This window comes from Notolepis coatsorum (genome assembly GCF_963971535.1).
Source record: "Notolepis coatsorum genome assembly, chromosome: 20".
Taxonomy (NCBI): Eukaryota; Metazoa; Chordata; class Actinopteri; order Aulopiformes; family Paralepididae; genus Notolepis; species Notolepis coatsorum.
In genome coordinates, this window is record NC_140184.1 from 69,617,783 (window position 1) to 70,505,282 (window position 887,500).

Genomic DNA, 887,500 nt, shown 5'->3' on the forward strand with positions numbered 1-887,500 from the left:
AGAGAGAGAGAGAGAGAGAGAGAGAGAGAGAGAGAGAGAGAGCATAGAAGACAGACAGAAAGAGAGGAAATGAGAGAGGAAGGGAGGGAGAGACGGAGAGAAAGAAAGAGTGAGACAGGATAGAAGAGAGACAGACAGACAGACAGACAGACAGACAGACAGACAGACAGACAGACAGACAGACAGACAGACAGACAGACAGACAGACAGACAGACAGACAGACGAACAGACAGACAGACAGACAGACAGACAGATAGACAGATATACGAACAGACAGACAGACAGACAGACAGACAGACAGATAGATAGATATACGAACAGACAGACAGACAGACAGACAGACGAACAGACAGACAGAAAGAGAGGGAATGAGAGAGAGGAAGGGAGGCAGAGACGGAGAGAAAGAAAGAGTGAGACAGGATAGAAGAGAGACAGACAGACAGACAGACGGACAGACAGACGAACAGACAGACAGAAAGAGAGGGAATGAGAGAGAGGAAGGGAGGCAGAGACGGAGAGAAAGAGAGTGACACGGGGCTGTCATCTGGGCTTACTCTGTTTAGCTGTGATTGCAGTATTACAGCACATAAGCATCAATGCAATGCAATGGGTCACAGGTCACTCCAGAGCTGAGCGACCAGACCACATTTATGGGAGCTGACGGCATTGAAGGTGGAGACTTGTTTTTTCAAAATTGTGTTCATTGTCATGGCCAATAGTCAATGTATTTATACATGCATTATAAATACAACAATTAGGTTGCTCAACACGTGGGATGTCCATTGGCAAGGCGTACCTCTAGGTGCTGACACCTCAAAGGCTCGATCTCCTCTGCTGACCATTTTTGAATTTATATAAATGTTTACACTACAGTTCAAATACAATATCATCTATTGCTCCATCTTTTTTCAGTTGTTTTAGCCAGAGAGAGGTATCGGTCCCAATTGGAGGAGTTCAAAGAGGAGTTCCACGAAATGCTGACCAATGAGGAACTTCAAGGGGGAGCGTCAGCCATGATAAAGATCTTCAATCAGCTGAAGGGGAATCCCTCCAAGCTGCTGTCAGCTCTACACACCTTCGGCCGCTCTGGTATCAGCCATGCATCAAAACGTGCACACGCGCTCAGGCGAGTCGCTAACCGTGCTGGGCCAAGCATAGCGGCTCAACCCACCTCTGTTGCCCGTCGTAAAATGAAGCTCGGGGGTCGACGCCGGCTCGCTGCGGGGAGGCCGAAGAAAAGTGTGGTGAGCACAGACCATCGCTATAGTTTCCCAACAGGAGTAAAGTCTGGAATGCACCACAGCCTGTCACAAGCAGTAGAGATGTGTCGTAGCAATCCGAAGTGACATTGACCACCAATATAGCATGTACATAAAGACCCAGTGCCTCATCCGGAGCTAACAGTGTATTGCACTACCACAGGACCTAGCATGTCCTACCATGCTCTGTAAATAACTCATGTACATATACCGATATGCCCTACTCTGTTTACTTGTTTTATTGCACAATGTCGTTCTATTGACGGGACCTAAATAACTTATGTACATATACCGATATGCCCTACTCTGTTTACTTGTTTTATTGCACAATGTCGTTCTATTGGATTCTATTATATGTTATTACTATTGTATTATGCACATCGTTGCATAATCATTGTAAACTTGTATGCAAATAAACAACTTGTGACAAATAAAACTCTTGACTTGACTTGACCACCAGCCTCTCTCTCTTAAGGCATTAACTGGGTTAATTAATCTAAATGTTATATTGTAACTGTCTAGTTATTGATTGATTGATTGAAAACTTTATTAACAGATTGCAGAATGGGTACAGTAGTACAGCTCAATAAATACAATTGTTAAGGCCAGGGGATGCAGACCAGAGAAAGACTTTTGTCTTGTTTACATCAGGGTCCCCCATTTTCAATTCATCGTAACATATGACATACAGATAGACAGTACAGTTAGGCATTAACTGTGTTAATCTAAATGTTACATTGTAACTGTCTAAAGCATTAACAGGGTTAATCTAAATGTTACATTGTAACTGTCTAAAGCATTAACTGGGTTAATCTAAATGTTACATTGTAACTGTCTACAGCATTAACTGGGTTAATCTAAATGTTACATTGTACAGTAAGTGGGGGGTGTAAACAAGTTGAACGCTGGCTGTGTTGTGAAATGTGCATAACGTTATGAATAAACCGCGAAGTCACGCGAAATAACGTTATACGCGAAGCTATACAAACCAATTACATAATCCTATCCAACATATGTGTAAAGGCACACACAACATATTCCAGTTAACGGTATATTTTTTTAATGATTCGTTATGGCGTAATCAATACTTCCATGCATATAAATTGCGTTCGAGACCTCCATGTTCCGGGATTCGGAGAGGGGCCAATCAGAGAGGGGCTTCGCTCAACCAATCAGAGAGGGGTCTGCAGAAATGGCCTCAACCAATCAGAGAGGGGTCTGCAGAAATGTCCTCAACCAATCAGAGAGGGGTCTGCAGAAATGCGGCTACGAATTGTAGAGCCGCACACACGAATCCCCGCCGGGGAAAACAGTGGAATATTTGTCTCAAAATTCTGTCCGTAACTTTTAATTCTGTCCGTAACTTTTAGAATTCCGTACGTAAATATAAACAAATCAAGCGTCTTTTTATGATTTATGAAACACAAATTGATAGGTGTGTTTGTGTGGATCGTTTTTATGATTGTGGAATCTACTTCTGCGTTTGTTTATTTTTGATGGACCTCTAAGAAGAAGAAGCGTCACACACGAATCCCCACAGGGAAAACAGCTAAATATTTGTCTCAAAATTCCGTACGTAACTCCAAGTTGATCAAGTGTGTCCTTATAATTCCGTACGTAAATCTAAGCAGATCAAGCTGTTTTTAGAATTCCGTACGTAAATATAAACAAATCAAGAGTGTTTTTATGATTTATGAAACACAAATTGAGAGGTGTGTTTGTGTGGATCGTTTTTATGATTGTGTGGATAGTTTTTACGATTGTGGATTCTACTTTACGATTGTGGATTCTACTTTTGCGTTTGTTTATTTTTGATAGAAATTTACCCCCATAGAACCGCTTATCGTGTCGTTTCGTTTTGCGGTTAAATAAATATATAACCGAAAATTGGCACCGTTGGATCTCACATGAATCGATACTCAGTAGTACCGACGTGTTTCGGTAGGTACCTTTAAAAGTACCGAATTCGGTACCCATCCCTACTAAACACGTTGTAATTTTTTGCCTGATTATCTAATCATCCTGAAATCAACGCTAGATCATCATTATTATCCTTCCTCGTGCAAGAATGAAAAGAGCCCTGGACCGCAGGCCCCCCCCCCCCCCACCTCCTGCACCCAACGGCACACAGCCACACATACACACACACAGACAGCCGCGATCGCTGTAGAAATACATAGCAGATCAACGATCAAATTTATATATAGTGTTCTTACCTTGTATCTGATGTAATGCAAAAGAAATAATCCAATTATCTGATCGCCATTCCAAATACTGCTCGTGGAGGTCCGTACCACATTACCGACCGTTACATATGGGCGGGCGGGGTTACTGTTCCATGCCATCGTTGTATAGAGCTACCTCACCTGAGTATTTAAACCCCACCCGCACGGCTCGGATCGTCCCAGAAAAGAAACTACACCATTCCCAATGGAGTGCAATACCAGCTGGAAGGCGGCGGTATTTGCCCTTTTGCGAGCTCAGACCCATTCCCAACGATAACATCGGGCTGGATGGATGAAAATTAATGGATATCGCTAATAAAAGAACCCGACTATCATCGTGACTGGCGCTGAATGAGTTAAAGAGAAGCCTTGACACCGCTGTGGCTTGGTATAACCTCACATATTCAATCCCTACATTGCTATGGAATTCAGATGAATCAAATTGTATAAAAATAGAACATAGTTTATTAATCTGTTTCCATGGCCATAGAAAGAAAATGATCAGTTTATCATCAGAGACACACAAGCGTCTGACCAGAAAGTGACAGCGAGCTTTGGTCAGACTTACAATATATACATAATTGACATGACGTACATAAGATGCCAACTTAATAACAAATCTGACAAGAAAGGTTAACAAAAATGCCCTAGTGAGAAAATTAAACAAAAGATGGGTCTAGGGTTTTGTTGTGTCTTCACACAAGAACTGGAGAAAAAGCCACATGTCATATCTCCTAAACCTTGGCCGTTGTTATAAGAACACTGTCAGACTGTGGCCGAGTGTCTTTAGCTGTTATACTAGTTGACCCATATTAACTAGTCAAGGCTGTAAGAGAATATGTATTTTAACACAGAACTATGGACATGTCCAATAAGCTGTACAAATGATGTAACATAACAATTTACTATAGGGAGGTGTAGTGGTTACGTCATTTTCGTTTTTTCGTGTTCCACCCTCTGTTCCACTTAATGTATTTTCCCATTGCCCATTTCTAAATCGGCTCGTTTAAAACAAATAAAGCATGGACATTGGCATGGTGTACCTTTCTGTGTGTATTCATCCACAATCTATAGCTCAACATGAAAATATTCGCAATTAATCATAAAGGTAGCAAAATAACAACGTTTATGTTTTCGTTCACTGGGAAACTACACTGCCATTTTGGCGCTGCTGACTGACGTCACCACAGCGTAGACTCCTGGCTTTAGTCGCAGACCTAGGATCAGATTTCCCTTACATTCCATAAGCTTAACAATTCGTACAATGGGAAAATAACTGACCCTGAATCTGTGTCTAGTATCTCTCTGGTGATCATAACCATTAATCAGATGAAGCCAACCACCATTTCTAAAAGCAACAACCACGTTATCATTATTTGTATTCGCTGCATATTAAATCACTGTAAATACTAATGTAAATCATTGTTTCATTGTACATATTGTGCATAGTTTATAACGTTATTGTTTTTTACATAACGTTAGTAGCTAGCTAGCTTGCTAGCCATTCCCGAAACTCCTCTATATGCCCCGATTTAAAATGGTTCTCTCCTCTTTGTATACTTTTGTCCTCACAAACAAAGTATTCTGCCAGGGAACTTATGGACACGACAGTAGTAGTTATAAGGTTTTTGAGCTTGTAACGTTAACGTTAGTTAGCTATCGTGGTATCAGCTGGCCGTGACGTGTAACTAGCTAGCTTGCTAGCCGGCATGATGCGTGCAGTGCTTTGCCCCAGAGTGTAACCACAGGTCTGAGAAGAGGACCTGCACATTTTACTCGTTCCCGAAACTCCTCTACATGCCCCAATTTTAAATGGTTCACGACAGTAGACATTGCTAACGTCTAGTACCTTTAGCGAGGTAACGTTAACGTTAGCTAGCTAGCTAGCTTGGTATCAGCTGGCCATGACGTGGATTAGGCGACAGCACTGAACAACAGGCTGCCTACTGAACAACAGGCTGCCTACTGGTAAATGTAGTTCTTTTTTTACGACAAATTAAAAACCTTATAACTACCTTTATTTCAACCAAAAATGCTAAACAATAATGTTAGTGGTAGAAGGGAACTCATTTTGTGCAAAAATGGAAGCTTGTCAATTTCCATGCGGCAGAATTGTTACAATAGCCAATGATGAATCCCTATACAGGTGGAACAACCAGTGACGTCAGACTACACCTCCCTATTAGGCCGTGTTCACATCTGAAAGTCCATGGATAGTCTGGTGGACCAAATGTGAGAATGATACATTGTTTGATTTTGGTTTGCGTTCACACTGCCCTTTTTTGAGCTAACCGAATTTGTAGTTGAGTTTAGAGCGAGAGAGAGAGAGAGAGAGAGAGAGATACTGTCATTGCGCGCACGGCGCTAGTCTGACTACGGAGCACACACTGCAATGCACTGTAGGCTACTTTGCTTCCTAGATTAGGTACTATAGTTCGATTGCGTTCACACCAACAGCAAAACGCACCATGCTCCACTTTGAAACGGACCGAGTCCCAACTTTTCAAGAGGACCATGGTTCGGTTGTTTGGTCCTCACAATAGTTTGGTTTGTGTTCACACCTCTCCAAACGAAACTGACTATTGATTTATGGTTCACTTAAAACGGACCAAACAGGGTAGGTGTGAACACGCCCTTACAGTCACTTTCCTTGTCCTGGCCTTGGGAGTTGGGAGTTTTGTGTGAGATCCTTGGTCGTTATTTGCATTGGGTTGCATTCAAGGAGCCATTCTAGTGACATTACTGATCCCCGTGCTTTGGCAGAAGAGGCGGACCGCTTCTACCTAGCCACTCGACACTTAGCCCCGGAGGTGCTAGGCCCGACACGAGCGCACATGCCCAGAGGGGAAGGGGCGAGGATGGAGAGAGGCGCCACTGCCGCGGCCGACGGCAATAATGACACAGGCGTGTGTTATTACCACGTGCGTTTCGGCGCGAGAGCGACAAAGTGCCGCCCACCTTGCACTTTTGTCAGAGTGGGAAACGCCAACACCTGCGCCCAGTAGCGGCCGTGAGTGCAGGTACGTCAAACAGGCTACTGTTTATTAAGGACACACTATCCGGTCGAAAATTTCTCTGTGACACCGGAGCGCAGAGGAGCGTCCTACCTGCGACGGTGGAGGACACCACCGGCCAGTGGCGGCCGGTGGGTACTTCGCCACTAGGGGCGCTATACCAAACATTTTGCAAACATGTACAGTACAGTACCACGCAACAGACTCATGGCAAGACGTGAGCGATTCGACTCACGCTCACGGCAATGAATCGGCTCTTATGAACGAGTCGCTCAGCTGTTACTACAACAACACACAACCAGTCAAATAAAGTATAGTCTAGACTCTAATTCACAACTTGAAACACAATATATAAATAGAAAAGTTAGAAACAAAACTCGCCCGTCTCCAAACACAGGCAGATCTCTCCCTCTCTCCTTCTCTCTCTCACACACAGCGCGACGTGGAATCGATTCGTTACACAATCAGACCTATTATATACCAAGAATAACTTCAGTATGAGTACAGGGCTGTACACATATTTTGCATAAATGTTAAACGAGCCAAGGCTAGCTATTAAACTATCGATATGAATCGAAAATCTGGGACCCTGATGTAAACAAGACAAACGTCTTTCTCTGGTCTGCATCCCCTTAACAATTGTGTGTATTGAGCCGTACTGTATTGTACCCATTCTGCAATCTGTTAATAAAGTTCTCATTCATTCATTCATTCAAACATATATAGACGATATTGAACAAGCCATAATCCACGTATTTTCAATCCGAGAGAGCTGCAGTAGTTAAATCAATGAGCCATCGACACAGTCAGTGTGCTGTAACGTTATTATTGCATCCAAGATTGATACACGGCTGGCTAGGCAGTTGGTAGTCATAGTCTTGTGTTATAAAATAAATAAACAATCAGCAATGTCTCGCTTCATGAATGGCCAGCAGTAGCCTAACAGTACTGCTCCTAAAAAAACTATTTACAAACGTTAACGTTAACCACACAGAGAGCGAGAGAGAGAGAGAGAGAGAGAGAGAGAGAGAGAGAGAGAGAGAGAGAGAGAGAGAGAGAGAGACTCACTGTTTAGTTGACACGTCCAGGGCAGGAGAGCTTGATAAACGTGTATAATCCACTGATGATGTATTCCAGACCACTGTCCACTGTAGTCTGTCTCCAGACTGCATCAGCCATATAGCTTGTTAGCCAAGTGTTAGCTCGTTAGCACAACACAAGTACATTCCTTTGTCCATTTCCGCTCGAACAGACTGCAAACTACCTGGCGTTCTATCGCCATGCTCTAAGACAAACTCTAACCTTAACCAACTTTGAAAGAGTGCCTAAGCTTAACAGTCTAAAGAACTTGCAGTCACGGCACGCTCGTCTAAGACAAACAGCTGCCTGCATCATTCTCACAACAACAGAACTATCTCCACCGACCAACCTACCAACCTAGGAACCAACGTAGGAATAACCTAGAATTGGAACATTAGAAATTGGATTCGGCCAATCAGAGATCGTCTCTGTGAAATTCTGCTACGGAAAAAAATACTGGCGTCGGCCAATCAGAGAGCGTCTCCACGAAATGCGGCTACAGATATTCTTGACGCTACTGGCTAGACCGCTTCAAATCGCGCCCGGATTCCAACATAATAGTCATATTTCAACGCACAACGCGTTATGCACTGATTGGCTGTGACGGATACAGCGATCAAACTGTGACGCGCACTCAGAGCGCTATCGCGTTTAGCCCGGGCAGAGAAATACGAAAAAATAAAAAAAATAAAAAAAAATGTGATGTCACTTCCTGCTCTGGAAAACTAGTGTTTTTTAATTGCGATAATAACGTTATATTGTGCATTGGAAATACAAACATACTTAAAATGAGTAAATATTATTCATTTTAAACATGTTTATATTATTTATAGGGCTATAAAACTAAAAACTAAAAACTTATTTTTCTTGTTCTCTCATATAACCAGGGTAGTTCCTGAGGGGCGGCGGCGCCCGAGCGCCCCTAGTGGCGAGCCGCCACTGCCACCGGCGAGGATGGAGGTCCGCGACTGACGACCGCCAATGATAACCCTTTTTTTTTTGGATCCACTTTTTCTCCCATTTTCTATATTTTTCTCCCATCCCAATTTCGTATCATCCAATTTAACCCTCCCCTGTCACGAACGCTGTTTCTTGCCTCCCACAAGCCGGCTGCAATGTGGACTAAGTCATACATAGCACAAGTCCCCTCCGGTACTTGAGGTAACAGCAGTCGCATCTTTTCACCTGCACAGCTCGATCTCTCAGTGGCGAGGAGTAACGCGTGGGACCGTGGGAGGCTCATGCTGCCCCCGACACTTCCTGATTCTACTGCGCAGGCGCACCAACCGACCTGTAGGAGTCGCTGTCCACAACGCCCGATCCCCACCCATCAGTTTCCCACCCCCTAATACGGCCAATGTGTATTAGTACGGACGACCAGCTAAACTGAAAGCAAATGTGGAGCGCTGGGCTCCAACAGGCAAGCCCAGTGTCTCCAGATTTCATGGCGAGCGCCTTGCCCACTACGCCACGTAGCCGCCCTCGCCAATGATAACCCTATCCGCACCTACGGTACAAGGACCGTGGAAATGTGTTTTGGGGCCAGCGGTTCACGTGGGACTTCGTCACGGCCAACATTTCATTCCCACTACTCGGGGCAGATTTCCTTTGTGCACACGGGCTCCTCGTGGACGTTAGACACGGCCGCCTAGTAGACGCCCGGCCATATGCTTCATTGACATGCATACGCGATGAAGTGGTATACAGCGGGCTAGCCAGCTCGCTCGCAGAAGGTGACGTGTACCAACACCTACTATGGGAGTTTACCAGCTTAACACAGCCTACATTCTCTGCCGCGACGACCAAACACGGGGTCGAGCACCACATCGAGACTGAAGGAGCTCCTGTGTACGCTAGGGCCCGCCAGCTCAATCCTGACAGACTAGCAGTCGCTAGGTCAGAGTTTGCCAACATGGAGAGGTTGGGGATTATCCGACGCTCGGAGAGTCCTTGGGCCTCGCCGCTGCACATCGTCCCTAAGGCCGACGGCGGATGGAGGCCGTGCAGCGACTACAGACGCCTCAACGATGCTACTACACCAGACCGCTACCCAGTCCCCCACATCCAGGACTTCTCAGCGCACCTGGCGGGTAAGCTGGTCTTTTCAAAGGTGGACCTGGTACGTGGTTACCACCAGGTGCCAGTACTCCCCTCGGACATCCCTAAGACGGCGGTGGTCACACCCCTTGGACTATTCGAATTCCTGCGGATGCCGTTCGGGCTTAAGAACGCGGCACAGTCTTTTCAGAGGCTAATGGACTCGACACTCAGAGACATGCCGTTTATTTTTGTCTACCTGGACGACATCCTCGTGGCCAGCTCCTCGCCCGAGGAGCACCTGGCGCACCTCCGGTGCCTCTTTACGAGGCTTGGCCAACACGGCCTAATCATCAACCCGGCGAAGGTGGAGGCCGTTTCCGCTTTCCCCCGCCCCCCGACGGCCCGGGCACTCAGGGAATTCCTCGGGATGGTGACGTTTTATCACCGGTTCATCTCTCGGGCAGCCCACATCATGCGGCCGCTTTACGAGGCTCTGAAGGACAAGTCCCCCAACCAGCCTGTCGACTGGACGGTCGAGAGGACGACCGCCTTCACGGCCACCAAGACACGTGTATGCTTTCTACAACGCAGTTGCGTTTCCAGGTTGCTCTGATTGGCCGCTGACCCCACGTGACCCTACGCTATTACGCCTCCCTTATCTGACGCTCTACAGCTCTCCGTAACTTCCTCGCAGAACAGCTGATTCCGTATTTATAATATTGGAAACGCCGCGCTGTGATAACAACATTAACGAGCGCTGTGATAACAACATTAACGATAGGTTATGTATATAACCTAGTTATATGAGTACTGGCTGAGCGTCCCGCTCTTAAGCCTATCGAGATATACCTCATCTCATGTACCTATTGTACTCCATCACGGATAAAAACCTGTACACCCACACCTGCCGGGTCCCGCCTCTATGGAGGCGTAGCCTATAAGACAGTAGGCATGGTCTTCCTCGCCAAAATCTCGTTTCCAGTAAAAGACCCCTCAAGGGGACTCAGGGCCGCTTAAGAGCGGGACGCTCAGCCAGTACTCATATAACTAGGTTATATACATAACCTATCCTTATATATCGTACTTGGCTTATCGCGTCCCGCTCTTAAGCCTATCGAGATATGGGTTAGAGCGGACGCGAGGCCCGACCAATGTACCCCCTGAGGACCCGTAAGCCCACATCAAGGGGTTTGGGGAGTCCTGTCACCCCATCCTTCCTAACGAAGGGGGGGCGCAGTCAACTCCACCGGAGTGCGAGCAAGGAGGAACTAGAACCCCTTGAACACACAGCACAGGCGGAACCACGTGTGACTTAACACACTGTGGCCCATACCCACACACTCCTGCTACCCTACCAAAGGACGGGAAGCAGGAAAGGCCACAGACCCCAGAACCGCCTGGGAGACAGAACCCCCGGTCATGTCCATGAGGTAAAACCTTACAAAGGGGCCCGGGGAGGACCATGAAGCTGCAGCACAGATGTCCTCCACTGAAGCCCCACCCAGGAGAGCGGCAGAGGCAGCCACCCCACGAGTGGAGTGCGCCCTGACGCCCCCAGGGGGATCCTGCCCAGCCAACGTGTAGCAGAGGGCAATGCCCTCGCACAACCAATGGGACAGGCGCTGTTTCGACAGTGCCTTACCGGCACGAGAACCACTGTGACAGACAAAAAGCTGGTCGGTAACCCTGAAGTCCTGAGTACGGCTGAGGTAAATTCCCAAAGCACGGACCGGACATGACAGGTGAATGCCTGCATCTAACTCACTAGTGTGAGGAGGAGGACGAAACGCCTGAACCACAATATCCCGGGAGCGGAAGGAACTCCGGATATTCTTAGGCATGAAAGCAGGATTAGGTCGCAGAGTGGCACCGCAATCGGCCAGAAAATACAGGCACTCTGGACGTACCGAAAGAGCACAGAGCTCACTCCCGCGTTTAGCGGAGGTGACAGCCAGCAGGAACGCGGTCTTGAAGGACAGCTGTCCCAACGGCGCCTGCTCGAGCGGCTCAAACGGGGCCAAGGACAACCGACCGAGGACCAATTGAAGATCCCAAGTCGGAGCCAAAGAGCTTTGCACCGGCTTAACGTGTCAAGCGTCAAGCAGGAAACGCTTCACAAGAGGGTGGCTGAACAAGACAGTCCCCTCAAACCCCTCATGATAGGAGGATATAGCCGCATATACCCTCACCGTCGAAGCCGACAGTCTACCAAGGAGAGACTGGAGATAACTCAGGACAGCATCCAGGGGGCAGGAGACTGGGTCCCAGCCCCCCGCCTTACACCACTCTTGGAACATACGCCATCTGCCCGCGTAAAGCACGACAGTGGAGGGAGCATGTGCATTCCGGATGGTATCAACCACAGAAGGGTCCATCCTCTCCAGACTCACCCTCCCACCGGCCACACCAACAGGCGTTGGCCCAACATCGGGTACTGGAACAGTGACCCGTTGTGCTGTGAGAGGGCCGTCGCCGACCAAGGAATAACCCAAGGAGGAGCGACCAGAAGCTGGATCAAGACCGGGAACCACACTGCCGTGCCCCGGTCCGGCGCGACCAGGATCACCGTCCTGCGCTCCCTCCGTATCCGCTCCAACAGCTGACCCAACAGCTGTACAGGAGGAAAGACGTACAGAAGACCGGGCGGCCATGGAAAGGTCGAGAAGGCATCCACCCCCAAGGGGGGATGATCTGCTCGACTGACCGAGAACCACAAGGGGCACTTGTGAGAGTGTCGGCTCGCAAACAGATCTACCGAGGCCTCCCCGAACCGATCCCAGATCTGTCTGACTATGTCAGGGCGGAATTCCCACCCGTCACGACGAGGACCGCCTTGAGACATCATATCCGCGCCCATATTCTATGCACCAGGAATGTGGAGCGCCCTCAGACTGCGCAGCCTGCAAGATGCCCATAGCCAAAGTTCGACCGCCGCCCGGTGCAGGTGGATGGAACGAGTCCCACCCTGCCTGTTGATATACGCCGCTGCCGTCACACTGTCTGTCCTGACCAAAACGTGCTCGCCTACCACCAGGTGGTCGAACCGTTTGAGGACCAGGAGGACCGCCTTCAATTCCAACACATTGATGTGCGGGGCAGATGGGCCAGCATGAACCGCCGTCCAGCTGCCCCCCACTGCGTGGGTCCGACACGTCCCTCCCCAACCCGTGAGAGAGGCGTCGGTGAAGACCGCAACGTGTGAGCGCCTGCCGCCCATGGGGACCCCAATGGTGAGGATACCCAGCCTCCTCCAATGGGCGAGATCTCCCCATATCGACAAAGGAACCGTCAACCGTTTCCATTTGTCCCTCACCGGATCTATTCTCATAGAGAAAAACCACCTCTGTATCCTCCTCATGAAGAGGAGGCCAAGAGGAACCACCGTGTGAGCAGATGCCATCATACCGAGCAGACGCATCACTTGCAGCGCCGTGACCGTCCCTCCCAGACGGAAACCCCCGAGCGCGCGAATGATAGACACCCGGCGCTGCTCCGAGAGGGTTACAATCATGGGCCTCGACCTCAACGTCAAGCCCAAGTACTCCACCTGTTGACTGGGAAGAGGTGTACTCTTCTTCCAATTCACAGCAAAACCCAGCCTGGTGAGGAATTCCACCACCAGCCTGGTATGAGACCTGGCAACCTCCTCCGAACGACTGAGGAGTAGAATGTCGTCGAGATAGAATAGAACCCGTATCCCCCGACGACGTAGAGGCTCCAGTGCAGTCGCCACGCACTTGGTGAATGTGCAGGGAGCCAGAGAATAGCTGAACGGCATCCTCTGGTACTTGTACGCTACGCCCTGAAACAGGAACCGTAGGAACTTCCTGTGAGGAGGGAAAATCGGGATGTGAAAATACGCATCCTTCAGGTCTATGGAGGTGAACCAGTCTCCCCTTCTGACAGCAAGCAGAAGGAGTTTGGCGGTCAACATCCTGAACGGTCTTGCTACAATCATACGATTGAACGCGGACAGATCCAGTATAGGTCTGACCCCCCCTGTTTTCTTGGGTACCAGAAAATAACGGGAGTAGACGCCTGACATCGCGTCCTCTCTCGGAACCACGACGACGGCCTGCTTCGCCAACAGAGATTGGATCTCGTCGGCCAGGGCTGTCACTGCTTCTGACCCTGACAATAGGGTCGGCACCAAACCTGAGAACGGAGGGTGGGGTTGTGCAAACTGCAACACAAGCCCCTCCCTCAATGTTCTCTCTATCCACCCCTCCAAACGGCATTTTTGTCGCCATATGTGAAAATAATCCCACAGCACACCGCCGTCAACTGACGCTGGGCCGCAAGGAATAGTAGATAGTTGGCCCGGTCCATCCCGCTGTGCGATGCACCCAAGGGGGGACCCCGACAGAAAGGGCCGGTTTGATACGGGAGAAGCTGTCATAAAACTGGTTGACACACACCCCCCCCTTGAACACCCCTCTAGCACATGCTGAGGAGTCGTTCCGCAGCTAGACACGCAAGGCATGAGGACCCCATGGGCTCCTACACGCCGAAGCCCTGCAGTGATATTGCTACCACCCAAATCACGCTCGCCTCTGCTTCGCAGACCACTGCCGCTCTCACGGGAGTTGGAGGCATCAGCGCGATACCCTGCCTGGCGAAGGCGAGGCCGGGGTAACCCTTGCTGTGCGTTCAACAGAAGAGGCCTTGAGTCCCCCTGCTGACCACCGTAGCTAGTGGCAGCTGTAACACCAGGCTCATCCATCACACAATGTGTGGTGCAGGAGCCACGCGACAGCACAACATTCTCACGGACAGACCCAGGCTCAGCCATCAACTGGGTGTCAGCCCCTGTTCCCATGAGAAGTGAAGAATGGGGCCGCATGCGCTTCAAAGAAGGTTCGCGGCCCGCAGCCAAAGGAGAATGATCAGAGCCCCGCTTCCGTGGGTAACAGAGAGAGGATTGAACGGGGAGCAGGCTGCTCGCGGCAAAGTGACGACGGCTTGTTTTATCCAAACCGAATTCACCCAAAATGGCAGATCCCTCGGCCGCCAAGGCTGTCGGCCTTGTGGAACCCCGTTGACTCTCCGCCCAGGGCACCACTGGCGGGGGAAACATGGCCGGCTGTCGAGGATCTCGCCACAGTCGTTGACGAGACCGTGCTCCCACCTCTGGCTGCACAGCGTGAGGCGGTGTAGGACCCAGATCAACAACCGCCTGCGCCTCCACAGAATGACCAAAAAGCCTTTCCGTGGAAAAAGGAGTCGTGAGGAGAGAAAACCTATCCTCTTCCCCAAGAGGAGAGTGCTCCAACCAAACATGCCTAACAACAAACGTTGATAGCATCCTAATCCTCCCCGCAGTTATAGCTTGCGACTGAGTCAAGATCTCTATAACACCACAAACATGCAACATGTTTACAATGTCGGCTGGACCCATAGCCCTACTACCCGACGCCAATGTGGATAGGAAACCAACCAGCTGAGCCATAACACTGGCCGCCGCTACAAACCATCCTGCAGCAGTATACCACTCATTCGTCCATACTGCCACCCTCCGAGCCGATGCGCTCTCAAGCATCGGCCGGGTGGGACATCGTTCATCCCCGCCGGGGCACAGGAACAATGCTACCTGGCTACGTAGCCACGGTACACCCGGCCTGCACCCAGTTGTTAGCCCGTTTACCCGTAAAAAAGGTAAATAGGACTCAGCGAAACCCCCCACATTAGCAACCGACTGACCTTCATCAATGAAGCGGGCAAGAGGAGGGAAAAGCGGAATTGTCCCGCGGCGGGGATCATTAGAACAACGACCCATTTCAGCGTCAACATTAGCATTAGCAGTAGTAGCATTAGTAGCATTAGCGTTAGCAGCGTGCTCCAGGATTGCCAGGAAAACGTCCACTGCAGTGGAACGTTCACCAAGCCACCCCGGCCCTGGCGCCGAAACATACTCCACAGCATTACCAATACCAACATTGATGCCTGATGACACAGGGCCTACCTTTGTACAAGCCGGCTCAATAGCCAAACCTTGTACGCTGCCCCTTGGTCTGCTGCCGCCAGACGAGGAAACATCAACACAGGCCCGACGTGTCGCTGAAACATGCCTCGAAGATGCCAGGGGTAAGCAAACCTCCGGTAAGCTTTCAACATTACGTAATTTCTCTAATATTTTCATAACAACTAGTTACATAAGGTGCACTGCATCCGCTATGATGGAAACGAAAATAGAGGAAGAGTGTATTGGTGACCATGCCTACTGTCTTATAGGCTACGCCTCCATAGAGGCGGGACCCGGCAGGTGTGGGTGTACTGGTTTTTATTCGTGATGGAGTACAATAGGTACATGAGATGAGGTATATCTCGATAGGCTTAAGAGCGGGACGCGATAAGCCAAGTACGATATATAACAAGACTCTCGTTGTGTCTATTCTGCTAATGCTAACGTTAACGCTAACGTTACCTCTCATTGTGTCTATTCTACAAGCTTTAACGTTACCTAGGCTCTCGTGTCTATCTGCCAACGTTCTCGCGTCTATCTGCTAACGTTAGCATCACGTTGTGTCTATTCTACTAGCATTAATGTTACTAGTACAAACAATCAAACCAAAACATTGACATCTAACTTATCTTTAGATATTTACTCAACCTCTAATGTCTAACTATGAATGAACACAACACTCTAACTTAACATCTTTAGCTAATAAAGTACTCAACCTCTAATGTCTTTAACTATGACCAAACACAACACTCTAACTTACCATCTTTAGATAATAAAGTACTCAACCTCTACTTGTACAGCAATTTCTGAAGGAAAGAATATGATATTCTAAATGTCCACCATAAACAACACTCAGCTCTGCAGAACAGTCCCTGTGTCTCTTACTGAGGCTGCAGCTCCTGCTGGAATTCTGCTGGGAGAACATTCCTTTAACCCTTTCACTACCAAAGGGTTAACCCTTTCACTGCGACAATACAGGTTCTATTTCATTCTGGCCTCCGCTCAGCGTCAGTCTGCACTAACATCCCCAACAGAGCAGAGGAGAAATTTTTTGGACAGCAACCAGAGAGGTCGCCATTTCGCAGCAGCAACAAGTTCCCAGCCCTTTTGCAAACATTTGCTTGTTTCTATCGCAAAAAAACATTTTGAGAGAAATCAAACGTCTTACTATCAGACTGGATTTGTCAGTGGATGAAACCATTGTCGATTTAGAAGCGTTTATTGACGTGTTTTATGATAATATGTCGGCTAAAAAGGCCGCTGGACGGGAAAGAAAACGCAGCAGGAATCAGATGGGCTCTAGCGATACAGAGTATCCACTTCTTCTTGCAGAATTAAAAGTAATGCGTGAGTCTATGTCAACTATGCAAAAACAGCTGGAGAAGTTGGATCTTTTAAAAAAGCTAAGTGACGACGTGAAGGAGTTAAAGGAATCGGTGGAATTCAATAACTCCCTAATTGAAGTCCTACAGAAGGACAACGCTTCTCTCAGGGCTGACGTTATTAGACTACAGAAAGTCACAATCGAGCTCCAAGAAGACAACTATAAAACAGCGAATGATGTCCTGGATCTTCAGAACCGAAGCATGAGAGACAATATAATCATACATGGGCTTCCTGAACAAAGTGGTGAAGAAAGAGGAGGTAAGGGAGCTTACATAAAGTCGGAGCAGATCGTTCGGTCTTTCTTGGTGGACAGTCTCAAGATGATGAAGCCAGACGCAGACGCAATCCGCTTCTGCAGAGTGCACCGTCTTGGACAATCCAAGCCTGGGGTCCAGAAGTCTCGTCCCATAGTGGCGATGGTAACTGAGTCCAGAATGAAGCACGCCATCATGGAGAGAGGCAGAGAGTTGAAAGGCTCTACCTTCTCGATCACGGATCAATATCCATCGGAGATTATGAGGAGACGACGTTTACTACATCCAATCATGACGGACGCCAGAAACAGCAATAAAAAGACCCGTCTGTTCATCGATAAACTCTTCATTGATGGACAGATGTATCGCAACTCCGACATCACATATTGGCTGACGGGAGGTGATGAAAAAGCACAGGCTGGACACTAACGTGTTTCTGACTGCAGTAAACAATGACGCAGGCTTGTGACGGTACACACGCGACGATGGTTGCTATGGTAACTATCCTCATTGAAAGCAACATCCCGTTCCAAGTGATGTCTGATGACCATGTATGTGTGTCCTGGGTTGTTGTGGTGTTTCTTGAGTATTTTTTAACATATGTGTGGTATTTTATACGTCATGTCTATGGGCAATTTACCTAAGGGCTTAATCTTTGCCCACATTAATATATGTAGTCTTAGGAATAAGACACATGAGCTGGCTCTCTTCTTACAGGCTAATAGGATACATATTCTTGCTGTGTCAGAAACGCATTTGGATGACTCTATCTGTAACTCTAGTATGGCTATAGCTGGTTTTACTTTATATAGAAAGGACAGGAACCGATTTGGGGGAGGAGTGGGATTATATATATGTGATCTATTTCCGGTAAAACTACGAAATGACATTGACATCAGTGATATTGAGGCCATCTGGTTGCAGGTACAGCTGCCACACCTAAAACCCATATTGGTTGGTTGCTGTTATAGGCCCCCTAGCTCGGATAGCCGTTACTTCAATAGATTGTGTGATATGTTGGATAGGGTTACTGAAGAAGACTGTGAATTGTATTTATTGGGAGATATAAATGTTGATTGGCTCTCAGATAATTGTTATCTGAGTACCAAGCTTAAATCCATTACAAACACCTGTGGATTATTTCAAATTATGTCTCTACCTACAAGGATATCTGTTAATTGTCATGGAATCACCACTTCCAAATGTATAGACCATATCTATACTAATAATCCTGAAATGTGTTCCATACCTGTGTCTATCCCAGTTGGCTTCAGTGATCATAATATTATTGCTGTTTCCAGGAGAACCAAACTACCAAAGGGCAGGGCTAAAATTGTACTTACAAGATCCTATAAGAAATTTAGTGAGGAGGCTTTTCTTGATGATCTTGGTTCAGTTCAGTGGAAGGATGTGAGGTCTGTAGATGATGCTGAGGTAGCTCTAAATATATTTATGGATTATTTAATGACAATTGTGAACAAACATGCCCCTTTAAAAAAGTTCACTGTCAAAGCGAAATGTGCTCCTTGGATTGATAACTCTTTAAAGGACTTAATGTTGCAAAGAGATGAGGCCAAGAAGATTTCGTTTTTATCAGGTCTAATTGAAGATAGAAATCATTACTGTAAATTAAGAAACCAGGGCCCTCATTCATCAACGTGTTCTACGCACAGATCTGTGCTTACCCTGTGCGTACGATCATTTCTAAGCAAAGAGTGGGATTCATCAATTTCGATTTGAACTTGACTCCGTGCTTACATCTACGCACAGGTCAGACCAGGCGTACCTGGCGCCCAGTGGTAGAATATCGTTACTACGCATAAGCACTCCTCAGTCCTGCATTCGTTTCAAGGCGGAAATAAGCTTCCGTGCATTAGTGTTCAACTTCTGTATGACCCGTAATTCATTATAGTTCATTGTAAAATAGCGACAGTAGTGTAATTATAACGGGCTCACACGCGAACAAGAGGTTGGCCTGCTTGTTTGGCACGGGGGGGCAGACGCAAAACACCAACCTCCAAACGCGATTAGATATTGTTTCAAATAAAAAGCAAATTATTTTGTGTGTCATGTTTCCAAATAAGATTGGTCACGAAATGCTTTCTACTTCAATTTGTTGGTTAGAATAGATGACCTCCGTTGAAACTTCACTGAGACTAACAGTCTATTTGTGAGCTCCCGCACAGACATGATGATAATAATAATAATAACAATAATAATAATAGCTTCATTTTATATAGCGCCTTTCAAGAGACCCAAGGTCGCTTTACATAGATAGGGGGGGGGGGAATAACAAAGTAACAAACATAGTGGACAGACACACAACATATATATATGATGATGGAATTAATTCAAGATCCTCTCCACCCTCGGGTCTTTGCCACCGCGGCACGGTCCATCGTGATATTGGAGATGGATCGAGCAATAGACTGTTACTTACTGTAGCTGTCAAAGCTCCATCACAAATGCAGTTATGTGAATAGAAAGGGATTCCACTCAGTCAATGTTGCGATGCGCATTTGCCTGATACATGTTATTGCTGGATGCCGGGAGGAAGGCGATGCTGAATGTTTTCAATTCATTAAATAAAACGGATACTTTTTGCAAGGGTTTACTGACTGTCATACAAATAATCAACCAACTACATACTGTAACTTTTCAGTGCACGTTCTTATTTACATTGTGACAACAGCCTTGTGAGTTCCCGCAGTGACCCGCACACAGACATGATGGAATTCAAGTTCATGTTTGTATTGATCACATATAGGCAGGCTACACATGGCGCATCTGCTACATCATATATGGCAGTAAGATTCATTGTTCTTGTATTATATGCTCTCGTATTATTGTTTATGTATAGGCTACCCAATACTGACATCAAAATAGATTGTAGTATGCCTCTAGAAATCATATGCAGCAGGTAGAAAATTGACGGGAGATCCATCGCGATTTGGAATCAAATTGAGGAGAACTTTAATCCCTGGGTATTAATCAAACAACACGGGAAAAGGCAGTCATATTCCAGCGCGGTCTTTATTAGCCGACAACAAAATAGATGCCTCTAAAAATCATATAGCCAATCGAACACAACTAATAAAGGCATTCATATTACAGCACGGTTATAATGACACACAACCAACGCCAAACAGTGGTCAACGAACGGTCTTTATTAGTATTTTGAGCTGTCCAGGCAGAATTGCAGCAATGGTCTTAGGGAGCCGTTGATATCTGACATCACCGTTTACAAATCCGCCTTTTATTTATCCCATAATACGCGATAGTGTCTTCTTGGTTCGACAGCAGTGAATTCTCCGTGGAGTTTCTCAGAGTCCCGCTCGGGTCAGTCCATTATTTCACATCCCATGGGGGGTGTTTCCTCATTTTCATGACCATATATGGATAATCATGCACGAGCATTGACGGTAGAACAAAGTGGTATTCATCAACACGGAGGAGCATAGAGCCTGCGTACGCACCGTGTGATGAATCCCGACTTCCCTGTGCGTACACTAGTTCTACATTCCGTGCTTACGTGTGGAAATAGAAATGTTCTACGCACACTATTGATGAATGAGGGCCCTGGTTACTAAAATTAACAGATTAAGTAAGAGAACCTATTATAAGCAGAAAATCTCAGAAAGCAGTAGGGACAGTAAAAAACTCTGGAATGTACTGAATGAAATCATGGGTAAAAAATCTGCCCTGGCTTCGTTTGTGGAATCAGAAGGTGGTATTTATCTGACTAAGCCTCTTCACATTGCTGATTATTTTAATGACTATTTTGTAAACAAGGTGTCCAAGCTTAGGCAGGGAATGGATAATACTGTCAATAACAACTCTGATGTGTTGATAAAAGAACACATTATGAAGGATAAAAACTGTGTCTTTGAATTCCAACAGGTGGATATTGTGACTGTGGATAGGCTAAATCCACTGGTAATGACCACCTGGATAGCAAATTGTTGAGAATAGCTGTGTCTCATATCTCTGCACCAATCTGTCACATTTTTAATAGGTGTTTAATCAGTGGCATGTGTCCTTTGTTATGGAAGGAGGGAAAGATCATTCCACTTCCTAAAGATGCTAAATTACCTTTTGGAGGTCCCAACAGTAGGCCTATTAGCATTTTACCCGTTCTCAGTAAATTACTGGAAAAAATTGTGTCTGAGCAAGTCCAGGCCTACTTTTCAGCTAATGACATAACAACTGTACACCAACATGCATACAGGGCAGGTCATTCGACCAGTACTGCTTTGACACAAATGTCTGATAGTTGGCTTTCAGCTATCGATAGTTCAATGCTGGTGGGTGCTATTATGTTAGACTTCAGTGCCGCATTTGATGTGATTGATCACAATCTTTTAATACAAAAACTCATTTGCTATGGTTTTAATAACTCAGCAATTTTATTTTTTAGGAGTTATTTGTCCTCGAGGTCTCAGAGGGTCTATTTTAATGGTGCTTTGTCAGGCAGTAGAGGGTTAGAATGCGGTGTCCCACAGGGGAGTTGCCTGGGGCCCCTCTTATTTTCTATTTTTACTAATGATATGCCTTTTTCTATTCATCAGGCTAGTCTGACTTTATATGCTGATGATTCAACCCTTTATTATGCTGCAGCTACAAACTCTGAGCTCAATCAGGTTTTGGCTGGTGAATTGGACATTTTATATGACTGGATAAAAACAAATAAGCTGGTGCTTAACATATCAAAAACTGTTTGTATGCTTTTTGGGACCAATCAAAGATTGGCACGTAAACCTACATTGGTTCTACAAATTGCAGGTCAACCTATTGTTGAATGCCCACACTAGGTCTTAGGTCAGATCGATAACTTCATAACTCATTGGTCGGCTCATCTTGACATCAAACAGCGTCCTGCGAGGTGGTTGACATGCAGAACCAAATGAGTCTACAAAATGTTGTTGTTACCACTGACCGACAAGAGATAGCGAATGCACCGTTCCGACCCCCGTCAGTCATCGACCTTAGGTCGAGTGATTGAAGTTGCGGAATCTTTTATTTTATTTGCACTGGGACGGACTCTCTTTATTCAGATGAGGTCCATTTCCCTTATCCGTTACACGTATTATCACTATATGGCTTTACTTGATAATCCCATTATACAGCACACGTATTATCACTGTATGGCTTTACTTGATAATCCCATTATAGCTAGGGATAAAGCCACTTACACATATTATCACTGTATGGCTGTACTTGATAATCCCATGATACAGTACACGTATTATCACTATATGGCTTTACTTGATAATCCCATGATACAGTACACGTATTATCACTATATGGCTTTACTTGATAATCCCATTATACAGCACACGTATTATCACTGTATGGCTTTACTTGATAATCCCATTATAGCTAGGGATAAAGCCACTTACACATATTATCACTGTATGGCTGTACTTGATAATCCCATGATACAGTACACGTATTATCACTATATGGCTTTACTTGATATATATTTCTCTCTTTAGGCCTGAGCTAGGGATAAAGCCACTTATTCTATTTTGCCTTAATTCATAATCATATGTCTCCTTCTACCGCGTGGTTGACATATTTCTCTTTAGGCCTCCGTATGGATAAAGCCCCACTTCTAAAGTTTTTACATCATTCATACTCCGTCTGGCTTAAGCCTTACTCAGGAGGTTTTTTACATCATAAATCAGGCACATTATTATTATTATTATTATTATTATTATTATTATTACTGGTAAAGTTACAATGCAAAAATACATCTCCATGCTTACCCGTCTTTTTAATCAAAACGCAAAGGGTGAAGTTACAAATGCAGAACACATTTCAATGCTTACCCGGCCGTCCGGCCGTCTGAGAGTGAAGAAAGGATACAAAGGATATATTTATAGAGAGGTTTAATTAGAAAATGCAAGTTACAAGAAGAGACTGAAGTGGAAAATTTCCAATTCAGTTTAAAATAAGCAGAAAACAGAACATCTCATCTCTGCACGGCTTGTGCTTGTGTCTGGCAGCAGGATCTCCATCTCTCAAAAAAGTCTGGCTCTTGAATCGGCAACCGTCTCTTTTATTTGACATTGTACCGTATTTCTGATTGGTCTAAACACAGTGATGTCACAGGGTCGTCATTTCTGTTTAGCAAACCAACATACAATACATAATTCGTTATGGACTCCTCCTTCTTTGTACTATCGTTACTGCTAGTTACCTAGTGGTTTTTAAGTAACAGAAAGTCCCTTTTTCCTTCAAAACAGACAACGGCTTTGTCTGTGGTGACCACGTGACATAGTACCATGCACGAGGCCCTCCATAGTATCTCTTAAAGAATCCCTCCAGACAAACAGTTTTTACACATTATTCTTTTAGTATTATTCTCTACTGACAGTCAATTATAAGCATGCCATTTTGAAAACTTTTACTGTACACATTAAACATTTAATTGTTATATAGTTTCTTTTTTAAGATCTCCTCAATAGTTTCCGGACTCCGTCTTTCAACCCTCAACCCTTAATCCCCTTCCCGTCTGAAAGGGTTAACATCTTACAGCTCTCTCTCTCCTTTGCTGGGGCCCACATTCCGCAGGTTGCCTCCCTTTTGCCTGTGAAGAACTGTGGAGAACAGACCCCTCTTATGGAGATATTAAAGGCTCAGTTCCATTTTTTTATAAGTAGAGCCATCATAGAGCTATTTTTCCAGAGTTCAGTTTAAAGATTTATACTGGTCACATAGGAACGACTCAGGATGTCATTGTCCAAAAGTGTCGCTTGTTTTGTGACACTTCACACCCACTCTGCCATCCTGTGAGGTCATTGTCCATCGTCAATTGAATAATTGAAAAATGAAGCATATGATTACATGTGAAAAATAGGTATATAGGGCTGTATTGGAACGAATCAGGATGTCTATTTCAAAAGGTGTCACTTGTTTTGTGACACTTTACACCCACTCTGCCATCCTGTGAGGTCATTGTCCATCGTCAATTGAATAATTGAAAAATGAAGCATATGATTACATGTGAAAAATAGGTATATAGGGCTGTATTGGAACGAATCAGGATGTCTATTTCAAAAGGTGTCACTTGTTTTGTGACACTTTACACCCACTCTGTCATCATGTGAGGTCATTGTCCATCGTCAATTGAATAATTGAAAAATGAAGCATATGATTACATGTGAAAAATAGGTATATAGGGCTGTATTGGAACGAATCAGGATGTCTATTTCAAAAGGTGTCACTTGTTTTGTGACACTTTACACCCACTCTGTCATCCTGGGCGGTCATTTTCCATTGTCTTAATAGCGTCTGTACTGGGGGACGAGATGGCGATTGTGGGGTCACGTGGCTGTGACTCTCCACACCCCCTCTGCCATCTCGGTACCTTGTTACCCTGGTAGCCGGCGGGAAGACTTGCATCTGTTGTTCCCTGGCTGGACGGCTTGACAGGATAGGGGTCACGTTGTTGCTTGGTATCCGGCGGGAAGACTTGCATCTGTTGTTCCCGGCCGATGCACCCAGGCTGTTGTCGTCTTGGTCATCTTGGTCATCTTGGTCATCTTGGGGTCGCCCCCTCTGACCTCTTGGATCTCTCCCATAGTTTGAGGTAGGTTGATTTGTCACTTCTCGGGCGACCCCCACGGGTCCCCGAGAATTGTAGCAGCAGTCCTCTATTGACGTGTGGTTGGCCTGGTCTTGTGACCCTGTCCGTAGGCCTCGCAGGACATCACAGATACAGTCCACAGAGGACTCATTTCTTTTCTCTCTTTCAGGTCCATTCAGGGCTCTCGTCGCCCTGTAACCTGGGTCCAGGCCGATGTCTCTCTGTCCGGTCTGGGAGGTCTAGGAGGTCTGGGAGGTCTGGGAGGTCTGGGAGGTCTGGGAGGTCTGGGAGGTCTAGATGAGGACCTTGAGGATGCTCTGGAGCTTGACCTATCGTGTGACCCTGTCCGTAGGCCTCGCAGGACATCACAGATACAGTCCACAGAGGACTCATTTCTTTTCTCTCTTTCAGGTCCATTCAGGGCTCTCGTCGCCCTGTAACCTGGGTCCAGGCCGATGTCTCTCTGTCCGGTCTGGGAGGTCTAGGAGGTCCGGGAGGTCTGGGAGGTCTGGGAGGTCTAGATGAGGACCCTGAGGATGCTCTGGAGCTTGACCTATCCCGGTCTTCCTCCAGTTCCGATTTCTGACCTGAGTCAGTATATTCCTTCTTGCCATCCGCTGCGTCGTCCGCTGACTCCGGGGGACAGCCCCCCCCCCCCCCCCCCCCCCGTCTAAGAGTGTGGCACTGGTTCAGGTTTTGTCCCTTTACCAGCGCACATTGTTCACAGGCCTTTCGGACTGTTATCGCTCTTTGTTTGGCTTTAGGTATGAGAATGTTGTTAGTTCTCAGGTATACCAACATCCTCTTACTTCCGGCATGTCCAAGGTTATCATATACCTGTCTGTTCATGTGAGTAGCCTCGTCCTGTTAGCAATGGCTAGTTAGCCTGCTATTCGCTCCTATTCGCAATGGCTATTTCAGCCTGCTCGCAATGGCTATTTCAGCCTGCTATTCGCTCCTATTCGCAATGGCTATTTCAGCCTGCTATTCGCAATGGCTATTTCAGCCTGCTATTCACAAAGTAGAGTTTTTTCTACTTAAGTTCTGACTTTAAGTAAGCATTTAGTTACTTCAAGTCATGAGTAAACCTTTTTACCGTAATCACAAAAATATACTTTAAGGGTGATTCTTTCTTTGAGTAGAACCTTCTACGTTTTTGACTGTAAGAAAACATTATGTAACTTTTTAGTCATGAGTAAACCTTTTTACCGTAATCACAAAAATATACTTTAAGGGTGATTCTTTCTTTGAGTAGAACCTTCTACGTTTTTGACTGTAAGAAAACATTACGTAACTTTTTAGTCATGAGTAAACCTTTTTACCGTAATCACAAAAATATACTTTAAGGGTGATTCTTTCTTTGAGTAGAACCTTCTACGTTTTTGACTGTAAGAAAACATTACGTAACTTTTTAGTCATGAGTAAACCTTTTTACCGTAATCACAAAAATATACTTTAAGGGTGATTCTTTCTTTGAGTAGAACCTTCTACGTTTTTGACTGTAAGAAAACATTACGTAACTTTTTAGTCATGAGTAAACCTTTTTACCGTAATCACAAAAATATACTTTAAGGGTGATTCTTTCTTTGAGTAGAACCTTCTACGTTTTTGACTGTAAGAAAACATTACGTAACTTTTTAGTCATGAGTAAACCTTTTTACCGTAATCACAAAAATATACTTTAAGGGTGATTCTTTCTTTGAGTAGAACCTTCTACGTTTTTGACTGTAAGAAAACATTACGTAACTTTTTAGTCATGAGTAAACCTTTTTACCGTAATCACAAAAATATACTTACATTTACATTTACATTTAGTCATTTAGCTGACGCTTTTATCCAAAGCGACTTACAAGTTCTGTACGACAAGCCATCAGGAAGGGCACAACTCTATCAGCTGAGTAACAATGTTCATCAAAGTGTTGAGTGCTACAGTGTAGGTTAGTTTATTAGGACAAGTGCATGACAGTACGGTTAGTTAGGGTTAGATTTTTTTTTTTTTTTTTTTTTTTTTATTCAGATAATGGTTGAAGAAGTGCGTCTTTAGTCGACGGCGAAAGATTGGACGTGATTCGGCTGTCCTAACTGGGGTGGGTAGTTCATTCCACCATTGTGGGGCAAGGACTGAGAATAGGCGACTTCTCTTTGATGACCCTCCCGGAGCTTGGATAGGAGTAGGTCTGAGGCGGCCAGAAGATGCAGAGCGTAGGGGTCTTGAGGGTGTGTAGTTAGACACCATTGACCGGAGGTAGGCGGGAGCGGTTCCCTTTGCCGCACGGTATGCTAGGTCGAGGGCCTTGAAGCGGATTCGTGCAGCAATGGGGAGCCAGTGCAGGTCCCTAAGAAGTGGGGTGACATGGGCCGACTTCGGTAGGTTTGAGATCAGGCGGGCCGCTGCGTTCTGAATGAGTTGAAGAGGCTTAGTGGCAGTGGCCGGGAGGCCAGCGAGCAGTGCATTGCAGTAGTCGAGGCGGGAGATGACTGTTGATTGGACGAGGAGTTGGGTGGCTTCTTTTGTCAGGAAGGGGCGGATCCTTCTGACGTTGCTCAGGAGGAATCGGCAGGTTCTGGTCGTCGCTGCGATGTGAGCAGAGAAGTTCAACTGGTCGTCGAGGACAACACCAAGGTTCTTGGCGGTCGGGGACGCAGTCACAGCTGCATTCTCGACTGTGATTGAAAGGTCGGTTAGGGGGGAGGATTTGGCCGGCAGGTGGAGCAATTCTGTTTTGCTTAGGTTCAGTTTGAGGTGGTTGGACGTCATCCAGGCGGAGATGTCGGACAGACAGGCCGAGATCCGCTCAGAGACGTGGATATCTGAGGGAGGGAAGGAGAGGAAGAGTTGAGTATCGTCGGCATAACAATGGTAGGAGAAGCCATGAGACGTGATAATGTTACCCAGTGATTTAGTGTAGAGGGAGAAGAGAAGGGGTCCTAAAACCGAGCCCTGGGGGACACCCGTCCGCAGGGGGCGGGTGGCCGACAGGGTCCCTCTCCATGACACTTGGTAGGAGCGGTACCAAGGGTACTTTAAGGGTGATTCTTTCTTTGAGTAGAACCTTCTACGTTTTTGACTGTAAGAAAACATTACGTAACTTTTTAGTCATGAGTAAACCTTTTTACCGTAATCACAAAAATATACTTTAAGGGTGATTCTTTCTTTGAGTAGAACCTTCTACGTTTTTGACTGTAAGAAAACATTACGTAACTTTTTAGTCATGAGTAAACCTTTTTACCGTAATCACAAAAATATACTTTAAGGGTGATTCTTTCTTTGAGTAGAACCTTCTACGTTTTTGACTGTAAGAAAACATTACGTAACTTTTTAGTCATGAGTAAACCTTTTTACCGTAATCACAAAAATATACTTTAAGGGTGATTCTTTCTTTGAGTAGAACCTTCTACGTTTTTGACTGTAAGAAAACATTACGTAACTTTTTAGTCATGAGTAACCGCTACTTCAAGTCGTTACTTATCAACCCTCTCTTGTTCCTGATAGATTTTTTACCAATTTACTTTTGGCTGTCTGCTGCGCTCTGCAGACCATCTACGTCACCAGTGTTCCAGATCTCGAACATTAGGAAGAGTCTTGGTTGGAGAAGTTCTGCCGATAAGACCAATCTTGAGTAAGGTTGACTCAAATCTGTAACTAATTCTACTCCAGAGACACCTGACAGCAGTTATTTCAGTTAATATTCTTTCGGCTGTTGATACCTATTTAATTAGTATACAGCCCAACTCACTTGAACTCATGTTCTAAGCCCCGGAACCTCCAATCCGTTTTGACAGACCTATAAACCAGTGACTTGGCCGCCTAAGCACCACAGCGTCCTGTATGCTGAGGCTTCCAAGTCTCCACAAATCTGATAGGCCCGTCGGATACAGAGACCCTGATGCTCGCTCTGTCCCCCCGCGTCAAGGTGCTAAGCTTGATGAGAGTTTGCAGAGTCTCAATTTGTTACCCATAGGCGCTGGTGAGTGTACATCTCATGCAGCTGATATGGTTGGTAGGGTGCTAACCTACCAAATGGTTGCTGTCAGGAAATCCCTTCTGAATGAAATAGATTACAAATTCACTTTACTTTACTCTGGGTTTAGAGCAAGGACGGACATCTTTACATATTATACTTAAAATATATACAGAATGCATGTAGTATTCCATGTTATGTTTCTTCCTAAATGACAACAACACTATATATTATTCCTCTTGACAGATGAGCGGTATGTCAAGTGCAGTTTGCACTTGCTTGAGTGTCATGTGTCAGGGCCCCAGAAGGTAATTTCTCCCTTTGTTGCCCTCATCTCTGCTTCCGGGATTTGAATTCCTCCCTTATTGTCCTCACCTCTGCTTGCTGTTCTGGGGTTAGTGCGGCCCACTCGTCTGCAGGTAGGTATTGGTACTTCCTGCTCCCTGTTCTGTCCTTGGTTGTTTTCGGGGGGAACTCCTGGGAGGCCCCCCTTTTGTCAGATAGCATTTTAACTTGGTCATACAGCATACATTCGATACGTAACTGGTCCTGTGACCATGCTGCGCATCGGGCTGCCAGTGGGTTACCCCCTGGGACTCCTCTGAATAGCTTTTCAAGCAGTAAGCATGATCCTTGCATAGGTGTTCCATTCATGACTGATCCTGCTGCATCATTGAGAGACATGCTCCCGCCTCGCACCTGTGGGATTAGTTTCTCCACCATCTTATACCCTGGATCTTGACCGGGGGTCCTTACTTCTCTTTCCATCAGTTGGTCCATTGAGGCCCTTTCGGGGATCTCTAGTCCTTTGAGATGTCTCAACATGCGAGCTAGCGTCTCGTGTGCTTGTATCTCCTGAGCGAGCATCTGCTGCGCCAGCTTCTCATGAGCTAGCATCTGCTGCGCCAGTTTCTTCTGAGCTACCCGTGCCAACTTCTCCTGAGCTAGCATCTGCCGCGCCAGCCTCTCCTGAGCTACCCGTGCCAGCTTCTCCTGGGCTAGCTCCTCCTGAGCTAGTGTTGGTCGTGCCAGCTCCTCCTGAGCTAGCTTCTCTTGTGCTAGCTCCTCCTGAGCTAGCTTCTGGCGTGCCAGCTCCTCCCGAGCTAGCATCTCCTGGGCTAGCTCCTCCTGAGCTAGCGTTGGTCGTGCCAGCTCCTCCTGAGCTAGCTTCTCTTGTGCTAGCTCCTCCTGAGCTAGCTTCTGGCGTGCCAGCTCCTCCCGAGCTAGCATCTCCTGGGCTAGCTCCTCCTGAGCTAGCTTCTCTCGTGCTAGCTCCTCCTGAGCTAGCTTCTCTTGTGCTAGCTCCTCCTGAGCTAGCTTCTGGCGTGCCAGCTCCTCCCGAGCTAGCATCTCCTGGGCTAGCTCCTCCTGAGCTAGCGTTGGCTTGTTAGCCGATGGTGAGCTAGTTAGCTTGCAGTCCTGTGAACGGCCGTTTTGGCAGTCTCCCCTCCTTACAAACATTATCTTTGGGCTAGGGGAGCCATCCAGTTCGCCTTTCTGTGAACGGTCGTTTTGACTTCGCTTCACATACAATCTCCCCTCCTTACAAACAGTGTCTTTGGGCTAGGGAGCCATCGCCTTTCTGTGAACGGTCTTTTTGACTTCGCTTCACATCCAGTCTCCCCTCCTTACAAACAGTGTCTTTGGGCTAGGGAGCCCTCGCCTTTCTGTGAACGGTCGTTTTGACTTCGCTTCACATCCAGTCTCCCCTCCTTACAAACAGTGTCTTTGGGCTAGGGAGCCCTCGCCTTTCTGTGAACGGTCGTTTTGACTTCGCTTCACATCCAGTCTCCCCTCCTTACAAACAGTGTCTTTGGGCTAGGGAGCCATCGCCTTTCTGTGAACGGTCGTTTTGACTTCGCTTCACATCCAGTCTCCCCTCCTTACAAACAGTGTCTTTGGGCTAGGGAGCCCTCGCCTTTCTGTGAACGGTCGTTTTGACTTCGCTTCACATCCAGTCTCCCCTCCTTACAAACAGTGTCTTTGGGCTAGGGAGCCCTCGCCTTTCTGTGAACGGTCGTTTTGACTTCGCTTCACATCCAGTCTCCCCTCCTTACAAACAGTGTCTTTGGGCTAGGGAGCCCTCGCCTTTCTGTGAACGGTCGTTTTGACTTCGCTTCACATCCAGTCTCCCCTCCTTACAAACAGTGTCTTTGGGCTAGGGAGCCCTCGCCTTTCTGTGAACGGTCGTTTTGACTTCGCTTCACATCCAGTCTCCCCTCCTTACAAACAGTGTCTTTGGGCTAGGGAGCCCTCGCCTTTCTGTGAACGGTCGTTTTGACTTCGCTTCACATCCAGTCTCCCCTCCTTACAAACAGTGTCTTTGGGCTAGGGAGCCATCGCCTTTCTGTGAACGGTCGTTTTGACTTCGCTTCACATCCAGTCTCCCCTCCTTACAAACAGTGTCTTTGGGCTAGGGAGCCCTCGCCTTTCTGTGAACGGTCGTTTTGACTTCGCTTCACATCCAGTCTCCCCTCCTTACAAACAGTGTCTTTGGGCTAGGGAGCCCTCGCCTTTCTGTGAACGGTCGTTTTGACTTCGCTTCACATCCAGTCTCCCCTCCTTACAAACAGTGTCTTTGGGCTAGGGAGCCCTCGCCTTTCTGTGAACGGTCGTTTTGACTTCGCTTCACATCCAGTCTCCCCTCCTTACAAACAGTGTCTTTGGGCTAGGGAGCCCTCGCCTTTCTGTGAACGGTCGTTTTGACTTCGCTTCACATCCAGTCTCCCCTCCTTACAAACAGTGTCTTTGGGCTAGGGAGCCCTCGCCTTTCTGTGAACGGTCGTTTTGACTTCGCTTCACATCCAGTCTCCCCTCCTTACAAACAGTGTCTTTGGGCTAGGGAGCCCTCGCCTTTCTGTGAACGGTCGTTTTGACTTCGCTTCACATCCAGTCTCCCCTCCTTACAAACAGTGTCTTTGGGCTAGGGAGCCATCGCCTTTCTGTGAACGGTCGTTTTGACTTCGCTTCACATCCAGTCTCCCCTCCTTACAAACAGTGTCTTTGGGCTAGGGAGCCCTCGCCTTTCTGTGAACGGTCGTTTTGACTTCGCTTCACATCCAGTCTCCCCTCCTTACAAACAGTGTCTTTGGGCTAGGGAGCCCTCGCCTTTCTGTGAACGGTCGTTTTGACTTCGCTTCACATCCAGTCTCCCCTCCTTACAAACAGTGTCTTTGGGCTAGGGAGCCCTCGCCTTTCTGTGAACGGTCGTTTTGACTTCGCTTCACATCCAGTCTCCCCTCCTTACAAACAGTGTCTTTGGGCTAGGGAGCCCTCGCCTTTCTGTGAACGGTCGTTTTGACTTCGCTTCACATCCAGTCTCCCCTCCTTACAAACAGTGTCTTTGGGCTAGGGAGCCCTCGCCTTTCTGTGAACGGTCGTTTTGACTTCGCTTCACATCCAGTCTCCCCTCCTTACAAACAGTGTCTTTGGGCTAGGGAGCCCTCGCCTTTCTGTGAACGGTCGTTTTGACTTCGCTTCACATCCAGTCTCCCCTCCTTACAAACAGTGTCTTTGGGCTAGGGAGCCATCGCCTTTCTGTGAACGGTCGTTTTGACTTCGCTTCACATCCAGTCTCCCCTCCTTACAAACAGTGTCTTTGGGCTAGGGAGCCCTCGCCTTTCTGTGAACGGTCGTTTTGACTTCGCTTCACATCCAGTCTCCCCTCCTTACAAACAGTGTCTTTGGGCTAGGGAGCCCTCGCCTTTCTGTGAACGGTCGTTTTGACTTCGCTTCACATCCAGTCTCCCCTCCTTACAAACAGTGTCTTTGGGCTAGGGAGCCCTCGCCTTTCTGTGAACGGTCGTTTTGACTTCACTTCATATCCAGTCTCCCCTCCTTACAAACAGTGTCTTTGGGCTAGGGAGCCCTCGCCTTTCTGTGAACGGTCGTTTTGACTTCGCTTCACATCCAGTCTCCCCTCCTTACAAACAGTGTCTTTGGGCTAGGGAGCCCTCGCCTTTCTGTGAACGGTCGTTTTGACTTCGCTTCACATCCAGTCTCCCCTCCTTACAAACAGTGTCTTTGGGCTAGGGAGCCCTCGCCTTTCTGTGAACGGTCGTTTTGACTTCACTTCACATCCAGTCTCCCCTCCTTACAAACAGTGTCTTTGGGCTAGGGAGCCCTCGCCTTGGGTAGGGCCAGTTCGCTTCCTGTGGGCAAAGCACGAAATTATGTTGCACTTGTAACTCCCCCCAGAGCTCTATAAACATTATGTTACCCTTTAGTTGTGAGTAAACGTTGCTTTAATCACCAAGATAGAGCTTTCTATTCATTTGTGATATCCCCGAGTAGAGCCTTCCACTCGAGTCGCCAGTAGAGCTTTCTACTTTAATTTTAGCCAAATCTGTGATTTAATTTTACTCCAGAGGCTTTTGACAGTAGTCCTGTCTTCTTCGGCCGTTTAGCACCTATTTTGGTTAGTATAAATGCACATCGCCAGGGACGCCATGTTGAATGCCCACGCTAGGTCTTAGGTCAGATCGATAACTTCATAACTCATTGGTCGGCTCATCTTGACATCAAACAGCGTCCTGCGAGGTGGTTGACATGCAGAACCAAATGAGTCTACAAAATGTTGTTGTTACCACTGACCGACAAGAGATAGCGAATGCACCGTTCCGACCCCCGTCAGTCATCGACCTTAGGTCGAGTGATTGAAGTTGCGGAATCTTTTATTTTATTTGCACTGGGACGGACTCTCTTTATTCAGATGAGGTCCATTTCCCTTATCCGTTACACGTATTATCACTATATGGCTTTACTTGATAATCCCATTATACAGCACACGTATTATCACTGTATGGCTTTACTTGATAATCCCATTATAGCTAGGGATAAAGCCACTTACACATATTATCACTGTATGGCTGTACTTGATAATCCCATGATACAGTACACGTATTATCACTATATGGCTTTACTTGATAATCCCATGATACAGTACACGTATTATCACTGTATGGCTTTACTTGATAATCCCATTATAGCTAGGGATAAAGCCACTTACACATATTATCACTGTATGGCTGTACTTGATAATCCCATGATACAGTACACGTATTATCACTATATGGCTTTACTTGATATATATTTCTCTCTTTAGGCCTGAGCTAGGGATAAAGCCACTTATTCTATTTTGCCTTAATGCATAATCATATGTCTCCTTCTACCGCGTGGTTGACATATTTCTCTTTAGGCCTCCGTATGGATAAAGCCCCACTTCTAAAGTTTTTACATCATTCATACTCCGTCTGGCTTAAGCCTTACTCAGGAGGTTTTTTACATCATAAATCAGGCACATTATTATTATTATTATTATTATTATTATTATTATTACTGGTAAAGTTACAATGCAAAAATACATCTCCATGCTTACCCGTCTTTTTAATCAAACCGCAAAGGGTGAAGTTACAAATGCAGAACACATTTCAATGCTTACCCGGCCGTCCGGCCGTCTGAGAGTGAAGAAAGGATACAAAGGATATATTTATAGAGAGGTTTAATTAGAAAATGCAAGTTACAAGAAGAGACTGAAGTGGAAAATTTCCAATTCAGTTTAAAATAAGCAGAAAACAGAACATCTCATCTCTGCACGGCTTGTGCCCCGTGTCTGGCAGCAGGATCTCCATCTCTCAAAAAAGTCTGGCTCTTGAATCGGCAACCGTCTCTTTTATTTGACATTGTACCGTATTTCTGATTGGTCTAAACACAGTGATGTCACAGGGTCGTCATTTCTGTTTAGCAAACCAACATACAATACATAATTCGTTATGGACTCCTCCTTCTTTGTACTATCGTTACTGCTAGTTACCTAGTGGTTTTTAAGTAACAGAAAGTCCCTTTTTCCTTCAAAACAGACAACGGCTTTGTCTGTGGTGACCACGTGACATAGTACCATGCACGAGGCCCTCCATAGTATCTCTTAAAGAATCCCTCCAGACAAACAGTTTTTACACATTATTCTTTTAGTATTATTCTCTACTGACAGTCAATTATAAGCATGCCATTTTGAAAACTTTTACTGTACACATTAAACATTTAATTGTTATATAGTTTCTTTTTTAAGATCTCCTCAATAGTTTCCGGACTCCGTCTTTCAACCCTCAACCCTTAATCCCCTTCCCGTCTGAAAGGGTTAACATCTTACAGCTCTCTCTCTCCTTTGCTGGGGCCCACATTCCGCAGGTTGCCTCCCTTTTGCCTGTGAAGAACTGTGGAGAACAGACCCCTCTTATGGAGATATTAAAGGCTCAGTTCCATTTTTTTATAAGTAGAGCCATCATAGAGCTATTTTTCCAGAGTTCAGTTTAAAGATTTATACTGGTCACATAGGAACGACTCAGGATGTCATTGTCCAAAAGTGTCGCTTGTTTTGTGACACTTCACACCCACTCTGCCATCCTGTGAGGTCATTGTCCATCGTCAATTGAATAATTGAAAAATGAAGCATATGATTACATGTGAAAAATAGGTATATAGGGCTGTATTGGAACGAATCAGGATGTCTATTTCAAAAGGTGTCACTTGTTTTGTGACACTTTACACCCACTCTGCCATCCTGTGAGGTCATTGTCCATCGTCAATTGAATAATTGAAAAATGAAGCATATGATTACATGTAAAAAAATAGGTATATAGGGCTGTATTGGAACGAATCAGGATGTCTATTTCAAAAGGTGTCACTTGTTTTGTGACACTTTACACCCACTCTGTCATCCTGTGAGGTCATTGTCCATCGTCAATTGAATAATTGAAAAATGAAGCATATGATTACATGTGAAAAATAGGTATATAGGGCTGTATTGGAACGAATCAGGATGTCTATTTCAAAAGGTGTCACTTGTTTTGTGACACTTTACACCCACTCTGTCATCCTGGGCGGTCATTTTCCATTGTCTTAATAGCGTCTGTACTGGGGGACGAGATGGCGATTGTGGGGTCACGTGGCTGTGACTCTCCACACCTATACATCAGGTTGAAAAAACTAAGCTTCTAGGCCTTTGGCTTGATAGTACTTTATCATGGTCTGATCACATAAACAAAACTGTTTTTAAAATGGGTAGAGCTATTGCTACTGCCAGGAAATGTGCACCATTCCTTCCATTTGCACTGTTTAATCAGATTGTTTGTGCTTTGGTTTTGTGCCACTTGGATTACTGTTCTGTAGTGTGGGCTTCTGCTTCAAAGCAGTCGCTAAATAGGTTACAAGTGGTACAAAATAAGGCAGCAAGACTCGTTCTTGGTTGTTCATATAGGACTAGTGTTGTTCAAATGCATGAACGTCTTAGTTGGAGGAGTGTTGAGAAAAGACTTTCTGCCAACCTTTTAATTTGTTTTCATAAAGTGATCACAACCCACAGTCCTAAATATATCACGGATAAAATAATTTACGCCTCAAATGTGCACATGCATTTTACCAGAGGGGCAAGTAGAGGGCAGATTATTCTACCCCATACAAACACTAACAGTATGCAAAGAACAGTTTTATATAGGGCTATCAGGGCATGGAATTATCTTCCAAGTGACATACGTGACATAAGAGGTGTAGCAAGCTTCAAAAATAAATTAAAATCTTACATGTAGCCAATATTGACAATGCTGAGATATGCAATATGTTACCGTTGATGTACATATTTAGATATAATATGTTTGTGTGTTAATGTTGTTGTGGTTCCTCGGCTGGTACGTCTTGCTATGTTGTGTTTCCTTATTTGGTATGTCTTGCTATGTTTTAATTGTATTATGTTTTAATTGCAATGTATATGTTGTAATGTTTTTATGTTGTCTTGGACCCCAGGAAGACTAGTTGACGTCTCGGCGTCAGCTAATGGGGATCCTTTGCTAATAAACAAATAAATTAACTAACCTCACTTCGTGCCTAGCACTGAATAAAAAAATCCACAATGTATACCCGTACATACCGACATCCGTCTGGCCACACCCCTATCCGCTTACCTTCATAAGCAGGTGTGTGGTCACCTACTCGCCTCCTTCTTCACTTTCACCACAAGGAAGTGCCGTCGGTAGATACCCACACTTGACGAGGTTGTTTAGTTGAAGAAAGTTGGAAAAACAAAAGAACATTATATCTTTATTTTCTCTCTCACTATTTTCGAGAAAATACGGCGATATTGTCTTCGTCACTGGAGTGTCTGGAAGATGATGATCATTCTGACCTCCACCGGCTTTTTCGTATTAGGGGCTCGCGCCGCTGACATACTCCCCAACTGCAGTCCTCCTTGCTGCGGCTGGATGGGTATTTGTCCTCCGGTCATACAACTGGACTGTGGGAAGCACTGGCTGTTGTGAGAAATCGGTTGCTTCCGGGTGGGGTAAGTACTGTTTTGCTTACTGGTTGTCTGTTTATGCTATGGGGGTTAGCTGACAATTTTACGAACGCCGACCCCGGACTGGGGTCCTCTGCTCGGCTTCTTAAGCGGCGGACGGAGGATCTTGGTCTGACGCCCATGATGGTCAAACTAGTGGGCCGCGACCGAGACCTTGGTTAAAACCCGGGATTCTCTGGACGAGCGGATGCTTCTCTGTCCCGTGCAGGCCCCATCTTTCACATAAATGTGGAAGTACACCCTAACGAGGAAATGTGGGCATAGGATCTTCATTATCGGGAGTTCCATGCTCAAGTCGGCTGCAGCCCGGATGGGAATTTGTGCCGGCTCCGCTGTATGTCTGGTAAATCACTGTTGAAAACTGTGTTTGACATTTCTTTTTCTCTTCCCTCTTAGGATGGGGAGAGACTTGGACAGCGGCCTGTCTGAAGTGTGGCTTGTTATGTCGTTGTGTACAGTTCAGGTGATAGCTGCTTAGCTGGCGTGCTAGTTTGTGGCCTACTGTTGTTAGCCAGTCCGCTGTTAGCTGCGGCGCTAGCTCGTTGCGTTCACTAGGCTAGTAAACGTTCCTTTGTTGCTATCAGTCGGACGGCTGTTAGCTTAATGCTACACTGTTGAAACGTTACTGTGACTATAACATGCCTTAAACACTCTGACTACGACGTCATCTTTGACAGAGGATGTTAGTCGACCCTACACCCGGGTGCCAGTGCCAGCGAGGACTTCGTCAACATGGAGAACGGCGGCTGGGTGGCGTAGCGGACATACCCTTGTCGCCAACGCAGGAGATGCTGGGTTCAACTCGGTGTCCCGTTAACCAGTGTTGCTGTTCTCTCGGCCTGCGCTCAGGGTGAAGGTGGGAGTCCTGACGCGGTTTCATTGCTGGGTTAATTACTTCTATTCTATTCACATAATATGCTTACTTCATATATCTACTCTATTCACATATATGCTTACCACTTGTATCTATTGCTATGTCCGCCCACTACAATCACATGAGCTGTCTAACGCCTGTCCGGTCTCCCTGTCCCCCTGTGAGTTGCTGTCCTGGAGTGCTGACCGGAGTGTCGGACGATGAAGGCCGGGAGGATGCGACCCTCTCTGCGTGCCCTCCTGTCTCCGGAGGTCTCGTAGTTGTGACCGGAGTGCCGGACGTCCCGCGATGATGTCGGGGAGTTCGCGACCCTCTCTGCGCCGCCCCCTATCTCCCTGTCTCCGGCTGTCCCTGAGCAATGACCGGAGTGTTGAATGTCCCGTGATTAAGACGGGGAGGACGCGACCCTCTTTGCCTCAAATAGATTCGCTATCAGCTCTATCTTCAATCTTTCAAAATGTTCAGTTGCTATCGCTATCAGCTCTATCTTTAATTTTTCAAAATGTTCAGTTGCTATTGCATGCACTCATCTGTGTTTCACTACACACTTGAGTGCATGCTTACCAACTGTTAGTCTGCAACACTACTATCACCGACATCTAAGAACCTTGAATGGCCCTTCTAAGGTTTCTCTCCTCCACACTGCCTGTGGAGCATTTTTCCCTATTGTTAGGCTTTAGTGAGTTTTTCCTTACCTTCGCGTGGGGTATGTCTGGGAGTGCTTGCATTCTTTCATTTATTTGCATTTATTTTAAATTTGTTGGACCTTATGGTGTTCTTGTTCTGTTCTTGACTTATTGTTATGTTTTCTTCTTGACTTGTTTAAAGAAGACTTGTACGGCCCATGGGGACATTAACGTGTGTTGTCGGGCCTTATAAATAAATTTGATTTGATTTGATTTGATTTGTGTGTGTCTTTGTGATCTACAACTGGGTTAGATTTGGCCCACAGAAGCACATGTGTAAGTCTGGACCGGGGCTCTTAAAGGGGCCCTCTCTGTTCTGTGTTTTTCCTTAGTAAAACTCAGGTAGCAGGTTAGTACATGAGCTATGTGAGGCTGTTAGATGCTTCATGTAGCATGCTATGACTGTGTCATGCTCTACTTGTCTTTACATCGTATCATGGGTGAGGGGTCGTAAAGGGGTGAACTGGTAATCCTTTCCTCCCCTTTTCTGATTGGTCAGGGGTTACAACCCCCTGTCCTTCAAGGTTCCTGTCACGTTGCTGTTCGGCACGTTACAGGGTAAGGGGGGGGGGGAGTTTCCTGGTCCCACGCCCTGGAAGATTGGGCGTGTGCACCGCGGAAATTCCCCCGCCATAGAGTACGTCACTGAGCGCGTCTCTATTGGTAAGACTTCCGTGGGTTGTTCAGGTCCATGTTATGGATCTGTTTCAGGGAGTTGTCAGAGCTCCTCCTCACGAAGCTCCTCCTCAGGGAGAAGTGCCTTCTGTGAGTTCAGACTCTCCTTCCCAGTGAGGGAGCCTCCTCAGAGTTCAGAGCCTCCTCCTCAGATTGTCAAGGTGAGTAGAACTTCAAAAAAGGAGTTCTGCTCTATTGTGTGTGTATTCGATTCAATTCGATTATTGAGTGTGTATTGGTTCAGTGCCTCCTCCTCGGAGAGCCCTAACCCAAGTGTTACATAGTTCAATGTTGCAATATATTCTTTTCAATCTATACAGCTCGCGTGGGAAGTCTCTCTGGGGATTTCCGTCTCCTCCCTGTGGCGAGGGTGGCGGGATGTAAAAATGTAAAAAAAAAAAACTCAGCTGCGTCACGTGGGATTCATGTCAGTCTGTGTTTCTTTCTTTTTTAAATAAAAAGAGGAACGAACATGAAGCACGACGGCTCCGTGTCGTTCTCCCAGGCGACTTGGAGGAACAATGTCTGGTGTCTTGCTAGACTATCCATTGATGTGTTTGGGTCTCGACGGGTACATAGTGCTGGCTCGTGGTGTTTCTGTTAAGAATCACGCAGGGGGAGGACTTCCGGTACGAGAGGAAACGGGTAGCACGCGTGTGCTGGAGCTCCTGGTCAAATAAGTAAAAAAACTGATGAATAAAGACCCGAAAAGAAATAAAAAATGGAGATGCAATCAAGGAACAAGGAGGAAACAAGGAATGAGAAGAAGAGAGAAAATGAGGGATCTCTGAGAAGGGAGAATCTGAAGATACAAAATCCCCGTCGCGAGGGAGAGAGGGACCAGGTGGAAGGAGGAGGTGGGCCGGCCGCGCTCGACAGGGAAGTGCCAGGATGGGTGGTCTGCATGCAGGCCGAGATATTGGCATATATGAAAACAATGACGGACGCAATATTGGTGGATATGCAGACAATTACGGACACGATAAGGACCGATGTCGGGAGGCTGGGGGAGGAATTGAAGACGGAGCAGGAGGATATCGGGGGAGAAATGGATGCAGGACTCAAATCGGTCAATGAAAAGATGGTGGAACAGGGTGAGAGCGTGGCGGCGTTGGAAGGGAGAACGGCAGAGGCGGAGGAATGGGAAAGAAGATACACGAAGTACTGACAATTGCAATTCTACAACAAGAAAAAATGAAGGAAAAGCTGTCGGACATGGAAGGGAGACCGCGGAGAAATAATACCCGGTTATGGGGATTGGAGGACGGAGTGGAAAGGGAGTCTATGGCCCTGTATGTGGTGATGGAGATTCAGAGAGCCCACGGGGCGCCTGTGCCGAAGCAGCCCGCTGGCAGGCCCCCCGAGAGCGGTTACTATTAACTTTTTGAGATTCGAGGTGAAGGAAATGATAAGGAGACGTGAAGGAAGAGACGAGGTGAGACACGTGGAGGCGAACGAGAGGAGTACATAAAGAACGGATTAACCACCCCAGCTATAGACAATAATGCCCAATGGAACACATACACAAATGCGCACTATAATCACTGCAGATGGAAATAATTAGGAGGGTAAATATACAACACATAGAATAATTGGAGGAGTAAACATGCTACACACAGAGAATGGAGAACTATAATCACACAGAGGTTTACACACATTGGACTGGGATGAAGGAGAGTCAATGGAACATGGGACTCGAATCACGGGAGGACTGGAAGGTGGGGGTCTCGGAACAGGAGGAAAAGCAGACAGAGAACTTTGACCAGGAGTTCTAGCACAATAGACAACACGAATGTTGGACAATTATAGTGAGATGAAGGGGGGCCAAGACATCAGGCACCCCTCGCCACTAGGCAGAGCCCTCTCAACAAGAGAGCCAATACTCTGCACCTACCAGCAGGGGAGAGGGGGAGACTTATGGATCCCCCGTGCATCTTGGGAGCGATTTATGTAAAGTATATATGTTTTAAATGTGCACATGGACAAATATGAAGGACAAAAATTCAAAATGTTGGACATGAAGAGAGGCTTGGAGAGCCTCCTGCGGGGGGTATCTTCGTCTCTGGGGGGGGGGGGGGGCTTCTCCAGTAGGAGGGCTGATCCCCCTCCAAACCGCCAACCGGGGAAAGAGTGTGCTTATTGTATTGTTAGTTTTATTTGTGTGCGGTGATGTCGGTGACATGGGAGGTACAGTGGGTTTCCTGGGGTCCTCGGCCGTCGTGCCTGGGCGGTCAGGTGTCGCGGGGGGTCGGGGGGCCATTGAGGCGTGGTGCTTAGACCTTCTGCGGACCTGGGCTTGGGGCTCTAGTGGGCCAGGGGCCTGGCGGTCGGGCGGGGGTGGGTGGGGGCTCTGGGGGCTCGGCTCTGTGCATGGTGGACCAGGATATGGGGGTGTTCTATCTCTCGGGGAGGAGGGAGGGGTCTCTCACAGGGGGATCAGAGAGGCTGGGCTTTGCCCGGCGGGGCCCTGTGTGTTGGGGGGCCGATGGGCGTGGGGTGGGGCTCTCGGGGGCATGGGGAATAGCGGGCTTGGCTCGGTGGGGGGGAGTCCCCTATCCTTTCCTCTACTGGGCCTGGCCCAATTGATTCAAGGGACCCATGTCGATGGGGGCCCGGCTACGGGCGCAGCGGCCTAAGATATGGGGGGGCGCCAATGGGCTCAACTCAGGGGGGTGGGGGTCAGCGTTTAGGCGGTTTGACCCGGGAGAGTGGGATCCCGTGGGTTGTGGGTTGGTTGTGCGTGGGGTGGGGGGCTTGGTGGCATGGGAGGTAGCGGGCTTGGCTCGGTGGGGGGGAGTATTGCCCCTCGCCCCTCTACTGGGTCGGGCCCAATCAGATTCAAGATGCCCGTGTCGCTGAGTGCTGGACCCCGTGTGGGACGGACCTGGGATGCGGGGGAACCCGGTTTCTAGGGGGGGAGGGTGGGAGGTTCCTCTTGCGGGGGTCTGGGAAGATGAGCGCAGCCGAGTTCAAGGGGCCTACATCATTGTACTGTTGTGTTATTGATGTTATTGTATATGTTGTGTTGTATGTCTATAAGTGTTCAATCAAAATTTAAGTTTAAAAAAAAAAAAGAATCACGCAGGGGGCTAAGTACGCCTTGGTTGCTCGTTATTAAAACAGCGTTTTTATAGGGCAACTGGGATGGAGTGTTGTCTCTTCCGAGCGCCAGTTTACTAGGTTGTCTCGATGAATTCTCGATCATATCTGGGGGATGTTAACAAAATAGATCAGAACATAGGTAGAGGGGTCTCACGCCCTTGGGGTGGGCCACTGAGTGCGGTACAAATGGGACCGTCTGGGTGGCGCCCTCTTTTCATGTTTTAGATCGACACGCATACCTACCCCCTCTTCTGGAGTGGGCATGTCGGCGTGGTTAGGGCACGGGACTGGTTCTGGTCGCTCTGGTCCAGGTCAGTTAACCCGTTGTCCGCCGGGGACGCAGATCTGCTGTTCTGGTACCCTGAGGGACTTGTGCTTTTTTCGGGGGGGGAAATGCCGGGTCGGCCCGGGTGTCACAGGGTTAGGCGTTATGGAGACCCTTTGTTGGGTACACGTTGTACCTGACACTATTATAAGGGGCTGGTTCTCCTTTCTTTCGCTCCTCTCTCACGCATAGCGAAGAGGGGGCTGTTGGGGTGGTCTTCTGGACCTCCTCTGGTAACCCTGTGTGCTTCCCGAGCCGCCGGGCCCGGTCCGAAGTAATGTTTCGTTGAAACCGTAGGCCTGGGATAACCCTTTTTTGGAAACTGAAACACTTGTACTGCGATATAGCTGGTGTATACCTGCAGGTGTGTTTTGGAGTTTTTCTTGAGGGGTTATAGGAACAACCACCGTATGTGGTACCAAGAGGGTGGTTGATTCCCTGGTGTGTTGGAGCAGAGTCGACTCCCGGGTTACCCGGTTGAGTGTGCCCCTGCACGTTCATGACGTCTGCCAATCATGTCAGCCTTCTCTGCCTCGACCCCTCTGGGTGGGTTTTTTTTTTATGGAGGCTTTGTCATGGTGTGCAACAATGCCAGCATACGCCCCTTCCACCGGGGTGCTGTTTTCAGTTGACCCCTTTGGCGCCTGTCTCGTCCGCAGTGCTCCAGGCTCGGGTCTACAGCCTGCTGCCTGGTTTTTCCCCGGTGCGCTGCCTGCTTCCGTTGGTTAACCTTTGAGTGCTTTACGGCCATGCTGACTGCCTGTGTTGCAGGGTCAGTGTGCCAGGCGGCGTACTAATGGGGGGAAAGGGCCCGCTCTTGGAGGGGCCCTGTCCGAATACGCTGGCGATGTGGGGAGCGGTGTCACTAAGTGACCGCCTGGTGGGGTCTTGATGCCTGGCGTCATTGACCTCTCCGGGCCCCCTTTTTCCAGGGGATCCAGTCCCTTCAGTGGGTCTGGGTCTTCCTTCGCGCTCCGCTGCTACGGCCTTGCCATGGGGTTGAGTTTGCTCTTGACCCCGTGATTTTGGGGGCAGTAACGAGCGTTGTTCCTTCCGTTCGTTGCCTGGTGGCATGCGGGTTGTGCGTGTGCGTAGTTGTGGGGTCAAGCCACGGTCTGCTCACCCTGTGCGTTGAGTTGCTTGAGTTCCTCTTCGCACGGTCGGATCCGTCTCCCTCCCGTCCTCCAATAGGGAGGGTATCCCTCCATTAGGGAGGGTCGGGGGGCTCGGTCCTCCCCGGTCTGATGGTTGTGGGGGGCCTCAGCGGGGTACATTTGTCGAGCTTCTGGCTTCCGCTCAGCTCCTCTTGTGCAGACTGACGCTGAGCGGAGGCCAGAATGAAATAGAACGTAAGGTTATGTATATAACCAAGTTCTATGAATTCTGGTGACGCTCAGCGTCAGGACGGCGCTGCGGCCCTTGATCTCGCCTTGTGGTGAAAGTTTGGGAAGGAGGCAAGTAGGTGACCACACACCTGCTTATGAAGGTAAGCGGATAGGGATGTGGCCAGACGGATGTCGGTATGTACGGGTACATTGTGGAGTTTTTTTATTCAGTGCTAGGCACGAAGTGAGGTTAGTGCAGACTGACGCTGAGCGTCACCAGAATTCATAGAACTTGGTTATATACATAACCTTACGTTAACCCTTTCACTACCAAGTGGTTAACCCTTTCACTGTGACAATCCAGGTTAACCCTTTCACTGCCACACAACAAAGGTGTTAACCCTTTCATAACCACTAGACGGTTAACCCTTTGCTTTCACTAAACCGTCTGTAGTGTGGTAGTGAAAGGTTAACCTTCTGTAGTGTGGTAGTGATAGATAAGATAAGATATTCCTTTATTGCGTCTCATTCCCGAAGATTTTTCAAAGATATATTCTGGAAGACTTATCTTGGAACCACTGAGAGATAATCTATGACAAGTACACTCTGAGTCCTGAACGTGCTGGAGATATGTCTTAAGTGGCTGAAACGGTCGCAGAAATTATATGATCTGATATCTGCTTGGAGAATGGCATTCTGTCGTAAACTCCAAAGCGCGTTCCCGTTCAGCTCATTTGCATACAAACCACGCCCCCGACAGTCCTTATAAAGCAGTCAATGGGCAGTGTGCAAACCCTCGCTGAAATGTCAAAGCGCCGTTCTGACACGGTAGGAAGAGGCGCACCTGCCTCTAAGCAACGACGTAGGAATTTCACCAATGCTGAAATGGAGGTGGGGATCCCTTGTAAACAGTGGTGCAGTCGTGGTCACACGCGGTTACACGCCGTGTTACTAGATGATCACTGAGGCAGAAGTACGCGCGCACAAAGATGCGCTCTATCCATTCGTTGTGCGCGTGCGCGTGCGTGGCGTGTTACCAGTTCCCATATTACGACTGCACCACTGCTTGTAAACAAGACAAACGTATTCCTCTGGTCTGCATCCCCTTAACAATTGTGTGTATTGAGCTGTACTGTATTGTAAATTCTGCAATCTGTTAATAAAGTTTTCATTCATTAATTCAGGTACTGATATCGGGAGTGGATAATTATAAGGGGGTTCTTTTCAGCAGCGTCAGCTCCGGTTACAGGGGCACCCACAATAAACATCCCTGACACCCTTTGAGTATTACTGAGTGATGTGTTTAGTTATTGGTATACATTGTAAACTGCATCGAATAATGACAGAAGCAAGAAAGTCGAATTCAGGTCCAGATTTAATTCACCTATGAATAGGAATTAATTGCACGCATGTGAATAATCTATTCACATGCGTGCAATTAATTGCTGTCGGACTAAGACAGCACGCCTATTATCCGGGCCCATTAATGGGTCAGGATGCATGTCCTGGTCAGGTGGTTGTTGAGGTGGCTGGAGGGGTAGCGGGACACCACGCTTCTCCGCGATGTTGTGCAGGACGCAGCAGGCCATGATAATCGTACACACCTGGAAAGAATAAATAAGCCACAATAAATGACATGCAACATATGATTGTATTGGGCTGAGGTGGGCACTCATACATGTTTTAACACGGCACGGCCAAAACAATTTATCAGCTGTTGCCTTCATCCACACCTTATCCGGCTTGTACAGCAGCTTGCCACCTGCTGCGTCCAAACACATCCAGCGTCTCTTTATCGACCCAATTGTGCGCTCCACGGTGGACCGGGTGCGCGCATGGCGCTCGTTATACGCCGCCTCCTGCGCGGCGTGAGGGTTGGCGACTGGGGTCATCAGCCATGGGGCCAGTGCATATCCACGGTCTCCTAATAAAACAAGTCCTTAGAGGAATAGAAGCCTACTGGTGCAAGAACAATTCTATACGCACAGATACTCACCAATTAGCCATGCGTCTCCTGCGTCTCCTTGTTCGAGGAGCATACCCACTTCGCTGTTCTGGAGGATGTACGAGTCGTGCGCACCTCCTGGGAAACGGGCGACGACGTTCAACAGCTGGTTGTTGGCGTCGCAGATGACCTAATAATAAATAATAATTATGAATTCTATTTGAAGAGAGAAGCAAAATAAATGATCTATAGTAACACAGGAAAAAAGAAAAAACAGATGAGAAGAGGAAGCAAGGTACTGTCCAATTGGATGAAGTGGTAACAAGAGAGTAAACAAAAAATAGAAACATACATTGATAGAATGGTACTGCTTCCGATTAAGGTATGGGAACGGGTCTGGGGAGGGTGCCAAGATGCGCACGTGGGTGCAGTCAGGGGCGGACCTTCCTACAGGCGATATAGGCGGTCGCCTAGAGCGCCACCCAGAGGGGGGCGCCCAAAAAAAAAAAAAAAAAAATTTTTTTTTTTTTTTTTTTTTTTTTTTTTTGTGCAGTTTTGGCTCCCCCCTCTATATCTGCAACCATTATTTTTACATTAAAAAAATTCTAACATAAGGGAAAATGAGCCAAAAATCTAAAACGGTCGGTCGGTCTGAGCCTCAGCTTTAGGTGTTCACAGTCAGAACATGCTAGAGCGCTGTGCATTGATGGGTATCGGTCAAGTGGTTATAGAATTGAACGTTGAGGAAAGAAAGACTAACGTTAGAGAACTATGAAGAAAAAAGCAAAAAAAAAAAAAAAAACATTTTTTTGGGGGGCGCAGTGGTGAATCTCGCCTAGGGCGCCAAATGGGCTAGGTCCGCCCCTGGGTGCAGTCAATAGCGCCGATGATGTTTGGCAGCCCAGCGATGGCAGGGGCGTTTTTAGGGTTAGAAAACATTGGGGGCTTCATCCCGGGGGGGGGGATTATTATTATAAACACAGAAATACGCAATTTAGAAAATTCAAAGTTAACAGGACCAAATCACCAGTTTCTTATTTATTTATTTAACCTTTATTTTGCCAGATAAAACATTGATCTGGTCCAAGAGGCCAAAACAGGAGTACAAATATACATATATACACATATATATACATATATATATAATATATATACATATACTGTACATACATACACACATATACACCAATAACAAAATAAAAACAGTTAAGAATCATACACATAAGCAAATAAACAAACAAACAAACATTATGCACAGCCTACAAAAGAAATAAACAGTTCATCTCTAGTCTTTACAGTTTTCTTCAATTGCATAAATACTCAAATCAAAAGTATTACACAATTATCAAAACCTTACACTCAAGGAGCAAAACGTAGGCCCAGATTTGCACCCCTATAAGCACAAAGTCAGCCTCACACTTTTTGCAAAACAATACACAGTGATTTGCAAAACACTAAACACACTTCCATTACATTAGACACAGAATGTCAAATTACCACACATATGAGCCAATTGGTTAAACACAGCCATCAGATGCACAAACACACCATTGCTTAATTGTAGATACACCAATCAGGTTTAAGCACTATAAAAATGCAGCAGGTGAGTTCATATATATACAATACATTCACCAAACACTACACAAGACAACCAATGATGCAGACTGATGAAAATATACATTTTCTCCCATTTTCCCAAATCAGTCAAAATGGAGAATCACAACAAAAAATTATCTTGCCAGATCCATAGGCAAATAGATAATGTCTAGTATTTTCTGTACTCTATTTAAATTTTTTCAAAATTGTTTTTGTTTTACTGTAATTTTAACCTGTACTGGATACAGTATTTTATGTTTGTCTGATATTTGCTGAGCTTACAGTGTTGTGCACATAGTAGCATGAAAACTGGGACATGTTTTGTTGTGATTCTCCATGTTGAAATGTTGACTGATTTGGTTATATGGAGAGAACATTTATATTTTCATCAGTCTGCATCATTGATTTGGGTATATGGAGAGAACTCTACAGCATTGGTCTTGTGTAGTGTTTGGTGAATGTATTGTATATTTGCACATTCTCTGCGTACTTCACTTACAGTACTCTAATCACTGAGAAGTAGAATTGCTAAATGTGTTTTAGGTTAAGCACAGCAGTGTGTGTAACTGGTTCAAACAGAATTGAGTCATATGAAACACACGTTTCATATGGTAACAAAATGTAGTTTTTATAAATTAGTGTATGGTTTTGACAAGTGTTTAATTTAGCAAAGGATCTGAGGTGTTCTGATAATTGTGTGTGTGGTTGTGCTAATTGTGTGTTTTGAAACACCGGGCCCCGTTTTCAAAATCATGCTTAGCAATCGAAAAAAAACTATTGTGTGTTTCATTATAATTATGTTTCAGTCTTCTCATAAAAAAAAGATTCGATTTTTGGGTCTTTTCCTGCCTTTGGTCCGCTTTGCATTCACATCTCAAATGAACCGCAGCAGGGTTCACTTGCAAGAGTGAATGAGCTTTCACACCACCCCAAACCAACCGGACTATCCGAGGAAATGAACCAGGGTTCGATTAAAGCTTATTATAGTTTATCACAGTATCATGAGCATGTCTTTGTCAGTGGACACTGGACATGGGTATGGATGGCTCCAGGTGCTGCTGTGTTAAAGTGCACATCTTCAAGTCCACAAATCGGTGAATGAAAGAATGATATAGGATCAAATGAAAAACTACTTACTAAAAATGGATTAAAAGTACTAAAAACCAACAAAAAATACCAAACACTAACAAACATTCAGCACAGACAATGGGGATGCTGACATAAAAAAAAAAAGTAAAAAAAAAAAATGTAAACCATTTTTTATTTTTTAAGGTCCGGGGCTAGGAGAAAAAACATCCGGGGCTAAAGCCCCGGAAGCCCAGGGCTAACGACGCCTATTTGGAATGCCGTCTTCACTGGGATCTGCTCTTGCGCGGAAAAGGGGAATCTGATGTACTGCGTGGTCAACTCCACGATGCCAGCCAAGACCCGTGGGATGCAGCGGCTGATGGAGGTTTGGGATATGCCCACCCTGTCTCCTAGCTCCCTCTGGAATGTTCCAGTTGCTAGGAAGCCCAGGGTGGACAGTACACTCTCGGCGAAGAAGAGATCAGCGTGGTCCCTGTACTGGCGCTCCCTATTTATTGCGCGTTCGTAGCGAGCATAATTATGCTGGACGTTACCCATAATTGTGTGTGTAAGCCTTGGGTGCAGAGTTGACCATGCATTTTAAGCATGGCGTGATTAATCACTGTTAATTGGATGCCAGGGTTCAATGTACATGATTGCTGTTCAAGTGCACCTGCAAGGTCAGGTTTATTTGTCACACGCAACATCGTACCGGTAAGATGAGGAGTGGAATGTTTATCCACTGGCTCTTATGATGTATACAATAAGCAAATGTCCCAAACTATAAATAAGAACAACAATAAAATTATGACGGAATTATGTGGCTGATGTATTTATTTATTCCGAGTCATTTGCAGTGTGTGTAGCTATTATTTATTTTTCCGACATCAAATAACATAATTTCTTATCATACAAATAGTCATATAAATTTATTTTAATTATGATTAAGTAATTAATTCCAAGGAGGCCTGTAGTGTTGACGTGAAGGAATCACTATGAGAACACAAGTCTGTCAAGTTATGATAACATTTTAAATTAGTAAATCAATCATGAGGTTTGATCGTGGGCTGAGAGCATATTTAAGAGTGCTCCTCAGCACTCTTAGATCTGCTCTCAAATAAGATCTCAGGAAAATTTGAGGACTCCCACTCCCAGCCCTAATATGTCTTAAATAGGCCGAAATCTGGCTAAGATGAAATATTTTGTCGTAACTTCGTTCGAGAATGAGACCCATTGTTCATAGTTAAAGACAGTAGAGGTTGAGTACTTTATTATCTAAAGATGGTAAGTTAGAGTGTTGTGTTTGTTCATAGTTAAAGACAGTAGAGGTTGAGTACTTTATTATCTAAAGATGGTGAGTTAGAGTGTTGTGTTCATTCATAGTTAGACATTAGAGGTTGAGTAAATATCTAAAGATAAGTTAGATGTCAATGTTTTGGTTTGATTGTTTGTCCTAGTAACGTTAATGCTAGTAGAATATAGACACAACGTGAGGTAATCACCATCCATTTTAAACCGGTTATTACCTAATGCTAACGTTAGCAGATAGACGCGAGAACGTTAGCAGATAGACACGAGAGCCTAGGTAACGTTAAAGCTTGTAGAATAGACACAATGAGAGGTAACGTTAGCGTTGTAGAAAGCATACACGCCACCAAGACAGCCCTCGGTGATGCCGCCATGTTGGCTCACCCGTCGCCTGGGGCCCCGGTCGCCATTACCACCGACGCGTCAGACTACGCGGTTGGCGCGGTACATGAACAGTATGTTAACGGCACCTGGCAACCGCTGGCGTTTTTCAGCCGTCAAACTGACCTCCAGGGAGCGCAAGTACAGCACATTCGACAGAGAACTCCTAGGCCTCTGGTTGGCGGTGCGCCATTTCCGATTCATGCTGGAGGGCCGGGAGTTTACGGCCTTCGTCGACCACAAACCCCTCATGTTCTCCATGTCCAAAGTGGCTGAGCCGTGGTCCGCACGACAACAGCGCCAGCTCGCGTACATTTCAGAGTACACTACGGATATACGACATATCGCCGGGAAGGCCAACGTGGTAGCAGACTGCCTATCCAGGGTCATCATCGGAGCTGTACAACTGGGCCTCGACTACGTCAGCATGAGCTCGGAGCAGGCCTCCGACCACGACATCCAAGCCCTCAGGACGGCAGATACCAGTCTACGCCTTGAGGACGTTGTGATTGGCAGCTCAGGCGCGTCCCTGCTCTGTGACCTCTCCACCGGACACCCTCGGCCGCTGGTCCCTAAGGGCTGGCGTAGGCGTGCCTTTGAGGCGGTGGCAGTGCACGGCCTGTCTCACCCCGGTAGGAAGCCTACTCCGGCTTATACAAATCAGAAACGACCTTTGATCAAAACAAAATGGACACATATCTTAATCAAATTATTCTCCCTAAACTTTCAGAGGATGACGCTAAACAGTTAGAAACACCGATCACACTAGAGGAACTCAAGAAGGCCATATCCGAAATGAAAAATGGTAAGGCTCCTGGAAGAGACGGTATCCCATCAGAAATGTACCTTTCTTGTTGGGACATAATTGGACCCTTATTACTAAATATGATCTTATACTCAGTCAAGGAGGGGAGCTTCCATAAACACGACAATATTGCACTCATTTCAGTCCTTCTCAAAAAAGACAAAGACCCCACCGAGTGCGGTAGTTACAGACCCTTAAGCCTCCTCGGAACCGATGTCAAACTGTACTCTAAGGTATTAGCCATCAGATTACAAAAGCATATGACGTCTTTAGTTCATCCGGACCAAACTGGCTTCATAAGAGGTCGCCTGATCACTGATAACATAAGACGAATACTGCACGTACTAGATGCAGACAAAGAAGACACCATACCTAAGGCGATGCTGTCACTGGATGCTATGAAAGCCTTTGACAGGCTGGAATGGTCGTATCTATGGGCAGTATTAGAAAGGATGGGGTTAGGAAAAGGATTCATTGATATGATTAAAGTATTATACAAAGACCCATCGGCCATGATTACAACAGGTACATTCATCTCCAAAATCTTTCCGGTATCACGCTCAGCCAGACAGGGTTGCCCTCTTAGTCCCGGACTATTCGATCTATCATTAGAGCCTTTAGCACAATATATAAGACAATCCCAATCCATAGAACCAATCGTAATCAAGGGCACACAACATAAAATTAGTTTATATGCGGACGACGTAATATTGTTCATGCAAAGCCCCAACACCACATTGCCTCATCTACTCAAGTTGATTGAGAACTTTGGTGATTTATCGGGATTTAAAATAAATTGGCCGAAGTCGGCTTTCCTTCCACTTAACACCCATGCAAAAAAAGATACAACCCTCCCAGGTGAGATACCTATGGTAAAACATTTTAGATGCTTGGGTGTGGAAATATTTCCCACCATAAGACAAACGGTGAAGCACAATTACACAAAAATACAGAACAAAATCAAAGACGACCTGGACAGGTGGGCAAAACTTAAAAACTCAGTACAGGCAAGGGTATCAATAGTTAAGATGGATGTACTACCTAGAATCAACTTCATCAGTTCAATGCTACCGTTACCCCCTCCAGAGGGTTACTGGAAAAGATTACACTCCTCCACATATAAATTTATTTGGAATAACAAACCACCTCGCATAAAAAGATCCACCGCACAGAGAAATAAAGCAGACGGTGGCATGGCAGTTCCAGATTTTTTCCAATATTTTAAGGCATACACATTAAGACCATTGACAATATGGTTTGATCCCCAGGCATTGGTATCCTGGAGAAAATTGGAAGAAAACATAGTAGCCCCACATAGACTGAAGGACATAGCACACACTAAACTACCAATCAAGCACTGTGAGCGGAAATTTGGCCCCATAATTACCCATGCAATCCGGATATGGCGTGAAACACAAAAAAAATATCCTAACCCACAAAAATGGCATAATCACACTCCCTTATTCAATAACAATGCACTCTTAATTGAAAAACGTCCTATAAGATTCCCTATATGGGAAGAGCAAGGCATACACTCATTAGGGGATATTTTTAACAACCAGGGTTTTTGTAGTTATGGAGAAATATGCACAAAGTTTAACCTCACCGGGTCCACATGGCTTTTTTACATACAGTTACAGCTATGTTTGAAGTCTCACGGTGTTCCATTAGACATACCAGTTGAACACCACAGATACAACAAATTCTTCTATGAAAGAGAGACATCGAGAGGTTTTGTATCAGGTTTTTATTATCAATTACTAACGTCCTCGTATGAAACCCTCCAACTAGACTCTGTCTGGAGGAGGGATATACCAGACCTGGAAAGTGACTTTGATTGGCAAGGAGCATGGGCAAATGTCCGTCTTACATCAAGGAACCCGGACCATCAACAAATCAATCTTAACTATATTCACAGGACATACTTGACTCCTATAAGACTGAACAGAATGGGTCTTAAACAAGACTCAAAATGCTCCCAATGTACAAATGGAGACGAAGGGACATTTATGCACATGTATTGGGACTGCCCACCAGTTAAGGCATTCTGGAAAGATGTGACCCATCAATTATCAAAACTCGTATCTTGGAATATACCAGTACACCCCGCTGTATTACTATTGAATGATGTTTTTGAGTTTGCAGTAAATCCACAGCTAAAGAGATTGGTTTTATCGGGTATCACAGTAGCTAAAAAACTGATCGCATCACGCTGGTTTCAACCGGAAAAAATGTGCCGGAAGGTTTGGTTTCTTACATATCTCGATGTGATTTATCAAGAAATATCTACAGCAAGAATTCTGGGTCTCAACGAATCCAAAATGTCAATGTGGTTAGAAGTGGTGGAGAGAATAAAAGCTAGCTTATAAAGGTAGTGTCTGGTTAGGAGTGAGGGATAATGGAGGTACTATCCAAGGAGGGGTCCGGGAGGGGCCATGTGAATAAATAAACCACACCAAAGATAGAAACCATGCCTCTTGACCACATTATTGTCGCCCTATAGCCGGATTCTGTCAACACATCCCGCTGTTGAAACAACAAACAGCATGTTTCTTGGTTGCTAGCCGTCCCCGAAGTGGTGCGAAAACCAACCAAACGCTCATAAAGTTAGTCATCACCATAATCATCTGCAGGTTTACCCATTCCTCCAGTCAGTGAGAACACCAATGGCCGTACATCACGAGCTGTCCACAAGAGGGTGCTCTTTTCTAAAGCAGAATATATGTTTCATTTACTTGGCGTCCTAATAGGTTAATTTATGTAACTAGGAGATGCCCAAATGATTAATCAGTGTTGAAGAAGAGTAGGGGGGGGGGGGGTTACATAATACAAACCTTTGTTTGTCATTGTGTAACAATGAACAGAGGGGATCCTCAACATTTCCTATAGCCGAGGTCAAGAGACACCATCCATGACCTCCTTGACTGTGGGGCCCTTCTCCAAATCCTGTGCTCCAGTAAGCAGTAAGACAGGGCTGAGTCACATCGACTATATTTCAGGACACATACCCTGCTCCAAGGCAATCACCCATGAACTCTCCTGGGTAGGTAGTAGTTTATTTGGAAAGGGGCTAAAAAAGGGCCTCAAAACTCTGGTTGCCATGCTGATTGTTGCCGTTGGTGTCTGTTGGGTTGCCGTGGAACCCCTAAACAGGAAGCACAGTGGTGAAGCTGGGGGGGGTCACTTGTTGGACAAGCTGCAAAGTAAAAAAGCACACTTGTTGGCCAAGCTACAAAGTATATTAAAAACAACATAATATACATCTTTGAAAATGTATGGTTTTTTATTTCTATTTTAGATTACGGTTATGAGGTCTCCTGTAAGGTTAGAGTTAGGGTTAAGGTAAGGGATGATAGATGATAGAGGCTTCAAGGCTTATAATAGATAAGATGTGAAAATTATGACAAATTCCAGCTTCGCCAACAAGTGCGGAGCATGGATTAGAGGAAGAGGCGACGAAGAAACCTACGGTACACAAAGCTTACATACAGTAACACAGTGGATGGTGACGGAACACGAAACAGACACCTGACAGAGAGCATCCAGGGTGTGTGTAGGGTGGGGGTGTCATGGGCACAAGAGCCGAGGGATCGTTCTCTAGCCGGAGGGCTGGCTGCGGGAACATCTCAATAGCAGACTGGCATGAAGGCAGGAATGCATGCCTGGGATTCCAGTCTCAAGGCCAGCTGTTTGTTTGACTGGGCTGACGTGGTTCTGTGCCAACAGTCGTGGGGGCGGGAGTAACGGTCATTCCGATGCATTACTGAAAAGTATGCTACTACACCGCAGCGACGTGTTGTTTTAAGGGAGACCTGTACAAAAAAATGAACATACCCTTCTGTTTCACTGACCTTGCTGCCTAAAGCGGTCTACTACAGACTGAGGAGGAATGTATCACGTTTCATAATTTATAACAGCCAAAGAAATAGTACTGAAGATTTAAAAAAAGACAGTGGCTAGGTTTACTGACATATTTAGAAGAGGTTGTGTTGATAGCGGATCAGATAACCATACCAGATTGTAAAGGCATTCATTACTTCTGTGTGGTGCACAGCACAATATCCTATTGTCTGAAGCATAAATGTTACATTTGCAAACCAAAGTAAGAGTTCTTACCCTCAAGTCCATTAAATATGTCCAAGGGTAATCTTTGGACCACATTCCTCTCAACGATTTGGTTTAGTGCATGCTTTTAGATCGGCATGGTTGAATTTCTGAGATTGAACAGGACTTGTTTAAAATGATAATCATTTGAAAATTGTTCCGTTATTCTATCTCTGCTTCATAAATCATCACATTTTGAGTTAAAACCGTTTAAGATTAATTTTTATTAAGATTTAGATTTTTTCGCATACCAAATATGTATTGTAACTTGTAAGGCCTTTAAACAGTTACTTTCTAGGTAGAACTAGATTCAGGGACGCCAATTTTCCATAAGTCAAGTTAATGGCATATAGAAAATACACTAAACACTTTTTCAAACTTTTATGATTTTCCCAAAATTACATAGTGCAGCTTTAACAACCCAAGGCCACAATAACACCACATAAGTAAAAATTAGAATATATGCACAATATCAACGTATATCTGGGGAAACCCCATTCTTTGGGCATCCTATCCATGGCTTGTTGTATGGCAGGGTCCACACTCCCATTATGCCTGTTAGAAATAACTTGTGTTGAAAAGTATGTCCTGCATGGCTCCACAGCCAACCACTCAAAGCCTTAAAAAGGCAAGCGGGAGCTGCAGCCAGTGCATCATTCCTCAGGGTGGTTGAAAGACACTTCTCTGAATATAGGTGGTCCGACAGTGGGCGGCAATTTCCCCCTCCAGGACGTAGGCCTATAAAAAGGTGATCTTTAGTTACGTTGTGACATTAACAAGGAAAATACTACGCTTAATTATACGCTTTAAGTCTGAAAGCAAAACCACAATCTGCATCTCAGCAAAAGGCCAAACTATGGTTAAAAAAAAAAAAAAAAAAGGCAAAGGAGAAGAAAAAAAAACTCCTTGGCAAATTCTTAGATAATAGGCCTGCTTCCCCCCGTTCCCTTACGCACTTCCCGTAAACCAGGCTCCTAAAGCTGGTATTCAGGGCACTGAAGCAGTAGGTCAGACCAGCAGTTCTCAAAGTAGGTTCCAGGAAACCCCAGAGGTCCTTGAGGTTCCTGGGGGTCCTGAGCAAAATTATTAATTAACTAGAAGTTAGACGAAACGATAACATTTAAGAATCAAACAGTAGGCAGTTGTAGGACGTTCTGCAGGCTACTAAACCATATCCATCATTAAGAATCTCATCAGATGTGGGGGTCCGGGGCTCTCAAGTAGCACACCACGTACTGCGCTCCGTCCCGGACCCGACTCCCGGACCCGGCGACCTTTGCCGAATGTCTTCCCCCCGTCTGGCTCCCATTCTTCCTCTCTCTACCGGACTGCCCGGTAGTAAAAAAACAAAGAAAAAAACAATAAAAATCAACCGAAAACAAAAAAATATATATATGTGGGGGTACTTGGAAGAAAACCATGTGAAATGAGACTGTGGTCTAACGCACATCAATTTGGGGGTCAGTGACATGACATGGTTTGAGAACTACTGGGCTACAACAGTCACTCATTATAGGAGGGGTGAGATGCAACACACTATGTATGTTGGCATGATGGAGAGATTAATAACTCATGCACATAAAATAATGTAAGGTTAGGATATATGCAAATATGCAACGACTGCAAGGATCAGTTCCTCCTTTATTTAACATTTTTGTTTTGGTTTATTGTGCACATTGTTCCGTTAGACCAGTCCAAGCTGTAGAGACTGCAGATGTTTTGTTTGAGAATTTTAAGAAAGCTAATCAGTTCCTCCGACTACACTTCAATAGCAAACTTGCTTGTTGCACAATCATTTATTTTTTAATAAAGAAAAATAGTAGAATGCTGGAGGCTTAAAATGAAAAGACAGAATATATTTTGTTTTCAGGTGAATATCCCAACAATCCCAGCAGACAACAGTGTTAGGAGCACAAACTGAACAGAAGACATCATTGAAGCATTTCACCAGCACATGTCCCGACCAAAGAGAAGAGATAAAACATATACAAAAGAGAGCTGTCAGACGGCTTCAAGTTCCCATTTTCAAGACTCCAGACTTCCAAACATTCTTCAGAAAGGAAAAAGGAAAAATAACCAAAACAGACAATGTCACAAAGAGTGCATTTGAAACGGCTACAAAGCCATCATCAGCAGCACAATTGGAACTAACACTTAACAATATAAAGGAGCATCAATCATGTGAACAGAACATCTGAAATTCCTGTATGGAATGAGTCATGAGGCCCGTGGAGATGAGGCGATCGAATGTGGGGTGTGACGGGCAAAACCTAAAGAGGTTTTTCTATTTTTAAATCACATGAAGAAGGCAGCAGGGTCAATATGACTGTCCTTTGGTTTTACTTGGGGCAAGTTTTAAACTTTACAAACCCCATATGAAACTAATAAGATTTAATAATACATCATCTGCACAAGTACAACTACAGAATGTCATGTCACATGGGGAAGGTTGGGTTACAAAAAGAAAATCTATGGACCAAAAAAAAGAAAAAGAAAAAAATACCAATTTCAGTATCCAATAGAAAAGTCTCAACTTTGTTTTGAAATTTCTAAAACCTATGATGGAAGGTAGTGTTATGAATAAATCGCTGCTACCATCAGCACATAACAAAGTGAGTGATGGGATAAAATATGTTCTTCCAAACAAATAATATTTATATATATATATAATGCATGAGCTGCTATTCGAATGTTGGGGAAAAAATTTATTTCACACAAACTGTTCCAGTGGATGGAAACAGTGGAGTGAGAGAGACGACGCCTTGAAGCAGCCCTGTTGTGTACCTCGCTTTATTCAATGGCCAATTATGTGTGTAAGGAAGAGAATAGAGAGGAAGTTGATGAGACGGCACAGGGGGAGACGGAGGGGAGAGCAATAGGGGAGGGGGGGATGAAAAGATAGATCATTTGGAAAATAGTTCACTTTAAAAAAGATAAGATATTCCGAGCATACATGCCTAAAACTACAGAGCGGCACAGTAGGTAACGTTCTGTATAGCGTTAATGCCGATAGATTCTGACAGTGGCTGCAATGAAATGGCTCCTCACAGCTCCAACAGATAATAACGCTAATAACGAGATGAGAAAATGACAAAAAAATAAATAAATATGATCAAGCAAAGAACTTGTTTAATTTTATTCATTGTTGTGCTTTATCCTGGGCAATTTTCTTTCAAATACCAATTCAAATGCAATTATAATTGTGATGCGGGGGAGGAAAATGATCATGGTAATATCCAACAAATGATCAATGACAGTAAAGTAAACATCTTTTAACTCAAACAAAAAATCATCACAATCAGTGAATAATAATGCAAAACACAATTTCCTTTTTGTGCATATTTTTTTTTGGGGGGGGGGGAGGGGGGACTTCAGAGCCAAGCACAGATGTTAATTCCACTTCTCCACAACACAAGTCAGTCTCCCCTCATCTGGGAGATACTGCTTCTGAGCCGCAGAGGTCAGGTACATTCCTGCAACACTTTACAGACAATAGACTGACAGTTGTCACCTTTGATAGGGTTCAGACTACACAGAGTGGAGGTTTGGATTCAGGAGAACACGTTGAACCTAAGGCAGTCCCCTCTTACTGGCAGGTTGGGGGGTAAAGGGGGTAATACAGCTCAAGACTTGACAGAAAACAGGCCACCTTCACACAGGTGGAACCATTAAAACCAGTACAGAAAAAAGGACAAATGAAGAATGAAAAGGAGATGTATAAAGTAAACAAGGGAAGGGGTTTGTGATGGAATTTGTCCTCGTTACTTGCCATCTCTCTCCAGTGCAAGTAACTCACAGTCTTGAGAACTAGCACCACCCTCAGGAAGCCAAACGAGGTGTCCATCACCTAGATTCAGTATTTTTTTCTTTAATTTTTTTATCATCATTTCTTATTTTTTTTTTTACATTTTAGTCTTTAAATATCTGCAAAAATTTGCATTTGCATGTCCATTTCTTTTTATCGATCAGTTACATTTTATGTGCACAGAAGCTTATTATCACTTAAATTCTAAAGCGCATTTAAAAATTCTTTTTAGATAGTTGTTCTAACTCTAAACCCAGAAACCACACAAGGCTCTCAGAACAAGGAAGCCGTTACGTTTCAACACAATGTAGCACCTCTTCCCCGTGTTTTTTCCTCTTTTTTTTTGATGGCTCAATTATTATTACCTAGATTGAAAAGCATCAAGATGGTGAGGAAGTGGATACGGAGGAGGAGGAGGAGAAGGAGGTGGTGGTGGCGGAGACTGTGTAGTTTGCTGGTGCTATAGGCCTTTTCAACGCACTACACAAATTCCAACAGGCTTTTTAATAACATTTGCTGTTCAGAATGCATTAGGCCAACGACTCTCCTTACTCAAAAGGCAAAACACTGATGCCATTTTCAAAAAAACAAAAAAAAAAAACAAAAAAAGCCCAGCAGTCCAACTGCAGTCTTGGTGTGGTGGATAGTTCATTCTGGGTGAATCCACTGTTCCCCGTCTGAACTAAGCAGTGTCGCTCAGAGTCAGGTGAGCCTCAGTCTCAAGTCCCATCCTGTGAACCCCGTTCCCATCCCTCCCTCCCTCCCCCCCCCCCCAGGTCCATTGACAGTCTCTCCTTGCAGCAAAAAAAGAAAAAGAAAACAGCAGTGGTGCACAGAGAAGAGAAAGCAGTCACAGGGAATTCTTTTTTAGAACACAGCTTTTTTCCCCTCTTCTTGGGAAAAAAAATTATAAAAAGAAGAAAAAAAATTCACCAGAAAAGCCGTTTCTCTGGAAAGCCGGGACAATCTGAGGTGTGGGGGGGGGGGTCAAATCTTGCAAGAGAAGAAGTTGGGCAGTGTTCCTGTTCATTAGGTTGTATGCGTGTGTGTATGTATGCATGTGTGTGTATGTGTGTGTGTGTGTGTGTTTGTGAATGTATATCTGTGAGTATACTTTCTGAGTGCATATGGAGCGTGTATATGTTTGTCTGTCATGAATGTGAATATATTCATGTGTGCATGTGTATGTGTATAAGTAAGGTGTGTGTGTGTGCGTGCGTGTCTACAGCAGGTCGACGCGACGGTAGTACAGCAGGTAGGCGGTGCGCTCCGCAGTCTGCTTCACCACCTGGTACTGGTTGATAACCTTCACCGCCTGGTCGTCAATGCGCAGCCAGCCGTTCAGGCCGATGTGGAAGACATCCGTTGTGTAATGGCCGCCCGTAGCGCTGTTCCCATGGTGATAGACAACTGTGTGGGGCAGACAGAATGAAGGAATTACAGAAGGTGGGCATTACTAATAAAAAGGAGTCTGCAGCTTTTTTAAAGGACTCTCGAGTGTTTAGCCTCGCAAGGGTGAGCCAAATTACTGTGCAGTGTAACCTAGGCGATGGGAGATTGCATTGCCAGCACATTAATTACAACCTTTTCACATATCGAGTGTTCCTTTTTATGCATAAATCATGACCAAACAGAAAAGTAATACATTTAAACGAGGGGAGTAGCGGCTGAGAGAGAGAGAGAACAGATGGCTGGACTGAGCATTAGCAGACACCCACTCGTCTTACTCGAAGGGAGTGTAAATTATTTGATGGGACAGGCCTTGTTTAATATAGGCCCTGTGCGCTCCATCGGTGGGGTCAGACTGTGAAAAGGCTCCAGCGCGGGATCCAATGTGAGGGAACGCTGCGACAGAAAAGCCCCGCTTCTTGGATGCTTTAGCTATATAAATCATTCAACCGTTACACAAAGAATAGCATCGACTGTCAAAAGAAAAGTATTGCTTGGAAATCTATAGAACACTGTATTCCAGAAGAGCTTAGCGGAGGTTTTACTATGTCCTCAAAAATACCTGCTTTTAACCAAAACCAGCATTAAGGCAGGCTAAACTTTATTCAGATCCAATACAGCACCATTGTTTGGGTGGGAATAATCATAACATGGTGGATTAATATCCGTGACAGTGATAATATTGTAAACAAGGACTACCTAAGACTGCTGCCAGCAGATGTAATTATGACAGCTCAGGAAGACAATAAAACACATACCTGCAAAGAGCCTGTAGGTTCTTTGGCCTTTTACGACTTTGCTCCGCACCCCAGCAGATAAGAGCTCTGAAAATAAAAAATAAAAATTAGCTTAAACCACAAAGAGAGCCGAGGGATCATCCAAATGTCAATCACTCTTTTTTTTTTTATCTACTTTTTCTCCTCCTTTTTCTGTGATTTTTCTCCCATCCCAATTTACCTCTCGTGCCAATTCTCCCTCCCCTCCCCTGATCATTGCTCGCATGTGCCCCCACTGGCCGGTCGTAGGGAAGATAGAAGCCCATCACATGTCCCCTCCGATACATGTGGAGGCAGCCAGTCACATCTTTTCACCTGCCAGCGCGGACTGTCATTGGCGTGGAGTAACGTGTAGGAGGCTCACACTGCCCCCGCCATTTTCCTGTCTTTGCTGTGCCGGCACCCTGACCGACCTGTAGGAGTCGCTGTTTACAACGACCAGACTACCACCCATCGACTCTCCTCCCGATGACTCTGCCAAATAAGTCAGTATGACGGCCGGCCCAAGCCGGAGGCAACGCTGTCGCTGACAGCCGGATTCGATACCGGTGTCTCTTGCGTTGGTGACGAGCGCAATGTACGCTGCGCCACCCAGCCGCCCTAATGTCAATCACTCTCAAATGTTCCGTGTCGGGTACTTCATCCCATCAGAATAGACTATATAAACACACTACACGGAGAGAAACATGTAGGACACCTGCTCGTCAAAGATCTCATTCCAGAATCATGGGCATTACAAAATGAGTGCAGATCCCTGGAAAGACCTAACAATGAATGAACGAGTTTATTTTTGAACATGTAATTCTCCATATTCCTCCAAACAAATCACGATCTAGCTCCGTCAAACCAAACAATCATAGCACATATATACATTTTATTTAATAAAAAAAAAAGAAAAAAAAAAAACTATAAACAAAAGGTCAAGAGCAATGTGTTTGGTTGGCAGATATGTCCAACCAAACACATGTGTCCAATCTCCCCACTTGCTGTTACTTTCACATGCATTTTACTGGGTAGATGACGGAAACAAGACTTGCCGATATTGCCAGTCTTGACGGACCCAATATCGGTGGCTCTGCCAATGCCAAGTTGTAGAGCAAGGCAAGCTGGATATGTGTACAATGAGTTTGAGATAGGTCCATTAGACTTACGATGTACGAGTTAAAGGGGACGTGCATTGCTATTCCTTGCACTATTTGGGCAACTTTACACAATTCCTGTGAGTCTATTGAACACATCTGTACGTTTTTTTTATTTTTTACTATTCATTGTTTTATATTACTAATCAAGTACTCAACCATAATTTTGCACACAGTCTGCGACTGGCACAGAGAGAGATAGAGGGGGATACTAATTAATTTCGCCACGGGGGGGGGGGGCATAATCCCATGGGACAATGCATTGGTAACTTGTTTCAAATGACAATATATTCCTCTGTGATTATTATTGTACGGATCGGAATACGGGCATGCGCGTGGGAGCATGCACTGATATTACAGTGATATGCTAGTGCTCCCGACTGCGAGGGAGAGAGAGAGAGATAGAGGGAGAGAGAGAGAGAGAGAGAGAGAGGGACACACGGAGCATTTATTTTACACACAACCTGTGTAAATACTCTGTGTGAGAGAAGACGCGCGGTCCGGTCCCTCTCTCTCTCTCTCTCCCTCTCGCTCGCTTGTTCTCTGCCTCTGCCAAACCCCGTTTGAGGAAGTGTCGGGTTACACTATGCCTCTCTCTCCCCCTCTCTCTCTCGTTCTCTGCCTGTCAAACCCCGTTTGAGGAAGTGTCGGGTTACAGTATGCGCTACAACCACAGAGCCAATCAGATCACAATCAGCTCCACCAGATCCTTGTTACGTCACCTTGCGAGTAAAATCAGAATGACCTAATTCAATGGAGGAGGAAATTGTCTCAACTGAATTAGAGCAATCCGCCAATATGGTAATAATTAGACACAGACCCATTGATACTAACCCCATATTGCTATAAAACAATGCTAAACACTGGAAAAATCCATTTATAATGCACAGGACCTTTAAGGCTTTTGACCTTTGATAATAGCTCCACCATCTGGCCGATTGGTGTGAATTTGTAGTGATACATTGGCGCGCCTATATCTATTCATGGCACATTTCAGGTCTCCATCGTGTACCATCTCATGTGAAACAGCAGCCGGTTTGATCCGGTCCGTTAAGAACATCATCTCACTGAACCACATTCACAACGCCAGACACAGCAGCACCTCAAATAATGTGATAAAAACATCAGGGGGGTCAAGTCACACATACCTTTGCTGATTTCCAGATCAACAGGGTAATCGATGTTCTTGACTAGTTTCTGGCAGCCTCCAGTCTTCTCAAACACAAACCTCTTGAGGTGGAGCACTAGAACTGGAGGGAGCTCTTCCAGAGTCACTCTCCGGCTGATCTCAATCTGAGCGAGAGAGAAAGAAAATCAAAATCTACATCATATACATTCTTCGAATTCAAATCCAATTACACATTAGGGCCAAAGCCTCATTTACATACATCTACAAATGTAAGAATAGCAAATCTGGACAAACAAAGATGGGTTTGCCCTGAAGACAATACAGCTGTTCGAGCAGATGTTCCCTCCGCCAGCTGTCAATACAGTTACCAATGCAGTGCTCAGGACATGTCGGGTGAACTTGGCTGCAATGTCCACAAACCTGAGGAGGTAAACTATAAGACATAATTTCCCTGAAACTGTTGCATATGTCTTTGTGACTCAGTTATTTTCTCCAGAGATGTATACAGCATGATTACACAAGGCTGCTACTGTACTACTTTAAATAACTATTTCAAGCAGGGAAACTTTATTTCAGACTTGTGATACGTCTACTGGGATGGTACATCTCTACATGAACGTATGTATCCTACCACCTTGCCCACAAAACATCTAGCGTCATTCAGTGTATCATTAAGTTTGCGTGCGTCACGATTTGTTGACAAAACAAAAATATATACACTACAGCGATATTTCACTTTGGTAGAATGCTGAGGGCTACCTCAATATGACTCAACAGTCCCAGCTTTCCCAGGAACCTGTAGCGGCCATGGCTTGCAAATAGGAAAAACGCACAACGTACTAAGTAAGTGAATGACATTCCAGACACCTTGTGGGGTAGGCAATTTGAGAGAAATGAGCAACAGTTAGCTTACATGTCTAGCAGAACAGGGTATCTGCAGGTTTCAACAAGTTACATTTAAGACTTTAAGACCTTTTTAATACCACTTAAGAGCAAAATGTTATAATAATTGCACAACCACACTAGGAAAAAAACAACACAGTGACACTGAACTATCAGCTGCACTTATAACTTTCACCACATCATTCCGGTGAAAAATAAATAACATTTGATTGCGTTTACATTTTAACACATGTTCCTTAGTTCCCTTCCTACATCATATGATGGAGGCACACAAGGCTGGATGGGACAGAGCAAGGAGACGCTGTGCCACGCCTAGGAAGGGAGGCTGTCACTGACAACACAGCTCCCATGGTAACGTGGACTTAAATCACACAATTGAACACCAATATAACATAATACACATAACTGAATCTTAACTCATTCAGAGCCACGCCTCTTAGACCATATTAGGGCTTGCGTGCCAATAAGGAAGTAGGGATGTCCGATATTATCGGCCTACTGATATTATCGGCCGATATCGGCATTAAAATGTGATATCGGAAAATATCTGTATCGGTTTTCAAATTATTATTTTTTTTTACATTTTTATAACCTTTATTTACCCATGCAAGCAAGTGAGAACAAATTCTGATTTTATTTATTGTCAAAAGTATGCATAATGTTGTGTTAATTCCACAACAAGAGATATGTAATGTTAATTACCTGAAATTAACAAAAATGTTGGGGGGGGGACCCTGCATATATCGGTAACGGTTGATATCGGTATCGGAAATTAAGAGTTGGACAATATCGGTATAGGTAAAAAAGCCAATATCGAGCATCCCTATAAGGAAGTCAATGAGAGGATGGGGAAATTTGCGAACGCCTAAACTATATCTTAAATTATGGCTATGGGTCAACATGTACGAAACAGAGTTTTTTCATTGGTACATTTCCGTTTTATACTGCTTTGAATACGAGTATAGTTTTGGAGATTTCTAGTGATTCCAGAAAAATCCGCAAAAATAGCCATTTACTGGAATACACAAAACACGTTGTAATTTTTCTGCTGATTTATGAATAGTTTTCAAATAAACGCTAGATTATCGATAGTATACGTGTACTTATGCACGCTAGAGAAGCGGGCTGAAAAATCGATTATCCATGCCATGGATATGGCTAACGCTACGCACGCGCACACACACGCTGCGATGGCGGAGAAAAAAACATCCGATTAACCCAAGACTGGTAACATAGAGTCCTTACCTCACATCAGATGTTCTGCAAAAAGATTAATCCAATTCCTGATCGCCATTCCAAATATTGATCGCGTTTATTGATCCAACGTTATAGCACTAAAACTGCTTGCCCGAGAAGGGAACCCCGGGGAGCGGAGTTTTTTTCTGATGCAGTCCCACCCGATCCAATCCAATGATGTGCAATACCAGACGATAGGTGGCGGTATTTGCCCTTTGAGCCCAGACCCATTCCCAATGATAACGTCAGCGTCAGGCTGGATGGATGAAAAATGAATGGATATTGCTAATAAAAGAAATAACGGATTAAAACCCGAGTTTTCTCGGGTTTTGGCACTCAACGCATGGCGAGTTAACCCGACTAATCTTGTGGTTGGCACCTTTTTGTAAGGACGCCAAAACAGATTTATTAATCTTTTTATTTTATTTTTTCACAGTCGCCAACATTAGCTTTCCCAGGAACCTGTAGCGGCCATAGCTTGCAAATAGGCAAACGTGCAACGTGCTAAGTAAGTGAATGACATTCCAGACACCTTGAGTAGCCTGTACTAGAGGCTGATAATGAAATCACATATGAGCATGCAAGATGATAAATAATAATCATAATAATAATAAGGATGTCAATGCCTTCATTTAGGTTCCGACAATCAACTCTTTCATATTGTTCTTCCTTCTTTCGCTGCATTTAAAAGTATGATCTCCGATCACTGTGTGTCAACTTCTAACTGTCTTAGCGGTTGTTTTAGTGTTTATTCTATTGTGCCTATATGTATGAAACTGCTGATAAACTGTCTTGTTTTGTAAGCCCATCGTTGCTGTAAATGAGGGTAACCTCAGTGTCTTACGAGTTGAAATAAAGGTTTGAAATTAAATTAAATATCACTGGCATAGAAAAAGGAATGTAAGAAATGTGGCCATGAAGCCTAGCCCGACCTCCTGCTTGGTTTTCGTAGTGTACCCCTGGACCGACTCTCGTGCCACTAGGGTTTCCAGTGCCTCCTGGACAGTGCGGATCTTCTCAGACTGGATGTCCAGCTGCAGAGTGAAGAATGGCTGCAGGGTGGCCGATTCCTTCGAGTTCTGTTGGTACACCACCGATCTGACACGGACACAAACACACACCAGGTTAGATATACGGATGATGCCATGTTCAAACATAGCGGATCTTCAAGGCCGTCTTACAACACTTCATGATCCCCCAGGAGTGTTATTTCACTCCCAAGGAGGCTCATCTCATCAAAATTTCCATCTACTGCTACTTTGAAGAGGTATAATTATAACCTTTCAAGATTTCAGGCAGACAATAGCATTGCAAGAGCGAATCATCTTCAATTTGTTCTCCCCAACTAGACTTTTTAAATTCTCCCAAAATCTCACGACTTTGTGGGAAAAGTGCTGAAAGGCTAAATTGCCTAAAACCCTGGCCTCCACTGACAGTGAAAAGGTCATATTAAATCACTTCAATCATGGGCAAATAATTTCAAAGTTGTTAGTGATCCTTCCCCTCAAACCACTCACACCGACTAGTCACTGAAAACACTGAATATAGCCAAGCATGGTGGCTGAAACTTAAGCGCACTGAAATTTACACCACTTAACAAACTCATACCATTTCTCTCTGTAAGCTACAGATTCTGGGAAAATAACTCTGAAAGCGCCATACAACCCAGTCATGCCAGACCAGAACCTCGCGGAGCATGTAATTTAGGCGAGCTATAGACAGAGGTTCTTCACTTTCAAACTTGTTTTGTGATTCTTTATTTGTGAATGTGTGCCCCACGCCTTGGTCGTCAAGCCTGCCGACCACAGCCGGCCCACAACAGCTGTTATTCTGAAGAGTTGCGGTGTTGTTCCACAGGCTGGAGACGGCTGGTGGCGGGACTGTTTGTGATGGCACCCCGAGCAGAGGTCGGCCTCCAGAGGCAGAAGTAGGGCAGCAGGCCCAGGAGGCTCAGATAAAGACGGCACTGCGACTGGTCAAGCTCTCGTGTCATAACGGGCAGCGCAGCCACGGCCAATGAAAAGAAAGGCATGAACGCCACTGGCTGCTACTTTGTATTAAGAAAAACAAGCTCCAGGCCGAAGGAGAAATGCTCCGTGGCTCACCATGTTGCAGAATATCAAGTAAGGGGTCTCCAAGCCATGAGGATTTAACTATAGACTCATGAGGAGAAAGACACTATGGAGACTAAAACACTGTCTCCAAACTACTGCATGGAAGACAAATAGAAGCCAATTACAAAATGTGTCATTGTATTAGATCGCAGACATCTTGGTAGCAAACAGGTGATTGTAATAAAATAGTAGGTGACCATCATTAAATGACACTCATGGCCAATGAGCTGTGGCATTGTGCCATATTGTATGGTAAAACACATCATGACAATACACCTCTGCCTGGAGGTTCCGTGGGAAAGAAAGTTCAACTTAGGAGCGATATTCAGCCCCTTCCCCGGTAAGCTAGTATGACATGTTTGTATCAAATGACCCCTTGGGATCTAAAGTGTCATACGATATCACTGGCTCTGATCTAGCTTAAAAGCTGAGCCCAGAGCCAGCCTTCAAAAGTCAATAATGTCAATGTTAATATTGGACTATCCAGCAGGTCTCAGAGGGTTGAAAGTAGGTGGAGGTAACGATAGGCGTAGCCATCCGTCAGCTTACCTGGTGTGTCCACCGAATATGTCAGTGATAGGTGTGCGGACAAAGTCAGCTTGGCGGGTGATTGAGGTCTTGTTTCGGGGGCCGACTTGCTCCCACTCGTCCTCGCTGCCCTCCTCCTCCTTATTAGCAGCATCGTCGTCCACTCCCGGCGAGGCCTCTGGGCCGTTGGCTGTGGGAGACTCTGTGGGAGCGGCAAGAGAACAAAACGGCTTTAGAACAGCCGACATTGGTCATTCACTGAAACAAAATGGCAGAGGTGGGGCCGAGTCAATGTCCCAAGACAATACTGTTGAGTCCAACACTTGACAAAGGCCACAGGCCGAAAGGTTGTGTTATAGTAAATTAAACTTGGGAACACGGCAGACGGTGTGCTGACTTTTTTTCCACAACCAAGACAATACTGGCCATTCCAAAGTCAAGACAGGCAAGTCTCAAACATGTCGCATTTATGAAACTTTGGGGTTTGAGTCCTAAACAAGTCCTAATGCGTTCTTTACTCATTTAAAGCCATTTCAAAATGTTAAAATTCAACAGAGTAATAGTTAATAGTATATTCTATTTAGATAAATTCTGCACTGACACACAACTTCCTTCTCTGCTCACACGACGTGATTGGTATTCCGAGTCATAAGGCTCAAGTCTGAGTGAAGTCATGAGTCATCCATGTTAAGAGTCAAATTGCAAGTCTAGAGTCCACACCTTTGCAACATGGCCATGACGAGAAGAAAACAGCCTTGACATGATGTTTTGGGATGTTGGCGCAATTTGGTTTGGAAAGTCTCCAGGGCCAGTTCTCTCGATGAAACCATGCAACGTCTGATGACCTGTCTGTACAACCATTTATATCCAGCATGTCTCTGGAATCTCGCCCCGAAAGATGCGCATGTGGTTTGGTTGGGGAAGTGCAGATTTGCCCACCAGATGACTATACATTCAGTCCAAGAGGACAGAGAAAGCTGCACTTTGTGTGGCACCCTAGGAAAACCAGATGTGTTGTTGGCAGATACTTCGCCTTCATCACTATATATAGTGCAGTCTGTAAGTCTTAGGGCGTGTTCACACCAGCCTTGTTTAGTCCGGTTCAATCGAACCCTGGAGCATTTTACCCCGTGATGTGGGCTGGTGTGAGCACAGTAATCGAACTCAGGGCCGCACCAAACGACCACACCCTGGCCCACCTGTCTGAGGCAAGTCTGGGTCCGTCTTCAAGTCAACCCTGGAGAGGTTCGTTTGAGGTGTGAAAGCAAACCGAACCAAAGGCAGGAAAAGACCAGAGAAATTGCACATGTAATGAAGCAGTTTGAACAGTTTTTGGTGACATTTCCCCTATTTTTCATCATCGTGTTATTATTTTCATAGCTGGTATAGTACAAATTAGCCAAATAATGTTGTGATACAAAACAATACCTCACATGCATAATTCAGGTGACAGTAGCCTAGACAGTGGTTAATAATAATTTAATGGTAGTGAATAAATGGTGAATGTGTACGTTATTACTAAAGAACCCACATCATATTCTGGTCCCAAAAATAATGCCATTTGATTGCGTTTACATTTTAACAACACATGTTCCTTAGTTCCCTTCCTGCATCATATGACGGAGGCACACGAGGCTGGCTGGGACAGAGCAAGGAGACGCTGTGCCACGCCTAGGAAGGGAGGCTGTCACTGACAACACAGCTCCCATGGTAACGTGGACCTTTCTATTTTTAAACAATTCCACGCATAAATGCATTCAACTGATGCACTTTGGCAACTCGGTTTCCTTCTTACAGAATCAGTCCTAAAGAACACAATTCACCCCCAAAGAGTGATATTTAGCCATATTTAATCAATCCCTGGCGGAGTCAGTGGTCCCTGCCTGCTTCAAGATGTCTACCATCATCCCTGTACCGAAGAAACCCTCCCCAACATGTCCAAATGACTACAGACCGGTGGCACTCACCTCTGTGGTCATGAAATGTTTCGAGAGGCTGGTCAAGGACCACATTTGTGCCTCCCTCCCCAGTGATATGGACCCTATGCAATTTGCATACAGGACAAACAGGTCCACCGACGACGCGGTCTCCCAGGTACTGCACAGCACCCTCTCGCACCTTGACCGTCAGAAGGGGGGCTATGTGAGACTGTTGTTCATTGACTACAGCTCAGCGTTCAACACCATAGTCCCCACCAGACTGGTGGACAAGCTGATCGAGCTAGGTCTGAGCTCCGCCCTGAGCGCCTGGGTACTGGACTTTCTGAACGAAAGACCCCAGGCGGTCAGGGTGGGGGGTCAGACCTCCAACACCATCACCCTGAGCATCGGGTCCCCCCAGGGCTGTGTTCTGAGCCCCCTGCTGTACTCACTCTACACACACGATTGTGTGGCCAAGTTCAGCTCCAACTCCATAGTGAAGTTTGCAGACGACACGGTGGTGGTGGGGCTGATCTCGGACAACGACGAGAAGGCCTACCGGGAGGAGGTTGAGGTACTGGAACGCTGGTGCCAGGACAACAGCCTGCTCCTGAACATTGGTAAAACCAAGGAGCTGATCGTGGATTATAGGAGAGGACAGCAGGAGACGCACACACCACTGATGATTAACGGGGCTACCGTGGACAGGGTGAGCAGCTTTAAGTACCTGGGGGTTCACATCTCAGAGGACCTGACATGGTCAACACACATAGACACAGTAGTAAAGAAGGCGAAACAGCGCCTCTACCACCTGAGACAGTTAAGGAAGTTCAGAGTATCGGGGAAGATACTCCAGTCCTTCTACTCAGGAGCTGTAGAGAGCATCCTGACCGGAAACATCACTGCCTGGTATGGAAACAGCACGGCACAGGACAAGAAGGCCCTACAGAGAGTGGTGCGCTCAGCCGAGCGTACCACGGGTATTGCACTACCTCCCCTGCAGGTTCTATACAACAAGAGGTGCAAATCCAGAGCCTGCAGAATAATGAAAGACCCTCACCACCCCAATAACAGCCTGTTTCAGCTGCTGAGGTCAGGCAGACGCCTGCGAACCCCAGCTACTAGGACAGAGAGGCTTAGGCTTAGCTTCTTCCCCCAGGCCATCAGAGTCCTGAACAATGAACATTGAGTACCACAGAACACTGAACTATCCACACATAAGCACACATGAGCACACACACGACATGCACGCTGTGCACGCTCACACACTAGCAGCCACTTTAACACTTCAACATGAGCGGGCACACACTCATGCGCACACACTCACTGCCAAAAGGAAAAGCCACTTTAAATCAGTATTAGCAACAGTAACAGTGTATTGCACTACCAAAGCTACCTAGCATGTCCTATATGCTCTGTAAATAACTATGTACAGATACCGATTTTGATGTCACACCATGTTACCTGTTACCTGTTATTGCACAATTTCTTTTGTATTGGATTCTATTATATGTTGTACCCACTGTATTGCACATCGTTGCGGGCAAGACCACCCGCATTTCATTGTATACTCGTATGCCGTGACAAATAAAACTCTTGACTTGACTTGAAGAGGGATTTTAACCAATCAGCAATAACTAATCCCCATTGCTTTTAGAACCGAGCGCTTACTCTCTTCCTGAGGTGAGATGAGTTTCTTCAGAGCCAGCATCTCCTCGTGCAGACCATTGAGCGTAAAGCCCAGGTACTCCTCCGCGTCCTCCTGTCGACCCTGAGGGCATGACACAGTCAACAGCACTAATTACAAAACACTGCCAACAGCATCGACTCAGCATGAAAACAACAACAACACACACACACACTGGAATGAGCAGACAGGGAGGCATATATTTCACAGGCAGATAAGAGCAATCTAAACGGCATTAGGAACGGTCAAGAGACCTCGCACAGCCGTTTCATTTGATTCATTTCAATTGCCAATCACAACGGACTCAGCAGGTCTCATTAGTGGACACCAGGTGTGTGTTGACCAATCCCTCTGACTTCAGTTAAAGGAATATGAAACATGTGAGGTTTGGCACAAACAGGGACATTCTCTTCAATGACTCCATGTTCCTAAACACCAGATGAAAGAGTTTAATGATAGTTTAAAAAAATAAATAAAATAAAAAAATTGATGACATTACTAGTGTTTTCAGCGATAATGTAATAAGTCCATAAAAGGTGGGGTAGGCAATTTGAGAGAAATGAGCAACAGTGAGCTTACATGTCTAGCAGAACAGGGTATCTGCAGGTTTCAACAAGTTACATTTAAGACTTTTTAATACCACTTAACACATTGTGGTTGTTGGCCGCGATGCATTGTGTGCCAACAACGAGAAATCTCGTTATTTAATCGTTATTTCTTTTATTAGCGATATCCATAAATTTTTCATCCATCCAGCCTCACGTTATCATTGGGACTGTCTCTGAGCTCGAAAAGGGCAAATACCGCCCCCTATCGTCTCCCGGATGGTATTGCACCCATTGGAATGGACTCAATGGAAATGCATGAGAAAAAAATACATTTAACTTCTCAGGCATGTAACCTGAGACTATTGCATTCATTGAGGGGACTGGAAACAGCGTGGATTATGTGTTTCGAGGTTGGATCGTTGGATCAATAAACGCGATCGATATTTGGAATGGCGATCAGGAATTGGAATAATCTTTTTGCAGAACATCTGATCTGAGGTAAGGAATCTCTTTTACCAGTTTTTGGGTAATCAGATGTTTTTTTCACATATTTCACAACGTGTGTGTGTGGCTGTGTGTGCGTGTATGACGTTAGCGCTGACCAGGTCATGGATAATGGATTTTTCAGCCTGCTTCTCTAGCGTGCATAAGTACACATATACTATCGATAATGTAGCGTTTATTTGAAAACGATTCATAAATAGGCCGAAAAATGACGTGTTTTGTGTATTCCAGTAAATGGCTATTTTCGCGGATTTTTCTGGAATCACTAGAAATCTTCAAAACTATATTCGTATTCAAAACGGAAATGTACTGATGAAAAAACAATCCGTTTCGTACATGTTGACTGCAAGCAAGTCATTGATAAGCGACGGGCGTATTAGACACATAGCCATAATTTAAGATATAGTTTATGCGTTCACAAATGTGCTCGCTCTCTCATTGACTAGAGTGGTGGCACACAAAGTGTTAAGAGCAAAATGTTATGTTAACAATTGCACGACCATACAATTTTTTTTTCTATTTCTTTTTTTCAAAAAACAGTGACACTGAACTTGCACGTTCCATACAAGCTCTTGCCAGACGCACCAAGCTCCCGGTAGCCCAGTGAAAAACTACTTTAATACAAAAACACTTCATATATTAAATATCATTTAATCTCCTGACAGCCGGGCTGCCCCCCCAAAATTTGGATACATGTGCAAATTAAATGTAAGACTTTTTAATACCTTTTAACCTCTTAAGCCTGAGCGGTCTGGTCCGAGATTGATATCACGTCATAAATTCTACAGAATGTATGAATTAATGTTGCGTTTCCCCCCCCCAAAATGTAGCCAAGAGTAAAGACCCTAACCCTGTCAAAACAGCAGTCAACGTGTATATTTTCAGCACTACGTTTGTTTACCAATGATTTTAAGTGTTAGTGAAATATGAGATTTATAGAAATTGCATCGAGTCGGAAATATTTGTTTATTGACGCAAGGACTTGGCGCAACCTAACTTGAGGCCTTATCCAAGTGTTAAGTGTCTGTTGCTAGCAGCTTAACTTGTGTCAGCCGGTTCTGTGCTTTTCGAGCTAATGTAACGTCATTAGTTTCCAAAGGAGAGGAGAGAAAGACCGCGGCTCACATGCAGCTCAAACTACCTGTTGGAATAAATTAATTGATTGATGTTTAACTTGTCCCTGTGCGTGTCCAGTCATTTCGACTAGCAAACTGGGTTTTCAGAAAAAGGCCAGCTATGTGACGCTAATCTCTAGTTAGTATCGTGTATTGCATCAGTGTAATAAGTGTAAGCACAGCAGAGCCCCGCTTCAGACAGAGAGCACAGCGCACATGCACCTCGGTCGGGAGTGTGTAAGCACAGCAGAGCCCCGCTCCGCTTCAGACAGATAGAGCACAGCATATGTAAAGCTGTAAAAGGCCGATCAAGCTTAATAGCTGTACATGCCATTGTTGTTGTGATGTTTTCACACGCGGGGTAAGAGAGAGGTGGGCTATCGCGTCATCGGTTCAGGAGAAGACGCGTATCGCTTGTAAAGATGGTGACGCAGTGGGGGGCGTCTTCAGAATTGCGCACTCTGGGAGCTGGTATCAGAAAGTACCGTCTTCAGGCTGCCAGAATGCAGTGCCGTGTGGCAGAAAGGTGCAAACGATCAAATACTTTGTCTAAAACAACCAAAATCGTTTTAGTCTGGACATGGCATGGACATGAGTGTAGTCTTTTGAGAGAAGAGACCCAGGGCTTTTGAATAAAAAAATACAAATAAAAATCCCAGCTCATTTTTTCTCTTTATTTTCGGGATCATATCTCACCGGTGGAACAAACCTGAACACTATTGCATAAAATAGAACGGTTAGTTTCTCTACCTTTCTGTGAACATCTAGCAAAAAAACAGTGTTGATTAAAAATGGCGGAGCAAAACTGTACTTACAGTAGATTTCATTCATGTTTTTTTGCTGCCCTGTCAGGGGCGGCTGGTGGTACTAAATCCAGATTGAACTCTGCCATTGGAAAGGGGAGATTTGGCCCAATCCATAGATGTGTGAGTTGGCCATAATAAGGTAATTTATAGGGATGTCCGAAACCCTGCATATATCGGTATCGGTTGATATCGGTTGATATCGGTATCGGAAATTAAGAGTTGGACAATATCGGAATATCGGTATCGGTAAAAAAGCCAATATCGAGCATCCCTAGTAATTTATAACATATAACAGGACCTCTGTTGCCAAATTCTCATTGGTCTATCAATGTGCAGTGATGTGGAATGATATATAAAAAAAATTAACAGGAACATGTTCCACTTTAAATACATTTAAAAGCTAGCTTAAACAACTACAGATCCTGTAGTCTTTAGTATCCTTGTGTATTTAAAATGTTTTTTACATTTTTTCAACATTGTAATTGTTGTATTGTATGTATCCGTGTGTATGAGAGGGGGATATGCGCATTAGGGGTGGTGATACTGTATCGATACAGAGACCACATGTATCTATATCTAATTATTCATAAAAAAAGTTGAAAAAAAAATTGTATAAGGAAGTTGCATTGTTCATTTCAATACCTGTAATAATACAGTAGTCCACACATACACACACACATGTGCATTCAGTTAAGTTGGAATATGACTAATACAAACAGTTCAGTTTGTCAGGTACATGCAACACAGATTAGTGTTTACATCTGTCTGCTTGAGAAAATACCATGTTCTGCAATAAAAATGATTGAAGTGAGATGAACAGACTGAACTTTATTTTATTAGATAACATGTTGACAACGTTTTAGTTGAAAAAAGGTAATACATTTAATTTTATCCAAAAAAAAAAAAATATATATATATTATTTTTCGCAATACTCAGCGTATCGCAATATATTTAGTATCGCGATACTATGGTATCGTGAGGTCTCTGGCTATTTCCACCCCTAATGCGCATGTGTGTTTGCGCATAATATGTGTGGGGAGGAGGGGTGTGGGGGAGGAGGGGGGATTTTCTGTGTAGTTATTCTAGATAGGTTTAAGAGGGGGAGGGGTCGCTTATAAGCCCTTGGGTTTTATGACCTTTCCTGCACATTTTAACTGTTCTTTTACTTATTTTTATTCCAGAATGTATGTTTGCAAGTGCAAATAAACACATTTATAGGCCTGATATTCTATAATCATATTTTAAATTGCATGTGTCCGGATGGCAGAATTCAGTACTGTATCTACAAAACCTCCTGTTAATCATCTCTGCCTATTATTCATTTGCTTAGATTTTTTGTACACGTGATCTCAAGAAGGTGCTGAATGAGCTCAGTTGATTGGTTCATTACAATTTACTCAAGCCTAGTAACAGACACAATATTTCTGACACTGGAAATACATTCCCCAAGATCCATAGATGTCCCTAGATACCAAGAACATGCAAATGAACCTTGTTGAAGTGGAGCAATCTTCCATTTACTTGGGTATGTATTTTTAGGCAACATTTCTGAAAATATGGCTAGGGCTTAAGAGGTGAAGGCCTTGATTTGAGAATTGTGAATTGAATACCATGCAGAAATAGAGCTCTGCATCACTGGTCAAGCCTGGTGCTGTGTGCTATGCACAACAAAGGTTTTCTACAGGTCTGCTACAGACTCTTAGGGGCCTTTCTCACTCACTACTCGGGGCCGAATCAGCGCCGGGTCGCGCCCAAAGGGGGTGCGTCTGTCTGAGTGGGAACGCTCACCCCCGTCCCCCGCTGATTCGTCCCCGGGGGCGGTGAACCTGGGACGCTTGAAATAGGTGGTTTCGAGTGCGCGCCGGTGGGAGCGGGGGGCGTGGTGTACAAGCTTGTACCAAAACACGGGAGGCTTCTGTATCAACGTGCTGACACACACAGCGTCGTTACTGTCATGCTTCATGCTTGCTTGAATTTTGGGCAGATAAAAACACACAGCAACAACTGGACAATGTTCAAATGCATTTATTTCTATTAGACCAGTGGTGCCCAACCAGTCGGCCGTGGTCGAACAGGCTAAGCTAACTAGCGTTAGCCGTTAGCTTTGCGTTAGCCATTGCCGTCTATCTATACTACTATACTTGCTGTCTACTATATTTCTATTAGACCAGTGGTGCCCAACCAGTCGGCCGTGGTCGACCAGTAGATCAATTACATGCAATATAATTGCCACGAGCGATGGGATAATGTTAGCTGCTGAACAGGCTAAGCTAACTAGCGTTAGCCGTTAGCTTAGCGTTTGCCACAATGCTATACTATTATACTGGCATATTCCATTCATGTTAGCATGTAAGCTAACAAAATCAGCGCCTATGAGACTAAACTCCGCTTTTGGTGTTCAATTGTGTTGATGTTAGTTTTGTTTCATCAACAAATGAGAGGCATGTATCCGTTTTGTTTATTGCACGTTCTTTGCTGAAAAATAAATGCTACAGTGGCTATACTAGACTAGTACTAGGCTAAGCTAACTAGCGTTAGCCGTTAGCTTAGCATTAGCCCTGGGAAACGCTCAAAAGCTAACTCTACAACACCATCCATTCGTGAGAAGAGGGGGTGGGTTATATTGACAAGGCTTGACAACAGAGGTTCAAATATAACTTCATATTTATTGGTTATTTGTTTTATTTTATATCAGCATCCAGTCTCCACCGTGTCTTCCTGTTTACATTTTCGAGCGTGACATCATCGCCTACGGCAAGATTACAGGCTCAAAACGCAAACCGTAAACAAAACCCAGAGCGCACCAAGACTGAGTGTGTACACAAACTAGAACGGACTGGAACAGAACCGAATGGGTGAGTGAGAAAGGCCCCTTACGGCACGGGCACACTGCTAAGGAATAAACACGGACGGACGGATGGGCGGCTGCCTCTTCACTTCCGCTCCCATGTTAATGGATGCTACTGTGCACACTGGCCGCAAGCGGGAGCGCGCCTCGCGGACGGCTCCCGAGAGGCAAGCTATCTTTTCCGCTTCAATCGGATTCGAGGCGGCGCGGGAGGCGTGCGCCACGCGATTGATTGATTTGAAATTGTATTAACAGATTGCAGAATGGGTACAATACAGTACAGCTCTCTCTTTTTCTCTCTCTTTCTCTCTCTCCAGTCTCTTTCTCCCCCTCTCTTTCTTTCTCTCATTTTCTCTCTAGAGAGAGAGAGAGAGAGGGGGAGGGAGGGAGAGAGAGAGAGAGAGAGAGAGAGAGAGAGAGAGAGAGAGAGAGAGAGCTTGTGCTGCTGCTGGTTCTATCAGGGCTCCGCGCTGCAGCGCGCTAAGAAGTCTGACTCTGTGTGCCAGGCCAGGCGCTCGATCCCGCGAGGGAGCCGCGCGTGAACTTCGTGCGCGTTCAGTGTGCCCGTCCCGTTAGAGGATAGGACAGGCTGTTAACACTTTTAGTGCCACGCCAGGTTTTCTTTTTTACCCCCTTGATGCCACCATCCACTTCAATGTTAACGTTAATATCGCCTAATCTATGTTTTAAATTATGGCTATGTGTCTAATCTGCCCGTCGCTTATCAAAGACTATTTCCCAGTCAGTGCTGTCAAGGCAGATTGTTTTTTTATCGCGTCATTTCCGTTTCAGAGCATTTAGAAAAGCACCCGTTTTGAGATAAAAAAAACAGCCCATTCTGGACCATTCTATGAAAATAGTCTTTTACTGGAATATTCCACAACGTTGATATTCGTCTGCCTTTTTATGAATCGTTTTCAATTATACAACACATGTTCCTTAGTTCCCTTCCTGCATCATATGACGGAGGCACACAAGGCTGGCTGGGACAGAGCAAGGAGACGCTGTGCCACGCCTAGGAAGGGAGGCTGTCACTGACAACACAGCTCCCATGGTAACGTGGACTTAAATCACACAATAGGGAGGTGTAGTGGTTACGTCATTGTTGTTTCCAGCCGGTCCACCTTGCTTGAAATTGCAATCTATGTCCAATGGACACATTTCTAAATCGTCTCGTTTAAAACAAATAAAGCATGAACATTGGCATGTTGTACCTTTCTGTGTGTATTCATCCACAATCTATAGCTCAACATGAAAAAATCTGCAATTAATCATAAAATAATTACGTATAATTTTATTTCAACCAAAAATGCATAAGAGGTTAAGTCCTGATGTGGCATTACCTACCTTCTCAGAAAGACTGGACTTTATGAGAGTGAGGAGTCTGTAAATATAGGTTGGCTCAAAAGCTGCACCAGGTCGGATATCCTTCACCATCTTATCACCTGTAGCTGGGGACACAGCAAAACGTTGGATCAAATTAGTGACGGTAAGAGAATATTACATTAAAAGAGTAACTAAACACATAAGTAATTTTGCTGCCTAGGCTAGAGGTTGATATTTTCACCATGCCGCACCCCGTCTGTGATGTCAAGGTACTATCCTAGTCTGTCTAGGAAAACAAAAAAAAATGTATTCTGACATCACAGACTGGGGTGGGGCAGTATGTGCAGCAGGGTGAAAATATCAACCAATAGGGCAACAAAATGGCCATGGGCTTAGTTACTCAAATAAACATGGGTCTCCGTTAACTCATTGAGCGCCACGCTGTTTTTCCATCTGTACTGCCTGGCGCCAGCGTTATTGAAAATGTTCACAATGTTTGCGGACCCATCGTATATTCTATATTATAGCTATGGAGACACTAGTATGGCTCATTTGACAGGCACTATTTATAGTCCAACATTGACAAACCAGTTAATTTCTACATACTTTAGTTTGTGCGCTATTCCACGCTAAACATTGCCCTGTTTCAAAATAATCCAGTCTAGTTTTCTAGATAGTGAGATATGACGTGTTATATGCATATGCGCAAATCGTTCGGGTTGCTCGCCTGAAACCTATATTATTTCCAAATCAAAAGGTATATACCATGTATAGATGTTTCTTCAAAAAATCATCATGGGGGGGGGGGGGGGGGGGTCGTCGTTTCACGAAGCTGCGATCGTTACCAAAAGCATGCTTTAGGTTCGGTAAAATACGACGCTGTGATCAATACAAAAGCATGTTTTAGGTTCTGTAAAATAGACCTAAAATAGACCTTACCTTAGTCAGAAGGTACTCAAATGAATAATCCATGTAGTTCCATCGCGATCGCCATTACTCGTGTGCATTGGGTCTGGCTATAATACGGGAAACAATAGGTTTCAGGCAAGCAAATCTCAGACAGATGGCTGTGTGCTGATTCACTTTGAGGGGGAAGGGATTCCTGCAGCCGGAGGTAGAGGCACTGAAAGACACCTTAGAGACCCAGTACAAAAGGTAGGCGATACTGCCACCTGTCGGGATTCGGTCGGCATTGCAATTATAACGTAGGCAGCGGTGCCAGGGAGACACAGGCAGAAACAAATCGGAAAAAAAACAAGAAACTCGTTTTTGGCGCTCAACGGTTGGATTTGAAACACGGGAATTCTCATTTTTGGCGCAGAAAGAGTTAAAACATCTTACCTTGCTGCTTGGCTTTAGATGGCACAGGCATGTTGTTGAACTCATTCACCAGCCTCACACTGTAGGTAAACAGACAGGGTGATAATTAATTTAATTAATTGCATTTATATAGGGTGATGTCACTTAAGATACATTCTTACACTGTAGGTAAACAGAGATAGGGTGATGTCACTTAACACATTATCTGCCACGCAGTTTGCCCATCTTATACCCAGGGGTGCAGTCGTAATATCAGAACTGCCTGTACGCTGTTTAAATGACGCCACGTGCACGCACGCTCCCGCGCAATAACACATACATGTTCCCTCGCGTGCGCACAGAACAGATGATTATAATGCATAAATAGTAGGAAACATGTTTGTATAGGAAATTACTAGTTTTAGTTTAGTTTTTGTAAATATTGCCTTGAAATAGAGAAGCTGAAAAAGGTAGCAGGATGTAGCCTTCAATATATAAAGAAATTATATTGTCAACAGATATGGTTGAAAAACAAACAATATTGTAGTTACAATTTCTTTAATTGAATTAACTTAAACTAGAAAAGTAAATAAACTAAATTAACAATGTAACTTACAGTTTACAGTTTCCTTCTGAAGCACAACGAAATTACTCATACTTCCAGTCGGGACCATTTGGTTCCACAGCTCAAGCAAACCCCCACCAATTGGTACAGGGCTTGTATTTTGGTTTTGCACTTCTTTCTTTGTTATGCTATTGGTATCATATTGGTATGCAAAGACTAGGTGATAGATAAATGCCGGGTACTTGGCGCACGGCGTGACGAGTAGAGTGAAAGTTGTGAACGCATTTTTGTGTGCGCGCGTGCACATCCGTGCGCGTACTTCTGATCAGAAAACTGCTGGTTCGGCGTGGTACCGCGGCACCACTGCTTATACCACTCTCTGCCAGCGCTGTAAGCCTATGGAGTCGCTCACCTTCTTTGCAGGGCTATAACTTTTTAAATATTATAGCTATATCGACATTACTATGGCCCATTCAACATCGGGTATCTATCGTTCCGGATGTGGGAACGTTATATTTTTCCATTCATACATTGTCGTGTTAGTACCCTATGTATGTTTTTAGAGTGTAGAGCAGTAATTCCTAGAACGCAAGTTATAGGCCCCGAAGCATAATTATGATACATATATTCAAAAATTCAAATGTATATGATCGGAATACATTATGCTCCATCATGCGTGAAGGAAAGGGGGGGGGGGTCGTTTATGATTCCTTGATTGTCAGTAGGGCTGACCCCTATTAGTCGATTAGTTGACTAATCGGTCAAAAGGAGCCATAGTCGACTGGCCCACCTCTTATTTACAATACCTACAATATATCTCTGCTGGAGGACTTTCCCCGATGCACCGAGCGCCACTTCCGGTTTAGCGTGGAGTGTAACTCGCCCGAAATCCACCAGGCGGCGGTATTGAGGCGTTGCAATATCAGACAGGGTCCAGCTGCCTCCCGGAGGGAGGCTGGATGAATTATGAATGCCATGGCGTAAAAATGTAATAACGATCCCAAAAACGAGTTTACTCGTTGTTGGCGCACAACGATTGGCGGGCAATAACGAGTATACTCGTTGGCGCACAATGTGTTAAGATACATTCGCCGCCAGACCCGAGATATCCCGGGTTAACTCACCAGACCTGAGATTTCTCGGATTTTGGTAGTTTTCTTTTATTCAATATTTTTTATTCATTACAGGTTCACGGACCTCGGTGTCCCCATAGGAAATCATTCTGAGATCCCCAAAGTGCAATACCGGCCACATCCTGCTAGGTGGCAGTATCGCCCACCCTTTGAAACATTATTTCTCACCGTGTGTTACATCTAAACCCATCCGGGCGCAGAATTTAGACAGAGCCAAGTAAATCGCTTCATCCGACCACTTCGAAACACATCTAGCACACTCTATCCATAAGTTGTGCCAAATTATGTCCGGGACCAGATGGACATCAATACTGGAAATCGCGATCAGACAATTGGAATATTCTTTTTGAAATAACCCCGATCAAAGGTAAGGACTATCTGAGTCAATTCCACCTTGATCCTACAATGATTTCATATCGATCCAGCTGATCAGTGTGTGTGGTGTTCAAAACGAATGCCGTTACTGGCTATCAAAGCATTAAAAAAACGACCCCCGCCCCCTTTCATGCATTCATGATGAAACATAATACCCAAGGGGAGCTCCAGTAGCTCACCACGTACCGCGAGTGCTATTTCAGCGCCGTGGACAACCGTGCTCGTCACGGATCTGGGGCTGAGCGAGTTCGAATCCCGGACTGCAGCCGTGCCTTTCCCAGAGTGTCTTCCCCCCCATCTGAACCCTTTCAGCCTGCTTCTGTCGGTCGAACTTGACCAAGTATAAATGCGATAAACGTATAAAAGAGCCAGGGAAATGGCCAAAGTTTAAAAAAAAAGAAACATAATACCCATTATATAAATTTTTATTTGGAAATAGTAGTGTGACTGTCCAGGCAAGAAACGCCAACGCTTATAGCAGAATTCACATAGCGCCCTATAACTCAGCTTTTCAGGAATTAGCCCGGAGGATCACTATACAATATTCACCACGGGATAGCGCGCGAACGTATACATGAAGAAATTATCTCTTTTTTGCATGTTCGACGGAAGAAAGTGACTGTCAAATGACCACAGTATTGTCTCCATAGCTATAATATAGAATATAGATATAGCTCTCCAAACATAGTGACGCACAGTGAAAGTAGGCTATGGAAACCTGGCGCATTAGCTACAAGGATAAGGGTAATGGCTGGCGCCCAATGTGTTAAGATACATTCTTACACTGTAGGTAAACAAGGATGGGGTGACAACAAAATACATTTAAAACAGATAAGTCAAATAATGCATACCATCGATACACTCGACATCAACACACATTTACCCGATTATGCCCCTCAAATAAACTCATTACATCAAGACTCAAATAAATAATGAATTACCTATAATTATTCGAACATATAATATAACTGATAGGGCATACAGATGCTCAGCTCCACCTTTGTTTACACCGTTTATTTTTTTCCTATTTTTATATTCAGAGTTAATTATATTGCCTATATTTATGTCTTTCTACCATTACCTTGACCGTACCTGTAACCCCCCCCCCCTCCCCCTGCTGCTATGCTGCCCGAATTTCTCCATGGGGGGGGGGGGGGGGGGGGGGGGGGGGGGATCAATAAAGGAATATCTTATCTACGTAATTAAAATGCAGGCTCCATCTGAACGGAGCCCCCCCGCTCGTTACTTACAAGTTGTCCATCATGGGCGTGGACGTGCACGGCCTTTGCGTTTCACTGTGCAGAGGGATGGACTTCATCAGGTGGTACATCGGGGGACACGCAATCAGAGCCTGTAGAGTCTGAGTGCAGAGAGTCAAGGAACAGACGGGCCACAGAGGGGCAGCACCACAGACAAAGCATAAACACCACAGACGAAGCATCAGCACCACACAGACTAAAGGCCCCCACATAGTCGGGCGAGACATGCGCTGCATGTCCGCAGTCGTTTGAGCTTTCAGTCTAGCGTACCACCGCGTGCCAATTTCCTACATGTCTCGCACCAGTCTTTCACGGCGTCGTCCAACGATATCAAAATAAAGTCTAGGTTATCTCCGTTTCCAAGATTTCTAAATAGAACTGGCAGTTTTACACACTTCATTTAGAAAAGCCCTTCAAACATCTCAAGTTTCTTCAGATGATGAAATAACGATTAGCGATAGTAAAACAAAATTTAGCGTCAACTACCTGCCAATCCTACCCATTTAATCATGATCCTGCCCTACTCTCACTTGGCACGGAGCGAGTGTTCAGAGTAAAATGCAGATCGGTGTCACATTAAATGCAGGTCGAGCAGCCTTTTGTGTGACACCAAGTGAGCGGCGCAGACGTCCACTTCACACCGTTAGAAAATTGGAGCTTCGTGCTTTGAGTCCGCGGAGTCCGGTTTGCCCGACTATGGGAGGGCCTTAACACATCTTGCGCCAATGACGAGTTATCTCGTTATTGCCCGCCAATCGAATAGCGCCAACAACGAGTAAACTCATTTTTATGATCGTTATTTCCTTTATTCGCTATTGGCATTCATAATTCATCCAGGAAGGCTACGGGAGCCAGCTGGACCCTGTCTGATATTGCAACGCCTCAATACCGCCGCCTGGTGGATTTCGGGCAAGTTGTACTCCACTCTAAACCGGAAGTGGCGCTCTGTGCATCGGGGAAAAGCTCCGGCAGAGATATCTTGTTATGTTGATCAACATACACACTCGAGTGCATGGGATCGCTTTCGAGACGCAAGAATCAATATGCTTTTGGCATTTATTGCGTCATACAAACGGAAAATGGATCTACTGTAGCAGATCGACATCAAATAATTGGAATATTTTTCCTCCAGTCTCATCGGGCACAGGTAAGAGGAATCTAACGTTATTTCCAGCTCGATTGTCCATTTATTTCATTGCAATCTATCCGATCAACGTATGGCGTTGTACTAAAGAAAGCCATTAGTGACAATCAAGGAATCATAAACGACCCCCCCCCCCCTCTTTCCTTCACGCATGATGGAGCATAATGTATAGCGATCATATGCATTTGAATTTTTTTATATAGCGTGTATAGGAACGAAACGCCAATCGATTATGTGCAATACGCGGCGGGGCCTATAACGCGTGTTCTAGGAATTACTGCTATACACTCCAAAAACATACTTATATTCACGACGGTACTAACACGACAATGTATGAATGGAAAAATATAACGTTCCCACATCCTGAATGATAGATACCGATGTCGAATGGGCCATAGTAATGTCGATATAGCTATAATATTTAAAAAGTTATAGCCCTGCAAAGAAGGTGAGCGACTCCATAGGCTTACAGCGCTGGCAGAGAGAGGTATAAGATGGTCAAACTGCAGAATGTGTTAAGCATCAGCACCACAGACTATGCATCAGCACTAGGGGTGGGGGGGGAAATCGATACGTAGTAGTATCGTGATACTTTGCGTGGCGATACTGTATCGATACAGGGACGCCAAGTATCGATATTAAATTTATATAAAATTTAAAAATAAAGATTTTGTATAAGGAAGTTGCATTGTTCATTTCAATACCTGTAATAGTACAGTAGTCCACACACACGCACACATGTGCATTCAGTTAAGTTGGAATATGACTGTAATACAAACAGTTGTTTGTCAGGTACATGCAACACAGATTACAGTGTTTACATCTGTCTGCAATAAAAATTATTGAAGTGAGATAAACAGACTGAACTTTATTTTATTAGATAAAACATGTTGACAGTTTTACTTTGCAGTTGAAAAAAAGTTATAAATCGCAATATATAGCTATATTAATATCGCAATATATTTAGTATCGCAATACTATCGTATCGTGACTCAAGTATCGTGATAGTATCGTATCGTGAGGCCTCTGGTGATTCCCACCCCTAATCAGCACCAGACTAAACATCAGCACCACAGACTAAACATCAGCACCACAGACTAAACATCAGCACCACAGACTATGCATCAACACCACAAGCAGACGTCTCTATTTTAACACTCAATCAAATGTTTCTGAATGAAAGGATACAGCGTTGATATAGCACCAGTTCCCTTTGTTGATCAGTCCTCTCGGTTGCAAAGACACCGGTTTGTGTATCAACTTCACATTCTCAATAAGTTCTGGGAATTCAAACAAATAACACAATTGTCTTCACCAGGTATCCCACCCGTTTACACTCTCGATATAGATGATCAATTTAGCATCTTTCAAAGTTATAATTAGTTAATTGTGTGTGCGTTCACTACACAGAGTGGCCCAAGTCTATGAACATATGGTAGTGAATAAATGGTGAACGTGTACGTTATTCCCAGAGGACCCACATCATTCCGATCCAAAGAAAATAATGACATTCGATTGAGTTTACATTTTAACAACACATGTTCCTTAGATCCCTTCCTGCGTCTTGTGATGGAGGCACACGAGGCTGGCTGGGACAGAGCAAGGAGACGCTGTGCCACGCCTAGGAAGGGAGGCTGTCACTGACAACACAGCTCCCATGGTAACGTGGATTTAATTCACACAAACCAATATAACGCAATACGCATAACTGAATTAGGAAAAAAAACATTGAATCCACAGATATGTGTAGGGATGCTCCAATTTTCTTTTCTCAACAAATTGGCAAAACTGATTTATTAAGTATGATCTTTTTCAGAATTATTTTCAAAGTTTGTTTACCATTGGTGGATACCTTTTCTAACCAAGCTGTATGCAGTTGAAGAAAATGGCTTTACTTGGGATTGATACTTTATCTGCACTGAAGTTGTAGAATGTCTAGTACAAGATGCAATATAATGGAAAGCATCTTACCCATCAGAATAGGCCAATCAATCCCAGACTGATCCTTGATCTTAATTAGAGTGGATCATCCGTTCTTACTGTAACCATCCAATTGTAGCATCCCTTTAATTATAGCCAAATGGCTTTCTACATAAATCTGGTGAGAAGTAAAATGATCACTTAGCAGAGAGCATTTCTCAAGAGGGGAGGGGAGAGAGAATGTGCTATAAATACACACATCTGAATATAGGATTGTGTTGCATGTTGGAAATCAAAGTTAAGGCTCCATCTACACATAACTTATAATTCAGCATGTGTACAGCATGTGTTCTACCCCCTGGGTGGAACAAATGAACCCTTTGCTAAATGCAATACAGAAACAAATACATGACTGTGAGCTCTGAATATCTGGTACGGTGAAAGGCACAATGTATTTGTAGGGTCAAGTGCAGACATATTGCCATATTTGATCAACACTTTTTTTTTTATCTCATCTTTTGTACATGGTCCCCCTGATTTCAGGCTGCCAAAGGTGTTTGGACAGATACAAGATTAGCATTATATTCATTAAGATTGGCAGTCATTGTTTTAGCACGCAATCAAGAACACTGTGTGCAATGGCTTCTAGAAATCTGCAACCGATAAATATCACCCAACTCAATTCTTATTTTTAGTCTTATCTTTACAGTCTACTCGTGTACATTGGCTAAATGAGAATAAGTACACAGGGGTCTCGATTTATCAAACCAGCCTGAAATCATTACACTACCTAAAATAGACGTGAAAAACGTTATTATAATCATCTCTTCCCCCTGCATAATGATTCAACACTGGTTTGATAAGTCAGACATTTCACTTCATAAAACCTCAGAGTATTTTCATGCCAAGCTTGGTCACAGCCAACTCCTGGAGGAAGGATGATACAGTAAGTTAAATACTGAGTAAGACATCAAGTCTAGTGATGTTTATGGGCAACAGGCCCATAAACAGCCCATTTAAAAAAAAATATGTCTTCGTTTTTTTTTATATATATATTTTGAGGAAGGATGATACAGTAAGTTAAATACTGAGTAAGACATCAAGTCTAGTGATGTTTATGGGCAACAGGCCCATAAACAGCCCATTTAAAAAAATATATGTCTTCGTTTTTTTTATATATATATTTTGAGGACATACAAGAAAAATATGAATTATGAAATTGAATTGCCATTGCCCAGGCAAATTCACTCGGGTGACGGTACGCCATGTAATACAATTTGTACCGACTCTGAAGCATTTTATATGACCTAAACATACAATCCAATCCGGGCCAATTATTTGTCAAACACTTGCCACAAAGTTGGGAGCCTTGAACTGAAGATAACACATTTTACATTCCAATTAAAATGTCAGCCCCCAGTAAACAGACAAGACTCCATTGAGAAGTTGGACCATTCATGTTTGACAAATAAGTGGCCCAGATTTCATGTTTAAGTTAATATAAAATGCTTCAGAGTAGGGCTGGGCGATATAACGATAACGATAAATATCGCGATATATTTTAATAATCGATATCGAATATCGAAAAATCGTTTTAATTTTCTCTTTTCTTTTTTACCTGCAACAGGGCAGTTTTAAAACCAGAGACAGTGGACATACTTGTCTTTCTTGCCTGCAACTTAAAGTAATGGCTTTGCTTGTCCAAATGACAATACTGACCAAATTGAGATTTATTTTTCTCTTGTCCATTTATTTAGTTTTCTTTCTAATTTAAAATACAGTTTGAAACCGTCTGTACACAGTAGGCTATGTGTGCTAGCAGAGCTAGACTCCAGTCACGAGTCACGGTGCACATGTGCGGTGGTTTGTCCACCAAAAAAGCGCCAAAAGATCGAAAATAAACTAGCAGAGCCAGAACTGTTCAACTCCCCTGGAGCCACAGCCAGCAGAGAAGCCGGTTTGCGTCCATGCTTTCTACAACGGAGTTCGGCGATTTGCAAATCTGATTGGCCACTTGCCCATTTCCGCGTCGAACAGCCTGCAAAGCACCTGGCGTTCTATCGCCATGCTCTAAGACAAACTCTAACCTTAACCAACTTCGAAAGAGTGTCTAAGCTTAACCGCCGAAAGAATCTATCGCCATGCTCTAAGACAAACTCTAACCTTAACCAACTTCGAAAGAGTGTCTAAGCTTAACCGCCGAAAGAATCTATCGCCATGCTCTAAGACAGTGATTCCCAACCTGGGGTCCGCGGACCCCTGGGGGTCCGCCAGGGGGCGCAGGGGGTCCGCCAGACCACAGATGATTTGAGTTTTTTTTTTTAATTTTAATTTTTTTTTTTTTTTTTTTATCATCAGAAGCATGAATAGTCTCTCCACTACAATAAAAAATAAAGATAAATAAATAAACATCTAGACATGATTTTTGAACGTTAACAGTAGGCTACCGGGTAGCCGCTAAAACGCGAATCAGTTGACTGTATCACTTTCTGTAGCTAGCCGAGCACGCTAGTTAACTTTCTCGGCTCGTCTGCAGTCAGCCGCCAGAGGCGAAAATGTGTGACAAACGAAAAGGAGATGACGGCAGCTCATCTGCAAAAAAAGTTAGGACCTACAGCAATCGCGAAAATTACATCACCATGGGCTTCACTGAGGGACCAGACAAACAACCTGAGTGTGTGATTTGTGGAGAAAAGTTGGCAAACTCGAGCCTGAAGCCCAGCAAGCTGAAGAGACATCAGGCGTCTAAGCACCCAGAAACCGTTGGGAAGGATCCAGACTTTTTTCGGAGGAAAGAACAGTCTCTCAAGGCGAACAAGCCTGTTGATGTTAGAGTAGCGTGGAGCAGGGGTGGCAGTGATTTACAGAAGGCTACCGAAGCCTCCTTTGAGTGTTCGCTTTTAATTGCAAAAGCAAAGAAACCGCACAATATTGGCGAGCAGCTCATCAAACCAGCCTGCATCAAAATGGTTTAGAAACTGTGCGGCCCACAGGTGGCGGATAAACTAAAATCAGTACCACTCTCGAACAATGTAGTGAAAGACCGAATTGATAAGATGTCAAGTGATTGCGAGCAGCAGCTGTCAGAAAAGCTTAGAAAGGGTCCATTTGCCATACAACTTGATGAAACTACAACTGTCGCAGACGAGGCTGTGCTCATCGTTTATGTGCAATATATTGAAAATGAGGATCTGAACCAGGACATTCTCATGTCAGTCAACCTTACTACCACCACTCGAGGTGAGGATATTTTTACTGCAGTGGATTCTTACTTCATTCAACATAAATGCAAACCGTTCACCATTAGGGCCTGATTTGAGAGGATGAATACAGGATTTGAATATTGGCCAAAATTTTGAAATACATATGGTGCAAGATTAGATTTGTTGATTGAAGGCACAAGTCAAAGAAGCATAGTGGGTCTAATTATGATGCATATGCCTGTGTATAAGCAGTTTGTTATTAAAATGACAAAAAAAAGGTATTAAACCCAGCTAGGACAGATTCTCTCTGCTACTGATTGGAATTTCCTGTCTCATATTTAGTTTAATTTGTTGCATTGATTTGTTCCATAAATGCAAACCGTTCACCATTAGGGACTGATTTGAGAGGATGAATACAGGATTTGAATATTGGCCAAACATTTTGAAATGCATATGGTGCAAGATGAGATTTGTTGATTGAAGGCACAAGTTAAAGAAGCATAGTGGGTCTAATTGTGATGCATATGCCTGTGTATAAGCAGTTTGTTATTAAAATGACAAAAAAAAGGTATTAAACCCAGCTAGGACAGATTCTCTCTGCTACTGATTGGAATTTCCTGTCTCATATTTAGTTTAATTTGTTGCATTGATTTGTTCCATAAATGCAAACCGTTCACCATTAGGGCCTGATTTGAGAGGATGAATACAGCATTTGAATATTGGCCAAACATTTTGAAATGCATATGGTGCAAGATGAGATTTGTTGATTGAAGGCACAAGTCAAAGAAGCATAGTGGGTCTAATTGTGATGCATATGCCTGTGTATAAGCAGTTTGTTATTAAAATGAAAAGTATTTTATGGTATCTTATTAGGAGGGGGTCCGCGAATTTCATCAGAGATGTTTGGGGGTCCCTGGGGGGAAAAAGGTTGGGAACCACTGCTCTAAGACAAACTCTAACCTTAACCAACTTCGAAAGAGCGCCTAAGCTTAACCAGTGTAGACACTTGCGGTCCCAAGATTGGGCGTACATGTCACATGACCAGAAATGAATCGCCGAACTCTGTTGTAGAAAGCATACGTACTTTCGCTTTTAAACCAGCTGCAGCCTGAGAACTGGAGTGTGAGGGGATGTAACACTAAAGATGGCGGCAACGACAAAGAATTGCTGCAAAATAAACATACATCTGTTGTTTATAATATTTAAAAAAATAAATAAAAATTATAAACTTATAACAATTTCGATAATTATCGATAGAGAAATATGATAACATTATCATATCGTTATCGCAATATGATTTTTTGCCATATCGCCCAGCCCTACTTCAGAGTAAGTAAAATATAATGATAATTTGACCGGCTGTGATATGAAGCAAGCAAAGAGCAGCAGTACACACAGCTGGGAACCGGCAAGGCCTACCTCTGCTAGTGGTGAAAACAGCACCTGTTAAGTGTGTAATTAAGACTACATTCTACTGTAATTTCAATGCACTAGAGCACATAGAAGTGTGCTTTTCCAATATGTATGTTGCACTTCATATTATAGTGAAAGTTCTGTGCACTGCAGAGAAGTGCACAATCACATTCTATATTTGATTTGCTCTTGCCTAATAAAAGACGCAGATTTGGATGAATTTAGTCCCCTCAGACATATCAATCATGCAAATAATTGTTGATCCGCACGATCAATATTGAATGATATCCAAACATTCTGAATTCAATCAGGTAGTTAAACATTAGCCTAGCGGATTATTACTCAATGCAAACTCCTTAAACATCCCACTGGTGCATCTGAATATAAAACCATTATGCGTGTTGCCTTGGTAACACACTTATTACCCCAAGACATCTCACTCAGGTCGGTCAGCACAGACAACTGTCCAAAAACTAGAGACCAGAGAAGCAATACTCATTGTCAATGTCTTAAAACAATTAATTCATGTTGTTGTTGCATTCACAAAGTGTGAATTTAGTAGTAGCCTACCACTTACTAAAAATAACCCTTATTTATTTCAGGTGCTCTCAAGGTGTCTTCACCACCTTTCCCAATGCATCTATGGACTGCAGCAGCTCCAGATTTTACATTTGGATGACATCATAGATTAAAATAATAGTTCTCTGGTATCTGGCTATGGGGGAGGGTTGTCTATGTGAAATACCGCCTCAGTTGTCCGACAGGCGACAGCATAAGAACAACAAACACTGGGGAAAACATCAGGAGAACCTTTCCACTACTGACTTGCACCCCCATTTGCGCAATCATGTCTCGGTCGTCTCTAAGCCTAAAATCCTTCTTTAACTCATCTCTTCTTAATCCGCATCTCCCCCTTCATGACTGAAGAGGATTTAATAGGGGAAATCAAAGGATTATAGCTAGTGTTTTCTACAGGCGGCACATACGTATGATTGACTACTGACATTCAGGGGTTATTCTGCTTGAATTAGCAGCTGCATGTTATTGATGACTCCGATCCTTCTGTCCAACCCCTCCCGTAATCTCCTGACTGCGATTTGGTAAAACCTGGCCTTCAGGCCCTAATAGCATTTGAGCCCTCTACAAAAGCCGCCTTTGATCTAGCATGGCTGTGGGAATGTCCCCTTTGCTCACAAGGCTTGAAAGATATTCCCCCTGTCTACTCACACCAGTATAGAAATAGTGGTGAAGCACAGCAGGTCATACAAATGAGTCAGTGCTTTATGCAGCTATTCTGTGTTCACTACTGCCACCTAGTGCTCATTTATAAACCCCTGAAATAAATGCAACAGACGTGAAACATTCACTTGGCTGGGGGCCTTGTCGAGCAAAAGTAAGAATATAAATGTACAGTTGTTAAGGGTCATAATCAATAACTTCAAAATATGTAATTCGGTCACATGCCAATGTGCTCCTCTCACAGCGTTTGTCAAAACTGAACTCTACAAGTAGGTTGTACAGGGAACGAGGACATGTCTCAATGTTGCCACCAAGTGGACGATGGGTTCAATTTAACCACAATTCATTCATACGTTTGCCTGTGAAATTCTCAACACAGTGAAATGTACATAACACAAGAAACACGACAGGCACATACATGCATCTTTAAATACTACCTGCAAGTTTATGGGCCATGGGATCCTCTGATACATGGACAGGGCTCTCTTTGACCACCCAAGCCTTCTCAGGCTGCTCTGGCGTGTCTGGGGAGGGAGTCACAACCTCTACAACACTCTTTACCTCCACATAGGCCTGAGGGCCCCCAGGCAGAGGCTTGGAGTTGTGGAAGAGGCTAGCCCAGGACTTGGGGAGGTTGGCAGCGGGAGCAGCGGGCGGGACAGGTGAGTGTGCCTGCTCTGCCGCCGCCGGCTGGACCTCGGAGCCGAGGGAGACCTGGGCCTGCTCCCCTGTCTCAGTGTCTTTGTTATCGTGTCCGTCCGCACTTACGGTGGCGGCGGGCTCCGCTACCCTGTTCGCAGCCGCGCTGTCCACAGGCTCCTCCCCCTCCTGTTCAGTAGTAGCAGTAGCGGTGACGGCCGCAGAGCCGTCCGCCGCGAGTAAGGGGGGAGGAGGGGATTTGGGGCAGGGGCTATGCCCGCCGCTACCCAAGAGTTCGGGGCTCTGTAGAGCAAAAGGATCCGGCTGCTGGTCTGCAGTCCTGCCCCCCTCCGTCATCCCACTGCTTTGAGAGGAGGATGAAGAGGAGGAATTTGCATTGTTACCATCTGATAAAGAGGCGGCTCCACTGGTGAAGTCCAAGGATCCATCAGGGCTATCACAAGTCCTCTGATTGACAGCGGGCGCAGAGGTCAAAGTAGCCGTGGCCGCTGACGTGGAGACGGGACCGGGGGTAGAAAGTTCGGCCCCCAGCGACACCTTGCCGACCGCGTCCCCGGCGGCGAGGTGTGGGTCACCGAGTGCATGTCCGTTCACCAGTCCAGTCATAGACGGCCCGTCCCCGCTGCCGGCCGAGCCCTCCAGGTAGTTGTAGTATCCGGGAGGTCGCTTTTTCTTTTTCTTCCTCTCCCGCTGGCCCAGGCTGCCGGCCATCCCATCCATGTCCTGGCAGGCCTGCAGGCCATCCCCGTCGCCATCCCCGTCGCCATCCCCGTCGCCATCCCCGTCGCCATCCCCGTCGCCTTCCCCGTCGCCTTCCCCGTCACCTTCCCCGTCACCTTCCCCGTCACCTTCCCCGTCCCCGGCCAGGGCCTCCGAGTCGGGGCAGTCCAGGGAGTCGAAGTGGGCTCCGTCGGGGACGTCAGACGCAGGTGGTACAGTCTGCTGGGCCTTCTGGGAGGACTGGCAGCCCAGGATGAACTCCGGTGCCTGGGGGTTGAGGGTGCTGGACACCTTGAAGAGCGGGTCCTTCTGCCCCACGGGCTCTGCGTCCATCACCTCGCCTACACCGAACTCGATGCGCTGGTAGTCTTCACCTGCGGGATGACATCTCAAATCAAACTGGGGCTAAATGCTAGAGCTTGTGCAGTTACTTCACACTGGGTGTTCCGATGTAATCCTAAAGTTGTACTATGGGACCATTTGTGATGAGGCGACAAGCGTCACTCGACCTTTATTAGTGCCAACACCTTAACTTAAATAGTGTTGCAATTTCAGGTCCATTATGAACCTCTGATATACGGAAGAAGAATTTGGTATCGTTAGGAAAAGAAATGCATTCTTTTACTCAGGACTACTTACATTTCAGTCAGATGAACATAGGTCACTGGAGACAAAGCAGCTGCTCCTACAACCATCTTCACCTACGCTCAACTATGCCATGCTTTATCTGAGCTTACAGTGAACACTACAAATATTACAAACAAAATAATTCCAACTGTGGGGTAATTCCACATCAGGTGTACAGGGAACGTAGAGTCTCGTTACGACTTTGAAATATATAAATTAATATCTGAATGACATTTGATGGGTGAAGACTTGACAGACAAGGTCCGAGTTGGGACGCAGTCATTAGTAAGAACTAAAGCAAATGCCCACAATTAGCATAAAAGATAAATAGATTTGTAAACATTAAATATAACCCATAACATAATTTCACCTCTTTCAGGCAAAAATAAATCAATGCAATCTATATAACAAATCATGAAATTGGGGTAATCTATACATTTACTTTCAACAAGGCACACTAAAGGCCTCAGCCATGTAAAGCGTAGCGGCACGGCAACAAATAATTAAGCAAGTACTTTGTGTAATTTGGATAAAGTCTGATGCATGGCTGCTTAAACTTAACTATTACAATTATGTGAGGCACCCAGTGGACAAAAGAAAACATGTTAGTAAAAGAGAAAGTCTGATTATTATTTTTTTATAAAAAACAATCCAAGGTCTCTTCAATATGATACAGCAGAGCAGTCACCCATAGCCCCAAAACCACTGCATACACTGAGGTCAAGACATGGTTAAGAAGAAGGTATGAGCAGATAGCATGATTAGTTACTTATAGGGATTAGAGGTTCTCCTGTTAGTGTTTTATCAATGAAATTTCAATTTAACATCATCAATGCATTCGGAAACACAACCAGAATAATGAATTGTACAATAATGAATGACTAAAACAGGTGCATAGATTGTTAGCGGTCCTATGAATTCATCAGTGACCTTTTTTTATGTCGGGTATAAACAAATTTAAAAAAGAGGGGTGGCTCAGCCCATTCAGGAAAGTAAGAGTCGGACTGTACATACAAGAGAAGAGAAAAGTCAATTAAAGTTTAGAGAGCACTGCTGTGGTGCAAATGCATTTTATGCGAGAGGGTGAGAGATACTTAAAAACGGTATCAAAAGCATGCAAAGCCTTTACGGATTGAACAAACACAGGCAAGAGTGAGAATATAGGGGCAAGGTTTAGAAAGCCACCAGTTTTTAAAAACCTGGGTTTCAGTTACTCAGCAAAAATACAACAGCTATTCAGGCAAGGAGAGTCGGACCTCAAACTCACCGCAAACCTGCCGTCTCATAGACTCCATAATGTAAGGTACAGCAGGAGTGCAGTAACTTCCTAAATAACCAATACAAATCAAGGTAAGGATAAAGTGTTATGAGCAAAAGGGGAACCATCTCAGTGAGAGGTAGCTGATATTACATTATTCAAATCGGTGGCCTCACGACTGGTGCTTTGGAGATTAAGCGGCATGTTGAATAAATGGATGCTTACAAATAATGAAAAATAATATCAATCATAATCTATTAAGATTTAGGGGGGGGGAACAAAAACACGTGAAGAATCTCTGTCAGGCAGGGTCAGGTTTCAACTCAGGCCTCAAGTTCTGCTCTGGGGGGGAAAGAAAAGTCTAAGAACATCATAAGAGCATAGATTTATTCAGCGCCCGAGGGAAGGGCGGGCTGGTTTATTACTTTTCCAATAGTATCATGAGATAAGTATGAACATTATAGCACATATGTATTGGACTTACCAGAAGACTGACTGACGCAGGAGACTTTGTCATTGAAGGGGGGAAGCTAGGAGGAAGACAGAAAACCTTCAAGGTTAATGTCTGCTTTGAAATAGACCAAGTACAAGGAGTCAACTTTCATTATTGCCCAATCATGTTTGGCCATCCTTTGCCCAATTTTCTTGATCCTCCAATCACAACAGTCGCTTTCCTTGGACAAACCCAAGGTCGCTCAAAATAAGGTCAATTTTGGATGGTGCCAATGGGAGGTGTGCTGTTGGTTCCCAGTACAACAAGGCTTCCGAGGAGGGTTTTGGGTTTTTCTTCTGATCAGCCAAAATGTTATCTAATACAGCATCCACCTTTCCAACAAACTTTTTGACAATAATTTGTCCAGACTACTTGGGGAGAACCAGAGGTGTGGCTTTGTGAGATTAGATTACAGAGTACACCACCACGGCCACCAGAGATTACCGAGCCTGTAATGAGGCTGATTGGGCCGTTTTTGTTGACATTTCCTCTATATCTCCAAAGATGTGGTTTTTCATCATCATGTTATTATTTTCGTAGCTGGTATCATTCAAAACAGCCAAATAGTGGTGACTGGTGATATTAAAAATAATACCTTGCTTGCATAATTCAGGCGACAGTAGCCTAGACAGTGGCTCATAATAATTTAATGGTAGTGAATAAATGGTGAATGTGTACGTTATTCCCAAAGAACCCACATCATTCCGTCCCCAAAAAGAATGACATTTGATTGCGTTTACATTTTTACAACACATGTTCCTTAGTTCCCTTCCTGCATCATATGACGGAGGCACACAAGGCTGGCTGGGACAGAGCAAGGAGACGCTGTGCCACGCCTAGGAAGGGAGGCTGTCACTGACAACACAGCTCCCATGGTAACGTGGACTTAAATCACACAATTTATGAAAAAACTATATAATATACACAACTGAATTTTTTAAATGTTATCCGACACAGCATCCACCTTTCCAACAAATGTTTTAACAATAATTTCTCCAGACTTCTTGCGGAGAACCAGAGGTGTGGCTTTGTGAGATTAGATTACAGAGTATCAGTCTGTGTTTCTTATATACACAATACATTTGGGACAAGTACCTATTTTTTTCCCCAAACAGAGTTGAGAACTTTTTTTTTTTTTTAAGATTGTGGCTGAGTATAATTTCAGTTTGAGAAAATGTCGATTCAAATGAACGAAGACCGACAGAATGTGCTAAATGAGTACTGACAGAATGCAACAGCTATACACAACAAATGTATTTTGAAGCTCTAAAATGTGCACTGCATGTAAAACTACTCATTGTGCAAGTCCCACCTTACAAGAATCCTTATCCAACTATAAAGGATAAAGACTTGTTTAAAAACTAGTCTCCTTCCATCTAATGTATTATGTGATGCAGTTGTGATAACAGGTAAACATCATCTCAGCATCATCAAATGGCACTGTCCTAGTACTCAGCTGATACCATCTGAACTTCACTGCAAATCAAAAACTACATTTTAGGCTTTTGTTGGGCCAATACTGGCATACAATTACAAGGTACAAAGCGACTTAATAATGAGCTAATAATTATGAATATGGTAGGAATGAATAGGTGCCACTTACAGCCATATACACTCGGAGTCTCATTTGGACATGGCGGTTTCAGCTGTGAGGGGTCAAGGTTTATATGTCCTACATATTGCATACAAGCATTATTCTTGAATATAAATCACTTAACAAATTATTAACATTATCACTTGGTGAGCTACACTAGGTTATTATCAGTCAGTATTAGGGGTGGGAATCACCAGTTTCATCACGATACGATACGATATCGATTCTTTGGACAACGATACGATATTTGCCGATATCACAAAGTCTGCCACGATACGATACGATTCGATTCAGGTGCCTGCGATTGATATGAGGCGATATTATGTGCCCATTTAACACAATCAGTCACATTTAGATCAACTAAAAAAAGGCTACGGAAATATCAATTGATGATTTTATTTTTGAGCTCTTCCAGACATTTAAATGAAAAACAATCTATTGTTTTTAATACAAATAGACCTCCTGTTAACTTTTTATATATTGAGCTTTAAACTTTAAGTAAAATGTTTTGGAACTCATAACACGCAAGCTAAAACCCTTTCCTCTCCCAAACTTCCTACAATTGTTTTATGTTGCATGATGATGATCATGAATACATATATTATGTATTCATGTTTAAATATCAACATTATCTGTCCATCCTCAGTAACACACACACACACACACACACACACACACACACACACACACACACACACACACACACACACACACACACACACACACACACACACACACACACACACACACACACACACACACACACACACACACACACACACACACACACACACACACACACACACACACACACACACACACACACAGAATGCCCCTCACGCAACCCAGTCCCCCACAGAAAGGTAGACTGCCCAGTGCCCCCACCCTTGCTCTTTCCCAAGTCCCCTCTCCTCTCTCCTCTCCTCTCATGGTTAGCTGCAGTGCTTAGCATAGTTAGCTCACGCTAACGCAACGTTCATTTCGGTATTTAACGCGACATATTGGGCATAAAGGAATGGAGAGGATGGAAAGCATGTTAGATGCATTTAACCCCTTGTGGGGAAAAAACAACAGGCACTTATTTCGGGCAAAATAGGCGGACTCTGAAGCAATACTATCTAACGTCTACACACGGAGCTGCGCTGAGCTTGTTGTTCCGGCCGGGCGGAAATGCTCACGAGGGGATTTTCAAAATAAGAGTATCGCAATATGAATTGATCTTTTTACGTTGCATCGATCCTATTTGATTATTGATAATAGATCGATATATCGATCTGGATCGATGTATCGTCCCACCCCTAGTCAGTATGTATTGATATTTATATATTTATAGCATATATATATCCATATCTGTCTGAATACACCTGCATATAATTATTCTATATACCTACTTATTAGGGGTGTAACGGTACACAAAATCCACGGTTCGGTACGTACCTCGGTTTTGAAGTCACGGTTCGGTATTATTTTCGGTACAGTGGGGGGGGGGGATACAATTTTCTTTTGCTTTTTATTTATCTATTTATTTAACTGTATTAAACAATATAAAACGAATTGGCCATAATTCACTGAGCAAACTAATGCTTACTGCTGTAACCTACTAATAACACTTAAGTAAATCTGAAGATTATTATATAGCAGATGCCTTGGAGGATAAGTCGTGGACAACTGTAGCGTGTGCTTGTTTATACATAGCCCCTTTCATGACTGTGATGCTTGAATACAGGGGCAGGGCTTGCATCACAGTCACGAAAGGGGCTAGTTTATAGCTGGTGGCAGGGTTCGAAATTAACGGGGGCTCGGGGCAAAATGCCCTTGAAAATGGACAAAATGCCCCCGAATATCAGTTAAGGGGGGCAGAAAATGCCCCCGACAGTTTACTAATTATATATATAATTATATATATGATCTACAGTGCGAGCATTTCCCTTGTATTTGGCCCTAATAATATGTGTGTGTGCGCCACCCGGAAAAATCATTTACTCGAGACGAGTGACGATTACAAAACAGCTCCGCTGTTATAATAGTCCCACATTACACAAGGCGCATAAACGTCCAATCACAGTAGCGCCCGAAAACAAAGTCACGGTACCGGCTTAGGCAAGTTATACATTCAGAATCAGACAACGCAAAAAAATCAGCCAGCCATGAAGCCCATTCATTTTTATTTTGAGCAAAAGATAGACGAGGAGAAAGAGAGGAATCCGGCTGACATGGCTTTTGAAGTGATATTCGCACGTGTTTTTGCGGGTCCAGTCCCCACGGTATGTTGACAGAATTCGCAAAACACCTTATCGACTGAAGCATAAAAGTCATTAGGATACTGCTCTGCTCTGAATTTAGGGCTTAGTGGGGAATTTCTTCCGACGTTAACGTTAACGACGCACCGAAGCAGCTAGACCATTTCTCCGTGTTGTGTGTAACACGCAGCGGTCCCCGCCTCCTCCCTCCTTGCAACAAACGTTCCACCCAAAAACGGAATTTCTATTTCATAATGAATTAAATAATTGTATAAAGAATTTTCAATGTTCTGTCATCTAATAATATATTCCATTACCTTTCCTATCTGTATCAAAGTCAAAATGTTGGTATCATAACAACACTACAACATACAAAAGCAGCTTGACAACCGATATCCTTTGCGTTTGATTGATTGAAAACTTTATTAACAGATTGCAGAATGGGTACAATACAGTACAGCTCAATACACACAAGTTAAGGGGATGCAGACCAGAGAAAGACTTTCGTCTTGTTTACATCAGGGTCCCCCATTTTCAATTCATAGTGTGCACACGCACAGTATAATAATGCATGAGATAAATAGTTAATAAACTCTGTGTTACTTGAACAATTTTCACTGTGCTCCTAAATTTCTTTGTGTGCTCCTAAATTTTTATTTAGATTTTATTTATTAACATTTTATTTAGGAGCACATGTGCTCCTTGGGAAAAAGGTTAGCGTAGAGCCCTATATATGGAGACATTAACATTACATTATCAAACATAGGGACGAAGACTGTAAAAAAAAGTGTCAACAATGTTTTATAATCCTTATGTTAATTTTCATCATAAAAATTCAGTGCCCCCGAAATACAAAAAAAAGCCCCCGAAAAGCAATTAAGGGGGGCAAAAAAAGCCCTTGAAAAAAAATGTTAATTTCTAACCCTGGCTGGTGGTATGACTTGCTGGCTGAAATACGGACAAGAGGGAACTAGGTAGCGGGGCTCTATTACTTTTAACATGTGCTTAAACCCAGGGCGGCTACGTGGCGTAGTGGGCAAGGCGCTCGCCACGAAATGCTGGAGACGCTGGGCTCGTCAGTTCGAGCCCAGCGCTCCACATTTGCTTTCAGTTTAGCTGGTCGTCCGTACTAATACACATTGGCCGTATTAGGGGGTGGGAAACTGATGGGTGGGGATCGGGCGTTGTGGACAGCGACTCCTACAGGTCGGTTGGTGCGCCTGCGCAGTAGAATCAGGAAGTGTCGGGGGCAGCGTGAGCCTCCCACGCGTTACTCCTCGCCACTGAGAGATCGAGCTGCGCAGGTGAAAAGATGCGACTGCTGTTACCTCAAGTACCGGAGGGGACTTGTGCTATGTATGACTTAGTCCACATTGCAGCCGGCTTGTGGGAGGCAAGAAACAGCGTCCGTGACAGGGGAGGGTTGAATTGGATGATACGAAATTGGGATGGGAGAAAATATAGAAAATGGGAGAAAAAGTGGATAAAAAAAAAAACATGTGCTTAAACCCAGTGTTCTCGACAACAGAGTATGGTCGCAGATCTGCTGCTATAAAAACACATATGGCGTTTGTTATTGCTTTGGCCCGGTCTGGATTAATAGCGAGATGCTAACGGGGAGCTGGGTTTGCACTAGGGTCTGTTTCTTCCTTGTACCAGTGATAATTCACATTCGGGTGATGCCGTTTCAAATGCGTGATAACGTTTGCAATAAAGTTGAACAATGACATAGCTCTGGCTTGTCAGTTAGTATTGACTCGCTATCATACTAAGGCTAATATGCTCTTGTTCAGTGTAGCTGCGCGCTGCACGGAATGAACAAACAACATCCGGTTAGTTGTGCACGTTATATTAGGAACGGGGGGATTTAAGTTCTGCAAAAAAAGGTTCCGCACCGTTGCAATCGTTCTGTGCACAGCGCGTACTGTACCGGAGGACCACATTGACGCGGTACAGTACGTATCCGCCTACCGTTACACCCCTACTACTTATACACCTACATATAACCCATATAACTCTGTATATAGTATATACCATATATATATATATTTATTCTTAACATACTTATATCTATTCACATCTGTCTGTACATGCCTGCACATAATCATTTTGTAAATCTGTAGACAGTATCTATATCTGTTAGGGGTGGAACGGTTCACAAAATCCACGGTTCGGTTCGTATCGCGGTTTTGGGGTGGCGGTTTTCGGTTCAGTATACGTTGTTTTTTATTTATTTATTTGGTTTACAGCGGTTTGCCTAACCTCTTCAACCCGTGCGGTCCATCGGCGGACCGCAAATGACATCACGTCATAAATCAATCTCTCCAGCCTGTTTGACAAAAGTATAGTTTTATTTTACTTGTATTTTATTTTTTTTATTATTTTTTAAACACATATAAACAAACATGACAACACACGATAAGATACACAAGCATTAATACACAGTGTATATCCAACGAAATTACCATTTATACCAATGTCTTATACAGGATATACCCCTAATACCTGTTATCTAAAAACCTACACACATATGCTCCAGCTCAAACCCCCCCCTCCCGGAACCGTCTTTGGATAGTACCTCCATTATCCCTCGCTCCTAACCAGACACTACCATTATAAGCTAGCTTTTATTCTCTCCACCACTTCTAACCACATTGTCATTTTGGATTCATTGAGACCCAGAATTCTTGCTGTAGATATTTCTTGATAAATCACATCGAGATATGTAAGAAACCAAACTTTCCGGCACATTTTTTCCGGTTGAAACCAGCGTGATGCGATCAGCTTTTTAGCTACTGTGATACCCAGGGAGCGAAATAAACTTTTTGACTCACCGGCCAGTGGCGGGTAGATGGGAAGAATCTACCCGCCAAGCATATTTCTTACCTGCCAAATTTTTTTTATCAACATTTTGACTGCCGGGAAACGCTGTACAGCGTCATTCCCGGCCATGCTCAAGTTGCCGGAGGACGCTGTACAGCGTCCTTATATCAATATTTCAAAAATCTGCGATCGGATTCATATTTCCCCTCCGCTGGCCTGAGATCCACCAGGAGGACCCACTGAGCTCTCTGGCGGTTCAGGAGCGCCATCTGGTGGCCGATCGGCGCAATCGCCAAACAGGAAGTGCTATGGAGGTTGTGCTGGTCGGCCATATTACTTCCGGGCACTCTGTTTGGCTCCCGGGACTCGATCTCGACACAATACATAGCGATCAATTGCCAATAACTCGATAAACAACATGATTTGGACATATATACTATTATACAAGCTGGAAATGGACCCGATATTTCTACATACCATAATAGGTAAATGACTGTTCCACGCTCATCGCCCAACGGCGCGAGGAGGATACGGTAAGATTCAGCGTTATTTTTGATCGTATTCCATATAAACTGTTATTATGAACATATCACCCACACTAGATGAATGATATAACGCTGCCCACGGAATTATAAACGATCCCCCGCCCATCCGGTCATCATCAGATCATACGTAGATCATTCTAGAAGTACGTCCAATTGAAATTTTTTATATCGCCCCGATTGCCATCAAACTGTATTTCATCATCAATATAATGCATTTGGGGCTATATATCACGTTCTGGAGAAAGCTGCAGAAAGAGATGAAAACATACTTATACATTAGACCATACTTTACTATGAATATGTGAATGAAAAAGTTTAACGTTGCTACACAATACATATAGGACTTTGAATGGGCCCTAATAATGGCAATGTAGCAATAGAATTTAAAAAGTTATAGCCCTGCAAAGAAGGGGAATTTCTCCATAGACAAATAGCGCTGGCAATCCACAGTCATTTTCCGGATTAAAAAATATATATATATATTTTATATAATTTTTTTTTTTAATAAAATATATATTATATAATCATACTTGTAGTTGTATTATCTGCGAGACATCGCCACCACGCAATAAGTCAAAATGCTCGCTATCTGAAAACAGCTCCACTGTCTGTGTGTATACTTGAGTAGCCTCCAGCTCCAGCAAGGATTCTCCGGCGATGCAGCTAGACCCTATACTAATACTCTACATTCAGCATGCAAGGATTCGCCGGCGCTGCAGCTGGACCCTATTGGTATAATATTGCGGTTCTTTGGTCTAATCACATTCATCAAGCCCTCAGCTAGAATACGCATTGAATTAATGTTATAAGACATTGATATCAGGAGCTATCTGTAGCTACTGCTAGCCCGCTAGATAACGTTAAGACAATTTAGTTTACTGGGACATATAGATCTAACGTGAGCTAGCTAACAGCTAGCTAACGAGGGAACGGAGGTATTATGCACTCGAGTCGACTATTGCTGGAACATGTTGATATCAGCAGCTAGCCAGCTAGATACCGTTAGACAATGCCTCGTCATGTATTAAACTAAAAGTGAATAGTTGACTGGGTCATTGTTTAAACAGTAACGGTAGCTCATGGAGGTCCGATCTAGACTAGAGCAGACTGCTACCATTCTGAGAGCTTAACGTTAGCACTAGAGCTGCGGGCGAGCTGCTATCATTCTGAGAGCTTAACATTAGCACTAGATGCTGCGGGCGAGCTGCTATCATTCTGAGAGCTTAACATTAGCACTAGAGCTGCGGGCGAGCTGCTATCATTCTGAGAGCTTAACGTTAGCACTAGATGCTGCGGGCGAGCTGCTATCATTCTGAGAGCTTAACGTTAGCACTAGATGCTGCGGGCGAGCTGCTATCATTCTGAGAGCTTAACATTAGCACTAGATGCTGCGGGCGAGCTGCCATCATTCTGAGAGATTAACGTTAGCACTAGAGCTGCGGGCGAGCTGCTATCATTCTGAGAGCTTAACGTTAGCACTAGAGCTGCGGGCGAGCTGCTATCATTCTGAGAGCTTAACGTTAGCACTAGATGCTGCGGGCGAGCTGCTATCATTCTGAGAGCTTAACGTTAGCACTAGATGCTGCGGGCGAGCTGCTATCATTCTGAGAGCTTAACGTTAGCACTAGATGCTGCGGGCAAGCTGCTATCATTCTGAGAGCTTAACGTTAGCACTAGATGCTGCGGGCGAGCTGCTATCATTCTGAGAGCTTAACGTTAGCACTAGATGCTGCGGGCGAGCTGCTATCATTCTGAGAACTTAACATTAGCACTAGAGCTGCGGGCGAGCTGCTATCATTCTGAGAGCTTAACATTAGCACTAGATGCTGCGGGCGAGCTGCTATCATTCTGAGAGCTTAACGTTAGCACTAGATGCTGCGGGCGAGCTGCTATCATTCTGAGAGCTTAACGTTAGCACTAGATGCTGCGGGCGAGCTGCTATCATTCTGAGAGCTTAACGTTAGCACTAGATGCTGCGGGCGAGCTGCTATCATTCTGAGAGCTTAACGTTAGCACTAGAGCTGCGGGCGAGCTGCTATCATTCTGAGAGCTTAACGTTAGCAGTGGCACTAGAGCTGCGGGCCGCTCTGTGTTGATACGAGCAGAAGCCAATTGTATCCCGCTGCAGGGCTGGCCCGGCTGGGCGGATATGACTCGTTGCCAAGTTTTTTTTCAAAATAAGAATATCATACGAACCGAATGCTGCTAACTGCCGGAGCCATCGATATTATGACTCTAGCTGCGCTTGGGCAGGAAATGAGACCCGCACAGATTTTCAAAATAAGAGTATCGTTATGAACTACACGTCTACACGCCACACGGCGGGCAGGGCTCTCAGTGGCAAGCGCCAAAGGTAAAAACTGAGCGCCCCTGGCGGGCGGCAGGCTTTAATTTCGCCCCCTGGTGATACCCGATAAAACCAATCTCTTTAGCTGTGGATGTACTGCAAACTCAAAAACATCATTCAATAGTAATACAGAGGGGTGTACAGGTATATTCCAAGATACGAGTTTTGATAATTGTTGGGTCACATCTTTCCAGAATATCTTAACTGGTGGGCAGTCCCAGTACATGTGCATAAATGTCCCTTCATCCCCATTTGTACATTGGGAGCCTTGTTTAAGACCCATTCTGTTCAGTCTTATAGGAGTCAAGTATGTCCTGTGAAATAGTGATGCACGATATATCGGCCGCCGATATAATATCGGCCGATATGGCCGTTTTTTTACACATCGGTATCGGACCGATATCAAGATAGGGCCGATATAGGGCCGATATTATTAAAAAAAAAAAAAAAAAAAAAAAAAAAAAAAAAAAAAAATGTTTCTTCTTTTTACATGTTTTGGTCTTAAATAGTTTCAAAATATCAGTCATTTCTGAAAATAAGTTACAAAAGTAAAAAAATTATGCGTTTTGAAAAATAGCTTTTTATTTGATTATCATAAAAAAGTGTTTTCTATACAGAGATATCGACATCGGTAAATATCGGTATCGGCCAGAACAGCAATATTAATATCGGTTATCGGTATCGGCCACAATTTTCACATCGGTGCATCACTACCTGTGAATATAGTTAAGATTGATTTGTTGATGGTCCGGGTTCCTTGATGTAAGCCGGACATTTGCCCAGGCTTCTTGCCAATCAAAGTCACTTTCCAGGTCTGGTATATCCCTCCTCCAGACAGAGTCTAGTTGGAGGGTTTCATACGAGGACGTTAGTAATTGATGATAAAAATCTGAAACTAAACCTCTCGATGTCTCTCTTTCATAGAAGAATTTGTGGTATCTGTGGTGTTCAATTGGTATGTCTAATGGAACACCGTGAGACTTCAAACATAGCCGTAACTGTATGTAAAAAAGCCATGTGGACTTGGTGAGATTACATTTTTTGCATATTTCTCCATAACTACAAAAACCCTGTTTGTTAAAAACATCCCCTAATGAGTGTATGCCTTGCTCTTCCCATATAGGGAATCTTATAGGTCGTTTTTCAATTAAGAGTGCATTGTTATTGAATAAGGGAGTATGATTGTGCCATTTATGTGGGTTAGGATATTTTTTTTGTGTTTCACGCCATATCCGGATCGCATGAGTAATTATGGGGCCAAATTTCCGTTCACAATGCTTGATTGGTAGTTTAGTGTATGCTATGTCCTTCAGTCTATGTGGGGCTACTATGTTTTCTTCTAATTTTCTCCAGGATACTAATGCTTGGGGATCAAACCATGTTGTCAATGGTCTTAATGTGTATGCCTTAAAATAGTGGAAAAAATCTGGAAATGCCATGCCACCGTCTGCTTTATTTCTCTGTGCGGTGGATCTTTTTATACGTGGTGGTTTGTTATTCCAAATAAATTTGTATGTGGAGGAGTGTAATCTTTTCCAGTAACCCTCTGGAGGGGGTAACGGTAGCATTGAACTGAAGAAGTTGATTCTAGGTAGTACGTCCATCTTAACTATTGATATCCGTGCCTGTACTGAGTTTTTAAGTTTTGCCCACCTATCAAGGTCGTCTTTGATTTTGTTTTGGATTTTTGTGTAATTGTGCTTCACCGTTTGTCTTATGGTGGGGAATATTTCCACTCCCAAGCATCTAAAATGTTTTACCATAGGTATCTCTCCTGGGAGGGTTATATCTTTTTTTGCAGGGGTGTTAAGTGGAAGGAAAGCCGACTTCGGCCAATTTATCTTGAATCCCGATAAATCACCAAAGTTCTCAATCAACTTGAGCAGATGAGGCAGTGTGGTGTTGGGGTTTTGCATGAACAGTATTACGTCGTCCGCATATAAACTAATTTTATGTTGTGTGCCCTTGATTACGATTGGTTGTATGGATTGGGATTGTCATATATTGTGCTAAAGGTTCTAATGATAGATCGAATAGTCCGGGACTAAGAGGGCAACCCTGTCTAGCTGAGCGTGATACCGGAAATATTCCGGAGGTGATTGTACCTGTAGTAATCATGGCCGATGGGTCTTTGTATACTACTTTAATCATATCAATGAAACCTTTACCTAACCCCATCTTCTCTAATACTGCCCATAGATACGACCATTCCAGCCTGTAAAAAGCTTTCATTGCATCCAGGGACAGCATCGCCTTAGGTATGGTGTCGTCCTTGTCGGCATCTAGTACGTGCAGATTTCGTCTTATGTTATCAGTGATCAGGCGGCCTCTTATGAAGCCAGTTTGGTCCGGATGAACTAAAGACGTCATATGCTTTTGTAATCTGATGGCTAATACCTTAGAGTACAGTTTGATATCGGTTCGAGGAGGCTTAAGGGTCTGTAACTACCGCACTCGGTGGGGTCTTTGTCTTTTTTGGGAAGGACTGTTATGAGTGCAATATTGTCGTTTTTATGGAAGTTCCCCTCCTTGACAGAGTATAAGATCATATTTAGTAATAAGGGTCCAATTATGTCCCAACAAGAAAGGTACATTTCTGGTGGGATACCGTCTCTTCCAGGAGCCTTACCACTTTGCATTTCGGATATGGCCTTCTTGAGTTCCTCTAGTGTGATCGGTGTTTCTAACTGTTTAGCGTCATCCTCTAAAAGTTTAGGGAGAATAATTTGATTAAGATATGTGTCCATTTTGTTTTGATCGAAGGTCGTTTCTGATTTATATAAGTCGGAGTAGAATTCTTTGAATGTATCGTTTATTTTTTCAGGGTCTGTTTCAAGTACTTGTTGTGCTCTAATGGTAGTTATATCTGCAAATTTTGCATTAATTCTTAATCGCATGGCTAATCGCATGTGTTGTGAAGGATCAGATTAAACCGGATATATATATTTATTTATGGATATATATTGAATAGTATTTGTATATCGTTTGATATCCCTTGTATATTCCTTGTACATATACACGGAATATTCCTTTATTCTACTACAGCCCATAATAGTTCATTCTCTTATTGGACAAAAGGACCAGGCGCCAGGGACCAGCCCCTGGCGTTCAAGTTCAAAAGGTACTTACTAGCCCCGGCTCCGCGCAGGAATACGGCTACCGAAAGCAGAGTGGCACTATTTGTCCACCGTGCATATAAATATGGCGCAAGAAATGTAGAATTCCTCTTAGTCCTTTACCCTTCTAGTAACAGAACGTGAAGCCTCACCCCACGATACCGCGTGCGGTGTAGTATGGCCTGTTTGGCCTTAGAATAGCAGTGAGACCTCGTGCGAATTAATAGCTGAATTGCCAGAGTTTGGCACCGTATTTCTATTAAGTAATAATAGTCTATTATGTATGGTGCATCGTGCGTAGGCCTGCCACGATAACACATTTTGCTGGGCGATTAATTGCCCCCGAAAATATCGCGATAAGCGATATTATTGCGACCGGTTAGAGCATTTTTTTGAGAAATTTATTTCCCAAAACTTTTATTTTGAAGCCCACCGCTCCGTCTTTTCCGGTGTTTAAGACTTTTATTTTGAAGCCCACCGCCCGGACCGGAAGTATTGTTGTGATTATCCTAGCCGACAACTTGTCTCGTCCGGTTGTGTTTTTTAGTTTTAACGTTAGCTACTAACGTTAGATGCAGCTACTACAGGCAATCAACGATGAGGAGGAAGCGTCAAAGCAGTATTATAATAGAATAGCTGTGGTGCGTAGGCACTGCAGCACGACTCGAAAACGACCCGTTATAATAAATTAATTCATGTTTAACTTGTCCCCGTCTCCAGTCCTTTGACTAGCCCCACCCGTTCATTGTAAACAATGATGCATGTAATTGTATTAACGTTATTCTGTGTTATTCTAACGTTACACTACAAATAACGCTACTTGGTTAAAAGGAGCAACACTATTGAGAAATGTAGTTAAGCTATGTGGTGTTGCCCCACGGAGCTCCTGTGCTGTGCTCTGTAGTAAAGCCAGCGGCCCGCCTCCCAACACGGACAGTGACTGACAAGGGGCACTGGTTCCGCCTCATTAAAACAAACGCGCAAATAGCAATTAATCGCGCCCGTCAAAATCATTGCATTCATTTAAATTATCGCGGCAATTAATCGATTTATTGCTTATCGCGGCAGGCCTAATCGTGCGGTTAGAGTTCTAAAGTGAGCAGCACCCCCATCGCTTCCTCGTGTTATCTAGAGTCTTAACCAGGTTGGGCAGACCACACGTGGTGCTTTCATCCGAGGAGTTCTAGGCGAGGACCGAGTGGACCTGTACATTGGATTACCTACCCGACGACTGCTGAGCCCTATGCGGCATGGAATATATATTTGCTTTGGTACTTTGATTCGTGGAGCGGATAATCGCCAACACCGGTGAGTGTTGGATCTACCCCGAAAGGAGTCAAGGTGAGACGGCGCTCAGACCAGACTGAGGTCGCCTCGCTTCTTCTTCACTGTGGAGCTACAGCTACAGCTACAGCCTACAAGAGAGCCAAGGTGTATTCATCTGTGGATCAAGATTCTACTGCACTGTCTTCTGTACGTGAAGTCTCCCTAGACATCGTTGACCAGACGGGATACTGCCGACGGCTCTCCTACCCCCCCTACCGGCCTACAACCGGGAGGACCCCTACAGTATATCCAGCTATAATCATTAAGTGACCATAGATATAATTCCCTAAGAGCCAGGTTGTATACTTGCTTCCTGCGTAACCAGAGATTGGACATTCAGTGTTGATTTGCCTACGAGTACTCATTTGCCTTACAAGAGCATTCAAATCATAAACGTAATAGTGAATGTTATATGTACCTTTTGCTATATATTAAATATTTGATTATTACCTTTGTGTGGACCTGGTTTCATGGTGGGAAAGTGTTCATCATATTTAGATATTGTGTACTGTATGGCCAGTAGTTAAAGTACATAAAGCGGTAGTGGTTTAATGATACCATACTTATCAATACAGTCAGGGAATTGTACCCCTCAGTTACAGCATGGCTAATCGTTTTATTTTTCAAACGTATTCAAGTATAAACATCATAACCATGTCACAACAGCATTTATAATGTATATTATCATCAATACGTTAGTTTACCAATAGGTTAAAGTGTTATTAGATAGATTTTCATTTTAGAGTTATTTAGTTCGCTTTTATATCTCTTATTATTCGGGATAATAAACCACACAACTTAACGTTATTGACATATATTGAAGCACAGTTAGTTTCTCTTCCCTATTTTTAGCATGTAGCAACAATTAGATTTTAAATTTGTTTCAAAATGGTGCCACCCTGATCAACATAAAAAAGCTACTGTACATACAGTAGATTTCATTATCTGTTCTTATTAGGGATATTCGATATTGGCTTTTTTACCGATACCGATATTGTCCAACTCTTAATTTCCGATACCGATATCAACCGATACCGATATATGCAGGGATTCCCCCGCCAAAAAACAGAATAATTTCAGGTAATTAACATTACATATCTCTTGTTGTGGAATTAACACAACATTATGCATACTTTTGACAATAAATAAAATCAGAATTTGTTCTTACTTGCCTGGGTAAATAAAGGTTAAATAAATGTAAAAATAAACTGATACCGATAATTTTCGATATCACATTTTAATGTCAATATCGGTAGGCCGATAATATCGGACATCCCTAGTTCTTATGCACGCCTGGTGATTACTGCCTGGTGATTAGTTACTGCCTCTGCATCCCTATAACTAGGGATGCCCCGATCATGTTTTTTGCCACCAATACCGATCACCGATCGTCTTGAGCCATATCGATAGTTTTTGGTTTTATAAAAAAAATATATTATATATATATATATTATTTTTATTTTTTTATATAAAATATATATATTATATAATTATACTTGTAGTTGTATTATCTGCGAGACATCGCCACCACGCAACAAGTCAAAATGCTCGCTATCTCCACTGTCTGTGTGTATACTCTGCTTTGGTCAAATCACATTCAGCATGCCCTCACCCTACTCCCTCAGCTAGCACCTTTCGTGACTGCGATGCAAGCCGGGGCTCGAATATGCATCGAATCAATGTTATAAGACATTGATATCAGGAGCTATCTGTAGCTACTGCTAGCCGGCTAGATAACGTTAAGACAACGCCTCAGTGAACAATTTAGTTTACTGGGACATTTCGTTTTGAACAGTGAGCTAACGTGAGCTAACGTGAGCTAACGGAGGTATCGCGCACTACTAGACTATTGCTGGAGCATTTGTTGATATCAGGAGCTATCAGTAGCTAGCTGGCTAGATACCGTTAGACAATGCCTCATGTATTAAACTAAAAGTGAATAGTTGACTGGGTAATTTTGTTTAAACAGTAACAATAGCTAGGTAGCTAACGTTAGCTCACAGAGGTTGCATGCACTAGAGCAGGGCTATTCAACTAAATTGTTCAGGGGGCCACATTGTCAGAAACCCAAGGGGCCAGGGGCCGGACTGCCACGGCGCCTCCCCATGCTATGTCAATATGTACACTTGACACAACACGCAACCACATTTTCACAACTTTTATTTAACTACATTGCAAAAGTAGTATACTTTTCAAAAAAAGTGCTTCATTTATGTGGCACATCTGCAACATCTCCTGCAGAAAGTGCTTCATTTATGACTGTGCAACAACTGCAACATCTCCTCTTCAACATTTCAATATAAAAATAAAATAAAAAACAAACAAGTGCATGATGTGCATCTGAACATTCTAACATCAACACTTGAACAAAAAAACACATTTATAGTGCAGCTGAGCTTATGAAAAAGTGCTTCATGTCTGTGCAACAACAGCAAATCACAGCATCTTATTAGCACTTATTGTCCACTCTTAACTCTCAAACATCAGGGGGGTGGGGGGCAGACAGGCCTAGCCTACATACACACATCTAATGAGAGCGATTGCACTTCTTTGACTGGGCAATGGCAGAGAAAGAGGGTTCATAGGAAGTGAGGGCTACCTGCAAACAGTGATGCAAATGCTCATTTGTCAAGGAGGCATGTTGCTTGTTTTAATGGCATTCATGTGAGAGAAACTGGATTCACAGGTGTATGTTGAGCCAAACATTGTTAGCACAGATATTGCCAGCGTTTTTATTTTGGGGAATGTCTTGACATGAATACACTTTATCCAAAATGTTGTGGTGGATTCATTCTCAAGTGCCTGCTTCAGAGCAGATGATGCTTGCATGTCAATTATTTCAAGTTGCAGGAGACCTTCATCAATGTGAAGTGATGCAAGGAACTCTTGTCCTTTTGTGGAAATAGCAGCTACATTGGCAAATGGGTTGCTCACAAAATGCATCAATTCTCTGGACATGTCAAATTCATCAAATCGACTTGCAAAGTTTTCCCTCAATTTATCAATGAAATCTATCATTAATTGAGTGACTTTTGGCTCAATTGTGCGTGTTAACGTTGACATGAAAAGAAAAAAGTTATTAAAAAAAAAAAAAAAAAAAAAAAAAAATTATTTTTTTATTATCATGTAATCTTTGGCGGGCCGGTCAGAATCATCCCGCGGGCCGGATCTGGCCCGCGGGCCGCCAGTTGAATAGCCCTGCACTAGAGCAGACTATTGCCGGAGCTTGTTTACACGGGTGCGGGAGAGGCAGGAGGAGGAGCGGCAGTTTGCAGCTCCTGTGTGTCCGAGAGTCAGCGAGTGAGATATCCGCTAAGAATTGGATCATGTTTTTCGATCGGTCTTCACGATCGGCGAAAATAAAGCATTATCGGAATTCACCAATCTCATATTTATACTGAATATCGGCCGATGCCGATCGATCGGGGCATCCCTACCTATAACCGAACAATACACACATGCAGGGCTGTACACTGCAACGAGATGATGGCAAATTGCCCCTTAATTTGGCCCGTGCGAGTGGAAAATAATATTTGGGGGCAAGGTTGCGAGTAGTGATTTCAACCCTTCATTCGCATTTCACTCCTAAATTAATCCATACAAATTGGATAAAAAAAAATAGTAAAACATTAGCCTACAACCAGGGCTGTACAGTGAGACATAATGTTGCGGTTGTAATTTCATTAGACAGACCAGCGCGGACCTTTAATAACATGCAATTTAATTGACACGAGCAATGGGCTAACGTTAGCTGCTAACCAAGTTATCAATTAGGACTATGCTAAGCTAACTAGCTAGCGTTAGCTGCTAACCCTGGAAAATGCTCAAAGTGGACTCCACAACACTAGTTCCATTCGTGAGGAAAGGGGGTGGGTTATATTGACAACGCTTGACAACAGAAGTTTAAACAGAAGTTCATATTTATTGGTTATTCGTTTCTGTATATCATCCAGTTTCCATCTCAGTGTGTTAAACTCTTCCGGTTTACATTCGTGTGTGATGTCATCACCTACGGCAGCTTAGACGATCAAAACGCGAACCTAGAACAAAACCCGAGGGGGGGGGGGGGGGGTTCGCTCTCTCGTTCGTTCTCGCCCCCTCTCTACAATGATTCAATACAATGATTTAAAGTAGCCAAACGTTACAGTATAAATACTAACTGGATAGTTGATGATAAACATTTAATTTCATTATCTGAAATATTCTAAAATCATTAAGTCTGCTATAAGCCATTATCCCTTTGTGTGTGATTATTATTTTCTCACAGTAGTGTGTGTGTATATATAAATATATACATATATGTGTGTGTTTGGCTAAAGTGGATAGAAAACAGTACTGTGCAAAAAAAAAGGCACCCAAGAGTTTTTATATAAATGGTCTTAGATGTAAATAATTTTTTTTATTAGTGTGTCAGTAGACTACTCTTAGTACATTTTCATTATATTATTTTTTAAAGCATCTTCATGGTTTAATAATGCAAACATATGTTGCAGGGACTTATTATAATCATCATATTGGCGTGACTGTATGCATCAAAGGGTTAAATCAAGCATTTTTAAGTGCTTTAGAGGAAATGTAAAAATATCGCGATATATATCGTGTATCGTGATATGGCCAAAAAAGTATCGCGATATCATTTAGAGGCCATATCGCCCAGCCCTACTATAATGGTAAAATAGTTATTTAAAAATTTGCCCCTAAAAAAATTCTTTGCCCCTAAATTTCTCATTTAGGGGCAAGTGTGCCCCTAGTAAAAAAGCTTAGCGTACAGCCCTGACATGCCTCGAACCGTGGAGGTCATGCCTCGAACCGTGGAGGTCATACCGAACGGTGTACGGTTCGAATGCGTACCGTTCCAGCACAATTATAAATCAATCTTCATTACGACTTTAAAAACATAGCCATTAACATTACATAGGCCTACACACATCTTGCCATAGCGTTAGCAGTTTGTACAACACAACGCATGTTGAACTATGGTAGCCCGCCAGCTAATACAGTCAATGCAATGTTATCGTAGCTACTAGCTAGCAGATGAGAAAATGGGAGTCTGAGAGGCGGGGTGTTTAAAGACAATGATAGGCGTTTATTCAACATCCAAGAAGGCCAACATACAACTGTGTTTACTAACTCCAACTGGGACTATTGCCGCTTTTCCACTGCATGTTGATGTTATGAACTCCTCCTAACGTTACCGGAGCTGAAGGTCCGTGACACTAAAATGTCCCTGCGGACCCGCCAACCCATATAGTTCCAACCCACCACAGTTGCACTCAATATTTAAATAATGTTAGTCTAAATAAATGTAGACAGATAATGTACGTATTTTAAAAATAGAATGAACAGAGCAGTGTTGTTTTGAAACAGTACAGTGTGTGTGTGTGTTAGTTTGATGTATGCTGCAATTTATATTGATGGCCTTCTAATTTGTTTATTTTAAATAACAGTGACACTTTTCCCTTTGATAAGAAATCCAGCCATATTCCTTTCATTGTATTTCAAATACTGCACTTTAATTTCAAGCCGAAAACGAATCTTTCCATTAAGAACTGACAATCAGGGAATTTAAACATTGTTGACATTGTTTTTTTGTGTTTATAATTAACACTTTGATCGCCGGGGTTAAATTCATAATTTACCATCCCTCGCCAGCCCTATTTAACATGGAGAAGTTCCCCTTCTTTGCTGGGCTATAACTTTTTAAATTGTATTGCTAAATTGACATTACTATGGCCCATTCAACGTCCTATATCTATTGTTCAGGGTGTAGCAACGTTATACTTTTTCATTCACATATTCATACTAAAATACGGTCTAAAGTATAAGTATGTTTTTATCGTTTTCGGCAGCTTTCTCCAGAACTTGATTTATAGCCCTAAATGCATTATATTGATGATCAAATACAGTTTGGTAGGAATCTGTGCGAGAAAAAAAAAATGTCAACTGGACGTGCTTCTAGGAGTTACTACGTATGATCTGATGTTGACCGGATGGGCGGGGGGTCGTTTATAATTCCGTGGGCAACGTTATATCATTCATCTAGTGTGAGTGATATGATCATCAGAGCAGTTTATATGGAACATGTTAAAAAAAAAACGCTGAATCTTACCGTAGCTTCCTCATAGCGTTGGGCAATGAGCGTGGAGCAGAGATATTTCCAGGTTGTATAATAGTATATACGTCCAAATCATGTTGTTTATCGAGTTATTTGCAACCGATCGACATCCATTGTGTCAAGATGGAGTCCTGCTAATGATAGCGAGTGCCCGGACGAAATATGGGTGAGCACCACTTCATCCGCATCACTTCCTGTTTGGGCGAGCGGCCGATTGGCCACCAGATGGCGCTCTTGAACCGTTGGAGAATTGAGAGGGGCTCACCAGTACATATAATGTCTCCGGGGGAGAAATATGATTTCGATCACAGATTTTTGAAATATTGATATCAAAGACGCTGTCCAGCGTCTTCGGCAGAATAAGCATGCCGGGGAAAGACGCTGAACAGCGTCTCCGGCGATTAAAGTGTTAAAGAAAGGAAAGTCTAGTGCTGGCTGAGCATATTGTTTGTTTCTTTGCACTAAGTTAATACTTTGACAAATGTAGCCTATATTTTTCAGTCAGTTCGGTCTTTGTGTGCCAAACATTATTTAAGGCTGTAAACACTGTAAACTTTTTTTTTTTTTTTTTTATAAATGAGAAGCATGTTAAGATTTTTTAGTGTAAAACCATTTTTATATATATAAAAAAAAAAAAAAAAATACGTATATCGAACCGAACCGAAAACAGTGACCCCAAAACCGTGATACAAACCGAACCATCCATTTTGTGAACCGTTCCACCCCTAGTACATATCCCTACCTAGTACCTACTCTCACTAGTTATGCTGCTGGCCAGTATGACTACTACCATAGTGTCGTTATACCTGTATCACTGTACATAATCTAATCTTATTGACTATTAGTTTGGATCACAGAACTGAGACTGTGGCTATAAGCTCAGGCGGAATTCTCCTCCCCTACCGCTATCTTGACTGCAACACTATTTTGCAAGGACACCGTCGCTGCATCCTGGGCTTAGCACCACCCAGGATGATTATGATTGGTTTAAAGAAATATAAACAAGCAATTTTCCTCCATATACCAGTATGATAATAGATTCAGCAGTCAGACCTTAACACATTCTGTGCCATGCAGTATGCCCATCTTATACCACTCTCTGCCAGCGCTGTAAGCCTATGGAGTCGCTCACCTTCTTTGCAGGGCTATAACTTTTTAAATATTATAGCTATATCGACATTACTAGGGCCCATTCAACATCGGTTATCTATCATTCCGGATGTGGGAACGTTATATTCTTCCATTGCCATGTTAGTACCGTCGTGAATATAAGTATGCTTTTGGAGTGTATAGCAGTAATTCCTAGAACGCGCGTTATAGGCCCCGACGCGTATTACACATAATCGATTGCCGTTTCGTTCCTATACACGCTATATAATTTTTTTTTAATGCATATGATCGCTATACATTATGCTCCATCATGCGTGAAGGAAAGGGGGGGGGGGGGGTCGTTTATGATTCCTTGATTGTCACTAACTGCTTTCTTTAGTACGACGCCATACATTGATCGGATAGATTGCAATGAAATAAATGGACAATCGAGCTGGAAATAACGTTAGATTCCTCTTACCTGTGCCCGATGAGACTGGAGGAAAAATATTCCAATTATTTGATGTCGATCTGCTAGATCCATTTTCCATTTGTATGACGCAATAAACGCCGAAAGCATATTGATTCTTGCGTCTCAAAAGCGATCCCATGCACTCGAGTGGTGTATGTTGATCAACATAACACGATATCTCTGCCGGAGCTTTTTCCCCGATGCACAGAGCGCCACTTCCGGTTTAGAGTAGAGTGCAACTCGCCCAAAATCCACCAGGCGGCGATATTGAGGCGTTGCAATATCAGACAGGGTCCAGCTGGCTCCCGGAGCCTTCCTGGATGAATTATGAATGCCAATAGCGAATAAAGTTAATAACGATCATAAAAACTAGTTAACTCGTTGTTGGCGCTATTCGATAGGCGGGCAATAACGAGATAACTCGTCTTTGGCGCAAGATGTGTTAACATAGTGTGGAGAGAGGTATGGCAAGACTATTAACTATTAGGTTTATGTATTTATGGGTGGCAACAGAGTAATAGTTTAGGTTGTGGGTTGGGGGGAACAAGGGAAGGAGAGAAAGGTTCGTCACAGGAAATGTTTTCTTACCTCAACATAACACCGTGGAGTCACAAAAAACTGATTGATCTCATCAGGGCTGAACTCCCCGAAGATGTACTGTGGGAGCAAACAAGCAAAGTCGTAAGAACAACAGAAAATACATTTATTCAGAAAAGGGAAAATATGTAATGTGTGTTCACACCAGCCTGGTTTAGTCCGGTTGAATCGAGTGGTTCGTTTGAGGAGTGAATGCAAACCAAAAGCAGGACTCAAGAAAACGTGCATGTAATGAGGCTGATTTAGCAGTTTTTTGTTTTGTTTAGTTGACATTTCCTCTATATCTCCAAATGTGTGATTTTTCATCATCATGTTATTATTTTCGCAGCTGGTATCAGTCAAAACAGTAAAATAGTGGTGATTATATATATATATATAAAAATACCTTGCTTGCATAATTCAGGTGACAGTAGCCTAGACAGTGGAGTGGCTCATAATAAATTAATGGTAGTGAATAAATGGTGAATGTGTACGTTATTCCCAGAAGACCCACATCATTCTGGTCCCAAAAAGAATGCCATTTGATTGAGTTTACATTTTAACAACACATGTTCCTTAGATCCCTTCCTGCGTCTTGTGATGGAGGCACACAAGGCTGGCTGGGACAGAGCAAGGAGATGCTGTGCCACGCCTAGGAAGGGAGGCTGTCACTGACAACACAGCTCCCATGGTAACGTGGACTTAAATCACACAATTTATGAAAAACCAATATAATATACACAACTGAATTTGTATTTAAAAGAGATTATAATAAATGTAATCCACATTAGATGTTCCAACTGGGATTTTTTTGGAGCAATTTCTTTTGTATGTAGTGAAGCTGTTTAGGCCACGTGAGCGGATCGGCGCGGCCGAGAAATCCGCTCTTTAAAGCTTGGTCCGCTCCGCTAATCGCTCATGTTGACCCCACCCCCAAGTCGCTCTCCGCTCGCTCCCCGCTCACCTTGAATCGAGCGCTCCCCGCTCCCCTAGCCAGATCGCTCGGCAGTTTTTTTTTCTTTTTCTTTTTTTGAGCATGGTGTAAATTAGCTCAAACTACAACAGTCTACACCCCCTGGGCCCCTTAACAATTGTTTGTATCGAGCCGCATTGTAATTGTAGCCATTCTGCAATGTTAAATAACGTTGTTTATCCATTCACTAGCTCTATTAAGCGATGATAGGCTAGCCGAGCCACAATGCTATGGTCGCTGCCATTAACGTTAGCATGTAAGCTAACGTCAACAACAATGGCGTCGATACTTTTTCTAACAGGAGTGAGTGTGGGCGTCTCTACAGTGACAAAGCCTGAACAGGATATCACAGGTTCACCCTTCTCATTGGTTGAAAATGGCCTTCATGTTTGTACATCGCCATCTGTTGCTTTGGCATTGTACTGCATGTATATATTACATCAACAGTGTTAAACCACTGTGAGCGGCCTGGAGTGGATTGGAGCGGAGGAGAACTCTCGCTCCGGACGTTGCGCCGACTCATTTTAAAACCCACACCTCGCTCACGTCAAAACCGCCCGCTCCACGTGCCGCTCACATGGCCTGGTTGACATGTTATTATTTTTTTATCATAACTTTAGATTTTCGCAGCTGGTATTGTTCAAAATGGCCAAATAATGTTGTGATACTAAACAAATACCTCATATGAATAATTCAGGCGACAGCAGCCTGACAGTGGCTGACAGTTTACTGGCAGTAAATTGGAAAACATATAGTGGCCTATTTCATAACATTTATCCACGTATATAACCTTTATCAAAAAGGTTTTTCATTCAATTGTAGCGTGAAATGAATGAAATGGGGCCTTGTATGGGGGATATGCGTTGCCAGATTAGATTGAGAAATTGTCTTATCCTCTTCATACACCATGCTTAATTATTCCTGCACATCCTGGCAACCCAGAGTGAACAAAAGTAAAATGTTTGACTATTTTAAACAAACTTAGGTCAGGTGTGAATGCGCCGTAAAAGGGAGAAGAGATACTGTGGAAACAAACTAGCAAAGTTGTAAGAACAGAAAGACATTCATTCTAAAAAGAAGATGTAGAAGATGAAACCACCAAGCATACAGAGACATTTATTCTAAAAGGATATTTCTAAAATGTAATCCTTGAGATTATTATTTTTTAAATTAATCAATTATGCATTAAATAGGTGAAACTTAAAAGTAGTCTTTTACATAATGAAAACCCAATGACAACCAAAGAGTTCTCTCTGGTTAAAGAAAAAATCATACAGGCAGACAGACCATTATTCCAACTTTAAGTCTACAGCTTTCTTAGAATGCAACAGTGATTTGCATGAAAGTAACAGAGACCTTTGGAGAAGTGATGAGTCATGCATTATTAGCATGGCACAATGTCTCCCTGTGGTCCACACAAGACAGCTAAGTCAAACAGAGCCTTGTTGCATGTAGGCAGAATGGGGCATATTCTAAAGAAGGTGTGTCGACCACAAACAAGGAAGTAGGCTAAGCAGCAGCTTACTTCTTTTAAGTACATTATTGTAACGTCACTACTGGCGTCAAGTCTTTTGAATAACAAAGAAATAACCAAAAAGAGCCCCGCTTGATCAACTCGTGTCCCAGTGCTGTCCCGAATGTATCCTTCTTTAGTTTTATGTAGGCCAATGTCGACTTTTAAACATGTCACTGCACATGTTCTCCTAGTACTGCAGACTGAGAGGACATCTTTGGAATGCGACTTGGGTGACCCTAAAATCCCCACGGTTCAAGCAGGGATTACCTCCTGTCTGCAACACAAGGCCCCTCCACTGGGGAACTGCTGTGCTGAAAGTCGACAGCAGAGGCCAGTCAAGGAACAGCAACATCAAGTCACTTGAGGTGTTTGCACCACCAAACGGCACAGGGTGGCCAATAACAAAATTAAAAAAGTTACTATTTTTTCTAAAGATCGCGATTTATGCATAAATTTGATATATATGATATCTTGCACATGACTCTTTCACTAGCTAGCCATGCAGACATTAGCTAGAGTGATGTCTCAGTCGACTGTCACGATAGAAACCAAGCTTTTTAGAAGGCATTCTAAATATTCTCAATATCTGCATGACGAGTGAGTAGGTGAGTGAGTGACAAAAGATCCCAGCCAGATCATCATGACTGAGTGAGTGAGTTAGTGAGTAGGGCTGTCAAAATTGGCCAAAAATTACATTAGAAGAATATAAAAAAACGCATAGGTTCGAACCATTCGAATATTTATTGTTGCACATTATGTCCACAAGAGGGCAAACCAATACAATAGGAGACATAACTAGTAGGCTATATGTCATTTATTTAAACAAAATAAATATCAACATACCTACAGCATACAAAAAATAGAATAATGTATTATCTCAATCTCTCAGAAGGGTCCGTCTCTCTGAACAAGATCAAATTAATGAAAGTTCCCGGTATATGGAACGGACATTTATACAAAGCAGCGTGCCTCTGAAAAAGGCGTGACAAATATCAAACGATATATTTTCCTTGACATTAAATGTGAAATAGTAATCGAACCATTGGGGATCCGTATGATGCTTCTGTCAATTCATTATTCAATATCTGTTCAGTAAGCCTAAAATAGCCTATATTAGGGCTGCCGCGGTATTGATTTTTTCAATACGTTTTTTTCTTTTAAATGTAATGTTAAAATAATTGGTTCCTAAATAAACGTTTCGAATGCATTTATTTCTGTAGTAGTCTATTCTTTATAGCCTCTAGTCTAACGTTACATGTCTATCTTTATTCCAGTGTTGTCATTAACACTATCAGTGCCACTTGTTAACATGGTAAATAAAGCATGGTTGAATGCCACCACCCACTTCAATGATAGTGTTGTGAACGCATAATCTCTGTCTTAAATTATGGCTATGTGTCTAATCTGCCCGTCGTTTATCAATGACTTGTTTGCAGTCAACATTGTCGAGACGGATTTTTTTTCTCTTTTTTTTTAATCAGTTCATTTCCGTTTTATAGCATTTTGAAAAGCCCTAGTTTTTCAGGAAAATATATAGATTCCGTGATAAACGCCCTTTACTGGAATATTATGGCATACACAAAAAACGTTGACATTTTTCGGCCTATTTATGAATTGTTTTCAAATAAACGCTAGATTATCGATAGTATATGTGTACTTATGCACACTATAGAAGCGATCTGAAAAATATATTCTCTCATTTCCTGATAAGCGAGCACACACACACACACATGGGGCACACGCTGATATATAGGTCAAAATTAGGGGTGCACCGATATATCGGTCGGGTATCGGTATCGGCCGATAAGTGCCTTGTTGACTGCCATCGCCGATAAACTCAAATGTGCCGATGGCAGTAGCCAATAAATATCCATCAATTTGTGTCGCGTCAATCTGGTCCACACATTCAAACTTTGAAAAAAGTTTCAGTCAAGCGACCTGCACAACGCCGCCCCCACACACACACACGCTACTGCATCAAAGTTACTACTTATGATTAACAAAGGCATTCGTTTTGTGGCATTAACGTTATATAGTTACACGTTCAATAACATCAGCGTATTTATCGGACCATAGCAAGCATTACTCATTCATATCTCTCACTTCCTTCCTTTGCTCAGAGAGCCCGTACTGAGTTGTAGGTAGGGATGGGAATTGATAGGATTTTATCGATACGATTCCATTATCGATTCTGCTTATCGATTCGATTCTTTATCGATTCCCTTATCGATACCTGATCAATTTATAATTTAAATAAATAAATTGGAAATGCAACAGAACTACATTTAGTCATTTAGCTGACGCTTTTATCCAAAGCGACTTACAAGTTCTGTACGACAAGCCATCAGGAAGGGCACAACTCTATCAGCTGAGCAACAATGTTCATCAAAGTGTTGAGTGCTACAGTGTAGGTTAGTTTATTAGGACAAGTGCATGACAGTACGGTTAGTTAGGGTTAGATATATATTTTTTTATTCAGATAATGGTTGAAGAAGTGCATCTTTAGTCGACGGCGAAAGATTGGACGTGATTCGGCTGTCCTAACTGGGGTGGGTAGTTCATTCCACCATTGTGGGGCAAGGACTGAGAATAGGCGACTTCTCTTTGATGACCCTCCCGGAGCTCGGATAGGAGTAGGTCTGAGGCGGCCAGAAGATGCAGAGCGTCGGGGTCTAAGCTGGTTAGAATAACAACATGCAACTTGACATTTCTGATTGTCATTTATTGTTGAGCCCCCATGTCAGAAAAATACAAAAACTGTAAAAAATAAAACATTAACTATAGCCTACACTTAAATAAAATAATGTATTTGAGATTCTCTTAAAATGTATTTATTTTTTTATTCTTAAACGAATTTAATCTATTGAATAACAGGTTGTTATTCCTCTGACTTCTGTCTCTCACACACACACACACACACACACACACACACACACACACACACACACACACACACACACACACACACACACACACACACACACACACACACACACACACACACACACACACACACACACACACACACACACACACACACACACACACACACACACACACACACACACACACACACACACACACACACACACACACACACACACACACACACACACACACACACACACACACACACACACACACACACACACACACACACACACAGAGAGAGAGAGAGCTCCCTCCCCGGGCCCCTGTCCTTTAAAGTATTGGCTTGTGTTGCTACACGGACACATTTGTATGTTGCACCATGGTACTTCCTGTCTGACGGACTCAGAGTAGACTAGTAGAGACTTAGTAAACAAACAATCCGGCTCTTATTATATGTGAACTAAAGAGTACAAGGTTTACACAACAGTCCCCACCCGCTGTTTTATTGTATTTGTACCTGTACTATCCGCTGTCAGCTGTTTATCTCTCTTTGTGAGCTTGATTAAATAGCGTTAGCTCACGTTAGCTAGCGATAGCTCCGCGGCTAATTTTAGCTCACCCTAAACTAAATCAATGACTGTTCTAAAGCATTCAAGTAGTTTTCACTGCACATAGAAGTAGCCAAACAGCGGGAGCATTTCGGGAGCATATTACCAAAACCCAGGCAATTTCGAGCCCTTAAGGAATCAAATAGAGTCTGCCATGGCTACATGCTAACGTAACGTTATTGCGCAACTGTAGGCAGCGATAAGGGAATCGAAAGTCACAGGAGCCACACGGTTCCAGGCATCGGCCAATTAGGAACCGGTTTTCGATTCCCATCCCTAGTTGTAGGGCTGTCTTAAATACTTCAAAGCTTCGAAGCTTCGTTCGATGGCATGAGCTTCGAACATTCAAAATAATATATATTTTTGCCTCAAATCTTGCGCCTCAATTCCAATGAAACGAAAGTAAGTTCATATCGATACTCTTATTTTGAAAATCCTGTGCGGGTCTCATTGCCGCCCCAAGCGGAGCTCCAGTCATAATATCTGGGCTCCGGCAGCTAGCAACGTTCAGGTTCATATGATACTCTTATTTTGAAAAACCCTTAGCAACTCCGCAAGTCATATGATATCCGCCCACTCCGTGTCGTTTCTTGAAAACAGAGCAGCAGCGTTAAACACAGCAGCGTTAACACAGCAGTGCGCCTACAGACGCGAAATAAGTCTGTGATGTTTTTTTTCTTCTCACGAGTCCAATGCAGCTACATACTTTGCACCGTCGCCATTCCTTTATGCCCACATCGTCCGAAATTAACGTTTATGTACCAATCACTACAACGTTAACGTAAGCTAACAAGCTAATCCTGATGATCAGACGAGGCGCCCCCTGCTGGCACTCAAAAGTGTTAAAGTAATGGCTTTGCTTGTCCAAATGACAATACTGACCAAATTGAGATTTATTTTTCTCTTGTCCATTTCTTTTTTTGCTTTCTAATTTAGAATAGTTTAAAACCGTCTAACCAGTAGGCTGTGTACTAAAATGACATAAAATGTTGATTTATTCATTATGATCTGTTTGAAAATTAGAAATATAGGCCTCTCTCTTATACATGCCTCCTCCTAATACAAGCCTGGTATCCGCTACAGTTGAAACAAATACAAGCCGGGGTTACTATTAGAGGAATTACGGTATATATATTCTTTTTTACATTTTTTTTTTTTTTTTTTATGTCAACGTTCACACGCACAATATATGCTTACTTAGGATTTGACTTGATTCAACAACAAAGCAGTCGGGGCAATGGCAAGCTGAAAACGGTCGAAAATGTGGTTATTTGAAGTTTGGATATATTTTTATTTTTTTATTTTTATTTTTTACAACTGAAAATGTGGTTATTTGAAGTTTGGATTTTTTCTTTTTCTTTTTACAAATGAGGTAGGTAGATTACATTTTTAGAGACTAAAGTACAGAAAAAAGGTACCGTTGGGTACCGGTATCGATTCACAGGTACCGGTACCGTATCGGTTCAAATGTGAACGGTACCCATCCCTACTGACAAAGCACAATACCTGTTGGTTTTTAGTTCACTCATTGTTCAGGGAAACACAGTTAATGACATTGACGTAGGGGTGGACGGTATGGTCTAAAATTTATATCACGGTATAATTTGAAGCATAGACGGTAACGGTATATATCACGGTATCATCGTTTTTGATTAAAAAAAAATTATTTTATATAATTTTTTTTTTTTTTTAATAAAATATATTATATAATTAGACTTGTACTTGTATTATCTGCGAGACATCGCCACCACGCAACAAGCTCCACTGTCTGTGTGTACTCTAGTAGCCTCCAGCTACGGCCAGGATTCTCCGGAGCTGCACCTGGACCTATACTCGAGTAGCCTCGAGCAGAGCTACGGCCAGGATTTACCGGCGCTGCACCTGGACCCTATTTGTATAACGTTACTTAACTGTGCTCAGCAAGCCCTCAGCTCGAATACGCATCGAATCAGTGTTATAAGACATTGATATCAGGAGCTATCTGTAGCTACTGCTAGCCGGATATATAACGTTAATACAACGCCTCAGTGAATTATTTAGTTCAATGGGACATTTCGTTTTGAACGGTGAACTAACTTGCGCTAACGTGAGCTAACAGGTAGCATACACGTCTCTACTAGACTTTGTGGAGCGTTTGTTGATGTCAGGAGCTATCGGTAGCTGGCTGACTAGATACCGTTCGTTAGACAATGCCTCATCATGTATTAAACTAAAAGTGAATAGTTGACTGGGTCATTTTGTAACGGTAGCTAAGCTAACGCTAGCTCAGGGAGACGCCGCCGTCCTCCCATGTCCCGTCCCACTAGACTACTAGACCCGTGTTTACATGCGTGCGGTAGGGGCTGGCACGCCCACTGCGCGAAGCCTCCTAAATAACTTTTTCCAGTTCGCACATATCTATTATCTATGACTAATTCTATCTATTTTTAGGGGCAAATGCGAGTGAAATAGTCACGCTGTGGTTACATGACGTCATTGCTATTTTAGAGCTGCGCTACCGGTTACACGGTATAGTCAAAATCCATACCGTAGAGCAAATTAATACCGTTTATACCGTATACCGTTTATACCGTCCACCCCTACTACCTATCTTTGTGAAAGTGGCTTCTCAGCTCTGGTCCAGCTGAAGACAGAGCAGAGGAACAGATTGGACATTGAGCATGACCTCAGAGTTGCTTTGAGACTCTTGTCAGGACCAAACAACATCCCCAGTTATCCCATTAGTTCCCCCAAACTTACTGTCGGTCTGTTATGTTAAGCTAAGAAGTCTTCAGCTGGCTGGACCAGAGCTGAGAAGCCACTTTCACAAAGATAGGTAGTGCAACAAACAAAAAAAAAAAAAAAAAAAAAAAAAAAAAAAAAAAAAAAAAAATGTATTTTATTTTTTTAATGACTAATTGACGCAACAATTCCTCGTCGACGATTTTTTATAATCGACATCGTCGATTATGTCGACTAATCGTTGCAGCCCTAAAAGGAACTAAGAGATATGAAGAGACTAATGCTTGCTATGGTCGGGTAAATATTAGGGATGGGCGTTACTCGTAGCTATGAGAGAAAAAAAATCTAAATTATAAATCTTTATGAAATTTTTTTATTTATATCTTTTCACATGTATGTGTAAGATTATAACGGTTTGTTGGTTTCCTTAAACATATATACGTGAATGAACAAAAACAAGTAAAAAAATATATATATTTATTCACTTTTTTTTTTGTTAACACTTTGGTTGCCTAAGGTTAAATTCATGATATACCATAGATTGCCAGCGCTATTTGTCTATGGAGAAAGTCCCCTTCTTTGCAGGGCTATAACTTTTTAAATTCTATTGCTACATTGCCATTATTAGGGCCCATTCAAAGTCCTATATGTATTGTTCATTGTGTAGCAACGTTAAACTTTTTCATTCACATATTCATAGTAAAGTATGGTCTAATGTATAAGTATGTTTTCATCTCTTTCTGCAGCTTTCTCCAGAACGTGATATATAGCCCCAAATGCATTATGTTGATGATGAAATACAGTTTGATGGCAATCAGCGCGATATAAAAAATTCCAACTAGACGTACTTCTAGAAGTTACTACACATCATCTGATGTTGACCGGATGGGCGAGGGGTAGGGCTGCACGATTTTGGGAAATAATCTAATTGCGATTATTCTGACAGATATTGCGATTGCGATTTGCGATGCGATTATAACATATTTTAAAAAAAAATTACAAGAAGAATGTTGCTGCTTTCTGTAGTCGGGTCCCAACTGCAAAATTACTGTATTACCCTGTATTATACACTTTTACTATCATGTAGACTATTCTGCTTTGTGTTTACATGTGATGTATTGTATACAATTACATGCACATTTATTATGTTCTTGTGTGATGTATCGCACATTTTATTGCTGTGTGATGTATTGCAAATGTTATTGCTGTCATCTTGGCCAGGTCTACCTTGCAAAGGAGATCTTGTATCTCAATGGGACTTCCTGGTTAAATCCTTTTTCTATTTTTTATTTTTTTTAATTGCAGGCTTGGCGATTTGATAATTGCATCATTCCAAATCGCGATTTCGATTAAAAAACAATTAATCGTGCAGCCCTAGCGAGGGGGCGTTTATAATTCCGTGGGCAGCGTTATACCAATCATCTAATGTGGGTCAAATGTTGATAATAGCAGTTAGTATCTAAGACGGTAACGTTACACGCTGAAACTCACCCCAGTCTCCGCGCGCCGTTGGGCGATCATCGTCGAGTAGAAATTTTATCATTATGGGATATATTTTTACCCGGTCCATCTCCAGCTTGTATAATGGTATATACGTCCAAATCATGTTGTTTATCGAGTTATTGCCAATCGATCACCGTGTAGCGTGACGAGCCAGAGTCCCATGAACCATAGCGGTCATGACAACCTCTATTCAACATCCTGTTTGGCGATTGCGCCGATCGGCCACCAGATGGCGCTCCTGAACCGCCAGAGAGCTCAGTGGGTCCTGCTGGTGGATCTCAGGCCAGCGGAGGGACATTATGAATCCGATGGCAGATTTTTGAAATATTGATATAAGGACGCTGTACAGCGTCCCCCGGCAACTTTAGCATGGCCAGCAAAGACGTGAAAAGACGTGTCCCGGCACTCAAAGTGTTAAAGAATACTTTTGAGTAATACACGATCAATCGAGTATAGCATGCAATCAATCGATATGGATTTTTCTTTAAAATGCCCATCCCTACTATCAATCACACCACATGGTGCAGTCACTATCAATCACACCACACATGGTGCAGTTACTATTAGGGGTGGGGGGAAATATCGATACGTAGTAGTATCGCGATACTTTGCGTGGCGATACTGTATCGATACAGGGACGCCAAGTATCGATATTTAATTATTTATTAGAAGAAAAAAAAGAAGAAAAAATTGTATAAGGAAGTTGCATTGTTCATTTCAATACCTGTAATAGTACAGTAGTCCAAACGATAATTTTTTTTAGGCCCCATGTCGTCTGTGTTTCACTTTTACATTTAGACTAGACTCAAGGCTATATATAGGCTATAAAATAGACTACTACAGAAATAAATGCATTCAAACTTTTTTTGCGGTTACAGCGGTGGGTTGAATGGCTTCGCAAATTTGTGCAGTAAGGAAAAAATCAATACCGCGGCAGCCCTACTAACGTTAACGGAAAAATATATTTAATTAAACTGAAGCATTTCATATACAAATTAAAATGGCTATATAGGCTATTTAATTTAACTACGGTAATCAGAACTAAGCTTTTTCGGTGCATTTTGAGTTCATCCTGTTCTCTCTGACAGTAGTTTTCTTTCCTTCTGCCAGCTCTGAGAAAACGTGGTGACCAATGTTCGGCACAGACCGAATACAGGTAGGTTATTGTTTCCCAAAAATATGGTCTGCCCGGCAGTTGCTTGTCGAAGGACTGAAGCATAGCTCTGAATGACTGCTTTTCTACAGTCCGGAAGGGCACCATCTCCGCAACCAAATAAAACTGCAGGGCTCCAGACTAACTTTTTTCACCACCGTCCCAGAACCGTCCCGAAATACAGTTTTAACTGTCCCAAAGTGAATGTAAACCGTCCCAATTTTTTTTTTATATATATATAATATTATATCAACGTCAATTTGATCATATGGGGACATATTTTGTGCTTATAATGGCACAGAGGGGGAGACCAACTGTGTACCGTACCTTTTGATTATTGTAAGCACAAAGATAATAAGCAGCTATAACTAGAATGTGTCAATAATATACAGTTCCAATAATAATAATAAATCAAATTTATATAGCGCCTTTCATAGAACCCAAGGTCGCTTCACAATCAGGACAAAAAATAGGGCTAGGGAAATAGGGGGGGAAAAAGGGGATGAGGGAAGGTTAGGGATAATGGATAATGGACCTAATCTAATCTAAACTAACTGATGGGGAAAAGCCTTGGTCAAGAGGTGTGTTTTTAGAGCAGTTTTGAAGGTGTCCAGGGTTGGGGCGTTGCGGATAACAATACACTTCTTTTTTTTGTATCCACTTTTTCTCCCATTTTCTATATTTTCTCCCATCCCAATTTCGTATCATCCAATTCAACCCTCCCCTGTCACGAACGCTGTTTCTTGCCTCCCACAAGCCGGCTGCAATGTGGACTAAGTCATACATAGCACAAGTCCCCTCCGGTGCTTGAGGTAACAGCAGTCGCATCTTTTCACCTGCGCAGCTCGATCTCTCAGTGGCGAGGAGTAACGCGTGGGAGGCTCACGCTGCCCCCGACACTTCCTGATTCTACTGCGCAGGCGCACCAACCGACCTGTAGGAGTCGCTGTCCACAACGCCCGATTCCCACCCATCAGTTTCCCACCCCCTAATACGGCCAATGTGTATTAGTACGGACGACCAGCCAGGGTTAGAAATTAACATTTTTTTTCAGGGGCTTTTTTTGCCCCCCTTAATTGATTTTCGGGGTCTTTTTTTTGTATTTCGGGGGCACTGAATTTGTATGATAAACGGTAGGGGTGGGACGGTTCACAAAATGGACGGTTTGGTTCGTATCACGATTTTGGGGTCACGGTTTTCAGTTCGATATACGCTAATTTTTATTAAAAAAAATTTAACACTCAAATCTAAACATGCTTCTCATTTATTAAAAATTAAATAAAAGGTTTACAGTGTTTACAGCCTTAAATAATGTTTGGCACACAAAGACCGAACTGACTGAAAAATATAGGCTACATTTGTCAAAGTATTAACTTAGTGCAAACAAACAATATGCTCAGCCAGCACTAGACTTTCCTTTCTTTAATATAAACACAAAAACAATGTCAACCATGTTTAAATTCCCTGATTGTCAGTTCTTTTTTTTTATCCACTTTTTTCTCCCATTTTCTATATTTTTCTCCCATCCCAATTTCGTATCATCCAATTCAACCCTCCCCTGTCACGAACGCCGTTTCTTGCCTCCCACAAGCCGGCTGCAATGTGGACTAAGTCATACATAGCACAAGTCCCCTCCGGTACTTGAGGTAACAGCAGTCGCATCTTTTCACCTGCGCAGCTCGATCTCTCAGTGGCGAGGAGTAACGAGTGGGAGGCTCACGCTGCCCCCGACACTTCCTGATTCTACTGCGCAGGCGCACCAACCGACCTGTAGGAGTCGCTGTCCACAACGCCCGATCCCCATCCATCAGTTTCCCACCCCCTAATACGGCCAATGTGTATTAGTACGGACGACCAGCTAAACTGAAAGCAAATGTGGAGCGCTGGGCTCGAACAGGCAAGCCCAGCGTCTCCAGATTCCGTGGCGAGCGCCTTGCCCACTACACCACGTAGCCGCCCCTGATTGTCAGTTCTTAATGGAAAGATTCGTTTTCCGCTTGAAATTATTATGTTTCGGTCTACATTTATTTAGACTAACATTATTTAAATATTGAGTGCAACTGTGGTGGATTACGTAATTCGGTGAGTTGGAACTATCTATGGGTTGGCGCGGGTCCCGGTGGACATTTTAGCGTGTGGCACCTTCAGCTCCGGTAACGTTAGGAGGAGTTCATAACATCAACATGCAGTGGGACAGCGGTAATAGTCCCGGTTGGAGTTAGTAAAACACAGTTGTATGTTAGCCTTCTTGGATGTTGAATAAACGCCTATCATTGTCTTTAAACACCCCGCCTCTCAGACTCCCATTTCCTCCTCTGCTACAGTAGCTAGTAGTAGCTACGGTGACATTTCATTGACTGTACAGTATTAGCTTGCGGGCTGCGTCGGGCTACCATAGTTAAAACGTGCGTTGTTTTGTACAAACTGCTAACGCTATGGCAAGATGTGTGTATGCCTATGTAATGTGGCTATGTTTTTAAAGTCGTAATGAAGATTGATTTATATTGTGCGTGCCATTTTTACACAAACTGACTAGCACCTGGCTGCAGCTGGACCCTATTGGGCTGCAGTGCTGCTGCTGCTGCCTGCAGCCAGGGCAGAACACCGGCTCCGCCAAATGAATTTTTTTATTTGCGCGTCATCTGAACCGTACGATACACAGACGCTCCATTACCGGATAAATATATATATAGGGCATTTTGTCCATTTTCAAGGGCATTATGCCCCAAGCCCCCGTTAATTTCGAACCCTGCGACCAGCTAAACTGAAAGCAATGTGGAGCGCTGGGATCGAACAGGCGATCCCAGCGTCTCCGCATTCGTGGCGAGCGCCTTGCCCACTACGCCACGTAGCCGCACAACATTACACTTCTGTTATTTAAATGTGTCCTTACGTTAGAGTCAGGGGTTGTATTGTTGGATGCAGTTCCCTGTTGGTCAGTGTGTGTCTGTTCTCCATCTTCTTCTGCTGTGTTTATCCTCTTCAAATAGCGCAGCATATTTGCGGTGCTCTCTTCACTGAGAGGATGCCAGTATAGCGTTTATTTTTATAACATTCTGATATTTTCGCGGATCTTGTATAGTGGTCTCGTGCGACTGTCAACTATAATAAATATGGGCTGTTTTAAATTGTGTGAATAGTTGTTGTGAGTGCTCGCACTATGTTTCAATATAATAAGTTTTACCATTAATTCATTATAAACACAGACGTAAGGTGTCCACCGTGTCCACCGTGCTTTTTTAAGCTCCGGCCAAAATGCATGGTGACGAGTTGACCAATTTCGGAGGGGGATCCCAATGATATATCAATAAAAACGTACCGTCAGTTCATGTCCAAGGGATTATGTTCACGCACACAGCAAGTATCACCAGTTCCTGGCATTTTTTAACCTTTCTTTTTCGATGTCGAGATACATTTGGGGCTGTGGTTTGCTGATCAGAATGGTGGGTGGGAGCTTGATGCTGGATTAGCGTATCGCTGCGTTGGGACGGCGGAGATAGTCATTGGATTCGGCAAATCACGCAACGTTTAGGCTTAAGTGAACCCCACATGATAATGTTGCCATCTCTCTGTCAACTAAGTCGGCACGAGACACGCACCGTTTGACAGCAATATGTGCGCACACTGACAGTCGGCTAAAGAAATACTCTTCGTCCCGTTTGTGTCCCGGCAATGATTTCTGTTCATCCCAAATCAATATTTGGTCGTCCCCGGGACGACGGGACATCGTTCGTCTCGAGCCCTGGTTGTAAGTGCTCGCCACTTGTTGCTGTCCCGGTTCTATTTAGTCACTCTGGCAAATGCCTCGAAAACTCCTAACTGACGCAGTGCCGAGCCGGTACCACCCGAGGTAGATGCAGTGGATGCGGCGTCGGTAAACAAGGAGAGATAAGACGTGCGAGGAAACACACCCGCAGTTTTAATTATTTTACATTACTATTTTGTTACCCGCCAGGTGGCAGGCAGACCTCTCATTGTTACTCGCCAAACCTTAAATCTGCCCGACATTGGCGCTTGGTGGGTAGTTATTTTGTTCCCTGCTTGCTACACATTGACAGCTAAATAGAAAAGAGGGAAATTACTCCTTCGAGTTTCTAACTGACAAATTGGGCTCATTATGAAATATCAGGGTCAATAGTGTATATTTTAAAAGGGTTGTACTAAAACATAAGGGAAGTGTACGTTAGAACCCAAGTCTTATTCTTGTGTTTCTTGTTATCAAGCAACATCGATGGATAATAGTGGCGGCTGTCTAGCGCGATGGCGGAAAGGTGAAATTAACTCACTAGCCACACGGTTAATCCTCCCAGCGGATCCAACAGGGGGACGTGAAAAGGGAGGTGCAGAGAAAAGAAAGTGCAGCTCAAGCACATGTCACTCAAACGAGGCCCACACTGCTGAAATGGCACTACAACCCACAAACAGCAAGCTATAATCCAATGGACTGAGGGCGGCTAATACAATCACAACAGAAAGAATGTCCCTTTGCTCCTCTGCAGGCGTGCCACACGTACCACACTAAGCTTGCCTTGCTGTTCGTTTGGACTGAGTACCACAAATTAGCTATCTGTATTATTTCAACACACACTAGTGATGACACCACACACACCTCAGAATGGGGCTATATGGTGGGGCCTAGCATGATACAGTGACAGGCTGAGACCACAATGTAGGACTTCTTGATATGTTACCCATGCGTCGTAATGTGTCCATATCTGTGATGAGACTTGCGAGACTGAGAAGTGTAGTTTCCTTGCATCTCACCATTAAATATGGCTTTTCTGTCTGTGTGTGTGCATGTGTGTGTGGGGGGGGGGGGGGGGGGGGTCTGTTTCTGTATCAGTTACAATTGCAATAACACTACTTCTTGCAATACAATTTGTTAAACTAATGTACCAGTTTGAGGCACAACTGATTAATTATCTTTGTGTCTGGCCAAATCTAGTAAATCCTCGCCCTCCCCTACTTGTTTGGTATGAGGGGTCAACCTTTGTCGCCTCAGTGTAGTCCTTTGTAAATCCGGAAGCTGGAGCATGCACAGTAGAGGATGACATCTTTGAGATTCCCGCCGGACCCGCGGGAATCCCGAAAAGATGTCATCCTCTACTCTACTCTACCATAATAAAAAGACATATTTTCGGGATTCCCACGGGTCATCATCCTCTAATGCACAGTAGCTTAGTTCGTGCCAATTGGCTAAAAGGGGGCATGGCAATGAGTGTGGCCCATTACAAAAAGGTAACCGCTATTGCGTATTTGCCCATGCCCTACTTATATATAAAAAAAATATTTTAAACATAAAACTAAAAGTTTGGAAATTTGTGTTTGGTAGATTATTTCTCTGTTGTAAGTAGGGATGCACCGATATGAAAATTGGCCACCGATACCGATTGTTCAACTAACACAATCGGCCGATACCAATATTTGTGGCAAAAAATAAGTATTTGTAATTTTTATTTTTTATATATCTTTTTTTTATATATATATATATTTTTTTTTTACTGAAACTACTGTATATTTGTATGTGTATGTTTGTATTTGTAGGCCTCTTTACTTACTTAAAAAAAGGAAACATCAAGAAATATGTTTATGGTATTAATTATTAATTCCACCATGCCATGTAGCACTATCCCTCTCCCAGTATCGTCTGGCGGCCTGCAGATGGATACTATTCTCTCAACCAGCGCTCTCAACCAATGCAATAGAACCATTTTGATTGACAGTCGATTCTGCCAATTACGTCACACCGCTAGCACCCACCTCCTGCTGTTCTTACCACCAATCGGCAAGCGTTTATTCATTTTCTACTTCCGGGCATGCCGCCATTGATCTGCTTGCGAGAACCACAACAAGCTAATACGTTAGCTGCCCGCCGACCAGCGCTCCACAAGATGACTAAACGAGACACAATGATTTTACTGCAACAAATGTTATAATAAAACAAAGCCTTTCTATACATTTGTCTGGTTGAAAACTTTATTAACAGATTGCAGAATGGGTAGTTGGGTACGGAATGAGGAACGGAATGGAACTGAGCTATGAACGGAGTAATGCCTTGCTTACTTGCTATCTTCGGGTAAATAATATGCTGATGTTATTGAACGTGTAACACTAACTATATAACGTTAATGCCACAAAACGAATGTTTGTGTCATTTTAACAGCAGATACCTTCTTAAATGCCATCTTCCCGAGAGAGGGGTGTTGACGGGGAGCTGTGATGGGTTCGCTTGGTTGTGTTATTAATAGCATTGAACAGCTAACCGAAAGCTAGCGTTAACTAACGTTAAAGGTTTAGCCATAACGTTACCTTGGCTAAAGTTGGGGCTATTCATAATCCAGCAATAATGGCAGCAGACCTGCAAGCAAAGTACAGCAAGTTGGCAAAGGAGTATTCCAACGTAAATCACATTTTCACCAGTAACGTTAGTCTTCCATCTCTCGGTAGCTCATGCTAGCTAACCTAGCTCATGTTAACGTAGTCACTGAGCGACCACCTCGCGGCTCGCGTACACAATTAATGACATGTTGCGGACAGCCATATCGGTGACAATGTTTAGCTTTTAGTGCCAAATGATAAAGAGTCTGAAGCGGAGTCTCAAAAGAGAATGTTGAATATTTAGTAGTAACTTTGATGCAGTAGCTTGTGTGTGTGTGTGGGGGGGACTGGGGGCGGCGCCGTTGTGCAGGACGCGACTGAATTTATCGGCTACTTTTTAATTTCTAACCCTGATACCCAGAGTAACTGGGGTCCTGGATGATGCTCTGATACAATTGACTAAAATGGACACCCATGAGCTTTTCTGCTGTCGCCACGACCCTCTGGGTGGCCTTTTAAAGCCGTTTAAACAGAAAGATTTGTAGATACTAGGGCTGTCTTAAATACTTCGAAGCTTCGTTCGATGGCACAAGCTTCGAACATACAAAAAAATCGAAGTAAAAAGAAATAAAAAGAATAAATTTTTTTATTTTTACATTTTTTTTGCCTCAAATCTTGCGCCTCCATTCCAATGAAACGAAAGTAAGCGGCGCCTTCCCGCCCCCATTCCAATGAAACGAAAGTAAGCGGCACCTCGACTCCACCTCTCTACAACAAGCATGTGGAGATTATCTGTGTTGAAAACAACAAGGACATGTGCAGCAGACATGTCGACGACGAAGCAAAGCAATGCCGTTTGTTATTTAAGACTATGTCGGACAGATTTGTGTTCATTGTGCTGCTTTTTTAAAGTGTCCCGACCCATATAAAAATATGTCTTAATAAAACGTGCTTAATTAAGTCGAATTCTGCCTTTGTCTCTATCAACTACATATAAATATTTATATAATTGTTTGCTTGATAGACGAAGGTTGCAACATAATTATGTAATGTCATGTCGTTGGCTGTGAGAGCAGCCCCACTGCACCCAGGCAGCGCAGCCGAGTGAAACCTTGTTGGCTGCGTCACAGTCACGAAAGGGGCTACTTAATTAATTAATCCAATCCACTTTATTTATAGAGCACATTTTAAAAACAACAAAGTTTACCAAAGTGCTGTACAAGTCCCACAACATAAGATACATTTTTTTTTAAATAAAAAATTAAAATGTTTATTAATATGATTTTTTTTCTTCTCAAAGCTTCGAATTAAAATAGAAGCTCGGCCCCGAAGCTTCGATTGCCAAAAAAAGCTTCGAAGGTCAGCCCTAGTAGATACACACAGTACTGAATTATAATCAATTTGAATTATACATTCAAAATTTAATTATAGTGCGAGATATATGTTGCACGTGCTACAGCAACATCGGTCTGTGCGATGAATGGATTTACTTCAGTAGCACTGGTGCTAGGGCTGGGCGATATGACCAAAAACGTTATCGCGATAAAATTATAAAATTATTTTCATATAATTCGATATCGATAATTATCGTCGATATAATGTCTGTCAAGTTTAATTAACTTCTTATGCTGCTGCGAATGTCTCGAGTCGAGTTGATGTCGTCATCAGTCCGCGCACGTTAGCAGTTAGCCGACAAGCGGAATATCTCATGACAATGTAATAAATATGACACTAAAATACTCTCTTCCGCCACAATATATTGAAACGACGTCCACTGTATACCCCACACTACTATAAACGTGGCCTCAGAATTCACGCCACACACATACTCGGCACGTAAATATATAAAACATCGCCGTGCAAGCTAGTTATCCTAGCCAGCCTGTTGTTTCTAAGCGAATGTCTCGAGTCGAGTTGATGTCGTCATCAGTCCGCGCACGTTAGCAGTTAGCCGACAAGCGGAATATCTCATGACAATGTAATAAATATGACACTAAAATACTCTCTTCCGCCACAATATATTGAAACGACGTCCACTGTATACCCCACACTACTATAAACGTGGCCTCAGAATTCACGCCACACACATACTCGGCACGTAAATATATAAAACATCGCCGTGCAAGCTAATTAGCCTAGCAAGCCTTGTTGTTGAGTGAGTCCTACCTCTGGGTCTCCTTCCGGGTCTCCTTCGCTCTCGGCCATCTCCTTCACGGATTGGTTGTTAGTGCGTGCTCATATCCAAGCTTGGAAAATCGATATATCGAAACTTTGCGACCACGTTTCATGTTTATTTCGAGGAAATAATTTATCGCGATAGTTATCGTTATCGTTTTATCGCCCAGCCCTAACTGGTGCGATAGGCATTCGGTTCATATCGATCCTGTGCGGGTCTCATTTCCGCCCCAAGCGCAGCTCCAGTCATAATATCTATGGCTCCGGCAGCTAGCAACGTTCGGTTCATATGATACTCTTATTTTGAAAAACCCTGTAGCAACTCCGCGAGTCATATCCGCCCAGTCCGTGCTTCTGAAAGCAGAGCTACACAGCAGTGCGCCTACACGACCCGAAATAAGTCTGGGTGTTTTTTTTCTTCTCACAACGGGTCAAATGCATCTACATGCTTTGCACCGTCGCCATTCCTTTATGCCCACATCGCCCGAAATTAACGTTTATGTACCATTACAATCACTACAACGTTAGCGTAAGCTAACAAGCTAATCCTGATCAGAGGCAGAGGCGCAGAGCCATAGAGAACAGCAGACAGTGTGGACTGGGGAAAGGGAAATGGGGGGGCACTCTCCCCTTCCCCCTGTGTGTGCGTGCCAGCGTTTCCGTTAGCCGGTAATTACCGGTATTTGACCAGCAAAATCTGTTGAAGTCCGACATATTTAATCTCTCCGGTCATAATGTCCGGTGAAAATAATTCCCTCTAAGCACAATTAGATTATTTGAATTGTATTAAAATAGACTAAAATTAAATAGCCTATGCGATGAACGAAACAATCATTACATTTGTTTCATCGTTGCTTCACCAAGCAGCCGGTCTAATAATGACACCGCTGTGTCAGCGCGAGCTTGCTGCTCCTAGATTTGTGAGAAGCATGGAGCTGCAGCCCCACAGAATGCAGTACTCCAATCCAGCCATTGGCAATTCAGCTGTTGGGTGGGCGGCGCTGCTGAGCCCAGACCGGACCGGACCTAAAAACACCGCTGCTCTGTCGGTCTGCAGCTCCATGCTTCACGTAAATCTAACAGCCAGCTCGCGCTGACACAGCGGTGTCATTATTAGACCGGCTGCTTGGTGAAGCAACGATGAAACAAATGTAATGATTGTTTCGTTCATCGCATAGGCTATTTAATTTTAGTCTATTTTAATACAATTCAAATAATCAAATTGTGCTTAGAGGGAATTATTTTCACAGGACATTATGACCAGCACCAAGTCGTTGGGAGGTGGAGTCATCACGCAAACCCACGATAATGTTGCCGTCTCTCTCTGACAAATTTCTCAGTTCTTCGCTTGATATAATTAATACAAATGTCCAATATAACGGAATTCGTTAGCTCATAAAAATGTGATTATAACAGACTGCTGTTTAATGTCGGGCAGACTGCCCACCGACACCTCAAGTCGGCAGCAGCACGAAGTCTCGAGTGACTTATTTTATTTGGAATATATTAATGACTGTATACGCAAAAGTAGCCTAGTTTTAAGTTAAAATATTATAAATGCCTTGATGATGTCATTCTTTATATAGGCCTATCAATTGTTTTTAAGCTCAATAAACTCTGACCGGAATTTATCCCATTTGTCCGGTAGATTGCAATCTACCGGACACTCAGACCTGCAAAAAAAAATTCTAACGGAAACCCTGGTGCGTGCGTGAGTTTGGAAAGACGATGAAGTCACTAGTCAGGACTCAGGACAGGAGTATATTATAGTAAACTGAGGATTACTGAGGATGGACAGATAATGTTGATATTCAAATATAAAAAAGTTTCGAGAGGATTGGAAGTTTGAAGACAGACTACAATATGATGCGGGGGTGGTGAGTTGAAACAGTGTGTGTGTGTGTGTCCCGACCCCACTTCTATGTTTCAATAAATTATTTGCATTTAAAACTATTAACGCCGACTCATTCCTTCAGTCCACTCAAAATTATGCTAATATTCCTTATGTTGTTTATGATATTAATTGAAAATAGCATATGAGAGTATTATATAGTAATATAGTAATATGTTGCTTTGTAAAGCAGGGTTTCATGAACGACGTTATATACATTTTTTAACTGTGGGATTCGGATTGAATGTATTATAAGAATTATTATTTTTAACAATAAGACTGCTTCTATAGGGTCAGTGTATCCCTTTGCTGGCTTTGTTATACACAAGTCTGTTTTTGTACAGAAGTGTCAGCTAATTGACTAAATATAAATGTCACATCATGCCTGGTGTGCTAAGTGATTGTACTTAGGACTTTGTATCTGGCCCTCTCTGTGACCCTGCCAGTTGCAGAGTCAGAGGTCACCCCTCTGTAACCCTGCCAGTTGAAGGGTCTGAGGTCAGCATGGTAGGCATGGTTACGATAAGATTTACTAGTGCCAGCATGCGAACAGTGAAAGCTTTTTCAAGCTGTCAATCAGGGAACAAAAGTCCCTTACTCGCCTGTTGAGTGCTCTGCGGTTGGGGTTATCGGCAGTCTCATCCTACCACTGACCTGATGAGGAGCTGCATCCATGTGTTGCTCAAAGGCCCGGGGCAAATGGATTTGATGTAAGCTGCTCTCATTTTCTGACCAAGCACTTCTCTGCAATGTTTAAATCAAGAAAAGAATAGATTCCTAGAGATTGAGATTTTTTCAACTGGTTTGCACCTTCTATACAAGGCTACATTCAGACTGCAGACGAAAGTGGCCCAAAACTGATTTATTTGCTCATGTGACTGAGATCTGATTGTGCGACAGTGTGAAGAGCACAAATGACATGGAATCTGATCTTTTCAATACTGATTTTGGCCACTTTAACATGTGGACGTGGTCCTAATGTCCTCCGATCGCATATGACGTCATTTATCTCCTGCTGAGAGTGAGGATTATAAAATGAATGTTTTTAATCGACCGTGAATTAGTGTCAATGCTGTTTGTCATTTTAACAGAAGACACTTTCTTAAATTCCATTGTCCCGACAGAGCGGTGTGACGGGGAGCTTGGACGTGTTTCGGGGGGAGCGGGGATGTTACTTACACACTCGCGCAACTGACACTCACACATACGGGTAAATGAGGTGCCGTCCATGCTGAAGCAGAGCAGAGCTCATCATAGCGGAGAGAACGAAACGTTCGAAAAAAGCATGCATAGCGCGACGTGTGTAACATTAAGTTACACTGCTATCTCCTATCTTAACGTTAGCAAGCTAAGCATGCATAGCGCGACCCGTTTAGCGTTACGTAACTTGTGTTCTGCGGGGAAAGACCGGTCATCACTGCATACAACTTGGTTTAATCCAAATATCCATTCAGAAACTTTGTATTATGAAATAATTCTGGGATGTCTGACTATTTCCCTATGCCTTGTTTGGTGCGAGTTCAGCTGACACTGTTGACACGCCCACTATGCAAAGTGTGCGCTCTCACACACACACTGCTCCGGTCATGCATCCACTCAACTCATGGAAAATATATCATTAGGCTATTGTTCTAAAAGTATCTACTAAAAAAGTATTGAACCGTTTTTAACGGCTGGGTATTTGGGTGGGACATTCTGATTTAAGAACTTTCTAAAAAAAATAATAGAAAGTCCCAAAATAGTTAATTTATCTGACTGCTTGTATTAATTGATCAAAAAGTAGCCATGTGCAGTAATATAGTTATAAAAGAATAATAAAGCAATGTCGATTATGTTCTTAATAAAGAAAATAAATGCTTGCAAAATAATCAGAAAGAACCGATAAGAGTATAATAGGGATGCACCGAATGGGAAATTCTTGGCCGAAACCGATACCGAAAATAGGAAACAGTTGGCCGAAAACCGAATGCCGAAAGGCCGAAAATGATTAATATAAATATATATATATATATGGTTTTTTTTTAGCTACCTGAAAGACATGATTATGGCTAAACTTAACTTAAATAATATTAATAATCACTATTATGGGCCAATAAAACATGTATTCAGCACTTTTGAATGCATACATTAATTCCAGACTGTTAAGACTAAAAGACTACAACGATTGATGACGACTTCCTGTCCTCGCATTCCATTTCCGGTTAACGTTACATTTTCAACAGATTGCTGCTAATTAAACACTTCATTTAAACGGAGTAACGTTAACGTTATGTCGAGTTCATACGTGTAGTGTAGTATGAACTCGTCATAACGTTAACATTACTCAGTGTCGTGGGCGGCTAGGTGGTGTAGTGGGCAAGGCACTCGCCACCAGTGTGGAGACGCTAGGATTCGCGTGTTCGAATCCAGCTCTCCACATTGTTTTCAGTTTAGCTGGTCGTCCGCAGTAATACACATTGGCCGTATTACGGGGAGGGAAACTGAAGGGTGGGGATCGGGCGTTGTGAACAAGCGACTCCTACAAGTCGGTTGGTGCGCCTGCGCAGTAGAATCAGGAAGTGTCGGGGGCAGCGTGAGCCTCCCACGTGTTACTCCTCGACACAGAGATCGAGCTGCGCAAGTGAAAAGATGCGACTGCTGTTACCTCAAGTACCGGAGGGGACTTGTGCTATGTATGACTTAGTCCACATTGCAGCCGGCTTGTGGGAGGCAAGAAACAGCGTTCGTGACAGGGGAGGGTTGAATTGGATGATACGAAATTGGGATGGGAGAAAATATAGAAAAAATGGGAGAAAAAGTGGATCAAAAAAAAAACATTACTCAGTGTCCACTGTTGCTGCCACCGTTGCGTCGCAGATGGATGGTACACTGTTAGCTCCGTAGCTAATCCGCTCCTAGACTACTGATAGCAGTACCGTTAACGTCGGAGCTGATCAATACTACGGTTTTTTCTAATTTAGTTTAGAACCGGGTTTCGGGGGGCATCCCCACTCCCAAGAGGAGTTAGTTATCACAGGCTGTAGAATGCAGGAAGAGCTGCCAAGCTGCTCACGTTACATGTTGCGCATGCTACCGGTATCGGTATGTCTGTAGTCGCGTTTTGATGACGTCATCACAACAACACGTTATTTGACTTTCGGTCATATATTTTCGGTGCTAAAACCCTTTCGGCCGAAAGCCGAAAGAGCCTTTTTAACCATTTTCGGCCGATAATTTTCGGTAGCCGAATTTTCGGTGCATCCCTAATCGATAAAGTACCGAACCGTTAAGCAGTATCGAATCGATAAGAGTAATAGTATCGATAAAATCCTAACGATCCTAACCCATCCCTAATGAACACTGTTAATACACTGTTATCAATGAAAGAAGAAATGTTTGCAGCTGTGGTAATACTTGATTTGAAATCTTTATTTTGAACATGTAACTGAATACAAACAAAATAAATAACTAAACAAATCAAAACATAACTCAACAAAATAATAACTAAACAAAAGCAAAACATAACTCAATTTACATGTTCGAAAAGGAGTAGGAAGAAGTATACAATTATTTAATCCTACCCCTTTTCCACTACTCATGAGTGTACTAATTTAAAACATTAAAAAAAAAATATATATATATATATATATATATGCAAAACAAAAAAAACAAAAACTATATATGTAACACATGAAAGAAATAAAATAAAAATGTAAACACCCGTGAATATCAAGTCCCTTCCTCATCCCTGTACCTCGTGAACATCATTTCCTTATACTTCAGTTGGTTCATTATAAAAGATACAAACCTGAAAACAAAAGCACTTAAACGTTAAATAAAGGGACCACAGTAATGAGGCAGGAACATATTTCTTTGCACTATAATGGTAAAATTGTTATTTTAAAAAAAAGTGCCCGTGCCCCTAGTGAAAAAGCTTAGCGTACAGCCCTGCTTGAGTGGAACATGGAAAGCCAAACTTTCCCCCACTGTACCGAAAATCTGTACCGAACCGTGACTTCAAAACCGAGGTACGTACCAAACCATGGTTTTTGTGTACCGTTACACCCCTAGTCTTTGACCTTCATGGCCCTGTCAAGACACGTGAGGTCAATTTTGAACGCTCCGCCCCCTGGTTCACACAGGAACTGCGGAAAATGAAAAGAGCCGGCCGTGCCCTGGAACGTCGACTCAGACACTCTGGACTCACTGTCCACAAACTGGCTTTCCGTGACCATCAAAAGGCGTACTGCAAGTCCCTGAAAGATGCTCGGTCAAACTTCTACTCCAACCTCATCAATAAAAACACTGGCAACTCTAAGCAGCTTTTTTCCACTATAAATCACCTACTGAAGCCACAACCATCCTCATCCACTGAAGCTACAGAAGAGCGATGTAATAACTTTATAGATTTCTTCAGATCTAAAGTAAACAACATCCGCTCTCTGATGCCCAGGCTATTCCTCTCTGTTTCCCCCTGCCTCTAACCCGCCACCTGATAGCTTTCCATCTCTCCCATGTTTCACTGAGGTCCAGCAGAGCCACATTGAAAAAACCCTCAGAGGAATGAAACCATCCACCTGCAAACCTGGATCCCATTCCAACTGCCCTGCTCAAGTCAAACATCCCCAGCATCAGCCCAATCATCACCCAGGCTGTTAACCTCTCCCTTCAAACATGCCATATCCCCATAGATCTACTCTCAAAGTTGCCATCATCCGCCCCCTCCTAAAGAAGCCCACCCTGGACCCGGAGGTTCTTGCCAACTACAGGCCAATTTTGAACCTTGCCTTCCTATCCAAGGTTTTGGAAAAGGTAGTTGCCTCCCAGCTCCTGGACCACCTTAAAAATAACACCCTGCTCAAGAAATTCCAGTCAGGCTTTCGCTCATCCCACAGCACGGAAACAGCTCTGCTCAGGGTGACAAATGACCTGACCTTCTAATGACCGCTGACGCAGGATCACCATCACTCCTCATCCTCCTCGATCTGACAGCGGCGTTTGACACTGTGGACCACACCATCCTCCTGGAGCGCCTCCACAACACTGTTGGACTGTCGGACCATGCACTGCAGTTAGGGCGCACCTTCGAAGCTTTTTTTGGCAATCGAAGCTTCGGGCCGAGCTTAGACTTTAATTCAAAGCTTTTTCTTTTTTTTTATATATATCTTATGTTGTGGGACTTGTACAGCACTTTGGTAAACTTTGTTGTTTTTAAATGTGCTCTATAAATAAAGTGGATTGGATTAATTAATTAAGTAGCCCCTTTCGTGACTGGGACGCAGCCAACAAGGTTTCACTCGGCTGCGCTGCCTGGGTGCAGTGGGGCTGCTCTCACAGCCAATGACATGACATAATTATGTTGCAACCTTCGTCTATCAAGCAAACAATTATATAAATATTTATATGTAGTTTATAGAGACAAAGGCAGAATTCGACTTAATTAAGCGCGTTTTATTAAGACATATTTTTATATGGGTCGGGACACTTTAAAAAAGCAGCACAATGAACACAAATCTGTCCGACAGTCTTAAATAACAAACGACATTGCTTCGCTTCTTCGTCGACATGTCTGCTGCACATGTCCTTGTTGTTTTCAACACAGATAATCTCCACGTGCTTGTTGTAGAGAGGTGGAGTCGAGGCGCCGCTTACTTTCGTGTAATTGGAATGGAGGCGGGAAGGCGCTGCTTACTTTCGTTTCATTGGAATGGAGGCGCAAGATTTGAGGCAAAAGAAATTACAAAATTTAAAATTAAAAAAAATTTATATATATATATATATATTTTTTTTACTTCGATTTTTTTTATGTTCGAAGCTTGTGCCATCGAACGAAGCTTCAAAGCTTCGAAGTATTTAAGACAGCCCTAACTGCAGTGGTTCCAGTCCTACCTCTTAGGCAGGACTGAAAATGTCTCACTGGGAGGACACAAGTCCAGGCTGCTTGTGGTGTTCCGCAGGGGTCGGTTCTTGGTCCCATCCTATTCATCACCTACATGCTCCCCCTCGGTCATGTCATCGGCAGACATGGAATGTCCTTCCACTGTTATGCCGATGACTAGGGATGGGACCTAATTGGCCGATGCCTGGAACCGTGTGGCTCCCGTGACTTTCGATTCCCTTATCGCTGCCAGGTTTTTCCTACAGTTGCGCAATAACGTTAGCATGTAGCCATGGCAGACTATTTGATTCCTTAAGGGCTCGAAATTGCCTGGGTTTTGGTAATATGCTCCCGAAATGCTCCCGCTGTTTGGCTACTTCTATGTGCAGTGAAAACTACTTGAACGCTTTAGAACCTAGTCATTGATTTAGTTCAGGGTGAGCTAAAATTTGCCGCGGAGCTAACGCTAGCTAACGTGAGCTAACGCTATTTAATCAAGCTCACAAAGAGATAAACAGCTGACAGCGGATAGTACAGGTACAAATACAATAAAACAGCAGGTGGGGGCTGTTGTGTAAACCTTGTACTCTTTAGTTCACATATAATAAGAGACGGAGTGTTTGTTTACTAGTCTGTACACTGTAAGCCAGGAAGTACCGTGGTGGTGCAACATACAAATGTGTCCGTGTAGCAACACAAGACAATAACTTATAGGACAGGGGCCCGGGGAGGGAGCTCTGTGTGTGTGTGTGTGCGTGTGTGCGTGTGCGCGTGTGTGTGTGTGTGAGACAGAAGTCAGAGGAATAACGACCTGTTATTCAATAGATTAAATTAGTTTAAGAATAAAAAAATAAATACATTTTAAGAGAATCTCAAATACATTATTTTATTTAAGTGTAGGCTATAGTTAATGTTTTATTTTTTACAGTTTTTGTATTTTTCTGACATGGGGGCTCAACAATAAATGACAATCAGAAATGTCAAGTTGCATGTTGTTATTCTAACCAGCTTAGACCCCTACGCTCTGCATCTTCTGGCCGCCTCAGACCTACTCCTATCCAAGCTCCGGGAGGGTCATCAAAGAGAAGTCGCCTATTCTCAGTCCTTGACCACAATGGTGGAATGAACTACCCACCCCAGTTAGGACAGCCAAATCACGTCCAATCTTTCGCCGTCGACTAAAGACGCACTTCTTCAACCATTATCTGAATAATAAAAAAATATATCTAACCCTAACTAACCGTACTGTCATGCACTTGTCCTAATAAACTAACCTACACTGTAGCACACAACACTTTGATGAACATTGTTGCTCAGCTGATAGAGTTGTGCCCTTCCTGATGGCTTGTCGTACAGAACTTGTAAGTCGCTTTGGATAAAAGCGTCAGCTAAATGACTAAATGTAAATGTAAATGTAGTTCTGTTGCATTTCCAATTTATTTATGTAAATTATAAATTGATCAGGTATCGATAAAGAATCGAATCGATAAGCAGAATCGATAATGGAATCGTATCGATAAAATCCTATCAATTCCCATCCCTACCGATGACACACAACTCTACATAAAAACGGTCCCAAACCCCTCTGCAGCTGTCATGCCTCACCTCTTGGGGAGATAAAGGCATGGATGAACAGCAACTTCCTCCAACTAAACAGCAAAAAAACCGAGGCACTTCTAATTGGCACCCCCCACCAGGTTCAGTCTTCATCCATATCACATCTCACCTTTGACGGCCAGGTAATCCCCCTCTCCCCCTCAGTAACAAATCTGGGGGTTCGATTTGACCACCACCTGACCTTCAACATCCACATAACACACCTCTGCAAGACCTCATTCTAGGGGTGGACGGTATGGTCTAAAATTTATATCACGGTATAATTTGAAGCATAGACGGTAACGGTATATATCACGGTATCATCGTTTTTGATAAAAAAAAATTTTTTATTTTATATATATATTTTTTTTTTATAAAATATATATATTATATAATTAGACTTGTACTGGTATTATCTGCGAGACATCGCCACCACGCAACAAGCTCCACTGTCTGTGTGTACTCTAGTAGCCTCCAGCTACGGCCAGAATTCTCCGGAGCTGCACCTGGACCTATACTCGAGTAGCCTCGAGCAGAGCTACGGCCAGGATTCTCCGGCGCTGCACCTGGACCCTATTGTATTGGTATTATAACGTTAGCAAGCCCTCAGCTCGAATACGCATCGAATCAGTGTTATAAGACATTGATATCATGAGCTATCTGTAGCTACTGCATATATAACGTTAATACAACGCCTCAGTGAATTATTTAGTTCAATGGGACATTTCGTTTTGAACGGTGAACTAACTTGTGTTAACGTGAGCTAACAGGTAGCATACACGTCTCTAGTACTAGACTTTGTGGAGCGTTTGTTGATGTCAGGAGGTATCGGTAGCTGGCCGACTAGATACCGTTCGGTTAGACAATGCCCCATCATGTATTAAACTAAAAGTGAATAGTTGACTGGGTCATTTTGTAACGGTAGCTAAGCTAACGTTAGCTCAGGGAGACGCCGACAGCTCCCGTGTCCCGTCCCACTAGACTACTAGACCCGTGTTTACATGCGTGCGGTAGGGGCTGGCACGCCCACTGCGCGAAGCCTCATAAATAACTTTTTCCAGTTCGCACATATCTATTATCTATGACTAATTCTATCTATTTTTAGGGGCAAATGCCAGTGAAATAGTCGCGCTGTGGTTACATGACGTCATTGCTATTTTAGAGCTGCACTACCGGTTACACGGTATACTCAAAATCCATACCGTAGAGCAAATTCATACCGTTTATACCGTATACCGTTTATACCGTCCACCCCTACCTCATTCTATCACCTAAAAAATATATCAAAACTCCGTCCCACTCTAACCCTGTCAGATGCAGAGAAGCTTGTCCATGCCTTTATCTCCTCAAGACTGGACTACTGTAACGGACTCTTCATCGGGATTCCTGGCAAGAGCATCCAAAAGCTGCAATACATCCAGAACAGCGCTGCCAGGATCCTGATGAGTCCGTAAACACGATCACATAACCCCCATCCTCCACTCACTACACTGGCTCCCCGTCTCATCCGCGTCTCTACAATTCGTAGCCGCATTTCTGCAGACCCCTCTGATTGGTTGAGGCGCAGACCCCTCTCTGATTGGCCGAGCGCGCGCATGCGCATGAGCCGCGACAAGCTCCTCTAGCCAGGAGTCGAAACTCCGTTAAACTCCAGAGAGAGAGGCTGAAAACCCACAGTTGTTGCCCGACGGATGGGAGCCGAATCCCGGATCAGAGTTTTCTGATTAATAGCCCCAAAACATGGAGGTCGCGAACGCAATTTATACGCATGGAAGTATTGATTACGCCATAACGAATCATTAAAAAAATACCGTTAACTGGAATATGTTGTGTGTGCCTTTACACATATGTTGGATGGATTATGTAATTGGTTTGTCATTAAAAACCAATAATAATCACTCGCCGGCTTCGCTGACCAGAGCTCTCTCAGATTCAAAGTTTTAATTGCAGCCTGGAACATACATGTTTCGGAACCAATGTGTAACTAGACAGTTACAATATAACATTTATATTAATTAACCCAGTTAATGCCTTAAGAGAAAGAGTCTGGTGGTCAATTGCTACGGAAATGTTGTGTCTTACTAATAATAACAGATTCACGTATAATGTTATTTCGCGTGACTTCACGGTTTATTCATAACGTTATGCACATTTCACAACAGAGCCAGCTGTCAGAAACTGTACATTGTAACGTTGTTATTTCGCGGCCTGCCCATTTGATGTTCCCAAATCATATTCAGAAAGTATGACTTTCTAAAATAAAAAAAGTAATAAAAAAAGTCAACCAACGAACTCGATTCTTGTACCGGATCTCCTCTCTGGTAAACAAGAACACCCTGAAGACTCTGGCAGGAGCACTCATTCAGGGGTACTACGACTATGCTTGCACCTCATGGTACCAAAGCACCTCAAAGGCGCTAAAAACAAAATTACAACCATCTCAAAACAAACTGGTCAGACTACTGCTTGACCTTACTCCTAGAACCCACCTCACCCCTGCCCACTTTGCCAACCTAGGATGGCTTAGAGTAGACGACAGAGTACAACAACTTGCAATGGGCCTGGTCTACAAGATACACTACACGACCAAGGTACCCATGTACATGTCAAAATACTTCCCAAAGGTCAGTGAATACCACGATCACAACACCAGAGGGAGCTCCACAAATCATGTTAAACCCAGATTCGGCTCAAATAAGGGACTAAACACGTTTCGCAATTATGCCACATCAATGTGGAACGCCCTACCCAAAGCTGTAAAGGAATGTGGATCACTACCCACTTTCAAAACCTCTCTCAAGGGACACCTACGGGAGACTGCAATTCAACACTGGCCCCTGTAAATATCCTAACCCAACCCCCTCCAATGTACAGTAATTTACCTAGTATGGTTTTGTCAATAGTTCAATGTACAATTGTGTTTGTTTGTACAGTGTCTCCTCCCCCCCCCCCCTCAAGAAACTTCTATTGACCAAGGAATTAGTTATTATTAGTAAGACATAGGGGTGGACGGTATGGTCTAAAATTTATATCACGGTATAATTTGAAGCATAGACGGTAACGGTATATATCACGGTATCATCGTTTTTGATAAAAAAAAAATTTTTATTTTATATAATTTTTTTTTTTTTATAAAATATATATATTATATAATTAGACTTGTACTGGTATTATCTGCGAGACATCGCCACCACGCAACAAGCTCCACTGTCTGTGTGTACTCTAGTAGCCTCCAGCTACGGCCAGAATTCTCCGGAGCTGCACCTGGACCTATACTCGAGTAGCCTCGAGCAGAGCTACGGCCAGGATTCTCCGGCGCTGCACCTGGACCCTATTGTATTGGTATTATAACGTTAGCAAGCCCTCAGCTCGAATACGCATCGAATCAGTGTTATAAGACATTGATATCATGAGCTATCTGTAGCTACTGCATATATAACGTTAATACAACGCCTCAGTGAATTATTTAGTTCAATGGGACATTTCGTTTTGAACGGTGAACTAACTTGTGTTAACGTGAGCTAACAGGTAGCATACACGTCTCTAGTACTAGACTTTGTGGAGCGTTTGTTGATGTCAGGAGCTATCGGTAGCTGGCCGACTAGATACCGTTCGGTTAGACAATGCCCCATCATGTATTAAACTAAAAGTGAATAGTTGACTGGGTCATTTTGTAACGGTAGCTAAGCTAACGTTAGCTCAGGGAGACGCCGACAGCTCCCGTGTCCCGTCCCACTAGACTACTAGACCCGTGTTTACATGCGTGCGGTAGGGGCTGGCACGCCCACTGCGCGAAGCCTCCTAAATAACTTTTTCCAGTTCGCACATATCTATTATCTATGACTAATTCTATCTATTTTTAGGGGCAAATGCCAGTGAAATAGTCGCGCTGTGGTTACATGACGTCATTGCTATTTTAGAGCTGCACTACCGGTTACACGGTATACTCAAAATCCATACCGTAGAGCAAATTCATACCGTTTATACCGTATACCGTTTATACCGTCCACCCCTAGTAAGACACAACATTTCCGAAACAATTGACCACCAGACTCTCTCTTAAGGCATTAACTGGGTTAATTAATATAAATGTTATATTGTAACAGTCTAGTTACACATTGGTTCCGAAACATGCATGTTCCAGGCTGCAATTAAAACTTTGAATCTGAGAGAGCTCTGGTCAGCGAAGCCGGGGAGCGATTATTATTGGTTTTTAATGACAAACCAATTACATAATCCTATCCAACATATGTGTAAAGGCACACACAACATATTCCAGTTAACGGTATATTTTTTTAATGATTCGTTATGGCGTAATCAATACTTCCATGCGTATAAATTGCGTTCGCGACCTCCATGTTTTGGGGCTATTCATCAGAAAACTCGGATCCGGGATTCGGCTCCCATCCGTCGGGCAACAACTGTGTTTTCAGCCTCTCTCTCTGGAGCTTAACGGAGTTTCGACTCCTGGCTAGAGGAGCTTGTCGCGGCTCATGCGCATGCGCGCGCTCGGCCAATCAGAGAGGGGTCTGCAGAAATGGGCTCAACCAATCAGAGAGGGGTCTGCAGAAATGCGGCTACGAATTGTAGAGACGCGTCTCATCCCGGATCAATTACAAAATCCTGATGCTCACCCATAACTGCATAAACGGACATGCACCCCTCTACCTTCAGGAACTCATCAGTCCACAATCCTCCACCCGCACCCTCAGATCTGCAGGTAGCCTGCTCCTTCAGGTCCCCAATACCCGGCTCTGCACCATGGGTGACCGAGCCTTCTGCACGGCTGCACCTGTGGAACAGCCTCCCCATCCAGCTGAGGGCACCACAGAGCCTGCACTTTTTTAAGCAGGCCTAAAAACCTATCTGTTCAAAAAGGCCTTTGACTGTTAGCCAGGGTACAAAATAGCTACACGCCCACAGGCCTGTACACTGCGATGATATGATCGCAAATTGCCCCCTAATTTGGTCCGTGCGAGTTTAAAATAATATCTGGGGGCAAGCTTGCGAGTGGTGATTTCAACCCTTCATTCGCATTTCACTCCTAAATTAATCCATACAAATTGTAGTAAAACATTAGCCTACAACCAGGGGTGTACAGTGCAATATAATGTTGCGGTTGTAATTTCATTAGACAGACCAGCGCGGACCGTTAATAACATGCAATTTAATTGACACAAGCAATGAGCTAACGGTAGCTTCTAACCAAGGTCTCCATTAGGATTATGCTAAGCTAACTAGCGATCTCTGCTAACCCTGGAAAACGGTCAAAGCGGACTCCACAAGACTAGTTCCATTCGTGAGGAAAGGGGGTGAGTTATATTGACAACGCTTGACAACAGAAGTTTAAACATAACTTCATATGTATTGGTTATTCGTTTCTGTATATCATTCAATTCCCATCTCTGTGTGTCTCCATCTCTTCCTGTTTACATTCGAGTGTGACGTCATCACCTACGGCAGCTTAGACGATCAAAACCCGAAGGGGGGCTCGCTCTCTCTCTCTCTCTCTCTCTCTCTCTCTTTCTCTCTCTCTCTCTACATTCAATGATTTAAAGTAGCCAAATGTTACACACAGTATAAATACTAACTGGATAGTTGATGATATAAACATTTAATTTCATTATCTGAAATATTCTAAAATCATTAAGTCTGTGTGATTATTATTTCCTCACAGTAGTGTGTGTATATATATATATATATATGTGTGTGTGTATATATGTGTGTGTGTGTGTGTTTGGCTAAAGTGGATAGAAAACACAGTACTGTGTAAAAGGCACCCAAGAGTTTTTATATAAATTGTCTTAGATGTAAATAATTTTTTGTATTAGTGTGTCAGTAGACTACTCTTAGTACATTTTCATTAAATTATTTTTTAAAGCATCTTCATGGTTTAATAATGCAAACATATGTTGCAGGGACTTATTATAATCATCATATTGGCGTGACTGTATGCATCAAAGGGTTCAATCAAGCATTTTTAAGTGCTTTAGAGGAAATGTCAAAATATCGCGATATCATTTAGAGGCCATATCGCCCAGCCCTACTATAATGGTAAAATAGTTATTTAAAAATTTGCCCCTAAAAAATATTCTTTGCCCCTAAATTTCTCATTTAGGGGCAAGTGTGCCCCTAGTGAAAAAGCTTAGCGTACAGCCCTGGCCCAGCGCCATTGGCTTGTAGATTTATTGTTTGGCGACTAGAATTTAAGGTCTACCCGCCACCTGGCGGCTAACAAAATACACTGCATCTACCTCGGCCGGCAGGTGGGTCGGCTGTGCTCGGCGTCAATATGATGCGGCGGTGGTGAGTTGAAACTGTGTGTGTGCGTTAGGCTTGGGCGGTATCCTTATTTTCAAACCGGCAAACCTTTATGTTATAATACCCCAGTGCACGGTATTTGACGGTATGACTTTAATTTCCATCAGCGGGGGGGGGTTACGTGTTACCAAGTAAACAAATCATCGTCAGCTCTCAGAATGGCAGTCCTGCACCGGTAGAAGCCTGCACCGTTTTAGCGTTAGCATCTAGCCTATAGCCATGGCAGACTATTTGATTCCTTAAGGGCTAGAAATTGCCTGGGTTTTGGTCATATGCTCCCGAAATGCTCCCATTGTTTGGCTACTTCTATGTGCAGTGAAAACTACTCGAATGCTTTATAACCTAGTCATTGATTTAGTTCAGGGTAATCTAAGATTAGCCGCAGAGCTAACGCTACTTAACGTGAGCTAACGCTAGTTATTCAAGCTCAGTAGCTCACAGAGAGAGATAAACAGCTGACAGCGGATAGTACAGGACGGTACAAATACAATAAAAAGGCGGGTGGGGGCTGTTGTGTAAACCTTGTACTCTTTAGTTCACATATAATAAGAGACTGATTGCTCCACAACAACACTGCTCTCGTCACAACGCTTTACGGTATTTTCACAGCACTGTCGCAACATTACCGTAAAACGTGAACACCGTTGTGACCCACTCGCTCCACTAGAGCGGTCTCGCCCTCTGCTGGCGCGTGTGTGCACTACACTCAGTGTGTGCACTACACTCAAAACTCCGTTTCACTGTTATAGAAACTGAAGCGCATCTGTGATTTTGACGGTGACGGACGGTATTGAAAATCAATACCGTAGGTATTTCTAAATACCCTGGTATACCTTAATACCGTCATACCGCCCAAGCCTAGTGTGTGTGTGTCACGTGTAGGGATGGGTACCGAATTCGGTACTTTTGAGGTACCGAACCGAAACACGTCGGTACTACCGAGTATCGAATCAAGTGAACAACCAAAAATTAAAAAAAATATATATATATATTTTTTTTTTACCTTTTTCTTTTCATGTCAACGTTCACACGCACAATATATGCTTACCTAGGATTTGACTTGATTCAACAACAAAGCAGTCGGAGCAATGACAAGCCGAAAACTGTTGAAATAGTAGTTATTTGAAGTTTGGATTTTTTTTTTACGACTGAGGTAGGTAAATTAAATTTCTTGAGACTAAAGTACAGAAAAAAGGTACCGTTGGGTACCGGTATCGAATCACAGGTACCGGTACCGGTATCGGTTCAAATGTGAAAGGTACCCATCCCTAGTCACGTGTCCGTTCTAATGTTTACAAACAATGAACCTTTAAATGTAAATGAGATGCGCTCTGCTCACGAGGTCAAGTTTGTAACATGAGACGCACATGAGGTCTTACATCACCCGTTCTTTAGCCTAGAAGAAAACCCTGCAATCGCGTTTTTGATTGTGCTCTGATATTTTACTATTTCGCATTTGATTTGACCAAATATGTGGAGGCATATTCCCTGCAACAGGTTCAAAGATAACTTCACATTTATTGGCAATTCGTTTCCTTATATCGCTTCCTCCAGGGTTCCAACTTGTGTTGACAAAATGCAACCCTGCTCAGCTACGGAGAATCAGCGCTCTCTCTCTAGACTAGAAAGGTGCACTCAGTAGAGCACAGATGTCCACCAGGGCGGCAGCCACACATAATAATAATAATAATAATAATAATAATAATAATAATAATAATAATAATAATAATAATAATAATAATAATAATAATAATAATAATAATAATAATAATAATAATAGATTGGATTTGTAATGCACTTTTTGTTCACTGGGATCCCAAAGTGCTACACTACATGGTTAAAACAGTTTAAAAAAATAGAAATAAAATAGTTATTAGTAAAACAAATAAAATAAAATACAGAATAAAAAGATAAAAATAGAACATAGTTAATTAAAAACATAGTATAAACAGACAATTTAAAAACAAAAGCGCAATAAAATTAAAATAAAAAGCTAACAGTCAAAGGCCTTTTTGAACAGGTAGGTTTTCAGGCCTGCCTTCTCTCTCTATCTATCTATCTATCTACCTCTCTCTCTCTCTCTCTGTTCAATGATTTAAAGTGGCCAAACGTTACAATATAAATACTAATTGGATTTTTGGCTGGTAAAAAATCTGCCCGGCTGGTAGTTTTTAAAATCTACCAGCCAAATGGCTGGTAAGTCAAAAAGTTAAGTTTGTTCCCTTTAGCTTTTTATTTTCTTGTGCTGTTGTTTTTTTATTTCTGTTTACTATGTTTTTAATTAACTATGTTCTATTTTTATCTTATTTTTATTCTGTATTTTATTTGTTTTACTAATAACTATTTCATTTTTTTTAACTATGTTTTAACCCTGTAGTGTAGCACTTTGGGATCCCAGCGAACAAAAAGTGCATTACAAATTCAATCTATTATTATTATTATTGTACCAAATACAAGATATTTTCACTTGATAGAATTTCATTTTTTGCAGTGTACAAATATGCAGCTACCTGGGCCTCCAGAGCACTTCTAGTGTCAGCGGACACCAAAAACATCCTAGCAAATTCACACGCACATGACTCCATGAACATGAATAACCTATCTCGAACAATTATAAGGTCGTTTTAAGTTATTTCTCCGGCAGTGTGCGCTAATATGGAATCCAGCGGCACGTGCGTGCAGCACCGCTGTTGAATTTTTTTTCAGGGGAAACACTGGACACAATCACAAAACCTGCAGGGACAGTCACTTAAACACAGAGCCACTACAGACTACTTCTCAGCTGTTAGATGAGAGTAATAATCACTCAGTGGAGGAGAATGAAATGGTGGTCAAGTTCAACACTGCCTATAAGGTAGCGAAAAAGGCACTCCCACTCACAAAATGTAAATCCCAGATCACTGATTAACGTGTTGAATAAGCGTTGGCATATAATAATCCAATCTATGACAACGACATGGCCTGTGTCCAGTTTATAGAAGTGATATAAACGACATGGCCTGTGTCCAGTTTATGGAAGTGATATCAACGACATGGCCTGTGTCCAGTTTATAGAAGTGATATCAACGACATGGCCTGTGTCCAGTTTATAGAAGTGATATCAACGACATGGCCTGTGTCCAGTTTATAGAAGTGATATCAACGACATGGCCTGTGTCCAGTTTATAGAAGTGATATCAACGACATGGCCTGTGTCCAGTTTATAGAAGTGATATCAACGACATGGCCTGTGTCCAGTTTATAGAAGTGATATCAACGACATGGCCTGTGTCCAGTTTATGGAAGTGATATCAACGACATGGCCTGTGTCCAGTTTATGGAAGTGATATCAACGGCATGGCCTGTGTCCAGTTTATAGAAGTGATATCAACGACATGGTCTGTGTCCAGTTTATAGAAGTGATACCAAACGACCTCCGGGGAAGAAACTGGTAACAAAATAACCTCTGCCCCCAACTTATCATTTATCAGACGGCCGTCGTTTCCACCAAAGAATGTGAGATTGTCTATAATAATAATTCATTTTATTTATATAGCGCTTCTCAATGACCCGAAGTCGCTATGCACATGTCATTGATAATGGAAGATTGTCCAATATCCTAATCGGCCATATTGAGGTTGAACACACCCATACCGAAGGTAAGGTGTGTCTGTGTCTCGTTTCTGGTTCAATATAATATTGATTAAAAAAAGGGTGCACCCAAATCATGTGCATGTGTGACCAGCTGAGAAAGTGCTACCAATGGAAGTTAGCCCTGCAATACAAAATGTGCATCAGGATGCTAATGCAGGCTAATGAATGAATGGAATGGAATGCTAACTGGACAGACTGTGAAGACAAAGCTATGCCCTGTAACTAGGGATGCACGATAATTATCAGCAATTATGACGTCATCCCGATAAACCCGATGACGTTATTGATAGCTCCGATAATTAGTGCTGTCAGGCGATTAAAAAAATTAATCTAATTAATTACAGGATTTGTAATTAATTAATCTAATTAATCGCATTTTAATCGCATAACCATTTTATGCCTGATATTCTATATTCTATAATCATATTTCAAATTGCATGTGTCCAGATGGCAGAATTCAGTACTGTATCTACAAAACCTTCTGTTTAATCATCTTCCATCTATTAATTTGCTTAGATTTTTCAGGTCTGGTCAATTTGAGCATGGTGTTATTCACAGTCAAAGATAAAAAAAAATTATTGATATTCTCATTTGGTTCATTACAATTGACTCAAAATAAAATTTTCATTCAATCAATCACCGCGCAGATTGATTGATTGAATGAAAATGTTATTAACAGATTGCAGAATGGGTACAATACAGTACGGCTCAATACACACAATTGTTAAGGGGATGCAGACCAGAGAAAGACTTTTGTCTTGTTTACATCAGGGTCCCCCATTTTCAATTCATAATGAATTGTAAGTAAGGGTGCACCTTGCACCGTGCAATCCATTCTTTGTGGATCTAGCCCACAGTATTTCTGACACTGGGAATTCATAGATGTCCCTAGAATCAGATACCAAGAACATGCAAATGGACCATATTAAAAAAAAGTCTGTAAATGTGTATTCTACATTCTTATGGAATGAATGAGATACAAAAGAAATTATAAAAAAAAGAATTATACTTATTTTTTTTGTAATTAATTTTGAGTTAATTTTCATAACGCAATAATTTGCTGTGTAATTAATTAATCTAATTAACGCGATAAACTGACAGCCCTACCGATAATATGTATTTTTTGGTAAAAAAAAAATGCGGTGTTGGTGAATTGGGATGAAGGGCGTTTGTTTTTACTGTAGGCTCCTCCCGTTTTGCCAGTACAGTGGTACGTACGACTGATAGCGTGTGGTTTAGGAAGAGGGCAAAGATGGCGTCAGTAGTGTGAGAATAGTTTCAGAGGAAAAAAGTTTGCTTGCTATTTGTAACTAACAAATGCAATGCAGAAGTTCCACGAGGAGGGAAAAGGGCAACAACTTATAATACATCCAACCTAACAAGTCACCTGCAACATCACCACGATGGTGTGTTAAAAGCCGCAGCTTTAGCTGCTTGCGCGTCGTCGTAGGCTTTTAACACACCATCGTAGCGGTGGTGATGTTGCAGGTGACTTGTTAGGTTGGTCACTTTAGGTATGGTCACTTTATCAGTCAAAACTGTTTTCTTGGCTTTGTTTTGTTCATAGTAGTAACGCTCATGTCATGATAAATCTGGTTGGTCAAAACTACAGGAATATACATTTAAAAAAAAATTTTATAATACAATAAATATCGGGTATCGGTATCGGCCTTGAGGAGCAGAAAGTTATCGGTATCTGTATCAAAAAAATCAATATCGTGCACCCCTACCAATTAAGGGGGGACAGCACCCCCTAATAGGGGAAAAAATACTTAGATATCACTATGAAACTTTCCCAGTTTGTTATGTACATATAAACTAAGCAAAAATATATTACAAGTTTTCTGAATTTTATGTTTATATATGAAAATGAGGCACTTCCAATATTAAATATGCACATATTTGCATGTATCACCAAGACTTGCATCTAGTGTTGTCACGATACTGGAATTTCGACTTCGATACGATACCTTGAAAAGTATCGATACTTCGATACCATTTCGATACCAAAAAAAAAAAATATATATATATATATATATATATATATATATTTTTTTTAATAATAAACAAATTTAGCTTTTGTTGCTGGTTGATTCTCCTCAGCTTCGAGTCTGGTACTATAAGAGAAGATAAATATAACACTTTTAAAACCCTTTGTTTATCTTTAGATCACACATTTAAAAATAACTGTTCATCTCACTTCAATCATTTTTATTGCAAATGCAGAACATGGTATTTTCTCAAGCAGACAGATGTAAACACTGTAATCTGTGTTGCATGTACCTCACAAACTGAACAGTTAGTAACCGTTTCGATTTGTATTTAAAGATAACGAGAGCAAGCGAGCGAGCGAGCGAGCGAGCGAGCGAGCGAGCGAGAGAGAGAGAGAGAGAGAGGCTATGCTCGGAGCATTTTAGTAACGTTACATTTTCAACAAGATTGCTGCTATTTAAACACTTGATGGAAACGGGGTAACGTTAACCTTATGTCGACTGTAGTATTGTATGACCTCGACATAACGTTTAACGTTACTGCGTTTCCATGCAGTAATTATAACTGTGGCCAGCTAAGCTAAGGGAGCTAACTGCTAGCAGTAGCTAACGTTAGCTGGTAGCTGTAACGTTACAACGAATCAGCTGTTGATATTATGCGCCATCAGTAGACAACGTATCATGTATTAAACTAGAGTTAATGGTTTAATGCTTCAGTCACAGTGACGTTGAAAGAGCAGCTGTCACGAACCTCTTTCATTTCGTTATGGAGATCCGCGCTGGCACTGCTCTAACACCGCTTGCAAATAGCATTGGGGAAGCTTTAGCTTGTCCTTCGTTGTTTACTTCAAACCCGAAGTACCTCCAAACAGCACTTCTGCTGTTTTCTTTATCCACAAGCACAAGTTGCGGAGGCTCTGCATTTGCCATCATTTTCAGCTAAAAGCTCTTGTTTACAAATACAAACTGAAGACTGCTCTGTGAGGGGGAGGGCTGGACTCGGAGCAGGCGGAACAGCGCGTCAACAACTTGCTGTAGAACACTCGCCAGCTGGTACCGATACTGCAGAAAGTATCGGTATTTCGGGAAATGAGTATCGAAGCCCTTTTAAATATTCAGTATCGATATGTATCGATACTTCGATATTTTTGACAACACTACTTGCATCACCAAAATGGATAATGCCAGATTAAAAAACTTGGTTTCATTTTGTTGATACATTCAAAACGAAACTTTGTATAGAAAGACTTTGTGGCTATGTCCTCTTATCAGCCCATACATCAGGAAATACTGTCTACCGTCATAAAAAAAAACGTGTTTTGGTATCAAATGTACTATAAACCTGGCTATGAATGATATATTATATATCAACAAAACGTTCTATAGAAAGAAGCATAATATATGGATGGGAAGAAATGGTGGAAAGTTTGGTGTGTGTAGGTTCTAGGGAAATGGAGTTCCAACTATTTGTGTGTAAGTAAAATGCATAAAAACGAGTTTTTCAGAAAACGACCTCAAAGTTTTGTATTGTAAAATGCCATATTTTTTTTTTGAAACTGCTATTTACAAACACAACACCCAATCAAACCATTAGTAATAGACAACCTAAACACATGCCTGATAACTGAATAATAATAATATTAATGATGTTATTGAACTGAACAGAACTACACACAGGCTACAAACAGTGTACTACAGTGTAGTACCCCCTAATAGGCAAAAAATTATTGAATAGATATCACTATGAAACTTTCCCAGTTTGTTATGTACATATAAACTAAGAAAAAATATATTGCAAGTTTCCTGAATTTTATGTTTATATATGCAAATGAGGCACTTCCGCATTAAATATGTGCACATTTATGGATGCAATCAGGCAAAATGAAGTCAAATAAACAACTAAATGTGTGTTATTGACATTTTATTGTCACTAGTTTCATAGAAGACATGTAGGAAGCAAAATATAACAATCTCAATATCGCCGGAAAAAAGCAAAAAGGCGATTTTGGGGGTGCTGTCTCGCCTTAAACAAGCAAATACGAGCAGGGGTAGACCAATAAATTGTTTGGCCAATTGGAGTGTTCAAAAACAACTCCTAATACGTTGATGGTGTGCAGATCATAGCCTTGCACCCTCTGATGTTGGGGGGCAGGCACTGTTGCTTTCCATACAAAGTTGGGAGGTCAGCATCATGACCTCAGTGTGTTCCAATGTCCGGCTCGGAAATTCCGGGAGAGAAACCATAGATGTGTAAAATTCAGCACTGATAATTATGAGAATCCAGCTCCAATTATCTTCTGAAAGATTAAAGATGTTAAAATGACATGGTCCATAGTATAAGGCACCACTTTGACATTACTGCATCTCTGAAAACAGTGGAGATCATGCTCAAGTTTCCTACTAATTCAGACTATAGTATTATGTTCAACAACATTTTCCCTTGTATGAACTTGGAATTTCCAATTCCCTGGCATGTCTGGAACATACGGAGAAAAACTGACTTTCCCGAGGCTGGTTGTGACACATTGTTGAATCTACATTAATAACGTCATGTATGTATGCATGCATGTATGTATCGATTAAGTAGATCAGCCCATGCAAGTACAGATCTGAGTGATTCTCAACGTAGTCATTCATGCAGACTATAAGCACATTGGCATACAAACACTACAGGAACAAGAACATCAATAGTAGAAACGTTATATTATGTGAATATCTAGTAAACTTCTGACTTGGTATCCGTGAATACATAAACATCAGCAGGGGGCCCGTCCACATGATAGTCCGACTCCACACTTCCTTGAAATGCTGCTAACGCTACTACTACTGTACTGTTGATGTACTGACTGTTGATGCTAACGGCCGAGATCTAGCGGCGTAACGTCAACCGTTACCTGATACGAGAGGTCGAGAACGTGTCTCCTGGATGATTTAAAGATCAAAACCTTCCCTTCGCAGCGAAGGCCCACACTGTCGCATTTTAGCTAGCGATCCGACGTTAGCTAGTTAGCTGCCGACAGCAGCCACGCCACCTGCCCAACAACAGCTCGCGTCAAGTGCTAGGATACCTGGCTAACGTCAACGAATCAACGTTAATACATTTTAAAGGGGGGACTCGGCGGGATCTGGTTAACATATTTCACAAAACATCTTCCAATCTTTCCAATGGCCGGATTACAGCGTCACCTCGTTTAGCACTTCGGCACGGCTTGTGAACATGATGCCTGGATCAGGCCTGTCGCAGGTGGGCCGTGCAGCACACACACACACGCAGCACGTCTCTGTAGCTAGCCATCACTTAGGCATTGTACAAATAAATGACATCTGTGGGATCTGATATATCACAGTGGCGTTTACCTTAACTGCATGTGTTCACAATGTCAGCACAACGTAGCCGTAACGGCTGGAAATAGTACAGTTGGCTCATTTCAATGGAGGCTCGTCGGGCCTGTCGCCATGCTGCTGTGTGTTTCAATGGGGACAGGGGCTCTTTCACTCCGTAGCTAAACATTAGCAACCATTTTAGCAAACTTTTCAATGACACGACCGACTTTGTTTGAAATAAAGTACCAGACACTAGTGGAAAAACTGTAGCAACTGTTTCACGCGACTTTGAGTTCAATTGACTATGCAAACGAATAGTTGTGCGTGCACAAAAGCTACAAAGTAAAGAGCTTTCGCAAGCTACCGTTAGCTTGCTAGCTAGCTAGCTACCTGGTTACTGTGAGAAGCCATGCTCCTGGTGAGGTTTTCTCTCCTCTGCTGACAAGATGAAAACTCTCCTGGGAAGATGTTGTGAATTTGTAATAAGAATTACAAAATACGTTCTACTTCGATATCATTTTCATTTTCCCAACAATGTCCTGACGGTCGTATTTTTTTTATATCCATCTACTGCACCAGCATATCATGCTGCTTCCCTTGCCGTCGCCGCCATTTCTGTCTCGCAGACTCGGCTTGCTAGCGAGCGCGCGGTCGGTCGGTAGCAAATTTTGACACAATAACGACACACATTTCCGGTGCAGTTTTGCTCGCGGACTTCACAATAAAGGTTAAAATCCTTGAACTATGTCAAAACGCTCAATGTTGAAATCGATCAAATGTATTACAACATAAACAATATTATAACAGCATGTACCATAACATTTGTTGTAACTTCCATAATTGCAATGCACAATATTTGGGTCTTGCCTGTTGCCTTTGGCTCTGGATATTTGTCTCTATGCTAGTGTAAAGTATTCCTTTCTGAAGCCTAGTAAGTCTAATATCACATATAACAGCAATACAAAAACAAGGACAACAAAGTAGATTAAAATACATAAAGGCATAGATTCCAATGTTTACACAAACCAGAGGAGTACCTTGTATCGCTTTGTTTGACATCAGTAATGGCTGGCACCTATTATCCTGTTTTTTTACTCTAATAGTCGACACATACATTTAAACATCAAGTTCCTCAGCTGAGCTGGGAAGGTGGGGACATTTTTTGTCACAAACATATCTCTATCAGGATCTATCTCAAGCCCTGCCCTCTTTTCTTGATCCTCCAAATGTCCAAGGAAAGCAACAGGTGTGATTGGAGGATCAAGAAAAGAGGGCAGGGTTTGAGATTGATTTGAGATAGGTCAGTTATACTGTGCAATGCATATAAATCACCACTTCCCTGAGATTATAGACTCTTTGTTTGTAAATGGTGATGATGTTTGGCTCCAGAAATCTCCCGGTAAAGTCTGGTTGAAAACCATGCGACGTCCGACGGCCTGTCCGTGTGTTCGGTTCCCTTTGCCGTCAAGTGAAAGTCAAGGGAGTGTAATAATAGTCTAACCATGTATGCAAGGGAATTAAACACCAAATAGCCTAACCCAGCCTACTGCAGCAGAGGATGAGAAATGCGGAGACACCAATTATGGGTTTATTTCACGTTTTGTGTGGTTTCAACAGATTTCAACTAAAAAGATACATGTGCAGCTTGGATTCGGGAACATGAATATGGTTCCCAGTGATGTCATCTGGGACATTGAATCCTTTTGTCGTTGTGTTTTGAAAGGGTTAACCCTTTGTCGTGTGGCAGTGAAAGGGTTAACCTCTTCCACCGTGGAATATTTTCTGAAATTCCGCCTAAAGGTACATGCCCAAGTAAATGGAATATTGCTCCACTTCTACAAGATCAATTAGCATGTTCTTGGTATCTAGGGACATCTATCATGGACCTCAGGGAATGTGTCAGAAATATTGTGTCTATTACTAGGCTTGAGTAAATTGTGATGAAACAAAGGAGAATATAAATTATGATTTTTTTTTTGCATCTTTGCCAGTGAATAACACCATGTAAACATTGAGGTTCTTTTGATTACGCTCACTGAGCTCATTCACCACCTTCTTGAGATCAAGTGTACAAAAAATCTAAGCAAATGAATAAAGGGAAGATGATTAAACAGAAGGATTTGTAGATACAGTAATAAATTGATAGGGTTAAGGTCTTTACTCTTGGCTACATTTGAAAAAGAAATACAACATTACCTCTTAACATCCAAGGGCGATTTGCGACGCGCCACTTTTCTGACCTCTAGCGGCTCGGGTGTGCATTTCATTTAATACAATATATATATATATATAGAGAGAGAATTAAAGCCCTATTTGTTGCCTGTAGATTGCCATTTCAGGCGACAAAATCCGTTCAGCGGTTCTCGAGTTACATGCTGATATGTGAGGCGTGCGCCAAAGTACATGGCAGAGTCCGATTACCACCCCGACTCCCGGGGCTCTAGCTCCGTCAATCATTTGGCGATCTCCAAAAAAAACAGAGCCAGATATAGGGACCCTACAGCTTAACAGGTGTCTTTAAGGGGTGCGTTGCTCATGGGACGGGGTTGCACGCCGAGCAACTGGCTCTGTGAGCAGGAGCACGCGCACGCACGCACATGCACGGATGTGCACGCGCGTGCACACAGGAATGCGCTGCACTCGACTGATGCGCCTACTCGCTAAGTACCCACCTGGCTACTTAGCTTTTATCCACTTTTTCTTCTTATTTTTCAATTTTTTTCTCCCATCCCAATTTCGTATTGCCAATTCTCCCCTCCCCTGTCTTGAACGTTGCTAGACTATGCCCCCCACTGGTTGGTTGTAGTGAGGATAGAAGCCTTGCATCACGTGTCCCCTCCGGTACATGAGGAGGCAGCCTGTCGCATCTTTTCACCAGACAGCGCGGACTCTCAGTGGCGAGGAGTAACGCGTGGGAGGCTCACGCTGCCCCCGATACTTCCTGTCTCTGCTGTGCAGCCGTCACCCAACCGACCTGTAGGAGTCGCTGTCCACAACGTCCAATCCCCACCCATATACTTCCACCCGCTACCTCTGCCAATTGAGATAGTATGACGACTGGCCCAAGCCGCAGGCAATGACACCACCTGGCTACTTTGCATAACAATAGCGCAGGTCATCAGGTGTGTTCAAATACGTTCTCAGACACATTCACACAAAACTTGTGAATGAAATGTGTTACATTCCATTCCTAGAGGCAATTCGGCATTGTCTTTAGTCTGTGCGCACGCAAGGGAACATTTATGCATATGTGCGGGAGCACGCGTACATGTGGCGTCATTAAAATCATGTCATGCAGACCAGAAAAATACTTTCATCTTGTTTACATCAGGGTTGCCCATTTTCAATTCATCAAGACATTTATGACATACATGACATACAAATATACAGTACTGTTTCATCAAGACATTTATGACATACAAATATACAGTACTGTTTAAGAGAAAGTATATAGAAAAAATATATATGTCTATACTACTATGTTACTATGTTTATACTACTATGGCTATACTGCTATGTCTATACTACTATGTGTACTATGTTACTATGGCTATACTACTATGTCTATACTACTATGTACTATGTTACTATGTCTATGTCTATACTACTATGTACTATGTTACTATGTCTATACTACTATGTCTACTATGCACTCAAAGTGAAGCACTCAAATTCAGCACTGCTCAACGAACAATATAATTTAGCCTTACCTTAGTGTACCCCTCTTTCTGACTTGTTTTACACAATCTGCAAGTTGCTTTGGATAAAAGCGTCAGCTAAATTACTTTATGTAAATGTACAGCTTCATGAAATAATGTAAATGAAAAAATATCAATACCTTGTCACTGTGCTACCTTATCTGAGCTGTAATTAACACAACACTAGGATTTCAATGTCCCACCCAGATGACATCACTGGTGGCCATATTCAAACTAATTTACTTTCAATGACAAACTAAATTAATGTGTGCAAAACTGTTTAAAGTTTTTGGATGTGTGTGAGATTTAGGGATGGGAATTGATAGGATTTTATCGATACGATTCCATTATCGATTCTGCTTATCGATTCGATTCTTTATCGATTCCCTTATCGATACCTGATCAATTTATAATTTAAATAAATAAATTGGAAATGCAACAGAACTACATTTAGTCATTTAGCTGACGCTTTTATCCAAAGCGACTAACAAGTTCTGTACGACAAGTCATCAGGAAGGGCACAACTCTATCAGCTGAGCAACAATGTTCATCAAAGTGTTGAGTGCTACAGTGTAGGTTAGTTTATTAGGACAAGTGCATGACAGTACGGTTAGTTAGGGTTAGATATATTTTTTTTTATTCAGATAATGGTTGAAGAAGTGCGTCTTTAGTCGACGGCGAAAGATTGGACGTGATTCGGCTGTCCTAACTGGGGTGGGTAGTTCATTCCACCATTGTGGGGCAAGGACTGAGAATAGGCGACATTTCTGATTGTCATTTATTGTTGAGCCCCCATGTCAGAAAAATACAAAAACTGTAAAAAATAAAACATTAACTATAGCCTACACTTAAATAAAATAATGTATTTGAGATTATCTTAAAATTTATTTATTTTTTTATTCTTAAACTAATTTAATCTATTGAATAACAGGTCGTTATTCCTCTGACTTCTGTCTCTCACTCACACTCTCTCTCACACACACACACACACACACACACACACACACACACACACACACACACACACACACACACACACACACACACACACTCACACACACACACACACACACACACACACACACACACACACACACACACACACACACACACACACACACACACACACACACACACACACACACACACAGAGAGAGAGAGAGAGCTCCCTCCCCGGGCCCCCGTCCTATAAGGTATTGGCTTGTGTTGCTACACGGACACATTTGTATGTTGCACCACTGTACTTCCTGGCTTACAGACTTGTAAACAAACACTCCGCCTCTCATTATATGTGAACTAAAGAGTACAAGGTTTACACAACAGCCCCCACCTGCTGTTTTATTGTATTTGTACCTGTACTATCCGCTGTCAGCTGTTTATCTCTCTTTGTGAGCTTGATTAAATAGCGTTAGCTCACGTTAGCTAGCGTTAGCTCCGCAGCTAATTTTAGCTCACCCTGATCTAAATCAATGACTAGGTTCTAAAGCATTCAAGTAGTTTTCACTGCACATAGAAGTAGCCAAACAGCGTGAGCATTTCGGGAGCATATTACCAAAACCCAGGCAATTTCGAGCCCTTAAGGAATCAAATAGAGTCTGCCATGGCTACATGCTAACGCTAACATTATTGCGCAACTAGGAAAAACCTGGCAGCGATAAGGGAATCGAAAGTCACGGGAGCCACACGGTTCCAGGCATCGGCCAATTAGGAACCGGTTTTCGATTCCCATCCCTAGTGAGATTATGTGCAAAATAAATCCCCCATGTCTGCTTTTTTGCAGCACCACAAACATGGGAACTCTATAACTCCCCCCCCCCTCCCTCCCCCCTCCCCCCCTTCCCTCCCCCATCACTCTGAGTGCCCGTCTCCTAGCGCTGACTAAGGTGATGGATGCCTCGGGGTCTTGGCCAAGATTGCAGTGACTGCTCTACATGCACCACCGAGGCCTTGGATCAGTTACTTACCGTTGTCTGTCCGTGGTCCTGTCAACTGATGTGTCAACGCGATTTCATTGCTGGGTTAAGTACTTCTATTCTATTCACATAATATGCTTACTTCATATATCTACTCTATTCACATATATGCTTACCACTTGTATCTATTGCTATGTCCGCCCACTACAATCACACAAGCTGTCTAACGCCTGTCCCGTCTCCCTGTCCCCCTGTGAGTTGCTGTCCTGGAGTGCTGACCGGAGTGTCGGACGTCCCGTGATGAAGGCCGGGAGGATGCGACCCTCTCTGCGTGCCCTCCTGTCTCCGGAGGTCTCGTAGTGGTGACCGGAGTGCCGGACGTCCCGCGATGATGTCGGGGAGTTCGCGACCCTCTCTGCGCCGCCCCCTATCTCCCTGTCTCCGGCTGTCCCTGAGCAATGACCGGAGGAACAGTGTATTGCACTACTAAAGCTACCTAGCATGTCCTATATGCTCTGTAAATACTATGTACAGATTCCGAGATGTCACACCATGTTACCTGTTTATTGCACTGTTGTTTTTATTGGATTCTATTATATGTTGTACCACTGTATTTTTATTGGATTCTATTATATGTTGTACCACTGTATTGCACATCGTCGCGGGCAAGACCACCCGCATTTCATTGTATACCTGTATGCCGTGACAATTAAAACTCTTGACTTGACTTGACTTGACTTGACTTGGACCCTCTTTGCTCCGCCCCTGTGCCTCAAATAGATTTGCTATCAGCTCTATCTTCAATCTTTCAAAATGTTCAGTTGCTATCGCTATCAGCTCTATCTTTAATCTTTCAAAATGTTCAGTTGCTATTGCATGCACTCATCTGTGTTTCACTACACACTTGAGTGCATGCTTACCAACTGTTAGTCTGCAACACTACTATCACCGACATCTAAGAAGGGAGATCCCCCCTTGAATGGCCCTTCTAAGGTTTCTCTCCTCCACACTGCCTGTGGAGCATTTTTCCCTATTGTTAGGTTTTAGTGAGTTTTTCCTTACCTTCGCGTGGGGTATGTCTGGGAGTGCTTGCATTCTTTCATTTATTTGCATTTATTTAAAATTTGTTGGACCTTATGGTGTTCTTGTTCTGTTCTTGACTTATTGTTATGTTTTCTTCTTGACTTGTTTAAAGAAGACTTGTACGGCCCATGGGGACATTAACGTGTGTTGTCGGGCCTTATAAATAAATAAATTTGATTTGATTTGAATTGTCTTTTGGTTAAATTCAAAATGGGTACCATGTCAATATATGACTTTTACCATGACATAGTCTGATTGATTGAAAACTTTATTAACAGATTGCAGAATGGGTACAATACAGTACAGCTCAATACACACAATTGTTAAGGGGATGCAGACCAGAGAAAGACTTTCGTCTGGTTTACATCAGGACATATATGACATACAGATAGACAGTACTGCTACATCTATACATTTATGACATACCAGATTTGCAAATACAGTACTGTTTGTGATACAAAAAGAGTCCAGAAAAGGGAGTATATATTTGACGTAAAAACTGTACATTGGAGGAGGTTGGGTGGGGTGGGTACTGGGTAGGAGGGGAAACTAGTCCATGACTAGTACCTACCATACAATTATTTATACAATGGCCGGTGCCGTGGTCAAATTGAAACTACCATCACACTACCATGTTCCTTTTTGTAACGGGTAGGGCGGGCCGGGGCGAGGGGGACTGCCATTATTTGCCTTTACAGCGACACCCTCGACTCGAGATACATTTATTTTGGTAGGTATCTGCCCACCAACAGCCAAACCGGAAATAATATTGTAGTGAGCTTTGAATGGAGCGTGATGAGGCCCTGGGTGAAGTGTGGTGTGCTTTCTCGCGTTTACGTCCGGGTTGGAAGCGTTTTCTAATGTGTAGTATGATAAAGCGCAAATGTGGCTGATTGAGTGATGCACTGTCTGCTGTTTCGGTGAATTGCATTAGATCAAAACTATCCAAATTGTCCAATTCTTTTTTGTAAATCCTCATTTCCCCCCTCGATGATTTAGTGGGTCCAAATTACTATATAAAAGTACAACATCCGTGCTAGATTTCACACAAAAGTTGGGCCGAGTGGTTGCAAGCGACCACGCACTGCAACTAGTGGGCGTGGCACATGACGGGGGTGGGAGGAGGAGTCTCTCAGAGAGGAAGAGGTGGAGAACAGGTGGAAGGACAGGTTTTTCACGGAAGAAACAAAATCTTGTGCGGTCACAGTTTGGGTTACAATCGGCTAGACAAATTTACTTGAGAACAAAGTACTCCCCCAGGTAACTATTCCATTTCCAGATTTTTATGTCGGCAGCGTATGAATGAATGAATGAAAACTTTATTTAACAGATTGCAGAATGGGTACAATACAGTACGGCTCAATACATACAATTGTTAAGGGGATGCAGACCTGAGAAAGACGTTAGTCTTGTTTCCATCAGGGTCCCCCATTTTCAATTCATATAGACATTTATGACATACACAACATACATGACATTTATGGCATAGGGACATATAGGTATTTAGTACTGATACATTTGTGACATAAGCGGTATTCAAATATACAGTACTGTTACCCCTAGATCCTGACAGAGTATATACATATGATGGGGAGGGGACTGTACATTAGGAGGGGGTGGGTGGGTGGGAGGGAAATATACATACGGCGGGGAGGGAATATATACATGCGGTGGGGAGGAGACTGTCTATTAGGAGGTGGTGGGGGTTTTGGGCATTTACGGTGGCCAGTTTCGAATTGCAGTCTCCCGTAGGTGCTCTTTAAGAGCGGTTTTGAATGTGGGCAGGGATTCACATTCCTTTACCGCTTTGGGTAGGGCGTTCCACATTGTTGTGGCATAATTGCGAAACGTGTTTAGTCCCTTGTTTGAGCCGAATCTGGGTTTAACATGATTTGTTGAGCTTCCTCTGGTGTAGTGGTTGTGGTATTCACTGACCTTTGGGAAGTATTTTGACATGTACATGGGCACCCCGGTCGTATAGTGTATCTTGTAGACCAGGCCCATTGCAAGTTGCTGTACTCTGTCGTCTACTCTAAGCCATCCTAGGTTGGCAAAGTGGGCAGGGGTGAGGTGGGTTCTGGGGTTCAGGTCAAGTAGTAGTCTGACCAGTTTGTTTTGTGATGTTTGTAATTTTGTTTTAAGCGCCTTTGAGGTGCTTTGGTACCATGAGGTGCACGCATAGTCATAGTACCCTTGAATGAGTGCTCCTGCCAGAGTCTTCAGGGTATTCTTGTTTACCAGAGAGGAGATCCGGTACAAGAATCTAGTTCGTTGGTTGACTTTTTTTATTACATTGGATGCCAGTTTGTATGGGGCTAATTGCCCCCAACTCGGCACAACAACAGAGTCTGGGAACTCTGAGACAACAACAATACTGAGACACACTCACAACAATCTAAGAATACATTTGGAATGTTAAAGGTCTGTATGGTATTCATGTTCATTGGTCTTTCCTTAGTAACCATCTCACCATGCCAGAGAGGGGAAGACACAAGGAGAGGCATACGTATGAGAATCACAGAGGGAGGGACACCTCTTCGCTTGATGAAGGAGGTTACGAAGAGGACAGAGACTTGAGCAGGGGAGAGAGGAGGTCTGCCGATGACGGGAGAAGCAATCAAGAAGACCTCTCCAACATGAGGGACATGACAACCTCCTCTCACCAGGAGCCACCTGCTCACAGAGGCACCTACCATCAAGGGCCCTCAAGAACGTAAGAGAAATGTACTTTACAAACAGGGGCCCTTACTGTCATGCCGGCATTCACTAGGCTCTCTTTGGCAGATGTGCCATATGTTTCCAGTCATCACCATGAAGAGAATGAATGCAGGCACATTTTAAAATGTTTTTTATTTAACATTTATTTAATCAGGCAGGCCAATTAACTCATTGGACGCCAGAGGTCGCTGTGGGCGTATATGGCCGTGTGTGCCAGCGCTGTAATGAAATGGGGGTACAATGCATGCCAGTGTTTGTAGTGCTGAAACTATATAAAATATTATAGCTATGGATCTAATGATATAGTCGATTGTCATTGAGTTTCTTATGGTCAAGATGCAAAAAACAGATAATTCTTTCATCAATACATTCCCGTTGTATACCGTGAATATGAGTATAGTTTTAGAGTAATTCTGTGTAATCCTCGGAAACTCCGCCAAACAGCGTTTTACTGCATTTCACTATAAATCGTGCCATTCCTCGCCTGGATCAATAATCGATCTGAAATCAACGCTAGATTATCGGTATTATGTTTCATCATGGATGCATGAAAGGGGGGGGGGGGGGGAGCCGCCCCTCCGTGCTTTGATTGCAAACCAACGGAACACGCCACAGTACACAGTACACACACCACAGACACACGCTCTGATCGCGGGGAAAGAATTATCGGATCAACGCAAGATTGATAACATATAGCCCTTTCCTTGTCTATACTGCAAAAAGAATAATCCAATTATCTGATCGCCATTCCAAGTATTGATCGTGTTTCCAACGTAATCCAGCATTGAACATGAACAGGGGGGGGGGGTGACCCTCATCGATGCATCCGCTATAACCGCTTGCCCTGCCCGAGTATTTAGACCCTGCCCGCACACCGCAGCTCGGCCCAGACACCAAGCCACATCGTTTCAAATGGAGTGCAATAGTAGCCGCAAGGCATTAGACGGTGGTATTGGACCTTTGCGATCTCAGACCCATCCCCAGTGATAACACACAGCTGCCTGCATGTTTATGAATGGAAATAGCGAATAAAATAAATAACGATTCAATAACGTATATATACGTGGTTGGCGTTATTCGATTGGCGGACAAACACGTATATATGAGTGAACGGCGCAGAATGAGTTAAGAACAAATTCTTATTTACAACGATGGCCTGGCGAGAGGACTAAAAGGCCTCTCGAAGGGTAACAGGGAAGGGGATAAACAGAATTTATAGAAAAGAGACAGACTATACATACACCACAGAGGTAAGGGAAATAATTAAAACGCACATCAAACAAACAACAACTTACAAATTACAGTTAAAAGGCTGGGTGACAGTTGCAGTTGTGTGTAAACAACTCTGCGATAGAGTCCTTACAAGCAGTAAGGGCGATCAGTTTGTCCATTTTCAAAGTATTTTGCATCTCGTTCCAACTGCTGTGAGCAGGTATTTGGAAGAAGGATGACGAGGAGACACATGACACGATTATTTATATTTTTTAATGCATTACCACACTGATCTTGTTACTTTCTTCAGACATCTTCTTTTGATGTTCATAAAAGTGCATTGCATTACAACTGTATGAATTGTGCTATATAACTAAAGTTTGATTTGATAAATAATCATATGCACGCACAGGAAAAATAATTGCCTGGTACAGAAGTCCAAAATTGCCCCGGTTGGATGGCATAAATACCCCTTTATGTAGACGTCCTGACCAGTCATGGCAAAGACTAATGGCGTTCACAATTGCCACGTGACATCTGACGAGCATGTAAGAAACTGGTGTGATGGTGACAGGGAATCATGAATATATATTCCTTGTGGATTCTGATGTCATAGCCGTGTTTGGTCCGAGTATCATCTATAAAGGGACCTATATTTGTCATCTCGGGGTGCCAGTTGTGGATGTCTGTACATATTATTTGCTTCTGTTCAAGGCTATTTTTGCCACATGTGTAAGTACATTTTCGACTCCATTATTGATTCCCTTGGGGAAATTCGGGTACGATAAGAAGAAATCTATTGACCGTCGCGGATGTATCGTTGAAATCAGGTTACCTCGCCTGATTATTTAAACCACGCCCGCACGGCTTGGATCGTCCCAAAAAAAAAAGAAGCCGGAAGGCGTAGGGGGTGGTATTTGCCCTTTTGCGAGCTCAGACCCATTCCCAACGATAACATCAGGCTGGATGGATGAAAATGAATGGATATCGCTAATAAAAGAAATAACGATTAAAACCCGACTATACTCGTGATTGCCGCTGAACGGTCGGCGAGTTAACCCAACTATTATCGGGTCTGGCGTCCAATGAGTTAATGTTGAGCGATTTGCAGTGTCAAATTTCCCTCGGGATAATAAAAAGTATTTCTATTCTATTCTATTCCCTCGGAGGATCAGGAAAAGAGGACAGGGCTTGAGATAGGTCAATTGGCACACCTGGTGCTCCCTACTGGAGTCAATCTTCTGTTAGTTTTCAATGCGAAAGTTGGATCTTTGTTGCATGTAGCCTATCTGGTTTAGCCTATACAGCAAGACATCTGGTCCACCATGTTTCATCTGAGAACAACAATGCTCTTTGTCTTTGTAGGCACAGAGAGACGTCTTCAGTGTACACCTCTGAGGAGGAGTACCATGCGCCAGAACACAGACAAGCTCTCTTCAACCTCAGATACATCTTAACAGCCAGAGGCGAGTCGTTTTTACATTGCTATTCCATCCCTGACATAGATCAAGAGTAACAGTGGGGCACTTGCAACCAGAGTGGTGAGATGTTTCTCTTAAAAACTGGGGTAACCGTTATTCCTGACTCTGTTGAGGTTGTGTTTCCTTGTGGAAATAATCTTCTGCAGTGATTTGCCCCTCACACCAAGTATTTTTCATATAAAAGGCGTTAAGCTGATTTAAGAAGCATTTTGTCGATGTTTAACCTTAATTCTACCTCTCTGTTGTGAGGAGAACTTGTGATAATTGTGGAACGACAGTGGCTCAGGAGTTAGAGCGGTCATCTGGTAATGGGAAGGTTCCCGGTTGGATTGCGGCTCCTCCCGGACTTAACCCCGAAGTGCTCCCAATGAGCAGGTTGGCAGTGCACTTTGCATGGTCGGTGTGTGAATGTATGAGTGAATGGGTGAATGTGAGGCATAAGTTGTAAAGCACTTTGGATAAAATGCATATAAATGCAGTCCATTTATGCAGTCCATTTAATATACAAGATACTTTAATGCCACACAACTATGGTTGGTGGTAATCGTTTGCGGTACAGCATGTTATTTAAGAACATGGAACATCAAACGCCCCCCTCCCAATCCCCACAATACTCACATACGTATAACAAGTGTCAGTTCAATTCAGTTCATGTTCACTTCGGATGCTTGCCCGTCTGTGCAAGGGGGGGCGGGCCAGGGTGTTTAGTGTTCGGACTGCTGTGGGGAAAAAGCTGTTTGTGAAGCGTGTGTCTGGTTGAAATTGACCTCTAGCGACCAGAGGGCATGCGCTGGAATAAGTGGTGTGCTGGGTGGGAGGGATCGTTGACTATTTTACCAGAGCGGGTGACTGTGCGTGAGGTGTATATGGAGTCCAGAGAGGGGAGGGGGCAGCCAAATATTTTTTGATAATGGGACATTAAACTCACCAAAGTTTTCTGTGTCTCAAGAGCTCAGCTGCATCGCCACCCACAAGAAACGCCACCCAGAGGGGAGCAGACCTCTACTGAACTGTGGATGCTATTTCATCAACTATTTCTTAAACTGTCCTCAAGTTGGGCCTACTGCAGTTGAAAATAGTTGAGAGGAAAAAAAGCATATTTTTTCATTTCAACCTTTATTTAAAATCCTAAGTGTAGTGGCCAAAATCCTAACAGGTTTGTCTTATAACCTATTTGAATCTTCCACTTGTAGGTTGGGAAGCAGTGTCAGACTCGCAGTCGCAGAACAGAAACCACTGCACGTTTTTGTTGTTCCTTTTGCTCTTTTAATGGTCCAGCGAGAACAAAACATGAAAACAATATCGCACATAAAAGTAAAACAGGAGATCCTAATAATCTTAGTAACAAAACAAGAGATCCCAATAATCTCTAAACAAAAAGGTTGCGTCTGCGTTGCGTGTCAATGACAGTATTGCTGCTGCCTGCTGCTCTGCCGTCACACGCCGCACCTGTGGCTTATAGCGTTAGCCCCGCCCCATTCACCTGAGCCAAGCGCCCCACTCACTGCAACAGAGAAATGTATTAATACAGATTCACAATTAATCAAAACAAATAAGCTTGAATGCGGCTTTTACACCGGCCCCTAATTGTTCTCTAGGAATCAATTACTCAAACAAAATAAAGAGCCGTAAAACTATCAACAAATTAATTTAGAAAATATAGTATATACATTACATCCCTTGTTGATGTTGAAAGAAGAACTGTGTGAGGCCAACTTACAGGCCATGCGGCTGGGGCTAAACTGTGTGAGGCCAACTTACAGGCCATGCGGCTGGGGCTAAACTGTGTGAGGCCAACTTACAGGCCATGCGGCTGGGGCTAAACTGTGTGAGGCCAACTTACAGGCCATGCGGCTGGGGCTAAACTGTGTGAGGCCAACTTACAGGCCATGCGGCTGGGGCTAAACTGTGTGAGGCCAACTTACAGGCCATGCGGCTGGAGCTAAACTGTGTGAGGCCAACTTACAGGCCATGCGGCTGGGGCTAAACTGTGTGAGGCCAACTTACAGGCCATGCGGCTGGGGCTAAACTGTGTGAGGCCAACTTACAGGCCATGCGGCTGGGGCTAAACTGTGTGAGGCCAACTTACAGGCCATGCGGCTGGGGCTAAACTGTGTGAGGCCAACTTACAGGCCATGCGGCTGGGGCTAAACTGTGTGAGGCCAACTTACAGGCCATACGGCTGGGGCTAAACTGTGTGAGGCCAACTTACAGGCCATGCGGCTGGAGCTAAACTGTGTGAGGCCAACTTACAGGCCATACGGCTGGGGCTAAACTGTGTGAGGCCAACTTACAGGCCATGCGGCTGGGGCTAAACTGTGTGAGGCCAACTTACAGGCCATGCGGCTGGGGCTAAACTGTGTGAGTCTTCATTCTTAACCGTATCCTAGGGCCAGAGGTTACTAGCACATAGCCTTAAGGAGGGATCTTTATGATCGCTAGGTCAGTCAAATCAGAAAAAACTAAAAACTGTAATCCAAAGTGGCAAAGAGTGTATATCTCCATGTATCAGTCTATGGGTGTATATCTATGTATTAGTCTATGGGTGTACGTCTATGTATCAGTCTATGGGTGTACGTCTATATCAGTCTATGGGTGTATGTCTATGCTGTTCGTAACTATCAACAAATTAATTTAGAAAAATATAGTGTATACATTACATCCCTTTTTGGCTGTTGAAAGAAGACCTGTTATTCTTCAATCTCCAGGAATGCGGCATAGCTTAGCTATGGGCCTATCAATAATGGATGTTTTCGTCTGGAGCTTCACTGCACGGGTCAGACCTCCTGCATCAGGCTTGGTCTCCTGTACTCTGCCTAGTGGCCACGACCCCCGTGGAGCGGTTGGGTCAACTACCAGGACGACATCTCCAATGTTAAAGTTTTTTCCTTTTTTTCTCACTGTGCTCCATTTCGGTCTTCCTTGGAGTAGCAGAAGGTATTCTTGTGTCCTGGCATAGAGGTCAGATCTCTCGCAGAAGATGGTTTGTAGGCCTTCATCCAGTATAGGATAGTTTTTACTGTTCTTCTGCACTCTGAATGGAGCGGTTTCCAGCACTGCCATTTCCACTGGGAAGGATTGCTTTTGAACATAGGTGATGACTGACCTCTCTGCCTGTGAGAAGTCTTCCACTGTGAGGAGCTGTCCACCAAGTGTGGTCCTGAAAGCGCCTAGCTCAGTGCTCACCTTTTGGCTGCTCGAGTGGGTGTGGCTGTGACCTGGGGAAAGCTCTTTGCGCTTTTTGACAGTCAACATCAGAGCATTCTTCCTAGTGTGCTCGTTACCAATGTACTTGAGTACTGTTTGGCTATCCCCGGCCCCTATGTGACCACATAACTCTGCTCTCTTCATATCTGCTGGGGTCTTGTCCTCTGCCCTCTTCATGTCTGCTGGGGTCTTGACCTCTGCCCTCTTCATGTCTGCTGAGGTCTTCTCCTCTGCCCTCTTCATGCCTGCTGAGGTCTTGTCCTCTGCCCTCTTCATATCTGCTGGGGTCTTCTCCTCTGCCCTCTTCATATCTGCTGGGGTCTTCTCCTCTGCCCTCTTCATGCCTGCTGAGGTCTTGTCCTCTGCCCTCTTCATGCCTGCTGAGGTCTTGTCCTCTGCCCTCTTCATGCCTGCTGAGGTCTTCTCCTCCGATGCCAGGCTTCTGGATTTTTCCTCACAGGGACTCTGGACCGGTGTGGTGAGAACAGGCGCCTCCCTATTGGCTGCTGCGATGGCCTCAGAACCATGTGGCCAAGACACAGGAAGTCCCCGTCTGAAATGCACCTGTGGCTCCTCCCGTTGGGCAGAGGGGTGGGCTCCGTCCTTCTCTTGCGGCCCGGCTTTTGCGGGAGAAGTGAGGGGCGAGGCCTGTGGCAGAGGGCTGTCGGTGAAAGGACGGGGCCGCTGGTTGACCATCGAGGTGGAGGACGGGAACTGGGCAGGGGGGTCCCTCGGGAACCGGAACTTCCTAAACGAAGACTGAGGCGACAACATGGGCATGACAGGTCGAATATTGTGCACTAGTTGGGGCTGGTGCTGGTCATTAATGTCATCTGGCTGAGCATTGAGCCAACTGTGAGCATTACCATCGTTAACATTAAAAAAAGGCAAGTAATGTGCTCCTGCCTTGCTCCTAACAGCTGGAGCACCTATGTCATATGGATGAATTGAAACATCTGGCTTTGAATATACCAGCGCCCATTTCCACTGGGAAGGATTGGCTGTGCTGGCTGCTATTTTACCTTGTAATTCTAATGTTTCTCTTTTTTTTTCTAATGTTTCTCTCTTTTTTTTTAACATTTGTTCCTGTTCTTCAATTGCATGTTTTTCTTGGAACATCGAAGATTTAGCCAATAAATATCGTCTCTCTGCCTCCGTGTTGATGCGTAATCTTGAGGAAGAGGAGGAGTGGTGGGAGGAAGAGTTAGACCTCGTTGAGCGTGTGTCTGCCATCCTATTCGGATGCGCGCAGCTGCGCCTCATTATGTCATTAACGGGCAGGTCTGCCTTATCTGAACTCGCCATTTTAATTCAGAATAAACGAATAAATAAATCCACAAGGTCTTCGACGTGTTTAGAAACAGTGGCTGGTTATGTCATTATCATTGTCTTTCTCAATTGTTCGTTTGGTTACAGCCGCACGCCAGGCCGGCGTTTCCTTGTCTCGATGCGCGCAGCTGCGCCTCATCCATGTCATTAACGGGCGTCTGAACTCGCCATATTAATTCAGAATAAACAAACAAATAAATCCAAAAGGTCTTCAACAGTGGCTGGTTATTTGTTTCCTTGGCTGCTCTCTTTATCCATGATATGTCACCAGCACAAAATAAAATATTCACTGTCCATAAACATCGTTTATCAGAGGCGAAGTTTGTTTAGTGATAATCCATGCATTTATTCCAAACGAATAATTATTCATGTGGCGTTGGTTTTTGCAAACACATACCTCAATTATTTGTTTGCTTGCTTGTTTACAGCCGTCAGGCCGGCGTTTCCTCTGTTTGTAGCCGCGCGTCGGGCCGGCGCTTTCCGTTCCAATTTGGACCCGTTTGATCCTCCAATTCTTTTTTTGTTCCGGATCCCAATAATCCGTGCTCTTCAATCGCAGCTTGTCATTTGGCTTGGCTTCAGCCCGTTCCTTCGGATCCCAATAATCCGTGCTCTTCAATCGCAGCTTGTCATTTGGCTTGGCTTCAGCCCGTTCCTTCGGATCCCAATAATCCGTGCTCTTCAATCGCAGCTTGTCATTGACTTGATGTAGTGGCCAAAATCCTAACAGGTTTGTCTTATAACCTATTTGAATCTTCCACTTGTAGGTTGGGAAGCAGTGTCAGACTCGCAGTCGCAGAACAGAAACCACTGCACGTTTTTGTTGTTCCTTTTGCTCTTTTAATGGTCCAGCGAGAACAAAACATGAAAACAATATCGCACATAAAAGTAAAACAGGAGATCCTAATAATCTTAGTAACAAAACAAGAGATCCCAATAATCTCTAAACAAAAAGGTTGCGTCTGCGTTGCGTGTCAATGACAGTATTGCTGCTGCCTGCTGCTCTGCCGTCACACGCCGCACCTGTGGCTTATAGCGTTAGCCCCGCCCCATTCACCTGAGCCAAGCGCCCCACTCACTGCAACAGAGAAATGTATTAATACAGATTCACAATTAATCAAAACAAATAAGCTTGAATGCGGCTCTTACACTAAGCCTCTGAGGTTTCTCTCATTTACAGAAACGACGATTGTACAAAATGTAAACGGTACATAATACAAACAATATTCACAGAAATTTAAACACCAGAGTAAAAATAAAAAACTTTTCAAATAATTAAAAAAGATCAGCTAAAACAGTTATATTTCGTATGGCTTTACGCTCTGCTCTATTGGAATGTTCCCCTATATCAAATATGATTTTGAAAAGCTTTCAGCAACCATGCACCACATCCCTCCGGCCACGCCCACATCCGCCATGAATATAAGCGAGGGGCATGGCCGTACTCCTGCTCTTCCCTTCTTTCAACACAAGTCCGTGACGTGCACCTTCTTCAGCTGTTGAACTTAGTTAGTTAGTTAGTCATTTATGTTGCCGTCTTTTCTTTTTGCCTTTAAAGAAAAAGTTAAGACGACATCACCACGACCTCCTCTCTGGGCCGCGGAGGTTCCCTGATTCCACTTTGTGGTAAGAGGGTAGGCTTCGGCGGCACTCAGAGCTGGGTGCAGGCCAGAGCCGTTGAGCGCCCCTCTTCAGTGAGATGTTCTCTGACTCCAGGTGTCCCCTCTGGGGTTGACTTACGGCGCAGGCCCCCCCGGCGTTGCTTGCTCACGTCATTCGGTGAGCAGCTGTGACTGGTGGTTGGGTGGTTTTCACCAGCATGCGAACCACGGGGTTCAGGTCTCCCGGTCTCTGCGGGAAATGCTGAGGCCAGTTCAAGTCCTGTGCCAACCAGCTGGCCCCAGTGTTCACCGCCATATTTAATCAATCCCTGGCGGAGTCAGTGGTCCCTGCCTGCTTCAAGATGTCTACCATCATCCCTGTACCGAAGAAACCCTCCCCAACATGTCCAAATGACTACAGACCGGTGGCACTCACCTCTGTGGTCATGAAATGTTTCGAGAGGCTGGTCAAGGACCACATTTGTGCCTCCCTCCCCAGTGATATGGACCCTATGCAATTTGCATACAGGACAAACAGGTCCACCGACGACGCGGTCTCCCAGGTACTGCACAGCACCCTCTCGCACCTTGACCGTCAGAAGGGGGGCTATGTGAGACTGTTGTTCATTGACTACAGCTCAGCGTTCAACACCATAGTCCCCACCAGACTGGTGGACAAGCTGATCGAGCTAGGTCTGAGCTCCGCCCTGAGCGCCTGGGTACTGGACTTTCTGAGCGAAAGACCCCAGGCGGTCAGGGTGGGGGGTCAGACCTCCAACACCATCACCCTGAGCATCGGGTCCCCCCAGGGCTGTGTTCTGAGCCCCCTGCTGTACTCACTCTACACACACGATTGTGTGGCCAAGTTCAGCTCCAACTCCATAGTGAAGTTTGCAGACGACACGGTGGTGGTGGGGCTGATCTCGGACAACGACGAGAAGGCCTACCGGGAGGAGGTTGAGGTACTGGAACGCTGGTGCCAGGACAACAGCCTGCTCCTGAACATTGGTAAAACCAAGGAGCTGATCGTGGATTATAGGAGAGGACAGCAGGAGACGCACACACCACTGATGATTAACGGGGCTACCGTGGACAGGGTGAGCAGCTTTAAGTACCTGGGGGTCCACATCTCAGAGGACCTGACATGGTCAACACACATAGACACAGTAGTAAAGAAGGCGAAACAGCGCCTCTACCACCTGAGACAGTTAAGGAAGTTCAGAGTATCGGGGAAGATACTCCAGTCCTTCTACTCAGGAGCTGTAGAGAGCATCCTGACCGGAAACATCACTGCCTGGTATGGAAACAGCACGGCACAGGACAAGAAGGCCCTACAGAGAGTGGTGTGCTCAGCCGAGCGTACCACGGGTATTGCACTACCCCCCCCTGCAGGTTCTATACAACAAGAGGTGCAAATCCAGAGCCTGTAGGATAATGAAAGACCCTCACCACCCCAATAACAGCCTGTTTCAGCTGCTGAGGTCAGGCAGACGCCTGCAAACCCCAGCTACTAGGACAGAGCGGCTTAGGCTCAGCTTCTTCCCCCAGGCCATCAGAGCCATGAACAATGAACATTGAGTGCTCAGAACATTGAACTATCCACACACAAGCACACATGAACACACACACGACACGCACGCTGTGCACGCTCACACACGAGCAGCCACTTAACACTTTAACATGAGCGGGCACACACTCATGTCGCACACACGCACACTTATGGCCAAAGGAAAGGACACTTTAAATTAGAATAACAGGAACAGTGTATTGCACTACCAAAGCTAACTAGCATGTCCCATATGCTCTGTAAATAACTATGTACAGATACCGAGATGTCACTCCATGTTACCTGTTACCTGGTTACTGCACAATGTTGTTTTTTCATTTTTTTATTCTATTATATGTTGTACCACTGTATTGCACATCGTTGCGGGCAAGACCACCCGCATTTCATTGTATACCTGTATGCCGTGACAATTAAAACTCTTGACTTGACTTGACTTGACTCTTACCAGCACATCGCAGATGTTGCATGAAGTGACGCGGGTGTAATCATGGGGAGAGACGCTGCTGGACTTTTCTTCAGAGTTCGTGACAGTAGACCGGTCACACGGCACTCAGTAGTCGAACTGGGCCGTGTTCAGGTAAGGGCCGGCGACGGCACCTTGTACTAGTGTTTCACTGTGCTGGTACTGTCACTGCAGCAGCAGGTTTTTTCATCTCTCTCCCTCTGTTCTGCCCTCGAAAGTCGAAATACGATACGTTAAAATGAGAAAGGTCCCTCTAAAGGAGTGACGAGTTTTTAACATGCATGGGTTTGTTCACTGTGTATTATGAGGTAGCTCGCGTATGAAATTAGTCATGAGGGTCCGTTGTTTTTTCTGTTCAATAACGGCTCAAATTGACAGGTGGCGTTCTCTTGTGTGTGAGAAAGTTTGGGATTCATTAAGAACACGCCTTTTAAAACAGGCGTAGACTCTGAATTCGCAATTGACATTGCTATTTATGTTAGCTTGCATTGCCCCTCTCTTTTTCATTCAGTCTGTGTATTTTTTCACATGTTAATGTGAAATGGCATGACTCGACAAGTCTTTCGCTGGTGACACGGAGAACGTGGGGCTTCGGGAAACGTGCCTTTTGAACAGGTGTAATTTTCTGTGCTCACGGTTGCTGGCTGCTGTGTTTGTTCGTGATGTCTTTTCATTGTAAAACGCAACTCGCGGCTATTAAGCACCGCTTCGTGCTTCCAAAAAAGAGGCCTCATACATTTGTTTTTTACGCAAGGCTCCGGCTGTATATTAAAACTCTGTTATTTCTCCCCTCCTACCCCCCCCAATACATTTGTTGGACATCACCACGACCTCCTCTCTGGGCCGCGGAGGTTCCCTGACTCCACTTTAAAAAAAAACTTTAATATATATATATATATATATATATATATATTTTTTTTTGATCGGATCGGGAAAGATCGGTATCGGTAGATACTCAAAATCACATGATCGGGATCGGATCGGGAGCAAAAAAACGTGATCGGGACATCCCTAGTTGTGGGGCTTTTTTCTTGTTAGAAACTCACCGTCACCGTTCTCGGGTTTTTCACAAGCATACACGCTGTTCATAAGTCAGCGTTTGGTATCAGCGCTGGCCCAGGGTGCTTTTCAATGGTTGAATCCACCTTCGGGACAGGCGCGCCCTGGTTTGTCCAACAACATAAAAACGGTGTTTCTTATGCGGTCGGCCGGGAAGGAGGTTTTTATCTCTACCGAGCGCCAGCCTTAGTGTTGTCAAAAATATCGAAAAAATCGATACATATTGATTCTGAATATTTAAAACTGTTTCAATACTCATTTCCTGAAATATCGATATTTAATTATTAATAAAAAATATTTAAATCTTTATTTTATTTTGTATAAGGAAGTTGCATTGTACATTTCAATACCTGTAATAGCACAGTAGTCCACCAGTCATCGAAAATGGTATAGAATATCGATACTTTTCAAGGTATCGTATCGAAGTTCGAAATTCCAGTATTGTGACAACACTACAGTGCACTATAGGTTAGACTCAAAGACTCGCGTGCATCTCCGGGGGGAAATGCCGGGGTAGATCAAACATTGGCGGGGGGGTTTCACGCCCGTTAGAAAGAGGGTGGGCCACCGGGAGATGTGCGTTCGCGTGCTGACCGTCTTGGTGGTGCCCCTTGTGATGTTTTGATCGACACATGTACCTAACTCCCTCTCCTGGAGAGGGGCGGCGACGTGACAAGGGTGCGGGACTCGTCCTGGTTGCGCCGGACCAGATCAGTTTAACCCGTTGGTCGCCGGGTCGCAGATACACTCTGATTGCCCCGAAGGGTCCTGAGCTTTTCCGGGGGGAAGATGCCAGGGCGGGCCGAACGTCACGGGTTGATATCGTGAATGTTGTGTGTCATATAAATGCCACTACGAGTTGTATACTCTATTCTTTTCACCCCTCCCTCCCTGCTCGACCGGGGGATGGGAGGGGGCTGTCGAGGGGCTGCTCATTATCAGTCAGCTCCTCTATGCATCTGTGTAGTTCCGGTCCTCCAGGCCCAGGTCGGGCTTTGCCCTCGTTACCTGTTGGCCTGGGTTAACCCTTTTTTGAGCCTGTAACACCTGGAACTGCATTGTATAGCCTGTGTATACGCGCAGTTGTGTTTTAGGGTTTTTTAATGGGTTAGGGGAGCAACCTTTTTCTGTTGAGATGGTTGTCTCCCCGGTGTGCCGGTAGCGGAGTCAACTATCCGGTAGAGCCCGGGTTTGACCCTGGCTCCCCGCGAGTATGCCCCCGCATGTTTATGACATCTGCCAATTGTGTCAAACTCTTTCTCTGTAACCCCGACCCCACGGGATTAATAAATTAGCAGGGTCAGGGCTCGTGGTGAGGTCGGTTCACTGGCGGAGTCGGGGTTCGCGAGGTTCATGGCCCCACGAGATTGTGACATTGTGCACGGCATACCGAACACCCTTCCTGCCGGGATACTGTTCTTGCAGTCAGCCTCTTTTAGGCGTGCCTGTGTAGTTCGCAGTCCTCCGGGCGCAGGTCAAGTTCTGCTCTTGTTACCTGTCGGCCTGGATTATGGGATCAACCTCCTTGGAGTGTTGTCTCCCCGGTACGTCAGCTGACCCCACGAGATTGTGGGGGGAAGCCTCCTCGGTAGGGATGGGTACCGAATTTGGTACTGTTAAAGGTACTTACCGAAACACGTCGGTACTACAGAGTATCGATTCACGTGAGATACCGGAATTTTTTTTTTTAAATGTTTTTATTTTGCACTTTTTTTTATTTATTTTTTTTACCTTTTTTCTTTTCATGTCAACGTTCACACGCACAATATACTTATCAGGGCCGACGTTCCACTCTACTGGTTAAAGTTGCTTACTCGTAAGTAGTACATTCGTTGATAAAGAAAAATAAGGTCCACAGCCACTCCGGTGTAAAACAAAGATATCAAAATGGTTTATTTCTCTTCCACAGCGAAGTCTTTCTTTACAGAAGTGATGCTAAAGCTATTTTCCTAAATATTCACGTCACTACTACAAGGTAAGAAAACTGTATTTTCCCAGTCTCCAAAATCACCGCCGACTCGACACATGAAAATTCCTCCTCACCTGAAAGCCGTAAATCAAATTGCCGGCTCTTTCCACAGCAAAACGGTAGGCAAGGCACCCTGGTCTAGAAATGCAGGCTTCAATCTATGTTGTTTAGTCTATCTGTTCAGTACTGCTCAGCACTGTTTCAAGATGCACAATGAGCTCTTCAGAGAGAATTGTTGAATATATATAGATACTAGTGCTGTCAATCGATTAAAATATTTAACTCGATTAATCGCATGATTGTCCATAGTTAACTCGCGATTAATAAACATTTTTTTCTCTACCTTAAACGGATCTTCTTCAAGTTCCAAGTTTTAATACTCTTATCAACATGCGAGTACAAATGCTTGCTTTATGCAGCCATTTAACACAAAAGGATGACCCTCATGCATTGCAAATTTGCATCAAATTCAAAACGGAGTGATGCACAAAATAACTTAAAAGAAAATAATAATTTAAAACAATGAATAAAGTGTGCATGAAATAATAGGGGAAATAAAACGTTAGGAACTTGTTACATTCACCCACACAAGGGCTGAGTAATCACCCCCCCTCTCTCTCACACACACACTCTCTAGCTCTCTTTCTCTCTTGCCCCTTCCTCATCTCTCTCACCCCCCTCTCTCTCTCTCTCTATATCACACACACACACACACACACACACACACATACACACACACTTCAGAAACAAACATAGTATCAATGAGAGCATCAATAATACTATACAATACTATACAACAACCATCAAATGCACACAGCACACACATCCACACGCACACACTCACTTTAAACAAACAACACACTGCAGCACCCACTCTCCACACTTTAGATCACCTAAACACACTTTATATTTATTGATAAAGGATTTGCACTACAACTCGTACACCTTACTGTAAATTGTACCTAAATTGTACCTCATCTCATTTCTGCTTTGCACTATAAAGTATTGTATATTAGTACACTGCATTGTATATTGTATATTATATGGTAACTCAGTTACTTCTATTCTGCATCGAACATTGTACATATGTCTATACTGAACACTGTGACCTCTTTTTTTACTTCTAATTTACATGCTATACTATTTTATTTCAATACTTACCTTGTCTAGCACAGTCTCTGGAGCATAACAGTAAGAAGCATTTTGTATAAAAGTATTCTGTACTTCTGTATGACAACTATTAAAGAAACTTGAATACACCTGAGTGAAGTCTAGTAAAAAAAAAAGGTTTTTTTAGTTAACACTTTGAGTGCCACGCCGGGTTTTCCTTTTTACCCCCTTGATGCCACGGTCCACTTCAATGTTAACGTTAATATCGCCTAATCTATGTTTTAAATTATGTGTCTAATCTGCCCGTCGCTTATCAAAGAATACTTTTCCAGTCAGTGCTGTCAAGGCAGATTGGTTTTTTATCGCTTCATTTCCGTTTCAGAGCATTTTGAAAAGCACCCGTTTTGAGGTAAAAAATCTTCCATTCTGGGCCATTCTGTGATAAATCGTCTTTTACTGGAATATTCCAGAACGTTGATATTTGTCGGCCTATTTATGAATCGTTTTCAAATAAACGCTAGATGATCAATATTATACATACACGCACGCCCATTCGAGGCGCGCACGGATAATCGGCGTGTTCATATCCTCATGGATTTTTTTCAGTAAAACCGAAAGAGCCCATAACTATGTTATTTGATACTATCTTGTCTAGCACAGTCTCTGGAGCGTAACAGTAAGAAGCATTTTGTATGAAAGTATTCTGTACTTCTGTATGACAACTATTAAAGAAACTTGAACTTGAAACTTGAACTTCACAAAACAGCCTATATCTTCATCAAAATTTGTCTGATTATCCTAACACTGATAACATAGATTCCTTACCTGACATCAGATGGTATCCAACTGGTATATTCCAATTCCTGATCACCATTCGAAAAAATCGATAAGTGTATGGATCCAACGTGATGATTCCGCGGGGCTGAGAGGCTCCAGAATGAACTGTGGTAACCCCGGCTGGATCAGTGGACTGGAAAATGTGGAGTACCGGATTTTTTTCTGCATTCCATTTTCATTGAGTCCATTCCAAAATCCCTTATGTCATCTGGGAGACGATAGGGGGCGCTTTTTTCCACATATGATCGCCGGCGGCGCTCGGGTATACTCTGGTAGGCTCGCGTGATGCAATATGATTTCAGATCGCTAAAAAAAAAAAAAAAAATCAGAGAAATCTCGTGAGTGGCTTTCAACATAACTATCGGAAACCCAAGATATCTCGTGTGTGGCAGTGAAAGTGTTAATCGTGAGTTAAAAAAAAATAGTGGCGTTAAAAGAATCGGGCGATAACGCGTTAATACCGCGTTAACTTTGACAGCCTTAATAGATACACAAATGTTCTAGAATGTTTGGAATGTTTGATTATGACATCATACTGTGACATCACGAATGCTCTAGAACAGGGGTCTCAAACTCAATTTACCTGGGGGCCGCAGGAGGTAGAGTCTGTGTGAGGCTGGGCCGCATCAAATATTCCACAAGTATTCCAAAAAAAAAGTACAACTGATCCAATCTTCTCAATATTTAGCAATAACATTTCAGAACCTGAACGGTTCTTTAGAACATAGGCTTCTCAGTGGTGTCAGTGGACTCATCCACATGCAGCTATGGAAATGCACTGTGCATTTTTTTTTCTATCACAAAGCTGTTTAATCAAATCACCAGCCAGTATTTCAGTTATTCTGGTTGCTGTGCGATCTGAGGGGGATTTGCTTTTGTCTGCCTTCAAACATGGTCTCCATCACTTAAGTTCAGTCATACATTATTTTATTATGTATGCATCAGAGAGAGAGAATGGTTGCTTTTTCTCGTTGTGACATAGATTTAACAATAATTCTGCTTGCAGCTTGATATGATGATTTCAATTCCATTTATTTGTGTGGTTCTTAGCACTGAATTTTGAGGGAAGGTTGCATCAAAATAACTTTTGTTTCGTAGTGGCGCTTCAAATTGCCACTCTTCACAAGAGCTACCGTTTCTTGGCATATTAGTCACATTGGTTTGGTGCTGGACTCAGGATGAACGCATATTTTTCGGTCCATTCACCTTTGAATTGCAGTCGACTTTTCTTTTACTGGCCATCTTTGAAGATCCCATATTTTTCTGCTGCCTGCCTGCTGGTGAAACTAGCTACATTTATCTCACGGAGATAAAACTGGGAGCAAGGCTACTGTAGATGCGCTGTCAACTCTGACTCGGACTGAAAGAGACGACGCGCATTCCGTGAAGACCCACCCTACTCCCCTACTCTGCCTCTGATTCGCAGACTGTGGGTGGGGGGGGGGGGGAACTCTGACGGGACGCTGAATGTGATTGGACCAGACCCGTACACAGACACAGACGGACAGTGGCAGTGCAGCCGGACAGAGCACTGCTCGCAGTAAGAGGAGATTTAGCGAGGATGCATTTGCCTTCCACTTTACTTGGTATCACTCCGGAATCACGTTTCAACCAAGTCACTAACTTAACGTTGCTGTCATGAGCCTGCGCTATGGTAGCCTACAAGTGATAAAATAAATAAAACTTCCAACTCGCGCAACAAGTTGCTCGCGGGCCTCACTAACACTAAACTTTGATGTCAAAATATCATCCTGCGGGCCGCAATTGGCCCGCGGGCCGCGAGTTTGAGACCCCTGCTCTAGAATGTTTCATTATGACATCATACTGTGACATCACAAATGTTCTAGAATGTTCTATTATGACATAATACGGTTCAATGACTTATCTAAATCCAATCAATATTCCTAATGCCGTTTCAATGTAAGGTTATAAAAATAAACATATAAACGGGGGCGGCTAGGTGGCGCAGTGGGCAAGGCACTCGCCACCAACGCAGGAGATGCTGGGTTCGAGCCCAGCTCTCGGCGTTGCCACCAGCCTGGCTGGTCGTTCATACTAATACAATTGGCAGTATTAGGGGGTGGGAAGCTGGTGGGTGGGGATCGGACGTTGTGGACAGCGACTCCCACAGGTCAGTTGGTGCGCCTGCGCAGTAGAATCAGGAAGCGACGAGGGCGGCGTGTCCCTCCCACGCAGACCCTCGCCGCTGAGAGATCGCGTTGTGCAGGTGAAAAGATGCGACGGCTGCTTCCTCGAGTACCGGAGGGGACACGTGATGCAAGGCTTCGTCCACATTGCAGCCGGCTTGTGGGAGGCATGGCCTAACAGCGTTCGAGACAGGGGAGGGTAGAATTGGACAATACGAAATTGGGATGGGAGAAAATTAGAAAATGGGAGAAAAAGTAGATAAAAAAAATTAAATAAACATATAAACATTCATATAATACAATAACCTAAATATATAGCTTTGGCTCCTCTACAATACGCTTACCTAGGATTTGACTTGATTCAACAACAAAGCAGTCGGGGCAATGGCAAGCCGAAAACGATCGAAAGTGTAGTTATTTGAAGTTTGGATATTTTTTTCCATGACTGAGGTAGGTAGATTACATTTTTAGAGACTAAAGTACCGAAAAAGGGTACCGTTGGGTACCAGTATCGATTCACAGGTACCGGACGGTACCGGTACCGTATCGGTTCAAATGTGAACGGTACCCATCCCTACTCTTCTGAGAGCTTCGGAGCCTCCTCAGGGAGTGTCAGAACAGCTCCACCCCCATCCCCCCCACCCCTTGCTTCGGCGTTTACAGAGCCTACTCCTCCGGGAGTTTTTCAGGGCTTCTTGAGTAAACCTCAGGGGGGGGGGGGGGGAACCTCGTACTCCGAGTACCAACTCCGAGACGAGAAGCCCTTCTTTATAAGAAGACTGCTTCGGGTGTCGGCTCCCGCCTGCCTGGTGGTCTGAGCTACCCGAACGCGAGGGATGCATTTACAGAGCCTCCTCCTCCTGGAGTTTTTCAGAGCCTCCTCCTCAGGGGGTCTTCGCGGCGTGCCAGGCGGAGAAGGGCCTTCACCTGTCCGATACGCTGGCGATGTGGAGGGTGGTGTCACCAGTAAACACCTGGAGAGGTCTCGAGGCCGCGGCCTCGTTGACCTCGCCAGGCCCCTTTTCTGGGGGTCCTGGCCCCCGGACTCGGCAGTGAGTCCGCCTTGTGTGGCCTGGGGCTGGAACCTCCTCCGCGCCCCGCTGCTACGGCTTCACCCACGGGGTCGTTTTTTTAAAAAATCCCGACCCCTTGGAATACCTCACGGGGAGCATCGGAGTCTAACCACCCCGACCCCACGAGGTGTGGGAGCTGTGACGCAGGCTTTTTGTTTTCACACACGTTCCCTGGTAGCTTGCGGGACCGGGTAGTCGTGGGCCCTTCTGTCCCACGGTCTGCTCACCCTGTGCGTTTGTTGGGTGCTGTTCCTTCTTCGCACAGTCAGTGTCCTGTCCCCCTCCCGCCCCTCACTAGGGGGGGTGGGAGGGCCAGGACCCTCCCCGGTATTCTGATGGTTGTAGGGGACCTCAGTGGGTACATTTGTCGGGCTCTCCGCTCTGCTCCTCTCTTGTTCCAATAGAGCAGAGCATAAAGCCATACGAAATATAACAAAGGTTATCCTATAACCCTAGTTATGAGTATGGCGAGCGCTCTGCTCTGACTTATTGTTCAACTGTAGCCTATTGTGCATCGTGTTTTTTTTGTCTACTTTTTTCTCCTCCTTTTTTCTGTGATTTTTCTCCCCATCCCAATTTACCTCTTGTGCCAATTCTCCCTCCCCTGTCCTGATCGTTGCTCGCATATGCCCCCCACTGGCCGGTTGTAGGGAGGATAGAAGCCTTGCATCACATGTCCCCCCCGATACATGTGGAGGCAGCCTGTCACATCTTTTCACCTGCCAGCGCGGACTCTCATTTGGCGAGGAGTAACGTGTAGGAGGCTCACACTGCCCCCGCCATTTTTCCTGACTTTGCTGTGCAGGCGCCCCAACCGACCTGTAGGAGTCGCTGTTCACAACGACCAGACTACCACCCTTCAACTTCCCACCCGCTAACTCTGCCAATTGAATTAGTATGACGGCCGGCCCAAGCCGGAGGCAACGCAGACAGCCGGATTCGAACCTGGTGTCTCTTGTGTTGGTGACGAGCGCAATGTCCACTGCGCCACCCAGCCGCCCAGATAAAATCGGTTCCTGAAGTAATCGGGTGTTGTGGCTGATGTTTGACTGAGAGGCTGAGGTTCAGCAGCTTGTTTTCACCATGCTGCTCTTATTCACGTTTCCCTCAACGCTGAGCTGCTTTCCCGTTTTCTCAGAGAAAGTTGCCTCCACTCACAGAAACAACAGTTCAGTCTGTGTGATAGTGAGGCCTGTTGATTACAAAGCTATTTCTGGGAAGGGTCAGGAGAGCATCCTAGTGATCACTAATCAAGCCCTTTCCTATGGCATTCAGATTATTTGTTGTTTTTGAGAAATGAACACAGGGAACAAAATAAGCACCCGCCAAGCGCCAATGGCGTGTAGATTTAAGGTTTGGCGAGTAAAAATGAGAGGTCTGCCTGCCACCTGGCGTGTAGTTCATATCGACACTCTTATTTTGAAAATCCTGTGCGGGTCTCATTTCCGCCCCAAGCGCAGCTCCAGTCATAATATCTATGGCTCCAGCAGCTAGCAACGTTCGGTTCATATGATACTCTTATTTTGAAAAACCCTGTAGCAACTCCGCGAGTCATATCCGCCCAGTCCGTGCTTCTGAAAGCAGAGCAGCGCTACACAGCAGTGCGCCTACACGACCCGAAATAAGTCTGGTGTTTTTTTTCTTCTCACAACGGGTCAAATGCATCTACATGCTTTGCACCGTCGCCATTCCTTTATGCCCACATCGCCTGAAATTAACGTTTATGTACCATTACAATCACTACAACGTTAGCGTAAGCTAACAAGCTAATCCTGATCAGAGGCGCAGAGCCATAGAGAACAGCACACAGTGTGGACTGGGGAAAGGGAAATGGGGGGGGCACTCTCCCCTTCCCTGTGTGTGTGCGTGCATGCGTTTGGAAAGACGATGAAGTCACTAGTCAGGACTCAGGACAGGAGTATATTATAGTAAACTGAGGATTACTGAGGATGGACAGATAATGTTGATATTCAATTATGAAAAAGTTTCGAGAGGAGTGGAAGTTTGAAGACAGACTAGACTACAATATGATGCGGGGGTGGTGAATTGAAACAGTGTGTGTGTGTGTCCCGCAGGGCTCCAGACTAACTTTTTTCACCACCGTCCCAGAACCGTCCCGAAATACAATTTTAACCGTCCCAAAGTGAATGTAACCGTCCCAAAAATCAAATGTAGTTTCTTTACTTTGGTTTTGTCGTCTATAGTTGTTATTGCCATAAGAAACACCATTCAGAGAAGGGGAGAATAAATTGATTTAGTCAAAAGGCTCCCATGGTGGAAAGATTTCACAAGAATAATTATGATTAAAAATAAATATAAAAAAAAAAGTGTTTAACAAGGTGCTAGTATAGGGATATTTGGTCACGGTGCTGTTATAGTCAACCAATTGGAGCCATGTTGATTATTCTTTCCATAGGAAAATATATTTAAATGTATTTTATTTCATTTTAGTTTTTTTTGTTATTACAAATGTGTGTTTATGGTTGAAAATGTTAGAGATAAATAAAGATCAAATCAAATCTAACTGAATAAGTTATCCCTCTTCTAACAAGAAAGAAAAACGTAGTTTAGCTTTAAACTACATAATGTCATTGCGTCCAGAGATTCCACCTTTGATAACTAAGTGGAGTACAGTGGAGAAAGCCTAGGTAAGAGAGATTTCCCTCACCTGATAACACGTTTTTATTTTTTGGAGCGAGATTCATTTGGGGTGTGATGCTGCTGCTGCTGCTGCAGCGCGACTGGCTGCGGAGAGGTGGGTAGGACCTTGGTTAGGGCTGGGCGATATGGCCTAAATATGATATCACGATATTTTCTGACCTTTCGGCGATACACATCACAATGTTTTTCTTTTTTACCCCAAACGATTCATTATGAGGCTTACCAAGACAGTATTTGAGTTTGCAAGCTAACATTAAAGACAAAATAAAATACCCATGCATTTAGCATTTTTATATTATATATTAGATTATTGGATTATTAGATTATAATATATTGCATATATTTAGCAATGAGATATTATATGATTTAGATATGAAATATGATTAATTGAAAATGGGGGACCCTGATGTAAACAAGACAAAAGTCTTTCTCTGGTCTGCATCCCCTTAACAATTGTATGTATTGAGCTGTACTGTACCCATTCTGCAATATGTTAATAAAGTTTTAAATCAATCAATCAATCAATAGCATTTTAGCATTTTTATGAAACTACTGTATATTTGTATGTCTCTAAATGTTTTGATGAATTGAAAATGGAGGACCCTTATGTAAAAAAGCCGAAAGTCTTTTTCTGGTCTTCATCCTCCTGTACTGTATTGTACCCATTCTGCAATATGTTAATAAAGTTTTCATTCATTCTGACGGACAACAGAATAACTTTGATTGACAGTCGAGTCTGCCAATTACGTCACACCGCTTGCACCCGCCCTGCTGTTCTTAGCACCAATCGGCAAGCGCCATTAGTTTTTGACTTCCTGAATGTCCGGTGTGCTGACATCAACAAAGCTACTTACATTAGCTCCCCGCAACCGACTAGTAGGAGACCAGTGCACCACAGGACGACTAAATGAGCCATAATGATTTTACCTCAACGAATGTTATAATAAAAGCCTTTCCATACATCTGTCTGATTGAAAACTTTATTAACAGACCGCGGAATGGGCATATCTCAACACAGGCTGAGATATGAACGAGTAACGTGTGGACCAGATTGACGCGACACAATCCTATTGGGCAAAACATCACGATATCCACGATACGTTGAAAAAGTGTATTGTTAATGAACTGTACCCGATATTTATATAATAGTCATATCGCCCAGCCCTTGGTGTTGCAGCGCGACTGGCTGAGGAGTGGTGGGTAGGAGCTTGATGTTGGATTAGCGTATCGCTGCCTTGGGAGACGGAGATAGACATTGGATTCGGCTAATCATGCAACGTTTAGATTCATCATTTGACAGCAATATATGCGCGCACTGACAGTCGGCTAATTTACATTTCCTGTGAAAAAAAAGAAAAAATCCTCCCCGTCCCGGTTGCGTCCCAAAAAAGATTTCTGTTCGTCCCAAATCAATATTTGATCGTCCCCGGGACGACGGGACATCGTTAGTCTCGAGCCCTGGTGTCCCGACCCCACTTCTATGTTTCAATAAATTATTTGCATTTAAAACTATTAACGCTGACTCATTTCTCCAGTCCACTCAAAATTATGCTAATATGCTAATATATGTTGTTTATGATATTAATTGAAAATAGCTGAGAGTATTATATAGTAATAATAACACATGGCGATATACTAAAAAGCTATTTATAATTTTTGGCTGGTAAACAATCTGCCTGGCTGGTAGTTTTTTTAAATCTACCAGCCAAATGGCTGGTAAGTCAAAAAGTTTACTTTGTTCCCTGAATGAACACCAACCTGTAATACAGTTCAAAGGGGTTTGGAAGCATTTCTCACAAGACACTAACATATTCTTCCAGACATCAGAAATAAGAATAAGAACTGTTTGAATGGTTTTGTATGTTACCAACTGTCAACTTCTCACAGAATGTTTAGAATCTTTCTTCCAGCAAGACAGCAGGTAACCATGGTAACCACTCCATAAGCATTCCACGCAGGGCAAAGATACACAGCACACTCAATCAAACCTTCAACAAATTGACCTGATCTGCTTTTATTTTTCAAAGGGCATAAATCTGTAAAGACACATCAAATGCCAAAAAAAGCATGTACCATTGACTCAGAATGGTCTGTTTTATTGAAATCGTCACAGCAGTAGTTTGTTTATACTTCAGAAGTATGATATTTAAACATGGTCCCCAAAATGAATGGAAGCGAATGAGGAGCCTGACACCTGGGAGGAATGGGGGTGTTGCAGCCTTGGGGATGTTTTAAAAATATAATTTTATATATAATATAATAATTTGTGCTTCACCAAAAAATTGATCAGCAGCCGCCACTGGTTCGAACCCACGGTGGGAGGCCTCTCTGTGTGGAGTTGTTATCCCTGTGTCTGTGTTGGTTTCCTCTGGATCTGGCCTATGAGTTGTCAGATTCACTTCATCTTGCTTACATTTATCTTTCTAATGTTTATCCATCCATTTGCACAGTATTAACACTACATTCATATAATGTGTTGTCCTGTCTATAGACATTCATGCAGGGAGAAATGCGAGGCCCTCTGCGAGATTTAAACGCGAAATTGAAATGCTATTTGGCCCTAAACAGAGAGTACACACTGGCAGAATACCTGAGCACTGTGACTGAAGATCCTTGACTAGGTACAGACTCAGCGAGCACAGCCTAGCCATCGAGAAAGGCCGCCATAGGCAGACTGTGTGTGTTAGAAAGAGAGAGAGAGAGAGCTTGTGTGTTAGAGAGAGAGAGTGTGTCGTGTGTGTGTGTGTGTTAGAGAGAGAGCATGTATGAGAGAGATAAGCAAAGATGAGCCCCTAAAGGATATTCAACTTTTAATGGAAGAACAAAACAGAAGGAAAAGATAACTTAACAAAGGCAACATGAATATACATAGATCCAAAAGGACAAAGATCAACACTTAAATCCAAAGAGAAGAGGGTCTATACCAGAGAAAACAAAGTAGCAAGGAGCCAATGGCCGACATCAGCTAAATAGGCTAACTGCAAATAGAGTAGCCAGGTACTGACACCAGGCCACACACAGCTTTGGCCAACGCTACCCAAGCTACACAAACGACCAAGACAATTCACACACAGCACATGTCGTATCTCCAAATGTTGTGAAGTAACATATGTTTTGCCTGGAAGAAAACATCGTTATTAACAAAACATTCGGGAGGGGAAGGAAGGAAGAGTGGGGTAATGTCCAATGGACATCTTACCTGCACCAAGGAACGCAGGGCGAAAGGCCGCAACACAGGTCTCCACGTTGATGAAAGGCCTCTCGCTGGCGGGACACAAAGAAGCTATGGCCGGAGCCTTGTCATGGTGCAGGCCCGACTACATCTTCTGTCAAAGATGATGTCGTAGTCCGAGTGCCAGGGCCTGCTATTCTCACGGCTAATGTCAATGGTCGTAGCACAAGCTAACAGCTAACTCTAGGCTAACTGATAGCATCAAGCTAACGTTCCCAGCCGAGCGAAAACGAGCAGCTAACGTCGTAGCTAAACAGCTAACTGGCTAACAGTTAGCTCAACCCGGCTATCGCTATCCATTAGCTAACGCAGAAGCAAGCTATGCGGCTACCACTGAAAAACTGTACAACGTGAGAAAAGCAATACAGGCCAACACTTCAGACAGCCGCTGTGTTTTCCTCTTCTCATACGAAGAGAGAAGGGAAAAAGAAGGCAATACACGTCCCACTACAGAGTGGTGTTTACCATAGCGGTGCCGGCAACAAGTCCCTCGCGGACTATAGCCGACTTGAGCATGGAGATATTCTCATAATGAAACACCAAGCTCACCTCCCTCGCACCAGGTGCTGACACCAGGCCACACACCGTTAGCTACTAGTACTACAACAGCTAGTCGGCCCGTTTGGCTCCCAAGAGAGAGAGAGAGAGAGAGATATCCACGGCGGGAATAGAATAGAGTGCATTAAAAACTCACCAAATGTCCAAGAGGATGGAGACAACCGCGTGGAGTTGACGAAGTTCATCTGCCGAACAACGGTCCTCTTCATCTTGGCATAACAATGCTGCACGCGCTGTCTCTAGGTTAGCTAACGCTAGTTAGCCTTTAGCTAAGCTAGCTACTAGCCGACATCATCATGGCTATATCCCGACTGAACCACACGTTAGCACTCAATATTATAACGTAGCTAAAGCTAACTAGCTGTCCCTGTCTTTAGCCGGGATGGCTAGCCTGACTGAACTGAACTAACATGCAACAACTTTCATCTTCAGTCCATCTGCCGAACGATGTCCTCTTCATCTTGGCTGCACCTCCAATGCTGCACACGCGAAATAGTCAGACGCTACCTTTTTTTTTTTTTTTTTTTAACTTTGGCCATTTCCCTGGCTCTTTTATACGTTTATCGCATTTATACTTGGTCAAGTTCGACCGACAGAAGCAGGCTGAAAGGGTTCAGATGGGGGGGAAGACACTCTGGGAAAGGCACGGCTGCAGTCCGGGATTCGAACTCGCTCAGCCCCAGATCCGTGACGAGCACGGTTGTTTTTTTGTGCGAGGACCCCCTTCCCGCGAGGCCCTGTGCGACCGCACTGCTCGCACACCCCCTGAGGCGGCCCTGCATGCATGCATAACACACACCTTCATATCATCTTCTGTCCCGTCCATAGATATTACATTACACACACCTTCACGTTGTGTTTACATGGCAGCTGCGCATGCTGTAGCACATTCTGTTCACCATCATTTGAAATAAAGCCTCCTTTGGCCTCATGTAATGTAATATTGTAAAATATATATGTGGGCTTACAGAGATGAGATCACATTATACTTTTACACTACAACCTCTGCATTGCTTTATGGTTTTTCAGCTAAAGCTTCTGCTAATTTTGCTCATGTGGTGGTAATCTTGCTCTATTTCCACATTTTTTAAAATGCACACATCTTTTGAATTGAAATCAAATTGAATAATTGTATTTGTTTATTTAAACGGATCCCCATTAGCTGATGCCTAAGCGGCAGCTCATCTTCCTGGGGTCCAACAACATACACACACAAGATAACATGCACCGATAGAACAAAGAAAATGAACAAAGAAAATGAATAAAAACACATGTATCATAGAATAAAAATAAATATAAAACAGGAGATGAAAAAACAAGAGATCAAATCCAGTTAGAACCAAATAAAACTATTTATCAGGGTGTATATGTATTCAAGCTGTGCTGAAGACTAACATTTTATTGTGTGAGTGTAAATAGTGTTTAAGATTTCTTTTAAAACTAGCCTTTCCTTTGATGTTCCGAACCTCGCTGGGAAGACAATTCCAGGATACTATCGCCCTATAAAATTAGACTTAGGTAAAGTAATCAATCCACCTCCTGCCCCTCTGGTGGAATGTGTGTGAGTACTTGCGCTGTACACAATGCAATTATAAAGGAATTGAGCAGTTTGAGTAACTCTATGAAAATATGTAATTAAGTTACAGATAATCTTACCTTAACACTGAGCCATGAGAGACGTGCAGACCAGTCTAGCTGCCTTGTTTTGAGCTACTTGTAGCCTTCTGAGTAGACCATTGGATGCCGATGACCATACTACAGATCAGAGCAGTAGTCTACTCTAAATGACATAAAACCATAGAGCAAATAACTTGATGAAACCCATTTTGGCAACCACCTTGTTGATGTGATCGGACCAAGACCGTCAAGCCAGAGTCCTAAAAGCTTCACAGTCTTTACTTGTTGTATGGTTAGACCCTCAATCTGTAATTTCAATTTGGGATTGTGTGATAGTCTATAATTAAATTAGTTATCAGTGGCTCGCTTCTCTGCTGCAGGGAGCGTTAAGCTTGGTCAGGATCCTAGATGTAAAATGCCCTTTCATACCCGTCTAGACTATTATCCGCGAGGAAAAAACAGGGACATACTGGATGAAAGTGTTTGACCAGGTGAATGAAATCTTACACATGGACGAGTCAGATGACGCATGGTTTCATCCAGACTGTCCTTGGAAACATCCAGTATCGAATCCGGCTGTCAGCGTTGCCTCCAGCTTGGGCCGGCCGTCATACTGACTCAATTGGCAGAGCCAGCGGGAGGGGAGTCGATGGGTGGTAGTCTGCTCGTTGTAAACAGCGACTCCTACAGGTCGGTCAGGGCGCCTGCACAGCAAAGACAGGAAAATGGCGGGGGCAGTGTGAGCCTCCCACACGTTACACCTCGCCAATGAGAGTCCACGCTGGCAGGTGAAAATATGTGACATGGCTGCCTCCACATGTATCGGAGGGGACATGTGATGGGCTTCTATCCTCCCTACGACCGGCCAGTGGGGGACACATGCGAGCAACGATCAGGACAGGGGAGGGAGAATTGGCACGAGAGGTAAATTGGGATGGGAGAAAAATCACAGAAAAAGGAGGAGAAAAAGTAGATAAAAAAAAAACATTCACTCACATATTTACACACACATATGACGGCAGAGGCAACCATGCAAGGTGCCAACCTGCTCATCAGGAGCAGTTAGGGGTTAAGTGTCTTGCTCAAGGACACTTCGACACGCTGCTCGGGAGGAGCGGGAATCTAACCGGGAATCTCTGGATTACCAGACGACTGCTCTACCTCCTGAGCCACTGTTGCCCCCATTTAACTCCTACATACTACAGTATGATTACTACCATAGTGTCTTTATACCTGTATCACAATTTGACATGTACCCAGCCAATTAGCTCGTTTTAGAGCAGCATAGGCTATGTGAAAATGTCCACATTTCATAAACGGCAACATATCGGACAGACAAAAACACGGCCCTATAGTGAGAGATGCCTCTAGTGCAGTGGTTCTCAAACTTTTTACACCAAGTACCACCTGAGAACGTAGCTGGCTCTCCAAGTACCACCATATGACTATTCAGCTATGCACAGTTCACGCAGGAGGCAAATGTATTCCTAATACCATTATTTATTATTAACTTTTGTCAGACACAGCCACAATGTACAAAGGGGTAGCACTAGAACTAGCAAACTCTTCCACACAACTCATACAATGCAAGGGGCATTGAGAACATAATAACTAACATTCTCACATAGCAAGTGAGAAAATTAAGAACAACTGTATTTCAGTAAATGTACTTAACTCTCTCTCTCTCTCTCTCTCACACACAGCAAACAATTGTCCTTCATTCTCTCTCTCTCTCACACTCTCACACACACGCACGCACACACACACACACACGCACACACACACAGCATGTTGTTGTCCATTGACAACTCGCATAAGCAGGACCGGACTGGGGAAATAATTCAGGCTGGGAAAATAGTGTGAAATATAGCCACTTTCTAAGTGGGGGTCCCCCACCAGGAATTATTTTGTTACAAAGACTTAATTTCCTGCATTCTGGTGCAGCAATTTTTGAAAATGTACCCTTTAAATGCCAGTGTTTGTGGTGGGCATCACAAATTATTGTAAAAAAAAAAAAAAAAAAAAACATATTCAATACATTTTCGAATTGTAACCATTTAAATGCCAGTTTGTGTGATGGCATCACAAATTATTGTTAAAAAAACACACAAAGTTAAATATTTTCAATATATCAAATGCAAAGTACATTTTTCTGGGGGGGGATTATTACAGGCTAGGCATGTGTCAATGATTAGCAACAACACAGATTTGGATGGATTGTTTGTTTTTTGTAATGTCAGATTTAACAACTCTTTTCAGAAAAGTGATAGTATTTCATTTTGTATCTGACATTACAAAAAAAAATCTAAAAATAAAAATGGTTATGATCAGGGCTGAAGTTGAATAAAATATATTGCTAAGTTTAGAACATACTTGGTTAGAACCCAGAGCAGAAGTACTAACTGGCTTTAGTCATTGTAGCATCTGTTGTACAAGATGGTGAGTCTCTTTACCAGACAAGGAAAATGCTTCCTGCACAGCTGGCGGCAATTAAGAGCTTCTAGTTGTTTCTCTTCTAGTCTGTCTGATCAGGCATAGGGTCGTTTTACCTATTCACAGCCTTTTGCTCTTACTCATATATTCAGTTATATTATCGTATAGCTTACGCTCTGCTCGTAGTGGAACCTTGTCCCTTTCAATCTAATTCTGAATAAAATTTCTCCACATGTACACACCCATCCGCCTGGCCACACCCACATCCGCTCCTCTACATAAGTGGGGACGTGGCCATACTAACAGCTCCTTCCCTATTTTCACCACCGACAAGTGTCTGTATACACCACTTGAGTTTAGTGCCGAAATAGTTGTTGGAAAGGAGCTACGTGGACATTGTATCTTATTTTTCTCTCTCTCACCAATTTACGAGAAAAGCTAAGACATAATGTCTGCACCTTCGGAGGGTTCGAACGCTCACAACGTCACCCTTCACCAGCTTCTCCATTGCCGCGTCCGTGCGTCGTGGGGGCGTCTCTGACTCCGCGGTCGTGGCAGTCGGATACGCCCGGGCGGTGCCCGGTGGTGAGTTTGCCTCTCCGAGGGGCCATTGAGCCGCCGTCTCCCGTGAGATGGCCTGGTTCCGGCCCTGGTTCCCCCGCCAGTGGACAGTCGGCCGACCAGCCGACAGCTCCTCTGGTGGCTGGGGATTTGCAACGCAGACTCTTCGCCTCTGCTCGCTCCCGTCGTAGGGCGGCGAGCTGCAGGGGCGAACGGCAAGGCTTTGAGGTTGTTCTGGAGCCGGACGAGAGTGCTCTTGCCTTGTCTCTATTTCCGATGGAGACTGCGGATCACATGGAGGGGGCGAGAGCGCTCTTGTTCGATGCCCCAGTGGAGACGTTTCATTCTCCCCCTCGGGTGTGGCAGGGAGTGTTGCGTTTCCTTGGGGTCCCTTGTTCTCCGGTGTTGAGTTAGAACCTCCGACCCTGAGACAAGATGCCCAGCTATCTGCCGCGTCGGATGGTGGCGCCCGACATGGCAGCCTCCCGTACGTGAGGGACGCGAGTGACGTGGAGGGAGGTACGCAAGGGGAGTTGCTTGCCTTGTTCCCCGAGCTCATGGTGGCCGCCGCAGCCGCTAATGGCGTGGCGTTGCCGCAGCCTCTGCCTGCACCTGTTCCTGATGACATGATAGGTCATCTCTGGCAACGTCGAGAGATGGGCGTTGTCTGCCCATTCTTCCTGTCAATGGAGGCCTACGTGAAACAGGGACAGGTAATCTCCCGCATCACTGGCCTTACCCCCGCCTACGTGCCAGTTACACGGGTGGCGGGTTTGGTCCAGGGGCTAGAGGACGATAGAGGCTTGATAGCCCGATGGCATCCATACGTTGTCCCGAAATGGTGTGGGAGCCCTTGCGAAAGCCGGTTCCCCAAGGGAAATCGGCTAGGCAGATGGCTAATTGGAGTGACCAGGCATACATCGCCGTGACTCAGAGCCTAGCTGCGACTTCTAACATCGCGCAGCTAGCGCGCTACATGTCGGGGATGATGGTGGGCGGGTCGGTATTGGATGACCATCAGCAATATCTTCACGCCCAGGCGGCTGGAGCCATCCTGCACCTTACCCAGCTGCAGGCGATAGCCGCCGGGAAGGAGCGCGCCCTGGCCAGTCTATCCCAGCGCCACCTTTGGCTGGAGCAGGCGCGGGTGCCGGAACAGAAGAGGATTCCCCTGCTCACGGCCCCCCTCTCCGATGCTGGGCTGTTCGGGTCGGCCATGCAGCAGATGACGGCAGCCTGCAGAGAGATGGAGGAGGAGCGCTCTGTGCTCCAACCCCATTTCCCCCGACCGATGCCACCGGTGATGGCCGAAAAAAGCAACGCCGGCAGAGGACCGCAACCGTTGCCGCCGCCGCTGCTCGGCCTTTGTCGAAGAAGGCCAGGAGTGGAGGGAGTGCCTCGTCCGCCGCAGCCAGCCGCCCCACGCCCGGAGGTGACGGTAGGGATCTACGTGACTGACCAGGCTCCCCAGAACTGTTCCTCCGGGCCGGCTCCCCGTGGGGGCAAGCACAGCGCTGCACGCGGCAGGCGCCGCTAGTGACTCCCCTGTTTGCCCCTGTCCCCTTCCCCTCCCCAACATATAATTTTTTGTTACTAAATAAAAGGTCCCTCCTGGTGGGGGACTGTTTTTTGTTACAAACTGTGTTTATTCACTATTTATATATTGGGGATACGATGTGTAAACCCTCACCTACCTGTGGGGTTGTGTGTTTGCTTAACACTTTCAGTGCCCAGCAGGGGGCGCTCATTTAGTGCTTAAATGCCCAGCACCACTCCAATGTTAACGTTAATATCGCCTAATCTATGTTTTAAATTATGGCTGTGTTTAATCTGCCCGTCGCATTATCAATGGCCCATTTCCAGTCAACATTGTCGAAGCGGATTGTTTTTTTATCGGTTCATTTCCGTTTGATAGCATTTTTAAAAGCCCTTGTTTTCACGGAAAAAAGAAGAGATTCCATGATAATCGCCATGTACTGTAATATTCTAGAACGTTGTCATTTTTCGGCCTATTTATGAATCGTTTTCAAATAAACGCTAGATTATCGATAGTATATGTGTACGTGTGCACGCTGGCGCCGCGCGCTGAAAATTTATTCTCTGTTCCTGATCGCTCTTAGAGTCAAACAGCCATATCACATTATAGGGGAAACGCTTATATCTCCGTGAAAACGGGTCTGATTATCCTAAGACTGGTAAAATAGATTCCTTACCTGAGATCAGATGGTATCCAAATGGATTATTCCAATTCCTGATCGCCATTCCGAAAATCGATCCTTTTATTGATCCAATGCTATGTACTGTAAAACACAGTAACCACGCCGTGCTGAGGGTCCAGCATGAAGCTGATCGGCCCCGATTACATGCGTGAGAAGTAAAATGTGGAGTCCGGGTTTTTTTTTCTCATGCTTTTTCATTGAGTCTAATCCAAAAGGGTGAATTACCATCTGGGAGACGACATCTGAGCGCCTGGGGTGGCTGATTTACCAACGGTAGACTCGGTTGATGAAATATGAATTCAGATTGCTAATTTAAAAAAAAAAACGTTATGGGCATTCAACCCGCGGGGGGTAAACCCCAGAAAACTCGGTTTGGGCATTCAAAGTGTTAAGAGAGTAGGACTTCCGGTATGAGAGCAGACGGATAGCACACGTGCGGTGGAGCTCCTGGTCAAATGAGCGAAAAAACGGATAAATAAAGACCCGAAAAGAGATAAAAAATAAAGATGCACACGAGAAGTAAGGAGGAAACAACAAATGCGAAGGAGAGAGAAATGGAGGACTCACGAGAAGAGGAGAATTTGAAGGAACAGAGCCCCCGAAACGAGGGCGAGAAGAGACAGGTGGAGGAAGGGGGAGGATCGGCTGAGACCGACACGGGAATGCCAGGATGGGCCGTGATCATGCAGGCCGGAATATTGGCGACTATACAAATGAACACGGACACGATAAGGAACGATATTGGGAGGCTACGGGAGGAATTGAGGAAGGAACAGGAGGATTTCAGAGGTGAAATAAATACAGGACTCAAAGCAGTTGATGAGAAGATGGCGGAGCAGGGTAGGAGTGTAACCGCGCTGCAAATAAGAGTGGCGGAAGCAGAGGAATGGAACACAGAGATACACGAGGTATTAACGATAGCAATTCAACAACAAGAAAAGATGAAGACAAAGATGTCGGACATGGAGGGGAGATCACAGAGAAATAACATCAGGCTATGGGGATTGAAGGAAGGAGTCGAAGGGGAATCGATGGCCCTATATATGGAAACGCTTATCAAGAAGGAATTGAAAGAGACAGGACTGGATAAAATGGAGATACAGAGGGCTCACAGGGCGCTTGCTCTGAGACCACAAGCGGACAGACCCCCGAGAGCGGTGATTATTTACTTTCTGAGATTCGAGGTAAAGGAACTGGTACTCAGAACCGCGTGGAGCAAGAAAATAGAAATCGAGGGGAAGAGGCTGTCGTTTGACCACGACTACTCGACAGCGGTGGCAATAACACGCCGGTCATACGTGGGGCTTAAGAGAACTCTGAAGGAAAGCGGAATACAGTTCCAATCGCCCATGACCTTGCTACGGATTCACTGGAAGGAGGGGACGTGACATGCACGACGGCGCTGGAGGCGGCGAAGGAGATGAGACGGAGGGGGATGGAGGCAGCGGAGGAAGGAGACGGGAGGAACGAGATGGAGCAGATGCTGAGCCTGCAACGGAGATTGGAGAAGGCACGCGTGTGGACCAGGGTAGGCGACTGGGGCCCTGGAGCGGAGAAAGGAGGACCGGAGTGAACCGAGGCAGACCGAGGGCGGAGACAGACGAGGAGGCAAGAGACTGAGTCGGAGAGGAGAGGAGGCACGGGGAACCGAACGATGAGTACACACACAAAGAATAGAATAAGCAGCCCAGATAGAGACAATGTATAGGAACTGACGAAACATACATGAACACACATTACAAACGCTGAAGAGGTAAATAAGTAAGGAGATAATTAGACAAAGACACATGAAGCGAGGGCAAACCAACAGTGGCCAGTAGAGGGAGCCGTCGCTCCAGCAAAGGACTAGGAGGGATGCCACAGAAGGGACACACAAACACAATGAGAAATTACGGGGTCGAACAGGCATGTCCCGGCTATAGACAATGCATAATGCCTACTGAAACACATACATAAACACACATTGCGAGTATCACAGATGGAAGTAATTAAGAAGATAAATAATATATATATATATATATATATATATGGGCGCACACAGAGGATACCACACGTTAGACTGGGTGGAAGGAGGGGCAATGGACCGTGTGACTCACATTAAGAGAGACATAGGAGGTGGGGATCTTTGGACAGGAGGAAGGACATTTAGAGCACTTTGACCAGGAGCTCGTAAGCACTAAAAACAGCACGAATGCTGGACAATTATAGTGAGAAGATGGGGGCCAAGGCTTTAGGCCCCCACGCCACTAGGAGGAGCCCTCTCACTAAGAGAGCAGTTACTCTTCACCCACCAGCAGGGGACAGGGGGGGACACAGGGAACCCCCGAACACCTTGGGAGCACTTTATGTAGAGTTTATGTTTTTTTCTTTTCTTTTTTGTTAATTATGATGGGTATTCGGTAAAGAGAGCGGAGGCTACAACCGAAGGTAAAACTGTATGTGACATGGGGGGGACTGACAGACGAGCAAAGAAGAAAGATGACAAAGGTTAAAGGTATAAAAATTATGTCGTTGAACGTAAATGTGATGTTGAAATGTAGAAAGGGTGAGATGCAAGTGGTATTCTTGCAGGAGACACATCTTACAGCACAGGAACACGAGAAACTGAAAAGATTTGGATATGAGAATGCATATCGCTGCTGTCGGGACAAAACCTCAACTCCAAAAACCCAACTTTTCAGCAGATGAAAAAAACTAACACAGATTTGAGGGTGAATAGAGTTAGGAGGTTTAGACAGATGATCGGTTTAATGCTTTCCCATTGTTTAAACTTTGTAAAACCCACACACACATATGGAGGATGATCTACGGAGTTGATTTATATAATAAAAAAAAAATTCAAAAAATGGAGTTATGAGGTTTTGTCCCGACAGCAGCGATATTATAGTTCCTTTAAACGGACCCTGAGGAGAGGAGTAGCCATATTAATCAAGAACACGGTAAAATTTGAATTGGTCAAAGAAGTAAGGGACAGGGAAGGGAGGTTTGTTCTGGTAAAGGGGAAAATGGAGGGTCAGATGGTTACGTTAGTGAATGTATATGCCCCCCCGGAGAGTGAGAGATGTTTATAAGACCATTTATGACATGATGGCAATGGAATTGGAAGGGATATTGATATGTGCGGGGGATTTTAATGTGGTATTAAATCATGACTTGGACACTACGAGTACTAGGAAAGGGAGACCACAAATAAGTAGGTATATGAATATACAGATGACAGATATGGGAATTACAGACGTTTGGAGGTGGATGCACGCTTTGGACAGGGAATACACGCACTACTCACATCCACACGTGACATATGCGAGAATAGATTATTTTCTTATGACGACGGGGGACAGCTACAGGGTAAAGGAGAGCAGAATAGGGGTAGCGGACATATCGGACCACAGTGCGACATATCTGACAGTAGATCTGGAGGGAAGAGGGAGGAACACGATCTGAAGACTGAATGTGGGACTAATGAATAACAAGGTGGTGGTGAGTGAAATTAAGGAGGAGATATAAGAGGAAAATGACAACGGGGAGGTCGACCCGAACATTCTATGGGACACACTGAAGGTGGTGATAAGGGGAAAATTGATGGAGAAAGCAGCACTACTGAAGAGAGGCAGAACGGAGACATATCACAATCTGATAGGGAAGCTGAAGGATTTAGAGAGGAAGCACCAGATCTCAAAAGAACAGGAAACGCTTAGAGAAATCAAAGAAGTAAGGGCCAGGATAAATAGGGAATTACTGACGGAAATAGAAAAGAAAGCGAGGTTTATGAAACAGACATACTATGAGGGGGGACCAAAGGCGACTAGACTGTTAGCTAGGAGAATCAGGACCCAACAGAAGTTAAACACGATACACACAATAAGGGATACAAAGACTTAACGAAATATTGAGAGACCCAGCTGAAATAGAGAGGACATTTAGAGATAAGAGAGATAAGACACTATACACACAGTCAATGGCAGCGGGAGAAGAGGAAATAGACGCTTTTCTGGAGAAGCTGGAGTTACCATCGATGGGGAGAGAACAGAATGAAGAATTAAATAAAATAATTACAGAACGGGAACTGGAAGAGGCAATTAGTAGAGCGAAAAACAACAAATCTCCGGGGAGCGACGGATTCCCATCGGAATTTTACAAGACATTTAGAGTAGAATTAGCACCCATGTTAGGAGCGGCATTCAGGCACACGATGGAAGAGGGCAAAATGCCTCCCTCATGGAAGGAAGCCATAATCACCACGATACCAAAAGAAGGGAAGGATAGAGAATTATGTAGTCGTTTCAGACCTGTGTCCATACTCAACGTGGATTATAAAATGTATACATCAATAATATCAAAGAGATTCGAGACGTTTATGCCAGACATTATAGATGAAGATCAGACTGGATTCATTAAAGGGAGACAGACGCAGGACAACGTGAGAAGGACATTACACATAGTGGAGGAGATACAAAAGCAAGGTGGGAGTGCGGTACTGATTAGCCTAGATGCAGAAAAGGCATTCGACAGTGTTAGATGGGTATTTTTATATAAGGCGCTAGAGAAATTCGGACTGAACGAGAGGGCAATGAAGACGATCAAGGCACTATATCAGGACTCAGACTATTTTCCTTTTGTTTATTATTATAATTTGTTTGTTATATTTGTATTTTGTATTATTTAATTTAATTTAAGTGTATTATTGTCAGTAGCAATTGTTATTGTCTGTATTTTAACCTTTTCTCTTGTTGCATGTTATGTATGTAACCCTACCTGTTGATCCGTGGGGTGGGTGGGTTTGGGGGTGGGATGGGTGGGGTAGATTATACAAAAAAAGGGAAAAAGGGTGAATGAATAATTCAGATTTTGTAATTGTACAAACTTGCTTCACCAATAAAAACTTTTGTTAAAAAAAAAAAGGCACTATATCAGGAGCCGACAGCGAGAATTAAGGTGAATGGCAGCCTGACGGATAGAATCAGATTGGAGAGGGCTACCAGACAGGGATGTTGTCTCTCGCCGACGCTCTTCGACGTTTTCATAGAACCACTGGCACAACTGATCAGACAGACCAAGGACATCAAGGGGGTAGAGATAAAGGGGACGGAACACAAATTAGGCCTATTTGCGGACGACGTGATAGTGTACATGAGACAACCAGATAAGAGCTTCCCGGCACTGATGGATCTACTGAAGGAATATGGACACTACTCAGGATACAAACTGAACGTGACAAAGACAGACCTTAGCATGGAACTATACTCCAACGACAGAAATTAGGGAGGAGTACGGAATAAGGTGGGACATGGACAAGATTAAATACCTAGGGGTGAACATTACGAGAGGGGTGGGGAAGCTGTTTGAGGCGAATTATACACAGATCAATCAGAACATCAAGAGAGACTTAGAGAGATGGACAGTAATGCCCTTGGACTTCAACTCAAGGATAGAGGTTATTAAGATGAACATACTATCAAGGTTACTATACCTGTTTCAGTCACTACCGATACAGATACCACAGAACCAATTCAAGGAGTGGGACAGACTGATATCAAGGTTCATATGGGCAGGGAGAAGACCACGGGTCAGATATAAAACACTGCAACTACCAAAGGAAAAGGGAGGAATGGCAGTACCCAGCCTACAAGACTATTATTATGCAGCACAGCTGAGAGCGGTGACATGCTGGTGCAACGACAACTATGAGGCAAGATGGAAAGACATTGAAAAAGAAGGGGGGGGATACAAAGTTCAGGTTCTGGTAGGGGATAGGGAACTATTCAGGGAAAAAGAGGAACTGTTAGATCCAATCACCAAGTGCACCTTGATTATATGGAACAGATTAGTGAAAGCACACAAATTGGGGAAGCAGTCAGGGGTTCTGAGATGGGTAGCACATGACAAGAGGTTCGAACCAGGGAGGGTGGACCATGGATTCAGAAGGTGGGAAAGGGGCGGGGCAACAGCGATATGCAAATTGATAGAGAAAGGGGAAATGCAGACCCTACAAAAATTAAAGGAGAATTTTGGACTAGAAAACGGGGACCACTTCAGATATCTACAGATTAGAGATTACTATAACAAAGAAATAAGAGGGGACAAGGACGAAGAACAGAATGCAATAATCAGGATGATAGTAAGGGCGTACGAAGGAGGGAAAGGAAGGGTAATATCAGCACTGTACCGGGCTATAATGGCCAGCAAGGGACACACGACCGACTATATAAAGGAGAAATGGGAGAGAGAACTAGAGATGGGAATAACAGAGAAGGAATGGGATAACATATGCGAGGTGCAGCACTCAACAACAGGATCAAGGGTATGGAAGGAATTTGGATGGAAAAACATAATCAGGTTCTTTATAACCCCGGAGTTGAAGGGAAAGTATGCACCAACACAAAGGGCATGCTGGAGGATGTGTGGGAAGGAGGGGGCAAATCACACACATGTATTCTGGGGATGTCAGAAGCTGAAGGGGTATTGGGAGGAGATAGGGGAGGCAATAACCAGAATAATAGGATACGGGTTACCCCAAACGGGACTGGTGCTTTACTTAGGGGACCTGACGCACGAGGGTATACAAGGGGGGGACAAATATTTAATAAAGATAATGCTGATATCGGCCAGAAAAGCAATAACGAGACTGTGGTACAAGGAAGATCCACCAACAATAACACAATGGGTAGGAATAGTAGAGGAGATACAGGATATGGAGAGGATAACACACATGCTGAGGCTACAGGAGGAGAAATTTGAGGAAAGATGGGGAAAGTGGGAGGATTATAAGGGGAATGAGAACGACATTGTTAAAACTATATTTAACCTTGTACTGTGCTTCAATCTGCACTATAACCAGTATTCAAACAACAAGACAGAGAGGTTCGATTTTACAAGTTCTGCAGTACAGGGAGTGTCTCTGGTCAGAGCACACTAAAGACTGCTTCCTGTTTGCAGTGCTTTTATTAAGATGAGCTTACACAGAGACAAAGGAACATGTGTTACATTTCAACAGTTCATTAGAGCCGTCTGTCTGGGAGGCCCAACTTTCAGTGACCTTCCTGACCCTCCGTTAGCGAAATACATGTCTGTCACCAAGAAGAGGAACTCGAGGTTTCTAACACGGTTCATGCACTTAGGTCAGCATTTACCAAGAGACATATTAGTTACAGAGACATAATGATTTAGTAACACAAATACATATAGTAATCACAATGATTATACTTGTTCATCTGTCATTCATTTGCAGATAACGTATACATAGAGGATAAACATATCTTTGTTTATCTTTGACATTTCCCCCCTTTTATCAAAAATTAATTACAACACTGTACTTTTGTCCTTCAGTTACCTACATCTGCTCACGCTTTTCTGTAGGAACGTCATTTGTTTTTACAGTTCATTATCATCCTTAGCACATTCTTCATCATAGTCTGGGGGCGTGTCTTCATCTAATTGTTGCAGGGCTATGTAATTCCCGACCATCCCCGAGAACATCTTTCGCATCATGCTTCTTATCAGAGGGAAAATACATGCTGTGAACACACACATGATCAACATTATGGCTATCAGGAACATAAACACTTTCAGCAATAGTACCTGCCACCCCCCTTCCATCAACCAATTGAACCAGCCCTGTCCAGTAACATGATCTTTAGCCATTACTTTTTGTAATTCCCTTAGCCTGTCCATAGCATCAGTCATGTTCTTCGAATGAACATCATCGGTTATATACGTACAACAGGTAGTTCCTATCAGTACACATGTGCCCCCTGAGGAAGCAGTGATCAAGTCAAGAGCCATCCTGTTCTCCATAACCACTGTACGAATAGCGTCTATCTCGTGGTTCTGGAGTGTGTCTACTTTAAGGGAAGAGTTAATGTACAGCCCAAGCCTGTAGTCCATGGTTTCAAGCCGTAGTATGTTTTTCAACACTCCTATGTGTGGGAAGAGGGTCAGTACTGCTTTGTTACCATCTGACCAGTGTTTAAACTCGGCCGGTACATCAGAACCCCATACAGCGTCATGAGGTTTCAAAGGCTGCTCTGCACCTCTCTTGTGTCTATTTTTAGTGACAGGCCGTTCTCCTGGCTCCAGGAAGAACGTATGATCAGTCACAGATATAGGCGTGCAGGTGCCTGTCCAATACTTTGGCAGTAAGGGGTAAGCGTTGTCTCCACACAACCACCATCCTCCCTGCACCCAATAGGTTCCGTTTGATACCCCTGAGAGGTCCACTGGAGCACCGTCTCCGTGAACCACAATTTGATCACAATTGGTGGTATTCCCCATGGGTATTTCCCCAATTGCCTGATAATAGCATATTGGGTGATTTGCACCTTTTGTATCGAGGACTACACGCTGGGGTCTCAGTTTTTCAGAGGTTTTCTTCCAATTGATCCAAAAATTACGGGCGCATGTGCCCTTGGTAATACCTGGGCTGTATGGGTGAGTGTCATTAATGATCAGGCCTTTATGCTGATACCCTATCCCACCCATACTTGCATAACACATGGCTCGTGACTTGTCCATCATTTTTCCGTAGAGGGTCACCTGGGAACTAGAATAGGGAATGCGCGAGCACACATAACACTCATTTTTATCATAGCTTTTTGCCAAAGTGTTCACATAGAAATACCATTTATTCGTCATTCTAGGTGCTTTGTGCGTTCCTGTGTTGTAGTCCCAGGTTGGATCTTTGAGATATGTCCATCTCTTGTGCAGTGAGAGGAGGGTCTCACCACCAGTGAGTCTTGGAGTCCCGGCAGTATTGGCATCGTTAGGAACCAGTGGTAGATACGGTAGGCAGAATAACACGATGCCAGTGAGTACTATTGCACATGTAACTATCAGTATAACCACAGTTATTTTCATGTTCGTCCCCATTTTCTAATGTGTAATATTTGTTGTTTTCTTCACCAGGGTTTGAGACGATTAATTCCTAATGAACTAACCCCCTTTGTAGTGCTGGACTTCCAATTACACGTCGAGATTGGGCAGGATTTCAAGCTTTTTACAGTGTGATTGATGGATCCACGAGGGTCTTCCTTCCACCTTCACTGCAGTCGGTGTGGTTAGCAGCACCTGGAATGGGCCGTCCCAGCGTGGCGTAGCCCAGTTCGCCCTTCGGAACACCTTTACCAGCACCTGGTCTCCTGGTTTGAGAATGCTGACCTGTGGGAGAGATAAGGGCTCAGGCAGATCATTTGCTTCCTTAATTGTTTTATTCTTAAGCATAACAGCCATCCATTCTGCAAGAGTTGTCTCCTCTGCACTTTTAGTGAGATCTGCCGCAATAATAGGCATTGGAAAATGGCGGCCATACAGAATTTCAAATGGCGTTAACCCTTCTGCTGTGGGTGTCACTCGCATATACATTTTTACTAAATGTAAGCAATCTGGCCATGGCCTTCCTGTTTCCTCTACACATTTTCTCAGCCTTTGTTTCAGAGTGCCATTTGTGCGTTCTACCAGTCCAGCACTTTGAGGGTGATAAGCACAGTGGTTTTTTAATTCAATACCAAGCGTTCGTGAGCAGAGCGTGATGACCTCATTCACGAAGTGCGTTCCGTTGTCTGATCTTATTATGGCACTTATTCCGTGCGTCGGAAAAATATCTTTACACAGTATGTTTGCTACTGTAAGTGCTGTTAAATCTTTTGTTGGAAATATTTCTACCCATTTAGAAAATGCATCAATTATTACCAAACAGTATCTTAGTTTATTGTTTTGAGATAGTTCTATGAAGTCCATATGTATCACTTGAAATGGGTGTGTGGGTTTAGGGAAACTTCCTCTTTTTGGTCGGCAGCCACCCTGCGAGTTATTTTTACAACAGATCAAGCATGCTCTACAAAATTTTTTTGTATAGTTTTGGTAATTAGGAGCATAGAACACTTTCATCACTTGTGATACCATCCCACAGCTTGAGACATGGGTAACCCCATGACTCAATATAGCTGCCACCTTATACATAGCTTTAGGCAGAACCAGCTTGTCCTGTATAGTGAGAAGTCCCCTGGGGTTTCTCACAGCGCCTGCGCGCGTCCATGCCTGTTGCTCCAGTATGGGTGCAGCGTTTTGCATGTCTAGTAGGATTTCACAATCGATGGGCGTGTTTACAGACGTGTCACTTACGAAAGTGTCATGTGTCTTTGGGTTTTTTCCCACAGCTGCTAATTTCGCCATCTTGTCTGCAAAGTTGTTTCCGGTGGTAACCAATGATGTGTCTGTCTTGTGTGCGGCACATTTGCACAATGCAAGCGAATTTGGTAACGAGACCACATCTAAGAGTTGTTTTAGTAGTTCCCCATGAGTCACAGCTTTTCCTGTTGAGGTAATCATTCCTCTGCGTGCCCACAATTGTGCAAAGTGATGGACTGCAGAGAAAGCATACTGGCTGTCAGTATATAGGTTAATCTTTTCTCCCTCTGCCCATTTGCAGGCTGCAATTATGGCTGACAATTCAGCTGCTTGGGCAGATAGGTGTGATGATAATTTTTCTCCTATGAGCAGTGTATCTACTGTTGTTACTGCGAATCCTGTATGTGTTTTGCCATACTGATCTTTTGATGATGAGCCGTCAACAAAAATGTCTATGTAGCCTTGTTGAGGTGTGTCATGCATGTCTTGTCTCGGTTTGGTAGCTTGGTCTGTCTCATGAATGCAGCAGTGGGGTGTACCATTCTCTGCTGTTGGCAAAAGTGTTGCTGGATTCAACATGGTGCATCGTTTCAATGTTATGTGAGGTTGTGACAATAGCGTGGCTGTCAAGTATAAGTGTCTGGCTGCTGTGAGGAATGTTAATTTAGCTTGTAGTAGTAACGCATCCACAGCATGTGGTACGAATACTGTCAGTGGGCTATACAACACTAACTCAGCAGTTGTGGTGACAGCCATACTCGCCGCAACGGTGGCCTGTACACAGGGTGGTAATGCTCTAGCCACTGAATCTAGTCGGCTAGAATAATATCCTACTGGGCGTCTCCTGGACCCATGTGGCTGGGTGAGTACTGCGCACATGTGCCCATCATTATTGTGTACAAACAGTTCAAACGGCAGACTGTAATCTGGAAATGCCAGAATAGCATTTGATTGTAACAACTTTTTCATTGTTATGAATGCTTCGTCAGCCTCTGGTGTCCATGTTAATTTATCTGTCAAGGCCATCTCTGTAGTGTAGATTAGCGCCTGTAGGGGTGCTGTTGTTCTAGAGTATTCTGGAATCCAAATTCTGCAATAATTACACATTCCGAGGAAACTCATTAGATGTCTTTTATTAATGGGCTTGGGGGCCTCAGAGATTGCCAGCTTCCTGTTTTCGTGCAGCCGTTTACCTTGCTGTGAGATCTGGTGACCTAAGTACGTGACCTCTGGTTGCACAAATTGAAGTTTCGAAAGGGAAACTTTATTTCCTGTTTTTGCTAAATGCTGTAGAACCTCTAGTGTTGTCTCTCTGCACTGGTCAGCTGTGTTTGATCCTATGAGGATATCGTCCACATAAATCAATATTTGACTATGCTCTTTTGGAATGTACGTTGACATGCATTTCTGTATGTTTTCTGCAAATATTGAAGGGCTCTCACTGTACCCTTGTGGTAAGCGAGTGTAGGTGTATTTTACTCCTTCAAACGTGAATCCAAACCAATGCTGAGCGTCTCGGTGTAGAGGAATTGAGAAAAATGCATTACTCAAATCTATGACTGAGAAGACTTTTTTCTCTGGTTCTAAACTGTTCAGCAATGTGTGTGGGTTCGGTACGTTAGGTGCTCTTGGAATTACTGCGCTGTTGACTGTTCTCAAGTCTTGTATTAGCCTCCATTTGCCAGTGATTGCTTTTTCCACAGGGAATATGGGTGTATTACACTGCGCTTTGGGTGAGCGAATTATAATTCCTGCTTTTTCCATGTCTGCAATGACTGGTCTTATCCCATCCATTGCCTGTTTTTTCAATGGGTACTGGCGAGTCACAGGCCTGTAATCTGATCTGGGAGTAATAGTTACTGGCAACGCTGTGGTCATCAATCCTACATCTGAGGGCCCCTTTGACCATAAGGAGGGAGGAAGCGCTCTCAGTTCTGGGTGGTCCTCCAAACTTAATAATCAAAAGGCTGGCTGTCCTGTCATGTGGACGGTGGGGGTGGTTACTGTCGTCCAGCTTAGAGGTTTTCTCCTGAGGGTTTTATCACAGGAAGACTCCCACCCTCCTGTCTGTTCTGGATACCACTTTACTTGATTTCTCGCCCTGGCCACAAAGTCTCCTAATTGGTACCATTTTGTACCGGGCTCTTTTGTGAGCGAGATGTGTGGAGGGTGTGTAGCCAGATCGTTGACCATTTTTGGCCATGAGACATCAGCAACACTACTCACTCCGTCAGAGTAGACATATGCACACGTTATCTTTTGGGGTCCCAATTTATTAATCTTTTTATCAAAATCTGGGTCAGGACCTGTTGTCCTTTTGAATCTGATTGTTGCGTGTAATTCCCCTGGCTTTTGAATATCGGCTGGGCCTTTAAGAGCCTCCTGTGCTACAGCTATTAGCTGTTTAGTGATAGACATAGGTTCTCTAGTGACTAGATCTAGTGACCACCAGTACCTGGGGTTCCCCCTTCCCTGTACGAGGAACATTTCTGATCCCTCCTCGTGATCATCTCCTGTGTGATCCCATCTTACTACCGCTATACCCGTTTGGCCTGGTATAAGGGCTAGTCCGAGCAATGTCAGTGCGTCTCTTCCCAGGAGATTTACTGGACAGCACGGATCCACTATTAGTGGGATGGAAACTGATCGTTGAGAGATAGGGTCCAGTATGGTCACTGGTGCTGTGAGCTGCTGTGGAGTGACCAGGCCATTAGCCGACTTGACTAATATCCTTCTTCCTGTTTTTACTGCCTTTGGCGGGTTCTTCCTGACTAATGACGTGCAGGCTCCTGTGTCACACAGGAACTGCACTTTTTCTCCGTTTACCAATAAATTAATATATGGTTTGCGGTCTTTGCTTTTTAGGTCATATGACGCTAATATCAGGCCTACATCTATATAGTCAGTGTTTTGGTAGGGGTCATGATTAAGTGGGTCAGATTCCGAATCAGAGTCAGACTCAGAGTCTCTTCCTTTTTTAGGAGGGCAGTTTGGTTTGTGGTCTCGGCCTAGTCATTCTTTATTGTTCTCGTTATAGTCTCCATTTCCTTGGGTGGGGCAGTCGCGGGCGAAATGACCTTTGCCCCCACACGTGTAACATTTGTCATTTTTAATGTCACGTCCTGGGTATTGGCCTCTGCCTCTACCCCTACCTTGACCCCTGCCTTGACCCCTTCTATTCTGGCCTTGACCCCTTCCTCTCCCACCATAGTTACTAGGGCCCTGGTAGTAGATTTCCATACCTCCCTCATCGTCCTGGTAAAATACCTTGGCTATTTTTTGCTTTTTCTTTGCCTCTACCTCGGTGGCGTGTCGAGCATAATTTAGTGCTTCCGTCAGTGAGCCAGTTTTCCAATTTACCCAATTTTTCTTAAGCCACTCCCTAAGGTGGGCTAATAGACCCTCAATGAAGGCCATTTTCAGCTGTTGTTGGTAAGTACCGTTGACTTCATTCTCATGTGGAATGCCACTATATTGTCTGAACACAACTTGTATCCTGTCTAGGAAGTCACCTGCTAACTCGTCATGTTTCTGTTGTGTGCCGTGGATTCTACCATAGTCTGCTCTCATTCTGTACTCGGTTCGTATACGGTCATACACTGGGTTCAGTGCGGTTGTCAGTGGTACGTCCCTTAATGCCACCCCATTCACTTCGCCTGTATATTGGTCTTGTATTTTGTACCATTTACTTCCGAACACCGCCATCAAAACTCTGAGCATTTCTAGGCCCTCCAGTTTGTAAGACCTTCTCAGCCCCTCCAACTGGATGATGAGTTCATCAGGTCCTGCTCCGGGCTTTGGTAACCCCTTGACATGCTCTAGAATGTCGGAGTGTCCCCAGGGCCGGTGCACCTCTATGAATCTTTCACCATCGCCCTCGATTCCAAAATGGGGATTTGGAACTTGGAGCATTGGCAGGTTATGTATCACCTCAGTGTTGTACGGGGGAGGGCGTGCACTAATTGTATCTTCTATCAGCAGTGTGGGGTACAATCTATCTGAGTGTACTTTTAGTGCTGTCGTCTGTCTGGTAGCAATTCTGTTTGTGTTTACTTTAGCTGCTGCCTCTTGTTTTTTATTCTCCTTTTCTACTCTCTCAGCCTCAACTGTCTTGGCTATTCTGGCCTCTTCTACTGCTGCTACTACTGCTCGTCTGTGCACTTCAGCTGTTACCAGTCTGTGCACTTCGCCTGTCAACAAGGATGTGTGGACGGTGACCTCCTCCTCCTCCGCTTTTTGTGCCAGGCCGAGCAGCGCTGCGCTTGGTTTTCTCATCTTCTCTGTGTCTGTCCTTTTCTTTGCCTCGTCTAACCACCTCTGTGCAATAATCTTCTGCTCTGTAAACTTGATCTGTCCCTTTGTAGAGGTGGTGGTTATGATTTTCATATTCAGCTCATCCAATACTTTCTTGCAACTATCTGTAGTACAGTAGCCTGTAAACCCATGTTTTTTCTTCCATTTAGCTACGTGACGCATGTTTTCCGGATCCTTTTCAAACATGCATTTCTCATCTTCCGTGAGGGCTTTACTTTGTGATTTCCCCATGGTAATTATCTACTCATGTATATTTTCAGAGATACCTTTGTCAGTTTAGCAATCCCAGTAGAAATCTCATGAATGACTCCAGAGGTCGATTGGAAACTGTTAGAGACAATCTTCTACAGGGCTCCACTCGGATACCCCCGCGGTCTCGCCTCTGGGTGTTTAAGATTCACACAGTTATTCCAATCTTTTAATTCATGAGATTAATTACCTTCGCCAACTTCTAGTATCTCTTAGAATTATACCATATATTTCTCTGATCCATACGTGTACACAACAAATATTCACACACTCTACTCAAACATCACTATTTCCCAGAAATATTTCTTGTGATTTTAAGTGCCATTTTTCCTGGTAAAGGCTACCTGTGTTTCTAGAAGAATATTTATTTCAACATCCTATACACAACAATATTCATAAGCATTTACCTTTTACTTTAAGCGTTACTATTTCCCAGAAATATTTTTATGTAACCTTAAACAGTATAATCTTCAATGAGTATTTTGCTATAGATTTTGTGCTTACCCGTCGTGTTTTGTTGCTGGTTGTTTACTGGTGTTCTGGTCGGATCACGTCAATCTCTCACCCAGTAGAGAGGGGCAATGGCTATGCACCGGCCGGGCCACGAATTCAACGTCCCCGGACTTTTATGGAGCCGTCTAGGGCCCCAGCTGTCGACAGACTTCGGCGTTGTACCTTTCGCCTGGGTGGTTGATATCTTGCGATCCGGCTTTCGAAGGACCAAAATGTTAAAACTATATTTAACCTTGTACTGTGCTTCAATCTGCACTATAACCAGTATTCAAACAACAAGACAGAGAGGTTCGATTTTACAAGTTCTGCAGTACAGGGAGTGTCTCTGGTCAGAGCACACTAAAGACTGCTTCCTGTTTGCAGTGCTTTTATTAAGATGAGCTTACACAGAGACAAAGGAACATGTGTTACATTTCAACAGTTCATTAGAGCCGTCTGTCTGGGAGGCCCAACTTTCAGTGACCTTCCTGACCCTCCGTTAGCGAAATACATGTCTGTCACCAAGAAGAGGAACTCGAGGTTTCTAACACGGTTCATGCACTTAGGTCAGCATTTACCAAGAGACATATTAGTTACAGAGACATAATGATTTAGTAACACAAATACATATAGTAATCACAATGATTATACTTGTTCATCTGTCATTCATTTGCAGATAACGTATACATAGAGGATAAACATATCTTTGTTTATCTTTGACAATCACAGAGGAAGAAACAAATGCAACACAAGAAGGCGAAGGGTAAAGGAGGAAAGAGGTTCAAGGAGGGTCTCTGAGCCCATGTCGCACATTTTTGCTTTAGTTAGTATTTTCTATTTAATTATTTTTTTGGGTGTGACAATTGTTTTATGTTTTTTTACTTTATTATTTATGTCTGTTTAACAGGGTTGTACATTCCGTCTTTGTATTATATACATGGAAGACCAATGGATGTGAGATTATAATTCAAGGAGGAGGTTGTTTGTATGTTTGGGAGTCTATGTAAATAAAAATTTAGCTTAGGGGGGGGGGGGGGGGGGGGGAATAAAAAAAGAAAGAGAAAAAGGCAAAGAAAAATGAGGTTTAAAGGAAATAGAAGGATAAGGGAGGAAGGAGGTTCAAGGAGGGTCCCTGGACCCATGACGTGCATATCTACCTGAGTCGGAATAAAAAGAAAAATTTAGAGCAAGTATTATAATTTGATATGATGGTTTAAGGACGACATACACTAAGTATTAGTACCAAGTATCTGGGAAACCAACTGATGTGAGATTAATAACCAATGATGAATGAATGAATGACCTTTATTTATATAGCACCCTTCACAGCACGAATGCACAGGGTGCTTTACACTACAGCTTAATATAAAAACACAATAAAAACAAAATCAGAAATAAATGACAACAGACAAACAGCAGTTAAAAACAGTGAAACCAGATAGAAAAGTAGAATAAAAGAATTTGGATAAAATCATGAGTCACTAATTAAAACAACACTATAGAACAGTGAGGACAAGAAAAAGGCGCCTATGTGTGATCAAAAGCCTGCCTGAACAAATGTGTTTTTAGTTGTTTTTTAAAAGAGTTCTCAGAGGGGGCAGTTTGCAGGTCCAGGGGGAGAGCGTTCCAGAGCCTTGGTGCTGTCACCTCGAAGGCTCGATCACCCCTTGTTTTCAGCCTGGTCCTGGGGATCACTAGGAGGTGCTGATCGGCAGATCTGAGTGAGCGGGTGTTTGTGTAGGGATGGATGAGTTCCGTGATGTAGATAGGGGCCTGACCGTGAAGTGCTCTGAAAGTGAAAGTGAGGACTTTGAAGTGAATTCTATAGTGTACCGGGAGCCAGTGCAGGGATACCAAAATGGGAGTGATGTGACATGATTTTTTTGACCTTGTGAGTAGCCTGGCTGCAGCATTTTGGACCATTTGTAGTTTATCTGTGGATGATTTGGTGAGACAGGTGAAAAGTGAGTTGCAGTAGTCAAGCCTAGAGGAAATAAAAGCATGCACGGATAGTTCTAGTTCAGAGTGAGATATGATGGTGCGATATATATGTATGTAAAACAAAATGCAAGGTAAAACTGAGTTTAAAACTTTTCTATATATCCCTGTTCAAGGAAGATATACATACCATCATTGGATTTTGTACAGGCCAACGAATGTGCGATTACTATTCAAAGAATGACTTAGTCAATAATTGTATATATTCTTCTTTCTGCAAGAACGGTATTTTTGTATTTTTTTTCTTCTATTTTCCCTTTATGGTTTAGGCCTGTATAAGGGCCATGTACACTATGTCTGAGTAATCTGTACCTGAAAAGCTAAACAGTGGAAGATTGACAATCAAAGTTGTTACTATTTGTATGTTTGTGAATATAAATGCAAATAAAAATTGAGTTTAAAAAAAACAAAAGAGAGTAGGACAGTTTCTTGTAAATTGTTCTGGTCGCTATATATATGTGCTTAGCAAGGCCTGTGGCTAGCACTTGGTTGAAAGACTTGTCTTCCCTCATCATGAAGAAGACTGTGTTCTTCTTGCAATAGTAAGAGTGAACTTTACCTTTTTTTATCTGAGGGGGTTGTGTGTATTCTGTTACGTTTGGGAAACATGGCATCGAGTCCACAACCTGGTTAGAGTGTTGCCTACAGAAGTATTCATGTAGCTTGTACCAAGGTCTTGACCCTCTCTTTAAACGTCTGTTTTTCTTTACTTGGTGAAGTACATAAACACGGGTGACGTGTTCGCACATGAGCCTAAAGCCTTGTATGTAAAACCTGTTCGCAAACAAGTTTATCATCTGTGGCTGGCATGCAGTTGGTTGAGCTTATTATCCTAGTGGATATACGCTTTTCATGTAGCATGCTAGGTAAACTGGTATCATCGCTGCTTGTTTGTTTTCATCGTATCCGGGGTGTGGGGTCATGAGGGGGTGAACTGATAAACCCCTCCCCCCCTTTTTTCTGATTGGCCAGGGGGTTGGACCTCCTGTCCTTCGGTCTTCCTGTCACGCTGTTGGGTCAGCGCGTCACAGGGTAGGGGGGGGGGGGGGCGAGTTCCCTGGTCCCACGCCATATTTGGGCAGGTGGGTCACGGAATTCCCCCCGCCATAGAGTACGTCACTGGGCGCGTTTCTATTGGTCGTGAGACTTCTGTGAGTTCTTTTCAGGCTCCATGTTGTGGACCACTGTTATTGTCAAGATTGGGTTATGTGGTGCGTGAGAACTTTGTTTTCTGCTCTGCGCTCTGTTACACATGTATTGAGCTTTTGGTCACGTAGCTCAATGTTACATATATCTTTTCAATTATTACTCACATGGGAGGTCTCTCTGGGGGTTCCCTGTCTCCTCTCTTTTATACAGAGCAGGTTTTTAACAGGGGTGTTTTTCCCTCAGATGCGTCATATGGGACCCATATCTGTGTCTCTTGGCCAGCTTCCTGCCGCTCTCCCAGGCGGCTTGGAGGGAACGTTATCTGGGTTCTTGTTAGAATTACCATTGATGTGTTTTGGGTCTCGACGTGTACCAGGGCTCGAGACTAACGATGTCCCGTCGTCCCGGGGACGATCAAATATTGATTTGGGACGAACGGAAATCTTTGCTGGGACGCAAACGGGACGGAGAGGATTTTTTTTTCCACAGGAAATGTCAATTGGCCGACTGTCAGTGCGCGCATATATTGCTGTCAAATGGTGAATGTCTCGTGCTGACTAAATTGACAGAGTTCACTGAAGTCTAAACGTAGCGTGATTTGCCAAATCCAATGACTATCTCCGCCTCCCAATGCAGCGATAAGCTAATCCAGCATCAAGCTCCTACCCACCTCATCAGCCAGTCGCGTTGCAGCAGCGTCACACCCCAAATTAATCTTGCATCAAAAAAGAAAAACGTGTTAACAGGTGAGGGAAATCTCTCTTACCTAGGCTTTCTCCACTGGTATTTAACCCTGGTTGACACAGTGAATGACAGCTGGTAATTGACAGTCGCACGGCACGAGACCACTGTACAAGAACCGCGAAAAGATCAGAATGTTATAATAAAAAAAAAACTCACTATACTGTGGCATCCTCTCAGTGAAGAGATCACCGCAAACATGCTGCGCTATTTGAAGAGGATAAACACAGACCCAAAATGACCAACAGGGAACTGCATCCAGCAATACTACCCCTGAGTCTAAGGTAAGGACACATTTAAATCACAGAAGTGTAATGTTAGTCTATTGGAACTGTATACAGTTATCGACGCGTTCTAGTTATAGCTGCTTATTGCTAGCTAACGTTACTGACTAACGTATCAGACTGCCACTGATTAATCCATAGTTCACACTATTTTATTCTTATTTTTTATATTATATTGTTATTCCTATTTTAGTCCTATTGACCTAAATGTTTATTCTTGTTCAATGTGAGCGATACATAGTCTGCTCTGTAGTGCCGAATTTCCCTCGGGATTATTAAAGGATTTCTATTCGATTCTATACTAACACGTAATGTTACTACCATTGCGAGTTAATTGGCTTAATGTTACATTTATCGAAACGAACGCGGAGAAATAGACTACAGGCTATAGGCAAACTTCACTTCAGCTACACAATGAATCCATATTCAGTGAGGAGGGCCCGCTGGAATTTAGCAGCAGTTATCAATATCGACCAGGAGGACAGCGCGATCTAAGGGACATGTTTCATTACTAGTCAAGTGTCATTACTTTAGTTATCAAAGGTGGAATCTCTGGACGCAATGACATTATATAGTTTAAAGCTAAACTATGTTTTTCTTTCTTGTTAGAAGAGGGATAACTTATTCAGTTAGATTTGATTTGATCTTTATTTATCTCTAACATTTTCAACCATAAACACACACATTTGTAATAAATAAAAAAAAACTAAAACGAAATAAAATACAAATACATTTAAATATATTTTCTATGGAAGGAATAATCAACATGGCTCCAATTGGTTGACTATAACAGCACGTGACCAAATATCCCTATACTAGCACCTTGTTAAACACTTTTTTTTTTATATATATATATTTATTTTTAATCATAATTATTCTTGTGAAATCTTTCCACCTGGGAGCCTTTTGACTAAATCAATTTATTCTCCCCTTCTCTGAATGGTGTTTCTTATGGCAATAACAACTATAGACGACGACAACCAAAGTAAAGAAACAACATTTGATTCTTGGGACGGTTACATTCACTTTGGGACGGTTAAAATTGTATTTCGGGACGGTTCTGGGACGGTGGTGAAAAAAGTTAGTCTGGAGCCCTGACGTGTACATAGTGCTGGCCCTGGGTGCTTCTGTGTGGAACTACGCATGGGCTGGCGCGCCTTGGTTGCTCATCATGGAAACGGCATTTTTTTATGGAGCAACTAGGATGGAGTTTTATCTCTTCCGAGTGCCAGTGTACTAGGTTAGTCTCGACGAATTCTCGTTCATCTCTGGGGGGAGATGACGGAATAGATCAAAGCATTGGCGGAGGGGTCTCACGCCTTTGGGGTGGGCCACCGGGCGCAGTGCATTCATGTTCTGACCATCTTGGTGGCGCCCTCTGTGATGTTTTAGATCGACACGCATACCTACCCCCCTCTTAGGACTGGGGATGGTGGCATGATTAGGACACGGACTGGTTCTGGTCGCGCCGGACCAGGTCAGTTAACCCGTTGTCCGCCGGGGCGCAGATCTGCTATTCTGGTACCCTGAAGGACTTGTGCTTTTTCGGGGGGAAAAAGGCGGGTTGGCCCGGGCGTTGCAGGGTTTGATGTTATGGAGGTGTTTTGTGGTTATGTCACTGCATGTTATCCTTCACTGTTGCTTGGTCCATATTGTGTTGTACCTTGCGCTGTGCTAAGGAGCCTGGTCCTTCTCCATTCTTTTTCGCCCCTCTTCCCCTGCTTGGCGGGGCTGGGAGGGGGCTGTCGAGGTGGTTCTTTTGTACCCCTCAGGCATCCCTGTGTACGTCCCGGGCCCAGGTCTGGACTCGTTCTCGTCGACCTGTTGGCCTGGGTTAACCCCTTCTTGAGAACTGAAACACTTGTACTGCTGTATAGCCGGTGTATACCCGCAGTTGTGTTTCGGAGTTTTTTCTTGGGGGGGTTATGGGAACAACCGCCTCCTGTTAAACTAAACATAGGGAGGTGGTTGGTTCCCCGGTATGTTGATAGCGGACTCGACTCTCGGGTTAGGCCGGGCTTGACCCCGTCTGCCTGCGAGTGTGCCCCCGCACCTTTCATGACGTCTGCCAATCATGTCAGCCTTCTCTGCCTCGGCCTCTCTAGGGGGTCGGTTTTTTTGTGGAGGCTGCGACATGGTGCACAGCATACCGAACGCCCCTTCTGCCGGGGTGCTGTTCTCAGCAGACCCCTTAGGCGCCTGTCTAGTCCACAGTGCTCCGGGCACAAGTTGAGTTATGCTTTTGACCTGTTGCTGCCCTGGAGGGATCAACCTCTTTGGGGGTTGTCTCCCCGGTGCGCTGCCTGGTCCCACTGTTGTGGGGGTGTAGCCTCTTTGGAGTGCTTCAGGGCGGCGTGCTGTAGGGGGGAAGGGCCTGCTCTTGGATGGGCCCTGTCCGATACGCTGGCGATGTGGGGGGTGGTGTCACTAGTGACCGTCTGGTGGGGTCTCGATGCTGCGGCATCGTTGGCCTCACCAGGCCCCCTTTCTGGGGGGTCCTGACCCTCAGGCTGTTCCTGGGGCTGGGTCCTCCTTCGCGCTCCGCTGCTACGGCCTTGCCACAGGGTTGGGTTCTTGACCTTGACCCTGTGTTGTTAGGGATTGTAAAGTTTTTTTTCCCCTTCCCGTTCGTTCCCTGGTGGCATGTGGGATGCGCCCCTATGTAGTCGCGGGTTCTTCTGTGTGAAGGTAAGTCCCACGATCTGCTCACCCTGTGCGCTTGAGTTGCTAAACCCTCTTCGCACAGTCTGATCCGATTCCCTCCCGTCCCCCTCTAGGGGGGTCCGGGGGCTCGGGTTCTCCCCGGTTCTGATGGTTGTGGGGGGCCTCAGCGGGTACATTTGTCGAGCTTCCGCTCTGCTCAGCTCCTGTGTTCCACTACGAGCAGAGCGTAAGCTATACGATAATATAACATACGGTTATCCTATAACCATAGTTATGAGTATAGCGAGCGCTCTGCTCGGACTCACTGAGGACCCCGTGGTCTTCGCCTTCGGTGGTGAAAGACTTGGGAAGGAGCTGTTAGTATGGCCACGTCCCCACTTATGTAGAGGAGCGGGTGTGGCCAGGCGGATGGGTGTGTACATGTGGAGAAATTTTATTCAGAATTAGATTGAAAGGGATAAGGTTCCACTACGAGCAGAGCGCTCGCTATACTCGTATAACTATGGTTATAGGATAACCGTATGTTAATATATATTTTTTTTGTATCTACTTTTTCTCCCCATTTTCTATATTTCTCCCTTCCCCAATTTCGTATTGTCCAATTCTACCCTCCCCTGTCTCGAACGTTGTTAGGCCACGCCTCCCACAAGCCGGCTGCAATGTGGACGAAGCCTTGCATCACGTGTCCCCTCCGGTACTCGAGGAGGCAGCCGTTGCATCTTTTCACCTGCACAGCACGATCTCACGCTGCCCCCGTTGCTTCCTGATTCTACTGCGCAGGCGCACCAACCGACCTGTAGGAGTCGCTGTCCACAACGTCCGATCCCCACCCACCAGCTTCCGCCCCCTAATACTGCCAATTGTATTAGTATGAACGACCAGCCAAGCTGGTAGCAACGCCGAGAGCTGGGCTCGAACCCAGCATCTCCTGCGTTGGTGGCGAGCTCCTTGCCCACTGCGCCACCTAGCCGCCCGTATGTTAATATTGTTGACACTGTTTTATTTTTCTCGTATTTCCTTCACTATATATAAACACGCTAAACCTCTGATGCTATGTTCCACTGCAGGTCTCTGCCAGCTGATGGAGGTGTTTATGAATCTGCTGATAGTCATCTGTGCCGGCGTGCCGTACAGCAACACCGGGGGTTACCGTGACCTGGCCAGCCTGGGGGGACTCTACCATTATTACTACGGCGGAGCCAACGCCTTCTACGGGGCCGACGCGAAACGGGTGAAGGAGCTGGACCGGCTGTTTCATCAACTCAAACTGCCTCCGTACATCTTCACGATGGCCTGTGGCGGGGTTCTGATGTGTTACGCCTTGCTGATGCTCGCCTTGGGGGTGTTTAGAGTCCCTTACCGCTGCCCCCCTGCACTGCTGAGCGAGGCCATTTTGAACTTCCTGATCAGCTTGGGCTACATCCCCGCGCTGGCGTTCTATTTCATCAAGCTGCAGGAGACCTACGACCATGCCATCTGCAAAGAGAGAGAGGAGCTCTACAAGAGTAAAGGTCACCAGGGCTTCCAGTGCCAAGTCCACGGGGCTGACATCGCTGGGGGCCTCTTCGGGGTTCTCGGAGCCATTGTATTCGCCTTTGGTGGAGTGTTGGCCATCAGAGCCTTCAGGTCGGTACGTGAGCTGAAACAGCGGAGAGCGACAGAGGACAGTCGTCTTTAGGTGGTCTTTCTCTCCAGTCCAATGAATGGATTGAACGCTCGCACATCCTATGTAGGTGCTGGGTGGAAAATAAGATCCACACTAGACAATACTAAAACCATTTACTGTGAGAAGACGAGACAACATTTCAATCCAACATGGATCTCTGTCAGGTCATTACTGTTTACTTCCTCCTCCACTTTTTTAATACGCTACAATGTCACTTTTCTTTTTATCTTAAAAGTGTGTCACCTTTTTTTTATCTTAAATGTTTGTCACTTTTCTATCTTAACAAGAGTTTACAGTTTTATTACTTAAAATCCTTTTTTATTTTTCTAGGCTATATTAAACCTGCACTGTAACCTTTTCATGAACAAATATTCTTTATACGTATTTGGCTAAAGCTAACTCATGGAGACACTTATTACACTTACTGTCTTTTACTTATTATGTACTATGCTACTATGCCTATACTACCACCTACTATGCTATGTCTATACTACTATACACTCAAGTTCAACACTGTTTGATGAACAATGCCACTGACTGTCAGAGGTGTACTGCTCCTGCTGACTTGTTGTTCACAATCTGTAAGTCACTTTGGATAAAAGTGTCTGCTTTAAAATGTCAATGTAAACGCTCCCAACAGTGATGCATGAAACAGTGAACTTGCCCATCTGAGCTCCTCTGGTCAGTGCCACGAAATGTAAAACGGTGCCCAAAGTGAACTTTCTTGAAGAAATGTATTTCTTTATATTTTTTAGTCTTATTTGCCATGTTTGAACAAGGTGCATTTACCTCTCATGGCCACATGGTGCCAATCTTCCATAGAGCAGCTTTAAAGGAAAACTCCAACATTTCGGGAAATTAGCTTATTTAACATCTTCCCTGGAGTTAGACAAGAAGATACATACCTTTTTTGTCTCTGTGCGTGCATTTAGCTTAGGGAACAGTCGCTCCGTTAGCGTAGCTTAGCTTCATCACTGGAAGTGGGGGGGTTTTAGAGCCTGACGTTCCCTACAGTGACCTACAGTCACCAAATACACTCCAAATACAACTCCAAAACGTTTCTGTAAACATGTTGTGACTTGTGTATTTACCACGTGGAGAAATAAAAAATTATTGAATTTGACAATTACGTTTTCTAAGCAGATATACTCAGAACAATTTTTTGCCGAACGACTCCTCTCTGAGCGCAGTCAGTGATTTCTACGTGGAAGCTGTGTTTGTTTACATTCTCATTCATTCAAAGGATCCGAACCGATTGAAGTTTATGGATACCATGACTTAAAATCCTCTTACCTTGACGATTAAAAGCCTCCCCAATTTAGAAAACAGTAATCCAATGGCTGGTATTGATAATATACTACTAACTACTGCACGCTCGGAGCTAACCGGAGCCAACACTAAAGCTAATATAATGACTTCCTTTCTGGGGGGTTTCAAAATAAAAGAGCGACGTCTATAGCAGCGGAATACGTTTATTTTGTACATTATCTAACGTTAACACGAACCTAAACTAACGTTACAACTAACCTAAAGTTAGTTTAGGTTCGTGTTAACGTTAGATAATGTACAAAATAAACGTATTCCGCTGCTATAGACGTCGCTCTTTTATTTTGAAACCCCCCAGAAAGGAAGTCATTATATTAGCTTTAGACAATCTGCAAAGAAGAATGGGAGAAACTGCCCATAGGTGTGCCAAGCTTGTAGCATCATACTCAAGAAGACTTGAGGCTGTAATTGATGCCAAAGGTGCTTCAACAAAGTATTGAGTAAAGGGTGTGAATACTTATGTACTTATCCGTTTATTCTTTAATTTTTTTTATAAATGTGCTAAAAAGTCTAAAAAACCTTTTTCACTTTGTCATCATTATTGGGTATTGTGTGTAGAATTTTTTTGAGGGGAAAAAAATATTTAATCCATTTTGGAATACGGCTGTAACAACAAAATGTGGAAAAAGTGAAGGGGTATGAATACTTTCCGGGTGCACTGTACATTAAATGGGGGCTGTTTTTCGCTCTAAATGAAAGAGGGTGAGAGTAGTAGTAGTAGTTTTATTCAGTCATCACACACAATACAGTGTTTTATTCAGTCATCACACACAATACATTCCAGACTGTCAAGTCAACGGTCTTTGATTTAGGCAGTGACTGAAAAGGTACAGGCTGAAGCATAATGCTTAAATACATGCCTGTCCTTTATTCTGGTCAAATTAAGCCTCCAAAACAAAAACAAAAAAAGAACAATAAAAATTATTCACATTTGTCAAAAATAGCTAACGTTATACAAACTTTTAAATAAAATTTTTAAACCAAAAGCGAATTACTTATTGTTTAATTTATATCCGCATGGCTCAAACTTCAATAGTTTACCAGGTCTATGGTCCAGGCGGGCTCTTAGTTACAGAAATAACCAGCACTCACGGAACGGTCCTTTTATTGAGTAACACGCCGAAACGATGTACGTGTTTCAGCTATGAGCCTTCCTCAGCGTTATGTGTTTCAGCTATGAGCCTTCCTCAGCGTTGTGTTTCAGCTATGAGCCTTCTTCAGCATTGTGTGTTTCAGCTATGAGCCTTCCTCAGCGTTGTGTGTTTCAGCTATGAGCCTTCCTCAGCGTTGTGTTTCAGCTATGAGCCTTCTTCAGCATTGTGTGTTTCAGCTATGAGCCTTCCTCAGTGTTGTGTGTTTCAGCTATGAGCCTTCCTCAGTGTCACTCGCTGTTTACACCATCCGGTTTGCAACTGCAGTGAAATCATTTAAGGTTAAGGGTTTGGTACACGAAATACCAATATAATCAGTAGTTACTGTATATACTGTACAACACATCACAGCGTGCTGAGCTGCCAGAACCCTCCCTTACCTGCTCTTCTACATTAAACTGCCACACTGACGTCTTAACTTGCTTGTGGGGCACAGCAATAGTTTCTGTAGATTGTTACCTTGTATACACCTGCTGATCTATCTACTGATCTGCATGCATTTACTGATGTTGCACCAATAAATAATTTTTAATTATTTTATCATTACTCTCAATAGAGCCTAACGTACTGAGATGAGTAATACATTGTGTTTACGATAGAACATGAGTTTTTATACCCAAATAGACCTTGTTCTTTTTGGTCTAGATTTGTAGACCGAACACACACATACGCATATGACCTTTTTAATTTGACCACTGAGTAGTATAGATGTTTGGCAAGGGGATTGGGTTTCTTCATTGAGCACTTATCCTTATCACTAGGACACAAGTATCTTGTGTTTTATTATAAATTCACAAAGTGACAACATCAGGAGGATATTACAAAGTGACATCAGTAGGATATCACAATGGGAGAACACATTTCAAATGTCATCATGATTAGACAAGCTGTTGAGTATTTCATGTTTTTAGTTTTGTGAGAATCACGCCACCATAACCTTACAGCCCTCCTTGCTCTCGTAAGACAAACATTGTCAGGTTTGGTGCAAATCAGGCAGAGCTTTCACAAGTAACACAATACTTCCTAGTAGTAGACATAGTAGCGTAGTACATAATAGTAAAATGGTAAATGGTGCATTTATAAAGCGCTTTACAATTTTTGTTCCTCACATTTTACCCATTCACTCACACATTCACACACCGATGGTGGAGGCGAACATGGAAGGTGCCAACCTGCGCATCAGGAGCAGTTAGGGGTTACGTGTCTTGCTCAAGGACACACGCTGCCCGGGAGGAGTGGGAATCGAACCCGGGAACTTCCAGATTACCAGACGACTGCTCTACCTCCCGAGCCAGTAAGGTTAGTTTAGTTAGGAATTGTGATAAGGGTGAACACTCAGCCTGACCATGAGCACACACACATATAACATATTATAACTGTGACAGAGTGGGTATAACTGTGACAGAGTGGGTCTGTCACTGACGCCGGGGCAGCATGCACGCACACATAAACACAACATTTCACTCATCGTATTCAAACATAATATAACATAACATAACATTCATACATAATCAAACATGCATACATATCCATTAATCTAAGCATACATGCATTTATACATACATTCATATATCCATTCATACATATATTTATTTATTGTGTTGTGTATATGTATTTATTTATTGGGTTGTGTATATGTATTTGTTTATTGGGTTATGAGGGTATTTGTATTGGAGGTTGTTTTTATATAATATGTGTAGGAAACGGCAGTCCATTTGATGTGTAGCACCTGTTTAGTCTTGTGTTAATTAATTATGTGTGGCACCTGTGGAGGGGGAGGAGTGCAGGTGTCATGAGGGCTGCGTGCCCAAGGTTCTGGGTCCTTGCCCTGCATCAGTTGCAATGTAGGTGACTGAGGGAAGTGCCGTATGTGTCTGTTAGTCTGTTTGTCTCTGTGGTGGTGCTTCACCAGATAACGGTTGCAAAGTGGGTAACTAGGGAAGCGCCACCCAGTAAGTGTTTTGTCTATCAGATGCCGTTATTGTGGAACGCATCTGATAAGACTGCAGAGGTAGGGTATAGTTTAGTTATTTATTTAGATTAAGTCATTTGTTTATGTAATGTCACCTCTGCACTTGGAAGGCTGGGAAATAAAAACAACATCAAGACCATTTTTCCGACTACGCCATCGTTTGTGTGACTTTGGAGGGGAGAGGAGAAGGACCCCGTCACATACAGACATATTATAAATGTCTTTATTACAGGAAAAGTCATTTGTACATTTACAATTGACAACATCATTCATTTTCCATATTTTTTTCTTTTCTTCCCCTTTCATTTCCCCTTCCCCTCCCTCATACCCACCCCATCCCCCCCACACCGGAGTTGTTGAAAACACATCTGCAAAACATCCAAACATACAGCATAGATGCTACTGGGAAAGAAAAACAAAAAACAATAATAATATCAATCAGACCCATCTGTATTATGCACAAACATTTAGATAAAAAGAAGTAAAGAAGGAACTGAAAACACAGAAAGAAAACTCTAGCACGGCTGTGGCTGTGGAAGAAAGTCATCAATGAGCTTAATTCACTCTTTCCCCCACCCCTGTCTATAGTATTGTGGTAATTCTTGGGTAGTTTGACCTTATGCAGCTGCGTCTCCCGTTCCCCTCTCCCTCCCCCAGTTACCCACCCAGCCCCCGGGGGTCTCATTCACACCCATACATACCAGGACAGGGAAGGGGGAGGGGGGGGGGATTAGAAAATAGGAATAAAATAATAATAAAAAATAAGAAAGTGCAGTTAGAGGTGTAAAGCTCTATCCTTTCTAAGTCTCTTCATTGATAGTCAGGGTATCGATGTGTTGCAGAAATGGTTGCCAGGTCACATGGAATGTTTCAAGATACAGACATATTATGTCTAAATCTTGATATAACATTTGATCTTTCAAGACATCCACTCAGGCTGTAATTATATCCCTGAAACAAGTGTCGGGACTATTCTAGATTCACGCAGACTGCTGTGGCAGATCTTTTGTGTGAATGCGATGATTTGAAGTTTTTTATTCAAATCTTTTCAATTGTGCTGAGCACAATTGCCTGTAGAGGAAGAAAATGGTCAATCAGAGAAAATTGTACCTCCTCGTTGACAATAGATCTGCTGTAAGGAAAATATGAAGTCTAGCATATTGGATTTTATGCCATTTAATTATTTTATTGCTTTTTCCCCCACTCCTCCAAAGTCCAATCAAATGTCAGATAAACATTGTTGGTACTGTATTACACAGGAAGTTAGGGCTGTCCCCGACTAAGGATTTTGATAGTCGACTTTGATTGGCCGATAGTCTACTAATAGTCGACTACCCCCCTGAATGCAAATAAAAAAGAAGTATAATTATTTTGTTCCATTCCATTTGGGCTGTGGGGGGGGTGCTTAACTCATTCAGGGCCGAGGATATTCCTCATCCTGTTCTAGCTAGGCCACGCTGTTAAAGATAGGAGTGCGTCACATTGTTTGTAGAGCTATATCTATATTCTATATTATAGACCAGCCGCATTTCATTGTATACCTGTATGCCGTGACAATTAAAACTCTTGACTTGACTTGACTTGATAGCTATGTGTAGCAGCCTGAAAATATTGTCTATTATTCAGAACTGCTGACTTGTGTTTTATATCCCCTTTGTACACAAAGACATCATTGATATTCCCACGAGCAATGATATGAGTTTCTCTTCCTTCTATCGGCTGGAGTATGGACCATACACCGTATCTGTTACAAAGGATCAGATTAAACCGAATATATATATTTATTGATTGATATATATTGCATAATATTTGTATATCGTTTGATATCCCTTGTATATTCCTTGTACATATACATGGAATATCCCTTTAGCCTAGTACAGACCATAATATTTCATTCTCCTATTGGACAGCGGTCCACAGGCGCCAAGGCCATGCCTCCAAAGTCAGGTTCAAAGTCACCGCCGGGGACATGCCTGGACAAGAATGGTATTGCGCAAGGATATGAGACAGGAATAAAGCTGGTACTAGTTTATTCATCTAAGCGTATAAATACGGCGCAGGTGAATACAGAAGCACTTAGTCAGAAGTCTTAGTAACTAAAGTTGAAGCCTCACCCACGATACTACGTGCGGTGAAGTATGGCCTGTTTGGCCCCAAATAGAGCATTGAGACCGCGTGCGAATTAATAACTGAAGTGTCAGAGTTTGGCGCTATACCGTCGAGTGCGACATATTTTATTAAGTCAGTAATAGTCTATTTGTGTATAGTGTATCGTGCGGCTAAAGTTCTACAGTGACCAGCATCACCAACGTTTTCCTCGTATCAGCTAGAGTGCTTATCCAGGCTGGGCTGCTTTCATGGCGCTTTCACCCGAGGAGCCCTAGACGAGGACCGTGTGGACATGTACACTGGATTATCTACCCGACGACTGCATAGCCCTTTTCGGCTGGATTATATTTGCTTTTGGTCCTGTAATTAATGGAGCGGAGAATCGCCGACGCCCACAAGTGTGTGGGATTTACCCTGTGAGGAGCCACGTCGAGTCTGCCCCTCAGAAGCCTGAGGCAGGCTAGCTTTCTTCCCTGTGGAGCTACAGGCTACGGAGAACAGCTGTATTCGTCTGTGGATCAAGATCTTATTGCACCGTCTCCCGTACTCGGAGTCTCCTTATCATCGTTGACCCAGACTCTATTACCGACAGATCCTCTACCCTTGCTGGCTTACAACCGGGGGGACCCTTCCAGTATCTCCCGCTATATTACTAGTGTACCATAGATATAATTCCCTAAGATTCAGGTTGTATGATTACCTCCTGCGTAACCAGAGAATGGACATTCGTTATTGATTTGCCTACGCACATTCCTTTGCCTTATAAGCGCATTCAAAGTGAAGTAAAGAAAGTATATTATGTACCTTTTGCTGCAATAAATACTTAATTACAACTTTGTGTGGAACCGATTTCATTGTGGGGAAGTGTTCATCATTAAGATACATGTACTGTATGGCCAGTAGAATGTACATAAAGACGGTAGTGGTTTAATGATACCATACTTATCAATACAGTCAGGGAATTGTACCCCTCAGTTACAATTGGTCCTTCGAGCCGGAGGGTAATTAGCGTAATATTAATATAGTGGTATTAATATTGACATGGCCAATGATGAACACTCCACAAAACGGTTCTCCTAAAATAGATCGCCCGCAGCGTAGACGGCAGACACCTCAGTACTTAGAGGATTACGTTGCCAATATACTACCTAGCTTTCTACAGACGGTAAACGCGGAAAAAGTAGATAGTAAAATTATGTCCGACCCTATCGACCAGGCTACCCCGCCAATAGAGGCCCTAGTGGGTTCTAACGTAACTGACCAAGCTCACGGTGGAGACCAGGAGGGACCCGACATGACTTTACCCCCCGCCAAGACCGAAGAAGTAGTCCCCGGAGAGCTCCAGGATAAAGACAGCCCTCCAGGGATGGAACTCGACCCACTACAAGAAGAGGCGAGCACCCCGGAGATGGATCTCCTCGACTCGCCACAGGAGAACGGATCTCCAACGAGTACTACCAGGAGCGGATCACCTCAACCAGCGTCTTCCCCCAGCGAGGCGGACAAGATGCTGGCACAGGCCTTCCTCGCCATCCTGGCAGCCTCAGCAGAGCGCGATCGACTCCAAGCACAGACGCTTAGTGAGCGCGAACATTCTTCCATGGAAAGAGAACGCCTTCAAGCGCAGCAACGGAGCGACGAAGATCGTATACGTCTAGAGATTAGACGCCTTCAGACGGAAGAGAATATGGGAAGAGACCGGGCCGAAGCCCAGCGCGCCGCCGCCGAAGCCCAGCGCGCCGCTGCCGGTGCCCAAAGAGAAGCAGAGCGCGACCTCGCTCTCACCAAGCGCGAAGCCGAGCGCGACCGATTACAAGCGCAGATAATGGAGCAGCTGATTACCAGGGCAACACCCCCTCCCTCCGCACGGGGCTCCAGGGCCTCGTCAAGACAAGGGTCAAGGGCACCCTCCCCTACCCGATCAAGCGACCCTGAGCCCGACCACCAGAGAGAGCCTATACCCCCCTCCGAACCCCTTCCCCGACCGGTCCAAGTGAGACCCAGCTACAAGGAAGAAACGGTCTACACCGCGGAGAGGCTAAATAGACGACTACAGGATCTAGATGACCTGCCAGAGGAAGAAGAAGAGGGAGAGGAGGAGAGTCAAGCCCAACAGCAGCACAGTACTCCACAGGACCAGGAGGTCCAGTACAGCCCAGGCTTTACCCCCGCGGCTCTGCGCTACAGACCCCCAACTCAATTCACGGGTGAGCTTGACGCACGACCAGCCCAGAGGAACAGCACCTGGATACGCGGGCCATGGTATCCAGCAGGTACCAGCCCACCAAGAGGCGTAAGAGGAGACTCGCCTAGGAGGCCTCTCTTCCAACGCTCACCGATGTGCCAGCCATCCATGGCATCATACATTGGCACACCGACGTTCCCGGACTTCACACATGAGAACAGAGCACAGTACACAGAGCTACGAATGTGCTTAGAGACAATGATGTCCGATGTAGCTGATGAACCGTACAAATATGCTATCCTACTGAAGCACCTCAAGGTGCCTCGAGCGCACAATATAGCGCTGGCCTATGCCACCTCTACTACCCCATACACCGCGGCTCTAGCAGCACTCGACCAAAGATATGGACGCATATGGGACTACGTAATACAAGAGATAAGGCATATTGACCGCCTACCCCCAGCCACAGACAATCGCTCACTAGATGACCTGTCTATCAAGGTACAATCCCTGGTAGGGATGCTGGGGGCGCAAAGAGAAAAGGGTATGCACGAACTGTACGTGAACTCTAATGTCGAGAGGATTTTAGAGAAGCTTCCGCCCGCCCGACAAGAGCGCTTCAGGCGGCAAAGAGACCACCGTGATCCTAACGGTCCCGAGCCATCCCTCCTAGACCTAGCCGACTTCCTGGCGAGAGAAGTCAACAGCCTACGGTTGGATACGTTCATGCGGAGCACACCAAGCTCCAGAGAGGGACCTAGGAGAGCAAACGATGGCCGCAGATTGGTGACCGTCATGCACCAATCAGAATCAGTACCGAGCAGCAAGAACCACAGTACCCCCTCGATGAAAGAGAAGTCGTAGATGGTGTGCCCGTACTGCGAAAAGGAACACTGGCTGTCACAATGTGACACGTTCAAGAAGATGACCGCCGACGAGGTGAGTCAATGGATAAAGTCCAACCGACGCTGTTACCGATGTGCGCGCAGTCACATGTCAGCCGATTGCCGCTTAAAGAAGAGGTGTAGTCGGTGTGACGGAGCCCACTTAGACGTCCTACACGACAGTAACAGAAGAAAGCCTGCACCCTCAAGCAGCACAAAGGCAAGTGTTATGTACATTGACCCCGCCAGCAGCGGGGGCGCCCGGGTGCTCTTAAAGGTGGTCCGCGTAACATTGAGTTACCAAGACAAGGTCATGGACACTTACGCCGTCCTTGACGACGGGTCAGAGAAGACCCTTCTCCTCGCGTCCGCCGCGGCCCGGCTGGGGCTGCGGGGGAGCGAAAACCAGATGACGATTCGGACAATAAGAAGAGATCTAAAGACGATAAAGGGCGAGAATGTCTCCTTCACTATCGCAGCAAGCGGGCAGCCAGAGAGACGGTATAGGATTACTAACGCTTTCACCAGCCAAGAAATAGGCCTGTCGCAGTACACCTACCCCATCGCCAAGCTGATGGATAAATATGTGCACCTGCGTCAACTACCTATACCGCTCATAGACGGTGCCACCCCGACCCTGCTGATAGGCTCCGACCATGCAGACCTCATCGTCCCGATGGACCGGGTCCACACAGGGCCCAGAGGCTGTCCTGCAGCAGTCGAGACCCGCCTAGGATGGACACTACAAGGCCCCCTCGCTAGGTCTCTTAACCGAACAGCAGCCACTAGCTGCCTCCACTCCAGAGTGACAGAAGAAGACACCACCCTCCTACAGCATGTCGAGAGGCTATGGACACTAGAGACAATGCCCTTTAAGAACGAAAAGAAAGACATTCGTTCCAAGGAAGACATTTACGCTATAGCCCTCCTCGAGCAGGGGACAAAGAGAGTCAAAGTCAACGGAGTGATGAGATACGCAACTCCACTCCTGAGGCGAGAGGGTATGCCTACCTTCCACGCCCCAAAAGAAGCGACGGAGCGGTATCTATTGAACACAGAGCGGCGCCTAGCCAGAGACCCCGCTCAAGAGACTGTGTACCGCGCTGAGATTAACAAGCTAATCACAGCGGGACACATAAAGAAAATTGACATTAAAGAGGCCGATCAGACGACCGAATCATGGTACGTGCCGCACCACAAAGTCCACCACAACGGCAAGGATCGTATTGTGTTCAACTGCAGCTACCAGATCGGATCACAAAATCTGAATAAAGAGCTCTTGCCCGGCCCAACATTCGGCCCCTCTCTACTAGGCGTGTTACTACGTTTCCGCCAAGACAAGGTGGCCATCAGCGGCGACATCAAAGGGATGTTCCTGCAGGTGAGACTAGTGGAGGAGGACAAGCCCCTGCTGCGGTTCCTATGGAGAGAGAGGATCGGGGACGAGCAACCAGCCATCTATCAATGGGAAGTTCTCTCTTTCGGAACCACATGCAGCCCATGCTGTGCTACGTTTGCACTGCAAAAACACGTCGCAGAGGACCCAGCAGCTGATGAAGAGGTCCGACAAAGTGTAGGAAATAGTTTCTACGTGGACAACTGTCTGCAAAGCGTCTCGACGCCAGAAGAAGCCGAGGCCCTTCTACTCAAGCTCCGCGCCTCCCTGATCAAAGGCGGCTTTGATCTCAGGCAGTGGGCCAGCAGCGACCCGCAAGTATTGCGCAGCCTCTCCCCCGAGGACAAGGCCGCAAGCAGCGAGACCTGGATGGCGACCATCCCAGGAGAAGCCCAAGAAATGACATTAGGACTAGTCTGGCGCTTCAAAACAGACTCGCTCCATTATAAACACACACCCCTGACCAAGGAGCAGGGAAGGTCGACTGCACTACCGACCACAAGACGGAGTGTATACAGAACACTCGCCAGACAATATGACCCGTTGGGATGTATTCTACCTTACACCACCAGGGCAAAGATGATTGTAAGAGCGTTATGGGACAAGGACCAGGGCTGGGACGACCCCATACCCGAACACCTTGCATCCACCTGGAGAGAGTGGGAGACAGAACTCAGCTCACTCCCAGGTGTCAACATACGCCGCAGCTACTTCCCACCCACAGTGAGGCCGGAGACGTGCCAGATGGACCTGCACGTCTTCAGCGACGCCTCCGAAGTAGCCTACGGTTCGGTGGCCTACTTGCGTGCCCGAGAGGAGGGAGGAGAAATACATACTGCTTTCATCCTGGCTCGCTCAAGAATAGCCCCACGCAAGCAACAATCTATCCCGCGTCTAGAGCTCTGCGCAGCCCTAGCAGGAGCGCAACTCGCCACGTTAATCCAACGTGAACTCACCATCCCGGTGCAAAGAACAATCTTGTGGTCAGACTCCACGACAGTACTCACATGGATCCGGTCTGATTCGTGCAGATACAAGGTCTTCGTGGGAGTCAGAGTCACAGAGATTCAAGATTTAACAGAAGTAGCAAGCTGGAGGTATGTGGACACAAAACACAACCCAGCTGACGTCATCACCCGGGGAATGTCCCTGGATGACCTCACCCGTCACAACCTATACAGTGACGGGCCAGAGTTCCTCAAGCTCCCGGAAGAAGAGTGGCCTACACCCACCCCACGGGAAGCGAGTAAAGAGGAGGCCGAGAACAAGAAATCTATGTTCTGTGGATTGACCACACTCGTCTCCACAGACCCCGACATAGACGATTGCCTCACCCTAGAGAGTGCGCAGCTAAAGACATTCCTGTGGCACCACCCAGAGGTTCAGCTCACTACTGACATTACTGCAGCTGACTACGAAGAAGCAGAACTTCTTCTCCTACAACGAGCCCATAGAGACTCGTTTCCCGATGAGCTAGACTGTCTACAGGGAGCAAAGCCCGTCCCATCAGACAGCAGATTGCTCCACCTAGCCCCCAAGAGCCGTGGTCTCATCAGAGTGGGTGGTCGTCTGCGGAGAGCTCCAGACTTACCGGATGACGTCAAGTACCCGATAGTCTTAAACAGCCGACACAAGGTCACAGAGCTGATCATAAAGAAATACGACGAGGATGTGCATCACGCCGGGGCAGAGAGAGTCTTCACGGAGATCAGACGTCGTTATTGGATACTGCAAGGGAGAGAAGCAGTGCGGCGTTTCCAGCGGACCTGTCTAGACTGTCGTAAATGGCGAGCGCAGCCCAGTATACCCCGGATGGCTGACCTACCTCCCTGTCGCCTCCGACTCGGCGACAAGCCTTTTCACTCCACCAGTATGGACTGTTTCGGCCCGCTGTATGTAAAGAAAGGAAGAGGAACCGAGAAGCGGTGGGGTATTGTATTCAAATGCATGACCACCCGAGCGATGCATATAGAACTCCTTCCAACCATGAGCACAGACTCATTCCTTATGGCCTTCCGAAGATTCACATCGCGGAAAGGCAAACCGTCTATATTATTGTCTGATCACGGGACAAACTTCAAAGGCGGAGAAAGAGAGCTGAGAGAGAGCTTCCAAGCTATGGGCCCAGAACTTAAGACCCACCTCGCTCCATCCCAGATTGACTTCCAGTTTAATCCCCCGAATGCACCTCACTTCGGTGGAACTTGGGAACGTGAAGTACGTTCAATAAAGACAGCCCTGTACGCCGTGCTTGGGGCCCAGACCGTGGCGGAAGAAGTCCTAATGACAGTCCTCACGGAGATCGAGGGAGTATTGAACTCAAAGCCCCTCGGTTACGTCTCAAGTGATGTAGCAGATGTCGACCCAGTCACCCCCAACACACTCTTGATGGGGCGGCTGGACCCCGCGCTACCACAGACAATGTACAGGCCTGAAGAAGCGAACGGCCGAAGAATGTGGAGGTACAGTCAAGTATTGGCTGACAAGTTTTGGAACAGCTTCCTACTCCACTATCTACCGTCTCTACAGACCCGCCAGAAATGGGTGAAAGAGAGAGACAATTTGACAGAAGGAACAGTCGTCATGATTATCGACCAGTCACTACCCCGAGCTATGTGGCCGGCTGGCCGCGTAAGCAAAGTGATCACCGGTGCCGACGGAAAGGTCCGAGCAGCCGAAGTGCTCGTCCAAGGGCGGATCTACACCCGACCCGTGGCGAGGCTAATAGAGTTGCCAAGGCTCCCCGATACTATTGATGACGACCATGACCCCATGACTTTGTGAACTGCCCTACCCCTCACAACAGACATTGAGTAGTGGACAGTGCGGTTAATCTGTCTCTGCTTAGCTAATTAGGTGGGACTAATTAGGAGGCGGCTGTTACAAAGGATCAGATTAAACCGAATATATATATTTATTGATTGATATATATTGCATAATATTTGTATATCGTTTGATATCCCTTGTATATTCCTTGTACATATACACGGAATATCCCTTTAGCCTAGTACAGACCATAATATTTCATTCTCCTATTGGACAGCGGTCCACAGGCGCCAAGGCCATGCCTCCAAAGTCAGGTTCAAAGTCACCGCCGGGGACATGCCTGGACAAGAATGGTATTGCGCAAGGATATGAGACAGGAATAAAGCTGGTACTAGTTTATTCATCTAAGCGTATAAATACGGCGCAGGTGAATACAGAAGCACTTAGTCAGAAGTCTTAGTAACTAAAGTTGAAGCCTCACCCACGATACTACGTGCGGTGAAGTATGGCCTGTTTGGCCCCAAATAGAGCATTGAGACCGCGTGCGAATTAATAACTGAAGTGTCAGAGTTTGGCGCTATACCGTCGAGTGCGACATATTCTATTAAGTCAGTAATAGTCTATTTGTGTATAGTGTATCGTGCGGCTAAAGTTCTACAGTGACCAGCATCACCAACGTTTTCCTCGTATCAGCTAGAGTGCTTATCCAGGCTGGGCTGCTTTCATGGCGCTTTCACCCGAGGAGCCCTAGACGAGGACCGTGTGGACATGTACACTGGATTATCACCCGACGACTGCATAGCCCTTTTCGACTGGATTATATTTGCTTTTGGTCCTGTAATTAATGGAGCGGAGAATCGCCGACGCCCACAAGTGTGTGGGATTTACCCTGTGAGGAGCCACGTCGAGTCTGCCCCTCAGAAGCCTGAGGCAGGCTAGCTTTCTTCCCTGTGGAGCTACAGGCTACGGAGAACAGCTGTATTCGTCTGTGGATCAAGATCTTATTGCACCGTCTCCCGTACTCGGAGTCTCCTTATCATCGTTGACCCAGACTCTATTACCGACAGATCCTCTACCCTTGCTGGCTTACAACCGGGGGGACCCTTCCAGTATCTCCCGCTATATTACTAGTGTACCATAGATATAATTCCCTAAGATTCAGGTTGTATGATTACCTCCTGCGTAACCAGAGAATGGACATTCGTTATTGATTTGCCTACGCACATTCCTTTGTCTTATAAGCGCATTCAAAGTGAAGTAAAGAAAGTATATTATGTACCTTTTGCTGCAATAAATACTTAATTACAACTTTGTGTGGAACCGATTTCATTGTGGGGAAGTGTTCATCATTAAGATACCTATGTACTGTATGGCCAGTAGAATGTACATAAAGACGGTAGTGGTTTAATGATACCATACTTATCAATACAGTCAGGGAATTGTACCCCTCAGTTACAGTATCGCTGGACCATATTCAACATCCTTCCCTGTGTGACTAGTATTCGGGACCAGCAGGGGGCGGTGTCAGGCAGAGAGTGTCGGAGAGAGATGGGACGAGATATATGGAGGCGGAAGGCGGAAGGAGATTCTCTTCGGCAGTGAACTTGACCACGAACAGTCGCAACAGACGGGTGCTCTGGGAGAGCCCTGTTGCAGAAGTTATGTTGGAGGGCCCCATGGGATAGCGACGGGTGATAGGAAGTACTTGCTAGTTGACGTGATATCCTAGAAGTACCAGCGATAGTGTGTGAGCAAACAGTGCAGAGCCAAGCACTAACAGTATCGGGTTATAGTAGTTACTGTGTGCGGTATAAGTAGCGTGCGGCTAACAACATATCAAAGTCCTTAGTAGTCGGGTTATAGTAGTTACAGTGTGACGGTATAGAGTGCGAGCCCCGAGACGCGCGTGGACCTACAACCAGTCTGCTCCGGCTGCCTGCAATCAGTCTGCCCCGGTTACCTGCGACCAGATCTGCACCCGGCTGCCTGCAGCCTACGGGAGTTCGTCCCGTCCAGCAGGGGTCGTCATCGCCCAGCACATGCTCTCAGCCGGCGCTGCCTCTCTGCCCCAGTTCCGCCTGCTAGTATCCTCACCGAGAGCGTTCGACGTCATCTTGCTTTCCGGACAACAGTGGCGCGGCGAGGCGGGCATTTCGGATGAGTACAAATGGGCATTGATGCTCCCGAGCTATTATACAGTATACAGTGTGGTGCAGCCTGCGGGGGAAGTTAACGTTGCTACTACCGTTCAATAGGGGAACCCCAAACAATATATGCCGGCATTAAGATAGGACTTTTATTGGTATTTTGTGGGCCCACCCTTTTGCTTTCTTTTTATTTCCTTTGAGTGTGATACCGTGTTGATGTTTAATAATATTTTTCCCATCTAGTTAACACTTTCACTGTGGTGAAGTTACAGACCTGGTGTATTATAAATAAAGCCTAGAGAGGTATTACTCTTGCCGTATAATTAAAGCCTTGGGAGGTATTATACAGAGTGAAGACCCAGACGTGGGTGATGAGTCAAACGCATTGAAGTATATTAGCCCTGACAGTAACCCAGGTGTGGGTGTATAATATACATGTTCATGAGATATGGAGTTACAAGCAGCACTACAGTGGGACTTCAGTCCAATTGGTCACTTATATTGAGTCATTGTAGTGAACCAGAATAAGTAACATTAAAAAGTAGATGGGAGATTGGTGTGTATGTCTATCCATGAGCCGTTTGACCATCCTTTTGGTGTGGGTAACGTTAACCTAATTAACCCCTTCCTATTCCACCTTTCCCTTTTCATTGTAAGGTTTCTAGGGTCATTGAGGGAGGGTACTGCTTGCGGGGGGAACTCAGGGTATTTATTTACAATTCAGTCACTAGGTGTGGGAGGGTTTAAGGAGCAACTGGGGGAAGTGGGGAACGTGTTGGGGAGTACTGCTGTAGGGGAGGAAGACCAGAGTACCAGACCAGGTTGGTAAACCCCGGGCCCCATCCATTCACACTACCAGCCTCCAGTCTACGCCCCAGGCCCAAAGAAGAGACTGAGCTCTACTGTGTCCAGCTACCTCGTGACTACCAGCAACCGTTCCCACGAAGCAGGGATAATCCACCCTGCTACATATGGATACAATACTATGGTCATTTGACAGTAACTATCTTCTGTCCAAGATGCAAAAAAGAATAAATTTATTCATGAATGCGTTTGTGCGTTATGCCGTGGTGAATATAAGTATAATTTCGGAATGATCCGGGCTAATTCCTGGGAGGCCAGCTACAGGGCGCAACGTGAATTCTACTAAAAGCATTGTCGTTTCGTCCCTGGACACGCTACTATTTCCAAATCAAATGTATATAATAGGTATTATGTTTCATCATGAATGCATGAAAGGGGGGGGGGTCGTTTCTGATGCTTTGATTGCCAGTAAAGGCATTCGTTATTACCACAACACACGCCGATCAGCTGGATCAGTATGAAAACATTGTTGGATCAAGCTGAAATTGACGTCAGATAGTCCTTACCTGTGGTCAGGGGTATTCCAAAAAGAATATTCCAATTGTTTGATCGCCATCTGGTCCATCTGATGTCCATCTGGTCCACGACATAATCCAGCACAACACATGCATCGATTGTCCCGAAAACGATTCAATGCAATCGAGTGAAGCCCTAGGCTTCCCTGTACTAAAAAACTGCAACCGGAGCGGTTTAAACGTAACACCCGGTCTGGAACAGGGTTTACTGCACTCTCGATACTGCCTACTAGCAGGATCTGGCCAGTACTGCACCCTCGGGTCCCAGTATGCCTTTTAACCAATAGTATCCAACTGCAGAGCCGTAGCGCATTAATAAAATGAAACTAACGTATTGATGATAATATACATTATAACTACTGTTGTGATAGTTATGATGTTTATTCTTGAATACGTTTGAAAAATAAAATGATAAAAAAAATTAAACAGGAATTGAACAAGCTTTTTGGAACGTCTGTGTTTCAGAGACAAGGATTCAACCGCTGCACCACGCTCTACCACACAAAACACAGTTAAAAATGTTTCATCTTATAGGACACAAATAACAAAACAGTTGGTAAACAAATGTGATTTGACACGTTTTACTTATTCATTATTTAATTCAGCCACATTAATTCATAGTCTGTAGACGTTGTAGCGTGAATGAAGTCACCAGCTGTAAAATAACTGAATGTAACTCGAGCTATGTAGACATAGTGATATGGCATGATGTCAAATTGTGCGGTCTCGTTGTGTTGTCCTTGATGAATGAAGTTAACAGCCGCCTACATATGTAGTGTCTTATGTAGTCTTATGCATAATTGCACATAGTTCATGTATAATATTGTAAAATAGCTTAGACATAGCCTACTTGCATAGAATAGTCATGTATAATAATGTATAATATTGCTGGCTGTACAATACTGCTGTAGGCCTATAATACTGCTGTTCATATCCAGTATACACATATTTACATTAAACATAATATTCACCATTCCCATCATACCCACATCACATACTGTAGTGTATAGCATAGCAAAAGTATGCAATTGAAATATAACAGAACTTGCTGCATCATATTGTTAATTTTGTTGTCAAAATCTCCTATATTTATATTCATTTGTAGTTATTCAAGTGTTAGTTATGCTAACGTAATGTTTTTTGTATTTTATTTTTTTATTATTTTTTAAACAAACACATAAACAAACATGACAACACACGATAAGATATACAAGCATTAGTTGACAGTGCACATCCAATGAAATCACATTTTAGTTAATTGTCTTATATAGGATATACCCTTAATACCTGTTATCTAAAAACCTACACACATATGCTCCAGCTCGTACCCCCCCTCCCGGACCCCCCATTGGATAATCCATTCATTTTCCCTCGCTCCTAACCAGACATTACCATTATATGCTAGCTTTTATTTTCTCCACCACTTCTAACCACAATGTCATTTTGGATTCATTGAGACCCAAAATTCTTGCTGTAGATATTTCTTGATAGATCACATCGAGATATGTAATAATCCAGACCTTTCGGCACATTTTTTCCGGTTGGAACCATCGTGATGCTATCAGCTTTTTAGCCACTGTGATACCCGATAAAACCAATCTCTTTAGCTGTGGATGTACTGCACACTCAAAAACATCATTCAGCAGTAATACAGAGGGGTGTACAGGTATATTCCAAGTTAAGAGATTTGATAATTGCTGGGTCACCTCTTTCCAGAATATCTTAACTGGTGGGCAGTCCCAGTACATGTGCATAAATGTCCCCTCGTCCCCATTTGTACATAAGGAGCATTTGGAGTCTTGTATAAGACCCATTTTTTTCAGTCTTATATGAGTCAAGTATGTCCTGTGAATATAGTTAAGATTGATTTGTTGATGGTCCGGGTTCCTTGATGTGAGTCGAACATTTGCCCAGGCTTCTTGCCAATCAAAATCACTTTCCAGGTCTGGTATATCCCTCCTCCAGACGGAGTCTAGGTGGAGGGTTTCATATGAGGACGTTAGTAATTGATAAAAATCTGAAACAAAACCTCTTGATGTCTCTCTTTCATAGAAGAATTTGTGGTATCTGTGGTGTTCAATTGGTTTCTGTAATGGAACACCTTGAGTCTTCAAACATAACAATAACTATGTAAAAAAGATGTGTGGACTTGGTGAGATAAAAAATGTTCCGTATTTCTTCATAACTACAAAAACCCTGTTTGTTAAAAACATCCGCTTATGAGTGTATGCCTTGCTTTTCCCATATAGGGAATCTTATAGGTCGTTTTCCAATCAAGAGTGCATTGTTATTGAATAAGGGAGTATGATTGTGCCATTTATGTGGGTTAGGATATTTTTTTTGTGTTTCACGCCATATCCGGATCGCATGAGTAATTATGGGGCCAAATTTACGTTCGCAATGCTTAATTGATAGTTTAGTGTATGCTATGTCCTTCAGTCTATGTGGGGCTACTATGTTTTCTTCTAATTTTCTCCAGGATACTAATGCTTGGGGATCAAACCATGTTGTCAATGGTCTTAATGTGTACGCCTTAAAATAGTGGAAAAAATCTGGAAATGCCATGCCACCGTCTGCTTTATTTCTCTGTGCGGTGGATCTTTTTATACGTGGTGGTTTGTTATTCCAAATAAATTTGTATGCATCTAAAATGTTTTACCATAGGTATCTCTCCTGGGAGGGTTATATCTTTTTTTGCAGGGGCGTTAAGTGGAAGGAAAGCCGACTTCGGCCAATTTATCTTGAATCCCGATAAATCTCCAAAGTTCTCAATCAACTTGAGCAGATGAGGCAGTGTGGTGTTGGGGTTTTGCATGAACAGTATTACGTCGTCCGCATATAAACTAATTTTATGTTGTGTGCCCTTGATTACGATTGGTTCTATGGATTGGGATTGTCTTATATATTGTGCTAAAGGTTCTAATGATAGATCGAATAGTCCGGGACTAAGAGGGCAACCCTGTCTAGCTGAGCGTGATACCGGAAAGATTCCGGAGGTGATTATACCTGTTGTAATCATGGCCGATGGGTCTTTGTATACTACTTTAATCATATCAATGAAACCTTTACCTAACCCCATCTTCTCTAATACTGCCCATAGATACGACCATTCCAGCCTGTCAAAAGCTTTCATTGCATCCAGGGACAGCATCACCTTAGGTATGGTGTCGTCCTTGTCGGCATCTAGTACGTGCAGTAATCGTCTTATGTTATCAGTGATCAGGCGGCCTCTTATGAAGCCAGTTTGGTCCGGATGAACTAAAGACGTCATATGCTTTTGTAATCTGATGGCTAATGCCTTAGAGTACAGTTTGATATCGGTTCCGAGGAGGCTTAAGGGTCTGTAACTACCGCACTCGGTGGGGTCTTTGTCTTTTTTGAGAAGAACTGTTATGAGTGCAATATTGTCGTTCTTATGGAAGTTCCCCTCCTTGACTGAGTATAAGATCATATTTAGTAATAAGGGTCCAATTATGTCCCAACAGGAGAGGTACATTTCTGGTGGGATTGATTGATTGATTGATTGAAAAGTTTATTAACAGATTGCAGAATGGGTACAGTACAGTACAGCTCAATACATACAATTGTTAACACTTTGGTTGCCTAAGGTTAAATTAATGATATACCATAGATTGCCAGCGCTATTTGTCTATGGAGAAAGTCCCCTTCTTTGCAGGGCTATAACTTTTTTTTTTTTTTTTTTTTTTTTTTTTTTTTGGTCTTTTTCCCCCTCCATTTTCCTCCGATTTTCTCCCATCCCAATGTTTGTCGTATGCCAATTCCCAGTCCCTTCCTGGTCGCTGCGCTTTACCCCCCACAGTCAGATCATTTGGGAGAGTGGAGGCTACCACGTGCTTCCTCCGACACACGTCCAGCCAATCACCGCTTCTTTTCACCTGGCAGCGTGGATTCTCATTGAGAGGGCGTAGCGTGTGGGAGGACCACACTATCCCCCTCACGTCCAATCCGCGCTTAGCAGGCGTCCCGACCGAACTGTAGGAGTCGCTGTTTACAACGACCCGGACCCACCCCGCCAGCTTCTCCCACCCTCCAATTGTATCAGTGCAGACGGCCAGCCAAGCTGGTGACAACCCCGGAGCTGTGAGCTGGACTCGAACAGGCGAACCAAGCTCACAGCTCCGGGGCTGGTGACGAACGCAATCTCCGCTCGACCACCTAACCGCCCAGGGCTATAACTTTTTAAATTCTATTGCTACATTGCCATTATTAGGGCCCATTCAAAGTCCTATATGTATTGTTCATTGTGTAGCAACGTTAAACTTTTTCATTCACATATTCATAGTAAAGTATGGTCTAATGTATAAGTATGTTTTCATCTCTTTCTGCAGCTTTCTCCAGAACGTGATATATAGCCCCAAATGCATTATATTGATGATGAAATACAGTTTGATGGCAATCAGCGCGATATAAAAAATTCCAACTAGACGTACTTCTAGAAGTTACTACACGTCATCTGATGTTGACCGGATGGGCGAGGGGGCGTTTATAATTCCGTGGGCAGCGTTATACCAATCATCTAATGTGGGTCAAATGTTGATAATATCAGTTATTATCGAAGACGGTAACGTTACACGCTGAAACTCACCCCAGTCTCCGCGCGCTGTTGGGCGATCATCGTCGAGTAGAAATTTTATCATTATGGGATATATTTTTACCCGGTCCATCTCCAGCTTGTATAATGGTATATACGTCCAAATCATGTTGTTTATCGAGTTATTGGCAATCGATCACCGTGTAGCGTGACGAGCCAGAGTCCCATGAACCATAGCGAGCGCCCGGAAGTACTACGGTCGTCATGACAACCTCTATTCAACATCCTGTTTTGGCGATTGCGCCGATCGGCCACCAGATGGCGCTCCTGAACCGCCAGAGAGCTCAGTGGGTCCTGCTGGTGGATCTCAGGCCAGCGGAGGGACATTATGAATCCGATCGCAGATTTTTGAAATATTGATATAAGGACGCTGTACAGCGTCCCCCGGCAACTTTAGCATGGCCAGCAAAGTGGTCATTTACTGTACAACTAGGTTAGGACATTTGTAGGGGCCAGTTTCGAATTGCTGTCTCACGTAGGTGTTTTTTGAGTGTTTTTGAAAGTGGGTAGTGATTCACATTCCTTTACAGCTTTGGGTAGGGCGTTCCACATTGATGTGGCATAATTGCGAAACGTGTTTAGTCCCTTGTTTCTTACCGTCTCTTCCAGGAGCCTTACCACTTTGCATTTCGTATATGGCCTTCTTGAGTTCATCTAGTGTGATCGGTGTTTCTAACTGTTTAGCGTCATCCTCTGAAAGTTTAGGGAGAATAATTTGATTAAGATATGTGTCCATTTTGTTTTGATCGAAGGTCGTTTCTGATTTATATAAGTTGGAGTAGAATTCTTTGAATGTCACGTTTATTTTTTCAGGGTCTGTTTCAAGTACTTGTTGTGCTCTAATGGTAGTTATATCTGCAAATTTTGCATTAATTCTTAATCGCATGGCTAATAGGTGACTAGGTTTAGAACCTTGGGAGTACTGCTGTTGTCTTGTGCTACATATTTGTATTCGAATGCTAACGTAATGTTACAATTTTCGATGATGTTTATTCTTGAATACGTTTGAAAAATAAAATGATCGAAAATAATTAATCAGGAATTGAAGCAGCTTTTTGGGTTCGAATTATCACCTGAGAGCTATGGGGGCCCCCTGAATAATTTTTTTTTACAATTTTTTTCCTGAAATTGTGGCTGTTTTTGAAGTCATATTTAGAGGAATATCTCATTAGGATTAGTCTAATACTAAGTAATAATGACATCACACAACAGTCTAATCATTAGACTATTGTGTGATGTCATTATTCAGTCTCATTCTTAACCATCAATATTTGTTAATTTTCTTACTCACCTCTGATATATAATGCCATATTTACTTATTTGCATTTTGCATCTGATAAAATACAACAATTTAATTTGAAAAATGAGACCAAAATAATGTATGAACTTGAATTAACATTTATTTGTCTCTGCACTTATAAATCAAAAACTAACAAAATAATCGAATGGAAAATAAATAGTTGTATGGCACAACAGCAGCATTTATCAGGATACAGTCAGTAACATTATCATCTGATAATAAAATGAACATAAAATAAATACTTGTATAAATCAAAATAAATAATGTTTTTTTTTTATCTCTGTGGCAATGTGCTCTATGATCTGTGCACAAGAATGATCGGATCGGTGAGCTGGCCCGACTGTCGCACGTTCAACTCATTAAGTGTCATAAGGGGGTTCAATTTGGTATACGGCAACCTTTCTTTAGCGACAGTATATGCTGCCCTGAATGAACTGGCTGTCTCCTTGAGCAAAGCAGATGTGATTTCGCTCACTTCTTTTGGAAGCACTTCCTTCTGGTTTTGACTTTCTATTTCTATAGCTTGCTTATGAGCAACGCTATCACTGTGCAAGTATATTTTCTTCCTCAACTTCTTGCTCTGAGAGCTAGTCACAGTCCCATTCATCCACTGCTCTGCCAAATGGGCTCCAAATGATTTATTTAACAATGTCTTGGCGTTTTTACATGGAAGGCAGCCAATACATCCCTCCTTGGCAAATAACCAGCTATATTTATTTTTCCAAACGTTCCACTGACTCGGACCCCAGCATTGTGGTGGTTGAGTAACAGCGCAGTCCAGGTCTAGTGGTGGAGACTCTGGTCTGGCAGCAGTGGCAACCGGCGCGGTAACAATAACAGGTGCACTGCGCACAGGAGCAGCAGAGCTAACACTAGTACTAGCACTAGCAGTGTCAACTTCAGTGACAGTAGCGCTGCTAGCTGCTGCACTAACAGCGTCAGTCTTTGGCCTTTTTATAAAACCAAAGCTGTCCAGCTTGCGGCGGGTTGAGTCTTTTTTTTGGCGGCATGTGGCGTACTGTTTAGTGTTTATGTTTTCAGTTGCAGGACACGGACCGGCAGCGTGTATCCTTTCGGCAACTTGCTTTTCCTCCGCGTTGCTCTGATTGGCCAGCGATCTACGCTAGTTTTGCCCCTACGCCGGTATGAGCGCGCGCATGCGCATGAGCCTAGATAATGCCCTCACACGCCCACGCAGGTTTTTGTTTTTGCCCCCACACGCCCACACGCTCCCACACACGCAGGTTTTAATAATAATAATAATGCCAGAGCCCTCGCACACACGCAGGTTTTGCCCCCACGCCGGTAGATAATAATAATAATAATACTTAGAATAATAATACTTAGACAAACGCACGCAATTGGCACAAGTGTAAATTATGTTTTAACATCGATGCACTTAGCTCAACTCGTTCGTCAGCTCGCTGTGGAGCTATGGTCACAAGTTCAAATCACTCTTAGTAATTATTTTTTATTAATTTATCATCTCTCTATATTAACGTAACTAGCTATTCATATCAATCGAAATAACGTTCATCTCTCTATATTAACGTAACTAGCTATTCATATAAATTGAAATAACGTATTGTATTGTTTTCATCTCTCTATATTAACGTGATTCCATCAACACTGTGGCTGAATAATGAAGCCCAAAGTCGCGTCACGCGCAAGAGCATATTACCTATGTGTTGATGGAATCACGTTAATATAGAGAGATGAAAACAATACAATACGTTATTTCAATTGATATGAATAGCTAGTTACGTTAATATAGAGAGATGAACGTTATTTCGATTGATATGAATAGCTAGTTACGTTAATATAGAGAGATGATAAATTAATTAAACGTAAAAAAAATAAAAAAATTTAACTAAGAGTGATTTGAACTTGTGACCATAGGCTCCACAGCAAGCTGGCGAACAAGTTGAGCTAAGTGCATCGATGTTAAAACTGAGTGATGAATGCATAATTTACACTTGTGCCAATTGCGTGCGTTTGTCTAAGTATTATTATTCTAAGTATTATTATTATTATTATTATTATTATTATTATTATTATTATTATTATTATTATTATTATTATTATTATTATTATTATTATCTACCGGCGTGGGGGCAAAACCTGCATTATTATTATTATTAAAACCTGCGTGTGTGAGCGTGTGGGCGTGTTGGGGCAAAAACAAAATGCGCATGCGCGCGCTACCGGCGTAGGGGCGAAACTAGCGTAGATCGCTGGCCAATCAGAGCAACGCGGAAGGAAAAGCAAGTTGCCGAAAGGATACACGCGGACCGGCAGCCTTCCGTTTACAGCAGCTGCTTGCTGCTTCTTCTTCACTAGGTTGGAGTAGCGTTAAACTGATGGGTGACGCTCATGGGCGATGCATAGCGGCTTGGAGGTAAAATGCAGCCTATTCCACAACATTAATTACTTGGTTCTTTTAAAAACTGAAAAGAAAAATATGATCTATTATTACATGGCGTTTTCACATCCGCCGAAATGCTTGATTGTGATTGGTCAATAGCCCCTGACAGCGGTGAATAATTTTTCGATAACTGACCGCTGCCATGGGCAACGCGCAATAATCACCGGTGATTATTGCTTTTCGCAGCTGGAGCAATCAAGCCCACTGACACACACTGCATCAGTGCAATCAGACACACCTGCCGGCTGCCGGCAATAATAATAATCACTTTATTTGGGCTGATGGAGCCACAGATCAACTGCGTCTGCATTTGATCTCGTCTTGTCGATGGTGTAAAATGAATTAGGTATATTGTTAGTAAGTTAGCCATGTAATAAGCGGGATAATGTATAGCTATACTCGGTCATTGTCGCAAAATAATTGACCTTCACTGACGTTTAGAACACCTCGGTGAGGCGACTCGGTATTCTAAACTCTGTGTCGGTCAATTATTTTGCGACAATGACCTCGTAGCTATACATTATCCCTTACTTAACAATTTATTTAGGTAACATAAATAATACTAATTCGTACATTCAGAGACAAGGATTCAACTGCTGCACCACACTCTACCACACAAAACAGTCTATCTGTATGTCGTGTATGTCACATATGTTTTTTTTAACAATTTTTTTTTTATTTTCAATTTTTGACATGACATAAAACTAGACACACAAACATTAACAGTAAAAATCCACAATAAATCACAGGACTATGACAGTCCAGTATTTGAATCAATATAAATGTAGATTACAAGATACATAATAATTACAATACAATACATACGCTCTTGCTCGCTCTCCCCCCTCAGGACCCCCCTTGGACAGTCCAACCATTATTTTGTTTAAAACCAAGGATTACAAATTCATATGTATTATATATGTGATCCCGGACAATGGTAGCATATTAATCACATGGAATACGCTGTTCACAGGGACTACAGACCATGGCTGTAGCTAACTTTATTGCCATAACAACGAACACCAAAGCGGCCTGAGCTGTCACCTTAAGAAGTGCTCGCCCTCCCCCTAGAGGGCAGGAGTATGGTGAGGTAGTCAAACACCCACAGCCACATACATCACACTCCTCCCCACTTAATTGTATTGCTGTCCCCACTTCCAAACCCGGTACCTAATATAGTGATAAAGTGCCCCGGAATGACCCCTCATAATATAACACCAAAATACAATAGTGCAATAACCCCCATAGCCCAAATGAGTCTGTCAGAACGTCCCGCTCACAATGTGAGGCATTCAGGGGGCCTAGTTACCCTCACCGGGTACCTCCTACTAGTCTCTGTGGATGTTCTGGTTGGCTCTGAGTCAGTTGCCTCAGTGTGCGTGACTGAGGGACCGGTTAGGGAGGACTCTTGTCCGCCCGCTGGGGAAACGGTCACTGGATCTGGCATCAGGACTGTCGCAGTTTGAGCCAATGGGGCCGGTGGTATTGGCTCCCCTGAAGTGAGTAGCATCGGGTCACAGGCCCGCATCTGTTCTGTGTGGCGTTTCCAATGCCCCGAGCCGACCCCGACTGTGTAGGACACTGGCCCCTCCTGGGAGACCACCACCCCCGGCATCCACTTATCCTCCCCCCGTCTATAATCAAGGACCAGCACCGGGTCTCCCGATGCAAAGTCCTTGTCTCTGGCGAACTGGGCTCTGCGACCCTGCTGGACTGTCAGAGCCTGATCCACCACCGCCGCCACACTGGGTTTGAGGAGCTCAAGGCGGGAGCGGAGTCGGCAGCGAAGGAAAAGCACCGCAGGAGACTCATTAGTCAAGTCAAGTCAAGAGTTTTAATTGTCACGGCATACAAGTATACAATGAAATGCGGGTGGTCTTGCCCGCAACGATGTGCAATACAGTGGTACAACATATACTAGAATCCAATAAAAAAATAAAAAAAACATTGTGCAATAAACAGGTAACAGGTAACATGGTGTGACATCTCGGTATCTGTACATAGTTATTTACAGAGCATATAGGACATGCTAGGTAGCTTTGGTAGTGCAATACACTGTTCCTGTTATACTAATTTAAAGTGGGGAGCATTTCTGTAGCTGAGCAGAAACAAATCCAGTTTGAAGTTTCTTTAATAGTTGTCATACAGAAGTACAGAATACTTTTATACAAAATGCTTCTTTCTGTTACACTCCAGAGACTGTGCTAGACAAAAGATAAGTATAAAATAAAATAGTATAGCATGTAAAAATAGAAGTAAAAATAGAAGTCACGTACGTAGACAGTGTTCAGTATATACATATGTACAATGTTCGATGCAGAATAGAGTAACTGAGTTACCGTACAATATACAATATACTATGCAATATACTAATATACAATACTATATAGTGCAAAGCAGAAATGGGATGAGGTACAATTTACAGTAAGGTGTACTGAGGTATGGGTTGTAGTGCAAATCCTTTACCAATAAATATAAAGTGTGTCTAGGTGTTCTAAAGTGTGGAGAGTGGGTGCTGCAGTGTGTTGTTTGTTTAAAGTGAGTGTGTGCATATGGATGTGTGTGTTGTGTGTCTTGTGAGTGCATTTGATGGTTGTTGCATAGTGTTATTGTTTGTTGAGCAACCTGATGGCCTGGGGATAGAAGCTTCTTCTGAGTCTTTCTGTGCTTGCCATGAGACTCCGGTATCGCTTGCCTGACCGCAGCAGTTCAAAGAGGCAGTTGTTTGGGTGGCTGGAGTCCTTAATAATTCTCTTAGCCTTACCCCTGCACCGCTTGTTGTAAATGTCTTGGAGAGTGGGAAGCCCCCCTCCAATTGTGCGTTCGGCTGAACGTGCCACTCTCTGTAGTCTGCTTCGGTCTTGTGCGGTGCTATTCCCAAACCAGGAGGTGATATTGCCAGTCAGGATGCTCTCTATTGTAGATGAGTAGAAGTTCTTAAGGATCTTCTGACTGACTTGGAACTTCCTTAGGCGCCTGAGGAAGTAGAGGCGTTGTCGTGCCTTCTTCACAACACTGTCAATGTGTGTGGTCCATGTCAAGTCCTCGGATATGTGGGCTCCAAGGTACTTAAAACTGTTCACTCTCTCAACCGGTGCCCCGTCGATGCTGAGGGGGCTGTAGTCCCTGACCCCCGACCTCCTGAAGTCCACAATCATCTCTTTTGTTTTGTTGACGTTCAGGGACAGGCAGTTCTCCTGACACCACTGTGACAGATTCTCTACCTCTTCCAGGTAGGCCCTCTCGTCGTTGGCAGAGATCAGGCCCACCACTACTGTGTCATCAGCAAATTTGATGATTGTGTTGTTGTTCCGCTGTGCCACACAGTCATGTGTGTACAGGGAGTAGAGGAGGGGGCTCAGAACACAGCCCTGGGGGGCCCCTATGTTGAGCGTGATGGATGAGGAGGTGCAGTTGCCTGCTCTTACCACCTGGGGTCTGCCCATCAGGAAGTCCAAGACCCACTGGCAGAGGTCATAGTTCAAGCCCAGGTCCCTGAGCTTGGCTATGAGTTTGGAGGGGACTATGGTATTGAATGCTGAGCTGTAGTCGATGAACAGCATTCTCACATAGTTCCCCTGCCTCTTGTCCAGGTGTGATGCTGCTGTGTGCAGCACATGGGCTATGGCGTCCTCCGTGGACCTGTTAGGGCGGTATGCAAATTGCAGGGGGTCCAGGTTGATGGGGAGGGAGGAACAGATGTAGCCCTTCACTAGCTTCTCAAAGCACTTCATGGCTATGGAGGTGAGAGCTACATGGCGGTAGTCGTTGAGGCAAGCAGGCGTAGATTTTTTGGGTACTATTTATGAATCGTTTTCAAATAAACGCTAGATTATCGATAGTATATGTGTACACGCTATATAGGCGATCTGAAAAATCGATTCTCTGATTTCCTCAAAGCCATCGCTCCCACACACACACACACACACACACACACACGAGAGCTCAGCGAATACAACTCTGATTATCCCAAGACTTGTAAAATAGATTCCTTACCTCAGATCAGATGTTCTCCAAAAAGATCATTCCAATTCCTGATCGCCATTCCAAAAATCGATCGCTTTTATTGATCCAACGCTACATACTGTAAACACATATTCCACGCTGTTCTGATGATGAATGAGATGAGAATGTTCTGACAATGAATCCGATCGGCTCGGGGGACATGCCTGATAAGTAAAATGTGGATTCCGGATTTTTCTTTTCTCATCCATTTTCATTGAGTCCATTCCAAAAGGATGCATTACCATCTGGGAGACGATAGGGGGCGGTTTTTTCACATCTGAGCTCCTGATGGGGCTGGTTTACCAACGGGAGACTCCGTTGATGAAATCTGAATTCAGATCGCTAATAAAAAAATAACACGCTAATTGTCGTGGTGGGCATTCAGGGGGCGGGCTGATAACATGTTATCATGTCGTGGGCTCTCAAAGTGTTAAAGGGCCAACAAGGTGTATACGTTATTGACTCGTTTTTGCTTTTATTCCATTTTAATATCCTACTCAATGTCACGGAGCTGTATGTTGGCTGGAAAATGCCTTTGGGATTCGGAAAAGTGCATTACCGGCCAGATCCTGGTAGTGGCGCTGTCTCGAGAATGGAGTAATCCTTGTTTCAGACCTGGTGTAACTTTATTTTCATTCCGGGTAAATTTTTCTGTTAGCCTGAAGCTATGGCTTCAACCGATCGCCTGGAATACTTATTGTGACGCCGAATTCAGTATGCAGTAAAGGAATATAGCATCAGCCAATGGACATATCGATCTACCAGATGGCAATCAATAACTGAGAAATTATTTTTGGAATCCAACCGGTCACAGGTAAGAGCGATTTTACGTAAATTTCAGCCTGACCGGGCCTTGTTCTCATAGCCAACCACCCGATCAGCGCATGTTGTTGTAATAACGAATGCCGTTATTGGTAATCAATAATCGGAAACGACTTCCCCCGCCCCCCCCTTTCATGCATTCATGGTGGACCATGATACCGATCATATGCATTTTGATTTTTAACTGTAGCTTGTGTAGGATCGAAACACCAATCGATTTAACGTTATTAGCTTAGCGCCCTATAACTAGCTTTGCAGGAATTACCCTAGACCAATTCGGTATATAGTTCATATTCACGACGCTATAAAATGGGACCGTATTGATGCATTTTTTTCCTTTATGGCATATTGAAGGGAAGGTTTATACTGTCAATTGACAATGACAATGGACACAGCAATAATATAAAATATAGATTTAGCTCTACAAACAACCTCACGCACAGTGAAACGTTGTTATGAGAAGCTGGCCTCATAGAGTGAGATTAGACGGATCCCAATGGCCGGGAATGTGTTAACTCATTCAGCGCCAGCTATTAGATGGAGCCCGTCATAGCAAGGCCACGCTTTAAAAGATAGGAGTGCGTCATCTTGTTTGTAGAGCTATAACTATATTCTATATGGATACAATACTATGGCCCACCTATCTATCGTTCAATATGTGAAAAAGAATGAATTTTTCCATCCATACGTTCCCGTGTTATACCGTGGTGAATATAAGTATGGTTTTAGAGCGGTCTGGGGTAATTCCCGAAATGCTGAGTTATAGCCTTATACGTCAATTCTACTATAGAAGTTGCCGTTTCTTGCCTGTACACGCTACTATCCATTCATTGTGCTAAGCTAGGCTAACGTGCAGCCAGATAGCTTTCTACTGAACACACAGAGAGGAAACTGGTATCTACTTGTCTCTCTCTGGAGAAGATGGTAAGCTAATTTCCCCAAATGTTGGCGTGTTCCTTTAACACTTTGTATGCCACGCCGGGTTTTCCTTTTTACCCCCTTGATGCCACGGTCCACGGCCAATGTTAACGTTAATATCGCCTAATCTATGTTTTAAATTATGGCTATGTGTCTAATCTGCCCGTCGCTTATGAAAGAATCATTTTCCAGTCAATGTTGTCATGGAAGATTGGTTTTTTATCGCTTCACTTCCGTTTGATAGCATTTTGAAAAGCACCCGTTTTCAGGTGAAAAACAGCCCATTCTGTGATAATCGCCTTTTACTGGAATATTCCAGAACGTTGATATTTGTCGGCCTATTTATGAATTGTTTTCAAATAAACGCTAGATGATCGATAGTATATGTGCACGCACGCACGTTCGAGCCGCGCGCTGATAATAGCTGCTTTCATTTCCTCATGGCTTTTACAGTGAAAACAGATAGAGCACATATCACAAAAAAGCGTATATCTCTGTGAAAACGAGTCTGATTATCCTAACACTGATAACATAGATTCCTTACCTGACATCAGATGGTATCCAAATGGTATATTCCAATTCTGATCACCATTCGAAAAAATCGACAAGTGTATAGATCTAACGTGTATACAGTAGAACTCATGATCCGCGGGGCTCAGAGGCTCCAGAATGAACTCTGGTCACTCCGGCTGCATCAGTGGACTGGAAAATGTGGACTGGAATATTTTTTTCCCCCATCCATTTTCATTGAGTCCATTCCAAAAGGGTGATTTACCATCTGGGAGACGATAGGGGGCGCTTTTTTCACATCTGAGCGGTGGCGGTCCCTGGGTAGGCGAGGGTAGGCTTGCGTGATGCAATATGATTTAAGATCGCTAATAAAAAAATAAAAAATGAATCCCGAGAAAAGCCGTGAGTGGCTTTCAACGTCACAATCGTAAACCCGAGATTAGCCGTGAGTGGCATACAAAGTGTTAAGAGTCAGACACCACTTTACGGTTTACCTTTTTTGTGCTGAACAAAAACAATGTAAGGCCCCACCAAGTTGATGCTGCACGTTTCCACTGTTGACACTAATAGCGTAAGGTTATGTATATAACCAAGTTCTATGAATTATGGTGACGCTCAGCGTCAGTCTGCACGCACTTCACTTCGTGCACGAGCACTGAATAAAAAATTCCACAATGTATCAGGCATCAAGACCCCACCAGGCGGTCACTTAGTGACACCGCCCCCCACATCGCCAGCGTATTCGGACAAGGCCCCTCCAAGAGCGGGCCCTTTCCCCCCATTAGTACACCGCCTGGCACACTAACCCTGCAACACAGGCAGTCAGCATGGCCGTAAAGCATTCAAAAGGTTAACCAACGGAAGCAGACAGCGCACCGGGGAAACCAGGCAGCAGGCTGTAGACCCGAGCCTGGAGCACTGCGGACGAGACAGGCGCCAAAGGGGTCAACTGAAAACAGCCCCCCGGCGGAAGGGGCGTATGCTGGCATTGTTGCGCACCATGACAAAGCCTCCATCAAAAAAAAACCACCCAGAGGGGTCGAGGCAGAGAAGGCTGACACAATTGGCAGACGTCATGAACGTGCAGGGGCACACTCAACCGGGTAACCCGGGAGTTGACTCTGATCGAACACACCACCCTTGGTACCACATACGGTGGTTGTTCCTATAACCCCTCAAGAAAAAAGGGTTATCCCAGGCCTACGGTTTCAACGAAACATTACTTCGGACCGGGCCTGGTGGCTCAGGAAGCACACAGGTTTACCAGAGGAGGTCCAGAAGACCACCCCAACAGCCCCCTCTAAGCCATGCGTGAGAGAGGAGCGAAAGAAAGGAGAATCAGCCCCTTATGATAGTGCCAGGTACAACGTGTACCCAACAAAGGGTCTCCATAACGCCTAACCCTGTGACACCCGGGCCGACCCGGCATTTTTCCCCCCGAAAAAAGCACAAGTCCCTCAGGGTACCAGAACAGCAAATCTGCGTCCCCGGCGGACAACGGGTTAACTGACCTGGACCAGCGCGACCAGAACCAGTCCCGTGCCCTAACCACACCGACATGCCCACTCCAGAAGAGGGGGTAGGTATGAAAAGAGGGCGCCACCCAGACGGTCCCATTTGTACCGCGCTCAGTGGCCCACACCAAGGGCGTGAGACCCCTCTACCTATGTTCTGATCTATTCCGTTAACATCCCCCAGATATGAACGAGAATTCATCGAGACAACCTAGTAAACTGGCGCTCGGAAGAGACAAAACTCCATCTCAGTTGCCCTATAAAAACGCTGTTTTAATAACGAGCAACCAAGGCGTACTTAGCCCCCTGCGTGATTCTTAACAGAAACACCCCGAGCCAGCACTATGTACGCGTCGAGACCCAAACACATCAATGGATAGTCTAGCAAGACACCAGACATTGTTCCTCCAAGTCGCCTGGGAGAACGACACGCCGTCGTGCTTCATGTTCTTTCCTCTTTTTATTTAAAAAAGAAAGAAACGCAGACTGACATGAATCCCACATGACGCAAATAGAGCATGACACAGTCATAGCATGCTACATGAAGCATCTAACAGCCTCATGCGCTAACCTGCTACCTGAGTTTTACTAAGGAAAAACACAGAACAGAGAGGGCCCTTTTAAGAGCCCCGGTCCAGACTTACACATGTGCTTCTGTGGGCCAAACCTAACCCAGTTGTAGATCACAACGACACACACAACCCTTCATCACAACAAAAAATGGCAAAAGTACACTCTTACTACAGAGGAACGCCGTTTTTCATAACGAGAGAAGACAGAAGTCCTCGATTATGTATTGGCCACAGGCCTTGCTAAGCACACATGATAAGTGACCAAACAACCTTTTCTTTAGGAAAAAATTGTTTCTCAAGCAGAAAACACAACCCCAGCAATTAAGCTGAGGGTTACATCGTATCCCCACAAACACAGTGACACAATATATTGTAACCAAACATGTCTGAGAGGAGGGGGGGAAGCCCCAGGGAAACCGGGGGGTCACCCCTCCTATCTTACCCTTGATACGACCAAGGCGAACAGGCACCTCTGTTAATGTGTGAACATGCTGTTCATTGTCATCACAGGCTGAGAAAAAAGATTCATTCCTCAATCACATGTCACTAAGCATAGCTTTACAGGTTAATAACCCTCTTAGTTGTGAGTTCACCCACGGTACAACGTTACATGAACACACATGTTCTCATCACAACCAAACCAGTTAATTTTTACAACGCCGATTTACTACAGAGAGAAGCTATACCAGTGACAAGACAATTCACACACAACACGCGTCGTATCCTCAATGTATTGCAGCAACACATGTTTTGGAAACATCGTTATTACAAAACATTTAGAAGGGAAGAAAAGAAGAAGTGTTTAAAGTCCGGAGGACTCCTACCTTCACCCTGAACGCAGGCCGAGAGAACAGCAACACTGGTTAACGGGACACCGAGTTGAACCCAGCATCTCCTGCGCCGGTGACGAGGGTATGTCCGCAACGCCACCCAGCCGCCGTTCTCCATGTTGACGAAGTCCTCGCTGGCACTGGCACCCGGGTGTAGGGTCGACTAACATCCTCTGTCAAAGATGACGTCGTAGTCAGAGTGTTTAAGGCATGTTATAGTCACAGAACGTTTCAGCAGTGTAGCATTAAGCTAACAGCCGTCCGACTGATAGCAACAAGCTAACGTTTACTAGCCTGGTGAACACAACGAGCTAGCGCCGCAGCTAACAGCTGACTGGCTAACAACAGTAAGCCACAAACTAGCACGCCAGCTAAGCAGCTATCACCTGAACTGTACACAACGACATAACAAGCCACACTTCAGACAGGCCGCTGTCCAAGTCCCTCCCCATCCTAAGAGGGAAAAGAAAAAGAAATGTCAAACACAGTTTTCAACTGTGATTTACCAGACATACAGCGGAGCCAGCACAATTCCCATCTGGGCTGCAGCTGACTTTGAGCATGGAACTCCTGATAAAGAAGATCCTATGCCCACATTTCCTCGTTAGGGTGTACTTCCACATTTATGTGAAAGATGGGGCCTGCACGGGACAGAGAAGCATCCGCTCGTCCAGAGAATCCCGGGTTTTTCCCAGGTCTTGGTCGCGGCCCACTAGGTTGACCATCATGGGCGTCAGACCAAGATCCTCCGTCCGTTGCTTAAGAAGCCGAGCAGAGGACCCCAGTCCGGATTCGGCGTTCGTAAAATTGTCAGCTAACCCCCATAGCATAAACAGACAACCAGTGCTCGCAAGCAAAACAATACTCACCCCACCTGGAAGCAAACCGATTTCTCACAACAGCCGGTGCTTCCTACAGTCCAGCTGTATGACCGGAGGGCAACCCCATCCAGCCGCAGCAAGGAGGACTGCAGTCGGGGAGTACATCAGCGGCGCGAGCCCCTAATACGAAAAAGCCGGTGGAGGTCAGAATGCTCATCATCTTCCAGACACTCCAGTGACGAAGACAATATCGTCGTATTTTCTCGAAATAGTGAGAGAGAAAATAAAGATATGATGTCAACGTATCTTCCCGTTCTTTTGTTTTCCAACTTTCTTCAGCTAACAACCTCGTCAAGTGTGGGATCTACCGAAGGCACTTCCTTGTGGTGAAAGTGAAGAAGGAGGCGAGTAGGTGACCACACACCTGCTTATGAAGGTAAGCGGATAGGGGTGTGGCCAGACGGATGTTGGGATGTAAAGGTACATTGTGGAATTTTTTATTCAGTGCTCGTGCACGAAGTGAAGTGCGTGCAGACTGACGCTGAGCGGAGCCATAATGAAATAGAACATGCATCAGTGTCAATGTCACCATTACATGTCTCCTTTAATATACACATGTACAGTAATAAAACAACTGTTATCTAATGAAACAAGCTCAAAACATAAAATACAAATACCATGCAGTGGAGAGAACATTTTTATACCTTGTTGTCAAAAGAATAATATAGGTTTTAATAGAATAGAATAGAAATACTTTTATTATCCCGTGGGAAATTTGACACTGCAGGATAATAAATTATTAATAATTTATAATATTTATATAATTTATAATATATAATAATATAAATAAATAATTAAGCCATGTCTATCTCAATAGTTAATCTGTCTCATTACAATGGATAGCAGGACTGGATAAAATATGACATTTATGACATACACAACATACATGACATCATGACATTTATGACATAGGAACATACATGACATACATACAGGTATATAGTACTGTTACATTTGTCACATACATTTACACAAAAAGGAAACGTGCAGATCTCACACACATGCATGCTCTAGATACGGAACATGCATAGTGTAGACACACACACACACAAGCACACACACACACACACAACTCTGGAGTGACTGGGGAGAGTTGCTCATGCAGTTCTGTATCACTCTAGCTCCCGCTCTGCGTCTCTATGCATATATCTCGCTTCAGCATATATACACTGAATAATTTCAAAATGTACCTTTAAATGCCAGCATTCATCTGGCCACACCCCCATCCGCACGCCGCTGCATGCCTCTCAACTGCAGTTCCTTGCTGTGTTGGTTGGGGTGAAACCTTTCAGGGCACAGCTGAACTGTAGGACGCGCCGCTGTTGTGAGAAGCGGTGGGTTTCAGGTTGGGTGAGTACTGTTTGCTTGCGGCTCCACTTGTCTGTTAGTGCTATGGGGGCTAACTGACAATGTTTACGAACACCGGCCCCAGGCTAGGGTCCTTTGTTCGGCCTCTTAGGCGACAGAAGACCTTGGTCTGAAGCCCATTATAGTTTTAACTAGTGGGCCGCGACCATTAACACTGGTGATCCCTGTGTTTTCTGGACGAGTGGATATCTCTCTGTCACCGTGTAGCCCCTTCTTTCATAGCCAAATGAGAGTATTCCTTCACGAGGAGATATGGGCATAGATGTTCGATAGCGGAAGATCTATGTTCAAGTCAGCTACACAGGCCAGTTTGGGTATTGTGCTGGCTCCGTCGGGTGTTGGTAAAATCACCGTTGTAAAGCTGTGTTGACATCTTGTTTCTCTTTTCTCTTAAAAAGTGAGGAGGGTTTCAGAACGGCGGCCTGTCTGGGTGAGTGTTATATCATTGTGTACAAGTTCAGGTGATAGCTGCTTAGCTTACGTGCTAGTGGTGGCCTACTGTTAGCCAGTCAGCTGTTAGCTGCGGCGCTAGCTTGCTGTGATCACTAGGTGGCCTACTAGGTTAGGCTGGGGAACGTTAGCTTGCTGCTATCGGCCTAGGTCCAGCGCGGGGTGGCTCCGGCACCTCGCGCGCCGCCGCGGTTCCCGACTCCCCTCTCCCTCACGGGGAGAGGCGGGGGGGATTCGAAGCTACTCTCTGGTCGCGCGCGCCGTTCGCTCGGCGTCTCGCGGGCGGGGGCGGTAGCGTCCGACGGTTAGGGCGGCCGTTAGCTTAATGCTACTCTGTTGAACGTGCTTTGATTATAACATGTTTTACACTCTTTACTACGACGTCATCTTTGACAGGGGATGTTCGTCGACCCTGCCCTGAGCCAGGACGGCAAGGATTGCGTCAACAAAGGGGACCATAGCGACGGGTTGGAGCGGCGACGCTGGCCGGGCCGGCAACACAGGACGGCTGTGTTTACTACGTTGCCTTGAGACTGCACTTCGTTGATCTACGCTCCGGGTAGGATAGGTTTGGCCAGACCTTATACACGTCTTCTGGCTTTACCTTCTAAATGTTTTGTAAATAACGATGTTTTCCAAAAACGAGTGTTACTGCACTACATTTAGGATACGACGCGAGTTGGTGTGTGAATTGTCTTGTCACTAGGTATTTAGCTTCTCCGTGCAAATCGGGTTGTTGTTTCAGATGTGAAAATGATCTGGTTTGTTGTGTTGAGAAACATCATGTGTGTTTATATGTACTGTGTACTCACAACTAAGGGTTAACTAACCTATAAAGCTATGCTTAGTGACAAATGAGTAAAGAATATTCTTTTCTCAGCCTGTAATGACAATGAACAGTGTGTTCACATATTAACAGGTTTTCCTGTTTTGACTGGCCGTATTAAGGGTAAAGTAGGAGTTCCCTGGGGACTTCTTCATCCTCCTATCAGACATGTTGTTGCACTACATTGTGTCTTTGTGTGGTAGGGATGCGATGTAACCCTTAGCTTGATTGCTGAGGTTGTGCTAAGACTGCTGGAGAAACTTTATTTTCCTAAAAGAAAAGATTGTTTGGTCGCTTTCGTGTGTGCTTAGCAAGGCCTGTGGCCGATACTAATCGAGAATTATGTATTCTCTCATTATGAAAAACGGCGTTCCTCTGTAGAGTGTTTTTGCCATTTTTTGTAGGTGATGATGGGTTGTGTGTGTCATGTGACCTACAACTGGGTTGGACTGGCCACAGAAGCACATGTGTAAGTTTGGTACCGGGGCTCTTGAAGAGCCCTCTCTATTCTGTGTTTTTTTCCTTAGTAAAAATCAGATAGCAGGTTAGCTCATGCGCTGTGTGAAGCTGTCAGACGCTTCATAGAGCTGACTATGACTGTGTCATACTCTCTTTTTGTCATTACATCGTATCATGGGTGTGGGGTCGTAAAGGGGTGAACTGGTAACCTTTCCTCTCCCCCTTTTTTCTGTTGGTCAGGGGTACACCCCCTGTCCTTCGAGGTTCCTGTCACGTTGCGGTTCGGCACGTTACGGGGTGGGGGGGAGGGAGTTTCCTGGTCCCACGGCCTGGAATAGTGGGCGTGTGCACCGCAGAAATTCCCCCGCCATAGAGTACGTCACCGTGCGCGTCTCTGTTGGTAGGACTTCCGTGTGCTGTTCAGGTCCATGTGATGGATCTGTTTTCGGGGGGTGGTCAGGGCTCCTCCTCACCAAGCGCCTATTCGGGCCTTCTGTGAGTTCGGACTCCTCCTTCCATGTGAGGGAGCCTCCTTCAGAGTACATAGCCTCCTCCTCAGATTGTCAAGGTGAGTGGACCCTCTAGAAGGTGTCCTATTCTATTGTGTATGTATTCGATTCAATTCGATTATTGAGTATGTATGGGTTCAGTGCCTCTTCCCCGGAGAGCCCTAAAACCAATTTTTTACATGGCTCAAGGTGCAATATATTCTTTTCAATCTGTACAGCTCGTGTGGGAAGTCTCTCTGGGGATTCCCATTTCCTTCCTATGGGAGGGTGGTGGGATGTAAAAATGTGAATTTTTTTTACCCCCGGCTGTGTAGACTGGGATACATACTGTTGGTGCTTCCTTCTTTTCTATTAAAAAAGAGTTGGAGTTAGGAAGTGTCACACCCCTCTTGTCGTTCCCCTGGGCGCCTTGGGGATTCAATGACAGGTCTAAATAGCCTGTTCATTGACGTGGGTGTGTCCCGACGCACGTATAGTGCTAGCTCGCTGTAAACAGGCGACTGACTGGCAGGCCTTGGTTGCTTGAGGTTAAAACGGCGTTTTTATAAAGCAACTGGGATGGAGGTTTTTCCTCTTCCGACGACCACATCCCATGACCTGGGTTGGTTATCGACGGATTCTCGTTCATGTCTGGGGGATGATGACGGAATGGATCTGAACATATGTAGAGGGGTCTCACGCCCTGGGGGTGGGCCACCGGGCGCGGTACGCCTGAACGTCTGGGTGGCGCCTTCTTTTCATGTTAAGATCAACACGCATATCTGCCCTTTCTCCTGGAGTAGGCATGTCGGCGTGGTTAGGGCACGGGACTGGTTCTGGTCACGCTGGTCCGGATCAGTTGAACCCGTTGTCTGCCGGGGATGCAGATCTGCTGTTCTGGTACCCTGAGGGACTTGGGCTTTTTTCAGGGGGAAAAATGCCAGGTCGGTCCGGGTGTCACAGGGTTAAGCGCTATGGAGACCCTGGTTGGGTAAATTTTTTACTCAGCACTGTCGTAATGGCTTACGGCCATGCCAACCTGTACACGCTCGATCTCGTCGGATCTCGGCCGCTACACAGGTTGGTCCTGGTTAGTACTTGGTTGGGAGACCGCCTGGGAATACCTAGTACGGTGTGCTTGGGGCTGGTTCTCCATTCTTTTTCGCTCTTCTCTCACGCATGGCGAAGAGGGGCCTGTTGGGGTGGTCTTTGACCTCCTCTGGTGACCCTGTGCTTCCCGTATCGCCAGGCCCAGTCCGAAGTAATGTTTTGTCGACCCATAGGCCTGGGTTAACCCTTTTTGAAAACTGAAACACTTGTACTGCGGTATAGCCGGTGTATACTCGCAGGTGTGTTTTGGAGTTTTTTCTTGAGGGGTTATAGGAACAACCGCCGCATTGGGTAACACCAAGGTGGTTGATTCCCTGGTGTGTTGGAGCAGTGTCAACTCCCGGGTTCACCGGTTGAGGGTGCCCCTGCACGTTCATGACGTCTGCCAATCGTGTCAGCCTTCTCTGCCTCAACCCCTGTGGGTGGGGGTTTTTAAATGGAGGCTTGGTCATGCAACAACGCCAGCATACGCCCCTTCCGTGCCTGGTTTTTCCCCGGTGCGCTGCCTGCTTCCGTTGGTTAACCTTTTGTGTGTGCTTACGGCCATGCTGACTGCCTGTTCTGCAGGGTCAGTGTGCCATGCGGTGTACTATTGGGGGGACAGGGCCCGCTCGGCTGAGGGGCCTTTGTCCGAATACGCTGGCGATGTGGGGGGCGGGGTCACTAAGTGCCCACCTGGTGGGGTCTTGATGCTGGCATCATGGACTTCTCCGGGCCCCCGTTCCAGGGGGTCCAGTCCCTTTGGTGGGTCTGGGTCTTCCTTCGTGCTCCGCTGCTACGGCCTTGCCACAGGGTTGGGTTTGCCCTTGACCCCGTGATTCTGGGGGCAGTAACGAGGTTGTTTCCTCCGTTCGTTCCCGGGTGGCATGCGGGTTGTGCGTGTGTGTAGTCGTGGGGTCAAGCCACGGTCTGCTCACCCTGTGCGTTGAGTTGCTTGAGTGCCTCTTCGCACGGTCGGGTCCGTCGCCCTCCTGTGAAGCCACCAATAGGGGGGGTGCCCTCCATTAGGGTGGGTCGGGGGGGCTCGGCCCTCCCTGATCTGATGGCTGTGGGGGGCCTCAGCGGGGTGTATTTGTCGAGCTTCTAGCTCCCGCTCAGCTCCTATTATGCATAGAGACGCAGAGCGGGAGCTAGAGTGATACAGAACGTTAGGTTATGAATATAACCAAGTTCTGTTAACACTAGTGGACGCTCTGCGTCTAGACGCCGCTGCAGCCCTTGATTTTTCATTGTGGTGAAATTTGTTGGGAAGGAGATGAGTGTGTGGCACCACCCCTGCTTATATAGGTAAGCGGATGGGGGTGTGGCCAGATGAATGCTGGCATTTAAAGGTACATTTTGAAATTATTCAGTGTATATATGCTGAAGCGAGATATATGCATAGAGACGCAGAGCGTCCACTAGTGTTAACAGAACTTGGTTATATTCATAACCTAACGATAACACAGGCCATTTCTGCCCATTTGATGCATAATGAGCTTCTTATCAGTGTGTGCGTGGGCGGAGAAATGAGGTGTAAACTATCCTCCATTCAGCACACCGCTAATGTCCTGACCATGACATCATCAACACCACACATCTACACCAGCCTTTTAGCGCTTTGAGATTTGCCCCGCAACTGTAAAGCGCATTACAAATAAAATCTATTATTATTATTATTATTATTATTATTATTATTCCCAAATCACATCTATGTCATAGGTGTTATGTTTCATCATGAATGCATGAAGGGGGGGGGGTCGTATCTGATTATTTGATTGTCAGTAACGGCATTCGTATTGAACACTAAAAACGCTTATCAGCCCGATCGGTATAAAAGCATTGCAGGATCAAGCTCAAATTTACGTCAGATTACTGTTACACAGGCCAAGATACAAGGTTACAAAGGGTGCTCAATACGGCCGTCTAGCTGGATGTGGCCGGTATTGCACTTTGGCAATCGCAGACTCATTCCCTATGGTAACACCAAGGTCCCTGGATGAATAATGAATACAAATATCGAATAAAAGAAATAACGATGAAAACCCGACTATACTTGGGTCTGGCGCTGAACGGTTGGCGAGTTAACCTGACTTTCCTCGGGTCTGGCGCTGATTGAGTTAATGGTTGGCGCCCAATAACATATATAAATGTTGTTGGCAGTGAAAGAGTTAATGTCTGAAGGAGTCGACTGAAGGCTCCTTGTCCTCTGCTAAAGCATGCAATTGGTCCACTGATGGATACATCTTGATATTTGTCTACTCTAGTGTGTTCATTAGATGGGTGAAATCCTCTTTCAGTGCCTTCAGTGTTTTCTTAGGCAGTTAGCCTCGCTGGTATGCGCGCCATTAGCGTTAGCCACGCTTCTAGGCCTCTTTGCTTTTGGAAATAATGATAAAAAAATGAATAATAATAAACAATAATATTTTATTATTTAAAAAAAATTGCATTCGACTAAGAGGTTGGCAGTAGACTACGGCTCCTTTCGATCGATTAGTCGACTATTCGACTAATCGGGGTCAGCCCTAATTCACAGACACATACTGAAGCTGCCTTGAGCGGTCTCTTAGGTACTTCACAACACCCTCTCTCACCTAGACAGCCAGAAGGGGGGCTATGTGAGACTGTTGTTCATTGTCTATAGCTCAGCGTTCAACACCATAGTCCCCACCAGACTGGTGGACAAGCTGATGGAGCTGGGTCTGAGCTCCGCTCTGAGCACCTGGATCCTGGACTTTCTGAGTGAAAGGCCTCAGGCTGTCAGGGTGGGGGGTCAGACCTCCAACACCATCACCCTGAGCATCGGGTCCCCCCAGGGCTGTGTCCTGAGCCCCCTGCTGTATTGTTTTGTTTGTTTGTTTGTTTATTAACACAGTTAAACAGAAGTAAAAACAATACATAATAAGTTATAACGACTGTGAAGGAGAAGTTAGAAGCCTAGAGGCTTATCAAGAACGTCCCCCGTTTTATCAAATCAAACATACAAAAATATGCATATTATAAAATACCAGAATACATTAAAAGATTTGTGTTAATACAAACATACATACACACACACAGTACATACATGGATATACTGTGTACATAATAATATATAACAACCCACCCACCTGCCTATAAACCTACCCACCCACATAACCAAATGCATACCTACATGCGGACAACACAGTGGTGGTGGGGCTGATCTCTGACAACGACGAGAAGGCCTACCGGGAGGAGGTACTGGCATGCTGGTGTCAGGACAACAGCCTGCTCCTGAACATTGATAAAACCAAGGAGCTGATCGTGGATTTTAGGAGAACACAGCAGGGGACACACACACCACTGTGGATAAACGGGGCTACCGTGGACAGGGTGAGCAGCTTTAAGTACCTGGGGGTCCACATCTCAGAGGATCTGACATGGACAACACATATAGACTCAGTCGTAAAGCAGCGCCTCTACCACCTGAGACAGTTAAGGAAGTTCAGAGTATCGGGGAAGATACTCCAGTCCTTCTACTCCGGAGCTGTAGAGAGCATCTTGACTGGAAACATCACTGCCTGGTATGGAAACAGCAAGGCACAGGACAAGAAGGCCCTACAGAGAGTGGTGTGCTCAGCTGAGCATACTACGGGTATTGCACTACCACCCCTGCAGGACTTATATAACAAGAGGTGCAAATCCAGAGCCTGCAGAATAATGAAAGACCCTCACCACCCCAACAGCCTGTTCAAGCTGCTGCGGTCAGGCAAACGCCTGCGCACACCAGCAACTAGGACAGAGAGACTTCGGCTCAGCTTCTTCCCCCAGGCCATCAGAGGCTTGAGCACTGAACTCTCCACACACAAGCACACATGAGCACACACACAACACACATACTGTATACGCTCACACACTAACAGTCACTTTAGCACGAACACACACACACACACACATGCTGCACACACTCACCCCGGCCTCATCTACGCACTTGGTCCCCTGGGTCCAAACCTCTCCACCTCTGTCAGGAACCTCGGGGTTATCTTCAACAGCAATTTTAAATTCGACAAACAGGTCAGCGCCGTAGTCAAAAACTGTTTTTACCACCTCAGACTCCTGGCGAAGACAAAGGCATACCTCTCCCAAAGTAACCTAGAGACGGTGATACATGCCTTTGTCACCACTAGTCTCGACTATTGCAATGCCCTCTACACAGGCATCGACAAATCCCTGCTTCGCCGCCTACAACTGGTGCAGAACGCAGCCACGCGCCTCCTCACCAAAACAAAAAGACAGCCCAGTACTGGCCTCGCTCCACTGGCTGCCTGTTTGCTTTAGAATAGATTTTAAACTAGCCCTAAATGTTTTTAAATCACTAAATGGCACGGCTCCTCCCTATCGATCCGAGCTTTTGCACCGCCACACCCCCCACCGATCCCTTAGATCAGCTGACCAGCTGCTATTGGTGGTGCCTAGAACTATGCTCAAGACTAGGGGAGACAAGGGCGGCTACGTGGTGCAGTGGGCAAGGCGCTCACCACAAATACTGGAGACTGGGCTCGAACAGGTTCGCCTCCCTGTTCGAGCCCAGCGCTCCACATTGCTTTCAGTTTAGCTGGTCGTCCGCACTAATACACATTGGCAGTATTAGGGGGAGGGAAACTGATGGGTGGGGATCGGGCGTTGTGGACAGCGACTCCTACAGGTCGGTTGGTGCGCCTGCGCAGTAGAATCAGGAAGCGACGGGGACGGGGCCCCTCCAAAGCCCAGAACCCTGACGCTGAAAGATCGAGCCGCGCAGGTGGAAAGATGCGACTGCTGTTACCTCGAGTATCGGAGGGGACTCGTGCTATGTATGCCTTTGTCCACATTGCAACCGGCTTGTGGGAGGCATGAAACAGCGTTCAAAGACAGGGGAGGGTTGAATTGGATGATACGAAAATTGGGATGGGAGAAAAATTGAAAATGGGAGAAAAAGTGGATAAAAAAAAAAGACTAGGGGAGACAGAGCTTTCTCCACCGCAGCGCCTAGACTGAGGAACAGCCTCCCCCTCAACATACGGGCCGCCCAGACCTTGCAGGTTTTTAAATCACTTTTAAAAACCTACCTGTTCTCCCTGGCCTTCCCCCCCACTTAATCACCACTAGACCCCTGGCCCTCCTATCCTCTTTGCTTTACTGTGTCCTACCTGTTTTTATTACATTCATTGTTTTACTGTGTTTAAAATTTTATATCTTGCATCGTATTATTTCGTTTTTTTATCAACCTGCCTGTGAAGCACTTTGGTGCCAGCTGCCACTGCCTGGAAATGTGCTATATAAATACAATTGACTTGACTTGACACCAAACGGTCACTTTACTTTATAAAAAAAAATTAATAAAAATAAATAAAGAACAGGAGTGGTTCTTGTATAGCAATAGATGGATATCGCAAGATAGCATAAGGATATATAGTATAACTGTATATTGTATAGTATAGTATTGTATAGTAGGGTATATAAGACCCAGTGCCGCTTAACACTGTATTGCACTATCGCTATGTTATATTATGTTATGTTATATTGTGTTATGTAGTGCTGTACTGTATTCACTGCTGTCAAGTGAATCAAGTTTTTTTTCTTTTCGTACTATAAGTAAAAGTATATTCTATATTGTAATATACTAAATTATGTTATATCTAGTCAAATTAATGGAAGAACAAATGTAAATGTAAGGGGGTAGGGATCAATAAGCTTAGCTTCCCTCTACTCCTTTTTTGGACATGTCTGCTAACTAAATGCATTGCTCTTGACTTTTTGTTTATAATTCCTTTATTTTAATGTTTCTTTTAATGTTTTTTTTATTTAAGAAAAAAAATAATACATGTTCAAAAATAAACGTTTTCATTCATTCATTCATTCACTATCGCAGGACCTTAGCATGTCTTTTACCATGCATTTGAAACTTTATGTACATACCTGTTATGTCATTCTTATTACTTGTATTATTGCACAATTGCTGCGGGCATGACCACCCGCATTTCACTGTATGCCCTGTATGCTGTGACAAATAAAACTCTTGACTTGACTTGAGTAGCTGGTCTGGTCTAGAAACCTAGAAGCTCTCACTTGAAACTTGTGTATTGGTGTATTAAGTGACTACAGAGTTTAAGATCATTTACATTTCACATTTACATTTAGTCCTTTAGCTGACGCTTTTATCCAAAGCGACTTGCAAGTTCCATACAACAAGTCAGCAGGAAGGGCACAACTCTTTCAGCTGAGTAAGATCAGTAGTGTGCCAACTGCCAAGTAGTGTACTTACTCATATATGCAAATATTGTTCATGTTTCTTAATGTGTACACTCTTATTTATTTATGCAAATCAGTACATATTATTACATTAACATTGTCGATTATAAAGCCCAACGCACACGGCGGGCGATTTTTGCCAGGCGACCGACTTTTTAAGCGAGGCGACCAACAGAATGGTATCACTTCCATTGTTATGAATGAGACAACGCACACGGCAGGAGATTTTTGAGCGACAATCGTGCATCAACTTCTGTCGCCTCAATCCTATTTTATTAGGCGACGCCAGGCAATGAGCAAATAACATGACTTCTACTGGTGTATCATTTGTACACCATTAATTTATCAATACATTCATTGATCAATAACCTACGTATTATTACCATGGTACTTATGTTAATTATTATTAACAGGAACAATTTAAATAAATAACGTTAGTTGGAGAACTTAAGGTTTAGTGGCTGCTTGTCATTAACTAATAAATTGACAATGCGCCACGATGCACCTACTAGATGTTTTTATACTCGGGTAACAAAAGAAGTTGTGGATGTTGACAGAGTTTAATGTCCAGGCTGCAGCTGATGTAGTTTAAAAAAAAAAAAAATTATTGATCTTTTTCCCCCTCCATTTTCCTCCGATTTTCTCCCATCCCAATGTTAGTCGTTATGCCAATTCCCAATCCCCTTCCTGGTCGCTGCGCACTTACCCCCCACAGTCAGATCATCTGGGAGAGTGGAGGCTACCACGTGCTTCCTCCGACACACGTCCAGCCAATCAACCGCTTCTTTTCACCTGGCAGCGCGGATTCTCACTGAGAGGGCGTAGCGTGTGGAAGGATCACACTATCCCACTCAAGTCCTATCCGCGCTTAGCAGGCGCCCCGACCGAACTGTAGGAGTCGCTGTTTACAACGACCCGGACCCACCCCGCCAGCTTCTCCCACCCTCTAATACAGCCAATTGTATTAGTGTGAACGGCCAGCCAAGCTGGTGACAACCCCGGAGCTGTGAGCTGGATTCGAACAGGCGAATCTAGCCGCTCCGGGGTTTGGTGACGAACGCAATCTCCGTTACGCCACCTGACCGCCCCCAGCTGATGTAGTTTGTAAGGTTTATTGTCCAAAGAAAATTATAGTTGAGAACAGAACAGTTAGCGTCTTCTGTGAAAAAACATTCTCTCTCAGCAGGTGCATAACAATACTTGTCCAATCGGTGGTAATGAACGTATTGTAGCGATCAGTCATGCAGTAATGTCAGGAAGAATGAGGAGAGGTTGTATTCGTATATGGTGGTTTAATTCCAGCTCAATATGGGTTTTACAGGTTAATACTTCACTCATAATGCACAACTCAGCTACCTGCTAATACGCTCGCTTCACGACAACGTCCGGTCCGTCCTCCCATATCTCCCGGGGGGAAACAACACTCCCAGCTAAACAGAGCAACACATATAGCTTATTATACCTGAACGGTCGGGTCTGGTGTGGGGTGCTAAGCGATTGTCGTTGAGCGACAGACAATCGCATCGCCAGGCGACGTCGGTCGCCCGCCGTCTGCGGTCGGCTTAAGGAAGGGGGGCCCCATAGAAAATCGTGCACCCGGGCCCGTTGTTACTCAGCTCCGTCAGTGGGAAGAACCACCATCATAACATGTCTTGGAGAACCTAGAACTGGCAATATGCCCACTGGAAATCACTGACCTTATGACTGAAGACTCTGAGGTAAATGATACAACACATACCGGTATAGCTGAAAAACTTGCTCCACTTTGCATTTACATTTTCCTTTCAACTTTCAGGGACGCCTCGAGGAAAATGAAACTTGACGACGCAGGTTTTTCACAGTATAAATTTTTATTGCTACTTGGCTGAAGGTTAATTAAAAATACAGCTTTTCTGCTCAAAACTAGTCATAGCAGCATCTCAAATAAAAGAATGAACCTCTCATAAATTCAAAATCAAATAGATTTCTGGCTGACAAACAGCAAAAGTGCTCATGTCAGTTAGTCATATTCCTAAAATAATAAAAAGAAGAAATTATTTAAAACTAATTATCAAACATCAAACAATATTTCAGCAGTATTCTGCATGCTAAAATATAAACATAAAAATATTAGATATGCTCCATCTTGTACAAAGTAATCACATTTTTGTATGTACCGTATGTATTTTTTTATATTAATTTATATAGGGCATGCTTCAGACATTTAATACAGTATTAATTATCATCTTAAATAAAGGTTTTGTAATGGGCGACAGTTTACCATAGGATCCCTATCGTTTTCATATTCTGTGTAGTGGGAGTAGGGAGCTATAAATTTGCATGAAACAATGGAAGTACAAAAATAAACAGCAGCTTCTTGGCATTGAGATAAAATATTCAAGCATTTCTAGAAAATAATGTACAGAAAGAAACAGTGAGGGCGCCCTCGTGGCGCACCGCATAGTGCCTCGCACACCTACGCGGCCGCCTCAGGTTCGCCTCCCGCTCCCGGGGGATCATTTGTCACATGTCTTCCCCACTCTTCTACCGTTCACCCTCTCCTCTGTCGGTCATGACCAGAAAAAGCTGGAAAAACGCTTAAAAAAAACAGAAGAAAAAAAACAAAAACAGAAAGAAACAGTGAGATCAAACAATGGTTACTTTGGTCACATGTTCTACATGTTATGGGGCGTCCTCTTGGCCATTCACCGTAATCACTTTGACAGAATGATATTCATTCTGTTACACACAAAGAGCATGCATACTGTACACATGTTTTACCCCCCCACACACACAGACACGCACGCACACACACACACCATATACCACAACATACATGTATAGGCAGCATGTCCCCCTTTTCAGAAGAGAAAACCTTACAGTGAATAAATGAAATTGACTATTTGAAAAAACATCGACACCATATAGCCAATCAACATACACACACCCTCGCACACAGGATCACAGTGAACCCAATAGCACGTGAGAAATATACTTGACCCCCACGACTGAAGAATTAAAGGGAAAATTACCATCCGCTGCACTAGACATCACTTGGTACACTGTGCTCCCCCATCACTTTAGCTACACATACGGTAGGCATATGTAGGCATGTTGATTCTGCTATGGATGACCGGATTATTCATACATATTCCATTGTTAATGTTGTGGATGCTTGGTTCTGTACAACCGAAGAGAGGGGGGGGGGGGGGGGGCAGAGAGACTGAATGGACACTTGAATGCAAAGCGAAAGGGTAGGCTTGGCTAAGGATCTGTAGATGCAATGTTGTGATACACTGGAAGTAAAGCATGTTTGGCTGCACACAGCGCGGCGTGCTGGAAACACACTGGACACTGTAGTGCCGTGTCGAGCCCCCCCCCCCCCCCCCCGCCTTGGCAAACTAGGGCCCAGCTACAGTACGGAGCCTATCGATCGTTATGGATCACTGCGCCAAAAGGACTCGACAAAACTGTCAAAACACACAATGGCACACAAATTCACTTCACGTTTTTATCACACGCACATTCACACGGACAAAGAAAATCATCAGTTACTATTAATTTTCATAGGGAAATGGAATCCTTTTTAGTTTCCAAGTTACACGAAGTCTAACTTTGCATATTTTGTATGAGGGAATTCACAACATCTCCATACCCTAGTGTCTAATAACAGTAACTGTGTATAATAACCACTATGGTATGCCGCCCCCCCCCCCCCCCCCCCCCCCCCCGGGTTGCTGAAGTGAAATCCTTCTTTAATTTCCCCCTATTCAAAACATTGCAGTATGAACATGTACAGTTGTGTGCAAATATTCTAAAGGATTAGTGTCTGTCCCGACAGCAGAGCGACGTGGAGGGTACAGAGCCTGCCCACGTGGAGGGTACAGAGCCTGCCCACGTGGAGGGTACAGAGCCTGCCCACGTGGAGGGTACAGAGCCTGCCCACACACTAGTTCCTCTTAGCTAACGATTCCGTGCCAATCATTCAAGGTGCCGGAGTCAGCAGGTTCCTGCCGTATCAGTTCAGACGCAGAGAGGCGGGGTCTCTCATATCACCAGCTGCTTGTGTTCTCATAGTAAAAAATGTAAAATAAATAAACTATTCCTTAAAAGGTCATATCAGTACGACGATTGATGGCCTGGAATGAGAACCACGCAGACTCACACTAAATTCAGCCTCGTGGGAATAAGCGTGTCGTTTAGCGGTCGAGTCAAAACAGCCTCTCGCTATTGCAGACCGTAATGTGATGACTGTTTGAAACACGACCGTTCAATTACACAGAGCTGAACTTGGTTCGAGTGTACGTGGTTCTCATTCCAAACAATCAAATATCTGATATGACCTTTGTTAAATCAAATGGAAACCAATTTGTCTTATCAAACAAATCTATCGTGTAAGTATTCACTTTTTTTCCATTACATTCCTTTGAATTTGAGAAATATCTATCCCAAAACTGCCATGAAACGAGTCACTGCATTTTAGATGAACAGAAATGAATGACAATACCAGTGTTTAACATGTGCATCCTTGCATTATTCTGAATTTATATCTAACACCAGCAGCATAATTTTCCGTTCCCACTCAGGGGAGAGAAATCGACACAGTGGGGTTTGGGTAGCAGGAAAAACATGACTTCTCGTAAACTATTCTTCCACCTGAACATTTCACTAGAATATGTTGCTGACAACATTTGAGCAGACAGATAGGATATGCAATTGCTGGATTTTCATTCATATTTGATCTGCAACTCCTAGTTTGACAGGAGGTTAGCCAAAATGCCAATATCACTTACAGCACCTTTAACTGGTTCCCGGCCAACCACGGACATGTCCGTGTTTCGGATCCAACGGTAGAGGGCTGTGGCAAGGTTGTTTTGGCTTTTATTCCATTTTAATAACCTACTCAATGTCACTGAGCGGCACTGCAGATTTACCCCACTCTTGGAATTCTGAAAAGTGCATTACCGGCCAGATCCTCGTAGGGGCGCTGTCTCGATAATGCAGTGTTCCCTGTGGCAGAATGGTCCTTTCTTTTTTTTGACTTTGAATGGAGTTTACTGTTAGCTGGAATCTATACGTGTAGCCTGTAGCTTGGAATACCTTTTGCGACGCCGAATTCACTATGCAGTAAAGGAATATATCATCAGCCAATGGACATATCGATCTACCAGATGGCGATCGATAACTGGGAAATCCTTTTGGGGATCCAACCGGCCCACGGTAAGATCTTTTTCACGTAAATTACATGCTGATCAGGCCTTGTTATCATAGCCAACCAGGCGATCAGCGAATGTGGCTACTGAGGCTAACGCAGTTATTGGTAATCAATAATCAGAAACGATGTCCCCCGCCCCCCCCTTTCATGCATTCATGGTGGACCATGAATACAGACAATATGCATTTTGAGTTTTAGCTCTAGCTTCTGTAGTGCCGAAACGCTGTTCGATTTAATGTTATTACCGTACTTTTCGCACTATAAGCCGCACCTGACTATAAGCCGCAGCAGCTAAATTGAATGATGTGTACATATATAAGCCGCACTGGACTATAAGCCGCATGTGTTTTAATGTTTAATTTCCATATGTAAGGAGTGGAGCCTGTGGCTTAATTTGACTCAACATGGGAAACCTCACCCGGCCCGGACACGGAAAGGATTGATAGATTGATTGCTCTTTCTCGATTCTGTGAGTGGTGGTGCATGGCCGTTCTTATATTGAGCTTTAAGTTCCCACCTCTACAGAGAATGACTCCCATTGGGACACAATACTGTCGGACAAATAACATTAACTCATTTACAAGTTGTATTAAGTTTAGCAAATAAGGGAACAGATAAATAACATTTCAATGCAGTAAAAAAAGCAATATTTCGATTTTCGGGTTTTGTCCACATATAAGCCGCACCGTTATATAAGCCGCAGGGTCGAAAAATGGGGAAAAAAGCCGCAGCTTATAGTCCGAAAAGTACGGTAGCTTAGCGCCCTGTATCTCGCCTTCCAGGAAATATACTAGACCAAATCCCATATAACGCTTATATTCACGAGGCTATAAAATGAGAACGTATTGATGAAAAAATTATTTCTTTAAGCCATTTTGAAGGGACGGTTTATGGTCTCAATTGACAATGAGAATGGACAGATAGCAATACTATAAAGTATAGATTTAGCTCTACAAACAGCCTCACGCACAATGCAAGTCTGTTTTGAAATGCTGGCCTTATAGAGTGAGATTAGACGGCCCCCAATGGCCGGGAATGTGTTAAGAAAAAGTGACATCTCAGGTTATTGCATTTTCACAAAATAATGTGGTTATAGTCACATTCCAAGGCGTTAAAAGTTAGAGGTCCAATTTCTGAGCAGTGTATCTGACTTTGTGAGCTGGGAGTGATAAATATATTCTGCTACCGATATCTCAAACACTGAGGCAAAAAGGTTTTGTGGCTATCAGTTATACAGACCAAAACACAAACAAAATTTGCACATTGGCATTTGGTTGGTGTTCACTCTGTTACTCCTTTATATTAAGGCAGCGGTTCTCAAACTACGGGTAGGTGACAGTGGGGTCGCGCATTGGCAACTAAAAAAAAACTCAGATCAAGTTTTCCACCCGGCAGCTGTGTGTCTCACGACTCTCGCCCCTTCATCAATGGAGGCCGACACACGTATTCCAATACACATCTCACTACACCCTGCGCATTTATAATCGCGGGAGGGGGCTCTGGTCTTTTGTGTGTAACCCAGACTCGCAATTGATAGGTTTGTTGTCAGAAGTGGTGCTGGTTGGCCGCGATTAAATGGGCTCTGCCTCTGATCTCGAGGCAGAGTATTCGCCTTTGTTAACACTTTGGTTGCCTAAGGTTAAATTCATGATATACCATAGATTGCCAGCGCTATTTGTCTATGGAGAAAGTCCCCTTCTTTGCAGGGCTATAACTTTTTAAATTCTATTGCTACATTGCCATTATTAGGGCCCATTCAAAGTCCTATATGTATTGTTCATTGTGTAGCAACGTTAAACTTTTTCATTCACATATTCATAGTAAAGTATGGTCTAATGTATAAGTATGTTTTCATCTCTTTCTGCAGCTTTCTCCAGAACGTGATATATAGCCCCAAATGCATTATATTGATGATGAAATACAGTTTGATGGCAATCAGCGCGATATAAAAAATTCCAACTAGACGTACTTCTAGAAGTTACTACACGTCATCTGATGTTGACCGGATGGGCAAGGGGGCGTTTATAATTCCGTGGGCAGCGTTATACCAATCATCTAATGTGGGTCAAATGTTGATAATAGCAGTTAGTATCTAAGACGGTAACGTTACACGCTGAAACTCACCCCAGTCTCCGCGCGCCGTTGGGCGATCATCGTCGAGTAGAAATTTTATCATTATGGGATATATTTTTACCCGGTCCATCTCCAGCTTGTATAATGGTATATACGTCCAAATCATGTTGTTTATCGAGTTATTGCCAATCGATCACCGTGTAGCGTGACGAGCCAGAGTCCCATGAACCATAGTGAGCGCCCGGAAGTACTACGGTCGTCATGACAACCTCTATTCAACATCCTGTTTTGGCGATTGCGCCGATCGGCCACCAGATGGCGCTCCTGAACCGCCAGAGAGCTCAGTGGGTCCTGCTGGTGGATCTCAGGCCAGCGGAGGGACATTATGAATCCGATCGCAGATTTTTGAAATATTGATATAAGGACGCTGTACAGCGTCCCCCGGCAACTTTAGCATGGCCAGCAAAGACGTGAAAAGACGTGTCCCGGCACTCAAAGTGTTAACACTTTCAGAGCCAAGCTTAATTCCTTTTTACCCCCTTGAATGCCCAGCACCACTTCAATGTTAGCGTTAATATTGCCTAATCTATGTTTTAAATTATGGCTATGTGTCTAATCTGCCTGTCGCTTATCAAAGACTCATTTTCCAGTCAACATTGTCAAAGCGGATTGTTTTTTTATTGGTTCATTTCCGTTTTCTAGCATTTTGAAATGCCCTCGTTTTCACGGAAAAAAGAAGAGATTCTATGATAATCGCCCTTTACTGGAATATTCTAGAACGTTGTCATTTTTCGGCCTATTTATGAATCGTTTTCAAATAAACGCTAGATTATCAATAGTATATGTGTACGCATGCACTCTGGTGGCGCGCGCTGAAAATCGATTATCCTAGTTCCCGACCGCTCGCACAATCAAACAGCCTGGGGGAGATATGGGAAAAGCTTATATCTCTGTGAAAACGGGTCTGATTATCCTAATACTGGTAAAATAGATTCCTTACCTGAGATCAGATGGTATCCAAATGGGTTATTCCAATTCCTGATCGCCATTCGAAAAAATCGATTATTTTATTGATCTCACGCATATACTGTAAAAACACATAATCCCCGCTGCTCCGAGCGTCCAGCATGAAGTTGATCGACCCCGGTTACATGAGTGAGAAGTAAAATGTGGAGTCCGGGTTTTTTTTTTTTTATTCATTTTCATTGAGTCCAATCCAAAAGGGTGAATTACCATCTGGGAGACGATAGGGGGCGCTTTTTTCACATATGAGCGCCTGGGGTGGGTGATTTACCAACGGTAGACTCGCTTGATGCAATATGATTTCAGATCGCTAATAAAAAAAAAAAAGAGGAAAAAACGAATATTCTCGTTATGGGCATTCAACCCGCGGGGGGTAAATTATTAAGGTATAGCAGAAACAGTGGAGGCTTATGACTCAGATAAACCAGCACAAAATAGCACCAGAAATATTGGAGTGGATCTCGGTCGATTGGATGGATTCACAATGGATCCAGAATGGATTCACAAATTCAAAAAATCTATTTAAAAAAAATATTTTTTGCTTTGCTTTGTTGCGGAAAACAGCCAGTAATATGTTTGTTTAAATGATTGCATTTATGACTTATTGAAAAATAAGTCTTACTCAAGGTTTACATTGAGTAAATGTGATTTTCTTGTCTTTGAGACCTATTAAAGTGTCTAACACAGACAAATGGGAAAAGTGGCTCAAAACAGCGATCTAGAACCAAATCTATGCATCTATAAATTCTATTGAATCGAGAATCACTTTGAATCGAAAGCGTGACCCCTAGAATCGTAATCGAATCGTGTGGTTTTCAGAATCGTGTACCCCTAAGAAATATGTCAGTGATAGGAAACAAAGGTCAAACAAAGGTTTGAGATATTCATTCCTTTAAAAGAAAGAATAAAATTATACTGTCCCTTAACAAAAACATGGTGCCACAGGCATGTCCTGGCTTACACTGGAATTGCATCAGGCGAATTTCATAGATCATCATCACTGACTTTTCATTCTTTCTCTTGCCCTCGATCAGTGGCTAGCATTGATTTCACATTATATCCCTGGCAAATCTGGTCACATCTATTGCTTTATCCGCAACTCTAGAAATCATCTTGTATTGAACTCAACGCCTCTAAATCACTGATGCATGTGGTCTGAACTGAAGAGATCAACAGTAGGAGACGAACAGGAGGAGATGAGGAGAAGGCTATTCCCACACAACCATAGGCGTAGTTTTATATAGGGACGCTAAGGACATGTCCCTACCACGGAAACACGAATTGTCCCTACCAGAGAAATTGCAGAGTGAAAACTGTAGTTTTAGTATAATGATAGTATTATCATGGTCTTGCAAAACAGAGCCTTTTTATCTGTTTGCGAAAATGTAGGTTAACAGCTGCATCAAGAACATATCACCAAGCTATCCAATCAACAGCAGTCCACTCCAAGTTCAGGAGGTTCATTAAAGACACAGACGATCACAGTATTTACGCCCAAATTAGTGCAACATTTTTTTCCTACCACACCCAGTTAGTTTGTGTATTAATTGGATCTAATAATTAAGTGAACATCCTCATAACTCGTTCATTTACCAATGAGAAAAGCACACTGACCTGCCGAGATAGTGGTGTGTTTTGGGAGTTTTGAATTCACAAAAGAAATTGAGGTGCCATAATTATCCCAAATAATTATTTTGAGTTATTCACTAGCCGTAATACAAATATAATATTTTCAATAATAGCAGAGAAAGCACCCATCATCCATCAGTGGTTACCACGGCAATGTTGAGAGCATTAACTCAATCAGCGCCAGACCAGAGGATAGTCGGGTTAACTCGCCAACCGTTCAGCGCCATACCCGAGTATAGTCGGGTTTTCATCGTTTTTTCTTTTATTTGATATTTTTATTCATTTCTCTCACACAGACCTCTGGGTTACCATATGGAACCACTCTGAGATCGCTAGAGTGCAATACCGGCCCCGCATCTTGCAAGGTGGCAGTATCGCCCACCCTTTTTTTCACACCTGGTGTTACATTTAATTCACTCCGGGCACAGTTTTTTTGGTCAGGTGAGTCCAGCGGTTCACTCGATCACATTGAAACGCGTCCAATGCCCCGATGCATGTGTTGTGGTGGATTATGTTGGTGACACGATGGACACCAATACTGGAAATCGCGATCAGACAATTGGAATATTCTTTTTGGGGTACCTCCTAGTGAAGGTACGGACTATATGACATCAAACCTGCTTTGATCCAACCATGATTTCACATCGATCGCAACGACCATGTGTAACGTGTAGCGTATGCCGTTGGTGACAATCAAAGCATCAAAAAACGACCCCCCCCCCTTTCATGCATTCATGATGAAACATAATACCTATTATATACATTTGATTTGGAAATAGTAGCGTGTCCAGGCGAGCAACGCCAACGCTTTTAGTAAAATTCACGTATTGTTCCATAGCGCCGTTTTCTGTAATTAGCCAGGATCACTCTGAAACTATACTTATATTCACCACGGTATAATACGCGAATGTATACATGATTTTTTTTCTTTTTCACATATTGAACGATGGATAGTTGATGTCAAATGAGCCATAGTATTGTATCCATAGCTATAATATAGAATATAGATATAGCCCTGCAAACACCGCCACGCATCCCTATCTCTTAGAGCGGTGGCGCATAGGAACAAAGATGGGCTAGGCCCGTGGCGCTGATTGAGTTAAGGGAGACCTAGTAACTATTGACGATTATATGGGGTTTGAAATCAACCTCCATGTCACATCCAATAAAGATATTCACTAAAGTGAGATGAAGCTGACAACATAAACAAATTAATAAATTGTATTTTTCTGAGGTCTTTAAATTTGCAAACTGTAAAGGCAGTAAATTAACTAATTAAACTAAGTCAATGATGTTGTTTATTGGTAGTCTCCTTTCTCAGCACAATCCATGCTGTTCTTCATACTAGCTCCTAGTGTTGTAGTACTGACTCCAGATCGGTCCTGGTCTCCAGACCACATACTAGCTCCTAGTGTTGTAGTACTGACTCCAGATCGGTCCTGGTCTCCAGACCACATACTAGCTCCTAGTGTTGTAGTACTGACTCCAGATCGGTCCTGGTCTCCAGACCACATTTTGAAACATTTTGAAGGTCTATGTGTCGTCTCGGAATTTACTGCGTTTTTACTCATTCTTGACTCGATCTTGGACAAAGAGGACTCGGATTCTTTTTTTATTATTATTTTTAAAATTGTGATTGGGTGTAAAATCACCTTCAATCGCAACCAATAACTTGGCTTATACAAGGCACCATTACAGATATTGTGCAAAATATTTCTTGAGCTGCTTTGTAATTATTATTCTACTGGTCTCTTCAGTATTTGGTGATGGGTAGAAATTGTTAAAATTATTATCTACTGCAGGCCAACAGGCTTTACATTTAAAATTAAAAAAATATATATATAACCGCTAACCATAAAATCTGCAAGCACCATAGAAAATCCTCAAGCTAGTTTTGGTGTTGTAGTATGACAGGTGTATTATGTCCGTTTGTTCTCTGTCTGCTTGGTTGGCCTGCATGTATTTTTTGTCTGTTTTCTTATCGTTTCCTGTCTTTCTGTTTTTCTTCTTTCCCGGGCTGCGCCCCCGGGCTGATTATTGGTTGAGGGGCGCAATATAAATAAATGTATCATATAATACATGTATATAATATTTAATATAATATAACTACTATAAACTAATGCTTCTGTTTATTAACAGCTCACTCTCGCAAACAGCTCATCACATTACATACTGTATCATTTCGCCATCAGTGGTCAATTTGAGACTCATCTTAATTTAATTTTGTTTCATTCTGTCCACTGTATTGAGCCTTTTGTGACCCATTTGTATTTTTACAAAAAAGATCATAAATAATGCTTCCTTTTTGGGGGAATTTTACTAGAGAAATGGTGTCATGATGATGGCAGATCAACACAATTACAGCCATGACCTTGAATTGGACTCAAGTTGGTCTGGTTTTCACTTCAACACTACTGGCTCCGGATAGCGTGCCACAAACCAATGCGCGGTCAATGGGGTCAAGCTCCTGTCTGTCCAAGCTGACTGAGGCTCACTAAAGCTTTTATACAGACAGGAGCTTGACCCCATTGACTTTGCATTGATTTGTGGCTAACTATCCTGAGCTAGTATGGATTGTACTGAGAAAGGACAACATCATTGGTATGTAGCAAATAGGGCTAGGGTTCCAAAAATCTGAACTTTCCCTTTAATATAATCATCATTGGCTGCGTTCTCTTCAAGACGACATGATATGTTTAGGCTGAGAGCCACAACAATAATCCCAACTCATAGGACTCGATGTGCATGTTGATAAATATCTAATACATGATACTCAAATATATATTTCACTCTTTGAATAAATTCCTTCCGCTATATACCCTGAATTTACCAATCATTCCAGTCCAACAAGGAAAGGATGTAAATTCTGGGGTTAATGGTTTTAATAAAACCCTTAGGGTCACAGCTCTTCTTCTCTTCATCCCGAGGGCTCCTCATCAACATTACTACAAAAGTACTGTTGCTTTTAAGGCTATGAGGGATCTCTGAGGACGTCCAGGATACACAAACTGGAATGCTCAAATTAAATTGCAAACTAAATTGCAATTGCAACACAGGAATACTATATATATATATCTTATTACCTAGATTTCTGGCGGCCCTACATCCGCAGCAGCCATAGTGGACCTGCTCTCTCTTTTGGCACTAAGTTGGAGAGGTAAAGGGATGGGGGGCAGAATCATCTGGAGCTGTACATTAAGTATACCGATATCTCTGATAATCCGATGAATGTTGTACATTTTTTACACTGTACTCCATACTCTGCATTCAACTTGATTGTCAAATGCAGCTAAGAACACAACTTCCACATGTACACCCTTTCAGAAAGGATTGTATCGAGTCATGTGACTGTTCTTTGTAGGTAAAGTACTCTGTGTTACTGTATGGAGAAAAATAATACCCAAAAGGGATACAATTCCTTTCCTAAAGACTGTATATTTTACTGCAGTACTCAACAGTAGCCACATCAGAATGTCAATACGTGGGAGTTGGGTGGATTTCAATATGTTTAAACATACTGTATTGTATTCTATCAGCTACAACAAGAGCACTCAGGCCACTAAACCTGTCCTCTACCTGGTAAGAAGAAATGCTTTGTTTCTGTGTGTGAACTATGCCAACCAACAGCCGCACATCCACTACTCCCACGTCCCCCATAATCTGTAAAATATTGTTCATTCACAATATAACCTGTATACTCTACCTGTTTAACTGGTTTTGTGTTGCCCCACATTTAGCTTTCATAGGACCACGCCTACAAAACACCAGATCATCAGATAAGAGAAAAAAAAGGGAAAAAATTATAAAATTCTTATAGAACATAAAAATGATACACTGTGATACTGTGAAGTAGTTCTAAATCTGTAGGTGGGAGTCAAATTGACACAGTGTCACAGATGTGAAGCCTTGCTGCATGGATTGATCTGCGCCTGCCTTTGAGCTGCCCCTAGGGGCAGAGTGGCTAACTGTACATGAATTATTGCCTGACTGACTGACCGACTGACTGAGTTAGTGACATTGCAAGTTTGTGAGGTGCTTCGCATAAAAAAAAGGCTCAGAGATAAACTATGGCTTTTCATAGTTATCACTATTTTATGTCACACAAACCATAATTGAATGACTATAGACTATATAATATGTGATCTTGGTACCAGCAGAGTATACAGATATTTCATATCATACATACATATCCTGTCATTATCTTAATCTTAATCTCTCAAACATATACCTGTGCGTATCCACGTCTTGTAGCTCTTTCTTGTATCTCTCTCTGGTTGTTTTGTTCAAATGACGCAACATGATTTTCAAACATTCCTTGCCTTTAGTCGATTTTTCATTGATGAAGTGAGATGAAAGTTAGCCTTTTCCCTATGCAACTTGCAAACAGACCAGTTCACCATGCACCTGTCACAGATTGCAGTCTTTTTCGTTTTTTAAGTCTATGCCACATTAATTCTGTACAGTTGAGAAAATTACATATTATTTTTGATAGCAAGTCTAGAGCAAGACTTCCAAATGAACAGCAATCTTGATGCCAGTACCTGGAGCAGACTATTTCAATCTTGATGCCAGTACCTGGAGCAGACTATTTCAATCTTGATGCCAGTACCTGGAGCAGACTATTTCAATCTTGATGCCAGTACCTGGAGCAGACTATTTCAATCTTGATGCCAGTACCTGGAGCAGACTATTTCAATCTTGATGCCAGTACCTGGGGCAGACTATTGAGTACCTGGGGCAGACTATTGAGTACCTGGAGCAGACTATTGAGTACCTGGAGCAGACTATTGAGTACCTGGAGCAGACTATTGAGTACCTGGAGCAGACTATTCAGTACCTGGAGCAGACTATTGAGTACCTGGAGCAGACTATTATTCAGTACCTGGAGCAGACTATTCAGTACCTGGAGCAGACTATTGAGTACCTGGAGCAGACTATTGAGTACCTGGAGCAGACTATTGAGTACCTGGAGCAGACTATTATTCAGTACCTGGAGCAGACTATTATTCAGTACCTGGAGCAGACTATTATTCAGTACCTGGAGCAGACTATTTCAGTTATTTCTGCTATATGGTTTAGTTCTGAACTGTTAAAGACTATTTTGCAGATTGATTTCATCCAATATACAGAGGATTCTGGACAAGGCCGTACAGGACCATTCAATAATGCCACAAAAAAATTTCCAGTAATGAAAATGCAGTTATTTTGCCTGTGTGCATCGTAGCATTTATACCATCTGATTATTTGACCACAGGATAAGTCCTGTCACACCAGCCGCAGCTGGACAGTAGCGGGGGGGAATGAGGGAGAGAAGTAGCTATACCAGTAGTGGCCTCTTGGAGTCACTGTTACACAGTGATATCCTCCAGATTTAAATACCAATCACACTCACATTATACAAACACAGCCAGACTGGCAGGGAGCTCTGGGCTGAGTCATCTGCAGTAGGCACTTTTTCCACCTTCCAGTGTCAGGTCTTCTCTCCAGCACCCAAGAGGAGACTTTTGAGATGATGACCACACTCAACAGGAGCCTACGGTATACACCTCTCTAGACCGCTCGTGAGTGAGTAAAGGGAGACGTTGCTAGTTCTGCAGTGTTTTAGTACATGAGGTATTCCAGTTCAGACCTATCTTGGCCCCGTGCTGCGCACTCTTCCTTTTCACAACCTCGTGTCACGCGCCCCTCTCAGACACGCCAGGCACCTTCCGTCAGCTTCAGACGAGCAGCGTAGCATCTCACACTAATGGCACAATCGTTTGCTAGCTGGCGCAGTGTGCCATCAATAACAATCCATCAGTCCCATATGTCCATCTTGTCTTCATGAAAGAGCAGAGTGGCAACTTGAACTGGAATATCCCACAGGTAGGCCTCCTCTACTACTGTGGCCCTGTCACAGGGCTGCCATCGCACTGTGCTCTGACCCCCTCTAGAGGGCAGTATCATAGACCTCCTGCTGTAGGACGGGAGCGGGGGCAGAGGCTGTGACGGGGGTGTGGGCGAGGCCCTGCTGATGCAGAATAGGGGCGGGGGTGTGTGGTTGATCCCACACGGGGTCTCTGACGGTGGGGGGCGTGGATGGGAGTGGGGGGCCTGGGACTACGGGGCTCTGTCCCCTCAGCTGTTCCCTGACGTCCTGCTCCAGACTAGGGGGTACGATCAGCTGGTCCTCGGGGTCCTGCTGAGCCGGGGCAGTGAAGTAGCCTGACTTCTTCTTAGGGGCCTCCAGGGCCACCTCGATGATGTTGTGGCTGTCCTCGGGCACCACCACAGAGCCGTTGGACAGCTTCTTCCCAAACAGGCTGGAGGTGGACGGTGACTTCTTCAGGTCAGAAAACTCCCTTCCACAAACAGCCAGCAGGCAGCCATTTGTCGCGGACACCACAACGCTATTCTGCCTGCGCATCTTTCCGTTGGGGTAGTCAGAGCCCCGCTTGTCAAAGTCCACATCTTTGGAGCTCTTCTCCGGGGCCCCAGAGCGTAGCTGGAAAGCGCAGCAGTGGATGTCCACCTCCACCTCTAGCTTGCTGCCATTGGAGATCACGCCCTCTAGGGGAGCCTCGTCGTCGCTGTCCAGCCCATTGTCGGACTGGTTACTGGAGAAGGTGGCGCAGGAGGGCTGCCGCTGGAACAGGACCGGGTGAGGCGCCACCCCGGCTGCGCCCGGCACCGTGACCCCGCACGGCGGCGCCGCAGGGTGCAGGCTGCAGCGCCTCTCCGGGCGGGACACGCGGCCCGAGGAGGTGTGCTCGTCCGAAACGGTGGACCCCGCTTCGCTGCCCACCTCCGAGGCAGACGTCTCGCTGTTGAACTCGGAGGCAATGCCGCCGCTGGACGACGGGGTGGCCGGCTCCGCGGGGCCCGAGGCCACCGAGACGGGCACGGGGGTCGGAGGCGGGCCCCGCGGTTCAGTGGCGGAGTGCGGGGGCTCACAGGTACAGCTGTCCTCGCCGATGTGCAGGGACACCACCACGGCCCCGAGGTTGTCCCTGCAGCCGTAGCTCTGGGCCAGGGAGCACAGCTTCTTAGCGGCAGCACGCGGATCCCGGACAGCCTGCACAATGTCCACGGCCTCCTGGTAGGAGACCTTTTCGAACAGTGCTCGGTTCCCCAGGATCAGGAAGTGGTCCAGAGAACAGAGGGGCTCGGTGTGCACCCAGGGACTAGGCAGCACCCAGGGAGACAGATAAGAGCAGCCCAGCAGGCGAGAACAGCACGTCACTCCGCTCACCTTGTTATCCTGTGAAACGGAAACAACTCCTCTCTCACAATACTGAACAAGCACTTCTCAATAAAGATCCCCTCCGCTTTAACACTTTACACTAAAATGATGTATATTGAATAACAATTTGTTTGGTTTTTCCACCAGAAACTACTGGTATTGACTTAGCAGCATCCCTACACCTCTGCCCTCATGGGGGGAGGCAAGGATCTATGACCCCCCCCCCCTCTCTCTCAGGTCTCCCCCCAAGCCGGTTAACTTTCTAAACGGTTTACCAAAAATCTGTTTGGCCCAAACATTACACCCGTACACAACCTTGTTATGACTAAGATTTGTTGAAAAAACTATTGTTTTTGTGCATAGATCACTACATGTATCAACTTATTATATGAGTTTCACGTTAGCAGTCCTGGATGGCAGTGTGGCCAGCTGGATAATAGCCACCATGATAGTTCCCTCCAGTGGAAGAATGTGAAAAAGGCGCTCCGGTGACACGTTCTGCACAAATAACAATAGGTTATAACTATAACCATGTTCTGTTAATAGTGGTGACGCTCGGCGTCACTCATGCACTATCTCGCATATGTGCACGCGCACTGAATAAAATTCCACAATGTACCTTTATCACAGTATTCGTCTGACCACACCCCTCGTTAGCTTACCTTCATAAGCAGGTGTGTGGTCACCTGCTCTCCTCCTTCCCAAGCTTTCACCACAAGTGAGATCAAGGGCTGCAGCGGTGTCGGACGCCGAGCGTCACCACTATTAACAGAACATGGTTATAGAACCTATTGTTCTGTGACATAGTGGCTCCGCTCGGTGTCACTCATGCACAAGGGAGGCAGAGCGGGAGCCACCGGCCGACAAATACACCCCGCTGAAGGCCCCCCACAACCATCAGAACAGGGAGGGCCGAGCCCCCCCGACCCCACCTAATGGAGGGCACCCCCCCTATTGGAGGTTTCCCGGGAGGGCGACGGACCCGACCGTGCGAAGAGGCACTCAAGCAACTCAACGCACAGGGTGAGCAGACCGTGGCCTGACCCCACGACTACACACACGCACAACCCGCATGCCACCCGGGAACGAACGGAGGGAACAACCTCGTTACTGCCCCCAGAATCACGGGGTCAAGGGCAAACCCAACCCCGTGGCAAGGCCGTAGCAGCGGAGCGCGAAGGAAGGCCCAGACCCACCAAAGGGACTGGACCCCCTGGAACGGGGGCCCGGAGAGGTCCATGATGCCAGCATCAAGACCCCACCAGGTGGGCACTTAGTGACCCCGCCCCCCACATCGCCAGCGTATTCGGACAAAGGCCCCTCAGCCGAGCGGGCCCTGTCCCCCCAATAGTACACCGCCTGGCACACCGACCCTGCAGTACAGACAGTCAGCATGGCTGCAATAACAAGACTTACCACGGAAGCAGGCAGCGCACCGGGGAAAAAACCAGGCAACAGGCTGTTAACCCGAGCCTGGAGACTGCGGACGAGACAGGCGCCAGAGGGGACAGCTGAACACAGCCGCCCCGGCGGAAGGGGCGTATGCTGGCGTTGTTGCATGACCAAGCCTCCATTAAAAAAAAACCCACCCAGAGGGGTTGAGGCAGAGAAGGCTGACACGATCGGCAGACGTCATGAACGTGCAGGGGCACCCTCAACCGGGTAACCCGGGAGTTGACACTGCTCCAACACATCAGGGAATCAACCACCTTGGCGTTACCCAATGCGGTGGTTGTTCCTATAACCCCTCAGGAAAAAAACTCCAAAACGTACCTGCGGCCCACCGCAGTATCGTTTCAGTTTCCAACAGGGTTATCCCGGGCCTACGGGTCAACGAAAACATTACTCCGGACCGGGCCCGGCGATACGGGGAGCACAGGATCCCCCGAGGAGGTCAAAGACCACCCCAACAGGCCCCTCTACGCCACGCGTAAGAGAAGAGCAAAAGAAATGGAGAACCAGCCCCAACACCCCGTACTTGGTATTCCCAGGAGGTCACCCAACCAAGTACTAACCAAGACCAACCTGCGTGGCGGCCGAGATCTGACGAGATCGGGCGTGTGCAGGTTGGCACGGCCGTAAGCCATTACGACAGTGTAGAATACAATGTACCCAACAAGGGCTCCATAGCGCTTAACCCTGTGACACCCGGACCGACCTGGCATTTTCCCCCCCGAAAAAAGCCCAAGTCCCTCAGGGTACCAGAACAGCAGATCTGCATCCCCGGCGGACAACGGGTGCAACTGATCCGGACCAGCGTGTCCAGAACCAGTCCCGTGCCCTAATCACGCCGATCTGCCAACTCCAGGAGAAGGGGCAGACATGCGTGTTGATCTTAAACATGAAAAGAAGGCGCCACCCAGACGTTTGGTGCGAACCGCGCCCGGCGGCCCACCCCCAGGGCGTGAAACCCTTCTACGTATGTTCAGATTCATTCTGTCATCATCCCCCGATATGAACGAGAATCCGTCGACAACCACACAGGTCGTCGGAAGAGGAAAAACCCCCATCCCAGTTGCTTTATAAAAACGCTGTTTTAACCCCAAGCAACCAAGGCGCGCCAGTCAACAGAACGTCCAACAGAACATCCCGAACTAGCACTATGTGTGCGGCGGGTATATCCACATCAATAAATAGGCTATTTAGACCTTTCACTGAATCCCCAAGGCGCCCAGGGGAACGACAAGAGGGGTGAGATGCAACCAACTCCAACTCTTTATAATAATAAAGAAGAAGCATCAACAGTATAAACCCAACTGCACAGCTGGGAGTAAAAACTGCTTTACATTTTTACATCCAGTCACTCCTTTTGTCAAAGAGTATAGACCGAACTTCCCCGAAGCCTTCCCACACGAGTCGCGGTTATGAAAAAGACATGTCAACTGTGAGTCACGTGACCAACTGACTCAAGTTTACACATAAAATCGAGCGTAGCAGACCTGTAAGCCTTACGCTCTAACCCGACACTTTAACACCACAACCTTACGTAAAGATCTCAACTCATGGAAGCCGTCGCCATAGCAACGTATATGCTATGACGGGGGGAAACCCTGTACACGACTCCTGTTTGTAATATGAGTCGTGTCAAGATAACCCCTGTCTATATAATCGCTGTCTCTCCTCCTGGCCTTCTTGGACGGGCCAGCAGTGGCGGCGGAGGCAGTGGTAGGCACGGCGGAGGGAGCTCGACGTCGTGGAAGCCTTCTGACTCCACCGGCAAGGACGGGAGGCGGAAAATGGGGTTGGAGAACGGATCTCTCCTCTGCCATCTCTCTGCACGTTGAGGTCATCAGCTGTAGGGCCTTCCCGAATAATCCAGCATCGGAGAGGTTGGCCGTCAGAAGAGGGGCTCTCTTCTTCTCCGGCACTCGAGCCTGCTCCAGCCAAAGGTGGCGCTGGGTCAGGGTGGCCAGGGCACGCATCTTCCCCGAGGCTATGGCCTGCACCTGGGTAAGATGCAGGACAGCTCCTGCCGCCTGGGTGATCTGATCGCATTTTACCTCGGTCAGACCCGTGCCGCCCGCCATTATCCCCGATACAAATCTAGCCAGGTGGGCGATGTTAGAAGCCGCAGCCAGCGATTGTGTACCAGCGATAAATGACTGGTCACCCCAATATGCCAATCGCCTAGCCGATCTTCCATGGAGAACCGGCTTGCATAATGGTTCCCACACCACATCCGGACAGAGGCCATCGGCCTATCAAGCCGTGGCACGCCCTCTCTCATACCTTTGACCAACCCCGACACCCGCGTAACTGGTACGTAGGCGGGGGTAAGTCCCATGATGTGAGACACCGCCTGGCCCTGACGAACATAGGCCCCCATTGAGGGGAAAAATGGGTAGACAACGTCCACCCCTCTCACCGGGCGACGCTGCCAGAGATGACCTATGAGATCATCGGGGGCAGGAGCAGGCAATGGCTGCGGCAGCGGCACGCCGTTTGCAGCGGCAGCTACCGCCATGAGCTCGGGAAACAAAGCCCGCAGTTCCCCCTGCTGACTTTCCTCCACCGAACCCGCATCCCTCACATGCAGCAGGCTTCGACCAATTGAGGAGCCACAGTCTGATGTGGCTGATAGCAGGGCATCCTGCCGAAGAGGCCGAGGTGGTTCCCCGACATCCTCGAACAAGGCGCCCCAAGGAGACATTTCTCCCCCCTCCGGTGTTTCCTGGACAGGAGGGATACTCTCCTCCACAGGGCCTTCAAACAAGAATCCGTCTGACTCTTCCATGAAGTCCTCAGTTTCCATCGGACATCCAGAGCCCGACGCATCCTCGCTGGTCTCCAGCAATTCCCCAAACCCAGGCCGTTCGCGTCTGCATGCCACCATCTTGCGGCGTGAACGGGCAGACGCGAAAAAAGCTTGCGTCGCAAATCCTCCGGAACCAAAAAAACCGTCCGCTCAATAACGGAAGATTCCCTGGAACCAGAGGAACCAGAGTCGAGATCATGCCATCGCCGGGGCGACGGCACCGATGCCTCGGCTCCTCGGAGAGGCAAACTATCCATCGGCTGTCTCCTGGGCTGGGTCGGCAACCACGACGCACGACAGAGGCGGGAATGGAGAACCGCTGGTGAAGAGTGGGTCTACTCTCCGAAGTAGACATTATGACTTAGCTTTTTCCTTTGAATAGTTATGAGAGAAGAAAAAACTAAGCACAATATAAACACGTCTCAACTCTTTTCAACTAACAACACGTCAAGTGGGGTACTACCGAAGGCACTTCCTTGTGGTGAAAGCGAGAAGGAGGAGAGCAGGTGACCACACACCTGCTTATGAAGGTAAGCTAACGAGGGGTGTGGTCAGACGAATACTGGGATAAAGGTACATTGTGGAATTTTATTCAGTGCGCGTGCACATATGCGAGATAGTGCATGAGTGACGCCGAGCGGAGCCACTATGTCACAGAACAATCTGTATAGTCGAAAGTCATGCCTCCAAGAGGAGTTAGTCATAAATAACAATCTGTATAGTCAAAAGTCATCCAGCCTCCAAGAGGAGTTAACTGTTAAAAACATGTTTCTGAGTGGAGGAGACCTTTAAGACCATTAATACTAGATGAAAATATCTATTGAGGTTTAAATGTAGCCTGTGTGTTAACATACGAACAAGGAAACACATATGAACTGTGAGTTACATTACCTCCGTGATAATGGCTTTGCTGAGCTTAACTCTCTCCATCTCCTCTGTGCTGTTCTCCAAACTGAAGACCTTGGAGAGGGCAAGAGGCTGACCGTCCCGGCACAGCACTGCCTGGCAGCTGCCCACGTTGGCCACGGTCAGGCAGAAGTGGCCTCCGGGCTCGCAGGGCTCATGGTGGATGTAGCACAACAGACCAGAGGCACCCAGTTTCTGGCCAGCCATACCCAGTTTCCTGTACCATAAAAAGACACAACAATGTACATACCTGCACATAATCCTTTTGCATATCTGTAGATACTATATTTATATCTGTACATATCCCTTACCTACTCTTACTAGTTACACTGCTGGCCAGTATGACTCCTGCCATACTGTCTTTATACCTGTATGTATCCCTGTACATATTAATATTACAACTCTGTACATACATCTGATTAGCACTACACCCAGTAGTACTCATTTATATATTTCATACCCAGTTTAATCACCTGTACATTGTATATTACTATTACACTTCACTGTTACATTTGCACTCTGGTTGGATGCCAAATGTATTTTCGTTGTACTGTACTTGTGCTGTATAAGAACAATACATATAAATGCAGCCATTTACATTTGAATTGAATCTAAAAATCGAATCAATCTAATGGTGCCTATATACAATCCAAATGTCTGTTTGTAGACACAACAAAACAGTGGCAACGGTGCAATGATCAGTTTGTTCTTTGAAGGTGAAACACGGACTGTGTAAAGACTGCAGTAGTTTCTTAACACATTGGTCGCCAAGATCGCTTTTCAGCGTTATTGCCCGCCATGCGTTGACCGCCAAGATCGCTGTACAGCGTTTTTGAGATCAATATGAATGCCATGGCATTCATAATTCATCCACCCAACCCCCGATGCCCTAGCGGGACCCTAGATGGGACTGCAACGGCTCAATACCGCCGCCTGGTGGATGGTCGGGCGAGTTACACTCTCGCAAAAACCGGAAGTGTCATCGGTGCATCGAGGAAATTCCTCCGGCAGTCACATCTCACTACGGGACTCCTGACAGACACTATAGTACATATGGATCGCTTTCTAAACATAATAATCGATATGATTTCGGCGTTTATTGTGCCATACAAACCGGAAATGGACTTAGGTGATCGGCGTCGAATAATTGGGATCTTTCACCGCCAGTCTCATCGGCCCACGGTAAGGGGACAGTAACGTTATCTTCAGCCCGATTGTGCGTTTCCTTGTTTGTAATCAGTCTGATCAATATATCCACCCATAGTAAATAAAGCCGTTACTGATCAAGGAATTATAAACGACCCACCCCCCCCCCTTTCCTTCACGCATGATGAAGCATAATGTATACCGATCATATACATTTGAATTTTTTAATATAGCGTGTATGGGAAAGAAACGGCAATCGATAATCTATCATATGCGTTTGGGCCTATAACTAGGGTTTTTGGAATTACAGCAGAAAAGATTAAAAACATACTTATATTCTCGAAGGTATTAACACAACAATGTATGAATGAAAAAGTATAACGTTCCCACATCCTGAACGATAGATAATCGATGTTGAATGGGCCATAGTAATGTCAATATAGCAATACAATTTTAAAAGTTATAGCCCTGCAAAGAAGGTAAACATCTCCATAGGCTTTTAACGGTGGCAGAGAGGGGTATGAGATGGGCACAACCCCCGGCGGTCAATGTGTTAATAATGGAGTTGTCGAGCTGCCTTAATGACTGGATCCCCCTACCTGTGTGAGGTGAGGAAGGTGTTGGTCATGTAAACACTGTCCACGCTGGAGTGCTGAAGCTCCTCTGACAGCACATCTCCCATGGTGCACTGCAGCAGCCGGGGCACTTCCTCGTTGCGGTCTCCGTCAAAGATGCCGTAGGCCGCCTCCACGCTGTCCCCAAACCTGTCCACTGCCAGCACAGACACACACAACCTGTCCCCAGAAAAAGATACATGTTATACAAAATATACACATTAAAGACATAATCCCTCTCATACAGCGCTAAAAACTGTTCATACATCCTTTTTTCTTTTCTTTTTTTCTTACACTTTTATACGTTTATTATTATTGTTTGTTTTTCAATTTAACAGTTCAGGATTACAAAATAATATCTCTATACGGTAATCACCCCCCCCCCCCCTCCCCCTCCCCTTGGCATCTCATCTATAATAGACACATATTCACATATATACATACATATCTACATAAAAATACATTGTTAGCACGTACAGTATATGTACATACATACATATTTACATCTCCGCATACATATCCGTGTCGCACATACATACATATACTTACACCTACAGGTGTACACGTAATTATTCCTGCACAGATAAAAAAAAATTTGCTGCATACCTAATATTACGCGAGTTCATACATATTACATACTTGAACATATAAAGCCACAGCCCTCATATAGAGGCAGTGGGGGGGCGAGGGACACCAGACCCCGCTGTGTGGGCCGCTGTGGAGGCCATGACCCTGCGAGGGAAGCCAGGCACCCTGGGCTCTCATCAATGATGCAATAGATACAGGCAGCATTGTGCTTCACTGTCTCCCTTGTACTTTTAACAGTAGTATTCACAGCCTACCTGCAGGCCGGTCCTATCAGACATTGCCTTACTAGCAGACACATGGGGTGTCATTATGGGATGTACTAGGATTTGCCTGTTACTTGAAAGAGCACTTCTCCAGTACTGTACTTGTGCTGTATTATAATGACACCACATTTTTATCAAATCGAATAGAATCTAATCTAATCTACAACACTGCCATGCTAAACGTTTCCCCCCTACTAATACTATTGAAAGTAGCTGTAATACTATATGAAACGCGTTATTTCTAAACCTAGCCGCATTTCTGGCAGACGCTCTCTGATTGGCACTGACTGACGCTCTCTGATTGGCCACTGACCCGTTTGCCCAATCGCGTGACGAGCTGTGTCTTTGCCCATTTCCACGTCAAACAGCCTGCAAATTACCTGGCGTTCTATCGCCATGCTCTAAGACAAACTCTAACCTTAACCAACTTCGAAAGAATGCCTAAGCTTAACCGTCGAAAGAACTTGCCGTCACGCTCTAAGACAAACTCTAACCGTAACCAACTTCGAAAGAGTGCCTAAGCTTAACCAGTGTAGAAACAGGCGTCGGCCAATCAGAGAGCGTCTTGCCAGAAATGCGGCTAGGTTTAGAAAAAACGCATATGAAACGTGCACGCACAGTGCACACACAATCCAACATTTTAATTTACAGCTGAAAATGTGCCAAAAGGAAATTCCTACAATATTGTATATATTTTGGTTACTGGGCAAATGCCCCAGGGCCCCCACACAATCAGGGGCCCCAGGTGTATGTGTACATTAATTGCATCATCTCACAATTTTCAATTGGATTTATGTGCACATGCAAGCATGGTTTTGATCTAGTGGGGGGTCCATAGCATTTCCTTAACCCGGGTCTCCTAGTGGCATAATACAGACATGTCCAGTATATATATAAATCTACTGAACGTGCTCACACATACAAACTAAGGACATAGCCGATATCTCTTTCCCCCGTTCCCCCTGTCCTCTCGAGTCGCTCACTTGTTCCTCTGGCCGCTCATTTCAGAGTAGCCGTGGTTCCACAGGGTGGGGGCTCCCTGGGGGTCTGCCGCTGGCGTGGCTGACTTCTGGTCCACCTTCAGTGTGGTGATGTGGCTGAGAGAGGGTTCACAGTCATTATCCCAGAAGAAAAACACAGGGAGGTTCTTCTACCCCCAGGCCATCAGGATGCTCAATGACAATGACACTATGTAACAACCCATCATCTACACACACTGCACACACATCCACATGTACAGTACACGCTCACTTTAAACAAACACTCACCTTACCACTCACTTTATTCACTTTAGACACTCACACTTTATATTGATCTATTATTAAAGAGATTTGCACTACATTCATACCTCATTCGCACCCTATCCTAAATTTTGTACCTCTGCATTGTACCTCACTGTTACTAATTTTACTCTGTATTGTATATATGTATATTGATTTACTTACTTCTTACTTACTTCTTAATTACTTACTTACTTTTTTTTTTTTTTTTACTGTATGTAGCACACTCTCAGGCGCTCATACAGAAACAAGCATTTCATCATAAAGTATTCTGTATTTTGTTGTGACAAATAATAAACAAACTTGAACTTGTTCAGTCATTATCCCAGAAGAGAAACACAGGGAGGTAAACAGGGTTCAGTCATTATCCCAGAAGAGAAACACAGAGAGGTAAACAGGGTTCAGTCATTATCCCAGAAGACAGGGAGGTAAACAGGGTTCAGTCATTATCCCAGAAGACAGGGAGGTAAACAGGGTTCAGTCATTATCCCAGAAGACCGGGAGGTAAACAGGGTTCAGTCATTATCCCAGAAGACAGGGAGGTAAACAGGGTTCAGTCATTATCCCAGAAGACAGGGAGGTAAACAGGGTTCAGTAATTATCCCAGAAGACAGGGAGGTAAACAGGGTTCAGTCATTATCCAAGAACACAGGGAGGTAAACAGGGTTCAGTCATTATCCAGGGCAAAACAGAGTCCATTCTCTTCGGTTCAAATAACAAACTCAGCAAGACCGACGGCTTCTCAGTTACAGTGGGTGACAATATTGTCACAAGGAAAGATGAAATTACCTACCTGGGTTCCATCCTAGAGGCTAATATCTCCTGTGACAAAATGGTATCCAATGTAATAAAAAAAGTCAACCAACGAACTTGATTCTTGTACCGGATCTCCTCTCTGGTAAACAAGAATACCCTGAAGACTCTGGCAGGAGCACTCATTCAAGGGTACTGCGACTATGCTTGCACCTCATGGTACCAAAGCACCTCAAAGGCGCTAAAAACAAAATTACAAACATCTCAAAACAAACTGGTCAGACTACTGCTTGACCTTACTCCTAGAACCCACCTCACCCCTGCCCACTTTGACAACCTAGGATGGCTTAGAGTAGACGACAGAGTACAGCAACTTGCAATGGGCCTGGTCTACAAGATACACTACACGACCAAGGTACCCATGTACATGTCAAAATACTTCCCAAAGGTCAGTGAATACCACGATCACAACACCAGAGGGAGCTCCACAAATCATGTTAAACCCAGATTCGGCTCAAACAAGGGACTAAACACGTTTCGCAATTATGCCACATCAATGTGGAACGCCCTACCTAAAGCTGTAAAGGAATGTGAATCACTACCCACTTTCAAAACCACTCTCAAAGAACACCTACGGGAGACTGCAATTCTAAACTGGCCCCTGTAAATGTCCTAACCCAACCCCCTCCAATGTACAGTAAATGACCTAGTATGGTTGTCAATATTCCAATGTACAGTCTTGCTTGTACAGTTGTACAGTGTTCCCCCCCCCCCCCCAACCCCTCCTACCCAACCCCCCCCCCCACCCAACCCCACCCAACCTCCTCCAATGTACAGTTTTGACGTCAAATGTATATACTCCCTTTTCTGGACTCTTTTTGTATCACAAACAGTACTGTATTTGCAAATCTGGTATGTCATAAATGTATAGATGTAGCAGTACTGTCTATCTGTATGTCATGTATGTCATATATGTCCTGATGAATTGAAAATGGGGGACCCTGATGTAAATAAGACGAAAGTCTTTCTCTGGTCTGCATCCCCTTAACAATTGTGTGTATTGAGCTGTACTGTATTGTACCCATTCTGCAATCTGTTAATACAGTTTTCAATCAATCAATCAATCAATCATCCCAGAAGACAGGGAGGTAAACAGGGTTCAGTCATTATCCCAGAACACAGGGAGGTAAACAGGGTTCAGTCATTATCCCAGAAGACAGGGAGGTAAACAGGGTTCAGCCCTGCTGGTCTCTGACAAGAACAAGTTACAGGTTGAAAAAAACCTCAGCTCGGAACTAGGCAGAATCTGCACCTGGCTCGCTGATAACAAACTATCATTACACCTGGGTAAAACAGAGTCCATTATCTTCAGTTCAAATAACAAACTCAGCAAGACCGACGGCTTCTCAGTTACAGTGGGTGACAATATTGTCACAAGGAAAGATGAAATTACCTACCTGGGTTCCATCCTAGAGGCCAATCTTTCCTGTGACAAAATGTCATCCAATGTAATCAAAAAGGTTGACCAACAAACTAGATTCTTGTACCGGATCTCCTCACTGATAAACAAGAATACCCTGAAGACTCTGGCAGGAGCACTCATTCAAGGGTACTGCGACTATGCTTGCACCTCATGGTACCAAAGCACCTCAAAGGCGCTAAAAACAAGATTACAAACATCTCAAAACTAACTGGTCAGACTACTGCTTGACCTTACTCCTAGAACCCACCTCACCCCTGCCCACTTTGACAACCTAGGATGGCTTAGAGTAGACGACAGAGTACAGCAACTTGCAATGGGCCTGGTCTACAAGATACACTACACCACTAAGGTACCCATGTACATGTCAAAATACTTCCCAAAGGTCAGTGAATACCATGACCACAACACCAGAGGGAGCTCCACAAATCATGTTAAACCCAGATTTGGTTCAAACAAGGGACTAAACACGTTTTGCAATTATGCCACATCAATGTGGAACATCTTACCCACAGCTGTAAAGGAATGTGAATCACTACCTACTTTCAAAACCACTCTCAAAGAACACCTACGGGAGACTGCAATTCGAAACTGGCCCCTGTAAATGTCCAAACCCAATCCCCTCCAATGTACAGTTTCCCCCATTTGACAATAATATATCCATGTGAAAATCCAACCACTGGCAGCTTTAATATAGCCAGAGTTTTAGTACAAGAACTGTGGGTTGCGTATAGCAACTATTATGGCAATGCTTTATGAAAAATATACTGTTAAATACCACATATCCAATCCCACTAGCAAACCGAGACAAACAATTGGGTTATTTTACAGAAACAAATCCAGCTTCCCTATGATTTGCAGAAAGAGGATTGTTGAAGCAGTCTTTATGTTGGTTATGGTTTAAACTTTATAGTGATGTAATTTATAGACATGCCCTTCCACTCTTTTACCTTTAGACACAGTCTATTATTCTGCTCTTAGATTCATTATGATATCTGATATATCATAGTTACGGCACATAGTTATTGCATCCTGTATGATAAGGTGGGTTGGTCTTCTCTATCAGAGAGGCTAAATAAGCATTGCTATCTGTTTATGTGTTAAGGCCATTGATGGAAAGTTGCCACCATATATCATAATGATGCTAGATTATCAGATGGACCTTATCTGACCTGCTCAAATGATTGACTTATACTTAAGGTCCCACGAGTTCAGAATGATCTTCAACTCACATTCAAAATAAATCCACCACTATCCCCTACCTACCTCAGTATGTAACTGTTTTTAATTTAAAGGTCCCGTGTCTTATAAATGGCCTTTTCCAGTGTTTAGCATTGTTTCCTAGCAATGGGGGTTTATATCAATGGGGTCTGTGTCTCTAATTCTCATTTTGACTCATCAGTTTAGTCTCGAGTTCACGAGATCCTCCCTCACTCAACTAAGCCGTTCTGATTTGACTGTTTTGCTGACGTGAGTAAGGCACTGGTTGTAGTCACCGCCCACAATCAACAATTCGCTCAACAACAGAGCGAGTGGAATTACTTCCTGAAACAGGTTGACAGAGACAGCAGAGAACGAGCGAGCGAGAGAGAGGGAGAGAGAGAGAGAGAGAGAGGGAGAGAGAGAAGGAGAGATAGAGAGGGAGAGAGAGAGAGAGGGACACAAGCATTTACACACAACCTCCAGCCCGTGTAGTGGAGTGTGTGTGTGTAAATGTGTGCGCACGCTCCCACGCCCGCGCCCATATTCCGATCCGTGCAATAATATTCACAGGGGTATATATTGTCATTTGAAACAAGTTACCAATGCATTGTCCCGGGGGATTATGCCCCCCCACGGCAAAGTTAATTAGTATCCCCCTCCTCTATCTCTCTATATCTCTCTCGGTCTGCCAGTGCAGACTGTGGGTGACTGTCACTCAAAGCGCCCAGCCCAAAACAGCTTGAAATCTTGAAGTGGAAAAATGCTGCTTTAGAGTACTTGATTAGAAATAAGAAACAAGGGCGCCCAAGTGGTGAACCATGTAATGCGCTACATCGCGAAGCGGCTGACCCGGGTTCGATTCCCGGACCCGGCATAATTTGGCGAAAGTCTTCCCCTCGCTCTGTCTCCCGTTCTTCCTCTCTCTCTCTCTCTACCGGACTGCCCGGTAGTAAAAACAATAAAAAATCTACAAAAGAAAATAAATAAATAAAAAGAAATACAAAACAATGAATTTTTTGGAAAAGACCATAGACTCACAGGAATTGTGTAAAGTTGCCCAAATAGTGAAAGGAATAGCAATGCATGTCCCCTTTAAAACATGATCACAAACCTCCCTACCTCAGTGTGTAACTGTTTTTTATTTAATAACATGATCACTAACCTCCCTACCTCAGTGTGTAACTGTTTTTAATTTAAAACATGATCACAAACCTCCCTACCTCAGTGTGTAACTGTTTTTAATTTAAAACATGATCACAAACCTCCCTACCTCAGTGTGTAACTGTTTTTAATTTAAAACATGATCACAAACCTCCCTACCTCAGTGTGTAACTGTTTTTAATTTAAAACATGATCACAAACCTCCCTACCTCAGTGTGTAACTGTTTTTAATTTAAAACATGATCACAAACCTCCCTACCTCAGTGTGTAACTGTTTTTAATTTAAAACATGATCACTAACCTCCCTACCTCAGTGTGTAACTGTTTTTAATATAAAACATGATCACTAACCTCCCTACCTCAGTATGTAACTGTGTTTAATATAAAACATGATCACTAACCTCCCTACCTCAGTGTGTAACTGTTTTTAATATAAAACATGATCACAAACCTCCCTACCTCAGTGTGTAACTGTTTTTAATATAAAACATGATCACAAACCTCCCTACCTCAGTGTGTAACTGTTTTTAATTTAAAACATGATCACAAACCTCCCTACCTCAGTGTGTAACTGTTTTTAATTTAAAACATGATCACAAACCTCCCTACCTAGTATGTAACCGTTTGTAATTTGATATTTATTATTTATTGATATATATTTTTGAAAACCGATACCGATATTTTCCGATATCACTTTTTAATGCCAATATCGGCCGATAATATCGGTAGGCCAATAATATCGGACATCCCTAGTTTCAATCAATCAATCAATGCGACCCACAGTGTGAGAGAGTACTGACCTTCTCGCATCATTATTTTTTTTTGTTTTCTTTTGTTTTTTGATCCGCTTTTTCTCCTCCTATTTTTCGTGTATTTTCCTCCCATCCCAATTTTTGTCGTTATGCCAATTCCCCCCTCCCCTTCCTGGTCGTTGCGCGCATTTGCCGTCTACTTGCCGGTCTAGGGAGCCCTGAAGTCTATCACATGCTTCCTCCGATACATAGGAGACAGCCAGCAGCCTCTTTTCACCTGGCAGCGAGGACTCTCATTGGGTGAGTGTAACGCGTGGGAGGGCACACTACCTCACCCAGATCCCTTCCTCGCTGTGCAGGCGCCCTGACCGACCTGTAGGAGTCGCTGTTTACAATGACCAGATTACCACCCACCGGCTGCCCTCCCGCTGACTCTGCCAATTGTGTCAGTATGACGACCGGCCAAGCCGGAGGCACCGCTGACAGCTGGATTCAATACCAGTGTCTCTGCTGTGGTAGACAGACGCTTAGTCCGCTGCGCTACCCGGCCGCCCTTCTCACATCATTATTAACAGTGCCACCATCTAGCCAATTGAATCATGCTGTTGGGTGTTTGCCGGTTCTTTTAATTTGTCAGTCACCTGAGTCTCTCCAAAACACTTGGTTTGGTCTTGGGGGCGTCTCACCTGAAAAGGTTGAGAGTGTTGTGCTCCAGCATTAAGCTGCTGTTGCCCGTCAGGTCCAGCTCCTGTAGGGAGGCAGCGAAGGGGTCCGGCAGCTGGATGTCAGTCAGCTCGTTACAGCTCAGGTCTACCAGCTGCACAGACACACAGAGACACAGAGGCACAGAGGCACAGACACACAGAGACACAGAGACACAGAGACACAGACACACAGAGACACAGAGACACAGACACACAGAGACACAGAGGCACAGACACACAGACACACAGAGGCACAGACACACAGACACACAGAGACACAGAGGCACAGAGGCACAGAGGCACAGACACACAGAGACACAGAGACACAGAGGCACAGACACACAGAGACACAGAGACACAGAGGCACAGAGACACAGAGGCATAGAGACACAGAGGCATAGAGGCACAGAGACACAGACACACAGAGACACAGAGGCACAGACACACAGAGGCACAGAGACACAGAGACACAGACACACAGACACACAGACACACAGACACACAGAGACACAGAGGCACAGACACACAGAGGCACAGAGACACAGAGACACAGACACACAGACACACAGAGACACAGACACACAGACACACAGAGACACAGACACACAGACACACAGAGGCACAGAGACACAGACACACAGAGGCACAGAGACACAGACACACAGAGGCACAGACACACAGAGACACAGACACACAGACACACAGACACACAGAGACACAGAGACACAGAGACACAGAGACACAGACACACAGACACACAGACACACAGAGGCACAGACACACAGAGACACAGACACACAGACACACAGACACACAGAGACACAGACACACAGAGACACAGACACACAGAGGCACAGAGACACAGAGGCACAGAGACACAGACACACAGACACACAGACACACAGACACACAGAGGCACAGACACACAGACACACAGACACACAGAGACACAGAGGCACAGGTTGAAATGGGTCGGTTGGAGCGCATATACCACTGCACTTCCGCGTTACATTGAGCTCATGGGAGAGAGAGCGGGGGGATAAAATGAATGAATGTGGATGAGAGCCTCGACATTAAGTGGTTGTTGCTACGGCTGTGGGGGAGCTGGAGACATGATCCAATAGATTTTTATACGCCTGAGTCTCCTGAACATGGCGGGACCAATCCCAAGTCGATCAGCACTTTCTCGGCCGAGCTATAGTCGTTTTTTCGCACCTACTCCCGAACTACGCATGTACACATTGATAGACCTAGACTCCGTGGGCAATCTGCGCATGCGATTATGTCTCCAGCATGTCTCCAGCTCCCCCACAGCCGTAGCAACAACCACTTAATGTCGAGGCTCTCATCCACATTCATTCATTTTCTTCCCCTGCTCTCTCTCCCATGATTTCAGAATCCTAGAAGTGTTGCGGTGGTCTATACACACTAGTTAGGGGACACAAATCAGCAATTAGGTTTGCTACAAATGCCCCGGTTTCAACACATCACTGTGACTTATACACGTGTGTAAATTGCCCGTCATTACACTCAACGAGAAATTCATTGGTGTACACTCGTTACAAAACCCTCCTTGGTCTGACCCCTCCTTATTTGATACAGGCTGGAGGGCAGACTACAGGCCAACAACACCAGGGAGGTGTGGGCGGGTGTCTGGAGGATCACTGGGTTCAAACAGCAGGGCACCCCGGAGCGTGCAAACCAGTTGAACACGTTTTTTAACCGCTAATGCCTCTTTTCCATTGCATAGTACCTACTCGACTCTACTCTACTCGCTTTTGGTACCTGGTACTTAGTTCGTTTTCCACTGCAGGTAGTACTCCGTTTGTCTCCGTGTGAGCATAGCTATGTCCGTGAGGGCTTGGAGCAAGCCAGAGTAAACACAAGTGGAGATTTGGAGGAATAATTTTTTTTTAATTGTTTTTAAAAGGACTCCTTTTATTGTCAAAAAGATTAATGGTTTGCTGCTGTCAGAATGGAACGAAGCTTATAACATGAAAGGTGCCCGATGAAACGTCCACAAAGATTTAGCTAACATTAACACTTTCAGTGCCAACAACGAGATTTCTCGTTAGTTCATGCCAACCGTTGAGTGCCAGCCGACGAGAGATCTCGTTTTTAATCGTTATTTTTTCATACTGTGAATATATTTTTCAGTTAGTTAGAATCTAACTAACTGAAAAATATATTCACAGTATTCACAGTGTCATAAGGTGCATAAGGCTAGTATTAGTAGTAATAGTATTACCCATTCAATATGCACATGGCATATAATATTTTCTGTCATGTGCATATTGAATGGGTAATACTATTACTACTAATACTAGCCTTATGCACCTTATGACACTGTGAATATATTTTTCAGTTAGTTAGATAGTAAATTATATTGACATTTGTGTTGTTTTTACTACCTGTACCCCCCCCCCCCCCCTTCCCCCATGCTGCTATTATGCCTGAATTTCCCCAAGGGGATCAATAAAGGAATATCTTATCTTATCTTAGCCGAGAGTAGGACAAATTTGGGCTGGTAGCTCTCGGCTAGGTGGCAAATTAAAAAGTAGATCTTGGTTCAAAAAAGGTTGGGCACCCCTGATCTAGCCTCACGTTACCAATGGGGATCTGTCTGAACTCGAACAGGGAAAATACCGCCCCCTATCGTCTCTCCGGATGGTACTGCACCCCTTTGGATTGGATTGAATGAAACGCATGGAGAAAAAAAAGTCCTGCTTCCACATTTGACTTGTCAGACAAGTAACCGGAGACGATCCAAGTCATTGCCCACCACCAGAACAGCGGAGAATATGTGTTTCCAGTACCCAGCGTTGGATCAATAAACGCAATCGATATTTGGAATGGCGATCAGGAATTGGAATAATCTTTTTGGAGAATATCTGATCTGAGGTAAGGAATCTATTTTACCAGTCTTGGGATAATCAGAGCTATTTTCACCTATATATCAGCGTGTCCCATATGTGTGTATGTGTGTGTCTGTGTGTGTGTGCAATCAGGAAATAAGATAATCGATTTTTCAGCCCGCTTCTACAGCGTGCATAAGTACACATATACTATCGATAATCTAGCGTTTATTTGAAAACGATTCATAAATAGGCCGAAAAATTACAATGTGTTTTGTGTATTCCAGTGTATTCCAGTAAAGGGCGTTTATCACAGAATCTAATTTTTTTTCTGAAACTTTAAAAAAAACTAGCGTTTTTCAAAATGGTATAAAACGGAAATGAACGGATTAAAAAACTATCCGTTTCGACAATGTTGACTGCAAACAAGTCATTGATAAGCGACGGCCATATTAGACACATAATTTAAGATATAGTTTATGCATTCGCAAATATGAGAGCTCTGTCATTGAAGTGGGTGGTGGCATGCAACAGAGTTCCGGGGCACCGCATGGCTGGCACGGAAAGTGTTAAGCTGTTAAACTAAAATACGGTAGCTATCTTATATATTTAATCAGCAACGCATGAACAATCAGTTTGTTACAAATAACATCTACTTGTAATGTTCGGTAGCTAAGTAGCGTTATATGAAATGATTGTAACAAACTTTTGTTCGAAACGTATCGTCCAGATATTAGACCTTTTAGTCTTTTTCTGGTCTGCATTCTGCAATCTGTTAATAAAGTTTTCAATCAATCAATCAATAACAACATTAACCAGACTCTCTGTCTATTCTGCTAACGCTAACGTTACTAGTACAAACGATATAACAACATTAACCAGACCGCTATAAATCAGCGATCTTTGCACGCTATGTACACTGGCCGCAATGCTAACTATTATAATGGTAAATCCCAACAACATTAGCATGTAAGCTAACAAACACTGCAATCTTTTTGTGAGACTAAACTCTCCGCTCTTGGTGGTAAATTGTGTTGATGTTGGTTTTGTTTCATCAATAAATGAGGCAGAATACACAGTGAATGTATCCTTTTTTGTTTATTGCACTTTGTTCCTGCTGCAAACAAATAATGAATTCTATGCGAGGTAGTTTAAAGATGGCGGGTTTCTGTTTTTGTTCAGGGCGCTCCAACGTGTGACGCTTCTCTCTTCTGACAAATCAGTGGTCTGCAGTGTTTCACGTAACTTTTTTGGTACCACTTCTAGGGTGCTTGGAACCTTGAGAAAGCAGGTACTAAAAAAGTACCCAGTACCAGGTACCAAACGCTAATTTCGGCAATGGAAAACTGAAAAGGCAGAGTAGAGTAGAGTCGAGTCGAGTAGGTACTATGCAGTGGAAAAGCGGCATTTGACCAGAGTAGCCTCCCCCTCCCCCACCCATCAACACCAGCACCCCCTACCCAACCCCCCCCCCCCCCCCCCCACCTCCAATGTACAGCCCTCACCCAACCCACCCAACCCCACCCCACACATCCAACCTCCTCCAATGTACAGTTTCTACGCCAAATGTATATACACTCCTTTTCTGGACACTTTTGTATCACAAACAGTACTGTATTTGCAAATCTGATATGTCATAAATGTATAGATGTAGCAGTACTGTCTATCTGTATGTCATGTATGTCATATATGTTATGATGAATTGAAAATGGGGGACCCTGATGTAAACAAGACGAAAGTCTTTCTCTGGTCTGCATCCCCTTAACAATTGTATGTATTGAGCTGTACTGTACTGTACCCATTCTGCAATCTGTTAATAAACTTTTCAATCAATCAATCAATCACCCTCCCCACTCCCCAAGCACCCCTCCCCCCACACCCATCAGCACCGGCACCCCACCCCCAACAGCAGCAGCCTGGCCACCACAACCCACGAACACCAACCCCACCACCTCAGCCAACAGTACACTATCTATGGAGACATCAGCCCCAACCCTGACCATCACTAACAGCCAGGTCAGGAGGCAGCTCTCCAAGATTAGTGTGAATAAGGCCAGAGGACCGGACAACACCAATCCCAGGGTGCTCAAAGCATGTGTGGGGCAGCTGGCAGCACCGCTCCAACATCTCTTCAACCTCTCCCTGAGGCTAGAGAGGGTGCCCCAGCTCTGGAAAACCTCCTGCATTGTCCCGGTGGCCAAGAAGAGACGTCCCAGCACCCTCAACGACTATAGGCCAGTCGCTCTGACGTCACACGTCATGAAGACATGCGAGAGGCTGGTCCTGCAACATCTCAAGCCCCTGGTGCATGACTCCCTCGACCCCCTGCAGTTTGCATACCAAGCAAACATCTGGGTGGAGGACGCCATCATCTATATGCTCCACAAAGCTTACACACACCTGGAGAAGCCGCGCAGCTCAGTGAATAATAATAATAATAATGGAGTGGATTTATATAGCGCTCTTCTCTGACTGACTGTTGCTCTGACTCAGATCGCTTCACAGAGTCCATTATTCGTTCATACACAGTCATACCAGTGGTGGTAAGCTACAATTGCAGCCAGAGCTGCCCTGAGGCAGACTCACGGAAGCGTGGCGAATAATCAACGCCTACGGCCCCTCCGACCACCACCAACATTCATTCACATGCATACACATGAGTGAGGATTATGTTCTTCGACTTCTCCAGTGCCTTCAACACCACTTGTACTGTACTGTACCCTAGGCTTGGGCGGTATGACGGTATTACGGTATACCGGGGTATTTCGAAATACCGACGGTATTGAAAATCAATACCGTCTAAACTGAGTTTTGTTGTAGTGCACACACGCGCCAGCAGAGGGCGAGACTAGTCCTCACTAGTGGGGCGAGCCATCTGGTTGTCTACACACAGGAGGAGGAGGAGGGGAACCCCGCTTCAGTGAGTGAAATTAAATGAGACACGCTTACCGTTGCTGGTGCTGCGGGCTAACTGGCTATTCTGAGAGCTAACTGTAGTGTTGTGTATGATCACAACGGTGTTCACGCTTTACAGTAATGTTGCGACAGTGCTGTGAAAATACCATAAAGCGTTGTGGTAACGAGAGTGTGTTGTTGTTGTGTGTAGGATGCTGCGGGCGAACTGCTACCATTCTGAGAGCTTAACGTTAGCACTAGATGCTGCGGGCGAACTGCTACCATTCTGAGAGCTAACGTTAGCACTAGATGCTGCGGGCTAACTGCTACCATTCTGAGAGCTAACGTTAGCACTAGATGCTGCAGGCGAACTGCTACCATTCTGAGAGCTAACGTTAGCACTAGATGCTGCGGGCTAACTGCTACCATTCTGAGAGCTAACGTTAGCACTAGATGCTGCGGGCTAACTGCTACCATTCTGAGAGCTTAACGTTAGCACTAGATGCTGCGGGCTAACTGCTACCATTCTGAGAGCTTAACGTTAGCACTAGATGCTGCTGCGGGAGGACTGCTACCATTCTGAGAGCTTAACGTTAGCATTAGATGCTGCGGGAGGACTGCTACCATTCTGAGAGCTTAACGTTAGCACTAGATGCTGCAGGCGAACTGGTGATTTCATCTCCGTGATTTGTTTACTTGGTAACACGGGTTGACACCCCCCCCCCCCCCCCCGCTGATGATAATGAAAGTCATACCGTCATATACCGTATACCGGGGTATTAGCTAATCAAGGTATAACGGTATGAAAAAAGTCATACCGCCCAAGCCTACTGTACCCATTCTGCAATCTGTTAATAAAGTTTTCAATCAATCAAAACCATCCAGCCTTCACTGCTAGCGTGGAGCTGGAGCACGGCTTGGTGGCCTGGATCAAGGACTACCTCACTGACAGACCGCAGTACATCAGACTACAGGACAGTCAGTCTGACATACTGGTGAGCAACACCGGCGCCCCCCAAGGAACTGTGCCATCACCCTTCCTTTTCACCCTCTATACCTCAGACTTCTGTCACAACTCAAGTAGGTGCCACCTGCAGAAGTTCTCTGATGACTCCTCCATCGTAAGCTACATCACCGACGACGATGAGGAGGAGTATAGAGCCCTGGTGGAGAGCTTTGTGGGGTGGAGCGACAGCAACCACCTCCAACTAAACACCAGTAAAACCAAGAAGCTGGTGGTGGACTTCCAGAGGGGCAAGAAGAGCAAAAGACGTTGAAAATGGACAAACTGATCCCCCTCACTAGTCTTAACTCATTCAACGCCAGTCACGATGATAGTCGGGTTAACTCGCCGACCGTTCAGTGCCAGACCTGAGTATAGTCGGGTTTTAATCGTTATTTCTTTTATTAGCGATATCCATACATTTTCATCCATCCAGCCTGATGTTATCGTTGGGAATGGGTCTGAGCTCACAAAAGGGCAAATACCGCCACCTACGGGAATGGTGTCGTTTATTTTCTGGGACGATCCGAGCCGTGCGGATTATCTTTTTTGCATTACATCAGATACAAGGTAAGAACACTATATATAAATTTGATTGTTGATCGGATATTTATTTCTACCCCGATCGATGCTGTCTCTGTGTGTGTATGTGTGCCACATTGCATCAGGGGCGGGGCTAAGGGGTGGCTACTTGGGCTCAAGCCCTGAATGTTTTCTGAAAAGCCCCGAATCTATTAAAAAATCAAATAAAAATAAAAATATTCGAAATATGTTTTTATTTTTTTTGACAATTAATCATTGTTACATGAAAATATGTTTGCACCAGATTTAGCAGAAGCTAATTTCCATCTGTAGTCTATCCAGCTGCTAACTGTATTTGAGTGAGTTAAGTCTTGGTGTTATGGTAGACTCAGACCTAAGCTTTAAATCACAATCAACAAGTTGACAAAAACATAATTCTTCCACTTTAGAAACATAGCTAAAGTACGGCCATTTATAAATCAAAAGGACGCTGAAAACCAGATCCATGCCTTTATCTCAAGCCGACTCGACTACTGTAATGCACTCCTTACCGGCCTCCCGAAAAAATACGATGATAACTATTTTATTGCAATGCACTATTGCATTATTTTATTCTATTTTACTAACTATTTTATTGCACTGCACTATTTTACTTTGTATCTGTGATAATCAAACCGTAAACAAAGACGCATATTAACACTTTCAGCGCCAGATGGCGCTGTTTACTGTTACTGTTGAAAGGCCAGCGCCTTTTAACATGGGGATACGTGGCTGTGTTTGCAGGCCTAAAGCTATATTATATATTATAGCTATGGATCTAATAATATAGTCGATTGTCATTGAGTTTCTTCCGGTCAAGATGCAAAAAACAGATAATTTTTCCATCCATACATTTCCGTTTTATACCGTCGTGAATATGAGTGTAGTTTCAGGGTGGTCTGGTGTCATTTCCAAAATGAAAACATTGTTTCAAATGGAGTGCAATAGCGGCCGCAAGGTGTTAGGCGGCTGTATTGGACTTTTGAGATCTCAGACCCATCCCCAGTGATAACACAGGCTGCCGGCATGTCTTTATGAATGGAAATATCGAATAAAAGAAACAACGATGAAAACCCGACTATACTCTGGTTTTCGGGGGTCCTGGCGCTCAACGTTCGGCGAGTTAACCTTAGATCCTAATATGAAAAACGATGTGATTTAATGTTCTATGTCTTACCTTGACTTTGTCTATTTGACTGCTATCTATTTTATGCTTTATGTCTGCACTTTATGCATTGCTCTTGATCTGCCAATGTTGTGCTCATTTTATGCCTGTCTTTTTGTACTGCTGTGAAGCACTTTGAGCTGCAATTCTTGTATGAAAGGTGCTATACAAACAGTGTGTTATTATTATTATTATTATTATTATTATTATTATTATTATTATTATTATTATTATTATTATTATTATATTATTATTATTATTATTATTATTATTATTATTATTATTATTATTATTATTATTATTATTATTATTATTATTATTATTATTATTATTATTATTATTATAATAGATTATTATAGTTTGCTTCATTAATTAAAGGGTGTGAATTTAAGTGTTCTCTAGTGCCTTTTGTCCGCTTTAAGGTGGTGGTATAAGTTAAAGGTTGTGGTGTCGAAGCACCTATCTGGGCTAAGCCCCGGATCTCCTACAATCCTAAATCCGCCCCTGCATTGCATGCTTGCACGAGGAAGGATAATAATGATGATCTAGCATTGATTTCAGGATGTTTAGATAATCAGGCGAAAAATTACATCGTGTTTTGTGTATTCCACTAAAGGGCTATTATCGCGTCTTTTCCTGGGATTACTAGAAATCACCAAAACTATACTCGTATTCAAAAGGGTATAAAACGGTATAAAACGGAAATGTACAGACGAAAAAACAATCCGTTTCATACATGTTGACTGGAAGCAACTCACTGATAATCGACGGGTGTATTAGACCCATAGCTATAATTTAAGATATATTTTAAGCACTCGCAAATCTCGCAGTCTAAGCTCCATCTCGCGGATTAAGCTTCGGCGCTGAATGAGTTAAGGACTCTATCGTAGAGTTGTTTACACACATGCCTGCAACTGTCACCCAGCCTTTTAACTGTAATGTGTCTGTTCTGCTTCATGTATTAAGTTACATACCTTGTCATTTTATTTGGTTGTTTGTTTGATGTGCCTTTTCCCTTATCTCTGTAATGTATTTATCGCTTGTCTCTTTTCTATTTTAAAATAAAATAAAAATTAACATGGAGTCTGACCTTAATCTCTGGCAGGTTGAGGATCTCCGGGAAGACGTTGATGTGGTTGGAGTGTGCTATGAGGGTGTGCAGTCTCTTACAGTTGGACACTGTGGAGGGGATGGTCTTCAGCTTGTTGCCACTTAGGTTCAGTTCTTCCAGCAGCTCCAGTTTACTCAGTTTACTGCAGACACAGTGTATTATGTTAAGCATGAAGAAATCTCAACCCAACTAAACAAATACAATTCCAATCAATTGTGTTCTGTAAATCAGTATGAGCAGCAACAGGTGACAGTCTGTAAGCTGATTACATATTACCTAGGGGGAATACTTCATTAGAGATTACTGATGACTTCAAAACCATATCATACCAAACATAATGGTTTGAAACTCGACTTAAAGCCGAACTCGACGCTTAGCTCTATTTCCTACTTAGCAATGATGTTGTTCCTTTCTCAGCATAACCCATTCTGTTCCTCATACCTCCAGCTCCAGCTAGCGTAACACAAAACTAATGTTAAGTCATGGGGCCACAGTTCACTGAACTGAAAACAAAAATGTTAAACTAAATAAATACAAGAAATAATGAAAAAGACCTAAATATGAATATGAATTGCCCCGCCATGTGTGCCCAAAGTAACCAAAGTGTCAGCGTTTATACATTTATTTTATTTTAAACCCAGCGCCGTTCGCGGGTTTTACGAACCTGGCTCTGTTACCAGAGCCCGCAGCTATGATGACCGGGACCGGGTTGGTCCAGCTCGGTTTCTGCCAGGCGACGGTCGAGCTCTGCTCTTACTAAGGTACCTGTCAGCCTGGGTTAAAGGAGCAACCATCTTCAAGAGTGAATGTCTCCCCGGTATGCCAGTGGTCACACTACGTACCGGACGCAGCCGTACCTCCATTACCCCCCCCCCCCCCCCCCCCCTGCGTCAGAGACTCAGGGCTCATCCTGAACTTCCACCTTCCAATCAACGATTCGTTGTAATGTGGAAATCGGTGGTCGTGACGGAGCTGAGGTGGTGTCATACACAACGCCTGGGGATGCCGTGGCTTCGTTGTCCTCGCCAGGTCCCTTTGACGGGTTCTAGCTCGTGGACCTGATGGATGGCCCTGTTTCTCGTCCGGTCCATGGGGCTGGAACCTCCCCTGCATCCCGTCGCTAGGTAAGCGGCGGGATGCGTGGTGAGGTAGACGTGTTTTTTTTTCACGCCGTCTACTCTCTTAATGCGTTTTTTGGGTACTGCACCCTTTTTTCGCATAGTCGGGTTCTATCCCTCCGCTCCTCGTTAGGACGAGCATGAGGGCCAGGACCCTCCCCGGTTTTCTGGTGGTCGTAAAGGGGGCCTCAGCGGGTACATCTATCTTCGCCCATTGGTCCAATAGCGAGCAAGATGCGTAGCAAGATACGAAATATAACAAAGGTTATCCTATAACCCTAGTTATATGAGTAACTTGCAAGCGTCTTGCTTTGCGGCACTGAGGACCCCTGACTGTCTTTCGAATGAAACTCAGACTCGGAAGGGTGAGGCACGGCCACACCCCACAGTTATATGCGTGACCAGGAGTGGGCGTGGCCGGGTAGATATAAGGTGCATGGTAAATACTTTCATTGTATACAATAAGTATAAACGAGATAGTCCAATAGCGAGCAAGACGCTTGCAAGTTACTCATATAACTAGGGTTATAGGATAACCTTCGTTATGAAGTAGTAGGGCTGTAATTTATTCCCCAAATCAAGTTTGAACAAATCCACCAAAAAAGAGAATTTGTTCAAACTTAGTTCAAACTTTTATGTAATCAGCATCCTCTAGTACAGGGGTTCTCAAACCTTTTTATACCAGGACCCCATTTTATTTAGGATTTTTTTCCGGGACCCCACACTTAATGTATTGCGTTGAGAGAGAGAGAGAGAGAGAGAGAGAGAGAGAGAGAGAGAGAGAGAGAGAGAGAGAGAGAGAGAGAGAGAGAGAGAGAGAGAGAGAGAGAGAGAGAGAGAGAGAGAGAGAGAGAGAGAGAGAGAGAGAGAGAGAGAGAGAGAGAGAGAGAGAGAGAGAGAGGAGAGAGAGAGAGAGAGAGAGAGAGAGAGAGAGAGAGAGAGAGAGAGAGAGAGAGAGAGAGAGAGAGAGAGAGAGCTAGCTACTGGAACGGACTGGTGAAACTGGTTGAAGTTGTAAACGTCACGACTGGTAAGATGACATACATCCTTCATAATAATGGATATAGCTCCTGTAGTGAGTTTTGTTCCCGTATGATTTGATCAGTTTGGATGAACTCGTGCAGCTCTAGTGCTCAGAGAGGAGAGACAGAGAAGCAGACGTGCAGCAATAGCACACAATCGTTTTGGGGAGCAAGGTGCCTGAATATTAATATACATTTTTAATTCAGACACATCATCGCGGTTCGAACATTTAACATTTTACCGGGTTTGAACGATGATCAAAGTGACAGCCCTAGGAGGTAGCCATGGGCTGTCACTAAACTCCAACAAATAGTAATTGTGTCAGAGATGAAGGTCCATTGTTCCTCTCTAACTAACCTATGTAGTTAAAGGGGCACTTCACGGAAAAACAATGCTGCTTTTTTTGCACATAATCTCACACATATCACAAAAGCTCTAAATAAATTTGCACACGTTCATTTAGCTTGACAGTTTGTTCGTCTTCGTCTATAATGCTGCTGCCATGCATTGAAAGCAACCCTTTCAAAAATTAAATACATGTTCCTTCTCGACACAGAACCGAGCTGTGAGTAAATGAGACTGTGAAAACCATTCAAATATACTTCATGCAATGTTTTCAGAACTCTCTTGGGCTGACAGTAAAACAATTAATAAAAAAAATAAAAGACCTACCTGTATTGCAAAACTAGCTCCTAATGGACCTGTCTCAAACCCTGCCCTCTTTTCTTGATCCTCCAATCACAACTGTCGCTTACCTCGGACAAACTTGGTTTGTCCGAGGTAAGCGACAGTTGTGATTGGAGGATCAAGAAAAGGGGCAGGGTTTTGAGACAGGTCAATTGGCCGTTACTGACTAAAATGCATTGCAATATGTTCGCTCGCAGATGATTTTGGTGCCAAGATGAAGCCCTGAACTGATGATCGATATGGAAGGAGAATCTTTAATTGACACAGAACTACAGAAGGTTAACCTTTCACTACCACACTACAGAAGGTTAACCTTTCACTACCACATATTAAAGAGAGTGTACTACACCTGGCAGGGAAGGAGAGGAGCTGGTTGTAGGCTATGTGAAGGACCCGTAGGTTCTGATGGCCTACCAACAGCGCACCACAGTTCTCATTTAGCTTGTTTCCCGTTAGGTACAGTTCCTGGAGTGTGCTGAGGCTCTCCTCTGATTGGCTGCTGGGGGGAACAGTCTCCAGGGCATTGGCTGACACATTTAGGTACTTTAAGCTACGAGGGAGGACAGAGAGAGAGAAACATATTAAAACATGTTCAAATATTACAAAATCTAAAATCTCCAAAATGTGGAATGTCCTTCCTACCAACACTGCACATAATGCCCGGCAACATAACAGACTTAATGGAAGACGGAGACAATTAAAAGAGCCCCTCTTGGTACAACGTTTTGTTTATGTGTGGGTTGGATTTCAGTGGGTATAGGGAGAAGAGTTACTACTGTGGGCCAACAGTTCTGTATATCCATTTGTCGTGTATGTCATAAATGTCATGATGAATTGAAAATGGGGGACCCCGATGTAAACAAGACGAAAGTATTTTTCTGGTCTGCATCCTCTTAGCAGTTTGTTTTGTATTGAGCCGTACTGTATTGTACCCATTCTGCAATCTGTTAATAAAGTTTTCAATCAATCAACCAACACCTCAGGCTCTACCATCAGAACTCTGGCGAAATTCACAGTATGATAAGTTACTAAACTCCAACCAACACATCAGAGCAAAACAAACAAACAAGTAAACAAAATGCATGACCAAGCTGGGCTCTTTACATAGAGGTCACTGTTTGCTGACATTACAGATTCTACCTTTACAGTGGCTTAATGAGCTAAAACGATAGGTTATAACTATAACCAAGTTCTGTGAGTAATGGTGACGCTCGGCGTCACTCTCTGCACTGTACCTCGCTCGTGCACGCGCACTGAATAAAATAATTCCACAATGTACCTTTACATCCCAACATCCGTCTGGCCACACCCCTATCAGCTCACCTACATAAGCAGGGGTGGGGCCACATACTCGCCTCCTTCCCAAGCTTTCACCACAAGGTGAGATCAAGGGCCGCAGTGGCGTCGGACGGCGAGCGTCACCATTACTCACAGAACTTGGTTATAGTTATAACCTATGGTTCTGTTTCGTAATGGCTCTCGCTCGGCGTCACTCTCTGCACAAGGGAGGCCGAGCGAGAGCCATCGGCTGACAAATGTACCCCGCTGAGGCCCCCCACAACCATCAGATCAGGGAGGACCGAGTCCCCCCCGACCCCCCCTAATGGAGGGCACCCCCCCTATTGGAGGATCACGGGAGGGCGATGGATCCGACCGTGCGAAGAGGCACTCAAGCAACTCAACGCACAGGGTGAGCAGACCGTGGCCTGACCCCACGACTACACACACGCACAACCCACATGCCACCCGGGAATGAACGGAAGGAACAACCTCATTACTGCCCCCAGAATCACGGGGTCAAGAGCAAACCCAACCCCGTGGCAAGGCCGTAGCAGCGGAGCGCGAAGGAAGACCCAGACCCACTGAAGGGACTGGATCCCCTGGAAAACGGGGGCCCGGAGAGGTCAATGACGCCAGGCATCAAGACCCCACCAGGCGGTCACTTAGTGACACCGCCCCCCACATCGCCAGCGTATTCGGATAAGGCCCCTCCAAGAGCGGGCCCTTTCCCCCCAATAGCACACCGCCTGGCACACTGACCCTGCAGAACAGGCAGTCAGCATGGCCATGCGCACACAAAAAAGGTTAACCAACGGAAGCAGGCAGCGCACCGGGGAAAACCAGGCAACAGGCTGTAACCTGAGCCTGGAGCACTGCGGACGAGACAGGCGCCAAAGGAGTCAGCTGAGAACAGCCCCCCCGGCGGAAGGGGCGTATGCTGGCGTTGTTGCATGACCAAGCCTCCATTTTAAAAAAACCCACCCAGAGGGGTTGAGGCAGAGAAGGCTGACATGATTGGCAGACGTCATGAACGTGCAGGGGCACCCTCAACCGGGTAACCCGGGAGTTGACACTGCTCCAACACACCAGGGAATCAACCACCTTGTCGTTACCCAATGCGGTGGTTGTTCCTATAACCCCTCAAGAAAAAACTCCAAAACACACCTGCGGATACACACTGGCTATACCGCAGTACAAGTGTTTCAGTTTTCAAAAAAGGGTTATTCCAGGCCTACGGGTCGACGAACATTACTTCGGACCGGGCCCGGCGGCACAGGAAGCACAGGGTTACCAGAGGAGGTCCAAGACCACCCCAACAGGCCCCTCTTCGCCACGTGTGAAAGAGGAGCGAAAAGAATGGAGAACCAGCCCTAAGCACACCGCACTTGGTATTCCCAGGAGGTCTCCCTACCAAGTACTAACCAGGACCGAACCTGCGTAGCGGCCGAGATCTGACGAGATTGGGCGTGTACAGGTTGGCATGGCCGTAAGCCATTACGGTAGTGCAGAGTACAATATGTACCCAACAAGGGTCTCCATAGCGCCTAACCCTGTGACACCCGGACCGACCTGGCATTTTTCCCCCCGAAAAAAGCACAAGGTCCTCAGGGTACCAGAACAGCAGATCTGCATCCCTGGCGGACAATGGGTTAACTGACCTGGACCAGCGTGACGAGGCCAGTCCCGTGTCCTAACCACGCCGACCTGCCCACTCCAGGAGAGGGGGTAGGTATGCGTGTCGATCTAAAACATGAAAAGAGGGCGCCACCCAGACGGTCCTCAATTAGACCGTGCTCAGTGGCCCACCCCAAGGGCGTGAGACCCCTCTACCTATGTTCAGATCTATTCCGTTAACATCCCCCAGATATGAACGAGAATTCATCGAGACAACCTAGTAAACTGGCGCTCGGAAGAGACAAAACTCCATCCCAGTTGCCCTATAAAAACGCTGTTTTAACAAGCAACCAAGGCGCACTTAGCCCCTGTGTGACCCTGAACAGAAACACACCGAGCTAGCACTATGTATGCGTCGAGACCCAAACACATCAATGGATAGTCTATCAAGACACCAAACATTGTTCCTCCAAGTCGCCTGGGAGAACGACACGGAGCCGTCGTGCTTCATGTACCTTCCTCTTTTTATTAAAAAAAGAAAGAACACAGAATGACATGAATCCCTCGTGACGCAGGCTGAGGGTAATTTTTTTTTACATTTTTACATCCCACCACCCTCCCATAGGGAGGAGACGGAAATCCCCAGAGAGACTTCCCACGCGAGCTGTATAGATTGAAAAGAATATATTGCAACATTGAGCTATGTAATATTTGGAGGAGGCACTGAACCAATACACTCAATAATCGAATTGAATCGAATACACACACAATAGAGCAGAACTCCTTTTCGAAGTTCTACTCATCTTGACAATCTGAGGAGGAGGCTCTGAACACTGAGGAGGCTCCCTCACAGGGAAGGAGAGTCCTAACTCACAGACGGCCCGAGTAGGAGCTTCGTGAGGAGGAGCCCTGACCACTCCCTGAAACAGATCCATCATATGGACCTGAACAGCACACGGAAGTCTTACCAACAGAGACGCGCACAGTGACGTACTCTATGGCGGGGGAATTCCTGTGGTGCACACGCCCAATATTCCAGGGCGTGGGACCAGGAAACCCCCCCCCTCTTACCCTGTAACGTGCCGAACAGCAACGTGACAGGAACCTTGAAGGACAGGAGGTTTTAACCCCTGACCAATCAGAAAAGGGGAGGAAAGGATTACCAGTACACCCCTTTACGACCCCACACCCATGATACGATGTAATGACAAAAAAGAGTATGACACAGTCATAGTCAGCTACATGAAGCGTCCAACAGCTTCACACAGCTCATGTGCTAACCTGCTATCTGATTTTTACTAAGGAAAAAACACAGAATAGAGAGGGCCCCCTTAAGAGCCCCGGTACCAGACTTACACATGTGCTTCTGTGGCCAACCCAACCCAGTTGTAGATCACAAGATAGACACAACCCTTTACCACCACAAAAAATGGCAATACACTCTACAGAGGAACACCGTTTTTCCATAATGAGAGAATACACAATTCTCGATTAGTATCGGCCACAGGCCTTGCTAAGCACACACGAAAAGTGACCAAACAATCTTTTCTTTTAGGAAAATACAGTTCCTCAAGCAGTTTTAGCACAACCCCAGCAATCAAGCTAAGGGTTACATCGTATCCCACCACACAGTGACACAATATATTGTAACAACATGTCTGAGAGGAGGGTGAGGAAGTCCCCAGGGAACCGGGGGGAAAACACCCCTCCTATCTTACCCTTAATACGGCCAGTTGAACAGGTAAACCTGTTAATATGTGAACACACTGTTCATTGTCATTACAGGCTGAGAAAAGAATTCATTCTTCACTCATATGTCACTAAGCATAGCTTTATAGGTTAGTTTAACCCCCTTAGTTGTGAGTACACGGTACATGAACACACATGATGTTTCTCAACACAACAAACCAGATCATTTTCACATCTGTAACAAACAACCCGATTTGCATGGAGAAGCTAATACCAGTGACAAGACAATTCACACATAACTCGCGTCGTATCCTAAATGTAGTGCAGCAACACTCGTTTTGGAAAACATCGTTATTTACAAAACATTTAGAAGGGAAAGAAAGAAGAAGTGTTCAAGGTCCGGTCAGGACCTTTCCTACCGTGAGTGCAGATCAAGCGAACTGCAGTCTCTAACAAGGCACCAATAGTAAACACAGCATCTGTGTTGACGACACGGGCAGCATCGCTGCTCCATCCCGCCGCTACGGTTCTCCTTGTTGACGCAGTCCTCGCCGGCCGGCTCCGGGTAGGTTCGACTAACATCCTCTGTCAAAGATGACGTCGTAGTCAGAGTGTTTCAAGGCATGTTATAGTCATAGCAATGTTCCACAGTGTAGCATCAAGCTAACAGCCGCTCTCGGCCGATAGCAGCAAGCTAACGTTTCCTAGCCTAGTGACACAACGGGCTAGCGCCGCAGCTAACAGCTGACTGGCTAACAGGTAGGCCACAACTAGCACGCAAGCTAAGCAGCTATCACCTGAACTTGTACACAACGATATAACAAGCGACACCGCCGTTCTGAAACCCTCCTCACCTTTTAAGAGAGAAGAGAAACGAGATGTCAACACAGTTTACAACGGTGATTTTACCATACATCCGGCAGAGCCAGCACAAGTCCCATCTGGGCTGTAGCCAACTTGAACATGGATCTTCCGATAACGAACATCCATGCCCACATTTCCTCGTTTAGGGTATACTCTCATTTGCATATGAAAGATGGGGCCTATACGGTGACAGAGAAGTATCCACTCGTCCAGAGAATCCTGGGATCACCAGTTACTGGTCGTGGCCCACTAGTTGACTATAATAGGCTTCAAACCAAGATCCTCCGCCGTCGCCTAAAAAAGCTGAACAAAGGACCCTAATCGGGGGCCGGTTTTCGTAAACATTGTCAGCTAGCCCCCATAGCACTAACAGACAAGTGGTGCTCGCAAGCAAACATTACTCACCAAACCTGGAACCCACCGCTTCTCACAACAGCGGTGCGTCCTACAGTCCAGCTGTGTTGCTGGAGGGTCTTACCCCATCCAGCCGCAGCAAGGAGGATTGTAGTTGAGAGGCATGTCAGCGGCGTGAACTCCTAATACGAAAAAAAACGGTGGAGGTGTAGAATGATCATCATCTTCCAGACACTCCAGTAACGAAGACAATATCGCCGTATTTTCTCGAAAATAGTGAGAGAGAAAATAAAGATATGATGTCAACGTATCTCTTGTTTTCCAACTTTCTTCTACCTAACAACCTCGTCAAGTGGGGATCTACCGAAGGCACTTCCTTGTGGTGAAAGCGAAGAAGGAGGCGAGTATGTGGCCCCACCCCTGCTTATGTAGGTGAGCTGATAGGGGTGTGGCCAGACGGATGTTGGGATGTAAAGGTTATTGTGGAATTTTTTTATTCAGTGTGCGTGCACGAGCGAGGTACAGTGCAGAGAGTGACGCCGAGCGAGAGCCATTACGAAACAGAACTACATTTAAAAATCTGGAATTACAAAAAGAAAAGCTGTTGACAATCAAAAACGAGCAAAACCAAAAGCATAATGTCACTTAAAGCACGTCTGCATGAGTGCTCGGCAGCAGCAGGGGCAGGATGTAGGTGTTGAGATGTGAGAGGGATACTAATAACTAATTAACCAACTAACTAACAACAACATTTGTGTGCTTTCAACATGAGATAGAAGGAGAAAATACCTGAAAAAAGGGGTGACGATTTCAATGTATGAAGTATATATACATACATTATGCATACTGAACCTTATGTGTATACTGTATACTTAATTCATCAGAGCATATATTTAGCATTTTTTTATTATATATATTAGTCAGATTAGATATTAGATTATATATATATTGTAACTATATTTATTGTAAGGCAAATATAACTGAGGGGGCATACATACTCTCATCTTGCACCTTGACCTATTTACCTATACATGCTCATATACGCATGCTCAGAGTTAATTATATTGTTATATTGTTTACACTGCCTATTTTTATTTTTACTTCTCCACTGTACTATAATTGTATGACCTGTATCATGTCTTCTACTACCTGTACCTCCCCTCCCCATGCTGCTATAAGGCCTGCATTTCCCCCAATCAATAAAGGAATATCTTATCTTATCTTAAGTACAACTAAATAATTTAGGTAGTTAAAACATGTCACTCAAGACATATAGTAGATACATTAATCACATGCAAGCCATTTCATTTACTTCTATGAGCTTGAAGAATATAATAGAACAGTTTGTGTTATGGTTTGACACCGACCCCAAACGCAACGACACAAGAGAGTAGGATTCAGAGTTGCCAAAAACAGGGGCTTGTTTATTGAGACTAATTAAACAGCATAGAATAGGAAGAGTCTAAACAAGACAGGAATTCAAGCAAGGATGAAAATGTTCTGCTGCTCTGCAGCTTCTCCCGAGGTGGTAGTAGGGGGTAGCAGATGCTGACGTCAGAGCCGCTCTGCAGACTTCTCTCGGCAGAATCTCCGAGGTGATGCGGGACCGAGAGAGAGAGAGAGGGAGCGAGTCAACACAGGGTGCAGGTAGAACGAGCAGGAGAACAGGAGAGGTGACTTGTACCCAAAAACAAAAGTTATCCAAGTGAACTAATCTTCGTGTAAACACACACAGTGAGCAATGTTCCAAAACACAATCCCAAGTGAAAAATATCTTCGGTGCAAAAATAGACACTGAGAGCGAAGTCCAAAATACAATCCAATGTTATAATATCTTCGGTGTAATAAACACACAGTGGGAGATGTTAGGTCAAAATATGATCCCAGTGAAACAATCAAAAAGGCAACCGCTGGGTGAGTGACTGTCTGATAAAAAGGTGGTAATCTTCAGTGTTATAAAAACACACGAAAACGGAATTTGATCAAAGACAGTCATTAAAAACTCACCCAGGCGTTGTGCGTAAAGAGCGCTGGAACAGCAGCGGAGCGAGCGCGTCGCCACGGGAAAAAGGTGTCCAAGAGGAAGGCTTCTTGGATATCCTGGAGGTAAAGCACAGGGAACAACAGCAGCAGCAGGAACGGCGAATGCAAACAGAAAATATCAAAACGATCCAACAAAACTTGAGTGGGGAAACGGGGTATAAATAATACGGGATTGATTGATTGACAAGCAGTGACAGCTGGGGGATGTGATTGAAAAGCGTGTGGATGGGAGAGAACCAATCAACGACGTCTCTGGGAAGAAGCGTGTAAAAGGGGGAATGAAATGATTAACAGAAACAAATGGAAAACAGAGCGAGGTGGTTTAAAGGAACAGAGCGAGTAGGTGAGCAAGGAACAGAAACCTCACAGTTTGAAAGGACTTTGAAAGAAGTTGAGAGAAATTGTTTCTTTTCTCTTTTTTTCTCCATCTTATAATCGTGATTTATGTTACAACTAATATTCATACCACAATATAGGTCTCACGACAACTCATCTCAAATTATTATTATTATTATTATTATTATTTTTTCAGCTACATTGGGCACCTACTTTTTATATTAATTCATGAAGAAAAACATTATAATTATAATTTTCTTTAAGCCATTAATATTCAAAATAAAGGAATGTAGTAGAAGTAGTTTTTGGAAAACTGCATAAGAAACCCACTAGGCAGTCGACGGCACTCTGCTCCCTATTAAGAGACAATAAAGAACATTACGGCGCTTTCAAGGCCTAATGGGCTTTGGGTGATTTACCACACAGGAAATGAGAGTGCATATAAAACTCAGGTTACAGTCTGGAGTGATCCCTCACATATACAACCCAACACAGCCCAAGACCTGGGTGTCCAATTCAACCAGGGTAGCACTGGCCAGTGTCTGAATGCCAACAAAAAAATAGTCAACCCACGCAAACACCAAGGTCAGCTATAGAACATGCAATGCAATTGACCTATCTCAAACCCTGTGTGATTGGAGGATCAAGGAAAAGAGGGCGGGGCTTGAGATAGGTCCATTGGCGATCCCCTATCGAAAGTTATTTCAGAACTCCCAGACCGGTTGCCTAAAAAAATTTATGACCCTGTGGCCTTGACCTATGCACCAACTGACCTATCTGAAACCCACCCACTTTTCTTGATCCTCCAATCACAGCTGTCGCTTCCCTCGGACAAGCAACAGTTGTGATTGGAGGATCAAGAAGAGAGGGCGGGGTTTGAGAGAGGTCAATTAAGTGTTCTGAGAAAATAGCATCTGCTCTCTGTGATTTCAGTGATGCTTGATCCCCGTCAGTCTGCCTACCGTGCAGCAGGGTGGGTGGTGGAGGACCTTGTTACCCCCACGCACAGAGCACCACCAGGGCATTGTAACCCCTTGTGTGTGTGTGTGTGTGTGTGTGTGTGTGTGTGTGTGTGTGTGTGTGTGTGTGTGTGTGTGTGTGTGTGTGTGTGTGTGTGTGTGTGTGTGTGTGTGTGTGTGTGTGTGTGTGTGTGTGTGTGTGTGTGTGTGTGTGTGTGTGTGTGTGTGTGTGTGCGTGCGTGCGTGCGTGCGTGCGTGCGTGCGTGCGTGCGTGCGTGCGTGCGTGCGTGCGTGCGTGCGTGCGTGCGTGCGTGCGTGCGTGCGTGCGTGCGTGCGTGCGTGCGTGCGTGCGTGTGTGTGTGTGCGCGCACATCCACCATAACTCCTACAGTTCTGATCCGATTTGGATGAAACTTCACACATAGATTGACAGCAGGTCAAGGACCTTGAATATCTTTCATCGGTCAACGACGAGTATTTTTCCACCATTGTTGACCATGGGTTGACTAGGAGACTGTTATACGCTCTCTGGCACCAGTTTACAACATGGCAATGCCTGAGTGAACCTTGTATTGTAGTTGAAATGCATTAAAAACACACATGCATCAATACCGTGTTGTCAGAACAGTCTTGTGTTTGTTTGTAGGTTAAGTATTTAATATTTGTTATTGCCCATTTGGCCATCTAGTGATTTATGCACAAAACGTATTTTTCCAGCACATCTCTTTAGTCACAGAAAGGTTGTGCTAGCTAAGCATTGTGTTTATAAGTGAAGTATTTACAATGTTCGCTATTTGGCCAAACAATACGGCTGGTCTGGGCAGAGAAGGCACATCTCTTTCTCGCTACACTATTCTACACGCCCACCATCAGTCTTCAGGGAAGGAGGGAACTTGTGACGATTAAGAGACCAGTCACAGCGGTGGAACTGGAATTTAATGTTCAGGTGCACCATTATGGTTTATAAACAGAGACGTCCCAGTGGTTAAGTGGGTGAGTGTGTGCACTGCTGTCACACAGCGACTCCAAAGTTGAGGGACATGCAGGTGGAGGAGCGGAGGTCAATTATAGTCTTGCTCCATTCACGGCAGGAATTAAATATAGGCTCATAACACATTTTCAAAGAAGGTGTACATAGCAGATGTTTGACCGATCATGCTCACTGAGTGTTCATCAGCTTCAGCAGTGCATTCATCACCATCACCTGCTGGTATGCAAGCTGATGGATCTTGGGATTAATCATAGGCTCATTCTGTGGATTAATCTCCTGAATCGCAACCAGCAGGTCCAGGCGTCACAGAACGACATTGCCCAGCATATTGTTGGCCAATGTGCAATCAATAGGAAACAAACTGGATGACATCAGAGCACGGATTCAATTCCAGAGGGACATTCGGGACTGCAACGTCTTTTGTTTCACCGAGACTTGGTTGACTCCGGATGTCCCAAACCACGCAATAGAACCGGCAGATAACTTCTTCGTTCTCCGCAAAGACCGAACGGCAGAAGAATCACTAAAGACGAGAGGAGGCGGCGTAGCTTTCATGGTAAACAAGGAGTGGTGCGATCCATGCAACGCAAAGGAATTGTCAAACCACTGCTCCCCAGACCTGGAGTTTATCACCATCAAATGCCGACCTTTCTTTCTTATTTATTGGTAAGAATTTGCACTACAACCCATACCTCATTACACCTTACTGTAAATTGTACCTAAATTGTACCTCATCCCATTTCTGCTTTGTACGGTATAGTATATTGTATTGTAGCTACTTCTACTCTGCATTGTACATTGTATATATGTATATACTGAACACTTTTGACTACGTACTTGACTTATATTTTATACTTACTATACTTATTTTATACTTATCTATTTTTATCTAGCACAATCTCTGGAGCAAAACAGAAAGAAGCATTTTATATAAAAGTATTCTGTACTTCTGTATGACAACTAATAAAGAAACTTGAAACTTGAACTAGAGATTCAACACAGCTATTTCCTCCTCTAGGCTCATGAATACAGGGCTGTGTTTTGTCTCCCATTCTGTATTACGCTGTACACCAATGAGTGTTGAGCTTCAGTCTCCAATCACAGCTTTTTTTTAAGTATGCAGATGATACGGTTTTGGTAGACGTCCTGAAGCCTGACAACTCATCCATGGGTGGTTTTGACGAAGAGGTAAAAACGTCCTTGAGAGAAATGCAAACAAAACAAAGGAAAGGGTCCTAGATTTTAGACTTAGTAAAGAAGTCTCACTCACTAATGTCAACAATGAACCCATTGAAAGAGTTAAAAGAATATTAAATGGACTGCATTTATATATATATAAATGGACTGCAAGTATTAGGTGTATATCTCGTATAATACATTTATATAAATGGTGATTTAATTGGATGTGTACTGTTAATTAATGCTTGTATATCTAATTTTATGTTATTATGTTTATGTTTATGTGTATGTTTAAAAAATAATTAAAAAAAAATATATAAAAAATAAAATAAAAAATGGACTGCATTTATATAGCGTTTTTATCCAAAACACTTTACAACGTATGCCTCACATTCACACACCGACAGCGGAGGCAACTATGCAAGGTGTCTATCTGCTCATCAGGAGCAGTTAGCGGTTAAGCGTCTTGCTCAAGGACACTTCGACATACTGCGGGAGGAGCCAGAATCTAACCGGGAACCTTCTGATTACCAGACGACCACTCTACCTCCTGAGCCACTGTCGCCGCTAATTATCCAACTATTAATTTTATTTTGCAGACCTCTAGTGAACTGCAGACACTATCTCTAACTAACTAACTAACTTTCCTACAGTATAGTTGAAGACAGTAGAGAAGATACTCTTTGAGACTTTGAGATTTGGTTCCAAATGTAAAGTGCACTACAATTAAATGTATTATTTATTATTATTACTCACTTTAAGGCCTTGTAGAAGAGGCTCTCTGGTAGCTCGCCTAGCTTGTTGTGCTGGAGATCAGTGCTTCCAGTGGAACGTGGTCAAGTAGGTCAGGCACTCTCTGCAAACGATTGTTCCCTGCCAGCAGCTTCCTCAAACTCAGACTGCTCAGTAGTCTATCAGAGGGAGAGGGAGAGAGAGAAAGAGAGAGAGAGAGAGAGAGAGAGAGAGAGAGAGAGAGAGAGAGAGAGAGAGAGAGAGAGAGAGAGAGAGAGAGAGAGAGAGAGAGAGAGAGAGAGACAGAGAGAGAGAGAGAGAGAGAGAGAGAGAGAGAGAGAGACAGAGACAGAGAGAGAGAGAGAGAGAGAGAGAGAGAGAGAGAGACAGAGAGAGAGAGAGAGAGAGAGAGAGAGAGAGAGAGAGAGAGAGAAAGAGAGAGAGAGACAGAGAGAGAGGGAGAGAGAGAGAGATAGAGAGAGAGAGAGGGGGAGAGAGACAGAGAGAGAGGGAGAGAGAGAGAGAGAGAGAGAGAGAGAGAGAGGGGGAGAGAGGGAGAGAGGAGAGAGAGAGGGAGAGGAAGACGAAGAAAAAAAGAGATTCTCCCGTCAACATTCTTCAACGTTCTTCAATATTCCTTTTAGCTTGTCCGCCTAAATAAACAGACACAGTGGGGTTTCTTTTCTGATGAAAACATTTAAGTAACGAGTCATGTGTGTGTGGGTGTAATGGAGAGCAGAATGTTATCTCATTCAAATGTAAATGCTTGTGTTATGAGGGAGCAGTGAGTAATTGCTTTGAGCTAGGCACCGTGGCATTGGCCATGATTTGAAACAAAGCCCCTTTTAAAAACAGAGATCCCACTAAATATTGCAGTGAAGAAGACCCGTCATTATGCCGGCACTGTGCCACCCCCGGGCACTGTGCCACCCCCGCGTGCCAGGCACAGCTAGCATGCCAGCGTCACGGAGTCAGAGGTGTGACACAGCGTAACACAACAGCACCGCCGTCTTCTTGTCAACCAGGAAATGCTTGTGTGAAAATAATATTAGAAGTTAATGATTCTAGTGATCTACACACAATTATGATTTTCAGCGACTCTCTTAGTTACGACATTGTGTAAGCTAAGCAGGGTTGTACTTATAAGTTCAGTATTTCCAATGTTCGCTATTTGGTGAAGCAAGATGGCTGCTCTGGCCAGAAATCACATCACTCTCACTACACTATTCCACCGGATGGTGTCGTAATGAGCAATATTGAACATTAAATACTTAACCTGCAAACATACTGTTCTGACAGCACAGAGATTCGCTGGGGATTCTTTTTTCATGCACAGGTATATCAAGAACAATATGAGGTTCACTGTGGCATCAAACAGGTGCCAGAGAGCACCTGTCATCGGACATTTTGGTAATATTTATATCTGACTAGTGCCACTCTACCCATAGTTCCACAACAACATCTTTCTTTTTTATCCACTTTTTCTCCTTTTTTCTATTTTTCTCCCATCCCAATTTAGCCGTGCCAATTCTCCCCTCCCCTGTCTTGATCGTTGCTCGCATGTGCCCCCCACTGGCCGGTTGTAGGGAGGATAGAAGCCCATCACATGTCCCCTCCGATACATGTGGAGGCAGCCAGTCACATCTTTTCACCTGCCAGCGCGGACTCTCATTTGGCGAGGAGTAACGTGTAGGAGGCTCACACTGCCCCCGCCACTTTTTCCTGTCTTTGCTGTGCAGGCGCCCCAACCGACCTGTAGGAGTCGCTGTTCACAACGACCAGACTACCACCCATCGACTTCCCACCCGCTAACTCTGCCAATTGAGTCAGTATGACGGCCGGCCCAATCCGGAGGCAACGCTGACAGCCGGATTCGATACCGGTGTCTCTTGCGTTGGTGCCGAGCGCAATGTCCGCTGCGCCACCCAGCCGCCGGTTCCACAACAACATCTGTACACTGATGTCCAAGGGATCTCACACATTTACTGGGCAAGATCCAGCTATGTAGAATTTGATGCCGACTCTAATGAGAATCGATCACGGACCAACCCCAGCACAGATTTCTGTGTTAGCAGAAACACATTCCATTTCACTTCATCAGTTATAATTCCTACAAAATAATTAAAAAGTTGGCGGGACTGGCAGTTAGCAATTCAGGGGCTGAATATCTGCTATTCTACATGCTTTGCTAATTATGGACTAGCCAGACATACGAGAAGGCAGAGACGGTGGTCCAGGTTTGTACTAAAGAATGGTGCCACTCACCTGGCAGGGAGTTCTGACAGGAGGTTGTGTGCGACATCCAGGACCTCAATCTTTCTGCTGTCACACACCCAGTCTGGAAGGTACTCCAGCAGGTTCCTGTCACCACACACACACACACACACACACACACACACACACACACACACACACACACACACACACACAGTAGGCAGTCAGAATTATGGTGTAAATTGTACTGATTAGTGCTCATACTCAGGGTGTACACCAACGTATCCCTATAGTGTGCAGTATGCACTAGGATTGTTAAGTGACATAAACTATATAAGTGTAACGGATCCCCGTATATTGAGTGGCTTATAAACGTACTGATGGTATAATCACTGTTTTATTTATCCTTTTACATCGTATTACATTTCCTTTTAAAACAATAACATTCCCACCGTAAGAGATATGGCCTCATACGGGTCCATTAAAACTTGTTGCGTATTCCTTCTCTCGCAATGCACTGTCAAACTGTCAACAAAAGCCCGTGACAGCGACCGGAAAACACTGCCTCGCGACATGGATTTACATAAATTAAAGTCACACACACACAGGCTTCTACCAATTCTAATAACAAAAAAGTCCTGGATATTCATATTATATATAAATGTAAATATTCCTAAACACAAATATTACACAGGTAATTACTCAAAAAATAATAAACCATTCTTGGGGTTATTTACACTCCCACCAAATTATAATGTTTTTCTTTTTCTTTTCTTTTTACTAAAAGTAAACCTTCAAAACATATAATTCAATTCAAAACAATATCACATGTCATCAATGCATAGTGCTTAAACAGCTTCCAGCAATAAAACCAATTTCTGGACTGCCGTTGCGCTCTCCTTTGTGGTTCAGTCCCTTATCTCCAAGCAAGATCTTGACCCGTCTCACAAGTCCATCCTTGCCCTGAATGACTTCTGAGACGCTCCCAAGCCTCCATTGGCTTCGTGGCAAGGTGTCATCTTTGTCCATGACTACATCACAGACTTGCAGGTTCCTTTTAGTGTTATGCCAGCACTGTCTTGTCATGATGCTGTGGAGGTACTCCGTTTTCCATCTACTCCAAAATTGTTCTGTCAAGTATTGAACCTGACGCCATCTCTTTCGTCCATACAGATCCTCTCTTTCGAATTTGCCAGGTGGAGGCAAGGCTGCAGTGGATTTCATTGTGATCAGGTGGTTGGGAGTAAGTGGCTCTAAACTATTTGGGCTGTTTAGAGTATCGACCGTGAGTGGACGGCTGTTCACAATAGCCATGGTCTCATAAAAGAAGGTGCGCAATGACGCATCACTGAGCCTGCCAGGGGCGAGCAGCAGAGTGGCACTGAGGATGCTTCTCACAGTTCTTATTTGCCGTTCCCACACGCCTCCTGCATGGCTGGCATGAGGTGCATTCGTTACAAAGTCACACTGCTTTTCTGTGAGAAATGTGTTCAGTCTGTCTGTGTCCAACTCTTTCAAAGCAGCATTCAGTTCGTTTTTTTGCACCCATGAAATTTGTGCCTTGGTCGCATTTAATTTGTCGCACAGCACCTCTTAATGCAATGAAGCATCTCAGTCCATTAATGAAAGTGTCTGTGGACAAGTCTTCCAGCATCTCAATGTGAATGGCTCTAGAGCAGAAGCAGGTGAAGAGCAACCCATACCTTTTCTCTTGTTTTCTTCCTTGCTTTGTCAAAAAGGGGCCAAAACAGTCCATCCCACAGTATGTGAACGGTGCCGTGGGTTCTGTTCGTTCAACAGGCAAGTCACTAATCCGTTGGCCTTCAACAGGCCTTCTCAGCCTTCGACACGTCACACAGTGACGGATGTAGGTTGCGACAGCTCTGCTCAGTCCACAGATCCAATAGCCACTGGACCTAATTTCATTGATGGTGAAGCCTTTACCCTGATGTTTCACTCTTTCATGATGATGGGCGATGATCAGATTCGTCATGTGATATCTCTGAGGAATGACAGTTGGGTGTTTGAATGTGCTCTGGAAAGATGAACGGCTGAGCCTGCCTCCGACCTTAAGCACACCCTCTGTGTCCAGGAAAGGGTCTAGGTGGTGCAGCTTGCTGTGTCTTGGTAGCCGATGTCCTTTGCTTAGTAGCTTTATCTCATCTCCGTATGCTTGGCTTTGTATGTCCTTGATGATGAGTCTCTCTGAACTTTGTCTTTCATCAACTGTTGAGAGGTCACATGATTTGACTTTTCTTGCACGCCGCAGGAGACGCGCCACTGCCTTGATGGCCTGAGACCAGGATGAAAACTTGTTCAGTCGGTCTACAAGGCTGACATGTTCTGAGCTCTTTGTCTGAAAGGTCTGAGCCTTTTTGACTTCTGGGTCACCGACGGGTAGTTCTGACGGCACCTCGGTTGGCATTTCTATCTCCTTTTTCCATAGAAAGCTAGGGCCAGTGAACCAATCAGAAGAGAGCAGCTCCTCTACTGTTTTCCCCCTGGATGCATAGTCTGCTGGGTTTTCATCAGTAGGTACGTGAAACCACTGCTTGGGGTCTGAGTCATGACGGATTTTCTGCACCCTGTTTGCCACAAAGGTGTGAAAGCGGCGAGCTTCATTATTAATGTAGCCTAACACAACCTTTGAATCCGTCCAAAAGAACTCTTCTACATTACAGTATCCTAATTCTTCTTTGAGCATATTGCTCACAGTGACTGAGACAACTGCTGCGGTAAGTTCTAACCTGGGTATTGTTGTGACCTTCAGCGGCGAGACGCGCGCTTTCCCCATAAGAAGAGCACAGTGAATGTTTCCTCTTTCATTCTTCAGTCTCATGTAAGTGCATTGGCCATAGCCTGTGGTGCTGGCGTCTGAGAAATTATGTAGTTGTGTTTTGATCACCTTTCCAAAGCCAGCTGGCTGGTAGCAGCGAGCTACGTGTATCCTTTCCATCTTAGCAAGATCATCTTTCCATTTCTCCCACCGTGGCTTCAGTTGCTCTGGAATCGGGTCATCCCATCCTGTTCCTTGATGGCACATTTCCTGGAGAATCTTCTTTCCATTGAGGACGTAGGGAGCTACAAAGCCCAGCGGGTTGTATATGGAGGTGACAGATGACAGGATGCCACGCCGTGTCGCTGGCTGGTTCTTTGTTGTGACTTTAAAGGTGAAACAGTCACTCTCGACATTCCAGTTTATTCCCAATGCTCTTTCTAGGGCTGTGTCGTTGAATGTGAGATTCTTTGCCTTAATGTCTGTGGCGAGTTCTGTTGAGGGAATGCTCTGGAGAACAGCACAGTTGTTCGACACAAATTTGTGGAGGCGTAAACCTCTCTCTGCACACAGCTCACGTGCCTCTTTTGCCATTTGAATGGCCTTTTCAACAGACTCAACACTGGCAACACCGTCGTCTACATAAAAGTCTCTGGTAATGAACTGAGACCCTAATGGGTGTGTGTGACTGTGTTCTTTGGCGAGCTGCTTCAATCCGTAGTTTGCACACCCTGGTGAAGATACAGCTCCAAAAAGATGGACCTTCATCCTGTATTCTTGAGGTGGGGTGCTTAGGTTGCCGTTCTCCCACCAAAGGAAGCGTAGGTAGTCACGGTCCCTCTCTGAGACGTGAAACTCCTCTACGTCACCCCTGTCGATGATGTCCTTCATGTAGTTGGTGTAGTCCTTCTTGTAACTTTCATTTCCATCGAACTTCCTTTTCAGGTGACTGAGCCTCACAGCAGCAAGTTGCTTGTTATCTGGTAAGCATGGCCTCTCTCTGAAGGGGAGTGGCATCTCGTAATGTCCATGTTCGTTTATCTTTATGTTTTCCTTCAATTTGTCTAGAAAGATCAAATCCTCTTGAGAGACCATTTTGTCGTTTCCCTGAGTGTCTATGAAATCCGTTTCAAGGATTCTGATTGCATCCATTGGAGTCACTGCAGGCATCTCCTTCACGGTTACTCTGTGACAGTGACCGGTTGACAGTTGTGGAGAGTGTGGTGTTGAACAGCCAACGATACTCCACCCTAAGTCTGTGAGAATGGCAAAGGGTTCATCATCTGTTCCTGTTATGACCCGCCTGGGTACAAGACTTCTTGGACAATTGTAGCCTATCAGTAGCCCCACTTCACAACTGAGGAGAGGTGGTATTTGGTCTGCGATCGCTGTGAGGTGGTGCCATCTTTTGGCCGTTTCGTGTGTTGGTATGTGTTCTCTATTTACAGGTATGCAGTCTTTGGTGTAAGCAGGAGGCAGATTGATGTGCTCAATGGAGTTGAATCCTCTCACACGCAGGCCAGATGTCCACTCACTTTTAAAGACCATATTTTCACCCATCATGGTAGTGAGTTTCAGTTTGACTGGGCAAGTAGTCAGCTGTAGTTCTTTACATAGATCTTGCTCGATGAATGTTGTGTCGCTTTGTGTATCTAATAGAGCGTACACAAGTTTTTCTGTGGATGGATTCTCATCTTTAGACAACCACACCGGCACGATCATGGAGCTGTTTTCTGACTGACCTTGACTGGTGACGTTGAGGGACAGAGCAGGTGTTGGTTCCATTTCACTGCGTCGTGATGAATTCTCCCTTTTTGCTCTTTCATTGTAGCTGTCATTGTGAAGACAGGTGGGATGTCGTCCTTTGCATGAGTCACATGTGTGGCGATGCCGGCACTCCTTAGCGCTGTGACCAGGCTTAAGACATCCATAACACAGTCTTTTCTCTTTGACGTACGTCCTTCTGTGTTCCAGTTGCATTTTCATGAAGTCTGGACATTTGCAAAGCTGGTGACTGATATCCTGACATAGTATGCAAGGGGTCTTGATCCTTTCTTTTGTTGTTGTCTGTTGATTATTTTCCACCACTGTTTGTGTGTTGAAAGCGCTAGCTTTGTTTCCTTTGCTTACCCTTGTGTTCAGTCTGTCTTGATTGGATTCAGCTGAATGGAGAGCAAAGAAGGAGGTGATTGGATTGCAGGCAGTTTCAGCCTCCATAGACATGAACTTGGCGAAGTCTTCAAAGCTGGGAAAATCCTTTCCCTCCCTGAGACGCGCTGTCACCTGCCGGTTCCAACTTGAGGCCATCCACTCTGGCAGCTTCCGTATTAACTTTTGATTTTCCTCACAGTCGTTTAGGATATTTAAACCCTTTACATGGGGCATGGCCTGCACACAGGCGTTTAAGTAATCTGAGAAGGTCCTCAGCCCTTCCGCATCCTTATGCTGTATTTTTGGCCAGGTGGATAGCTTTTCTCTAAAGGCCCTTTGAATGATGAAAGGTTGGCCGTACCTCTGGTTGAGCTTGCTCCAAGCGTCACCATACGCTTCGCTGTCGCTGCAATAGAATGTCCCTTCTAGGCATTTGTTAGCTGCGCCACCTACATATCTCTTGAGGTAGTGCAGCTTGTCGGCAGGGGAAATGTTTTTACCATCTATGAGAGACATAAATGAAGACTTCCATTCAACAAAGTCAATTGGATTGCCATTAAACACGGTAGGCTCCGGCATTGGAAGTCTGTTAATAGCAATGCTGTCCTGGATAGCCTGTGCTAGGCAAATTACATCAACAGGAGGAGATGGAGGGGCAGCTATGCGAGGGTGCATTGTTGCAGGGGGGTTGGAGCTGAATGGCAGAGAGACATGGGCAGACCGAACATCAGACTCCTCTTTCACTTCTCTGTCGTAAACTTCAAATCTTGCTTGGGCAGCCTTTAAGTCTTTTTCAACTAATCTTTCCAATTCTGCCTTGTGTTCATCCAATTCCTTCCTGTGTTCTTCCTCTAAAGCTCTGATTTTTTCCTTTTGTCTCTTTTCCTCCAATAGCATCTTATATTCAGCCTCCTTTGCAGCTAACTCTGCCGCTGCTTCTGCTCGCTTGACTGTAACATTTGAGTGTGTGGAATAATGACTGCCAGACAGTTCTGAAGCAGAGGAACTAAAAATGGACCGGGCATAGTGAGGCTTACTTAGCTCACGCAAGCGCTGTCCTTCATGTTCTGCATCGTATTCTCCATTTACACCAGTCAGTCTCTCATTCAGTATTTTGACAATGTCACTCGTTACTGCTGCACAAGCATCAACTTTGCGCCTTAGCTCAGTGTCAGGCGTGCCGTGGACTCTCAGTTCATCATATAATTTCATGATGTCAAATTTCCTTTTTTCCAAATTGTCTGCAAGGTGTGCTAATTGATTATCTGTTTTGTCAGATTTTAGGTCTTGCCGTGTTTCACGTGCTTGGGCTTTCCACTGTTCATAAAGACTAAAAAGTCTCTTTTCCCGTTTGTTCTGTTCATCTTCACGGTAAACTAGCATTTTTTCCGTTGGGATTCGCACTCTTTCTGACAGCCTAACTAAATCTGCATCATTATCTTCCTCATAATCAGCAAGATTTGTTTTGTTTTGCAATGTTCCTTTTTTTTCTTGTCTGACAGCTTGTTCTGTGTCTGTTTCCTTGTCGCGCAAAATAGCACCAGATCCATCCATTGTTTTGACTTTTTCCGTTGCTCCCTTTATCACAACCGCTTCAACTCAACGCTGCTCATATCCCTTTTGTCCGTAAAAGTAGTCCTGTCCATCCATAAAAGTGTTCCTTTAGATCCGTAATGTACTTTTATTCATGGAGGTCGTCCTTTTCGTTGTAATCTCCGTTAAAGAGTAGACGGTTAGTTGTAATCTCGTTAGAGAGCAGACAGTTGATTGCCGGTTGGAGAGGTGAATCTCTTACTGTAACGGATCCCCGTATATTGAGTGGCTTATAAACGTACTGATGGTATAATCACTGTTTTATTTATCCTTTTACATCGTATTACATTTCCTTTTAAAACAATAACATTCCCACCGTAAGAGATATGGCCTCATACGGGTCCATTAAAACTTGTTGCGTATTCCTTCTCTCGCAATGCACTGTCAAACTGTCAACAAAAGCCCGTGACAGCGACCGGAAAACACTGCCTCGCGACATGGATTTACATAAATTAAAGTCACACACACACAGGCTTCTACCAATTCTAATAACAAAAAAGTCCTGGATATTCATATTATATATAAATGTAAATATTCCTAAACACAAATATTACACAGGTAATTACTCAAAAAATAATAAACCATTCTTGGGGTTATTTACAATAAGTATCTGTTCAACTCCACCCGCATCTGTATCTGCATTAACCAGAAGTGGCCATGGCCTTTAGCAGAAGGTGACCTGAAAACATAAAGAATGAATATTCTATAGATGTTTCAAGATCAAATAAATTCAGCACATACCAGCTATATTCATAAATAAAACATAGGAGTGAACAACACGTTTTGTATCATGGCTTCCTCAGATTCGCTCTTCCAAAGATTAATTAAACGAACGTGGATTTGAACACTCCTGGTGTGCTGCTGGATTACTTTGATCTTGAAACGTTGTATTGTTCCTGCTCTGGCTGCAGCCTGGTTGAGGAGCACTGCTGTGTCCTGTACGCGTGTAGCTTATTGCCAGCGGAAGAGTGCAAGAATGCTTCCGCATTCGTCACCGCACGCCAGTACGGTAATGCGCATTTCCTTTTCCTTCGCCCAGGTGCACCGGCGTGCTCGCGAGGTGCCCGCGAGGTGCTCGCGCCGCGCTCGCGCGCGCATGCGCATGAGATCCCCGCTTGGTTCGACACATATTGCCGCGGAGCTCCGTCGCGGCAGCATTATGTAGCAGTAATCCCCCCTTTTTTACTATCCAGAACTAGCTCAATTGGCAGCGCTGCATTGCTGTGGAGCTGCATTGCTGTGGATCTGGTTGCTGGCAAGTTCGATTCCCTTCAATCTTTTTTTTTTTTTTTTTTTTTACGTGCATTCGCATTCTTTCGCCGTTAAGTTTAGGCATAACTTTAAGCATTGTTTCGGAGTTGGTTAAGGTTAGGCATTGTTTCGGAGTTGCTTAAGGTTAGAAGGGTTAAGTTTAGGCGCTGTTAAGGAGCTGGTTAAGGTTAGAGTTTGTCTTAGAGAATGGCAACATTTTTTAATGTGCATTCTTTCGCCGGTTAAGTTTAGGCATTGTTTCGGAGTTGGTTAAGGTTAGGCATTGTTTCGGAGTTGCTTAAGGTTAGAAGGGTTAAGTTTAGGCGCTGTTAAGGAGCTGGTTAAGGTTAGAGTTTGTCTTAGAGAATGGCAATAGACAGCCTATTTCCGTGCTGCAGCACGAGGCAATAGACAGCCTATTTCTCTCTCGCTGCGTTAACGTTACAATGTGTTGTGTTCACTCATAGTTAAAGACAGCCGAGGTTGAGTAGTTTCTTCTGATATCACTTTCAAACTCCAAGTGATTCGTTGCAATGTACGCAGAAATGCTGCGTTGTGTTGCAATGTACTACATGCATTTGTCTGAGCGGGGCGAAAGGAAAGGCGCATTACCGTACTGGCGTGCGGTGACGAATGCGGAAGCATTCTTGCACTCTTCCGCTGGCAATAAGCTACACGCGTACAGGACACCCACTGATTCTCATTCTATAGATCTTATTTACAAAATATCTGGTTTGATCCTCAACTCTGGTGCTAATGGAGCATTTCAATAATAATTTCAGAAAATATATTTAAGAAGTCTTAAGAAGTCTTTCATCCCACATGCCATTCCTCTAATGAATTCTTAGATTAAAATGTTAACCATGGTGCTGGTTAGGTATCTGAAGCTCTGTCTGTGTTTTTGTTTTTGTTTTGTCTATATATTGGGCTGTTTTAGGCCAATGTCTTTTGTGCCTGTGTGGTGTTTTTACTGTGTTGTCTTGTTGATTGCAACTATGGTGAAGCCAAAGACACATTTCCACGAAAGTGGACAAATAAAAATATCTATCTATCTAATTACCATCAGTAATTAGACCTACAGTCATATATGTTTTAAAGCCTAACTCGTGAATATAGAACAACAGGCCTACATACATTCGGTAGATGATGTTATCAGAAGAAGATATGAAAGATTTATATTTTTATTTTTATTAGGGCTGGGACTTTATCGCATTAATTTAGATTAATTAACTACAGAAAGAATTAAGTAAAAAAAATGTATGCATTTAATCACATGATGATTTTTATTTATTGTGTAAGAATGTTACCTTTCAAAGGAGACCAGACTCATGCATGTGCTATATAAAGTATAATAAATCGCAAATAACTTTTTTTCTTAGTCTGGTTTGTTCATAAAAAAAATAAAAATAAGAGAAATTGAGATCAATCAAGAGTTTTTTTTTCAATTGTCAACTGTTCTGGAATGTACTTGAAAGTACTGTGTTTTACTTTTACCTCGAAAGTGTTTGAGTTTACAAAAGGTCCTTTGCGCTATATATATATATTATTCCTAAAATTGCTGCACTTTGTTAAAAATTGCATTGATCTGTTGGTCTGTGTTACTGTGTAGTAGCTAATACAGGATTTTGCTGCTTAAAAGTATGTATAATGTATATTCATTGATTCACTCGTATACCAAAATTCATTTGAAATGAAAGATTTAGCTTTTCGCATCAAATATTGATATGCGATTAAAATGTGATTAATTTCGATTAATTAACTATAAAGTCTCGAATTAATTCAATAAAAAATTGTAATCGAGTCCCACCACAAATTTTTACATTTCTTAATTATTTCAGGCATGTAGGGATCTGCGTATTTTGTGCTTGTTGTGTTTGAAAAGCATTCGGTCAGATATTTTGACCTTCACAGCAGCCCGACATCATTTGCTTATAGTTTTTAACCTACTTTATATATCCTATCAATACCGTCGGTTCAAAACTATAATCCAAATAATTTTATAAATCACCTTGACACACAGTAGATGCAGTAGCTCTCAGACACTGCATCTGATATTACATTCACTCTGCCTCGTTCGTCACCCTGCTCCTCTCTTACATGAAATGCCACGGGTAAATGCTAATGTGGCAATTCTAGATTCTCGCTGTACTCTTTCATTCCAGCGGCCCATTAACCCACTTCGACAGATATAGTGTCTGCTAAATCACTGCGTTGTGGTGTTCCGACAGCTGGCATATAAGTCTGAATGGTCAGTCCTGATTTATCCATTACACTGTGTGCTAGGACTCTGCATACATACATGAGGAAGAGGGGCGAGCTGCATTCATGGACATGGACTGGACAGGGAGAGAGGAGAGTAGCGCTATTCAATGTTATCTCATATTTCTTCTCTTGTGTCTGAGCGATTATATCATTAGGTCACGAGATTCTACAGATTGCCAGGATTAGCCGAGCAGAAAGACTTGCACAATAAAGGAGCTTTGAAGCACCAAGGTTCATGGCGATCTAGAATGTAATCTATCAAATCACCTACATAATCATGATGAATCAAGGATCGACCCCAAGAATCGCAATTGAATCGTGATATTTCCAACTAATCCCTTATAGAAAACCCAAAATAATAAAGAAATATAATAATGAAAAATCTTCATACAATCACAATACTCCAAATCTATGATATACGAGTTCAAATATACAATTGAAGTACTCCAATCACGGTGAATCAACAATGTGTAAAAGAAACCATGTTAATAAGAAAGGGAGACGTTACGTACTTGGCTGATATTTTTAGACCACGGCGGCTTAATTGAGAAATGTGTAACCAGACAAGAGGCCTCTCCTTCCGCCCCGGCACAGCACTCACCGTGAGAGGTCCATGTGTGTCAGCTGGTTGGGGACGGGGTAGATGTTGACTGTGGTCAGGCCTGTGGGCAGATAAAAGCACTGATCAGCAGCCAAGCAGCTGGGCCGCTCACAGCCCTGTGGATGGAGCTTATGTAACGGCAGAGAGAGAGAGAGAGAGAGAGAGAGAGAGAGAGAGAGAGAGAGAGAGAGAGAGAGAGAGAGAGAGAGAGAGAGAGAGAGAGATAGAGAGAGATAGAGGGAGAGAGAGAGATAGAGAGAGAGATAGAGAGAGAGATAGAGAGAGAGAGAGAGAGAGAGATAGAGAGAGAGAGAGAGATAGAGAGGGATATAGAGAGATAAAGAGAGAGAAACAGAGATAGGGATAAAGAGAGAGGGGGGAGAGAGATAGAGGGAGAGAGAGATAGAGAGGGATAGAGAGAGATAAAGAGAGAGAGAGGGATAGAGAGAGATAAAGAGAGAGAAACAGAGATGGACGCGGGCAAATACTGCGGCATGGTCATGCTGGACCTACAAAAGGCCTTCGACACTGTCAATCACACCATTCTGATTGACAAGCTAAAAGCAATTGGTTTTGATAGTTTATCAGTGAGCTGGATGCAATCCTACCTGGAGGGGAGAGAACAGATGGTGGAGGTAAACGGTACCCTATCCCCCCCCTCACAGTGAGCTGTGGTGTTCCACAAGAAAGCATACTAGGACCGCTACTGTTCCTAATTTATGCAAATGACATGTCGTCAGCTTGTGACTGCAACTTGTTCCTGTTTGCGGACGACTCAGCCCTGCTGGTCTCTGACAAGAACAAGTTACAGGTTGAAAAAACCCTCAGCTCGGAACTAGGCAAAATCTGCACCTGGCTCGCTGATAACAAACTATCATTACACATGGGCAAAACCAAGTCCATTCTCTTCGGTTCAAATAACAAACTCAGCAAGATCGACGGCTTCTCAGTTACAGTGGGTGACAATATTGTCACAAGGAAAGAAGAAATTACCTACCTGGGTTCCATCCTAGAGGCAAATCTTTCCTGTGACAAAATGGCATCCAATGTAATAAAAAAAGTCAACCAACGAACTCGATTCTTGTACCGGATCTCCTCACTGATAAACAAGAATACCCTGAAGACTCTGGCAGGAGCACTCATTCAAGGGTACTACGACTATGCTTGCACCTCATGGTACCAAAGCACCTCAAAGGTGCTAAAAACAAAATTACAAACATCTCAAAACTAACTGGTCAGACTACTGCTTGACCTTACTCCTAGAACCCACCTCACCCCTGCCCACTTTGACAACCTAGGATGGCTTAGAGTAGACGACAGAGTACAGCAACTTGCAATGGGCCTGGTCTACAAGATACACTACACGACCAAGGTACCCATGTACATGTCAAAATACTTCCCAAAGGTCAGTGAATACCACGATCACAACACCAGAGGGAGCTCCACATTAAACCCAGATTCGGCTCAAACAAGGGACTAAACACGTTTAGCAATTATGCCACATCAATGTGGAACGCCCTACCCAAAGCTGTAAAGGAATGTGAATCACTACCCACTTTCAAAAACACTCTCAAAGAACACCTACGGGAGACTGCAATTCGAAACTGGCCCCTGTAAATGTCCTAACCCAACCCCCTCCAATGTACAGTAAATGACCAAGTATGGTTTTGTCAATATTCCAATGTACAGTTTTGCTTGTACAGTTGTACAGTGTCCCCCACCCACCCACCCCTCCTACCCAACCCCCCCTCCTACCCAACCCCCCCCCCCCCCCCACCCACCCACCCAACCACCTCCAAAGTACAGTCCGCCCCCACCCCCCCAACCCCACCCCACATACCCAACCTCCTCCAATGTACAGTTTCTACGTCAAATGTATATACTCTCTTTTCTGGACTCTTTTTGTATCACAAACAGTACTGTATTTGCAAATCTGGTATGTCATAAAGAGAGGCCTGCAGATACAGTACATGCAGCAGTAAAACACTGGTCTACAAAGGGAAAAGGAAACAACTCCACAGAGTGAAACTGGAGTGACTCAGTGACTGATCTTAAAAGAATAAAAAAAATAAAACAACAACATCGAGTTACTGCCTTTTCCCGTAGTAGGGCAGAGGAGGCTGAGCTTCACTCACGGTTGCTGGTGGCGTGGAGCGTGCGCAGGGTGAAGCCGCTGAGCGTGAGCGCCCCCAGCTGGTTGCGTTGGCAGTGCAGCGTCTCCAGGTTGCAGGCGGAGCTCAGGTCCAGGGAGGCCAGGCGGTTGTCCCTCAGGTCCAGCTGGGTCAGCTGCTTGGCGGCCTCCAGGCTCTCGCTCTTCACCCAGCGCAGGCCGTTCAGACTGTACCAGCGGGAGACAAGACATTACGTTAAAAGGAACATGCCGACATTATGGGAAATACGCTTACCGGCTTCTCCAGAGTCGGACAAGAAGATAGATACAAGTTTCCTCTCTGTGCTGTTCAGTAGAAAGCTATCCAGCTGCAAGCTAGCCCGGCTTAGCACCAATGAATGGAAGCGGATATGGACCAGCTTAGCCTAGCTGTTGGCTAATGCTAGTGGTCCATATCCGCTTCAATTAATTGGTGCTAAGCTAGGCTAGCTTGCAGCCGGATAGCTTTCTACTGAACAGCACAGAGAGGAAATTGGTATCTACGTATCTTCTTTCCCATAATGTTAGTGGGACCTTAACTTTTTATCTTGTGTGTTAATGATATTGTGTGGCCCTTGGTATTTTGAAATTAATTACAGGTGGAGTACCAATAATGAGTATGTTACACGCATGTCAATATCCATAAATTATTTTGGCGGGGGGAATTGGCACAGGTAAACACCATATGCCGTTTATAGTAGCCAGGATACGCTAATTTCCTGAATATGATCAGTGGGACATGCTGATATTAACTACATGTGACATACTGACACATGTAAACACCTCATCCAGGTTTCTGTTGGGTTCTGTGGACATTACATTTCCATGGTAATATTTGTTGTATACTCTTGTGTAGGGCTGTCCCCGACTAAGGATTTGGATGGTCGACTATGATTGGCCAAAATGTGCTGTTAGTCGACTATTGGTCGACAAAAAATAAATAAAAATAAAGTATAATATTTTAAATATTTTCTTTTCTTTTAATTTTTTTTATCATTCCATTTGGGCTGTGGGGGGTGCTTAATGTCTGAAGGAGTCGACTGAAGGCTTCTTGTCCTCTGCAAAAGCATGCAATTGGTCCACTGATGGATACATCTTGATATTTGTCTAGTCTAGTGTGTTCATTAGATGGGTGAAATCCTCTTTCAGTGCCTCTGTGCCTGTTTTCGTAGGCAGTTCGCCTCTGGTATGCGTGCCATTAGCGTTAGCCACGCTTCTAGGCCTCTTTTCTTTTGGAAAGAATGACAAAAAAAATATATAATTTTTTTTTTTTTTTTTTATTATATTCGACTAAGAGGTTGGCCAGTCGACTACGGCTCAGACTAATCGACTAATAGGGGTCAGCCCTACTCTTGTGTAATGTGATACTGGTGGTCAGGAGATCACCAATAATCTTAACCAGGATATGTATCCAGGATTCTAACCCCATTAGTCAATGCAATAGGGTCTCAGTGGATTCTAAAACGTCAAGCTGTCCTGCCCTCATAACCCCCTCAGAGATGAGTTGAATGAGAGTCCCTCCCTCGATCTGGTTCCAGATCAGTGAGATTATCTTGTCCAGAGTATGGAGCCAGATGTATAAACAATGGTCCTCATTCTTGAACAGACATACGTGATAGTTACCAAGGAATTCCTTCGTAACTCGATTTACTTACTTGAATCTTGAATCTTGACTTACTTATTCAGCATTCTCGAACGGCTTGTGTAAATTTGTTGTAGGATTTATGTAGGAACTCGAAAAGGCAGTCGTAAGTCGGACAGACCGGATGTGCGCCCGTGTTTTCAACAGCTTTCTCTGGGACAAGTCATTGGGAATTGCCGATACTACAGACATCCGTGGAATTAAATAATTATAATGATAAAAAATACGACAATATTTGTATCATTAACAATTATGTTTTGCATTTATAGTCCGGACTCAATGAGGCATCGTGAGCATTACACACACACACTGCAAACTAAATTAATAAGAACTAAACTGTAACTGAGGGGTACAATTCCCTGACTGTATTGATAAGTATGGTATCATTAAACCACTACCGCTTTATGTACTTTAATTACTGGCCATACAGTACACGATATATGAATATGATGAACACTTCCCACAATGAAATCGGTTCCAGTCAAAGGTATTAATCAAGTATTTAATGGAGCAAAAGGTACATAGGATACTTTACATTATTCTTTGAATGCACTTGTAAGGCAAAGGAGTATGCGTAGGCAAATCAATAACGAATGTCCATTCTCTGGTTACGCAGGAGGTAATTATACAACCTGAATCTTAGGGAATTATATCTATGGTACACTAGTGATAGCGGGAGATACGGGAAAGGGTTCCCACTGGTTGTAAGCCAGCAAGGGGGTAGAAGATCTGTCGGTAGTAGGACGTCTGGTCAACGATGACTAGGGAGACTTCAGGTACAGAAGCCGGTGCAGTAGTCTCTTGATCCACAGAAGAATACAGCTTGGTTCTCTTGTAGACTGTAGCTCTACAGTGAAGAAAGCTAGGCGGCCTCAGGCTCTCTGAGCGCCGACTCGACTTGACTCCTCTCGGGGTAAATCCAACACGTGCAGGCGTCGGCGATTATCCGCTCCATAAATCATAGGACCAAAGCAAATATATTCCAGCCGCAAAGGCTATGTAGTCGTCGGGTAGATTAATCCAGTGTACATGTCCATACGGTTTTCGCCTAGGTCTCCTCGGGTGAAAGCGCCATGCGGTCGGCCCAGCCTGGATAAGCACTCTAGCTAATACGAGAAAGCGTTGGAGATGCTGGTCACTATAGAATTCTAACCGCACGATACACTATACACAAATAGACTATTAAAGACTCAATAGAAATATGTCGCACTCGACGGTATAGTGCCAAACTCTGACAATTCAGTTATTAATTCGCACGCGGTCTCGATGCTCTACTCTGAGGCCAAACAGGCCATACTTCACCGCACGTTGTATCGTGGGTGAGGCTTCAACTTATCGGTAACATGCTAAGTGCACGAAGGGTACGGAGGTAAGGGGCTAAGGGTCTTCTACATTCACCTGCGCCGTATTTATACGCACGGTGAACAAATAGTGCCACTCTCATTTCTGTCGCCGTATCCCTGGGCAGGGCCGGGCAAGTACAGACATGTCGTGTCGGTGACTTTGAACTTGGCTCTGGGGGCCGGTCCCTGGCGCCGGTGGACCGCTGTCCAATAGGAGAATGAAATATTATGGGCTGGACTAAAGGGATATTCCGTGTATATGTACAAGGAATATACAAGGGATATCAAACGATATACAAATACTATTCAATATATATCAATAAATAAATATATATATTCGGTTTAATCTGATCCTTCGTAACATAAACCGATCGCCACGGATATAGCTACTGTATAGTGGAATATACTGTATTAATATGCCATATACTGTCTTCTGCTCTATGATATTATTTATTGTTGGTTTGATTTATTCCTATTGCTAGAACTAAATAAATGTGTGGAGAAACGGCTTAGTGAGGCAGCCTCAGCACACACACACACACACACACACACACACACACACACACACACACACACACACACACACACACACACACACACACACACACACACACACACACACACACACACACACACACACACACACACACACACACACACACACACACACACACACACACACACACACACACACACACGTGCTAAATGAATAGTTTCAGCAAAGCAGGCTTCTATCATTCTAATGACTTGTTGACCGATGTCTACACAATACAAACACATCTTTTCACCCATGCAAAGCTAGAGAGAGTTTCTGGGCTTGAGTTTCAGAACAGTTTCTGGGCTTGTTCCTCACCGCAGGTCGATGCTCTTCAGGTGGCTCATTCTGGACACCAGGGTCGCCAGCTCCAGACTCTCCACCCTGTTCCCAGCCATGGCCAGCTTGTCCAGGGCACAGAGCCCCTCCAGCACGTCGGGGATGTGAGGGAAGCTGTTGAAGGAGAGCCCCAGGCTGTTGAGCTGAGACAAGCTTCCCAGCTCCTCTGGTAGGGAGCTCAAGTGGTTTCCATCCAGAGAGAGGGTCTGCAGGCTGGGGGGACGGAGACAGAAGAAATGGTTATGTTTCCATCCAGAGAGAGGGTCTGCAGACTGGGGGGACGGAGACAGAGGAAATGGTTATGTTTCCATCCAGAGAGAGGGTCTGCAGGCTGGGGGGACAGAGACAGAGGAAATGGTTATGTTTCCATCCAGAGAGAGGGTCTGCAGACTGGGGGGACGGAGACAGAAGAAATGGTTATGTTTCCATCCAGAGAGAGGGTCTGCAGACTGGGGGGACGGAGACAGAAGAAATGGTTATGTTTCCATCCAGAGAGAGGGTCTGCAGACTGGGGGGACGGAGACAGAGGAAATGGTTATGGTTCCATCCAGAGAGAGGGTCTGCAGACTGGGGGGACGGAGACAGATCCATCTACCGGTCTTCCTACCTGCCTATCAAGCTATTACTGTTCCACAACCACTCGTTCCACAGTTAAACCCACTGCTTGTGTACATTCAAAGTCACATCCATTCATTGTATATCAGGCTCTCGGCTATTAAGTGAGCCGAGAAAACTGGCCTGAATTAAATGCTTGATTTAATCTGGTTGCGTAACATTAAACAGCTGAACTTTACGCATTTCACTGACTCTATTAAAAGCCACAATTCCGATTATTTTGAGTATATCAATATACAATTTCTTTTACAACTTGCTGGATGGAAAATAACACGTTTGCAACTTTCAGATCCCATCATAACTTGAAATACAGGATAAAACAATATTTACCAACAGTACATGCGTAAAGAAGACATTTATACCTTCAAAATACATTTCATATAGTCACATATGCTACTGTCAATTATATATATAATAGCCCAGTAAATCCATTTGATAATGTCTTAAATTAAATAAATCTAAGCTTGTTTGTTTATATAGTCTGAATATATAAGAAAATACTAGATTTATCCAATAGACAAGTCTGTTTGTTTATATATTCTGAATATACATATATATATACTAGATTTATCCCCTAGACAAGCTTGTTTGTTTATATACTCTGAATATCTATTGATTGATTTTATTGATGGATTATAAACACACAACAAGGATCCAAAGGATAACATGAGAAAGAGTAAAACCCTTATTTCCGTCATGGTCCCAGGGCTGTTAGGCCACAACAAAAACACGACAATAACACAAAACACATACATTTAAAACATTAGAAGACTAACCTATCGCTAAAATTGTATAAAATTGTATACCCCACAATAACTAAAAACTGATTGGAAACCCATTCAAACTATAGGGGGCTATTCCTCTATTCTGTCCATGAGCCACTTCCTGACGCTTCTCTTGAAGCTGTGGAGGCTCAAGCTCTGCTTGATGGGGAGAGGCAGCTTGTTCCTATCCTGCGCTCCAGAGAAAGTAAGGGAGCACTGGCCCAGTTTGGATCGGAAAGAAGCAGGCTTCAGGTTTGCTATGCTTGCTCTAGTTCTGTGGTTGTGGGATTCGTTGACCGGGGTGAAGTAGTTCTGGAGGTATCTAGGGGACCTTTGGTTTATAATAGTCTGAGATGGGTAACTCTGGCCTCCACAGGAAGCCAGTTTAGCTCCTGAAAGTGACTCCTCCCTATGTGGGTGCGAGGGCCAAGACCCATTACCACCCTTACCAGCTATATATATATACTAGATGTATCCCTAGACAAGCTTGTTTGTTAATATAATCTGAATATATATAAATATACTAGATTTAGCCCCTAAACAAGCTTGTTTGTTTATATATTCTGAATATCTATCTATATATACTAGATATATCCCCTAGACAAGCTTGTTTGTTCCCAATCCCCCTTCCTGGTCGTTGCGCACTCTACCCCCTACCGTCGGTCTGGGAGGGCGGAGACTATCACATGCTTCCTCCGACACATGTGTAGCCAGCCCACCGCTTCTTTCCACCTGGCAGCGCGGACTCTCACTGGGGGAGTGTAACGTGTGGAAGGATCACACTACCTCCCCCAGATCCTTTCCTCGCTGTGCAGGCGCCCCGACTGAACTGTAGGAGTCGCTGTTTACAACGACCAGGACCCACCCCACCGGCTTTCCCACCCGCTGACACTGCCAATTGTGTCAGTATGGACGGCCGACCAAGCCGGAGGTACCACAGCTGGATTCGATCCCACTGTATCTGCGGTGGTAGACAGGCGCTTAGTCCGCTGCGCTACCCGGCCGCCCTTTTATGTGTAACCTTGACACTCGCAATGGATAGGTTTGTTGACAGAAGTGCGGAGAGAGAGAAGAAGCGCAGATTTTCCTTGCAGACAAAAACAACCCATTGGCAGAGAAATGTGCTGATAATGAATGGCTGGCAAAGCTGGCATATCTAGCCGAGATCTTTGACCGCCTCAATGCATTGAATCTGGGACTACAAGGTCCGGACACAGACCTGTTTGGACTTGCATATAAAATGGAGAGCTGGATTGTGGCACTCCAGGATAATCAGCAGAGATTTTGGGGTATTTACTCAGCTTGATGGCTTTTTGGAGGAACAGAATATTGCAAAAAATTATTTGATGCCCATCATCTGTAGCCGCATAGAAGGGCTCATTGAACAATTTCGGAGCTATTACACGGAGAGCACAGACCATTTGGACAACTGGATCCTAGATCCGTTCATTACGCATGACGCAACAGGCCTCCCACTGTTTGAGCAGGAGGCGCAAATTGATCTTTCGTGTGACGAGAAAGTCAAGTTCACTGGACAGGCCCTCGCAATTCAGTCCAGAACGAGTACCCAGTGTTGTGTAATGCTGCGCCGAGAAAGCTTGTCCCCTTTGCATCAATATACATATGTGAGGCCGGATTTTCAGCACTGACATTAAAAAATAGATACAGATCTCGCATCAGAGTAGAAGCGGATCTGCGCCACAACGCAGCCACGTATCATGGAACTGTTCAAATGTAAAAGCACACCTTCCCATTAACATTAGCATTACATTAGCATTTTGAAAAGCCCTAATTTTTCAGGAAAATATATAGATTCCGTGATAAAAGGCATTTACTGGAATATTCTAGCATACACAAAAACGTTGTCATTTTTCTGCCTATTTATGAATCGTTTTCAAATAAACGCTAGATTATCGATAGTATATGTGTACTATAGCTATAGAGGCGGGCTGAAAAATCGATTCTCTCATTTCCTGATCGTGCACACACAGACACACACACACACACACACGCATAGGGCAAACGCTTATATCTCTGTGAAAACAGCTCTGATTATCCTAAGACTGGTAAAATAAATTCCTTACATGAGATCAGATGTTATCCAAAAAGATTATTCCAATTCCTGATCGCCATTCCAAATATCGATCACGCTTATTGATTACAGTGTTGGGTCCTGTAAATACATAATCCACGCGTTTTCCGGGCCGGCGAGCACAATCGATCCTTCAGATACCTCGACGGAAAAGTAAAATGAGGAAACTGGCCACCGCCCCTGCATCAGTGTAAAGTAATGGGGTGCAGTTACACAGGGAGAGACGATAGGGGGCGGTATCTTCCCAATTGAGCTCAGAGAGACTCTGCAGCACTAACCCGAGGCTCGATTGATGAAATATGAATTAAAATCGCCAATAAAAAAAAAAAGACAAACAAACACTATATAGCGACGGGGGCACTCAACGGTCGGCATGAACTAACGACAAAACGCGTCCGTGGCACTCAATGTGTTAAGTCTCGTTTTTTTTATTCTTCAAAAGCAAAACGTGTATACAGAAACAATTCCGTTGCTTTTGTTGATAATATTCATTCATTTCATTGATAACATAGTGCTGTAATAAAATTGTCTAATAAATATGCATGATCAAGTTCAACGTGTGCTTTTATTTTGATATTCCTTATTTCCACGTTGAAATTATGCGATACATTACGTGTGGGGTTGCCAAAGAAATTCCTAAATAAAAAGGGGTCGTGGTTTTGAGAACCCCTGTACTAGATGTATCCCCTAGACAAGCTGTTTGTTTATATATATTCTGAATATATATATATAAATATACTAGATTTAGCTCCTAAACAAGCTGTTTGTTTATATATATATATATATTATAAATATACTAGAGATTTATCCCCTAGACAAGCTTGTTTGTTTATATATTCTGAATATATATAATATATACTGTATATATAAATATAGTAGATGTATCCCCTAGACAAGCTAGTTTGTTTATATATTCTACAGGTGCAGCTTGATAAATTAGAATATGGTGGAAAAGTTATTTTATTTCAGTAATTCAATTAAAAAAGCAAAACTCTCATGGATTATAGATTCATTACACACAAAGTGAAATATTTCAAGCCTTTATTTGTTTTAATTTTGATGATTATGTCTTACAGCTCATGAAAGCCCAAAAGTCTGTATCACCAATAACATTTTTAAAATAGATGTATTTTTCTTTTGTATATAGAAAAGTCGGCCTTCTGAAAAGTATGTTCATGTATGTTCACTCAGTACTTGGTTGGGGCTCCTTTTGCACAAATGACTGCATCAATACAGCTAAATATATAGACTTTTCCACAATATTCTAATTTATTGAGCTGCACCTGTATATATTTATAAATATAGTAGATGTATCCCCTTGACAAGCTTGTTTGTTTATATATTCTGAATATATATATTAGAGCTGGGCCGTTAACGGTGTTAACGTGCTGCGTTAACGCAAGACTAGTATTGCGCGATAATATAATTGACGCCGTTAATCTAATTCTCAAAGTTGTGTCTGGAAGTGTGATGTATTGTCCTTAAATACTTGCCGTAGTGCTGTGTTACCCGGAAGTGATTGCACGTATGTACATGAGCTGTAGTCTGAATAATAATAACTAAAGTCGTGGTCCGGTAATCATTGTTATACAGGTGAGGTTAAGAAGTCCTCAGGATATAACACAATTCGGCGATGAGGACGTCTGAATCTGCGCAATGCAAGAGAAGTCCATCGCCGACTCGTGACCTTTGTTTACCATGTTAGCTTAGCGAGTTAGCATGTTAGCTCACGTCGTGGCCCGGCAGCTTCGAAACATCTACAAGAAGAGGAAATCCACTTTACACACTAAAGGAAGGATCGACTGGACTATCGTGAGTGTTTACAACAGAAATGGCTTGGGTTATTGGAAATATTGGACCGTTTGATGACAATGTGGAGTTATGGAACTGTTACACTGAACGTTTTGACTACTTCATTATAGCTAATGGAATTGAAGAGGACAAAGTAGTTTCCACATTTCTGACTGTAATGGGGCCCGGGACATTACATTTGTTGAGAAACCTGCTTCTGCAGCAGTGTGTGTGAGTAGCCAGTCTGCGAGAGACGGTTCTCTTTATCAGGCCATATTGTGCAGAAGAGGAGAGCTAGTTTGTCACCAGCCAATGTGAACAAGCTGGTCTGCCTGAGTGACTGGTGGAAGAAGGAGAAATAGAGATTGGACTGATTGAGTCAAGCCATGTCATAGCCCCTTCCGTGACTGCGATGTGCAAGCCAGGGGCTGGCTTTTTAATATGCATATTACTGCACATCGCAGTCACGGAAGGGGCTAGCCATGTCACATAGTTCAAGTTCAAGTTTGAAATGCGTCTTTCTGTTCTGCTCCTGAGAGTGTGCTAGATACTGTACTGTTCTGTACTGGTAATATTATTTATTTGTGTTAACTTCTGAATAAAACAATTTATTAAACACAAGTACATCTTATTGAACATTATTTTGATATTTCATCATAGCAAAACAGCTTTTTCAAACAGCATTTTGGAAACGGGAGATGGGCTCATGGTGTAATGGGCCACCTGGCCTGAGAAACGTAAGAAGGAAAGAAAAAGTAAGAACTTACTTCTGGTCATTATTTGGGTAAAACACACATATTTTGAATCCCTTCGGCAGACTTTTTTTTTTTGAGCCATTTTAATCTAGATTAATCTAGATTAATTCCAGGATTGCAGGTAGATTAATCTAGATTAAAAAAAAATATCTATGCCCAGCTCTTATCTAATATATATATATTAGGGATGCTCGATATTGGCTTTTTTACCAATACCGATATACAGATATTGTCCAACTCTTAATTTCCGATACCGATATCAACCGATACCGATATATGCAGGGTTTCCTCCCCCAAAAAATGGAATAATTTCAGGTAATTACATATCTCTTGTTGTGGAATTAACACAACATTATGCATTACCCCCCCCCCCCCCCCTGCCCCCAAGTGACACTGGCTAAATGACATTGACTGCACTGCACTAGTCCGTACTGGATCTCTGCACACTTCACTTTATATATATATATATGTATTTTATTTATTGATTAATCCCCCACTGCACTGTTTTCGTTTCTTGTCTGTGTTGGTGTTTGTTTACTGTGAAAAAAGAAAAATGCATACACTGTATTGCTGCAACAATTACCAATGTGTTTTACACAAATGGCTCAATAAAGGAATCTGAATCTGAATCTGAATACATTTGACAATAAATAAAATCAGAATTTGTTCTTACTTGCTTGCCTGGGTAAATAAAGGTTATAGAAATATAAAAATATATAAAAAATAAATAAATAAATTTGAAAACCGATACCGATATTTTCCGATATCACATTTTAATGCCGATATCGGCAGATAATATCGGACATCCCTAATATATATATATATATATATATATACTACATTTATCCCCTAGACAAGCTCGTTTGTTTATGTATTCTGAATATCTATATACTAGATGTATCCCCTAGACAAGCTCGTTTGTTTATGTATTCTGAATATCTATATACTACATGTATCCCCTAGACAAGCTCGTTGTTTATGTATTCTGAATATCTATATACTAGATGTATCCCCTAGACAAGCTTGTTGTTTGTTCATTATTTTGGTAGCTTGTTTACTCACATCATGTCAAACGAATGTTGACACACAAGTACAACATGTTCATTACAACATTTACTATAGTGAATCAATCACTCTCAGCATTGCACTGCTACTATAAAATCATAAAAATACATTGAACTTAACAAAGATGGAATGATGTGTGTGCATGCCTGCATGTGTGTACTGTACGTGTCTCACACCTTAGCAGGTTGCCTATCTGCACTGGCACCATGTGGAGGCCATTACAGGAGAGGTTGAGCTCAGTCAGAGTGAGGATCTCACATAACGACTCAGGGAAGACACCCAAGCGGTTGTGAGACAGGTTCAAGCTCTTCAGCTGGGAGAACCTGGGGAGGGGGGAGAGAAAGAGAAAGAGAGAGAGAGAGAGAGAGAGAGAGAGAGAGAGAGAGAGAGAGAGAGAGAGAGAGAGAGAGAGAGAGAGAGGTGGTGACAGTGAGGGAAACCAACGATACAACACCGAAGTGTAATGACACACACATTTTCAGATTCAATACAAATAAAAATGTTGAGGTCATAAGTAAAATATTTTGGATTATTTAATGCGTTAAAATGTGTTCATACTACATAACTAATTATATATTATATATAGTGTGTGTGCATAGCCCCTCCCACTATATACAGATAGGATGCAGACAGATGTAAACATTTTAGAACTGGGGAAGAGAGCGAGAGGAGAATTATTGATGTAAGCAATAGCTCACGACAGGCCGTGGTATATCATATCACAGCTAGGGGGCGTAGTTATGCCCGACGTGAAGCAGACCGGCAATTGAACAGAAGGCTAATTCATGCAGATTCCTTGATATATGTATCAATATTTTAAAATATATAGATTTTCCCCGCTAGACAAACTATGTTCAAGATATGCAAACGTGGGGGTTAGGCCATAAAAACATTGTGATATTTATTTATTTTTGTACATCGACCATCTCTACTCTGGTTCTCATCCCAGATGTCTCTCACCCTCTCCTCCTCTCCTGATCAATATCCCCTGGGCCCTGAAGCCTACTAACATTTTCTCTCCTACTCCTCGTCACAGACGGCTGACTGTCAGGTCTATCTTAGTAAATTAGTACTCTGGTAAAAGTAAAAGTCATTCAAATTCTACTTAAGTAAAAGTATTTGCTATTGAATGTACTTAAGTATCTAAAGTAAAAGTATGCATTCTACATGACGTTTGTGTATTCCAGTGCATTCAAACCTTGATCCACTGACCTCTCTAGGTTATGTTAAAGTGGTACAGTATGTGGTCCAGTTATGGTGCTCTGATTAAAGGTTATGTTAAAGTGGTATGTGGTCCAGTTATGGTGCTCTGATTATGTGCTCTTCAAATGTAAACGTATATAATTTTCATACATTTTTGCCATGTTTTCTATGCCATGTTTTCTAACATCCTTTCCTTCAAAGTAACTAGTAACTGATAGGTTCAGATAAATGTAGTGGAGTAAAAAGTACAATATCTCCTTTGAAATGTAGTGGAGTAGAAGTATAAAGTTCCCTAAAATGAAAATACTTGCATAAAGTACAAGTAGCTCGAAATTGTACCTAAGTACAGTACAGTACTTGAGTAAAAATAAAATACTTTCCACCACTGAATATATAATATATATTAAATAATTTGTATCTGAATATACACTACTGTAGTGGGCACTTACATGGACACTTACATGGACTGGACATAATTCACCTACACTGTCACTTTAAGGACACAGGGGATTGTGGGTAGCTGGAGCGGCCATATTAACTCTTTGCTTGGTTTGTAAATGGATGCATGCTATGCTAATAAATGATGCACACTGATGTGTGGTCAAAGAAACTCAACTCTCTCTGATCGTGATTTCCCACTTCCTACATTGGTGAACCTGATGTTCTTGGATGCTTTCAAGAACGATTGAACAATGGAACCGGCAGTCGCACTGAAACTAATGGAAGCAGCAGTCGCGCTGAAATTGACAGAGTTCTGTGAAACGCAAGCTACTGCATGGTTTGTGCAGGCAGAAGCGCAGTTTGCAATAAGGAAAATAACGGAAAATGAAACCAAGTACTATCACGTTGTCGCTGTGCTGGGGACTAACACGGCAGCCAAAGTGGTGAGTCTACTCACAAACCCTCCGGCGCACGGCAAATATGGCACGCTGAAGGCACACTTGTTAAAGAGTTTTGAACTGTCTGAGGTGGAACAAGCTAACCAGCTGTTCTCATTGCAAGGTCTGGGCGACAGTAAACCGTCCGAACTTATGGATAGGATGCTGGCGTTGATGGGAGAGCATGAGCCCAAACATTTTCTCTTCAGACAGCTGTTTTTACGCCAGTTACCGGCTCAGGTAAGGGCTGCTTTGGCCAACACAACAATAAATGACTGTTGTATGTTAGCCGAGGAGGCGGTTTTTTTCACATGGAGCCAGGGCTAACCAATGCCGTCCCCCATGTATGGATACCATCTCAGGCAGTCGTTTCATGTGCGACACAGGGGCACAGAGAAGCGTGCTGCCTGCGTCAAGGGTGGACACCCTGGCCGACGGGCACGGCCCCCCTATGGAAGCTGCCAATGGCACTACAATCCGCACGTATGGCAGCAGGCTAGTGGAACTGTGTTTTGGTGACCGGCGGTTTAGCTGGGACTTCATCACTGCTGATGTGTCTGTGCCCCTACTGGGTGCAGATTTGCTGTGTGCCTATGGATTGTTGGTGGATGTCAGGAACAATCGCTTGATCGATGTCACCACCTTTTGTTCATTTGAATGTACTGTCGGGGCAGTGCCTCCTGTGGGTTTGTCTAATATGTTGTCTGTTACAGAGTTTCACCAGCTGCTAGCCGAGTTCCCTGTCCTTACCCAGCCCACCTTCTCGTCCTCCACCAGTAAGCACGGTGTGGAGCATCACATCGCTACGGCAGGTGCGCCAGTCTACTCCCGGGCTCAACGCCTCGATCCTGCCAAGCTGGCCGTTGCCAAGGCAGAGTTTTCCAACATGGAGAACCTGGGTATTAAAACAGCGGTGATTACTCCCTTTGGTTTCCTCGGGCACCACGTCACTAAAGATGGGGCAGTCCTCCTCCCATCTAAAGTTGACGCCATAGCAAATTTTCCACTGCCACCCACCATCAAGGCTCTGCAAGAGTTCCTTGGCATGGTACATTTTTACCATCGGTTTGTCCCCCGGGCTGCTCAGCTAATGCGACCTCTGTACGAGGCTCTAAGGGGTAAAATCGCCAAACATGTGGTGGACTGGACGGACGAGAGACGCAAGGCATTTGTCGATGCTAAAACCGCCCTGGCCAATGCAACCAGGCTGGCACACCCGCTTCCCAACGCCCCTGTTGCCATCACAACTGATGCTTCAGACTATGCTGTTGGAGCGGTATACGAACAGTGGGTGAGCGGGGCTTGGCAGCCACTTGCGTTTTTTAGCTGGCAGCTTCGACCTAATGAGTGCAAATATAGCACTTTTGATAGGGAGCTCCTCGCCCTCTATCTGGCCGTGCTGCATTTCCGTTCCCTGCTGGAGGCTCGTTCGTTCACGGCGTTTGTAGACCACAAGCAGCTGACATTTGCTATGGCCAAATTGACTGAGCCATGGTCTGCCCGTCAGCAGAGGCATCTGTCATATATCTCGGAGTTTACTACAGATATGCAGCACGTCGCAGGCAGGGACAATCTAGTGGTGGACTGTCTCTCTCTGGCCTTAGTCGGGGCCGTCCATGTGGGTTTGGACTATGCACGCATGGCCTCAGACCAGGTTTCCGACCGGGACATTCAGGCCTACAGGATGGCCATCACAGCACTTAGGCTGGAGGATGTGGCATTTAATGAGGCTAACGGCACACTCCTGTGCAACGTTTCCAAGGGACGGCCGCGACCGGTTGTGCCCAGCAGTTGGAGACGTCATGTTTTTGATATCATACATAGTCTCTCTCACCCCGGAAACAGGGCATCTCAAAAACAGGTGGCAGCCAAGTTCATTTGGCAGGGGCTGAAAAAGGATGTGAGTGGGTGGGTTAAGACCTGTGTGATGTGCCAGCGTGCTAAGGTGCACCGCCACATTAAAGCTCCTTTGGCCCAGTTCTCCGTGCCCGAAAGAAGGTTTGACCATGTGAATGTGGACCTCGTGGGTCCATTACCCCCATCACATGGTTTCACATACCTCCTCACGATGGTGGACAGAACCACTCGGTGGCCAGAGGCCGTTCCGCTGTCATCCACATTGTCCACTGATGTGGCTCGGGCGTTTATATATACGTGGGTGGCCCGGTTCGGTGCTCCGTCTGACCTTTTGTCGGACCGCGGACCTCAGTTCACCTCAGAGCTTTGGTCTGAGATTGCGAGAAACTTGGGGGTGAGACTGCGCCGCACTACCGCTTATCACCTGCAGGCTAACGGTTTGTGTGAGCGGTTTCACCGGTTCATGAAGGCCGCTCTCCGAGCTACCCTTAGCGATGGTAGTTGGGTCGACAGGCTCCCGTGGGTCATGTTGGGTCTCAGGACCGCCCCCAAGGAGGATCTCCAGTCATCATCAGCTGAGCTGGTCTATGGCCAACCGCATTTGCGCCAGTCCCCACATTTGCGCCAGTCCCCACCTCGCAGCATGGTTTGCCACGGACCTGCCCGGCCTCCAGGCCACGAAATATGTGTTCATACGGCACGATGCCCACCGCAGGTCCTTTCAACCCCCCTATGAAGGGCCGTTTTTGTGTCCAACAGCTGGGAAGTAAGATCTTTGTGGTGGACATTGGTGGTAAGCCAGAACATGTCTCGGTGGACCGGCTTTAGCCAGCTCACTTGGATGTGGATCACCCTGTTGCACCCGCACAGCCCCCACAGCGAGGGCGACCTCCCCGTGTTAAACCTCATCACCCTAAATCACTTCCCTCACCGCCCAATTACCACCATGCCCTTTGCCCTCCTCGCCACCACAAGGCCCCAGGGGGTCCCGCGGTATCTCATATGCCAGCTCCGGTTATTCGGAGCCGTTATGGTCGGGAGGTCCGTTTACCGACCCGTTTTTTTAGTTAGTACAGTGAATTCTGGGGGGACATATGTAGTGGGCACTTACATGGACTGGACATAATTCACCTACACTGTCACTTTAAGGACACGGGGGATTGTGGGTAGCTGGAGCGGCCATATTAACTCTTTGCTTGGTTTGTAAATGGATGCATGCTATGCTAATAAATGATGCACACTGATGTGTGGTCAAAGAAACTCAACTCTCTCTGATCGTGATTTCCCACTTCCTACATTGGTGAACCTGACGTTCTTGGATGCTTTCAAGAACGATTGAACAATGGAACCGGCAGTCGCACTGAAACTAATGGAAGCAGCAGTCGCGCTGAAATTGACAGAGTTCTGTGAAACGCAAGCTACTGCATGGTTTGTGCAGGCAGAAGCGCAGTTTGCAATAAGGAAAATAACGGAAAATGAAACCAAGTACTATCACGTTGTCGCTGTGCTTGGGACTAACACGGCAGCCAAAGTGGTGAGTCTACTCACAAACCCTCCGGCGCACGGCAAATATGGCACGTTGATGTTGATGGATGCACGCTATGCTAATAGATGATGCACATTGATGTGTGGTCAAAGAAACTCAACTCTCTCTGATCGTGATTTCCCACTTCCTACACTACAGTATATGAATAAAAGTAAACAGTATACACAAGGTGCGGTATACGCAAGGTACCCTAACTGGCACCACATACGTCCTACGTAATAGGTGTTGGCAGGAGTTGGTGGTTAAGAGTTCTGCAGCCGTTAGCTCTCCAGCTGCAGGCAGCAGTCAATGCCCATGGTTTGTGGAGCCTGATGGCAGTGTCGGGGGGGGGGGGGGGGGGGGTGAGATTTTTTTATGTGATATACATAATGCAGACACAGTATTTAGTCTGTTTGTACACATACATGAGGTAATACAAGGCGAGAGGAGTAGGATCAGAGGCATGGCTGGGTTCTCTCTCTCTCTCTGTGTATCTCCATACATTCAAACCATCCACCTCATTCTTCCACATGCAGCCGGCAATGGAGGAGGTGGCGGCTGCCTTGAGTCACAACATATGGTGGAGCTCAGACCACCCCCCGCCCCCATCCTGATTCTAAATATAAAGATGAGAGACGGAGTGACAGACATGGAGGGGGAGAGAGATACAGTAAGAAAAACACAGCAAAGGATAATATACTGAGAAAAGAGTCAGAGAGAGAGAGAGATGCAGCCAAGTGTAAATGTTCTCGCTCTCAGCTACACAGTAGAGTAGCTACTTATATAATGTATTTACATTTTTATTCTTGTTTATACAAACACATATATATGCACGCGTGCGTGCGCACACACACACACACACACACACACACACACACACACACACACACACACACACATACACACACACACGCACACCTGCACACACCCTCACACGTGCACACACACACCCTCACATGGACACCCACACACAAGTCTCAAAACATACAATATTACAGAAGCTAGTACATTATTAACACCTAATAACATTATCTCTACTGAAGGGCTTTCAGATAAGATGTGCCGACTCGCTCTGTGCAACAATGGCTTCTCACTCCGCTGGACACAGCATGCGTCTCTGTGACACCGTGCCCAACGTTCAACCTACAGGTAGTTCAACTTAAACTTCTGACAAGTCAATAGAAACCAGAGGCAGCCAGCCAGGCAGAGCAGGGAATGAATGAATGAATGAATGAATGAATGAATGAATGAATGAATGAATGAACGAATGAATGAATGAAAACTTTATTTAACAGATTGCAGAATGGGTACAATACAGTACGGCTCAATACACACAATTGTTAAGGGGATGCAGACCTGAGAAAGACGTTTGTCTTGTTTCCATCAGGGTCCCCCATTTTAAATTCATATAGACATTTATGGCATAGGGACATACATGACATCATGACATTTATGGCATAGGGACATACATGACATACAGGTATATAGTACTGTTACATTTGTGACATATACGATATGCAAATATACAGTACTGTTACCCATAGATCCTGACAGAGATTATATACATATGATGGGGAGGAGACTGTACATTAGGAGGGGGTGGGTGGGTGAGAGAAAAAATATACATATGGTGGGGAGAAAATATATACATACGGTGGGGAGGAGACTGTCTATTTGGTGGGGGGGGGGGGGGGGGGGGGTTTGGACCTTTACGGTGGCCAGTTTCGAATTGCAGCCTCCCGTAGGTGCTCTTTAAGAGCGGTTTTGAATGTGGGTAGGGATTCAAATCTTTTTACGGCTGTGGGTAGGGCGTTCCACATTGTTGTGGCATAATTGCGAAATGTGTTTAGTCCCTTGTTTGTGCCGAATCTGGGTTGCACATGATTTGTGGAACTCCCTCTGGTGTTGTGGGCGTGGTATTCACTGACCTTTGGGAAGTATTTCGATGTACATGGGTACCTGTGTGGTGTAGTGTATCTTGAAGACCAGGCCCATTGCAAGTTGCTGTACTCTGTCGTCTACTCTAAGCCATCCTAGGTAGTCAAAGTGGGCAGGGGTGAGGTGGGTTCTAGGAGTAAGGTCAAGCAGTAGTCTGACCAGTTTGTTTTGTGATGTTTGTAATCTTGTTTTTAGCGCCTTTGAGGTGCTTTGGTACCATGAGGTGCAAGCATAGTCGTAGTACCCTTGAATGAGTGCTCCTGCCAGAGTCTTCAGGGTATTCTTGTTTCCCCCGAAAATAGTAATCTAACGCGTTAATCTTTAAAAGCCAGTAATCTGATTGCAGTTACTTGTCCAAGTGGCTGTGCGTTACTATTTCGTTACTATCTCATCATAAATTCATAATGCAGGCGGAATGCAGTATTTTATTTAGTTTTCGACAGTCAAAAATACATTTTGAGCTGTTTTTCTTTTGGGAGTGACGTAGTGTGGCAGTGAAAGGGTTACACAAGAATGTGTCCCGCGGCGTGACTGGACACTCTGTCTGTGAGTGACTCTGCTTTGGTACAATCACATTCCCCATCCACAGTCTGCGAATCAGAGGCAGAGTAGGGCGGGTCTTCACAGCACGTCATGTGACATATGCGCCAATCGTGTGACAGCAGGGCTCCGTCGTCGGAGAATTCCACCCCAAAACGCTTGGCAAAATTAAAAGTGAGTTTCTGTTCAGACTTCCATCCCAAAACCAAAACGCTCGTCTAAACGTAGCCTCAGTCACTACTTCACGTTCATATGCGGAGGAAACAAAATACTGTCTACCGCTAAAAACAGCACATCCAATTGCATTGAAAGCATCTGGAATCACAACACTAGCCGACGCTTCGACTAGGTACAGGAGGACTCGGAGGCCAGCCAAACAGCAAAAGAGAGAGATTGTTTCTTTCCCTTTTGATTAATGTATATTTGATGGTGGCAGAGCAAAAGCTCTTATTTGCCAGATTTACAGTTAATTTACATGTTAAAGAGAGACTGATTGTATGTTTATAGAGAGACATTTATAAAAACAATTTAATAGTTACAGTTGATATAATTGAATAGTTCAGCCTGCATTTGCAAAAAAAAGTCGACGACAGTATACTAAACACGACGACCTAGCAAACAGATAAAAAACAAATAAAATAAAGACTAATGGGGAGAAACGTATATTCAGCACGGTAGAAGGGAGCTCATGTGAAACACGTCTACTCCATGATCGCTCAGCTCCGCATTAGATGTGAATGGATACACTGGTTTTGTAAAACCACTGGCTGGCTGCTCTAATGCTGTGAGCATCATAGACTGTTGCTTTACCATACTTGATGGTACAGAAGCTGAAGCACTAGTTTAACAATTTACGTTATGTGCAGAGAAACAAGTTAAAAACAATTTATGCACTTTCAATAAAGCGTTTAAAAAAAAACGGTTGGGGGAACGACGACGACTTCGTAACCTAGTTACTTTCAAAGTAACTAAGTTACTCTGATAATCAAGTAATCAGTAAAGTAACTTGGATTACTTTTTAAAGGAGTAATCAATAATCAGTAATCGGATTACTTTTACAAGTAATCTGTGGCATCACTGTTTACCAGAGAGGAGATCCGGTATAAGAATCGAGTTCGTTGGTTGACTTTTTTTTATTACATTGGATGCCATTTTGTCACAGGAAAGATTTGCATCTAGGATGGAACCCAGGTATGTAATTTCATCTTTCCTTGTGACAATATTGTCACCCACTGTAACTGAGAAGCCGTCGGTCTTGCTGAGTTTGTTATTTGATCCGAAGAGAATGGACTCTGTTTTACCCAGGTGTAATGATAGTTTGCTATCAGCGGGACAGCAGGTGGAGCAAGATAGCAATTTAAGACTGGACCTATCGCACACCCTGTGCTCTTTTCTTGATCATCCAATCACAAATTGACAAACAGTCATGATTGGAGGATCAAGAAGAGAGGGCGGGGTTTGAGATCGGTCAATTCCGTGAATATGTGCAAACATATTCACCGAATGGGCAAATAAGGAGTGTTTAAAACAATGCAACAAGCTTTACTGTAGCTCTTAAAAACTGAGAAAGATCATTTTTACATATATTTTTATATGTTTTTTTGTATTTTTATAATTATAAAAATAAAAAGACAACAGGAAAAATAAATAATTTATATATATATATATATTATTTATTTTTCCTGTTGTCTTGTCTTGTGACCACAAATGTTATTGTTATTGTCGGTCGATCTGTTAATTATTATTATTATTATTATTATTATTATTATTATTATATATTTTTTATTTGATTTACTCCTTCATTTATACATTTATTCTTTATATTCTTTATTATTGTATTCTGGTATGTCTTGTTATATGTTATGTGGAAAAAAAAGAAATAAAAAAGATAGTTTAGGCCTTTATTTCTGGTGCATAAACATTTAATTAGTTAGTTAGATGTTAGTTACTTGGTTAATTAGTTAGTACATCTTCATCAGAGTCTTCTAACTGGCTGTGCACAATGTTCCAATTCCACTAACACCAAAGACTTCACCCACCCTCGTACATGAAGAAAATGTAAGATTTCCTCTTTTATCAACTGCAATAGTACTACTCATGTGTGTGCAATTTCAATAATCTACACCTTATTCTATGCACACTGCCAGCCAGCCTTTATATTAAGTATTTATTGAATTCAGGGCAGAATCCAGAGGGAAAAAGCAATAGAATGGTCGTTATCCGGTCCGGGGGTCAAAAACACAAAACAGGCTCGCCAACAGAAAAAGGGATTGTTCACAATTCAGGGTAGTCGTCCAGTCCAGGGTCAGTACACAAGGGGGAATCTCAGCCAGTCCAGGGTCCAGTACACAAAGAACACCTACTCGCTTTTATCCTCACCTTTCACTACCTCTCACCGTCGCAACTCTGAATCTCAATCTCTCTCTCTATACCACACTCCAACTCCTTACTCCGCTCAACTCAACTCTCACTATCCTAGTGTATTTGTACTGTGGGTGTCTGGTGTGTGTGCGTGTGAGATGTGTGTCAACTAATTATGCGCAGGTGTATTCTATCAGTACTAATCAGCTAGTGTGTGTGTCGGGAGTGTGTGCATGTGAGATGTGTGTGACTAATGCTGTGCAGGTGTATTCTATCAGTACACAGCTACCTAATTGACTCTACTCCTTCTGTGACGGACATATCTCCCATCCTTCACATATCCAAAGGACAGGGGAGGAGATCTGTCACAATATTTACAAGTTGTATTAAGTTTTGTAAATAAGGAGACAGATAGAGAAGATTTCAAAGCACTCAAAACGGCCAATATCAAAATTTCGACCTATTTCTGAATTACGCAACATTTTTCCATTTTCTGAGGAATCGTGAGCTCCTTAACAAGGTGGGCTAGACGGTGCCGAGTCACAAATGACCACTAAAGATTTGAATTGGTGGAACAAGACAGCTATACGCACTAAAAACCTAGATGATGCCATCACACAGCACTACGTCAAAGCCAATAATTGCTCCCCAGCATCTTTGAATTCTGGGGTATAAAGTCTCCATATCCTCGAGGGGTGGTAAATGGTAAATGGCTGCTTTTTTATATAGTGCTTTTATCCAAAGCGCTTTACAATTTGTTACTCACATTTTACCCATTCACCCACACATTCACGGCAGAGACAACCATGCAAGGTGCCAACCTGCTCATCGGGAGCAATTAGGGCTTAAGTGTCTTGCTCAAGGACACATCGACACGCTGCCCGGGAGGAGCAGGAATCGAACAGGGAACCTCTGGAGTGCCAGACGACTGCTCTACCTCCCGAGCTACTGTCGCCCCTCTCGGTGGTGATGTCATCAAGAAACTACACACATTGGATCTATAAACTGTGCCCTTTGGTCTTAATGAAGAGCTCTCGTGATTTTATAGATGGACTTGTTTATGCGTAGGCCTTTATTATATTTTTGGCCTTTATGATTAGTATGTCCATTGTGAATTTATTTAATCCTTTCTTTATTATATTTTCTATAGATGTATTACATTGATCTTTTCTAAGGATGACTGATATCAATGTATTTATCTTTCCTGGGATAATGTTGTTTTTCTATTAGCGTACTTGTATAATATTTAAGCATTACATCACGCGCAGGAGTGGTTTGTGAACAATAAACCATGCCTAGGGGTGGTTGTTAGGCCCGAGGCGCAGCCGAGGGTCGTTAGACCCCCCTAGGCATGGTTTATTGTTCACAAATCACGACTGCAAGTGGTGTAAAGCTTTTATACAACTGCCAGATTCATCCAACCTTATTTCTATACAATAAACACACATTAATCGAAGATTTATTGAAAAAACCATCCGCCAGAAAAAGTAGTTCCCACAACTACAAAAAAGACAAGTTGAGGGGGGGGCGGAGCTGAGCGATCATGGAGTAGACGTGTTTCACATGAGCTCCCTTCTACCGTGCTGAATATACGTTTCTCCCCATTAGTCTTTATTTTATTTTTATTTGTTTTTTATCTGTTTGCTAGGTCGTCGTGTTTAGTATACTGTCGTCGACTTTTTTTTGACTTTCTGCGATGACGGGGGTGGAAACCAGAGCCATGAGCGCCCCATCCAGCAAACCACCACCACCGGGCCTGACCGCATCGTCGTCCGGTGTCGGGGAAATAAGCGAAGCTGTGCTCTTGGTCATGACCAAGCTACACGCAGACTCTGAGGCACGCGTCGCTGAAGCACAGAAGAAAGTGTTGGCGGATTTTTGTGTCAACTTCCGTCGTGAGATATCGGAAGAAATACGGCTGGCGGTGGTCCCGCTGACAGACAAGATGGAGTCGATTCACGCTGCCTCATCAGCTAATGCTAACGAACTAGCCATGCTAACGACGGAGGTATCATTACAGTGCGAGAAGATGGCGGGTCTCGAATCCGCCCTGCTTGCTAGGCAGGCTGAAGTCAACAAACTACAGGCGGCGGTGGAGGAGATGCAGTCCCGGGATAGACGCCACAACGTCAGGATTGTTGGAGTACCGGAGACCAGCGGTGAAGGCCGTCTCTCTGAGACCATGCCCGAACTGCTGCAGAAAATACTAGGGACGGACGTCCTCCCTTCGCCTCCTGTCTGTGGGTCGGCCTACAGAGCGGGCAGGTTTTCTCCCGGCGTGAACAAAGAGCCGAGGCCCATCATAGTCAAGCTGAACAGGCTTCAGCAGAGAGAACTCATCATGCGGTCGGCTCGTACCAGAAGGGGTAATCTGAGGCTTGGCGATCACAAAGTGGCCATTTTCGAGGACTTTACGCCGGAGGTTCAAGCACAGAGAGGCGAATACAAGGTGGTCCTGACTAAGCTATGGAAACTAGGCCTGAGGCCCACGTTATTCGCTCCCGCGAAATTATCTGTATTGGAGAAGGTCGATGGTCAGCGTTCATTTTGGTCGTTGGCTAAAGCGAAGGAATATCTCGCGGGGATACCCGAGACTGTTGCTTGATGTCTCTGTCGGGTGAGTGACTTGGCGGTGTGGGCCTATATTCATTGATTAGGCCGACTGTTCACAAATACTTGCTGTCATGCCCAGACATGCTAACTGCCCACTGCCCATCCAACTAGCGGGGCTTCCCAATGTCTTCTGTTACTTGCTAAAGCTGACCTCATGGTCGTACTTGTGTATCGCCTCTTTGGAAGCTAACGAGCTAGCTGAACAATGTACATAATAGGCTAACGTGCTATCCGGATTCATCACTAGCTTACGCGCTAGCCTCGGGCTAGCTAAGCGGGCTTCGTCTATCGTCTGCGCTGAGACATTCGAGACCCGTTAATGGTTACATATTTTGGTTGCTGTTGCTGTTCAAAGTGTCATTGGTTTGCACAATTCAAGAGTGATCGGGTCCTTAACTAACTTCTGGTATGCTTTTATTTTTATATCCAGGTTGTTTTGAGCTTTGGGATCCAATAGTAGAAGCCAAGGTCGGTTGAATATGCATATACAATATATGATAACAGGTTGGGTCGGGTATGGCTTGCACCTTATGGCTATATGGTTATATGGCTTGCACTTTAGCCATAACCCTCTTTTCCTTTTTTTTTCTTATTGTCGCTGTTTTTATGTCATCTGTATGCGCGATTTAAATGTGATCCGATTCTACCTTGGACTAACTGCTGATATGCCTTAATTTTGTTTTGAATTTTCCGTGATCCATTTGTGCTATAACGTTGCGACATTAATATGCAGACTCCAAGGTAGATGGTTACAGGGTTGATGTTGAGTAATTATATAATAATGGCTAATTTTTCCATTATAGCTGTCATGTTAAGGCCAAGGCTCACGTTGGCTCTCGACCGAATATACATAAAATATGTGATAACAGGCTGGCTTAGGTTTAGCTTTGCTTGCACTTTAGCCATAACCCTCTTTTTCCTTTCCTATTATTGTCGCTGTTTTAATGGCATTTGAATGAGCAATTTAACTGTGATTCGATCCTACCTTAGACTAACTGCTGATATGCTTTGATTTTGTTTTGAATTTTCCCTTATCCATTTATACTATAACGTTGCAACATTAATATGCAGACTACGAGGTAGATGGTCACAGGGTTGATGTTGAGTAATTATATAATAATGGCTAATTTTTCCATTATAGCTGTCATGTTAGGGCCAAGGTTCACGTTGGCTCTCGAACGAATATACATAAATATGTGATAACAGGCTGGGTCAGGTTTAACTTTGCTTGCACTTTAGCCATAACCCTCTTTTTCTTTTTCCTATTATTGTCGATTCTTACATAGGTTATGTCATTTCAGCCGTTGTGCCTGATCAGAGGGACTGCTTCAGGGGTGCACTTTAACCATAACCCCTTTTTTCCCTTTCTTATTATTGTCATTGTTAATTGACATTGTTCACACAATTTTGCACAATTAACCTGTGACCCGATCCTGCCTTAGACTATCGGCTGGGATGCTTTAATTTAATTTTGTTTTGAATTTTCCTGTACCCATTTGGGCTATAAAATTGCGACGTTGAAGCGCAGATTCGGAAATAGATGGTTGCAGGTTGATGTGGAGTTATTATTTAATAATGGCTATTTTTACCATTATGGTTGTCTTATGTTGGGGCCAGGGCTCAGGTGGTTTTCGACCGATATCTTTATTGAATTTTATTTTTATTATTATTTGTGTTTATTGGACTAGTGGGGGTTTACTCAGGGGTTTATCTAGAGGGGGGTTAGAGTGGGGAGCGTCTTTTTGGATCCATGTCTCTAGTGGGAAGTGATAGGAAGATGACCATCCTCAGTGGATGGGGCATAGGGTGGGGATTGGAGAGTGGGTATAGGGGGGCTTATAATAGGACGGGTGGGTTAGGGTTTAGAGAAGAAGGAGGGGGGGTTGTAGCTGGGGTGGTATTTTTATGTGTTTTATGTACTGTTGTCTTATATGTGTGTAATTGTTCCTCCTCTGAACTCCTGGGATTGACCGTCTGGGCCCACCTGGATCAGCGCCTCTGTACTCAGCCTGGCTGCACTGGTATGTTCTCTACGCATTTAGACGAGCTCGACCATGGCTAAATTGAATATTTTAATTTGGAACGCAGGAGGGCTTAACGCCCCACACAAGCGTGCCAGTGTCCTTTGGCTATTGAAGAGGAGAAATATTGACCTTGCTCTCCTTAGTGAGACGCATTTATTGGTAGGTGACGTGTCAAGACTGGCAAATCGGCAATATCACGTTATCTCCTCATCCTCAGCCGATGATAAGACGAAAGGAGTAGTCATAGTTACAAGACGTAACCTTGATATCAAAGTCTTGGATGTATGGTCGGACACGGAGGGAAGGATTACTATAGCAAAAGTTGAATTCTTGCATAGGAAGATGGCTATAATAGCATTGTATGCTCCTAACACATTTGATTCAGCGTTCTATAATACAATCACGAAGAATATGTTGGAACTTAATGGATACGCTCTCATTGTGGGTGGCGATTTTAATGCGTGCTGGGATGCGGAGATGGATAGGTCCGGGCCCTCTGAAACGAGCGACCAAAAACGGGCCTCTAAGGCCCTTAGGATGTGGGCCAAGGACACAGGGCTCACAGACCTTTGGCGCTTATCCAATCCCACCCTCAAAGATTACTCTCACCTGTCAGCCAGACACAAAAGCTTCTCTCGAATTGACTATGCATTCGCGTCCCCTAATATGTTTGATAGTTTCGATGTCTCATTGGTTCCCTTGGCTCTCTCAGACCACAAGGGGATTTTCCTTACGGCAACCTTTGGCAGGCTCTCCGCAAGAGCTCCCAGATGGCGTTTTAATTCGACCTTGCTAAAGAACGATGACTTCTGTTCTGAGTTCAGGAGTAAACTAGCTGAATTTTTGCAGATCAACGTTGGCACAGTAGAAGACCCTAGGGTCCTGTGGAACGCATTGAAAGGATTTGTCAGGGGTCATGTCACACTATTTGCCTCCAATTTGCGAAAATCCCGGTCAAAAAAGCTAGAAGGACTGGAATCATTATATGCGGACCTATACGCATCCTTGCAAACTAACTATAATGAACGACTAAACACACAACGTAAGATAGTCAAAAAAGAAATAAACTCCATACTTAAACAACAGTCTGAGTTCTTGATACATAGGACAAGACAAAATTACTATTTTCACGGCTCCAGACCTAGCCATCTATTGGCAATGAAAATACGCTCAAATGATCATTTCTCGGATATCCCCTCGATTAGGACGAGCCAGGGTGCAGTCACTACTGATTCGAAAAAGATCAATGACACTTTTAAAGAGTTTTACTCACAGTTATATAGCTCAGAGGGTAATCTTGATGACTCTAAATTTGAATCGTTCATTGGCGGGCTTGAGATACCCCACATTTCTGAGGAAGAGGCCAAGGAACTGGGGAGACCGATTACTCTCGTGGAATTGAGGGAGACGATTGTTGAAATGCAGAGGGGTAAGGCACCAGGCTGGGATGGTATTCCACCCGAAGTGTATTTAGCTTTCTGGGACCAACTGGGTCCATTGATGCTCGATATGATCAATTACGCTATCGAACAAGGGGAGTTCTCGAGAGATGTCAATATGGCGTTGATTTCTTTACTTCTCAAGAAGGACAAAGATCCCAATGATTGTGGTAGCTATAGACCCTTGAGTCTTCTCGGGGCCGATTTAAAAGTGTTTGCCAAGGTGCTGGCCCATCGCCTGCAGAGATTTATGTCTGTATTGGTACACTGCGATCAAACTGGTTTTATCCCGGGGCGTCTGGCTGCAGATAATCTTAGGAGGCTGTTGCATGTAATCGATAACAGTAAAGACAATACAACTCCATCCACAGTTCTGTCTTTGGATGCCATGAAGGCGTTTGACAGACTTGAGTGGTCATACCTGTGGAAGGTACTTGAGGTCATGGGTCTTGGGAAGAGTTTTATTCATATGATTAAAGTCCTGTATGCCTCGCCGTCTGCGATGATACTGACAGGCAAAAACTGTTCCACACTCTTTCCAGTCTCCAGATCTTCTAGACAGGGTTGCCCTCTGAGCCCAGGACTGTTCGCGCTTTCCCTCGAACCTTTGGCCCAATTTATTAGGCAATCGGAGGACATCGTCCCCATAATGGTCAATAATACTCCACACAAAATTGCTCTCTATGCGGATGACCTGCTGATTTTCATGGACGACCCATCCCGGTCGGCCACAAAATTATTGAGGATAATCGACGACTTTGGTAAATTGTCAGGCTTTAAGATTAACTGGAACAAATCAGCCTGCCTACCTCTTAATGAGCTGGCCAAGGCGGTACGACTACCAGCTGATATCCCCATAGTAGAACAATTTAAATACTTGGGCATAGAGATATTCCCCACGCTGAACCAAATTAGTAAGTACAACTTCACGGGTACTTATGATAAAATACGCCAGGATCTAGACAGGTGGTCGTCCCTTCCTAACTCCTTACAAGCCCGGGCTTCCATAATCAAAATGAACATCCTGCCTAGGATAAATTTTATTAGCTCAATGCTCCCCCTGCCCCCTCCAATAGACCACTGGCGCAAGGTACAATCGATGGTATCTAAGTTTATCTGGAATAACAAACGCCCGAGAATCAAAAGGGCTACTACTCAACGTAGAAAACAAGATGGGGGCCTCGCAATCCCTGATTTTAAACTTTATTTCTGGTCCTTTTCACTGAGACCTCTGATGTGCTGGCTGGACCCTGTAGAGGCTGTATCGTGGCGCTCCTTAGAAGCGGCGGCGGTATCTCCGCTAAGATTGCAGGATGTAGTGTACTCCACTGTCTCTATTTCGAAATGCCGGCTGAGGTATGGACCGATCATAACTCACGTGATCCAAACGTGGCGTAATGTACAGAGGTCGTGTGGGGTTAAATGCCCATGGCACCTGGACTCTCCAATTTTTAATAACCAGCAATTACTTGTTGGGCACAAGCCGGTTAATATTCCTCAATGGCAAAGGAGGGGAGTGCATACTCTGGAGGATATTTATGATAAGAACGGCCTCCGTGCGTTTCAGGACTTAAGAGAATTTTATGATCTACCCGGCGAGTCCTTCTTTCTTTACCTTCAACTAAGGTCAGCACTGAGGGCGCATGGCGTACCATGGGCTCAAGCTTTGCACCCACACCCCTTCCTCAGGCTCATAGTGGACAGGACGACATCCAGAGGGTTTGTCTCAGACTTTTATACGCTCTTAATTCAATCCACGTATAAAAATGTATCATTGGATACAATCTGGCGTGTGGATATCCCGGAGTTGGACCCCGAGTTTGACTGGGATGATGTTTGGGCAAATGTGGCATTATCTTCCCGCAACCCCAATCACCAGCAAATTAATTTTAATTATATTCATAGGACCTATCTTACACCTAGGAAGCTATTTGCTATGGGACTGATAACCGACTCTTGGTGCACTTTGTGCTCTCAAAAGACCACTGGCACTTATATGCATATGTATTGGGATTGCCCACCAGTGGCCCGCTTCTGGAGGTCAATAACGGACAAACTTTCAGATCTGTGTGGCTTAACTATCCCATTCACAGCTGTTACGCTACTCCTGAACGATATAACGACACTACCGCGTCCGTACAACTGAAAAGGGTTGTCCTAGCGGGCGTCACAGCAGCGAAGAAGCTAATAGCAATGAGATGGAAGGAGCCTGAGAAGCTTACAATGATTAACTGGTCCCTAACTCTATTGGATGTGATTTATCTTGAGATATCCACGGCTCGGGTGATTGGGGTAGGGCAGGCTGGCATTGACCTGTGGTTCACAGCAGCTGAGAAGGTAAAGACCGCCGTGTGCGGCTGAGCGGGGTTGGGGCGCTTGATCGGGGGGGTCCGGCGGTCTCTGGGGAGGGGGAGGAGGAAATGTCTTGTCTGTCTTGGTTTTTGTCTTGTCCTTCTTAACTTTGACTGGGGGGATTTTAGGGGGGGTAGGTATTTAGCTATTCTGCGCTATATGTCAATTCACATGCCATCTCCCCAAGGGACTAATATTGGCAGACTGATTGACCTGTTAACCAACTTGGAGGAAGAATTTCTTTCTTCTTACACTTTACCTTCTGCGAGTTTGGCAGTCTTGAACATGTGTAAGGGACCTAGGCTATCTACAATAAATCTGCGGCAACACTCTCATAAACAATCTTTTAAGTCACTCCACTTTGTAAAGGTGGGGAAAGGTTGGCATGTATGAAGACATTTTTGTTATTGAAATTGCCATCTGTATTTGATAGGTTGGACGCTGTTCTTTTTCTTTTGTCTTTATAATTTATTATTCTGTATTATTATTGTTTGTTATTCTCCTGTGAAGTTATGTTTTTTGTTACTGTGGTTATTGTGTTGTCCTGTTTTGTGTAATTAATAATAAAAAATTTGATAAAAAAATAAATAAAAAAGACAAGTTGCCTCCATGTGGAAGCAGCTTGAAGTGCATCCAACCAACTAACACATCCAACTGTGTATTATTGGAATGATTGATTGAAAATGTTATTACCAGATGCAGAATGGGTACAATACAGTACGGCTCAATACACACAATTGTTAAGGGAATGCAGATCTACTTTCCATAGAACTTCATTCTTAGATGCTTCTATATAAAGTAGGTAAAACAAATTAAAAAGTTTTCTTTGCCCTATAGGAAAAAAACGTTTTCTTCGCCCTATTCTTTTATTTATTTTTTTAAACCTACTGTAGAGGGCCTAAACTTAACCAGTTGGGTACAATGTGTGTGTGTGTGTGCGTGTGTGGGGGGGGGGGGGGGGGGGGGGGGGGGGGTGGCGGTGGGCTGAGACTAGAGCGAGCGCTGACAGTCGAACGAAAAAAAAAATTGAATTTTTTTTTGAAAATTAATCAATCAATCAATCCGCGATTTTTCTTTTTTTCCAGAATGATTCAAGACCCATCAATTACATCATCCAACATTGTTTAAACGACTAAGACATTCGCTGTGACAGAATCGCTTGATATTTAGTCGTTTAGTCGCTATCAACATATCCATTTGTAAAGATTATTGTCCACCTTCTTGTGATCCGGCGGAGTGATGTGATGTGGTGTGGTTCGGTTGTGGGCGGGTCCTGGGCCAGCAGCGTGGAATTGTTGCCAATAAAGACGTGTAAAATGACTGTTTCAGCCAATCAGAATCGAGAAATTTGCATGCCGTTGTATAATCTCCTCTATATGGCTGCTACCTTGTGGAATGGCTGCTCTAGCCACATTGATTATTGGTGGAATGTAGACATTGGCTAATTGAGTGCACTGCCCATTTCACTCAGCTGCAAGGTGATCTCTGGAAGCTGTAATGCGTCAACACTGCCTTTGTCCACTCGACTGATGGGAGACGTACTAATGCACCAGAAATAGAGGCTTAACCTGTCCATGTGCTCCACTGAGTCTTTCCCTGTTCTACAGTATGTCCTGCTCCTGAGAAGCACTGGACTGCCTATCTAAACTGATGCTCCTGAGAAGCACTGGCTGCCTGTCTAAACTGATGCTCCTGAGAGGCACTGGACTGCCTGTCTAAACTGATGCTCCTGAGAAGCACTGGACTGCCTATCTAAACCGATGCTCCTGAGAGGCACTGGACTGCCTATCTAAACCGATGCTCCTGAGAGGCACTGGACTGCCTGTCTAAACTGATGCTCCTGAGAGGCACTGGACTGCCTGTCTAAACTGATGCTCCTGAGAGGCACTGGACTGCCTGTCTAAACTGATGCTCCTGAGAGGCACTGGACTGCCTGTCTAAACTGATGCTCCTGAGAGGCACTGGACTGCCTGTCTAAACTGATGCTCCTGAGAGGCACTGAACTGCCTGTCTAAACTGATGCTCCTGAGAGGCACTGGACTGCCTATCTAAACTGATGCTCCTGAGAGGCACTGGACTGCCTGTCTAAACTGATGCTCCTGAGAGGCACTGGACTGCCTGTCTAAACTGATGCTCCTGCAAAGCACTGGACTGCCTTGTTAACAGAAATGGCTATGGGGCGACAATAATATGTACAAGAGGCATGGTTTCCATCTTTGGCCTTGCTCTGCTGGCAGCGGTTTATTCATTCACATTGACTCATAGCACAACAGCTCATGTGTTCTCCTCTCCGGGAGAGGCATGTGTGGGAAGAAGAAAAAGTAGGAGGGAACCAAGACTTATATACTCCCAACCTGGCGTAGACAGTAGAAGCTCCGCCTATAGCGCCCTCCAGTGGACACAGATATATATGCAGTCATGGGAGTAGTAGAGGACAGTTACAGTTAGTTACAACCATACATACACCCTCTAGATTCAACACTCCCACTTATGGTTGCTTAGTACACTGTATGAACTCTTCAAAACAATTTACAAAGAAAATAACACAGTCTTAGAACATCAAAAAGAGTATGGCAGTCAATATTTACACACCAAACATGACCTCTGCAAATCTCCTCAGTGTCATCCTTTCTTCCCTGATGACAGATCTGATGAAATGGTACTTTATATCCATATGCTTACACCTCTGTCGACACACAGGGTTTCTCGCAATGGCAATAGTACCCTGGTTGTCTTATATACTGTACATAGTTATCCATCCCTCCGAGCAGTTGTTCTAGATAAATACACTCCTGTATCGTCATGGCCAGGGCCATGTATTCGGCTTCACAAGTTGACAGTGCCACTGTGGGCTGCTTCTTTGTTTTCCATGAAACCAGTGAGCTGTTTGTGTTTAAACTAACACAGTATCCAGTAGTACTCCTTCTATCTGTGATGTCAGCAGCCCAGTCTGCATCACTGTAGGCTTTAAGCCCTAAGCCTCCGCTGCTCTTTCTGAAACAAAGTAGATTATCTACTGTACCTTTGAGATAACGAAAAACATGTTTTACCGTAATCCAGTGTTCCTCTGTGGGATCAGCAAAGTGCTGTGACAACTTACTCACTACAAAACATAAGATAAGATAAGATAAGATATTCCTTTATTAATCCCCTTGGGGAAATTCCAGGTCAGGGCGGGTACATGTTGTTAAGTAGATGAGGCTACCCACGGCTTCCCTGTACATTTTTACATCTGTCAGTTTCTGAGCATCCTCCTGATAATCAAGTTTCTGATCACATGGTGTTTCCCTTGTTCTACATTCCTGCATGTCAAAACGTTTCAGGATCTTTTCCACATATCTCTTCTGGGATACTGTTACACAATTTTCCGACTGCTCAAAGTCCATGCCTAGGAAATGCTTTAACCTGCCAAGGTCTTTCATTTTGAATCTGGTGGAGAGCATACCTTTCACCTGATCTAGGTTCCTAGAGTTGTCTGCTGCGATGATCAAATCATCCACCCAAATGACGATTATCACTTTTCCTGACTCTTTTGACTCCCTTGAGTAAACACAGGGGTCTACTGGATTCTGTAGGAAGTGATCCTCGATGAGGCATGTGTGAAGCATCTCGTTCCAATTTCGCCCAGACTGTTTGAGGCCGTAAATGGATTTTTCTAGCTTGCACACTAGCTTCCCCCCTTTCTTTTCGTAACCTTCAGGTTGTTCCATATATATCTCCCTATCTATGGGTGCGTGCAGATAGGCTGTCTTCACATCCATCTGATGTAAAATCAGATTGTCCTCAACTGCTTTCTGAACCACTACCGTTACACTGGTCAGGTTGGCTGTGGGGGAGAATGTTTCACCATAGTCTATCCCCTCCCTCTGACTGAAACCCTTAGCTACAAATCTCGCTTTGTACTTTTCGTGGCCTTCGATCCCTTCCTTGATTGAGTACACCCACTTCCCTCCCACTGTCTGTCTGCCCTCTGGCAATTTGGTGAGGGTAAAGGTGTGGTTGTCCTCTAAGGACCTCATCTCCTCGTCCATCGCTCTCTCCCACTTACTCGACTCTGGGGACACTATGGCTTCCTTAAAGGACTGAGGCACGCCACACACCGCTCGGTAGCAGTAATCAATACTGGCGAGTGTACTGTCATCCTCATCACTACCTCTCCGGGCATAATCTTTCAGATATCTTGGGGGTTTGTGTTCCCTTGAGGGATATCTCCCACTGCATGGGGCACTTGACGTCACCCTCGGGTGCTCCTCTTCATCGCCCTCTGGGGGTGTCTGGAGGTCTGCCTGCACGCCTGTGCTCAGTACACTAGGCTGTGGTGTCTCTGTCCCTCCATACCTTACCCCGGAGTCCAGCCATGGCTCCTCTGTCTGTGTCTCGATTTCGCACGTTGTCTTGGTGACAAATTTCACTAGTCTGTGCTTTTGCACCTTCCCTTTACCGGGATAGTAGACTAGGAGTGCGGGGCTCCCTCTGTTGTGTCCTACAAAGAGTCCTTTTTCACATCTGGACTCAAGCTTGCCTCTGTCCTGCTGGTAAGCATAGCACACTGATCCGAATTTGTGCATTCTGGCTAGATTACATCTTTTCCCTGTCATTGCTGTATATGGGGTGGTGCCCGTATGTTTATTAAAACACCTGTTTCTGGTGTAGGCGGCTTCTTGTACCGCATAATGCCACAGGCTCTTCGGTATGTTACTATCGTCTAGCTTACACCTGGCCATTTCAAAAAGAGTGCGCCATTCCCTCTCGGCTACCCCGTTCTGATGTGGGGAGTAGGGACATGATGTCTCGTGTCTGATCCTGTTTTTTCTCAACAGTGATTGGAACTCTCTGTTTGTAAACTCGGTCCCGTTGTCTGACCTCAAACATTTTACGTCCCCATAGGGGGCGACATCGGCAAGGAACTTCTCCATGGCTTGGAGTGCATCACTTTTTGCTTTAAGGAAATAGACGAACACTACGCCTGTACCCACATCTGTAAAGGACTGTACATAGTTAAAGCCACCTATGGACTTGTTCCTTACTGGACCGGCTAGGTCGGTGTTAACTAGCTCCAGTGGTCTCTTTACCTTCTCTGTGGGGTCCCTGTTCCTTGTTTGAGTAAACTTCCCCCTTATGCAAACTTCACATTCTTTGTCAGGTCTATGCTTTTCACCCTTAATGTACATACCGTCTGTCACTGCTTGTAGCTTTAGTAAATCCTTGTGATTACAATGACCCATAATTTCATGCCACGTCTGGATGTCATGACTAACAGTCACATTACATTTATCATTATTATTACACTCCGTTTGTAGGTAATACATTCTTCCATATACGTCAATGTTAAACCGTGTACCATCTTTTTCTAAAAAACATCTTTACCCTCACTGAAGAACACTTCGGCACCGTTAGCAGTAGCGGATTTGACAGAGAATAGTTCTTGTGGGAACGAAGGTATGTAGAGAGCGTTCTTTAACGTCACTGTACATCGGCGCCCCTCACTGTCTATGAGGCATACCTGTGCGTCTCCTCTCCCCTGCGCCAACCCGTAGGTGCGTTTCCCGTCCGCCAGCTCCATGCTGTGTCCCTCCGGCTCGAAGGATTTATCAAAGTTCTTGAAACTATTCCTGTCGTTGATGATGTGGGACGACGCACCTGTGTCCACGATCAGTCCCCTCCTCGGGAACTGCTGGTGCTGCGTTGGCCGGGCAACACCCGTAGTCCGCGCCCCGAAAACGAAGTCCTCTCGTCCTGCCGCTCTCCGGGCGTCATCTCGACTCGCCTCACGATCACCGTTGCCGTCATCTTGTCTGTAGTCGTCATTTCGTCCACAGCCGCCATCTTGACCATAGCCTCGATCTCGTCCATCGACGCCATCTTGTTTGTGGCCCCGACCTCGTCCGTCGCCGCCATCTTGTCCATAGGCGCCGCCTCGTCTCTGGCCGACATCTTGCCCATGTGCGTATCGGGCGCTCTGGTCTCGTTTCCTTCGGCACTCTTTGTCTGTGTGCCGCGATGATCTGCAGAAGTTGCACCAGACCGTCTTGTTGCAGTTATCCCTCCGATGCCCATTCTCTCCGCATCGCCAACACGTCAGCTCCGTCGTGGGCCTGGCCTTCTCCCTCGGTGTTGCTCGGGCTTTCAGTGCTATCCCCCCCGCTTCCGCGGCGTCTGGGTGGGTATCCTCTGAGGCCTCAAAGTTCCGCAGCTTGGCTTTGAACTGCCCCAATGTCATGTCCGTTGAACCGTGGGTAACCAGTAGCGTGAACGGCCTGTACAACTCCGGTAGTCCTCTCATCACCATTGCCATCATTAACCCCTCACTGGGTGCCTCTCCTGCACTCTTGAGCGCCGTCATGATCTGCTCAGCTCGGATGATGTATTCTGTCATCGTCTCTGTGTGCCCCTTCTTCAGGGCCGTTAACGCTACGTAGAGGGACACTACTCGGGGCCTTCCCCGTCCGATGTAATGCTCCCTCAACACTCCCAGGCTTTCTCTGCCTTTGTCCTTCGTGTCGCGGAATATTAGCCCCAAGCTTGTATCGTCGAGCAGCGGTGCCAACTCACAGTATGCGTCCGCATTAAGCTTGTCGTCTTGGGCTTGTTCCTCCGCCGTCAGTGGTCCCGCGGGGGCCGCCAAGATCACCGCCTTGAGTCCCGCGCCGTGCATGCAACATAGCATGCGCTCTTCCCAGAGCTCATATACCTCCGCTTTCCCATTAAATGAGGGCCATTTGCTTCTTCCCTTGGTCGCCATCCTCTTTCTTGGTGGTTGGTGGTAGGTGTAGCTTAAGCTTCGTTGGCCTAGTACGCTAGCCACGCGGTACTCCCGGTGCTACTCTGGTCTACACATCAGCTAAGCTAGCTACCCTTATTATTTCGCCCCTGCGAGATCTGGGCCCATAACCTGTTAACAGAAATGGCTATGGGGCGACAATAATATGTACAAGAGGCATGGTTTCCATCTTTGGCCTTGCTCTGCTGGCAGCGGTTTATTCATTCACATTGACTCATACCACAACAGCTCATGTGTTCTCCTCTCCGGGAGAGGCATGTGTGGGAAGAAGAAAAAGTAGGAGGGAACCAAGACTTATATACTCCCAACCTGGCGTAGACAGTAGAAGCTCCGCCTATAGCGCCCTCCAGTGGACACAGATATATATGCAGTCATGGGAGTAGTAGAGGACAGTTACAGTTAGCGAAAGCACTGGACTGCCTATCTAAACTGATGCTCCTGAGAGGCACTGGACTGCCTGTCTAAACTGATGCTCCTGAGAGGCACTGGCTGCCTGTCTAAACTGATGCTCCTGAGAAGCACTGGACTGCCTATCTAAACTGATGCTCCTGAGAGGCACTGGACTGCCTGTCTAAACTGATGCTCCTGAGAGGCACTGGCTGCCTGTCTAAACTGATGCTCCTGAGAGGCACTGGCTGCCTGTCTAAACTGATGCTCCTGAGAGGCACTGGACTGCCTATCTAAACTGATGCTCCTGAGAGGCACTGGCTGCCTGTCTAAACCGATGCTCCTGAGAAGCACTGGACTGCCTGTCTAAACTGATGCTCCTGAGAGGCACTGGACTGCCTGTCTAAACTGATGCTCCTGAGAGGCACTGGACTGCCTGTCTAAACTGATGCTCCTGAGAGGCACTGGACTGCCTGTCTAAACTGATGCTCCTGAGAGGCACTGGACTGCCTGTCTAAACTGATGCTCCTGAGAGGCACTGGCTGCCTGTCTAAACTGATGCTCCTGAGAAGCACTGGACTGCCTGTCTAAACTGATGCTCCTGAGAGGCACTGGACTGCCTGTCTAAACTGATGCTCCTGAGAGGCACTGGACTTCTACTTGTATACTCTATTTGTATTGCAGGCATGGTCACAGAACAGTATTCTCCTACTCTCTCCTAACCCAGATGATTCATTGGTGAAACCACCAGTCCGTCTCCAAGAATCTGGCAGAGATGAGATACATTCAGGATAGAATGTGTTATCTGAACTATCTGCACCATAAATACTATCTGTGTGATAAGCAGAAGATTTAGCACATCCCACACTGTGCTGACATCATTCAACATCCCCATAATCACACCACAGTGGAAATATGAGCTAGTCATATTCCTGGAAAGAACACATTGGTAATTAGGAGTGCAGATGAATGCTGTGAGGATCAGGCTCACTGTTGCACCAGCACAGGAAGGACAGGTCAGACTGAAGCCATTTGTCAAGTTGGAATAAATACGGAACAACATTTGCAAAGTGTTTGTGTTTCTTCAACCAATCAAAATCCAGGGCAGGGATCAAAGTGATCGCTAGAAACACAGGGGGCCATCGGGTGAAAGGATGGGGGGGGGGGGGTCCAATCGTGACTGACTGTGACTGTTAGCTCCAGAGCAGAGGTAGAAGGTGCTATTCCATAATGAAACTTTAGAGAGCTATGGTAGCTGATTCATTTGTTTTTAGAGAGCTATGGTAGCCGATTAATTGGTCTTTAGAGAGCTATGGTAGCAGATTAATTTGTCTTTTAGAGAGCTATGGTAGTTTATTCATTTGTCGTTTAGAGCTATGGTAGTTTATTCATTTGTCTTTTAGAGCTATGGTAGCAGATTAATTTGTCTTTTAGAGCTATGGTAGCAGATTAATTTGTCTTTAGAGAGCTATGGTAGCAGATTAATTTGTCTTTTATAGCTATGGTACAGATGCAGCCATTAGTGTTCCTAACCATTTTGCCGCGGTGGTCTCACGACATGGGAATTAATTTGGAAACCAGGTTGCTGTTCTGTTATATGCCACCAGGTGGTGCTGTTCTGTTATATGCCCGCCAGGAGGTGCAAAGTCTGTTAACTTCATTAGACGGACGCTACAACGTCCTATGTCTACAGACTATGAATTAATGTTGCTGAACTAAAGAATGAATAAGTAAAACGTGTCAATTCAGCAGTCAAAGTGTATATATTAAAACGTGACAAATCTAACTTCATTAGACGGCCGACGCACGGCTCTCTTGTCCATTCATTTCATCAGAAGAAAGCGATCACAACGCTGTTAGTGTAATGCTTTTTGGTAACAATAAGTTTGTTTAAACATGCAATGTTGCTGAATAAAATAATTAAACAGTTAAAACCTGTCAAGTCAGCAGTCAATGTGTATATTTTCAGCATTTTCACGCTTGTTTACCAACGATTTTGTTATAGTGTAGTATAAGATGAAAAGATTCGAGCTCTGTGTTAGGTGTGAGCCTGTGGCACAACAGCAATATTGCCGTCTCCCAAAAACTAAGGCTTGCCAAAAAGCTAGTTTGAATCAATTTTCTTTTTTTTTATATAATTTTTTTTAAACATGACATAAAATTAGACACACGAGCATTAACAGTAAATATCCAACGTAAATCACAGAACTATACATTCCATTTGAATCAATATAAATGTAGCTTACGAGATATATACCTAATACTTGCAATCCAATACAATACATACATATGCTCTTGCTCGCTCTTCCCCCCAGGACCCCCACTTGGATAATCCATCCATTTTCATTAGTTTCTAACCAGGAATTACAATTCATATTCTAGCCTTTATTCTCTCCACCACTTCTAACCAGATTGCAATGCTGGTTTCACTGACACCTAAAATTCTTGCTGTATATATCTCTAGATAAATCACATCGAGATAGGTAAGAACCCATACCTTCCGGCACATTTTATCCGGTTGAATCCATCGTGATGCTATCAGCTTTTTAGCTGCTGTGAGACCGGACAAAACTGGTCTCTTTAGCTGTATAGAGGCTGCAAACTGAGAAACATCATTCAACAGCAATACAGAGGGCTGTACAGGTATGTTCAGAAATAAAAATTCTGATAATTGCAGGGTCACTTCTTCCCAGAATATCTTAACAGGTGGGCAATCCCAATACATATGCAGTCATGGGAGTAGTAGAGGACAGTTACAGTTAGCGAAAGCACTGGACTGCCTGTCTAAACCGATGCTCCTGAGAAGCACTGGACTGCCTGTCTAAACTGATGCTCCTGAGAGGCACTGGACTGCCTGTCTAAACTGATGCTCCTGAGAGGCACTGGACTGCCTGTCTAAACTGATGCTCCTGAGAGGCACTGGACTGCCTGTCTAAACTGATGCTCCTGAGAAGCACTGGACTGCCTGTCTAAACTGATGCTCCTGAGAAGCACTGGACTGCCTGTCTAAACTGATGCTCCTGAGAGGCACTGGACTTCTACTTGTATACTCTATTTGTATTGCAGGCATGGTCACAGAACTAGGACAGAGCGGCTTAGGCTCAGCTTCTTCCCCCAGGCCATCAGAGCCATGAACAATGTACATTGAGTGCTCAGAACATTGAACTGTCCACACACAAGCACACATGAACACACACACGACACACACACTGTGCACGCTCACACACGAGCAGCCACTTAACACTTTAACATGAGCGGGCACACACTCATGTCGCACACACGCACACTTATGGCCAAAGGAAAGGACACTTTAAATTAGAATAACAGGAACAGTGTATTGCACTACCAAAGCTAACTAGCATGTCACACATGCGCTGTAAATAACTATGTACAGATACCGAGATGTCACTCCATGTTACCTGCTACCTGTTACTGCACAATGTTGTTTCTTCTTTTGATTCTATTATATGTACCACTGTATTGCACATCGTTGCGGGCAAGACCACCCGCATTTCATTGTATACCTGTATGCCGTGACAATTAAAACTCTTGACTTGACTTGACTTGACTTGAGAACAGTATTCTCCTACTCTCTCCTAACCCAGATGACTCATTGGTGAAACCACCAGTCCGTCTCCAAGAATCTGGCAGAGATGAGATACATTCAGGATAGAATGTGTTATCTGAACTATCTGCACCATAAATACTATCTGTGTGATAAGCAGAAGATTTAGCACATCCCACACTGTGCTGACATCATTCAACATCCCCATAATCACACCACAGTGGAAATATGAGCTAGTCATATTCCTGGAAAGAACACATTGGTAATTAGGAGTGCAGATGAATGCTGTGAGGATCAGGCTCACTGTTGCACCAGCACAGGAAGGACAGGTCAGACTGAAGCCATTTGTCAAGTTGGAATAAATACGGAACAACATTTGCAAAGTGTTTGTGTTTCTTCAACCAATCAAAATCCAGGGCAGGGATCAAAGTGATCGCTAGAAACACAGGGGGCCATCGGGTGAAAGGATGTGTGGGGGGGGGGGGGGGTCCAATCGTGACTGACTGTGACTGTTAGCTCCAGAGCAGAGGTAGAAGGTGCTATTCCATAATGAAACTTTAGAGAGCTATGGTAGCTGATTCATTTGTTTTTAGAGAGCTATGGTAGCCGATTAATTGGTCTTTAGAGAGCTATGGTAGCAGATTAATTTGTCTTTTAGAGAGCTATGGTAGTTTATTCATTTGTCGTTTAGAGCTATGGTAGTTTATTCATTTGTCTTTTAGAGCTATGGTAGCAGATTAATTTGTCTTTTAGAGCTATGGTAGCAGATTAATTTGTCTTTTAGAGCTATGGTAGCAGATTAATTTGTCTTTAGAGAGCTATGGTAGCAGATTCATTTGTCTTTTAGAGAGCTATGGTAGCAGATTCATTTGTCGTTTAGAGCTATGGTAGTTTATTCATTTGTCTTTTAGAGAGCTATGGTAGCAGATTAATTTGTCTTTTATAGCTATGGTACAGATGCAGCCATTAGTGTTCCTAACCATTTTGCCGCGGTGGTCTCACGACATGGGAATTAATTTGGAAACCAGGTTGCTGTTCTGTTATATGCCACCAGGTGGTGCTGTTCTGTTATATGCCCGCCAGGAGGTGCAAAGTCTGTTAACTTCATTAGACGGACGCTACAACGTCCTATGTCTACAGACTATGAATTAATGTTGCTGAACTAAAGAATGAATAAGTAAAACGTGTCAATTCAGCAGTCAAAGTGTATATATTAAAACGTGACAAATCTAACTTCATTAGACGGCCGACGCACGGCTCTCTTGTCCATTCATTTCATCAGAAGAAAGCGATCACAACGCTGTTAGTGTAATGCTTTTTGGTAACAATAAGTTTGTTTAAACATGCAATGTTGCTGAATAAAATAATTAAACAGTTAAAACCTGTCAAGTCAGCAGTCAATGTGTATATTTTCAGCATTTTCACGCTTGTTTACCAACGATTTTGTTATAGTGTAGTATAAGATGAAAAGATTCGAGCTCTGTGTTATGTGTGAGCCTGTGGCACAACAGCAATATTGCCGTCTCCCAAAAACTAAGGCTTGCCAAAAAGCTAGTTTGAATCAATTTTTTTTTTTTTATATAATTTTTTTAAACATGACATAAAATTAGACACACGAGCATTAACAGTAAATATCCAACGTAAATCACAGAACTATACATTCCATTTGAATCAATATAAATGTAGCTTACGAGATATATACCTAATACTTGCAATCCAATACAATACATACATATGCTCTTGCTCGCTCTTCCCCCCAGGACCCCCACTTGGATAATCCATCCATTTTCATTAGTTTCTAACCAGGAATTACAATTCATATTCTAGCCTTTATTCTCTCCACCACTTCTAACCAGATTGCAATGCTGGTTTCACTGACACCTAAAATTCTTGCTGTAGATATCTCTAGATAAATCACATCGATATAGGTAAGAACCCATACCTTCCGGCACATTTTATCCGGTTGAATCCATCGTGATGCTATCAGCTTTTTAGCTGCTGTGAGACCGGACAAAACTGGTCTCTTTAGCTGTATAGAGGCTGCAAACTGAGAAACATCATTCAACAGCAATACAGAGGGCTGTACAGGTATGTTCAGAAATAAAAATTCTGATAATTGCAGGGTCACTTCTTCCCAGAATATCTTAACAGGTGGGCAATCCCAATACATATGCATAAATGTACCCTCATCACAATTTGTACATAAGGAACATAGAGAATCTTGTCTAAGTCCCATTCTGTTCAATCTTATAGGAGTCAGGTATGTCCTATGAATATAATTAAGATTAATTTGTTGATGATCCGGGTTGCGTGACGCAATTCAAACGTTTGCCCAGACTTCTTGCCAATCAAAATCTACTTCCAAGTCTGGTATATCCCTCCTCCAGACTGAGTCTAGGGGAAGGATTACATACGAAGATGTTAGTAAGTGATGATAAGTCAGATACAAAGCCTCTCGATGTCTCTCTTTCATAGAAGAATTTGTGATATCTGTGGTGCTCAATTGGTATCTTTAATGGGACTCCATGAGCCTTCAAACATTCCAATAACTGTGCGTAGAAATAATATGTGGAACTGGTGAGGTTAAATTTTTTACGTATATCTTGATAGCTACAAAAACCCCGTTTGTTGAAAACATCTCCCAATGTATGTATGCCCTGCTTTTCCCATTTGGGGTATCTGATAGGTCGTTTTCCAATAAGGAGTGCATTGTTATTGAATAGGGGAGTATGGCTATGCCATTTATGTTGGTTAGAATATTTTTTCTGTGTTTCACGCCATATCCGAATCACATGTGTAATAAGAGGGCCAAATTTCAATTCGCATTGCTTAATTGATAATATGGTGTATACTATGTCCTGCAGTCTATGTGGTGCTACTATATTTTCTTCTAAGTTTCTCCAGGATACAGACGCTTGGGAGTCAAACCAGGTTGTCAGTGGTCTTAAAGAGTACGCTTTAAAATAGTGGTAAAAGTCTGGAAATGCTAAACCTCCGTCGGCTTTGTTTCTCTGTGCGGTGGATCTTTTTATTCGTGGAGGTTTGTTATTCCAAATAAATGTATATGCGGTGGAATGTAATTTTTTCCAGTAACCATCAGGAGGGGGTAACGATAACATTGAGCTAATGAAGTTGATTCTAGGTAAAACATCCATCTTAACTATTGATACTCGGGCCTGTACTGAGTTTTTAAGTTTGGACCACCTGTCAAAGTCGTATTTGATCTTATCTTGGAATTTTGTGTAATTGTACTTCACCGTTTGGCATATAGTAGGGAATATTTCAACTCCTAGACATCTGAAGTGTTTTACCATTGGTATTTTTTTCTTTTTTTTGCATGAACAATATTACGTCGTCCATATAAACTAATATGATGTTGTGTGCCCTTAATTGCGATTGGTTCTATGGATTGGGATTGTCTTATATACTGTGCTAAAGGCTCTAATGATAAAGCGAATAGTCCGGGACTAAGAGGGCAACCCTGTCTGGAGGAGCGCGATACAGGAAAGATTTCGGAGGTAATTTTACCTGTTGTAATCATGGCCGATGGGTCTTTGTATAATACTTTTATCATATCAATGAATCCGTTTCCTAACCCCATCCTTTCTAGTACTGCCCATAAATAAGACCATTCCAACCTATCAAAGGCTTTCATCGCATCCAAGGACAGCATCGCTATAGGTGGAGTGGCATCCTTGCTGGCATCTAGCACATGTAGTAACCGTCTTATATTATCCGTGATCAAGCGGCCTCTTATGAAGCCAGTCTGATCAGGATGAACTAAAGATGTCATATGCTTTTGAAGTCTGATGGCTAATACCTTGGAATACAGCTTGATATCGGTTCCGAGGAGGCTCAAGGGTCTATAACTACCGCAATTGGTGGGGTCTTTGTCTTTTTTAAGGAGGACTGTTACAGTATGAGTGCAATATTGTCTATCTTATGGAAATTCCCCTCCTTGATTGAGTATAAAATCATATTAAGTAATAGGGGTCCGTTTTTTTTCCTTTATATATAATTCATTTATAAAATGTACAACCCCCCCCCCCCCCCCCCTACATTTACATGTAAAAATGTACATGTAAAAAACATACATATACAAATAAAACTCTTGACTTGACTACAGTGTTTGCATTTACATGTAAATGTAGGGGGGGGGGGTTGTGCTGCCTATCTCTCTCTCTCTCTCTCTCTCTCTCTCTCTCTCTCTCTCTCTCTCTCTCTCTCTCTCAGCAAAAGATTTAAGCTCAGCCCGTGCTTCTATAATGTCCGAAGTCAGGGCCATTCTTCAGAGTAAAGAAACTGATTTTATAGTACAGTATGTCTGCACTTTATGTGCTCAATTCATCATTCATGTCTTTCACATTCTACTAAAACTTAATCAAACCATAAACAAGGTGGCCTGTTGGGATGTTAGATCCTAATGTGAAAAACTGTGATTTTATATGTCTGCTAATTTTACCCTTGCTATTATTTGACTTACTAGTACTGTATATTTGTATATCTTGTATGTCATAAATGTCAGGAGGAAACAGTACTGTATCTGTATGTCATGTATGTCATAAAGAACAAGACGCAAATATTATTGCTCAAGATGTAAAATATGCATAAAAGATAGCCACTTATACTATTCTGAGAAGATAATTAATCTGTATCGCAACCGAGTCACGGATTTTGTCGAGGTAGGTAGCATTATGTCGGGAAAAATGAAATGAAATAAAGAAATGTGAATTAAAGAAGTTAAAAGAAGTTTAGCCTATTCAATTGTTTTAGAAGCCTATAGCCAATGCCTGCGTGTACGTATTTTAACACTTTCAGTGCCGGCCGTGTTTTCCTTTTTACCCCCTTGAATGCCGCCACCCACTTCAATGATAGCGTTAAAAACGCATAATCTATGTTTTAAATTATGGCTATGTGTCTAATCTGCCCGTCGCTTATCAATGACTTGTTTGCAGTCAACATTGTCGAAACGGATTGTTTTTTAATCGGTTCATATCCTTTTTATAGCATTTCGAAAAGCTATCGTTCTCTCGAAAACTTCAGGAAAATAGAAAGATTCCGTCATAAACAGCATTTATTGGAATATTCTCGAATACACTAGACACGTTGTCATTTGTCTGCCTATTTATGAATCGTTTTCAAATAAACGCTAGATTATCGATAGTATATGTGTACTTATGCACGCTATAGAAGCGAGCTGAGAAATCGATTCTCTTATTTCCTCAACAGCACACACACACACACACACACATATACACATACGGGACACGCTGAGATATAGGTAAAAACAGCTCCGATTACCCCAAGACTGGTAACATAGATTCCTTACCTTAGATCAGATGTTCTCCAAAAAGAATATTCCAATTCCTGATCGCCATTCCAAATATCGATCGCGTTTATTGATTGATTATTGGCTGCTGTAAATATATATTCCAGGCTGCTTTCCATCTCGCGATCACTTCCCTCTTCATCAGATCCCTCGCCAGCATAGTGGAGCCAGTAGGCTCCCCCCCCCACAGATCCAACAGTCTAATCGAATGGCCTGCAGTTACACAGGGATAGAAGATAGGGGGCGGTATTTTCCCATCGGAGCTCCTAGAGGGGCTGCTGTACCAACGGGAGACTCGGTTGATGAAATATGAATTCAGATCGCTAATAAAAAAAAAACTACAATTTGCGTCGTCAGCACTCAACAGGGGGCATGAAATAACGACATAACACGTCGCTGGCACTCAAAGTGTTAATGCTCCGTGGACGACTGGCTGAGGACTGCGAGGAGGGGGAATTGCAACTGTGTACAAGCAAAACTTTTACTGAGTTCGGTTAATGATGCCATAATTCAAACTCAAACTGAACAGTGACATCTCCTTAGCAAACGACCTCAATACCTTCTATGCGAGGTTTGATGCTGGTAATAACAACACCAGCTCACAAGCCTCGGCAATGGGGGGGGGGGGGTCGGCTGCTGATGGAGGCGCAGTGTTCAGGGTAACAGAGCATGAGGTGAGGCGGACCTTTAAAAAAGTGAATATCAGGAAGGCAGCAGGTCCGGACGGCATCCCCGGCCGCGTCCTAAAAGTCTGTGCCGACCAACTGGCCCCAGTATTCACTGACATATTTAACCTGTCCTTAGAACAGGCTGTCATCCCCACCTGCCTGAAGAAGTCCACTATTATCCCTGTACCCAAAAAATCCAAGCCTGCTTGCCTCAACGACTACCGCCCTGTAGCTCTCACCTCCATAGCCATGAAGTGCTTTGAGAAGCTAGTAAAGGGCTACATCTGCTCCTCCCTCCCCATCAACATGGACCCCCTGCAATTTGCATACCGCCCCAACAGGTCCACGGAGGACGCCATATCCCATGTGCTGCACACAGCAGCATCACACCTGGACAAGAGGCAGGGGAACTATGTGAGAATGCTATTCATCGACTACAGCTCGGCATTCAATACCATAGTCCCCTCCATACTCATAGCCAAGCTCAGGGACCTGGGCTTGGGCTATGACCTCTGCCAGTGGGTCTTGGACTTCCTGACTGGCAGACCCCAGGTGGTGAGAGCAGGCAACTGCACCTCCTCATCCATCACCCTCAACATAGGGGCCCCCCAGGGCTGTGTTCTGAGTCCCCTCCTCTACTCCCTGTACACACACGACTGTGTGGCTCAGCGGAGTAGCAATACAATCGTCAAATTTGCTGACGACACAGTGGTGGTGGGCCTGATCTCTGCCAACGACGAGAGGGCCTACCTGGAAGAGGTCAAGGTCCTGGCGGGATGGTGCCAGGAAAACAGCCTCTCCCTGAACGTCAGCAAAACAAAGGAGATGATTGTGGACTTCAGGAGGTCGGGGGTCAAGGACTACAGCCCCCTCAGCATCGACGGGGCACCGGTTGAGAGAGTCAACAGCTTCAAGTACCTCGGAGCCCACATATCCGAGGACTTGAAATGGACCATACACATTAACAGTGTGGTGAAGAAGGCACGACAACGCCTCTACTTCCTCAGGCGCCTAAGGAAGTTCCAAGTCAGCCAGAAGATCCTTAAGAACTTCTACTCATGTACAATAGAGAGCATCTTGACCGGCAACATCACCTCCTGGTTTGGGAATAGCACTGCAAAAGACCAAAGCAGACTACAAAGAGTGACACGTTCAGCCGAACGCACAATCGGAGGGGGGCTCCCCACCCTCCAGAACATTTACTACAAGCGTTGCAAGGGGAAGGCTAAGAGAATTATTAAGGACTCGAGCCACCCGAACAACTGCCTCTTTGAACTGCTGCCGTCAGGCAAGCGATACAGGAGTCTCAAGGCGAGCACAGAAAGACTCAGAAGTAGCTTCTATCCCCAGGCCATCAGGCTGCTAAACGAACAATGAATGAACACTACACAACAACAACCACCAAACACACATAGCACACACATCCACACGCACACACTCACTTTAAACAAACACACTGCAGCACCCACTACACACACTTTATAGCACACACCCACTTTAAACAAACACACTGTAGCACCCACTCCCCACACTTTATATTTATGGATGAAGGATTGCACTACAACTCGTACACCTTACTGTAAATTGTACCTAAAATTGTACCTCATCCCATTTCTGCTTTGCACTAGATAGTACTGTACATTAGTACACTGCATAGTTGTGTATTGTATATTATATGGTAACTCAGAACATTGTACATATGTCTATACCGAACAACTGTGACCTCATTTTCTTCTTCTAAATTCATGCTATATTATGTTATTATGTTATTTGATACTATCTTGTCTAGCACAGTCTCTGGAGCGTAACAGTAAGAAGCATTTTGTATGAAAGTATTCTGTACTTCTGTATGACAACTATTAAAGAACTTGAACTTGAATTTTCTGCTGTGCTTTTAGGCACACACAAACGCTAACTATACCAGCATATTTTCATTCATAGGTGAGTACTGAAAGTGACCGAAAGTGAGGTGGAGTAGAGAGTGCCAATTTTTTTTAAATGAAAAGAAAACAGCAATTTCACGGAGAGAATATGTCTGGAAAAAGGAATAACTATCTATCTATCTAGATTAATAAAATGACATACAGTACATGTACAATAATGTATTTAGCAAAAACACGTTGGCAGAACACCATTTCATTTTATAAATTAATTATATATAAAAGAAAAAAAACAGGATTCGAACTAGCTTTTTGGCAAGCATTAGTGTTTGGGAGACGGCAATATTGCCACTGTGCCACAGGCTCACACATAACACAGAGCTTGAATCTTTTCATCTTATAGTACACTATAACAAAATCGTTGGTACACAAGCGTAAAAATGCAGAAAATATACACATTGACTGCTGACTTGACAGGTTTTAACTGTTTAATTATTTTATTCAGCAACATTGCATGTTTAAACAAACTTATTGTTACCAAAAAGCATTATACTAACAGCGTTGTGATCGCTTTCTTCTGATGAAATTAATGGACAAGAGAGCCGTGCGTCGGCCGTCTAATGAAGTTAGATTTGACACGTTTTAATATATACACTTTGACTGCTGAATTGACACGTTTTACTTATTCATTCTTTAATTCAGCAACATTAATTCATACAGTCTGTAGACATAGGATGTTGTAGCGTCCTATGAATGAAGTCACCAGCTGTAATCGAACTGAATATAACTCGAGCTTTGTCGAGCGCGGAGCTCCTCCAATGAATGAACAAAAAGCCGGCACGTCGGGCCGTTGTCACCAGCTGTATTTGAGCACCCCTGCTGGTCATTGTTACCGTTAATACGGTGCCCAAACGTTGGTCCAACGACAATTCATGGCTGCATCTGTAGCTTATTAATTTGTCTTTTAGAGAGCTATGGTAGCAGATTCATTTGTCTTTTAGAGCTATGGTAGCTTATTCATGTGTTTACCTGGGCAGGTTATTGGATCAGTGTAGTGCAATACTGCAGGGTGAGGGGATATATACCTGGGCAGGATTTATGATGGGTGTTTTCAGTGTTTATTTACCTGGGCAGGTTGCAGGGTGAGGGGGTATTTACCTGGGCAGGATTTAGGATGGGTGTTTTCAGTGTTTATTTACCTGGGCAGGTTGCAGGGTGAGGGGGTATTTACCTGGGCAGGATTTAGGATGGGTGTTTTCAGTGTTTATTTACCTGGGCATGTTGATCAGGCCTCCAGGCCCCTGTAAGCTCATGAAGTTGTGTCTCAGGTTGAGGTGAGTGATGTCCTGGCTGTAGAACAGATACTCAGGCACTGACTCCAGACTGTAGCAGGACAGGTCCACCAGACTGACTGTCTGAGATACCACCTACACACACACACACACACACACACACGCACGCACGCACGCACACGCACACACACATAGGAACAGAACAAGATCAATTTGACAACTTGTTTTATAGTTTGGACTAGGGCTGTCCCCGACTAAGGATTTGGATGGTCGACTAGGATTGGCCAAAATTTGCCGTTAGTCGACTATTGGTCGACTTAAAAAAAAATATATATATATATAATATTTTAAAAAAATTGAATCATTCCATTTGGGCTGTGTGGGGTGCTTAATGTCTGAAGGAGTCGACTGAAGGCTTCTTGTCCTCTGCAAAAGCATGCAATTGGTCCACTGATACATCTTGATATTTGTCTAGTCTAGTGTGTTTATTAGATGGGTGAAATCCTCTTTCAGTGCCTCTGTGCCTGTTTTCGTAGGCAGTTAGCCTCTGGTATGCGTGCCATTAGCGTTAGCCACTGTCGTGTATTTATCTAAATGAAACATGAAAAATAGCAGCTAAACTGTACAAAATGATTAGACAAATTGCTGATTTGACAGAAGGAGCAGGAAACACCATGTTGGTTATCTCTGTGGCACCAGGCGTAAGAGGTTGAGACAGTGACTCCCCCGACCAGGTGCCAGAGCATTAAGGTCATAAACTGACCCCTCAGGACTATAGTGAGATGGGCAGAAAGGAGGGGTATGTACTTTAGCTAAAGAAGAACAAAAGCTTACGTTGAATGACCCATTTCCCCCACGGCCTTAGTTGGTAAGAGACTAAAGAGGAAGGAGGTAATTATCTTTGAAGAACAGGAAACCAAACTGAAAATACAGTTGGGGTCAAAAGGTTTATTTGCACTAGCTAAGCAATTTCAGGTTACGACACGGCAGCTGTTCAAGAAGACTAAGGCCCAGAGGTCAGAAAGGTGACACCGACGGTTGGAATCTCCCTTACACATCTGATTTGATTGACTTTAGGAAATACATTTAACAGGCTCAATGCTATTGGAATTTAAGTAGAATGCCACCAGTTATACATTAACTATAGAATAGTTAGACTAGACAGGTTTTAAGACCTTAAGGAAATAGATAAAACTAATGGCTTTGTCAGAGAGATTAGTTAGATGTCATTAGAAAAACAGTGCAATCAATAAATGTACTAAAAGGGAGCTGTCATACCAACTCACCTTAGATAAATAGGTTTGGCAGGCATGAAAAGTTGACAACAAGTGAACCAAATACAAAGACATTGTTTGTAAATTAAGGTTAATACTGAACAAAATACTTAGTGATCAAATAGAGCTACAAACGAGATTACAGATTACTTTAGAATAGATAATACAAACAGTAGGATATAACATTAAATAGTTAAATTACATGAGTTACAATATGGGCATAACTTAAAACTATTAGGATAATGGTAGTCACAATAAAGAATAAAATCTCTTAATGCTAAAAGATAAAACTATACAGTATTGGTCAATGGTTAATCAAGAAACCAGTATATTATTTCTGTTGAAAAGGACGTATGCAATGAATCTGTTCACGGAGAGAGGAGCTGAAAGGATCCCCTAATAAGGTAATATAAATGGCTAACTGCTAAAACAGCCAGGCGGATTCTACTGTGTAACGGTGTGTCAGCAGACCAGGCTGACGTTTCACTCAGCGAGAAGGAATTTGGCCAATGGAGAAGCCCGAGCCCTGGAAGACACGTCTCCGGGGGCGTTTGGGGGAAGTTCCTTCTTCTTCCCTTTTTAAGCAGGGCTGATGGAGATGGACGAAAACAGACAGACCTGGAGCGACACACACACCGGCTGACAGAAGGAACCTGGAGATGAGCGCTGGCGACTGGAGCGCTGAACCTCCACCGACGGAGAGAGACCACCCCGGAGACTCGAGAGCCGAGCCGGAGACGCACAGAGCTATGGACCCAGACAATGATAGACGATCGCCTCGCAGCAGGGGAGCCAGACTCCCCCGAGGGTAGACGAAACCAAGCGCTCCCAAACCGCCGAGGATCCGAAAGCAAGGTTGCCCTGACGACCAGCAAACCACTAAGAGAGGACTCGTGTTTCCATGGACAACCTGAGACAGAGAACCGCACCGGAGAAGAAGCACTGATCGGCCGCAGCTGATCAGATCATGGACAAAACTGCCACACCAAAGAGACGATTAGATTACAGTAAAGATCTTGTACTTGTGAGAGAAGAGGTTGGCCAGTCGACTACGGCTCCTTTCGACCGATTAGTCGACTAATCGATTAATAGGGGTCAGCCCTAGTTTGGACTATATGATATGAATGATGCATTTCCCATTTGTATGTCATGACATGTATTTGCTGGGCAACTAGTTAAAACTGTCCCAACAGGATACACCATATAATAATAGGCATTTGTACACTTCCTGACCTATTTTATATGTACACATGGTTATTTTGCAGGCAATATTTTTTGCAGTGCAGTTCAGTGTTCACTAGATATATAAATAAATATATCTATATATATATCTCACTATAGGGCGGCTATGTGGCGTAGTGGGCAAGGCACTCGCCACGAAATGCTGGAGACACTGGGCTCGTCAGTTCGAGCCCAGCGTTCCACATTTGCTTTCAGTTTAGCTGGTCGTCCGTACTAATACACATTGGCCGTATTAGGGGGTGGGAAACTGATGGGTGGGGATCGGGCGTTGTGGACAGCGACTCCTACAGGGCGGTTGGTGCGCCTGCGCAGTAGAATCAGGAAGTGTCGGGGGCAGCGTGAGCCTCCCACGCGTTACTCCTCGCCACTGAGAGATCGAGCTGCGCAGGTGAAAAGATGCGACTGCTGTTACCTCAAGTACCGGAGGGGACTTGTGCTATGTATGACTTAGTCCACATTGCAGCCGGCTTGTGGGAGGCAAGAAACAGCGTCCGTGACAGGGGAGGGTTGAATTGGATGATACGAGATTGGGATGGGAGAAAATATAGAAAATGGGAGAAAAAGTGGATAAAAAAAAAAAATATCTCACTATATTGTCATTGCTTTCGATTCAATATACTGTATAGTCCCAGAGCCACGTCTCATTTAAGTACATGTGCTGAATGCATCTGAACAAATAAAATAAGATTAGCCCCAGAGCCACAGATTATTCATATGTAAATGTGTTTAAATGTCTTATTTGTTGAATGTATAATTCATCAGCACTGGGTGCCTGGCATTAATGCAGCTTCTCTAGACTGAGGCCAGTCTCTCACATTCACCAGAGAAACATGTACTGTGTGCAACACTCCAGAAAATAGGCCAGTTGCTCAGCAGAGCGTGCCGTGATGTCACCGCTTTTTTAGAGAGGAACAAAGACCCAAAAGTCGGATAACTATTCATCATCTGGCTTCCTATTTAAATAGGCCAGTCCACTTTACATAAGGCAAGTCCACTGGTGAGAGTGGGTCAAAAGATAGATAGCGTCTTGACACAGAAGAGGTAGATGGATAATTAAACTAAGATGGGCTGTAGGTAGTCGTGCTGACTCAACTCTGGGTCACTGCCTTTGTGTGTGTGTGTGTGCGTGTGCGTGTGCGTATGCGTGTGCGCGCGCGCGCGTGTGTGTGTGCGTGTGCATGTGCGTGTGTGTGTGTGCGTGTGTGTGTCTGTCTGTCTGTCTGTCTCTGATGAACTTATCACAGACCCCTGTGTGGTTGTGAAGGCCAACATCACAACACCGCAGGAAGAGACTGTCGAACTGCACAGAGACTCTGCAAGGTGGGTTGTTCTTAGCATGAAGCAGTCTGACATCAGGCAGCACTGGTGTGGACTCAGATTACCTGGAAAGCTAGCTTGTTTGGAGTTTGCTGACCACTCAGTCTCACACTCAGTGTTTAAGAACATCGCTGTTGGTGAGGATGTTTTTTAATTTACCATCAAAGCAAGACTGCAGGTATAAATACAATCTGTCCACTTGGTATCCTCAAACCCACAGTCCATTCTGTTTAAATCATCAGGATTCACAACACCTAGAATCCATTGCACACATAACAAATGGATGTAATGCATACAAACACCTGTACATTGCTCGTCATGACCGTATTGTGGACATTGTGTGATGCGGTACGGAACATATCACCATCTAGTGCAGCAATGTACAAACATGCTAGAGTGCAACCAGAGTGGGTTGGCCTTACCAACGATGTCTTTGCTAACATACCAAATACACCGGATGTTGTTTTTGTTGACACCAGCCACAGGGAGGTGCTGGTCATAGAAGTAGGCTGTACCTGGGCGGCTACGTGGCGTAGTGGGCAAGGCGCTCGCCACGAAATCTGGAGACGCTGGGCTCGCCTGTTCGAGCCCAGCGCTCCACATTTGCTTTCAGTTTAGCTGGTCGTCCGTACTAATACACATTGGCCGTATTAGGGGGTGGGAAACTGATGGGTGGGGATCGGGCGTTGTGGACAGCGACTCCTACAGGTCGGTTGGTGCGCCTGCGCAGTAGAATCAGGAAGTGTCTGGGGCAGCGTGAGCCTCCCACGCGTTACTCCTCGACACTGAGAGATCGAGCTGCGCAGGTGAAAAGATGCGACTGCTGTTACCTCAAGTACCGGAGGGGACTTGTGCTATGTATGACTTAGTCCACATTACAGCCGGCTTGTGGGAGGCAAGAAACAGCGTTCGTGACAGGGGAGGGTTGAATTGGACGATACGAAAATTGGGATGGGAGAAAATATAGAAAATGGGAGAAAAAGTGGATCAAAAAAAAAGAAGTAGGCTGTACCTTTGATCTGTACATGGACCAGGCCTTCCGGGACAAGTATATCAAATACCAACCACTGCTCAATGTGATGGCCGACCTTGGGTATAGGTGTAGATATAGTGTACTTGTATTCGGAAGTCTTGGCCATGTATACAAATGCACCATAACCGGTCTGAGAATTGCTGCAATGTCTAAAAGAAAAGCCAAACAAATAGCCAAATATTGCTCTGTCTCAGCTATTATTGGCAGCTTAGCCACGTGGAGAAGGAGGTGCTATGTGTACCCTTAAGTGTTCAGTGCTGCTTGGCCCCCGATACATTTGGTTCCCTGTTTATGTAATATAATTTGTGGAACCAAATAAAGTATTCAAATGTGTGTGTGTGTGTGTGTGTGTGTGTGTGTGTGTGTGTGTGTGTGTGTGTGTGTGTGTGTGTGTGTGTGTGTGTGTGTGTGTGTGTGTGTGTGTGTGTGTGTGTGTGTGTGTGTGTGTGTGTGTGGAAGGCGATAACCCTCTACTCAAGACAGCATCCTTAAGTCTAATACACCGCTCACGGGTGACATATTTTCTAGCTGCTCCTGAGTCTCCAGTCTTATAGCAGCAGCTATAGGAAAATTAAAGGACTATTAATAGATCACTCCTAGCTTCATCTGTGGTTCATGCAGCTGTGGTCCCGTGAACAAAGCCTTCTAATATACATTTCTCTCTCTGATAAGGCAGGGGATGTTCAATTTTAAGCGGTAGTTAATCGCTAGCCAAAACTAGCTTAGCATTGCAGATCAGGTCACCTGACGTCACCAGTGTCATTCTCTGCAACATCTGGTCATTTAGGGTTAGCAATTTGGCTTTTAAAAATTGGAACGTTAAAACATAAAATCCTTTGGTGAAATGCAGTACCAAGGACAACACGGGACGGGAGAGGAGTGAGAGGTCAATAGGACTCCTATACAGTAAGTGAAGAGGCTACTCACAGCCACTCAGGCTATAGTGACTGCATCACCACATAGCTATCCTTCCCACAGACACGGCCTAGGGTTTTATTTTAATTAATCTTTTTGATATTCTTTAGGGCATTTCTGCTTTGTTGTGGATAGGAGCGTCAGAGAGAAATTGAGTGAAAAGATGGGGGAGGACATGCAACGCATGTCCTGGGCCAGATTCGAACCCAGGACGTTGCGATCACACAGTATGCGTCTTAATGTGGGGCGCCCTGGCCTAGGGGTTGACTGACTCTCAACCACACATATTAGAATAGAACCAGAGCTAATTCCTGAATAGCAATAGCAAATGTAAGCCCTGGTGAAGTTAATGGGACTGCATTGTCTGCTACAGTAGTAGCCTCTCATTGATGTTTGATCCAGAATAATTAAGTTAACCTGAGGAGGCTGAAGCATCTCCTTGTTCAGTACCTACAAGCAGCAGCTAGCTGACTTGCTGAAGTTATCTTTGTTTTTCTTTAGTTTTTGCAGTGGCTATTGCCTTGCAAACACCCCATAACTAGTCAACGCTAATACTAGTCTATAACTATTACTATAACTAGTCAACAAATCCATTAAACTTTTACTACTATTATTTGTAATAAATTGCCAATTATTTCTAATTATGTGTCATCTAAATTTGCTTGTTAAGATTTGTGTTGCCAACAATAAGAAGTCCTCACACCCAGTACAGCTACACTGCACAGGTACTTCAAAATATTCTTCTAGGGTATCTAGGGACATCTATGGACCTCAGTGAATGTATTCCCAGTGTCAGAAATATTGTGTCCATTACTAGGCTTGCTTAAATTGTGATGAAACAAAGGAGAATATGAATTATTGTAAGGGTCCACCTGTCCTAGGACCCTCTCCTCCTTTCCATCCTCCTCAACAGCCCCCACCTGTCCAAAAAATCGAAGGACAATGGGAAGATGATTAAACAGAAGGTTCTGTAGATACAGTACTGAATTCTCTCATCCGGACCAATGCAATTTGAAATATTATTATAGAATATAGAATAGCAGACTTATAAATTACCTTATTATAGCCAATTCGCACATTTATATATATATACATATATTATCTTTCAAATGGCCGAGTTCAATTTGGATTTAGTATCACCAGGCGTGCATAAGAACAGATAATGAAATCTACTGTACTTTTTTATTTTGATCAGGGTGCAACCGTTTTTAAACTAATTTCAAATCTAACTGTTGCTGCGTGCTAAAATAGGGAAGAGTAACTAACTGTGCTTCAAATTATCTCAATAATGTTAAGTGTTGTGGTTTATTATCCTGAATAATAAGAAATATAAAAAAAATCCATACAGAAGTATGACACTTGAAACCCCATAGAGGCTTTCAGGAAGTGTAGTTCTGAAAAATGCCAACGCTGATCGACAGATAGCGATGTCCATTACAAAATGTCCGCAAAAAAACTCGCCTCTCGCGAAATAAACCTGACCAAAACGAAAAGTTAAATCTATCTAATAACACTTTAACCTATTATTAAACTAACGTATTGATGATAATATACATTATAAATGCTGTTGTGACATGGTTATGATGTTTATACTGGAAAATGCTTGGGGAAAAAAAACGATACTTTTGTCAAACAGTCTGGAGAGATTGATTTATGACATGATGTCATTTTGGGACCGGCGTTGGGCTCAAGAGGTTAAAGTCTGTTATGTGTACTTTCACATGGTGGAGGGTCTACTTACTGTCTTTTGGTGATACATTCACATTGTGGTGTGAGTGTGGTGTCACTAATTGGTGGGTTGTAATTGACATATTATGTTCTTTGTTGTAATTGACACTAGGGATGCACGATATTGCTTTTTTGACACCGATACCGATACCGATAAATGTATGCTCCTCAAGCCGATAACCGATATCGATAACCGATATTTATTGTATTATAAAACATTTTTAATGTTTAATGTTAATTTTTTTTGATCAAATTTATTTTTTTTTTAACATGAAACAAAACATATCACAATACAATAATAATACATAAAAAGACTTCCCAGGACAATAACTTAACACCAACTTAAATGTGACCTAACCAGACAACAGAAACAAAAGCCAAGACAACAGTTTTGACTGATAAAGTGACCATATTTATTTTTCCAAATGAAAATTCACAATCCGTCAACAGCTTGTGGTGCATCCAACCTAAGACGCTCGAAGCTTTTTGTTCTTCTTTTTTCAAAGCGGAGCCTTGATAAAGAGGCTTTGAGTGGACACATCACCACCACAACAACGGGTCACCTGCGGCATCACCATCATTAGCATCGTTTGCTAAATTAAAGAAGTTTGACAGAAGGGCAACCAGCCAGGCAGCGCCGTTATCTCACGGGACGAGTAGCTACATTAGTTAGCCAACAACCAGCCAGGCAACGCCGTTATCTCCCGGGACGAGTAGCTTCATTAGTTAGCCAGCAACCAGTCAAGCTAACGTTAGCATTCGGGAGATCCAGCAGCTTGTCGATGTGCTAATAGCCTCAGCAACCTAACGTTAGCTGGCTCCAGCAGATCGACAAGCTGCTGGAGCCAGCTAACGTTAGCTTGCTGAGGCTATTAGCACATCGACAAGCTGCTGGATCTCCGCGACGCTGAACTGCATGCGCCGGTCTGTCTGTCCGTCGTGGCGGTGGTGATGCCGCAGATGACCCGTCGGGCTGGATGTATTGCAAGTTGTTGCCCTTTTCCCCCCTTCTGGAACGTCTGCATTGCATTTATTACAAATAGCAAGCGATCTTTTTACTCTGAAACTCCGAGTACCGACGCGGCCATCTTTGTTGTTAACTTGCGTGGCTACGTCACAGCCAAGTAAGGGAGCGCTGGATTTGTGTAAAACGCCCTGTTCCTAAACCACACGCTGTCAGTCGTAGCACAGTACTGACAAAACGGGGGGAGCCTTTAGTCAAAACAAACGCACTTCAGGCATTTTTTTTTACCAAAAAATATATTAAATTATCGGAGCTATTAATAACGTTATCGAGTTTATCGGGATGACGTCATAATTGCTGATATCGGCCCGATAATTATCGGCCCGATAATTATCGTGCATCCCTAATTGACACACTTGCTTTTGTGTAATCGAACACAGGTGTGGTGACAAGGCTCCACGCCCTATATGAGCAGACCAGGGCCCTGTTTCTTGTACCTGGTTCAACTAAGTCGATCAAGATGTCATTATCCAGCTTCAGTTAACCCGATGTTCGAAGCCGGGATTTTCCTGTTCCTCGAAGGTGGATTCAGTCTCGTTAACTCAAGCCAGACTTGCGACTCAGGCTAAATGCGCGCGGCCGCTTCAGGCGAAAAGCCAGCACGTATCGATGGCAGAGATCCTGATTCTCTAACGGCATTGATTGATTAATTGATTTAAAACTTTATTGACAGATTGCAATACGGCTCAATCGCCTCGCCGACAAGTTAAATGCGTTATCTATAGGCTAATTTTAAGTCCCTCATTACCTCAATCAATCAGATTATATTTCTTTAAACTTGCCTGCTGGATTGAATAATCAAATGAGATCTTGCTAGCGAAAATAATTAGTTAAACTTATACAGAATTACGATACGGCTCTCTTACCCATTGATTGATGTATAGTCGATCTTTAACTTATCTCCAATGTGGTCTAACGGGTTGTTGTTTTGACTATCACGCAGACGACCGGGGTTCGAGACCCTAGTCTTTTCCTTCTTTTTGCAATATAGGAATAATTCAATTTGGTGCACGTTGAGAGCTATATAAAGAATGACATCCTCAATGCATGTAGATTTATAATATTTTAACTTAAAACCAGGCTACTTTGGCGTATAATCATTAATATTATATTCAAAAAAATCATATTGGAAACACCGGGTTTTGAACCCCGGTCGCTGGGTTGGCAGGCTTGAGCACTACCGCTGCACCACTGTGCCAGATGGGATAAATTCATTGTTTATACATTAATGAACGAGAGACCCGTGTTTAGAATATCCTTTGTTTTGAATGAAGTTTATCTCTTTATCCTCATTCATTAATGTGACGTCAACGGCTCATTCAATTTCTCAAATCCGTCAAACAGCGCATCTCATCAGACATCTTAATCCCAGTTACAATTAAAATAACCACATAATGTGTACATCGCACGAGCGAGCGCCACGGTATATATAACGTGCATTATTTAGGACAAAGTGAATTTAGTATCAGCATTTTGGGTCTATTTTACATTTCAAAAGCCCCCTCTGGAAGAATGGAGCACAAAAACGTAATTCAGAATGGTATAATGCAGATCGTAGACTGTGGGAATAGTTTCAGGAAACGGGCTGTCACTTCTTTGCGGGGGCGTGGCGATGGTTCAGGCTAACTTGAACTTAAACTCTGCTTTCGACCAGGCTCAAACTTTTGGATCTGTTGTCATGGTGATTTGGAAAATCCACGTACGGGGAACCGGAAAGTCCGGCTAACTCAGTTATCCAGTTAAAGTTATCTGGCTAACTCAGTTATCCAGGTACAAGGAACGGGGCCCAGGAGCTCGTCATTGCTGCTGCTCTCTCACCTGTGCTCTCATCTTTTTGCTCTTTGCTCTATTTTCTTTTTGTCCACTGTCATTTGATTTAGTTGTATCCTGAACCAAGGAGGCTGGTACACCCAGCTCTCCACTTTTGTCCTTTAAGAAATAGTTGTTAAATAAATATTGTTATTTTTGGTAAAAACGTGTCCGACTTCCATGTGAAGGAATCTATGTTTTTCAATGTGTATATAATGTATATTGGTGGGTGACAGCATCTACTTAGCCGGCAGTCAGTGTGGGTTAGCAGCAGACTAGGCAGAGCCCATGGCTCCGAGGTCATTCGGCAGCTTGTTAACATAAACACTGATAAGCACTGAGAGCAGGCATGTTTGGTCAGAGAGCTATGGGGAGAGTTTGACATAGATAGAACCATGCTAAAGGTGAAGAGCAGTTGCTATGGCAGCGCGTCACATAGTAACGAGAAAAGGGGGCGGGCCCCCGTTGCTAGGGGGAAGACGTTATGATGTGAGTTTCTTCCGGGATAAGTTAGACTGAGATACGACGAGCAGACGCGTTGATCAGAGACTTTCATCCCTCCCCACCCTCGCTGGGTGGGGGAGGGGAAATAGTGACACATCATCACTAGCTTCAGCTAACAGGAAATGGTGGTTGGTTACGACAAGAGAGAGAACCATTGGAGTAAAGAGATGAGAAGAGACGGTGGAGGAGAATGAATTAAGACTGAACAAGGACAATACAGAACGGTGTTTTCCATCTGGTACAGAGGCTTTGTTTATGGAATATGCAACGTTTTCCAAGAAAGGTACCACGTCTGCCAGTGTCGAATTCTTATGATTACGGATTGCATTAAGGGGGATGACAAAGTTGTACAGCCAGTATGAGAAGGTCGACTTCAGAGAGAGAGAAATAAACACAACGCAGAAACTTCACGAACACAGATGATGAGGTGATACTGGCTGATTACAGAAACATCTAACACATGTGTCCACCATTTTGCAACCAAGGCCTACCGGGAAACAAGCCATATTTCCTGTGACTGTTGAGGCCTTAGGGAAAGTCATATATGCTTGGTTGTAACATGGGGGCTCGAGTCCGGTCTTCAAACAGGTGAGTATGCTCTTATTTTGTAATTTATAATTTGATTTGACTGTCTTGTATGCTTTAAAATAGTTAGTTTAGACGACACTACAGGTAGGTAATTTCATAATTTCTGGCTTTTTGTTAGCATCCTGTGGACCGCTTAACCCTGGGGCAGTCATTGAAATGATTAGTACCATATACCTGACGGGTGTATGGTCGACATGATCTTTGGCTGGTAGCAGGTCTGGTTGAAGAAAGTCAGGTCTACAGTGAATAACTTTCAGTATAGGTAGGTTTTAGGGGGCCAGGTAAATGTAATTAGTTGGTTAGGAACTGATGTAAGTTTTTTGTTGTTATGGTAAACATGTGGTGGTCTAACAGTCTTTGGTAGACTGCAGTTTAAAATTAGAAGCTATTTGATAGTCTTATCAAATTATAATGAGCACCTGTTTGAATGTTGTGCATGACCAGGAAGCGCAGTGTTTTCTGTTTGAGGCTTGTTGTTTGAGTTAACACAAGAGGTTTAGCCTCACATTGTTTGTGTTACTGGAGAGAGTTTGTTCCAGCATTTTGGAATGAATGTCTAAAAGGAAATTAATCCACAGGGTATGATCTGTGTGTATTTGTAGTCCATAGTGTTGATGTTAAGTTCAACTCAGGTCTTTACTAATATTAAGTAGCGTAGTCTACTGTGCGGAGGTTTGGCGATATTTAGTTTATGACCAGTGCGTCCACGTGTGCGCACCAGTATGTTATGCCATGTGATTTAGTTCCATTGCTAACATAGAAATTTGTGGATACAGGGAGTTGGAATTTGAACAGCAGGTCGTAAGGACGGCTGGTAAATTGTTTATTTCTAGTATTATATTGGACATGTAATTGAGTTTGAGCTACATCGTTTGAGTGGAGCACAGCTGTTAATTATATTGTATCTAAAGCGTATCTCCTTGTTGTCGTTTACTGTGAGTGTACTTAGTAAAAATGGCGTTAGACATGGATGACTTTGTTGAGGAACCAACGAGAGAAGGTGATGAAATGTACCAAAGATGAGTTAATGCAAGTAGCTGGTCATTATTTGATAGAGCTTGATGCAGGCCAAAAGAAAGAGAATTAGCTAAATCGGTTGATTGAGGAGCTGGATAAAGCAGAGTGTTTTGGTGTGGCTGCCGGTAAATCTCTGGGTGAAGGAGATGTAGATATCAGGGCACGTGCAGAGCACCATAAACAAGATGTGGAGAGCTTTAGGCTAAGGTTGCGGGAGCGAGATGAAGAGCTTGCTTGCTTTCGTGAGAAAGTGGCTGCTGCCAAGGCAGAGAGAGATGAGAAAGCGGCTGCTGCAAAGGCAGAGAGAGATGAGAAAGCGGCTGCTACCAAGGCAGAGAGAGATGAGAAAGCGGCTGCTGCCAAGGCAGAGAGAGATGAGAATGCGGCTGCTGCCAGGGCAGAGAGCGTCAGGAGAAAGCGGCTGCTGCCCAGGCCCAGGAAGCTATTGATGTGGCACGTGAGGTACGCACCCAGGCAGCATATGACCGTGAGGTGGCGCTGCGTAATTTGGGTAATGCTGGTGCTGTGCAGGTACAAAGAGAGCCAGGATTTGACATGGCTAGGCAGAAGAGCATGGTTCCAGTTTTTTTGGAAAAGGATGTTGACAGTTTTTTGTTGTTGTTTGAGGACATAGCTAGCAGTTGCGGGTGGCCAGCAGATAAGTGGACGATTCTGATGCAGAGTGCTATAAACTGTCTGTGCTTTCCCTCTTAAAGGACAAAAGTGGAGAGCTGGGTGCACCAGCATCCTTGGTTCAGGATACAACAAAATGAAATGACAGTGGACAAAAAGAAAAATAGAGCAAAGAGCAAAAATGGTGAGAGCACAGGTGAGAGAGCAGCAGCAGTGACGAGCTCCTGGTCTGCTCATATAGGGCGTGGAGGCTCGTCACCACACCTGTGTTTGATTACACAAAAGCAAGTGTGTCAATTACAACCCACCAATTAGTGACACCACACTCACACCACAATGTGAATGTATCACCAAAAGACAGTAAGTAGACCCTCCACCATGTGAAAGTACACATAACACCCCCACACCGAAATGTATGTTCTCCTTCTAACCGTTATAGCCCAAAAAAAACAAGACCAAGAGGATGAACGTAAATAATAAGGGGATATTTACCAACCTTACCTATACCAAAAATTATGCCCTAGTGCCTAGGGATGCAGGGCCGCCTGGGAGAAATGCGAGGCCCTGTGCGAGATTGAAACGCGAGCCCCCCCCCCTAAAAGGTACAAAAATAATATATATATATATTTGTTTTCTTTTCTCCATACAGTCAACATATTCTTAAATAATAGCGCTGCCCGAGGCTGGGCATGATACAGTCAACATATAGCAAGAGAGAGCGAGAGAGAGCTCCCGTTCTACAGTCAATATACAGTGTTATCGCTGCACAGACCCGGCAATGCCCCTGACCCTCCACCAGAGCAAGGCCAGAGAGAGAGAGAAAGAGAGAGAGAGAGAGACACATTGGAAAGAAACAACCCAAAACCAGAGCAAATTGAAATGCTATTTGGCCCTAAACAGAGAGTACACAGTGGCAGAATACCTGAGCACTGTGACTGACCCAATACTAAGAAGATCCTTGACTAGGTACAGACTCAGCGAGCACAGCCTAGCCATCGAGAAAGACATATACTTCCCACAAATTGCAAACACCCAAAGAGACTTTGAAAACATGGACAATAACTCAACACTCCCATACCTACTGGGAGAAATACAAGAATGTGAAATAAAGCCCATTTGAATTGAAGAGAGAGAGATAGATAGAGCATGTCTGTGTGTGTTAGAAAGAGAGAGATAGAGAGAGAGCATGTCTGTTTGTGTGTGTGTGTGTTAGAGAGAGAGCATGTATATGTGTGTTAGAAAGAGAGAGAAATATAGAGAGAGAGCATGTCATTTTGTGTGTTAGAGAGAGATATAGAGCATGTCTGTGTGTGTTAGAAAGAGAGAGAGAGCATGTGTGTTTGTGTGTGTGTGTTAGAGAGAGAGCATGTATATGTGTGTTAGAAAGAGAGAGAAATATAGAGAGAGCATGTCATTTTGTGTGTTAGAGAGAGATATAGAGCATGTCTGTGTGTGTTAGAAAGAGAGAGAGAGAGAGCATGTGTGTTTGTGTGTTAGAGAGAGAGAGCATGTCTGGCTCAACATAACGTTAGCCAACATAACGTTAGCCTTAGCCACGATAGCTAGCCGGCCCGAGAGAGAGAGAGATATATCCACGGCGGGAATAGAATAGAGTGCATTAAAAACTCACCAAACGTCCAAGAGGATGGAGACAACCGTGTGGAGTTGACGAAGTTCATCTGCCGAATAACTGTCCTCTTCATCTTGGCATAACAATGCTGCACGCGCTGTCTCTAGGTTAGCTAATGCTAGTTAGCCTTTAGCTAAGCTAGCTACTAGCCGACATGGCTATCCCGACTGTCTGAACCACACGTTAGCACTCGATATTATAACGTAGCTAAAGCTAACTAGCTGTCCCTGCCTTTAGCTAAGCTGACATGGCTAGCCTGACTGAACTGTCTAACATGCAACAACTTTCATCTTCAGTCCATCTGACCGTCCTCTTCGTCTTGGCTGGCATAAGCATAATAACCTCCAATGCTGCACGCGCAAAATAGTCAAACGCAGCTGACGCACGCCGGCCGAGTGCCGACTGTACACATGTAAGTTGTAACCCCTCCCTTCGTTGAAACCAATAGTATGTCTGCTGCAGAGCCCCAGAGCTCCAATAGTGAGTATGTCTGCTGCAGAGCCGCAGAGGAACAAGTCAGACACATTCTACAAACGTGTCTAATGTGAAATATATAAGCATATAAGCAAAACTAGATTTTAAGTCTGTGATGAAAAGGGGCCTCGCAGGAAGGGGGGCCTCGCAAAAAAATAAAAAAAATAAAAAGAAATAATAAAAAAATTATAAATAAAAAATATATTTTTTTTTGCGAGGCCCCCCTTCCCGCGAGGCCCTGTGCGACCGCACTGCTCGCACACCCCCTGAGGCGGCCCTGTAGGGATGGGTATCGTTAGGATTTTATCGATACTACTACTCTTATCGATACTGCTTAACGGTTCGATACTTTATCGATACTCTTATCGGTTCTTTTTTATTAATTAAGAACAGAATCGACATTGCTTTATTATTCTTTTATACAACTATATTACTGCACATGGCTACTTTCAATCAATACAAGCAATCAGATAAATTAACTATTTTGGGACTTTCTATTTTATTTAGCAAGTTCTTAAATCAGAATGTCCCACCCAATACCCAGCTGTTAAAATGGTTCAATACTCCATTTTATTAGTAGAGATAATTTTAGAACAATAGCCTGATGCTGTATTTTCCATGAGTTGAGTGGATGCATGACCGGAGCAGTGTGTGTGTGTGTGTGTGTGTGCGTGTGTGTGAGAGCGCACGCTTTGCGTAGTGGGCGTGTCAACAGTGTCAGCTGAACTCGCACCAAACAAGGCATAGGGAAATAGTCAGACATCCCAGAATTATTTCATAATACAAAGTTTCTGAATAGACGTTTGGATTAAACCAAGTTGTATGCAGTGATGAACGGTCTTTCCCCACGGAACACAAGTTACTTAACGTTACACATGTTGCGCTATGCATGCTTAGCTTGCTAATGTTAAGATAGCATGTAACACAGGTTGCACTATGCATGCTTTTTTCGAACGTTTCGTTCTCTCCGCTATGATGAGCTCTGTCTGTGCTGCTTCAGCACGGACAGCACCTCTCAAGTACCCGTATGTGCATGTGTGAGTGTGAGCCGAGTGTGTGTGTAACTAACAGCCCCACTCCTTGTGCAGACGGAGAGAGACAGAGGGAGGAGAGATATAGAAAACGACCAACAAGATTAGTTTGCTACGTTTAAAAAAAAACTCGAGTACCGATAACAAAGTCAGAGCTTATCAATACTCAGTTTTTTTCTAATTTAGTACCGGTTCCCGTTTAGAACCCGGTTTCGTACCGTGTCGAGTGTGAGTCTTATTACAGAGTCACACTCAACTGTACACCAAAAATATGACCCATAAATTGCTAAGGGCCACTACCACTAAAGTGATAATGGGTCGGCCCCTGTCAAACACAACCTTCAACCCCACTCTGGAACATTCAACAATGTTGTTTAACATAAACAACATTTCCCCGACTCTCGGGCAAGTGAGCCCTCTCCAAAACGCGTACTGCTGGAATCGGATCGAGTGGAGCTGGTGGAAACACCAGATCTGGTCTCCCCACCGCCTGTTAAACTACACCCCACTCATCCTCCACTGAGGCGTAAGGCCTAAAACTACATTTATGCACCAACAAATCATCCTGTATTAACCAACATTGTTTCAGGTCAACACTTCTCTCTACCGATACAGACCTGTCCGGGAGAGACAGTGAACAGTGAGGCAGAGACAGTGAACTGGAATCAACAAGCTCAATGCGCTCACCAGCACAGCCAACAGGAAAACTAAAATAATCTAATTGTTCTGGTACCACCACAGAGCCCACCTCCCCCTTTCCTGGCCTCGCCAGTTCAGGAGACAGTAATTCATGCTTCTCCAAAGTAGGATGTACCGCCTCAGGCATGTCATCACCACCTCTGGAACACAGTAACACATTATTCACAGAAACACTTACAGCATCATTACCATCCAAAATGGTGGCACAGTGGCACACACATTGACACAATCATGATCAAAAATGTTGCCACACATTAGGCTAGGCTGTGCAGACTGCTGCTTTTGGGATCCATGTACAGGCCACTGGTAACTAGGTTGACTACTTTCTGGACTAGCAAATGAGCCCTACTGGAAGGAATACCAGCGTGGTTATGTGAGCCAATACCAGAACTACTAAGTGATTTACTGGGATCATAACTCCTAACAAGTGATTCATCATGAACACTAGAGCTACTGTAGGAAGGCTGGTAGCTTAATTCTGGCCCTGTAGCATCATTAATCAAAATGGTGCCACATGAATGAGCAACATTTGAACCATTCTCATCCTCCAACTCATCCATGGCCATAGCTACTGTACAGGCTGCGACAACCTCAGGACTCGCCAGACCATCCACCTGCGCATCTGGCACGCATGTCACCTCTGGTTTCACCAGCACCTTCCCTCCATCTAGGTCGTTTCCCAGGAGCAACGTTACCCCCTCCATAGGGATTTTGTCAGCCGCCACTCCGATTACCACTGGGCCTGACACCAGGGCACATTCAAGAAAAACATTATGCAGAGGTATTGTGTGCATTCCAAAAGCCTCAATTACAACACCTGCATCCAACTCGGAGTTGTGTGTAAAGGGCAGGACACTATTCCGGATAAAATATTGGGATGCGCCAGTATCACGGATAATTGTCACTAGGGATGGGCGCGAGTAATCGATTACTCGTAGCTATGAGAAAAATCGATCTTAAATTATTAATGACATTTTTTAATACACGATCACTCGAGTATAGCATGCGATCAATCGATCTGGATTCTTCTTAAAAATGCCCATCCCTAATTGTCACAGGAACCTTAGGACCTCCCTCTGTCAATGAAACAAACCCTTTTACTCCTGAAAGGTGTGTAAAGGTCATCCACTCCTTTGCCTTCTAGTGGAGACAGAACAATTTTATTTATTAACATTACTGGTCTGGGTGGGTTAGGCGGGCGCTTCTCTGGGTGCAAACGATAAAAAATGTCCATCACGTGTCCAGTGGCGTCGCGTGGGTAAAATAACAGAGGATGCCAAAAAAAAAGTTATTACAATAAAAAAAAAATATTTCAATTATTATTATTATTATTATTTTTATTATTATTTTTATTTAAGCCAATAAATAAACCATGTACAGTATGGCTCGGCGGCCAGTCAAACCAAGCAGTCACCATGTACAGTATGGCTCGGCGGCCAGTCAAACCAAGCAGTCAACATATGTACAGTATGGCTCGGCGGCCAGTCAAACCAAGCAGTCAACATGTACAGTATGGCGCGGCAGCCAGTCAAACCAAGCAGTCACCTAGCCCCTTTCGTGACTGCGATGCACTGTAATCATAACAACTACTACCTTAAACCTTGTACGGTCTTACGAAGGCACTGTGCAACGAGAGACCTAGACAGAGCACAGCAGTACTGGACAAGAATGGCAACCTCATCAGCGGAAAAGATGCAGTGCAGGCAAGGTGGACAGAACACTTCAAGGAAGTACTGAATAGGGAACCACCAGAAAACCCAATAACTGACTGGAAGAATGTGAACTCACTAACATGATTGAAGAGATTCCTGTACATGAACCAACACTAAGTGAAGTAAAGGAAGTGATTAAAGGACTTCAGAATGGGAAAGCACCAGGAATCGACAACATCACAGCCGAGTTATTAAAAGCAGACATCGAGTTTTCAGCAAAGAAGTACCTTGTATCAATCAATCAATCAAGTATCAATTGTTGGAAAAAATATGGAGGCAGGAGAAGATCCCAAAGAACTGGAAGAGGGGGCTTATCATCAAACTAGCAAAGAAAGGAAACCTCAAAGAATGCAAGAACTCAAGAGGCATCACCCTACTTCCAGTCGTAGGGAAGATACTTGGCAGGATCAACATTGACCGAATCAGAATTGGAATCGACTCACGGCTAAGAAAAGAACAAGCCGGTTACAGAAGAAGAAGAGGAACAACAGAACAAGTCTTCATACTGCAGAACATCATTGAGCAAGTAAACGAGTGGCAAGCAACACTCCACCTGAACTTTGTGGATTTTGAAAAGGCTTTCGACTCAGTCCACCATGAAAGCCTATGGCTAATTATGAAGAAATATGGAATCCCAGAGAAGATTGTCCAGATAGTGAAAATATTCTATGAAGACTTCCAGTGTGCAGTAGAAGACCAAGGAGAAATATGCGAGTGGTTTAACATAAACAGCGGTGTCAAACAAGGATGCAATGGTTTTTTATTCTTAATGATCAGGGATTGGATAATGAGAAGAACAGTTGGACAAGGCGAGAATGGAATCAGATGGAAGTTGACATCAAAACTCGACGATCTGGATTTTGCAGATGATGTAGCATTACTCTCCTCTACCAAACACCAAATCCAGGAAAAAACAACAAGAATGGAGAGAGAAGCCAGACGAGTGGGACTCAAGATTAACATCGGAAAGGTGTATTTGTAAGGCCCGACAACACACGTTATAACATCATATATAATGAATTGAAAATGGGGGACCCTGATGTAAACAAGACGAAAGTCTTTCTCTGGTCTGCATCCCCTTAACAATTGTGTGTATTGAGCCGTACTGTATTGTACCCATTCTGCAATCTGTTAATAAAGTTTTCAATCAATCAATCAATCAAGGGGGTAGGAATACATACGTTTACACTTCATCCTACTCCTGCTTGTTTGTTTTTTAATCTGTTTATTACTTGTTTTTTATTATAATTTATTTTCAATTTATGTTCGGAATAAATAAACGCATTCATTCAAGATATTGTGTGAGCAAAAGTATAGTTAATTTATTCATACAGTATGTACATCCTCTGGCCTCACGCAGATCTCACAGCTGTGCCCGCACAGTGCAATACTCCAATTCAGCCATTGGCAATTCAGCCATTGGGTGGGTGGCGCTGCTGAGCGGTCTTCAGAGCTCTGCAGCTGCATGCTTCTCGTTTTAAGCAGTGTTGACCAGTTCATAAAAATGATTTAAAATGTTTATTAGCAACGCCGAGCTTTCAAACCCCGCCGTGTGTGTGTGTGAAACCCTAATGGAACGCTGGGTACCTTTGAAATTTATATCTGATATATTTTGGACCCACCGCTAGCTTTTAAGCAGTGCTTGGTGGTGCAAATTAACCTGGCTACTACGGAGGAATAAGTGACTGCGTATTCGAGCCCCTGGCTTGCATCACAGTCATGAAAGGGGCTACAACCAAGCTAGCTTGGTTATGTTAGTTAGAAACCAAGCTAGCCTATGTAGGCTGCTTACTTGGCCAATGTGGTGATCCTCCTGGACAGATAGATTTGTTAAATCATAATATCCACAGTGGTGTGCTGTGCTGGTCCTCAGTAAACGTCCCGCCGGCGAAAAATAAGTTGCTAATAAAGTGCTATATGCTTCATTGCATATTCCAAAGTGCCCGCGAGGCGAAGACGTTTGGTCACGTTTGCTTTTAATGTGATTTGATTGGCCACATGGCCAGACGTGAAATTAGCATATATTCCCCTAACTAGAGAACCAAGCTGGGGGCGTGTTAAGGCTTAGGAGCTAAGCCCAACCCAGCTCGAATCTTATTGGCTAATAATGAGGGAATAGGATGAATAAACAAACAAACAAATTGCCTAGCGTCCTAACCTCGTTCCCAGCTTTATCTCGTGAGCCTCCAGGCTGGCAGACTGTGAGTCAGTGAGTATGGGCCACAGTGACAGTGTTAGAGAGAGTGGGCGCAGTTTCGCTCGTTCGGTTAATTTCTCCAGGAGGGAGAAAATGATTATAACACAAAGATGAAAAATAATTTTTTTTGTATTATTGTAAACTATAATTTTTTTTCTTTTATTTTCTTTTTTAATTTTTTTTTTACTGTTTATATTTTTGGGGAAGCTTGGCTTCCCTTGGCTCCCATGAATATTCGCCACTGCACGTGTCCCACTTTCTTACAATGATGGCACTTGCGGTTATCCTCATTTACCCATGCCCCATTAAACTTACCACTACCCCCAGCACTGGAGAACACAGGTGAGGGAAATTGGTGGTTTTTCAATGTATATTTGGTTTATAAACTGATATAAAGAGACGCTTTAAGAGGGTAATATCATTATCATCACGGGATGATATTGACGGTGGTGAACCAGTGGTTTCACAGGCACAGGCCGCGTTAGCAGGGTGTTTGTTTTGAATTCCGATCTAAGACACAACACTGATAGCGAGTGTGGGCCCAGAGCGAGGGAGAGGGGTTCATCTTAATGAAACAGTAGAAACTGCATTTTAATGTGTGAAAGGTTATTAGCAGTTGTCATGACAGCGCGGCACATGACAACCAAAAAGGGGTGGGCTATCATAGCTATGACGAAGATCCTATAAAGCTGACAGTGGTTCCGGGTAGGGCAGACAAAAAATCTGACTGAGACTAAGAGGGAAGAAACCAGAAGAGACTCTCTCTCCTCTCATCACGGAGGGGGGGGGGGGGGGGGGAAAGAATGACACATCATCATTAGCTTCGGCTAACACGAGGAGGGTTCAGGCTAACGACCAGGCCTGACCACTATTGGACTGAATAGCAAAAGGACGATAGACTGAACACACCGAGAGATCATTAGAATAGACTCTTCAATACAATACAATCTGTTAACATCTGAGCTGAGGCTCCTGTTTATATCAATAAACAACGCTTTTCCTTGTAAGGTATTTCACGTTGTCAAAGTGTCGAATTCTTACGAAGGTGGAGAATTATTATGGTTTGCGGATCGTACTAACGGGGAGAGATAAGGATTATATTCAGCCAGTATCTGAGACGTCGGGACCATTAAAATGACACAACGCAGAGGAATTGGATGGAGAGAGGATAACACAAGAAGACGTGATACTGGCCAGATTGATCTAACAGTTGGTTGCCGATGACAGCCGGATTTGCAAGAGATAAGAACAACGGAAAAAGACTTTTTCAATAATGGGACGACAGTGAACAACAGTCATCGTGTGTGGGAGAATCATGATCGAGCAAGGCCGGCCAGCCCTGGGAGAGAGAGCCGAGTCGAGCGGTCAGGAGGCGAACCAGCGCTGTAGGAGAAACAGCGCTCCGGAGAAAGATGTGAGTTCATTGTGCACACACGGTTGTTTTGATCTTTTAAGCCAAATAAAAACGAACAGATAGTGCATCCGTAAATAAGTAGCGACAGAGAAGCCAGCTGTAATAATATGAGCAGAGCGGCACGGTTTTTGTTTTGAAAAAACGAGATGGGTTTTATCTATAGGGAATGAAAAACAAACAGGCCGGTGAAGGAAGGCAGTGTTCTAAGGGGTTAATTCCATTTTTGTTGGTCTGTAATATAAGGGTTGTTTTCCTCGCAAGGAGGTGGGAACGTGGGACTGTGAGTTGGGAGAATCTACCTACGTTTTTCAGACCTACCGTCATTTGGCATTCAGTCTATTTTTGACCTGTTCAGTACTTGCATGTTTAGTAGATCATCTATTGTCATGTGACCTGCAGACATCATTATGACCCGTTTGGCCGACGAGACTCTAAGAGACAGTTGTTTTGTTGTTAGGCCTTGAAAAAGGAGGGCAGCGGCTGTTTGTTTGAGAGAGTAGCCATTATGAGCGAGACAAGATGGCCGCAAGGAGCCACGAGGAGGACGAGACAAGATGGCCGTGAGCCACGAGGAGATAACAACAGATAAGAGTCGGAGAGTGACGTCAGCTAAAATACTCTAGACTGAGTTTGCCACCATCTAGGGGGGACAGTGGGATAATACAGGCAAATAGAGGAGGAGTAGGTCACCACCTAGTGGCGGAGGGGGGATAGTGCTGGGGAGTTTCCATTACCCATAGGGGAATATTTAGAGTTTAATTTAATTAAGGAGTTAAATTTTTTCAAATTACCAACTTGTGTGTAGACACGGTGGTGTATGTGAGAACTTTGTAAAGGAACTCAAAGTGTAGAATAGAGCAACGGACCGCTCCAGAGCAACGGACTGCTCCGTGTAGAATAGAGCAACGGACCGCTCCAGAGCAAAGGACTGCTCCGTGTTTAGGATAGAGCGACGGTACAGCTCCAGGGCGACGTAGACAGCCCCGTGTGGTATAGAGCAACGGGACAGCTCCAGGGCGACGTAAACAGCCCCGTGTAGTATAGAGCGACGGGACAGCTCCAGGGCGACGGAAACAGCCCCGTAGGGTATAGAGCAACGTACAGCTCCAGGGCGACGGAGACAGCCCCGTTTAGGGTAGAGCAACGGACAGCTCTGTTGTATGTTAGATAATAGTATGAGTATGTGTATGTGAGTTAGGGGCAGGGAACCAACCTGCTCTGTTGTATGTTAGAGCGATGCTCGGTTGGATGTTATTATCATAATAATAATATCGATATACGGGTTAATTAAATAGTTTAATTATTGAATGGGTTAAATAAGAATTGCACATTGAGATGAGATGCGGTTAATTAAATAAGTTTAATTATGAAATAAGAGGGAGTTCGATCTCCAGTGGGGCCTTCTCACACCTAATAAATAGGCAGAGTCTTCAGAAGACACGTCACCAGAAGAACTGGCGCGCGCTGGGGGTCAACCTGGGATGAACAGATAGGGCGACGGAAGTGGGAATCGGTTAGCTGCGGGTGTCACGCCGGAAGACAACAAACAGGGAACAGCCCTGTAGGATAGATATGGGTGTTGAGAAGGTGGGGGACTAATAGAGAACAAATAGCGCCATGGGCTGTAGGACACTCACACCGTCCAACAGTCTGAAAGGGCGTGGCCATGGCAGGGGCTTGCAGAAGAAAAATATATAGAGAACGGGAGATAACTCCATGGAACAAGCTGCAGGCCCAAAAGCCATGGTAGACTAATAGAAAACACAGGTCGAGTGTACAGAAAACTGCTGGCGTGGTGTTTCTGCTTTCAGAGTCTGGAGAGGGCCGACGGCGGTGGAGATGAGCCTCAACCGAGATGACCGACGGGGCGGAGACGGCCAACGGGGCGGAGACGGCCGACAGGGCGGAGTCCAGCAGTCGCAGGCGGTGTTGCCCAGGGGAGAACGAGGCGGACATCGGAGGGGGCTTTCCTGCGGAGACGCTGTTCGAGGCGTTTTGAAACAACAGAGCATGGGCGGGTGAATTGAATGAATCATGGACAAACAGTGACTTCCTTTCAGAGTCAATCAGGAGATCGAGAGACGAGACAACAGCGAGAAGTCCTGTGTTCATTGATTAGGAGTATGAGATATAAATGGAGGATTCATATATAAGATATATGTATAGGGGGAGCTCCAGTAGCTCACCACGTACCGCGAGTGCTATTTCAGCGCCGTGGACATCTGGGGCTGAGCGCGTTCGAATCCCGGACGGCAGCCGTGCCTTTCCCAGAGTGTCTTCCCCCCCATCTGAACCCTTTCAGCCTGCTTCTGTCGGTCGAACTTGACCAAGTATGAGTGCGATGAAAAAGCGATAAACGCTAAAAAGAACCAGCTGACTGGTCAAAGTTTAAAAAAAAATATATATATGTATAGAAGGATATATATATATAGAAGGTAGATAAGAGGGAAAACAGTAAAACAACAGGATATAATTATTGGGAGCAGACAGGGGGGCCCTAATTGTTATGAGTCGTTGGATGTTGTTGGTTTTGGTGGTCTGTTTCGGTTCCCTTTGTGCACGAAGGGGGGCGCAAACAGACATCAGCCAGCAAGATCACTGGGTTGACCGCGGGCCGTCTTCATTTCTTGTGCACAAGAGATGAGGTTGGGTTGCTTCAACCACAGTCTATTTTTGGGATAAGTAATTAAAAAACCAAATAATGATTTATGATTCTGAAGGGGTGATAAGAATCAAGGGGGGATTGAGGGAAATTGGTGGTTTTTCAATGTATATTTGGTTTATAAACTGATATAAAGAGACGCTTTAAGAGGGTAATATCATTATCATCACGGGATGATATTGACGGTGGTGAACCAGTGGTTTCACAGGCACAGGCCGCGTTAGCAGGGTGTTTGTTTTGAATTCCGATCTAAGACACAACACTGATAGCGAGTGTGGGCCCAGAGCGAGGGAGAGGGGTTCATCTTAATGAAACAGTAGAAACTGCATTTTAATGTGTGAAAGGTTATTAGCAGTTGTCATGACAGCGCGGCACATGACAACCAGAAAGGGGTGGGCTATCATAGCTATGACGAAGATCCTATAAAGCTGACAGTGGTTCCGGGTAGGGCAGACAAAAAATCTGACTGAGACTAAGAGGGAAGAAACCAGAAGAGACTCTCTCTCCTCTCATCACGGAGGGGGGGGGGGGGGGGGGGGGGAAGAATGACACATCATCATTAGCTTCGGCTAACACGAGGAGGGTTCAGGCTAACGACCAGGCCTGACCACTATTGGACTGAATAGCAAAAGGACGATAGACTGAACACACCGAGAGATCATTAGAATAGACTCTTCAAGGACAATACAATCTGTTAACATCTGAGCTGAGGCTCCTGTTTATATCAATAAACAATGCTTTTCCTTGTAAGGTATTTCACGTTGTCAAAGTGTCGAATTCTTACGAAGGTGGAGAATTATTATGGTTTGCGGATCGTACTAACGGGGAGAGATAAGGATTATATTCAGCCAGTATCTGAGACGTCGGGACCATTAAAATGACACAACGCAGAGGAATTGGATGGAGAGAGGATAACACAAGAAGACGTGATACTGGCCAGATTGATCAGGATCTAACAACAGGCCTATTAGTACTCCATCTCGGCCTCCCCTCTCCATCACGCACAGGATAGCTGTCTTTCAAAAGACGTCCTGTGGGTCAAAATATATTCATCAGCCAGGACCGCCACTGCCGAACAGGTCCAGACTTTCCTTTAATTTAAGTACATAGCAATAACTTTGCGAAGAAATTTGCGAAGGCTTAAACTATATCTTAAATTATGGCTATGGGTCTAAAACACCCCTCGCTTATCAATGACTTGCTTGCAGTCAACATGTATGAAACGGATAGTTTTTTCATTGGTACATTTCCGTTTTATACCGTTTTGAATACGAGTATAGTTTTGGAGAGTTCTAATTCCAGAGAAATTCCGCGATAATAGCTCTTTAGTGGAATACACAAAACATGTTGTCATTGTTCGGCTGATTTATGAATCGTTTTCAAATAAACGCTAGATTATCGATAGTATATGTGTACTTATGCACTTAAATCTATTATCCATGACCTGGTCAGCGCTAACGTCATACACACACACACACAGACACGCTGCGATGGCTGAGAAAAAACATCTGATTAACCCAATGGTAAAAACGTGTCTGACTTCCATGTGTCCACCATTTGTCCATTTGTCCACAACCAAGGCCTACTGGGAAACTAGCCATATTTCCTGTGACTGTTGAGGCCTTAGGGCAAGTCATTATGCTTGGTTGTAGTGATGCACGATATATCGGCCGCCGATATAATATCGGCCGATATGGCAGTTTTTTTACACATCGGTATCGCTCCGATATCAAGATAGGGCCGATATGGGCCGATATAAAAAATATATATATATATATATATATTTTTTTTTAATTTTTTAATTTTTACATGTTTTGGCCTTTGGCCTTTCAAAATATCAGTCATTTCTGAAAATAAGTTACAAAAGTAAAAAAATTATACGTTTTGGAAAATAGCTCTTTATTTGATTATCATAAAAAAAAATCTCTATACAGAGATATCGACATCGGTAAATATCGGTATCGGCCAGAACAGCAATATTAATATCGGTTATCGGTATCGGCCACAATTTTCACATCGGTGCATCACTACTTGGTTGTAACAAAGTCCAAATCCGTTCTCACCCAGGTGTGTTGAATGATGAATCCCACCTGTTCTTAAACTGAAATGCGCGTTCACGCTCTATTTATTTGCATACAGACACGCCCACCATCTCCTTATAAGGCGAATGAGGCGTGTGTAAAACAGCCGAGGTTCGGCATCTGATCCCTGTCTGATCCATTCAACAGGAAGCGATTTGCGACTGATCTCAAAATGACACACACGTCTCACGACTCGCGACTCAGCGCATGTGTGTGTGTGTTCCTGTGGGTCGCTCATTGCATGTGTGTGTTAATCTGATGACAAATAAAGACTTATACTTGTATTTATGCAGAATGATGCGTGTGGTGCTCAACATCAACAGGGATGAGCATGTCACTAATGCAAACTTGTATGGGGGGGTGCTAAAGGTGAGCGAGAAAGTGGCAGTCAGGAGAATGAGGCTGGCAGGTCACTGCCAGAGACATCATGAGATGCCAACCAGCAAACTTGTGCTGTGGGAACCAACACACGGGCATCGATCACGAGGACGTCCCACATTAACCTACGTGGACGTACTCAGGAGAGATGCGGGAACAGAATGCACCGGCGAGCTAGCCAGATGCATGGAGGATCGGGATGACTGGAAGCACCGATGGAGGGCCCGTCCGAGGACGACCTAGATAGATATACGTACTGTATAGTGCCAAATAAATCGTTCCAGCAAAGTAGGCTTTGTCAATACTGTTGGTACTTGTCAAGAACCAATCGCGCAGTAGGTTGGGAAATACCGGATCTGTCACCTGTCATCTCTCTCTGAAAGGTCCCTGTGGCTAAAACCCTGAGTGCGCTCATAACTTGTAAGTGTGGAGCAGAGAAGAGAAGAGAGGAGAGGGGGGAGGGGAGGGGAGGTTATAAATATGCATTCTATGCGTACGGCCTGGGCAGCCAGAGCATCTAACTGTTCTACAGCAATAATATTATCCATTTCAGAAGCAGAACGCACGCAATAAGTTATAATAATAATAATTATTATTGAAAAGTTCTGGGTTTATAAAGTCGTATTTGGGGGCAATTGACCAATGGTTTGCTTTCAACCCATGAACTCCTTCCTCTCTCACCTTTTTATATATATTTTTTATTTTATCTACTAAAACTGTATTGTATTGTATTGTTTGTTTTGTAAAGTGTCTTTGAGCATTAGGAAAAGCGCTATATAAATCTGATGTATTATTATTATTATGAATGGTAGGCTTTTTTAAATGTTTCTCATCTGGGTAAGAGTTTCTTATCTGGGTAAGAGTGCTCTCGTGTTAGGAATCCAGGTAAGAATGTTGAGTTCCAGTATGGCATGGAAGAATGGAGACGGAGAGGGTGCTGCTCTTCTCGAATATGTGTTTTTTTTATTATCAGAAACACTTTGAGCGATAACAATACTGTACCAGGTAAAGCAGGTAGTAGTAACAAGGAAGGATACTTAGTAGTAGTAGTAAGTACAACTTAAATAACAAGAGAAAACAGGGCGGTGAGAGATCCGACTTCTCGACCTAAAGCAAAGAACTTAAATCATGATAACAGGCGAGAAATCCGACTTCTGCCTGTGGACGGCTGTTCCCAGTAACACTGCTGAAGAACCGACAGGAAGAGAGGGGCAAAGTATTACTATAAAGGCCTCAGTACAGCCAGCAGACCCATCATCATCATCACAGAGTCGCGACAGGGAGCTAGAGCACGGGTCAAACAGCCCTACAGGGCAATGGCTAGCAAATAAAAACATTATGACAGAATGAAAAGAACCTCAAAGAAAATAAAGTTACAACAATATAACACAATAAGAGATTGAAGGGGTAGATATATACACACATAAACAGGTTTAGTACACAGTGAATGAGTTACAAACCGTTTTATTGTACAGAAATATAGCGTGGTGCTATATTTTTCATACATGAAATGTATACTGTGATTCTTCCAATCTTCTAATGCCCTCCCTTCCTGACTCTCAGTCTCTTGTTCCTCCTCTCTCATCTGTGTTCATATCCAACCATTCACCTAGCATCTGCACACACACACACAAACACTCACACAGACAAAAAAGCGTTCTAATCAGTCATCATCTCCAGTCTCCATAGAAACCTCTCGTGTCGGAGTAAGTCTAAATGCTGTGTACGGCCACTTCAGCCAACCCAGTGATCCATACCGCCATGGTAGCAGGAGATGCTGGACTTTAGGCTCCTGGCAGGAATCTGCAACTAATTGGATTTTCTTTTGTTGTCTTTTTGTTTCTGGGTGGCTCGTTCCTGCTAGGGCTCATTGTGTGTCTCCGTCTGCCTCAATGGAGGCTTTCAACAGAGCTCATTAGAGCCAAGGAACGCACCGGGGCCACACTGGCTATTAATTAGGATATTAAAGATGGGCAGAGCCAAGCCAAGCCATGGCGGCTTGTAGACCAGACTTGTTTCACAGAAAGACGCTGCTCAACATAGGAATACATTAGGACACTAGAGAGATGCCCTCGGTGGAGCGCAGACCACCATCTCTCCACTCTGCTGTTCACACATCTTACTAGCTCACTTTTTTTTGTATTGGATCTGGCGGTTATCAACTATTAAAATAATACATATTTGATACCCTCAGTAGGATATAACAAAGGCACAGCATATTTCAAATGTCATCATGATCAGACAAGCTGTTCGGTTCATGGTTTTAGATCTGTGAGAATAAGGAGCTTTTAAAACCACTTCACTACCCACTTTTAAAACCACTCTCAAGGAGCACCTACGGGAGACTGCAATTCGAAACTGGCCGCTGTAAATGTCCTAACCCAACCCCCTCCAATGTACAGTAAATGTCCTAACCCAGTAACACACGAGACCCTTTTCTTGGGACCAAGTAAGGTTTTGTCGATAATCCAATGTACATTTACCCCCCCCCCACCCCGCCTACCCACCACCCCCCACCCAGGGCTCTACGCTAACCTTTTTCACTAGGGGCACAGGTGCTCCTAAATGAAAAAAGTTAGGAGCACACAAAGAAATTTAGGAGCACCCAAAAATATTTAGGAGCACAGTGAAAATATTTCAAGTAAAAGAGTTTTTTATTTTTTTTAAATAAATGTATATTTGTACTGTGCGTGCATGTGTGTAAATTAGCTCTTGCTACAACCCTGCATGTTTACATTTTGTATTTTGTACTTGATGTTCATTAACACTTTGACTGCCATGAAACGTGTTTTGACGTCATTGCTGGCCATGCTCAAGTTGCCGGGGGACGCTGTACAGCGTCCTTATATCAATATTTCAAAAATCTGCGATCGGATTCATATGTCCCCTCCGCTGGCCTGAGATCCACCAGCAGGACCCACTGAGCTCTCTGGCGGTTCAGGAGCGCCATCTGGTGGCCGATCGGCGCAATCGCTTTAACAGGAAGTGGCATAGAGGTTGTGCTACGTCCGTAGTACTTCCGGGTGCTCGCTATAGGTCCCGCGACTCTGGCTCGTCACGCTACACAGTGATCGATTGCCAATAACTCGATAAACAACATGATTTGGACGTATATACCATTATACAAGCTGGAGATGGACCGGGTAAATTTACATCCCATAATGATAAGATTTCAACTCTACGATGATCGCCCAACGGCGCGCGGAGACTGGGGTGAGTTTCAGCGTGTAACGTTACCGTCTTCGATACTAACTGCTATTATCAACATTTGACCCACATTAGATGATTGGTATAACGCTGCCCACAGAATTATAAACGGCCCCTAGCCCATCCGGTCAACATCAGATGACGTGTAGTAACTTCTAGAAGTACGTCTAGTTGTAATTTTTTATATCGCGCTGATTGCCATAAAACTGTATTGCATCATCAATATAATGTATTTGGGGCTATAGATCACGTTCTGGAGAAAGCTGCAGAAAGAGATGAAAACATACTTATACATTAGACCATACTTTACTATGAATATGTGAATGAAAAAGTTTAACGTGGGTGCTCCAGTAGCACACCATGTTACCGCGCTGCGTCGCGGGACTCCGTGCTGCGTCACGGATCTGGTTGACTCCGAGTTCGATTCCCGGACTCGCCGTCATTTGCCGAATGTCTCCCCCTGCTCTCTCTCCCGTTTCACCCTACAACTGTCGGTCATGCTTGACCAGAAAAGCGATAAACGCTAAAAAAAAATAATAATAATAATAAAACAAAAAAAAAAAAAATTTAACGTTGCTACACAATGAACCTTTTTTTATTTATTTTTTTACACACAGAAATACGCAATTTTAGAGTAATTAGAGACGAATACTGAATAACTAGATTCAAGTTTTTTAAAGTGAGGTCCAGGTCCATGAGAGGGATCTGGGCAGTCCCCATAGAAAATTCAAAGTTAACAGGACCAAATCATCAGTTTCTTATTTATTTATTTATTTAACCTTTATTTAGCCAGATAAAACATTGATATGGTCCAAGAGGCCCCAACGAGGGTACAAATATACATATATACACATATACATACATACATACATACATACATACATACATACATACATACATACATACATACATACATACATACATACATACATACATACATACATACATACATACATACATACATACACACACACATATACACCAATAACAAAATAAAAACACAGTTAAGAATCATACACATAAGCAAATAAACAAACAGCCTATGTACAAAAGAAATAAACAGTTAATCTCTAGTCTTTACAGTTTTCTTCGATTGCATAAACACTCAAATCAAAAGTATTACACAATTATCAAAACCTTACACTCAAGGAGCAAAACATAGGCCCAGATTTGCACCCCTATAAACACAAAGTCAGCCTCACACTTTTTGCAAAACAATACACAGTGATTTGCAAAACACTAAACAGACTTGCATTACATTACACATAGAATGTCAAATTACAACACATATGAGCCAATTGGTTAAACACATCAATCAGATGCACAAACACACCATTGCTTAATTGTAGATACACCAATCAGGTTTAAGCACTATAAAAATGCAACAGGTGAGTTCACCTGCCTTCAACCAAAATGGAAGGAGAGTGAAGTACTGTACACAGAGAACGTGAAAATATACAATACATTCACCAAACACTACACAAGACAACCAATGATACAGACTGATGAAAATATAACTTTTCTCTCCATATACCCAAATCAGTCAACATGTCAACATGGAGAATCACAACAAAATAATCTCTTGCCAGATCCAGCTAGGCAAAGAGATAATGTCTAGTATTTTCTGTACTCTATTTAAATGTTTTCTATTTTTGTTTTTGTTTTACTGTAATTTTAACCTGTACTGGATACAGTATTTTATGTTTGTCTGATATTTGCTGAGCTTACTGTGTTATGCACACTGTAGTAGCATGAAAACTGGGACATGTTTTGTTGTGATTCTCCATGTTGAAATGTTGACTGATTTGGTTATATGGAGAGAAAATTTATATTTTCATCAGTCTGCATCATTGATTTGGGTATATGGAGAGCATTCTTTTTTTCATCAGTCTGCATCATTGATTTGGGTATATGGAGATAAATAAATTATATTTTCATCAGTCTACAGCATTGGTCTTGTGTAGTGTTTGGTGAATTTATTGTATATTTGCACATTCTCTGTGTACTTCACTTACAGTACTCTAATCACTGAGAAGTAGAATTTCTAAATGTGTTTTAGGTTAAGCACAGCAGTGTGTAACTGGTTCAAACATATTAAGTCATATGAAACGTGTGTTTCATATGGTAACAAAATGTAGTTTTTATAAATTAGTGTATAGTTTGTGTTGAGTTGAGGTGTTCTGATAATTGTGTGTGTGGTTGTGCTAATTGTGTGTAGTGTTTTGAAACACCGGGCCCTGTTTTCAAAATCGTGCTTAAGCAATCGAAAAAATTATATACATAATGTTTCAGTCTTCTCATAAAAAAAATATTAGATTTTGGGGTCTTTTCCTGCCTTTGGTCCGCTTTGCATTCACATCTCAAATGAACCGCAGCAGGGTTCACTTGCAAGAGTGAATGAGCTTTCACACCACCCCAAACCAACCGGACTATCCGAGGAAATTAACCAGGGTTCGATTAAAGCTTATTATAGTTTATCACAGTATCATGAGCATGTCTTTGTCAGTGGACACTGGACATGGGTATGGATGGCTCCAGGTGCTGCTGCGTTAAAGTGCACATCTTCAATACCTATCTGTACTATTTAAAAGCACAGTGCAGGACACACTCAAAGGTTATCGCACCTCAGAGATGGCAGTGGACATGTATGACAGGACAAAGGCCATATGTAATGGCCTTGGGATTGAGGAACATACTACCAGCAAAAGGAGGAAGCAGAAAAGGATGGACGAGTATGTAGTTGAGTCATCTTGTGGCACAAGCTCAGACCTCATGGAGATCAGCTGAGACAGAGACTGTTCTATCCAGTCCTCGACAGAATGCTGCAAGAGCTTGAGAGCAGGTTCTCATGAGTTGGAGAACAACGTATGAGAGGCATACAGGCATGTTATCCAGCCTCAGACCAGTTTCTCTCAGTGGAATTGCTGCAACCCCTCGCCACACATTACAATATCCAACTACTGCCAGAGGAGATCACAGTTGCAAAGTGTTTCCTGGCCAGGACGCGTGAACACTTAAGGTAACCTACTTGCGTTCAGCGTTTCTCTGATTGGCCACGACGCCCATGTGACCGCGGCAGAGCGGAAATAGGCTGCTGCTCCGGCGAAAGAAAGACAGGCATTCTATTGCCATGCTCTGCGACAAACTCTAACCTTAACCAACTCCGAAAGAATGCCTAAACTTAACCCTAACCTTAACCAACTCCGAAAGAATGCCTAACCTTAACCGGCGAAAGAAAGACAGGCATTCTATTGCCATGCTCTAAGACAGGGGTCGGCAATTAGGTTTGGCCGCGGGCCAATTTTTCCCCAAGCCATTGTTTGGCGGGCCAGAACCAAAAACAATGGCTAATTTAATATAATGATAGTGACATTTTTTTAACTCTGTCAAAATAAAAGAGCTGCATAGGTGGCATAATAAACTGTAAACGACATATACATGCACTGAACATTATACCTTTGTCTTTTTTCCATTGTATTATAAAGCGCCTCTCTATCGGTCTATCCTACATTACGCGCGCGCAACCGTCTATCTGACGGCCACGGACCAGTTTAATGTTGAATGTTTAATGTCAAAACTATCGATTTATATGGAATTCGTTTAACTTATCCGTTGTCTTACTTATTATTATACTTATTGAATCTCAAACAAGCCTCGTCTTGTTAAATGAGACGGTCTGGTCTACGGAGGAGACTGGGGCTGACGCATCCAGATTGGGGAATCCCCCGCTATAGATTATTGACACTTCCGCTAAATATATTAATCTAGCTACTAACTGGGGAGACTGATCAATTACGGATAAAGGAATATAGTGGGACGATCGATTATGATAGTTAACCTTGTTAGATGAGGCTGCACTGGAAATGGAGCTAATGGACTTCCGAATGTCTCGTAATTCAAATACCTATAGCGCTGTCATTTCAGGAGCTTCTTCAAGCACTCTTTTTGTTTAAAGTTTAATTGCATTGTTTTTGCATTGTTTTTAATTGCATTACTGTTCACATGCATGTGTGGTGCCGTCAATCATGAGTAAAGATAAAGCTTGAATGTCTTACTGAACTGGTGTTTTTATTTCATGGACTTTTCCCATTTCAGCACCACGCGCTGTCCACCTCACTTTGAGCAAGCACGGTGCATTGCACCTCACTCTATACCTGTTATTCACTCTCAACATGGATAAAACATAAAAGTATGCATATAATAAAAATAATATGATGAAAATAAAATAAATATCATATTCTCAAAATAAACTGACGGGCCAGAAATTATTGCTGGCGGGCCAATTTCGGCCCGCGGGCCGCCTATTGCCGACCCCTGCTCTAAGACAAACTCTAACCTTAACCAACTCCGAAAGAATGCCTAAACTTAACCCTAACCTTAACCAACTCCGAAAGAATGCCTAAACTTAACCGGCGACGTTTATATAGAGAGGCGATAAATTAATTAAACGTAAAAAAAAATAAAAAAAATTTAAGTGATTCGAACTTGTCACCAACTGGACCGCAGGCTCCACAGCAAGCTGAGGAACGAGTTGAGCTAACCGTCGATGTTAAAACAGGGGGGATTGCGTATGCATAATGCCGCAGCAACCTGCACGCCGCTGCCGCTGCCGTGCTAGGCGTGGTCACGTGGGACGCTGAACGCAAGTAGGTTTCCTTAATGAATGAAGTGGCCAGGACAGGCAGAGATGCAGTCCCTACTATCCAAAGTGTCTTTTCCCTCCTGGATGATAATAATAATAATAATAATAATAATAATAATAATAATAATAATAATAATAATAATAATAATAATAATAATAATAATAATAATAATAATAATAATAATAATAATAATAATAATAATGCATTTGATTTATAATGCGCCTTTCAAGACACAAAAAAAAAGTCCACAAATCGGTGAATGAAAAAATTATATAGGATCAAATGAAAACTACTACTTGCTAAAAATCGATGTTTAAAAGTACTAAAAACTAGGGATGTCCGATATTATCGGCCTACCGATATTATCGGCCAATATCGGCATTAAAATGTGATAGCGGAAAATATCGGTATCGGTTTTCAATTTTTATTTCTTTTAATTAAAAAAAGAATTATTTACATTTCTATAGAAATGATGTCCGATATTATCGGCCGATATCGGCATTAAAATGTGATATCGGTTGATATCGGTATCGGAAATTAAGAGTTGGACAATATCGGTATATCGGTATCGGTAAAAAAGCCAATATCGAGCATCCCTACTAAAAACCAAAGAAAAATACTAAAATACTAACAAACATTCAGCACAGACAACGGGGATGCTGCCATCAAAAAAAATGTAAAAATTTTTTTTTTTAGATCCGGGGCTAGGAGAAAAACATCCGGGGCTAAAGCCCCGGAAGCCCAGGGCTAACTGCTACCCAACCCCCCCACCCCACCTCCTCCAATGTACAGTTTCTTCGTCAAATGTATATACTCTTTCTTTTTAAACTTTTTTTGTATCACAAACAGTACTGTATTTGTAAATCTGGTATGTCATAAATGTATAGATGTAGCAGTACTGTCTATCTCAGGGGTGGGCAATTATTTTTCCCAGGGGGCCGAATGAGCAACTGAAAATATGTTGGAGGGCCGGGCCAAAATTCCAAACTCAATTATGCATAATATACATTTGATTTCTATATAAAAAGCAGTAAATGGCATTGTTTTGACCCCTGGTAAGAGTGTATGTTATTATTTGGCAATTAAAAGGTGAGGTTAGCTTTCAAAAATATCATTTATTCAAATAGAATTTATTTCCAAAATGATAAACAAAATGTGAAACATTAATAACAAAGGGCATTTTGAGTTTCATATACTATTGAAACAAGGATTTTCTTAGCTTTCTAAAGACATCACATCATCTTATAGCCAAAATAAACAAGCCATGTCACTGAACTGCAGAAAAGTGTCCCAGTTTTGTAGCCTTTTTTACTTTACATGCCTATATTAAACATTGAATGTTTTCAGAACTGTGCAAAAAAAAGAAAAAAAAAGATCAAGTGTCCCATTTCACTTGTTATATTTCCACATTTTAGTGTTCTTCAGTTATTTTCTTTTTTTCATTCAGTGTGAGAAATCCAGTCTCTGTTGAGCTTTAACAAGTCCATCAATGTCAGGTTGCATGTCTGAGGTGGAGATGCGAAGCACAGCTGCCAGATGTTCATCAGTGAGAGAGGATCTGTACCTGGACTTGGTAAACGTCATGACTGAGAATGTCTGTTCACATATGTAGGTGGATCCAAAGAGAACCAACATCTTCTGAGCATGTCTCCTCATGTTTGGAAAGTTCTCCTCCTTGAGAGCAGAGTAGAACTCTAGCAGTGATGCTGACTTAAATTGCTCTTTCAGTAGTGAATCAGACTGCAGGTCAATGAGTTCAAGCTGAACAACTATCAATACTGCAGGTAAAGGGAGAGGAAACCAGCTGCATTTCATCCTCGACCTTTTTGAAATCTTGAAAACGCCTTTTGCCTTGAAATTAATTGCAACTTTGTCATGAAGGCTCTCACATGGCTATGCATTTCATGAGCAAAAATGCCCTTGCCCTGCAGTTGTGTGTTCAGTAGGGATGGGTACCGTTCACATTTGAACCGATACGGTACCGGTACCTGTGAATCGATACCGGTACCCAACGGTACCTTTTTTCTGTACTTTAGTCTCTAAAAATGTAATCAACCTACCTCAGTTGTGAAAAAAAAAATCCAAACTTCAAATAACCACACTTTCGACCGTTTTCGGCCCCCCCCCCCCCCGACTGCTTTGTTGTTGAATCAAGTCAAATCCTAGGTAAGCGTATATTGTGCGTGTGAATGTTGACATGAAAAAAAAAGTTAAAAAAAAGTCATATTAAAAAAAGATTTTTATTAAAAAAAAATTTATTATCATGTAATCTTTCGCGGGCCGGTCAGAATCATCCCGCGGGCCGTACAATGCCCAGGTCTGGTCTATCTGTATGTCATGTATGTCATATATGTTATGATGAATTGAAAATGGGGGACCCTGATGTAAACAAGACGAAAGTCTTTCTCTGGTCTGCATCCCCTTAACAATTGTGTGTATTGAGCTGTACTGTATTGTACCCATTCTGCAATCTGTTAAAGGGGAACTATTTTACTATTTCTTTCACTATTTGGGCACTTTTACACAATTCCTGTGAGTCTATGGAACACCTCTGTAATATATATATTTTTTTGATTCATTGTTTTGTATTTCTAATCAAGTCCTCAAAAACAGCATTTTTCTACCTCAAGATCTCGAGCCGTTTTGAGCCTGGGCTCCTAAACCACTGCGCAGCGGCGTCGTCGCCTGAACATTAACATGCAGCGGTGTCTTTCTGACATCACATATCGCGCACATTTTCAAATGACTCAGTTCAGTGAGGGTGAATATTGTGAGAGGAGAATTGGAAGAATGCGCCAATATGAGAATTTTTAGACATAGATCATATTAATATAAGTTCACATAGCTAGGAAACAATGCTAAACACTCAAAAAGGCCATTTATAAGATAGTTCCCCTTTAATAAAATGTTCAATCAATCAAGCTGCATGTCTGGGTATGAGTTGTGTGACTCTAGGACTAAGAAGACACGTTAATTTGAAAATGGAACATTTGGCCTGATGGTGGCGCTAGAGCAAAGGTCATGGGTTCACCCAAATCAAGAGGTTTCTTCCTCTAGGTATCATGAACAAGTGCTTGCCTTCTAACAGGTCAGGAGATACGTGTGGCCTGATGGTGGTGCTAGGGGAAAGGTCGCCAAACATGAGTAGACTTGTTCTTTCTGGCATCATGAATGTGCACAACAAATGATATGGCTATCTGGCCGTTACTTGACGAGATGTCTTGTTCTCAATTTGGGCTGATGGTGGGGCTGGAGAAAATGTCTTCCTCTAGGGGTCATAAATGTTCACAGCACATTTTGTGACTGTACAACAAACGGCTAATTTTAAAGAAGTTTGGCCTGATGGTGGCGCTAGAGGAAAGGTCATGAGGTCTCTAAAATCAATAGGGTTCTTCCTCTGGGTGGCATGAATGTACACAGTAACTTTCATGCTAATCTGGCCATTACTTATCTTCTTGTTGTTGACATGTTGTGAACAGACACACAAACAGACACAGTGGCGAAAACACAACCTATTTGGCGGAGATAACATACAGACACACAGGGGTTAAAAGCCAACTTCCTTGGCGGAGATAACATGCAGACACTCAGGTTAAAAGGCGGAGGTAATGTGTTCATAAGTCATTTAGCATTGCTCTTGTCCACCATGAGTTGTACAACAAGAAGCCATTCTGAATGGGACCATCTGCTAAACGACTCGTCAAAGTAAAAAATGTACGGACGTACAAAGAAAACGCGGAATCCCCTGTCGACGTGCGTGAGCCATACACCCTGTAAAAAAACATCTGCTCAATCCTTGCCAGACGCACGCAGCTGAGACTCTCTGTGGGAGCCTATCAGAGGCACTGGGGGAGGCGGTCTCTCTGCGGGAGCCTATCAGAGGCACTGGGGGAGGCTGTCTCTGATAGGGAGCCAGAGCAAGCAGACGCTACAGCAGCGATGACCGCCCTCTCAGCGTCCCGTCTCCGATTACAACATCGTCCGGGGAGGGATGGACAAGGGACAGAAACAAAACACAGCTGAAAGGAAAAACGGGAGGACACACGCACAAGCAGCTTTGACGTGGACACACACAAACATATTGTTTACCGTGAACACGCACGCTTACTTTTGATGCCTGCCGGTGCCATCGCTGGTAGTCGGCCAGCGTGTCGAAGTTGACGAAGTAGGTCTGGGCCTGTGGTCCGGCGGAGCTGAACATCAGACAGTGCTGCCTCCTCCTCACCTCCTCCACCTCCACACGGAGACACAGAGAGCAGAACATTTACAGCTTTAAGATCAAAGAACCTCAGTAGACATCGAGCCTATGAGCCTGAATACACAGGAAATACCCAGGAAGGCCTTAGGGTTCACAAGGGAGGGAAGGATAGATTGCCAGGTGTGGCGATGACTATCCCCCCCCCCCCCACGGTGACCAAGAGGCACCACGGAAATAGCCTACATCAAAGGGTTCCCCTTTTCCCCCGTTGAGGTTTGTAAAACTGTTGGAGGAACGCCCACTAAGGAATTCAGTTCTGACGTCACTTTAGTGGACTAGCCTATTGACAGCCAGAGCTATTGTTTCTCCAATCAGGAAGCTCGGTACGAATCAGACGGATACGCCCGCTTGACGTAAAATTAGGGGCGGAGTCTAGATTTGAATATGGCCGGCTCCACAGAGAGGGCAAAAACACAACCCCACGAACGAGACAACGCTCAACAGCTCACTCTACACACTCCCTTTGACTCAAGGACAAACCGACCGGCGAAAAACACAGAGAGACGGCACTTCCAACTACACCTCAGAAGAAGCCGAGACGAGAGATGCTTATAGCTACAAGCTTTTTAGGTTATATTGAATATTTAGTCTGAATTCTACGATCCTCCGGCATATTGGTTGCATCTCGTAGTTTCATTGCATTTATTCTTCAAATCATTGATTTGTAAATATTGTTGAAATCCTTTTCATTAAACACGGATTCTTCAAAGATCGATCTGCTCGGAACTCGTTTTCTTCAACCGCCGCCGTTTTCTCTGTTGGTAACGAGCAGAAACCATTTCAAGGTTACTGCTGTTTGTATGTAGAATAAAACTTCTAGGGCTTGTTAAAGTAAACACAACGCAGAGTATATTAAGCTAGGAAGATTACTACATTTATTGGTGTCGTGGCCCTAGAATTAATACGACCGTTTGATCGAGAACAGAATTATTTTTTTTTTACTTCATTTGTTCACCTCAACAAGTCGTCATCGCGGATCCGGAGCTGATAAACACAGGTGAGTGTGATTATGGAGTGTACGGGCGTTCAATTCGAGCCAAGAGGGGGATTGCTAAGATATTGCCTCATGTAAAATGAAGATGTATATTGGGTGCACAAACTATCTGGTTATGGGAAATGGTCAAAAGCGTCGGATGGCGACTGATGAAAGGTTTTTCTGGCCAGGAAGCTCGGTAATCTGGTGGCGTGCGACAGGAGGCGCGTCCTGAGCAATACGAGATCCCTAAAACGTATTCTCGGGAAAAGGAGCGCTGGGATGATTGGGAATTTGCTTGTTCTGAAGGGGGAGAGAGCCGTGTGTACTGTATAGATGGGCTCTGTTGCTCTTTAGAACATGTAAATCGGCTTGGTAAGATGATTTAGGACCTGCGTAATCGGGGAACGTGGTTTGTGCGGTTACAGGATTATTACGTAATAATTGATATAAGCGGGGCTGGCGTGCTCAAGGGGCTTCAATAGGATGGTTTGCTGGCTGAACATGGATAGTCAGGACATGTATCTGCGGGAAACTATCAGGCCGAATTAAATGAAGATGTATGTTCGACTTTAGGGCGTATATCGAACGGGTCCGGAGATCCTCTTTGATCTTGAGCATAACCGGCGTGTTAGTTGATTGCGTACGCTGTAATAAAAATAAGTACTTAGTGGGAATTCGATTAAAGCGCTATAGTAAACTTAAACACTGACTATAGTACGGGGGGTGAATACGCTTGATCTTGCATTTAGGAAGTCGCGCGGTAGTTATTGACGGAATGTGAGATCTGCCGCGGACGTTCGGGCTCTATGATAAGTAAGCTTGGAGGATGTGTATGATATTGCAGTTATGGTTAGGCATGTGTTTGAGTATGAGTGAAAGGATTTATGGTTGTGTTGTACGTTGCGTGATGTAGTATGGATTAAATCTGTAAATTGGCACTTACAATATGACTGAGAACGGTTTTTAATATTGAACCTGGTGCGCACGCTATGTCCACTGTGCCACCCAACTATGCGTGGAGGGGCGCGTGCATGCTTGTCGGAGCTCGTGCTGGACAAAACGCGTTCTCGTCAGAACTCGTGCGTATCGTAGCGCGCGGCTGGCTAAAGCTACATGCTACAATAGCTCGTCGTGGCTCGCTTGGGGTGTTCAATACTGTATGTTGTGAATGGGATGATATTGCAGTGTAACTGAATTGTCATTTATGTTGGATGAGTTGTGTGAGTTTGCGGTATTGGCTAATGTTTACATGGTATTGGCTGAAAGTTTGAACGAATGCAGGATGAGTGGCGAGTGAGTAGGCCGTATGGGAGTGCGCGCATGCGCACTTGTGAGAAAGGACAATGTGTGTGAGACGTGAAAGACTGGAATTAATTGTGATGTGGTTAAAAGTACACTAGGTGGCGCCAGAGTCAACCTGGGATTCAGTCTGGCCTGCTGAAGCAGGTTAGAAGGGGTCCTGGGGTGAGCTCGTGACACGCAGCCGTTTTAAGTGGAGTACAGTGGTCGCCATTTTAGACGGGGCTGGGGTGGCCATTGTAAGGGGCTCTATGTTTTCGGAGTGATGTGGTAGGTACTGCGCTAGGGGGCGGTAGAGGCGTCATTGACTCCCGTCCTGGGCAGTATGTCATGCGAGGCTTATTGTATGGTTGGATGTATGTGATGTCCCTCTGTTTCTCTCTCTCCCTCCCCTCTCTCTCTCTCTCTCTCTCTCTCTCTCTCTCTCTCCCCCCCTCTCTCTCACCTTTCTACTCCCTCCTTCCATCTCTCTCCCCCTCTCTCTCTCTCTCTATCTCCCTCACTCTCTCTCTTTTTCCCTCTCTCACTCTCCCCACACTCCTTCCCTCCTTCCCTCTCTCTCCCCCTCTCTCTCTCTCTCTCTTTCTCTCACCCCCCCTCTCTCTCACCTTTCTACCCCCCCCCTCTCTCTCTCTCCCCCCCTCTCTCTCACCTTTCTATTCCCTCCTTCCATCTCCATCTCTCCCCCCCCCCCCCTCTCTCTCTCTTTCTCCCTCTCTCTCTCTCCCCACACTTCCTCCCTCCTCCCATCTCTCTCCCCCTCTCTCTCTCTCTCTGTCTCCCTCACTCTCTCTCTTTCTCCCTCTCTCACTCTCCCCACACTCCTTCCCTCCTTCCCTCTCTCTCCCCCTCTCTCTCTCTCTATCTCCCTCACTCTCTCTCTTTCTCCCTCTCTCTCTCTCCCCGCACTCCTTCCCTCCCTCTTTCCATCTCTTTCCCCCCCCCTCTCTCTCTCTCCCTGCCTCCCTTCCCGCTGACCCCCCCTCTCTCCCTTTCCCTCTCTTCCTCTCTCTTTCCCCACACCCCCTAGCCTCCCTCTCACTCCCTTTTTCCATCTCTCTCCCTACACTCCCTGTACCCCCGTCTCCTCTCTTTCACTTCTATCTCTTCTCTAACTTTCTCTCTTTTCTCTCTCTCTCTCCCTCTCTCTCTCCCTCCCCCTCCATAGGAGGCGTTTGGGCAGTTGCAAAGTATGGCGTATTGTGTAATATGTTTTAAGGTTTGGAACAGGTCTGTTCGGGACCACGTGCCCCCCCCCCCCCTCCATGGCTTCTTTCTCTCCCTTTTTCCTCCCCTTTATGCCTTTCCTTTCTGGTCTCCCCCATTTCCCTCCCCTTGCACTTTCTCTCCCTTGCCCCCCCCCCCCCTCCATGGCTTCTTTCTCTCCTTTTTTTCCTCCCCTTTATGCCTTTCCTTTCTGGTCTCCCCCATTTCCCTCCCCTTTCACTTTCTCTCCCTTGCCCCCCCCCCCCCCCCCCCTCTCCTTTTTTCCTTCAGCCCCCCTCTCTCTCGCTCTTTCCCTTTGCGCTCCCCCCCCCCTTCTTCTCTCTCACTATTTCCCTTGGCTCTCTCTTTCTCTTCCCTCTCCCCCCTCTCCTTTTTCCTCCCGATTTCCCTCTCTTTTCTGCCCCCCTCCTTGTCTTGCTCCCTCTTTCCCTTTGCCCCCCACCCCCCCCTTCTGCATGTTTTTCTCTCTCTCTCCCTTTTTCCCCCCTCTCTCCCATTTCCCTTCTACCCCCCCACTCCATCCTTTGCCTCACTCGCTGAGCCCTTCTCTCTCTCCCCCCTCTTCTTTCTGAAGACCGGCATAGAGATACATGTTTTCCCTCTGGCCCGGTCCTCTCTTGACCGGTCGGCGGTTTCGTTACGGCCTTCTTTCTCCTGCCCTACTTGGGGTGCCGGGGTGTCCTGGTATTGTGTTAAGGTTGGGGTCTTCGTGTCAGTGGACTGTGGTGTGTGTAGTTATAAAGTTGTGTTGTTGTTTGTGGGGATTGCAGGACATATTAGGATACGCGCCGGTGACGGAGGAAGGAAGAGGAGGACGGAACATTCGACATGGTTCCTGGTTTGAGTGACAGTAGTAGGCGGGTGCTTCGGGGGTGTGCTGTGGCGGTGGTTTGGTTGTGTGTGTTGGTCGGTACGATAATGTATGATCCATATCAGCGACCTGAACAGCCAGAGGTGGTGGTAGTGGGTAGAAGGTCGCTGCCAGACCATCGCGGGAATCTGTTTTTGGGGATGGCGAGGACGGTGGCTAAAGCGGCTAATAAATTGGATTGCTATGTGTGTGGCTTGGCCCCGCAAGCGGCCGACGCGGGTCTTCCTCTGATTGCGCACCCCTTAACGAAGTGTCATGCCAATGTGTTGAGAGACGTGCCTCTCCCTCGCCTATGCGACGGGGTGAGTCATGATAAGATATTGAGGTATTTGGGCTGGGAGTTGGGGTCGAATAAGGCTGTGGGTTATGCAGGGCTAAAGGACAGTAGCCCCATTCCAGTGGCATTTAGGGCGGCTGGGTTTGAGATGTGCGTAGAGGGGAGGTCCGGTGGTAGGGACGTGGGCTATTTGGACGGCTGCTTGGGTGAGAGTGGAGTATGGGGTAAGGATTCAGAGGCGCCAGCCCCTGGTGGGGCGTTTTGGATTTGTGGTGAGTATGCGTACGCCGCGTTACCTATTAAGTGGAGGGGTAGGTGTGCATTGGGGTATTTAGTGCCGGCTATGAGGGTGTCAGATGTTTTGCCGACGCTTCCCAGGTCAAGGAGAAGGAGGGATGCGGACCACTTTTTCAGGGTGGCGTTTCCCTGGTGGGGGACGTATGCGAACATGGGTGAACTGGACCATCTAGCTCGCGTGTTTGAGGATATGGCGGCTACGACCGCGAAGGGTATGACCCTGGAGGCTCAAGAGTTACGGTCCTTAAGACTGATGGAACTGCAGTCAAGGACAGGTTTGGACTTCCTGTTGGCGAGTTCAGGAGGCACGTGTGCGTTGATTGGTCAGGAATGCTGCACATTTATCCCAGAAAATGATATAGGTGGCTTACCAGCGATTATAGAGCATTTGAAGAATATTACTAGGGAGATGCAGCCCCCGCGGGAGGACTCGTGGGAGGGCTGGGGTCAAAGTTGGATGGGCTATATAGGATGGACAATTGCTAAGTATTTGCTGTGTGCTGTGGTGATGTTTGCGGTTATAGTTGTTTGTGTGAATGTAATCAGGGTGTGTGTGGCGTACGTGTTCAGGACTCTCGGCGCGGCTGGTTCTGCGTCTGAGGACCCACACTGCTCGACTGCACCTGCGTATGCGATGATGATGTTAAGGGATGGCGCGGAGGGTGGCAGGGTGGGAGTGGGAGTTCCAATAAAGCCGAGATGCCCGGCGTCCGCGCTGGCAACTATTCTCTGATCTGGGTGGTGGACATTCAGGGTTGGGGAGTGGGAGGGCCGGAGCGTGCGTGTGGGTGTGGGGGACGTTCCTGGACGACCGTATGTTGCCGTTGGCGAGATAAGGTTGTGTATGCAATTGTGTTTTTTTTTCCATAGTAGGTACGTTTGGATTGACTGTATGATGTGGGGCGGTGTACCCGGAGTTCGGTGTTGGGTCTGGTCGGCTGTGCATTGCCGTCCGGCAGGGCACTGGACTCTGGGGATATTGGCCTGGAGGACGGGATAAGTTGCCGGGATGCTGACTGCTTTGTACCTGTGGTGAGGTGTGTTCAGGCCGCTGTGGAGGGGCTGTCAGGGTCTCTTCAATAAACAGGGTTGACACCTCACGGCGTGCGTGGCGCGGCGTCCGTGGCATTCTTTAGATTATCTCTGGGGGACACGTGTCTGAGTGACAGGTGTCCCCTGGGGGGTGTGGTACTGAATAATGAAAAATAATGTGAAAAAATGAATGTAACTATATTAATCAAGATGTTTTTGTTTTCCGAGGAGTATCAGAATTGGAGCGGAATCAAGCGGAAGTAAAGGAGAGCCGAAATTCGACAAAAAATAGGAACCCAGTGTGTTGACAGAGATCGAACGAGAAGAGAAACAGGGAGTAGAAACTGGCGGTATCACACACATGTATCAATTACAAATGTCTCGTGTTTAAGAGTGTATGAGGAAAGTAAAAAGATACTCATACAGTGAATGAAAAGAACCTCTCAGGAATTTGATTATAAAGACAGAGTAAAGTACAAGTCCGGTTGATAAATTAACAAGAACTGTTGTCATTGTGTGCTCTGATCTCCAGCAGTTCGATTGGACACACGGAACACCACAAATCAGGTAAGAATAGGAATTTCAGGTGAACAAGGGACAGAAGAGAATAGGAAGGGCCCACAGTGCCACTATTGGCTGTCCGAGTAGGAGTCAGTCACAAGAAGCATAGACACCTACACTTAGATAGGGATTACAGAAGCTACTTTTCTGCCTGTTGCCATTGTTACAAGATAAAAAAGACAAGAGAAACTTTAGAAAAATGGGGAGAAAAAGCGCATATAAGAAAATGAAAGCCACAACCAAAGCAGATAAGTCGACCGTAATTGGATGGATGGAAGAGAGTCCAGTACAGATTATTGCCAACGAACACGACACGACAAAAGGTAACGAATATTACTTGGAAAAAGCAATTTATGTATCAAAAAGATGGAATGATAGATGGAAAAGCTTGCGAAACGTTGGCCTGTCGAGGGTTCTTTTGATTTGGAGTTAATAGCTAATATACGAATGCTAATTAAGACATATGAATATCAAGGGGGCGACGTGGCAAGAGCAAAGAAATATTTGCAAGAAACAACAATGATAGAAGCTTATGCACGGGAAGCCGAGAGGAGAGATAGTGAAAGGAAGGCCATTGCAAATGGCAATGATGCAGACAAACCAGTAGAGGAGGTAGTCCCGGTCACCATAACTCCCCTGGCCCCTAACACAGCACCTGTCACCGCCCAAAGTGCAGTTCAGTTAGCCTCACCCACCCCAGCTTCCTATCTTATTGCCCAACAGGAAAGAATTGAGGGAGCTTTAGCACCCCCGCCATATGCCAGTAGGAATGGGGGGACAATATACCCCATCTTACCTGTATTAGAGATGACGAGTCCTTATGAAATGACAGATGATGCGGGAACAAAGAGAAGGGACAAGCAAAGACATCAATTCAGCTGATAGCTAGGCAACCAGACAGGTCAGCCCAGACTTGGTCAGACAGAGAGTATGCGGCCGCCTCACGGCCAAGGGAAGGGATGGATAGGGAGGAGGTGGGCACTCCGAACCTCTATCCATCAACAGGCGGCGGTGGAATCGGAAGATTCCCTGGGCACGTTAAATCACTTCTATAGTTGCTGGGGAGAAACTGAAGGCCCTCGTGTCTGGCAAGATGACCAACATCTTACTGTGTTACCGTCTAGTCGGCCCAGATAACGTTGCATGTAATGTATATGTGGGCACTGGGTGGTAGGTGGACGACGGTCCAAACCTAGTAGTGGGGCAGTGCACCGGAAGGGGCACGGCACCTGCTGTGAACAGGCCAGGCTGGTGAAAACGGTCAAAGTTTCCATACCCAAAGCAAGTGGGATGGGGAGCAGACCGTAGGTTTCAAAACTGAGTGGCTGGGAGGTACTACGGACCTCAGCTGCTTGGGGTCCTGACTTGATGATGGACTATGAGATCTTTATCGACTGCGTCACCGGTCGGTCCGATGAGCATTATGACCCTGCTTATAGTCACAGATACGCGGGACGTGGGGCCGTGAGTGACTGGACAGTATGGGCATAAATGCGTCGGGCTCAATGTACAGTCAGGCCACAATAAGCCGAAACCGAATGCGTTAGTAGGCGAGTTGTGCTTCTGTGATCAGCAGGTTTGAAAAGAACCACTGGGAAGCAGAAGGATAAGGGGTGTCAATTCAGAGGAATCTGGATTGTCTCTCCTAAGATTGGAAAGGGACCCAGCCTTAAACTGCACCTGAAGGTAAAATAGGGGGCTTCTTCTGTTCATGAGAGGAGACCTTCGCCTGGAAGTGGAGGCCTGTATCCTTGGTTGGGTGAGAGGGGTTCCAGTGTAGGCGGCAATGCAGCCCTGAAAAAGCCGGTTTCCCCACACGTGGCATCTCCTGATCCTGGCGGGGAGAGGTGCATCTAAGTAGGGCAAGTAGTGCATCCGAACGGGAGGAGGGTACTCTTAACTGGAAGGAGGTTAAAAGGGTCAAAGCGATTTGAACAGATGAAAGAAAACAAACGGATCTGGATAAGCCCTGATAAAAGGTTTATTAAGATCATGGTCCAAGGCACAGGGATGGGTCGTCCCCAAACTGTGCAATTATCCCAAGAGACACTGGGAGAACTCCCTAATGCATCAAGCCTCCAAGAGGACATGATGGAGGCGGTGCCTGAGACGCTGTGGGCAAAGAACAGCACTGACATTGGACTAATCAAGTCCGCTCAACCTGTGAAGGTGGAGCTTAGACCTGGGGCCACCCTGCCTTGGAAAAAACAGTATCCATTAAAGGAGAAAGCGGTGGCTGGAATCGAGCCACAAATCAAAGGACTTTTAGCTGCAGGAGTCCTACGGAAAACAACTAATCCCCGGAGCAACACGCCGTTGCTACCCGTGGAGAAGCCTGATACCTCTTACCGGCTGGTGCATGATTTAAGAGCTATCAACGAGGTGTTACTTGACTATCCATCAGATGTCCCCGACCCCCATGTGCTATTGACATTTATCCCGTCGAAAGCTGAATACTTTACGGTTATAGATTTGTGTAGTGCATATTTTAGTGTGCCCTTGAGCGAGGAGTGCCAGCATTTTTTTGGTTTTACTTATAAGGATGAATATTATGAGTATACTAGGATCCCGCAGGGACTAAAGCATTCGCCACACATATTCAACAAAATCCTAAGGGAGGATTTAGAGGGGTTGGATAAGGTCATGACCTCTAGGGTCATTCAGTACATGGATGATCTGATACTGTGCGCGGACGATCAGACAACATGTCATCGCGATTCCGTGAAACTGTTGCAGCTGTTGGCGGAAAACGGCCATAAAGTGTCGTTGAAGAAGTTGCAATATTGTAAACCTAAAGTGATCTATTTAGGACAAACAATTTCACAGGGCCATCGGGCTATTTCAGAAGAACATTTGGTGGCCATAAAGACGGCGCCCAAACCTGTGACGGTACGACAGCTAATGGGATTTCTGGGTATAATGGGGTACAGCTCTCCATGGGTCGAGAACTATACGGAAATAGTGAAACCATTGAGAGAAATGATGAAAGAAGTGGGCGTTGATAAACTGAGTAGTAAAGTGGTATGGACCGAGGATGGCTCACGGGCATTCGAAACAATCAAGTCCCGACTGTTAGAGGCGCCGGCCCTGGCTTTGCCTAACTATACCAAGAAATTCATACTCTACGTCTCTTCTTCTCCAGATCAGAAGCAGGCGTGCGCGGTGTTGGCCCAGAACACAGGGGTGGGGGCGCGACCGCAGCCGATGGCGTACTACTCAATTGCCTACTCGGAAGTAGAGATGGGGATGGCTCCATGCTACCGAGAAATGGCTGTATACGATGTACGAAAAAGCTGCAAGTATTATGATGGGATATCCAGTGGATATCATGGTGAGGCATGACTTAAAGAGTCTGTTGGAGTCCGGTAAATATGCACTAACGATGCCTCGCATTAAACACTACTACAGACTTTTGGAACAGGAAGACGTGACGCTGGTCAGGTGTTCCATAACGAACCCGGCAGCTGACATCCCTACGCCTGAGGATGGAGAACCCCACGACTGTATAGTCGAAGCCGAGAGGTACTCTAAACTCAGAGCAGACTTGCAGGCGTTTCCATTTAGCAGTCCAGATCTGGAATTATGGACTGACGGCTCTTGCTATCGAGTTGGCGAGGGACTAAAAGCAGGCTACTCCGTGGTAAGGTCACAGGGCGAAGGGTTTGTGGTGGAAAAAGCCGAAGCATTATCACAACCTTGTTCAGCCCAATTAGCAGAGTTGGTCGCACTGACGGAAGCATGTAACATGGCAGAGGGCAGGACTGTAAATATTCATACAGATTCGGCCTATGCGCACGGCACCGCATTTTTATTTGGCACAGTGTGGAAAGGGCGAGGTTTTAAGAAAGCTGATGGAAGCGCCATAAAACATTGTAGTCAGATTAAACGGTTGTTAGAAGCAATTATGAAACCAAAGCAGATTGCGATAATCAAGTGTGCTGCCCACCAGTCTGACGAGTCAAAAATAACTCGAGGAAACAAAAGAGCAGACGAAGCTGCCAAGGAAGTGACAGGTGCCGACAGAGCAGGTAAGGTGTTGGTTATCACACACGGAGTTGAGTTAGAGAACAAGATAACCTACAAAGATGTTTTGACTTTCCAGGAGGAGGCTAGTCAGGTAGAACGGAACCTCTGGATAACCAGGGGAGCTTGTCAGGATGATTCAGGTTTGTGGCGCGACATCAATGGATTTGTGGTGGCTCCTGCGGGCCTGGTCGGACTGCTGATCCACACGGCTCACGACTTTTGCCATGCGCATAGAGGAGAGGTAAGGAGAAAAATCAGAGAATATGGCTTTTGGGCGCCAGATTTGAACAGTCAAATTGATCATGTGCTAAAGAGATGTGTAATATGTTTGAAAAACAATATACGTAAGGGGATTAGTGTGTCACCAGGACATATCCCCACGCCCAATGGCCCAATGCGAGACCTTGTAATTGATTACATTGACATGATTAAGCCCATTAATCAGAAGAGATATATTCTTGTCGTTGTCTGTCGTTTTTCAAGGTGGGTGGAGGCGTGCGCCACCCGGCACAAGGATGCAGCATCGGTGGCTAAGTTCCTATGCCAAGAGGTATGTCCCCGTTTTGGGCTAATGGACAGAATCTCCTCGGACAATGGAAAAGAGTTTGTCGACAAAACTGTACGTTTAATACTCCAACATTTAGGCATAAAACAGCGATTGGGGGCCGTTTATCATCCGCAGAGCCAGGGGATGGTGGAACGCATGAACGGGACGCTAAAAAAGCTGGTAAAGATCTGTCAACACACAGGATTGAATTGGTTGAACGCTCTCCCGTTAGCATTGATGGCATGCCGGTCAAGCGAGGTTCGCGGACTGTGTCTGACACCGCACAAAATGATGTTAGGTCGCTGCATGGTAGTACCAGGTTTGCGCGCGACAGGCAAAGGTCCGAGTTTGGACACCCTGGACAACGATATGCGTGTATACGTAAAATACATGTCAAAGATACACAGAAATATTCTGGATCATGTCTCCAGTAGACAGGAGCATGAAACCGGGGAGGAGGTGAATAGGCAGACTACACCTCAAATCATACCAGGCGACTACGTTTATGTTAAAGTATTTAGACGCAAGTGGTTTGGCGCGAGACGAGAAGGGCCATACAAAGTCGTTCGAGCCACCGAGAGGGCTTTACAAATCCAAGGATCGCCTATGTGGTTTCACGTTACTCATTGTGTAAAAGCAATCGATACGGACCAAGAATAGGAACCTGAACCACGAGACCTTGACGATGAAACCGGGGCGTCGCAACCGTTACATGAAGGCGAAGTGGAAGCGGCGGAGGATGAAATTGGGGTGGCGCTAACCCCAAACGATGGGGAGGATGCGAATGATTATGGCGAGCCAGACCGAGGGGACCACGATTGGCCACGAGTAGAAGATGAGGGTTTTTTACAGGAACCAGACAGAGGAGAAGATTATGAATTGGAACATAATAATTTCTCCTCTGTGGATTTGGAGAAGGTACCAGAAGAACCGGAGGAACCAGTGCTTAGCACAAGCCCGGAACGAGATACTCGACCGAAACGAGTCATCCAGAAGCCTCAACGGTATACATAGGCGAAAGAAGGGATAGTGTAACTGATAGGCCTTGGAGAGGGCGTGTATATATTCATTTTTCATTTTTCATTAGCTGAGCTCTCTCCTTTTTTAGAAATGTTTAGATAGTAAATGCAATGTAAAGTCTTTTCTTTCAGAGTGGATTGCACAAAATAGACACGTTTGGTTAAAAAAACACATAAGTATAGTCTAAACCTGGTAATTGGTACGATCATCTTTTTGCATAAAGGGACGGACCTAGACTGAAGTGAAATTGATATAACTGATACATTGTGTATAACCTGCAAATGATTGGAAATTGTTAAACGGTGTGAGTGAATAGAGAACTGTGTAAACATAAACGGATTCATAGTCGGTCAGTGGAAAAGGGAGCTAATGTGGGTGTTGAAAGTAATTGATACTAACAAATATGAAAAATGAGTGAGAAGGATTCTGGAAATATTTGGTTCTTAGGTGATTTGGCTAAACAGTAAGGTTAAGGTAATTGTAACAGTTTGATTGAGAAAATACTAACAAGTATATTGGGGATCATTAATCCCCAAACCGGGGAAACTGTGGTAGTTTTATCAACCAACCTGTGTAAAAATGTACCAGCCTGCACAGAATGGCGAAAATGGGACAGGTAATTTGCACCAACATAATGCACACTACAGATTAGAAAATTCAAAGACATTCCTTCCTAAATTCAACCAGAGACAGTTGGCCGTCTCATCTCCTGGGGAGGTGATGAGATAAGCAGCTGCGTGGTTTAGCATTTTCCTAAATTCAACCAGAGACAGTTGGCCGTCTCATCTCTTGGGGAGGTGATGAGATAAGCAGCTGCGTGGTTTAACATTTACAGCTTTAAGATCAAAGAACCTCAGTAGACATCGAGCCTATGAGCCTGAATACACAGGAAATACCCAGGAAGGCCTTAGGGTTCACAAGGGAGGGAGGGATAGATTGCCAGGTGTGGCGATGACTATCCCCCCCCCCCCCCCACGGTGACCAAGAGGCACCACGGAAATAGCCTACATCAAAGGGTTCCCCTTTTCCCCCGTTGAGGTTTGTAAAACTGTTGGAGGAACGCCCACTAAGGAATTCAGTTCTGACGTCACTTTAGTGGACTAGCCTATTGACAGCCAGAGCTATTGTTTCTCCAATCAGGAAGCTCGGTACGAATCAGACGGATACGCCCGCTTGACGTAAAATTAGGGGCGGAGTCTAGATTTGAATATGGCCGGCTCCACAGAGAGGGCAAAAACACAACCCCACGAACGAGACAACGCTCAACAGCTCACTCTACACACTCCCTTTGACTCAAGGACAAACCGACCGGCGAAAAACACAGAGAGACGTCACTTCCAACTACACCTCAGAAGAAGCCGAGACGAGAGATGCTTATAGCTACAAGCTTTTTAGGTTATATTGAATATTTAGTCTCAATTCTACGATCCTCCGGCATATTGGTTGCATCTCGTAGTTTCATTGCATTTATTCTTCAAATCATTGATTTGTAAATATTGTTGAAATCCTTTTCATTAAACACGGATTCTTCAAAGATCGATCTGCTCGGAACTCGTTTTCTTCAACCGCCGCCATTTTCTCTGTTGGTAACGAGCAGAAACCATTTCAAGGTTACTGCTGTTTGTATGTAGAATAAAACTTCTAGGGCTTGTTAAAGTAAACACAACGCAGAGTAGATTAAGCTAGGAAGATTACTACACCTACCCTCCTTCAAAACCGCTCTCAAAGAGCACCTACGGGTGGCTGCAATTCGAAACTGGCCCCGGTAAATGTCCAAAACCCCCCCCCAACCAACCCAACCCCCTCCAATGTACAGTTTCTTCCGCCTAGAATGTATATAATCTTTTTTATGATCTCTTTCTCTTAACTCATTGACCGCCACGCTTAAGTGCGCCAGGGGGCGCTAGAGCGCCACCGCTTTAATCAATGGGAGGAGTGGGAGATTTGCGAGTGCTTAAAATATATCTTAAATGGCGGTCAGGTGGCGTAGCGGAGATTGTGCTCGTCACCAATGCAAGAGGCTGTGGTCTCGACTCCCGGAGAGTCAGCATTGCCTTGGCTCTGGCTGATCGCTATACTAACTTGTTTGGCTGAGTTAGGGGGAGGGGAGCCGTGGGTGGGTCCTGGGCGTTGTGGACAGCGACCCCTACAGTTCGGTCGGGGCGCCTGCTCAGCAAGGGTAGGATCTGGAGAGAGGTAGTGCGACCTTCCACATGTTACACTCTCCCGGTGAGAATCTGCGCGGCCAGGCTGGCTGCCGGTTGGCTGCACATGCGTCGGAGGAAAGCATGTGACAGTCTCCGGCTTCTCGGACCAACAGTAGGGGAAAGTGTGCAACAACCAGGAAGGGGGTTGGGAATTGGCATAACGACTAACAGTGGGATGGGAGAAAAAATCCGAAAAAGAAGGAGGGGGAAAAAGATAATAAAAAAAAATTATAATCTTAAATTATGGCTATGGGTCTAATACACTCGTCGATTATCAGTGAGTTGCTTGCAGTCAACATTTACAAAACAGATTGTTTTTTCATCTGTACATTTCCGTTTTATACCGTTTTGAATACGAGTATAGTTTTGGTGATTTCTAGTAATTCCAGAGAAAGACGCGATAATAGCCCTTTAGTGGAATACACAAAACACGTTGTAATTTTTCGGCTGATTATCGAATCTTCCTGAAATCAACGCTAGATCATCATTATTGTCCTTCCTCGTGCATACATGAAATGGCGCGGCGCTCCAACGAATGTTATAATAAAAGCCCTTCGTTCTATACACTTGTCTGATTGAAAACTTTATTAACAGACCGCAGAATGGGCACAAATCAGCACGCTCTGAGCAAAGAAAGGAACTGAGATATGAATTGAGTAATGCTTGCCTTGCTATGGTCTGGTAAATACGCTGATGTTATTGAACGTGTAACTATATAACGTTAATGCCACAAAACGAATGCCTTTGTTAATCATAAGTAGTAACTGTTAACTTTATAATAATAATAAGAAGAAGAAAGGGTCGGGGGTAACCGCCGGGCGCTACCACCCCTGCCCGCGACACCGAGTGAATGGCGCACGACCAGAGGGGAGACTTCGAATCCGTGTTTCACTTTCAATAACGAATGCGTGCTTGCCGAATCCCAAACAATATTCATGCTGCAAAGTCATCCTCTAAAGATAGAGATTTAGACTAGAGGCAGGCTATATGCTATAAAGAGTAGACTACTATAAAAAAAAAAAAATGCATTCAAACTTTTTTTTTTCTTCTTTTTTTGTGTGCAATAACAGCGGCGGTAGGAAATATTTCGCAAATTTGTACGGTAAGGAAAACATCAATACCGCGGCAGCTCTACCTTCCACACGTTACACTCTCCCAGTGAGAGTCCGCGCTGCCAGGTGAAAAGAAGCGGTGGGCTGGCTACACATGTGTCGGAGGAAGCATGTGATAGTCTCCGCCCTCCCAGACCGACGGTAGGGGGTAGAGTGCACAACGACCAGGAAGGGGATTGGGAATTGGGAGAAAAACGGAAAAAGAAACGGGGAAAAAGATTTTAATTATTTTTTTTAAAGAAATACATATCAGATCAACGATCAAATTGATATATAATGTTCTTACCTTGTATCTGATGTAATGCAAAAGAAATAATCCAATTATCTGATCGCCATTTGAAGTACTGGGCGCGGAGGTCCGTGCCATGTTCAACAGCATTGCAGGGGGGGGGGGGGGGGCAGCGTTGCAGATGTATCATTGAAATCAGGTTACCTCGCCTAATTATTTAAACCACGCCTGCACGGCTTGGATCGTCCCAGAAAAAAAACTATACCATTCCCAGTGGAGTGCAATACCAGCCGGAAGGCGTAGGGGGCGGTATTTTCCCTTCTGCGAGCTCAGACCCATTCCCAACGATAACATCAGGCTGGATGGATGAAAATGAATGGATATCGCTAAAAAAAAAAAAAAACGATTAAAACCCGACTATACTCGTGATTGGCGCTGAACGGTCGGCGAGTTAACCCGACTATCATCGGGTCTGGTGTCCAATGAGTTAAACAGTACTGTATATTTGTATATCTTGTATGTCATAAATATCTGGATATGTCGTGTATGTCATAAATGTCATGATGAATTGAAAATGGGGGACCCTGATGTAAACAAGACAAAAGTATTTCTCTGGTCTGCATCCCCTTAACACTTTGGTTGCCTTGGGTTAAATTCATGATATACCATAGGTTGCCGGCTCTATTTGTCTATGGAGAAAGTCCCCTTCTTTGCAGGGCTATAACTTTTTAAATTCTATTGCTACATTGCCATTATTAGGGCCCATTCAAAGTCCTATATGTATTGTTCATTGTGTAGCAACGATAAACTTTTTCATTCACATATTCATAGTAAAGTATGGTCTAATGTATAAGTATGTTTTCATCTCTTTCTGCAGCTTTCTCCAGAACGTGATATATAGCCCCAAATGCATTATATTGATGATGAAATACAGTTTGATGGCAATCAGCGCGATATAAAAAATTCCAACTAGACGTACTTCTAGAAGTTACTACACGTCATCTGATGTTGACCGGATGGGCGAGGGGGCGTTTATAATTCCGTGGGCAGCGTTATACCAATCATCTAATGTGGGTCAAATGTTGATAATAGCAGTTAGTATCGAAGACGGTAACGTTACACGCTGAAACTCACCCCAGTCTCCGCGCGCCGTTGGGCGATCATCGTAGAGTAGAAATCTTATCATTATGGGATATATTTTTACCCGGTCCATCTCCAGCTTGTATAATGGTATATACGTCCAAATCATGTTGTTTATCGAGTTATTGCCAATCGATCACTGTGTAGCGTGACAAGCCAGAGTCCCATGACCTATAGCGAGCGCCCGGAAGTACTACGGACGTCTAGCACAACCTCTATGGCACATCCTGTTTGGCGATTGTGCCGATCGGCCACCAGATGGCGCTCCTGAACCGCCAGAGAGCTCAGTGGGTCCTGCTGGTGGATCTCAGGCCAGCGGAGGGGACATATGAATCAGATCGCAGATTTTTTAAATATTGATATAAGGACGCTGTACAGCGTCCTCCGGCAACTTGAGCATGGCCCGGAATGACGTCAAAAGACGTTTCATGGCAGTCAAAGTGTTAACAATTGTTTGTATTGAGCCGTACTGTATTGTACCCATTCTGCAATCTGTTAATAACGTTTTCAATCAATCAATCAATCAATCAATGTGAGTATTTTCATTTTAGGGAACTTCACTCCACTACATTTCAAAGGAAATATTGTACTTTTTATTCCACCAATACACAAATACTTTTAGATACCAGTTTCCTCTCTCAGTAGAAAGCTGTCTGGATGCACGTTAGCCTAGCTTAGCACAATGAATGGAAGCGGATATGGCCGGTTAGCCTAGGCCATGTCCAACTAACACCTCTCCCGAAGGCTAACCGGCCATGTCCGCTTCCATTCATTGTGCTAAGCTAGGCTAACATGCAGCCAGATCGCTTTCTACTGAACGCACAGAGAAGAAACTGCTATCTTCTTGTCTCTCTCTGGAGAAGACGTTAAGCTAATTTCCCAAAATGTTGGCGTGTTCCTTTAAGTAAAGGAACTGTGTACTTATTCCACCACTGAGTAAATAACACTAGCACCATTACCACCACTCATTTCCGTGGTAACGCTGTGAGCTCATACTGTGTGGTGATGTGTGTGTATGTAGAATATAGACAGCTGGAGCTTCCTGGTGGCCTGGCTGGTACATAATCATGTACTTGTGACATCCCGGTTTCAAATGTGCGACTTTTGCTGCAAGTCATCTCACCCTGGCCCCTGCTGTGTGATCTTTATAATATAAAGATTCTGTGATAATCGCCCTTTACTAGAATATTCTGGAATACACAAAAAACGTTGTAATCTTTCGGCCTATTTATGAATAGTTTTCAAATAAATGCTAGATTATCGATAGTATATGTGTACTTATGCATGCTATAGAGAAGCTAGCTGAAAAATCGATTATCTCATTTCCTGATCAGCACACACACACACACACACGCACACACACACACATAGGGCACACGTTGATATCTCTGTGAAAAAAGCTCTGATTATCCTAAAACTGGTAAAATAGATTCCTTACCTCAGATCAGATGTTCTCGAAAAAGATTATTCCAATTCCTGATCGCCATTCCAAATATCGATCGCGTTTATTGATCCAACGCTGGGTACTGGAAATATGTATTCCACGCTGTTCTGGGGCTCGGCAATGAATCCGATCCTCTCGGGTGACTTGCCTGAGAAGTAAAATGAGGAAGCAGGATTTCCCCCCCCCCATGTGTTTCATTCAATCCATTCCAAAGGGGTGCAGTACCACAGGGAGAGACGATAGGGGGCGGTATTTTCCCAATGGAGCTCAGAGAGAGTTTGCAGCACTAACGTGAGGCTAGATTGATGAAATATGAATTCAAATCGCTAATAAAAAAGAAAACGAGATCTCTCGTTGTTGGCAATGAACGGTCGGCATGAACAAACGAGATATCTCGTCGTTGGCATTGAAAGGGTTAAAGTAGACATTTGGACTCAAAAGTAAACACAGGTGTAAGATTAAGATTACTTTATTGTCCATTTACACTCTGCAATGGAATTCGTCATCTGGCATATCCCTGCCAGCCATAAAGGTTATAGAATGATGAATATGAGAGTTGAATTATTCTAAGTCTATGGTTCCACCTGTGTTTACCCACCGACGACACAGAAAATGTCTGCTATACGCATGTCCGTATCCATTATCCATTATCGTGTCTAAGTAATAGCCGGGCAGGTATCACCGTTATGTCAAATAAAACCTTGAAAAACAAAACGATTTTGACTGTTGTTATGTATGCTGTTTATGTATGGGGGTTTATGTATGTTATGTATATAGGCATGTCTTGTTGGTTCTGTTTTGTGTGTTGTCTCCCCCTGTTTCTACATTCTCAGGCCATGTCCTCACGTATCTGGATCTTTTGCCAAACGGATATTCTCAGGCTCTGTTTAAAATAAAATACCCGTCCACACCACAGTGTTAAAAAAAAAAACTCCATCCAGACACAAACACATAAACGCATATGAATTGCTCCAACAAGCATGCGGGCCAGCAGGTGGCGATAAGCGATGTACGAGCGGTCAAGACGACTGAGAAACGATAGGAATTGTCCATTGGTTCACCCAGCCCACTTGACCATTCCTAGCATTTCCATTGGCTATATTGACATACAAGATGATAAATAGATAGATATAGCGGAGGATTATGCAGTCCAGAGGAAACAACCAATCTAGATATGTCACGATTCAATGCTTTACTTCTGCGTACTGGGCGACGGAGAGATACAATGTCAATGTTGAGATCACAATCTCCTAGCCCCTTTCGTGACTGTGATGCACCGAGTGAATCCACAGTCACTTGCTCCTCAATAGGAAACCAACCTAGATTTACCATGAAGGACTGGTTCTAACCGAACCGTTCGTTATACAAGTATCACAGAGATGTTTCAAAGGTACTCACAGTTGCACGAGGGTTTCGGACAGACATACGGAATGGTTTGAAATCTCAGCGTTGCTAATAAACATTTTAAATATTCTTTATAAACTGCTCAAAACGGCATTATTTCCGGCGTTGGGTGCATGATGCGCATGCGCTGTGATCACACCAGGCAGCCAACGCCGGAAATAATGCCGTTTTGAGCAGTTTATAAAAATATTTAAAATGTTTATTAGCAACGCCGAGCTTTCAAACCATCCCGTATCTCTGTTCGAAACCCTCGTGCAAATGTGAGTACCTTTGACATTTCTCTGTGATACTTGTATAACGAACGGTTCGGTTAGAACCAGGCCTTCAGGGTAAATCTAGGTTGATTTCCTATTGAGGAGCAAGTGACTGTGGATTCACTCTGTGCATCACAGTCACGAAAGGGGCTAACAATCTCCGGATTCTGAAACTAAATGGCGAGTCCTTATCACAAAGCAAACTATATATATACTAATTACAACAAGACATTAATTAATTGCATTGTACTGTTCACGTGTGGTGTCGTCGTCGCATATATAAGTAAGGATAGTTTGAATGACATTTCAGCACCATGTCCACCGAAGTTATTATTACTTCAAAGCGCTACTGCCTATATGGATAAAACAAGGTGTAATAAGGATGTTTTAGGTGGTGGTAGTTTCTCTGTTAGGACATTATAGCTGAAATATATAGCCTAGCTAGTCTATAGTCGGTCTGATATATATTAGAGAAATAGTAAAGTAATATTCGCCAAACAATCTGACGGGCCAGATATTATTACGGCCCGCCACAGTCTGAGCATGCGTAGTGAGCTGTGGCGTCATCATTTATCTAGACTATGCGTTTACAGTGACTGCACGGATCCACTGAACGGATATTTTGGAAAATCTTCACTTTAAAATGCGTTTGAGAAAATCTCCATTTATGTATCTGAAAACACCCTTTACGTGTGGATGAAAGGCCCAATCGTGGAATAAAATGTGCGTTTGGCAAAAGATCCAGATACGTGGGGACATGGCCTCAGATGCACCCCCTGGTTTCAGTCATCATCACCACCTGGTCCCAATCAGCATTTCAGTCCTCACCATCACCACCTGGTCCCAATCAGCATTTCAGTCCTCACCATCACCACCTGGTCCCAATCTTCAATCAAGCACTCCCACACCCTTTATGTAGTCCCTTTTGTGTTCAGTTCTGTCTGTGGCTTTTGGGTATGTTGTGTGTGGAGCTGGTGGCAGAGCTCTGATTATTTGTGCTGTTAGTTAGTAGAAATATCTTTTGTGTTACCCATTATTGCATATTCTTGTTTTAGTCTAACCCTTGCATATTTGTTTGTCACTTCACCCAGCCTCCTGTGATTATATTCGTATATTCGTTTTTGCACACAGGGACAAGTGAGGACAGGAAGATACCCTGGGGTCTACACCCAGTGATGGGCAAGCTATTTGGAAAATGTAGCAAGCTACACTACAAGTTACTCTCGATTAAATATAGCTCAACTACAATTGAAGCTATCCCCAGATAAATGTAGCAAGCTACACTACAAGAACATGGCAAAAATAGCTAGCTACATCGGCACTACTTTTTTTTTTTTTTTAACTTCATGATCAAGTTTCCATCAAACAAATAGACAGGCAAAATAAATGCTCAGTTTGATTGTTTATTATAAAACTGAAACAAGCCCTCGGTCTGGCTTTTTGTGTCATCCTTTTAACATGAACTTGTATTATGTACAAAATCCAGGAAGGCAAGTTTAGCTGGGTGCAGCCTCTACAAAAGAAAAGAAAGAGACCATTTGGTTTGATCAGTTTTTATAGTATAGTTTGTTGATTACTTTTGATGCAGCAATGGTCTTTTTCTTTTCTATTCTATCTTTATGTATTATTTATCCCTAAACTCTGCATCTTCTGGCTGCCTGATACCCTCTCCTAGCTGAAACCTGCCCACTTTATCAACCAAAAACACACTTCTTCAATATCTGAATTTTAACTAATAACTGTCTTACTGCATTTTACTATTATGCTACCATGTCTATACTACCACCAACTATGCTAATATGTCTATACTACTACAGTACAGTATGTACTCAAGAGTATAACACTCAAGCTCGACACTGCTAGACAAACAATACTACTTATCCTTGGCTGCTAGATGTACCACTCCTGCTGACTTGTTGTACACAATTTGTAAGTTGCTTTGAATGAAAGCGTCAGCAAAATGACCAAATGTATTTAAATATGTAACTCACAAAACATTCCATGGCCCCAAAATCATGTGGGGACCCCCCCTGGGGGTCCTGACCCACAGGTTGAGAACCACTGCTCTAGGTGATATTTTCCCTCTTAGTGTATGTACTATTTATGGTAGTTTGTTTTTTCTTTTCTCCACCCCCATAATATTGTTCATTTTCTGCCTACAGTGAAACATGTTAGTTAAATCTGTTGACAAAAAGTGCACTGACTTGTGTGCTGTTTGGGAACAGTTGACAATGTTTATGTAAAGCTTTTCATCAGCTTACCTGAATATGTGTTCTCAAGTTAGTGCTGGTGTGTGGGATGTTGAGAGAAGCTTCGTTTTTGGCGGACACAATAAACACATATGTTGTTGTTATTGACATCATCTTCATCAATGCCATCAGCCCTGGAAACATCGAATCCTTCTGCTATTTCGCGCGGACTAACGGTTCGTTCATTCATTCATGGTCTACTCTGTGTTTAGATTTTTTTTACTTCCTGGTTTGCCGAGCTGGAGTGGCATGTCCCGCCCTATCCTGCCTCTGATTGGCCTAGTTTTGGCCTAATCGTGAGTCGTCATACTCATATGTAAACCAACCAACCAATCATAGTGGGTTTTCTCCAATAGCATCCAGCTGCAGGACAGAAGAAAACGACACTCTCAGGACCGAAGACATTTTTTTTTTTTTTTTTTTTCTGTTTCTCCGGATATGTAGCGTGTAGCGGTTTGCTGACGCTACGGCACTACTTCGAAAACTAGCTGCGCTACAGAGATCGCTACTTGATTCAAAAGTAGCGACGCTACCATCACGCTACTGAAAAATGTAGTTAAGCTATGTAGCGTCGCTACTTGTAGCTAGCTACTGCCCATCACTGTCTACACCTTGCATCACGTAGGTTACCTGTTGTTAAAACCCTAGTTTAGAGTGAGCACCACCCACTGTATTTTTGGGTGCTTAGCGCCTGTCAAAAGGGGGGTGGGTTTTCATTTCCTTTTTGTATTTCATTTGGTGCCACTGATAGTCCTCCTTGATCCCTGTGTTGCCTTTTATGTAAATAAGCATTATTATTTTGCAATCTGTTTCCTGCTTTTGTGTCGCTGCACCCTCACCCACCATGTCTGTTGCCTTATGTTGCGCCCTTCCACAGGGGTGCGTAACACCGTGCTATGCTACGACTAGAGGAAGTAGACAGTCTCCAGTCAGAAATGCTATGGAGAGAGTGTACAGAACACACAGTGCCTTCCACCTCCTCAACTCTATACAGCAGTCTGTCCCAGCTGTGTTGACACGTCAGTCCTCCGCTGTGAGGCCGTTGTTTCCCCCAGTGTGGGTTCGGAAAGTAGAGCCCCCCCCCCCCCCTCTCTCTCTGGCCTTCCTGACCCCCCCCCCCCCTACATTGCCTCTCAACCTCTCACCTTTCCGCCCACGAGGGGCAGGATGTGCATTTTCCCCATCAGGCTGTCTTTGACGGAGGCCACGATCAGACAGGTGCCGCACAGGATGACCTGCCGCTCCGCCCACTTGTGGAGCTGCGTCTTCCCCTTCCGGACGCTGAACACGCCTTTCAGCAGCGTGCGCTGCTGCTGGTCCGCGTTCACAGGGCACTCTGGGGGAGGAGGGGAGAGAGCCCGCACACCGGGGTTTAGGGCAGATGCACTTGCACATGTCTAAAGTGTGTTCACATACATTTTACATTCAGTCATTTCATTTATCCAAAGCGACTTACCAATTGTGAACAACAAGTCAGCAGGAAGGGAACATCTCTGGCGGCTAAGGGTCAGTGGCGTTGTTCGTCAATTAGTATCAAACTTGAGTGTTACACTCTGAGTGCATAGTAGTATAGACATATTAGCATAATAGGAGGTAGTATAAGAATAGTAGTAAAGTACATAATAGTAAAAAGACAGTAAGAACGTTTTTTGTTGTACGTACTGTAAGAAAGTTCTTTTTTGTACGTACTGTACATGTACGTACACACACACACTTTAAATTACACTAATTACTAACACATGTTCTTCAGTTATATACGAGCAGAGCAGGGGAGGATGACAGAATATGAAGTCACAGACACTAAGAGGTCAGTATGATGTCACCTATGTATTAGTCAGATGAGAACAGCCTCCCCCGATAACTGTCCTATTCACCACTTCATATGGAGGCTGTCATCTCAGACCACTCTCACTGCACAATAATGTCTAAGATGAGAGAAAAAGAGAGAGAGACTCTAACCCCATTAAAATTCATTAAGTCATGCATTAGCATCTCAGTGGATTCTAAAAGGTCAAGCTGTCCTGCCCTCATAACCCCCTCAGAGATGAGTGGAATGAGAGTCCCTCCCTCGATCTGGTCCCAGATCAGTGAGATTATCCCGTCAGAGTATGGGGCCAGATGTATAAACAACGTCTACACCTTTTAAAGATAAACACATTTTCCCACCCATGCAAACCTAACTAAATTGGAGATTGAGTGTGCCCCTACCATACAAGGACCCATCTCCATAACTCCATACATCTGCTCACATTTTAAAGGGGATTTGAGACAGGCATGTGGTAATGTGAAACTGTAAAGATAGGGTAACGCAAAACTATGTGAGCTACAGAGTGTGTTTTTCATTGCACTGCAGGCTTACTCCTTATAGTCCAAACGTAGAGTTGGGTTCTTTCAATAAAGTTCCAAGATGATCATATTTAGGGTTGGTCGTTTCAATAAAGTTTCAATAAGATGATCATATTTAGGGTTGGTAGTTTACATCATATTTAGGTTTGGTCGTTTCTATAAAGTTTCAATACGCTCATATTTGGGGTTGGAAATACAGTATGGATTATAGTGCTTCAAAGGATAATGGCTGACCTACTGATCTTAGATATCCATTTTTTTATTCAAAATAGAAATCAACCAATAAGAATGATTTATTTGGCTGTCTGCGATGTCTGGCCTGCAGCCATATAACCCCTGAATGTTACAGCTATCAGATTACATTTAATTAAAATAAATTCTCCTGCATGCAGTGATTTCCCTTGAAGACGTCTCATCTCATAACTCAAACCCCCTGTTATAAATCGCAAGAAATGTAATCACAACTAGGCTACTTTGCCACAATTTACGTCAACAAATGCGGAAATTGCTTTCATTACGGTGTACTTGTCTGCACGTAATAATGTGCGATGACTGCTTTGCCTGGTTGGATGAGAGTGGCAGACTTTGACAAGAGAGTGTCTTCAGACGTCATGCTGACTCTCTGGCTCTTCATGATGTACATGCTTCACAAGTTTCCCTCATTACTGCCGACATCGTTTCTTACCGTTTTATTTTATTATTAGCTGTGCCAGTAATACGTTGAAATAATACCCTCTTTTCCATAATGATGCACTCCGCAGTCGGAGAAGCTGTGGGGGTTTAAGATTACTGGTGGGCCCTTTCTGTTTTCATAGCAAGAATAGCTGAGTTGAATGTGATATTTAATGGTAAATAGGAGAATATGGTGGCAAAACAAGCATTTCAACGGCTATAGTTATTGGAGTTGACAGGACTCATTCACAGGTACACAATTCCACTGATTCATTCACTCCACTGTGTTATAACAACAAAGGGGTGAATGATGTACACGCAACATTCTATGAATCTGAGAAAACCTCTGTGCCATTTGTTAGCGATGACTCATCGCCGGTATACATAGACGTTTTATACATCTGGCCCCCAAATATGACTGAAAGACGAGTGACCTCAACTCCAACGTGCCCTCTGTGTGTGCGTCTCCATCTGTCTCTCTCTGTAGTACCACTGCATAATGAGGTTAGTGAAGGACTGGGGCTTTTGTCACATTAAACTCTAGCCTTTCAATCTAATTACGTAGCTGTTGGCTTGCGATGAACCTCAGGTGGACGTAGCTGAAGGACAACGGCAGACAAGACAGCGGAGCTGCAGCCTCTTCCTAAAGTACAGTCAAGGTCAATGAAAGGTCAAACAGGCACAGAGGACGAATCGCCAGCCTCTTCTCCGTTGTTTACAGATAGACTTGAAGCAAACTATGCCACCCGTCTGTCTGTCTGTCTGTCTAAAAGAGACACAAGTCCCCCCTCTATCCCTCGTCTCCTAAAAATCAACATCAACAATCAAAATCAACATCGACGTCATGATAAAATGGAGGCGTGTCCACTGGGCGTGACGAACTGTCGCGCTGTGATTGGCTGAGACGCTCTCCAACTCTGGTCTCCCTCTCTCTACTGGAGCTAGAGGCCAATGTTATGTTTTCTGTTTGCTATTTTATTGAAAATCCTGGTGTTACTGGTGAACAAAAACTTTAGTTTATCACCCTGACAATTGACAGATTCTATTAATTGAATTCCCCTGGTAGAAGACACTCAGGTGTGGTCTGCGACAATAAGGCTGGCTAGCATAGTGTTAGCCTCTAGCTCCAGTAGAGAGAGGGAGACCAGACAATAAGGCTGGCTAGCATAGCGTTAGCCTCTAGCTCCAGTAGAGAGAGGGAGACCAGACAATAAGGCTGGCTAGCATAGCGTTAGCCTCTAGCTCCAGTAGAGAGAGGGAGACCAGACAATAAGGCTGGCTAGCATAGCGTTAGCCTCTAGCTCCAGTAGAGAGAGGGAGACCAGACAATAAGGCTGGCTAGCATAGTGTTAGCCTCTAGCTCCAGTAGAGAGAGGGAGACCAGACAATAAGGCTGGCTAGCATAGCGTTAGCCTCTAGCTCCAGTAGAGAGAGGGAGACCAGACAATAAGGCTGGCTAGCATAGTGTTAGCCTCTAGCTCCAGTAGAGAGAGGGAGACCAGACAATAAGGCTGGCTAGCATAGTGTTAGCCTCTAGCTCCAGTAGAGAGAGGGAGACCAGACAATAAGGCTGGCTAGCATAGCGTTAGCCTCTAGCTCCAGTAGAGAGAGGGAGACCAGACAATAAGGCTGGCTAGCATAGCGTTAGCCTCTAGCTCCAGTAGAGAGAGGGAGACCAGACAATAAGGCTGGCTAGCATAGCGTTAGCCTCTAGCTCCAGTAGAGAGAGGGAGACCAGACAATAAGGCGGGGTCATCCCTATGTTCCCCGGGTCCTATGTTCCCCGGGTCCTATGTTCCCCGCTTAATTTTTTTAAAGAAAGGGTCCTATGCTCCCCACTCCCGAAATAAAGGTTCTATGTTCCCCGGTCCCGCCCGCTCCCGAACAAAAAAAGGGTTCTATGTTCCCCGGTAGCGATAAAGGCTTGCCAAATGCTGAAATAAAGGTCCTATGTTCCCCGGGTCCTATGTTCCCCGGTAGCGATAAAGGCTTGCCAAATGCTGAAATAAAGGTCCTATGTTCCCCGGGTCCTATGTTCCCCAGTAGCGATAAAGGCTTGCCAAATGCTGAAATAAAGGTCCTATGTTCCCTGCTCCGTAGCGTTTCAGACACACAAACTTTTCAACTTTCAAACTTAAACGGTGTGCTCCCAGCAGTGGTTTTCAACCAGTGGTAAAATACGCATAAAAGATAGCCACTTATACTATTTTGAGAAGATAATTCATCTGTATCGCAACAGAGTCACGGATCTGGTCGGGGCAGGTAGCATTATGTCGGGAAAAATTTAATGAAATAAACAAAGGTGAATGAAAGAATAAAAAATGAAGTTTAGCCGATTAAATCATTTTAGAAGCCTATAGCCATGTACGTATTTTAACTCTTGCTCCTGGACGATTGGCTGCGAGGACTGCGAGGAGGAGGGGGAATTGCAACCACTGTGTACAAGCAAGCAAAACTTTGACTGAGTTTGGTTAATGATGCCATAATTCTCTGCTGTGCTTTTAGGCACACACACACACACACACACGCTAACATTGAGTGTTGCATCATGCCAATTAAAGACCTCCGCGACAGACAGGTCCTGCTGCATACACGCCATGACCGAAGGAAAACACAAAACAGCCCGCGCGCCACTCACACCGCCATGCACGGCGACGGGAATGCCACCCCTATTTATGTATAATATATCAAAACTGGGACAGTAGAAATAAAAATAAATGATAGGCAGATCTTATGACCAGGGCACACGTTAACCCTTTCACTGCAGTACACGGCTGTAACCAGAAAAGTCAAGTCATTAATCCTCATCTTCGTCTTCTTCCTGTGTACTAAAACCACCAAAGTCCTCATCTTCAGTGTCGGAAACGAACAGGCTCAGGGTGGCTTCATCAGCCACTCTCCTCTCTCCTTCACAGTCATATTTAAGTAAGGATAGTTTGAATGACACTTCAGCACCAAGGCGCTGTCCACCTGGCGAGAAATAAGCCAATAGTATCCAGCTGCACAGCCGGAGAGCAACGCTCTCAGGGCCATGAACATAGCAGCAAATAACGGCATCCTCTCATGTTCCCATTAGACTTCATATCAATAGGGTTTGACAACTTCATATCAATAAGGTTTAGCTTTGTCAACAACACAGGGAAGTTCTACAAACAGGCCAGAGGATGTATATAGTAAATTAACTATACTTCATAACATGTATTTTTCTTTTCTTTTTTGCTCACACAATATCTTGAATGAATGCGTTTATTTATTGCAAACATAAATTAAAAACAAATGAAATAAATAAATAAAAAAAATTATAAAACAATGAAGTAATAAACAGATTAAAAAACAAACAAGCAAAACAGTAATGTTCGTTATAATTGATTTATAAAAAATAAAAATAAAGTTTGGTCAACGACCGGCCCACTACTAGGCTGGGAGTGACAGAACAGCAGTCACAGCGCAGCCCTGAGAGCGTTGCTCTCCGGCTGTGCAGCTGGACCCTTCTCAAATAAGCATGAAAAAGACGTCACTTGCCACTTAAAGAAATCAAAAGCGTGTATTTAACAACCTCAAAAACTTTCGAAACACGCTTTATAATAACTTAATAAATAAACAAAAACTTAAAAATCTACTTATGTCAACGAAAATGTCCAGTAGGCCTAACTAAATAACAGATATACATGATGGCCGAATCTGTCAGACGGCACTGGAGTAGATATACAGTACTGTTACATCCAGAACACACACACACATTTACACAATTACACATGTTGCACCATATCTACACCCCTCACACAACTCTGTCGCTTTTTCGGGAGTAGCGGGGAACATAGGACCTTTTTTTAGTCGCAACGCGTACGTTTGAGAACACTACCGTAATGACAGAGAAATTAAGCAAGCTGACATGGTCGGCCCTCACACAACTCGGTTCCCGGGAGTGGGGAACATAGGACCCGGGGAACATAGACATGCTCCCCAATAAGGCTGGCTAGCATAGTGTTAGCCAATGTTCCCTCTAATTTATTTTCGGTCTGAGCAAACACTCAAACCTCCTGAGCAGACATCAGCAACTACTGAGCAACATACGTCACCTGCCAATTAACCGGTTAGTTGATAAGCGGCAGTTTGTGAAAAATCTGAAAATCTTAATTTCCCTCAATGTCTAACATAAAAATATATACATTTTGCTGATACACAGAGAAATAATACAAAAAGGCATATTATATTCCTTAATCAAATATTTATTTGACCACTAATTGACGATACAGAGCAACGATACTTTGGTGTGAGTCGTGTCACTAACTTTTGTCTTTTTAGGAGGCTGACTCGTCATTATTTTATTAAGTGAATTATAATGCGACTTCAAGGGTGACCATATTGTGATTTTTTTTTAAAGAGGACACTCTGCCTTCAGCCTCAAGATACTTAATGATACTCAAAGTTTACTCAAAGATGCCTTATCATTATAATATATTTAAAGTATGCCTCCTCTGTATTGATGTAAAATTATTGTTTATATAATTTTATAATACAAAATAATATCTCTCTATAACCAAAGTTACTTAACATGCTGTATTATGCCTAAAGTAATGTATCTGACAAATCTCAAGAAAATAACAAAATCAACCTATGACAAAATAATATATATTTTCAAGTCTTACTGGACAAAATAAATAACAAGACAAATATGAAGTAATGTTGTTACAAAGGGTCAGATTAAACCGAATATATATATTTATTGCTTGAGATCCCATGTATAATATTTGTATATCGTTTGATATCCCTTGTATATTCTTTGTACATATACACGGAATATCCCTTTACCTAGGTACAGGCCAGACCATAATATTCGTTCTCCTATTGGACAGCGACCCCCCTAGGCGCCACGGCCATACCCCCAATGTCTAGTTCAAAGTCACCGCTAAGACATGTCTCAACATGCCCAGGTTTGCGCAGGAATACGAGACAGAAATGAGGTTGGCACTAGATTATTCATCTTACGTATAAATACGTCGCAGGTGGATACAGAAGCACTTAGTCTTAGTTACCCTCAAACGTTAAAGCCTTCATCACGAGTCAACGACCAAGTGAAGTGAGCAACCTTGCATCTAAATAGAGCACTTAGAACCGCGTGCGAATAGTATAGTAAAAGTGTCAGAGCTTAGTGAAATAACGTCAAGTTCGACCTAGTTAAATGTGAAGTACCGTGCACAGGAGAATCTACACCGGTGAATGCAGAGCCTTTTCCGGCTGGATTATTATTGCTTTGGTACCGTGGCTGCTGGAGCAGAGAACCGTCTACCCCGCTGCTGTGTGGGATTTACCCGTGAGGAGCATCACTCGAGCCCGTCTCTAGGAAGAGGCTGGCTGGCCTTTATCCATGCTGTCCCGCATACTTGGATTATAGCTGCTGCTTTTTGTCTGCCGATCAAGGGGAGTATATGTACCGCCTCCCGTAGCTGGAGCTTATTGATTCCTCGTTGATCCAGACTTTTGCTCCCGAACATTCCTCTCCCCTGCTGGCTTACAACCGGAGGGAACCCCCCCCCCCTAGTATCTCCAGCTGACCTACGAGTGTACCTTATATAATTCTTATGCTACAGGTGGTATTAATTATCCCCTTCGTAATATGCTCATGGACTTACGCTCTTGACCTATTCATGCACATTCTTCGACCTTACAAGCGCAACTCTAATTCTTAATAAATGTAAGATAATCTTGGTGCTCTTCTAATAAATATTACAAACAGGACTTTCTTCGTTAAGCCGTGTTATTGTGTGGGTGTTCATCACATATACATGTGTACTGTATGGCCAGTAGTAATGTACATAACTCAGTAGTGGTTTAATGATACCATACTTATTCAATACAGTCAGGGAATTGTACCCCTCAGTTACAATTGGTCCTTCGAGCCGGATGGTAATTAGCGTAATATTAATATAATATTAATATTGACATGGCCAGCGGTGAACACTCCACAAACGGTTCTCCCGAGCTAGAACGCCCGCAGCGCAGACGTCAGCCATCTCCGTATCTAGAGACATACGCTGTCAGTCTAATACCTAGCTTTATAAAGAAGTTAAATGCGGATAAAATAACTAAAGCGGATAGTCAAAGCATGTCAAATTCTACCGACCAGACGACCCTGCCAGTAGAGACCCCAGTGGGTTCTAACGAAACTGACCAAGCCCACGGGGGGGACCAGGAGGGACATGACATGACTATACCCCCAGACAACGTCAACGAGACGGTCCCCGGAGAGCTCCAGGATAGAGAAAGCGCTCCAGGGACAGAACCCGACCCACTACCAGAAGAGAAGCACGCCCAGGAGACGGACCTCGAGGCGCGCCCAGAGAACAGATCTCCAACGAGCACTGCCAGAAGCCGATCACCTCCGTCAGTGTCTTCCCCCAGCGAAGCGGACAAGATGCTGGCGCAGGCATTCATCGCCACCCTGGCAGCCTCCACAGAACGCGATCGACTTCAAGCGCAACAACTAAGTGAGCGCGAACATTCTACCAGGGAAAGAGACCGCTTCCAGGCTCAACAGACGAGCGAGCGCGAACATGCTGCAATCGAGCGAGAGCGCTTCCAGGCGCAACAAAGGAGTGAAGACGACCGCATAAGACTGGAGACCAGACGCCTTCAGACGGAAGAGAACATTGAAAGAAGCCGCGCCGATGCACAGCACGCCGCCGCCAATGCACAGCACGCCGCCGCCAATGCACAGCGCAACGCCGCAAATGCACAGCTCCACGCCGCCCATGCCAGCGCCAATGCACAGCGCGACGCCGCCAATGCCCACCGCGAAGCAGAGCGCGATGCCGCCCATGCCCAGCGCGAGGCAGAGCGCGACCGGCTGCAGGCGAAGATGATGGAACAATTGATTGCCATGGCGACACCCCCTCTCTCCGCACGGAGCTCCCGGAGATCATCACGACAAGGGTCTAGGACACATTCCCCTACCCGACCAAGCGACCCGGGACCCCGCCAACAGGAGGATCCTGTCCACGTCTCCGAACCCCCTCCCCGGCCGGTCCATACGAGACCCAGCAACCGGGAAGAACCGGCCTACGTCGCCGAGAGACTGAACAGAAGACTCCAGGACCTGGCAGAGGAAGAGGAAGAGGAAGAGGAGGAATGTCAAGCCGACCAGCAGCAACGTACTCTGGACCAGGAGGCCCAGTACAGCGCCGACCAGCAGCAACGTACTCTGGACCAGGAGGTCCAGTACAGCCCCGACGTCAGCCCCGAGGCCCTGCGTTACAGACCCCCGACTCAACTCAAGGGTGAGTTTGACGCACCGCCAGCCCCGAGGAACAGCACCTGGGTACCCGGGCTTTGGTACCCACCAAGTACCAGCCCACGACGACACGTACGGGGAGACTCGCCCAGGAGGCCTCTCCCCCAACGCTCACCGATGTGCCAGCCATCCATGGCATCGTACCTTGGCACACCGACGTTCCCGGATTTTACACGCGAGGACAGAGCACAGTACACGGAGCTACGGATGTGCTTAGAGACTATGATGTCCGACGTCCCCGATGAGACGTACAAATATGCTATCCTCCTCAAGCACCTGAAGGTGCCCAGAGCGCATAATATAGCGCTGGCATATTCCAACTCAAGTACCCCATACACCGCGGCTCTAGTAGCCCTCGACCAGCGCAATGGACGCATATGGGACTACGTGATACAGGAAATAAGAGATATCGACCGCCTCCCCCCAGCCAGAGACAATAGAGCATTGGACGACCTCTCTATCAAGGTACAGTCCCTGGTAGGGATGCTGGGGTCCCAAAAGGAGAAAGGGATATACGAACTGTATGCTAACTCTAATGTAGAAAGGATATTAGAGAAGCTCCCTCCCGCCCGACAAGAGCGCTTCAGGCGGCAGAGAGACCACCGCGACCCCAACGGCCCAGAGGCATCCCTCCTAGACCTATCTGAGTTCCTCGCCAGGGAGGTCAGTAGCCTACGACTGGACACGTTCGTGTGGAGTGGACCAAGCCCAAGACCAGGACCTCGGGGATCAAATGATAACCGCCGGTCGGTGACCGTTATGCACCAAGCCGAATCAGTACCGCAGCACAAGAACCACAACACCCCCTCGACGAAAGAGGAGTGGAAGATTGAATGCCAGCACTGTGAAGGGGAACATCGGCTGTATCAATGCAACCCTTTCAAGAAGCTGACCACGGACGAGGTGAGTCAGTGGATCAAAGACCACCGCCGCTGCTTCCGCTGCGCGCGCAGCCATATGGCAGCTGAGTGCCGTTTGAAGAAGAAGTGCGGCAGGTGCGGCGGCGCCCACTTGGAGGTCCTGCATGACATCAACAGGCGTCCGCCAGGACAACAAAGTGGGCCCGTCACGGTAATGTACCAGGCCGAGGCGGTGGCACCAGTACCGAAGATCCACCAGACCGCCCCCTGGTGTACCGACTGCTACAGCAGACACTGGGAGTCACGGTGCTACTCGGACGACCGCGAGTCGGCACCACTCCAGAAGATCCAAGGCAACCGACCAACAGGAGTGCTCCACATTGACCAGCATAGCGGGACCCCCCGAGTGCTCATCAAAGTGGTCAGAGTGCTCCTGAGCTACGAGGACAAGGTCCTGGACACTTACGCCGTCCTGGACGATGGGTCTGAAAAGACTCTCCTCCTCGCTTCCGCCGCAGCCCAGTTGGGCCTGCGGGGTGCCAAAGGTACCATGACAATACGTACCATCAGAAGAGACCAGAAGACCATAAAGGGTGAAAATGTCTCCTTCAAGATAGCAGCGGTGGACCAGCCCGAGAAGCAGTATAGTATTACCAACGTCTTCACCAGCCACGACATAGGCCTGTCACAGTACACCTACCCCATCCCACAGCTGATGGCGAAGTATGTGCACCTACGTCAACTACCTATACCGCTTATCGACGGCGCCACACCGACCCTGCTCATCAGCTCCGACCATGCGGACCTCATTCTCCCAATTGAGGCGGCCCACATCGGACCCAAAGGATGCCCAGTCGCGGTTCAGACCCGACTGGGGTGGACGCTCCAGGGCCCCCTCTACGGACTTGACAGTCAACCCACGTCTACACGCTGCCTGCACACAAAGGCGAGCGACACCGGCCACTCTCTCGTACAGCCCGTTGAGAGGCTATTGACATTAGGCGAGAGGCCTGTGAGAGAACCGTGGGCACAAGAGGGAGTTCCGAACTCCACCCCCCTCAGCTGCGCTCCAGACGTAGCTGACCTCGAACCCAGCACCCCAAGCGACTCATTGATGGGGCGGCCGGAACCGGCCCCTCCTCAGACGGGGTACAGACCAAACAAGAGAAACAGACGGAGGAGGTGGAGGCGCAGCCAAGCACAGATCAAAGCGGTCTCAGGCCCGCTTCCTCCTAACCCCCCTACCATCCCTTCCAGCCCGTCAGAAGCGGGTCAAGGACGGGGACAACTTAAAAGTGGACACAATCGTCATGATCATAGACCAGTCACTACCCCGAGCTGCGTGGCCGGCCGGCCGCGTAAGCAAAGTGATCACTGGTGCCGACGGAAAGGTCAGAGCGGCAGAAGTGCTCGTCCAGGGACGGACATACACCCGACCCGTGGCGAGGCTGATAGAGTTGCCAAGGCTCCCCGACTCTCTTAATGACGACCATGACCCACTGACTTTGTGAATTGCCCTACTCCTCACAATGGACATTGAGTAGTGGACAAGGCGGTTAATCTGTCTCTGTTTATCTAATTAGGTGCGGACTAATTAGGAGGCGGCTGTTACAAAGGGTCAGATTAAACCGAATATATATATTTATTGCTTGAGATCCCATGTATAATATTTGTATATCGTTTGATATCCCTTGTATATTCTTTGTACATATACACGGAATATCCCTTTACCTAGGTACAGGCCAGACCATAATATTCGTTCTCCTATTGGACAGCGACCCCCCTAGGCGCCACGGCCATACCCCCAATGTCTAGTTCAAAGTCACCGCTAAGACATGTCTCAACATGCCCAGGTTTGCGCAGGAATACGAGACAGAAATGAGGTTGGCACTAGATTATTCATCTTACGTATAAATACGTCGCAGGTGGATACAGAAGCACTTAGTTACCCTCAAACGTTAAAGCCTTCATCACGAGTCAACGACCAAGTGAAGTGAGCAACCTTGCATCTAAATAGAGCACTTAGAACCGCGTGCGAATAGTATAGTAAAAGTGTCAGAGCTTAGTGAAATAACGTCAAGTTTGACCTAGTTAAATGTGAAGTACCGTGCACAGGAGAATCTACACCGGTGAATGCAGAGCCTTTTCCGGCTGGATTATTATTGCTTTGGTACCGTGGCTGCTGGAGCAGAGAACCGTCTACCCCGCTGCTGTGTGGGATTTACCCGTGAGGAGCATCACTCGAGCCCGTCTCTAGGAAGAGGCTGGCTGGCCTTTATCCATGCTGTCCCGCATACTTGGATTATAGCTGCTGCTTTTTGTCTGCCGATCAAGGGGAGTATATGTACCGCCTCCCGTAGCTGGAGCTTATTGATTCCTCGTTGATCCAGACTTTTGCTCCCGAACATTCCTCTCCCCTGCTGGCTTACAACCGGAGGGAACCCCCCCCCCCCTAGTATCTCCAGCTGACCTATGAGTGTACCTTATATAATTCTTATGCTACAGGTGGTATTAATTATCCCCTTCGTAATATGCTCATGGACTTACACTCTTGACCTATTCATGCACATTCTTCGCCTTACAAGCGCAACTCTAATTCTTAATAAATGTAAGATAATCTTGGTGCTCTTCTAATAAATATTACAAACAGGACTTTCTTCGTTAAGCCGTGTTATTGTGTGGGTGTTCATCACATATACATGTGTACTGTATGGCCAGTAGTAATGTACATAACTCAGTAGTGGTTTAATGATACCATACTTATTCAATACAGTCAGGGAATTGTACCCCTCAGTTACAAATGTTCTAAATAATACCTCTTCTGTATTAGAAAATCCAGCTTTAAAAAATATATCTTTGTATCTTTTAAATGTAATGTATATTATAAAACAGTAATCTCACAAAGATACTAATTTAAAAGTGCACTATGCAGTTTCAGATTTGTTGCAATTAGTGTACTAAACTAATTTATTACACACATAATCCTTAGAATGATTGTATCATAAGCATCTTATCAAACCAAAACATCATTTTGAGGCATCAAAATAGTTTTCAATTATTTTCTTTCTCTCTCTATAGCTGCATTCTTCAATCAATTCGGTCAACTTTGCCTCGCACTGCTTTGTTTGTAATGTTTTTCTGTGTCCATGTGAGCTTTGAGATCGCCAGCACCTTTATTAGACACAGAAACATACGGTCAAGCTTTGCACTCGTTGCACTCCGCTTCCAATTAGTCTCGCGTTTGCATTGTGAGGAGCCAGCGATGCTGGTCGGATCTGTGCTTCCTGCTCTGTTGTGTGTGTCTGTGTGAGAGCGCAGTAGCGACGCCCACAAAGCACTGAAAGCGAGGCTTCTCTTGGTAACGTCACACGCAACAGGTTACCGTAGTATTCGGTGCAACGCGCCAGTCAATTTAACTACATGCATATTTTACACAAACGTTTCTGTGCGCAACAGATTTCAGATGTGCGCGGGAGCGTTTTGCCATGTGCGCCCGCGCGTACGGGCGCAGCTTAGGGGGAACATTGGTGTTAGCCTCTAGCTCCAGTAGAGAGAGGGAGACCAGATAATAAGGCTGGCTAGCATAGCGTTAGCCTCTAGCAGCTCCAGTATAGAGAGGGAGACCAGACAATAAGGCTGGCTAGCATAGGGCGGCTAGGTGGTGTAGTGGTCAAAGGCACTCGCCACCAGTGTGGAGACGCTAGGATTCGCGTGTTCGAATCCAGCTCTCCACATTGTTTTTCAGTTTGGCTGGTCGTCCGCAGTAATACACATTGGCCGTATTACGGGGAGGGAAAACTGAAGGGTGGGGATCGAACGTTGTGAACAAGCGACTCCTACAAGTCGGTTGGTGCGCCTGCGCAGTAGAATCAGGAAGTGTCGGGGGCAGCGTGAGCCTCCCACGCGTTACTCCTCGACACTGATAGATCGAGCTGCGCAGGTGAAAAGATGCGACTGCTGTTACCTCAAGTACCGGAGGGGACTTGTGCTATGTATGACTTAGTCCACATTGCAGCCGGCTTGTGGGAGGCAAGAAACAGCGTTCGTGACAGGGGAGGGTTGAATTGGATGATACGAAATTGGGATGGGAGAAAATATAGAAAAAAATGGGAGAAAAAGTGGATCAAAAAAAAAAAAAAAAAAGGCTGGCTAGCATAGCGTTAGCCTCTAGCTTCAAGATTCAAGAGGTTTATTTGTCACAAACATACCAGGGCATACAGTGAAATGCGGGTGGCCATGCCCGCTTTGATTGTGCAATAATACAAAATAATAAAATAGACATAATAAACAGGTAATAAGATAGACATGAAATAGGCATGATAAAATAGACATGTTAAAGTCCTGAGATAATTCAATACAATGTTAGCTACGAATTAAGGCACTGGGTCCTATGTACACTACTATACAATATACAGTTTTTACTCTATATCCTTATGCTATACTTGCTATTTCTAAACTATACTATACAAGAACCACATCAGTTCTTTCCTTAAAGTGACCTTTATTTTCCTCGTTCCTTTAAAGGGTCCTTTCCATTGTGTTTAAAGTGACTGTTTGTGTGTGAGCGAATGCAGAATGTGTGTGTGTATGTGTGTATTCATGTGTACTTGTTTGTGGAGAGTTCAGTGTTCAATGTTCTGATGGCCTGGGGGAAGAAGCTGAGCCTTAGTCTCTCTGTTCTCTGTTCTGTTCTCGCGTGTGTGTGTAGGCGCTTGCCTGACCGCAGCAGCTTGAACAGGCTGTTGTTGGGGTGGTGGGGATCTTTCATTATTCTGCAGGCTCTGGATTTGCACCTCCTGTTATATAAGTTATATAAGCAGAGAGAGGGAGACCAGACAATAAGGCTGGCTAGCATAGTGGGGCGGCTACGTGGCGTAGTGGGCAAGGCGCTCGCCACAAATGTGGAGACGCTGGGCTCACCTGTTCGAGCCCAGCGCTCCACATTGCTTTCAGTTTAGCTGGTCGTTCATACTAATACACATTGGCCGTATTAGGGGGTGGGAAACTGATGGGTGGGGATCGGGCGTTGTGGACAGCGACTCCTACAGGTCGGTTGGTGCGCCTGCGCAGTAGAATCAGGAAGTGTCGGGGGAAGCGTGAGCCTCCCACACGTTACTCCTCGCCACTGAGAGATCGAGCTGCGCAGGTGAAAAGATGCGACTGCTGTTACCTCAAGTACCGGAGGGGACTTGTGCTCTGTATGACTTAGTCCACATTGCAGCCGGCGTGTGGGAGGCAAGAAACAGCGTCCGTGACAGGGGAGGGTTGAATTGGATGATACGAAATTGGGATGGGAGAAAATATAGAAAATGGGAGAAAAAGTGGATAAAAAAAAAAGGGCTGGCTAGCATAGCGAATTCATCATGCTATGGGTCGGGGTCTCGCCCAGAGATGCAACGTGTCTGGTGTGCTTTTCACCACCAGGAAAAGGGATTGTGAACAAGCCCGAGTGCCTCTGACAAGCTAATGGTTTTGGTTAGAGGATCAATAGCCTGCTTCTGATCCTGGGGAGCTCCCTCTCGCTGGGAGATGAGGAGTAGAGCGAGGATCCCTCTGCAGGGTCCGAGACAGACAACGAGGACTCATGTGGAGAGAGGATAATGAGTCAGACAAGCACACAACATCACCACAACACTCCTGTACTGTGTTATGGAAGCAAGAATGGCTGATATTGTGCAGTCAGCCAACAATATGATGGTGGCAAATCTAGAACACACAAATGGCTGTAGAACAACAGAGCTATTGGCTCCCACGAGAAAATATCAGGGCCCACGCAGAAACAACAAAATCCCTATTATTTTCAGATTCGCTCACATTTTGAAAGGCAGCAGCGGAATGCAGTTCAACAATTCAGTTCAGCGTGATGTCAAATACTAGATGTTTGTCCCTGAAAGAAGAGTATATCAAAAAGCAGGGTAGCCGGACCAGCACTCTCAGGTTCAATGTTTTTAATGGCAGCCTGAATAGGAAACAGACATGTTTCGGACTATGTCCGTCTTCAGTGATATGGCTAGCAATGGAAATACATTCAAGATGGTAGTTATATACACCTGGCAGGTAATTACATGAAACGGCAGGAAATGACATCACGACGCAGGTGTGCCTGTGCAATGTGACCAAAGGAATGACCTATCAAAGTAGAGTCCAATCATAAATCCACAAATTATACATATATATAAATATATCTATATCAAAAACATATCTATATTATAAACCAAAACTAAACAAAACAGAATTACCAGAAACTTGATATATAACATATAACATGCCTTTAGTTTCTAGGGCTAATTGAGCCCCTTTACATATTTAATTAAATAGTTTCAAATTATACATTGAGCATCCTTGAGAAACATACCTCTTGTTTAGAAACAAACAACAACTTTATTAAACCAGAAATAATAATGTAGGTATAAGGAGGTTAGAGGAAACAGGTTAAAACGTTCTCTTCATTCATTCCTCTAGGTTCGATGCAATTGAACAGGTGGATATAATAACATTCACGTTGCAACAGCAACTTGTGTCTGTCTCCACCTCTCACGGGCCTGAGTACTGACTCTAGTCCCATATATTTGAGATCGTTGACGGTATGTTTACACTTGGAGAAATGTCGAGCTACCGACGACTTGACATCTGAATTTCTCACCGCACATTTGTGTTCACTTATTCTTGATTTAAAGGCTCTCGTTGTTTTGCCCACATAAGAAAAATTACAAGGACATTTTAGCAAATACACCAGATTAGACGAATTACACGTAATCCGTCCTTTGACAGGTATATTTTTCCCTGTTATAGGGTGTGCGAAAAATTTACCTTTAATCATGCCTTGGCACTGTACACAGGCTTGACAGGGAAAATTACCATCTGGGATATTGGACATAAAATGAGAAGGTTTCTTTAAGGGCAAGTCAGTTTTGACTAGGAGATTAGATAGATTCGCTTGTCTCTTATAAAAATAGTTAGGCGAATGTTGAAACGCTGCCCCTATAAGAGGGTCGGACTGCAGAATATGCCAATATTTATTGACAATACTCCGTGTGTCTCTCGTGATAGGGCTGTAAGTAGACACATAAGATACTTTGTCTGTTTTAACTTCTTTCTTTCTGGGGGTGAACAACGTGGCCCTATCGATATGTTTGGTTTTGTTCAGGGCTTTGAGTGTCAAATCGGCACTGTAGCCTCTTTCGTGGAAACTGCCACGGAGCACATCTGCTTGTGCATTAAATCTGTCGTCAGTGTCACATATTCTCTTATAACGAAGAATTTGGCTATAAGGTAGACTATTCTTCAAGGCTGGGGTGTGGTAACTGGAATAATGCAAGAACGAGTTAAACCTCTGTGTGTAATGAGATGCCATTAGGGGCTTTCTTGATCAGAACATTGAGGAAAGGTAAATTATGCATATCAAACTTCAATGTAAACTTTATCGTTTCTCTACAGGTGTTCAGGTACTCAAGGAAGGCTAAAAGATCAGATGATGAACCAGACCAAATAAAAAACAGATCGTCAATATAGCGCATATAGGATTTGACAAATTTCTCAAACGGGTTATTATTAAAAATACTTCATATTTGGACATATAAAGGTTGGCTAGGTTCACAGCGGCTGGGGAGCCCATGCTGAGGCCTCTGTTTTGGAATCTTGGAATCTAAAATAATTCCTAGTTAGAACTAGGTCGGCTAAACTAACTAGCGCTTCTGTTGGGGGGAGTAATACTTCCCTCGAGTTTAAATAAAAACTCAGAGCGTCAAGCGCGTCAGCATGTGGAATGCTGGGGTAAAGACTGACTACATCTATGGGAACTAGTACAGTAAGTCTGTAGGACTAATGTTACAGGTCGAAAGCCTGTTCAAAAAAGTAGTAGTATCTTTTAAGTAACCACTTTGAGAAGAGGCCAAATCCTTAATATGCGCATCAATGAATTGAGAGATTTATTCTGTGGCAGAGCCAATACCAGAAACAATACTGTAGGTCGACCAGGAGGGAATTGAAAGAAGCCCTTCAATATCCATATATTATACCAAGGCCTTTTGAATATCACCCACCACGTCAAGAAGCGTTTCTAAATAGGACCCGATCCCTGAAAGGCCAACTCCAGCTCTGAGGAGCGAGGAGGGATGGATGGCCGTCCAACTGAAATAATGGAAAAGAGAAGCAGGGCTCTGCACTTAGCAGGGACATGTTTCTGGCCTTTGGCCACTGAAAAGACAATCACTGGCTTCAGACACTAGTTTGTTTTTACTAGCTTGATACTAGCTATTTTCTTTTTCCATTTTATTATGTAAAGCATTGAGAGACACTATACAAAAGAAAACCGGGGATTCAGCCTTTGCTAATTACGCACCAAAGCTATGGAATGTACATATGGGGGGCTAGCTCATTAAATATTAAAAGTAAGTAAGCTCAAAACGTACCTCTTCACCTTAGCCCGTTAATGCACTCCGCCACTTGGATTATTGTACTGTCTATTTTTATGCCTGCACCTTATGCATTGCTTTTATTCTGATTATTGTCTATTTCATACTCGTTTTATGTTTGCATTGCTTTTATTTAGTAAATTCTCTGCAAATTGTATGTAAATTCTCTGCTCATTTTATGCCTGTCTATATGTATGCCAATGTTATGCTCATTTTATGCTACATTACTGCTGTTAAGCATGTCGGGCTGCAATTCCTGAGTGAAAGGTGCTATACAAATAAAGGGTATTGTTATTATTATCATTATTATCAATAGCACATTTCTTATCCAAGCCCAAACATAATCTGCAGACCTTTTCCCCCCTAATCTTCTTTTCTACTAGTTATTATTATTATTATTATTATTATTATTATTATTATTATTATTATTATTATTATTATTATTATTATTATTATTATTATTATTATTATTATTATATTATATTTGACTAATTCTAGTAGTTACTTGTTTGTTAGTTGTAGTTTTACTATCTTTATCTGGATTATTTGTCCACCTCTGTCTGGCTTATATCTTAAATTTGTTTTACCATTACTGATATGATGAAGTCAAAGTGGAAAACAGACACCATTTCATCTCTCAACAATGACAGCATAAAAAAAAAAAACTACCCTAATACTCATCTACGTATATATTCATAAAGGAGTATGCAACCACATGTAAACACACACACAAGACAGTAAAAGTATGGCTGCCCCTTCTTACTCGATTCACTGACTCATTATTAAACACATGCTAGGCATTCAGAACCTAAGCATTCAGAATCGGCACCAGAACAAAAATGCATGCTTTTCTCTTAGATCAGGGGAGGCCATCAGTTCCCAGGGAAACATGACTCCCTCAGAATCAAAGTCCAATACCTCCATACTGTCTCTAGCAGTCATTGGCTGCCCAGGAGAAAGCCAACCAAATTAAACCTACACAGTGATTTACAGTATAATGTGGACAAATCTCATTGCTCATAAAATGAGAAGAATGTCGGTGATGGGAAGATGTTGTTGCAACTCTTCTCTCTGTTATCTCCACCAGGGCGGAAGCCTGGGGGAGATCATGTAATCGATTCTGTCTGTCCCTCTTTCTGTCCGCAGCTAATCTCACAAACTACAGGTCCAATGTGGATGAGCCGTTGCTTATAGGCTAACACCTGGATTTTGGAATATTTTTCCTCTAACCACATATGTGACTGCGACCAGCGATTGATGCCACATGTCTCCATTTTCCAGATTTTCCAGATTGTGAAAGTACAGAATGTAAGCTTTCAAATGATGTGTCATACGTTGAAATCTGAGAATGTTTGAAAAAGATGTGCTAATTTGAATCTTGTAATAATGAAATCTTGCAGAATAATGAAAGACCCGCACCACCCCAACAACAGCCTGTTCAAGCTGCTGCGGTCAGGCAAGCGCCTACGGACACACGCTACGAGAACAGAGACTCTGGCTCAGCTTCTTCCCCCACACCATCAGAACATAGTCTATTTGCCATCCCATAGAGCCCCATTGTGAACCCGGAAATTTCGGAACCACCAAAGTTTTATGATGGATATGGATAGTACGGATCCCCAGCACTCAGAAACTGCCGGATGCTAAGTTGTAAATGTTGGGCAACTTTTTTTATTTGCATAATTAGCCTACTTTTGCATAATCGCCTAAATGGGCAAATCTCAGAAACTACTTGATCAATTTCAACAATGTTGGAGTTGTTTTGTGGGTTATTCGGGATGCTGAATCCGTTTATGATACTTAAGAGAAGAAAAAAGTTTCAAAATTGCAATATTTACTGGAATTTACCAAATTTCTACTCATTTTTGTGCAATTTTTTATGAATTTTCTGTTTATAAATGTTTCAGAAGATGCGGAATTTATAGAACATTTTCATGGGATGTTCAATTGTAAACAGAATGATAATAATAATAATAATAATAATAATAACTTTAATTTGTAGAGCGCCTAATGGGGTACTCTAGGTGCTTATGCTTGGTTACTGGGGTAACTGCTGCAGCTCTGCCATGAGTCCACGTGGCAGCGGAGCAGTTTGCTGCCACAACTAGAAACTATTCTATTGGATTTTTGTATGTGACTGTTACCTTATAAAATGTCCTCAGAACCCCAGTTCCTAGCCTTGACTGAGACGTCAGTGTGCTAATCGTTAACGCAAAACTTCCAATTGAGTAGTGGCTAATTTGCACCGTGATCTCATTCCTACTGTGGCAACGAGTAACTGCAGCTGCAGAAAATACAGACCCCTGATTTTCAAGGATTGTTTCAATGCAAGTAAGTTGAGAAAATAGAAACAGATACACAAACTGTGGTTTTATTACTATCCAATAACAAACACTGAATAATATAATCACAAGCTGTAGTAAGCTAGCTCTTAGGGTTAACGTTAGGCATCTGACGGTAACTAATGTTAATGCATAGCTAGTTAGCTATGTTAGCAATGTATGTCATGACATGAATGTGTGATTATTACCTGTTATTACCTAGCCTCGCATAACCAGGCTCTATCCCTCGTCACACAGAGAAGCATCAAGTTTGATTCTAAATATTGTATAGAGTATTCATATGGTACTTTTGCTCTCCTTAATGTAGAATTGTGTGATAGAAGATATTGAGGCACTGAGGCAGAGAAAGAGACCCAAAAGGTAATGCAAATACCAGTCAAGTTCATGTAGGATACCAATAACATGGGAAATACATGTTTTCATTGGAATAGTGAACAGCCCGTCCGAAATGTACATCCTGGCAATGTATCCACATTGCTCTGTAATGTAGAGTGGGGTAGTGCAGAGACGGAGGATACAAATAGTGCATTCTTCTTTTGTTAATTTCAGATTGACATGTCAAGGAAGAAATGCCTATTCGAGCCCTGTGACGCCAAGGACAATGACTTCAAGAAATCTGGACCAAAAGGCATTACAGCTTTGCTTCAGAGGAGTGAAGAGCTTGACGATTCAGCTACAACTGAGACTTTATCGAACATCATTGCTACCCATGGTGTCAGCCTCTGTAGTTTGTCACAGATCATGTTATAGCTCATATACCTCTATGTCTAGAAATGCAACCAAATGCAAGCTCAGCTCAGCTAGGGAAACGTATGTCTTGTTCTCATGCCTTTGAGTTTTCTAAACAATGTCTGTTTTGTGGTATCATTTGCGAACCCAAAGACACCAAACACCCTGATAGATGGAGGCCAGTGAAACAATGCCGGACTGTTGAGAGACAAGGAATGCCATCCTTCAAAAACATTTGTCAGAGTTACATGATATATATGTAGCCAACTCCGGGCACCTCTCTGCAGTAAGCAGATACTTGTGTGGCTTTTATGGTGATGCTGTAGCTGTCATGAGGGTGGAAGGGTGTCAGACTATTGTTGGATTTAGACATTCCATGAGTAAGTCACTCAAACTGGTAAAACGAGATAAAACCACTGCCGCTGATGAAGTTATCACCAAGCTTGTGTAACGGAGGTCCGTGAGTAATATCCACAGTCATGATGAACGTGTGTGTTGTGAAGTGACTGTGGCAGTAAGCGGGCTGCGAGGTAAACTCACTTCCCCATAACAGGGTTAATAGACACATAGATACGGTACCCAGGAGTGAATTCGACATTTAACACAACGCAGAAGGAGTAACATACGATCGGTCACACTTGTGAAGAGAGTTCAAGTTCAAGTTCTTTAATAGTTGTCATACAGAAGTACAGAATACTTTCATACAAAATGCTTCTTACTGTTACGCTCCAGAGACTGTGCTAGACAAGATAGTATCAAATAACATAATAACATAATATAGCATGAATTTAGAAGAAGAAAATGAGGTCACAGTGTTCGGTATAGACATATGTACAATGTTCTGAGTTACCATATAATATACAATACACAATACTATGCAGTGTACTAATGTACAGTACTATCTAGTGCAAAGCAGAAATGGGATGAGGTACAATTTTAGGTACAATTTACAGTAAGGTGTACGAGTTGTAGTGCAATCCTTCATCCATAAATATAAAGTGTGGGGAGTGGGTGCTACAGTGTGTTTGTTTAAAGTGGGTGTGTGCTATAAGTGTGTGGAGTGGGTGCTACAGTGTGTTTGTTTAAAGTGAGTGTGTGCGTGTGGATGTGTGTGCTATGTGCGTTTGGTGGTTGTTGTTGTGTAGTGTTCATTCATTGTTCGTTTAGCAGCCTGATGGCCTGGGGATAGAAGCTTCTTCTGAGTCTTTCTGTGCTCGCCTTGAGACTCCTGTATCGCTTGCCTGACGGCAGCAGTTCAAAGAGGCAGTTGTTCGGGTGACTGGAGTCTTTAATGATTCTCTTAGCCTTGCCCTTGCAACGCTTGTAGTAAATGTTCTGGAGGGTGGGGAGCCCCCCTCCAATTGTGCGTTCGGCTGAACGTGTCACTCTTTGTAGTCTGCTTTGGTCTTGTGCAGTGCTATTCCCAAACCAGGAGGTGATGTTGCCGGTCAAGATGCTCTCTATTGTACATGAGTAGAAGTTCTTAAGGATCTTCTGGCTGACTTGGAACTTCCTTAGGCGCCTGAGGAAGTAGAGGCGTTGTCGTGCCTTCTTCACAACACTGTTAATGTGTGTGGTCCATGTCAAGTCCTCGGATATGTAGGCTCCGAGGTACTTAAAGCTGTTGACTCTCTCAACCGGTGCCCCGTCGATGCTGAGGGGGCTGTAGTCCTTGACCCCCGACCTCCTGAAGTCCACAATCATCTCCTTTGTTTTGCTGACGTTCAGGGAGAGGCTGTTTTCCTGGCACCATCCCGCCAGGACCTTGACCTCTTCCAGGTAGGCCCTCTCGTCGTTGGCAGAGATCAGGCCCACCACCACTGTGTCGTCAGCAAATTTGACGATTGTATTGCTTGAGTGCAAGCTGAGGTGCAGAATATTCCCTTGCTCCGTGAATATGACCTTGGCAGCTGGAAGCATACAAGCCACAAGTCCATCCCTTTTGAAGTTTGTCTCCTGTCTGGTATCAAAGGAAGGAAAAGTGACCAAACCATCACTTACACTCGCTCAGTGCATCCAGCAGCACATCAGTGGGAGCTGGAATCAGACAACCCTGGGGCTTGCCGTAAGACTCCACCATATGGTAGCGCAGAGCTGGTCAAGAATCTTAACGAGCATGGCATTGTCACCACCTACGATGAAGTCATACGGTTCCGGAAGTCAGCTGCCAAATATGCTTCAGAGGACCCAGAGAAGTATCTGCGCACAGTTGGAGAGGCAGATCATGTATTCTGTTCCCTGGAGGAGCCACTCCTGGTGGTGGGGTCATGTCACTAAAACTACCTCGTCTGACAAAGCTTGACGCCAACTACTGCTTCTGCAAAGGCAATGACAGCACATGTTGCAACTCACTGACACACTCGCAGGAAAAAGAAGATGACATTAAAGTAAATTCAGAGGAAGATGAAGACAGTGGGGAGGAGTTTGATGATGAGGAGTTTGATGATGTGGATTCAGAGTTCTGAACACGGTAGCCACTTTCTGAGTGAGAAGTTTCAGGAAGACTTACAATCCAAAACAAGTAATTATCTACTACTATGTGTAGCCGGTACAACACTGTACCTGCCAAACACTACGACCATGCCTTGAGTGGGAGTCGAACCCCGGGCGTCCGCACTGGGGCCAGCAACACAGACCGCTGTGCCAAGAAAGGATATCCTCTCTAAGCGCTCAGTGTGGATGCCTCAGGGGAGTGAGTTTTACTTCTATGTACCGTAGTCACACTATCGCGGTACATATCCGTTACATATGCAGTAGGAGGAGTTTGATGATGACGAGTTTGATGATGTGTATTCAGAGTTCTGAACACGGTAGCCACTGTGTGAGTGAGAAGTTTCAGGAAGACTTACACTCCAAAACAAGTAATTATCTACTACTACTATGCAGTAAGAAGAAGCGCATATTGTTATGTTGTGGCCTATATGCTTGAGTAATGTAAATACCTTTTGTTATTTCTGTTTTATTAAGCTATGTTATTGTATTAAGGAACACAGTTTTATTGTTTTTCCAATTTGCTGTGACGTTACAGGTAGTAAATAAAAGAGCGGATGCCCTTCACATCTGAGTATTTTTCTTGACAACGCAGATCTTTATACACCTGCCTATCTACTGTACTATGACAATATGACATTACCATAGGAACTATTTGGGGTCAGTAGAGATATTGTGAATACATAATGTCTGTGCTGTCCAAATGTAATCATTTCAATGTCCTCTAAAACTTTCTAATTGACTGAAAATGCACCAAAATTGCACCAAAATGTGTTGAAATTTGGTAAATTCCAGTAAATATTGCAATTTCGAAACTCTTGAGTATCATACACAGATTCAACATCCCGAATAACCCCCAAAACCACTCCAACATTGTTGAAATTGATCAAGTAGTTTCCGAGATTTGTCCATTTAGGTGATTATGCAAATGTAGGCTAATTATGCAAATAAAAAAAGTTGCCCAACATGTACAACTTAGCATCCGGCAGTTTCTAAGTGCTGGTGACCCATACTATCCATATCTATCATAAAAGTTTGGTGGTTCCAAAATTTCCGGGTTCATTGTGTTGGCAAATAGACTAACACTGAACACTGAACTCTCCACTCACAAGCACACAACACACATGCTGCAACCACTTTAAACAATCACTTTAAACAAAATGGAAAAGTCACTTGAAAGGAATGAGGAATATAAAAGTCACTTTAAGGAAAGAACAGATGTGGTTCTTGTATAGTATAGTTTAGATATAGTAAGCATAACATAATGACAGTTAAAATTGTATATTGTATAGTAGGCCTAGTGTACATAAGAACCAGTGCCTTCTCAGGAATTTAGCATGTCTATTTTTATCATGCACAGCTTATGTCTTACCTGTTTTTTCTTTCTATGTCTATTTTATTGTATTATTACACAATCGATGCGGGCATGACCACCCACATTTCACTGTATGCCCTGGTATGTATGTGACAAATTAACCTCTTGATTCTTGTAAAACAGTATTTTTTCTAGAAGATTAAACCTGAGAAAACGGCTCTCAAAAACAGGCCAGATTTTAACACTTTAACACTTTGGATGCCATGCCCGAGATTTCTCGGGTTTACCCCCCGACCGTTGAATGCCCATCACGAGATTTCTCTTTTTTTATTATTTTATTAGCGTTCTGAAATCATATTGCATCAAGCAAGCCTAGGATTGGACTCAATGAAAGTGAATGGGAGAACGGATTTCTGACTCCACATTTTACTTCTCACTGATGTAACCGGGGTCTACCAGAGTTCATTCTGGAACCTTGGTGCCACGGCGAATATGTGTTATACTGTACACACGGTGGATCAATACAATTATCGTTTTTTTCGAATGGTGATTAGGAATTGGAATATACCATTTGGATACCATCTGATGTCAGGTAAGGAATCTATGTTATCAGTTTTAGGATAATCAGACTCGTTTTCACGGAGATATAAGCGTTTCCACTATATGTGATATTGCTGTTTCACTGTAAAAGCCATCAGGAAATAAGAGCAGCGATTATCAGCGCGCGGCACGAGCGTGCGTGCGCACACATATACTATCGATCATCTAGCGTTTATTTGAAAACGATTAATAAATAGGCAGACAAATGACAACGTTCTGGAATATTCCAGTAAAAGACGATTATCATCATAGGGTTGTTTTTTCCGCGAAAACGAGTGATTTTCAAAATGCTATCAAACGGAAATGAAGCGATAAAAAAACAATCTGCCTTGACAATGTTGACTGGAAAATGAGTCTTTGATAAGCGACGGGCAGATTAGACACATAGCCATAATTTAAAACATAGATTAGGCGATATTAAGTTAACATTGGAGTGGGTTTGGACATCAAGGGGGTAAAAAGGAAAACACGGCGTGGCATCCAAAGTGTTAACAGCCAGTTTGGGCTGGGCGTGAACAATACCCCCCTACAACCAGCCCAGCCACTCCTCTCACCTGAATAGCATTACAGTTCTTTTGGATTGCATAAACACAAAATTCTCAAGTATTACACAATTATCAAAACCTTACACTCAAGTAGCAAAACATGGGCCCAGATTTCCACCACTATAAGCACAATGTCAGTCTCACACTCACATAGTGATTTGCAAAACACTAAACACACTTACATTACATTAGACACAGAGTGTCAAATTACCACACATTTGAGCCAATTGGTTAAACACAGCCATCAGGTGCACAAACACATGATTGCTTAATTGTAGACACATCAATCAGGTTTAAGCACTATAGAAATGCAGCAGGTGAGTTCACCTGTCTTCAACCAAAATGGAAGGAGAGTGAAGTACACAGAGAATGTGCAAATAAATATACAATACATTCACCAAACACTACACAAGACCAATGATGCAGACTGATGAAAATATATGTTTTTTCTCTCCATATACACAATTCAGTCAACATGTCAACATCACAGAGAATCACAACAAATTATCTGGCCAGATCCAGCTAGGCGAAGAGATAATGTCTAGTATTTTCTCTTCTTTTCTCTATTTAATTTCTTTTAGTTTTACTGTAATTGTAACCTGTACTGGATGCGTGTATCCTTTCCGCAACGGAATTCGGTTTCCGGGTTCCTCTGATTGGCCGCGACCCCCATGTGACCCGCCCCCCTATCCACCGTTCTGCCGCTGCCGCACGCGGCAGAGCGAGCGGCCGCGGACTCGCTCGCTTCCTCAATTTATACGCATGGAAGTATTGACTGAATGAATGAATGAAAACTTTATTTAACAGATTGCAGAATGGGTACAATACAGTACGGCTCAATACACACAATTGTTAAGGGGATGCAGACCTGAGAAAGACGTTTGTCTTGTTTAGATCAGGGTCCCCCATTTTCAATTCATATAGAACGACTACGCCGTAACAAATCATAAAAAAAATTAGGGATGCACCGAATGGGAAATTCTAAGCCGAAACCGATACCGAAAATAGAAAACAGTTGGCCGAAAACCGAATGCCGAAAGGCCGAAAATGATTCATAGAATAGAATTTTTCTTTTACCAATGTTGTGGAACATTATGATTATGGAACAATATATGATTATGGCCAAACTTAACTTAAATAATAAATAATCACTATTATGGGTCCATAAAACATTTATTCAGCACTTCTGAATGCATACAGCACATTAATTCCATATTTTCTCTGGCTGCCGCGGCGGACATCTGTGCTCTATTGAGCGCACCTTTCTAGTCCCCAGTTGAATGTGCTCTCTTGACTCGGCACAGTAGACGCGCGACATGTATGCTCGAGAAAGATTATATTATCAACGACAGACAGCGTCAATGTGAGAAACACTATCCCCCCCCCCCCCCCCTCTCGCTCTGAAGAATATGCATATTAGATCACTCAGTGATTAACCGCGACGGGCATATAGTAAATAAGGATGTTAAAGACGCATTTATTGGACGCGTTGCGCGCAGAGTTTACATAGAAACAGCGCGACTCCCGACAGCGCGACATCATCACAACAACACGCGTTAGGTTACAGGTTGTTTCTGTTTCGGTATTATATTTTCGGTGAAAAAACTCTTTCGGCCGAAAGCCGAAAGGCCATTTTTTGCCATTTTCGGCCGAAAACTTTCGGTAGCCGAAATGTCTGTGCATCCCTAAAAAAAATATACCGTTAACTGGAATATGTTGTGCCTTTACACATATGTTGGGTTATGTAATTGGTTTGTCATGACAAACAAATGAAAAAATCGCGATTTACCCGCTGGCTACAACAACACTCAGTGACTGCATGTAGTCAGAGCCAGAGCTCAGCAATGCACATTCTTGCCGCGGGCTGAGCTCTGGTGTCCACTGGAGCAAGCCAGAGACAGCCGGCGATGCGATATTTTATTTGTTTGTCATGACAAACCAATTACATAATCCAACATATGTGTAAAGGCACAACATATTCCAGTTGTTACGGCGTAGTCGTTCTATATGAATTGAAAATGGGGGACCCTGATGTAAACAAGACAAACGTCTTTCTCAGGTCTGCATCCCCTTAACACTTTCTATGCCACTCACGAATAGTTATGTTGAAAGCCACTCACGAGATTTCTCTGAATTTTTATTTTTATTTTTTTTAGCAATCTGAAATCATATTGCATCACGCGAGCCTACCCTAGTCTACCCGAGAGCCGCCGGCGATCAGATGTGGAAAAAAGCGCCCCCCCTATCGTCTCCCAGATGACATAAGGGATTTTGGAATGGACTCAATGAAAATGGATGGGGAAAAAAATCCTGTACTCCACATTTTCCAGTCCACTGATGCAGCCGGGGTTACCACAGTTCATTATGGATCCTCTGAGCGCCGCGGATCATGAGTTCTACTGTATCACGTTAGATCTATACACTTATCGATTTTTTCGAATGGTGATCAGGAATTGGAATATACCAGTTGGATACCATCTGATGTCAGGTAAGGAATCTATGTTATCAGTGTTAGGATAATCAGACTCATTTTGATGAAGATATAAGCTGTTTTGTGAAATGGGCTCTTTCGGTTTCACTGTAAAATCCATGAGGAAATGAAAACGGCTATTATCAGCGCACGCCTCGAATGGGCGTACGTGTATGTATAATATTGATCATCTAGCGTTTATTTGAAAACGATTCATAAATAGGCCGACAAATATCAACGTTCTGGAATATTCCAGTAAAAGACGATTATCACAGAATGGCCCAGAATGGGCTGTTTTTTACCTCAAAACGGGTGCTTTTCAAAATGCTCTCAAACGGAAAAAGGAAGCGATAAAAAACCAATCTGCCTTGACAGCACAGACTGGAAAATGATTTTTTTTTAATTTTTTTTTAGCTTTTTTTTTTAAGCGTTTATCGCTTTTCTGGTCAAGCATGACCGACAGAAACAGGTTGAAATGGGATGTAGAGCAGGGGAAAACATTCTGAGAAATGACGGCGGGTCCGGGAATCGAACTCGTGTCCCCCAGATCCGTGAGGAGCACGGTTTTCCCCGACGCAGAAATAGCGCCGAGATATGCGGTGAGCTACGGGAGCTCCCCTGGAAAATGATTCTTTGATAAGCGACGGGCAGATTAGACACATAGCCATAATTTAAAACATAGATTAGGCGATATTAACGTTAACATTAAAGTGGATGGTGGCATTCAAGCACTAACTCTGGCGCCACCTGGTGGCACTGAAAGTGTTAACAATTGTGTGTATTGAGCCGTACTGTATTGTACCCATTCTGCAATCTGTTAAATAAAGTTTTTCATTCATTCAGTCAATACTTCCATGCGTATAAATTGAGGAAGCGAGCGAGTCCGCGGCCGCTCGCTCTGCCGCAGAGCGGTGGATAGGGGGGCGGGTCACGGCGAATCAGAGGAACCCGGAAACCGAATTCCGTTGCGGAAAGGATACACGCGTACTGCGTACAGTATTTTTTTTGTTTGTCTGATATTTGCTGAGCTTACAGTGTTATGCACACTACTGTAGTAGCATGAAAACTGGGACATTATTTGTATATGGAGAAATAAATTGTATTTTCATCCGTCTGCAGAATTGGTCTTGTGTAGTGTTTGGTGAATGTATTGTATATTTGCCCATTCTGGGGGCAGGTGGGGCAGGTAGGGAGGGGGGGGGGGGGGCAATCCCGTTCGAATCTCACCTCAGAGAGTCGCTTGTGTAGTGTTTGGTGGATGTATTGTATATTTGCCCATTCTCTGTGTACTTCACTTACAGTGCTCTAATCACTGAGAAGTAGAATTGCTAAAGGTGTTTTAGGTTAAGCACAGCAGTGTGTAACTGGTGCAAACTGAATTAAGTCATATGAAACATGAGTGTTTCATATGGTAACAAAATGAGGTTTTTATAAATTTGTGTATAGTTTTTACAAGAGTGTTTCATTTAGCAAAGGATCTGAGGTGTTCTGCTAATTGTGTGTGGTTGTGCTAATTGTGTGTAGTGTTTTGAAACATCAGGCCCTGTTTTCAAAATCATGCTTAACACTTTCAGAGCCCAAGCTTAATTCCTTTTTACCTCCTTGAATGCCCAGCACCACTTCAATGTTAACGTTAATATCGCCTAATCTATGTTTTAAATTATGGCTATGTGTCTAATCTGCCCGTCGCTTATCAAAGACTCATTTTCCAGTCAACATTGTCGTAGCAGATTGTTTTTTTATCGCTTCATTTCCCGTTTCTAGCATTTTGAAAAGCACTCGTTTTCACGAAAAAAAAGAAGACATTCCATGATAATCGCCCTTTACTGGAATATTCTAGAACGTTGTCATTTTTCGGCCTATTTATGAATAGTTTTCAAATAAACGCTAGATTATTGATAGTATAATTATGTGCACGCATGCACGCTCTGGCCGCGAGCTGAAAATCGATTCTCCTATTTCCTGACCGCTCGCACAGTCAATCAGCCATATCACATAATCACATAAAAGCTTATATCTCTGTGAAAACGAGTCTGATTATCCTAAGACTGGTAACATAGATTCCTTACCTGAGATCAGATGGTATCCAAATGGATTATTCCAATTCCTGATCGCCATTCGAAAAAAATCAATCCTTTTATTGATCCACCGTGTATACTGTAAAAACACATAATCCCCGCTGCTCTGAGGCTCCAGCGTGGAGCTGATCGACCCCGGCTGCGTGAGTGAGAAGTAAAATGTGGAGTCCGGGATTTTTTTTCTCATTCATTTTCACTGAGTCCAATCCAAAAGGGTGAATTACCATCTGGGAGACGATAGGGGGCGCTTTTTTCACATCTGAGCGCCTGGAGTGGCTGAATTTCCAACGGTAGATGAAATATGATTTCAGATCGCTAATTAAAAAAAAACGAGAAAATTCTCATGAGTGGGCATTCAACCCGCGGGGGGTAAACCCGATAAAACTCGGGTTGGGCAATCAAAGTGTTAAGCAATCGAAAAAAAACTGTAACATAAGTATGGCAGTAAGTGTCAGTAAGTGCTGTCACAGTAAATGCTGTCATGACTGAAAATAGCTGCTATACAAGCTTAAAATAGAATAGATTATTTCTAGAGTCTTTATTGTCATTATACAGATGTTACATTATACATCTTAAGGTGCAGTGCAGGGTCCATGTGTCTTGTCATGTGTGTGTGTGTGTGTGTGCGTGTGCGTGTGCGTGTGTGTGTGTGTGTGTGTGTGTTCAAGACTGTGGTCTCTGAGAATAAGTATATCCATATGAGAGGTAGGTGCTGGAAAACATAACGGTTCCATAGCCTGCCCTGAAGTCTTATGTAGTACAGGTCCAAAGTTTCTAACAATCCCAAGGAAAATGAGTGGAGCCCCTACTTCGTCTTGTAACTCGAGACTGAAAACATGCAATAAATTGAGAGGGGTGTCGATCGAACGGCGAGAAGTTTAACTTTCCAACAATGTATTGGTTGATCGGCAGACGAGCGTTGGCTCCAGAATTTCATTGGCTACAAAGGTGGTCAATAATTTTCACCATCAGCAGTGACTGGTCTGTTCAGGACCCGACCAAACTGGACGTGGTCACTTGTCCGAATGGCTTGTCAAATGACGCTCGCTGGATGTTTCGTCTTGTAACTCGAGACTGGAAGCACGCAATAAGAGGTTGAGTGGGGTGACGATCGAAAGACAGGAAATTCAACTTTCCAACAATGTATTGGTTGATCGGCGAAAACACAGCCTGGAGCCGGCAGACAAGGGCAAAGTGTTGCACGTGCGTGACGGCCCGCCGTCGGGCCATCCAATGCTTAACTCAATCAGCGCCAGACCCGAGGAAAGTCGGGTTAACTCGCCAACCGTTCAGCGCCAGACCCAAGTATAGTCGGGTTTTCATCATTATTTATTTTATTCTATATTTGTATTAATTTCTCTCCCACAGACCTCGGGGTTACCATAGGGAACCACTCTGAGATCGCTAGAGTGCAATACCGGCCGCATCCTGATAGGTGGCAGTATCGCCCACCCTTCAAAACCTTTTTTTCACACCCGGTGTTACGTTTAATTCAATCCGGGTGCAGTTTTTTTGGTCAGGTGATTCTAGCGGTTCACTCGATGGCATTGAAACGCGTCCAATGCCCCGGATACATGTGTTGTGGTGGATTATGTTGGCAACACGATGGACACCAATACTGGAAATCGCGATCAGACAATTGGAATATTCTTTTTGGGGTACCTCCTAGTGAAGGTAATGACTATATGACATCAATCCTGCTTTGATCCAACCATGATCTCACATCGATCGCAACGACCATGTGTAACGTACTCCAGAACGTATGCCGTTGGTGATGATCAAAGCATCAAAAAACGACCCCCCCCCTTTCATGCATTCATGATGAAACATAATACCTATTATATACATTTGATTTGGAAATAGTAGCGTGTCCAGGTGAGCAACGCCAACGATTTGAGTAAAATTCACGTATTCCTCCATAGCGCCGTTTTTTGGAATTAGCCAGGATCACTCTGAAACTATACTTATATTCACCACGGTATAATACGCGAATGTATACATGAAAAAAAAAATCTTATTCACATATTGAACGATGTCAAATTGATGTCAAATGAGCCATAGCATTGTATCCATAGCTATAATATAGAATATAGATATAGCCCTGCAAACACCGCCACGCATTCCTATCTCTTAGAGTGGTGGCGCAGTAGGAACAAAGATGCTCTAGGCCTGCGGCGCTAAATGAGTTAAGTGGTTAAGTAAATAAGTATTTTATTTGAATGAATTTTCATCATTGTCCATTGAAATACATATTCAGTGTGAAGTTACACCTTTTAAACGCAAGCGGGTGATACTACACAGGTTTGCCGATAATCAGCTCTCTGGTACCTGTTTACAGCATGCCACAGTGAGCCTATTGTCGTTGATATACCTATGCATTAAACTAATTTATTAATTAATTTCCATCATTGTCCACTGATGTAAGCCCTGCCCATTTCATATCTCATGAACCGTTTGTTGTAGAGAATTATGGGAGGCGTCAATGGACCTTTTTGAGTTTTAAAGGTTTATTCAACCTTAACAATTTTAATGGTGTGACAGAGTAAGTGTTTAATAGTGTATTATTAATAGTGCCATAGTCTAATAGTGTGTAATAGTGTAATAGGAATAATGCGGGGAGATCTGCTTTGATTGGTCTATATTTGCCACAGTTTTTGCCGCAAGTGTTGCAGTGCTGAGTGACAAGTGGCAGATGACAGAATGCCCTCGTCTCACGTCTGTCCAATAACACACTGACCAATGTCCTCCTCATGTCTGTTCAACAATACACTGACCAATGTCCTCGTCTCATGTCTGTTCAACAATACACTGACCAATGCCCTTGTCTCACGACTCTCCAACAACATACTGACCAATGCCCTCGTCTCACGTCTGTCCAATAACACACTGACCAATGTCCTCGTCTCACGTCTGTCCAATAACACACTGACCAATGTCCTCGTCTCACGTCTGTCCAATAACACACTGACCAATGTCCTCGTCTCACGTCTGTCCAAAAACACACTGACCAATGGCCTTGTCTCACATCTGTCCAACAACATACTGACCAACGCCCTTGTCTCACGTCTCTCCAACACACTGACCAATGCCCTTGTCTCACGTCTCTCCAACACACTGACCAATGCCCTTGTCTCACGTCTCTCCAACACACTGACCAATGCCCTTGTCTCACATCTGTCCAACAACAGACTAATCTTCCAATGGACAGTAAAATGTATCCATATACAGTTAAATGTAATCTAACCACTGATTTAATTTCCTCTAAAATGTCTGTCTCCTTGTACACTATGTTCATGGACATGTTTTCAATAGTCATTTTAATTGGGTTTTATTCATGTTTATCTCTGTAGGTGGGTCATTCTTCCAGTTACTTAGAATATCCTTCATCTTTTAGTGTAGTGTTTTGTATAGTTATTGTTCTTGGTCTGAAGAGGGCTTTGTGTATTTCTCATCCTGAGACTGGACCGTATCAAGGCTTTGTTGAGAAAGGAGTGGGAGACAATGTTCCTAGTATCCCAGCAGGACTTGTTTGGCTGAAGAGTTCATAGATGATGCAGCAGGGATCAGAGGCAGACAAACAAAAGAGTCTTTACTGTCTGACTGGGCTCAGAGCACAGAGCAGCTCTTCTGGAAACCACTTCAGCCCAGACCCACCTTCTGCCTAGAGGCCCCTGCAGCATTTAGGCCAACTTCTAATTCAAACAAAGTCTTACATTAGCTTGGTCTCCTGCAAGGAACTTCATTCAGACTTCAAATGAGACAGGCTCTGTGCTGCAATAGAGAACAGGCTCTGCACTGCTATAGAGAACATGCTCTGTGCTGCTATAGAGCAGTGGTTCCCAAAGTGGGGGTCGCCAGATGATTTAAAAAAAAATAAAAAAATTCTATGATTTTTTTAGTCAGGCCACTGAACTTAGAAGCAGGCCAGGCCAGTGTTTCTAGTTGCAGCGGCGCAATAGTTAGATAACCTAGGTGGGGAACAACCAGGTGTGAGGATCCGAGTTTAGGAGAGGAGTGTAGGATTCAATCGCGGGACAATGTGGAGTAAGAGAGACGAGGCAACGAGTCGACGTTCCGATAATAATAATAGCTTTACTTGAGCATAGTCAAAAGGCACACGTTACAAAACATGGACTACAAATACGGGAAGGTACTGACACAGGAGATACGGAGATACACACAGTACGGTAGGGTACTGACGGGAGAACAACAAACAATGACGCCACACTGGAAGACAGGGGCGGGGAGAATATATACAGGTACTAATTAGACAACAAGGAACAGCTGGGGGCTGACAGGCTAGGACACAAGAATATAAGGGAAGGAGACTAGACACTAAACTAAGAGGCAGGAATAAACATTGTAACATAACAACACAGGGAATACAAGGGAGACTAGGACTAGACAGGAACATGAATATGAACAGGGAACAAGAACATAGGCAGTGCATTAATGATAGCAAATACCAGGTACAGGTGTATGGCCGGAGCCAGCAAAGTCATTAACCCCAGAACTCCGCCAGGGGGCGTCAGAGGATTGCCTATGTTCAGAGAGTTCAGAGAGTTCATGTGCCCAAAGGGCAGATCCTAACAGGACCCCCCCCCGAAGGGGAGGCTCCCAGACGACCACCAAGATCGACCCGGAACAGGCAGGGCGAAGGGCCAAGATCCCGGAAAAAACTGGGGACGAGGACACAAGAAACAGGAGCCGGGGGGGGGGCGGAAAAAAGAAACCCAGGAGGGGCCCAGCAGCAGGGGGACCGGGGAACAGGACCAGAGGGGAGCCCGGAGAAGGGCGCACAGGGCCCGGGACCAGGGGCACCGGAGAGGGGGACAGAGACAGAGGCCCGGAGAGGCGGGCTAGAGACAGGGACAGAGGCCCGGAGAGGGGGGCCGGAGACAGGGACAGAGGCCCGGAGAGGGGGGCCGGAGACGGGGACAGAGGACCGATGAGGGGGGCTGGAGACGGGGACAGGGACCCGGTGAGGGGGGCCGGGCACTGGGACAGGGTCCCGGTGAGGAGGCCCGAAACAAAGGGGTGAGGGCGACCACCCCAGGGCAGGACCCCGGACCGAACCAGGGGGCCCGGAGACGAAGGGCGGAGGCGACGACCCCAGAGCAGGACCCCGGACGAGAGCCACTCCAGGTGGAGGTCTTGGGACCGGGCGCAGGACCCCGGATGGGGGCCCCTCCTGGCGTAGACCTCAGCGTAGACCTCGGTGCAGACCTCGGCATTGACCACGGCGCAGGGCTGGACCAGACGACTCTCCAGGTGCAGATCGACCTTGGTGCAGACCTCGGCATTGACCACGGCGTCGACCACGGCGTAGACCATGGCGCAGGGCTGGACCAGACGACTCTCCAGGTGCAGATCGACCTCGGTGCAGACCACGGCGTAGACCACGGTGCAGGGCTGGACCAGACGACTCTCCAGGTGCAGATCGACCTCGGTGCAGACCACGGCGTAGACCTCGGCGTTGACCACGGCGTCGACCACGACGTGGACCACGGCGCAGGGCTGGACCAGACGACTCTCCAGGTGCAGATCGACCTCGGTGCAGACCACGGCGTAGACCACGGCGCCGGGCTGGACCAGACGAGGAGCCGGGACCAGACGAGGAGCCGGGAGCAGGAGACTCCCCGGGGACAGGAGCAGGAGCACGACCCGGACCAGATGTCGGGGTCTCCCCGGGAGCCGGAGGAGGAACAGGGGCTAAACTGGCAGTAGAAGCTGGGTTAGCTACCTGGGAAATGCTAGCTGCCGGGCCTGTGCTAGCTGCTAGGGCTACACCAGCCGGCGGGGCTAAGGCGCTAGCAGTAGGGACTCTAGCGTGTGGAACCCTAGCGGACAGGACCGAAACGTTCGCAGCGGGAGCTCTAGCGGACATGACTAGGAGGCTAGCAGCAGGGGCTCTAGCGGATGAGACTGAGGTGCTAGCAGCAGGGGCTCTAGCGGACGAGACTGAGGTGCTAGCAGCAGGGGCTCTAGCGGACGAGACTGTGGGGTTAGCCGACGGGGCGGCTCCACGGGAACTGACCTTGCTAGCTGAAGGGTCAGTCCTAGCAGTGGGGAAACTGACCTTACTAGCTGAAGGGGCAGTCCTAGCAGTGGGAGACATGCGGGTGGTAGAGGCCACATAGGCAATCTGGAGTAAGCTAGCAGGGGCTAAGCTAAGTGCAGGGGCAGTACTAGCTACAGCGAGTCTGCTAGCAGTGGGGGATGTGCTAGCTGTAGAGGGTATACTAGCAGGAAGAGCTAAGGCGCCAGCTACAGAGGCTACATGGGCGATCTGGAGTAAGCTAGCAGGGGCTAGGCTAGCAAATAGGGCTGGACTAGCTGTGGAAGCCTGGTTAGCTGCAGAGGCTACGCTATCAGACGGGGCTGTACTAGCTGTGGAAGCCAAGAGATTAGCCGACAGAGCGGCTCCAGGGAAACTGACCTTGCTAGCTGAAGGGGCAGTCCTAGCAGTGGGAAACACGCTAGTTGACGAAGCTACGCTAGCAGTAGGAACTGTACTAGCAGTAGGGGCTGGGCTAGCCGTGGAGACCATGCTAGCTGAATGCGCTACACACACAGTGGGGCTAGCAGGCAGGGCTGGGGTGCTAGCAGCAGGTACCCTAGCAGGCGAGGCTATGCTAGCCTTCCTAGACTTTCTAGCTCTCCGTGACTTGTTAGCAGTAGGAGCTACGCTAGCAGACGGGGCTATGGTGCTGGCAGTAGCAGTGCTAACAACCGGGGCCACGCTGGCAGTAGAGGCTTCACCAGCAGAGGAGGCCGTGCTAACTGTGGAAGCTATGCTAGCAGTAGGGACTGAACTAGTAGTAGCTATGCTAACAGTAGAGGCCATGCTTGCGGTGGAGGCCTTACCAGGGTTAGCGGCTTGGCAGTCGGCTGGGGAGTTGGGGTCCTGGAAGAGCACCCTAAACATGTTCCCGGCCAGTACCCGGAGTTCGCATGCTCTTTCAGGACTCCGCCTCATCATGGAGAACACCAGGCGATAAGTGTTCTTTCGCTCCTCCAGACTGCAGGCCGGAGAATAATTGCCCAAAAATTCTTGTAGGAGGGAATGTGCCTCATGAAACCTGTACCCGAGGGGGACTACGGGACCAGCAGGGGACGTTATACTAGCAGAGAGGGCTATGGTGCTAGCTGTAGATGCTATACTAGCAGGAAGGGCTAAGGTACTAGCAGTAGGAGTTACCCTAGCAGGAAGGGCTATGCTAGTCTTCTTAGCCTTGCTAGCCTTATGAGACTTGCTAGCAAGGGGTTAGCAGTACTAGCGGGGGAAGCAAGGCTAACGGCTGTGCTAGTAGCCTGGACAACGTTAACGGAGCGGGGACTAGCATTACTAGCTCTGGAAGCTAGGCTAACGGCTGGGTTAGTAGCATGGACTGTGTTAACGGAGCCGGGGTTAGCAGCACTAGCGGGGGAAGCAAGGCTAATGGCTGGGCTAACAGCCTTGGCAGTGAAGGCCGCGGGACCAACGCTAACAGCTGCGGTGGCAGTAGAGGCCTTACTTGTGGAGGAGGGCGTACTGGTAGCCGTGGCTTCGCTGGGAGCAGGGGACCAGAGCGCCCAAATAATCAGTCCCAGCTGCCGTTCATGTTCCGCGAGCAGGGGAGCCTGCTCTGCGCTGCACGTCGCGCTTGCACAGGAGAGCAGAGCGTGTAGCTGCATCCTCTCCAACGAGGATGAAGAGCAGAAGTTTCCCTCGAAGAAGCGCTCCAGGGTGAGCAATACGTCGCTCACTTGGTCTCTCCCGTTGTCCGCTGAATACTGGTTTGTTGGCGTCATACTGTGAGGATCCGAGTTTAGGAGAGGAGTGTAGGATTCAATCGCGGGACAATGTGGAGTAAGAGAGACGAGGCAACGAGTCGACGTTCCGATAATAATAATAGCTTTACTTGAGCATAGTCAAAAGGCACACGTTACAAAACATGGACTACAAATACGGGAAGGTACTGACACAGGAGATACGGAGATACACACAGTACGGTAGGGTACTGACGGGAGAACAACAAACAATGACGCCACACTGGAAGACAGGGGCAGGGAGAATATATACAGGTACTAATTAGACAACAAGGAACAGCTGGGGGCTGACAGGCTAGGACACAAGAATATAAGGGAAGGAGACTAGACACTAAACTAAGAGGCAGGAATAAACATTGTAACATAACAACACAGGGAATACAAGGGAGACTAGGACTAGACAGGAACATGAATATGAACAGGGAACAAGAACATAGGCAGTGCATTAATGATAGCAAATACCAGGTACAGGTGTATGGCCGGAGCCAGCAAAGTAATTAACCCCAGAACTCCGCCAAGGGGGCGTCAGAGGATTGCCTATGTTCAGAGAGTTCAGAGAGTTCAGAGAGTTCATGTGCCCAAAGGGCAGATCCTGACACCAGGAGATCACTGCAACTCACACAAGTTGGAGAACTATCTCTCTCTCTCTCTTGCTCACACACACACACACACAAGGGGAGCCGCATGTGATTGGTGGAGGCGGGACCCTTACAAAAAATCCATCAAAATCAGTGTTGTTGCTAATCATTGACACATGCTAGCCTGTGATAATCCCCCCCAGAAAAATCTACTTTGCATTTGATATATTGCAAATATATGCCATCACACACACTGGCATTTAAAGGGTTAGCATTATAAAATGAATATGTGGTGTTATGATCAGGGCTGAAGTTGAATAAAAGATTGTATTATTTTCAATCTGACATTAGAAAAAAACTGAAAATACATCAAAATCAGTGTTGTTGCTAATCATACATATGCTAGCCTGTTTTTTAACAATAATTTGTGATGCCATCTGGCATTTAAAGGGTACCAATAAAAAAAATGCCTGCACCAGAATGCAGGAAATTAAGTCTTTGTAACAGACTTAAAAAGTGGGCTGACTGGGGCTATATTTCGCACTATATTTCCTGGCCTGAATGATTTCCTCAGTCCGGCCCTGGTTAAAAGCCTCCATTGCTCATTAGTGTGTGTGCGTTTGAACATTTGCATGTTTCAACCATACATTTCCATTTATAATATAAAAATAAAAATAAATGTATAATACATTTTTTTGTTGTTATTTTTTTTACCTCCTATAATAGTGGGGGTCGCGGCTCTCTGACACCGTTATTTCGGGGGTCGCGGCCTGAAAACTTTGGGAACCCCTGATCTAGTCAATGGGTCTCATTCACTAATGGATTTAGGACAAAAGATCTGACAAATCTTGCTCTTAGCGCCACTTAGGACATTTTCTGGCCGATTTTGGGATTAACCAACCGTCCCTTGTCTTGGATTCGGCCCTAACTAAGAGCAGGATTTAGGAGCGCTGAAGAGCAGTCTTAAGTTGACAGACTGGTGTGCTCAGTGTCCTTAACACTTTCAGTGCCGGCCGTGTTTTCCTTTTTACCCTGTTGAATGCCACCATCCACGGCCAATGTTAACGTTAATATCGCCTAATCTATGTTTTAAATTATGGCTATGTGTCTAATCTGCCCGTCACTTATCAAAGACTCATTTTCCAGTCAACATTGGCAAGGCAGATTGTATTTTTATCGCTTCATTTCCGCTTGATAGCATTTTGAAAATCACCCGTTTTCCGGGGAAAAACAACCCATGCCTATGATAATCTCCTTTTACTGGAATATTCCAGAACGTTGTCATTTGTCGGCCTATTTATGAATCGTTTTCAAATAAACGCTAGATGATCGATAGTATATGTGTGCGCACGCACGCTCGTGCCGTGCGCTGATAATCGCTGCTCTTATTTCCTCATGGCTTTTACAGTCAAAACAGCCATATCACATATCACATAAACGCTTATATATCCGTGAAAACGAGTCTGATTATCCTAACACTGATAACATAGATTCCTTACCTGAGGTCAGATGGTATCCAAATGGTTTATTCCAATTTCCGATCGCCATTCGAAAAAATCGATAAATGTATTGATCCATCGTGTGTACAGTATAACCCATATTCGCCGTGGCTCAGAGTCTCCAGAATGAACTCTGGTAGACCCTGGCTGCATCAGTGAGAAGTAAAATGTGGAGTCAGAAATCCGTTCTCCCATTCACTTTCATTGAGTCCATTCCAAAAGGGTGATTTACCATCTGGGAGACGATAGGGGGCGCTTTTTTCACATCTGAGCGCCGGCGGTCCCTGGATCTCCAACGGTAGGCTCGCGTGATGCAATATGATTTCAGATCGCTAATAAAAAAATAAATAAAAAATACCCGAGAATACTCGTGACCATGGCATTCAACGGTCGGGGCGTAAACCTGAGAAAAGCCGTGAGTGGCACTCAAAGTGTTAAGGGCTTCATAGTAATTCCTTCATGTTAACTCTACAGGCCTCCTTGGAATTAATTAATCATAATTTAAATAAATATGACAATATTTGTACGATAAAAAATTACGCATTTGATGTCGGAAAAATTTATAATAGCACTACACAAACACTGCAAATGACTTTGAATAAATAAATAATAAATGTTGTTATTATTTATTGTTGTTCTTATTTATAGTTTTGGACATTTGCTTATTGTATACATTGTCATGCACATGCACACATAGAGCCCAAGGGGTGCTCGAGCACCTGCCCTTTTGTCCCTCATAAAAAAGTGCCCTTTTTATGCCAATTATTATAATTATTATTTTTAAATATAATAATTTTTTATTAAGTTATACTTAGTTCCACCTAGGCTTGCCGCGGTAGTCAGTCAGTGATAACGGTGTCATTCTGTGTTCAGGAATCCACTTGAGTAAATTAATTGCCCCCACCAGTGTATAGTTTCACTTTCCCTTCTAGTCATAGATTTAACTTCATGTGAGGCAGAGAAAGAAGGCTCTGTCTAGAGAAGAGGTGCCATATTACACAACAATGGCAGAGGATTTATCAATATTTTGGATTTAAACACCGCAGCTCGACTGGAGAGGAGCTTAGTCCAGATCAGCAAAAGTATGTTTGCATTGTTTTTGTTTTTTTTCGGTGAGGGGAAAGTTGCACGGAAGAACGTTGGTGTGTGTGTGTGTGTGTGTGCGTGTGTGTCTTTCCATTGGTTATCATTATTAGGCGAACAAGAAAACAATGAAAATGTTCAGCCTATTGTACTCTGCTGTGTTACAAACATATCATTCATCATGGTTTTGTTTCAGGCACAACTGTAGTAAGGGGTGGGAGGAGGGGAGAAACAGTCCAGTGCAGACTAGAGTGCGCGGTTGTTAATTAATCGTCATCATGCCTTTACAAGCTTCAATGTTTTATTCATCATCTAAATGTGGCAATAAAAGCTTGATATGGGGGACCCTGATGTAAACAAGATGAAAGTCTTTCTCTGGTCTGTATCCTCTTAACAATTGTGTGTATTGAGCCGTACTGTATTGTACCCATTCTGCAATCTGTTAAAGGGGACATGCATTGCTATTCCTTTCACTATTTGGGCAACTTTACACAATTCCTGTGAGTCTATGGAACACATCTGTAAAGTTATTTAAAAAAAAAAATGCATTGTTTTATATTTTTAATCAATGACTCAAAAGCAAACATTTTCGACTTCAAGATTCCAAGCTGTTGGGCGGCTAAGTGGTGCAGTGGGCACGGCGTTCGCCACTAACGCAGGAGATGCTGGGTTCGAGCCCAGCTCTGGGCGTTGCTTCCGGCTTGGCTGGTCGTTCATACTAATACAATTGGCAGTATTAGGGGGTGGGAAAGCCGGTGGGTGGGGATCGGACGCTGTGGACAGCGACTCCTACAGGTCGGTTGGTGCGTCTGTACAGCAGAATCAGGAAGTATCGTGAGCCTCCCACACGTTACTCCTCGCCACTGAAAGATCGCGCTGTACAGGTGAAAAGATGCAACGGCTGCCTCCTCGTGTACCGGAGGGGACACGTGAAGCAAGGCTTCGTCCACATTGCAGCTGACCAGTGGGAGGCATAGTCTAGCAACGTTCGAGACAGGGGAGGGAAGAATTCGATAATACGAAATTGGGATGGGAGAAAAATAGAAAATGAGGAGAAAAAAGTAGATACAAAAAAAAGATTCCAAGCTGTTTGTGCTGGGCTCCGCCCATAAGCGCTTTGAGTGACAGTCGCCCACAGTCTGCGACTGGCACAGAGAGAGAGGTCGAAAGATTGAGGGGGATACTAATTAATTTCGCCGCAGGGGGCATAATCCCACGGGACAATGCATTGGTAACTTGTTTCAAATGACAATATATACCGCTGTGAATATTATTGCAGGGATCGGAATATGGGCGTGCACGTGGGAGTCAAAGATATTTTGACAGTGATATCCCAGGGAGAAGCGCCCCACACCAGCCCCATGCACACACACATTTACACACTCCTGCGCGCGGTCCCTCTCTCTCTCTCTACCAGGGAGATGCCCCACACCAGCCCCGTGCACACACACATTTACACACTCCTGCACGCGGTCCCTCTCTCTCTCTCTACCAGGGAGAAGCCCCACACCAGCCCTGCGCGCACACACATTTACACACTCCTGCGCGCGGTCCCTCTCTCTCTCTCCCAGGGAGAAGGCCCTCCATGCGCGTCAGGTTGTGTGTAAAATGCGTGTGTTTGTGTTTCCCCGCGCGCCGTCAGGTTGTGTGTAAAATGTGCGTGTGCTTGTTTCCCCGACAGAAGCTCCTCTCTCTCTCTCTCTCCCTCTCTATCTCTCTCTCCCTCTCTCTCGCTCGCTCGTTCTCTGAGCTCTCTCTGTCAAAACCCGCTTGAGGAAGTGCAGGTATTTCCACTCGCTCTGCTGTTGAGCGAATGGTTGCGCTACAACCATAGAGGGGGCGTTAATTATGCAGATCAGTGCCTTATTCACGTCAGAAAAACAGTCAAATTAGAATGACCTAATTCACTGGAGGAGGAGATTGTCTCAACTGAATTAGAGCAATCCGCCAATATGGTAAATAGAGACACAGACCCATTGATACTAACCCCCCATTGCTATAAAACAATGCTAAACACTGGAAAAGGCCATTTATAAGACACAACAATTTTCAACCAATCAATCAATCAATCAATATTCAACATTAAATTAATGACCGTCTGTGTTAGTACGTTAGTGTAAAAGTCAGATGTATGGTCCTTTTAAGTCAGTGATAAAAGTGTCTTTCAAGGATAAGTGAGCTCTGTTATGGAAAAGTCGTTATTAAAAAATAGAAATAGACGTTTATTTCACTGTGGCCACAATGAAAGATCAAGTTACAGACAGATACATCATGTTCACACACACAAGCGTCTGACCATTAAGTGACAAAGAGCTCTGGTCAGAACGTACATTATACACATTTGCAAGACATAACATTAGACATTCAGATATGATGATGAAAGTAAATAAAATGGTTCCCAGTTAGGGGAATTAATAAGACGACCTTGTTATGGCTTGGCTAGGAAGAGAAAATATAACCTTGATTCACTTCAAGAGACACACACACTGTAGCCTAGTTGTCTGAGTGTATTAAACCAGTCAAGCTGTACAATGATAGAATATGTATGATATCTCAACACAGATCTATAATGACCAGTGTTGTGCTAGTTACTGAAAAATAGTAACTCAGTTACTTTACTAGTTACTTCATTTCAAAGTAACTTCGTTACTGTACTAGTTACTTACACCCAAAAGTAATGAGTTACTGTGAAAAGTAACTATTTAGTTATTTAAAAAAAAGATAAAAAAAAAAGATTGCTCCCGAGTCCCATGCCCTATAGTACTCAAAATCGGTTGATCAACTTGACAGTTTCCATTCACATCACCGAACTCTGCTAAGCAATGTGGTCTAGATACAAACACAAATCTGACACAAACAAATGTTGTCCCGAGTCATATAATAAGAAGTGCGCCGGTTGAAGGAACAGCCTTGATGTCGCCGGAGCGTTTCATTATAACCATTATAATTCAAGGGTACTACGACTATGCGTGCACCTCATGGTACCAAAGCACCTCAAAGGCGCTTAAAACAAAATTACAAACATCACAAAACAAACTGGTCAGACTACTACTTGACCTGAACCCCAGAACCCACCTCACCCCTGCCCACTTTGACAACCTAGGATGGCTTAGAGTAGACGACAGAGTACAGCAACTTGCAATGGGCCTGGTCTACAAGATACACTATACGACCGGGGTACCCATGTACATAAATACCTATATGTCCCTATGCCATAAATGTCATGTATGTTGTGTATGTCATAAATGTCTATATGAATTGAAAATGGGGGACCCTGATGGAAACAAGACAAACGTCTTTCTCAGGTCTGCATCCCCTTAACAATTGTATGTATTGAGTCGTACTGTATTGTACCCATTCTGCAATCTGTTAAATAAAGTTTTCATTCATTCATTCATTCACCATCTTGCAAGTTGCAACGTTGTTTAAGATATCAATCAAAGCATTGCAACGTTAGAATAGTTAGGATATCAATTGTGCATGAAAGGACTATATTTATATTGTTTGATTAGTATTATGAGATTCCCTGGCAGATTTCGTACAGTCAAAATCCGTTGATCAACTTGAGTTTCAGTGAACACATTGCACTGACTCACCAAAGTCTGCGGTGGTTGAGATGTAGTAACGTTACGTTAGTCCAGTTGACTCCAGCAGCGCCTCAAACATGTTCTTTATCTCGTTTCCATGTTGTATATTAATTATCTCTCCAAGTAGTTGCTAAATGGTTTGTTAGTTTGTTACTGCGTTCTTTTTATATAGATTCATAGCGAGCGTTTGTTTTGTTTACAATAGAGAGGGTCTATTTCTTTCCGTAGCCGCATTTCTTGCGCACTTCTGATTGGCCAGTGGCCAGACTCGCCTCGTATCATTCTACGCGGGTGGGGATGAGGATAATAATAATAATAATAATAATCACTACCGCTCGCTATCAATCTACGCCGTATATAACGCAAATAACGCAGTGACGAACCATTCAGTAACGTAAGTAGCGTTACTGAATTTCAAAAGTAATGCGTTAGAGTACTAGTTGCGGCAAAAAGTAACTTCGTTTCTGTAACGCGTTACTTTGTAACGCGTTAGTCCCAACACTGATAATGACATGATAATATTCCCACGACACTCCTCCCTGTTTGATAACAATAGATTCACAATCACTTATCATAACAACTATAAGATATTATCATTCTTTAACCTATAATTCAACATGCAGAATACGGTTAGACCACTGTCTCTAATATCAAACTGCAAAAACATAATAACTTTATTGATCAGAAAGAGGTAAAAAACAAAAAAAACATCTTTATTACATCAAACAACCCCTAGAGGGAGACATTAAAGTGTGCATGAAATAATAGGGGAAATAAAACATTAGGAATTTGTTACATTCACCCACACAACGGCTGAGGACTCACACCCCCCCCCCCCTCTCTCTCTCACACACACACACTCTCCCAGTTATATAGCGTACTTGCATCGCATCCCGCTCTTAAGCCATACCGAGATATACCTCATCTCATGTACCTATTGTACTCCATCAACGAATAAACCCAAAATACACCCCTCACCTGCCAGGCCCCGCCCATTAGTGGCGTGCTACATAGGACTGGGCATGGCCACCACTCACTCTTCCTCTAATTTCGTTTCCATCATAGCGGATGCAAGTCGCCCTATGCAACTAGTTGATTTGAAAAGTTTTGATAATATTGGGTACTTACGGAGATTTGCTTAATAATAATAATAATAATACATCTATTTTATATAGCGCTTACCCCTGGCATCTTCGGGGTATGTTCCAACGACACGTCGGGTCTATTCTGATGTTCCCTCGTCTTGTGGCAGCAGATCGAGGAAACAGCGTGCGAGGTTGGCTATCGAGCCGGCTCGCACACAGGTGAGCCCTGTGTCATCAGGCATTGATGCTAGTGTTAGTAATGCTGGGTTGTTTTGTTACACAACCATGTTGTGTGTCGGCGCCAGGGGCGGGATGGTTTGGTGAACGTTCCACTGAAGTGGACGGGTTCCAAGCGATCCTGGAGCGTGCTGCTAAACACTAAATGCTAACACTAAATGCTAATGCTAAATGCTAACACTACTGCTGACATGCTGGGCACTGTTTTAATGTTCCCCGCCGTGGGATGTTGCCGCTTTTCCCTCCTCTTAAACCGGTTCATTGATGAAGGTCAGTCGGTAGCTAATGTGGGGGGTTTTGCTGAGTCCTATATTCCCTTTACGGGTAAATGGGTTGACAACAGGGTGCAGGGCGGGTGTGCCGTGGCTAGGAGCCTAGCCAGGTAGCATTGGTCCTGTGCCTCGGCGGGGCTGGACGGTGCCCCACCCGGGAGCCGATGCTTGAGAGCGAGTCGGCCCAGCGGGTGGCAGTAGAGCTATACTGCTGCAGGACGGAATTTAGTGGCGGCCAGTGTTGTGGCTCAGCTGACTGTTTTCTGTCCACATTAGCGTCGAACGCTATGCTATAGTGGGGCTACTGTTTTTGTTCTGTCTCTCTGCTACGGGAATGTTGTCTATGCTACAATCTTCCCTCCTCTCAACCATTCATGCTGACGGTCAATCTGTGTTTACTGGGGGAGTAGTGCAGGGGGGGCTTTGTTTACCTTCATGGGTAAATGGGCTGAGGTCTAGGGCTGGTGTGCTGTTGTGAATATTATGAATGAATGCGGGACTGGTTCTCTCTGGTCCGCCTCCCCTTAACGTTGTGTACATGGGCTTGCCCATTCTACAGTATGTTCGTGGTGTTAGTTCATTTATTCATTAACCCCTTCATGGTGCACACCACAGTGGAGGTTGCTGTTTACACCCACCACTGGTGCTCCGTGTTAGCATCAGTCCTTTGCTTTTGACATGTTGAAACAGTGCCCCGCTTGGCCGACGCCATGAGGTGGGTCGGCCCGGCGAGTGGATGGTGGGCTGCTAAAGCCTGTACCGTCACGGTATGGAATTGGCAGCGATTAGAACTGTGTTCGAATTGCTGTTTTTTCTATCAACAAATGGTGTCTGGTGGCGGGGCCTTGAGGGCCAGCCGACGTCGACACATCGCGCGAGGTTGTTGACGTTATTAGCTTTGACCCAGCCGCAAGCTATAACCGCTTAGGGCTCCCCTCTCCGCAGAGGATTTTGGTCTTCCGCTGGAGCGCGGGCGGTATTTGTCCTAGGCCCCACACCGCCTCACACCGCGCAGCCAGAAGAAGAGAGAGCACGGCCTCGTCAGCGGCGATGACGAGGCCCTCGACAGGCGGCCATGTTTTCCCCCGCCAGAGGTATCCTGGGCGTTGAATCGACAGGTGTCCACAAGGCCGACAGCCTTGGCGGCCGAGGGATCGGCCATGTTGGATGGGCTCGGCTTGGAATATACAAGCCGTCGCCGTCCTGCCGCGAGCAGCCCGCTCTCCTATCACTCCCTCCCCCAACACCAGTGGAAAAAGGGGGCTCTGATTGTTTCCTTTGGCTGCGGGCCGCGTGCCTTCGTTGAAGCGCGGACGGCCCCACTTTTCGCTTCTCATGGGGACAGGGGCTGACACCCAGTTGATGGCTGAGCCTGGGTCTGTCCGTGAGAATGTTGTGCTGTCAAGCGGCTCCCACACCATAAGCTGTGTTGGTTGAGCCTGGTGTTACGTCTGTCAACTATAGGTGTCGTCAGCAGGGGGGCTCGAAACCTTTTGAGGCACACAGTGCGGGCTTCCCCGGCCTCGCCTTCGCCAGGCCAGGTATCATGTTGGTGCCTCCCACTCCCGCGAGATCGGCAGTGGTCTGAAAAGAAGAGGTGCGCGTGATTTAGGTGGTAGTAATATCACTGCAGGGCTACGGTGTGTAGGAACCCATGGGGTCCTCACGCCTTGCATGTCCGGCTGCAGAACAACTCCTCAGCATGTTCTGGAGGGGAGTTCAGTGGGGGGGCTTTTGTCACCTAGATTGATGTCGACTTCCCCCGTATCAAACCGGCCCTTTCTGTCGGGGTCCCCCCTTGGGTGCGATTGCCTCGTGGGTAGTGTCAGGTTCCGACCCGACTCCACGGAACGCTCTGCTCGCACGGGTCCAGGGTTGGCTACGCACAGCGGGTGGGACCGGGCTGCCTATCTACAGTTCCTTGCGGACCTGCGCCACATGGCGGCGGGTGCGTTGGGAGTGTCATCACATATGGCTACGGCAGTACCATATGTCGAGGTGGATGGAGAGAACGCTGAGGCGGGGACTTGTGTTTACACAACCCCACCCGTTTTCGGGTTTGGTACAGACCCTATTGTCAGGGTCTCCAGCAGTGACAGCTCTGGTCGACGAGATCTGATCTCTGTGGACGAAGCAAGCCATCGTCGTGGCGTTTTCCTCCCGGTGTTCTCGGGAGGGGGGGGGGGGGGTGTCAGACCCATGTTGGACCATGGGAAGGTTCGGTATTTTTTGGATCGTCTCCTACCTGTTGAACACTGTCAGGTGGGGGTCTGGTTCTCCTCCATAGACCTGTAGGATGTGTATGCGCATTCCCGATCTTCCGTCCTAGGGCTTACCTACGCTTCCTTACAGGGTTGGCGTATAGGGTACCAGGGGCTGCCGTTCTGCTTTTCTCTGGCTCCCCGCATCTTCACCGGGTGCGTGGAGGCCGCACTGGGGCCTCTGCATCGTCAGGGGTTACGAAGTGTATTCTGCCCTGCCGATGTTCTGGTCCTTGGCGGTCAAGGTGGATCGTCAGGTCTCATGCCAGGCAGGGTTCCTACCAGCCTGGGGTTGCTGTAGACTGGAAGTGGAGTACTCCTCTTCCCAGTCAACGGGTGGAGTGTTATGGGCATCCCTCTCAGAGCGTGTTGCGTGTCTGCACCGGGCGGCTGGCTATGGGAGTCCTCCATCTGCGCGGCCTGAGGGCTCCCCACATCCCCGGCAGGGTGAATGTGGGTACAGGTGTAATGTCGCGGGGCGGTCCTCATCCTGACGGGTGGGGATTACGTCCGGACATAGCCAGGCAGGTCTGGGACCGATGCCGTGTCGCCTGGGATTCTTTCCCCATACATCTGTTAGGTCAGTTGTTGGGGCGGGTACGTTGAGGAGCGCAGGTCTTTGATCCTGATTGTGCCGGACGGGGGCGCAGCTGTGTGGTTCCCGGTCCTGATCCAGCTACTGGTAGCTCCGCCATGGCCTATTCCTTGGTCGGCGAAGGCCCTCACTCAAGCACACGGGTCGCTGTTCAGCACTCGGTGTTGTGCCAACGTCTGATGGTTTGGCTGGTGAGAGGGTAAGTCTGGAGAGGATGGACCCGTCTGTGGTTGATACCATCCGGAATGCGCATGCTATCTGCTTTACGCGGGCAGATGGCATATGTTCCAAGAGTGGTGTAAGGCGGGGGGGCAGGGACCGATGTCCTGCCTCCTGGATATTGTCCTTGTTTACCTCCAGTCTCTCCTTGATAGACTGTCGGCTTCGACGGTGAGGGTATATGCAGCAGCTATATCCTCTTATCATGAGGGATTTGAGGGTGATGTTTTGTTCAGCCACCCTCTTGTGAAGCGTTTCCTGCTTGGCGCCCGACGCGTTAAGCCGGTAAAACGCTCTTTGGCTCCGAGTTGGGATCTTCAATTGGTCCTCGTCGGTTGTCCTTGGCCCCGTTTGAGCCTCTTGAGCAAGCGCCGTTGGAACAGCTGTCGTTCAAAGACCGCGTTCTTGCTGGCCGTCACCTCCGCTAAACGCGTGGGTGCGCTTTGTGCTCTCTCGGTACGACCAGAGTGCCTGTCTTTCGTTCCGATTGCGGTGCCACTCTGCGGCCTAATCCTGCCTTCGTGCCTACAAATATCCGGAGTTCCTTCTGCTCCAGGGATATTGTGGTTCAGGCATTTCATCCACCTCCTCACGCTAGTGAGTTGGAGGCGGGCCTTCACCTGTCATGTCCGGTCCGGGCTTTGGGGATTTACCTCAGCCGTGCTCAGGGCCTCAGGGCTACCGATCAGTTTTGTCTGTAACGGTGGTTCTCGTGCTGGTAAGGCACTATCTAAACAGCGCCTGTCCCATTGGTTGTGCGAGGGCATTGCCCTTTGCTACACGTTGGCCGGGCTGGCTCCCCCTGGGGGCGTCAGGGCGCACTCCACTCGTGGGGTGGCAGCCTCTGCCGCTCTGCTGTGCTGCAGCTTCATGGTCCTCCCCGGTCCCTTCGTAAGGTTTTACCTCATGGACATGACCGGGGGTTCTGTCTCCCAGGCGGTTCTGAGGTCTGTGGCCTCTCCTGCTTCCCGTCCTTGGTGGGGTAGCAGGGGTGTGTGGGTATGGGCCACAGTGTGTTGTGTCACACGTGGTTCCGCCTGTGCTGTGTGTTCAAGGGGTTCTAGTTCCCTCTTGTTCGCACTCGGTGGAGTTGACTGCGCCCCCTCTTCATTAGGAAGGATGGGGTGACGGGACTCCCCTTCCCCCTTGATGTGGGCTTACGGGTCCTCACGGGGTACATCTGTCGGGCCTCGCGTCCGCTCTACCCCATATCTCGGTACGGCTTAAGAGCGGGACGGGATGCAAGTACGCTATATAACGACAGGTTATGTATATAACCTAGTTATATGAGTACTGGCTAAGCGTCCCGCTCTTAGCGTGCCCTGAGTTCCCTTGGGGAAACTTTTCTTTGGAAATGATTTTTTCCGAGGAAGAGTGAGTGGTGGCCATGCCCAGTCCTATGTAGCACGCCACTAAGGGGCGGGGCCTGGCAGGTGAGGGGTGTATTTTGGGTTTATTCGTTGATGGAGTACAATAGGTATATAAGATGAGGTATATCTCGGTATGGCTTAAGAGCGGGACGCTTAGCCAGTACTCATATAACTAGGTTATATACATAACCTGTCGTTCTCTTTCTCCCTTGCCCCTTCCTCATCTCTCTCAACCCCCCCCCCCCCCCCGCTCTCTCTCTCTCTCTCTCTCTCTCTCTCTCACACACACACACTTTGAGTGAGAAACAAACATAGTATCAATGAGAGTATCAATTAATACAATAATATATAATATTTTTTTAAACGTAAATTTTGCGTTAAAAAAATAGTGGCGTTAAAAGAATTGTATTAGTGACATATATTGCAGATCAGATATTGACATTTTAAACTCAGAATGTCATTCAGCTGATCTTTTTAAAAAAGGGATTTTTGGTGCAGACTGATTTATTTTTGTGATGGTTTACAAACCACAAGGGTAAGCTAGGCTAACGAGTTGAGTTTTCAGTGAGTCTCTTATTCATTTTCGTGGCTGATATCCCTCTTTATTACCCTCTTTGCTACTACTACACAAAGCACTTTACAATGGAATGACTGCAAAACAATTTTTCAGTATGGGTGGCTCTAATGGGAATTTAATCCCTAGTTAGTGCCATGCTCAAGAGCGCCAAGCACTCTACCCATTGAGCTGCACAGGACCACACCTGGGCCTACATGCCTAGATCCACACAATTGGGATGGGATAATGTGTTTATCTGTAACGTTACATCAAGCAAATGTATTGTGTTCAAAATGTTGATCACGAACTCTGCTGTACAAATTTCTGACACATTTTTATATCACAATATATTGAATGTGGATTTCCCATCCCTGCTATGCAACCACTCCCTCTGCCACTGCTTCTGCCCTCTTCTGGTAACCAGTTCATCAGGGAATGTCAAAAGGAAGGATGTGTTATTTATGGCTCCTCCAGGCCGTGAGCATCATAAATGGCCTCAGCGTACAGTAGCAGGCTCCTCTCTGGGCCGGTCCTTCAGTGGCACTTTTAAAAAGGAGACCACACTGTTTATTTTGTTTTTATTTCAACCCCCGACCAGACTGGTTCTGGAAGATCAATAATGTATTAGGAGACTAAACCTGAGTCTCAGAGGAGTGTCCTGCTGAGGATTAGGCGGATGTGGAGTGTTGCTGCAGACAGCCAGACAGGGATGTTCCATCTCAAAACACCATAACATGTGTAGTCAGGTAAACAATGGAACAATATCTTTTCACCATATCCCAGGCATTTTTGTGAAATTCCCAAATTCCCCTTTCTAGACTTTCCAGATCTGATCTGTAAGAACCAAAGAGGTTAACAGACCCTGCAGAGCGAATGTCAGCCCAGTGCGTCACCCAACCCCCTGGAGCTCAGGTGAAGGTCTGATGGATCCCCCCTCACAGCTGCTGCTGTATGGACCCAGTGGCCTGGCTGTGATATCCAGCTCCTGTTCTATCCTCTCGCCCTCTCTCCTATCCTCTCCATCTCTCTCTCCTATCCTCTCCATCTCTCTCTCCTATCCTCTCCCTCTCTCTCCTATCCTCTCCATCTCTCTCTCCTATCCTCTCCCTCTCTCTCCTATCCCCCTCTCTCACCTATCCTCTTCCCCTCTCTCCTATCCTCTTCCCCTCTCTCCTATCCTCTCCCTCTCTCTCCTATCCTCTCCCTCTCTCTCCTATCCTCTTCCCCTCTCTCCTATCCTCTCCCTCTCCCCCTATCTCTCTCCTATCCTCTCCGTCTCTCTCTTATCCTCTCCCTCTCTCTCCTATCCTCTCCCTCTCTCTCCTATCCCCCTCTCTCACCTATCATCTTCCCCTCTCCTATCCTCTTCCCCTCTCTCCTATCCTCTCCCTCTCTCTCCTATCCTCTCCCTCTCTCCTATCCCCCCTCTCTCCTATCCTCTCCCTCTCTCTCTCCTATCCTCTCTCCTATCCTCTCCCTCTCTCTCCTATCCTCTCCATCTCTCTCTCCTATCCTCTCCATCTCTCTCTCCTATCCTCTCCATCTCTCTCTCCTATCCTCTCCCTCTCTCTCCTATCCCCCTCTCTCCTATCCTCTTCCTCTCTCTCCTATCCTCTCCCTCTCTCTCCTATCCTCTTCCCCTCTCTCCTATCCTCTCCCTCTCTCTCCTATCTCTCTCCTATCCTCTCCGTCTCTCTCTTATCCTCTCCCTCTCTCTCCTATCCTCTCCCTCTCTCTCCTATCCTCTCCCTCTCTCTCCTATCCTCTCTCCTATCCTCTCCCTCTCTCTCCTATCCCCCCTCTCCTATCCCCCTCTCCTATCCTCTCCCTCTCTCTCTCCTATCCTCTCTCCTATCCTCTCCCTCTCTCTCCTATCCCCCCTCTCCTATCCCCCTCTCCTATCCTCTCCCTCTCTCTCCTATCCTCTCCATCTCTCTCTCCTATCCTCTCCCTCTCTCTCCTATCCCCCCTCTCCTATCCCCCTCTCCTATCCTCTCCCTCTCTCCTATCCTCTCCCTCTCTCTCCTATCCTCTTCCCCTCTCTCCTATCCTCTCCCTCTCTCTCCTCTCCCTCTCCCCCTATCTCTCTCCTATCCTCTCCCTCTCTCTCTTATCCTCTCCCTCTCTCTCCTATCCTCTCCCTCTCTCTCCTATCTCCCTCTCTCTCCTATCCTCTTCCCCTCTCCTATCCTCTCCCTCTCTCTCCTATCCTCTCCCTCTCTCTCCTATCTCCCTCTCTCTCCTATCCTCTCCCTCTCTCTCCTATCCTCTCCCTCTCTCCTATCCTCTCCCTCTCTCTCTCCTATCCTCTCCCTCTCTCTCCTATCCTCTCCCTCTCTCTCCTATCCTCTCCCTCTCTCCTATCCTCTCCCTCTCTCTCTCCTATCCTCTCCCTCTCTCTCCTATCCTCTCCCTCTCTCTCCTATCCTCTCCCTCTCTCCTATCCTCTCCCTCTCTCTCTCCTATCCTCTCCCTCTCTCTCCTATCCTCTCCCTCTCTCTCCTATCCTCTCCCTCTCTCTCCTATCCTCTCCCTCTCTCTCCTATCCTCTCCCTCTCTCCTATCCTCTCCCTCTCTCTCTCCTATCCTCTCCCTCTCTCTCCTATCCTCTCCCTCTCTCTCCTATCCTCTCCATCTCTCTCCTATCCTCTCCCTCTCTCTCCTATCCTCTCCCTCTCTCTCCTATCCTCTCCATCTCTCTCTCCTATCCTCTCCCTCTCTCCTATCCTCTCCCTCTCTCCTATCCTCTCCCTCTCTCTCTCCTATCCTCTCCCTCTCTCCTATCCTCTTCCCCTCTCTCCTATCCCCCTCTCCTATCCTCTCCCTCTCTCTCTCCTATCCTCTCCCTCTCTCTCCTATCCTCTCCCTCTCTCTCCTATCCTCTCCCTCTCTCCTATCCTCTCCCTCTCTCTCCTATCCTCTCCCTCTCTCTCTCCTATCCCCCCTCTCTCCTATCCTCTCCCTCTCTCTCCTATCCTCTCCCTCTCTCTCCTATCCTCTCCCTCTCTCTCCTATCCCCCCCTCTCCTATCCTCTCCATCTCTCTCCTATCCTCTCCATCTCTCTCTCTTATCCTCTCCCTCTCTCTCCTATCCTCTTCCCCTCTCTCCTATCCTCTCCCTCTCTCTCCTATCCTCTCTCTCTCTTATCCTCTCCCTCTCTCTCCTATCCTCTCTCTCTCCTATCCTCTCCCTCTCTCTCTTATCCTCTCCCTCTCTCTCCTATCCTCTCTCTCTCTTATCCTCTCCCTCTCTCTCCTATCCTCTCCCTCTCTCTCCTATCCTCTCCCTCTCTCTCCTATCCCCCTCTCTCACCTATCCTCTTCCCCTCTCTCCTATCCTCTCCCTCTCTCTCTCCTATCCTCTCCCTCTCTCTCCTATCCTCTCCATCTCTCTCTCCTATCCCCCCTCTCTCCTATCCTCTCCCTCTCTCTCTCCTATCCTCTCCCTCTCTCCTATCCTCTCCCTCTCTCTCTCCTATCCTCTCCCTCTCTCCTATCCTCTCCCTCTCTCTCCTATCCTCTCCCTCTCTCTCCTATCCCCCTCTCCTATCCTCTCCCTCTCTCTCCTATCCTCTCCCTCTCTCCTATCCTCTTCCCCTCTATCCTATCCTCTCCCTCTCTCCTATCCTCTCCCTCTCTCTCCTATTCTCTCCCTCCCTCTCTCCTATCCCCCTCTCCTATCCCCCCATTTCTCCTATCCTCTCCCTCTCTCTCCTATCCTCTCCATCTCTCTCTCCTATCCTCTCCCTCTCTCTCCTATCCCCCTCTCTCACCTATCATCTTCCCCTCTCCTATCCTCTCCCTCTCTCTCCTATCCTCTTCCCCTCTCTCCTATCCTCTCCCTCTCTCCTATCCCCCCATTTCTCCTATCCTCTCCCTCTCTCTCATATCCTCTCCATCTCTCTCTCCTATCCTCTCCCTCTCTCTCCTATCCCCCTCTCTCACCTATCCTCTTCCCCTCTCTCCTATCCTCTTCCCCTCTCTCCTATCCTCTTCCCCTCTCTCCTATCCTCTTCCTCTCTCTCCTATCCTCTTCCTCTCTCTCCTATCCTCTCCCTCTCTCTCTTATCCTCTCCCTCTCTCTCCTATCCTCTCCCTCTCTCTCCTATCCCCCTCTCTCACCTATCATCTTCCCCTCTCCTATTTTCTTCCCCTCTCTCCTATCCTCTCCCTCTCTCTCCTATCCTCTCCCTCTCTCTCCTATCCTCTCCCTCTCTCTCCTATCCTCTCCCTCTCTCTCTTATCCTCTCCCTCTCTCTCCTATCCTCTCCCTCTCTCTCTCCTATCCCCCCTCTCTCCTATCCTCTCCCTCTCTCCTATCCTCTCCCTCTCTCTCCTATCCCCCCTCTCCTATCCCCCCCTCTCCTATCCCCCCATTTCTCCTATCCTCTCCCTCTCTCTCCTATCCCCCCATTTCTCCTATCCTCTCCCTCTCTCTCTCCTATCCTCTCCCTCTCTCTCCTATCCCCCCATTTCTCCTATCCTCTCCCTCTCTCTCTCCTATCCTCTCCCTCTCTCTCCTATCCCCCTATTTATCCTATCCTCTCCCTCTCGCTCTCCTATCCCCCCTCTCTCCTATCCTCTCCCTCTCTCTCCTATCCCCCTATTTATCCTATCCTCTCCCTCTCGCTCTCCTATCCCCCCTCTCTCCTATCCTCTCCCTCTCTCTCCTATCCCCCTATTTATCCTATCCTCTCCCTCTCGCTCTCCTATCCCCCCTCTCTCCTATCCTCTCCCTCTCGTCTCTCAATTCAATTCAATTCAATTCAAGTGGCTTTATTGGCATGACGCAGCTTGTACATGTTGCCAAAGCAAATGGTTGATAACATAAGCATGGATTACAAAACACATATTAATGTCATAGTATATACACAAATTTTCATCATAAAATAGAACATAAAATATTACGGCATAAACATGTCAGGTGACTGTCACTCACTGTCCCTCAGTTTGTGGCAGGCAGCAACATAGGCTGCTGCTAGCTCACAGCTTGTTGAGTCCTCCCCTAGTAGGACTGGTAGTTTTCCTGTATCTGGTAGTGCAAGAAAACCTTTTGTTATTAGTTCAAATTTTTTAAAATGCGTTTCTCTAATATCTTTATATTTTTCACATTTGGTGAAGAAGTGCAACTCAGTTTCAGGCTCACTGAGGATGCAATGACTGCATAGCCTTTGCTCTGCAGGGAGCCAGGTTTTCCTGTGCCTCCCCTTTTCAACAGCGAGGCTGTGCTCACTCAGTCTGTATTTTGTCAAGGTTCTTTTTAGTTGTTGATCAGTCACCATGCTCAAGTAATCTGCTATGGTGTACTGTCGATTTAGAGCCAGATAGCACTGCATTTTGCTCTGTGCTTTTGTTTGTGTTTTCCAATAGGTGATGTAGTTTTGTTTTAGCTGTGTAGTAATTTGATTTATTCTGATTGGTGATGTGTTCTGTTCCTGAGGTGTGTTAAGAGAGCAGGTTTGTGGACTCAGCCTCAGGACCAGCTGGGTAAGGGGGTTCCTGATGCTCCTCAGCTCTTGGCACTGCAGGGCTTGATAATGGTACGAGAGGGGGTCACTTCGTTTTAGGTGTGTCCAAAAGTTAATTGCTCTTTTTTGTATTTTTAGTATTAGTGGGTAACGGCCTAATTCTGCCCTGCATGCATTGTTTGTAGTTTTCCTCTGGACATGTAGGATAATCTTACAGAACTCTGCATGCAGGGTCTCAATGGGGTGTTTGTCCCATTGGGTAAAGTCTTGTTTTGTAAGTGGACCCCACACCTCACTGCCATAGAGTGCAATTGGTTCAATAACACATTAAATTAATTTTAACCAGATTCGAATTGGTTTTTATGTTTGTATATTTATTTTTATGGCGTAGAAAGCCTGGCGTGCTTTCCCTCTCAGCTCATTGACTGCTTCCTTAAAATGTCCAGTTGAACTTAGTTTTAGGCCTAAATACGTGTAATGTGTGCAGTACTCTACATGTTTTGTACCAATTGAGAACTTTGGTAGGACGTCCTGAGATCTGGATATTTTTTGGAATATCATTATTTTGGTCTTTTTGGGGTTTACTGCCAGGGCCCAGGTCTGACAGTAATGCTCTAGCAGGTCCAGGCTCTGCTGTAGGCCGTCTGCTGTGGGGGACAACACAACCAAGTCATCTGCAAAGAGCAGGCATTTCACTTGCCGATTGTGGAGACTTACACCGGGGGCAGAGGACTTTTCTAGTATATTAGCCAATTCATTAATATAGATATTGAAGAGTGCCGGGCTGAGATTGCAGCCCTGACGAACGCCTCGCCCTTGGGTAAAGAATTCTGTTCTTTTTTTGCCAATTTTTACGCTGCACATATTACCAGAGTACATTGATTTAATAATATCATATGTTTTACCCCCTACACCACTCTCTATAACTTTATAGAACAGTCCTGTATGCCAAATAGAATCAAAAGCCTTTTGGAAGTCAATAAAACAGGCATATATTTTGGTTTTATTTTGGTTTATATGTTTATCAATTAGGGTGTAAATATGATCGGTTGTGCTGTGTTTTGGTATAAATCCAATTTGGCTTTTACTCAAGACATTGTGCTTGGTAAGGAAGTTTAAAAGTCTGGTATTCATAATACTACAGAAAACCTTCCCCAGATTACTGTTCACACAGATGCCTCTGTAGTTATTAGGGTCAAATTTGTCTCCGCTTTTATAGATTGGGGTTATGAGTCCGTGATTCCAGATGTCAGGAAAATATCCTACACTCAGGACCAAATTGAATAGTTTTAATATAGCCAATTGGAATTTCTTGTTCATATTTTTCATCATCTCATTCAAGATGCCATCAGGTCCACAAACCTTTTTAGATTTAAGAGTTTGTAGTTTCTTAAGCAGTTCCTGCTCAATAATTGGGGAGTCTAATGGGTTTTGATTGTCTTTTATGGCAAGCTCCAATTTAGTCAATTTATCAAGAATTTGAGATTGTTCTGTGTTTCCATCAATTTGAACAGTGTGGTATAGTGTTTTAAAATGGGTTGTCCATATATCACTGTTCTGTATAGCCAATTCCTGTTTTTGTGGTTTGTTTATGTGTTTCCAATGTTGCCAAACGTTGTTTGTATTGATTGCCTCCTCAATTAGTGTCAGTTGCTGTTTGTCATATTGTTGTTTTTTGGTTCTGAGTGTACGTTTGTACAGTTTTAGGGTCTCACAGTAGAGAAAGCGTACATCAGCATTATTGGGGTCTCTGTGTTTTTGATTTGATAGCATTCTAATTTTTTTCCTAATGATTTTACAATCTGTATCAAACCAGCTGTTTTTTGTTGCAGTTTTTGGTTTGTTTGTAGTACATTTCAGTTGTGCCTCCTTTGCTGTTTGTCTGTATATATTGTTAATATTGTTTACTGCTAGGTTGAGGCTTTCTTTACTGTGAGAGTATGGAGTCCAGAAAGTTATCCAAAAGTGTTTGGATTCTTGGGGTATGAGTTGCTTTCTGGTATTGTTCTGCACTGTTTTGGTCCCATCTGTATGAATTCCTGATATTGTACAGCTTACTGTTTTGTGTTTGTGCCATTGTTGTGTCTGATCTTTTAATAAACAGGGTAATTTGGCTGTGATCAGACAGAGGGGTTAGTGGTTTCACAGTGAATGAGCTGAGGGAGGAAGGGTCAAGGTCTGTGATCATATAATCTACAGTACTGTGGCCAAGAGGTGAGCAGTACAGTAGGTGAATCTACCTAGGCTGTCCCCCCGAACCCTACCGTTGACAAAGTACAGACTGAGGCTCTGACAGAGCTGCAGGAGATCTCTTCCACTCCTGTTGATGACCTGGTCACTATTGCTCCTGTGGGGGAGAGTGAAAGTGTGAGAGACATTTTCGTTTGAGATGTAAATGTCTCCTTGTGGATCTGTGAGGTCAGCAAGTGTTCCTGTGCGTGCGTTGGTGTCCCCACAGATGAGCACATTTCCCTGGGCCTGGAAATGGCATGTCTCTGTCTCAAGGGTAGGGAAAATGTCCTCTGAGAAGTATGGGGATTCGGAGGGGGGGATATATATTGCACAAATAAACAAATCCTTTTCCGTTAATAGGAGCTCTTTCTTTAGTTTTAACCATATGTAATATTTGCCCACTTTTAGGGGGTCAATTTGATGATGTAGGTCAGATTTATACCAAATGATTAATCCTCCTGATCCTCTACCTCTATTAATGTTGCTGTGTTTCTGAGATGGCACTATTATTTCTCTATAATCGTTGGGGCAGTGGGTGACAGTGTCAGCTTTACACCATGTCTCCTGTAGAATAATGATGTCGACATCTTTAAGGTTTGTTTTGAGTTCCGGGGCTAAACTCTTCAGCCCAAAGGTTGAAGACTTCAGGCCCTGGATGTTCCACATGCAAACTGAAAGGGATTTCATTATACGAGAGGGATGGCACAGGTAGAACAGACAAAACAGTAACTACTGGATTGTCAAGAGAGGTACGAACGTTGAACTAAAATGCGGTGTTTACTGTATTTTGTAAATGTGTGTGTTTGGTTATTGAGAACATTGTTAGAGCTGATGCATTTTGAACAATATGTAAAATATTCTTTCAACAGTATAAAGTATCAATACTAATTCAGCTTTTAACTAGCTTTTCTTTTTAACTAACAAATGTTGTCTTAATTAAGTAGTGCGTAAATGCGAGTAGTGTGTGTGTGTGTGTGTGTGTGTGTGTGTGTGTGTGTGTGTGTGTGTGTGTGTGTGTGTGTGTGTGTGTGTGTGTGTGTGTGTGTGTGTGTGTGTGTGTGTGTGTTAGGATACTAGTTCAGCTTAGTGCAGATGTACTGGAGGAGCTGTTTAATCTCACTCATTCCTTCAGAGTTCACTCTTCCTTGGAGGGCCTCTGCGTAGCTGCGTGGGGCCTGGTGTGGTTCTCCATGCTGTGGGCTGGGAAGGGGCCGAGGGCCAGGCTCTTGGTTCTGGTAGAGTCTCTGGTTTGTTGAGGGGTAGTAGCCTGGGCCAGGGCCAGTCTGGTTGTGGTGCTGGAGCTGGTGATGTTCTGGTGAAGCGTGGGGTCTGTGGGGTGCGCTGGGTCTGGATGGATGTCTGGGAGGTCTTTGGCTCCTGGTGGGGTTTACACTCAGGTTCTATAGGTGTCCCCCATGTGCCTTTCCTCACCAGCTGTGTCCTGTTAGTCATCACTGTTTCACCACCAGCTGTTCCTCACCAGCTGTGTCCTGTTAGTCATCACTGTTTCACCACCAGCTGTTCCTCATATTTTATTAATATAGCCCATTGTGTATTTAAGTCCCTGCCTTGGCCTGGTCGTTTAGTAGCCTCGTTAGTCCTGTGAGTCCTGTTTCCTGCCTGTTCCAGTTTGCCTGTAGTTCAGTTTCAGTGTACCAGTTTCTGTGGAGTCAGCAAGGCTGTTTCTTTTTGTGTTGTCCTTCATACCTGCCAGCTTTCGTTCCAAGTAAAGTCTTGTCTGTTTTGTCTGCAACTGGAACCTGCCTCAGTCAGTCTCCTTTGCACTTGGGTCCTACCAAATAAATCCCCAGTTAGGGCTCACTAGCCCACTGGTCTGTAGAGCTGTGTTTAAACAGAGTTAACTTTATCAAGTTAGCATTTATTAATGTTTACTCCCTCCTTCATGTTTGTTTTCATCTAATGTGTGCACCGCAGCAGGCAGTGGGGCTGTGGTTAGCAGGAAGGAGGGGGTTGAGAGATTAGTTTCCTGAACAAATAGGGCACTGTGTGTATTTTAATAAGCTACACACATTGCATTACCTTAACATCTCTTTGACCAGGACGGAGACTGGGTTGTTACTGTCTGTAGCTTTACTGGTAAAGCTACATAAAAGAAATAAATCCCTTTGTAGTGTGAAGATGAAGACAAACGCACATGCATAAAATGCATACCAAGTATTGTAGGTATGTAGACTCACATACAGTATAAATAGACAGCATTTATATACAGTACCACTTTTATCCAAAGCACTTCACACCGTCTTACTTTACAAAGTGCCTCACATTCACCCGCTCACTCACACATTCACACACAGCTGGTCAAACTGAACCTAAGCTAAACAGAATTGCTCCACCTGCCGGCCAAATCCTCCCCCCTGACCGACCTTTCCATCAGTCGAGAATGCAGCTGTGACCGCGTCCCCGAGGACAACCTTGGTGTTGTCCTCGACGACCAGTTGAACTTCTCCGCTCACATCGCAACGACAACCAGAACCTGCAGATTCCTCCTGAGCAACGTCAGAAGGATCCGCCCCTTCCTGACAAAAGAAGCCACCCAACTCCTCGTCCAATCAACAGTCATCTCCCGCCTCGACTACTGCAACGCACTGCTTGCTGGCCTCCCGGCCACTGCCACCAAGCCTCTTCAACTCATTCAGAACGCAGCGGCCCGCCTGATCTCAAACCTACCGAAGTCGGCCCATGTCACCCCACTTCTTAGGGACCTGCACTGGCTCCCCATTGCCGCACAAATCCGATTCAAGGCCCTCGACCTGGCATACCGTGCGGCATAGGGAACCGCTCCCGCCTACCTCCGGTCAATGGTCTCTAACTACACACCCTCAAGACCCCTACGCTCTCCATCTTCTGGCCGTCTCAAACCCACTCCTATCCAAGCTCCGGGAGGGTCATCAAGGAGAAGCTGCATTTTCTCAGTCCTTGCCCCACAATGGTGGAACAAACTGCCCACCACAGTTAGGTCAGCTGAAACCTGTCGAATCTTTCGCCGTCAACTAAAGATGCACTTCTTCAACCATTATCTGAAATGAAAAAAATAAAAATAAAAATATATATCTAACCCTAACTAACCTAGTCATGCACTTGCCCTAATATACTAACCTACACTGTAGCACTAAACACTTTGATGAACATTGTTACTCAGCTGATAGAGTTGTGCCCTTCCTGATGAGTTGTCATACAGAACTTGTAAGTCGCTTTGGATAAAAGCGTCAGGTAAATGACTAAATGTAAATGTAAGGTACTGGGAACCGGGAACCTTCCGATTACCAGACGAGCGCTCTACCTTCTGAGCCACTGTCGCCACTCAGTGTAGCCCGTTAAATGCAGCATTGTCATTCACACAAAGTACTAGGGCGGCAACAATAACTGCAATAATACCACAACATTACAGGCAGTAATAGAAGGCAAACCCCCAGGGTTGGTCGCAATGCCACCATTTCTAACTTTGTAAGAATTAGGCTAATGTGGCGGCTAAGTGGCGCAGTGGGCAAGGCGCTGGCCACTAATGCAGGAGATGCTGGGTTCGAGCCCAGCTCTCGGCATTGCTACCAGCTTGGCTGGTCGTTCATACTAACACAATTGGCAGTGTTAGGGGTGGGAAGCTGGTGGGTGGGGATCGGACGTTGTGGACAGCGACTACTACAGGTCGGTTGGTGCGCCTGCGCAGCAGAATCAGGAAGCGACGGGGGCGGCGTGTCCCTCCCACGCAGACCCTCGCTGCTGAGAGATCGCGCTGTGCAGGTGAAAAGATGCGACAGCTGCCTCCTCGTGTACCGGAGGGGACACGTGATGCAAGGCTTCGTCCACATTGCAGCCGGCCTGTGGGAGGCATGGCCTAACAGCGTTCGAGACAGGGGAGGGTAGAATTGGACAGACAGAACATCACCAGTGACATGGTGTCCAGGCACAAGTTGAAACGAAGGTTATCCTATAACCATAGTTATATGATTGGCGTAGGTGTCTGCTTCGCTCTATGGGATACACTCAGCGCCTGTGCGCGTCCAATGAAAACTTCTCACATGTACCTTCCATTTGCCCGACCACGCCCACCTCCGGCTACTCAAAGCCCAGGTGTGCAGTCTACTTCTCCCTTCCGAGTCTGAATTTCAGTAAAACCCAGCCAAGGGTCCTCAGGGCTGCGTTAAAAGCAGACAGCTACGCCAATCATATAACTAGGGTTATAGGATAACCTTCGTTATATTTCATTGGCTACGCTGTCTGCTTCACTCTATGGGACAACGGGTGAAGCAGGGCGCATAGCCCCGACAAATGCACCCCCTGAGGTCCCTTCACGACCATCAGAAAAACATGGGATGGGGTCCGACCCCCTCGCGCCTCCTAACAAGGAGCGGAGAGAAGGACACCAATCATACGCAGTGGGGCGCAGTTACCCCAAAACGCACAAGGTGAGTAGATCAATGCGAAAAACCGCCATCTACCCCACCATGCACCCCGCCAGCCACCCCGCACTCCTCCCTTACAGAGGCGGGGCCCCTGGCCATGGCCACGAGGCAGAACCCCCCCGAAGGTTCCGATGAGGACCAAAAGTCCTCACCAGGATTCATGACAGCGCGCCACCCCCCCCCCCCCCCCCCCCCCCGGGCCACCGTGCTCCCTATCGAGCCGAGAGAGGGAGTGCGCACGTTCTTGACCGATGAGCCACAGAGGGTTGACGGCAAGCCCGCCCCACCCATTCCCACACCGGAAGCTCCGAGCCAGGCTTGCCGAGGCAGCCGCCAGTGAGCCTCCCGGAATGCTGGGGCCTACAGGTGCAGGGCTCTACAGTGCGACCATATTGCTCGCATATGCCCCTAAAAATATGTGTGTGCGAACCTCAAAAATCAATTACGCGCACGGTGTGCGACTGCAGATTACAGCCTTCAGTCGTACTTTTTATTTCTCCGCTGAGAATCGTTAAAAAACTACAAGTCCCACATTGCACTCAAGCCAACGGTCCAATCACAGTAGAGTGAAGTGACTGGTTTCATGGGAAATAAAGCAAATGACCAATCGGAAGCTCTCATTTTGCTTGTTTACTTCCTGAAACTCCGCCATTGCGATCTGGGCTCTCGTTTTCCGAGACACTAACTTATTATAGTATCTCTCTTACCAATAGCAATAGATTTTAGAACACCTAGATTTATCGATAGCAATAGTAATATAACGTTAATGCGACAAAACGAATGCCTTGCTTTGTTAATCATAACGTTGATGCAGTAGCGTATGTCGGTGTGTTGGCTGTAACGGACATGACAATAACATAACGTGTACACATTAAAATTGCGATAATCTATTCTAACATTTTCAAATCGATGCAGTTGAATTTCCCCCTTAGGATCGATGCATTGTTACACCCCTACACCAAAGTCACTGGCCCACTGTGTATCTGTGTGTATAATAACTTGGCTAGCGTTATCAACAGCAGAGATGGGCAATAGGGTCCAGCTGCAGCGCCGGACGGCCGGAGTGCAAGCGGTGTGATGTAATTGGCAGACACGACTGTCAATCAATGGTCTACCTGACACGCAAACTCATAAACAATGTTTCTGTACTGGAGGTGTTGTGAGGTTCGCCTGTTCCCTGGACCTTTAATTCCCTGTCTCCTCACCTCTCCAGCCCCCACCCTCGCGTTCGTTTACTCTCGTCTGCTCTTCAGCAGCCCACACCCTTGGACTACCTTTCACAGCTGTGTTAAGTTATGATTAGCGCCCCAGAGGGCTTTAAATACCTGGACTTCCCTCCAGTCCTCGTCGGGTCGTTCTCTCTCCGTATCCGTATCTTATCGGTATCTGTATGCTGGTTCTTCTCCGGCGTGAGACGAGGTGCCAGCCATCGCCACCTGTCGCCGTTTGCCTGGAGTGGGACACACCCGATGCGCTCTCTAATTCTCTACGGGAGGTTTTCCAGTGTCCCACTCCAGACGTCTAGCCGGCGCGCTACTACTCCAGACGCACATCGCTCCCTATCCTACGGGGGGATGCGCGCTCTTCAAGCCGACGCGCCCCACTCTAGACGTCTAGCCGGCGCGCTACTACTCCAGACGCACATCGCTCCCTATCCTACGGGGGGATGCGCGCTCTTCAAGCCGACGCGCCCCACTCCAGACGCGCTACTACTCCAGACGCACATCGCTCCCTATCCTACGGGGGGATGCGCGCTCTTCAAGCCGACGCGCCCCACTCCAGACGCGCTACTACTCCAGACGCACATCGCTCCCTATCCTACGGGGGGATGCGCGCTCTTCAAGCCGACGCGCCCCACTCCAGACGCGCTACTACTCCAGACGCACATCGCTCCCTATCCTACGGGGGGAGGCGCGCTCTTCTAGCCGGCGCGCTACTACTCCAGACGCGCTACTTCTTCAGACGCGCTCCACTCCAGACCCCCGAGCCGGCGCGCTCTTCTAGCCGGTGCGCTACTACTCCAGACGCGCTCCTACCCCAGACGCGCTCCACTCCAGACCCCGAGCCGGCGCGCTCTTCTAGCCGGCGCGCTACTACTCCAGACGCGCTACTACTCCAGACGCGCTCCACTCCAGACCCCCGAGCCGGCGCGCTCTTCTAGCCGGCGCGCTACTACTCCAGACGCGCTCCTACTCCAGACGCGTTCCTACTCCAGACGCGCATCGCTTCCTAATCCTCTACGGGAGGATGCGTCTCTTCACTTCCGAGGAGGTTCTCTTTGCCAGGCCTCCGCCGTCGGAACCCTGCCATCCCTGTAAGCAGCTCTGGCCCTCGCCCTGTCCAAGGCCTTAACCCTGTTTTCTCTGTCCCTGTCTCCAGCCCGCCTCCCCGGGCCTCTGTCCCTGTTCCCCTCTCCAGTGCCCCTATTCCTGCCCTGTACTTTGCCCTGGCCCTGTCCTTTAGCCTTAGCCCCGTAGCCTGCTCGCCTCTTAAAGGCACAGTGCCATTTTTTCCCTATTTCTTTGTTTCCAGTAATTTTGTGTTCTCCCTTAAAGGGACAGTGCCGCTTTTTGTTTGTATTTAATAAATGCCCTGTTTGGGCTTACTCTCATACCTGTCTTGTGTTGTGCGATTGGGGTCGGTTACAAACCATAACAGTACGACCTGACCAGTCGACGACCCCAGCCAGCACAGACAGTGTATGTTGAGTTTGTCCTTGTTAGCTCCCCTGTTTAGCCTTTGTTAGTTCCCCTGTTAGTTCCCCTGTTGACTCCCCTGTTAGCTTCCCTGTTAGCTCCCCTGTTTAGCCTGTTAGTTTCCCCTGTTAGCTTCCCTGTTAGCCTCGTTAGCTCCCCTGCAGCTTGCCAGGCCTCTACTACCAGCTTGGCCCCAGTCTGCTAGCTTAGCCCCGGCTGCTAGCACAGCCTCTATGTTAATGCAGCCCTTGCAGCTAGCATAGGCCCTGTAGCTAGCCATGCCCAGACAGCTAACCCGGTCCCTCTGCTTGGCCTCCACTTTTTGTGTAGCTTTCCCACTGCTAGGACTGCCCCTTCAGCTAGCAAGGTCAGTTTCCCCGCTGCTAGGACTGCCCTTTCAGCTAGCAAGGTCAGTTTTCCCACTGCTAGGACTGCCCCTTCAGCTAGCAAGGTCAGTCTTCCCCGCTGCTAGGACTGCCCTTTCAGCTAGCAAGGTCAGTTTTCCCCACTGCTAGGACTGCCCCTTCAGCTAGCAAGGTCAGTTTTCCCACTGCTAGGACTGCCCCTTCAGCTAGCAAGGTCAGTCTTCCCCGCTGCTAGGACTGCCCTTTCAGCTAGCAAGGTCAGTTTTCCCCACTGCTAGGACTGCCCCTTCAGCTAGCAAGGTCAGTTTCCCCACAGCTAGGACTGTCCTTCCAGCTAGCTTGTTCTCTCATGCTGGTCCAGCCCTGTCTGCTAGCCTAGCTCCGGCAGCTAGCGCAGCCTCTATGTTAATGTAGCAGTACAGCTAGCATAGGCCCTGTAGCTAGCAGTGCCCTGGCAGCTACCCTGTCCCTCTGCTAGCCCCACTTTGGTGTAGCTTCCCCGCTAGCATGGCCCAATTTTTTGTTTGTTGCCTTGTTTATGTCCCCTGCCCCTCTGTCTGTATTTTTGGGTCGCCCGGTGGCTCCCGTGGAGGGGGGGGTACTGTGAGGTTCGCCTGTTCCCTGGACCTTTAATTCCCTGTCTCCTCACCTCTCCAGCCCCCACCCTCGCGTTCGTTTACTCTCGTCTGCTCTTCAGCAGCCCACACCCTTGGACTACCTTTCACAGCTGTGTTAAGTTATGATTAGCGCCCCAGAGGGCTTTAAATACCTGGACTTCCCTCCAGTCCTCGTCGGGTCGTTCTCTCTCCGTATCCGTATCTTATCGGTATCTGTATGCTGGTTCTTCTCCGGCGTGAGACGAGGTGCCAGCCATCGCCACCTGTCGCGGTTTGCCTGGAGTGGGACACACCCGATGCGCTCTCTAATTCTCTACGGGAGGTTTTCCAGTGTCCCACTCCAGACGTCTAGCCGGCGCGCTACTACTCCAGACGCACATCGCTCCCTATCCTACGGGGGGATGCGCGCTCTTCAAGCCGACGCGCCCCACTCCAGACGTCTAGCCGGCGCGCTACTACTCCAGACGCACATCGCTCCCTATCCTACGGGGGGATGCGCGCTCTTCAAGCCGACGCGCCCCACTCCAGACGCGCTACTACTCCAGACGCACATCGCTCCCTATCCTACGGGGGGATGCGCGCTCTTCAAGCCGACGCGCCCCACTCCAGACGCGCTACTACTCCAGACGCACATCGCTCCCTATCCTACGGGGGGATGCGCGCTCTTCAAGCCGACGCGCCCCACTCCAGACGCGCTACTACTCCAGACGCACATCGCTCCCTATCCTACGGGGGGAGGCGCGCTCTTCTAGCCGGCGCGCTACTACTCCAGACGCGCTCCTACCCCAGACGCGCTCCACTCCAGACCCCGAGCCGGCGCGCTCTTCTAGCCGGCGCGCTACTACTCCAGACGCGCTACTACTCCAGACGCGCTCCACTCCAGACCCCCGAGCCGGCGCGCTCTTCTAGCCGGCGCGCTACTACTCCAGACGCGCTCCTACTCCAGACGCGTTCCTACTCCAGACGCGCATCGCTTCCTAATCCTCTACGGGAGGATGCGTCTCTTCACTTCCGAGGAGGTTCTCTTTGCCAGGCCTCCGCCGTCGGAACCCTGCCATCCCTGTAAGCAGCTCTGGCCCTCGCCCTGTCCAAGGCCTTAACCCTGTTTTCTCTGTCCCTGTCTCCAGCCCGCCTCCCCGGGCCTCTGTCCCTGTTCCCCTCTCCAGTGCCCCTGTTCCTGCCCTGTCCTTTGCCCTGGCCCTGTCCTTTAGCCTTAGCCCCGTAGCCTGCTCGCCTCTTAAAGGCACAGTGCCATTTTTTCCCTATTTCTTTGTTTCCAGTAATTTTGTGTTCTCCCTTAAAGGGACAGTGCCGCTTTTTGTTTGTATTTAATAAATGCCCTGTTTGGGCTTACTCTCATACCTGTCTTGTGTTGTGCGATTGGGGTCGGTTACAAACCATAACAGGTGTACAGTATTTCAATAGGCAACCCTGAAAGGATTATTTTTCTAGAAGAGCAACACAGCCAAAACATAGGCATTGTATGCATAAAAGGGGCAAAAGCTAAAGTTAAGTGACTGAACCTTTTGTAGCAGTAGTTTGATTTGATAGTTTATTTGATAGGGACAGCACATGTACATCAAGTACAAAATACAAAATGTAAACATGCAGGGTTGTAGCAAGAGCTAATTTACACACATGCACGCACAGTACAAATATACATTTATTTTTGAAAAAAATATATATATATATATATATTTTCACTGTGCTCCTAAATATTTTTGGGTGCTCCTAAATTTCTTTGTGTGCTCCTAAATTTTTTCATTTAGGAGCACATGTGCTCCTTGGGAAAAAGGTTAGCGTAGAGCCCTGAGGTGACCAGTATAGCAGAGCATGGCTGACACCCGGCGGACACTAGGATAAGACTGACCCCGCCCGGCGCGGCCAAGGCGAGTCCTGTGTCACCTAACGCAGCTGCCCCCCGTAAAACAGACAGGGGGTATGCGTCCTGGCCGTAAGTCACAGAAGCGCTAGAGGGACTGACCGCCCGAGAGCAGCATTCCACTGGCCCACTTCCACTGGCCCCCCCCCCTGTGACCACAGGCCTGCCCCGTCACCCTCTCTTGGGGGTCTCTGGCTGCGTCTAACCAGACGAACCCTCTCACCGAGCCCCCCAGGGGTTACAGGGACCTACAGGCTGACCAATACCTTAGTACTGTCAGCCCGGACGAGGGAAACCTACATAAAAAACCCTCCTTCCCATCTGTACACATAGAAAACGCAGTTTCTATGCTGTTCCGACAGATCCGGGGGCGTGCCCGGTTCCTAACGGCAGTGTTGAAAAACACCCGGAACCCGGGAGCACTGACCTCTAATTACCTAAATGTTAGGCCGTAGGGAGGCAGAATAGGCCCACTACCTCCCCACCGTATTGGGCCGGCACCCCACAGAGGGAGTCGGCGAAGTCCGCCACGTGAGATGTGACACAGCCCAGTGGCCGAGGTCCCACATCAATGATTGACCAACCAATTGAAAACTACCTTTTCAATCCAACTTAACAGCTTGGAGAACGGGTACTCCACCACACGCTCAATACACACAGCTGTAAAAGACGATCAGAGATGTGGAACTCAGTCTAAACCCTCTACTCGTCATCCACTCACATACGAGTCGGGGAGAAAAACACAGCACTGTACCACTGTGCGTCTTTCAACCCCATATTCGAATGACAAGCAGGACCACTCTGTGTGGGCAGACGTCATCCCCTTTTGCAGCAGTAGGGGGGGCTGTCTAACAGCCCATACCAAGGATGGAAACCTTCACCATGCCTCCTCCCAAAATCAACCGATCGGGAGACATGGGTCTGAATCACCCTGCCTTCAACCAGTCCCCATTACTGGGACCGGAAAATCGACCTATTTCGATTCGAAGGAGAAGACCGAAACGTTATATACACATATGAACAGATTGTAAAGGACGCCCTTCAGGCATAACGCCGGTCCCAATTTGAAACAACGGGACCAGACACCGCCCGCCTGCCTCCGGGCTGAGCGCCACCGGATACAGCGGCTTCAACGTTATTATAAACAACACAGACTGCAGGGTCACTGAACAATCTAGTATCAGTCAGAAATCATACCAGGTATATTCTTATGGGGGATAAGACTAAAACGTCATATCCAACGCACACGATCAAGCACAATGCCGCCACCGAGTGCAACGCCAGTTCCCATTCTTCAAATAAAAAGAAATGGAACTCCAAGCACCGCTCGCAAATCTCCAGGCTAAACGCCAGGAGGCAGCGGGGTCAAATCATATTACAATAATAATAGAATCGGTGGGGCACTCGACCAAAACCAGTATACCAGACAGTCATTTTACATAACTGAAAAAGGACCTGCTGACGGAAAAGGCACGAGAAACGCCACCATTTCACCTCCCCGAGGAGAGGTAAAATGCCATATTCCATGGGGGATATGACTAAAACGTCATATCACAGCACACACATGATTAGGTTCAAAGGCCCCCCGCCAAGTGTAATTCCAGTTCAAGTTTTCAATAGAAAGGGGGCAGCGGGTTCAAAGCGCATTACAATAATAATAGGCATCGTCTGGTACCACATCAGACATGGTAATGGAGGAATAATTGCACGTCTGTTGAACAGAACCCACCGGTTTCACTCAGGCTTTTTTATTACAAAAACCCAACGTAAACAACAACAATCATCGTATGTACAGTGCAAAGAATAGAGGAATTATGTACAACGTGGGCGAGAGTGGGGAACGCTTTCCAGCGTCCCACTACCACAGTCACACCCAACAACAAAACAGTACGTACAGTACATAAAACCACCCAGGGCAACGGGGAAACCCGTTACCTCCTTCTATTCACCTCCTTCGTGTCGTGGCCCGTCCACGGTTCCCCCGAAGGGCGAACCTGTAGTCCCGGTCTTCCGGGGGACAACAATTGTATCGACAGATTGCAGAATGGGTACAATGCAGTACGCCTCAATACACACAATTGTTAGATGGATGTAGCCCAGGGCAGGGCACCCCATTTTCAATTTACCATATATATATATATATATACACACACACATATATGTCCAAAACCACAATACGAGTGGACATACGAGACACTTCAATATGTATATGTGACAGTGACGGTATATGGCCTAAACGGCCCCTCATACCATTCCCCGACCTCCTGAACACGAGTGGGGAATGTGGACACACCGTATGGCCCCGCACGGCACTTCACTCTGTTAAAAACAGGTGATACACGGCGCGAGCCAGCATGACATATAGATTGACATAATATAGATTGAAAATCGTATCAACAGATTGCAGAATGGGTACAAAGCAGCACGCCTCAATACACACAATTGTTAGGGGGGTGCAGACCAAGGAAAAGACATTAAACTCTTATTTACCCCAGTGTACCTCATTCATAACATACCATATACATATACATATATATACATGGCTGACCCCTATTAGTCGATTAGTCGATTAATCGGTCGAAAGGAGCCGTAGTCGACTGCCAACCTCTTAGTCGAATACAAAAAAAAGTAAAATAAAAATGTATTAAATTTTTTTTTTTTTAAGTTTTATCATTATTTCCAAAAGAAAAGAGGCCTAGAAGCGTGGCTAACGCTAATGGCACGCATACCAGAGGCTAACTGCCTACGAAAACAGGCACAGAGGCACTGAAAGAGGATTTCACCCATCTAATGAACACACAGACTAGACAAATATCAAAATGTATCCATCAGTGGACCAATTGCATGCTTTTGCAGAGGACAAGAAGCCTTCAGTCGACTCCTTCAGACATTAAGCACCCCCCACAGCCCAAATGGAATGATAAATGATTTTTTTTTGACAAAAAAAAACTGCAAATTTAGTTGAACAGCAAATTTTGGCCTATCATAGTCGACCATCCAAATCCTTAGTCGGGGACAGCCCTAATATACATATATGTCCAAAAAACACAATTCCCTGTCGTCGTGCTATTACATAATAATATGTATATGTGACAGTGACGGTATATGGCCTAAACGGCCCCTCATACAATTCCCTGTCCTCCTGACAAAACACGAGTGGCGAACGCCACACTGTATGGCGCGGCGCCTCACCTTGTTAAAAAACAGATGATATAAGGCGCGAGCCAGCCTGATACATAGATTGAAAACGAAACATAATAACGATAAAATAGTATTAATAGATTGCAGAATGGGTACAAAGCAGCATGCCTCAATACACATAATTGGTAGAGGGATGTAGACCAGGGGAAGACATAGTCTTACTGTATGTCCCCCAGTGTACCTCATTCACAATACACCATATACATATATATATCTATATTAGGGATGCTCGATATTAGCTTTTTTACCGATACCGATATTCCGATATTGTCCAACTCTTAATTTCCGATACCGATATCAACCGATACCGATATATGCAGGGTTTCCCCCCCCCCCAAAAACTGAATAATTTCAGATAACTAATCATTTCACTGGATATATATATAACAAATATTGTTATTGTTTTTTTCTTTTTTTAAACAGATACCGATATTTTCCGATTCCATTTTACTGCCGATAATATCGGACATCCCTAATCTATATATATACATATCTTATATCTATAAATATAACCTTATCTTACAACCAAGATAATAAAACTTTGTGTTGATTCTATCTATAACATTCATGATTAAGTTAACCCTTTTTGACTTGACAATGACACAAAGAAATCTGAATGATCTACAACAACTTGAGTAAAACGATGCAACTAATATGAAGAACATTAGAGCATACAGATGATTGTATGTACAGTAATGTACAGTAAATGTCCTAACCCAACCCCCTCCAATGTACAGTTAAAATTGGTGAGATGTCTGAATTGGGACAAGAAGTAGACAAAAACAGACACATTGCAAGTAACAACAACAAAGCATTGTGGGTTCCTGTACAGGCGGTGTTGTTTACAGCTGGGCGACAGATCCCCTCATCTGATTTAGTCAGGGGATTTACTCCTGACAATGGCTACTAAGGCATGCAGGTGCTGGGGAGAAGGAGCTCACGTACCTCTCCACTATGACCCAGCTCAAGCCCCGCCCTCCTTTCTTGATCCTCCACTCGCAACTGTTGCTTGCCTCAGAGAAAGTGAAGCAACAGTCGAGTCAACAGTCGATCAAGAAAAGAGGTCATGGGTCATTACAATAGCTGGTAGAGAGTTCCTGCCTGGACATCAAATCTGGATAAGTAGTGGTGAACATAATGAGGTCATTCAACATCACCGTGACAACGGTGCACACAATACATTCCCACACAAGTTTGTTCACTACTTCCTCCTCAACTGGGCAGACAACTGGCCCCGTCCAGTCATCCCCGTTGGCCAAGAGTGTCGGGGGTTAAGAGTGTTGCCTGGTCCTGGGTCTTGTGTTTTCCCACGCGACTGATAAAAGAGAGGGGAAGTCTCCCAGGGCCTGGCTAGCTTGCGGGCTACGAGTCCTGGCCACGGCCAGCTCTCAGTGGGCACTGGGCACACGACGTCTGCTTCCACTAGGACACACTAGGACAGAGAATAAGGCCCACATTGAGCTGGAGATCGGACGGCTAAACAAGCGCTACGAGCAACACATCCGGTTCAAATAAAGTTTTCCTCCCTTTTGACTGGAGCCAGTGGGCGCGCTGCCGAACGTAGCGAGGAGGTTTTTCCGTCGTGATGCGTGGGAGGGATGATGCGTGGGAGGGATGAGGTGCAGGCCGCGTATAGAACGCGAGAGACACTGTGGTCGTCTCTGCCCCTGGCGGTATGGGCGCGGCTCCGGGCCCAGAGACACTGACTCAGTAGTGGCACCAGTCCGGTTATTTATAGTGGAGACATCATTACAGAACATCATCCTCCCTCTTTCCCTCCAATCACGACCTGTCAACACGGCTAGAAAGTACTTCCACAAACCAGACAGGCAGACAAAGGAAAAGCCAGATGGGTGTGTTTATTTACATTACTGTACCTTTATTAAGACTAATTGCATTGCAGTGGAATGGTTCACCCAGAGGGTCGGTGTGTAGAATAAACGACACGGTTGTATCTACTGTGTCTGCTGCCGTATGGCACACTGTAGCCGAGAGACTGTTATTAGGGCTGACCTTCAAAGCTTTTTTTGGCAATCAAAGCTTTTTTCGGGGCCGAGCTTCGATTTTAATTCGAAGCTTCAAAAATATATATATATATATATATATAATTATAATATTATTATTTTTTTTTTTTATCTTATGTTGTGGGACTTGTACAGCACTTTGGTAAACGTTGTTGTTTTAAAATGTGCTCTATAAATAAAGTGGATTGGATTAATTAATTAAGTAGCCCCTTTCGTGACTGTGCCAACAAGGTTTCACTCGGCTGCGCTGCCTGGGTGCAGTGGGGCTGCTCTCACAGCCAACGACATGACATTGCCTCCCAATTAAAATCCTACCTCGACAACAATAACCTTTATGATACATTTCAATCCGGATTCCGCACCAAACACAGCACCGAAACTGCTCTTCTAAAGGTCACCAACGACATACTCCTCTCTGCTAGAGCCATATGAAATCCGCGTTCACGGAATCGCGGACGGAATCGCGGAATTGACCAATAAAAATGGAATCAACTGCAAAACGTGGAATATTGCAGAATTTGGCCTAATCTGGACTGAAATTCCGTTTTTGGGTGGAACGCTTGGTGCACACGCGACCGGGGAGGCGGACGCTAGAGCGGGTTACACACAACACAGGCAGTCTCCCAAGCGTCTCGCTGCTTCGGTGTTTACATCGTCAAGAAGCTAATAAATTCCCCAATAAGCCCTCAATTCAGAGCAGAGCAGTATCCTAATGACTTTTATGCCTCCGGCGATAAGGTGTTTTGCTAATTCTGTCAACGTTCCGTGGACTGGAGCCACAAAAACACTTGCGACACTATTGTGATTAAATAGCTATAACGTTAGGACATGATCGCTTCTTGCTAAATCTAGTGCACCCATCCATTTGTTTAATGCAAACGAGTCATTATACACTGCCCTTTATAATCGAAATAAACTTAAATAGCTATGAAACGTTTTACAGTACATAGGACTATAGATGGAAATGATAGCTTCTTGCTAGATCTGGTTGATTGATTGATTGAAAACTTTATTAACAGATTGCAGAATGGGTACAATACAGTACAGCTCAATACACACAATTGTTAAGGGGATGCAGACCAGAGAAAGACTTTCGTCTTGTTTACATCAGGGTCCCCCATTTTCAATTAATTTGTTTAATGCAAACGATTGTCATTATACACTGTCCTTTATAAACGAAATAAACTAAACTAAAGGTGCCTAAATTATGCATTACTATATTTCATCACAATAAAATAGATATAGCTATAGCTACTGACATTGTGATAATGTCAGTAGTAGCTAGCTGTATCTATTGTTTACACTTGAAATGTGTATTTTTATTTTGTCACAATATTATTTGAAAAGTATTGTGTAAAATGTAACTGTATTTCTGAGTTGCAGCACTTAAAAACATTAAATGGACTGTTATATCATATTCAATTGTAGACATTTATTCATTCCCACTTATTAGACACTATTTCTGATGGTAAAATGAGCATAAAAAGCAAAATACAGAATTCTGAAATATTAAAACGGAAAAAACGGAATTTGGGAAAAAATTAAATGGAATTTGGAAAATAATAAAACGGATTTCATATGGCTCTACTCTCTGCCGACTCTGGTTCCCTCTCCATCCTCATTCTCCTAGACCTCAGCGCTGCTTTTGACACCATCAGTCACCCCATCCTCATCACTCGTCTCCAGTCCTCCGTTGGCATCTCCGGAATCCCCCTCACCTTGCTCAAATCATACCTCTCACACAGGCACCAATTCATCTCTATCAACAACTGCAAATCCCCCACTGCCCCCATCACTCATGGTGTCCCCCAAGGCTCAGTACTTGGTCCCCTGCTCTTCATCCTCTACATCAGGGGTCAGCAACCTTTTTGACATGGAGTGCCTGTTTGAAATATAGTTGTAACTAGTGTGCCTCAACAATATTCCATGCATCGTAATTCTTTTTTCTGATAATCAGGTATTTTTAATGATAATTTTTACATTATTACATCATTATTGTTATTGTTATTATTAACAATATTATTATGATGGTTGTATCAACCCTAAATCTGAGTTGGGGGGGGGGGATGCAATGCAGACAAACAGCTGCATACAGTGCGACCATTTCACTCACATTTGCCCATTCATTTTTGGACACATCACACACCATCGGTGTGTGTACTGTACGTGTGCTGTCATAGCTCCACCTACAGGCCTAATGGAGAACACCAGGAGAACACCAGGATGTGAATGGAGGGTGAATGTGAGGTATATCGTGTAAATAAGTTTTGATTGATCGCAAGACTACACTGTAAAAAAAATAATAATAATAAGTTACCATAACTTAAAAATATTGAGTTTTACTGTGCATTAAGGTTTTCAGTTTTCAATCCATAATAAGTTAACAGAAAAATAAGTATACAACCACATTATTTCAACCTAATAAAACTATGTTTATTGTCATTGTTTTAAGAACACAAGTTGACTTGGTAATACTCACATTTTGAGTAAAAAAAATGGCTTTTAACATGTGCAATGTTCAATGAAATAGAAAAATAAATAATAAAAATTGTTGATTAATCCCACTGGTCACAATGGTGACCGTAATAATGTTTTTGTTATAAGGCTCTGCAAATGTTACTGAATGATGTAGCAATGTATTTCCAGCTAAATTGAAATAATAAACAAATAAAGGGTCTCAATTAAATATGTGGTAGTAAAAAGAACCTGTGGGAGGATTTCAACAAGATAAATGCGACAACAGTGTAAAATATTTCACTATAATATTTCAGAGCAAAAAAAACAAAAAAAAAATTGCAGGCACGCGTGCCTAGGGTTGCCTACCCCTGCTCTACATCCTTCCACTTGGTCTGATTCTCCGCCAACATGGCCTGCGTTTTCACTGTTATGCAGACGACACTCAGCTCTACCTCTCCACCAAGACTATCACTCCAGCCACTCTCTCCACCCTCAGCACCTGCCTCACAGACATCAAAACATGGATGCAAAATAACTTTCTCAAATTAAACTGCAATAAATCAGAAATCATCATTATCGGTCCAAAATCCCTCACCAGCCACACCCAGGATTTCACCCTAAATATTGATGGTACCATTGTCACCCCCTCCACTCACGTCCGTAACCTTGGCATCATCCTGGACTCCACCCTTTCTTTCCTCCCCCATGTGAACCACATAACCAAATCGGCCTTCTATCACCTCCGGAACATTGCTCGTCTTCGCCCCTCCCTATCACTCTCCGCTGCTGAAACACTGGTTCATGCATTCATATCATCAAGACTAGATTACTGCAACAGCATCCTCTACGGCTCACCAAACACTATTCTCAATAAACTCCAATATGTCCAAAACTCTGCTGCCCGCATGCTCACCTCCACCCGTCGCTCTGATCACATCACCCCTGTCCTCCACGACCTCCACTGGCTTCCAATCAAATACAGGATACATTTTAAAATACTACTCATCACATTTAAAGCCCTCAACAAGCTTGCCCCTCCCTACCTGTCCGACCTCCTCCACCGTCACACGCCCACCCGTCGCCTTAGGTCTGCAGATGCCAACCTCCTAACACCTCCCACGACCAAGCTCCGGACCTGGGGCGACAGGGCCTTTGCTGCTGCTGCCCCCTCCCTCTGGAATGCCCTCCCCAGCCATATCTGTGATGCAAACACCCTGACATCTTTTAAATCAGCCCTCAAAACTCACCTTTTCAATCTTGCTTTTGACCTCTAATTCTGTCGGTTTTATTTTATTTTATTTTGTCATGTATTATTTTGTTCTGTTTTGTTCTGTTTTTAGTTTTGCCATAGTTTGTCTCTCCTGCCCATGTAAAGCGTCTTTGAGCAAAAAGGAAAAGCGCTATATAAAATAGATGTATTATTATTATTATTATTATTACATAATTATGTTGCAACCTTCGTCTATCAAGCAAACAATTATATTATATTATATTTAATTTATCATTTATTATTTATAATTATATCAGACAATGCACCTACAAAAGCAGATGATTACAATTAAATTTGCCAACTTGGTAACACATTAGTCATAGCAGCATAGGCATAGCCTTATTAATGTTTTGTGTGGCGTCGCCGTCGTGTACAACGATACTTACGTTTTTTAGGTGATTTGACAAAGTTGTTGTAGAGTTGTGATATGCCATTTTCTTCTGGCATATCTGGGCATTGTCTTTGCATATTTTAAAGTGTAACCACACGTCTGATGACTTCTTCGTCGACATGTCTGCTGCACATGTCCTTGTTGTTTTCAACACAGATAATCTCCACGTGCTTGTTGTAGAGAGGTGGAGTCGAGGCGCCGCTTACTTTCGTTTCATTGGAATGGAGGCGCAAGATTTTGGGATTTTTTTTTTTATTATTATATTTTTTTTTACCTCCATTTTTTTTTCTATGTTCGAAGCTTGTGCCATCGAATGAAGCTTCGAAGCTTCAAAGTATTTAAGACAGCCCTAACTGTTATACAGTACTTATTCATCAGCCGCAGCAGCACAGAGGGTTGGAGGCCAGCCAGCCTCCAGGTGCAGGAATGAGGGGGTGGAAGCCAGCCAGCCTCCAGGTGCAGGAATGAGGGGGGGTGGAAGCCAGCCAGCCTCCAGGTGGAGGAATGAGGGGGTGGAAGCCAGCCAGCCTCCAGGTGCAGGAATGAGGGGGGGTGGAAGCCAGCCAGCCTCCAGGTGCAGGAATGAGGGGGTGGAAGCCAGCCAGCCTCCAGGTGGAGGAATGAGGGGGGGTGGAAGCCAGCCAGCCTCCAGGTGCAGGAATGAGGGGGGGTGGAGGCCAGCCAGCCTCCAGGTGGAGGAATGAGGGGGGGTGGAAGCCAGCCAGCCTCCAGGTGCAGGAATGAGGGGGTGGAGGCCAGCCAGCCTCCAGGTGGATGAATGAGGGGGTGGAAGCCAGCCAGCCTCCAGGTGGAGGAATGAGGGGGGGGGGGGGGTGGAAGCCAGCCAGCCTCCAGGTGGAGGAATGAGGGGGTGGAAGCCAGCCAGCCTCCAGGTGGAGGAATGAGGGGGGGTGGAAGCCAGCCAGCCTCCAGGTGGATGAATGAGGGGGTGGAAGCCAGCCAGCCTCCAGGTGGAGGAATGAGGGGGTTGGTGAGTGAGTCACCAGGCAACCCTGGTGTGATGTGATGTGTCCTAAACTGATATATTGGTGTTTGTGCTGCTGCTTCCTAAACTGATATGTGTTTGTGCTGCTGTTTCCTAAAAACTGATATATAGGTGTCTGTGCTGCTGCTTTCTAAGCTGATATGTGTTTGTGCTGCTGCTTCCTAAACTGATGTGTTTGTGCTGCTGCTTCCTAAGCTGATATATAGGTGTCTGTGCTGCTGCTTCCTAAACTGATATGTGTTTGTGCTGCTGCTTCCTAAACTGATATGTGTTTGTGCTGCTGCTTCCTAAGCTGATATATAGGTGTCTGTGCTGCTGCTTCCTAAACTGATATATAGGTGGTTGTGCTGCTGCTTCCTAAACTGATATGTGTTTGTGCTGCTGCTTCCTAAACTGATATGTGTTTGTGCTGCTGCTTCCTAAACTGATATATAGGTGTCTGTGCTGCTGTGTCCTAAGCTGATATATAGGTGTCTGTGCTGCTGTGTCCTAAGCTGTAGATAATGAAGGTTGCTTTTACTGGAGGCTGCGTCTGACAGGCATCACTCACAAGCAGCCTTGACTGAGCTGCTGCCTTCACCCAGAAGATACATCACTCATCTGAATGGAACCTCAGCACAGTAGACTGAAGAGCCAAACAGGCCACCACGCTGTCAGCTGAGAGAAGGGATTGACTAAGTGGCTCATATAGATCTATTATGCCTCATTCAGTGAGACAGACCGTCCCTGCGCAGATTGTGCAACAGAAGCACACGGCAGAGAGAGGCAAAATGATCCCACTGACTATTAAAAGCCATCAGAATAATTTCACCAAGTACTTTGATTCAGACAACGGCGTATACATGATAAACTCGTCAATTGGCTGAGTGGGTCTAGAACTAGCTGTATACACACATTAAATAATCCAGCAGCCAGGAAAGAGGAGATCAAAACACACACACACACACACACACACACACACACACACACACACACACACACACGCACACACACGCGCACACACACACACACACACACACACACACACACACACACACACACACACACACACACACACACACACACACACACACACACACACGATCAAAGGAGACCATGACAGAACCTTTTGTTCGGGCCATGTTATCTGCAGCAGAGCCACAGTCCATTCTCAGAGCTTCAGGCCCGTTCCCAGCAGAACTGAGCTGGGCGGGCAGTACAGTAACTAGTGAGCATTAAGCAGAAGCACGTCATGGATTCAGATGGTCGATTGTGGCCACAATGGGTCATTCATAGGGATAGAACATTAGAGGTGACATGTCATAATGAATTGCTATTCTGGGATGGAACTCTATTGGCGGCCACCTTAAGCGAGTCCAGTTCTAAACCTGGATCCATATCTCATTCACTTAGAGTAAACCTAATAGTAAACTGCTTCGCCCTTGGTTACTGGGTCGGCTAATAGTGGCCAAGATAATGGTAATTTATTTCATTTATAGTTTTAAATAATAACAATTTTTGGAACTAGAAATTAACTGAATGAAGGGAAATATTTTCCATTGAATCTCCCAGTTGTGCTTTCTCATGTGGTAAACTAGAAAATGCTAAATAGTTCAAGTGTTCGAGAGTTAGAGAATCACACAACCACAGAACCAGATCTGGCTTGGCAAACTTGCATCCTCCAAGGTGTAGAACAAAAATGGGACAGTGCTCATATACTCACACAGGAGCACAGAAGTGGAATGAGTCTCCTTTGACCATCAAACTGTATAGTTTCAAGGTGAACGTTAGGAAATGGCTCCTTGAAAATGTCCCTCAGGAGACAGACGGTGGAGGGAGGCTTCCTGCTTTAGTGCATGAGATCTGTACATTTTGTACAGATTTGACTAACAATGTTTTTTTTATTTTACCTTTAGAAATATACTGTAGGCTGATGATAATAACATCTATGTAAATACTATGTGCTGAGACCCAACAAGGACCACAATGGAAATAAGTCTCCATCCTTGATCATTTTAGGATGCATGACTTGTTGTAACGTGCATTTTAATAATTGTCAAATAAACTAAATAAGATGACTGCATTTGCATCCCACTGCATGGACAGCAGCGTCCCCCCCCCCAGGGTGCGTCTCTCCGGGGTCACCACTCACCACTGTAGAAGCGGATCATACAGCTGAGGTCGGAGTTGGCCGCCTCTCGTTGGACCCGGAGGGGGTTCTTGTAGCCCACCGCTGCCAGGTAGTCGTACACCATCTGGAGAGGACGCTCAGAGGGATCCAGCCTCCTATTGGACGACAAAGGGAAATGGCGTAATAACACTCACATCACAACAGCAATGAGAAGGGTCTCTTCCCCTCTCTCTCGTATCCAAATAAGGGTGTATCTTTCAACAACCGTAATAGCCACTTACAACACACACACACTACGTGCTCGTCCACTCCAGAGAGTGAACAATTACTTCACATCATCCCCTGCCTTCTAATGAGGCCACACAGGCCGGCCACGCGTAATGAGCACGGAGGGATGTGTGCATACAGTAGCTTTACCTTCAGTCTTTACGGGAAGGATAGTGAAGAGATTCATTATTGCACGTGATCTTAACTATCCCAAACCTGGAAGTAATCTTGCCCAAATTTACTTGGTTTGAGTTACTGAGTTAGTGATGTTGAATTTGTCCTCTGAGTGATGTCATCTTAAGGACACGTAATTCTACCAATTTCCATGGTGAACTAAACTAAACTAAAGCGTGGCCTAAAACCACAAAGCAATATCATTTTCAACTTAGTCATCTGGGTTATATTCTTAGCACAGTGAATACTTTTTTTTACACTTTTTTCTTTTTTTACATTAATACTTTTTTTTACACAACACTTTGTTTCAGACACTTTGTTGTTGTTGCAGCCGACTATCGCATATGGCGTCTCAGGCATTCTGTAGATGACATGTGTCAACAAATGTACATGTCTGTGTGAATTTATGTTGTGCCGTTGTTACTGTAAAAATGTAATGATTGTGATATGTTGTTATTAATGAGACGATGAGCTGTATGTGTGTGTCACTGGAATTTCCCCAAGGGGATTAATAAAGGAATATCTTATCTTATCTTATCTTATTTTATTATTGTTATTATTATTATTATTATTAACATCAAAACACAGCATTATAAGCAAACATCTAATGAACTAAAGACGGTGGTGAAAATGGTCCCGGGCGGTGATTATAGTGATGACTGGGACGATAAGGTCAGAAGTACTGTGGGTGAAACGCACCATTAGAGCTAATCTTTCACAACATTATAAAGACGGTGCATCAATGAAGCAGAAGGAGATCCCATCTCCCTGACAGCCCAGTGCAAAGTCTGGAGTTCAAAGTTAGGAATGACGAGAAACACATCATCAGCGTATAGGCACATAATAGCATTTACTGGCAGGTTATTTTGGCCATGTCCAGTAGCTAGCAATGTCAATGTCAAAGTCAAAGTTATGTTTATTGTAATTTTTTCCATTTACATGGAAGCACGAAGTCACATGGAAGTCATTCTATTTACCCTAGACAACTTTGTTTTCTGCCTGACCAATGACCATGTTTATTTTTCATATCATATCATTTCATATCATATTAGCAAAATACATACCTTTGTTTACAAAATAGTAACATTTTAGATGAGATAATCACTATCTCTCTCGTTTTTTCACACACAAAAAAGATTAGAGAACATCAATTACTTTTGTCCAAGGGCCAGGAAAAGGCCTAATTAGCCTATTATTGTTTCATATTTTCACTTTCTTACTAAATTTATGTTATTTCTATTAGTATATTGGTGTGAACAGACTGCTAGCAAAATTGTTTGGCTTCACTTTTGGGGAGCTGTCATGTTGTCCATCAATGGTTTTGACGCTATTATGCAGTATCCTGATTGGTGGAAAACGCTTGCAGGAAGAAAAAGCCTTTTGAATTGTTTGTCAGGCAACTGAGGCAAGAAACAATGTCACTCTCAAAGAACTTAAAGCAGAAGGTTGACGTGGAAAACCGCAGCTTGAATGGATTGATAAGTATGCATTCATCATACCAACTTTCAGTAATGTTGAACCTGTATGCCTCCTTTGCATTCCATTCATAAAATATTGCATAATTGAAGCTTTGCCTGTCCTAGGCACACACCCCAGGCCTACACACAACAAACAACAGCTGAAAAGTTACAGCACGCTAAGGCTGGGCAATTACTCAAGTTTCAATTCAAATGTTGGCTTCTCGTGAACATGAAAACAAGATAATCAAGATAAAACCTTTATCGTGCCACATGCTGTGTTGCTCTCATTTTGTCTTGCGTTGTAAATGCAGCGCACCCTTCCTTCACAGCGGTGCCACGGCGCGTTTCTCCAGTTATTTTGAGACGTCTTCGGTAACTTGTAGAAGATGACAAACAGGCAGCCTTTATAGCACTCGCCTACCACCACAGAGACTCTGGGATCTAATCCAGCTGTCAGCGGTACCTCCGGCTTGGTCAGTCGTCCCTACTAACACAGTTGGCAGTGTTAGCGGGTGAGAAGCCGGTGGGGTGTGTGTCCTCTTGGTCGTTGTAAACAGCGACTCCTACTGGTGGTCGGGGCTCCTGTTCAGCAGGGAGGGGATCTGGGGTAAATAGCGTGAACCTCCGCATGCGTTACGTTCCCCGAGTGAAACTCCTCGCTGTCAGGTGAGAAGAAGCGGCTGGCGACTCCACATGTATCGGAGGAGGAGGCATGTGGTAGTTCTACACCCTCCCCAGGCTGACAGTGAGGCAATGCGCGCAACGACCAGGAAAGGAATTGGCATAACGACTAAATGGGGATGGGTGAGAAATACAGAAAGGCCATTAATACATTATTAATTTTTTTAAACAGGCAGCCTTTGGTCGAGAAGAAACTGATTCAGTCATCGTCATCGTCAATCACGACGTTCTCTAATCAATGAGTAACCGTGTTTAATAATCGTGATTTCAATATCAATCAAAATAATCGTGATAATGATTTGTGCCATAGTCAAGCAGCCTTACAGCCAGTGATGGGCAGTAGCTAGCTACAAGTAGCGACGCTACATAGCTTAACTACATTTTTCAGTAGCGTGATGGTAGCGTCGCTACTTTTGAATCAAGTAGCGATCTCTGTAGCGCAGCTAGTTTTCGAATCAAGTAGTGCCGTAGCGTCAGAAAAACGCTACACGCTACATATCCGGAGAAACAGACACACACAAAAAAAAGAGAGTGTCTTCGGTCCTGAGAGTGTCGTGTTCTTCTGTCCTGCAGCTGGATGCTATTGGAGAAAACCCACTATGATTGGTTGGTTGGTTTAGGTATGAGTATGACGACTCACGATTAGGCCAAAACATTAAGTGTAGGCCAATCAGAGGCAGGATAGGGCGGGACATGCCACTCCAGCTCGGCAAACCAGGAAGTAAAAAAAATCTAAACACAGACCATGAATGAATGAACGAACCGTTAGTCCGCGCGAAATAGCAGAAGGATTCGATGTTTCCAGGGCTGATGACATTGATGAAGATGATGTCAATAACAACAACATATGTGTTTATTGTGTCCGCCAAAAACGAAGCTTCTCTCAACATCCCACACGTTCAGCACTAACTTGAGAACACATATATTCAGGTAAGCTGATGAAAAGCTTTACATAAACATTGTCAACTGTTCCCAAACAGCACACAAGTCAGTGCACTTTTTGTCAACAGATTTAACTAACACTTTCACTGTAGGCAGAACATGAACAATATTATGGGGGTGGAGAAAAGAAAAAACAAACTACCATAAATAGTACATACACTAAGAGGGAAAATATCACCTAGAGCAGTGGTTCTCAACCTGTGGGTCAGGACCCCCAGGGGGGGTCCCCACATGATTTTGGGGCCATGGAATGTTTTGTGAGTTACATATTTAAATACATTTGGTCATTTAGCTGACGCTTTCATTCAAAGCAACTTACAAATTGTGTACAACAAGTCAGCAGGAGTGGTACATCTAGCAGCCAAGGATAAGTAGTATTGTTTGTCTAGCAGTGTCGAGCTTGAGTGTTATACTCTTGAGTACATACTGTACTGTAGTAGTATAGACATATTAGCATAGTTGGTGGTAGTATAGACATGGTAGCATAATAGTAAAATGCAGTAAGACAGTTATTATTAGTTAAAATTCAGATATTGAAGAAGTGTGTTTTTGGTTGATAAAGTGGGCAGGTTTCAGCTAGGAGAGGGTATCAGGCAGCCAGAAGATGCAGAGTTTAGGGATAAATAATACATAAAGATAGAATAGAAAAGAAAAAGACCATTACTGCATCAAAAGTAATCAACAAACTATACTATAAAAACTGATCAAACCAAATGGTCTCTTTCTTTTCTTTTGTAGAGGCTGCACCCAGCTAAACTGGCCTTCCTGGATTTTGTACATAATACAAGTTCATGTTAAAAGGATGACACAAAAAGCCAGACCGAGGGCTTGTTTCAGTTTTATAATAAACAATCAAACTGAGCATTTATTTTGCCTGTCATTTTTTTTTTTTTATCCACTTTTTCTCCCATTTTTCTATATTTTCTCCCATCCCAATTTCGTATCATCCAATTCAACCCTCCCCTGTCACGAACGCTGTTTCTTGCCTCCCACAAGCCGGCTGCAATGTGGACTAAGTCATACATAGCACAAGTCCCCTCCGGTACTTGAGGTAACAGCAGTCGCATCTTTTCACCTGCGCAGCTCGATCTCTCAGTGTCGAGGAGTAACGCGTGGGAGGCTCACGCTGCCCCCGACACTTCCTGATTCTACTGCGCAGGCGCACCAACCGACTTGTAGGAGTCGCTTGTTCACAACGCCCGATCCCCACCCTTCAGTTTCCCTCCCCGTAATACGGCCAATGTGTATTACTGCGGACGACCAGCTAAACTGAAAACAATGTGGAGAGCTGGATTCGAACACGCGAATCCTAGCGTCTCCACACTGGTGGCGAGTGCCTTGCCCACTACACCACCTAGCCGCCCTTGCCTGTCATTTTGTTTGATGGAAACTTGATCATGAAGTTAAAAAAAAAAAAAATAATTAGTGCCGATGTAGCTAGCTATTTTTGACATGTTCTTGTAGTGTAGCTTGCTACATTTATCTGGGGATAGCTTCCATTGTAGTTGAGCTATATTTAATCGAGAGTAACTTGTAGTGTAGCTTGCTACATTTTCCAAGTAGCTTGCCCATCACTGCTTACAGCACGCTATCCATTGCTCTAACACAACAGCTAAGCGCTACTTACTTGTATCTCGGTCAATCATTTTGTTGTTTTTGTTATTTTTCCATAGATACATAAAGCTTAACAAAAAAATACAATTAATCCTTCGTGGTGCCAGGCTGTCCAAAATATCGGAACGCATTTCTTTCCTCCTCACATTTTCTGGATTCAATAATATTCTGCGGGCCAGGTGTAAAGCTTTGGTGGGCCAGATGTTGCCCACGGGCCGCCAGTTGATGACCACTATTCTAGAGCCTAAATTGTTGTCAACGACAGTCAAAGATGTCGTCTTTGATTCATCAGCCTCGAAGTTAGAGCCCACACAGTTGAGACAAAATGAGACAAAATGCAATATATACTTTCCACTTTCTTGATATTCAATATCTGAATTGGCACCACTTCTAAATGCATCTACAGATCCCAGAGAGGCTTAGATTTGCAAGAGCCACAATGCTGCCTCTGTACTGTACTGTACTGTAACGTCCACCAACTCTCTGGTGTTGGGATTCCAGCAGTGCCACGTTTCTCCCATGAGGTCTTAACATGCAATTTTTTTACTTGAACTTGAGGACTGAATACTTATCTTTATACTTATAGCACATGCATAAGTCTGGTCTCTTGTGAAAGATAACATTTTGAAGTTAAAAGGAAAATCACTTTTAGTGCTAATGAATAGAGTAACATAGGGCTATTTTATCAAAGAATATATATAAAAAAAGATAATAGGTATAAGCTGGAAAACACTGCAAATCCATAGCCTGAAGTCTTATGTAGTACAGGTCCAAATTTGATCTAGAGAGATCCGGGTAAACCGTGTGCCAAGAAAAAAGCTCTCCATTTCTCCATTTCCTCATCCATGGCCATTCATTGGAAAAAATATTCACTTCTGGTTTTCGCTCATCACCTTTCACCTAGATCCCTTATTTGCACACCCCCACGTGGGGTATCATTGGAAAGCTACTCTCATTGGCTACAACCCTGATCAATAGTTTTCACAATCAGTGGATGATTGACAGTTCTAGAGCGTCGGGAGTCCGGGGTGGTAATCCGACGCTCACGCGTAAAAGCTGCACACCTGACATATCGTCATGTAACTCGAGAACCAAGGCACAGATCTGGTCGAGTGAGGTGGCATTCAAATAACGCTTTAATTCGGTAATTTATAAGTTCAGCGAAAAATGCAGCCCTGAGGCGCTAGAGTGCTAGACGCTCGCAAAGTGCCGTGACTTTGTGCGTTCCGCCCGCGGGCACGTCGGCCCGAATACGGTACCTGTTAAGAGGTTTTAATGTGTTAGTAATGTTTATTACATCATTCATTGCTGTAACTGAGGGGTACAATTCCCTGACTGTATTGAATAAGTATGGTATCATTAAACCACTACTGAGTTATGTACATTACTACTGGCCATACAGTACACAGGTATATGAGATGAACACACCCACAATAACACGGCTTCACAAGAAATACTGTTTAGAAGAATATTTATTAGCAGCACGAAGATTATCTTACATTACTTATCAAGATTGAGAGTTGCGCTTGTAAGGCGAAGAATGTGCATGAATAGGTCAAGAGCGTAAGTCCATGAGAATATTACGCAGGAGATAATTAATACCACCTGTATCATAAGAATTATATATGGTACACTAGTAGGGCAGCTGGAGATACTAATAGGGTCCCTCCGGTTGTAGGCCAGCAGGGGAGAGGATTTGTCGGTAGCAGAAAGTCTGGGTCAACGAGGAATAAGGAGACTCCAGGTACAGGAGACAGTGCAATAATCCCTTGATCCGTAGACGAACAACAGCTATTCTCCGGTATGCAGTGCCGCATGGAGGAAAGCTAGCCAGCCTCAGAGTACTAGAGGCGGGCTCGACGGTGCTCCTCACAGGGTAAATCCCACACAACAGTGGGTGTAGACGATTCTCCGCTCCAACAGCTACAGGACCAAAGCAAATATAATCCAGCCGAAAAGGGCTCTGTAGTCGTCGGGTAGGTTATCCAGTGTACATATCCACACGGTTCTCGTCTAGGGCTCCTCGGATGACGGCACCAGGTTAAGCCGCCCAGCCTGGATAAGCACACTAGCTTGGTACGATGAAACGTTGGTAATGCTGGTCACTGTAGAACGGTAGCCGCACGATACACTATACATAATAGACTATTACTTAATAATAGAATAGGTCGAACTCGACGATTCAGCGTTAAACTCTGACACTTCAGCTATCAATTCGCACGCGGTCTCAAGGCTCTATTTCGGGGCAAAACGGGCCCACTTCACAGCACGTTGTATCGTGGTGTGAGGCTTCAACTTATTGGGTAACTCTACTGCTGTATCCACCTGCGACGTATTTATACGTAAGGTGAACAATCTAGTACCAGCCTTATTTCTGTCTCGTATTCTTGCGCAGAACCGGGCATGTTGAGACAAGCCTTGGCGGTGGCTTTGAACTCGGCATTGGGGGTATGGCCGTGGCGCCTAGGGGATCGCTTCCAATAGGAGAACGAATATTATGGTCTGTCCTGTACCAGGTAAAGGGATATTCCGTGTATATGTACAAAGAATATACAAGGGATATCAAACGATATACAAATATTATACATGGGATCTCAGGCAATAAATATATATATTCGGTTTAATCTGACCCTTTGTAACAGCCGCCTCCTAATTAGTCCGCACCTAATTAGATAAGCAGAGACAGATTAACCGTCTTGTCCACTACTCAATGTCCGTTGTGAGGAGTAGGGCAATTCACAAAGTCAGTGGGTCATGGTCGTCATTAAGCGAGTCGGGGAGCCTTGGCAACTCTATCAGCCTCGCCACGGGTCGGGTGTATGTCCGCCCCTGGACGAGCACTTCTGCCGCTCTGACCTTTCCGTCGGCACCAGTGATCACTTTGCTTACGCGGCCGGCCGGCCACGCAGCTCGGGGTAGTGACTGGTCTATGATCACGACGACTGTGTCCACTTTTAAGTTGTCCCCGTCCTTGACCCGCTTCTGACGGGCTGAAAGGGATGGTAGGGGGGTTAGGAGGAAGCGGGCCTGAGACTGCTTTGATCTGTGCTTGGCTGCGCCTCCACCTCCTCCGTCTGTTTCTCTTGTTTGCTATGTACCCCGTCTGAGGAGGGGCCGGTTCCGGCCGCCCCATCAAGGAGTCGCTTGGGGTGCTGGGTTTGAGGTCAGCTACGTCTGGAGCGCAGCTGAGGGGGGTGGAGTTCCGAACTCCCTCTTGTGCCCACGGTTCTCTCACAGGCCTCTCGCTTAATGTCAATAGCCTCTCAACGGGCTGTACGGGAGAGTGGCCGGTGTCGCTCACCTTTGTGTGTAGGCAGCGTGTAGACGTGGGTTGACTGTCAAGTCCGTAGAGGGGGCCCTGGAGCGTCCACCCCAGTCGGGTCTGAACCGCGACTGGGCATCCTTTGGGTCCGATGTGGGCCGCCTCAATTGGGAGAATGAGGTCCGCGTGGTCGGAGCCGATGAGCAGGGTCGGTGTGGCGCCGTCGATAAGCGGTATAGGTAGTTTACGTAGGTGCACATACTTCGCCATCAGCTGTGGGATGGGGTAGGTGTACTGTGACAGGCCTATGTCGTGGCTGGTGAAGACGTTGGTAATACTATACTGCTTCTCGGGCTGGTCCACCGCTGCTATCTTGAAGGAGACCTTTTCACCCTTTATGGTCTTCTGGTCTCTTCTGATGGTGCGTATTGTCATGGTACCTTTGGCACCCCGCAGGCCCAACTGGGCTGCGGCGGAAGCGAGGAGGAGAGTCTTTTCAGACCCATCGTCCAGGACGGCGTAAGTGTCCAGGACCTTGTCCTCGTAGCTCAGGAGCACTCTGACCACTTTGATGAGCACTCGGGGGGTCCCGCTATGCTGGTCAATGTGGAGCACTCCTGTTGGTCGGTTGCCTTGGATCTTCTGGAGTGGTGCCGACTCGCGGTCGTCCGAGTAGCACCGTGACTCCCAGTGTCTGCTGTAGCAGTCGGTACACCAGGGGGCGGTCTGGTGGATCTTCGGTACTGGTGCCACCGCCTCGGCCTGGTACATTACCGTGACGGGCCCACTTTGTTGTCCTGGCGGACGCCTGTTGATGTCATGCAGGACCTCCAAGTGGGCGCCGCCGCACCTGCCACACTTCTTCTTCAAGCGGCACTCAGCTGCCATATGGCTGCGCGCGCAGCGGAAGCAGCGGCGGTGGTCTTTGATCCACTGACTCACCTCGTCCGTGGTCAGCTTCCCGAAAGTGTCGCATTGATACAGCCGATGTTCCCCTTCACAGTACTGGCATTCAATCTTCCACTCCTCTTTCGTCGAGGGGGTGTTGTGGTTCTTGTGCTGCGGTACTGATTCGGCTTGGTGCATAACGGTCACCGACCGGCGGTTATCATTTGATCCCCGAGGTCCTGGTCTTGGGCTTGGTCCACTCCACACGAACGTGTCCAGTCGTAGGCTGCTGACCTCCCTGGCGAGGAACTCAGATAGGTCTAGGAGGGATGCCTCTGGGCCGTTGGGGTCGCGGTGGTCTCTCTGCCGCCGAAAACGCTCTTGTCGGGCGGGAGGGAGCTTCTCTAATATCCTTTCTACATTAGAGTTAGCGTACAGTTCGTATATCCCTTTTTCCTTTTGGGACCCCAGCATCCCTACCAGGGACTGTACCTTGATAGAGAGGTCATCTAATGCTCTGTTGTCTCTGGCTGGGGGGAGACGGTCGATGTCTCTTATCTCTTGTATCACGTAGTCCCATATGCGTCCATAACGTTGGTCGAGGGCTACTAGAGCCGCGGTGTATGGGGTACTTGAGTTGGAATATGCCAGCGCTATATTATGCGCTCTGGGCACCTTCAGGTGCTTGAGGAGGATAGCATATTTGTACGTCTCGTCTGGGACGTCGGACAGCATAGTCTCTAAGCACATCCGTAGCTTTGTGTACTGTGCTCTGTTCTCGTGTGTAAAATCTGGGAACGTCGGTGTGCCAAGGTACGATGCCATGGATGGCTGACACATCGGTGAGCGTTGGGGGAGAGGCCTCCTGGGCGAGTCTCCCCGTACGTGTCGTCGTGGGCTGGTACTTGGTGGGTACCGAAGCCCGGGTACCCAGGTGCTGTTCCTCGGGGCTGGCGGTGCGTCAAACTCACCCGTGAGTTGAGTCGGGGGTTTGTAGCGCAGTGACTCGGGGCTGACGTCTGGGCTGTACTGGGCCTCCTGGTCCAGAGTACGTTGCTGCTGGTCGGGGCTGTACTGGGCCTCCTGGTCCAGAGTACGTTGCTGCTGGTCGGCTTGACATTCCTCCTCTTCCTCTTCCTCTTCCTCTGCTAGGTCCTGGAGTCTTCTGTTCAGTCTCTCGGCGACGTAGGCCGGTTCTTCCCGGTTGCTGGGTCTCGTATGGACCGGCCGGGGAGGGGGTTCGGAGACGTGGACAGGATCCTCCTGTTGGCGAGGTCCCGGGTCGCTTGGTCGGGTAGGGGAATGTGTCCTAGACCCTTGTCGTGATGATCTCCGGGAGCTCCGTGCGGAGAGAGGGGGTGTCGCCATGGCAATCAATTTGTCCATCATCTGCGCCTGCAGCCGGTCGCGCTCTGCCTCGCGCTGGGCATGGGCGGCGTCACGCACTGCTTCGCGCTGGGCATTGGCGGCGTCGCGCTGTGCATTGGCGCTGGCATGGGCGGCGTCGCGCTGTGCATTGGCGGCGGCGCACTGTGCATCGGCGCGGCTTCTTTCAATGTTCTCTTCCGTCTGAAGGCGTCTGGTCTCCAGTCTTATGCGGTCGTCTTCACTCCTTTGTTGCGCCTGGAAGCGCTCTCGCTCGGTTGCAGAATGTTCGCGTTCACTGAGGGCTTGCGCTTGGAGTTGCGCGTGATGGCGCTCTCGTTGTCTGCAGCTTGTTCGCGCTCGCTCGTCTGTTGCGCTTGAAGTCGATCGCGTTCGGTGGAGGCTGCCAGGGTGGCGATGAATGCCTGCGCCAGCATCTTGTCCGCTTCGCTGGGGGAAGACACAGGCGGAGGTGATCGGCTTCTGGCAGTGCTCGTTGGAGATCCGTTCTCCTGTCGCGCTCCGAGGAGGTCCATCTCCTGGGTGTGCGTCTCTTCTGGTGGTGGGTCGGGTTCCGTCCCTGGAGCGCTTTCTTTATCCTGGAGCTCTCCGGGGACTGTCCCGTTGGCGTTGTCGGGGGGTAAAGTCATGTCAGGTCCCTCCTGGTCCCCCCCGTGAGCTTGGTCAGTTACGTTAGAACCCACTAGGGTCTCTACTGGCGGGGTCGCCTGGTCGGTAGGGTTTGACATACTTTTACTATCCGCTTTTTCCGCGTTTAACGTCTGTATAAAGCTAGGTAGTAGACTGGCAGCGTAGTCCTCTAGGTCAGTGGTTCCCAAAGTCGGGGTCGCGACCCAAAGGTGGGCCGCGAGATGATTTTTTTTTTTTTTTTTTTTTTTTATGCCACTGAACTTAGAAGCAGGCCAGGACAGTGTTTCTAGTTGTATTCTAAAATTCTATTCTATTGTATTCTAAAATGTGACTATATGGTTTTATATTAACTTAATAAATAAACAAAAACGAAAAATCTACTTATTTCAACGAACATTTCAAACTAAATAACAGATTATGCACATAAAACGCTGAAAACAACCGAAGCAACAATAGTATTTGAATGAGGCTATTATTATTATCATTATTATTTTGCAACAAGTTAGCCCTCTCATAAATAGCACATATAAATGAATAACTAACTTGAACTAACTTAATAGGATTGAAGTGATATTTGGCTTAAAAAATCGGTCGCCTGGCAAAAAAAATTAAAAAAAAAGCCAGACGATGTGCATTGGGCCGCGGCTCTCTGACGCCTTATTTTCTGGGCCCCGGCCTGAAAAGTTTGGGAACCCCTGCTCTAGGTAACGAGGTGGCTGCCGTCTGCGCTCCGGGCGATCTAGCTTAGGAGAACCGTTTGTGGAGTGTTCATCATTGGCCATGTTAATATTAATATTATATTAATATTACGCTAATTACCCTCCGGCTCGAAGGACCAATTGTAACTGAGGGGTACAATTCCCTGACTGTATTGAATAAGTATGGTATCATTAAACCACTACTGAGTTATGTACATTACTACTGGCCATACAGTACACAGGTATATGAGATGAACACACCCACAATAACACGGCTTCACAAGAAATACTGTTTAGAAGAATAATTATTAGCAGCACGAAGATTATCTTACATTACTTATCAAGATTGAGAGTTGCGCTTGTAAGGCGAAGAATGTGCATGAATAGGTCAAGAGCGTAAATCCATGAGAATATTACGCAGGAGATAATTAATACCACCTGTATCATAATAATTATATATGGTACACTAGTAGGGCAGCTGGAGATACTAATAGGGTCCCTCCGGTTGTAGGCCAGCAGGGGAGAGGATTTGTCGGTAGCAGAAAGTCTGGGTCAACGAGGAATAAGGAGACTCCAGGTACAGGAGACAGTGCAATAATCCCTTGATCCGTAGACGAACAACAGCTATTCTCCGGTATGCAGTGCCGCATGGAGGAAAACTAGCCAGCCTCAGAGTACTAGAGGCGGGCTCGACGGTGCTCCTCACAGGGTAAATCCCACACAACAGTGGGTGTAGACGATTCTCCGCTCCAACAGCTACAGGACCAAAGCAAATATAATCCAGCCGAAAAGGGCTCTGTAGTCGTCGGGTAGGTTATCCAGTGTACATATCCACACGGTTCTCGTCTAGGGCTCCTCGGATGACGGCACCAGGTTAAGCCCAGCCTGGATAAGCACACTAGCTCGGTACGATGAAACGTTGGTAATGCTGGTCACTGTAGAACGGTAGCCGCACGATACACTATACATAATAGACTATTACTTAATAATAGAATAGGTCGAACTCGACGATCCAGCGTTAAACTCTGACACTTCAGCTATCAATTCGCACGCGGTCTCAAGGCTCTATTTCGGGGCAAAACGGGCCCACTTCACAGCACGTTGTATCGTGGTGTGAGGCTTCAACTTATTGGGTAACTCTACTGCTGTATCCACCTGCGACGTATTTATACGTAAGGTGAACAATCTAGTACCAGCCTTATTTCTGTCTCGTATTCTTGCGCAGAACCGGGCATGTTGAGACAAGCCTTGGCGGTGGCTTTGAACTCGGCATTGGGGGTATGGCCGTGGCGCCTAGGGGATCGCTTCCAATAGGAGAACGAATATTATGGTCTGTCCTGTACCAGGTAAAGGGATATTCCGTGTATATGTACAAAGAATATACAAGGGATATCAAACGATATACAAATATTATACATGGGATCTCAGGCAATAAATATATGTATTCGGTTTAATCTGACCCTTTGTAACAATTGCCTTCCTGAATAAATAATAGTTATTATTATTATTATTATTATTCACTGCTTTTCCCTGCCCTGGGAACTTTACAGTCCAGTCAATTCAGTCGCCAAACAGCTTTGCGTCTCGGTGTATCGACTGTGTTGCCAAGTGCATTAGCGCTCCCTACGTCCTTGCTGACCCTCCTTCACTCCACGTCTGCTCTGACTAGCGACCCAAATCCATCAGGGGCCGATTCTAAACTACAGTTCTGGCCACACAGGGAAAACCTTTGCTGACACAGTATGTGGCCAAAAATCTCACGCCCCGTGCTCCAGCCAAAGGCCACCTTCTGTCTGCCAGCCTGGTGTATCCAGTAGGATCATGGCAGTCGGTAGACCACAGCTGCGGCCTTAGCGTCTCCGAACAGAGGTTTAGGCAGATCTCAGCAGGCGGCAGGGGCTGTGGCAGGAGCTGTGGACTATTCACACAGACGGTTGTGCTTAAAGAGCAAAGACAGGCTTAATTTCTACACAAATCCTCTCCCCTTGTGGCAATGCCAGCAGGAGACTGTTAAAGGGGAACTATCTTATAAATTGCCTTTTCCAGTGTTTAGCATTATTTTCTAGCAATGTGGGGTTGTACCAACACTGTCTATGTCTCAAATTCACATTTTTGCGCATTCCTCCAGTTCAGATGAGACAAGGTCCACACACAAACTTGAAATAACAAAAGATAACAAAAACGAAATACAAATTTAATTAAATAAACTAAATAAAATACAAATACAAATAAAATATATCTTCCTAGACAAAGCAATTGTCGGGGAGCTCCCGTAGCTCACCGCATATCTCGGCGCTATTTCTGCGTCGGGGAAAACCGTGCTCGTCACGGATCTGGGGGACACGAGTTCGATTCCCGGACCCGCCGTCATTTCTCAGAATGTCTTCCCCTGCTCTACATCCCATTTCAACCTGTTTCTGGTCATGCTTGACCAGAAAAGCGATAAACGCTAAAAAATAAAGTTTAAAAAAAAAAAAAGCAATTGTCAACATAGCTCAAGACAAATGGTTTTGTTCGAGAAGGGACAGAAAGAAGCTAAGCTTATCTGGTCCTGCCCCTTCCTTACAATATCATTTTAATATGTAATAAGTGGGCGCCCAAGTGGCGAACCATGTAGCGCGCTGCGTCGCGGCCGACCCGGGTTCGGTTCCCGGACCCGGCGTCATTTGCTGAATGTCTTCCCCCCGCTCTGTCTCCCGTTCTTCCTCTCTCTCTCTCTCTCTACTGGACTGCCCAGTAGTAAAAAGCAATAAACGCTAATTTTTTTTATTTTATTTTATCTTTCTTCCCCTCCTTTTTCCCAATTTTTCTCCCATCCCACCCTTCCTGGTTGTTGCGTACTTTCCCCTACTGTTGGTCCGGGAGACCGGAGACTGTCACATGCTTTCCTCCGACGCATGTGCAGCCTGGGGCAGGCCAACCTGGCCGCGCAGGTTCTCACCGGGGAGAGTGTAGCGTGTGGGAGGCCACACTATCTCTCCTTAGTTCCAACCCTTGCTGAGCAGGCGCCCCCACCTGCCCCCCCAAAAAATAAATCTTTAAAAAAATTTAAAATGTAATAAGTTATCTAGCAATATCAAAAATAATATACCTATCCACTACAGCAAAAGATAAATAAATAATTACAAAAATACTAGTTCACATTATTTTCAAGCTCCTCTAACTTATACTGTACTTGTCCAATAATTCCTGTTTATATCTGCATTTAAACATTTCAATAGTACTTGTTTTTATTGCTACATCAATGCCATTCCAAATGGATACCCCACAAACTGAGATGCAACTATATTTTGTGTTACTTTAAACATGAATTGTGCAGTTTTGAATTTAACCAAATCTTTAAATTTCAGAGTTTGACTTTTAACAAATAAACAATTGGTATGATCTCTATAACCAGCAAGTTTCAAGTTTCAAGTTCAAGTTTCTTTAATAGTTGTCATACAGAAGTACAGAATACTTTTATACAAAATGCTTCTTACTGTTACGCTCCAGAGACTGTGCTAGACAAGATAGTATGAAATAAAATAGTATAGCATGTAAAATAGAAGTAAAAAAAGGTCACAGTGTTCAGTATAGACATATGTACAATGTTCGATGCAGAATAGAAGTAACTGAGTTACCATACAATATACAATATTCTATGCAATGTACTAATATACAATACTATATAGTGCAGAGCAGAAATGGGATGAGGTACAATTTAGGTACAATTTACAGTAAGGTGTACGAGTTGTAGTGCAAATCCTTTACCAATAAATATAAAGTGTAAAGTGTGTTTAGGTGATCTAAAGTGTGGAGAGTGGGTGCTGTAGTGTGTTGTTTGTTTAAGTGAGTGTGTGCGTGTGGGTGTGTGTGCTGTGTGCATTTGATGGTTGTTGCATAGTGTTTATTGTTCGTTGAGCAGCCTGATGGCCTGGGGATAGAAGCTTCTTCTGAGTCTTTCTGTGCTCGCCTTAAGACTCCGGTATCGCTTGCCTGACCGTAGCAGGTCAAAGAGGCAGTTGTTCGGGTGGCTGGAGTCCTTGATGATTCTCTTAGCCTTACCCCTGCACCGCTTGTTGTAAATGTTCTGGAGGGTGGGAAGCCCCCCTCCAATTGTGCGTTCGGCATTCATGATGTACAATCCTTATAGCTCTTTTTTGCAGTGTGCATATCTGTATGGCGACTGTCCAAACAAACTGTAGTCACCTAGTGACTAAATCGGGGAAATAATGATACCTGCCAGACGCGCCGCTCGTCACATAATCACTGCTCCAGGATACTGTGTTTGGTTAGTTTATTGGAGTTAAAAACAGTTCATATAGTATCAAAAATAAAGTGAATCACGGCTTGATTTATCATAGTGTAGCGCAGGGGTTCCCAAACTTTTCAGGCCGGGACCCAGAAAATAAGGCGTCAGAGAGCCGCGGCCCAATGCACATCGTCAGGCTTTTATTTTACATTTTTTTGCCAGGCGACTGATTTTTTAAGCCAAATATCACTTCAATCCTATTAAGTTAGTTCAAGTTAGTTATTCATTTATATGTGCTATTTATGAGAGGGCTAACTTGTTGCAAAATAATAATGATAATAATAATAGCCTCATTAAAATACTATTGTTGCTTCGGTTGTTTTCAGCGTTTTATGTGCATAATCTGTTATTTAGTTTGAAATGTTCGTTGAAATAAGTAGATTTTTCGTTTTTGTTTATTTATTAAGTTAATATAAAACCATATAGTCACATTTTAGAATACAATAGAATAGAATTTTAGAATACAACTAGAAACACTGTCCTGGCCTGCTTCTAAGTTCAGTGGCCTAAAAAAAATTAAAAAATTTGACTTTTTTTAAATTTAAAAAAATTTTGAAATCATCTCGCGGCCCTCCCGTGGCTGCTCGCGGCCCACCTTTGGGTCGCGACCCCGACTTTGGGAACCACTGGTGTAGCGTGCGGTCAGCAAAGTGTGAATTCCCCGTTCACCCCCTCATCATTACCGTACCAGAAACCCGCCGGTGAACAGCTGACTTTACTACTACTACGACACCATGTGACCCCTTTGTGAATGACGTAACCATAACAACCCGTGGTCTATAGCTGTCACCAACATACCGGCCCCTAATTATTACATAATCTCATTTCACAGATTTTCTTTACGCAAGGAGTTCATAAGGTCTTGATATTCTTCTTGAATCGAACCCCCCCAGAATCAAGTAAATCCAAAGTCATGAAAAAAAATAAAAGTACTCCAATGTCACTCAAAAGTCAAAGTAATCCAAAGTCGTGGGAAAGAAGCGAAACCTTCATGACTCTGTCGACTCCTGAAGAAGGCAAATCTTTGTCACAGGTCTATAGAGAAAGCTGCAGGTCCGCGTCTTAATCCAGACCTGTCGCACAAGTCCGTTCTTGTCTGGCATCGTCTCTGTAATCCTCCCAATGATCCAGGAATTCCATGGTGCAGAATCGTCCATTATTGAGCACTATGTCACCGGGGATGAAGTTCCGCTTGATCTTTGTTCTGTCGTTCCTGTAATTGTGGCAGATATGTGAGATGTCTACTGTTGAGAATTGATTCCCCTGCGAGTACTGTATGGAGTCCCTCCTCATCCTCTTCTCTCCATCCCACCCTCCTCTCCTCTTCTCATCTTCTCTCTGTCATCTCTTCCTCCTCATCTTGCCATCCTCTCCTCTCTTTCTCCCCCTTTCTCCATGTGCTGCTCTCTCAGCTTCTGCAAGTCAATTCTGAAACTTCTCCATAGATCCATATCTCTGAGACACCACGTCACTGAGGCTGCGTTGTTCTCTCTCCGCCTGTTCCTTCATCCTCTTCAAACTCTTCCTCAACCAACCAACACCTCCATCATTCTCTACTGAGGCTTTATGTGCTGCAGTACCAGTCTTATGCACTGGGGGAAGACCACTCCCTCCATCTTTCCAGTATGGGTTCAACTCCAGCTTATGCAGACCAACCTGTTGGATGGCATCTGCCTTGGCTTTCTCCTCCTCTTGTCTCTTCTTCTCCTTTTTCTCCTCCTTCTTTTTTTTTTCTTTTTTTTATTGATATTTTTCCCCCTCCTTTTTCCTCCGATTTTCTCCCATCCCAATGTTAGTCGTTATGCCAATTCCCAATCCCCTTCCTGGTCGCTGCGCACTTACCCCCCACAGTCGGTCTGGGAGAGTGGAGGCTACCACGTGCTTCCTCCGACACACGTCCAGCCAATCAACCGCTTCTTTTCACCTGGCAGCGCGGATTCTCACTGAGAGGGCGTAGCGTGTGGAAGGATCACACTATCCCACTTAGATCCTATCCGCGCTTAGCAGGCGCCCCGACCGAATTGTAGGAGTCGCTGTTTACAACGACCCGGACCCACCCCGCCAGCTTCTCCCACCCTCTAATACTGCCAATTGTATTAGTGTGAACGGCCAGCCAAGATGGTGACAACCCCGGAGCTGTGAGCTGGATTCGAACAGGCGAATCCAGCCGCTCCGGGGTTGGTGACGAACGCAATCTCCGTTACGCCACCTGACCTTTTTCTCCTTCTTGATCTTTTCTGACCTTTTCTTCTTCTTGGTCTTGAAGATAGGTCTCCTGCTGTATCTGATGAAGACGTTGGTCGAGCTCTGGGAGGAGCCATGTGTTCTCTCCTCTCTGTATCTTCAACTCCTGCTTGGCCTCGTCGATCACCCCCTGATGAGTTTTACGTTTATACTCCCTCTTCTTATTGGTGCTGCTCGAGCTTTCAGAACTAGCTCCGAACGCTGCCATGACACTGTCGTCTCCTCCAACTGGTCCATTTACAGTCCATCCAAGCATCGTATTAACTGCATATGGCCCTCCATCCACACTTCGGATGACTTCCAGTGGTTCTAAGTAGGGCTGGGCGATATGGCCTAAATATGATATCACAATATATTCTGACCTTTCGGCGATACACGATACACATCACAATGTTTTTCTTTTTTTCCCCAAACAATTCATTATGAGGCTTACCAAGACAGTATGAGTTTGCAAGCTAACATTAAAGACAAAATAAAATACCCATGCATTTAGCATTTTTATATTATATATTAGATTTAGATTATTGGATTATTAGATTATATATTGCATATATTTAGCAATGAGATATTATATGATTTAGATATGAAATATAATGAATTGAAAATGGGGGACCCTGATGTAAACAAGACGAAAGTCTTTCTCTGGTCTGCATCCCCTTAACAATTGTATGTATTGAGCTGTACTGTACCCATTCTGCAATATGTTAATAAAGTTTTAAATCAATCAATCAATCAATCAATCAATCAATCAATCAATAGCATTTTAGCATTTTTATGTATATTTGTATGTCTCTAAATGTTTTGATGAATTGAAAATGGAGGACCCTTATGTAAAAAAGCCTAAAGTCTTTTTCTGGTCTTCATCCTCCAGTCCACTGTTGTTGTATTCAGCTGTACTGTATTGTACCCATTCTGCAATCTGTTAATAAAGTTTTCATTCATTCATTAATTCATTCTGACGGCAAACAGAATAATTTTGATTGACCGTCGAGTCTGCCAATTACGTCACACCGCTTGCACCCGCCCTGCTGTTCTTAGCACCAATCGGCAAGCGCTTATTAGTTTTTAACTTCCGGTAAATCCGCCATTTATCTACACGGACAGAAAACCACAACAAACCTACCGTGGCTAATAACATTAGTTCCCCACGGCCCACGGAGTAGGCTACCAGCACTCCGCAGGAGTACTAAACGAGGCATAATGATTTTACTGCAACGAATGTTATAATAAAAGCCTTTCCATACATCTGTCTGATTGAAAACTTTATTAACAGACCGCAGAACCTCACGGGCTGAGATATGAACGCGTAATGCTTGCTATCTATATGTCGTCCTCGGACGTTGCTATGTCATACGTGTAACTATATAACGTTAATGCCACAAAACGAATGCTTTTGTTAATCATAAGTAGTAACTTTGATGCAGTAGTGTGTGTGTGGGGACGGCGTTGTTCAAAAGTTTGAACGTGTGGACCAGATTGACGCGACACAATCCTCTTGGGCAAAACATCACGATATCCACGATACGTTTAAAAAGTGTATCGTTAATGAACTGTACCCGATATTTATATAATATCATCATATCGCCCAGCCCTAGTTCTAAGGCTCTGGGAATGTTCAGACCAATCAACATCTCCACGTCTGCATCTATCTGTGGCAGATAGACATGCTTCAGATGAGGCCATTTTTCCAGATCTTGCCGTTGTGGGATGTTACTTCGATTGACAGGCATTTGATGTTGTGCAAAGATTTTTGGTATTTTACAGTATCGGTCACTGTCCAATCCAGCGACTTCCAACTCAGATGTAATGCAACTGTCAACCACCTTTTCTTGGCCCATAGTACGTAAAAGGATCCTTGTTTTCCTCCCAGATAGTCCCAGTTTAGCCATCAGACCCATTGTGCAGAAGGACGCTGAACTCCCTGGGTCTAGAAAGGCGTAGGTTTCCACTGACCTTTGCTTGATTTAACTTTAACTGGTACGATGGCAAGCTTGCAATCTTGATCACCGGCCCCAGTAAGGCCACCGGTATGGATATCGACTAGAGTTCTGTCCACTGCTCTGTCTGAGTTGCTCCTGCCTTTCTCTGCATCTCCATTCTCCTTAGAGTGGATGTGAAGCAAGCTGGGGTGTCGTGAGCCACATGTCCTGCAAAACAGACGTTCCCTGCACTCTCTGCTGATGTGCCCAGTGCACAAGCATCCAAAGAAAACTCCATTCTCCTTCAGGAACTTCATCTTCTCGCTGTGAGCTCTCCTCTCCAATAGAGTACATGACGTTCAGGGAACTGCCTCTCCCTGAACGTCAGCAAAACAAAAGAGATGATTGTGGACTTCAGGAGGTCGGGGGTCAAGGACTACAGCCCCCTCAGCATCGACGGGGCACCGGTTGAGAGAGTGAACAGTTTCAAGTACCTCGGAGCCCACATATCCGAGGATTTGACATGGACCACACACATTGACAGTGTTGTGAAGAAGGCACGACAACGCCTCTACTTCCTCAGGCGCCTAAGGAAGTTCCAAGTCAGTCAGAAGATCCTTAGGAACTTCTACTCATGTACAATAGAGAGCATCCTGACTGGCAACATCACCTCCTGGTTTGGGAATAGCACTGCACAAGACCGTAGCAGACTACAAAGAGTGACACGTTCAGCCGAACGCACAATTGGAGGGGGGCTTCCCACCCTCCAGAACATTTACAACAAGCGGTGCAAGGGGAAGGCTAAGAGAATTATTAAGGACTCGAGCCACCCGAACAACTGCCTCTTTGAACTGCTGCGGTCAGGCAAGCGATACCGGAGTCTTAAGGCGAGCACAGAAAGACTCAGAAGAAGCTTCTATCCCCAGGCCATCAGGCTGCTAAACGAACAATAAACACTATGCAACAACCATCAAATGCACACAGCACACACACCCACACGCACACACTCACTTAAACAAACAACACACTGCAGCACCCACTCTCCACACTTTAGATCACACAAACACACTTTATATTTATTGATAAAGGATTTGCACTACAACTCGTACACCTACTGTAAATTGTACCTAAATTGCACCTCATCCTATTTCTGCCTTGCACTATATAGTATTGTATATTAGTACACTACACAGTATTGTATATTATATGGTAACTCAGTTACGTCTACTCTGCATCGAACATTGTACATATGTCTATACTGAACACTGTGACCTCATTTTTTTACTTCTAATTTACATGCTATACTATGTTATTTTATTTCACTTATCTTGTCTTGCACAGTCTCTGGAGCGTAACAGTAAGAAGCATTTTGTATAAAAGTATTCTGTACTTCTGTATGACAACTATTAAAGAAACTTGAAACTTGACTCCAGTGTGTGTCCACCCTCTTTGCAGAAAAGGCAAGTCTCCTCATATCCATCCTTAACTCCATTTTCCCAATGAGCATCTCTTTCAATTGTGGAGAACGTTGTGGCAAAACTACTCCCTCTAGCCTGAAGACGAGGCACAGGTCTAGCTCTGCCACTTTCCTTGAAAGCCCCCGTCATTGGAGCGTCTTGTATGTCTCCAAATACAGGGTCTGTAGCGATTCTCGCTTCCCGCTCAATAAAAGTCACAATATCAGTAAACATAGCACGTTTGCGATGGCTTCCCTGGATGTTACATGCTTCTGTTCGCCACTTGTCCCTCAGCTTGTAGGGCAACTTCTTGATAACAGCAAGCATGTTTGCAGATGTGTTTAGGTCACATAGGTTATGCACGTCTTTCATGGCATTGCAGCATCCACGCAAGAATAGGCTGTATGCTTGTAAGGCTTTCCCATCCTCCGACTTAATAGCTGGCCATGCAAAGATTCTGTCCATGTAAGCCGATGCTATGACGTGCTCATTTCCAAAGTGTTCCTGGAGTAAAGCCTTCGCCGTAGCATAACCAGTGCCATCAGTCATGTTGACAACTTCTGACTAGTTGTTTAGGCTGCCCCCTGGTGTATTGCTCCAAATAGTGCAGGCAATCAACAGTATTGTCAGCCCTCCTTTCTATGGTCTGTTCAAAGGACTGTATAAAGCCATGGTACTGCAGAGGGTCACCTTCAAATGGTTGGATGTCTCTTTTAGGCAGTGAAGCAATGCATTGCTGATGCACCAACATGGAAGAGATGTCGTTTTGTTTTTGCATAATAGACATCATGTTGTTCTGCTCACTGCTGTTGTTCCTGGAAACAGATTGTATGTCTCTATACAAAGACAATGGAGGCCATGTAGTCTTTGGGACCGTGCTCTGTCTCGGTGTGAGCGCTGGGTGCTCTGTAGCATTTGAGATCATAGTCTGGGTCTGTGTGAGTGGTGAGGGCTTCTGGAGGTATTTGGCTCCATCAGGTTGCCTTTGCTTTGGCCTTGTGCCTCCAACGTATGCAGGTTGTCCTCTTCCATCCTTGTGTGATACAAATGTCTCTGCATTAATGTTGAGGCCCTTTTCAAAGTAGGATTCCATTCCATCCGATTTACGAGAAACAGCACTCCACACCCCTGACCCAGAGGTTCTCAGAACATTCAGCCTTGCTACCGAAGCTGAAGTTGTTCCTTTTGTTTCTTTATGTGAGCTTCCTGGTCTTCAAGAGCATGCTTTTGTTCAAGCAACTTTTGCCGAGCCATTAAGGCGGCCATGTCGGCCTCGGCTCTGAGACGTGTAGATGCATTTGAGGAAACCTTTGATCTAATAGATCTTGAACCATAATTATTGATACTATGGTTGGATATGCTGTCCTCTGGTTGAACATCCTCTTGAGCATAATGAATACTGTGCGACTGAGGCCCAGTCACTTCCACATTTCCCACACTCCCATGTTCTCCATTTTCCTCCTCTGCAACCTCATGCTGCTGCATTTCAGTAGGCCTGTTATGAGCCTCTAACTGAGGTTTGTTTCCTCTGGTTACTGAAAACCAGGCATTAACATTGTTAATGAATCCATCTTTATGTTTATTGACCTTTGAGAACCAGTCATTTTGTTGTTCTTGTTCATCGTGTGGAATAAGAGGCATCAAATAGTTATGAAGTTCATTAGAATTGTCAGACACTTGCATCAAAACGTCAAGTTGTGCTTTAACCAGTGCAACATTTTGCAAATTTTTCATGAGCTCTTTGACAGATGTTTTATTTCCTCCACTTTCCCTTTGCGTTTCTTGGAGTGATTCGACTTTATTTGCCAGAGCTTTTGCAGTGAGAGTTATTTTTCTCTTTTCTTTGTCCTGTTTCCCAACATTTGAACCACTCATTTTGAATGCACAAGAAAGTTATCACCATGAGAATCCAATTCCAATATTCAATTGCAAAGCCTGCCACATATATCAGCCACAGCAAGAGAGCAGTGCAGTGCACGTTAATTGTTTGTTGTCACACACATGATACAAGTTTTGCCCGGCGGGCCGCGCACACACATCCACAGCGTGTTCAGCATAATAACAGTTTTCCACTCAGCGGTAGAACCAGCTCAACATTTTTCAAACAAACCGGGTCCACAGCAGAATGCAACGGGTCCGGTTACATTACCGCAAATCCGTTGATATATGCTGGCTCGGTCCGGTCCTTTGTGCGTGCGCCGTGCGTGTATGCGTGCGTTGCTCCTTTGCTCTGCGTCCAATAATTTCTGATTTATCGGGACCTTTCGTGGCTCCAATCCTTCGTTCAGTGTCACTATTTGCTGACAAATGTATGGCGACTGTCCAAACAAACTGTAGTCACCGAGAGACTAAATCGGGGAAATAATGATACCTGCCAGACGCGCCGCTCATCACATAATCACTGCTCCAGGATACTGTGTTTGGTTAGTTTATTGGAGTTAAAAACAGTTCATATAGTATCAAAAATAAAGTGAATCACGGCTTGATTTATCATAGTGTAGCGTGCGGTCAGCAAAGTGTGACTTCCCCGTTCACCCCCTCATCATTACCGTACCAGAAACCCGCCGGTGAACAGCTGACTTTACTACTACTACGACACCATGTGACCCCTTTGTGAATGACGTAACCATAACAACCCGTGGTCTATACCTGTCACCAACAATATCTTTTGTAGGTTGGTTTTATATGTATTTCCCCAAACTTCAACACAATAAGACAGGTAGGGTACAATGAGTGTGCAATACAGTGTGTACAGTGATTTCTGATTTAAGATGTATTTAGTTTTACCCAGAATTCCCAAGCTTCTCGCGATTTTTTTGCAGATATTTTATGTGTGCTTTCCAGCAGAGTTTGTGGTCTATTAAGACACCCAAAAACTTTATTTCATAATAAAGTATTTTGACATTATCAATTTCCAGATGGAGTTCTGTATTTATTTCCAAACAGCATGAACTTGGTTTTACTCAGATTTAATGATAGCTTGTTTGTATCAAACCAGCATTTTAGTTTGTATAATTCCTTCTTTGCCACCTTCCTCAAAAAGAGAGAAAAAGAGAGAGAGAGAGAGAGAGAGAGAAAGAGAGAGAGAGAGAGAGAGAGAGAGAGAGAGAGAGAGAGAGAGAGAGAGAGAGAGAGAGAGAGGGAGAGAGAGGCTCTTATACGGTGCGACTCGTCTTGGAGCATTTACACACACTTGCGATTGCGTGTGTATGGGGGGAAACACACGCGCACTCTCGGAACAATCTCTCCTCTCTCTCTCTCCCTCCCTCTATATCTCTCTCTCCCTCTCTCTATCTGTCTCTCCCTCTCTATCTCTCTCTCACTCGCTCGTTCTCTCTCTCGCTCTCTCTCGTATCAGCACTCGCGTCACATCAACCTGTTGCAAAATATCATAGTGCACACTCCCACGCGTATTCCGATCCGTGCAATAATATTCACAGGGGTATATATTGTCATTTGAAACAAGTTACCAATGCATTGTCCCGTGGGATTATGCCACACTGCGGCAAATTTAAATAGTCTCCCTCTCTATCTATCTCTCTCCCCCCAAAGTTATCTGCCAGTGCAGACTGTGGGTGACTGTCACTCAAAGCACATTGCGAGTATGGGCGGAGCCCAGCCAAAAACAACTTGGAATCTGGAAGTGCAGAAAATGCTGCTCTAGAGTACTTGATTAGAAATACAAAACAATGAATTCTTTGGTTATTATCTCCTAGAACACATGAGAGAGAGGGGGCAGAGAGAGCAAGAGAGAGAGATGCATAGAGAAATATAGTGAGACAGAGAAGAAAGAGGGAAGACAGAGAAAGAAAAAGAGGGAGGGAGAGAGAATGAAAACGAGAGAGAGAGAATGAGAACAAGAATGAGAGAGAGAGAAAAAATGAGAACAAGAATAAGAACGAGAGAGAATGAGAACAAGAACAAGAACAAGAATGAGAGAGAGAGAGAGAATGAGAACAAGAGAGAGAGAACAAGAATGAGAGAGAGTGAGAGAACGAGAGAGAGAGAGAGAGAGAGAGAGAGAGAGAGAGAGAGAGAGAGAGAGAGAGAGAGAGAGAGAGAGAGAGAGAGAGAGAGAGAGAATGAGAACAAGAGGGGGGAAGAACAAGAAGAATCTGCCAACACACTAGCAGGGGTTCCCAAAGTTTTCAGGCCGCGACCCCCGAAATAACAGTGTCAGAGAGCCGCGACCCCCACTATTATAGGAGGTAAAAAAAATGTTTTATTATAATATATATATATATGAAATGTATGGTTGAAACATGCAAATGTTCAAACGCAAACACACTAATAAGCATTGGAGGCTTTTAACCAGGGCCGGACTGGGGAAATCATTCAGGCCAGGAAATATATTGCGAAATATAGCCCCAGTCAGGCCACTTTTTAAGCGGCATCACAAAGTATTGTTAAAAAACAGGCTAGCATAATTATGTATGATTAGCAACAACACAGATTTTGATGGATTTTCATTTCTTTTGTAATGTCAGATTGAAAAAAAGACTCACTCTTACCATAAGGGACTAAATTGTCCTCTTCAAAAACACCATAAAAATATTACTATATGTTGAAATAATTTACCACTTTTTCTTTCATAAATCTTTTATTCAACTTCAGCCCTGATCATAACACCACATATTCATTTTATAATTCTAACCCTTTAAATGCGTTAAATGTGTGTGATGGCATATATTTGCAATATATCAAATGCAAAGTAGATTTTTCTGGGGGGGATTATTACATGCTAGCATGTATCAATGATTAGCAACAACATGTAACGTTGTGGGTTCTCGGGTCTGGTTGACCTGAGATCCCGGCTACCATTCTGTCACCTGTCACTTTACCTCTTTGATTGCATTATTGTTTGTCACCTGGGATTGGCTGTCACTCTGTGGAACGTGTGGAATGTCTGGTATGCTGACCTTTAAATAACTCTTGTCTTCTCTGTTCCTCGTCGGCTCTTCACTCTCTCTCAGAACCAGTACGCGGCGGTATCAAGAACAAGTGCTGCTGTTACTCTCTTCGATTGTTTTCTATTATTTAGTATTCTTGTTTACCTGGCTGCTCTATAGTGTGTTCCTGAATAAAGAGGATACACGTATTGTGAAGAGCAAAACCTACTCTCCGTCTCCTTATTGCCACCACTATTGGAACTCCACTCTCTCTCATGGACACCGCCTTTGAGTGCTTACAGGGGGCACAGGTCTTCTCTAAACTTGACTTACGTAATGCATACAACTTGGTCAGGATTAGAGAGGGAGACAAGTGGAAGATTTAATACACCCAATGGGCATTATGAGTATTTAGTCATGCCTTTTGGTTTAGCTAATGCTCCGGCAGTCTTCCAAGCCCTGGTTAACGACGTGCTGCAGGATTTAATTGGGGTGTCAGTTTTTGTTTACCTAGATGACATCCTTATTTTTTCTCGCGATATGGTGCAACACCAACTGCATGTTCGTGAGGTGCTTCGCCGTCTCCTTAAGCATCAGCTATTTGTTAAGGCAGAGAAGTGTGTGTTTCACACTCACACCGTTTCCTTCCTGGGCTTTGTGTTGACGAAGGGTGATCTTCGCATGGATCCAGCCAAGGTGAGTGCAGTCTTGGATTGGCCACGGCCTTCGTCGTTCAAGGAGTTACAACGGTTTTTGGGCTTTGCAAATTTTTTCAGGCGTTTTATTCGCAATTTTTGCGCCGTAGCCAATCCGTTAACAGCTCTCACTAAGTCCTCTCTCCCTGGCTTTGAATGGTCGCCTAGGGCAGAGTCGGCCTTCTGCGACCTCAAACGTCGATTTACCTCCGCCCCGGTACTGATCCGCCACGATGCAGAGGCTCAGTCTATTGTGGAGGTGGATGCCTCTGACATCGCGGTGGGGAGGGTGATCTCTCAGAGATGTTTAAAGGACGGTAAAGTGCATCCTTGCGCTTTTTTTTCTCGCCGGGTGTCTTCGGCCGAGCGTAACTACGACGTGGGTAATCGGGAGTTATTGGCAATCAAGTTGGCACTACAGGGGTGACGACATTGGTTGGAGGGGGCGGCACATCCCTTCATTGTTTGGACTGATCATAAGAACTTGGCTTACATCCAAGGGGCTAAACGCCTTAACTCTCGCCAGGCCAGGTGGGCGTTATTCTTCACTCAATTTCGATTTACCATCTCCTATCGACCCGGTTCCAAAAACGTTAAACCTGACGCGTTGTCGCGCAAATTTGATCCTCCGGGTCGAGAGGAGAGCCCCCATCCCATTATTCCACAGGCCTTGATTTTGGCACCCGTGTCTTGGGGCATAGATAAGGTGGTAAGATCGGCTCTAGCACGGGAGCCTGATCCTGGTGGGGTTCCTCCGGGACGGCTGTATGTGCCCAAGGCTGCACGCTCACGCCTGCTGCAGTGGGCACATACCTCTTCACTCACCCTGGGGCCACTAGAACCCTGGAGTTTATCCGTAGGAGGTTCTGGTGGTCGACAGTGGAGGGGGATACGCGTTCCTTTGTGGCGGCCTGCCCGGTGTGCGTGCGCAGTAAGACCTCTCGCCGTGCACCAGCAGGTCTCCTCCGGCCGCTTCCTATTCCTAAACGTCCCTGGTCGCACATATCCCTGGATTTTATTCCGGGCCTGCCCTTGTCAGATGGGTTCACTACCATTTTGGTGGTGGTGGACCATTTCTCCAAGGCGGCTCACTTCATTCCCCTTCCCAAGCTTCCCTCGGCCCGAGAGACGGCTGATCTGGTGGTACAGCACGTCTTTCGGGTCCACGGGCTCCCAGTGGATATCGTGTCGGACCGGGGTCCTCAGTTCGCCTCCAGGTTCTGGAAGGCGTTTTCCGTCAGCCTCGGCGCCTCCGTCAGCCTGTCGTCTGGGTTTCACCCGCAGTCGAACGGGCAGACGGAGCGCGTCAACCAGGATCTGGAGGGGGTCTTGAGGTGTTACGTTGCCGGGTGCCCGGCAACGAGGAGTAGGCGGTTGGCGCATAATACCCTCCTCTCCTCCTCTACCGGTATGTCTCCATTTCAGTGTCAATATGGTTTTCAACCTCCTCTGTTTCCCGAGCAGGAGCAGGAGGCGGAGGTGCCTTCGGTCCAGGCACATGTGGCTCGCTGTCGCCGGACGTGGAATCGGGTTCGAACGGCGATGCAGAAGGCTTCGGTTAAAGGCCAGCATCAGGCTAACCGCAAGCGCCATCCAGCTCCGGTTTTCCATCCTGGGCAGCGGGTTTGGCTTTCCACCCGTGATCGCCCTCTCCGGGTGGAGTCCAGGAAGCTGGCTCCTCGCTTCATAGGACCCTTTAGAGTGGTTCGTCGGGTGAACCCTGTGGCTTACAGGTTGCGGCTTCCGAGTTCGATGAGGGTTGATCCGACGTTTCATGTGTCCCTGTTGAAGCCATTCCTCTCATCGCCCTTGTCCCCGCCTCTGCCCGCGGTTCCTCCGCCTCGGTTGATCGGGGGTCAGCCGGCCTACACGGTGCGGAGCGTCCTGGGTTGTAGACGGAGGGGTAGGGGGTTTCAGTTTTTGGTGGATTGGGAGGGGTACGGGGTAGAAGAGTGTTCTTGGGTGCCTCAAAGGGATATCTTAGATCCCAGCCTGATCGTTGATTTTTCCGGCGGCTGCATCCCGAGGCCCCTAGGTGAACGTCTGGTGCCGTTCGTCGGGGGGAGGTACTGTAGCGTTCTGGGTTCTTGGGTCTGGTTGACCTGAGATCCCGGCTACCATTCTGTCACCTGTCACTTTACCTCTTTGATTGCATTATTGTTTGTCACCTGGGATTGGCTGTCACTCTGTGGAAAGTGTGAAATGTCTGGTATGCTGACCTTTAAATAACTCTTGTCTTCTCTGTTCCTCGTCGGCTCTTCACCCTCTCTCAGAACCAGTACGCTGGCGGTACCAAGAACAAGTGCTGCTGTTACTTGTACTCTCTTCGATTGTTTTCTATTATTTAGTATTCTTGTTTACCTGGCTGCTCTATAGTGTGTTCCTGAATAAAGAGGATACACGTATTGTGAAGAGCAAAACCTACTCTCCGTCTCCTTATTGCCACCACTATTGGAACTCCACTCTCTTACCTGGCACCGTCGTAACACAACACTGATTTTGATGGATTTTTTGTTTTTCGTAAGGGTCCCGCCTCCACCAATCACATGCGGCTCCCTTTGTGTGTGTGTGTGTGTGTGTGTGAGCGAGAGAGAGAGAGAGAGAGATAGTTCTCCAACTTGTGTGAGTTGCAGTGATCTCCTGGTTGTTCCCCACCTAGGTTATCTAACTATTGCACCGCTGTAACTAGAAACACTGGCCTGGCCTGCTTCTAAGTTCAGTGGCCTGACTGCATTCAAATACAAAACAAATTTAAATAATAATAATAATACGTTTCTTTTTTTTCGAATTTTTTATTATTTCTTTTTTATCTGGCGACCCCCCCAAGGCGACCCCCACTTTGGGAACCACTGCACTAGAGCATCCCCAGCTGCAAATTAACCTGTTATTCCTGCTTCGTGCTGTAAGGTGTCTCATCAACCTGCTACTGCTCCCAGTATGAATAACAGACACACTTCCAATCAAGCCAAATCGAAAGCATGCCCTTGATTGGGATGAAGTATAGTATATTCCTACCAGAGAATGGAGTTTAACAGAGTTCTCTAAATCTGTCCACTCACTCCCCTAAACTCAGAGATCTTTCAAAGGGAGACTGACAAGTCCTTCTCATTTCCTTTGAGCAACTTTGAGTTCTAGAAAAACTCTATATAAATCAAATTTATTACAATTATCTTTGACTCAGTCCATGCATTTCAGTATTTCATCAGCCGGTAATGTCCAAATACCGGAAGGAATCTCACAATTCAATACAATTATGATTATGAAGGGCTGTGATTTGATTATTAAATGATTCTCTGTGCATCGTGATTTTCCCATTCAATACAGGTGATCTTAATTATTTGTACATAAAAAGATGTTTACAGTTCACTGCATAATACTACGTATTGTTGTTACACATAATTTAAAAGAAATGTGTCAACAGAATCTACTTCAGTTACTAGCTGTTACAATACCAGGAAAAATAACACAGAATTATCGGCCAATTGAAAGGAGCGGCCCTATTTTTTTTACCTGGCCAACGCTTCACTGGCATCCATTTGGCGTGTCATGCTGTGCAGAACATTTTACCAGGAAGACCTTTAGTGGAGGTAGACAACTCTTACTAGCTAGCCTGCCTCTGAAACCCACCAGCAGGTGAGAATAGCGAATATAGGAGGGTGACAGCAGAGACGTGGATAAGACCAAACGGTTTGTGATCCATTTTAACCAGTGACTCTGTTCATAGCCGGGGGGGCTGTGTACTTTGAAGACACAGGGGGAGGCGAACCCTTGGATATAATGAGTGTTTATTTACCTGAGCAGGTCTCCGTGCAGCTGAACGTAGAGTCCCTCTCCGTCCCTCTGGGCGCACAGCTCCTCTACAGTGGTGGTGGTGGAGCAGAGCACCAGCTGCAGGTCCGCCTGAGGCGTGGAGGCCGCCTGGGGGCCGGAGGCAGGGGGCTGAGGATCCACCGTGCCCCCGTACAGACACACGCACCCGCGCTGGGCGTCCCCCTTCAGCCAGTCCCGCTCCCGTGATCCAAACCGGGTTTTCCTCGCCACACAACCCCGACTCCCATTCCGCTTCATGTTGCGCTGCAAGCACAAACGCAGGGTCATTCTTCTAGCAAGTGAACACTTTATTGAGCGGAGACACCTGAGGCTTCCACCCTCTGAAACGCACCTTTAACACCTGGAAGTTACATCCTCTGCATCCATGTTCAAAATCAGCTGCGTCTCTCCACTTTGCTGTAATCCAGCGTCTTAAGGGATCTAGTCTGACCAGATATTTACATAGAGCAACAATGCCCATGGGTTCGGAACAGGAGGCTACTGGAGAGACGGGCAGGGATAAGGCCATTAACCTCCCATGATGCCTTGCTCCACCACAGCAGGCGGCACTAAGACACAAGCTATACGGCAGTGCCTACTGCCCCTCAGCATTCAGGTCCATCAATATGGACGCATTGACAAATTCTCTCTCTCTCTCTCTTTTTCTTTTTCTTTTTACACCTTTATTTATAGAATTTTTCAATTATTTTAACAAACATACATATATCAAAATATAGACAGTGATTATTGAAATAAACATACAAATTAGACACTCAATTATTCAGACTAATATACATAGACATAAATGTAGACATCCAATTATTCTAACAAACATACTTTAAATTATTCAAACATTGAAGACACATGGACAATGACCCGCTATGCCCACCCCTTATCCCTCCCTACCACCCCTGGGATCAAGAGCACACTCAGAGAAGAGGAAAGACTGTGGGATATATGCCCTTCTCCAACTAACGTTATTTGAGCGAACATTTAACGTTATTATAACACTATTTTAACGTTAGTGAATTTGAATGCACATACATAGCTAGTTAAATATCACAACTTGTGTCATCATTGGGGGAAACTAAGTGCTGCCTCTCTCCGCCGTCCCCGCTACACTCGGGACCACACCAACGTTATAGATAGCTAACCTATAGCTAACGTCATAGATAGCTAGCCTATAGCTAACGTCATAGATAGCTAGCCTATAGCTAACGTCATAGATAGCTAGCCTATAGCTAACGTCATAGATAGCTAGCCTATAGCTAACGTCATAGATAGCTAACCTATAGCTAACGTCATAGATAGCTAGCCTATAGCTAACGTCATAGATAGCTAGCCTATAGGCTATAGCTAACGTCATAGATAGCGAACGTTAACTTACGTTTGCAAACAAAGCTAACGTTATCCAGTTGATATTACAGATCATAATAGCTATAATAACGTTAACGAAGTGAGAGTAGTGGAAACAAAAAAAAAGGGACTAAACGTTAATGTAGTCCCGAGTGCAGCGGAGACGGAAGAGAGAGGCAGCACCTAATCTGCGTGTAACGTTAGTCAATAACATTAAGAATAGAGAGCTGCAAACGGAAATGAATGCCCAGTCCTTGAGAGAACGGTTGTCTGGTTTACTGTCACCACCTTACAGAGGGAATTACCCCGAAGTCCGGCTAGTTATAACAAGCAAGTTACATGACCGGCACTTCGGCCTGGGAGTTAGGAGAACGCTCCCCTGTACTCTACTACGGTTCAGATTAATACAGGAAAAGGTATACATTGGGGGCTCGAGTCCGGGATATGAAAATAAATCCTGATTTCATCTGAGTTAGAAACTGTATGGAAACGTGAAGTTAGCTCATGCTACTGGAAAACGGACGCACGAGGCAATCTCGTCATTAAATGAACTGAGTTAAAAATGATGACACCCCTTTTTTTTACCATGGTTGACGCGGTTGTCTGTTCTGCATCCGCGGGTGCCTTGACACACTGCGGGATTGCGGTGATGCGGTTACCGCGACACCCTTTTCGTTGCAATATTTCAGGAACGACTCGTCGTATTTCCCTTTTTTTTGCAATCTCTGCAGTGTTTCCCCTACCATTGCCTTGGCGGGCAAGTTTGTAGAGACCGCACATGCACATCAAGTAGGTAAGTGGGTGATGACCGACTGATGACCTTGCGTGCGTTACTCAAGTATCCTCATCCTGTTGTGGGCATTACAGGGAATGCTGGGGAAATAGGGCTGGGCGATATGGCCTCTAAATGATATCATGATATTTTTTGGCTATGTCACGATACACGATGTACATCACGATATTTTGACATTTCCTCTAAAGCCCTTAAAAATGCTTGATTTAATCCTACAGTCACACCAACATGACGATTAAAATAGTCCCTGCAACATGTCTGCATTAAACCATGAAGATGCTTTCAAAAATAATTTTATTAAACATTTCTAAAAATCTAAAAGAGTAGTCTACTGACACACTAATACAGAAAAATGTTTATTAACATCTAAGACAATTTATATAAATACTCTTGGGTGCCTAAGACTTTTGCACAGTACTGTTTTCTATCCACTTTAGCCAAAAATACACACACACTACTGTGAGAAAATAATAATCTTGTAACCAAGGAATGGTCCGCCTATACTTTTAATTAGTGCTGTCAGGCAATTAAAAAAAATTATCTAATTAATTACAGGATTTGTAATTAATTAATCGAATTAATCGCATTTTAATCGCATTACCATTTTATGCCTGATATTCTATATTCTATAATCATATTTCAAATTGCATGTGTCCGGATGGCAGAATTCAGTACTGTATCTACAAAACCTTCTGTTTAATCATCTTCCATCTATTAATTTGCTTAGATTTTTCAGGTCTGGTCAATTTGAGCATGGTGTTATTCACATTCAAAGATAAAAATAATTGAATTGATATTCTCATTTGGTTCATTACAATTTACTCAAGCCTAGTAACAGACACAGTATTTCTGACACTGGGAATACATTCCCTGATATCCATAGATGTCCCTAGAATCAGATACCAAGAACATGCAAATGGACCATATAAAAAAAAAATCTGTAAATGTGTATTCTACGTTCTTATGGAATGAATGAGATAAACATTTTTTATTAAAAGATTTTTTTTTGTTTGTAATTAATTTTGAGTTAATTTTCATAACGCAATAATTTGCTGTGTAACTAATTAATCTAATTAATGCGATAAACTAACAGCCCTACTTTTAATATATAGTAATATAAAATCACGGGAGACTTGATAGCTTAAACTTTTTTTATTTTATTTTTATTATCAGCAATGTTATAACATCATACTGTTAAACAAAACACTGTAAACGTGTGTGCATCATCATCATATATATATATATATATATATATATATATATATATATATATACTTTTTAATTGCATGAAACATTATGAAGTATTCTCTTATGCCGCTTTTCCACGGTCTGCATGGTGCCCTACTACCTACTCGACTCTGTAGTACCCCCCATAGATTAGATAGATATAAAGACGGTAGAGATCAAAGACAAATACAAGATTAAATGGGATATGGACAGGATCAGATACCTAGGAGTGAATATTACAAGAGGGGTGGAGGGACTATATGATGCAAACTATACACAGATTAATCAGAAAATCAAACGAGACCTAGAAAGATGGATAGTAATGCCTCTAGACTTTAGCTCAAGGATCGAAATTATAAAGATGAATATATTACCAAGGTTACTATACCTATTTCAGGCTCTACCTATATTAATACCACAAAGCCAGTTCAGGGAATGGAATAAACAGATATCAAGATTCATATGGGGGGGGAAAAGGCCAAGGATAAGATATGTGACTCTACAATTACCAAAGGAGAAAGGAGGAATGGCAATACCTAGTTTAGAAGATTACTACTACGCAGCACAGCTGATAATAGTAACATGTTGGTGCAACGAGAATTATGAAGCCAAATGGAAAGACATAGAAACAAAAAATGAGGGACTCAAAGTGCAGGCACTAATAGGAGACAGGGAGCTATACAGAAGAAAGGAACAACTAATAGACCCAATTACCAAATTCACTATAAATATATGGAACAAGATAGTAAAGAAATACAAGCTAGAAAAAGAAACCAAGATACTGAGATGGATAACGCACGACAACAAATTTAAACCAGGGACAGAAGATCATGGGTTCAAAAGATGGGAGAGGGGGGGGCATAACAGAAATATGTACAATGACAGAAGGAGGGGAAATCCAGACTCTACAAAAATTGAAAGAAAGATTCGGACTAGAGAATAGCGACCACTTTAGATATTTACAGATTAGGGACTACTACAACAAGGAAATAAAACTAGACAAAGACAAAGATCAGAATGGGATAATTAAGATAATGGTAAAAGCATACGAAGGAAGGAAGGGGGGGGGGGATATCAGCACTATATCAGGCAATAATGGACAGCAAGAACATCACAACCAAATATATAAAGGAAAAGTGGGAGAAGGAATTAGAAACGGAGATAACAGAAGAAGAATGGTATAACATGTAAGATACAACACACAACCACAGGGTCAAGGATATGGAGGGAGTTTGGGTGGAAAAACATAATTAGATTTTTTATAACACCAGAAATACAGGGCAACTACACACCGACACAGAAACCATGCTGGAGAAAATTTGGACAGGAAATAGCAAACCACACAGATATTCTGGGGATGTCAGATAATAAAGAACTATTGGGAAGAGATAGGAGGGATAATAAATGAAATAGTAGGATATGAAATAGCCCAGACAGGACAAGTATTGTATTTAGGGAACTTAACACAGGAAGGAATTCAGGGGAAAGACATATACTTGATTAAGATATTACTAGTAGCAGCCAAGAAAGCACTGACGAAAATGTGGTATAGAGTAGAAGCACCGACGAGGGAACAATAGACAGAGATAGTGGGTGGGATACAGGAAATGGAGAGAATTACACATAGGCTGAGGCTACAAGACGAGAAGTTTGAGTCAAAATGGGAGAAGTGGGAAGAGTATAGGAAAAAAAGAAACGACATCACAGGAGAGTGAAAAGGAGACAAGAAGAAAAATCTAAACGAAAATAAACTATGAAGGTACCAAAGAACCCATGTCACTTTTTGTATTTTTTTTGTATATATATATATTTTTTTTTTATTGTTTATCTCTTTTCTTTGTTTTTGTTTTGTTTTTTCCTTTTCCCCTTTAGTGAATCTATTTTAGGTCAACTCGTCATAAATTTTTCTACTATCAGCTATATCTTTTAGCTCTTATCTATCGAATTGTATTGTACTGCCGTTTATAATTTTGACCGGCAATTGTATAATTGTATGTGGATGTTTTGTTTGTAAATCAAAAAACTGAAAATAAAAAAAATGTAAGTATATAAAGACGGTACCCCCCCCGTCCCCCCCCCCCGTCAGTGTAGCTGGGGTGCCGTGACGTCATCGTCAACGTGTCACACGGATTTCCACGCTAGCTAACAAGCTACTGTATGAATTCAGTGCCTTATTAGCTCATTTGCGCTAGCCGCAATGCTAACGGTTAGAACACGAGGCTACTACCAGTTCATCCACCTCGGCTCCTCCATATTCCATTGCCGCTTCTGAATAAAACACGTATGGCTAACTTTTAAACTCGCAAAGCTCTGTCCACTTCTCTCACGCTGTCGTATCCCCGTTCCCTGTTTCCTCGAGTAGAGTCCTCCAAACAAACCTGTAGCACCGCCTCTCTGGGTGTGCGTGTGTGTGTGTATGGGCGTGTACAAGACGTAGGTTGGGGCGAGTCTGTGTGTATTTTTTTTCTTTGAGAGGGAGAGACGAGAGAGTAGAGCGCTGCGCCAAAGTAAGTCATCTCAACCGCGGCGGCTTATAAACTGATGTGAGGGATTGTGAGGAACATCACGATGTCCACGATCCACGTTTAAAAAGTGTATAGTTTATGAACTGGACCCGATATTTATATAATATCGTCATATCGCCCAGCCCTATGGGGAAAGGTGCAGCACCAGACCTAGCCTCAAATCCAGACGACAATTTGGATGGACACTTGCACAGTCGTCTCTACGCCATCATCTTCGTTTTGAGGAGCACATCCTAAACTGAATCTCAAGCAGTGGTACTCGAAAAGGTACCTTAAAGTTGTACAATCCACTCATAATAATAAAAAAAATGCCAACAGTTTAAATTGTTTGTACTTTACCCTGCTTTTACCATCTCCATTGTCAACTGCTATCATCTGCAGCGCCGCTGGATAACGAATTACAATCTGGATGCTAGCTGTTAGCTGACAATGGAGATGGTAAAAGGAGGGTAAAATACAAAAAAAAGAAATGTGTGTCATTATTTAGAATTACAAGGGGATTGTACAACATGTGCCGCTGTGGCAAGAAAGGAGCACGGGAAAGACTTACTTTGAGATTAGAGACCAGCGTAGAGATCATCCGAATTGTCAATAGCGGTGTAGGTACCGAATATGTTCGGTCTGGCAAATCGACTTGAAATCCGTTCTTCATTTGAGTCGCATTGCCAATGTCAGACGTTCATCACGATGTACCAAAGATCATTGGCTGTACGTGGCCTCACGGCGATAGCATAAAATCTGTCGTTGAGTCAACCCATCAATCAACTCTTCTGCTAGCTTGCTAGCGTGCTAACTGACATTACAGTGTTACCTTTTATTATTATAATGTGTTGACAGGAATAGATTAGTATTAAAAGACAACACCATCATACCAGCTCTAACGTTAGTACACCGATACAAAACATGTTAGTTTGCTGTCATGGGCAAGCCAGCCAATTAATTCATCATGTTAGCATGCTAGTTAACGCTAGCAAGCCAGACAATTAATTAATCATGTCAGCACACTAGCTAACATTACAAAGACAGCCAATTAATTCATCATGTCAGCACGCTAATTAACGCTAGCAAACCAGCAAATTAATTCCTCAGGTCAGCACACTAGTACACTCAATCGCATCGGCGACCCAACAATTGCATGTGTGTGTTTCCTGTGTGTGTGTGTGACGGATCATATTGGTCTGCGTTGTGTTTGATGTTAAATTAGAATGTCCCGAGGGGGAGTCGAACAGGGGGCTCCCGTGTCCGCGGGCGACGACACAGGCCGCTGCACTAAGAAGTGAATTCACTCCTAACTACCGTACCTATGCGTCTGTTAACCCTGTTATGGGGAAGTGAGTTTAATTTACCAGCCCACACTGCCACAGTCACTCGTCAACACACCTGTTTCCGTGACTGTGGACATACCCACAGGCTTCCCCGTTACATGTGCCGCCCATTGCATGTGTGTCACTGCATGCCAAATAAAGACTTCTCCAAAGTCCTGCATTATTATTATTATTATTATAGTACACTAGTACACACACTAGTTTCTTTGCACCTGTGAACCCTTGTGCTGGTTTAACACAAACTCAAGTGATAAAGACAATGTTTATTTCTCATATAATTCCACTCATTGTAGCTAGTTCACATCAGCTAGTTCAGTCACTCGATGACAGATTTGACGCCATCACGCCAATAAAGGGGTTATAGCATGCGGGTTAAGTGATCATTATATGATATTCTGTACCCGCAAAAAGCTAAAACAAAAGGCTGGCTGTCACAAAACAGTCACATCTAGAGACCTAAAAACCTACTCTAGCGAGGCCTTTAACCTTGAACTGGAGGGTCTGGACTGGTCAGATGAGCTCAATGGTACACTGGTTGAAGAAACATGGCTTGGCTTCAAAACCAAATTTTCAACGATACTAAACAACATGGCCCCCCTAAGAACCACCAGGGTAAAAAATCGCGCTGAGCCGTGGATGCACGCTGAAATACTGACCGCTATGAAAACCAGAGACAAAAAATGCTCTGAGTTTCGTAAAAGCCAGTCAAAGCTTAACATAAGCACGAGCAGTGAACTCCAAGCCCACGTGACTGAACTCAAACTGCAAAGAAACAGACTAAGAAATGATGTAAACTCCATGATCAAAACAGCAAAGAAAAAATTCATCAATGACAAAACCGAGGAAAACAAAAACAAACCGCGTGAACTTTGGAAATTACTCAATAACCAACTAGGCTGCAGTAAAAAACTTAAAACCAGATTCTCAAACATAAACATAAAGACGGACAACACGCTCATCACAGAAAAGCTGGATGTAGCCAATTACTTAAATAGTTTCTTCACAAACATAGCCACAACACTGGTAAACAAACTACCCTCCCACTCAGGGCATTATGGGGTAGAACACATAGTAGCTTACTACAAAAACCTAGGGGTCCACAAAGACGACTTCAAACTGGAAATGGTAACAACAGATGAGGTACTCAAAAAACTGAGCGCCCTCCAACCTAACAAGGCCACTGGCCATGACAACATCCCCTCCAAATTCCTCAGAGACTCAGCAGCCGCCATCACCCCAGTCATCACACACATAATAAACCTCTCTATAAAACAGGGACACGTCCCCAAGGACTTCAAAATTGCGAGAGTGACCCCTCTGCACAAAAAAGGCAGTAAATTAGACCCAGGCAACTACCGCCCTGTTTCTATCCTTACCTCCATCTCGAAAGTCATGGAAAAAATTGTATACGAACAGGTCGAAAAATACCTTGCGGAAAAAAATCTAATCTACGAATTCCAATCTGGCTTCAGAACATCCCACTCCACTGACACATGCCTTCTCTATTTAAACGACCACATCAAACAAGAGGTGGACGCGGGCAAATACTGCGGCATGGTCATGCTGGACCTACAAAAGGCCTTCGACACTGTCAATCACACCATTCTGATTGACAAGCTAAAAGCAATTGGTTTTGATAGTCTATCAGTGAGCTGGATGCAATCCTACCTGGAGGGGAGAGAGCAGATGGTGGAGGTAAACGGTACCCTATCCCCCCCCCTCACAGTAAACTGTGGTGTTCCACAAGGAAGCATACTAGGTCCGCTACTGTTCCTAATTTATGCAAATGACATGTCGTCAGCTTGTGACTGCAACTTGTTCCTGTTTGCGGACGACTCAGCCCTGCTGGTCTCTGACAAGAACAAATTACAGGTTGAAAAAACCCTCAGCTCAGAACTAAGCAAAATCTGCATATGGCTCGCTGATAACAAACTATCATTACACATGGGCAAAACAGAGTCCATTCTCTTCGGTTCAAATAACAAACTCAGCAAGACCGACGGCTTCTCAGTTACAGTGGGTGACAATATTGTCACAAGGAAAGAAGATATTACCTACCTGGGTTCCATCCTAGAGGCAAATCTTTCCTGTGACAAAATGGCATCCAATGTAATAAAAAAAGTCAACCAACGAACTCGTTTCTTGTACCGGATCTCCTCACTGGTAAACAAGAATACCCTGAAGACTCTAGCAGGAGCACTCATTCAAGGGTACTACGACTATGCTTGCACCTCATGGTACCAAAGCACCTCAAAGGCGCTAAAAACAAAATTACAAACATCTCAAAACAAACTGGTCAGACTACTGCTTGACCTTACTCCTAGAACCCACCTCACCCCTGCCCACTTTGACAACCTAGGATGGCTTAGAGTAGACGACAGAGTACAGCAACTTGCAATGGGCCTGGTCTACAAGATACACTACACGACCAAGGTACCCATGTACATGACTAAATACTTCCCAAAGGTCAGTGAATACCACGATCACAACACCAGAGGGAGCTCCACAAATCATGTTAAACCCAGATTCGGCTCAAACAAGGGACTAAACACGTTTCGCAATTATGCCACATCAATGTGGAACGCCCTACCCAAAGCTGTAAAGGAATGTGAATCACTACCCACTTTCAAAAACACTCTCAAAAAACACCTAAGGGAGACTGCAACTCGAAACTGGCCCCTGTAAATGTCCGAACACAACCCCCGCCAACACCCCCCCCCCCCCCCCCACTCCTACCCCCCCCCCCCCAACCACCTCCAATGTACAGTCCCACCCCCACCTACCCAATCCAATGTACAGTTTCTACGCCTAATGTATATACTCTTTTCTTTCTGGACTCTTTTTGTATCACAAATACAGTACTGTAATTGCAAATCTGGTATGTCATAAATGTATAGATGTAGCAGTACTGTCTATCTGTATGTCATGTATGTCATATATGTTACGATGAATTGGAAATGGGGGACCCTGGTGGAAACAAGACGAAAGTCTTTCTCTGGTCTGCATCCCCTTAACAATTGTATGTATTGAGCTGTACTGCACTGTACCCATTCTGCAATCTGTTAATAAAGTTTTCATTCATTCATTCACTCTGTGAAGCCACTACAGCCAATGATCATTGACCCAGCGTGATAAACGTCTGACGTTTGCTATGCAACTCAAGTGAAGAACGGATCCCAAGACATTCTGCCAGGCTGAACATATCATCTGGTACCTACAGTGGCACAGTTGTCTTTATTAGGGGCCAAGGCAGACAGTGCCAGGTTCAATATAATTACCACACACATAGCCTACAATATGTTTATTATTCCAGGTTTTTTTGGTTTGTTTTTTACAGAATCATATAGTTTCCTCACGGCATGGTAGCAAAATAACCACAATTTGTCTCGTGGAATGTTTTTCAATTAGTACATAATAATCTATTTTAAACTGTGCTAGTTAAGTTTTTTTTTTTTTTTTTTTTTTACACAGGGACAGTGCACATTAATCAACATCTTCAGTTTCCACATCAATGTAAATGTGCCAGAATTAGCCTAATCAGTACCATGTACGAAAAATGGCTGTAGCGCCTAGAAAGATCTGGTCCTATTATACTGTAGCTCCAAAACAGGTTCCCCAATTAAGAGCGAGAGAACCTGGTTCCTGTGCAACACCTGTATCTCCTAACACCATTACTAGTGTATGCCTGTTGCCAAGGCACTACACATAGTATCTGACTGTCTGTAGCCCACACTTTGTGATAACCTCCACTATGGGGGGAATCCCAACCAAACCAGCGGTTTTGGGACTGTCCGTAGGCCTATTTAAGGTAATTTATGTCAATACATGCATTCGAGATACGAGTCAAACGTGAAGCCTAGAAATTAAATGACAAACAGCCGTAGCCAACAGAGTGACGGCCGGGCTGCCTGTGAATCTGTGATCATGTTCCCTGGCACTGGCACTGGCTCTGGCTCTGGCACAAGACATTGTTACACAGAATGACAATCAATCTAAGAGAAACATCGGTTATTACGCGTTGGTACGCTACATGTATGGATGCAGCTTAATTTCTCATGCACTTTGACCCTATTTCAATCTGACACAGCAATGTTGAACAAAAAACCTTAAAAAAAATTATGACCTGCCTTTAATACGCGAATCCCGGTTGCAACCCGGGCTTCTGGACCGTTGCGGTCGCCGCGACCCGCAGCCTGATTCGATCCCGCCTGGTGGACCACTGTGTCCGGCTGCGTGTCTGTGCGAGCCCCCTTCTCTCCGACATCATCACCTCCCTTTTTCATGTCCATTTGGGTGTTATTTACCATGATGACCACTGTGCTATCCTCGTCCTCCATCGCCATGTATGTCGCTTATTTGCAGTGACAAACACCCAGAAAGAGCGTCGTGATAAACGACACGTAGATTCCAATACACGCGGCAAGGCAGCTGTAGAATCTCATTCTGTGTCGGTGCAGCGACGCCATGACGAGACTGAACCTCGCGGCTGTCAGACCGGCCTACAGTAGACCACATCAATACACATTAAAGGGGCAGGGTGAGGCTACTTATTATTCACTGGGCACTGCCGATTTCAGAGGGAGGTGATTGCGGAATTAATCATGAGGCCAATTATTTTACTACTACTACTAAAAAAAAAAAAAAAAAGACAGTCCTCCCTTTACTTTAGACCGCCCGAAATTGTCAAAAGTATTTGGGAAGATCAACATTTCATGTAGTAAAATACTTGAGTAATTGTACTTCGTTACAATACTTAAGTACTGTTTTGGGGGATTTGTACTTTACTCGAGTATTATTAGGTTTGTATACTTTGTACTTTTACTCTATTACATTTCAGAGAAGAACAACATACTTTTTACTCCTTACATTTAAAATGCAGACCTACAAAGTACAAATCTCACAGGTCCAACAATTTTAATTAGTATATTTGAAGTTTATCCGGCCAACCTAACGTTAACGTTATTAATCCTGCGACCACAGGTAAACAGCCAATCAAATCCCCATCAATGGAAAATGAACCCGCCCATACCCATGCTGATTGGTCCTTGTGCAACACTAGAACGCGGGGATCTTTGATTAAACACCTGCTATCAGAAGAATAGACAGTCAGATCCGCATTATGTAAGGGATAATGTATAGCTACGAGGTCATTGTCGCAAAATAATTGACCGACACGGAGTTTAAAATACAGAGCCGCCTCGGCGAGGTGTTTTAAACGTCAGTGAAGGTCAATTATTTTGCGACAATGATCGAGTATAGCTATACATTATCCCGCTTATTACATGGCTAACTTACTAACAATATACCCAATTCATTTTACATCGACTCGCAACACTGGTTCTGGCTCCGCTCGTTGCTCCGCCCCCTGTCATCGCCGGCAGCTTCCCCGGCAGCAGAACACCGGCAGTGTCTAATTGCACTGAAACACTGTGTGTCAGTGGGCTTGATTGCGAACAGCTGCGCACAGCGGTCATTATTGTCCCACAGCGGTCATTATTGTCTGATAACTGACCTCTGACGCGCGCTATTGACCAATCACAAGCAAGCATTTCGGCGAATGTGAAAACGCCATGTAATAAGCTGTGGTTAATATTGTGATATTATTCAGGGTACTCCAGTATTCTGTCTTTAATATTGTGATATTATTCAGGGTACTCCAGTATTCTGCTTTTAATATTGTGATATTATTCTGGATAATCCAGTATGCTGTGGTAAATATTGTGATATTATTCAGGATACACCATTCTGTTTTTAATATTGTCATATTATTCAGGATACTACAGTATTCGGTCTTTAATATTGTGATATTATTCATGCTGTGATGTGAATGCCGTCCATGTTAGTTTACCTTAATGGAGAAGTGCATTAAATAATTGTAATGCAAAAAAAGTATCCTCTGTTCTTTCATTTCAGCATCGTCTATCACAGAACACATTCCATTGTGGGCAGAGTGTCTGCTTGGTTTCATTCCAGCCTTGCCTAAACACCAGCTGATGATTTCACTAATTGGCTCACCTCTTCAACTAACTCACCTGGTGCAATGTATAGTTAAAATGAAAACTTGGCCCACGATGGAATGAGTTTGAGACCCCTGGTCTATCCCTTTAAAAAAAAAAATACTTTTTTTAGTACTTAAGTACATTTAAAAGTAGGACTTTTTTACTTTTACTCAAGTGTGTTTTAGCCAGATACTTTGACTTTTACTTGAGTCAGATTTTGAGACAGTACCCATACTTTCACTTAAGTATCATTTCTGGGTACTTTTTACACCCCTGAGTGTAATAGGCCTACTTATTGAAGTGTAGTCAAATGACCCCATCAACAGTTCCATGGTAGGAGAGACCATGGCTAGTTATACTCCCCAGGCGCATTCGTTTTTAAATCCAATTTCGATAGTGTTAAATAGATTTTTAGTCACATTTAAAAACTTTTAAAATAAATTATTGCAAACAAAATTAGTTTTCTAATGCTTTAAATGTATGTTAATGACTAGCTTAATACACCTTGACAACAATCCACAGTTTCCCCTATTTCATCTGCAGGTGCATTTCTCTCGGAATTGAGTGGTTGTTTACCACGCATGGTTATAAATAACTCTGAGACAGTGTGGAATGAATGGTTGACTAAATGATTACACAGGTCTGAGTTATGAAACCAAGTAGTTTTCTCCCTACAATTTTCCATTTAAACTCGATGGGGAAAATTGCAGGGAGAATTATAGCCTGTGTTAAACTCCGTTTCAAGGACCATAATGATTACGAAGCATAAATCAGACCCTTATTGCCTTCTTGTACTGGGGGGGGGGGGGGGGGGGGGTCAACCTTGCACTATCAACCCCACACTGTCAACCCCCTGGCTGGAGATAGGACTGGATCCTTCTCTTTATCTCTTTCTCTCTCTCTCTCTCTCTCTATCAAGTTGTCTCTGCATCATGACCTGACGTTCAGAGTCAGTGTTTTTCTATACATTCCATTCCATGACCGGTGATATTGATGGTAAACTACTGACTGCCATAAAAGACTGGCACAGCTATATATTATCATTACTATCAAACAGGATGCTGTCAGTTTGTTCGATGGCAGCGAGCAAGTCACCTACCTACTGTACAGTATCTAGCTAAATGTATTATATTCTATACACTAAAATGTATACCTGCATGCATATAATCCTATATATGCATATAATATATATAAACTATATATGCATATAATATATATAATCCTATATACTGTGTGTATATATATATATATATTATGTGTATATATCTATCCACATCCGTCTGTACCTGGATATAATTCTTGTTACATATCTGTAGACATTATATCCCTATACTCTTACTAGTTGCTGCTGGGCAGTATGACTTATTACCATAGAGTCTTACCTTACCTATATCACTGTCCATATGTAACGGATGGTACCGCGAAGCTGTTGCCCGTGGCGTGGGAGACCCGGGTTCGAAATGTCACAACCGTTACACATATTAATACTACAACTCTGTACATACATCTGGGAGAGTGTAACGTGTGGAAGGTCACAGTACCTTTCCTAGATCCTTCCCTTGCTGTGCAGGCGCCCCGACCAAACTGTAGGAGTCGCTGTTTACAACGACCAGGACCCACCCTCGCCGGGTTTCCCACCCTCTAACACTGCCAATTGTGTTAGTATGGACGGTCGGCCAACCCGGAAGCACTACAGCTGGATTCGATCCCACTGTCTCTGTGGTAGGCAGACGCTTAGTCCGCTGCACTACCCGGCCGCACTTTTGTTTTGTATTTCTAATCAAGTACTCTCTAAAGCAGCATTTTTCCACTTCAAGATTTCAAGCTGTTTTGGGCTGAGCTCCGCCCATAAGTGCTTTGAGTGACAGTCACCCACAGTCTGCAATGGCAGACCAAGAGAGATAGAGGAGGGGGATCCTAATTAATTTCGCCGCCTATATATACCCGTGAATATAATTGCACGGATCGGAATACGGGCGAGCACGTGGGAGCGTGCGCAATGATATTTTGACAGTGATATGCGAGTGGAGAAGCTCCATCCCCGCGCGCACACACATTTGTGTTGGCGGGGGTTGTGTTCGGACATTTACAGGGGCCAGTTTCGAGTTGCAGTCTCCCTTAGGTGTTTTTTGAGAGTGTTTTTGAAAGTGGGTAGTGATTCACATTCCTTTACAGCTTTGGGTAGGGCGTTCCACATTGATGTGGCATAATTGCGAAACGTGTTTAGTCCCTTGTTTGAGCCGAATCTGGGTTTAACATGATTTGTGGAGCTCCCTCTGGTGTTGTGATCGTGGTATTCACTGACCTTTGGGAAGTATTTAGTCATGTACATGGGTACCTTGGTCGTGTAGTGTATCTTGTAGACCAGGCCCATTGCAAGTTGCTGTACTCTGTCGTCTACTCTAAGCCATCCTAGGTTGTCAAAGTGGGCAGGGGTGAGGTGGGTTCTAGGAGTAAGGTCAAGCAGTAGTCTGACCAGTTTGTTTTGAGATGTTTGTAATTTTGTTTTTAGCGCCTTTGAGGTGCTTTGGTACCATGAGGTGCAAGCATAGTCGTAGTACCCTTGAATGAGTGCTCCTGCTAGAGTCTTCAGGGTATTCTTGTTTACCAGTGAGGAGATCCGGTACAAGAAACGAGTTCGTTGGTTGACTTTTTTTATTACATTGGATGCCATTTTGTCACAGGAAAGATTTGCCTCTAGGATGGAACCCAGGTAGGTAATATCTTCTTTCCTTGTGACAATATTGTCACCCACTGTAACTGAGAAGCCGTCGGTCTTGCTGAGTTTGTTATTTGAACCGAAGAGAATGGACTCTGTTTTGCCCATGTGTAATGATAGTTTGTTATCAGCGAGCCATATATATATATATATATATAGCAGTGTACATAATGACCCAGTGCCTCATCCGTAGCTAACAGTGTATTGCACTATCACAGGACCTAGCATGTCTTACCATGCTTTTGTAAAAATCATGTACATATACCTGATATGTCTAATGCACAAATGTCGCATTCTCATCCTATTGGATTCTTATTATTGTATTATGCACAATCGTTGCGGGCAAGACCCCCTGCATTTCACTGTATACTTGTATGCCGTGACAAATAAAACTCTTGACTTGACTCTCTCTCGCTCGTTCTCTGCTGTCTCTGTCGGCACCCGCACACGTCAACCCGTTTGAGGAAGTAATTCCACTCGCTCTGTTGTTGAGCGAATTGTTGATTGTGGGCGGTGACTACAACCAGTGCCTTACTCACGTCAGCAAAACAGTCAAATCAGAATGGCTTAGTTGAGTGAGGGAGGATCTCGTGAACTCGAGACTAAACTGATGAGTCAAAATGAGAATTAGACACAGACCCCATTGATATAAACCCCCATTGCTAGGAAACAATGCTAAACACTGGAAAAGGCCATTTATAAGACACAGGACCTTTAAGTAATTATGATGACATTTGTTGATTTATGTCGGAATCGTTTTATTTTCAGCGATTGGTTGGCAAGCACTATTTTCTAAGTGGCTCAGAAAGCCTACTTATTGACGTTCCTTATTGATGGTAGCCAAAAGTTACACTATAAAAACTGGATAGTTGATGATAATAAATATTTCACTTCATTAGCAACAATATTGTAAAATCATTAAGTCTGCTATAGACCACCGCAACACTTCCGGTATTCTGAAATCATGGGAGAGAGCAGGGGGAGAAAATGAATGAATGTGGATGAGAGCCGTGACATTAAGTGGGTGTAGCTACGGCTGTGGGGGTGCTGGAGACATGATCCAATATACTTTTATATGCCTGAGTCTCCTGAACACTGAGAGCCCAATCCCAAGTCGATCTGTACTTGGGAGCTATAGTCACTTTTCCGCACCTACTCCCAAACTCTGCATGCAGATTGATAAACCTAGATCTCTGGACAATCCAGAGACTCCGTGGGCAATCTGCGCATTTTTTTCTGATTACTCTACATAAACATTTTATCTATAGCACCTTTAACCATATCAAATGCTTCCCTATAGGGATTAGAAAATACAGTTCCAGCAACACTTTTTTCTCCATTTTAGACATAGGATTGTCTAGAAACAAGTCTTTTAATAAATAGTTTTAGTGAGGTGGTTGACTAACACCAAACTGCATAGGCTTTGCTACGAAATGACTCTAGCACCTCAATAATTTGATTCTATGTAGCTCCAAAAGAAGATCACCAATTAAGAGCTGAATAACCTGTAATCCTGTAAATGCCAAAAATTATCTGGTGAACAATTGTGGCCCCTAGAGGAAGACACCTGTAGACGTTGGGGACCCCATGACCTCTCCTGTAGCGCCACCATCAGCCCAACCCGAGAACAAGATTTCTTGAAAAGTAATGGCTGGATGCCATAGAATTTTCTCTGCACATTCATTCAAGCTTTATTTTAAAGGGGAACTATCTTATAAATGGTCTTTTTCAGTGTTTAGCATTGTTTCCTAGCTATGTGGACTTATAATATGATCTATGTCTCCAATTCTCATATTGGCGCATTCTTCCAATTCTCCGCTCACAATATTCACCCTCACTGAACGGAGTCATCTGAAAATGTGCTGATCTGTGATGTCAGAGATGTCTCAGCTGCATAATAATGTGGCAGCCCAGCCCTGGTTGGAGCCCAGGCTCAAAACGGCTTAAGATCTTGAGGTAGAAAAATGCTGTTTTTGAGGACTTGATTAGAAATACAAAACAATGAATAAAAAAATAAAGAAAAATTACAGAGGTGTTCCATAGACTCACAGGAATTGTGTAAAAGTGCCCAAATCGTGAAAGAAATAGTAAAATAGTTCCCCTTTAACTTGAAATTACACTCAGGGACAGCTCTCATTTTCAGTGTCGTCAAGTATTTACATTCACATAATCATCATCAATAATATATTATACAAGAACAAAGAAGAGAAAAATAAAGGAATACTTCTTCCATGGTTGATGCTCGTCAATAATGGAAATAAATGGTAATAATGGTTTTAATACAAAAAAATGCAGATGTATAGCGGATATTACTGTGATAAAGGTCAGTTAGAAAAGCTTGGTAATTTTTTATGATTAGGAGTTATGACTTGTGATACGAGTGTTCCTGATGCATGCTGTAGGGCAATGATCACTGACCCCGAAATAAAAAATACCGGAGATTCTATTTTTCCAAGTTAAGCCTAGGGGGTTCAGTAATCAGCTAAAAGGTTACCACTAACTTAACTTAAGGTAATTAGAAGCATTACTCAACCAACCGAATCAAGATTAAAGTCACCTAATACAATAATTTCAACATCAGGATACATGAGAGAGTAAGTCTACTATCTTATCTATGGAGCTAGCGTCAGCAGATGGGGGTTTATAAATCCCAGAACAAATTTATAACGCACATCCTCCGTTTCTTGGTGCTGAGCCAAACTGTAAAAACAGTAATACATAACAAAGTGGGGCTCGCAACTCACTTGATGCTCCAAGGTGTTTTAATTGACAAAATAATAGCAGTAGATACGTTTCGACCGACCCTTCCGGTCTTTTTCAAGTCATACTCGACTCAGAATGATTTACACGGCTCATCGGATGTTCTCTTAGTAATTTCCACGACACCATCCAAATACAATAATAACAATTAGAATGTGTATACTATCCTGTGTATCAAATGATGTCAAGTGTTTTCCATGTGAACGGATGCAGGCAGAGAAAGACCTGTCGCACCAAGGGCCGATAAATCTCCACAGCAACGGAATAAACACAGTTCCCAGTAGAATGTTTATTTGACTTTTTATTCTCTTGATCATTTTATCCAACCCAAAGACAATAATACACAGCATAAGTTGAAAATATCCCATTTAATAGTTTACAGCCTCTCATCTTTAATCATCATTATTCATATTATCAGTCTGACATTCACGCCCACTTTGAAGACGTGGGACTCTAGATTCAGTTTAACTCTGAAACGTTTGTCTGAAAAAAATAAAGGAAAAAAAGTTAGCTTCATAACCCCCCCCCCCCCCCCCCAAATCAAATAGGCTAGAATATTGTTGTGGTCAGGACAGACCAGGGGATTACATACAATGGAAGCCTTTTCTATTTATTTTTTAGATTAGACAGGGAAAGTGAGTATGGTGGCAAGTCAGATGCTCCTCTAAGCCCTTTACACTGAGAAGTCACCTGACTAGACACACAAGTAAAAAAGAATTACATCCAGATGACTGGTGTGTGCACTTAGTCCCCTTACATACTAAAAAATAAAATAAGGAAAACAAAAACAATATTTTGTGCGCCAACTGAATAACTCCCAATGGACCCATCTCAAACCCCGCCCTCTTTCCTCGATCCTCCAATCGCGACAGTTGCTTCCCCAGGGGAGGGGCTGTGATTGGAGGATTGGGAAAAGAAGGCAGCGTTCGAGAGGTCAATTGTAAATGTCAGCTCCCAACCCGTCAAGGTGGTGTGGTGGATTTTGTTGAGTTCATTTGAAATGTTCTTGCATTTCAATAAAACATGATGCGTCAAGAGTAGAAATGACACTATTTACATCATAGATTCTTCTCACATGCAGCTCTGAAAGCTGAGAGTTGAAATCATTGCAGCCAAAATCATGTCCTACCAGATTAAAAGTAAAACATGTCAACACACTAACCGTCACTCACACAAGCATGTATATTTACACACACACACACACACACACACACACAAATCACTTCAAAAGCTGATCATACAGCTGAGGGATACTTTGTTTCTTTTTAAATTGCAGTGTCCAAACCGCTTGTAATCAGGTTCATTTTCATATGCATTTGACATCTAAATCTACATGGGTCACTATCATTAAAAGAACTGATTGAATATGATTAATAAGGAGACATATTTATGGAAAATGACAACAACAAAAAACATTGTTTGTAGGAGACATCTGTCCCTGACAGCCTTCCAGTTTCCACAGCTCCCCCTTGTGGACATTAGCTTACATCACATGTAACATGCAGGTTCATCTGGGGTTTTGTAATTTCAAGAATAGCTAAATCAGTACTGCATTGTCTTAGATCAATTTTTTTTACCAAAACGTAAACCGAGAAATGGAATCGAAGCTGAACCTCAGATATCTCGTCTTTCTGCCGTGTGGATTTCAATAAATAGGACAATGTATTTGCGAGTCCTACGGCTGGTTCAACAGCAAATAGTCCCTTGTTGCCTCCAGACAATCAATACGAACCGTCAATTGTACCAGTCTCACTTCTGACAGGAGAGGAGCAGAGAAAGCCCAGCTGAACGGGGAGACCATGTCACACACCAACATGCACTATGACAATGAAGAGCGTCAGGATTAAAAGAATACTGGCTTATGAAAAGGCAGACAAGAGTGGGTTTAGTCCCGGCCAGGCTCGAGAGGCCCCCCCAATACTACCTGCATTAATCACACACAGATCATCACATGATTAAACCAGTCTCAGGCTATTTTAACTCCAACTAAACGTTACTGACTCTAGCAAGAAGAATCACAAACTCCCTCACTCAACGCCATGGCACTGGTCTTGTCGATTCCCAATAGAATTGGAAAGGTATAATGCCGTTATGAAGGTGCAATAGAAGATGAAAGAGAAGTAAGCAGACAAAGAGACATACAACCTGCAAACACAAGGCCGAAAGAGGCCAATGAAAAGAATTCATTCCTATTGGGCGATATGTACTGTAGTTATCCATCTAGCGTATTCATAGTAGCACGCGGGTCCGACAGCATTAATTAGTTCTGATTTCTTTACAACCGAGTGCGGAACGATATAACTGCACATAAGGCCAGAGGGAAGGGTTACACTTTCTCGTACCCTTGGAGGAGAGTACGCAACACAGACGAGGGACCAGGGAGAGATGACAAGGTGCCACCTCAGCACCGTGCAGCACTTTGCTGAGGTTTTCTCAGTAGTACGATCACTCAGACATCAGCTCAGACCAACTCACACCTCAAAAATATCTAAAAAGGTTCCAATAGCAGCGTACCAACTTGCCCACTAACTTGGTAAAACATAAGATGATTAAACCGAACTTGAAAAAGAAAATGCAACTCGTCTGCATCCTTTCAAGCGTCTTTCTCTTTTTACATAATGTATACAATTATAGTCCCTAGCTAATCTTTGTTAAGTCTTCACATGGGTTTTTATTTTATTTGATCAGCTTTCGTTTGTTTTACAATTATATACAATGTACAGGCAGCAGATCATATATCTTTTACAATGAATAAGTGATGACAGGGAAGTCTTGCTTTAGACTATGATGTTGACTAGATCTATTCAGACAATGTACAGTGTGAATAATTGGTAAGGTTTAGAAAATGGTTGGTATCTAAAAAAAAAAACGATGAAGGATAGTACAAGAGACAAACTGTAAAAGCCCCCAATATGTACAGAAAAAAGCCAATAGAGCATTTAGTCAACAACAGAAAAAGTTAAACTGAATGAAATCATGTTCTCAATATACACATACCATAGCTCAAAAATATTTCCAAAGCTAAATAGTATCTCTGATTTGGTCACAAAGGTTAGATAGTGAAGCATAGTGAATATAATTAAGTACACAGCCTGATAGAACATCTGAACGATCCGAATGCACATACCGCAACATAGCACTGTGAAGCTCATAAAAGGGGCACTTTGCAAAAAAAAACAATGCAGATTATTTTGCACATAATCTCACACACATCCGAAAACTCTATTAACAGTTTTCCACATGTTAATTTAGTTTGACAGTTTTAGAGTAAATGAGTTTGAATATGGCCACCGGTGATGTCAATGCGGACATTAAATCCTTGCATTGTGTTAAATACAGCTCAATGAAATGATAAGGTAGCAGTCCCTGTAAGACAAGGTATTGCTACTTTTCCATCTACATCATTTCATGGAGCTGTAATTAACATATTCAAACTCAACAACTGTCAAGACTATGAACGTGTGCACAATAGTTGTTGGATGTGTGTGAGATTATGTAAAAAATAAGCATCAGTTTCTTTTTTTGGTGAAGTGCCCCTTTAAGTAATGAGATGTATAAACTACTGCATGTGTCTTTTCACACAGACGATTACCCCCCTTGATTGCAATCAATGACTATAACACAGCTGTCAATCTACTGTGCTGTTGAGTTAACAAACAGAAAGAGAAACACTGCGAGGTATTAAGGTTAAATGTCCCCGACGGCTGGGTCGGAATTCTGATTTGGAGTATGAGCGAGAAATCACCACGTTAACGACCTAATCCCCAACACCTCACTAAATGAACCCAACACAAAAGACTTTTACTCTAAGAAAAAATTATATATATTTCACTTGAATAGAACATTTGTTTTCTTTTTATATTACGTGAATTCCTTGTTGTGAGTTTTAACGCACATCCCTTCGTTATGAGTTTCTGAACAAGTCGACGTCCCGACAGTAGCGGCCCTGATTATCGCTATCCGCATCGAGGATTCCCGTGTCTCGTAATTGATAAGCGCAAAACGGGCCAAATTATTCTCTAAGTTTGACAGAGAACATAGAGAAAACCAATATCTGGCTCACATAGCTGTAGGCCGCATTGTAGAAGAATAACTGTGACGCAAGTGAGCGCCATTAGTGTGGGTAGGGATAACCAGGGAGATCAATGTCAATGATCGACTTCTCGTCAACTCACAGAGGGTATGTATATTAAAATGAGGGGGGAAAGTTCTATTCAAGAGAAATATTGCTTCAAAATTCCGTCCGGCTCATATTCCTCACATGGCCTTGTTTCGCAGGACATAAACCGCCTCCCCCACAAAAAGCACTCACACAATCAAGACTCTGAGACCCAGTCCATACAGAACTGAGAGGTATCTACTGTAGCTATGTCAGAAAGGCACATCACTTTGATATCAGGCATAAATATTTTAAGTCAAATCACTGCAAAAAAAAGAAAAAAAAAAAAAAAAAAAAAAAAAAAAAAAAAAACATACTAATCACAAAATAGTGCCAACAAGATGAATGTCTCCCCAAAACAAGGGAGCCATAAACGAGAGAGAAGACTCATGGGAAAAGAAAAGCATTCAGTGCATGTAACTACATTCATAATAGACTTCATTTACATGTACGCTCATGGTAACTGCGCCGGCTACGTCCAGCCCGGTTAAATAAAACGCTGAATTCTGTCTAAATCGCAGGCTATACACTGTAGGCTATGCTTGTTAAAAAGCGGTTCAGATGCAGGAAAACGTGAACGCACATCTCCAAAATGCTCATCAATTAGCCCCTATTCAAAGATTTTCCTATGAAACTACAATTGCATTTTTTTTTTTACCCGGATTTATATCCCTCAAACTGAATCAATATCCTCAACTCTATGCCTATCAATTAACCGTTGAATTTGCCAAACAGATATTAAAAAAAGAAAAAGATAAACAGAATCTACAAATGGAATACCTTTTAAGAAAAGCAAGCAAGCTGGGGAAACCAGAGCACACCCTCTGAAAGGCATCAACAGCCGACCAAACTAAGGAACGTGCATCCGTTGGGTTTTCCTCATCTTGATGGGAGGAAAGAAAATAAAGAAAAGTGGACAACCTTTTATACAAACATCAGATACAGAGACGTTGCTGTAAGCAGATTAAAGCCATGACAGACTTGAGGTCAAAGGTGAATGTGATCCTAACGACTCTTATAGAAGACTCCCAAGTGTCTGTCAGTGATCATCACGCAGGGTCAGGAGTTTAGAACTGCATTTAGTTTTTTCCTCTTTCCCCACCGCCACCATTGACCGTAGTCACATGGTGACCATTTTGCTCCTATGCCATGCTCAGGTTGGGTTCCTTTCCACCCCAACCTGAGCATGACATAAGAGCAAAATGGCATCTGTGTAAATATGGTCAATAGGATTAAAGGATTGAGTTGAGTGATTTAACATTTTTAATGTGAAACCAAATCATGACCGAACTAATTGTTTGCAAAAATGAATTTGTCTGCTACACAAGCTGAAGGTTTCCAGTCCTAACTGAAAAAAAAGTACTTCCTACATTTGTGAATAATGTAAATGTGAGAATTATTGACTTTAGATAAGATGTTGTTTGGGGGGGGGGGGGGGGGGGGGAGTAAGATACTAACCACCTTAAATTAATTCATCAGTTTAAAAGATGGATCAAAAGGAGAACTACGGATTACACAAGTGCTCGTACAGTGGCCAACAGTTCTTCTCTACAGTAGCTAAAGAGAGGTGTAGCGTGCCACAGTGTGTGAGTGGTGTGTGTGTGTATGCATGTGCATTCGTGTGGATGTTGGTGTTCGTTGACAGAGTGAAAAATAGTATTGCAAAGCAAAGTGGTCAAGGTGAAACCTATTCGGAAAAAAAGAGGGTTAGTAAATGGATATGTTTTTCAGATTCCCCCCCCCCTATCAATAGTCATTATGGTCTTCATAACATCTGCTTTTTTTTCTTTCTTCCTCACGTGTTAAAGATGTTGCGCTGCTTCCCATGCAAGTCAAGGGCAGCGATCTGCAGTGATGTCACAGGGGGGTCCGTTGGAAGAGAGGTTGGGGGGTGGGGGTAGGTCCCTTGGTAGCGCTTGTAAGGGGCAAGAGGGCGGATCATCACTGCCAGGACTGAGGAGGAAAGTTATTGACCTCTGCCAGGTCCTGCACCGCTGCAGCTCTGTGGGTGTAGGTCAGCTTCACCCTCATCCGCAGCTGTTGCTGAAATATCATGGAGGAAGAATGACGTGTTTAACCTTCTGTAGTGTGGTAGTGAAAGGGTTAACCTTCTGTAGTGTGGTAGTGATAGGTTAACCTTCTGTAGTGTGGTAGTGTGGTAGTGAAAGGGTTAAGATGTGTTTATACCAAAAGGACACATCATTTCAGCCAGTAGAGAGTTGGAGTGAGAATGTCATTTTGCAAAGCGAGATATTAGCTTTTAAAACTTCGGCACAAAAGGTTAAATGCCAATACAGGGTATCTGCAGGTTTCAACATTTTAAATTTAAGACAAACACATAGCAACACTGAACTGGCGGCCGCACTTTAAATAATTTAAATTATTGTGCGTTCCATACAAGCTATACACACCAAGCTCCTGGTAGCCCCGCAAAAAACAACGACTTATACAAAAACATTTCATATATTTAATATTATAGAACCAAGGGTAAATGCTGTCAGAAGAAAATAAATGATGTCATCAGTGTCATTCAGACGATGGATCACTCATTTTATCATCATACAGCATTTCAATAAGTCAGCCATCGAGTCCCCTTGAAACAGCAGACATCTGCGTTCATGCAGCTAGGGTGCTGTTCAGAACATCATGATTCAATATTAAAACGCTGTTTGCAACAACAGTTGAGTTGGATGTATCTTCTGAACACAGGGAGGGAGGTAGGGCAGAGTAAATATATCTAAAGAAATATATATTGAATCATTTAATTTGAATAATCCAATACAGATTCTCCTGGTATCCCCGCAAAAAAACAACGATACAAAAACATTTAATATATTTAATATTATATATATTATTATATATACTAAATGTAAGACTTTTTTTATCCCTTTTAAGGCCTTACATTTTGAATTATTAATTTAATACTTTAAAACTTTTTAATACCCTGCAGATACCCTGTAATACTAAAAGTAACTGACCCATCTCAAAACCGCCTTCTTTTCTTGATCCTCCAATCACAACTGTTGCTTCCCTCAAAGTAATAGTTGCGATTGGAGGAACAAGAAAAGAGGGCGGGGTTTGAGATGGGTCGATTAGATTAAGACAAATTCTTTACCTTCTGTGGATTGAGAACTCTGATAACCTGTGTCACGCTTCCCTGGTTGAGTCCTGGGACTACATTACTGCTCGGGGACAGAAGCTGCAGCTGGAATGTCTGAAAGATAAAGAGAACAATATGAAATATAATTTGTAAATGGCTGCATTTCTATAGCTCTTTTATCCAAAGCGCTTTACAATTTGTTCCTCACATTTTACCCGTTCACTCACACAGTAACACACCGATGGCAGAGGCAACCATGCAAGGTGCCAACCTGCTCATCAGGAGCAGTTAGGGGTTAAGTGTCTTGCTCAGTGACACTTCGACACACTGCCCGGGAGGAGCGGGAATCGAACCGAGAACCTCTGGATTACCAGACGACTGCTCTACCTCCTGAGCAGGCATGCAGTGGTGGTCAAACGCGGTTAAACGCCGTTTAGGCTTGGGTCACTGACAGAAGTGCGTGCGCACGCACACAAAAATGCGTTTACAATTGTCACTGAACTCGTGGTGCCGGCCGGCACTTATCACCTAGACTTTGCATAATAATATAGCGATACCGATACCGATGGGCGATAGCATAACAACGGACTCCTCTCCTCCACCACCGCCTCTCCACCAGCGTCAATGAGTCCTCGGAGCAGCCGCCCAGCTCCGGCGGGGAGTCGCTGAAGGAAACTGTCCTTCTGTAAACTTAACTAACTCCAAGTTACATTGTTAATTTAGTTTGTATTTACTTTTCTAGTTTAAGTTAATTTAATTAAAGAAATTGTAACTACAATTACATTTAAAACATTTATGCATAATAATCATCTGTTCTGTGCCAAACCGAGGGAACATGTATGCGCGTGCGCGGGGAGCGAGCGTGGCATTTGGGCATTGCCCATATTACGACTGCACCATTGCTCCTGAGCCTCTGTCGCCCCTGATATGAAACCTGCCCACCATGCCCCCCTACCAAACTGCCCCATCATCCATGCGCATGGGCTAATTCAGGTTAGTTTTATGCCCAATTTATACTCCGACGTCATAGTGGTTGCAAAGGTTGTGGTGAGCCTGCCGAGATCCGGCGACACCTACATGCAGCTGGTCAAGGACGTCACAGCAACGTGAGCTGCCCTGGACTGGGCGGGGCTGTGTACGTGTTCCTCTGACCTACTTCCGTATTTACCATTTATCATCTGAGGAGCATGGAATAATCGATTCCATTATCGATTGTGATTAACTACATTAGAAACATGGACCAAATCGAAGAAAGACAGAGGAAGTCTAAAAATATAGCCATAGCCAACACAACGCAGCACAGCCACCTAGTGGTTCGGCGGTGTACTGCAACCCAAGCGTTGAACTGGCGTGGAAGTATGTCGGTCTAGCTCCCACGTGCAAAATATCAGCGACGGCGGACCTTGAAGCATATCTCAGCCTTTAGGCTACATTCATGCTGCAAGCCTTAGTGCTCAATACAGATTCATTGATCAAATCCAATATTTCTGTTCACATGTACATTTTATATATTTTAGTTTGTCGATAAAAAAAGAGGGCAGAGTTTGAGACGGGTCAAGAACCAACAGTAAATGCTGTCAGAAAAAAATAAATTATGTCATCAGTGTCATTCAGACTAAGGATCACTGATTTTATCATCATACAGCATTAAAGTCAGCCATCAAGTCCCGTTGAAACAGCAGAGACAAAGATTGAGAATGGGTAAACGCTGTTTGCAACAACAGTTGAGTTGGATGTATCTTCTGAACACGGGGAGGGAGGTAGGGCAGAGTAAATATATCTAAAGAAATATATATATATATATTGAATCATTTAATTTGAATGATCCAATACAGATTCTTAAAATTCTGAGATCAATCTTTTTTTAATCTATTTCTTTCAGTGTAAAGATATTTGCAGAATCTAATTTCTTGTACACCTCCCATCCTGCAGATGCAGGGATTAAAGCAAAAAAAATCTCCTGACTGAACTTTTTTTTCAGGCCAAGTCATATTCTTATTTTAACCTCCACTGTATATATATATTAGCGTTTTAAGGGAGCCTACTTGTTTCGGTTTCGTCGATAATCCAATGTAGTTACCCCCCCCCCCCCCCCCACCTCCAATTTACAGCCTCCCCCCTCCACCCAACCTACCCAACCTCCTCCAATGTACAGTTTCTTCGTCAAATGTATATACTCTCTTTTTTAGACTCTTATTGTATCACAAACAATACTGTATTTGTAAATCTTGTATGTCATAAATGTCTAGATGTAGCAGTACTGTCTATCTGTATGTCATGTGTGTAGGGCTGACCCGTATTAGTCAATTAGTCGACTAATCGGTCGAAAGGGGCCGTAGTCGACTAACCAACCTCTTAGTCGAATAGTAATTTTTTTTTAAGATTTTTTTTATCATTCTTTCCAAAAGAAAAGAGGCCTAGAAGCGTGGCTAACGCTAATGAATGAATGAATGAATGAAAACTTTATTTAACAGATTGCAGAATGGGTACAATACAGTACGGCTCAATACATACAATTGTTAAGGGGATGCAGACCTGAGAAAGACGTTTGTCTTGTTTCCATCAGGGTCCCCCATTTTCAATTCATATAGACATTTATGACATACACAACATACATGACATTTATGGCATAGGGACATATAGGTATTTAGTACTGATACATTTGTGACATAACGGTATTCAAATATACAGTACTGTTACCCCTAGATCCTGACAGAGTATATACATATGATGGGGAGGGGACTGTACATTAGGAGGGGGTGGGTGGGTGGGAGGGAAATATACATACGGCGGGGAGGGAATATATACATGTGGTGGTGAGGAGACTGTCTATTAGGAGGTGGTGGGGGTTTTGGGCATTTACGGTGGCCAGTTTCGAATTGCAGCCTCCCGTAGGTGCTCTTTAAGAGCGGTTTTGAATGTGGGCAGGGATTCACATTCCTTTACAGCTTTGGGTAGGGCGTTCCACATTGTTGTGGCATAATTGCGAAACGTGTTTAGTCCCTTGTTTGAGCCGAATCTGGGTTTAACATGATTTGTTGAGCTTCCTCTGGTGTAGTGGTTGTGGTATTCACTGACCTTTGGGAAGTATTTTGACATGTACATGGGCACCCCGGTCGTATAGTGTATCTTGTAGACCAGGCCCATTGCAAGTTGCTGTACTCTGTCGTCTACTCTAAGCCATCCTAGGTTGGCAAAGTGGGCAGGGGTGAGGTGGGTTCTGGGGTTCAGGTCAAGTAGTAGTCTGACCAGTTTGTTTTGTGATGTTTGTAATTTTGTTTTAAGCGCCTTTGAGGTGCTTTGGTACCATGAGGTGCACGCATAGTCATAGTACCCTTGAATGAGTGCTCCTGCCAGAGTCTTCAGGGTATTCTTGTTTACCAGAGAGGAGATCCGGTACAAGAATCTAGTTTGTTGGTTGACTTTTTTTATTACATTGGATGCCATTTTGTCACAGGAAAGATTTGCCTCTAGGATGGAACCCAGGTAGGTAATTTCGTCTTTCCTTGTGACAATATTGTCACCCACTGTAACTGAGAATCCGTCGGTCTTGCTGAGTTTGTTATTTGAACCGAAGAGAATGGACTCTGTTTTGCCCATGTGTAATGATAGTTTGTTATCAGCGAGCCATATGCAGATTTTGCCTAGTTCCGTGCTGAGGGTTTTTTCAACCTGCAATTTGTTCTTGTCAGAGACCAGCAGGGCTGAGTCGTCCGCAAACAGGAACAAGTTGCAGTCACAGGCTGACGACATGTCATTTGCATAAATTAGGAAGAGTAGCGGTCCTAGTATGCTTCCTTGTGGAACACCACAGCTCACTGTGAGGGGGGGGGATAGAGTACCGTTTACCTCTACCATCTGTTCTCTCCCCTCCAGGTAGGATTGCATCCAGCTCACTGATAAGCTATCAAAACCAATTGCTTCATAATAAATTAAATGAAGTGCAATCAGCCCTTAATAATACTTTAAAATTATCCACACATAAACGTATGAGCACAGCAAGGTTATTCTAACAATTTAAGTAATCACTCCATTAAAGGCACATTGAAGCGCTAAAAGGCGCTGCTTTTCTATCTTATCTAATCAGTTAAATCGGTTCTAGTGGCTTCTCCACGTTGATAATTATTTATCTCTTATTCCTTATCTATATCTTTCCATTGATTTTTATTTTATTAAATTTTTTCTTCTCATCACTCTATATTTTTTAAATATAATTTAACTTACATTGTTCTTTTCCAATGTTCTTCACATTAAGGTGTCAATATTACTATATATTTTTTAAATATATTGTAACTTACATTATTCTTTTCCAATGTTCTTCACATTAAGGTGTCAATACTGATCTACAATCTTTTCCTTTTTTTTCCCCCCACACGTTGGTGGAGGGTTCAAAGGAATATGTCGATAAAGGTTTATTCTCTTTTTATTTTATTTTTTATTTTTATCTTTAGGTTATTTATCACAATACTTCATTATAGTAAGGGAAGGTGCAAGACCAAAAGCGCCATTCTATTGCAATAGAATGGAAATGTTAGATCCTATGGCAATGAGCATAGGAAAATTAGGATTACAATGCTCAGGTTGGGCAATCCGGTGGACCATGGGAGAAAGTCAATCGCGGAGGATGTGTTCTTGGAACACAGGCATGTTCGACTTTCTGGGAGAGGGGAAAATAGGGGATTTTTATTTGTATATATATATGTTTTTAAGCTCAGCTCTCAACGGGACCTCATTAATTGGATGTGCATCTATTGTAGCTTCATACTCCAGAAACATTACCAAAAACTACACGAAAACATGCATAGACTATGGCTAGTTTGAATATAATGGTATGGAACACCCGTGGGATAAACAAACAACACAAGCGCAAAAGCGTGTTTACACTGATGAAAAAAGAACATGTGGACGTGGCACTATTAAGCGAAACGCACATTTTAGAGGGAGACATAAATACGTTAGCGGATAACATATACCATAATATTGGTCACTCTTCTTTTGCTACGAGAACTAGAGGGGTAGCCATAGTCGTCAGACGCAAATTAAATATCGAATTGAAAGGGGTATGGTCGGATGCTGAGGGGCGCATAACTATAGCTAGGATTATACACAATAACAGGAAAATTGCATTGGCAGCGGTATATGCCCCGAATTTGTACGAAGTGGGTTTCTTCACTTCACTAACAGGAGAAATGTTAAACCATCCCGAGTACTCATACATAATAGGTGCGGATTTTAATGCCATTTGGAACCCAAGGATGGACAAAACTTACCTTTCCTTCTCCAGCGAACAAAAGAATTCATCTAAAGCATTAAAAGATTGGTCGAAATCAACAGGAGTAACTGATTTATGGCGTTCACTTAACCCCATGACCCGCAAGTACTCCTGTCGTTCGGCGAGACACAACACACTATCCAGAATTGATTACGTCTTTGCATCCCCGAGAATATTTGATAAATACGAAGTGGAAATGACACCCAATGCGCTATCAGATCACTGCTACTTAATCCTGAAAGCAACATTTGGTACACTATCTACCCGGGCCCCCAGATGGCGTTTTAATTCGATGCTGCTTAACAACAAGGAATTCATTACACAAATTAAAGAAGCTCTCACAGTATTCCTACAAGATAATGCTAACTCGGTGCAAGATCCCAGAATATTATGGATGTCGGTAAAGAATATGATCAAGGATTTCTCGGATAGATTTACCTCCATATTGCGCAAAAATCAAAACACAAAACTGTCTGAAATGGAAACGCTTTACTCAACGCTTTTTAATTCTTTAAAATACAACAACTCTACTAGACTAGATAACCAAGTTAACATTCTAAAGACCGAGATCAAAGCAATGTACAGACAAAAATCGGAATTGCAAATACGCAGCACTAGACAACAGCAGTACTTCCAAGGTTCTAAACCTAGTCACCTATTAGCCATGCGACTAAGAATTAATGCAAAATTTGCAGATATAACTGCCATTAGGAAACAACAAGCTCTAGTAACAGAACCCAAAATAATAAACGATACATTCAAAGAATTCTACTCCGATTTATATAACTCAGAAACGACCTTTGATCAAGACAAATTAGACACATATCTTAATCAAATTACTCTCCCTAAACTTACGGATGAAGACGCTAAACAGTTAGAAGTACCGATCACATTAGAAGAACTCAAGAAGGCCATATCCGGAATGAAAAACGGCAAAGCTCCGGGAATTGACGGTATCCCATCAGAAATGTACATTTCTTGCTGGGACATATTTGGACCCTTATTACTAAATATGATCTTATACTCAGTCAAAGAGGGAAGCTTCATTGAACACCAAAATACCGCACTCATTTCAGTTCTTCACAAAAAAGATAAAGACCCCACTGAATGCGGTAGTTACCGTCCTTTAAGCCTCCTCGGAACCGATGTCAAACTGTACTCTAAGATATTAGCCATCAGATTGCAAAAGCATATGACGTCTTTAGTTCATACGGACCAAACAGGCTTCATAAAAGGTCGCCTGATCAATGATAACATAAGGCGAATACTGCACGTACTAGATACAGACAAAGAGGACATCACACCTAAGGCGATACTATCCCTGGATGCTATGAAAGCATTTGACAGGTTGGAATGGTCGTTTCTATGGGCAGTATTGGAAAGGATGGGGTTAGGAAAAGGTTTCATTGATATGATTAAAGTACTATACAAGGACCCATCGGCCATGATTACAACAGGCACAATCATCTCCAAAATCTTTCCGGTATCACGCTCTGCCAGACAGGGTTGCCCTCTTAGTCCCGGACTATTCAATTTATCATTAGAGCCTTTAGCACAATATATAAGACAATCCCAATCCATAGAACCAATCGTAATCAAGGGCACACAACAAAAAATTAGTTTATATGCGGACGACGTAATATTGTTCATGCAAAACCCCAACACCACATTGCCTCATCTGCTCAAGTTGATTGAGAACTTTGGTGATTTATCGGGATTTAAGATAAATTGGCCGAAGTCGGCTTTCCTTCCACTTAACACCCCTGCAAAAAAAGATACAACCCTCCCAGGTGCGATACCGATGGTAAAACATTTCAGATGCTTGGGAGTGGAAATATTCCCCACCATAAGACAAACGGTGAAGCACAATTACACAAAAATACAGAACAAAATCAAGGACGACCTGGACAGGTGGGCAAAACTTAAAAACTCAGTACAGGCAAGGGTATCAATAGTTAAGATGGATGTATTACCAAGAATCAATTTCTTCAGCTCAATGCTTCCGTTACCTCCTCCAGAGGGCTACTGGAAAAGATTACAAACCTCCACATACAAATTTATTTGGAATAACAAACCACCTCGCATAAAAAGATCCACCGCACAGAGAAGTAAAGCAGACGGTGGCATGGCAGTCCCAGATTTTTTACAATATTTTAATGCCTTCACATTAAGACCATTGAAGAAGATATGGTTTGACCCCGAGGCTTTGGTATCTTGGAGAAAATTAGAAGAAAACATAGTAGCCCCACAGAGATTGAAAGACATAGCATACACTAAACTTTCAATCAAGCATTGTGAGCGAGAATTTGGCCCAATAATAACCCATGCAATCAGGACATGGCGGGAAACACAAAGGAAATTTCCTAACAATCAAGTATGGCATAATCACACTCCCATATTCAATAACAATGCTCTCTTAATGGGAAAACGACCTATAAGATTCCCTGTATGGGAAGAAAGAGGCATACACTCATTAGGGGATATTTTTAATAACAAGGGCCTCTGTAGTTATGTCGAAATATGCATAAAGTTTAACCTCACCGAGTCCACATGGCTTTTTTACATACAGTTACGACTTTGTATGAGATCTCACGGTGTTCCATTACACATACCAATTGAACACCACAGATACCACAAATTTTTCTATGAAAGAGATACAATGGGAGGTTTTGTATCAGGTTTTTATTATCAATTACTAACGTCCTCGTACGAAACCCTTCAACTAGACAATGTCTGGAGGAGGGATATACCAGACCTGGAAAATGACTTTGATTGGCAAGGAGCCTGGGCAAATGTCCGACTTACATCAAGGAACCCGGATCATCAACAAATCAATCTGAACTATATTCACAGGACATACTTGACTCCTATAAGGCTGTGCAAAATGGGGCTTATACAAGACTCCAAATGCTCCCAATGTACAAATGGGGACGAAGGAACATTTATGCACATGTATTGGGACTGCCCACCAGTTAAGGCATTCTGGAAAGATGTGTCCCAACAATTATCAATACTCGTATTTTGGAATATACCTGTACACCCCGCGGTATTGCTATTGAATGATGTTTTTGAGTTTGCAGTGAACCCACAACTAAAAAGATTGGTTTTATCGGGTATCACAGTAGCAAAAAAACTGATTGCATCACGTTGGTTTCAACCGGAAAAAATGTGCCGGAAAGTGTGGTTTCTTACATATCTTGATGTGATATATCAAGAAATATCAACAGCAAGAATTCTGGGGCTCAATGAATCCAAAATGTTAATGTGGTTAGAAGTGGTGGAGAGAATAAAAGCTAGCCTATAATGGTGATGTCTGGTTAGGAGTGAGGGATAATGGAGGTACTATCCAAGAGGGGGTCCGGGAGGGGGGGATTTGAGCTGGAGCATATGTGTGTAGGGTTTTAGAAAATAGGTATTCGGGGTATATTATATACTAACATTTATATATAATTGTAACTTCGCTGGATATACACGGTATACGGTTAAAATGTTATTATTGACTATTTTTGTTTTATCCTGTTTCTGTACTTGCATATATTTTAACCACCTTTACTGAAAGTTTCATTATACATTGTGTGTTGAGTACTGACTTTTAATAAGTTTTGTTTTGCAATAATAAAAAAATTAAAAAAAAAAAAAAAAACCAATTGCTTTTAGCTTGTCCATTAGAATGGAGTGATTGACAGTGTCGAAGGCCTTTTGTAGGTCCAGCATGACCATGCCGCAGTATTTGCCCGCGTCCACCTCTTGTTTTATGTGGTCGTTCAAATAGAGGAGGCATGTGTCAGTGGAGTGGGACGTTCTGAAGCCAGATTGGAATTCGTAGATTAGATTTTTTTTCCGCCAAGTACTTTTCGACCTGTTCATAGACTATTTTCTCCATGACTTTCGAGATGGAGGTAAGAATAGAAACATGGCGGTAGTTGCCTGGGTCTAATTTGCTGCCCTTTTTGTGTAGAGGGGTCACTCTCGCAATTTTGAAGTCCTTGGGGACGTGCCCCTGTTTTATAGAGAGGTTTATTATGTGTGTGATGACTGGGGTGATGGCGGCTGCTGCGTCTGAGGAATTTGGAGGGGATGTTGTCATGGCCAGTGGCCTTGTTAGGTTGGAGGGCGCTCAATTTTTTTGAGTACCTCATCGGTTGTTACCATTTCAAGTTTGAAGTCGTCTTTGTGGACCCCTAGGTTTTTGTAGTATGCTACTATGTGTTCTACCCCATAATGCCCTGAGTGGGAGGGTAGTTTGTTTACCAGTGTTGTGGCTATGTTTGTGAAGAAGATGTTTAAGTAATTGGCTACATCCAGCTTGTCTGTGATGAGCGTGTTGTCCGTCTTTATGTTTATGTTTGAGAATCTGGTTTTAAGTTTTTTACTGCAGCCTAGTTGATTATAGAGTAATTTCCAAAGTTCGCGGGGTTTGTTTTTGTTTTCCTCAGTTTTGTCGTTGATGAAATTTCTTTTTGCGGTTCTGATCATGGTGTTTACGTCATTTCTTAGTCTGTTTCTTTGGATTTTTAGTTCAACCACGTGGGCTTGGAGTTCACCGTTTGAGCTTTTGGAAAGCTTTGTCTGACTTTTATGAAGTTCAGAGCATTTTTTGTCTCTGGTTTTCATAGCGGCCAATGGCATGCATACCAGAGGCTAACTGCCTACGAAAACAGGCACAGAGACACTAAAAGAGGATTTCACCCATCTAATGAACACACAGACTAGACAAATATTAAGATGTATCCATCAGTGGACCAATTGCATGCTTTTGCAGAGGACAAGAAGCCTTCAGTCGACTCCTTCAGACATTAAGCACCCCCACAGCCCAAATGGAATGATAAAAAAAAAAAAAAAAAAAAAAAATTGTACTTTTTTTTTTTTCAACCAATAGTCGAATAACGGCACATTTTGGCCAATCATAGTCGACCATCCAAATCCTTAGTCGGGGACAGCCCTACATGTGTGTCATATATGTTATGATGAATTGAAAATGGGGGACCCGGATGTAAACAAGATGAAAGTCTCTCTCTGGTCTGCACTAGTGCACTGCAACCTTGCCCAGGCCCGACGGGGCCCGGCGGGTTCGGGCTGGGTAGGGCTTTTTTTTTAATAAATAATTCGGGCTCGGCCGGGCCCGGGCACCGCCGTTTTTATTGCGTTTTTTTTTTTTTTTTTTTTTCATATAACTAGGGTTATAGGATAACCTTCGTTTTAAGATTCGCTTTCTCTTTTGCGCCAGAGAAACATTTGGATGTAATTACTGCAGCGCGCAGGGAGAACTCAGCTAGGGGACAAGTTCAACTCGATTGGTTGTGTTGGAATATAGCCAGTTGGCGAACGTTTTAATTTGTTCTTGGGATGTATGTAGCCGGTTTTGTTAACACTTTGAGTGCCACTCACGAGATTTCTCTGGTTTTTTTTATAGGTGGTTGCATGCCACTCACGAGATTTCCCGGATTTTTTTTATTTTTGCAATCTGAAAAATTATTGCATCACCCGAGCCTACCCGAGTATAGCCGAGGGGCGCCGGCGATCACTGTGGAAAAAAGCGCCCCCTGTCGTCTCCCAGATGACATAAGTGATTTTGGAATGGACTCAATGAAAATGAATGGGGAAAAAAATCCGGTACTCCACATTTTCCAGTTCACTGTTCCAGCCGGGGTTACTAGAGTTAATTCTGGAGCCTCAGATCCCCGCGGATCATGGAGTTCTACTGTATCGCGTTGGATCCATACACGTATCGATTTTTTCGAATGGTGATCAGGAATTGGAATATACCAGTTGGATACCATCTGATGTCAGGTAAGGACTCTATGTTATCAGTGTTAGGATAATCAGAGTAAGTTTGATGAAGTTATAAGCTGTTTTGTGAAATGTCTTCTTTCGGTTTCACTGTAAAAGTCCGTGAGGAAATCAACGGAGCGATTATCAGTGCGCGGCCGTAATGTGCGTGCGTGCACGTATAATATTGATCATCTAGCGTTTATTTGAAAACAGGCAGACGAATATCAACGTTGTGGAATATTCCACTAAAAGACGATTTTCATAGAATGCTCCAGAATGAGCTGTTTTTTATATCAAAACGGGGGCTTTTCTAACTGCTCTGAAACGGCAACGACGCGATAAAAAAACAATCTGCCTTCACAGCACTGACTGGAAAATAGTCTTTGATAATGCGATGGGCATATTAGACACACTCATAAAACATAGATTAGACGATATTAACGTTAACATTGGCGCCGATGGTGGCATTCAAGCGGTAAAACGGAAAACCAGGCGTGGCGCTGAAAGTGTTAACGGTGTTCAACGCGTTGCTGACGTCTGGTGAGTGATGTTATTATTTGCTGGGTCTCGACTCGCTACCCGTTTTGTTGTGATTTTCATTACGTTGCTCTGCTCGAAATCTGATTTCTGTTTTCTGTTTGTTTGTTTGACTGAGTAGGCTATTGTGTGTCGTGTGTGTGTGTGTGTGTCAAAGAAGATTCTATAGCCTTCAATACGTTTTACGAGGCTGATGTGTGAGTCAGAGATATAAGCGAGCACTGGGAGAGACGGCATTGCGAAACAGGCTATGTAAATGCTTCTTAGTTTTGTTTATTTATTACGTTCATATAAAACCGTGTTTCGAATATTTAAAACAAATACAAAAAAATTTATATTTTAATAATAATAATAATAATAAATTTTTTCGGGTTTTCAGCGGGCTAGGGCTTAAAATATTATTTACAGTCGGGCTTATTTTCGGGCAGGGCCTGAAGTTCACGGGCTCGGGCAGGGCTCGGGCTTTATTTCAAGGCCCTTGCAGACCACTAGTCTGCACCCCCTTAACACTTTAATCGCCGAAGACGCTGTGCAGCGTCTTTCCCCGCCATGCTTATTCTGCCGAAGACGCTGGACAGCGTCTTTGATATCAATATTTCAAAAATCTGTGATCGAAATCATATTTCTCCCCCGGAGACATTATATGTACTGGTGAGCCCCTCTCAACTCTCCAACGGTTCAAGAGCGCCATCTGGTGGCCGATCGGCCGCTCGCCCAAACAGGAAGTGATGGATGAAGTGGCGCTCACCCATATTTCGTCCGGGCACTCGCTATCATTAGCAGGACTCCATCTTGACACACTGGATGTCGATCGGTTGCAAATAACTCGATAAACAACATGATTTGGACGTATATACTATTATACAACCTGGAAATGGATCGGGTATTTCTACATCCCATAATAGGAATATTTCAGTTCCACGCTCATCGTCCAACGGCGCGAGGAAGATACGGTAAGATCCAGCGTTATTTTTCAACGTGTTCTTTACTAACTGCTCTAATGATCATATCACCCACACTAGATGAATGATATAACGTTGCCCACGGAATTATAAACGACCCCCGGCCCATCCGGTCAACATCAGATCATACTTAGTAACTCCTAGAAGCACGTCCAGTTGAATTATTGTTTTTTATCTCGCACAGATTCCTATCAAACTGTATTTGATCATCAATATAATGCATTTGGGGCTATAAATCAAGTTCTGGAGAAAGCTGCAGAAAACAATAAAAACATACTTATACTTTAGACCGTATTTTTGTATGAATATGTGAATGAAAAAGTATAACGTTGCTACACCCTGAACAATAGATATAGGACGTTGAATGGGCCATAGTAATGTCAATTTAGCAATACAATTAAAAAAGTTATAGCCCTGCAAAGAAGGGGAACTTCTCCATGTTAAATAGGGCTGGCGAGGGATGGTAAATTATGAATTTAACCCCGGCGATCAAAGTGTTAACACTTTGATTGCCACTCACGAGTTTTCTCGGATTTATAATAGTTACGTTGAAAGCCACTCACGAGATTTATCTGAATTTATTTTTATTATTTTTTTTAGCGATCTGAAATCATATTGCATCACGCAAGCCTACCCTAGCCTACCCAAGAGCCGCCGGCGATCAGATGTGGAAAAAAGCACCCCCTATCGTCTCCCAGATGACATCAGGGATTTTGGAATGGACTCAATGAAAATGGATGGGGAAAAAAATCCTGTACTCTCCTGTATACACGTTAGATCTATACAATTATCGATTTTTTCTAATGGTGATCAGGAATTGGAATATACCAGTTGGATACCATCTGATGTCAGGTAAGGAATCTATGTTATCAGTGTTAGGATAATCAGACTCGTTTTGATGAAGATATAAGCTGTTTTGTGAAATGGGCTCTATCGGTTTCACTGTAAAATCCATGAGGAAATGAAAACGGCTATTATCAGCGCGCGGCTCGAATGGGCGTGCGTGTACGTATAATATTGATCATCTAGCGTTTATTTGAAAACGATTCATAAATAGGCAGACAAATATCAACGTTCTGGAATATTCCAGTAAAAGACGATTATCACAGAATGGCCCAGAATGGGCTGTTTTTTACCTCAAAACGAGTGCTTTTCAAAATGCTCTCAAACGGAAATGAAGCGATAAAAAACCAATCTGCTACGACAATGTTGACTGGAAAATGAGTCTTTGATAAGCGACGGGCAGATTAGACACATAGCCATAATTTAAAACATAGATTAGGCGATATTAACGTTAACATTGAAGTGGTGCTGGGCATTCAAGGAGGTAAAAAGGAATTAAGCTTGGGCAGTGAAAGTGTTAATGTTCCGTTTCAGGGCTCAGAACGCCATTATAGAATAAAGCTCATTTGGGTATAAAAAAGAACTCAAGATTCTGTGGGTCCACAAAATTTGTCTCCTATTCATGGTCAATAGAGTAGCTCCAGACTTTATACCCGATCACATGACATCACCATTTTGAGCCTTACTTCTCTGGTCTCTGACTTTGGGAGAGTAGCTCATGTTCACTAACATTGATTGAGTTTTCCGCGGCCATGGAAATAACATTGAAACTCTGTTTGATTTGGGGTAGGTTTTCGCCCTGTAATAGCGAATGCCATTTTGTTCTGGAATGTTTCACAGTTAAAAGGAACACGCCAACATGATAGGAAACACGCTTACCGTCTTCTCCAGAGTCGGACAAGAAGATCGATACCAATTTCCTCTCCGTGCGTTCAGTAGAAAACTATCCGGCTGCAAGCTAGCCTAGCTTAGCACAAATGAAGGCGGCGGATACAGATTACAAGTGTAACATTAAGAGCGTTCTCAAATTAACCCCAGATGGTTCCTCCTTACCTTTGGTACTGCAGCCTGGAAAACAAAGTCTGTCATCTCTGCCTCGGTGGAGTTGGAGGCATGGATGGTGATGACGGCTATGTTTGGATTGGGGTTGGCTCTCTCAAACGTGAACTCTATTTTCAGGCCATTCTTGTTGTACGCCGTCATAGGAGGGATACCTGTAAGGCAAGAACCAGAGTCTAGAGATCATAAGAAAAAGAGAAAAGGAAAATAAAAAGAACAATAATTCTATTACAGAAATGTATCACATTACCAAGAGACATACCAATGTGATCCATTACTTTTACATTTAGTAATTTAGCTGATGCTTTTATCCAAAGCGATTTACAAATTCAAAGTCAGTAGGAGGGGTACATCTCTGGCAGCTAAGAGTCAGTGGCATTGTTCGCCAAATAGTGTCAAACTTGAGTGTGCATAGTAGTATAGAAATATTAGCATTATATGTACTAGTATAGGCATAGTAGTAAGGTACATAATAGCAAAAAAGAATTTAAGTGAGTAGTTTTCAGATATCGTTTAAAGATGCGTTTTTAGTCGATGGTTCAATTAGGAGTAAAAAAGTTTATACTTTTCTACATTAACTATTAAATTGTGTGCCAACGTTTTTTTAATAGAGTGGCTTCGTTTGATTTCCAAGTTTGTCTGAGGGAAGCAACAGTTGTGATTGGAGGATCAAAGAAAAGAGGGTGGAGTTTGAGATCAAAAACCAAGATAAATGCTGTCAGAAAATAAATGATGTCATCAGTGTCATTCAGACGATGGATCACTCATGTTATCATCATACAGCAGTTTAATAAGTCAGCCATCGAGTCCCCTTGAAACAGCAGAGACAAAGGTTGAGAATAGGCCCTATGTCAGGCAACTGCTGTGATAAACCGTCCACACTGTCATTCAGTCTGGACTTATATATAATATTAAAGAAAAGGTAAATGGTATCAGTGCATTCATAATAGCATACAGTAAGTACATGGTTGTCATCAAACTACATTTGGGGAGAGGACCGGCGAGGGGGAAGCTCACCTGCAGGTGCTATGTCATTATACAGGGGCTGTGAGGAGAGGCCGTCGAGGAGGAAAGGGGGCTGGGAGGTGGGCACAGAGGGGGCAGGGGCAGGACCACCTGGGGGAGGGAAGCAACATACGAGGGTACTAAGACACACACACTTGACCATATTCACAAGGCGGCTATTTTCCTCTTATGTCACGCCCTAACGGGGTGGAAAGGAATCCCAACCTGAGCGAGTTACAGATTGTGAACAACAAGTCAGCAGGAGGGGTACATCTCTGGCAGCCAAGGGTCAGTGGCATTGTTTGTCAAATAATGCTGATCTTACACTCTGTTACACTCTTGAGTGCATACTTAGTAGTATAGACTTATGCTAGGTAGTAGTATAGTAGCATAGTAGTAGGGTACATAATAGTACAGACAGTAAGAAGGTTATTATTATATAATATATATTATATAAGATATTGTTTGAAGAGGTATGTTTTTAGTCAACAGTGGAACATTTTATAGTCATGCCTTAGACCTTAGTAAAACAATATATAGTTTTCTCCATGGCTGGGCGATATGGCCAAAAACGTTATCGCGATAAAATAAAATAATTTTCATATAACTCGATATGGATAATTATCGTCGATATAATGTCTGTCAAGTTTAATTAACTTCTTATGCCCGGCGCCGATGGACGGGCTATTAATAGACTTGTTTTTCTGCTGTGAATGTCTCGAGTTGATGTCGTCATCAGTCCGCGCACGTTAGCAGTTAGCCAGAGCGAGCAGTGTATCCCATGACAATGTACTAAATAAATATCCCTAAAATACTTTACAATACATTGCAACGACGTCCACCGTATACCACACACTATTATAACCGTGGCATCAGAATTCACGTCACATACATACTCGGCACGTAAATATATAAAATAGCGCCGTGCAAGCTAAGTATCCTAGCAGCCTTGAGTCCTGAGCTGTGGTGCGTAAAGCACGTCATCACGTAACGTTGGTTGTTGTTAGTGAGTGTGCTGAGCCGAGGCTGAACGGAGCCAAACTTGGAAAATCGATATATCGAAACTTTGCGACCACGTTTCATGTTTATTTCGAGGAAATAATTTATCGCGATATTTATCGTTATCGTTTTATCGCCCAGCCCTAATTAGACTATTAAAATCTGTGCCAACATTTTTTAAATAGAGTGGCTTCGTTTGAGGGAAGCAACAGTTGCTATTGGTGGAAGATAAATGCTGTCAGAAAATAAATGATATCAGTGTCATTCAGAAGATGGATCACTCAGGGCGGCTAAGTGGCGCAGTGGGCAAGGCGCTCGCCACTAACGCAGGATATGCTGGGTTCGAGCTCAGCTCTCTGCGTTGCTACCAGCTTGGCTGGTCGTTCATGCTAACACAATTGGCAGTGTTAGGGGTGGGAAATCTGGTGGGTGGGGATTGGACGTTGTGGACAGTGACTCCTACAGATCGGTTGGTGCGCCTGTACAGCAGAATCAGGAAGCATCGGGGGCAGCGTGAGCCTCCCGCGCGTTACTCCTCGCCACTGAGAGATCGCGCTGTACAGGTGAAAAGATGCGACAGCTGCCTCCTCGTGTACCGGAGGGGACACGTGATGCAAGGCTTGGTCCTCACTGCAGCCGACCAGTGGGAGGCATAGTCTAGCAATGTTCGAGACAGAGGAGGGGTGAATTGAAGGGAGAATTGACGAGGCGAAATTGGGATGGGAGAAAAATTGAAAAATAACGAGAAAAAGTGGATAAAAAAAAAGATGGATCACTCATCATACATACTTATCATCATACAGCTTTTTAACACATTAACTGCCACGCAGTTTGCCCCTCTCATACCACTCTAAGCCTATGGAGATGTTCACCTTCTTTGCAGGGCTATAACTTTTTAAATTGTATTGCTAAATTGACATTACTATGGCCCATTCAACATCGATTATCTATCGTTCAGGATGTAGGAACGTTATACTTTTTCATTCATATATTCATACGAAAATACCGTCTAGAATATAAATATGTTTTTATCGTTTTCTGCAGTAATTCCTAGAACGTGAGTTATAGGCATAAACGCATATATAGATTATCAACTGCCGTTTGTTGCCGATACACGCTATATTAAAAATTTCAACTGTACATGATCCTAAACGTTATGACTCATCATGCGCGGATGAACGGGGGGTCGTTTATAATTCCGTGATCGTCAGTAAATGCTTTATGTAGTATGGGTGATATATTGATCAGAGCAGTTTGCATTAATAATAATAAACAATCACGCTGAAAGTAACGTTACTGTCCTCTTACCGTTCGCCGATGAGACTGGAGGAAAAAGATCCCAATTTGATGGCGATCGACTAGATCCATTTCCGGTTTGTATGGCGAAATAAACGCCCAAATCATATTGATTATTGAGTTATGGCAGCGATCCATATACACGGATGTGTGTCTAGAGTCCCGCAACAATATGTGCCTGCCGGACGCATTTCCCAGATGCACGGAGATCACCAGAGATCCATTTCCGGTTGTAACTCACCCGATCATCCACCAGGCGGCAGTATTGAAGCGTTGCACGGTTATGCCGAGTCCCACTGTCTCAGCCGAGGCTGGGTGAGGGAATTATGAATACCATGGCGAAAAAATGAAATATGATCTCAATAACATCGTACGCCGTGGAATGGCGGAATTCGCATGACCTTGAAACCTTGTAAGCCGTTTTTGGCGGTGGATGTGTTAATAAGTCAGCCATCGAGACAAAGGTTGAGAATGGGTGGAAAGGAATCCCAACCCGAGCGTGACATAAGAGCAAAATGGCCACCATGTGAATATGGTCAATACAGACTGGCTTTATGACTATTGTGGAGCAAGACAATTTGATTTGTGATTCATGACTGCCTCAAGCAGGACACGTATACAGTGTATATTCTACAACAGTTACATTTTTTTGCACAATGTCAGCAGCGGGGCAGGGAGCAATGCGTAAGGAGAGATATAAAGCGAGCCTTCTACCAGAAAGTGAGAGGTCCCCCAACAGATCCAGTAGCTCTCCCCCAGCTGATGCTGGCTTGGTGGGCATGGTGGTCTGGATGACTGGCACTACATCATTACCACCCAGCAGGTCTAACAAATCATTAGCCTGGAGAACAAGGAACAGGCCTTTAATAATACTGCTACAATCATACATTACTTTCATCAGATTTTGTTTTGCTTAACTGCATTGTTTTCCAACTAAATACTTTTTCAAAAATCTTAAAACTATTTAGAATTAACCTCTTAAAATTGGAGGAAGATAAAAGCAGTCAGAAAATAAATGATGTCATCAGTGTCATTCAGACGATGGATCACTCATGTTATCATCATACAGCGTTTTAAATCAATATCAAGAACAAAAGCTGATTTGACTTCCCATTACTCAGACGGCCCCTCACCTGATTCGGAGGCTGTGTGACAGGGGGCGGGTGTTTTGTGTCCAAAACCGAGGGCTCTGTCTCCCCGTTGGTTTGAACGACTTCTGTGGGGCCATTAGAAGAGCTTTTCTCCATGATGGGCATTCGCTCTAGCAAAGCAGACCTGTAGGGGGAGATACAGGAAAAGATGAATGTTACATCGTAAACCGATGAATATTGAAAGAAGAGTTTTTAAATAGAGGAATCTAACACATCTAGCTAAAAACTACAGGTTATAAGCATTATTTTGATTATTGATTATTATTTAAAGTTGGGGGGGGGGGTTGGCTCGCCACTAACGCAGGAGATGCTGGGTTGGAACCCAGCTCTCGGCGTTGCTTCCGGCTTGGCTGGTCGTTCATACTAATACAATTGGCAGTATTAGGGGGTGGGAAAGCCGGTGGGTGGGGATCGGACGTTGTGGACAGCGACTCCTACAGGTCGGTTGGTGCGCCTGTACAGCAGAATCAGGAAGTATCGGGGGCAGCGTGAGCCTCCCACGCATTACTCCTCGCCACTGAGAGATTGCGCTGTACAGGTGAAAAGATGCGACGGCTGCCTTCTCGTGTACCGGAGGGGACACGTGATGCAAGGCTTGGTCCTCACTGCAGCCGACCAGTGGGAGGCATAGTCTAGCAACGTTCGAGACAGGGGAGGGAAGAATTGGATAATACGAAATTGGGATGGGAGAAAAATAGAAAAAGGGGAGAAAAAGTAGATAGGGGGGGGGGGGGGGGGGGGTTGAGGCTCTTCTCGCTAGCTCCTTCCTCCTCAGAGAGAGAGAGAGAGAGAGCGAGAGCGAGAGATCCCCCGATACCCATTTTGGCCTTTTCCACCAACAGGGAATGGGTTCCGTTCAGGTTCCCAAACCTAATTTTTTAACTGTTTCGAACATTTCCACCAAAGATTTCTTAGATATAAATAAATCCTCAGAATGCAAACGGTTGCGATTAGAGGATTGAGAAAGGGGGGGCGGAGTTTGTCAATAACCAAGAGTAAGATAAAAAAGAACCAAGAGTAAGATAAATGCTGTGAGAAAAAACATGTCATCAGTGTCATTCAGACAATGGATCACTCATGTTATCATCATACAGCATTTGAATAAGTCAGCCGTTGAAAGAGCAGAGACATTTGCGTTCATAACTGTGTGTAGAACTGCAGCAGCTGGTGCGCTGATCAAAACATCATGATTGAATATTAAAATGCTGTTCGCAACAACAGTTGAGTTGGATGGTCTTCTGAACACAGGGAGGGAGGTAGGGCACAGTAAATACCGTACTTTTCGGACTATAAGCCGCGGCTTTTTCCCCCATTTTTCGACCCTGCGGCTTATATAACGGTGCGGCTTATATGTGACTCGACGTGACCAAACCCGAAAATGTAAAAATCAAAATATTGCTTTTTTGACTGCATTGAAATGTTATTTATCTGTTCCCTTATTTGCTAAACTTAATACAACTTGTAAATGAGTTAATTCTTGTTATTTGTCTGACAGTATTGTGTCCCAATGCTAATTACATATGGTAATTAAACATTAAAACACCTGCGGCTTATAGTCCAGTGCGGCTTATAGTGCGAAAAGTACGGTATATCAAAAATAATATATATATCTATATTGAATCATTTAATTTGAATGATCCAATATAGATTCTTAAAATCCTGAGATCAATCTTTTTTAATCTATGCCTTTTTTCAGTGTAAAGATATTTGCTAAATAGCATTTCTAGTACGCCTCCTGTCCTGTAGACGTCTCTAGTTAGCCTTGTGCCAAGTTTCAGCTGAGTTGCTACTGAAACTCAGTTGCCCAAATTAAATCAGAAACATCATGATTCAATATTAAAATGCCATTCGTTGGATGGTCTTCTGAACACGGGGAGGGAGGGAGGGAGGGAGGGAGGGAGGGAGGGAGGGAGGGAGGGAGGGGGGGAGGGAGGGAGGGAGGGAGGGAGGGAGGGAGGGAGGGAGGGAGGGAGGGAGGGAGGGAGGGAGGGAGGGCCGGGTAAACATAGGAGAAACGGGAAGAGAGAGCGAAGAGGGATCAAATGAATGTGACAGAAGAACATCCTGTCCCATTACACTTCCATCCGTCTTCATAAGGAGGTACCAACAGTATAGGTTAGATACATTAAGAGTTAAAATTGTAAATTATATATTGTATAGTAGTGTATATAGGAACCAATTTCTCAGGAACTTAGCATGTCTTTTTCTTTTTACCATGCATATCTTGTGTCTTACCTATTTTATTTTTTCTATGTTTATTTTTTTCTATGTCTATTTTTATTATTGTATTTTGCACAATCAATGCGGGCATGACCACCCGCATTTCACTGTATGCCCTGGTATGTATGGGACAAATAAACCTCTTGATTCTTGATAATGTGACAGCTGTGTGTTGAGGCCGCTGGCTCACCTCATGTGGTCATATTTCTTAAAAAGTGCATTGTACTCCACAGCTCTCTGCTGCAGCTCCACGTCGATGCTGCTACCGTATACTGACACCACCTTCTTGATTCGGCTGAAGACAGAAGAAAGAGAAAAGGAACAATACTTTTTATTACAGGGTATCTGCAGGTTTCAACAAGTTACATTTAAGACTTTCTAAAACCACTTAAAGCAAGGTTTTATACCAATTTCACGACCATACTAGCAAAAACAAAATAAAAAAATAACACATAGTGACACATACTCCCGGTAGCTCAACAAAAAACAACGACTTGAATCATATTTAATATTATTTCATCTCCTCCAAAAATGTAATACATGTTCAAATGAAATGCAAGACATTTTAAGGCTTTAAATTGAGAATTATGAATGTAATACTTTTTAATACCACGCAGATACCCTGTGTATTACAGAAATGCATCACTTCATCTACTCTACGAGAAGTGAACATTTTACATTTTGGTTTTGGGCACAATGATTAAAGTGCATGCTTACTTCACACTGCTGAAGCGAGTAGACAGCTTCATGATGGCAGTGAGGGAGTAGCCCCGGGTGACGGGAGTGGACAAGTTGGACACCAGGAGGCCCTCCAGCACGTCCAGAACCTCATCCTCCGTCACCTGGTGAGAGGAGACACACCAGCACATCAACCCGTGATCTCAGGTGGTGGATATGAGTGAGTGAGTGAGTGAGTGAGTGAGTGAGTGAGTGAGTGAGTGAGAAAGAGAGAGAGGGAGGTGAAGTGTGTGTGTGTGCGTGTGCGTGTGTTGACTGGCAATTTCTCAGCATAATCCCATGTTGTTCCTCATACTAGCTCTGGCTAGTTAGCCACCAACTAAAACCAACCAATGCAAAAAAGATGGCATTGGTTTGTGGCAAATTATCTGGAGCTAGTATGTGGAGCTAGCTAGCAAGGATTGTGCTGAGAAATAACTACCATACAACAACATTATTGCTAAGTAAGAAATAGGGCTAGGGTTCCAAAAATCTGAACTATTCCTCCCATATTTCGTTTGAATCTTTTCAACAATTTTACATGACTTCCTTGAAACTGTGGAACACATCTGTACGTTTTTTTCTTTCAAATGAAATTAATTGTTTGCCATCTTTAATCAAGTACTACCGTGTAATCTATCCTTCCAACGTATAAACTGTTCTGGGAATGGGTTCCGCCCAGTCGTTAATATGCATAAACTGTTGGCGGGTCGTTATATCTACGTCGATGGTGGGTGCAATTTTGAATGGCTTCTTGTCACAGCTGAACTGCACCACGTACAGGTTTCAGATTTTCACAATAGGAAGATATTTCTTTATTGATCCCCTTGGGGAAATTCAGGCATCATAGCAGCATGGGGGATATATAATGTTCTCCATTAGACTATTAACATTTTTGCCAAAAATGTAGAAAATTTAGTGGCTTCATTTGATTTCCAAGTTTGTCTGAGGGAAGCAACAGTTGCGATTGGAGGAAGATAAATGCCGTCAGAAAATAAATGATGTCATCAGTGTCATTCAGACGATGGATCACTCATGTTATCATCATACAGCATTTTAATAAGTCAGCCATCGAGTTCCCTTGACACAGCAGAGACAAAGGTTGAGAATAGGTGGAAAGGAATCGTACAGGTATGGGCAAGGTAATAGTAGAAAGACATAAATATAGGCAATACAATTTGATCTGAATATAAAAATCTGAGAAAATAAACAGTGTAAACAATATAATTAACGGAATATAAAGATCTGAGAAAAATAAACCGTTTACACAAGGTGCAGATGAGGGTCTGTATGCCCCATCGGTTATATTATATGTTACAATAAATATAGGCAATAACAATTTTGAAGCCATGTTAAACAACTCGATCACTTGAATCTTATGTATAATTTAACCGATAGATTAAAATAAAGTATTAAATGTGTGTGTGTGGGTGGTGCTTGGCTGGGATCATCCCTGTGTACCTGGATGGGCTCCTCCTCTTCACACTGTCCAGATACCAGCAGGTCTCCATACTCTCCTATGCACCAGGACGACACCTGCACCAGAGGTTGCTGTAGAGAGAAACACACCGTCACAGAGGTCACCAATGTGCTGCCATGTTGCAGCCAAGTGGCAAAAGGCAGCGGTCAAGTGCTCAAATGATTCTGTAGAAACGTGGGGAGAAGCTTGATAGTTACTGCGACACTCAGACGTGTTAAGTAAGGGATAATGTATAGCTACGAGGTCATTGTCGCAAAATAATTGACCGACACGGAGTTTAGAATACCGAGGCGCCTCGCCGAGGTGTTTTAAACGTCAGTGAAGGTCAATTATTTTGCGACAATGACCGAGTATAGCTATACATTATCCCGCTTATTACATGGCTAACTTACTAACAATATACCTAATTCATTTGACACCATCGACAAGACGAGATCAAATGCAGACGCAGTTCTGTTCTGTCGCTCCGCGGTCTGATTGCACTGATGACTGAGTGCAGCTGTGCATATGCTGAGCAGTGTGTGTCAGTGGGCTTGATTGGTCCAGCTGCGCACAGCGGTCATTATTGCTCGGCAGAGGTCCGTTATCGAGTAATAACAGACCTCTGACGAGCGCTATTGACCAATCACAATCAAGCATTTCGGCGAATGTTAAAACGCCATGTAATAATAACATATGACCTATGATGACCTCGGAGCAGGTCCTAAATTATTATTATTATTATTATGTTGTTGATGTATTTATCTTTTGGTTTTACATGTATGTCTCCATTGCGGCAAATTGAGGCTGCGTTTAGACTAGGGATGCACCGATCCGATATTGATATCGGATATATCGGCCCCGATATGACTAAAATAGCTAGATCGGGTATCGGAGACAATTATTATTATTATAATTTTTTTGTTATTTAATTTTTATAATAAATAACAATTCAGTACATTTATATCTGTGTTAATTTGTTACATTTTGTTTCACTAAGCTAGGAAAGTAATGTTTTAAGTCAAGCCTGATGTTGCCTTGCACAAAATAATGATCCCAGTCTCTTCCACACAGTGAGGCATACAGTTTATTAATTGAACAATGGGTATCGGATCGGTACTCGGTATCGGCCGATACCCAAAGCCCAGGTATCGGTATCGGGACTGAAAAAGTCAGATCGGTGCTGCCTCCCTAGTTTAGACTAATACGTAAAATAAGATAAGATATTCCTTATTTTGGGCATCACAGCAGCATGGGGCAGGGGAGGTACAGTTATGGGGCATCACAGCAGCATGGGGTAGGGGAGGTACAGTTATGGGGCATCACAGCAGCATGGGGTAGGGGAGGTACAGTTATGGGGCATCACAGCAGCATGGGGGAGGGGAGGTACAGTTATGTTGGGCATCACAGCAGCATGGGGGAGGGGAGGTACAGTTATGGGGCATCACAGCAGCATGGGGGAGGGGAGGTACAGTTATGGGCAGCGTAATAGTAGAAAGACATAAATATAGGCAATACAATTTTATCTGAATATAAACATTTGAAAAAATAAACAGTGTAAACAATATAATTAACGGAATATTAAAAGAGAAAAATAAATAGACAAAGGTGAAGATGAGGGTCTGTATGCCCCATCAGTTATATTATATGTTACAATAAATATAGGCAATAAGATATTTTTATCTGAATATATACTATGAGTAATAGTAAACAGTATACACAAGATGCACTATACAGAAGGTACCCTAACTAGCATGATAAACGTCATGATATATGCCATACATTGTAGTCAGTCTTCGATTTAGAGCGGAGTAAATGATTTCCGTCTAAACAAGCATTTTTATCACCACTCTCCAAAACATCAAGACATTTCAATACACTGGGCATGTGTGTGCCTCAGTGTGTAGTACTTGAGTCCTAACAGTGTGTGTGCCTCAGTGTGTAGTACTTGAGTCCTAACAGTGTGTGTGCCTCAGTGTGTAGTACTTGAGTCCTAACAGTGTGTGTGCCTCAGTGTGTAGTACTTGAGTCCTAACAGTGTGTGTGCCTCAGTGTGTAGTACTTGAGTCCTAACAGTGTGTGTGCCTCAGTGTGTAGTACTTGAGTCCTAACAGTGTGTGTGCCTCAGTGTGTAGTACTTGAGTCCTAACAGTGTGTGTGCCTCAGTGTGTAGTACTTGAGTCCTAACAGTGTGTGTGCCTCAGTGTGTAGTACTTGAGTCCCAACAGTGTGTGTGCCTCAGTGTGTAGTACTTGAGTCCTAACAGTGTGTGTGCCTCAGTGTGTAGTACTTGAGTCCCAACAGTGTGTGTGCCTCAGTGTGTAGTACTTGAGTCCTAACAGTGTGTGTGCCTCAGTGTGTAGTACTTGAGTCCCAACAGTGTGTGTGCCTCAGTGTGTAGTACTTGAGTCCTAACAGTGTGTGTGCCTCAGTGTGTAGTACTTGAGTCCTAACAGGGCTCTACAGTGCGACCATATTGCTCGCATATGCCCCTAAAAATATGTGTGTGCGAACCTCAAAAATCTATTACGCGCACGGTGTGCGAACTGCTGATGACAGCCTAAGTCGTACTTTTTATTTCTCCGCTGAGAATCGTTAAAAAACTACAAGTCCCACATTGCACTCAAGCCAACGGTCCAATCACAGTAGAGTGAAGTGACTGGTTTCATGGGAAATAAAGCAAATGACCAATCAGAAGCTCTCATTTTGCTTGTTTACTTCCTAAAACTCCGCCATTGCGATCAGGGCTCTCGTTTTCCGAGACACTAACTTATTATAGTCTCTCTCTTACCAATAGCAATAGATTTTAGAACACCTAGATTTATTGATAGCAATAGTAATATAACGTTAATGCAACAAAACGAATGCCTTGCTTTGTTAATCATAACGTTGATGCAGTAGCGTATGTCGGTGTGTTGGCTGTAAACGGACATGACAATAACATAACGTGTACACATTAAAATTGCGATAATCTATTCTAACATTTTCAAATCGATGCATTTGGAATTTCCCCCTTAGGATCGATGCATTGTTACACCCCTACACCAAAGTAACTGGCCCACTGTGTATATAATAACTTGGCTAGCGTTATCAACAGCAGAGATGGGCAATAGGGTCCAGCTGCAGCGCCGGACGGCCGGAGTGCAAGCGGTGTGACGTAATTGGCAGACTCGACTGTCAATCAATGGTCTACCTGACACGCAAACTCATAAACAATGTTTCTGTACTGGAGGTGTACAGTATTTCAATAGGCAACCCTGAAAGCATTATTTTTCTAGAAGAGCAACACAGCCAAAACATAAGCATTGTATGCATAAAAGGGGCAAAAGCTAAAGTTAAGTGACTGAACCTTTTGTAGCAGTAGTTTGATTTGATAGTTTATTTGATAGGGACAGCACATGTACATCAAGTACAAAATACAAAATGTAAACATGCAGGGTTGTAGCAAGAGCTAATTTACACACATGCACGCACAGTACAAATATACATTTATTTAAAAAAATAAAAATAAACTGTTACTTGAAATATTTTCACTGTGCTCCTAAATATTTTTGGGTGCTCCTAAATTTCTTTGTGTGCTCCTAAATTTTTTCATTTAGGAGCACATGTGCTCCTTGGGAAAAAGGTTAGCGTAGAGCCCTGCCTAACAGTGTGTGTGCCTCAGTGTGTAGTCTATCTATCTAGGTCGTCCTCGGACGGGCCCTCCATCGGTGCTTCCAGTCATCCCCATCCTCCATGCATCTGGCTAGCTTGCCGGTGCTTTCTGTTCCCACATCTCTCCGGAGTACGTCCACGTAGGTTAACGTGGGACGTCCTCGTGATCGATGCCCGTGTGTTGGTTCCCACAGCACAAGTTTGCTGGTTGGCATCTCATGGTGTCTCTGGCAGTGACCTGCCAGCCTCATTCTCCTGACTGCCACTTTATCGCTCACCTTTAGCACCCCCCCATACAAGTTTGCATTAGTGACATGCTCATCCCTGTTGATGTTGAGCACCACACGCATCATTCTGGTGTAGCACCCATCCAAGGACTTCTGCAGGGTGGGCTTCAAGGTCCAGCATTCACTGCCATACAAAAGGACAGACTCAACTGTTGCATGAAAGAAGTTGAGTACTTGAGTCCTAACAGTGCGTGTGCCCCTATGTGTAGTACTTGAGTCCCAACAGTGTGTGTGCCTCAGTGTGTAGTACTTGAGTCCTAACACCGGTTCCTGACAGGCGAGCGAACTGGAGACGAAATCGCGCGCGACACTGTCCCGATATGAGGCGGCGCGTGTCCGAGTGTGTTTTAACGGGGGCAAAGCAGCCTGCAATTCTTGACCAATAAAAAGTGTTTAGGGGCGGGACTCGGCCGCGTAATCGCTCAACTAGAGACACAGCGAGCGAATATTTGAGGGGGGAACGACATCGCCGCTCAGTTCGCTGTCGCTCGCGGTAGGTCAGGATAGTCTGATTGAAACGAATACATTTGAATCATTTTCGCAATCACGCTCGCTCGCGTCGCTGCCTGTCAGGAAGGGGTGTAACAGAGCGAGTCTGTGTAAACCGTCAATGGGGAATATTAATTGAGCGCACATGGAGTAGCCCACTGCAAACTGCATGAACCAAGAGTAAGATAAATGCCGTCAGAAAATACGTGATGTCATCAGTGTCATTCAGACGATGGATCACTCATGTTATCATCATACAGCATTTTAATAAGTCAGCCGTTGAAAGAGCAGAGACATTTGCGTTCATAACGGTGTGTAGAACTGCAGCAGCTGGTGCGCTGTTCAAAACATCATGATTAAATATTAAAACGCTGTTCGCAACAACAGTTGAGTTTGATGGTCTTCTGAACACAGGGAGGGAGGTAGGGCAGAGTAAATATATCAAAAGGAATATATTGAATCATTTATCAAATCTTTCAAATGATCCAATATAGATTCTTAAAATCCTGAAATCAATCTTTTTTAATCTATGCCTTTTTTCAGTGTAAAGATATTTGCTAAATAGTATTTCTAGTACGCCTCCTGTCCTGTAGATGTCTCTAGTTAGCCTTGCGCCAAGTTTCTGCTGAGCTGCTACTGAAACGCAGTTGCCCAAATTAAATCTTTTGACAACAGCCCCCGAAACCAGTGTCATCAAGCCTAATTGAAAAATATAAAATTTAAATAAAATCAGGACCATATCAATTTAAATCGAATTAAATAGGATAATCAATGCGAATAACCAGCCCCAGAGGGAGGTGGGATGTTTTGTCATTTTCTCCATAATTATTGGCCCAATTCACATCAATCAAATGTTTGGAAGGCAGATGAGCAAGCCTCAGTCACCGGCTGAAATATCAATTTCTGATTCACCTGCCTGCCCAGGTTGTGTTGGGAAAACCATGAGCCTACGTTACATAGCAACCAGCTCAACATAACAACCAGTGGAAAGGTTGACGTATGTTGCATAGATTACAGGCACTCTATTCCACTGACGTCTTCCTCAGCTGGGGAAACGCATGAAGGATCATATCAACGCACCGTCTGTATACGCTTCCTGGTTTACACAAAGAATGAAAACTGCCACTGCTCTGACCTGAGAGATGTCGTCCAGTAGGGCTTTGTAAAGTCTTTGTACTGTGTAGGCATGCATCTCCACACTGTTCGTGATGAGCTGGATGAGATTGGGAACGGAATCATCTCGCACGTAGCTCCCCGCCTGCGTGGTGGAGGAGGAGGAGGAGGAGGAGAGATGTTAGGAAAACAGTGCAGACATTTTGTGTGCAGTTAATCCAGTGTTTCTCAAAGTGGGGGGCGCGCCCCCCAGGGGGGGCACAGAGGCATGACAGGGGGGGCCTTGATTAAAAAAATAATAATAATAAAAATTTGGATTACAGAAAATTATCACTAAAGTGCTATCTGTTGCAGCTGCACTGTTCTCCATGAAAATACCATATTTGGATAAGTTTGACCATTTCTCAAAATCTGAAAATCATTATTTAATAAAACACAGAAAAGGATCACCAAGTTACTCTCGATAAAAAAAAACTTTACAGACAACATTGAGACAAAGCTTCCTGACACATCTCCATCCAAACTCTTGGAAGAACTCATTGAAATCTCATCTGATACCACCTGGAGAGCTAGTTTCAGAGTGTGGTGCTGAGTACCAAGTATCTCATGATGCAGCAGTTAAGGTGTTGATACCATTCAACACCACATATCTGTGTGAAGCTGGCTTTTCATCCATGACAGCTCTGAAAACAAAATATAGGGCCAAGTTGAGCCTTGTCAAAGACTGACAGCAATAAAGACTGTTTGCTTATTTCCTATGTTCGCTTTGTAAATTCCCAGTCACTGAGTGAAGATCTGCTGTTTTGCAAATATGTCAAAAACAGAGCGACAGCTGATGAGCTCTTCAAAATTATTGACAGTTACCTGACAGAACATGGACTGAAATAGGAGAACTGTGTGGGCTTTTGCTCTGACGGTGCGCAGGCCATGGCAGGGAAAAGGAGGGGGCTACAGGCGCTCATCAAGGGGGTCTCGCCAAACACGCAATGGACGCACTGTAAATTCACAGAGGCGCCAGCGTCAAGACAGCTTAGCCCTGAGCTGAATGAGGTTGACAGAAGTTATAAACGTGGTAAATTTCATCAAAACCAGACCCCTGAAAGCGCGCCTGTTCTCTGCGCTGTGTGAGGAGATGGGAGCTGACCATTCTGCAGTGCTGTTTAGCAGCGAGGCAAGGTGGCTCTCGCGAGGGAAGGTGTTGTCAATTTGAAAGGTCACGATATTGGTGTTATTTCAATAAATTTAAACATGGCCCATTTCATGACTATTTTGTTGGGGCGAGAGGGGGGGGGGGGGGGGGGGGCAAGATATTTTGGTCCGCCAAAGGGGGGCCTGACAGAAAAAGTTTGAGAAGCACTGAGTTAATCTAACAGTCGGTTAGAGGAGGCTGTAGCCAGGGGTGATGATGTCATCGTTTGAAGGATCCCTGCACCGCTTTGTATGACCTCTGCTGTCATTATGAGCACTAGGAACTAACAACAACCAAAAGCAGAGCGGACACAGTGCTGTGGTAGCAGCACAGGGAACGTATACATACCGTGGTCAGGACTCTCATGATGGTGTCTATATGCCATCTTTTCGAAGGGGCGTATCTGTAACACAAGAGTGTACGTCGCTCTCAGCAGAAACACGGCACAGCAAATTGGCCATGACCCATCGCAAACTCTGCCCTCTTTTTCTTGATCCTCCAATCACAACCGTTTGCCTTCCTCGGAAAGCAACAGTTGTGATTGGACGATTAAGAAAAGAGAGTTTGCGATGGGTCAAGAACCAAGAGTAAGATAAATGCTGTTCGAAAATAAATGATGTCAGCAGGGTCATTCAGACGATGGATCACTCATTTTATCATCAAACAGCATTTTAATAAGTCAGCCATTGCCTTGAAACAGCAGAGACAAAGGTTGAGAATAGGACCCGTCAGGCAACTGCTGTGATAATGTGTCCACTGTCCACACTGTCATTACTCTGAGTGTAGTGCTAATCAGAAGTATGTACAGAGTTGTAGTATTAATATGTACGGTGATACAGGTATAAAGACAATATGGTAGTCATACTGGCCAGCAGCGAAACTAGTAAAGGTAAGAGATATGTACAGATATAGATATAGTATCTACAGATATGTAGAAATTATTATGCAGGTATATACAGATAGATGTGGATAGATATATAGTAAGAATAAATATTATATGCAGATGTATAAGTAGGTATATAGAAGGATTATATGCAGGAAAGTTGTGAACATGAGCAACTCTGTCAAAGCTAGAACCTGAATGCATGAATGTATAATAAATAGGGCTGTCAAAATTAATGCTTTAACTTGAGATTAATTTAAATGATTTAAAGCATTCAAATAAATTAATCTAGATTAATCTATGGAGTGAAAAATCTTCAACGTTCTGAACTTTCAGCAGTATATTTGCGTGTTCAGATATAACAAAGAGGTCTAGCTGAGTCAATGTTGATGGTTTTGTTGAACACTTGTATTTCACAGGAGAGAAACAGTATTCAAAGAAAGCTATTAGCAGTCTTTGAATCTAAATATACTTTCTTTGTGTTGATTTTACATTAATTCCATGATTTTACTCAAGTAAATATCTGTTACAAGCTTCGGTCTTAAGTAGAAAAATGCTATTTTTAATCTAGATTAATTACAGAAAATTGTGAGATTAATTAGTTAATTTTCTTTAATCTATTGACAACACTAATAATAAATAATCGGCCCAGTCAAATCTAGAGCTGCTCCATAGAGAATGCATTGTTAACACATTCCCCGCCAACAACGATTATACTCGTTATTGGGCGCCATCGCTTGAACGCCAACAACGAGTATACTCGTTATTTGATCGTTATTTCTTTTATTCAATATTTCTATTCATTACAGGCACACAGACTCGGGGTTAACATTGGGAATAATCCTGAGAATGCCAAAGTGCAATACCGGCCGCATCCTCCCAGGTGGCAGTATCGAGCACCTTATATCTTGGCCTGTGCAATGGTCAAATGTCTCCGGGCGCAGTTTTCTGGGTCGGGCGAGTGGAGCGGTTCTCTCGGTTGCATTGAAGAGCGTCAAATATCCCCGATCCATATGTTGTGGTGGGTTATGTCGTGGACCAAATGGACATCGGATGTACCAGATGGCGATCAAACAATTGGAATATTATTTTTGGAATACTCCAGATCACAGGTAAGGACTATCCGAGTCAATTTTTGCTTGATCGTGCAATGCTTTTATACCGATCGGGCTGATAAGCGTTTTTTAGTGTTCAATACGAATGCCGTTACTGGCTATCAAATAATCTGAAACTATCCCCCCCCCCCCCCCCCTTTCATGCGTTCATGATGAAACATAATACCCATTATATATATTTTAATAGTAGCGCGTCCAGGCAAGAAACGGCAACGCTTATAGTACGTACTGTATCACGCATAAGGCTATAACTCAGCATTTCGGGAATTACCCCAGACCACTCTAAAACTATACTTATATTCACCACGGTATAACACGGGAACGTATGGATGAAAAAATTAATACTTTTTCACATATTGAACGATAGATAGTTGATGTCAAATGGGCCATAGTATTGTATCCATAGCTATAATATAGAATATAGTTATAACTCTACAAACAAGGTGACGCACTCCTATCTTTTAAAGCGTGGCATTGCTACAACGGGACCAGTCTAATGCCTGGCACTGAATGTGTTAAGGATGGTGAGATCATTTCAAGGGACTTTCTGGGGACAAGTCTGTGCAGAACTGAAAACACTCAAATAGAATTCGATCCACTTGGGTATTTTTTAGGGGTGCACGATATAGATTTTTTGACCCCGATATCGATACCAATAACTTTCTGCTCCTCAAGGTCGATACCGATAACCGATATATATATATATTTATTGTATTATAAAAAAATCTTTTTAATGTATATTCCTGTAGTTTTGACCTAACCAGATTTATCATGACATGAGCGTTACTACTAGGGGTGGGACGATACATCGATCCAGATCGATATATCGATCTATTATCAATAATCAAATAGGATCGATGCAACGTAAAAAGATCGATTCATATTGCGATACTCTTATTTTGAAAATCCGGCGACGTCATATCCGCACCGCGGCCAGTGTTGTGAAACTCCGTTTAGCTCTGTACAGCTCTGTCGCCATTCTTTTATGCCCACGTCGCTAAATTAACGTTGCATTAGCTGCTTAAGCTAAGAGAGAGAGAAACGGAGAGAGGAGAGGGGACATTCTGTCTGTGTCTGTGTGTGTGTGTGTGTGTATGAAAATACTAGATGAAGTCAGGAGAATTATTATATTGATATTATTTACTGAGGATGGACAGATAATGTTGATATTTAAACATGATCATCATGGAACGGTTTGGGAGAGGAAGGGGTTTTAGCTTGCGTGTTGTGAGTTCCAAAACATTTTACTTAAAGTTTAAAGCTCAATATATAAAAACGTGGCACTTTACAGTGAACAGGAGGTCTATTTGTATTAAAAACAATAGATTTTTTTTCATTTAAATGTCTGGAAGAGCTCAAAATGTAAAATCTAAATGTGACTGATTGTGTTAAATGGGCATATGATATCGTCTCATATCGATCGCAGGCACCTGAATCGAATCGTATCGTGGCAGACTTTGTGATATCGGCAAATATCGTATCATTGTCCAAAGAATCGATATCATATCGTGATGAAACTGGTGATTCCCACCCCTAGTTACTACTATGAACAAAACAAAGCCAAGAGAACAGTTTTGACTCTTCAAATAAAGTGACTATTTATTTTTCCAAATAAATATAATTTGAGTCAATCACAAAATTCACAATCCGTCAATGTCATTAACAATGTGTTTTCCCTGAACAATGAGTGAACTAAAAACCAACAGGTATTGTGCTTTGTCAGCAGATAAAACATTTGACGCTATAGGAGAGGAGACTGTTGTGGTCTTGGTGCATGAAACAACTATTACTTGGCATTTCTAGGACAGCACGCCTCAAAAAGAATTAAATAAACCAAACAAATCATCTTTGTCAAACGTCTTTAATTTTGCAAACGCCTCGTCAATAGGTACAAGCCGCGCCGGTTCGCGAACTGCAAGTTTGTTGGTAAAAGACTACACGCCGCCGGCTCCTTTGCAGCTGACTTTGGATTCACAGCAGCTTAGCCTTTAGCTGCTCGCGCGCCATCGTCGGATTTTAATACACCATCGTAGCGGTGGTGATGTTTCAGGTGACTTGTGGTTGTTGCCCCTTTCCCTCCTCGTGGAACTTCTGCATTTGTTACAAATAGCAAGCGAACTGTTTTCCTCTGAAACTTTGAAAACGTCCCACACTACCGACGACGCCATGTTTGTTTACCATCTGTGCTGCTTCTGAAACTACGTCATGAGAAAGGGAGCGCTGGATTTGTGAAAAACTCCCTCTTCCTAAACCACACACCATCAGTCGTACCACAGTACTGGCAAAACGGGAGGAGCCTACAGAAAAACAAGCGCCCTTCATCCCAATCCACCCACACCGCATTTCTTTTAACCAATATTATCGGAGCTATCAATAATGTTATCGGGTTTATCGGATGACGTCATAATTGCTGATATCTGCCCGATAATTATCGTGCATCCCTAGTATTTTTTAGGCATCCATTCGTTGTTCACCGAGCAGCTCCAGAATATACATCTTGATGACAGAAAAGGTTAAAAAAGGTACAATCTGTTATGCTGTCAAACAGTGACCTCTAGGTAAAAGAGCCCCACTTGGTATTCGTTTACATTTCATTTTTGTTTTGGTCTGATGTGTCGGTTGGAGTTGAGTGAGGAAAGGGGGTGGGTTGCTGTTGCTGGACACACCTCTGCCAAGAGGTCTGGAGAAGTTCACAGTATAATAAGTTACTATATATAATATTATAGCTATATATATATTATATATTATTATAAATATGTTATGGTAAACTGTATAGCAATTAAGCAAATATGAGTTACATCTAACTTCTAAACCCGTATAACTATATAATAAATATGCTATATATAAATGTATTCTTACATTTACATATATATATATATATACATACACACACACCTGTCTTTACATATGTGTAGATATTCTATACTCTACTATTTATATCTGTACATATCCCTTATCTACTCTAGTCTTACTAGTTATGCTGCTGGTCAGTACAATTTACCACCATAGTGTCTTTATACCTAAAACTCTGTACATACATCTGATTAGCACCATTACTCAGTAGTACCAATTTATATATTCTATACCCAGTTTAGTTACCTGTACATTGTATATTACTGTGAAGTGCCACAGAACAACAGTGACCCTTTTGGAAATTGACATCCTGTTCTCTCTCTGTCCCTTGTATGATATAATACATTAAGCATTATAAAGGCTTTTTGTATTCTTTTATAACCTGTATATTCTTTATACACTTTAAAACTAAACGTAATGTTATGTTACAGTTAATATGCAGTCAGAAGGGAAACAGAAAACCTTTTTGATAATGCAGTCCCTGTTAGAACGGGTAGGAGCTAAGAGCAGGGTGGCACATTTTAACCCTCGCCTGTCCTGCCTGCATAGAGGGCTGGGATCCGTGGCAGAGGAAACAGCTAAAAAGGACCATGTACTATATAGCACCAGCAGTCTCCCTCGTCTGTTTCTCTTACTGTTAGAGTGAGTCAGAACGAAAGGGGCCCCCAAGATGGAATGTGCAGTAAAGGAGTGACCGGCTGGAATGCAAGGCCATGAAGAGGGAGCTCCAGTCAGAGGGGCATTGTATTCTTATGAACTACTTGATTTGATATGTAACTGCAAAGTAACAAGTAACTGAAGGAGGGATATGACACGTACTGTACAATGATTGGAGCTATGTACTGATGATGGCGTGACGCAACGGACCTTCTTATAAAAAGGCCAGCTCGCTGGAGACAGATTTTTTTAGATTTTTCAGATTTTGCTTGCAGACACCAGGCGTATTAGGCTATGAGATGTTTTGTTTATATAATCTTTTAAACTGTATTGGACATTTCCAATACAGTCCTTTTTTTGTAACTTCCTTAAATAAAAATGACTTCTTATAATTATCCATTGAGTTCGAGCACTGCTTTCTGCCAGCAATGGGCCAAGAGACTGGCCGCGCCCTGCATCCCCTTGAGGTGACTATGGTACAGATTGAATTAATTGCGGGTTAATGCTTTTCAGCTAAAGTTATATATTATATATATATATGCTATTGACGGTAGTAATGCTTGGTTTCGCTGGTTGTTGTTTGTGGGTTCCGGTATCTCGGTGTTCGATAGGCTCCGTCAGATCTGTGGGAAATCGATTATCTAATCACTGCAGGATTGGAAGGTCAGATGCCACTGACGGACGGGCCTGTCGGATTGACGGGAGGTATTGGGGCGTGCAAATAATGATTACGTGTTAGTACGCTAATATGGGTAGCATTAAAGGCATTTCGTAAATTGATGATAATAATAATGGTAATGATAATAATAATATTATAGTATTACATGCCTTCCCTCACAAATGAGGATATTGGCGGTGTTATTATAGGCAATAAGAGTTCTCCTAGACATACATTCGGTTTATTACAAACAAGAAGAGGTTAACAACTCTTCTATGCTTACATTTCATATCAACTGGATATAACTAACTAGTGACTATGAAGTAAGCTTGATAGAAATAGTAATTGACTCGAGAACTTGGCGAGTTTAGCACCTCGCTGGGGGATATCGAGCGGCCACAGGCTTCTATCTCGAGTAGGTGATTGACATATAGACTGCCTGTAGCTCTTAACAATTACTATTGCATGTAACTACCGTTACATTTGCACTCTGGTTGGATGCCAAACTTCTTCTCGTAGTATTGTATAATGACAATAAATCTAAATTTGAATCTAATACTTCTGCTACTGCTACCCCTGCAGTCGGTTTTGCCTTGTGAATTTGATCAGTTTGAACTACAGCAGAAGTGGCATCGGGCCATTGAAAAGCTCCTCGACATTGAGTTCAATCAACACGAGAGCCAATCAGATCCCATATCTTACTTCTCAGCAGCTAGAAAGACTCCTGATGCGCAGTCGGCTTTGAATTCTGGGTCACAGGAGTCCAGGAAGTAGAGCAGCTCCTTCATCATGCCGCGGATGTTGTTGCCGTTCACCAGGGCGAAGCTCAGCTCCATCGCACGCCTGCGTAGGAACGAGAGGGAGGTCAGAGAGAGACAAAGGCCGGCAAACAACAAAAGAAAGGTGGTATTGAAAAAGCACAGTCGGTCGTGAGACTGAATGTCCTGCAGTGACTCGCCTCTTGATGGACACATCCAGGTCCTTTAAACAGTCCACAATGGTGCTCCGGTGCCTCTGCACGGCGTTGTGGTCCGTCTGTACCGTCTTCAGTAGAGATGTCAGCGCCACATATCTGGAGCGCAGAGAGAACATGATGTGGAGCAGTCCGTCCATGAAATAAGAACAAGTGTTTCGTCGTCTACCATGAGAGATGACCGACATGTGTGCAAGGGCCCGATAAACTGAGTCACTTACCTAATATTTTTGTCATTGTTGAGGAGGAAGCGACCCAGTATGTTAATGGCCAACACCTGCACAGAACACAAATCAATAATAGGGGGGGACAGGATATAGAACATTTCTAAATGACAACGCCAACTGCCAGCAGCCGGAGAACTAACTACAGCAGAACTGGAGAACTACTAGGAATGTCTGATCACAGAGTGTGTCCGACTCCCACCTAAACGGACAACGTATAACACGCCATACGTACCTTACGCATACTGCACCTGTGTATACTGTATATTTACTCAGTATATATTTAGATTATAGTGTCTATTGTAACTATACTATAACTGATAGGGCATACAGACCCTCATCTGCACCTTCATTTACACTGCCTACTTGCTCATAATGCGTATACTCAGTTAATTATATTGTTATATTGTTTACACTGCCTATTTTTACTTTTCTACTGTACTATAATTTTATTACCTGTATTATGTCTTCTACTATTACCATGTACCTGTACCTCCCTCCCCCCATGCTGCCTGAATTTCCCCAAGGGGATCAATAAAGGAATATCTTATAACTCACCCTCAGTCCACTTTCTGATTTGATGTCCATTATAGTCAGTACGGTCTCGTAAAGGATAGCGTTGCCTACATTTTTACTCGTCTCTGTGTTGGTTGCAACCTGCAAGTATAAAAACAACACATTAAGTAGTTTATGGGTGAGTATAAGAGGTTTTAAACTAGAGTGTCATCAACCTTCAGTGCTTACCTGTGCAAGAATGTCGTTCATTGCTTCACTAGAGTCATCGTCACTCCTGCCTAGAATTCGCAGTAGTCTCAATATCCGCACCTGAAAAGAGGAGAAACGCCATGGGATGAATGATCGTTGCATTTATGTAGCGCTTTTCTAGACACTCAAAGCTCTTTACAATGTAGGGTGGCAATTGCCTCCTTCGCCACCACTGTGTAGCACCCAACCTTTGGCTACGCAGACTCAATGGCTGCCATACACTGGCACCAGGCACACATCACTCTACGCAATGGCTGAAAGGCTCAGGAGACCGGGATTGATATCAGCCGATTAAGGTGGAGGGATGATTAGGTGGCCTTGATGTCAGAGGCCTGATTGGGAATTTGGCTAGGAACGTTGGGGAACCCCATACTCTTTACGATAGGCGCCCTGGAGTTGGACCTCACCGTTTGCGACCGCGTGCGGGTAAACAAAGGCAGAGAGGATGTCTCAGAAATGGCCAGAGTGTTGCGCATTTCAGAAATCGGTCAAAATAGAGAAATGGCATTTTTGAGTGCTTTGAGATGTTATATACATGTCTCCTTATTTGCTAAACTTAATACGACTTGTAAATACGTTAATTGTTATTAGATTGTAAGGCTGTTTTTCCCCGCAATAGTATGAGCGAACTACAATGTCGAGGGGAGGGGCTGATTTAAGTGTCGGGGGGCGGGGGCGCAGTTTCACTGACGGTGATCTCCATAAGTAAACACTGTGACTGAGCTCTGAGCAGAAAAGCTATCGACAACGCAGCATTAGCGTTGGCAGCATCAACCGTATTGGAGAATTTGGTGTTCACGGCGATGAGGACACACGAGAATTAGGCCAATTTTGTCTCAGTCAGTCTCAATGAAGACTGAGCCGGCGAGCGAGTGAATCCGACGTTGCCTAGCTAACCCACACTGTCCGCTTCAATTCATTGTGCTAAGATAGGCTAACAAGGCTAAAAAAATATAATAATAAAAAAGAATTATGCAGTCAGGCCACTGAACTTAGAAGCAGGCCAGGCCAGTGTTTCTAGTTGCAGCAGCGCAATAGTTACCGGTAGATAACCTAGGTGGGGAACAACCAGGAGATCACTGCAACTCACACAAGTTGAAGAACTCTCTCTCTCTTGCTCTCACACACACACACACAAAGGGAGCTGCATGTGATTGGTGGAGGCGGAATCCCTTACAAAAAACTGTTGTTGCTAATCATTGACACATGCTAGCCTGTAATAATCACCCCCAGAAAAATCTACTTTGCATTTGATATATAGCAAATATATGCCATCAAACACACACTGGCATTTAAAGGGTTAGAAGAATTATAAAATTAATATGTGGTGTTATGATCAGGGCTGAAGTTGAATAAAAGATTGTATTTTTTTCAATCTGACATTACACAAAAACAGAAAATCCATCAAAATCAGTGTTGTTGCTAATCATATATGCTAGCCTGTTTTTTAACAATAATTTGTGATGCCATCACAAACACTGGCATTTAAAGCGTACAAATAAAAAAATTCCTGCACCAGAATGCAGGAAATTAAGTCTTTGTAACAAAAAAAAATCCTGGTGGGGGACCCCCAGACCCCCTGCTTAAAAAGTGGCCTGACTGGGGCTATATTTTGCACTACATTTCCTGGCCTGAATGATTTCCCCAGTCCGGCCCTGGTTAAAAGCCTCCAATGCTTATTAGTGTGTGTGCGTTTGAACGTTTGCATGTTTCAACCATACATTTCCATTTATAAAAAATAAATAAAATAAAAAATAATTTTTTACCTCCTATAATAGTGGGGGTCGCGGCTCTCTGACACCGTTATTTGGGGGTCGCGGCCTGAAAAGTTTGTGAACCCCTGAGCTAGCCTAACGTGCAGCCAAGCTAGGCTAACGTCATAAAGCCCTACATCTATGCCCAACAGAGAGTATAACTGTTATTATGACTCTGCCAGACAAGATCAAAGAGTTATGTGATGATAAAGCCCAAGACATATACATATCCCTTACCTACTCTTACTAGTTACTATATCTGTACATATACCTTACCTACTCTTACTAGTTACTATATCTATTTACATATGTGGGTACAGTACAACTAGGGCTGGGCGATATGACGATATTATATAAATCAGGGTATCTGCAGGTTTAGCCCAGTCAGATTTAAGGCTTTTTAAGACTTTTTAATGCCACTCAGAATTAAATTTAATACCAATTGCACAATAACAAAATGGCAAAAATCATGCAACGACACCAATTAGTTTAAGTTTAGGGACACATTGGTCCAAAGATGTTTATTAAAACATAACTTGGAAACTTAAACATCTTGAACTTAAAGGAGTAACTGGATTGGATGAATTTCAACAAAGGGGTGCCAAACATAAATAGAAAATATAGCTATACAAAATATACCAGGGGCCAAGCAGCAAGTGCAACAGCCACATTTCCGTCAGAACACCTACTACCATAGGACTTATACCTGTAAGAACACATGACTATCACCATAGAACTGATACCTGTCAGAACACATAACTATTACCATAGGACTGTTACCTGTCAGAACACATGACTATGACTGATACCTGTCAGAACACATAACTATTACCACCCTCCCCAGGGTATCAAAAAAGTCAACCAACAAACAAGATTCTTGTGCCGGATCTCCTCTCTGGTAAACAAGAATACCCTGAAGACTCTTAACAGGAGCACTCATTCAAGGGTACTACGACTATGCCTGTTACCAAAGCACCTCAAAGGCACTAAAAACAAGATTACAAACATCACAAAACAAACTTGTCAGACTGCTTAACCTCACTCCTAAAACCCACTTTACTCCTGCCCACATTCAAAACCGCTCTTAAAGAGCACCTACGAGAGGCTGCAATTAGAAACTGGGCACCGTAAATGTCAAACCCCCCCCCCCTCCAAATGTACAGTCTCCGATACCGATCGTTTTTGATTAAAAAGAAATACATTTTATATAAATTTTTTTTTTATAAAATATATATATTATATAATTAGACTTGTACTATCTGCGAGACATCGCCACCACGCAACAAGTCAAAATGCTCGCTATCTGCAAACAGCTCCACTGTCTGTGTACTCTAGTAGCCTCCAGCTCCAAAAAGGATTCTCCGGCGCTGCAGCTGGACCCTATTGGTAACGTTACTGTGCTTTGGTCATATCACATTCAGCAAGCCCTCAGCTCGAATACGCATTGAAACAATGTTATAAGACATTGATATCAGGAGCTATCTGTAGCTACTGCTAGCCGGCTAGATGACGTTAAGACAACTATTTAGTTCAATCGGACATTTCGTTTTGAACTGTGAACTAACGTCAGCTAACGCAAGCTAACGGAGATATCAACATGGACTACTAGACTTCCTGGGGCATTTGTTGATATCCGGAGCTATCAGTAGCTAGCCGGCTAAATACCGTTAGACAATGCCTACTAAAAGTGAATAGTTGACTGGGTAATTTTGTTTAAACAGTAACGATAGCTAGGTAGCTAACGTTAGCTCAGGTCGAATGCACTATAGACTCAGCAGAGGAGCCGCCTCCTCTGTGTTTACAAACTCTACACGGGTGCGGGCGGGGCAAGGGAGCAGCGGCAGTTTGCAGGTCCTGTGCGTCTGAGACAAGCGAGTGAGATCGGGGCATCCCTACTTTCTATGGCATTTTTAAGACCTGAAAGATGGATTTAAGACATTTTAAGACAAACTAATGCCTTAATTATTGATAAACTAATTTAAGACTTTTTAAGACTTTTTAAGGATCCGCGCACACCCTGTAAATATCGGGTACAGTTCATTAACGATACACTTTTTAAACGTATCGTGGATATCGTGATGTTTTGCCCTCGCGTTAGAGGCCGCCGCGGCTGAGATGAGATTTACAAGCGCAGCGCTAAATGCTTTCCTCTCCCTCTCGCAGAAAAAAAAAGTCAGTCACACACACACACTTGCCCAAATTACGTCATCTACACGCACGCAAGCGCACACACCTAGCCAGAGAGGCGGTGGCTCGGTGCTAGGGATGCCCCCCGAAACCCAGGAGTAAGCTCCGACGTTAACGGTACTGTACTGCTATCGGTAAGTTAGTCTACGAGCAGATTAGCTACGGAGCTAACCGAGTGTACCATCCATCTGCGACACAACAGTGGCAGCAACAGTGGACACGGAGTAATGTTAACGTTATGTCGAGTTCATACTACACTACACGTATGAACTCAACATAACGGTAACGTTACTCCGTTTCCATGAAGTGTTTAATTAGCAGCAATCTGTTGTTGAAAATGTAACGTTAACCGGAAATGGAATGCGAGGACAGGAAGCCGTCATGAAGTCGGCTTCTGGCCCTTGTAGTCATATATATTGTAGTCATTTTGTAGTCTTATTAACTAAAAGATTTTAACAAAATAAAAAGCAGCAGCACTATTGGATAACCGAGTCATGTTTGCTATGTATTTCTTTCTTTAGGGGAGTAGGACATTTGTTTCACAGTTTTAGCATGATGTTTTATAGATGGCCAGGTTAAACACAGGTTTTTGTTTTTAAGGGGGGGGGGGGGGGGGGGGGGGGGTTTGATTGGATTGAAGTTTATTTCAAGTATGCAACACAACAAACAAACATCAAGTACAGATATAGCCTTAAGCCGTTCAAATAATAAATTTATACATACATGTAAATAAATAAATAGTTACAATATATAATCTAATCATCTAAATCTAATATATAATATAAAAAAACGAAAGGCTAAAATGCTAAATATATAATCTAAGAATCCAATAATCTAAATCTAATATATAATATAAAAATGCTAAATGCATGAGTCTTTTGTCTTTAATGTTCGCAAACTCAAATACTGTCTTGGTAAGCCTCATAATGAATTGTTTGGGGAAAAAAGGAAAAACATCATGATGTGTATCGCCGAAAGGTCATAAAATATCGTGATATCATATTTAGGCCATATCGCCCAGCCCTAAGTACAACTCAATACACACAATTGTTAAGCAGATGCAGACCAGAGAAAGACTTTCGTCTCGTTTACATCAGGGTCCCCATTTTCAATTCATGACATTTATGACATACACAACATACAGATGGATATAATAATCGAATCTAATCTTATCTAATCATGACATACATGATATGCAGTACCGTTACATTTGTGACATACAAGATATGCAAATATACAGTACTGTTAAACAGATCCTAACAGTAAATATATACATACGAGGGGGGAGGGAGGTTCAGACATTTACAGGGGCCAGTTTCAAATTGCAGCCTCCCGTAGGTGCTCTTTGAGAGCGGTTTTGAAGGTGGGTAGTGATTCAAATTTTTTTACGGCTGTGGGTAGGGCGTTCCACATTGATGTGGCATAATTGCGGAACGTGTTCAGTCCCTTGTTCGAGCCGAATATGGGTTGGACATGATTTGTGGAACTCCCTCAGGTGTTGTGGTTGTGGTATTCACTGACCTTTGGGAAGTATTTCGACATGTACATGGGTACCTTAGTGGTGTAGTGTATCTTGTAGACCAGGCCCATTGCAAGTTGCTGTACTCTGTCGTCTACTCTAAGCCATCCTAGGTTGTCAAAATGGGCAGGAGTGAGGTGGGTTCTAGGAGTAAGGTCAAGCAGTAGTCTGACCAGTTTGTTTTGTGATGTTTGTAATCTTGTTTTTAGTGCCTTTGAGGTGCTTTGGTACCATGAGGTGCAAGCATAGTTGTAGTACCCTTGAATGAGTGCTGCTGTTAAGAGTCTTCAGGGTATTTTTGTTTACCAGAGAGGAGATCCGGTACAAGAATCTAGTTTGTTGGTTGACCCGTGTGACAACCAACCCCGTTCTCCCCTACATACTACATTCATGTGACATAACTGAGTCATATATTCTGATAGCCCAGGTTGTTCTGAAAATAAATATGTACATCACTTCATTGTACAATACATTGTTTAGGTTTTACAAGCAGTTTATCAAAGTTGACCGTGAACTTGAATTTGGTATAAAAAATACAGAGTAAATATATATCTTATACAAATAACAATATATAAGGTATAGAAAGTAAAAATGTTAATGACTCTGCACCCTAGCTTTATCAACTAAACTCTCTCTGGGCCTCTTGGGTCAAAAGACAAGTCATTGGAATAACAAAGGAATGACAGACTGGAAGCTGGGCCTTTGTTCAGGTGTGAATTGGTGTAGAGTGAATTGAATCCTGAGGCCATCTCCAGACTAAACCGATTTCGATCTTATCAGGCAAAGTATTTGATCATATGCAGTGATGCCAGTAAAGTGTTACTAAGTAACGCGTTATTGTAATCTGATTACTTTTCCCCGAAAATAGTAATCTAACGCGTTAATCTTTAAAAGCCAGTAATCTGATTGCAGTTACTTGTCCAAGTGGCTGTGCGTTACTATTTCGTTACTATCTCATCATAAATTCATAATGCAGGCGGAATGCAGTATTTTATTTCGTTTTCGACAGTCAAAAATACATTTTGAGCTGTTTTTCTTATTTGGGAGTGACGTTGTGTGGCAGTGAAAGGGTTAAATACACAATGTGTCCCGCGGCGTGACTGGACCCTCTGTCTGTGAGTGACTCTGCTTTGGTCCAATCACATTCCCCATCCACAGTCTGCGAATCAGAGGCAGAGTAGGGCGGGTCTTCACAGCACGTCATGTGACATATGCGCCAATCGTGTGACAGCAGGGCTCCGTCGTTACAGCCTCGTCTGCACGGAGAATTCCACCCCAAAACGCTCGTCTAAACGTAGCCTCAGTCACTACTTCACGTTTGTGTCAGCTAAGCCGGGTGAAAAAAACATTCATATGCGGAGGAAACAAAATACTGTCTACCGCTAAAAACAGCACATCCAATTGCATTGAAAGCATCTGGAATCACAACACTAGCCGACGCTTCGACTAGGTACAGGAGGACTCGGAGGCCAGCCAAACAGCAAAAGAGAGAGATTGTTTCTTTCCCTTTAGATTAATGTATATTTGATGGTGGCAGAGCAAAAGCTCTTATTTGCCAGATTTACAGTTAATTTACATGTTAAAGAGAGACTGATTGTATGTTTATAGAGAGACATTTAAAAAAAATATATATATAGTTACAGTTGATATAATTGAATAGTTCAGCCTGCATTTGTTAGATGTGATACACTGGTTTTGTAAAACCACTGGCTGGCTGCTCTAATGCTGTGAGCATCATAGACTGTTGCTTTACCATACTTGATGGTACAGAAGCTGAAGCACTAGTTTAACAATTTACGTTATGTGCAGAGAAACAAGTTAAAAACAATTTATGCACTTTCAATAAAGCGTTTAAAAAAACTGTTGGGGGAACGACGACGACTTCGTAACCTAGTTACTTTCAAAGTAACTAAGTTACTCTGATAATCAAGTAATCAGTAAAGTAACTTAGATAACTTTTTAAAGGAGTAATCAGTAATCAGATTACTTTTACAAGTAATCTGTGGCATCACTGATCATATGTACCTTTCATCCACACGGAACTGCGTTCTGGCAGCCTGAAGACGCTACTTTATGAGACCAGCTCTCAGAGTGCGCAATTCTGAAGATGCCCCCCTTGCGTCACCATCTTTACAAGCGATACGCTTCTTCTCCTGAACCGATGACGCGATAGCCCACCTCTCCCTTACCCTGCGTGTGCAAACTCAGCCAAACATCACAACAACAATGGCATGTACAGAGTAGTTGCGTTCGTGTTACAGAAGCTATTGAGCTTGATCAGGCTTTTACAGCTAAATGTACTGTGCCTGTACTACCACCGTCGACAACAGATTGACATCACCCTTAATCCGCATGCAAACCCAGCCAACAAAAAAAGAAACATGATACATATATGTCTTATATGTCCAGATATGTCGTGGCTAGAAGTGTTTATTAAACACCGGGAGTTATTATTAAACAACAATGGCATCAGAGTGGTTGCGTTCGTGTTACAGAAGCTATTGAGCTTGGCGACTGGGTGGCGTAGCGGAGATTGCGCTCGTCACCAATGCAAGAGGCTGCGGTCTCGACTCCCGGAGTCAGCATTGCCTGCGGCTTGGGCCAGTCGTCATACTATCTCAATTGGCAGAGGTAGCGGGTGGAAAGTCGATGGGCGGGGATTGGACGTTGTGGACAGCGACTCCTACAGGTCGGTTGGGTGACGCCTGTACAGCAGAGTCAGGAAGTATCGGGGGCAGCGTGAGCCTCCTGTGTCTATACCAAAGGTAGCCGCATTTCTGGCAGACGTTTCTGGTCATGTGACATGTGCGCCCAATAGCGTGACGAGCTGTGTCTTTGCCCATTTCCATGTCAAACAGCCTGCAAACTACCTGCCGTTCTATCGCCATGCTCTAAGACAAACTCTAACCATAACCAACTTCGAAAGAGTGCCTAAGCTTAACCGTCGAAAGAACTTGCCTAACCTTAACCAACTTTGAAGATTGCCTAAGCTTAACCAGTGTAGAAACTGGCGTCGGCCAATCAGAGAGCGTCTGCAAGAAATGCGGCTACCTTTGGTATAGACGCGTTACTCCTCGCCACTGAGAGGCCGCGCTGTCTGGTGAAAAGATGCAACAGGCTGCCTCCTTGTGTACCGGAGGGGACACGTGATGCAAGGCTTCTATCCTCACTACAGCCGACCAGTGGGAGGCATAGTCTAGCAACGTTCAAGACAGGGGAGGGGAGACTTGAAGGGGAGAATTGGCGATACGAAATTGGGATGGGAGAAAAAAAAGAAAAATAAGGAGAAAAAGTGGATTAAAAAAAGAAGCTATTGAGCTTGATCGGAAGGCTACTGTGATGCAATACACGATACTAGCTAGAGATTAGCGTCACATAGCTGGCCTTTTTCTGAAAACCCAAGTAGTAGCCAAGCACATACTGTTCCATAGCATACGTCTTCAGTTGATCATGACAAATCCTCTCTTACCTTGACGATTAAAAAGCCTCCATCATTTAGTAAATAGTATTCCCATGGCTCGTAGCTGTAGCCAGGGAACTAGCATTGATGCTATGCTATCAACATTAGCCAAATAGCTAACCAACTAAATACAACAGACCGTGGTATCCTGAGGTAACGTTAAATACAGACAACGTTTGCTACAATTACAGTGGTATCCTGAGGTAACGTTAAATACAGACGTTTGCTAGTCGAAAAGACTGGACACACACAGGGACAACATCAATCAATTAATTTAATACAACACAGGTAGTTTGAGCTGCCTCCGACCGCACCACGGGGCTATTATACTATATACGGCTTTGAGCTCTCTCCCTCTCCTGCCGATTAAAATCAGCAGCTCTTCCTCCTCCTCATCACCGGCTGCCTGTGAAGCTGCATTTTGCGCCGCGGTGTGTGTGTCTCTCCTATCCGTTGGAACCTAGCGTCAGCTCAAAAGCACAGAACCGGACACACAAGTTATCGAAAACAACAACAACACTTCTGGTCGGGAGTTTTCAAAATAAAAGAGCGACGTCTAAAACAGGAAAGACATTTATTTTGTAAATTTGTGGCACGCACTTATTATCTTGAGACGTTTTCATTTTTACGGAAACCTTTTTTAAATGAAAACGAAATGAAAAAGATCAAAATCATTTTAGTCTGGACAAGGCCTGAGAGTGTAGTCCTTTCATCAAATAGCTGAATTGTCTTTGATTCTTTCAAAGCCCTGAACTGAGATTAGGTTATAATGTTACCAGAATGTTTCATAGGACATTGATTGAAAACTATGGGCTCGATTTTTTTTTACAATTGATGACTTATTTTGAAGGTATGAACCTGTAGTTTCATATTATGTAAAAAAAGAAAAATGTGAAAATTCCCAGGGAGGGGCCCAATAGAGGGTTTTAATTAACGACCGTAACAGGGGCATTGTTAGCTGCCAAGTCCAGAGGAGAGAGTCCTCCCTGCTGGACAATAACAAGTCTTCTCGACCACAGCCTTGACCGGGGCTCAAACCGGTGATCCTCCGATCATGAGTCCGGAGCCCTAGCCATGTAGCCACACTGCCGGATGTCGGTGTAGATGAAGAGGCCATAAAGATGATACTTAAAAACAATGCCATCCATCCCTTTTCAGAATTCAATTGTTAATATTTGTGACCATGAATCATTCTCTCCTAAAGCTAGAAATTGAAAGAGAACCCTAAAATGTAAAAGCTTCACAGACAATGAATGGGGCGCTAACTTTGTGGACCCAATGAATGTTTATCAGATTTCTTACATGGACTGCATTTATATAGCGCTTTTATCCAAAGCACTTTCCAACTTATGCCTCATATTCACCCATTCACTCACACATCCACGACAGCAGAGGGAACCATGCAAGGTGCCTGGTCATCGGGAGCAGTTTAGGGGTTAAGTGTCTTTGCTCAAGGACACTTCGACACGCTGCCAGGAGGAGCAGGAATCAAACTTGGAACCTTCAGATTACCAGAAGACTACTCTACCTCCTGAGCCACTGTCGCCCGAAATAAGTTTAATATTCTACTATAGCCAACAGGTCTGAACGATAATTTAAACGTAATTTAGGTGTAAGAACACACAGAAACATGTTATGGACCCACAAAGTCCCTGTCCTGTTCATTGTCTCATGGAGAGTCCCAGATTTGACATCCAGGTGAGATCATGAACTGGTGTGTTCTCCTTCCGACTCCTAGTTTCAGGACAGAGTGGTGCAGGTTCACAAATACTGACAACGGGTTGCTTTTGTATATAAGAATTTGTTCTTAATTGCTTGCCTGGATAAATAAAGGTTAAATAAAATAAAAAATTACCAGCCAAGGCCAAGGGTTTTACATCTCACCTGCAGAAAGGGATCACTTATGCCAGAGACGTCGTGCTCGGGAGAGTATCCAGACATGATTAGGTTCTTCAGAATTCTCACCAACTGTGGTACCAGCTACAAAAGACCAACAACAGGAGAGAAGAGGAGAGATGTCAAAGGCCTTTGTGGGTCTGAGTCGCCAAGGAAATCTTTATTATAATCTCTTTTTTTTTTCCCAAACTTTTTTTCCTTCTCTTCTTTCAAAAATCAGGCAGGCCATAAATTCAAGTTTATAGTTATGATGGTCTGTCATCAAGTGCATGACAGGGGGGTGGGGGATTATCGGTTATCATGGTTTGTAATTCAACTCAATCATCATTCCTTTTTTGAGGTTATATATAATCAAGACAATGACCATATAAAAAGAACATTGGGTTAGAATGTTTGGTTTTGAGAAACAGAATCTTAATAGTACCTCTGAAAGACTTCACACAAGAGTGCAGTGAGCTTGCCATGTGCCACGGATGTAAGATCCACACCAGAGCCTTGTTTATTGCCCCTAGCAGCTCAAAACGACCACAACCGCTGTGTTTCAAGTATATATTGTGAAATGTCCTCCTCTCACCAGTGTTGAAATGTCAACGGTTACCAGGTATACAACCATAAAACACCACGCATCTCGTCTCAACATGGACTTCCTGATGCTAGTTTTGCCAAACCGTGAAGACGTACCGAGGCTTGTCCCATAAATTAATTAACAGTGCAGTGACATTTTATAAACATAAAGACACAAGGCTAAACCCTCCTCTCGCCCGAGACAGACAGCAGTATAGATTAGCAGTGTCTAGAGATACGACACCTGGGGTGACAAACTGAAAAAACAAAACTAAAACTAAAAACAGACCCACCACATTGTTGTCAACATACAGTGATCAGATGAGTTACTTGTTAGGCTAATGATGACACCTGGACAATAGTGAGATGTATCTGACAAATGCACCCCAGCCCACGCAAAAGAAGAAGAAAAAAATAACCGTAATCATAATATTAAAAGAACACTGACAAAACAATGACCACCGTAAAAGAAATAAAAAGAAACACAAATAAAAATGTCATTACTGAACACATCAAATTTGACGGTGAGTGTGTGGAGTGATGTACAGTACTAGTTACGGCATGCACCAGCTATGGAATCAGAATGTACTCTTACCTTCTCATTCTAACACAATGCAGGAATTGTAACAAAGACAAATGACAGAAAAAATATGAAGTAGATGTTAGGAGGGAGGAGAGATTCACTTTCAGAGAGAGAGAGAGAGGGAGAGAGAGAGAGAGAGCTCAAAATAAATGTTTCGATCATGAACAATGGGGGGGGGGGGTGGCACGGCTTCTGTTACGGCTAGAAGAGGAGGAGAGAGGTACAGGAGCAGGAGAAGTGACAGCAGGAAGGAAGAGAGACTGAAGACACTTTGAATGTAGAGCAAACCTTACATGAGAAATGCAATCCACGGTTCAAAAAGGTCAAAAACGTGTGTTTCAAGTCTATCTTAGCGCTATACTGAGAGGAATAGGTGTATGTGGTGAAGAAGAGACAGAGAGAATGAAATGTAGAATTAGCTGAAGACAAAGGAGGAGGGAGAGAGAGAGAAATAGAGAATGAAATGTAGAATGAGCTGAAGACAAAGGAGGGAGAGAGAGAGAATGAAATGTAGAAATACGCTTAAGACACATTCTTATTCAACTGTGTGGCTAATAGTCATTTCAGTTATCGGACCGTGTCCATCCATACCTTTCTGAAGTGGGAGAGCATGTCTGGACTTCTTTCACACATTTCAGTTAGGAGAACGACTGATGTATGGAGAACACCTGGGGGTGAAGACGAAGGACAAGTAAATCGTCATTAATGGATAATGTGACGAGGGAAGAAGCAATGCGGCAAAACAGGTGGGAGGCAGTAGCCAGCTAATGGGGAGATGCTAGCGAGGTAGAAATGCCGGTAATCTATGCAGCGGCGGCTGATTAACATGCTCAGGCAGGGCACGGCATGTTATACCCAGGGGGTGAGTCCATAATCATGGCCATGGTGGGGCTTGGGTGGTTTTAATGTTTTATATTAAATTGCATCTGGAGGCAATGCTATCTGGAGACAGGCTTATAGCAAAGCAGGATCTCCGGGTCTAAATGAATAGCAGGACCTCCAGTTCTAAACAAATAGCAGGACCTCCAGGTCTAAATGAATAGCAGAACCTCCAGGTCTAAATGAATAGCAGGACCTCCAGGTCTAAATGAATAGCAGGACCTCCAGGTCTAAATTAATACCAGTACCTCCAGTTCTAAATTAATAGCAGTACCTCCAGTTCTAAATTAATAGCAGGACCTCCAGTTCTAAATTAATAGCAGAACCTCCAGGTCTAAATTAATAGCAGGACCTCCAGGTCTAAATTAATAGCAGAACCTCCAGTTCTAAATTAATAGCAGGACCTCCAGTTCTAAATTAATAGCAGGACCTCCAGTTCTAAATTAATAGCAGGACCTCCAGTTCTAAATTAATAGCAGGACCTCCAGGTCTAAATTAATAGCAGGACCTCAAGTTATAAACGAATAGCAGGACCTCTAATTGAAGGAGAACAGCAGAGGGTGAAGAAGGAATAAAAGGCCATTGTTATGAAGGCCTCAGATCTGCAGGTAGCCTGCTCCTTCAGGTCCCCAATACCCGGCTCTGCACCATGGGTGACCGAGCCTTCTGCACGGCTTCACCACGCCTGTGGAACAGCCTCCCCCATCCAGCTGAGGGCACCACAGAGCCTGGACTCTTTTAAGCAGGCCTGAAAACCTATCTGTTTCAAAAGGTTTGACCGTTAGCTTTTTATTTAAATTATTTTCTTGTGATATTTTTTTTTCTTGTGCTGTTGTCTTTAATTTTCTGTTTATACTATGTTTTTAACTAGGTATGTCATATTTTTATCTTATTTTTATTCTGTATTTTATTTGTTTTATTAATAATTATTTTATTTTTTAACTATGTTTTAACCCTGTAGCACTTTGGGATCCTAGTGAACAAAAAGTGCAATACAAATTCAATTCATTATTATTATTATTAACTCATTGAACGCCGACCACGAGTATAGTCGGGTTAACTCGCAGACGCTTTAACGCCAATCACGAGTATAGTCGGGTTTTAATCGTTATTTCTTTTATTAGCGATATCCATTCATTTTCATCCATCCAACCTGATGTTATCGTTGGGAATGGGTTTGAGCTCGCAAAAGGGCAAATACCGCCGCCTATCGTCTCCCGGTTGGTATTGCACATCATTGGATTGGATTGGCTGGGGATGTGCATCAAGAAAAAAAGTCCAGTCCGGGTTTTGCTTCTCGGGCATGCAGTATCGTTGTACCACGTTGACTGGGAGCATCGTGGATTATGTGTTTTGGACTATAACGTTGGATCAATGGACGCGATCGATATTTGGAATGGCGATCAGGAATTGGATTCATCTTTTTGCAGAACATCTGATGTGAGGTAAGGAATTTATGTTACGAATCTTGGGTTAATCAGATGTTCCTTTCACCGCCATCGGAGCGCGTGTGTGTGCGTGCCGTTAGCGCCGACCAATGCACGGATAAGCAATTTTTCAGCCCGCTTTTGTATCGTGCATAAGGACACATATACTATCGATAATCTAGCGTTTATTTGAAAACGATTCATAAATCAGCCGAAAAATGACAACGTGTTTTGTATTCCACTAAAGGGCTATTATCGTGTCTTTCTCTGGAATTACTAGAAATCTCCAAAACTATACTCTTGTTCAAAACGGTATCAAACGGAAATGTACCGATGAAAAAACAATCCGTTTCGTACATGTTGACTGCAAGCAAGTCATTGATAAGCGACGGGTGTATTAGACCCATAGCCATAATTTAAGATATATTTTAAGCGCAAATCTCCCCGTCCTCCCATTGATTAAAGCGCTGGCGTGGTAGCCCTAATTTGGTCATATCCGGCCGGCGCTGAATGAGTTAAGGCTTCCAGTAGTTCCCCTTTCATGTCACCATTTCTGAAATGAATATACTTCTAAAAGGAAAGCTCTCTTGGGGGGCTGAAAGTGGCACACTGAGAAATAAACAAATAGCTTGTGAGCAAAAATGGTTATCAATTCGACTTACTGTGGTGATAATGTTGGCGTCTCGTCTCTCATGACACAATGAATTCCTGGCGCTGTGATTACATTAAAGTACAGGAAAGAGACGATTTATCAATGTATCAGTGTGTTACCAAGACAACGGGCACTCAGATGGGGGCTTTTATATTAATGTTCAGAATGGCTGTCACGCACAAGTGTTGCCTTCCTGCTGCCGTTATTAGAGAGGGTCACAAAATCACCTTTTCTGGTACTTTAATGTAATCACAGCTCCAGGGATTCATTGCGGCCTGAGAGATGAGGTGCCAACACATCACCACGGTGAGTCAAATTGGCTTTACCGATGACCATTTTCACCAGCAAGCTGCAGTATGTTTATTCCTCAAATGTGCTGCTTTCAGACCCAATGGAGCTAGCTTGCCGACGTGTCAAGACTACTCAAATCGCAACCATTTCACTAGGTACCTCAGTGGTTGAGAGGGCAATAGTGCTTGCCGTCTTTGTGAATGCACAGGTTTGAATTCAGCTCATGTTATGCTGTCATATTCTCTCTCCTTCACTTTGCCGTCTATCTTGACTGTGCTACCTGGAAAATCAAATGCAATAAAGAAAGGGGTTGAACTGCCCATAACTTACTTAAAGCGGTGAAAGGCAGCCAGAAATACTGCGGGCTAGGAAAACACTACATTGAAAATAGTGTAATGACATCTTGTTCATAAAGTATGCATTTTCCAGAATTGGGATCATCTGTGTAACTGCTAATGCTTGTACAGGGCACAAGAATGATTGGTGCACTACAGCAATGACATTATATAGATGAAAAAATAGCAATGGGGATCGCGATCGCGATCATTTCCTTGAGTTGTAATTAACACAACAGAAGGATGCCATCACTGGAGGACATAATGAAACTAATTAACTCTCAATAAACTGTCAAACTAAATGAATGTGTGCAAACTGTTTAGAGCTTTGGGATGTGTGTGAGATGAGTAAATCATTATTGTTTTTCGAGTAAGTGAAATGAAATGAGGTTTCACCAGATGTTGGATAGATGAAGAGGACAATCGGCAGTGGAAATGAATAGGAGGCGATGTCCTCACTGAAAACGAATCATGAAACTCAATAGCAATAAACTGCTTAAATATCAGGAATTTCAATAATATTTTCTCAATTTAAGATAAGATATTCCTTTATTGATCCCCTTGGGGAAATTCTAATTCAATGTCAAAACTAGCCAAATTGTTAGCTAGCTCACCCTTGTTGACTTTATATTGTTAAAACTATATTGCACCCAAAATATAACAAAAATCACTAAACAACATCCCCTGAATGACATTCCATGTTTAAAATGTCAATACATTTCTTAAGATCCTAGACATGAAAACAAGTTGTTTCTCACTCAAATAAGCCTCCTCTACTTTAACTGGTATAAGTCATTTTACTCCATTAATTTCATATAGTCCCAGGTTTTTTGCGATTCTCTCCAGAGCTGATGACTGAGGTGAGATCAACGTCTGCCAGCCTATTCGTCTCAGGTTTCACTCGCTTTCTGCTGCGTTCACACGTGTGTGTGTTTCAATGTGCACAGGAAGTGCATGATGTAGTACCTACACATTTACCAGCTTTGTCAACATAGTTCATTACCAACTAAGCCTGGGCGGCTAAGTGGCGCAGTGGGCAAGGCGCTCGCCACTAACGCAGGAGATGCTGGGTTCGAGCCCAGCTCTCGGCGTTGCTACCAGCTTGGCTGGTCGTTCATACTAACACAATAGGCAGTGTTAGGGGTGGGAAAGCTGGTGGGTGGGGATTGGACGTTGTGGACAGCGACTCCTACAGGTCGGTTGATGCGCCTGTACAGCAGAATCGGGAAGTATCGGGGGCAGCGTGAGCCTCCCACGTGTTACTCCTCGCCACTGAGAGATCGCGCTGTTCAGGTGAAAAGATGCGACAGCTGCCTCCTCGTGTACCGGAGGGGACACGTGATGCAAGGCTTGGTCCTCACTGCAGTCGACCAGTGGGAGGCATAGTCTAGCAACGTTCAAGACAGGGGAGGGGAGAATTGAAGGGAGAATTGGCGAGGCAAAATTGGGATGGGAGAAAAACAGAAAAATAAGGAGAAAAAGTGGATCAAAAAAATTACCAACTAAGCCTTTACACCAGAGGGATACCTTACCTACATTACTCCCTCCTGGTGTTGCCCATGCTTATGTAACTAGCCCCATACACTAACCCAAACCCTTATAGAATCAGGAAACAATCTGGTCTCTAGTTTTTACGATGGGTGGGTGCGATTCATCGATTACTCATGGTTTACGAGGAAACTCAATACATTTTGAGTGGGGGGGGGGGGGGTGTTTTAATATTTTAATGTTTAACACCCCGGTAAATGTTTTAATAATTTTTGGAGATTCTCCATATCTCCATGACTGCTGAGTGACAAACCACACTTGTCTCGCCTACATTTTATGACCGTGGCAATGGGTTTCTACTAGGGATGTCCGATATATTATTGCCATAAAAATGTGATATCGGAAAATATCTGTATCGGTTTTCAAAACAAAAAAATATATACCGGTATATACGTATATATATTTTTTAACATTTATTTAACCTTTATTTACCCAGGCAAGCAAGTAAGAACAAATTATTATTTTATGAGTCACAGCAAGCCCCTAAATATCTTGGCGTGCGTCTGGATCGGACACTGTCCTTCAAACAACACCTCAAAGATGTCAGGGCAAAGACAACATCAAGGGTTGCGCTGATCCAACGCCTCGCTGGTACAACCTGGGGAGCCACTGCCAAGACCCTTCGGATATCCACCCAAGCCCTGGGCCCTCATTTATCAACAATTCTTAGAAAGTGTTCCATTTTCGTTCTTAAGCACAGAATTTAGAATGTGTGTACGTACAGAAAAATCGGGATTTATCACACGTGCGTAGACGTGTCCCACGCACACCTGCAAGTACTCTGTGTTGATAAATATCACTTGATCTACGCTCCACGCTCGTGCACGGTTTTACGTATTTGCATATAGAACCGCCCGTAATTAACCATATACGGTAATGAAACACCCCCATGAAATGTGGAAAAGTGGACTAAACCGAGCGAACGCCTGGGAGAAATACGCGACAGGCTGACAGACATGTACACGGTGATGTGGGAAACAGTCGGATATGATATCCATTAACTTCCTAAAGACCATTGCTGCCTGGGCAAACACTAATAAAGACCGTTAATCACTGTTTGGCGTTGGTGTCATTAATAATAACCATGCTGGAATATGAATGCCCTTTTTCGCTTTGTTCTTTTAAAGTTCGATTACCCAGGGATTAAAGTTCTCCGTCAATTTTCTACCTGCATGGTTTAATATGATTTGTAGAGGCATACAATCTATTTTGATGTCGGTATTAGGTATAGCCTATATAAATTATATATGCATAGTAGGGATGGGTACCGTTCACATTTGAACCGATACGGTACCGGTACCTGTGAATCGATACCGGCACCCAACGGTACCTTTTTTCTGTACTTTAGTCTCTAAAAATGTAATCTACCTACCTCAGTTGTAAAAAAAAAAAAAAAAAAAAAAATGCAAACTTCAAATAACCAAATTTTCGACCGTTTTCGGCTTGCCATTGCTCCGACTGCTTTGTTGTTGAATCAAGTCAAATCCTAGGTAAGCGTATATTGTGCGTGTGAACATTGACATGAAAAGAAAAAAGTAAAAAAGAAAGAAAAGAAAAATAAGTGTAAAAAAAATTACATTTATTTTTTTAACTGTATCTCTCGTGAATTGATACTCTGTAGTACCGACGACGTGTTTCGGTAAGTACCTTTAAAAGTACAGAATTCGGTACCCATCCCTAGCCTACATTATGCAACAGTAATTTGCGCATAACGCAGCATATGGCACAGACATGTCACACGGAGCCCCGCGCCTGCATACAGTAAACTAACTTGATCGTTAATATAACTGTTGTCCTTGTATCTTTACGCTTATGAAAACATTAAATAATATGTATAGGCTATAGGCCGTCATTTTGCCTTAATAGCCTATATTCTCGAATGGCATTTAAAGGTGACATGCATTATAAATGTCATTTTTCAGTCTCTAGCATTGTATTATAGTAATAGGAGTTAGTATCAATGTGTTTTAGTGTCTAAATACCATATTGGCGGATTGCTCTGATTCAGCTCAGATCATTTCCTGCTCCAGTAAATTAGGCCATCCTGATTTGAAGGCCTGAGTGACGTTACTCAGGCTCTGGGTAGCAGACAGTGATGTGATTGGCTCTGTGGTTGTAGCTAATGCCCGCCCACAATCTACCTAGACTGACTACACACAGCGAGTGGAAACCACTTCCTCATACTGCGGCAGAGAAACCCACCTCTGCATGCACTCTGGAGGGAGGGAGAGAGAGAGAGAGATAGAGAGCATTCGGGAGCACTTGGGGGGGGGGGGGGGGGACCTGCCGCGCGGCACACACCCCCGAACGGGAGAGTGAAAGAAAGAAAAAAAGGAAGAGAGAGGGAGGAAGGGAGGGCCCCCCACCACGTGAATATTTTAGGCAACCAACTTGTGTTTAGCGTTTCTCTGATTGGCCACTACGCCCATGTGACCGCGGCAGCGCGAGAGCTGCAGCGTGGAAATAGGCTGTCTATTGCCATTCTCCAAGACAAACTCTAACCTTAACCAGCTCCTTAACAGCGCCTAAACTTAACCCTTCTAACCTTAACCAACTCCGAAACAATGCCTAACATTAACCCTAACCTTAACCAACTCCGAAACAATGCTTAAAGTTAACATGCCTAAACTTAACCGGCGAAAGAATGCACGTAAAAAAAAAAAAAAAAGGGAATCGAACTTGTCACCAACGGACCGCAGCATCCACAGCAATGCGGCGCTACCAGTTGAGCTAGTTGTCGATGTTAAAAGAGGGGGATTACTGCTACATAATGCTGCCGCGACAGAGCTCCGCGGCAGAGCTCTGCTCTGCTGCTGCCGCCGCGGGGGCGTGGCTAGACGCAAGTTGGGCGTGGCTAGACACAAGTTGGTTGCCTTTAATATTTAGGCCCCCCCCCACCCCACAAGCTGCCGCGCGGCACACCCGAGAGGGAGAGAAAAAAAGAAAGGAAGAGAGAGGGAGGGAGGGAGAGAGGGGGCCTTATCAATAACGGCCTGTCTTTTTTCTCTCTCTCTCTCCCTCTCTCTCTCTCTCCCTACCAGTCGCAGACTGTGTGGACTGACTGTCACTCAAAGTGCTTATGGGCGGAGCCAGGCCATAACAGCATGAAATCTTGAGGCTGAAAAATTATGGTTTTGAGTACTTGATTAGAAATATAAAACAATAAATTTTTTTGAAAAAAACCTTACAGATGTCTTCAATAGACTCACAGGAATTGTGTAAAGTTGCCCAAATAGTGCTAGGAATAGCAACGCATGTCCCCTTCAATGGCTATCCTCTGTGGGCTATCTCCTCACTGACGCACCAGTATACCTTTATATCATATCATATTCCTTTTTTTTTTTATCCACTTTTTCTCCCATTTTTCTATATTTTCTCCCATCCCAATTTTCGTATCATCCAATTCAACCCTCCCCTGTCACGAACGCTGTTTCTTGCCTCCCACAAGCCGGCTGCAATGTGGACTAAGTCATACATAGCACAAGTCCCCTCCGGTACTTGAGGTAACAGCAGTCGCATCTTTTCACCTGCGCAGCTCGATCTCTCAGTGTCGAGGAGTAACGCGTGGGAGGCTCACGCTGCCCCCGACACTTCCTGATATCATATCATATTCCTATGTCTCCAAGGAATCGTGGGGCTCTGGGGAATAAAGGTTGGGAACCCCTGCAGTATAGCCTATCCTAGGCTATTTTATTTACAGTAGTCTATTTATGATTTGTTTCCATAGCCGGTCTCAGTTATGCTGTGGCTGAGATGGGTCGGGATTTAGGAAACTGCTTCTCGGCTATACGAATTAAAGCCACGATTGAAAATAATGTACTTCTTTCTTGACAATAGCATATACCGTACTTTTTGGACTATAAGCCGCGGCTTTTTCCCCCATTTTTCGACCCTGCGGCTTATATAACGGTGCGGCTTATATGTGACTCGACGTGACCAAACCCGAAAATGTTAAAATCAAAATATTGCTTTTTTGACTGCATTGAAATGTTATTTATCTGTTCCCTTATTTGCTAAACTTAATACAACTTGTAAATGAGTTAATTCTTGTTATTTGTCCGACAGTATTGTGCCCCAATGGTAATTACATATGGTAATTAAATATTAAAACACCTGCGGCTTGCGGCGGTTAGGTGGCCGAGCGGAGATTGCGTTCGTCACCAGCCCCGGAGCTGAGCTGGATTTGCCTGTTCGAATCCAGCTCACAGCTCCGGGGTTGTCACCAGCTTGGCTGGCCGTCTGCACTGATACAATTGGCTGTATCAGAGGGTGGGAGAAGCTGGCGGGGTGGGTCCGGGTCGTTGTAAACAGCGACTCCTACAGTTCGGTCGGGGCGCCTGCTAAGCGCGGATTGGACGTGAGGGGGATAGTGTGGTCCTCCCACACGCTACGCCCTCTCAATGAGAATCCGCGCTGCCAGGTGAAAAGAAGCGGTGATTGGCTGGACGTGTGTCGGAGGAAGCACGTGGTAGCCTCCACTCTCCCAGATGATCTGACTGTGGGGGGTAAGTGCGCAGCGACCAGGAAGGGACTGGGAATTGGCATACGACTAACATTGGGATGGGAGAAAATCGGAGGAAAAATGGAGGGGGAAAAAGACCAAAAAAAAAAAAAAAAAAAAAACACCTGCGGCTTATATATGTACACATTATTCAATTTAGCTGCTGCGGCTTATAGTCGGGTGCGGCTTATAGTGCGAAAAGTACGGTACTATAACAAAAATACGAGAGTAGAACAATGAATCTCACTGCCATGTAGCCTATGTATAGCCTGCCTATGTCATGTGATCAATAAAAACGCGAACTTGAATTCCATCATATTTATATGTTGTGTCTGACCACTATGTTTGTTACTTTGTTATTTCTTCCCCCTATGTAAAGCGACCTTGGGTCTCTTGAAAGGCGCTATATAAAATGAAGCTATTATTATTATTATCACATCTGTGCGGGAGCTCACAAATAGACTGTCTTAGGGCATGCGTCCACCTAGCTCACATTTCCAGCTAAAAAACGCTTGCGGTGAGAAAAAAAAACTCAGTGCGAGCCTTTTGTAGCTATGGCAACGAGCTGTCAGTCACCAACCTACCTGATGACGAGAGAGAAAGAACTCTATCGACAACTACATGACAGCCATCTTGTAATAATAACTTTTATCGTATTTTACTGCCGCGGTTTTGCACATATAGCATATTTTAATACACTTTATTGTATATTAATTATATATATAGTTATTGCCTGACACCACAGTTCGCCCTTTGCTTTTTATTATGTGGGTAGACAGCCAAGACAGGCAGGCAACTCCGGTGTCAGGTTACAAACAGAGTGGTAGATATGATTGGCTGTGATCGGTTGTCTGAGAATGCGCTCGGCGCATCGCTCTGAAAAGTTCCGAAAGTTTCAACTTTAAACGCTGGGCGCGGCCGCACAAAAAAATGTGAAAGGCGCTGAAAAAAGAAGCCGACTGCAGCGCATTTCCTATAGGCGGCAGCATGCAGCCGCATACGCTTCCTCCCCATTGGGATCAATTGAAAAAAGACGATTGCGGCCATAAAAATTAGATAGGTGGACCCGAGCCCTTAGTCTCAGTGAAGTTTCAACGGAGGTCATCTATTCTAACCAACAAATTGAAGTAGAAAGCATTTCTTTGTGACCAATCTTATTTGGAAACATGAAACACAAAATAATAGTATTTCGCTTTTCATTTTAAACAATATTTAATAGAGTTTGGAGGTGGGTGTTCTGCGTCTGCCCCAGCGTTTCCGTTAGCCGGTAATTACCGGTATTTGACCGGCAAAATCTGTTGAAGTCCGACATATTTAATCTCTCCGGTCATAATGTCCGGTGAAAATAATTCCCTCTAAGCACAATTTGATTATTTGAATTGTATTAAAATAGGCTAAAATTAAATAGCCTATGCGATGAACGAAACAATCATTACATTTGTTTCATCGTTGCTTCTAATAATGACAACGACGTTGTCAGCGAGAGCTTAGTTCTGGGTTTGCGAGTGCATGTGTAGCTGCAGAGCCGGAGCTGCAGCGGCACAGTGCAGTACTTCAATTCAGCCATTGGCAATTCAGCTGTTGGGTGGGGGGCGCTGTTGAGCGGTCCCAGATAGAGCCAGAAAACAGCTGAATATGCTGCTCTGCAGCGACATACTCTCGCAAGGTGAGGTGGAGAGAGTCATCACGCAAACCCACGATAATGTTGCCGTGTCTCTCTGCCAAATGTCTCAGTTCTTCGCTTGATATAATTAATACAAATGTCCAATATAACGGAATTCGTTAGCTCATAAAAATGTGATTATAACAGACTGCTGTTTATTAATGTCGGGCGACCTATTTGATTTAAAGTCGGCAGCAGCACAGAGTCTCAGGACTTATTTTATTTGGAATATAATGACTGTATACGCAAAAGTAGCCTAGTTTTAAGTTAAAATATTATAAATCTACATGCCCTGATGATGTCATTCTTTTGTTTTGTTGTCATTCTTTTGCCTATCAATTGTTTTTAAGCTCAATAAACTCTGACCGGAATTTCTCTCATTTGACCGGTAGATTGAAATCTACCGGACACTGAGGCCGGCAACAATTTTTTCTAACGGAAACCCTGGTCTGCCCCCCCCCGTGCCAAACAAGCAGGCCAACCTCTTGTTCGCGCATGAGCCCATTATAATTACACTACTGTCGCTATTTTACAATTAACTATAATTAATTACGGGTCATACAGAACACGCCAGTGTTGAAACTAATGCACGGAAGCTTAATTCCGCGTTGCTTGCAATATTCATATTCTACCGCTGGGCGCCAGGTACGCATGCCCTGAGCTGTGCGTAAATATACGCACAAAGTCAAGCACACGTTCAAATTGATAAGTCACACACTTTACTTAGAAATGATCGTACACACGGGTTACGCACATATCTGTGTGTACGCACCATTGATAAATGAGGGCCCTGGTCTTCTCGGCAGCGGAGTACTGTGCCCCAGTCTGGAGCAGACGCCCACATGTGAAAAAAGTTGATGGGGCTACTAACAACACCCTCTGGATCATCACTGGATGCCTGAAATCTACACCCGCTCCTGTTGCCAGTCCTTGCAGGAATCGCACCAGCTGGCCTACGATGAGAGGCTGCCACTCTCGCCCTAGCAAGGAAAGCAGTGAAGCATGACTGGCACACCCTACATAACACCACAACAACAACAACAACAGCACCTATGAGCAGACTCAAGTCCCGCCACCCCTACAACAAGGCGGCACAAGAGATGCTCCGTTCCACCAATGAGGACCTATCCAGAAATGGATGGCTGGCGGCAGCCTGGAAGAGTGCTGGGCCAACCCATATCCACCACTACATCTGGGATCCAGGAGATGGCGCCACAGGAGACGATCTTCCACGCCGGCAATGGGTTCTGCTGAACCGTTTAAAATCTGGGGTCGGTCGCTTCAAAGCATCATTAAAGAAGTGGGGCCTGGCAGACAGCGCTGCATGAGAGTGTGGAGACCCTGAGGCATAAAAGAAAATATTGTTTGGTTCCTGTTGGTTGTCAGTTAAGGCCATGGGTAGGTAGGGAATTTATTTTATTTTATTTTTTCCCACGGAGACTATGGCTAGGGAATTTCTTTATTTAATTAAAATGTTCACAACAACATGGATGCATGTACTCTGCCAGCATGTTTAATATCCATAATACTAAAGGTTTGACTAAGATTTTTATGAAACTTTATTGTAAAAGAATATATATCTTTTTTAATCTTTAATCTTTAATATATTTTTTTAACTCATAAAATAAATTGGGTCGCACCTAAATCGGCAGGGTCGGTCGGCAACCGGAACCAAACCATTATTTTTTTTAGGCCTGAGCAGACTGTTGACCACATCCTGACCATCTGCCCCCTATACAAACCACCCTCGGAAGCCAGCCTCTTTGATGTGGGACCAGAGTTGGGCATGGCTACAAGATACGGAGTTGGACCTCTGACGTTACACGAAAGAAGAAGAAGAAGAATTACACGACAAGAGATATGTAATGTTAATTACCTGAAATTATTCAGTTTTTTGGGCGGGGAAACCCTGCATATATCGGTATCGGTTGATATCGGAAATTAAGAGTTGGACAATATCGGTATAGGTAAAAAAGCCAATATCGAGCATCCCTAGTTTCTACGGAAAAACTAAGCCGGAATGAGGACTGCTGTGCGTTTTTATTGCTGCTGCCATGCTTTTCAAGGTGCCTTCTAAAAATAGATTTCCCTCCACGAGTACTCTCCATTAATCACTAATCGAGTAAATCATGCCATCAATCTGGGGGAAAACATTTTAAATGCCCATCCCTAGTCTTTACAGTAGCTCTATGATTTGAACCGGTCGTATCCCTTCAATTAACTGAAACGACAAACACTTAAATCAATAGCCCAAATACATTTTACAATGGATGTGAGATTAAGTGCCCTATCTGATGCAGTGGCACTGTTCACTTCCACAAGAATCCTTAGGCCCATAGCTAGTGACAGGCTCCTTAATCCGACTCTCGACACCAGCTGTGAGAAGCACAAGGCGAGGAAGTGCCGACAGTGAAGTTTGTATTTATCATTTCCACCCCGACAGCCTCCGTTGTCTCACCGTGGTTCTTCTCACTCAGCAGGTTTTTTGTGGCTGGAAGGAACATCTCCATCAGCTCCGGAACCTTCCTGATGACGTGAACTGCACACAGCGCCGCCTGTCAACAACATTGAAAATGTAATCCAAACAATCAATGACCGCCATATCTTGACAAGCGACGGTTGACTTTAAATTAATTCATGGTCATCGTCAACATCATCGTCAACCATCGTCTCCTCCTGTGTCTCCCTATCTGTTTTCCCAGATGCATCACCAGGTTCCAGTCACCAGCACCAGCTGGTCAATCAGCACCTCAGTCCTTCCCCAGCACCACCTGATCGCACTCTGCAATCAACCTCCACACCCCTTCATATGTTCCAGTCTTTGTGTCAGTTCTCTCTCTGTCTTTTGGTGGTAGAGCTCTGTCTTTGGGGTATGTTTGGTAGAGCTGGTGAAGGCTCTGGTACTTTGCGCTGTTAGTTTAGGAAATATCTTTTGTGTTAGGCATTATTGGAGACGACAGTAGAAATTCAAGCCGGTCTCAGTAGGGAGCTGGAAAGCCTTCACAAATGGTTACTTGACAACAGATTATCGATTCACCTTGGAAAAACTGAGTTGAGCTGAATTCTATTCAGCTCAAAATATAAATTAAAGGAATGCTCCCGACTTGAGATCAGCTATTCAGACTTGAGTGGCTATCGGCCACTATTGCTGTCTTCAAGAGGGGTGTGAAGCGACATCTGCAACAATAGGCTGCAGTGGGTGCTTGGCCACCACTCTTGAAGAACAGGAACATGACATGATGTAATGAGGCTCTTTCAGAAAATTGTGTTGTCTATTTTATCTACTTGTTTTATCTATCTTATCTTCTTAACTCTCTCTTTGTGATTTATTGTATTCTTCTTGGGACCATGTAGTCTATTTGCCACCCCATTGTGAACCCGGAAATTTTGGAACCACCAAAGTTTTATGATGGATATGGATAGTACGGATCCCCAGCACTCAGAAACTGCCGGATGCTAAGTTGTAAATGTTGGGCATTTTTTTTTTGCATAATTAGCCTACTTTTGCATAATCGCCTAAATGGCCAAATCTCAGAAACTACTTGATCAATTTCAACAATGTTGGAGTTGTTTTGGGGATTATTCGGGATGCTGAATCCAGTTATGATACTTAAGAGAAGAAAAAAGTTTCAAAGTTGCAATATTTACTGGAATTTACCAAATTGTGGTGCCATTTTTTATGAATTTTCTGTTTATAAATGTTTCAGAAGATGCAGAATTTATAGATCATTTTCATGGAATGTTCAATTGTAAACAGAATGATAATAATAATAACTTTAATTTGTAGAGCGCCTAATAGACCACTACACACTTCCGCATTACATTGAAATCGGGGAGGAGATTGCGGGGGGAGCAAATTAATGAATGTGGATGAGAGCCGTGATGTAAGTGGTTGCATTCCTAATCGACCAGAACTAAATCGTCAGAGAAAAAGCCCATTTTAAGCACCTATTCCCCATGCACATGCGCAGATTGCCCACGGATTGTGACGCCACGCAAACCCGCCCTGGACTGTTCCATCAGAGGGGCGAGCTTCGGTGGCCAGTGTCCTTTCAGCTGAACAGGATAATGAAACAAAATGGGCTTTTTCTCTGCCGATTTAGTTCTGATCGATTAGGAATGGGTCGCGCCGTGTTCAGGAGATTCAGGCGCATACAAGTCTATTCGATCATGTCTCCAGCACCCCCACAGCCGTAGCTGCAATCACTTACATCACGGCTCTCATCCACATTCATTCATTTGCTCCCCCCGCTACCTCCTCCCCGATTTCAGAATCCCGGAAGACTATTGTTGATGAGTTGTTATGAAGAGCTGGCTACAATCCAGGAACAAAGAGATAGAATGGTAAACTGGTATCTTCCTCATTCCTGGTTGTTCTGTGTGAAATCTCTCCCCAAACAGTTTCAAATGTTCTTAGTAGCCTCTATACAGTCTGCCCCATTGTTCTGACCAGGATTATTACGTTCCTTTTGGCCTCCTTGCTGACGTGGACGAGAATCCCATCTATAGGCCTAGTTATCAAATTCTTGGTTTGCAATGGTTTTGCACCTTGTGGGTAAATAAAAACTCAGTTTTCATCTACAACTCCTGTTTCCTCATTGTCTCACTGCTTGGTCCCTAACAAGGAGAAATGGGCATTCTAAACACTCTGTGCAAGGCCTCTATTAGGCGGTAAATTGTTCTTTGTTTTCACAATGTGTGCTCTCTTATCGTATCGAGATACATATTCCATGTGTATGGAATAACACTCACCTTTAACATTCACTTTAAAGACTTTTTAACACTACAACATATTGTATCTATTTATTAGTAAAAGATTTGCACTGATTAATAGCTTTGCCTCCTTTTTCGAATAACTTTTGCCTTTATTACAAAATACAATAAAATTAGATTTTTCTACATTTAACAATAGCTTATTAGTCTGGAACCAATCTGAGACACAAGATAAACCATCATTGGCTTCCCTAATTAATACTGCAAAATTATCATGTGACATTATAATGTTGGTGTCATCAGCAAACAAGATCGAGAATACTCTAGGAGACCCAAGCAAAATCATTTATATAAATAAAAAATAAAAGGGGGCCAAGTATAGAGCCCTGAGGAACTCCACAGGCTAGCTTTGCCCTGTCAGAGTCATCGCTATTAACACTTTGATTGCCAGCATGGCGTGCACTAATTAACGTTGGATGCCACCACCCACTTCAATGATAGCGGTCTAAATCTCTGCCTTAAATTATGGCTATGTGTCTAATCTGCCCGTCGTTTATCAATGACTTGTTTGCAGTCAACATTGTCGAGACTGATATATATATATATATATATATTTTTTTTTAATCGGTTCATTTCCGTTTTATAGCATTTTGAAAAGCCCTCGTTTTTCAGGAAAATATATAGATTCCGTGATAATCGCCCTTTACTGGAATATTCTGGCATACACAAAAGTGAAAAACGTTGTCATTTTTCGGTCTATTTATGAATCGTTTTCATATAAACGCTAGATTATCGATAGTATATGTGTACTTATGCACGCTAGAGAAGCGATCTGAAAAATATATTCTCTCATTTCCTGATCAGCGCGCACACAGACACACACGCTGATATATAGGTCAAAACAGATCCGATTACCCCAAGACTGGTCAAATAAATTGCTTACCTCAGATCAGATGTTATCCAAAAAGATTATTCCAATTCCTGATCACCATTCCAAATATCGATCGCGTTTATTGATTCAGCGTTGGGTACTGGAAATACCGATTCCATGCTGTTCTGAGGGGTCGGCGATCAACTTGGGTCTCTTCAGATGCCTCGCCGGAGAAGTAACATGAGGAGGCTGGACCCCCCCCCCCCCCCCCCATCAGTCTAAACCAATGGGGTGCAGTTACACAGGTAGAGACGATAGGGGGCGGTATTTTCCCAATTGAGCTCAGAGAGAATCTGCAACACTAGCGTGAGGCTCGATTGATGAAATATGAATTCAAATCGCTAATAAAAAAAATACGACAAACAAACGCTATATGTCGTTGGTGGCACTCAACTGGCAGCATGAACCAACGACAAATCGCGTCCGTGGCACTCAAAGTGTTAGTGGAAACAAACTAGGGGTGGACGGTATGGTCTAAAATTTAGATCACGGTATAATTTGAAGCATAGACGGTAACGGTATATATCACGGTATCAGTGTTTCCGTTAGAATAATTTTTTTTGCCTGATAGGCAGGCTATATAAAGAATGACATCCTCAAGGCATGTAGATTTATAATATTTTAACTTAAAACTAGGCTACTTTTGCGTATAAAGTCATTATATTCCAAATAAAATAAGTCCCGAGTCGAGACTCCGTGCTGCTCCCATTGCAACAGCGAGGCTGGATGCTGGATTTTGCTAGAAGCATATGTAGCTGCAGAGCCGCAGAGCCAGGGGCTCTTTCAGGTCAATTCAGGGCAATTCAGCCGTTGGGTGGGGGGGCGCTGTTGAGCGGCCTGTGACCAGACCTGAAAGAGCCCCTGGCTCTGCGGCTCTGCAGCTGCATGCTATTTCGCAAATCCACTGCTGCAGCCGTCCTCCCGGCTCCCGCTGCAGCCGTCGTTATCATAACACTACACACATATCGTAATGTTTACAGCAAACTGTAGTTGATCACCAGGTATGTTTTATTAACGTAGAATAATTCATATAAGAAAAACGATAGGTAAGATCTCTTACCTTTCTCCACTGGTTAAAAATGCCAGGAACTGAAATTGAAACTTGCTGTGCGCCGCGGTGATATGTGTTTATTATGAAATGACAATTGCGTGTTGACACGCCCACTGCGCGAAGCCTCCAAATAACTTTTTCCAGTTTGCACATATCTATTATCTATGACTAATTCTATCTATTTTTAGGGGCAAATGCGATTGAAATAGTCGCGCTGTGGTTACATGACGACGACGTCATTGCTATTTTAGAGCTGCTCTACCGGTTACACGGTATAGTCAAAATCCATACCGTAGAGCAAATTCATACCGTTTATACCGTATACCGTTTATACCGTCCACCCCTAAAACAAACTGTTCCCTATTATAAAGATAGTCACTAAGCCATTTAATCACGTTGCCAGCCAAACCATACCTCTAAAGTATAAACCAGCTTCTCCAATATTTTAGACATGGACGGTAATATCGAAATCGGACGGTAATTGGAAAATAAGGATGAGTCACCAGATTTAAACAGAGGTATAACTTTTGCCACTTTCAAGTCTCCTGGAACAACACCTGTTTCCAGGGAGAGTGAAAAAACATGGTTCAATGGGTCAATTATTGAAGGTAATACCTCTTTAACACTATGCCGTCCGAGAACGAGTATATACGTGTTTAAAAAAAGAGCGTTGTGGACCAGAGCCACGAGTATATACGTGACGAGTTGTTATTGTTTTATTCCATATTTATAACGCTTCTTAGGTACCCGATCCACTACCAGCATCTTTTCACATATTTGATTTTCGAAACATGCAGTACCGGCCATACCCGCTTAGGGGCGCCATCGCTCCACTGCAGTATCATTATGTGAATAAAAAAAAAAAAAAAAAAAAAACGTACAGTTCTGTGGGCGGATCATAGTTCCTTGATCCCAGCCGAACATCCTCCATCTTGGATCAGCTTGGCGAGCGGTTTTTTCAGCGTGGAATAATGGGATTTATGATTAGCCAATGTGCATATCGATCTACCAGAATGGGATGACTGGTGAGGAAATGCTGCCGGCGATCACATGGCCTGACGGTAGAATAATATTACCCCAAATTAAAGCTGGATTGGACATTGTTTTATAACGTAACGTGATCGGTCAATGAAAATGCTATATTGAACGCACACTGTATTGCGGATCAATAATAGTAATCGGCGTTCCCCGCCGCCCCCATTTCATCCATAGATGCTCTGTAATAGTCCGGATGCTACGCAGTTTGTTTTATTTCATTCGTGTATATATACAGCAGAAATGGCGTTTGATATAACGGCGCCAACGTTTAGCCTATTATCTAGCTTCCTGCAGAAAAGCCTAGACGAAAAGTGCGTTATACCTTATATTCACAAAGCTATAAAATGACAACCAACCGATGGATTTTTATTTTCTTTAAGCCATTATGAAGGCACGGTTTATGCACTCAAGTGACAATGAGAACGGACAGATAGCAATACTATAAATGATATATAAAGCTCTTAGAAAGTACATCGGTTTGTTTACTTTCTGCTGTCCTCTGAGGCCTAAATCGCCGGGCCACGCCGGTCGTCATAGTGTTAACACTTTGAATGCCCATCACGACATAACTCGTGTTATCAGCCCCCCCATTGAGTGCCCACGACGAGAAATATCGTTTTCTTTTTTTATTAGCGATCTGAATTCATATTTCATCAACCAGCCCCACCAGGGGATCAGATGTGAAAAAGCGCCCCCTATCGTCTCCCAGATGGTAATGCACCCTTTTGGAATGGACTCAATGAAAATGGATGAGAAAAAAAAAACTCCGGAATCCACATTTTACTTCTCACGCATGTAACCGGAGCCGATCAGATTCATTGTGGACCCTCAGAACAGCGTGTAATATGTCTTTACAGTACATAGCATTGGATCAATAAAAGGATTGATTTTTGGAATGGCGATCAGGAATTGGAATAATCTTTTTAGATACCATCTGATCTCAGGTAAGGAATCTATTTGACCAGTCTTAGGATAATCAGACCTGTTTTCACGGAGATATAAGCTTTTCCCCTATGTGTGATATGGCTGTTTGACTGCGAGCGATCAGGAACTAAGAGAATCGATTTTCAGCTCGCGGCACCAGCGTGCATACGTACACATATACCATCGATAATCTAGCGTTTATTTGAAAACGATTCATAAATAGGCCGAAAAATTACAACGTTCTAGAATATTCCAGTTCCAGGGCGTTTATCACAGAATCTTTTATTTTTTCCTTGAAAACGAGGGCTTTTCTAAATGCTATAAAACGGAAATGAACCGATAAAAAAACAATCCGCTTCGACAATGTTGACTGGAAAATGAGTCATTGATAAGCGACGGGCAGATTAGACACATAATTTAAAACATAGATTAGGCGATATTAACGTTAACATTGAAGTGGATGGTGGGCATTCAAGCACTAAATGGGCACTGAAAGTGTTAAGCAGACTACTTTTAATATTATCATAACCTGCTGCTGAGTTTTTTTTATTTAAAATAATATTTTGTATTTCTTCAGAGGTAGGTGGTTCAAATATAGACATAGATGGGTACTGACCTTGAATCTTGTCAAGTGGACAGTTATTTGTGCTCTTAACACATTGACTGCCAGCCATTGTACCCATCAAAGTCTGCCACCGTTGAAAGCCTATGGAGATGTTTACCTTCTTTGCAGGGCTATAACTTTTAAAAATGTATTGCTATATTGACATTACTATGGCCCATTCAACATCGATTATCTATCGTTCCGGATGTGGGAACATTATATTTTTGTGTTGTGTTAATACCGTCTTGAATATAAGTATGTTTATAAGCTTTTCTGCTGTAATTCCAAAAACGCTAGTTATAGGCCCAAACGCATATGATAGATTAGAGATTGCCGTTTCTTTCCTATACACGCTATATTAAAAAATTCTAATGTATATGATCGGTATACATTATGCTTCATGCGTGGAGGAAAGGGGGGGCGGGGGTCGTCTATAATTCCTTTATCGTCAGTAACGGCTTTATGTAGTATGGGTTGATATATTGATCAGACTGTTCGCAAACAAAGAAACGCATAATCGGGCTGAAAATAACGTTACTGTCTGTTACCGTTCGCCGATGAGACTGGAAGAAAAATATCCCAATTATTTGACGGCGATCGCCTAGATCCATTTCCGGTTTGTATGGCGCAATAAACGCTGAAATCATATCGATTATTGCATTATGGAAGCGATCCAAATGCACGCCAGTGTTAGTCTGTAGTCCCGTAGCAAGATATTACTGCCGGAGGGATTTCCTTGACGCACCGATCACAACTTCCGGTTTTGAGAGTTTAACTCGCCCCACCATCCACCAGGCGGCGGTATTGAGGCGTTGCAATCTCATTCAGGGTCCCGCTGCAGGGTCCGGAGGTTGGCTGGATGAATTATGAATGCCATGGCGAAAAAATTAAATATTGATTTCAAAAACGGCTTTTGCCGTTCTTAGCGTTCAACGCATGGCAGGCAAACACGCCATAAGCCGTTTTTGGCGACCAATGTGTTAATATTTCTAGCCAAGGAAATTCCAATGTTTACAAAATAATTATTGAAACCATTTGCAATCTCTGATGAGTTTGCAAGGCGGCAGGCGGCGGTATTGGACGTTTCTGATCTCAGACTTATTTCCAATGATAACAGGCTCCCTCGATGGATTATGAATGGGAATATCGAATAAAAGAAATAACGATAGAAAACCAGACTTTTTTCTCAGGTTTGGCGCCCAAGCGATGGCGAGTTAACTCGACTTATCTCGGGTCTGGCGTTCAACGTGTTAAAGAAAGTTGATAAAAAAAAAGTTTAAAAAAAAAAGATTTAATCAGATTAATCACTTTATTCAAATTGAGGATTTAGTTTGATATATAAAAAATAAAAATAAAAAATAAAAGATTTGGTAAAATATGATGACAGACATTCGAAGCTTCGTTTGAATACTTTAATAGAAGCTTCAAATGTTAAAAAATTACATTCGGGGGGGGGCGGAGCTGAGCGATCATGGAGTAGACGTGTTTTCACATGAGCTCCCTTCTACCGTGCTGAATATACGTTTCTCCCCATTAGTCTTTATTTTATTTTTATTTGTTTTTTATCTGTTTGCTAGGTCGTCGTGTTTAGTATACATTCATCAACTTTTTTCGACTTTCTACGATGGCGGGGGTGGAAACCAGAGCCATGAAAGAATTAGGCACGACACCGACACCGCCGAGCATGGCCGTACCGTCTCCCGCTGTCGGGGAGTTAAGCGAAGCTGTGCTCTTGGTCATGACCAAGCTACACGCAGACTCTGAGACACGCATCGCTGAAGCACAGAAGAAAGTACACGCAGACTCTGAGGCACGCATCGCTGAAGCACAGAAGCAAGTGCTGGCGGATTTCTGTATCAGCCTCCGTCGTGAGATATCAGAAGAAATACGGCTGGCGGTAGTCCCGCTGACAGACAAGATGGAGACGATTCACGCTGCCTCATCGGCTAATGCTAACGAACTAGCCATGCTAACGACGGAGGTATCATCACAGTGTGAGAAGATGGCGGGTCTTGAATCCGCCCTGCTGGCTAGGCAGGCTGAAGTCAACAAACTACAGTCGGCGATGGAGGAGATGCAGTCCCGGGATAGACGCCACAACGTCAGGATTGTTGGAGTACCGGAGACCAGCGGTGAAGGCCGTCTCTCTGAGACCATGCCCGAACTGCTGCAGAAGATACTAGGGACGGACGTCCTCCCCTCGCCTCCTATCTGTGAGTCGGCCTATAGAGCGGGCAGGTTTTCTCCCGGCGTGAACAAAGAACCGAGGCCCATCATAGTCAAGCTGAACAGACTCCAACAGAGAGAAATCATCATGCGGTCGGCTCGTACCAGAAGGGGTACTCTGAGGTTTGGCGATCACAAAGTGGCCATTTTCGAGGACTTTACACCGGAGGTTCAAGCTCAGAGAGCCGAGTACAAGGTGGTCCTGACTAAGCTATGGAGACTAGGCCTGAGGCCCACGTTATTCGCTCCCGCGAAACTATCTGTGTTGGAGAAGGTCGGTGGTCAGCGTTTGTTTTGGTCGTTGGCTAAAGCGAAGGAATATCTCGCGAAGACACCCGAGTCTGTTGCTTGATATCTATGGAGGGTGAGTGACTTGGCGGTTTGGGCCTATATACATTGATTAGGTCGACTATTCACAAACACTTGCTGTCATGCCCAGACATGCTAACTGTCCTCTGCCCATCCAACTAGCGGGGCTTCCCAATGACTTCTGTTACTTGCTAAAGCTGACCTCATGGTCGTACTTGTGTATCGCCTCTTTGGAAGCTAACGAGCTAGCTGAACAATGTACATAGTAGGCTAACGTGCTATCCGGATTCGTCACTAGCTTACGCGCTAGCCTCGGGCTAGCCAGCGGGCTTCGACTATGGTCTGCGCTGAGACATTCGTTAATGGTTACGTATTTTGGTTGCTGTTGCTGTTCAAAGGGACATTGGTTTGCACAGTTCAAGAGTGACCGAGTCCCTAACTAACTTCTGGTATGCTTTTTATTTTTATATCCAGGTTGTTTTGAGCTTTGGTGATCCAAAGTAGATGCCAAGGTCGGTTGAATATGCATAAACAATATTTGATAACAGGTTGGGTCGGGTATGGCTTGCACTTAATGGCTATATGGTTATATGGCTTGCACTCTAGCCATTACCCTCTCTTCCTTTTTTTTTTCTTTCCTATTGTCGCTGTTTTTATGTCATCTATATGCGCGATTTAAATGTGATCCGGTTCTACCTTGGACTAACTACTGACTCGCCTTAATTTTGTTTTGAATTTTCCGTGAGGCACTTATGCTATAACGTTGATACATTAATATGCAGACTCCAGGGTAGATGGTTACAGGTTGATGCTGAGTAATTATATAATAATTAGTGTCGCTGTTTTAAGGGCAATTGAATGAGCAATTAACCTGTGACCCGAACCTGCCTTGGACTATCGGCTGGGATGCTTTAATTTAATTTTGTATTGAATTTTCCTATATGTTTTAATGGCATTTGAATGAGCAATTTAAATGTGATCCGGTTCTACCTTGGACTAACTACTGACTCGCCTTAATTTTGTTTTGAATTTTCCGTGAGGCACTTATGCTATAACTTTGATACATTAATATGCAGACTCCAGGGTAGATGGTTACAGGTTGATGCTGAGTAATTATATATTAATGGCTAATTTTTCCATTATAGCTGTCATGTTAGGGCCAAGGCTCACGTTGGCTCTCGACCGAATATACATAAAATATGTGATAACAGGCTGGCTTAGGTTTAGCTTTGCTTGCACTTTAGCCATAACCCTCTTTTTCCTTTTTCTATTATTGTCGCTGTTTTAATGGCATTTGAATGAGCAATTTAACTATGATTCGATCCTACCTTAGACTAACTGCTGATATGCTTTGATTTTGTTTTGAATTTTCCTTTTTCCATTTATACTATAATGTTGCAACATTAATATGCAGACTACGAGGTAGTTGGTCACAGGGTTGAAGCTGAGTAATTATATAATAATGGCTAATTTTTCCATTATAGCTGTCAGGTTAGGGCCAAGGTTCATGTTGGCTCTCGAACGAATATACATAAATATGTGATAACAGGCTGGGTCAAGTTTAACTTTGCTTGCACTTTAGCCATAACCCTCTTTTTCCTTTTCCTATTATTGTCGATTCTTACATAGGTTATGTCATGTCAGCCGTTGTGCCTGATCAGAGGGACTGCTTCAGGGGTGCACTTTAACCATAACCCCTTTTTTCCCTTTCTTATTTTTGTCATTGTTTAATTGACATTGTTCACACAATTTTGCACAATTAACCTGTGACCCGATCCTGCCTTAGACTATCGGCTGGGATGCTTTAATTTAATTTTGTTTTGAATTTTCCTGTACCCATTTGGGCCATAACATTGCGACGTTGAAGCGCAGATTCGGAAATAGATGGTTGCAGGTTGATGTGGAGTTATTATTTAATAATGGCTATTTTTACCATTATGGTTGTCTTATGTTAGGGCCAGTGCTCAGGTGGTTTTCGACCGATATCTTTATTGAATTTAATTTTTATTATTATTTGTGTTTATTGGACTAGTGGGGGTTTACTCAGGGGTTTAACTAGAGGGGGGTGGGAGTGGGAAGCGTCTTATTGATCCATGTCTCTAGTGGGAAGTGATAGGAAGATGACCATCCTCAGTGGGTGGGGCATAGGGTGGGGATTGGAGAGTGGGTATAGAGGAACTTATAGTAGGACGGGTGGGTTAGGGTTTAGAGTAGAAGGGGGGGGGGCTGTAGCTGGGGTGGTATTTTTATGTGTTCTATGTACTGTTGTCTTATATATGTGTAAGTGTTCCTCCTCTGAACTCCTGGGATTGACCGTCCGGGCCCGCCGGGATCGGCACCTCTGTACTCAGCCTGGCTGCACGGGTATGTTCTCTACGCACTTATACAAGCTCGACCATGGCTAAATTGAATATTTTAATTTGGAACGCAGGAGGGCTTAACGCCCCACACAAGCGTGCCAGTGTCCTTTGGCTATTGAAGAGGAGAAATATTGACCTTGCTCTCCTTAGTGAGACGCATTTAATGGTAGGTGACGTGTCAAGACTGGCAAATCGGCAATATCACGTTATCTCCGCATCCTCAGCCGATGATAAGACGAAAGGAGTAGTCATAGTTACAAGACGTAACCTTGATATCAAAATCTTGGATGTATGGTCGGACACGGAGGGAAGGATTACTATAGCAAAAGTTGAATTCTTGCATAGGAAGATGGCTATAATAGCATTGTATGCTCCTAACACATTTGATTCAGCGTTCTATAATACAATCACGAAGAATATGTTGGAACTTAATGGATACGCTCTCATTGTGGGTGGCGATTTTAATGCGTGCTGGGATGCGGAGATGGATAGGTCTGGGCCCTCTGAAACGAGCGACCAGAAACGGGCCTCTAAGGCCCTCAGGATGTGGGCCAAAGACACGGGGCTCTCAGACCTCTGGCGCTTATGCAACCCCACCCTCAGAGATTACTCTCACCTGTCAGCCAGACACAAAAGCTTTTCTCGAATTGACTATGCATTCGCGTCCCCTAATATGTTTGATAGTTTCGATGTCTCATTGGTTCCCTTGGCTATCTCAGACCACAAGGGGATTTTCCTTACGGCAACCTTTGGCAGGCTCTCCGCAAGAGCTCCCAGATGGCGTTTTAATTCGACCTTGCTAAAGAACGATGACTTCTGTTCTGAGTTCAGGAGTAAACTAGCAGAATTTTTGCAGATCAACGTTGGCACAGTAGAAGACCCTAGGGTCCTGTGGAACGCATTGAAAGGATTCATCAGGGGTCATGTCACACTATTTGCCTCCAATTTGCGAAAATCCCGGTCAAAAAAGCTAGAAGGACTGGAATCATTATATGCGGACCTATACGCATCCTTGCAAACTGACTATAATGAACGACTAAACACACAACGTAAGATAGTCAAAAAAGAAATAAACTCCATACTTAAACAACAGTCTGAGTTTTTGATACATAGGACAAGACAAAATTACTATTTTCACGGCTCCAGACCTAGCCATCTATTGGCAATGAAAATACGCTCAAATGATCATTTCTCAGATATCCCCTCGATTAGGACGAGCCAGGGTGCAGTCACTACTGATTCGAAAAAGATCAATGACACTTTTAAAGAGTTTTACTCACAGTTATATAGCTCAGAGGGTAATCTGGATGACTCTAGATTTGAATCGTTCATCGGCGGGCTTGAGATACCCCACATTTCTGAGGAAGAGGCCAAGGAACTGGGGAGACCGATTACTCTCGTAGAATTGAGGGAGACTATTGTTGAAATGCAGAGGGGTAAGGCGCCAGGCTGGGATGGTATTCCACCCGAAGTGTATTTAGCTTTCTGGGACCAACTGGGTCCATTGATGCTCGATATGATCAATTACGCTATCGAACAAGGGGAGTTCTCAAGAGATGTCAATATGGCGTTGATTTCTTTACTTCTCAAAAAGGACAAAGATCCCAATGATTGTGGTAGCTATAGACCCTTGAGTCTTCTCGGGGCCGATTTAAAGGTGTTTGCCAAGGTGCTGGCCCGTCGCCTGCAGAGATTTATGCCTGTATTGGTACACTGCGATCAAACTGGTTTTATCCCGGGGCGTCTGGCTGCAGATAATCTTAGGAGGCTGTTGCATGTAATCGATAACAGTAAAGACAATACAACTCCATCCACAGTTCTGTCTTTGGATGCCATGAAGGCGTTTGACAGACTTGAGTGGTCATACCTGTGGAAGGTACTTGAGGTCATGGGTCTTGGAAAGAGTTTTATTCATATGATTAAAGTCCTGTATGCCTCGCCGTCTGCGATGATACTGACAGGCAAAAACTGTTCCACACTCTTTCCAGTCTCCAGATCTTCTAGACAGGGTTGCCCTCTGAGCCCGGGACTGTTCGCGCTTTCCCTCGAACCTTTGGCCCAATTTATTAGGCAATCGGAGGACATCGTCCCCATAATGGTCAACAATACTCCACACAAAATTGCTCTCTATGCGGATGACCTGCTGATTTTCATGGACGACCCCTCCCGGTCGGCCACAAAATTATTGAGGATAATCGACGACTTTGGTAAATTGTCAGGTTTTAAGATTAACTGGAACAAATCAGCCTGCCTACCTCTTAATGAACTGGCCAAGGCGGTACGACTACCAGCTGATATCCCCATAGTAGAACATTTTAAATACCTGGGCATAGAGATATTCCCCACGCTGAACCAAACTACTAAGTACAACTTCACGGGTACTTATGATAAAATACGCCAGGATCTAGACAGGTGGTCGTCCCTTCCTAACTCCTTACAAGCCCGGGCTTCCATAATCAAAATGAACATCCTGCCTAGGATAAATTTTATTAGCTCAATGCTCCCCCTGCCCCCTCCAATAGACCACTGGCGCAAGGTACAATCGATGGTATCTAAGTTGGTCTGGAATAACAAACGCCCGAGAATCAAAAGGGCTACTACTCAACGTAGGAAACAAGATGGGGGCCTCGCAATCCCTGATTTTAAACTTTATTTCTGGTCCTTTTCACTGAGACCTCTGATGTGCTGGCTAGACCCTGTAGAGGCTGTATCGTGGCGCTCCTTAGAAGCGGCGGCGGTGTCTCCGCTAAGATTGCAGGATGTAGTGTACTCCACTGTCTCTATTGCGAAATGCCGGCTGAGGTATGGACCGATCATAACTCACGTGATCCAAACGTGGCGTAATGTACAGAGGTCGTGTGGGGTTAAATGCCCTTGGCACCTGGACTCTCCAATTTTTAATAACCAGCAATTACTTGTTGGACACAAGCCGGTTAATATTCCTCAATGGCAAAGGAGGGGAGTGCATACTCTGGAGGATATTTATGATAAGAACGGCCTCCGTGCGTTTCAGGACTTAAGAGAATTTTATGATCTTCCCGGCGAGTCCTTCTTTCTTTACCTTCAACTAAGGTCAGCACTGAGGGCGCATGGCGTACCGTGGGCTCAAGCCTTGCACCCACACCCCTTCCTCAGGCTCATAGTGGACAGGACGACATCCAGAGGGTTTGTCTCCGACTTTTATACGCTCTTAATTCAATCCACGTATAAAAATTTATCATTGGATACAATCTGGCGTGTGGATATCCCGGAGTTGGACCCCGAGTTTGACTGGGATGATGTTTGGGCAAATGTGGCATTATCTTCCCGCAACCCCAATCACCAGCAAATTAATTTTAATTATATTCATAGGACCTATCTTACACCTAGGAAGCTATTTGCTATGGGACTGATAACCGACTCTCGGTGCACTTTGTGCTCTCAAAAGGCCACTGGCACTTATATGCATATGTATTGGGATTGCCCACCAGTGGCCCGCTTCTGGAGGTCAATAACGGACAAACTTTCAGATCTGTGTGGCTTAACTATCCCATTCTCAGCTGTTACGCTACTCCTGAACGATATAACGACACTACCCGCGTCCGTACAACTGAAAAGGGTTGTCCTAGCGGGCGTCACAGCAGCGAAGAAGCTAATAGCAATGAGATGGAAGGAGCCTGAGAAGCTTACAATGATTAACTGGTCCCTAACTCTATTGGATGTGATTTATCTTGAGATATCCACAGCCCGGGTGATTGGGGTGGGACAGGCTGGAATTGACCTGTGGTTCGCAGCAGCTGAGAAGGTAAAGACCGCAGTGTGCGGCTGAGCGGGGTTGGGGTGCGTGTTCGGGTGAGTCCGGCGGTCTCTTGGGAGGGGGAGGAGGAAATGTTTTTGTCTGTCTTGTCCCTTGTCTTGTCATCTTGAGTTTAGCTGGGGATATTATGGGGGGGCAGCTATTTAACTAGTTCTTCACTGTTTGGCCACTTTTACACGGTCTCTGTGAGTCTATGGAACACCTACAGGTTTTTGTTTTTTCATGAAGGTTCATTGCTCTGGTTTCAGGTCGTGTTCCCCCCAAAAAATGGTCCTTGTGGTGGGTTGGAGATGTACGTTTTATTAATATGGGGTCACACGGCCGGGAATCGGGACTGAACACTGGGAAAGACCATTTATTAGATAGTACCCCTTGGAATTAATTTAGTAGGTTGAACTCTGGTTTCTTTTCTTTTGTCTGTATAATTGTTAGTCATTATTATTATTGTTTTTGTTATTTTCTTGTGAAGTTCTATGTATTGTGATTGTGGTTAATGTGTTGTCTTGTTTCGTGAGAATGTCAATAAAAAAAATTTGATCAAAAAAAAAAAAAAAATTACATTCGGTACAGCCCTACTTCTCACATCATGATATCTGAATGAAAATGGGTTCAATGGAAGCCTCTTTACAGGCAGGGCAATTTATGCTAGACACATGCAGAAGGCCCAAACCAGGCCTGTATACCAGGGTTTCCGTTAGAAAAAATTGTTGCCGGTCTCAGGGTCCGGTAGATTTAAATCTACTGGTCAAATGAGAGAAATTCCGGTCAGAGTTTATTGAGCTTAAAATTAATTGACATCCTCAAGGCATGTAGATTTATAATATTTTTACTTAAAACTAGGCTACTTTTGCGTATACAATCATTATATTCCAAATAAAATAAGTCCAGAGACTCCGTGCTGCTGCCGACTTTAAATCAAATAGGTGTCTGTGGGCAGTCGCCCGACATTAATAAACAGCAGTCTGTTATAATCACATTTTTATGAGCTAACAAATTCCGTTATATTGGACATTTGTATTAATTATATCAAGCGAAGAACTGAGAAATTTGGCAGAGAGAGATGGCAACATTATCGTGGGTTTGCGTGATGACTCTCTCCACCTCGCAACGACTTATTTGCAAAGAGTATGGCGCTGCAGAGCAGCAGATTCAGCAGTTTTTTGGCTCTATCTGGGGACCGCTCAACAGCGCCCCCCACCCAACAGCTGAATTGCCAATGGCTGAATTGGAGTACTGCAATGTGCCGCTGCTGCTCCGGCTCTGCAGCTACACATGCACTCGCAAAACCCAGCACTAAGCTCTCGCTGACAACATTATTATACCTGCTTGGTGAAGCAACGATGAAACAAATGTAATGATTGTTTCGTTATAGGCTATTTAATTTTAGCCTATTTTAATACAATTCAAATAATCAAATTGTGCTTAGAGGGCATTATTTTCACCGGACATTAAGACCGGAGAGATTAAATATGTCGGACTTCAACAGATTTTGCCGGTCAAATACCGGTAATTACCGGCTAACGGAAACGCTGCTGTATACACACATGTATATATAAAAATAAATACATTTTGTTCTTACTTTTTTCCTCAGGTAGGAGTTGGATGTTTTGAGCAGCTTCTCCACCTCTCCGGCCAGATCACGACACATCTCTGATGAGCCCATGCAGCCCAAGGTGCACAAGGCCAGGCCCTGGACGTACTGTGTGCTGTGGTTCAGGTCACTGGGGTGGGGGAAGGACACATGAACGAATGAGGGGCAGAGTACACCGATGCAGAGAGACACGTTTTGAACAACGTAGAAGAAATAAACGGAAAGAGAAGAAGCGACAGGAAAAAGGAGGAGGAAAAAGGGGGAGGAAGCAACATTATCCCAAGGGTTTTATTTGACCCGCCCCTTTCGGGATCAGAGATTTTAGTTTTTTGACAGACAACCCAAGTCAGCAATCATGATGTTCTAATCTAAAGTATTTGACCAAAATGTCTCTTTCTCACACACAACTGTGGCGTGGCAGCATTACCCCCGAGCAGTCGACAGCGCCCTGCAAATGTTTTGTTTTCCTCCCCCTTGCTAGACAACCGAGTGATGGTAACATGAACAAACGTCTGCAACGCTGGTTGGAGGAGAGACTTGGAGGTCATTTATGATCCAAGAGATTAAATACAAACACGGGCTAATGTTTGACCATTTAAGGGCGCAGTGTGCAAATTTAAAACAGAATAGATGGAAAGCGACACATTGAGTGCCACGGACGCGTTTTGTCGTTAGTTCATGCCGACCGTTGAGTGCCCCCGACGCTATATAGTGTTTGTTTGGAGTTTTTGTTTATTGGCGATTTGAATTCATATTTCATCAATCGAGCCTCGGGTTAGTGCTGCAGAGTCTCTCTGAGCTCAATTGGGAACTGCCCCCTATCGTCTCTCCCTGTGTAACTGCACCCCATTACTTTACACTGATGCAGGGGGGTGGCCAGTTTGCTCATTTAACTTTTCTGTCAAGCCAACTGAAGGATCGATTGTGCTCGCCGGCCCGGAAAACGCATGGATTATGTATTTACAGGACCCAACACTGTAATCAATAAGCGTGATCGATATTTGGAATGGCGATCAGGAATTGGAATAATCTTTTTGGATAACATCTGATAAGTCTTAGGATAATCAGAGCTGTTTTCACCTATATCTCAGCGTTTGCCCTATGCGTGTGTGTGTGTGTGTGGCTGTGATCGCTGATGAGGAAATGAGAGAATACATTTTTCAGCCCGCCTCTATAGCGTGCATAAGTACTAGGGATGGGTACCTTTCACATTTGAACAGATACCGGTACCGGTACCTGTGAATCGATACCGGTACCCAACGGTACCTTTTTTTCTGTACTTTAGTCTCAAGAAATTTAATTTACCTACCTCAGTCGTAAAAAAAAAATCCAAACTTCAAATAACTACAATTTCGACAGTTTTCGGCTTGTCATTGCTCCGACTGCTTTGTTGTTGAATCAAGTCAAATCCTAGGTAAGCATATATTGTGCGTGTAAACGTTGACATGGGAAAAAAAAGTAAAAAAAAAAAAAAAAAAAAAATCGGTTTCTCACTTGATTCGATACTCTGTAGTACCGACGTGTTTCGGTTCGGTACCTCAAAAGTACCGAATTCGGTACCCATCCCTAATAAGTACACATATACTATCGATAATCTAGCGTTTATTTGAAAACGATTCATAAATAGGCCGAAAAATTACAACGTTTGTGTATTCTAGAATATTCCAGTAAATGCCTTTTATCACGGAATCTATATATTTTCCTGAAAAACGAGGGCTTTTCAAAATGCTATAAAACGAAAATGAACCGATTAAAAAACAATCAGTTTCGACAATGTTGACTGCAAACAAGTCATTGATAAGCGACGGCCAGATTAGACACATATCCATAATTTAAGACAGATATTATGCGATCATAACGCTATCATTGAAGTGGGTCCTGGCATTTAACCATGTTTCCCATGTTAATGGCTGGCACTCAAACTGTTAATAAGATGAGAAATACTCTAGTGTTTCGTCATGATGTGGGCCAGCGGCTGGGTCAAACATCGAACGTTTCCTCTTAAAATGTTGTAATTGTAATAGTTGCAGGGTGACTACTAGGGATGGGCATTGATTTTCGAATAGTCGTAACTTTCATAATTAATGCTTTTGTTCCTGGAAATAACGTTAGCCTGCTGCAACTCCCAAATATCTAGCTGTTGGCAATGACCAACAATTTCTTGATGAATTGAAAATGGAGGACCCTGATGTAAACAAGACTAGGGCTGTCTTAAATACTTCGAAGCTTCGTTCGATGGCACAAGCTTCGAACATTAAAAAAAAAATCGAAGTTTAAAAAAAAAGATAAAAAGAAATTCAAATAATTTTTTTCAATTTTTTTTTACTTCGATTTGTGTGTGTGTGTGTGTGTGTGTGTGTGTGTGTGTGTGTGTGTGTGTGTGAGAACTACCCATCCCAGTTAGGACAGCCGAATCCCGTCCAATCTTTCGCCGTCGACTAAAGACTCACTTCTTCAACCATTATCTGAAATGATTACAAAAAAAAATAAAAAATCTAACCGTGACTAACCTTACTGTCATGCACTTTTCCTAATAAACTAACCTACACTGTAGCACTCAACACTTTGATAAACATTGTTACTCAGCTGATAGAGTTGTACCCTTCTTGCTGTCTTGTCGTACAGAACTTGTAAGTCGCTTTGGATAAAAGCGTCAGCTAAATGACTAAATGTAAATGTGTGTGTGTGTGTGTGTGTGTGTGTGTGTGTGTGTGTGTGTGCGCGCGCGCATGGGGCCATTGGGTGGGGCCGGGGGACAAATACACTGGAGGAAAGTAACCCAGCTCAGCACTGCCCAAATTATATCATCACTATTTGTTACAAAGGGTCAGATTAAACCGAATATATATATTTATTACTTGAGATATATTGTATAGTATTTGTATATCGTCTGATATCCCTTGTATATTCTTTGTACATATACACGGAATATCCCTTTACCTAGTACAGGCCAGACCATAATATTCGTTCTCCTATTGGACAGCGATCCCCTAGGCGCCACGGCCATACCCCCCAATGTCTAGTTCAAAGTCACCGCTAAGACATGCCTGGACATGCCCGGTTCTGCGCAAGAATACGAGACAGAAATAAGGCTGGTACTAGATTGTTCACCTTACGTATAAATACGTCGCAGGTGGATACAGCAGTTAGTTACCCAATAAGTTGAAGCCTCACACCACGATACAACGTGCTGTGAAGTGGGCCCGTTTTGCCCCGAAATAGAGCCTTGAGACCGCGTGCGAATTGATAGCTGAAGTGTCAGAGTTTAACGCTGGATCGTCGAGTCCGACCTATTCTATTATTAAGTAATAGTCTATTATGTATAGTGTATCGTGCGGCTACCGTTCTACAGTGACCAGCATTACCAACGTTTCATCGTACCGAGCTAGTGTGCTTATCCAGGCTGGGCGGCTTAACCTGGTGCCGTCATCCGAGGAGCCCTAGACGAAAACCGTGTGGATATGTACACTGGATAACCTACCCGACGACTACAGAGCCCTTTTCGGCTGGATTATATTTGCTTTGGTCCTGTAGCTGTTGGAGCGGAGAATCGTCTACACCCACTGTTGTGTGGGATTTACCCTGTGAGGAGCACCGTCGAGCCCGCCTCTAGTACTCTGAGGCTGGCTAGCTTTCCTCCATGCGGCACTGCATACCGGAGAATAGCTGTTGTTCGTCTACGGATCAAGGGATTATTGCACTGTCTCCTGTACCTGGAGTCTCCTTATTCCTCGTTGACCCAGACTTTCTGCTACCGACAAATCCTCTCCCCTGCTGGCTTACAACCGGAGGGACCCCTTTAGTATCTCCAGCTGATCTACTAGTGTACCATATATAATTCTGATGATACAGGTGGTATTAATTATCTCCTGCGTAATATGCTCATGGACTTACGCTCTTGACCTATTCATGCACATTCTTCGCCTTACAAGCGCAACTCTCAATCTTGATAAGTAATGTAAGATAATCTTCGTGCTGCTAATAAATATTCTTCTAAACAGTATTTCTTGTGAAGCCGTGTTATTGTGGGTGTGTTCATCTCATATACCTGTGTACTGTATGGCCAGTAGTAATGTACATAACTCAGTAGTGGTTTAATGATACCATACTTATTCAATACAGTCAGGGAATTGTACCCCTCAGTTACACTATTGCCTGTTTGAAGGATATCATCCTCAAATACATATACACCTACATGCCTTGTAGAATTCCACACATAAGAAAGAAAGATACTGGGATGAATAAACAAAATAGGAAATAAAATTTAGATAAGGTGCTACTGAGATGTTTTGGTGAGTTCTTTGTTTTTTTGTGGAAGTTGCCCTTCTTAAAAATGTAACTTGTAGACTGACATACTTCTGTGCATAGTTTAGTCTACACAGGCCATATTTCAAATAATCAAAATCTTACTTCATTCATCTTAAACATTCTTGATTTGAGGGATTGGTAGTTCCCATGAAATCTGAAGTTGTTCAAACGACAACAGCGATCCACCTAGAATTAAATCACACAGCCGAGTGAAACCTTGTTGGCTCAGTCACGAAAGGGGCTACTTAATTAATTAATCCAACCCACTTTATTTATAGAGCACATTTAAAAACAACAAAGTTTATGAAAGTGCTGTACAAGTCCCACAACATAAGATAAAAAAAAAAAAAAAAAAATTATTTTTTTTCTTTTTTTCTTCGAAGCTTCGAATTAAAATCGAAGCTCGGCCCCGAAGCTTCGATTGCCAAAAAAAGCTTCGAAGGTCAGCCCTAAACAAGACGAAAGTCTTTTTCTGGTCTGCATCCTCTTAGCATTTGTTTGTATTGAGCCGTACTGTATTGTACCCATTCTGTAAAGTTTTCAATCAATCAATCAGACCGCAGCCAGCTAGCGTACTTGTTTGATTATGTCACGTTCACTTTAACACTTTGACTGCCGGAAAACGCTTAAAAGCGTCATTCCCGGCCATGCTCAAGTTGCCGGAGGACGCTTTACAGCGTCCTTATATCAATATTTCAAAAATCTGCGATCGGATTCATATTTCCCCTCCGCTGGCCTGAGATCCACCAGGAGGACCCACTGAGCTCTCTGGCGGTTCAGGAGCGCCATCTGGTGGCCGATCGGCGCAATCGCCAAACAGGAAGTGCTATGGAGGTTGTGCTGGTCGGCCGTATTACTTCCGGGCACTCTGTTTGGCTACCGGGACTCGATCTCGACACAATACATAGCGATCGATTGCCAATAACTCGATAAACAACATGATTTGGACATATATACTATTATACAAGCTGGAAATGGACCCGATATTTCTACATACCATAATAGGTAAATGACTGTTCTACGCTCATCGCCCAACGGCGCGAGGAGGATACGGTAAGATTCAGCGTTATTTTTGATCGTATTCCATATAAACTGTTATGATGAACATATCACCCACACTAGATGAATGATATAACGCTGCCCACGGAATTATAAACGATCCCCCGCCCATCCGGTCATCATCAGATCATACGTAGATCATTCTAGAAGTACGTCCAATTGAAATTTTTTATATCGCCCCGATTGCCATCAAACTGTATTTCATCATCAATATAATGCATTTGGGGCTATATATCACGTTCTGGAGAAAGCTGCAGAAAGAGATGAAAACATACTTATACATTAGACCATACTTTACTATGAATATGTGAATGAAAAAGTTTAACGTTGCTACACAATGAACAATACATATAGGACTTTGAATGGGCCCTAATAATGGCAATGTAGCAATAGAATTTAAAAAGTTATAGCCCTGCAAAGAAGGGGAATTTCTCCATAGACAAATAGCGCTGGCAATCCACAGTCATTTTCCGGATTTCTGGCCGGCACCCATAGTATTAAAAAAAAATATATATATTATTATCTTTTCCCCCCTTCTTTTTCCGTTTTTCTCCCATCCCAATGTTAGTCATTATGCCAATTCCCAATCCCCTTCCTGGTCGTTGCGCACTCTACCCCCTACCGTCGGTCTGGGAGGGAGGAGACCATTGCATGCTTCCTCCGACACATGTGTAGCCAGCCCACCGCTTCTTTTCACCTGGCAGCGCGGACTCTCACTGGGTGAGTGTAACGTGTGGAAGGTCACACTACCTCTCCCAGATCGTTCCCTTGCTGTGCAGGCGCCCCGACCGAACTATAGGAGTCGCCGTTTACAACGACCAGGACCCACCCACGCCGGCTTCCCACCCGCTAACACTGCCAATTGTGTCAGTATGGACGGTCGGCCAAGCCGGATTCGATCCCACTGGCTCTGTGGTGGTAGACAGACGCTAGTCTGTCACGTTCACTATTAAGTAAAAACTAAATCATATGTTAATGTGTGTGCGTGTAGTAATTTGGGGAGTTTTGCCCATCCCTAGACTACAGGAAGGAAAGTGCAGAGTGAATCACCTGTTATTACAACAACTATTCTCTTGAGTGCTCTGCCAGCAGAAAGCAGGCTGTAGCCTAGCAGGCTGATACTCGGAGACAAGAAGTCCCTGAGCTCTTACACAAGGCTTATAGGAAATCAAATGGGGTGTGCACTTAAATACTGGACATGTTACATTGAGTGCTAGAGGCATCACTCATATCCAACACTACTACTACTACCACTACTAAGAAAAGAACAGTTTTGCACAGCAAGGTTGTTAAGCTGGTAGGCCTCTGTGCACATGAGGAGATCCATGGGAAGAATACAGCAAGGAAACTATAAAAGAAGGAGGGGTCATTACGACCGAATACCAGCATTCTATGCCCCGCCTGGTGCCAGACCTATTGAAATCAAAATATAGAAGCTATCTGAGGAAATATACATCAACCAATATTACCTTGGCTAGGAATGTAACAGTTTTTTTTTTTTTTTTTGTATTTATTGGTTTAAAATACAGAGACATATTAAGGAACATTTGACTGTAAATATGCCAGTTTAGCCAAGTTGGCTAATTTTCAACTGTAGTCTCTGGGGCAGGTGACATGAGCACAACAATAATTAAAACATAGTACAATAATTAAAACACAGTAGGAATCAATATAGGTATGGCGGCTAGGTGGTGTAGTGGTCTAAGGCACTCGCCACCAGTGTGGAGACGCTAGGATTCGCGTGTTCGAATCCAGCTCTCCACATTGTTTTTCAGTTTGGCTGGTCGTCCGCAGTAATACACATTGGCCGTATTACGGGGAGGGAAAAACTGAAGGGTGGGGATCGAACGTTGTGAACAAGCGACTCCTACAAGTCGGTTGGTGCGCCTGCGCAGTAGAATCAGGAAGTGTCGGGGGCAGCGTGAGCCTCCCACGCGTTACTCCTCGACACTGAGAGGTCGAGCTGCGCAGGTGAAAAGATGCGACTGCTGTTACCTCAAGTACCGGAGGGGACTTGTGCTATGTATGACTTAGTCCTCACTGCAGCCGGCTTGTGGGAGGCAAGAAACAGCGTTCGTGACAGGGGAGGGTTGAATTGGATGATACGAAAATTGGGATGGGAGAAAATATAGAAAATGGAGAAAAAGTGGATCAAAAAAAAAGGAATCAATATAGGTTACAATACACTAAAATACATACAAATAAATACATTAAAATACAACCCCTCAGTTAAAAAACATAGTACAATAATTAAAACACAGTAGGAATCAGTATAGGTTACAATACACTAAAATACATACATTAAAATACAACCCCTCAGTTAAAATGGTCGCACACTTGACCATCTCTCAACCATGATTTTAAGTTAGTTTTAAATGAGATGTAACTTTGATACTCCCTGAGCCGTGTTGGCAGACTGTTCCAGGTGTGGGCTGCTCTCACGGAGAAGGCTGTCTGACTAAAAGCAGACCTCCTGTTTGGGACGACACAGTCCCCTCTGACTACAGACCTGGTATATCTATCAGCAGATGCTTTCTGTTTTATGAAAGTACAGAGGGGGGGGAGGAGCCAAGCCATGTAGGATTTTATAGGTAAGGCAGGCATCTTTGAATTTGACAAGATTGAATTTGAAGATGGCTGATGATTCTGCCACCCGAGGTAATAACCTGTTTAAATGACAGGTCACAAACAAGGAGACGGCTGATCCCATTCAACTCACTGTTGACCAAAGTGAACGTTTCCACACTTGGCACCAATGTGCGTTTCACACGCTACACAGTGACGTGATGACCCTTCCTTCTTTTATAGTTTCCTTGGGATACAGCAGGAAGCAAGCAGGAGAGGGAGATGTAATGGTCTAACAGCTGGTGGGGGAGGTTTCAGGGCTGTGTCTGAAATTAAAGATCCCCTCCACATATGGTTAATTCCTCTTGGAGGCATGACTTTGACTACAGATTGTTATTTGTGCAGAACTTGACACCAGAGCGCCTTTTTCATATTTTGTTGATGCTAGATTCTTCTGCTATGCTGACTTACCGTTTAATGGACTATTCAAGGCGAACATTGATCTATTTTAGCTCATGTAGACGTTTTAATTGAAGAGCCACAATTGTAGGTCTATTTTAACTTGCAATCTAAAAGAAACTCAACAGTTAGCCTTGTTAGATCGTTAGTAAACCAGCTAAATGTGGTTAGCAGCTCAAGACAGAGAACACTGTCAGACAGGTGCTAGAGGGGGAGAGAAGGGAGAGATGGACTGGTCACTAAAACCTTCAAACAATAAACGCAGTTATTTATATGTAATGTAATGTAATAAAAATCCTAACTTTTGGACAATATCTCATCAAGCTGAATCCATTCAGGAATGAAAGTTGGGCAGGTTTTCCCTCGTCTCAACTCTGTCATGCACTGCTCTGCTGTTAATGGAGGAGGACGCTTCATGACAAATTTGTAATGGCTCAGTCATGATCGGACCATTTGTAGTCAATACTAGGGATGGGCGTGAGTAATATAGATTACTCGTAGCTATGAGAAAAATAAAATAAAAAATCTAAATTATAAATTTTTATGATTTTTATTTTTATTTTATAAAAAAAAAATTACATATCTTTTCACATGTATGTGTAAGATTATAACTTGTTTGTTGGTTTCCTTAAACATATATACGTGAATGAACACAACTTTTTTATATATATATATTTTTTTTTAATACGTTTTCCCCCTTTTCGAGTAATACACGATCAATCGAGTATAGCATGCGATCAATCTATCTGGATTTTTCTTTAAAATGCCCATCCCTAGTCAATACCCGATCCATGAAATTTCACTAGTTCGACCCGATACTAGGGGTGGGACGATACATCGATCCAGATCGATACATCGATGTAATTATCAACAATCGAATCGGATCGATGCGATGTAATAAGATCGATTCATATCGATACTCTTATTTTGAAAATCCTGTGGCGAGTCTCATATCCGCCCAAGAACAACAGCAGTAGCTCCGTGTGTGTAGATGTTACAGCATAGCATTCTCCCTTTCTGTGTGTGTGTGCGTGCGCGCTTCTTTGGAAAGACCAGATGAGGTCAGAGGAGTTTGATGTTTAAATGTTATTTAAACATAAACAATATAATACATAATAAATGTAGGCCTATACATGATCATGCAAAAATTGTTGTAGGAACGGTTTGGGAGAGGGAGGTTGTGAGTTTTGAGTTCCAAAAAATGTAGCTTAAAGTTTAAAGCTCAATATATAAAGACGTGGCACTTTACAGTGAACAGGAGGTCTATTTGTATTAAAAACAATAGATTGATTTTCCTTTAAATGTCTGGAAGAGCTCAAAAATACAAATGTCAAATGATATTTTCATTACCTTTTTTTTGTTGATCTAAATGTTACTGATTGTGTTAAATGGGCATATGATATCATCTCATATCGATCGCAGGCACCTGAATCTAATCGTATCGTATTGTATCGTGAGAGACTTTGTGATATCGGCAAATATCGTATCGTTGTCCAAAGAATCGATATCGTATCGTATCATGATGAAACTGGTGATTCCCACCCCTACCCGATACCGATACGGAGTATAAGATCTGCGCCTCCTCACTAAATATCAATGAGTGCTTGTTGTCAATTTGCATATTCGTTACTAGAGATACTGCCGAGCCACTCAGTAGTTTATTGGGACAATTTGGTGGAACAACCTTATTCATACAAATTTCTGTTCAATATAGAATATTTTTAAGACATTTATCTCACACTAGGACATGTAGCTCATGATAAACATCCTTGGCAGAAACAGATTACAGGATCTGTGAAATCAGTCCCTACTTCTTCAAGCCTCTTCCTCTCACACCCACATCACAAACAAGATACTACTGAAATCAGTGTGTGTGTGTGTGTGTGTGTGTGTGTGTGTGTGTGTGTGTGTGTGTGTGTGTGTGTGTGTGTGTGTGTAATGACGAGGCTCAGGCCCCTCCTTACTTCTTGATGCAATTTGTCATTAGTAGATGGACGTCCTGTCTCTCGTCCAACAGCAGCATGGCTCCCAAGTATCCTATCCGCTTGTCTGTGAACTTCTGCGACGCAATCAACTTCAGGCACTCAAGCTGGAAAACAAGACACCAGTTAAGAAAAAAGAAAAAAAGAACCCGTCTTCAACAGGACATAAAATACCACTAAACCAATGCAGGGCAGAGACAGGTGGGAGTGGCTCACGGGAGCAGTGCCAGCTGTGGGGGGGGGGGGTCTCTCTCTCTCTCCCTCCCTCTCTCCCTCCCTCGCCCTCTCCATCTCTCACACACACACCTCCTGTTGTGAGCACGCTGACTGAAAGGCCGACAGTCATGCTTATCTCTCAATGCGATACGACCACAACACTTCCCGATAAGTATTGCGATTCAATATTACAATTTCTTGTCATTATTGTTAACTTATTTTAACACTAGAACACATTAAATAATAACCTACTTCCAGAGACGAAGCAGATCATGAGTCAGGTTTACTCTCCCTGATGCTTCAGTATCATTGATATTGAAGCCTTCTGGAGAGGTCTAGGCTCTGCTATGGAGTGACAGCGCACGGGCTAGTCAGTGTGTGATGGCTAGTGCCAGCAGCTATAATAAGCTAACAATTAGCTTTGAATTTATGTACAAGACATAGCTGGTTGTCTAGATGTAACCCCCAGTGTATATTCCTGATTATAATGGAAGCCCTGGATGAAGCCAATGTGTTGCAGGAAACCAAAATGACTTGCGAGCTACATTTATGCAACGTTAGCTTGGCTTGGCTGTTAATGTCTGCATCTCCAAAACATCAGTCACTTGGCTCTCTCTTTTCCCCCTAGAGTCACACACACCAAATATGACCTTTCTTCCCTTGCTTGATCTACCCCTGCCTCGTGACAAGCATTTGAATTAGGGGTAGGGCTGGGCGATATGACGATATTATATAAATATCGGGTACAGTTCATTAACGATACACTTTTTCAACGTATCGTGGATATCGTGATGTTTTGCCCAAGAGGATTGTGTCGCGTCAATCTGTCCACACGTTACTGCCCATTCCGCGGTCTGTTAATAAAGTTTTCAATCAGACAGATGTATGGAAAGGCTTTTATTATAACATTCGTTGTAGTAAAATCATTATGCCTCATTTAGTCATCCTGTTGAGCACTGGTCTCCTACTCGACGGCCGCGGGGAGCTAACGTTAGTAGCTTTGTTGACGTTGTTCAGCCACAGGACATTCAGGAAGTAAAAAACTAGGAGCTTGCCGATTGGTGCTAAGAACAGCAGGGCGGGTGCAAGCGCTGTGACGTAATTGGCAGACTCGACTGTCAATCAAAATTATATGTTTCCGTCAGAATGAATGAGTGAAGACTTTGTTAAAGGGTTGCAGAATGGGTACAATACAGTACAGGAGGATGAAGACCAGAAAAAGACTTTCGACTTTTTTACATAAGGGTCCTCCATTTTCAATTCATCAAAACATTTAGAGACATACATATATACAGTAGTTTCATTAAAATGCTATTGATTGATTGATTGATTGATTGATTTAAAACTTTATTAACATATTGCAGAATGGGTACAGTACAGCTCAATACATACAATTGTTAAGGGGATGCAGACCAGAGAAAGACTTTAGTCTTGTTTACATCAGGGTCCCCCATTTTCAATTCATCATATTTCATATCTAAATCATATAATATCTCATTGCTAAATATATGCAATATATAATCTAATAATCTAAATCTAATATATAATATAAAAATGCTAAATGCATGGGTATTTTATTTTGTCTTTAATGTTAGCTTGCAAAATCAAATACTGTCTTGGTAAGCCTCATAATGAATTGTTTGGGGTAAAAAAGAAAAACATCGTGATGTGTATCGTGTATCGCCGAAAGGTCAGAAAATATCGTGATATCATATTTAGGCCATATCGCCCAGCCCTAATTAGGGGTGCACCGATGTATCGGTCGGGTATCGGTATCGGCCGATAAGTGCCTTGTTGACTGCAATCGGCCTATCGGCCGATAAGCTCGAATCTGCCGATGGCAGTAGCCGATAAATATCCATCAATTTGTGTCGCGTCAAAAGGCAAAACGCGTCGCAACCTGCACAACGCCGCCCCCGGCCCCCGTTCTTTCAACCTAACCTAACCTTGAAGTAAACAAATCACAGAACGGTAGCCAGTTAGTAGGTATCAACGTGAGCTCCCGGGATGGTAGCTAGTTAGCTAGCACCATCCAGGCATCAACGTGAGCTCCCGGGACGGTAGCTAGTTAGCTAGCACCATCCAGGTATCAACGTGAGCTCCCGGTACGGTAGCTAGTTAGCTAGCACCATCCAGGTATCAACGTGAGCTCCCGGTACGGTAGCTAGTTAGTTAGCACCATCCAGGCATCAACATGAGCTCCCGGTACGGTAGCTAGTTAGTTAGCACCATCCAGGTATCAACGTGAGCTCCCGGTACGGTAGCTAGTTAGTTAGCACCATCCAGGCATCAACGTGAGCTCCCGGGACGGTAGCTAGTTAGTTAATAACGTTATATAGTTAGTGTTACACGTTCAATATAACATCAGCATATTATCTGTTAATAAAGTTTTCAACCAGACAAATGTATAGAAAGGCTTTGTTTTATTATAACATTTGTTGCAGTAAAATCATTATGTCTCATTTGGTCATGCTGTGGAGCGCTGGTCGGCGGGCCGGGCAGCTAAGGTATTAGCTACGTTAAGTTTGTTGTGCTCTCGAGTCGCAAGCAGATCAATGGCGGCATGCCCGAAAGTAGAAAATGAATAAACGCTTGCCGATTGGTGGTAAGAACAGCAGGAGGTGGGTGCTAGCGGTGTGGCGTAATTGGCCGAATCGACTGTCAATCAAAATGGTTCTATTGCATTGGCTGAGAGCTCTGGTTGAGAGAATAGTATCCATCTGCAGGCCGCCAGACGATACTGGGAGAGAAATAGTGCTACATGGCATGGTGGAATTAATACCATAAACATATTTCTTGATGTTTCCTTTTTTTTAAGTAAGTAAAGAGGCCTACAAATACAAACATACGCATACAAATATACAGTAGTTTCATTAAATGTTTTTTTTTTTTCTTTTTTTTTTTTTAATAAATAAAATAAATAAATTAAAAAAAATTACAAATACTTATATACAAATATACAAATATCGGTATCGGTATCGGCCGATTGTGTTAGTTGAACAATCGGTATCGGTATCGGTGGCCAATTTTCATATCGGTGCATCCCTAATTTGAATGGCTAGAAAATAGACAACAGGGAGAAATATTTCCTTGCATCTGTAATAGGGGTGTAACGGTACACAAAATCCACGGTTCGGTACGTACCTTGGGGGGGGGGGGATACAAAAAATTATTGCTTTTCATTTATCTATTTATTTAACTGTGTTAAACAATATAAAATGAACAAGTATTAGGTATATATCTCGTAAACTACATTTATAATGATTCAAATGGTGATTTCATTGGATGTTTACTGTTAATGCTTGTGAGTCTAATTTGTTGTTATGTTTATGTTTATGTGTATGTTTTATATTTAAAAAAAAAGAAAAAAAAACGAATTGGCCATAATTTACTGAGCAAACTAATGCTTACTGCTGTAACCTACTAATAACAGTAAATCTGAAGATTATTATATAGCAGATGCCTTGGAGGATAAGTCGTGGACAACTAGCGTGTGCTTGTTTATACATAGCCCCTTTCATGATGCTTGAATACAGGGGCAGCCAGGGCTTGCATCACAGTCACGAAAGGGGCTAGTTTATACAGAGCTAGTGGTATGACTTGCTGGCTGAAATACGGAGAGGGAACTAGGTAGCGGGCAGGGTTTCCGTTAGAATTTATTTTTGCAGGTCTGAGTGTCCGGTAGATTTCAATCTACCGGACAAATGGGATCAATTCCGGTCAGAGTTTATTGAGCTTAAAAACAATTGATAGGCCTATATAAAGAATGTCATCATCAAGGCATTTATAATATTTTAACTTAAAACTAGGCTACTTTTGCGTATACAGTCATTAATATATTCCAAATAAAATAAGTCCCTCGACACTTCGTGCTGCTGCCGACTTGAGGTGTCGGTGGGCAGTCTGCCCGACATTAAACAGCAGTCTGTTATAATCACATTTTTATGAGCTAACGAATTCCGTTATATTGGACATTTGTATTAATTATATCAAGCGAAGAACTGAGAAATTTGGCAGAGAGAGACGGCAACATTATCGTGGGTTTGCGTGATGACTCCACCTCCCAACGACTTGGTGCTGGTCATAATGTCCTGTGAAAATAATTCCCTCTAAGCACAATTTGATTATTTGAATTGTATTAAAATAGACTAAAATTAAATAGCCTATGCGATGAACGAAACAATCATTACATTTGTTTCATCGTTGCTTCACCAAGCAGCCGGTCTAATAATGACACCGCTGTGTCAGCGCGAGCTTGCTGCTGTTAGATTTACGTGAAGCATGGAGCTGCAGACCGACAGAGCAGCAGTGTTTTTAGGTCCGGTCCGGTCTGGGCTCAGCAGCGCCGCCCACCCAACAGCTGAATTGCCAATGGCTGGATTGGAGTACTGCATTCTGTGGGGCTGCAGATGGATGCTTCTCACAAATCTAGGAGCAGCAAGCTCGCGCTGACACAGCGGTGTCATTATTAGACCGGCTGCTTGGTGAAGCAACGATGAAACAAATGTAATGATTGTTTCGTTCATCGCATAGGCTATTTAATTTTAGTCTATTTTAATACAATTCAAATAATCTAATTGTGCTTAGAGGGAATTATTTTCTTTTTTTTTTACTTTTTTTTTTAGCGTTTATCGCTTTTCTGGTCAAGCATGACCGACAGTTGTAGGGTGAAACGGGAGAGAGAGCAGGGGGAGACATTCGGCAAATGACGGCGAGTCCGGGAATCGAACTCGGAGTCAACCAGATCCGTGACGCAGCACGGAGTCCCGCGACGCAGCGCGGTAACATGGTGTGCTACTGGAGCACCCCTGAGGGAATTATTTTCACCGGACATTATGACCGGAGAGATTAAATATGTCGAACTTCAACAGATTTTGCCGGTCAAATACCGGTAATTACCGGCTAACGGAAACGCTGGTAGCGGGGCTATATTACTTTTAACATGTGCTTAAACCCAGTGTTCTCGACAACGGAGTATGGTGGCAGATCTGCTGCTATAAAAACGCCTATGGCGTTTGTTATTGCTTTGGCCCGGTCTGAATTAATAGCGAGATGCTGCTTGAATGCCACGGGAGCTGGGTTTGCACTAGGATCCGTTTCTTCCGTGTACCAGTGATATTCACATTCGGGTGATGCCGTTTCAAATGCGTGATAAAGTTTGCAATAAAGTTGAACAATGACATGGCTCTGGCTTGTCAGTTAGTATTGACTCGCCATACTAAGGCTAATAGCTGCCTGCTGCGTGGGATGAATAAACAACATCCGGTTAGATGTGCACATTATATTAGGGCCGGGGGGATTTAAGTTCTGCAAAAGAAGGTTCCGTACCGTTGCAATCGTTCGGTGCACAGCGCGTACTGTACCGGAGGACCACATTGAGGCGGTACAGTACGTATTCGCGTACCGTTACACCCCCTAATCTGTAAACATGGGCTACGTGCACCGTTTAATGCATTTCACCCTTTACACCGGTCACGGAACAAATATAATTCTGCCATGGCAATCTAGTGAGGTTCAATATTGATTTGGGAGGCAGCATGGCAATATCAAAATTGTCACAACAAAGAATTGCGATGTGGTTGATTTTTTGTCCCACCCCTAGTTTATAGTACACGGGAATTATTTAGTTTTGTGTAGTGTTTTGTGTGTGCACGCAATAAGTGTCTCTACGTCACTGCAGTGCTGAGTGAGAAGACCTGGGAGTAGCACTCATGACGCTACACTGGCACCCAACGGTGAATCAGCACCCAAGTCAGGCGCTGGGGGGTATGTGGTGCTGGGGGTTTGGTTTGGGCTCAGCTGTAGGGGTGAAATGGGTGGGTGTGGCTCCCAAGAGCAGTGCCAGCGTTAGTTTAATTGGCACAGGTGTTACTGGTTAGCTAATTATGTGCCCTCTTTTTATAGTAGCATGCTGTACCTGGACAGGGATGCGGGAAGTCAGTCAGAGTTGGGGGTGCTGTCGGAGTCGGAGATAAATAATATAATAACGTCATATTAAATGCGCGAAGCGCATCATTCGTGATTTTCCATTCATTTGAAAGATCAATATTTTACACTACAACAGACAAACTTGAACACCAACATGTGGACAGTTCACACACGAAATGCAGCAGTTTTTTCTCTAATCAGAAGACGATTTATTGTTGATTTAGATGCAACCAGCGGGTAGCAACAACTAGCGTTTGGACTTTCGTTTCGCACACAGGATCGTATAACCAGATGCAGAGTATAGATAGATTAAAACTGAATAATCATAGCTGTTAGGGTGACCACCCTTCCCGCATTTTGTGGTACAGTCCAGAAAATTGAATGTTTGTCCCGCATCCCTAATCAACAGAACAATGTCCCACATTTAGTGGAAGTGGCAATAATCAAATAATCTGGATAAAACCATTGCTTTATCCGTCTGATTCAGATGACACTAACAGACATGTGTCATGTGTTTTACAGTATACGCGTTGGATCAATAAAAGGATCGATTTTTGGAATGGCGATCAGGAATTGGAATAATCCATTTGGATACCATCTGATCTCAGGTAAGGAATCTATTTTACCAGTCTTAGGATAATCAGACCTGTTTTCACGGAGATATAAGCTTTTCCCCTATGTGTCCCCCAGGCTGTTTGACTGTGCGAGCGATCAAGAACTAAGAGAATCGATTTTCAGCTCGCGGCACCAGCGTGCATACGTACACATATTATACTATCGATAATCTAGCGTTTATTTGAAAACTATTCATAAATAGGCAGAAAAATGACAACGTTCTAGAATATTACAGTACAGGGGCCGTTTATCACAGAATCTTTTTTTCCCCTTGAAAACGAGGGCTTTTCAAAATGCTATAAAACAGAAATGAACCGATAAAAAAACAATCCGCTTCGACAATGTTGACTGGAAATGAGTCATTAATACGCGACGGGCAGATTAGACACATAGCAGGGCTGTACGCTAAGCTTTTTCACTAGGGGCACACTTGCCCCTAAATGAGAAATTGAGGGGCAAAAAATATTTTTTAGGGGCACATTTTTAAATAACAATTTTACCATTATTTATATCGATTGTTTTTTATTTAAAAAATAAATAAAAATAAATTTTATATAATTTTTTTTTAATAAAATATATATATTATATAATCATACTTGTAGTTGTATTATCTGCGAGACATCGCCACCACGCAACAAGTCAAAATGCTCGCTATATGCAACCAGCTCCACTGTCTGTGTGTACTCGAGTAGCCTCCAGCTACGGCCAGGATTCTCCGGAGCTGCAGCTGGACCCTATACTGTAGCCTCCAGCTACGGCCAGGATTCTCCGGCGCTGCAGCTGGACCCTATTGACTATATTCAGCGTGCCCTCAGCTCGAATACGCATCGACTCAGTGTTATAAGACATTGATATCAGGAGCTATCTGAACTATTTAGTTTAATGGGACGTTTCGTTTTGAACAGTTAGGGTTGGGTACCGTTCACATTTGAACCAGTACCTGGGGATCGATAATGGTATACGACGACAGGGCTTGAGACTAACACCGTCCCGTCGTCCCGGGGGAAATAAAATATGTATTTGGGATGAAGAAAAATCCTCCACGGGGCCGGGACACAGTCGGGACGAAGAGGATTTATTTTCCCCCACTTGGAAAATGTCAACTGCGCCGACTGTCAGTGCGCATATCACTGTCAAACGGTGCGTGTCTTCCGAGTGCTCGCTTTAGTTGACAGTGGCACGAGACCACTGCACGAGACCCGCGGAAATATCAGAATGTTTAATAGAATGTTTAATAAAAGTTCTCGTGGTTCTAGCCATCCTCTCAGTCAAGGGAGCACTCTCAAACATGCTGCACTATTTGAAGTGTATAACGTTAAACAGAGCAGAAGAAGATGGAATAACAGACACAGACTGACCAACAGGGAACTGCAGCCAACCCTAGTACAAAGGCAGGTCTGCGGTGGTGGCTACTGCCACTGCTGGCTCAATGTTCTCGACGGTCACATTTTCATTCGACGGCTCACTAGGAGGTGGAACGCGTCGAAAATATGAAGCAATACTAACTTTACTTTTCTTCATAGGCATAGCTAAATCAGACAGTCAGCCAGTCTATCAGAGTGCTCAATCGATTTTCCCCACTCTCATACCCGAGTGCTCAGCTCGCGTGAGTGGCGTCATCACACGGCTTGGATAATTTAGGAGTGAAATGCGAATGCAAGGCTTGAAATCCCTACTCGCAAGCCCGCCCCGAAATATTATTTACCAATCGCAACGGCCAATTAAAGGGGCAATTTGCAACGAGCTCGTCGCACTGTACAGCCCTGCATAGCCATAATGTAAAACATAGATTAGGCGATATTAACGTTAACATTGAAGTGGATGGTGGGCATTCAAGCACTAAATGTGCGCCCCCTGCTGGGCACTGAAAGTGTTAAGCATCCCGGTCACCGGCGCTTTTGTCGAGAGACTGTATACACTTTTCCCCCTCTCCTACGTGTCCCGCATTGTGTGTGTGTGTGTGTGTGTGTCACAACAACAATCGCTCTCCGTGGTGCTGAAACATTAACCACGTAGTAGGCGATGTGTGCGTGTGACTGTCTGTGCACTGCAATTGTGCGTCAGGTCAGATACACAGAAAATATTAAATAGTGGATTTCAACCATTTAAAAAAAAAAAACATGTTTTAGACTGCTTACACTAAAATGGTAACTCAAAAAATAAAAGTTTTGTATTGAATTTTAGTAAATCTTTTGGCGTTGCTTGCAGTTACAACTCCCAGCCAACAGGGAGTGCTGCAGCACCCCCCCCTTCCCACGTCACTGTACATGGACACACAAGGAAGTGTCTTGCAAGAACTGAGGTTCATGCCATCTCACCCAGAACCCCTCCCTGCTGAACAGGCACCCCGACTGACCAGTAGAAGTCACTGTTGCAACGACCAGGACTCATACCCTACCCTACCGGCTTCCCACCCATGAACACTGCCAACTGTGAACCTGGGTCTCTGCGGTGGTAGACGAATGCTTAGACCTCTACACTACCCAGCTGTCCCTGTTCTCCCCGTGTTTGTGTGAGTTTCCTCCGGGTACTCTGGTTTCCTCCAACACCATAAAAAGACATGCATGATAGGTATATCCTGCCATTGCCCTTGACCGAGGTACTGGCATTACAACCGGAGTCGGTCCCCGGGTGCCGCTCTGTGTGGCTGCCCACTGCTCCTAAATAGTTAGGATGGGTCAAACACAGGACAAATTTCCCCAGTGGGATTAATTAAAGTTTACATTGTGTGTGTAAATAAAAAGTGTTATCCATTGAAAACCCATCTGTCTCCACGTCTAGTAAGAACCCTGGGAGTAGCACTGCCATTGCTGGAAGCAGTTAAAACAAACATACCTGTCCAAAGTGTGCTGGGTAGCCCAGCATGTGCATATAGAGCAGCTTGGCCACATTTCTACAGCGGTATGTGTTATCTTCCTCTCTGAAGGACGACCGGATGGCAGCACACTCTTTCTGGATCATCTCTCGCTCCTCTGCCTGTGTCCGGGCCGTCCGGATGGTCCGGATCAGCTCCCGCAGTCTGATCGGAGCTGGCATCCTCTGGAAAACATGGCAGAAAATAAGTTGTTTGGCACCCGTGACCCAGGCAGTGGCTCAGACCGGTCCGCCAACAGCGAAACAGCTGCACGTTTGAACAAAACAATTTCACCACTAAGTCACACAATCCAAAATGTGTCTGAAATTAACAAACGATAAGTATCTCGACAAGAGCATAAATCAAACACTTGATGATAAGCTGAACTGCAAAAGAGCAATGCCAGGGAAAGCCCCGTCAGCAGCAACACAGTTTCACTATCTGATAGATATTAGGACAAGGAAGTTTGAAAATATGCTGAGTTTGAATCCAAACAACTGGCCTTTTCAGGGTAGCCTAAATAATAGGGGTGGGAATCACCAGAGGCCTCATGATACAATACTATCACGATACTTGAGTCACAATACGATAGTATTGCGATACTAAATATATTGCGATATGCTGAGTATTGCGATATTAATATTGCGATATATTGCGATTTATTACCTTTTTTCAACTGCAAAGTAAAACTTTGTCAACATGTTTTATCTAATAAAATAAAGTTCAGTCTGTTCATCTCACTTCAATCATTTTTATTGCAGAACATGGTATTTTCTCAAGCAGACAGATGTAAACACTGTAATCTGTGTTGCATGTACCGGTACCTGACAAACTGAACTGTTTGTATTAGTCATATTCCAACTTAATTGAATGCACAGTGTGTGGACTACTGTACTATTACAGGTATTGAAATGAACAATGCAACTTCCTATACAAAAAAATAATTATTATTTTTTAATAAATAATTAAATATCGATACTTGGCGTCCCTGTATCGATACAGTATCGCCACGCAAAGTATCGCGATACTACTACGTATAGATTTTTTCCCTCACCCCTACTAAATAAAAAGACTGAAAGTTTCAGAGTTTAAGGGGAATTACAGGTGGTGACATTCCATTCCCTTACACAGAAGCGTCTGAGGAAAGGCTTCAGTGGAAGATTAAATATTAATAAGCGGCATATGCAACGCGTAGAGGTGAGGTTACATTCTTCTTGTGTTTACGTGGAATCAGTTCAATTAATAGTCCACTACGGTGCAGACAGCTTGGTTTAGTGGGGCCCGTACTAACAAAGAGGCAGGTGTTAAGTCATCGCTATGGTGACACCTACAGGAATGGAGTGTGTGATTAATGTGAAGCCCTGGTTTTACTACAATAGCAGCAGTGATGTAAAATCATACCTTCTTGATATTAGGATATTTTCTTATTATTCTTATTATCTTTTTTATTGAGTTTTTTTTTAATAATTTTTTATGATAACTATGGTCACATTACATTTCAGTATCAGTAATTAAGGCATAACACACTGAGGTTGGTGGCTAGTCAGAGGTCCATGAGGGGTTCCCAAGTTCTAAGAAAGACATCCTCCTTGTTCTTCAAAGTATATACTGTTCCAGTTGCAAAGTGTCATGGAGAATCTTTAAGAGGTCAATTGTTGGAGGTCTTTGTTTGTTCCAGTTGAGCAGGATATGATATTATCCCAATTCTCTTCACAGATACGGGATCTAATGTCTCGTCTAATTCAGTACCAAAGAGATAAACGTATAGGTGTAAAGTCAAACGGAATTTCCAAGACTTTAGTAGTAAAGTCATAAACCTCTTTCCAAAAACGTTTTCGTTTTCTGCATTCCAAAAAACATGGATAATTGACCCTATCCAAGTCTTACAATGATGGCATCTGGGAGATGATTTAGGGTGAATCTTAAAAAAATTGTTTGTATAGCTATTTTTTAAGGATACAAATGTAAATAATTCTTAGTTATATAAAAAAGAAAATGTAATCTGTTTTAGAGTCTTAATTTTTTTAGAATATAGGACAGGCATGTATTATAAGCATTATGCTTCAGCCTGTACCTTTTCAGTCACTGCCAAATCAAAGACCGTTGAATGATGCATATTGTATTGTGTGTGATGACTGAATAAAAAACGACTACTTAAACGGACCTGGGTAAGATACATTCTGTCTTTCTGTGCATGAACTTACAATTATGTTATGTTATCCTATTACAGATAGCAGTGGAGGCTGCTGACCAAATTTTTAGGTGAAGCACAAATTATTATATTATATTATATATTAAATAATATTTTTAAAACATCCCCCACTGTGTGTCAGTGGACACAGATGAAAACATATTAACATTAGGTGACAGCGGACTTGACCAGATGAAAACATATTAGGTGACAGCGCACCTGACCAGATGAAATCATATTAGGTGACAGCGCACCTGACCAGATCAAAACATATTAGGTGACAGCGCACCTGATCAGATCAAAACATTTTAGGTGACAGCGCACCTGACCAGATCAAAACATAATTAGGTGAAGGTGACAAGGAAGCCACATACTCATACCCCCCCGACACTCAACTAACCGCCTCGGACAGTCCTTCATACCAGTGGCCATCAGGCTCCACAACAGTGGGCAGCGACTGCTGCCAGACATCGACCTAGAACTAATAGGAACCCAAGTAGGACAATAACACTACCTTATGCATACTGCACCTTATGTGGATACTGTGAATAATGAATAATGTATATTTCAGTTAGTTAGATAGTAAATTATATTGACCTATTTGTTTACACTGCTTGTGTTGTTTTCACTACCTGTACCCCCCCCCCTTCCCCCATGCTGCTATGATGCCTGAATTTCCCCAAGGGGATCAATAAAGGAATATCTTATCTTATCTTAAAAGGAAAGATGAAATTACCTACCTGGGTTCCATCCTATAGAGGCAAATCTTTCCTGTGACAAAATGGGATCCAATGTAATAAAACTAAGTCAACCAACGAACTAGATTCCTGTACCGGATCTCCTCTCTGGTAAACAAGAATACCTTGAAGACTCTAACAGGAGCACTCATTCAAGGGTACTACGACTATGCTTGCACCTCATGGTACCAAAGCACCTCAAAGGCACTAAAAACAAGATTACAAACATCACAAAACAAACTGGTCAGACTACTGCTTGACCTTACTCCTAAAACCCACCTCACCCCTGTCCACTTTGATAACCTAGGATGGCTTAGAGTAGACGACAGAGTACAGCAACTTGCAATGGGCCTGGTCTACAAGATACACTACACCACTAAGATACCCATGTGCATGTCGAAATACTTCCCAAAGGTCAGTGAATACCACGACCACAACACCAGAGGGAGTTCCACAAATCATGTTCAACCCAGATAAAATAATAAAAAAAAAAAAAAAAAAAAAAACGTTTTTTTTAATAAAAGAAAATAGTCATAACTTAGAAATTAGATTGCATAGGTCTATGAATCGATATCGCGATTCTGTTTCGATTAATTGCCCAGCCCTACAGTGTGTACAGTAAGTTAGCTTGGTGATTATCATTGTGATGTAGGCTAAGCTGCCTAGCTACTGTTAGCATACAAGCACTGTAGCCTACTTACGTTTTTTCTGATCCAGATGCATAAATCCACTTCTTCATGTTGCTCAGTTGCTGGTTTATACTTCGGTCCTAATGTTGGTGCAAAGTTTAATTTAGCCTGACTTGTTATAGCTGTACAGCTTACTAACTACTAAACAACAACTTTCTCATAGTCTCAACTTTCACATAGTCAAAATGGGTCCAGCTGCATGTGAGGAGGATAGGTTTAGCTCGGGCCAATCTCAAGTTTCTCAAGTTTCTTTATTATTTGTCATACAGAAGTACAGAATACTTTTATACAAAATGCTTCTTTATGTTACATTTTGTATAAAAGTATTCTGTACTTCTGTATGACAACTAATAAAGAAACTTGAGAAACTTGAGATTGGCCCGAGCTAAACCTATCCTCCTCACATGCAGCTGGACCCATTTTGACTTTGCAATGCAGAAATCTCTGATTGGATTTGCAAGGCTGCCAATCATATTCAACCTCCGTGTATTGGATGTCAAGGGCTGTCAATCAATCAATCCTCCATTCAATGGCAAGAGTTTAACTGCACAGACCGTGCTTAGATGAAGTTAATAGCCTATTTTGATTCGCTGTTATTTATTATTTATTTAACAATGGGTCACACCTGTGAAGTTTTCTTCACGAATAATTACTGCAGGCAATACTGCAGTGCAGGCCTGCTCAGAGCTGTACATTTTGGCCATTTTTGAAGAAAAAAAAAATCACTGGCATTTTTTTACAGAGGAAAACATTTATAATAAAAAAATAATAATAATAATAATTTAAAAAAATATATATATATATAGTTTTTTTTTTTTTTTATATATATATAGGTATATGTAAATTAATAATTATTATGAATTATGAGTGAATTTGTGTTTCACGTGTTGTCATAGAGAAACCTCCACTGACAGATAGACATATACTGTCCCACTGTCAGGGTTTCCCATTAATTACCTAGACTGTACATTAAAAAAATATATATAAAGTTTGCCAATAGGGATGTATCAGTAGTATTGGCAGTGGTAGTAGTCGTAATAGTAATCCACTATATTTTTTTATTTTCTAAAAAATAAACCAGTTCAACACAGGTAACCACTTTTGCTTCATTTCTTTGATGGCTCAAATGTATGCTCTAGTCCAGTGGTTCCCAAACCTCTCCTCGAGGCACCCCAGCCGTTCCATTTATTTGTTAAATTCCACCACCAGCACACCTTGATTCAACTAATAAAGGGCTAGTTAAGTTGAATCAGGTGTGCTGGTGGTGGAATTTAACAAATACATTGAACGGCTGGGGTGCTTCGAGGAGAGGATTGGGAAGCACTAGTCTAGTCGATTTTGTGTTTTGAGCACAAAGTTCATCATAGATCTAGCCTCTTTATTTTGCTCTCAAAGTGCACCAGATTGATGCATTTAACTTTAAAATGTCAAGAAAAAAATCCAGGGAGGTTCACCCCCCATAGTAGGGGTGGACGGTATAAACAGTATACGGTATAAACGGTATGAATTTGCTCTACGGTATGGATTTTGACTATACCGTGTAACCGGTAGGGCAGCTCTAAAATAGCAATGACGTCATGTAACCACAGCGCGACTATTTCAATCGCATTTGCCCCTAAAAATAGATCGAATTAGTCATAGATAATAGATATGTGCAAACTGGAAAAAGTTATTTAGGAGGCTTCGCGCAGTGGGCGCACTGGGCGAGTCTACACGCAATTGTAATTACGATCTTACCTATCGTTTTTCTTATATGAATTATTCTACGTTAATAAAACATACCAGGTGATCAACTACAGTTTGCTGTAAACATTATGATATGTGTGTAGTAGGGATGCCCCGATCGATCGGCCACCGATCGTTATCGGCCGATAATCAGTATAAATATGCGATCGGGGAATTCCGATAATGAGTCATATTCGCCGATCGCGGAAACTGATCAAGTGGATATCTCACTCGCTTGTCTCAGACGCACAGGACCTGCAAACTGCTCCTCCTCCCTAGCCCCGCCCGCCCCCGTGTAGAGTTTGTAAACAAAGAGGTGCGGCTCCTCTGCTCGAGTCTGTAGTGCATTCGACCTGCGCTAACGTTAGCTATCTAGCTATCGTTACTGTTTAAACAAAATTACCCAGTCAACTATTCACGTTTAGTAGGCATTAGTGTTGTCAAAAATATCGAAGTATCGATACATATCGATACTGAATATTTAAAAAGGCTTCGATACTCATTTCCCGAAGTACCGATACTTTCTGCAGTATCGGTACCACCAGCTGGCGAGTGTTCTACCGCAAGTTGTTGACGCGCTGTTCAGAGCGCTCAGCGTGCTTGCCCCCCCGGCTCCTCCGAGTCCAGCCCTCCCCCTCACAGAGTCACAGAGAGCCGTCTTCTTCAGTTAGTAAACAAACATTTTATCTGAAGATGGTAAATGCAGAGCCTCCGCAACTTGTGCTTGTGGATAAAGAAAGCAGCAGAAGTGCTGTTTGGAGGTACTTCGGGTTTCAAGTAAACAACGAAGGACAAGCTACAAATGCCCCAATGCTATTTGCAAGCGGTTATAGCAGTGCCAGCGCCGATCTCCATAAAGAAATGAAAGAGGTTCGTGACAGCTGCTCTTTCAACGTCACTGTGACTGAAGCATTAAACCATTAACTCTAGTTTAATACATGATACGTTGTCTACTGATGCAGGCCTGTACGCTGCGACGAGATCGTCGCAAATTGCCCCCTAATTTGGCCGGTGCGAATGAAAAATTATATCTACTCGCAAGCTTGCGAATAGTGATTTCACCCCTTCATTCGCATTTCACTACACTAACATTAGCCTACAACCAGGGCTGTACAGGCGACATAATGTTGCGGTTGTAATTTCATTAGACAGACCAGCGCGGACATTTAATAACATGCAATTTAATTGACACGAGCAATGGGCTAACGTTAGCTGGTGGTCCCGAGTGAAGCAGGGACGGCGGAGCTTTAGGCTAACGTTAGCTGGTGGTCCCGAGTGAAGCAGGGACGGTGGAAAAGTGAGGAAAGGGGGTGGGTTATATTGACAAGTGACAACGCTTGACAACAGAAGTTTAAACATAACTTCATATTTATTAGTTATTCGTTTCTGTATATCATCCACTTTCCATCTCCGTGTTTGACTCTTCCTGTTTACATTCGAGTGTGACGTCATCACCTACGGCAGCTTAGACGATCAAAACGCGAACCTAGAACAAAACCCGGGGGGGGGGGGGGGGGGCTGGCTCTCTTGTGCGTTCTCGCCCCCTCTCTCTCTCTCGCTCTCTCTCTACATTCAATGATTTAAAGTAGCCAAACGTTACAGACAGTATAAATACTAACTGGATAGTTGATGATAAACATTTAATTTCATTATCTGAAATATTCTAAAATCATTAAGTCTGCTATAAGCCATTATCCCTTTGTGTGTAATTATTATTTTCTCACAGTAGTATATATATATATATATATATATGTGTGTGTGTGTGTGTGTGTGTGTGTTTGGCTAAAGTGGATAGAAAACACAGTACTGTGCAAAAAAAGGGCACCCAAGAGTTTTTATATAAATAGTCTTAGATGTAAATAATTTTTTTTATTAGTGTGTCAGTAGACTACTCTTAGTACATTTTCATTAAATTATTTTTTAAAGCATCTTCATGGTTTAATAATGCAAACATATGTTGCAGGGACTTATTATAATCATCATATTGGCGTGACTGTATGCATCAAAGGGTTAAATCAAGCATTTTAAGTGCTTTAGGAAATGTCAAAATATTGCGATATATATTGTGTATCGTGATTAGGGGTGGGAATCACCAATTTCATCATGATACGATACGATATCGATTCTTTGGACAACGATACGATATTTGCCGATATCACAAAGTCTCTCACGATACAATACGATTAGATTAGATTCAGGTGCCTGCAATCGATATGAGATGATATCATATGCCCATTTAACACAATCAGTAACATTTAGATCAACTAAAAAAAGGTAACGAAAATATCATTTGACATTTGTATTTTTGAGCTCTTCCAGACATTTAAAGGAAAATCAATCTATTGTTTTTAATACAAATAGACATCCTGTTCACTGTAAAGTGCCACGTTTTGATATATTGAGCTTTAAACTTTAAGCTCCATTTTTTGGAACTCAAAACTCAACCTAAAACCCCTCCCTACCTCCCTCTCCCAAACCGTTCCTACAACAATTTGTTGATGTTGCATGATCATGTATAGGCCTACATTTATTATGTATTATATTGTTTATGTTTAAATAACATTTAAACATCAAACTCCTCTGACCTCATCTGGTCTTTCCAAAGACGCGCGCACACACACACACAGAAAGGGAGAATGCTATGCTGTAACGTCTACACACACGGTGCTACTGCTGTTGTTCTTGGGCGGATATGAGACTCGCTACAGGATTTTCAAAATAAGAGTATCGATATGAATCGATCTTATTACATTGCATCGATCCGATTCGATTGTTGATAATTACATCGATGTATCGATCTGGATCGATGTATCGTCCCACCCCTAATCGTGATATGGCCAAAAAATATCGCAATATCATTTAGAGGCCATATCGGCCAGCCCTACTATAATGGTAAAATAGTTATTTAAAAATTTGCCCCTAAAAAATATTCTTTGCCCCTAAATTTCTCATTTAGGGGCAAGTGTGCCCCTAGTGAAAAAGCTTAGCGTACAGCCCTGTGATGGCGCATAATATCAACAGCTGCTTCGTTGTAACGTTACAGCTACCAGCTAAAGTTAGCTCCCTTAGCTTAGCTGGCCACAGTTATAAATACTGCATGGAAACGGAGTAACGTTAACGTGTAAACGTTATGTCGAGGTCATACAATACTACAGTCGACATAAGGTTAACGTTACCCCGTTTCCACCAAGTGTTTAAATAGCAGCAATCTTGTTGAAAATGTAACATTACTAAAATGCTCCGAGCATAGCCTCTCTGTCTCTCTCCGTCTCTCTCCATCTACTGCTACCTCTCTCTCTCTCTCTCTCTCGCTCTCTCTCTCTCTACCGCTACCTCTCTCTCTCTCTCGCTCTCTCTCTCTCTCTCTCTCTCTCTCTCTCTCTCTCTCTCTCTCTCTCTACCGCTACCTCTCTCTCTCTCGCTCTCTCTCTCTCTCTATCTACCGCTACCTCTCTCTCTCTCTCTCTCTCTATCTACCGATACATCTCTCTCTCTCTCGCTTGCTCTCGTTATCTTTAAATAAAAACTGTTACTAACTGTTCAGTTTGTGAGGTACATGCAACACAGATTACAGTGTTTACATCTGTCTGCTTGAGAAAATACCATGTTCTGCATTTGCAATAAAAATTATTGAAGTGAGATGAACAGTTATTTTTAAATGTGTGATCTAAAGATAAACAAAGGGTTTTAAAAGTGTTATATTTATCTTCTCTTATAGTACCAGACTCGAAGCTGAGGAGAATCAACCAGCAACAAAAGCTAAATTTGTTAAAAAAAATAAAAATAAAAATAAAAAAAATATATATATATATTTTTTTTTTGGTATCGAAATGGTATCGAAGTATCGATACTTTTCAAGGTATCGTATCGAAGTCGAAATTCCAGTATCGTGACAACACTAGTAGGCATTGTCTAACGGTATTTAGCCGGCTAGCTACCGATAGCTCCTGATATCAACAAATGATCCAGAAAATCTAGTAGTCCATGTTCATACCTCCGGTAGCTTGCGTTAGCTGACGTTAGTTTACTGTTCAAAACGAAATGTCCCATTGAACTAAAGTTGTCTTAACGTCATCTAGCCGGCTAGCAGTAGCTACAGATAGCTCTTGATATCAATGTCTTATAACATTGATTTAATGCGTATTCGAGCTGAGGGCTTGCTGAATGTGAAATGACCAAAGCATAACGTTACCAATAGGGTCCAGCTGCAGCGCCGGAGAATCCTTTTTGGAGCTGGGCTACTAGAGTACACACAGACAGTGGAGCTGTTTGCAGATAGCGAGCATTTTGACTTGTTGCGTGGTGGCGATGTCTCGCAGATAATACAAGTACAAGTCTAATTATATAATATATATATTTTATTAAAAAAAAAAAAAACTTTATATAAAATAATTTTTAATTTCTTTTTAATCAAAAACGATCGGTATCGGATCGGTATCGGCCGATATGGCTCACGACGATCGGTGATCGGTATCGGTGGCAAAAAACGTGATAGGGGCATCCCTAGTGTGTAGTGTTATGATAACGACGGGAGGACGGCTGCAGCAGTGGATTTGCGAAATAGCATGCAGCTGCAGAGCCGCAGAGCCAGTGGCTCTTTTAGGTCTGGTCACAGGCCCGCTCAACAGCGCCCCCCCACCCAACGGCTGAACGACCTGAAAGAGCCACTGGCTCTGTGGCTCTGCAGCTACATATGCTTCTAGCAAAATCCAGCCCCGCTGTTTGCAATGGGAGCAGCACGGAGTCTCGACTCGGGACTTATTTTATTTGGAATATAATGACTTTATACGCAAAAGTAGCCTAGTTTTAAGTTAAAATATTATAAATCTACATGCCTTGAGGATGTCATTCTTTATATAGCCTGCCTATCAGGCAAAAAAATTATTCTAACGGAAACACTGATACCGTGATATATACCGTTACCGTCTATGCTTCAAATTATACCGTGATATAAATTTTAGACCATACCGTCCACCCCTACCCCATAGTCTCTGAAAATCCTGTGGGAAACACTGCACTGTTGATCGTTAAAATCACAATTCAGGAAGATTTTTCTTTAAATCCCAGCCCCACATCATGCTCACACAAGACGAAACAAGCTGCACGGCTCCCCACCTCACACGGCCTTTTTATCTGCTAGCAATGCATGCAGCACATAATTAAGCTGCTACAGCAAGAGGAACTACAGTAATTACTTGCGGAACAAAGCCATTTCCAAGCTACCCGACAGCTGAAGTGGATGGTGTACAGAGGGAACAAGAACGCACTTATTAAAATGGACAGAGCAGAGACCCTCTTAGTGGAGAATTTACTGACTCTGGTCATGCAATAAAGGGGGAATCTTACAAGGCACCGCACCCACTTAGTGAGTGGTGGTGTTGGCAGCACGAACAGCTGTTATATACAACGCTGCTGCCAATACCATATGAATTTACTTTGTACCTTAAAGGGGAACTATTTTACTATTTCTTTCACTATTTGGGCACTTTTACACAATTCCTGTGAGTTTATGGAACACCTCTGTAATTATATTATCATGATGCAGCAGTTAAGGTGTTGATACCATTCAGCACCACATCTGTGTGAAGCTGGCTTTTCATCCATGACAGCTCTGAAAACAAAATGTAGGGCCAAGTTGAGCCTTGAGGATGACATGCGTCCTTGTCAAAGATCTCCCCACGTATTGACCGTATTATTAGCCAGCAGCAGCAGACCTCGCATTGAGCTAGAAATGTCCACCGAGTGAACGAGTGCTTATTTTCTGTATTTATTAATATTTTTTGAGAAATGGTAACTTGGTGATCCTTTTCTGTATTTAAAAAAAATACATGCTTTTCTGTTTTTGCGAAATGGTCAAACTTATCCAAATATGCAATTTTTATGGAGAACAGTGCAGCTGCAACAGATAGCACTTTAGTGATCCTTTTCTGTATTTAAAAAAAATACATGATTTTCAGTTTTTGAGAAATGGTCACACTTATCCAAATAATGCTATTTTTATGGAAAAGTGTGCAGCTGCAACAGATAGCACTTTAGTGATAATTTTCTGTAATTTTATTTAAATAAATATGCCATTTGATTTACTACTACAAGCAGTGTAATGTCAACAGTACTAAGCCATTTAGACCTGAAACACCTGTTAATAATGCATTATATAGCCTGCATAAGTGCATATAGACACAAATGTGTTTCGCGGTTTCTTAAATAAACATTATTTTGAAAGCAAGCACTTTTGTCATCATTGTAGCAAAAAAGACAGGACCGGAAAAGTCTTTATCGTATGTAGGGGTGCCCTGGAATATTTTATTGAACACAGGGGTGCCTTGGCAGCAGAAAGGTTGAGAACCCCTGCCCTAATAGGCAAAACAAATATTTGAATAGATATCACTATGAAACTTTCCCAGTTTGTTATGTACATATAAACTAAGAAAAAATATATTGCAAGTTCTGAATTTTATGTTTATATATGCAAATGAGGCAGTTCCCCATTCAATATGTGCACATGTATGGACGCAATCATGCAAAATTAAGCAAAATAAGAAACTAAAAGTGTTTTTGACATTTTCTTGTCACTAGTTTGAAAGAAGACATGTAAAAGGGCAACATTATAAAAAAAATCTCAAAATTGCCCCAAAATCAGGAAAATGGTATTTTAGGTGGGTGGTCTCCCCTTAAAAGAGGAGCTGCACGCTTGCCATCTTCGTTGCGAATGAGACGGGTATGTGAGGGGGAGGGGCAATGAGGGCACTGCGAGCAGCGTGTGTGAGCGTGTGTGTGCGTTAAAGGTAAGAACCAGGGATGTGATTGCGCCTTAATACTTTCAGAGTGCCAGCCACGACAATTGTCGTCTTATCAGACCCCCCATTGAGTGCCGACGACGCAAAATGTCGTTGTTTGCTGTATTTTTTTTTATTGGCGATTTGAATTCATATTTCATCAATCGAGCCTCGGGTTAGTGCTGCAGAGTCTCTCTGAGCTCAATTGGGAAGATACCGCCCCCTATCGTCTCTCCCTGTGTAACTGCACCCCATCAGCTCAGATTGATGCAGGGGGAGTGGTTAGTTTGCTCATTTTGTTTTTTGTCAAGGCATCTGAAGAGACCAAGTGATCGCCGGCCCTCAGAACAGCGACGATTATGTATTTACAGTACCAACACTAATCAATAAGCTTGATCGATATTTGGAATGGCGATCAGGAATTGGAATAATCTTTTTGGATAACATCTGATCTCAGGTAAGGAATCTATTTTACGGGGTGGCTAAGTGGCGCAGTGGGCAAGGCGCTCGCCACTAATGCAGGAGACGCTGGGTTCGAGCCCAGCTCTCGGCATTGCTACCAGTTTGGCTGGTCGTTCATACTAATACAATTGGCAGTATTAGGGGGTGGGAAGCTGGTGGGTGGGGATCGGACGTTGTGGACAGTGACTCCTACAGGTCGGTTGGTGCACCTGCGGCTGCGCAGCAGAATCAGGAAGCGACGGGGGCGGCGTGTCCCTCCCACGCAGACCCCCGCCGCTGAGAGATCGTGCTGTGCAGGTGAAAAGATGCGACGGCTGCTTCCTCGAGTACCGGAGGGGACACGTGATGTAAGGCTTCGTCCACATTGCAGCCGGCTTGTGGGAGGCATGGCCAACAGCTTTCGAGACAGGGGAGGGTAGAATTGGACGATACGAAATTGGGATGAGAGAAAAATAGAAAATGGGAGAGAAAAAAAGGAATCTATTTTACCAGTCTTAGGATAATCAGACCTGTTTTCACGGAGATATAAGCGTTTGCCCTATGCTGTGTGTGGCTGTGTGGCTGTGATCGCTGATGAGGAAATAAGAGAAACGATTTTTCAGCCCGCCTCTATAGCGTGCATAAGTACACATATACTATCGATAATCTAGCGTTTATTTGAAAACTATTCATAAATAGGCAGAACAATGACAACGTTTGTGTATTCTAGAATATTCCAGTAAATGCCGTTTATGGGGGAATATTTAAATTTTCCCAAAAAAAATCGAGAGAACGATAGCTTTTCGAAAAGTGCTATAAAAAGGATATGAACCGATTAAAAAACAATCCGTTTCGACAATGTTGACTGCAAACAAGTCATTGATAAGCGACGGGCAGATTAGACACATTTAATTTAAAACATAGATTATGCGTTTTTAACACTATGATCGCCGGGGACGAGTTAAGACGTCATTCCTAGCCATGCTCATTCTGCCGAAGACGCCGTAACTCATCTTTGATGTCAATATTTCAAAAATCTGTCATCGAAATCATATTTCCTTTCCGGAGCCCTGAGACACACTGCAAAGCTCCACTCAACTCTCTAGCGGTTCAAGCGCGCCATCTGGTGGCCGATCGGCAGATCGCCAACCGGAAATGAGCCTTTGAACCGGAAGTGCTCATCCATATGTGGTCCGGGCACTCGCTATCGTTAGAGAGACTCAGTCTTGATCAGGGTTTCCGTTAGAAAAAATTGTTGCCGGCCTCAGTGTCCGGTAGATTTCAATCTACCGGTCAAATGAGAGAAATTCCGGTCAGAGTTTATTGAGCTTAAAAACAATTGATAGGCAAAAGAATGACAACAAAACAAAAGAATGACATCATCAAGGCATGTAGATTTATAATATTTTTACTTAAAACTAGGCTACTTTTGCGTATAAAGTCATTATATTCCAAATAAAATAAGTCCCGAGACTCGTGCTGCTGCCGACTTTAAATCAAATAGGTGTCTGTGGGCAGTCGCCCGACATTAATAAACAACAGTCTGTTATAATCACATTTTTATGAGCTAACAAATTCCGTTATATTGGACATTTGTATTAATTATATCAAGCGAAGAACTGAGAAATTTGGCAGAGAGAGACGGCAACATTATCGTGGGTTTGCGTGACGACTCTCTCTCTCTCCACCTCCCAATGACTTATTTGCGAGAGTATGTCGATGCAGAGCAGCAGATTCAGCTGTTATTGGCTCTTTTCTGGGGACTGCACAGCAGCGCCCCCCCACCCAACATTGAATTGAAAATGGCTGAATTGGAGTACTGCTGGAGTACTGCATTGTGCTGCTGCTGCTCCGGCTCTGCAGCTTCACAAAAGTTCGCACACCCAGCACTAAGCTCTCGCTGACAACGTCGTTGTCATTATTAGAAGCAACGATGAAACAAATGTAATGATTGTTTCGTTCATCGCATAGGCTATTTAATTTTATCCTATTTTAATACAATTCAAATAATCAAATTGTGCTTAGACTCGGGGAATTATTTTCACCGGACATTAAGACCGGAGAGATTAAATATGTCGGACTTGAACAGATTTTGCCGGTCAAATACCGGCTAACGGAAACGCTGGTCTTGATACAGTGAACATCGATCGGTGCAAATAACTCGAAAAAACAACATGATTTGGACGTATATACTATTATACAACCTGGAAATGGATCGGGCATTTCTCCATCCCATAAAAGAAAAAATTCTGTTCCACGCTCATCTGCCAGCGGCGCGAGGAAGCCACGGTAAGATTCAGCGTTATATTCTAACGTGTTCCATATAAACTGCTATGATGAACATATGACCCACTCTGGATGAATCATCAAACGCTGCCCACGGAATTATAAACGATCCCCCGCCCATCCGGTCATCATCAGATGATACGCAGTAACTTCTAGAACCACGTCCAGTTGAAATTTTTTATCTTGCGCCGATTGCTATCAAACTGTATTTCATCATCAATATAATGCATTTGGAGCTATAAATCAAGTTCTGGAGAAAGCTGCAGAAAACGATAGAAACATACTTATACTTTAGACCAGTGGTCACCAACCTTTTTAAGCCCAAGATCACTTTTTTTCTTTTTGGTGAAGGCAAGATCTGCCTATTGAAGCGTTGAGAGAAAAAGACAGCCAAGATTGTACTTTAAACTAAATGACTTTTATTTGCCTGTATTCTAATTACATGCAATGCTTTGGTCCAACATTAAAACGTCAAAGTAGAACTATTATGTACTTTCTCAGTCAGTGCTAAGTGCAGTCATCTTATGCAGCATCACTTTTCACATCAAAACAAAAGTAGAACTGTAATGTGGACTCTCTCATATTATTAACATTGACAAATATATTTACAATTAGCATTTTATAAAGTAGAACTGTAATGTTTACTTTCTCAGTCAGTGCTAAGTGCAGCATTACTTTTCACATCAAAACAAAAGTAGAACTGTAATGTGTACTTTCTCAGTCAGTGCTAAGTGCAGTCAGTGCTAAGTGCAGCATCATTTTCACATCAAAACAAAGGTAGAACTGTATGTGTACTTTCTCAGTCAGTGCTAAGTGCAGTCAGTGCTAAGTGCAGCATCATTTTCACATCAAAACAAAAGTAGAACTATATGTGTACTTTCTCAGTCAGTGCTAAGTGCAGCATCACTTTTCACATCAAAACAAAAGTAGAACTGTAATGTGTACTTTCTCAGTCAGTGCTAAGTGCAGTCAGTGCTAAGCGCAGCATCATTTTCACATCAAAACAAAAGTAGAACTGTATGTGTACTTTCTCAGTCAGTGCTAAGTGCAGCATCACTTTTCACATCAAAACAAAGGTAGAACTGTAATGTGGACTCTCAGGGTAAGATCTAAAAAAGAAAAAAAAAATATTTTTAATTTTCATGGAAAGATCTACAGGGACAGTCTCAAAGATCGACCAGTCGATCAAGATCGACGGGTTGGTGACCACTGCTTTAGACCATATTTTAGTATGAATATGTGAATGAAAAAGTTTAACGTTGCTACACCCTGAACAATACATATAGGACATTGAATGGGCCATAATAATGGCAATTTAGCAATAGAATTAAAAAAGTTATAGCCCTGCAAAGAAGGGGAACTTAGACACTCTTAAACTCCATAGACAAATAGAGCTGGCGAGGGATGGTAAATTATGAATTTAACCCATGGCGATTAAAGTGTTAATGCTAACATTGAAGTGGATGATGGCATTCAACGGGGTAAAAAGGTAAACAAGAAAAAAAACTGAAAATTTTCTAAACTATCTTTTTTTTTATAAACACTCCATTTGGATGAATGAACAAATTTTATTTATATTGAACTGTTCACAGGGAAGAGGAAGGTGGGAGAGGAAAGGGACAATGCTTGCTCTCCCTTGAGTAATGTTGAGTGGCAGACTGCTGCACTGCTAGGGATGGGTATCGTTAGGATTTTATCGATACTACTACTCTTATCGATGCTGCTTAATGGTTCGGTACTTTATCGATACTCTTATCGGTTCTTTTTGATTATTTTTTGCAAGAAAAAAAGACAATTAATTAAGAACAGAATCGACATTGCTTTATTATTTATACAACTTTATAAATAAGTATTATAAATAAATATAATTTATGCAGGGAGGGGTATATTTGCAGTTGAGAGCATTAGTCATCTCCCTACAGCAGGGGTGGCCAACCCGCGGCTCTTTGCCCGTCAATGTGCGGCTCTTCCATCCATAAAAATAAATATATATTTTTTTTTTTACATTTTACATTTTAAATTTTTAAATTTTATGTCACTCACTCCATAAGGACATAGAATACATTTTTTTTTTTTTTTTTTTATGTCGATTTGCATGTTCTTGGTATCTGAATCTAGGGACATATGGATCAGTGTCAGAAATAGTGTGTCTGTTACTAGGCTTGAGTAAATTGTAATGAACCAAAGGAGAATATCAATTCTATTTAAAAAAAATAATTATCTTTGACTGTGAATAACACCATGCTAAAATTTACCAGACCTGAAAAATCTAAGCAAATGAATAAAGGGAAGATGATTAAACAGAAGGTTTTGTAGATACAGTACTGAATTCTGCCATCTTTTTTATAATGTAAATTTCTCCACCATTTTTCATCGTATTGCAACGCCATTTTTTGCAAGACGTTCACAGAAAGGTAGAGAACCTAACTGTGTTCTGTTTTATGGCAATAATGTTCAGGCTTGTGGGAGATAATCCCAAAAAATAAGAGAAATAAAAAAGTAAATCCAGAAGTCAGATGATTGACAGGGGCTGGTGTGAGCTGGGTAGGGTAGTTTTTCAAAATTCGAAAGCCCTGAGTCGCTTCCTTCAAAAGACTACACTCACTTTTGGCTGTGCCACTTCCTCTCGTCAATATGCGCCGGTTTCCGACTCAATGCCCTGAGATTTCTATAATCTTATATTTCACTAATAACAGTTAAAATAATTGGTAAACAAACGTAATGCTGAAAATATACACTTTTACTGTATATCTCGGGCTTAAGAGGTTAACCCTGTGAGGCCCAAATTAAAAAGACATTAGCAACTTCAGAGGCCAGAGGGTGGGACATATAAACACATTTACTATCAAATAGCATTGTGAGGCTGAACAACAGGACCAATTGACTATAGGCCTACATGTGCTTACATTTTTTTTTTTTTTTTTATCTTTCTTCCCCTCCTTTTTCCCGATTTTTCTCCCATCCCACCCTTCCTGGTTGTTGCATACTTTCCCCTACTGTTGGTCCGGGAGACCGGAGACTGTCACATGCTTTCCTCCGACGCATGTGCAGCCTGGGGCAGGCCAACCTGGCCGCGCAGGTTCTCACCGGGGAGAGTGTAGCGTGTGGGAGGCCACACTATCTCTCCTTAGTTCCAACCCTTGCTGAGCAGGCGCCCCGACCGAACTGTAGGGGTCGCTGTCCACAACGCCCAGGACCCACCCTTCAGCTTTCCCACCCCCTGATACAGCCAATTGTATCAGTGTGAGAGGCCAGCCAAGCTGATAGCAACGGCGGGAGCTGGATTCGAACAGGCGAATCCAGTGTCTCCCGGTGTTGGTGACGAATGTAATCTCCGTGCGCCATTTTTTTAAATAAACACTTTTTTTAAATGGCTAAAAGTGATTTTGTAATTTTGCAACCGTGGGTCTCACAGGGTACTTTTAACCCTGTGAGGCCCAAATAAAAAAGACATTAGCAACTTCAGAGGCCAGAGGGTGACGTGAGACCTATAAACACATGAAGGGAGCCGTGACTGAAAAAAAAGGTTGAGAAACGCTGGTATATATGGTGTGGCTCTTTCAGGGCTCGAGACTAAGGATGTCCCGTCGTCCCGGGGACGATCAAATATTGATTTGGGACGAACAGAAATCTTTTTTGGGACGCAACCGGGACGGAGAGGATTTTTTCTTTTTTTTGACAGGAAATGTAAATTAGCCGACTGTCAGTGCGCGCATATATTGCTGTCAAATGGTGAATCTAAACGTTGCATGATTAGCCGAATCCAATGTCTATCTCCGTCTCCCAAGGCAGCAATACGCTAATCCAACATCAAGCTTCTACCCACCACTCCTCAGCCAGTCGCGCTGCAGCACCAAGGTCCTACCCACCTCTCCGCAGCCACTCGCGCTGCAAGCAGCAGCAGCAGCATACCCCAAATGAATTTCGCTCCAAAAAATAAAAACGTGTACTGTTAACAGGTGACTAGGTGAGGGAAATCTCTCTTACCTACTCCTAGACGTTCTCCACTGTACAAAAACACCGCGAAAAGTAAAACAAATAAAAAAACACGCTATACTGTAAACAATAAACATGCTGCGCTATTTGAAGAGGGTGAACAGTAACACAGCAGAAGATGAACAGTCCCAAAGTACTGACCAACAAGCAACTGCATCCACGTCATCCAGCAATACTACCGCAGGCCCAGGGCCTGAGTCTAAGGTGAGGACACATTTAAATCACAGAAGTGTAATGTTAGTCTATTGGAACTGTGTTATCGACGCATTCTAGTTATAGCTGCTTATTATAGCTAACGTTACTGACTAACGTATCAGACTGCCACTGATTAATCCATAGTTCACACTATTTTATTCTTATTGTTAATATTATTATATTGTTATTCCTATTTTAGTCCTATATTGACCTAATGTTTATTTAGAGCCATATGAAATCAGTTTTATTATTTTCCAAATTCCATTTTATTTTTTCCCAAATTCCATTTTTTCCGTTTTAATATTTCAGAATTCTGTATTTTGCCTTTTATGCTCATTTTACCATCAGAAATAGTGTCTAATAAGTGGGAATGAATAAATGTCCACAATTGAATAAGATATAACAGTCCATTTAATGTTTTTAAGTGCTGCAACTCAGAAATACAGTTCAATTTTACACAATATTTTTCAATTAATATTGTGACAAAATAAAAATACATATTTCAAGTGTAAACAATAGATACAGCTAGCTACTACTGACATTATCACAATGACAATGTCAGTAACCTAGCTATATCTATTATATTGTGATGAAATATAGTAATGCATAATTTAGGCACCTTTAGTTTAGTTTATTTCGTTTATAAAGGACAGTGTATAATGGCAATTGTTTGCATTAAACAAATGGATGGGTGCACTAGATTTAGCAAGAAGCTATCATTTCCATATAATAGTCCTATGTACTGTAACGTATTTAAGTTTATTTAGATTATAAAGGGCAGTGTATAATGACAATCGTTTGCATTAAACAAATAGATTTAGCTAGAAGCTAAACGTCCTAACGTTATAGCTATTTAATCACAATAGTGTCGCAAGTGTTTTTGCGAGTCCAGTCCACGGAACGTTGACAGAATTAGCAAAACACCTTATCACCGGAGGCATAAAAGTCATTAGGATACTCTTCTGCTCTGAATTGAGGGCTTATTGTGGAATTGTTTAGCTTCTTGACGATGTTAACACTGAAGCTGTGAAGCAGCCAGACGCTTGAGCACCGCGGCTGTGTTGTGTGTAACACGCTGTAGAGTCCCCGCCTCCCCGGTCGCGTGTGCACCAAACGTGCACCAAACGTTCCACCCAAAAACGAAATTTCAGTCCAGATTAGGCCAAATTCTGCAATATTCCACGTTTTGCAGTTGATTCCATTTTTATTGGTTAATTCCGCGATTCCGTCCGCGATTCCGTGAACGCGGATTTCATATGGCTCTATGTTTATTGTTGTTCAATGTGAGCGATACATAGTCTGCTCTGTAGTGCCGAATTTCCCTCGGGATTATTAAAGGATTTCTATTCGATTCTATACTAACACGTAATGTTATACCATTGCGAGTTAATTGGCATAACGTTACATTTATCGAAACGAACGCGGAGAAATAGACGACTTCACTTCAGCTACATGATTAATCTATATTATTCAGTGAGGAGGGCCCGCTGGAATTTAGCAGCAGTTATCATATCGACCAGGAGGACAGCGCGATCTAAGGGACATGTTTCATTACTAGTCAAGTGTCATTACTTTAGTTATCAAAGGTGGCATCTCTGGACGCAATGACATTATATAGTTTAAAGCTAAACTACGTTTTTCTTTCTTGTTAGAAGAAGGATAACTTATTCAGTTAGATTTGATTTGATCTTTATTTATCTAACATTTTCAACCATAAACACACATTTGTAATAACAAAAAAAAAAAAAAAAACGAAATAAAAATACAAATACATTTAATCAACATGGCTCCAATTGGTTGACTATAACAGCACCGTGACCAAATATCCCTATACTAGCACCTTGTTAAACACTTTTTTTATATATATATATATATATATATATATATATATATTTATTTTTAATCATAATTATTCTTGTGAAATCTTTCCACCTGGGAGCCTTTTGACTAAATCAATTTATTCTCCCTTTCTCTACAGAAACAAAGCTATGAAGCCAAAAGGAAAAGAAAATTTCTTTTAGAATGGAAACATTCCTATCCATTTATTGAATTTGACCAAACAGCGCAAATAATGTACTGCAGCACATGCAGGAGCTGTCCAGTTGAGGCCATGGGGAACAGCCTGTTCCACGGGGTAACCGGGGAGAAAGTGAGAGTGAGGACCATCAAAGAGCATGCAGCCACCACCGCTCACAAATCATCAGAAGGTGCCCTACAGGCCAGAACTGACCCACAAGGAGGAGCTTTGGTGTCAGCTTTTGACAGAATGGATGCGGCAATCAAAGAGAAGATGGTAAAGCTGTTCAACATCGCCTACTTCATTGCCAAAGAGGAGGCCTCCTTCACCATGTTCCCCAAGCTTGTGGCTCTCCACCAGATGAACGGCCTGGATCTTGGCTCGACATACACCAATGACCAGGCATGCCGCATGTTCATTACGACCATCGGTTCCTGCTTTTTTGAGGAGCTTCAACAATCCCTGAAATCAGCCAGGTTCTTTTCAATAATGTCTGACTCTTCAGTGGACCGATCAGTGAAGGACCAGGAGCTGATCTACTGCACTCACCTCCAGAATGGTAAACCTGTGAACCAGCTCATCCAGATTGTTGCCCTGGACCATGCCCATAGCCAGGGCATTTTGGATGCCATTCTGGCTGGACTGTCGAAGGTTGGGGTGGGAGAAGGGGACCTGAAAAAGCGGCTGGTTGGCTTCGGGTGTGATGGCGCCTCCGTTATGCTGGGTGTGAACAACGGAGTGAGCGCCAGACTCCAGCGTTTGTGCCCGTCCCTCGTCCCAATCTGGTGTGTGGCTCATCGTCTAGAGCTAGTTGCTCTAGACAGTGTCAAACAACTTCACCCACTACAAGACATCAAGCAAATGCTACGCGCCATCCACAAACATTACACGTGCTCCGCGAAGGCCTCACGGGAGCTTGAGGAGATCAGCAAGGCGATGGAGATCTCCATTGTGAGGCCAGGGAACACTGAAGGCACTCGCTGGCTGCCACACATGTCACATGCATTGGAGGCCTTGATGAGGAACTACAGGCCCATCTTGGTGCATTTTGAAAACCATGCCAGTGACCCCAATGACAAGGAGGCAAGTGCAGCCATGAAAGGGAGGGCAAAGCTTGTGCAGCAGTCCCTGAAGCAGTACAAAATGCTGCTATTCATCCACCTCATGCTGGATGTCTTGCAAGAACTGAAGCAGCTCAGCCTCTTGTTCCAGCGGGATGGCCTCACATTGCAGATGGTGTCGGATGGACTGCAGACAACAACACTCGCTCTTGTGGCCATGCAGGTGAGAAAAGCATAGGAGATGTGAAATATTAGATAGATTCATATTGGTAATTCATATTGAGACATACAATGGAAATGGACAAAAGCGTTATCCTATTATAATATATATGATGTATTTTTTTTAGGGTCCAAAACCAACATTTATCAAAAAGCTGATATATTTAGCTGATTCTAGTGATGGGAAATACATAGAAAACATTCATTTTAAAATAGGCAATGTGTTTACACCACCTGACCTTTGACATGCATATTTAAAATAATATTTGATAGTTACATAATTGTATTTAATATTGTCACAGCTCAATAGGCCTACTAAAAGGGAGAACATTCTTCTATATTTTTATTTTTTTTAACTAGACAAACCCAGGCCCAAGGCTACACCAGTTTATGGAAGAGGTTGGGCCAGGAAGCATCTGGCAGGGTGTCCAGCTCAGCAGGACCAATGCTGATGATGACACCTTCAACACACTGAAGCTTCGCCCCATCAACAGCTTCTGTGAGTTTGTCTCAGAGCGCTTCAAGAGTCTGGAGACCGGCGTTCTGAAGGCAACCTCCACACTATTCGACATATCCAACTGGCCAGAAGACACCACCAATCTGGCAACATTTGGCACAGCTGAGCTGAATGCCTTCATGGAGCATTTCCATCCAGTTTTAAAAGAATGTGAGGACTTTGAATCGGTGGAGGCAGCTAGGCGAGAGTGGCTTGACCTCAAGGTGCTCATTGCCCGCTGCTACAGGCACCTTGATTCCCAGGTGCTGTGGCAGCGGCTGATTCAGGGTGCCATCGGAAGGGATGGCCAGTTCCAGCACATGCAGGTGCTTGCAGAGATCAGCCTCGTCCTCCCCATGAGCTCCTCTTGTTGTGAGCGCGGCTTCTCCAGCATGAAGAGGATCAAATCAGACTGGAGGTCCTGCCTCTCCAATGAGATGCTCAACTGCCTCCTGCAGATATCGGTTCATGGCCCTCCTGCACAGGACTATGACTCTGTGAAAGCCGTGACTAAATGGTGGCGCAGTGGCTGCAGGTCACGAAGACCTCAGTACAAAGACTGAGGCAACTGAGACTTGATTCTCACAAGTATTCACATACTCTCACAGTATTCAAGAAAGGTGTTTAAACTTTCAATTGGTTGTTTTGTTGTTACCCGTTGTTACCTGTTGGTCTATTGTTCAAATAAATAATTATTTCAAATAAATACAATTAATCTATTTCCTAATCATTTGAATGGTGTTTCTTATGGCAATAACAACTATAGACGACAAAACCAAAGTAAAGAAACGACATTTGATTTTTGGGACGGTTACATTCACTTTGGGACGGTTAAAATTATATTTCGGGACGGTTCTGGGACGGTGGTGAAAAAAGTTAGTCTGGAGCCCTGGGCTCTTTGTGGTACCACAGTCATTTTTGTGGCTCTTAGTCTCTGACTGGTTGGCCACCCCTGCCCTACAGTAAAGATTAGAAATGATTGAATTATTGTAAATTTGTGTAGAGTGGTGGGAATAGCTGCTTCAATAATAACTTATAACAACAACAGACAAGTTAGACAACTATGTATTAAAAAAAAACGATATACACTGAATGATTAGTTGTTACCTAAAGTCCTTGGACTCCACTGTAGAGAACGGGTGCAGGCCTTTGACAACAAACTTTGTCACAGCCCTGTGACACTCGTTCACCCTATCCTCTGTCATCCTTCCTCTAGCTGCTAGGGAGAAAGGACTTTCGGTGGTGGAGGTAGAAAGGATGTGTGGTGGCCCTGGACTCACTGGGCTGGGACATGGTGGCTGACGCCTCAGCTTGACGATCTATAAAACGTTTTTAGATTGTAGTATTTGTAGCTAAACAATTATTTAGTTTATTAGCCTATTTGTAATAATTCGTTATTAGCCTAGGCAACTCCGTATCTTGGCTTACCGGCTGCAGTGGACGTGGATGCAGATGGAACACTGCGCGCAAGGCAGTCGAATATGCGCATTTCTGCACACTAATATCATGTTTTGATAATTGCTCGTATTGCCACCCTTACTGGCAAATGTTTTGTTGCACTTGTGGCAACGTGCGTTGTCGGCATCAACTCTTGTAAAGTATATCCATATTTTCGACCGCTTCGCTCTATCCGCCATCACGACTCAGTGCATGCAGAGGCAGAGCTGTCTGTGTGCAGCGCGCTTCAGCACGGAGACAGCACCTTCGTTAAGAAGTACCCGTATGTGTGTATATGACTATCGCGACTCGCGAGGAGTGTGTGTATAATAATGACTCGCTGCGGCTCGCTTCTCGTGCAGAGACAGAGAGAGGAGAGATCGTTCGCAACTTTTAAATAATAATAATAATCATTATTTCTCTAGAGTATCGATAGCAGTACCGATGACGTCGGAGCTTATAAATACTCCGGTCTTTTCTAATATAGTACCGGTTCCCGTTTAGAACCGGGGTCCGGGGGTCATCCCTATGCACTGCTTGCAAGTAACCTTCCCTGGTTGGTCAGTTTTACAAAAGCAATCCAGTGTTAGTGTGTTTCCTAGTGTGTTGACGTCTTTACAGCATCTCGCGCCACTCAACAAAACTGCTAACATTATCGATAGCCAATGAAAATCTGTTATGCAAGAATAGCAGGTCTGATAAATGTTGCTTTCGCGGTTCGCTTAGACCAGGTGGAAAAATAATCAAAACATATTATATAAAAAAAAAATTTAATATATATATTTTTTTATCATGCTTTTAGGTCAGAAAAAACGGAAATCCGGTTAAAAACGGAGAAATCACATCCCTGAAGAACGTCAAGCTCACGTTTGATTGGTTAGAATGGTCACGGTCAACTCACAAGGCACATACCGAGTGACAAACTAGCGAATGTACAGAGAAAGGGACGTTCGGGGAGGGGGGGAGGAGGTTGCACCAGAACAATTATTTGCACTAGCACGAGGTCGCACAGATACAATTTAGTGTAGCATATGCGACCAATTCGGTTGCAATTTCGAGCCCTGTGCTGGTTGGAATGCTGTGTGCAAACTTTTTATAATCCTGTTTCCCCATCTCGGACAATCATGCTGACCATTGTTTTCAATCATTGCCCACTGGGGGTGTGGCCCGAGGCTTCCATATTGCCTGCTAGTGAGCATAGCTTGAGTCAACATCAGCAGCACAGGTACAACTTTGAGGGACACAGCCTAAAGTTTACTGTGGCCATATTGGTCTATTGAGAGAAATTACAAAAAAAAAACATTTAAATAAAAACAATTATGAAAACATGACAATCGAGATTTGGTATAACTATTGTGGAAATCCACTGTTAAAAAGACATGTTCAATAAATTGTGTTTCTAAAGTCAATGAGTAATGGTGTTAAATAATTGTGATCAACATTGACCAAAACAATCGTGATCATGATTTTTGCCATAATCAAGCAGCCCTACAAGTTACCACAAATTGGACCAGGATAGGTTTGATTTATTAGTGACATCTAGGGGTGTAACCAGGGTTTCCGTTAGAAAAAATTGTTGCCGGTCTCCGTGACCTGCAAGATTTCAATCTACCGGACAAATGAGATTAATTCCGGTCATAGTTTATTGAGCTTTAAAACAATTGATAGGCAGGCAATATAAAGAATGTCATCCTCAAGGCATGTAGATTTATAATATTATTACTTAAAACTAGGCTACTTTTGCGTATACAGTCATTAATTAATATATTCCAAATAAAATAAGTCCCTCGATACTCCGTGCTGCTGCTGACTTGAACTAAAATAGACCGCGTATGTGGGCAGTCGGTCCGACACTAAACAGCAGTCTGTTATAATCACATTTTTATGAGCTAACGAATTCCGTTATATTGGACATTTGTATTAATTATATCAAGCGAAGAACTGAGAAAGCAGAGAGATGGCAACATTATCGTGGTTTGCGTGACGACTCTCTCCACCTCGCAACGACTTATTTGCAAAGAGTATGGCGCTGCAGAGAAGCTGATTTAGCTGTTATTGGCTCTTTTCTGGGAACCGCACAACAGCGCCCCCCACCCAACATTGGCTGAAAATGGCCGAATTGGAGTACTGCTGGAATACTGCATTGTGCCGTTGCCTCTCTGGCTCTGCAGCTTCACACAAAAGTCCGCACACCAGCACTAAGCTCTCGCCGACAACGTCGTTGTCATTATTAGAAGCAACGAGGAAACAAATGTAATGATCGTTTCGTTCATCGCATAGGCTATTTAATTTTAGCCTATTTTAATACAATTCAAATAATCAAATTGTGCTTAGACTCAGGGAATTATTTTCACCGGACATTAAGACCGGAGATATTAAATAAGTCGGACTTCAACAGATTTTGCCGGTCAAAAACCGGTAATTACCGGCTAACGGAAACGCTGGGTGTAACAATGCATCAATCCTAATGTGACGATTCAACTGCATCGATTTGAAAATGTTAGAATCGATTATAATCAAAAATTAAAAAGAATGTTTTTTTTGTATTGTTTTTATTGACCTATAGTCCATTCATGCTGAGTGAATCAGTTCCCCCAGGCACATTTGTGTATTCAAATTTGTTGGGGGAATTAATTGATAGAATCTAATCGTGGTCAAATTAAGAGATTTCATGATGCATTGAATCGTTGCCTGAAGAATCGTAATCGAATTTAATCATTGTGAGGTTGCATCGTTTTTTGAATTGATTGAATACTTTATTTTGACACAATCGTAGGACAAACATTTGAAATAACAAACAATAACAGTGTCAACACGCTGGTCAAAAACGGATAAAACACAATAAAGCCAAGGCTTGTTTCCATTGTGGTCCATACATGGAACATAAAAGGCACAAAAACACGAATGGACATGTACACGAGACAGGACACCCTAAAAATAAGTACAATAACACCTAACCTAAAAACTCATACAGTCAACTAATGTTAAAAGAAAATAATAAATCTGCAAACCTTTAAAAGCAACTCATGATAAAAAGAGATAAAAACAAAGTTATGATAAAAGAGATAAAAACCATATTAAGACCAATTTGAGTTGCTGCTGAGCCATGTTTTTAGGGCGGATTTAAATCCGAGAGGAAAGTTCAGGAGTTTTATGAATGTTGGCAGGGCATTCCACATTACAGTAGCAGAGTAAAAAAAAAATGCATCTTTCCCCATGCATCGTCCTGCAATTTTAACGTAGGCAGCGGTGCCAGGGAGACACAGGCAGGTCTGCGCTAGTGTTTAGAATGGGGAAATCGAGAAAAAAAAGAGAAAAGGATAAAAATCTTGGGTTTTGGCACTCAACGGTTGGATTTGAAAACCGAGAAATCTCGGGTATGGCGCAGAAAGAGTTATGGAAAGGTAATTCCAGCCAATATTCGGCCAATTGAATAATAAGCATTTTTGTGACCATGATACAGGTTGAATTTTGCTTCATGCGCATCATGCCAAGTGAACACAAGAATAACACTGACCGGGACTTTTGTTTAAAGCCCCCATGTGGGATGTAGGATTTCAACATCAATATATAATTTTAGTGTCCATACCTTGGCAGGAGTACCACAGAAACATGATGAGACCGGTGAGAATAGAGATTGTGACAAGTCCGTTGTTAGCCTCTATAGTGTATTATTGTGCACGACCAGGTCTGATCCATAGCAGTTCTGGTGAACTGCATTACAACGCAAAATAAACTTAAAATAATGTATATAATGTAAAAAAAAATCTCTTGATGATTAGCAAGGGGTTGTTAAGCCTCTCCTTGCTTCTTCAAAAAAATTAATGCTGGGTGCTGGGAATGCAACATGGTGTATTTGTTCCTAGTCCTAGAATCATGCTACCAATAGTCTTGGAATTAAATTCATTAGTTGACAAGGTATCACAAATAATCATGATATATTATTGTTGAGAATACACGTTTTTAAAGTACAAACCGATTTCAGTTACTTTATCTTTAACACTTTGGTCGCCAAAAACGCCTTACCACGTCATTCCCCGCCATGCAGGGACCGAAACTAGAGAGCGCCAGCCGCCATTGGCGCTCAGTTTTTACGTTTGGCGCCTCCCACTGAGAGGTCTGACCGCCGTGTGGCGGGCAATCAAATAGTCATGTGAAAACCCAAAATCATGATCCAATTCTTTAGCGGAGTTCTCACTCGCTGTCTCAGCACAGACATGCGGCGCACCGCGCACTGCTGCTCCTACCCCTCCCCACCCGTTTCTGTATGCCTGCATGTAAACAGAGGCTATTGCCCCCGACCGTCACCGTGACATTAGTCTACTCTAGAGCCATATGAAATCCGCGATCACGGAATCGCGGACGGAATCGCGGAATTGAGCAATAAAAATGGAATCAACTGTATAAAAAAAAAAAGAAAAAAAAAAAAAAAAAAAATTATTTTATTTTTTTAATGTTGTGGGACTTGTACAGCACCTTGTTCAACTTTGTCAGTGCTGTAAAGTTTAAACCCTTTTAAATCTTAGACAAACAAAACACTTTGCTTTCATGAAATATTGTAAGCCGTCATTTGAGGCTTTATAAAAGCAGCACAATGAACACAAATCTGTCAGTGCCGAGTCCGACCTCATCTTAAATAACAAACAGCATTGCTTGTTGTAATTAACACTTTGACTGCCATGAAACGTCTTTTCACGTCATTGCTGGCCATGCTCAAGTTGCCGGGGGACGCTGTACAGCATCCTTATATCAATATTTCAAAAATCTGCGATCGGATTCATATGTCCCCTCTGCTGGCCTGAGATCCACCAGCAGGACCCACTGAGCTCTCTGGCGGTTCAGGAGCGCCATCTGGTGGCAGATCGGCGCAATCGCCAAACAGGATGTTGAATAGAGGTTGTCATGACGACCGTAGTACTTCCGGGCGCTCGCTATAGTTCATGGGACTCTGGCTCGTCACGCTACACGGTGATCGATTGGCAATAACTCGATAAACAACATGATTTGGACGTATATACCATTATACAAGCTGGAGATGGACCGGGTAAAAATATATCCCATAATGATAAGATTTCTACTCGACGATGATCGCCCAACGGGGACTGGGGTGAGTTTCAGCGTGTAACGTTACCGTCTTCGATACTAACTGCTATTATCAACATTTGACCCACATTAGATGATTGGTATAACGCTGCCCACGGAATTATAAACGCCCCCTCGCCCATCCGGTCAACATCAGATGACGTGTAGTAACTTCTAGAAGTACGTCTAGTTGGAATTTTTTATATTGCGCTGATTGCCATCAAACTGTATTTCATCATCAATATAATGCATTTGCAGGGACCGAAACTAAAGCCCGCCGCCCGCCAGGGGCGGTCTGTTTTTACCTTTGGCGCATGACACTTAGAGGGCTGCCCGCCGTGTGGCGTGTAGACGTGTAGTTCATAAGCAGGCCCCTAAAAATATGTGTATGCGAACGGTAAAAATCAATTACGCGCACGCTGTGCGAATACAGATTATAGCCTCTCGTCTTTTTTTTCCTCCGCTGCGAGATCGTTAAAAAAAATTCAAGTCCCACATTGCACTCAAGCCAACGGTCCAATCACAGTAGAGTGAAGTGACTGGTTTCATGGGAAATAAAGCAAATGACCAATCGGAAGCTCTAATTTTTCTTGTGTATCTGTGTGTATAATAACTTGGCTAGCGTTATCAACAGCAGAGGTGGGCAATGGGTCCAGCTGCAGCACCGGAGTGCAAGCGATGTGATGTAATTGGCAGACTCGACTGTCAATCAATGGTCTACCTGACACGCAAACTCAAACAATGTTTCTGTACTGGAGGTGTGATTGATTGATTGATTGAAAACTTTATTAACAGATTGCAGAATGGGTACAATACAGTACAGCTCAATACACACAATTGTTAAGGGGATGCAGACCAGAGAAAGACTTTCGTCTTGTTTACATCAGGGTCCCCCATTTCAATTAATCAGGAAAGTGTACAGTAGGAAAGTGTACATTATTTCAATAGGCAACCCTGAAAGGATTATTTTTCTAGAAGAGCAACACAGCCAAAACAGACAGTGGAGCAGTCAAGCATTTTGACTTATTGCGTGGTGGCGATGTCTCGCAGATAATACAACTACAAGTATGATTATATAATATATATTTTATTTAAAAAAAAATTGTATATATAAAATATATATTGGCAGGTAAGAAATATGCTTGGCGGGTAGACTCTTCCCATCTACCCGCCATTGGCCGGTGAGTCAAAAAGTTAATTTTGCTCCCTGCATTTGGGGCTATATATCACGTTCTGGAGAAAGCTGCAGAAAGAGATTATACATTAGACCATACTTTACTATGAATATGTGAATGAAAAAGTTTAACGTTGCTACACAATGAACAATACATATAGGACTTTGAATGGGCCCTAATAATGGCAATGTAGCAATAGAATTTAAAAAGTTATAGCCCTGCAAAGAAGGGGACTTTCTCCATAGACAAATAGCGCTGGCAATCTATGGTATATCATGAATTTAACCTTAGGCAACCAAAGTGTTAACAAAGAGAGGCAGAGTTGATTTAGCAAAAAAAAAATATATATCATTTATATTTTTTAATAATCAAATTTTATTTTCATATTCGAATCCCATGCCCATCGAACGAAGCTACGAAGCTTCGAAGTATTTAAGACAGCCCTATTAAATGTACTGTTATATCTTATTAAATTGTGGACATTTATTCATTCCCACTTATTAGACACTATTTCTGATGGTAAAATGAGCGTACAAAGCAAAATACAGAATTCTGAAATATTAAAACGGAAAAAACGGAATTTGGAAAAAAATAAAATGGAATTTGGAAAATAATAAAACGGATTTCATATGGCTTTACATTAGTCTAGTCCAGTGGTTCTCAAACGTTTTACACCAAGTACCACCTGAGAACGTAGCTGGCTCTCCAAGTACCACCATATGACCGGCGTTAAAATACAGTCTATTCAGCTATGCACAGTTCATGCAGGAGGCAAATGTATTCCTGATACCATTATTTATTGTTAACTTTTGTCAGACACAGCCACAATGTACAAAGAGATAGCACTAGAACTACGCTTCCACACAACTCATCCAATGCAAGGGGCATTGAGAACATAATAACTAACATTCTCACATAGCAAGTGAGAAAGTTAAGAACAACTGTATTTCAGCAAATGTACTTAATTCTCTCTATCTCTCTCTCTCACTCTCTCTCTCTCTCTCACACAGCAAGCAATTGTCCGTCATTCTCTCTCTCTCACACACACACACACACACACACACACACACTTATTTTGTTACAAAAACTTAATTTCCTGCATTCTGGTGCAGGCATTTTTACCCTTTAAATGCCAGTGTTTGTGATGGGCATCACAAATTATTGTAAAAAAAGAAGAAAACATATATTCAATACATTTTTGAATGTTTACCCTTTAAATGCCAGTTTGTGTGATGGCATCACAAATTATTGTTAAAAAAACACAAAAAGTAAAATATTTTCAATATATCAAATGCAAAGTACATTTTTCTGGGGGAGATTATTACAGGCTAGGCATGTGTCAATGATTAGCAGCAACACATATTTTGATGGATTTTTTGTAATGTCAGATTTAACACCAACTCTTTTCAGAAAAGTGGGAGTATTTCATTTTTTATCTGACATTACAAGAAATCTAAAAATAAATAGTTATGATCAGGGCTGAAGTTTAATTAAAGATTTATGACTGTTTAGACTGCATTACTCTCTGTCACAGTGATCTCCTGGTTGTTCCCCACTTAGGTTATCTAACTATCGCGCCGCCGCAACCAGAAACACTGGCCTGGCCTGCTTCTAAGTTCAGTGGCCTGACTGCACAAAAAAAAAAAAATTTTTTTTTTTTTTTTTTTTTAGCTTTTTTGGAAATGTTTTCAAGTACCACGAGCAGTACCACCAAGTACCACTAGTGGTACGCGTACCACAGTTTGAGAACCACTGGTCTAGTCAGTGTGGGACCTTCGTGAGATAACGTTAGCTACCGTTACAAAATGACCCAGTCAACTATTCACTTAGTTTAATACATGAGGCATTGTGTAACGTTATCCAGCCGGCTAGCTACGGATAGCTCCAGACATCAACAACTGCTGCAGCAATAGTCCAGTGCATAATACCTCCGTTGGCTAGGTAGCTCACTAGTCACTACGAAATGTCGCAGTAAACTAAATAGTCCCAGGACTCGAGCTAGACACAATGGATAGCAATCCGTTACCAATAACTCGATAAACAACATGATTTGGACGTATATACTATTATTATACAACCTGGAGATGGATCGCATATTTCTACATCCCATAATAGGAATATTTCTGCTCCACGCTCATCGCCCAACGCTACGAGGAAGCTACGGTAAGTTTCAGCGTTATTTTTTAACGTGTTAAAATCGATCGAGGCCTCTGCCAAGAATCTTCGCAAACTGCATGCTACCATGTCCTCCCTCCTCACTCCCCCCCCCCCACCCCCTTCTCCCTCATCTTTTTCTGCCGAAGACTTTGCGATCTTCTTTGAGGAAAAAGTGGAGAACATCCGCAGCTCCTTCTCCCAACCCCCACCCATTCCAAACGCTGAATCGAGAACCTCATCCTTCACTCTGTCATCTTTCTCTCCCATTACAGAAGCCGAGACCCTGACACTGGTAACGTCGAACCGTCCGACTACATGCCAGCTGGACCAGCTACCCTCCCCACTCCTCCAGACCATAGCACCGGACATCCTCCCATTCCTAACTGCAACCATCAACTCCTCACTCAACTCGGGGGTGGTCCCCACCTCCCTAAAACAAGCCAGTCACGCCCCTCATAAAAAAACCAACCCTGAACCCCACCGTCATAGCCAACTATCGTCCTGTCTCTCTTCTCTCCTTCCTTTCTAAAACACTTGAACATGCTGTATCCAACCAACTTACTACTTATCTCTTACAGAATGACCTCCTAGACCCCAATCAGTCTGGCTTCCGGACTGGCCACTCCACAGAAACGGCCCTCATTGCGGTCACAGAGGCACTTCACTTAGCAAAAGCGAAAGGCCTCTCCTCTGTCCTGATTCTCCTAGATCTATCTGCAGCCTTCGACACAGTCAACCATCAGATCCTCCTCGCGGCCCTCGCAGGAATGGGAGTGGCTGGATCTGCGCTGACATGGCTGACATCATACCACAACGACCGCTCCTACCAAGTGTCATGGAGAGGGACTCTGTCGGCCACCCGCCCCCTCCGGACGGGTGTCCCCCAGGGCTCGGTCCTAGGACCCCTTCTCTTCTCCCTCTACACTAAATCACTGGGTAATATTATCACGTCTCATGGCTTCTCATATGATTGTTATGCCGATAATACTCAACTCTTCCTCTCCTTCCCTCCCTCAGATATCCACATCTCTGAGCGGATCTCGGCCTGTCTGTCCGACATCTCCGCCTGGATGACGACCAACCACCTCAAACTGAACCCAAGCTAAACAGAATTGCTCCACCTGCCGGCCAAATCCTCCCCCCTGACCGACCTCTCCATCACAGTCGAGAATGCAGCTGTGACCGCGTCCCCGACCGCCAAGAACCTTGGTGTTGTCCTCGACGACCAGTTGAACTTCTCTGCTCACATCGCAGCGACAACCAGAACCTGCAGATTCCTCCTGAGCAACGTCAGAAGGATACGCCCCTTCCTGACAAAAGAAGCCACCCAACTCCTCGTCCAAACAACAGTCATCTCCCGCCTCGACTACTGCAACGCACTGCTAGCTGGCCTCCCGGCCACTGCCACCAAGCCTCTTCAACTCATTCAAAACGCAGCGGCCCGCCTGATCTCAAACCTACCGAAGTCGGCCCATGTCACCCCACTTCTTAGGGACCTGCACTGGCTCCCCATTGCTGCACGTATCCGCTTCAAGGCCCTCGACCTAGCATACCGTGCGGCAAAGGGAACCGCTCCCGCCTACCTCCGGTCAATGGTCTCTAACTACACACCCTCAAGACCCCTACGCTCTGCATCTTCTGGCCGCCTCAGACCTACTCCTATCCAAGCTCCCGGAGGGTCATCAAAGAGAAGCCGCCTATTCTCAGTCCTTGCCCCACAATGGTGGAATGAACTACCCATCCCAGTTAGGACAGCCGAATCCCGTCCAATCTTTCGCCGTCGACTAAAGACTCACTTCTTCAACCATTATCTGAAATGATATTAAAAAAAATAAAATAAATAAAATCTAACCCTGACTAACCTTACTGTCATGCACTTGTCCTAATAAACTAACCTACACTGTAACACGCAACACTTTGATGAACATTGTTACTCAGCTGATAGAGTTGTACCCTTCTTGCTGTCTTGTCGTACAGAACTTGTAAGTCGCTTTTAGGGGTGGACGGTATGGTCTAAAATGTATATCACGGTATAATTTGAAGCATAGACGGTAACGGTATATATCACGGTATCATCGTTTTTGATAAAAAAAAAAATTTATTTTATATAATTTTTTTTTTTTTTATAAAATATATATATTATATAATTAGACTTGTACTGGTATTATCTGCGAGACATCGCCACCACGCAACAAGCTCCACTGTCTGTGTGTACTCTAGTAGCCTCCAGCTACGGCCAGAATTCTCCGGAGCTGCACCTGGACCTATACTCGAATAGCCTCGAGCAGAGCTACGGCCAGGATTCTCCGGCGCTGCACCTGGACCCTATTGTATTGGTATTATAACGTTAGCAAGCCCTCAGCTCGAATACGCATCGAATCAGTGTTATAAGACATTGATATCATGAACTATCTGTAGCTACTGCATATATAACGTTAATACAACGCCTCAGTGAATTATTTAGTTCAATGGGACATTTCGTTTTGAACGGTGAACTAACTTGTGTTAACGTGAGCTAACAGGTAGCATACACGTCTCTAGTACTAGACTTTGTGGAGCGTTTGTTGATGTCAGGAGCTATCGGTAGCTGGCCGACTAGATACCGTTCGGTTAGACAATGCCCCATCATGTATTAAACTAAAAGTGAATAGTTGACTGGGTCATTTTGTAACGGTAGCTAAGCTAACGTTAGCTCAGGGAGACGCCGACAGCTCCCGTGTCCCGTCCCATAATTAGACTACTAGACCCGTGTTTACATGCGTGCGGTAGGGGCTGGCACGCCCACTGCGCGAAGCCTCCTAAATAACTTTTTCCAGTTCGCACATATCTATTATCTATGACTAATTCTATCTATTTTTAGGGGCAAATGCCAGTGAAATAGTCGCGCTGTGGTTACATGACGTCATTGCTATTTTAGAGCTGCACTACCGGTTACACGGTATACTCAAAATCCATACCGTAGAGCAAATTCATACCGTTTATACCGTATACCGTTTATACCGTCCACCCCTAGTCGCTTTGTATAAAAGCGTCAGCTAAATGACTAAATGTAAATGTAAATGTGTTCGATACAAACTGCTCTAATGATCATATCACCCACACTAGATGAATCATCTAACGTTGGCCACGGAATTATAAACGACCCCCCCCGCCCCCCATCCGGTCAACATCAGATGATAAGTAGTAACTTCTAGAAGCACGTCCATTTGAAAAATTTTATCTCGCGCAGATCGCTATCAAACTGTATTTGATCATCAATATACTGCATTTAGGGCTATAAATCACGTTCTGGAGAATGCTGCAGAAAACGATAAAAACATACTTATACTTTAGACCGTATTTTAGTATGAATATGTGAATCAAAAAGTATAACGTTGCTACACCCTAAACAATAGATACTTGACGTTGAATGGGCCATAGTAATGTCAATTTAGCAATACAATTTAAAAAGTTATAGCCCTGCAAAGAAGGGGAACTTCTCCATAGACAAATAGAGCTGGCGTGGGATGGTTTATTATGAATATAAGCCTGGCGACCAAAGTGTTAAATGTACGTGGTTGTATCATTTATTTGAGTGATATAACGCCCCATTACTCAATATTATTTGAATATTCAGTAATGGACTATATGGGTAGGAAAATACGGGATATTGGCATCCGACTCAAAAAAACATATTGAAGTATTCCTAGTTAACCGCTAACAAAAATACCCAACTACATTTATAAATGTCAAGGTATCTGATGAATTGATTGAAAACTTTATTAACAGATTGCAGAATGGGTACAGTACAGTACAATACATACAATTGTTAATGGGATGCAGACCAGAGAAAGACGTTTGTCTTGTTTACATCAGGGTCCCCCATTTTCAATTCATCATAACATATGACACACACGACATACAGATAGCTGTCTGCTACATCTATACATTTATGACATACCAGATTTGCAAATACAGTACTGTTTGTGATACAAAAAGTTTCCAGAAAAGTGTATAGAAACTATACATTGGAGGAGGTTGGGTAGGTGGGGTGGGGTTGGGTGGGTGGGGGGAACTGTACATTGGAGGTGGGGGGGGGGGGGGGGGGGGGGTGGGGGGGGGACACTGTACACTGTACATTGGAATACTGACAAAGCCATACTTGGTAATTTACTGTACAACTGGGTTAGGACATTTGTAGGGGCCAGTTTCGAATTGCAGTCTCCCGTAGGTGTTCTTTGAGAGTGTTTTTGAAAGTGGTAGTGATTCACATTCCTTTGGGTAGGGCGTTCCACATTGATGTGGCATAATTGCTAAACGTGTTTAGTCCCTTGTTTGAGCCGAATCTGGGTTTAAAATGATTTGTGGAGCTCCCTCTGGTGTTGTGATCGTGGTATTCACTGACCTTTGGGAAGTATTTTGACATGTACATGAGTACCTTGGTCATGTAGTGTATCTTGTAGACCAGGCCCATTGCAAGTTGCTGTACTCCGTCGTCTACTCTAAGCCATCCTAGGTTGTCAAAGTGGGCAGGGGTGAGGTGGGTTCTAGGAGTCAGGTCAAGCAGTAGTCTGACTAGTTTGTTTCGAGACGTTTGTAATTTGGTTTTTAGCGCCTTTGAGGTGCTTTGGTACCATGAGGTGCAAGTATAGTCGTAGTACCCTTGAATGAGTGCTCCTGCCAGAGTCTTCAGGGTATTCTTGTTTACCAGAGAGGAGATCCGGTACAAGAATCGAGTTCGTTGGTTGACTTTTTTTTATTACATTGGATGCCATTTTGTCACAGGAAAGATTAGCCTCTAGGATGGAACCCAGGTAGGTAGTTTCATCTTTCCTTGTGACAATATTGTCACCCACTGTAACTGAGAAGCCTTCGGTCTTGCTGAGTTTGTTATTTGAACCGAAGAGAATGGACTGTTTTGCCCATCTAGCATGGACGAATGTCAACAAAGAAAAGCCCTATATTGGTTTACTTTTGAATCTAACGTTAAAGTGTCATCCTTGGACTAATAATAAAGTAAAATCGATGACAATATATCCAATACATCAAACGGCTCGTTAGGTATGCAATGAACCAAATGTTTCCAACCAACCTAAATGATTCACCATTACCATTAGAGAGCTCAATAACCATCCAGAGCAGCAGGAGCAGAGCTCACTCCCATGATGTCCATGTCACCCATGCTAGCCTACTTCCTTAGCTAACGTTATGGGGATTTCATTTCGAAGTTGTAACAATCAACCAAGATAACGTTAGATTATATGGTGTAGCCTTTTCTTCCACTTTAAACACTCAATTGCCTCAACACTAACCTTAGTAAGACAAACTTAAAGCTAGTAACATTAGTAGAAGCACGATAGCTAGCGTTAGGTTAGCTAGCCTACGTTGCCTTAAATGTCAACATGTAGGTTAACGCGGGCTAACTTAACAAGCGTACATTTAACGTTTAGTGGGGAATGACATTATGGTAAAGGTAACGTAACAGTAGCTGGTCTGAGTTCAGAGCAAACATTACACCATGATAGTGTTAAGCAAGACAAGAAGAGAGGCCATTTCAGGCTGGAGTCTGGACATGACACCTGAACTTGGTCGTCGATTGTGATCATGATGCAGTCGAGGCCTCCTTCAACCAAAGGGATTAGCCAATTTAGCAAGACTATCTCAACATACTAACGTTGGGCTGGCGAGTTTGCATTTAGTCGGCTTGCTACTCAACCGGTGCAAATTGCGGAAAGAGCTCAAGCAAAATAGCTGTTATAGTTAACGTCACCCAGAGCAACAGAACGTTACACACATCTAACGTTAACGTTATTCGTTGTAAATAACATTTTGGGGGTTCGTCCATTTCCAGGAAAGCAACATGGATGTTACTGCATATAACACAGGTGGCTAACATCGGTTAGTTTGGGATCTTTGGCCCCAGACATGTTAGCTAGTTAGGCTAGCTATCGTGCGCTAACTAGCTCGCTGCTGACAGACACCACCCCCCTCCCTCCCGGTGCACCGACCGGGCTGCCACTTCCTATGCAGCGCCACAGGCTGGCTTTGTCAACGCACTTAGAAACAAGTTAGTCACGACTACTCGCACATTACGGTATCTTGGCATTTGTTGCTTTGGTATTAATGTTGTATTATACTTACTAGCCGCAGTGATACCAGAAAACAACTGGAATCTTCTCTATTAGCAATGGAGGGAAGAACAGACTAGACATTCAAAATGGTGGCTCCACTAGCCTCAGCACATCTACCGCAGGCGGAGGGTTACACTAGGACACCCCCAAAGGTTTGCAGGCTCGGGAAAGAGGCGCGGACTCTTCTTCGTAGCTGGGTCTTTAACCAGTTACGTTAGCTTGCAACGTTTATTCTGGATAATTCGTCGTTCTTTCTCTTGTCGACACCTTCATCGGCTATGCTATATTTCAGTGGACAACATGGGTAATCGTGGAATTATATTATATTGCTGAATAGAGACACATACAGCTATCATTGTTTCTGCAGAAGCCTAGTTGTGGTTTACTTCATTGCTGGCTAACATTAGCTGAGCTAGCCAGCTAGTTCCTGCCTCCGTTGTGCACTGGCATAGGAAGTTACTGAGTAGGGCTGGCTAGCTAACAGTAGCAAGCTGTTAGGTTGACACTGATTTAATTGTAAACTGCGTGGCTTTCGTTTTGATAGTTCATTATGCATGCCATCGGTATATTATGCGATATCAACACAGGTTTTTCATTGTTGTGATAATATCGTTTTATTGAGGTTGCATTTTCCCATCGACGATGCGGATGGATACCGAATCTGCGATCAATGTCGTGCTGCGGTCCACACTTCACTCGTGGCAGTCAGTGATGACGACTGCACGTAATGTTATGATGACAGTAGTTTGTGGGCTCCATCTAGTGGTTGCTTCTCTCTCTCTGTCTGTCTGTCTCACTCTTTCTCTCTCTCCGCGGCTAGCGCTTTGCTGCCTCTCTCCGGTCAAAATGGAATTGATCTTAGGGTGCAGCTAAAGTAGTTTTGAGTTCTGGTAATATACACAGTTGTGATAGCCCTGTTGTCTCAACAAGAACCAGTATTGTGATATTGGGCATAGTTGGGTGTAATGTGACGATTGGCTTCAAGTCCGTTTGTAATTTATGCAGACATCCCTAGTGTTATTACTAGCCCCTATTAATGTCTCAAAACTGCAACACCCAAGGGTCCAAGGGAGAGTTCAATTTGAGGCAGGAAAATATTATTTGTATCCTCTACTCTACAGTTGTGGAGTATTCTTTTACTTTTTGCATTTTAGGGAACTGTATCCTGTTGGATACTTTTTGATCAACATAATCCCTTTTCGCTTTAGGCTTGTCTTAGTTTTTGCCTGCGATACTGAGATGTTTTTGGTTTGACTTTACAACCCTAAAATACAGCAAATAAAAGTAAACCCTAAAATACAGCAAATAAAAGTAAAAACTCCTGTGTACCTGTTGTCTAGTGTTAGTCCTTGCATAAAGAGCACAGTCAATCAACTAGTGGTGGCGCAACCTATTTGTTGACATTTGGATTACGGATTGGGCCTTTAATCACTGGGGCAGGCTATTTGGGTTGATGCCACACAGACGATCAAACTTCCTTCTCATTTAGACTCGACAATAGACCTCACACATGTGGGTGAGGGTGGTTCGTTCCTTCAACATAGGAAAATAAATAGGTTATTAATATAGACTAGCTTCACCTGTGGCTCACACAAGTTATTACCGTGATAGTAATGTGTTTTTATTGGCAACCAGTGGGGGCAGCGCTGAGTGTTAAGCTTTTACAGAAAACTACAGAAGAAGGCGCCATTACCGGAAATGAACATCTTGGCTGAGTAGGGTCCAGCTGCAGCCTCTGAGATTGTTCCAGATTGGGCAATTTACGCCCGCTCCCACGACATTTCTCCCGGGACAGGACAATGTGCGCTGATTGGCGGAAAGTACGGAAGTATCTCGAAGTACGTCTGACGTTTCCCTACGTTAGCGAACGTTAAACATTGTATTCATAAGATAAGATAAATTCAGCAGCATGGGGAGGGCCGGGGGGAGGGGAGGTACAGGTAGTAGAAGACATAGAGGTACAGGTCACATAATTATAGTACAGTGGAGAAGTAAAAATAGAATAAAAAGGCAGTGTAAACAATATACAATATTATTAACTCTAATAATAACACGCCTCGCGGGCTCATTATAATACGAGAGCCGTGGGTCTGCATTGTATAGAGCGGATCCCCCGGCCGTATTCAAGCGCTGGAGCGCTTTGCGATGGATCAAAATTAGATAGGAATCAAATGTATTGTCATCATACAGCACCTATAGCTATATAATGGAATAGACTGTATTAATATAGTAGTAATAATAGTAGTTGGCTAGTTGCGCGCTTCTGGCCACCTCCCGCAGTGCGCGCATACACACATACTGTATACAGTACGTGCAAAATTAGTTGTCAAGAGCCAATCGCACAGGTTGCCTCATCTCATCTGGCTCTGCAAATAGATCTAGAGTCTGAATATCATATATAGCCTGCTGATGATCTCTCTCGAGTCAAATCCATTCTGAGAACGGAATGCAGTGCCCGCGACGCGGGTCTTGATTGATTGATTGATTGATTGAGAATTGTATTAACAGATTGCAGAATGGGTACAATACAGTACAGCTCAATACACACAATTGTTAAGGGTATGCAGACCAGAGAAAGACTTTCGTCTTGTTTACATCAGGGTCCCCCATTTTCAATTCATCATAACATATGACATACGACATACAGATAGACAGTACTGCTACATCTATACATTTATGACATACCAGATTTGCAAATACAGTATTGTTTGTGATACAAAAAGAGTCCAGAAAAGAGAGTATATACATTTGACGTAGAAACTGTACATTGGAGGAGGTTGGGTAGGTGGGGGGGGTGGGGGACACTGTACAACTGTACAAGCAAAACTGTACATTGGAATATTGACAACCTAAGTTTGGTCATTTACTGTACATTGGAGGGGGTTGGGTTACAACACAGGAGCAGAGTATAAACAACAGTACAGGAATGAGAAACAGTCTAAATGGGTTTTAACATTTTAGTTTATTTCATGCGGATATGATCTGTAATACCTGATCGGTACAATAATAATATCTACTAACCTGATCAATACAAGCCCCCCCCCCCCCCCCCCTCGGCAGCGCAGACGTACTTGCTTTTGATTTTGACGTTCAACGTCAGACGTACTTCGAGATACTTCCGTACTTTCCGCCAATCAGCGCACATTGTCCTGTCCCGGGAGAAATGTCATGGGAGCGGGTGGAAGTTGCCCAATCTGGAACAATCTCCGAGGCTGCAGCTGGACCCTATTGTCTTGGCTGGAGGATTTGAAAGGAGACTTGGGATATTTCAGGGAGGACACATTGTGATGCTGAGATGTACAGCAGTGTAACGCTCAAAATACCTAATGAAGACTTTGCCTGGTGTCCCTTCTTGTAATACAAGAGTGTTTCTTCTGTTGGATATTGAACTGGTTATTTGATTTGACTGACTGTATAGGCTACATTGTACACTTATTTGTTGCATATTGAACTGGTTATTTGATTTGACTCTGACTGTATAGGCTACACTGTACACGTTTATTTTTTGTCTGGTATCATCCATCTTAAAAGGTGTTTTGTGTGGTACTGTTAAATAGAAGAGACAGATTACTGGTACCTAGAGGACTTGAGTCTGTTTTCTCTACCTGATGCTTTGTTTCAGGCCCAGTTGTTTGTCTGCTTGGCTGTAATTTGGTATATTATGGCTCATATCCGTCATGTTTCGTGTAGAGTTGTGCAGATCTGTGTGGAAGCTGTTTTAGACACTTAATTAGATTACTTGGTGCAGGTCTAATGATCCTAGAATTTAATATTACAAAGCACCCCCCCCCCCCCCCCCATGGCAACATGCACCTGGGCCCCGCTGGTTATATCTGTTTCCTGAGGGACCGGGGTTTCATAGCACTTTCTGGCCCGAGGGCCCCCTAGTGGTATAATCCGTCCATGATCCCATGATGCAATGCCGTTTCCGGTTCGGTTAACTATGGCAAACATACTAGAGTGAAGGATGTAGCCTTAGGGCCCGTGTCGACAGAAAGCGTTTTTTGAGCTGCCAGTGCCTTTCTGCCATTAATTTCTATGGTAAAGACGCGCTAGGAGCGCTCCTCTACCCAGCGCCGCACCTCGCATTTTAGCGCTCTTGGCGGCTAGCGTTTTTTGGCGGAGCGCTCTGGGCGCCTCGAGTAGAAAATTGTTCAACATTTGGAGAGGAGCGCCGCTCATCAATGTCACTTTTTCCGACCAACCAATTAGGGCTGGGCGATATAACGATAACGATAATTATCGCGATATATTTTAACATCATGCTCAAGTTGCCGGAGGACTCTTTACAGCGTCCTTATATCAATATTTCAAAAATTTGCGATCGGATTCATATGTCCCTTCCGCTGGCCTGAGATCCACCAGGAGGACCCACTGAGCTCTCTGGCGGTTCAGGAGCGCCATCTGGTGGCCGATCGGCGCAATCGCTTAACAGGAAGTGGCATAGAGGTTGTGCTGGACGGCCGTATTACTTCCGGGCACTCGCTATAGGTCCCGGCATTCTAGCTCGTCACAATACACAGCGATCGATTGCCAATAACTTGATAAACAACATGATTTGGACGTATATACCATTATACAAGCTGGAGATGGACCGGGTAAATCTACATCCCATAATGATAAAATTTCTACTCTACGATGATCGCCCAACGGCGCGCGGAGACTGGGGTGAGTTTTAGCGTGTAACGTTACCGTCTTCGATACTAACTGCTATTATCAACATTTGACCCACATTAGATGATTGGTATAACGCTGCCCACGGAATTATAAACGCCCCCTAGCCCATCCGGTCAACATCAGATGACGTGTAGTAACTTCTAGAAGTACGTCTAGTTGGAATTTTTTATATCGCGCTGATTGCCATAAAACTGTATTGCATCATCAATATAATGTATTTGGGGCTATAGATCACGTTCTGGAGAAAGCTGCAGAAAGAGATGAAAACATACTTATACATTAGACCATACTTTACTATGAATATGTGAATGAAAAAGTTTAACGTTGCTACACAATGAACAATACATATAGGACTTTGAATGGGCCCTAATAATGGCAATGTAGCAATAGAATTTAAAAAGTTATAGCCATGCAAAGAAGGGGTACTTCTCCATAGACAAATAGAGCTGGCAACCTATGGTATATCATGAATTTAACCCATGGCAACCAAAGTGTTAATAATCGATATCGGGGGAAAAATATATCGGATTTTTTTTTTTTTTTTTTTGTGACCTGCAACAGGGCAGTTTTAAAACCAGAGACCGTGGACAGACTTGTCTTTCTTGCCTGCAACTTAAAGTAATGGCTTTGCTTGTCCAAATGACAATACTGACCAAATTGAGATTTATTTGTCTCTTGTCCATTTTGTTTCCTTTCTAATTTAAAATACAGTTTGAAACCGTCTGTACACAGTAGGCTATGTGTGCTAGCAGAGCTAGTCTCCAGTCATGAGTCACGGTGCACATGTGGTTTGTCCACCAAAAAAGCGCCAAAAGATAGAAAACTAGCAGAGCCAGAACTGTTCAACTCCCCTGGAGCCACAGCCAGCAGAGAAGCCGGTTTACTTTCGCTTTCAAACCAGCTGCAGCCTGAGAACTGGAGTGTGAGGGGATGTAACACTAAATATGGCGGCAACGACAAAGAATTGCTGCAAAATAAACATACATCTGTTGTTTAATAAATTTATTTATTTTAATTTTCTTTTGTATCGATTTTTTTTATATCGAGTGATATGATATTGTTATCGATATCATTATCGCGATATAATTTTTGGCCATATCGCCCAGCCCTATGACCAATCAAAATTGAGTAAGTGGCATGACTAAAAAGATCAACAAACAATGCAGAGGAGAGGCTGATCTTGCGGTGTCTGACAACCCAGTAATATAGGTATATACGACGTATAACGCAGATGACGCAACAATAAGAGCTCCCTGCGCTTTGGAAGCGCTCTGGGCATTCATATTTTTGATATCCAAAGCACTCCGCCTTGAAAAAAAGTAAAAAACACTTTCTGTCACTAGAAAACACTGACACCAGGTCAATGCTCTGCGCTTTTACTCAACGACGACACCCGGTGGCAGCCACAGTCATATCCGCTATTGAGGGTCTTGTAAAACTACTCCGGTGTTGCAGGTAAGATTCTGTATAGCCGAGCGGTATAGTGTTGGTTTGATCATCAGTAAGTTGTGGTAACGAAATCCAGGTTTTTGGCATTTTGCCTAAACGGCATCTTCATTGAATGGTTTGTGTGAACAATTGACAACAACAACACATGTCTTTGTGAAGTAAATGTAATGCTTAATTTTACAGTGGCATATGCCTATTGTACTATTGACAAATACATGTTTGAGTGAGTGGATTTTGAGCAAGAGGTTCCATATGGTTTGTTCAGAGAACAGTGCAGTTACTGGCAGCTGTAAACATAGGCTTTGAGAAACACAAGAGACAATCTGCTGGCAGCTATTTAGGCTTTTGTAAATGTATTCAGCTGGTCTCTATTGGTTTCTGTGGCCTAGTGGTAAGTTTCTGGTCTTATAAGTGGTATTTCATGTTATCCAAACCAGGCTTTTGCTTATCAATATTTTTCAGAATGGTTTTATTGAATGAAAAAGAATGTTAACAATTGACACAAGTCTCTAATGCAAGCAAGTGTTGTACATGTTTGAATGAGTGGATTTGGTTTCATATCATTTGCTAAGATAACTTTCAAGATGATACATTGAATTGTGTTTTCATGTGCTTGTGCGATGGAACAGGTGAGGGAGATGATTTTGACTTTAAATAATAAACTTTATTGATACGGGGGGAATTGTTAACATTTTATTCAACTTCAGCCCTGATCATAACCACCACCACCACATATTCAATACATTTTAGAATTTTAACTATTTGACGGCCAAACACGTAATATTATGTGTTTCACCGCCAACGCTTGAGTGCCAAAAACGTAATAATATGTTTTTAGATCCTTTGATCTTTTTACTTTGATCCCTGTTCTAAACGGTCATCCGGATCATTCTAGGTGTCCCTGGCTCATTTGCCTACGTTGGAATTGCAATGCCGATCGAATCTCACCAGGTGGCAGTATGTATCGCATACCTTTTGAACTCTGATAGTCCAGTTCAGACATTGTCTCTACTGATCTCTTTCTGTCAAGACTCGCTCTGAGGGGGAGGAGCTCTTGCATAGCAATCGCTAGGAGATCTGCTTGCCTCAAAACCTATAGTTTCCCGTAAACACGAGTAATTACATATAAAAGAGTAATCGCGACCGCCGATGGGATCATTGGAATTATTCTTTTTGGAGTACCTTCTGGCTAAGGTAAGGATATTCTATGTCTATTTTACCGAACCTGAAACATGGTTATGTAACGATCACAGTGTCTTATTTTACCGGACCTAAACCAAGCTTTTTCTAACGACCCCCCCCCCCCCCCCCCCCCCCCCCCTGATGATTTTGTGAAGGCACACATGTACATGGTATATACCTTTTTGATTTGGGAGTATTTGGGGTGTCAGGGGATCAACCAGAACGATTATACGATATAACGCGTCTTATCTCGCGATCTATGGAAAGACTGGATTATTTTGGAAATGGGCGATGTTTAGCGTGTAATAAACTACAAACTACAGTGTGTAGAAACAAACTCTTTTTTACATGTTGGAGTAGAAATAGTGTGTCAAATGAGCCATACTATTGTCTCCATAGCTATAATATAGAATATACAATAGCGGGGCGGTTAGGTGGCCGAGCGGAGATTGCGTTCGTCACCAACCCCGGAGCTGTGAGCTGGATTCGCCTGTTCGAATCCAGCTCACAGCTCCAGGGTTGTCACCAGCTTGGCTGGCCGTCTGCACTAATACAATTGGCTGTATTAGAGGGTGGGAGAAGCTGGCGGGGTGGGTCCGGGTCGTTGTAAACAGCGACTCCTACAGTTCGGTCGGGCGCCTGCTAAGCGCGGATAGGACTTGAGGGGGATAGTGTGATCCTCCCACACGCTACGCCCTCTCGATGAGAATCCGCGCTGCCAGGTGAAAAGAAGCGGTGATTGGCTGGACGTGTGTCGGAGGAAGCACGTGGTAGCCTCCACTCTCCCAGATGATCTGACTGTGGGGGGTAAGTACGCAGCGACCAGGAAGAGACTGGGAATTGGCATACGACTAAACATTGGGATGGGAGAAAATCGGAGGAAAATGGAGGGGGAAAAAGATCAATAAAAAAAAAATAATAATAATATACAATAGCTCCACAAAGATCTCCCCTGTCTTGAACGTTGCTTGCATATGCCCCCCACTGGCCGGTTGTAGGGAGGATAGAAGCCTTGCATCACGTGTCCCCTCCGATACACGAGGCAGCCTGTCACATCTTTTCACCTGCCAGCGCGGACTTTCATTGACGAGGTGTAACGTGTGGGAGGCTCACACTACCCCCGCCATTTCCTGCCTCTGCTGTGCAGGCGTCCCCAACCGACCTGTAGGAGTCGCTGTCCACAACGTCCAGATTACCACCCATCGACTTCTACCCGCTAACTCTGCCAATTGAGTTAGTATGACGGCTGGCCCAAGCCGGAGGCAACGCAGACAGCCGGAGTCGAACCCGGTGTGTCTCTCTTGCGTTGGTGATGAGTGCAATGTCCGCTGCGCCACCCAGCCGCCAGGATTTTTTGTTTTTTGTAATGTCAACAACTCTTCAGAAAAGTGGGAGTATTTCATTTTTAATCTGACATTACAAAAAACAAGAAAAATAAAAATAGTTATGATCAGGGCTGAAGTTGAATAAAAGATTTAGACTGCGTTACTCTCTGTCACAGTGCTCTCTTGGTTGTTCCCCACCTAGGTTATCTAACTATCGCGCAGCCACAACTAGAAACACTGGCCTGCATGGCCTGCTTCTAAGGCCATGTCCAGACGAAACCGATTTCGGTCGTATCAGTCAAAGTATTTGATCGTATGCACCTTTCATCCACACGTAACTGCGTTCTGGCAGCCTGAAGATGCTATTTTCTGAAACCGGCTCCCAGAGTGCGCAATTCTGAAGATGCCCCTCTTGCGTCACCGTCTTTACAATCGATACGAGTCTTTTCCTGAACCGATGACGTGATAACCCACCTCTCCCTTAACCCGCATGTGCAAACTCCCACATCACAACAATAGCTAGCTAGAGATTAGCGTCACATAGCTGGCCTTTTTCTGAAAACCCAAGTAGTAGCCAAGTACATATTGTTCCATAGCATACCCCTTCAGTTGATCATGACAAATCCTCTTACCTTGATGATTAAAAAGCCTCCATAATTTAGTAAATAGTATTCCCATGGCTGGTGTTGAGCTGTAGCCAGCCAGCTAGCGTTGATGCTATTAATTTAAATGCTATCAACATTAGCTAAATAGCCAACCAACTAAATACAATAGACAGTGGTATCCTGAGGTAACGTTAAATACAGACAACTTTTGCTACAATAAGACAGTGGTATTCTGAGGTAACGTTAAATACAGACAACGTTTGCTAGTCGAAAGGACTGGACACAGGTACAAGTTAAACATCAATTAATTAATTTAATACAACGGGTAGTTTGTGCTGCGCGCACCATATTATATACGGCTTTGAAACGTTCTCTCTCTCCTGCCGATTAAAATCCTCATCACCGATTGCCTGTAGCTGCATTTGCGCCGCGGTGTCGTCTCTCCTATCCGTTGAAAACTAGCGTCAGCTCAAAAGCACAGAACCGGACGACACAAGTTATCGAAAACAACTATAACACTTCCGGTCGGGGGTTTTCAAAATAAAAGAGCGATGTCTAAAACAGGAAAGACATTTATTTTGGAAATTTGTGGCACGCACTTATTTCTTGAGACGATTTTGTTTTTACGGAAACCCTTTTTTTCTTTTTATAAATGAAAACGAAATGAAAACGACAAACAATGCCTAAGTTCAGTGGCCTGACTGCAATTTTTTTTTATCTGCACAGGGAGGGGAGAAACAGCCCAGTGCAGAGTGTCAGTGAGGGAGGGGAGAAACAGCCCAGTGCAGAGTGTCAGTGAGGGAGGGGAGAAACAGCCCAGTGCAGAGTGTCAGTGAGGGAGGGGAGAAACAGCCCAGTGCAGAGTGTCAGTGAGGGAGGGGAGAAACAGCCCAGTGCAGAGTGTCAGTGAGGGAGGGGAGAAACAGCCCAGTGCAGAGTGTCAGTGAGGGAGGGGAGAAACAGCCCAGTGCAGAGTGTCAGTGAGGGAGGGGAGAAACAGCCCAGTGCAGAGTGTCAGTGCACATTGTTCATTTGTTCTGTCCGCTGGTCATCGTGCCTTTACAAGTTTCAATGTTTTATTCATCATCTAAATTATATATATTATAATATAATTACCGGTATATTCAACGTTAAAGATCAATGTAAGCCAGTGTAAAGTAAAGATATTGAGCATAGATTTGTAAAATGTGCAACCCTAGTTTCACCTAGTGTCGTATCAGGCACATGCACACATAGAGCCCAAGGGGTGCTTGAGCACCTGCCCTTTTGAGCCTCGTAAAAAAGTTAAAAAAAGTTTTATTTTTTTTACCGTTGCGCATATAGACTATATAATAATAGATCAAATTTATATAGCGCCTTTGATAGAACCTATGGTCGCTTCTAGAGATGTTCCGATACCATTTTTTCCTTTCCGATCTGATTCCAATACCTAAGCTTTGGGTATCGGCCGATACCGATACTTATCCGATACCAGTGCATACATTAAAAAAAAAGATATTATATAAATTATACTTTTTTTTTTTTTTTTTTTTTTTTTATACAGATACTGTTTTATATACCGGTATACTGTTTTTTAGTAATAACTAGAAAGTAATGGTATTTATTCAACAACAGGTGATTGTATAGATTTGTATTAGTATCATTAATCAATGAGTATGGGGCTGCAGCACTGCAGATATACCCTAATCCAATGATCCACACGGACATTAGACGCTGTTGCACTCGCTACCCAGTGGCTCTGCAGATATACCCCACTCAGTCTGTAAGCTAGTAGCAGATAGAACGTGCATGTTGTGATTTTCGATGCAAAATAAATATTCAACATTCTCTTTTGAGACTCCGCCTCAGACTCTTATCATTTGGCACTAAAAGCGAAACATTGTCACCGATATGGCTGTCCGCAACATGTCATTAATTGTGTACGCGAGGTGGTCGATCAATGACTACGTTAACGTGAGCTAGGTTAGCTAGCATGAGCTACCGGTATATGGAAAGACTGTAACGTTACTGATGACATTGTGATTTAACTTGGAATACTCCTTTGCCAACTTGCTGTACTTTGCTTGCAGGTCTGCAGCCATTATTGCTGGATTATGAATAGCCCCAACTTTAACCAAGGTAACGTTAAAGCTAGCTTTCGGTTAGCTGTTCAATGCTAATAACACCAGCCACCAAGCGAACCCATCAGAGCTCCCCGTCAACGGCGCTCTGGCATTGACACTTTAATTCACGGTCGATTAAGCACACGTTTGTTTTATAATGCTCACTCAACAGACCGCAGTGTTGTTGATAAATTAGGTCATATGGTATCGGAGCGCAGCATTAGAGCAGCATCGGCCGATACCGATACCAGCATTTTAGGCAGTATCGGCGGCTTTTCCGATACTGGTATCGGTATCGGAACAACTCTAGTCGCTTCACAATCAGGACAAAAAATAGGGCTAGGGAAATAGGGGGGGGAAAAGGGGATGAGGGAAGATAAGGGATAATGGATAATGGACCTAATCTAAACTAACTGATGGGGAAAAGCCTTCAATGGTAAAGAGGTGTGTTTTTAGAGCAGATTTGAAGGTGTCCAGGGTTGGGGCGTTGCGGATTTCGGGGGGGAGAGAGTTCCAGAGGGTAGGGGACGCCACGCTGAAGGCTCTGTCCCCAAAAGTCCGTAACCTGGTGCGAGGGATGGAGAGGAGACCTAGATCAGAGGATCGTAGGTTCCGGGATGGAGTGTGCTGGTGGAGGAGATCAGACAGGTATCGGGGGGCGAGGGCATGGAGGGACTTGTAGGTGAGGAGCAGGAATTTGAAGGTGATGCGGAACTTGACTGGGAGCCAGTGGAGGAGTGGATCAGGGTCTCAGCCACAGAGTCTGAGAGTGAGGGTCGGAGACGGGAGATGTTTTTGAGGTGGTAGAAGGCAGACTTGGTGACGGATTTGATGTGGGAGTGAAATGAAAGTGTGGAGTCAAGGGTGACGCCCAGGTTACGGACTTCAAGAGACGGGGAGATGGAACAGCCGCCAACGTGGAGGAGGAGATCTCCAACCTTCCCGAGCAGTGCCTTGGGGGCCACAACCATGAGCTCTGTCTTTTTGCTGTTCAGTTTCAATAATTTGGTTGACATCCAGGTTTTTATGGCGTGGAGGCAGTTGACTACAGACTGTGGGGGGAGCTGGGAGGATGGTGAGGTGCTGATATAGAGCTGAGTATCATCAGCATAACAATGAAAGTTGAGTCCGTAGTGACGTATAATCTGACCGAGGGGGAGCATGTAAATGGTGAATAGTAGGGGACCCAGCACGGAGCCTTGGGGGACACCGTGGTTGACTGGGGCCAGGGGGGAGGATGAGCCGCTGACAAACTGAGATCTATTTGTGAGATATGAATGAAACCAAGACAGAGCTGTACCGGTGATGCCAAGGTTGTCGGAGAGGCATTTGAGGAGGACTGAGTGGGATTTTGTATCGAACGCCGCGGAGAGGTCGAGAAGGATGAGGAGATGTGTCCGGAGTCTGCAGCAAGGAGGAGGTCATTAGTGATCTTGATGAGGGCGGTCTCTGTGCTGTGATGTGCTCGGTAGGCTGACTGAAGGGGTTCGTAGAGCTCATGGTTGGACAGATGTTATGTTAGATGTTATATATAGACTGCCCTTCCAACTGAAAAATGTCAGGATGGAATCAAAATATTAGGTAAAGAGAGAGAGATGCCCCATATTCCATTGCAGTTTGCACGGCCTCCTCAGCGGGCCTCTCCGCGGACCTATATATTTTATGCATAGCGTGGGTGATGATGATAGAAACCGCTGTGGCGCATACAGTTGAATGCTGGTATTACACTCACTGAGGGACACGAAGAAGTCAAGTCCGATGGGATTTGGGAATCTCAAATACAAATCGGGATTGGAATAAAAAATGCATTTATATTAAAAAATACAGAATATACAGCACTTCTTGGGGTCTGTAGGGTAAGCACTTATTACCTCCCCCCTGAACATTTATGGAGATGTATGGGCCTTTTAAGTCAGTGATAAAAGTGTCTTTCAAGGATAAGTGAGCTCCTGCACTGATTATTATAGTTCAATATTCAATATTTGACCACCAAAACCCAAAAAGCATAAAAAGGGGGCCCAAAAAATCTGGCTCGCGCGCTCGGTTAAAACATACACAGGTATAATGCCCTTTTAAGTGTTTGAGCACCTGCCCCTCCTGTGCACGTCCCTGGTCGTATGAGACGCATTCGTCGTATGGCTGGATGTACCGAACCGTGACGTCCGTACCGTGACGTCTGTACCGTGAAGTCGCGGGACGAATACATGTACCGTTACACCCCTAGTATCAACCGGCTTTAATAAACAAACAGAAACAGTAGCATATGCATCTTTTTTTTTATCAATTAGGCTATGGAGATTAGGCTGCCTCTAAATATAAAAAGGAATTAAATATAAGAATGTTTGCTTAAAAAAAAAGCATGTTATAAAAAAAAATATATATATATATATATTTTTTTTTTAAACAAATATTCGATTGTAAAAAAATGAAATCGATCTTAATAACAGAAATGACTATTTGAATATGCTGTCCCATCCCTAGTCGTCTGACGTCACTGATTGTTCCACCCAAATAGGGATTTACCATTGGGAAAATGGATTATCAGCTATTGTAACAATTCTGCCACATGGAAGTTGAAAAGCTTACATTTTTGCACAAAATGAGCTCCCTTCTATCACTAACATTATTGTTTGAACATTTTTGGTTGAAATAAAGGTAGTTATAAGGTTTTTAATTTGTCGTTAAAGAACTACACTTACCAGTGCGGCCTGTCGTTCAGTGTTGCCGCCTAATACATGTCACAGCCAGGCTGGGCCAGCTGATGCCACGCTAGCTAACTAACGTCAACGTTATAAAACTGGAAACGAGGTTAACATTACCTAACATACCTTTACGATTAATTGCGAATATTTTCATGTTGAGCTATAGATTGAGGATGAATACGCACAGAAAGGTACACCATGCAAATGTGATGTCCATGCTTTATTTGTTTTAAACGAGACGATTTAGAAATGGGCAATGGGGAAATACATTGCGTTGGACAGAGGGTGGAACACAGAAAAACGAAAATGACGTAACCACTGCACCTCCCTTTTACATTTGACATAGTGGTGCTGCTGGAGAGTGGCGCTGTTCCGTCATGGTGGGAAAGCTCTCTGTGGTGCTAACGGTTATGAAGCCCATCTTCTTGCAGCATCTGTGTCCGTCAGTCTTCCATGCAGTCTTGTGCATCTCTTGATGACCTGCTTAAGAAGGTTTTATCTCGTCTTATTTCTAACGTTGGGAGAGTCTTGTTGTTTCCTCTGTTCTGGATGTTTCCCTCTAAGCTACATGTGCTATTGGATCTCAGTGGTGCCCAGCAGCCCAGGGGCTCCCAGTGGATTTTCAACAAAATAGTTTTAATGTTAGTTATTTAATTTAATAGAATTTGGCACAATGACTAAGAATTGGTATTTTGATATTTTTTCATATTTCAATACCCAGCTACAGTATAGATCATTTGGCAATTCTGTACTAAATGAGCCGACATTTCACATAAAACGATGTCTCTGGCAGAGACTGTTGGTGAATATCAAGGACTGAACTCAGTTGAAGACTCAGTCTCAGTTGAAGTGGGATTTTGCCATAGATATTTCCAAGACGGTTTATGAAAAATGTTAGCTTGAGATTAGGGATGCACCGATCCGATATTGGTATCACAGGGCTGTACGCTAAGCTTTTTCACTAGGGGCACACTTGCCCCTAAATGAGAAATTTAGGGGCAAAGAATATTTTTTAGGGGCAAATTTTTAAATAACTATTTTACCATTATAGTAGGGCTGGGCGATATGGCCTCTAAATGATATCGCAATCTTTTTTGGCCATATCACGATACACGATATATATCGCAATATTTTGACATTTCCTCTAAAGCACTTAAAAATGCTTGATTTAACCCTTTGATGCATACAGTCACGCCAATATGATGATTATAATAAGTCCCTGCAACATATGTTTGCATTATTAAACCATGAAGATGCTTTAAAAAATAATTTAATGAAAATGTACTAAGAGTAGTCTACTGACACACGAATAAAAAATGTATTTACATCAGACCATTTATATAAAAACTTTTGGGTGCCTTTTTTTTGCACAGTACTGTGTTTTCTATCCACTTTAGCCAAACACACACACACACATATATATACACACACACTACTGTGAGAAAATAATAATCACACACACAAGGGGATAATGGCTTATAGCAGACTTAATGATTTTAGAATATTTCAGATAATGAAATTAAATGTTTATATCATCAACTATCCAGTTAGTATTTATACTGTCTGTAACGTTTGGCTACTTTAAATCATTGAATGTAGAGAGAGCTGTACTGTATTGTACCCATTCTGCAATCTGTTAATAAAGTTTTCAATCAATCAGAGCGAGAGAGAGAGAGAGAGAGAGAGAGGGGGCGAGAACGAATGAGAGAGCCAGCCCCCCCCCCCCCCCCCCCCCCCGGGTTTTGTTCCAGGTTCGCGTTTTGATCGTCTAAGCTGCCGTAGGTGATGACGTCACACTCGAATGTAAACAGGAAGCGTTTAACAGACGGAGATGGAAAGTGGATGATATACAGTAACAGAAACGAATAACCAATAAATATGAAGTTATGTTTAAACTTCTGTTGTCAAGCGTTGTCAATATAACCCACCCCCTTTCCTCCCGAATGGTGTTGTGGAGTCCGCTTTGACTGGTGTCCAGGGTTAGCAGCAGCTAACGCTAGTTAGCTTAGCATAATCCTAATGCATACCGTGGATAGCAGCTAACGTTAGCCCATTGCTCGTGTCAATCAAATTGCATGTTATTAAAGGTCCGCGCTGGTCTGTCTAATGAAATTACAACCGCAACATTATGCCCTGGTTGTAGGCTAATGTTTTATCCAATTTGTATGGATTAATTTAGGAGTGAAATGCGAATGAAGGGTTGCAATCACTACTCGCAAGCTTGCCCCCAGATGTTATTTTCCACTCGCACCGGCCAGATTAGGGGGCAATTTGCGACGAGATGATCGCACTGTACAGCCCTGTATCGGTATCGGCACGCCGATATCAGTAAAATAGCTGGATCGGGTATAAAAAAAAATATATATATATATCGGATTTTTTATTTTATATTTTTTTAAATAAGAAATAAAATAAGAAATAACCATTCAGTACATTTATATCTATGTGTTAATTTGTTACATTTAGTTTCACTAAATTAGGAAAGTAATGTTTTAAGTCAAGTCTGTTGCCTTGCACAAAAGAATGATCTTCCACACAGTGACAGTGAGGCATACAGTTTATTAATTGAATGAATGAAGTTTATTTTCTGTCTTTGTTTACAACAAATCAAAAACACACTTGTGATCCTTTACAATTCTTAAAAACAAAATATATTTTAATATAAAAAAAACGTGGACATTCCTTTTTTTTCTTTGTAAAAAAAAAAAAAAAAAACATTTGGACAATGGGTATCGGATCGGTATCGATACCCAAACCCAGGTATCGGGACTGAAAAAGTCGGATCGGTGCATCCCTACTTGAAATGCAAACAATTTTAATCCCAAGGTGGTTAAATAATCTAGTAGGCTTGTCATTTGAAATACAACTTTGATGGTTGTCTTTTGAATGTTGCAAATACATTCAAACAAACTAAATCTTTTAACATTTGGAATCGTGCGCGACACAATGCAACTCCTGCAACTTTAAATTACTTGAAATGATTTGCATTTCAAGTTAATATTTTAGCTCACTCACACTATAGCTCTGTTGGTTGGTCCACAAAAGTCCACACCCTAGGCTGAAATTTGGCATGAAGGTAAAGTGTGTGTGTGTATTTACATTTAGACATTTAGCTGATGCTTTTATCCAAAGCGACTTACAAATTGTTGTAAACAACAAGTCAGCAGGAGGGGTACATTTCTGGCAGCTAAGGGTCAGTGGCATTGTTTGTCAAATAATGCTGATCTTGAGTGTTACACTAAAGTGCATAGTAGTATAGACATATTAGCATAGTGTGTAGTAGTAGTATAAATATAGTACATTCCCGGCGGCTACGTGGTGCAGTGGGCAAGGCACTCACCACGAATACTGGAGACGCTGGGTTCGCCTGTTCGAGCCCAGCGCTCCACATTGCTTTCAGTTTAGCTGGTCGTCCGTACTAATACACATTGGCAGTATTAGGGGGTGGGAAACTGATGCGTGGGGATCGGGCGTTGTGGACAGCGACTCCTACAGGTCGGTTGGTGCGCCTGCGCAGTAGAATCAGGAAGCGATGGGGGCGGCGCCCCTCCAAAGCGCAGACCCCTGACGCTGAAAGATCGCGCAGGTGATGAGATGCGACTGCTGTTACCTCGAGTATCGGAGGGGACTCGTGCTATGTATGACTTAAGGCCTCTGCATGCTACAGAAACTTCAAAGCAACTGCAACACAACATCGACAAAGCAACAGTGTTTTAGACACTCTGCCTTTATGCTTCTGCAACATCGACGCGCAAAGTTAGTTTAACTAAAGTTAGTTTAGGTTCGTGTTAACAATAGATAATGTACAAAATAAACGTATTTCCGGTGATTTTAGACGTCGCTCTTTTATTTTGAAAACCCCCGACCGGAAGTGTTATAGTGTCTGTTGCTAGCAGCTTAACTTTCTGTGCTTTTCGAGCTAACGTTACCGTAACATCATTAGTTTCCAATGGAGAGGACCTCGGCTCACATGCAGCTCAAACTACCTATTGGAATAAATTAATTGATTGATGTTTAACTTGTCCCTGTGTGTGTCCAGTCATTTCGACTAGCAAACGTTGTATTTAACGTTACCTCAGGACGGATACCATTGTATTTACTTGGTTAGCTATGTAGCTAATGTGGATAGCATTTTGAATAGACCCAATGCTAGCTGGCTGGCTACAGCTTTATTTACTAAATTATGGAGGCTTTTTAATCGTCAAGGTAAGAGAGGATTTGTCATGATCAACTGAAGGCGTATGCTATGGAACAATTATGTGCTTGGGTTTTCAGAAAAAGGCGAGCTATGTGACGCTAATTATTTAGCGTCAACGCTGGAAACAACAATGGAGGATGATATTCTCTGCGGGACTAATATTATTCTATGACAGCCCCGCCCCCATTCGCTAACCAACCAGTCACTGCTACGCAATATCAACGCAACGGTTGTTTAGGTTAGATTTGAGGGACATGTACGCAACGCCCAAGCAACACAGTCTACAAGACCCTCTAAAACAACCGCGCTGAAATCGCGCCGATGTTGTGTTGCAGTTGCTCTGAAGTTTCTGTAGCATGCAGAGGCCTTTAGTCCACATTGCAGCCGGCTTGTGCGAGGCAAGAAACAGCGTTCCAGACAGGGGAGGGTTGAATTGGATGATACGAAATTGGGATGGGAGAAAAATAGAAAATGGGAGAAAAAGTGGATCAAAAAGAAATATAGTACATTTACATTTAGTCATTTAGCTGACGCTTTTATCCAAAGCGACTTGCAAGTTTTGTACAACAAGACAGTAGGAAGGGTACAACTCTAGCAGCTGAGTAACAAGTGTTGAGTGCTACAGTGTAGTATTAGGACAAGTGCATGACAGTAAGTGAATAAGTGTGTCTTTAGTCGACGGTGAAAGATTGGATGGGTTTCAGCTGTCCTAACTGTGGTTCGTTCTGCCATTGTGGGGCAAGGAGTCCGAGAATAGGCGACTTCTCTTTGATTACCCTGCCGGAGCTCGGATAGGAGTAGGTCTGAGGCGGCCAGAAGATGCAGAGCGTAGGGGTCTTGAGGGTGTGTAGTAAGATACATAATAGTACAGACAGTACAACGGTTCATTTTTTGTTTTGTTTGCAGCTATTGTGGATTTGCACTTGTTTAAATATTTAGCCTAAATCCCATTCAACCGAAAAGGCTCAAGGTCCACTAGAGTTACCGGATATTCAGTAACTCATCTCCATTGATGTCTGACAAATCTTATCAAGTCTGTGACATGAGGGTGGGCGTGGGACCTATATATTTAAATACAGATACAGCAGAGGATTGTTGAATGAGAGACTAAAGGGCAATGCCACCCATTTTAAGAAATCCCTTTGTTCTTCCTGTGCCTCAGGACAGTTCCGTGAGTATAGAGTTATTTTATGAGGTTTGTACGCCCCAAATAAGGTTTATATTCTACCGTCGCTTGAAGGTCTGAACCAGAATTAAAACCTAATTTGGATGTAAGAGATCACACAAAAATGTTATGGCCTCGTAAAGCCAGAGCCCTGTTGACTTGTCTGTGGAGCAGCACCAGATCTCAAACCGCCTGGGAAGCGGCTCTGCCCCCAAGTGCCTTATTAGTGGAACCAAAACTGACCTCCGTGACCCAAGTTAGTTTGAAGGAAACCGCGGTAATGACTTTGAATTGCATGTATACACTGTATCACAAATAACAGATGTGTCGGTAGACCCCCCCGTCACAGGCCACCTAAGTGGCTTTCGAAGGGGCCCTCCAGCACAGAGACGCAGGGTAGATGGCGCAAACACCGGTTTATTGAAGAGGGTTGGCAAGATGGTACAAGCCAGAACAGATGGAAGGAGCTGTCATGGTAGAGGCTCGCGCCTGTGTGTTTGTCTGGGGATGGCAGATTTAACCTGTGCACATGATTACCTCATGCACAACAGGTGCACAGCCACAGCCTGCTCCCAGGTCTAATTACCACGACCCAGGGCAGATGTGGACAGAGTTACGCAGTGATATGGTTATCAGAAGAGTAAACGGTAAAACATCTTTGCTGCGTGAAGGAAACCACACCTTTTATGCCTGCTTTCAAAGTCGTTTCCATGGACACAGTGAATAAACAAAGCTGCACAGGGGCCATGAAGTCAAATTATTTAACTTTTTCCCCCTCCCGAGTCCCAACTCATTTTCGGTTTGTATTTATAAAGTAGACCAAAGAAGACAAGATAGGATATTCCTTTATTGATCTCCTTGGGAAATTTGGGTGTCATAGCAGCATGGGGAGAGGGGAGGTACAGGTATGGGCAGGGTAATTGTAGAAATTAGGGCCGTCTTAAATACTTCAAAGCTTCGTTCGATGGGCATGGGATTCGAATATGGAAAAAAAATTCGATTATAAAAAAAGAAAAATAATATGAATTTATTTTAATTTTTTTAAATCAACTCTGCCTCTCTGTTAACTACAACAAGCAATGCTGTTTGTTATTTAAGATGAGGTCGGACTCGGCACTGACAGATTTGTGTTCATTGTGCTGCTTTTATAAAGCCTCAAATGACGGCTTACAATATTTCATGAAAGCAAAGTGTTTCGTTTGTCTAAGATTTAAAAAGGTTTAAACTTTACAGCACTGACAAAGTTGAACAAAGTGCTGTACAAGTCCCACAAAATAAAAAATAAAAAGTATAATTTTTTTTTTTTTTTTTTTTGAAGCTTCGAATTAAAATCGAATCTCGCCCCCGAAGCTTCGAATTCCAAAACCAATCGAAGGTCAGCCCTAGTAGAAAGACTTAAATATAGGCCATAACATTTTATCTGAATATAAAAATATGAGAAACAATAAACAGTGTTATATTGTATTATTTATTAAATATGTTATGCGAAAATACTAAGTATAAGTAGCAGCAGTTAGTTTACTTCCCGTTTGGGCAGAGTTGTTGGACAGTGGAACATGGTTCAACTCTGCATAGGAGTGTGACCAGATCTTACATCCCAGTGACATCACTGATTTGAGAGGGTTCTCTCTCTCATTTCTAACTTCAGGAGAGAGTGTTCACAAAGACTGAGCGAACCCTAGTTACATGAGTTCTTAGCATTCTGATCTAGTGGATCAATACTTATTGTATCACTGAAAGCTTTTGCCACATGCACCTTAATTTGCCCGGCCACACCCTTCATTTGCCCGGCCACACCCATTTCCGGCTATGTACATAAGCAAGGATCGTGGCCGCACTCTTCCTTCCCGAGTCTTGACCTTCATTCGGAAGACAGTCAGGGGTCCTCTCACAAGAACTCATGTAACTAGGGTTATAGGATAACCTTCGTTACATTTTGTACTTGTTTACGTTCTGCTCTAGTGGACACAGGAACGGAGCAGGACGCGAAGAGCCCGACAAATTACCCACTGAGGTCCCCTTTACAACCATCAGCACACTGGGGAGGGCCCGAACCCTGACTCTGCCAGCACGCCTGTATCTCACGGGGTCGGGGTTCAGAGAAAGAGTGACACAATTGGCAGACGTCATAATCATGCAGGGCATACTCTCGTGGGGTCGGGTTGTCAAACCCACACTCTGCCAGTGAGCTGACTCTGCCACCGGCATACCGGGGAGACAACCACCCCAAAACAGAAGGTTGCTCCCTTAACCCAGGCCGACAGGTAGCAAGAGCATGGCTCGACCTGTGCCTGGAGGACCGTGAACTACTCGGGAGCGCTTAGAGGGGCTGACTGCTAAAAAAAACAGTACCTCGATGGCCCACCCGCCGAGCGGGGGGGGGAGGAGCACCCGTGGCGTCCGGTCCACCCTGGCATTTCCCCCCAGAAACGCACAGGGCCCTTCGGGCTGACAGAATATATTGTACGAGCAGAGCTCGCCTGTGACCCGGCGGACACCGGGTTGGACTGATCCGGTCCGGCGCGACCAGGATGAGTCCCGGGTCTCCAACGCTGCCGCACCTCTTAAAAAACGGTTATCGGCGGAGGAGGTACACGTTTTTATCAAAAGGCGCCACCGAGACGGACTGTAAAGAACAGCTCACAGTGGCCCACCCATTGGGCGTGATGCTTGATCTGCCCCGTCATTTCCCCCCGGAAATGCAGCGAGCCTTCGAGCTGGCAGATTCATTTTCACAAGCAGCGCTCGCCTGGCACTCGGCAGAGGTAAACTCCCTCCTGGCTGACCGCATAAACGCCATTATGCCGTTCGGACAGACCAGGGCGCGCCGGTCCCTAAGATGGCCATTTCAAATAAATATCTGAAAAAACGCCCGGTACCGGTCTGTCCTGGTTCCTGCGAAAAGAAAAAAGAGAACGGTCTCTGCTTGGCCGGGGCTCTTTGTAGCCGTGGCCACGATAACGGCGCTAGGCTCGTAAAACCTGAGAACGGTGTTGGGCGAATTTCGATAAGAATGAACCCCAACCCATCGTCTCTCCCCCCTATTCGGGTAAACCGGGGGGAGACCGGTCCTCGCAAGGATCTCGACACAGGATTTATACACAGAGCCTGGGAAGAAACCACCCGTCACTAACTCCGCTCTCACAAGAGCGAAAGACGCCAGTTTATCCCGCAGAGACCTCATTTGACAACATGAGTTGGGATCTGAACCATGCAGGCCCCAACTCACGGGCATACCCCTCGGGCCAATAAGAAAACTTGAATGCTTGCGCTGAAGCCGAGGGAGCAGAGGAAGTCAGCTCAACCTGAATCACATGTACGTGTGTCATCACGCTGGTGTGTACAGGGGATTCCTAAGTGATGAGAGCGCTTGTTTTAAAGGGGAATTATCTTATAAATGACTTTTTCCAGTAGTTTGCATTGTTTTCTAGCAATGTGGGGTTGTACCAACACTGACTAGATGTGAAATCTCTAGCTAGTCCCATTTCTTCAGTTCAGCTCAGACAAGAACCTCCCCCACTGAACCAAGACATTCAGAATTTACTCGCTCCCTGGCGTAAGTAGGTGCTGCTGATCTGCATATCTCAGCCCCCACTGTGGTTGTTGTAGCCACCGCCCACAATCAACAATTCGCTCAACAACGGAGCGAGTGGGAATAATGCGGAAGCAGTTTCCCTGTCACTGTAACGGCAACGCGTGCGGCACGTCCTCCAGGGTACGCTGCTGGGCTCTCCCCTCGAGGTGCGCTCCATCTGCTGCCTCTCTTCCTCCGTGCTTACGTCTCGCGTATTATGTATCAAGTTGGGGAGTATTAAACCCTGATTCTGCCGACGAGGCATCGCGCTATTTGGGTCTGGGAATCAAACCCAGACTCTTGCCAGCGAGGCGCCGGGCGGCAGGCACTCTGTGCCGCACGCCGCCGGGGCTCACCCTCCCGCTTTGAACGCCCCGCGGCGAGCGGCGGAGGTTGCAAGGAGGAAGCGCTGGTGGAGCCCCAAGAAAGGCTTCTCGGTTCTCGGTGGTGATGCCATCTCGGTAGAAACAGCAACAAGAAAAAAACTAAGAGAAGAAAGCTAATATTTCCACTGTTAAAGTGCGCCTGTAGCAAAACACTTCCGAATGAAAGACGAGTGTAGGAAGAGTATGGCCACGCTCCTCGCTTATGTACATAGCCGGAAATGGGCGTGGCCGGGCAAATTAAGGTGCATGTGGCAAAAGCTTTCAGTGATACAATAAGTATTGATGAGTTAGTCCACTGGAGCAGAACGTGAACAAGAACGAAATGTAACTGACCTGGGGCTCAGGAAGAACTTCTTGTGATCTTTTAAATTGATGGCCTTCCTCTTTAACGAAATGGCATTCAATCAAAATGGTTTTACTTCATTCACTGCTGGGTTCTACCAATGCTATGGTTCTGCCGTATACTCTGCTAATGCTATGGCAAATGGTACTTTGTCCAGTAGTTGTAAATGGTTGCATAAAACTGCTTTACTTTTGAACATGGAATACACTGATTTTCCACAGCTGTGTGTCATATGTGGAGATGGCTAACATGTGTCTTTACAGTGAGACTACACGTGTATGCCTATTGCCCAACGTAGTCATTAAAGATGCTATAGATAACATTCAGCCACTAGATGTCACACTAGAGCACCAGCATGTAATTTATCCAATCAGGTGCATGGGGAAATGAGATTAGATTCAAATGTATTGTCATTATACAGCACAAGTACAGAAATTTGGCATCCAACCAGAATGCAAATATAACAGTAAAGTGCAATAGTAATATACAATGTACAGGTGATTTAAATTTGGTATAAGATATATAAATTAGTACTACTGAGTAGGGATGGGTACCGAATTCGGTACTTTTAAAGGTAACTACCGAAACACATCGGTACTACCGAGTATCGATTCACGTGAGATCCAACGTGCCTACTTTCGGTTATGAGAAAGAAAGAAAAAAAGTCGGATGACGTCACGTTTTGTTTACCGCAAAACGAAACCGCACGTTAATGTCAACTAGGGCTGGGCAATTAATCGTGATCTCGATTCATAGACCTATGCAATCTCATTTCTAAGTTATGACGATTTATTTTTTATTACATTTTAATTTTTTTTTTTTTTTTTTTTTTACTTTACTTTTTAAATGATTTTAATGAAAAAAATAAGAATCGTGATCTCAATTCTTAGAGAGAAAAATCGTGATTCACATTTGAGCAAGAATCACCCAGCCCTAATGTCAACGGCACAATACATGTTTTCAAACTCTCTTTGGGTGCAATTCGTGGGGAGTATACTTGTCTCCGATATCTTGGTACAGTGGGCAGGTAAATATATAGATGTGTATCTTTTTTGGTTAATTTGTTAACAAATAAACATAACATTTATTTAAAGATATGTGTGTGACTGTGTATATATATATATATGTTGTTCTAAATAAATAATAATAACTATTTGTATATAGCACCTTTCATACAGGGGATTGCAGTTCAAAGTGCTTTACATCAGTAAGATGTAAATAATAATAAAGTAATAATAATACATTATTTATTTATTAAATATTAAGTTTTGGATTTTTTTTACAGCTGAGGTAGGTAGATTACATTTTTAGAGACTAAAGTACCGTTGGGTACCGGTATCGATTCACAGGTACCGGTATCGGTTCAAATGTGAACGGTACCCATCCCTACTACTGAGTAATAGTGCTAATCAGATGTATGTACACTACAGAGTTGTAGTATTAATATGTACACTACAGTCAGTGATACAGGTATAGAGACACTATGGTAGTAAGTCATACTGGCCAGCAGCGTAAGAGTAGGTAAGGGATATGTACAGATATAGGTATAGTATACACATATGTAAAAAGGATATGCAGGTATATACAGACAGATCATGTGGATAGATGTGTATATATATATATACGCTAAGAATAAAAAAAATATATACAGCATTATTGTACATGCTATAATACAGTTATATGCAGGTGTATAAGTAGGTATATTCAGACATGGATATATATATATGCAGCAAATATAAATGTATACAGTATATACAGCACTATTGTACATGCTATCATACAGGATATTCATTTTCTAAATGATAAATTCATTAAAAGTTTTTGGGGGCAAAAAGCAATACTTTTATTCTGCACTTTCTAAAAGCTCTGGATGTATTATTTAAAAAATATATTACTCTACATAAAACGTATCTATTGCACCTTTAAAGTTTTTTCTGTCCGTAGATTTTTAGATTTTCATTCTTAATCGAGACTTATATAAGATATAGTATATATATATTGTTTAACGCCAAAAGAGCTGTTATGAACAAACTCGAGCTTTTCAGCCTGTAGCCTCTGCCAAAGTATGTCTCTAGTCTAGTCTACCATAATATCTACCACTATAATATACCTCCAGTGTTTTCCTGTGTTTCCCACAATTCATTGTGGTGTGCTTTACATGAGGGATCAGCTGAGCTGCTCAATAGGGTCCAGCTACAGCGCCGGAGAATCCTCTCACTGGCATCCTGTGGCAGCCACAGGATGCACGCTGATCAGCGGAAAGTACGGAAGTATCTCGAAGTACGTCTGCGCTGATTGGCGGCGATTGACGTCACTCTACATTGGGCCTAGCCGCTCCCCCTTGACCAAGCTCGGTTGAGACGTGCGGTTGTAGAGAGGGTCGTGGCCTGGAATTGATTGATTGAAAACTTTATTAACATATTGCAGAATGGGTACAATATGGTTGGAGAGAGGGTCGCGGCCTGGAATTGATTGAAAACTTTATTAACAGATTGCAGAATGGGTACAATACAGTTGGAGAGAGGGTCGCGGCCTGGAATTAATTGAGAACTTTATTAACAGATTGCAGAATGGGTACAATACAGTAAAATACTTTCATCATCTCTTTTTACTACACAGTTCTGTATTGCTTGTACAGTTGTACAGTGTCCCCTAAACCACCCACCCCTCCTACCCAACCACCTCCAATGTACAGTCCCCCCCCACCCCACCTACCCAACCTCCTCCAATGTACAGTTTCTACGTCAAATGTATATACTCTCTTTTCTGGACTCTTTTTGTATCACAAACAGTACTGTATTTGCAAATCTGGTATGTCATAAATGTATAGATGTAGCAGTACTGTCTATCTGTATGTCATGTATGTCATATTATGATGAATTGAAAATGGGGGACCCAGATGTAAACAAGACGAAAGTCTTTCTCTGGTCTCCATCCCCTTAACAATTGTGTGTATTGAGCCATACTGTACTGTACCCATTCTGCAATCTGTTAATAAAGTTTTCAATCAATCGATCAATCAATCCCTTCGGATGTATATAGACGTGCGGTTGGAGAGTGGGTCGCGGACTCGCGGCTGGAATTGATTGACCCGTCTATCCCCTCTATCAGATTTATTATTATTGGATACAGGAGTTTGGGTACCAAGAGCTTCTTCAAGTCGATTCTACAGACTGACTGATTCTATCATCGGAATTAAATAATTATAATGATAATAAATACGACAATTACGTTTTGCATTTATAGTCATGACTCAATGAGCAATCTGAGCATTACCGCTCGTATGTACAGTACTTCTCTAAGCCGTCTGGCTCACAGATAACCGACTAGAATAGATTAACGAACTCCATATAAATCTAGTTCATTAACGATGCAGCAGCTGATACTGTATACAGTACACACAGACATACACTGCTGAATAATTCTGTTTTGCCTCTATACTGTATATATAATTCTGTTTTGCCTCAATATACAGGATAATTAATATATTGATGCAAAACAGAATTATTCAGCAGAGTGTTGTGTGTGGTGTGTGGCAGGAGCGTGCAACAAGATGGTATATAAATATGGTCAGGGCACGAAATAAACTTTTCGACTCACCGGCCAGTGGCGGGTAGATGGGAAAATATTTCTTACCGGCCAAAATAAATACGCATTTTTGTGTCACATATATAAAAAAAAATCAGTACATTTCAAGTAGATAAGCTATTACGTTGAAGAATAGACACTTAAAGAGGCCAGAGTTAAATGTGTACTCTCTCTCTCTCTCTGAAGTGACTTCTCGCTATCTGCAAACAGCGCCACTGTCTGTGTGTATACTTAGTAGCCTCCAGATGCAGCCAGGATTCTCCGGCGCTGCAGCTGGACCCTATTGGTATACTGTGCTTTGGTCAAATCACATTCAGCATGGCCTCAGCTCGAATACGCATCGAATCAATGTTATAAGACATTGATATCAGGAGCTATCTGTAGCTACTGCTAGCCGGCTAGATAACGTTAAGACAACGCCTCAGTGAACTATTTAGTTTACTGGGACATATAGAGCTAACGTGAGCTAACGTTGCCTACCGAGCGAACGGAGGTATTATGCACTCGACTATTGCTATTTGCTGGTGCATTTGTTGATATCAGCAGCTATCAGTAGCTGACTGGGTCATTGTTTAAACAGTAACGTTAGCTCACGGAGGTCCACACTAGACTAGAGCAGACTGCCTCTGTGTTGATACGAGCAGAAGCACAGACTGGGGCGGATATGACTTGTTGCCACGGGTTTTTTCAAAATAAGAGTATCATATGAACCGAACGTTGCTAACTGCCGGAGCCATCGATATGCATGCGCATGAGCCGCGACAAGCTCCTCTAGCCAGGAGTCGAAACTCCGTTAAGCTCCAGAGAGAGAGGCTGAAAACCCACAGTTGTTGCCCGACGGATGGGAGCCGAATCCCGGATCCGAGTTTTCTGATGAATAGCCCCAAAACATGGAGGTCGCGAACGCAATTTATATGCATGGAAGTATTGATTACGCCATAACGAATCATTTAAAAAATATACCGTTAACTGGAATATGTTGTGTGTGCCTTTACACATAGGATTATGTAATTGGTTTGTCATTAAAAACCAATAATAATCGCTCGCTGGCTTCGCTGACCAGAGCTCTCTCAGATTCAAAGTTTTAATTGCAGCCTGCAGCCAATGTGTAACTAGACAGTTACAATATAACATTTATATTAATTAACCCAGTTAATGCCTTAAGAGAAAGAGTCTGGTGGTCAATTGCTACAAATGTGTCTTACTAATATCTAATTCCTTGGTCAATAGAAGTCTCTGTGATACTTTCTGAATATGATTTGGGAACATCAAATGGGCAGGCCGCGGAATAACAACGTTACAATGTACAGTTTCTGACAGCTGGCTGTGTTGTGAAATGTGCATAACGTTATGAATAAACCGCGAAGTCACGCAAAATAACATTATAAGCGAATCTGGTAGTACATTTCCAACCAGAGAGGGGCTTCGCTCAACCAATCAGAGAGGGGTCTGTAGAAATGGAGCTCAACCAATCAGAGAGGGGTCTGCAGAAATGCGGCTACGAATTGTAGAAACGCTGCAGTGCATTGGCAGAACGACAGACACACACACCACACACACACACACACTCAGCCACAGAACGACAGCCTCACACACACACACCACACACACTCAGCCACAGAACGACAGACACACACATACACACCACACACACACACTCAGCCACAGAACGACAGACACACACATACACACCACACACACACACTCAGCCACAGAACGCCAGCCTCACACACACACACCACACACACACACTCAGCCACAGAACGACAGCCTCACACACACATACACACCACACACACACACTCAGCCACAGAACGACAGCCTCACACACACATACACACCACACACACACACTCAGCCACAGAACGCCAGCCTCACACACACACACACCACACACACACACTCAGCCACGTGACAGAACGCCAGCCTCACACACGGCTCACAGGATCGGAGCGGCTCGGGGCAGCTCGGTGTCTCAGCCCGGGCTCGGACAAGAAGCCTATCATTATCCCGATCATTAAAAAATAAAAACACAGATCGACTAGTAAGGAGGGTCGCTTGGACGTGGGGCAAGAATGTAAAACACGATTGAGAGATTTGGGGTCTTTAATGCATTTACCGTATTTATTGTATACACGTGAATGGCCCCCGACTAGTCGATACGGTGTTTATTATTCATTACTGCTCGAGTAGATCTGTCCACCGGCATATCTTTCTTCTTTTTGTCCATTTGTTATTATCAAATTGCTGTGCTCTTTGAACGGGTGTCTCTGTGTGGAATACAACTGGATTATTGGTCATGATGGCATTCGTTCGGGGAGGATAGGAGGAGATTCGACTTGTTTCACCCGGGAGTGTGAAATAATATGTCCAGGCGGAAACAGACCAACCCCTTCAAAGTTAATTGTAGGTATCGTCGCTATTGTATCATATTGTTGTTGTTGATATTTTTTTCGTGACATTATGCCATCGGCGAGTTTTTTTTACAGCTCGGTGTTTTGTCGCATATGGTGTGATTTCTGTAGTGGATTCTGCACAAAACAAATGTTTCAATTGACAGCGAGGATAAATATTGTATATCAGACCAGCATCACCGACACAGTGTACTTACTGCATTATATCCATTTCAGAATCCTATATGTTTTTCTCACTTTAGTTATTATTTGTAGGAAAATTAAATGGCAGAACGTTTTTCGTCTCGACTGCTGAGCTATATGGTTTTCATTGTGCTTTCTGGTTTGTGTGAGCACGTTAAGTTGTGAGTGATTGATCTGTGAGCACACTTGCTGTGGCACGCCAGGCCTTTAGAAGTTTATCATTTTAATTCTCATAATGCTAGGTCATTTGTTCCCGTCTAGGAATTTAATTAATAACCATTCTCGTACTATTTTCCCTTTTTTTTTATTTTCCTCCCGCATTTATCAGCAATCACCAGGCTACCTCTGGATAATTTTTTTTTATTGATAAGAGTTTCAACTTTGCACCAACTGCTTTTCATCCATTGAATTGACAATGTTTGTAATTTACATCTCAATCAATCATTGACACACAGGCAAAGCACTGGGCTAATTGCTATATAATAGAATATGTTGGGCTGATTGTGTTTGGTGTAAATGTTTCAATAGAAGGGCTCCTTGTGCTCATTATAAGCATCACATTGATGAAATACATCTTTCCTTTTACAGTAGATGGTTTCTCCTACTTTAGCCCACATGCAATTCTTCCTCACGACGATTGACTTCTGAGCAAATCAGCATTTGCATAATATCTTAAGTCCAAGCTGTGCATCAGCCCCCAACAGCCTCGTTGATATTGATGTATTGTTGACTTCGACCGTTGCATCGACTATGACCCCTCCGCTCCTCGGCACCTTCCATCACAATGTACGGCATCTTAGGACGTACCTCAGTCAACAAAATGGGATTGTACAATATAATCTACTAAAAGTTATGTATCCTTTGGCCTTCCTTTCTAAACATAGGTTGTTAAAGGTGGTGTTGAAATACATCTCTTGCCCGTGGCCTCGGTAATCCCCAAGGGCTAATAAGATCAGTCGCTGTTCTTTAACAGATGTAACGCTGTAGCAGAGCAGGACCAGAGGACCCTCTGCAACATTAGCATACTATATTCTCACACTCCAGGCGTCGACAGACCCTGTATATCTATAATGCACAGCTGACTGGGAGAGATAAATGTCATTATCTTCCACTTGAGTGTGAATAAAATGACTGCATTTTGTAAATTTGCGTTTCTTCTGCTCAGCCTTGGTGGTTTGTAAACCTAGCTGGTTGTTCCTTTGTGGTATGAAGTGCCTGCAGAACGCTGGCCCCGAGAGACAGACAGGCCAGACACACAGACTGACAGACCAGACAGTCAGGGAGACAGTCTGACAGGCAGGCAGACGGACACACAAACACAGACAGACGTGGGGCGCGTGCGGGAGCAAGTCCCAGACAATAATACAATAGCCCTGGTTCTTTTCTCTTGATGTGTGTGATGCCTTCTGGGCTGTCGTCCTCTAAACTCTTAACTACTTGTTGTTCTGAATTCTTCCTCAAAGTTTGCTCTAGTCTAGAGGAGCCCACTAAGGAAGACAACCAGAATCACAGAGTTTGAAGTAATTGGGATCTGAGATGGCGCATGTCTTTACTTGACACCTAACATGGTCCTTTTTATTTGCTTTTTTTATGTTTTATTTTTATTTTTTATTGAACTCAGAGATCCATGAAAGTAACTCAAAAGCACATTGTATAATGTATAAAATACTTTTCATTGCTAGAAGGCTGATTTTCTATTGTGGAAAAAAATGACTTTTTGCAGTTAAGGTAAAGTGTTGATCTTGGCAGTAGCATGCATGTAGCTCCTCTGGACACATGTTTACACTTTGAATCAATATTGTCTGGATACATACAGACTGAAATCAATTGATATATCGGCCGATCTGTAAAGCACACAGCGATGTTTAGTTTTCAGTTTTCTCTCAAGCGAACTACATTTGTTAGGGATGTTTCATCGGAGCGGTCAAATGACAATCTGTTAGAATAAGATTTAATTAAGGAGCCGGTTTACCCAAACTGTTCCCTCCTCAGTACCCCTTCCCCTTCAGTGGAATACTAGAACAACATTACCATGCGTTGGCCATGTATGACCAGAATAATAGCGTGATCTTGAGGCTTGATGAAACGCAGTATTTCAACAGTTTATTTTCCATGTGTTTATAATAGAGGAGAGGAATTGGTTAGATTTCTATTTTTAATGTCCAGAGGGGAGAGGTTTTCACTGGGAGCAATGAGAGATCCTGAAAGAGGCAAGGACGACCCCCCTCCCCAACTTTCCCTGGAATACCGGGCCGACAATTAGGCAAGATGATCTGGGGTGATCTGAGGATGTGTGTTTGGTGAATTCTCATCCTCCTGCCGTACCAGAGTGGCCCTATGCTCGCATGGAAGACAGGGGCCCCAATACTTCCTGGAGATTCAGACAGTGGTGTGTGTGTGTGTCTGTCCGTCTGTGTGTTTTGGAGTGGAGGGTGGTTGAAAAAAAGGGGGGGGGGGGTTTGAATTCACCAGGACCCCCATTGCTTAGTGTTTGAGTAGAGTTTTGGCATTCTCTCTTTTGTCTGTTTTGTTTTGCCCCCCTCTCTTTCCACATACACACACACCCCTTCTCTCTCCCTCATCTGTGTGTCTGTTGGCTGATGAGTTTGTCTCTTTGTCTGGATTCAGTCAGACACTGCGTCACCTCCTGCCTACAGACACACAGACTCAGAGATAACATCAGAGTGGCAGAGACCGAGGGTGGGGGGGGGGGGGGGTAGCGCAGAGCGAGGAGAGACAGATGTACAGACAGAGCCTACCAGTGGGGGATGGGTATCTCTCACACATCAATCATTGGCTGTGTGCCGTGAAGCCAGCCTGTTGTAGTAGTTCACAGTTCAACACTCCGACCCACTCTACCAATGCTAATGAGTGCCTGGATTACTATGGGAAAAGTGCCCAAACTGTGTTCACATACCAACTCTGCACAAACAGTTAATGGAAGAATGAACAGCATGTGTGTGTGTGTGTGGTTGACTGAAAGGTGTTCCTCAAGATTATAGCTCTCCTCCCCCCCCCCCAACAGATAGACCTGTCTATGCACACGCGTGTGTGTGTTACCTCAGGATCGTACCCGAGGCTGTAATTACTTCTGTCAGTCTCAGGTAACAGTCAGGATCTTTCTCTGATCTGTATGAATGGAGATAGCGCAGCGGGGGGGGGGGGGGGGGGGAGATTGCAACCACTAACACAAGGGTGCCGTAGATGAACGCTTAGAACATTAAACGGCAGCGAGCGTTAACGGTTTTAGTGAAGAAAAACCATATTGAAGTTGGCGGGATTGAGACGGGCATGTGAGCGGGAAGGGATTTGACCCACTGTCCTCGCATAAGAATGGAGAGATACCGTGAAGTGCGGAGGACCACACTACAAGGGGTTAAAAAAAACTAGCCACATATGGGCTGCCTTGGTATGAGGCATTATCCTCCCCCTCTGAGCTGCTGGTATAGATATAGAAACATTGGGAGCGATGTACGAGCTGGGAGGACAGAGGGTGAGCCAGGCTGTTCAGTGTGTGGGTGGTAGTGAGAGAGAGAGACTAGCAGGCAGATAGCTAGTGGGAAAGCGTGCAGCCCCCCCCCCCCCCCCCCCCCCCCTCCTGGGACTGCAGCATGCCTGTAGAACTGTGCTATCATGTATGTATGCAAGTGTGTACATGTGTGTGATAGTGGGGGTTGGGATGTACAGGAAGTTAAGGTGTGCCAGTGAGCTTGTTCTGCCTTTGCTCACGCAGCTTTTTATTTATGTATTTATTTTGTTTGCCATGTTGGATGGTGGATATGACTGCATCGTTGTCGGCGAAGATGGTTCTCAAAGTGGGTTCCGGGGTTCCCTTGAGGGGATCCTATGGGGCTCCCAGCAAATTGGAAGAATAGTATAATTTCACTATAATTTACCATACACTAATGTGTAGAGAAAATGGCTATTACAGGGTGTGTGCTGGTCCTTGTCTTGAATGGAATTATTTAAAGTCAAGGCCTTTTTATATCATGTTGAATATAACCGTGAAGATTTAAATATAGTTTTAAAAGTCTTAAAGATGCTGTAAGTAGTATTTTCTTTAGTTTAAATACATTTTAAATAGCTCTAAATTCTGACAGCCATCATTGATGCTGTTTGGTTAGCTCTGCAGTAAACACAAAATAAATGTTCTGGTATCCCTTCCCACTTTATCCAACCAGGAGAGATTGGATAAAGATATTAAATAATTTGGCTTGGCAAGATTTCTTAAAATACGTAAACTTTTGTACTTACTATATTTCAAGAAATCTTGCCACGCTAAATTTGCACTGGCAGATTATTTCACTTGTTTCAAGCATATTTGCTTATAACTAAGTTGTATTTCTTATTTTGGTCAGACCATTTTTGCAGTGTGGAGTTCTCTCTCCTGATTGGATAAAGTGGGAACGGGATTCCAAAAATGTATTTCCTGTTTACTGCAGAGTGAAGGGACTGGGAGACCCATGTTACTGAGTGACCAGCCACTCTATATCAGTGATGGCTGTCAGAATGTAGAGCTATTATTTTAACATGTAGACTATTTATTTTAACAAAGAAAATACCTCATACAGGGTTACAGCACCTTTTTAATGTGCCAAGTAGTTATGAGACATTTCTAAGTAGAACTGTGTCCACCTTCTTCCTCCCAAGAGAGTTAACGTCCATCATCCTCATCGGAGTGTACATTCCACCACACGCGAACACTGAGGTCGCACTTTCAAAACTTCACGACGAGGTAAACAAACTCCAGGCAGCTAACGTTGACGCGGCCATTTTGGTCTTGGGGGATTTCAACAGCGCGCGTCTTAAAAAGGTGCTGCCGAATTTCTATCAGCATGTGACCTGTCCCACCAGAGGCGAGAACATATTAGACCATGTATACTCGCAATTTAAGAATGGGTACAAGTCACAGGCTCTTAGTCCATTCGGTAAAAGCGATCACGCCGCAATTTTTCTTCTGCCTAAGTACAAACAGTGTCTCAAGCGAACGCCGGTGGTCTCGCGAGAGGTTAAGCGTTGGACCGTGACGTCAGTAGAGTCACTCCAAGCAGTGCTGGGAAGCACAGAATGGAGTGTACTCCGTGATAACACAGCCAATATTAACGAATACACCGAAACGGTGATTGACTATGTCTGTACTCAGGTAGAAGTAATAATCCCCACCACCAAAATTAATATCTACCCAAACCAAAAGCCCTGGGTAGACAAATCCGTCCGTGAGGCTCTGAAAGTGCGCACATCAGCATACAACACCGGGCTGGTGACAGGCAACATGGAAGAACACAAGATGGCAAGATACAACGTCAGGAGAGCAGTAATAGAGGCAAAACGGCGCTACAGGGATAAAGTTGAACTTCAGTTTGAACAGGCTGACTCTAGAGGCATGTGGCAGGGCCTCAGAACAATGACAGACTACAAAGGAACCCCCCTCAAACTGAACAGTGACATCTCCTTAGCAAACGATCTCAACTCCTTCTATGCGAGGTTTGAGGCTGTGAATAACAACACCAGCCTACAAACCACGGCAATGGGGGGGGGGGGGTCTGCTGATGGAGACTCAGTGTTCAGGGTAACAGAGCATGAGGTGAGACGGATCTTTAAAAAAGTGGATATCAGGAAGGCAGCAGGACCGGACGGCATCCCCGGCCGCGTCCTAAAAGTCTGTGCCGACCAACTGGCCCCGGTATTCACTGACATCTTCAACCTGTCCTTGGAACAGGCCGTCATCCCCACCTGTCTGAAGAAGTCCACCATCATCCCTGTACCCAAAAAATCTACGCCCGCTTGCCTCAACGACTACCGCCCTGTAGCCCTCACCTCCATAGCCATGAAGTGCTTTGAGAAGCTAGTGAAGGGCTACATCTGTTCCTCCCTCCCCATCAACCTGGACCCTCTGCAATTTGCATATCGCCCCAACAGGTCCACGGAGGACGCCATAGCCCATGTGCTGCACACAGCAGCATCACATCTGGACAAGAGGAAGGGGAACTATGTGAGAATGCTGTTCATCGACTACAGCTCAGCATTCAATACCATAGTCCCCTCCAAACTCATAGCCAAGCTCAGGGACCTGGGCTTGAACTATGACCTGTGCCAGTGGGTCCTGGACTTCCTGACGGGCAGACCCCAGGTGGTAAGAGCCGGCAACTGCACCTCCTCATCCATCACGCTCAACATAGGGGCCCCCCAGGGCTGTGTTCTGAGCCCCCTCCTCTACTCCCTGTACACACATGACTGCGTAGCACAGCGGAACAACAACACCATCATCAAATTTGCTGATGACACAGTAGTGGTGGGCCTGATCTCTGCCAACGACGAAAGGGCCTACCTGGAAGAGGTAGAGAACCTGTCACAGTGGTGTCAGGAGAACTGCCTCTCCCTGAACGTCAGCAAAACAAAAGAGATGATTGTGGACTTCAGGAGGTCGGGGGTCAAGGACTACAGCCCCCTCAGCATCGACGGGGCACCAGTTGAGAGAGTGAACAGTTTCAAGTACCTCGGAGCCCACATATCCGAGGACTTGACATGGACCACACACATTGACAGTGTTGTGAAGAAGGCACGACAACGCCTCTACTTCCTCAGGCGCCTAAGGAAGTTCCAAGTCAGTCAGAAGATCCTTAGGAACTTCTACTCATGTACAATAGAGAGCATCCTGACCGGCAACATCACCTCCTGGTTTGGGAATAGCACTGCACAAGACCGTAGCAGACTACAAAGAGTGACACGTTCAGCCGAACGCACAATTAGAGGGGGGCTTCCCACCCTCCAGAACATTTACAACAAGCGGTGCAAGGGGAAGGCTAAGAGAATTATTAAGGACTCGAGCCACCCGAACAACTGCCTCTTTGAACTGCTGCCGTCAGGCAAGCGATACCGGAGTCTTATGGCGAGCACAGAAAGACTCAGAAGGAGCTTCTATCCCCAGGCCATCAGGCTGCTAAACGAACAATAATCGCTAAACGAACAATAATCACTATGCAACAACCATCAAAGGCACACAGCACACACACCCACACGCACACACACACTCACTCAAACAAACAACACACTGCAGCACCCACTCTCCACACTTTAGATCACACAAACACACTTACACTTTATATTTATTGATAAAGGATTTGCACTACAACTCGTACACCTACTGTGAATTGTACCTAAACTGCACCTCGTCCATTTATGCCTTGCACTATATAGTATTGTATATTAGTACACTGCACAGTATTGTATATTGTATGGTAACTACGTCTACGAACATTGTACATATGTCTAAACTGAACACTGTGACCTCTTTTTTTTTCTTCTAATTTTTACTATGTTTTTATTTCATACTATCTTGTCATGCACAGTCTCTGGAGCGCAACAGTAAGAAGCATTTTGTACAAAAGTATTCTGTACTTCTGTATGACAACTATTAAAGAAACTTTAAACGAAACTTCTATAACAAGGGTTTTCCTCCCCGTCTCTCTGAGAGCTCCTGTTTTTTCACCTTTTTAAAAAGCACCGTGGTCTCAGTTTGCTCTGTACAACTTGATTCATGAGGGGGGGGGGGGGGGTGACTGTCACTTTAAAACTTCCAATTTAGAATTACATTACATACACAAAATTGGTATTTAATAAAATAAGTATTTAATTCAGTGACAAGTGGAAAAAACAGGTGATCTAAATGGTAGTAATAGGTCGACATTTTTGGGGGGGAAACACATTGTGGCTTTAAGTTGCTGAAACATGCCTGTTAAGTTTCAGTCAGTCATCACCTAGCAGTGGGACCATTCTTTACTAAAGTAAATACTTTGAGAACCAGACTTGGTTGGAGGAAGCAGTGGACAATGAGTATTTCTTCAGTACATTCTCTCCAGGGGTCCTTGTTTTGAAGAAGAAAACATAGAGAACTCCTGATGTAGGTGAAGCACGAGTGCTAAAAACAATCATACCACCTTGTCTTGTGGTGCTATAGCAGTAGATCCTGACTGGTACCACCTTGTCTACTGCTATAGCACCACAAGACAAGGTGGTATCGATCAGTATCTACTGCTATAGCACCACAAGACAAGGTGGTATCGATCAGTATCTACTACTATAGCACCACAAGACAAGGTGGTATCGATCAGTATCTACTATAGCACCACAAGACAAGGTGGTATCGATACAGTATCTACTGCTATAGCACCACAAGACAAGGTGGTATCGATCAGTATCTACTGCTATAGCACCACAAGACAAGGTGGTATCGATACAGTATCTACTGCTATAGCACCACAAGACAAGGTGGTATCGATCAGTATCTACTGCTATAGCACCACAAGACAAGGTGGTATCGATCAGTATCTACTGCTATAGCACCACAAGACAAGGTGGTATCAGAGTCAGGATCTGCAGAGGGTGGTGAAAACCGCCCAATGCATCACTGGTAGGGATGTCCAGATATTGCCATTAAAATGTGATATCGGAAAATATCGGTATCGTTGTTTTTTTTTACATTTCTATAACCTTTATTTACCCAGGCAAGCAAGTAAGAACAAATTCTGATTTTATTTATTGTCAAAAGTATGCATAATGTTATGTTAATTCCACAACAAGACATATGTAATGTTAATTACCTGAAATTATTCAGTTTTTGGGGGGGGGGGGGGGAAACCCTGCATATATCGGTATCGGTTGATATCGCTATCGGAAATTAAGAGTTGGACAATATCGGTATAGGTAAAAAAGTCAACATCGAGCATCCCTAATCACTGGTGCATCACTCCCTACAATTGAAACTATTCATCACAAACAGTGTCTGAGGAAGGCAGTATTGTCAAGGACACCTCATCCCAATCATGGACTGTTTGCCCTCCTTCCCTCTGGGAGGCGCTGTAGGAATCTCCATTCCAAGTCAATCTGGCTCAGGAGAAGCTTCTTCCCCTCAGCTGTCATCTCTCTGAACGCTGTACCATAACGACAGCCCCACCCCCATACTGTATAAACTCTGAATTCTGAACCCCATGGGCTTTACTTCCTTAAGCTCTGTTACCCATAATGTACAAACTCTGAACTGTTGCCTATACTCAATTTATACCTGCCTGCTACAGCAGATCCTGACTGGTACCACCTTGACTTGTAGTGCTATAGCAGTAGATAGCTTGTCTTGTAGTGCTATAGCAGTAGATAGCTTGTCTTGTGGTGCTATAGCAGTAGATAGCTTGTCTTGTGGTGCTATAGCAGTAGATAGCTTGTCTTGTAGTGCTATAGCAGCAAATAGCTTGTCTTGTAGTGCTATAGCAGCAAATAGCTTGTCTTGTAGTGCTATAGCAGCAGATAGCTTGTCTTGTAGTGCTATAGCAGTAGATAGCTTGTCTTGTGGTGCTATAGCAGTAGATAGCTTGTCTTGTGGTGCTATAGCAGTAGATAGCTTGTCTTGTAGTGCTATAGCAGCAAATAGCTTGTCTTGTAGTGCTATAGCAGCAGATAGCTTGTCTTGTAGTGCTATAGCAGCAAATAGCTTGTCTTGTAGTGCTATAGCAGCAGATAGCTTGTCTTGTAGTGCTATAGCAGCAGATAGCTTGTCTTGTAGTGCTATAGCAGTAGATAGCTTGTCTTGTGGTGCTATAGCAGTAGATAGCGTGTCTTGTGCTATAGCAGTAGATAGCTTGTCTTGTAGTGCTATAGCAGCAAATAGCTTGTCTTGTGGTGCTATAGCAGTAGATAGCTTGTCTTGTAGTGCTATAGCAGCAAATAGCTTGTCTTGTAGTGCTATAGCAGCAAATAGCTTGTCTTGTGGTGCTATAGCAGCAGATAGCTTGTCTTGTGGTGCTATAGCAGCAAATAGCTTGTCTTGTAGTGCTATAGCAGCAGATAGCTTGTCTTGTAGTGCTATAGCAGCAGATAGCTTGTCTTGTAGTGCTATAGCAGCAAATAGCTTGTCTTGTAGTGTTATAGCAGCAGATAGCTTGTCTTGTAGTGCTATAGCAGCAGATAGCTTGTCTTGTAGTGCTATAGCAGCAGATAGCTTGTCTTGTGGTGCTATAGCAGTAGATAGCTTGTCTTGTAGTGCTATAGCAGTAGATAGCTTGTCTTGTAGTGCTATAGCAGCAGATAGCTTGTCTTGTGGTGCTATAGCAGTAGATAGCTTGTCTTGTAGTGCTATAGCAGCAGATAGCTTGTCTTGTAGTGCTATAGCAGCAGTGCAGCAGATAGCTTGTCTTGTGGTGCTATAGCAGTAGATAGCTTGTCTTGTAGTGATATAGCAGCAGATGGCTTGTCTTGTGGTGCTATAGCAATAGATAGCTTGTCTTGTAGTGATATAGCAGCAGATGGCTTGTCTTGTAGTGCTATAGCAGCAGATAGCTTGTCTTGTAGTGCTATAGCAGCAGATAGCTTGTCTTGTAGTGCTATAGCAGCAGATAGCTTGTCTTGTAGTGCTATAGCAGCAGATAGCTTGTCTTGTGGTGCTATAGCAGCAGATAGCTTGTCTTGTAGTGCTATAGCAGTAGATAGCTTGTCTTGTAGTGCTATAGCAGCAGATAGCTTGTCTTGTGGTGCTATAGCAGCAGATAGCTTGTCTTGTAGTGCTATAGCAGTAGATAGCTTGTCTTGTAGTGCTATAGCAGCAGATAGCTTGTCTTGTAGTGCTATAGCAGTAGATAGCTTGTCTTGTAGTGCTATCGCAGCAGATAGCGTGTCTTGTGGTGCTATAGCAGCAGATAGCTTGTCTTGTAGTGCTGTAGCAGTAGATAGCTTGTCTTGTAGTGCTATAGCAGTAGATAGCTTGTCTTGTAGTGCTATAGCAGCAGATAGCTTGTCTTGTAGTGCTATAGCAGTAGATAGCTTGTCTTGTAGTGCTATCGCAGCAGATAATGTCTTGTAGTGCTGTAGCCAGTGGTGCAGTCGTAATATGGGAACTGGTGACACGCCACGCGCACGCGCGCTCCCGCTCCCGCGCATACATGTTCCCTCAGTTGCGCACAGAACAGATGATTATTTTCTTTTTTTTTTAAACTTTATTTTTTAGCGTTTATTGCTTTTTCTGGTCAAGCATGACCGACAGAAACAGGTTGAAATGGGATGTAGAGCAGGGGAAGATATTCTGAGAAATGACGGCGGGTCCGGGAATCGAACTCGTGTCCCCCAGATCCGTGACGAGCACGGTTTTCCCCGACGCAGAAATAGCACCGAGATATGCGGTGAGCTACGGGAGCTCCCCAGAACAGATGATTATTATGCATAACAATGGAGATCAAGCAGCCCCCCACCTTCTCGTAGGTATCCTATCAGGGAGCGAAATTAAAGCCCGCCAAGCGCCATTGGCGGGCAGATTTTACGTTTGGCGGGTGGGACTGAGAGGTCTGTCCGCCATGTGGCGGGCAACGAAACAGTCATGTGAAAACCGATCGAATAACATGATCCAATTCTTAGCGGAGTTCTCACTCGCTGTCAAGCACACAGACATGCAACGTGCTTCTCCTCCCTCCTCCAGCCCCTCCCAACCCCATGTAAACAGAGAGGCTAAAGTCTAACGTTAGCTACCGTTACAAAATGACCCAGTCAACTATTCACTTTTAGTTTAATACTGAGGCATTGTCCGTTATCTAGCCGGCTAGCTACTGATAGCTCCCGATATCAACAAATGCTCCAGCAAGTCTAGTAGTGCATAATACCTCCGTTGGATAGGTAGCTACCTAGTACACGTTAGCTCCAGTAGGGTCCAGCTGCAGCGCTCGAGAATCCTTGCTGGAGCTGGAGGCTACAGTATAGGGTCCAGCTGCAGCGCCGGAGAATCCTTGCTGGAGCTGGAGGCTACTTGAGTATACACACAGACAGTGAACGTTTGCAGATAGCGAGCATTTTGACTTGTTGCGTGGTGGCGATGTCTCGCAGATAATACAACTACAAGTATGATTATATAATATATATATTTTATAAAAAAAAAAGAAAAATTAAAAAAATTGGCTGGTAAGAAATATGCTTGGCGGATAGATTTTTCTCATCTACCAGCCACTGGCCGGTGAGTCAAAAAGTTAATTTCGCTCCCTGTATCCTATTATTATGCAAAGTCTAGGTGAGAAGTGCCGGCCGCCGACCGGGTAGCTTTCTACAATGGCCGGGTACTTATTATTGCGCGCACTTCTGCCCTGAGTGACCTACTAATAACACACTGTGTAACGCGCGTGTGCACGACTGCACCCCTGGCTGTAGCAGCAGATAGCATGTGGTGCTACAGCAGTAGATCCTGACTGCATTGCTGTAGAGATAAAAACACTGGTATGGCATTAGGGCTCACCTTCGAATTTTTCTTTGGAATTCGAAGCTTCGGGCCCGAGATTAGATTTTAATTCGAAGCTTCGAGATTAAAAAAAAAATATATATATATATATTATAATAGGCTCACTTAATACAGCGTTTTTAAAATCACGTGAAATTTTCAGGGTCGCGAGCCGACATTTTCCCCTCGTTTTCGATGATGGAATTGATTTAGGAAAAGCTTCGGCACGCCGAGAGGTACCCGTGGATTTGATCTCGCGAGGATCGGGGAAATATTCGGCCCGTGGGAGCACTCGGCGGCTGTAGGCAACTTTTTTAAATGTTTATTTTTTCAGGCATCTTTTGTAAACAGTATAGGGTCAGTAGGAACTGTATAATAATATAATATAATCAGCAGCGGGGGTGCTGAGATAAGTGATATAATAATAATAATAATAATAATAATAATAATAATAATAATAATAATAATAATAATAATAATAATAATAATAACAACAACACTCTCGTTCACTAGAGGAGACCACTGCCCAACTCCGCGCTCTCACGCTCAGCTCTGCGGAGCAACACAAACAATGTAACCGTTTTGATGCATACATGTAACCTGTAGTAGCATACTGGTTATGGCGAATAAAACGTTCTATTCTTCTAACCTGTCTCGCCGGCTGTAGCGTGGCTGGGGGCCTGGCTGGGGGCCTGGCTGGGGGCCTGGCTGGGGGCGTGGCTGGGGGCCTGGCTGGGGGCCTGGCTGTAGCCTGGCTGGGGGCCTGGCTGGGGGCCTGGCTGTAGCGTGGCTGGGGGCCTGGCTGGGGGCCTGGCTGGGGGCCTGGCTGGGGGCCTGGCTGGGGGCCTGGCTGTAGCGTGGCTGGGGGCCTGGCTGGGGGCCTGGCTGGGGGCCTGGCTGTAGCGTGGCTGGGGGCCTGGCTGGGGGCCTGGCTGGGGGCCTGGCTGGGGGCCTGGCTGGGGGCCTGGCTGGGGGCCTGGCTGGGGGCCTGGCTGGGGGCCTGGCTGGGGGCCTGGCTGGGGGCCTGGCTGGGGGCCTGGCTGGGGGCCTGGCTGGGGGCCTGGCTGGGGGCCTGGCTGGGGGCCTGGCTGGGGGCCTGGCTGGGGGCCTGGCTGGGGGCCTGGCTGGGGGCCTGGCTGGGGGCCTGGCTGGGGGCCTGGCTGGGGGCCTGGCTGGGCTGTGGACGCGGCACGGCTTTCGCTCTCATCTTGTTTTTCTAAGCACCGCCGCTTGCTTGGATATTTGCGGCATTTTTACCGGCGCCTTCTCGCTGTGTTTTGAACGCTGCCAGTGAACATTAGTTATCAGCCCTATCGCAGGTGAGCAAATCATAGCAGGGAGGGGGGGGGGCCCGCCCTCTGCGCGAGATGCATCCAGCTGCAGCCCCACAGACCATACTGGGCTCCACTGTCTGCGCCCGTTACAAAATCTAAAAGGATAGTCTACAGTGGGGGCGGGGCCCCCTAAACTCCGGGCCCCCCCGCTACGCCACTGAATCAACCCAAATGTATAGTTAGGTTGAGCTCCGAACTCATTGATAATTTAGTTATATTTTTAGCCTTGTGTTATTGTACAAAAATATATTGGATTAGCTAATCAATTCTTTTCCTGTAAAATGAGTCATTTGTTACAGTACATAGCTATAACTGCAATCCACAGTTTGATACATGACAATACATGTCCTTTCCCTGCAGTCATCAACTGAAACATATCTTCTAAAAATAGACTGCTCGGTTGGATTAGATCGATTAAGTTTCATAATTAGTCAATTATGAAAGATCAATCATGCCGGGGTTGAATCTCATACTATCATTCACAAAGCATTTGGTGGGAAGATGAAGCCCCCCCCCCCCCTGACCCCATTTAGATAAAAGGGTGTGAAATGATTTATTTAAAGAGGCATTTCACCAAAAAACAATTCTGATTTATTTTGCACATAATCTCACACACGTCCAAAAAATCAAAACAGTCTTGCACACATTCATTTAGTTTGAGTTATTGGGAGTAAATTAGTTTGAATATGGCCACCAGTGAGACATTGAATCCTTGTGTTGATTTAATTACAGCACCATGGAATGATGTAGATGAAAAAGAGCAATAGGGATTATAGGGATTGCTACCTTATTTTTTCATTGAGCTGTAATTAACACAACACAAGGATTCAATGTTCCACTGGTGGCCATATTCAAACTCATTTACTCAATAACTCAAACTAAATGAATGTGTGCAAAACTGTTTGAGTGTAGATTATGCACAAAATAAATCAGCATTGTTTTCTTTATTGTGAAGTGTCCTTTTAACCTTTTTTCAATTTTAGATTAGATTCAAATTGAGTCATCATTATACAGAACAAAAAGAAGTTTGGCATCCAACCAGAGTGGAAATCTAACCATAAAGTGCAATAGTAATATTAGTGATGCACCGATGTGAAAATTGTGGCAGATACTGATAACCGATATTAATATTGCTGTTCTGTCCGATACCGATATTTACCAATGTCGATATCTCTGTATAGAAAATTTTTTTTTATGATAATCAATTAAAGATTTTTTTTTACTTTTGTAACTTAGTTTCAGAAATGACATTTTGAAACTATTTAAGACCAAAACATGTAAAAAAAAACATGCACCACTAAGTAATATACACTGTACAGGTGATTAAACTGGGTATAAAATATATAAATTAGTACTACCTGGGTAATGGTGCTAATCAGATATATGTACAGAGTTGTAGTATTAATATGTACAGTGATACAGGTATAGAGACACTATGGTAGTAACTTAGGCCGAGGCTTTATTTGAAAATAGTCCTGTTCTTGTTGTCATCATGGCGTCGTACTCGTCAGTCATCATGGTCATCTGTATATCACAACCACTTTCTCCTCCCAACCGGTGACGCTGGCGTTGACGTGTCCTTGTCGCTCTCTCTCTCCACCTCCAGGGCCGTTCCACACTTCAGGCATCGCAGGCCTTCAGCACACTATTAACATGGAGGGCAGGGACGAATTCGTGGAGGACAGTGAATGCCACAGCAACAACTCCCAAGCACTCGACGAGCAGGACAGCATCTCAGGTAACTGGACGGACGGCTGGGACGGGGGGGGGGGGGATCCTCGGACTGAGGGGTCGTTGGTGTGAGTGAGCGGTGCTCCTGTCGTCTGTCCGTATTGATAGGGCTGTGTTTGCCTCTGTAGAAGACAGCGATAGTGACCTCGACAACCACGACGACTCATCCTCAAACACCTCTGCCGACGACCACATGACCACCAAGAGAGCACAGTGGCGCCTACAAGGAGCCGGAGTCAAGGAGGTGAGTGATGAGCCCCCGGTTCGGTGGTCACCAAAGGTCAGTAATACGAGTGGAACGGCATGTCAAAAATAAATAAAAAATACACTCTTGACCCGTCGCTCTCTCCGAAAATAATAATCGAAATAATTCTGAAAGTTAGATGGCTGCTTGTTAGATATGGTGGCTCTACTAATCAATGTTATCAAATCAATAAAAAAGTGGCAAAAGTATTCTTTGGATCAAACGTTTATTTTTGTACACAAAATTGTAAAGGTTATACCCTCACTTGCATGGGGGTATTCTGGGTTTGGCTAAACAGGAAAGTGATGCATAACTTTCGCGAAACAGGATTTCAACTCATATTTTCAAGAGTGCATTGACCAGTGAAAATAACATCTTCAAAATCCTTAAGTTCTTCTAATAAAACACAATATACCCTAATGACAAGGATAAGAGTTCAATGAGGAAACCCACTCCTGTTGCCAAAAAAAAGTCTAACGTGCCTATAAATACTTACACTATGGAATTACACACTACAAATGTATTGGGTGGCCCATAATGGCCCCCGAACAGCATTGCCAACTTCAACAGACCCCGTAAACAAATGTAGTCTGCCAGAAGTTATGTTGAGTATGTTGTGCTGTGCATTCATGTCAATATTTACTGTGCTACAACTAGCTTTCTTATATCGTTCTACATTAAATGCTCCAAATGCAGAAGAAGATGTGGGCATTGATGACCACTAGCCAGCTTGGTACAGTCTAGCTTTGCTGCCTATTCTGTTAGAGGTATAGCTTGGATGTTGTACATGAACATGGTATCTGCAGGGTATGAAATTCATAATTCTCAATTTAAGGCCTTAAAAAGGTATCAAAAAGTTGTAAATGTCATTTGCACAGGTATATAAATTGTTTTGGGGGGCAGCCCGGCTGTCAGGAGATTAAATAATATATGAAATGTTTTTGTATTCAAGTCGTTGTTTTTTGCGGGGCTACTGGGAGCGCAAGTGCAGCCGGCAGGTCAGTGTTGCTAGGTATTGTTTTTTTCCACTAGTATGGTTGTGAAATTGGTATTACATTTAGCTCTAAGTAGTATTAAAAAGGTCCAAATTCTTAAATGTAACTTACCGGTAAATTAAAACCTGCAGATACCCTGATGGATGAAGTGGTATGAAATACTTGCCAGTAGTGTAATCACTGTATAGCCAGTAGCTGAGTTACTGAGTCCCATGGTTGGAGTTATGGCTGTGTGTTCCAAGGGTACGGGGCAGCTTCAGACACACAGGGACAGATAACAGAAACATCTTAAGCCACATCCACAGCATGTAAACTAAAGGTTTCACCATCCACAACAGAATACAACAGCCCTCATGTAGTTCTGACACAGAACAATGCTGTGAACAGGCCCCCAGCTCGGAACAAAGATAGTTCCAAGATATTGTGTCGTTCTGAGAGAAGAATCAAGCGTTGGAAATACACAAAGACTCTTGTATTCTGGAATTAGAATTGCAATAGCAATGTCCAGCAGTAGGGATGGAAGCGGATTGGCTGAAATCCCCAGGGGCTTCTGTTGTCTCGTCCTGTATCTGTCTTTTCCCTGTCTCTGTCCCACAGGCTGGACACCTGGACGGGGGATTGTTGATAGTTTAAATTTACTTTTGGTATGACAACACCGATCTAAGCATGTAAAATGAAGGCTGGTTTTGATCGCCAATCAGTTAAAGCATCCTTGATCCACAATTGTTTTGGATTGGACAAGAGATTTAAAATAACATCTTTATTCGTATGAATGTGCAAAAGTTGGTTATAACATTTCTGATAATATAGTGATAAGGACAGTTTTATATGTTATCAGTCATTTCTAAATACAATAGCAAATTATCTATATGCACTTCATTTATGTATCGTATGTATTCATAAGAACATAAATAATAATAAACAAAAACATCACATTTATATTTAGAAACGGCACACACACAAGCCACACAATTTGGGTGCTTTCCTAAGACATCCTGAACTGTGACCCCAGTGCAAACCCATCCACCCCCTACAGAGTAAACAACAGTAACCAAGGAAAAACACAAGTCCTTCAATTATTAGTGCTGTCCTGATTACAGTTTTTTTTTTGTCTTTGAAACCTCAGTGGTAATTATCAGCAAATAATCAAAGCTTCATTCTTCCCTGCTGTACAGGGTTTCTACACAGATCTGGAACTAAAAATGCAGACAGAACATGTAAGTCTGGAGAGTATGGGATTTTCAAATTGACATGCATGCTAGGCAGTCCTCTGCCATCGCCCTTGACCAAGGTAGTGGCTTTACGACTGGAGCTGGTCCCCAGGCACATGTCTGCAGCTGCCCACTGCTCCTGAGTGGTGAGGATGGGTCATATCCAGAGAACCATGTGTCCACAGGGATTAATAACCTAGAATGGTGTGGGAACCCTGACGTTAAAGCCAAGAGCCCAGAATGACGCATGAAGTGTTCATTCCTCCTTTTGCTTTGAGCAGATTTAGCTATGAAAGTATTTATTTCCAGATATTTTTAAGCAATGGTCCTTATTACCATTTAAGTGAAAAGGAAATTCTTGAAATGTATGTTCAGGTTTAAATTCCAAACCCCCTTTCCCTCCCAAAAAGAAATCTAGATTGTAAAAGTATTCACAAAACTGTACACAATCTGTAAATCTTTCTATGTTATTTTCTTTTTATTTTTTTTTATTCTTTTTTAAAAAAAAATATATTTTCTATTGCTCTTAAAATGATCTCTCGGATCCTTCCTTCCATCTTAATGAGAGCTCTGGGTGTGATGTGGACTCTGCTCTGTACTGTGTGTGATATGGAATGTGTTTCACTGATGTATGACATACTAGTCATACTGAGATGATCAAACATATGATATGACATGGTGACCTTTTTCTTCTTACATTGAGCAAATGTGTTTGAATCCAAATAGGAAAAAAAGAGGGCAAACCTTCACATAAATTTCTTGAATTTCCCTTTCACTTCGAGCAGGCTACTTTTTGTGTGTAGACTTATCTTCTTCGTTTAAGTAAAAAAAAAAAAAAAAAAAAATGCCCATGCAAAAGAAAAGGTGCAGAAAATCAAAAAGGGTGGGAAGGGAACTGTATGTGTTCCCTCCACGGCAGCTGATTCTGTGTGATCTTGTGTTGCCCCTGAAATCCATTCTGACGGTGTGCGGTGTTCCGCAGGAGGGCGAGGAAGGGGCAGACCGAAGCAACAACTTTGTGTGTCCTCTTTGTACGATGGATTTCAGCAGCCCTGAGAAGCTCATCTCACATGTCTACCAGGTGAGAACAGTATCACCTAATCTGGCCCAGTGAAGCATAGCTCTATAGGAAAACATCGAATCTGGCCCAGTAAAGCATAGCTCTATAGGAAAACATCTAATCTGGCCCAGTGAAGCATAGCTCTATAGGAAAACATCTAATCTGGCCCAGTGAAACATAGCCTCTATAGGAAATCTAAGGCCAATTAGGGTTGGGGGTCTAAAGCCCTCTAGGAGGTCGGGGGCCGGGGTCAAAGCCCTCTAGGAGTTGGGGGTCTAAAGCCCTCTAGAAGCTCCCGGCGTCGGTACAATAATAAAGGTAATATGATGCCAAGTACTTCACATGACAGCACCTTGAAAATATGAGCAAGTGTTAATTCTCAGCTTTATCTAGCGGTAAAATAGCTGTCTCTCATAGCGATCTCACAATGTAAAGATAATCTGTTAGAATCCAGGCAGGTACAGTTGCTTTAACTAGCCATCCAGGTGACATCCTACCAGCAGCTAAAGTGTGAGTAATATTAGTTGTAGTTGCAGTATTTGAAAATTAACTGCTACTACATTGAGCGGTAGACTAGTATTTGACTATATGATCCCAATAGTTGGGTGATTTTAACTGGTTTAAATCTGATAGTTGGTTTGAACTGGCTGAAACTGAAAGCGGGTCTATTTTGGACTAATAGAAGATGTGATCACAATCGGCCACATTAGGGTTTGATGATTGTAAAAGCATCTTATCTCCCCAAACAGTTTGGCCTATACTAATGACATCTGACATCCATAGCCATTAGTTTACCTGCCCTCGCTGTAGATTTTGCTCTTATGTATAAAATTATATGAAGGAATCATTTTACTCATGGAGAAGTGCGAGGCCGATGGAGAGCAGGGTGACGGCACCACGTGAAACTACAGACTGCAACGAGGACCACGTTGAACCATGTACAATTATGTCAAATAAGCATAGATTGAACCACGTACAATTATGTCAAATAAACGTAGATTGAACCAAGTACAATTATGTCAAATAAGCATAGATTGAACCACATACAATTATGTCAAATAAGCGTAGATTGAACCAAGTACAATTATGTCAAATAAGCGTAGATTGAACCAAGTACAATTATGTCAAATAAGCGTAGATTGAACCAAGTACAATTATGTCAAATAAGCGTAGATTGAACCACGTACAAGTATGTCAAATAAGCATAGATTGAACCAAGTACAATTATGTTGTAATTGTACTTCAGACTATGTCAAATAAGCGTGTTGTTTAGTGGTAGCAGGCCCAATGAAATGAGGACCACGTAAACTCAGCCACGTGCTTATTCAACATAGTCGTTGTACGTGGTCAAGTCTATACACTGTCCTTATTCTAAATGACCAGCAATCTTATTTGAAGAGAGGATAGAGCAAAGCATTCAGGCTATTGTAGGTTTTATTGTTTTGTGGGTGGAGTTAATCTTCTCTGTAGAGTCTTAACATTGTGAAGGAGTGACGGAGAACAGTGGTCCTACACACAGCGTCACCCAGCCCAATAGAATCTGGTATACCTGGTCATGTGCTACGTTGGTGTATGTGGGTGACTGTGTCACATAGGCTATGTTCACACTGCAAGTGAAAGTGGCCCGACTCAGATTTGATTCTTTCATGACAGTGTGAACAGCACAGATCACATGGAATCAGAGCTTTTCAATTCTGATTTGGGCCACTTTCATAATGTGGTTCTAAATCAGATACAGGTCTGATATTTTTACAGTGTGACCTCAGGCTGAACAGTCATGCGACTGACAAGTGACTGAAAATAAACAAATGAATAAATAAATGTGAACAGCCAAAAAAAAAGTCAGATCTGAGCAATAAATCAGAATTGAGCACTAAGGCTCACAGTGTGAACGCAGCCATAATGGCTTATTATTTTCTTTATTTCAACCTTTATTTAAAATGTTAAGCTTCTGAGGTTTCCCTCATTTACGGAAACGACGATTGTACAAAATATAAACAGTACATAATACAAGCAATATTCACAGAAAATTAAACACCAGAGTAAAAATAAAAAACGTTTAAAATCATTTCAAAAGATCAGCTAAAACAGTTACAGGTAGTCACACAATGGTCTGAAATCATACGTTTAAACATACCAAGGGAAGGGAAAACCTCCAATTTCAGAGAGAGTTGGAGGACATTCCATGAGTTAGAGGCATCAAAGGAAAAAGCTGACTTCCCTAGATCAGAACAAACTTGAGGAACCCTAAGATCCATCCAGTCATTCGATCGAGTTGAATAGGTTCCAATATTCCAATCTAACAGTGAAGAGATATAAAGAGATTATACAGTTGCTCAAAAGGTATTCACCCCTCAATGTTCAACATCTCATATCATATGTTACTCAACCATCATCTTTTAGAATTTGCATTTCTTTTTATTTTAATTGTTTTAATTGTTTTAAATTCAGTTTTTTCTTTGCTAACAAAGCTGAGAGCGGATTCTTTCTACACATCCCTGTGGGATTTAAGATCCTTTCTACACAACCCTGTGGGATTTAAGATCCTTTCTACACAACCCTGTGAGATTTAAGATCCTCAAGCTGGGATGGTGCGGTTCACTTGAATGTCATTCAGTTCTGGTCCCCAAAGTTTCAAAGAAAATATACATCATCACCCTCACATCACATACAACGCAATGCAAAATGACCAATTTCAGTTTGTTCTTCCTGTGCAGTTATGCCCTCCAGGTCCCTTGGAAAATGTTCTTCTAATCAAAATCAGTCCAGAAGTATTTGATATATCCTGTATATCAGTTTTGTTTTGACTGAGTGAATACTGAAAAAAACAAGATTTGGTGTTCTGTATGATGCTATGATATTCTGTATCTTAGGTGGAAATAGCTGAGAAATTATTGGTACATGTTTCCAAACCCCCTTATCTCCTACGACATACAATTTGATAGATAGATTTTCCTCTGGTGAAAATCTAATAATAACATAATAAGATTTAGCCGCAACATGCTGCATAATTCATAATCACTTTGTTTTACAGATGTGTAAAGATGATGAAATATTTGCATGCCTTTGTGACTCCCATCTATTTCACATTTGCGAGCGTCTAAATTATTTGTATGTAGCCTGACATGTCAGACCCACTCTGAACGCAGCACACAGAGAAGTAAACACATAGGCTCCCACCCAAAATAGTTCTGAACAAAGTCGATTTGACTTGCCATAGTGATGTGGTGGTGTCTTGTTACCATAGTGATGTGGTGGTGATGGTGTCTTGTTACCATAGTGACGTGATGGTGTCTTGTTACCATAGTGACGTGGTGGTGTCTTGTTACCATAGTGACGTGGTGGTGATGGTGTCTTGTTACCATAGTGACGTGGTGGTGTCTTGTTACCATAGTGACGTGGTGGTGTCTTGTTACCATAGTGACGTGGTGGTGATGGTGTCTTGTTACCATAGTGACGTGGTGGTGTCTTGTTACCATAGTGACGTGGTGGTGTCTTGTTACCATAGTGACGTGGTGGTGTCTTGTTACCATAGTGATGTGATGGTGTCTTGTTACCATAGTGACGTGGTGGTGTCTTGTTACCATAGTGACGTGATGGTGTCTTGTTACCATAGTGACGTGATGGTGTCTTGTTACCATAGTGACGTGATGGTGTCTTGTTACCATAGTGACGTGATGGTGTCTTGTTACCATAGTGACGTGATGGTGTCTTGTTACCATAGTGACGTGATGGTGTCTTGTTACCATAGTGACGTGATGGTGTCTTGTTACCATAGTGACGTGGTGGTGTCTTGTTACCATAGTGACGTGGTGGTGTCTTGTTACCATAGTGATGTGGTGGTGTCTTGTTACCATAGTGACGTGGTGGTGTCTTGTTACCATAGTGACGTGGTGGTGTCTTGTTACCATAGTGACGTGGTGGTGTCTTGTTACCATAGTGATGTGATGGTGTCTTGTTACCATAGTGACGTGGTGGTGTCTTGTTACCATAGTGACGTGGTGGTGTCTTGTTACCATAGTGACGTGGTGGTGTCTTGTTACCATAGTGACGTGGTGGTGTCTTGTTACCATAGTGACGTGGTGGTGTCTTGTTACCATAGTGATGTGATGGTGTCTTGTTACCATAGTGACGTGGTGGTGTCTTGTTACCATAGTGACGTGGTGGTGTCTTGTTACCATAGTGACGTGGTGGTGTATTGTAGGGCTGCAACTAATGATTATTTTGGTATTCGACTAATCTGTCGATTATTTTTTCGATTAGTCGACTAATCTAAAAAAAATTATATAAAAACTTGTTTTTTATTATTTCTTTTTATAATTTTTTTTTATACTTTTTTTTTTACTACCTATCTTTGTGAAAGTGGCTTCTCAGCTCTGGTCCAGCTGAAGACAAAGCAGAGGAACAGATTGGACATTGAGCATCACCTCAGAGTTGCTTTGTCTACCATCACCCCAGACTTTGAGACTCTTGTCAGGAGCAAACAACATCCCCAGTTATCCCATTAGTTCCCTGGGATGTTAAGCTAAGAAGTCTGCTAAGAAGGATTATATTATTTTTTATTATTATTATTATTATTATTATTATTATTATTATTATTATTATTATTATTATTATTATTATTATTATAATTTTATTTCATTGTGTTTTCAGCCCTAGTTGCACTTTTGTTGCAACCCCAGTTATCCCATTAGTTCCCCCAAACTTACTGTCGGTATGTTATGTTAAGCTAAGAAGTCTTCAGCTGGACCAGAGCTGAGAAGCCACTTTCACAAAGATAGGTAGTGCAAAAGAAAATATATATATATTAAAAAATAAATAAAAAAATGTACGATTAATCGACGCAAAAAGTCTGCGTCAACGAGTTTTTATGATCGACGTCATCGATTATGTCGACTAATTGTTGCAGCCCTAGTGTATTGTTACCATAGTGACGTGGTGGTGTCTTGTTACCATAGTGATGTGGTGGTGTCTTGTTACCATAGTGACGTGATGGTGATGGTGTCTTGTTACCATAGTGACGTGATGGTGTCTTGTTACCATAGTGATGTGATGGTGTCTTGTTACCATAGTGACGTGGTGGTGTCTTGTTACCATAGTGACGTGGTGGTGTCTTGTTACCATAGTGACGTGGTGGTGTCTTGTTACCATAGTGACGTGGTGGTGTCTTGTTACCATAGTGATGTGGTGGTGTCTTGTTACCATAGTGATGTGATGGTGTCTTGTTACCATAGTGACGTGATGGTGTCTTGTTACCATAGTGACGTGGTGGTGTCTTGTTACCATAGTGACGTGATGGTGTCTTGTTACCATAGTGACGTGGTGGTGTCTTGTTACCATAGTGATGTGGTGGTGTCTTGTTACCATAGTGATGTGATGGTGTCTTGTTACCATAGTGATGTGATGGTGTCTTGTTACCATAGTGACGTGATGGTGTCTTGTTACCATAGTGACGTGGTGGTGTCTTGTTACCATAGTGATGTGATGGTGTCTTGTTACCATAGTGATGTGATGGTGTCTTGTTACCATAGTGACGTGGTGGTGTCTTGTTACCATAGTGATGTGATGGTGTCTTGTTACCATAGTGACGTGGTGGTGTCTTGTTACCATAGTGACGTGGTGGTGTCTTGTTACCATAGTGATGTGATGGTGTCTTGTTACCATAGTGACGTGATGGTGTCTTGTTACCATAGTGACGTGGTGGTGTCTTGTTACCATAGTGACATGGTGGTGTCTTGTTACCATAGTGATGTGATGGTGATGGTGTCTTGTTACCATAGTGATGTGGTGGTGATGGTGTCTTGTTACCATAGTGACGTGGTGGTGTCTTGTTACCATAGTGACGTGGTGGTGTCTTGTTACCATAGTGACGTGGTGGTGTCTTGTTACCATAGTGACGTGATGGTGTCTTGTTACCATAGTGACGTGGTGGTGTCTTGTTACCATAGTGACGTGGTGGTGTCTTGTTACCATAGTGACGTGATGGTGTCTTGTTACCATAGTGACATGGTGGTGTCTTGTTACCATAGTGACGTGATGGTGTCTTGTTACCATAGTGACGTGATGGTGTCTTGTTACCATAGTGACGTGGTGGTGTCTTGTTACCATAGTGACGTGATGGTGTCTTGTTACCATAGTGACGTGGTGGTGTCTTGTTACCATAGTGACGTGGTGGTGTCTTGTTACCATAGTGATGTGATGGTGTCTTGTTACCATAGTGATGTGATGGTGTCTCTGTCATCCAGTAATGAATTCCTAGTGCTGTAAATCGAAATACAGGAAAAACATGATTCTTCTGTGTGTTGCCAAGGCAATTGGCTGTCTGTGTGCGTAAAGGGACTTTTATATTGACGTTTTAGTGTGAGGCTTGTTTATAGCGAGGTACAGAGAAACCGTTTTTTCCCCCTTTATTTTAATGTGATTATCGAGACAAGACCCACTTTATTGACAACTATTTTCACAGAGAAGTTATTATTTACTCCTCAGTGTGCCGCGTTCAGACCCAATGGGGAGCTAACTTGCGATCTTCATGCACCCAAACTGTGCGTTTCCAGTTTCACAGCAGTTCTTACTACGCCGGTGTTGAGACCAAACCGCCGGTCACATAAAAGGCTAGTAGTGAACCTAAAGTCTCTCTCTCTCTGCCCCTCCGTCTTCAACAGCACACGGCCATGATGAGCAACAGCAAGAGCTACGTGTGCCCAGTGTGTGGGCGGGCACTGAGCTCACCAGGCTCCCTCGGACGCCATCTCCTCATCCACTCCGAGGACCGGCTCTCCAACTGTGCCGTCTGTGGAACACACTTCACAGACACAAACAACTTCAACAGGTTTGTGCTGCAGTCTGCTTCTGTGAACACGTGCTGCTGGTTTTTAATCCTTTTGAAATGTATTATATATCATTATGTAAATAATATGGAGTCTTACCATATTTACGCAAAAAATCTTTTTTTAACACTCCTATAATATGGCAGGTAGTCAGCTCAGGTAGTCAGAGCTCAGGTAGGCCTCAGGTAGTCAGAGCTCAGGTAGTCAGAGCTCAGGTAGTCAGAGCTCAGGTAGTCAGCTCAGGTAGTCAGAGCTCAGGTAGTCAGCTCAGGTAGTCAGAGCTCAGGTAGTCAGCTCAGGTAGTCAGAGCTCAGGTAGTCAGAGCTCAGGTAGTCAGCTCAGGTAGTCAGAGCTCAGGTAGTCAGCTCAGGTAGTCAGAGCTCAGGTAGTCATCAGGTAGTCGGAGCTCAGGTAGTCAGAGCTCAGGTAGACCTCAGGTAGAATAATCTTTCGCTGTCGACAAAAAAACACACTTCTTCAAATCAATATTTGAAATGAAAAGAAAAAAACACTAACCTTCTTACTGTCCTATGCTACCATGCACTCCTCAGCTGAAAGAGTTGTACCCTTCCTGCTGACTTTTCCGGCCATGTGCCGTTTGCACTGATTTTCTGACATGACAATGGAGCCAGGTAAACAATATATGTCCACAACTATGACTTATAATTGACCAAACACATTTCACCACATAGCACAAACGCCCACTAGCTGTGGGACAGTCATAGACAGTCATAGCGGCACGGTGGTGTAGTGGTTAACACTGTCGCCTCACAGCAAGAAGGTCCAGGGTTCGATTCCCGCTTGGGGACCAGGTTTCCATGATGCCAGGTACCCAGGTGGGGTATCTCCCAGGCCTTTCTGTGTGGAGTTTGCATGTTCTCCCCCTCTGTGCTCGCAAGGGTTTCCCCCCCCGATAAGATAAACCCAATGGAAAAACATGCACAACAACAGATCGCTAACGCTGTGGCGTCCTTGACGAAGACGAACAGGGGCACTTGGATTGGTCCCCTGGCGCGGCTCACGTTGACGCCTGTCTGCTCCCGGCTGCCCTTGGGGGGGGAGGACGACGGGATGGGTTAATCGCAGAGACGAATCGCATCGGCGATCCTACAGAGACCGAGACAGAGATCATACTGCATACTTATAATGGACTTTCATATGAAAATAATTTCAACATCGAAGCATCCTGAATCATAGCCTCGTTAATAACATTTGTAATAAACCAAACCATTTGTAAATCAGTTGAAGATTGGTGAGTGGGCGTGCTGCCTGTGCCGAGGTGGTGAGTGGGCGTGCTGCCTGTGCCGAGGTGGTGAGTGGGCGTGCTGCCTGTGCCGAGGTGGTGAGTGGGCGTGCTGCCTGTGACGAGGTGGTGAGTGGGCGTGCTGCCTGTGCCAAGGTGGTGAGTGGGCGTGCTGCCTGTGACGAGGTGGTGAGTGGGCGTGCTGCCTGTGCCGAGGTGGTGAGTGGGCGTGCTGCCTGTGCCGAGGTGGTGAGTGGGCGTGCTGCCTGTGCCGAGGTGGTGAGTGGGCGTGCTGCCTGTGCCGAGGTGGTGAGTGGGCGTGCTGCCTGTGCCGAGGTGGTGAGTGGGCGTGCTGCCTGTGCCGAGGTGGTGAGTGGGCGTGCTGCCTGTGCCGAGGTGGCCGCCGGTGAGCCACGCTGGAGACTCTGCCTTCACCTTGCACCATCTAGTTATATATATCTATCTTACAGTGGTATGCTTGTCATCAGTCGTGATAGAGGATATTAATCATCAACACTACTCAGAGAATGGCAATAAAGAAGTGTGCATACCATTTTGTTAATTTGTCCGAAACCGCCCACAAAACATCCATGGAGCCATCTGTCACGTTCTGCTTCATAACGCTATTCCCAGGGTCTTCATATGTCCTTTGATTATCGCCAGCCTGTTGATTCTTCCGACTTTGGTCTGACTCGTTTGAAAAGCTCAACAAATATGACATGTCTTTTTTACATTTCACCAGTTTTCCACTGTGTTGTCTACTTCACGTACGCGCAATTCATCTTCCCCGTTGACAGTTTAATACACAGGCACGCTGTTTAGAACTCAACGAGTACTCGTACTCAAACTGAGGCACGTGCAATGCCCAGTGAACTGAAAGGTTTTGAGAGATGATTTTTCAGGAGAGCTAATATAGACGGAAATCTTTTCTGGGACGGTGATAGAATGCTAATTTAGTCGGAAATAGTTTTATTTCCACTCTAAATGGAATACGTATTACTAGTATAAACGTAGAGTTCAACGTTCACTTTAGTCTAAAATGTTTCAAGTTCAAGTTTTTTTAATAGTTGTCATACAGAAGTACAGAATAGTTTTATACAAAATGCTTCTTACTGTTACGCTCCAGAGACTGTGCTAGACAAGATAAGTATGAAATAAAATAAAGTAGCATGTAAAAAAGTAAAAATAGAGGTCACAGTGTTCAGTATAGACATATGTACAATGTTCGATGCAGACTAGAAGTAACTGAGTTACCATACAATATACAATATATTCACCTTACACATTCACCTTATAAAATTACTACAAAATAATTGTATTTATAAAAAAGAAAAAGATAATTAACCGTTAAGAATATCTGGTTAATTTAAAACGACTGGTTAACTGGCTAACTAATATCCTTGCTCAAGGAATAGAAGTACTTGATACCATACTGATCCTGAGAGAAATTCAGCACCACAGATCGCTCACAATAGCCATTTAGGTAATAAAAAATAAGAATAAGAATACATCCCTAGTAGCACAATATATTCTCAGACTTAGGACCCCCATTGTGTGTTTAAATAGTGATTGCACTGTCCAGGGGCACAGAAAGAACATATGAATTGTTCAAATGGGTGGCATTCCCCTTTAACAACAACATAATTTCTGGGCAGGCCACCACTAATGCTTTTCAGAAACCCCATCCATCTTGATTTGGAGAAAGAATATAGGTCACTTGTAACTTGCCAGTCAAAACTGTATCTTGTTATTAACTACTGTATCTCTCTGGCCCTTTGTACAGAGAGAAGCTCAAAGAGGTCCTGAACACCAGCAGCATGGAGTGTTCCATGTCCCAGCAGCTCTGCAGCACCCCCATGTCCAACCCAGGCCCTGGGCCTCACTCATGCCAAGGACCAGGTCCTGGTCTCAGCCCGTGTCACGGCCCTCGGCCCTGCCTGGGACCGGGTCCTGGCCCCTGTCACGGCCTCCGCACTTGCCAAGGACCGGGCCCCGTCTCCAGCTCGTGCCAGGGCCCCAGATCGTGCCACGGCCAAGGCCCCGCATTCCCCTCTCTGCCGGACAGTCTCCTCTCCGGAGGCACAGCACTTCCTTCCATCCCAGATGCTCTGGGTTCCTCCTCCTCGGGCCTGCCTTCTCTCCCGGACCTCCTCAGCCCCATGCCGGTCTACCCCGCCGGGGTGCTGCTGGTGTGTAACAGCTGCGTGGCCTACCAGCAGCTGGTGGACTCCCAGTCGCCCCTGCGGAAGTGGGCCCTGCGGAGGAAGAACGAGCCTGTAGAGGCGCGCACGCAGCGTCTGGAGCGCGAGCGCACGGCCAAGAAGTCCAAGCGGGCGTGCGAGTCGGAGGACGAGCGGGAGGTACGGAGGCTCCGAGACCGCGAGGCCAAGCGGATGCAGAGACTGCAGGAGACGGAGGAGCAGCGGTCCCGCCGGCTGCAGAGGGATAGGGAGGCCATGCGCATGAAGAGGGCCAACGAGACGCCCGAGAGGAGGCAGGCGAGACTGATCCGCGAGCGGGAGGCCAAGCGGATCAAGAGGCGGCTGGAGAAGATCGACCCTTCTCTGAGGACACAGATAGAGCACGACCCCGCCGCCATGGCCGCCCTCACGGCAGACATGAGCCTGTTTCAGTTCCCCTGCCCCATGCCCGTGTCCTCTCTGGACAATGGCCTGTTCATGAAGCTGCCCTAGGGGGGCCGGGCCACCAGGGGGCAACCAACTGTCTTCTGGCCAGTGGTGATGACGACCTCTCCTCGCTCTAGCGTCAGGTTGCCATGGTCACAGTGAACCATACCCCCCCCCCCCCCCCCGGCTCTTTCTGTGTCCGCAACAACTTGACACACACGTTTTTTGTTGTTGTTAAATATGATGACAAGAAAAAATAAACGTTTATTTATTACAGTTTAGAGGAACTTTAGAACAGGGTTGAGAATGTTTCATATATGGATATCATGATATAAAAAGCATGTTGTAAAGAGATTTATCTGTTCATAATTGGGATAGCAGATACAACACGGCTCATTGCGGTAGGAGCGGTGACATACTTCCGTTGAGGATTATAATATTTTGCACAGTGGTGACTTGTAGCCACAGCCCTCTCTCTGGTCCACTCTGCCAGCCCAGCGGTTTACTGGTAGCTACACCTCCCTTCAAGCTGCCAACATGGGTCCCTGGGAAGCTCATATCCACCCAATCAACTACCTCACTCGGGCCACGGTCGTGCCCCCCCCCCCCCCCCTCTGTCCTGTGGCCTAACTGCTCCAACTCCGAGCTTCCAGAAGCTCTATATATACTGTACACTACCACAGAGGATGCGGGTTATAATCTCCAGGGTTTGTGTTTTGCATTCATCACTCAGGCATTTAATAGGATAAACTAAAACATTCACAGGAACATTTGATATACAAAGACATGGCTATTAGCGGACGGCTTTGATCAAAAACATATTTGTCACTTACATTCTGAATGTTTTGTCCAATCCCCTGAAAAATATCAACATTCCCTTTCATCCTATTATTTGTACAGCTAATTGCATACTGCCTCTTAACACTTCTTGCCAATATATGCATTTCTGATTTTCATTGTTACACACTCCATAAGCTTTGCCAAATTGTTAAGAATTTCATTATATTGCCGTATATGTATGTTCTGTTGCAGGCTCTTGGAAGAAAAGAAAAAAACTAATCTGTGCTGCTGTTACTGTACTGTAAAATATATTCGTTACCTCTTATACATTTGGGACGCATTGTGGAACAAGGTTCTGACAGGTGATCAACAAACACTCCTGATTATATTCACATCTGAATTTGTCATATTTAATAGTCCTGCCTGCGAAGCAGCATGTGAGCGTTGCTCATTTTTAACATAACTGTATCATAAGATCTTGAGCGATTTTGAAATGAATGATACACAGATGGATATAGCATCTCCTTGTGTGCACACAATCTGTCTAGTCTCCAAACGCTGTGCTAATGATTGTTCGACTGAAACCGTATTATACTACAGTTATCCATTTTACATTGTACCACTTAAATTGTGGATCGCCTGTAGTAGAAATTTAACTATTTCTATCCTTACTCAGTAGAATTAATGAAATATGTTAAATGATTTCTACGGTGTCTTTTTGAATCGCACATCCCCGTGTGACGGCATCGCTTCCCTCGTGTTGCTGAGCACTGTGGCGAACCACATCAAAGCATCGGGCCGTGCATAAGTGGGGAGACAGATTCTATTACTTTATATTCATTGACCTCATTCCAACACATATTTATGCAATATGATGTGAAAATATTTTTTTCTTGTGAAAATGTTTGGTTATTTTTGTTTTTAATTGTATGAAATTGTTCAAATTAGATGCCATGTTCATAATTGGTTATATATGTGTTCTTTTTTTTTGTGATCTCCTGAGTCTGACGTTACCTCTGATATCTCGCGACTTCACTTTTACCAGATGCAAATATTTACAATGTCACTTGGGCCAGTTTCTGAGATATTCCTGGAGAATATTTTGAGATGGGAAAAAGGACTGGTTCTCCGTTTGACTTGCTTCTAAACAAGAGCCACCAGGAGTGAGCCAAACCTATATGCAACGGCAACCTCTTACGTATAGACCACTGCACTTCCGCATTACATGGAGCTTGGGAGGGGGAAGGGGGTAAAGGGAGCACGTGGGGATAAATGAATGAATGTTGATTAGAGCCTTGACCAGTGGTGCAGTGGTGGTCCCATGCGGTACCACGCCATCCCACCACTTTTCTGAGCAGACCTTTTTCAGCTTCTCTATTCAACGCAATATTTACAAAAACTGTGCCACCATCCCACCACTTCTGATATTACCACTGCACCCCTGGCCTTGACGTAAGTGTAGCTACAAGATTCAAGGTTTATTTATCACATCCATACCAGGGCATAGTGAAATGCGGAATACAATAATAAATCAAATAAGTAAAATAGACATGTTAATAAATCCTGAGATAATTGCAATACAATGTTGAGCTATGACTTACAACCACTTGCGTCAAGGCTCTAATCAACATTCATTCATTTTATCCCCCGCGCTCAAAATACCGGAAGTGTTGCGGTGGTCTATATTTATTCCAAGGGAAAATTGACACTTTCCTCCGAAACTATGCAGAACGGGATTGGATTTTCAAAAAAGGAATTCACTTGTAAGAGTTTTGCAACTCAGGCAATAAAACTCAGCGAGGGGTCCCGTACACCATACATAGCACCCTGGTCCACAGAAGTAACTTATATACCTTCTCTCTAATATTACGGGGTTGGTGTAGGCTGAGAGAGGGGTTTGTGCATGTTCTAGGAACCTATTCTAATCGTCTTGAAAGATGCTGTGCTTTCTCGGTCCGTTATTAGTCGAAGCAGGTGACAATGACAGGGTCACATATACACTGCTATCCTACTCATGACACCAGAGAACAAATCAGCGGCCAAGACAAAGATTACCATTTTCATTCATCAGCTACTCGCTAGATGATGAATACTGGGTTCTCAGATGTTGCTCGTCTTTTGATTCAGTGCCATCGTTCCTACCGTGGGATAACGCTACAGGACGTGGGATCTATGCTTTTCACAAACTATTGCAAAGTACTGCTGACAACTCCGAAGTCCTATTTGTCCTTTCTGAGCAGTACTTTCAGTATGGAATTAGGTAAAGCACTGCATGTCGTAAAACTGCATTAGTCTTAGAATGGTTCTATATGAGCTTGTGTTCTACTGTTACTTTATGCCTGCCCGTTTTTATTCAAGTTAATCAAAAGAGAAGGAGAAAAAAAATCTTCATGTTATTTAAACGTTGGCCTTTTACTAAGTCTATCAGGATTCTCTCTCAATGTCCATGTTTACAAAAGATCTGAAAGAAAAGGCCAAACCGAAACAAGTAAACAGTTTGAAAATGAGAAGTCTTTTCTCTGTCACAAGCATACTGAATGAATGGCCCTTTTGGGAGGCTGTTGTGTTACTGGATTAACGGATGTATAGATCATAATGAAATCTGGTATAGAATGTGGAAATAAACATCAACTTTACTACATAGTATGAGTTATCTGTCTCTTCTAATCACATCTCTCCTTCACGTTTGCTCTGAGCACTGAGTCAGCACACGGAGGAGCCCTTTCTGAAATCGACTGAATTTAACCATGTTCACACTGCAGCGATTTTGCTTGTGTCATGCTCAGGTTGGGTTCCTTTTGACCTAACCGGAGCATGACATAAGAGTAAAACAGCCACTGTGTGAATAGTGAATTAGAAGCCACTACCGAATCTTCCAATGCAAAAGTGTCACTCTTAAAACATGCCCAAAATGTAAGAACTGTTGTGAAAATGATGACTAAAGCCCTTTGACGTCTTATCCCCTTGGATAGCAACACAACTCAACATGCAGAGTTAGCTGTGCTCAGAGGATGCACTAAAACAAATCAAATGATAAATCCGAAAGAATTATACTTGACATTAATATTCCACAATAACAAACTTTTGACTGAATTAAAACATTGTACTGGATCTTTAAGGACAATGACTCAGGTTTTTATAATTTAAAGGTGCTATAGATAAAATTGCATAAAACGTTTACAATACATTCAGAGCTTTTAAAAAGGTCTGGAATAAAAGTATTGCTTTTCCTCCGCAAAAAATATTGATTAATGAATATATAAAAGAAAAGAAAGTTGGTCGAAAATTTATGTTTACATGTTGCATGCATGTATGCACCCGATTGGATAAATTACAATGGCTGGTGCTCTAGTGCGGCATCTAGTGGCTGAATATAGCAACTTTAATCAAGTTTTTTCCCTCTTAACCTGCAATGAGTCTCCTGGCCATTTTAGTTTTCGTTTTTGAGGACTGCATACTTTTTTTGCAAACCAAAACAACATACTTTATATTTATAGCACATGCATGAGCCTGGTCTCTTTTGAAAGATGACATTCTGAAGTTTCTGATTCCAGAAAAGAAATTCACTTTTAGTGCTAATGTAATAGAGTAAGGTCTGAACTTGAGTTGTAGAAAAACTTGTTACTCAAGTTTTTCTGTAGTAGTTAGTAGTCCAGAGGTAGTATTTCCCCAGAAGGTGGTATGGCTTAAAAAAAACTCCAGAGATCCATAGCCTGAAGCCTTATGTAGAACATGTCCAAATTTCATAAAGAAATTAGTGATTAGGAGTGATTTTGGTAAACTGTGTACAAAAGAAAAACTCAGTTTCCTCATAGACTTCAATTCATTCGGCTGTTTTTCTCTTCCCGTTTTCGCTCGTTAGTTTTTTAGATTCATACATCCCCACGTGGGGTATCATTGGAAAGCCACACTGATTGGCTACAACCCTCCACAATCATTTTCGAGATCGGATCTAGATTGACGGAACTACTGCACCAAGAATCAGGAGTGGTATTTTGGGCAATACCGTGTACTTTGCACAAGCCTCAAATACCGGCATGTAACTCGAGAACCGCTGAACGGATTTTGTCGCTATCGACAGGCAACAAATAAGCCTTCAATTCGATATATATATTGTATTACAAAATATGCACACCCGAGCCACTAGGGGTTGCCAAAGTGCCGGTGGGCAAATCATCCTAAAAACGGCGCATGCTAACAGGTTAAAAATCTTGAATATGGGTGCAGTAAATGCTCCTCTATGCCAGCAGGCAACATAAAGCGGTAACATTACTGTAATAATCCTCATACAAAATGTGATGCGACCGATTAATTTAGTCATAGTTTAAGATATGCACTAAAACCGGTTCATCAGATACCATTTGGTTGACTCTTTTTAAGATGATGAAATAGCAAGAGTGCCCATTTCCACCTTCTATGAATCTTTTAAAAAGGCAATGTCTAGGGCAGGGATCGGCAATAGGCGGCCCGCGGGCCGACATTGGCCCGCCAGCAATAATTTCTGGCCTGTCAGATTATTTTGAGAATATGATATTTATGTGACGCGCGGGAAATATTCACTCGGGACGCCAGGGTGTCTTTTATTGTGAAGCTGTATCTATCTACCGGTAGTCAACATGTCTGTCACTATAGCCAATTGAAATGCTAGAAATGGTCACGTGGACTGGGAGAACCAATGGAATAGTCCCACCGGGCCTGTGTATATTTCCCGAACGCACGTTCACTTCCGCGTTCGAGATGCGAGCGAGTTAAAAAGAAAACGGGGAAATATAACGCTTCTTTTAATAAACAGGAGCAATACTTAAAATACGGGTTTATCGCAACAGGTCGGTGATTCTTGCGTGCCGAGCCGACGTCCTCTCTGCATAATATGTGGCGACAACAACAACAACAACAACGAGGCAATGATGACAACTGTGTTCAAGTTGGCAGATAAAGTTCAGATAAAGCATTCAACGCCAATCTGGAATTGGAGGGCGGCGAGTGGATATGACATGTTTCAAACATTAGCAGGGATTTTGGAGGACTTAACAACAAACAAGGTATGGTGAGTCGTGTTTTCATGCATTTTGATCTGTGTTCATCACACGCCGCTGTGATCTGCAACAGCTGATCTGCTGTTCATGAATGAATGAAAACTTTATTTAACAGATTGCAGAATGGGTTATGGGTACAATACAGTACGGCGCAATACACACAATTGTTAAGGGGATGCAGACCAGAGAAAAACGTTTGTCTTTTTTCAATATCAGTATATTAAATTAGCCATTGTTTTTGATCCTGGCCCGCCAAGCAACGGCTTGGGGAAAATCTGGCCCGCGGCCAAAACTAATTGGCGACCCCTGGTCTAGGGAGTAGTGCATCGGGGCAAAGGCTATTACAGTCAATCAAAACCCATCAGCAGCGATGTCACATCGCCTCATCTTTCAAATCTATGCCGTCAAGGGAACAGGAATTATATGATGAACTCAAGACCAATCACTAAAAGACTTAAATGCCATCAAGGAATGAAAACCAAGACAAATGAGTAGGGTAATAGTTTATATATATATATATATATTATATTGTGTTTACTTAACAAACATGATAAATGCAATGTCTCCAAGAAGTTAGCTGTAACAATAAAAATACAATATCTTTGTGTCCTTAAGTACATAGAATTAAAATAGCAAAACAAAAACAAAAAACAGCCCTAAGTAGTTCACAGAGAAGGTACAAATATACAGTACAAATCTATTTTATTCAAAAGGGTACAAATAAAAATGCAACAAAATATAGTTATTAATGCTTTTGTAAAGTTCAGGTAGGTGTGGGGTATTCTAAGGGAGCACTTTGGGTAGACAACTCTAAGGCTTCTGATATAGAATCAATACATATTGGTATGGCCAGAAGATATTAAAACGTACTATACAAAGCTCATACAACCTGGATTATACGTGAGGATTGAACGTTACATATACATCATTGCATATATTTTGCAGATTTTTATGCAAAGAAAATAATATGCTGTTTATTTTTCTTTTTAAACTAGTCATACGTAAAGAGCAGTGTCACCTAGTGCCAAAAAGTACAATGTCAAATAATCAGAAAAATACACGACTTCTTTAAAACTTTTAAACCGTTAACCGTTCTCCTGATTTAACTTGGTACCAGCGATACCAAACCGCCGATTCACCCTCAGCATACAATATTGGACCAAATGTGGGGTTTGTTAAAAAAAAAGAGAGATTCTAAAGCCTCTTTCCACAGTCGCAAAACAAATCTCCACATAATCACCAAATAAAAGTTGTTACCGATACGAGTTGGAAACCATTTTCTCCATTTGGAGCAGTCTCCTCTGTGTCCGAGCAGACCTGAGGGGCCAGGAGCACAGCCCCCTCGCATCAACCACTACCATGTATGTGGGCTTTCATTCCACTTTACTTTCAAACCAGTCTTGAAATGGACTTTTAGGTTTATTCTTCAAAAATAATTCCCTCAAGTTTTTTTTTTTTATGTGAAGCAGCATCTCTAACCTGCGCTGCACACCAACTCGCTCATGCAGTAACTCCCTCATGGTGAGCTGATCTGCCCCCTTGTGGCGCCACACAGGGAATGCGCTTCACATCAGACACTGTGTGTCCTTGTTTGGTCAATTCTTGGCACAAGATGCCTTAAGGTGAAATAAAAATGTAAACGTAGATGTGACTCAACTGCATTACTTGAGATTAAAGAAGAATAAATGTGGACAGTCATTATCCTGTCCGTATATTCGCATCACATAATTCTATGTTTATACGAGTACAGGAAATTGACTGATACAAATTCTTTGTCCTTCCACCTCAGGCAATACAATTCAATGACATCAAAGTATTATGTTGTCGTTTATTTTGTAATTTTTTTTTACTTAACTTGTTTGTTAGCAGTAAAATGGAACGCTTGGAATTTTCTCCTACAACTAACAACTACCTACAAGTAAATTTCAGTAGAATTCTCATTTTGGCTGCATGACTCATGCAGAAAAGAAAAGACAAAAAAACAACCAGTGATTTAACGGTTGAGTCATCTTGGGAGCACAAGGGACTCCCAACAGATCCCTCACGATCATCTTGGGAGCACAAGGGACTCCCAACAGATCCCTCACGATCACCTTTCACACAAAGGAGCAGAGCACCTACAGATGCAACTCTGCTTAGGAAATAGAACAAAAAAGGGAGCAACAGAGGGTGTTTTATAGGATCTGTTCTTAACAGATGAAAAAGAAAAGCGAGGGCATTATAAGCATTCCATCAACACGTTGTACCAAGCACATCTTAAGGCGTAATTGACAAGCTTTGTAATAGCCAACTGTACAACAAAGGAAAATACTAAATATATCTACAAAACATGTACACAATGTGATTATTTTTTTTCTTTCTTCTCCATGATCTTATGTGCTTTACACTTTGAAACTTCAATTTACCAACAGTTCATTTTAAAACACTGTTGAGGGCAATTAGTGCAATTACTTAAGACAAAAAAAAAGAAATGTATATATATCATCAATGTGAACCAAAACGAGGGACTTCCATCAACAGGCGTGTTGACGTAAGTGTGTGGGGGGGGGGGGGGGGGGTTGCTGAAGACTGCATAACTCGCTCGAGAGTTAATGAGGCGTTTCGTCTCTGGGATATGGGCTGCAAGGATGACGGAGAGGTTTAAGTCACTGTGGCACTTGCGCCATTAAAAGCACACAATAACCACCCCTATGTAAAATACTGTGGTTCAGTGGCCCGGTGAACGGTCTACCGATATCAAAGTTGGATACGAAACCTAATTGAATGAACTACTAATCTCATAATTTGGCTTCAAATATATGGCGACAGCCGGTGTGAGTAAAGAGTAGGCCGACCGGCAGGGAACTGTGTGCCGTGTTTAGAGTTAGTGACAAGTAAAGGGACATGCGGAACAAAAATAGCCACAAAGGAAGAAAATAAAACAAAGCACTACCCCTTGTTCGGACACCATGAGGGCGTGTCGGAAAGCAAAAGCACATTTTAACAGATCAGTGTACAATGACTGCATCGTCAGCCAACGTGCATACAATTCAAACACCTGCCCTTCCCCCCTCAATAAGTATACTTGTACAATGAACAGAAGAATACTTTGAGTTTTACTGCATAGTACATGCTAAGACTACATGACATGTTTTCAGGTATTTTGTGTAAATGTATTGCATTTGCTTATAGCATAAACTCAAGACATGCTCACTACTGAAAAGACTAAATGCACTGAGCTCTTTATGGCAAGGTGTTGTAAAGGAGCTCCTTTACTCAATGAAAGCGTGGAGCTAGTTTCTGAATGTGTTTGACCGCTTCGACACATCTTTAGAAGTTGCTCGAAATGACAGGACCAGAGGATGTGAATCCACTAGGCCTGGTCCAGGTCTACAGGAGAATGTGAATCCACTAGACCTGGTCCAGGTCTACAGGAGAATGTGAATCCACTAGACCTGGTCCAGGTCTACAGGAGAATGTGAATCCACTAGACCTGGTCCAGGACTACAGGAGAATGTGAATCCACTAGACCTGGTCCAGGTCTACAGGAGAATGTGAATCCACTAGACCTGGTCCAGGACTACAGAAGAATGTGAATCCACTAGACCTGGTCCAGGACTACAGGAGAATGTGAATCCACTAGACCTGGTCCAGGACTACAGGAGAATGTGAATCCACTAGACCTGGTCCAGGACCAGAGGAGAATGTGAATCCACTAGACCTGGTCCAGGACTACAGAAGAATGTGAATCCACTAGACCTGGTCCAGGTCTACAGGAGAATGTGAATCCACTAGACCTGGTCCAGGTCTACAGGAGAATGTGAATCCACTAGACCTGGTCCAGGACTACAGGAGAATGTGAATCCACTAGACCTGGTCCAGGACTACAGGAGAATGTGAATCCACTAGACCTGGTCCAGGACTACAGGAGAATGTGAATCCACTAGACCTGGTCCAGGACTACAGGAGAATGTGAATCCACTAGACCTGGTCCAGGTCTACAGGAGAATGTGAATCCACTAGACCTGGTCCAGGTCTACAGGAGAATGTGAATCCACTAGACCTGGTCCAGGTCTACAGGAGAATGTGAATCCACTAGACCTGGTCCAGGACTACAGGAGAATGTGAATCCACTAGACCTGGTCCAGGACCACAGGAGAGAAGGATGGGGGGGGTATGAACCAAAGAATAATTTGGATGTACGTCGACATCCAGGCCGAGTAGCAGGCCGGCTCAGACAGCGGCGCACACAGAGGGACACAAACACGTTGCTCAAAAGGACCAGTCACCAGGCGAAGGACTTTAAAGTTTAAACCTCATCAGATTGAAGTCTGAGAACATCTACGGTGATGACAAAACAAACACACGTCACAATGACAGTGATCAAAGACTTTAGGAGGTCGAAGGTTAAATATCGGTGACGTCGATAGTGGAAGAAAAGATAAGTTAGAAACTTGCGTGATTTAACACTTGATAATGGGAATGTCTATAATTATGTGGAATGCCATCTCATATTAAAAACAGAGTTGATTTTTTTTAAATCTGGTCTAATTGCACTTAATCTTAAATTTCACCCTTTGAGGTTACTCAGTGACTACGCTAAAGTTCTGTCAGAAAAAAGAAAGTGCAGCATTTATCTTGGCTAATTTGTAAACAATGGTTAAGTATGCAAGTCAGTTTCTCTCACCAAAAAAAGAAACATACCATAAGAATACTTCGAACTTCCCTTCATTAAAAAAAAGAAAAACCTAAGCTGTTTCCCATTACAAGTTCAGTGTGAATCGATGAGTTTTACGTTTTCTATGTGCAATACAAGACAATCTTAAGAACCACTGGATAAAATATTGCCATGGATAAAACAAAAAAGGAACATTACACCGTTTTACATTGATCATAAAAAACAAAAAAGTATTGAGACACTGCAGAGAACAAGTCACGATGTTCACCACTGGATGAAGTCAACCTTCTCTTAGAGATGCTCTTAAAGGGGACATGCATTATAAATGGCTTTTTTCAGTGTTTAGCATTGTATTATAGTAATAGGGGTTAGTATCAATGGGTCTGTGTCTCTAAATACCAGATTGGCGGATTGCTCTCATTCAGTTCAGACAATTTCGTCCTCCAGTGAATTAGGTCATTCTGATTTGACTCGCTCAGTGACGTAACTGGGAGCCGATTGTGATCCGATTGGCTCTGTGGTTGGAGCAAATGCCCGCCCACAATCTACCTAGAGCAGGCAGACCGCAGGAAAGAAGTGCAGTAACTTGCCTAACGTCAACAATATGAGCAAAACACGCAGGCCATGTGCTGTTCCTGGCTGCAAAGCTGCTAATACGTCTATGCACACTTTTCCTGAGGATATCGTGCTTCGCCAGCAATGGACAAAGTTCGTTTTTGGATTTTTGGAAAGACGAGGGACTTTATGCTTCAGTGATTTCCTGGCTGTTGCTACAGAAGAAGGGAACTAGCCTGTAAGTCTTTGAGACCGAAAGAAAGCATCGAATCAGTAAGTACATACAGTACGTCGTAATTAGTTAATTAGCAGTAGGACCTCGTTCATTCATCAGTTTGTGTATTACAGTACTCTTCCGTGTGTGCGCGCCAAGACAGTCTAACGTTAGTACAAGCACCGTGTGTGTGTGCTAGGGATGGGTACCGAATTCGGTACTTTTGAGGTACCGAACCGAAACACGTCGGTACTACAGAGTATCGATTCAAGTGAGATACCGAAGAAGAAAAAATAAATAAATAAAAATATTAACTTTTTCTTTTTTTCTTTTCATGTCAACGTTCACACGCACAATATATGCTTACCTAGGATTTGACTTGATTCAACAACAAAGCAGTCGGAGCAATGGCAAGCCGAAAACTGTCGAAATTGTAGTTATTTTTAATAGTTATTATTTGGATAAATTTTTTCACGACTGAGGTAGGTAAATAAAAATGTTTGAGACTAAAGTACAGAAAAAAGGTACCGTTGGGTACCGGTATCGATTCACAGGTACCGGTACCGTATCGGTTCAAATGTGAAAGGTACCCATCCCTAGTGTGTGCGCACATGTGTGTGTGTTTGTTAGACAGACTGAGAGAGCAAGCTAGCTTAGCTAACGTTCTTAGCTCTGTGCTTCGTTGTACATATATGTAGACCTACTTGTGTGTATTACGAATGAATGATTATGTTCCTTGTGTGTGTTTGGGGGGGGGGGGGGGGGGGGGGGGGGGATCTTAGCTCTGTTTATTGCGCCAAGAAAATCTAACGTTACTAACGTTGTTAGTGCAAGCACCGTGTGTGTGTGTGTGTGTGTTAGACGGACTGAGAGAGCAAGCTAGCTTAGCTAACGTTCTTAGCTCTGTGCTTCGTTGTATATGTAGACCTACTTGTGTGTATTGCGAATTAATGATTATGTTCCTAACTAACGTCGTTAGTACAAGTGCCGTGTGTGTGTGTGTGTGTGTGTGTGTGTGTTAGACGGAATGGGAGAGCAATCTTATTCTTCCTGTCATTTGTTTTCACAAAATCATACGTCATCCCTTTGTGGATTGTATTGTATTCTAAAACGTATGCTTGAGCCATATTTGTTTGTGTATTAGGTTCACTTTGGCGTTAGTAGAGTAGTATGGCCGGAGCTATTTGGTGGGTGGCTGTCACTCAAAGCATCCTACTAGTATGGGCTGAGCCCATCCAAAAATAGTCTGAAATCCTGAGGCTGGAAAATGGGGCTTTTGAGTACCTTTATTTTTTCAATAGACTCACAGGAATTGTGTAAAGTTGCCCAAATAGTGCTAGAAATAGCAATGCATGTCCCCTTTAAATAAAATTATAGCGGGGGAAAAAGAAATGAGAAACATTAGCGATACAGTCAGTGAGATGGACATACAACCCAAACAAAACCTTTTCAATTCGAAAATTAAATTACATTATCTCTTGATAAATTTGTCCCCCCCCCAAAAAATAAATTAAAACTCCAAAATAGTGCATCCCCTATAAAAAAAAAAAAAAGAAAAAAAAAGAAAAAGAAAAACAAGGAAGGGTTCAGGTTGGGGTTCAGAAAAAAGTATTGGCTCCGATACATGTTAAGAGATAGAAAACGATTCACACAGAGATCCCTCCAGAGCAGTGTAGCAGTCCAGCCATGTGCTCCAAACACAACTATTGCTTTGATTTGGTAACTGAGCAAGGAGTGACCGGAGGTGAGGGCAGGAACACACCACACCATCCCTCCAACACAAACACACACACACACACACAAACACACACACACACACACAAGGCCCCCCGGAACCATCCGAGGCAAGCGACCGGGATGAGCTCCCATCCCAGTGTCCGGGGTTGTAGGCTGAGGGCGTCCAGTGGCGTGGACGGGGATGGCTGTGGAAAAGCTTCATTCCCAACAGATTTGGTGACTTTGGTGAAGACCAGCCTCCATCCTCCCCCAAAGCTACACTGAAATGACACCGAGCAGCCGCCGCGCTCCAGCCTGGGGCGGCTCTGAGGTATAGTGAGGAGGAGGAGGAGGAAGGGCATCGTTTCGGGACGAGAAAGGGTTTTCCCGGGAGAATAATCCGTTAAGGGGGGCGTGGCTATTCCTCGGCGAGAGCTCGCCGGCTACACAGAGACGTACTGATTGACTGATCATTGATTGACTGATCGTGTTTGATTGTGAGTCAAGCGGGGGACGTTCCACACTTGGCCTGAGAGAGGCGGGCCTCCGGGGGAGGGGGGGGAGAGTGAAGAGGATAGCTCTGCTAATAAGCACAGGCGTTTATACACTCCTGCCAGCAAAACCTAACGTAACATACATCGACATGTTTGCATCTGCAGCATCAGCGTCCGTCAGTGAGGCTGCCGACGGGCAGCAACACAGAGCTGTTTTTGGCCAAATGCTTTTGAAGGTAACAATAGGAATATGGGGAGTGTGGGGGGTCGAGAGATCGTTGGCTAGTTGTGATCTTGTCGATCTCTCGAAACCTGCAGAGGATAGGAGCTTCACCGTGCTACAATCAGTCCTCTTAGTCCAGGTTCTACAGAGGAGCCGGTTGGTTCAAAGAGAAGTGAGAGTGCTGTGAACGTGATGGCCACCTTTGGGGGGGGGACTTGAGAGGGGAAGAGAAATGCCATCAGTAAGGATTCACCAGCTACATACTCTCTCCGTTCAGCTGCGTGCTCTGCCTGTCGGAGTGCAGTCTTATTGCCCTGACCCCTGACCCCCAGGCCAGAAGGGAGATCTCACCCACTGACCAAACCAAACTCCACCAGATGGCTCCACTGACACCAAAGAGTGTGTATTCTTGTTAGGTGTGCAAAATCTCAAACATTCTGAGGTTACATTCTCACTCTTTTTTTTCTCCTCTTCTTATGCTTCACACACACTCATTCTTTTTTTCCAGTCTCTCTCTTTCTCTCTCTCTGTCTCTCTCTCTCTCTCTCTCTCTCTCTCCCTTTCCTGTGGTTACTACCAAAGTTGATGCTACTTCCCAGCGTTAGAGCGCCCCTCAATGGACAGTTTCACCTCCTGTGGGATGAAGGAGGGCCGGGAGGGGGAGGGGCCGGAGGTGCATATTTGAGGGCGTGGCCCTTCCTCTCCCTTCATGGCGTATCTTTGGAGGCCAGGAGCCGACCAGCGCCTCTGAGATGCACTCACTGCCGACTGTGCGGCTCCCAGCCCCCCCCCCGGACAGTCCGTGTGCAGATAGTAACTGCTCTGACTCCTGACCTCCACGGATGTCCTATTTGGTCTAGTGGGAAACTCTGAGTGCCCGACGGCCACTAACTGCATGGGCTCCTCCTTGTCCCCTCGCTCCCTCTCCCTCTCTCTCTCTCTGTGACTGCGCTCTATCCTGAAATGGGGCTGAGGCCTCGGCTGCTGCGGGGCAGGGGGCCCCATGGGCTGGTGGCCCGGCCCAGACGTAGAGTTGGCTTTGGTGGAGGTCCTGGCCAGGTTCTGCTGCTGTTGTTGCTGCGGCTGCTGCTGTGGATGATGCTGCGGCTTCTGCTGCTGGGGCTGCGGCTGCTGCTGTAAGGTGATGGACACGCAGACGTCTCCCACCTGCAGGTGGTGGCAGGTCAGGCTGTAGAGCTGGGCGGTGCGCTCGGGGCTGCAGGACGACCAGCCCTGGCCGAACACGAAGAAGGGGTGCTCCGGGGGCACGTCGATGGTCACCTTGCTCTGCTGCTCGCCCACGGTGAAGTGCAGTGCCACCAGGCCTGGTCTCTGCTGGCTGCCGCGGATGTCCACCACCATGCTGGAGTCGATCTTCAGCCCGCCGCTCATCTCGGCGCTCCGCACGAAGTCCTGCGTCTGCAGGTCCTCCACACGCTTCAGCTCCCCCGTGGCCAGCTGGATGATGGCGCCCTTCATGAAGTGCGAGGGGTTGGAGGGAGCGGAAGCGGGCGCAGAAGCCGGCGCCGAGGCCTGAGTCAGGGCCGCTGTGGCGGGGGGGGCAGCGGGCTGCTGAGGGTGGGGGTGATGGTGGTGGTAGTGCTGAGCTGTGGCCAGCTCCACCACGGCCCGGTCGGGGAGGCACAATCTGGCTGGGGGATCAGAGGTTTTGAAGTTGGGGGCGGGGGAGGCCGTGGCGGCGTCGTTGGCGATGCCCGCGTAGTGTTGTTGCACCTGATGATGAGACACCTGTGGCTGATGATGCGGGTGGTGTTGATGTGACACCTGTGGCTGGTGATGCGGGTGGAACTCTAGAGGGATGAGAACCGGCTGTCCGTTGGACAGCATGACGGTGTGGCCCGGCGGCCCGGCTTGCTGCTGCAGAGAGGTCAGCCTGGGGTCACTGTAGCCCCCATGCTGGGTGGTGAACGCAGTCCGGCCAGAAACGACCACCGTGGTCTCGCCGTGGACTTCTCTGCCCCTCTGGGAGGCCTGGGAGAGGTTGAGGGGAGCGAAGGACACCTCCTTACGAAGCCCCCCGCCAGCGTGGACAGGAGAGGACAGGCGACCCACCACCTGCTGGACCTGCATGTGGAGGAACACAGAGTCAGACAGTGTTACTTACAGGCCACTCCTGCAAGAGGCCTTGTGTACTTGGTCCCTTTCTTCCAACCATTGGTGACCACTTTTGAAATAAAAAGGCCCAGTTCATGTGCAGCGACAGAGGAAACACTTGAAAAGCATGATATTACTGTTCCACTGTAATATGTTCACAAGATCCAGTAGCAAGAAAAACACAAATTATAAAATATTTGTTGATATATTTCTCATGTAATCAAGTTCAACTGTTTTGCACATAGCAATCCATGTTCTCTTCCAACATAATAATATTGTCTCATCATTAACTCTTTGTGCCAAAAACGTAATATCTAGTTTTTAGATCCTTTGATATTTTCCTTGATCCCGTTCTAAACACTCAGCCGGAGCTCCCTGGGTCTCCCTGGCACATCTGGGTCTCCCTGGCACATCTGGGTCTCCCTGGCACATCTGGGTCTCCCTGGCACACAGCCCCCACCCCTTAGTGCCAGCCCCACAGCCCCCCCCCCTTAGTGCCAGCCCCACAGCCCCCCCTCCCTGGGTCTCCCTGGCACATCTGCCTACATTGGAATTGCAATGACGATCAAATCTCACCAGGTGGCAGTATCGCCTACCTTATGAACATGCATGGGCCAGCTTAGTGCCAGCCCCACAGCCCCCCCGCCCCTTAGTGCCAGCCCCACAGCCCCCCCCCCTTAGTGCCAGCCCCACAGCCCCCCCCCCTTAGTGCCAGCCCCACAGCCCCCCCCCTTAGTGCCAGCCCCACAGCCCCCCCCCCTTAGTGCCAGCCCCACAGCCCCCCCCCCTTAGTGCCAGCCCCACAGCCCCCCCCCCCTTAGTGCCAGCCCCACAGCCCCCCCCCCCTTAGTGCCAGCCCCACAGCCCCCCCCCTTAGTGCCAGCCCCACAGCCCCCCCCCTTAGTGCCAGCCCCACAGCCCCCCCCCCCCTTAGTGCCAGCCCCACAGCCCCCCCCCTTAGTGCCAGCCCCACAGCCCCCCCCCCTTAGTGCCAGCCCCACAGCCCCCCCCCTCCCTTAGTGCCAGCCCCACAGCCCCCCCCCTTAGTGCCAGCCCCACAGCCCCCCCCTTAGTGCCAGCCCCACAGCCCCCCCCCTTAGTGCCAGCCCCACAGCCCCCCCCCCCCTTAGTGCCAGCCCCACAGCCCCCCCCCCTTAGTGCCAGCCCCACAGCCCCCCCCCCCCCCCTTAGTGCCAGCCCCACAGCCCCCCCCCCTTAGTGCCAGCCCCACAGCCCCCCCCCCCCCTTATGCACCACCCTCCTCTACACCACCTACACCAACATGCACCACCCTCCTCTACACCACCTACACCAACATGCACCACCCTCCTCTCTACACCACCTACACTGACATGCACCACCCTCCTCTACACCACCTACACCAACATGCACCACCCTCCTCTCTACACCACCTACACTGACATGCACCACCCTCCTCTACACCACCTACACTGACATGCACCACCCTCCTCTACACCACCTACACCAACATGCACCACCCTCCTCTCTACACCACCTACACTGACATGCACCACCCTCCTCTACACCACCTACACCAACATGCACCACCCTCCTCTCTACACCACCTACACTGACATGCACCACCCTCCTCTACACCACCTACACTGACATGCACCACCCTCCTCTACACCACCTACACCAACATGCACCACCCTCCTCTCTACACCACCTACACTGACATGCACCACCCTCCTCTCTACACCACCTACACTGACATGCACCACCCTCCTCTACACCACCTACACCAACATGCACCACCCTCCTCTACACCACCTACACTGACATGCACCACCCTCCTCTCTACACCACCTACACTGACATGCACCACCCTCCTCTCTACACCACCTACACTGACATGCACCACCCTCCTCTCTACACCAACATGCACCACCCTCCTCTACACCAACATGCACCACCCTCCTCTACACCACCTACACCAACATGCACCACCCTCCTCTACACCACCTACACCAACATGCACCACCCTCCTCTACACCACCTACACCAACATGCACCACCCTCCTCTACACCACCTACACCAACATGCACCACCCTCCTCTACACCACCTACACCAACATGCACCACCCTCCTCTACACCACCTACACTGACATGCACCACCCTCCTCTACACCACCTACACCAACATGCACCACCCTCCTCTACACCACCTACACCAACATGCACCACCCTCCTCTACACCAACATGCACCACCCTCCTCTACACCAACATGCACCACCCTCCTCTACACCACCTACACCAACATGCACCACCCTCCTCTACACCAACATGCACCACCCTCCTCTACACCACCTACACCAACATGCATGCCCACATCAGTGTTTCCCACAGGATTTTGTGAGACTGAATTTTTTTTTGTACATTTTTAAATTAAATGCATCAATCTGGTGCACTTTGAGAGCAAAATAAAGAGGCTAGATCTATGATGAACTTTGTGCTCAAAACACAAAATCGACTAGACTAGTGCTTAACAAATACATGGAACGGCTGGGGTGCCTCGAGGAGAGGTTTGGGAACCACTGGACTAGAGCAGACATTTGAGCCATGAAAGAAATGAAGCAAAAGTGGTTACCTGTGTAAAACTGGTTTATTTTTTAGAAAATAAAAATACTGGATTACTATTACTACCAATACTATTATTAATTAATTATTAAATAAAAAAAAAATTGGTTCATTATAAAACTGTGGCGGGACTAATTAGACTAAATTAGACTAATTAAAACTGGCGGGCCGCCACAGTCTAGGACTCTAGGTAATTAACACTTTGACTGCCATGAAACGTCTTTTCACGTCATTGCTGGCCATGCTCAAGTTGCCGGGGGACGCTGTACAGCGTCCTTATATCAATATTTCAAAAATCTGCGATCGGATTCATTTGTCCCCTCCGCTGGCCTGAGATCCACCAGCAGGACCCACTGAGCTCTCTGGCGGTTCAGGAGCGCCATCTGGTGGCCGATCGGCGCAATCGCCAAACAGGATGTTGAATAGAGGTTGTCCTAGACCAGTGGTTCCCAACCTTTTTCCCCCCAGGAACCCCCAAACATCTCTGATGAAATTCGCGGACCCCCTCCTAATAAGATACCATAAAATACTTTTTTTTTTTTCATTTTAATAACAAACTGCTTATACACAGGCATATGCATCACAATTAGACCCACTATGCTTCTTTGACTTGTGCCTTCAATCAACAAATCTCATCTTGCACCATATGCATTTCAAAATGTTTGGCCAATATTCAAATGCTGTATTCATCCTCTCAAATCAGGCCCTAATGGTGAACGGTTTGCATTTATGGAACAAATCAATGCAACAAATTAAACTAAATATGAGACAGGAAATTCCAATCAGTAGCAGAGAGAATCTGTCCTAGCTGGGTTTAATACCTTTTTTTTGTCATTTTAATAACAAACTGCTTATACACAGGCATATGCATCACAATTAGACCCACTATGCTTCTTTAACTTGTGCCTTCAATCAACAAATCTCATCTTGCACCATATGAATTTCAAAATGTTTGGCCAATATTCAAATCCTGTATTCATCCTCTCAAATCAGTCCCTAATGGTGAACGGTTTGCATTTATGTTGAATGAAGTAAGAATCCACTGCAGTAAAAATATCCTCACCTCGAGTGGTGGTAGTAAGGTTGACTGACATGAGGATGTCCTGCTTCAGATCCTCATTTTCGATATATTGCACATAAACGATGAGCACAGCCTCGTCTGCGACAGTTGTAGTTTCATCAAGTTGTATGGCAAATGGACCCTTTCTAAGCTTTTCTGACAGCTGCTGCTCGCAATCACTTGACATCTTATCAATTCGGTCTTTCACTACATTGTTCGAGAGTGGTACTGATTTTAGTTTATCCGCCACCTGTGGGCCGCACAGTTTCTAAACCATTTTGATGCAGGCTGGTTTGATGAGCTGCTCGCCAATATTGTGCGGTTTCTTTGCTTTTGCAATTAAAAGCGAACACTCAAAGGAGGCTTCGGTAGCCTTCTGTAAATCACTGCCACCCCTGCTCCACGCTACTCTAACATCAACAGGCTTGTTCGCCTTGAGAGACTGTTCTTTCCTCCGAAAAACGTCCGGATCCTTCCCAACGGTTTCTGGGTGCTTAGACGCCTGATGTCTCTTCAGCTTGCTGGGCTTCAGGCTCGAGTTTGCCAACTTTTCTCCACAAATCACACACTCAGGTCGTTTGTCTGGTCCCTCAGTGAAGCCCATGGTGATGTAATTTTCGCGATTACTGTAGGTCCTAACTTTTTTTGCAGATGAGCTGCCGTCATCTCCTTTTCGTTTGTCACACATTTTCGCCTCTGGCGGCTGACTGCAGACGAGCCGAGAAAGTTAACTAGCGTGCTAGGCTAGCTACAGAAAGTGATAGAGTCAACTTTAGCGGCTACCCGGTAGCCTACTGTTAACGTTCAAAAATCATGTCTAGATGTTTATTTATTTATCTTTATTTTTTATTGTAGTGGAGAGACTATTCATGCTTCGGTTGATAAAAATATGCTAAAATATATTTCTCAAAAAAAAAAAAAAACTCAAATCATCTGTGGTCTGGCGGACCCCCTGCGCCCCCTGGCGGACCCCCAGGGGGTCCACGGACCCCAGGTTGGGAATCACTGTCCTAGACAACCGTAGTACTTCCGGCGCTCGCTATAGGTCCCGCGACTCTGGCTCGTCACACTACACAGTGATCGATTGCCAATAACTCGATAAACAACATGATTTGGACGTATATACCATTATACAAGCTGGAGATGGACCGGGTAAATTTACATCCCATAATGATAAGATTTCAACTCGACGATGATCGCCCAACGGCGCGCGGAGACTGGGGTGAGTTTCAGCGCGTAACGTTACCGTCTTCGATACTAACTGCTATTATCAACATTTGACCCACATTAGATGATTGGTATAACGCTGCCCACGGAATTATAAACGCCCCCTAGCCCATCCGGTCAACATCAGATGACGTGTAGTAACTTCTAGAAGTACGTCTAGTTGGAATTTTTTATATCGCGCTGATTGCCATAAAACTGTATTGCATCATCAATATAATGCATTTGGGGCTATAGATCACGTTCTGGAGAAAGCTGCAGAAAGAGATGAAAACATACTTATACATTAGACCATACTTTACTATGAATATGTGAATGAAAAAGTTTAACGTTGCTACACAATGAACAATACATATAGGACTTTGAATGGGCCCTAATAATGGCAATGTAGCAATAGAATTTAAAAAGTTATAGCCATGCAAAGAAGGGGTACTTCTCCATAGACAAATAGAGCCGGCAACCTATGGTATATCATTAATTTAACCCAAGGCAACCAAAGTGTTAACGGGAAACATTAATTTTACAAAACATTTATTGAGAACATCCTTTCGTCCTCTTACTGAATTGTATGTTGGTATGGGCGTTCTAAAAGCTCTCACAAGAACACGTTTGTTACTGTATTGTATGTTGGTATGAGCGTTCTAAAAGCTCTCACAAAAACACGTTTGGGGACATCATGGGGAGCAGCAGGCTGACCTTTAAAGGCCAACTTGCAGGTTGTATTTTTGTTCAATAAACAATGTGGACTAGGCCAACGGTGACTTTCATGAAGGGAAAAAAAATTGAAATTGACCCAGTTTAGCGTTTTTATCAAACATTTTGTCTGCCCAACACAATCACCACGCACGTGGATATTTTAATCAATGGTTCATAACGTGCACGTGTAATCGAAATGCTGACATCACGTGAGGTGCAGGGCACCAGGGGGCTCTGAGAGTCACACACAGCTAGTGGCAGGCAGAGAGCCTTGCTACTACTAGCCGAGGAGTAATGAATGAAAATGTATCTGTTTCACGGTCACCTAACAACACTATTGCTCCGTGATCATAGCATCCATCTCTAAAGCTAACCAGTATTTGTAAAAGCCACAACCACGTTACCATATTTGTAATAATGAAAATCATTGTGTCGTTGTACATAGTATATACAGCGTTAGAAGCTAGCTAAGTTAGCTAACGTAGCTTAGCTTAGCAGCCAGCATTCTCGAAACTCCTAACATCACCCGATTTAAAATGGTTCTCTCCTCTTTGTATACCTTTGTCCTCACAAGTATTATGCCAGGGAACTTATGGACACAACAATAGTAGTAGTTATAAGGTGTTTGAGCTTGTAGCGTTAGTTAGCTCATAGCTATCGTCACTGATGCACCAAGTGGAGCTAAAGGGGCTACTATTGTATCAACATGCCGGGGCGCGTGAACACTTAAGGTAACTTACTTGCGTTCAGCTTCTCTGATTGGCCACGACCCCCATGTGACCGCGGCAGAGCGGAAATAGGCTGCTGCTCCGGCGAAATTAAGACAGGCATTCTATTGCCATGCTCTGCGACAAACTCTAACCAACTCCGAAATAATGCCTAAACTTAACCCTAACCTTAACCAACTCCGAAAGAATGCCTAAACTTAACCCTAACCGTAACCAAGTCCGAAAGAATGCCTAAACTTAACCGGCGAAAGAAAGACAGACGCTAATTAATTAAACGTAAAAATAAATAAAAGAAATTGAAGTGATTCGAACTTGTCACCAACTGACAGCAGGCTCGACAGCAAGCTGAGGAACGAGTTGAGCTAACCGTCGATGTTAAAACAGGGGGGATTGCGTATGCATAATGCCGCGGCAACCTATGCGCCGCTGCCGCTCTGCCGCGTCACGTCCCGCGATTGGGCGTACATGTCACATGACCAGAAATGACCTGGCCAATCAGAGAAACGCTGAACGCAAGTTAGTTACCTTAAGTGTTCAGGCTGCCGGGGCGCATAGCTTGCTAGCCAGCATTCTCGAAACTCCTAACATCACCCGATTTAAAATGGTGTGTGCAGCAGTGCTTTGCCCCACAGGTCTGAGAAGAGGACCTACACATTTTACTCGTTCCCAAAACTCTTTTACATGCACGACAGTAGACAATGCTAACGTTAGCGGGGTAACGTTAGCCAGAGCCATATAGCCAGCTTGATACTATGACCCGGGGATAAGGCGACAGCCCACAGACCAGTAGCGCTGCTGTACTGAACAACAGGCTGCCTAGTGGTAAATGTAGTTATTTTTTTACGACATTATACATTATAACTACCTTGTTTCAACCAGTTGTACAGGGCTCTACGCTAACCTTTTTCCCAATGAGCACATGTGCTCCTAAATGAAAAAATTTAGGAGCACACAAAGAAATTTAGGAGCACCCAAAAATATTTAGGAGCACAGTGAAAATATTTCAAGTAACAGTTTATTTATTTTTTTCAAAAATAAATGTATATTTGTACTGTGCGTGCATGTGTGTAAATTAGCTCTTGCTACAACCCTGCATGTTTACATTTTGTATTTTGTACTTGATGTTCATTAACATGTGCTGTCCCTATCAAATAAACTATCAAATCAAACTACTGCTACAAAAGGTTCAGTCGGGGGAGCTCCCGTAGCTCACCGCATATCTCGGCGCCATTTCTGCGTCGGGGAAAACCGTGCTCGTCACGGATCTGGGGGACACGAGTTCGATTCCCGGACCCGCCGTCATTTCTCAGAATGTCTTCCCCTGCTCTACATCCCATTTCAACCTGTTTCTGTCGGTCATGCTTGACCAGAAAAAGCGATAAACGCTAAAAAATTAAGTAAAAAAAAAAAAGAAAAAAGAAAAAGTTCAGTCACTTAACTTTAGCTTTTGCCCCTTTTATGCATACAATGCATATGTTTTGGCTGTGTTGCTCTTCTAGAAAAATAATCCTTTCAGGGTTGCCTATTGAAATACTGTACACCTCCAAATACAGAAACATTGTTTATGAGTTTGCGTGTCAGGTAGACCATTGATTGACAGTCGAGTCTGCCAATTACATCACACCGCTTGGACTCCGGCCGTCCAGCGCTGCAGCTGGACCCTATTGCCCATCTCTGCTGTTGATAACGCTAGCCAAGTTATTATACACAGATACACAGTGGGCCAGTGACTTTGGTGTAGGGGTGTAACAATGCATCGATCCTAAGGGGGAAATTCAACTGCATCGATTTGAAAATGTTAGAATAGATTATCGCAATTTTAATGTGTACACGTTGTTATTGTCATGTCCGTTACAGCCAACACACCGACATACGCTACTGCATCAACGTTATGATTAACAAAGCAAGGCATTCGTTTTGTTGCATTAACGTTATATTACTATTGCTATCGATAAATCTAGGTGTTCTAAAATCTATTGCTATTGGTAAGAGAGAGACTATAATAAGTTAGTGTCTCGGAAAACGAGAGCCCTGATCGCAATGGCGGAGTTTCAGGAAGTAAACAAGCAAAATGAGAGCTTCCGATTGGTCATTTGCTTTATTTCCCATGAAACCAGTCACTTCACTCTACTGTGATTGGACCGTTGGCTTGAGTGCAATGTGGGACTTGTAGTTTTTTAACGATTCTCAGCGGAGAAATTAAAAGTACGACGAGGCTGTAATCTGCAGTTCGCACACCGTGCGTGTAATTGAGTTTTGAGGTTCGCACACACATATTTTTAGGGGCATATGCGAGCAATGTAGAGCCCTGTTGTAGCTGGTCCATCAAAGTCTCCGACGATTAAACCCATTTGTCTTGTAAGGCGTCCATTTGGATCAAGGAAATAGCTTTCTGCACTCGTCAAAACTCCTTGTAGTGGATCAGAAGTAGGGGAAAGATACCCCACGTGACGTCATGGCCCTGATAGCTCTGATAAGCTTTTTAATTTGCTCGTGCATGTTATTAGTGCGTGGACCTTTTTAACCATTTCTGAGTGGCATTTCCGGCGTCAAAAAGAATAAAGAATTAATGAAAAAAATGATATACCAATGATGTAAACTACCCATAATTGATCAGTAGGGTTTAACCTGCAAGTTGGGCTTTAAGATCAGGCTGACTGAGGAGGCAGACAGTGCACATGCAGTGAGGAGCCACTCCCTTCTGGTCCCAGGTATAGAGTAGAGATGCACCTAGGGATGCACCGATCCGACTTTTTCAGTCCTGATATTACCAATACCTGGGCTTTGGGTATCGGCCGATGCAGAGTACCGATCCGATACCCATTGTTCAATTAATAAATTGTATGACTCACTGTGTGGAAGAGACTGGGATCATTATTTTGTGCAAGGCAACATCAGGCTTGACTTAATTACTTTCCTAACTTAGTGAAAACATTTTACAAATTAACACAGATATAAATGTCATCTGTACATCAGGGTTTCCGTTGTCCGGTAATTACAGTTTTTTTACAGGGGAAATCTGTTGAAGTCCGACATATTTAAATATCTCCGGTCATAATGTCCTGTGAAAATAATTCCCTCTAAGCACAATATTTCTTTTGATCTACTTTTTTCTCCCATTTTCTATTTGTCTCCCATCCCAATCTTCGTATCGTCCAATTCTACCCTCCCCTGTCTCGAACGCTGTTGGCCATGCCTCCCACAAGCCGGCTGCAATGTGGACGAAGCCTTGCATCACGTGTCCCCTCCGGTACTCGAGGAAGCAGCCGTTACATCTTTTCACCTGCACAGCGCGGTCTCTCAGCGTCGGGAGTCTGCGTGGGAAAGACACGCCGCCCTCGACGCTTCCTGATTCTGCTGCGCCGGCGCACCACCCGACCTGTAGGAGTCGCTGTCCACAACGTCCGATCCCCACCCATCAGCTTTCCCACCCCCAACACTGCCAATTGTGTTAGTTTGAACGACCAGCCAAGCTGATAGCAATGCGGAGAGCTGGGCTCGAACCCAGCGTCTCCTGCATTGGTGGCAAGCGCCAGGCCACATACTGGACCTGGTGTGTTCCACCGAGACCATCACTCCCTCCAATCTCAGTGGCGTGGACCTCCACGTTGCTGATCATCTTGCCGTTAAGTTCTCAGTTCCTCTCCCCTCCTCCCCTGGCCGCCCACAGCGCCCCATGACGTACAGGAACACAAAAAACATCACCCCCACTGACCTCGCCAACGCCCTGAGATCCCACCTCGCTCATGATCCTCAGCTGCTCTCAACCATTGAGTTGGTGAACACCTACAACACAGCCCTAGCTGCCACCCTGGACTCCCTCGCACCCCTCAAAACCCGCACGGTCACATTTACACACTCCGCCCCCTGGTACACCCCTGAGCTTCGCTCCATGAAAGCCAAGGGCCGCCAGTTGGAGAGGCGCTGCAGGAAAACAGGCCTCGCTGTCCATGCCCAGGCCTACTCTGACCACATCATTTCCTACAGACTCGCCCTCACCCAAACCAAGTCCTCCTTCTACTCTGATGTCATCTCCAAAGGCCAAGGGAATTCCAAAGCCCTCTTCTCCACCATCACCAAACTCCTCAAGCCCCCCGACAACCCCCTCCAGACCACCTCCTCTGATCTCTGCAACAGATTCACGGAATTCTTCCAAAACAAAATAGACGCCATCTACCAGCAGCTCCAGTCTACTCCTGTGTCCCCCACACCTCCGGTTGCTAAACATGACCCTCTGCCCCATCCCACCTACTCCTTTTCATCCTTCTCCCTGGTGGACACAGACTCCATTACGAAGCTGGTGTCTGGCTCCAAATCCTCCACCTGCTCTCTGGACCCCATGCCCACCACCCTGGTGAAGGCTGGCCTGCCTGCCCTCTGTCCTCTCATGGTAGACATCATTAACTCCTCCCTGTCCACTGGCTCCGTCCCTGCTGACTTGAAGGTGGCAGCAGTCAACCCAATTCTAAAAAAACCCGGTCTGGACCCCGATAACCTCAACAACTTCCGCCCCATTTCAAACCTCCCCTTCCTCAGCAAGGTCCTCGAGCGCGCAGTAGCCGCCCAGCTACAGAGTCACATGGCCTACCATGACCTGTTTGAACCACTCCAGTCTGGGTTCAGAGCTAAACACAGCACCGAGACCGCCCTGATCAAGGTGACAAATGACCTCCTCATGGCTGCTGATGCTGGCAACATCAACATCAACATCCTCATCCTCCTGGACCCCTCAGCTGCATTCGACACCATCTCACACTCAATCCTCCTAGACCGCCTGGAAAGTGTCCTTGGCATCACTGGTACCCCCTTGTCCTGGTTCACATCCTACCTTACCAACAGGTGGCAGTATGTTTCCCTCGGGGGCTCCAGGTCAGCTCCAGCACTTGTTAAACAGGGTGTTCCCCAGGGTTCGGTGCTAGGTCCGCTCCTTTTTATGATTTACCTCCTCCCACTCTGTGATATAATAAGGAAACACGGCCTCCACTTCCACTTCTATGCAGACGACACGCAGCTTTACCTCCACACCAAACCCTCTGCTCCCCTTCCTCCCCCCTCCCTCAAGGACATAAAAACATGGATGACCACCAACTTCCTTCAACTCAATGGCAAGAAGACCGAACTAATAGTTGTAGCCTCCCCAGCCCTCCTCCAAAAGATCGACCACCTTGTTCTCTCCGTGGATGGCTACTCCATCTGCCCCTCCACAGAGGTAAGGAACCTGGGCGTAATACTGGACTCAACCCTCTCATTTCACCCTCACGCCAAGTCTGTCACTAGATCCGCCTTCTTCCACCTCAGAACCATCTCCCGCCTCCGCCCCTCACTCTCGACACCTCAGCGGAAACACTCATTCACGCCTTCATCACTTCCCGCCTCGACTACTGTAACGGAATGCTTCTTGGTGCCTCCAAGAAGGTTCTGGATCGCTTACAGTACGTCCAAAACTCTGCTGAGAGGGTCCTCACGCGCACCAAACCCTGGCAGCACATCACCCCCACCCTGCAAAAACTCCACTGGCTCCCCATCAACTACCGAATCCCCTACAAGATCCTCCTCCTCACCTACAAATCCCTGCACGGGTTGGCCCCTTCCTACCTGACCAACCTACTCCACCCCTACACTCCAGCACGAGGCCTCCAATCCTCCAACTCCGACCTCCTCACCATCCCCTGCACCAGGTGTTCCACACTGGGAGACCGAGCTTTCGCTGTAACTGCCCGCAGACTGTGGAACTCCCTCTCCCCCCCTCATCCGAGGCTCTGACACAATCAACCTCTTCAAAACCAAGCTAAAAACCCACCTGTTCACACTTGCCTTCACGTAACACGGCCCCGCTCCCAAGTAGCCCACCCCTGACTTTTTTTTAAGCCACAGATGCCGTTGTTTTGTTTTGTTGTAGTTTGTTAATTTCAATCAAACACTTCATCCAATTGGACAGAACCTTGCTTCCTTTTTTATCTCTTTTATCTTATTTGTTTTTCCTTGTTGTTACTATACACAGATATTCATAATTTATTTTTTATCTTTTATGTATTTTATTATATTTTTTCAATTTTATTTTTTATTTTCCCATCCTTTCCTTGTACAGTGTCCTTGAGTCTGAGAAAGGCGCTTCTCTCTTAAAATCCAATCTATTATTATTATTATTACTACACCACCTAGCCGCCCCCTCTAAGCACAATTTGAATTGTATTAAAAATAGTTACATTTGTTTCATTGTTGCTTCACCAAGCAGGTCTAATAATGACAACGATGTGTGTTCCTATATCATATCACGCGCACAGCAAGTTTGCAGCGCGACCTGTGGTTTGCTGATGAGAATGGCGGGGCGGGAGCTGATGATGGATTAGCGAGAAGCATGCAACTGCAGAGCCGCAGAGCTCACAGTTGTGCCCGCACAGTGCAATACTCCAATTCAGCCATTGGCAATTCAGCCACTGGGTGGTAGGCTTGGGCGGTATCATTTCTTTCACACCGTCATACCTTTATGACATAATACCCCGATGTACGGTATATGACGGTATGACTTTCATTTTAAATCAGCGGGGGGGGGGGGGGCAACCCGTGTTACCAAGTAAACAAATCATCGTCAGCTCTCAGAATGGTAGTCAGAAGCCTGCACCGTTAGCGTTAGCATCTAGCCTATCCATGGCAGAATTGGTAAAAATTGAACTCCAGTTTGAACAAGCTGACTCTAGAGCTATGTGGCAGGGGCTCAAAACGATGACAGACTACAAAGGCGCCTCCCTCAAACTGAACAGTGACATCTCCTTAGCAAATGACCTCAATACCTTCTATGCGAGGTTTGATGCTGGTAATAACAACACCAGCTCACAAGCCACGGCAATGGGGGGGGGGGGGGGGGGGGGTCGGCTGCTGATGGAGGCGCAGTGTTCAGGGTAACAGAGCATGAGGTGAGGCGGACCTTTAAAAAAGTGAATATCAGGAAGGCAGCAGGTCCGGACGGCATCCCCGGCCGCGTCCTAAAAGTCTGTGCCGACCAACTGGCCCCAGTATTCACTGACATCTTCAACCTGTCCTTAGAACAGGCTGTCATCCCCACCTGCCTGAAGAAGTCCACTATTATCCCTGTACCCAAAAAATCCAAGCCTGCTTGCCTCAACGACTACCGCCCTGTAGCTCTCACCTCCATAGTCATGAAGTGCTTTGAGAAGCTAGTAAAGGGCTACATCTGCTCCTCCCTCCCCATCAACATGGACCCCCTGCAACTTGCATACCGCCCCAACAGGTCCACGGAGGACGCCATAGCCCATGTGCTGCACACAGCAGCATCACATCTGGACAAGAGGCAGGGGAACTATGTGAGAATGCTATTCATCGACTACAGCTCGGCATTCAATACCATAGTCCCCTCCATACTCATAGCCAAGCTCAGGGACCTGGGCTTGAACTATGACCTCTGCCAGTGGGTCTTGGACTTCCTGACTGGCAGACCCCAGGTGGTGAGAGCAGGCAACTGCACCTCCTCATCCATCACCCTCAACATAGGGGCCCCCCAGGGCTGTGTTCTGAGTCCCCTCCTCTACTCCCTGTACACACACGACTGTGTGGCTCAGCGGAGTAGCAATACAATCATCAAATTTGCTGACGACACAGTGGTGGTGGGCCTGATCTCTGCCAACGACGAGAGGGCCTACCTGGAAGAGGTCAAGGTCCTGGCGGGATGGTGCCAGGAAAACAGCCTCTCCCTGAACGTCAGCAAAACAAAGGAGATGATTGTGGACTTCAGGAGGTCGGGGGTCAAGGACTACAGCCCCCTCAGCATCGACGGGGCACCGGTTGAGAGAGTCAACAGCTTTAAGTACCTCGGAGCCTACATATCCGAGGACTTGACATGGACCACACACATTGACAGTGTTGTGAAGAAGGCACGACAACGCCTCTACTTCCTCAGGCGCCTAAGGAAGTTCCAAGTCAGTCAGAAGATCCTTAAGAACTTCTATTCATGTACAATAGAGAGCATCTTGACCGGCAACATCACCTCCTGGTTTGGGAATAGCACTGCACAAGACCGAAGCAGACTACAAAGAGTGACACGTTCAGCCGAACGCACAATTGGAGGGGGGCTCCCCACCCTCCAGAACATTTACAACAAGCGTTGCAAGGGCAAGGCTAAGAGAATCATTAAAGACTCCAGTCACCCGAACAACTGCCTCTTTGAACTGCTGCGGTCAGGCAAGCGATACCGGAGTCTCAAGGCGAGCACAGAAAGACTCAGAAGAAGCTTCTATCCCCAGGCCATCAGGCTGCTAAACGAACAATGAATGAACACTACACAACAACAACCACCATAGATCCTCCCCTACACAACAACAACCACCAAACGCACACACATCCACACGCACACACTCACTTTAAACAAACACACTGTAGCACCCACTCCACACACTTTATAGCACACACCCACTTTAAACAAACACACTGTAGCACCCACTCCCCACACTTTATATTTATTGATGAAGGATTGCACTACAACTCGTACACCTTACTGTAAATTGTACCTAAATTGTACCTCATCCCATTTCTGCTTTGCACTATATAGTACTGTACATTAGTACACTGCATAGTATTGTATATTATATGGTAACTCAGAACATTGTACATATGTCTATACCGAACACTGTGACCTCATTTTCTTCTTCTAAACTACATGCTATACTATGTTATTTGATACTATCTTGTCTAGCACAGTCTCTGGAGCGTAACAGTAAGAAGCATTTTGTATGAAAGTATTCTGTACTTCTGTATGACAACTATTAAAGAAACTTGAAACTTGAAACTTGAGACTATTTGATTCCTTAAGGGCTAAAAATTGCCTGGGTTTTGGTCATATGCTCCCGAAATGCTCCCGTTGTTTGGCTACTTCTATGTGCAGTGAAAACTACTCGAATGCTTTATAACCTAGTCATTGATTTAGTTCAGGGTAATCTAAGATTAGCCGCAGAGCTAACGCTAGTTAACGTGAGCTAACGCTAGTAAATCAAGCTCGCAGAGAGAGATAAACAGCTGACAGTACAGGATGGTACAAATACAATAAAAAGGCGGGTGGGGGCTGTTGTGTAAACCTTGTACTCTTTAGTTCACATATAATAAGAGACGGATTATTTGCTTGCTCCACTAGTGCACAACAACACAAACCAACTCTAGTTACCACAACGCTTTACGGTATTTTCACAGCACTGTCGCAACATTACCGTAAAACGTGAACACCGTTGTGACCCACTCGCTCCACTAGTGAGGACTGGTCTCGCCCTCTGCTGGCGCGTGTGTGCACTACACTCAAAACTCTGTTTCACTGTAATAGAAGCGCATCTGTGATTTTGACGGTGACGGACGGTATTGACCGTAATACCGTCATACCGCCCAAGCCTACTGGGTGGGTGGCGCTGCTGAGCGGTCCCCAGACCGGACCTGAAAGCGCAACTGGCTCTGCGGCTCTGCAGTTGCATACTATTGGGATTGGTTTATCGCTTCGTTGAACGTTTCAGTGAACCCCACGATAATGTTGCCGTCTAGCCCAGCGTTTCCGTTAGCCGGTAATTACCGGTATTTGACCGGCAAAATCTGTTGAAGTCCGACATATTTAATCTCTCCGGTCTTAATGTCCGGTGAAAATAATTCCCTGAGTCTAAGCACAATTTGAATTGTATTAAAATAGGCTAAAATTAAATAGCCTATGCGATGAACGAAACGATCATTACATTAGTTTCCTCGTTGCTTCTAATAATGACAACGACGTTGTCAGCGAGAGCTTAGTGCTGGGTGTGCGAACTTTTGTGAAGCTGCAGAGCCGGAGCAGCAGCAGCACAATGCAGTATTCCAGCAGTACTCCAATTCAGCCATTTTCAATTCAATGTTGGGTGGGGGGCGCTGCTGTGCGGTCCCCAGAAAAGAGCCAATAACAGCTGAATCAGCAGCTCTGCAGCGCCATACTCTTTGCAAATAAGTCGTTGCGAGGTGGAGAGAGTCGTCACGCAAACCCACGATAATGTTGCCGTCTCTCTCTGCCAAATTTCTCAGTTCTTCGCTTGATATAATTAATACAAATGTCCAATATAACGGAATTCGTTAGCTCATAAAAATGTGATTATAACAGACTGTTGTTTATTAATGTCGGACGACTGCCCACAGACACCTATTTGATTTAAAGTCGGCAGCAGCACGAGTCTCGGGACTTATTTTATTTGGAATATAATGACTATACGCAAAAGTAGCCTAGTTTTAAGTAAAAATATTATAAATCTACATGCCTTGATGATGTCATTCTTTTGCCTATCAATTGTTTTTAAGCTCAATAAACTCTGACCGGAATTTCTGTCATTTGACCGGTAGATTGAAATCTACCGGACACTGAGGCCGGCAACAATTTTTTCTAACGGAAACCCTGGTCTAGCCAAATTTCTCAGTTCTTCGCTTGATATAATTAATACAAATGTCCAATATAACAGAATTCGTTAGCTCATAAAAATGTGATTATAACAAACTGCCGTTTAATGTCGGGCCGACTGCCCAGAGACACCCATTTGATTTCAAGTCAGCAGCAGCACGGAGTCTCGAGGGACTTATTTTATTTGGAATATAATGACTGTATACGGCGCAAAAGTAGCCTAGTTTTAAGTTAAAATATTATAAATGTACATGCCTTGAGGATGTCATTATTTATATAGCCTGCCTATCAATTGTTTTTAAGCTTAATAAACTGACCGGAATTTCTCACATTTGTCCGGGCGATTGAAATCTTCCAGGACACGGAGACCGGCAACTAGGGCTGACCTTCGAAGCTTTTTTTGGCAATCGAAGCTTCGGGCCGAGCTACGATTTTAATTCGAAGCTCCGGAAGAAAAAAAATGCAATTTTTTTTACTATTTATTATTTTTTAGTATCTTTAATTACAAAAAATGTATTAAGTAGCCCCTTTCGTGACTGTGACGCAGCCAACAAGGTTTCACTCGGCTGCGCTGCCTGGGTGCAGTGGGGCTGCTCTCACAGCCAACGACATGACATTACATAATTATGTTGCAACCTTCGTCTATCAAGCAAACAAATTTTAAGTTTTATTAAGACATTTTTATATGGGTCGGGACACTTTAAAAAAGCAGCACAATGAACACAAATCTGTCCGACATAGTCTTAAATAACAAACGACATTGCTTCGCTTCTTCGTCGACATGTCTGCTGCACATGTCCTTGTTGTTTTCAACACAGATAATCTCCACGTGCTTGTTGTAGAGAGGTGGAGTCGAGGCGCCGCTTACTTTCGTTTCATTGGAATGGAGGCGGGAAGGCGCCACTTACTTTCGTTTCATTGGAATGGAGGCGCAAGATTTGAGGCAAAAAAATTATAATAATTTTATAAAAAGATCGGAACATCCCTAGATGCACTGATACACTTTTTTAAGTTCCGATACCATATGGATATCTGCCGATATAAACACTGAATCAATACTAGGTTTTTCTTGAATAATAACTATTTCATAATTTATATTATAAAAATAAATATCCCAGCTAAGCCACGAACCATTCTGAGAAGTTTACATTAGGAACGGGTGCTCAGCTCAGTCCTCGCTCCGTCCCTGAGTGCGAACTCCCAGCCTCCCTCTCCCCCCTCTGGTTTGTGTACACACTGCAGTCTTGGTTCGCTTCAGGTTTTGTTTACGGTTTGCGTTTTGAGCGTGTAAGCTGCCGTAGGCGATAATGTCACACTCGAAAGTCAGCACATAAAGAGTTGAACACAGTGATGTTAACTGTATGCCCGATATAAAGAAACGATTCAAACGAATAACCAATAAATATGAAGTTATCTTTGAAACTCTGTTGTCAAGCCTCGTCAATATAACCCACCCCCTTTTCTCACTAATGGAACTGGTGTCGTGGAGTCCGCTTTGAGTGTTTAGCCTAGTCATGGGATAACTTAGTTAGCAGCTAACGTTAGCCCATTGCTCGCGTCAATTATTATATTGCATGTCATTGAAGGTCCGCGCTGGTCTGTGTCTAATGAAATTACAATTGCATGTCATTGAAGGTCCGCGCTGGTCTGTATTGGAATTTAACCCAATTTCACAGGTAACCACAGTAGGGCTGGGCGATAAAACGATAACGATAACTATCGCGATAAATTATTTCCTCGAAATAAACATGAAACGTGGTCGCAAAGTTTCGATATATCGATTTTCCAAGCTTGGATATCAGCACACGCACTAACAACCAATCAGTGAAGGAGATGGCCGACAGTGAAGGAGACCTGCGGTGCACCTCTGGGTAGAGAGGTAGGACTCTAGTAGTAAACAAGGCTGGCTAGGATAACTAGCTTGCACGGCGCGATTTTATATATTTACGTGCCGAGTATGTGTGTTGCGTGAATTCTGAGGCCACGTTTATAGTAGTGTGGGGTATACAGTGGACGTCGTTTCAATATATTGGGGCGGAAGAGAGTATTTTAAGGTAATATCTAGTAGATACTCCGCTTAGAAACAACAGGCTGGCTAGGATAACTAGCTTGCATGGAACTATTTTATAGATTTAGGTGCCGAGTATGTGTGTTGCGTGAATTCTGAGGCCACGTTTATAGTAGTGTGGGGTATACAGTGGACGTCGTTTCAATATATTGGGGCGGAAGAGAGTATTTTAAGGTAATATCTAGTACAGTGGTTCCCAACCTTTTTTGAGTACTGTACCACCAAAGCATTTCAAGCCAACCAAAAGTACCACCTACTACGCGATCAATCGTGGTGATGCCCAGGATGTATAATTAATAAATGAATAGTCTACATATTGTGGCAGACGGGCTGTGTGTGTGTGTGTGTGTGTGTGTGTGTGTGTGTGTGAGACCTGGATAAAGTCACATGGTCACACAGGTTGGCAGTTTATTGAAGTAAAGCTTTAGTTCTGAGACACCATTCACCATGGATAGCCACCAGCCACCATGAGAGCACAGAGCAGTGTATAGTCAAATCGGCACGGCGGCCGATACGTGGCACAGCGGCCCTACATTAAAATTGACATGGCGGCCCATCCTGTGTGTGTGTGTGTGTGTGTGTGTGTGTGTGTGTGTGTGTGTGTGTGCGTGTGTGTGTGTGTAGCTAAGGTGAAACCTGGGAGTGGAAGAAGGAGAGAAGTGATGAGGAGAGATAGAGAAGAGGAGATTTTTGTCTGTGTGACCCAATGCAACAATTAATGTGACACTTAAATCATATATTCAATCATAACTAATCATATAAATTATAATAGCCATTGTTTAAAGACTAAAAAAAGGTTAGTAACCTACCAATTAATGTGACACTTGAGCCTGTCATACAAGCTAAGAACAGTTGTGTCTGACTCTTTACCTTGAAGAGAGAGATTCAGCTGGTTGAGTTTGCTGAAAATATCAGAGAGGTATCCCACGCAGCCGGGCTACCCAGTCTGCGTCGTCGAACATCGCCACAAGGGGGTGTGTGTGCTCAGACAGAAATGCCCTCACTTCATTGCGCAGCTCAAACAGCCGCTGTAATGTCTTCCCTCGGGATAACCACCGGACGTCGGTGTGAAGCAGGAGCTGTTTATGTTCTGACCTACCGTCTTCACAAAGTGACTGAAACAGTCTATGATTCAAAGGCCTGGACTGTGAATCTGTGATCACTTTTACGGCATCATTCAAAACATCATTTAACTCTGGACTCATTCTACGTCAGGGTTTACCTTTTTTAACGTGTGCCATTAATCCATTTACTCTACCGGTCATCGCTGCAGCGCCGTCTGTGCACACATGAGCAGTATTTCCAATCCAGCTTGTGTTGAGAGAAAAAATTGTCAATAACGTTAAAAACGTCCAGTACAGTAGTTCTCCCCGTGAGTTTCTTGCAAAACAGAATGTGCTCGTTCATCTCCAAAGTGTCTTTGTAACGCACAAACGCAATCAGTTGTGCTTCCCCACTGACATCCGTCGATTCATCCAACTGCAAAGCGAACATATATGCTTTACATTGTTTCTGGATGAACCAGCTCGACTCAGCCATTGATCCATAATGATTTTTATCTCAATAAACACCAGCGCATTCACTTGATAGGATGTTGTTTTGCTAGCCAGTGCGCCACTACAATGATGATAATTCAGAGTTTTGTTTTTCTTCAATGAACACCTGACAGCTGACAGACAGTCCGGCGCCGGCGGGCGGGAAGCTGAACTCAGCGCCAATAATAATATAATTATAGCCAGCAAATGATTACTTAATTTGAATGCCCACAATTTTGGTTACATTATTACAGATTATGCATTATTCATTATGTGGGTACAGTTTTCCTGTACAATTTCTAATAAAAATAAATAAAAAAAACAATTTTTTTCTTTTTCTTTTTTTTTACTTTTCAAAATCTTTTCACGTACCACCTGGGGACCACCCACGTACCACTAGTGGTACGCGTACCACCGGTTGGGAAACACTGATCTAGTAGATACTCCGCTTAGAAACAACAGGCTGGCTAGGATAACTAGCTTGCATGGCACTATTTTATATATTTAGGTGCCGAGTATGTGTGTTGCGTGAATTCTGAGGCCACGTTTATAGTAGTGTGGGGTATACAGTGGACGTCGTTTCAATATATTGGGGCGGAAGAGAGTATTTTAGGGTAATATCTAGTATATTGTCATGAGATACTCCGCTTGTCGGCTAACTGCTAACGTGCGCGGACTGATGACGACATCAACATTCGCAGCAGCAAAACAAGTTTTTTTTTTTTTTTTTGATCCACTTTTTCTCCCATTTTTTTCTATATTTTCTCCCATCCCAATTTCGTATCATCCAATTCAACCCTCCCCTGTCACGAACGCTGTTTCTTGCCTCCCACAAGCCGGCTGCAATGTGGACTAAGTCATACATAGCACAAGTCCCCTCCGGTACTTGAGGTAACAGCAGTCGCATCTTTTCACCTGCGCAGCTCGATCTCTCAGTGTCTAGGAGTAACGCGTGGGAGGCTCACGCTGCCCCCGACACTTCCTGATTCTATTGCGCAGGCGCACCAACCGACTTGTAGGAGTCGCTTGTTCACAACGTTCGATCCCCACCCTTCAGTTTTCCCTCCCCGTAATACGGCCAATGTGTATTACTGCGGACGACCAGCTAAACTGAAAACAATGTGGAGAGCTGGATTCGAACACGCGAATCCTAGCGTCTCCACACTGGTGGCGAGTGCCTTGCCCACTACACCACCTAGCCGCCCAGCAGCAAAACAAGTCTATTATATATATCTATGCTATTAATAGCCCGTCCATCGCCGCCGGGCATAAGAAGTTAATTAAACTTGACAGACATTATATCGACGATAATTATCGATATCGAGTTATATGAAAATAATTTTATAATTTTATTGCGATAACGTTTTTGGCCATATCGCCCAGCCCTAAACCACAGGTCAATCCTTATAGCATTATCTCATCCAGTGACCGCACCCTCAGATCTTAAATGTACATCTTCAGTGACACACCCTCCCGCATGTTTTATTGTCCCCCTCTGCCTCCCGGACATAGCCTATCTTAAATGTACATCTTCACACACACAAACACATAACCCTCACTTACACAGGTCTACAGAATCCACAAACGCATAACCCTCACTTACACAGGTCTACAGAATCCAGTTTGTTTGATCTCACAGGGAACCCCCAAAGTATCTCTTTCTCTGTCTCTCTTTTGACCTAATAACCTCCCTGTGCCCGGTCACTGAACTCTCTCTCTCGATCAGCTCCTAATCCTCCTGATCATACTTGCATGCTATCATGTATGATGTCAGCTCACATGGCACTATGTTTCCCTCTGTCTCTGTCTAATAAAACTAGATTATATTTGTAAATGCGCTTTACAGTTGCAGGGCAAATGCGCTCTCTGTATCGTGTCCTGATAATACTTGCATGCTATCATGTATGATGTCAGCTCACATGGTGCTCACATGGTGTCATGCGCGCATCCACTTTCTTTCATTCTGTCTGTTTCTCTCTCCATACCCCATCTCTCCCTTTCTCTATCGCTTGACCTAAACAACCTCCATGTCCCTGGGGCCTAGTTCGACCCCAGTCATACCCATAAGGGAACGAAACAAGGTATCACTAGCCAGTAGGGCACAAAGCAGACATAGAAGACTCATGACATGATCCTCCCTAGCTACCATCAGTCATCAACCAACAAAGGATGTGATTCAAGAATTATGTATAAAAACTGTCTGTAACCATATCTCTGGACCTCACACGGTGCTCTCCTGCGTGAGGTTTAACGTCAAGTGGGTCCAGATCTGCAATTGAACTTCGTGTGTGAATTCAGACTTCAGTAAACCTGTTTAGCAGAATTGCTTGTTCATCCTGACTCAGTCTCAATTCGATCAATCGCCGTTTTTCTCAGAGAACTCCGTTTATCTTTTTCAATTGGTTTGGCAGAATTGTTCGTCCATCTTACTCAGTCTCCAGCTGACCAAGCGTATTTCTTTCAACTACGAATCCAGCTTAAATCTAACATCTGTGTCTATAATGAAATGAGAGGAAAGCTCTGCGCTAAAGCAAGCCTCATCTCAGCCGTGACAACATACTTGATGTTATATAAAAATAATCTCGCGGTCTACTTGAAAATCAGCCTGCATCTACCGGTCGATCACGGCCGACTGGTTGGGCACCACTGGTCTATAGAAATAAATGCATTCGAACAAGAAACCAATGTATAGACATAGCAATGGCAAAAAAAATTGCCAGGCCGAATGCGAGCAAGGGAAGTCTTGGGCTTGTAACGTGGCTTCATCTCGAAGTTTTCATCCACTGAGCCGTGAGGCTCAACATGCTTGTTTGGTTGAGGTCTGAACTCGCCAAATTGCCCATAAATATCGTTTGTGGGTATTGTCCAGTTGTTGCTGTATGTTTTTATCTGCCCAAAATTCAAGCAAGCATGAAGGCATTACAGCTTTGCTTGCACACCACGCCCCGCTCCACGTCGGGGACGCTGGTTCGCACCCGAGACCACCTATTCCAGCGGTCCCGGTTTGGAGCGAATCAGCGTCCCTGGGGACGGGGGGAACGTTCTCATCACGCGATATTTTGGTGCGATCGTGCTCTGATTTAGTCTCAATTGTCCTGATTGTCGTAATTCTGGGACTAGTCTGTGGCAGAGGACCAGATATTTATTTTCTTTGGGAAAAGGACAATACGTTTTAATTAGGGATGTCCGATATTATCGGCCGATATCGGCCTACCGATATTATCGGCCGATATCGGCATTAAAATGTGATATCGGAAAATATCGGTATCGGTTTTCAAAAAATTAACACTTTGGTCGCCAGGCTTATATTCTTAATAAACCATCCCACGCCAGCTCTATTTGTCTATGGAGAAGTTCCCCTTCTTTGCAGGGCTATAACTTTTTAAATTGTATTGCTAAATTGACATTACTATGGCCCATTCAACATCAAGTATCTATTGTTCAGGGTGTAGCAACGTTATACTTTTTCATTCACATATTCATACTAAAATACGGTCTAAAGTATAAGTGTTTTTATCGTTTTCTGCAGCTTTCTCCAGAACGTGATTTATAGCCCTAAATGCATTATATTGATGATTGTATACAGTTTGATAGCAATCGGCGCGAGATAAAAAATTTCAAATGGACGTGCTTCTAGAAGTTACTACTTATCATCTGATGTTGACCGGATGGGGGAGGGGGTCGTTTATAATTCCGTGGCCAACGTTAGATGATTCATCTAGTGTGAGTGATATGATCATTATAGCAGTTAGTATCAAACACAGTAAAAAATAACGCTGAAACTAACCGTAGCTTCCTCGGGCCGTTGGGCGATGAGCGTGGAGCAGACATATTCCTATTATGGGATGTAGAAATATGCGATCCATCTCCAGGTTGTATAATAGTATATACGTCCAAATCATGTTGTTTATCGAGTTATTGGTAACGGATTGCTATCCATTGTGTCTAGCTTGAGTCCTGGGACTATTAGCGAGTGATCGGACCGAATTGGAATGAGCACCAGCTTCCATTTCCTGTTTCCGGTTTGAGCGATCCGCCGATCGGCCACCAGATGGCGCTCTTGAACCGTTGGAGAGTTGAGAGGGGATCAACAGTATATCTCAAGTCTCCGGGGGAGAAATATGATTGCGATCACAGATTTTAGAAATATTGATATCAAAGACGTGGTACGGCGTCTTTGGCAGAATGAGCATGGCGGGGAATGACGTGGTAAGGCGTTTTTGGAATGAACACAAAGTAAAAAAAACAAATGTAAAAAAAATATATTTTATTTTTTAAAGGGGAACTATTTTACTATTTCTTTCACTATTTGGGCACTTTTACACAATTCCTGTGAGTTTATGGAACACCTCTGTAATTTTTTTTTTTTATTATTCATTGTTTTATATTTCTAATCAAGTCCTCAAAAACAGCATTTTTCTACCTCAAGATCTTAAGCCGTTTTGAGGCTGGGCTCCAACCACTGTAACCCTAGCCACATCGACTGCCACATTATTATGCAGCTGAGTCTCTGACATCACAGATCAGCATATTTTCAGATATTGTGAGAGGAGAATTGGAAGAATGCGCAAATATGAGAATTAGAGACATAAATCATATTAATATAAGTCCACATAGCTAGGAAACAATGCTAAACACTGAAAAAGGCCATTTATAAGATGGTTCCCCTTTAAAGTTTTTTTTCCCTTTTCGAGTAATACACGATCACTCGAGTATAGCATGCGATCAATCGATCTGGATTTTTCTTTCAAATGCCCATCCCTAGTGCATACAAGGGCTAAACATCTGTGCAAAGTGTCGGGGGCTCTTCTTGCCCCCCTTAACTGATTTTCAAGGGCATTTGGTCAATTTTCTAGTGCATTTTGCCCCAAGCCCCCCTTAATTTCGAACCCTGCCCTGTACACTGAATAAAATGAATCGCACCCTACCCAAATTGTGCTGGCATGGGTGTGGAGTACGCTCATGCACTTGCTGTGGCACTGCCCGCTTGTAAGGAAATGTTGGTTGGACATTGCTGAGGACCTGTCAGTTACTGTCCAAATTGACATTAATCCTTGCCCTATAACGTGTATACTATATTGGGTGTAAAAATGGACACTGCTCAAGCAAAGATTGTAAATAATATTGTAGCACTGGCTTTTCTAGCATGCAAACGGATTATTTTAATGAACTGGAAAGAACGCAAACCGAACTGCTTCAGTTTGGAGAACTGGCGCAAGGACTTCATGGACTTGTTATCAATGGAACAGGCTGCTCTATCTTTTCAAGAGACTGATCGGCCCGATGGCCTTCAAGGTCCCCTGAACTTTATTAGATCACTATCTGGAATATGTTTGTGTACTGAACCTTTGTAACACTCTGCAACCCCCCCCCCCTCACGCCCTTGTTGTTATTATTATTATTATTATTTTTGTCTTAGTTTGTCTTGTCATGTATGTATTGTCTTGCTTGTGAAAAATAAAAACTTTAAATATATTTATAAAAAAAAAAAAAAAATTTAAGTAGCCTACGTCATGCAGGTCCCTAATGGTTTGATTACTATTTCCCGTTTCATGCCAAGGAAATAGGATATTATCATTTCATGTTTATCACACCTTGTGTTGCTGTGTATGGGGCCTATCCACAGATAGCCTTTTTTGAGTTTCCAGCTCCTTTGTCATTCATTTCTATGCTAAAAACGTGCCAGGCGCGTTCCTTTTCCCAGCGCCACGCCTCCAGTTTTAGCGCTCTCGGCGGCTAGTGTTTTTGGGCGGACCGCTCCCAGCGCATAAAGTTGAAAATTTTTCATATTTCATACATTACATAACTTTTAATTTAGTTTATATTCCATTTGATCTTATTCTGTCCGTTAATGTTGCACCAAATGACAATCAAATTCCTTGTATGTGTAAACTATTTGGCAATAAAGACCTTTCTGATTCTGAAATTGTACAGTACATGCTATCATACAGTTATATTATGTAGCTGTATAGGTAGGTATATAGAAGGATTGTATGCAGGTATATTTAGTCAGGTATGGATATATATCCATATCGGTTCCATGTGCGGTTCCTATTCACATGGTATACTAGCTAGAACCTCTATCTGGGAGAGTGTGGTTTTTCCTTTGTACACAGCTCAATCATTCAGCTTCCTTAGTTTAAATATGCATAAAAAGTTAATACAATGTTGAGAATCACATAAGTAAAGCTAAAGATCGCTCAAGGTTTTCAAGTGTCACCATAACTAGGGATGGGTACCGAATTCGGTACTTTTGAGGTACCGAACCGAAACACGTCGGTACTACAGAGTATCGAATCAAGTGAGAAACCGGAAAAAAAAAAAAAAAAAAAAAAAAATTGACTTTATTTTTTATTTTTTTTGACTTTTTTATTTTCATGTCAACGTTCACACGCACAATATATGCTTACCTAGGATTTGACTTGATTCAACAACAAAGCAGTCGGAGCAATGACAAGCCGAAAACTGTCGAAATTGTAGTTATTTGAAGTTTGGATTTTTTTTTTTATGACCGAGGTAGGTAAATTAAATTTCTTGAGACTAAAGTACCGAAAAAAGGTACCGTTGGGTACCGGTATCGATTCACAGGTACCGGTACCGGTATCGGTTCAAATGTGAAAGGTACCCATCCCTAACCATAACAACAATACAGACCAGCACTGTAATTAAAATGGACTGCAGTTGATGGAAAAAGCTCACTACTGAGTTTCACTACTGCATCTAGTTACAACCACAAATCAGACGGCATCGACGCATAAAGCAACCTGTGGGTGACTGTTCAACTACAAAGCCACCACAGCAGCACAGTAATAAAGGAAGGAAGTGGAACTCAAAACTATGCTGCCAAGTCATACTGATAACTGCTACAGAAATGTGTAAAATTCATGCACACACACACCCAAGATATGGTATGAAGTAAAAAACGAAGTACAAATTCAACAAGGACGCTGTTGAATATGAAAATATAACAAGTTTTATTTTTTATTATAATTATTATTTTTGTCTTAGTTTGTCTTGTCATGTATGTATCGTCTTGCTTGTGAAAAATAAAAACTTTAAATATGAAAAAAAAACTTTATTATTTTTGTATTCATTATGCGTTGTATTTCTCATTGTAAACGAGAGCTTGCTCTCAACGCTCCTTGGAGATTAAATAAAGATTCTTACCTCCAGGTCACTGTCTGGGGTGCTGCGCTGCCCGGGCGACAGCCTGCCCTCCAGCCTGCGGCTCTTCAGCGCCCGGTCCTGGCTGAGCTCCAGTGCTATAGAGCTGGACGCCGCCTGCAGCAGCTGGGCGTTCCTGATGGAGTAGACGGAGTCCTGGAGCATCTCCCTGGCCCTCTGCTCCCTCTCCCCGCCGTTCACCTCCATGCCGCTCTCCTGCTGGCCGCCGTGGGGGTCTCTGCCGGCCCTGGCGCTCTGGGGGTGATAGAAGACCGGCATCCCGCGGGGGCTCAGCTCCACGGCCAGGTGCTGCTGCTGCTCCGAGGACAGCATCAGGGGGACGGCGCCGGAGGACACTTTGGCGAACGTGTGAGCGGCCACTTGGGCCTGGGGAGGAGGGGAGACCACGCCCTCCTGGATGACAGACGGGTACGGAACCAGGTGAGACACAGAGTGGGGCTGAGAGATGGAGCCCGAGGGGGAGATCAGCGAGCCGGGGACGAAGCCCGGCGGCACGGCGTAGGGTACCGCGGCGTACGGGGAGCTGACGAACTGCAGCGAGGAGTGGGGGATCTGGGCATAACCCAGAGGAGGGTAGGGGATACCGGGATGCTGCAGGAGGGTGGAGGGTACAGAATAAGCCTGAGAGATGTGGCTCAACACCGGGTGAAGGCTGGTGGGGGAGTACGTGACAGAGGGGAGGGCCACTTTATACAGCATACTGTACTGGTCGACGGGCACAGCAGACATACCGTCTGCGCTCTCCATCCCATAATGAAGCCCGGGCTGCGCCCGCAGCCACTCCCCTCCCGACACCGCTCCTCCCTGAGTGTCACTGCTGGCCCCAGAGCTCTGAGTGGGACTACCCGCTCCACCGCCAACCCCGCCCCCTCCTCCTCCAACCCCCCCGCCGCCTCCTGCTCCAACCCCCCCGCCGCCGCCTCCTCCTCCTCCTCCTCCTCCTCCTCCTGTTCCACCAGCCGCATTACTGTTGCTGCCTGGGAGGTCCCTCTTCTTCGGGGGCAGGCACTCCTGGTTGCGCTCCTGGGCCTGCTTCATGGCCGTTCTTCCGAGCCGAGCGGGGAGCTTTACTGTACTGCACAGGAAGTGAAACGTGTACGCCAGGCAGTCGGCACAGCAACCAGGTCTGTAATCATCTGGCTGACCTCATCCACCACTCCACCTGGAGAATAAAGAGGGGGAGAGAGAGAGGGGAATGAATGTAAAACTACCGTCCTATGCAACAAATGTGTATGAAACGAGCTGCAATCTGGTAGATTCAATAAAGTGACCCGTTACCTCCAGCTGCCAATGAGGTTGTATTTCACCCCAACACCCCCCTTGTATTTCACCCCCCCCCCCCCCCCGTTTGTCTGTCTGTGATCACGATCTCTCAAAAAGCGATGGCCTGCTTGCCATGAAATTGACTGTGCACGTTCATGACTAGGGATGGGTACCTTTCACATTTGAACCGATACCGGTACCTGTGAATCGATACCGGTACCCAACGGTACCTTTTTTCGGTACTTTAGTCTCAATAAATTTAATTTACCTACCTCAGTTGTAAAAAAAAAATCCAAACTTCAAATAACTACAATTTCGACAGTTTTCGACTTGTCATTGCTCCAACTGCTTTGTTGTTGAATCAAGTCAAATCCTAGGTAAGCATATATTGTGCGTGTGAACGTTGACATGAAAAGAAAAAAGTAAAAAAATAAAAAAATAATAAAAAAATATTTTTTTTTATTTTTTTTTTGGTTTCTCACTTGATTCGATACTCGGTAGTACCGACGTGTTTCGGTTCGGTACCTCAAAAGTACCGAATTCGGTACCCATCCCTATTCATGACCCCTAGTTTCCTAGTTTATCTCCTGACCCAGAGACATGGCTCCTTATGAACAAGTTTGCCAATGAGGACCTATGAAATTATCTGCCATGATTTGGATTTATTTTTATTTTATTTTTTCTTTCATCCCTACTCCTCTTGGGCTGGTCATCTGATTATCATGGAACGTTCTGTGTGGCATCTAGGGACCAACATCTTTAAATGCATTTACATACGTGACCGCCAGATCCAAATCGAACTTTAGATAAATGCACAACAAATAAGGGCTGTGGAGTCTAGCCCATTTCGGAGGCCAGCAGACCAAATACGTAGTGGCGCTCTCGAATGACGTCACTCGGTTTATTAAATTTCCTGGATTTTCATGCACACTCACATCAATGCAATGTTTTGTCTCGACGTGGCATCACTAGGGTTGGGCATCGTTTGGATTTGAACAATTCCGATTCCGATTCTCCATTTAGATTCCTGTTCTAAACGATTCTCGATTGCGATTCTTTGAGGAGCAGGTCAAAACAGGTCACAGCTTATAAATTAGGAACCGGTTCCTATTAGAACCGGTTCTCGGTGCCCAACCCTAGTGAAGGATTTGGGGTGCTTTTTCAATGTATGTGATGTATAGATTGGGGGGAGAGGATAGAGCCATATGGAATCCGCGATCACGGAATCGCGGACGGAATCGCGGAATTGAGCAATAAAAATGGAATCCACTATAAAAAAATAAAAAAAACATTTTTTTTTTTAATGTTGTGGGACTTGTACAGCACTTTGTTCAACTGTGTCAGTGCTGTAAAGTTTAAACCTTTTTAAATCTTAGACAAACAAAACACCTTGCTTTCATGAAATATTGTAAGCCGTCATTTGAGGCTTTATAAAAGCAGCACAATGAACACAAATCTGTCAGTGCCGAGTCCGACCTCATCTTAAATAACAAACAGCATTGCTTGTTGTAGTTAACAAAGAGAGGCAGAGTTGATTTTGCAAAAATATATATAATTTTTTATTTATTTTTTAATAATCAAATTTTATTTTCATATTCGAATCCCATGCCCATCGAACGAAGCTTCGAAGCTTCAACGTATTTAAGACAGCCCTATTAAATGGACTGTTATATCTTATTAAATTGTGGACATTTATTCATTCCCACTTATTGGACACTATTTCTGATGGTAAAATGAGCGTACAAAGCAAAATACAGAATTCTGAAATATTAAAACGGAAAAAATGGAATTTGGAAAAAAATAAAATGGAATTTGGAAAAAAATAAAACGGATTTCATATGGCTCTAGGAGAGGATCACAGCTAAAACGGTGATCGAAATGTGCATGGAAGACGGTGATAGAACGGTGACCAGTGGATTGAATACACTGCCAGCGAGGGTGTTTGTTGACATTCCTTGTAAGAACATCTGAGATTAGAGAGGAGCAGGAGGGAGAGAGGTTTATTTTAATGAAACAGTAGAAACTGCATTTTAATGTGTTAAAGGTTAGCAGTTGTCATGACAACACGTCGCATGACAACCAGAAGGCGGGGCCGTCGTTGCGACGACGAACATCTATAAGTCGAACGGTGTTTCCGGGTGGAGGGCAGACTGGAATCTGACTGAGACTAAGAGGGAAGGAACCAGGAGAGACTCTTCCTCCTCCACCACGGAGGGGGGGGGGAGGGAGAATGCCACATCATCATTACAGTAGCTTCGGCTAACACAAGGAGGGTTCAGGCTAACGACCAGGCCTGACCACTATTGGACATAACAGCAAAGGGACAATAGAACACACCGAAAGATCATTAGAATAGACTCTTCAAGGACGATACAATTTGATAACATCTGATTATGAGGTTCTGTTTATAGCAATAAAACAACGCTTCTCCTCATAAGGTATTTCACGGTGTCGAAGTGTCGAATTCTTACGGAGGTGGAGAATTAGTATGGTTTATGGATTGCACTAACGGGGGAGATAAGGATCTTCTCTACCAGTATCGGAGACGTCAGGACCATTAAAATGACAACGCAGAGGAATTGGATGGAGAGCCAAACAGACGAAGACGTGATACTGGCCAGTTTGATCAGGATCTTACAGTTTAAAATGACACAACGCAGAGGAATTGGATGGAGCCAAACAGACGAAGACGTGATACTGGCCAGTTTGATCAGGATCTTACACTAGGCATCACAATTTATAAATCCAACTGTGATCGTTACATGAATTATACACAATATTAGATTGAAAATGTACACCTTGTCCAGCCTAATAATATACAACAAACAGGGATTTGTATGTTCGTATAGAGCTGCCGCGATTACCGCAGTATCGCCGTTACATCACGGCCACCGCAGAGTAGGCTGAATACCGCGTCACCGCTGTTTTTTATAATAATAATAATAAATTACCCTCCTCTCGTTGGGCTTGCGGCTCTGCAGATATACCCTACTTCTCTATCGAGGTTCCAAGCGACCCTATTGGGTACCAGAAAAGTCACGTGAAACATTGCAGACCACTGATTGGTCAGAAGAGAGACGCGTCACACGTTTTTTACGTCCTGAATGTCAGCTCATCACAACACGGCTAATAACGTTAGCTTTAACTCTCCGCCGGAGTGGACTACCATCGCTCTTCAGGAGTACTAAACGAGACATAATGATTTTACTGTCTGCAACGAATGTTATAATAAAAGCCCTTCGTTCTATACACTTGTCTGATTGAAAACTTTATTAACAGACCGCAGAATGGGACAACTCAGCACGCTCTGAGCAAAGAAAGGAACTGAGATATGAATAGAGTATTGCTTGCCTTGCTATCGTCCGGTAAATACGCTGATGTTATTGAACGTATAACTATATAATGTTAATGCCACAAAACGAATGCCTTTATTATAAAGTAGTAACTTTATAGTAATAATAATAAGAAAGGGTCGGGGGGGTAACCAGCCCTGCCCGCGACACCGAGTGAACTGCGCATGACCAGAGGGAAAACTTCGAATCCGTGTTTCACTTTCAATAACTAATGCGTGCTTGCCGAATCCCAAACAATATTCATGCTGCAAAGTCATCCTCTAAAGATAGACATTTAGACTAGAGGCAGGCTATATGCTATAAAGAGTAGACTACTACTAAAAAAAAATGCATTCAAACTTTTTTTTTAAATTTTTTGTGTGCGTGCAGTAATAACCGCGCGGTAGGAAATATTTTGCAAATTTGTGCGGTAAGGAAAACAGCAATACCGCGGCAGCTCTAATGTTCGAGATAGTAAAAAGTGCACAAAATGTTGCTCATATATTTTTCGTGTAAACACTTAACAGTAGCTGATGAATTAATCTCACAACCAATGCCTACTATAATCACTCAGTGGTTCTCTTCTCAGCGCGTGGTCGGGGACCCACATGGGGTCCTTGGGAGACTTCCAGGGGCATTTGATTTCACTATTTCGTTCTCTATAAGTTGAGCTCAATGAGTGAATATTCTGATCATAGGTTTCAACTTGACTGTTACCTCGAGACAGCTATGGAATTCTCGACTCAAATCTCGAACAACAAAAATCCTCTAATCCTGAAATTGGGCTCCGTAGCCTAGTAATGTGTACAAATGTAGGGCTCCTTGGTACGAATACTATTGAGAACCACTGGTCTAGATTAGGCTACATCTTTAAATGTATTATTTACATATGGCGGCTGAGTGGCGCAGTGGGCAAGGCGCTCGCGACTAACGCAGGAGATGCTGGTATCGAGCCCAGCTCTCGCCGTTGCTACCGGCTTGGCCGGCCGTCATACTAACACAATTGGCAGTGTTAGAGGGTGGGAAAGCCGGTGGGTGGGGATTGGACGTTGTGGACAGCGACTCCTACAGGTCGGTTGGGTGACGCCGGTGCGGCGGAAACAGGAAATATCGGGGGCAGCGTGAGCCTCCCACGCGTTACTCCTCGTCACTGAGAGTTCAAGCTGCTGCAGGGAACAGATGCGACAGGCTGCCTCCTCGTGTACCGGAGGGGACACGTGATGCAAGGCTTCTATCCTCACTACAGCCGACCAGTGGGAGGCATAGTCTAGCAACGTTCAAGACAAGGGGGGAAGAATTGGAAATACGAAATTGGGATGGGAGAAAAATAGAAAATGGGGAGAAAAAGTGGATAAAAAAAATGTATTTACATACGTGAAGCCAGATCCAAATCGAACTTTAGATAAATGCACAACAAATAAGGAGGTTATGCGTTACTTGATCCAATTTGCACCAAACTTGACAAATATAGTGCCATGCGAAAGTATTGAGACCATTGACCAATTCTCACATTTGACTCAAATAAAAAATCTCATTTGGGAGTAAGAGCTAGGGGTGGACGGTATGGTCTAAAATTTATATCACGGTATAATTTGAAGCATAGACGGTAACGGTATATATCACGGTATCAGTGTTTCCGTTAGATTTTTTTTTTTTGCCTGATAGGCAGGCTATATAAAGAATGACATCCTCAAGGCATGTAGATTTATAATATTTTAACTTAAAACTAGGCTACTTTTGCGTATAAAGTCATTATATTCCAAATAAAATAAGTCCCGAGTCGAGACTCCGTGCTGCTCGGGGCTGGATGCTGGATTTTGCTAGAAGCATATGTAGCTGCAGAGCCGCAGAACCATGGGCGCTTTCAGGAGCCATTGGCAATTCAGCCGTTGGGTGGGGGGGCGCTGTTGAGCGGGCCTGTGACCAGACCTAAAAGTGCCCATGGTTATGCGGCTCTGCAGCTACATGCTATTCGCAACTCCACTGCTGCAGCAGTCCTCCCGCTGCAGCCGTCGTTATCATAACACTACACACATATCATAATGTTTACAGCAAACTGTAGTTGATCACCAGGTATGTTTTATTAACGTAGAATAATTCATATAAGAAAAACGATAGGGAAATCCCTTACCTTTCTCCACTGGTTAAAAATGCCAGGAACTGAAATTGAAACTTGCTGTGCGCCGCGGTGATATGTGTTTATTATGAAATGACAATTGCGTGTGGTCACGCCCACTGCGCGAAGCCTCCTAAATAACTTTTTCCAGTTTGCACATATCTATTATCTATGACTAATTCTATCTATTTTTAGGGGCAAATGCGATTGAAATAGTCGCGCTGTGGTTACATGACGTCATTGCTCTTTTAGAGCTGCTCTACCAGTTACACGGTATAGTCAAAATCCATACCGTAGAGCAAATTCATACCGCTTATACCGTATACCGTTTATACCGTCCACCCCTAGTAAGAGCTTGCACAAACATTCATGGCCTCATGAAATCAGAACACCAATCATTCATACATCCCTGTGATTAGGGGTGGGCAATATGACTATATTAAATAAATATCGGGTACAGTTCATTAACAACGTGCCAACGATGTGAGATCGTTTTTTTTTATTAGCGATTTGAATTCATATTTCATCAATCTAGCCTCACGTTACCACTGCAAACTCTCTGTGGTACTGCACCCCTTTGGAATGGATTGAATTAAACGCATGGGGGGGGGAATCCTGCTTCCACATTTGACTTCTCAGGCAAGTCACCCCAGACGATCAAAGTCATTGTGGAGCCTCAGAACAGCATGGAATCGGTGTTTCGACCACCCAGCGTTGGATCAATAAACGCGATCGATATTTGGAATGGCGATCAGGAATTGGAATAATCTTTTTGGAGAACATCTGATCTGAGGTAAGGAATCTATTTTACCAGTCTTAGGATAATCAGAGCTTTTTTCACAGAGATATCAACGTGTGCCCTATGTGTGTGTGTGCGTGTGCAGGGGGCGAAATTAACTTTTTGACTCACCGGCCAGTGGCGGGTAGATGGGAAGAATCTACCCGCCAAGCATATTTCTTACCTGCCAACTTATTTTTGATTAAAAAAATAATTATTATTATTTTATATATATATATATATTTTTTTTTTAATAAAATATATATTATATAATCATACTTGTAGTTGTATTATCTGCGAGACATCGCCACCTCGCTGTCTGCAAACAGCTCCACTGTCTGTGTGTATACTCGAGTGGCCTCCAGCTCCAGCAAGGATTCACCGGCGCTGCAGCTGGACTCTAAACTCTACATTCAGCATGAAAGGATTCTCCTGCGCTGCACCTGTCCCCTAAACTCTACATTCAGCATGAAAGGATTCTCCTGCGCTGCACCTGGACCCTATTCAGCAGCCCTCATGCGATGTAAGCCAGGGGCTCGAATACGCATGTTGTAGGACATTGATGTCAGGAGCTATCTGTAGCTACTGCTGGATGGCGTTGGGACAACGCCTCTGAACTATTTAGTTTACTGGGACATTTCATAGTGACTAGTGAGATAACGTGGGCTAACATGAGCTACCTAGCCAACGGAGGTATTATGCACTGGACACTTGCTGGAGCAGTTGTTGATGTCGGGAGCTATCAGTAGCTAGCCGGCTGGATAACGTTACACAATGCCTCATGTATTAAACTAAAAGTGAATAGTTGACTGGGTCATTTTGTAACAGTAGCTAACATCAGCTCACGGAGGTCCCTCTGACTAGACTAACGTCACGGTGACTGTCCTCTGTTTACATGCACCATACAGAAACAGGTGCGGGAGGGGTAGGAGCAGCAATGCGCTGCGTGTCTGTGCTGAGACAGTGAGTGAGAACTCCGCTCAGAATTGGATCATGATTTTCGGTTTTCACATGACTATTTGATTGCCCGCCGTGTGGCGGGCAGACCTCTCAGTGGGAGGCGCCAAACGTAAAAACTGAGCGCCAATGGCGGGTGGCGGGCTCTAGTTTCGCCCCCTGTGAGTGTGTGTGTGCTGATCAGGAAATGAGATAATCGATTTTTCAGCCCGCTTCTATAGCGTGCATAGGTACACATATACTATCGATAATCTAGCGTTTATTTGAAAACTATTCATAAATAGGCCGAAAAATTACAACGTTTTTGTGTATTCCAGAATATTCCAGTAAAGGGCGTTTATCACATAATCTTTATATTTTCCTGAAACTTTCAAAAAACGAGTTTTTCAAAATGGTATAAAACGGAAATGAACCGATTAAAAAACAATCCGTTTTGACAATGTTGACTGCAAACAAGTCATTGATAAGCGACGGCCAGATTATACACAGCCATAATTTAAGATGTAGTTTATGCGTTCGCAAATATGAGAGCTCCATCATTGAAGTGGACGCTGGCACGCAACAGGGTTCTGGGGCACCCGACCTCCGGCACGGAAAGTGTTAACGAGACACTTTTTAAACATATCGTGGACATCGTGATGTTTTGCACAAAACCTCATGTCAGGATCTAAGCCGCCGCGGCTGAGATGAGACTTACTTTAGCGCAGCACTTTCCTCTCTCCCTCACACACACACTCATCCAATTTACTTCACATACACACTAGGGCTGTTTTAAATACTTCGAAGCTTCGTTCGATGGCACAAGCTTCGAACATTAAAAAAAAATCGAAGTTTAAAAAAATAAAAATAAAACTTTTTTTCCGATTTTTTTTTACTTCGATATTTGTGTGTGTGTGTGTGTGTGTGTGTGTGTGTGCGTGTGTGTGTGTGTGTGTGTGTGTGTGCGTGCGTGCGTGTGTGTGTGTAGGTGTGCGCATGGGGCCATTGGGTGGGGCCCGGGGACAAATACACTGGAGGAAAGTAGGGATGCCCCGATCACGTTTTTTGCCACCGATACCGATCACCGATCGTCGTGAGCCATATCGGCCGATACCGATCAGATACAGATCGTTTTTGATTAAAAAGAAATTAAAAATTATTTTATATAATTATTTTTTTTATATAATATATATATATGATGGGCGGCTACGTGGCGTAGTGGGCAAGGCACTCGCCACGAAATGCTGGAGACGCTGGGCTCGCCTGTTCGAGCCCAGCGCTCCACATTTGCTTTCAGTTTAGCTGGTCGTCCACAGTAATACACATTGGCCGTATTACGGGGAGGGAAACTGAAGGGTGGGGATCGGGCGTTGTGGACAGCGACTCCTACAGGTTGGTTGGTGCGCCTGCGCAGTAGAATCAGAAAGTGTCGGGGGCAGCACGAGCCTCCCACGCGTTACTCCTCGCCACTGAGAGATCGAGCTGCGCAGGTGAAAAGATGCGACTGCTGTTACCTCAAGTACCGGAGGGGACTTGTGCTATGTATGACTTAGTCCACATTGCAGCCGGCTTGTGGGAGGCAAGAAACAGCGTCCGTGACGGGAGGGTTGAATTGGATGATACGAAATTGGGATGGGAGAAAAATATAGAAAAATGGGAGAAAAGGTGGATCAAAAAAAAATATAAAATATATATATTATATAATTAGACTTGTACTTGTATTATCTGCGAGACATCGCCACCACGCAACAAGTCAAAATGCTCGCTATCTGCAAACAGCTCCACTGTCTGTGTGTACTCTAGTAGCCTCCAGCTCCAAAAAGGATTCTCCTGTGCTGCAGCTGGACCCTATTGGTAACGTTACTGTGCTTTGGTCATATCACATTCAGCAAGCCCTCAGCTCGAATACGCATTGAATCAATGTTATAAGACATTGATATCAAGAGCTATCTGTAGCTACTGCTAGCCGGCTAGATGACGTTAAGACAGAACTTTAGTTCAATGGGACATTTCGTTTTGAACAGTGAACTAACGTCAGCTAACGCAAGCTAACAGAGATATCAACATGGACTACTAGACTTGCTGGAGCATTTGTTGATATCAGGAGCTATCAGTAGCTAGCCGGCTAAATACCGTTAGACAATGCCTACTAAAAGTGAATAGTTGACTGGGTAATTTTGTTTAAACAGTAACGATAGCTTGGTAGCTAACGTTAGCTCAGGTCGAATGCACTATAGACTCGAGCAGAGGAGCCGCCTCTCAGTCCTCTGTGTTTACAAACTGTACACGGGTGCGGGCGGGGCAAGGGAGCAGCGGCAGTTTGCAGGTCCTGTGTGTCTGAGACAGACAGCGAGTGAGATCTCCGCTTGATCGGTTTCCGCGATCGGCGAATATGACTCATTATCGGAATTCACAGATCGCATATTTATACTGATTATCGGCCGATAACGATCGGTGGCCGATCGATCGGGGCATCCCTAGAGGAAAGTAACCCAGCTCAGCATCTTGGATTTTTTTAGTATAAAAAAAACAGTACTGTATTTGAAAATCTGGTATGTCATAAATGTATAGATGTAGCAGTACTGTCTATCTGTATGTCGTGTGTGTCATATGATGAATTGAAAATGGAGGACCCTGATGGAAACAAGACGAAAGTCTCTCAGGTCTGCATCCTCTTAACAATTGTATGTATTGAGCTGTACTGTACCCATTCTGCAATCTGTTAATAAACTTTTCAATCAATCAATCAATCAATCAATCAGCACTGCCCAAATTATATCATCACTATTGCCTGTTTGAAGGATATCATCCTCAAACACATATACACCTACATGCCTTGTAGAATTCCACACATAAGAAAGAAAGATACTGGGATGAATAAACAAAAAAGGAAATAAAATGTAGAAATGCATGCAATACATAATTAAATATGAATCTCCATATATGAAATAGAACATTTAGATAAGGTGCTACTGAGATGTTTTGGTGAGTTCTTTGTTTTTTTTGTGGAAGTAGCCCTTCTTAAAAATGCATGAACATTCACTGATAATTGGTCTGTAGTGGAGTCAGTCTACAAGGTCTACATTGCCGGACCATGTAGAATCCGGACCTTGTAGACTGACATAATTCTGTGCATAGTTTAGTCTACACAGGCCATATTTCAAATAATCAAAATCTTACTTCATTAATCTTAAACATTCTTGATTTGGGGGATTGGTAGTTCCCATGAAATCTGAAGTTGTTCAAACGACAACAGCGATCCACCTTGAATTAAATCACAGCCGAGTGAAACCTTGTTGGCTGCGTCACAGTCACGAAAGGGGATACTTAATTCATTAATCCAATCCACTTTATTTATAGAGGGGGGTTATATTGACGAGACTTGACAACAGAGGTTTATATAATCATCATATTGGTGTGACTGTATCCATCAAAGGGTTAAATCAAGCATTTTTAAGTTTTAAATGTCAAAATATCGCAATATATATTGTAACTGAGGGGTACAATTCCCTGACTGTATTGTTAGATATGATATTTAATACCACTACCTCATGTACTTTAACTTCTGGCCACCCAGTACAAGATATAAGTATGATGAACACTTTCCCACCTGATGAAACGAATCCACACAAATGTACCAAATCGAAGGTTTAATACAGCAAAGGGTGTATACAACGATCACTTAATTACATTTATGATTTGAAATATGGAATATGCACTCTTATGGCAAATGAGTATTCGTAGGTAAATCAACATTGAATGTCCAATCTCTGGTTGCGCAGGGAGTAAGTATACAACCTGGAATATTTAGGAAACGATAGCGATGGTACTTAAATGATTATAGCTGGATACACTAAGGGGGGGGGGGGGTCCCGCTGGTTGTAAGACAGTAGGAGGGGGGGGTTAGAGAAGCCACTGGCGGTATCCCATCTGGCCGACGGTGTCTTGGGAGAATCCAAAGTCTTGGACACGGTGCCCACAGAACCTCGGACCGCAGACGAATACAGCTGGACCCTCTGTGGAACGGTATCTGCCGGTCCACAACGGAGAGACGTGAGGCGACCTCACGTCTAGAGCGCCGTCTCACCTGGAGTCCTCTCCGGGGGGTAATTCCAACACTCAGCAGTGTTGGCCTTTATCCATGGAATAATCAAAGCACACAAAGCATAATCCAAGCCGTGGAAGGCTCGCCGTCGTCTGGGTAGAGTAATCCAATATACAGGTCCAGTCGCTCTTGGCCCGGAGCTCCTCGGATGCAATCACCACTAGGGGTCTGACCAGCCTGGTTAAGCGTCCAGATAACATCAGGAACGATGGGGGTACTGATAACTGTAGAACTCTAACCGAACGATGCACCATACATAAATAGACTATTATTAGCTTAATAGAATACGGCCCTACCTGTGATATCAATCAATTGGTGGGTTCTCTCTCCAATGTATAGCTTTAAAGCTAGAACCCTCCAATTGATTGAGTGATATCACAAGGATGTATGAATTAATGGGGCTAGAACCAAGTGGTGCATGTTCACATATACCGACAGTGAACTAACTCATCTTAAAATGGGTGGCATTTCCCTTTAAGTGGTCATTTGTGCCATAATTTTGTCTTTCCCGCTAACATAGAAGCTACACCAAGTCACCAATACCCCTCAATACATTTCCCGTTTCAAAACTTTATTCTACTCGAAAGGCAACTGAGGTTTACCTCTTTTACAGTTACGCTGAGATTACACACAGAGATAAGCGATCATAAATGCAGCATAGACATTTTAAATGGGACTTGGTATTTCAGGTATACTCGTAGACAGTATGGGAAATGTAGTTTACTTCAGACTTATTTTGTACAGTCCCAGAGGGTTCAAATGAAATATAAATAATCACCTCCCTCCCTGTTACTAGTTAAAGTTAGTATACAGATAAGTACAATTTCAGTGACTTCTCCTGTCAGATTTCATCATTGACTCCCATAGTAAAATTGGACATGAAAGTCACTTTAATTCAATATCGGCTGATACCGACAATACATTAAGAAAATACATTGGTAAACCGGTATATCGGTCGAACCCAAATTATATAGGCCTATCATGTATTATATAGATATATATTTGATTAGCCAAAACATACGACCCCCAGATCCAATAACATTTCTTGAAGATTCTGGCCATTTCTTTTTTTTTGTATCCACTTTTTCTCCTTATTTTTCTATTTTTTCTCCCATCCCATTTCGTAATTCCAATTCTCCCCTCCCGGCTTGAACGTTGCTAGACTATGCCTCCCACTGGTCGGCTGTAGTGAGGATAGAAGCCTTGCATCACGTGTCCCCTCCGGTACACGAGGAGGCAGCCTCTCGCATCTTTTCACCAGACAGCGCAGACTCTCAGTGGCGAGGAGTAACGCGTGGGAGGCTCACGCTGCCCCCGATACTTCCTGTTTCTGCTGTACAGGCGTCACCCAACCAACCTGTAGGAGTCGCTGTCCACAACGTCCAATCCCCACCCACCGGCTTTCCCACCCTCTAACACTGCCAATTGTGTTAGTATGACGGCCGGCCAAGCCGGAAGCACCGCCGAGAGCTGGGCTCGATACCAGCATCTCCTGCGTTAGTGGCGAGCGCCTTGCCCACTGCGCCACCCAGCCGCGATTCTGGGCATTTCTGAAGAATTTTGGCTGAGTCTGTCTGTTGATGAGACTGGCAATATAGGCAACTCTTGTTTCCGTCATCTACCCAGTAAAATGTTGAGTGTGAAAGTAACGGTAACATGGGGAGACTGTCAAGCCTTGGGGAGGCCTGCACTCTACCAAGTGCATTCTTCTAGCTGATACATTGTTTGCCTGCATATGGCCCCCCCATGGTTTTTACAGACCACCTAATATCGTTAATCATTTCTTGGCATGTGGCCTCTGAGTGAGCTCCAGTATTGTGTATTTCCTTACACCATGTCTTCATAATGTTACCCAATATCCTTATTTTGCACCTGAAGTCAGCTGTATGCTCTTAGAAAGTCAATACCCTCATGATCATCCCGAACCAAAGGCCGCCCTACTTGCAATTTGATAGCATGGGTGCATCCAAAACCCAAAGGAAACACGGATATTTCATTATTACAGAGAAATAATCTCAGACTCACTATAATACAGACAGTGACCACTGAAAATGAAACCAGTAGAAATATTGTTGTTTGATTGTGTGAATGTCAGGGTTGACCTGGTCAGGTTTGTCCTGGTAAAAGGAACATGCCAACATTTTGGGAAATGCGCTTACCGGCTTCAAGATAGCCTAGCTTAGGACAAATGAATGGAAGCGTATATGGATCAGCTAGCCTAGCTCAAAACTCTGGGAGAGGTGTTTTTTACCAACAGCTGCTTATCCATATATACGCTTCCATTCATTTGTCCTAACCTAGGCTAACTTGCAGCCAGATGGCTTTCTACTGAACACAAAGAGAGGAAATTGGTATCCATCTTCTTGTCTCACTCTGGAGAAGACGGTAAGCACATTTCCCATAATGTTGGCATGTTCCTTTAAGGGTTACAGATGGCTTGCACTGTTGTACCATAAGAGCAGATTATAGACAGTGCTCGACTTCAGCTGGTTCTACAGCAGGAGACATACGTCACAGTACAGGGCTACCGCTCCCTGTGAAAACACATCCTGTTGATTGATTGAAAACTTTATTAACAGATTGCAGAATGGGTACAATACAGTACAGCTCAATACACACAATTGTTAAGGGGATGCAGACCAGAGAAAGACTTTCATCTTGTTTACATCAGGGTCCCCCATTTTCAATTCATCAGGACATATATGACATACATGACATACAGATAGTCAGTACTGCTACATCTATACATTTATGACATACCAGCTGTAACTAAGAAACTGTCAGGACAAGACACCCAGGAGAACCACCAGCGAATTATCGGTCATGGCAGTCATCACTTGTTGTAGCCTAATCTCCATCAGGTGATTCAGAACTCAGGAGCTGTTCCTGAATCTCTAATGTGGTCAGTGAGCCAGGTTAGATCACGTGCCAGCCTTTCTTGGCCCCGAACAACACATCTCAACGCTAGAGCATACAACAACTCCCAAAAAGAATTTGATTAGCTTCCTGTAAAGTTCACATTCATGTCAAGCACATTCACACGCCTTCCTTTATTACACGTTCACATATATACCTGGTGTTTGGTATAGTCTCCTCCTGCAAACATTATGCACATAATTCCACCCATCAAAAAAATATGGTAAAAGTGGGTAAACAACTGTATGCCTAATTGCCTATCTATAGGCTATGCCTCTGCATACATGTTCTGTAACTACGGTCATTTTATACATCTCAATTTAAGACGGATGACTCATGAATCATGCACTGACGCTGCCGCGGATCGGCATCCCAATTACTTGTAATATAATTTAGAGAATGACTGGCGTTTAGGGATCGCATGTTTACGATGTTACCCGTTACAAGTGTTATGATTTCACTAGCGTAACAGTTAGCTAAGTTACGTTAACTAGCGCAATCAACGCAGTAGCTAGTAATCAATGCTAGTAGTGGCGTCACTTAACATTGTTACCCCAAAACACGACACAGTGATTGACTGTCAGACTTCGCTAACATTAGCTATAAAACCTACTGTATAAACGGTATTGATTATTGGGCAAGGTGGCGTCATCGCTGGACACTATCGGAGTCTCGCCAGCTAACGGCATTAGCTCATACGGCTAGCTTCACTGACTAGCAAGCCTGTCCTCGCTTGGCTGAGATTTGTGATCTATGATAGTAGCGTAATACACAGTGTGTTTAGGCACCTCTGTCGTCTCTAATTTCGTAAACTTACCTCCAAATGTCATTGTGGATATGCTTTGTTTTCTGAAGAGTTCATATGTTGAGGAAATTTTATGAAATCAGGGCTGAGGAGTGGAGCCCATTTCGGAGGCCAGCAGACCGAGTAGTACGTAGTGGCGCTCCCGAATGACGTCACTCGGTTTATTCAATTTCCTGGATGTTCATGCACACTCACTCTCACACACACACACACACACACGCACACACACTCACAATGCAATGTTCTGTCTTGGCGTGGCATCACAACAATTTATATAAATCCAACTGTGATCGTTACACGAATTATACACAATATTAGATTGAAAATGTACACCTTGTCCAGCCTAATAGTATACACCAAACGGGGATTTGTATGTTCGAGACAGTAAAAAAGTGCACAAAATGTTGCTAATATATTTTTCGTGTAAACAGTAGGGGGAGCTGATGAATTAATCTCACAACCCTACTATAATCAGTGGTTCTCTTCTCAGCGCGTGGTGAATGATGAATGAATGAAAACTTCATTTAACAGATTGCAGAATGGGTACAATACAGTACGGCTCAATACACAATTGTTAAGGGGATGCAGACCAGAGAAAGACGTTTGTCTTGTTTGTTTACATCAGGGTCCCCCATTTTCAATTCATAGTGGGGAACCACATGGGGCCCTTGGGGGACTTCCATGGGCATTTGATTTCACTATTTCGTTCTCTATAAATTGAGCTCATTGAGTGAATATTCTGATCATAGGTTTCAACTCGACTGTTACCTCGAGACAGCTATGGAATTCTGGACTCAAATCTTGAAAAACTAAAATCCTCTAATCCTCAAATTTGGCTCCGTAGCCTAGTAATGTGTACAAATGTAGGGCTCCTTGGCACGAATACTATTGAGAACCACTGGTCTAGATTAGGCTACAGTCAGTCAATCACTCCCCCCCCCCCCCAACCACCTCCAATGTACAGTCCCCCCCACCCCCCCAACCCCACCCCACCTACCCAACCTCCTCCAATGTACAGTTTCTACGTCAAATGTATATACTCTCTTTTCTGGACTCTTTTCGTATCACAAACTACTGTATTTGCAAATCTGGTATGTCATAAATGTATAGATGTAGCAGTACTGTCTATCTGTATGTCATGTAGTATGTTATATATGTTATGATGAATTGAAAATGGGGGACCCTGATGTAAACAAGACGAAAGTCTTTCTCTGGTCTGCATCCCCTTAACAATTGTATGTATTGGGGGGGCGGAGCTAGGCGATTATGGAGTAGACGTGTTTCACGTGAGCTCCCTTCTACCGTGCGGAATATACGTTTTTCCCCATTAGTCTTTATTTTATTTTTATTTGTTTTTTGTCTGCTTGTTAAGTCGTCGAGTTTCAACTACTGTCGTCAACTTTTTTCGACTTTCTGCGATGTCGATGGTGGAAACCAGATCCATGAGCGCTCCAGCCAGCAAACTACCACCGGGCCTGGCCGCACCATCGCCCGGTGTCAGGGAGATAAGCGAAGCTGTGCTCTCGGTCATGACCAAGCTCCATGCAGAATCTGAGACACGCTTCGCTGAAACACAAATAAAAGTGCTGGCGGTTTTTTGTGATAACCTTCATCGAGAGATATCAGAGGAAATAAGGTTGGCGGTCGTCCCGTTGATAGACAAGATGGAGTCGCTGCACGCTGTCTCCTCGGCTAATGCTATCGAACTAGCTGCGCTAACGACGGAGGCCTCATTACAGGGCGAGAAGATGGCGGATCTGGAGCTCTCCCTGCTGGCTAGGCAGGCCGAAGTTGCCAAACTACAGTCGGTAATTGTGGAAATACAGTCCCGGGAGAGACGCTACAACATCAGGATTGTTGGAGTACCGGAGGGCAGCGGGGAAGGCCGTCTCTGAGACCATGCCGGAATTGCTGCAAGAAATACTGGGGAATGACGTCCTCCCCTCCCCTCCCGTATGTGAATCGGCCTACAGAGCGGGCAGGACCACTCCTGGAGTGAACAGGGAACCGAGGCCCATCATTGTCAAGCTGAACAGGCTACAGCAGAGAGAACTCATCATGCGGTCGGCTCGTGCCAGAAGGGGTAACCTAAGGCTTGGCGATCACAAAGTGGCCATTTTCGAAGACTTTACACCGGAGGTTCAAGTGTAACAAGTGTCAATTGAACATGTTTATTATTATTATTAAGGTTTGAAATGTCACCAAATCCTATGTTTACAAATGTTTAATGTTTACTATTGTTTATTATTTATTATTTCTTTATACCAAAGACACTTTTATCTGAACGTAACTTGGAAAGTTCACGTTCATGAGTTTAGCACTTCCGGGTCAGTTATTCACGCGTGTTAGAAGCAACCTTCCGGTTTGGGTTCAGTCTGAAACCAGCATTCCATGCGAGAGGTATGTGATTACTGTAGCGCGCAGTATTATTGTGTTTCACACTGTTGTGTATATATTTTGTATGAGAATTGAATGTATTGTGACGCTGTTCCTTTTGTGGCATTGACCACCCGTTTCATGCAGGTATGTGCCTTAATATGTGATTTATTGTGCAAATATAATTGTTTATCAGTCTGAAACCAGCATTCCATGCGAGAGACTTGACGAGTGAATGTATTGTGACGCTGTTCCTTTTGTGGCATTGACCACCCGTTTCATGCAGGTGGCCTCCATTGCAGACCATCAAATAAATGATTGAACAGTGTCCACGTGTGCCGACTCGTCCCTAAGCATCACACCCAGAACACAATGCAGCAGGAGACACGGACAGCACATCCGTTACAGTGGTGCCGTGACCCGGATAAAGATTCATCAAAGAGAAGGGAGAACGACATCAAATCGTTCGCCGGGGGACTGCAGACTGCAGACCACAGCTTACCTCCACGAGGTATGACGACACAGCCATCTTCAGTTCATCAGAGGTGAGACGCTGCCATCTAGTGGCCGGTGATAAACCCTTCACCCTACGTGTCCCAGGAACAGACCACAGCCCTCATCAGTTCATCAGTGGTGAGACGCTGCCATCTAGTGATAAACTTTTTTTAAATTGTGAACAGACAATGAATGAACTGGTGAAGAAGAAAAAGACATGAAGATGATGCCAGTGGATGTGCAGAAGACATTTAGATGTTAATTGTATATATAATATATAAGGGTTTATTGACGATTGGTTAACCCCTTATGTAAATTAATTCCTATTCATTTTTTCATTTAATTTTTTTTCTACTACAGTATTTAAAAGACCTGAACAGGTTATTTAATTTTTTTTCTTCTTCTGTTAAGCCAAAACACCTAAGGGTGAGAGTAGGACAATGGCAGAAGGGGGGAATACAGATGTAGTAGTTGATATTGAATTGAATGGGGGGGGGGGGATTTTACAACCGGCTCTCAGAGACGGAAGCAACAGGACCAGATCCAGTAACATTTGACACTCCACAGCTTACCTCCACGAGGTACGTAAATCGTGCCAGGCCAAGTCTACCACCAGTTGATGGGCGGCTAACAGGTGAAAGGCCAGAGTTAGGGTATGTGGACCGTGCCGGGCCAAGTCAATCACCAGTTAGTGAGCGACTAACAGGTGAACAGCCAGAGTTAAGTGCGCTCATCACACAGCTGGCAGAAAAGATTGGCGAGTCCATCACAGCTAAGCTGCAGTTTAGCAGGAGCACAGACAGTATTAGGTCTATTGAGCGTCCCTCAGAGGTGACAGTGCCACACAGAATAGTCGTGCACTCAGACGCCAGAGAGCCCCCTATATTCAGGGGTGATAATTCAGACAAATTCACTGTTTATGAGTGGGAGAATTTGGTTACCTCGTACATGAGGAAACGAGCCACTCCAGTTGGTGAGCAATCACAGGAGATTCTATCTAAGCTCATGGGTAAAGCAGGGGATGTGGTAAGGATAAAGTTGCGTAACAACAAGTCTATTGACCACACAAGGAACCCTCACATGATTTTTGACATACTAAGACAACATTTTAGTGAACTCTCATACTCGAGCATGCCCCTGGCGGACTTTTATAGTACACTACCAAAGCCTGGTGAAGATGCTATGGAGTTTTGGATCAGGCTAAATAGGACAGTAGAAGTAGCTGATGAGTGTTTGAGAAGGCAAGGCCGTAGTATCGAGGACCCGAGTCACGAGGTTAGCATGATGTTTATCAAACACTACCCTGATCAGTCACTGGCTAATGTTTTTAAGTTCAAGTCTGCTGGGCAATGGTCTGCTTGCGAGATCCAGGAGAGACTCGATGAGCACATGCAGGACAGGAAGTCTCGAACTGCTGCAGGGGGACCGAGCGAGTTAGGTACGGTAGAGCGCAGGGTCCGTTCCCAGTGTCATGTGCCTATAGTCAGTGACGCACCAGTATTGAGTGCAACAGCATCGGTGTTTCCGGCACCGTCCCCAGCACCCACAGATGGTTCCGGAGGTGGCCATGACTACATGAGGAGTCTAGTGGGTTTATTACACCGCCTAGTTACAGTGCAGACTCAGGTGCCAGCCAGCGCCACAGCTCGGGTGCCTGACACACAGCGCCGGTTGTGCAGAGTTTGTAATTCTCCTGACCATTCCACTCTTTCCCACTGCAGAGGGGAGAACAGGTGTCTAGCATGTTTGTCTCCCGGTCATTGGAAGAGGGATTGTCCTCAGCAGCACAACCAGCAGCAGACCCCGCCCAGTGGCAGCACTGGTGGTCAGTCTTGTCCTTTAAACGACTAAACTCACACCTAGAGAGGGGTGGTGTGGGTGGTATAGATGAGTCCCTCACTGATGTCTCTGATCTTGCTCACTTGTATGAAGACAAGTGTGCCAAAGCACCTAAGGGTTCTCGTACGATCATTCAAGCAACTCAAAAGATTCAAGCTTTCAGTGACCTGTTTTATGCTTCAGTCCTGGTCAACCAGAGTGTTCAGCTTAGAGGCATGTTGGATACTGGCTCTATGTCGTGCAGTATCAGTGAATATGCAGTGGAGAAGCTCCGCTCTGGGGGTGTTTTACCTGGGAAGCAGCAGCCTGAAGAAAATATTGTTTTGATTGGCTGTGGTGGTCTGGAGACGAGGCATGATGGTTTTTATGATTTAGACATGCAGCTTTATGGGGTCTCCTTTACTGTACCCACTTTGGTCGTGCCCGGTCAACATGATGACCTGATAGTTGGCACGAATGTCCTTAAACATGTTACCCACGTCCTGAAGGGTGGTAGTGAGTACTGGGATCTCGCATCGAGACCAGAGCCTCAGTCAAGTCCGGAAGTGGAGCAGTTTCTGTCCATGTTTACGAACGTGGAGCGCTGGAGGGGCGGTACGGTTCCCGAGAAAATTGGTACTGTGAAGCTCACCCAGGCCGTGATGCTCCTACCGAGACACGAGCACTTAGTCTGGGGCAGACTCCCTGCTAAGGTGCCTATGTCACCTGGGAGCACTGTAATCGTGGAGCCAACAGACTCCAAGGCTATGCCACGAGGTGTTCTCGTTACACCACTCTGGGGAGATAGGTGGGTGCCCATGACTGTTGTCAATCCGTCTGACAAACCTATCACACTAAAAAGGAATTGCAAGTTGGCTGATGTTTCAGTGTGTTTGGCGATTGAGGACTTAGATGCTTTTCAGGGACTGCAGGCAGTTTCGGAAAGGCGAGAGCCTGACGCCCCTGGTTGTGCCGGTCCTTCGGCCTCGCCGGCTAGGAGTTTGTCAGAGCTCGGGCTCGGTGACATTGACATCAGTTCTTGCCAGGTCAGTGAAGCCTGCAAGTCTCAGCTTGAGCAGTTGATAACTGAATATAGCGACATCTTTTCCAAGGACTCGTTAGACTGTGGTGAGGTCAAGGGATACACTCATCGCATCCGTCTTGTGGATGAGCGCCCTTTTCGATTGCCCTACAGGAGGGTCCCCCCGGCTCACTATCAGAAGCTGAGACAGGTTCTCACTGATATGGAGGAAAAGGGGATTATCAGGAAGTCCTCGAGTGAGTACGCTTCACATCTTGTAATGGTCTGGAAAAAGGATGGGGGGGTTCGCATCTGCACTGATTTCAGATGGTTGAATGCGCGCACCTTGCCACACCAGTCTGATTGTCTTGCTGCGCTTGGGGGCAATTGCCTCTTTAGTACGATGGATCTCACCTCTGGCTTCTTTAACATCCCAATGCATGAGGATGACAAGAAGTACACGGCTTTCATAACCCCCCCTCGGGTTGCATGAGTACAATCGCATGCCACAGGGTCTATGTAATAGCCCTGCAGCCTTTATGAGAATGATGACTGGAATCTTTGGGGACATGAACTTCACAAAACTGTTGTGTTACCTTGACGATCTCCTGGTCTTCGCGCCGTCAGAAGATGAGGCCCTGTCTAGGCTCCACACCGTGTTTCAGAGGTTGAGGGAGAACAACTTGAAACTGGCTCCCAATAAGTGTCACCTGCTGCAGCAGGAGGTTAGGTTCTTGGGCCATGTGGTCGGTGGTGGGGGCGTGTCTGTTGATCCCTCCAAGGTGGAGGTTATCTCCAACATGACAGTACAAGATCTGATGGAGGTTGATGGGTGCACACCCTCTGTCCGTAGGATCAAGTCGTTTCTCGGGATGGTATTCTATTACCAGCATTTTCTCCCAAACTGCTCTGCTGTTGCGAAGCCATTGTTCGCCCTTACGGCTGGACAAAAGAGGAAGGGGAGGTCCCCTAAGGACAAGAAACCACCTGGCAGCTTTCGTAGGCTCACCCCTGCCGACTGGACAGCGGTCTGTGGGGAAGCTTTCGATAGGCTGAAGACAATGTTACTGGAGTGTGTCGTGCTCGCCCATCCAGATTTTGAGGAGCCTTTTGTCCTCTCAGTTGATGCGTCATTGGACGGACTTGGCGCTGTGCTGTCGCAGGTACCTCGAGGTGAGTCTAAGGCCAGGCCTGTCGCTTTTGCAAGCAAGACCCTCAGTGCTTCACAGCGTAAGTATTCAGCGTATAGACTAGAGTTCATGGCCTTGAAATGGAGCATATGCGAGAAGTTCAGCCATTGGCTGAAGGGTCAGAGATTCACAGTTTGGACGGACAATAACCCGTTGACTTATCTGCTTACGAAGCCAAAGCTTGACGCATGTGAGATTAGCTGGGTGTCTAAACTTGCGTCTTTTGACTTTGATCTCAAACACCTGCCAGGGAAGAAGAATGTGGTGGCTGACGCTTTGAGTCGTGACCCGTTCGCTAAGCATGTTAGTCAGAGGTTATTGAGGGAGCCGTACCCGGCTCTTGTGCAGGAAGCGGGGGCAGTTGAGGGGGACTCTGTGCAAGATGTTTTTAGGACCAGTTGTCTGTCCCAGACGGTGAGTAGCTCACTATTCGGGATGGCTTGTGGGACAGAGGAGATCAGAGCCCTTTGTCAGTCTAAATGTGATTGGATTGGTGCTGCTGAGTCCAGAGCGCTGGGTTTGGTTCAGACCATCCAACATCTGTCCGAGGGTCAGGATGTTTTACCGATGTTTTCAGTTGAGGAGCTCCGGTTGAGCCAGGAACGGGACACTTGCATCTCTAGGGTGCTACCCTTTGTCGCTGTTCGGAAGCGACCATCTAGACGGGAGAGGCACGGCGCTGACCAGAAGGTTCTCAGACTGTTGAAACAGTGGGACAAACTGGAGGTCCGTGATGGTGTCCTGTACCGCGTGACGAGGGACCAAGTGTCCAAGCAGAGGAGAACTCAGTATATGCTGCCGCTGAGTCTGAAGGACAAGGCATTGTCTGGCATCCATGATCTGGCGGGTCATCAGGGCCAAGATCGCACTCTTTCTCTTGCCAGGCAACGTTTTTATTGGCCAGATATGGAGAGGGATGTCAGGGCATATGTCAGGTGTTGTCAAAGATGTGTGTATGGGAAGTCCCCGGAGCCTGCTGCTCGTGCGCCCCTTGAAAGTATCAAGAGCTCCGCACCGATGCAGTTAGTGTGTATGGATTTCTGGTCCGCTGAGGACAGCAATCAGCGGTCAGTGGACGTGTTGGTGGTGACTGACCATTTCACCAAGTTGGCGCACGCGTTCCCATGCGCTAATCAGACGGCGAAACAAGTTGCCAGAAAGCTCTGGGACAACGTGTTTTGTGTGTACGGGTTCCCTGAGAGAATACACGCAGATCAAGGTGCCAATTTTGAGAGCAATTTGATTGCTGAGCTCCTCAGGTTGGCGGGAGTGGCCAAATCCCACACAACGGCCTATCACCCCATGGGTAACGGTGGGACAGAGCGCTTTAACCGCACTCTGGGGAACATGCTCCGCTCTCTCCCGCTTCGGAAGAAGCACCAGTGGCCGCAGCAGGTCCAGACACTCACGTTTGCGTACAATGCCACTGTTCATGAGACTACGGGTTACGCGCCTTTCTTTTTGATGTTTGGCCGCGTCCCTAGACTACCAGTGGATGTCATGTTCAGGCAGGTCCTGAATGACCCTGGAGTTGTAGATTACGATTCCTATGCTGGCTCCCTGCTTTCGTGTCTGAAGAGTGCCAAGGAGATCGCTCAGAAGCACTCCACCGTTGAGCAACAGCACCAGACCCGACAGTACAACAAGCGTGTCAAGGGTACTTACCTGTCTGTGGGGGATCGGGTTCTGGTAGCAAATCAGGGAGAGCGGGGAAAACGGAAGTTGGCTGACAAATGGGAGGATGGAGTGTATACAGTTGTTGGTGTCAACCCCAGTATCCATGTCTATAAGATTCAGGATGTAGGGGGGCGCACAAGGGTAGTGCACAGGAACCGTTTGCTGGAGGTCAACTTCTTGCCTTTTCCTGAGCTAGAGCAGGGGGAGGACGCCAGTGAGATTGGTCAGGTGTTTGATGACGGAGAGTCAGATGAGGGGGACTGTGATAGTAGTGACGGTATGGATCCTGTATCTGGAGTTTGGTCTGAGGGCGGTGTTGCACATGACCTGACCGACTCTGTGGAGGTAGAGGGGCCTGTGGTCTCGTCACTTACAGACTCTTTTGACTCTGTGTTGGCTGTGACAGATGGGTTAGGTCAGGTTAGCCCAGTAGCCAGTCCTGCAGGGGCCACTGCTCAATGTACACCTGACACACAGGCACAGCACACAGAGGTTTCTCACTCACCTGACATAGTTGTCATAGCTCACACCGATTCAGATGCGGAGGCTTCTCACTCACTTGACATAGTTGTCACAGCTCACACTGATTCAGATGTAGGGGCTTCGCACTCACCTGACATGGGTGTTGCGGTTCCCATTGATTTACACCCTCACGTAGGGAGTGATGGTCGGGTTAGGACACGTACAGGGAGGGTAGTGAGATCAGTGAACAGGTTGATAGAATCTATGGTTCAGATGCCATTTCTGAGAGGGGTGACGGGTTGAGTTGTGGTGGAGGTTAGGGTTCACCAAAGCCAGTTTTTTTCTTTTGTATTGCTGGGTTGAGTAGGTGTTTATCAGACAGCTTTGAGGGCCATGAGTTGTGTGGCGTATCAGGCGTCATATTGATCTAAGGGAATTTTGAGATCTGATAAATTTTTTTATTCTCTGAACCTCTTGTGGGGGTGACTTTTGAGTCGAATGGGGGACTAGGTCCTTTTTCTCTGGTGCCAGGTCTAGGTTAGTGGTAGACTACCTATATTTTTTTTCTCTTTTTATATCCCTCTTGCTCTGCTGACACAGGATGTTGGTGAAATTTCAGGAGGGGTGAATGTAACAAGTGTCAATTGAACATGTTTATTATTATTATTAAGGTTTGAAATATCACCAAATCCTATGTTTACAAATGTTTAATGTTTACTATTGTTTATTATTTATTATTTCTTTATACCAAAGACACTTTTATCTGAACGTAACTTGGAAAGTTCACGTTCGTGAGTTTAGCACTTCCGGGTCAGTTATTCACGCGTGTTAGAAGCAACCTTCCGGTTTGGGTTTAGTCTGAAACCAGCATTCCATGCGAGAGGTATGTGATTACTGTAGCGCGCAGTATTATTGTGTTTCACACTGTTGTGTATATATTTTGTATGAGAATTGAATGTATTGTGACGCTGTTCCTCTTGTGGCATTGACCACCCGTTTCATGCAGGTATGTGCCTTAATATGTGATTTATTGTGCAAATATAATTGTTTATCAGTCTGAAACCAGCATTCCATGCGAGAGACTTGACGAGTGAATGTATTGTGACGCTGTTCCTTTTGTGGCATTGACCACCCGTTTCATGCAGGTGGCCTCCATTGCAGACCATCAAATAAATGATTGAACAGTGTCCACGTGTGCCGACTCGTCCCTAAGCATCACACCCAGAACACAACGCAGCAGGAGACACGGACAGCACATCCGTTACACAAGCACAAAGAGGCGAATACAAAGTGGTCCTGTCCAAGCTATGGAAACTAGGCCTGAGGCCCACGCTATTCGCTCCCGCGAAATTATCTGTGTTGGATAAGGTCGATGGTCGGCGTTCATTTTGGTCGTTGGCTAAAGCGAAGGAATATCTCGAGGGGATAGCCGAGACTGTAGCTTGATATCTATGACGGGTGAGTGACTTGGCGATGTGGGCCTGAATACATTGATAGGGCCGATTATTCATGCTGTCATGCCTAGACATGCTAACTGTATACTGCCCATCCAACTAGCGGGGCTTCCCAATGACTTCTGTTACTTGCTAATGCTGACCTCATGGTCGTACTTGTGTATCGCCTCTTTGGAAGCTAACGAGCTAGCTGAACAATGTACATAACAGACTCTAACGTGCTATCCGGATTCATCACTAGCTTACGCGCTAGCCTCGGGCTAGCTAGCGGGCTGCGTCTAACGTCTGCGCTGAGACATTCGAGACCCGTTAATATTTACGCACTTTGGTTGTTGTTGCTGTTTAAGTGTCATCGGTTCGCACAATTCAACGGTGATCGGGTCCTTAACTAACTTCTTGTATGCTTTTATTTTTATATCCAGGCTGTTTTGAGCTTTGGGCTTCGGTAGGAGAAGATCGGTTGAATATATATATAAACAATATATGATAACAGGTTGTGTCAGGTATTGCTTATTACCATCCCCGGGTTAATGAATGTGTTTAATTCTATTCTTACAAAGGTTATGTCATTCCAGCCGTTGTGCCTGTTCAGAGGGGCTGTTACAGGTGTGCACTTTGACCATAACCCCCTTTTTTCCCTTTCTTATTATTGTCGTTGTTTAAATGACATCTGTTTGCACAATTTTGTTTTGAATTTTCCTTTATCCATTTGTGCTATAACATTGCGACGTTGATGCGCAGACTTGGAAGTAGATGGTTGCAGGGTTGATGTTGTGTTATTATATAATAATGGCTATTTTTTCCATTATAGTTATCTCATGTTAGGGCCAAGGCTCACGGCGGTTTTCGTCCGATATCTTTATTGAAACAATATATGATAACAGGTTGTGTCAGGTATTGCTTATTACCATCCCCGGGTTAATGAATGTGTTTAATTCTATTCTTACATAGGTTATGTCATTCCAACCGTTGTGCCTGTTCAGAGGGGCTGTTACAGGTGTGCACTTTGACCATAACCCTACAGCTACAAGGACAGGCTGGAGGGCAGACTACAGGCCAACAACACCAGGGAGGTGTGGGCGGGGGTCAGGAAGATCACGGGTTTCAAACAGCAGGGCACAGCTGTGGAGGGCCCGCCAGAGCGTGCAAACGAGTTCAACTCGTTTTTCAACCGCTTTGACCAGAGTGGCCTCCCCACACCCCTCCCCCCACCCATCGACACCAGCACCAGATCACACCTACAAAGCAGCCCCCCCACGCCCCACCCACCCACACCCATCAGCAACGGCACCCCACCCCCAACACCAGCAGACTGCCCACCACCCCCAACCCTGACGATCACAACCAGTCAGGTCAGTAGGCAGCTCTCCAGAATTAATGTCAACAAGGCCAGAGGACCGGACAACACCAATCCCAGGGTGCTCAAGGTATGTGCAGAGCAGCTGGCAGCACCGCTCCAGCATCTTTTCAACCTCTCCCTGAGGCTGGAGAGGGTGCCCCAGCTCTGGAAGACCTCCTGCATTGTCCCGGTGCCCAAGAAGGGACGTCCCAGCACCCCCAACGACTACAGGCCAGTCGCTCTGACGTCACACGTCATGAAGACGTTTGAGAGACTGGTCCTGCAACACCTCAAGCCCCTGGTGCGTGACTCCCTCGACCCCCTGCAGTTTGCATACCAGGCAAACATCGGGGTGGAGGATGCCATCATCTACATGCTCCACAGAGCGTACACGCACCTGGAGAAGCCGCGCAGCTCAGTGAGGATTATGTTCTTTGATTTCTCCAGCGCCTTCAACACCATCCAGCCGTCACTGCTAGCGGAGAAGCTCTCTGCGATGCAGCTGGAGCACGGCTTGGTGGCCTGGATCAAGGACTACCTCACTGAGAGGCCACAGTACGTCAGACTAAAGGACAGTCAGTCTGACGTACTGGTGAGCAACACCGGCGCCCCCCAGGGAACTGTGCTGTCACCCTTCCTCTTCACCCTCTACACCTCAGACTTCTGCCGCAACTCCAGCGGGTGCCACCTGCAGAAGTTCTCAGACGACTCCTCCATCGTAAGCTACATCACCAACGATGATGAGGAGGAGTACAGAGCCCTGGTGGAGAGCTTCGTGGGGTGGAGCGACAGCAACCACCTCCAACTCAACACCAGTAAGACCAAGGAGCTGGTGGTGGACTTCCGGAGGGGCAAGAAGAGGCCCCCCCCGATTCCCATCTCCATCCGAGGGGTGGATGTGGAGATGGTGGACTCATACAAGTTCCTTGGGGTACACCTGAACAATAAACTGGACTGGTCGGACAACACAGAGGCCCTCTACAGGAAGGGACAGAGCAGGCTGTTCTTCCTGAGGAGACTCAGGTCCTTCAATGTGTGCAACAAACTGCTGCAGTCTTTTTACCAGTCTGTTGTGGCCAGCATCCTCTTCTATGCTGTGGCATGCTGGGGAGGCTACATCAACTCAAGGGACACCAACAAGCTCAACAAGCTGGTGAGGAAGGCTAGCTCCGTGGTGGGAGTCGAGCTACCTAGACTTGAGGTGATGGTAGAGAGGGGGATGATAAGGAAGCTGGATGCCATCATGGAGAACCCCTACCACCCCCTCTACGACGAGCTAGTCAAGATGAGAAGCTCGTTCAGCCACAGACTCATTCCCCCCCGACACTCAACTAACCGCCTCGGACAGTCCTTCATACCAGCGGCCATCAGGCTCCACAACAGTGGGCAGCGACTAGCAGCCTCCAGGCCCCACAACAGGGGGCAGCGACAGCGACTGCTACCAGACATTGACCTGGGACTTATAGGAACCCAAGGGGGACAACGTAGACTACCCTGGTACTTTGATTAATGTATACTCAGTAGATAGTAAATTATAACACTACCTCATGCATACTGCACCTTATGTGACACTGTGAATAATGTGAATATTCCTCAGCTAGTCAGATAGTAAATTATATTGACCATATTGATCAAATTGTTTACACTGCCTGTGTTGTCTTTTACTACCTGTATACTGTGTTGTTTTACTACCTGTACCCCTCCCCCCCTCCCCCCCATGCTGCTATGATGCCTGAATTTCCCCAAGGGGATCAATAAAGGAATATCTTATCTTATCTTTTTTCCCTTTCTTATTATTGTCGTTGTTTAAATGACATCTGTTTGCACAATTTACCTGTGATCCGATCCTGCCTTAGACTATCTGCTGGTATACTTTAATTTAATTTTGTTTTGAATTTTCCTTTATCCATTTGTGCTATAACATTGCGACGTTGATGCGCAGACTCGGAAATAGATGGTTGCAGGGGTGATGTTGAGTTATTATATAATAATGGAGGGCGGCTAGGTGGTGTAGTGGGCAAGGCACTCGCCACCAGTGTGGAGACGCTAGGATTCGCGTGTTCGAATCCAGCTCTCCACATTGTTTTCAGTTTAGCTGGTCGTCCGCAGTAATACACATTGGCCGTATTACGGGGAGGGAAAACTGAAGGGTGGGGATCGAACGTTGTGAACAAGCGACTCCTACAAGTCGGTTGGTGCGCCTGCGCAGTAGAATCAGGAAGTGTCGGGGGCAGCGTGAGCCTCCCACGCGTTACTCCTCGACACTGAGAGATCGAGCTGCGCAGGTGAAAAGATGCGACTGCTGTTACCTCAAGTACCGGAGGGGACTTGTGCTATGTATGACTTAGTCCACATTGCAGCCGGCTTGTGGGAGGCAAGAAACAGCGTTCGTGACAGGGGAGGGTTGAATTGGATGATACGAAATTGGGATGGGAGAAAATATAGAAAAATGGGAGAAAAAGTGGATCAAAAAAAAAAAAAAAATATTATATAATAATGGCTATTTTTTCCATTATGGTAATCTCATGTTAGGGCCAAGGCTCAGGTGGTTTTCGACCGATATCTTTATTGAATTTTATTTTTATTATTATTTGTGTTTATTGGACTAGTGGGGGTTTAATCAGGGGTTTATCTAGAGGGGGGTCGGAGTGGGGAGCGTCTTATTGGATCCATGACTCCAGTGGGAAATGATAGGAAGATGACCATCCTTAGTGGAGGGGGAATAGGGAGGGGATTGGAGAGTGGGTATAGGGGGGCTTATAATAGGACGGGTGGGTTAGGGTTTAGAGTAGAAGGAGGGGGGGTTGTAACTGGGGTGGTATTTTTATGTGTTTTATGTACTGTTGTCTTATATGTGTGTAATTGTTCCTCCTCTGAACTCCTGGGATTGACCGTCTGGGCCCGCCTGGATCAGCACCTCTGTACTCAGCCTGGCTGCACTGGTATGTTCTCTACGCATTTAGACAAACTCGACCATGGCTAAATTGAATATTTTAATTTGGAACGCAGGAGGTCTTAACGCCCCACACAAGCGTGCCAGTGTCCTTTGGTTATTGAAGAGAAGAAATATTGACATTGCTCTCCTTAGTGAGACGCATTTATTGGTGGGTGATGTGTCAAGGCTAGCAAATCGACAATATCACGTTATCTCCTCATCCTCAGCTGATGATAAGACAAAAGGAGTCGTCATAGTTACAAGACGTAACCTTGATATCAAAGTCCTGGATGTGTGGTCGGACACGGAGGGAAGGATTACTATAGCAAAAGTTGAGTTCTCTCATAGGAAGATGGCAATAATAGCATTGTATGCCCCTATTGATTCAGCGTTCTATAATACAATCACGAAGAATATATTGGAACTTACTGGATACGCTCTCATTGTGGGTGGCGATTTTAATGCGTGCTGGGATGCGGAGATGGATAGGTCCGGGTCCTCTGAAAGTCCTCTAAGGCCCTCAGGATGTGGGCCCAGGACACTGGGCTCGCAGACCTATGGCGCTTATCCAATCCCACCCTCAAGGATTACTCTCACCTGTCTGCCAGACACAAAACCTTCTCTCGAATAGACTATGCATTCGCATCCCCTAATTTGTTTGATAGTTTCGACGTCTCATTGGTTCCCCTGGCTCTCTCGGACCACAAGGGGATTTTCCTTGTGGCAACCTTTGGCAGGCTCTCCACGAGAGCTCCCAGGTGGCGTTTTAACTCAACCTTATTAAAGAACGATGATTTCTGCTCTGAGTTCGGGAGTAAACTAGCTGAATTCTTGCAGATCAATGTTGGCACGGTCGATGACCCCAGGGTCCTATGGAACGCATTGAAAGGATTTATCAGGGGTCATGTCACACTTTTCTCCTCCAACTTACGTAAATCCCGATAAAAAAAACTAGAAGGACTGGAAACATTATATGCGGATCTATACGCATCTTTGCAAACTAACTATAGTGAACAACTAAACACACAACGTAAGATAGTCAAGAAGGAAATAAACTCCATACTTAAACAACAGTCTGAGTTCTTGATACATAGGACAAGGCAAAATTACTACTTTCACGGCTCCAGGCCTAGCCATCTATTGGCAATGAAAATACGCTCGAATGATAATTTCTCGGATATCCCCTCGATCAAGACGCGACAGGGTACAATCACTACTGATTCGAAAAAGATCAACAACACTTTTAAAGAGTTTTACTCACAGTTATATAGCTCAGAGGTTAATCTCGACGACTCTAAATTTGAATCGTTCATTGGCGGGCTTGAGATACCCCACATTTCTGAGGAAGAGGCTAAGGAACTGGGGAAACCGATCACCCTTATGGAACTAAGGGAGACGATCGCTGAAATGCAGAGGGGTAAGGCACCAGGCTGGGATGGTATTCCACCCGAGGTGTATTTAGCTTTCTGGGACCAACTGGGCCCATTGATGCTCGATATGATCAATTACGCTATCGAACAGGGGGAGTTCTCAAGAGATGTCAACATGGCGCTGATTTCTTTACTTCTCAAGAAGGACAAAGATCCCAATGATTGTGGTAGCTATAGGCCCTTGAGTCTTCTCGGGGCCGATTTAAAAGTGTTTGCCAAGGTACTGGCCCGCCGCCTGCAGAGATTTATGACGGTATTGGTACACTGCAATCAAACTGGTTTTATCCCGGGGCGCCTGGCTGCAGATAATCTTAGGAGGCTGTTGCATGTAGTCGATAACAGTAAAGACAATACAGCTCCGTCCACTGTTCTGTCTTTGGATGCCATGAAGGCGTTTGACAGACTAGAATGGTCATACCTGTGGAAGGTACTTGAGGTCATGGGTCTGGGAAAGAATTTTATTCATATGATTAAAGTCCTGTATGCCTCGCCATCGGCAATGATACTGACAGGCAAAAACTGTTCCACACTTTTCCCAGTCTCCAGATCTTCTAGACAGGGTTGTCCTCTGAGCCCGGGACTATTCGCGCTTTCCCTCGAACCATTGGCCCAATTTATTAGGCAATCTGTTATGGTTTGACACCGACCCCAAACGCAACGACACAAGAGAGTAAGATTCAGAGTTGCCAAATACGAGGGCTTGTTTATTTGGTACTAAGAATAAGAGAAACAGGGAAAGCAGGTCAAACAAGACAGGTACAATGATCAAGGGGCAATGTTCTGCTGCTCTGCAGCTTCTCCCGTGAGGGTTGTCTTGGGAAGCAGGTGTTGACTTCTGAACCGCTCTGCAGAATCCTCTCGGCGAGTTCTCAGATGTTGTGGCGAGACCGAGAGAGGGAGAGAGGGAACGAGTCAGTGACAGAGCAGTCTTAAACGAGCAGGAGAACAGGGTGTACAATTCTTCGTGTTAACAACACAGTGAGCACAGTTCCAAACACAGCCCAAGTGAATCTCTTCATGTTAACAACACAGAGAGCACAATTCCAAAAACAGCCCAAGTGAAACTCTTCGTGTTAACAACACAGTGAGCTAACTCCAAACACAGTCCCAGTGAATATCTTCATGTAAACACACAGTGAATATCTTCATGTAAACACACAGTGAATATCTTCATGTAAACACACAGTCCAATTGTGAAATAATATCTTCGGTGTGAGCAAACACACAGTGGATATCTTCATGTAAACACACAGTCCAATTGTGGAATAATATCTTCGGTGTGAGCTAGCACACAGAGGGAGATGGTAGATCCCAAAATATCATTCCATAAAGGAACAAGCAAAAATAGATAAATGGCTGGGTGAGTGACTGTCTGACAAAAAGGTGGTAGTCTTCAGTGTAAGTTTACACACGAAAAACGGAATAGGTCAAGAACAGTCAAATAGATAACTCACCCAGACGAGATGCGTAATTGGAACTGGAACAACAGTGGAGGCGAGCGCGCGCCACGGGAGCAGGTATCCAAGCGAAGGCTTCCAGGAATTCCTGGAGATCAGCACAGAGAAAAAAGCAGCAGCAACAGCAACGGGGAAAAATATCCAGAGACAAATCAAGGCGACAAAACAAGACGATCCAACAACTTAGGGTGGGGAGAAACGGGGTATAAATAATGAGGGATCGATTGATTGAAAAGCGTGGGGAAGTGAGAGAACCAATCAGCGACGTCTCTGATGACGTCAACGGGGAGAAAGCAGTGACAGCTGGGGAATGTGATTGAAAAGCGTGGGGAAGTGAGAGAACCAATCAGCGACGTCTCTGATGACGTCAACGGGGAGAAACGTGTGAACGAGGGGATAGAACCAATTGACAGAAACTGAATGAAAACATAGCGAGGGTGGTTAAAGGAACAGAACGAGTGAGAGCGCAAGGACAGAAACCTCACAGTACCCCCCCCTCCACGGGAGCCACCCGGCGACCAGGCCGACCCGGCTCGTCAGGATGGGCCCGATGGAAGTCGGTGATCAAGCCGGGATCCACGATGAGCTGCCGGGAGACCCAGCTACGCTCCTCAGGGCCGTAACCCTCCCAGTCCACCAGGTATTGGAACCCCCGGCCCCGCCGACGAACGCCCATCAACCGGCGGACCTGCCACTGGGGGTGACCATCCACTAGCACAGGAGGCGGCGGATCAGGAGCCGGAGGCATAAGGGGACAGAGGGAGACGGGCTTAACCCGGGAGACATGGAACACGGGGTGGATGTGCATGGATGCAGGAAGCTTTAGGCGCAGGGCCGCCGGACTGAGTACTTTCAGGACCTCGAAAGGCCCGACGAAGCGGGGGTTGAGCTTCTTGGCCGAGGACCGTAGCGGGAGGTCCTTCGCGGAGAGCCACACCCTCTGCCCAGGGCGGTAAGTCGGCGCGGGAACCCGGCGCCGGTCGGCACCACGACAGGCGCGCTCAGATGTTCGGAGCAGCGCGGTCCTGGTGATCTCCCAAACTCGACGGCAGCGGTCGAGGTGGACCTGCACGGAGGGAACTGCCACTTCCGTCTCCTGTGCGGGAAAAAGAGGGGGCTGGTAGCCCAGGGAGGCCTCAAAAGGGGAGAGGCCGGTGGCGGAACTGACCATTGAGTTGATGGAGTACTCAACCCAGGGTAGGAAACGGCTCCAGGACGCCGGCCTCTCGGCTGCCACACACCGAAGAGCAGACTCCACGCTCTGGTTCATCCTCTCCGTCTGCCCGTTTGTCTGGGGATGATAGCCAGAGGAGAGACTGACCGTTGCCCCCAATCCTTTGCAGAAAGCCCGCCATACCTGGGAGGTGAACTGGGGCCCCCGGTCAGAGACGATGTCCTGGGGAAAGCCGTGAAGGCGGAACACGTGGTGCGTCAGGAGGTCCGCCGTCTCGGCTGCTGAGGGAAGCTTGGAGAGGGCCACGAGGTGGACCCCCTTGCTGAATCGATCCACCACGGTCAGAAGGCAGGTGTTCCCCTGGGAGGAGGGTAGACCAGTGACGAAGTCGAGCGCCACATGTGACCACGGACGGCTTGGAACGGGAAGGGGCTGCAAGAGCCCGGAGGGTGCCTGGTGAGAGGCCTTGCTGCGGGCACAGACCGCGCAGGCCAATACGAACTCCTTGACGTCGTTCCGCATGGTGGGCCACCAGAAACGACGAGCCAGGAAGGAGAACGTGCGATGGACGCCTGGGTGGCAGGCGAACCGGCTAGTATGGCCCCACAGCAGTACCTGGGACCGGACAGAGTCGGGGACGAAGAGACGGCTCCTAGGGACGTTGCTTGGAGCACGTTGGAAGCGAAGGGCACGCCTCACCACACCCTCGATGCCCAAGGTGATGGCTCCAACCACTCGGGCCTCCGGGATGATGGGAGATGGGACCTCAGAGGGTGGAGCCCCCTTGGAGTGCATCCGGGACAGAGAGTCGGCCTTCGTGTTGCGGGAACCGGGGCGGAAGGTCAGCGAGAAGTCGAACCGGCTGAGGAAACTGGCCCATCTCGCCTGCCGACCGTTGAGGCGCCTGGAAGCGCGGATGAACGTTAGGTTCTTGTGGTCCGTCCAGATGGTAAAAGGTTCCTCGGCACCCTCAAGCCAATGACGCCACTCCTCCAGCGCAGCCACGACCGCCAGTAGCTCCCGATTGCCGGTGTCGTAGTTCCTCTCGGCGGGGAGGAAGCGATGCGAGTAGAAGGCGCAAGGATGTACCTTCTGGTCGGAAGGAGAACGTTGGGATAGGACAGCGCCCAGACCAGAATCCGAGGCGTCCACCTCCACGATGAACTGTCTCTTGGGGTCAGGGTGGAGCAGGATAGGGGCGGAAGTGAACCTTCTCTTGAGGGAGCGGAACGCAGCGCATGCCGCTGGGGACCAGTCGAACGGCAGAGCGGGGGAGGTCAGCTTGGTAAGAGGCTCCGCCACTTGACTGTAGTTCCGGATGAACCTTCGGTAGAAGTTGGCGAACCCGAGGAAACTCTGTAACTCCTTCCGAGTGGTGGGTTCCGGCCAATCCTCCACAGCCTGGATCTTGCGAGGATCCGCTCGGGTCAAGCCCTTCTCAACGATGAAGCCCAGGTACTCGACGGAGTTGGAGTGGAAACGGCACTTCTCCGCCTTGACGAAGAGCCGATTGTGGAGGAGGCGCTCCAGCACCCGACGGACATGCAGGATGTGTTCCTCGAGGGTCCTGGAAAAGATAAGAATGTCGTCCAGGTACACCACCACGAACACCTCCAGCATGTCACGGAGGACATCGTTCATGAGTGCCTGGAATACCGCCGGGGCGTTGGTGAGGCCGAACGGCATCACAAGGTACTCATAGTGGCCCCTGGGGGTCTTGAAGGCGGTCTTCCATTCATCGCCCTCACGAATACGGACAAGATGGTAGGCACTTCGGAGATCCAGCTTGGTGAAGAACGAGGCCTGGGTCAGTGGCTCGAAGGTGGAGCTCATGAGAGGTAGGGGGTATTTGTTCTTGATGGTGATCTCGTTGAGCTGACGATAGTCGATGCAGGGTCGCAGGTCCCCATCCTTCTTACCAACAAAGAAGAACCCGGCTGCCACCGGGGAGGAGGAAGGCCGAATGAGTCCTGCTTCCAATGACTCAGAGATGTAGAGATCCATCGCCTTCTTCTCCGGGACAGTCAGACTGTAGAGGCGGCTGCCGGGAAGGGGAGCCCCTTGGCGGAGGTCGATGGCGCAGTCATAGGGGCGGTGAGGTGGAAGGGCCTGAGCCCTGGTCTTACTGAATACCTCCATGAGGTCGTGGTACTCGGGAGGAATGGACGAGGGGTCCGGGGGCAACTCACCAGCCGGTCTCCGGGGCGGGGGACAGGACGCCGCCTGCAGACAGCGGGCGTGACAGGAGGAGCTCCAGCCCCTGATGGTACCGGAGGACCAGGCGATGTGGGGCTCGTGCAGCGCGAGCCAGGGCCTACCCAGGACCACCGGGACAAGGGGGGATTGGGTAATGAGGAACTGGATTCTCTCGACGTGGTTCCCAGCGATGGTCAGCACGACTGGGCCGGTGCGTTGAGAGATGTCGGCCAGGCGGTGTTGGTCCAACGAAAAGATCTCCAAGGGCCTCATAAGGGCCTCAAGAGGTATGTTGGCTTGGGTGGCAAACTCGAAGTCGAGGAAGTTCTCGTCTGCCCCAGAGTCGATGAGGGCCTCCACCGTGGCACGTTGGTCCCCCCAGGCCAGGGTGACGCTCATCAGATGGTCAGGTGGTGCGCGGCGCTGGGACTGGGAAAAACGGCTCACCAGGATCTCCCGGGGTCTTGGTGAGCCCAATCTTTTGGCCGGGTAGGGCAGTCGGCGATACGGTGTCCCGCACCTCCGCAGTAGAGGCAGAGACCGGACCTGAGCCTTGCCTGACGCTCCGCCTGGCTCAGATGAGAGCGTCCCAGCTGCATGGGTTCCTCTTCGCGCACCGGACGGGGAAGCCTGTTACCATCAGTAGTGTTGGGGACGGGGCGTCCAGGAGTCCGGGGTGCTTCAGGAGGTGACAGTCGGGTCCTCTCGCGCCTTCTCTCCAGGAGGCGTCCGTCAATACGGATGACAAGGCTAAACAGCTCCTCGAGGGAGTCGGGCACCTCCCTGGTAGCGAGCTGGTCCCGGACTGCGTCACTGAGCCCCCTTATGAAGGTTAGGCGAAGAGCAGGTTCGTTCCATCCAATCTCCACCGCCGCCAGTCGAAACTCTATGACATAGTCCGTCACCCTGCCGCTCCCTTGTCGGAAGGTCCCCAACTGGGCTCCAGGGTCCAGACCTCGGGCTGGATGGTGGAACACTCTGCGGAGCTCCGCCACGAAGTCTGGGTAGGAGAACAAAAAATCTGCTTCCATTGCCCAGGAGCAAGTGACCCACTGGGCAGCATGGCCTGAAAGTAGGTTGGTTATAAAAGCCACTCGGGACCGATGAGCAGAAAAACGGCTTGGTTGATGACGGAAAACCAACTCACATTGCATGATGAATGTGGCACACTCCTCGGGATTACCGTCGAACAGCCGTGGGACGGAGAGATGGGGTTCCCGAGGTGCGAGATCTGCTGGGGCTGCGGGGAATGTTCCTGAAGGGTATGAGAGATGAAAAGTGTTAACGGCGTCGCCCAGCGAGTTAAGCTGAGCGAGAATCTCGGACTGTTGTCCCGCCATAGCGGCCATAGAACCCTGCATAGGCAAGACCTGGTCCCTGAGGTCTTTCACCGCAGCCGCAGCCCGCTCTAATTGGAGACCGTGATCCCTGGTCAACTCGACTTGAATAGCAAGTGCGGTTTTGACCCTCTCTGTGTCGGCTGGGGTCGTCATATTGTTGGTTGGATCGTAATGTTATGGTTTGACACCGACCCCAAACGCAACGACACAAGAGAGTAGGATTCAGAGTTGCCAAATACGAGGGCTTGTTTATTTGGTACTAAGAATAAGAGAAACAGGGAAAGCAGGTCAAACAAGACAGGTACAATAATCAAGGGGCAATGTTCTGCTGCTCTGCAGCTTCTCCCGTGAGGGTTGTCTTGGGAAGCAGGTGTTGACTTCTGAACCGCTCTGCAGAATCCTCTCGGCGAGTTCTCAGATGTTGTGGCGAGACCGAGAGAGGGAGAGAGGGAACGAGTCAGTGACAGAGCAGTCTTAAACGAGCAGGAGAACAGGGTGTACAATTCTTCGTGTTAACAACACAGTGAGCACAGTTCCAAACACAGCCCAAGTGAATCTCTTCGTGTTAACAACACAGAGAGCACAATTCCAAAAACAGCCCAAGTGAAACTCTTCGTGTTAACAACACAGTGAGCTAACTCCAAACACAGTCCCAGTGAATATCTTCATGTAAACACACAGTGAATATCTTCATGTAAACACACAGTGAATATCTTCATGTAAACACACAGTCCAATTGTGAAATAATATCTTCGGTGTGAGCAAACACACAGTGGATATCTTCATGTAAACACACAGTCCAATTGTGGAATAATATCTTCGGTGTGAGCTAGCACACAGAGGGAGATGGTAGATCCCAAAATATCATTCCATAAAGGAACAAGCAAAAATAGATAAATGGCTGGGTGAGTGACTGTACACTCGAAAAACGGAATAGGTCAAGAACAGTCAAATAGATAACTCACCCAGACGAGATGCGTAATTGGAACTGGAACAACAGTGGAGGCGAGCGCGCGCCACGGGAGCAGGTATCCAAGTGAAGGCTTCCAGGAATTCCTGGAGATCAGCACAGAGAAAAAAGCAGCAGCAACAGCAACGGGGAAAAATATCCAGAGACAAATCAAGGCGACAAAACAAGACGATCCAACAACTTAGGGTGGGGAGAAACGGGGTATAAATAATGAGGGATCGATTGATTGAAAAGCGTGGGGAAGTGAGAGAACCAATCAGCGACGTCTCTGATGACGTCAACGGGGAGAAAGCAGTGACAGCTGGGGAATGTGATTGAAAAGCGTGGGGAAGTGAGAGAACCAATCAGCGACGTCTCTGATGACGTCAACGGGGAGAAACGTGTGAACGAGGGGATAGAACCAATTGACAGAAACTGAATGAAAACATAGCGAGGGTGGTTAAAGGAACAGAACGAGTGAGAGCGCAAGGACAGAAACCTCACACAATCAGAGGACATCGTCCCCATAATGATCAATAATACACCACACAAAATTGCTCTCTATGCGGATGACCTACTGATTTTTATGGATGACCCTTCCCGGTCGGCCACAAAATTATTGGAAATAATCGACGACTTTGGTAAATTGTCAGGCTTTAAGATTAACTGGAACAAATCAGCCTGCCTACCTCTTAATGAGCTGGCCAAGGCGGTGCGACTACCAGCTGATATCCCCATAGTGGAACATTTTAAATACTTAGGTATAGAGATATTCCCCACGCTGAGTCAAACTACTAAGTACAACTTCACGGGTACTTATGATAAAATACGCCAGGATCTAGACAGATGGTCGTCCCTTCCTAACTCCCTACAAGCCCGAGCTTCCATAATCAAAATGAACGTTCTGCCTAGGATACATTTTGTTAGCTCAATGCTCCCCCTGCCCCCTCCAATAGACCACTGGCGCAAGGTACAATCGATGGTATCTAAATGTATCTGGAATAACGCCCGAGAATCAAAAGAGCTACTACTCAACGTAGGAAACAAGATGGGGGCCTCGCAATCCCTGATTTTAAGCTTTATTTCTGGTCCTTCTCACTGAGACCTCTGATGTGCTGGCTAGACCCTGTAGATGCTGTATCTTGGCGCTCCTTAGAAGCGGCGGCGGTCTCACCGCTAAGATTGCAGGATGTGGTGTACTCCACTGTCTCTATTTCGAAATGCCGGCTGAGGTATGGACCGATCATAACTCACGTGATCCAAACGTGGCGTAATGTACAGAGGTCGTGTGGGGTTAAATGCCCATGGCACCTGGACTCTCCAATTTTTAATAACCAGCAATTACTTGTTGGGCACAAGCCGGTTAATATTCCTCAATGGCAGAGGAGGGGAGTTCATACTCTGGAGGATATTTATGATAAGAACGGCCTCCGTGCGTTTCAGGACTTAAGAGAATTTTATGATCTTCCCGGCGAGTCCTTTTTTCTTTACCTTCAACTAAGGTCAGCGCTGAGGGCGCATGGCGTGCCGTGGGCTCAAGCTTTGCACCCACACCCCTTCCTCAGGTTCATAGTGGACAGGACGACCTCCAGAGGGTTTGTCTCAAACTTTTATACGCTCTTAATTCAATCCACGTATAAAAATGTATCATTGGATACAATCTGGCGGGTGGATATCCCGGAGTTGGCCCCCGAGTTTGACTGGGATGATGTTTGGGCAAATGTGGCATTATCTTCCCGCAACCCCAATCACCAGCAAATTAATTTTAACTATATTCATAGGACCTATCTTACGCCTAGGAAGCTATTTGCTATGGGACTGATAACCGACTCTCGGTGCACTTTGTGCTCTCAAAAGGCCACTGGCACTTATATGCATATGTATTGGGATTGCCCACCAGTGGCCCGCTTCTGGAGGTCAATAACGGACAAACTTTCAGATCTGTGTGGCTTAACTATCCCATTCACAGCTGTTACGCTACTCTTGAACGATATAACGACACTACCTGCGTCCGTTCAACTAAAAAGGGTTGTCCTAGCGGGTGTCACAGCAGCGAAGAAGCTAATAGCAATGAGATGGAAGGAGCCTGAGAAGCTTACAGTGATTAACTGGTCCCTAACACTATTGGATGTGATTTATCTTGAGATATCCACGGCGCGGGTGATTGGGGTGGGACAGGCAGGTATTGACCTGTGGTTTGCAGCAGCCGAAAAGGTCAGGACCGCCGTGTGCGGCTGAGCGGGGTTGAGGTGCGTGTTCGGGTGAGTCCGGGGGTTTCTTGGGAGGGGGAGGAGGAAATGTTTTGTCTGTCTTGTCTTTTGTCTTGTCCTCTTGAGTTTAGCTGGGGATTTTATGGGGGGGCAGCTATTTAACTATTTCTTCACTGTTTGGTCACTTTTACACGGTCTCTGTGAGTCTATGGAACACCTCTACAGGTTTTTGTTTTGTCATGAAGGTTCATTGCTCTGTTTTCGGGTTGTGTTCTCAAAAAGTGGTCATTGTGGTGAATTGGAGATGTACGTTTTATTAATATAGGGTCACACAGCCGGGAATCGGGGCTGAACACTGGGAAAGACCATTTATTGGATAGTACCCCTTGGATTTAAAATTTAGAAGGTTGAACTCTGTTTTCTTTTCTCTTTGTCTGTATAAATTGTTATTCTGTATTATTATTGTTTTTGTTATTTTCTTGTGAAGTTCTATGTATTGTGATTGTGTTTAATGTGTTGTCTTGTTTCATGTGAATAATAATAAAAAAAAATTGATAAAAAAAAAAACAATTGTATGTATTGAGCTGTACTGTACTGTACTCATTCTGCAATCTGTTAATAAAGTTTTCAATCAATCAATCAATCAATCAATCAATCAATCAGATGATACATTTTTTTTTCTTACTGACAATAAGGTGAATTCACTGAGGAAAATTGGACTGTCAACACTAGTCATCAAGACAAAGGTTGATTGATTGATTGAAAACTTTATTAACAGATTGCAGAATAGGTACAATACAGTACGGCTCTATTCTTACTCGAAAGTCATGGAAAAAATAGTCTACGAACAGGTCGAAAAGTACCTCGCAGGGGAAAAAAAGCGAATCTACAAATTCCAATCTAGCTTCAAAACATCCCACTCCACTGACACATGCCTTCTCTATTTGAACGACCACATCAAACAAGAGGTGGACACCGGCAAATACTGCAGCATGGTCATGCTGGATGAATGAATGAATGAATGAATGAATGAAAACTTTATTTAACAGATTGCAGAATGGGTACAATACAGTACGGCTCAATACATACAATTGTTAAGGGGATGCAGACCTGAGAAAGACGTTTGTCTTGTTTCCATCAGGGTCCCCCATTTTCAATTCATATAGACCTCCAAAAGGCTTTCGACATTGTCAATCACTCCATTTTGATTGACAAGCTAAAAGCAATTGGTTTTGATAGTTCATCAGTGAGCTGGATGCAACCCTACCTGGAGGGGAGAGAACAGATGGTGGAGGTAAACACTACCCCCCCCCCCCCCCCCCCAGTATGTTCCACAAGGAAGCATACTAGGACCGTTACTGTTCCTAATTTATGCAAATGACATGTCATCAGCTTGTGACTGCAACTTGTTCCTGTTCGCAAACGACTCAGCCCTGCTGGTCTCTGACAGGGACAAGTTGCAGGTTGAAAAAGCCCTCAGCTCTGAACTCGGCAGAATCTGCACCTGGCTCGCTGATAACAAACTATCATTACACCTGGGTAAAACAGAGTCTATTCTCTTTGGATCAAATAACAAACTCAGCAAGGCCAACATCTTCTCTGTTACAGTGGGTGACAATATTGTCACAAAGAAAGATGAAATTACATACCTGGGCTCCATCCTAGAGGCAAATCTTTCCTCTGACAAAATGGTAACCAATGTAATAAAACAAGTCAACCAACAAACAAGATTCATGTACCGGATCTCCTCTCTGGTAAGCAAGAATACCCTGAAGACTCTAACAGGAGCACTCATTCAAGGGTTGTTGTAAATTCCCCAGTATCTGTTATGCTGTATTATTATTATTATTTCCAGTCAGGCAATTCTTTGGACAGCCCAGGTGTCCTATTACTTTCTAGTGAGGCATCTCTCTGGACAGCCCAGGGGTCCTTAGTCTGGTGATTAAATGCAGGGGCCATCTTGCTGCCACAACATGTTGTTTTCCACTGCTGTCTGCTGTCACATGAGAGTGTGTTCGTGAAGAAAACACTCACTCACTCATTCTTGCTAGATTCACCCAATCCCATTCTCATCCTCGTGTGGATGCTCATTGTTCCATTCAGCCTTACAAACTGGATGGAAATCACTCTGAGATATCACTCATTATCCTTCCTTTGAAACAACATATCCTAATTAAAGTACAAAGGACTGTTCTCTGTCTCTGTGTCTGCTCTCTGACCAGAGTTCCCGTTCTGGATCAAGTGGCTCCAGCACAAACATTACAAACAACATTATATCTTCAATATTGGTCCTTCGAGCCGGAGTACTTCACCCACAACGGCGCCATGGACACACAGAGAACAGCAGCAGACGAAAGTGGAAGACAAGGAAGAGGAAGGCTGCGACAGCGTCCAGCACACCTGCAAGGATATATGGTTAGCTTACCACAGTCCCTCATGCCTAATACTGCGCCTCTACAAGACGACAGCGAAGGTGCCAGCGCACAGCAGCTGCGGTCACTCAGCCTGCAGACCGAGTTTGCAACTACAGATGACCAGCTCCACACTGCGCTCGGGCCCCCTCCCTACCTCTCATTACCAGGAGCAGTCGATAAGGCGAGACAATGGGACCTATCACCGTATGCTAGTACCCGGCCTGACCAGCGGGACGTGTGTGTGGGGCTCACATCGCCATCCCCATCAGAGCAGAGTCACCACAGTCAGAGCCTAACAGATAGCAGCTCCGACGCAAGAGGACTTTGTTATACCATGCCCCTACGTCTTCCACCACAATTGTCACGTCCTAGTCTGGGTGTCCCACCCAACCACTCACCATGGTCGAACTCGCTGCCACTAATACCTCTGCTGTGCACAACAACTGCAACGTTACAGTCTCAAGCAACACGTTGTATGCCGGGCCAAAGGTAGCAAACCTACATGTCGACTCAGTCTCTACCGCCAACAGTAACCTCTGTACCGCTGTCCGGAGCAGTTCCTAGGCCCCCAGCCCCCACCGTGATGGGCCTGGTCATGCCACAGTCTGACTTCCAGGCGATGCAAGCAGATCATTCTGTATCAGTTCCACCGGTTCATGTCCATCAGCCCCAGTATACACCACCACAGGATTCATACGCTCTCCAGCCTCCCCGGCAGCCAGTCCCTGTACCTAAACTGCCTAACCTGGTCCATGACCAGACGAGAGAGAATTCACTGACCTTAAGATGGCGCTGGACCACCTACTCGATGCCCACACTGAACTTTCTGAGCACTACAAGTACCGTGTACTTATGGAGCACCTGGTTCTAGATGAGGCTATGCTAATAGCCCAGTCCTGCAGGCATTATGCGCAACCCTATACCGCCGCCATGCAGGCCTTGCAGCGGCAATATGGACAGCCACATCAACTTGCACAAAGCGAGATTGCAGCAATACTGAACACTCCTGATCTCAAAGCAGGAGATTCATTCCAGAGCTTCGACCTTAGCATCGACTTGCTAGTGGGAACGCTGACGTCACTGGAAGGACCTAATGGGATGGAAGTCATGTCGACCGGCCATGTGGATCGGCTCCTTAGTAAGCTCCCTAAGCAATTAAGGGACGGCTTCGTGGAGCATCTACTGGCTCGAGGTCACCTCAACACGACTAGCCTAAACCCGTACAACCTTCGAGACATCGCCGACTGGCTCAGGGTAAAGGCCTAAGCTCAAAGACAGTCAGATAGAATGGTACAGCGCCATCGGATGGAAGAGACACAGTTCCCTAAGAGAGACAAGCAAGTTCCTCCACCCAGACCTTGCAACCAGCATTTCTCAGTTTATCATGGCTCCGTCAAACCTAAACAAGACAGCCGCCAGCCTGTTGAGACATCTCAATCAGAAGCCAAGAAGCAGAAGTTCGAGAGGATGTGTCTCTTCTGTAGGAGTGCCGAGCACTGTCCAGTGCACTGTCACAGTGTCCAGACATTGTCCAATGCTCACCGGAAAAGGTTGAGAAGTGGATAGCAAATGGCAAACGTTGCCGTAATTGTGGTCGTACCAGCCACGAACAAGATGCCTGCACTTTGAGGAAAGCATGCAGTGAGTGCCAGGAGGTCCACCTCAGAGTTCTCCATGCCATCGCCAAGCCGGGTCCCCGCGTCTACCTCATCACACCAAAGCAAATTGCTTGGAGCTGGACTGCCTCGCTCTCCAACTTCAAACAAGGAGGAAAGGTGTACCTTAAGATGGTGCCAATCATTATTACCAAAGGGAGCAAGTTACTGCACATTTATTGCACTTCAGAAGCGTTATCGCCACTTACGGGGGCTCCAGCTGCAGGACTTTGGTAAAGTGCATCCACTACTGCTAATTGGTGCAGATTGCACCCACCTGATCACACCCAAAGAACCCATCAGATTCGGTACCAAAGGTGGACCCTCACACAGCGCTCGGCTGGGCACTCCAAGGCCCAGATGGTCTCGTGTCT

General features: G+C 44.3%; 6 protein-coding genes across 11 annotated transcripts; 2 read left to right on the forward strand and 4 right to left on the reverse strand.

Annotated features, from left to right (window-relative positions):
• Positions 1–58,434: 58,434 nt before the first annotated feature.
• usp10 (ubiquitin specific peptidase 10) lies at positions 58,435–163,754 on the reverse strand. Of its 3 annotated transcripts, XM_084337721.1 has the most exons (16): positions 163,541–163,754; positions 118,712–118,780; positions 96,448–96,493; positions 95,973–96,032; positions 94,207–94,452; positions 93,136–94,170; positions 86,112–86,203; positions 83,771–83,880; positions 80,490–80,548; positions 79,170–79,273; positions 71,985–72,084; positions 68,416–68,596; positions 66,685–66,850; positions 63,633–63,777; positions 61,328–61,393; positions 58,435–60,530 (listed from the first exon to the last, which is right to left on the reverse strand). In XM_084337721.1, exons 1-16 carry the CDS (start codon positions 163,559–163,561, stop codon positions 60,343–60,345), a joined length of 2,688 nt encoding a protein of 895 aa, XP_084193847.1. In that variant the 5' UTR covers positions 163,562–163,754; the 3' UTR covers positions 58,435–60,342. The 3 variants fall into 3 exon arrangements, with proteins under 3 accessions (XP_084193847.1, XP_084193846.1, XP_084193848.1); XM_084337720.1 differs by having other exon boundaries at positions 93,136–94,452; XM_084337722.1 differs by lacking the exon at positions 95,973–96,032 and having other exon boundaries at positions 93,136–94,452.
• A 7,294-nt stretch (positions 163,755–171,048) lies between these two features.
• marveld3 (MARVEL domain containing 3) lies at positions 171,049–230,009 on the forward strand. The gene is made up of 4 exons (XM_084337462.1): positions 171,049–171,104; positions 172,303–172,557; positions 175,140–175,240; positions 227,979–230,009. The coding sequence occupies exons 2-4, from the start codon at positions 172,316–172,318 to the stop codon at positions 228,587–228,589; spliced, it is 954 nt and encodes a 317-aa protein (XP_084193588.1). The 5' UTR covers positions 171,049–171,104; positions 172,303–172,315; the 3' UTR covers positions 228,590–230,009.
• A 61,052-nt stretch (positions 230,010–291,061) lies between these two features.
• On the reverse strand, positions 291,062–584,384 carry phlpp2 (PH domain and leucine rich repeat protein phosphatase 2; the record flags this gene model as incomplete). The annotated part of the gene is given in 20 exon segments (XM_084337142.1): positions 291,062–292,372; positions 297,501–297,732; positions 299,261–299,455; positions 301,110–301,223; positions 307,442–307,572; positions 317,029–317,191; positions 320,227–320,427; positions 331,944–332,004; positions 332,007–332,098; positions 334,185–334,280; positions 344,768–344,828; positions 346,903–347,105; positions 350,755–350,988; positions 358,034–358,180; positions 396,470–396,624; positions 435,810–435,935; positions 459,277–459,467; positions 541,599–541,732; positions 572,868–573,148; positions 584,238–584,384. Coding segments are annotated over 19 exon segments (4,122 nt in total). The 5' UTR covers positions 573,143–573,148; positions 584,238–584,384.
• A 7,729-nt stretch (positions 584,385–592,113) lies between these two features.
• ap1g1 (adaptor related protein complex 1 subunit gamma 1) lies at positions 592,114–738,677 on the reverse strand. Its single transcript, XM_084337690.1, has 23 exons — positions 738,588–738,677; positions 699,769–699,972; positions 690,157–690,281; positions 679,790–679,931; positions 662,717–662,813; positions 649,554–649,630; positions 647,804–647,899; positions 636,979–637,059; positions 636,793–636,891; positions 636,232–636,287; positions 635,996–636,109; positions 635,740–635,880; positions 629,220–629,274; positions 627,705–627,827; positions 622,142–622,231; positions 620,681–620,805; positions 620,154–620,258; positions 617,726–617,867; positions 617,307–617,433; positions 614,310–614,408; positions 613,287–613,447; positions 598,863–598,961; positions 592,114–597,790 (listed from the first exon to the last, which is right to left on the reverse strand). The coding sequence occupies exons 2-23, from the start codon at positions 699,967–699,969 to the stop codon at positions 597,689–597,691; spliced, it is 2,457 nt and encodes an 818-aa protein (XP_084193816.1). The 5' UTR covers positions 699,970–699,972; positions 738,588–738,677; the 3' UTR covers positions 592,114–597,688.
• An 88-nt stretch (positions 738,678–738,765) lies between these two features.
• On the forward strand, positions 738,766–799,991 carry znf821 (zinc finger protein 821). Of its 4 annotated transcripts, none has more exons than XM_084337334.1 (7): positions 738,766–738,881; positions 783,655–783,786; positions 783,908–784,023; positions 786,194–786,235; positions 787,212–787,310; positions 793,952–794,118; positions 797,143–799,991. In XM_084337334.1, exons 1-7 carry the CDS (start codon positions 738,878–738,880, stop codon positions 798,050–798,052), a joined length of 1,470 nt encoding a protein of 489 aa, XP_084193460.1. In that variant the 5' UTR covers positions 738,766–738,877; the 3' UTR covers positions 798,053–799,991. The 4 variants fall into 4 exon arrangements, with proteins under 4 accessions (XP_084193460.1, XP_084193459.1, XP_084193462.1 ...); XM_084337333.1 differs by lacking the exon at positions 738,766–738,881 and adding an exon at positions 768,037–768,279; XM_084337335.1 differs by lacking the exon at positions 738,766–738,881 and adding an exon at positions 768,215–768,283.
• A 10,827-nt stretch (positions 799,992–810,818) lies between these two features.
• On the reverse strand, positions 810,819–857,632 carry atxn1l (ataxin 1-like). The gene is made up of 3 exons (XM_084337533.1): positions 857,547–857,632; positions 841,266–842,445; positions 810,819–813,746 (listed from the first exon to the last, which is right to left on the reverse strand). Exons 2-3 carry the CDS (start codon positions 842,319–842,321, stop codon positions 812,250–812,252), a joined length of 2,553 nt encoding a protein of 850 aa, XP_084193659.1. The 5' UTR covers positions 842,322–842,445; positions 857,547–857,632; the 3' UTR covers positions 810,819–812,249.
• Positions 857,633–887,500: the final 29,868 nt, after the last annotated feature.

Coding starts and splice junctions, on each gene's coding strand:
- usp10 (XM_084337720.1), bottom strand. CDS start 163,561: ATGGCTTCTCACAGTAACCAG. Junction 96,494..118,711: donor CTCCACGGTGTTATGTTGAG/GTAAGAAAACAT, acceptor TCTTCCTCCTAG/CTTCCCCCCTTCAATGACAA. Junction 66,851..68,415: donor ATATTCGGTGGACACACCAG/GTAAGCTGACGG, acceptor TGTCCGTGTCAG/ATCGGTGGTGTACCAACAGA.
- marveld3 (XM_084337462.1), top strand. CDS start 172,316: ATGCCAGAGAGGGGAAGACACAAGGAGAGGCATACGTATGAGAATCAC. Junction 172,558..175,139: donor CATCAAGGGCCCTCAAGAAC/GTAAGAGAAATG, acceptor TTGTCTTTGTAG/GCACAGAGAGACGTCTTCAG. Junction 175,241..227,978: donor ATACATCTTAACAGCCAGAG/GCGAGTCGTTTT, acceptor GTTCCACTGCAG/GTCTCTGCCAGCTGATGGAG.
- ap1g1 (XM_084337690.1), bottom strand. CDS start 699,969: ATGCCAGCTCCGATCAGACTGCGGGAGCTGATCCGGACCATCCGGACG. Junction 620,806..622,141: donor AAGAGGAGGAGCCCATCCAG/GTACACAGGGAT, acceptor TCCTCTCACCAG/GTGACGGAGGATGAGGTTCT. Junction 620,259..620,680: donor ACTCGCTTCAGCAGTGTGAA/GTAAGCATGCAC, acceptor TTCTGTCTTCAG/CCGAATCAAGAAGGTGGTGT.
- znf821 (XM_084337333.1), top strand. CDS start 768,240: ATGTCCAGGCGGAAACAGACCAACCCCTTCAAAGTTAATT. Junction 768,280..783,654: donor CAACCCCTTCAAAGTTAATT/GTAGGTATCGTC, acceptor CTCCACCTCCAG/GGCCGTTCCACACTTCAGGC. Junction 787,311..793,951: donor TCATCTCACATGTCTACCAG/GTGAGAACAGTA, acceptor CGTCTTCAACAG/CACACGGCCATGATGAGCAA.
- atxn1l (XM_084337533.1), bottom strand. CDS start 842,321: ATGAAGCAGGCCCAGGAGCGCAACCAGGAGTGCCTGCCCCCGAAGAAG. Junction 813,747..841,265: donor CCCCAGACAGTGACCTGGAG/GTAAGAATCTTT, acceptor CTCCACATGCAG/GTCCAGCAGGTGGTGGGTCG.